The sequence below is a fragment of the Saccopteryx bilineata genome, chromosome 4 (genome assembly GCF_036850765.1).
Source record: "Saccopteryx bilineata isolate mSacBil1 chromosome 4, mSacBil1_pri_phased_curated, whole genome shotgun sequence".
Taxonomy (NCBI): domain Eukaryota; kingdom Metazoa; phylum Chordata; class Mammalia; order Chiroptera; family Emballonuridae; genus Saccopteryx; species Saccopteryx bilineata.
The window spans coordinates 278,333,282-279,486,714 of NC_089493.1; the positions used below are offsets into that span (position 1 = coordinate 278,333,282).

Here is a 1,153,433-nt window from a genome sequence, read left to right on the forward strand (position 1 = left end):
CCCCCCCACCCCGTAAGTCTAGTACCAGCCTGACACCACACGCAGTTATTACAGTATTACTGAATATGTGCCCTGTGCTGTGCTTTACATCCCTGTGACTATACTGGGAATTTGTGCTTCTTGTTTTTCTTTTTTTTTTAAGTTTATTCATTTTAGAGAGGAGAGAGAGAGAGAGAGGAGAGACAGAGAGAGAGATAAGGGGGAGAGGAGCTGGAAGCATCAACTCCCATATGTGCCTTGACCAGGCAAGCCCAGGGTTTCGAACTGGCAACCTCAGCATTTCCAGGTCGACGCTTTACCCACTGCGCCACCACAGGTCAGGCAAATTTGTGCTTCTTAATCCCTTCACCCTTTTCATCCACTCCCCCAGCCCCCCGGCCATCTGGCGGCCACCGGTTTATCCTCTGTATCTAGGAGTTGGTTTCTGTGTTGTTTATTTTCTTAGATTCCACATATAAATGAAATTGTATTGCACTTGTCTTTCTCTGTCTGACTTATTTCACTCAGCATGATACCCTCTCCCTCGTGGTCCCTCCATGTTGTCGCAGATTTCACTCTCTTTATGGCGTCATTCCATTGTCTGTATGCTCCCCTTCCTTATCCATTCATCTGCTGACTGACATTGTTTTCCTTGTGATTACCACGAGGGGGACACTTAGTATCCTAACGTTACATTGATTCAGACCAGCCTACCTTCAGTGACACACACAGCTCTGCTCTCACTCCTTTCAGCTGAAAATGTTACAAAATTACATCTTTAGGCATTGTGCCAAAACATAAACTAGTAATTCTTTTAACTGTATTTCTCTTAAATCTTGTAGCTGGGCTTGACAAGAGCTGGGTTTTTGCGAAGCAAGTATGACAGCAGGACAGGGGACTCGAGGGTCTGGGGGAGCAACGGTCGTCACGGCTCCGGGAGCCAGTGCTGGGGCGGAGGGGCTTGGTGAGAGCACGTGAGGACGATGGGGTTTTGTTTAAGTGACAGAGGGAGGTCTTGAAGTGACACACAGGGAGGACAGGAGTGGCTCAGAGTGGAAATCTGAAGTCAGGATCTGGAGGCGGCAGTTCTTGCTGCCCTGGGCTGCAGGGCGCACGGGGCACGAGGACGCCTCTGTGGAGGGGAGGCTCAGAGCGTGAGGCCAGAGGGAAGGGGCCTGTGAGCAGACGCTGTCCCCTAGTGAGCGGGCGCCGTCCCCCCGGTGAGCAGACGCTGTCCCCTAGTGAGCGGGCGCCGTCCCCTAGTGAGCGGGGCACTGTCCCCCGGTGAGCAGGGTGCCATAGCCCGGTGAGCGGGCGCCGTCCCCCGGTGAGCGGGTGATAACCGTCCACGCGTAAGGACGACAGCTCACAGGTCCGCGGGTGAGGCCAAGCATAGGTGTCGGCGGTGTTACAGGCAGATGAGATGAGCTTCAAAGGAATTGATGTTTTTAAGGAAGCAAGCTGGTCTGAAATAGGGAAACAGAGTTAGGAATATGGGTTCAGGGAGGGAAAAGAAGAAAAGACTGCCGTACTTGGGAGAGCTGCAGGGAACAGTCCCTGGAGAAGCCGGGCTGGGGTGCCGGGCAGCTGGGGGCTCTGTGGCAGAGGTGGGGACAGCAGGGAGTCTGGACAGACTGGAGGGTGGCCGCGGTCATCCCAGCTGTGAGCACAGGGCTGCAGTCCCGTGTCTCCTCGGAGCCAGGAGACCATGGGCAGCCCTGAGCGTTCTCCTCTGTTCAGATATGGAGAAGGCCCCCTTACTGGGGGGGGGGGTGAGGTCAGGTAAACTGAGGCTGCCACGCCCAGGCCCTCTGGCAGCAGCGTGCCTCCTCCTCCTCCACCTTCTCCTTCCCGTTTTAGCAGTCCATGGTGGCCTTCACAATGCACTGGGCTCGGGTCTGTGGTGATACCCTTCGTGGGGCCCTGGTCAGAACCTACCCAGGATTTGGTGACAGGAGTTATATATACTGACCTCATGCCTGAGCTCTTCTGTGCCTCTGTTTCTTCTCCGTCACCATAATTAGGTTAACGAGGTAAAAGTCCATTGCTATCTGGTACGGACTTTTAAGCCAAAGTCATTTTATTGGGGGCAGGGGAGGGGCAGTGTGGCATTTCTCTCTCATTCTGTAGGTCACAGCCTAAATGTCAGTCACTTCTGCCAAGAGAGCCCTTGGCCTAGCCCCACGGTTCTTAACTGGGGACCACCTCATTCAGGTAACATGTGGCCAGTTCTGGCTGCCACAACTGAAAGAATTCTGCTGGCACCTGGCAGGTGGAGGCCAGGGATGCTGTAAACACCTTTCAGTGCCCAGCCCCAGGTGTCTGCCGTGACCAGGCCTGGACTGTGTCAAGAAGTAGCCCCCCCCCCCATTCCCCAGGTCCTGTTGACTGGAGTTCTTTATCCCTGCAGCCTGTAATTATCTGGGTGGCTGACTTTTTGGGAAACAGTATTTTTATCATCCTGGGTGTAAGTCCAAGACAGCAAGGATCTTTCTGCCCTGTTCCCTGCAATATGCCCAGTGCCCGCACTAACTACCTGTTTCCCAGTGAATGAATAGGAACCTGCAGTGAGGGTTTTTCCTCCTCTCTGGAATTTTGATTCTCTACTATTTATACAGATCTAATAAACCAAAATGAAATTTTGTTCCACTTTAAATTAAACTGGTATCAGTTCAATCCAGTCCTGCTGTCCAGGATATCACGTTGTCACATGGCCTTCTTAGAAGTGTTTATAACACATACCCTGAGCACACGCCTTCTCTCCAACTGCTAAGAACGAAGGAAGACAGAGAAACAGAGACCATGGACTGTGAGCATTTAGTTTATAAAATGTCACCATTTTTATTTTGTCATTGTAAAGTGGTGTATCTCAACCAGATTGTAACAAAATTACCACAGCTTATTTCAAAAGAAAATTTTAATACAAGAGATTTTAGAAAATTAAACACATTTGTTTAAAAATTCTATCGTGTAAACCTTAACATAAGAGGGTAGTTAAGATAACACTCCTCATCTCAGAGCGAGTCCATACACGTCTGGGCCTCGTTTTAGACACACAGGGGACCAGACTCCAGATGTGTCGCCTGGTTATCCCACAGCTGATCACTGGGACCCAGGCGTGGGGACTCCGGCCGGGCTGAGGGCTTCCAACCTGGGGTGATCGTGGCTCCTGTGTTCCAAAGACCCCCTCTCCCCCAAAGAAGTCGGTATCTGAGGGGGTGAGCAGGGCTTCCTGAACGGCTATGCCAGGGATGGTGAAGCTAAGGCTGCAGAGGTAAAGACGTTCTTTCTAGGGCGAATCCTAGATAATAAAAATCTTCACTAGCGCCCCCACCCCCTCGCTCTGGGAAATGCAGGCTCATTTCCGGCATGGTGAGTGACTCTGGCTGCAAAGGTGCACGCCGCCCCGTCGCATCCTTCCGTGTCCCCAGTCTTAGTTTTCGCAAGGGCATCTCCCGAATGGCCTGTGGATGGGACCGGAATTGTCCAGTACGAGAGCAGCCCTCCCCGTGCAGTTTGTGATGTCCGGAGGCAGCCCTGAGCCGAAGCGAGGGGAAGGTGGTGGCCTGGACTGGACTGCCAGTGGTTTTCCAGTTGTGACAGGAAAATGTCCATGTGCCAGGGAGACCCAACCCCTGGACAGCAAAACACAAACGGACCCGGCATCTAGTGGGATGATCGTCCAGGCCCAACCTTCTTTTAGAGAAATCCTTTTTTTCCCCCTAAAGAAACTGACTGGGTTGGTGAGGACACCTGTTCTGTGGGTCATGAGGGTTTACAAACAAAAGGGCTGTGACAGAACTCGGAGCTACGGAAAGCAGGCCCACACGCTGGCGCGGACGCGGCAGGAGAGCGAGATGCCGGCGGCTGGGCCGACGAGGTGCGCACGTGACTGCGTGTGGAGCGGCTGCTCGCTCCGCGCAGGGCGCCTCCGGCCGCCCTCACTCCGCCTGCTCCAGGAGCTGAGGTTTTTTATTTTAGAAACATAATCAAGACCGCATGTTAACAGAAACATGAAAATGAACGTTTTGGCACGGAAATCTTAGATAAAATATACAGTGCTACAATTGTGCAAAATTAGCACAGAAGCCAATCTGAACAGCAAATATTTAATGTTAGGTTTAATGAAACAATGCACAATATTTGATAAATGATCGCTCCAAAAGCCCTTGCTCAGAAGCAGATGCCTGTCTGCCTGCCTGCCTGCCCGGGCACTGCCCACAGGCTGGGGGACTGTCCGGCGTGTGTGGCCTTGTCCCGTGTGGAACCTCGAGGAACGGCAGTTATTGCCTTTGTGGTTGACAATTGAGCATGAGGGGCGCCCCGTCCAGGACACCTCTCGGCCAGCCTGACGCTCTGGGCAGGCGGGGTCCGGGGCATGCCCATCCCCAGGAGAGATGAGAGGGTGCCTCCTGGTGGACGGATGCTGGGGCTTGTACAAAGGGGCCAGGACGAAGGAAGGACTCTGGAGGGACTGCTTAGAAGGGAGCTTGCTGTGACCCCAGGGAACAGGGTCTGGCCTCCCTGTGAGGGGCCAGCTGGCATCTCTGGGTGGCCACCATGTGAAGATGAGCAGGTGGGGGGGGGTCGAGGCCCAGAACCCTGTGGCCTGGTCCTCAGGTGGGCAAACTCCCATACGGTACCAAGAGGAAATGAGGCCAGTGGCCCGCCGGCCACAGCCCCGGGTCCTGGGAAACAGCGCTGCATCTGACCACCAGGCAGCAGGCGGTCTCCTATTTCCTGACTCAGTCCCAACCTGGGGAATAACGAGCTGGCCTCCAGGACCCATGCCTCTCTATTACTTATGGTGTCATCAGTCCTAGGGACGTAAACAGCTTTGCCTCTGTTCTGCTCCAGGCACAACACACAACCTGCCACTCTTGTACAATTTCCGTGGGTATCAAAGGACCCGTCTTACTAAGCTCCAGGCCGAACAGAGCTAGGTGCTGTAATGAGACCCTGTCCACAAACCCTCGTCCCCCTCCTCTGCTCTCTGCTCGCTGTTCCTGCCTCTCACCAGGTCTTACAAGATGGTATCTTGTATTTACACCTCAATCAGGTGAGCCCTTTTGTAACCGGGAAGCCTGTGGATGTGCCTGGCTATTTGGTACTAGAGGCGACCGTGGACTTGACAGCCACGTCCTCCCCCAGGGCCTGGCTAGACAAATGCTGGCCTGTTTGAACCGTGGCTCTGCCTCCCTGCAACTGCTGGCTCCCAGTAACCTGTGTGGTGAGAGCTGGGGAACGAGGCTCCAGGAGCCGGCGCCAGCTGGGCCAGCCTGACTGCGATGGGCTGCAGGAGCCGGCTAAAGAGGCGCGCTCCGAGTCGGGGCTGCTCTGGGCGAGGTCTGCACCAGCCTCGGACCCCTCCTGGGGGCCCTGGTGTTCTCTCTCAAGGAGAGACATCACTGTCCCGCCCTCTTCTTCCTCAGTTTCATTTCATCTGGGGGAATGGAGGGAGACCCCAAAGCACCCGTCTCGCCAGAGCACCACGGGAGCCGCCCGCCGGCCTCGGTGAGCGGACTGGAGTGGACTCCCGCCCAGCCCCAGCGTGGTCCTCAAGGGCCAAGGCCCTCCAGAGAGAGGCAGGCCCCTCCGGCTTCCCTCTGGATGGGAGAGCTTTGTCTCTTAGCTGCGGATTTTGGAGGCGGAGGCACCCAAGAATCTTCTAATTGTATCAGGGAGCCAGGCAACTTCAGCTGGTCCTTTCTGCAGGGCTGTCCTTTCCGCCGATGGGTCACGGGGGCTGAGTAGGTATCTGGAGGGATGACAACAGCTTGTCCTTGAACTGGAGCTGGGTGGAAGGGCAGATGAATGTCCTGGGGTGGGGGTGGGGCGGCATTGAATGCAGCAGCTCTCAGCCTGGCCCTTGCTGGACCTGGAGTGTCACTGTCTTCCTCCAGCTACTGGGGAGTCCGTCCCGCCACATGCAGAGCAGGGCCAGGGGGCCTCCGAGCAGCTGAGTGGATTAAATCATTGCAGAACAGTCTATGCGACTCCAAAGTTAACTCTGAGGAATTTCTGCAATGTGAGCTCAAATCAGAGGACGTGGTCTGCACATTAAAGTGATTTCAGAGTTTCTGCATGATCACAAATAAAGGGGTGCAAAGAACACGCAGCCCGGCAGTTGCTGCGTGGCCCCCAGGAATGTGCTTTCATAATCCATGCTTTGGGAGAGCGGACACGTTTCCATGAATAATTAAACTTTGAAAAATGGGGAGGCAGGGTTTCTCCTTTTGAAATACAGGCTGAGGGCGGGCGGACTTGTTTCCCCGGGCTTAGCACATGTCCCGTTGTAGCTGTCAAAGCCGTGGCTGGAGAAGGGGAGGCCACATTCACACTCAGATGTGTTTTGGGTCAGGTACCAGGAAAGGCTGGCTGACAGAGGCCTTGGCCCGGGGTCGGGGGGCGAGGACGCTGAAGGTGGGAGGTTCCATTCCATGTCTAATACACACAGAAAGGGGAGGAGTCTTGGGGCAGGTTCTGCCGCCCAGACAGGCAGTCCTGGGACAGTTATTCAGCTGGGCTTGAGGACCTTCTTCAAAATGACCGAGGTGGAGTAAATCCAGTGGGGGGGGGGGGGGAGAATGTGGGGCACACTGGACTTTGAGACAGTCCTGATGCCTTAGTCGAGGAGGGCTCTGTTCAAAGCAGCCAGCCAGTGACCCAACGGCTCTGTAGGACTCGGAAGTGAAACAAAGGAAGACAGAAACCCTGTTGCCTTTCCAGGACAGCCTGTCCTCTAACCCCCATGCGCGGACAGCAGGGTCCGCCTGCCACACCCCCCCTGCTCTCGCCCTGTGCACAGCAGGCCCTGCCCACCTGGCACCGCTCACCTGGCTGCGTGTTCCCTCAGAAGTTATTCTGGGCCCCTCCATTGCTCTGCAGGGAGGTGCGTGCATCACCTGAGCATCCCTAGACAGTCCTGAAGAGGGTTCCCTCTGGCAAGCCTTCCAGGTGATTCTTTCCAGGGTTTTCCGCTGCAGGACGAGCTCAGCGCTCACCCAGCTGTTCACTGAGCTCTCGGCTAACGAGCTGAGACTGCTCCCGGCCCAGCACCTCTCACACACATTCACTTATCGAACTCCCTGCATATCCGTTTACCTTCAGGTTTACCTTGTTCCCCGCAGTCTGTTTCCCCGCCTCACACCTAGTTTGATATTCCCCCAGAAAACGCGAACTCGCCCTAACTGTGCTCACCAGCTGAAGACGGCCCTGGCCCAGGGAGAGACAATTCCATGATTCTGCAGGTTAACACTGGCCGGACGGCCTGGTCTGGGAGGGGCCAGGCATGGCGTGTCGGAAGAAGAGCCTGGGTGACCACCACGCTCTCGTCTTTATCCTGTCCGTTTGTCAGCAGAGCCTGGTGGGATGGGAGGACAGAGGGCTCGATCCAGGGCACACAGGGTCCTGGTCCCGCTAACAGCATTCGGGGACAGGGCAGAGTACACTGTGCACCATGTCTTTAGGGGGATGATCACCGTCCTGCAAGGTGGATGCTGTGCCCACGTCCACGGCCCCACCAAGGTCCGCAGAGCCCACGTCCACGGCCCCGCCGAGGTCCGCGGGGCCCACGTTCACGGCCCCGCCGAGGTCCGCGGGGCCCACGTCCACGGCCCCGCTGAGGTCTGTGGAGCCCTGGAGCCGGGGATGAAGGCCCGAGGGACTACAGGACCTTCTGTGGAGCGGAGCCCCTCACAGCCTGAGGCCTCCTGGCTGCTGAGGCCATGGCCACTGACTTCTGGACAGCCAGGGCTCTCCGGGGGTCTCCAGGTGGCTGCTGACGGCTGGCCTGGATGGGGGAGCTCCCCCGAAACCTGGCAGAGCCGCACATGGACCCAGGGGCCCCTGCTTTCCGACAGAGCCAGTCCTTCCAGAGCCAGTGTGCTCTAAAAACCCCAGTCCAGCCTCACGTCACGGGTCCTTGGCAGGCAGGCCCTGGACTGTCTCCCTGGGGCGGTGGTGCCACAGAGCAGCTGCCGGCCACGGCGGCGGTAACCGGGGTGTCTAATCACTCCCAGTGGAAAGTAAAATGGAAAGAAATGATCTCCCCCCTCCCTCCCTCCCAGCTTGGCCATAGGTTGTAGCAGGCAATTACATTAAAAAAAAAAAAAGACTAACAGTCATTCTACTTCCCATGTGGGAGAGTCAAGAGGTTGTTTCTGAGTGAGCCTTCTGACCCAGTGAAACACGGAAGTTGTGCCTGTCAGCCAGCGGCTCCAGGCCCGACCTGGGCCCACCCTGCTGCTCAGGGCCCACGGGGCCGCGTCTGTCCAGCGAGGAGCCACCTTGCTCTCTGACCGACAGTTTAATCAGGATTTCATGTAACTGGTGGGAAGGTGTGCTCTCTGGGGTCCACTGAGTGGATGTGGCTGTCACTCCAAGGTGCAGGGGCCAGCTGCCATGGCCGGGTAGAGGCGGAGTGGCCTGGGTGGAGGCAGCTGGTGCAGCGCAGAGGGCCCGAGCCTGGGGTTCCACCGAGGTCAGAGGTCGCCGCTCTGGGGTTCCACGTTGCGCGTCTCCCTGGGGGGCCCGCGGGACAGCTTGGGGAAGCGGGAAGCCACCTTGGGCCGGCTGTTCTTGTTCAGGGGTTCTCCGGGAGGGGTGATGTCACTGTAAGACAAGAGCAGGGAGAGTCTGAGTGAGTCGAGGGTTCCCAAGTGGCTGGGAAACTGCAGGGGTCGGTGGCCAGGGACAGCTGCTGCCCGGCTCGGCTCGGACTGGCGAGTGCAACAAGGAGACACTGAAATCCAGTTATGCAAATGTTCTGTCTCTCAAAAGCACTCACGCATAGCTGTGGGTCCACCGCCTCGACCGCATTTTAAGGCTATGAAAGAAGGTACCAGCCATGGCTTTCTCCCCAGTTTCGCTGGTCTTCCTGCAAAGGCACATTTCAAAGTCAAAGAAAAGAGACCGCTTTGGAGAACACTGCATATCAAGTCGCAAAAGAGGTGCAGCACGAACCCAGGACCGGGACTTCCTGCAGAATGTACTCTAAGAGAGCAGTCAGGACAGTGCCAGTGTCTACCGAAAAGGGCACTCATCACAGCACGTGGGAGAGAGCCAAAAATAGGGCACAACCTACGAGTCCATCGCGGACTACTGATTCCAGTTATGAAACACTGACGCTACAGGACAGCAGAGCCATTAAAGACCGTGATGGGGGGGGGGGGCACGTACTGACTGATCCAGACGCACGGTTGGAACCCAGGTGCAGACAAAGCAGGGAGGGAAAAGGACCTCCTGGCTCGAGGCTGTCGGGCTGCAGCATCAGGAGGACTAAAGATTAGATTGTAGAAGAAAGAAAAGTAGAAGCCACGTTCAGAAGGCCTGTATCACAAGTGCTTCTCCGTTTGTGAGGCGTGAGTGGAGCAGCTAGCAGCTCGTTCTCGAGCGACCTCTGAGTCATGTGTAGTTACTGGGCGAGCAGTCAGGGCCTGGTCACGAGACGGGCGGAAGGGAAAACCCAGTCACAGCAGTTTCTCTAGCAACCGATGAGATGTGGAAGTCAGGAATGTGAAGCACACCCAGTGGGTGATACTGGTCCAAAGACCACACGGCACAGAATTTCAGTATTCCACTGGGCCGCAGAGGCGCTGCATGTCAGTATGTGAAAAGGGGGAGGGGGAGAAGTAGACAATGGTGAATACATGGGCAAAAATAACGTGAGGTGACAAGCACCACAATCAAAGCCAATAGCGACATATTTCTGGGTGACCAGACAGACAGAAGGGCTCAAGGGGCCCACTCTTCTTTAACCAGTTTGGAAGTCTCATTTCCAAATTGTACAGCCTTTATAGTCTCTAAGGACAAGAATTAAAATATTCTTTTATATATAAAAAAAACCAAAACAGGCAGGAGAGGATGGCCCTGCATGTAGAGAAAAACCCGGAGCCGTTCGTTCATTCCTTCACTCCGGGGTCTTGAGCCCAAAGAGCGCTGTCCTAGGCCCTGGGGGGCTCAGTCAGGGTGGGGAGGGGTGTCGAGAGGTCTTGTATGTTAAAAGTTTCGGTTACACATGAGCCCGAGCCTCCCTGAGGGGCAAGCGTGAGGCTGCTGCTTGAAGGACGGCAGGAACGCCCCAGGGAGGGGCACGTGTGGCTGAGGGGCCACCTGGGAAGGTCTGGCAGCACAGGGGACCAGGAGGCGGCCAGCGAGGCAGCACCCCGACAAGGGTGGGCATGGCGGGGGGCCTGCACAGGGGAGCCTACAGTCCGTGCCAGGCGGGGAGCAGCGTGGCGGGGCCCGCAGTCTGGGCCCAGGGAGCACGCCCAGGAGCCGGGTGGGGTTGTGAAGGCAGGCGTGGACTCCGTCTTATTCCTACGGCTGCGGTTACACACTGTCCCACAGTGAGTGGCTTGAGACAACGCAGATGTACCATCCTGCAGTTCTGCAGGTCACACACCCACGATGGGCCTCACAGGGCTACAGTCAAGGTCTGCCAGGGAGCTCCTCCTGGGGCTCAGGGGGCATCTCCCCTTCCTTTCCCAGCTCCAGGGGCCAAACCAGCAGTGTGGCATCCTCAGGCCTTTCTCACTCTTCCAAGGACCTTGGGAACACACTGGCCGGTGACTTCCCTTTCCCAAGACCGTTAATCACACCGCAGAGTCCCCTTTGCCATGTAAAGGGTCCCAGGGAACAGGACAGACATTTGTTGTTTTTTTTAACCAGCACTTACTATCCTTACTTCTTACTGTTGTATCACTGAACAGGCCACAGTCCAAGGAACCTCTGTGAACCTTTTGGTTTGAAAGGCTTTCAAGTACAGCTAAATATTCCACTGGTGGCTTAGATGCTAAGCTTTGCATTTCTTTTAACTGTTTTTTAAATTTATTTTTCAAGTACAGTTGGCATACAATATTAGTTTGAGGTATAACACATAGTAATGAGCCATCTATACACCTTATGAAGTCTAGTCCCACTCGACACCCTACATAGTTTTTATGACACTGACGATATTCCCTATGCTGGACGCTACCAATCTGTGCTACTTAATCCTTCACCTCTTTCACCCGATCCTTCAGGTCCCTTCCCGACCATCAGTCTGCTCTCTGCATCCACGAGTCTGTTTTGTCCACTTATTTTGTCATTAGATTCCACATATACGTGAACTCCTATGGCACTTGCTTTCTGTCTGCCTTATCTCACTCAGCACAGTACCCTCTAGGTCCATCCATGTTGTTGCAGATGGCAGGGTTTCATTTGTTTTTATGCTAACGTCTCATTGTATATATGCACTGCGTCTTCTTACGCAGCTGTCCCTCAGGGGACACCAGGCTGCCTCCCCACCTTGGCTGTTATGAACATAGGGGTGCAGATCTCTTTTCAAATTATGTTTTGGTTTTCTTTGGATAAATACCCAGAAGTGGGATTGAGGGGTCAAATGGTAGTTCTAATTTTCATGTTTTGAGGAACTTCCACAGTGGCTACACCAGTTGACCATCACCAGCAGTGCAGGAGGGTCCCCTTTCCTCCACACCCTTGCTAGCACCTGCGGTTTGTTGATTTGTTGATGAGCGCCATTCTGACAGGTGTGAGGTGGGAGCTCCTTGCGGTTTACTCTGCGTTTCTCTGAGGATCAGTGGTGCTGAGCATCTTTTCATGTCTGTGGGTCATCTGTATGTCATCTTTGGAAAAATGTCTGTTCAGGTCCTCTGCCCATTTTTAATCAGAGTATTTGTGTTTTTGGTTATTTTTGAGTTTCTTATGTATTTTGGGTATTGATCTCCACCAGATGTATCACTGGCAAATACGCTCTCCCATTCAGTGGCCGTCTTTTCACTTTGTTGATGGTTCCTGTGCGCACAGGCTGCGAGCTGAATAGGAAGTTGAGTGGTGAGATGGCAGCTGTTAGAAAGTATAAATGAGGAAAAGCTTATATAATAAACAGCTCATTGGTCCAAATGCTTCTAAAAAACAAACTTAACTAAGATTAAAGCTTCTTCTCGCGTCTCGTGGCTCCAGGCTCCATGCCAGGGGCTTCCTGCCGTGCGGCCTGAGCCCCACTGAACTCCACACGGGCAGGCACGGCCCTCGAAAGACGAGCGCCGAGGCTCGGAGGACCCAGGCCACCCAGGGAGTGAGCGGCAGACACGGGCTCATAGGAGCCCGGCCCAGATGAGTTAGGGAGTGAGTCACACTCATAAGAAATTACGAGCTGAGGGGTCCCAGTGGGGTCCCTGAGATAGCCCAATTCCTTTGCTCTCAGGAGTGGTGCTGTTTACTACGACCTGATTGTCACACATCCTCAGGGACACGGCCACTGTGTTCAGTGAGACTCCCCTCGTTTAGGAGTCGGGATGGTATCTCAGTGTGATGAAGAACGGACCTGTGAGTGCTACCATCCCCCTGGGGGGTCCGGGCATGCTCTGTTCCGGGTGTGGAAGGGAAGGAAACACCCTGAACAGAGTGGGAGCCACCTGTCCCTTCTGCAGCCGGGGCAGCGGCTGGGCCGCGCAGTCCTCCTTCTGAGTGGTGGCAGGCCGGTGACCAAAGCCAACACATCCCTTTCTTCTCTTGAGACACCGCTGTTACCAAAGCTTCTTTACCCCCAAACACCCCTTAATGAATTGGTAGAAGATGCTGGAAGGAATGTCTCTGCTCACACTGTGTAGGTGGGCTCACAGGTAAATGGCTTTTAAACCAACCCCCTCCCCTCGCACTGGGGGTCCAACCCTAAGTCTGTGGCTGCTGCCACCACTGGGCATGCCATGCAAGGCAGGATTGGCCCTGCTGGCAACGACCAGAGCCAAATGGCCCCAGAGAAAAGTGGCTTTTGGGAAGAGAGTCACAGGTCAATCAGCTGAGCTATCTGGACAGGTCACTGGTGCTCCACTGGACTCTACTTCCTATGTGTAAGATGAGATCACAGTGAGAGATAATGATTAAAAAAATGAACAAAGGATTTGAATAGCCATTTCTCCAAAGGAGACGTATAAATAACCACTAAAGACATGAAAAGATACTCAACCTCAGTAGTTATTAAGAAATGCATATCAAAACCACGATGAGATATCCTCACACCCACTTGGATGACTACTACTAAAAGGACAGATAATAAATAGCGAGTGCTGGTGAGGACGTGGAGAAATCAGCCCTCACACGCTGCTGGGGAAGTGCAAACGGGGTGGCCGCTTTGTTTTTGTTTAAACAAATCTTTATTTTTCAATTACAGTTGCCTTACAATATTATTAGTTCCAGGTGTACAGCCCAGTACTAGACGTTTATATAACCTGTGGAGTGATCACCCTGATAAATCTCATACCTACCTGACACCATACCGAGTTATTACAATATTATGGATTCTAAGCCCTGTGCCATACTTTAAATCCCCGTGACTATTCTGTAACTGCCAATTTGTACTTCTTAATTAACCCCTTCACCTTGTTCACCCGTCCCCCACACCCCTTCCCATCTGGGAACAGTCAAAATGTTCTCTGTATCTCTCAATCTGTTTCTGTTCTACATGCTCATTTACTTTTTTTTTTTTAAATCAATTCCACATATAAGTGAAACTATATGGTACTTGTCTTGTCTCTGTGTGACATATTTCACTCAGGTCCATCCATGTTGTTGCAGATGGCAAGATTTCATTGTTTTAATCGCTGAGTCATATCCCACTGTATATTTGCACCACTTCCTCCTTATGCCTTCATCGACTGATGGACACTTAGGTTGCTTCTATGTCTGGGTTACTGTAAATAATGCAGCAATAAGCACATGGATGTATATGTCTTTTTTAGTGTTTTCAGTTTTTTGAAAATAAATACCCAGAAGAGGACTTGCCGGGTCGTTATTTTTCTCTTGTTACAGACTTTGTCTAAAGTGTGTTTGCCTGGTTTAAGTATTGCTACCCAGCTTTTTCATTCATCGCCATGTTCCTAAAATATCTTTTTCCATCCCTTTACTTTCAGTCTTTGTGTATCTTTCGATATAAAGTGAGTCTCTTGCAGACAGCATATATATGTTAGATCTTGTTTCATTATCCATTCAACCACCCTTTGTCTTTTGATTGGAGGATTTAATCCATTGGCATTTAAAATAATTGTTGATAGATATGCATTTACTGCCATCTTATTAATTTTTTTTAAATCTTTTTCCTCTTCTTAAAGAAGACCTTTTAACATTTCATGTAATACTAGTTGGGTAGTGATAAACTCCTTTAACTTTTTCTCGACTCAGAAGCTTTTTATCTGACTTTTGATTCTCAATGATAGCTTTGTTGGGTAGAGCAGGGATCTCAAACTCGCGGCCCGCCCACCAATTTTGTGCGGCCCGCAGACTGGCCCACAGATTAATCCACGAAGTTTGATTAGTCTGCGGGCTGCACAAAATTGGTGGGCGGGCCACACAGCCGCGAGTTTGAGACCCCTGGGGTAGAGTGATCTTGGTTGTAGGTCCTTGCTTTTCATCACTTTGAATATTTCATGCCAATTCCTTCTGGCTGCAAAGTTTCTGTTGAGAAATCACCTGACAGTCTTATGGGAGCTCCTTTGTAAGTAACTGCTTTTCTCCTGTTGTTTTTAAAATTCTCTGTCTTTTACTGTAGGCATTTTAATTATGGGGTGTCTTGATTTGGGCCTCATTGGATTCATTTTGTTTGGGACTCTGTACTTCCTGGACTTGTATATCTTATTTTTTTCACTAGGTTAGGGAAGTTTTCTGTCATTATCTTTTCAAATAGGGTTTCAATTCCTTACTCTCTTCTCCCTCCATGAAATAAATGTTAGTATGCTTAAAGTTGTTCCAGAGAATCTTTAAACTATCCTTTTTTGGATTCTTTTTTCTTTTTGGTGTACTGATTGGGTGTTTTCTGTTCCCTTATCTTTCAAATTGCTGATCCCTCTGCTCCATCTATCACACTGTTGACTCCCTGTAATGTAGTCTTCGTTTCTAATTGGTTCTTTTTTGTTTTCTCTTTGTTCAAGTTCTGATAAGTTCATCTACTCTTCCCCTGACTTCCTTGAGCATCTTTATAACCAGTATTTTGACTCTGCATCTGGCAAATTGCTTGTCTCCATTTTGTTTAGTTCTTTATTTGGAGTTTTGTTCTGCTCTTTCATTTGGGACGTGTTTCTTTGTCTCCTCATTTTGGCTCATTCCCTACACTGGTTTCTGTGTACTAGGTACAGCTGCCACGTCTCCTGTCCTTGGTAGAGTGTCCTGGGGCACAGACTCCTTGGTTATTTAAGCCAGCACTCCAGGTGCACTTCCGGTGGGGGCCGCATGCACCCTCCTTTTGTAGTTGAGCCCTGATTGCTATTGGCGCATCCATGGGAGGGACTTACCCCAGGTCAATCAGCTGTGAGGACTGGCTGCAACTACAGCAGAGGATTTGCTATGCAGGGCCTGACCCAATGGGGCAGCAATACTTACACCATGGGCCTCTGGTGCCTGACGGGTCTGCCCCTTGCATGTGCCACTTGTGGAGGTGGTCAGGTGGTGCTTTGGCCAGGGTGAAGCTGGCCACCAGGAGCGCTGGCTCTGGAACCTTGAGGGAGGTGCAGGCCAAGGTCAGCCAACACCTGTGCCCTGCCCAGGGCCATGCAGCATGAGCTACAAAGTGATCTGCAGATGGCTGCTATGTGTGCTGGGTGTGAGGTGCCTGGGAGAGGCCAGGCTACGAACCAAAGCCAGATGCCACTAGTGCCAGGTCTGGGGCCACTTAGTGGGAGGTATGGGACACACTGAAGCCATTTCTTTGTGTCTCAGCCTTTTTATGAGGGCTGCAATGTCATGTAACACTCCCATAAATCTGTATGCTTTCCCCGTTGCTCTGTCTTATGTTAGCCTAATGCTCCGGGTGAAAAACCCTGAGGGATGAACCTTCAATATACTGTACTAAGTGAAAGGTGCCAGACTAAGGAGTCGCGTATTAAATGATTCCACTCATGTGCAAGTCTGCAGAGACAGGAGGCAAACTGGTGGTTGTTGGGGAGGAGGGGAAATGGGGCTTTTTTCTGAGTGATGAGGATGTACTACACTGGACTGTTGTGACGGCTGCATACATCTGTGAGTATACTAAAAACCGCTGATTGTATACTCTATCAGTAAGGGAGATATACGGTGTGTGAACTATAGCTCAATAAGGATGTGTTTTTAAAAAAGGCACAAGCTCCCCTCCCACAGCCGAGGCTCCACTGGAGCAAAGATGGCCCGGGCGCTGGGGATGGCTCCTTGGCCTCTGCCTCAGGCGCTAGAGTGGCTCTGGTCGCGGCAGAGCGTCGCCCCCTGGTGGGTATGCCAGGTGGATCCCAGTCGGGCGCATGCGGGAGTCTGTCTGTCTCTCCCCGTTTCCAGCTTCAGAAAAAATACAAAAAAAAAAAAAAAGGGCACAAGCAAATAAAGAAAGATATCACAGGATCTTCTCTGGCAGGTTGTGTGGCAAAGCTGAGGGATGACATTCAACGCTAGGGCAGAGCATAGCAGGTGCTTAGTCATGTCCCCTCCTTTCAGCTGCCTCTGAACTTGGCTTTGGCCACCTCCGGTATGGCTCAGAAAACTGCCCCATGTCCTGAGTCCCCCCCTTTGAATCTGGTGCTGTTGGGGCCATTTTGGGGTCCACAAGGGGATGGTCTTGGAGACCCCGTTCAAATCCAGCAGCAGGAACAAGGGAGAAAATGAGGCAGAGGTTCCTTCCCCACTTCATGAGATGCTTGCCACCCTGGGATATGGGGACTGTCACAAAGATGGGGACGTCTCTGAGGACAGCACTTCCCCACGGCTGGCACTTTGGACCTGGCGCTCAACTGGCCTTGGTCCTCAGCAGGAAAGCTGCAAGAGAGCCAGCCTCCTGAGAACTGATGGTCCCCAGGACGGCCCGTGTCCCCTCTGTGCCCTGCCCTCCCCTGCGGGAGGAGGCCGCGAGCCCCTTCCCCATCAGTTGTCCCAGTTCTACAACACTGGCTTGTTTTCATTTCGGAACGCTCCTGGTCGATCAATTGCTCCCTGCTGTTGGTTAGCAAGGGAGTCCGTGTCTGTGCAAGTGGCCCCTGCCAGGAGCTCCAGGTGTGGCTGCTCTTTTTAATAAGCCTCCTGGGCACACTGCCATGGTGTCCCCATCCCCAGCATGCTGGAAAAATTGATCTGATGGTCTCAGCCACTCACCAGTGAAAACGGCCACCGAGAGAGCTGTGCTCTTCATTTCGCTGATCAGGCTTTCAAAGGCTGGTCAATATTCCATTTGCTGGGAGCTGCCTTTGTGGTTCAGAGGGTGACTTTGCATGGGCCCTGCCTGCTGCTGGGCTGGGCTGTAGACACAGCTGGGACCGAGCCGTGTGTTGTGGAAGATGTGGCCATTGTCCTCCAAGACCTGGCTCCCTGATGAAGTCCGTGTCTGGGGAGTTGGGAGGACAGTTCTCCCTCCAGGATGCACCGGCCGTGGGGGAGAGCTGCCACCCTGTGTCTCATGCCCTCAGACTGGCATGGTGGGCGGGCAGCCTGCCCCCCCCCACAGTGGGTGGTTGTGAGGGCTGCAGGAGATGTGTCAGTCAAGGTAAGCCAGACTGCAGGGCTTCTGAACTTGCTCAGAGGCCTGACTTAGGGTTCAGGGCCACGTGGTGGGGCCCCAGGGGAATCTGAGTCTCCCCTGTTGCTCACTCACATGCGTCAGGCTTCTCTCTGGGGCCTGTACGGTGGATCCGTGGGAGGAGGCCTTGCAGCGTTTCCTGTGTTCCCTGCCCCTTGGCTTGACCCCAGGTCCCAAGAGCTTCACCACCCAGATGTAACCCAGAAATGGCTTTGGCAGGAACGAGGGTTCCCTGAAGGCAGGACTGTGTCTGGTTCCTTTCTGGATCCCAACAGTTCCCAACCCCAAAAGGCACCAGGTGATTTGATTATTTTTGGAATGGAGTAAAGAACATCACTATTTGTTAAGTTTTGGGCTAAAAAATTACAACAAATTCTCATACAATCTTTACACTAGCCTTATGAAGAGGTGCTGATTGTCACCTCCATTTTACAGATGTGGACATGAAACCAGAGAGGCTAAGTCACTTGCCCAAGACCCCACAGCAAGTAAGGAGCAGAGGCTGGTCTTGAGGGTGCCGTTGGACCCCGGAGCCCGAGAGACCTCACAGTTAGGCCAGGGCCACTAGTAGGCACGAGTCCAAGAGTCTAGTGACCACTTCTTTCTGAGGTACAGACAGTGGACAGACAGGCTGACTGACCTCTGGGAGTTATGGGGAGGTGTTCGGCATGAGACACTGAGCAAGGCTCTGTCACATAAATATAAATGTCCTGATCCAGGGAAGGCTGCAAGGGATGTGCCCAGAAAAGCCAGCGGTGAGCATGGCCACTGGGAGGACGTGGCGGGTGGGCGAGGGGACAGGAGTGCCGTGCTGATGTTCTGGCCTTTGGAAACCGAACAGTTCAAACTACAGAGGGCACGTGTGGGCCCAGATGGGTGCAGACAAACCCACAGTGAACCCAGCGCTGCTTTCTCACCCCTCAAGTGTGCTTGGCCGGTGCTCTCCTAGAACTGTCTGCTGACAGGGTTCCCGGTTTTCAGCTGTCGGCTCTTCTACTCCGAGCCACCCCGTAGCTAGTCCACAGGCAGGTGAAGGTAAAGGGGAGGCAGCAGGAAGGCGGAGAATCCGCTCTCACTAGAAAAGTCAGAGTGAGACAGGCTCACTGAAACTAGCAAGCAAGCAAACAAAAAGCAAACAAAAACATAAAGGCATGAAGAAGGGAACAGAAATAGCCGTGACCCTGCCCGGCACGGTCGGCTACCATCGGGGCAGTAATATATATTTCTTCCAGTCATATTCTGAGTGTGTTTCTTATGGTGAATCTTTCAAAATGAAAATGGTTATTTCCTACATAAAGGTGCTCTGAAATGTGATGTTCTTTTAAATCTAGGTATTGTGTTCACGGAATGCCACAGATATTGGTGATATGGCCAAGGAAATGGTAGTGACAGTGACAATCTAACTTGTAACAAGTAACATTTTTTGAGAGCTTGCTGTGTGGCAGGGGAGGGCTAAGCTCCGTTTTACCTGTTTCTCCCTCCCGTCAACCATGGAGGCAGGGCTGTTTTACAGGCAGAAATTCAAGACGTTGCTGTCAAGTGTGGCTTCCAGAGATGTAGGGATGGTGCAATGCCACACGCCTCCTATGTTACAGAACAGGATGCAAGCCTGGGCCCATGGGCCTGGAGCAAGGTCTTCTCACCCTCCGGGTTAAGTGGCAGGTGGCAGGGCAGCATTAGCAGGGCAGGGGGTGGGGAGGAGAGGCCTAACGGGTTCTGGGAAGAGACTGCAATTCTGACTCTGAATTCACTTGCCTTACATGAGCCGGTTCGGGCTTCCCCACCTCTTAGCTCCTGTACACTGATCTATTTAAGACATTTCTTTAGGGACCTTAATTATTAGATTAGATTTGTCCTAAGACAAGTCTCTTAATGTTACTATCAACATCTGGAAAGGGGGCTGTAGGATGCAACAGACAGTATGAGGGTGTTCTCTGTTGAGGCCCCTCCGACTAGCCAGAGCGTGGACTGCCGGCGGGCCCCTGCGGACCCTGAGTGCCCACGGGGGTGCAGCCTGCTTTGGATGTACAGGTTCTCAAGCTCAGCCAGCGGGGCCAGGAGTGAGAGGGACAGACCGGAGCCTGTCATGGGGCTGGTGCTGCTCAGGACACAGACCCTGAGGCCGGAGCTTTCTCAGGGTCCGAGAGGGGTGGGGGGAGTGGCTGAGCTGGAGGGGAGGGGCTGAAAGTAGCAGTGGACAGTGGTGCGGTGGTGAAGGTGTGGCACGTGTGCCTCAGGTGACTTATGCCATTATAGGTAAAGATGCATTTGGCCTAGTTTGCCAAGATGGACAGCGTGAGTGCATAAAACACTGTACTGCCCACCAGTGGTGCCAGCTTTATTTCGTGGCTGCAGACCATGCTGGACAAGGCCTCCGATTGTTCCGATGGCCTGATGCTGACAGGGCTACGCTGGGCCCTGGCTGGGCGCCTCCTTATGGCTCCTGTTAGCCCACGTGGGTGTCCCAGGGGTTCCTGAGCTAACGCACTGACATTTCAGTGGTCTGTACATACATCGTCTCCTGGGTCAGGACACTTCAGCTGAACAGGGGCTGGCGTTCCTCTGCTCACTCCCTCTAACCCCCTCTGCCAGTTCCTCACGGAGACCACCCGCTGGGCCCTGCCCCTGTCCTCAGTTCTCACTTTTCTCCTCACAGGCCAGCCCTCATCGCGTCTCCATGGTAATCACTGCCCAGGGCAAAGCCTGCCAAGCGCACCCCTGGTTACACTGAGCAGCAGACCCAGGAAGAGAATGCCCCGGCACCCAGCAGGCTGCGTTTTCTGTCCCTGGCTAACTCTACAGGCCCCAGAACCATGTCTGGTATACTGAGCCATTCGCATAAAGGCCAAGTGGCCTGCAATCGCCATCATCCACACTGGCATTGACTCTGGTCTGACAGTCCCTTGGACACGCCCAGCTTGGCAGGTGAGGTGGGGAGTGACGCTGGAATCAGAGCCCGGGCTGAATCCTGACACTGCAGTGGAACCGGCAGGGTCCCTGGGAGACAGCTGTTCAACACTGCAGAGGCTCAGTGTGAGAAAACAAGTGTAAGAAAAGTAACCCTCTCTAAAGCATCACCCAGCTTTGTCCCATCAGGAAAGAGCAGCAGTGGTTCTAACAGTGTGGGTGCAGTGACCAACAAAGCAATACGCCCACGGCAGGGGCGATACGAGCGGGTGTGACGTGAGCAGACCTAACGTCCAGGAGAAGACTGAGCGCTGTGGCTCCCAGACAGATTGGGAGGAGGCCGGGCCGCTGCCCAGTGTGTGTGCAGGGCATGCACACACACACACGCGCAGGGAAGAGACACAGTGCGCCCTCACAGAGCAACATGTTGGTCAGTAATTCTGCCGATGTTTGTTAAGGTCCTACCAGGTGCCACGTGGCCGAGTGCCTGCTCTAGGGGAGGTGACGCCGTGGCCCCAGGCACCAGCACCTCTCCCCGACCCCCACCTGCTCTCCCACACCCAGCCTGCTGCTTGTCCAGGCTCGGCACGATGCCCAGAGAGCCGGCTGGAAAAGCGGGCCAGACTGCGGCTCTTCTGCTCCACGCCCTCCCCTGCTCTGCCTTCTGCGACACATTCCTTACAGGACTGTCAGGGCATTGCCCTCCTCATTCTCCACACCAGACTCCGTTCTGCCTGGGGCCTCCTCAGTCATCGGGATCTTCACTGCCCAGGAAAGACAGGGCATCGGCTTGGCTCCCCCCTCACCTCCTGCAGGGCCTTGCTCTTCTCGGGTTCGCGGCGCAGCAGCCCCCCTCCCCTCTCCTCGCTCCCCTGCTCTGCACTGTCAATCACTTGGCATGGTGCAGTGATGTGGCCTGGTCAGCCCTGCACTGTCAATCACTCCCCTGCTCTGCACTGTCAATCACTTGGCCTGGTGCAGTGATGTGGCCCGGTCAGTCCTGCACTGTCAATCACTTGGCCTGGTGCAGTGATGTGGCCCGGTCAGCCCTGCACTGTCAATCACTTGGCCTGGTGCAGTGATGTGGCCCGGTCAGCCCTGCACTGTCAATCACTTGGCATGGTGCAGTGATGTGGCCTGGTCAGTCCTGCACTGTCAATCACTTGGCATGGTGCAATGATGTGGCCCGGTCAGCCCTGCACTGTCAATCACTTGGCCTGGTGCAGTGATGTGGCCTGGTCAGTCCTGCTCACAGCTGCAGCTGTGAAGGGCCATGTTCACGTCTGCTCTGCATAATCACTTTGTTTCACATTTTGTCGCCTGGAACTTATTCACACATGACTCAGCCAGTAGGAAACACAGTAGAGAAGAAAACATTGCATGAAAGAGTCTGTAGGCTGCTGCTGCTCAGCTCCACAAGGAGCAGTTTCCCGGGGCGGCCTTCCCGGGGCGAGCCACCCGCAGCGGGTCTGAGCTGGCCGGGCGCAGGCTCCGCGGGCCGGTGCGTGTCTGATCCGTGCCTCAGCGACCAGTCCAACAGACTGCTTTCTCCAGCGAGCTCCGAGGAGACTGCGCCGTCTCCTGTCTGGTCACGGTGCTGCCCAGTCTCAAGCCTGTGCCTCCCTCCACGGGCGTGGGTAGGTAGCTCCAGGCAGCAGTGGTCTTGAAGAGTCTCCCTCCCTGTCCCTGAGTCGGGCACTGCCCCTGGTAAGAGCCATGGTGGGACACTCAAAAACTCCCAGACTGCGCCAGAGGTCGGAGACCACCCCGGTCTGCAAACCAAAGGCCAAGCGGAACATTGCAGTGGTGCTGAGAGCTAAGGGCGTTAGTGATATCCTCTGAGGTTTACAAAGTTTCTTAAAACTGACCATGCCACACTCCCCCGATCACACCCACGGGGGCTGCCCGCTGCCCTCAGAATAAACCCAGGCCCCTCCCTCCAGCTACCAAGGCTGTGCTCCCCCCAGGAAGACTCTGTATGAAGCCAAATCCTTGCTCATCATGGATTCACACTAAAGTGTTGAAGTTACCTCATTGGAAAAAGCGTGCCCATTTTGACATGACCTTTCTCAGGCACTGTCCTTGCTGCTTTCCATGTGTTCACTAATTACACCCACACAAAGCCAGCAAGGGAGCTCCAGCTGTTACCACCCCTCAGGTGACAAAACCAAGGCGCAGAGGTTAACTGGCCCAAGGCTTAGAGCAGGGGTCCCCAAACTTTTTACATAGGGGGCCAGTTCACTGTCCCTCAGACCGTTGGAGGGCCGGATTATAAAAAAAACTATGAACAAATCCCTATGCACACTGCACATATCTTATTTTAAAGTAAAAAAACAAAACGGGAACAAATACAATATTTAAAATAAAAAACAAGTAAATTTAAATCAAGAAACTAATCAGTATTTCAATGGGAACCATGGGCCTGCTTTTGGCTAATGAGATGGTCAATGTGCTCCTTTCATTGACCACCAATGAAAGAGGTGCCCCTTCTGGAAGTGCAGCAGGGGCCAGATAAATGGCCTCAGGGGGCCGCATGTGGCCCACGGGCCGTAGTTTGGGGACCCCTGGCTTAGAGGGAGTTGGGGTGGGCAGTCCGCATCCCAGGCCTCCCTGTAAGCAGAGCACTATGTCCCTCGCCCTGGTGGTAGTCCCCTTTCTACAAAATTTGATAGTTACATGCCCACCTAGTTTACAATGCTGAAGCTAAAGAGAAAGGCAAAACCCACAGATTAACTGAGAGCAGGGGCTGACAAACCACAGGGTTTGCCTGCTTTTGTAAATAAAATTGTATTGGAGCACAGCCCCCCCATCCACTTCCAAACCTTTGCACTACGACAGCAGAGTTGAGTGGTTGCAGAGACTGGTTGGCTTGCAAAGCTGAAGCATTTACTGTGCAATCCCTGACACACAGCCTCCTCTAACAGACCTGGTCATGGTGTCGAGCAGACAGTAGGACCTGCTGTTCCTGAACACTTGCCCTGCCGTGGGGGCAGCCTGGGAGGCTCATCTGGTTGAATGCTCAGGACAACTCTATGTGGACGGGTATGATAGGCCCATCTTTCAGATGAGAAGACTGAGGCTCAGATATGTCAAAGAGCTTGTCCTACGCTGCCCAGCTATTAAGTGGCAGAACTGGGATCTGGAAATGTGACTCCAAAGTGCATGTGTTATCCTGGGTACACGAGAAAGTGGGGCCACTGGCCACCCAGAAGAGGTGGTGAGGGCACACTCATGTATCAATTCTGCTGCCTCTCACTTGGCCATTGTAAACCAGGTATGAGGCAGGTGGCAGCCTCCTATCACACAGATGTGGAAACCAAAGCTGAGCGAGAAAGCCCCCAGCCCAGGCACTGTGGGTGGCTGAGCTGATGTTCAGACCAAGGTCTGTTCTGGCATTTAAAGCAGAGGTAAACAACCCTGGCTTCCTTTACAATCACCTAAGGAACTTTAAACAGTGCTGATACTCAGGCCCTATGTGCAAAGATCAGGGCTGTGCTTATCCGGGCAGGGCGTGGCTGAAATATTCAGAAGCACGCCAGGTGACCCAACGTGCCAGCCAGGACTGAGAACCACAACTTTAAACTGGTAAGAACAGATACTACACTTGATCTTAGCCAAGAGGCCGAGAAGCAATGAGAACCACAACTTTAAAGCAATCATACTATTTGAGCATTCTGTAAATGTAAAGACCAGCTACTAAAAGAATAATGCCATCTATCTCTGAGGGCAAAGGTGGCTTTTCGGTGGGTTGGCTAATAGAACATTTGATAGTGTCTGAACTTTCTGGAAGAATCATTTTAACCATCGTTGGGGGAGGACAGTTCTGAGCACAGACTGTGGATGTGTGCTGCGCGGAAAGCCACATGGGTGATGTTGATCACTTCCCAGTGTTTTCCTGGCAGCTGTGTGCCCTGTGGCATCATTCCAGACACCCGCAGGCCTCAGAAAGGGACAGAAGACCACCAGGCAATGAAAAGCTGCTGCTCCCCCACCAGGCTGCACTCAGCTTATGAGGGTCACTCGGCCCCCCGTGAACTCTACTCAGACCATTCTTCACTGTACCCCAAGCCTTTCTACCCTTAGGGTTGAGCTGAAATCTTACTTCCATTTGTAACTGATGATTCAGAGCTTCCCTCACAGGTTTCCTCCCAGACAGAGTGTTATGAAAATACCACTCAAATAAAAAAAGGTCCCATGTTTTAAAAAAAAAAAAGGTAGCTCCTAGTTAAAACAAGGTAAAAGACATTCCTTCCTCCATCTTTCTCTCCATGCTCAGCCTCAATATACATTTTTGAACTAAATAATATATATTATTTTGAATAGGTGACACAAAGTGGTGCTGAATAAGAAAGGGTGCAGAGAGGTAAATGTATAAAAAGTAAAGGCAACCACTTTTCAATGCATCTTTTTACTGCTATCCATCATATATAGAGCATATAAATATATATGTTTGTGTGTATACTACATATACACGTATTTCTTGTTATTTCTAAAAATGAAAATTGATGCACTGAGCTACACCTTGTATCAGGGAGGTGTTTCCATGTCACTGTGTCTAGATCAGCCCCAGTTAGTCTCATCCAGGGCTCAGCAAACTTCACTGAAGGGTCGGGTAAACACTTTAGGCTTCCTGGGCAATTCGGTCTCCGTTGCAACTACTCAGTTCTGCCCTTGTAGCATGAAAGCATCATGAACAGTATATAAATAAGTGGGAGTGGCTATGCTCCAATAAATCTTTATTGACAAAAACAAGCAGTGGGTGGCATTTAGCCCATGGACCATAGTTTGCTGTCTAAATACTTGGCTGTCTAATCACAGCTACTGCCATCAATGGCTGCACAAAACCAAGGAGACACGGCCTACTGGGCTAAGCACAGGCACAGGAATGGGCCTGCTCCTTCATAAGCACTTGACTGCAAACAGAGATCACCCATCTGTTTATTACCCAACACACTTCAAACTAAATGATGGAACAGATTTTGCTTGGTGACTGCCTGGCCACCAAGCAGCATCCAGGACACCCGATGCCAGGCCTTGGGACCGCCTCCAGCTGGTTTAAGCAGCTTTGTTTTCTTTTCAGACGCACATGCAGAAGGGCTGGGGTCCCGGGGCAGTGGAGAACCTGCTCCAGCTCTTACCAGCTATGGGTGAGACTCCAGAAACACTAACCCAAGCATCTTGAGACGGCCTCAACAGATGGCAAAGAGGGTGATGAGGGAAACCGTTAAATAAAAGGTCAGAACTCTACCCCAGCATCTTCCATCTGCCGTGTCCTCAAGAACCTACGTCATTCAACAGAAAGCCAGATGCTCCGATGAAGGCCTAGCTGTGAGCGTGGCCATAAATTCCGAGATGTCCCAGATTTGTTTCCACTTGTTCCACCCTCCCTTGCCCCACGTTGGAGCGCCTGCCTACATGTGCGGAGGGGACCAACTCGCCCCTTCAGAGAGGCCTGCCCTGACCTCTGGCCTATAGCTAGAATTGCCTGTTCAATTTGCTGCTGCTTCAACAAATGCAAAACACCAGGAGAGCAGGACCTCACCTGCCCTATTTCCGGTGGCTCCCCAAGCACTGCCCCCCAGCAGGTGCTTCCAAAACACCAGCTGCCCGAGTAAATGTCGACATCTTCAGAATACACACCAGGCACCCTGACTGCAGAGTTGAGAAGCCGAGAAAGAGCTGGCCAGGACCTAGCATGACACAGGTCCATCGTCTGACCCAAAGCCCCCACAGGTGCAGCTGGAGAGGAAAGCGCATCAGAGACCACACAGTGAGTCCAGGACGAGAGACCCCAAGTCAGGCAACTTTTATTAAAAGCATGAGATGGCGCCAGACAGAGGTAACCCCCTGAGGGCCTGGCCCTCAAGGCACACAGGTCAGAGGAGACACAACTATAACCAACTAACTGAGCCCTACCCCTGCCTGAGCCAGAGGGTGACAGCACTGTCACAGAGAAGTGCCTCACATGACACAGAGATGCAGCGTGAAAGGGAGTCAGGCTGGTCATAAAGAAGGCGGCATCTGACCTGGCCATGGGAAGGTATGGGATTTCACACGGGGCTAGGAGAGGGCATTCAAGCAAGGAAAACAGCCTGACTGAGGGCAGAGGGGACACAGTGGTGTCCTCGTGTCCTTGGGTTACTGTAACAAGTTACCAAAACTTAGTGCCTTGAAACAGCACAGATATGTTATCTTAGTCCCAATGGGGCTGAAATCTTAGTGTCAGCAGGGCTGGTTCTTTCTGGAGGCTCTGGAGGAAAATACCTTTTCTTGCCATTTCCAGCTTCTGCGGGCTGCCTGTTTTCCTTGGCTCATGGCCCCTTCCAGTCTCAAAGCCAGCAGGGCCAGTCCTCACATCCCATCTCTGACACTGGCTGCTCTTCCTCCTCCCTCTTCCACTCTAATGACCTCTGTGATTACTCTGGGCCTACCTAGATAACCCAAGATCACCTATCTAACTTAACGTCACCTGATTAGCTACCTATATTCCTCTGCACCTTAATTCTCTTTGGCCATATAACATATTCACAAGCTCTGGGATTAAGACACAGACATCTTTAGAAGAACCTTATTCTGCATCCCAAAGGTCATTCAGTTCAACAGGTGGCGAAGGAAGTTATGAAAAGAAGGTTCTTCCAGGGAATGCAGGCCTGATGCACTGGCTGGTGGCTGCCCCCTGCCTGGCTTCCCCCTCACGGTGACACTTGTGGGCTTTCGGCCCAGCTGGCCTGGTTTGAGACCACAGAGGAAGTTCTGGATAAACTCAAAGGGACAGAAATTTCATGGGGACAAGATATCTCCTTGAGATAAATGTGGACAGGGGACTGGCCTCCCAGCCCTCCTGAGGTGGCCTTTAGAATAGTTTTCTCAGAAGCGCGTGTCGCTTCTTCCCTCTGTGCCTGGACACATGCCTGCTCTTAGTCAGTGCCTTCTGCTGGGAGGTGAGTGACTGCCCCAAAGCTGTGAGGCTCACCTTACACCTACATGTAAGGTGCTGAGGGACGGCTCTATAATAAGCATGTTTTATAGATGGGGACACTGAGGGTCAGGGAGGACCCACAGTGAGAAGTAATAGAACTGAGATTCACACTGAGGTCCACCTGAGTTCAGCACCCGCGTGCCCCACACTCCATGCTGCCACGTCCTTTGCATGCACCAGGGGCACGGAGCCAGCAGAATACAGCACAAGGGACAGCAGTCGCCACACTAGGTTTAAGTTCTGGCCCCGACACCTGCTGAGGGACCTTCGGGTAGTTACTCCAGCCACCTGAGGCTCAGGTTCCTCATTTCTTAAATGGCCATAAAAAATGGCAACCCCCTGGTGAGCACTTTGTAAGGATGTACTGAGCCGGGGTACAAAAGTGGCTGGCTCGGTGGCCGACCCACAGGAAGTGCGCGACAGCTGCTGTGGTCACCGCGCGTGCTGGGACCACATCAGATAGTACATCTGATGGGGCAGGCTGAGGTGTGGCTTCTGCTCTCTGCACTGCAGCCCTGATGCAGCGGACTTTCTAGGTCAGCAGTAAAAGGAGATTCCTGTCTGCCACCCATGTCCTAGAGAGAGAGAGAGCAGGCTAGCAGACTGCGGCCCCAATATGACGCGGCAGCCCCTGGGTACTTTGGGGGGCGCCCCTGTGAGAGAGGAGCTGCAGCAGCGGACGGGAAGGCCCAGGCTGTGCGGTCAGGACGCTCTGGTTGGAATTTCAGGAGCCTCAATGTGCTCACCATGAGACAGCAACCACTGCAGCTGCACTGCTGGTGAAGGAGGAGGGTCAGAATGGCACATAAGTATTTCCCACAGCCTCGGGGAGGGCGGGATCAATGATAGCTATGGTTACCACTGTTACCAAGAACTACAAGTCGGGCTCATCTTCAGCCCCAGCCCCATTCAGCTAGCTGCCCAGAGCCTGGTCTGGAAAAGCATGCTGACGTCCCTCCCTCCGCGCTCAACCAGAGCGAGGCTGGGGCTCCTCGGTAGTGCTGGCCATGAAGCGGGGGGAGGGGCGCCTGTGTGCCCCGGGCCAGCCAGGATGGTGCACCTGTGGGTGCTTGCAGCAGCGGTCCACAGACGCACACGGACGAGCATTCTGGGTGCTGACTCGGCACACCTAAGGTGGCCACTTTGGGACTGAGGCCACCTCCCCAGGGGACCTGCCAGTTTGGTACGTCAGCTGGAATGTGGCCAAGTTTCTTCTGACCCAAGGAAGAGATTTCACTTCCTTTTCATCCACTGCAAAACCGACACCTGCTCAGGCTAGAGGGAGAAAGAGGCTCAGAGAGGGGAGCCGAGTCGTCAGCTGGGTCGCTCTAGCTCCTTAAGGAAAGGTCCAGCTGTCCCTCGCCCAGGGGCCCTTCCTCCTGCTCCCGCCTGGGCTCCTTGCCCAACACCACACTGCCCTTGGTTCAGGAAAGGGGCCTTTAATATCTTGGAAGCTGAAAAGGTGGGATGTGGCCCCAGCAGAGCACAATCTTGCTGATACGGCGGCTGCTTTCATAGGTCAAGAGTGTCATTTGTCAAAGAATGAAGACGGGGCAGACCCCAGGCTGAGGCAGAGAAAGCCCCTTGCAGAGGTGACAGAGAACAAGGCCTGCACTCACATGGACACAGTCCTGTTTGGCCGCGACTAGGATTCTGCCAACCTCATGCTGCCGTCCCAGCTCCTGCCCCACATGCCACACTCTTGTCTCCAGAGCCCTTGTGCAGCCTCAGCTGGAGGCAGCTGGCACTCTGGAGGGTCAGAGATGGGGCACCTGGATGGTGTGAAGGGGAACACCAGCTGTGGGGCGTGGACAAAGGGGTTCAAGGGAATTAACACTGGCAGTCCCCCCTCGAGATGGACGCAGCATCATGTTACAGACCGAGTTCTCGGAGGCTGACTGCCGCCGGATCCTGCATGGCTACAAAGTGACCGCATCTAGGCTCTGGGCTGTCTGACTCCCAAGCGCACTCTCTCCGCCACATCGCAGCCTCGTGGACAAAGTTCAGAGGCTCTGCGGGCGTGGGGGGAGGAGCCTAGACCTCTTTCTGTCTGCCCTCCCGCCAGGGGTCCCTCTGCTCTGGCTCCCAGCTGGACTCTCCAGGAGCTCCCTGGCTGCTCTCCTCCATCTTCTCTGCCGGCCCCCTCAGGGATGCACAGCTACAAGGGGGGAAGGGGACTCCGTCCTCAGTGCTCCCTCTTCTCTGTCCTCATCCTTACCAAATTCACTCGGGCTCATGGCATCAAGTGCCACCCACATGTGATGATTCCTAAGACTATTCCCACCCCACATGTGCGTCTGACTGAGCTCCAGGCTCTTAGACTCAGCACCCGCTTGGATGTCTGACAAACACTGCAAATGTAACATGTCCAAGGCCACCTCTTTGTTCCCCCACCGCCCTTGGCTGTCCCCACTTTGTAATGGCAACTCTCTCAGTTCTGTACACCAACAGCCCTGGCACCATCCTGACTCCTGTCTCTCACACCCAACATCACCCCTCCGCAAATCCACAAATCCCGTCCTCTCTACTTTCAGATACATCAGAATCTGAGGCTGCTCACCACCACCCCTCCCACCACCTCCTCTCGCCTGGGTAACCACATCATCCTCTACAACAAAGCCCATCCCGCCTGATGGCTCCCATTTCACTCCAAGAGGCAGCCAGAGTCCTCCCTTCACTACAGGCCCTGTGTCATCCTGTGTCCCCATCGCCTCCCTGACCTCACCTCCACTGCTCGTCCTCCTCATTCACTCTGCTCCTGCTACACTGCCTTTCTTGCTGTTTCTTCAGCAGACTGAACATGCTCTACCTCAGGGCCTTTGCACTGGCTGTTTCCTCTGCCTGACTCTGTCCCTCAGGTCTCCACATGTGTCAAACTATCCTTGTGGCCTTCCTAAACCATATAGAACATATCCCCACAGGCTCCTCCCCCCCACACTCCCTAGGATGTCCTTTCTTGTTTTATTTTCCTTTAAGCACCACCTGACACATATACATTTATTTGTTTAATAACTGTCTCCCCTACTAGAATGTCTATTAGGGCAAGGACTTTGTTTTATTCACTGTTGAACTACCAGTATCTGAAATGGTACCTAGCACATAGTGGGTGCACAGGAAGTATTTGTTGGGGGTGGGGGGGTGGATGGACTGCTCAGATCCTATGATTTCATTCTGCTCGCCCAGCCCGGTTCAGCCTGGCCTGGCCCAGGTTGAAGCCACTGTGCCTGTCCCCGGAACTCTAACAGGTCCCACGGAGAACCAAGCCAGCCTGAGCTTACCTTTTAGTGTGTAGACTAATTTTCATCTCTTTATTTTTGTGTATTTTGAAAGCAGTCCTCATCGTTTATACTTTAAACGTCCTTTAGTAAAAATGCGTGCATAGGAGGCAGCTGCTAAGTGTCTCTAATTTTTTCATTACGTTTTCTTAGTGTTGCAGTCAAAACAGCCTTCACCCAGCAGTTCTCTATGTTAAGAAACAGACCCCCCCCCCTTGTTCTTTATACTTATTAGTCGGTCTAGTATTTATATTCTACTTACCCTCCTTGGGTTGAACGAAGAATGGAAAGGGAAAACTTTACTTTAAGGCTCTGAGCACCTACTACGTGCCTTGTTGCTTCACATTCGGTGTCACTGCCGGCACCATGCCGTGAAGTCTGGCTCACTAGCTCCATTATATGGATAAAGAAATACGAGGTGCAGAGAAGAGAATAAACAGTCCAGGTGACAGAGTGGGGACCTGCACCCAGACCGCCCCATTCTTCCCAGTCGTGTGTATTCTGACATTTAGATATACAAACTACTACCCCCCACACCGCCAGAGTGCAGAATAAATACATAACCTGAATACCTGGCCTGCTCAGGCTCCCCCGAGACTCTCGTCCCTTCCTAGGATTTATTTTCTCAGGAGGGACTCCTGCTTAGAGGTGGCCATGCCCACCCCCTGGGGATGCTTGAGAGCCAGACCCCCGAGGCCCTGCTGGCCCAGCAGCAGCAGCTGAAGGCAGGCAGTGGGCGCGCACCTGGGCTTGCTGCAGCTGGAGGGCGGCCTGGGACGCGGGTAGAGGCAGTGCGCAGGGGGAGGAGCCGGGCCTGGTGACCACACGACCTGGCTGGCCCGGTGGAGGACGGGCTCTCCCACCCACTGCCACCGCACAGGGCAGGCACGGACTGTCTGCTGGGGAGACCAACCCGAGCCCCGCACCCAGTGAAACAGAGAGAGCTGTTTATCAAAGGCTGTCCTGGGTCTCAGGCTGGAGTCTGAAGGCCTCATCGTGAACTGAGGACCCTGCCAGACTCTGACCTCAGCTTTCACACCACCTGCCCTGGCCCATGGCCGCCCCCTGACTTCACTCCTCATTGATTCCTGGTCACCCCCCTCCCCGTCAGTAGAGACCTCCCTGACCCCACACCAGACAAGGCTCCACGGCCACATCTCAGAGCAGCTTGTGGTACTTACAGGCATAACTGATACCCTTCCTGGGTAAGAGGTCATGGCTCATTCTCTCTAATGGTGGCAATGCCAGGGGGCCACCTCCATAACCCCCGCCCCGTGGTGTGAGGTGCTGCTGACAGACCGCTGCAATGACCATGCCTGCTGCCCCCATATCCAGCCTCCAGGCTGACCGGAGCTTCCTGAGTACAGAGACTGTTGGCTTTGTCTCCCTAAGGCCTAGCACAGTGGCTAGGAAGGAGCAGGAGAGGCTCAACAAGTGCTTTTGTTTTTAAATAAAGGCATGAGTCTCAAAGCAGGGGTGATGCTAAGTGTCCTTTCATTCTTGCACGCTTGACCTGGCTATCCTAATATCAGACAACATAGATTTTAAATGAAAGGTTATAAGAGAGGATACTATATATAAATGAAAGGCTCAATACAGCAAGAAGAAATAAGTTATACACATTTACCCACCTAATAACAGACCATCAAAATCTGTAAAGCAAAAACTGATAGCTGAAGGGAGAAATAGACAGCTCTACAGTAATAGCTGGAGACTTCAATACTCACTCAGTAATGGATAGAACTACCAGACAGAAGATGGAAACACCACAATAAATCCACTAAATCTAACAGATACCTACAGAACACTCTACCCCATAACAGCTGCTCAGGTGCTCATGGAACATTCTCCAGGATAGACCAGATGTTAGGCTACAAGTTATGTCTCAACAGATTTAAAAAGAGATACAAAGTACCTTCTCTGACTATAGTGGGATAAAATTAGAAATCAGTAACAAACTGTAAAATTCACAATTCGTTATGGACATTAAATAACACACTCTTAACCAATGGATCAAAGAAGGGATCACAGGGAAATTACAAAATACTTCGAGGCAAATGAAAACAAAAACCCAATGTACCTGAACTCACAGCATGCCGCAGCAGCGCGCTGGAAACTGCTGTCAGTGCTTATGTGAAAACGGGGAAGACTTACAATCAGCCGTCTAACTTTATAACCTCAGGGACTAGAAGGACAGCTGAACCTAAAGTTAGCAGAAGGAAGGAAACATTAAAGGAGATAAAATAGAGAGCAAAGTAGCAATAGACAAAATTAATGAAACCAAAAGTTGGTTCTCTGAAAATATCAACAAAATCGACAAACCTTTAGCTACATGGACTAAGAAAAAAAAAAAAGACTCAAATCACTAAAATCAGAAATGAAAATAGGGACACATTTAACTAATCCCACAGAAATAAGAAGGATTATAAGAGTACCAAGAGCAACTGTATGCCAACAAATAGTGTAAGTAGGTGAAATGGGCAAATTCTCAGAAACACAAAACCAAGCAAGACTAAAAGAAACAGAAATCTGAATAGACCTATATAACTAGTAAGGAGACTGAATCAGAAATCAAAACCTCCCGACCAAGGGAAGGCTGGGACCTGATGCTTCACAGGTGAATTCTGCCAAAACTTAAAGAATTAATGCCAACCTTTCTTAAAGTTTTCCAAAAAACTGAAGAAAAGGGAATAGTTCTTACACCATTCTATGAGGCCAGCATTGCTCTGACACAAGCCAGACAAAGACACCACAAGAAAAGGAAACTACAGACTCACATCCCTGATGAACCCTGGCAAAAAATTCTTGACACAATACTAGCAAACAGTTCAGCAGGACTTGAAGAGGATTCTATGCCACGACCAACTGGGACTTATTCCTGGAATGCACGGATGGTTTGACATGCAAAAAGGATCAATGTCATATGCCATATTTGCAGAATAAAGAAAACAAAACAAAACATGTCATCTTTTGCCGCCTTGCATCCAGGAGAGCAAGATGGGTCACCAGCCGCTCTACTGGAGCCATCTGAGAAAATGTGACCAGGGTTCTTGTTCTTGCCATGTCTGCTCAAACTGGCATGGTCTGATAGGAAATATCACTTCAATGTGCACCACAGTGTTTCCATCACATGCAAAGGACAGAGGCTCCATTAAGTTTGACTAAGTGAACTTCCTTGAATGGGCTGTTCAAGACATCCACCTCACCACAGAAATAGGTTAGCTCTTTGTACATATAATTAAAAAAAAAGTTCAATTATGAGCATTTTAATGTGAATGAAATAGTCACGGGATTACTACATCTCCTTTTTAAAATTACTATTATTTTCTCAGTGGATTTATCTTTAAAATTTGTGTTATTTCCCCCCTGTTATATAAAGGTATTCATGCTGAATTCTGGTAAATGCCAGTTTTGTTTTTATGCTTAAAATCACATTTTCTGCCCTGGCCGGTTGGCTCAGTGGTAGAGCGTCGGCCTGGCGTGCAGAAGACCCGGGTTCGATTCCTGGCCAGGGCACACAGGAGAAGCACCCATCTGTTTCTCCACCCCTCCCCCTCTCCTTCCTCTCTGTCTCTATCTTCCCCTCCCGCAGCCGAGGTTCCATTGGAGCAAAGATGGCCCAGGCGCTGGGGATGGCTCCTTGGCCTCTGCCCCAGGCGCTAGAGTGGCTCTGGTCACAACAGAGCGACGCCCCAGAGGGGCAGAGCATCGCCCCCTGGTGGGCAGAGCGTCGCCCCTGGTGGGCGTGCCGGGTGGATCCCGGTCGGGCGCATGCGGGAGTCTGTCTGACTGTCTCTCCCCGTTTCCAGCTTCAGAAAAATACAAAAAAAACCCCCCAAAAACCCACATTTTCTGCTTTGTAAAGTGCCTGCTATATACACAAGAACATCTAGCATATAACCTGAGACAAACCGTCTCATGGATTGAGGCAGTGACAATAAAACTTAAGAAATGGGGAGGAAAAACCACGATCATGTTAATTGATACAAAAAAGTATAAGACAAAATCTAATACTCGTCCATGATAAATACTCTTGTATCCTTAATGTCCAGGGCACAACCCTGTACCTGGCCATGTGGCAAGGACTTTAAATGTATTAGCCCCACTCAATCCTCTTAGCAATCCTGAGAGGAAGGAACTACAATTATGCCCAAATTAGAGAGAGGTAATAGGTTGAGTGAGGTTTAGTGACTCACCAGGTTCATATAGCTATTGGAGCAAGTGAACCAGGACTTGGGCCATGCTCTAACATCGAGTCCACGCTCCTTGTATTAATAATTGCAGCAGAGAGACAGCAAATGAGTACTCATTCCCCTTGCTATAGCTAACTACTCCTTGCTCTGAAATTCTTCAAAGCAAATACAAATAGATTTTCACCCCTCTTTGGAAGCCATGGCATCTCACCAAGGAGCTCTTGCTGAATTGCCTGGCACGAGGCCCTGGCGTGGCTGAGAGCCAGAGCTTTGGCATCTCGGCTCTGCCATTCACCAGCTCTGTGGCCCAGGGGGAGTCACTCAACCTCTCTGGGCTCAGTCGTCCTGCCCCTCTTGAGAGGATGGTAGGGGAAGGCAATTCCAGTAACGGTTCTTCCCAGGGCTCTGTGAGACATCAGTGGGGTTTCCGTGCCTACTGATCCAGGGTCTGGCAGACTCAGGACTAATAAATGCCCGCTGAGCAAACGCACCCCTCAACAGATGGCTGAGAGAGTACTCCCATGCCACACAACTTGCAAACCCCAGGAGGGCCCTAGTCAGAGGATTGGCCTCTTCAGAATACATCAAGATGAAGAAAGGAAGGTAGGCGTCTACACAAGTGACAGGGCCTTCAAATTCCACCAGCCCAGCCTAATGACCCTTTCCACTGTCCGGCACCAGCTCTCCTGTCCACCGGTCTTTTGAGGTTTGTGGCCTCGTGACTAGCAGGCCCACCTTCCTGAGTACTGGGGACACCATCTCAGAGTCTAAGGCTGTGCTGGGTGTGAGAGTGAGGGGCAGCCTGGGTGAGAACCCCGGGCATGTGGTTCCGGGCAGATGGGCATGCCTCCCCTTCCCTCATGCCTGGTTCTGATCGGCGACAAAGCCTTATTTTACAATCTAGGGCTGCGAACTTATTTTCCACGACAGCCTTCAGCAGCCAGGCTCGCTGAAGGCCCTCTGCCCTGGCGATGTGAGCAAGAGTATTTCTGTGGCTACGGAATGTGACCGTCAGGGTTGGGTCTAGAGTCCAGAGCCTCTGCCCTTCACTCATGTGACCTTGGCTATGTGCCCCTCACCACGACCAGGGGATTGGTTCCTCTGTTACAGGAGGGCACCTGCCTCCAGCGTCCACTCCAGGATGAAGAACACGAGCGCTCCTATAAGGTGGTAAGAGGACATCTCATCCTAAACTGTCCTCCTCCAAATACAGAGTCCCTCGAATGTCTACCCCACAGGCTGGGACAGACTCTCCAGCAGCAGAGACACCTGGGAAACTACTCCACAAGCCCAATCAAACCACGGCAACCCCCCAATACAGGAGTCCATCCTGGTTAACACTCTACAGTAAGACTGCCTTGCCACATGCAGCTGGAAGCACGTCTAAAGACAGGCGGTGCCCACCCCATTAGGAGTGACGAGCTGCGGACGTGCACAAGATGCCCGCATGGTGCCCGCACAGAAGCACGATCCCCTGGCTCGGGTGTGGAAGGCTGGGCCGGGGGCATCACAAGCTTCTCTCACAAGAATTGTCACAGTCATTGGCTGCTTTAATGACAGCTATACAACAGGCCCACAGACGGACATATTTGTTCACCCACCTTCTCCTCTTCCAGGGCCTGACCCCTCCTTCTGTGACAGTCACGTTCAGTCCATGAGTACAGGTGGCTGGATGCCCCTCCCCTTTTCCCCAGATCTGGTTCATCAAGGTACTGGTTCCCTGAGTCACGGTCATGGGCTCAGAGATGAGACCATCAGACTCTCGCCCAGAATTCCTGCTGGAGCTACTGGGACAGATGTGGCGGGGAGGACTCTGCCCTGGGACTGTGGCTGGAGCCAGTGATAGGGTGTTTATTCTTCAGGACCTGGGTCTGTAGGGTCCTGTAGCTTCCAGGGGCCGTCTTTCCACCAGACAGGGAGAACCTGCTTGGAAATGAAGCCAACACATGACCTAATAACTACTTCTTTTCAGCTAATTTGAAGTAGGTTTCTGAAATTTTGCAAACAAGAGTCACTTGTCACACATACCTCACTTCTGGGACCTTTTAGAGACTCAAACACCTGCTTTTGAGCACCTATCACGGGTCCAGATACTTCACTAGAAGCCTATACCTTCTCTTACCGTCTAGCTGAGCTTTTTAAAAAGGCAGTAATAGGCCCTGGCCGGTTGGCTCAGTGGTAGAGCGTCGGCCTGGCGTGCGGGGGACCCGGGTTCGATTCCCGGCCAGGGCACATAGGAGAGGCGCCCATTTGCTTATCCACCCCCCCCCTCCTTCCTCTCTGTCTCTCTCTTCCCCTCCCGCAGCAAAGGCTCCATTGGAGCAAAGATGGCCCGGGCGCTGGGGATGGCTCCTTGGCCTCTGCCCCAGGTGCTAGAGTGGCTCTGGTCGCGGCAGAGCGACGCCCCGGAGGGGCAGAGCATCGCCGCCTGGTGGGCAGAGCGTCGCTCCTGGTGGGCATGCCGGGTGGATCCCGGTCGGGCGCATGCGGGAGTCTGTCTGACTGTCTCTCCCCGTTTCCAGCTTCAGAAAAATGAAAAAAAAAAAATTAAAAAAAAATTAAGAAGGCAATAATAGTTTAGCACTCACACACCTGGGCTTCAGAATTAGAGAAACCTGGGGCCACGACCTGCCTGGGCCCGAAGTTCACGCTCCCAGCATTGTGCCTTCAAACAGTGAAGGGCAGGAGTTAGACCCCCGTTCAAATGCCAACCCTAAAACTCACCGGCTATGCCATATTGGTCACACAAGCACACTAGGCCCCAACTTCCTCATCTGTGAGTGAGAATGACAACAGGCCCCACCTCTCTCAGAACTGCAGGTTACAGAAGGTCCTGCATATCAAACGCTTAACTCAAGCCCTGACACAGCAGGAGTGCCAGGTGGCCCCCCTGAATCGCAAATGGTGGTTTAAATTCCGCTAGGTCTGGGAGGAGACATATTGTAGGATTTGAACTAACTGCTGATTAGGCCTATCTTTGCAATACTAATTTTAAAAAACAAAACAGAAGTCGTGTTGCAAACATGAGCTTTCCTGGATTTACCAGACAAGCCAAGTCTCCTTAAATGGACCAAACACACTGTCCGGGGAGCTCCCTATTGCAGGAAATCAATGGAAACAGCTTTGGGCTCGTTACAGTAACTGTTCACTGAGCCTCCACGGCTTCCCAGAGCTGCTCCATGGTGGCACAGAGTGGGCAGAGGCAGGGTCCCGCCCTCTGGGCATTTACCCTGGCGGGGCAAGCAGCACAGGTACACAGGCCCGGTCAGCATGAGGTGCTGGCCGCTGGGATGGAGGGACATAAGTATGTGAGGTGATGGGACTCAGGAGAGGCGCCCACAGCCTGCTTGATGGTAGTGGTAACAAGGTGTCGGATGGCTGAGGGAAGACTGATGAAGCCGGACAGAGACGTGGCCCAGGTCTGAACTCAGGAGAGAGCTCACGCTGTGGAGAATGGTGTGCCGACCGCTGGTGGTGGATCTGACAGGGGAGGAGGTTACAACCGCATGATGGAGAGGTTACACCGGGGGCCCTGCAGTCTCAACCGCTGGTGGTGGATCTGACAGGGGAGGAGGTTACAATCGCGGGACGGAGAGGTTACACCCGCGGGATGGAGAGGTTACACCCGCAGGACGGAGAGGTTACACCGGGGGCCCTGCAGTCTCAACCGCTGGTGGTGGATCTGACAGGGGAGGAGGTTACAACCGCGGGACGGAGAGGTTACACCCGCGGGACGGAGAGGTTACACCCGGGGCCCTGCAGTCTCAACCGCTGGTGGTGGATCTGACAGGGGAGGAGGTTACACCCGGGGCCCTGCAGTCTCACAGGTCTGGCTCCATCACTAAGTATGAGTCCCAGTTAATTAGTCTCTCTGAGTCTCAGTGTCTTCATCTGTAAAGTGGGCCATGTAATTACCCTCAGAGGGAGAATTATAAAAATCAAGTAAGATCATTCTGGCAGATGAAAAGTGCTAAATGCTGACCATCATAATTCCAAGGAATAATCCTGTTACTGAGCACACACTCCCGGACATAGCACATCTGTTCTTTGCCTGCACAACTATTCCCTAATCCTTTGATACAGAAAATGCTCAAGAAAGGATTCTAGACGTGGGTAAGATGGACTAAGCTCATTCCACCAGACGCAGCTATAAACCTGGAGAGAAAGCCCGAGGCAGCTACTCCAGGACTCTGGAAAGTGAAAAATGGCAGGCGGGTTGGGGCAGATGACAGAATTCGATGTACCATCAAACCTGCATTGAGTGCCTGGGCTCAAGGAAGCCTGACCCCTGAGAGTAGGCAGGGTATGAACAGAAAGGGCTCACGATGCGATCTACCACGCATCCGTCTCAACGACTAAGGTAAGAAACTGCCAGTGCCAAACGCTGACCACGTGCAGAGTACCTGCTCTCGTGCATCGATGGGGGCGTGTGTGGGGGGTACTACGGCGTACCCCCCACACACGCCCAGAACACAGTCTGGCAGCTTCTTACACTTACCACACCACTCTTAGTCTTTACCCCCGAGAAATAAGTATTTTAGTTCACAGAGAAAACTGCACATGATTGTTTGTATTAACTCTATTCAAGATTGTCTACGACTAGAAAAACACAAGTGTCTTTTGTGAATGGATAAACAAACTGGTATATCCATATGATGGAATACTTCTCAGCAATAAAATGGACAGGCTACTGATACACCCAATATGTGGATGAGTCTCAAAGGACGTGCTGAGAGACGCAAAGGTCACTCACTGCATGATCCCGTGTGGATGACTTTCTCAAAGACAAAACCATAGTGACGGAGAGCAGTTCAGCTCAGGGCTGGGGGAGTATGTGACCATAAGGGATAGAACAAGAGAGCTTTCTGGGATGCTGGAGGGTCCTACACCCTGATTGCGATGGTGGTAGTTACTCAAATCTATACATGTATTAAAATTTATAGAACTTAACATAAAAAAAAGTCAATTTTACTATCTGCTAAAAGTTTTGTTTTGTTTTGTTTTTTAAGTCAAGACAAGCACAACTCTGGTCAATATATTACAGGCCCTAATTTGGCCCTTTCCCAGAATGCAGTGAGTGGAACTACTCCTCTCCGAGCCCACTGTTGATTTACGGACTGTCTGGGCTCTGATCATTAGCCTTCCCTCCGTCTGCTGACTAGCTGAAATGCCATGTGCGGGACTTCACGGCTGCGCCCCACGCCACCCACCGCACCCTGGCACGCCCTGGCTGGGTGAGTTACTGATCTGTGGTAGCTGCAGAAACAGCCCCGGCCACCCACCCCTCTCTGGGTCTTGCCTTTGCCACGTGACTCTGCAGTGCCCTCCCACTCTGACGCTGGTTTCTGCCGTGGGACTGGCCTTGGCCAATGGGGCGCTAGCAAACAGGACCCAGTCAGAGCCAGGAAGTGTCACAGTGATTGGGCTTCCCCTGTTCTCACTCTCTGCCATACTCACCCAGGCGATCCCACCGGTCCTAGTAGTCCCATTATTCCCAGTCAAGGCCATGGTGGACCAGCAGAGAGCTAGCTGTTGCCCAGATATGGAAGCAAACACAGCCAGAACCTGAGGAGTATCCAGCCTATCACCCAGCGCATGGGCAACATGCTATTGTTATGTGTGCCAGCCAGCATACAACGGCTGCTTATTACACAGCGTCAACGTGGTAGCAGATAACTGGCACATAACCCACTAAAGGAACCGTGCTCAGTTATCACGCATGGACATCACTTAGGAACTTCAGGGGGAATGCAGAGTCCTATGAAACTGTCTGACCACTGAGAAGAGAGCTAACTATCACACAGACTGACCATACTGTGGTGGGACAAGATGACCTGGTCAGCAAAAGGTAGTCAGCTTCTTGTGTGGCAGAGCCTCTTCACCCTGACATCAGAGAATGCTTATTACTACGTCTTTTATTAACTCAAAATAGAATGGAGGTTATTGTGCCCCAAATATCCTAAATCTTCCTCTGCTCCAAACTGAATTTTCAGATGCTCTAATGTTTAAAAATGGAAGGCATGGCATAGCCAATTGGCTCAGGGGTAGAGCGTCTGCCCAGTGTGTGGAAGTCCCAGGTTTGATTCCTGGCCAGGGCACACAGGAGAAGCGCCCATCTGCTTCTCCACCCCTCCCCCTCTCCTTCCTCTCTGTCTCTCTCTTCCCCTCCCGCAGCCAAGGCTCTACTGGAGCAAAGTTGGCCCGGGCGCTGAGGATGGCTCCATGGCCTCTGCCTCAGGCACTAGAATGGCTCTGGTTGCAACAGAGCAATGCTCCAGATGGGCAGAGCATCGCCCCCTAGTGGGCATGCCGGGTGGATCCCGGTTGGATGCATGCAGGAGTCTGTCTCTCTGCCTCCCAGCTTCTCATTTCAGGAAAAAGTAAAATAAAAATAAAAATAAAAATAAATAAATATGTACATACACACACACACACACACACACACACACACACGAGACATGAAGCGGAGGGTGCAAGCAATTGTAATACTACCTAAGCTTTCACCTCACATCACTGGGAGACTGCACTGAGTCTGGACAAAGAGCTGTAGGGGTGCAGCTTCAGCTGAGGTAGCCCCCTGGAGGGGCTCCAATGAGGTGCCATCTCGTTTAACCCTCTCAGCAAGCCTGCAGGTCTGTGCTGCTGGCTCCACTTTATAGACAGGAAAACCGAGGCACAGAGAAATCAAAGTCACAAGTCCACAAGGCTGTAGAGCTGACACTTGAACCCAGGTCTGTCGGACTCAAAGCCTTGCTCTCAGGCACCAACACAGCTGTTTGAATCATGAAAGAAATTGACACCAGAGCTTTGGCTTACCTCATATAATGAGTCTGACTACGCATCACACCGAACAGCTTACTGAGTGAAAAGAAGGCCCATCATTTGGTGGAATCAGGTACTTTGCAGTCTGGTGTCTGGGCTCAGCAATTTTGGGCTTGGCCATGGGGATGCCATCTTGACACTAACAAGATCACAGAGCCTCAGTTTCCCAGATCAACTTGACTGATACTTGGGCAGAAAAGGAGTGACCATGGTGGGGAAACTCATGGAGAATGGTCTACTATCTCCCAGACAGCCTCAGTGAGTGTGCTTGCTGTGTCCCCCCTTGAAAATCCCATCGCTCCAAGGTCTGCCCCGTCCTGAGGAGCCCAGAGATGAGTGGTGTCGACTCCTGCGAATCACAGGGCGATTCCTGCTGTCAGTGCGGCCAGAGCTAAACTAGTAAGTGCTCACTGTGTGCCTGGTGTGCAGCGCCCTGGCACTGTTGTTAAATCTTTGGATCTGCCTCCTGAGGCAGGGCCTGTTATCTGTCCCATTTCACAGATTGGGAAATCGAGGCACAAAGTCCTTAGAGGGTGTAATCCAAGGTCACCAAGCTAATAAATGGCATGGCCTCAAGTGACACGCAGGCCCGCCTCACCACAGCCCTTCCTTCGACAATGCCATTCTGTGAGTACCTTTCACATGTAAGTCATAAAACAAGCCGCTCACAGATGCCAACAGAACGGCTTGTTTCCTGTTGCATTGCTAATTTCTCAACCTGCCTCCCAGAACAAGCAAGTGTGAAAAGCCTCCTTGACTCTGTCACAGCCAGTGCTCCTGCGTGAAGAAGGAAAACAAGGATCCTCGTCTCACCCAGCAGTCCACGGCCTGCTTTACCTGGCTCGGTGACGGGGCCAAGCCGGCAGCTGTGTGCTCACAGGGGAGTGTTCCCAAGGCCAAACCAGGGCGTGGCTCTCCTCTCTGCTGCGGTTAACACATCCTGGGCACATCCTGGGCGTAGTTGGTGAATGAGGATCACTAAGGGCCGTGGCTCATGAGCGAGGCAGTGAGGAAGGGGAGCGGAGGGTGTGTGTGCTGGGCAGCGGTCTCAGATCCCTTCTCTCAACTGGGTCAAAGCCCTCATTCCTTAAGCCAACTCAGCCCCATCTCCCAGGCCTCTCTGGACAAGATTTACTTCAGGAGTTAGTCCCAAAGAGGGAGAAATGGGTAGGAATTTGGACAGCACCAACCAGCAGTGGCATAACAGATACATGCAGTGAGAGGCCACAGCAGGGACGGATAAAACCAACGGCCAGTGGCCACATCAGAGACCCTGCAGAGGACAGGCGTGTGGCCTAGATGAAACAGCCCAACACGAAGACATGAGGACTGAAAACCAAAACGCCTCCCTCCATCCACTGCATTGTCCCTGGGGCCGGGGAGCGAGGCAACACAGCCTCCAGCTGAGAACCACGGGGCGGAAGCACAAGGAGCCCCAGTGGGGCTTTCAGGGCAGGGGCAGGGAGCGAGCGACAACACAGCCTCCAGCTGAGAACCACGGGGCGGAAGCACAAGGAGCCCCAGTGGGGCTCTCAGGGCAGGGGCAGGGAGCGAGCGGCAGCAGGAGCCCACCACCATCAGCCTCCAGCTGAGAACCACGGGGCAGAAGCACGAGGAGCCCCGGTGGGGCTCTCAGGGCAGGGGCGGGGAGTGAGCGGCAGCAGGAGCCCACCACCATCAGAACAACCAGTCCTGCAGCAGCGGCTCTGCACGCTGCCCTTTCAGGTACACTGTGCCCTTGAAGAGAATGTGCGTCCTGAACACAACAGGTGAGACGCCAGACTTCCTTTTCAACCCTGGAATAGACGCCATTGCCCTCCAAGAACCCCTGTCCTTGGTGAGCTGCTGAGAACTGCACAATACAGCTGTGACTTTTACAGGGACATAGCCCTGCCTACGGCCGTGCAAAGACCAGACACACAAAGAACCCGCGTAGGGAACATACTCATACAGCACTTTGCGCAGAGGAGCAAACACATGGCTGGTCGAGGGGCCCTTGGGGAACACAGTGGCCTCCACACAGGGAGAGGGCAGGGATGCACTTGGATTTGACGCAGAAATCTACCACTTAGGGATTGTTTTGATGGACACATCACCTGTCAGGCCCAATCGGTTAAAGGGACCTCAGCCAGAACTCAGTGGGTGCTCTGTATTGAGGGTGTGGTATCAGAGGTCTCCTTGTCATCGCTGTCCCCTGGGACTGAGTGGGTGGCTGCCTCCTTCCGCCCACAGTTCTTCACGGGTGAAACAGGCTAATGCAGTCCCTTTCACCCTAGAAGACTTTTAATATCCAGTAGGCCATCTGTGGCCCACAGATATTTTGTTTGGCTCACAGACTGGTTTCCTATGTAATTTTAAAATCAGATTTTATATCTAGTTTTGGGTTTCCGTCATTTCTTGGAAAACTCAAAGATCTGGTAACTTACTGTCAGCCCCACATAGCAACAACCACCCTGTGTGAGTAGAGGCTGACCCTCTTAGACAAGGCCTGTGAGCTCCACTCCCCACCCCTCCCTATTGTCGCCCTGTTAGGCTTTATTTACTTAAATGACCTGCCTCTTCCCTACAGGTGCGTGAGTCTGCCACAGTTCCTAGGCGATAGGGGTAAACTTGGGGTGTTTGCTCTGTTGATCCTAGATGCTGGGAAGGTGCCCAGCATCACTAAGCAAGAGGCTGAAAGATCACAGAAGCAAGTCAGGAGCGCCCTCCCACTGGGGCACGTCTATCCCAATCAGGGGTCAGTCCTGGTGCTGAGCTGCTTCCTCCCCCAAATAACAGACATGATTAATGGTGGAAATAAGAGGTGGCAGCTAAGAAACAGAGACAAAGGCTGCAATGGGAAAACACTTCTGCCCTCTAACTTCTATAAGTCTGCCCATGGCCCGCTCTGAGCTGGGGGAGGCACCAGTGCTCTGCCCTCTGTCGTGTCCAAATGAAGCGCCAGGACGTCAGAAAAGGGACAAAGATTCTACAAGCCCAAACGGCCTCTATCTGATCGAAGTTGTCCCAGGATCCCAAGGGGCTAGGGTTCCCTACACAGTCTCTGAAGGGGACTTCCAGGTGGCACAGCGCATAGTGCTACACATCAGAATAAACTGCCCTGCTGTGCAAAATGACGGCAACCAGTCCTACGCTGTCTCGGACAGCTGCCAGTTCCAGAGCCCGGTTCCTGCAGGGAGGTCTGCTGTCAGGCAAGCAGGGCGGGGGAGCTGAACTGGTTCCCGGGGGAATGTGACGGGCGGACTTGGACCTTGCGAAGGCGCTGCTTCCCCTCTGCAGCCCTGGATGACTGGTTCACAGTGCTCTCCCGCCACCAGGGTGACAGTTGTGCTGTGCCACCTGCTCCATGGTTCTCAGCCAACTTGGCAGCGAAGGAGGACAGCTTGCTATTCTTAATGCTCTGAGACGAGCTGCTAATTCTGCAGGAGGCTTCTCTGGGAACCTCGCCCTCGCAGCCCTGGCCCGGCTCCCTCCCCCTCTGCCGGAGGCTCCGCACTGCGGCCTACCCCAACCTCCAGCCCTGGTTCTCACCTCTCCCCATCCTCCCCCACTTCCCTGGGCACGCTTCCCCGCCTCTGTGACTTCCGTTCCCAAGTTTGCAGAATTTCCAAATTCCTGAAAAGAGATGACACTTTGGGATTTGAGAGTCAGAAGTCAGAATTCCCAGGTGTTCTTGAGAACTCCCCAAATTATAAGTCTTAACATATTCCCAACAGTCTTCATACTATTTATTCATCATTGTGGAAATCTAAAGTGATTTGCTTACTAAGTAAGAAATATTTGGTTTGGAAGTATTTACAAAGAATCGTAGCCTGGAGTGAATATTCAAACGCTGGAAAGCACCAGTGAACAGCAATGCCCCCTGTGTCCCACCGAGGCGACCAGGGCCGTGCAGAATCACCGTGCTAACTGCTCATATAAGGACTTGCTGTGCTTCCAAAGCTTATTTCTTGGACTACGTCTCACATCAAGTATATCATGCATATAAATGTATTAGTATTTAATTTGTAAGAATGACTCATTGTTTATAGAAGAGAGAAGCATGAACACGCACTTATAACACGGCATCAGCTAAAAAAGGCCTGATTGACTGGATCGTGACCGTCCTCTGCTACAAGCCCTTCCCTGGTCCTTGGAAACGACCGTGACCTTTAACTGTGTGGCTCTTCCTGCGCTTGTGTCTCTCCCCTCGGTGTGGGTTCGTTCAAACCACGAATGTTGACTGCTGAACTTCAGTTTTCACAGAAGAACTGTAATACTTTTTCCTAATTTCTTGACTGATGTTTCTAAGATTTGGAAACATAATGTTTCCTGACCTGATGCCCAGCTCTGAGTATGCAATCCTTACAGACTCTCTCTTGCCGGGCTCCCAACCAGCCTTCAGGCCCTCACAGAGGTCAGTTTCTAAACCCAACACCTCATTGTCACCTACCCTGCTCCCAAACCAGTGCCCCCTCACCCCCTTGACCATCATTCGCTGAGACATCCAGCCTCAAACACTCGGGAGTCGTCTGGCTCAGCCCCCTTTTCTCTGGGCTATTATGAAAGCACCCTACCCCAGCTCCCACCCTCCCTTCATTCTCCCCCCAGCTGCCAGTGTGACCCCCATAAAGCACAGGCCTGACCTCAAAGGCCTGCCCTCAGGCCCCAACCTTGCTTTCCAGAACATTCTAGAAATGTCCTGTTCCCTGGGCAGGGCAGATGACGACGTGGCCTCCCTGAACCTGGCAGGTGTTCTGCACATCTAGAAGGAACACCTCCCCCTTCTATGCCTATCAAATTTCTGTATATCAAATTGGTATAAAATAGTGGGGTTTGTGATCCCTGAAAAAGTTATCTGAGCTAGAACCACTCTGAAGAATCAATCCTACAGACCTACCTCCCAAAATGTGCAGCTACTGAAATGTTCCTGGCAACACTGTTTGAGGGGGAAAAATCTGGAAATGTCTTCAATGTTCAAATAGAGCAATGGTGAAATAAGTTACAAAACAGCCGTTGCAGTGGATACTATGTAGTTTTCAAAAAGAATGAGCCAGTTTTATTAAATTCAAAAGGCAAGCTACAGAACACCGTGCAGAGGGTGTCTCTGGCTTATGTAAGTATTGATGATTTCTGCAGTTACATAAGAAACCCGACAGTGATCTTGGGGTGGGGATGGGGGCACGATGCCCAGCGGAGGGGCGTGTGACGTTTATTTCGTCTTATGTCTTTCTGTAGTGCTTCAGTTTTTTAAAATACCATAAGTTTATCACTTCCTCCAAAACGTCTGCTCCCCAGACTCTCCTTCCCCCAGGCTCCGTTGCTGCTGGTAAAAATAGTTACACACATACGGAGCTTACTATGTGAAAGGCGCTGCTCTAAAAGCCTGAAACTCTGTGCTGTGTCACCCTCACGGTGACCCCATCAGGGGGGTGCAATTGCTCTCTCCATTGTGGAGATGAGGACACCGAGGCCCAGAGGAGCTTAAGTGATTTGCTCAGGGCCACCTGGCTGGTCAGTGGCAGAGCCAGAGTACAAACTGAACAGTCTGACCCAGGGCCAGGTGCTCTGCAAATCCCTAGAAACAAATGTTTGTTGATGTGGATACAGAGTTTGTCTACACTGAGCAGCTTGGGGCATCTGTACCTCTGCCTGGTCTGGCAGGAGGCTGGGCATGTCATAAAAGTTTTCTTCTCTCACACCTGACAGCCAGTCCTTGTCACAACTGCTTGTCACACTGGCCTTCCTGTTAACCTTGGCCAAGTCACCAACTCCTCCTGCCAGGACCCTAACAAGCCACCCAACCTGTCCGCTCCAGTTTCATTCTCTGTCCACATCCAGAGTGTGACTTTAAAAACATAGACCTGATTATGTCACACTGTTCTAAAACTTCTGGCGACTTCCCAACAGACCTGGAATAAACCTCAGTCATTGTTATGGTCTCTAAGGCCCTATGTGATCTGACCTCCTCCCCAGTCTCATTGTTCCACTCTCTCTCTGTTATAGACACACTGGCATCATTGGACACACTCAGCTTGTTCCTGCCTCAGGGCCTTTGCACTTACTATTCCCTCAGAGAGGCCTTTCCTGACCATTTCACGGGAAGCATCCTGTGTAATTCCTTAGTTTCTAATTCTACATTAATTTTCTTCACATTCATTTTCATTCAGCAGTATATTTTTTTTGTCAATTTTCTATCTCCCCCACTCTGAAAAGCAGAGGATTTTTACCTTTTTTCTGTCTTGCTCTCTGTCATTTTCCCAGTACTTGTTGGGTACTTAGTACATGCTCAATAAACAGCAGCTGATGAAAGCAATGTTTGCCCAATACAGACCCCTTCGAGGGGACTTTTCAGATAGCCACACAGCAGAATTTGTGTCCTGGAAATGTTCCAGATTTTTCTGGAAACGAAAAGCTGTGCCCATCACTCTCTTCCTCCCCCTTCTCCCTCCTCTCTGTGGAAGTGGCCTCTCTCCTGTCACCACCAAATGGGAGGAAATGGCAGCAATGGAACATAATCACTGTGATTGGTGGGCTGCCTAGGGGACAGGGAGGCTAGCTGAGAGGAAGAGCCGTCGCCCTCATCACTTCCGAAGAGGGGGATTCATCCTGATTTCTTTGAGCGGGAGCCCTGTGGACGAGCAGGGCCAGCACCCTGGGGACCAAGCTTTCCCTGCATGCCTTGAAAGCCCCTTTACATGTCATCTCTGCAGGCGACAGGTCCATGGGTCCCCAAGGGAGGGGTCTCAGATAGGGGCTTCCCAAGGAAGGAGGAACTGGTGTTGTCCTGCAGGAGAGAACTGGCCCCTGAAAGGGAGGCTGCCCCGGGCCCAGGCCAACCTCTCGGCCTCCAGAAAAGCCAGAGCTCCATTGTAGCACCCCGTGTCCCCAGGGCAGCCCAGGGGCATCATCCAGAGTTGGAGAAACCAGGGCGGGAAGGGGGCAGAAGGAGGTACTTCCAGAATAATTTGAGTTTCCCCAACAGATCAGCGATGGTGGCTCCGCATTTCCTGCAGGAGGAAATTCAGATGCAGAGGAGACCCCTTGCTCCAGAGCCATGCCTCCTTGGTGGCAGGGCCCAGGCTGTGCTGACTCCAACATCCCCTGCTTTCCCCTGGGCCACCAGGGGTCTCAAACCCACATGCTTCCAGGGCCAGGCAGTGACGTCAGTCAGCAAAGTGGGCCAAGAGGAAACGCAAGAGAGAGGACGGAAAGGGGCCAGACTGGGGGACACTTGTCCCCTCCTCACATTTTTTTTTTGTATTTTTCTGAAGTTGGAAATGGGGAGGCAGTCAGACAGACTCCCACATGCGCCCGACCGGGATCCACCCGGCATGCCCACCAGGGGGCAATGCTCCGCCCATCTGGGGCGTCGCTCTGTTGCAACCAGAGCCATTCTAGCACCTGAGGCAGAGGCCATGGAGCCATCCTCAGCACCTGGGCCAACTTTGCTCCAATGGAGCCTTGGCTGCAGGAAGGGAAGAGAGAGACAGAGAGGAAGGAGAGGGGGAGGGGTAGAGAAGCATCTGGGCACTTCTCCTGTGTGCCCTGGCCGGGAATCGAACCCAGGACTCCTGCACGCCAGGCCGACGCTCTACCCCTGAGCCAACGGCCAGGGCCCTCCTCATATATATATATATATATTCCATGCCTTTCAATTCAATATAATACCAGTTATTACCACTTCAAAATACACAAGATAGATGCTGTTTTCCCTTTTTGTTACAATAACTCTTAAAAAGCAATGCATAGTATGAGAACATTTTTTAAAATGAAAAGCAAGATAACCCATAATTTTACCTACCAGAGAAAAAACTTTTTTTTTTTCCCTAAATGAGGTATAATTGACATATAACATTATATTAGTTTCAGGTGTACTACATTATGATTCTATATTTGTGCATATTGCAAAATGATCACAATAAAGCTAGTTTTCGCCCATCACCACACTTAGTTATGAAATTATTTTATATTTAACTTTATTTGTATTTGTATAATCTTTATATTTCACTTTCGAACACCGTCTACACCTAGCCAGGCTGCTGGTCTAGCCATATGCTTTGAGACCTCACGTGTAATCTCTGCTCTCCCTTCTGGCGACTAGGTGGTGCTGGGGACGCTGGGGCCTGGGAGGTTCGGGCTGTTCCACCAAAGGCCCGGAGAGCAAGGTTCCTAGGAAGGGCCAGTGTCATTCCTGTTAACAGTGAGCAGGAGGTAGTAGGGCGAAGGTATCCACTTAGGTTCAGGTGACCTCTGGTGGTACACAGCTTGGAAAATTGCATCCCTGAGCTAAAACCCCTGCTCACTTGGGAGAGCATGGCAGTTCAGATTTCAGCAAAAAACATCTTTAACAATTTGAAGAGCGAGTGTGGCGGCAGGTGGGGGTGGGGATGGGGAAACCATCGCGTGCTCTCTGCCAGAAACCCAGCTGGAATTGGTGCTGTGACCTACATTACTCGAGCTTCCACCTCCGTAACTCTTCCTCTCCCCTCAAGGAACAGTGGAATGTGATACGTTTCCCAAGGATAAATTACTCTGCGGAGAAAGCCCGTTTTAATAACATGCTAAGTGACAGCACAGCAAATCATCTGAGCCGTCGCCGCCATGCGGTCCAGTTCCGCAGAATGACTTCTTGGAATCCGAGCCTCCCTTCATTAACGTGCTTCCAGAAGCACACCTGATATTTCCTCAGTATCTGCTAACGCCTGCCACATGACCCGTCCCCGTGTGCACCTTTCTCTGAAATGCTCGGGCCCACAAAGAGTATGGGGCTCCCAAAAGAAGAGGGTGTTGGGGGGCAGCCATTCATCTACTCACCATTTTGGTGGGCATGCTGTGGTCCCCACCAGGGCCACACTGACACACACAGCTTAGAATGAAAAAGAAATGGCCCGCTTCCTACTGCCCTACTTTCTAATGCAGACCGCTGTTGGCTTTAGCAAGGAAGGCAACGGGAGGCAGAGAGATTTGGAGGAAAAATGCAACCTGCTGATTCTTCAGCTCTCAGATCTGTAGAGAGGGCAGAGTACTTGGAAGTCACAGTGCCCCTTGCGGAACGCAGTGAAATACTGACATGGTAAACAGGAAAAATGAACCAGAAGACTGTGTACAAAAGCAGGTCCCATTTAACACTGGACTTCGGGCTGCACAAGCTTGAAAGCTTTAAGGAATATTTATTTTTAAAAAAACAACACCAGAAGAAAACCAGGAGCAAGGTCTACCCCAGGGTTTTGTTTCCCCATCCACGCACCCATCCTGCCGGAAACTGGAATGGGCCCACCGGTCCTGAAGTTCAGCAGTGCACTAGCTCACAGGACATACAGGGAGCACAAGGGCGAGCCAAATGCACCATGGGTAACGTGCAATGTCTGGTCCTCACATCCAAACCCTGTATGAAGAGGCCAACTGAGCAGTGGGACTGCAAACCCAGGTGTTTACAGGGGACAAGCAGGTAATATGAGTGAGTGATGGCACTTCAGTATATGAGAAAAATAGCAAGAAATAGCAAGGAAGGCTCCGCTCGGTGAGAACATGGTGGTCCTGTTGGGCTAGAGCTATAGCCCAGTGAGGCTGAGTGGGAATGGAAGCGGGTACTTGTCTGCTCTGGCTGCCATAACAAAATACTACATAGTATTTGTGGCTTAAGCAACAGATATTTATTTCTCACATTTCTGGAGGCTGAAAGTCCAAGATCAAGGCGCTAGCAGACTCCGCTCCAGGTAAAGGAAGGCAGCCTCTTTGGCTTCTAGACAGCGGCCTTCTCATTGCGCCCTCACATGGCAGAGAGAGGCACTCTGGTCTCTCTTCTTGTTGTAGGGGCACGAATGCCCCACCCTGGAACCTCACCCAAACCTAATCACTTCTAAAAGAGTCCAGATATCATCACCTTGGAGGGCTGAACTTCCACATATGAATGGGGGGGGGGGGGATACATTCCTTCCATAGAAGTTGTCACCAATTCTCATTTTCAGAAGTCTCAGAATAGATTTTTAAAAATCTGACACCGTCTCACCTTTTGACGTTGTCCATACTTTAATTAAAAAAAAAAACAAAAACAAAACCCCACTGGACTGGTCAAATAAAACAGGTCAGAGGGTCAGGCACTATCCACAGGTCATGGGTTTATCACCCATGCCCCAAAACAGGGGCTCTGGCCCCAAACAGCCCAGGCTCCCCATGTGCTGGCGGGTAACCCAGGGGTCAGCCACGTAACCCAGGAGTCTCACTTTCCTCATCAGTGTTAGCTGGAACCTTATAAAATGGCCCTTTTATTGACAACTTGGTAAGGTTCCACCTAATGAAATGGAGGTGTGGTGCCTACCAAATGGGCTCTCAGGGAGAGGAAGCAGGTCAGCCATGAGGGCAGCACCCTCCGGCAGGTGCTCACCCAGCGGAGCGGGGCAGGGAGCCGCACACCCGCCACCTAGCAAACAAGACCACTGGTGTTCAGTAGCTAAAGCTGATCTTTGGGATCCTGAATCAGCATTTAAAAGAGCCGAGGAAATCTCTCAAGATTTATTCATTTATTTTAAAAATGCTTTTCAGGGATTATTTCCTCAGCCAAGAGAGTTTTAAACTAGGAATACCAGTCTCGCTGTTTTCCGTGGAAGCACACAGACCAGAAATGATCACATGGAGGTTCACCTGCTCATCTTCCATTCCCCCAAATGAAACAACCTGCAAATTCCGACCCGTAACCCCACCTCGCTCAGAAAGACAAGGTGGAGAGGGCAGCTGAATTTGGAACCGCGAGGAAAGCCAACAGAGAAAAGCCGTTTAATTCATCTGGGGTCCAGACCAATGTTCAGCCAGAAATCTCATGTCAATATTGTGGCATTTGTCACAATCTCCTACTGAAGTTCTTTGTATGTTTTAAAGCCTATGAAATTGAACCTTATGTTCTCTGCTAATCAGGTGCAAAAGGTTGTTCTCCCAGCTCTGCTTAATGACAACCAGCGCGGCTGAGAGGTGCTCTCTCATTAACGCACAATCTCCACAACCCCACAGGCCAGTGTTTGCTAGACGCTGGACCAGAGATGCAAGGACGTGCCAGGCGGGAAGGCCACCAGCTTGCCTGCGTGGGTAGGTTTTCTCCTTCTCAGACTGGTGGCAGGCAGCCTTTCTTAGCATCAAAGCCTTAGGACCAACTCTCTTTAACTCAATTTTCATCAGGGAATTCAGCCAAACGCACAGGGCCCAGTGAGAGTTTAATTTCCAATACCAATCATGGGCTGGGGGAAGAACAGCCACTCCTCTCGTGAACTGGTGTGGCGCTCCGAAACAGCGAGATCAAGGTCCTGGTATCACAAACAACTGATAAAAATAAAAAGTGTTCCACACAGTGTATTCTATTAAGAAAAGGGTGTCTTTATCACAGGCAGCACAATACAATTATATCTTCTCACGAAAGCCGCAAAACAATTAGAAAAACCTGAGCAACCAGCTTGACTACGATTTCAAAGGCCCTGAGCAGGGAAGCGGGGCAGCGCGGCCCGTGTTTGACTGGGAAGTTCAGCTTGGAGATGTTGGGAAGCGTGACGCTGAAGGAGCACCCCCACATCAGAGCAGCCTGTGTTTAAGTTACAGTATCACTGTCAGAATCGCTCAGATACCCCCCACTCCCCCAGAACACCATTGAAAAGAAACTCTTATCCCAGCAAATCACACAGACTCAGACCACCGTTTCTCAGATAATGAGTCCCCGTCCCATTTTGGGGGCACCACAGGGTTACTGTGTGTTTCTATCCTGTGTTTTCGTGATGATGACAATATTTTAGAAATAATGAAGTTACATTTTATAACATCTAGACTCTGTAAGAACCAAGAACTGCTTCATCATTCCAGTTCTCTAAATTCCAGGGACGTACATGTCTCAGGCCAGTAAGAGACTTCTTAGGACAAAAATGGACTCACTGGTGAAAAGGTGGTGACACCACGTGACGGCCACCTGCTTCAAGGTGCCACACAAACAGATGTCTCCCGGCAGAGTGACCCGAGAAGCACGGGAGGCACAGTCAGCAGGCAGGCACCGGCGTGGCACACGACAGACCGAAGACCCCGCGCACCGCTGCGGGCGGAGACTCGGGCTCGGCAAACGCCGCAGCAGCTGCACTGACAACTTCGAATCGTAACGACTGTGCATGCTTAACGTGTAAACTTTACATTGTTTTACTTTATAAGGAGGTGTAAGAGCAAGGAATGTATATCTAGTTTTAAGTTTGTTCATACGTAAGTAATATTAATATGAAAATCATTTAAGTGGACGGAGTGGGAGTCTGGGACTTTTTTGACACTGCGAGAGCATTTTAGCTCGGGAATACCTGTGAGCTGCAGGGAACATGAGCCTTTCTGTGACCACAATGCATGCAAGTACCAAACCTCCCAGCCCTGCATTTCCTTGCAAACCTCAAACCAACAGCGTTCATTTGCAGACTCACTCTGTCATGACCTCCAAAGCACTGTGCCCAAGTCTGTCAGTGCTTCCCCGGGAGGCTGGGTCCCTGGGTGTCTCGGACACAGATGCGCATGGCTGTCCAGCATGGAAGAGAGACAGAAGGCGAGAAGGCGTGCGGGCAGAGCACGCCCGAGTGGTACTTACACAAAGAAGGGCATCAGCTGGATGAGGGTCTCCTTCTTGGGGCTGGTGGCAAACTCGGGGACCATCTGGATGACTTTGTTCATGACATGACGCAGGTAGGTCTGGAGCTGCTTCCTTCGTTCCTCTACGAACTTGGCATCCTGAAAGGACAGACAGCTGTGCTCAGAGAATGCTTCTCACCCATCGAAAAACTTCCCCACAGAACGCACATGACCCAGCATCACCACCCAGACAGCGCAGTTACTGAGTGACTGCCATGCAGAGGGTGTCTCAGCTCCACACGTGTGGTCACGTTTAATAACAGGGAAGATGCTCATGATATTAAGTGGGGGAGAGCAGGACCATCAAACTGCCCACAGTGTGTGCCCATAAATGAATGAAGGCTTGGCAATGGTGGCTGTTGTTTACTGAGTACCCGCCATGTGCCATTTGTGAGGCTCAGGACTAATAAACACAGTCATTGCTGTGGCCCTGGTGGGGGTCACAGGCCTCTGAGGAAGACACAGATAAATCAGTGACCACAAGGTCAGTGTATAATTCTTAATCACACTAAATGCCACCTTGTAGAGAGGGCGTTAATTTTGCCTCCACAGAATTCTCCGAAATAGAAATAAGTTGCCACTATTTAAGAAAGATCTTATTAGTAAACAAACAAATGCCACCTTCTCCTGAAACACTAGGAGACAGGCAGCACAGTCTGCCCACAGGTCCCACTGGGCAGGCACAGGTCCGGGGCAGTCCCCACCCCTCCAGCTCAGGGGCCCATGCTCCGGCCCCTCCTGCTCACACCCCCACCAGCCCTGCAGCTCCCTGGCCCTCGAGGCAGGGCCAGCTTCCCAGCTACGTGCCCTGTGTAGCCATGTAGGGTTGGAGCTTGGATCTGTGTGGCGATCTGCTGTCACTGTCTTGGAATTCTTAATAATTTTGGAACAAGCACCCCACACGTCATGCTGTCCTGGGCCCCCCAGATTCCACAGCCCGTCCTGTTCATTCCCATCTGCCACAGGGGCCCTGGTTTGTAAGGGAGGCCTTGGCCAGCAAGGGAGCAGGAGAGGCTTCTCCGAGGAGGTGATGCTCTCGCTGGGCCGACGGCCAGGAGGGCTGAGAGGAAACAGCAGAGAGGGCGGCAGGAGGGACAGGGTCCTTCATCCTCACAAGAACAGAAGATGCACAGGCTGGCTAATCTCACCGTACAGTGGCTAATCTCACGTGACAAAGAAGGAAACCATGGTCTAGAGAGGAGCTGGGAGCTCACCCCCGGGGTCCGACGGGTGGAGTGGGGCACTCCTCTCCCCTTACACCCCGGGGTCAGCACAGAGCCAGCCCGGGCGGGCCTCAGCCACAGTCCGCTGAATGAGGCCTCACACCTGCAGTCACTGAGAACCTGCCCACTGTGTACCCTGATCCCTGACTGAGTCCCCACAAGGCCCTGCCAAGGACCCAAGCGTGACAGGGAAAGTAAAGACAGCCGAATTTAGCAGATAAAAATACAGGATGCCCAGTGAAATTTGAATTTCAATAAGCAATGAGTCATTTTTCAGTTTTCATAACTCAATATTCAATAATTCATAATTCCATAATTTTCCAGCATTCAAGTGTGCACCACACAATAAAACCTTTCCGGGGGACAGTTGGGACATAGTGAAACTAAGAAATTATTCATTGTTTATCTGAAGTTAAAATCTCCATGGGTGGCCTGTGTGTCACCTGCAGCCCTCTGAGCACCAGGCAGGAGGGAGAAACACGGAGCAGGTGCCCGGGCACTAGGAGTCACAGCCGGTCCTCTAGCCCACAGCCACTCCCTGATGACTCAGCAGCGGGGACATCCCTCCAGGGGGGGTGGCAGCAGTGGAACACTGCTGGTGGCCACTGCACTCCATCACCAGCGCAGTCCTGGGCAGCTGAGCGGTGCGCTAGCGTCCCCGCAGCCTGGCGGGAGGCCCAGGCGTGCTGAGTGGGCAGAGTGGAGGCACCGGCCAGAGAGCCACCCGTGCTCTGCTCCTGGCCTGAATGCCAGGGTTCCATGGTCTCCACGTTTTAGACACTCCTCCTTGGGAAGGTGGTTAATATGCCCAGTTAGTGCCGACCCAAGCTGATTAAGCCTAGTTTTTCATCTGCACAAGCAGCCCTGAGGACGGCTCGCGAGGCCCTGCTGCAGGAAGATAGAACGGAGCTTAACAGCCCGGGAAGAACGCGCGGACGCTCCTCTGCTTGGAGGGGCTGCTCAGAGCACTCCAACGCGACAGGGAGAGACTGGTGATGGCTCCCCACGCGACCTGTGGGGCTGGATGACAGGGTCCTCGGAGGGTGAGGATGCCCAGATGGAAGGTCAGAGGACCCACCCAGAAGTTGAATCTGCCCATTTCCGCTTGGTCAGCGCCTCTTCTCCCCGAGGTCCCGGGGCAACAGGGCCTTGGCAGAAAGGTTACCACCTGGAAGAATCCCCAGTCCTTCCCCTGTACTGATTCCTTAGGCTGGCAGGCCCCTGGGAACCCCTGGGCGCCCCTGAGAAAATCCAGCACAGCAGCAACGTGAACTTGATATGCAGGCATTCTGGCCTGAGCCACGCAGAAGAACAGTGCTCCCCACGGCATCCTTCTTCTTGCTCTGCGCTCAGAGATCCCCCTGCCTCCCATTCTTACTGTACGTCTGAGGCTGGACACAGGCTTGGGCAGGGTCAGGAACCTGCCTGAGAGCTCAGAACCCAGGGTCCCAGGTCTTTAACCTTCAAGCAATGAGAGCCGCCTCAATCCAGAACATTCTTGAATTTACCAGAGAAAAATCTACAGATCTCCTAAATGGCAGGCTTATGGGTTGGCTTTAGCGGAAGACATTTACTACGTGACCAGAAGGCCCTGTCACTGCAGTGCTGACTGCGACCCCTGCCCGGGGATGCTGTGTCCGTGACCACGGAGGTGCCGGCACCTCGAGCACACCCGTGATGTGGCAGAGCGCTAAGGGGCAGAGACCATCTCGGAACCGCTCATGGACGCTTGTATTCTTTCCTGGGACTGTCATTTCACTTCTTACATTTTTTTTATTATAAAAATTTCAAAATATGGCAAAAAGTAGAGCAGCTAAATCCCCATAACCTTTTTATCTAATCTTATCTGAAAGTCTTCAGCCTTTTCCACGGGTATTTCACCATCTTTACCTTTCCGCCGAGGTGCTGCACCTTTCTGCTAAGGCGTTTTAAATTTGGTTCAGCGTGACAGTTCACACCTGCAGGCTGCGGTGCGTTTCTGCATTAAGAACATGTTCCTGTTTAACCATGATCACCTCTGACAAAAGAAATGGCGTTCTTTCGGTGTTAGTGCATACCTAATACGGATTCACACATTTGAGTGTTCAAATGTGCCTGCTGTTTCTGGAATTTTTTCAAAATTTATTTTTAATCTTTTGGTATGACGTGGCTGTACAGATTTCAAGTCTGCAATCCGATATAAAATCCCGAAAAGGAGCCGTGGTCCTCCCAGCACAGAGCTGACGGCTCTTCAGCAGAGTGACTGCAGCCCGCTCAGAACAGAGTCCCCTGTGGATCAGTCGGTGCTGACCTTTGGTGAAGGTGGTCCTCCTGCCTTTTCACCACAAGCTGCTGATGGCGTGTGCGGCCTAACAACGTGTTAACCTGGATATTTCTGCATAGATTCGGACTCCTGGCCTCTCTTGAAAAATGAGCAGACCCACGCTCCCGAGCTGGAAGCACAGGGCCACATTCACTCCCGCCTGCGCCCCCGTCCCATCCTCTGCCTGCCTCCCGTGGCTGGACTTTGAGACGCCTCATTTATACCAGTTGCACAGATAGCAGGATTGCCCGAAGTCCTGCAGAGCCACGGAAGAGACCACCCCCCTGTGCGATGATCACATCACAAGATGCGACGACAGTCTCTCAGGCAGCCAGAGCACGTGCACTGCCATTTATCAGCAGGTAGTACGTCAGGTAGTAAACCACTTGCGCCTCGGGCTTCTCATCTGTAAAACAGGGATTAGGATGGCGCCCCCCTCGTGCGTGATAAACCTAGACTGAGCACCTGGTAGCCTAAGCGTCGCCTGCCCAGTTCTGCAACAGGCGCTGATAGTGCAGGGATGCTCTAATTCAAGGAGGTGCTATGTGTGCAGGCTGCAGACAGGCAGGGAGGGGGCTGGTGCTCAGGCAGGGGGCACGCGCGGGCTGCTGTAATCTACAGGTGCTCAGGGAGGCTCACAGGAAGTTTACATGAGGAATGCAGAGAGGGTTCACTCAGAGGAAGTGAGTCCTTGAAGATGCTGCTTCAGCTTCTCTCAGAGGAAAGACATTGTCAGGTGGTCTAGGTGGTGCCCTCAGTGGGGGAAGGGCATGGCAGGTGGAGGGAACGGCAAATGCAAAAGCCACTGGCATCTGACCAGGTGGTGGCACAGTGGACAGAGGGTCAGACTTGGATGCAGAGGCCCTAGGTTTGAAGCCCTGAGGTCACTGGCTTGAGCACGGCCTCATCTGGCTTGAGCACGGGGTCGCTGGCTTGAGCCCAAGGTCGCTGGCTTGAGCAAGGGGTCACTCTCTCTGCTGGAGCCCCCCAGTCAAGGCACATATGAGAAAGCAATCAATGAACTAAGGTGCTGCAACGAAGAATTGATGCTTCTTATCTCTCTCCCTTCCTGTCTTTCTGTCCCTGTCTGTCACTCTCTCTGTCTCTGTCACAAAAAAATAATATTAATAAGTAAATAAAAAAATCACAAGCAGCGAAGGAGCTTGGCTTGCTGGAAGGACAGAAAGAAGGCCCCCGTGGCTGGGCTTAGTGGGTCCAGGGAGGTAAGACTATAGTGGCAAGTGTCCAATCGCACACAGCCTTGAGATGAGGAAAGAAGCCTTAGGGAGGTGGGATACAGGAGGCGCATGCCCTCATAAGCACTTAGGAATACTGCTGTTGGGGAAACAGGCAGTTGACGGCACTAAGCAGAGTGGCCTTTCCAAAATCTATCACAACACTCTCCTGTTTGGAATTCTTCCTTGGCTCCCCATGAACTCTGTCTACCTCCCAACACTTACATCTAAGCCACTTACATGGCTCACAGGAACCTTCACAGGGTGGCCCTAGCATGCCCACCAACCTCACTTCATGTCACCCGGTACCCAACATCAACACCCACCCAACACCATCAACACAACAGCCCTCGGACTTCCTTCCTGTGTCCTGCACTCTGTCTCCTCCTGCGTCCAGGTCTTTCGCAGGCTGTTCCCTCGGCCGGGAATGCCATGTTCTTCAGGCTTCTGCTCTTGGGCTCCCACCTCCTTGAGGCCTCCTGGATATGCCAGCTAAGGTTGGGGCTCCCCAGTCCCCCATCCTCATTCCTTCACAGCCCCTACAGCTCCCTAGAATGATCTCATTGGTTCATTGTGGGCCTCCTCTACTCAACTGTGAGTCCCAGGAAGGCCCGGACCTTACCTGTATTCTCATTGGTTCATTGTGGGCCTCCTCTACTCAACTGTGAGTCCCAGGAAGGCCCGGACCTTACCTGTATTCTCATTGGTTCATTGTGGGCCTCCTCTACTCAACTGTGAGTCCCAGGAAGGCCCAGACCTTACCTGTATTTTTCATCCCTATAGGACCAGAGCCTGACACAGTGTCCAGAGTTCACAAGAGGCTCCATAAATATTTGTTGCAAGGATGAATAAATGTGGGGGAAGCAAGGGAGACCACCAGTGAGAACAGTTAGGAGGCACTGCCGAGTCCAGACAAGAGATGGCAAAGTCCCCGACTATGGAGTGTGATGGAGAGAAGGAGGCTGGTCTATTAATTAGCTCCCTGGTCCCAAGTCGCTCTGGGCAGGAAGGGAGGAACAGAAGATCAGTAATAAGTGAATGAAGACAGGGAGCTGGTCCTTCAAACACCCCATCTGCCATGCGGGGCTCCTGGAGGAGACTTGCATCATGTAGGGGCCTGCCCCACTGAGTAGGGTCCAGGGCTTACAGAGCCTTGGGGTGCGTGAGATGTTTGGGCTCTGGGGGCTGCAGCCCAGACACGGCATTGGGTGTGACCGGAAGCCGGCGCTGGAATCTGCCAAGCCCTTCTGGTGGCCGCTTCATGAGCCCCCGCTGCCCATGGTCCTGTGTCACTATGGGCGGCATGCCAATCACAGTTGTCCCTTTGTCAATATGGTTCAGAACTAATAACAGAGAGCACTGGGAGCTAGTCCTCGCTTTACAGAAGAACATTCAGGACTCTTTTAATAGAAGTATTTTTTTCCTCCAAAAAAGGTTAATTTTATTTTGAGCTTCAAGAAGATAAAGACACCATCAAATTAAGAATAGCTATTTTTAAAATGATAGCTGACAAGCTATGGTTTCCAGAACAAATGCTCAGCCCCCCACCCTGCCTGCACCGTACAGCATTTTCTCCTTTGGGTCATTCCTGACAAGTGCATCTTCCCAACCGCGCCCACCTCTCCCAGGGGCTGTCCCCAGGAGCTACGACGCTCTGTGTGAGCTGTCGGGTGGTAGGGGTGACCGCGTTTCCAGAGCTCCTCTTGTTTTCATCTAAGGCCGTCAGTGGTGTTTCTACACTAGAGAGAAGGTCCACTCCATCAGGAGCAGCAAGCAGCCCGGGCCCTGTTGAGAGATGGCTGCTTCGGAGTCAGCTGACCTAAAAGCACACCACTGGATAGACAATTCTAGTTGGAATCGGAACACCAACTAGGACGCTCAAGGGGCCAGGCACTAAGGCCCCCTGGCAGGGAGAGTCCCTCCCCTGTCCGGTTCCGATGAGACCGGGCATAAAGGAAGACGGGTTTCCCAGCATGCCTGCAGTGAGATGGCAGCCAGCAGCCAGGGCTGGCCGCTGCGCAGTGAGCGGGAGGGAAGCAGCCACGTCCCAGGTCCGGCCATGACAAGGAAAGTGCTCTGAAGCTCCTCTTTCCCTCTCTCTCCCCCTCCTCCAGCCTTGTGTGGAGGCCAGGCATGGAGACGGCAGAACCACTGGAAAGAAGGGTCACCAGAGCCACCCAATCTGCATTGGGCTATGTAATGAATGAGGAAGGACCTCCAGTGCTAAAAGCCACAGGGTTTCAGATTTACGCCACATGCAATTAGAGATAGTTGCGTTCATGGCTCACTCGATGACTCTGCCACATGCCTGCCCTCATCAGAGACAGCGTGCCCTGGAAAAGCAACACTGGTAGAGAGGGGTGGCCAGCCCTGGAGGAGCTTAGAGGCTGGTAGGAAAAAGAGACAAAAGCAAGTACAGGAATCCACAGCGATCAGGGCTATGGCAGAGACAGGACGGACAGGAGGAAGGAGGACAGACTCGGCCCGGGAGGCGGTGCTTTCAAAGCTGAGACCTGCAGATGAGAGGAAGGCAGCACCGGGGACAGGAAATGCACAAGAATAAGTTCAAAATGGATAAAGGCTTAAGTGTAAGACTCAAACCATAAAAATCCTAGCAAAAAACATAGGCGGTAAAATCCCGGACATTTCTCATAGCAATTATCTTTTCTGATATATTTTCTTGGGCAGGGAAACAAAGAAAAAAAAAATGAACAAATGGGACTACATTGAACTAAAGTTTTTGCATAACAAAGTAGACCATCAACAAAATGAAAAGACAACTCTCTGCATGGGAGAACATTTGCCAGTGATACATCTGATAAGGGGTGAGTTAATATCCAAAGTTTATAAAGAATTTATAAAACTCACCACAAAAAAAATCAAACAATCTAATTAAAAATGGGCAAGGGACCTGAATAAACACTTCTCCAAAGAGGACATACAGATGGTCAACAGACATAAAACAAGATGCTCAGTGTCACTAATCATCAAATAAATACAAATTTAAACTACAGGGAGATACATCACCTCAGACCTGTCAGAATGGCCATCATCAATAAATCAACAAACAACAAGTCCTGGTGAGGGTGTGGAGAAAGGGGACACTTCTACACTGCTGGTGGGAGTGCAGATTGGCACAGCCACTGTGAAGAACAGTATGAAGTTAACTCAAAACATTAAAAATGGAACTGCTTTATGACCCACAGATTCCACTTCTGGAAATGTACCTGAAGAAACCCAAAACACTAATTGGAAAGAATATATACACTGCTATGTTCACTGCAGCTTTATTTACAACAGCCCAAGTGCCCAAGAGTAGATGAGTGGGTGGAAAAGTTGTGGTACATTTCCACACTGGAATACCATCGGCCATAAAAAAGAAGGAAATCTAACTTTTCTCCATGGTGTGGATGAACCTGGAGTACATTATGCTGAGTGAAATAAGCCAGAGAAAAACAGGTGCAATATGATTCCACTTATATGTGTAATCTAATGAACCAAATATGCAATAAAAACAGACTCAGATCAGACTGACAGCTGTCAGAAAGGAGGGGGCTTGGGAGATGGGTAAAAATATGTGAAGGGATTAAATAAACAAACAAAACCCCCTCACAGACACAGACAACAGTGTGGTGATCACCAGAGGAAAGGTGGGTGGGGTAGAAGAGGGTAAAGGGGGCAAACGGGGACAGAAGGAGACTGGACTTTGGGAGGCTAACACACAACAATACAATATACAGATGATATATTACAGAACAGCATAATGAATAGTGGGTCACGAGGGACCCTTCTAGCAGGTTCTAAAACATCACCCCTTTTATAAGCTTTCGATGAAGCGTTTTTACCAAAGGCGCACAAAGTATCTGTCCCTCCAGAGAGCTGTATGACACACAGCCATTCCCTTTCCCCACATCTCTGCTCAGAATGAAATGTAGAAAAGAAAGGCTCTAAGCATGAGTAACTTTTGGCAGAACTTACTTTCTCTAAAACAAAGAGACTTTTAGCAGAACTTACACTTTTTTCTAAGACTCCCTACTCCTGGCCTTGGGGCTGGTTTCCCAGGCTGTGGCCTTAGGATAGTTCTGCAAGGTTGCAGATGTTCCCAGAATGTTTCTCCCTGAGTTAATCTTTGAGCTAAGCATTGTAAGAGAGCTTGTTTCACTGCTTTGTTTTACTGCTGGGCTTTCCCTCCTCCCCATTCCCCAATCAGTGGGTAATACTGTCTTTAAAAACTAGCCCCATTAAAATGTCTATATTACCCAAAGCAATTTATAAATTCAATGCAATACCAATTAAAATACCAATGACATACTTTAAAGATATAGATCACATATTCCAAAAATTTATATGGAACCAAAAGAGAACACGAATAGCCTCAGCAATCTTAAAAAAGAAGAATAAAGGGGGAGGTATCACACTTCCTGATATCAAGCTATACTACAAAACCATTGTACTCAAAACAGCCTGGTACTGGCATAAGAACAGGCATATAGATCAATGGAACAGAACGGAGAACCCAGAAATAAACCCACAGCTCTATGGACAACTGATATTTGACAAAGGAGGTAAGGAAATACAATGGAGTAAAGACAGCCTCTACAACAAATGGTGTTGGGAAAATTGGACAGCTACCTGCAAAAAAATGAAACTAGATCACCAACTTACACCATTCACAAAAATAAACTCAAAATGGATAAAAGACTTAAATGTAAGGCTTGAAACCATAAGCATCTTAGAAGAAAACATAGGCAGTAAGCTCTCCGACATCTCTCGCAGTGATATATTTGCTGATTTATCTCCACGGGGAAGTGAAATAAAAGACAGGATAAACAAATGGGACTATATCAAACTAAAAAGCTTTTGCACATCCAAAGACAATAAGAACAGAATAAAAAGACAAACTACACAATGGGAGAACATATTTGACAGTACGTCTGATAAGGGGTTAATAACCAAAATTTATAAAGAACTTATAAATCTCAACACCAGAAAGAAAAACAATCCAATCAAAAAATGGGCAAAAGAAATGAATAGACACTTCTCTAAAGAGGACATACAGATGGCCAATAGGCATATGAAAAAATACTCAACATCACTAATCATTAGAGAAATGCAAATTAAAACCACAAGGAGATATCACCTCACACCAGTCAGAATGGCGCTCATCAACAAAACAACACAGAATAATGCTGGCGAGGATGTGGAGAAAAGGGAACCCTCCTGCACTGCTGGTGGGAATGCAGACTGGTGCAGCCACTGTGGAAAACAGTATGGAGATTCCTCAAAAAATTGAAAATCGAACTGCCTTTTGACCCATCCATCCCACTTTTAGGAATATACCCCAAGGACACCATAGAACGGTTCCAGAAGGAGAAATGCACCCCCATGTTTATAGCAGCTTGTTCACAATAGCGAAGATCTGGAAACAGCCCAAGTGTCCGTCAGAGGACCAGTGGATTAAAACGCTTTGGTACATATATACTATGGAATACTACTCAGCCATAAGAAATGATGACATCGGATCATTTACAATAACATGGATGGATCTTGATAACATTATACAGAGTGAAATAAGTAAATCGGAAAAAACTAAGAACTATATGAACCCATACATAGATGGGACATAAAAATGAGACTCAGAGACATGAACAAGAATGTGATGGTAACAGGAGGTGGGGTGGGGTGGTGGGGAGGGAGCGAGGAAGGAGAGAGAGGGGGTGGGGGGAGGGGCACAAAGAAAACCAGATAGAAGATGACAGAAGATAATTTGACTTTGGGTGAGGGGTATGCAGCAAAATCAAATGTCAAAATAATCTGGAGATGTTTTCTCGGAACATATGTACCCTGATTTATCAATGTCACTGCATTAAAATGAATAAAAATAAGATTAAAAAACCCCCACAAAAACTAGCCCCAAACTGAGTTCAGGGCCGCATGATTTGAATGACTTAGGTCTCCGTGTGGTCACCGGCTTTAAAATAAAGACTCCTTAATTTGGCTACTTAATTGTGTGGCAATATGTCTGTGTCTTGCTGTTCCGGTACAACATAATATCCCTTCTATTCAAATGAGAGACCTTCCTGTCGTGCTTACCCTCTATTTTTCTATACAGTGATGACGATGTATACCCCGGGTGCCTGGTGACAGTACCTGGCATCCAGTAGATGCTTGGTAAGTGTTCACTGACTAAACAACTCTCTGTTGAATACGCCCTCTGTGTATGTCATCCCCTCTAAGGTCCACACGCTGCTCTCCCACCTGACAGTTGGAGAGGAGGCACCGAGAAGCTAAGGAACTGGCCTCAGCTCACACAGCTAATGAGAAGAATGCAAGTCCAACCCCGGCTTATCTCACCTCTCTTTGCTGGGCTTTGAAATTCCTGCAATGAAGCCTGAAAGTCCCTGTTAAAATGAAACTATGTCCCCTGGAAAAGTAGCAGTTATCAAGCTCTCGGATAATGGCCATTAATTATAGCGCCACCTGGGTTACCTGAAGGACAGGTTCTTGTGGCCCTGACGGGGCAGTCTGGTGAGGGAGTGTTGCCAAATGCAAACATTACACTGGGGAACAATATTCTTTTTCATTTTCTGTTGCATGAGGTTTTAGAACATTTTCTATATATTTCTGCATCACTGATTCCCAATCTGAAATCCGTTTTGGGTGCATGCTCTAGTTTTTATGCAATTTTAATTTCTTTTTGTTACAGTTAATGGCATGCATTGGTTTTTAAATTGGAGTTAAAGGGCAATGACTCTTGGATTGAACATAACTACAAGACAATTAATGTTTTACAAACTTTACTTTTACATAATTGTAGTTGTTTTTAAATGTAAAAAATTATCTGATAAAAACACCCTCTTATTTTAAGATTGAATCATGGCTTCTTCAAGTAGGCGTAAATGTAAGAACAGTCCTGACACCTTCTGTTATATATGTGGCTGTTACACACTTCAACGTCAAAGGCGCAATATTTCATCATTTGTGACACGTGCATATATTGCCTATTTTCAAGTTCCCCTTGGCGATCAGGACAAGAATTGGACTCCTCATATTGTATGTCATGATTGTGAGGAAATGCTTTGTGACTGGACAAAAGGAAAACGCAAAGGAATGCCTTTTGGTATTCCCATGGTTTGGCGTGAACCTAAGGACCACAGCAGTGACTGTTATTTCTGTTTGATCCATACAAAGGGCACTGGCAAGAAAAAACGGCATATGATCGCATATCCTAATATTCCTTCAGCAATATGACCTATCCCACACTCTGAGACACTCCGGTTCCAGTTTTCAATGGTTTTATTTCTTCTAAGGATGAAGAAAGTGAACATAGTGATCAAGTGTATTTTGATAAGATGCATGAGGAAATGGTTGTAGAATCTGAAGGGTCTTCTGATGTCAAGCAGTCATTAACCCCTCAGCAGTTTAGACAACCCGAATTGAATGACTTAGTAAGAGATTTGGGCCTATCAAAGAAAGCAGCTGAGTTATTAGCCTCCAGGCTTCAAGAAAAGAACATACTTCACCAGTCAGCTAAAGTATCCCATTTCAGGAAGCGTGAACAAATTTTTGTGGACTTTTTTTCCGAAGACAAACACTTTGTTTACTGTCATGATATCAGTAGTCCTCTCAGCCAGCTCGGTGTTACCACTTACAGTCCAACAGAATGGCGGCTATTTCTTGACATCTCTAAACAGAGTCTGAAATGTGTTCTCCTACACAACGGTAATGTTTATGAAGTGGTTCCAATGGGTTATTCAACTCATCTGCAAGAAGATTATAATGATATAAAAATTGTCCTCGACTTACAGAAGTATGAGGAGCATAACTGGATCATTTGTGTGGATCTTAAAATGGCAAATTTCCTGCTAGGACAACAGAGATGTTTCACGAAGTATCCTTGCTTTCTGTGTTTGTGGGACAGCCAAGGTCGGGATAAACACTGAACACAGAAGGAGTGGCTGAAATGTGAAGCTCTGGAAGTAGGGATGCAAAATATTGTGAATGAACCTGGAGTTAATCGAGACAGGATCATTTTTCTCCCACTTCACATCAAACTTGGCTTAATGAAGCAGTTTTTTCAGGCTTTAAATAGAGAAAGTGAATGCTTTCAACATATTATTTCTGCTTTTCCTGTCTTGTCTTTCGAGAAGATAAAAAGCAGATGTAGTTGATGGACCTCAAATTCGAACCCTCATACGTGACGAAGAATTTGCCAGAAAGATAAATAAGGAGAAGAAAGCAGCATGGCAGTCTTTTGTGGCAGTTACAAAGAACTTCCTTGGCAACAAAAAAGCAGAAAACTATGAACTTCTGGTTCAAAGGATGCTGTTGGCTTTGCACGACATTGGATGTAACATGAGTGTTAAGATTCACTTCCTGAACAGTCACCTTGATAAGTTTCCCGAAAATCTTGGAGCTGTTAGTGATGAGCAGACTACTGCTGGAGCATCAAATGAGATTGTCCTCAACAAGTACACAAACACAAGAGCTACAAGAGCTACAGATGCAAAGTTTTGGCCTAAGTAGAATTTAAATAAGTTTTGCGCAAATTTCATGATTAAAATAAGTGTTTTAATATGTTCTATTTCGAAATTTGTAGACAAATTCTGATGCAATCATATCTTTTAGTGTATTAGTGTATTTACTGCATTATATAAATTATATAAATTTATTTTCACAAAGATGATGCCCCAAGAAGACATTCTACTTCATTGTTAAACTAAATGTTGAACATTTTAAAATAAGATGTAAACCTAAAATCTTAAATTGCAAAAAAACTTTAGCTTACAGAGAAAAACTAATGTCAGATTTGAGATCAGCACACTCGAATTAGGTAAGAACAAGTGTTTTTGTGGACGCAGCATAAATTTTGTTCCCCAGTGTTATCCATTCTCAGAGTCACTCCTGCTCTAATAGAATTGGTGTCTGGGTTTCCTTTTTATTAAGCTCTGGTCTATCTTTCCTCTAAACTTCTTTTTATGGGCTTGTTTCGTAGACCTGGTTGTTTCTTAGAGGAGGCTCCTCCCAACCACCCTGTTGCCCCCGCCCCGTGGCACGGAGCTGGCATGAGCACTATGGGGAGGTGTGGGGCAAAGCCTACCAGGTAATGGGCATGAAAAACTGGAGTGTAGGCATCTCCAGTCATGAGGTGAAGCCAGGGAGACCAACTCCTGCCCTTTATGCACAGGATAAAAACGAAGCTTGGCTCTTTCTTGTGCAGTACTCTACGGCCTGCCGGTTTGGTAAGGGGGAGGGGTTGCAAGTTGGGAAGTGGGGAACCTGGGTCCTGGTCTCACGCTGCCCCCACACTGCGCACGTTCTTGGGAACACCAGGTTCCCTCTGAGCTGCAGTTTCCTCACCTGTGAAGGGGGAGGGCAGGCCAGCTGCCTTCCTGTGGGGACACCTTAGGAGCTCTGATTTAGTGAAGCTGCTCTTTCTGCTCTCATCCACGTTTCATGAGACTTCCCAGAGGACTCACGTCACACTGCTGTCGCCAGTCATAGGGCTTCTCCACAGCACGACAATGTCAATCAAAAGAGATGCAACTTGGCTAGTTTGTTAGTGAGAAATGCATGATGGGCTGATAGCACCCAAAATCCATACGGCAAAGACCTAACGAATGCTGAGTCTCTGTAGGTCTTCCCCTAACCTGACCTCTGCAGGGGACCTCCCTTTGCCCTGAGAAAGCACAAGTTCATCAGCCTGTTTCCTCATTCAACCTTTGATCTGCTGGTGCTGCTTCACTAGTTGGGCCCAGGAGCCACCTCTCTCCTCCCAGGATTTCCTTCGAGAACATTCAGGTACTTGCTATTCTTCTCCCCTGTATTTTTGTCCCCATCCTTACCGCCTCTCCTATTTATTGTGAAGTCAAAAACTGCTGCTGTTGGCTTGTGAATGGGAAAAAAGTAGAAGGTGAAGGGGGAAGAATGAGGGAACGAATCATAGTCAAAATGGTGGGTAAAGCCGCGGAGCTTGCGGCGAAGTACCAGGCTCCTGCTCAGCCCTGTGGGCCCTGGCGATGAGGGTGTCATTGTCATCATCATTATTACCACTGTCATCATCGTCCCCCTTCACAGGTAAGGAAGCTGATGCTCAGAGACGATATTCACCATGCCCAAAGTCAACAAGTAGAAAGCAATGGTGCGTAACCCCAGGTTGTCTAACACCAGGGCCCTTGCTTCTAATCCCCTGGTATTCTCAATAATATTTACTTAAAGAAGAAAGAAGATGTATATTTCTCAAAGGCAATGGACTGGGCGCACATACAGTGAGTTGGGAGCTTACAGAGCCCACAAGCCACTGAGCACCCCGGGGCAATCTATCCCCGCTGCACGGAGGGCAGGGGGAGGTGCTGCCGAGATCTCAGAGGGACTCTACCTTCACTTTTCCAAGGCCACATAAAAGAAGAAGGGCTAGAATTCAAATTCTGAACTTTCTGACCCAAACCCCCTGCTGTCTTTGCACGAAATTGCTAAACGCTGCTCTATTCTGTGTAGAACAAATTATGTGCAGTGAAGGCAAAGAAACCATGCCCCCTGCCTATCTAATGGGAAACAGAAAGCACAAAGGAACTAAAATCATCCTCACGATGGAGGCATGAAGAACAACAGCAGGAACAATACTAAGAGCTGGCGCGTGTTTACTACAGGATACTCTGTTTTAAGTCCTTGATGCCCATTATTTGGTTTCATCCTCAAAAAGACATTCCTGAAGGTTCTACTATCATTCCCATCTTCCAGATGAGGAACTGGAGGTGTGGGCAGAAAAAAAAACTTGCCCTCTAGTTTTTTCCAGATCAAGCTCCTGGCTCTGATAAACTAGAGCACTGGCATATAACCCAGGTCCTCTACTCCATCAGTAGCACGTGCTAACGCCCCCATAGGGCGGGCAAGGGGCTCCTGAAGACCTACCGCCCTCATCGTATCTGAAATAGGACTTCCCATGTGAGACACAAGAAGATTTATGACCCAGCTAGATCTGATGGCCTCTGGATGAAGTGTTGCCTGTGACGGGGAGGTAAAGAGGCTGACCCGAGACGACATCACAGACCCAAAGTCCTCTCCATGTTTCCTGTATGAAAAAGTCCCCAAGACTTAGTGCCTGCACTAAATGTGAACTTGCTCCTTCTGTTGGTCCAATACATCCTCCCCTTCCTGCTCACACTGTCCCAAGTGATCCCCAATGCTTACAGGTCTTATTCTAAAATAGGGAGAGACAGATCAGACACCAGGGCTGAGAAGCTCAAGGGTGGAATATAACACATGACAGAGTGTGAAATGTACAGTAGCACTCAATGGTGTCAGTGAGCTGTGCCAAGGTCAGAACAGAAAACAAAGCCTGACCCCCACCTGCAATGACAGCCTCCCTCCCCAAATTTACATGCAAAGGCAGGAAAGAAAGCAGGTCTCTTGTTAAAGAATGAAGAGAGGATCCACAGGGGTTCAAGGTGCGTTGACATTCTCCTCCCACACTCTTCTCACAATGCTGACGGCAATGATAATAATAATAGCATCCTTTAGTTTGCACTTACTATGTGCCAAGCACTATGTGAAATGTTTGCCTGCATTACATTAACAGTCCCCTCCAATAGCTTTATGAAGTAATACTAATATCCCCATTTTGTAGGTGAAGAAACTGAGGCTCCAAGAGATTAAGTGTCTCCTTTAAGGCAACCCGCTGGTGAGGAACAGAGCCGGGATTCATAACCACGTCCATTGGAGTTCAGCTCATGATGTCCTGACTCTTAGGATCATCAAAGTTACAACCACAGCAGACCTACAGCTTTGCTAAAAATAGAAATAAAAACAAGCTCATCCTGCAGGTCATAGAGGGTGGACACAATACCGTAATTCTAAAAACCTCCTCTTGGCACAGCAATATGTATTTATGGCTGGGTGAATTCTTGTCTTTATGTCACCAGAAAGCCATCTGTGGGCGGGTGCATTTCGTACAGAGGCTCCTTGGCAGCCTCGGTTATTAAGTGGGTTGGATACAGTGGTCTGGCCCCCACGGGCGGGAGATGGTCTGCACCGTCTCGTCCACCCCCCAGGGGCCCGGCAGGGGCTGGGCTGATGGCAGGACACAGCAAATGATTTCATGGCACGGAAGCAGCAGGCTCGGTCGCAGCTAAAGCCTATTTTTCTGTTAGTGACTTTGTAGCCAAGGGAGACTGCAGGCTGGACCGCTGGGAGGAGGGGAAGGCTGGTTCATGCATTATGGGAAGAATTCAGGAGAAAAAGACATTGCTCATGTTCAAAATGTCTCTTCCAGGAACTGCAGACTCCAGGCTGGAAGGGGCCAGGGAGGCACGGGCAATGGAGGGGACAGTTTGGACAGGGCGGGCAGGGAAGGGGCAGCCACTGCTTCAATCCTGGAAATGTCACCTCATGGAAAAGTGGGCCCACTGTTGCCAGATCACCTAAATTATGTGAAATTCTGGATTTTAAAATATTGATAAATTGTGAAACATGTAAAGACCAGGTGGATCAAATAAAACACAGAGTGCAGGCCACATGGAGCCACAGATCTGAGACATCTTGTCCCAACCTCCTCGACTTAGGATGCTTTCTACAAGTTCACGGAGCCACAGGCTTGGAATTGGGATTCTTTAGGAAGGCAGTGTGGTGTGTCCCCAAGAGTCACTTAGAAGCCAGCTCAGCTCCAGCTGCAGCTTAGCTGAGCGATGCTGCCTTTCTGGCCTCCAGTTCTTTGTTTGGACAAAGCCGAGGTTAAGGATGCCCGTGGCAGAGGACTGTTGTGTGAGCAAGTGGGATAATGCTTGTAAAGCAAGAACAGGGGTTGTTCTCAGCACAGAGGAAACAATACAAACACACTACAAATCTCCTTTTTAGACAGAAGCATAATTCAGGTTCCTTCTGCCTTTAAAACTACCATATTTTTTAGCAATCGGCACTATTTGGTCAAAATAAACACAGTTGATTACATGGCCCAGCAATTCTATCCTGAGCATCCCAGAGAAGTTCTCAGACAGGACCAAGAGGGTCACACACAGGAGACTGACCGTGGCACTGTTTTGGAGTGGGAGCGGTCAGCAGCCACGTAGAAAAGGACAAGTGAAACGTGGTGGGCACACACCTGCAAATACAGCAAACAGTTACAGCAGCAAAGTACAGGCATACACAGCCACACAAATGGAGCTGAAATAGGAGGCTGAGAGAGACGATTAAAAGACCAACTATGATAGCAGCACAAGGCCAAACAGGTCAATTAAAAATATAACAGTGTTGCCCTGGCCGGTTGGCTCAGTGGTAGAGTGTCAGCCTGGCGTGCAGGAGTCCTGGGTTCGATTCCCGGCCAGGGCACACAGGAGAAGCACCCATCTGCTTCTCTACCCCTCCCCCCTTCTTCCTCTCTGTCTCTTTCTTCCCCTCTCGCAGCCAAGGCTCCATTGGAGCAAAGATGGCCCGGGCGCTGGGGATGGCTCTGTGGCCTCTGCCTCAGGCGCTAGAGTGGCTCTGAATGCAACAGAGCGACGCCCCAGATGGGCATGCCGGGTGGATCTCGGTCGGGCGCATGCGGGAGTTTGTCTGACTGCCTCCCCATTTCCAGCTTCGGAAAAATGCAAAAAAAAAAAAAACCACAACCAACAAAAAAAATAACAGTGTTATATATAAAAACACAACATGTTCTAGAAAGGAACACAAAGTGACAGCTACGAGCCCGAACGCTGGCCCAGCTGCTGCGGCAGGAGAACAGCAGATCCAGAGGAGGAGAAGAACACACAGGGCTCGAGGCTCAGCGTGCCCATGAGGACAGTGAGCTCAGTGTGCCAGGGGCCGGGGGATAAAGAGCAGACACTCGCTGTTCTGTACCTGAGGTCCAAAGAGGAAAAACAAAAGGGAGAGATGGGCTCCTTTCCTGTCGGTGCCTGTGCACTGCCCGACCTCCCTCCCTCAGACCCAAAGACCACGAGGGATCTGGGTTCAGACGCGTGCTGCCCTGGAAGGGCTCCAAGTCCGACTCCAGGGACTGAGGCGAGCCGTGACATTGCAGTTTTGGTGCCAGTCTTCCCGGGGGCGCCGTGGGCCCCACTCTGCTCCCCTCCTCCCACCTTCGCCGTGGTTTTGGCTGCGCTGCCCCTGGACCAGCACAGTGAGCACTGGGCTGACAGACGGCACGCACTGGCCATTCCCTCACTGCCCACCCGCAAGTCCCCTCCCAACGCCCTGATCATTTCACAGGGACTGGAAACGTGACGGCCATATGTGGTCTGGTTTACAGATTCTCAAAGGTTTTAACGGCAGTGGTGGCATTAGGTGGCCCATCTCTGTCTTAATTGTAGCCTCTGTGGTCAGTATAACTCCTGAACTACTGATGCCACAGGTTGAAATGGCTGGATAGGCAAAGGAAGGCAGAACAGGGTCAACATGTGAACACCAGCCAACGTGTGCCGAATGCCAGGAACGGAGTGGAGGCACTACGGGTACTAATTCTAGCCCTAGTACCAGGTCACAGGGGAAGCTCTGCCCCTCCTTGTACAGTGGAGCCCACCTTCCTCCCCCTCTGCCAGGCCAGCACGCCCCAGGGAGACCCTGTCCAGGTGGACTTGGGTGGGAGGAATGAGCAGGTTTCAAAGCTAATAAAGAGAAGGTGGCGAGGCATTTGCAGCACTCCCTGGGGCGGTGGCCAGAGGCACACACTGCAAAGCCCCTCCCGCCCGGCAACAGCAGGGCCAGGGTGAGGGAGTCCTAATGTACAGTCACAAGAACCGGCCAGCAGTGACAGCCCCTCCCACCTTTTAAGGGAACCTGAGAATCTGTTAGGTTAAATCTCTCAACTCTCAAATCAGCTGGCAGCTAATTTAAATGCTTAAATATCCTGGTGCAGACCAAAGAAAATATATCTACAGGGCACCTGGAAGCAACAGAAAACATGGAGAGGTCATCACAAAACCGATCTCTGCAGGATGGGTTCCTCCTCCCCATTACATCCATGAAGCCATGCTACTGAGAGGGTGTGGCGGTTCCGTGCTTCTGAGGGCAGGCACCTTCCACAGAAACAATCCAGGAACGCTGTGAAGGGGTGCAGCCCGCTCGTCCTCCAGAGCAGGGCTGGGGCGGTACCACTGTGCCATTTGCCTGGACTGCTGCCCTAGGTGCTGTTACAGACAGCACACCCCGCACACCCACCTGTGCCTGAACCTTCAAAACACATGCTTCCCAGGGAAGGGCTGTTATGTCCATGTTAAAGATAAGGACACTGAGACTCAGAGAGATGAGTCACCTCATCCATGGTCACACTAGAATGGTCAGAGCTAGAAGTTGAACTCAGGTCCATCCAACTTCCAGGCCCAGCTACTCTGTTATCCCACATTGTCCTGTATACAGGGGAAGTTTACAAAAATGTCACTCAATTAAAAAAACCTTAACGAGCCTCTTGGTAATGCTGGGGGCCGAGGGAATGGAGACGCAGAGGACAGGAGCCCCACCTTTGAGCCCATGGGAATGAATGTACAGGCGAACTTGACAACAAATGTGTGGGTTTCTTTCCACAACAACCAATTCTGCAACTTTCAGACACCAGCTTGTTTCTTCTGACCAAATGACTATAAGTCAGAGATTCCCATGACCCCCTCTTTGGGTTCAATAATTTGCTAGAATGGCTCACAGAACTCAGGAAAACAGCTACTTTGGAAAACAGTGCTTCAAAATGTCAAAGCTACCACATGACCCAGCAATTCCACTCCTACGGGGAGCTAAATGAAAGAAAAGAAAATGGATTGGGAGTGGGGGGTGGCTATCCATACAATGGAATAGTATTTGGCAATAAAACAATGAAGTGCTGAAATATGCTACAAAATAGCATGAAAACATTCTGATTTTGTGTAGTCACAAAAGACTGCATAGTATATGATCCCATTTATATGAAATTTCCATAATAGGCAAATCTGGATATAAAAAGTAAACCTGTTCAAACAAACAAAAACAGACGATAGGCACATAATCCAGGCAGACCAATGAGATCTTCTCCCAGGTACCAAACCCTGGGAAAAGGCGCTCTCTCTCTCCGGTTGCTTTCAGGAGGAACTGCCAGAGGCGCTGTCTTGGAGAAAGCCAGTCTGAGAATGAAGCCAGCACAGAGGAGGATGCAAAGGAGAGAGGGCAGGAGAGCAGAGGGAAGAAGAGGTCAAATTCTGAGCCCTGGGGCAGCTATGCCTGAAGCGGCATTCATCCCTGCTCTTTTCAACCTCACAAATAAAATTCCTTCCATGCCTTTGTCAGTATGGGGGGGGGGGGATTTTTCCCACGCTCCTCACTAAAATTTAGATTCTTCTTGGGTATCCTCCATTCGCTGTGACTGTGCAGGTCACAGACCCTTCCCTCACTGGGCTTCCCACCCGGGAGCCCCCCTCCGCCCTCAACGCCCCAACTCTCCCTGTGCACGGGCTCATCCAAAGAGAGCAGCCCCATCGGCCTCACCATGCCTCCTTTGAGCCAAGGACCCTTCCCCCACCTGGAGAGCACCTGGAGCAGGGCTCATCACTCAGCTGCTTAAAAATAAACAGGAGCTGCATTATTTCCAACAAACTTCCCCATTCATTATTTATCTACCACCTGCTTCACACACACAAAAAGGAACCCTGCAGGGAAGGGCTCGGGAGAAGAGTCTGGAAAGAGTAAGGCTGGTGCAGAGCATGGTGGTGGGCAGCGGCCGGCCAGGGCAGGGAGCCGCGGGCACGAGGGAGGTCCCTGGTCCAGCGCTCTCCGTAGTCCTGGGCAGCAGCTGGCCAGGGCAGGGAGCCGCGGGAAAGAGGGAGGTCCCTGGTCCAGCGCTCTCCGTGGCCCCGGGCAGCGGCCGGCCAGGGCAGGGAGCCGCGGGACACGCGGGAGTCCCTGGTCCAGCGCTCTCCGTGGCCCCGGGCAGCGGCCGGCCAGGGCAGGGAACCGCGGGCATGAGGAGTCCCTGGTCCAGCGCTGTCCGTGGCCCCGTCCCGGCGAAGCCTACCATCCACCCCCTTATCGTAACTGTGTTTGTAAGTTCATGAAACATAGGATTAGGAAGAAAAGCATTTATATTTAAGCACAGTTATCAAAACTGTGATAAAGCAACGCCAATGTTCCTTGGCTAAGGGATTCAATAGCAAGATCTAGTGTCATTTAAAAGTAGTGACGAGCTTTAAGGATATTTGGAGTCACCTGCAGCAACTGACATGTGAAATGAAAATACAAACAGTTGATTTCTACTGGGGGTGAAGTCACAGATACCATGATTACTGTTAGAATGTGCAGCCTACAATCATGTTTTAGCTAGATATTAGTGGAAATCAAGTATAATTCTTTTCATTTTGATCACCTGGATTTTATCCTCAGACGCTAGGATAAGAGTTCCTGGGCCAGATCAGGCCAACCCTGGAGTGGGCACTCTGAGCCAGCTTCCCTGCCCGTAAAATGGAGCTGGCAATGGTGCCTGCCCACCAGGAAAGGGGACGAGGGTGGGAGGGGAAGGGGATGGTGTAGCCACCACAAGCAGCTTGAGTGCTCACTGTGGGCCAGGCCGTGTTCTAAGCCTGGTCACTGCATTTCCTCATTTCATTCTGGCAGTGGCTCAAGAGGGAGATGCTAGAATCTCTGCAGTTGAAGACACCACGCCACAGAGAGGTGACATGCTAGCATGTCAGGACTGAAACACCAACGCCCTCCTCCTCTCACCACCCCCCCCCCCCAGAGTGCAAAGGGAGATGAATGCCCGGAGGAGGTGAGGAAGAGCTGAGTCAGACTGGCTCTGAACTGGCAGCCCTGGCTCCACACCTCGTGTGTCTGTATGAAACGTGTCTTCTCCCTGGGTCACAGGCAGTCCCAAGCCTGGAGCTAAAGCAGACCCTGTGTTTCCACCAGCCAGTTAGAAAGTGCTACGAGCCAGGAAGGGGGGCGTAGAGAGCACCTCTGAGCCCATGCCCAGTGGGGCACTCCGCAGGCCCGTGCCTGTCTCTCCTCGCCAGGGACATACTTTCCGAGGTGTTTCCTAGCTAACGACCACTCTGCCTCCATATTTCAGTGTACACGTCCCTGCCTGGACCCTTTAAATCAGGTCCTCTCCACGACAGCTCCCTGCACCACTCCTACATAAAAACCAGGCACCATTTGGAAATGTCTTTATTTAAGGGTCTTTTTTTTTTTTTCTGAAGCTGGAAACGGGGAGAGACAGTCAGACAGACTCCCGCATGCGCCCGACCGGGATCCACCCGGCACGGTGGATGCTCTACCCATCTGGGGTGTCACTCTGCCATAATCAGAGCCATTCTAGCGCCTGAGCCAGAGACCACAGAGCCATCCTCAGTGCCCGGGGGATCTTTGCTCCAATGGAGCCTTGGCTGTGGGAGGGGAAGAGAGAGACAGAGAGGAAGGAGAGGGGGAGGGGTGGAGAAGCAGATGGGCGCTTCTCCTGTGTGCCCTGGCCGGAAATCGAACCCAGGACTCCTGCACGCCAGGCCGATGCTCTACCGCTGACCCAACCGGCCAGGGCTTAAGGGTTTGTTTAATGTCTGTCCCTGCTAAACCGAAAGTTCCACAAGGGCAGGGACCACAGCTGTCTTTCTGCACCACCTCAAACACAAGTGTTGAATGACTACAAATAAATACCACAGAGGAAGAGAAAGCAGCAGAACTGAGCCAGTCTGCTGCCGCGGAGCTGCCTGGTCCAGGCTGGGCAGGGGAGACCAAACACGGGCACATCCTGACTTACCAACTGAACACACACGGCTCCGCCCACTGACAGGTATGGCTCAGAACCTGAGCAGCCATATTCTTCCTTAGGGGGGAACAGAGTGAGCAAGGAGATGGGGAAGAGCCCTGTTTCAACATAAGAATAACACAGAACATGCTTCTCAAACTTCCACATGTATGTACCTCACCTGGGAAACCTGTTAAACCTGCAAATTCTGATTTAGTAGGACTAGAGCAGGGACTGAGATTCAGCATTTCTACCAAGCTCTTAGGTAAGGCTGATGCCACTAGTCCACAGAGCACACTTTAAGTGGCAAGATCTTCAGAAAGGATAGACAGGAAATAGACGTTTAAAACCATTCTTTGAGCCCTGTCTGGATAGCTCAGTTGGTTAGAACTTTACCCCGAAGTGCAGAGGTTGCCAGTTCAATCCCTAGTCAAGACACATACAGGAGCAGATCAATGTTCCTGTCCTTTTCTCTCCCTCACTCTCTAAAATCAATACAGTAAACATTTTTTTAATTAAAAAAATAAAACCATTCTTTGAGATCCTATTTGATCTCATTAATGTCAATCAGATTTGGGCTGGAACCTGGTACCAACTCATGGAAACAGTTGCCTCTGTTCTTTGCTCCTCTGCATAACAGCAAAATGTTGTGAGAAGAAAAGCCCGCTGCGGTCATACAAGAGAAGTTCTGGTCCTGGCTCTCTGCTTACTCCACTATGTAATTTAGGCAAGTTATTTCCTCCTGGGTCTTGGGCAGTGGCTCCCAATCACTGGTCTGCAGACCAAATGCATAAGCATTACCCAAAAATGTTTCAAAAAGGTAGATTCTAGGGCTTTCACCTCTACAGATTCTAATTCATTAGGTCTGGGCTGTAGTCTGAGCAGCTGAATATGTTTAGACAGAATGAATCAGATATGCATTCAGAATTGAAGGTGGAACTGTCCGTGGTGCTGACCAGTGCTGTGCGAAGTGGCCTAAATACAGATTGAGGAGACGCCTGGGAGGCAGTAAATGACCACTTTGAGACTCTGGAAAAGGCACAGCCATCTTTGGCCCAGCGTGGGAACCAGCATTATTGGCAAACCTATCAATCACCTGTACAATGGCTAAAAAGCCTAACCCATTGGAAAGGGAAAAGTTATGTCCAATTATTTCCAAAATCAATGCATTTGAAACATCTTCAACTGTCTCCAAAGCAAGGGTGAGAGGCACGATTTACAGCTCCCCAGACCTGCCTAAACACTAATGGTGGTACTGATGAGAAGGCCCAGCTAGCAAAAACAGTTTCTTATTTATGGCTCTAGTGTGAAGAATGCCGATGTGAAGCTCCAGTTTGGGTTTTCTGTGGGAATTTCCCTCTGCAGAAGGGAAGACTGAACAGAGGGTGTGAGGAGAAGACAAAAGGTGGATAGAAATGAGGATTAAGCATTTAATCCAGATTGCCAGGTCTGCCAGACTGGCTCATTTTTCTAGTTTCCCCAAAAGATGTACGCACCTGTCCAAACTGAACTACAGATCTATTACCCCGCGCATAAGGTGCTTCGAACGCCAAGCAGCAGCAGGTCAAGTGCAAATGACAGTTCATTGCTAGATGAAAACCTACCACCTCTCTATTCTTACTCTCGTCTTTCAAAGGGAGATAAATAATTTTACTTTGTTTGGCAGCAGTGGGAGGAAAAACAAAAACAAACAAACAAAAAATATATATATACACACATACACATTTTTTTTTTAATTTGTAGGCTAAAGAAATTCCATACTATTCAATTCATAATTTAACACCTCCTATGACCTGGATAACCTTTCTAGGACAGTTCTAGAACTATATCTCCTTTACCTAATTTGTTATTCAGAGATTATGAGAAATTACCTGTATGTTTAAGTATACATCGTCTGCCCCTCTGCCCTCCCCAAATGTAAGCCCTATGTGAACAGGGCTCTTCCATTTAGCTCCCTGCTGTAGTGTCATGGTTGGCACACAGCAGGTACTCAAGAAAAATTCCCTGACTTATTGAGTGTGTGAGTAAATGATGCTTCTCTTGATACGTTTGTAGCTCTCTGGCCATTTCTCTGGGTCAATCTCTCCTGTTGTCATTCACCTTCCACACTAATTCCTGAGGGAACTTTTTTCTTTAAAATTCAAAACCATTTTTAAAAACCATGCCATTTTTAAGCTTTCAGAATAAAAGTTCATACTCCCCAGCTAAGTATGCAAGGTAACTGTCCCTACATGACTCCCCCGAGTCATCTCCTAACATGCCACGCACCCTGTCACATGCGCTCAGGGTGTGCAGTACATGTTAGATGCTCAGCAGGCATCACGGGCCCACGGGGGTCCTGCTGCTCATGAACTCTGCCTTCTGAAGTGCTGCTTCCTTTGCCTGGAATCCTCCCTCTCACTCAGCAGCTAGGCCCCTCATCCCTCAAGACTCCACGCCAGCCTCACTTCTCTTTTGAAGCATCTCTGATCTCTTTCTTTCTCTCCTTCCCCCAGGTGGGTTCCCTTTGCTGTTTCACCTACTCACTACCCACTCTCAGGCCATGAGGTTGGATAGGATCAATCCCACCCCTCGATCCACGCACATGACCCAGCCAATCACAGGACTCAAGCTGGGCCAATGAGTGTCTGCACTGAGACCAGAACTCCTGGAAAAGAGACTTGCTCTTTCTGCCTGAGGTATTAAGGTGCTATTAAAAAAGCCTAGGAGGGCCCTGGCCAGGTGGCTCAGTGAATAAAGCATTCACCTGTCATGCCAGAGGTTGCTGGTTCAACCCCTAGTCAGGGCATGTATGAGAAGCAATCAATGAGTACAAAACTAAGTGGAACAACAAAGTGAAACAACAAGTTGATGCCTGCCTCTCTCTCTCAAATCAATGGAAAAATTAAAATAAAAAAAATTGAAAACAGAGGTGTGTGACCATCTTTGTCATAAGATAGGGAACCTACCTAAAAATGCAGCAAATACAGGGGGAAAGAGCATGTGGCAAGAGAAACAGGCAGAAAGACAAGCAACAAAAGAATGAATGAGCAAAGGACAGAGACTGGCTAAGTAAGATACTGATTTCTGATGATGTCACTGAGCTCCTGGATCCAGCCATTCCTGAAGCTGACATCAGACCTAAACTTCTCAGTTACATAAGCCAGTAAAAATCCTTTTCTTAAATTAAAAAGTTTGATTTTGGTTTCTGTCACTTGCAGTAGAAAGCATCCTAAATGATACAGTCTCCTGTGCTCCTGCAGAACCCTGACTTAACCTCCCCCATTACCCCTATGGTGGGGAGAGCTCCTGAGTGCCTCACTAGACTGTGAACTCTCTGAGGGCAGGAAACACATCTCATCTGCCTCAGTAGCCACATGATCTGGTGTACCATAGATACCCAATTGAGACTTGTGAAAAAAATAAAGCAATGTTTATCTGGAAATTACTGAAACTTTCCATTTGCTTTGTTTTAATTCAAGGGCCTTTCTGACAAGAACTCTTAGACTCCTCGGGATCTTGTCTGCTCTGCTCCAGAATGCTCGTTTTTCAGTTCTTCAAAGTCAGAGGTCCTGGAAATAACAGAAAGGGCAGGTCCAAGGTCTTGAGAAGGCACCTGACCCAGGTCCTACGGCTGCTGTGCTTCTTGCTCACCTGGACTTCATGCAAGGCCAAAGCCATCGCTGGACCCCTATACTGCCCAGGTCGGGGAGCACTGGGACTAAAGAGCCTAACACACCGCTGAACCCACTACTTCTCCAAGCTCTGTTCCTCTGCTGATGCTTCCCCTCTGACTGAACACCCTTCCCTTCCTTCTCTACTCAATTCCTCAAAGCTCAGAGGAAAAATCATCCCCTCCAAGGAGTCTGTCCTGAACTCCTGGGGTGGCAAATCTGAAAGCCTCTAGGGACCAGGAAGTGAGAGAATCAGAGCAGGCAGGTGACCTGGGGGGCACATACCAGCTTCAATTCAGCTCTGCCAACTGTTGTCACAAGAAAATCTGAAATAAAGAGGAAGAAGACCTACCTCCCCTTGCTGAGGAGTCTGTGGACTTCAAGCTGCAGACATGGGTTTATTATTACTGTTGTCAGTGTGAACCTCATTACCACCATTATCACCATCAACACAAACCACGTCTCAGATAGAACGTGGCCTGTGAGTCACAGCTGACAGCCTCTGGGCTAGGGCTCTGCTGTGACGTGATTACAGAACATCACCCCATGGAGTACAGCCACCTGTGTGTGTGTCTTTCCTGTAAGACTCCGTCTCTGCAGGATGGACCCTGCAACCCTCCGGGCAAAACACACACACACACACACACACACCAGGTTTAAATAAATAACTATAGTTGCAAAATGTGATAATACTGAAAAGGAAAAGAAAACAAGCAGCCAAGAAAACTCCTAATGGAGGAAAATAATTTCTTCTGGGGAATAGGAAAGGGTTCTCTAAGGAGGAAGAATTTAAGCTGAGAACTGACAGATGAGAAAAATCCAGCCACAGGAAGGTTAGAGGATGAAGAGTTCTAGAAGGAACTGTACATGCAAAGGCCCCGAGCAAGAAAGAGCCTGAGGGGTCAAGATCCTTAAGTGGGCAATGACTCCTCGGACACCAGGCTGCTGGGAGGGTTACATGAGGGTGGGCAGGCACAGCCCTGGGTGGTGCCTGGTATGTAGTTAGTGCTCAGTGAATGGCTGCTCCCCTTAGTAAGATGGCACTGCTGATGTGAAGAAAGACTGGTTGATTTCCTGCTGCTGGAGTAGGCCGCCCAGGTCATGAGGACGGGCAGGGGGGGCGGGGCTAAAAACCAGTATCAAAGGCTCCTTCACGAGACAAAACAGTTCCATTTTCATGGGCTTATGAGGATCAGGCACTTAAGTCAATAAAGCTTCTAAACTCATTATAAAAAAGAACTTTGCTTTTCTTCAGAAGGCAGAAGAGCTGGGACATTAATGATGAGAAAGTTTCAAGAGGGCGGCTAAGCTTAACGCCGCTGGGAGCTGGTGGAGAAGACGGCTCCCAAAGCGGCAGAGGGACCGTGCCCGGCCCTTCTGGGGCCCTCCTGTCCTCCAGGCCTCCGGGAGAGAGCAGCTGTGCAGAGCGTTTGCTGTGAGTGCGTCTCAGAGGATGCAACCTGGGCCCAGTGTGTTCGGTACAAACAACCACGAACCCAGCCTCTGCTGATACAGGACGCCTTGTCAGTGAGAAACTTTTCGTGGATGCAGTCCTGTAAGAATTTTAAAAAGAGGAGTAAAGCCTGACCAGGTGGTGGCGCAGTGGACAGAGCCTTGGACTGGGATGCAGAGGACCCAGGTTCGAGACCCCGAGGTCGCCAGCTTGAGCGCGGGCTCGGAGCACAGCCTGATGAGAACACAGCACAGCAAGGAAAGCAGACCCTCAGAGCACGCACGGGGCCAGGATGGCGGCTGGGAGGGAACTGGGCGCCCGCCGTGCAGGAAGCTCAGGGAGGCAGCAGGGGTGGGGGGCTCTACTATGAGGGAAGAAAGAGAGTCTTCCTGGTGGAGGAGGCAAGAGTTACAGCTTCTTAAAGGTAGGCACAAACGTTGGCAATCCAGGAAACATAAAGAGATCCTAGACATCAGGAAGAAAAACACGAACTCCCCAGTGGAAAAATGACTCGAGGACACCAACAGGCAAGAAAGGGAAGAGGACATCTGAATGGCTAAATATCTTGAACAGATCCTCAACCTTGTCAGGTATCAGGCAAGCAGAAACGAAAACCACGATGAGTTAGCAAACTGTAACTAAATTTTAAGTCTAATGGTGCCGAGTGTTAGTGAGGTCATGAAACACAGGGATTCTCACCCACCTGACTGGGAGTGAACAACTGGTGCCACCCCCTGGGAGAGCAATTTGGAAATAGCTGGGGAAGCTGGGGGGGCAAGCATGCCCCATCAGCCACAAGCTCATTCATCAGGACATAAGCTGGAGAAACTGAGTATCAAACACATGTGCAGGACAGGATGCTTGCTGCGACACTGTTTGAATAGGGAAAATGGCAAACAACCTAACTGCCCCTCAAAGGGAGAATAAATAATATAATATTGACTATTCATACAATTGAATATCAGTAAGTATAACAGTTAAAGTTAATGAATTAGAATGCTATGAATCCAATGTACAAATATCAAAAAGGCAATACAGGTGTGGGCCCTGGCCAGTTGGTTCAGGGGTAGAGTGTCAGCCTGGCATGTGGATGTCCTCGGCTTGATTCCTGGTCAGGGCACACAGAAGTGACCATCTGCTTCTCCCCCTTACCCTCCCCCTTTCCTGTGCCACAGCCATAGCTCAATTGGTTCAAATGAGCTGGCCCCAGGCACTGAGGATGGCTCCAGTAGCTTCTGCCTCAGGGGCTAAAAGTGGCTTGGTTGCCAAGCAACGGAGTACTGCCCATATGGGCAGTATGGCCCAGTAGGGGGTTTCCCAGGTGGACCCCAGTCAGGGTGCATATGGGAGTCTGTCCCTCTGCCTCCCCTTCTCTCAAATTATAAAAAGAAAAAAAGAAAAATATAGGTGTGAAAAAATACCTGAAGACTGATTATCATTTAAGTAAACAAAAGAAAAAAACCTTCTTGTAATCGTATGTGATAAAAGTATAAAACCACAGACAGGAAGGACGCACAAGCAATCCACAAAACGGCTCCCTCTGGGAGCAAAAGTACAAAGAGGGTTCAGCTGTATCTGTAATGTTTAATTTCCAAACACTAACATTTACCAAATCAGGATGATGATACATGAGTATTCGTTATATTTTTCTGTGTATTCTGGGGCACATTTGAAACATCTTATAATAGAATTTAAAGAGCTCAGAAGCAAATATGACAAAGTGTGAAGAGCTGTTAATGCTAGGCAGTGCACTGGAACGCATGCTTATTATCCCGTTCTTTGTATCTTCCCTTCATTTATGAAAGCATCACTGTAAGCCCCACTTCACTGTATAGCCACCTGAGAAACTCCAGCAGTATCTACTAGAGTGAACACACACAGTATATGACACAGCAATACCATTCCTAAGTATAAACCCACACTAGTCAACGTTACAGCTGCCAGAAGACAGACAAGAATGTTAGTCATGGCCCTGGCCGGTTGGCTCAGAGGTAGAACATCGGCCTGGCATGTGGAAGTCCCAGGATCGATTCCAGGCCAAGGCACACAGGAGAAGCGCCCATCTGCTTCTCCACTCTTCCCCCTCTCCTTCCTCTCTATCTCTCTCTTCCCCTCCTGCAGCCCAGGTTCCACTGAAGCAAAAGTTGGCCCGGGCACTGAGGGTGGCTCTATGGCTCCAACTGCAGCAGAACAACGCCCCAGACGGGCACCAAGCATCCCCCTGGTGGGCATGCCAGGTGGATCCTGGTTAGGTGCACACAGGAGTCTGTCTGACTGTCTCCCTGCTTCTGGAGGCTTCTCTATTCCTTTGTATTCAGAAAAATACAAAAAGAATACAAAAAAATTTTTTAAAAAAGAATGTTAGTCACAGCACTACTGTAATTGATCCAAACCAGAAGCCACCCAAATTAGTATCAATAATACAGATAAACTGTGGTATAGTCATACAATGGAATACTACCCAGCAATAAAATCAATTGCTACTTGCAACAGTATCGATGAATCTCACAGATGTGACGGTGAGAGAAAGCCCAGACACAAAGGAATACATGCTATATGCTCCCATTTATGTAGGTCCTAAAACAGGCACAACTAATCTATAGATTAGATATCAGAATAGTGGACACCCTAGTGGGTAGAGAGTGACAAGAAGAGGCTTGGAGTTCTGCTAATAGTATATTTCTTGTTCCCCATGCTGTCTGCATTGCTGTGTTCATTTTGTAAAAATCCATCAAGTTGCACTCTTAAGACTGGAGATACATCATACCTTGATTTAAAAAAAATAACCAAGAAAAGGGGGAAGGAGATAAAACTCATCCCCCAAGAGAAATGAAGGGAAGAAAGAATCTAGCCTGCATATGTCAAAGTTATCACAAATGACAAAACAATGTAACCAAATTAGGGAGGCTTCTCTAGGGACCTATTATTTTAAGCTAGCATTTGAGGGTTCCGGATATGCCGGTGCCATGCTAAACAGCTAACTGATAGCATCTCCTCAGACTGCCACAAGGCCCTGTGATAAGCACCCTCACCCGTGTAGCAGCTGAGACAATGAGCATCACAGAGGCTGGTGACCTGTTGGAGGTCACACAGACAGTGCTGCCAGAGACAGGATCAGCACTGAGGTCAGTGAGATGCCACAGCCCAAACTCTTAAGCTCTTGGCCTCTGACAACACAGAAGCCAACTGCATGGCTTCTAAAAATGCATAGGAGCCACGACGCTGCAGAGAACGTCAGGGGGAGGGGACCACTGCCTCCATGAACGAGGGCATCTGAGCCCCAGAGGCCTGGGAACAGGAAAATAACTAAAATGGCGGCAACCTGAGAAAATAAAAAGGTTTTTATTTTTTTTCTAGCTTGCTTAGATAAACCAAGATCTCAATAGTAATGAGAGTACTAAAGGGGAAGGTAGCAATTATTCTCAATTACTCAAGAAGAGAGTAAGAGCTGAGGAGGACCCTTCTGGTTTGTGATTTTAATCAGCTGTCCAAAAATTAGAGGGAAAAACAGATGCAATGTGGGTTAAGTGTACTATTTAGAAGGCCTTCAGAGCCTTCTAGAAGGAGAGATTGAATAATGACACGCAAACAATATAATAGCCTCAGAAATATTCTGGACAGCACAATGCCCAGCAGACAGCCAAATGTCTTACGGTTCATGTCAATTTCCAAACCAATGGGTTGAGCGTGATTTCATCAGATACCCCTGCTCAGCCTGAGGTGAGTGAAACAAGGGGAGCTGGCCAACTCTGGTGGATGATTTGGAATGGCCTGATCTCAGATGGGTCAAATGACTTGTCTTTGTTACCAGGCATGGCTAGTGCAAAGTCTTTGTAGAACCTCCTGCAAATATTCAGTGCTGTGTCAGTATCCACTGGGCAGGTAAGGCCCGAGCATCTTTCTATGAACAATTATTGAAGACCTGCAAGTTACAGTAGTGAAGGGAACTGGGGAGAGAGGGAATTGGTAATGGTACTACACCAGTGTCACACACCAATTTCTATATGGCTTGAGTCCATTTGTTCATCAAACATGTTTTGCTAAGCACCTACTATATGCCAGGCACTGTGTGAGATACTGAAAACACACACACTTGTGACAAGTCTGGTTTTGCTCTCTGATAGGGAAACGGGGGAAAGAGAACTGTGTATCAAGCAGCCAAGAGAGTATGAGAAAGGAACCTGAGGAGGTAACACTCTGATTGAAGGAAGACTTCCTGGAGGAGGTGGGAACCACAAGGTCTGTGACCCAAGATCACTGCAATGACTCCCTGTGCTCCACGCAGGGACACATAGGATGGGAACACAGCAGCAGAGACACTTCCAGTTGCTGGCCCCGGGTTATTTGTCTATAAAATGACCTTTTTTTTTTATTGAATACTAACTTGATATCATAGGCAAGCCCTCCCAGGAAGCCCCACATAGTCAATCCACATACATACGGACACAGCGCACACGTTCCAAGCCTGAGGCGCATCGCTGTCTTTCTCCTGAGATGATTTTTCTGGCAAGATGACTTTAGCAACTGCTCTTCTGGAAAATATCTTAAGAGGCTTTTACCATATTAAAGAGAAACACAAATGTGTGATGTATAATGAGCCCAATTTCTCTCTTCTTCTTGTTTAATACATTAAGTACCACGACTATTTACACAACGTTGGCAGAGTGTCAAATGAGAAGCAAGCCTGAGTTTCTGGCCTCATTCAGCTGGAGCCTCTCTTCTCGCTGGAAAACCTTCCCTTTCGGGGGAGGGCGCCTCAGCTTCTCATGTCTCCGTTCCAAGCAGGTGGGGGTATTAGCACTGACTTCTGGGTCCCTTTCCCTATGAGGGTGGTTCTGGCCAAGTCCCCCACTTCGCTGCATCTCCACATGGAAACCTGTGGGCATGTGTGCCTTGCTGCATCATCAGCTCCCAGGTTTGGGCGTGGAGCTGCGGGCTTCTCAACCAAGGGGCCGACGGCATTGTTGGCATTAGCACCTGCCTGACTCAATTCCTGATACAAGCTACGGGACCTTGGGCGGGCTGCTTACAGCCTCCAAGCCTGGTTTCCTCATCATTAAGACATTTCCTATGGAGATTGACAAGAACTGCATGCTGAGAAAGTGAGTCTAGAGCCTCTGGAGTGTGTGACGAGCCTGGTACTTGCTGGCTGGTCCGACTGCACATGGAAACCAGGGTGTAAGGGCTCGGGATGGACCCCTGCAGGTCGTCCACTGGTACTTGCTGGCTGGTCTGACTGCACATGGAAACCAGGGTGTAAGGGCTCGGGATGGACCCCCTAAGTCAGGCCGTCCACTGGTACTTGCTGGCTGGTCCGACTGTACATGGAAACCAGGGTGTAAGGGCTCGGGATGGACCCCTGCAGGCCGTCCACTGGTACTTGCTGGTTGGTCTGACTGCACATGGAAACCAGGGTGTAAGGGCTCGGGATGGACCCCTGCAGGCCGTCCACTGCACGGGCTCCGAATCCCAGCTCCCCTCGTGGTGAGGACACGCTGCCTCTCCCTGCCAGCCCACCCCTGGTATACAGGAGGGGAAACAGAGACACAGAGAGGTCAAATAACTTGCCCAACACAGACAGTAAAGTAGTAGAAACCTTCCTTTCTTTTGTTTTCTGTTTTTCATTTTTTACGCTCAGTTGGCAAAGCCCTGCTAATGAATAAATGCATAAATGGATGAGTAAATGACTTAACGCTTAGGTTTACCAGGAAAGTTTATCAGCTTGCAGACTGACAAGGAGGGCAGCAGCTCCGAGCTCTAAACATGGCTCCCTGAGAGTGGGTGGTGGGTGAGGGGCAGATGGTTCAGCAGTAAGGAGAGGCACTCGGAGGTCTCAGCTTCGCCTGCTCCCCGACTTCTACACCACTGAGGTTGCAGAACTGATGACGGAGGCAATGGAAATGGCCACCAGCCGGGCACTGGCTACAGAACCTTTGTTTGTCCCTTCTCCGGGGTGCTCTGTGCAGGTCTCTGTGAGCGGGTGGGGGCTGGTGCTCTGCAGACCATCTGCCTAGGCCTGCATGTCAGCGTGACTCTGCCCAGTGAGACGGCATCACTTTACCAACTCGTGCCTCTGTTTGCCCATTTTTAAGTGAGATGATAGTAACAGTTCCGTGCCTCAGGCAAGGAAAGAGAGGTATGAGGCTGGCAGAATTTCTCCCCAAAAGATGTTCACACCCTGCTCTCCAGGACCTGTGCATATTATCTTATATGGCAAGGGGGTGATGCAGAGGCGATTAAGTTAAGGACCTTGAGATTGGGAGCCTATCCTGAGTTAGCATGGTAGGCCCAATCTAATCATTCTCCTTAAAAGTAGAGGACCTCTCCCTCTGTGGTCAGAGAAAACTATGACTACAGAATAATGGATGGAGAGATGCAATGTTGAAGACAGGGGGAGGGGCCACAAGCCAAGGAGTGTGGGCAGCCTTCAAAGCTGGAAGGCACAAGGAAGCAGACTCTCTCCCAGAGCCTCCAAGAGGAACAAGCCCTACTGGCACCTTGACTCTAGCCCCGTGAGACCCATGGTAGACTTCTGACCTACTGAACTATCAGGTGGTAAATACGTGTTGTTTTAGGCTCCTAGGTTTGTGGAAATTTGTTATGCAGCAATAGGACACCAATACAAGAAGCATGAGGAAACAGGGTGCACAGAAGGAAAGGCTGTCCCCTGAACGGACCGTGCTTCCTCACTTGTAAGATTAATTCAGGCTCCTGCTGGCCCTCTACGCATTTCAGCTCCTGCAGAAAGCACCCCTGCTTCCCCTCCTCCCTCTTCTCCAGAGCACACTGGGCCCCTCCTCCAGCTCTGAGGACTCTTCCAGGAGAACCGAGTTCCTTGTCTTCCTCCCGACACGATCATGAGCTTCGTGAAGGCAGAGACTGCACTTTAAGTGATCTCTGTAACCTCTACACCCAGCAGGACACCCTGCACTCTGGATGTGTTTTCCAAATGGAGAATTAACCAGCTTGAGCATTCTCTCTGACGCCCACCCCTGCCTGCTACTACCTCCCTCCACTGCTGGGTGCTGCCATCCCCGGGGCTGTGTGTAAATCTGGCATTCCCAGGGAGCTGCAAAGGCGCCCTGCACGGCTCAGTGAGCGCCAGTCGGTTCCTCGCCATACACTGGTGTATGTGTTTTTAATGAGGATTTTAATGCACAATTTCTCCAACAAGTTAAATTATCTGCGGCTCCAGGGGAAAGTGATTGCCTTGCCTAATGCCAAATGAACTTTCGGAGACCAATGCTATTATCCTAAGAAGGAATGACAGCCCCACAACCCTCATTTGCTCCCTGAGCAATAATGTGGACTTTTAGTAGCATCATCAAAAGTGAGTTTTTTACCTAAGCCTCCAAGCTGGCAAAGTCCATTTGCACAGGGATCTGGCCAAGCAACTCCCTCTGGTCGTTCGAAAGCCATTGCTCCTGTCCCCAAAGGCCGGTGGCTGCCTGCCCATTCTGCAGAACACATCCACTCACAAGCGGGGTGAGAACAACCACCCAGATCACCTGAAAGTTACTCTGCTCACTTCTGGAATTTAGATTTGTTTTGAATTTGTGCCAAGAACCCAGGGAAGGGAAGAAAGGAATAAAAGGGAAACTTCTGTCGGTTTGTTTATTCATTAATTCAGGCTATCCGTAAGTATCTCAGGTACTCTTCTAGGCGCGGGGGAGACAGCAGAGGGCGGAGACAGACCCGGGCCCTGTCCGTGCACTGCCATCCCAGCGTGGAGAGACAGATGGTACTCAAGTACACAGATAATCACTTCCATTCATGGTGCGTGCTCGAGAGTGAAAACAGTGCAGTGGGCTAGAGTGACCAGAGGGGTGGTGCTGGCAGGGGTGGCCAGGAAGGCCCCTTCCTGAGCAGGTGGGATTTGAGCTGAGAGACCCGAAGTGCTGGGGAGCTGTCCCTGAGAGGCTGGGGAAGGGCCACTCCTGGCCGAGGGGCAGCGGTGGAAGAGGCATGATGCGAGAACAGCGTGGAAGTGTCAGCGGTCAGCGTGGCTGGGTGTGGAGGGAAAGGAGAGGGGCACGAGGTAAGGCAGGCAGGGGAGGGTATGGGCACGATCAGGGCCCCCTCGCACGTCGCAGTAAACAGTCCTGAATTTAACCACCATGGGTGCCCTGGGGGATGTTCATCACAGCGACACCGTCTGATTTCCGTACACAGACCTCCCTGCGGCTGCCGTGTGGGAAACGGACTGTTAGGCAGGAGAAGGAAAGGGCAGCCACTGGAGCTGCTCGTGGCAGAGGCGACAGTGGCTGGGTTGGGATCGTCCAGGCAAGGAAGGAGGGAAGCAGCTAGCTGGGGCCACTTAGAAGTAGAGACCACAGGACCCGGTTAGTGGAGTTCTGCTCTTGTATTGCCTCAATGCTGCTTGATAATGCAGCTCGAGAGAAGTGCCACCCCACGGTGGTCCCGGGAGCCGGTTCTCCTCCACACATGGTAGCAGTGGACTCCCCCACCCCGCACCTGCCCCCCATCCCCCCTCCTCCCCGGCACTGGGCATGGCCCTGTAACTTGCTCTGGCCAATAAAATGTGAGTGAAATTGACATGATTTACTTCCAGACAGAAGACTGAAGGACCAGTGTCTCCCCTGCCTCTGTCCCTGGCTCCTGCTGGCTCCATGCGCAGACAGAGCCTCCAGCAGCCTGGCCCTGACCCTGCGATGAGCGGAGCTCCCAGCCAGCCAACCCACGGTGGATACGACATGTGAGCCAAAAACACGCCTTGCTTGGTCTGGTCTGCCAAGATCATGGAGTTGTTTGTTTACTCGGCCTAACCAAGCCTATCCTGACTGATATCAGCCCTGTGTCTGTGATATTTAAACATTAATGAGTAACTTTAATACACAACTATTATGTATACAACTCAGCTACAAAGGTATAAACTTTATCAAGAGGTGGACTGATATTCAGTAACTATTTTAACAAGATGTGGGCTTGATGTGAAGGCATGGCTATTTCTAGTGGGTACTCTGGGCATCAGTGCATTTACAAGTAAGCACAGGTCTGGTCTATCAAGGCAAACAAAATACTTTGGTAAAAACAAATCCTGTATCCACAAACTACACAATGTGTTAATTTTATCAATTAAAAAAGTTCAAATTGGGGTTAAAATTATATTTTACTTCTGTAATTGGCATCATTGGGGAAACAGCTAGAAATTCAGGCTAGAAAGATACTCAACAGATGAATTAAAAAGACTAACCTATGTTTTTTGTTTTGTTTTTAGGTGATAAGAGGGGAGATAGTGAGGCAGATTCCCACATGCACCCCAACCGGGATCCACCTGGAAACCCCATCTAGGACCAATGCTTGAGTACTGAGCTATTTTTAGTGCCTGAGGCTGATGCACTCCAACAACACTATCCTCAGGGCATGGGGCCATGGTCAAACCAATTGAGCCACTGGCTAAGGAGGGAAAGAGGGAGAGAAGGAGGGGAGATAGAGAAAGAGGGGAAAGAAAGAAGGAGGGGAGGGAGAGAAGGAGGGGAGAGAGAGAAGGAGAGGAGGGAGAGAGGGGGGAGGGAGAGAAGGGGGGAGGGAGAGAATGGAGAGAGGGTAGGGGGGAGAAGCAGATGGTTGCTTCTCCTGTGTGCCTTCACTGGGACTCAAACCTGGGATGTCCATATGCCAGGCCAATGCTCTATCCATTGAGCCACCAGCCAGGGCTGGTTAACCTATGTTTAGTATGCCCTTGAGTACTGTCCAGGCCTGTGGATTCTGGAGTGATTTATTTAATGAAAAGCCTAGCGTAGCAAAGTATATATAACTTAGTATTCCTAAAGATAGTGTATCTGCATGTCTTAATGGTCCAAGTGCCAAGAGCATCATTCTTGAAGGAAAGATTCTGACCTGGAAGATTTTTCTGGTCCAATTTAGATTCAAACCTCTCTAAAAAATTTGCCCTCAGAGGATCAAAGCAGGTATCCTGTGCTATTAGGCCAACGGGGTCAGCACATGCTTGGTCGCTTAGCAGAGCTCATTGGCAGTTCTCCTAAGCATTCTGACTCAGTCTGCACTTGAAAATCAGATGGACCTGCATTCTGACTCCATCTACACTTGAAAATCAGATGGGCCCTCAGCTCTGTGCTGGGTAGCAGCTAAAGTGTACTTAAGGGAAGCGGGTATGCCTGAGCCAAATGCTGGGGAGAGAATCAAAGTACCATCATGGCATGACCAGCCAATTAAAGGCTAAGGGTTGCATAGGCTGCTACAAGAGGCAGAGGCCCGTGACCGCTCACGAGCTGTCGGATTCCTGTGCAGCAGAGAACACTGTCAGATCCAGCCCGGACCTCAGGGAGCCAGACCAAAGATCTAGTTAAGAACCAGCTGGAGCATTTGGATGAGTCAGTCAGCACTGGGCCAGGCCCGCCAAGATGGTGCCCTGCATTCCCAAGCTCATTTATTTGCAAACGGAGTTGCACTGATGGAAAAGGACGGTGGGGGAAGCGCTGCCCCACTGGCACAGATTTCACAGGAAGAAACCCATAGCTGCTCAAAGTCATTCTCAAAATTGACAATGTTCATGCGAATCAGAAGCAGGGCTGAGGATGACCCTCCTCGGGGGGCAAGTCCTGGCAGGCCCTGGCCCTGGCTCTGCTTCAGGCTGGTTCTCAATTACCCAGTTCCAGACAGACCCTCGACTCCTCAGGCCCGAGCTTCAGCTCCCTACCCCCAAGCCTTGCCCCCAGGGTTCTTAGGACTGGTGGTGTCTTCAGTTTTGCTAACCTTAAGCTTGAGGAGGTGCAAGCTAGGGAGGGGCTTACTCAGACCACAGAGAAAGCATTCAGCAATGTATGCCCCCAAAGATGTCATTCTACCAACCCCAGAGCCTGTATTTTAACTTGCACAACAACGGGGACTTTGCAGGTGGGATTAAGTGAAGGCTCTTGAGGCAGAAGTTTACAAGGGTTATCTGGGTGGCCCACTGTGATCACAACGGTCCTTACAAGAGCAACATGGCCAGAGTCAAGGAAGGAGGTGTGGCGGTGCTCAAAAAAGCAGAGGTCAGAGCCATGTGACTGCAGTGCTGAAGACACAGGAGGGCCACGGCTAGGAACGTGGTGTCTTCTAGAAGCGGAAAGGGCCAAGAACAGCTCCTCCCCTGGAGCCTCCGGCTGGACTACGGTACAGCCCTGCCAACACCTTGATGTCAGCACAGGAGACCAGTTTTGGACTTATGACCCCCAGAGCTGTAAGATGATCAATGTGTGCTGCTTGGACCACTCAACGTGCGGTGATGGGTTACAGGGGCCACAGGAAGTGAACACATAACACTGGGCATATCGTCATGTGGATGACCCAGTTCAGCCTTACACAAATTTTCCTCAGCAAGATACAGACAGGCCGAGTTCCCTGAAGGAGAAGGTGTCTTGAAAGGGCGGCTTCAGCGTAATGCTTTCTGCAAGTGAGAATACCTTATACCGATAATAGGATGGTTAGGCAGAATTCTGCTTTATGATATTTTAAGACATTCTGGATGGGTCCCAAAATGTGTACAAGCCTACGAGTCATTAGATTAAATCAGTATATGATTTCACCCTCGTTTTCTATTGCACCCCTTGCTATGAACAACCGTAGAATTTCTAAGTCTTCCATTTTTATAGGCTTAGCTCCAATTTTCTTCAACAGAAGAAATGGAATGACAGATTAATTCTGGGCCTGAGATAAACTGCTTTGTAACTGTTTAAATTAAGATTTAACAAGCCGTGATGTGATCAGATTTCTAATCTGGTTTAAACACTGATATCTATGAATATGTAAACATTACAGTCAGTAACAGTTTTCCCTATGGGACTTACAAATGTTCAAAGTGGGTTATTGGAAACTCTTGCTCTGGTTTTCTAAGATAACGATGGAAGGAAATTCAGAGAAATGCAAATTAAAATCACAATGAGATACCACTTCACACCTGTCAGAATGGCTATCAGCAATAACTCAATGAACAAGTATTGGCAAGGATTTGGGGAAAGGGAAGCCTCCTGCACTGTTGATGGGAATGCAGATTGGAGCAGTCACTACAGAAAACAGTATGGAGGTTACTTAAAAAATTAAAAATGGCACTGACTTATGACTCAGAGATTCTACTTCTGGGTATTTATCTGAAGACATCTAAAACACTAATTCGAAAAGACATATGCACCACAATGTTCACTGTGGCATTATTTACAATAACTAAGTTGTGGAAGCAATCTAATTGTCCACTGATAAATGAATGGATAAAAAAATGTGGTACGTATATACAATGAAATATTACTCAGAAAAAAGAATGAAATCTTGCCATTTGCAACAAGATAAATGGGCCTACAGGGTATTATGCTAAGTGAAATAAGCCAGACCAAGACAAATGCCATGTGCTTTCATTTATATGTGAAATCTAAAAAAAATAAATAAAAAGTAAACACACAAAACAGAAACAAACTCATAGACACAGAGAACAGACTGATGGCTGCCATGAGAAGGGGTTGGGGGGCTGGATAAAAAAGGTGAAGAGATTAAGGAGTGTAAATTGCCAGTTACAAAACAGTCACAGGGATGCAAAGCACAGCGTGGGAAGTACAGTCAATAATACTGTAATAACTACTTCCAGTGTCAGACCGGTACCAGACTTGACTTATCAGGGTGATTGCTTCATAAGCTATAAGTGAAATATCTAACCATTTTGCTGTACACTTAAAAGTAATATAATACAAAAAAAAAAAAAGATGGAAGGGAATCCTGGCATGCCACCTCTTCAGGAGAGAAACTGGGAAGTGCGTCACACATGGAATCTGCCCCGGGGCTTGGTCAATACAAAATGGCACTGTGGTTCTTCACAGCCTCGTGCATCAGCACCACCCGGGGGCTTGTTCACCCCAAACTTCCGGGTCCCAGCCTCGGAGCCTGTATTCTGGCAGGCTTGGGGTGGGGCCTGGTCATCTGGTTTCCTATCAAGCCCCCAGGGGCCACACTCTGAGAACCAAGGTAGTAAAGGGGTCGCTCTCACCCAGGCCCAGTTTCTCACAGGTCCTGAGAAGGCGCACGGCCTGAGCTCATCTGACTGAGCTGTCCCTACCAGGCTGGTTAACACACTGCAATCGCAGGAGTGTCTCCACTGCCTCCTTGACTCCAACGCAGAGGGGATCACCAGTTCAGCTGCATACTGGAGTTACCGAGAGAGCTTTCAAACCTAGGGACCCAGGCCTCCCCTCCAGACAAACTAAATCAGAATGGGGCTGGGGGTGAGCAAGTCTCAGTAGCTTTTAAAACTCTCCAAATGATCCAAGTACAGCCAAGATGGAGAGCTGCGGCTCTAGCAAACACGAGGGATGGCAACAGGATGCCCACAGGCTGAAGCAGCCTTCAGCAGGGCCCTGTGCTGAGCCCAGGCTGCCTTCTAGGTGCTGGGCTCCTGCCGCCTGCACCGGGATGCACAATGGGTGCTCAGGAAGCACCTGCCGAATGAATGAAAACCAACCAACCAGTAAACCTGCGGAGGACTAGCGTCTCCCTTCTCCACGGAAACAAATTATGTCATTATAAATTATTAAGCCTCAGGAGCCCTATAACAAAAGAAGCTCTTTTGAGAAAGCTCTGCTTGGGAAATAACTCCACATCACAAGTCCAAACACATATCATAACAACTGTGGCTGAGAACTAGGAAACATATTTATGGTCGAAAATAGAGGTCGGCAAACTATGACCCGCAGCCAAACCCAGCTGCCATCTCGTCTCACAAATAAGGTTTTGTTGGCACACAGCTACGCCTATTTGTGCCCACGGTGTCTGTTGCTGCTTTCACAGCACAAGGGCAGAGCTGAGTATTTCCAGCTGAAATAATATGGTTCACACAGCCAGGAACATTTACTCTCTGGCCCTTTAAAGAACAAGTTTACCAACCCCTTCCCTAGAGATATAAGTGGATCTATACAAACAAAACATGATGTGATTTTCTTTAGGTGGTGGAATTATGGGTGACTACTTTTTTTTTTCTTGTATCAGCCAGTTTTTGAGTTATATGTTTAGAGGAGCATGTGAGATGCGAGATGTGGCTGTAACCTCTAAGGGCTACAGGGACTTGCAAGGAGACAGCAAGACCAACCCCGATGTACTTATAGCTTACAACCAGCTGGATCCAACACGGAGACCAATCAATCGCACCTATGGTGACCCCAGCCTCATTATATGCACATTGCGATACATTAGCACACTGAACAGCACACCTGGAGGGCCACAATTGGACATGGAAAAGCCCATACGAGGACACAAAATGGCCTTTCCAGACAAAGCCTGAATATGCCTGCCCTGGCTGAGTGCCCTGGCCCCGGTTAGGGGGGCCTCCGGAGAGGCAGGACTCCCGCTGGGGAGCTGCTGTGCCTGGGGAGCAGCCCGCTCTCTGCCTCACGGCTTCGCTGATGAACGCTCCTTCCCCTCACACTCTGCTGCCAGCCATTTGAGTGCTTGCTGCGCGAAGCCAAGAGCCCACAGTGGGCTGCGCACCTTCAGGTCCCCAGACCCCCAGGACGCCTGCATCGCACGTCTGTTCAAACTGTACCCGGGGAACGTGAAGAAACAGTCTCCCCAGGGCAGGCAGTGGTGCTGGCCGCCTGCCCCCCACGGGGACGCTACCTTGTTCCCAATGGCCTTCTTGGGAGGGAAGTTGTAGGCCCTCACTTGAGGGTACTTGTTCTGTAACTTGTGGTGCAAAGTCCTGAACTCAGTGTACCGCCGGTACACGTTCCACTCGTCATCTTTTATCCGGATGTAGACCTGTCGAGACAAGGAAAGAGAATGAAAATGGGAACTTCTCTTTAAACTTCATGACGAAGGGCTCCCCTTGTGACAACCAGTTCCTTGAGGGCGGAGGCCACATCCGCCTCCGGTGCCACTGGAGGCCCGTGCCCGGCGCAGAGGAGGCGCTCGGTAATGCTGAGCGAGCGAACGGGTATGAAAGAGGCACCGGGCCTGTTACAGGAACGTCACACCGCACATCTTTCCCCAGTTCATCTCAGCGGAGCACCGTTCATGTCTTTGTCACATGCGTTCTGCAGCAGTGACCGGTTGCTGGTGAGAGTCCATTTCTCCTCTCAGGCCGCGTGTTTCCCCACCTATACAACAAAGCTGACGACCAGCATCTCCTCCCAGGGCGGCATGGACAGCATTCGGGCACAGGAGCAATGCAGCTGCTGGCACCACGCAGACCACCATATGGAGGCAGGGAACTCAATCTGGGGAAGGTGGGAGGGACGAGAGACCAGCCCAACTGGGCGGACGGGCCTGCCCAGATGGGATAAGCACAACTGGGACATACATAAACCATCTTTTAATCAAGTTGTAACTCCCAAGAGCACAGTGTGAGGGTACAAAGTGTGGGGGCTGTTCCATCAGCATTTTACAGGCCTAGCACCTTCCAGGGACACATAGCAGCTACACTGCAAGGGAGGGCGGAGACGTGGGAGAGAGATCCATGCATTTTTAAAACTATACGAGTAAAGGACAGACCAGAGAATACAGTCCCGATGATGAATGGCTAGTGTAAACTGCAATTAGTAAATGTCAATACATATCTTAAAACCTATTTAACCATAAAAATAAGCATCTCAATGTGATGATAAATTCTGCTTCTACATGAAATCCATCCAACACCCCTGATGCGGACAGCATGTATTTGAACTTCGATTAGGTGACCATCAGGGTCTCTCACAATATTTGAACAAGGCAGAGAAAGGAGGACTGAACCCGAAGAACTACAACGAATGATTAGAAGTTTCCTGTGGAATTAGATGGAGAAAGAGGCCTATCGAGTTTATTAGATGCCTCCAAGCTAAGAGAGACAGTAAATAGACTGGATGACAAATCAAGTGACCTCAGCTGGCCTGAGGGATGAATCTAGTCCAACGTGATGAAATTCAAAAGTTCAATGTCAGGACCTGCCATAAAATCCAAAGAACACCATGTATAGATGGGCAGCCACGGCCCAGCAGCCGCCTGTGGGACACAGACGTCAAGGTCTTAGTAAGTTTGAGCGAAGTGAGTAATGTGGGAGAGCCATCAGAGAAGCCCGTGCAATCTTCAGGCCGCATCAGTGGGGAAACAGGAGGTTCTGGAATAAAGGAGTTGAAAGTCGTGCTCTATCCTAAATCAACTAGACCAACTTAGGTTTGGTGGCCGCCTGCTAAAAGAAGACCTGAAACATGTTCAGAAAGGTCCAGGGTCACTTCTTACTCAAGGGTGTGGTCTGTGGGCCAAAAGCGGCAGCAGTGCCACGTGGGAAGATGTTACAAATTCATTTATAGAAATTAGAGGAATGAAGGACAGCCCAGAGGGTAAACTCTCCAATGGTAAGTGGCTACCATTTACCCCCCAGGTCTCTAGCTGTGCTAGCCTGTAGTTTCCCCCATCGAGTCATGTTCACCTCCCTTGCTCAATTCCGTCACTCGTCACTGACTGCCCATGAAGGACGCCAGCTGGGTTCTGGAGCAGGTGCAGGCAGCCACCCTGGGTCGGGAAGGCTCCTGCGTTGTCACCCCATCCAACTCCAGGCTCCGCCCCTTGCTTTGGCAACCCAGGAGAGTGCTCGTTTTCCTAAAAATTCTTTAACTTCCTAAATTCTTAAACATTTCTTTACAACCAGGGTGGTGTCAATTTACCTGCCTTTCTTTAAAACATTCTATAAAATGCCCAGATCAGACCAAATATCCTGTCCTGGAAATAGCATCCCTTGCCCTTCCAACTTTCTCCCTGTCGTATCTCCTGCTGTGGGTGACGTGGGCATTCGAGAACTCAGAACTTAAGGAAAGTGGGTTAGGAAGGGGCTCCGAAACCATCAGTTCAAATCCTTCCTCTTATGAGCCAGGGGACTGGTGTGACAAATACCCCCCTGCCCCATCCCGGGTACCCACCGGACGGAGGATATGAGTAAACTGCCCGAGAAGAGGGAATGTCATGGGTGTGATGCCTAGGGCACGGAGTCGAGGAAGTCCCATTTGGCAGAACGGGGAAGATGTGATATAATCATTAGCCAGTAAGGAGACACAATGCATGGAGGTGGTCAAGGGCACCCACTCTGCATCCCAAGTCCCTGACTGAAATCCTGGCCCTGCTGCACACTAGCTGTGCGCCCTAGGAAAGTCACTTAACTTCTCTGTGCCTTCACTCCTCCTTTCTGGAATAAGGATGATCACATCATCTCCCTCACTGGGCCTGGGAGGATTAAATGAGTTCACACGTATAATGGGCTTACAAGGCCTGGTACACAGAAGGTGGGTGCCACATGAGTGTTCAATAAATAAATAGGTAATTTAAAATAATCTCATTAAGGATATTAGCTAGACATTGTGGGGTCATTTTGCAATACATGTTCATAAACATATACGTACATCAAGTCATTGTACCATATACTTGTAACTAATATAATGTTATGTGTCAATTGTACTTCATAAAAATAAATTTTAAAAATCACCTTATTGATTATGTTGTCACTGGAAAATGACAAAGATTTGGAACTTGGAAATCTCTGGTCTTGCTATTTGGCTTTATCATGGATTTCCTCCAGTGGTGTGACTGAGGTAGGGACACATCACGACATTCATGGCCGGTTCCCGAGCCGCAGCGGCCCCCCGAAGTCAGAGCCCCCACTTCCTACTAGCTATGCGGTGGTAGGCAAATGCGTCTTTTACTGGTCTGAGAAATGGGTGTAATACAAAAATGATACCTGAAAGCATTCATAAAAACACCTGGCCCTCCACAGGGTTCGGCTGCTGCGGTAATTATTGTGATTGTGCTGTTATCATCACAATCAAAAGCATGAAGTTCTGAAAATTTTATACGTCACACCTGTCTTAGCTTCATGATCTCTACTACAGAATTTCTGCTTAGTAAAGTACTAGTATACAGAATACCACTGAGGCATAGTTCTAGGGCCTGAGAGCAAATTTTGTTGTGGATCATTAAAATTACTTAAAAAAAATACAAAACCTAATGCCCCTCCCCATAATAGCTCCACAGTCTCTCTCAAGTGTGTTATCACCAGGCGTACGGGAAAGCAGCTCTGACGGGGCGATGGGGCCCCCCCCGCCACCTGGGTGCTGCTCGAAGCATCCCCGCCCACCTGCACTGTGCGGGGTTGAGCTGGGTGGTCTCTGGGTCCCTTTACAGCCCTCAAGTTCTGATCCTGAGTCCTCAGATGAAGCATAAACTCCCATACGTCACCGGGTCTCTTCCCATCTACCCTCCACTTCCATTGCATTGTCAAGACCAAAGTGCTCATGGAACAAGGCGGGAGGCATTATTTGGGAGGATTTAATACTCAAGGAGAAAGGCAACAGCAAAACCATCTTGGAGCCTCTTTGTTCAAAGCTCAGCTGTCTGAGTATGGCCCTGTCAAGCCAGGAGAGCAGCCACACACGGACACTGGCCAGTGATCACTCGAGCTTACCAGGGAACCAGGGGCAGACAGGGTCTGGGTGCCTCCGTCAAGATTAGTGACCGTCCTCACTCCTGCCAGCATCATTAGACCGAGGCCTTTCAAAGGGGCGAGGTAGCCAGTGGGCATTTCTGGCACCAGCTGCTGTTACGTCTGGAGGCCATCTGATAATGAGGGGAGGAGGGAGAGTCACAGGGCCCCTGGAGACCAAGCACAGATGTTCTCCTTTTCTGCTGTCGTGTGGATGCTAGTCAAATCTTTATATTTCTGGTTAACATTTAAAGTTATAGAGCTCTGAGAGAGATTCAGCAAGAGTGGAGTTGCACAGCCAGATCCAAAGGAATGAAATACAGATACCTTCAACACTAACACTTGCCACTTACACAGTACCCGTTGTGTGCGAGGTGCACCAGGCACCCACATACCTCGCCTTTCATCCTCAGTGAATCTGCAAGGCAGGTGCTGGGTACTTGCCCCTTCGACACAGGAAGACTTGGGCTCAGAGCGTGTCTCTTGCTTGGAGGAAGTGGGGAGATACAGGACTCGAACCCAGGTCTGCTGACACCTAAGGCCCAGCACTTTGCATTACAGCATGCTGCTGCAATAGCCAAGTCTCCCGAAGCCCTGGGAGCTCCAAGCCAGCCGTGCCAGCAGTTAGAGACAGTACCTGCCAAGGAAGAGCCCTGGATGATCCCTGTGAGGTCCAAGTGCCCCCTTCCTGAGCAGATCACGTATTCTCAGAGGGGTCTCCCATTCATTGCACCCTCTCATTTACGCCTCTCCCTTCTAATCTAATGCACTAAAATTGCCCAGAATTACCTCAAAGGGCCACCCTCAACAACGCTTTTAGCATCCAAAATTGTAAAACTTCCTCTGCAAATTGAGTAGTCCTTTTAAATTATACTAAACCAATTGTGCACTTATTTCACTAAAGAATGGAAAGAGCTTATACCCTAAAGTTATATTTATTTCTTTCTTCCTTTCTTCCCCTTCCTTCCTTCCTTCCTTCCTTCCTTCCTTCCTTCCTTCCTTCCTTCCTTCCTTCCTCCCTCCCTATTTTCTTTTTTCTTTTTCTTCTCTCTTTTTCTTTCTTTTTACTTTAAAGGGCTCTTCCATTCTCATTAAGTTTGATAGGCCCAATTCCTTCCGCTTAAGTCATAAAGATAATTCCTTATAGAAATAGAGAGTTGAGAGAGAGAGAGAGAGAGAGAGAGAGAGAGTGAAAGAGTCAATTCATAGTTGCTTTCACTTTAGTTGTACATTGATTGCTTCTCCTATGTGCAGTGACCAGGGCTGAGCCAGTGTCCCCTTACTCAAGCCAGTGATCTTGGGCTTTTAGTGCCAGCGACCTTTGGGCTTAAGCTGGCTACCGCTGGTATTGCGTGGATGATCCCCTGCTCAAGCCAGCGACCCCACACTGATGAACCAGTGCTCAGAGCCAGGGACCTCAGGGTTTTCAACTGGTGGCCTCAGCATTCTGGGTCGACACTTTATCCACTGTGCCACCACCAGAGAGGCAAAACCAATTTGTCTTTTTATTATTATTATTTTTTTATTTTTCTGAAGTTGGAAATGGGGAGGCAGTCAGACAGGCTCCCACACGCACCCGACCGGGATCCACCTGGCATGCCCACCAGGGGGCGATGCTCTGCCATCTGGGGCGTCGATCTGTTGCAACCAGAGCCACTCTAGTGCCTGGGGCAGAGGCCAAGGAGCCATCCCCAGCACCCGGGCCATCTTTGCTCCAATGGAGCCTCGGCTGCGGGAGGGGAAGAGAGAGACAGAGAAGAAGGAGAGGGGGAGGGGTGGAGAAGCAGATGGGTGCTTCTCCTGTGTGCCCTGGCCAGGAATCGAACCCGGGACTCCCGCACGCCAGGCCGATGCTCTACCACTGAGCCAACCGGGCCTGTCTTTTAAAATAAGCAATAAAAAGTCACTTCAAGTACAATCTTCTCCATTCAGCAAAAGAAAACTAAAACAGGAGGGTAATAACTCATCAGGAATTGGGCAAATCTTCCCTTTTCTGTTTTAAGAGGAAGTTTGAATTTTGAGGTTTCTTTCTAACTTGAACAATTACCTCAGGAATGCCTGTAATAATACTTGGGTAAAGAGAAGTCAGCAGGGAGAAATAGCAAAACCTTAGTCCATTAATAAAATGAATCCAGAACAAACTGCCTTCCCCTGCTCCACTTAGCGCTCTACCCCTGGTTCCTTTCATTTATTTTTGGACTAAACTAAATGGGCTCATACAGAGTGTGCCCCTTTGTGTGTGGTTTCTTATGCTCTGTACTCTTTGTGAGATGTCTTCATGTTGTTGTGCACAGTGCTCGTCTATCCTTGTTCATTGCTGCATAGTATTCCACTGCACAAACATACACTTACTTAGCCATCTGTTGGGATGGCAAGTATCTGGTTGGGACTTTTATGAGTAAGGCAGCTATGAGCATTCATGAGCATGGCTTTTTTACTCATTTCTTTTGGGATCACAGCTCTCAATGTGAAAAGTAAAATCATAAAGCTACAAGGAGAGAATATATCATAATGACTTGGGAGGTAGGCAAGGATCCTTACACAGAATACAAAAGGGTACAAAGAGCCTTCTGGGTAGTAGTCACACAGGTATATACAAAAGTAAAAATCCACTGAACCAAAAACGAGTTATATATCTGATATTTATATTAAACCTAGATTTAAAAGCAAAAGTGTGTGTGTGTGTGTGGGGGGGAGCTATGCCTTCACTATCCTCAGGAGAGTAGGCTTATATCCTAACTCATGACCCTGAGGCATCTAAGTGGACTATACGGGGTGAGCATCCACATGGACATGACACCTGGTCAGATGTCAGCATTCAGAGGGGTCCAGAGACCAGACTCTGGCCTCAGCAGACCTGCATTCAAATCCCAGTTCCACCTCTTGCTAGGCAAGGGATCGTGGGTAAGTTAATTCCCCTCTTTAAACCCCCATTTGGAAAATGGGGACCATGCTGGTAGCTACGCCGTAAGGGCAGGAGGAGAACTGAGTGATTACATGCAGGACAATATTCTTCACATCTTGTTAGCACATCTAACCATCAAACGTTGCATGTTCCAGGGTAAAATTGTATTTATGTGAAACACACACATAACTATGTAAATTTACACATCTATATAGTGTATCTACCTATCAATCCTTTAAGAGAGAGAGGGAGGGAGGGAAGAATGAAAACTTGGTTGCAGACCTGTTGAAAGGTCTGCCAGGCACGGGCGCAGGCTGACCGCCAGCAGCAAGCTGGGCCTCAGGCACGCCGGCGGCCTCACGCAAGGGCAGACTGGCTCAGTGCAAGAGCTGTGTGGGGAGAGAGGCCTGGGTCACCTTCCCATGCCAGCCATGACCCTGTGGATGATAGGCCACCTCAGGACTCAGCTTCTCAGTCTGTAAAATGGGGACACCACCAGTCTGGCTGGGTGGTTAGGAGATACCTTGCTTAGCAGGCGGTAAGCAGTGGCAGCTGTTAATATTGTAACCCTCTCACCTTCATCGTCATTTGCCTTCGTGTACAGGAACCTCCCTATTACAGAATTAGGGGTAATTATCGGATGTGCAATCACGAAATTAAAGCAGGTAATTACCATGCCTAATTAATTGTCAAATGCTAGGCAGGCGGGAAAACACAAACAGAACACATAGTCTGTGGGCTGGGCAGTGACACATCCCCTCTGCTTCCAAAAAACTGTCAACAGAAACAGCAGAGCTCAGTGAGTGACCTTCTCGGGTGGGTTTCCAAGTACTAAACGAAACCTGTGAAGCGTCACTCGGGCTTCTGACTCAGGACGAGCTCGGCACACCTCTGCCGGCCGCAGGCAGCCCTGGCATCTCCACTGCCCTGGCACACAGCACCGGGGCTCTCCCCCAGGAGGGCTATTTCAGGACGGGCCCTCACAGGCGACACTCGATGGACGCTGTCAAACTCTGCAGGGGTCGGGCCCCCGGGAGCCCCGCTACTGGAACGCCGCAGGAGCAGGGGACACGTGCTCCCTTACCCCGCTGCCGGTGTGCTGCTTCCTGCGGCGCAGAGCCAGGGGGACACGTGCTCCCTTACCCCGCTGCCGCTGCCGGTGCGCTGCTTCCTGCGGCGCTGAGCCAGGGGGACACGTGCTCCCTTACCCCGCTGCCGGTGCGCTGCTTCCTGCGGCGCTGAGCCAGGGGGACACGTGCTCCCTTACCCCGCTGCCGCTGCCGGTGCGCTGCTTCCTGCGGCGCAGAGCCAGGGGGACACGTGCTCCCTTACCCCGCTGCCGCTGCCGGTGTGCTGCTTCCTGCGGCGCTGAGCCAGGGGGACACGTGCTCACTTACCCCACTGCCGGTGCGCTGCTTCCTGCGGCGCTGAGCCAGGGGGACACGTGCTCCCTTACCCCGCTGCCGGTGCGCTGCTTCCTGCGGCGCTGAGCCAGGGGGACACGTGCTCCTTTACCCCGCGGCCGGTGTGCTGCTTCCTGCGGCGCTGAGCCAGGGGAACACGTGCTCCCTTACCCCGCGGCCGCTGCCGGTGCGCTGCTTCCTGCGGCGCTGAGCCAGGGGAACACGTGCTCCCTTACCCCGCTGCCGCTGCCGGTGCGCTGCTTCCTGCGGCGCTGAGCCAGGGGAACACGTGCTCCCTTACCCCGCTGCCGCTGCCAGTGCGCTACTTCCTGCGGCGCTGAGCCAGGGGGACACGTGCTCACTTACCCCCGCGGCTGGTGCGCTGCTTCCTGCGGCACAGAGCCAGTGCCACCTCCCCGCGTCAAAATTCAGGTGTCTTTCTAAACACCCAAAACCCTCCACCTTGGAAGCAAACACACTGCTATGCATGGTGTGACAGTCCAGAGTGACAGTGAGCATCAAGTACGACAATGCCCTTGGACTTACAGGGGATGACGTACCGTTTAGTGTCAGATGCTTCACCTACGATCTTGACAAAAGCCCTGCAGATTCATGTGCCCTAAAATAGAGACTCGAAACAACAAAGCTACGTGTCCAGTGGGACCCAGAGCACGAGGAGATCCAGAACCAGGCCTTACGTGATGTGACACAAGGCACACACGGTACTGTCTCCATCGCAGAGAAGTGCTAGAAACTCTAACCTCCAATGCCCTTTACACGGACTGTCAAATTTAAAGATAGTCAGATGACATTAGGATAACAAAGATTCTTTTAAAAATGGCTTTAGGTTCCTAATTCATTTTGCTTCCTTAATATCAAAGGAAATGAAATGATTTGTGTTTTGGTTGGCAGCCTGTGTTAATGCATCCTAACAAAACTTTCCTTTTAATGAAATGGCTTCATGTGTTATTAACTGTAAGTGTCCTTGCTGCTAGAACAAAACGCCCGGATTACTATGTGACCATGCTGAGGGAGAGATTATTGCAGCCAAACGCAGAGAATAAGATGAGTATCTTAGCCAGAGAAAAATGCCTTTTTGGTTCACTGGGTTATGACAATGAGGCAGACTAGTAAAAGCAGAAGTGCATTATTGACTGAGAATTACCAGCAACCCCCATACCTTTTAAAGGATACAGGCTGAGCGGTTTGGAAGTGACAGACCCAGCCCAGGCTCTGCTCTCCCTGGGTTGGGAACACTGTGATCTCAATGCAGACTCCTCGTCTCAGGGAGAAGATCACGGGGTACATGTTCACAGCAGCCCAGCCCAGGCCTGACTGTCTCAGACACTGACCCCAATCTCAACACCTCTGAACGCGGCATGGCCACGCTCCCCACCAGACTGCACCTCATTGGTTTCTGGAGGTGATGTGAGCTGAACATAGGATTCAGGGCATCTTCTCTTTCCCCCATCCCCGTGGACCCCAAGCAGAACTGGGCATTCCCTCCCTTGGGCACCCACCAGTGCCTCTCATGTGCAAAGGTCAGGGCTGGCCCCTGAGGACACAGTGGAGAACAAAGCCAGGCTTCAGTCCTGCCCCGCTGGAGCTCACAGTGACCAGCAGCCAACCAAACAGCTGGCCTGATGCAGATAACCACACACACAAACCCGTCATTTCCCGTGGAGGTAAGGCTGTAAGGACGGGGCACGGTTCTTGCAGCGGTGCTAGGCCTGGAGGTGGGGGTGGGTTAGTGCAGCAGGGGTGTTTGACTTGGGACAAAAACAATGAGTCAGAGGGGAGCAGTCCTGGAAGGGAAACAGCTCTGGGGCCCAGGGCAGGGCACCAGCCTGCGGCGGGAACAGGAGAGGACTGAGAGGAGACCAGGGCTGAGGTCCAGAACAAGAGGGACGTAAGAGGGTGCTAGAGCAGGTAGAGCCGAGTTTCAGATGCACCAGGATAATAAAGCAGAGGGCCTCAGGGCCTTTTATCTTCCCTCTCCCTGGAAAGCTTGCCCTCACTTCTTTCTGCTTCTGGCTCAACTATCACCCCTGCCACCAGCACCAACCACCATCTCGAATGCTAGGTATTCACTTCTCAACTGTTCTTCTCAGAGGACAAGGCAGGGATCTGGGTGACTCTGTCCACTGCTGTACCCTCTGCCCTGGTACTGACATGAACGTTTAAAAAGAATGGAATGATTGATCGATAGATGGACAGGCCAGGGTAGACACAGGCGCTGTGCTCAGACACTGGTTATAGCACCATCGGGCGGGTTCTTGTTGACAGGCCTTGCCCCTCTTGTCTCACAAAAGCAGGTGTCATCTTCCTCGTCTGCATGTGATCAATGGATGTGTGTGCAGCACGTGACCAGGGACGGCTCAGAGCATGGGATGACCATCGACAGCTCTTATGGATTTGGAAGAGGGGTAACGGGAGCACAAATGGCCACTTCAATGGATAGGACCATGTACACAGAAACAGCGGCTGCTGCACTCACTTGTAGTGACTGGAGGGAGAACGTGGGTGTGAGTGTCTAGGAGGAAAGCAAACTTTTTGTTTTGACCCTACATCCATAAACATGGTTGGCCCACTCACTTTCATTGTTTGGCATTCTGTCTTACTGAGGCTGAGCCACAGGTCCAACAGAGAGCTAGTTAGAAGGGAAGCAGAGAGGGAAGACCAGGTCTTTCCATTACTGTCCACCACCTCCTCCCCAAGACAAGGGAAGCTAGTGAGGAAGGCAGGAACTCTGCTGAATTCCTGACCCTGACTCCCACCCTGTCTCCAAGTCTATAACTCCGTAAGTCCCGGGCAGCACCACATCTGAGGAAGGCAGGAACTCTGCTGAATTCCTGACCCTGACTCCCCCCTTGTCTCCAAGTCTATAACTCAGTAAGTCCCGGGCAGCACCACGTCCGAGGAAGGCAGGAACTCTGCTGAATTCCTGACCCTGACTCCCCCCCTGTCTCCAAGTCTATAACTCCGTAGTCCCGGGCAGCACCACGTCCGAGGAGGGGCTGATGCAGATGGGCTCTCACAGAGGACTCATGGTGACCGGCTCCACTTCACCTCAGACCCACTGAGCATGCTCTGTTCCACCACACACGCCCTGCAGCCCCTCAGTCCCAACCACTGCTCACGCCAGCCCCTGCCAGAGAATTAGGAGACCAGTGTGACATTGCCAGTACTCTGGGGTTCATGGTTCCTGACTTTGGGCTCTGGTAGAACCCTCTCCTGGTGGGAAAGAAGTTGGCCCTTTCAAGGGATGGGAGCCCAGAAATGAGGCAGGGCAACCCCTTCAAACAGCCCAGTAGATAGGCCTGGACTTGAGGCAGCCGCATCCAGCCAGCAGTGCAATAGAAAGTCCTGCCCATGCTGTTTCTCCGTCAGGATCCGTACGTGGTTGGCCCAGTTTTAGTAACTGTTCAAACCTGGCCTCAACTATGCTGGGGGACCTAAGAAACAGGCCCAGCTGTCACACTTCGGTTTGAGAAACAAAGCAGAGAAAGCACTCTACCCCTGCCCCATCCCAAGCCAGAGTGACAATGACCACTGGTGGGCAGCTGTGTCCAGGAGCCTGGCTGCCTGAGAGTCGTCAGCATGGCCAGCAACAATAGGGGCCACGGCGAAAATCATGAGGGTCCCTGAGTGCACATCAGACAGTTCCTGGGGAACTCAGAAGTAGCTGGAGCCATTTTGATGGGAGTTAATTTCTGGCAATCAAGCCATTGAGGGGCTCCAATGATCATATTTGGGGATTTTTAAAAGGAATTATGACTTCATCCTGCAATCACATGTTGCAGTCTGGATATCTGAGTCATGCACATTATCCCCCTTAGCCATGTGCCCTGCAATAGACGTTCATTTGCTAAAAGCTGGTTATTCTGTTTGTAGCACTAAAATTACAAACAGGTTTTTGAACGAACTGGGAAAGCAGTCTTTTGGTTCTCTCTTCGCTGATGAAAATACGAGCCCAGTCTGGTATTCGGCAGGGGGGTGAGAGGAAGAAGCAGAAGCTGGGCATCTGGTTTTTTTTTTTTAATAATTTAATTCAGGGACTATTTATGACATATTGATAAGTATAATTCCAATCACATGTGAGTGTGCAATTAATTATTTCTCTAGAAATAAAAACAGAAGGATTCAAATTAAAAACACTAACAGTGGTTATTTCTAAATGCTGGTAGGTTTTTATTGCCTTTATGATCATCTAAGTTTCCCAAATTTCTTTCCTCTATTAAATAGTGACTTTGATAATAAAAAAACTAAATGGTATTTTTCAAGTAAGTCGGGCTTCTGGTGGGCACTGTGAAGACAATGCATACTCTATCCCCCTTCTCTTCAGATATAATTAGATAAATGTTAACATAGAGAAATATTTTTAAATACACAGCTACATCCAAGAATAAAAGAAATACCTATGTCATTTAAGAACAAAAAGGAACCCTCCCAGAGTGAAGGGAGGGGGAGCAGAGCTGACCGCAGAAGCAGGGTCCCCACCTGGGCTGCAGGGCCAGGCGCGAGCGCTCTCTGGGAATGGGGACCAGGCAGCGCGGCTCATGGCAGGAGACCAAGCTTGGTGACCAGTGTGAAGTCACTGCTGGGGTCCAAGATGTCTGTGCTGCTGATCATCAGACAGGCCTGGATTCTTTAACTATTTAGAACTGTCAAGAAACCCCCCCCCCTTTTTTTTTTTTGTATCTTTCTGAAGCTGGAAACGGGGAGGCAGTCAGACAGACTCCCGCATGCGCCCGACCGGGATCCACCCGGCACGCCCACCAGGGGGCGATGCTCTGCCCATCTGAGGCGTCGCTCCGTTGTGACCAGAGCCACTCTAGCGCCTGAGGCAAAGGCCATGGAGCCATCCCCAGCGGGAGGGGAAGAGAGAGAGAGAGAGAGAGGAAGGAGAGGGGGAGGGGTGGAGAAGCAGATGGGCGCTTCTCCTGTGTGCCCTGGCCAGGAATCGAACCCGGGACTTCCGCACGCCAGGCCGACGCTCCACTGAGCCAACCGGCCAGGGCCAAGGAAAACCCTTTTGAAGATCTGTTGTTCCAACTGTTTCCAAACCCCAGAAGCTGTGATGTTGCTAGACTAGATGGGAAGTTACTTTTCACCCTGTATCCTCAGAGCGAATGCCTTTGAGAAAGCGGCAGGTGTGGGAAATAAGGTTTAAGAACACAGTGAGTCTCTCTGCCTTGCAGAGAAGGGCTCTGGTAAGACCTTGTTCTCTTACCTGCAAAACTCTGCTTGAGGGGAAACCAAACCTGCCCCCAACTCCCATCACAGGAATGAAAGAAGCAAAACCAACTCCGACAACATCCTTCTAAGCTGGGCTGAGCTGCACGGACATTAATCCACTTCAGTTTATCTGGTGTTCACTGAGCACCTACTAAGTGCCAGGACCTATGCCAGCTGCAAGGAGACAGACAGCGGTGGACCAACAGTTCAAAGCAGAGGTTATGAGCACACTCTGGGGACCAGGCCTCCCTGGGTTCATGTCTTGATTTCACTTTCTTACAGGCGGTGCAACCTTGAGTAATGTACTAAACCTCTCCTTGTGCTTTAATTTCTTAATGTGAAATGAGGACCATCTTAGCATCTACCTTCTAGGGCTGTGTTTAAGATCAACCACTTTCCTTGCATGTAAATATTTAACTAAAGTTAGCTATCATTAGTAAAAGCTATGTGCCTGCTTCGAAGATAGTTCACATGTTAGTGAGGCAGGCAGGCAGGCAGACGAAAACCACTGTTCAGCAGAGTAAGTGTTAGCACAGGCCGGCAGATGAGGAGAAGCAGCATGGAGTGCAGTGTGGAAGCCATCAAGGAAGGCTTCCCGGAGAAGGTGATGTCTGAGCAAAGCCTTAAAGGATGAGGAGCAGCTGGCCCGGGAGAGGAGAAGGTGGGAAGAGGGTAGTTCAGGCCAAAGCTGCAGGAGGAGTCTTCTACTTTCCCTGATTACACCAACACCTTTCCAAACCAAACGTTTCTGAGACTAGGAAATTAGTAAGAATGAAATGGCTACAAAAGAATCTGGCATTTCAGCAAGCAGTGCACTAAATTTGGAAGATATCAAGCAAATGGCTGCCCCTGAAGCAGGCTTGGGGCGTCCCCTTCTGAATGAGGAGCTTCAGCTGCATGGTGGACCTCCAAGACGGGCTGAGTGATCAGGTACCTTCAGGCCAGCAGCCCTGTGTACACGAATGGGCTAGGGAGGCAGTAACTCAGCAAGGATGGCCATTAGAGTGTCACTTTTTAATGAGATTAGAATGACCCCCCTTCCTCTGGCCGCTGCTAATGGTCCATACGGAAACAGCAGCTTCTCTCACGTGCAGCGGTCGGTCCCGCCAGGCTCTGCTCTGCTTACCTTGCCTCCGCTGGGGGCAGGTCGATCCCCCACGGGGAGCCAGGCGCTTCTCCCCCGGAGGGAAACCTGTGAGCCAGTCTAACACTGCCCCTGGTCCCTCTCTTTGGAGTCACAGAGTCTTTGATTACCAGGAAGAAAAACCAGTTCACTCTGGCTTCAGGGAAATGGCAGCTTACTGGAAGAATATAATGGCATCTCAGAGGACTCAGGGCTGGCAGTGCTGCTGGGTCCCCGGAAGGGCTGGCCCAGGAGCCAGGAAGTCATCCGGAACCAGGGCAGCTGGCTGCGCACCTGCGCTCGGCTTCCCTTCCCGCTCCCACTCAGTCCTGCCCTCTCCGGAGGCCCGCTCGCTCTGTCCCGGAGCTCACGGTCCAAACACAGCACCCCTCAAGCACGGGCCATGACACCGAGTGTTACCCTCGGCCTGGCACCCAGGCCTCGTCTTCAGGCAGCAGCACCTCGAGTCTCCTCTAGGGACCCTCTTTCCACCCAACCTCAGTCTCTGTGCCCCTTGTGGATCCACTCCAGCGCTGACCCTAGCGGCGAGCTCGAGATCAAGGTCTGGCCAGTCAAAGCCCTGCGTGCCCCACAGTGGGGGCGTTTCACCCGAGTCAGGCCCTTCAGGGGCTTGTATGACTGGGAAGGAGAGGAGGGCTTCTTTTGGTATATCTGGCCTGTGAGGGTGTCAGCTCAGGGCTGCTGGTGTCACCACGGAGGGGAACCTACCAGGAAACAAAGGCTTTAGAGAGGGGAGCAGAACCGACAGAGGGAGGGGTGACTACGCCCCTGGATCAAGCCACAGCTGAACCCTTTTGTTACATAAGCCAATACATTGTTTTGTTTAAGATTTGTTTGTTTTTGCTACTGCAATCAAAAGAAGTCAGTCCAAAAGAGAATACAACAAGGCCCGTATCTGGACAGTTTTCCCCTGGGTGAGTGAGGCACGCATCTGCCCCTGGGGGTCTGTGCACGTGTAGGGGGACAGAGAGAGGCCACACAGTAGAACTGGTAAATAGCCCAAAGGATACCTCCTCCTTGGTACCCAAAGTATTCTCACTTCCGGGATTAATGGTCCTTTTAACTCATTCGCACAATAAAGAAAAGCTTCACCTGGTACCCTTGGCAGTGACTCTGGCAACTGTGGGCTGGGAAAACCTTGGAGCCAATGCCAGGACCACAAATACTTTCCTCCTCATTCTAGAAACAGGACAAATGGTGACTTTCTAACAACAACAACATGTGGATAATAAAATTCAACTCTCCAACTAGTACTAAAGAACTGATCCTTAATCCCGTCGCTGTGAATTCCCAGGCAGGCGCTGAAGCCAGACTGCCCCTGATTGGCTGGGATGTCAAGACCAGGTTTTTCTCCTTCCTGTGCAATCTTTCCAGGTCTCTGAGTTTCTTCAGAATGACTCCACATCCTAGTCTTGGCATTTTGGGGACCCACTCCCCATTGGTATGCATTTAGGAGGCCTTAGTCAAATAACTCCAAGACAACGGCACAGGCTCAGGCGGAAGGGCTACGAGGCGGCACTGCGGGACCATGGCAGACACACCCGCAACAGGCCGGGAAGCTTCTGCCCAGGCTCTGGGAGCCCAGGTGAAACCGCTGAAGCCCCACCCCGCGACCCAGCACCTCTTCCCTGCACAGGTGGTCTTTCTCCTCCTCTTTGAAAAGCATTCACTTTAGAAATATCTGCAGTAATCATTTCAGAGTAATTAAAAACAAACAGAATAGAGCATTTCAGAAGTGATATGAGAACTCTGCGCACCTCTCTCTAATATGCGTTTAGAGAGACATATCAGTCATCAGGAAGAACACTCTTTCATCTCCCCGCACAACCAGATTCTGCCTGCTGGTGGACCACAAACATCGAGGACAGCGAATGTGCTCCATGTAATCACTTTTCCCTCGTAATGATGCCCAGAAGACAGCAATAGAAAACACAGGTCCTGCCCTGGCGGAGTAGGTCAGTTGATTAGAGCATCGTCCCAATACACCAACGATGCAGGTTTGATTCCGGGTCAGAGCACATATCAATGAATGCATAAATAAGTGGAACAACTAATCAATGTTTCTCTCTCTCTCTCTCTAATCAATAAATGAATTTTAAAAAATGTTCTTGATGCCCAAGATGGGGCTGTGATGAGCATTTTTTCACCTCTCACACTTGCAAGGTACTAAGGTAGAGCCATGCGGTCTAGTCTGCATCTTTTTGTGGTGAGTTATGGTGAGTGACTGGGGTTTGCCCCAGAGCCCGGAGCCAGGAGTGGTGGAGAGATGACTTGCACTTCTGTCTTTCCCAGCCCCCAGTCTGTCCTTCTTTCCCCACCACACCCGAGCAGCAGAGGAGGAGCTTCAGCCTGAGGAAGCAGCCTGTGGGCACCCTCCAGACCCACTGCGTCTCTGCCACGCAGAGGAGGAGCTCCAGCCTGAGGAAGCAGCCTGTGGGCACCCTCCAGACCCACTGCGTCTCTGCCACGCAGAGGAGGAGCTCCAGCCTGAGGAAGCAGCCTGTGGGCACCCTCCAGACCCACTGCGTCTCTGCCACGCAGAGGAGGAGCTCCAGCCTAGCGGAAGCAGCCTGTGGGCACCCTCCAGACCCACTGCGTCTCTGCCACGCAGAGGAGGAGCTCCAGCCTGAGGAAGCAGCCTGTGGGCACCCTCCAGACCCACTGTGTCCATGTGGGCACCCTCCAGACCCACTGTGTCCATGTGGGCACCCTCCAGACCCACTGTGTCTCTGCCACGCAGAGGAGGAGCTCCAGCCTAGCGGAAGCAGCCTGTGGGCACCCTCCAGACCCACTGCGTCTCTGCAGCGCTCAGTAAACCGAGCGCGGGGAAGCCCGCTCCAGGGAACGAAGGTGAAAACGCCAGGCTGTGGGGTCTGCTGCCTCCTTTCAGCCTTGGCCCGTCCAGCTGGGACCTTGGCCAAGCTACTTAACTTTTCTGATTGAGCCTTGGTTTTTGCATCTGTACAATGAGAATACCATTAGCATCTGCCCCACAGGGTTGTCATGGCCCAATGACAATGCATGACACATGTCTACCACATTATTAACAGTTATTTATAAGGGGTTGAGTTCTTGATAAATGTTAGATGGACACAGTGTGCCCGACTAGCTTTGAGTATACTGCTAGTTGGTAAGGAGAAGAAAAGGACAAAGGCCTTCCCTGGTACCTCGGCTTCCTGCCCACTAAAGAGGGTGGCAAGAAGGCAAAAGAGTTGTCACAGTTAGCTCTGGCAACTCGGTGCAAACACTCCTTCAGCGCTGAGACACGCAATGCACTTTCCCTACGGGCCTTCGGCAAGTGAGACGATGAAGGTCCCCTGCCCTCCAGGAGACCACGTGCAGGGGAGCTCTGAGCAGCTCTGGCCCACCCTGACATATCTCCCTGGACATGGACTCTTTCCTGGGTTTCAGGCACCCTGAAAACATTCATAAGGCCCATGAATTCTCTCCTGGGAAAAGACAATCTCACACACACACACACCCTCAGGTGAACGCATACATGTGCAGCCCCCAGGCACACAAACTTTCACAGAGTATCTCAGCTCACCCGAGAAGGCCCGGGGCCCATCCAGCCCCCACAGAGAGGAGTGCGGCCGGGCCAGGTCTGAGCGCCCGAGTTCCTGAGTAACCCCCCCTGAAGCTCCCCCTGCAGCGCCCTGTGGGCCAGTGCTCAGTGGCGTTCACAGTCCACTCTCGCTCATTCTTTGCTACAACCCCAATGGCCGGTGTTCCCACTTCCACCTTAGAGAGGGAGACACACAACCTCTGAGAGCTGTGATGGCACTTCTGGCTCCAACAGGGTCTAAATAAGGCCCCGCACACTGAAGACACATACTGCCCGCTTCTCGGAAGCCCCTCCCTCCCAGACCCTGGCTGCCACCCAGGCCTCTCACGATGGTGGCAGACAGCTGCACAGAGGGTGTGGCAGAGGGAAAATCTGTGCTCTGAGCACTGGGGACTGCTCCTCACAGGTTCCTCTCGAGGCTCTGCCAAATCTGAGCCTGCAGTGCCCACAGCAGAGACCAGCTCTGTCCACAGGAAGGAGCTGTGCTGACCACAAACCTGGTACCTGCTCCCCAACGGGCATGGGTGAGAATATGGCCTTGGCTGGCCCTGGGGAGAGGCCGGCTCTTAGGGCCCAGGTCCAGCTGGCCTGTGTGTCCCTGGGCGGCAGTGCCAGCAGCAGCAGTGTTACCAGAGGCCAGTCCCTCACCCACACCCCCCACTAATATGATATCTCCTAAATCTAAAAAGTTTCAAAAATAAAATCTCTTAGTAAGTTTGTTGTCAGCTAATTTGTTGGTAAAACTTGACTGAACCGAAGTGAGGGTATTTACAAACTCAACTCCATCCCGCTTAGTGTGAGTGCTCCTGTTTCACTGCAGAGGTAGGAAGTGTGTGATTACCAGGCGCTGCCCAGACCTACTTCTTATAACCGTATTCCTCTCTAAAATCCAAAAAGGAAAGAAAACTCAGAACATTCATCTTCAATTTTGACCTCAAGAGTTTTGAATAAGGGGTTATGGGACCTTTAATAAAAGAGTCCACTTAAATGAAGTTGAATTTTATGTTTTAAAATTGCCCAAAAGCAAAAAAGTAGGTTTGGTCAAAATTATGACCTAGAAATCTCTTAAATTGCTCATAAAGTACAGTAAACTCGGTTTGGTATACAACCCCAAACAGTAACGTGGCTATATAAATGTACAATGAACATAGTATTATGTAATATATAAGGGCAATATACGAAATGTAATTTCATAAGGCTTTTAATTATATACATGAAGCAGATCTTTCACACTAGACTCTGGGGACAATTTTACATCTAAGACCGGGGAAAGGTCAGCAGACAGTCTCCTGTCTTCTGCTTCTCTGAGGGTACCCAGTGAGAGAAACGTAGGGTGGCTACGCTATTTAAGTTTTTCCTCTATTTCCTTTTGCCTCCTGTGGTACATTGAACTAGTGTGGCCCAGTTCTTCCCCTCTACGCACCCCACGGCACTTGCCATGGGACCCTGTGGTCCCACACACTGGAGTCAGGTTGTACTTTATTTGACTTTGGGCCTGGCCATCTTGCTCGCTTTGGCCAACAGAAAATGAGCACACGTAACTCAGGCAGAGGCTTGGGCTGTACTGAATGGCTGGGCGGATCCCTGCACCTCTGCCTTTAACGGGAGGGCACATCCCAGTTAGTCCTCTGGGCCAGGGAGGATGAGAGATGTGTGAAGTGCAGGCCAATTGCACCTGGAGCTATGCCCGGCCTAGGTCAGCCAGCCGTCAGACAATCACAACTACATGAGCAAGAGTAAATTGTTTTAAGCCTCTAAGTTTGGAAGTTGTTAGTTACACCAGATGACTGTGGCAATAGTTAACTGATACATTTGGCTAGACTAGGGAAAATGCGCTAAATTGAACACATATGAAGCCACACAACTGAGCACTTACAATGTGGCCAATGTTTTTCACTGAATTAACTGCTTTCTACACATTTTATTTAATCATCCAAAGTACTGGGAAACTAAGGCTCAGAGGGCTTACCTGACCAGCTAGAGAGCTGCTGAGCCGAGTCCACATCTCAGAGTGTCTGACCTCCAGAGCCTGAGGGTTTTAGCCTCTGCATTGTACTCTTTCGTCAAGCCTCCACTGAGTTGTTGTGAAACAGAAATGAGGTGATCTCTATTTACCACCATAGGGTCCTGGGCTAGAAGAACCCAGAACGTCAACGAATGTTACTTTATAAATTTGGAGAGGCTGCCTGTGTATCTGGAACTAAACACTGGAGGAGAAGTAGGAAAATAAAAGACATGTGAGAACGAATACTAACTCCGACAACAACCACCATTTACTGAGCACTGGCCGTGTGAGGCTCTGGTGCAGGGCACTTCGCTGTGCGCCAGTCGGTACTGGTAAAAACTCAGAGGCGGGTGCTATTATTCTCCTTATTTTACAGGCCGGTACACTGCGGCTCACAGAGCCGGACCTGATAGCAAAATCCCAGCTGGTGGATGCCCACACTTAACTTAGGAATCTCTCCCCACCCTTCCTACTATCAATCCCCCTTTTCAAACCAAATCCTACGTGTAGATCTGATGCACGTAAGAGGTGAAGGCTGGACAGCTCCAGGCAAAGCAAGCAGAGGGCTAGGGCCCCACCTGCCTCTCTGTACCCAGAATGGGTCTGAGGCACCTCAGGGGAGCGCGAGCCAAATCTGAAAGCACCCGGTCAGAAGGTCAAGTCCATAGTCCTTGACGAGGCACGTAGGTCCCTCGCCACCCCCTCCCTGCCTGTCTCGGCAGCTCATCTCCCCTCACAGCCCATCTTGCAGCCAGGCCACAGCCCCAGAGCCCCCTGGAATTCTCCCCCGTCCTGTCCCCACCTGAGTGCTCTATTTTGTGGGTCTTTTCTACTCCAGGCCTCTGCCTGCAATGCCTTTCCCTCATCAGTCTGCCTGGCAAAACCCACACATTTCCCAAGACAGTTCACTCACTTCCTGCTACCCTCCCCAAATGATTCCCTACTGGCTCTGTAGAAGCATTCACCATACCCTCACCCACAAATTGTCCTCTACCATATTACTCCATGTTTCTTCCGAGCATTTTGCATGATCAGAAGTTTTCTTACATACTTATTTAATGACTGCTGTCTCCTTTTAGCTAGAATGTAAACTCCACAATTTTTATTCACTATGGTCCAGTACCCAGACCAGTACCTGGAAAATAAAAGATGCCCAATAAACACTGTTCAATGAATGAATGAATAATGCCTGAACATTTATGTGCATTTGTGCCATAATTTTATCTTTCTATCATTACCAGGAGGTAAATTCTCTAAGGGCAAGAACCCATGGTGAGACACTCCTGGGAATCCTCAGTGCCTAGAGGTGCTCAATGGGTGTCGGATGGGTAAGGAGGTAGAGGGACAGATGACTGGATTTTGGGATAGATGGATCGATAAATGGAAGGCAGAGAAGGAAAGAAAGAAGGTACCCAGCAGGAAGGGGAAGCAGGAACATTGTGCATCCTATGCATACTGTCCCCTATAGACACATAAACACACCTATCCTTGTTGGTGACTGACAGCGAGCACTGGACTGATATCTTTGACAAGCAGGACCAAGGTCTACATTTGCAAACTTCTGTGTGTGAAAACCTACCCAGCCCCCTGTACAAATAAAGATTTTGTAAAGAAGATGCATGACAGTCACAGCAGTGACACTGGGAAGTCAAAAGGGTAGCGTGTAAGATAAGGGAGAGAAAGTGTAAGGACCTGGATCCGACATTCAGGGAGGGAAGAGATAGGAACAATGACTACTGTGGAGGAAGGAGGACTTCCGGTTGTCATGCACTTGATAAAGTGGTAGCACACAGCCACTGCCACCAAGAGGTCAGTTATAGAGACAGCGGGTATTGGCCAAACTCTTTCAATGTTTGCATGGCCTGTGGCTCACCAGGAATGGAAGACATTCTCAATTATAGGGTCTTTGACTGGGAGAGACCCATGGTTGATAAAGCTCAGCCCAAAATGTCAAGAGCTGTGGATGTTTTAGAAAACAACAGAAATATACCAAGGTCTGACAGTCGCCCAAGTGAGACTCAGGCCTCTGGTATGAAAAGGGGCCTTGCACCTGGCTGACAGGCTCAGGTCTTGCTGGAGAAAGAAGACAACTTCATCAGCATGGAAGAAGTCAGCTCTCTCCCTTCCTGCCCCCTTCTCTGCGCCACAGCCAGAGCGATGGTTCCAAAGCACAAAATGCGGTCCTCCACTGGCTTCCCACGACACTCAAGCTTAGGTCTAAATTCCTGGACACGGCTTGAAGGGCACAGCATGTTTTTGCCTTGCTTAGCTCTGTCCTCAAATTCCTCTCTGGCTACTCTTCCCCTCTTAAATCCAGTGATGAGCCAACTGCTCAGGACCACCAGTACCTGTTGACACTCAGAATAGCTGTTCAGTAAAGGAAATGAACTTCAAGGTCCCTAAATGCCACCTGTTATAATCACCTCTACGGCCTGGCCATGCAGTTCTCTCAGCCTCTTCCTAAGAACTGTTTGTAACAGTTAGGAATTACATTTGGCTCTAAAACACAGGGGCCTAACCACTTGGCGTTTATTTTCTCATGTATAGCAATTTGAAAGGAGGCAGTCCAGGATTGGCATGACTACCCCACAAAGTCATCAGGGACCAAATGCCTTCCATTTTTCTCCTCTACCATCCCTTCTGCACAGTTGTCATTCTCAAGGTCACCTCATGGGCCAAGATGGCTGCCAGAGCTCTAGCTATCATGTTTGAATTCTAGGCAACAGATTGAAGAAAGAGAAGAAGGGCAAAGTACACACCATTCAATTGAGGTATATTCCTTTAAGCGGCCCTCCTGAGAAGCCACGCCCGACGCATCTGCCTATACCTTTTAGACACATGGCCGCATGTAGCTGTAAGGGAAGCTGGAAGATTTAGTGTTTTTGACTCAGGCACATTATCCAGGGCTCTGTTACTGAGATATAAGTGAAAAATGAATACTCTGGGTAAACAACTAGCGGTCATTGCTACATTCCTATGTATCCAACAACCATATCTTGACAGAAGGCCCATGGACTAAAAGAATCCTAAAACACCATTCCTACTCTCTCAATGCCCACAATCCGATTGAGGATGAAGAAAAATGCAGCTGAAAAGATAAATGACATTATTAGGAGGATATAAAATGAACCACAAGTCCTACTGCAGTCTTTGAAGGATAAGTTGTATGCAAACAAGGAGGCAATTAATAATTATTGAGCGCTTACTATATACTTGGGACTATCCTAGGCACTTTATATATTTTTACCTCTCTAGTGTTCATAACATGCAAAGTAGGTATTGTTATCCCCGTTTTGCAGAAGACGAAACAAACTTGGAAGGGTCATAGCATGTGCCCAGGGCCACACAGCCACCAAGGATTTAAAACAAGGCTGGCAGATCTGCCATGTCTAGAGCTGCTTGCCTGCTCTAGTCTGTTATTGGTGGGTAAGGTAGTGGATGTGGGGGGGAGGTCACTGAGAATGGGTCTGGGCTCAGTGAGAACAGTTGTGATCGATTGGCTATGTCTGTCATGAACATGGTAATGAGGAGAGCCATGAATTTAACACTCCTGTGTGAGAGACTTCTGAGGGTCATTCTGACTGGAGGAATGCTGCATTTATACTCTGGTGTCCACATCTGCACAGAGGTGGGAGACGGAGGCTGGGAAGGGAGAAACATGCTCCCACCAGGTGAGATGGCCCCAGGTCTTGCCAAGAATCTTTTCTGTATCTAGAGCCCCTGTGCCTTAAGAAAGTACGGTGCTTAGCAACTTGCGAAACGAAAGCCACCTCTAAGCCCTAAATTATGCCTCTTACGAACAAACAACTGAAAAGTAACAGAATAAGTGACAGCTATAGTCAGAACAAGATGCAATTTTATTTTAAAACTCAGCTTTAAAAGGACAGAGCTGCAATCTCAGATTGGAGCAGAGGTGACAGTTCCTATCCTGGAGGCTCCATGTTTGCTGACAGCCTCCCACCCAGCTCCTCTCCTCATTCCCACAGGCTCATGTGAATGACATCAGAGGGGTCCAGGACGCACATGGGCAGGCCACCATGTCTCTACACCCCTGTCCCCAGGCCTGGTGCCCCAGCACTGATCAACCAGGCCAAAATGGAGAAGAGAAAAGGATTCCTGGGAAGTGCAGGACTCAGCCCCTCCAAACTGTGGTCCTTGACCCCTTTATCTTCTCCAACTGCCACCCAGGCTGTGACAGGTGACTCTCCTCTGAATTCTTGCACTTTTATCACCACCCCCCAGTAGATATGTGTCTTCGACTGCTGGCTCTCTAAATTTAGCACAGTCCCTGGCACCGAGCACCACCATTTGATAGCTAACCTCTACTGAAAACGTGCTCAGCCCCAAGCATTGTACTAAGTATTGTTGTACAGCCGAGCTCCTCAACCTCGGCCCGATTGACACTGGAGGCCAGATAACTCTGTGGTGGGGCTCTCCTGCACATGGCAGGATACACAGCAGCATCTCTGAGCTCCACCTACCAGACGCCAGTGGCAGCTCCCCAGCTGTGACAGACAAACATGCCTCCAGGTATTGTCCCATGTTCCTGCAGTAGCAAAATCACTCCTGGTGGAGAATCACTGAACGACATTATCTCAGACAAGTCCAGGGTGGGACCCACAACTAGAACTAGTGCTAAGCACCTTAGAGCTGTTCTTGTATCTCATTTAAGCCTCACAACACCCTGATGAAGTGGATACAAATCCACCTAACCTACCAGTGACAAAAGTGAGGCTCAGAGAGGCTTGATAACTTGCCCAAAGACAAAGAGCTGAGAGCTGGCCTTTCTAGAGCAGAATCCAAAGGACCTTATGGCTGACACTACTGGTGCATGGTCAGCTCCACTACCCTCTTGTCTCAGGACAGCAAGAGTGATCGGTACCAGCTTAGAAACCATTCGTTTCTTGAAGCAGTGCACTCACTGTGTGGTGATCTTCCATATTTATCATAGTGCCCAAAGGCTGCTGCACAGGACATGTCTTCTTGGTAAATAAAACAGAGGGCCACCACCAGATCATTAAATGATGGGTCCCAGAAGGTGGCTACCACACGTGTGTTTAGTTACTAACACTCCTACCCCGAGGCTCCTTTCCCCGCCACCAAGAACACTGCCGTCAAAGGAAATGAAACCTGGACCCAGCGGGGCTGGCGGGGAGCTAATTTTCTATCACAGTGCATCTCCATTGACTCAGAGCCCCGGAATGGCGTTTATGAACCTAACGTGCGCTTCAGAGGAATGTGGTGAAGAATAATGAGGACATAAACCTCAAGAGTTTGGGGGCCCCTGGGCAGTGGATTGTTGAATAAATAAAAATAGTAGAAAGTGCCCTGGGAAAGCTCCTATTCAAGGACAGAAGTGGCTACTGTCTGGCAGCGGCGAACTTTCTCCTTTGTTTGGGGAAGGTAAGCATTCAGTCTAAAATCATGGTGCAAAAAGCCTTGTCATTTCCCAGGACTAGGCCCCCAGTCTGACTGCTCTGTTTGGCTCCACTCGGCTTTCTCACCAGGCAAATGAGCATATCAAGTCCAACGCATCCTTCCTACCTCCTCATGTGCCCTGTGTCTGTTCCCTCTTCTTCACCACTCCTGAGCTCGGTCCTTCATCAAGTCTTTCCAGGACCCTCAAAGAGCCCCTAATCAACCCCACCCTCCCCACTGCCACAATGACTGGCCTAATTCACCAATCATACGTGTCGCTTCCCTGTCTGAAACACTTTGCATGCTCCTCATCGTATTCTGGTAATGCGCAAGCTCCCTTGCAAACAGACGACGCTTGCTTCACCAGCCTGTCCCGGGCCTGTCGCTTTGAGCCACCTGACACACGTGGTGCCCCTGGCTCCTGTGGCCTGACTGCTCTCTGAGAAGCCACCATCTCCCATCCTCGCACACTGCATGCTCTGACTGAAATCTGTAACCCAGGCCTACGCCAACCAGATCATCCCCTTGGCCACAGCAAGTGGTTCAATAATGGGTACATGACCTCCCATGATTTGGTGAGGCTTTTGCTGGGATTAATGGGAAAGGGATTCTTTTCTCATTGACTTAATGTCAAGCTGATCATATTTAGAACTGCCGCAGTTGACTCTTCCCGTGAGAAGGAAACCTCTCTATGAACATGCCCACGGGGAACATGGCAAAGAGATGCTGTGTCTCATAGGAGAGCAGCAGAGCCCCACGTGAGCCCCTGATCAACCGGTGCCTGAAGCCAGCTATCCCAAGACCGCTCACTTACAGGAAGCTGCATTCCCTTTCTATTTAAGTGAGTTCAGGTTGTTCTCTGCCACTCTGTGCTATATCACTTAACTAAACCAGCTAACTGTGCTCCCATTCACGCTATCTCCCTGTGCTTGCTCTGCCTTTCCTCAGTCTGGCGTCCCACCTGTCCCCACTCTGCCATCGTCACCTGACAGAGTCCTACTCGTCTCACTAGTCTCAAGCCTCTGCTTCTGGACACACCCTTCCCTGGTCCCACCCCTGTTCCCGACTTTCATATTTCCATGGGGCTCTAGGTCAGCCTCCTCAATGTCCTTCTCCACCTGCTGCTGTCCCTGTCTCCTCTGTCGCCGCCTCCCTCAACCAGCCTGAGCACCACCTGAGATTAAGGAACTGTATCTCCTCATCTCTCTACCCCCAGTTTTGGGCGCCACACCCAGGAGTAAGTTGCAGGTACCTTGGAAAATGTTTTTTTGAGATGGAACTGAGACTTACTCCATCGGCAACCTCCGGCAACCAGCAGTCATTCGAATACCTTGGCTAGCCGGTCGCTGGGATCCCACCTGGTCCCTCTGGGCAGAGTCTAGTGAGTATGAGAACCAAGCGAGTCACTACTGTCTGGAAGGAAAAGGGAGCTGTTTAATTGGAAGAAAACGGGCAGGGTTGCAGGCAAGGGGTTAATATTCAAAGCAGCTCATCAGAATGTGTGGTAGAAGGACAGACAGACATGATTGTGAACCACTTATGGAAAGTCTCACCTGTGCTTGTGGCATTGGGCAGCCACCACCACGAGCAGCACTGTGGACTGACATCTGAGTGAATGGGATGAGGTTCTATGATAGGCTCTGGCTTTTCTAGGCAACACCGAGGGCAAGAGGATTATCTGGAAAACATTACCTGCTCTCTTCCCAGCATCAGCTCAGGGCCTTGCGTATTCTGCCAGATTCTGGGCTACACACAATGGGAGATGTCACAGTGATAGATAATTACCAATCAAATGGGATCACTGACTGGTGTCTTAAAAAAAAGGTACCAACTACCTTGAACAACTTTAATAATCTATACTTTGATAAAAAGATGTTCAGCAACAAATGAAGGCATGTAGGTATAAATCATGAGACTTGTGGAGCACTTCCAAATGCTTAGCTGGGCTCTGCCATAGTCACCATCGCCTCCGACAGCAACAGGAATCGGAGCGGCTCGCCGAGGCTGGGGTGGGGGAGATGGTGAGCAGGGAAGGTACAGGCTTTGCAGTAAGAGCGACTAGAATTCAAGTCTTGGTTTGGTCACTCACAAGCCGTATGGCCTTGGTCAGCTGCTTCTCCTCCCTGAACTCAGCGCTCGCCTCTAACACAGGATAGTGATGTTATTACTGCCGTTGCCCTGCAGGGCTGCAGTGAGGCAACGGAATCATACCTTCACAACGACCAGCTGATGAGGATGGCCTCCGTTACTATCAGCTGATTTCGGGAGGTTTATGTCTCAGGTAATCTTCTGAAGCACATGTTCTAAAGGCCCTTCGCTAGTCCCTTCCTGGCCACTGCGCCACCAATGGCAATACTCCCTAAGTACGTCGAGAGGGGCAGGAAGCAGGTGAAGGTGGCGCTCCGTGAGCGGAGGGGCCGTTTGAGCTTTTGCTCAGTAAAAGGAAGTACTCTCATTAGTCACATCACAGAGACAATCTCAGGAGCCAGTTTTGAAAAATGCCTCACTAACTGACAGTCTTGTCTAATCCACATTTCAACCCAGGCTGAGCAATTTCCAGAATGCATACAACTGGGGCTGCTGGCCAACCGGTCTCCATGCTCCCTGCCAGAGTGAGAGCGGCTGCTGGTTCACACGGTCCCCTTCTTATCTGTGAAACCTCCGTCTTGTCCAAGCAGCTGCTCTGGCTTTTGTTTCCATAGGTAAAGAATGGGATTTGATAGGAGGTAAAAACTGATCCATAATATCAACTGAGAGTCTTCAGGGTATCCTGGACTAGCCCAGGCACCAGGAAAGTTTTTATTTCTGATTTTCAGAATTCTACTAATGGTAAATACCTACTAATGTGTACTTCTGCATGTTTACTTTAAACAAAGGGCAGTTAAAAGGTACCTGAAGTTCATGCTGACACCCCTGTAGGCCTTCCCCAACTACCCGAAGGCTTTAGGATCACAGTTTTAGTTTCAGGAATGGTGCTAGTCTGTAGCATTTAGAATATTTATATCCTGTCCTATTAAAATAAAGAATATAAGGTGGCTTGCTGGGATACATTTAATAAAGCAGGACATAGTAAATAATACCATTTCATTTGAGAGCTTAGTACAAACCAGGACCTATTCAGAGTCAGCTCATGTGACCCTCACACAGAGAGGTGAAGCCACTTGTCCAAGGTTGCACAGCTGGCAGCAGACAGCTGTGTGGAACCGGGCAGCCAGGCCCCAGGGCCTACACTCCTGCTTGGCACATGCCCAAATGAGTGCCACCAAAACTGACTGTGGATAATGCTATGAGGCAGGTCCACAGTGTCGTGGGGACAAGGAAGAGAGAGAGGTGACAATTAGCCAGGCAAGGAGATTTTAGTTAGATCTGGGAAGATAGGTGGGAAGGTGAGAGGGAGAGAGAATCTAAATTCTAAAGAGACCACAGAAGCATGAAGATAAAAGAATGGCATGTAAGTATGTGAGCTGTTTTTCTCAAGGCCTGGAAAAGTTGGGAAGTTCCCAACTTTCCAGAAGTTCACGGGTGCAAGCCACCATGACGGAGCTGAGCAGAGCTCAGCCTGCCTCCTGCAGAAGGAGGGCCGCTGCGAGAAGGACCAGCCGGGTGTCTAAGTGAAGGCGTGTGTCAGGTCGGCTCCCACTTAAAATGCCGCACTTGCTCCTCTTGACCTACAAAAATGAAACCTCCATGTGGTTCAACCTAACAGTTGTCTAAGAAAGAAGCTGACACTGGCATTGCCCATCCCAGCATGGTCCTGGGGAGGCAGAGTTTCTGCCAGCAGGTTTCGGGTTGTTCAGAGGGCACAGGCAAGCCCTTCCCTACTGCGGGATGGCACACCAGCCATCTCAGCCTGGCGCCATCGACAGGTCATTCGTCTAATGGTGCCTGTACCTCGGTGCGCAGCCTCCTTCTAACTAGGATCTGACTTCCGGATGCTCTAATGGTGCCTGGCACCTCGGTGCACAGCCTCCTTCTAACCGGGATCTGACTTCCGGATGCTCTAATGGTGCCTGGCACCTCGGTGCGCAGCCTCCTTCTAACCGGGATCTGACTTCCGGATGCTCTAATGGTGCCTGGCACCTCGGTGCGCAGCCTCCTTCTAACCGGGATCGGACTTCCGGATGCTCTAATGGTGCCAGGCACCTCGGTGCACAGCCTCCTTCTAACCGGGATCTGACTTCCGGATGCTCTAATGGTGCCTGGCACCTCGGTGCGCAGCCTCCTTCTAACCGGGATCTGACTTCCGGATACTCTAATGGTGCCTGGCACCTCGGTGCGCAGCCTCCTTCTAACCGGGATCTGACTTCCGGATGCTCTAATGGTGCCTGGCACCTCGGTGCGCAGCCTCCTTCTAACCGGGATCTGACTTCCGGATGCTCTAATGGTGCCTGGCACCTCGGTGCGCAGCCTCCTTCTAACCGGGATCTGACTTCCGGATGCTCTAATGGTGCCTGGCACCTCGGTGCGCAGCCTCCTTCTAACCGGGATCTGACTTCCGGATGCTCTAATGGTGCCTGGCACCTCGGTGCGCAGCCTCCTTCTAACCGGGATCTGACTTCCGGATGCTCTAATGGTGCCTGGCACCTCGGTGCGCAGCCTCCTTCTAACCGGGATCTGACTTCCGGATGCTCTAATGGTGCCTGGCACCTCGGTGCGCAGCATCCTGCTAACCGGGATCTGACTTCCGGATGCTCTGCCCGTGTTCCAGTGAAGGCAGAGGATGGGAGTCTTTCGCTCATTTGTGCATACTCAGAACCCAGCACAGCGACCAGCATATTTACTGAACAAAAGAATAAAAAAGAATGTTCTGACTGTACACACACATGCACGCACACACAACACAGTATTTCAGTCCCTGTGGCAATAATAGCAGGAGCCATTTTTCTTATCTATTTTGTTGTTTTATATTTCTTCTCAGTCTGTCCAGTCCGTGTTCCTATGGTTAGAGCATCCTGACTCTGCTTTAAGGGCCCTGTCCCTTAACCTCACTTTAATCCGACCTACCGCTAGACCCCCAGAAAGGGCAATGTGAGCTCTTTGACAAGTCACCTGGAGCACAGCCCCAGGAGACCTGTGAGGAGTCCCCTCCACAAGGCAGCTCTTTCAGACAGAACAGCCACTGCCAGCTCCCATTCTGAGAACATTCTTTTTTTTTTTTTTTAATTATTTTTATTTATTTATTTTTATTTTATTTTTTTACAGAGACAGAGAGAGAGTCAGAGTGAGGGATAGACAGGGACAGACAGACAGAAACGGAGCGACACCTTAGTTGTTCATTGATTGCTTTCTCATATGTGCCTTGACCACAGGCCTTCAGCAGACCGAGTAACCCCTTGCTTGAGCCAGCGACCTTGGGTCCAAGCTGGTGAATTTTTGCTCAAACCAGATGAGCCCACACTCAAGCTGGCGACCTCAGGGTCTCGAACCTCGGTTTTCTGCATCCCAGTCTGATGCTCTATCCACTGTGCCACCTCCTGGTCAGGCCTGAGAACATTCTTGACAAGCTCTTTCCGCTCTGCTCATGGAGCACACAATGGGTGTCTCCGGGAGTGCAGATCAATCCTGAATCACCCATTCAATTAAAGGAGGTTAACGCATTAACTATGCCACTGGATGATAAAGAACAATTACTGGCTGTGCTGTGCTTTTCAGATTTGAGTGGAGAAGCTGAGGGAAGCCTCCTGTCTTGAAACAAATGGAATGAGAAGCTCCTGTTTTGACAGCACCCCCAGGGTGGCAGCAGGCAGAGGTGTATTGTAAGCAGCACCGACTCTGGGTCAGAACCAATGGGTCAGAACACAGCCCCTTTCCTCACACATGGATCCACTGGCTGGGTATCCTGAGAAAGCCGCTGAGCCTCTCTGATGTCGCGTTTCCCCAGCTGCAGAATGGTGGGAATAGAAATAATACCTCGTTCCCTGGGCTGTCCTGAGGCTGGACTCGGTTAATATCCCTGAAGTACTTCGTGTAAGAGCCTGGCACACACTGGGCACATTGTTGAGTGTCCTCCACTTTTATCAGTGATACCTACTCATTGTGAGGACTGGGGAGGGACAGAGAGTTCCTGGACCGAATGTACACCGAGCTCTGTTTCTGCAGGTGAAAGAGCTGGGCGTAGGTCCACCCAGGAAGCACGCCACCTTAGTCCACTATTGCCTATGTTTGTTTCACTCATCCATCCAGCCAGCCATCTCTCTGTCTGCGAGTTCCTGAGCACGACCGGTGTGTCTGTGCTGCGAGAGGCGGACCTGGGACAAAAGAACCACTGCCCTCAAGGGCCTCCTACCTGATAGGCAGACACACAGGACACAGCATCGCAGCACAGCAGGGGCAGTGCAGACGTGGGCAGCCTTGGTCCTGAGAGCCCTGAGGAGAGACCGCCGGAGCAGGAGCAGCAAGCGTTTCCGGAAAGGGCCAGGTAGGAACTATTTCAGGCTCTGTGGACTACGTGGGCTTTGTTCAGACTCAACTCTGCCGCTGCAGCACAAAGGCAGCATAGACGTAAAGAAGTGGGTATGGCTGCAGTCTAATGAAACATTGTTCAGAAAAACTGTCAGGGGGCCAATGTGGTCACAGGCCAGAGTTCACCTCTCGGTCTAGAATGAGCTTCTGGGAAAACATCCGCGGGATAGATCCGGGGCTGCCAGGAAGAGACAGAGACAAGGGAAGGGCCTGTGGCCAGGGAGTCAGGCTCAGAGCCAAGGAGAAAAAATGCCTTCCCTCACTCAGAAGGCCTGGGAACACTGCACAGGTACAGGCAGAGGCGGCCTCAGAGAGTGACAATGGTATAGGGTAAGAACTCTGCAGCCTGCTGCCCACCCCCGGATCCAGCTCCAGCCAAAGAGGAGTGAGTACCTATTGCACCCCAGGGTCCATGGCCAGGGCTTGAATATGGGTGTCCATTCGTGTTATAGATGAGGATAGGGGTTCAGGGGACAGCCGCATGTTTGACACAGACACCTGAATGTCCTCACCACCCATCACAACGAGGGATGCAGTGGTGACGGCAGCAAAGAGCGACGAGCTCTTATTAAGAGCTGACTGTATACTAGGTGCTGTGTGAAGAGCTGAATGCTCACAACTACCCCTTTTTACAGGTGAGGAAATTGAGGCTCCAACAGGCTAGCTAACCTGACCAGCGTCACAGAAGCTGGCGTCTGGCAGAGCTTGTGGTGGCCCTGAAATCCCTTCTCTCCCGAGCAAGACTTAGAGGCGATCAGTAGGGATGCCCGGAGGACTGTGGTTCTCCAGGAGGAAAGGAAAGCCTGTGGCTGGCCCTCACTCCTTGGCGGTTAGTCGGAGTGTCTGTGTGGCGGCTCCTGCTTCCCTGGGCCGGTGACACGGTCAGGGAGGAATGGGCTGCCCTCGGCCTCCACACGGGTCCCAGGGCCCTGCCGGCTCGGTGCAGAGCTGCCGTGTCCCCAGCAGGCCCTTTCCAGCAGCTCTGGGGGGAAGAGCAGGTCCTGCGAGGAGGGTGCTAGCAGAGAACCCCCCCCCCCCGGGCCCGGGGCCACGCGTGATTAAGGGGGATGCTCTACCTTCCTCGGAAACATCCCCTTAAGATGCACTCCTCTCAAACAGGGACTGACATCCCTGCTGCCTGTTTTTGTGTGATCTACTGACTAAGAATGGTTTTACACTTTTAAATGGCTGAGAAGAAAAATGAAAAGAAGAATAAAATTTTCACATGTGAAAGGCATGTGCTATATAAATTTCAGTGTCAAAAATGTAAGTAAAGTTTCATTGGAACATAAGACATGGCCATTCACTGCGTATCGCCTAGAACTACATTGACTCTACAGTAGAGCTGAGATCTTGAGGTAAAGACTGCACGGCCTGCAAAGCTTAAAATGCTTTCTGCCTCCTCTGTATTGAAAACAGTTATGAGCCCCTGCTCCAGACTCTAAAGAGTGGGGGGAAAAATCAATGAAAAAAAGGAAGAACAAAGAAGAGTACAAGAAATGGGGGACGGTGGGAGAACAGAGACACACTTGTTGATTTCGAAACTTCCTAAAAGCCGCAGGAATCAGGACAACGCAGTGCTGTCGTAGGCACGGGCAATACACATCTACGGAACAGAACTGAGAGTCCATCCAGACACAGAGGGGACAGGTGTGGGGGCTGGCCGACACAGGTGGAGGGGTTAAGAACAAGGTCACAGTCACGGAATCATCACAGGGATGTAAAGGACAGCACAGGGAGCATACTCAATAATAATGTAATGACTCTGTATGGTGCCAGGAGGTTACTGGAAACATCACATGGACGCTTTGTTAAGTGTGTCTGTCTAACCACTGTGCTGTACACCTGAAACCAATACGAAATAATATTGAATGTCAACTGTAATTGAAAAATATTTTAAGTTAAAAAAAGAATAGAGTCCAGAAATATACCCATTCATCTATGCCAAATTGATGTTTGACAAGAATGTCAAGACCATTCAATGGAGGAAAGAATCGTTTTTTTAACAAATGGTGCTGAGAAGCCTGGATCCACCAACATGAGAATGAGGTTGGAGCCTTTCCTCATACAATATACAAAAATTAAGTCAAAAAGGAACAAAGACTTCAATGTAAGAGCTAAAACTAGAAAACTCTTAGGAAAAAGAAACAAAGGCCTAAATCTTTGTGTCCTTAGATTAGGCAAAGGGTTCTTAGTTATCATCTGAAAAGAAAGGGTAACCAAAGAAAAACACACACAGATATATTGGACCTCATCAAAATAAAACCTTTTATGCTCCAAAGGACACTATCAACAAAGTGAAAAGACAACCACAGAATAGAGAAAATATTTTCAAGTCGTGTATCTGATAAAGGCCTTATTTCCAGAAGGTATAGAGAATTTCTACAACTCAAAGAAAAATATTTAGACATGGACAAAGGATTTGAATAGACATTCCTCCAAAGAAGATATATAACTAGCCAACCAGCACATGTACTCAATACCATTAGCCATTAGGGAAATGAAAATCAAAACCACAACAAAATGCTACGGCTTTACCACCAGGATAGCCACCAGGATAATCAAACCGATGCAGGAACCAGCAATTCCATGCCGAGGTGCATTCCCAGGACACTTGAAAACAAGCGTCCACACAAAACTTGTACATGAACACCCACGGTAGCCGTATTCATAACAGCCAAAAAGCAGAAATAAACCAAATGTCCATCAGTGGCTGAGGGCATAAACAAAATGTGGTCTACCCACCTGGTGGAATACTGCTCAACCATAACGAGGAAGGACTGACACACGCCACAACATGGGCGGGCCTCGAGAGAACGTTAGATGAAAGAAGCCAGACACAAAAGGCACCTAGTGGATGATTAGATTATTCCCCTTACATGGAATGTCACAAAAACACAAGCCTACAGAGAAAGACAGCTGGTGGGGGGAGGTGAGGGGTGGGGGGAGGTGAGGGGGGGAGAGGCGGCATTGGGGGTGACTGCTCATAGGCACAGGGTGTCTTTTCAGGGTGATGAACACGTTCTGGAATTAGGCAGTGGTGATGGTTTTGCACAATCTTGTGAATCTACTAAAAAGTGACAACTGCACACTTGAAAAAGGTGTATTTTATTATATGTGAGAGAGAGACAGAGGCAAGAGGAGATAACAGTTGCTGACCCCCCTTGGTGACACTTTCTGACTTACGCTCTCAGAGCATCCGCTTATTTGGCCTCAAAACTATCCTGTGAGGTGGTAACATCACCGTTTTAGACGTGAGGCTCTGAGAGCAAGGCCATGCCAGGCGAGGAGACAGAGGGGACGCAAGCCCGTGCCCCCTGCACCCACACCAGCGGCTGTGTCCAGCCAGGGGCCTCCCCCAGTGCTCTCAGGGCCTGGTGGCCAGGCAGCGGGAGGGCAGGGCAACCAGGACCCGCGACCTGGGGAGCACCTGCCGTGTTTGGCCATTTCAGTGCTCCGCCCCCTCACAGTGGTGAAGCTGTATTACCACAGCTGTGTCAGCAGGGGAAACTGAGGCTCAGGGAGGCAAAGTAAAGACTCAGGTCACACTGCTAGTACCTAGCTAAATAAGAAGCCACACCTGCAAACCAGGTGCTGCGGCTCCCTGCTGGCGCTGCAGGTGTCTTCCCTGCCTTCAGGCTGAGGCTAGCTCCTCGCCAGGTCTGACACGCCTGGCCAAGGCGGCCCACTCACTGTCCCTCAGTCTCTTCCCTACACTCGGAAGTGCCTCCCACTGCGGGGCCTGCAAATGACAGACACTTTTCCAGGGGCTCTTGCAACTAGGGCAAGAGCAGGTGACCCCAAACCACCCGCTGGCACCTGGTGGGCAGACTACTGGTGGGCGTCGGTGACGAGAGAGAGGAAAGGAGAAGCTCACTCCTCTAGCTGACCACTCCCCCGGGAGCGGAGCCGCTCTCTTGCCACCACGAGGAACACAAGGGTCTACATGGCCCGGAGAGGACTCCGCTCACGCCTTCCCCTCTGTCCAGCCTCACAGCCTCCCGCTCCCTCACTGTGCCTCTGCCTCTCTCTCCAGCCCGGAGGCCTCCTTCCCGTCCCTCCAGCAGGCCCTGTTCCCACCCATTCCAGGACCTCAGTCCAGAGCCTTCCCTGAGTTGAACAGCCTCCCACCCCTGCACCCAGTTAACTGACAGCCTCAGATCTCCATCACTGCCTCTTCGGACTTGAATGTGCTCTGGTAGAACTGTGGCCCTTGTTGCTCAAATAGCCCCTTTGCTTTCCAACTGTACGTGCATCCTTGTGATCCCTTGTCCAGTGCCTAGTTCTGCCCTCTGCAGGAAAGTGCCATGAGAACAGCAACCGTGTGTGCTTGTCCTCTCCACAGTGTACCTGACTCCGAGCACAGCACGGCACACTCGGGAGGTCTGTGTTGGATGAGGGCCCAACCTATGCTGCAGTCCTTCCTGGGAGCTGCGGGCGTAATCACAGGGGCTTCTCAGGTGTAAGTTGAAATCAAATAATCGCTTAAAAGACAGGGTTGTCCCTGGCCAGTTGGTTCAGTAGATAGAGCATTGACATGGCGTATGGACCTCCTGGGTTCAATTCTCCATCAGGGTACACAAAAGAAGCGACCATCTGCTTCTCTCGCTCTCCCACATCCCCTTCTCTCTCTTCCCCTCTTGCAGCCAGTAGTTCGATTGGTTTGAGCATCGGCCCCAGGCACCGAGGATAGCTCCATTGGACCAAGTGCATCAGCCTTGGGTGCTAAAAATAGCTCAGTTGATTTAAGCATTGGCCCCTAAGGGGGATTGCCAGATGGATCCTGCTCAGGGCCCATGTGGGAGTCTGTTTCTCTATCTTTCCTCCTCTCACTTAAATAAAAAAGGCAGGGTCTGTCAAGAACAGTCTTAACAGAAGGGGAGAAGCAAACTGGGTGGTAAAGAGGGAAGGAGATGAACAACATGAGAAAGTAAAGAAAGAGAAGAAAGAGGAGAAGGGAGAGCATGGAATATCACTGAGCTTATTAGTGAGAGGGTCTCAAAGACCGACAGCGCCCAGGCAGAGGAAGGGCCAGCTGGGCCGAGTGAGTCTCCTGGAATATAATCTGGTCACAGCCTCTTCCCTTGGAAGGGACCCCCCCACACACACTTTTAATACCCAAAAGCAAAAGGCTGCCTGGGGTGATGACCACGTCACTGCAGACCAGGGGCCAGGGGCAGACCAGAGTCCTACCAGACACAACTGGAGCTCAGAGAGGCCCTTCCACCACCGAGTCCTGAGCCAGGCTGATGCCTGAGCAGTCGGGGATGCCAGCGCCTGTCTGAGCAACACAGGTGTCTTCCTGAAATGGCACCTGGCGGGAGAAAGGCAGCCAGGTGCTTGCTCCCCCTCCATCGGCAGCGCACACTTTCCACACAGGGATGGCACGCACCGCGCTTACGCCAAGCTGTCACATCGCCGTGTGCTGAAATGGTGCCGTGTTCCTGTCTTCGTTCCTTCCCTCTCTCCAAACAGAAACTTGTCTGTGAGCCCCTTAACCGGCTGCCTCCTTCCAGAGCCCGACACCTGGGCCCAAGCAGGGGATGGGATGTGGTTCCCGCCTGCGCCGGAGCCGCTCACGGAAGGGCTTGAGCAGGGCCTGGAAGCACTCAGCCTTTCCCAGACACAGCTGCCACCATCTGAAAAGCCAGCCCTGAGCGATGGCCGCAACTCAGCATAAAACTCCTGGGTCCTGCATGGCCCCGGGGCTGAGTGTCATGGACCCTTCTTGTCACGGGATCCTAGTGGCTGCTGAGTAACGGGCTCAGGGGCACTGAGCAGCAGTGTCCTCAACACGTGGTGGCCAGCTCCCACATGGAGCTCCAGGGTCAGACGACTCGGCCTCCACCATTCCAGCCAGGGCCTCCAAGGAACAAAAGGTAATAAGCTCCCAACCGAGGTCCCAGGCAGGGCTCCCGAATGAAGCCACCAGGAGGAAAGTATGTACTTAATTTGTGTCTTCTAAGCTGTGTCCTCAAACAGTTGTTTCACAGGAGATGTCTACAGGTATTCTTAAAAATGGAAGGCCCCAAAGCCACACTGGGTGTGCCCGCAGGTCCTCAGGACCCGTGCTATGCTCTTCTGCAGCACGGGTCGCCGAGGGTGAGCTACAAAGGGGCAGCTCCCTTGTTTACTTGACCGAGTAAACTACCTGACCACCTTGCTGGCCTCAGTTCAATACATGGAATCTTTCTCTGAGATAGAGAAACAGTTCAGAATTTGAAGAAACAGGTGTAAGGCAGACCCACCAGGCCAGGTGCTCTTTTTAACTATAAAACGCCCGCAGAGATCCAAGCGCAGGGTTGATTCCTGCCGCTGCCCGGGCCCGAGGAAGGGGCGGCTGGGCCGAGTGAGGCTCCTGGAATGTAACCTGGCCACAGCTCTTCCCCTGGAAGGGATCGCCCCACCACTTTCAATGCCCAATAGGACTGACAGCAAAGACACCCAGGGATGGTTTTCTTCTCTAGGGGACAAGGGGCTGACTCTACTTTCCAACAGTCGTGGCAGCATGGAGGGCTGCCCCCTGCCACAGTGGAAATGCCCAGCCCGGAGAGCACACTGTTCTAGCCCTTTCCCATGGGCAACACCAGTGTTCTCAGGGACCGGAGCAGACCGGCGGCCCTGCCCTCTGCTCTCCTGGGGTCAGGTCACCAGGTCCCATGGCGCCAGATGCAGGCAGTGCTGTCACAGGGTGAAAAGCCAGGAAAGCCCCCAGCACTCCAGAGGGCCATTTAAGGGTCCCCAGAACTCAGAGGGACAGGCTTTCGGGGGTGGGGAACACTGCTCACTGATTAGCCACTCTCTATCTGGGGGGACAGGGCTGTCCCCAGGGACCAGGGCCCTGATCCCACAGCTCACTGATTAGCCACTCTCTGTTCTGGGGGACAGGGCTGTCCCCAGGGCCCAGGGCCCTGATCCCGCAGCTCACTGATTAGCCACTCTCTATCTGGGGGGACAGGGCTGTCCCCAGGGACCAGGGCCCTGATCCCACAGCTCACTGATTAGCCATTCTCTGTTCTGGGGGACAGGGCTGTCCCCAGGACCCAGGGCCCTGATCCCACAGCTCACTGATTGGCCACTCTCTGTTCTGGGGGACAGGGCTGTCCCCAGGGACCAGGGCCCTGATCCCGCAGCTCACTGATTAGCCACTCTCTATCTGGGGGGGACAGGGCTGTCCCCAGGGACCAGGGCCCTGATCCCACAGCTCACTGATTAGCCACTCTCTGTTCTGGGGGACAGGGCTGTCCCCAGGGCCCAAGGCCCTGATCCCGCAGCTCACTGATTAGCCATTCTCTATTCTGGGGGGACAGGGCTGTCCCCAGGACCCAGGGCCCTGATCCCACAGCTCACTGATTAGCCATTCTCTGTTCTGGGGGACAGGGCTGTCCCCAGGACCCAGGGCCCTGATCCCACAGCTCACTGATTGGCCACTCTCTGTTCTGGGGGACAGGGCTGTCCCCAGGGCCCAGGGCCCTGATCCCGCAGCTCACTGATTAGCCACTCTCTATCTGGGGGGACAGGGCTGTCCCCAGGGACCAGGGCCCTGATCCCACAGCTCACTGATTAGCCATTCTCTATCTGGGGGGACAGGGCTGTCCCCAGGGCCCAGGGCCCTGATCCCGCAGCTCACTGATTAGCCACTCTCTATCTGGGGGGACAGGGCTGTCCCAGGGCCCAAGGCCCTGATCCCGCAGCTCACTGATTAGCCACTCTCTGTTCTGGGGGGACAGGGCTGTCCCCAGGACCCAAGGCCCTGATCCCACAGCTCACTGATTAGCCACTCTCTATCTGGGGGGACAGGGCTGTCCCCAGGGCCCAGGGCCCTGATCCCGCAGCTCACTGATTAGCCACTCTCTATCTGGGGCAAATAGGAACAGAAACAGTCGCTGAGAGCTGACCATGTTGCAGACACTCTGCTTTTAACACTTGACCTTACACTGCGAAGCTGTCCGTATCATCATCCCCATTTTACAGACAGGAAACTGAGGCCTGGAGAGGACAAATAAGCCACCCAAGGCCACACAGGAGAAGTTGGAGGGATGAGGCTTGAAACCAGGTGCCTGACACAGCGCCCACAGTCTTATGGCCCCACCATCTCAAGGACATGAAATAAATGGTGCCTTGTAAGCTCGCCCAACACTCTTAAATTAACTCAGGGAATGAATTTGGGGGGATATTTAAAAGGATGCCCAACATGAGGACCTCAAAATAGGGGGCAGGTGAGTTAAGCAAGAGACAAACATCAATCAATAAAGACAGCTGTGGCTGGAATCCAAGCGCCCAAAGAGCGTGGGGCGGGGTTGCTAAATCCCAGTTCTGCCACAGTTCTGGGATCCGAAAATGTTTCTACGCGGACACCGGCAAGCTGAGCGGGGCCTCTGATTTCTGCAATTCCATTATTCTCCTGTTAGAAGACTTACTAAAGGGCATATTCCAATTAGTGCACGTTAAAACGGCGAAGAGGGCTCATTCTGTAGATTGTTTCCTCTCCAGACATTTCTTCTCCCCCCTCCTTTTTCTAACTGGCCAAAGCCGCCCTGACTGTAGCGACCTGAGATATGACAACAGGAGGTGCCCACGGTGGGAGCGGACCTTGCGATGGCTGGAAAGGACTGGGGCCAACACTCTTTTCAGAGCATGGCTGGTTCTGCCTCCGCTGGGCCCCTTCCTCAGGCCCTGTTCCACGTCATCCTGAAGGCACTGCAGACCTGTCCCCACCCTCACCCTCGGCCCCATGACACGGCCCCGCAGCTGGCCAATCCTACTGCCCCAAGTCCCATGCCCATGGGCTGGCCATATCCGCCCTAAGAGTGATACACAATCACAACTGTGGAGACAGTTCTCTGCCCACTGGCCTTCCTAACCCAGGTAGAATGCCCATCAGGCAAGAAGCAGGAGAGACACAATGAGTTGAGGTGGTGAGTCCAGCTTCCAGGCTCAGGAACTGGACTACTGAGCTTCCATATTATTCTTCTCGCTGCATAAACGATGGGTAACAGCTCTCTTACCCATCGTTTATTTTTTTATATTTAACCTAGTTCCTATCATAGGCCAGCAAAGGATCCAGACCAAGACTGCCCTGTACTTGGACTGCACAGTTCATAGAGGGCTTGGCTCTGGGCCCAGAGTGTGAGAACTGAAGCCATAAGTACAGCAATGCTGCTTCTGACACGTGTTGTTTCATGGCTCCTGCTCTGGGCCAATCCCTCCACATGGGATGCCCTGTCCAGCCCTCTGGGCCTGATCACCCTTCCAGCAGCCCAGGCACCCCTCCTCCAAAGATGTGTCATGACTAAACACTCCCCCACCAGTGTGAGCTTAGTGCCCTAACCTTGGCCTTCTATAGTCCTGGTGTTCTCCCTTCACTTACCACAGGCACTACAGTGACGGCATTTACCCTAAACTGCATCTGTTTCCTCTCCCAGGTCACAAACTACCCTGAGGAAAAGGGCCAAGTCTTAGAAAACAAAGACATACAAAGAGCTGTAAGTAACAATAACCATCTGTTCAATTTATGAATGGGGAGTACCAATTTGCCAAAAGGTTTTATTTTTTCCTGAGCCTCTGCATAGAATATATGCTCCATGGAAACAGCGATCTTAATCCTTTTTGCTCATGAGTCTATTCTCAGGGCAAAGAAAAAATTCCAGCACAGAAGGTGCTGAATAAATATTTGTTGGTGGACTCCTTGGTTGGATGGTTGAAAAAATAACTGAATGAAAGAACAAATTTGAGAGAGGCGCATGTGAGCTACCCTTCCATGGTAAACACGACCCGATCTCATGGTACCAGCTGAGGATGTAGGTCATGGCTCAGAAGGCACCGGGCACAAGAGCAGCACCCCTGAATTCTCACCACTCCGAAGCGGAAAATGTTGACTTCATTATTTCTTGACTTTGTTCAACTTGGGGAGAAAACAAGGGGGGCACTTTACATCATACACATAGACCCGTATTCTAAAATCTTTTAAGTTCAGTTTTTTTTTTTTTGAGGGGGGACAGGTATTTGACTCTCCGACATACTCTGTCAAGGTTGAGTATTTTTCATTACGCCGCAGAGCTAGTAGAGAGCATCACTCACTCACTTGCTGCGGACCAGTCACGGCATTACGAGAAATAAAGGGAGGCTCCATGTCCTATGGATCGGACAGCAGGAATATAATGCTCTCCTGCTCTCCCCTCCCAAACCACCACGCTCAGTTAGCTGGGGTGATGCTCTCAGGGTCTATTGTGACTTGGCGCTGGCAGTGGGGTCCTGGCCGTTCCTCCAACCACCTTCTCCCAGCCATCCCCTAGTGTGTCCTCATCCCTGGGCCCGGGGGCACACAGGGCCCTGTGCCCCTCTCATCTACCAGGCTCATCCCAACTCAGCATTAAAGACTGGCTCAGGTACCGCTTCCTCCTGGGACCTCTATGACACGCTGCCAGCACTGCAATCCAGTGAGGTGCCTCCGTATGCTCCCACAGCAGCTTTGACACAGCTCACTGATGGCACCGACAAGAAAAAGGAGGATGGTGGAAGCAATTCATAATAATCATTCTCATGTACTGAGTATGACCTATAGTCCAGGTACTATAGGAGGGGCTGAACACATCATCTCATTTTATTAATTTCACTTCATCCTCAGAGCCCCTTTGTCAGCTTTGTCCAAATGAACACACCGAGCCTCAAGGGTGTGATATACCTAGCCCATGGTTACTGCTCTCTCAGGGCACAGCTGAGATGGGAGCCCAGGGAGGACCCCATTCCGAAGCCATGCATCGCATCTCAAGGTCACTGCAGATCAGGTCTGTTCTTGTAGACCCAGCTAACCAAGCGATCTGAGTGTTTCTTAGAGGCCAGGCACTTCACAGGCGTTATTTCAAATTTCCTAATACCCTTACAAGTTTGAACCCTGTGCCCATTCAGAAATCCATGCCCAATCCACTACATCACAGTGCCGCCCCCTCCTCCAGCCACAGACCTATTTATAAAATGAATAGAAAATACAGAACAGGCCTGAAGGATAATGTGGTTCTCTTTGTTTAGAATAATGAGAAAGAGGAAGAAAACCTGAATGTTGAACAATAAGAACTGTTAAATTAACAAGACATGGAGGCCATTAGACTGTGGTACTCTAATGCAGTGGTTTTCAATCTTCTACACTTGGGAAGCAGTGAAAACAGATCTATTTTGGGGACTGCTAAGGCAGAAATCACCCTGAGCATAAGCAAATGTGACTAAGATCACTGGGTCTATAATCTACATATGACATAGGAGTGGTTAACTCTTTCGCGGACCAGCATGAACCTTCTGGTGGACGGGTTCAGCTGAGGAACACTGCTCTAATGCCTTTGTTGGCTACATAAACAAATCAAAACCTAAGCCAGAGTGAGGTTGCAGAGTGAGGCCCTGTAAACACTTTGGGAAGAAAAACTTATACCTTTATAAGAAAGTATTTTGAAATTTTTCAAGTAGGTACCCAGAAGAGGGATTGCTGGGTCATATAGTAGCCCTATTCTTAATTTTTTGTGGCACCTGCACACTGTTTTCCATAGTGGCTGTACTAATTTACATGCCCACAAGCAGTGTACAAGGGTCCCCTTTCCTCCATATCCTCACCAACACTTATTTCTTGTCTTATTGGTAATAGCTCTATGTTCACTGCAGCATTATTCACAAGAGCCAAGACACAGAAACAACCTAAGTGTCCTTCGATGGTGACTGGATAAAGAAGATGTGGAACATGTATACAACGGAATACTACTCAGCAATAAAAAAGATGAGACACTGCCATTTGTGATAAGTAGATCTTGAGAGTATCATGCTAAGTGAAGCCAATCAGGCGGGAAGGACAAGAACCATGTGATTTCACTCACACGTGGGATATAAATAAAGCTCAAAGCAACAAATGAGCAAAGAAACAAAAAAGACTCACATACACATATACAAACAACAGAAAGGTGGTTATCAGAGGGGAGGAGGGTGGGGGAGGATGAAGAGGATGTAGGGATCTAATATATCATGAAAGAAGGAGACTACGCTTCTGGCAGTGAGCACACACTATAGTATATAGGTGTTATCTTATAAAGTTATATACCTGACATTTATATGATGTTGTTAACCAATGTTACCCCCAATAAATTTAATAAAAAAGAAGAACCAATCACAAACACCCATCTTGGTTTTCCTAGATAATACAATCACTTAAGCTGACTATAAACAATCAAATTTGCTTTGTTTCTGCATCTTCTCTATAAAGCCCCGTCCCTCACACCTGTCAGTGCGGGCGCCTTGACCACTTCTGGTTTGGTGCTGTCCAATTTGAATCAACGGTTACTCAAATAAAGTCTCACAAATTTTAATATGCCTTTGCTTATATTTTAACAGAATGATGTTAAGAAATTATATCGCTATGGTGGAATAGTATATAGAGGTGAAAGATGATTTTGACATAAAATATAGAGTAACATAGGAAAAATTATGTTAAATTAAAAAGGAAGACATGTAAGTTCATACATGAGATGATTCCATCTAGAGAAAAAACGTGGAGGGAAAAGATTAGAGAAAGATATTAATTGTGATTGTATGTATGTAATGGGATGATGAGTCCTTTGTTTTCCTTCTAACTTTCCTTTATTTTCCAAATTCTTCACAATCTGCATGTACTACTTTTGGCATTTTTTAAGTTTCTTTAAAAAAAAAAAAAAAGAACGAAACTGGCTATTATCAAGTAGGGCTGAGTCCTAGCTTATTTTAATCTTTGGAATGAACGCCATTCTGAGTTCTGATTAAGGGTAATTCAAGCCTTTCAAATGTCCAAATTGTCTCTGTTGATTTTTTGAGGCGAATAATTGCATTTTATACTAAACTTATTTGCAGCTCAAATACAGCTCAAAACCTTGTTTTGATTGCTTGTTTAGGGAAAGAGTCACATTAGAAAATGCATAAGAATCACATTTGCATGATGGGTGATGAAGCAGGGAATTATAGGAGGGGGGAAAAAAGAAATGAAATTAACAACAACCCTGAATATTCAACAGCGTGTACTGACTGAATCTAGAGCTTACTCCTACATTCACTTTCACATCCAACACATTTCTTCTCCGCTCCACACCATCTCCCGCATCCTGAAAGGCAGAGGGACGCATTCGTAAACAGAGCGACTGCATGCTGAGTGGCAGTCCAAGTGTTTCACTGGATGTTCTTTAGCAACTCTTCTGGGAACTTGCCCTCAGAGCCCGTCTCCTTTCTCCCACTGAAACAGCTGGCGTCTTTCTGCATTTCCCCAGCCTTGGTGTCTCTTTTAGTAAGTTGGGTCCTATGTCAACAGAAGCCAGTCCAATGATTCCTAAAGCTGGAAGTCAGCAAGCCACCTAGGAGGACCCCTGAGCTCTCTTCCCATTGACCCCCTGGGTTCATCCTTTGCTGATCACCTGATCACAGCCAACAGTCCTTGGCAGTTTTATGAACACTAAGCAGCTCCAGATACAGCTGATGCTTTAGACCACTATTTTTTGATTAACCACCCACTGAATAGCGAGTTACAAAGATGAGGAACTCCTGCAGCTAAAATATATTTTTCCTTTTATTAATGATTATCCTGTTTGTTTCTTCCATCATTATTTGTCACAAAGAAATACTCTTTTTTTGTGTGTGTGTGGTAAAGTTAGAAAACAGATCAGTAAGAAAGGAAAGAAAAATCAGACAAAATCCCAACACCCAGAGAAAATCACTGTGGGTTCATATTGGAAGCTGAGAAAATGGTAGTCCATGCAGGTTAAAACTTTTTAATCACCTGGCAACATTTTATTTTATTATTTATTTATTTATTTATTTATTTATTTATTTTGTATTTTTCTGAAGCTGGAAACGGGGAGAGACAGTCAGACTCCCACATGCGCCCGACCGGGATCCACCCAGCACGCTCACCAGGGGCGACGCTCTGCCCACCAGGGGGCGATGCTCTGCCCCTCCGGGGCATCGCTCTGCTGCCACCAGAGCCACTCTAGCACCTGGGGCAGAGGCCAAGGAGCCATCCCCAGCGCTCGGGACATTTTTACTCCAATGGAGCCTCGGGGAAGGGGAAGAGAGAGACAGAGAGGAAGGAGGGGGGATGGAGAAGCAAATGGGCGCTTCTCCTATGTGCCCTGGCCGGGAATCGAACCCGGGTCCCCCGCACGCCAGGCCGACGCTCTACCGCTGAGCCAACCGGCCAGGGCCCACCTGGCAACATTTTAAAATGAGGTTTTAACATTTAAATCGAGATTTCCATTTTTCAAAAGCCTGACACATCAGGGAAAACAGAGCCAAGTTCCTGCATGGTGACACTCAGCTGGTGCTGAGTAGTAGTTGACCTGATTCATTTCCTGCCCGGGATCTGCAGACATGAAGTTTGTGACATCTGGTTGGATGTTTCTACTTTATCTTCTCATACACAGTCTACATGTTGGGAATGGTTTTTTTTTGTGTGTGTGTTTTTTTAAATAAGACTAAACTACATGTTCTATTTAATTACTTGGTTTTCCTTATTTTATCATCTATAGAAATAACCTTCCACACTGCCATAAAAGCTCTACATCATCACTTTTAATGGTCCCGCAGTACCTCTCCCTCTTTCCTGGTTTTTCTGTAACGAGTACATATCAGCTTTGAGGCGGTGTGCTCCACCAGCTATCCCAGGCCCCTCTCCCAGGGCCCCTTCCTACGGGGACAGGCTCCTTGCAGAAGTGATGAATGTCAGTGCTGAGCAGAAGCCGTGAGAACCAGGCATGGTCTACACCAGGGGTCTCAAACTCAACTCAGCATGTGGGCCGCAGAGCAAGATCACAGCCATTCGGCGGGCCGCACTAGGTCTACAAAAGGCAACTGTTACGCAACACTTTTCTCACTGCAGTTGAAAACAAAAAAAAAAATCAGTACAACAAGCACAATCGTACATGCAGTTTACTCAGTGTCACAAAACGACCAGAAACTGTAGTTCGCATCACAACTGCTGTTAACTAAGCTAATATCTAGCTAGGATGCTAGAGAAATGAAAAATACAAGTAGGCCCCTAGGCTTACTTAATTTTATCCAAAATATTTTGAACTTCGTGGATTAGTCTGCGGGCCGCACAAAATTGTTCCGCGGGCCGCAAGTTTGAGACCCCTGGGATACACCCTCTCTTCTCCCTCCACTCTGAGAGCAGGGTGCCTGCACCTTGGATCCTGGCAGAGACACAACGTGGAGCATAACCAAAGCCAACCCTGGATGGAGGTGCAGCACCAGTGGGAAACACACACGTAATAAACAGTGTTGGAATGGCATAACTTAGCCTCAGCTGACTGATGTACTAAAGTATTAAAACACTTTTTAAAAAACTAAAAACCATTTAAAAAGGACTCAGGCCAGTGCCCAAGCCTGTCCCTGAAGGTCTGGCACGGTGTGGCTGGGGCAGTGGGGCCGGGTGCCTGCTGGCCCCAGCACCGGAGGGTCCAGCCTGGACTGCAGAAACTACAGCAAGCTTTGGCTATTTGTGTCAGCGGTGCCCACTGGTGGAAGAAAGCAGCACCCACACACACGTGGCTTCGGGCAGCCAGATGCTCACTGGACAAGGGAAACTCAGAAATGAAGTCTGCCCGAGGGAGGAGTGGGTCCCTGCCACTGTCGTTCACGTGTACCCCAGACCACACGCAGTGTGGAAAACTGGTCCCGGCCATCCCAGGATGTAAGTGGGCTAGGGGTGTCTGTCTGTCTGTCCCTCTTTGTCTCTCTTTGCCCTCGTCTCTGTCTGCCTCTCCCCCCACTGAGCACCCTCCTTCGGCTTCGGTCAATGAAGCAGAGTGGCCGCCGGCTAGCTGAAGTCGTGCAGCGGGGCCACCTGTGCGAGCAGGGCTCCTGGTCCTTCTCCTCTCCAAGGCTCTGCGACCTCAGAGCCCATGGTTGCTGCTCCCCACTAGATAACAGATACACAGGCTGTAATCCAGAGGGAGACTCCTCAAGGTGGCTGCCGTGACCGTGTGACATCTGTTGAGCTAATGACTAACGACAGTTTCCCTCAGCCTAACATCTTGGGAGTCTGCCTCTCTTGGGCCTGGAGCCTGGTTTCTCAACGTGTGCTGAGTGCTCCAGCTTCCTCCCCTCTCCTGGCCCGTCCACGTTTACTCGGGGTCCTGCTGACTGAGGCGACCCACAGCAGCCACTCTCATCACCAGGCTCCCAGAGGGCATGGTTTTGTGTTTTGTTTTGGATTTTTTTAATGGTGAAAATTTTATATTTAGAATTAACCATCTGGCCTCAGTTTAGATTATGCCGATTTTGTTGGCAACATTCAAAGCATCCTAGTCAGCAGCCAATCGAGCACATGCCTTCTTCTTCTCATGAGGCCTGTTTAGATGTGGACCTTGGCCATGTCAGTGCCATAGAACTTCTTCACAGCCTGTCTGAGCTGGTGCTTGTTGGCCTTGACATCCATAGAGAACAGAGCATGTTGCCTTCTATCTGCACAGCTGACTTGGTGGTCAGCAGACTTCATAATGGCCCAGTGGGCACGCCTGTTTCTCCTGTTAACTAGAATCAGATCCCCAATAGCATAGATCATTAGTCTTATCTACTTGTTGTGTAGGTTAATCACCTGATATGTATTTTCCTTTTGTACTAAGCCTCTTTCCTTCAACACTGGGCGAGTCATCCGTCGTAGCACGCATTTATAGCTCTTCCTTCTCTTTGCTGTCCAGTGTTCTACTGGGTGAACATACACACCACAGTTCATTTATCCACTCTGCTCTGATGGGCACGTTATGGTTATTTTGCATTTATTAATGTGGTTAATTAATACTTATTTTTCCCTTATGAGGCTGTAACTTTATAACGACAGGAACCTGATCTACACTTTCCCATGACTGCGATCCAATCTTGAAGACAGTGCCTGATCCATAATGGAGGATAGAAGGAGAGGGTTAGAAAGAAAGGGAGGGAGGGAAGGAAGGAATACAGGTTAAAAGTATATCCAAAGAGAGGACCCCACTCTAAAACAAGGTCTGTTTCAGTAATCAGGTTAAAGAATGTCCCAATCCTGCTTGCTATATGCTCCTCTCGTGAATATTTCACATTAAATTAAGCCCTTAGGTTCTTATATAATTCCTGCCTCTTATTACCAATAAAGATATTTAGATGTTATTAGTAATAATTTGCAGGTAACAGAAGTCTCTGGCTCTCAAAATAGGCTTCCTACCAAGATTCTAGTTGCCCTAGGAGGGGCATATTCAAGAGATAAAACCATTCACAACTAAATTATCTCTTCAATTTTCTTTGTAAAATATTCACTGGCAGGGGAAAAAAAACACATTGTGCACTCGCGTGTGTGCATACACACACACACACACACACTCCTACACAAGGCAGAGAACAGAAAGTGGTAACTGGGCCATCTGGCAGGGACTCAAGCCTTGGGCAGTGGCCCGAGCCTAGACAGACCCCACACTCCATTCCTCATGGAGGTAGACTGCCATCTAGAAACAGAAATTGACTTCTGAAATCTGAAAAACACCCGTCACCCTTCTCAAAGTGAATCCTTCCAATCATACCTAGGAGGCTTTACTTCAGACACACGCAAAGCCGAGGCTGCTTGTGGTCCTGCTTCCCTCTGACCAACCAGCAGAAGAGTATCTTATAGCTTCCCCTTGTGGGGCTTACGCTCTGTGGGGAAAATCCTGAACATGCCGGACACAAGGCCTCTGTCCACCTCACCAGCTTCATCTTTTGCCCACATGCATTGATTCTTGGTGCAAATACTTGTCTCCCTAATGCTTGTGTACACATCTGCCTGCTCTTTCATTTAGTAAGTCTTTATCGACAGGCACTGGTCTAGGTACCAGGACACTGCAGACAAGGAAGATGGTGCTCATGGAGAAGGAGACAGACACTACACAAGCAAGCACACAAATAAGTGCTGCCATCGAACAGCAAGATGGGAGCGCAGAGCAGATACGTGTGCATTAAGCGCCCACTCTGCGCCAGGTACTGTGCTTGGAGCTCTTCCTGCATATCAACCCCGGACACTGATGGTCAGTCGCTACATTTTACAGATGAGGAGAATAGGGCACAGAAAAGTTAAGTGCCTTGCCTAAGGTCACACAGCAGGTCACAGAGGTGAGCCCTGCATCATGATCCCTAAGGCTCCAAAGCCCAAGGTGTTTAAAAACCAGACTAACCAGGCCCTGGCCAGTTGGCTCAGTGGTAGAGCATCGGCCTGGCGTGCGGGGGGGCCCGGGTTCGATTCCCGGCCAGGGCACATAGGAGAAGCGCCCATTTGCTTCTCCACCCCCCCCTCCTTCCTCTCTGTCTCTCTCTTTCCCTCCCACAGCCAAGACTCCATTGGAGCAAGGATGGCCCAGGTGCTGGGGATGGCTCCTTGGCCTCTGCCCCAGGCGCCAGAGTGGCTCTGGTCGCGGCAGAGCAACACCCCGGAGGGGCAGAGCATCGCCCCCTGGTGGGCAGAGCGTCGCCCCTGGTGGGCGTGCCGGGTGGATCCCGGGCGGGCGCATGCGGGAGTCTGTCTGACTGTCTCTCCCCATTTCCAGCTTCAGAAAAATTAAAACAAACAAACAAACAACAACAACAAAAAAAAAACAGACTAACCAAAGCCAAGCCAGCCACATCTTCGTTTTTTACAGAAAGACCCAGCAGTCCAAACTGATGGGTGCTATTCCTAAAAGCCAAGGGGGCGGAAAGTCAAAGCAGCCCACTTTATGCTTTTTGCAAGTTCAAGCGAAGATCTAATCAGGGACAGAGTAGACGCTAAGGTCCCAAAGGAGGTCTGGGATCCAAACACAGCTTTCAGTTCCCATGGCTCCGCTGAGCCCTAACCCGTGAATACTTGAAAACCCACTGTAATGTGTAGAAAGTTTTCTCTCAATGATGAAAAGAATGCTGGATCTTTCTTGAGATGCTTTTCCTTAAAACACATGGGGTGGTCAAGGAAAACGTGAGCTTCCTCTTATTCCTACAACTGTAACTAGAACTTTCCATCAGAGCGATGTGAGAGTGTAAGGGGATAAAACATGCAGAGAACCTGGCACAATGTCTGGCATGTGGGGAACACTCAGAAAACACAGCTGCTGCCATCACCAACTGTCACGTCGTTATCCACCTCCTCCTCGCCAGTCACCATCATCCTCGTCATTAACTATCAGCATCAACCATCCTCCTCATCATATCAACCCTCCAACATCCTCATATTTATTTCACATTCTTCCTTTCTTCTAGGAAAACTCAGAGAAGAAAGAGGCACAGTTTTCTCTTAAAGAACAGAGAGCTAGAAGGTCACCTAGACCGAGGTTTGTAGCTCCGCCCTGCAATCACTAGCCGTGTTACACTGGTCAGGTGACTACACCTCTCTGATCTCAGTTTAGCCATCTGTAAACAGATGAAAATACTTCCCTTCATGGGGAGGTGGCAAGGAATCAAAATTATGTATATGAACCGTTCAGTAAGTATCAGTGCTTACTCTTCACAGTGGCTTTGCCTGTGTGTTCCCCTCGCCCTTTTTCCATGAACAGATTCACGTCAAGACGAGTGGGGGAGGGGCAGACGTGGTAACAGGACTCAGTTACCTCCGCAGTTCAGCCCGTACCTTCTTTTCCACCACACGCTGCGAAACACAACGTGTTTTCCTCTCCGCATCTCCTGGTAACTGAGTTGTTCGATCCTTGTTTCCCTCCAAGTCTTCCCCGGCTCTCTGCCTCCCACCTGCCTCCTGTTATCTGGGCCCCAGAGGACCAGCAGCATCACAGCCCCAGAGGTGAGCCCCCCACCCAGCTCCCCTGTCCCGTGTGACAGTCCGAATGCTGGCCTTCCAGACGTCCTGGACCCCAAACAGCACAGCACACACTTGCCACGTCCTGCTCTCCATGGTCCCGGCAAAGCAGCCTCCGCAGGCCACCAGCCCGGGCGGCTGCCTCCAGCTCCCAGCAGCTGAGCCGTCTGCCAGAACCCTGCGCTGCTGCGAAGTCTGGCACCGAGCTGGGACTCACAGTCTCCCGGGATGAGTCTGCTGGCAGAACGAGGAGATAACCTTTAAAGGTTGGACTCAAAATGCTTTCTGTATCTGGGAGGGGTGGGAAAATAGACCCAAAGCCTAAAGCAACAGCCCCGCCCTTCCTACCTTATTGTGAGACTGAGGCTTCTCAAAGCCCAGCATAGGGGACAAAAAAGCACAGGAGCCCTAATGGTGTACGCCCCCCCCCCCCCCCGTTCAGATGAGAGCCCCCTCCAGGCCAGCACGACCCAGGCCCTGCAGACGGCGACAGAGCCCACCTGCTGGGAGACGCATTTTCTCGCCAACGCACAGGATCGCTTTCTGTACACACAGAAATAGGATAATTACTATTCCCGTGCGGCAGGCCTTGGGAAAACATGCTTCACATAAACGTGACTCAGAATAGCTGACATCTGACCAGGTGCCTAATTGCTCGCAGACTGTTTCCATCTGCTGCGTCCCGCACCTGAGGGCGCAGGTCAGGGTGAGCGGGGACGCCATTCTCAGGTGAGGAAACCGTGGCGGGCCATCACCCACTTCAGAGGCCCAGGCCACAGTCAGGCCTGCTAGTCCCAATGAAACCCGACAGCAAACCAGACACTAATCAGCTGGGGAGGAGAGGTGGGGGGGGCATGGCCCCAGGCTCCCTGTCTTCTAAGGCTCTGGGCCACCGCGTGTCTACGAGTGCCCACGTGTGATGTAAAGAGTCACGCCACACACAGGTCTTTCATTCACGTGCATATGTGATCCCACAGGGGCGTGTGCTTGTTTGGTTGAGCAAATGGGAATACTGGCTGCACTTCCTGGGTCCCTTCCGTCCATCAAATGGGCCAGGCACCATGCTAAGTGCTTTAGCGACGTCCTTTCCTTCCATGCTCACAGCAACCCTATGAAGGGAGTAGTGTCCCTATTTTAAAGATGAAAAAACTGTGACTTCGACAATTAGATACTCCATCAGAAAAGGTCTTCCAACTCTCCCAAGTATGAGCTGAGTGGCCAATCTAGGTTTAATTTGGGTGTTTCTAGAGTCTACATCTCAGGTTCCCAGAAACCCTGATAAACCTGCCATCTCAGACAAATCATCCCACTCTCCCTCCATGGTCACTTTCTGTGTCGAAACCATCATTCTCTCTCACCTGGTCTCCTGCAGTAATGATTAGGTAGGCAGGTGGGTGGGCGGGCGGGTAAGTGGGTGGATGGATGGGTAGGCAGGCAGATAGGAAGACAGACTCCCCTACAAGGCCTTGACAGCCCCAGCCACCTGCAGTGGCCCAACCTGCCCCTCACTCTCTCCCACCCACTCACTCCACCCCAGGCACACAGCCCCTGGTGTCCTCTCAGGCGCCCTGTTGTTTCCTACCTCAGGGATTTGTACACCCCACTCACTCTGCCTGATATGTTCCTCCTCTGTACTTATTCAATGCTAAGTCATCTTTCAGGAATGAGCAGATGCCCTGAAAGATCCCCTTTTACCCTCGGTTTAACTGAGGCCCTTCTTGTAATCTCTGGAACCCTGTTTAGTACTCCTTCCGTCTCGCCATCTAGGCACTGGGAATACAGCAGGGAACAAAAGTGGCACCCAGCCATGGCTTCACGAAGCTGAGCTCTACTGGGGGAGCAGCACCTCTCGGAGCTGCAGGTCACAGCCTGCACATGGTGGCACGCCATGGGCCTGCGTCTAGAATTCAGGGGCTGGGGCCAGGTTAGGGGCATAAATGTGGTAGCTGTAGCTGTGCTGACTGCACGAGAACCTTGGCAAGAACCTACACCTCTGGCTTTTGCCAAAACCCTGCGTGTGCGCGCGGGCGCGCGCACACACACACACACACACACACTCTGGGACACGTTAGTTTAGAGGTACATCTTTGGTCGTATTTCTAACTCTGATGGCTGCGAAGAGCTCAGCTAGAGCTCCCCTCAAGAAGGGCAAGTCTGTGGGTAAGCACACCGGCTGCTTCTTGCAGTTGCGGCAGCCTCAAGATAATGGGCACCTGTGCACCCACTTTTCATGTTTTGACAGTAAAATCAACAATGACAGAGTGGCAAGAGATCCTTTTTGCCTATGTAGACCAGGAAGATCTAAGAGTCAGCAGAGTTTTTACAAACTTATAAGCTTGGAAAGGGGCTTCAGAGGTCATCTTGCTCTCCCCCTCCCCCGCATGGGCCATATGTGGCCAGGGCGTCAAGATCAGTACCTGGTAAGACCACCTGCCTTTGAACAGCTCTCCACGTTCAATTTTTCTTAAATCAAGTAGTTAATAACCAAGAGTGTGTCTTTATCCTTTGAAACTACAATACATCCTACCTAGCGCACTGTGGGACAAACGGATGGAGAGAGACAAAGGAATAGACAGTCGGGAGAGACACACAGATGAGCCCAAACCTGTTTCTCTCCAACTCCCACCCACTGGCCTCCGTCCTGTCTTCTGGAGCAGCTGGGAGTCCAGGTAAAAACCCGACCCTTGGGGAGGGAAGACCAGCAGTGACTCTGGTTCTGACACTTGTCAGCTGTGTGACCTTGGACAAGTTATTTACTAACCATCTAAACATCTCCTCCTCCACCTCTAAAATGGAAAGAACATCTACAAAAGCTCAGGGTTCTTGCAATAATGACATGAAATAAGGCAGAGTATTTTAGCAGGTCAGCCAAAAAACTCCTTGCTTCCCAAGACTTGGAGATTAGGCAAGAAAAGAACACTCAATAAATCTAATAAGTACAGCTAATGACAAACAAGAGACCGAATATAGTACAAGGGATTACTATAATAGTAATCGATAAGAAAACAATGACAGTACTGTAGAACAATGGAACAAGGTAAGGAGGAGGCAGTCTTCCAAATACAAATGCAAATGACAAATTAAAGCACAGGTGTCTGCTTAGCCTCACAAGTATACAGTAATAAGGAAAATGCAAATTCAAACTCCAATAAAATGTAATTTTTTTCCTCTATCAAATTGATAAAGTTTAAAAGACTGATAATACCCAATTTTGACAAGGACATGGGGACAAAGTATTCTTTTACCTTGTTGATAAATTGGTTCAGGATTTTGGGTAAACAATTTGAATGGGCCTATTAAAATAAAAAATGTAGATACTCTTCATATCAGCAAATCGATTTCTAGCTAGTTATCCTAGAAAAACACCTAAAACATGTATAAAGAGGTCTTTACAAGGACAATCCTGGCAGCTTTGTTTGCAATGGTCAGGAAATAAAACCCTAAGTGTCCAGCATCAGAACAGTTGCATAAATATAAGGAGGAGAAAAGTCTATGTACTGGGGAGGAGGACTTGTATTATATGATCTCATTAATATCCAACAAAACAAAACCATAACAGCATTCAACAGAAACGAGTAAAGCAGCAGTTCTCAACCTGGAGCAACTATGCCTAAGGGGACATTTTGCAACGTTTGGAGACACCCACGGTCGTCATAACCAAGGAGAGGATGTGAGAGCTACTGGGTAGAGACCCGGGATGCCCCTTGACATGCTACAATGAGCATGTGAGCCCTACAACACAGAATCACCCAGCCCCAATGTCAAGCGTGCTGCAGTTGAAAAGTCCTGGTGCAGAGATACATAAATGTCACCAAACTGGCTCCCAAGCCAAGCCTGGGCTGTAAGCAGCCTGAAGGCCTCATTGGGCATGTGTGTTCGGGCCAGTCTGACACCATTCCCCTTTGTGCTGGTACGAGCATCCTCAACTTCCCTTGGGAAAGCACCCCTCTCTCACTGACTTGCTACTGTAGGAGGAGGTATGTGACCTGCAGCACAGCTCTCAGCCGGACACAGTGACTGGTAGACAGGTTGTGGTCCACGTGAGCGCAAGTCAATGCGAATGAATTCCAGGGCTGCCGTGAGCATTGGGAGCAATGGAGGCCTCTTCCACTGGGGCAGCTGAGCAAAGCGGAGAACAGCCCAAAGTCGCCTACAAACGTCCTGCCACTGTCACCTGGCTGTGAACAGAGCCAACACAGAGAGCAAAGCCACTCTCTCCAAAGATGGGAGATAGTCCTCATGACACTGAGATTTTCCATTAGTCAACCAAGAAGTGTCCTTTTTTCTTAAGCCAGTTTGACATGGGTTTCTTTCCTCTTCAGTCAAGAAAGGACATATGTAGATCAGAATTAATATTTTGGTCAGAAGAATCGGTGGTCAGCTAGTCTCCCACATCGTTCCAATTTGAGGAGCCCTGGCCTGGGTGTGAACAGGAGTCACATCAGCGGAGCAGGCTGGCTCCTGCCATAGAGTCGGCTGCGTCCGGAGGGCCCTGTCCATCCCAGTACTCAGGACTGCTCAGCTCTGGGCCCGATACACAGGCCCCAAGGACACCTGCTCAGCTCTGGGCTCGAGACACAGGCCCCAAGGACACCTGCTCAGCTCTGGGCCCGAGACACAGTGCCCCAAGGACACCTGCTCAGCTCTGGGCCCGAGACACAGTGCCCCAAGGACACCTGCTCAGCTCTGGGCCCGAGACACAGTGCCCCAAGGACACCTGCTCAGCTCTGGGCCCGAGACACAGGCCCCAAGGACACCTGCTCAGCTCTGGGCTCGAGACACAGGCCCCAAGGACACCTGCTCAGCTCTGGGCCCGAGACACAGTGCCCCAAGGACACCTGCTCAGCTCTGGGCTCGAGACACAGGCCCCAAGGACACCTGCTCAGCTCTGGGCCCGAGACACAGTGCCCCAAGGACACCTGCTCAGCTCTGGGCCCGAGACACAGGCCCCAAGGACACCTGCTCAGCTCTGGGCCCGAGACACAGGCCCCAAGGATACCTGCTCAGCTCTGGGCCCGAGACACAGGCCCCAAGGATACCTGCTCAGCTCTGGGACCAAGACACACACCTGCCCAGCTCTGGGCCCGAGACACAGTGCCCCAAGGACACCTGCCCAGCTCTGGGCCCGAGACACAGTGCCCCAAGGACACCTGCTCAGCTCTGGGCTCGAGACACAGGCCCCAAGGACACCTGCTCAGCTCTGGGCCCGAGACACAGTGCCCCAAGGACACCTGCTCAGCTCTGGGCCCAAGACACAGTGCCCCAAGGACACCTGCTCAGCTCTGGGCCCGAGACACAGTGCCCCAAGGACACCTGCTCAGCTCTGGGCCCGAGATACAGTGCCCCAAGGACACCTGCCTAGCTCTGGGCCCGAGACACAGTGCCCCAAGGACACCTGCTCAGCTCTGGGCTCGAGACACAGGCCCCAAGGACACCTGCTCAGCTCTGGGCCCGAGACACAGTGCCCCAAGGACACCTGCTCAGCTCTGGGCCCGAGACACAGTGCCCCAAGGACACCTGCTCAGCTCTGGGCCCAGACACAGTGCCCCAAGGACACCTGCTCAGCTCTGGGCCCGAGACACAGTACCCCAAGGACACCTGCCCACAGGGAAAAGCACAAGGACCAGGGAATGGGAGCATCGGGACTAACGACACTTCTGCAGCTTACTACCAGCCCGGGTCCCTTCAGGACTGCTAATCTGCTGGGTCAGGCCATTGCCAGAGGATGTCAAGCAGCGTCCCTACCCCTCACCCATCCCACCCCTCCCCTTGGTCTTGTATGGGCCACTGGACAAGTTTAGGCAGGTTTACAGTAACTGCTCCTGGTGATGAAAAGGAAGTTTCTTAGAGAAGGGACATCTGAACTGACTTTGAATAGGAGACCCCAAAGTCTCAGGACCAAAATTGTTATCAGGTATACAGAGAAAACACCAAAAATACAAAGAAAAACCTAGAAACTGGTGTAGGTGGCCAAACTATGCCAGACACTCCAAGATCACAGCCAGATAAAACAGGTGTCCTTTCCCCTTCCTACCACTCCAATTGGAAAACAATTTTTTTTATGAAAAAAAGTTCTCGCAGTCAATAAAAATATCCTACGTCTGATCCATGTTACTGCTGGAGATCTGTTTGCTGATCAGGTTAATTTAGGGGCACTGGCATATGGTTTAACAGCTTGATGAAAAGCAGTCAAGTTCTTCCCATTTAAGAACAAAAACATCACCAACCAATTAACACTTAAAGTCTATATTAGAACATTAATTGGTCATAAAATAGTTGCAGGCAAATGTTATTAGGAGTGACCAGGTAATCATGCCAGGGGACATCTTCCCAGCAAGCTGGGATCTGATTTCAAACAGTCCTGTAGACAGGCACCCCGGGGCTGCCACATTTCAATGCTGATTCAGGCTTCCAGGAGAAAGCACTGTCCCCCACACTTTAATCCCTTCCCCTCCCACTTCCCAAAAGCTCAGAGAAGAAAGACTGCAGCCCAGCCTAGAGAACAATGGATCCAGGATGCCATCCAATGACAAAGGTAGAAAACACTCACGTGCCCAGGGCCTAAGAACTCCTCTCTCCAGGGCCCAGGAAAAACGGGCAGACACAGCGATGCGAGCTTCCCCTCTGACTTGAGGTTGAAGAATGGGCAAGGAGAGAGAAGGAGAGGGGAGGAAGGAGAAGGACGGGAGGGCAAGAAGTGGGGGGGGGGAGAAACAGACACAAAACAGAGAGAGAGGGGAAAGGGGGAGAGAAGAAGGGGCAGAGGAGGAGAGAGGGAGGTAAAGGGGGCAGAGGAAAAGGAAGAAGGAAGAGGGAAGCAGAATGAGAGAGGAAAAGACTAGAAAAGGAAGGAGGGAGAGAAGGAGGAAATGATGAGAAAAGGAGAAGAATCGTGGTGCAAAGAAGAAAGGAAGAAAATAAGAAGACCCTCAGGCTGACACCCCAGCCCATCTCCCTGCCCAGTGCCCTGGAGGGCGGTCGCCCCTGCCACCAGACAGAGCCAGACAGCGCAAAAGCAGCAAGTGGCCTGGGAAACAGGCAGCTTCCATCCGAGCTCATTCGGAACCAGGCCCTCTAGACTCTGGACAGACGAGGTGTGCAGCGGGGCAAAGTCTGGACTCAGCACATGAAACCCAGAGCATCTTCACGTAGACCAGCGAGGGAAGCGCAACAATTTCTATGCAAGAGATGGATGGATCATGGAGTAGAACGCAGAGTGCCCACGAGCGTCTCGTATGGGGCAGGAGGCTCCAGGGCTCTGGGCGGCCACTGGCTGGCAGCTCTGAAGGGAGCGCCCGTTCCACTGCAGATCTGAGCATGGGGCCAGGCACAGAGGAGAGGCTCAGGAAGGGTTTGATGACAGAAGAAATAACGGGGCTGTGACCCCAAACTCTGGGCTCTCCTTGCTCTGTGTTAGTGGACAGGAGGGGAAAAGTTTAGGAAAAGCAGAGAGACACCGAGGTTTAGGAAGGACCACCAATAAATAGCCTCTCTGACTCAGAATCCGTGAGCAGAGCACTGCCTGTCCTGGTGTTCTCGTCTTCCAACAAGCTGACAAGAGGGGCTGAGGATGAGACAGGGGCCCCAGGTGTGTCTCCGGGCCCAGCCGCCCAGGCAGGGGGACAGGCGCGAGGGAGGGAGGCCCAGGCCGCACGCTGCAAGCAGCCACTCCCTCCGTCACCATGGCTCCTCAGCCAAGCTTACCGGGCAGACTTCCCATCATGCACTCTGGCCAGAGCTCCTCCCAGGAGAGATATGAATTTAATGATCATCGTTTTTGCTACCCCATAAAAATAACTCAAACCTTCAGGAGGTATTCAAGGGAAGACTGGGCGTTTGCGGCCTGGGTTAGTCAGCATGAGGGCACACAGCGTGGCACTTTACAGAGTGTGCCATCTTTTCTCCAGGGAGTCTAGCTGAGGAGAAGACTCCATCTACCTGTCAGCCCTGACCAAGTCCCCTCTTCCAGCCTTATTTCATCCCCTGATGGAGCCAGATAATGTTCTGGGGGTGAGGCACCTCATTTTTCCTGCTGCAAAAGATGACAGGTGGGCCCCTGTCATCAGGCGGGAAGAAGGTTTAATGGATGCACACACTAGGCATTAGATACCAACCTTCCTGGGAGGAGACCTTGATGGCTGAATTACTTCCTCTAGGAATGTTTTTTTTTTTTGTTTTTTGTTTGTTTGTTTTTTTGTATTTTTTCTGAAGCTGGAAATGGGGAGAGACAGTCAGACAGACTCCCGCATGCGCCCGACCAGGATCCACCTGGCACGCCCACCAGGGGCGATGCTCTGCCCACCAGGGGGCGATGCTCTGCCCATCCGGGGCATCGCTCTGCCACGACCAGAGCCACTCTAGCGCCTGGGGCAGAGGCCAAGGAGCCATCCCCAGCGCCCGGGCCATCTCTGCTCCAATGGAGCTTTGGCTGCGGGAGAGGAAGAGAGAGACAGAGAGGAAGGAGGGGGTGGAGAAGCAAATGGGCGTTTCTCCTATGTGCCCTGGCTGGGAATCGAACCCGGGACTTCTGCACGCCAGGCCGATGCTCTACCACTGAGCCAACCAGCCAGGGCCTAGGAATGTTTTTTTTAATTTTTATTTTTTGTTCAGGCAAGAAAGTTAGGGAGAAGTGACAATCTGTCCTTCCTGTGTAATTACAAGACTTCATTCAAACATACCGTATGGTGCCTGAGGTGGCTATGAAAAATAAGGTTTCCAGAGACAGACTCCTGAACATGCCCCAACTGGGATCCACCCGGCAAGCCCTCTATAGGGGAATGCTCTGCCTATCTGGGGCAGCTGCTCCGTTGCTTGGCAACTGAGCTATTTCAGCACCTGAGGCGAGGCCATGGAGCCATTTTCAGAGCTCAGGGCCAACTTGCTCAAACCTTTGGAGCCATGGCTGCAGGAGGCAAAGACAAAGAGAGAAGGGGGGAAGGTGGAGAAGCAGATGGTCGCTTCTCCTGTGTGCCCTGACCGGGAATCAGACAGGACTCCACACTCAGGGCCAATGCTCTACCACGGAGCCTACTGGCCAGAGCCTGTTGAGTGCAGTTCAATCAAGACTTCGAGATGGCCCTGCCGAGCTGTTGGGGAAGACCATCTCAGCCATTATGAGGGTCCTGCCCCCTTCCTACAGGACAAGGTGGATGCCCACGGTGCCTGGGTCACCTAGAGGGGCGTCTGCCCTGCAGACACTGGGCGCTTGCGGCCAGCCTGTGGGGTCCTGCCCGGCTCCCTGCCCTCACAGCACACAGGCACGCTAGAGTTTGGCCCAGGCCGGGGCCCCAGACTCTCCCGGAGGTCTCGCCTGTCCTGGTGCCCTGCCACCTGGTGCTCCTGGGGACAACACAAATGCAGAGGTCTCTCTTTATAAAACAAAAACTTTAGGCTTCTGAATAACAACAGGCAGGCAGGAAAACATCTTTGTCTGGACTTCTACCTTCACCAGAAATGTCCCTTCCGAGGAACGGACAGGAAAGGGCCCGATGCGGAAACCTGGAACAGAGACTTCCTCAGGAAAGTACGGAGGACCGGCCACCCTAGCCAAGTTCTTCCTCGGGTTCCTCTCTCTGACGGTGGAGGTGAAGGAGGGATATGGCGGCCCCACTGAGGGCCCACTGAAGCCATGTTTAATGCCCTACAACAAAGAGAAGGACTTCCAAACACCCCCTCACTTATTAATGTCATTATCTACTTCCTGCCTCATTTGGGAAAAAAAATTAAGGTAAGCTCTGAAAAACTGACACCACCATCTAAAAACAGTCAGGGAAGTTGGTACTGCCAGCCAGGCGGCTCTGAAAGCCACAGGCTCAGGTGGGAAGGGCCAGGGCCGTGCGCCTGGGACAGGCCCGTCCAGCACGTGTGCCTGTGCACAGCGCCGCCCACCGTGACTCAGAGGGAAGGGGGGTACAGGGCAGTTTCGGCTGCACTGACCACCTCCTCCTGCCTCAGAGCGGCCGCTGTCCCTTCCCCTCCCAGCTTCTCCATCAGAGGAGGGGCTGAGACGACTGGGACAGCAGGCCTGGAGCAGGGGCTCTGGGCAGGCCTCCTCAGGGCCTGGGGGTCTGGGCTCCAACTGGGGCGAGGAAGTGAAGGCTTTGAGCTCAGGGGGCCTCAGAGACCATCTTACCAGACTGGAGGAGACAGAGGCCCACAGGGGGAGTGGTTTGGCCATGACACACAGAGCAGGGCAGGCCTGGACATGGCTCTAGACTCCCGTGCAGTGCACCTTCCTGAGACCAGGTGGTTCAACGTTCAAGGGACACCTGAAAACATCGGCTCTGCAGCCACCCCCCGACTGGACTCCCTCACCTCCTCTCTCCTCCCTCGCTTAGAGTGCCCCGCCTCCCCCCTTACCCCCCACCTTCTTCCAGAGCCTCTCTGCTGCATCCTTACAGCCTGGCTTCCCTCTCAGGCAACACGCTCCCCGCCGCCTGCCTTCCATGGCGCCTGGCTCACCCCTCCCCTCAGAGCCCCGTGGAGATCGCTGCACCCTGCTCCCCTGGCTCACCCCTCCCCTCAGAGCCCCGTGGAGATCACTGCACCCTGCTCCCCTGGCTCACCCCTCCCCTCAGAGCCCCGTGGAGATTGCTGCACCCTGCTCCCCTGGCTCACCCCTCCCCTCCGAGCCCCGTGGAGATCACTGCACCCTGCTCCCCTGGCTCACCCCTCCCCTCGGAGCCCCATGGAGATAGCTGCACCCTGCTCCCCTGGCTCACCCCTCCCCTCGGAGCCCCGTGGAGATCGCTGCACCCTGCTCCCCTGGCTCACCCCTCCCCTCGGAGCCCCATGGAGATAGCTGCACCCTGCTCCCCTGGCTCACCCCTCCCCTCGGAGCCCCATGGAGATAGCTGCACCCTGCTCCCCTGGCTCACCCCTCACCTCTGAGCCCCGTGGAGATCGCTGCACCCTGCTCCCCTGGCTCACCCCTCCCCTCGGAGCCCCATGGAGATAGCTGCACCCTGCTCCCCTGGCTCACCCCTCCCCTCGGAGCCCCATGGAGATCGCTGCACCCTGCTCCCCTGGCTCACCCCTCACCTCCGAGCCCCGTGGAGATCGCTGCACCCTGCTCCCCTGGCTCACCCCTCCCCTCAGAGCCCCGTGGAGATCGCTGCACCCTGCTCCCCTGGCTCACCCCTCCCCTCAGAGCCCCGTGGAGATCACTGCACCCTGCTCCCCTGGCTCACCCCTCCCCTCAGAGCCCCGTGGAGATCGCTGCACCCTGCTCCCCTGGCTCACCCCTCCCCTCAGAGCCCCGTGGAGATCGCTGCACCCTGCTCCCCTGGCTCACCCCTCCCCTCAGAGCCCCGTGGAGATCGCTGCACCCTGCTCCCCTGGCTCACCCCTCCCCTCCGAGCCCCGTGGAGATCGCTGCACCCTGCTCCCCTGGCTCACCCCTCCCCTCAGAGCCCCGTGGAGATCACTGCACCCTGCTCCCCTGGCTCACCCCTCCCCTCAGAGCCCCGTGGAGATCGCTGCACCCTGCTCCCCGCTCCCCGTCCTCCGGGGACACCACCCCTGCCCTGCGCCCTGCTGGAGCCGTTCCCAGGAATGACAGTTACTACGGCTAAGAGGGTCTGCCCGCAATGAGGGGCACCGCCACGTCAGCTAGGGTGGCTTAGCTACATCCTTTGTTGTTTTTGTGCATCCCTGTTTGAAACATTCAACACTTGTCATTATTAACACCCACCTTCTCCCTCAGAACCCAGATGTATGTCGCCAAGCCTGACCCCTCCCTTCCCAACTCAACCCAGACACTGAGTAAGTGACACCCGTGACCACAAAGCAAAACTAGTTTATTAACCACCCACCTAATAAGTGCCCTGAGCAGCTCTCTGGGTAAAACTTGGGTTATTTGGGGCCACAGTGAGTAAGGAGAGGGAGAGTAAGGTCACCCTAAGACACAGCAGAGAGACAAAGGGCTCAAAGGCAACGTGTCCACGTGCTACTCTGTGTGCCACCGGCAGGATGGTCTTTTACAAGTCACTTCTTTCCATGTCCTCAAATAAAAAACCAGTACAGAAAAGGAGTCAAACCTGGACCTCCCACCCACCAAAATGGCGCGTCCACCTCTACTGCAGACTACTTTACAAGGCACATGCCTGTCTTCCAGCTTTCCAAGTGTGAAGTAATAGGACTGAATAAGTCTTTCAAACACTCTCTCTCTCTCTCTCTCTCTCTCTCTCTCACACACACACACACACACACACACACAGGCCAGCTCTCCATTTTCTTTCAACTCCAGTACTCTATAACTTGATAAATTTAGGTGGAAAGTGTCTGCCTTAACGAAGTTCTCAAATTCCGAGGGACCCATTAATCCCACACTCTGATCTTCAAAGCTCTCTCTGCTTTATGAGACCATTACCTTGTCACCAATATCAACTGCTCATGGGAGTTCTGACAATGAGTGATGGGTCAATGAAATTGTGGGCAGAATTCCTTGGAGGAAATGAGTAATGAAAACAAGTTCATTTCCCTGAAACGCATGCTGGTGCGGACGCCCATGTGGTGGGCAGGGAGCTTCATGGAGGGGAGAGAAGGAGGGACAAGGCACATCCTATGTGTGGCCCATGGAGTCATGGCTTCCTCATCAATAAAACGGGGGTGATGACAATAGTGCCTTCCTCATAAGGTAGCTGAAAGGATTAAATGACAATGTACTGTACATTAAAATGCCTGTGCCGACCCAGTGGGAGCTCCCACCCGTCTCAGCTGCCAGGGGTGCCCACCACCCATTCAGAGGCTGAGCTGGGCAGATGCCCGTTCTCCCAACTGCCCTTCCAGCTACAGCAGGCCATGTGACCGCCCCTTGGGTCAACAGGATCTAATGGAAGGACGCAGGAGGGCTCCGGGCAGAGATTTCCCTTTTTGCTAAAAGAACATGTGTAAACACTTCTTTCAAACAAGAACACTGTCTTGTAACGAGAAAGTGCTCGGAGCACTGGAAGCCATTCCACAGGCCTGGAGGGGGAAACCAGGAGAATCTTAAGAGATGGGCTCGCTCAAGGCCAGAGGTGGATTTAACAGAGGGCGCAATGGGCGTGTGCCCTGGGCCCCGACTTCTGAAGGGCCCCGCAAAACCCCAACTTTACATTTTTTTCTAATGACACCAAGTTTGGTTTCATATGTGCAATTTTAACATTAATATTTTTTATTTCTTTAAAAACGTGGTTAACATGTATTTTTATTTTCCCTGTTTCTCTCTCTTTTTTTAAGGGGCCCAATATTTTCTTCTGCGCCCAGGGCCTCAACCGACCTTAATCCGCTTCTGTCCAAGGCACTGATACCACTGAGCTGTAGAACACTTCACTCCCCAACTTTCCATTATGTGGATTCACTCCTAACGCTAAGTCATGTTGAGGACGACAATCTGTTACTTGCAGCCAAGAGCATCCCTAACACAGTATAGGAAAAACTTACTTCAACGCACTTCACAGATGCTGGGTTTTTTTTGTTTTGTTTTGTTTTTTTAACAAATTGAAGGTAAGGCCCTCCAGCAGCAAAAAGATTATGACTCACTGAAGGCCCAGATTAGAATTAGCCTTTTTAAGAAAAAGTATTTTAAAATAAGGTATGTATATTTTTTAGATATAACGTTATCACACACTTACTAGACTACAGTCTTGTGTAAACATAACTTCTATATGTATTGGGAAATCCGAACCTTCATGTGACTCACTCTATTGCAGCAGTCTGGACCTGACCCTGTGGACCTCCAAGGTATGCCTGTACTTAATACTCCACGAATTCACCAGCGCTTGTTTCTATGCCAACTGGGAAATGGAGATGCCCCAAAGTCCAATATGGGAACTCTTGCCCATTTGCGGCAGAGAGAACCTTAGTGGAGACAAAGGTTTTACGGCAGATCCGGAAGCAAACGCCCTCCCTGACGGCCATCAGCAACGACCAACACAGCTGCAGTGCACTGTGGGAAAGGCGCCAGTGCAGCAGACCTGGGGTGAGACCCCCACCTGAGGCCGCCCCAGCTGTAAATCTGGCGACTGAAACCGAGGATATATACTGTATTCAGACCGGCACGCCCATGGGGCTCATGGCTCCAGATAAAAAGGCCACGTCAAATTGTGATGCTACCCTGGGAACCTCCCTGAGGGAGGAGGAAGAGGGTGACAATGCTGTGGCACCCTGGAGACACTGGGCAATCGTGCCAGTGGTCCAGTTCACTATTCAACAGGTAATGGCTATGCTTAAATTCAAAATGAGACCAAACTCAGCTGGCAAAACTATAACACACTGGGGCCTGGGTACCAATTCCTTCAGGCCTCTAGGGCAATGTTTCTCCATCGCTGGTCTGTGGACCAGTCCGCTAGAAACTTCATGCTGGTCCACGAAAGAGTGAGCCACCCTGATTTTATACGAAGATCACCGACCCAACGATCTTAGTTAAATTTACTTATGCTCAGAGTGATTTCTGCCTTAGCAGTTCCCCAAATAGTTCTCTTTTCACCGGTCCCCGAGTGTAAAAAGTTGGAAGACCATTGCTCTAAGGAATCCCATTTGGGAAGTGAATCATAAAACTAGGTTTCATTTTCTGAGCACAGGCTCCCCAGCAAGAAGAGCTCGCCCCTCCGCAACGCCTCCACGGAGCCTTGCACACTGCCCTTGAGGACAAAGGTCTCTCGCTCCTTCAGTCCGAGGCAGCTGATGAGCAGCCCTAGGTCCAGTGAATGCTGAAGAAAGGCTTGTTTGAACACATGAACCTGGCAGAGACATTCAGTTCAACAGTGGAACTCCTGACTGTGTTCACTTCAGGTTAGTAGGTCACTGAAAAGGGTGCTCACTCAGTTGCTGTGTGCCAGGCCCTGTGCCATACACTTCATCCATCACCATGCGTTGTCAATCTGCAAGATGAGTGGCAGTTCGTCCCTCCCACTGGCACCTCTCTCTCTCCTCTCTCCTGTCCTAGCCATGAGAGGATGTTATGTTAACTCCACAGCATCTGCCTCCCACCTGGACTGTAAGGTTGTGGGGGAGCTCAGTGTCTAGTCGCATTCACCACCGCTCTGCAGAGCCAGCACGTGCCTGGCATATAGAAGGCCCTCAATAAACAGCTCTAAGACAAATAAAAGAATTGTGCTGTGATAGAAAAAGAACAGTTCTCCTATTTGGGAAATCTGAACACAGTAACAGAAAATAACAGTGACACACATCCAAGGGGAGGCAAACAGTTTTGTTCGTTTTGGTTGTGTGCCTGTATCAGGCCCTCCTGGGAGCCGGGAGCGTTCCAAGAACAGCTGGGGGTTAATGGGGTCATCCTCAGAGGTGCTGAGGTCCTGGGCTCTGTGTGATGGAAAGTTCTGGGGGAAGGAGCAAAAAGAACAGACAAAGGCTCCCGTGGTTTTGCTTATCATGCAGCACATAAGCCAACCGGCTGGAGTGAAACTCAGAATTCAAATGACCCGCAGCTGCCCTTCCCGCCGGCCTTGCACACACAGGTATGGCCGGAAGGACCGAACGGGAATAAGATGGACTCTCCTCAGCTTCAGAAGTGGCCCCTGTTGCCCCCAAACCTGGCACAGCACCCTCCAGGGTGGAGGCCCTCACGGTGCATGTTTACTGCAGCAGTGGCCCCCACCTCTGCACTGGGCTCAACCATTTCATCCTTCTCTACTTAATGAATTCCTCCCTCTCTGCAAAGCTACACACTATGAAAGCAAAACGGCGAGCTATAAGTACAGGAAAACTTGGGGGCTCAAGGGGTAAGCCACCTTAGAAAAGAAAATGAAAAGGAAGAGCTGAGAAACCCGAAACTGCAAAGTGCAAAAACATCAGCACCGTCCTCGCTACCTGCAGCCCCCACGCAGCCTGCCCAGGCCCTGTGATCTATGATTAACAGGAAAAAGAAAGGCTCTCCCCTGCATCGCATATATAAATATCCTCCGCTAGAATGAACCTGGAAAAACACTGTCCGGGCTCCAGGATTTCCTGCTGCGGTGGAGGGAGCCCTCAGACACTCAGCGGGTCTTCCCGGGACAGCATCTCTCCTCTAAGCCAAGCCTGTGGTTTCTAGCAAAGGGCACTTATTCTAGAAGGAAAAGGCTTTGCTGAAACAAAGCAGCCTCTTTACAAAGGAGACCTAATTAGTTGTGCTGTGCAAATGGAATACTGTGCAGCAGCCAATATTTCTGGTGGCTAAATTCAAAGGCTGCATTACTCCCACACAGAGGTCTGAATCCAGCTGTACTCACAGCAAATGGTCCCCCTCAAAGGGGAAGACCTAAGGGCTCACACCAATTTAGTGGCTGTAATATTTGCTTAAGAAAAACCAAGCAGGTTGTTTTAAGGTCTAGCACGCCTTCATAAACACAACGGTAGGATGTTAAGACAGTGGACCTCAAACTTGTTTGGAAGTCAGGGCATTCAGGGAATAATGTCAAACATTTACAAAGGCAGGAACTAGGAACTAACTGATTAACAACAGATGTAACCATTTCAGATGGAAGTGATGGGAAATCAAACTCAGAAGCACAACTGTGTTAACACAGGGAGGAAGACAGAAAAAAACTAAGCAAGACCAGTTAGTAGACTGCGTTTTTGTTCCTTCCATTTTCTTTGTTGCTGCTTAACCATTTTATCTCTGGCTAGTGTCTGATGCAGCCAATTGTTAGCGGGGCCAGAAGTGTAAGAAATATTCATGGATGAGAAAGTTAAATGAAAAAGTTCTAGACATCAATTCTACTTGTTCTAAAAACTGGTTGAAGACTGCCATTTCTTGCTTTCAGTTCCAGAACACGCCTCAGCCTCCATCCTGGACCACAGGAAACCGCTGCACCCAGAGGTAGAAACCTTTGTTAATAACTGCGCTCGGGCCTCTGAAGGGACAGCACTTCTTGCCAGAGTCCTTTGTGCCAGATATGACTCCAGACCGCTTCCCAGGGCAAGAGCTCAGTTCCTTTGACACTTCAGGGTCCATTTTCCAAGCATCCAGGCAGATTCTCAGGCACTGTCTCCTGGCATTGCTCAAACGAGAGGTTCCAAGGGAGCACCTCTTCCACAGCCAGGGCAGCCCACTGTGAACCGGTACCCGCATTAACAATTTTCCAAAGCAAAACCACCCCCACCTGGCTCTGGCCTTGGCAGGCCTTTGACAGTAATGTATCCGCGGTGGACCCAGGCAGCCCCACAGACGGTGCCTGGCTGGGCGGCAGGGTGCCCTTGGCCCACCACTCAGAGGCAGAGGGCACCCACGCAGGCAGGACCTTGGTCAGGCCGGGCCTTCCCTTCCGAATAAAGCAACTACCCCAATTCTTTCAAGGACTTTTAAAGAGCTGGGCTCCACCCTTGTTCACGGGATCTGCAAACTGGTACCTTGTCAGAAAATGCTATTTGGACTGATAAGAACTGTCACAGAATGAGATGCTCCTCCGTGCTTGTGTTTTCTCACCCATTAAATGGAGATCATTAAGTGGAGATCATTAAATGGAGGGTCCTCACCTCACACCTGTCGCGAGGACTGAGGAGCTGTTTATGTAACACACACAGGGCAGTGCTTCTTAGTAGCACTACCGCTGTTACTGTTTTATCGCAATCTACCCATTCCTTCACATCCATGTTTCCCAAATATTATTCATTCACCCAGCTTGGGACTAAACTTCTTGCTGTTTTCACTATGTTTATTTAGTGTATTTCTTTAAGATGAATCACTTTCTACCTGTATTTATTTTATTTTGTTTTGTGGGAGTGACAGAGAGAGTCAGAGAGAGGGACAGATAAGGACAGACAGGAAGGGAGAGAGATGAGGAACATCAATTCTTAGTTGCGGCTCCTTAGTTGTTCATTGATTGCTTTCTCGTATGTGCCTTGACCGGGGGGCTACAGCAGACTGAGTGACTCCTTGCTCGAGCCAGAGATCTTGGGCTCAAGCTGGTGAGCCTTGCTCAAACAAGATGAGCCCGCGCTCATGCTGGCGACCTTGGGTTCTTGAACCTCGGTCCTCCACATCCCAGTCCGACACTCTATCCACTGTGCCACCGCCTGGTCAGGTTACTTGTATTTATTTTAAAAGGGAATTATACATCACCACAGTAAACGGAAAAATATAATTCTCCAATTCTATAACTAGAAAGCAATGTGCAAATAAACACAAGAAAAACCAAAACAAGGTAAATGAGTAAGCTCGAGTCTGCCGCCTGCCACAGGCGCTGATCCCAATGTCCTCTGTCTTTCTCTTAAGAACGATTAGATGGCGTTAAAGGCCCAGTGGCCATGCAGAGCCTCTTCCGCTGGGTGACCACAACCACCCCAGAGCTGAGGTGGTCATCTCCCTGCAGCATGTGCACCACTGTCCAGCCTCCGCTCTCCTGAGCCCGTACCAGCACAGAAAGTCATTCTGCTGTCCCCCACTCTGGGGAACACTAGCCAAAGCATGTGCTTGATATTTTAAACAAGTCACCTTCTATCCAATATCATTTATGATTTAAAAAAACAAACACTGTAACAAAGGTTTTCTAAAACGCTTTGGAACACATGCTCAGATTTTGCTCTGGAGGCCCCCAGCAGCAGCGTCATTAGCTAGAAGGAGAAAAACGATCACATTCAGAGGTGCCACTCCCCCAATTCCAACATCCAGGAAGGTTTCAGAGCCCAGGATGAGGGCTGAAACTTCCATGCGTGATGTGGGAGCTGCCAGGCCCGTGGCTGAGGAAATCTGGGCCACGTCCTCTGTGCACTGGTTGGACCACACCCGGGAAGGCTCTGAAACCCTGCATGGGGAGAGAGTAGCTTGAATGCCACTGTGACCACCGTGGAAACAATCTCCCAGGCAACAGCATATTTGCTGTGTCCATCTCATTTCATAACTGACTTTCAGAAGCTAAAACCTGCCAAGTTGCTTTCTGGGTGAGGAGGGGAAAGAGTCCTAAATGAAAGGTCAAGGAAACCTCTCAAGTGATACCAGCATTTTCATTTCGCTCTAAAAAAAAAAGGCTGTCTGCTTCACTTTTCATCCTCAAGACAATACCCCCGAGCTTTCCGATGACAAGACAGAACTCGAATGGCACTCAAACAAGGGGGAATATGTTTGTTTGGATTTGGGATAAAAAGAGGAAGAAAGAGAAGATATTCAGAAATCTGGGCCCTGGCTGGGTAACTCAGTTGGCTAGAGCCTGTCCTGACATGCTGAGGTTGTGGGTTCGATCCCTGGGCAGGACACATATAAGAATCAAGCAACAGCAGCATGAATAAGTGAAATAACAAACTGATGTCTCTCTCTCCCTTCCTCTCTCTCTCAAAATCAGTAAATATTTTAAAAAGAAATCCATCATACATAATTCTCTTTTTTAAGTCATAGCTGAGAGCAAGACAGACACTCAGCTTCTCTAACGCTTTATTTTAAAGCACTGGTGTTGCCCAGCTAAACAAGCTAGAAGGACGTTTTGGTGCAAGCTTCCTTGCCAAAGTCATCTGTCCGTAAGATTCTGCGTAAGATGTGTGCGTCCTGCTTGTGCTCGTTTCTCTAGAACACGTGTTCACCACCAGACCTGCCACCGGAGTCCAGACACGGAGATAGTTTTGGAAGACAAAAAATGAATAATTCTCATGCTAATAAGAGCTTTTCAAGGTAGGTATTATTATTATTTGCACTTTACAGATAAGAAAGCTAGGATTTACTTAAGGCCACAAAATTAAAACCAGGGCTTTTATTTTTAAATTCACTGGCATTTTTTTTTCATCATCCCAGTCTCTGGGGAAAATATCTTAAAAGAATTCTTCAGTGGGTCAATTCCCCACTAAGAAAAATGGCAACAAAACTCAAGGCTTTTCACAGAGCTTCTGGGGCATAAAACAAAATCTAACGAAAACCATTGTGGTACAAGAAGACAGCAGAGCCAGAAGCAGCTACGAGTCAGGGCTGGAAACAGAACACCAGTCCAAGGACAAGTGAAACCAGTGGCAGGAGGTCAGGACCCAAGGCCAGAAAGAAGAAAGACAAAAAGAGGATAAGCGGGCGGGGCCAGAAGAGGCATCAGAAAATCCGAGAAAAGATGGAAAACCAGGGTCGCAGTTACTTAGGCAGAGCAGCCGCCAGACAGAGGAAGGCCCACGTCCCAGACACTCGACCCCCATCCAGCAGGTGGCCGAAGGAGACTGAGGAGCCATCTGAAGTTTCTCCTGTCAATTACCTGCTGCCCTCTTCGGGAAGAGTGGCCTGGTCTACATCTGGGGAACCACATCTCCCCTCTCATACACACTTGGTCAGTAAGGTCTACTCCAACCCCAGTGGTAGCAGGGGTCACATGGTCCAAACCTGGCCAATCACAGAAGTCTATTACCCAACCCCAAGGTTTAGGAATGGACCTGAGATCCAACACAGAGCCATACGAAATGCTGGGGACGTGGCTGAAACCACCCGGACAGGCTCAGAGCCTGGTGCTGCTGGGAGCCATTTCACCCACCCACAGAGAGCCAGCCCGGACCGGACGCCTCGCCAGGGGAAAACAGGAGACAGCAGCAGATTCTGCAACACTGGACCAGTCATTCCCAAGGCCAGATCTATGCCTGGACTTCTTAGTTGCAACAGAAGCCAACAAAGCCCATTTCTAAACAAGCTGTCAGAGCTTAGGGGTCATGGCCACACCAAACAAGAGAACTAACTAGCATGAGAGGCTCTGCCCTGCTCCTGCTCTGAGGAGGGACCACTTCCTCAGGGAGGCTGGGCAGCTGCAACGCTCCTGTTTGCAGGCGGTGGCCTCCTAAGTACAGCACCAGCACTCCACTGCTCAGAGGCGAAAGCACCACGGCATGGCGAACGAACATCAGAGCTGCCCCAGCGGCGACGCCCAGCTGAACAGCAGGTGCTTACCTGATACACGTGGAAGGCATTGGTCGCCTTGCCCCGGAGGAACACTGACGGGATCCAGACGTTGATCAGCGCCCGGTTTGATCTGACCAAAGGGAAAATCAAAATTGGTCATGTCAATTTACCAAAAAGAGGGGAGGAGGGACTGTTTTTCCCTCTGAGAGGCATGGTGTGCAAACAATCTATGACAACATCTCTAACACTTCACAGTGAAGGACCAGTTTAAGTCTCATCACTTGGTCCCCCAAGATTATTTTTAAAGGACTTAGTTTAAAATATTTTTTAGGCCCTGGCTGGTTGGCTCAGCGGTAGAGCATCGGCCTGGCATGTGGGGGACCCGGGTTCGATTCTCAGCCAGGGCACATAGGAGAAGCGTCCATTTGCTTCTCCACCCCCATCCCCTCCTTCCTCTCTGTCTCTCTCTTCCCCTTCCGCAGCCAAGGCTCCATTGGAGCAAAGATGGCCTGGGCGCTGGGGATGGCTCCTTGGCCTCTGCCCCAGGTACTAGAGTGGCTCTGGTTGTGGCAGAGCGACGCCCCGGAGGGGCAGAGCATCACCTCCTGGTGGGCAGAGCGTCGCCCCTGGTGGGCGTGCTGGGTGGATCCCGGTCGGGCACATGTGGGAGTCTGTCTGACTGTCTCTCCCCATTTCCAGCTTCAGAAAAATAGAAAAAAAATATATATATATTTTTTAAATTTACATATGCAGTTTGTAGTCTGGAATGAGAAAAAGCTGCCCTTAAGTTCTGAGTGACTGTGGCTCAGAATTTATTTGAGCCTCAGTTTCCTCATCTGAAGAAGGGGTAGTAACCAGCAGACCCCACTGAGACTGTGGAGGGTGAGGTGCCATGATGCCCACGGAGTCTCCGGAGCACCCAGAGGAGCCACGCTACCTCCTCGCTGTGCTCACTTCAGACCTGGCCCCCATTTTAAGGTGAGGCTCCATGAGAGAGCTCAGGAGACGAACAGCCATGCTACAAGAGCAGCAGAGGTTAGAGTAGAGGAAGGGAAAGCAAGAAGTGACCGGGTAGGATACCAGCACTCCTCTCTCAACGTCTCCAGGAACAAAGAGTTTGTATAAGACTCAAATAAAACAAGGTTTAAATAAATGCAAATGCAAAATCATTTACCAAGTACCTAACAACTTATGGCTCCATATGCTTTTATTTACATATATATAATTATTATATATATTTAATCTCATTATATATATATATAATCTCAGTTAATCCTCATAGGCTATCTAAGGAATTTTCAAGGGTTATTTTGGTTATGTGACAGTTTTGCCTTCTGTGAAAACTTTCAATTCTACTTGTGAGTCACTGTGTATCTAGGCCCCTCCCACCACTGCCACCACACTTCCGCCAGGTGGATCCAGCTCATAGGAGCTGATAATTAACTGCTGCTGAGACATCAAGATCAATCGCAACAGCGAGCCTGACCTGTGGTGGCGCAGTGGATAGTGTCGACCTGGAAATGCTGAGGTCGCCAGTTCGAAACCCTGGGCTTGCCTGGTCAAGGCACATATGGGAGTTGATGCTTCCAGCTCCTCCCCCCCCTTCTCTCTCTGTATCTCTTCTCTCTCTCCCTCTGTCTTCCCCTCTCCTCTCCAAAAATGAATAAAAAAAAAAAAAAAAAAAAAAAAGACAGAGCTGTGCTGTTCTGGAAGGGCTGGGAAGCTCTGCACCTCGCCCCTACTCAGAGCTGTTTCGGGACTGAACGCTTTTCCCCACGCTCCCCTTTTCTCTAAAGACCAGCTCGTGAAAACGTGCCCACCTCCTGTGCTTGGAACTTGAGACGTTAATCATGGAAGGTTCCACGACTTAATGTCTCACAAGCTCTAGAGTAAAGAGCGTTTATTTTCCCAAAGAAATCGCCGTCTCCTCAAGCAGCATTTCTCCTGAGCATCGAGCTGAGGTGCTGACCCTCCTCCACTGTGGGTCACTTTCCTGGGGCTCCGGGTACAAATCGCCATTCCGAACCACAAAATTGGTTTGTGTGCCCAATAGTCACCCTGTAAAGGTCCCCAAAATTGTACTAGTGCCTAGAGTTACAAATCTCTGGGGAAGAGATGATGTGACCGGACCAGGCGGAGGTGGCTGGAGGGCAGGGACTGCGGCTTTTCCTCCCTCCATCCAGGACTTGACATGACATCCCCCTGCCATCGGCGCTGGGTAAGTTATTTTAATACCGAGTCCTTTCCGGTCACAACGGCCATGTTTCTGGGATTCTCCTGCATGGCGTTCACCTGCTCCCCAGCTTGTCCCCTCCTCGGCCCCCCACCAGGCTACACCTCATTGTCCTGTCTGTGCTGGACTCACCCACCCCTGGACCATGGGGGGCAAATTCACCTTTGATTTCCATCCTTTACCTCTTAACCACCTGCGCCTCCTCATCCCGCCAGTCTGACTGCCCGTCCACACCCACTGCAGCCACCTGAGCACTGAGGGGGCCTTGGCATGTGTTTCATGATCTTAGTCTAATTACTGCCATGACCCTGCAAGGCTGGTATCATGACCTTCATCTTATGAACGAGGAAACTCCGGCCCAGTGAGGTTTAGGGGCTTGCCCAAGGTCACACCAATGTGAGTCCTGTAGCTGAGATTTCAACACAGGCCAGCCTGGCTCTGACAGGACGCCCTCTCCCGTGTCCCGCCCTCTCTCTCCAGGCACAGGCTTTTCCCAGAGGACACCTCCCCTCGGGAGGCCGAGTCTTCTTCCACTCAGTGCAAGTGGAGGAGAGAGGGGAGGGGTTCCACCTAGCCTCGATCCAGAACCCACTACACTCTGTTTACCAGCACGACGGGATTATCCCTCTGAAAACCAAGGCAACCTGATCAGAAATATTCAATCTGAAGACCAACTAAATTCCTTAGGGGTTATCAGCAGAGGCACCACAGAAAATTAGATCCAATCAAAATTCAGACCAATGCATTGAACTACAGTCTCCGACAGCCCAGGGGTTGTAAACTCAGATTCCTACAGGAGACTCACAGTGAAATGAGTGGTGGGCACTAGCATCAGGCAATAGGGAGAAGTGGGACTGCGGTTCACTGATGAGCTCTGCCCTGTGGGAAGGAGGCAGCTGCTGCTCAGCGCTGCGGCCATGCAGGGATCTGAGGCTTCTTTTAAAGATGATAAAGAAATTTACATTTTTATGTGATATGATACCTTTCAGCTCTTAAATGGCAGCCAAAAATAATAATAGTTTTTCAATACAGAAAGGGAAACATTAAATACATATGAAGATCAGCCTCAAGCCACAGACGAACAACTCCCCACCTCTGCAGTCACCAAACCAGCCTGTGCGGACTTCGTCAGGGACTTCTGTTTCCCTGTGTGGTCCTTTTGGGACTCAAGCCAAACCACAGAGTCCTATTTCCAAAGGGCCCCTCATAACCAGACGCTGTGAACTTACATTTCAAAATCCGACAAACTCTGGTCTTCAGATGTTTGACTCAAATCTCCAGGCACCTGCCATCAGGAGAGGAAAAAGGGAGACAAAAAATACAACATGGTTACCATGGTTTGCATTATCTTAAAAGAATCCTGCCTCTCGATGATCCCTGAACATTTCCTGTTCAGACGGAGGTGAAGAAGCTGGTGCAGGAAAACAATGAGAGAGTGCGGGGAAGAATGGGCTGAGAGAGAGTGCGGGGAAGAACGGGCATAGAGAGAGTGTGGGGAAGAACGGGCAGAGAGAGAGTGCGGGGAAGGACGGGCAGAGAGACAGTGCGGGGAAGAAGGGGCAGAGAGAGAGTGCGGGGAAGAAGGGGCAGAGAGAGAGTGCGGGGAAGGACGGGCAGAGAGAGAGTGCGGGGAAGGACGGGCAGAGAGAGACAGTGCGGGGAAGAACGGGCAGAGAGACAGTGCAGGGAAGAACGGGCAGAGAGAGAGTGCGGGGAAGAACGGGCCGAGACGGTGCTGCAGGGATAAGAATACGCCAGCACGAGAGTTCTCAATTATCTTTACAGAAAAAGGGCTGTTAATCCTATCGAGATAATCATAGGCACATAAAAGCATGTAATTTTGTAGCTATAAAGGCTTAGTTAAAATCTGAGATGCAAGATATCAAATGTGCAATAGAAAAAAAATATCATTGTCACCAAGATGAACATCGTACACACGGACAAGCCCAATGCATAAACACCAACAGCCAACGCTACTGCAGATGGCTCCATCCTTTCCCCCAAAGAACACAGAAGCAATTTAAGGCAGCGCAACATGGTTCCTTCTTCTGACTTTGAAGGGCCCCGTGAGAACGTGTTGAATGAGGGAAACTGAACTGCCTAGCGCGACGGCAGTTATTATGTAAAGCAGACAGGGAAATGGCCAGCACCAGTTGATGCCCAATAAATGGTGGTGACATTATCACACCCAGGGAGCACATTTCCTTTTGTGAGCTCATCGAATCCGAATGGGTGAGAGCTTAAGAACATGGATCAAAACTAAGAGGAACCAAGTGAAACAGAGAAGGGTGCAGGGGAGTAAGGGGAAGAGAGCTTCTATTTCCCACTTCACACCTGTCAGAGATGTATTATCGCAATCTTCATCAGTCTGGGTAACAATCCCGGGTGGGTGGTACCCCCACCACCACTTTACAGATGAGACTGAGGCCTGGAGAGGCTGTCAAAGCTGCCCAGTCACACATGGAGGAAGCAGATATGAATCCATCTGCCCCACTTCAAGGGCTTTTCTCTACAGACCCTGCCAGAGAGAGGAAAAGCCAGCGCGAAGGTGGGACTTTTAGCCAGGAGCTCTGCTTGTAGAGTGGTTTGGAAGACACAAGAAGGTTCCCCGTGAAGAAACAGGGTGCCCTTTGGAGGCAGGAGAATCCAGGGACTATGGAGCCTGCGCTCTGGGGCCACGCGGCTCAGGATCAGCTCCGCTTCTTCCCAGCTGACGGTCAGGAACAAACCATTTGATTTCTCTGTGTCCCACTGATCTAATCTGTAAAATGGGTTTAACGGTAGTAATATCACAGGCTATTCTGAGCACAAAGTGAGTCAATAGCTACAGAGTATGCAGTGCAGTACCTGGCAGGTAGAAAGGCCTCAATAACTGACTTAACCATGATAATAACAACATGACAACTACCGAGAAGCAGGGCCAGTGTGTTCTGTTACCCTCGACACTCGACATGAACCTGTGCTGCCAACACAAGGGGTTTCTCTTTCTTACACATGGCAGTCCAGAGGACGACCCAGCCAGAGCCCCTTCCAGATGGGTGGAGCTCAGCAACTGAACTGGGATCCTGCTGCAGACTTTGCTAAGAAGCTGCTTTTGAGGGATTCCTTCAAACCCAACCAGGAGGAAACTGCCTAGCCACTTGGAAAAATTTCCTTTTCAAACGATCAGAACTTCTGGGCTGGGGGGTCGATGTGGCCTTCCCGTTAAGCCGACTGTCATTTTCATGAGGGTGGCTGGAAGGAGAGAAGCTATCATCTACTAGGAAAACCAAGATCCCCAAACAGCCACGTCCTGTGACTCAGAAATCTCGTTCCCAAGAATTTATCTAGGAGAAACAACCAAAGACATCAACACTTACATCAAAGAACATTCTCTTTCCATTGCTGAGACAAAAAAAAAAAAAAAAAAAAGCAAACAACCTAACAGCCCAATTACAGAGGACTGATTCAAGGAATGAATGAGATGGCAGGGTCAGAAATGGGGTACACACATGCACACTCACAAGGGTGCAAGCATAAAAGAAATTCTGGGAGAGTACATTAAAAAAAATAGTGCCGGGGGATATCACTGATAATAGATTGAGACTGGGGAGAAAAAAAAGCTTTTTTTTTTTAAATAAATGCTTATTTATCTTTTAAATAAACTGCTTTTAAAAAATGTAAATGTGCTTTTGAAGAATAAGGTAGCACTCCTGTGCTGCTGAGAAAGGAGCCCCAGACAGAGATCTAGTTAGAGCAAAGCGGGCTGTGCTGGGGGCCCAACAAGTGGCCTTGACTGCAGAAACGAAGGATTAAGAGTATCAACTTGCCTTTGTTTGGTTTTGCATCAAGAAACTATAGCAGAGAAATTCAGGACACCAACAGAGGGGCAGCCTGGGGCGCTGGGGTGGGGCACTGGGAGTGTGGCTCTATACTGAACACCCTTCTATAGCATCTCAGCTTTGAAATAATGCACTACCACCCCAAGTTTAAATAAAAATGCATAAGGCCACCAAAAGAGTGCTTTTGATCAATTTTTAAGGGCATAGAGAAAAGCTCCTGGTCTCTGTTTAATAAAAAAGCTGCTAGGGACTACAAATGCCTGGTGAGATTCCTAATATAACTTACAATGTATGCTCATCAGCAAAGTCAGAAGGAAGCAGATCCAAAAGGTGGCAGCAAGAGCTCTCCGAGAGAGCGCCCAGGCGGGTCTGGGTTCTATATCGGAACTTCTCTGTACTTTCTACAATGAGGATGCGTCCATCATGTGACCACAAACAGAGACACATTACATATTAAACCATGCATCGTATTACTATGTAGATAATATATTTCACAACTTCTTCCCCCCAATGCGTGTTGCTAGCATGCAGCCAGCCAGATGGGAGAGACTGCCTTCAAATGCTTGTATGCATCAGGGATGAAACAAGGCAGGGGAAGGCCCTAAGGCACAGCCTCTTCCAGGCACACTCTCCCCTGATGGAGTGGGCACCAGGGCGGGGGAAGGCCCTGAGACACAGCCCCTTCTAGGCACTCTCTCCCCTGATGGAGTGGGCACAGGGGTGGTGGTGGGGGGAGGCCAGGACTCTAGAGCCTTCTCTGGCGGGGCTTCAGCCCTCTGAGCCCCCCCCCCCCCCGCCCAGGCCCCTGAGTCTCCGCTGGCATGATGAGGGGATCAGATGGCATTAACAGATCAGAGAAGGGACCGTGGAGACACCAGCTGCACCATTATGCCCATCACGGCTTGGAAAAGCAGCCCCATCTCAGGCTGGAAGTGAGTAGAGCTCAGACCCAGGGAACCCCCTTGGCAAGAAGGAAGCTTCTGACTGTGCCTTCCCCACAAAGCAGAAGGGGCAGGTGACCAGCAGGACGGATGCAGAAGACAAGGCGGGATTTTAAGGACAGGTATCACTTTACAATCACAAGAACAAAGAGCCTCTTCAAAAACGATTGATTCTTAGAAGGCATTTTCTTGACAGATCAGTTTTTCCTCAAGATGCCGGGTTTTAGGAAACAGTGGGTGTAGGTATCTGGGAACTGTTAAATCCTTCTGATGCCGAAGCTTTTCTTCTAATTTCGTGGTATTACTGGGATCAGCAAGCCAGGAGACATTTATGTGTCAACTTGAGTTCTGAGGAGGCCGGCTGGAGAAAGAATCTGTGAACTTTCTGACCTTGTGGAAAGTTCTGTCTGGAAAATCAGGCCAGGCTCAAAATCAACCTGTTTGATGATAAGTGGTGGCCAAACTTATTAAACATCTGAAAATTTTGTCTTTTCCTGCTGTCTACATAATTGGTGCTAGACAGAGTCAGGGTTTATAGTAATCACCCGGGAAGTGGGCTGTACTTCCTGCTCTGGCCACAAGAAGTATGGAGAAGAGTGTATTTCATTAGAAAAACCAACTTTCTATTGATAATGGCCACAGACATCTCTCGTGACCTCCAGGGAATCAGGAGGACACAGCTCAGGGATTAGCCCCCTGTGATTCATCCTTAACAGGGGCATGAGGAAGTGATTGGCAGCATGGCTGTCTTCATTCACTTCTCCTCCACCCCACAGAAAGGGCCACTCGCCAGCTGGCCTGTCGCCTGGGAAGTCCCACAGCAAGACATGGGTGCAGGGAAGGAGAGCCCCTTGCTGGAGAAGTAGGGAAGCCAGAATCCTGGGTCCTCCCGGAGCAAACAGCTGGGCGCTGCACATACCGGAACTGAAGGGACAGACAAGACCCACGGAGAATCAACCTCCGGGCTGCATCAGCAAAGAAGCTTCCACACACTTTCTTCACTCAATGTCCTGGTGTGCTTTGGGGCTGGGGAACAGGGACAGGCCAGCCGACAGCAGCCACCTCATAACGCCCGTGTGGAACTTGGACACAGGGTCATCCTGACCTTCTGACTGGGAAGTCCTCAAACTTGGGCTGGGAAGAGGGGTCAAATGCTAGAGGTTCTGCCACAAACAATGACAAATACACTGAGTAAACGCTGATTTAAAGAGGGAGAGAATAAGGAAAGGATGAAAGGAAGAAGGGAGAAGTAGGGAGGGAGGGAAAGGAAAGAGGGAAGGAAAGAAGGAGGGGGGAGGGAGGGAGAGGAGGAAGGTGGGTGGGAGGGAGGGAGGGAGGAAAAAAGAAAAGGAGGAAAAAAGGAAGGAAGGAAAAAAAGAAGGAAGGATAAAAGGAAGGAAAGAGAGAATCAGTCAACTTGCCAAAATCACGGGGGAAACTCTATGTCCTCCCTCTGGCAGAATCTGGGCCCAGGCAGGTGGCAGAGGCACCCTGCTCTTCCTCGGAGCTGCCCTCACTTCCAGTCCTGAGAGGTATGCAAACACAGCAACACCACCATCACCAAAGACTTCCTGCTCTACACCGTGCCTTCATACGCCCCTTCCGCACAGCCCTGCAGGAAGAGGAGCCGCTGCCCTTTCACAGGTGAGGACGGCACAGATCAGCATGAATAAACAGGAAGGATGCCATGCGCCCAACCCAGATCTCCCAGCCCATGGCTCCTCAGCAGCCTCAGTCTGTGAACCCAGGAGGGGAAGCTCACCAATCCCACCTGAAATCCCAGAGGACAGCGGCACAACTGCCACATGAATAAGTCACCATCTTGGATGTCCAGCTCAGTTCAGCGCCAGGTGACGGTAGCCCCAGCCGACACCTTATGGTGTACCATAACCACCCAGCTGAGCCCAGTCAGCCCAAACAATTATAAGAGATAAGAAAACAAACGTGTTTTTTAAGTCGTTAAGTTTTGGGATGGTTTGACATATAGCAATTAGTCCAAAAAGTAATTTGTCCGAGGTCACTCAGCTAGTAAGTGACAGAGGTGAGATCCAAATGCAGGTGGCCTGGCTCCAGTGTCTGCACTTCTCACCACCATGCTCCCACTACGAAGCCCCCGGTCTTTGCATTTTGCAACTGCATATGAGGAAGCCCGGAAGATGAAGTCAGGCGGATTCACACCGAGCGCCTCAGCTGGTGCGAGAACTGAGCCCTCCGATGGGGTGAAGGAAGTCTGCAAGGGCTCGCTCAAGCGCAGACGTGCTCGGTGCGCGCCTGGGTCTACCCTAGGCCTTTCTCACAGCCTGTTTCCTCTGTCTCCACAGAGCGATTTAGGTAGGCACTGGCCTGGAGGCGAAGGCACAGACCTGGCCCAGTCCAAAGTGGCCGGTTTTCCCCCTCAGAAACCCAGCTCCTTTTCCATCTCTGGATACACAAGTCACTCTTCAGACTCTGAGCTGAATCCACAAGGTCTCAGGGACAGACGGAAAGGCAGACATTTTGAGTTCTAATCTCAGGCTCCCAATGATGGTGAGAGAAGTCACTTGGCTTCAGCAAACCTTGGTTTCCTCCTCGCCTACCGCATGAAAACCAGTCTCTGATCATTCTGCGAGAGAGGATCGGTAACACTGGTGGGAGTGAGGGACCAATAGGTGTTGAACACCTACAATGTTCCCATGTGTTCATGCATTCAGTCCTCAAATACTATGAAACACATAGTATCACTAGTTACAGTGCCTTCTCCTGTTACCTCAGCCTCTTTGTATAGCTGGCTCTTTTCTCATTCTCCACGTCCCAGCTAGAATATGAGTTCCCACAGCTGCCTTTCCTGACCGCCAAAACTAAACAGACACTCACTGCCGCCCTCTACCCTTCACGCTGGTCAGCAGGCAGCTACTCCACTCGGGTTTACCTGTGCATTGGTGCCCTCCCTGTGGGCTCCACATCTGCTCTCCCGTGACACAGTGCAGCCTTGCCTAGCTCCTGGCATACTGTGGGCACTGAATGAATATGTGTGGCTGATTGAATGAATGAATGATACAATATAAGCAGTATTTCCACACTGAAATGTCAATCCACGTTTAAACTGCTTTGTAGCAAATTCACAATCTTCACGCATGATAAGGATAAATTAGGTTGGAGACTAGAAGAACTGCAGAAAGTGAGTGGTATTCTCTCTCTTCTAATTACAGGTCTCCCAGATTCACTGCTCCAAAGGCAACAGGCAGACACTCCAGGGCAGCAAATCTTTGCCCAGCCATGAAATGACACCCACAATTTGTTTTCCAGAGTCCCTTTCTCACTCATCCTTCTTTTCAAATAGCTTTCCCTTAAACAATAAGCTCTCATTTTGCACTGCCAAAAACGATAACTATTTCCTATCCCACCAACACCCCTGCTTTCTCATCTCACTTTTCAATAAGGAACAAAACGTGAGATGGCAAGGCTCTGCCTTCCAGACTGACTGGCCAAGCCCGGGACACACACGCCCCGGCCGGCTGCTTCAAGCACAGAGGTGGCCTGGGCTCTCCTTGCCTCCTGGAGACAACTGTCCTGGGTCTGGGCCACTGCCAGGGTTCTGAGTAGATGTTTGTTAATTTGTTCTTTTGTTTTACAAACATACAATTAGAGATATCAGAGCCACATGTGGTTTAAAATCATCTGAGATCTAAGACTTACTCTTACCATGGGAAGTAAAAAACTGGTAAATAAGAGTTTTAAAGAGTTTTTTATACCATCCTCTGGCTAGTCCTGGAAGCTCGCACAAATGCAGACCATCACACTTCTGTGAATTAGTTTTTGAGGCGTCTGTTTTTCTCAGACTGAGAGTCTTGAGGACAATATTCTCAGAGCCCAAGACAGTATCAGGACATAGTGATTGCTCAAAAAAAATGTTCCCTTTGGATGCATAGATATAAAGATGTACAAATGAACAGATGGGTCAATGGATGGTTGGAAGAAAGACAGAGATGAGAGGGAAGAAGTGTGAGAAAATTATCTAATTTACTAAGACAGACATCTAATTTCTTTCCAAGTAATTAAGACACATAAACAACATATGTACAAAGACACCTATACAAGGACATTTATTGCAACATTATTTATGGCAATAATAGCCTGGAAACAAGTAAATGAAATGGTTATATAAAATACTGCTACAGTTAGAGCCAGCCTGCACAAGTACTAGAATAGCACAGATCCCTGCTCGCAGGGAAAGGATGATCTCTAGGACATAACGTCAAATGACAAAAGCAAGACACAAAATAGTATGTCAGATGAGCTACTACTCTCCTGAAGAAGCTGGAGACAGGCGTGCCTGTGCGCTTGGGTCTGCATTAATCATCCCCAGAGAGGCACGCGAGACTGCCAACAGCACGGGCCTCTGAGGGGCGGACAGTGAGGAGCACAGGGTCAGAGGCAAGAGGAAGAGTTTTTACTGTAAAACTTCAGACCTTATAAATTGTTACCATATACATGAGTGGTTACCCTTCTGAAAAATAAGTGTAACAACCTTGAAATTTTAAATTAAAAGAAAACAGTATGATGTCTGTGATGGGGGAAACAAGACAGCAAGGGCCTCGGAGAGTGGGTTGGGCCCGAGTGGGAAGGTACACAGGGGACATTCTGGAAGTGTGGGAATGTGGGCCACACACATTTATGCCCTTGTCAAAACTCAGCGAGCATGCAATGAACATGTGCTCTTTTAAAATGATTAAAAATAATGTGTTGTGATTTCTTTCCCCACTCTAAATAAATACTTTAACTTCTGTTTTTTCAAAGGACTGGATTGGGACTTAAGCTGGCTGGGACTGAGCTCTGACTCGGCTGTGTGACTAGAAGCAACCATCACACTCCTCTGGGACTCCTGTCTTCCTGTAAAGTGGGGCAACAGAAGCAGCCCTGTAGGGTTGTTGTGAGGCTTCAGCATGAGCCTGCAAGAACCATACCCTGCCCGCCTGACCAGGCAGTGGCACAGTGGATAGAACGTCAGACTGGGATGTGGAGGACCCAGGTTCGAGACCCCAAGGTCGCCAGCTTGAGTCCAAAGTTGCTGGCTCAAGCAAGGGGTCACTCGGTCTGCTGTAGCCCCCTGGTCAAGGCACATATGAGAAATCAATCAATGAACAACTACGGAACCGCAACGAAGAATGGATATTTCTCATGTTTCTCCCTTCCTGTCTATCTGTCCCTCTCTCTGACTCTCTCTGTCTCTGCCACACACACATACACAAAAAGAACCATACCCTGCCCAATGCCTGGCAAAAAACCAGCTGCTTGTAAGTGGCAGTTACTCTTTCATTATTCATGGACAGAGCTCAAAGGTGTTGGACAGAATAGACCGGTAGGCAGTTGGGGTCCCAGCAGCCCTCACCCATGAGTGAGGGCCAACTGCTCCATCCCCAAATGCACAGGCTCCCAGTTACTCAGGTGTCTACCCCACAAATTCGCACAAAGTTCCTCTCGTGGGCCAGACGCTCTGGGCAGCAGGGAGGCAGCCCAGGGAACAGGAGAGACAAAGCCCAGGACTCAGGAAGCACACACTCCATCAGGAGAGACATCACTAAACAACCCAGCAACACAATCAATTATACAATACAGTGTGAAGATTCTGTTATCCCAGCGAAGAAAAACTGGGGTAACAGAGGCATCTGGGAAGGGGCCGGGGACAGTGGCTGGAAGGAAAGGTGGCTGGAGCTGAGCTGAAGCATGAGGGGAAACAGCCTGTCTCCGGGCTCTGCTCAAATCGAGGGAAGTCACGGATAGGAACGGAGCCAGGGAGAGACTGGGCATGCTCACGTCTCAGTGAGTCACTCTGGTAGCGCAGAGACCGGAGTGAGCAGGAGGGAAACGCCAGAGGCTGCTGCCCACAGGCACACAGACACACACACGGACACACACACGACACACGGACACACACACGACACACGGACACACACACAACCATCTCGACTGTGCGCATGAGAGAATATGCCAACCTCTCTGTCCATCACCTTTCATCAACAGATATTTTTAAAGCTCACTTCTAAGAAAAATACTAATCAACGACTGTCTACAGTTTTGCTAGGCTGAAATTACTAATATAAGCTTATTCTTAAGCTATGAACTTTCCACTAGTGAAAGACTTAGGCCTGTAGTAACGAGATGACAGCATTCAACTGACCCAAGCCTTCTGACGAGGAAGCCAAGGCCCGAGGAGCCAAGTAAGCACCTCATGGTGGCTGGGTCTCCTGGCTGCCAACTTCTACTGCCCCTCGCCACACGCAGGGGAGGGGGTGTCTTACCTGCTCCCGACAGGTCCCAAGGGGTACTAGTACCTGCACCGTTGGCTTAGTGGCCAGCCCCTCTATCCCCCCCATCCCCTGCTTCAACGAATCTGGTTCTACTTTGATCCTTTACCCATAGTGAGTTTCCAAGGAAGAGCTCCTTCTAAAGAAATGGTTACACAAGCATGATTTATTTAAAAGGAAAAAAGTTCAAAAAACACTAAACTAACTGCCTCATTCATTCTCATTTCATCCCTAACTCCCATTGAACAACTAGAGAAACTGAGGAACCGAGCAACCAAAAGATGATAAAGAAAAGCAGAGTTGTGCAAATTCTAGAACCCCAATCTGCTCTCACTCGTATTGTGCTATAATTACAGAGTAAATGAGGATTTCCTTTAAAACACTGCAAACGCACCTGGAATGGTCACTTAGAAATCAGCCAGGGAGCAGCAGCTAGGCGCATTAAAGGTATCAGGATATCTGAGCAGCAGATCTGAGGAGCCTGTTGTCACAGACAGGAGTGGCTTTGGTTTACCTGGGTTGATCTATAGACGTCAGATTGTGAGGACCACAGAAAGCACCTGCCATGTCTGTCACCCCAAACGCTGTCTTCTTACAAACAGAACACCCCTCATGAGCTTGCAAGGGGAGGCGTGTCACTGGACAGAGACTGTGGCTCATTTAGTTTTGCACTTCCAGTCCCTAAACCCAGTCTATCTCCTCACACTTCCCTATCGGGCTCGGCAACTACGGCTGCAGTTCCCTGAGGATGACAACCTTCAGGAACAGCCTTCAGGAAACACCCATCAAGGTGCACTCCGGGTGGATGTCCACTCCAGGTTCATCCTGACACAATTCCCCACACATGCACCTTTCAAGGTTTACACTTTCACACCCCACGAGCCTCAGGTGTCCCCGCTCAGCAGAGCCTCTGAGCCTTAGGTCGCCTCTCACAGAGAGCTGAGCGCTGCATCAGCACTCTGTACGTGTGTCTATTACAGCACCCACGTGCACAGAGGGCGGCCGCTTCCTTCCTACTTCCCAGAAAGCTGCACACTAACGGGCACCAGGCTGCGCCGTAACTCACCTCAGAATGCTCGGGACCTAGCCTGGTGCCTGGCAACGGGGCAATAATCCATGACGACATGTATCTTCCTATCCGAACAGAAACGTCTGAAAGGATCAGCACCCAGCACATCAGGTCAGTTATCTCTGGGACGAGGAATGGAATCCAGTGTGACGGGGAAAGGGATTTTAACTTAGCATTTCAATGTCTGCATTGAGAATATATTCAAGTATTACTCGTGCCTTCCAAATATTATTTTCTGTGTTAGCAGCTATTGTGAATTAAACGTTGGCCCCCAAATGGTACGTCTACATCTTAAGCGCCAGAACCCGTAAATGTTACTTATTCGGAAAAGCAATCTTTGGAGCCTATAAATGTGAACTGCTCTGAGTAAACAATCTTTGCAGATATACTTAAGGATCTCAAGATGAGATCATCCTGAATAATTCAGGTGGGCCCTACACCCCAGTGAAGGTGTCCTTGTAAGAGACAAATAGAGGAGACGCATGTAGGGAGAAAAAGGCATGTGAAGACAGAGACCAAGATTGGAACGCTGTGGCCACAAACCAAGGAATGCCAGGAGCCAGCAGAAGCTAGAAGAGGTAAGGAAGAATCCTGCCCTAGAGCCTCCAGTGGAGTGTGGCCTCTGACCCCTTGATTGCGGAGTTCTGACCTCCAGAGTGTTCAAGAGTAAGTGTGTGCTGTTTTGGTACATTTCTTGGCCTCTTGCCTGGTGCCGGGTCATGTTACACATTTTAGATACATCCTCCTCCTTATGGGTCAATACTATGACCATCCTCATTTTACATATTGGGAAACTGAGATTCAGAAAGCTGAGTTAACTCACTCAAGGGCACAGGGTTGTCAGAGCCAGGAGTGGAACCAGGCAGTGTGGGGCCCAAAGTCCATACTGGACTATAGCGCCTTCTCCAAAGAGCACAGCTTTACAATTCCAGAGATCTAGGCTTGCACTCTGACTCTGCTATCCCACACAAGGCATCTGACTTCTCTGAGCCTCCCTTTTCTCAGTTACTAAGCAGGGAGACAACTACTTCCCTGGTAGACGGGCCATAGACTCGGTGGAAGAATAAAACCAGCATCTGGTGTACCCCAGTGACTGACACAGAGGAGGTCTCAGTATCTCCCCAAGGAAGGAGTAAGGTAGGCTCAGGGTGTTCTTCATTGGAAGGGTCGGTCATTTCAGAAGGCTGGGGCTTGAGGACGTGTTCTTCCAGGAGGAGCACAATGATTAGAGGCACAAACCATTTTCTATATTCACTCTCTCAACCTGATACACTATGCTGGCAGCTCTTGGGAATGCCAGGGGAATGGGTGAGTGAGTAAATAAATTTCACACAACAGTTCAGGCAGTTGATTACTCTTAGGAGTTCCACTGTGCAAGATTAAAAGATTAAAGCTCTGATACCAGAGACTGAGAAAGAATTCCTGGAGCTGAGCTCTCTGTCCTCAGACGCTAAAAAGGCATATTTCAGACCCTATCTCCTGGACAACTTGTTCTGTGATGTCCAACAGTGAAGACTAACAGTAACAGTACCTTCCAGAAATGCTCACTCATAGAAGTTAAGCGGCTCCCCCAACCAGCTAAACAATGGCCTCATCACAGCGGGACAGCCCCCATTCACTGGCATGGAAGACTCAGGATGGCCATCAGCAAACTCCTCAGTGAGAATGCCCACCTCATCCTCACAGAAAGTGCACATAAGAAGCTGCCCTGCCAGGTGAAATCGGCCTCATTTTCAATCTGTCACTTATCAGTAACCAATAAATGATGAAGTCTGATAATTAAAGATTAACATCCATTTTATAATCGCATCTCCCAAAGTGCAATGTTTCCCTAAGCCCCTTTGAAACTGATCAATTTTCAACGTTTTCTGGAACTGAGTCAAAGCAGCAAGAGGGCACAGTCCTAGACCCACAGCCTGCTCCCTGCTGTTTCTGAAATGCTGAGTGACATCGGGCAAATCATTTGTTTTCTGGTTCTGAGCTGCCGTTTTCCTACCCAAGGAAAGGGTGGGGCAGGAGAAAGGGGTGGACTATGGGTTTGCAGCCTGGCATCCATTCCCCTCCTGGGAAATCACCTTAATTAAAGGTTTGTGTGGAATGAGTGCTATGCCTGGATCCAAGGGCGAGCACAAGTAACTCAGGCCGATCAGCATAACCTGTCCTGGGGCCGCAGTGACTGGGTCCCGACTGGTCCACAAACTAAGCTGGTTCCATCAGAGTAAACGCTGGGGGTTTTCTGGCCATGTCGGACAGTCTCATTCTTTCCCGATGACTGGGCGGAGAAGCAGCCTAGCTCTCAGCTTCTCAGTTACCTGATGTGACCAATTCTTTGCTTTGCTAAAGCCAGGTTGGCTTGGGCTCTCTGTTTCTACCACTCTCTGTTTCCATCACAGCGGGACAGCCCCCATCCACTGGCATGGAAGACTCAGTCAGCATCCTAACTAACAGAAATGATGAGCCCTTCCAGCTCCGGCACTGATCTTACTGTATTCCGTAAGTTTTCCAGGAAGGCTGAGCCCTGAAAACAAACACCCGGAGGGAATACCTCAGTCCCTGCCGCCAAGGACACTGTGAGCTCTTGATGGACACAGACCACTTTGTTCGTGTCTTTGATCCCCAGGAAACTGATACAAGATACACGGGGACTGACTGAGCAGATCACTAAGACAAAGGTTTGTAAGCTGTGGGCCCCTCAGTGAGCTCAGTAAGTTTCTAATCATCACGATGACCACGGCCACCATAACCACCAGCAGCACCACTGTTCCGTGAGTTCTACCAGGTTCCAGGCACTAAGAGCTTTGCATGTATTATCTGATTGAATCCTCGTAACACCTGACAGGTGAGTAGGCTGTCACCTGCGGGAGTCATCAGGGTCCCTTCCCACCCACCCGCAGTGAGATTTGTTCATGGGGCTCATTTTGCCAATGAAGTAAGAAAGAAGTGATAGGTGGAAGCTCTAAGAGAGTGTGTGTGGGCCTTCGGCAGTTTGTTCAGTGGACAGAGCGTTGGCCCAGCATGCGGATGCCCAGGGTTCGATCCCCAGTCAGGGCACACATAAGAAGCGACCATCTCCTTCTCTTCCCCTCCCTCCCTTCTCCACCTTCTCTCTCTTTTCCCCTCCCACAGCCAGTGGCTGATTGGTCCAAGCATGGCCCTAGGCACTGAGGATAGCTCAGTTGATCTGAACATCAGCCCCAGACAGGGGTTGTTGGGTGGATCCCGGTTGGGGTGCACGTGGGTGTCTGTCTCTCTATCTCTCCTTCTCTCACTCTAAAGAGAGAGAGGGAGAGAGGGAGAGAGAGAGAGAGAGAGAGAGAGAGAGAGAGAGAGTGTGTGTGTGTGTGTGTGTGTGTGTGTGTGTGTGTGTGTGTGTGCTTGGCCAGGCTCTCCTATCCCTCTCTGTAGTGACATTTTGGAGTTGTCTGTTACTATAGCATAGCCCAATTTATCCCAATATATTATACCCATCTTCCAGATGGGAAGCTGGGGCTCAGAGAGGGAAGCACCTTGCCCCAAACCAAGCTGTTCCTGAGGCACAGAAGCCTGGAGAACAGGAAGCCTGGCCAAGCTGTCCTCAGGTTCTGAAGATGCAGGACTCCTCTGTATGCCAGGAAACCCCAGGCACCAGGAGAACAGAGGAGTCGGCCACCTCTGGGCCTCAGAAACCACCAGTCTACCCGGTGGCAGAGTAAAATTCACAGGTACTAAGTTCCCGAACCCTGTGGTATGCGAGAATATATACAATTCTGTGTAATAAAACAATGCCTAAAGCAAGGAGGAAAGAGATGAAAGGAATAAAATAGAAGTATTACTGAAGAGAGAGTGTCAGTATTCCTGCAATAGAATTCCATACCATAAATTTCCTTACTATCAGTAGCTTAGTTCTATACAATCAACTCAAGGAAGCAGTCATTTTGACTCAGATGTCTCATGACCAAAGAGTGAAACAAAACCACCTTCCAGAGTCCCTCTGTCTGCACAGTAACCGGCAATGCTTAGAAGCACACAGCTTCTCCTGCACGACCTCTCTCCCACGCTGCTCCCAAAGGCGACAGGGTGTGGACCAGTGGGTGTCTTCACCGATATTCCTGTGGTAAGCAGCCTTGCAAAATGGAGCCCACGGCCCCATCTCCTGGCATCCATGCCCCTTAGGTGATAATATAGAACAGCCCCCTCCCCCCACATGTGGGCTGGCCCTGGGGACTTGCTTCTGAGGCAGAGATCAAAGCAGAAGCGAGGAGATGCCACTGCCGAGGGTAGGCTCTAAAAGACCGTGACCTTGGTCCTGCTGGTCTTTCCCGCTCTGGCTTTCGGGGCTGCTCACTCTGATGAAGCACAAGGCTATGATGAGCCAGGGTGGCAGGAAACAGAGGGTGGCCTCCAGTCAACCGCCAAGGAGGAACCCAGGCCCTCAGTCTCAGCCTCCAAGAAAGTGCTACATACAGAAAGCAATCTGAACCCAATGAAAACACAAGCTGACTGAACTCTAAGTGTCAGCGGTTCTCAACCCTGGCTGTGTCAGATCACCTGGGGCAATGGGACATCTGGCCCCTCTTTAAAGCCTGTCCTCCAGCTGATCTGGGGCGAGCCCAGGCACCCAGGCCTCTGGATACCGTGGCTGCCCAGCACCCTGGCCTGAGCCCACTCTCGCTTCATCAGGGCCTCTAAGAAGCATTAGGATATGTTGGCAGAGTCCGTGTTATTTACACCTGATTCTTGAACCACCAAAATCACCCTGCCCCTCCAGGGCTACACGCCTCCTATCTCAGGAAACCCAGATACAGGGACCAGGCAGAACCATCCCCCTGGGGAAGCCTCCCTGGTGTGCTCTCTCCGAATGCAGTCTGAGTGACGGAAACTCATAGGCTAGGGGCTTTGGGCATAGGTGAGGCCCTGGGTTTCGTCATCACAGCTCTCCTCCGGGGGTCCACACTGTGTCTGTGAGGGGACAGTCCAAGGCCTGTTCTCTGACGGCCAAGTGCAGGTCACTACCTGACAACAGAGGGTGCTAATTTTGCACCCAATGAATAATCGAGATGTCATCCTTACCAAATCTTAGCAGATGGGCAATATTCAGACTACTGTCCAGGGGCAGAAGTAACATTCCAGAGGGGCCCGGGGCAGAGGGGACGAGTCCTCCCATGCCAGCCCTTGCTCTTCTGCCAACAGCTCCTCCAAAGGAGCTCTGGCTTGTTCTGACAGCCACAGTGTCTCTGTGACTGATGGATCATTTCATTCCCAAATTGGAAACCATTTAAATGGAGACATCAGGAAAATCAGAGTGGGAGACATATGATAGCTCCTTACACATGACAGCAAATAAAAAATGAAAACAGCAATGTTGATCATCTTGTGACAGATATATTCATGGCATGTGGAACTGACACAGAACGTTTTGTTTCAGTCAGAGTCACCAAGTATTTTCTGGGGGTCCACAGTCCGAATGCTCTGGTGAGAAGTGGGAACTAATATTCGTTCATCATTCATTTGACAAATATTTAATACTCTCTACTAGGTACTGAGGACACAGCCGAGTATAAAGAGGACAAAGATGGAGACAGCAAGTAAAAAATTCTCCTCCAAGTAGCAGTAAGCGCCATGAAGAAAAGTAAAGCAGGATGCTCTTTCATTCCGGGTATGACAAGGTGGTATTGGACCTCCTCTTTGGGAAGATTTAGAGGCATTTTCTTATTTAAGTCAAACCTCATACAACTCGCTCTGGTGAGCATCACCAGTTCTACTTAAAGATGAGGCATGAAGACTGTGAAGAGGTGAGACACTTACCAGCTCCACCACTTACCAGTCATGAGGACTTGGGGACGTCATCATACTGTGCCTTAATGTCCTCATCTCTAAAATAGAGACAGGAATACCTATACATCATGGGCTCGCCATCACAAGTAAAACCCTTGGGAAAGGGCTTGGTATGTAACGGGCATTCAATAAACGTTACCTATAGACACAGGCTGGGGTGTAAAGGCCACTCCCACTTTTAAGAACTTCACTATCTGATGGAGTAGCCAAAAGATACACCATGACACTAGTGGCTGATAATACCCATGAACAAACCATACTAATTTATAACACCTTTCCCCTGCCCAACAGGCCCATCTTCCTGGCCACCTCCTAGGCATCCTTGAAGATCCAAGTCAAATATATTTCCTTTGAGGCCTTCCATGACCAAGCCCAACAGTTAATTAAGCCACGAAAGTGTCACAATTATACCTGATAACTAACATAACTCTATTTCTTCTTTATTCGTTCATTCATTTAACATTTCAAAAGCCCACCTTCTGCCAGACCCTCATCACTCTATTGCAATTACATGTTGACACGTCTGTGTCCTCCTCCACTGGACAACCAGCTTCGTGGGCTGGAGAAAACAACTGGATATAGTTCAGCAGAACAAACTAGTAACTAAAGAACAACATTTACAAAGTAGATAAAAATAGGTAGTCCAGAAGAAAAAAGAGATTAGAGAAATTCAAAGGAAATTAAAAAAAACAAAACCCAGTATCGACAGGGCCCTCAGGGGGCTTCCTGAAAGCCGGACCTTGAAGGACAGGGGGGAGTAGGAAGGAGAGAGAAGCCAGCACATGGGGGAAGCCAAATCTCAACAATATGAATAGTATAAACGACCCCATATACACAGAGAAGACCTGCCTCTCTGTATGTAAATGCGTAAGTGTCTAGGAGGACACAGACCACTCTCCACCACAGGGCTCTCTGGGAGAGGGGTACGTATACGATATATGCCGTACTCTGGTTGCATCTTATTTCTTTCAAAATATATTCAATTATTTATGTAATTTAGAAAAAAAATGTAAAGCATGTCTCAGACAGACAAAAGGTAGAGAAACCTGACACTGCAAGTAGGAGGAGGAGCACAGGCAAAGGGGAAGGGGCAGGAGTCTGCGGCCAGAGGCCACCAGCGAGAGGCGGGGAAGAAGGTGAGAGCCAGGTCCTGCTCCCGTCTCTGCCAGACGATGCTGGAAACAAAGCTGAGGCACGTCGGCACTGGGGCGAGGCTCTGGGCGCGAGAGAGCTGGCTGTGAGTCCTGCAGTGATGGGGCGGAAGACCGTTCCCACAGGAGGCCCCCACACACTCGGGCTGGCAAAGGCAACGATACCCCTGGACAGCAAAACAAACAAATGAAAATACACACACACACAACTTTTCCAGAAAAGAAAGAAAAATCTGAGGGACCTGAGGTTCTTCTGACTTTCTCAAAAGCTCTGGCCAAGTCAATCTCTGATGCATGGCTGGACACATCAGTCACAAAGCAGATTACATCCTCCCACTTGGGTGTGGACAAGGCCTTTAGTTTTTTAGTGTCTGGGAGAACATCATTTGAACCCTGGTCAACATAATCATTACCCTCAAAACCAGAGCAGCAGCTTTGCAGAACCGGGGCAAGAAGGTGTAAGACCCACATGGGCAACTTCAAGATGGCGCCATCCCTTAAGAAGAAGTCATTTCTAAAAGAATAGAAATAGGGAGCCAAGGGTTTGGCCTTTTGTACCTTAATCAGGGATCTCTTTACCAAGATGCATCTGTTCCAAACCAATCATGCAACCGGTGGGTCTCCTGGAAGAGACAGCAACGTAATCTATACACAATGGGCTCTGGATTCCACACACCAACTGGCCAGGGACTCAACCTCCAGGAAACATACAGAAAAAAGGCATTTGTTTTTACTGGAAGATATATAAATTCACATCAAAGACATAGGGACAGCTTCCAGAAAAAAGTGTAAGATCTTGTTGATGTACAAATGTCATTCAACCACTCAACTAAAATTGCTCACTTCCCAACTCAGCCCTAATTAATGATGGGCCAGGAGAGAAGAAAGTAGAAATGGGATTTTTTCTTTTTTTCCCCTAAGATTATAAAAAATAGAAAATTTTAAAAAAGAATGTAGAAAGTCAAATGTAGCCCTGGCCAGCTGGCTCAGTGGATAGAACATTGGCCTGGTGTATGGATATCCCAAGTTTTATTCCTGGTCAGGGCACACAAGAGAAGTGACCATCTGCTTCTTTCCTCCTCCCTCGTTCCTTCTCCCCCTTTTCTCCCTCTTCCCCTCCTAAACCCAGTGGCTCTATTGGTTTGAGCATCAGTCTCAGGCACTAAGGATAGCTCAGTTGGTGCAAGTGGGTCAGCCTCAGGTGCTAAAAATAGCTCAGTTGATTCAAGCAGCAGCCCCAGCTAGCGGTTGCCAGGTGGATCCCAGTTGGGACATATGCAGGAATCTACCTCACTAATCTCCCCTCCTCTCACATTAAAAAAAAAAATCATATGCAATTGGTGGGGAAAGTAAGACTAATCAGAAGGGAACTTTATTATCATGGAGAAATAATTATTAATAATAAATATTGCCTGACCTGTGGTGGCCCAGTGGATAAAGCATCGACCTGGAAATGCTGAGGTCGCCGGTTCGAAACCCTGGGCTTGCCTGGTCAAGGCACATATGGGAGTTGATGCTTCCAGATCCTCCCCCTTCTCTCTGTCTCTCCTCTCTCTGTCTCTCCTCTCTCTCTCTCTCTCTCTCTCTCTCCCTCTCCTCTCTAAAAAACTGAATAAAAAATAAATAAAAATTAAAAAAATAATAAATATTAAGTAGTAAGTACATATATTTAGTTTGAGTTTTTATAAGTATAATCATGTGGTTCTTTTTTTTTTTTTTTTTTTTTGTATTTTTCTGAAGCTGGAAATGGGGAGAGACAGTCAGACAGACTCCCGCATGCGCCCGACCGGGATCCACCCGGCACGTCCACCAGGGGGCGACGCTCTGCCCACCAGGGGACGATGCTCTGCCCCTCCGGGGCATCACTCTGCCTTGACCAGAGCCACTCTAGCGCCTGGGGCCGAGGCCAAGGAGCCATCCCCAGCGCCCGGGCCATCTTTGCTCCAATGGAGCCTCGCTGTGGGAGGGGAAGAGAGAGACAGAGAGGAAGGAGAGGGGGAGGGGTGGAGAAGCAGATGGGTGCCTCTCCTGTGTGCCCTGGCCGGGAATCGAACCCGGGACTTCTGCACGCCAGGCCGACGCTCTACCACTGAGCCAACTGGCCGGGGCTCATGTGGTTCTTATATATCCTTAGAAATACTGTGTGCTAATTTAGCAGAAGTAGAATTAAATTGATTAGGATTTAGATGTCTAGTCTTGGTGAGTATGATTTACAAGGCAGGGTGGAGACAGAAGGAAGAGGCTGGGAGAGCCTACAATTGAGGATGACAAAAAGAAGACAAGTCTAGGGCAGTGCTGCCGTCTGACCACAGGGACGGACAGAGGTCCAATCCCAGACCAGTCTGTACAGGAGTCCCATGCGGTTGTCCCAGTCATGAGATCCACTTTTCCATGCTAATAACTTTCTCCTGAGAAACCTACATGCCAATAAAATATACAGGGCCAGGAGCCAAGCAATGCAGGGTCCTGAGGCCACTACCTGGGGGAGACAGGGTAGAGTCTGGGAGCATCTTTCACAGAAGGCAAAGGGAGAGATCAAAGCTGACTTATCAAATAAATAAGAGCAGGTCTTGCTTCCACCAATAATGAGCATGTGTCCTGTGGGTCAGATGAAAACGAGAAGAAGGAAGGGCAAGCTCACTGCAGGAAGGACTGGGTGGTGATCAGCAGGGGAGCACAGGGTGGCGAGCCCCAGAGTGTCTGGCCTGCCACGTCCCCCACCGGCGGGGCTGGAGCAGTAAACCCAAACCAAGGTCCCCAGAGCCGTGCTGGGGAAGAGGGAATCAGCAAAGGGGGCTCAGAGGTCGCTCATAACCCTGGCTTATCCTGCTTCAGAATCGGTGACAGGAAAGGTCTCAGGGTTATCTTTTCTGGACCTCAGTCTCCATGCTGAGTCACATGAAGTCAAACCAGAGAGACGCAAGTCACAGTAAACATATAATCCAGTCTTTGACCTCACCAAAGGCAGAGTCCATATTGCCCACGTCTGCCACACCCCACAGGGTGCCATACACATTGTATAAGACCTCACAGAAAATGCAAGTGACCGACAGGCAGACTAAGCACGTGCAGAAGTTCCTCCTTCAACGAAGGGCTGGCCTTCACTGAGCACAAAGTGTGTAAATCTTGATTCTGTACCTTGCCAGTGCTTCCTATTTGCAGCAATGTGCCAGCACAGGCTGCATTTGCCAACAGACGCTAAACTCTCATCTTAGTGGAAACGTATTTTCAAAGTTCTGCACCTGTAAGCCTTGGAAAGCCGGGCTCTGCCCACCAAAACCCTACACTGTAGCCGCCAGAGCTCCCTGGTGCAACTCAACTACCCATGGTGATAAGCAAACCAGGCGTAAACAAGGAGCGAGAGTTTAACATGAACGAGCACATGTGGGAAGAAAGACCTGTGACCTGGGGAGCCCCCTGAGGTATGGGAAGCATCTGCCTTGACAACAAGGAGCATGTGCTAGGTGGGGTATTTGCCCACGGGCAGAAAACCACAAGTGGGCCCAAAGTAAGGCTTTTATTCTACAGCACTAAGAAGTTTGAGGTGTGTTCTGCAAGCACCTTTCCAGATGACTTTGCGTCAAAAACTAATATATCTGAGCTAAGCCTCTCTGTGAAATGTATTTTTAGTACCCTCTCTTTAATGGCACTTTTAAAAATAATCTCCTTCAAGACAGGAGACGATTAAAATACAATGTCCAAGTGCCGAATCAGAAAGCCGCTTACAATCAAGAATGTGATGTTCAGAGCTGCTGTGGGACCGCAGGCAATTTGGTACTTGATCATTAGATATTCAGCAAGTGCCACCCAGCTGAAAAATATATTTCTTATTAAGCTTCCTTACTTAAATAGCATCAGCCCTCAGATGAAATCACTCCCTCTGAAGATCTTAAAGACACCAAAAAAGTCCCAGGAAGCATTTTATTTCAAAGTAAACCTTATTACAAAATTGGGATGAGTTTTTTCCACCTATCCCATGCCTGAATGTTAAATTACTTGTCTTTCTCTCCTCCCAGCTCAGCCATTTCAACAGTGGAGGGAAGGGGCCCCACAGACAGCAGGCAGCTTACAGCAAGACAGCTGTCCAGCAAAATCCAGGGAGACGCCTTTCTGGATAATGACATGTGTGGCTGACGGAGTGTCACCACCTCCCACAGGTGAGTGGTCAGATTTACACCTCATATGCCCATGAGTGACATGAGTGACTATGTGTGCCAGCCTCCGAGAAGAGGGAAATGAACACAGGCCCTGTCTCAGGGAAGCTAGCATCAGTCCACAGGTGAAAAAAAAATCAACACAACGGGTTTATGCAGAGTGACAGAGGCTGCAGCCCAAAGTGCCCAGGAGACACAGGGGAGGGGCCAGCCAAGCGCTGAGGAGGGGGCGTCTGCAAAGGCTTCCCTGGAAGTGGATTCACTGGAAGCTGCGTCACAGGGACCTTGTGCAAAACATGTAAGTCTTGGACAACGAAGGAGAAACGAAAAAAATCTGTGGCTTTTCTAAGACAACTGCAATGAACAGCAGTATTATCATGTCACAGAGTGATGTAAATGTTAACGGAACTAGACACAATGGGAAGGGGAGAGGCAGAGTGAGACACGTGCAGAGAAAGGGACTCAGCACGGGGCAGACACAGACAGAGGGAGGCTGCGATCCAGTCAGACAGAGGCAGAGCAAGAAAGACAAGACAGAAACGCAGGGGGAGAGAGACAGGACTAAAAAGAGAGAAGCGTTCAGAGACAAAAGAAACTAAGAGGCAGATATAAAGCAGAGAAACAGAGCGAGAGGGAGAACAGAGAACGCTGGAGAAGCCAGAACAAGCTGCTCTGTGAGGCAGTGTGAAAGAGCCCATAGACGCTGGACCCAGTGCTGAGAACACGACCGAGACCCGGGCCAGCTGGGGAGGGAGGAGCAGGCCAATTGAATCCAGGACTGAATGCTGACCTGTCACTCACCTCCCGTGTACCACAGGCAGGCTCACTGCAACCCACAGCCATGCAATGTCACCTCCTCTGCTCCAAGCCCTGCAGACCCCATACCCAGGCAAGCTCATGAGACAAACCACGCTTTCAGGACCCCCTTACCAGCCAGCCCCTGGGTAACTACCATGATATGCAACAGGGCCCTATATCTCCCAAACACATGCCTCGAAAAGCATCTTAGAAAAGATGCTCTTTGGGGAAATAATCGTGGGAAATAATGCATACAGCACAGGCTGTACCTGCCCCCTTCGGAGAGCTAGGCGGCACTCCGGAGGGAGATGCTATAGCAAAGAAACCTACTGAACACACTTAAATCGAACATTTTTCAATCTTATTCCATTAAACATCCGAATCTTTAAAACCACCAAGAGTGTTGTGCCTAGAGCAAAAGAGACACTAAATTTTCCCTGAAATTAAAGACAAGAAAAGAGAAAAAAACATAAGTGGCCCGGAGTTAAAGAAGGAGAGCCACGGGCCGGCACTCTGGCGCCCCCGGGAAGCCTCGAGCCAGGGGCCGGCACTCTGGTGCTGCGGGGAAGCCTCGAGCCAGGGGCCGGCACTCTGGTGCCGCCAGGAAGCCGCGAGCCATGGCCATCATGAAATCACTCTGCGGCTCAGTCTGCTCAGCTGAAAAATGGGTCTAATAAATAAACTACACAGGCTTGTCCTGCAAGTGAGAGGACAAAAATGCACACTCACACCAGGCGCTAACAAAGGGTGGTCCCTTTACCTGACAGGTTTGGGCGGGGACAGGTGGGAGCAGTGACAATAGGAACAAACCACAGGATGATGCTTTGAGGCAGGATAGTGATTATACAGACCTCAAACCAGACCACAGTGGACCAACTCTTCAGCTTAAGTGGAGGTGAGGCCGCTTCAATGGTGCCTGGGAACAGAGACTCACCAGGGAAACAGACAAGTCCAACTTCAATTACAGACAGAGACCAAGTTTGCTCCCCCCGGGGACACACCAGCATTGAATGAGCTACTGTCTCCCCATCCCTGCGCCGTGGCTTGAACTGACCTCTGCATCTCAGGTTCTATTTCTCCATTTATTATTCAAAACAGTAGTGGCCCTGGCCAGTTGGCTCAGTGGTAGAGCATCATCCTGGCATGTGAAAGTCCCGAGTTTGATGCCCAGTCAGGGCACACAGGAGAAGCGATGATCTATTTCTCCACCCCTCCCCCTCCCCCTCCTCTCTTTATCTCTCTCCCCCACTCCCGCAGCCATGGCTTGGCTGAAGCAAGTTGGCTCCACGGCTGAGGATGACTTAGAATGGTTCCATGGCCTTGCCTCAGGAGCTAAAATAGCTCAACTGCCAAGCACGGGTCAGCAGCCCCAGATGGGCAGAGCACCGCCCAGTAAGGAGCTTGCTGGGTGGATCCTGGTCAGGATGCATGCAGGAGTCGTTCCGCCTCTCACTTAGTAAAAAGAGACCCGAAAAACAAGAGTTCTTCTCCCAGAGAATTTTCAGGGCTATAATCAAATCTTGCTAAAAGGTTTTAGAAAAACAAAACAAAATCCTCCAGCATTCATTTACATCTTACACCAGAGGAGGGAAAATAATGAGGAGAGAGTCCTAAAAATACATTCAAAAATACAAAAGGGAAAATAACTCAACCCTTAATCCCAAACTCTTTCTTAAAATACGTGACTTAAGAGTTTATAATATAAAAAGAAACCACTGAGAAGAAACTGTGTCCCTAGCTTTTTAAAAAAATTATTTGGTCCATATAGTTATTTTCTGCTCTATGAAAATGAAGTTCTCACTTAGCAAGCACTTAGTGAGCACCTACTATGTGCAGGGCACAGTGTTAGGCTGGGGATTCAGAGATGGAAACAGGGTGAGGCTCTTCCCGCACACCCGCTGAGCTGTTTGACTGGTAGAGACTCCTCACTTGACAGAAGAGGAATGGGCTTTCCAAATAAAGCAGACACAGTTCTGCCCTTGAGGTGCTTGCTCAAACACTGTTGGCCTGAAAGGGAGGCTAAGCCAGGGTCTGCTGAGAGCCATGCCAAGTGGAAACGAAGGGGAAAGAGGCTGAGATTCCCAGGACAAATGCCTCTCACCATTAAAAAGGAGATAAGGCTCCAGATCTTTTGCCCCAGCTGTCTGACTCTGGGGAGATGAGAGGAGTGGGCCTAAGGCAATAATGACAAGGTCAAGGTGTCCCCTTGGGGCCACTGATCAAATGGCCAGCTTTTCCTGACAGCCTGTGGTCCTTAATGATGGCTTTACTCGCTCCTCCCTCTGGCCATCCCAGCCTGCCCCAGGAAAGGACCCCACAAAGGGAACCACCTCTGTGTGAATGATCTCACTGCCCTGAGGGGCATGCAGACTTAAGCAAAAGGGAGTGTGGCACGGGGGAAGAGAGGTGGACTTGCATGTCATAGGGGCCCAGGAAAAATTCCCTCACTCATTCACTCAATGAGCAACCCACCTTTACTGAGCACCTACCTTGTGAATCACTGGGACTCAAGGGAGAAGAGACAGTAAGTTGCCCCCATTGAGCAGGGGAGACAAATACTGATCGGTAAGAAATGGAAAATTACATCACGAGAAGGGGGAGAGATAAATATAAGCATGGTAGTCACCGTGGAAAATCTGACTTTGTCAGGGCATCAGGAAGGTTTCTGGGGAGGCCAGGAGCTGATCGTGAGGAGTGAGTTTCCTGGGCCCAGGGCTATATTCCAGGCAGAGGGAACAGCAGGAGCAAAGGCCCCTCAGAGGGAGGGGACAAAGGGCCTGGAGCAGAAGCAAGCTGATGGGGGCGGGGCCTATGCCCTTCCACATCCCAGCTGCCATATCTAGAAGAGAGGACAACCACCCCACCAATTCACAGGCTTGTCTTCAGAGTTCACTAAGAGAATGAAGGCAAAGACCCATTGTGTGCCTGGCACACTGCTGGAACTCAATAAATCACAAGCTGCTGGCAGATGCTGGCCCCCAGAAAGTTTCCCTGGTGAAGGAGGACAGAAGAGGGTGGTGGTCTTCCCCAATCCCTGGGGTCTCACAGGACAAAATCTCTGGGGTTTCACCCCGCCAAGCTGAGCCCCACAAGTTACCAGACAACCTTCTTGTCTAAATGTAGGATTTCACAAGATGGTTATGCCAACATTGCCATAAAAATAAAAACGGACAACTCAATATCTATACTGACCAGGGGATGGGAATGCAGCATAATCAAATGTCAAAATAACCTAGAGAGAGCCTGACCAGGAGGTGGCGCAGTGGATAGAGCGTCGGACTGGGATGTGGACCGAGACCCCGAGGTCGCCAGTTTGAGTGCAGGCTCATCTGGTTTGAGTAAAGCTCACCAGCTTGGACCCAAGGTCTCTGGCTAGAGCAAGGAGTTACTCAGTCTGTTGCAGCCCCACAGTCAAGGCACATAAGAGAAAGCAATCAATGAACAACTAAGGTGTCGCAACGAAAAACTAATGATTGATGCTTCTCATCTCTCTCTGTTCCTGTCTGTCCCTATCTATCCCTCTCTCTGACTTTCTGTCTCTGTAAAAAAAAACAACAACAACCAAAACTGAAAAAAAAATAACCTAGAGATGTTTTCTCTGAACATATGTACCCTGATTTATCACCCCATTAAAATTAATTTTAAAAAAAGATACAAAAGGAAAAAAAAAAGATTTAGTAAATTCGGCAGGTCCCGGTGGAGGCGAGGGGGAATACTGACCTGGTTATGAATCATGGTATTGCCAGTTCAAGGGAATGCCATACAGTTTAAAAGAATGATGCAGGTCTCTATGCCAAGTAAAAGAATAGGATCTCTAAAGTATTTAAGGGGGGGTGACATTCAGATCAATGAGGACAGCAGCAGGCTACTAGACAGCAAGACGTGCAGGCACTGGAAACACAAAGCATGTCGTGGGTACTGCCTCTGGGTAGGACAGCGGGGGACAGGGAGAGGAGGGAGGTTTCTTTTCCACTGAATATCCTTCTACACCACTTGACTGCAGCATGGGTACAACGAGTTTTGTCAAGAGTCCAAATTTCTCTTAGTTTCTACTGTTTAAAGAAAAATGCAGTCTTTCAAGGCCAACGGACCCAGACCTGCCACTTTCCATTGTGTGACATTGGCTCAGTGACTTCATTTCTGGGTTTCCCTTCTGCTAAATGGGATCATAATAGTAATTACTGCTGGGTGGGTGAGGAATAAACGAAAGACTGATACTTTGAAGGTCCTTATTTTTTGCATATATCAATTACTCAATAAAAGCTAGCTGTTAAATTGGAAGTATTGATTGGTACAAGTGGTGCATCGTTTTTATCGTTCACAAGTGGACGAGTGCACTGAAGCTGCTTTCTGGAAATGTGTGTGCAGAGACAGTAGTCTCCCACCTTTCTTTTAGCATAAAGGACCCCACAGGGTCCAAACTGGACCTACCCTAAGGATGGGACCATTCCTCAGTCCTTACCTGCCATCAGGCCCCTCTCTAGTAGGGTGGGCCTTGCAGTGTGTTGGGATCCCTGAAACTGGGCACGGAGGCAGGAGAGACTGGCCTAGCCCCCGAACAACCCACCCCCATGGGGCAGCAGGTCAGCACCGGGCCTGCTCCACTCCTGCAGCCTCTCGGGCCTTTCTCAGCTGCAGGGCTGTGGACACAGCAAACGGAGGAACCGCACCAGACAGGCCCTAAGTCTCTAGTGTGGAGCACGGCTGGGGGACACTGCAGAGGGACTCCTGGGACCTTGAAGGTCAACGGGTAACACAGGGGAGCCCCTCAGACCTGCTCCCCCCGACTCCCCAGGCTTGGTGGAACGTGGAGGAAGAAAACAGACTGTGATTAAACCTGAGTTTGAATCCAGCTCTTCCACATACTGTAAGGCGTGGGGCCTCTGTGAGCCTCAGCCAACCTGTAAAACAGCGACAGAACCACTTCCCACCAAGGGGTCACAGTGCTTATTCAATGTGTTTCCCCTAGGAAACCTGGATCTCCCTAGTTCAAGAAAGCCACAGAGCCTTGTACAAAGTCTAGGACCCGTGACGGTGGAGGACAAACTCAATCAGGGACTGCACTGTAGGGCTTTGAGCGTGGCGGCAGCATCCACACGCTGGCCCCACATACATAAACGGTCCCGTGGGAGCGGCATCTCCAGTGCTGTTCCTGAGACTGGTGTCCTGGCTCCTCCCGATGGAAGCACACACCACGCCTCCTGAGAAGCCACTGTGGCATCCGAAAGTCAAAGCTGAAACTCACCAAGCTTGGAGAGCTCGTGACCAATTCAAAGGCAGGCAAGGGGCAGAGAAATATGGGGAGCCTCGCCACAGGGCTGCAATCAACAAAATCCTAACTAGGAAAACCTACAGTTCGAAGGGCCAAGTTCCTTAGATGGGAACAGCAGGAAGGCAAGAGGCATAAGGCAGAACTACAGAGGGGGAATGTGCAGATTACAGCAGGTTTAAGAGATCTACCCCTCAAATGTAGTATGTGCACTTTAACAGGATTCTGATTAGAGCAACTAAATAAAAAAAAAACAACTTTGAGAGAACTGCAGAAAATTGAACACTGATTGGACACTTGATAATATTAAGGAATCCCCATTAATTCGTTAGGCATAATAATGGCACTGTAAGTATCTTTTAGTGATAAATATTAAAATATTTATGAATACAATAGCATGGCTTGGAAATAATTTGTACAGGGAAGTGACTGAGTTGAGTATGAATGAAGCAAAACTGAGTGTCAGCTGATTGTTGCTAAAGCTGAGAGATGGGTTTCATTAAACGATTCTATCTGCTTTTACATCTGTGTGAAATCTCCCACCTGTATTAAACACAGGAATCATTGAACCACAGGCTGGGAGGGAAAATTTACAATAAGTATAAGTGGAAAAGATACATAAAGAACTGCTACAAACCAGTAAGGAAAAAAATATCACGATCCAATAGAAAATGGGGAAAAAGACCGTGAGAAACAAGTCACGGAAGTGGAAACCCAATGGGCAACAAGCAAATGAAAAGATGGTCCGTCGCACGTGCGCAGAGAAATGCAAGTTAAAGCACCTCACACCTGAAAGTGTTAGCAGGGGTGTAGAAAGTGTGGGAAGGAACTCCTGCCCACTGACAGCGGAATCTCAAATAGGTGCTTTTACTTTACAATATGGCAAAACTCAGTAAAGCGTAAGCTACCACACCCTACAGCTCAGGAAGTTTCACGCTTAGACTCAGGCATTGACTTTAGGAAACATCTGTGTAATGGATGTAGGAAGTAATAAAAGATGGCTACTAAGATAAAAAAAGAAAAGAAAAAGAAAGTAGTCATTGTGCACTTCCCGACAGAAAATATCACCCCAGTAAGAATTACGCTTTCAGCAAAATGAAATCCGAATCCAAGTCCCTAGGTTCAAATGCCAATTTAAGGAAATACAGTTAATAGAGGAACCTGTCAAATAGCACTGATTAGAAATGCAATCAGCAAATTTCAGGTGGTGAAATGACCCAGGGTCTTTAATAAATTGTAAAAAAAGAGAAGGGGAGAGATGAAAGAAGCCTCAATGGAATGAAAAAAAATGTAAAAGAGCAGTTAAATTCATGGAGACAAGTAGAACGATGATTTCCAGGGCTGGGCGGGGAGAGAAGAATGGAGGGTTAATGTTTAATACGTAGAGCATTTCCATTGAGGCAGATGATAAAGTTCAGGAGACATGTCAGTATGGTCATTTACATAACATTGTAAATATACCTAAAGTCACATAACTGTACATATTAAAATGGCTAAAATGGTAAATTTTATGTTAAGTATATTTTACTATAAAACATTTTTAAATAAGAAACATAAGACACATGACTAATATAATAATTGGACTTCATGAGGATCTTGAGTCAAAAAACTAAAAAAATTATGAGACAATATAAGAAATCTGAACACTGATATCTGATGAAAAAGGAATTACTGGTGACTAAGGGATGACAATGATACCATCTTTACATTTTTCTTATTTTGATACACACACACATATCTACTATAATGTCTCTAGATGAAATAACACTCAGTATTTGATTCAGAATAATACAGAATGGGGAAGTGGATATGGGTAACTTCAAAGAGACTGAGCAGGATTAATCATAATTCAACTTGACAATGCATATCTAAGATGTATTTCACTAATCTGCCTACTCTGGGCATTTAACATTGAACATAACAAAAAAGTTTTTAAATAAAAAAGACACTATTACAAATGTGTTCAAAAGGACAAGATGCTCTCATCATCATGGTCTTTAACAGCAAAATACTGGCAACAATCTTAAAGTCTATGGACACGCAACTGGATCAAAAATATTGTGGTATTTCATTCAGCGAAGAACTGGAGTCGAGAAAGTGAATGAACCAGGTCATGAGTTCTCAACTGTGATGTTGCCCCCCAGGGGATGGGAGATCTGGCAATGTCTAGAGAGGCTTTAGTTGCCATTTTGGGGTAGGGTGCTACTGGTCTCCAGTGGGTAGAGACCAGAAATGATGCTGAACATCCCACAATGCATAGGACAGCCCCTCAACAAATAATTATACAGCCCAAACTGTAAAGAGTGCCGCAGTTTAAAATCTCTGTGTAGATCTCTACAGGACAGTCCTCAAACCACAGTACAGATCTATAAGCCACCTAACAAAAACAAGGGGCAAAGAGATGTATACAAGTCATACTGTGTAGGTAAAAGTTACACAAAACCAGGACTGTTTAGGGCTCATGGGAATTTATCTATGTAATAAAGTATAAAATAGAGGAAGGCTACATGCCAGTTTCAGAATAGTGATCATGAGGGGCTGGGGCATGAAATGTTACAAGGGGGCTTCAACAGAATTTGTAGCTTTTATTTATTCCATCCCCCACCTGGGAAAAAAAAAAGCCAATGTGGTTAAGGTTAATGTACACAAAATCTGGATGGTGGGTACATGAATGTTTGCTCTCTAGTCTGAACTTTTCCAAAGCCTTGACGTTGTTAAAAATGAACAAATGAAACAGTGGGATTGCAGACAGGAGGGCTGGGAGGACAGACAGAGACTGGGCAGAGGGGAAGGCTGAGATGTCCCTGAGTGGCAACACTCACCGGCCCCCGGAGGTCGATGAGCTCCTGCCTCATCTGGGACACAAGGGCTTCCTTGGCCACCAGGGCCCTGTGCAGGCGCTCGTTGAACTCAATCAGCTCACCGTGCATCTCCGCCACCTGGAACACACAAGACCGGACAGTGAGGCTCAGAGGGCAGACCCTCCCCAACGGCTTTCCCCACCTGGGCCCACCACCTGTCAGCAAGGCATCAGGAGGTTATTTGGGTCGGAGACAGTGGTGGGGTTCAAATAATTTAACAGCAGTTCTCTGCCCTAATACCTGTTTTAAGTATAAAAAAATAAGATATATTGAAAGGTAGTTTATCATTTCATGCCTTTAATACTTAAATAAGAACAATAAAAGAGGTACACAAAACTAGATTGTTATAAGAGTTTTAAAATATTAATGAAAAATATTAAATAATACCTGACAAAAACAATAAAACTGTTATTTAAGGTATCTCCAATGACAGTTTGTCATCCTCCAGTTGTTTGGCACTTTTTCTCTTTATATTATAGATTTGTTTACTAAAGTAACAAATGTGAGGAAATTAAAACGTAGTATTTCATCAAAAGTACAATGAGTTTCATGAAATGAGTAAGTACATATTACAAGCATAGTTCCATCAAATTTTTTTTCACCTATGGATGGACTGAACATTACTACAGGCACTTAGAATACATTGTTGCTCAGATGAACATTAAAAATAGAGTAAGGAATATAAATTTGTGATTTCCACATTGGGGGGCTGCCCAGGCACCCACCTTAGAGAGAATCCTGATTACAAGTGCCATTTTAACAACCAGTTCGCCAAACTCAACAAAAAATTAGGTATCAGTTCTGCTGAACCGGTGCGAACCAGCTGAATCCCAACACTGGCTGGAGACATAACACTGCTCACAGGCGAGCTACACAAATCCACCCGTAAATTTAATATTTTTTTTCACCTGGTTGATTTAACACTACAGAATTGATAGTTCCCAGTTTACGATTAGGACATGACTGTATCAGGTCATTTTGTACCTTTGGCTTTTATTCTTAATTCATGAACACTTTTCTAGCAAAGGTTTTCTTTCCAATCTGAGTTACGTCTGGCAAGAATTTCCCTGCTGGTGGCACAATTAGAATAACTGACCATTTCTGTTCATTGGGGCCTTGGTTCTGAAGACCAAGAATATAGAGCCAGAGCCTTGTTGAAACAGTGACAGACACAGCTGCAGCAGCACAACCACCCTACAGTCACTGCTTTCTCCGGGCCAGGAAAACACTCCTTGTGCACCCCGCGTCTTCCTTACACCAGCTCTAAGAGGCGGGTATCATTCCCACCTTACAGGAAGAGAAACATGTTGTAATTTAATGCACTGGGTCAAGGTCATATGATTAGTGAACCTGGCTCTTGATCATTGGGCACTTGCCACGATCCTACCACTGCACTGTGCCCACATGCAACCCAATCAGGCCTGCTGTTAGCCCTCAAATTTTTCCACATTCATGCAATACTCTTGGCTGATCCCAAATAAATAAAAATGGAGGGAACCATAAGGTAATCTATGATTGATGTACAGAATGAACAACAGATCTTTCCAGTTATAACTTACAAAAAACACAAAGAAGCCCTGGCTGGGTAGCTCAGCTGGTTGGAGCATCGTCCCGATACACCAAGGTTGCGGGTTTGATCCCCAGTCAGGGCACAAACAGGAAGCAACCAAGTAGTACATAAATGAGTGGAACAACAAATCAATGTTTCTCTGTCTCTTTCTCTCCCCCCCCCCCAATCAATCAATAAGAAAAAAAACACAAAGATACCCTATATGGTTAAGGCATTTATAAGGTACTCTATATAATGCATAAATATCAGACCATTTGCAATAAGTACTTTACATAACATATAAAATGTACTGTCAGAATTAAGAAGGAATATTGGGAGAGGCTTTTTTAAAAAATGGATCGCTGAGTCTTGATGCCTCCGGTAGGAATAATGGAGAGTGTTCCCTCTTTTTGATTATGTTGTTACATAAAGGGTAAAAGACAAAAAAGGAACTACACCAGAATATTAACATCCATCGAAGTCCATTCTTTCTACTGTTTCTTACTTTTTCCTTTCCCAATAAAGCAATCTCTCATTTATCAGCCAGAATAACCACCTAGGCACCTTAAAAGAATTAAAACTCTTGGCCCTGGCTGGTTGACTCAGCGGTAGAGCGTCGGCCTGGTATGTGGAAGTCCTGGGTTCAATTCCCAGTCAGGGCACATAGAAGAAGCACCCATCTGCTTCTCCACTCCTCCCCCTCTCCTTCCTCTCTGTCTCTCTTACCCTCCCACAGCCAAGGCTCCACTGGAGCAAAGATGGCTCTGGGCACTGAGGATGGCTCCATGGCCTCCGCCTCAGGCGCTAGAGTGGCTCTGGCCACAACAGAGCAACACCCCAGATGGGCAGAGCATCGCTCCCTGGTGGGCATGCCGGGTGGATCCAGTTGGGTGCATGGAGGAGTCTGTCTGCCTCCCCGCTTCTCACTTCAGAAAAATACAAAAAAAGAAAGAGAATTCAAACTCTTCACATGAACCTAAAGGGAACATGGTGCAACCAACGTGAAATCTACCAGGTTCTCAATTATAATCCTGAAGCTGCTATTAACTGGCTCAGTGAAGCCCCTCTCTGGGAATGGCACCTTCTGTTCCTCAGGTGCCTACCTCTCTCAGACGGGTGTGAAATGCAAAATGGAAGTGGCACAGAAGACACGGCATTAGTCATGCAATTAACAATGGGAGAAAAATCGCTGAGCCTTTACACTGCTTTTTCTATTGTACATACCCAAAATTAATATCCTCCAGTTGCCTTGTTCCTTTTGTATAAAAAAATGCTTGAGATGATCTTCTTTTGCCCTTTCACAAATAAATACACTATCGCTAACAACGCCTGTGTGGATTCTCTGCACGGTAAGCACATAAGCTCTCTGTGCGCTTCCCCGGGGCTGAGAACCCACTTACCCGCAGTTAGCAGGAAACACACTACTGGCGCTATTACTGCTGAATACCTGCTAACATGCCCCACAAAATTCAAGCTTTAAATAAACGCCAGTCTCATTTCTAAAGCAAAGCAGGCTTTTGCTTAGTTTTTGTTTTGCAGCGGGAGCCAGAGTGTTAAAACAATTTTCCATAAATGCATAAAACATCAAAACATCCCAGCTTCAAGTGGTGTTTATCGCAAGCTGTCAAAACCCTGGTTCTCTCTTGTAGCCAGAACAGTGACTTGACCATGTCGGTCAAAGCTTTCATTTCACTGGGGAATGGGGCGAGGGGATCTGATGGTACTGAGGGGGCAAAATTTGATAAAATAATTTCCAGCAACCATTAAAATCACAATGTTCATTGTTATTAAGCTCAGCGCTGAGAATTGTCATGTTATATCCCTACATACAGCCATTGGTTCAAACAGCTTTCATCTTACACAAACCACACCGCACTTAATGTTCCTCAAATAATTCTTTCCAAACTCTGGAATAACTAAAAATGAATTCAAAACTCAGAGTGAGCCTCAGAAGAAGAATCTGAGGTCACAAATAGTTCCCATTACCATAAAAATAAGGGCAGGCTACACAACCACTGCCGACGAGAATTTCTATTAGGTTCTGAGGGCACTTACAGGTCTCATCTGACCTTCATTCCTTATTTCCAATAGCCGCACAGAATCGCGGGGAATTGGACCGAGAGAAAATAGGTGCCCTCCAAACCATTCTCTGCCAAGAGGCACTGATCTTCCCAAAACAACATCCTGACATTGTCACCTGCTGTTTAAAACCTTCAATGCTTCCCGCTGTCCTAAGAATACGCCTTCAAGACCCGGCCCGGCCCCTCTAGCCCCTCTCCTGCCCCCTCCCTCAGTGCCTCACTGGCTTCACTCAGTCTTCCGTGCTCCCTAAACACGCTGAGCTGAGCGGTAGGGCACCAAGGAGACAGGGGAGAAAGGCACACCCCATGGAGGAAAGGTCAGGTACAATGGCTCTGAGGTCGACAGGAAGGCAGTTGAGAGAGGTAGTTAAGGGCTCAGATTCTGGTTCAAGACAAGCCTGTGCTTGATCACTTACGGACAATGTGCCCTGATAAAAGTCATTGGACCTCAAAGAGCCTGAGGTTATTCACCTACAGAATGGGAATTAGAAATTACCCACACCTCACGGGGCCACTGTGTGGGGGGAGTGAGCTACTGCTCTCGGCAGCCCAGCACCATGTCTGCGCTGGGAAGGAGAGCGGATTTCACCTGCTGGGCACAGAGAGGGAAATGGAGGAGGACGAGGACGGATGGGTCTCCAGAAGCCAGATGGCAGGGGCCCCGTGTGCGGTACCAAGGCGCGTGGACAGCTGTGGAGAAACCGCCTATCTCCCGAGAGGGAATGTCACCGACAGAATTGCTAGCCATCTGCCAGGCATTGTTCTTGGTGCTGGAGCAGGCAGAGAGTCACGGGATTCACGTCCCACAGGTCACGTCACTGAGCGCTCAGGGAGAGGACGACTTGGAAGACAGAGTCAGGGAAGGCCTTCCCCGGGGCAAACACTGAGGAGGCCCTTCTCCAACTGGTCCTGGCACATGCCAGGCAGCCTCCCTGGCTGATCTGTGCCCTAAATCACCGCGGGCACTCCCTGTGTTCCGGCCCTGTCAACGCTCTGGGCCGCTCTGAGAGTCAGCTGTATTTCTTTCTATTCTCAACACTTTTTATTTCCTTGAAAATTAATTTGAAGACAGTTAAGGAGGAAGTGACATTTGACACTAAAGAAAGTGACAAATCAAAAGCAAATTCCAAGTGGAGATACACTAATCACAGCTGATGCAGCTTCGACCACAGACCAACGTGGGCCAGAGGGGTGAGAACAGAGCCCTGATTCTCAGAATGGCCCAAGGGAGTCACCTGGCCAGAAGAGGACGGGGCTCCTCAGCTGTGCTCAAAAGTGCACGACGCGTAATGAATAAGGTGCGAATGCCTATCAGTCACCGCTTGGGTTTCATCCTTTGGGCTGGTGAGAAGATGGTACCATCAAGTCACAGGGATGTTTAGCAACAGCTATCAAACTTTTAAAATCCCTCTTCTGTGACTTGGCCAATCTCTGCTGGAGAGTTATCCGGCCCCTGTATTTATACGTGTGCTCAAAGCAGTTTAGTTCCAAATGGCTGGAATCTACCAAAACGCCTAACTGGGGACTGATGAAATATATCCTGTTCTGCCACTCTCTCCCAAGGCCCGCCCCTTGGCAGACATCACTAGTCAACAGCAGCACTCCTCCCTCAAGCAGCCATAGCCACTGATCAGTGTGTTGGCGTACAAGATGACACCTATTTGGTATCCCTGGCATAAAGGACAGAGGGAAGGAAGGTAACATTTGAGTTGTGCTTCAGGAGACTGAGCAATCCATTCCAGCTGGAGCATCAGGGAGGATGGTCTCCAAAAATAATGTGCCTGTGAGAAAGCTTTTAAGTCTGTGAAAATCCCAGAAATTATCATAATTACCTGCCAAATCATGACAGAATGATAAAATTTTAAAAAATGCCTCTGGCATTTCCTTTCATTTCAGAATGTTCTATCTAATCACATTGAAGTAAATCATGCTTTGCTCTCCTGCAGCTCCCTAACAGACCCCTCCAGAGTAACAGGACCAAGACACCCCGGCCCCAAACTCTGACGTGACCGCAGCCGAGGCTCTTCTGGTCATATACACACTCTCCACGAACGTGTACTCAGACGCCTCAGAACCTAGTGTTGATAAAAACGCACAAGCTGGTGTTGGTCCCATTCACACCGCCTGTGGGGAGGGATCTGGAGTCTTCTTTGGTCCTGAGGACATTGTACCTGCCTCTGTAAAGACCAAGACCTCACCGTTTGCCTTAACACACCCTGGAGCCCCAACTGCACACCAGGCCTTCCCCCAGTGTCACATCCATCAGCTCATGGGACCCCGCAACCCCCTGCAGTGTGGACCTGCTTTCCTAACGAGGCCTGGAGGCTCTGACAGTCCGAAGTAGCAGGGTGGGACAGCCACTCTGTGTTCTTTCAACTACATCTTCAGGAGCCGAGTGTGTCCCACAGAGGAGGAGAGTAGAGCAGGTGGCCCAATGGCACCCTAAGCAAGCTGAGCATCAGTCGCACGGAGGGCTTCTGAGAAATGCAGATTTCTGGGCCCCACTCCCAGAAATTCTGACTCCGTGAAGGGAGGCGTCTAGAGGTCTCGGTGCCCATGATGAGCTATCAGATTTGGGAGCCACAGCAAAGACAAGGGGAAGGGTCTCACACACTGGGGTCTACACAGCACTGGGCCCTCCCCTAGTTGTAGAAACCAGTTGTTCAGTTCATTTGTCCAATAGCGATGTCATCAAAGCTCTTCCACTTGTCAGATCGCAGCCACTGAATTCTCACTGAGGTGAACAAAGCCACAAGCCAGAGACACGCCGCCTCGAGCCTGCCGGCCAGCAGCGGACGGCAGCGGTGGCCACGTGCGGCACTGTTGCTCTGGGCAATGGCACAGATGTTGGTCTGCAACAGTGCTGCCCAAAGGGGGTCCGTGAACTGGGGCTGGGAGGCTAACTGCTCGCTACCTGCCTGAGATGAGCTCAGAAACTGAAATTAAGAATGCAGAAACATTTAAAGCAATTTCATGCTGCTGTGAAATCCAAGAATTCCATAATTTTTCTAGATTTTTTTAGTAGTTTACAAAAGTATCAGTCTGCAATGAATTGGAAATTTTTTAAGTTGGTTCTTCACCACAGATAGTTTGAGAAGCAACTATTGATATATACAACACATACGTTATATCTGAAATGTCTTGCATTAATTAGTAGATAGAATGATGAGTAATGATGCAAAAAGAAAGCCAAAATATGACCATTTTGGATAAAATTTAGGAGTGTTGAAAGATAAGACAGCTCCAATGGTATCAACATCTGTTGTTCTTTTAGATGCATATACATTGTTTTCTGGTAGTGTCAATTTAGGCTTGAAGACTAAGAAAATTAAAAATGGTAACTGAAATAGGGCAAGTCCAGACCTAGCCCAGGACACAGGTCACGGAAGTCCTCAAAAATCAGAGTGGCCCTCACTCTCTCTGACCCTGGCTTGTTGAGCCCTTTCAACAATTGTCTGTTTGTGCCCATTTCCCAGAGGAGAAAGGTGAGGCTTGGGGGCTAAAATTACAAAGCTCACAAGTGACAGTGGATATTTCAACTCTAGTTATAACGGCGCTAAAGCCCTTGTCTTTTATATCGTGTGACCCATCAGACAACAAATGAATAGCCCAGGAAGAGGATACTGTGCCCATTTGAGGGTGGAGGAAGCTGAGGCTCAGAGATGCGCAATGACCTGTACCTAAGGCCACGCAGCTTATTCCCTCGCAGAGCCAGAGCTGTAGACCAGGTTTCCTGCTTTCAAATCTAATCTGTTCCTCCATTGGGGGCCATGAGACTCCGAAAAGACAAGACATAGGGCAGTATCTGTACAGTGGTGGTGAGGAGGGGAAGTCGGCTCAGGGAGCACTCACTCCGCATCGGACTGCTTGACCTTGTCCCAGTGAGGTACCTCACTGGCATCCCATAGCTCCCTGGGGTACGTGTTATTTCTAATTTTATAGCTGAGGAAACTGAGGCACAGAAAGGATAAACATCTTGCCCTAGGCCACACGGAAAGCAAGCAGCAGAACTGGGATTCAAATTTCTGAGTCCATGTCTTGGACTCCCTACCCTGCCTCTCAGCATACACCATCACCAGCATGCTGCCCCGGCATCTCAAGACACCAGTGGACCAGCAGGGGACCCGAAGGAGACGACGAGCCTGGACCAAGGACTGAGAGCATCACTCATCACTCAAGGCGGAGGACACCATCTCTCTCTCTCTCTCTCTCTCTCACACACACACACACACACACACTCACACTCACACACTCACACACTCACAGAAAAGGCACCATCTCAGGTTGCTCCCACAGCCTTCTGCGACCCCAGAGGCCCAGCCTGGCTTGTTACAGGCCCCTCTGCAAACACACTCCTCGTGGGGGTGCGGCCAGTAAGGGCCTTCCTGCTGCAGTCGGGCCCTCCTGTGGGGTTCAGGGGCCAGAGGAGAAGCTAGAGAAGACTCTGGGAACTCCAGCAGCCAAAGACGAACCTTCTTTAAAATGGTTTTGCTTCATGTGAAGGCATTTTGGAAGCCAGTCTCTAAATGACAAAACCAGCATGAAGACATTCAGGGGGCTGGCAGGCATTACTGGGGGACGCTCAGGATCAGCAGCCATCTAAGTGGGGACACCTCAGGTGGGGCACAGAAAAAAGAGGGGCTTGAAGGTCCAACCTAGGTCCTGTCTGCTCACTGCTGTGTGACCTTCAGTAAATAATTTCAGTCTGTGATTCTGCTGTCTTCATTGTCAAATGAGGACACTGTCCTCTACTGCACAGATTTGTCATGCAGAACAAAAAATAATAGAGTGTGGGTAGCTATCCAGTGCCTGCCACAGACAATGATCCTTAAATACCTGTTAACAAGCACTCCTGGGGTCAGGCTGTGCAGCACACACAGCAACCTGGAGGTAGAGCCGTAGGTCCACTTTACAGATGAGCAAAGCGAGGCTCAGAAAGGTAAAGTGATTGTCCAAAGTCAGCAGTCTGCAATGGCGTCAGTCTGACTCAGGAGCTTGCAGCCCTGTATCTTGTATTGTCAGAGCCCCCTGCCTGTTGCTTTGATTAAACTGCATGTGGGGCTGACCCCAGGGCTTGCTCAGGCTTGTCCTGAAGAGGCAGAAGCCCTGGTATCTGAGCAGTGATCCTCCTCGACATCACGTGGTAGAGCCACCAAGCCACGCTCTCATCAGCAGCCCAAGGGGCGGATACATTCTGCAGAGCCGCCAAGCTAAGTATATAGATGCTTGTAAGGAAACCCCAGTGATGAGTTCACATTTAAAACAGACTCCCTTAATCTCCTCTGTAACAAGCCCCTCTGTGCTCAGAAGTCAGAGCTTGAGAGAAGAGCTACTTAAAAACATTTGGCTGGGATTACGCTTTAATGGGAAGAAAGAAACACCCAGAACTAACAGCAGCTCAATTAATAATGGGATGCCTCTGAGAAACAGATGTTTAGGTAACTGTTACAGCTCCGATGTGGGGCTGGTCTTCATTTCCCTGACAGGCGACCTTTCAGAGGATACACAAGGTAAGTGGGGCGAGAGGGCGCCCGGGGCAGCAGCAGCTAACAGCCCAGATAACACTTCTTTCCTGCCTTCCACTAATGACCCTTAAGGAGCAAAGGCAAAAAACACAGAAATGGCGATAATAAAATATTGGCCAACACCTTCCTGGAGGTAGTCTGAGACAAATGCGCAATGACAGGAGACAAAAGCAAAAACAGGCCGTGAGTTCTAGCCCGGCGCTGAGAGACGCACCCATATAAGCACGTGAGAGGCAGTGTGCAGCGTGGAGCTTTCCAAACAGCCTCCCTTCGCTGTCACCGTCCTGTTGGAGCATTCAGAGACTGCGCGGCACGGTGCTCAAGGTGCAAACCCCGGAGCCCGGGGACCTGAGATTCAGCCCCTATTCCAGCAGTGACTTCGGATCGTTGCTTTCACCTCTCTGGGCCTCAGTTTCTCATCCATAAAATGAGGGTTATAAGGGTGTAAATTTCAGGGTTTGTAAGCTTTAAATGAGTTACTATATAAGGAGTGCTTAGCTTAGAGTGTGGCATGTGTTCGTATTCCAGACTCTTAGCCATTATTATGCCATTAAAAGGGCACCGACAAAAACATCAAGTGCCACTGTTTCCTAAAATCCACAGCCTTACCCTCTCAGATCTGTCCCCTCTCCTCCATCCCTGTCACGCGGGCACCCCCATCTCCCACCCAGCAAACACGACAGCCTGCCCACGCCATCCTGTGGCCCTTCTTGTTCTCCATTCCCCCCCCCCAAGGCTGATGCTCAAACAGTCCCCCTAAAACTCAAACTGGATCATGTCTCTTCTCTGGATAAAGTCGCTATTTTGACAAATAAAAGGAGATGGTAACTGCAATTTGCTTTCACAATGGAGGCGGGGCCATAGAGAGTCAAGCACAAAGTAGGACTGGACCAGGGAGCTGGAGCTGGGTGGGGCTGTGTGATGGGTACGCTGAGGTACAGCAGACTTCCTTTGTAATCTAGAGCTGTAACTTCTCTTTCGATGGCTTCCCTCTAATCTCCTCGGCATGGTGTTCAAGCAATGGCAGGAGGGGCAAGATGGGAAGGGGAGGGGAGGATATATTGATATTTCAAGGGACTGACATTGATCAAATGAGATTCTGTCCTGAACCTCCACCTCCACCTCCCTCCCATTCACACATCTTAAAACCCTACCCACCCTTCAATGCTTACCTCAGATCTCAGATTATCTCACCCCAACCCCTCTGATCCACTCACCCATCTTCTCCATAAATGAATTCTCAATAGTAGTAACAGCACTTGCTATTTTCTGAGCACTTACTATATATGTCAAGTACTTTCAGGGCCACAGATAAAAGCTCTTCTGCACAAATAAGAAAAAGGCTCCCCCTCTGAGTTGTCACAAGCCTGTGAGGCCTAGTCTCAGTGAGAGGAACATGGGCTGGATAGAGCCCCACTGTCCCCGGGGCCACATGCCCTTATGCAGGGGACATTTACACAACCACACGCAGCAGCCTTAGACAATATGCTGGGTGCTAGTGTCGCTCCAAATTAAGGAGGCTTAGGTCCTCAGAAACTTGCCCATAGTCACACAGAGGTGATCACAACAGGTGACACCCAGATACCTACTATTCCTGTCACACAGAGCTCCCACAGGAGGGGGTGTGGCCCTGCCGTGCTGAGCCTACATGCACCCCCGTAGACAATGCTGTCCCTCAAGCCGGTCCCAGTCCTGGCACAGAGCACAGGATCAACTGCACTTATCTCACTTGGGGCTGCTGCCAAAGCCAGTGACAAAAACAGATACTTCCAGGGCTGATTATTTCGGCTGGACTTACGGGGGAGGGGGATGAGGATAAGAAGGCAAAGATTCTGTTCTGTTAACACAGCACATAATGTAGTTCACCTGGCATCACACAACGGTTGTGATTATAATCTATTGCAAGTACAGAACACTGCGCTCGGCTGGGCTTGTCAAAATGGGTCAAGAATTATTTTTAAAGGCTCTGCTGGCCTCTCCTTTCTAAAGCATTGCTGCTACAGGCTTGTTACAAAAGGGACTATCGATTTCCAAGGATCCAGGGTTGGAAGGCAGCTCAGCACTGGCCTCTTCTGCCTCCCAGCACAGAAAGCCTTTTCCAGCCTGCTTGGGGGAGGGGCGTGGGAGGGGCCACCATCATTCAGAACAAACGTGCACTGAGCACATACTCTGTGCTGGCTCCAGGACTAAGCGCTGCCCCTTCACTGGCTCATGCAAAGTCATCCTTATGAGGCTCGGCCATAGCATATTCCCTTCCTTAGAAATTCATGCCCTGGCCTGTTGGCTCAGTGGTAGTGCATTGGCCTGGCATGTGGATGTCCCGGGTTTGATTTCCAGTCAGGGCACACAGGAGAAGTGCCCATCTCTCGCTTCTCGCTTCTCTCTCTCTTTCTCTCTCTCTCTCCCCCTCCTGCAGCCAAGGCTTGACTGAAGCGAGTTGGCCCCCAGCACAGAGGCTGGCTCCATGGCCTCCACCTCAGGCGCTAAAAAATGGCTCTGGTTGCTGCAATGGAGCAAGGGCAGAGCATCACCCCCTAGTGGGCTTGCAGGGTGGATCCCGGTCAGGGTGCATGCGGGAATCTGTCTCTGCCTCCCCTCCTCTCACTGAATAAAAAAATAAAATATTTTTAAAAAGAAATTCATCTTTAATATCTAGACATTCTCAGATTCAACCATTCAACAAATTTCTATTGAGCATCTACTATCTCCCAAGGCCTGTTTTAAGCACTGAGGACATAGTGGCAAACTAAAGAGATTAAAAAATCCCTGCCCTGGTGGCTTCTATGGTCCGGTTATTGAGTCTATTAACAGAAGAGGGGCTGGGGCCTTACACAGGCTTAGTCCTGGTCCAGACTAATAAACAGAGGGCCTGAGATCTGAACCCAGAGCCCATGCTCACATCCATCACACGCTACACTCTCTCGGCTCTGGGGTCAGTATTTTATAAGGCTCCTTCTACCTGTGGCCGCGTGTGCCTCCTGCACGCTTCTGGGACTCCTTCATGAGGCCAGCGGCACAGCAGCAGCACACTGAGGTGCTGGGAGCATGGGCCGGGGTGGGGGTAGGGGGGTGTTCCAGAAGACACGACCGGAGGCTGAGGCCTGTGGGCAGGAGGAGTGAGCCAGCACGAGGCTGGAGAACAAGTTCACACCCAGGCGCACCCCTTCCAAAGCTCCGTGCTCATCTGTTCTGTCCTCTCTCTATGAAGGGGCACTCGGTCACAGTGAGGGGGTGGTGCTGGCCGGGGAATCCATGGCCCAGCCCTGATTCCGAGCGCCCCGGTGGGCACACACAGCAGGGGCTCACCATGGAACAACTTCCTGTAGTTCCTGAGAACTAGTTCCGGACCAAGGAAGGTGTTAGAACAGCACACTCACTCCCCAGCTCAGTTTTCTTCAGAAAATACTTCATCTTCAATGTTGCGTTTATATTTATTGTGTCATGTGCTGGAGAGCACAGAATTTCATACAAAGATGTAAATTCTGAAGTTATATGGCCCTTTGTCATATTCTAATGTCTCCCAGAAATCAGGGGAAACCAAGTATGCATTTTTAATAATACTCCCTCAGAAGGAATACATGGAGACCTCCTGAATATTTCAAACCCAGCTCAATAAATTATGCCCAAGTTTCAAAAGAAAGACAGCAAGTAAAAAACATTAAATTTTATGAGCATCAAAAAACGCTTTTCTCCCTGGAAAGTCCCTTTCCCATACCAAACGATACTTGCTTGAAGAACAGCCTTCGGTCAGGACCACCTAGCCTCCCCCAAAGTGAAGTACACAGTCTCTCCCTCAGGCCAAGTAGTAAACTGTGGCACAAACACCTGCACAGAAGGAAGGTCATGCTCAAGTGTAAGTGGGCAGTGTGGGTCCGTGGTCTGGAGGATGAACTTGCAGCTGGAAGGCCAGGATTGGGATCCTGATCAGCCATTAAGTTGCTGCATAACCTTGAGCAAGTCATTCAGTCTCTCTGGGGCTCAGCTTCTGCATCTAAATATGGTGGCCACAGAAACACGTCCATCACAGGGTTGCTCTGAGGATTAAATGAGTTGCTACATAACCAGGGCTCAGTAAACAATACTGCAATTTTAATTCAGATTTACAGCTTCTATTAACAAAAATAAACGTGTCCATCTTTAAAACTGCTTTAAGTCCCATGGCCTTCACAATGGAAAGACAAGATGGGAGGGTAATAAAAATAAAAACATGGAACTTAAAGGCAGATAGACTGGGTTTGAATCTGGGACCACCACTTGGCTGGTTGTGTCCATGAATAGGAGAAGCTATTATTTCTCTGCATTTCTGAACCTTTCAAAGCCTCACTGTTTCACCAGCAAAGTGGAGATCATAACCTCTTCTCTCAAAGGGGTTCTGTGGGAGGCAACTAAAATCATATATATTTAAGTAATGAGAGTACGACCTGGCCCTCCACAGGCATTCAGCAAACATCAATTACCTTTCTTCCTTCCACAGAGGACCCAAGGAAATGTAACCTTTCCTCTGAGTCATTCAAGCCCTCATAACATATTTAGTGAAGATAAATGCAACAATATCTATGTTCCACCCCCCTCTACTGACTGCAACAGAGTGGCTCGTCAAATGTGATTTTCCTCTGCTTTCTATTATTTGAGCAATCAGTTGCCCAGTAAGATCACGCTGCCTCCCAGAGTCCGGAGAGGTAGAAGGGAGTTCACATTTTCAGCAGCGTCTATCCAGCGAGGGGAGCAGGGGGCAGGCCTGCATTTCTTTCCCTGCTGGCAGAAAGCACTGGCCCGGAGGTGACCTGGCTGGCTGTGCCGTCAGGAGCCACAGTTGCTGTAGCCCTAAACTGGAAATTACACTGAGACAACCAATGGGGTCTCGCCACAGAGACACTGATGCGTGGCCCACATTCAATCTGCTCCCACATCTCCCAGCATCCCATGCAAGCTGGGCACAGGGTTTTGAATATTCTGGCCAGCAAGATCCAGGCAGAAGTTACAGCTGCTGTGTGACCCTGTACCTGTCTCCTCCTCCATCAAGTGAGAAAGCCATGTTCTCTAGGGGCTGCGACATGGGGGAGCTTCTGTCAGCCCGAAGTCCTGAGTGACCACATGGAGAAGAACTCTCCCACTGTGGCCCTGGACAGCCCACATTAGACACACAGTATGGGTGGGAAATGAACTGCTATTCTGCTAACCCGCTGAGATGAGTGAGGGGCTGTTTACTCCTATAGCAGAACCAAGCCTACCCTAACTAACGCCATCCTTCAGCTTGGCAACTTGATCTCCCTGACTCTCCAACGGTGGACATGAATGGATGCAAATGACACAGACGCCAAAGAAGTTTCTGTAAGGCTGCGTTACAACACCCATGGGAAGTAGGTATCTTGTTCCTTCCCTTTTGCTGAAAAGGAAACTAGACTCAGACAAATCATATTAAATCATTTGTTCAAGGTCATACAACAAATTGTGAAACCACAATCTGAATCCAGGTCTGCCCATCCCGAAGTTTGTGTTCTGTCTACCATGTGTGCCCAGAAAACACTTTCTAATGTATTTCACCTTCTGTGAGGGTCCCCAGTACAATACAGCTCTCTCATTGGCTCCAATGATAACAGTGACCATAAGTCAGGTGCGTTCTATGTGGCAGACACTGTTCTATCTAGGTCCTTCATCAACATTCCTGCTCTGTAATAGTCACATTTCCTATGGCATTATTCCCATTTTATTGGTAAAGAAATGCAGGTTTAAAGAGACTATGGGCACAGTTCTCAGAATGTGATGGGGATATAAACAAAGGAAAGATGCTGACAGAGGTGGGCAAAGGAGGTTAAGAAAATTTAATGGGCCCTGGCCGGTTGGCTCAGCGGTAGAGCGTCGGCCTAGCGTGCGGAGGACCCGGGTTCGATTCCCGGCCAGGGCACACAGGAGAAGCGCCCATTTGCTTCTCCACCCCTCCGCCACGCTTTCTTCTCTGTCTCTCTCTTCCCCTCCCGCAGCCAAGGCTCCATTGGAGCAAAGATGGCCCGGGCGCTGGGGATGGCTCTGTGGCCTCTGCCCCAGGCGCTAGAGTGGCTCTGGTCGCAACATGGCGACGCCCAGGATGGGCAGAGCATCGCCCCCTGGTGGGCAGAGCGTCGCCCCTGGTGGGCGTGCCGGGTGGATCCCGGTCGGGCGCATGCGGGAGTCTGTCTGACTGTCTCTCCCTGTTTCCAGCTTCAGAAAAATGAGAAAAAAAAAAAAAAAAAAAAAAAAAGAAAATTTAATGGAGGTAAAGAAAAATACCACGTGTAAATGGTTACAGAATTATAAACTCAGAGATAGTCCCTTTCAGAGGATCCCTGGCCTTCAGGAGCCCACAAAGATAGCTCTGTGCCCAGGACACTACATGGCTAGAGCGGCCTAGTCAGATGCTCCTTCTTGAGGTGGAAGGGGGAGGAGATAATGTCTTCAGGGTCCTCCCAACTGTTCTGGAGGGTCTAACCTTTTGTCTGCCTGGCAACCAAGAATGAGTAAATGATAATAACCACACAATGTCCCTGGGTAGTCACTCTGTACTAGGTGAACCAAAGATCAATTTCTCCATAACTTCAGTTTCAAACCAAGATCTGTCCAGCTCAAACTCATGCTCTTCCCACTCCACCTCCTCCATCCATCCATTCATCCATTCATCTATCCATCTACCCATCCATCCCCCATCCATCATCTATCTATTCACACAACAGGGAAATGTTTACTAAGCAACTACCGTGTGCTAAGCACTGTCTAGACACTGGGGATACAGTAGTGAACAAAAATTTCTTCCTCCCTTGAGTGTCATTCCAGTGGCCAGTTATAAATGCTAATTGATCAAAGGACAGGGTGTCTGTGCCCAGTCAGTGGGACTGGGGCTTCAAACTGAAGATCAGGCTTCCATGGACTCCCTGCTCCCTCTGCAGAGTCCCAGCTGTGCATCTGGAGGATCACCTACGTTTCCCGCAACCAGCTTCCACTCCAGCAGTTAGTATTCCAGGAGAGGTGGGGTACGAAGACCACGAAGGCGAAAACAGAGCAGAAAAAGCGGCAGCAGCAGAGGACACCTCTGGCTGAGAATTGGAGCTGTTCATTACATCTTAAGTCAGAACTTTAAGACCCTCACCAGCATCCCTCAGGTCGGACAGCTCTGGTTTCTCTGGCCTAGAATCAACTTCCCTCCTCTTTAGCTTATGGCACCCCATTTTCCCTGCAGAAACACCCATGCTCCACTCTTAGCACAAACCATCTGGGGGAGGGGGCTGGCGACACTCCCCCCAACGCTCAGTGGGTATATGCTCTGGCCCTACCAATCAGCATGACACCCCCCTGGCCACAGTGATTGGCTCCAGGGTGGCAGGAGACTCAAGCCAATGGAACTCGGTTCCAAGAACCTTGTTAGAGCTAATAGAGAAGAACCACCCTCTTATCACCAGAACGGCTAAGCTCGCAGGATGTCAGCCCGGAGCTGCCGGCAACCATCCTGAGGGAGCCCGCCTAAGAAAGGACACAAAGAAGAGAGGAGGGGCAGCAGCAGAGAAAGAGCACCCACTATGTCATTGATCCCTGGGTGCTGTGGCGCCGGAGGTTACACGAACCCTCGGGTGGACATCAAATGTTTATATGCACCACCACACTTCACTTTTTGTGCAAACCCAGTTTGAACGGGGTTCTCTGTCACTTGGCTTAAAGGATCCTGACTAACAGTGCCACCAAGTAACTATCTAGTCTCCACTTAAACACCTCCAATCACAAGAAACTCACTGCCATTCACCTTTACAAAGCAACGTTAGTATGCTCCTCCTTTCTCTGAGCTCAAAGGCATTTGTGCCGAGTCCTAGGACGGGCCCATGAGGACCAGAGTTGGAACAAGTTCAGTCCTTCCTTCTACATGTCATGCCTTCCTTTCAGGCATCTTGGATTATGCATTCTATTTCTTTCGAACTCTTTTACTGAGCAAATATTCCATGTGGTCCTCCCACATGTAGAAAGTAAGATGGAGTGGGCTGTAGAGAATTAGATACAGTCCATCTCCCAGGACCTGAGCCAGGGAATCAAAAGGTTTGGGATGATGTCTTTTATGAAGACAAATATCTGTGGCTGATTCCCCCGTGGTGGAATGGCGCAGAGGCTGTGGATTCAGGCAGGCCTTCTGTGAATGCTACTGTGTGACCTCACACAAATGACATCATCTCTCCGAGCCTCAGTTTTCTCATTTGTAAAATGAAATGTCAATGATACGGAATTTCCAGAGCTCTTAAGAGCCTGTGATATATCGCACAACCCCTGACAGGCAGCACCAGCACAGTAGGAGAAGACAAGTTTCACTGTGACAGGAAATGGATCGCCGCAGGGAGGCAGCTAAGGGCGGGCTGGGAGCCCTGCTGGCCCGCGCCCCAAGGAGCTTGGTCATTTACCAGCCAGGTTCTCACAGGCAGAGCTCCTTCTCCCTCCAGCCCTAGGCCTACCCAGTCACCCACTCACCCACGGACTCGTTAAAGACATGGACTGCATTTCCACACTCTCCTTTTCAAAGAAATTGGAAGGTTTGCCTCCAGCAAGTTAGAAAGGTGATGTCTGGCCTAAACAATTGATCAACCTCCCACCTTCATAATGACTCAACCCCTGAGAACACCAATGAGACACTTAGGTAGGAGTCAACTTATGCTGAAAAAAAAAATCATTGTGGCCTGACCTGTGGTGGCGCAGTGGATTAAGCGTCGACCTAGAAATGCTGAGGTCGCTGGTTCGAAACCCTGGGCTTGCCTGGTCAAGGCACATATGGGAGTTGATGCTTCCAGCTCCTCCCCCTTCTCTCTCTCTGTTTCTCTCTCTCCCTCTCTCTCTCCTCTCTAAAAATGAATAAATAAAATTTAAAAAAAATAAAAAAAAAATCATTGTGCATCCATTCCATGACGCACCGAATACTGTCCAGCTGCAGAGCCCACCTGGGCGGCCCAGGAAACCACTGCAGAGAGATCACGACGTTGGCCCAGGCCCGCAGCATGTTCAGGTTGAAGCAGCAGGGGAGGGCCTCGGGAGTGCTATTCAGCAGTTACTCAGCCCCAGGACCGTTCACTTGGCTCTAGTTTGGGGGCAAAATCTGTTTGTTTCCTATTCCTAGGACCCAGGACGCACTGCTACAGACCCAGATGCTGAGGGAGGACACTGAACACGGCAGCCAGCGGGCGAGGACAGCCAGCACCGGGGCTTCCCCCGCAGACAGTGGCTCTCGTGTTGCCGGGCAGACCGCCGCCTCCTGGCCACAGGCAGACAGTCCTCACGGCTCCGTTCAGCCTCGGGGCAGGTGGGGCAGGAGATGTCTGCAAGCCTTCTCCTTCACAGTGAGACTGTAGGAGTCTCATTAGGTGAACGCAGCCGGCACCACGGCTCTAAACGCCATCTGTACAGTGGTGACTGCTAAATCATCTCTCCTGCTGGGAGCCCCAGACTCATCGGTCTGCTTACTCAGCAGCTCCACTTAGACGCTAACAGGCACCCAAAACTTCCAAGTGAATGACCTGAAAACCAAACTCTTAAATTCTTCTCCCAAATCTGTGTCCCCTACAGCCTTCCCCATGGCATCAAATGACAGTTCACAGGCTCGAGCCAGTAACTTTGGGGTCACCTGGACTGTTTCTCTCAGAGCCACTCACACAAGCTGACAGCTTTCCTCTCGGAGTGACGGGGAACCCAGCCCTCTCCCCGCCGTCTCCCACTGGCACACTGGTCTCACCTGGGCTCCTCAAAGCCCCCAGGCTGTCTTGCTGGCCCAGCCCTGCCCGGCCCTGCCCTGCCCACAGAGTGGCTTTGCTCCAAACCTGCCGCCGCTCCCGGCAGCTCCGAGTACAAGCCAACCCCGCACCACCTGACCAGGCCCTTACCTCTCTGACCTCTTCTCATACCAGTGTCTTCCCCGCCATCTTCTCCAGCCACAGTGGCCCCATTCCTGTTCTTTAAACACAAAGGCCTTTGCACTCACTGTCCCCTTTGCACAGGACTCCTCGCCCAGGTAACTAGCCTGCTGACTCACTCCCGGCCCCCAGCCGGGGGTCTCTGTGGCCTTCCAGGTCCACCCAGACACACTGGTCCTCCCCACCGTCACTCCCTACCCTTGTTCCGGTTTTGCTGCGCCCTTACTGCCATCTGACGGCTGTTTCCTCACACCCCTGTATCCCCACAAGCGGAAAGCAGCAGGAGGGCCGCGGCCTTTGTCTCCTGTGTCCACTGCCATACCCTCAGTGCCAGAAACAGTGCCTGACACGTGGTCAACACTCAATAAATACGTGCAGCACGTGGGGAGAGAGGAATGGAAATTACTTATAAGCACTTGATAGATGTTAAAACCAAAACATCCAGGGCATTGGCGCTCCAGGACTTACTTCCACAGGAATGAATGGCCTTCATTCTCACTCCTCTCCCCGCACGTAAGTTAGTGCTAAGGAAGGAATGCTTGTGTTCCCCAACCAAAGCCATATGTTGAAATCGAATGAATCCCCAATGTGATGGAATTAGGAGGTGAGGCCTTACGGAAGTGATTTGGTCACGAGGATGGAGCCCTTGTGGATGGCTTAGCTCCCTTAGTCTGCTCCGGTTGCTATAGCAAAATACTGCAGACCGGGTGCTTATAAACCATGGAAGTTTATTTCTCACAGTCCTAGAAGCTGGAGGTCTGAGATCGGGTGCCAGTAAGATGGGGTTCTTCTTGGTTGCAGACAGCTGATTTCTCACCGTCTCCTTACATGGTGAGAGGGGCTAGGGAGCTCTCTTGAGCTTCTTTTATTGGGGCATTAATCTCACTTCTGAAGGCTCTGTCCCCATGCGCTAACCACCTCTCACATGCCCCACCTCCTGACACCATCAACGTGTGAACACAAAAGCAAAACCCCTCTCCACACCCGCTCTACAGGTTCTGGCAACTTCCAGCACTGTTAATGGGTACCAGTGATGCTTTCTGACCCAAGACTGTTGAAAAGAAAAATAAAAGATGCGTGGCCAGCAGAAAGGGGACAGGCTTGAAGGCAGGGAGCTTCAGGGGGCCCAACCTCCATTATTCCCTGCTGTGAAACAGGGCAGGCTGACTGAACGCCAGGGCTTGGGGTCCCGTACTGCCAAACCCGTCATGATGCCCCCCTCGTGGCGGGTCAGGAGCGTCACTTCAACAGGCTGTGTATGTGCAGTCCCATGGCCAGCGCCTGGAGGCAGCAGCGTGCAGCAGAGAGGACCGGGGAGGAGAGGGGGAGGGAAACCCAGGCACCCCGCTCCCGGGCGCTGGCTCCTGGCTCCCTGATACACTTCGAACCAGAAAGGTTCGTTCTGAAGCCGACAGAACACTCTAGGGGCTCTTCAACGAGAAAAACGGCAGTTTCCAAATGTGACATCCTCTCTGAGCCCTCACTGCCATCCTCCAGGTCGCCCGCCCGTGCACAGGGTGACTGCCTCCCAGCGCTCTCACCCGCTGTACCGACGGCCGATGCACTGCTGGTCTGAGACCGCACATTCTGTTCCTTCCACAAGGCAGGCGCAGGCTTTCTCCCGCATCCCCCGAACCAGACACCTTCGGGGCTCTCTCCTCCAGAAGCCCCACTCCCCAGCTCCACCTGCCCCAAAACTGGACGTGACTGGTTTGTCTTCAACCTCCAGTGGGGTGGGCCAAGTGTCTCTCCTACAGCACGGCCTCTGCCACCTGCCCTGTGCCTGGGCCCTTCTCCTCGGCCCCGCAAGTTCCCCAGGGTCAGGGATGTTCACCGCAGTATAAACCCATGCTGTCCAGATCATCCTATTGCACACAAGAAGCCTGCTGTGTTCAGTAAGTTTCATGACTCTGAGTACAGATAACAGGATGGGGCCTGCAGCCAGTGCAAGATGACCAGTTCCAGCTCAACACAAAGCCAAACTTCCGGCGGTGACACATCGCCCTCCAACAGGCTGCTGCACGGTGCTGAGTTCCCGCCACCACAGGTTTCTAAGCAGAGGCTGGGCTCTGCCAAACTTTTCAGCCTAATTCCACACTTTTTTTTACACTCACTTGCCCTGACACAGTGCCATCCTTCTAGCTTCTCCAATGAGCAGGTCCTGCCTCAGAATCCCAGTCTTCTGTTCCCTCGGCTGGGACTATCCTTCCTTGCTCTTCTTTGTCATCACTTGGGACTCAGCACAGTGCCACGTGCGCAGGGGCCATCCCCAGGCCGCCCTGTCTTCAGAGGCTCTTTCCAGCATTGGCTCTCATTCACGTCACACCTGCACGTAATCCCTTCCCCTGGAGAATGAGCCAGACCCAATGACTTAGTTCTGAGCAAATAGAAAACGGCAAAGCCTTGAGACACCACTGCTAAGATTAGGTTGTGAAAGACTGACTTCCCTCTTGCATTCACTCTCTGCTTCTTCCCCATGACCCCCTGATAAAGCCTGCTGCCATGTGCTACCTGAGAGGCCCATGTGGGAGGAGCTGAGGTCCGGCAGGGAACTGGCTTGTGATCGATCAGTAATGATGTACAAAAGTTGGATGGGAACTTAAGCCACAAATCAGTAGTAACAAATTAACAAACTGTAAACCTCTAAGTTTGAAGTAATTTGTTGCACAGAAATAGATTAACCAGTGCACCTAGACTAACTTGGTTGTTGACTTCCTTACAGTCTCTTTCCTTCGCTAGACAGAAGCTCCACAGAAGCAAGACCAAGTCTGTTCCACAGGCTCACCTGCATACACGTGTGCACGTACACACACACCCACACCAGTGTCTGGCTAAGGCACTCAATAAATATTTGTGAAAAGACAAAAAAAATCAGCAAAATTTCTACCAGTTAGCAGGTTACTAAGGTCTGTGGATCCCACCCCCTCCAGGGTTAGGGTTTCAAACATCGGCCATGCCTGTAAATTGTTTCCTGGGAGAGCTCCCCGGGAGCTTCTGCAGTGGGGCTCCACATCGGGGAGAACACGCAGAAGTTATGGGCTAGCAATGAATAGCTGACATTTGTGGACATGTGTCAAGCATGGCCTATGAGCTGTGTCATGAATCCTCTCACATTCAGCCGGGCATCATTCTCCCTCGCTTTACAGATGAGGGCAACCCCCTGAAGGGCCAGCCAAAGCCACCCTGCTAGTCAGCTTCAGAGCCAGGCCGGCCTACTTCCCAAAGTGGGAGCCGGGAGCCTGTCCCAAAGGGGACAGGGTCCCTCCACACCACCCTGAACTGCAAACTACTGCTGCGGCAAAATGGGTCTGGATGAGCTGGGGCAGCTTCGCAGAAGTCCCCTCTCTGAGCAGTTTATTCCGGGGAAGGAGCTGGCATGTGTCTTCAGTATTGACAGGCTAATATAGACACATGTGGCTTTGTAAATTTAGCCAGAAATCAACATAAAACAGGTCTTTAAAAACAACTTGTTGCTCAGCCAGGGCATTAACACACACAAGTCACTGGTTTCAGGAGGTTAAAAAAGAAATCACTGAAGAAGAGACTGAGGATGGGGCTGGAGAAGTGTGGAGCTCCCAACTCAACCCCACACTGGTGACCGGGACGGGCAGAGCCGGTGAGGGCGGGGCCTGGGACACACCGCCCACTCTCCATCAGGGCCTCTGCCTGGATGGAAGGCGTTGCGCCAGACAGGGACCCTGCGGAGCAGACTAGCCGCCCGTCTCCTCAGTTTCAAAGGGAGGCCTGAGCTTCTCTCAACTTTCAGGATGGAGGCCTGGAGAGAGCTGACTGTAGTCAAAGAAAATACTGCATGTGCCAAGGACTGTGCCCTTGGGGACACTGCTCAAATGGAACAGGCACTTCTGATCTAATATGGTAGCAACAGGTTACATCAAATACAACTTGAAGGTCACCTAATATCCCTACATCTCATCTACTCCTTGATTACATACACACACACACACACACACACACACACACCCCTCTAACCTGCCACAGGCATCTCCTTGTAAATGAGCATCTGTTTACTTCCTACTATAATAGTTATTCCTCCTTCTTGCAATAGAATCTGTCCTTGCTTTTATAAAACCTAAAAACCCAGAAACTAAAACAAATGAGGAGCAGGCTTAACTACATAAAAAGTCAAAACTGTAGTATGAACAATGACCTGAAGCAAAGTCAATGGCCTAGGTTCAGTTACATGGGTACTGACCCATGTTGTCACACAGGGCCCTGGGTCAGAAGGGGCTTAATTCTCCATGTTTGTGATCATGAAATTTCTTAGTAATTTTATTTCTGAACTGGTGCTTTGTAAATGAAGTCTGACGGGGCAGTGGGGCATATGTATAAGCAGAGGGCACACAGGTTCTTGGCTGTGGCTTCCGGTCCCCACCTAGCAAGAGCTGCCACGTTCCACCCTCGACAGGCCCTGTGTGTCAGATCACAGGGCAGGTTCCTGCGAGAGTGTGTACTTGCCCTTCAAAAATCCCCTGCCCAACGAAGCACAACTTTAAATAGCAAATAGACTTTGGAAAACACCCTGACTTACCCAAGAGAGACTGCAGAAGGAAGAAAGATGTTTTTAGGCTGACTTCTGAACAAAGACCAGCATTTTCATCTTGCACGGGGCCCTGCAAACTATGTAGCCAGCCCTGTGGCAGGAGAAAGACAATCTAAGGAAAATGATTCTATAATACAGAAGACAAAGAGCTCTTACATATTACTGAGTGCAAGGGTCCCTCCTCCATTCTTCGCCATAGGCATTTGGCAGGATTGATCCCAACTTCATTCTAAGTTAGTGGTTCAGACATGGTCACATCAGATGGAACCTCCATGGGTACTGAACATCTCCATCTACAGCTTTGAAGGTGGCACTGTGACACAAACAGGCTTTTGGAAGAAAAACAATCCTAGTTTTGCATCCTATCTACTAGCTGGATGACCTTGAACAAGTGACATAATTTATGCTCAGTGTCATAGACTCAGCGTTCTTGTCCATAAAAGCATCCACTGCTACCTGCTGCTTAGGATGGCTAAAAAGATAAAACCAAGAAAAAATTCTTAAGGGCCTAGCCAATGCTGGACCTAAAGTAAGGTTGAGCCCCTCGGCTGGTTGAGCCCCTCGGCTGATTGAGCTCTACGGCTTCCTGCAGTGCCCGCCTCGGAACGGCTACAGCAAAACACGGCTTCCCGGAACCTCGCCTTCTCGCTCTGACACGGGAGAACAGCTCACCTGTCACCTGCACCCCTTCAGAACACACAGAGAGCAAGTGTCTCCAGTTTAAATAAAAACCTCCTGGACGGAGAGAAAACACAGTGTCCCAATTACTTTCTGCTAAGAGGACAGAACTCGAAGGTATCAGAGTCGCCTCAACAAGAGGAGCCGCCCGCGAATCACACCAACCCGCTCAGGCCAATGTGAACAGCGCCGTGACAGGTACAGGGCAGTGCGAACAGAGCTTCATGTCACCTGCAAAAAGCTTGGTTTTTTTTTTAATTCCTGCCAAGAACTGCTCTGCAGTCAAAATTTATTTATGACTCTCATACCACTGCAGGATGCTGACAGTCTATTTTGAATACCTTGACTCTACCTGCATTACAGTGAGTTCCATACCAAAACTTTCTCCCTAAAAGCTGAAAAACCGCAACATTAAGTAATTTAAACCTTGTTAGCTACTCTGGGAACAGTTCATGCCTCTGGGCCTCTGCTTACGGTCTGATTTAATTTGATTTAAAATGGAAATATTATGGTTTTCTGCCTCCCTAAATACCAGCTGGTTCTTCTTTGAATATGCAAATGGTTTAACAAAGACATAAGGCGTCCTGGCCGCTGTTACCCACACAGACCAGGACAGACTGCTGTGGATGCACCTCGACCCGTGGGAGGCAGGAAGGCATGCAGCTGTCAGGTTACACTGCGGGTTCAAATCCTGATCTTGTCAGCTGCTGTGAGTTTGTCATTGCTGGGCCTTGACATCTTCATTAGTGAAACACGGGAAATCATGCTACCCATCTTATGGGGTTACTTCAAGAAATAACTGGAATAATCTGGGTCAGGCACTTAGCATGCTGTCTAGCACATAATAAGAGAGCAAATAGCATTAGCTGCTGCTACCCTTATTGCTACTAACCATTACTGCTTCGAGTTTTTCTTGATTGATGAGATGAATTCTTATACTTTATGTGGCAACAGCTGCAGGTAAAAGTAAAGGTGGTTTCCCACGTCCAGCAGAACCCACAGTGCCCAGAGATCCGTGCCCCAGGCATCTCAGACAACAGCAAACGTGGGTGACCACAGACATCTCCACAGAAACCACACTTTCATGGGACGCCACTGTGGGAAGTGTCGCTGAGGGTCCCATTCATTCCTCTGCTGTTCCAATGTAAGTCATTTCCCACAGAAAAAGTCGTGAAGCGACAGTCAACCACTCTCCTATGCATCTTGGCAGTTTTCATTTTCTGGCACATATTTGCTGAATGAATGTTATATAAATGACATGTCTGAAAGTTTATATATGAAATCAAATTTGAGAAACTGTACTCTAAAAAGATTTGGACGGCTGATAGTGCGAAGCAGAAGGGGCCAACGAAATGCAGCCAGGGGCTGGGCTGGTCAAGTCGGGGAGAGAGGCTGGGTGGGGTGCAGTGCGGTGGTCAGGGCCGGCTATCGAAAACGGGCCGCTGCTACTCAGCACCAAGCAAGCTCAGACCTGCTGCTGTTGAATCCTTCTATTTTTTCAAGAAAAATTAAAAATCAAAGATATCATGAAAAATGTCTTCGTTGCTCAACTCTGTTAATAAATTCAATTTGAAAAATTGCATTAGCCAATGAAACAGCTCCATGGGTTAGAGGTGGCCCAGTTTGTCAGATTCCAATCTCTGCTTTAAAGGCGTCCCGCAAATGAATTCATCTTTGAGGGGAAGAATCCTTCGTAATCAGAGTAATGGGCCCTTCAGCCCTCTGCCCCACAAACCAGGATTAAATGAGATAACCTATGCAAAGTGTTTACAAGGTAACCAGCACACAGTAATGTTCAAATGTAACTGAGTACTATTTTTCCCTGAAGTGGGACCACCTACAAAGGAAGATAGAACATCAGGAGGGCAGAGCCCTGGGCCTCAGGCTCCAATGTTTCTCCGTCAAAAGGCCCATCAACAAGCAGAGGCTGTGAGGTTGCCCGGAGCTCAGAGGTTCACCTCAGTTTGCCCTTCATTTTAAAACATCCCATCCAAATGATATCCGGGCTGTTGCTTTTATAAATCAACACATCATTCCATGGGAATGCTGGAGGGACTGGTTTCAGAGGGGACACTGCCTTTGAAGTATGATTTCCTAGTTGGTTCTTCTAAATGAAAGGGATGATCAATCTTGTTTCTTTCCTGGAAGGATGTCCAAAAATTAAAAACCACTCAGGTATTTCACTACTACACCCATCAGCTCCAATAAGCAGTCCAATGGGGTGGCATTCAGGGTCATAAAATGCCAGATAAACACGGGACACAGAAAGGCTGAACGCATCCAATTCACCAGCTGCTTCTGTCACTCTCAACTTGGTCTCTAGGACAACCAGAATTCACTGGGCTAAATATCCCTTTCCTAAGACAGCCACTCAACCTTGGGGAGCTCCTTCTCCCACACAGCACCCCCAAACCACTGCTCTGGTACCTTCTCTATGTGCTCCAGGTGGGTCCCCTAGGCCTCTACTCAAGTAGCCAGTACCACTCCCTCCCAGTTTTGACAACAATGTGTCCAGACATGGCCCAATGTCTCCTGGGGGTACAACTGCCCCCTCATGGAGAATCCCAGGCCAGCTTGCTGCAGGATGTGGGGGATGGAGTGTGTGATCATTAGCGGCAGTGGGTGACCCTAAAGCATGAGCAGGATGGCACAAGGACCCGTGCCACTGGAGGCACTCACCAGTGCAAGTTTTGACCCTTTCAATTTGGAGACAGAGAAGATGTATATTCTTACAGTTTTGTCAGTATACTCAGTGGCATCTACTTAGATCAAAAGGGCGAGGTGGGCCAGCCTGGGCACTGACCCGCTTCCATTTAGAACGCTTTCTGCGAGAAGAGGCCGGCCGGAAGCTGACCACACTCCCCACTCAGAATGGCACTGGCACAGAGTCCGTTCTGAAAACAGAGCCTGCTGTACACACAGGCACACACACTGCCAGTGGCTGAATCCCCTCGGGAAAAGAGCCCTGTGTCAGAGGAAGAAGGTTCGTGCTAGTCAAAAAGCAAGTCTGAAAAACACCAGTGGAGTCATTCAACATTGGCTGAACAGAGAAGAGTCACTTTACATGTGTACAAAAGTCTCTATCCCACTCTCTCGAGTGACAAAAAAAGCAGGACTAAGTGTCAGCGAACTGTGGACCCCAGAAGACCAACACCTTCCAGAGCAATATGCCCCACACTCCGCATGGTAGACACAAAGGGGCGCGAGCTCCTGTTCACTGCACAGGGTAAACTGTACAGGGTACTCATCTCTCTCCGAGTATTTATGCACTGAAAGAATCACAAAAGCCATTAGGAGGGCTAGGTTCAAGTGAGGACCCAAATTACCTTCACATGACAACTTTGTTCAGTGCCCAGGGCTCCTTAGCCAGGAACTACGCAGAGTATCCTGCCCTGGAGGGGGCTAAGAAGATGTCAGCTATTCATGGCAGCCCAGCATCTCCTCCCTCTACTGGTAACAGCACAGTTTTGTTTTAGGAAACCGTGACTGCCTATATCCAACAGGCATGGTCCAGGGGTGGGCTGGCCAATCTACTGAGTCTTCCCCCAAGAGGCCCCTGGGACTCAGGTCTTTAGCTGATAAGATGGAAGCCCGGATCTGGGGTGCTTATTCTGCCACTGCATGTGAAGAGCCCACTGAGATTAAACCCAAGATGGGAAAGCTGAGCTGAGAAAAGCAGAGAGACAGTGTCCTGATCATATCACATTAGCACCTGGATCCAACCATACCCGAAGCCACATTTCTTAGGACAGTCTGTTACATAAGCCAATAGCTTTGCTTAAATAATGCTTAAATCTTCTTAAGACAAGTTTCTGGTAATCAGAATGAAAAGACTCAGAAGTCATACACTCAAACAAAGTCAGCAGAGCTGTGACAGACATGTGTTCCAATTTAAGAATGCCCAAGGGAAGGGATCAACAATGCCTCTTCCAGAAAGGCTTGACTGTGGCGAGATAAAGGAGGGGGACTGACCTGTCCAATGGCTAGGTCCTCTGGGACAGAGTCCCCAAATCCCAGGCACCCAGGAACTGGTCACACTCCAGGAAGCCCTGCCATCTGCAACCTCATCCCAGCCGGCAATCAAGTACTTTGGAGGCAGGGCCACAGCCTATGCTTTTGTTTTCTAAGAGTTGCTGCCAGCACAAAATGTATTGTCACTGGGATATGAGACAGCCAGAGACTTGCTTTTAGCTTGTGGAGAAATTTTCTTTCATGTTTCGCTAAGGTACTTGAAACTGTCATTGAGTTTCCTTTAGAATTAGCTGCTTCAATAAACAATCTATATCTGAAAGACCAAGGGATACTAACAAGCTAAAAACATCTTTGGCTGAGGATAATAATAATAATAATAATAATAAAGCAATAGAAGCATTAGCTACAGAAAAAGAATAGCTAATGTTTACTGAGGTATACTCTGTGCAAGGCACTGAACACTTCATGTGTCAATTCTCACTAAATAGTATGTGTCTCCATTTCACAGGTGAGGAAACTGAGGCTCAGGAAAGTGTGACTTTCCCAAGGGCAAACACAGAAGCAGCTGGGTTTGGTCTGACTCCATGAGGCTGCTTGTGCCAGCAGGTGACTGTCTAAAGACAGTCCCCGAGCGGGGTTGAGCTCCGCAGCCAGGCCCTGCAGAAATCAAGGAGATGATGCCATAACCCAGGCTGGTGGCATATCCACCTGGTCTCAGTCCAGTGTTGCTCAGCCCCAGTCCAAAATGGTCTCCTCTCTGGAGAGAGCCCCGCAGGTGTCAATGACCCCAAATTTTCTGATTTCTGCAGACTCTCATTTACATGCTCGCTGCTGTTTCTAGGTGCCAAGAGATTCCATCTGTTAATGGTCTGAATTTAGTCCTCCCGTCCAAAATGCATGTCAAAATCCTAACCTCTGGTACTTCAGAATGTGACTGTGTTTGAAGACGGGATCTTTAAAGAGGTAAATTAAGGTTACTTGAGGTCACTACAGTGAGCCCTGCTCCAATGTGACTGGTGTCTGTACAAGAGGAGGAGATTAAGACAAAGACATACACAGAGGGAGGACAGGTAGAAGAGACAGCTGTCTAAAGCCACAAAGAGAGGCCTTGAGGGAAACCAACCCTGCTGACACCTTGACCTTGGACATTGCAGCCTCCAGAACTGATAGGAAGCACTTCCCCCAGTGTGGTGCTTTGTTACAGCAGCCCTAGTGAACCAACACACCGACCAATCTCCTCAAGTTAGACAAACTCCCAGCCAGCTGCAAAAGCCAAAAGCTCCTCAGGGCTTAAAAAGACTGAAACATCTGCAAAGAAAGCTGTCTGGGGTTATTTCATCAAGACTGACCAAGAAAGTAATGTGGCCAACATAGAAGTCTTGAGACCCTGAGAGACGGGAGCGGCTGGGCTCACCCACAGGGGAGAGGGAGAGGGTGTCCGGAGGGCTGGCTATAAAGTGAACTCAAGGAGCTGGGTCATGCGAGTCCATAAAGCTCACCTGTCTGGTTCTAGTGGAAGAGCCACAGTCCCACCAGCCCAACAGGAAGCCTCACGTATTTCTCTCCACCTGTAGCAGCTGCCCCACCCTGGTCCACTGTTTCCCAAATGTCTCTGACAATGTCCCACAGGAATAAAGGCACCATCCTCCAACCACGCAGGGCTGCCTCCCCTGGCCCGTCACCTGGACATACTCTCCACACTGCTCGGGGTCTCTGTGCCACCATCACTGACCCACCAGGAGGCCAGGTCCTATGATTAGCTCCATTTTACTCCACAAAACCTACAGAGACACTTGTCCAGGGTTGCACACTCGGGAGCGACCCAGAAACCCCGCCTACCAGACCCCAACTCTAGCTGGAGTTGGCAAGCTACTGCCTTCAGGCTAAATCCGACTCTGCAAGTCTGTTTTTATACACGTTTCATTGGCACGCAGCCCCGCCCACTCACGTCTGCTGTCTACAGCTGTGTCCACACAGCTAAGTAGGTGCAACAGAGACCACCTGTCCGTAAAGCTGAACTTATTATCTGGCCCTTTCAGAAAGGTTGCCGACCTTGCTCTAGACCAGCAATTTTCAACCTTTTTCATCTCGGGACACACAGAAACTAATCACTAAAATTCTGCAGCACACCAAAAAATACATTATACTTTTTGCCACTCTGTCAAAATAAATAGGTATAATTTTGATTCATTCACACCGGACTGCTATTATTGTGTTGGCTGTTGTCATTGTTTCATTTGACAACCTAAGAGAAAGTGCCCGTGACTAAACAGCATGTTTTAAAGGTCTTGCAGCACACCAGCTGGAAACCGCTGCTCTAGACTCCTGACCCCACACCATGCCCAGCAGTGCGGCCCTTCCAGGACCGTCCCCAACCCTGACTGCCCCTCATACACAGATAAAAGAAGAGGAAAAAAATACTTAAATAATCCTACCGATAAAATAAAGAACAAACCTAATTCTCTGCAGAACCTTTTGTTCTCCGAAATTGCCAAGATGTCAACCTCACCCAAGATAATAAATAAGAAGCAGCGACACAGTGCCTCCCAAATATTTAATTAACACATTTTATCTGCTCCGCCACCTGGGAACAATGGGCCACAGGTTGGAAGATCAACTCTAAGCCTTAATGTTGAATTCTTGGTTTTATCAAGTGCTTGTCACAACCTTAGTATTACTGAAATGTGGGTTTTTTCCTGTTATTATTAATTAGGTTTTCCCTAACAGTATCACAATTAACCTTCAGAGAGGAGCTGCCAGAATGCATTTAACTAATTTTTACAAAGGAAACCTTTTCCAAATCACCTCGCGTTGGCTTTCCAATCCTTCTTTCTGGGCACAGTTTCCTTGTCAAATTAAAATCTGCTACGATACCATGCAAATAAATGCCTTGTGACATTCTAGCAATGCGTTCTCATTCGTACAAATGCCTTTCAGAGGAGGCAGACTGGAATGACTACAGTCAAACTGTAGACACTTTAGAGTTTAATTCTCTCTTCCCATTAGGGAGGGACTGCGGAACAGCAGAAATGGGATAAATTGCTAGTGAAGGGCAAAATTTGGTCAAGGAGTGTCCGTGAAGCATTTGGAATAGTTACACGTTTTCTGTACCTTTCAGCAGGCAGTCATTTTGCAGTATTACTGTAATGTACCTACCATTATGGAGGATTTCATAAAAGGCCAGAGGGGGAGGAAAAAAACAAGCCTTCTGGGTGAAGTCACTCAGAGCTTGTATCCTGGTTCAAACTTTTCCGCCATTGTTTGTGCTGTTTTAATTTCCCTCAATAGCTTTCATGACCTGATGGGAGTTTTCAAGGTTTTAGAAATGGATGTCTAGATTTTCGGGAGGTTTCAGAAACGTCCCAAAGTTGGATTCCTGGGTCAGGACCGTTTGTCAGCTCTGCGCTGTGTTTGTGGCCTCTGGCTACCATCGAAGAGGATATGAGGTAAACAAAGGGCCAAGAATTGAGTTCTGAGGTCAACAACGTGGGGCAAAGGAGGGGACAGAATCAATTACCAAAGGGCTCAGGAGAGAGACTGCAAACAGCTTTTGCTCACCCAGTATAACTGCAAGGAAGACGACATTAGCCAGATGCCCCGATATAAAGGCACAGGAATCAGGCGGAGTCGAGTGAGGGTCCATACTCTGAGCACGCCTGCCTTCTTCCCACATGCTTAGAATTAGGTTTGTTCTTTATTTTATCGGTAGGATTATTTAAGTATTTTTTTCCTCACAGATGCCACCAGCCGGGGCCTTGCACCTGCACTGGGAGCCCTGCCTTCGCAGCATCCCGGGGCCAGCGGTGCCAGGCTGCTCTGTTTTCTGAGGCTCTGAGGATGTCGTCCTCAATGTAAACTAATGGGACCCCCAAGAGGCCGTGGAATGTTGGAAAAAGAGACCGGCTCATGAGAAAGTTACGCTCACACATAAGAGGAAAAATAAACTTGTGATGGCTCAGCTAAGGTCCCTGCAGACCAGGAAGTCTCAGGCCCCACAAAAAACCTAAGGAAGTGTCTTCCTAGATTCTTCTGTGGAGTCAGCTGGCTCCAAAAAAAAAACACTTAAAATCATTTTCTACTTTAATTTCTTGACACTAAAGGTAATATTTTAAAAGTACAGGACAGCCCAAGTAACAATTCAGGCCAATAATAATAAAAGCCTATTATCAGTGGCATATTTCACATGAAGAGATTTGAGGATACGATTCAGTTTAACCCCACAGCCCTATGAGGTAGGCCCATGTTACAGATGAAAATAACTGCACCTGAGCTCAGCCTAAAGGCTGAGAAGCAATGAAGAAGACACCAAGGCACAGGACGTGATCAAGACGGTACCTGGACTCACGCCTCATGCACTGGGGCCTGTATCCCGGAGGGGCTAGCAGCCCCAGCAGAGCCCCTGCCTGCAAACGGCCGGGCAGGGAGCCCTAGGAGCCGCGTCCATGCCGGGCAGACCAGACGACTTCCCCGGGGCAGCCCCTTGCCTGCAGAAAGCCAAGGTACCAAGAGAAACTTCTGGAGAAAGGGGGGAAATGGCTATGATTAGATTTTCTCCAAACAGAGCAAGCAGAGAGCAAGCTAGGCAAAAAGAGTATATATCAAATTTCATTTAATGAAATAATAACAAATAAAATGTAATGTGTCTAACCCCCAGAGAGATGGTGCTTCTGCCTGAGCCACCACTCCATGCTCTGTTTTTCAACCCAACAGCCAGAACGAGCCTTTTAAAACCTGCCTGCTCACAACCCTCTACGGACTTCCCACACGGCCTGAGAAGAGCTCGTTTCTGCCACCTCCCAAGGTCGCCATGTGCCAGCCCTGCCCTTATCGTCCTATCCATGGGAGAGCTGCAGGAAGTGCCAAGGGGGAAGAGCACGTAGAGAAACCAGGAGAAGGATGAGAGGAGGACACACCCACTCTCACTGAACCCCAAGGGGGCAGGACCGTGAGATGGGCAGGGGGGTGCGGCAGTGAGGAGCTGGAGGTGTGGAGAGAATGACACAGAGTGGGCAGAGGTGGTCCCTGAGGTGACAGAGAGAAAGACCCTGCCTCCAGTAAAAGGGGCCTTCGCATATAACACTAACCTAAAAACAAATCTGCCCCATCCCTAGAGAATCGACCCCAAATTCTTCTACCTTTGAGGTGAATACCAGTCCCTCCAACCTACTTCTGACATTTGACCTTTGCTGACTCTCTGCCTGGGACACTCAACTAGACCTTTGCATTTCAAGCATCACCTCCTCAGAGTACCCCCTAACCATTTCCCCACTCACCCCCACCCCCAACAGTCCTCTGATTGCATCCACTGCGTTTTCTTCAGAGCACTTGGCTCTCTATCCGGGATCGGGTGACTTGTGGACCATCTCCCCCGCTAGAATGTAACCTCCGTTCCAACAGAGAACTTGTGCCTAATTTATTTCCTTAGAATTCAGGGGTCCCCAAACTTTTTACACAGGGGGCCAGTTCACTGTCCCTCAGACCATTGGAGGGCCGCCACATACAGTGCTCCTCTCACTGACCACCAATGAAAGAGGTGCCCCTTCTGGAAGTGTGGCGGGGGGGGGGGGCGGATAAATGGCCTCAGGGGGCCGCATGCAGCCCGTGGGCCGTAGTTTGGGGACACCTGTTTAGATCTCTAGCGCCCAGCCCAGAATACCTGTGCTAAAAACTTCCTGTTGATTTCTTTAGTGTGGACAGTACAATAGGGTAGGGTCAATGAAATACAAGCCATGCTCCAAATAGGCAGACACCTGTTTTTTTTAAGTAAAGTTTTATTTAAACTGTAACAGTCTCCTATAACTGCCATAACAAAGTAGTACTACAGACTGGGAGTGCTTAAATAACAGAAGTTAATTGCTAACAGTTCTGGAGGCTGGAAGCCCAAGACTAAGGTACTGGCAGGGTAGGTTTCTCCTGAGGCCTCTCTTTGGCTTGCATCTTCTTCCTGTGTCCTCATGTGGCCTGTCCTCTATGAGCACACCACCCTGTCTCCTTGTGTATCCAAATTTCCTTTTATAAAGATACCAGCCCTGTCCAATTGGCTTAGGGCCCCACTCTTATGACCTCACTTAACCTTAATTACCTCCTTAAAGACCCTATTTCCACATACAGTCACATTGGGGGCTAGGGTTTCATCAACATCGGAACTTGGGGTGGGAACAGTTTGGTGTATTACAGAACACAGCCACACTTATTTGTTTACATATGGTCTCTGGTGGCTTTTGTGCTACAGTGGCAGAACAGACCACTTCCAACACAGACCATTAAATCAGCAAAGCATAAAAAAATTTACTATCTGGACCTTTGTGGAAGCTTGCTGACTGGTCTAGAGCAAGGCTCTGCTGTGGTTACGGTGTCACAATATCCTCGTTTTCCCATGACTCTGGATTAGAAGACCCCGCCGCAGTCCAACCCAGAGCACCTGAATTCTCTCATTTTGCTTCACAATCACCAGTGGTTCTGTCACTCCCCTGAGGCAGCAGATGGCCTCCCCTGATTCTGGAGTATGAAACCAGAGATTCAAAGTGCAAACCCGTGAGTCATGATGAAGACATGCCCAGGACATCAGGGAACAGAATCACCTGTCAAATGCCAGCCCCACGCCAATTTGGTAAAACACATGGTTTGTTGACAGCACTTCCATTATAATTCAGAAGCCGCTCAAAGGTTGCTCACAAGGCAGGGAAATCTGATGTTCCAGGCCTTCTGGTCTAAGACAAAGTGGCACCAGATATGACACTTTTATCCACCAAGGTCTGTTGAGAGCCAGAGATACCACTGGCTTCCATTCCTCTTATGGCTTTTTTCTTCTAAATCACAATTTCAAGTAGAATCAAAGAACCTCAACTTCAAAAGCTCTGAGAAGAAGATGCTAACACCCAATTTTAGTTTATAAACAAAGGCTTAAATGGTGCTTCCTGCATGCCAGGCACTGTTGTAACCTCTCCCTCTCCACTAACTCGGTTAATCAGCGTTCTCATTAAAACAACCTATGCCGCCCACCTGTTCTAGGTGCCAGGGACACAGCCAGGATCTGCTCCCCGGAGCTCACACTCTAACTAGAAACAGACAAGGAACAAGGAGACAGTCATTGAGACTGTGCTGTGCTGAAGGAGGGAAGATGGAGGGTCTGAGGTTATGCGCAGTGGGCATGGGTGGTCAGCAACACCCCCTCAAGGAAGTGAGAGCCCAGAGCTGAAGGCTGAAGAACTGTGGAGTGGGGGAAGAACACTCCGAGGCAAAGGGACCTGCAAGTACTACAGCCTGGAACAAGTCTTCTGAAAACAAAACAAAACAAAGGCCACTGCAGGGCAGTCCAGTGAGCAAAGAGGAGAATGAGACTGGAAATGAGGACCGAGGAAGCCTAAGTAGTCCCGGAGGGCCGCCTGGAGGAAACAATGCCTGGGCAAGGTCTCAAATGATGTCTAAGGGTGGAAGGGTGCGTTTCAAGTGGGGAATGACACAAGCAAAGGCAATCTGGAGACTTCCCCTTGAGCCTCCAATGCCTGTCCCCTCTGTAATGGACCCTGGTAGAGGACCCCCTGACACATGTCCAGCAACCTCTGGGCAGGGAAACATTGAAGAGCTGGGGGACAATACCCTTGCCCAGGGGGAGTTCAGAAAACCAGAGAGTGACTCCTTGAGTCCCTGACAGAATTTCAAATGAAGAGCTAGAGTTTTCAGCGATGCAGTGTTGCCCTGGAAAGTTGGTTACAAATGACCCGCTCTTGCTTACAACTTTCTTTTTAAAGGAAGCCATGTTTACTTACTTTTTTAATACAATTTGTAACTAGGTTATGGTCCTCCCAGGGAAGCCTCATCTCATTACACACTTTCTTCCCTCCTTCCACAGTGGTTATTATTTTTTTTCTTCTTCATTTTTCTGAAGCTAGAAACGGGGAGAGACAGTCAGACAGACTCCCGCATGCACCCGACCAGGATTCACCCGGCATGCCCACCAGGGGCGACGCTCTGCTCACCAGGGGGCGACGCTCTGCCCCTCCAGGGGGCGACGCTCTGCCCACCAGGGGGCGATGCTCTGCCCATCCTGGGCGTCGCCATATTGCGACCAGAGCCACTCTAGCGCCTGAGGCAGAGGCCACAGAGCCATCCCCAGCGCCCGGGCCATCTTTGCTCCAATGGAGCCTTGGCTGCGGGAGGGGAAGAGAGAGACAGAGAGGAAAGCGCGGCGGAGGGGTGGAGAAACAAATGGGCGCTTCTCCTGTGTGCCCTGGCCAGGAATCGAACCCGGGTCCTCCGCACGCTAGGCCAACGCTCTACCGATGAGCCAACCGGCCAGGGCCCCACAGTGGTTATTTAAGAAATAAGAAACTTCCCTATGGGGAACAGCTACTTACAATTATTTTTCCCTGACCGCGTGGATGGATTTCTAGTCTCTCCTGCAGTAGGGCACTGCTCCGGAGTGTGCCAGGCTGCTACTTACAATTATTTTTCCCTGACCGCGTGGATGGATTTCTAGTCTCTCCTACAGGAGGCACTGCTCCGGAGTGTGCCAGGCTGCTACTTACAATTGTTTTTCCCCGACCGCGTGGATGGATTTCTAGTCTCTCCTGCAGTAGGGCACTGCTCTGGAGTGTGCCAGGCTGCTACTTACAATTGTTTTTCCCTGACAGCATGGATGGATTTCTAGTCTCTCTTGCAGGAGGCACTGCTCCGGAGTGTGCCGGGCTGCTACTTACAATTGTTTTTCCCTGACTGCGGGGACGGATTTCTAGTCTCTCCTGCAGGAGGCACTGCTCCAGAGTGTGCTGGGCTGCCCTAAGCACTCTGGCCTCACCCTTTTTTTTTAAAGCAGTTTTATTGAGTTATAAATAACATACAATAAAACTGCACACATTTAAAGTGTTTATTTGATTAAGTTTTGGCATTTGTTTACATACAAAAAATTACCACCACCAAGCTAGTGAACGCATCCATCACCCCCAAATTCACTTGCCCTCCTGCCCCATTGTCAAGCAACAAGTGTCTATATGTCTGTAGAGGTTAGTTCACTCTTCCTAACATTTTCTATTAATAGAATTTACAGTACATACTCTTTTGGTCTGATTTTTTTCACTCAACATAATTACTTTGAGATTCTTCCATGCCAGGGGTAATCAACCTTTTTATACCTACCGCCCACTTTTGTATCTCTGTTAGGAATAAAATTTTCTAACCGCCCACCGGTTCCACAGTAATGGTGATTTCTAAAGTAGGGAAGTAAGTTTACTTTATAAAATTTATAAAGCAGAGTTACAGCAAGTTAAAGCATATAATAATAATTATTTACCAAGTACTTTATGTCAGATTTTTGCTAAGTTTGGCAGAATAAATCTTTATAAAACAACTTACTGTAGTTAAATCTATCTTTTTATTTTTACTTTGGTTGCTCCACTACCGCCCACCATGAAAGCTGGAGCGCCCACTAGTGGGCGGTAGGGACCAGGTTGACTACCACTGATCCATGCCATTGCCTGTACCAACGGCTCACTCCTCTTCGTTATATGGACAGACCATATTTCGTGTAGCACTACTTGGGCTTTTCCAGTTTGGGGCTATCACAAATTAAGTTGCTCTGAATGTGCGTACACGAGGCTTTGCAGGGACATTATTTCCTTTCCTCGTGGATAGAAACCTAGGAATGACAACCTTGTCTTTGAAGGTGAAGAGTCCACCCGTTGTGCATCTCTTTTTTCAGCTTCAAACACTGGGATTAGGGTTTAGATGAGTGTCTCCAAACGCAGTGCCAGTGTGACTTTCGCTCCAGGAGAGAACGTGAAGTGGAGCAGAAGCAGACATTGTTATCTTGTTATTACTCTCACCTTTGGAGCACTTAATGCATCTCACAGACCGTGATAAGCACTTCCCAGTTATTAACGCAATTAATCCTTCCAAAGCCCCCCCCAGGCAGGTATTATTTCCATCACCACTTTGCAGACAAGGAAACTAAGGGCCCGACTGCTGAAGGGACCTGTTCAGGTGACTGACAAAGCAAGTCTATGGGATGGCAGGATCTGCAACCAGGCCATCTGGCTCCTGAGTCCACATTCTTAACTGATTTGCTGCCTCTCAGTGTTTGGATATACTTTCACAGTAGGCATTTTGTGGTGGCTTTCCGATGTGTCCACTTGGCCAGCTGAGCTCCATTTCCCAGAGTTCCCTGTCCTGTGTGTTTCCAATGAGGCCAGTTCCTGGAATAGACGTGGTGGATGGAAGCGAAGCAGCACGTAGTCCTGTTGCTCACACGTCTCTTACTGATCTGCGGACTCACCTCTCTGGTGTGAAGCAACAGGTGGGTCTGCAAAAGCTGGGACCCTTCTGAGTCACCCTCTCTGAGCAGTGTGTGTGTGTGCACCTCTGTGATGAGGGGCCTGGGGTTTGAGGATGCCTCCACCGAGGGAAAGCAGCACTGGCATGGGCTGCCCCGGGGGTGTGGCCTCCAGTCTGCTCTTGGTTTCCCACCTGACCCTTGCTTCCCTTCCTGATTGCCTGCCCTGAGGGCCATGACCTCCAGCGCCAGCTGTGAGGACAGTGGCCCCACAGAGGCTGTGTAGCCTGCGCCTGCAAGTGTGGATGGCCAGTTTCTGAATCAAGTCCCTTAATACACACATGGGCACCTCTCCTGGTGGTTCCGCTTCTCTGAACCCTGACTGCTGCATATTTAGCTCAAGACGTATGAAGGTAAATACGGCCAGCACTGAGCTGGGACTCCAGCCACATCACTGAAGGGGGTGTGCATGGATTTCAGGCCGAGGACAGGATGATCAAAGGCACTGAGTGACACCTAAGCTGGCACCTTCAACTCCACTGCCCTTCCTAAAGGAAACTCATCCAAGTTCTCCAACCCACATATCTCCAGCCAGATAATAACTGGCAGGTGTGAATTAAAGCTGTGAGTCAGTCCCCACGCCTTACTGTCCCTGAGAACAAGGGAGCCCACCTCCGGGAGTCCTTGTGAGTGTCCACTCGTTCAGCACACGTCTGTGAAGAACCCACTGTGTGCCAGGAACTGTGGCAGGCTCGAGGACAGCACAGTGAGCCAAGAGGTCTCTGTTCTCAGGAGCAGGCGAGCAAGCTGATGAAGACAGACAGCAGGCAAATAAATGTATGCGCCAGGTGCCGTGAAGAAAAATAAGGTGGGGGGGGGGGAGCAAGAGCATGACAGGAGGTGGCAGGCTCTTTTGGTGACAAGGACCTGGGAAGAAAGCCTTCCTGAGAGGCAGACATCTGAGCAGAGACCATGCACTGCCTCTAGCACAAGAGCCCTCACCGGTTGTAGGCTATCGCCACATGTGATCAACGAGAAGCATGTGCAGGGGAGAGAAGGCTGGGGTAGTTAGGCTGGGTCTGCGGACCAGGGAAGAAAGCCTTCCTGAGAGGCAGACATCTGAGCAGAGACCATGCAGTGCCTCTAGCACAAGAGCCCTCACCGGTTATAGGCTATCGCTCCATGTGATCAACGAGAAGCGTGTGCAGAGGAGAGAAGGCTGGAGTAGTTAGGCTGGGTCTGCGCAGCTCTCCCATCCGAGCCCCCCGACGGCAGAAGGAGACCCTCTCTGCTCAGCAGCTAACACAGCGCTCTGTCCAAGCCCAAGGTCCTGTGAGCTGTGAGCCGCACACAACTCCAACAGACCCTGAACTCTCACAGGGAAGCCCGTCTCTTCGCCCGCCTCTCTGGGGGTCCACAGCCCTCACCACAGCGCCTCAGACATCACAACTGCTCCAAACAAACCGGGCAGATAATCTTATTTTAGAGCAGCTTCTGTCTGTGCTAATGCTCCAGAGAGAGACAACCTTCCGTCAGAGGACGGCTTCCTTCTAAATAGTCTCTGCTGTCACCATTCATCTTTGTCCCATTACCCCCAGCCAACATGACCTGCCATTTCCCTGATTCACTCACCTCCTCTCTACATGCAACAGGTTTAATGTCCTCTGTATCTGGACATAATCAACAGCTTACATAATCACACTCATCATCACCGTACCTTGTCACATTGCTATTGCCTTTGCTCGTTAGGTAAATAAATCCTCACGCTGTGTCGAGACTCCCCAGCTGAGAAACTGATGGAACAGTCTTTAATTTGTGCCCACCTAGAAACATCATTTCTGTGTAAAGAACGATAGTGAGTATTAGCCATGTGATGGAACCATCTGTCTTAGACCTACGAAGTCGAGGCTTTTCTTCTGTTTTATTCACTGTTGATCCCTGGCACCCAGACAGTAATTGGCACATAGTAGGTACTCAGTAAGCACTGTATTTTTAGACTAAGCCAACAAACAAAGCGGAGACGATGATGTTACGTACCTAGCAGCAGTATTTAAGGACTCCGAACAGTACCTGAACCCAGCGGAGCGCCCTAGAAATTGCCTAGTGTCTGGACAACACGCGACCTGAGCCTGAATCCAATCCAGGACTACCACAGACCCAGGGGGAATGCTCACACGCTGATCAGCATGGGAGGTCGTAGGTCTCATCAGCTGCCACCAACGGTGACTGGGTAGAATGCCAGCTGGCAGGGCCAGAGGAGCAGAGGCCTTTGCCTGCCAGGTACTAGCACAGCCAGTGAGGTACCACCCCTGCCGTTGGTTGTAAAACACAGTCAGAGCAGTGGTGGCTGGTGGGCCAGGAGTCAGAGAGTCCCAGTCAACTGGCGAAATGAAGGAAGGTGGTGACAGTCATTCACTGGCAGGTGGGGGCATATCTCACCTCTTTAAGGATGAGCACCGCCATGCCAGTGTTAAATCCATGCCCTGACAGAGGTAGCCAGGCAATGACCACAGTGCAGACAGGCCTCCAGGACTCCCAGAGCCGCTCTGAGCTCCAACACGTTTGGGATCATGCAGGAGCCCAAGCGGCCTCCGTAGATTCTAGCACTAGTGGCTTCTTGCCTCTTCTTGCTTAGATGTGCATCCAGCAAACACTTCTATCCACTGAGCGCTGACTGCCAGAGAACACAAGATAGATGGTGAGGGAAAAGGCCCCAGGGCAGCCCTCAAAGGCATCTGTCCCCCAGTCAGCATTCACGAAACATGCGTGCAGTGATAACTCCATGTGCCCGGCGCTGTTCCTCACGCCGTTATGACATCACCTCATTTAGTGACAGGAAATACATCCTTGCCACATATGTATACTAGAGCAAGCAAATCTCTCCATCTCCTTAACATATAACACTTCATTTATCCCATACCCTCTGCCAGGCAAACAATTTATAAATCATTCATCCTCATGACAGCACGCAGTTGGCATCATTACTCCATTTGATGGAGGAGAAAATGTAGACTCGGAGTAAGAGTTCCCAGAACTTGAACCCAAATTCTGTTATCAAAGCCTTTACAGTTTACAAAGCTCTCCTTTGAAACCCATCCTCAGATTAGCCCGTTCACCACCATCCAAGGGCAAGGCAGCTGAGGTGCAGAGAAGGGGAGGGGCCTGATCAGGTCACCCACCCACCACCAAGGGGCAGGGCTGAGTTCAGCCGGGCTCCTCCAGCCTGCACTCTCTCCACCACACCGTTCTGCCCCCCTCACGCCCCTCCCCTCACAAGCCACGTTCCCCATGCAGCCGTTTCTGGTACATGCATGTTCCTGCATGTGAAGGGGAATATAGTCAACAATACTGTGTAAGTTTACACAGTGACAGGTTGTGACCAGAATTAGTGGGGTGATCACATTGTAAGGTATAAAAATGTTGGATCACTGCATTGTACACCTGAAGCTAATATAACTAATATTATATACCAATTATACTTAAATAAAAAATATAAATGGCAAACACAAAAAAAATCTCCGGTCATTGGGCTGCTATGATTAAAAGAGACAGTATGAGTCAAGTGCCGAGCACAGTGCCTGGAAGAGAAATGCCCAGGAAATGCTGAAACCAGCATCACCCCTTCCACATCTCCATCAATAGCACCGCCTCCTCCACCATCACAGCCATATCCTCCGTCACCATGAGGGGAAGGAGGAGCGACGACATGAGCCCCTTGAACAACCCAGGCTGTTTCAGGCCTTCTTAGGTCTCCCCAACACCCAAGCCACCCACATCTGTCTGCCTCCCAGTGGACGTGCTCTGTCCTGGCATAGTGACTCCTTCACTATCCCTCCGTGCTGAAGTAAGAGACCAATCTGAGCTGCCAAGGTAGTCACCAGTTTAAAAATCTGTACCTCTTTACACCCCTGTATTTTGCATCGAACCAGAAGGCAGACTTTTCCAGCACTTAGCACACAGTGGCACTCCCTGGTGAATGTCTGGAGAACCGAGACCTTTCCACGATGACCCACCTGCCTGCCCTTTCCAGATACTCAGTAGCTATAAAATCATATATGAACTATTCATATGTCGGAGCTTGAAAGACCTATATATTCACTGCATGCATAACCTCTAAATTCTAGTTCCTACAGATTTCAAATAATCAGGAAGCTGAAATAACCAGCTTTTTTTATAGTGTCACACTATGATAACTGATGTTCGTAATTACAGCCATGAGAAACGGCAAGTTCCTTAACTGCTTTCTAAATTATCGAAGATCAAATTATGTTCAGTTGCATTTTAGCGTTAAGTGTATTTTAATTATATTCTCATTCTTGGAAAATTAGTAACACACATGGCTGAAATAGATGATCAAGGCAGCTTTGTGACTAAAACATTCCAGATAAAGCTCAGATTTCCAAAATGATCTCACAAACCCTAAAATGAGAGTTTTAATTTATATCCTCTCTTTTTCCAAAAAAGAAGATGGCCACTTATAATAAACAGTTGTATTATGGGATACTATTTTTAAATTACACAACAAAATTAAAAAGAAAAAAGCGAGGCAGGAGAACAGACGACCCCAATAGGAAGGTTAGAACTGAAAATACATGCTGCAGTATCTCCATGTTAGCTCAAGATGAGCCATTTGCCATTGAGCTTCCCAGCAGCCAAAGCAAAGAAGAAAACATGATCAGTGACAGCATCCACAGCATCCAAAAGACTTGACTACTGAGTCAAGAGAATCATTCCTGGTACTTACACCAGAGATTTCTCTCGCATAGAAATTACTCACATGACCCACAACATGAGTAATCAGCAAGCTTGCAGAAAACACAATGGTGACTTTTCAGCAGGCTGTATCACCTAACAACCCAGGGCCAGCGGTCAGCAGCTCAAATGCTACTGAAAATGAGTGAGAGAGGCTGGGCCAGGGGAGCAGAAGGCGACGGTCAGCAGTGAAGGACTAGAATATACTTTTCAGCTTATTATGGAGACCATCGGCTGCTGGTCAGCTCTCTTCAACACAGGCTGACAAGTTCATGGTGAACTGCAGAAAAACAGTTCGGGCCACATGGGTTCCTGCCCATGATCCATCTTAATTCAAGGATGGAGGGTTTTTCGTGGACAGACCATATGACCTTCAGGTAAGTGTTTATGAATATCATTTCTTAAAAATGAGTTTTTGAAGACTTTTGAATGGCACAGAGTTTGATGTCATACTCACACAAACCCACAGGGGAGAGATACATGCTACTGACCTGGGGCTGTTCTCCACCTTTCCAAGCTGCTGAGTTGGAGGGAACCCTGACATCCTGTTAGGGGTCACATTATGCCCTTGGAAATGGCGCTGACAAAACCAACTGCTGACAGCACTTCTGCGGGGAAACTTGATTTCAATGATAAAGTTATAAAGCTCTGCTGAGAGTATGATCCCAAGTTTGAAAAATTCATACGTTCCAGTCAAAATTAAGTATATTATATGAGAAAGAACAGCCATATTTATATGGTGATTACATGGAAACAAAATGTTGTCATAACAGACCCAGTGTCTGTAGTGATTACCTCTGGGGTGAACGGCAAGTGAATTTTCTTTTTTAAAGTTTTACTTATATGTATTTTTTCCCAAGAATCATGTTGCTTTTATCCCTAGTGACAAGAGGATGTGACTGATCCAATTTCCTTTGATTTTCAATGGCTGCTCTCCTTAAGAGCCCAGAGTGGATCCTCTTGAACTAGAGATGCTTTTAGAAAATGGTGAGATTTCTTTCAAAATGCATTCACCCTAACATGTGGCTCCATGACAGTCTACTACACTTTGTAAAGGGTATTTATGCCTAGCGTGCGGAGGACCCGGGTTCGATTCCTGGCCAGGGCACACAGGAGAAGCGCCCATTTGCTTCTCCACCCCTCCACCGCGCTTTCCTCTCTGTCTCTCTCTTCCCCTCCCGCAGCCAAGGCTCCATTGGAGCAAGGACGGCCCGGGCGCTGGGGATGGCTCTGTGGCCTCTGCCTCAGGCGCTAGAGTGGCTCTGGTCGCAACATGGCTACGCCCAGGATGGGCAGAGCATCGCCCCCTGGTGGACAGAGCGTCGCCCCTGGTGGGTGTGCCGGGTGGATCCCGGTCGGGCGCATGCGGGAGTCTGTCTGACTGTCTCTCCCTGTTTCCAGCTTCAGAAAAATGCAAAAAATAAAATAAAAAAAAAAAAATAAATAAAAGGTATTTATTATCTAACAGAAAGTTTCCAAAATGACAGAGAATATCATCTACAATAACAAACAGAAATGACAGTGTTAATATAATATAAGAAAGCATGAGTCCTTAACTGTGTAAAAGTTGATTTTTATTTTTAGAAAATGAGTTTTCATAAAGAACACAGCTGATTCTCACTTCATTACTCTATAAAGTGGCAATAATCACCCTTGCCCTTCATTTAAGTGTTTATAAGTATTAAATATGCACACTGCCTGGACCATGACAGGCACTCAAAACAGTGAGTCTGACAACATAATCCCCACCCACCCCCATCATCATCACGAAGGACAATTACGTACCTAGATCAGAGAATGGTCCGCTTCCACCTATAGGCCAAATACAGCCAGCTGCCTGATTTGCTAAGTAATATTTTATTAGAACACAGCCGTGCCCCTTCCGTACAAATTGCCCAGGGCTGCTTTAGTGCTACCCTAGCGGGGGAAGTAGCTATACTGTGTCCTGCAACACTTAAAACACTTACCATCTGGCTCTTTACAGAAAAAGTTTGTTGACCTATGATCTAGAAACTGTAAAGTGCTATACAGAAAAACTGTTATAATTGTGATGTGTCAAAAAAATTGTAGGAAATTTATATTTTACTCCCTGCATATATAAAGGCTGTGGGCACAAAGTTTCAGATGCAAACCAGCATTTCGACTGCTGCCAGCCAATTTAATTCACTCAGTTTTATCACTTTTCATCCAAATTGACCACCACTTCTGCTTGAAAATATACTGCATCAAAGCAGTTCAAATCTCAGACACCAGGAAAGCAGGTGTTATGCTATTTATGGAGAAACCGATATCTTGCTCTCCTCCTGAGCCGCAGCAAAGGGGATGGCGAAATTTTCCATTAATTTTAAAAGCTTTCATGACCAAAGGCAGAAAAGATTTTTCAAGAAGACAAAAAGGTAATACTTTAGCATTTAAACTCAGTTTTCCTCACAAAGGAAAAATAATTTCTACATATTACCTAGTTTGAATTGGGTTGTTAGCACAGAACACATTTCTTTTAGGGGAGAAGAACTGAATTTAAAAGACTCTTTTTTTTTAATTTATTTTTTATTCATTTTAAAGAGTGGGGAGAGAGAGAGAGAGAGAGAGAGAGAGAGAGAGAGAGAGAGAAGGGGGAGGAGCAGGAAGCATCAACTCCCATATGTGCCTTGACCAGGCAAGCCAGGGTTTTGAACCGGCAACCTCAGTATTTCCAGGTTGACGCTTTATCCACTGCGCCACCACAGGTCAGGCTAAAAGACTCATTTTCAAACGCATTAATCTCAGGCACCTGGAAATGAAAAGGGTGGCATCCAGAAGTTGGTCTTTGTGGGAAAAAGTTTTCAGGTTTTTGCAACACTGCTCTCCCTGCCCCATCGTTACATTGTTGAAGGTGGACTTTTCTTTTCAACCGGAGGGTGTTTAAAACAGAACCCAATTCCATCTCCTCCTCCTTTGCTAAAGAAATGCTTCTCTCTGCCCGGGCCGCAGAGCTGCCTGCATGGCCCAGCCAAGTGAGTGAATCTGGGCACTTTAAAGGTCCTGTGGAGCGGAAAAGAAACTTGTAAAGGTGCTTGTCAGTGTAAAGAGTGGCTGACGGTGTGCCCCGGCACGGCGGAGCTCTGCTGCTGAAAATGGAAGCGGGGAGTCACGCCAGCACCCTGGTCCCAAAGGTGAGCTCATCTTCTGAGCAGGAGCGGCGGGCACGCTGGCTGCGGAGGGGACTGAGCCACCAAGGGGCTCATGAGACAGTTCCTGAAAAACAAAACTAAGAACGCTGCGGGCAACTTGGCAAACAGAAGTTCCTGGGTTGGTAGGGACAGGAGGAAGGCTCGGGGACTCTGCGGCTGCTCCCAACCACCCCGGGGATGACTCTGACACACGCAGGCCCGTCGGCACCTGCCGCGGCCGGCTCCAGGTGAAGCAGGAGGCGGCCCTCACTGCCTGTGGGTGAGGGTTTCCCTAGGTAGGGCCAGTGACCCCGCTGTTGGTCATTCTGGTAGAATCAACCCCAGGACAGGCAGGCGTGAAGAACAGGAGGTGGGAATGGAGAGACGTGCTCCACGGGCTCGGACCACCGCGGGCCTGGGTTTGAGGATGCAGAGAGGCCCAGAGCAGTTTGGCAGGTGGAACTGCTGTCCTCAGCCGGCCCGGGGGGAGACAAAGAGAAAGGCTGGTCTGGCAGCGACAGAAAGGGCCTGACTCCACCCCAAGAGGAGACATGTCCTCATCCCTTAGATGAGGGTCAGGCAGGGAGCCGGGACTAATGGGGGGAAGGGGATGTGGAAGCGCAGAAAGCAGAGACGACAGGTTCTGCGGCAGTGGCGGCAGCCGCATAAACCCAAAGCTGTCCAGACTCCCGCACAGAGGGGTGAAGGTGTGGCCCCTGGTGGAAGAAGAGTCCTCAGAATCCAGGAGTGACTCAGTGTCCCTGGGTAAGCACAACAGGCCACTCTCAGCCCATCAGAGGACAAGCCCAAGAGGAGACCAGTCCTGTAGCTACCCCATGCCTGGTGAGGCTCAGGGCTGTTCAAGTCGGGAGGGACGCCATCAGTTCCCCAGCAGGTTAGTGGAACAGAGAGCCTTCCCCACACAGCAGGCACACCGCCCACAGAGAACAGGTAGTGGCAGGAAGCAATACACTCAGTGCATTCCTCCATATCCAATCTGTGACCACAACACATCGAAATGACTAGTCCCAGGCTATACATGAGGACAACTGAGGCTCACAGAGCCTAGGTAACAGGAGCAGGGCACACACCTAAGGCCTGATTGGAGCCCTCGTACTCTGGCCAGTGCAAGGACACCGCCATCTCCTGTAGTTTGAATCTAAGTTTCTTTTCTTTTTTTCTTTTTTTAAGTGGGAGGAGGGAAGACAGTGAGACAGACTCCCATATGCGCCCCACCAGGATCCATCAGGCAACCTCATTCTGGGGCCAATGCAATGTGGGCAGATGTTCAAATCAACCGAGCTATCCTCAGCACCTGAGGCTGATGCTCAGACCAACTGAGCTATCCTCAGTCCAGGGGGCCAACACTCAAACCAATCAAGCCACTGGCTGCTAGAGGGGAAGAGAGAGGGGAAGAGAAGCAGATAGTCACTTCTCCTGTGTGCCCTGACCAGAGATCAAACCCAGAATGTCTGCTCACAGGGCTGAAGCTCTATCTTCCGAGCCAGCTGGCCAGGGCCTTAAGGTTCTTGTCAACAGAGGGTGGTTATGAGCTTCAGGTCTGGAATGCGCCATCAAGCTCTGCCACCAATTACTCATGTGACCCTAAACACCAACAATCTCACCATGCCTCAGTCTTCTCCTCTATATAATAGAGGTAAGAGCAGTAGCACCACATTGAAATTTGTAAGGACCAAATGAGATCAATAAAGAGCTCAGAAGACTGCCTGGCACCGTGTATGCACTGAACACATGCAAGCTAGCCAGCCTGACTAGGAGCTCAACAATGACTAAGAACAATACCCACCCCGAAGAGCAGAATGGCTCCAAGTTAATTGTTTAAAAGGATTCCTTCTGCTTTTTATTTTTCTAACTCACTCAAACATGCCCCCAAAGTAGATTAATAAAAACGTTCCATTCCTTCCTACAGAGCTATTGGATCAAAGCAAGTTATTAACTGAGCCACATAACTCATTTGATTAATTTGCGCTGTGATGAGCCAGGAGAAGCAACAAACCTCGGTGTCACTCCAAGGCCTATTTTGAGTCTCTTTCAAGCATTAGGAAAGTATTCTGCTGCAAGACAGTCATAAAATGTGTCAGGAAATGGAAACAGTGAGCTTAACCTCCAACATGGGCCATCAAATCTGTGACACCTTTGTAAATGAAGGCACTGTCTGCATAGCAAGGTGGCAGGACCACAGCCACTGCTGGGACAGTCCACTCAGCCTCCCGAGCCTCGGGTTCCTGCCCACACTCAGTGCTTAAGATATGGTATCAGGTGTGTAATTTGTATTTCACAATTCATTCATTCACTTCCAGGTTAGTAGACACTTTGGGGGAAATTTCAACTTATTCCACTTAGGGAAGTTGCTCACACCTCTGGCTTTTGCAAACAGAGCCACTGTGCTTTGCGTCAGCCTCTCAGTGGAAGAGAACAGGCAGGTGATGAAGGTGTTAGCTCCTTTAAATAAAACAAACAAGAACATCAAGCTCTTAGAAGCAAAGTCTCAAGTCTGACTATCACAGGACAGGGTGCCTGCAGGCAACACTTCTCACAAGACGCTCTCCGATTATAGCCCGGTTGAACTGCTACAAACTGTTCCCACGGAAAGTCTTCAGGTGGCATCCCCCAAGACCAAGCTGCAGAGGCTTTGTAAGAAACAGAAGTCTTCCGGGCACCACTGACTTGACCCACAAAACAGCACCTTCCCGAACAGGCCAGAAGTGGCAGGCTGGACTCGAGAAGGAAATTTCTATAGATGGTGCCGAGCGGTGCGGATGTGGGAAGTGTGGCAGTCCACGTGTGCCTGTGTCACGGAGACTCAGACAGAGAGGAAAAGGCAAAGGAAAGAGAAAACTTTCCAACTGTACCACTTTCAGGAAAAGAAGCGTTAATCGCAGCACCTGAACTGCAGACTCTCTCTAACAGGAATGGCAAATGGAGAGCGCCTTTATCTCACTCTGTCATCTGTCAGGCCGCTGCCTCCTGACAACGTGGTCACATCTCTGCACGTGCTGTACCTGCAACCCTTCCCCACCCTGTCTCGCTGACAAATTCCTATTCTACCTTCAAAACTCCACCTAGAAATAACCAGTTCTGCACTGTCTTTCTGAGACACTGCAAACCAGCCCCTCGTCCAGTACCAGATCTCAGAGTTAGTCCCCCCAGCCCCGTATTACTTCTTTTCATTCACCCATTACTTGTTGCTACAAATTACTATTTTATGAAGCTAACTTGCCTAGTAAGCTGTGAGCCCCTTAATGCAAAAGAAAGAGTCAAATCATATATGGCACTTACTGATTGATTGATTCATTGATTGAGTCACACGTTCATTCAAACAGTCACTGAGCACTAAAGTGAACCTTCATTGTCTGCCTCTCGACATCCACTTCCTGTCTAACAAGAGCCTCGGTTTTCACTGGGGACCCAGCCCTCTCTCCAGTCTTCATGTTCCATTTCTGCACGGAGCCCTTCCCTCAGCCTCACACGAGAGCCTGCACTTGGTGGGACGGGGAGGGAAGATCCACGGAGCCTTCCCTCAGCCTCACACGAGAGCCTGCACTTGGTGGGACGGGGAGGGAAGATCCACGGAGCCTTCCCTCAGCCTCACACGAGAGCCTGCACTTGGTGGGACGGGGAGGGGAGATCCACGGAGCCCTTCCCCCAGCCTCACACGAGAGCCTGCACTTGGAGGGACGGGGAGGGAAGAGCCACGGAGCCTTCCCTCAGCCTCACACGAGAGCCTGCACTTGGTGGGACGGGGAGGGAAGAACCACGGAGCCTTCCCTCAGCCTCACACGAGAGCCTGCACTTGGTGGGACGGGGAGGGAAGAACCATGGAGCCTTCCCTCAGCCTCACACGAGAGCCTGCACTTGGTGGGACGGGGAGGGAAGAACCATGGAGCCCTTCCCTCAGCCTCACACGAGAGCCTGCACTTGGTGGGACGGGGAGGGAAGAACCACGGAGCCCTTCCCTCAGCCTCACACGAGAGCCTGCATTTGGTGGGACGGGGAGGGAAGAGCCACGGAGCCCTTCACTCAGCCTCACACGAGAGCCTGCACTTGGTGGGACGGGGAGGAAAGAGCCACGGAGCCTTCCCTCAGCCTCACACGAGAGCCTGCATTTGGTGGGACGGGGAGGGAAGAGCCACGGAGCCCTTCACTCAGCCTCACACGAGAGCCTGCACTTGGTGGGACGGGGAGGAAAGAGCCACGGAGCCTTCCCTCAGCCTCACACGAGAGCCTGCACTTGGTGGGACGGGGAGGGAAGAACCACGGAGCCTTCCCTCAGCCTCACACGAGAGCCTGCACTTGGTGGGACGGGGAGGGAAGAACCATGGAGCCTTCCCTCAGCCTCACACGAGAGCCTGCACTTGGTGGGACGGGGAGGGAAGAACCACGGAGCCCTTCCCTCAGCCTCACACGAGAGCCTGCACTTGGTGGGACGGGGAGGGAAGAACCACGGAGCCCTTCCCTCAGCCTCACACGAGAGCCTGCATTTGGTGGGACGGGGAGGGAAGAGCCACGGAGCCCTTCACTCAGCCTCACACGAGAGCCTGCACTTGGTGGGACGGGGAGGGAAGAGCCACGGAGCCCTTCCCTCAGCCTCACACGAGAGCCTGCACTTGGTGGGACGGGGAGGGAAGAACCACGGAGCCCTTCCCTCAGCCTCACACGAGAGCCTGCACTTGGTGGGACGGGGAGGGAAGAACCACGGAGCCCTTCCCTCAGCCTCACACGAGAGCCTGCACTTGGTGGGACGGGGAGGGAAGATCCACGGAGCCTTCCCTCAGCCTCACACGAGAGCCTGCACTTGGTGGGACGGGGAGGGAAGATCCACGGAGCCCTTCCCCCAGCCTCACACGAGAGCCTGCACTTGGTGGGACGGGGAGGGAAGAACCACGGAGTCCTTCCCTCAGCCTCACACAAGAGCCTGCACTTGGTGGGACGGGGAGGGAAGAACCACGGAGCCCTTCCCTCAGCCTCACACGAGAGCCTGCACTTGGTGGGACGGGGAGGGAAGAACCACGGAGCCCTTCCCTCAGCCTCACACGAGAGCCTGCACTTGGTGGGACGGGGAGGGAAGAGCCACGGAGCCCTTCACTCAGCCTCACACGAGAGCCTGCACTTGGTGGGACGGGGAGGGAAGAGCCACGGAGCCCTTCCCTCAGCCTCACACGAGAGCCTGCACTTGGTGGGACTGGGAGGGAAGAACCACGGAGCCTTCCCTCAGCCTCACACGAGAGCCTGCACTTGGTGGGACGGGGAGGGAAGATCCACGGAGCCTTCCCTCAGCCTCACACGAGAGCCTGCACTTGGTGGGACGGGGAGGAAAGAGCCACGGAGCCTTCCCTCAGCCTCACACGAGAGCCTGCACTTGGTGGGACGGGGAGGGAAGAGCCACGGAGTCCTTCCCTCAGCCTCACACGAGAGCCTGCACTTGGTGGGACGGGGAGGGAAGAACCACGGAGCCTTCCCTCAGCCTCACACGAGAGCCTGCACTTGGTGGGACGGGGAGGGAAGAACCAGGGCTGGCTCTGTGAGAGTGAACTTGGGGCTCCTGCCAGGGATGGAGGCAGATGCCTGCTTCCTCCTTTCAATGTGAACCTGGAAGAAAAATTATGTGTCCAGTGGTGATCACAGCCATCTGTGATCAGAAGGAGAAATTTCATCCCAAACTGTATCAAACCAGGAATGGTAGAAGCAAGGCAGACAGACAGGGACAGAGAAGGAGAGTTAGGGAGAGAGAAGCAGAGTGGGGGAGAGAGAAGGAAAGAGAAGGAGAGAGAAGGAGAAAGGGAGAAAGGGAGAGACGGAGAGAGAGAAAAAGAGAGAGAAGGAGAAAGAGGGAGGGGGGGGAGAGAGAGACACACCTGGTGGCATAGCTCACATCCCAAGACCAGCCCCACAGCTAAAGCCAGACTACCCCTTCCATCAAGAAAAAATATTTTTTTCCGGAGATAATCAGTATAAGCTACTCTCTGCTGTAATAAAAGGAAAAGCCTAATATCTCAGTGGCTGAACAGATAAGGTCTATTCCTGCTGCCACAGAGTCTACAGTGGGTCCAGCAGCATGACAGGCAGCTCCCTGCCCAGCAGTGACTTGGGGGCCCAGGCCAGGGTCATCTTTTAGCTATGCCACATGGAATCCCAGGGTCATCAGGGCAAGAGGAACGAGAACAAAGAAAATTCACACCATCTCTCCTCTGCTTCAGCCTTGGATGATGCTTATCACTTCTACTGAGAGCCCACTGTCCACAGCTAGACACATGGTCCCAACTTCACCATGAGGAAGCCTGGGAAATGCACCAGCCCTATCTGTCCAGGAAAGGAGACATGGCACAGGCTTGATAAACAAAGTCCACTCTCTACTGCAACCAGTTTAAACCAAGTCTTCTGTCACCTGCAACCAAAAGACTCCCAAATGATATACGCACCAGCAAGTGCCAGGACCATGACAGACGCTGGGACCACAGCAATGAACGAGACAACGCAACAGCTGCAGTCACCGAACTTACAGCCCAATTAGAGACAAGGGACAAGAATGGGGGAAACAAGAACACAAACAAGACAAGCACTGTCAGGACCAGGAGAGGTGACACACAGGACGCAATGAGACAGCAGCGGGGACGGAACCCAGCCTTCAGCAATGAGCCACTGGAGAGCTTTCAGCAAGAGAATGGCCCACGTTGACCGGGCCTAAAGTAGTTTTTCATTATTCCATCCATGTGCATTAAATCAACACCCCCCCACCCCACCCCCGTCTCTTCAGTCTGCCCCCAGACCTGCAGTTTTAAAGCTCCACATCTCTAGTAACAACTCCGAGATGGCACTGGTGGGGCAGGCTCACCCAGCACATGGGACAGCCTGTCCCTTCACCTTCTGTACTCTGAACCTGAGCCCAACCCCAACAGGACAGAGTCTCCTATACCCTTTCCATCAAGACCAGACAACTCCTCCTTTTGTGGGCCCAAAAGTAGCTTCAAGAAGCCACTTCCTGCCTTCAGGAGGAAAGTAAATATAAAACAAGCCCAAAATAGTGCGAGTGTGTGAAGCTGAACACCAGCCACCATAATTACAGCTATTTTTATCCCATCGCCCAGAAACGAGTGCCGGATCATTCTCCCAGCGTCTCTCCGAGGAAGTTCGTCTGCTCCCTCTCAACCACTCCAGACTCCCGGATCAGAGACAGCTAGAAAGGAGGCTTTAACAGAAATGGAAGCAGACAGAACACAAGGGCTGGTGACACTGAGCAAACAGCAGGCATGTGGCATCAGCACCAGTAGCGGTGGCAGCCCCACCGTGAAGTAGGAAAAAGGACGGCCAAAGGTTTACAAGAAGAGTCAGAAGATGGGCAGGGACAGACGCCAACGAGGCCGGGAGCGCGGGTGCCCGCCCAGGAGCAGACCTGCCTATGCAGTGGGCGGGGAGAGCAAGGGAGGCGGGGGAAAGAAGAGACCTGCCCAGTGACAAGGGGGCACTGCCAAAGGCAGGATCTTTTCCTTTTGTCACACTCAACGGGTCATCTAAGCACACAGGAAAAGGATGCGGACAGCCACTGGGCAAAGGGCCATCGTAACAGGCCTCCCATCTGAGCAAGCAGTCGGGTGTGTTTACATCATAAGGCTTACATCAAGCACTGTGCGTGCAGCTAGAATGCATTCATCTCTATTACCCCTCTTTATCCCTATGATAACTCCCTTGGGTTTGACATGCTTGTCACTTCTTTCACCATACTGGTTCCCCTTAGAGCTAAAAGTTAAAGGTCTGGCCCCTGTTGCTAGCCAGACATAAAGAAGCATAATGGAAAGATAGTGACCCCTGAGTCAGACCACCAGGGTCCCATCCTGGTTCGACACATGCAAGCCCTGTGACCTGGGGCAGGCGGCTTAGCATCTGCAAGCTGTAGCTTTCTCACCTTAGAGTACAGCCAACATTAAATTAGACAGTCCCATGTAAAATAGTTAGCACAGGACCTAGAAGCAGAATAAGCCCTCAGCTTATGCTAACTGCCATTGTCATCACCATCGTCAATGTGTGATGGTTGCTTTTCTTCAAGTAAACATCACCAAAGCCTCACAGGTCACAGAGTCCAAAGACGACAGACCCTCAAAAAACACTGGTGGGAAATTCTCCAGGATCAATAACCCAGCTTCCTCAACTAATAAACTACAGTAAAGAAGAAAGGGAGGGGAGGGAAGATACACAGGAGAACCTGCAGATTAAGAGATTTAAGAAGATGATCAACCAATCACAAAATGTGGATTGACCCCATTTAGAAATTTTTATTCAAACATTTGTTTGAAGTGGATATTTCAACACTTACCACATATTTGATATTAGAGAATTGTTGCTAATTTTTAGGTGTAACAATGATAGAAGGGCTATTTTGTTCTAGAAAAGAGGCCCTTTATACAGGGGTCCCCAAACTATGGCCTGCGGGCCGCATGCGGCCCCCTGAGGCCATTTATCCGGCCCCCGCCACACTTCCGAAAGGGGCACCTCTTTCATTGGTGGTCAGTGAGAGGAGCATAGTTCCCATTGAAATACTGGTCAGTTTGTTGATTTAAATTTACTTGTTCTTTATTTAAAATATTGTATTTGTTTTCGTTTTGTTTTTTACTTTAAAATAAGATATGTGCAGTGTGCATAGGGATTTGTTCATAGTTGTTTTTTTTTATAGTCCGGCCCCCCAACGGTCTGACGGACAGTGAACTGGCCCCCTGTGTAAAGAGTTTGGGGACCCCTGCCCTTATATGTTATTAGAGCTATATTCCAAACCGCTTCGGAATGACATCAATGTTGTACTCTGGATCTGCTTCAATACTGTAGAGCTGGGAAAGTAGGAGGATGTCTGGATGAAGCAGACCGGCCCGAGGTGACAGCTATTTGCAGCTGGGTGAGGGACCCACGAGCGCTCACGTTATATTTGCCTGTGGACACTGATGTGTATTTGAGGTGTGCATAATAGAAACATTATGTTGCCATGGGAGACAGCCTGCCCCCTTCTCCCTCACAGCCCCTCATCTGGGAACTAGTTCACTCATGAACAAGAGCACGCAGGAGGCCTGGAAACCCACAGCACTGGTGGTTACCTGCAAGTTGTGGTCACACCTGCTTTTACCCAAACTCCTAACTTCCCAAGTGCAGCTGTGCTGGTGACACACTGTGTTTGGCAGTAACTGGAACTGATGTCTAAAGCCCAGCAAAGAGCAGAATTGAGATGCAGAAAAGACCTGGGCTTGGGCATCTTGCACAAAACTAGGCAATAAGGCTCCTCCCTTGGCATCAAAGGGTTACGGGGCCCTCTGGAAGGTGCTGTTAAAAGATGCCCCTCTCTCTGAGATTCCTGTCTGAGGTTCACTGAGCCAGCACGGGCCTCCTGCAGAAGGCTTTTTAATGATATTGTGGGTTGGTTTGCTTGTTTTTTCCCCTAGTTCTTATCTTTTACAGATATATTCTGAAATATGTACATTTAGGAATAAAAGAACGTGAAATCTTGGATTTGCGTCAGCATACCAGAGAGACTGAGCAGCAGGCCGGACAGAGCGGAGGCAGACTGGCCGGAGCTCCCACCGCCGGACCCAGAGGACGGACGGGTAGGTGGAGGCTCCTGCGCTCTCCTATTTTTCTACATGGTTTGACTTTTCCATAGTAAAAAGATTTTAAGAATTTCTTGGAGGGTTAGCCTTATTAGTCATTCACGGTGTAGTGAGAATTACAGCTAGTCCTCCAGAAAAGAGAACTCCAGGCAGTTTTCACTCACACACAACAAGCACTCGCTCACCATTCTGCTGGTGAGAAAACTCTTCCCCTCACATGAGGTGAGAGCCTGGTTTTAATCACTCAGCTTCACGTGATTAAAAAATAAATGAAAACAAACTCACATCGTACTTTTTACGTTGAGTATCAGTTCAATCTGATCTCAGCTCAGAGGTCCTTGCCCCAAATCTGGCATTTTAGTTTAAAACCCATCCCCTCTTGTATAAAAATGACTCGCACAGCCCTGGCCAGATAGCTCAGTTGGTTCGAGTGTCATCCTGATGTGTAGGCTGCTGGTTCAATCCCGGGTCAGGGTACATACAGGCACAGATCTATGTTTCTATCTGTCTCTCTCTCCCTCGCCCCTCTCCCTCTAAAATCAGTTCATTAAAAAACCTCTCAGATACATCAAGAGTGTTGGAACCCATTGGTGCCGACTGTGAAGCAGTGCTGGGGGTGACGGCTCCCAAGGTCCCGGCTGCCTCAGGAACCTTTACAGTTCATTAAAATGACGGCCGCATTCAGTTACCTACAGTGTGTGATTATGAATGCGTTTTTTACCAGCTTGACTTACACTTCCTTTTGCATTAAGAGTAACTCTGCCATCATAATGAGAATCAATGTTGCTAATATACCATTTATGTCACACATGAGCAAAAATTCAGGGACTAAACAGTCTCACCGGGTAAATGATAATAATTCTACAATTTGAAGTCAGTCAACAGCTAGCTGAGCGCCGTCACCTAGGAGGATGGGAAGAAGGTTTACAGAGGGCAGAATGGCAGGATGACCGGCGGTGGGAGGTACAGGGCCCACAGGCGAGGAAACAGCAAGGTAAAGCAAGACGTGAGACTGAGACAGTACAGAAAGCCGAATAAAGGGGCCCTGGGAAGCAGAGAGTGGAGGGAAAATGAAGAAAAATGCCCTTTACCAATCATACACATAAACAAAGACATACGAGCTAGGGCCCTGGTCAGTGAGCCACATGCGGCTCTTTGGCCCCTGGAAGGTGGCTCTTCCACAAAAAAACCACGTGCGGGCGCTACCTCGATAAGGATGTGCCTACCGATATAGTTTACGTTTAAAAATTTGGCTCTCAAAAGAAATTTCAATCGTTGTCCTGTTGCTATTTGGCTCTGTTGACTAATGAGTTTGTTGACCACTGTGCTAGGGGACTTTGGAGGTAAGAAACAGAAACCGATCTAGCCTAAGCTAAAATGGAACTATTGTAACCAGTGGGAGAATCTGGCTCAGAGAAGGGACTGTAACCAGAACAGCTCTGACAAGTTCAACACAGGAACCCCAGCTGGGTACCAGGATCCCCCCAGAAATTTCTGCTATTCTTGTGTGTCGGCGTTGGAGCCCCCGTTGCCCTGGCTCAGGTCACACACTCACCCCTGGGCCATGGTTGGGCAGAGGACTTAGATTTACTCCACCCAGACAGCAAGCAATAGTGGGGAGCTCATCGCTCGGAAGGACATCAGAAGGGAGACGGGAGGCACAGAGGCAATTCCTGTCAATACAAGCCCGAGGCCAGTCTCTGTGTATAACTCTCAAAGCCGCCCCACTAGTTTGTACTATTGGTTACACTTGACTGATGGAAAACTGAGGCTTCAAGGGGCCACGTGGCCTATCCAGGAACACATGGCCGTAAGTGACAAACCTGAACTCAGCCTGTCTGACGTGGGGTATCGTATGCCCTCTAAGCCACCAGTCCGCAGAAGGCAGCAGAGATGCAGGACAGAAGTCCAAATGCCACCATTTTACATTTTTCTTGACTGCTACTGTAGGAAAAGAATACAAAAATCTCTGGAGGTAAATCTAAAGCAAAGGAATTGTACTTAAAAGAGGTAAAGAAAATCTTAGATCTAGGTTGGATGTGTCCAGTAACTTCTATCTTCAAAAGCCCTGGTCAAAATAAATCCATTTCCTCCGATGTCTAGAGTTTCAAGAGGGATGGGAAGTTTACAGAAGAAATCCCAGCTGTCATTACTAACAATGCCATAGAAAAAGAGAGGGACATTCTAGAAGCTCTAGTGAGGCGTACAAGCTCTGCAGAACTGCTGTTAAGGACATGGCTCTAGGAGCCCATGAAGCAGGCCTAACCGTGTCTGCACTTCTCCCCTGCTTCCTGATGATCACAACGGACATGCCTGCCTAACCCCTGACAGCCAGCATGGCATCCTGTTCGTCTTCACAACCTAGGACCCGCTTCAGGGAAGGAGGAGCCGAAGCTATACGCAGATGCAACACCAGTGACTGCAGTCAAAGGAAGGAGAACTCGATCGAGGGAAGCGGATGCCACCTGAGAACACGTCTGCTGCACCTTGCTCTTTTTGTGGCTCATCCTCCAGAGCCACCAACTCTCCTGCCAGGGTGGGGGAGCCACTGAAGGTGGGGAGAGGAAGCTAAAGGCTGGCACTTAGAAGGCACTCGACAAATACGTGCGAGGTGAGCTGGTAGCGTCCATCTGTCTGTTACTCAATGCCCTCTCCAGGCTCGCCAAACTAAACTTCCCCCTAAAGCTGAGCACCAGAAAACAGTCTGCCTCCTCTGAGGAACCCATGTTTCCTCTTACTAGAGATCCAATCCTTCCCACCAGGCTGCTCTCAGCTCTAGGGGGGCCTTGGTACAACTCACTTTCAATCCGGGGTCCCGTAAAGTCACATCTATCTTTAAACATCGCTCTGAACAGCTGAATCCATTCAACAGACTGCCGTTCCATTCAGTATTCATGGAGCTCCTACCATATGCCCGAGCTGTGTAAGGCGATGAACATACAATTTACAAGATAATGTTCCCAATCCCCTCAAGGAGCTCCCAACCTGGTGTTCTATTACAATTTGCTTCAGAAGCAGCTAATTCCAGCCACAGGAGACACATTCACTCCCTTCTCCTGCGGTAACTAAGGGTATGGGAAGGGCCCCTCCCAGCACAGTTTCAGGCTGAGACGGGGCATCTCCCTTATCTCCGTTATCTATCGCTGGCTTCCTCCTTGGCTCCTTTCATTCATTCTTTTGAAGGTGATTAGTCCTCTCTTCCACCAAGTTCACCTTATGTTTCTTCAATGAGCTCGCCCCTCCAGAGAGGAGCAGGATTACGAGTTCGGGCTCTGGAGCTAGATCGTTTTAATCCAGCTCTGCTTCCTACTAGCCGGAAAATCTTGGGCAAGTTACTTAACATCTCAAAACTCCACCTGTGAACAGTATCTGCCTCACAGGATGACGCTGAGGATTCCATGAGTCCATCTACATAAAAGCTTTAGTGCGGTGCCCAGAAATAAAAGCACGCACCCACCACTAACCGCTGGCACCACAGTGGGTGGCTGTTACATGATTAGTGTGTTTATAGGAATGTTTCTCCCCCATGAGATAAACCTCTACCTGCCAGCATTCTCACTCCCTTTGCGTTTTCAAAAACTAACCACCAGAGGGCATCGAGACGACCTCTCTACCTCCAGTCCTTGGCCCCTGCTGTTCCCCAGCTAATAAAAGATGGCGGGCTTAGTGTTGGTTTTGGATTCCGAGCTGTCAGGGTGCTGGATTCCAGATCACTGAGCATGACTGTAGGGATGCGGTGTCTGTGTGCAGACAGGTGAGGTGGGGAGTTTGGTTTGATTTTGTTTTTGGTGAGGTGGTTTTAATGCTTTTAGTGACATCCAGAATAAGGTTCTGGGACTTCCTTTTTATTGGGATGAATCACAAAAGAGTAACTCAACTGCCGGGGCACTTCACATAGTTATTTAAATTGAAATGTTTCTTCTTCCTTTGCCCTTCTAAAAAGGAAAGAGAAGTATATCAAACTCCCCAGCATTCTTTCATGACTCCACTCCAACATTTGTTTACAATTCTTTCCTGGTAAAAGCTAGCCCATTAATAAAATGATAAGACAAGCATCTCAAAAAAACACTGTAAAGAACTCGATTACTGTTAACATAGAGGGATCAGCAAAAGTCCCGTTGTAATGAAATGCTAATAATATTCACAGATGCAAGATCACTGACAGAACCTCACTTTGCAGCCAAAAGAAAGAAAGAAAAATCAATCTCAGGTAGAAAACGCCATTGTAGAAACACCTGGGCTTCCGCCTCACATCTCAGCCCGTTGACGACAGCTGTCGATGCCGCTGGTCCCGGGTTGGGGATGACAGCAGCACAGGAAGGAAATCAAGGCTGTCCAGAGAAACTGCCACACCCACCACTGCTCCTCCAACATGGCCGGTCAACACTGCCCTCTTGCGGCTAACGGCTAACCAGCAACAACGCAAGTGGATCCGACAAGAACCAAGTGGTATGACTGTCTACTTAGAAGTGTGTACGCATACAAACACTCGTGATGTGTAACAAACAACACCCCGTGACCACCACGGCACATACACACACTATCGATAGTTCACATACTACTTACCTCACAAAACTTGCCTCCCAGCTTTAATGTTGAATATGGTAGTAATTAATGGTTTCTGATTTTTTTTTAAAAAAAAACACCTTATCATATCAAAGAAGCACCTTTATTCTTCATTTATAAAGAATATTTTTATCAGATATCAGTGAGCAACATTATCAAATGACTTTTTGGTGCCTACCAAGGTCAGTATCTGGCTCTACTGCTTACATCTAGCGATGAGCTGACTTGATGAATTTCCTAACACTAAGCTATCTTTGAAAACCTAGATAAATCCTACATTTATGTGGCTTATTCCTTTAATATGCGACTGAATTCGATTGAAATCTGTATGCATCTATACACAAAGGAGACGAATCCACAGTATTGTTTCTTAGACTACCTTTGTCTGGCTTTTGCATATCAAAGTAAAGCGTGTCTGAACGACAGCACATAGCTACAGATGTATGTACAGACACAGCTCCATAAACACAGACACAGGAAAGGCTGTAAGGAAACACACACAGCAAGGGCCTCTGTGTACACTTGCAGGGTTTCCTAGAACCCACCATGGAACCATCCAGGCTTGCTACCCTCCAGGGACACAGTTCTTTTTTTTTTTTTTTCACTTTTTTTTTTTTTTTTCATTTTTCTGAAGCTGGAAACAGGGAGAGACAGTCAGACTCCTTCCTGCATGCGCCCAACCGGGATCCACCCGGCACGCCCACCATGGGGCGATGCTCTGCCCACCAGGGGGGGACGCTCTGCCCACCAGGGGGCAATGCTCTGCCCATCCTGGGCGTCGCCATGTTGCGACCAGAGCCACTCTAGCGCCTGAGGCAGAGGCCACAGAGCCATCCCCAGCGCCCGGTCCATCTTTGCTCCAATGGAGCCTTGGCTGCGGGAGGGGAAGAGAGAGACAGAGAGGAAAGCGCGGCGGAGGGGTGGAGAAGCAAATGGGCGCTTCTCCTGTGTGCCCTGGCCGGGAATCGAACCCGGGTCCTCTGCACGCTAGGCCGCAGGGACACAGTTCTTTAGTTTCCCTCACAACTTCCTTCCACAAGGGTGTTGGTACCCTTCAGGCAGTTTGCCTCATCTTCAATTAATCTGGCTAATAATGTCATGCCAGAAAATAGTCCACCTTATCCACATATTCACATTTATCAGCCCAAAGTTGTGTGGGATATTGTCTCCTGATTTTAATTTTCTCCAAATCCAAAGGTTCAATTGTTTGCTTCTTTTTAACACTTATGTTTTCTATTTCCTGGCCAAAAGTACCCAAAATTTCAATTAAATAATATGTTTCAAAGAACCGGCTCTTACGTTTCGTTGTCAAGTCCAGTGTTCGGGTTGTTTCGCTAACATCTGTTTAACAGGCAGGGCCTCTGTCCGGGAGGTCCCCGAAGCGCCCACGCCAGCAGGGGAGGCACAGTCCTCTCCAGCCTTACTCACCTCAATGAGCTTCCTTTCGTAGGAGCTTGCTAGTTCCTCAGCAACCTCTCCCGGCTTCTGCTCAGGGACAGTAACTTCTCCATCGGTGTGCCAAATGTTTGGTACAACTTTAGGAAAAGAAAGACATGCCATAAATATTTCAACAGTAACCAAGTATTATTCTCCCAGGGGGAAAAAAAAAAAAAAGAATTCTTTTCCAAATGGCTTCTCCAGAGAGAAAGCTCTTTTTAAGGGGAAAAAAGAATCACAGTTAACTAATTACTTCAACACTGCAACATATTCACGCACTGCATTAAAGTGAATGCTAACATGTAGTTAACAAATGGAAGAACCGGCATAGGGACAGATGCACAGGACTCTGGGGAATAATCTTGTCACCACTTCCCATTCCGGGGAGGGGGAAACAGACAATGCTCTGGCAAGACATAAGACCCTTTACTTGCATCTTTTACATTGGTCAAATTTCTTTTCCTGCAACAAAACGTTCCCCAGTGAGGCTGCGCCCAATGTCGTCAGAGAGCGTGTAGAGCCAGTAAGAGCTGACATTGATCAACTATGCTTAAAAGTGAAAGCGAGGCAGCTTCTGGGAAAACTCTCACACACACACACAATGGCAACACAAAGACATCCTAAAGAGACTGGCCTCCTGGCCTCCAGGTCAGTGCAAGGATCAGCAGGGTGTTGGGAGATGAAGTTAGAAGAGCGAGGGCATAGAGTTCAGGTTAAGAAGCTTTCATTTTAATGAAGAGACGTTAAAGGTTTTGCATGTTCAGTGACTTCTGTAAAACAACGTTTTAGGAAGATTCAATGAAAGGGAGGTGGGACTTGGGTCTGTCTTAAGATAAGGTAAGGCCTGGCATATAGTACGTTCTCAATTAACATTTGTTCTGTGAAACGAATATGCACAGGATAAATGCAGGGGGTGAATAAGAAAAATGCACATTGCATTAGTCCAACTGGCCTTCGGAGAGGTTTGACACCAAGTCGAATGGTTCAAGGGAGCCAGAGGGCTGAGGCATCGACTGAGTCAGCAAAAGTAGGATTTAATAAACGCTCAGGAACACAGTGTGCTATGTGTTCTCAAAAGCCAACTGAACGGGGCTGGGTCCCTCCCCGGGGGGCTTTACGATGTGAAATTTAAAAATTAAAAGAAAAACTTCCTTTAAAACAATTAGGACAGTAGACACCAATAGGTATTTCTATTTTTTAGGTATATATCCATATAGGCTTACTTTGTAGAGAAGAGTAAATAAATAAAAACCGGGAATGAGCCGGATGATTCCAACAAAAGCAGACTGAGAGCAGGGAAGAATCTGTGAGCCAGCAGTTAAGGAACAGGTCCAGCCCCATGTATTAAGAAAGGGACCTGCCTGACTGGGCGGTGGTGCAGTGGATAGAGAGTCGGACTGGGATTCGGAGGACCCAGGTTCGAGACCCTGAGGTCGCCAGCTTGAACTCGGGCTTGTCTGGTTTGAGCAAAGCTCACCAGCTTGGACCCACGGTTGCTGGCTCAAGCAAGAGGTTACTCGGTCTGCTGAAGGCCTGTGGTCAAGGCACATATGAGAAAGCAATCAATGAACAACTAAGGTGTCGCAACGAAAAACTAATGATTGATGCTTCTCATCTCTCTCCGTTCCTGTCTGTCTGTCCCTATCTATCCCTCTCTCTGACTCTCTCTCTCGCTCTCTGTCACGGTAAAAAAAAAAGAAAAGAAAAGAAAAGAAAAGAAAAGAAAAGAAAAGAAAAGAAAAGAAAAGAAAAGGACCAGCCCGAGTCTGGAGTCTGAAAACAAGCATCAGCTAGGCAGACCCCGTTTCCTACAGGGCCCGGGAGGGGAAAGCCCAGAAGCCCCGATCAAGGGGGTGAGAAGACAACGAGGCAAAGGAAGACTCTGAGGCTAGCCCTCCAGTGCCTGGGATTGAGGGACAAGGAGACGGGGTGAAAGGAAGTGGCAGGGAGGGAGAAAATAAAAGTGCGAGAAGGCTGAGCAAAAAAAGAGGGGGGTCCCTGAGCCCGCACTGACCTGGGGCTCTACCTCCAGCCCCTCCACGGCGGCGCCCTCAGACCAGCACTAGCTGGAGCCCGCAGAGGCAGCAAGGCCCTGAACGACAGTTAGAACACGCTGCGATGGAACCAGAGTTGTTTCCACCCCCGCAGTGACTACGGTTCCAGCCACGAATTTAGGGTGTGACCAGACAACAAGCTGAAACCTGAAAGCGGTAGTCAGGAAAAATGTAAAGGACCTCCAGTCAAAGCTGACAGGCTGAACACATTCACTTTTACTCACATCTTCTCAGATTTCTGTTAAAATACAGGTTTTAAAAATAATTTCTAAAGGCCGCACCCTTAGGGAGAAAGAGAATGAGAGAGGAAACAAGACAATGAACTTTTAGAAGCTAAGCAGCAAGTGGACAGCAGGTACGTAACTTAAAGACCTGAGGAAGCGTCCTCTCAGCTGCGAGCAGGCCACACTCCAACGCCGTCTCACTGACACGTGACCAGTCACTCACACAGGACACTTCCCAAAACGGGACTGAACAAAGCTGGGGGCTAAGAAGCAATTCAGCAGAAGAGACTAAGGGTTTATTCTCTGGAAAAGGTAAAACAGTAGGTATGCACTGAACTGAAGCAGGGGGATATTACTGAAAACAGAGATAAAAATGAAAACACACAGAAATCTTCAGGTTTGTCCATCTCCTTTCATCCCCCCACCCCCCTTTCTAGAACATCAGGCCAACAACCTGCACCTCTAAGCAAGGGGAGAGAAAGCATTATTCTGTAAATCTAACTGAAAAGACCCAAAGAGACCAATTTGGGGGTGGGGGGGGTGGGGGTCTCTCCAGTGAAACAGCAGAGCCAGATCAGCCCACCAAGAAATAAAGAGTTTTAAATCAGCTTTTCTTACGGCTGGGAGTAAACAGCTAGAAATCACCTTCCATTTGAGACAAGCACCTACGATGGCAAGGCAGGCGCCAGAACAGCCAGACAGAGAAAATACCTCGGAGGAAAGAGACCCAATTTAGGGAGAAGTACACTTCAAAGGCAAACTACGGGTACTATTCCCAGAGAGAGAGGAGAAGATGCTGTAGCTGAGAATTAAGAACCAGGAGTTGCTTAAAAAGGAGAAAAGAAAATAACACAGGGAGAACCAAAGAGCTCTTTTGGAAAGCAAAACTGTGATAGCCAAAATGGAGCACTAGACAAAAACCAGAGGCAAGAAAATGTCCAGAAAGTGGAGCCGAAGGGTACCACGGCGGAAAACAAGAACGAAACGAACAGTTAGCACATGAGAGAGTTCACAGGAAGGGGGGTGATAACACAGTCAGGACGAAAACAAAGCTATACATATTCCAGAAATGTCCTGGGACCAAGAGACACGAGCACTGAGACGGAAGCGTGGCCAGCAGCCAGCACGACCACACGCCACGCTCTCGCCCCTCTAGTGAGATCCCGGCACATGGGGACAGAGCAGAGGGCATGACGTCCGGGGTGGAAGCAGCATTTTACAGAGGAGGGAAAGCCAGAAATGACATAGGACTTCGAAACAGCGCTACTGTGGGCTAGAAGACAACGGGAGACCCCACCAACATCCTCCAGGGACTTTTTTCCAGGCTACAATGACTCCCCAGGCCAAACCATGTGAGAAGCAGGTAAAGACATTTGCAGACATGCAACCTCTCAAAACTGTGACCTCTCACCAAAGGAAAAAAGGGAGGAAAAAAAGAAAGAAATCTAGTTAGAGGAAAACAGAGATTTCAAGAAACAAGGGATCCAACACTAACATGAGTGAGAAAATAATTCACAACAACCACAAAGCGAAAACAACACACGGGGCCGTCACAGATGACTGAGGGACAAAGAGAGCAGGGTCCAGCCACACAGCGGAACAGTGTTCGGCCAGGAAAAGAACGGAGTGCTGACACACACTGCAACGCAGGAATGACCCTTGAAAGCACCGTGCACAGTGAAGGAAGCCAGGTGCAAAAGGCCTCATATTTCATGGTTCCATTTCTACGAAATATCCAGAACAAGCACTGGTCTCCGGGAGCTGGGAGGAAGAAGGGATGGGGAGTGACTGCTAATGAATATATAGGGTTTCTTTGGAGGGTGGCAGAAAGGTTTTGAAATTAGAGAGTGGTGATGATTGCACAACCTTGTGAATGAACCAAAAACCAGTGAATGGAGTGTTCGTAAGGCCTACAAATGACATCTCAGTAAGGGAGGAGCAGCAGCAGCCCCCATGACAAGAGCAGTGGTGAACTGCAGGGCCCAGGGCCGCAGAGCAGTCGGGCCTCCAGCCACAGGAGGGCAGACTGCAGGAGAGAAGGCCTCCGGATGACACCGACAGGCGCCTCCTCCCTCCTCCCTCCTCCCTCCTCCCCCTCCCTCCTTCCTCCTCCCTCTTCCCCCCATCCTCCCTCTTCCCCCCATCCTCCCACTCCCCCTCCCCCTCCCTCCTCCCCCTCCCTCCTTCCTCCTCCCTCTTCCCCCCATCCTCCCTCTTCCCCCCATCCTCCCACTCCCCCTCCCCCTCCCTCCTCCCCCCTCCCTCCTCCTCCCCCCCTCCCCCTCCCTCCTCCCCCCTCCCTCCTCCCTCCTCCCTCCTCCTCCCCCCTCCCTCCTCCCTCCTCCCTCCTCCCTCCTCCCCCCTCCCTCCTCCCCCTCCCTCCTCCCTCCTCCCTCCTCCCTCCTCCCTCCTCCCCAAACACGCTGAGGAAATGCACACAACCAAGAGCATCTGCAGTTGAGTGAGTATTAAGTACACAGAACACCAACCAAGTTGAAATATGTATAAAAAGATAAGGATGAACTCCAAAGAAATTTTAAAAGTTGTGCAAAAATAATGATTATGTACCTCATGGCTCAACTGGATACATTTTCAGAGCCATAATAATGTAATCGTGGGCCGGGAATGAACCGAAAAGATTATATTTCTGTGCTGGAGGCTGTATGTGTGTTTTGTGGGGGTGGAAGGATCAACGAATTGTCATCTTCCACAGTGAGAAATCGATAAATCACACCTATACGGGAGAAATCAACGGGCGGCAACAGACACACGTTATTCAGAAATATCAAGGCGACTACCGAAAGGCTCGGTTAGAAAGCTCAGAGCACTTGCTGTGGGAAGTGGGCAATACGGGACGGTGGTGCCAGAAGCCTCAGGTCTTTTATAATAAACTATGTACCAAAGTTTGATTTTTTAAAAAAATATTAACTATATTTGATTTTAAATTAAAAACAGAATTTGAGAGGAGGCTGCACTTAGAGATGAGGCTTAGATAAGTTAGATACCAGCAGTGCCCATCAGAACGGGGCAGGCGCCCCCATCAGGAAGCTGGATGTGGCCAGTCGGCAAGCCCTGGAGCAAATGTCCATGTGAGGTGTAACAGCACCGCCCGCGGGACCCCCTGATCCTTGCCTGACCTAGGTTTCGTTCCTCCGCAAGAGATCCTACTGATCAGAAAGAGACAACCATCCGACATGCTTGATGTCTGCACATCTCTTTAGAAACCACACCCCTGGCCTTCTATCCTCAGGCTCCAGGCCCTCTGTGGGCACATCTGAGAGAAACTGGCACTCTTCTGCACTGAAAGAGGCAGTGCATAAATCAGATTCTTAACCTCCGTGACTGGGGGACAGACCTTGGGCAGTCATGACTTTATAGAAGGTCTCTTAGAAACTGGTCAGGCAACCTTCCCCTGTGACTATCAGACCCCCTGCCACCTTGATGCAGCTCCTTCAGCCTTAACAAGCACATCAGAAACTGCTATTCCATATATGACATAATATAACAAAACACTAACCCCATTATAATCATACTTTTCTCGTCAGTAGGCAGCCTCTAAGATGGCTCCTGGTATTCTCATTTTTATATAATCTCCACCCCTTAAGAGTAGGCTGGACTTATTGACTCACCTCTAATGAACAGAATATGGCAGAAATAATGGCTGTCACTTATAATACTGGTACAAAAAGACTGGCTTCTATCTTGGGCGCCCTCACTCACTCACTCTGAGGAAAGCCAGCTGCCATCCTGCGAGCTGCCTGACGGAGAGATCCACGTGGCAGGGAAGTACCGTGACCAGCGAACAGTCAGCAAGAACCTGGGGTCTGCCCCCAGCCACGGGAGAGGAGATGAGGCCTCCCCGGTCAAGCCGGGAGCTTATAACTGAAGCCTCAGCTGACGTCCTGACTGCAGTCGTGAGACGCCATGAGCCAGAGCACATGGCTAAGCCGTGCCTGGGTTCCTTCCATACACAAACTGAAATAAGTAAATGCTTGTTGTTTTCAGATGCTAAGATTTGGGGTAATTTGTTACACAGCAATGCATAACTAAAACAGTACCTTCAATCATTCAACAGGGACTCTCTCAGCGACTAACTCTGAGTAAGACTGAGTTAGACCATGAAGTTAAAAAGAGGGACATGGCTCTGCATGGATGACTCATTAAAGGGAAAACCAGGAGGTGGGCTTGGCCAATACAGCTCAATAGCTTAAAGAGAGTGAAGGGAGCCACTGAACCAGCCAGACACTGTTGTCAAAGTCAGTGCCTAGCGAGACACAAGAAGTCAAGTTCATCCCTTTAGTTTGAGTACATACAAGCATCACATCAGATTTGTTAATTTTCAAGAAAAGATCTCATTGGCCTGGGAAGCAAGAGAACATCTGGCTGTTCAAGGAAGGCATCACAATAAAAAGGCCACGTGACATCTAGTCATGTGTGAACCCAAATGACAAGGTACACCCGCATTCCACACTGCACAGCCCCCCATCAGCCAGTCAACTTGGACAGGATCCTAAGGATTGAATTCTGAAAGTCAGACCTAAACAGTAAATACAGACATTTGCAACTGACCGAACTAAAAGTTTGAGAATTTTAAAGATGCATAGTTTCTGAGAGTAATCTATTAGTTTTAGGACATACAGAAAGACGGTCAAAGAGCCCAGGAGAAAAGCATACGTCTAACTACCCATGTCAATAATTGCTCATTCCAAATTCAACAACTCAGGCTTGAAACATTGCTTAGCAGTGCAGTCTTACCCTACAATGTAATCATTCAGTCCATATTTTGAGTGACTTTGACAGTGTTCAGAATTTGACCCTCTGCCCTGGGCAAGGACTGCAAGAGAAGCACAACCCCAGCACCCAGCAAGACAGAGTGTTTCATCCACATGGTTAGATACCTCCGTTTGCGATAAGAAACTTCAGCTGTACTGAAAAGGCTAAAACACAAAGATATGTCCAAAAGCAAAATGAAATTAGGGATGTGTTCAATGTGCTAACCAAAACTTGAAGGCTGCATCCATACACAGTGGTCCTCATAAAAATATTGCTTCATTTTATGTAACACTTTGGAGTTTACAAAGGATCTTCAAATGCATCACCTCACTCGACGCTACTGTTAAGAACACTCATTACTGTGCTGGAACAACTGTGGGTAACCGCTGTCTTGCAGGGATCACTGCCACCTGACCCAGGAGGAATCTTCTCCCCTGAAACCCTAAAGTACACCAAAGTTCCTATCACAATGCACTGCTACACTCGGTCTGGCCATTGTAAGCTTGTGCCGAAGGTGAAGATGTCCACATTAATTGTCTAGCACAGGATGTTCCACTAACCCCCGGTCAGCAAACCGCGGCTCGCGAGCCACATGCAGCTCTTTGGCCCCTTGAGTGTGGCTCTTCCACAAAATACCATGTGTGGGCACTACCTCGATAAGGAATGTACCTACTTATATAGTTTAAATTTAAAAAAAATGGCTCTCAAAAGAGATTTCAATCGTTGTACTGTTGATATTTGGTTCTGTTGACTAATGAGTTTGCCGACCACTGCTCTAACCCAAACAATACAGTTAACATCCACGTTACTGGCAGGACAATCTGCACTTGTTAATGCACAAACACTCTGAGTAGCCAGCTATCTTCTGTATTGCCGTGATGCCATCATCACAGACGCAAGACTCCAAATGGAAAAATTTGGCAAAAAAAATAAGCCTTCTCTTTTTAAATCCAACAAGTCAGACACTAAAACTGTATTTGGTAGAAGCACAAAGACAGTGACCTTAAATCTATTTTTCATGTTCCAGAAAAGCTGCGGGTTTGTTAGCACCATGAACAGGTCATTTAAACTTAGAGAACATGACACAGTTTTTCAGCTCCTTGCAGCCGGCCATCCCTGTTTGGAGGTGTCTGTGATAAGTCATCTGAAATAAGTAGACACTATGCTGGTCTCACTAGCAGGCACCAGAGAACACATGTGGTTTTGTGCCTAAATTATTTTAAGCAAAACTTCAAACACCATGGAGAGCAGCATGCGAACAGTATGATAAGGTTACTGTTTTGCCTTCAATTTGAACAAGCTTAGCAGGATCCCAGATGCAAACAGTGGGGGATGTTCACGGTGAAAGAGGATAAAGAACCATTTTTAATTCAGAGACGGTTCCCTTGAACATCCTAATGGACAAGAGGAGCAGTGCCAGGTCCTGTGACAGCAGACCAGGTTCTGTGTGACGGGAAATCTGGGACACTGTCAGGGTCCACAGGAGAAAGGTTCCCCGTGGGTGGGACGACCAGAATCCCTACACAACAGCAGGTATGCACCGTTGTTTCAGCCAGGGAAGCAGTCTTCATAATAATCGCCTTTCCCATTCGCAAGTGCTCACTGTGTCAAGGACGGAGCCTGGTGAACAAGACAGATACCGGGTGCAGAGTCTGACCCCAGCACACCAGCGAGTGGCCTTGGGAAAGCTCATATTTATTCCCTCAACAATTAGCTGCTGAGGGTTCCTTACACACCAGGCACTAGACACTAGAGATACAGGGATATATTGGGAGAGGGAGTGAATGCCAACATGAAGCTTATACTCAGGTCGGGGAGCTCAAAGAACTAACAATTTAACATGTCAGGTGGTGAGAGGTGCCACAGGGGAGTTAAAGCATGAGAAAAGGTGGAGGGATACTAACTAAATAAGGTGTAAGGAAAGGCCTCACTATGGAGAGACCATGAGCAGAGACCAGAATAAAGTGGGGAAGTGAGCCGTGCAAAGCTCTGGAGGACAGCATTCCTGGGAAATGTAAGTGCAAAGGCCCTGAGGTAGGCACAGGCCTAATGATTCCTGGAACAACAAGAAGGCCAGTGTGGATAAAGAATAATGGGTGAATAAGAGATGGAAAAGAAAGAGACCATAAAGAAAATGGCACGGGTTTTCAAACCATGGTATCTTATTCTGAGCAAAATGGAAATGCCCTGAAAGATTCTGGTCAGACTTAAAAAAAATTTTTTTTAAGATGTATAAAGGGGAAAGGGAGGAGGCCGGGAGAGGAGGAGAGTGGCCAGGAGACGTGCAGAGCTCAAGTCTCCCTTCAAGGAGGGAGCTGCCATTCTGTGACAAAACAGGCAGTTAGCTGACAGCCTCCAGCTCTCAGTGTGACCCCTTCTGGGCTGTCCCAGCCAATGGTTGAACACAAAAAGGTATTTCTCCCCAGTGTGGGACCCCTCTGACGGGCAAAGCTCCCTGCCGGGCTGGGTGATCTGCACTGAAGTGTGAGGCGTCCTGCCCAATGCCACTTGTCCCCTCCATCTCTCACAGCCACTGTCCCCCAGGGCTCCTCCTGCACTCGGAACTTTGTCTTGACATCTTCCTAGAGAACTCAACAGACACAGCTGGTCAGGACACCATCACAGGCCCAGGCAAGAGGTGATGGTGCTGGCTGGCCTGGCCCATGGTGACGGCAACAGGTGTGAGGAGCGAAAGGAGTAGGAAGGAGAGTCGGTAAGAACTGCTAATAGATGTAATGTGGGTCTGGGCGGGGACGGGTGTCCAGGTCACACCAAAACTTCCGGCCTCGGGAACCTGGAAGAATGAAGCTATCATTTTACTGGGCTGGGAAGACTGGGGGAGGAGCAGCTGTGGTGGGGTAGGGGCAGGTGGGGTGAGGGAAAAGCAGGCGGGGTGGGGGAGGAGCAGCTGTGGTGGGAGAGGAGCAGGCGGGGTAGGGTAGGGGCAGCACAGTGGGGGAGGGGCAGCACAGTGGGGGAGGGGCAGGTGTAGTGGGGAAGAGGTGAGTAACCACCAGGATTTGACATTTTAGACAAGTTAGGTTTGATAGGGCCATTAGCCATCAGAGGAAAAAACAGGACAAATGCAGTAGTCTGAGTCTGGAATTTAGAGGGGAGATTAGGGTTGGACATAAAAAAATCAGGAGTCAATAGCACACAATCAGAGAAATCACAGGACTAGGTGAGATCACCCATCTTTGAGAGCCGAGTTTCCTCCTATTACAAAATAATAATAGCCCCATCTCCAAAGAGTCACAGAATGAAACACCACTGCTCCTGCCCCAGCTCGGCTCTGGGCTCAAAACCCAGCTGTCAGCAGGGCGGCGGCCTCAGGTGTCTCAGGCGAGTTTCTGTGATTAACGTTGAACATGTGCAGCTTTGTAGGGCTGGGGCAACAGATGAATTACGGCTGCTACCCAGTAATTTTGACCTTGGGGAAGGGAGTCCCCCAAAACTAAAAAATCTTTATTCAACCTAGTGTTTCTCAGACCACAGTACTTGGAAGGTGGCATTGAACAGATAAGAGTTTGCAGCATTGAAAAGGAAGGGCGGCTCCCTGCCATGGTCTCAGGCTCCTGCATATAAAACACCCATGGGCAGCAATAAAGAGGCCAGAGCTACTGTTTACTGAGCCCTCTGAGCAGAGCACCACCCAGGTGATTGCTATCATCGTTTAAGGCTCGAAATACCGCTGCACAATATCTCCATTGCAGAGGGGAGAAAACAGAGGTTTGGGTTTTTTATAACATGTGAATTTTGGACCCAGTAATACTAAGCCTTGTCTGCCTGACCTCAAAACTCCACTCTCGCCCTGGCCGGCTGGCTCAGCGGTAGAGCGTCGGCCTGGCGTGCGGGGGACCCGGGTTCAATTCCTGGCCAGGGCACATAGGAGAAGCACCCATTTGCTCCTCCGCCCCCGCCCCTCTCCTTCCTCTCTGTCTCTCTCTTCCCCTCCCGCAGCCAAGGCTCCATTGGAGCAAAGATAGCCCGGGCGCTGGGGATGGCTTCTTGGCCTCTGCCCCAGGGGCTAGAGTGGCTCTGGTCGCAGCAGAGCGACTCCTCAGAGGGGCAGAGCATCGCCCCCTGGTGGGCAGAGCGTCGCCCCTGGTGGGCGTGCCGGGTGGATCCTGGTCGGGCGCATGTGGGAGTCTGTCTGACTGTCTCTCCCCGTTTCCAGCTTCAGAAAAATACAAAAAAAAAAAAAAAAAGAAAACTCCACTCTCCGCAACTCACCAGATGCCCTCCTGCTGTCCAAAGCCAAGCCCGCTTGTGACAGACTTCCAGGGCCATGCGCTAAAACTCTAAAGGAAACCCACTTACCTACATGCATCACACACACACACACACACACACACACACACACACACCTTACATCCTTACATTTTGGGTAGCCTACTCAAACTCTCCAGAAAGTTGAAACCAAATTCTTCAAAAACTTAATATAAGCCCACCCATCTTACAGACAGATGATTCTCTGACCAAAAAAAAAAAAAAAAAAAAAAAAAATCAGGGGGCTCATGTCACAGCCAAGCTAAGAAAAAGCTACCAGAAGAGCGTCCTAACAGGTGACATCCACAGCAACACAATCTATCCGGAGTGCAGGCTCATCCCCATCCCTCAGGAACAAGACCAGGAGCCAGGGGATCGAGAGGGACATTGTTTTCAATAACTGACGAGGACTTATAAATGAGACATGTGGGCAGACACAACGCATCCTTGGGCTCACATCCTGGCTCTGTCACTAACTAGATGAGATCTTAGCACATGACTTCATTTCTCAGACCCTCGGTCTCCTCGTCTATAAAATGGGGATCACGAGCCTTCTTGGGAAGAGAGACGAATATTAACTACCTTGTAGTCTCACCCCAAGCTTTAAAGATATAATTTTTAAAATGACAAATGCAAAGTGACAGCCTGCCTCCTCTTTCAAATCAGAAAGCCTCTTCATTAGGAGTTTCCATCTCCTACAAGTCTTTCCAGAGAAATCTGCTCACCTGCTTGGATGCCGCATCTCCCTTCCAAGAGATCATCTAAATATATACTGCACGCACAGGGACAGCTGGGGTGGCTGCGGCATGAAGCAGAGCTGTCATCACACCCTCCACCGAGCGCACTGCCACCTGCTCACGTGAGGTGCCTGGCAGAGGCTCTGCGAGGAACTGGAGTTGTGTTCTCCCCCTAAGTGAGAAGCACTGGGACAGTGAGAACTGCTTCTTTTGCTGAAATAAAACATGCAGCTGGGCGTGCCAGACAGAGCGGTTTCCTGCCCCGCTCTAAGTGGTACCGAGCGCTTCCTGAGCAGGCTCCGGGCCTCGCTGCACTCGGAAGCCCCAGGGAGGCTCGGCCTGCTGGCTGTGGGACAAGGTGACATGGGCTCCAAGTGTTGTTAAAACTGCTCGCTTCACACTGCAGGTGTGTTTAGGTTCAAGAACTAAACCAGTAACAGAAATGTGTGTGATGTGGTTCTATTTTGGTACAAGGGAGAGAGGAAGGGGAGAGGAGTGTCCCTGGTGATCTGAGCAGGGACAAAGGGCATACCTGAGCTGTAAACCTTGGCAACCCAGGGGTGAAGAGCAGACAACCACCAGTGTTTGCATTCTAAACCTCTGCATCCTTTTCTTTGAAACAAGCGTGTGCAACTTCCGCAATTCACTCTTAAGGCAGCTGAGCTACCCATATCAGAGGCTGAAATTGTTCATCTGTAATCCCTGCATTTATGGGAATAAAACTTTCCTTGGGAAATCACTGTATAACCTGATCTGTTAGCCAGCTTCTCCTGGAATTTCAAACACTTGTGGAAAGGATTTCTTTCAACTGCCTCCATCCTAGGACTCTGAGCCATACCACAGGCAGTTAGATGTGATGCAGTTCAAAAAGGAAATGCAACCCTGGCAGGTAGCTCAGCAGATAGAGTGTCGGCCAGCATAGGGATGTCCCAGGTTCAATTCCCGGTCAGGGCACACAGGAGAAGTGACTATCTTCTTCTTTCCCCTACCCTCTCCTCCTTCTCTCCCTCTTCTATCCTCACAGCCAGCTCAACTGATTCGAGTGTGGCCCTGGGCACTGAGGATAGCTCAGTTGGTCTGAGCACATCAGCCTCAGGTGCTAAAAAATAGCTCAATACTTGAGCATCGGCCCTACACAAGAGTTGCCGAGTTCACAGGTGAACCCCAGACAGGGAGCATGCTAGAGTCTGCCTCATTATCTCCCATCCTCTCACCTAAAAAATCAAACAAACAAAGGAAACACACCAATAGAATGAGAGGCACAGGAACTGGACTCATATGGACTTGGGTTCAAATTCCAGCTCAACCACTTTCTACAAGGCCATCTTCTCAATACAGAGGGAATAACTGCATCTACCTGGCAGGGTCCCGCTGGAGAATGCAACAACCAGCAGAGGCCTGCTGCAGAAAGTATGCTCAGTACATGGCGATGGTGTAGCAATTGGGGGAGTAACTAATAGAACATCAAATTGTGACCTTGTCTACCTAGACTAGAAGCTCCTTAAAGTCAAAGGCTCCGTCTTGTTTCTCTGAACCCACAAAATGTTCAGAATCAAATGGGGTACAAATTAGATTCTCAATACTTCCTGACTGACCCCTCTCTGAGTCTGAGTGTATCAACTTACGGAGAATACTGGTCAATAAAGATCTGCCACTCTTGGCCCTGGCTGGTTGGCTCAGTGGTAGAGCGTCGGCCTGGCGTGCAGGGGTCCCGGGTTCGATTCCTGGCCAGGGCACATAGGAGAAGCGCCCATCTGCTTCTCTACCCCTCCCCCTCTCCTTCCTCTCTGTCTCTCTCTTCCCCTCCCGCAGCTGAGGCTCCATTGGAGCAAAGATGGCCTGGGCGCTGGGGATGGCTCCTTGGCCTCTGCTCCAGGCGCTAGAGTGGCTCTGGTCGCGACAGAGCGACACCCCGGAGGGGCAGAGCGTCGCCCCCTGGTGGGCGTGCTGGGTGGATCCTGGTCAGGCGCATGCGGGAGTCTGACTGTCTCTCCCCGTTTCTAGCTTCAGAAAAATACAAAAAATACAAAAAAAAAAAAAAAAAGATCTGCCACTCTTACTGGAGACGCCACCTAACTGACAAAGCATAGCTAGCATGGCTCTCAAGCCTTCTTGTTAATGCTCTCCTTTATTTCTTGTCAAAGAAATAAACACATGCTCACTGCAGAAAAAAACAAATCCATTTTTATGCCACTGTTGTACATACAACAGCCCAGCAAATCAAAGAACAGGAAGAGGGTATAAATCCCAACCCAGCCAACAAGTCAAGAGAATCCATTATATTTCCAAACAGCTCATAGTCTCTCAAAGGTGGCTACACACCCACTCTCTCATACAACTGTTCGGGGATTGGCGACGGTCCAAGGAGAAAAGACACAATGATAAAGTAACAGCAGTTACGTTCACGGGAGGCTCACTGAGTGCCCGGCACTCTGGTAAGCACTGTGCACGCACTGATACAGTTCACCCTCCTTCCCACTCTGCAAGTGAGAGAACTGGGTCCACAATCTTAACCACCGTGCTACCCAACTCCACACGCACTCCACCCTCCCTTCGAGCAGGGGGGCGGGGCACGGGCAGACCGGAAGCTCCATTCCGGAAGGGAAGCCTGAGCAGGGCACTGAGACAATGTGCTGCTCCCCAGGGTGCTCGTTCTCCCAGGAAACCAACTCTGAGTCCAGAAAACCTGATAATCTAGATACAACCACTTATTTTGTATTTGCCATTTCATTGTAAATTCAAAAGTAATACATGAGCACAAGTTTGTTGATTAAAAATAATTCAGTGCAGGAGAGTTGAAAATATATATCCATATAAAAACTTGTACGTCAAATTTTCATAGCAGCATTATTTGCAACAGCCTAAAGGTGGAAGCAACCCAAGAGTCCATCAGTGGATGAGTGGATAAACAAATGTGGTACACACATACAGTGGAATATCATTTAGCCTTAAAAAGGAAGGAAATTGGAACATGTTCTATAATGGGAATGAACCTAGAGGATATTAGGCTAGGTGAAATAAGCCAGTCACAAAAAGAGAAATGCTGTGTGATTCCATTTATATGAGGCAGTTTTCAAGTGGCCAGATCCTAGAAACACACAGTAGAACGGTGGTTTCCAGGAGCTGCAAGGAAAGAGGACGGGGAGCTGTTGTTTCATGGGTACAGATTTCCAGGCCAGGATGATGACACTGTGCTAGAGATGGGTGGGGGCCATGGCTGCACAGCGAAGTGAATGTGCCTGATACCTCCGACTGTACCCTTCAAAAACGGGTAAGAAGCTGAACTGCATGCATGCTGTATCTTACCACAATTAAATATCAAAAATTTCTAAAGGAATGAAGCACTGATACATACTACAACATGGATGAACCTTGAAAACATTTTCCTCAGTGAAAGAACCAGACACAGAAGGTCACATATTGTATGATTCCAGGTATATGAAATGTCCAGAACAGGCAGATCCATAGAAACAAAAAGTAGTTTTACAGGGCTGAGGGGGAGAAGAAGGGGCAAATGGACCACTAAAGGTACAGGATTTCTTTTAGAGATAATAAAAATGTTCTAGAATAATACAGCGGTGATGGCTGCAGGACTTTGTAAATATACTTACAAAAACACTGAACTATACACTTAAAACAGGGAAATTGGGTGGTATATAAATTATTTCTCAATAAAATATTAAAATACATACACCTAAGTACAGAGCCTAGAAAGAGCTTCGTCCCTAACCACAGCCCCAGTTCCGTTCTCCTCACCACTACCACACATTGTTCTTTCAGACCACTTACTTTCTGTGTATTTATACGCATAGGTTCATATGTATGTATTTTTACAGGTTTTGTTTTTTATAAAACATAAATAATGCAGCCCCGGCTGGTTGGCTCAGTGGTAGAGCATTGGCCCAGCATGTGGAAGTCCCGGGTTCAATTCCTGGCCAGGGCACACAGGAGAAGCGCCCATCTGCTTCTCCACCCCTCCCCCTCTCCTTCCTCTCTGTCTCTCTCTTCCCCTCCCACAGCCAAGGCTCCATTGGAGCAAAGTTGGCCCTGGGCGCTGAGAATGGCTCCATGTCCTCTGCCTCAGGCACTGGAATGGCTCTGGTTGCAACAGAGCAAGCCCCAGATGGGCAGAGCATCTCCCCCTAGTGGGCTTGCTAGGTGGATCCCGGTCAGGCACATGTAGGAGTCTGTCTCTCTGCCTCCCTGCTTTCCACTTCAGAAAAATACAAAAAATAAAAATAAAAATAAATAAATGGTACATGTTGTATAGCCACATTTCACTCCACAACTGGCCTTGGCTACCACACCCACCAGCACAGACAAGCCGGCCTCATCCTTTACAACAGCTGCATTGGAGGATGGAACCACAGCCTAGTTCCCCAATTCTTTATTAAACCAATTCAAATAATGCCTCAAGTGTTGTGTCTGCCTCTTTGTGTAAATGTTTCTCTGTGATATTCTCCTAGAAATGGAACAGCTGGGTCAAAGGTTATGCACAGTTTAAATTTTGATAGCTAAGAAATGATCCTCAGTCCCAAATTCCCACAGAATGTTCTGTCACTCCAAAGAGCCACCTCCCTTCCATGGGCCTCAGCATCCTCATTGGTGAAACCAAGCAGAAGATCTTCCAAGCGGATTTCAGTTCTAGCATTCACATGTAAGCCACAAGCTCAGGAGGAAGCCTGGCAGAGTCGAGTTGGGCTGGAGTACATCCGCGAACTGCCCAGAACAGCCGCCACCCCAGGGCGGCCTGGGAGAAAGCTCAGAGAGCCAGCAGGAGAAAGACACCAGAGGCTGAGACTCACTCAACAAAGCAAGACCTCAGACCATGGGACCAGCAAGCCATAGGGCCTGGACCACACCCCCCCATGTGAGCGACACAGGCCTGGGCCCTGAGAACTGGTCTGTCCTGCAAGCACGTCGAGCATGGACACCCCCCCCCCCATGTGAGCGACACAGGCCTGGGCCCTGAGAACTGGTCTGTCCTGCAAGCACGTCGAGCATGGACACCCCCCCCCCATGTGAGCGACACAGGCCTGGGCCCTGAGAACTGGTCTGTCCTGCAAGCACGTCGAGCATGGACACCCCCCCCCATGTGAGCGACACAGGCCTGGGCCCTGAGAACTGGTCTGTCCTGCAAGCACGTCGAACATGGACACCCCCCCCCCATGTGAGCGACACAGGCCTGGGCCCTGAGAACTGGTCTGTCCTGCAAGCACGTCGAGCATGGACACCCCCCCCATGTGAGCGACACAGGCCTGGGCCCTGAGAACTGGTCTGTCCTGCAAGCATGTCGAACATGGACACACACACACACACACACACCCCGTGTGAGCGACACAGGCCTGGGCCCTGAGAACTGGTCTGTCCTGCAAGCACGTCGAACACGGACACACACACACACACACACACACACCCCGTGTGAGCGACACAGGCCTGGGCCCTGAGAACTGGTCTGTCCTGCAAGCACGTCGAGCATGGACACACACACACACACACACACCCCATGTGAGCGACACAGGCCTGGGCCCTGAGAATTGGTCTGTCCTGCAAGCAGGTCGAGCAGTGTGCAAGGACAGTCACCACCCCTGAGCCTGAAGCCAGTGCACAAAGGCAGTCAATGAAAGCCAAAGGATTAAGGATAAGGAAGATGATTTTGTCGAGAGGAAAGATTGAAAAAGAAAAAATCACACAATTAAAGTTGAAAACTGGAAATCTGTCCCTGCTGCTGGGACCGACAGGAAAGCAGTGTCAGCCTAAGACGGACATGCCCAGAACACAGACAGGGAAAGAAAACTCAGCGTCCCTGAAACTCAAGGTCACAGTGAAGTCAAGTCTAGTGTTTCAAGAGGTGAAAAGATTGGTTTAGAAAAGAAGTGTTGGAAGCTCATATCTCTTATGAATTCTAAAGAATGTCACAGGGTCAGGTCACAAAGGAAAGAAAATGGGGTCACAGAGAAGCACAGCAGACGTCTCGATTGGCAGCTGCCTCCTTGGGGGACAGCAGCAAGGAGTAAGGAGAGGGGATGCTTGTCGGGAGGAGCCGAGGTCAGAGCAGCTGCACTCAGCAGGGCAGAGGCGAATGCGGGAGGGGACAGGCTGCTGGCTGGGACTGAGGATAGGGGCTCCTGGGTGTGGTGATGGCCCCAGCAAGGAGCAAGGAGCAAGGAGAAGGGGATGCTTGTCGGGAGGAGCCAAGGTCCAAGCAGATGCACGCAGCAGGGCAGAGGCGAATGCGGGAGGGGACAGGCTGCTGGCTGGGACTGAGGATAGGGGCTCCTGGGTGTGGTGGTAGCCCCAGCAAGGAAGTCCAGTAGATCAGCATAGTTCTAAGAGTGAATGAACTGTAAGTCACCCTCATCAAAATCACTTGGAGAGGGAAGGGAAAGAAGTGGGAAGTATTAAAATGTAGGTTCCTGGGCCCCTTTTCCCAGAAATTACTTCAATGGGTCTGAGGGGGGACCAGGAATATGCATTATAATGAATATCTGGGGTGGTTTCAATGCACACATTAAGTTTGGGAGCCAATGCATTGGGCACTGAAAAAATGTCCTAAGACAAACTAGGAAATGAGAGAGAAGCCCCATCCAAGGACTCTCCTCTAGAACCCACATGTGACCCCAGAGCTGCCCCCATCCTGATCTCTGGCACTCCACAAGCCTCCCCCGGCGTGGCGCCCCATCACGGCTCCTACCAGGACTGCGGGCACACCCCCCACCAGCACCACTAGGAAATGAGAGAGAAGCCCCATCCAAGGACTCTCCTCTAGAACCCACATGTGACCCCAGAGCTGTCCCCATCCTGATCTCCGGCACTCCACAAGCCTCCCCCGGCATGGCGCCCCATCACGGCTCCTATCAGGGCTGGGGGCACGCCCCACACCAGCACCACTAGGGCTTGTGCAAGCTGCAGGAGGGCAGAAAGAGACCGCGTCAGCCTGAGACCCCACCAACCCAACCAAGCCCGCGCTGCCTCCTGTCAAAGAGGGGGCAGAAGGACCAGGCGGCCCAGCCACGACCACTCTGTCTTCTCACGGACTCCCTCGGACACCTGGAAGCTGAGTGTGTCTCTTTCCCACGTGAGAAAGAGACCTTGACATATTTGTAACAATATGCTAACAAATGACAAACCAGAGGCTATTTCAGACAGCCCAGAAATGTTCAGCAGCCCTGACAACTTCCCAGAAAAACCTAATTCTATCTAAGAAGCCAAAACAAGGGAGGACTGGAGGAAGCAGAGGACAGAAGAGAAAGCAGGAGGAGCCTGGGGAAGGAACTGGAGTGTTCCGAGCCGGAGGGCTCATCCACCTCTCCGTCTCTGTGCTGATGAGCTGTCTCTTGTCTGCTTACAGTAGTCTCTCTGTTCTTGACTAGGAGAGTCGGGTAGTGACACAGGACAGAAGTCCAACTCCTACTGAGATTCAAGAAAGTTTCCCAAGGGAGGCTGGAAGTCCTCTCCGATGTCTGGTTGTATATCAGATGAAAAAAAGAACCACTCTCTCCACACCTGGCACATCTAAGTCCCAAAACTTTACAAGTCCCATGAGACATGGGCAGGTGGAGAGCATTTCTTCCTTTTAGATACAACTGTGAAATAAGGAATATATGTATATATAGTAAATGTATATACGGGCCCTGGCCGGTTGGCTCAGTGGTAGAGCGTCGGCCTGGCGTGCAGAAGTCCCGGGTTTGATTCCCGGCCAGGGCACACAGGAGAAGCGCCCATCTGCTTCTCTACCCCTCCCCCTCTCCTTCCTCTCTGTCTCTCTCTTCCCCTCCTGCAGCAAGGCTCCATTGGAGCAAAGATGGCCCGGGTGCTGGGGATGGCTCCTTGGCCTCTGCCCCAGGCGCTAGAGTGGCTCTGGTCGTGACAGAGCGACGCCCTGGAGGGGCAGAGCATCGCCCCCTGGTGGGCAGAGCGTAGCCTCCTGGTGGGCGTGCCGGGTGGATCCCAGTCAGGCGCATGCGGGAGTCTGTCTGACTGTCTCTCCCCGTTTCCGGCTTCAGAAAAATACAAAAAATAAATAAATAAATAACAAAAGAAATAAAAAAAAATTTTTAAAAATGTATATACATATATGTGTATATATGTACGTATGTGTATGTGTATAGGTCTCTGACCCCCATCCCCGACCCAGAGCTCCTAAATCCCCTGGGATTACCTGGGTGGTAAGAGAGCCTTCGTTCTAATCAGGTGACCTGGGTGGGGCCCTGGGGGGGCTCCTGGGAGGGGGCTGGTCTCCAGAAAGACCTAGCCGTGATGAAACTTCCTGCCTATCCCCACACTAGAAGGGGGGAGGGGCTGGCAGTTGAGCTAATGACCCATTACGCCCATGTGAGGGAGCCTCCATGATAGCCCCTGGAGGAGGGGCTCAGAGAGCTCCCAGGCTGGCGAGCACAACCTCGCGCTGGGAGGGTGACGCACCCAACCCCACGGGAAAGACGCTCCTGTGCTCGGGACACTCTAGACCTCGCCCGACGGACCTCTTCACCTGGCTGTTCACCTGTGACCTTCTCTATGATACACGAGTAAATGGGAGTCACTGGGTCCCTGAGTTCTGCGATCCCTCCTGGCACATTGCTGAGCCTGAGGAAGAGCTTGTGGGAACCGACTTTCAGCGGGTTGGTCAGAAATGCAAGTCCTGTGCCCGAGGACTTGCGAGTGGTGTGGTGTCTCGGCCGTGGGGCTGTGCCCTACCCTGCGGGATCAGCACTCACTCCAGGCCGCATAGGAATGGAGCTGACTGCAGGACTCCCAGCTGGTGTCCAGAAAGCTGGACAATTAGTTGGTGTGGGAAACAATCCCCACACATTCAGTGTCAAAAGTGTTGTGAGTAAAGTAAAATAAAGGGTTTTTTATTTCAGAATTGGATCTCATTCTTTGAAAAGGCCCTAGGATTCTGATGCTACGATCATGCTTTTCACCCAGCGCACACCCGGGAAGTGGTTGCTGCGGGCCAGACGCTCTGGATCCCACGGGGAGCAGGACACACTAGGCTACTGCCTTCCGGCCCTTATATCTGGTTTGTGGCCACTGAGCGAATGAATCAAGAGGATAATTTCTGATGGAAACAACTGCTGTGCAAAGTGTAAACCGGGAACAAGTGCCTTGGGGGAGCTCCCTCAGACGCAAGGAGATTAGGCCTCCCTGGTGAGACAAGAGACCAGCCATGCAAATACCACAGCAGGGACTTTGGTGGCACAGGGACTGGAGAATATTATGACAGAGTTGAGGAGGGCTTCGTAAGGAACAGAAAGAAGATGGCGCAGGTGAAGCATGAGGAAGAGGGGCGGGTGAGATGAGCATGGTAAGGAGGGGACAGCAGATCGCTCAGGGCTGTTCAGGCTGTGGGAGAATTTTCCACCTTATTCTCATTAGCAGGCAAAGCCAATGGAGGGCTTTAAGTGGGAAGACGTGTGATATGATTTGCTTATTTTTAAACCACTCTGGTTGCTCTGTGACAAAAGGACTGCAAAGGAGGACACTGGACGAGAGGAGACCCATTCGGAGCTTCAACATTTGAGATAAAAATGGTGGTGGCCCGACCCAGGCTGGTAGCGGTGAGATGGGCAGAAAGAGCCGGTCGTCTGTGGGATGCGGTCTGGAGCTGCCGGGACTTCTGCTGGCTCGGGAACGGGAGGTGCGGTGTGCAAAGAACAGAGGAGGCCGAGGCTCAGGGGTGAGCGACCAGCGGGGGGCACCGACTGCAGTAGTGTGGAAGGAAGAATGGCTCCCCAAAATGGCTGCACAATGACCCCCCAAAAGCTGAGACTGTGCCCCTTGACACAGAAAAGGGACCCTGAAAATGAGATCAGGGCCTTGAGATGGGGAGATTACCTAGGATTACCTGAGTGGGTCCAATCTAACCACGTGAGCCTGTCAGAGAAGAGAACTTTCTCTGGCTGGAAGCAGAAGAGCGAGGTGACAGAGAAGGAAGACAGGTGAGACTCAGCAGAAGGGGAGGCAGATTCCGAGTGAGAAGGGGTGGCTGTGACCCTGAGGTGTAGGGGCCACGTGCAGGGACTGAAGAGGGGCCAGCAGGAGTGAAGAATGGCCCCTACAAAGAACCAGCAGAGAAGTGAGGAGCCTGGCTCTACAGCTACCGGGAACTGAGCCCCGCAGCACCCGGATGAGCAGGCGATGGGCTCTCCCCGAGCGCGTCTGGACAGGGACGCAATCTCACCAAACCTCATTTTCAGCCCAGAGAGAGACACTCCATTGGACTTCTGACCTCCAGAACTGCAAGATAATAAAGTTGGGTTGTTTTAAACCACTAAGGTTCTGACCCTGCGTTACTGCAGCAAAAGGAAACTAATACAATTGGGAAGAATGCAGAGCGATTGAAGGCCAAGGGGAAAGAACAGGTGTTCTGTCTCAGCTACCGTAAACCCAAGTGGAACCGGCGAGAAGGCACATGGTTATGCACATCTGGGACTAAGTGGAATGGTCAGTGGTCACACCTGCCTTTTCTCTCATGAACCTCGTAAATCTAAGTCCTATGTACTCAGGAACTATGCCGTGTTCCCCACTGTCAGGCAGGAGCACAGCACCTGGCCCATAGCAGGTGCTCCATAAACAACTGTTGAATGGATGCTGATTATCCTCTCTCAAAAAGCATTCTCACTCCACGTCCCTGCCATTCACTTCACTGCTACATTTCCTTGCTCATATTTGCAACCGACCTGCTCCAAAGAGCTGGCCACACTCAGTGCCCCTGATTGCTCTTCTCCTAGCCTCTCTTCAGTGCTCTCTGACCAGGCTGTCTCCCCACCTGTCTATTGACCTATCCTGGTCAGTGTCACCGAGCACTGCCATCTCATCTGACCCATCAGCAGCACTGAACACAGTTGCTCACTCTCTCCTCCCTTAAGCATGTTCTTCTCTTGGCTCCCAGGAGCCCACGCTCTGTTGGTTCCCTTCTCCTCCCCAGACACTCCTTCTCCACGTCCTCTGCTGGGGCCTCTCCCTGTTCCTATTCCTCTCAGTAATGGAGGCCCTGGGCTCAGCAGTAGTCCAACTACACTTGCTCACTTGGGGATCTCATCCAGTCTTGGGGGTTTAAACACCTTGACTTGTCCACACCTCCCAAATCTGTGTTTCCAGCCCAGGATTCACACTTCTTCCCATCTCCTCTTAGATATGCAGACGTCTCACACTCAACACATCTGTGCCAGAACTCCTGCTTGACCTCACAATGCATACTCTGCCCAAAGCAACCCCATCCTTGCTGATAGCAACCCAATCCTCCTAGCTGCTCAGGCCAAACACCTTGCAGTCCTCTGTCGCTGCTTCCAATCACACCTCACACCCATTCCCAGGAGGTCCTGTCAGCTCCAGCTTTCAAATAAAACTGGGTCTCGGCCCGCTCTCGCCACTCTCACTGCCCAACCCTGGCCTCAGTCATCATCTCTGGGCTGGGAAACCCCTTAACTCTCCTCCCTGTGTCCGGCCTGCCCCCACACCCTAGTCTCCAGAGTAGTCAAAGCCATCCTTGAAAACGTAAGTCAGATAATATCTCAAATTCTCTCTCAGAATCCTTCTGTGACCCTACTGGCCCCGGTGACAGAAAAAGTCCCCAACCAGCTCACAGCAGTCTGACCCACAGGAAGCTCCTGTGACTTCACCTCCTGCTCTCCCCCGCGTCTCCTGGCTATTCCTGGGACGTGCCAGGTACAACATTCCCATCCTAGTTCGTTAGGAGCTGCCCCCTCTGCCTGGAGCATTCTCCCACCTGACAGCCCTCCCTCCTTCCTTCAAGCCTGTGCTCAAACATCACCTTCTCGATGGAACACATGCTCACTGGTTCGAGTCATAACCTCCCAACATTCCTGACACTCCCCCACTGGCCTGCTCTGTTTGTATGATACTTTCATCCACTGCAACTATCACCCTAAAACATGCTATACCTCATCATGTTTGTTGTTGATTATGTGTCTTCCCCTAACTAGAGTGAAATTCCACAAGGGCAGGAATCTTTATCTGTTCTGTTCACTGTTAGCCCAAACACACAGAATACTGTCTGACCCATGATAGGCACTTAACAAATAGTTATTAAAATAAGAAATGAATGAACAAACATATGAGCAAATGGACAACTACTTCAAGGACAATGCCAGAATGGGTTATGGCCCAAATGATTGTGTCCCTTGTCTTTCTGTCTCTTATCTCAAGACCTTCCTGGTACATGGCAGGGATCAGAAGATGTCTGCTGCATAAACAAACAAGTGACCATTCCCCTGGGAGCACCAGGCCCACAAAGATGACCCAGAGACCCAAATAACTCCAGCTTCTCTTCTGGGTCTGAAAATTCCTCAAACCCAACACACAAACCCTTCCTCATCCTGGTCCCAAGGCTTGGGAGTCCAGATCATGAGAAAGATGGCTTGGGATGAAGGAACAAGTGTGTTAAGCTGGTGCTCAAGTGGTTCTGATGAGCAATTAGACAGCTGGAAGAGGCAGCTGCTCCCTCGCGTGGGCACTGCGCCACTTGGAGAGGCAGTTGGCGGCGCACTGAAGGTTCCACGTGGCTAAGTGCCCAGAGCCCCTCAGATGGCTGCTGCCTCTGAGGGGCGTGAGTCAGAGAAGCGAGCTTTCCCCGAGAGGACGCAGGACGGAGAACGGAGGCCAGGCTGCCATACCAGGAGGAGGCGGTTCTAGGGCAGGTTCGGGGGGCCGCTCTCAGGAGCAGGAGTGAGAACAAAGGACACTGGTGGTCCAGGAACTGAGCACACATTCACAAAGAGCGTTAATAATCATAAGGAATGATTACTATTATTGATTACTGGGTTATTAGATTATTTCAGTGAGCATTTTTTAAAATTAATTTGATAGAGCGACAGAAAGGGAGAGATAGAGGGAAGAGAGAGATGAAAAGCATCAACTCATAATTACTTCACTTTAGTTGTTCATTGACTGCTTCTTACACGTGCCTTGACCAGGGGGCTCAAGCCAAGCTAGTGACCCCTTGCTCAAGCCAACGACCTTGGGTTCAAGCCAGTGACCTTGGGATCATGTCTGTGATCCCGTGCTCAAGCTGGCAAGCCTGCACTCAGGCCAGCAAGCTGGGGGTTTCGAACCAGGGACCTCAGCATTCCAGGTCAACATTCATTCACTGTGCCTCCACTGGCCAGGCTCAGTGAGCAGGTACTGAGCACTTACTATGAACGAAGTAGCACACAATACCTCATTTAATTCTCTCATTGATCCCACTTAGTACATATACTCCCCCATTTTGGAGATAAGAAAACTAAATTCCCAGGAGGCCCAGAGCCAGTTGGTGAGGATGGGGCTATGGCCCAGAGTGCCAGGGGAGATCTGAGTAGGCTGGCAGGTAAGGGCCCAGACCAGACCCTTATGGCAGCTCCCAGTTTTCCAGCTGACACTTAGGGTTCAAATGCTTTTGGACCTGAGGCGGGGGATGTAAAAATTTCCCTTTAATCTAAATTTGTCACTTTGAGTTTTAAGGATGTGTCTTGTGGATTATTTCCTTTGACACTTATACCATTTCTGGAAATCCTATATGTTTGAAGAAAACCTGGTCAGAGGAGAAGAGAGGACTTACGGCAAATAAGCAGCCTTGGCAGAATGCTGCAACTTTCCTTCAAAGAAATGCATAAAGAGCTTCTTATCACCAAGTTTGTCCTTAACACCTAAGTAGCAGTCTACCAAGAGTCAGTAATATTAATGGTCATAACATCTATATCTCATATGAGTTCTTACTGCGTCCTAAGTCCTTTCTGCATATTAGCTTATCTAAGCCTGAGAAAAGCTCTGTGAGGTAGAAACTATTATTGCCTCCATTTTACCGATGAGCGAACCAAGGCTAATGTAGGTTAAGTATTTTCCTCCAGGCCAAAACGCCAGTAAAGACAGAGCCAAAATTCCAGACCCAACAGTCTGACTCCTGACCCTGCTCCTGTGCAGTCTGGAGGGTGTCCACGAGTAACTAGTGTCTCCCAGGACAGTACACCAGAGACCCTTTGGGAGACTCTGACTTCTCCTGGAAGAAAACCCACCACCAGCACTGTCTCTGGATGCAGAAAGGACACTTTCGGAAAACCCTGTTTGTCTTTCTGCACCAAACTCAGGTGTCACCTCCTCCAGGAAGCCTGCCCTGAACTACCCAAGAAAGCCCACCTCTGTGCCCTCTCCACTTCACACATGCTGCACCTGGAACAGTTATAATCCAATGCTTGAACCATCTGTGCACAGAGCCAGAACCGTGGGGGACTCTGAAGGCCACACTCAGGGCCTGCAGGGGCCTAAGTACTAAGGGAAGCCTGAGGGGCTAGAGGCCGGTGAGTAACACGACCTGACTTCTATTTTCAAAGGGTCACTCTGAGGGCAGTGAACACTCAACGCAGGGTGAGCACGGCCAGGTGGACACAGGGCCACCAGCAGGAGATTGCTGCACAAATCCCAGCATGGGATAAGGACGACTTGGGCTGGCAGGGTGGGGGTTGGTGGAGGGTGGGTGGAGGGTGGGTGGGGGCCCGGTAATCCCATGCTGGTAAACCACACAGGGGCTGTCTGTCCGGCTGGGGTAAAAATCAGCTTGGAAATGCTCTCGTACAACTGCAGGGCTGGCACTGGAACATATGGCTGCCTTCACAGCTGGCTATTCTCTTTTAAGACACACCGCACTAGCACCTCCTGAGCATACCGTGTAAGGAACCCGAGCTGAAGGAAAGCAAAACTAGTCTGGAAACGGCTTGGAAGAAGGACTTTCAAACTCAAGTGAAGCTGGAAATAAACTAAATATTGCGATGGTCCGTTGGGTAATGCACCACCAACGCGGGCCCTGCTGTGCGTCTTGGAAACGGGCATGAACCCACAGCTCTGCGGACAGATGCTGTGCCCATGTCGCTCACGGCCCACCCCAGTCTCTGCTCACGTCAGTCATCACTTATTTGCTTCATACAAAGAGAAGCTGCTCTAAGTTGGAAGATACTTATTTTTACCCATAGCATGATTTTCAGGAAAAAGCAGAGAGAAATAGATTGTGAAGGCCAAAGGAACATTAAGTAAAGGCAGAAAGACTGGAGAAAAAAATATAGTTTGAGGAAAAAAAGTTCTATCTCAAAATACCAGACATAGACTTCGGGTCCTATGTGTTTATCTTCCGCATTCCCGGGCACTTGCCCTCAAGTGCCAACCGCCAGCCTCCTCCCTGGCCTGGATGACTGGCCACCCCACACCACCTTTGTCTCTGTCAATTCTCTCTCCATAGTGCAGGGAAAGGTGATAAATTAAAAATGCAGATCTGATCCATCAGTCCTCTACCTCAGAATAAAGAGGAACCTGGAACCTACAAGGGCTTGCATGCTCTGGGCCCCCCGCCCCTCTCTCTGAGTTCCCGCACAAAGGGGCTCTTCCAGTTCATCCAGCACCCTGTTCCCCTCCTGCCTCGGCCTTCTCTTCCTACTAGGCACCTGGACAACCTGGTGAGGAAAAGACGGACCTTCCAGACCCTCCTTAGAGGCTGTCCCGGATCCACACCTCCAGTCCCCACACCGGAGCAGATCCCCTGAAGCTGTTGCTTTGACCAGACTGCTGTGCGCCTGGGGTCCTTTTACTCAGAATACCACAAACTGGCCTTTTATGCTGCTCATTCAAAAGGTTCCCCTTTGAATCCAGGACTCAATCATTAATGATCAAGCTTAGCACTGTTTTGATCCAAAGCTCATCCCAGCCCTGAGCCACCCAAAAAAAGGGGAACTATTAGATATAACTAATTATCATTAGTTCCGCCTCACACCAGTATCCTCTCCCTCAGACCATCCAAAGTCACATGTCAAAACTTCTGCGTGCTAGACGCTCTTGGAGACATCAAGACATATGCCCATACCTGGTCCTGGGTTGGTAGCTCAGTTGGTTAGAGCACTATTCCGATATACCAAGGTTGTATGAATAAGTAAAACAAATCAATGTATCCCTTTCTTTCCCTTCCTCTCTCTCTAAAATAAATAAATAAATTTTAAGAAGACATATGGCCAGTTCTGAAATAAGGACCACCTGATTTCACCATTGAATTTATTCCAGTATTAATATATATCAGCCTAAATCACAGACTCCAAGGAAAGGGATGACAAGCTCAACATATGTAGACACACTCCTGGTCATCATTAGCATTCTGCAAAGCGAGTAATAGCAGAAATAAAAATAAAACAGCTAACATTTATGGAGTGCTTACTACATGTCAGGCCCTAAGTTAATGACCTTTCGTGGACTCAATCTGTACAAAAACTCTACAGAGCAATAGCCCATCATTACTATCCCTACTTCACAGACAAGAAAAATGAGGCTAAGGAAATTTTGGGCTGAGAAATCCAAACACGTAGCCCTTGCGCCATCAAATGGCCAGTTCCTGCAGCGGAAACTCTGTGCGCCAGCCAACTCACCTCTCCACCACCCACCCGAGAACCCACCCCCAACCTGACTGAGAACCCACCCACCCGAGTAGCCCACTCACCTCTCCACCACCCGGGAACACACCCCCCACCTGAGAACCCACCCACCCGAGTAGCCCACTCACCTCTCCACCACCCGAGAACCCACCCACCCGAGTAGCCAACTCACCTCTCCACCACCCGAGAACACATCCCCAACCCAAGAACCCACCCACCCAAGTAGCCAACTCACCTCTCCGCCACCCGAGAACACACCCCCAACCCGAGAACCCACCCACCCGAGTAGCCAACTCACCTCTCCATCACCCGAGAACACACCCCCAACCCGAGAACCCACCCACCCGAGTAGCCAACTCACCTCTCCATCACCCGAGAACCCACCCACCCGAGTAGCCAACTCACCTCTCCATCACCCAAGAACCCACCCACCCGAGTAGCCAACTCATCTCTCCACCACCAGAGAACCCACCCACCCGAGTAGCCAACTCACCTCTCCATCACCCGAGAACCCACCCACCCGAGTAGCCAACTCATCTCTCCACCACCAGAGAACCCACCCACCCGAGTAGCCAACTCACCTCCCCACCACCCGAGAACACACCCCCAACCCGAGAACCCACCCACCCGAGTAGCCAACTCACCTCTCCGCCACCCGAGAACACACCCCCAACCCGAGAACACACCCACCCGAGTAGCCAACTCACCTCTCCGCCACCTGAGAACACACCCCCAACCCGAGAACCCACCCACCCGAGTAGCCAACTCACCTCTCCGCCACCCGAGAACACACCCCCAACCCGAGAACCCACCCACCCGAGTAGCCAACTCACCTCTCCGCCACCCGAGAACACACCCCCAACCCGAGAACACACCCACCCGAGTAGCCAACTCACCTCTCCGCCACCTGAGAACACACCCCCAACCCGAGAACACACCCACCCGAGTAGCCAACTCACCTCTCCGCCACCCGAGAACACACCCCCAACCCGAGAACACACCCACCCGAGTAGCCAACACACGTCTCCAGCCGGGAAACAGAGCTGCACCTGCAGGAGACAACTTTTGTTTCAGAATTCCCCAACCCGGGCCTGTGGATCCCGCCATACACAGGAGGGGGGATGGCAGTGACGTAAGCTAAATGCCAACCCTGGGTTTAGAGTTGACCAAAAAGAGAAAACAAACCAAAAAAAGGAGATAAAGTTAAATTTATTTAAGCACTATACATATAAACATGTTTAAGAGACATTTTCCCTTAAATATAACAAGGGAAGTCGGTATCTCTTATGTCAGAGGAAGCTTAAGAAATTGTCACTATAATTCCAAACCCAGCATATCGTCCTTGGCATGCCTGTGGAGGTGGCAGCCATCTCCTACTTGGCACATGTCTGCCCTCAGGCTCGCAGGAAACCAAGGCCATCAACAGGAGCACCGAGAGGTTAGTCCCGCACCCATCAGACTGAAAGGCCAAAAGTAAGTGTAACTGGCTTCTTCTTGGAAACCCAGAGGCACTGATAGAGGATGCACAGAAGACTCAGGGGCCAGGTCTTGATGCCCAACACTGGCCATGGGAACAATAAGAGAAAGCACATGCTGCCTGGTGGCTGCCAGCAGGCCCTGGTCCACCACGTCGAGGAGCCTGGCGTACTCTAATGTCCAGCCAGTCTCACTACTGACATGGATCACGCGTCTTCTCGAAGGACCGACCGCAAAGCCACCGGAAAGAGCGGCCCAGTTGGCCATCAGAGTCACCAATCCCAGTGCCGGGGAAGAAAATGAACAGACAGCTTGTGTGCACGTTGTATTTGTGTTAATAAAACAATAAAATCCTGCCCCCCAAAAACCCTAAGCGCAGGACAAAAATTTAAACGAAGTAATTATAATAGTAGTCACACATATTGAGCTATTCCCTGAAAGAGTGAGGGTCACTCTACAAAGCGCCTGACACACATTGTCACAGCACGTCACAGACCTGTAAGTGCCCAGCCAACACTGTGAGGAGCTCCACCCCTTAGACCACCTGGCGGCTGGTGGAACTGAGGCTGGCCACATCACACAACTCAGCCGAGGTCACACAGCTAGCACGAGCAATGCTAGGGTCCCGCCTTAAAACTGACCAGTTCCAGGGCCCAAGCCCTGGCCCCCCATTTAACTAATCTAACAAAAGAGGTGATATAATTTTTCACTTTACATTTAAGAGCAATTTTTGTAGGGGACAAAGAAATCAATGTTCTCCGCCGTTGTGAGAAAAACACGCCCTCCCAGACTTATTTTTAAAGCAGTGTTATTGCCATTCAGGTGAGTCCTACCTGAGGCCACAGAACGAGCATTATAATTAGATCCACTGAAAAGTTGCCACACAGTCTGGAAGGAGAAACGTGACTGCTCTTTTGAGAACACAAAACTGTCATTTCAAATTAAGTAACAGTAACAAATGGTGAGCAATGTGACCGGAAGCAGCACACAGCTGTGCCTGAGCGCAGCTAGCCGCCTCCTGCTCACCCGTCCGCCGCGGAGGACATCCTCATGGAGGTGGGATGGCCTCTCAGAGGTGGTGAGCACTGTGACTCCGGAGCAGCACACAGTCTGCCGGAGCAGCACACAGCTGTGCCTGAGCGCAGCTAGCCTCCTCCTGCTCACCCGTCCGCACCTCGGAGGACATCCTCATGGAGGTGGGACGGCCTCTCAGAGGTGGTAAGCAATGTGACTCCGGAGCAGCACACAGCTGTGCCTGAGCGCAGCTAGCCTCCTCCTGCTCACCCGTCCGCACCTCGGAGGACATCCGCATGGAGGTGGGACGGCCTCTCACAGGTGGTAAGCAATGTGACTCCGGAGCAGCACACAGCTGTGCCTGAGCGCAGCTAGCCTCCTCCTGCTCACCCGTCCGCACCTCAGAGGACATCCGCATGGAGGTGGGACGGCCTCTCAGAGGTGGTGAGCACTGTGACTCCGGAGCAGCACACAGTCTGCCTGAGCGCAGCTAGCCTCCTCCTGCTCACCTGCGCGCCGCGGAGGACATCCGCATGGAGGTGGGACGGCCTCTCAGAGGTGGTGAGCAATGGGAGCAGCACACAGTCTGCCTGGGCGCAGCTAGCCTCCGCCTGCTCACCCGTCCGTGCCGCGGAGGACATCCGCATGGAGGTGGGACGGCCTCTCAGAGGAGGTGAGCAATGCGACCGGGAGCAGCACACAGTCTGCCTGGGCGCAGCTAGCCTCCGCCTGCTCACCCGTCCGCCGCGGAGGACATCCTCATGGAGGTGGGACCGCCTCTCAGAGGTGGTGAGCCAGCTTCCTCACTGGGATACTGGGCCCGAATCAATATTGAAAAGATGATTTTGCTTCTAGGAGCACAAGAAAATAACAGCACCCCCCCCCTTTTTTTTTGTAATTATATGAAGAGAAAAACAGAATCATTTATTTGCTCCATTCTCAGAACTCTAGAACCTACTTTGTCACCCTGGGGGGGCCAAGAATAACCACCAGGCTCTAGTTAAAGAGACCCTGCACCCTCACATCCCAGGAGTCTCTCGGCCCAACGTGCTCTCACTTAACCATAAACTCATCACAAAGGCATGAGATGGCATTACCAAGGGCGAAAGGAGACAAGGAGACGCCAGGCAGGTAAGAGATGAATGGCCAGGTGGCAGATGGGAGAGGCCCAGGCTCAGAGGTCAGCAAGGGCTGGACAGGAAACCTGCCCAGCACTCACCCTACAAGCTGGGTGACACCCCAGGCTACGTCACAGGGCCTCCGTCACACGCAGTGCACAAAGCCTTCATCAAGCATGGTGCATGCAGCCTGGCCACGTCTGGCAGATGCCCCAGAGTGACACCAATGCACATCTAGTTCACTGGTGTCCCACTGGGTGCGTGAGAGAGATGCTAGACCTACACTAAGAGACACAGGAAGAGAGGGAAGGACAGTAAAAATGCCAATACTATGTGCCACCCACAGTGCTGTTCACAGAGCCTGTGTGTCAGGACAGGACAGGCTGATGTGTGAACTACTGCTTCTCCCCAGCACGAGACTCTGGCCAAACTGTGAGGCTGTAGAAGAGAAAGAGAGAGGGGGGAGAGGGGAGTAGGGGGAGAGGAATGGGAGAGGAAAAAAGAGAGGGAGAAAGAGGAGAGAGGGAGAAAGAGAAGGAAAAGAAATGAAAACGACCTTTTTAAATACCTGCCAGCCACTTCACCTGGTACTGGGCTTCAGAAACAACATTGCTGCAAGAAGGAGTCTCTACAGCAGGGGTCCTCAAACTTTTTACACAGGGGGCCAGTTCACTGTCCCTCAGGCCATTGGAGGGCAGCCACATACAGTGCTCCTCTCACTGACCACCAATGAAAGAGGTGCCCCTTCCGGAAGTGTGGTGGGGGCCGGATAAATGGCCTCAGGGGGCCGCATGCGGCCCACAGGCCGTAGTTTGGGGACGCCTGCTCTACAGTATTGTACCTTCCTAAGGGTTTTCCCAGAGTAGTTCTAACTAATGGTAATTCTCACCATCCATACTGGTGAGAACTGAACTTCTACAAAAGCTGCAAGGGACTCCAACAGTAAACAATGAACTCTGACTGGAGAGCCGAATGGACTTACAGAGCGATACAAAGTCTTAGCAGATATTATCCTAGTTAATCCACATGACACATTGACGTACGTCTGAGCAGCGCCTCTCTCCCTAAGCAAAGAACAGCCTGGCCCTCAGGGATGCCGAAGATTTCACCGAGCTCCCACGTGTGCAGAACCAGGCTCACAGTCAAAGACTCTGAAGTCTCTCTAAATGGATGGACCTGACACCCAACCAAACGATTCAGCCCAGTGAAATGCCCCACAGAAGCCTGGGCCAGGACAAAGGCCCAGGTGGGTTTTCAGGACGAAGGCCCAGGTGGGTTTTCTTTTTTTTTTCTTTTTTTTTTTTGGTACATTTTTCTGAAGCTGGAAACGGGGAGAGACAGTCAGACAGACTCCCACATGCGCCCGACCGGGATCCACCCGGCACGCCCACCAGGGGCGACGCTCTGCCCACCAGGGGGCGATGCTCTGCCCCTCCGGGGCGTCGCTCTGCTGCGACCAGAGCCACTCTAGTGCCTGGGGCAGAGGCCAAGGAGCCATCCCCAGCGCCCAGGCTATCTTTGCTCCAATGGAGCCTTGGCTGCGGGAGGGGAAGAGAGAGACAGAGAGGAAGGAGGGAGTGGAGGGTGGAGAAGCAAATGGGCGCTTCTCCTATGTGCCCTGGCCGGGAATCGAACCCAGGTCCCCCGCATGCCAGGCCGATGCTCTACCGCTGAGCCAACCGACCAGGGCCCCAGGTGGGTTTTCAGGACGAAGGCCCAGGTGGGTTTTCAGGATGAAGGCCCAGGTGGGTTTTCAGCACTCTTGTACAAACAAGGTTATTTCTTGAACCCACCAATGACTCAATCACAGAGCCACTTACTGCAAGCCAGCAAGACCTCCCACAGGAACACAAAATGCCACACAAGACACCAGGATGATATATTAAAGAAATAAAATACAAATGACAAGAAAAAAACATGAAGATTAACAGTGCTCTTTGATTACTGAATATATTCCTATTAAACTGGTTGATCTAACTTGCATTTACTGCCTTCTTCAAAGCACCTATTTTTCCTCCTCTTGCATATGTCCTTAACCAAAAAGGTCCCAGTGTAAGTTCTGGCTGACCAACCACCAACATCTGTTTTTGCAGCAACATTCACATGACTAATGTCTGCTCTGCTTCATGCCTATGTGAAATCAGCTGCTGAAGAGATAAAAAATTGGCAAGAGTATCTTCATTGTCTGATGGGTGGCGTGTGTTTCTGATTCTCTGGTAATAATGATAGCCAGCCACAGCACACATCACTGAACTCCTGGGATAGATGCTCCCCTAACCACAAAGAGAGAAGAGCTGGCCGCTTTCAACATAAAAGACAAGAGGGCTATAAAGAGCAGTACTCACAGGATTCCATCAGATATAATGTAACTCCTCTCGAAAAAGTCAAGGCACTGGCAACTTCTCCAGCAGCACCCCTCCACCCCCACTCTCCCATGGTGCATTTCTTCTAAGTGCTCCACCACTCATAAGAAATTATTATAGACATTTGCTATATATTTAAGCCTGAACTCCATTCCCCCAACTTCCATTAGGAAAATCAATTCTCCCCAATTTTCAATGCCACTGACCCTACCCTAGCACTGACACACCAGCCCAACTCTGAGGGTGATATGTGACCCAGGCCCAGCCAGCCAATCAGAGGCTTGCAATCTCCCTGGCCAGATACTGGTTCTGAGACAGACATGTTGGCAATGCAACTCCAGGAAACTTGTGCAGAGCTCCTCCCCCTCTTCAACAATGGACTTGAACCACAAAGAAGCCAAGTCCTGGCCCTGGCTGGTTGGCTCAGTGGTAGAGCACTGTAACAGCATGTGGATGCCCTGGGTTCAATTCCCGGTTAGGGCACACAGGAAAAGCAACCATCTGCTTCTCTACCCCTTACCTTCCCCCCTCCTTACTCTCTCTTCCCCTCCCACAACCATGGTTTGATTGGTTCGAGAGCACCGGCCCTGGGTGGTGAGGATGGCTCCATGGGGCCTCTGCCTCAGGTGCTAAAACAAAAACTAGCTTGGTTACAAGCATGGCCCCAGATGGACAGAGCATTGGCCCCAGATGGGGGCTACCGGGTGAATCCTGGCCGGGGCACAGGCAGGAGTCTATTTCCCTTCTCTCACTTGGGGAAAAAAAAGAAAAAGAAAAAAAGCGAAGCCAAGTCCTACAGCTGCTGCAATCATCTTACAGTCATGCAGGGAGACTGACCGGTCTGATGAAGGAGCCAATATGGAGGGCAGCAACACTGAGAGAGAGAGAGGTAGAGGCACAAAGACAGACAAGGAGAGAAACAGAGACGAAGAGATACTAACAGACATAAAAGCACACACAAGCAGGGACCGACAGGCGGACCTAGAGACAGAACAGGTCCTGGTGACACCAAGACGGGGATCAAGCATTGCCCGAAGCCAGGAAACTTTACATAAATCAATAAGCTCACTTTCAATGTAAAACACGATTACTAACTTTCAGGGTTCCCTGCCTCAATATTAACTCAATTGTCTTCCTTTGTTTACAACAATGATGTCAAAGGGACCACAAAGCCAAGCCAAAAAAGAATAATTTCACTCAATAATCATTAATCCTCTTAACAGCCACCTAGGCATTTTAAGAGATTATAATTAGAATCCTAGTCAATTATGTTTTTAATTTGATTCAATTATAAAGCTCATCCAGAAGGCAAGTGTAATGCCAGCGGCCAAGGCCAGGCAAGTCCACGCTGGACTTGGGCAGACGGTAGAGGAATTGCGGAGCCAGGAAGGGTTGGGTCATTCCCGTTTAATAGAGTCTCCCAAGGGCGGAGGAGCAAACAGGCAGGGGGACACTGCTTCTCACAGGCGAACAGACAGCAAAACCGGCTCCTCGCAGTGGGGCGGCCATCCCCAATCCACCCTGAGGGCAAGCACTCGTAGCCTTCCACAGACTGCACACACCTGGTGCTGCCCCGCGCTCAAGCACTAATCAGGCAAAGTACAAGCAAGCAAGCCTAACACGGCTATTTTCCCAACAGTAAGTAAATAAAATAATATTTTTACAAAAAAAGAAAAGTAAACTAAGACTTGTCCACACTTACACATACTACAAAGTTATAATTAACATATACAAGTGTCTACCCACAGCTTCACTGCCACAGAAAAGATAACCAGAAGAAGGCCCTAAATTCTGGGGGGTGGGGTATATCATGACAAAGATGAAAAAGCAGTATCGCAAATTACTGAGGGAGAAGAAGTGTCACTAAAGCATATAGAACAAAATAATTGGGTAATTAATGGTGGAGGGGAGAGCGGGGACAAACCAGACCCTCTTATGCTACAATAAACGCCAACTGTACTAACAAGAATTAAAAGTTTAAAATAAGTAAGAAAATTCTCAGGATCTATAAGAAGTTTCCAAATAAATGGAAGATATCACAAAGAGAAGTCAACAGATTTGATTTGATGAAAATTAAAAACTGTTATAGTTAAAGACCATTACACAGAAAAATAAAAGAAAAATATTTGCCGCAAAAATGGCCAAGTGTCGCTGTTCTTATAAATAAGCACAACCAAATCAAAAATAGAAAACTATAAAATTCTGAGAGGAAAAAAATAGGATTAACAACTATTTGACCCTTCATAGTAAAAAACAAACAAACAAAAGAACAGATGATCAATAGACTTGGAAAACTCCAACCACTATAGAAATATAAAACAAAACTTGCTCTCAAAACAGCAGAGTTAAAACCATGACCGCAACACTAGTGAGGGTGAAGACAAGCAGGCCTGTGTGCACGTGCGTGCAGCTGGAGCCAACAGGCTCTTTCTGGAAAGCACATTGACAGTCTTTGTTGAGAGCCTTCAATGGTCTAGGGCAGGGGTCCCCAAACTTTTTATACAGGGGGCCAGTTCACTGTCCCTCAGACTATTGGAGGGCCGGACTATAAAAAAAACTATGAACAAATCCCTATGCACACTGCACATATCTTATTTTAAAGTAAAAAGACAAAACGGGAACAAACACAATATTTAAAATAAAGAACAAGTAAATTTAAATCAACAAACTGACCAGTATTTCAATGGGAACTATGCTCCTCTCACTGACCACCAATGAAAGATGTGCCCCTTCTGGAAGTACGGTGGGGGCCGGATAAATGGCCTCAGGGGGCCGCATGCGGCCCGCGGGCCATAGTTTGGGGACCCCTGGTCTAGTGCTTCTCTCCAGAGGAACGGGCCCTAAAGAAGTCACAAGAATCACATACTAGAACGTCTGAATAGCATTGGTAACAATTAAACCAATGACAATGCCCAGCCATAGAAAGTAGGAAACATTATGAAGCCATTAATACTGTTGACAAATACTTAACCACATGCAAACCTGCACCTCACATAACGCCCAGCAGAATGAGAGAATACAAGATAAGAGTCACAGAATGACCCAAATTTGTTTTACACAGACATACACAAACACAATGGGAAAAGATCGAAAGTAGATCCTTCAAAACTCCTAACAATGGCTATTTCTGATTGCTGACATTATAAGTGATTTTTTTTCTTTCTTTATCCTAAGCTCTATTTTAAAAATTCTATATCCCTTTATAATCAGAAAATACATACATACTTTACAGTAGAAATAGCCTTGGTTTCGTAAGTCCACATTAAGTGGACATCTCCTAGGCACACAGCACTGAGCTAGGGACTTTGGGGGACAAAAGCAAGCACTTTCTGTCATCCAGAAGTTTTACAGGCCAGTGAGCTAGATACAACCCAGGAAATGGTGTTGAACGGTTTAAAAATCTACAGGCCAACCAAGTGCGAAGTGCTGAGGCAGATGTAAGTTCCACTGATGACCCACATGCCGTCTCAAATCCATGCAACGTGCTTAGTGTGCTCTTTTGCAGCACACTTACTGTGTCGTCATCACTTAACGAGCTTCCGCTGCTGCCGGCGCCATCGCGGGGAGCCTGCTGGCATCCACCCCGTCCCTCTCCCCCGTGGCAGAAGCCCAGTTTTTCTCAGGAAGGCCATGCACAAAGCCCACACCACCCTTACATCCCATAGTGCCACTAAATCCAGCCCGTATGATGTAAACTCAAGTTGTTAAATGGGACCTCCGAGAAAACTCCTTATCTGAAGGACAGACGGCAGGCATGAGCCCTTCTGGTCTCTTCTGCTTTCTCCCACAGAGATGCCTTCAAATGAAGACTTTTAAATAAATTCCTGAAGACTGAAATTGACTGCCTCCTTTCTCTAACCCGGTCTTTTGTTTCAACCAACAGGATTTATTAACTGTTGGAAGAATAGTGATGGAAATTTATTTAATGAGATTTGTGTCAAATTGATATGAAGAAACCATAGATATAAAATCAAAACACACAGTATTAGGAAATAAACATGTACAGCAGTTCGGGTTATCTATGCAACCAGACGAGCAGAGACTGAAAACAGATAGCCCAGGGTCTACATCACACATATCCCCTCTCCAGGCAGAAACAAGTCCTACAGGAGCAGAAAATTGTCCTTTTCCAATAACCCCTAAAGTGTTATTTATTTCTGAATTCTCACTTGTTACTATGCAGTTCCCTAAGGCTTCCATACACTGTCGAAAAGAACTGTGGTTATAAATCAGACTCTACACTGCAAACACACCCATACACACTCAGATCAAATTTATAACCTATGTTTTCATCCACCTTTTATTGTGTTTCAGTTTTCTATTCAAAACATTGATTAATTTTCCTTTCAATAAAAGACGTGTGGAGTGCAAATATTTTTTACCCTGAGGTTTTTCCGTTTCTTTGCTCTGTGCTCAGTCTTACTACTGAACCAGAAAGCAAGAATCCTGAAGAGTAGCCCAACGCTGGGCAGGGGAAAAGTGATCGATATTGGAGAGTGGTGGGAAAATGGAAAGGCAGAAACAGTGATTTCCATAATAAAACTCCTGACAAAGTCTGGCAGTGGTGCACAGGGAAAATTCTGCCAGCAAAGCTCCCAGCCGATATGCCAAAAATATGCCTCGGAATATGAAACTGTGCCATCGTGGTTTCCTAACCAGATTTCAAATGAAATCCTGCAGACTGGGGGCCAGACTCCTGCACAGAAAGGTGGAACCCTGAGGTAGCACACTTGGTGCCAGCCGACACCTGGGTGACTTCTGCCACCTCTGTGCCTATCCATGAAGAGGAATCCAATAGTTTGTTACTAACTTCCCGTATTAAACACCGAAGACAAAAAAAAGGAAGGAAAGAAACAGAGAGCAGGTCTGCTTCCGATCACCTGCAAAGTTCACGCACTGGGCTGTGAGGATCAAAACCAAACGGAGACCAACCTGGAAGACTCCTTGAGAGAGAACCAGTTTGGCCATACAAAGCTTAACTTAAATTTAAATTTCGCCTATGTTGCAAGACACTTTACCTTGGTCATGTCTTGCTCATGCCTCTGGAAATCATTGGCAGAACTTGAACTGTTTCCCAAGGTCCATATGAGGGAACCTCAGAAAATTCTAACATTGTAACTAATCGCTGTAAGAAATCAACAGCCACTGCTTTCTCACTATATGCTGCTTTGTAACAATATCCACCTCCGGGGGCTCAGTCCATGTTTTGGTTTGAGTGCTCCTGGTTAACAAACTTTTTGGTGTGTGCACAATAAACTTTTATTTATTACTACCTAAGTGATTCATTATTTTTACTTTGGCTATTTCTGAACATTTGACAGAATAAACTGCTTAGAAGAAAAAGTTAAAGGAAAATGAAGAAAGAGAACAGGAAAGAGAGAGATTCCTAGAGAGATAGAGAGACCAAGCCAGAAGTGCTAGAGAGACACAGACAATGAGAGACAGAAAGAAAGAGAGAACCCAAAAGGGGGTGAGGTGGTAATGAGGAGAGGGGAATAAGAGACATAGACAAACACACTCAGGGAGACAGAGAAGGAGGAGAAAAATAGCAACAAAGAAACAGCAAATAATCAGTGACACAAGTATGATGGGAAATCAAGAATCAGAACAAGTCAGTGAATTGAGTGTCAGCCTGGGACGCTGAGGTCCCAGGTTTGAAACTCCGAGATCACCAGCTTGAGCACGGGATCATCAAAATGATCCCATGGTTGCCGGCTTGAGCCCAAAGGTCGCTAGCTTAAGCTCAAAGTTGTTGGCTTGAACAATGGGTCACTGGCTCAGCTGGAGCCCCCTAGTCAAGACATGTATGAGAAGCAGTCAATGAACAACTAAAGTGATGCAACTATGTGTTGATGTGTCTCATCTCTCCCCTTTTCTTTCTCTCTCTCTCTCTCAAAAAAAAAAAAAAATCAGAATCAGAACAGAGAGTCTGCCACTCCATCATTCATTCAGTAGGTATTTCTGGGCACCTGCTATGATGCTCAGCGGGAGACAGCCATACCCTAAGTCATTTCAGTCTTCGGTGTCAGCAATGGAGGTGTGCCAACAGAGCCCAGTGCTGAGTCCACAGAAGGAATGAACAGCTCTCCATCCAAAAGACCCCCAAAATCACAGGGCCAGAGCAAAGGGTATTTAATCTCTAAATAGCAAATCATTTTAACAGATAAAACTAACAAAAACATTAATTTTAAAAACAAACTCAATTAGCTAAGACACCAAAAATACAAGTGACAAAAGAAAAATATAAATAAATTGAACTTCATCAAAATTAAAACCATGTGTGCTTCAAGGACACCATCAAAAAAGTAAAAAAAAGAACCGAGAAATGGGAGGAAATATTCACAGATCATATATCTGATAAGGGTCTCATGTCCAGAATATACAAATGACTCTCACAACTCAACAATAAAAAAAGACAATCAAATTAACAAAAGGCAAAGAATTTGAACAGACAGCTCTCTAAATATATACAAACGGCAAGTAAGCAGATGCTAAGATGATCAACAACATCATTAGTCATCAGGGAGATGCAAATCAAAGCTACCATGAGCTACCATTTCACACCCACTACAATGCCTATCACAAAGACAGCCAGAAGATAACAAATGTACACCAGGCTATGGGACACCTAGACCCTCCTTCACTGCTGCTGAGAGGTGCAGTCCTTTTGGAAAACAATGTAACAGATCCTCAAAATGTTAAACACAGTGTTACCATTTGATAAGCAATGCCACTGGTAAGTGTCCAGGAGAAATGAAAAACATGTTCACACACCTAACCTGACCTGTGGTGGCGCAGTGGATAAAGTGCCCACCTGGAATGGTGAGGTTGGTGGCTCAAAACTCAAGGCTTGCCCAGTCAAGGCACATATAAGAAGCAACTATTACCAGGTGATGCTACCTGATTCCCTCCCCCCTTTCTCACTCTCTCTCTCTCTCTCTCTCTCTCTCTCTCTTTATCTCTCTCTCTCTCCTCTCTCTAAAACCAATAAATAAAATATTTCTTAAAAAAGTTCACACAACCCATAGCAGTTATTCAGATAGCCAAAGCTGGAAAACAGTGGACCAGTGATTGAAAAACACTGGCATAAGTGATTCCATAACTGCAAGTGGGCTAAGAGCGACCCACAAGCAACCCAAGCGAAGGAGAAACAACCTGCCCTGCCTCCTCTGACGGCCCCTGCACCCCTTAGGCCTGCACCCCCGAGGGAGCCCAAAGTACAGGCACTAGCCAGTCAGAAAAGGTAAGGAGTTTGCTGTTTCTTTTCTTTCCTGGGGCAAAGGGAGGGAGATGGGGGCGGGTTTCAAGCAGAGAAATGTCAGTGCAAAGGCTCTAGGAGAAACCGGGCAAGGCTCCTGAAAACTGCAGGGAGACAGGCCCTGTGGCGAGGACAGACAGGAGAGGAAGTGGTGTGTGTATGGGGTAGGGGGACCAGGGGATGAGGCTGAGGGGACAGCAGGCTGGGCCCCGCAGACATTAAGAGCAATGAGGGGCCTGTGAAGGCTTTTTGAGCAGTGACACAATGGTGTAAATTGAACTGTAAGGGTTCTACAAACAAGACCAGAGCCCATACAGTTATTCATGGAGTAAAGTAGGCAGTAAACAGGAAAGCACTGTTTGCACCCTAGGCTCGTAAGTGTGAGATGGAGAAGAAGGAAAGGAAGGCTGTCTGAGTCCCTCCTGTGCCACAGGCCCAGCCAGGCCGGGACTTGCTCCTCTCGTGTGAGCTCTGTGCACACAGGTCGCAGGGAACTAGGACGCCACCCTCTTTGAAGACAAGGATCACAAAGGTCAAAGAAGTGGCTTGCCAAGGGACGCAACTCAACAAAGGCTATGGCCAGGGCCCAGCCGGCAGCCAGCTGATACCTGAACCTCTCTCTGCGCAACTCTCCAGGGCTCAGCACAGAGCAAGTGCTCATCAAACACTGCCAGCCACCAACGCCCTCTACAAGGCTGTCCCGAAACCCTTGCTGTCCTTATAGCAACGGGCTCTGGGCAGTAACTCAGTACCAGAGTCCTTGCAACTTTGGGAGAATTACATCATGCTAAGTAGCCAGATTTCCAGATATTTCAACTAGTGAAATATTTCCAGATATTTCACTGTGAAGCACATTGGGAGATCAAAAACCAGAGCTGCTCTTTTGTTTACTGAAGAAAAAGTAAGCCAAGGCTTCAGGCTTTTAAACCTCATCTACTACCAAAGTAATTACACCATTGGAAAGACAGCATGGAAGTTTCAACAAGGCTTACAGATGCTTCCCCCTAATGACCATGAACCTTACAAGTACCTTCAAACAAATGCTGGAAGGTTTCATCCTTGATAGATGGACTGTCAAAGTGCCTAATGAAAACCTAGACTGGGGGACACTCTAAAAGGGAAGGACACAATGAGACTATTCTTATATTCCTCCCCCCCCCCCGGAAAGTAGAAGCAGGGAGGCAGTCAGACAGAATCCTGCATGTGCCCTACCGGGATCCAACCGGCATGCCCACCAGGGGGCGATGCTTCTCTGCAACCGGAGCTATTCTAGCACCTGAGGAGGAGGCTCTAGAGCCATCCTCAGCACCCAGGCCAACTTTGCTCCAATGGAGCCTTGGCCGCGGGAGGGGAAGAGAGAGACAGAGAGAAAGGAGAAGGATAAGGATGGAGAAGCAGATGGGTGCTTCTCCTGTGTGCCCTGATCCAGAATCGAACCCAGGACTTCCACACGCTTGGGCCAACACTCTACCACTGAGCCAACCAGCCAGGGCTGAGACTATTCTTATATTCTAGAACTGTGAAACCACTAAGACAAAAGCCAGTTTCTGTGCTGTAAGATTAATTAATAAAAGAGGCACTGCTGGTTTAAAAAAAGAAAACAGAAAGCCGGCATCGTTTACTGACACCAAGCCCTCATAAAAGCCTCAGCAAAAATCCTCAAAACACACATGCCAAGGAAAAGAGTTGGTAATTCAGCAAAGGAAATGTGGTTCATACACAGAGAGAAGAAAGTATCCCGTCTCCGCAGCAATTCCGGGAAGACAATGTGACCAAGCTAGAGCTTTGCCTACTGATGTCTCAGAGGTAACCTTTCATTAATGCAGAGAGAGTGGCCAAGAGGCCCTGTTTGCTGGTGACATTTTCAAATGACACAATCCTTCTGGGAACAATATGAAAATCCACAACAAAAGTCAGGAGAAAAATAGTATTTTATCCAGAAATTCCTTTTTTTTTTTTTTAATATATCACCTCCCCCCAGATAACTGGAAACGCGGGAAAATTCTGTATAGAAGAGACATTCCTGCAGCACTTTTCAGTAAAAGAACAGTGAAGAAGAGTACAGTGATAGGAAGCTGACTGAACGGCGGTCTGCCCTCTGATGAAACACCACGTGGCGATGACAAAATGGAGTTCTACAGTCTGTGGGCCGACAGAAAAAGCCTTGTGAGGGACGATTCAGGGGAAGAAACAAGGTGCAAAACTCCGTGTACAGCACGAGTTCTACAATATTCTTTCCCTAACTTTTAAAATAAAATGAATATACAATATAGTATTTCTATTTATTAAAGTATGAGAAACACAAGTCATACTGACAATCTTCGGGAACATCTCTGAACAAAAATGTAATGTTACAAGAGAGGAACTATCTCCAAATGTGAGAGCCTTCTGTGTCACAACCGTATGAACAAGGTAACGGCATGCATGAAGAACCCCACGCAGACCGGTGGTCGCCAGAGGCGGGGCTGGGACTGGAAGAATGAGTGAAAAGGATCAAGAGGTTAAAAAAAAAAAAAAGATGGTACCAGACAGTCTCTCCCGCTACTGTTCAGAGAGGCAAGACGCAGCTTATACGCTTAACCTTATTATGTAGCACCTGCATCGTGCATAATGATTTTGTTTAAGTGTCTGAGAAGGGAACAATCTCTGAAAGGACGTCCTGTTTTCCTCATGTTCTCCAGTGAATTGGCACAGTGTGATGGAAGGGAACCAAGCTTTGGAGCCCTAATGAGTAAGTGAACTTCACTCCCTACTTAACCAATCTGGGCCTCAGTTTTCTCATCATCCAGTTTAACTTTAAGTAACTTGTTATGAGGGAAAATAAACCCTTATTCTAAAAAGCCATGACTGTTACTTGTAACCCAAATCATTTCTAGGTAACAGAGTAGTATTAATTCTCACTATGGATTTGGTTTTGTATGTTTTTTCCCCAACCTAGCTCAAAGATAAGTGTTTGGAGCATTCAAGGCCTATGAAAAAAGAAAGAAAAGAAAGAAAGAAAAAAGACGCACAAATGCTGAAATTTGCTCACATGTAGCTTTGCTTGATAGCTCTCTGTTAAAGGAAAAAACCACAGGCCCAATATGGCACTTGTGCTAAAAGCCCATGATACCAAACCTAGATTAAATACCTGAGCTAACTGAAGTTTCCACCTTTCACAGAAAAATGATCAACCAGTATGGAATTTTCTGGCTGGCCTTCTCCATCCCCCACAGAGAGAAGAAACAATCTACATAATAAAAACCTTCCCCATCTCCTTCCACAAAGAAAAGATGTCCAGGGTCCAGGCCCCAAAATAATCATTTCTTTTCTTTCACTAATAGCTCCCTTGCCCATACTTCTTTCTATAAAATCTTTTCACTTTGGACAAATACTAGGATTGCCCTTCTAGTTGCTAGATGGGACGCTGCCTGACTCATGAATCTTGTAATAAATTTATTCAGTTGAATTTTGTTTAACATCTTAAAGCATATTGGCATTTCCACTACAGCTGAATGGGCCCCTCTCAGCATTTGGGCAAGGATAATGGACCCACTGACAGAACAGTCCAGTGTCAAAAAAAAAGTGCTATATCGCTAAAGAAAGAGAGTTAGTTTGAATTATGCAATCTCGCTACTATATTGACAAAGAACTCTTTCTTTGGTACTACAGAGAAGTTTTTGATGACAAAAATGTGACTGTTTATTTGAAAAATAAAAACTGTATTTTGCACCTGACAAATCATTGCTTGACTTTTTATCCAAATAGGAAACCCAAAACAAAGTTTTTCAAGTTGAAGAACCATTCCTGACTCCAAAGAGCAGCTTCAAAGCCATCCTGCAAGGCTCTATGCAAGCAAGTACAGACAATAAATGGAAGCTATCTAGCATTTAAAGTGTTTGATTTTGGTTTTTAATTTAGACATCTTAAAACAAGGGCCTACAAACTGTCCTCCCAGTACATAATTCATTCGTACATATGTTCAAATTATATTTATTGAACATCTACTATGTGCCAGGCACAGTGCTGGTTCTTTGAGTGTGCGGCCAATCCTACAAATAGGATTCTTACCACCACGGAGCTTAGACCCTAGTAGAGAGACTGAAAACAAGGCAAACAACAAATAAATAAAACAACTCGCAAAGGACGACAAGCGCTCTGGAGAACACAGCGGAATGCCGAGACAGAGAAGGCTGGGGGCCGCTTGAGCAGAACAGCCAGAGAAGGCCTCTCTAAGGCGGTGATGGGCCCAAGGCCCGCCCGAAGAATTAGAAGCAGCATCTAGCCACGCAAGGCACTGGGAGTGGAGGGAGAGAGGAGCATCCTAGACACAGGAAGGACAGGACCACTCAGGACTCACTGGAGACTCCCTGGTACAGGCCACTGGAAGTCTAACTTACCTGAGCATGTCTTGGCTTTGAACTGCTCATTCTGGCTCTGACTGGCCATGTGGCCTCAGGCAGCTCAAACCTCTCTGCTCCTGAGCTTTCTCACACGGACAGTGGGGAGACAGTGACTTAGGCCTGTCCCAGCCCTGAGGTGGGAGGAGCTTGGCATGCTCCAGGAACTAGGATGAGGCCAGAGGGCGGAGAATAGCCGGCAAGGAGAAAAGAGAGGCACAAAACAGGGCCCAGCGGTGAGCAGGGGCCAAGTCAATCAGGGTCTCACAAGTCACGGTAAGGAATTCAGATTTTCCTTTAATTGCAATGGGAAACCACAAGGGATTGGTTCCAAGACCTTCTGATAATACCAAACTCCACGATGCTCAAGTCCCTCATATAAAATGGTATCGTATTTGCATATAACCTATGTAATCCTCCCCTACACGATAAGTCATTTCTAGATACTTATAATATCCAATACAATGTAAATGATATGTAAATTATGGTTATATTGTATTATTTAGGGAATAATGACAAGGAAAAAAAGTCTTCGTGTTCAGTACAGAGCAACCATGTAGGCCTAACGACAGTACACGGCAGCAGCAACATACCACTTTTTCCCCCAAAATATTCTCTGAGGTTGGTTAAGTCTGTTGGTGCCACAGAAACCCTGTTTACAGAAGGTCAACTGTACTTCTGCCAAGATGACTCTGTTGTGGAGAATGGGGACGAGCAGGGGCGAGAGTGGCAGCAGGGAGACCAGGACGTTGCCGCTGTGACAGGGAACAGTGGGCTGGGTGGAGGCGGGCTGAAGGGGCTGAACTGGGTCTCAAGCACCTGCTCTCCGCACCAGGACCCTGGGTTGAGACGTCTTACGAGGTTTAGATGGGCTCACTAGGGAAAAGTATCCAGCCTGATGAGTGATTCCTGCCACAGGAACAGGAGAGGAATAACAACAGCGTGGCCCGTCTCTGTCCCCCATGTGTCCACAGACACTCCGAGCAGTGCTTCTCACACTGTAATGTGTCTGCAACTCACCTGGGAATCTTTAGTTAGCGTGCAGATTCTGAAAGAGAAGGGCTAGGCCTGAGATTCGGCATTTCTAACACTTTCCCCGGTGGTGACGCCATCACTGCTGGTCCAGACCTTATTTTGAACAGCAAGGATCTGGACAACTTACTTCCTTTCCCCCACAGATTGGCACGGGATGAGCACCAGCTCCCATGGCTTGACACAGGACACTCCACAAACGTTCATGAATTGTGTTGGGGTTGGGGTTTGAGGATGGGGTTTTTGGGGGGGAGACTTTCGGGTGTCAACTACAATAAACAGAACTCCAATAAATTTCAGGGAGCTGACCATAAAAAAGCATTACCCTAGAATATGACCAACATCACACATATGTGTTGTACATCTTCTATGGAGTTGCGACCTCGTCCTAACTGAATTCAAGATCATTTGGGTGAAGGGAAGGGATTCAAAGAAAGAAGCGAGGAAAATGAAAAGGCTAGAAATCTGCTTGACAGAACTGATTCTAAGCACGGAGTAATTACTTGACCTCTAAGCTCTGTGGAATGACAAGGAAATACCTGCTGCAGCTAGGTTTTCAGAAGAATGGCACTGCGCCCCCTGCTGGGTCCCCAGATGTGCTGCCTTATGACAGCAACAACAGCTCTCTAAAAAACCCCAAAGGGGAGTTTGCACCCTGCGTCTGTCCTGGTCCATAATCCAAACTAATTATGAGCATGAGCCGAGTCTAAATCTCCCTCCCAAAGACAGATCCAAGACAGCTCAGAATCAAGGATCAGAGCCAGACCCAGTTGCCTACAGATGGAATCGGCTGGCCAGTGGACTCTGTGTTAAATAAATGTGCCCAAAACCTGAAGGCTCAGTCTATGCATTCAGTTCTCTGGGCCCCCCAACCCCCTTTCTAAAGTCAAGAGAGACCTGCGGCTCCATGCAGGCCTAGTCACCCCCAAAACTGCCTGCCTCCTATGAATCATACAATCTACAGATTTCTCTCTCTCTCTCTCTCTCTCTTTTAAACTCACAGAATTACAAAAGCCTGAATTTTTAAAGAGATTACCTTAATAGTGCACATTCATTTTCAGGGGGCCATTAAAAAATCATGAGAACATTCTCCTGTTGCAGAGAGGTGATTCATGCTCTCCATTACGACACACCTCACTTCTGGGCCTCTGCTGGTGAGAACATCCCAAACTCCCAGACAATATTAATTCAATTTATTCTGCACCTTTCCAGTGGCTGCCTATTAACATTAAACACATACAGCGCTTTTCAGGTTGCCAAAATGTTGAACAAGACTGTTCTTTAGATAACGTAAGAGCTAAAAGATTAATCATCACCAGGATTAATTGTTAGAATGAGTGGGACACCAAAGAAGTCATTTGTCTTGGAAGGATTTCAAACCTCAGATGCATTTGCCTCTTGCAAGAATGCCGGAGGATGAGGGCTGGATGCTAGCTAGTTTCCAAGTGTAAAACACAGACTCGATTGCATTGTCTGTCTAACTGGGTTTAGTTAAAAGGCAGGAGGACCTCTTCATTAACTCCAGTGTTTTATTATAGAGTTAACTACAATGAAGGTGGCAAAGTCCATGCATTTTTTAATAGGTCGAGGAAGGCTTGCTGAGTTCAGAACTAAGAAAAATATTTGTTTGGGTTTTGCTGAGATCTGGTCAGATCCCTCTGTCAGCCCCTCAGATGTTCAAGTAATTCAGAAAAGGACCTTCAACTTTCAGGCTCCCTCTACCTGCATCCTGGACCTGGGCAGGTCCTCTGTAAATGTGTCAGAGAAAAACGATGAAGGGGGGGGAGCAGTAGGGAGGGAAACATATTATTTGCCACATCTATTCCGTTCTCGAATTCCAATGCAAGTGCCCCAACAACCAACTATTCAAGTGGCTTAGTATTTCATGTGCTAGAAAAAGGTCTCACCACAGAACAAGCTGGCGAGGCGTGAAAGACGACCCAATGCAAAGCCACTCCGCTGGGTGAAGAGGGTTAAGAGCTATGATTCTGGAGTTAGTGCACCTGGGTTTCCAAGTGTAACCTCCATTAGCCACAAGGCCTTAAATATCTGCTTAGCCTGTCTTCTTATGTAAAACAGGGGAACTATCGGAACATGCCAGAAAGTCCTGTGCTGAGGATTCTGCACTGACATAAAGTGCTTAGCCAACAGCCTGGCAAAGTATAAGCACTCAATAAACAGGAGCCACCAGGATGGCCAGGGAGGGAGCAACCGCTCCGAGTCTAAATGCCTCCTCCCTGCTCAGGAGCGCTGGGCCATTCTCAGGGCAAAGCGGAAGACTACAGATTTCCGGTGCTATTTCCAAGTGCACACTGCTCCGCAAAGGGCGTGGGGACAGACTTTAGTGTTTGGTTGTTGTTGTTTTTGTTTTGTTTTTTTGTATTTTTGTATTTTTCTGAAGTTGGAAATGGGGATGCAGTCACACAGACTCCTGCATGCACCGGACCAGGATCCACCCGGCATGCCCACCAGGGGGCGATGCTCTGCCCATCTGGGGCCTCGCTCTGCCGCAATCAGAGCCATTCTAGCGCCTGAGGCAGAGGCCACAGAGCTATCCTCAGGGCCCGGGCAAACTTTGCTCCAATGGAGCCTTGGCTGCGGGAGAGTAAGACAGAGACAGAGAGGAAGAAATGGGGGAGGGGTGGAGAAGCAGATGGGCGCTTTTCCTGTGTGCCCTGGCCGGGAATCGAACACAGGACTCCTGCATGCCAGGCTGACGTTCTACCACTGAGCCAACCGGCCAGGGCCCAGACTTTAGTTTTGCAAGATGAAACGGGTTATGGAGATGGGTCGCACAACAATGTACTTAACACTACCCAGGTACAGCCTTAAAAATGGTTACAATAGTAAATTTTGTTATATGTATTGTACTAAAAATAAAACGTATAAAAAAACAGTAATGATAGTGAAGGCTTACTGAGTATTTTATCTCACTGATATCATTCCACAGTCCTAACAAGCCTACGATAGCAGCGCTATTATTACCTCAATTTTACACAGAAGAAAGCAGACATCCAGGAAGGGTAAGTAACTTACCCAATGTCACACAGCGTTGAGCAGCTCAGCTCAGCTCACTCTCCCACAGTCTGACTCCAGAAACCCTACTGTCAACCATGACCCACACTGACAAAAAGGATTCCAGAATTACTTGTGTCTAAAGGAGGCAACAGCCAGAGCCCCAAGCTTGAAATCCAAAGACCTAACCTCAGTTTCCAGCTCTGCCACTTGCTGGCTGTAGAAGCCTGTGTTAAGCCTCAGGTTTCTCAGCTAGAAAGTGAGAAGAACAATGCCTCCACTAGTGACCTCAAAAGGCTGGCAAAGGATCGATAAGAAGACAGCACTCTGCAAACCACAAAGCTTCCTTCCAAAATGAAGCAGCTGCCACCTCCTCTTCCTGCTTCACGGGAAGCTAAGGGACACGCTGTCCCAAATCCATGTCCCTTTGATGCCAAACACAGACGCTGTGTTACCTTTTATCAAATAGACTTTTTTCTTATAAAAAAGAAATGTATGTCCACCGTGGGAAGTATGAAAAATGGAAAGCAGCACATAAGCCTCAGCCTTCATTCCACTAGTTCTGAGAGAAACGTCCAGAGCAGCAGCGCGGCTGCCGCGACACGCGAGCAGCGTGCAAGAGGTCATCGGGGGGTGGAAGGAAAGGCAGAAGCGCGTCCACAGCGCCTCAGAAACAAGCAGACAGCCTGACTGCGGGGAGGACAACCAGAACCAAAAATCAAACCCACAAGAACAAGTGAGTTTTTTTTTTAAAGAAGAGGCAATTTAATGCCCACAAATATCTATAACAGGTTAGCAACTATACCCCATGTGTGTAATTTATTCTATTGTAATAACAGTACATTTTAGGAAGAAGGGGTGGAGGAGGAAGAGGAGAAGGAGGAGGAGGAAGGAGGAGGAGACAGAGACCGTCTACAAAGCCTAAAATACTCACTACCAGACTTCCACAGAAACATTTGGTCTCTAAGATACAACAGAACGTAAACATCTATTTCCTGTCACTGGAAGGTATCATGAGGTTTGTGCATGTTTTGGAAGAAAACCAAACACCAAGGAGGGCTGTCCAGACACACAGCAAGAAGGATGCCAAGGCGTCCCCATGCTACAGTGACACAGTCTACAGGGAGTGGCGGCCACACTAAATGTGGGCATAGCAGTAGGAGGCACAGCAGGTCCCCAGGAGAAACCCAGCTGGGAAAGAGCCTGAGTCAAAGAGGTAACAGACTATAGGAGAGACATCTATGTGGATAAGCTCAAGCTCGTCTGAGAGCCTTCGGGGTGGGCAGATCAGGGGATTCTCCCAGCACCACCGCCCCTGGTCAACGGAAATGTGCCAGCACTGTCTCACCTCCCTGATTTGCTGTGTGATCTTGGGCAAGCGACTTAAGCTCTCAGTTAATGTTTCCTCATTTGCAGATCATAGGAGCACCTACTCTATAAGACTGATATGAGGATTAAAGGAGAGTAAGTGGACAGAGCTTCAAATAGTGCCTGGCACAGTTAATGAGCACTACATAAACATTAGCCATTTTTGTTTTTTTATCGCCCTCTTTACCAAACAGATTGCCGCATAGTCCAGTTCAAAGAGAGATGGGAGAGGTCCCTCCACTGGCCTTGCCTGCAGGTTGCACTGACATTGTACAGTTCGTGGTGGTGCCCTGTTAACCAACCCCTCCCTCTCTCAGGGAGTTTCCCAGTCCCAAGAGAGGTTGGGACCACCAGAGTAAAGGCAGAAATGGTGCATTACTAACAGCGGCCATGCAGAGGCAGGCAGGGCTAGGCCATGTGGAACCCCCGGCACCTTGGTTTTAAAACAGGGTCTGGCCCCTATGAGCCATGGATATCCCACACGGCCAGCCTTCGGGTACGAACAGGATGAGGTCCTGATTTCCGAGGCTCCATTCCACAGACAGCAGCGCCTGGGGGACCGCCGCCCGCTGCCCTCGCCCTCCAATCGCTCCCCTCCCCACTCAGCTCTCTGTGTTCATGACGAGCTTGCCGCTTTCCAGAACTGTGAGAAATCACTACGGCGTGCCTTGCAGAAAATGCTGAGTGGAATAAAGGAGGAGAGGGGGGGAAACCCCTTCATGAGATTCATATATGGGCAGGAGCTACAAACAATTCAGGGCGCTAAAATTAATCCTCTGCCTTGCCAATGAGGAGAGGCTGAGCATCCAGGCAGACTGTAATAAAAACGTACTTAATGTATACAGCACATATTTATTCATTTTTGGAAAATTTTCAATGCCGCCCCACCTTCTTCTTCCGTAAGATCTGACCATCCTACTCAGCTTCTATTCTTACCCTCGCTCGTTTGCGTAATTTTAACACTGCAGAATATAGCTAGCCAAAGTTTTGTTTTTTATAATTACACCCATCACAGGAACTGTCAGTATCTAATGAAGGATAATTTCAGCTATTATAAGAAGCTTAAAAGATCATTTTCATGAATAATTCGTAATATGAATCATTAAATTCAAACAATGCCAGACATTTAAAAAAAAAAAGAAAGAAAAATATTTTAGGTATCAAAAAGTAACCATCCTGCTAAAGGCAGAATCAAGTTTCTGACACGCAGAGTAACAACACAACAGTGGAGAAGACCTTAGTGTGAGGGGGGGAACGTGCAAATTGGCTCAGGTCACTTCCCACTTCAAGTTTTCACCAGGTGCCCCCACGCCTGTGGCTAAACTCCAAGCCTCTCAGCAAGTCACATGGAGCGCTCCCTGATCTGACCCCTCCTGTGTCTCCAGCTCCCCTCTCACTAGCCCCTCCCTCTGGCAAAGAAGACCTGTCTGAAAAATAAAGCAAACCTACACTGGAAGCAGAACCAAGAGGGAGAGAGGTTAACTTCCTGGTAAACTGTTTACACACCTGGATCCAGCCATACCTGCACGCTATGCTTCTTAGTTCTGTGAGATAAACATACTTTTCGTTGGCCTCACTTGGTTTCTGTTGTTTTCCAAAGGGAAAAAGTTTCTAAAATAAGGCTGCAGGCTTCACCATCCTGAGGAAATAGTAGAATGACATTTCTCATGGCTGGTCCAAGCCAAAGCACACAGAGCACTTAGCAAGGGACACGGTGGGAGTTAAGGCCAGGCAGGGGATGAGGGAGATGAGGGTGGGTGGGTATGTGTGTCAATGCCGGGGTCAGGGGGTGGTCAGGATGGATGCACAAACAGTCAGGCTAGACTTGAGAGGACACACCTGTGAGAGGGCTTGGCTAACAGGTGTGTCTGTGGTGGCAAAACCCCCAAATGCACCCTCTCCAGGAAGACATGACGGTCAGAGGACAACTCCCAATGCCAAAAGAAACTGCCCCACCTTGCAACTATAAGACATTATTATTAAAATATGTATGGTTTTCCAATAAGAGAAATCGTGTTTAGACTTTAAATAAGGGAAGAAGGCCTTGACCAGCAGACATAATATCAAATTTCTTAACTAGAGTACAAAAGATTCCAGAAGAATACCCTTTGTATAACATGATGTTTTTTCACACTACAGGTTGTAGCCCTTTAATAAGGTGGCAAAAACACTTCAGCAAGTCACAAGTGATGTTGGTTAAAATGGAACAGGATATAACATGAGAATGTTTTACATGTAGTAAAAGTTAGATATTGTTCCAGGAAGACTCTGTCTCAATTACATATATACATGAATGTATGTGCTTAAAAGCATGTTTCCTATCGTGAGCCACAGTCAAAAAGGACTGAAAAACACTTTTATAAAGATGTCCATTGCATAAGAAAATATGTCACATCAGAGAGGACATTTGATGACATATTGGTTTGAAACCAAAAGACAATTAATGGGCACAGACCCATGCTTTCACTCAGCAACGATGCTTCTTTAAACTTTTCCCACCAAGATGAAGCTCCTAGGATACAAGGTCACATGTCCACGGGGCTGACTGCAATACCGTTTATATTGGCAAAAACCTAAAAACAACCTACATGCCATATACAGGAGAATGATTTTTAAAATTATAGCACAGCCACAAGGACTCTAATATGCTGATACTAAAATAAAGTATTTCAATCCATATGTGCTGATCTAGAGAAAGACTCATGACGCTAAGTGGTCATGAGAAAGGGAAAGTAGATCAGGGGTCAGCAGGTTTTCTTAAAAGGCCAGATGGTACATATTTTCAGTTTTTCAGGCTACATGCTCTCTGTTGAACTAGAACTCAACTCTTCCATTGTATCAAGAAAGCACATATAGACAAGACATAAATGGCTGCAGCTGTGTCCCAATAAAACTTTATTTGAAAACCAGATGGCATGCCCATGAGCCATTGTCTGCCAACCCAATAGAAACTGTAATCCCATTTGGGGCAGGGGCAGAAACAGGTAGAACAAGCAAGTAAACATATGTTTGTAGAGTACAGATTTGTATAAGTTTACATGCATCAATTAACTCTGGTTGTCTAAAGTGCGTAGTATTGTGGGCAGAGTATTAACTCCTTTGTATATCTCTGTATTGCTTGTCTTGTTATAAAGAGTATATATGACTACTTTTAAGTTCCAATAAAATATTCAATAACAGAAAATGTATAAAATATAAGCTATCTAGTGATTGCTTTCTCTAAAATCAATTCTCTCTAATATATTTAACCATTTTTTTACCATTGCAAATAATACAAGGAACCTTGTATAATTCATATTTAACTGTATGGATTCTAACTGTCATACAAAGATCTTTACAGTTAGAAATTATCCAAACATGATATAAAGAGTAATTCATGAGAAACTAGGAAAAACGTTATTCTTCTCTCCCAGTGGGAGACCAAATGACATGGAGAGAGTAGTTGAAAACTTAAGCCTAGAAACCTGAGATAGTCAGTAACTGTCCACATGTCACAGACCCAGTGGCTGAGTGTATATCATCCCAAAATGATGTGACTGTTGAGCACTAAGCCAAGATTTAGACTTAGGTCTGAATCCTAGTTTAATCAAATTCTCTCAGCCTGACCAGTAGCTGACCAAACAGGACATATGTCCACGGTCAAACCAATCACTCATGCCAGGAGGGCACCCTAGATTCACAGGGTAGATGAAGCATGAGATGCAAAGGAACTGTCTACCTTACTTCTTAAAAACTAAGAGAAGGACAACTGTTTTGCCCAAAAAGGGGAGAATTTCAAAGTGTTGGGCAGACACCGTCATTCACATTTTACTTCGCCCGTTTCTCCACTGAAGCTGATCCCATTACTGCCATCGCCGGCAAAGCCAGCACCCACTTGTTCGTCAAGAGCGGAGTAGCTGCTAATTCAGAAGTGTGGCAGAAACAGCTCGTGTCCCCCAGCAGCCATTTTTCTTCCTTAACAAGAAAAACACCAGGTTTGGGCTGAGCACTTAGATATCCAGCTGTATGCTTCCCAACATCCCCTGCAGCTCGATGCGGCTACATAAGAGGGGCACAGGCAGACTGCAGATTAGTGAACCTGAAGACTCAGCAACAGAAACTACCCAAAATGAAACATACGGGGGGGGGGGGGGGAGACCAGACAACCTGCCCAAGGTCACACTTAGGGCAAAAGGCAGAGCCAGGACTCTCTAGACCGAACCCACAGTCTACCTTCCTGCTCTAACATTCCCAGTGCGGGCCGCCCTCGTGAACGCTGCCCCGCGCTTCTCTGGAAGACAGGTCAGGAAGGAGGCAAGACAACATGGCCACTCGCACGCCCACTGAACCCCACCCCTCCTCCTGGCACACGTGTTGTGACAGGCATTTGACATAATTTACACTCATACGGTACTACTGCCTGGTTTTCTTACGAAAATCCTAACCAACATTTTGTTATTTTATCAGCTTTCTTCTTATCCCATGAAGTCCATGTGTCAAGTAAGGGAAAGAGGTCTCTCAGCCCTTGAGGCAGGCTGTTCTGTTCTCACGGAGCAAAGTGCTATACCGGCTGGGAGAATATATTGCTAAAGTTTAATAATGCTTGAGGGCGTGAAAGTGATTTTTATTTTCTCCTTTTCTGCTATCTTTTTTTAATTCTCTAGAATGAATGTGGTTTCATCTTTTAACAAGGAAAGTAAACAAACCGTAAGTTGCTGAAAAACCACTTGAAGGCAAGCTATGAGCTCAACAGACCGCTTTTGGCCGACAGGCGTATGTTTGTTACTGTCCATTTGGGACCCTCCCTTTTACTTAGAAGGAAGCCGAGACCACAGCGGCAAGACCCCAACGCCGCGCAGCGCCACTCCTGGCTGCCCAGCATGGGACCCCTGCCCTCCGCCAAAGGCACTCTCATGAGACAAACTAGATGCAAGCGAAGGCGAGAGTAATTAAAGGTAGAGCTGAGCTCAGCCTAACTGGCTCCACCTGGGGGAAGGAGACTGTGCTTTTGGCCAGACCGGGTCCCCACCTGAGACAATGAGGGAAGAGTCGGAGAGAAATGGAAAGGTATCGGGGAGCCTGACAAAGTGAGAAGTTTGAGGGATAGCTCGTACCTAGAATGCCGCCCAGTAGCTCAGGTCAGGTGCACAGTAGCAGATCACATGGCTCCAATCCACACCCTCACCTGTTCTGCTCACTGGCTTCCAGCAGCCCAGTCTACTGGCCCTGGCCTGCCACCCGGTCTGTGAGCTCCACGGGATAGGGACTGTATGTCATTCACTCCTATCTCAGGGCACCCAGGGTCCAGCGATCTGACACAGCGGATGGCAGGGACCTGCACCCAGATAGTTGGCCCCACTACATACTCTCGCTGACCTCTCTAAGCTTCAGTTTCTTCTCCACCTGCAAAGTGGGTTTGATAACCACACTGACCTCACAGGAAAGTCACCTATTAAAAGGAGTTAACACAAGGCCTAGGACGTGGTGCTTAATCCATATTATCAATTATTATTATGAAGTACTTCACAAATTCATTCATTCATTCACTCATTCATATATCAAACAGCTACTGATCACCTACCAGGTGTCAGGCATCCGGGTTAGAAGCTAGGTGCACAACAGCAAAACCAAGTCAGTCCCTACTCTCACGGAGCTTACATCGGGTAAATGTTTATCGAATATGTCCCTAAGGGAAGAAATAAACGTTTTATAGACACAACAGGCAGCAATACAATAGCTCTGGAAGTGACAACTAGGGGAAATGATGATGAGGACATCACAGAGAGCTTCCTAGGGCAGTGATGTCTGACTGAGATGGGGCGTAGAGCAGGCAAGAGACTGCAGACAGAGTGACAGAAGACAGGGGGGAGAAGCATTCTACAGGGAGGGTTGAGAAGGCAAAGAATGAAATTGAGGCCATAAACCAGGGAACTAACCCCAGGCCAAGAAATGGGTTTTATCTCTTCATAGGATGTCAATTTTTCTCTCTGGTCCAAGAAAAAAATTTAGATAAGTTGCTCTCAGTCGATACACAAGGCATCATTACCCACTCAAGCAAAGCACAATGACCCGTTGCTTTATGAAAGCTATAATTAGAAACTTAGAGAAGTTTTCAGAACCAAATGGCATTTAACAAAACAGGCCACCTGTCAGCTTCCAGGAAGGAGAGAAGCTGAACACCAAACGTGACGCTGATTGACAGACTGCAGAACCATCAGCACAATACCGAGACAGCTCTGAAAAGAAACGATGACAATGACAAATACATGTCTGGCCGAGGCCTCCATGGGGAGAGCGGAAGCCCCCCAAGTGCTCCTGTTCTTTCCTGGGCCTTTGTTTCCCACCAAACAATAAAAAGGAACTGAGCAGAACTCATGAATTGATACTTGGTGTTTCCAGACAACTGCCTGTGCAATGACTGAGGAGCAGAAAGCATCCCGCAGGGGATAAAATCAGTTTGTGCGAATAAACATTATGCCTCACGGAGGTCTCCAGGGAGAGATGGTCACTTCTAGATCCTCTCCGAACTAGGACCCAGGCCCTGGGATGAAGCTGTTCCCAGGGGTGATGGCACTAAGGGGTGGCTTGGTGGCACTTCAGCACCCACCTCATCCCTCCCACAAAATTTCCATCAGTCTCACCCTCCCCAAAGCCACCCGGGCAGTGACTGCTGCCCGCCTAGCCAACAGCCAATTCCTTATGCGCCCATTAAGCAACTGCATTTCCCAGCCTTCCTTGCAGTTAGAGAGGCCCAGGAGCTCTAAGTAGAAGTCATTTAGAGGAAAGGATGGGGAGAAGGGGCTGAAAAGCTCCTCAAAAGAAAGCTTATCCTTAAAGCTTTAAATCCTTATAGACTGTCAGTGAAATGCACTCTCTGCCCTCCCCCACTTCCCGCTCCCACCTCCCTGAAATACAGATGTGATGAATGGCACAGGGGCCACTCACTATCTGGGTACCAGGAGGAAATCATGAAGATGAAAAGCCATGTACTAAGGACAGTAGAGCAGGAAAGAAAAGGCAGCCTGAGTTCTCAACAATCATGAAACCATTACCCCAGCCCTGGACTAAACTACTTACTTCTGGGCTTGTGTTAGATGAGAGGAAAACCTTGTTTCTGTTGTTTGAGTTGTTTTTCTGTTTTGTTTTTTATGCAGCCAAGCTTAGTCCACCTGATACACTTGCCCAAATAAACATTCAAATTAAATAGAAACAAAGTTCATCTATGCAGAAACAGTCTCAACACAAGGCTTCCGAACCACTAACCAAACCACCAAACCTCTCCTGTAGAGAAATTCTGGAGCTACCGCTGTTTCCCATGTCACTCCATGTGAATCTAGTTGCATGGTCCCCTGTCTTTGCTACCAACATCCTCTCTTTTCATATCAGAACCCATCCCGTTTCTGAGAGCATGCCCCTCTCCCATTCTCGATCCAGTGTGTTTGGGTACGGCTGCCCGCACCCCCTTCCAGGAATAAGCCGTGTGAGCGTGACTGGGCCCGTCAGAGTTCTAACACCCCGTCCTCTTCCGTCCCAGGATTGGCTAACGTGAGTCATGCCACCCAAGCTGGGCCAATCAGGGTTAAGCTGAAAATGTCTGTGGGTGCAATCAGTAAGGACACCCTCAACTGCACTTAAACTTTTAATATTTTTCATTATTCTTAAATAAATAAGGAAACTTGTCTGTTAAATCTGGGTGATGAGCACATTGGGGTTATTGAGTACATGGAACCCTGGACTTTTCCCGTAAATTCTAATTTTAAAAAAAAAATCAGAGAATGGGCTATTGTCCCTGGAGTGTTTTCCTGGCGCTGCCAGTACTGAACAATTAGTAAGAGCCAGGTACAGAGGCTACCTGGTCAGATATTTATTTAAAGGTCAGGAAAGTAGCTAATCACATAAATACTGTTTTAGCAGGATAATGGACTGCAAAGCTTTCAGAGAGGTAGCCTCTATAATTATCACCATAATTATTCACCCACTTCCAGAAATTAATGTACAGGTGTTTTTGTTCATGTGCCTTGACCTTCCACAGCCTGGACACCCTTCAAAATGTATCTCTAATCCAAAGGAACATCAATAATTGCCTGGTATATTACACGTGTCATCCCATTGAAACTTCAAATAATTCTACAAAGTCAACATTATCATCTCTACTCCTCAAACGAAAATATTAAAGCTCTGAGATAAAAACTTATTCCAAGAATTTGGAGCTAAATGCAGAGCTGTGATTCAACCCAGCCCCCAATCCCCCCACCCCCACCCCCGTCCCCCCACTGGAAAGCCAGCGCCTGCCTCCTGCCTTCATGACCCTCCCCTCTTTTACTGGGGAACGAGAGGCCTTCATGGAGGAAGGAAAAACCCCAACTGCGGGCCTTGCCTACACTCACCACTCTCCCTGAGAGTGCTTCCCCAAGCCTGATGCCCGGGTCTGAGTCCCTCAAACTCTGGCCCAACCCCACTACCCACGGCGATGATACAGAATTAGATTTCAGTAACCCAGAGAGAAGAGGGGAACGGAGTGGATTTTCCTCAACATAGAGTGAAGGGGCAAATGCTAACCAGCCGAGCCGCCCACCCAGGCCGGCAATTCTTGGGAAGCTGTCACTCACCAGCTCTGAGGCCCTATGTAGACTGGGTGGTAATTTCGGTCTGACCTCTTTCTAGACAAATGACTGTATTATTTAATGTCATGTGTCAATATGGCTGGGCCATAGTGCCCTAATATTTGGTCAAGCAGTAGTCTAAATGTCACTAGGAAGGTATTTTTTAGATATGACTAGCATTTAAACCAATCGACTTGAAGTAAAGCAAATTACCCTCCATAATATAGGTGGGCCTCATTCAATCAGTTGAAGGCCTTAAGAGAAAAGCTGAGGTCCCCAGAAGGAATTCTGCCTCCACACTGCCTTCAGACCTGACCTGCAACATCAACTCTTCCCTGGGTCTCCAATCCGCAGCCTACTCTGCAGATTTCGGAGTTCCCAGCTTCCATAATAGCATGAGCCAAATCCTTAAAGTCAGTCAATCAAGATAGATAGATAGATAGATAATAGATATATGTGTATGTATACATATATACATTTACACATGTATGTAGGATGTAGATATGTGTGTATACATATATATCAATACATGTACGTATGTAGGTAGGTAAGTACTGTATATGTATATGTACTAGGGTATGTATCTGGTTTCACTGGAAACCAGAAACACCCTCCAAAAAAGGGAAAGTGCCATATGGTCTCTTCATCCCAATTAATTATTGACAAGAAAATCAGTTATTTTTGACAGACAGCTCTTTGCCCCATTCTTAGACACTCTTTCGAATGCAGACCCTTACAAGCTACTGGGCATTCATTGTGGGACTCTAAGAGCACAAGCCCAACAGTGAGCTTACTGGGTACGAGGTTCCTTTCTAGGGAGCCACACAAGTGGTTAGAAGATGGAACCACATGTGTCAGAGTGAGTGCCCAGCACAAGCCCAACAGTGAGCTTACTGGGTATGAGGTTCCTTTCTAGGGAGCCACACAAGTGGTTAGAAGACGGAACCACATGCGTCAGAGTGAGTGCCCAGTGCAAGCGCACGAACCCCTGCGCCCCTGCCATTCTGTTGCCATTCTTGCTGGCAGCAGCTGCCCAGCCAGAGACAACACTTCCCAGACCCCTTCGCATCTACGTGGAGCCGTGTGACTGGTCCTCACCAACGGGTCCTGAGCAGAGTGGTGTGGTCACTTCTGGAAGAAGGAAGAGTACCAATAATTATTATTCTCTTCCTCTTAAGCAGTATGAAACATCACTTCCCAAACTTTTTTCCTTCTTACAGAATGCTGTTCCCATCTAGTATCAACTAGTCCATTACTCTGAAACCACACCTAAGAGTACTTGGACAGAGTCTGGCAACAAGTTTTTGTTAAACATCTGCTGTGTACTTGGTTCACACACACGAAAACAAGTTTTAAGTCCCAGAGCCCCCTCCTTGTGTGGTCAGACTACAAAAACAAGACGGGACTGCAGATTCACTCGTGAGAGCGAGTGGTCAAACGCCAGCCCCTGGTCACTGCTCACAATAAGTGCAATAGGCGTTTGGGAAACTGAAAGGTCAGAGTGACCAGATCTCTTTAGGGGACAGGAGAAGAGCTGGCTCTCACAATAAATGCCATGCCTGGGCTGGCCCAGGATAAGGAGAACGCGTCTCCAGAAGAGGAAATCAGCTGAGCGGGGAGAGGATCAGGAGCTGGTCTGGGGGGTGGGGGGGAGGGAGGGAGGCACGGAGACAAGTGTGACTGCAGTGGGGCTCTGTGATGAGCATGCAGTGGGAGCCGGTGCCGGACAGGTGGAGAGGGCCGTGATTCTGGGGGAGGTGGAAGAGATAAGGTTAACACCCACACAGATGGGGGGGCAGTAAAAGCACCGCACTAGCCTATACAATAACAGTGAGCAACTTCCACTGCATGCCTCTCCCCCACCCCCCCGGTTTTCTTAATTTGCAGAGGCACGCTGAAGCCAAATCTGAATTTAAGGGGAAAAAATCAAAATAAAAAGTAACCTTGATTGACACGAGATGTCTAGCACTGGCCAAGAATCAGAGAATGCTGGCACATTGGTAACATCCTGGCTGATCTGAACTTCAGTTAATTCAAAGTGATAGCCTCCCAAGGCAGTGGTTCCAAGTGGCCAAGCACTGGAGCCAAGACCAAGAACCACAGCTCTAAGTGGGGAGAGATGGGAGAATGGGTCATAAGGAAACTAGTGGGGAAGAGACACTATCTCTTCTGCTGCGCTGCTGAGAAGCTTAAACCCAGAGCTGCTGGCAGCCTCTTGCCAGCATGAGAACACCTGCTGGAGAACGGAGAACGGAGGCGACACGCAGGGAGGTGCCGGAGTGGGGCCCATAGGCTCCCAGGAGCCCTGTGTGTGCATCTCTCCCCAGCTCTGCACTCAGTGACACAGTGATGGCAGCTTGAAATCAGCCACAGTGGGAGCATTTACACCATGGAAATCAGCAAGTGCTGCTTTCTGCCCAGAGGGCTGGGTGTTAAACATTTACTAGCACACATGGCCAATGCTGAGAGAGCGAGCTGAGAGACTGGGGGAGGGGGGATGTACTCCTGATATTGTCTGAGCTGCTGGATCAAGCCATCCCTGGAGATGGAAACCGCTAGACTTTTGTTTTGTTTTGTTTTGTTTTGTTTTAGTTAAGCCGGAGTAAATTAGATCTTTGACTCTTGTAATCAAAAGAGCTCTGAATGAAGAAACGATGAGGAATCGAAGTTAGGTGCTAACTAGAGTCACAACGAGCAGACACATGATGGAAGAGCCCTGCTGGGGGCACCGCAGCAGTTATGTGGGGTACAGCACGCCACAGGGCGGCACTGCTGGGCCCTCCAGAGCTGCCCTGGATCTTCCTTCACCCAATGCCATGAGGCCTGGATCTGCGACAGAGACTCTTATATTTCCATTCATCCATGTTATGAATACGTATAGAGTCCATACGATGGGGTCAGGGACTGCACGGGGCACTGTGAACACAGCAGGGGAAAAACTGGCATGGTCCCTGCTCTTGTAGACTGCAGAGTACAGGGTGGGACACAGACAGTAAAAGAGAAAGGGAGTAGACCACTGAGAGGCTGGAAGTGCTCTGATGATGACAGAGGGAGGAATGGAATTAAGAATGGAGAAGAGGGCACAGGGTGAGACAGGAGGGTCAGAGGAGGTGACATCTGAACAGAGTCCTGCCTGACAAGGCAGACTCAGCCACGTAGAGATTGAGAGAGGGGCAGTCCAGCAGAGGGACAGTACTTGCAAAGGCCCTGAGGTAGGGTTATGGCTGGGGTGGAGAGAGCAAGGTGGAGAATGGTAGGAGACAGGCTTAGAACATGGGGCAGGCGCAGACCACACCAAGCCCTGAGGCCATCTCCAAAGAGTCTGAACCAGTTTTTAAACAGCAGAGTGATGGGACCTGATTTATCTTTCTGTGAGGTTCTGTGTTCAGTCCACTAGAAGCAGACATCAAAACACACACACAGTCCTCAGCTAGCTTTCCTTAGGACTCCAGAAGCCTGCCTCACACAAAGATGTCTTTGCCTCTGTGCACACTGGGGGCAAGAACATGAGGCCGCCCAAGAGGAGAGAGCCCAGAGACTACACGATTGAGGCTGACACAATGAAGCCCAAGGAATCCTCTCACCCGTGACAACCATCTCCAGAGAATCAAGCTTCATAACCACCACGCCCTATTTTCGGGAGCCCAGGGAAACCGAGCCCCTCTGTGAGAGCAGGGAGTGCACACAGCGTGGAACAGGGGTCAGCACGCATGCGCAGGCAGGCAGAGACACAGCACCGGTGAGAGGTTTACGACTTCCTGGTTTTTACTTCTTTGTTTCTTAGAGTAAACTTTTTAAATTCTGTTCCCAAGCCTCGCTCATCTGCCAAGTTCCTCCCAGTAAATCTCCTGATTACTCTGATCACCACTAGCAACCGGCCATTTCTTCTTCTTCTGTCCCTGAGCCTACCACAGATTAATTATGGAGATGCCAACAAGAGCTTGCAGCCTTAAAATCCATCACCACGGACCAGGACTATGGTGGCCAGGACAGATGATGACAGGGGAGGGTACTTAATAGGAGGGAGGCTGAAAGGAAGAGCCTGTGACAGAGCAACAGACACTGCACATCTGGAAAGACAGACTCCTGAGAAATAACCCCTTCCGCAGGGACAAGATAGGCACCGTCTCCAGTAAAGAGTTAACAAGCTGGAAAATAGGAGAAGGGGTTGGTGCAGTTATTGCTCTCATTAACAAGAAGTTTGGAGTTGGCTATCACATCAGGCACAGCTGAATTCAAGGGCTCAAAGGACCTGATCCGAACTTGGTGCCTCTCTGCCTCTCTCAGCTGAGCTTCTCCGTGTGAGGGCCTCTGCCCCAGGCTCCATGTGGAGATAACTACAGTGGTCCCAGCCTTCGGGCCCAACAGAAAGAAGAACTCTTCTTAATGGCCTGCTAGAGCCCTGAGACCCAGAGAGAGCCAGCCAGCTAGGTTAAATGCAGAACAAAGGGTGCAGCTCCACCTTTGTCGTAGGACTGACACTGGGTGAGGACACTGGTCATATGAAAACTGGAGCCAGTGGGACCTGACAATACGGAGGACACAGATGTCCACTATACACAGGCAGCTGAAAGAGTCAACCCAAGTCATGTGACAAGGGCAAACCCATGTCCCTTGCCAAATTCAGCTGGCCCTGGAAGGAGAATTCTCCCTTAATACAGAAAGCAAACTCCAATTCCCAGGCAAATGCTCTTCCGGAGAGCTCAGGAGAAGCCCCCACTTAGCAAGACGCTGGTTAGCAGAAAAGACCTTCATAAAAATGTCCTCCCACAGGACACACAGAAAAAGCGGCCTCCCCAAACTGCATATGAAACCAATGACCACACCCAAAAAGTAATGTCAAGGGTCCACTGGACAATGGGGCCACAGTCATACAGCTCTGTAGGCTCTGACTCCAATGTCCAGAGAAGGCTGGCGACAGGAGTCACCCACCAGGACCAGCGCCAGCAAACCCAGGGTGAGAGCGGTGTGGCCTGGGGGAAGGACCTCCCTTGCCTGACCAGACGAGCATACTACGCAGGGGTGTGGGAGAAGGACAAGGGGCTTTACTGTCCCACATGTGGTTGCAAATCAAAGGCCATACTCTCTTCTGAGGTCCCACGTTTGTCCACCAGGGGACCTCTGACCAAAAAACCCAACCTTTTGGCCAACCACTCACCACAAGCTCCATAAGATGATTATGAAGATGATCCTCAAGTCCGTTAAATAGTCAAGTTAACATTTCAGTTTAATTCAATAGTAACTTCCTACTGCTGCTATAACAAACTGCCACAAATCTAGTGGCTTAAAACACCATAAATTTACTATCTTACAGTAGGGAAGTCAGCAGTCCTAGGGAGTCCCACTGGGTTGAAATTAAGTGGTCAGCAGGGCTGCACTCCTTCCAGAGGCCCCCCGGGAGGACCCGTATCCTCGTCCTTTCCATCTTTAGAGGATGCTCACATTCCCCGGTGTGGCCCCTCCTCCATCTTCAAACCTCATCACTCCAACTTCTGCTTTTGTTGTCGCATCTTCTCCCTCTCTGACCCCCATCTGACTCTTTTAAGGGCCTCTGTGATTACACTGGTGTCCCCTGGATAAACCAAGTTAACTCAATGACGTCTGAAAAGTCCCTTTTGCCATGTAAGGTGGTACGTTGACAGAGTCCAGGGGCCGTTCTTCTGTCTGCCACAGCCTTTTCTAGCTCCCCGGCTCTAAACCAAGCATGTCTGTTACCTAAATTACATCACTGGATATTTAATCCCAAAGACAACGACCCATGAAGTATGTGCTATTTTAATCATAATTTTATGATGATTTAACATTTTTTTTTTTATTCTGAAGCTGGAAACGGGGAGAGACAGTCAGACAGACTCCCGCATGCGCCCGACCGGGATCCACCCGGCACGCCCACCAGGGGGCGATGCTCTGCCCACCAGGGGGCAATGCTCTGCCCCTCCGGGGCGTCACTCTGCCGCGACCAGAGCCACTCTAGCGCCTGGGGCAGAGGCCAAGGAGCCACCCCAGCGCCCAGGCCATCTTTGCTCCAATGGAGCCTTGGCTGCGGGAGGGGAAGAGAGAGACAGAGAGGAAGGAGGGGGTGGGGGGTGGAGAAGCAAATGGGCGCTTCTCCTGTGTGCCCTGGCCGGGAATCGAACCCGGGTCCCCCGCACACCAGGCCGACGCTCTACCGCTGAGCCAACCGGCCAGGGCCAATTTTATGATGATTTAAAGGACTGTGAGAGATTAAAGTAAAATAGTAAAATAGCAGTAACAATAATTTCAGTAAGTGATTATTATGTACATTTTCTAAGTGCTTTCCATGCATTAATCTCTCATCTTCCCCAACCCTATGAGAAAGGTACTGTTACAATTCCCATTTCACAGAGGAAGAAACAGAGTCACAAAAAGGTCACATGAACTCTAAGTCGGTTGCCCAAGGCAGTCTTCAGTGTTTTTATCACGGAAGTCATCCATCCTTTAATGACCATCATGACTGGCAAGAAGAACGTGGGGATGCATGGTGTTTCCTAATGTTTTGGCCATGAGCACCGTTTTCACAGGAGCATGTGCAGGAACTAGGACGAAGCGACACTCTTGGAGACTGTCACGCAGCTGCAGGTGAGACAAGCCTTTTTTCTGTTGGCTTTCTCCAGAGGATCAGATGCAATGGAGGAAGTATCCTCTCACTAAATCACACTCCTGCCCCACCCTGCTGCCGTAGGGGAGGACACATATCCTTGCCCCCCCCCCCCCATGTATCTCATAGCTGCAGTCACCACAGCTCTTAGCAAAGGGCCTCCGTCCTGGGGCCATGTTTCTGCAAGGAGGCTTCCACCACAGTAACGCCTTCAGCCTCACTTTCCACCTCCTACCTGACTGGTGAGATTCTCAACTGGCTGGAGTTGTGTATTACAAAGTGAAACACCCCCATGGACTTGTTTCCTACTTGGTCCCCTCTGGGTGAGAATAAGTCTGCAGACCCAACAATCCCTCATAAGGGGGCCCCCTGGACCTACCTGGGTGGCAGTGTATTCTTAGGAAGTGTGACTCTGGCTACTGGTCAAGCTGAAGTTCCAATCAACTGTCAGTACTAAAAATGTTATTTTGCTCACTATGTATCTGATCCCTGAACCTATGTCTTATAGAGAACTTAGGGAAGAGGGGTAGGGAGAAGAGCCATAATTAACTACAATCTCTAATTTAGAACAAAGTTATTTGCTGACCACTTGTTTTGAGGTAAGCATAAAATATATGAGTCACATGTAAGAGCTGCACTCTCTCTCTCTCAACATCAGGCAACATCCAACAGAACCAGCACTCCTCAGAACTCGGGTGAACCACAAGCTAAAAAATAAAAAAAGGGCCATGTGAAGAGCCAGAAGGTGACAGTGGCCCTCCAAGTGAGGGCTTGTCCAGGCCTGGAGGCCGTTCCCTCTCCAAATAATGGACACTGAACATGTGAACTACCCAACTAGTTCCCCTTCTCTGACTCAATAAGCAGCCACCAGGCGAGTCTCCAGCCCCCAGGCTGCCAGCCGAGAGGGATGATGTGCTCGAACATCAGATGGGACCTTCTGGTCTACCCAGTGGCTTTGTTTCTCATTAACAAGAAATAAATTACTCTTCTGATTGTGCATCATTCTCTGTGTGCTTTGCTAACATGAGTCCATTCCTAAGAGAATGGGCCAGTCTTGTTAATACAGCCCGTCAGGTATCTCAGACTAGGGGGCTCGCCTACATGCCAGGCCTCTCACCGAGCTGTCAGAAGGCTTCTCCAAGCAAGAGACCAACTTACCACATATCTTGTTTCCAACTTTCGCAACAAGCCTGAGATGCTTGCCCCTTTAAGTGCACTGCCCTACACTGGCTCCCTTGGGGGGAGAAAGGATGTCCAAGTTCTTTAACAAAAGAATAGATCAGAGGTCCAGTAAGAGTTACAACAGAAGTGTAACTGCCAAGCCAGTTCCTCCTGGACACAATGGGCCTTCTGTCACAGCTCGGACTGGAGGGACAGCACAACATAGCTCCAGGACGAGAAAGATCCAAAATGCACATGGAAGCATAAGCTTTTGGGAAATCTCCTGGCATTAGAAGGAACAGGAGCGCTTGAGTGGTCAATAACCAAACCTCACTTCTGAACCACATCAGGGGCACAAACTCTTTCAATTACTGGACGAGGCCACCCACTCCACATAGAGCTGACTAGATCAGGGTTTTCTTAGAGGGACTATATCCCTCTTTTGAAAAAGGGAAAGGGTAGAAATTTGAACTTTGATATCTGTAAAATTAAAGGCTGTCAACAATCTACTCTAGATGTCCATTTTGTTTTCTTTTTTGTTTTGTTTTTATCCTGGACCATTTTTTCACAACAACAGTGCAGTAATGAAGGTGAGGACCTCAATAGAGCTCTCAGTGACCTATTCGACCCTAAAGGCTTGTGACTTAAATTTAAATGACTTTTTACTCTTCCCCCTACAGATGAGCTCATAGTTTCACAAATAATTTGTGGCTGAAAGAGAAAAACAATAAAGCTTTATATCCTCACACTACAAGGTTTATAGTAGGAAAAATGCATTCTGATTCCCACTAAAATTTTGGAAGCCAGCACCTATTTCTGTGTTCATCCCCTTACCATTAGGAGCCAAGGAAATTTCAGATCAGAAAAGGACTCCCTCCTTCTCCATCCCCTCCCTGCCCCTGCTCCTCCAACTCCCCAGACACCCACACCACCCCAGCCTGGCCGGGACACCCCAAGTCACTACCACCTGGTCAGGGCCCATACTCAATGGTTTTGAACAACCGGGGTCAGTGCAGATGGGGAGCAAAGTCTCAATCTCTGAGTGATATATGACCTCACTTGAAAACTAGGCCTGAGTACAATTTTTGAAAGAGTGCCTTTTAATGAGGCTGCATCATGGCGCCCAGGACGTAGCTGGCACTCACTATAGTTGTGAAATAAGAAGAGAATGAAGTGCAGGACTCCAATGGACACCAACAGGACATTGGTGCATCACCACAATCAGGGGCTTTTATAAAAACCTTCCACTGGCCTGACCAGGCGGAGGCGCAGTGGATAGAGCGTTGGACTGGGATGTGGAAGGACCCAGGTTCGAGACCCCGAGGTCGCCAGCTTGAGCACGGACTCATCTGGTTTGAGCAAAAGCTCACCGGCTTGAGCCCAAGGTCACTGGCTCGAGCAAGGGGTTACTCAGTCTGCTGAAGGCCCGTGGTCAAGGCACATATGAGAAGGCAATTAATGAACAACTAAGGTGTTGCAATGCACAATGAAAAACTAATGATTGATGCTTCTCATCTCTCCATTCCTTTCTGTCTGTCCCTGTCTATCCCTCTCTCTGACTCTCTCTCTGTCTCTGTAATAAATAAATAAATAAATAAATAAATAAATAGAATAAAAAAAAAACCTTCCACTGAAGGATGGCTCAGATAAGGCAGACGGTCTTAAACTACACAGTAAGAAACAGAGTAGTAAGGAACTACTGCTACACAAGGTAGCAGAATGTGCTTCCTCTTCTCTGCCCCAGTCCATTCAGGGCCGCCTCAACTTTGTCCTGAAAAGGCCCCTGCCCAGCTTTGGCACAGAGCATTCAGGCTCAGGCTCAGGAAAAGGAACTTCAGCTAACATGAGAAGCCATTCAGTATATTGTAGGTTCCATGTACCCATTTGGAGGGAGTCACTCAGAAATACTCCTGCTCAGAAATGCATTATTTTTCATTTTATTTACTCATTTCAGTGAAGAGAGAGAGAGAGGAAGCAGGAGGAGCAGGAAGCATCAACTCCCATAAGTGCCTGAGGTTTCGAACCAGCACTCTCAGCGTTCCCAATGCTTTATCCACTGCGCCACCACAGCCCAGAAATGTATTTTATAGGGTTGAAGTTTTTAACACAAATGCAAGCCTGGTAGTGTTCCTTTTTTTCCTAGGTTTAATATTTTTTAATTGAATTTATTAGGAGGTAGGTGAAGGGATAGAGCAAAAAAGAACAACAACAACAAACAAAAACAAAAACTCACGCCCACAGACAACAGTATGGTGGTTACTGGGGTGGGGGGGAGTGGAGGAGGGTATAAGGGTATAAATGGTGATGGATGAAAGACTTGACTCAGGGTGGGGGGGTAAGCACACAATACAGTGCACAGAGACGTGTATAATTATGCTAAGTAGTGTCACTAGGCTTAATTTTCTTAATGGACACAATCAAAGTTCTGTATAGGTAGAGTGCAGACTTCCCAAAAGGTTCTGGTGTTCCACAGGTCACGTGTATTAGGGGTCACATATCTAGATATGCTAATCTAGAGCCCCATCCTAGATCCGCTGCAGGAAGTCCTAGGAAAGGAATTTTCTTCTCCTCCCAGGGAGGCCTATTGAACAGGTTCCCCAGGTAACTCCTCTGCACACTAAGCTTAAGAAATTTATAATGCAAAGAACCAGGGATTTGGAGGAAAATGACCCGAGTTCACTTCCACCACAGGTACGAGTATGAGCCCCGTAAGCTCTCTTGAGCCTCCAATAACCAACTTTTTAAAATAGAGGGAAAAGACCTACTCATCACAGAGTTACTGAGTCAAATGAGAATAGACCTGAACTTGCTTGGAAAAGGTAAAGGGCCCTCTGCCCACTACAGTCCAGGTAAGGAATGGAGTGAATGACTAAAAAAGCCAGGAGCTGGGGGAACAAATATGAGGAGAGAAAAGTTAGAAGACCAACATATACATAATTCCACATAATGAAATGAATTTGGGGCCATAAACTGTAATATCTGTACAAAAAGAATGATGAGCCCAGAGAGGAAACCATGATTAATGATTAATTCTGCAATGACAACCCCCAGACTGGTAATGGATACAGATGAATCATGAATAAAGTGAGGAATGTTACTTTGTAAAAATCATCAATATCTTGAACCTGATAAAACTGAGACCATAAGAAATAGAAAAGCTGCAAAGAAAATTCAAGTCTTTGTGATAATACTGCTCAAGCCCTATCCAGATTTCACACACCAGAGGCCATACAGGAAACCCTGCGTTGTTTCGGTAAATCCTCACAATGACCTCATGCTACTGATGTGCTGTTTTCCCTCATGTATGGCAAGATAACCCCGAGAGGTCAAGTTACAGTGGGTGAGCCTGAATTCAAATCCAGGTCTGGCTGACTCTCAACACCTGTGAGCATGGAGCATCCGCCCCTTTGTTAAAATGCTCACTTGAGAGCTCACTTCTGAAACGGTCAGTTGGCTGCAGGACACTTCAGCCCAAGTTAAATATCCTTTCTTCAGGCTGACCTGAGAAACATTTCCGTCGATTCAGGACAGTTAAACTGTAGCCAAACTGCAGAGAAAGGAAGCATATAGCACCACCTCGTTTTCTGACGTCGTGTCAAGTGATCATTTTTCTATCTACTTGTATGTCTGATTAATAATATTAGTAAATAGCTCAAATTTACTCAGTACTGATTGTATAGTAGGCATTATGCTGTCTGTATGGATTGCCTCAGGACGCAGGAGCTGTCAATGAACCAACTTTACAGAGGAGAAACGCAGGTACAGAGAGATTAAAAAACTTCACCAGAGCTAGGGCTAGCACCTGGTCAGCCGGCATCTGGAGCTCGGGCTCTCCACCACTTTGGCATTCTGTCATTTTCACCTCTGGCCTAATGGGACTTAATCATGCTGCGAGGTTCACTACCTTGCAAGTGTTGTCTCAAGACTCTAGACATAAAATTCCCTAAGTATACAAATTGATATGACTATTGCTAATAACCCAGCAAGTAAGTCTTGCAATATTAACGTAGCAATACACAGCAGGGTTTTCCATCTAATGAATTTTCCAGAATCCTACTTTTCCAATTTATCTGCATATGCACTCGCCATATGGTGAGTATTCACTATGTGTCAGGCACAGGGGCTATAAGGATGCACAGGCTTGGTCCCCTCCCCACCCAAGCTTGGCCCCTACCCCTCACCTTCAGCTGTTTGACCTTCTCTTTTCAGCATCTGGACAGCTCCTACATATTTCTTCAGCTGGACTTTGAGCACCTCATTTTCCCTGCAGGTATAAGAATGTTAAAAAAATATATTTTTAATAATTGGTAATTTAGACCAAAGGCGGGGGGGTGGGTCTGAAAAATGAACAATATTCATCTTACAAATAATAATGCATTCTTTGTGTTTGAGGTCATCACTTGAAAAGACATTAGCAAAGGCACATTTGAAGAATGCCTTCAAGAACTATTCTTTCATGATAGAAATAAGCTAACTGGTTCCAGTACCCAAAACAACAGGATGCTGACATGTGCTCAGGTTATTTGCCTTTACCAGTCTGTAAGGTGCCTAGTCTGTGTCAGGCACTCTATGATATACTCTCCATTTACAGAAGTACTGTGTCTTCAACCTGGGGAATACTCAAAAATGTTATTAATCGCTAAATGTACTGGATATTCACTGCCTGCCAGGCATCATGTGAAGTCTTTAGTATCTAATTTAATCTTTGCAAGGCATTATCTCAACATCAATTTTAGAGATGAGGCAGAAAGAGGAGAAACAGCTGACTAAGGCCACATCCTCCTCCACATAAGACTGTCCAGTGACAGTCTTATCTAAACGGCTACAACAAGACCCCGTGCTACTGAATTCACGAAGATCAGGGGAAGAAAACTACCATTTGTTGATTATTTATGACATAGTTCAGACTTTACATATGTGACCTCAATGCATCAAGCATGCAGTCACTCATTTATTCATTCTTTATTCAGTGGAAAAATGTTCATTAAATGATTATGATGTAGCAGGCACAATAACATTATAATATTCTCCCCATTTTAGAGGAGAGGAATCAGGACATGGATTAGTTCTCCAACCATGATCACAAGTCACACTGCCAAAATCCAAACCCACATCTCTTGGCCCCTAAGGCCCAGAAGAGTTTTTCTCTGTCTCCTCTAATATTTTGATTTGGCCCTGGCCAGTTCGCTTAGTGGTAGAGCATTGGCCTGGAATGTGGATGTACCAAGTTTGATTCCCAGTCAGAGCATATAGGAGAAGTGAACATCTGCTTCTCTACCCCTCCTCCTCCCCCTTCTCTCTCTCTATCTCTTCTTCTCCCACAGCCATGGCTCGAATGGTTCAAGCAAGCTGGCCCTGGGTGCTGAAAATGTCTCCATGGCCTCGCCTCAAGCACCAAAACAGCTTGGTTGCCAAGCAATGAAGCAGCGGCCCCAAATGGGTAGAGCATTGCCAATTAGGGGGCTTTCCCAAGTGGATCCCAGTCAGACACATGAGAGTCTATCTCTCTGCCTCCTGCCTCTCGCTTAATTAATTAATTAATTAATTAAAATATTTGGACTTGTTTTCTTACCAGCTACCCCCCAGAGAAGTGCCTCTTCCACATTTCAGTTTCTGCTCCTTCCCCCAAAGCTCTTAAACCTGACTGTCTTTGAACATGCCAGAATATTTCCTCAAATGAAAAGAGCTATAGCCTGACCAGGTGGTGGTACAGTGGATAGAGCATCAGCCTGGGACATTGAGGACCCAGGTTCAAAACCCCAAGGTCACCAGCTTAAGTGCAGGCTCATCTGACTTGAACATGGGGTCACCAGCTTGAGTGTGGGATCATAGACATGACCCCATGATGGCTGGCTTGAAGCCCAAGGTCGCTGGCTTGAGTAAGGGGTCACTTGCTCTGCGGTAGCCCCATGGTCAAGGCACATATGAGAAAGCAATCAATGAACTACTAAGGTGCCTCAACTATGAGTTGATGCTTCTCTCTCTCTTCCTGTCTGTCTGTTTCTCTTTTTCTCATGTGCACTCTAAAAAAAACAACAGCTGAAAACCCAACACCTTGAAATAAATCCAACGTTTCTATAACTATTCTATCATACCTCTTACTAAGTGCTCGCATAAACACACACTGTCCTAAATATAATTCTCTGTTGATGAAAAAAACATCTGTCACACTTTTAATTTTTTTTGTTTTTTAAGTGTTTGTCCCTTGTTTATTGTTCCACTCACCCCTTCCCTGTGGTGATCAATGTTCAAAATCTGACCCACACATTTCATGCCTTCTTCCCTGCTCATATAGTCACTACAAACCCAATATACTCAAATAAAGTTTACTTTATAAAACCAAATCATATTATAAATTTTTCTACAACTGGGTTTGTCTCATTTAAGAACTCACCACCAGAAGCTTCTCCCGGTCTCTTTATGGATAGAAATGCCACCCCTTGACATGGAGACACCACAATTTACTCAGTGGAAAAACCTGAGACTGCCTGTCCCTGGCTCTATCGTGTTTCCAATGCCCTGACTACATCTCAGCCCACAGCGCTGTTTGTGTTTTGCTTTTTGCTCTGTATTTTGGCAGAAAGAATATCCGCATCACCTGCAGACACTACCATATACTTAGGTGTCGCCTGAGAACTCAACGTTCATCTCGGGAGCTTCAGAGAGAGTCAAGCACAGGGGACAGCCCCTTAATTACCTCCGGCATCCCAGACAGCCTGTCATGGATGTTTCTACAGGTATATGCACTTTCTCTGTCTGCGATTTGAATAGCAAACATCTAAAGCTAAACAACTAACAAGTTCCAAAAAGGCCTGTGGGAGAAAATATATTCCCTGACGTACATGGATTTACAGCTTGTTTTTCTGGGCTCCCTCTGCCAGAGTCTTGACCCTCATCCTAGCCTAGTCCTAATCTCCACATAGAAACTCAAATCACATATGATCTGAAAACTAGGGAAAGGAGAAAATTTATATGCATTTCTGTGTACCATACTTTAACAACGGTTGATGGCAGAACATCCCCCAAGAGGCAGACCAGACAAGTCATTCTGGCCGACTGACAGTGAGTGCCATCAGCGTCTGGCTGCTCGGTCTCATTGCTCACACGACGCAGGCCACGCGCGGTGTCCTTATTCATCTTCAGCTCTGCAGCCAGCACTGAAATGTTTCCAGTGGCTGCTTTTCTTCTGGTTGGGATCAATCTTTTAACTGCGTCCTCAGACTATCTAAATATCAGCCCTAACAGATAAAAGTCAAGATTTTTAATATTAAATCGGGTTTCCATCAAAATGATGAGAAACCACGAAGACTGCATCAAACCACTGGGTTGGACATCTTTGAGAGCCATAAGTTCATCCCCGCCAAGTCTGTATCAATGAACCTGTTTGCCTTTTGTGGGAAATGAACACTTTCAGGTCACTGGAACTGCTTCTGAGTAAAACTCAGATGTCTAGAGGGCACACACTAGCCACACCAAGGAGGCAACTGGCTCCTGATCCCCCAATAGGATGAGGCCCATTTTATTATTATTATTATTATTATTATTATTTTGAAGTAATTGTAGATTCAGATGAAGCTGCAAAAATAATACCAAGGGCCCTGGCTGGTTGGCTCAGTGGTAGAGCGTCGGCCTGGCGTGTGGAAGTCCCGGGTTCGATTCCCGGCCAGGGCACACAGGAGAAGCGCCCATCTGCTTCTCCACCCCACCCCTTCTCCTTCCTCTGTCTCTCTCTTCCCCTCCCTCAGCGAGGCTCCATTGGAGCATAAAGATGGCCCGGGCGCTGGGGATGGCTCCTTGGCCTCTACCCCAGGCGCTAGAGTGGTTCTGGTCACGACAGAGCGACGCCCCAGAGGGGCAGAGCATCGCCCCCTGGTGGGCAGAGCGTCGCCCCCCTGGTGAGTGTGCCAGGTGGATCCCGGTCAGGCGCATGCGGGAGTCTGTCTGACTGTCTCTCCCCGTTTCCAGCCTCAGAGAAATACAAAAAAATAATAATAATACCAAGGGGTTGGCCATGCATACCCTTGACCCAGTATCCTCAGTGTGACATCTTATGTAACTATGGTGCAACAGCAAAACTAGGACTGACAGGGTCACGAAGTAAGTGAGAGAGAGAAAAAGAATTTCTGTCAAGTCCATATATTAGCTGCTACTCTTAACAGTCCTCTGCCATAGCGTGTCTCTTCAAGACAGAACACAGACTTAAATGAGCATGGCAGGCCAGGCCAATGAGCAAAAGCAAACCAGAGATAAGTAACAAGAAGGAATAGAGGTGGGGGCTTTGCAAACTACAGAGTCCTTGCCCCATCAAAAGGTATTTTTAAAAACTTAACATGTTATCCATCTGCCCTGGCTGAATAGCTCAGTTGGTTAGAGCATTGTCCCGGAGCACAAAGGTTGCCTGTTTGATCCCCAGTCAGGGCACATACAGGAACAGATGTTCCTCTCTCTCTCCTGCTTTCTCCCTTCCTCTCTCTAAAAAAAATCAATAAAATGAAAAACATTTTAAAAAATTATTTTAAAAAAGATTTAAGAAAACCATTATTGACCGAAGAAAATAATTCCTAGGCTCTGGACAACTAATCAGCAACCAGCTAACAGACTTTAATTTATAAACAGAAGAACCACATAGTTATTAGTTGTTCTTATCATTACACAGGTCTCTTGTTATAATTATCCAATAAAAATGCCTTTTTATATGATACTTCATAAGACAATGGAATGGATCAATTAATTAAGCACATCCCACTATGAAAAGCCCCAGAACGGCAATAATGGCGTGGCTGCCCCGGCAGACACCTTCAGGCCAGCACAAGTCACAGGCCAGCAGCCTGTCAGCCTTAACAGGGGACAGGCGAGGGAGCACCTGTGTATCACCCCCATTATTCTTTCCTTAATACTTTTCTTCCAAGCTGTTCACTTTTAGCAATATCTAATTTTCTTTCAAAGTATTCTTTATATCATGGCAATAAATAGAAAAATGCCTAGGCTACTGTACGGCATGGGCACCTAGCCTCTTCACTATATACCATCCCACACGTCTGTGTGTGTGTGCGTGTGTGTATGTGTGTGTGTGTGTGCACATACTCGTGCACATGGATGAGACAGCGAGAGTGATACAGTCCAGAGGCCATACACACAGAGCTTTGCCTTTAACCTTGCTGGTGGGTGAAACTACTGTGCAGCATACGGGGTGAGGCACCTCCCCTCCTCCACCCGTCTCCACTGGTGGCAGGTAACTGAGTGGGCCTGTGCGGACGACACCTCTGAACGAGGGGGCACAGATGGCTGGCGCGCCGTCAGCCACATCCTCGCACAGCTTTCCTTCCCACTGCACGGACTCTCCTCCCCTTGGCTCTAGGGTTACCTGGCTCAGCGGAGGCCCCCCTATGACACCTGCTCCTTTTGCAATGAGTGATTTCCGTAAGACTGCGTCTGAAAACCACCCGGAAAAGTTGGGGGTAGGGTGCTGTTAGAGGAACGGTCAGTGCTCAGATCTCCACGAAACGGGCTGCTTGGGAGTCCTAAGGGTTCCACCAGTTTCTCCACCTCCATCCTGAGTGTCATCCTTGGTGCTCCAGGAGCAGCTGCTGTACTTGTCAACCTCTGTGACCCATCAGTGACCCATGGTCAATGGTTGGGCTCTCCCCAAGGATCTAGTCTTTCAGATGCAACTTACACATCTGCCTCAAACGAGGAGGTAGAGTGGGGGTGCCCCAAGCGATTGCTCTGTGACAATGACAGTGAGAGTCCACAGGTCAGGAGGAGCAGGGGTTGGGTTCCCTCAGGCACACTCTGTCTTTTTTTTTTTTTAATCTTTTTTTTAAAATTTTTTATTTATTCCTTTTTAGAGAGGACAGAGAGAGGGAGAGAGAGAGAGAGAGAGAGAGAGAGAAGGGGGGAGGAGCTGGAAGCATCAACGCCCATATGTGCCTTGACCAGGCAAGCCCAGGGTTTCGAACCGGCGACCTCAGCATTTCCAGGTCGACGCTTTATCCACTGCGCCACCACAGGTCAGGCAGTCTTTTGTAACCTGAGCAACCACAGTGGGAATCCAACCTCACGAAGATCAACTTGCAGAAATGCCCCCTCCCGCTGCCTCTCTACTTGTCCAATTCCTTCCACTCTGTGAAGAGAGGTGATCCAACCTCCTCCCAGTTCAGTGAACAGGGGAAAACCAGCCCAGGGGACGGCCTGAAATGACCTTCCCCACGGGCTACGTCCCCACGGGCTACGTCCCCACGGGCTACGTCCCCACACTCATCTGCGGGGTTCACTGAACTTCCTCATGTTAGCATTTCTGCTCGTATGCGTTCTTAAAAAGCTGATTTTTCCATTTATTGCAATGCTATAAAGAACCCTTTGGGGGGGAAAATTGAATGTTTTCCAAAGTGAATGGCTTGAAAGAATAATGTGGGTGATACACAAGCGTGGCAAAACCATGAAGGCAGTGAGAAGTGGCTGAAATTTTGAGAAAGAGAATCTTTGCTTTAGGTAAAATCGTGCAACGAGGAGGAGATATTTTTAAAGCACATTCCCACACTGGACTCCAGGAAATGACAAGGGCTCTGAGAGAGACCGCAGTTAAATACAGTTAGCAAAAGAGGCAGTAAATATTAGCCAAGTTCTCTCCCCCACCCCTCTCCAGAGCTTCTCAGTGCCTTCAAAATACTTATGCACCTTGACCACCTGTTAACCCCTCAAACCCTACAATTTGTAAAAGGCTGCTTTTTTAGATGAGACACAGCCCCTTAGGACTGGTAGAAAAAATTTAATAGAACAGAAACAAATCTCTGTTAAAAAAGTACTGCCCATGTGAACTGTGGCAAAGGGGGGCGTCTGAGATCTTTCCACCTTCCCTGAAATCCCTCCATGCTAGCCAAGAACTGAAAAACAGCTCAGTGCCCAGGCAGCCTACAGGTAAATACTCTACCTCAGTGGTCCCCAAACCCCGGGCTGTGGACCGGTACTGGTCCGTGGGCCATTTGGTACCGGTCCGCAGAGAAAGAATAAATAACTTACATTATTTCCGTTTTATTTATATTTAAGTCTGAACGATGTTTTATTTTTAAAAAATGACCAGATTCCCTCTGTTACATCCATCTAAGACTCACTCTTGACGCTTGTCTCGTAAGTTCGACAATTATATTTAAAAATACCAGTCTTTATGCCAGTCACATAATTTTATTTTGTGCATTTATCTGCCCCACCCTAAAGGCCGGTCCGTGAAAATATTTTCTGACAGTAAACTGGTCTGTGGCCCAAAAAAGGTTGGGGACCACTGCTCTACGTCATTCAGAAGATCCCCACAGAGTTAGTAGGAAATACATTTTTCTCTCTATAGCACATGAGGATTAGCCTCTGAATGGGACACTCAGTTCATCTGCAAGGCCGCCTGGCAAGAGCAATGGTGATTACCCCCACTTTTTATTGCCGTCACTTTGCAGATGAAGACCCTGAAGCTCACAGAGCTAAGTGCCCTATCGAAAACCTCCTGCAGCTGGTACAGGCAGGACTGCAACTCACACTGACGCAGCTCCAAGCCTGGGTCTTCCTCTGTCACACACTTGGTCTCACTGAATCAACACCTCCAAAGGTTGGTTTTTTACTATGCCCATGTTGCAGATTGGAAAACTGAGCCAGAAAGTCAAATGACACATACACTCAAACCTGAGATTCAAACAGATATCCTTTAACTCCAAAGTTTCACATTGCTTCATATAAGTTTAGGGAGTTAAGAGAAACGGACAAATTTGGAAATATCAAGCCTTGAAAGATTCCCGTGGGAAAAACAAGGGCTGGTCATCACAGGTCTGCAGAATCTCTTGGTTGGTTAGACTCTTGTGCTGATATAACAAGATTCTTCTGACTGCTCAGCTTTGTTCAGAGGTTAAGGAACTTTGCTAGGGTCACACTCAAGCTTCTGCTGGCAATCATCAGACATCTCAAATGCAAAGACTTCTTGGCTCTATGGCTTTTCCACACCAGCTCATTCTCCATCCCTCTACTCTCCGGGAAGACTCTGGGGGCAAAACCTGCTTGAAGGACAGGTTTCTGTTTAGAAGCTCCCAGCGGCAACCTGGGGGTTAGCTACCGAGCTGGATGAGGGTGGGGCATTGCACCTCAAAGGGTTAGAGGCAGAAGGTTCTCATTCATGACTGTGTCAGTGGAAGAATTCAGTCTAAGGTCACAGGTGAGCTTTAGGAAATATCAATAGCCTCCGGAATTATTCACCTTTTGACCAAACAACCCCACTTCTTGGAAACGATGCTCAGGAAATAAGGAGAAGTCTCAAACATATACATGAAGATGTGAATATAGCAGAAAGAAACTGGCTACAAAATAAATGACTGGTAGTGGAAGAGTTTATAGATGAATTATGGTGTATCCACCTATAAAAGAATACTACAGAGCTGATAAACATGTATGTTTATTAACATGGATGAACATTTACAATATAACATTACGTGATTGCAGCAGAGAATAAGGGAAGTATATTTACTACCACCCCTTACATATATTTATTGGTATATATTTGCATTGGAAATATATATATCATAATGTTAACAGTACTCATTACTGTTGACAGAATTAGGAGAAAATTCATTTCAACTTTCCATCAACACACTTTACTAGTACACTAGGGGGAAAACATATTTAAAGTAGATTAGAGCTACAAAAAACATGCACCTAGCACCATTCTTAGTGGTGAAAGACTGAACAGTCTCCCCGTAAGAGTGAGGAAAAGTCAGGAAGTCTTTTCTCGGTACTCCTATTCAGCACAGTACTAGATGCTCTAACCGGTGAAATAGGGCCAAAAAGATGCACACAGAGAGAAATGAAAACCGTCCTTACCGGCAGGTGACGTGATTTTCTACATAGAAAACTCCGAGACTCTACCAAAGCTCCTAAAACTAATAAGTGAGTTTTCAAGGTCAAATACAAAAACTAATTGTATAAACAGTTGGAAAACAAAATGATAAAAAGAATCTTTCATCTTTGCTTGAAAAAATAAATTACCTAGGTATAAACCTAACAAAACATGGGCAGGATTTATATGCTGAAAACCAAAAGACACTGATGAAAGAAACCAAAGCAGAACTAAATATATGAAAATAACAGGTTCATGGATTAAAAGACTCAAAGGAGTTAGGAAGTCAATTAACAAGCTGATCTATGGACTGAATGCAAGCCCAGCAGGATTTTTTTGTAGATACAGACGAGCTAATTCTAAAAGTCATGTGGAAAAGCAAAGAAACTATGGTAGCCTAAATCATGTTGAAAAATAGGCACAAATTTGGAGGACTTACACTACCCAATTTTTAGACTTACTGTAAAGCTACAGCAACCAAGGAATGCAATTTGGCAGAATGTTAAGACACAGACCAACAGACCAGAACAAAGAGCCCAAAAATAAAACTCACATGAATATGGCCACATACTTTCTAACCAAGGTATAAAAGAAATTCAGGAGAAAAGGTTTTCAACATATGGTTGTGGAGTAACTGCACACTACATGCAAAAAAAATAAAATTCAACTAATACCTCACACCTTACACAAATATTAATTCAAACTGGACCACAGATAAATATAAAACACAACATTGCAAGAGAATTTCAATCTGAAACAGGTTGGGAGGATAGAAAATGAAAAATCTCACACATGTGCCCTCAGGAAGACAAAACTTAAGGAATAAGAGACTGATTTCCCATAAAAGCCTGATACAGAAACCTGGTAGTATTGGAATTTTCATGGATAACGAGGGGTTACAGCCAGTGGTTGTCTCCTATCAGCCTCTGGAAGTTTTGCCAGAGGCATGAACGGTGGATGCCCAGGTTGGGCTGGTCTTGCCCGGGGATGAATTAAGCTTTCTTTGTACAACTAGACTGGTCTTGTCTGCTTGGGGACTTTGCAAGGCTAGTCTCCATCTGTTTTCATTTTAACCGAGTCTAACTGAACTCCCTCTCCCTTTACTCTCAATATGCTCCCAATTCTCAATATGCTTACCTGTAACTTGCCACAGTTCACATTTTACAAACTGCAATTCCTGTTTCCCAGATTCATATTCTTGAGCTTGCCTCAGTTTACCTCTCTGTTTAGGTCAACAAAACTATAAAGCTTTTGAGAAAATCTTCATGCCTAACCTGAGATTAGACAATGAGTCCCTAGATATTAAATCAAAAGCATGATTCATAACAGGAAAGAAAAAAAGGTAACCGGGATTTGCTATGTGGAAGATACAGTTAGGAGCATGAAAACACAGGTACTGCCTGGGAAAATATATTTACAAATCATACATACAGTAAAGGACCTGTATCCAAAATATATACATAAAGAACCTTCCAAAGTTAACCCCCCCAAAAAAATTTTTTTTTAAATTAAGGATGCCTGACCAGTGGTGGCACAATGGATAAAGAGCATTGACCTAGGGGTGCTGAAGTCCTAGGTTCAAAACCGCGAGGTTGCCGGCTTGAGCACAGGCTCACCAGCTGGAGCACGAGGTTGCGGGCTTGAGCCCAAAAGTCACTGGCTTGAGCAAGGGGTCACTGGCTCAGCTGGAGCCCCCAGTCAAGGCACATATGAGACACAATCAATGAATAACTAAAGTACCACAACTACAAGTTAATGCTTCTTATCTCTCTCTTCCTCTTCCTCTCTCTCTCTCTCTCTCTCTCACACACACACACACACACACACACACACACACACACACGAAAAAATGCTAAATATCATTAGTCATTAGGAAAACAAAAAAACACAGTGGGATACCACTACAAACATACTAACATGGCTTTAAAAGTTTTTAATGACAATATTGAGTGCTGGGGAGAATGAGATCTTATACAGCTGGTAGAATGCAAAACTATCCAGCCAGCCTGGAAAATAGTATGACAGCTTTCTATAAAGTCAAACAGACAGTTGTCATATGGCCCAGCAAGTTACTTCTGGGTATTTCCTGGAGAAGAGAAAATGTATTGTTCACACAAAAATCTATACATGTTTATAGCAGCATTATTCATAATCGCCAAAAACTGGAAACAACTCAAATGTCCTTTGGTGGGTAAATGGTTAAATAAACTGTAGGATAGCCATACAAAGGAATACTACTCATCCATAAAAAGGAATGCACTATGGATAAATGTAACATCTTGGATGAATCTCAAAAATGTTATACTAAAGAAACCAGTCTCAAAAAGCTTATCTACTACACGATTTAATGTATGTGGCTATCTGGAAAAGGCATTAAGTACAGCACATTGCTGTGCAACCATCACCACCATGCATCTCCAGGACTCCTTTCCTCTTACGAAACTGAAACTCCAGGTCCACTGAACAATTCCCCACTCCCTACCCCACCCCCAGCCCCTGGTAACCACCAGTCTATGTTTTGTCTCTAAGGTCAATGTCCCTGTACTTTTAAGGATGGTTAGGCAAAGGTTACTATGATCAGCCCTGGCAACCATAATGCAGAGCAAAAAGCCCAACTAGAGGAGGCAGCACAGGAAACCAGAAATAACCAGAACCAGACAAATCTGGGTTCACCTTGGCTCCAGTTCCGACCTGCTCTTCGACACCACGCCTGCAGTGACGGCAGCAGGAGCCACAGCAGCAACGGTGGCAGCAGTGGCAGTGGCACCAACTAAACTCATAGCGCTCACTGGGCACCAAGCACTATCCTGAATGCTTCTGTGGTGGGCAGTCTCTAAACTGCTCCCCAACCATCTTAGTACATATTAACAGCCATGTGTGAAAAGGAAAGAAAAAACCTGTGCAATGCCCACCCCTTCAGTAGGCAGCAGTCTTATATGTTTCTTCTAACAGCAGAAGTAATGGGCTGTCACTTGCAGATCTATTGTCATAAGACAATGACATCCACCTTGGCTGCTCTCTGGCTCATGCTCTCTCTCTCTCTCTCTCTCTCTCTCTCTCTCATTGTCACCAGCTCCCCTATCATGAGGACATCCAGGCAGCCTGTGGAGAGACCCACCTTGTGAGGACAAGTTCTGCCAGCAGCCATGTGTGTAAGCTTGGAAGCAGATCCTCCAGCCAAGTGGAGCTTTGAAAGGACCACAGCTCCACCCAACACCCTGACCACCAACCACTTCTTGAGACCATGATCCAGAGGCATCCAGCTAAGCCAGGTCTAGATTCTTAACCTACCGAAACTATGAGATGATTGTTTTGTTTTAATCTGCTACAATTTTGGAGGGGTAATTTGTTACACAGCTGATAACTACTACAGCTTTACATAAATTAATCCATCTAACCCTCGCTATTCTATGAGGTACTTTTGCCTTAATTTTGGGCTAAGGAACAGAGAACAAGAGAGAAGACAAATAATATGCCCAAGGCAACTAGTTTCTCTAACCCTCAATTCCCTCCTCTGTCAAAGTAAAAGTCCAGCGATCTGAGCAATTTCACACCTCGCCAAATGTGTGCAAGGTGGACGTTCCTCTCTGCACCTCAGTTTACTCACCTAAATAATAGGAGAGTACTGAGAACCTCACCATATTATTGCAGAAAGGACAGAACGTGTTCAGCAAATGCTTCCCTGAGACCGACTACGTATCAAGTATTTAGGCAGCAGACATGGAGGGGATAACAAGGCCTAGTTTTCTACCCTCATGGAAGTGGCACTCACAGAGGGGAAGCGCACAAACCAGTTAGCAAGTAGACCTCGGACAACCATGAGGACTGCAAAAGCTAACGCCGGCCACACCTGTTAGAACGGCTGAGGTCCAGAACTCTGACACCACCCGATGCTGACGAGGATGTGCAGCAGGAACTCTCACTTACTGCCCGCAGGAGGGCAACGCCATGCAGCCACTTTGGAAGACAGTTGGCGGTTTCTCAAAAAACTAAATATATCCTTACCAACAACCTCGCTCCTTGATCTTTACTCTTCAGAGTTAAAAACTTAAGTCCACATAAAACCTTGCACATATTTAGCAGTTTTATTTATAATTGTCAAAATTTGGGAACTACCAAGATGACCTTCAATAGGTGAATGAATAAAAATTAAAAAAAACTGATAACAAACTGTGGTGCATCCAGGCAATGGATATTATTCAGCAATGAAAAGAAACAAACTCCACAGCCATGAGAATCTTAGGTTTCGTCTCTTTAACCCTGACAGTAAGTCTCATTTTAGGGCTCGCGGCAGATGACCAACCACAAAGGAATGTCTGATGTCACAAGCCAAAAAGCCCTGGCAAACTTCCATAAAAGACTCTCCCTTGTTCAGCAGCCAATGGGCTACATGTCCCACGACCCTTCCTACTCCCCCTCCCCAAAACCCTTAAAAAGCACATCCTAGCCTGTACCTGGCACGACTCTCCCTGAGCCAGCCTGGCAGGGTTCCTTTCTTCCTTTCAATAAGCCTGGTACACTGATCTTTTCGGACTCCCATGGGTTCTAACATTTGGTGCTGAAACCTGGGACAGGGTACCGGATGCCTGGACAATCCCCTTCACCAGCCAAACTTACTACCAGGGAAGCAGTGGGCAGCGGCAGCTTATCCTGGGCTTACTCCCTGATTCTGTTTGGCTGTGTGAACATAGTTTGAGTGGCTGGCTACCTGACCCTGTCTCGAACCCCTCTGCCAGACCAGAAGTAAGGAATCTGTACTCTTTCCCAGTCTCCGTTAGGCTCCTCCCCTTCCCTCACCCCCACTCTATTCTCTGAGGCTCACAGTTTGGAAGGCTTCTACTCCAAGCAGACTGCTACTCCGACGGACTTCCTCGAAAGTCTGGGTGTCTAGCCAGGTTGCTTTCTGCTACTCTGGAACTGAGGTCTCCGGTGACGATTGGTTTCCTCACGTCCCACACACTCTACTCTATTCAGAATAGTTGAAAGAGTCAGAGGACGCTCTTCTCTTTCTCTACTCTTGCCCACATGGGCTCCTCCCAATCCCAGACCTCAGAGACTACTCCTTCGGGATACCTCTTAAAAAAATCTCGTCAAACTCGGCCTCGCGGATGGCGTGGCCTCAATATAAACACTACTTTCAATTACAGCACACTCAAAGATCTCAATAATTTCTGCCACCAGACTGGGAAAGCCTCAGAAGTTCCTTACATGCAGGCTTTCTTCTACCTTCGCTCCCGTCCTTAATCTCTGCGCCACCTGTTCTACACGCAGGCTGTTTTTGGCCAGAAAAACCTCACCTAAAACTTCCACTCCTAATCTTTTCTTCTCCGTGGACTCCCACCTCTCTCCCGCTCTTGCCTGACCCCTGGGCGTGCCCCTCTCTCGGGACCCCTCTCTGGTCCCTCTGCAGATCTCTTCCGCTCGAGTCTCTTCCCTCCAGAAAGCCCCCTCCCTTTGCGAATCTTGTTTCTCATTCACTTGCAAATGTCTTTCTCTTCTCCATCCACTCTCCCCTCCTTAGAGGCTGGGCAGCAGTGCCTGTCTCTCCTCACTCCACCCCCTCCTCACAGACTACAGCTGTGCCTTTCTCCCCCTCATCCCCACCCTTCTCCTTACAGGCTCTAATCTTTTAACTCCTCTGACCACGTGGTGCCACCACCAGCACTTCCATCTCCTCCTCCTGCAAATTCTGACCCTCTTTCTTTTCATCCAACTGTTCACACTGTCCATCCATCTGCTTCTCTCTTCCTCCCCTCTATGCTGACAACTCCCTACCATCTTGAAAAGTTTAAAAAGGCAGAGTTGTCTATTAAGCTGTGTGAGTAAGTAATCTGTTTTGTCTCTCTGTCTGTGTCTGTTTCTAAGACCTTAAACCAATAATTACCCACCTCTTAAATCAAGACTTACTCATCCTCATGGACTCTCCCTACAATACCCACATCCTTCCTATTCAAAAACCTTCAGGGGCTTATTGCCTCATATGATACAAGACTTACACCTAATCCATGAGGCGGTAATTCTCCTCTATCCAGTAGTCCCTAATCTCTACAAATTACTGTCACACATTCCCTCAAACACCACTCACTTCACAATCCTAGACCTCAAGAAAGCTTTCTTTACCATTCCTCTACACCCTGACTCTTACTTTCTGTTTGCCTTTACTGGGACTGACCCAGACACTAATGCACCCCAGCAACTTACGTGGACTGTCTTACCCCAGGTGTTCAAAAACAGCCCACACCTGTTTGGGCAAGCACTAGCGCAGGATTTAGCAGCATGCAATCTCAAAACTAGTCCCCTCTCCCTTCCTCACTGGCCGTGGAGGCAGTGCCTTTCTCTTCTCCTTCCAATGCCTCTCCCCACTGGCTTCAGCTGTACCTTTCTCTTGGACCCATCTTCCCACCCCACCAGCTTCAGCTGTATCTTTCTCAACCCATCCCCCCTCCCCACTGGCTTTGGCTGTCCCTCTCTCCTCTTTGACCCCCTTTCCCCTCCTCAGAGACTGCGACTGTGCCTTCCACTTCTCCTATTTCTCCTTCCCTCTCCCCATAGGCAACTGTGCCTTTCTCCCCCTCGTCCTCTCCCTTCTCCTCACAGGCTCTAATCTTTTTTTTTAATTTATTTTTTATAGAGACAGTGAGTCAGAGAGAGGGATAGACAGGGACAGACAGACAGGAACGGAGAAAGATGAGAAGCTTCAATCATCAGTTTTTCGTTGCGCATTGTAATGCCTTAGTTGTTCATTGATTGCTTCCTACATGTGCCTTGACCGCGGGTCTTCAGCAGACCGAGTAACCCCTTGCTGGAGCCAGTGACTTTGGGTTCAAGCTGGTGGGCTTTTGCTCAAACCAGATGAGCCTGCGCTCAAGTTGGCGACCTCGGGGTCTCGACCTGGGTCTTCCGCATCTCAGTCCCATGCTCTATCCACTGCGCCACCACCTGGTCAGGCACAGGCTTTAATCTTTTGACTCCTCTGACCATGTGGCACCACCACCAGCACTTCAACTCCCTCCTGCAGATTCTGACCCTCCTTCTTTCCATAAATCAAGGCTTACTCATCCCCACGGACTTTCCCTGCAATACCCCATCCTTCCTGTTCAAAAACTTTCAAGGGTTTATCACCTCATACAAGACTTACACCTAATCAATGAGGCGGTAATACTCCTCTATCCAGTAGTCCCTAATCTCTACAAATTACTGTCACACATTCCCTCAAACACCACTCACTTCACGGTCCTAGACCTCAAGAATGCTTTCTTTACCGTTCCTCTACACTCTGACTCTTACTTTCTGTTTGCCTTTACTGGGACTGACCCAGACACTAATGCAGCCCAGCAACTTACAAGGACTGTCTTACCCCAGGGGTTCAGAAACAGCCCACTCCTGTTTGAGCAGGCACTAGCTCAAAATTTAGCAGCATGCAATTTCAAAACTAGTACTCTCTTACAATATGTAAATAACCTACTCCTCTGCAGCCCCTCCCTGCCTGCCTCAAGGAGACACACTGCTACCCTTCTTAACTTCCTCGCCATGAAGGGTTAGCGTGTATTCTCTGCTAAAGCTCAACTTCATTCTTAGTTCGTAGCCTATCTGGGCATCACCTAAACCCCCATTACCTGAGGTCTCACCCTAGATCAAACTCAGACCCTCCACAGTCTCTAACCACCTACCACCACAAATCAAATCCTTTCTTTCCTCGGTCTAAGAGGCTTCTTTAGACACTGGATTCCCAATTTGGCTCTCTTAGTCAAGCCCCTCAGTGAGATCTTCTGAGCATGGCTTTTAAGGTCTATAATGGCCAAGGGAGTAACAGAAAAGGCAAGTAAGGCCCCAAAGAGGTCAGGGAATACCAGCTTTTGGCATACGCTCTTAAAGGCTCCAGCACCCTAAAGGGCTTCATAGGATTCCATCAGAGCCCTGCTCCAAAGTGGAAAGAAAGGTCATTGAACTGAAGCCTGCCAGGCTTCTCTGCCCCACCAAGGGACATGTCTTTACTGTGGAAAGAGGGATACGAGAAGGTAAGCTGCCCCCTTGCTCCATGGAGGGAGGGATCAGTCTCTTCTAGCCCTGCTCCAGCTACCTGTGACCTGACCTTGCCCAGCATGCTGGGAATTGCCACTGAAGGCCCAAGACATCATTCACAAGCCTAAGGTATTTCTTCCAAGTAGCAAATAAACTGATCTCATTTCTTGTGAACACAAGGGCCATCTACTATGCCTTGCCTGAATATTTGAGTTTTATTTATTCCTCGACGATCTCTACTGTGGGTATTGACAGTCTGATTTTGTTACTTTATTTAATGTATAGTATCTCCTTTATTCCTCTTGTCTCAATGCCCATGCCTATTGTAGGCTGGACCTGCTGCTAATTCCAGCTAGAAGCAGTGGTCACTGGGACTTAAAACTCTAGCTGCAAAGTGTAGAAATGTGACCACAACTCCAATACCTTGTGGACTTTCCTGAATATGTCTAACTCCTGTACTTTAGGACATTTCTCAAACTTAGTGAAATTACATTAACACGTTAAGAAATTGCTTGCCCATGCTAGTATCAATTAGAAACTAATTTAAAGTTATATTGTGCCCACAGGTATCAAAAAATCCAGGCAAATAAATTACATGAATCAAATAGTAAAGAAATGTAACCACCCTCTCCTTAAGTACTTGCAGGATTTACAGGTTACTCAGCAAACTGTTCAAAGACTGTTCAAAAGGCGCTTCCAGCAGTACATCACCCAAGGACTGACTTTCACCTGGACAGGTCCACATACCGTGATCCTGACAACTCCCACTGCTGCTAAAGTAGAAAAACGGTATGCCTTACTCCAACCACAAACCAGAAGCTGTTTGGTCTACGTATGGCAAATATATGAAGAAACTAAGGACTCTTTTCATCAGACTTTGGGAAAAGGGAAACTAGGGTAAAAAGAAAGTCAACTTAATTGTCACTAAAGGTTAAAGATTTTTAAATCAAGAGTCTGACTAGAAAGGAATTGTATAGGTTTTTTTTTTTTTTTTTTTTTTTCCTTTTTCATTTTTCTGAAGCTGGAAACAGGGAGAGACAGTCAGACAGACTCCCGCATGCGCCCGACCGGGATCCACCCGGCACGCCCACCAGGGCGACGCTCTGCCCACCAGGGGGCGATGCTCTGCCCATCCTGGGCGTCGCCATGTTGCGACCAGAGCCACTCTAGCACCTGAGGCAGAAGCCACAGAGCCATCCCCAGCGCCCGGGCCATCTTTGCTCCAATGGAGCCTTGGCTGCGGGAGGGGAAGAGAGAGACAGAGAGGAAGGCGCGGCGGAGGGGTGGAGAAGCTAATGGGCGCTTCTCCTGTGTGCCCTGGCCGGGAATCGAACCCGGGTCCTCCGCACGCTAGGTCGACGCTCTACCGCTGAGCCAACCGGCCAGGGCCGGAATTGTATAGTTTTGATAATAGAAGGTATAAGGTATGGAAATACTTTTGAAAGAAAAAGGAAAAAGCAAGTTGTTATGAAAGCCAGTTATTTCTGGATAAGAAAGTTCATGAAAGCTGAGGGTTTATATAAGTAGTAGAAGGTCTGTGCAGGTTGTAGGAGGTTTGTACATAGAAAAAAGAATTTGAACAGTCAGAAAACTGGTTTACGAAGAATGTTTAATTAGTCACCCTAGCTAACAATCCTCTACTCTCCCCACTTATTGGGACTGGACTTTCCTCCACCCTGACCGTCTGGAGTTCAGAGTCAGATGGATGAAACCAACCCCATGTCCATCAATTCTCTATCCACCTCTCATCCTGTATCACCCAATCAGGGGCTTTCTACTCGTATGGGACCAGCACCCATATGTGTCTCCCTACTTATTGGACAGAAACCTGTACCCTAATCTATCTAGTCCCAAATATCAACCTAATCCCACCCCATGAGCCTCTTCCAGTTCCTAGTACACTACCCGTCAATCTAAGGACCAAATGAGCTATACAGGTAATTCCTCTTCTTGTTGCTTTAAGAATTTCTATAAAAATAGGTCTAGGGGCAAGGGGACTGGCTACTGCCCTGTCTTATTCCCACTCTCTCTCTTTCTGAAGCCCAGCGAATTTGTAAAAAACAAGTCATGGAATCAGTGGTTTTGCACAAACTAGGTGTCTTGACTATTGCCTTTCATTGGTCCACTCACTCTTCTATTTATTTTTCTAAATTTTAGACCCTACCTCTTATGTTTGTTCACTAGTTTCTTACAGAACCACATGCAGACCTTCGCCAATCAGAAAATTGGAAAAATCTACCTAACCCTACACACCAACCCTGAAACTTGCCCTCGTGAAACAAAAAATCTGCAACTCTATAAATACACCCCTACCCAACAAGAAGCCATCACTGCATCTCTCTACCCCTTACTGCAAGTAATCCTTGGAGAGGCCATAACCCCTCAGTGCCCCTACTCAGCAAGAAGAAGTTACAGAAGATAATGACCTTTGTCCCCTTTCCTTTGAGGCCTCTCTAGGAACCACTCTCTTTCCTTTTTTTATATATCAAATAGTCGGGAACCTTAGGTTTCATCTCTTTAACCCTGCCAGTAAGTCTCGTTTCAGGGTTCGCAGCAGATGACCAACCACAAAGGAATGTCTGATGTCACAAGCCGAGAAGTCCTGGCAAACTTCCATAAAAGACCCTTCCTTGTTCAGCAGCCAATGGGCTACATGCCCCACGACCCTTCCTACTCCCCCTCCCCAAAACCCTTAAAAAGCATGTCCTAGCCTGTGCCTGGCGCGACCCTCCCTTACGAGTTCACCCAGCAGGGTTCCTTTCTTCCTTTCAATAAGCCTGGTACACTGGTCTTTTCGGACTCCCATGGATTCTAACAGAGAAGACAAAGAAAACGGAAATGCACGTTGCTAAGTGAGAGTAGTGAATTTCAAAAGGCTACAAACTTTAATCCCAACATCATGACATTCTGGAAAAGGAAAAACCATGGAAACAATAAAAAGATCAGTGGTTGTCAAAAGTCGGGGGGAGGGATGACCAGGTGGGACACGGGGGATTCTCAGGGCAGGGAAACTAGTCTATATGGTACTGGAATGGTGGGTGCATGCCCTTATACATTTGTCCAAACCCACAGAATGTACAACACCTAGACTGAACGCTAATGTAGACCATAGACTTATGTATCAATGTTAGTTCACCAAATGTAACAAATGTACCCTACAATGCAAGATGTTAATAATAAGGGAAATTGAGCAGGAAGACAAGGGGTATGTGAGAATTCTGTACTTTCTCTTCATGTTTCTATAAAACTAAAACCACTCCCCAAAAAAGCCTATTAATTTTAAAATAAATAAGTAAATCAAGTTAAAATAAATAAATAAATAAATCAAGGGGACAAGGACATCAAGTAAGGTGGTATGTTAGATGGGGCCGTTCTGAGAAGGCCTTTCTGAAAGGTGACCTAGGCGAGACCTGAGGGAAGCGACGTGCACCATGGGGGGGGGGCTCACCTGGAGGTGTTGCTAAAATGCAGTTTCTGATTCAAAGTGTCTGGAGTGTGGGGCCTGCGACAGCACTTCTCCCAAGCCCCTAAGGACTCCCACAGGGCCAGGCCCTGGACCACACTCTGAGAGCAGGGATCTGGGCAAAGGAATGAGCCACAGCGAAGCCCCAAGACCAGCCCGGCCTGGCCTGTTCCTGGAACCACGGTAAGTCAAGGGATGCCGGGGCAGGGCGGGATCCGAGGGACCAGGACGAGGCTTGGTGAGAAGTGTGATCTTTACTCTAGGCCTGGGGGGTTTGCAAGGGAATGACAGGGGAAGAACAAAGAGTGGGGGGTGGGGGATAGAAACAGACAAGCTGCAGACCAGAAGAAAGCTACTGTGAGGGATCAGACCTCCAGGCAAGAAACGATGATGGCCAGAAAGGAGAGGGCCGTGGCGGTCGCAGGGAGACAGAAAGCAGTGTTCGCACACGCCTCTGAAGGATTACAGAAAGCCTCACCAGCGCCCCCGCTGTGCCCCAAGGACACCTGCTGGCCACCCTGCCTTCTTCTCTAAAAGCATCAGGAAAGGAAGCAGATGATGGAGGAGGAGGCAAGTACCTCTCAAACAGCTTCCAATAACTGCAATAATTAATGTTTGTAAGTCAAGGCAATTATGCTTGCCCCAATGTCAGAACAAACCACCAGCAACCCCAGACAGCACCACTCAAAAGATAATGACTCAAAACCAACAATGCTGTGAAGTGCATTTGGTAATTCACAGGCATCAAAACATTACATAAGATGCACCTACAGGAATGTGCTCTCCCCAGCCAGACACCGGCAGGAGGGAGGGTACCTCAGGTCCACTGCCCAGCAGGTACTGAGCAGGCACTAACCGTAACCGCTTCTGACCGCTAGAAGAGCATGGCTCAGTGACCAGGCTATCTGGAAAAATGACTGTCCCTAGCAGCCACCAACAGAAGGCGGGAAGGGAAGCATAAATCTCCCAGCTTTATGGTATGTACAGCAACTCCTATGTATCAAGGTCATGATCGCAGCAAAATGAAACAGTCAAGCTGAAAAATCATTTTCCACAGAATGTGTTTGTGGGTCCCCTCTTACTCTCCTCAGACCCCCAGCTCCAGCCCACCCACTTCTGTGAGGCATTCTAACCTCTCGGCCCACGTAGGATGAACACTACTGCATTGCCTCTCACGGAACACGTCTGCCTGCACACCTTCTCCAATCTTCACCACGACATGACACTAGGAGCAGCTGACATGAACACTACATGCACTTCTGCATTGCCTCTCACGGAACATGTCTGTCTGCACACCTTCTCCAATCTTCACCACGATGTGACACTAGGAGCAGCTGACACAGTTCCGCTCCGGCTGGGAGGGAAGGACAGCAGGGTCAGCCAGGTGTTTAGATACCTACGGATACATATACCGACAGGGAGGCTCAGTAATTCTCCTGACAAATGACTAGTGACAAGTGGCAGAGCTCGGATCCAAAGCTGGGCACTGACGGTAGAGTCATTTGGCCCACTCCTCCACGCTGCCTTTGTAACACAATCCACCAGGGATTGGGATCTTCAACTGGAGTGCCGCAAGAAATTTCAAAATATGCAATACCTGACTATTTAATCAGGGGCATTAACCTCTTTTCCATTAGATTATCAAATCAAAAAAAAAATGACAACAGCCAACACAACAATAGCCGTTGATATGAATCAATGAAACTCATACCTATTTTTTTGTCAGATCAGCAAAAAATTAATTTTAGTAATTAGTTTATGTGTGCTGTGAGATGAAGAAGATTGAAAATCACTGCAATAAACAATCGAAAGAGGTTTGGGGAATAAAGCCCAGATGGCCAGCTGGCATCCAGGCTGTGAGGAGGTCAGGATGGGAGTCGAGAATAAGTATAGAGCAACCCCCTGGGCCACCCTGGGGAGCCCGCTCCAGGTGTGCACACAGGCTACCTGCCCTCACCCCCTCCCACAGCTGCCCGGGCCCCTGGAGCAGCTCATAGGACATGCTAACACAGAACCCACCTCCACCCCTCACTGCCACCCACTCCAGCCAGGCTCTCTCTGACTCCAGTGCCTCACGGAGGCTGATCCAATCCTCTTCTGCAAATCCACCTGCCCAGGTTGCCGGTGAGCACCAACAAATTTTGCAAGAGGGGTCCTCAAAAGCCCTTCCTGCTAACCCGCTTCCACCACCCAGGGTTTGTGACCACTCTCTCTTGCAACCCCCACCACATCCCAGACAAGCCTCCCTCTCCAAAAGACTAACACTTTCTCACTCCTGGCCCTGTGCTCATCTCCCCCCATCTTGACTGTGAGATCACGAGGAGAGTAGCCAGATCTTATTTATGTCATTTTAGCCTATAACCATAAAGTATTACCATTAGCCACACTTGACCAAATGAGGAAATGGAGGCTCAGCAGGGTTGGTTGACTGGCCAAAGTCAGTCACACAGCAGTGGAACTTGGATTGGTTTCTGGGTAACTCTGAGATCCGCACCCTCAAGACTAGGCCAGCGTTCCTCCACTGTGGTTAGAGGATGAGGATCTCCTATAAGGGAATCAGCAGGAGGGGCTCATTCAAAGAGCCAAGCTCCCCCCAGTCCTGTTGCTCCCCCATCCTGAATAGTTCAGTCCAAAGGCATAAGAGATCAGTATAGGTGGAGGGCGATCAAATAAAGTGAGAAAACCAGGAGTCGGCACTGCAGTATTAGACTGGAGTTCAAGGTGCCAGCGTAAACTCACGGGGCATTTCAAAGGACACAGATGCCAGCCAAAAGGTTTCCACTGGACAAATCTGGACAATCTGAACATCAAAATAATGGCAATGGATTACAAACTACTTAACAGAAATCCACAAATCCATAAATGAATAAGTGGAAAGTTTAATGCAGGGGTCCCCAAACTATGGCCCGCGGGCCACATGCGGCCCCCTGAGGCCATTTATCCGGCCCCCGCCACACTTCCGGAAGGGGCATCTCTTTAATTGGTGGTCAGTGAGAGGAGCATAGTTCCCATTGAAATACTGGTCAGTTTGTTGATTTAAATTTACTTGTTCTTTATTTTAAATATTGTATTTGTTCCCGTTTTGTTTTTTTACTTTAAAATAAGATATGTGCAGTGTGCATAGGGATTTGTTCATAGTTTTTTTTATAGTCCGGCCCTCCAACGGTCTGAGGGACAGTGAACTGGCCCCCTGTGTAAAAAGTTTGGGGACCCCTGGTTTAATGCATAATGAGATATTTACAAAGGCTCCAACTGCCTCCCCACAAAATACTTAATAATGTAAAAGGGAAAAGATTAAGTTCACAGGGGAGAAGAGCGGCAGACACCACCTTAATGAGGTTATCAACGTTAACATGATCGGTAATGAAACAAATTGAAGCCAGGCACCACCTGCCAGGACGCTCTAAGAAAAATATACACCATCGCTATTCCTACAAAAGATGCATAAACTGAATCAAAACATAAGGAAACAGTAAACCATCCTGCAAAATAAACTGTTCTATAATCTTCAAAAATGTCAAGGTCACAAAAGTCAAGAAAAACAAGAAACTGTTCCAGACTGAAGAAACATGACAATTAAATGCAACAAGTCATTTTGGACCAATCATTTTGCAAAAGAGAAAATCAGTGCAAATTGTGAGGCGAGAACTAGATAGTAGAAATGCATCGAAGTTAATTTCCTGGTTTTGATTATTGTGTGCAATTATGAAGGAGAATGTTTTGTTTGTAGAAAACCACACACTAATACAGGCCTTAAAAAAAAAGCAAAAAGCAAATTCTCAGGCCCTGCTGCAGAAGTTAGCAACATACACACCAGGGTGGGCCCAGGGGCTGCATTTTAACAAGCCTCCAGGACACTTCTGGGCCACATTAATCCAAAGGCACTCACTGCTCTGTGTTTTCCTGTGATATCCTGTCTTCTAACACTTTTCAGAAAACAGTCACCTCTTCCCTTAGCCAAGAAATCTGATTACTTCCCCCTTCTTTCCAGCCATTTTTTCTGATAAGACAGAACAAGGTTTGCCAGGGAACTCGAATTCCAGAAAGCCTGCATTTCTCCTTGACTGCTCTCTGACTTAAGCTGTGCGGTGTCTCATCCGCCAGCTGGAGACGGGAGGGGGGCTACAAAAAGCTTGTGTGCTTTTTAGTGCTCGCTCCCCCTCCCATCATTTCCCTACTTCTTTCATAAACCCAAGCTCATTAGCCACCTGGTAAATTCCACTCAGAATGGCACGCTGGCCCCCACAGTTCATACCCAGTGCCAAGGAAACAGCCCAGACAACTCCAGTAACTCATAAAGGTAATTAATTGCAGATGACACACACTCAAAATATCCCGAGCACAATGGGAAAATCACAGGGATCCAAACCTAATGGGTGGAATTTTACAGGACTGTCTTTCACTCATTCACAACTCTGTCAAGTTACTTCTTGGGCCATTTATATTACAAGAAGACAGCTCACTTCAGTCCTTTGTGCCGTTATAAGTGTTTGCTTTGAGGCTCTGCCTCTGTGTGACCTTGGATAAGTCACTTAACATGTCTGGGTCCTGGTTTTATCACCTGTAAAATGGGATGATAAAAGTACAATACTTCAGAAACTACAGGGAGAATTAAAATATGTCTGTGTTGGTGTGTGCACATAAATACAAATACATATAAAGTGTCTGGTATATCACAAGTACTAAATGTTAGTTCCTTTTATAATTACCATTATGTGAAGCCAGTATCCAAGGCCACAATCATAGCCGCCTGGCCTATGCAGGTTCGCATTGGATTCGGACAGTCGGTAAAGAAACAACAGAGCCAAAGGCTGATGGGCCATCATCTTTAATCCTAGCTTGCACCCAGTGGGCAAGTAAAAACACACACTGGGCTCCAAAATCCACTCATTCAGCGCTCACAAAGCTACTGACTTATCCGAGTTTCCTAGAATCAAAGTTTCTAGCTCATCAGCCTCATTCTCCTTTTTTCCCCATCTCCTTCCTTCTCTCTATACAAACTGCACAAACTGGCTTCTCCTTCAACACTTCACCATCTTGGCTGCTTCTCCTGGCCTCCATGTGACCTTTATCTGCTCCCCTCTCTGCTCTCTCCTCTAATGCTAATCTCAGGAACCGAGAGAGCAAGCTCCCGGTCTGCCCTACTTTATAGTGCAGAAATCAAAACCCCTTTAATCCAACATACAAAATAGAGAAGTCTCTGATACAAAGTCCACCCCACATCAAAAGGGGTGGGAAAGGCTTAGTCCTAAAACTAAGCCCCAGGCTACAAAGATCCTACCTGCCCACAGCCCGCCCCCAACACACATTAATATCACCTGGGCGATGGGCTTCTACGTGGGCAGTGCCATCTTTAACAAAGTGAGCATAATATATTTTATCTGCCCAACATATTACTATTATCATTATTCATAAAGTATTTATATAAACCAGGACTCCATTGCTGTTGTGTTCCTACCCAAAGAGGTCTGTTTCCTCCAGGGCAGAGAAGGGCTAAGAAGACCTAGAGTGATCGAGTTCTCTTCCTCCAGCTTGTCCCCTGCCCAACTTGACACATCCCCAGATTCAACTTCACCTCCTCAGAAAGCACTTGTCTGACTTCCTCCAGCGGGTTTAAGTCCCTCTAGGGATGTAGCATTTCACACATTAACTGGGAATTAAAGGAGCCTCCCACCAAACTGGGCTCCCATGAGCGGCAGTCTGGGGCACCCTAAGATCCTCCACATGACAATCTAACTTTAGGAAGAGCGAATGCAAATAGTATTGTTGTAAAGTGCCAAAAGCTACAGAATATTAATATTTTAGGAAATTTAAAGAACATTTTATTAATTTGAGCTAGGCATGCAGAAAATATATTGTAAGTGTGATTTCTATGCTTGTGTGACTAGCATAAGACCAAGATGGCACTGTGTTGTAAATGCAGAAAGAGGAAGGAGACTTAGATTCCCTGACCTTCCCCCATACCTATGGGGGAAGGGTCAATGGCTAGCCAGGTGTAGGGAGAAAAGAATTAAATCCTTTCTTGGGTTGAGGGATCATTTGCAGGCATTTGTTCCCATGGAAACCACCCCTCCCCTCCTGAAAGCATGTAGTTAATGTCTGTATCTCTAAACAAAAGCTATAAACTTATGCTGTGATGTCAGGTTTTCTCCCCTCCCATGTATAATTAGGAGTATATAAACAGCCCCTGAACTGTTTTGGGGGGCTGCACAATTTGGGTCTGTTGCCCTGTGTCAGCCATATGTGGCTAGCATATTTAATAAATTTCCTCCTTTAGATAAAACTTTTCAAAAACTTATTTGAACTACATGCCTCTAGGAATACCCGCGGATTCGTGGATTTAGTTCCTTTACAGCAGTACTACTGGGGGAGGCCAACCTCCCCAAAGAAGGGCAGGGTGGGCAGGAGGAGCAGACAGGATGGCAGATTGTTTCCCGACAGCCCAAGAAGAGCACGCTCTGTAAGGAGCAGGACGCAGAAGGCAGAACTGCAAGCCTCCCCTGGGAACAGTCATGGCCCACGGGAGCCAGGCCGGGAGCAGACGGGGGTGAAGCAGGCGGAGGGATCAAGGGCATCATGCGAGGGGCACAAGTCTTGGCGGAGTAGACAGTGCATGCCCGTCTGAAGGGGAGTGTGGCCCCGTGCTGCCAGATCTCCAGACTGTTCAAGACCAGCTAGACGTCTGCATTTCTCAGTGAGGTATCAAAGGTCTTAAAACACTGATTCACAATTTCTTCAGACACCTCATATGCCAAACAAAGCACACCTGTGAGACAAATTCTGCCTGGGGCCACCAAGTGCCAGCTCTGCTCGCAACCTTCGCCTCTTGGTACCAAGCTTTGTGATCTGTAAGACCAGAAGGCTACTTGCTAGTTAGTGTCCCTTTATTAGGCCAAGAGGAAATGAACTTAAAATCCTTGAGATCCTGTCAAACACACCTAGCCTGAATCTAATCATGAGGAAACAGCTGACAAACCCAAATGGAGGGCTGTTCTACAAAGCTACTAGCCAGAAGAGAAATGCAAAAAAGTCAAGGTCATGAAAATCAAAGCCGCTGTGGACGTGGTCCAGATTAAAGGAGATTAAAGAGCCCGGATGATTCAATGCAGTGCCTGATTCTGGCCCAGATCCTGGATCAAGCAAAGAAAATGTCCATAAAAGGCTTAATTGGCCCAACTGGTGAAAAATGAAAATGGGCTCTACTTTACATAATAATACTGCATCAATGTTAAATTTCCTAAAATTTATCATCACACTGGAGTTATGTAAGGAAGTGCCCTGGTTCTTAGGAAATAAAAGTCCTTAGGGGTAAAAAGTCATGATGTTTACAACTAACTCTTAGATGGACCAGGAGTAAGGTTTAGATGGGTAAGTATATAGATAGATAACTCCATCTCAAATCGGGCAAAATACTAACAAATCAGTGAATCTGACTGAAGCATACATGGGAGTTCTTTTACTATCATTACAATTCGTCAGCAAAGGGAAGATTATGTCAAAATAAAAAGTCTTTTTAAAAAAAGAAACCCTTTAGAAAGAAATGTTCCCAAACAACAAAAATCTGGGCTTATAGTAACAGCCCACACAGTAGGGTCGAAAGGGTTACTGAATAGCTTGTAACTGGTAGTGAAAAGCCAAGGAAATTAGCTTGGTAAATATAAACACAGCACATTAAATATTAAACAGTACCTAGGAATAACAAGGCCCAGCCACTACTATTACTCGGATTAATAGCATAATCAGAGGGATGTAGTTCAGGAAATCTGCCCACCGCCCTTGTGAGAACGCTGGCAGGACCACTGAGACAGAGCCTAGAAAACCCTTCAAGCATGGTATAGGAATGAGGGGGTGTAGTCACTATTATTACCTGCAATCTGCCTGTGAGAGATGGGGAAAAGGGCTGGAATGGTCCCTTTCTTTCAAAGAGGCAGTGTGGTACTTGGGCTCTGGCCTGCCTTGGAGGAGCTCCTGTTATTGACACAGCGTTCAGAGAGAGCCATCCCATATCTGAATACCAAGTCGAAAACTCAGTCTGGCTCTTGAACATGTCACAATAGTCTCATCAAATCCCAGCCTCTTGATACCCCAAGCAGAAAACATGAACTGTGAATGAAGCAAAAATAAAACAGTAACAACAAAATACAGCAATGAAGGCCAAAAAGCAGAGAGAGAAAAAGACAAAGGTTACTGAAGGAAGGGGGTACTAACACTCACCCAAGCGCCAAGGAGTGTCTGGCTTGTAGACAAGTGCCCAACCACACAGCCCACGTGCCCTTGAGGTAATACAAGGCTAGCATGAGTGGTTTTTGCTAAAGGACAAGTGTTTTCCAGGTCCCCAAAGACCCCCCACTCCCTTTTATCACATGTGGCCCCCTTTATTCAGGTTCGCTATCCTCCCGGCCCCTGCAGGAATTCCAGTATCGGACCTCTGACTGCCCATGAACGCTGGCACTCTGACAAACTCCAGACGGCTGTGAGATGGGAACTTCAGCGCCAAAGCAAGGGCATGACATGGAATTTAGGTGGCTTCTGGTTCAGCAACCATGGCAGAACTGCCACTGGCCTGCTCAAAAAAAAAATCACATTTGCCTTAATGCAAATCAGGTCAGGTGTACAAACAGGAATGGGCTCCTTGGATTCCAGGAAGCTGCCCAGGCATGGTGGGTGTGAAGACCAGGAGGGAGGGAGCTGGAGGCCAGCTGTTAGAAAGATGAATTGAAACTCCTACGAATAAAGCTACCAGCAAGAAAGAAGATCTTAGAGGTCCAGATCTGTATTGCTTTTATTTGTAACATGGCTACTTCTAGACCGTGAGTCCCTTAAAAGCAGCACCTGGCCCTGCCCAATCCGTGTTCCCCAAATCCAGCCGAGCGCCGGGCGCAGATTCCGTCTCTAGGACAGCCCAGTGCTGTAACAAAGGTAATTTCGTGAACCTTGCCTGGATCCTGAATCTAGTGGGGAATGGCTTGAAGAAACCCTTTAGGAACAATTAGGGAATCATGAAAATGGATTGTGTGCTAGATATTAGGAACTCATGGTCAGTTTTCTCGGACATAATACTAATAAGATAATAATTTACAAAACTGTCCTTATTCTTGCCTGACCTGTGGTGGCGCAGTGGATAAAGCATCGACCTGGAAAGCTGAGGTCGCCGGTTCAAAACCCTAGGCTTGCCTGGTCAAGGCACATATGGGAGTTGATGCTTCCTGCTCCCTCACTTTGTCTCTCCCTTCTCTCTCCCCCCCCCTCTCTTTCTCTGTCTCTTCTCTCAAATGAATAAATAAAATCTTTAAAAAAAAAAAAACAACTGTCCTTATTCTTGGGAAATAAATGTAAAGATTTAGGGGTAAAGAATCACAATGTCTGAAACAACTTTCAAATAGTACATAAAAAATACCTATGTATAAATACATATACACATGTGTGTTTATTCATCTATTAATAAGAGAGTAGAAATAAAGACAAATGTGGAAAATATGAACTAGTGACTTCGGTGAAGAATGTGTAGACCCACATTCATCGTACCAGTTTTGTACCTTTTCTGTACGTTTGAAATTTTTCAAGATAAAAAGTTAGGGCTGGTCCAAGTGCAGTGTGTCTACAATTAATTGATCATAGCCAGTTACAAAATAAAAAGTTAAAATATTTCTTTAAAAATAAAAAAATCTGCTGAATAGGCCTTGGCCAGTTGGCTCATTGGTAGAGCGTCCGCCTGGTGTGCAGAAGTCCCGGGTTCGATTCCCGGGCAGGGCACACAGGAGAAGCGCCCATCTGCTTCTCCACCCCTCCCCCTCTCCTTCCTCTCTGTCTCTCTCTTCCCCTCCCGCAGCCGAGGCCCCATTGGAGCAAAGATGGCCCGGGTGCTGGGGATGGCTCCTTGGCCTCTGCCCCAGGCGCTAGAGTGGCTCTGGTCGCAACACAGCGACGCCCCGGAGGGGCAGAGCATCGCCCCCTTGTGGGCAGAGCGTCGCCCCCTGGTGGGCATGCCGGGTGGATCCTGGTCAGGCACATGCAGGAGTCTGTTGACTATCTCTCCCCGTTTCTAGCTTCAGAAAAATACAAAAAATAAATAAATAAATCTGCTGAATAGATAAATCCATAGGCTCAAAATTATGTTTTTATGCCCCATTGAGGGTGAACAGATGAAGCCACTCAGATTGGAAGCACCTGGCTGGGGGCTCCTGCCACCTCGGGCCTTCTGGCCTCCCCAATGGCTGAAGCCATGGCTATCTCAGCCCCACGAGCCCTCAGCAGTGGCCAGACTGGGAAACTGTGCTCTGGATGAATGGAGGCTGTTAGGAGCCAGCAGAGTAATCAGTTTCATGAAACGAATGAGCTCTGATCCACAGTAATCAATCTGCCTATTACCAGCTGACTGTTCACCTTCAATTTCACCCGCGCTGGCAGCTCTCTTCTTTTGTGCTTTGTCTGATGGGATTCTTTATGAGGGACAGGGGTTATAAGTATTATTTTTTTTCTTTATTCATTTTTAGAGAGGAGAGAGAGGGAGAGAGAGAAGGGGGAGGAGCTTGAAGCATCAACTCCCATATGTGCCTTGACCAGGCAAGCCCAGGGTTTCGAACCGGCGACCTCAGCATTTCCAGGTCGACGCTTTATCCACTGCGTCACCACAGGTCAGGCCTATGAGTATTATTTTAAGTGACTATTTAACTGAAAGCCAATTGGTAATATAACATAGCTAGATAACAAGGTATTCCCACAAACCCCAAAATATGACCAGCAAGGACAAACCAATAGGAATAAGGTCCTTGTGGCATTAGCATCTGTGCAGGAGAATGCAGAGGAAGCCACAAGGCCTCTGATGAGATAACCTGAGGAGAGAACCCCAAATCACCAACAGATACTCCCTGGAAAGGAAAGCACGCTGGGCCATGTGAAGAACTACATACAATGAAACTACAGATAAGTGCAAGGGCCCTACAGTCAAGTTGAAGAAATTAATGCAGCTGGCCTCCATTTATCCCCAAACCTGGCCCATTAGCAGTCCCAGGACAGGGTTCCACAGTGAGAAAAAGCTACTGGAGTACAGTCATAATTAAGCAGTATAGAGACACTAGAGGCAAAGAAAAGAAAAGATTTTTTTGCTTCTTTTCCAAGTGAGAGAATAGATACAGAGACAGACTCTTGCATGTGCCCCAACCAGGATCCACCCAGCAACCTTCATCTGGGGCCAATGCTCTGCCGATTTAGGACCATGTTCACAACTGAGATATTTTTAGCACCTGAGGCAAAGGCTCCTTGGAGCCATCTTCAGTGCTCAGGGCCAATGTGCTTGTACCAATTGAGCCATGGCTGTGGGAGAGGAAGAGAGAGAGAGTGAGAAAGAAGTAAGAGGGGGAGGGGTGGAGAAGCAGATGGGCGCTTCTCCTGTGTGCCCGGACTGGGAATTGAACCTGGGACATCCACATGCCAGGTGGAAGCTCTACCACTGGGCCAACCGGCCAGGGTGGAAAGAAAATATTTAATAAGAGGAGGGGAGGAAAGGCCCTGGCTGGGTGGTCCCATGGATAAAGCGTCAATCCAGTGCACCAGAGGTTGCGGGTTTGACCCCTGGTCAGGCACATACAGGAAACAACCAATAAGTACACAACTAGATGGGACAACTAAATGAACAGCAAGTTGATGCTTCTCTCTTTCTCTCTCAAATCAGTGGGGAAAAATGTGTTTTTAAAGTAGGGAAGAAAAACAGAGGAAGGCAGTTTCAGCAAACGGGTTCCCATAAACATGATCACTGCTTGAAAACAACAGAAGAGAGGCTCTGTCAAATTAGAAAAAGCTGCCCCTACCTCACCTCCCTTTAAAAGTTAACTTTCCTCACTACAGTTAAACAAAAGCAGCAAGGAAGTATCTAGATAAAACCCCATATAAAGTTATAAGAAAAAAAGACATAAGTAAATTATATCTACAGATAATTAAGGCATGCCAGAAATACCCATGTAACTGTAACCTTCTATTTCAAACCAAGCTAAGACAATACAGAAATGATACAAAACATGAAACAACAGGAACCAGAATTAGAAAAACTAATAAAGAGGTGAGAAAACACTGGAAAGTTAAAGAAAAGAAATTCACAAATAAAGACTAACCTAGAATAAACACTTAGAAGGTAAAAAGAACAAGCTTCAAAAAAAAAACTAACAGGAAATGGGAAAAGGGATAAAAAAGACTTCAGAGAGAGTAGCTAATATTAAAAACAGGTAAATAAGATCCAATATACAGTCTGACTGGTGGTGGCGCAGTGGAGAGAGTGTCGATCCGGGACACTGAGGTCCTAGGTTCAAAACCCCAAGGTCATCAGCTTGAGCGCAGGGTCATTGGCTTGAGCATGTGATCAACATAATCCCATGGTCACTGGCTTGAAGCCCAAGGTCGCTGGCTTGAGCAAGGGGTCACTGGCCCAGCTGGAACATCCCAGTCAAGGCACAGATGAGAAAGCAATAAATGAACAACTAAAGTGACGGAACTACGAGTTGATGCTTCTCATCTCTCTCCCTTCCTGTCTGTTTTCTGTCTCTCAATCTCTCTCTTGCTCACTGAAAAAAAAGAAAAAAAAAAGATCCAACATACAGAAAACAGAAGCCCCTAGAGAGAAAAACCAGAGTAAAGGAAAAGATAATAACAATGATTCAAAGAAACTTTTTTGAAATAAATTTGAAATTACATATTGAAAGAGCACATCATGTCCCTGAGAATACTAACTCTTAATGACTAACCAAGATGCATTCTAGAATTCCTGAACTTCAGAAAAAGAGAACTCTTTTGGGCAAGTGAACCTCTAAGGGAAAGAAAATGAGGTTATCCTCCAACAGCAATGTAAAACAGCAATGCTTCCCCAAAATGCAGTAACATATTTAAAATACTCAAGAAAATGAGATCTAAGGAATTTAGATCCACCAAATTGATTTTCAAGTATAAAAAGCACAAACCAGTAACAACTCAGGAAATAAATTCCCATAAGCCCTCCCTGCAGAATCAGAGAATAAGCTTGAAATAGTCAAAATAACAAGCAAGACAGCAACAGAACAATTGGTAGAAAAACCTTTATAACTTACCCAAAATTTACAGAACTAAGAACAAACAAGGATTAAACTGAAAGAATAAAGTCTGTTTTGGCTATATCCTCAGGTCATAAAACAAGTATTTTTCAATAGAGGAGAATGGGAAAAGCACATGTGAAAACTTTTATCTTCTCAACAATTATACTGTGGCAGTAGTATTAGAGTTATCTGACACTTTACAATAATCTACACATAGGAGCACATATATACACACAAACATCTTTAAGATACAACACCTCTACTGATACTGCTATTGCCAATTCATCATTAGAGTTTTTTACTTAACCTCTTTTATATTACCTCTGTATGTGCTTTTCCCCTCATACAAAGTGCATCAAGGTTACACAGGATAGAATTAGCATACACCGTAACTCAGGTGCTCTATACCACAACGGAAACGATAGACTCAGAATAACAACACTGCTAGAGTAGGGACTCAAAAAGTCCATGCGTCCATTTAGCCAAATATACGCCATCTAAGTTACACATGTTTATATAATTATGCAATTTTACAAAGAAAGGACAAAAACATCATTCAAGTTAGTCTGAACTTGACGAACTCTCTCTGATGACTTGGATATTATTTCAGGGTCCACAAAGACAAGTAACCCCCATCTCAAAGTAAAGAAGGCGGTAAAAAGGAGCAGACCCCATGGTCTACAGGAGAGCCTTCAATAACATGGGTTTGAACTCTGCAGATGCACTTATAAGCGGATTTCAATCGACCCACGCAGTTCAAATACATATTGTTCAAGGGTCAAGTCCACCAACAGTAGTTAGTTATACATGGATTTGCAACTGTGTGGGAGCACCCCGAACCCCCATTTGTTCAAGAATCACCTGTACACTGGAAAGTCCTGTTTTGACACATCTCTGGTGAATCTGAGTACCTGCTGTTAGACTCTCCACAATAAAAAGACAAATGCCTTCAGGCTTCCATATTGTTTCCAGACCACAGGCCTTTTTCTCCAGGAGGTTCAGTCCTTTGTGGTCCCAGCTTGACTTAAAGGCTGATGAAAGCCCGGATGGTTTGTGGTGGATGTCCTGATTGAGGGCTGCCTTCCATGGGACCAAAGGCAATGACTGTCTCTGGCTTCACTCTCAGATGAGCATGGCTCCAGCCTCCCATCTTTTCCCATGGCAATTAACAGCTTACATCAGCCCTCTTTCAACACAATACCCACAGATCATGGTGGAGGGGATCATTATCGGAAGAGACTAGAGGAGTCACCCCATCATTGTGACCATGCTCTATAACCAAGACCTATTTAACAGCTAGAAAGAAGCTACTCTGGAGCAGGAAGGCCCAACACTAACAAACCTTGGCTCCCAGGGTTTTCCTGACAAGAATGTGAGCTCCACAAAGGCAGGGAATTCCATCTGACCGGGATACTCTGAATCCCCAGTGCTGAAACCAGCTCCTCACCTTGCACATAGCAGGCACTCAGCCAATACTGATACACTGGATGAATGATGCTACATCCGAAGCACCACATAAAAAATTCATTCATTTTGGGGCCCTGGCCAGTGACTCAGTGGATAGAGTGTGGAGCTGGTATGCAGATAGACATCCCAGATTCGTTCGATCCTTAGGGCATACTTGAGAAGCGACCTGTGCTTCTCTCCTCCCCTTCCCCTTCTCTCTTCCCCTCTCACAATCAGTGGCTCAATTGGTTTGAGCATCAGCATAGGTTACTGAAGATAGCTTGTGTAGTCTGAATGTCAGCCTTAGGTGCTGAGGATAGCTCCATTGATTCAAGCATCGGTCCCAGACGGGCATTGCCAGGTGGATCCTGGTAGAGAAGCATGTGGAAATCTGTCTATCGCCCCACTTCTTACTTTAAAAAAATCATTCATTTATTTTAAAAATGAGAAAAGAAAATAACTGAACACAGTAAATGTGCTAAAAATATTGTATCCTTTAGGTGAGTGCCATTATATGATATGGCAATCATATCTCCATTGAAAGTTGTTAAAAAAATAAAAATAACTGAGCATCTAATATACACCAGGCCCTGAGAAAAGCACTGGGGATATGAGAGAACATAACCAACAAGGTCTGCCTCTCAAGAAGATCAATATGGCTTTCATCAAGACCCTATGCAAACTAATGCCTCCACCAAGTTAGAACACCCACAGAGAGTCATGAGAGGTCCAGCCACATGTGGATTATTAAAACGAAGTTATAAGATCATGAGTTTGTATCATGGACAAGAAGATACAGCCCAACTCCACTCCTACTCCCATTTTAGAGCTGAGCAAACTGAGGCTGTACATAGGAAAGCAGCAAGCCAATGGCCACACCCAACAGAGAGGCAAGACTGCGATGAAATCCCATGTAGCCTGACCTCAGAACCAGCACACTTCTCCCAGGCCACACCACTTGGATCATAAATCCAATCCTAGTAAGCTGCCTGCCTTTAGCATGGACAGACGTGCGTCGCTGGAAACAAACTAGGACCCTGCAGGGACAGAGAACAGCAGTGTGCAGGTTAGCACCGGACAGCAGGGCTCCCCTGGAGTCAGCCCTTCCACAGCTCTCACCAAAGCATAACACATCATTTCTAGGCCACACACTAATCCATTTTACAGAAAAGGAAACTGAGGCATAAAAGGGTTCATCAGTTTGTCCCAAGTACTCGTAGCTGATGAGTGCTGGGCCCAGGATTTGAACTTGTACCTGTCAAAGCTGGGAGAATGGACATCAGTTAATACTGCCTTCATTTCCTAGGGCTACCATAACCAAATACCACAGACAGGCTTGAACGATAGAAGTTTATTTCTCACAGTCCTGGAGGCTGGAAACCCAAGACCACAGTGTGGGAGGTTTGAATTCTCCCAAGGCCTTTCTCATGGGCTTGTAGATCCCACCTTCTCCATGTGTCTTCAGAGGGTCTCTTTCTATTCTTATCAGAACATCCAGCATATTGGATTAAGATCTCATTTAACTTTAAATACTTCCTTAATAACACTATCTCCAAGTGCGGTCACATTGGGGGTTAGGGTTCAGCATGTGAATTTGGGAGGATGTAACTGAGTCCATCACCAACAGTGACCACTTCTGACAGGGGGCCAAGCCTGCTGCAAATATGTAACAGGGGCAATGAGTAAAATATAGCACAATAAGTGATTAGTAACAATTTAGATAATCCTTGAACAGCAACACTAAAAATAAAATAATCTCCAAATGTTTATTCCCAAAACAATCTCCTTTTAGAGTTACCTAAGCAGTAAAAGAAAGATGATTAATTTTTGTTGGGCCTCTCAGGAAGGGACACTAAGCTGTGTACTAACCCTCCTCCCTTAGCAACAAAAGAATCAAGATTTTAAAAGTATTAACAACACTTTCAATTCATAGAACCACTTCCTCCCCTAAAAATCCAAAGAGTAAAACCACCAAACACAAAATCTCCTTAAATATGCCATTTATTACTAAGAAGAGAATTTAGCAACATTCAAATAAGCCACCCAACGCAGATTCCATTTTCATATCATTCTGTAACCTCCTAATCTTTTTACTATTCATTATTTACAAAGCAACAGCAGCCTCAGTCTGTGGAAAATAAACCTATTCCTTCGGCTTTTAAGTGAGCATGGAGCGGCCTTTTGTGCAGCTTCGAACGCCACCCCAAAAGCTGGCAAATGCCACATGAGGTGGCTTGTCTGTCATCAGTAAGTCCTCTTCCGGCCCCACTCGGGTCAACATTGCCGCGGAGTTGGCTAAATCCCTGTCCCCACCCGCCTGCCCAGAGCTAATGCTGGCAGCAGTAACTGAATTCTCTCGCCCTTTCCTTTGAGCAGAAGTCAAGGCTGAAAGTCTCAAATGGCCTATCTCGCCAAGATGGCACTTCTTGCCCCACTTCCAGCAGTCCGAGCAGTCACAGGAGAACGGGCTACTTGCTCTCTTGATGGGTTCCTCCCGCAGCACAAAGCAGGGGCCCAGCTACCTCCCAGCAGATGCTATTGGTAGCTGCCGAGCAGGGGCAATGGGGTGCCGCTCTCTGTGGCCTGAGGTGGGGACTCTCAGGAGCCTCTCATTCCACACAGACTGTGAGCTGATCATTCATTTCTGCTGAACTGACAAAAAGCAGCAGAGAGGTGGCAACAAAAGTCACAAGTGAGGATCGTCTCTGCAGGCACCTCACGAGTTGGAAGAGGAGGCCTTCCCTTCTCTTATTGGCTCCAGAGCAGGTGTTCGGCTCCTGGTTGGCAGATAAGCATCGCCTGATATGCACGCAGAGGAAGCTGTGTGTCAGTGAGACAGAACTAGAATTTGAAGCCAGAAGGCCCAGATGCAAGACATAACTCAGCACCTGGCCACTAACCAGCTATGTCAAGGGTGGAGAACTGTGGCCCACAGGCCAAATTCAGCACCACCTGTTCTTATAAATAAAGTTTTATTGACACACTGCCACAGTCAGGAGTAGATGTGCCATCTGTGGCTGCTTTCACACCACAATGGCAGGGATGCATAGCTATAACACAGACCACACGGCCCACAGAGCCAAAAATATCTGCTATCTGGTCCTTTACAGAAGTTTCCTGACCCTTGTGCCCTGTGACACCTCACACAGTTACTTTGTATCTTTGTATTTCAGTGTCCCTTCTCCTTAAAGTAAGAATTACATGACCATCTGTCTTTTATATCTCAAAAGGTCACAAAAATCCAATTCATTTATTATAGCATCATACCAATGACGATGACAATTCTTTGAGCCTGGAATGTCTGCCAGACAGGGTTTTAAGCACTTTGCCTGGATTAGTTTATTTAATCCTCACAACAACCTTAAGAGGAAGCTAATGTTATGCATCCATTTTATGGATGAAAACACTGAGGCTCAAAAAAGTGGAAGATATTGACCAAGATGGGACCTTTAGTAAACAGCAGAGCTGGAGTTCAAGCCCAGCTCCTAACCCATCGCCACCCTCTCTCTTTCAGGCCCTGGGGACATAGGTGCTGGAGGCGTTGACCACCAAGAGGAGTAGTGAAATGAGAGATCTCAGCCCCACACCCATCTTGATACCCTCTGACCTGTCTCTACACCTTCCCTCCAGCCTTGCCCCACCCTTTCCTTCTACCCCTCCCCTCTTACATCGCCAAGAGGAGTCTGTCACCTCTGTGCCTGTTAGGAAACACACAGCCTGCCTCTCAGCTGGTGAGCAAAGCCAAACTAAGCGGGGCCGCCTCAGGTACTGGTTTGCGGATCATTCTTACTCAACACTTCACACTGTTTGTTTTGTTTTTCCTATATAACAAACAAAAGAAACCTCCAAATTAGAGTAACACCAAAAAAAGATTCAAAGTTTTTGGAGTGATTTGGAAAAACATGTGTGCCCCAGAATGACACCAATAATAAGAAGCAGCAAGAATGTCTGCTAGGAGCTTCACGGTTTACACCAAGTCAGGATTCTCGTGTGACCCGCACACAAAGAAACTATGAAGTAGGCAGGCTTGTTGCTCACTGGAAACTAAGGCCAGAGTGGCCTGAAAACACCCCGCCTATAAGGAACAGAGGTGAGAATGAAAACATGTCCTCCACCACACCATGAGTTAGGGACACAGAGACAACAGAGGCTGATACCAAGAGTACCTCTGACAATCTAGAGAAGAGAAACATGAGTTTGACTCTAGTGCTGCGTAATGCCTGCAAGTGAGACTCCCTTCCCTTTTGGCCAGAAGTTACTCTCTTCTTCACAGACCTGAAACCTGGAGTCCTGTGGCTGTAGGCACTTGTCAAGGTTTCCAGGGGGAGGGAACTCTTCTATGTTTGGTCATGCCACATGTCTTCCTTCCAGACACTGCCTTCATGAGATTCTGGTAGGCCTGTCAACCACCTGGCCCAGCTTCCCTACTAGGCGTGGCTGGCCCGTCCCTCTGGAGTTGATGCTGACCAGTGGAGGCCCTATGACCCACACAGGGCCCTTTTGGGGAGGAACAGCAGCGCTCATTTCGCCGAGACCCTGACCTGCAGAGAGAATGTACGCCTGGAGGTCTGAAGGCCGTGTTCACCACCTCTGCAGAAAGCCCCTGAGCATGATGTCAACCCAGGAAGAGAGTTCAGGGGAAGCTGAGAGGCCCGCAGCTTCCTGACTGTTCTGGATCCATACCAACGGGAGGTCTACATCATCCCTTTGAACATTAACCAATATGGTCCTTGCTTTTTGGTTTTGTCTGTTTTATATAAACTAATTTGAGTTGGGATTTTTTTTATTTACAATCCAAAGAATCCTCACACACACTGCTTCCCCTATAGTCACCATTGCTCGAGAGAAAACCCACAGACAACAGAGGCGGCTACAGCTCTGAGCTCCTCTCCCGTCACACTCTGGAACACAGCCACAGCCGGAGCTGGGGGTCCCTCCCTCCCTCCCTCGGGCATCTGTTTCTAAACAGCACAGGTTCAAGGTGAGAGAGTCCACCCACACCAGCTAAAGAAAACCCATGCTCTGGGAAAGACACATCAAACCCAGACCCTACAGCTCCCTGACACAGATGGGAAGGCTAGGAGTGCTTTCTACCTACCGTTTTATACATTTCAGCCTTCCGGACAAGCTTAGTACTGAGACAGCAGAGCCTAGAGCCAGGTTCAGTGTGGTGCTCTGAGCTATCACATGGAGGTGATATGGACGGCTTTTTGAAATCCCCAACGAACAGCAGGAATGATACAATTCTGTAGGAAACCCTCAGCTTGTCAAAGAGCCTCTGTCAAAACATGGAGGGGGGTCAGAACCCTCCTATGGGGTCCATCAGGAGCCAAAGAAGAAACTGCAGACCACCAACAGGGACCCTGGTCCTAGTGAAAGGTCTTCCCAGCTCTCCTCCACGCTGCCAGATAAGTTAAGATTAAAATCATGACACTTTCCCAAGACTCTAACAGTAGCACCAACTGTGCTTTTGGGCTCCAGGACCATAATAAATATATTCTACGATTGTCGACCCAGAGATCGATACCTGCTAGGTATCTCAGAGGCACTGCCAACAGTCAAGTCCCAGCTGGCATTCCATCAGCTCAGCCCCCACACGCATGCGCATCCACACCTTTCCCGGAACCCTGCGTCCTCCTCCACAGCTCCTCTCTGTACCCACTCCGCCTCCCGGAGCCCACCTCCCCACCTACTCTCCCAGAACCCTTCTCCACCCACCAGGCCGCTCAGGGACAGCACACCTGGCCTCCCGGGTCGCCTCCACCTCTCCTCACTGACCTCCCGGATCGCCTCCACCTCTCCTCACTGGCCTCCCGGATCGCCTCCACCTCTCCTCACTGGCCTCCTGGACCGCCTCCGCCTCTCCTCACTGGCCTCCCGGATCTCCTCCACCTCTCCTCACTGGCCTCCCGGATCGCCTCCACCTCTCCTCACTGGCCTCCCGGATCGCCTCCACCTCTCCTCACTGGCCTCCCGGATCGCCTCCGCCTCTCCTCACTGGCCTCCCGGATTGCCTCCGCTTCTCCTCACTGGCCTCCCGGATCTCCTCCACCTCTCCTCACTGGCCTCCTGGATCGCCTCCACCTCTCCTCACTGGCCTCCTGGACCACCTCCACCTCTCCTCACTGGCCTCCCGGACCACCTCCACCTCTCCTCACTGGCCTCCCGGATCACCTCCACCTCCCCTCACTGGCCTCCGGGATCTCCTCCACCTCTCCTCACTGGCCTCCTGGACTGCCTCCACCTCTCCTCACTGGCCTCCCGGATCGCCTCCACCTCCCCTCACTGGCCTCCCGGATCTCCTCCACCTCTCCTCACTGGCCTCCCGGATCTCCTCCACCTCTCCTCACTGGCCTCCCGGACTGCCTCCACCTCTCCTCACTGGCCTCCGGGATCGCCTCCACCTCTCCTCACTGGCCTCCCGGACTGCCTCCACCTCTCCTCACTGGCCTCCCGGACTGCCTCCACCTCTGCTCACTGGCCTCCCGGACTGCCTCCACCTCTCCTCACTGGCCTCCCGGATCACCTCCACCTCCCCTCACTGGCCTCCGGGATCGCCTCCACCTCCCCTCACTGGCCTCCCGGATCGCCTCCACCTCCCCTCACTGGCCTCCCGGATCACCTCCACCTCTCCTCACTAGCCTCCCGGATCACCTCCACCTCCCCTCACTGGCCTCCCGGATCGCCTCCACCTCCCCTCACTGGCCTCCCGGATCTCCTCCACCTCTCCTCACTGGCCTCCCGGACTGCCTCCACCTCTCCTCACTAGCCTCCCGGATCTCCTCCACCTCTCCTCACTGGCCTCCCGGACTGCCTCCACCTCTCCTCACTAGCCTCCCGGATCGCCTCCACCTCCCCTCACTGGCCTCCAGGATCTCCTCCACCTCTCCTCACTGGCCTCCCGGATCTCCTCCACCTCTCCTCACTGGCCTCCCGGATCTCCTCACTGGCCTCCCGGATCGCCTCCGCCTCTCCTCACTGGCCTCCCGGATTGCCTCCGCCTCTCCTCACTGGCCTCTGGGGTCTCCTCCACCTCTCCTCACTGGCGTCCTTGTCTCTGGTCTGGTGCTACTTCAGTCCTTCCGCCCACACCGTGGTGTCATCCCACCCAAGGACAAAGGCCTGCCCCACACAGACTCATAACAGACCCTAAGTAGTTGCTAGAACATGCCACCATCTCTGTGGCCTCCAGGACCTGTGTGCCCGAGAAGCCTTCCCGCTGCTCTACCAAGTGTGCAGATTTACGCACACACATACCCACATGCAAGCACACACACGGGCACACAGGCACACACCTGCACATGGGTGCACACCATGCCCTCCCATGCCCCACCTTCTACACATGACTCCTATCACCCCCTAAGGTTCCAACCAGTCAGCTGTCACACCCCTCAGGCCTTCCCAAGCCCTGGCCATATCATGAGTCCCCCACCACTGCATGCACATGCCCCATCACCCCACTGACGGTCATGATGCTGACGTGGAGGAAGAACCGTGTACTTGACAGTCACCTCTAAATGCCACACGGAGCCAGTCCTTTCATTCTCACCGCAGCGCAGTGAGGCACTTTCTCGTGTCCATTTCACAGCCGAGGAGACCGGTTCGCACAGAAGGAAGTGACCTCCAGAGTAAGGAGAGGACCCACGGAGCCCGCTCTGCCGGCCCTGCTCTGTCTCAGACACTAGGTGGCTACACTGCCTTCCGAGGGGCCATCGCACAGGCTCAAGTGTCAGGCAGCACCTGGTCCCCTTCGCCCATGTGCCATCACCCACGCTGGCCTTCTCTCAGCCCCACGTGCTCCCAGGGCTCCTCCACCACGGGGACGGCCCAGGCCGCTCCCACCACCTACAGCACCGGTGCTCAATCAGGGCCAAGTTCACCCCCAAGGACACTGACCGCAACTGAAGATGTTCTGGCTGTCATGACGGAGGGGAGGTGCTACTGGCACCTGGTAAGCAGAGGCCAGAGACGCTGCCGACCATCCTGCAGTGTGCAGGCCAGCCCCGCAGCAGACACTGCAGCCCGGAGTGTCCGCAGGGTCGAGGCTGAGGAGCCCGGCCTCGGCTGTAACCCCACAGGCAGAGAGCCCGTCTACCTCACCATTCCTCCCAGCGCCTCTGCACAGGGGCCCTCGCGTGTTGTTTTATATAAACCAGTTCCTCTTAATGCCCACTGTGCCCTCCTGCTCCCAAAGCAGGTCCACGTGTGCCCTGCCCCAAGGGGAAGCCACTTCACCCGGGCCCTCAGGCAGAGGCAGCGGAGGCCCGACCCCAGCCCAGGCCCCCAGCAGACCCCCAGCCTGTGCCAGAGGACAAGCTACATGGCCTGCTGGGACCCTTTCTAGGAAGAAAGCCCCCGAAGGGCTCCGCACGGAGTAGGTGCATTCTGGTGTGCCCGATGTCAGAGCTCGCCTCCCTGGGCCTGTGCACAGACCAGTCAGCACTGTGCTTCGGGCCTACAGGACCCTGCCTGGCACCAAGGGCTTCGGCATGGGGACCATGTTGAGGAGGATGGTGATGAGCCCAGCCTTGACCAGGAGAGAGGCGACCAGGTGAGCGCAGGGAGGGAATGTGAAATTGCAAGAACTCTGCGTGGGCACACAGAGAGGCTCCATAACATCTGACCCCTGGACAGTCTGGGTGACCAGCCAGGTGGCCCACCACAGTCACCTCCCAGCAGCTGACCCACCTGCTTCCATGGCAGAGCTCAGACAGGACCACTGGGTGAGTCCCGCTCCGGGCCAGCCAAACAGCTGCTGCAGTCACAAGCCGCTCGAACCCCACTTCTCAAGGGACAAGGAGACAGGGAAAAACAATAGGGCTTTTCCACTTCAAATGAGGACACTGACCTCACCAGCTGAGAGCTGGCCAGGATGGCAGTTTTTCTGGTTCAGCCAGCAAAGTAAAGTTTAGATTTCATTACAGGGTCCCACAAAGCCAAGCATTCCCTTGGAAGCAAAAGAGACAGGCATGGAGCTAATGAGCCATTGGAGAGTTACAACAGCATGTCCCTGGTTTACCACCATCACTGATCACCGGCCGACCCCACGAGAGAGGTCCACGCAGCAGCCCAAAGGTCAGGCGGAAGCATCGTCATTTTCAAAGTAGGGCTTGAATTTTGTTGTGGAAAACAAATAGGTCAATAAATAGCTGAAACAGGCCAATAATTAGGTATTTCTAAAATTTTTTAAGACTTTGTTCATTTTAGACAGAAGGGAGAGGGGGTGAGGGAGAAGGAGAAAGGGAGAGGAAGATGGGGAGATGGAGGGGGAGGGGGAGAGGGGGAGGGGGAGAGGGAGAGGGAGGGGGAGAGGGAGAGGGAGAGGGAGAGGGAGAGGGAGAGGGAGAGGGAGAGGGAGAGGGAGAGGGAGAGGGAGGGGAAGGGGGGAGGGGGAGAGGGAGAGGGAGGGGGAGGGGGAGAGGGAGAGGGAGGGGGAGAGGAAGAGGGGGAGATGGAGAGGGAAAGGAAGGGGGGAGAGGAAGAGGGAGGGGGAGATGGAGAGGGAGGGGGAGGGGTGAGGAAGAGGGGGAGATGGAGAGGGAGAGGGAGAGGGAGAGGGAGGGGAAGGGGGGAGGGGGAGAGGGAGAGGGAGGGGGAGGGGGAGAGGGAGAGGGAGGGGGAGGGGGAGAGGAAGAGGGGGAGATGGAGAGGGAGAGGGAGAGGGAGGGGAAGGGGGGAGGGGGAGAGGGAGAGGGAGAGGGAGGGGAGGGGGGAGGGGGAGAGGGAGAGGGAGGGGGGAGAAGGAGGGGGAGGGGGAGAGGAAAAGGGAGGGGGAGAGGGAGGGGGAGAGGGAGGGGGAGAGGGAAGGGGAGGGGAGGGGGAGAGGGAGGAGGAGAGGGAGAGGAAAAGGGAGGGGGAGAGGGAGAGGGAGGGGGGAGAGGGAGAGGGAGGGGGAGAGGGAGAGGGGAGAGGGAGGGAGAGAGGGAGAGGGGAGAGGGTGAGGGAGGGGGAGAGGAAGAGAGAGGGGGGAGAGGGAGAGGGGGAGAGGGGGAGATGGAGAAGGAGGGGGAGAGGGAGGGGGAGAGGGTGGGGGATAGGGGGAGAGGGAGGGGGAGAGGGAGAGGAAGGGGGAGAGGGAGAGGGAGGAGGAGAGGGAGAGGGAGGGGGAGAGGAAGAGGGAGGGGGAGAGGAAGAGGGAGGGGAGAGGAAGAGGGAGGGGAGAGGAAGAGGGAGAGGGGGAGAGGGAGGGGAAGAGGGAGAGGGAGGGGGGAGAGGGAGGGGAGAGGGAGAGGGAGAGGGAGGGAGAGGGGGAGAGGGAGAGGGGAAGATGGAGAGGGAGAGGAAGAGGGAGGAGAGAGAGGGAGCGGGAGGGGGGAAAGGGAGGGGGAGAGGGAGAGGAGGAGATGGAGAGGGAGAGGAAGAGGGAGGGGGAGAGGGAGGGCGGAGAGGAAGAGGGAGAGGAGTAAAGGGGAGAGAGAGAGAGAGAGAGAGAGAGTAGGAGGAAGGAGCAGGAAGAGTCAACTCCCGTATGTGCCTTGACCAGGCAAGCCGAGGGTTTTGAACCAGTGACCTCAGTGTTCCAGGTCAACGCTTTATCCACTGCACCACCACAGGTCAGGCCACCAATAATTAGTTATTAACTCAAAGGATTCAGTTGGACCATGGATTCTCTAAAATCATTTCATAAAAGTTAGTTTATATAAATAAAATAAAAAATAAGATGTTCACGTTTAAATACACACATATGCACAAAAGCAGACATACCGCACTCCAAAGTTTGAAGCTACTAGTGGAAGTTCTCAAATAAATAAAGGGCCTCTGATGGAGGAAGCGTACAAAGGATTCTCGAGTTTCCCTAAGCTGTAGCTATACAACCCTGTGCCCCTGTCCTGGTCCCCTAACAGAACGTGTACCCTGAGAAGTAGGTGGGGAAAAGATGTGACAATGAAATGACCCAGGTGACATAATCAGCCCTACCAAACTGAGAGCCACACTCCTCTGCCCCTGGCACTCGGTCTTGCCTGCTCAGGACGAGATGGAGCTGTGGGTGCCTTAGCCCACGCCAGCCTCTGGCGGAGGGGCCTTCCTCACCATCTGCACCCGGCTGGCCCTCCAGCTTCAGGGCCCAGCGCGGCCTCTCTCTGGCCGGCACCGGGGCAGTCTGGTGTCCTCCTCCATGCTCCCTCCTCACCATGCTCCCAGAACCCCCCGCCTCGCACCCCTTTCACGGCTCCCGTTTGTCTCTCCTGCTCGACGGGCTGCCCTTCGAGAACAAGAGCGCTGCCCACTTGCCGCTGCATCTCGAGTGTTTGGCTCGGTGCCTGGCACAGCACATGCTCAATAAGCATTTGTTTCATTAATGAGTCAGAGTGCCTGCTTCGTTGAACCTCCAAATCACATTTCTAACCATGAGCCATGTGTAGTACACTACCACTACCAATAATGACAGCTGATACTAACATGCACAATGGTAAGTGCTTTATACAATTCTGCAGCAATTCTCCCAACAACCCTCCAAGGTGGCCCTACTTCACAGGAAGGACAGGGGCCCAGAGAGGTGCGGTAAGAAGCCCCAGGTCACACAGCTAGCATACGGAAGAGTTGGCTTACTCTGAACGGTCTGCCTCAAGACCCAAACTCCAAACCATTTACTGTTTCAGGTCTGCGTGCACATCACACACCTGTGAGCCACTCCCAAGCTGTTTACTATATCCTACAGCACCTGTGCTAAGAGTTCCGTGATATTTTTCTTTAAATTAACCCACCGTTTACATCATCTCATCCCTAAGCAATAGAATCTGAGAAGTCACACGTTTAATGGTTATATTTTGTTTTCTAAACTCAAATTAAAAAGTCTTCATCTGAATAGCAAGGACAAGTGGACGTGTGCTGGGCAACGGGGGGGGGGGGGGGGGGGGCTGGGAAGCAGGGATACACTCAGGGACAGGACACACCTGAGGGGCAGCTCTAGTCTTTGCTCTCAGCAAGAACAGTTCTTCCCTGCTGTTTTCCCGCTGGGGGCTCACCTGGGAGCTACTCCCCACCCCCAGGGATGAGTGTGTAACTCGGAGTTGACTAATCAGACCATCCTGATTACTCTCCCTAGCAGTAGTAGAAACTAACTCAGGGCTGGGCACGCATTTGGCCCCAATATGAGACCATCAGAGTTGAGCCTGAGAGCCGACTACTGAGCACCCAGATGCTCTGTCTCCCTGTTGGACAGGAGCCTGAGAAGATGGGAGGCCTGGAGCTGCTGTGGCCACCTTGTGGCTGCCAGCGGAACTGTCGAGGAGCAAGGCCCACACAGAGCGGGGGACAGAGGTGGATCCTGGCCTACAGCCCAAATCTCCCCGGAATCAGGAATCCCTTTTCTGCTTCAGCCAATTTGCATTAAATGTCCTGAGCTTCCCATCTAGAGCCCTCCATGAAGAACAGCACCTCCAGAAGCGCTCGGGGAATCAAAGTTTATTTTTAATATTTGAATGATAAAAATAGGCCTAGAAAAGTAGGCTGATAAAAACTGTTTAGCTGAGTAAGCATTCGGAAACTAAAGGCTCGACAATTTTGACTCTTCCCTTTCCTTAGGCTTAAGTGAGTTGACCTGAAACAAAAAATGACAGGCAAGGTATCTTTTCATGCCACTAACTCGATGAGTGGCTTGACAAGCCATGCACACACCAGCAAATAACTAGAAAGCACAGTGTGACAAGGACAAAGGTGTTTGCAGACAGGGTATCACTCAAGCGACTCCACGCTGCAGGTCGATTACCTAGAAAAAGCGTGTTTGCCAGACTGGGTGATAATGACACCAAATCAAACACCCGAGCCCACTTTAGTCACACTCGCTTCTGTGTGACTCCATCCATTCCACCTAATAAGAAGTTAATGTCTCTCCCAAAGTCCCGATAAGTGTTCTTTACCTGCCCCTCAAAAGACTGAACACAAGAATTCTTGATTCACTCGCAGGGCAGCAACGCAAATCCAGGAACCACCGTGGGAGAAGTGAGTCAAGGAAGCAGGGATACACGCACTCCACATGTTCACTGCCCAAAATAAGACAAGCCCAGGACGAAAACCAGCCAAGCGCTCAGACTGCTCGCACCGCCTTCGAGTGCCAGCCCGTTTCGGAGTGAGAAGTTCAAAAAAAATATTATCGATCAAAAAGGAACACACTCATAAACAGTACTAAACCTTCTCAAAGTTGTAACGCTGGGCCGGAAGGGAAAATGTAGCAGCTACACCTCTAACAGCCTCAAACCTACCCAGTCAAGGACTCCCGAGTACGTCTTATAAATCCCCCTTACATACCAGTTCACTATTGCACGGGTTTTCTTCAGCAGGCATAACTAGCCTCCTATTAGGCAGAAAGCACCATGAACTGGACATCTGCTTTCCCAAACTCCTTATGGTGGAATTCAGGACGGGGCTCCAGCCAGAATTCACTCCCCTTCACACGTCCCCTTCTAGTCACACTAGCCTCCGTGACACTCTGACATGCCTCACGCTCACTCTCCCCTCAGGCCTTTGCGTATGCTCTTCCCTCCAGCTGGAACAGGTGCCCATCCTGCCTTCTCCTTCTCACCCTTCCAGTCTCTGCTCCGCTGTGCGCTGACCCCACCTACAGGCCTTCCCGACTAGGAAACCAGCTGCTCCTCCCCTCACGTCCCTACCAACCTTCATCTCAATCATCTTTTACTGTCTTCTGAAATCTGATTTTTCAATTCCTGTTGCCGGCCGTCTCTCCTCCCCCTCCCACCGAACGTTCACAATCTGAACACTTCTGCTCCCCACACACACCTGCTTACCCCCCTGCACCAGGGAACAGCACCATCATCCATTAAGCCAGAAATAGAGTCTGCATCAGCCGACATCCATTCTCTCCCACACCAAGTTCCGAGGCCCTGACTGGACATAAAATTCAGCTGTAACAAATATCCACCCCCCTGAGACCCTACTCCAGGCCAAAAGCCTTCTGAACAGTCTCCCTGTCTCCTGCCACTGCCGCCCCCCTCCTCCTCCATACTGCTCTGAATGATGCTTCTCTAACCATGCTCTCTTCAAGGGAGCCTCCTTCTGCGGCGCTGCAGTGCCGACAGAGCTGCGACCAAACCACAGGGCACACCCGGCCTCTCCACGGCCTCGTCTCCGTCCAGCCACGCTCCTCTCCTGGCTCTCACACCCTTCCAAAGGCCTCTCTCCTGCCACCTGTCAAATCCCTAACCATCCTCTGAGATGCGGCTCAAGGGTTCCTCCCTGGGGAGGCCAGGCCTCAACTTTCCCAGCGGAGTGAGCCAATTCGCCCGTGAGCACCCATGCGGCCATTCCATCCATCATCAGATTCAACAGACGTGCTGTGCATTAAACAGATGCCATTTGTCTTTCAGAGTCCCCAAGTTCAGGGGTTTGTCTTATTTTACCACCGTGGCCACTGTCCAGCACAATGACCTACATACACAGAGCAGGTATTCCATAAGTGTTTGTACTCAGGGAACACTGGCTGCCAACCTCAGACAAGGTGCCTAATGCTCAGGAGCTCCCAGTCTAGTTCAAGGTTCTCACACTATGGCCCACAGGTCAAATCCACCATACGGCCTTTTTTTTGGGGGGGGGGGGCATTCTTTAATAGTTTTATTGAGATATAATTTTCCTACCACAAATCCTGCTGTTTTTGTAAATCAAGTTTTATTAGAACACAGACATGCCTGTTCACTTATTTATTCTTTATAGCTATTTTCCTGCTATGATGGAGACTTAAGTGGTTGCAACAGAAATGCTACATAGCCTGCTAAGTTAAAAATACTTACTCTCAGGTCCTTTACAGAAAATGTCTGCTAACCCCTAGTCCACTTAGGAGGGTGGGGATACCCTGGACAAGGCCAGCAGGCAACCAAGGAAAGATGATTTCAGGAGTCAAAGTGTTGCTTAAAGAAAAAAAAAAAAAAAAGTTGGCCCTTGCCAGTTAGCTCAATTGGTTAGAGTGTCGTCCCAACAAGGTTGCGGGTTTGATCCACAATCAGGGCACATATAGGAAGCAATCAATAAATGCACAACTAAGTGAAACACCAACAGAATGCTTCTCTCTCCCCCCCCCCACCTCTCCTCCCCCCGCCCCATATCTCCTAGAGCAATCAATTAAAAAAAAAAAGTCATGGTCCTAGGCCTGACCTGTGGTGGTACAGTAGATAAAGTGTCAACCTGGGATGCTGAGGTCTGCAGTTTGAAACCCTGGGGTCACTGGCTTCAGTGTGGGATCATCGACAAAATCCCCTGGTCGCTAGCTTGAACCCAAAGGTCACTAGCTTGAAGCCCAAGGTTGCTGGCTTGAGCAAGGGGTCACTGGCTTGGCCTGAGTCCCCTGGTCAAGGCATGTATGAGAAGCTATCAATAAATAACTCAAGTGACTCAACTATGAGTTGATGCTTCTCAGCTTCTCATCTTACCCCCTTCCTATCTCTCTCTCCCAAACTTCTCAGAAACACACACACACACACACACACACACATACACACAAACAGGCTTGCCCAGTCAAGGCACTATAAAAAAGGCAACTACTACAAGTTGATGCTTCCTGCTTCTCCCACCCTCTCTCTCTCTCCTCTCTCTAAAATCAGTAAACAGAATCTCTTTAAAAGGGAATAGTCCTAGGACAGAAGGAGTGGGTGAGCAGGCAGACAAGACCCTGCTGAGGCAGCGACATCTGCACTGAGCCTCAGGATCCATGCCAAGATCTGGAGAAGGAACAGAAGGGGAACAATCAAGTGCAAAGCCATGAAGCTAGATCAAGCCTAGCATTTCAGTCCCCAGCCCAGCAGAAAACGATGGGTACAGAGGGGGAGACCATGGGGTTTCATGAAGGGACTCTTCACACAGCAGCAAGGTGAAGACTAACTGGGAAGGGCTGGGACGGACTCAGGGGCTGGCAGCGTGGAAAGCCACCACTCACACTCCTCCAGAAACAAAGAGGGGAGGGGGTCAGCAGTTACTGGAACGAGTGTGATATGGATGGACACTTGAGGATATGTGGCCTCCAAAACAGAAACACAGCCACTGCCCGCCAAGCCAAGGCCTGGCAGGGAGGGAGCCAGAGGAAGAAATGCCACAACCTTGCCTTCCCCTGCTGGTACCCCCCACTGACCAAAAAGGCCAAACCCCACCGAAGCGGAAGGCCAGGGAGACAGTGGCAGAGTCCATCGGGTGCATTTCCTGGGGTGCATTTCCTGGGGTGCACAAGGTTGAGGAGAGCTGACAGCAGACCCAGAAGGGAAATAGTCTACATGTCACCCTTTGTACATCTGAAGGTCAGAATAGCAGCTTCAAGGGCTGTCAGTGGGGTTAATCCCACCAACATCATAGAATGTCGTGTGGTACCGGATACACCTACTTTTGGGGAAAAGAGGTGTATGCAAATGAAGGATGAAATTATTATTACTGCCTCTCTGTCAAAAATGTAACCGGGTGTGTGCACTTTGATCAGCTGTAGCATGTCAGCAATCCTGAGAGGAATTAGGAAAGCAAGAAAAGAGTGATCTGCCTCTGTCAAAAATCACAAGTATGGTAACTGCTTCCTGCACAAGGTCAGAAAGGAAGGCAGTAAGTCTCTACTACTCAGGACCCAGGAGAGAAAGCCCACCATCTTCCCCACCATGATGTTCTAATGATGAACAAGGGACAGGGACCACGGGGCGACGGCATGGATCCCATGTTATTCTCTAAGTATTCAATAAGCGGTAGCTGCTATTAAAATTTGATTTTATTTTGTTTAAGATCTTTGAGTACCTTCCTCACCTTTTTTATTGAGATACAATTGACTCTTTAAATGTGTATAATTCAGCCGTTTTTAGTATGTTCCCAAGTGTGCAGAACCGCCATTACTAATTCCAGGACATTTTCTCGCCCCAGAAGAGAAACCCTGCATCCATTAGCAGTCATTCCCAACTGCCTCGACTGCAGCCCTGCCCCACACCAGCCATCTACTCTGTCCCTATAACCCTGCCAATTCTAGGCATTACCTACGCATGGAGTCATATAAGAGCAGCAAGCTACTTTATATGCTTTGTGTAAGACCATTCTGCTGGCTGTGACCTTTCAAAGTTGGTGGGCTGGTCAGCAGAGAGCATAAGCCCTACGCTACGTAACCCAGGAGGCAGACTCTGAGGCTAAAATGAAATAGATAATGACTCCAAACCAAATGAAGGTCAAGCGCTCTCCACCCAGGCAAGAGTTTCTTCATGCAAAAAATTGACATTTATTCCTACAATGACCACCTGCGGTACAAATTCAGTGAAGAAGTGAAGCAGTGACACGGAGGCAGTTCTTAAAGGGCCAGCAGAATTGGCAACTTGGCCCGTGTGGACATATCCAGCCTCACTGCCATTGTCCAGGGCTGCCCATCACGCCAGTCTCGGTGCTCTTCCTGGCCATGGCAAAGACTGTCATCCCTGTGTGGCCCAAGAACCATCTGTTTGAGAGGTTTGGCCCATCTACCCTTTCTGGAAAGGGTTTTCTTAGAGTTCACAGAGACAGGAAAGGTAAAGAACAGACTCCTGCTGAAAAACCAACTCTGATCACAAGTGGCTTCCTAGACAGGGAACTAAGAAGATTCTGGGGCTAATCCAAGACTGCAGGGCTTGATGAATAATGCCTGCCACGAGCCTGGGATGCAGGAGTAGCAGCCAAGGACCTTATATTATACTTTTAACCTCCCTCAAATATTCAGCACAGGCAATGAGTCCCGTCCCCCCAGGAAGGAGTTCTGCCAATCAACAGTGAATTTTATTCTCCTACTGCTGCGGTCAACTCCTCTAGTTACTACTCCACTGTGTCTCCAAGGAGATGCGGACCCAACACCTTTGGTGAAACTTCAGCATCATCTTTGAGGAGAGAAGTTTCATCCAAACCATCTGAAGCCAAAGCTCAGCAAAAGAAATGGCTGGAGTGCTCCAGTTCCTCTGTGTCTCTCAGTGCTGGGCTCTCTGACGAGGACTTAGCTCTCACCAGGGCTCAGAGGAGCAGCCAAGCCCACAGGGCACCGTACTGTGGTCCCCGAGAGAATGAACAGAGGGCGGGGAGTACAGCCACTCCCATCATGCTCTGTGGGCTATGCCTGGCACTGGGGATTAGGCAGAACCCAGGGCCGATCTGGCAGGGAATCGGCACACACTTGTAGAGATGCCAGCTGCTGCCAAGAGCCAAAGAAGCCCTTTGTTGGACTGGTGTCCTCACAGGGGTCAAGTAGAAGCTACATTTGGGCTAACTGCTAAGATAATGAACAAGATGTGCACCCACCAACACCACACCACAGCCTGTTAACTCCAGAGTTCTCCTGTCAGGAGAGCTGATCTGGAACCAGCAACAGGCCTGCTGCCAGCAGCATTCTTCGTCCGTTCCCCATGGCTAGAGAAAGAACCCACCTCCACAGGCAAAGGAGACTTGTGTTTTGAGTGGGGGTCACATCAACAACAATGACTGGGTACTAATTAGTGGCCCATACTTAGTGGTCACTATCTGTACACTGAGCACAAGGCTAAGGACTCTGTTTCATTTCATCCTCAGACCCAGACAAACGAAGGAACAGGTCAAAGGTGCCCAAGGTCACACAGCAGGAAGTGAAGGAACAGGACTCCACTCAGCCCAGTCTGACTCAAGTGCACACTGCATTGTGGTCACCGGGCTTGTGATCAGTCCAGTGTCTTCACGCTGGTGTGGCCACTGTGGCAGGAGAAGCTGGATCAAGCCCCAGGGCCAAGGCGCTCGCAGGCACCAAGCTCAGTCTACCCTTTTATTTTCCACCCACGCGTGGCACCGACCTCTACCCTAAGGCCAGTGGAGGGGTCTGGGCTCCTCCAACCCAAGCCAGGGCCCGCCTGCCACTTGTTAATGTCGCATCGCTGGCTCACGGCATCCTTGTGCTCCCTAAAAGATAAGTAATCGGTAGCTCTTATGTTAACTGTCCCTCCCAAAGGCTTGCTAAATCGTGAACATTCTTCTAAAGTCATTGACTTAGTGCAGTATTTTTCTAGCAACATAACACACAGAATATTTCCAAGCATTCATAGCCACATAATTACATTGTCACAAGCCTTCTAACCAGATCCATTTCCTCCTGGGATGGAACTTTCTCTCCTGATCTGTTGATCACATTGGCAACAAGGACCAGAGCGGCCTATGGTGGGGCAGGGGGGTCAGAGAGCACCAACAAGAGAGGGACATCCAGGATGGGGACATCCAGGACAGGGGCCCCCTCAGTGAGAATCAGCAGTGGAAGGGCACAGGGCTGGGTGGTGGGGAGCAAGAGGGCAAGTCTTGTTCAAGTTACAGTCACTCGTTTCTCAAATACTAAAGATGCCAGTCACCTGCCTTATGTTAGCCACGGGGCTCGGGCCTGAGGATGAAGAGCAGAGATAACAGAAAGGGCCAGGGTCCCCTCCCTCATGCAGAGGAGACAGACCCCGATCAGAGGCACGCTCAAGTGCCTACTTACAAGAGTCCTCACTTAACACTGTCAGTAGGTTCTACCACTTCAAGTGAAACAACTTAAAATGAAACTGATTTTATCATAGACTAGTTGATTTAAACAAAAGTTAAGTTTCTACAGCATCTCATCAACACTATAATGAGATTACATTGAACAAAGCAGCGCTATTCAAGGGCCTGCCCAGATTATAAACAGGAGGGAAGGCGATGAGGAAACGCCAGCTACAAAAGCACAGCCCGCTCCTTCCCCAGGGTCCAGAGAGGAGGGGAAGCCAGGTCCTGCCTCACCTCGGGGTCTCCGTGGGGAGGGGTCTCCGTGGGGAGGGGACCGCCTGCCCTGCCAACGCCACATAGACTGGAGGGTCAGCTTCCACCTCTAAAAGCAATGATGTGTTTTCTCCCTCTCTGGGCAATTCCTGTGAGCCTGCTACCAATTCCCCCCCTAGAATCCATTTGACTCCAGTACTTTAAGAATTCTTATAAGGAAGAGCAAAAGAGAGAGAATCAAGCTTCCAATTATTTATATGTCAAAGCCTATAAAAATAAAAAGGGACGTTACATCTAATTGTTCTTAATGCTTTAATATAACCGTTCCTAATAAAACACCTCCCAGCAGTTTCACCTTCAAAGCGAAAGGAAATCATCTCCATAACTCAAACCCGGAGAAGGCGAAGGAACAGACCGGAACACGTCAGACAAATTGCCTTCTGGTTCCCTTCAATTTAAAGCTCAACCATTTGTCTTCCTGTCACAGTGTCTTACTACATAAAACTTCCTGAAAAAGCCGCATTCGGAAGTTGCCCACAAAGATTCAGGGAGAGGCAAAGGCGGGGTCCTGAACAGAAGCTTCCGGCCTGCACGGGAGCAGGGGGAGACTGGCTGGGAGGTTGAGAGAGAGCAGGAGCGGAGGTCCAGGAGCCAGATGGTAGTTTGGAAGATGAGATGTCCCTCCCGGCAGGTGAAGATGAAGGAGGTGGCCCTTTTTAAACTACCATGATCAGCCAGGGCTGGGACAGACAGACAAACACACAAACGCACACTAGCGTCACAGACATACCAGAGACCACTGTGACAATCACACAGAACAAGCCATCCTGATGACCGGGAAGAGTGGACACATCAAGGGGAGTTGACGAGAGTCCGGACGCAGACAACGCTCAACCCCTGTGCGGGTAACCTTGGGCAGCTGCTTGTCCCCACCCTCCTGTAGGCTGAAAAAACCACAGAAGCCAGCTCACCAGCCGCAGGAGCGTCAACTGAGTCGGTGTACATGAGACAGCACAATTCCTGGTGCACAAAGACTTTTGAAAAGAAAAAAGAGAGCTATTAAGACACGTTTTGCCCATAATTAATGGGCAGCATCTGTTCCGGGGACCTGTGGGTGTGTGCTGTGTTTGTCTACCAGCCTGACACTGTCACCAATTATGTCGCTGGCAATACAAATTGGTCTCCCTGGGCAGGACGCACTGGAAGAGCTGGGAGAAGGCCTTGCAGGTTGGAGGTGTTGGCTTACCCCCTGTCATGAGCACCTGGAGGCTCAGAGAAGGTAAGAGATATACTCACTTAAAATGGTAGGGCTTCTGTGCCCACCTGTGGTGGCGCAGTGGATAAGGCATCAACCTGGAACACTGAGGCTGCCAGTTCGAAACCCTGGGCTTGCCTGGTCAAGCCACATATGGGAGTTGATGCTTCCCGCTCCTCCCCCTTATCTCATTCTATAAAAAATAAATAAATAAACAAACAAACAAATAAATAAAATAAAATGGTAGGGCTTCCAAACAGCTCCATGCTGAAGCCCAGGCACCATCCACCAGGCCACCCAGTCTCCTCTCCGGATGCCAGAGACAAAACCTTAAAATGACCACCTGGAAGTGTCCTAACTTCCCAATCAGTAAACCAGGCTCCTGGCCCAGACATGGAAGGTGATGGTTCAAATGCGGGTCCGGACATCCTCTTAGCAGGAGAGGATGGAGAATGATGTAAACTGAGGCTTCCACAATGCGGTGTCCACAGTGTATTAGTCATGGCAAGAGTAACGGCCACGGGCATGGTTCTGAGAGCATGCACTGCTGTGCCAACAATGCAATTACCAAGAAGAGAAAGGGACGAGAAGAAACACTCCTGTCGTTACTGCTTTCCCCGCAGAGGTGGGTGCTCCGGGCTGCCAGGCCACAGCCTGCAGAGGGGCTGCGCCGGCCAACTGCCCCTCACTCAACAAGCACTGGCTGAGCCGCAGCCGTGGGTCAGGCACCGGGGAAACAGCAGCGGCCCAGCAGGCCTGGCCCCGGCCCTCACTGAGCCCGTGTCCACGAGCGGAAGGACAGCTTCACCAAACAAAAACACAAAGACATGCACAAGAACAGGTAGAGCAAGGAAGTTTAAAACCAGATGGGGCAAAAACGATGACGGGGAGAAGGGGCAAAAGCAGCATCAGACAGTGCTGCCCTCCCTTCAGAAATCAGAAGGAGCCGCCTGACCTGTGGTGGCGCAGTGGATAAAGCGTCGACCTGGAAATGCTGAGGTCCCTGGTCTGAAACCCTGGGCTTGCCTGGTCAAAGCACATATGGGAGTTAATGCTTCCTGCTTTTCCCCCCTTCTCTCTCTCTCTCTCTCGCCCCCCCCCAAATGAATAAATAAAATCTTTTTTTAAAAAAAAGAAAGAAATTAGGCCCTGTTCGGTTGGCTCAGTGGTAGAGCGTTGGCCTGGCGTGCAGGAGTCCCGGGTTCGATTCCTGGCCAAGGCACACAGGAGAAGCACCCATCTGTTTCTCCACCCCTCCCCCTCTCCTTCCTTTCTCTTCCCCTCCCGTAGCCAATGCTCCACTGGAGCAAAGTTTGCCTGGGCGCTGAGGATGGCTCTGTGGCCTCTGCCTCAGGCACTAGAATGGCTCTGATTGCAACAGAGCAACGCCCCCTGGTGGGCATGTCGGGTGGATCCCGTTCGGACACATGCAGTCTGTTTGACTGCCTCCCCGTTTCCAGCTTCAGAAAAATAAAAAAAAAAAAAAAATGAGAAGGAGGTGGGGGGGAGCAGAGCCCCAGCGGGAAGCAGGCTGGCCCATGTCAGAGCCAGGCGTCCTCTCGGGCCACGGACAGGAGTGGAAATGGTTTTTCTCTGAGTGCAACAGAGGGTCATGAGCTGATTTTGACACTTTTAAGAAGTGAAATCAGAATTGATCCAGACAAAATCACTGTAAAAGTTAAAGACAACTGAGGATCTTTGAATTTAGGCAGTAGATGATACCAAGGGGTTATCGCTCATTTCATTAAATGTGAAAATGGTGTTGCACACTGTTATTTTTTAAGCCCTTACTTGTTAGAGCTTTAGATATAAACAGTATTTATAGGCAATATAGTATCTAGGATTTGCTTTGAAGTATCCCAGCAAAATAACCACAGCAGTGAGTGGTCAAGAATGGTGGAGTGATAAAATGCTAGTGACTGCTAAGGGTGGGTGATGGGTACATGGGGTTTGTTTCAGTATTTTGTCTACTTTTATATGTATTTGGAAAATGCCATAATAAATAAAAGTTAAATAAGAAATATAAGCAAACAGACATTAAAAGTGTCCATCTATAGCTATGTGTTGGGGTGGGGGGGAGCTATCTTATCTAGGAAAGGACCTCTCTGAAAGCCAAGGTCATATCCCTACTAGCAACGAACCCGGGAGGAAAACCCAGGTCAAAGCCCTCCTCACACCTGCCATGCCAGCGCATCGTAGGCCAAATGACCACATCTCTTGCCCAGGTGTACAATTTTCACTTTAGATAAAGGAGTCAAAACAAATTAGCCTCAATCTGCACAAACGAACCAATATCACAAGCTGTGACCCCTCTGGTGACCCACAGAAAACCTCCTCCTCGTGGGCCTGGGGCCTGCTGACCTGGTGCCCATGCTGATTACAAAGGCAAGCAGCTCACATACACCGTCTCAGGATGTGATCACTGGGCAACCATTAGCCCGTCAGCCGACAGTTCCTGGCGCTGATAATCTGCTACAGGACACGTGCTTCTAGAGTTGTGATGCTGCCTCACGCTGCAAAAGACCTGCCTCTTGACAGCTTGGGGTCAGCGGAGGATGCACAGGCCCAGGAGTGCGGCGAGGACCTGGGGTGGGTCTGGTCTTCCACTTGGAGGAGCTATGCAAATGCTTCGTTTACATCTTGTTTGTGCTCAAGAACAGAAGGACTCGCACCCTAACTGGTCAGTGTTGATTCTACCACTCTCTCACCTGCCACATCTTCTCTCTGGAGTCACTGGCCATGCTTAGCTGCGACCAGCACCATCTCTTGCCTGAATGACTCAAAGAACCTCCGAAACCAGACTCACCCCCTCCAAGACTTGCCTCCTTCCACCCAGTTCACCATAGGGCCCGGAAGAGGGAACTGTCTATAAAACGCCCTCCTCCTTAGAGGCCTTTGCAAGTTCCCCACTGTCCACAGATCAGAGCCAAACTCCTCACTGGGGCCTTTGCAATCTTCTCCAGGTCACCCTTCCAAACCTTCCTTAGTCATTCTCCAAACACACTGGACTCCAGGGCTCTGCACCGCAGCCGTCGTGAGCTACCTGCAGCTTCTTCAATGCAGCATGCTGGCGCAGGCCCTTCTCCCTCTGCACAAGCCCCTCTCTCTGCCTGGGGTGCCCTTCTGGGGGCTGCTGGAACACAGAGACCATGTCTGCGTCACCTCTGGATCCTCCGCATCTAGAAACCATACTTGACTACAATGGTGATAAAGATCATAGCACTGATATAGTAGACAGTAGGCAGTAGAGAGGAGCAGAGTAGGAATAATAGGCCAGGTACTGACCACCAGTTGGAAAGCCCAGGTGCCTAGCAACAGCAAAACTGGGAACACAAGTAATATAGGGTGGGACTTCTCGGCCAGGGTGACCTCTCCTCCCTAGCATGTCGCTGGTCATGCCGTTCAGACCCTCCCACCTCTCCCCACCCCACCCTCAGCACGCCGCTGGTCATGTGGTAGACTCCCTCACAGAGGAACAAGGGTGAGAAGTATAGCCTCCTAGGACTCCCATACAAGCCCTTGCACGACCACTCTCTTAAGCATTAAGCCTCAGGACAATGAGGTTCTTCTGACACACATCAAATAATCTTAGACAAACCCTCAGGTCTGTTGACCACAGAGACGGGGTTTTGGTCAAACTAGAGATGACATCTAGAGCTCCGTTGTGTTTCAGCTCCAGGCCCAGAAAAGCTGATGAAACAAAGACATAACCAACACCAGGACCAGCTGCAATGACTAATGACCCCACTTCCCTAGCACCAACCAATCAATAGAGACCATGACCCAGAAAGGGCTCACCCGGAAAAGCTGACTAACATGCTATTGAGAGCCTCCCCTGAGACTTCCTCTAAAGACCCCCATCCTGGAACAGATAAAACCCCTTAAGACGAAGGACCCAGAGTGTGCTTGCCCACTCACTCGAGCCTTTCCCTCCCTGCTTCTCCCCCCAGGTGCATTTCCTTTGCCATTCTCTCTCCTAAGCTCCAAGGCCCCTTCTTCTGTCTCTGTAACTTGTTTATTGAGCCCAGCTGGCTCACTTTTTCCACAGCTCACTTCTACCCCTGTGACTTTCTAAATAAACTTTTGCTTATACAGTGTGTCCGTAAAGTCATGGTGCACTTTTGACCGGTCACAGGAAAGCAACAAAAGACGATAGAAATGTGAAATCTGCACCAAATGAAAGGAAAACTCTCCCAGTTTCATAGCTAGTCAGTGCAGTTCGATGTGGGCTCACGCACAGATTTTTTAGGGCTCCTTAGGTAGCTATCCCATATAGCTTCTACAGACTCGTCACTGACTGATGGCCTACCAGAACGGGGTTTCTCCACCAAACTGCCAGTTTCCTTCAACTGCTTATCCCACCGAGTAATGTTATTCCTATGTGGTGGCACTTCATTATAAACGTGCCGATATTCACATTGCACTTTGATCACGGATTCAAATTTAGCGAGCCACAGAACACACTGAACTTTCCTCTGTACCGTCCACATCTCGACTGGCATGGCCATGGGCTGCTCCGCTGTATACACGATGTTATGTCGTCATCTGCGCATGCGCACATGCTGCCGCATCATCCTACAGAAACTGGGAGGGTTTTCCTTTTATTTGGTGCAGATTTCACATTTCTATTGTCTTTTGTTGCTTTCCTGTGACCCGTCAAAAGTGCACCGTGACTTTATGGACACACCGTATTTGAGTTCCTTGGCTCTGATTCTTTTCTTAGCTGAACTCAAGGACCCAGGGCTAACATCGGGTGCCGCTTCACCACTAACAGAACAAGAGAGAATGGCCCCACTTATTAACGTCCTATACCTAAGACACCATGCCATGTTTCTTCACCTGCATTATCTCATTTTATCCTCACCATCACCCAGAAGGATGTTCTATATTACCTCCATTTTAAAGGGTTTTTTTAATTGAGTTTCACAGAGATAAAGTAACTTGGCCAAAGTCACATAGATAGTAAGTAGTTAATATGCAGATTTGAGCCAAAGTCTTCCTGGCTCAAAGCCATTCTGTTAATCATCATGGGGACAAGCTGATACACTGATGACCACAGAACAGAACTCAAGCTACCCGATCATTCTATGTAACAAAAGAAGTAAATTTTTCTAGTAAGAGTTTACTATGTGCAAGACACTGCTCATAGACCAAACAATCTGTTCTTTCCAAAATACCCATTATCCCCTTCTTCTGTTTTATTTAGAGTGACAATGTGCTCTACTATAGAAATAAAGAAAAACAATAAACACATTACTCAGCATCTGCAGGAGAGTGAGTTCAGGCCACTAAAATGTAAGAGAAACTGTTTTGAGTGATTTGCAGGTAACCTCCTTAAAAGGAGTTAACACAGGCCCTGGCCAGGTGTTCAGTGGATAGAGCTTCATTCCGGTATGCTGTGGTCGCAGGTTCGATCCTCAGTTAGGACACATACAAGAGGTAGCCAATGAGTGCATAACTAAATAAAACAACTAAGTGGCACAAGTTGATGCTTCTCTCTCTCTCCCTTACTTTCTCTCCCCCCATTTCTCTCTCTTTCTCAAATCAATGGAAAAAATTTTTAAAAAGGAAGTTAGCACACATTGTTCTTTCACTTCCCCGATTCATCCTTCCTAAAATGCAGATGTAACAGCTGAAGCTCCTGCAGCCATCTTAGACCTTAGAAACATAAGTCAAACCCAGCAGAGCAACAACACAGAAGTAACATGACAAATACTCATTTCACGCAACTAATTTCTAAGCTCTGTTATGTACCAGGCATTGTGATAGATCTACAGCTGAACAAATGAGCAAAGGTCCTTGCCCTCAGGAGGCTTACAATAAGAGAAAAAGGCAGTAATGGTGAACGTAATAAGTAACATATTAGATGACAAATGCTATTTTTAAAAAGTAGAGGAAAATGGGGCGGGAGCGCTGAGAATTCAGGGAAGAAGAGAGATTGCATTATAAAATTTGACAAACAAATGGGTGAATGAGAAGAAACACAAGAAGATCTAGCCTGACCTGTGGTGGTGCAGTGCATAGAACATCAACCTGGGATGCTGAGGTTGCCGGCTCAAAACCCAGGGCCTGTGTGGTCAAGGCACATATGACAAGCAAGCAATGAACAACTAAAATGAGCAACTATGAGTCGATACTTTCGCTCCCCACCCTCTCGGTAAAAAACAATAAATAAAATCTAAAAAAAAGATCTAATAAGAGGCCGTTATCTTTGCTCCCAGTGAATCTACCTTGGGAAAATAAACAGCATCACAAGATAGAGAAGAGGTGGAGACCATCGGTGGACTGAGTTCAACCACAATAGCTCCTAATCCCAAAGGGAAACCTGTTCCACCCAACATGATTATTGGTGAACTGCCTTTCCCATATCGTTCACAGGGGAGGGGATGCAGCTTAGTCGGCAGTGTTCCAGGCCCCCGTTCTCCACTTCGACCAGCACATTTCAGCTAGGGTTACATTTGGAGCTCCCAATGAGACTGCGTTTGAAGAAACAGTTCTGCAACCCAAAATAAAATGTTTGTGTGATGGCTGTTTGGCAGCAGGAGCAGCGTGGCGGTAGGCTGAGCATCTCACGTGTCTGTGTGTTGTCTGTGTGTGGCACCCACTAGGAACTCAGTGAACTTCAGTCTGCACAGTGAACAAAACCTCTGCAAACTTCCAGATTCACTAGACTTGACAGTTGCCTCTCTTGAAGCTGCATCACTGCGGCTGCCAAGAATATCTCCCCTCCATCACGCTTCCTGTTGTTCCCTCCCCGGCTCCAAAATAACAAGAAGTTGCTTGGCAGTGATGTCATCGCCACTGTCACCGCCTGCAGGGCATTCACATGCTGGCTATATTTAAGAGCCAGGCTTCATGTGCAGTGACATAGAAATTGCCACCTTGTGAACTGTACCGGAAAGGCAAGGTTTAAAATTTTATTTTTTCTGAGTAACTAGGTTACAAATTCTACCACTCCCAAGGCAAAGAGGAAAAGCCAGGGCATTAAGCCAAGCAAAGGCTCTGGCCCGGGGATCAGCTAATACCTAAGCTGTTCATGTCGATGGTTTCTCGCAGGTAACACGAACACTGACGTGCATTTAGCAGCAACCCTCTTTCTTCCCATTGCCCTCCTTTCCTGGGCTCTTCTGTTATCCGTCAAAAACCATTCTGCTGTTTTTATTTACTCCTCTAGACTTCTCTACTGACTTCTCATTAGAAAAGACAGCAAATGGAGCATTAATGAATGGTAAACGCATTTCCCTCCCCCGTGAGTAATTATCATAACCTTTTAATAAGTGTTCTATCATATTTATTGGTTTTGATCATCTTTTATCTCCTCCTGCTTCCGTGCTTTGATGGGTAAAAGTGATGAGCTAAAGCAGCGTTTCAAACACAACCTTCTCTTTTCCCTTAGCAGCTGCATATTTTTTGCATCCTGATGAGCCATCCAAGTCCGTGTTTGGTGCACGTTTTTCAGGAAACATCTGGTACCAGCTACTAATGGCTCTGACGCTTAACCATTCAATGTGGGCACGTGCTTCAAACTGCAGATGTTCGTGCAAATATACCTTGCTTCTTACTCCCTAACAATTTTAGTTCATCAACAAAATCTGAGTCTTTGATTGGATCTGGAATCAGTGAAAATAAACAAGCACGTGGCTTTCTCCCTTGTACAAAACTGCTTTAAGAGATGCACTGTATCTGTTCCTGTCCATCATTTCTATGTGGGAAAATATCTAGGAAACTTACGCTGGTCACAAAATTCTGAAAGTCTTGGGAAGGAAGTGATATGGCTCCCCACTATTCATCGCTTTTGAGAAGGTGCTTCCAAAAATATAAGTTCAGACAGTTACACACTGGGCATTTCCACCTTCCTACCCTTAGGAGACTTCCATGTCTGTGTTCCCATAAGAAAAACCAGCTGGAAAATCATCCCTACCCAGGATTCCCTTCACCTTCCCCAGTAGCAAAAAGCAGAAGCTAAGAGATGATGAACGGTGATGGAACCAGCTCAAGCTCTGAACGGGCAGGTCCTCCAGCCTTACTCTGGGCCAGAACAACACGTAACTTGTGCCATTAAAACAGTCACATCCCCTGCCCCCTGATCCCACTGCTGGGAATACGTGCTGAGGAATAAAACTGGCAGCGGAAAAATGAGCTACCAAACACCAGGAGAGCATCTCAACCTTTGCTACAATCTTAAAAACCAGAAGCAACTGAAACAGTAAACTATGTGGAAAGCACTAAGTAAACTGTAGTGTGCTACACAGCCAATAAAAATGACTGCGAGGCAGGCCCTCCGCAGACTGCTGCAAGGACATCAAGTGAGAACTCTTTCTTAGAAAAGATATTGGCAATGTGCATCAAGAGCTTTTACAGACACTCATCCATTCTAACACAGGAGCTCTACTTCCAGGAATCTAGGTTAAAGAAAATTAAATGTGTGTGTGTGTGTGTGTGTGTGTGCGCGTGCGTGTGTGTGTGTGTGTGTGTGTGTGTGTGTGTGTGTGTGGTGATTCTATTCCTAAAAGGGGGAGAGGGGAGGAATAAAGAAATGGTGTGAGAAACAAGGACATATCCAAACAGATTCCACAACGGCCATCAAAAGTAATATCCATACAAGTGAATAACATGAGAAAATGTTTATGATATAACTGCTTTGCAAAGCAGGTCATCAATTTATAGATTCAGAATGATTTGAATTATATAATATGAATAAATTAATGTATACACAAAATAACCTGAATATAACACCTCATAATAAAACACATTAAAAATAATGTGTCCAAGTGATTTTCTTCTTTAAACTTTTCTTCCCATGGATTTATGGATTATAATTTGTGCATTATTCTGGGAAGAAAAAAAATCTCTTATAGACATAATTTGAAATCTACATAGAAATACAAGAAAACAAAATGACAATAAAAATTGAACATTCACACTCATGGTGGTATAACTGTAAAAATTATATTTAAATGGACTAAGAGTAGAAATAATTGCGTGCTAGGGTTGTAAGATTTGGGGCTCTTTTTCCCATTTCAGATTATTATGTAGTTTTTACAACTTAAAGGTAACTGTTTAAAACATAAAAACAAGAGCTTTCTCAAGAAATCGTAAGCTGACCAGCCAAGGCAGAGCCTGTCCTAGAACCCTGCTTAAGCGCTTCTTCACCTGAAAGCATTCAGCTCAATACTGGTTCAGCACAAATTCTAGGACAATGGGCTCATGTGAAAAGCTCACATGCAGTCTGACTGGTTGCACAGTGGATAGAGCGTCGACTGGGTCCCAGATTCCCAGGTTCAAACCCCGAGGTAACCGGCTTGAGCACAGGCTCACCAGCTTAAACACGGGGTCACCAGCTTGAGCATGAGATAATCGAGAGGATCCCATGGTCACTGGCTTGAGCCCAAGGTCGCTGGCTTGACTTGAGCACCCCCATCCCCTGCCCCGGCCAAGGCACGTATGAGAAGCAATCAATGAACAACTAAAGTGCCACAACTATGAGTTATGCCTCTCATTTCTCTCCTTTCCTGCCTCTCTCTCCCTCTCATTAAAAAAAGGAAGCTCACATGCAGATCCTTCAAAACCCACAACAAGCAAACCTTCGTGTTGGTTATAGTTCACATAAAAATAAAAGACAAAGCAGAAATGACAAATGTTAAATATGTAGTGCTAGTTCTTATAATGGGTCACATTATTTTTCGTATTTTTTTAATTGATTTCAGGGAGAGAGGAAGGGAGAGAATGAGACAGAATCATCACTCTGTTCCTGTACGTGCCCCAACTGGGGATCAAACCAGCAACCCCTGCATTTTGGGACAATGCTCCAACCAACCAAGTCATCTGGCCAGGGCTCACATTTTTCAAACAAACCAACCAACAAACAAACAAACAAACACTAACTCCCAAATCAGTTCTGAGATAAAAATCACAAGTGCTTTCACCTAAGGGCCCCAGTGATCTCAAATAATTGAACTTACCCTTTCACATCATCATTGGCATTCTGTCTGAGCCCTTGCTACTCCAAGCGTGGGTCAGGAACAAGCCACGTTGGCATCACCCAGAAGCTCATTAGAAACACCGGCCAGGCCCCTCCCGGACCTGCTGAGACAGTCTGAAGTCTACCAGAATCCCCAGGTGCGCCTGAGACACGCTGCTTTCAACCACCACTGTCAACCTTGGTGCACGCTGGTATTACCTGAGCAGTGTGGGTCTCCCCTTTACAGTTTCTGACTTAATTGGTCTGGAGGGTGGCCTGGACTTAGTTTTAAAAGCTCCCCTGGTGACTGTAAGGTATAGCAAAGTCTAAGCAAGGCGTTGAGCTCTTCAACCCAGAGAATTCTTTGTTAGAAAGTTAGTTACATCTGAGCAACAGCAGGTTAGACGAACTCCAGAAAATGACTCTTTATAGGGCTGAATAGAATAATTTACCTCCACAAAACCAATAATAATCATGGCTGCCTTTTACTAAGTGCTTCCTCGAGGCACTTGCTGTGCTTAGCACTTTCCATGCATCAGCTCTTGCATAATATCTATAAGGGAGAGACTATTATTATCCCGGTTTTCTAGGCAAGAAGCACTAGGGATAAAATGACCGTCTGAAATCACACGACCAGAAGTGGCAGCAGCATTTGCATGACCCTCCGAGCGAGTGTCTTCTTAAATCTTCTACCCTCACCCTTGAAAGGCAGGCTCAAGCCCCCGGCTTGCCCCATACCATTACACTATACTTCTTTCTAACAATGGCCAACTCAACTGGAGCATAAGGCACTGGCAGCCAAAAGGTTAAAGTCTTTGTTTATATATCCCTCCTTTGATTTTCAACAGCTAGGGGTCAGTCAGCTGCATCTTGTTTATCTCTGACTGACTAACACAGAATACATATTTGATGAGTGAGTCAACAAATGGACAAATGAATTTAACTAGCCATCCGTCTTTCACCGAGTTTCGGTGGCATTAGACTCCAGGAAACCTCCTACGCTGTCCGGTTTCCTGCCCTGACACGTGTCCTGCACTCATTCCAGTCCCACCCCAGGCACTCAGCTCTCCTTGGCTGCTCTGGTGTAAGTCATTAAAGACCTGTCAGCTGCTGACAAGGACACGCTGGAGAATGATGAAGAGCACTACTCACTCAGCTGATGAGACTCTGCCAAGTGAGAGAGCCAGCAACCTTGGGGAAGCAAGCTTCGTGCCCAAGGAGAAGTGAGGGGCAGGAGAGCCAGGCTGGGCTGGGATGCACAGTAGGAGCTCCGCAGACAATACAGTGTGGCCAGGGTTCATTCAGTCTCTAGCCAAAAACTTAAGAAGAGTGAGGCAACTGAAAATGGACCCAGAAGGCTCCCGAACACAAAATTCTGATGATACATTTACAAATGGTGTTGAAAATGAGAACACTGGGGAAAGAAGTAAGGCAATGATTCTCACTGGGGACCAGTATTGCCTTCCAGGGTATAGACACAGTTATTTGAAAAGGTCCCCAGTGAGTGTAATGTATAGCAAAGTCTAAGCAAGGCAAAAGCGTGCAGAAATTATTGCCCATCACAGTGATAAGGGGATGCTACCAGCATTCACAAAGTAGGGCCAGGGATACCAGTCGCCCTGAAAGGCCAAGGCAGTCCCACACCAAAAGCAACTACACCCTACCATATTTTCAGTTGTCCTGATGGCCCTCGGTGCAGGTGAAGAACTCACCACCTCAGCCTATGATCTAATTCACTTAATATATCATACACTGAATATGTTAGTTTATACCCTAGAGTCGACCCAACTCCACTCTTTCATTTTCTGCACTACTTAGAAAGAGTGACTTCTGATCTTACTGCCTCCAAGTCCAAACTTATGCATCGTACGGAGCCCAGCACCAACCACCTCACGTTTCCTAGCAAAGCCATGCCTGGCCAAATACGCTGTAATCGACTTCCTATTATCAAGTCCTCTCCTTTCCTTTCTCCTCATATTAGAGTTAGGGTGCTATACCAATATTTTTAAAGTTAGTTGTGTAAGTAGGTTATACTAGCTATGAATTTCATTTCAGGATAGTAAAGGGGGAGCTCATTACCAAATATTTTTATTAAAAAAAAAGAAAGAAACACTGGTTCCGCAGAGACTAAGAACTACACGTCTAAAGATGCCGAAGTACTAGTTGGATTCCGTGCCTGCTAATGAGGTCAAGTTACTAAAGAACTACTAAGATCCAACCAAAGAAAGGCATGAAAGAGAACACAGCGCAGGGACAGCGAATGACAGCTCAGAATGGCTAAAGTCAAGATTTCATTAATCACAGCTGGCTCAGGAGTGACCGCACAGGACCTTTACTTGGGAACTCTACAGAACCCAACATGACGAGGAGATGAGCCCACTGCAGGAACATCTGCTGCCTTACCCAGCATTCTCCGCCCACCCCCACCCCCACCTGACGGCAGGAGCTCCCTGATTTCTGTCTTCAGGAAAGGCGCCTGTCCCCTGTAGTCCGTGAGGAAAAGCCACCTCCTGTCTCCAGGGAGGGGAGTGGTAGGGTTCATGTGAGACTCTGGCCTGTGCAGCAAGAACAACACAGCCCACTGGGGAAGTGAGAGTGAATCCCAACTCTTTCTCTGGAGCATTTGGGAAGAAGCACTGTCTTTCCACAGGGCTGGCAAGCTGGCGGGACTTACGCCTGGAGCTGCTGGGGGCTCTCTGGTCATCACAAGAGAAAAGCAGGTTGAAAACGAAGCCGCCACCAAGCGACAGAGAGGGGGATGTGAACAACACGGGTCCTGCCCGACCCCGAGCCCCTGGATCCAGCAGGACAGACAGCTAGCTTTTCTAAACTTTTTTTTTTTTTTTTTTTTTTCATTTTTCTGAAGCTGGAAACAGGGAGAGACAGTCAGACAGACTCCCGCATGCGCCCGACCGGGATCCACCCGGCACGCCCACCAGGGGCGACGCTCCGCCCACCAGGGGGCGATGCTCTGCCCATCCTGGGCGTCGCCATGTTGCGACCAGAGCCACTCCAGCACCTGAGGCAGAGGCCACAGAGCCATCCCCAGCACCCGGGCCATCTTTGCTTGAATGGAGCCTTGGCTGCGGGAGGGGAAGAGAGAGACAGAGAGGAAAGCGCGGCAGAGGGGTGGAGAAGCAAATGGGCGCTTCTCCTGTGTGCCCTGGCCGGGAATCGAACCCGGGTCCTCCGCACGCTAGGCCGACGCTCTACCGCTGAGCCAACCGGCCAGGGCTAAACTTTTAAGTTACATGAGCCAAGCCACTGCACTCTTCCATGAGCCAGTTTCTGGGGCTCTCTGTCACTTGCTACTAATAGTTCTCTGTCTACCTGCACTAAGTGGGAAGAACTAAATGGGTGGCTGAGCAATTTCCAGAAGCCCCAATCCCCACAAGTGACCACCACAAAGTCTTAGGGCAGGTGCTGACCAATAGAGGGGCTGACACTAAGCTCAGTGTGACTACTGTGCTAACAGAACCATTGAAATGCTGAAAGAGCTAGCATGTCACAATGAGATCCAGACCAAGTGACAATGTCATTGGTCTAACAGTGCCTTTGCTCCCTCATCTAACCAATATTAGAGCACCTGCCTTGTGCCAGGCATTCGGTTAAGCTACAAGGGAAACAAGGTAAGCACGAAACCATGGTCACTGCCCTTGTGCAGTTTAGTGTGAAAGAAAATACAGAGATACAACTACCAGCAGGGATCCTGCTTCTGTATCAGTGAGTGCCCTTGACACACACACACAAAAAAACCCCCAGAGAACTCCAACTCAAACTGGCATAAACAGCAAAGAGGCTTCACTGGTCCACGTAAGTGGAAAATCTGGCTTTAAGGGGAGGTTGATTCAGCAGCCCTCTGATGTCATGAGACTCGATTCTCTCGTCCCTCCATTTCAAGTTGTAGCACAAGTTTACCTTAAGGCCGTCTCCCTCGTGGTGGCAAAAGGAATAAGGCGGTTCCGGTTCCAGCCTTCGCACCCCACAGCACATAGTCCAGAACAAGGGCACCACCCCAGACACCCAGGATGTCTCCCTCGTGGTGGTAAAAGGAATAAGGCGGTTCCGGTTCCAGCCTTCGCACCCCACAGCACGCGGTCCAGCCTTCGCACCCCACAGCACGCGGTCCAGCCTTCGCACCCCACAGCACGCGGTCCAGCCTTCTCACCCCACAGCACGCGGTCCAGCCTTCGCACCCCACAGCACGCGGTCCAGCCTTCGCACCCCATAGCACGCGGTCCAGCCTTCGCACCCCACAGCACGCGGTCCAGCCTTCGCACCCCACAGCACGCGGTCCAGCCTTCGCACCCCACAGCACGCGGTCCAGCCTTCGCACCCCACAGCACGCGGTCCAGCCTTCGCACCCCACAGCACGCGGTCCAGCCTTCTCACCCCACAGCACGCGGTCCAGCCTTCGCACCCCACAGCACGCGGTCCAGCCTTCGCACCCCACAGCACGCGGTCCAGCCTTCGCACCCCACAGCACGCGGTCCAGCCTTCGCACCCCATAGCATGCGGTCCAGCCTTCGCACCCCACAGCACGCGGTCTAGCCTTCTCACCCCACAGCACATAGTCCAGAACAAGGGCGCCACCCCAGACACCCAGGATGTCTCCCTCGTGGTGGTAAAAGGAATAAGGCGGTTCCGGTTCCAGCCTTCGCACCCCACAGCACGCGGTCCAGCCTTCGCACCCCACAGCACGCGGTCCAGCCTTCGCACCCCACAGCACGGGGTCCAGCCTTTGCACCCCACAGCACGCGGTCCAGAACAAGGGCGCCACCCCAGACACCCAGGACCAAGGGGCCCTCTTCCTCTGAAGTCCCAGCAGACCTCCAACCAGGGCTCCTGGCCACAATTAGATCACGTGCCCATTTTCAGAATCAAGTTTAATTACCACATCTAGTAGAGTCAAGCCTATGCCAATCACTGTGGAAAGGAGATGGAATTATTAGACAAGTCAGGGCTGAACCTTGACACTGGGGAGAGTTCAACCTCCACCACCAATCAAAGAAAAAAAAGAACAAGTCATTATTGTTCCTCCAGTGTGAGAGAAATGTAGAGGAAGGCTTCTAGTAAAAGAACCCATAAACTGGGCTTTTTGACTCAGATAATAAAGCAAATGTTAATTTTTTGAAATATGTACAGAAAAATCCTGGGCCTTATTTCTGGTCTCGACTCAACCTGAGAGCAAAGTTCCATTTTGTTTTTATAGAACAGGTTTGAGACTTTCCTCCAGAGCACATTTCTTTTACCAGACACAACGGAACAATGGGGATTTCCTGAAAGAACGACAAATTCTCCCTTTTCCAGTCCTTGGGCAACACTGCCATCTGGGCTTTGGGACTTTGTCGGGCAGCCTCCCCTGCTCCAGCAGCCCTGGCCAGGGACAGCACATGCTCGGCAGGCTGGCCCCGCTCCCTGTCCCCGCGTCCACGGCAGACATGAGCACTTCTTCTTGCTGAGCTCGGATGGGAGCCCAGAGCCCTTCACAGCCCAGAGCCCCAAGTAGCCCCTCTCAGAGTTGGCAGGATGAAACCGACTGACCGTCCCTGACAGAGCACGCAGCATGGCAGGGGAGCCGGCCGTGCGAAGGCCCAGACTCTCGGGTCCAGAGGCCATCCCTAACCCAGGACAGGCTCGATTTCAAGCCAGGATCCCCTATGTTTAACTTCCTCAACTCTGACCATTTGCTTTTTCTGAAAAAAACAAACAAACAAAAAAAAACAATCAATGTCACTAGTAGACACTGGAGAAATTTACTGTCCTTTTCCACAAAAGGCCTAGTCTTTGTATTTCTCCAATAATTATTTTAAAGGTTAAAAAAAGCAGAGATTGAGCTTCAGGGCAGAAACTGAGATTTAAAGCCTTCATAGAAAGCCAATAAAGGTCTCCCAGAAGGCTGGACGGAGTGATATGAGCAGGGCTCCTGGGGCCCTGCCTTGCCCCAGCCTCCCTTACACTGTGCGGGCTGGTTCGGTCTCCCACGCAGGACACTATCACAGCAGACCACTGCCCAGCAGCCCAACAGGGAAATATAACCAAAGGGACACACGCTGGGCAGGCAGGGCTGAGAAAATAACGCCGGAGGAGCTGGAGGTCAGATGAAGACCTGTGCTCCTTCCAGAGGGAAGCTGGGGCAGGAGAGACCCACAGATCGGCCTAGCCTCGGGGTCCCTGGGCCCCCATGGGTGAGGCATCAGCTAAGATGAAAGCAGGGGTCACCCACTGGGCTTTTATGAGGGACTCGAGCTGCACTGACTGCTTCAGGAGCTCGTGTAATTTTCCACACCGTCCTGGAGGTGCATAAGCGACAGGATTTACCAGCCTTGGAGACCTGGTGAGGCTGTTGATCACGGCCTTCTGCTCACTCCTGGCCACAACATGCCCCAAGAAAAGTCTTCCTAAAATGTTATATATAAACATCGGGAGAAAGGGCGTCTCTTCTCTTTGGACCCTACACGAGGCCTGGCGCTACCAGAGGCCACTGTGCAGCTGCATGCAGACGCCCTCCCTAAGGAGGACGCTAACACAGCGAGGGCCCGGAGCCAGAAGCAGGGGCTCTTGAGTGTGCTGACCTCGCCAGGTCCAGTGACCAGGTAGATACAGCAACACAAAATCCCCTGGGGACGCAAGCCAATATGGTTTGGGTTTCTATTGCCAAAAACACAGGAATATTTGTTAGGACTGTTAGGCCAGGACACAGTCGCACAGCGTCCTTCCATGAAGTGTGGAGGGCTTTTAAACAGACGATGACCCAGAGGCACAGAGGGTAAAGGCGGTGGCTCTGGCCACACAAAGGACAACAGGTTCTTGTTAGTGCACCAGAGTACTCAACAGGAGAGAAAAGCTGTAGGCAAGAGGAACAGTACAGCTGGTCCCAGCGCGAGAAAGGGAGAGAAGGCCTCGAGCAGTGTTCTGTCGTGCAATCCAGCCGGCTGTTCTCACGTCCTTGGGGCACTACAACAAACCAGAAGTCTCCCCAGAGCCCTGGCCGGTGGGCTGCTGAGGGGGCACACACAACGTACAACTTACTCCAATTCCCTAATATCCAAACTAAGAAGCCTTGTTAGTTGAGACTCCGGATCACAAATGAGAAAGAACAACTTCAGGAAAGACTGACCCAGGAGTTCAAATGGCATCACCGGGCCCTGTGGGTTTCTCTCCGCCTCTGTTTCCCACTGTGCTGGCACCATGTGCGGGTCAGGGTCTTCTCCCAGAGTGGCAAGGACAGCTGCCAACAACTCCTGACTTACCTCCTCGCCTCTCAAGAATGCTGTACTTGGCTCTTATCTTAAGCCTGGTCACATGCCCTTCTTTGACCCCATCATGACGGCCAAGGGACGGAACAAGCTGACTGCAGACCTGGATCACTGTCCTGCTCTGGGACCCAGGGCAGACAGTGGTAGGGTCTGTCACACCAAACTCAGGGACAGAACAGGAAGGAGGAAAAACCCACCAAGGCAAAACAAGCCTGGTGAGCATGGGAGGCAACTTCCAAGATGGCTCCCAATGACCCCACCTCTTTGCATGAACATCCACGTATGTACCCCTCCCACGAACCAGGGCTGATCTGTGTGACAACAGAACATAGCAGAAGAAATTGTGTCTCATTTCCAAGACTAGGTTATAAAAGACACAGTGGCATCCGTGCTGGGTTTATTCTCTTACTCTTGAGTTACTCTGGGAAGCAGGCTGCTGTGCTATAAGCAGCCCTCTGGAGAGGCTCACATGGCAAGGAACTAAAGCCTCCCACTAAAAGCCACGTGAATGAGCATAAGCTTTCGGAGGACTGTAGCTCTGGCCGACAGCTTGCCGGCACCCTCTGACCCAGAGCCACCTCGTTGAGCCACTCCCAGGCTCCTACCTCACAGAAACTGTGGAGGATCATAAATGGTCGTGTTTTAAGCTGCCAAGTTTGGAGATCATTTGTTACACTATAAGAGATTAATACAATAAACGAAAAACATCCCCCCAATAATCCAACAACCCCATTCACTTCCTTCTCTCAAAGGGACTTTTCACGTCAATGTGCGTCTTCTTTCTGTGAACACCTGTCTCATAGCTTGAGTTTTCTTCATCCAATGGGAAAAAAGGCAATCAATGATTTAGGGAACAAGACAGCCCTTGAGCTGCCACTGATTCTAATGCCCCCGCCTCGGAAACAAGCAGCTGTGCGGGCCATGGCACCAGCTGCTGCCCGACCCTGCTCTGGGTTGAGCCATGATAACCCAAAGGAAAGCCATTAACTTTAAGCAAAAAGAAACGTGTGATAAAATGCTGCATTTGCTCAGGGAAGTTTCGGTTTTACAACTAGCATCTACTCAGAACCAGTAAAACATGCATTCCCACAAACACACTCTTAGAATAATTTATAGCAAAAATAACCTCACTTTTTTGAGTCTGAAATAGCCTAGTACTTAATTCTTTCTGCACTGCTGCTGTTAAAAATATATAACTTGTGGCTAGGCAAGGTTTCTTAGTAATATAATTATTATACTAAAGAAAAATGATAATGATAGTTAACATTTATTGAGCATTTATGAAGCACATTTATTGAGCCGACATAGGGCCTCTCATTTTATTGTGCAACAACCCTGTGAAGTAGAGAGCTTTCTTATCCTCAATTTATAACTAAAGAAATAGAGACAGAAATTAAGTAACCAGCTCGAGGTCACACAATTAATCAGCAGCAGTGCCACAGTCAGACCCCTGCAGGCCAACGCCAGAATCCTTGCCACCAGCATTATGATATCTGCCACCTGCACAGACGCGGACCTGAGAACAGGGTGGCCTCCAGCCCCGCCTGTGCCCCACAGCTCCCGAGCCACAACTGGCTGTGTAGGACCACCAGTGACAACACTGGCAGATGCTCCCACAAAGCAAGGAGAACGTTCTGCCAGTTGGCAGACTAGCGCTGCCTGGAACCTGTCAGCAGCTGAATTTTTTAGAACGTACAACACACATCCAGCCCCTCCGTTTGCTTCCTTATTATTTTTTCCTGAAGTATTTGCTTATTTTACAGGTGTTCCTTCTACCTGCAAACTGCAAACTTTTGGGCACCTTAAATCCTTAGCTACTCATTGTTTAAATGAGGAGAACTCAGATTATAAAACCGCTTGGTTAAGAAAATTTTCTCTATTCCATTCATGGGCTACCATCAACTACACTTCCTGCATAGAGTACTTGCAATAGCTGGCTCGTGTCCAGAGCCCTACGTACCCCCACATACCCATCCTCAGCGGGTGCCCTCGGGCGTAAGATTAGCCTCTCCATGCTAGAAATGAGGAAATGCACACATGCGAAAGTTAAGCAATTCGCCCAGAAACACACAGGCAACGGAGCAGGGTCTCAAGGCTGAGCTAGCTCCTAACACAATCCGAAAATGACAGGGCATACACATCTGTCTTTCTCTGACGATCCAGAACCGGAGTCTCTACGGACTTCCGCCTTTACCGTGAACACAGACCGTCCTCGGCACCCCAGCATGGCCCGGTGAAAGGGAGTCCAGCTGACAGAATGCCAAACTGGGCACCAATAACTCCATTTGTCATAGTCAGTTAACTGCCTCTGATGATCCGGAGATTTGAAAATGTACAGAAAGGAGAGAAGTTCAAATTACAGTTAAATATGGGCTCACGGCGCCAGCTCCCGATTACACATACATAACAATGCCCAGGCCACCCGCACTGACCGCACAGGGTGACAAGCATGGCCACTGTGCACTGACTCCACTCCAGGACGCACAGCCACAGGACGTATTTATTGCCTGGTATTACTGTAAAGTAGTTCTAAATCACAGCCAATAAACTGTTCGTCTTACCTAAAATGGGGGGAAACTGCAACAATTCAAATGTCTGGCAAATGATTATTTTAATATGTTACATATATTCAACGAAAAGCTACATCCAGGCAGACAGAAACGGTTAGCATGGATGCGGACTAAGAAATGGCGGGCTATAGACTTTAAGCAGAGTACATAAAAAGTACTTTTCCGTGGGAATAAATTTCATAAAGATGTGTGTTTTTATAGGAGCTGGGATTTTGGGGGGTTAGCCTTATAGTTTTCTTTAATAAGATATAAATAAATCCACAGAAAAATAAAATAGCTTTTAAATAAAAATAGTGTCAACCATACTCTTAATTAGGAAAGTGCAAATGAAAATTATTCTTCCAGTGCCATTTTTCACCTGCAATATTATCGCAGGCCCAGAGCTGGAGCCGCCCACTGTGGGCAGGGCCGTGCAGCCACGCCCTCTCCCCTACGGCTGCGGAGCCTCCGTGGAGGGCAAGCTGATCTCCACCCAGCTGAGAAAAGCAACAGAACTCCAACCCCACAATTCTACTTCCAGGAATTTTTCCAACACATCTAGTCACATAGGAGCAAAATAACAAACGCAAGGTTATTCGCAGAGGCATTATTAGAAGTAGCAAATGACTAGAAACCACCTCAATGCCCGGCTGTTGGCGCACTGGTCATATGAATTCTGGTGCAGTCAGACAATGAGATATGAGCTATTAAAGGTGGCAGCCCTGTGTACACCACCACAGAGCAATCTCTACGACCTAAAGTGAGTGGTGTGGAAGAAAAGGAGAAAGGGAGGCAGGGAGGTAAATCAAAAGAAAGTATCTTACACTTATCAGCTTGTGTATGCACAGAGCATCTCTGGAATCAGAAATACTGCCTGTTGGCCCTGGCTGGTTGGCTTAGCGGTAGAGCGACGGCCTGGCGTGCGGGGGACCCGGGTTCGATTCCCGGCCAGGGCACATAGGAGAAGCGCCCATTTGCTTCTCCACCCCCACCCCCTCCTTCCTCTCTGTCTCTCTCTTCCTCTCCCGCAGCCAAGGCTCCATTGGAGCAGAAATGGCCTGGGCGCTGGGGATGGCTCCTTGGCCTCTGCCCCAGGCGCTAGAGTAGCTCTGGTCGCAGCAGAGCCACGGCCCAGAGGGGCAGAGCATCGCCCCCTGGTGGGCAGAGCGTCGCCCCTGGTGGGCGTGCCGGGTGGATCCCGGTCGGGCGCATGCGGGAGTCTGTCTGACTGTCTCTCCCCGTTTCCAGCTTCAGAAAAATACAAAAAAAAAAAAAAAAAAAAGAAATACTGCCTGCCTGGGCAGGCGGTGGTGCAGTGGATAGAGTGTCGCCCCAGGACACTGAGGACCCAGGTTCGAAACCCCAACGTCACCTGCTTGAGCGCAAGTTCATCTGGCTTGACTGTGGGATCACAGACATAACCCTATGGTTGCTGGCTTGAGCCAAAAGGTCGCTGGCTTAAAGCCCATGTCACTGACTTGAGCTCAAGGTCGCTAGCTTGAGCAAGGGGTCACTGGCACAGCTGGAGCCCCTGGTCAAGGCACATATGAGAAAGCAATCAGTGAACAACTAAGGTGCCACAACTATAAATCGATGCTTCTCATCTCTCTCCCTTCCTGTCTGTCTGTTCCTATCTCTCTGTCTGTCTCTCTCCTCTCTTGCAAAAGAAATACTGCTCACCTCCAGGGGCAAACTGGCTCACTGGAGCTTGCACACTTGAACCATTTATACCTTTTGTATTCTGAACCATGTGCATACACAGTATTCAATATGTATTCAATAAAATAAAAATTAAAATTTCAAATGCATCAATTTTATTTCTATTGGTCACTGTCTTTTTTAATTAAAAAACGTTGGTCACAGTGTGCTTGGGCTTTAGCAAGCCCCCGTGCCCACCCCAGTCCCTCTGCCCTCCTACCGTGCCAGCGCCTGGACCTTCATGACGTGCCGCTCCTCCTGCTCAGCCACCTTCCTCTTCAAGGTGTCGACCTCTTGCCGGAGGGCAGCCGAGTGCTCCATCTCACCGTCCAGCAGGTTCCGCAGCGACCTGGGAAGAGAAGGGTCCATTTGTTCAGGCGCTGTTAACCCAGAGTCCATTGAGCCCAGAACACAGGTATTTACCTAAGTTCAGTACCAAGTCATTCGTTTTCTCTGAATAAAGCATAATTCAAGTCTATCTCATTTAATTCATTTCGAGAAATACCAAACTGTGCTCACAGCCTCAGTAATAATTAGGATGAGTCCCGGGGGAGCCACCGCGGCCCTGGCTCTGGGTCTCCAACAGCCTGTGGGCAGTTTAAATCAAGAGAAACGGTGAGCTGAGCAAATCCCAGGCAAGTCCCTGTACAGACATCCCACTCAAAGATACAGCCCATTAAACTGAGGCCATTTTGTCATAGCCACACTGAAGAAGAGATTGAACAAAGGAAAGGGTGTCAGTTCAGACCAAAAGAATAATATGAGTCATAAAAATAGACTATGGGCTCAGATTATCTGACAGATGTCTACGTTCATTTCCACTTCTTCCCACAAAACACACTTTAACCCCGTCCTCTGCCACCTCCAGGTTAAACAAGCGTATACAGAGCTTAGAGCTGTAGAGCTGTACAGTTTGACATTGCATATATCATATTTTATATTATATTTGGAGTTTGTTAACCCCCAAAACACTTTCACTTGTGAATCTGTCATCCTTGGTCTTAAGCAGCAGGGGAGACAGCAGCTCATCCAGAAATAACCATAAGTTAGCACCTAGAAGTGAGTCAAACACGGTTCTGCTGACCATTTACTTCAGTGGACCTCAAACAGCTATTTCTAGAAAGCATCTACTGTTGTTAGTGCATCTACCTCCCAAATCTAGAGGATACTTGCCATGGGACATCAGAATACAAGCAAAAGTGTCTGCCCTCCCCACCACCACTGTTCACTGAACTCTCCAAGACCTGTGTTCCTTGGGAGTTGTAAGAAAATTCCCCTCTTGGGGCCTGGGACCCCCTGACACCAATCACAGTATGATGTTTTTCTTTCTTTAGGAAGGAGAAGAAACTGACAGACAGTGACGACTGTTTCTCACAGGTAAGACAAAACCAATAGATTCTTCCAAGATATAAGCTCCAGCTGGAGCAAGGGAAAAAAACCCTGCAATGTCTACAAGTACTCTGTTGAAAGTTTTAGTTGGAAAATTGTGCTGTCTAAAGATTGTTTTAAAAAATTCTCTTGGCCCCAGCCAGTTGACTCAGTGGACAGAGCATCAGCCTGGCGTGCGGACATCCCAGGTTTGATCCCCGGTTAGCACACATGAGAAGCAACCATCTGCTTCTCTTCCTCTCCCTCTCCCCCTTCTCTCTCTCCCCCCTCCCACAGCCAATGGCTCGATTGGTTCAAGCATTGGCCTAGGCACTAAGGATAGCTCGGATGATTTGAGTATCAGCTCCAGATGGGGGTTGCAAGGTGTGTATTCCAGTCAGGGGTGCATGCAGGAGTCTAACTGTCTCCCCTCCTCTCACTTAAAAAATATTTCTCTTTTGTTTTAGAACTCATGCTTGTTTGCTTTTATATATTTCCATAAAGGATGGGGGAGAAGCTTGTTAATCAGGGCACAAAATCAGGTTTAAAAAGGAGAATGATGATTACATGTCACCGTGGGTGCTTAATTCCCACTCTGAGTTAAAGAATGAGGTGACATAAACACACACACACATGTACACACGTGTGTGCACATACAGGTGCACATGAACGCCCCTAACCCCCAGGGAGGCAGCCAAATAACTGCAGGCAGCTCCCTCTACTGACCACCTTGTAGACAAGACAGGGCGCTGGCCACTCCGAAGCACCCGTGCAGGCAGCCAGACGGCAGCGACTCGGATGGCACTCACGTAGGATCCAGCCCTGGTTTCAACAAGGAATAAAAGACAAAATACCCTTTGCCCACTCGGTGGCTGCAACTGAGCTTTTGGGGAAGTCTGAAGAATTCAAATACCATCTTGCCCTTATTTGAGAAAACCTGAACACACGTATTCCAAGTGCCTGGAACATGGTAGAGAGGCCCCCAATTAGTGGTTACTCAGAGACTGCTTTCCCGGCCGGGTCAGAGCTAAAGGGCCTGGGGGTTCTTTTCATGTGATGGAAACGTTCTAAAATTGTGGTGATGACCACACACAGCTGTGGATATAGTAAAAACCATTCAACTGTACACTTTAAATAGGTGAACTATATCTCAATGAAGCTGTGGGATTTTTTAAAGTTTTTAAAAGACTGCTTTACCAAACTTTTAGTTTGTGCTAAGGTAGTGCCGTGACTATTAGGTTCCATCCCTTGCTAATACTCAGGTTACTATATATACTAATATATTTTGCAGACTAAAAAATAAGAAATCTGGTCACAATTTTCCCAACAAAGCAAACTTTTCTTCATGTGATATCCTCTCTGTCCCAGAGGCAGGCTGTCAAAGGAAGAGACCGGGGCTCGAGCCGGAAGGTCACGGTACCTGTTCTCCTCCTCCAGCTCGTCCTTCCTGTTCATCATGGCCACGATGGCCTGCCGCAGCTCGCCTGGGGGGAGAGAGCAGAGTCAGCATTGAGCAGCACATCTCACCTGTTACTCGGTCCGCTCACCAACCGGGATTAGGTGCTATTTAGAGCAACCTGTCTAGACAAGTTCCCTTTCCCTTTCAAAAATAATTTCTATACTGTCGAAGTTTCCCAGTGGGCTCCGCTGATCATTCCTAGCAGCCACACAAAACAGAAGGGCAGGGCAGGATGAGAACAAGTGCGGAGGTGTTTCCTTGGTGAATACGCTCGGCAGCACTGGGAACAAGCAGGCTCGCCAATTTCTAGGTGCTTTCTCAAGTCCCTGCTACCGGACAACATCTGTTTTGAACAATGATACACTCCCAGTTAAAGATGTCTGTCAACAGCAGATTAAACAGAAGATCAAGTGACATTTGGGCCCATACTGACATAGAAATATTCAAGTTTACTAAGATATCTGGTTTCCCTACACCAACCTCTACAGCTAGTACACAGGAGACACGAGGGGTGGGGCAGCTTTCTAATACACAGTCCATGATCACTCATAGCAGCCAGTCTGCGGTACATCTTCTACACAGGCACACAGTCACTGAGAGGAAACCATGCCTTTCTATTAAACAACCACCCAGGTTTCCTTTCTACATGGAACAACTGTTGTCACTATCCATCCATATGTTAAAGGCATTGTTTACCATATCACCCAGATCTCAAGACCAGCAACTTCTGAATTCCTCCTGGAGAGCCAGTTTTATTTGTTCTCCTCATCCTTAACAAATCCTATAAACTCTATTTCCCTCTTGGGATTGGCTACTAGGAAGCTCACAGCCAAAATCACACAGCTGGTGAGTGCCCACGGCCACATGCCAACCAGGATGTGCCCTAACCCTCCCTCTGACCTTCTTCTCCAACCTCTATTTCTACCTGTGCCAATTTACCTATCACTGGCCTCACTTTACTTTTTGTCTATTTCAAAACGCTGCTTTGGATCCTCTTCTGTGAAAGATATAGTTTGTGGGTTTCTTCCTTTTAGCCAAAATTTGAACCCTTATATTTGTCAAGCTCTGTTCAAAGCCCTTACCGGCACTCTCCTTCATTACACCTGAGACATGCATGTCACTGTCCCCTTCTGTTGGGGTGTAAATAAAATACAGAGGAAAGGAGGAGCAAATGGGAGAGGAAGAGCACATAGATAAGTAGTGGGTCTCTGTCCCCTTATACTTGGATGTCCAGGGAGAAAGAAGCCCACCGAAGATCCTGAGAGAGAAATGAGGTCATGTGACCAACGCTGTCCTCAGACGGCAAAGAAGGAGATAAAGCCCAGGGTTCACATGGCATGGTGAAGAGTCGCAGCATGTGGCCCTGCCCTCAGGAAGCTTCAACTCTTGAGGATGTGATGACAGCTCTAGCACCCACCAGCTAAGTGTCACATATATTGTGTCACTGGGGCCTCACATCAGCACTGTGAAAGCCTATCTTTGAGTCCATTTCACAGGCATACTAACAGGCTCAAAGGAGATGGAATTTGAATCCAAATCTGTCTACTCCAAACTTGGAATTCAGCCCCAGGAAACAATGACAACCACTACCTCTTATATGCAGAGATGTAAGAACCAGCGACGCCTCACAGCAACATTAACCCATTTTACAGATGAGAACAAACCTGCAGAGGTTATTAAGTCATACACCACACAACTTTAAATGTCAGAGGCAGGGGCAAACCAAGGCCTCTGGCTCCGAGTGGACGATGCTATGAAGACACACAGCACTGGCAGGAGGGTCAGGAGAATACCGATGTACCATGTATGTGCTGTGTCCAGAACCAAAGCTCCTGAACAGCACGGGCCCAAGCAATGAGGCCACCGGGAAGAGCTCTGATCCTGGTCCATGGTGTAAGGATAGAGCCATACCCAATCCTTTCAACTTTTCTCACTGTTTCATAATTTTCTTAACAGAAAAAGCCTTTCCAGAGAAAATACTAAGAAAGACTAGAAAAATCGAGGAGATATCAGGACTGAGAAGGAAGGTTAGGCCCACAGCAGATTTACTGAGCCTAGAGAGACAGAAAGAGGCCCAGCTTCCCCCTCCCCTACCCTAAAGCCCCTCAGAGAGGGAGCTGGCACATGACATGGACAAAGCCACAACAGAGCAGGCCATGCTCTGCCTGGAGTACGACGGCTCGGAGCACATGCATTTGTTCACTCGTCAGAAAGCATCTATCGAGCACCTACTGACTGATCTACACGGAACCTTCCCAGAGCCAGGCTCCCAACTCACCTGAGGAAGGCATGTGCCTGAAGGAGGGTTTCTTCATGGAGATCAATCAATAACACACACCCACACGCGCCTACGATGAGATGGGCTGTATGACCACATTCTGAACGTCACCAGATAACGAAGGTTCTGGCTCAAGACCTCAGACCAGTGTCTCAGTCACTCTGAGCCTTTCTTTCCAGCACACGGGAACAGCACCCACTTTCCCAGGCTCCCCGGGTGCTGCAAGGTCAGAGGGGACATGGGGTAGGACAGTGCTATGTCTAGCCACTGCCTCCTAGGGACTGCAGCAGGGAGTGGAACAATTTAGAACGCATCCTAATGTTACAGTTTTAAAAAGTTTAACTGAAAACACTGACTAATCTATAAAAAACAAAAGATAGCCATTTATTCTCATGACACCACACCTTAAAAAAACTCAGGCTTACTATATCACTGAACACAGGCAGGACATGATCTCGCTGGCTTTTCTCCTCCAGAAACCCAGAGTGCTGGCGAGACTGCAGCTCGCCCCGCAGACACACACTCAGGAGACCGCTCCTGCACTCCACGGCCCGTTTGAAGTCTGAACTTTCTGACACGGCCTTCCTCCCCACTGGGGTTCTCAACTGGCCTGAACTTCACATGGGAGCAAAGAAACAGGCTATTCATAATGCAAGATGAGACTGGAAGAGGTGAGATCTCTTCCTTCTTTTTAGGATATGTATTTTTGGAGCAGTTTTAGCAAAATCGGGAGGACAGCACAGAGATTTCTCATATCCCCCGCACACGCACAGCCTCCCCATTATCAACGTCCCCTTCCAGAGTGGCGCATGTGTGACAGTGACGCATCCACACTGGCGCAGCAGCACCAAAGTCAACATCAAGGTTCTCTCCTGGGCTCACAGTCCGTGAGTCTGGACAAATGTTATGACATCTAACCACCATTACAGTACCTCACAGAATAGTTTCGCTGCCACAGAAACTCTGTGCTCTGCCTACTCATCCCTCTCTCCCTCCAACCCCTGGTAAAAATCTCCTCCTAATTAAAAAAGCTCCATCTACTCGCCCGGCTTCTGCTCAGTGGCAGCACATCACGCCCACATCTGACTTACACTAATGAACCACTCGCACTGGATCTCAGCAGAATGAGAGCTCAGCGGGGCACATGGCTCAGGCCCCCCACCCCGCCATGGCGCCAGCACGGGCGCCCTGGACGGCACAGGACAGGAGCCTCATGCTTGACAGGTCCTTCGTCCCTCCACTCCACCGCACCTTTCCTGGAGGGAAGAGCTTGCCACACCAAATGTGATCCTTACGCTAAGGTGTCTGTGTGATGCCCTCTCCCGCTGTCACCAAAGTGTCACCAACCCCTTTACCTGGCCTCCAATGCAGAGACATCGATCTGTCTAGGCCAGCAGACCCCAGGCCTTCCTGAGGGACTCTAATGAGTGATTTTGTCCGCACCCACAAATGTGACTGCCTCTCCCTGAGTAAGACGCAAACCCGAGTTTTGTACTGCGGTAAGGACAGTTAGCACTGAGAGCTACCCTTGTCGTGGAGTTTTTCATCGCTGCCTGTACACACAGTGGCGTCCAGCAGACCTCCAGAGCTCGCTCATCTTACTTCCCTGAGACTCGACGCCCACTGAGCAGCACCTGCCTCTTCCCTTCAACCCAGCCCCTGGCAGCCACCGTTCCACCCTCTGCCTCTCTGAGTTTGACTGCAGATTCCTCAGGTAAGTGAAATCACGCAGTGTCTGTCCTTCTGTGTCTGGCTCATTTCACTCGGCATCATGTCCTCCGTGTTCATCCACGTGCCCACAGAAGGCAAAATTCAGATTGCCTTCTTTGCAAATGCTGAATACTATTCCAACAGATTATTATTACATGGATTTGTTGGCCAGAACTGTCTTTCCTTGCTTTCACACCCCTCCACTCACAGTCTGATGAAACTGATTGGGAAGTCCTCCCTGATTCTCCTACCCCTGAAGTGAACTGCAGATTGTGCATTAATTAACCAGCTCCGCATTCTGCAATTAACACACAGCTCCTTACAGGTACGTAGCATGGCAGGCATCTTGGGTCCCCAGAACTCCCGCACGAGGGGCGCTTGGTCAGGGTTTATGGGAAATTAGTGACCATGTGAGACTATTCCCACCTAGCGACAGTACCACTAACACAGCAAGAGTAACAGCTGCCCTGCGGCAACCACTTTCTAGGTACATGTCAGCACCTGACAAGCCTTGTTTCAATTCTCACAACCACCCGTGGAGGGCGCTCAATACTACAGAGCAGGAAAGTACGCCAGGACAAGTGGCCTATGGAGTCCCAAGTGGCCTTCCAAACTCTAAGACTGAAAATTGTGGAAACTGTCCTGGGCAGGACTAAGAGCTGCAGAGAAATAAACCTTCGTGAAGGGCTGCAAGGGGTAAGAAGGTGGTCAGGTGAGGGGTCCTGTAGCTTCCATGGCAATGGCAGAGCAGGACCCATGAAGAGCTGCTATCAACGGGCTCCTGGGCTGGACAGATCCAAGTTCCAACCTAGCTCAGCTACTTACTGCCTGGTTACCTCCAGCAGGCTTCCACCTTTGCAAAACACAAAACGGAGATACTGCCACATTCCCTGCAAGATGCTTAGATGAGTGTGTTCAAGTCTCCAGCGGGTGTATGAACTGCACTGAATGCAGGGCAGTGGTTCGGGGTCCTGGATTACAGAGCACAACCTCTAGGGTCAGGACCCACCTTCAAATCCTGACTTTTCAGCTGGATGACCTGGGCAAGTTACCTCAGCACCAAGTCCCATCTCTATAAAATGGGGTTTTAACAAGTCACTCTCTCATACAACTGTTGTAAGGACTCAATAAAAGTAATATGTAAATGAGGTGCTTAAACAATGCTCAGCACACAAAAAGCATCTGGCAAATGTTACTGATCACTGTAATCAGTACTTCTCCCTGGAATGATGGGAGCGATGGAGAGACAGGGATAAGGTAGCAATGACCTCCAAGGGTGCACTGGTCCAGCTGAACCATCTCCAGGAGTCAGGAGATGTACAGCATGGTGCACCTCTGTACCTCGATCTTGAGAAATGACAGGGAATTTTTTAAATTGGTCTATCCTTAGATCAGCAGACAAGACTACAGGATTTTCTGAAGATTTAAACAAGATCACCCTGGCCAATGTGGGAAGTTAGACCCAGAGAGTGAGGTGTCACCTGAGGAGACTGAGCAAGTGTCTGGGTCCTGGGCTTGTAGGCACAACATGAGGGCTCCCAAATGCTGCCGCTCAGACCCTGCAGCTGAGAAGTGTCTATTCCACGGGGAAAAGAAAACCCGGAGGAAGAACTGTGGCCCAGGAAGTCCCAGGGAACATAAGGATGCTTCTGGCGAAGAACAGCCGTCGCCCTAACGAGAGGTCTCGGCCACAGCTCGCCTTGAAGGGGCACGTGTCACACTGCACAGAAGCCACAGGAGTGGATGACCAGCGCGGACCCAGGCCACCCAGCCTGCTGGTAGAACCCCTCCCCCCTTCCACGTGCCTTTCCAGCCTCGTGGACCACACCCTTGCATGTGCATGAGAATGAGGACACAAAGCAGTATTCCTTTTCTGGCCCTGGTAATCTTAGGGGGGAATCCATCACAAAACTAGGGCTGTCAGCTGTCCCTTCTGCCCTCCCCACACTGCCAATGCAGAACATCTGTGGTAATGGTGGAAAAGGTAATGGGCCAAGAGGTGGTGCCCCCAACCCGCCACAAACACCACCACTGTTTAGACAGGTTTTAACTTTACACACATTCGTTCTGCTGGCTCTTCTTGAGCAGTAAAGCCAGTAGGTAAAGTTTGGGTTGATCTCCATATATCACACAAATATCTTTCTCCATGTCAGTTACACTCACTGACAGAGGCACTGCCTAACTTGTAATTTTCTCTCGGCTCCCCAGCACCGCCCCTCCCATTATCTGTTTAGTCTATCACTGTGATTTCCTCCTCTTTATTACCTGCCACAGCACATGCTGCAAGGGACTACAGAGCAGGTCTCCGCACTGCAGCCTCTGCAGAGCCTGGCTGAGCCGGTCGCCCTCTCCCCGCACTGAGAGTCAAAGCACCCTCCATCTCAAACCCGCTTCCTGGCGTGGCTTCAGAGAACCCGCCAGCCAATCCCATCCAGTCCTCAGGAAAACGTTAACTTGAACCGTAAGCAGCTGATATGGGATAAAGAACAGCACTTCGAATCACTGTGGAAAAGATGGATTTGCCTGTAAATGTTGCCAAGAGGAGAAACCATTTGGGGAGCAAGAAACAAGACTTAAATCTCTGCTTCTGCGATGTAGCGTAATAAATTCCAGACAGGATAATTTAAATATGTGGAATGGAGAAATTAAAGCCCTGCACATATATGAACACACTTATGCCATCTTGGGGCAGCAGAGGCCTTTCTTAACATGAAACAAAGAACAAGTCCATTTAGGAAATAATTTTGATTTTTTTTTTAACTTTTGCACATTGAGGGCCAATCTAACAACTCTAACATCAGGGCAGCAAACAGGCAGCGTAGAAAGAACACAGGTTTTCCAACTAAATCCCAGACTCCCCACGTCTCACCCCTACAACCCCGAGCAAATGACCATCTCTGCTTCTCAGTCCCTCTGCTGAAAAAAATGGTGCCAACGCTGACGACCTCACAGGCAGGGCAGGGTCGGCAACAATGTTGCTGGCACACGGCCACATTCATTTTCATACTGTCTGTGGCTGTTTTCATGCTACAATGGCAGAGCTGAGCTGTGACAGAGACCAAGGGGCCTGCATGGCCTAAAATATTTACCATCTGGCCCGTAAGAGAACAGGTTTACCAACCCCCGTCTTAGAAGAACATCCTGAAACGCTCCCCATCTCCCACGCCAGCCCTCTCCAGTGCAGGACGACAGGTGGCTCTCCGTGGTGAGGCATGTGGCCTGCCAGACATGCGTGCAAATCGGCAGGGCCACTGGCCAGACGCCAGCAAGACTCTAGGCCGAACTTTGACAGATGCAAAATGGCAGTCGAGCGGCTACTGCCCAGACACTGTGGCTCCCTCCCCACCTCTTCAGAGACCCCTGTCAGCCTTGCGTCTGGCCCCTCTGGCTGTCCCTGCCCAGCCTTCTGTCCTGGACCATCTTCCTTCAGAGGCGGCTGCATCTGTACCCCGGGCTCTGCCCCCGCTTCCACCTACGGACGCCCGAAGCCCCAGCCCACGTGCCCCACGGGGCCTCCACTGTGCAGGCCTCAGCCTGTCTCCTCCGCCTCGTCTCCCAGCCCACGTGCCCCACGGGGCCTCCACTGTGCAGGCCTCAGCCTGTCTCCTCCGCCTCATCTCCCAGCCCACCAACCCCCCCACCGTCCTCTGTGTCTCTGTGCCTCTGCACAGGCTGTCCCAGCACCGGGAGGGCCCGGCTGCCTCCTTCAGTTTCAGCTCGGGATCACCTCTTCTGTGGGTGACACCTTCACCCACCAGCTGTGGCGGATGTGCAAGGCAGCAGCCTGTCTAGATTTATTCATGCCCCTCCTCTGTCCCCAGAGGCCTCCAATTCCCACCCCACCCCACTCCCAGCTGTACTGGGTGGGACCTAGAGGGGCTGCCTGAATCAAACGAAGCCAATCATAGTCTTCCAGAAGTTCAGGCTGGACCACATCTGTGCTTAGAGATGGGGGGAGGGGGCAGATGCATCCACTCAGGAGCAGTTTTGCATCGCTCCACCAAATCCACCTGCTGAAGGGCAAGCCGAGGACAGTTTGCCGGGGCTGTCTGCCACCAGATGCAGAGGCCTGGCCCGTGACAGCTGGGCTTCAGGCCCAGGGTTGAAGCCCACCGAAGAGGAGTCAGTAGAGCCTCTTGGAGCAAGCCCACCCGCCCAGAGAAAACGCCGAGTTCAGCAGAGTGGCTGGCGTCTTAAATGTCAAACGTGTTCCACAGAGCCCTGAAGCCTGCCACTGGGTCACTGCCACAGAAGAACCCAAACTCTGAAAGACCCCTACCAATTCAGTAAACTCGCCTTTGTCTGGCTTGGTTTCTTGCTGTATAAATGTAGCTAAAGCAGCTCTCTGAGGGCCACTTGCAAAGACCCTGTGGCCACAGGCATAAGCAAACACAAAGTGGAACAGCCATCCTGGCTCCCGCCAGACTCCCACCCACGGCCCTGGGCACCTCCGATACCCTCTGTCCCTGTGATCTAAGCCTGAGCGGGTACCGTGTCCTCACCGCCAAACAAGCCACGGAGAACTCAGTAGACACTCCTTCCCCAGGCTCCCACCCACCATGTGCAGACTTCCAAGAGAGCGCTCGGTTGTCTGCAGGCCTGCACCGAAGCCCCCCCTTCCCCACCAGCCTGTGAGTCCCCTGAGGAGAGGGGCCCCAGGGCCCAGCACAGCATCTGGCCATTGTGCACAGGAGAGCCTGGGAAATGAATCAAGGGCTGGATGAACAAGTAATGAATCAGCGAGTGACTGGCTGGCACCCACTGGGAAATGTGCGCCTCGTCACCAGGAACTGAGCATGGGGGCGCTGGGCGGAAATGTCAACTGTGTTTAATGGTGAGTTCACAGGCACGCCAGAGAAGGCGAACCATCGGGTTCAAAGCTGTAATTTCCTGTCCCAGTGACAGGGATTCAGACTCAAATTGAGCTCTTTCCAATATGTGTCTTGGGAATAGATGCACACGGAAGGTAGGGGGGAAATTCTCATATATCATTACCATAACCTAAAACTGGACAAGCCGTCAAAACCACTCCCCTCCTCCTTGGCTCCTACCCACAAACCTCAATTTCAAACAAATCAGCAGAGCAGGGACCAACCTCCAGCCCCCAGGGACACACACAAACACAGGCACGTGCTGTAGATAAACTCTGCCCATTCACACAGTGCCTGTGGCTTCCGAGGTTGCTATATGAAATACTGAAACGGTGACGTTGGGGAAGGGGGGGTTATTAGAGCTTCCGACCTTCAGCCATTAAAGGCCCTCCAGGGAGCAAATGATATTGAGATAAATTGATCTTCAACTCCCTTTTCCAAATTAAATAGGAAGGAGGCCCGATGAGTATGATGGTTAAATGTGTACATCTGGATGTATGCACGTACACACATGCATGTGCTACTCTATCTCTCTGTCATATACATAGATCTGTGTAATAATTATTTGGCTGCATACAGCATCTTCTTTCAAAGACTTCAAAAAAGTCTTTACAAACACTCCCCTGGGGCCCATACTCAGTTATATTTAAAGAGAGGGCTCACGAGGACCCATTCAAAGAAATAAAAATATTTTTCTGTGGATATATGCTTAACCTAGACCGTCATTTTTCAAACTTTACATATTTTTCTTTTTCTCTTTTTGCCTACCCACTCCCCTTCCTTTAATCTCCAAAAGAAAGGAAAATCTATACTGAGCTCCAAGCATAACTTGTAAAACCAATCTTGGGCATTCTAGCTTTTTGTTCTGTTCTCTCCTGCCTCCCCCACCCTCAACCCCTTGCCCACCCAGGTTTTCAACTCTGCAGTTTGTCAGGATGGAAAAAGCTGCCCCAGACATGTTCCCAGAGCTCAGGGGGCCAGTGGCTCCCGTGCAGTGTTTTCTGTGCGCCCAACAAGGCAGAAGGCACTTGGAAAACAGAATCTCATTTAATTCTCACATCCCTGAGAAGGATTACTACACCTATTATATGAATGAGGAAACAGAGGCCAGGGAAGGGAGGTGACTGTCCCACCCCACACAGCAGGAGGCGGCCGGGCAAGGACCCACACTGGGCAGGCTCCCTTGAAAGCCTGTCCCAGCCTGTGCAGCACCAGGCCTAGCTGTCCCTCCAATGGAGCTCACGCCTTAAGATGCTCACAGCTCCCAGTTCGGCCTCCAGCACCTCTCCCAGCCTTTCCCTACCCTCTTAAAAGATCAGCACCCGATTCAATCTGCCCCCCACCCCCTCCCCTCAGCTTTAAAACTGCTGTCCCTACTTGATCTGGAGAGGAGAAGCCATGGGAACCGACTGAGAATACAAGAAAATCACAAGGGACAGGAGAAAACCACCTTGTAATATCTTGATGAAGATCTAAATCTTTAGCCACTTTTCCTTATGTGCAACTTGGGGTTCTCTTGCTTATTCACATGTATGTACTCGCTGACACATGCGTGCGCGCACGCTCTCTCTCTCTCTCTCTCTCTCTCACACACACACACACACACACACACACACACACACAGTGTGTTTATAGTGACTTGCAGTACAAATAAATCTAAGGCCTGACCAGGCGGTGGCTCAGTGGATAGAGCGTCAGACTGGGATGTGGAAGACCCAGGTTCGAGACCTCGAGGTTGCCAGTTTGAGCGCAGGCTCATCTGGCTTGAGCAAAATGCTCGCCAGCTTGGACCCAAGGCCACTGGCTCGAGCAAGGGGTTACTCGGTCTGCTGAAGGCCCGCGGTCAAGGCACATATGATAAAGCAATCAATGAACAACTAAGGTGTCGCAATGCGCAACGAAAAACTAATGATTGGTGCTTCTCATCTCTTCGTTCCTGTCTGTCTGTCCCTGTCTATCACTCACTCTGACTCTCTCTCTGTCTCTGTAAAAAATAAATAAATAAATAAATAAATAAATAAATAAATAAATAAATAAATCTAAGGCAGGTGTTTCAAAAGCAAACTCAAACAGAGCCGCACAAGTACTGACAGAGAGCCCAGAGGTGGTCAGAGGGGGCAGGAGGGTGGGGAGAGGGGAGGACGTGACCAGAGGTGGTCAGAGGGGGGTGGGAGGGTGGGGAGAGGGGAGGATGTGACCAGAGGTGGTCAGAGGGGGTGGGAGGGTGGGGAGAGGGGAGAACGTGACCAGAGGTGGTCAGAGGGGGTGGGAGGGTGGGGAGAGGGGAGAATGTGACCAGAGGTGGTCAGAGGGGGGCGGGAGGGTGGGGAGAGGGCGGGACGTGACCAGAGGTGGTCAGAGGGGGGTGGGAGGGTGGTCAGAGGGGAGGACGTGACCTGCGAGGGTGGCAGCCCCTGCTTCTGTCCGCTGCCCCACACAGGAGTACAGCCCAGGATGTCCCACCTCTCACTTGTCAAGAGAAGCCAGAATCTGTGTTTTTATACAAACCGATCTTAAAAGCTATTAACTAAAGTTCTTACCAGGCAGGCCCAGCAGATCATGGCTATGGGCCACCATTTTGAGATACCCCGCCCCCTACGGCCCTAAAGTTTGACTTGCTGTCTACCAGTCAGCTTGAAAATGTCAAGATAAGCAGCACATGCACAAAGTTGTTCTTTATACATCAGCTTTCTGTCCCACAGCAGAGAATATCAAACGTATGGAGCTGGAAGGGGCCCAAAGGGGCTCTAACGGACACAGAGACCTGCCGGACATGGAGAGAGTAGGTAGTGACTAGACACCCCAGGGCAGTTCCCCAGGGACCTCCAAGTGAATAACTCAGGGACCAGAAGGGTCCAATCACCCTGCCCTGTCCCACTCAGAAAGGCCTCGAAAAGACCTGGGCGCACAGAAAACCGTCAGAAGGTTCCTGGAGTAAGTGACGTGGGTGAGGAAAATGTCTTCGTTTCAGACAGTCCCGCTTATTTTACATCCAGGAGTCAAGCAGTAGTCTCTGCATTTACTCTCCAAAGTTTAAAAAGGAAGGCTTCCACACATCCCTTCGCTCTAAAGAGGAACCTGCCAGAAGACCTAACGACAGGCCCCGTCTCAAAGGTGACCGACTGCATGGGGAGGAAACGGGACCGGGTCCCTTCTCCGGCCGGTAAGAGGAGGGAATGGGTAGGCAGAGGTCTCGCTGTGGCGTTTTAAAATAAGGCATTGAGGTGAAATTCGCATAACATACATTTTAACGTGAACAATTCGGTGCCATTTGGTACATTCACAATGTTGTACCACTGCCACCTCCATCTAGTTCCAAACAGTTCCACCGAGCCGCAGTAAACCCTCTCACCCGGGAGCGACCCCTCCCACACTGCCCCCTGCCCTGGCGGCCACCGGGAAACTTCCTATTCCAGTAATCTCACGCTCATGGAGTCACAGTCCTTGCTGTCTGGCTTCTTTTGCTAAGCTGCGCAGTTTCCGGTGGCACCTACGTTGCAGCATGTATCAGCACCCTGCTCCTTGTTACAGCTGACTGTTCCACTGTGGACAGACCACGCTTGGTCCACCCACTCATCTACTGATGGACATGCACGCTGTCTTGACCTTGTGGCAATTGTGAACAGTGCTGCCATGAACATGTGTGTGCACTTACTTCTTTGAGTTCCTATTTTTTTTTTTTTTGCATTTTTTTTTTCTGAAGCTGGAAACAGGGAGAGACAGTCAGACAGACTCCCGCATGCGCCCGACCGGGATCCACCCGGCACGCCCACCATGGGGCGACGCTCTGCCCACCAGGGGGCGATGCTCTGCCCATCCTGGGCGTCGCCATGTTGCGACCAGAGCCACTCTAGCGCCTGGGGCAGAGGCCACAGAGCCATCCCCAGCGCCTGGGCCATCTTTGCTCCAATGGAGCCTTGGCTGCGGGAGGGGAAGAGAGAGACAGAGAGGAAGGCGCGGCAGAGGGGTGGAGAAGCAAATGGACGCTTCTCCTATGTGCCCTGGCCGGGAATCGAACCCGGGTCCTCCGCACGCTAGGCCGTGAGTCCCTATTTTTAATTTTTGGAGTACATACCTAGGAATATGTAAGGCCATGCAGATGCAGGTTTGCGTTGGACTCAGGTAGATGGTAAAGGAACTGTGGAGCCAGAAAATGGTGGGCCATTCTGTTTATTGAAGTCTTGTAACAGCGGACAAGCAAGCAGGCAGGGAAGACAGCCTCCCTCTCACTCAGGGCTCCCAAGCCCCACCCCCCTCCGGACTCAACGGACTCACAGGCCCCCACTAGCAAAACAGGCCAGGTGGAAATACTCTCCAGCAAACGATAGCAAATAATCGCCTCGCCCCATGGAGGCAGGCAATCCACACACACACACACACACACACACACACACACACAAGGTGCTGCCCCGTGCCAATGCAAAATACCAGCGAGCCAACCTAAACACACATGTTTGCCCTACAGAGTGGAATTGTGAGCTCATGCCGTAACTCAATTTCATTTTTCAAAGCACTGCCGAACTGTTTCCCACAGCGAGGAGGCATAGCTGTTTAAAATCACTACCACTCACAGAAATCTGTATGGGAGATATGTATGTCCTCACCACTCAGCTTATTATTTCAATGCTTATTATGTCACCATCTCAAACACACTTGAACAAATCATTATACAATAGATACAGGTGAGAATAAATTATGGAGAATGAGACAGAGAGCTGAGAGGAAAGGGTGGAGGCAGCAGTGTTTGTGTCCCTCTTAGGGACACCAACCCTAAGAGGGACACCAACACAGGGTGCACAGGTGGTCAGCGTCACACACTACGCTGCTGGCCTCTCCTCCGTGTGCAGGAAAGTGCAAGTTACATGCAAACGCACCTTATAAAGCCGCAGTGAGAAACAGGGAGCCAAAACCAGTGACGAGTCGGGATTCAGGTGACAAGTGGGACACAGGTGTTAATTAGAGTGCTGGATAACGGTGAACCCATGGAGAGCAGGGCCTACCTAAATCAGTGGGCGCCCACGGAGATGGTACAGCCTACACAGGTGTCCACTGGGCAGTACTGGATGACTCGGGCCATCCTCCTGCTGCCGCAGAGTGATTCCCTTAGTAGCCGCCACCCACCCCACCCACCCTGACCCACAGGGCGTGCTGTGCAGTGGGGGCCAGCAAAAAGAGAAAAAAAAATAGTGTGTCCTATCCCACTGGGCCCCACCCCTGCCTAGGATTTGAATGGCCTGGCTCCTAAAGTCAGGCCGGTCAATCTATACCCCTGGGTAAATTGAGGATCCACTCTCTTTCGCTGCGGTTGTGGCCCAGAATGCAATCCCTACCGCAGGATAGCAGGCCCGGCTGAGAAGGGAACAACACAGGAAGCACCCTCCTGCCCCTCTCATTCCAAGACTCTGGGGCCAGAATTCTCTGGCCCCGTAACTTCAGATTTGTAGAAATAAATCAAAAGTAGACCCTTCATAGAAAATGACCTGTTGGGGCTAAGCAGACCCTGCCAGCATCCCGGGCGTCCATACACCACCTTAATGAGGGGATAAGGGACAGGTCTGCCCGGCGCTCTCTCATGGGTGCAGGACCTTCGCCCACAGTACTCGACTAGAGAGAGTGAAGGAGGCAACTTTGCTGGCTTTTCCCCAGGGAAAAAGGAGAGCCTCTCTCCCAGACCTCTCTCTCCAGGGTCTGGACCTGGCACGGCCCAGACGGGGTAAGGAGCACCCAGGAGGCAGGGAAAGGTGGCCTTGCCACACGGGGACAGAGAGATGACGGCAGACTCCCGTAGGGCAGTGGTTCTCCAGCCAGGCTGGCTGCACATTAAAACCACCTAGGAAGCTTTTTATTTGAAATGCTCAGACTACATCACAGACAAGGAATTACGTCCGGGGTACAGGGTGCCGGCTTCTGCGTAAAGCTCCTCACTTGACCAGACATGCAGCCCAGGTGGGAGGCCCACAGTCGCAGACCCCGAGCTGGAGGGGCCTCAGCACAGCGGCAGTGGCCGCAGCTAACAGTCAAAAACCTCCGTGGGCCAGGGCTGTCTAGAGAACTTTACAGACGTTAACCCAACCGATCCTCCCGAAAACGCCAGGGCACATGTTCCCTGTTCCTGTTTTACAGATAAGCAAACTAAGGCTCCGAGACGTTAAATAATCTGCTCTGAGTCACACAGCCAGGAAGCAAGGGTGCTGTGTTCTTCACCACGAGATGGTACAAGCAGAGGGGGGCAGCCTCTCCTGGCCCTGATGGATCACAGTGGTTTCCCTGGGGAAGTTTGCAAGTGTTTTCCCCTTGAGGAGGAGGGTAACTGACCCATGTACCCAACACGCAGACAAGCCTCATTACCTGTTCCAACCTGGTCACAGAGGTGTTCATGAGGAGCGGAGAATCCACATCGAGGGAGAGCATTAATGGGGACACAGCGCCCCCCAGAGGAGACAGGGGGCTTCAGAAAGGGAAAAGCAGGTAGAGAGAGAAGACAGCGCCTGGGGGTCTACCTGCCCTTCTACACGTGACAATTCCTCATCCTCTGCCAACCTTGAAGGATAGGTCTGGGCTTGGCTGTATTAAAGAAACCAATGACTTCCTTATTTCATGGAACTGGTGGTATCACCCTGCCCCCATTTTACAGGTGAAAAAACTGAGAAGTTATATTTTCCTAATAATAGTTGTTTGCAGGGCATATGCCATGCCCAAACACTGGGTGAAACTGCATAAATTATCTCATCAAGCCCTCCAAACAACTCCACGAAAGAGGTACTAGAATCAAACCCATTTTATAGATTTAAAAAAACAGACACAGGCCTGACCAGGCAGTGGCGCAGTGGATAGAGCGTCGGACTGGGATGCAGAAGGACCCAGGTTTGAGACCCTGAGGTCGCCAGCTTGAGCACGGGCTCACCTGGTTTGAGCAAAAGCTCACCAGCTTGGACCCAAGGTCGCTGGCTCGAGCAAGGGGTTACTCGGTCTGCTGAAGGCCCACGGTCAAGGCACATATGAGAAAGCAATCAATGAACAACTAAGGTGTCGCAATGCACAACGAATGATTGATGCTTCTCATCTCTCTCCGTTCCTATCTGTCCCTATCTATCCCTCTCTCTGACTCTCTGTCTCTGTGTAAAAATAAAAAAAAATTTAAAAAAAACAGACACAGAGATCAGAACAAGGGCCATTTGACACTAGGACCCATAACCAGTTACCACGTGATACTGTCTCCCCACTCGCATGGCAGAATCTCAGAAAGAGGCAGCCAGGGTTCCACATTGACTCTGCATTTTACCCCCAAAATCACCATTGCTCGAGATTCTCATCAGAGACAAAGCCTAAGCAGGTCCGGGCAGAGTCAGCCTGGCCGCAGGTCAGGGACCTGCCTTCACCCAGCTTCTCTTCACACCCCTGCTACCAGAGCACCGACCCTGGGGGTCAGTGCTGCCTAAATGCAGCGGTGCCCCAGACGCTGGAGGTAGGAGAGCGCTAACACTCCCCTATTTCACTGAGGCAGGTTCCTGTCACCTGCAACCCAATGAGTCACATCTCACATGCTGCACCTTGGAACCGACATGGAGTCGGCACTGGAGTCAATGAGACCAGTGAGCAGGATATACACAGGAGAAGCTATTAGAAACAAAGATGTGCGATGTGAGGACAAGTAACAAGTAAGGACTCCAGGCCTGTGGTTGGCTCAGCTGCTAACTGGCAAGGTGCTTTACGTTTCACACCCACTTTGGATCTTGTTCAGTCTATAAAACAGAAGGTTAGACAAGCTGATCCTCTAGGACGCTTCTAGCTCTGAGATGCTGTGATTCACCAGGCACAGCAGATGAGCCTTTCCAGTTTCTGGCTCCTGTAAGCAAATGTGGCATATCAGGCACGCCCATCATCTGCTCCCATCCACTGCTGGTCAACCGACAGAAATCGGACCCTGGCCTGTCTAAAGCCCTGGGTCTGCCAGGGGCCTGAGGGCTGCGGCATCAACATCTGCTGTGATTGGCTTCACACACAGCAGGGTAGTGAGGTTAACTGATGGCAAGGAAGATTAATTGCATGTGAAACACCCATAAATAATGAGGACATCAGCTGCACAGTTTCCTTCCACCCTCAGGCTGCAGTATCATATGTACGGGCAATTCTCAAACAGACCCACACACATTATCTGCAATTAATTAGAAGCACAAAGCCACTGAGAACACAGGCAGATCTCACACCAGACTGAGTGGCACCAACTCTATACCTCGACACTTGGATGTCTGCTACATGGAACACGAGCTCCGTGTCGCCAAGATGGACTGGGTTTCGGTCCCAGCTCTGCTCCTTACCTCCTGTGCAGCCATGTGTGTGCTGCTTGCCTTCTCTGATTCTCAGATTCCCACCTCTACGGCGGGCATGATGACACCTATCATCTACCTCCAAAGTCATGGAGGCGACTCAAGGGAGAGAGGGCAGTGGCGCTGTGCAAATGAAGGATGCCATGCCGATGCGTGCTGAGCAGCCACGGCTCCCGTCACCCCCTCAGTCAGGAGCATCGGGGAAGGGGAGCAGGATGATGCTCTCGGGTCTGTAGTCAAGGCAAGTGAGGCCCAGAGAGGTGGGCAATCAAGAGAGATCAGAACACAAGTGGCCGATGGAACATAAGAGACAATGAAAATCACTCGGCTCTCCTGACACCCACCACGCTGGTCTTGAACATCGGTTTTTCCATCACAGCTGCTGAGTGTCACAAGGGCTCCCTCCCAGTGCCTGACTGTGGAGAGCAAAGGCCATCTCTAACCTTAGAGAGAAGACAGGAGGGGTCCCTTCATCCGTCAGGAAGGAGAAGAGCCATCAGACTGCACAATGAACAGCCTGCCACGCCAGGCCTTCCGGATGCCCCATCACACCTCTCCAGAGGAGCTGAAGCAGGCAGGGTGGGGCTCAGGGGAGCAAGCGACCCCACAATGTCACACCTGGAAACCCTCTCTCTCCAGTAGATTCACCAAGACCTGTCACTTGGGCTTTCCGAAATAGTCTAGAGCAGGGGTCTCAAACTCAACTCAGCATGTGGGCCGCAGAGCAAGATCACAGCCGTTCGGCGGGCCGCACTAAGTCTACAAAAGGCAACTGTTACGCAACACTTTTCTTGAACTTTGTGGATTAGTCTGCGGGCCGCACAAAATTGTTTGGCGGGCCGCGAGTTTGAGACCCCTGGTCTAGAGCTACTCTCTAAGGCAGTCTCACACTGTGGTCCTGCCAGCTGCCACCTTCATTCTGAGCAACCTCTCTGTCACCCTAAACTGACCATGGGGTGGCTATGTCAAAAGCTACTGTCAACCATTCTCCTTTGCTGCCGTCCATCTTACAGGCTGGAAAGCCCGAACTGGACTTTCCCAGTTTTCCTTGCAGCTAGTGACTTGGTTCTGGTCACTGGGATGTAAAAAGAAGTCTGCTGGGTGGTCTTTGGGGAAGGCTTTTATTTCCCTGATCAAGAGAAGAGAAAGCAGGTGCTACCCCGTTTCTCTTGCTTCCTGCTTGAAAATGGATATACTGTAGTATTCAGAACAGCAGCAACCATCCTGCAGATATGAGGCAGCAAACATGAGGGTAAACGCTGACAACTACAGAAGGTGGGTCATATAGAGCCTGAATCCTTCGCAGCACTGAGCTGCTAAGCCCTGCCAGCGATACCTACCTCCAGCCTTCCAGTTATAGGGGAAATACAGGCATACCTCAGAGACACTGCAGGTCAGTTCCAGACCACCTCAATAAACTCACAGAGCAAGTACTGCAATATAGTAAGTCGTAATCTTTTTGCTGGTAGAGGGTCTAGCCTTTAACTTATTTTAAAAATCTGTGAAGAGCAATTAAGCAAAGCATAATAAAATAAGGTATGCCTGTATAAACACCTCTTTAAGTAACTGTTAATTGGGTTTCTGATTACTTGCAGCTGAAAGCATTCCTCACTGACTGACCACCCCCCACCCCCATGCCCACCTGTAAGTGAACGATGCACTGACCCCCTTTGCCTCCGAAGCCCTCTCTGGGATCACCCCTGCAATGAGCCCAAATCTCACTGAGACCCGAGTTACCTGTCCTCTCCAAGCCTCGGAGTCCCCACCTGTAACAGTGGCGATCAAACTACCTATGCCACCCATGGCCCTAGAGACCAGATGAGACGAAGCCCTTGAAAAGGTGGGACAGTCTCTCACACCTGGTAGGTCCCTGAGAGTCACCCATTTGTCTGGGAGGCAGCACAGCACAGTCAAAAAAACCTCCAGCTTGGTGGTCAGATGGGTTTAGGTTTCATATATCTGGCTCTGTCAATTACCAGCTGGTCACTTCAGGCAAATGATTTAACCCATCTGTTTCCTCACCTATAAGACGGGGAGGTTGCTATTTTCCTCCTTTGGCTGTCGTGGGGGTTAAATAAGAATGAATGGCTAGCACCAGGCACCAGCAGCGACTGGAAAATCAATACCTCCCTCCCTCCTCCCCCCACCCCCGAGAGAATCACCGCACACCCATCCTCCAAGGGAAGCATAGACACAGCCACTCCCCTGCACCCAGGCTGGTCTGTGCCCCCAAGTCCCCTGCAGCCCCTATTCCTGACAGGAGCCGACGGGAGGATGGGCAAGCACGACGCGGAGTGAACAGGCTGAAAACCTGTTTCTGGCACAAATGGTAACCCCTGACTCAGCTGTGGGGTTTGCAGCTAAGACAGTGCCGCCCAGAAGGACAATCTCCCTCTTTCAAGCGGAATCCCCACTCCCAAGACTTTAAAAGCCCTGGAGGTGAGCTGTCTTGCTTTTACATGGTGCGGCCAAGCCTAGGACCTCGTCTCCGGAGGCCAGCAGGGCGGGAGCGTGGGGACCGGCCACCTCCACCACCCGTGTCCTCCTGCTTGAGAAAGCGCAGCCAGGGGCTGAGCGACAGCCCCAGCCAGGCAGCAGGCCTCCCTTTCTCACAAGGACCGACAGTCTGGGGTTCCCTGTGCTAAGAGTCGCAAATCCTGGGCCGAATGAAATACAGTGATTCCTCACAGAGACAGAACTGCCGTGACACCCGCAGGATCAGTGTGCGAGAGAGGCCAGCTGAGCACTTAGGCCACTGACCTGGAACCTGTGGGCCTCCCCGCAGAAGAACTCATGAGACAGGAACCAGGTGCTGCGAATGCCTGACAGGAACGGGGCAGGGTGCCCACTGAGCACAGCAGCCCTCAAAGAGGAAGGGGTGCCGCCCCAAGACACATACCCTGGGGCTCGCCCAGCCAGGGCCACCCAGAGACCTGAGCTCTGGCCAGCGCCCAACCCAGGCTCCTTCCTCACACCCAGCCGCAGTCCATCCTGCCCTGGCTGGCCCTAACACCAAGGGGCAGGGAGAAGAAACCCTTTGCTCCTGGCCCAACCTGCACGTTGGTCTCCCCCTCCCAGCCCTGCCCCTCTCTCACTAGCACACTCACAACCCCCTGCTCCAAGAAGGGCTGCTCCTCAGGGACCTGAGAGCTCCAAGTTCTCACCACTTCCTGCCCTGGGCAGTTCCCACTGCCACACGCCTGACCCACTGCTGTCCCCTCCCAGGAACATGCATTCATTCATTCATTCATTCACCAACTATTCCCAGGCACGTGCTGGGTGCCACGAATGGTACTAACCCGTGGGGATTCAGGGTTCCTCTCAGAGGCTTCAGACCAGCAGGGGAGATAGATACCAAACACACACACAAAGAAATCGTCACAAAACAGACCCTGGGAAGAGAAACGAGAAGGACCAAATTCTGTGCGGAAGGCGTGGTCAGACAGGGCAGAGGAAACAAAAGTGAAAGTTGTAGGACAACTGAGCATCCCTCAGGTAGGCAGAGGGGCGGGAGAGGGAGAACATACAGGGAGAAGGAAGGAGAGGGGAGAACTTGGGAAGTCTAGAGACGTGCCCGGAAGCTGGTGGACTGGAGAGTGACCGGCACAGGAAAGGAGAAGGGCAGGCAGGGGCCACGGCAGGAATGTGAATTCTGCCCCACGTACAGGAAAAGGCCGTTGCAGGGTTCTGAGGGGGAAAGCGAGCCAGGGAGAGGGGTACAGACGTGCACCTGTCTCCCCAGCTAGACCGACGTCTCAGGAGAAATGAGTGCATTGCATCTCTTCACTGTATTTCTGGGAATCCTTGTGCACATCCCATTTTATTAACACCGTGAGCCCCCAAGGAAAAATACCATTTTCTATTAATAACCAGGTTTGCCTTCTTAGCCAGCAGTCTGTCTTAAAGGGACCTGAGCCTGCAGACCTGAGACATGAAGTCACCACGTAACCGAGTCATGGCATAGAGATGGGCCTTAGACACCAGCGCCTGGTGTGAAATGATCAACATGAGGCCGTGTTTTGTTTTGTTTGAGCCTGGGCCTTAGTCTTGCCGGGAGCCCAGAAATCCAGGGGTGAAGCAGCCCAGTGCCCCCAGCGAGAGGCCCGTCCGGTCCTGACTGCTGGGCTCGGCAGCCGGGGAGGCAGCCCAGAAAGCTCGCGGCTGCGTTTCTCATACTCTGTAGTCAGAGGCATCTGTGTGAAACCCACTCATCTGGAAGAAGAAGAAAATCTACGCCAAGTTCCTCCTAAAAAACTAGAGAATGAGGCTCTGGTCAGACTAATGCGTGGTCACCACGGTGGACTGCAGACTGCAAGAGTATTAACGGAGAAGGACTGACCACTGAAGCCCGGGAGGACAGAGTGGGCTGAGCAGAAGGAAACGTGTATTTCCACCTCCAGCCTGTCTCAGGGACCTGTGGGGATAAAAGTGTCCCCGAGCAGGGACACGGGAAGAGCCATTTGAAACCTGCCGCTGCGGTGCCCACTCAGCTTCTGGGGGGCAGCTCAGTGCTCTCCAAGGACCTGCCACCCCGCATTCAGTCCCCCCGCGAGAAAGCAGGCAAGTGAGATCCTTCCCATCTAGAGATGAGGAAGCTGGGAGCTAACTGGGCCTGTCAGAAGGTCCATGCCCTTCTCACAGGAACCTTCTAGAGTCTGGGGCTGGGCCTCCAGCCGGAGAACCAGACAGCTTCTCACCCTCTGTGTCCTCTCTGGCTCCAGCTGGGAGCAGCTCTGTGGCACGTGCACAGGACCAGCGTATAGACAATTAGCACCAACATGGAGGCAGCCGGGCATGGTGGCCCAGGCAGAGGCTTGGAATTGAGCCTGGGTTCAAATCCTCACTCCAGTGACCACCAGCTGTGTAACTCTGGGTAACAAACTGAACCTCCCTGGTCCCGAGACACTGCGCTCAGGATATGATCACCCAACTCGCAGGGTTGCCAGGGGAATAAAGTGAGTTATAGGCTATGAACTCATGCGTCCTTGCCAGCACAGTGACACAGTGTGCACAGTAGGTCCCCAGCAAGCCTGGAGGCCTCTTACTCTGCTCCTAAAAGAAGAGAGAGCTCAATACTCACAAGACCCAAAGGGTTAAAGGTGGAAGTAGACCCACGTCCAGGTGCTCCCAGCGCAGCAGCTGCCCTGGTTTCCCATGGTCACGTGCAGCCCGTGCGTCCTGTCCTACAGAAATCACTTTCCAAGTCTCCCTATGGCCTGGCATGGCACTGCCCTTAAATATGGGCATCAAGACTGCCAGCCCCAGCAGTAAGGTGGCAGTTACTCCAGACTCACAAGAACCCCTTCCACATTTCCATCGGTGCTTCTCAAAGTGCCAGGCAAGGTTAGTAAAAGTCAGCTTCCTCTGCCACCGAGAGGGCTCCTCGTGCCCAAGGATTGCACAGGAAGATCCCGGCCCTCCAATGCCAAGCCCATCTGCCCTCTCAGCTGGAGTAGCGTAATTATCCTCTTTGGAACAGCAACCAGCAATTGATTTATCAACAGGAAAATCTCTACGGTTCAACACTGACCTTTCCCTTGTTCCTATATTTTTCTAGCAATTCCTAATACATTTCTAATTCCCATTTGGGGGCTGTCAATCAATCCTTGACCTTAAAAATAGTGCTCATGGCTGAAGTCATTTCATAGCTTCCTCAGCACCGACTTCTGTAACTGAAAGCACGCTCTTTCATGTTTCTGGGACGCGGTTTCTTCACTTGTAAGATGGACAAAAGAGCGCCTTCCTGCAGAGTCACGGGGAAGATGAGTGGGGACAGAGATCAAGGCCAAGAAGAGGCTTGGCGTACAGTGGGCGGCCAGCACACCGCCACCTACTGATTGCCCTGATGCTGTTCTGTTCCCTCGACCACCACTGCTGATCGCTCACAGGGGCCAGGCACCGAGCAAGATGTTAACAACCCAGGTGGGTGAGAGAAAGACACAATCCATGATCCCACTCTGCTCTCAGAGAGCCCGCCGATCTGGCAGGGAGGCCGGCAGGCCAACAGTGGGCGTCTGGGGCGCCCTAACAGAGATAAGTAAAGAGAGCAATGTCACCAAATGTCTGTGGCTGGGAGGGTCAAGAAATGCTTCCTTAGAGGAAAATGCTGATGAAAACGTTTGAATTGTGGGTAGCTGCCCACTCCAAATTGGGAAGACCCCCTCATAACAGAGAAAACTGCTTGCATTAGAAACTGCACACACACTGCCTAGGGGGCACAGGCAGGAAGCAGGCCCGTGGGGCGAGGGGCAACTGGTAATGGCCTTCAAAGTGGGCAGCCGCTACCTGGCTACCGCTGAGTGCTGTACAAGGAAGGCTCCTGCTCACCAGATGCTCGGACTTTTCCACTGAGGCCAAATGGTTTGGTTTGCTGTTGGGTTTTTCCTTTTTAACATAAAAATCTCCTGATGGTTAATGTTTGCAACTAATTCAAAACGTGTTTTCAACACTGCGCAGCCCAAATGAAGCCCTCTGTGGCCCGCCAGGTTGCGACCAGGAGCAGGAGCAGGAAGTGCAGGGACACGCAGGGAACACGAGGAGCCTCCAGCTGTTCGCACTGTTTGAAGATCAAGGCGCGGCAGCCTCACCATGTGCAGGTGAGGCTGCACGTGGACGGGGGCTGTTCTCAGAATGCCCTGGACTCGATCCCACAGGGAAGGGTGTCACCTACGCTGGTAGCTACATGAATCTGTGTGTGTGATTAAATGTGTGACTACAGACACACGCTAGTTTGTGTAGACGCTGGTGAAACCCAGATAAGGTGTACAGCAGGGTCACTTCCTGGTTTTGCCCATGGACTCTGGTTCTGTAAGACGTTATCACTGGGGGAACTGAAGTTGTACATGGAAATTCTCTACTATTTTTTCCTTCTTGAGAGGCTTAAGTTCTTTCAAAACAAAAAAGTTTAAAAATAGGCCCCCAGAAAAGGCGGCATGGTGAGACCGACAGCGCCATCTTCCACCAGAGCCGGCACCAGCCCTCCCACGGACCCATTTCCCTCTCCTGCCATAGCTGGCCACGTGGCCACTCAGAATAAGCACACTCCCCACCCTCTCTTGCAGCTAGACATGGCCACATGATTATATGCAGTGGCAGCGCAGTGAGTGGGAAGCGACGTGGCAGTTGGGGCTGAGCCTTCAAAAGAAAGGCCCATGCCTCTTCTCTGGCAGGACCATGAGTGTGATGGCCGCACGGACAAGGGCGACATCTGAGAAGTGACAGAGTAGCCAGATAAAAAGGGACGGAGTCCCAGCCTGTCATGTGGGAAGAAATCAAACTCTATCTCACTTAAACCAGTGTCACTCCAGGTCGTGTTACAATAGCCGGAGCAAACTCCTGCCTGGTATGCTACCATATGCATTTCTTAACAACACAACCAATGCATGTGCAAGGGGACTTCTCAGGCCCACGCCTCAGCCCTCACAAGCCAGGGGTGAGCAAATGCAATGTACAGAGACAGACCTCGCCGGCCCTGGTGACAGCATCGACATGAGGCTGTGACCATCGGGCTGCCCAGTGTCCCCCCTCCTGGACGAGGTACACAGGGAGCCGTGCTGTCCCTCTCGGGAGCAGTCTCAGTGAGCACGGACGAGGGGCTCCCCGGGAGAGCAGTCACTCTGTATCTCCTGCCGTGCTGGACCAACCAGCACACCTACCGCTGAGCTCTCCGGAAATGTGGTCGGGGTCCCTCGGTCCCCACTTCTCAGCTAAATTGCTGGAGCTGAGTATCTACACAAAGATGACTCTGAAAAACTCTCCACTCCGGAGTGATCTTCCCACTTCAGGGAATGTGGCACAGCCAGATGGCAGGATCACTGGTCGCTAAAGGCTTCCGGAAGGAGAGGGGAGAAGGAACAGGGCTCCCCAAAACAGGGACAGCACTTTCCACCATTTTTTGAGTTTTCTATTGCCGATATATTACCTGAAAAAAGACATCTGCTTCCCTCAGTCATCAGTGCTGCCAGAAGAGAACTCATTTAGACTGAAAGTCAAACTTCATTAAAGATATGTTGGTAGATTTTCTTTTCCAAATGCTCCTTTCAAATCAGCTTAGTATGGCCCGGCTTCCTGTTGGAGTTAACTTGGCTCTAGCTGGGGAGAAAACTGCTCACTGCGTTGTCTCCCGCGCTGAGGATTGAGGCTGATACCTGAAAACTCCCCAAGGAAGCCTCAGTCTCCCAAGTCCTGCATTGATTAGCCAGGGAACTGGCGAAAAGCAGCATGCTAAAACGCAAGGCGGTCCAAGTTCAGGGCCGAGTGAACACACCTGCGAGGCGTCGGCCCACGCTGGCGTTCCCCGCAGACGTAAGGATGCCACACAGGGCGAGTCTGTGGCACCCTTCCCTGTTCATTTCCCTCTTGTAGTTTGTTTTCTGGACCAGTCCCAGGAATGCAGAGAATGCTCTGAGTACAATACACAGCAATAAAAGCAAGGGTCACCCACTATTTTTAACAAAGATTTACATAGAAAGATGTAGCAGATTTCCAGTATTCACAGTGATAAGTGCATCAACTACTTCGTGTGTTGTAAAGAACACTTTGACTAAAGTGCATGAAAATGACGGCCCCAGCCCAGAGCTACTCCGGAGCGATTCTGGATGAAGCCACGCCACCAGGCAACGTGGGTGGCAAGAGCTTTTTTAAACACATCGGCCTCAGAGCACCCTAACTAGGCTGATCTTTGTGTCTGGCTTCCCTTGGGAGTTTCTCCTGGCATCTCAGTGCCCACAAGCACCAAACTGCACCCTGACTCTCAAACAAGACACATGCTGTGTGGCGGTCTGTGACCAAGTAGCAGCCACAGTTTCAAGGAAACGCATTCCGAATTTTTTGCCGCCTCATCTGAAAGCAGTGAGGTGTTTCCAATTCCAGGAAACTGCAGTGGGTAGAGGTCTTTTTACCGACTGTAGTTCATCGTTCTTTCAGCGAGTTTTAGTAGGACGCTAATCACACAGGTCTCTAGGAATGAATGGATAAAGTAATGATTTATTCATTAATGGTGATCCACGGACACCATGGAGAGATGATAAATGGAAACAAGCACACATTAAGAAGACACTGTCCTTTTTCATGCTTCCCAAGGGACAGCGGTGGCTGAAGTTGCCAATATAAAATGATTAAAATTAATTCGGGGTCAATAAATTGTGATTACTCAAGAAAGGATCACAATGAGAGGGAAATAAAGGTTTTGAAAGACAGAGTGGGGCATAAAACCCCCTTGGGATGGCCGGGTTTAAATGAGGGGGAAAGACAGTCTTGAGAAAGGAGAACAAAATAGGTTGCTTCCTTCAGCCCAGTGGGGTGTCCACAGTCCCTCCCATTCTAGCAAGAAGCTAGTAGATCATTTCTAAAGAGTGCTGTTTCAAGGAGTGGTGGTTAAAGACAAGTGTTCTGAGCTGCAGAAGTAACAGCTCCAAGATTCAGAGGCACACTTAGTCCCAGGAGGAGCAGGGCTAAATGAGAGAGGCGGGCCAGGGCCAGGTCTTCCAATCATGGGTGTGAACGGCATTGATCATTTAAATTAAAAATAAATAAATAAATAAATAAAAAGCCCTACAGGTTCTTCTCTTAAATAGAGAGTCCCAGACAGACCTCCTCCAAGTGGTTGGCATCTGTTGCCTGGACTGGGATAGTCATCTACCAGCTGCCCTCCTTTGCTCCCCAGTCCACCCACTCTGTACCCAGTGGTAGAAGTGGCCTTTTTAAGATATAGGTCAGACTGTCACTCTTCTGCTCAAAAGTCCCCAATGGTTTCCCATTTCACTCAGAGTAAAAGCTAAAGCAACCCCCACCGTGACCTCTCTGCCTTCATCTCCATTCCCCCTGGCTCATTCTGCTTAAGCCAAACCAAAGCACCCTCCCACCCCAGGCCATTTGCACTAGCTATACCCTCTGCTGGAAACACTCTTCCTCCCATATCCCAATGGCTCCCTTCCCCATGCCACACAGGCCTCCTCTCCAAAGTTCTCTTATCAGATGGGGCTTTTCAGGCAACAGGACACATTAGCCTCTCTGGCCTCTCTCCATCTATGCTCTTGTTCCACTTCATTTCACTCCAGAGGACAGAACATCACCTGAATTATTTATGTTTGTGGTCTCTGTGCTCCCCTTCCCTCTCTAGAATGTAAGCCCCATGTTTTCTGCTCTATCCCTACAACAGTGGTTCTCACCTGAGAGGGGTTCTACACCTCACGGAGCATTTGGCATAGAGTAGGGAGAGGGCAGAGATGCTGGTAAACACCCCACAGTGCACAGAACAGCCCCCCAACACGGAATGATCCAGCACAAGGTCCACCATGCCAAGACTGAGACCCCCACCCAAGAGCCCATCACAGTGCCTGGTACATAGTAGGGTCTCAGAAATTGTTGAATGAATGGCTGTATAAATCACGAACAGCCAGAAACAGGAGGGCACAGGCTTAGAAACCTGGGACATGAGGCCCCACACGCTCCCGTCAAGCGTGACCTGTGTGACATGGGGCAAGCCCCTTAATCGCCATCAGTTAGAGCTAATGACAGACCTGCCGCATGGAGCTGATGTGAGACTAGACCGGGGAGCTAATATCACGTGCTACAACAGTGCCTGGCACACAAAGTACCTCGAGTCCTGATGTCCGCTGACCCCTGTTCAGAATGCACTCCAGACAGAGGAACAGACCATGACTAGGGTCCTCAAATCAAAGTCCGTCTCAGAATCAGCCAGTGTGAGGGTATTAAAACACAGGTAGAGGCCCTGGCCAGGTAGTTCCGTTGGTTAGATTGTCATCCCCACACACCAAGATTGAGGGTTCGATCTCCAGTCAGGACACATACAAGAGTCAAGCAATGAGTGCATAGATGGGTGGAACAACAAATCTCTCTCTCTCTCTTTCTCTCTCTAAAATCAATAAAATAAAATAAAAATTTAAAAGACAGAGAGGGTGGACTGCAGGGGACGGACGGCCCAGCATCCTGGAGGCGCCGGCACCCCTGGGCACTCTGCTCTCCCCTAGAACAGCGCGGCTGACAAGCCCTCCCTGAAGCAGAGGTGCACAGAAGGCTGGCGGCTCCTCCTGAGCACAGAGCCTGAGAACCAGAGGGCGGGGTGCCGTCAGGACCCGCTGCCTCTCATGGCTGGCAGGACTCCGCTGTGCTGGGAGCCGGCCACCTAAGATGGACTGCTCTGCTCCTGCTCCCTGGGACCTCATTGTTTCCACTAGTTCAGAATTCTTGGCTAAATGAGCCAGAAAACTCGGCTGGAGAGTTGTGTATATGTGGGGAGGGGATGCCACCAGGCCATGGCATTCTCTCCTCTACCCAGCAAATGCCTCCCACAAACACCCAGCACGCGTGCACCTGCACACAGGAGGTGCTGACTCAAGGGTCACTAAACACCAGGCTGCAGGCTGTCACCTAATGCCACAGGACCATGCAGCACCAACGCGCTGGCCCTTCCTTAACCAAACCCAAGTTCACTACTAGATATGCACCCCCACTCAACAGCTAGGAAGAGGAGACGTGGGTTTCGAGAAAGATCAGGGAGAAGGGGGCATGCTAAAATAAAACCCCGCTACCAGCAAGAGGGTCATGGATTTAACGCGTGGCAGGTCACCTAGCAGGCTCAGGAACTATTCTTTTTTTTTTTTTCTTTTTCATTTTTCTGAAGCTGGAAACAGGGAGAGACAGTCAGACAGACTCCCGCATGCGCCCGACCGGGATCCACCCGGCACGCCCACCATGGGGCGACTCTCTGCCCACCAGGGGGCGATGCTCTGCCCATCCTGGGCTTCACCATGTTGCGACCAGAGCCACTCTAGCGCCTGAGGCAGAGGCCACAGAGCCATCCCCAGTGCCCGGGCCATCTTTGCTCCAATGGAGCCTTGGCTGCGGGAGGGGAAGAGAGAGACAGAGAGGAAGGAGAGGGGTGGAGAAGCAAATGGGCACTTCTCCTGTATGCCCTGGCCGGGAATCGAACCCCGGTCCTCCGTATGCTAGGCCGACGCTCTACCACTGAGCCAACCGGCCAGGGCCTCAGGAACTATTCTTTACATGCTTTATATTCTGTCAAATGCTCCCAGCAAGTCTGTGAGGGAGAAGTTATTGACCCCACTTTGCAGAAGAGAAAAAAGTCACCCACCTGTGATCAGTATCTAAATCAGCCTGAAACCTAATGTTTCTTCCCAAGTGAGGTGCTCGGGGTTAGAGGGGAGCGGCCAAGGCTCTGTCTTTCCATTTCCAGATGGAACAGTACCCTGCAGCTCGCCACCCTGGTCTTTTTGCCCCTCCCTCCCTGCTCTCAGGAGAAAGGGGGTAGAAGCCTGGGAACAGGAACAGGGCATGCTCAGCTCAGCCCCGTGGTCTCTCTCCAGGCCTACCCACTACTCACCGACCCCGACCTCAGTGGAAGGCTCAGCAGCTGCCCTGTGGGGGTCTCCACTTGACTAGTGAACTCAGGGATGATGGATTTGCAAGCCCACCTGTTCACAGGTTTAAACCTCTCTTTTCCAGTTAGCTTTACTGATAACAAAGCTACCATTTTGCTCTGTATCTCTCAGTCTGGAAGAGGTAACAGCTACAGATGAATAAGCCCTACCCAGGCCAGAGAGGCGGAGCAGGAAGGATAGTCCAGGCAGAAGGACTAGCACAGCGAGCACCATGAGCACGTGAAGGCTGGAAGGTGTGTGCAGAGGCCCAGAGAGCTCAGTGCTACCACAGCGCAGTGTGACAGCCGATCAAAGGGCGTGGGGCGGTCAGTGCAAATCACACTGCTGTTTGTCCGACCCCTACTCAGTCTGGCAGTCTGGAAGTTGAAGTCCAAAGGTTGGAGTCCTGGGGGGAGGGGGAGGAGCTAGGTGGTTGAAATGAGAGTAGAAGAGAAACTTTTTACTGTGTCCCATTAGTATCCATGTAAATGTATTAATATACAAAACAAAAATTTTACAGTAAATTTTAAAGTTAATATTTAAGGAGAAAGAGGAGCTGAAGGCAGGAAGGAGGACCGGAAGTCCAAGGAAGAAGATGAAGAGAAAGAGGAAGACGAACTGACAGAGGCAGCCCCTCTAACTTTCTCTGCACCAAGTGTGTACAGTACTTCCCAGGAGGGTGTTAGTCACCTCCTTTCAGAAGTAAGGGAGTGGGGGTGTCCAGACAGGGGAATCAGCCAGCAAAGCAGAAAGCAGGGCATGACGGGAGCCCACGTGTCAGGCTGCAGGAACAGGGGTGTGCCCCAGCCTCACTGCTCCCTCCACTCTGATAACACAGCACAGGGTGACCAACCCCCAGGCCATCAGGGCTCCGCCCAACCAGGCTACCGACCCCAGAGCCAAAACTAGTAACTTCCCCCACGCAGCTCTACAAACAGGGCTGTCCCAGCTCCTCCGCTGGGACATTTCAAACAAGGCTGATATTTCAAACAAGTCTGAGTGCTGTCTCATCCCCTGAGCAAGACACCTGTGTTTGGATCAGCTCGGAATTGCATGACACTGTTACATAAACTATGCCGAGCTCTTCCACCCCTGGAGAGACCAAAACTCAATCCTAGCTTAGGGTTAACAGGCGTTAATAAGCAGCCTCACCTGAGCCTCTGTAAGCAAATTAGGAGTCTGAGTTGCTGGGGGGGAGGGGGGAAAGGGAGTCAGAAATGTAACAGGTCTCAAGTGGAAAGATGAAATTCCAAAGAGAAAAAAAAAATCATGTTTGGTTTAAAAATAAAAAGGCACAGCTCTGATGCTGAGACCTCCCTGGGGAGCTCTGCAGCGCATCCACGGACCACCAGTCAAGGGAAAGCGTTGGGAAGTAACCCAGAAAGAACTACTCAGGGACATGCCAGGGAGCAGGCTGGGCCAGGGGTTCTGGGGCCACAGGGTCCCAGCTCTGCCTGCCGCCGCCAGCTGCCCGTCACCCCCCCAGTGTGGAGCCCACTCTGCCCCCAGGTGACAGCAGCCCTCCCTATGGGGTTTATACACGGAGCAAGGGGGCTGGAGAGAGGACACAGCACTCAGCAGCAGCAGCACCAGCACCTCCCCGAAGCTTCTTGATGGTGAGAAGAGCCCCCCCGCAACCAGCTGGGTGTCTCGAGGTGGGGCTCCCGGTATTACTCTATCATGGGGCTGCCCCTCCCGGGAATGTCCTCCCCTCCTTGTGAAACAGCCCCTCTCAGTGAAGGCTTCCTTAAACTCACTACACCTGCCCCTTGGCCCGCCCTCCTCCCACACCCTCTCTGCACAGCCCCCTCCTATTACATTCACTCCTAGACTCTCACCCAGGGGTCCCCAAACTACGGCCCTGCGGGCCACATGCAGCCCCCTGAGGCCATTTATCTGGCCCTCGCAGCACTTCCGGAAGGGGCACCTCTTTCATTGGTGGTTGCTGGCTCTTATAATGGCATTTTAATGATGAGGAAACTGAGGCACAGAGTTCTGAGTTGCAGAGCTGTATCTCCTTCACCTTTGACTCCACAGCACCTAAAATAATACCATGCGTGTGTCAGACCCTCAGTAAACATTTCGGGACTAGCAAAGCAATAAACAAGCGAGACATTTCGCCTGACTGGTGGTGCCGCAGCAGACAGAGCCTCAACCTGGGATGCTGAGGACCCAGGTTCAAAACCCCAAGGTTGCCAGCTTCAGCCCAAAGGCCATTGGCTTGAAGCCCAAGGTCGCTGGCTTGAGCAAGGGATCACTGGCTTGGCTAGAGCCCACTGTTTAAGGCACATAGGGGAAGCAATCAATGAACAACTAAAGTGATGCAATCACAAGTTGATGCTTTTCATCTCTCTCCCTTTCTCTCTCTCTCTCTCTCTTTCTCTCTCTCTCTCTCTCTCTTTCTCTCTCTCTCTCTCTTTCTCTCTCTCTCTTGTGCACACACACTCTCGCTCTCTTGCAAAAAAAAAAAAAAAGTGAGACATCTAAATTCCATCTGGAACATTCCAATTACGAAGTCAGTCACTGAAGGTGGAAAGCTTCCCTGTAAAAAAGTTGCCCAACTTAAGGATTTGCACTGCCTGTATCAATTCGATTTACTCCTTTCTGTTAAGGGGCAGGGCTCAGGGCTAAGGGCTCAGGGCTACCATTGTAATGGCTGCTGCCCCACCAACTTTTCCGGAAACTGTATCATCAGACCCTCAGCCAGGCAACCAGCCAGCCACTCGGCTGTGCCATCTCTCCCCGCCTCCTGCTCTGTCATTACTACAGCACGCTTCAAGCTGCCCAATGTTTGGGACTGTGTTGCCAAGCAACGAGCCAGACTTCCTCACTAGTACTGAGATTCCCTTCCAATAACAGCCGGAAATAAAAGGGACCTGCTCACCAAGACCTATTGACAACTGGGGGTGTTTTTTCTGGCCCTCTCTGCCCTGGCTCAAGATCAAAAGCGAGGCAAAATCAAAAGAAACAATTGGGTTGATTATCTGGGCTTACCTGTCACTCTCTACTCTCCCCACCCCAACCCCCAAAAAAGAGAAAGGAAGGCAATGATTTCAAATGCTGAATAAATATCCATGGACAATCAATTATAGTTCATGAAAAGCAATGACAAAGGAGAAATATCTTCTAATTAGCTGTACATTCCTTTCAAGAAAGGACCAGACACCTGTACCTCCCCTTCAAAGCCTTTGGAAATGTACAACTACAGTCATGCTAATGGAAAATGGAATGTACAGGATGGATGTTTTTCACCTGGAAAAGAGCATTGCTCCTGCCACCCTACCCCACCCCCAACTCACTGTTAAAATAGGGCAGCAGCGCTGGACATCAGAAATTGAGAGAGCAAACCCCATGGCTGCAGCCGCAAACCCAGACAGGGCCAGGGCGCCCCCTGGTGGGCCCAGCGCAGCTCTTCCTGCCATCCGCAGAGACGCAGGCTCAGCCACTGCATGCAACTTCCAGCTCCCAAATACTCGGTCAAAGAAAATTTTGATGGATTGATTGATTTGTTTTAGAGAGAAGGGAAGGGGAAGAGGGAGAGAGGAGGAGAGAGCAGGGACAGAGGGAGAAAGAGTTAGAAACATCAACCTGTTGTTCCACTTATTTACGTATTCACTGGTTGATTCTTGTATGTGTCCTGAGCAGGGATCAAACCCACAACCTTGCCATATTGGGACAACACTCTAACCAACTGAGCTACCCGGCCAGGGCAGACAAAAAAATTAATTCAAGAGTAGAGACTCATTTTTTAGAGAAAAGTGAAGGAATGTGAGGCTTACATGAATACCAATACATAACAACCAAAGGAATTTTCAATAGGTTCCAGAAAAACAGCACCAACGAACTCACATGCTGATTGTGTTTCGGCAGCGACCCAGTGGAGCTCGCTTGTTCCTTTACATTCCACACATTTATCCTCTGTACTTACAGCCCCCTAAACGAGCTTCGTCGCAGGAGTGATGGAACCAAACAGCTCCCAATACACACATAGGACAAATGCTTGCTGGGGTCTGTCCCTTCACTTAGATTTGTTTTTCATTAAGTTTCATTCCATGCCGTGTAGGAGGTAGGTGGTTTCAAAAAAAAGTCTAAAAAAAATGGTTCCTAAAAAAATAGCTCCACTGCCTCCTTCTAGTCAGTTTCTCATCCTCAGACCAACTGACATTTGGGACGGGCTCTCCACTATGGGGCCACCCTGTGCACCGCAGGAAGTTTAGCAACGGCCCTGGGATCAGCCACTTGGGGCCAGTAGCACCCCCACCTCAGAGGTGACAACAAAAAATGTCTCCAGACCAGGCCAAATGTCCCGTGGGGTTGGACTCACCCCCAGTGAGAAGCACTGTCCTCTCCCATCACACTTCCATTCCTGAGGCCACCAGGATGAGACTACTCTCACCAGGGCAGAGATTACTCTCCTCTTAACTGGAGGGGAAATGACGCAGTAACTGCCACATAAGGGAACTGCAGGGGCCTCTGCAGCAGGATGGTGTCTGGAAAGCCGAAATTGGGTCTGTCCATGTGCAGTTCCATAGGAAGGCCCCGATACTGTCTTCAGCAATGTCTCCTTTGAGTATGTTAACAATAATAACCTACTGTTACTGAGCACTTAACATACTAGGCATGCTGCTGAGTACAGTTTCTCCATTTTTCTTACCAATATATAATTTACATGAAGTATCGAGTATTGTTCACCACACTAATTTGCTCACTCCTCACAACCCTATCAAACAGGTACTATTAACTAGCCCCATTTTACAGATGAGAACACTGAAGCACACAGCTAAGTTAAATAAGTAGCCTGAGTTCCCACTGATCACCTGTGGAGGGATGTGGATAAGGGACACAGCCAGACTTGCTTAAGGGTTTCTTGGCTTCTTCTAAGGCTTGTAATCCTTTGAAGGAGTGAAGAAAGCAAAGGGCCTTCTCCCCAGGAAAATCCAATTATGAGCACAAATACACAAGCATAATTTCCACATACCTGAGAGAGGCTTCTGAAGTCTCTGGGTTTATAGCCTCCAATGAAGCACCCAGACAATGTATTCTAGGCTCTGTGCTAGACACTTACATACCTCGTAAGACTCCTGCAAGCAGGTAATCCTACCTCCATTTCATGGATGGGGAAACTGAGTTCAGAGAAGTAAAGGCATTTGCCCAAGGTGACACAGCTCTTGAGTGGTCTGCCTAACCCCAGTGTCCTTGCCCCATAAAAGGTTCCTTCTGCACCAGATCCATCCATGACCACCTACACCAGGGCACTATGAAAATAAACAATGCCTAAAGTACAAAAATGATTGACATGTCGGTCTTCTAGCAGCGCTGAGGATAGAAACTTGGTGATGACAATGCAAGGGCTGTTTGGCACTGAAAATTAAAACCTGGAGGTGACATCTGCTTTTCACAAAGAAAGCCAATTCGCCTTTGCAAACTCCAGCAGGACAGTGCCTTTTCAGAGCAGGCCACAGGAGTCGGGACACGCACACAAATACCACCCCAGTCCTTCCGACCAGTCGCGCTTCCTACACTGGCCAACACCTGGCCCAGAGTAGAAGTTGTGGGCCAAATGTCAGAGCCAGTGTGTTTACGGATACTAGGTCACCTAGCTAAAGGTCATTCAAAGTCAACTCCACAGTCAACACATTTGCAAAGGAGAGAGTCAGCAAGAGGAAAACAGAGAGGCCTGCCTTTGACATCAGAGCAACCATCAAGACCAGGGAAACACTAGACAATCAGACTTTGACAACTTGGCTCTGTGGTTTCTTACAAAGGAGAATGTGGGCATCATGGCTCCTTTCCCAGCACAGATGGTCAGAAGCACAAGAAATCCTGCGGACAATCTCCTCCACTTTAAAGCTGAGCAAACAGGCACCAAGAGGTCAAGAACCCACTACCACCAAAGCCAGAATCAGAAACAAGTTTTCCTGATCTCCCAAACTAATGCTCCCTCTACTACTTGGGAGCAAAGAAGTGATGGTGACGAAGCCATCTCAACCTTACATGCCACCAGACTCTCCAGGACGACGAGAAGACAGCTGGACAAGATCAAACTCGCAGCTCAGCATCCAGCCGTCTGAAGTGCGTCGAACTAGTATCTGCTATCAAACAACCTATATGGTATATATACAATAGTATTCCTGAGCAAAACATGGCTTTCATCTTTTTAAACCAGATGTTCTTCATTGTGCTTCATCATGACAATAAATAAAAATTTGTATTATACCTTCAACATTAGGGCTGACTTGCATTTGCAATAAACTGAAAGACTATAATGGCCTTTTGTGGAAGGGTTTAGAAACAGTAGAATTACTAAAGATATTACACAGACAATACCGATTTTTCGGCTGTTATCTCCTCCACCCTTACTTTGCTTATCTAATCACTGTAGTAACAGATTCAGGGAGGGCCCCTCTAAGAAAATATTGCATGTTTAAAGCTTTTTCTTTTTCTTTTTGATGTCTGTAGTTATAAGAACATATCTTTTTGTAAATAAGCTTCTAAGTGTTTTACTAATTTATTTATCCTGGCAGCCTGAGCAGAACTAATTATTTGAGGATACATATAGTTTCTTTACTGATTTATTTTATTAACTTTGAGTGAACCTCCTTTCTTGGTTCTAAAAGTCCTAATTATGATTTTGGCCTCTTCACAGAATGGTAAAATTTACCATAAAATACTTAGTAATACAGTATGCATTTACTGTCTGAACAACTGTGATTTTCTATATAACTATGAAACTGGAGCTTAAGGACAACAGTCCCGTGACCTGGTCTGAGGTATTAGTGCTGAGGTATCAGGCCATTGGTAGCATTATATTGGTTGAACACAAGACCATTTATTTGACTTGATTCTCAGGGATGACATCACACTCCCTCCAAGGCCCCTTTGCCCAGAAAAGCTTTCTGTACTGTTTGTTTTGTCCATAGAGCTCTAGGCTGGAATTGGGGAAAACATCAGCACACGTGTGTTGGAGTCCTCAGATTGGAAAGACTGCAGATATTTAGACTCCCTCCTTTTGAAAGCAAGTCCCATAGTATAGTTTGTGTACTGCAAACATTAGGCATTTGATACTTTCAAGTTGGAAACAATCTATGTGGTTGCATTATCACAAGGCTCCTTAAAATTGAATGTGAGACTGATCTTCACGTTCTTTCCTTACTCTCATTAGCGCCTCAGATACAATGCTAAATAAAACTCAGATTTTCATAATTTAAAAATAGAAAGAGACTCAGTCCAGATCTAAAGACACACAGAGAATGAAATTAAGGGGATCAAAAAATATATTTCATGATAAAAACAGAAATGAAGACAAGGTTGTGGTAGTACTATCTATACAACAAAATAGGAGTTAAAAGGTTATAACAAAAGACAAAGAAGGACCCAGCAATTACACTTCTGGGTATTTACTTGAAGAAGAAACCTCAAAACACTAAATAGAAAACACACATATCCATATGTTCATTGCAGCATTATTTACAGTCACCCAGATAAGGAAGCAACCTAAGCGTCCATCAGTAGATGAGTGGATAGGGAAGACACGGCGCATGTACACAGTGGGGTGGGGAAGTCGCGGCGCATGTACACAGTGGGGTGGGGAAGACGCGGCTCATGTACACAGTGGGGTGGGGAAGACGCAGCGCATGTACACAGTGGGGTGGGGAAGTCGCGGCGCATGTACACAGTGGGGTGGGGAAGTCGCGGCTCATGTACACAGTGGGGTGGGGAAGTCGCGGCTCATGTACACAGTGGGGTGGGGAAGACGCGGCGCATGTACACAGTGGGGTGGGGAAGACGCGGCGCATGTACACAGTGGGGTGGGGAAGACGCGGCGCATGTACACAGTGGGGTGGGGAAGACGAGGCTCATGTACACAGTGGGGTGGGGAAGTCGCGGCGCATGTACACAGTGGGGTGGGGAAGTCGCGGCGCATGTACACAGTGGGATTGGGAAGACGCGGCGCATGTACACAGTGGGGTGGGGAAGACGCGGCGCATGTACACAGTGGGGTGGGGAAGACGCGGCTCATGTACACAGTGGGGTGGGGAAGACGGCGCATGTACACAGTGGGGTGGGGAAGACGCGGCGCATGTACACAGTGGGGTGGGGAAGACGAGGCTCATGTACACAGTGGGGTGGGGAAGACGCGGCGCATGTACACAGTGGGGTGGGGAAGTCGCGGCGCATGTACACAGTGGGGTGGGGAAGACGCGGCGCATGTACACAGTGGGGTGGGGAAGACGCGGCGCATGTACACAGTGGGGTGGGGAAGACGCGGCGCATGTACACAGTGGGGTGGGGAAGTCGCGGCGCATGTACACAGTGGGATTGGGAAGACGCGGCGCATGTACACAGTGGGGTGGGGAAGACGCGGCGCATGTACACAGTGGGGTGGGGAAGACGCGGCGCATGTACACAGTGGGGTGGGGAAGACGAGGCTCATGTACACAGTGGGGTGGGGAAGACGCGGCGCATGTACACAGTGGGGTGGGGAAGACGCGGCGCATGTACACAGTGGGGTGGGGAAGTCGCGGCGCATGTACACAGTGGGGTGGGGAAGTCGCGGCGCATGTACACAGTGGGGTGGGGAAGATGCGGCGCATGTACACAGTGGGGTGGGGAAGACGCCGCGCATATATACAGTGGGATGGGGAAGACGTGGCGCATATACACAGTGGGATAGGGCACAGCCATGAAACGAACACAACCTCCCCATCTGCAACAACATGGGTGGAACGAGAGGGCAGTCAGAGAAAGACAAATGCTGTACGATTTCCCTTATATGCGGTATTTTAAAAATAAAATAAAATAAATAAATGATCAAGCTGAACAGAAACAGACTCAGATACAGAGAACATTTTGACGACTGTCAGATGGAGGTGGTTTGGAGAAACGGGAGAAAAGAGGAAGGGAGTAAGAAGTACAAATGGTAGTTACAGAACAGTAATGGGGGTGTAAAATACAGCATAGGAAGTACAGTCGGTAATACTGTAATGACTATGTGTGGTGTTAGACGGGTTAGATTTATTGGGGTGCTCACTTAGTAAGTTATACAAATGTCTAATTACCACACTGAACACCTAATACTATAATATTTTAACATAATGTTATATTACAAAATTAATACAACATTGTACACCAACTATAATTGAAAAATAAAAAGCATTTTTAAAACAACAACAAAAGATGTGAGGCCCCCCTAAGGGAACTCACTTTCAATTCATTCCCACAGAACACTGTTTAAATTCTTTGTGCTTGCTGGAACTAAAAAAAAACCTTTAGTTCATTCATACATTTCTTCAATTAATGTTTCTGAAGAAACAACCCATGTGAGGGAGGGTTTTAGGTACCAGGGACACAGCAGTGACAGCAGGCAAAGTGCCTGTCCTCAAGCGCACTCCAGCGGGAGACAGAAATAAATACGTAGTCTACTCAGTCACAAGGGATTCAGACGCCGAGGCCAGCAGATGTGGGGAATTACGTGGGCAATTCGACGAGGGTGTGGGAGACCAGCCCTTTCAGGCCGGTACTCAGAGGAGGAAAACCTCTTGGAAGAGGGGCAATGTACTGACGAGAATGCTTTCCACTGAGGGCCGAGCATTCCAGGAAATGTGGGTTTCCAGGAACGGCAAGGACAGACGGAGGGAGGCGGCGCCAGCCCCCCACACCCCAGCAGTGGGGCCTCCACACAGCCTCTCTCTGCCTCCGTGTCTCCAACTATAAAACAAGGCCAACACTCCCCCCCTGCAGAGATGCTGTGAAAATTAAATGGTGATATAGATGAAGTCTGGTTTGCGTCGGCAAAATAAATGAGATGTCCACGTGATGCATCTTTTCCAGGCACCCTTGGGGAGAAGCTGGAATTGGCCCAGGAACAGGTACAAACTTGGGGGTGGGTCTGCCACCCGAAGACGGGCAGAGGCCACCTGACAAGAGCCAGGGTGGAAGTGGAGAGACCGGGCTCCAGAACTCCAGGATCTGGGCTCTGACAGGGTTAGAGCTTGAACCCTCGGGGCTGGTGAATGGGCTCAAAACTTGATCTCCAAAGAGGCTCTCCAGAAATGACTTCAGGAAAACTGGCCTCCCTAGAGCGACGCTGCCTCCCGACACCTGAGGATCGTGAATGACACTAGACATTCACACTGACTCTCTCACTGTCCTAGGTTCTTGGCCTGGTCCCCAGTCTCCCTGGGCAACAACCTAACTCTGAAGAACTAAAAACAGTGATGCTCACACCACCTATGGGAGCTTCTAAATACCTGATACGGCTCCAATCCCTATAATGCCTGGTTCGGCACTCAAGTCTCCTGCCTTCCCTGAGATGCCAACGTACGTGTCTTCATCTTACAAATAAAGAAATAGGGCCCAGAGTCTGAAAAGAAAAAAAGAAAGGAGGGAAGGAGGGAGGAGTGGGGGAGGGAGGGAGCCCTAGCTAGGAAGTACAATACTAGAGTCGAGGCTGACCCTAGGACGGTGGCTCCAGGCTCCAGATTCCCCGCCCCGCCCGGATAACCTCCCTTCCTCCGCTCTCTTGTAGCACGTAGCATATCTCTTTAAATTATGGGTATCAGCACATGGTACTCAGGGTACCAGCTGGGGAATGTCAGGCATCCCCATCCTGCGAGTCACAGGGAGGCCTTCAAGAACCATTCATTCAAGGTAGGGCCAGCAGAAAGGGAGAACTGGAGAGAGCACGCTATTAAACAGCCTGCCCCTGCAAGAGGAAATGGGGAAAATCACATCAGTCCTGCTTACGACCCTCTTCCTGCTTCCCACTGCACCTGGGATTATGTCCGAACTCACCACCCTCTACGGCACCCTCCCAGCCAGCTCCCCCCTCACCTCTGCCCAGCCACACTTCCACCAAAACTGGCCCAGTCCCCTCATTCCACAGGCCCCAACTCCACTGTCACCCAAAAGAAACCCTTCCCGGTAACCCTCCTTAATGCCGCAACACCCCCACCCCACCCACACTTTGCCCTTCTGGTGACGGTATAGATTTTCAAAGACAAGTTCATGTGACTGTTAGCATCACCGCTGCCTTCCCACCAGCCTGGCCACTCCTCGGGGCAGCACTCTGACTACTGTTCACCAATATACAGGCCAACATTAGCACAGTGTCTGTCACCAGCATTAAGCAACAGGCATAACGTTTTTGAATGGAAGAAAGAATCTAGCCAATCGAGAAAGAAGGAGAGAAAAGGAAATAAAAAAAAAAGAAAATGTCCTCTTTTTCTTTGTCAAGAAAAGCACTCACCAAAATTCACTAAGAGGGTAGATAGTATGTTAGATGTTCTCATTAGTCAATCAATCAATCAGTTGATCAATAGGGTGGGAGGAAACTTTTGGAGGTGACTGGATGTGTTTATGGCATCAATTGTGGCAATAATTTCACAGGTGTATGCTTATCTCCAAACTCAACAAATTTTATACATTAAATACACACAGCTTTTTATATGTCAATCATACCTCAATCGAGTGTTTTTAAAAAGAACAGAAAAGCACTCCCCTGAGAATTCGAAATGCTGTTTTTCTCTCTCTACCGCTCACACCATGTGACCATGGACAATTCCCTAGAGCCTTGGTCAACAAACTGCAGCTCGCGAGCCACATGCAGCTCTTTGGCCCCTTGAGTGTGGCTCTTCCACAAAGGGTACTCCACCCTAATTAAGTTAATAACAATGTACCTACCTATATAGTTGAAGTTTAAAAAATTTGGCTCTCAAAAGAAATTTCAATCGTTGTACTGTTGATATTTGGCTCTGTTGACTAATGAGTTTGCCGACCACTACACTAGAGCTCTGAGACAAGCCTCTCCTTAACAAATCAGGGCTGCAGAGCAGGAAGACTCCTGACAGGTGAGAGCGTGTGTGTGACCATGTGTGTGACCGTGTGTGTGTCTGCCAAAGAGCACAAAGTAGCTCCCAGGCCCTGGAAGCACCCTTCGGACCTCAGAGGGGACACGCCACAACGTGGCAGCTCCCTCTGGAGATGCGTAAACATCAAAAGCCTGCCCTGCCTGGACCCCACCGCGCCCCTTGCTGCAGCCCTCCTGCAGGTGCTTTCTCGGTCACCAGACTTTCGGGCTGGACCGAACTGTGACGGCGTTAGCTGAGGCCCTGCGGCCAAGGACGTCCACATCACAGCCAGAGGGACGGCGCCAGGCTTCCCAGGCACGAGCAGAGTCGGAACAGGATGGGGCAGTGTTCACCCAAAGGGACCGCGGCCCGTGGCACTGGTCCTGGACAGTAGAGCCCCATGCCTACCGGCTCCTCCTTCACCAGGACACATCAAGCGCAGGGGCGGAGCTACTACCAGGTTAGCCCCCAGAAGGCCAAAGCCGCTGCTTCCCAACCACATCGACACCAGGAAAAAGAGGGAGAGGACAGAGCTGGCGGTGGGGAGCACAGCAGCAGAAGCTTGGCTGTGTGACCTCAAGCACTGCATCCAGCCTCTGTCTCAGGGACTTTCCACCTGTACAAGAGGCCAGCGATGTCTGTGCCTTGTGGGTCGGAGTAAAGCCAGGATGACTTCAGAGAAGCATCCAGCAAGCGCCCGCTGCCTTACCAGTTAATGAGTACCAACCATTAGCATAATTACTACTGGCCACCAAGAGCCCATCTTAAGCCACCCTCATGAACCACGATTGTCTGTCAGTCTTCAGTATTACTCACCCTGAGTGTTATCCCAGCCTGCTTATCACAGACGAATGTACTCCTGACCACAGTGCAGACATCGGCTGTTGCGAAGACTCCTGCTTGGAGCCAGGACCAGCCTCCGTCACAACTTGTCACATCCTTTCTCTCTTGTCCCCAACCCCATCCACACCCTTCTGGGCCCCAGATGGGGACCCATAGGACTATTTAATCTAAAGCTTTGTTAAAACACTGTTGCCATAAATTAAGTTTAAAAGAATGCCAATAGTTAAACAGAACTAGAAAATAGAAAATGAAACTTTATTCATTATAAAATTTGGTGTTTGGAGTAAGACAGCCTAACCAGCGAACGATGACGAGCTACTCTGTGCCAGTCCCAGGATGGCGTGAGAAGGATACACGGTACTGTTAAAGCCCTTAGGGCAGAGGTCTCAAACTCGCGGCCCGCGGGCGGCATGCAGCCCGCCCACCAATTTTGTGCGGCCCGCAGACTGGCCCGCAGATTAATCCACGAAGTTTGATTAGTCTGCGGGCCGCACAAAATTGGTGGGCGGGCCGCATGGCAACGAGTTTGAGATCCCTGCCTTAGGGGTTAACAGCATGGATTTCTTATGTCTAACTTCACTTCAAAAGTATACCACTTCCTTTGGCTTCTATTTGCCCATTAATATTAAGTTATATTTTAGTCTCATAAAGGATAAAGACTTTTGAGATAAAACAGATAAAAAGGCAAACAAGGTTAAAAGGATTTGAAGAATTATAATCACTACTTACTAGTTTATACAGATATGAAATGATAACCTAAGGTAAAATTCCTTAAAATATCTATAATAAAAAAAAACACACCAAGAGTTGCAAATATTTTGTGTTCTAAGGGCGGAAAGGAGGGAAAGGAGAAAATACTAGGGCCAGTTCCTGGGCCATCTACCAGGTGGCACGGTAAGCGGGGACAGCTTGGTTGTCACCTGAGGCAGCTCTGGGTTATGGAAGGGTGAACTGGGAGGTGGAGATGTGGCAGTGTGCAAAGAGTGGTTGGTATGGGTAAGAAGTCCTGGTGCAGTGTTCGGACTCTCTCATCCTCAGTGTCCTGGGCCATGCAAGTGCTGTAACAAAACACCACAGACTGGGGGGCTCATCAACGATAGAAATTTACTGCTCACAGTTTGGAGACTGGAAGTCCAAGATCAGGATGCTAGCATGGGCAGATGAGAACTTTCTTCCAGGTCACAGACTTCTCATTGTGTCCTCACAGGGTGGAAAAGGCAAGGGAGTTCTCTGGGACCACTATTATAAGGGCGCTAATCACATTCAGAAGTTCCCCACCCTCATGACCTAATCACAATTCAAAGGTCCCATCTCCTAATTCCATCACATTGGGTATTAGAATTTCAAAATATGAATTTTGGACAGGGACACAAACATTTACACTATAGTACTCATAGCAAAAGTACCCATGACAACAAACAAGTTTGGTATGCTCATCCTGAAAGCCTAGCATCCTCACTCAGGAGAATTCCTTCCTTCATTTAAAAAAATAGAATAAAGTAATAACAAGTATAAGGTTTCCAGACCTGGCTGCCCACCCACTGTCAGCACAAGGCTGCATGTCCTGGCTGCATGATGGAGGAGGATGTCCCCTTAGGTAACCTACAAGTAGGAAGAACTGTGAAGGCTCTGGAGTAAAAAAAAAACCTGGGTTCCTCACACACCTCACCACTTAATCTACCTAGGAACCATGCCTGGCACACAGTAGGTGCTCAATAAATATTTGCTGAGTAACATACGGGCTGTGAGGTCTTGGATAAGTTACTTAACCTCACTAAGCCTGTTTCCTTATACAAAAAGAATAGTATTACCAGCACCTCCAAGGTTGCTGGGGATGGTCAATGAGAAAATGTAAACCCTTAGGCACAACTGGTGGCACATAAACTCTGCAGAGTATATTATTCCTTGCTAGAGTATGTTTTCATCCAATGTTATTATATTAGCCTCCTTTCGGCCTCCTCCCCAAAGAGCACCTGGTTCAGCCCCACCCCTCCGATAGGTCGGTCAATTAGCACACTCCTCTCCAAATCCCGCAGAACACCCCGTAGGAGAACAAAGGCCCCGACACTGGAATAAGCCAACAATTAACACCAGGGAAACACACACTCAACAGAAGCTCAGAGAGAAGCGGCCCTGGGAGGAACGCAGTCACACAGCCACCAAGTGCCATTCTCCAGTTTTTAAAGTAGCAAAAGCACGTTAAAATGTTAGCACCTGACACTGGTGACACATAAAGAAACTGGCAGCTGTCGCACTGCTGACAACACACTAACTCAAACACAAACTCTGGTCCACTGTCGCCACAACCACGAATGTACCCCAAAGGAACAGGTAAGCAGAAAAAAGTAATAATGGGAATAATATTCTGCGAATGCGCTTACTACAAACCTAGAGCTTCTCACTTTTTCTTTACAGTGAGTAAAGAAACTCATTGTAAGACTTAAAAATAAAAACTCTGGCACCCCCCCAATACTCTAGTAAATAGTAATAAACTAACTGATAGGCTATTAGTCATTCAACAGGATGACCAGGAGATGAAGAAGAACAGGGTGACTATGAATTAATGTTGAGAGCAGAACACAAAATAAGCACACTGATAATAGTGAATAGTTACTGGCTCTTGGCTCTGACCCAAATGCTCTCCTGAGAACATCATGGTGCGTCTTCACAATGACCACCCCAGCCAGGCATCCACCCCATGTTATGTTTGACAAGGAACTGGGCACTGGAAGGGTTATGGCCACCCAGCTGGAAGCCCCGGGCAGCCTGGCCGCAGAGCAGCCTCTGGACCAGGAGGACAGACGGCCCCAGCACCAGGCACGCTGAGTCTCAGCCAGGGACCACTCTACACACCCAGAAACCAGAACTGCAGAAATGGGACATGGAAAGTCTCTATGAGGCAGAAGTACAGGCATTTGTTTTTGCTCAAAACCGTCTTTACTACTTTACTAAATAATCACATTTTCCTAATGGGCTTTCATGTTTTCTTAAGTACCAAAGGGCCTTGTAGAAAGAGACAGCAGTGGCCCTGGCTGGTTGGCTCAGCGGTAGAGCGTCGGCCTGGCATGTGGGGGACCCGGGTTCAATCCCAGCCAGGGCACATAGGAGAAGCGCCCATTTGATTCTCCACCCCCCCCTTCCTCTCTGTCTCTCTCTTCCCCTCCCGCAGCCGAGGCTCCATTGGAGCAAAGATGGCCCGGGCGCTGGGGATGGCTCCTTGGCCTCTGCCCCAGGCGCTAGAGTGGCTCTGGTCGCGGCAGAGCGACGCCCCGGAGGGGCAGAGCGTCGCCCCTGGTGGGCGTGCCGGGTGGATCCCGGTCGGGCGCATGCGGGAGTCTGTCTGACTGTCTCTCCCCCTTTCCAGCTTCTATAAAAAAAAAAAAAAAAGAAAGAAAGAGACAGCAGTCACGTGGGTCTGGTCACACCATCCTCTCTTAAGTGCTAGATCACGATAAGAATACATGCCCCCAAGCCCGGGATTAACCACACCAGCTCTGGCTGAAGGACAGTGCCTGGGCAGCCACCTGCAGAAATTACTAAATGAAGTAAAGAAGCCACCTGGCGGGGTGTGAGGGAAACACTGCTTCGGGGAGCACAGACTTGGGGTTCCCTTGCCAGGCTCTTCTGGAATCTGCGAGAGTTGAGCATCTCTGGGGTGGAATCTTGTGTGTCATATGCTGGGATGCAATTCTTCATCTGAATCTGGTCACTCTGGGACAGAGATCCCGGGACCCCTGTGTTATGGACTGAATCGTATCCCTCGAATATTCACACGTTGAGGCCCTAACCCCACAATGTGACTGAATTTGGAGGTAGGGCTTTAGAGGTCATTGAGGTTAAATGAAGTCACACAGGGGGGCCCAGATCCCCGGGACTTGTAAGAAGAGGAAGGATACCAAGGATGTGTGTGCACAGAGAAAAGGCCAAGGTGGGAGCTCCCGCCAGATCCACCTTGATCTTGGACTCCAGCCCCCAGAACTGTGAGAAACGGGTTTCTGTTGGGGAAGCCGCCCAGGCTGAGGGACTTCATCACGCAGCCCGAGCGAACTCGTGCACTCTGCTTACACACACAGGCAGCTCTGACTGGCCTGTGACACCGCAGATGAGGCAGAAAATGGGTACCCAGGTCAAAGTTCCTAAGAATCCTGACTTCTCATCCAGAACACACACTGGATGGACAACAGTGCTGTCCCTTTAGACTCCCTGAAATTTACAGCCACCTCAGAAAAACAGAACCCCCCATGTACACAGTCATCCCCCACAAACCACATTACTGAGGACATATTTCCTCAGAGATTTAATTATAAACTCTGATATGTCTCTACTTGCCAAAAATAAGAAATAATAAAACTGGGAATTACAGTTGTAGAAAACTGTATGAGTAAAAACAAGAAAAAGAGTTTACACCCCTGCTATCAGCGTAACTCTAGTGTGTTCAGAGGAACCTCCTTACCAGGAGGGCCAGTGACTTCCTCCAAAACAGACGACGGCTGAGGAGGACCCCCAGACGTGGTCTCCGTAGCCCGCAGAGCAGCTGACAAAGCTCACCGTTTGCCTGAGAGGGCAGGACCTCGGCTACTCGGCAGCAAAGGCTGGGTACCCACTGGGGTGCGTGGAGATGCGGGGACCCCTACAAACGTGCCTAGAACAAGGTGCCTGCAAAGCATGGTATTCGTGTCCCCAATCTCAGGGTCACTATCCTTTTCAAAACTCATGGAAATAAGGTAAAAACCGGTGTTCTTTAGAGTAGAGGTACTGAGAACCGGAGCCAGGTCTCATCCCTCTGCACCCCGTCGTCGTAGCCCACAGAAGGGCGGGGCGTCCTGCTGCTATTAATAGAAAGACAGGCATCCAATGACAGTGATCCAGGAACACAGCTTCTTTTCCTTCTCCGATCCTTCCGGTTACTTCCAGGGAAAGGATCTGCAGTTAGCACAAGGCCACTGTCTACATTTTCTAATGCTTCTCACTTACATTTTTAACAGTGGCTTCAGTCACAACCAGGGACAGGCAACAACACTGAGGTCGACTTCATGCACTGTTTCTTTTTCGTTCTTTATTTTTACAGTTATCTATTTAAGTCAACTCACTGTGGCTCTCCAGTCACAGTAATCATATAAACCTTCCTTTTTAAATGAAGACTTTCAAGTTCTGTAAGTATACACTCAAAAAACAACAACAAACAAACAAACCAGAGAGAAATTATGGGTAAGTAATAGTACCACGGCAAAAAAACTAAATGTGAAAACCAGCACCCTGAGTGTTCTCCTGGCCTGTGCGTCCCACATCCTGGGCGACCTATAAATACCTGCTCGCTGGGTCCGGGCCGAGGGGCACCCTGAAACAGCAGCTTCCACTGCGCACAGCGAGGCAGGCCGCTCCCAGCACACCGGCCTTGCCGTGCCACTCACTTCCCCCTTCACCCGGACTCAGAGAAGCCGGCTGTCCCCCAGATGCCACTCTTCCTTCCTCAGCAAGGAAAACCTCCTTCGGAGGGGAGGGGCACATCACCTCCCAGGCCACAGGAGGCCACCCACGTGGGATATGGTGTGAACCTTCTAGGAAGGGTTCTGACAGCTGGGGAGGGAAGGTGTCACCGTTTTTGTCCCATGGACCCTTCTGCAGTCTGGTGAAGCACATGGGTCTTTTGTCAGCAACATGTTTTTTTTTTTGTTTTGGTTTTCTTTTTTTGTATTTTTTTTTTCTGAAGCTGGAAACGGGGAGAGACAGTCAGACAAACTCCCACATGCGCCCGACTGGGATCCACCCGGCACGCCCACCAGGGGCAACGCTCTGCCCACCAGGGGGCGATGCTCTGCCCCTCCGGGGCGTCGCTCTGCCGCGACCAGAGCCACTCTAGCGCCTGGGGCAGAGGCCAAGGAGCCATCCCCAGCGCCCGGGCCATCTTTGCTCCAATGGAGCCTTGGCTGCGGGAGGGGAAGAGAGAGACAGAGAGGAAGGAGGGAGGGGTGGAGAAGCAAATGGGCACTTCTCCTATGTGCCCTGGCTGGGAATCGAACCCGGGTCCCCCGCACGCCAGGCCGACGCTCTACCGCTAAGCCAACCGGCCAGGGCCAGCAACATGTTTTTGTTGTTGTTGTTTTTAAAATTTATTTAGAAAATTAAATTTAACGGGGTTACACTGATCAATAAGAGTACTATACATAGGTTTCAGGTAAACATTTCTATAGCATTTGAACTGTTGATTATGTTGTGTACCCATCACCCAAAGTCAAATTATTTTCTGTCATCATATATTTGTCCCTCTTTGGAACAATATTTTAAATTACACAAGATAAGACACACAAGGTTAAAAAGAAAACTGATTACATTCAAATAGGATTATCAAAATGTAAAAAAACTGGCATAACAACATATAGTATTCTTTATTTTCACATTAAAAACTACCATATTTTCAAGCAGAAATGACATTCTGAGATGTTTTCATGTCACAGTGTGGCTGGTGCCTGTGACTTCTTTCGGTGACAGTCACCCATTTTCTGACCATTTTCTCTGGTTTACTGCTGCTTTCACTATTAAGAAAATGCTGGTCAGAGTAATGGCGGAGTAGGAAGCGATACCGATAAATCTCCCCCAAAACTCAACAAGATCTTCAACCAGAAACAGAAAAACCTATACTTGGAGCTTCCAGATTCTTCGCAATACACCCAAAGGTATGATTGAGTGAAAAATTGGCTAAATATATAACCAAACCCCGAAGGAAATAGGGAGTAAGAAATGCTCCGCCTTCCTCACTAACCTAAACAGGGCGGCTTTCTCTGGTAACTGTGAATATAGAAACTGAGGCGGGCAAAGGGGGTGAATAGATCCAGGCCCCCGCAGCAAAAACGGCCGAACCAGGCTGTGGCTCAGAGATCCAAGCCGAGGAAAATCTGATCCTGTGGCAACCCGGGCAATACAAGCTAACACTCGCGCCAAACCCAAACAAAGAAAGACAAGCGGAGCGGCCATTTTACCCGGTCTCCTGGTGCGCAGTTAGTGGAAGAGAGATTTCTTCCTAAGTCACGGAAGTGGGTGCCCGTGTTGCCCCACGGAGAGGCAGGGTCAGAGGCCTTTCTGTGGGCTGAGGGCAGAGTCTCTGGGCAGCCCCAGCGCCCTGGGAAAGCCACGCACGGGAGGGAGTGAGAACTAATCCCAACGGTGGAGATTTTCCGTGCTGGAGGCTGTTTCACTCAGAGGGAACCACGGCCGGCCTCATATCCTGGTTTGCGCGCGCAGATAAGGAGTGAGCGATTGCTCCGAGTGCCTCGGCAGTGCGTGCCCGTGTTATCGCAGAGAGGGGCAGAGTCAGGGGCCTTTGTGTGGGCCAAAGCGGAATCTCGGGCCGCCCCAGCGCCTTGCAAAAGCCGCACACGGGGACAGAGCGAGACTCAATTCCAACGCTGCAACTTTTCCCTGCGGTTGGGGGTTTCACTCAGAGCGTGAGACTGCTGGCCAGATATCCTGGTTGCAGACAGTGAGTGAGAGTTTCCTCCAAGCGCCCCGGAAGTGGGCGCCCGCTTGTGTTACCGGATAGAGTGGCAGAGCCAGAGGTCTTCGAGTGGGCGGAAAGCCCGCCTGATTATGCTAGCAGCTCTGACTGACTGAGCCTTACCCAGAGCCCTGTGCTGAGTGGAAATAGAGTGGGGAGTTGCCAGCAATTTGAGCCTCTTACTATCCAGGCAGAGGCAGCAGCAACCCCATACCTGGACTATCAGGCTACTAATTGAGGAAGGAAAGACTAGGAGAAAGGCTCCAGGAACACGGACTCTCTCACTGTCGGAGCCTATAAATGCTAATGAGCCTCGACTCCCAACGAGAATAAAGCACAATATATGACATTGCCATAGAGACTTATCAACTGCAAACCTCTACCTGAGCGTGCCAAAGGGGCAGAACCCGGGGTACAGAGTCACCGACCAGGAAGAGGGAGAGAAAAGAAAAAGCAAGAAGATAACCTCTCAAAATCAAGAATAATCTGCAGACTTTATAACCTATCCCATTTTATTATATTTGTTCGTTTGTTTCTCTTATCTTCATTCTTGAGACTTTTTTTTCCTCCTCCAATTTGGCCAATTAACTCTCTACCGGTCTTACTCTCTCCTCTCCTTGAACTACACTACCCATAAGTGTTACATCTCCCATTATCATTTCTCTTCTCTTCCTTTCTCTCTATGAGGGTTGCACTCCAAAACCCTTAACTCTCTCTCTCTCTCTCCTTTCTTTTTTCTTCTTTTAGTGGTTCCCTCTTTTTTTCTCTCTCTCTCTTTCTTTTCTCCCTCTATATTAGTTTCTTCCTTTCTCCTTTACATCTCCTCTCATTCAAACCTCAATAACAAACAAATTATCTTATCTGGGACTCAAACCTATGTTTGTGGCATTTTGGGGGGTTTTTACTTCACCTTTTTAACTCACTAGCAGTGCTCCCATCCCTGGCTCTCCATATTATCTAGTTCTTGTTCCACTAAATACAATAGTAAGTTTTTAATTTGTCCCCCCATTTTTCCATTTTCCTCTTATTCCTCTCATCATAACTCTTAGAAAACCAACACCTAAAAGCAAATCATTTTATTCTTGACCCAAATTTTTTCCTTATTTGCTTTTTGTGGGTCCATACGCTCTTTTTTTTTTCTTTTTTCTTTTATTTTTTTTCCTTTTTTTTTTTTTTTTCTCTTTCTCTCTTTTTTGCCCCTTTATTACTTTTCCCCAATTCAGGCCCTCCATCACAGGCATTGTTTGTTATAACTCACAGTCCACCACAAGATTTTCTCAAGAAAGAGGGGAGAGGAGAGGAAAGGAAAAAAAGAGAGGGGGAATAATTTCCTTTTTTAAAAATTTTTATTTTATTTTATTTTTCTTTATTTCATTATTAATTTTTTTAAAAAAAAAAACAACAACTCTTTTCGATTTGTTATTTTTTTATTTTTTTTAACTTTTTATTCTTTATTAAATCTCATTAATACTATCAACAAAACCACCCTCAGATGCCATTAAGGAAGAGAAAATCGAATATCATGGATACAAAAGAAAGAGAGGTAACACAGCTAGATGAGGAAAAATCTATGGAGAAAAAATTTAATATATTGGAAACCTTGGAGCTAAATGACAGAGAATTCAAGATAGAAATCCTAAAAATCCTCCGAGATATACAAGAAAACACAGAAAGGCAATATAGGGAAATCAGAAAACAACTCCATGAACACAAAGAATATATGTCCAAGGAAATTGAAACTATAAAAACAAATCAAACAGAGATGAAAAACTCAATTCACGAGCTGAAAAACGAAGTAACAAGCTTAGCTAATAGAACAGGTCAGATAGAAGAGAGGATTAGTGAAATAGAAGACAAGCAACTTGAGGCACAACAGAGAGAAGAAGAAAGAGACTCAAAAATTTAAAAAAATGAGATAGCCCTACAAGAATTATCTGACTCCATCAAAAAGAATAACATAAGAATAATAGGTATATCAGAGGGAGAAGAGAGAGAAAATGGAATGGAGAACATACTTAAACAAATAATTGATGAGAACTTCCCAAGCCTGTGGAAAGAACTAAAGCCTCAAGTTCAAGAAGCAAACAGAACTCCAAGTTTTCTTAACCCCAACAAACCTACTCCAAGGCATATCATAATGAAATTGACACAAACCAACAGCAAAGAAAAAATTCTCAAGGCAGCCAGGGAAAAGAAGAATACAACATATAAAGGAAGGCCCATTAGATTATCATCAGATTTCTCAGCAGAAACTCTACAAGCTAGAAGAGAGTGGACCCCAATATTTAAAGTCCTGAAAGAGAGGAACTTTCAGCCACGAATACTATACCCATCAAAGCTATCCTTCAAATACGAAGGAGAAATAAAAACATTCACAGATACAGAAAAGATGAGGGAATTTATCATCAGAAAACCCCCACTCCAGGAATTACTAAAGGGGGTTCTCCAATCAGATACAAAGAACAAAAAAAAACAGAGCCACAAGTAAAAGCTCCAAGAAGAACACAATAAAACCAAATTTAAACTGTGACAACAACAAAAAGAAAGAGGGGGAGAAGACGGAGATTAACAGTAGCAAAGGACGATGGAGTGCAAAAGTACTCACAAAATAGTTCGCTACAATGAACAGGGTAGGGACCCTTTTCATTACTCAAAGGTAACCACCATTGAAAAAGCCACCACAGAAGCACATGAGATAAAAAAGATAGCAACAGAGGAAAGATGTATGGAATACAACCAAATAAAAACAAAAGATAGAAAAACGAAAGAGAAGGATCAAACAAGACACAAAACTAACAGAAAGCAAGATATAAAATGGCAATAGGGAACTCACAAGTATCAATAATTACACTAAATGTAAATGGATTAAACTCACCAATAAAAAGGCACAGAGTAGCAGAATGGATTAAAAAAGAAAATCCAACTGTATGCTGCCTACAGGAAACTCATCTAAGTAACAAGGATAAAAACAAATTCAAAGTGAAAGGATGGAAAACAATACTCCAAGCAAATAACATCCAAAAAAAAGCAGGTGTAGCAATACTCATATCGGATAATGCTGACTACAAGACAGGAAAAGTACTTAGAGACAAAAATGGCCATTTCATAATGGCTAAGGGGACACTGAATCAAGAAGACATAACAATTCTTAATATATATGCACCAAACCAAGGAGCACCAAAATATATAAGACAGCTACTTATTGATCTTAAAACAAAAACTGACAAAAATACAATCATACTTGGAGACCTCAATACACCGCTGACGGCTCTAGATCGGTCATCCAAACAGAGAATCAACAAAGACATAGTGGCCTTAAACAAAACACTAGAGCACCTGGATATGATAGACATCTACAGGACATTTCATCCCAAAGTGACTGAGTATACATTTTTCTCCAGTGTACATGGATCATTCTCAAGAATTGACCATATGTTGGGCCACAAAAACAATATCAGCAAATTCAGAAAAATTGAAGTTGTACCAAGCATATTTTCTGATCATAAAGCCTTGAAACTAGAATTCAACTGCAAAAAAGAGGAAAAAAATCCCACAAAAATGTGGAAACTAAACAACATACTTTTAAAAAATGAATGGGTCAAAGAAGAAATAAGTGCAGAGATCAAAAGATATATACAGACTAATGAAAATGACAATACGACATATCAGAATCTATGGGATGCAGCAAAAGCAGTGATAAGAGGGAAGTTCATATCGCTTCAGGCATATATGAACAAACAAGAGAGAGCCCAAGTGAACCACTTAACTTCCCACCTTAAGGAACTAGAAAAAGAAGAACAAAGACAACCCAAAACCAGCCGAAGAAAGGAGATAATAAAAATCAGAGCAGAAATAAATGAATTAGAGAACAGAAAAACTATAGAAAAAATTAATAGAACAAGGAGCTGGTTCTTTGAAAAGATCAACAAAATTGACAAACCCTTGGCAAGACTTACCAAGGAAAAAAGAGAAAGAACTCATATAAACAAAATACAAAATGAAAGAGGAGAAATCACCACGGACACCGTAGAGATACAAAGAATTATTGTAGAATACTATGAAAAACTTTATGCCACTAAATTCAACAACCTAGAAGAAATGGATAAATTCCTAGAACAATACAACCTTCCTAGACTGAGTCAAGAAGAAGCAGAAAGCCTAAACAGACCTATCAGTAGAGAAGAAATAGAAAAAACCATTAAAAACCTCCCCAAAAATAAAAGTCCAGGCCCTGACGGCTATACCAGCGAATTTTATCAAACATTCAAAGAAGACTTGGTTCCTATTCTACTCAAAGTCTTCCAAAAAATTGAAGAAGAAGCAATACTTCCAAACACATTTTATGAGGCCAACATAACCCTCATACCAAAACCAGGCAAGGATGGCACAAAAAAAGAAAACTACAGACCAATATCTCTAATGAATACGGATGCTAAAATACTAAACAAAATACTAGCAAATCGAATACAACAACATATTAAAAAAATAATACATCATGATCAAGTGGGATTCATCCCAGAATCTCAAGGATGGTTCAACATACGTAAAACGGTTAATGTAATACACCATATCAACAAAACAAAGAACAAAAACCACATGATCTTATCAATAGACGCAGAAAAGGCTTTCGATAAAATACAACACAATTTTATGTTTAAGACTCTCAACAAAATGGGTATAGAAGGAAAATATCTCAACATGATAAAGGCCATATATGATAAACCATCAGCTAACATCATATTAAATGGCACTAAACTGAAGGCTTTCCCCCTTAAATCAGGAACAAGACAGGGTTGTCCACTCTCTCCACTCTTATTTAATGTGGTACTAGAGGTTCTAGCCAGAGCAATCAGACAAGACAAAGAAATAAAAGGCATCCATATCGGAAAAGAAGAAGTAAAGGTATCACTTTTTGCAGATGATATGATCCTATACATCGAAAACCCCAAAGAATCCACAAAAAGACTACTAGAAACAATAAGCCAATACAGTAAGGTCGCAGGATACAAAATTAACATACAGAAGTCAATAGCCTTTCTATATGCCAACAATGAAACAACTGAGAAGGAACTCAAAAGAATAATCCCCTTCACGATTGCAACAAAAAAAATAAAATACTTAGGAATAAACATAACAAAGAATGTAAAGGACTTATATAATGAAAACTATAAACCATTGTTAAGGGAAATCGAAAAAGATATAATGAGATGGAAGAATATACCTTGTTCTTGGCTAGGAAGAATAAATATAATCAAGATGGCTATATTACCCAAAGCAATATACAAATTTAATGCAATTCCCATCAAAATTCCAATGACATTTTTTAAAGAAATAGAGCAAAAAATCATCAGATTTATATGGAACTATAAAAAACCCCGAATAGCCAAAGCAATCCTAAAGAAAAAGAATGAAGCTGGGGGCATAACAATACCTGACTTCAAACTCTATTATAGGGCCACGACAATCAAAACAGCATGGTATTGGCAGAAAAATAGACACTCAGACCAATGGAACAGAATAGAAAGTCCAGAAATAAAACCACATATATATAGTCAAATAATTTTTGATAAAGGGGCCAACAACACACAATGGAGAAAAGAAAGCCTCTTCAATAAATGGTGCTGGGAAAACTGGAAAGCCACATGCAAAAGAATGAAACTGGACTACAGTCTCTCCCCCTGTACAAAAATTAACTCAAAATGGATCAAAGATCTAAACATAAGACCTGAAACAATTAAGTACATAGAAGAAGACATAGGTACTCAACTCATGGACCTGGGTTTTAAAGAGCATTTTATGAATTTGACTCCAATGGCAAGAGAAGTGAAGGCAAAAATTAATGAATGGGACTACATCAGACTAAGAAGTTTTTGCTCAGCAAGGGAAACTGATAACAAAATAAACAGAAAGCCAACTAAATGGGAAATGATATTTTCAAACAACAGCTCAGATAAGGGCCTAATATCCAAAATATACAAAGAACTCATAAAACTCAACAACAAACAAACAAACAATCCAATAAAAAAATGGGAAGAGGATATGAATAGACACTTCTCCCAGGAAGAAATACAAATGGCCAACAGATATATGAAAAGATGCTCATCTTCTTTAGCTATTAGAGAAATGCAAATCAAAACGGCAATGAGATACCACCTCACACCTGTTCGATTAGCTGTTATTAGCAAGTCAGGTAATAGCAAATGTTGGAGAGGCTGTGGAGAAAAAGGAACCCTCATACACTGTTGGTGGGAATGTAAAGTAGTACAACCATTATGGAAGAAAGTATGGTGGTTCCTCAAAAAACTGAAAATAGAACTACCTTATGACCCAGCAATCCCTCTACTGGGTATATATCCCCAAAACTCAGAAACATTGATACGTAAAGACACATGCAGCCCCATGTTTATTGCAGCATTGTTCACAGTGGCCAGGACATGGAAACAACCAAAAAGCCCATCAATAGATGACTGGATAAAGAAGATGTGGCACATATACACTATGGAATACTACTCAGCCATAAGAAATGATGACATCGGAACATTTACAGCAAAATGGTGGGATCTTGATAACATGATACGAAGCGAAATAAGTAAATCAGAAAAAAACAGGAACTGTATTATTCCATACGTAGGTGGGACATAATAGTGAAACTAAGAGACATTGATAAGAGTGTGGTGGTTACGGGGGGGAGGGGGGAATGGGAGAGGGATAGGGGGTGGGAGGGGCACAAAGAAAACAAGATAGAAGGTGACAGAGGACAATCTGACTTTGGGTGGTGGGTATGCAACATAATTGAACGACAAGATAACCTGGACTTGTTATCTTTGAATATATGTATCCTGATTTATTGATGTCACCCCATTAAAAAAATAAAATTATAAAAAAAAAAAAAAAAAAAAAGAAAATGCTAAATTTCAATCAGAGGCTAAGCTAAAAATTAAAACTTTTTTCCTATGTAAGTTCAGACCCTTGAATCCTATCTGCGCAAACAGAGGAAGTTTCTCCTTTGCCCCCACTTCCTCCCTGCTGCCTGCGAAGAGAACAAGATGCTGGGGCTAATCCAGCCATACTGGGTTCTAAAGCAGGACAGGAGTCCTGGGCTCTGAGGGCCACCAGCCACCCAAAGCCCCAGCCCGCCTACCTCAGCACAGATATTTCTATCTCATTAAGACACAGTTGGCTCACAGTGGTGGCGCAATGGATGAAGCATCAACCTGGGATGCTGAGGTCCCAGGTTCAAGGCCCCAAGGTCACCAGCTTGAGCATGGGCTTATCCAGATCTGGCCCAGGCTCACCAGTTTGAGCGCTGAAATGATCCCAGCATCATTGGCTTGAGCAAGGAGTTACTGGCTCAGCTTGAGCTCAGACCCTCCCCCTCCTCACCCCCGCCCCGTCAAGGCACGTATAAGAAGCAATCAGTGAACAACTGAAGTGCCACAACTATGAGTTAATGCTTCTCATCTCTCTCTCTGCCTGTCTCCCTCTCCCTCTCTCTCACACACACACACACTCACGTGCTCACATGCACTAAAAAATAAATACATACAGCCCTGGCCGGTTGGAGCGGTAGAGCATCGGCCTGGTGTGCGGGGGACCCAGGTTCATTTCCCGGCCAGGGCACATAGGAGAGGCGTCCATTTGCTTCTCCACCCCCTCCCCCTCCCTCCTCTCTGTCTCTCTCTTCCCCTCCCGCAGCCGAGGCTCCGTTGGAGCAAAGATGGCCCGGGCGCTGGGGATGGCTCCTTGGTCTCTGCCCCAGGCGCTGGAGTGGCTCTGGTCGCAGCAGAGCGACGCCCCGGAGGGGCAGAGCATCGCCCCCTGGTGGGCAGAGCGTCGCCCCTGGTGGGCGTGCCAGGTGGATCCCAGTCGGGCGCATGCGGGAGTCTGTCTGTCTCTCCCCGTTTCCAGCTTCAGAAAAGTACCAAAAAAAAGAAAATAAATAAAAAAATACATACATACATACATACATACATACATACATACATAAAGACACAATTGGTTCATTCTTTACTATATAAAGCTACTCAAACCTAATCTTAATTATTGTATCTCTAATACTTTTTCTGGGTAGTGAGGTTGCAGTCTGAACCTGACCACTAGCAACTTTCATTCCTCTTTAAGAACACACTCTCCCCTACAGAACTGACTCCTGCAGAGCTACACAGGAAACCCAACGGGAGCAGTTCCTCTGCAGCTGACAGCCCTCCAGCAGGCGAACCCAAACCTGAATGAGAGACAGTTCCCCTCTAACTGAGTGCCGCTCCGTCCTGCAGCGCGTCCCCGACAGCATGCACGAGCCCAGGCATTGCATGCAAACCGCAGCTCAGCAAGCCTACACCACGCACCACACACCACACACCACGCCTCCAGTCCATGGCCAGGGTCCACATGCCTGACTTTTACCCCACATTCCACAGAGTCCGTAGCCATGGAGGAGCGAGCACACCAGCCGCGACAGACAGGCCCCTGTCACCCGTGTTGGTGGGGGCAACGCAGGAAGTACTTACTCATTGTCATCGACTCTGGCACCGAGGCCGAAGGTAACAGGCTGCTCAGAGGACTTCCCTGGCCTGGAGAGCTGGCTTCCACGCTGGGGAAAGGCAGGCAGAAGGAAGTTACACTTGGCCACGTAAAGGGCACAGCCTCACCATTCAAAAAACTAACTGGTGCTAAGGCTACTCAGGTACACCTACTAGGAGGAACAGAGGCGGCCCTTGGAAATGACAGTCAATCCTCATTATTTGCAATCCCTCACTTACAAATTCACCCGCTCACTAAAACGTATTTGTAAGCCCAAAACCGGTATTGGCGGCGCTTCCACGCCCACTGCTGCCCACGTGCAGTCACCACTGCATGTTCCCAGCTGACACCAGCGAGGTGAGCTCTGCCTGCTTACAACTGTCACACTGGCAGTGTGTCCTTGGGTGGGTTAGTATTAGTGCCACATCTTTCACACTTCTTGGTGATTTTGCTGTTTAAAATAGCCCCCAAGCGTGGTCCTAAAGTGCTGTCCGGTGATCCCAAGCACGAGAAAGCCATGATTCACATTGTGGAGGAAATCGTGTTAGGTAACCTTTCGTTCAAGCATGAGTTACAATGCCACTGGCCGTGAGTTCACTGTCAATGAATCAACAATATATGTTAAATAAGGTGTCTTACAACAGGAACAGACAGAAAACAAAGTCACAACCAAAGGCTCATAGGAACCTAACCCTGCATTTCCCACAGGAGCAGTGGTTCAGTCTCCACAGCCACTTTACAGAACGTAACGACCACAGATAATGAGAGGTGACTATAAATTTACAGAGACTTGGCAACATGGAAAAAACCAGGGTCATAACATGGTTAACACACATGCACATACACACACAAACAGCACAGGGGAAAAGAAACAAAAATAGCAACAATAAAATAGAGATGGGAGTTACAGTGATTTTTTTCCATCTAATGCTTCAATTTCCAATTTTTCTAAGCTAAACAGCATAAGGACTCAGAGACCTAGATGGGTCCAGGGGCCCCAATCCTTCCTGACATTGTACTAACTGGTACAAGCCTCCTACAGCTAGTGTCCTGTTCAGAGAGCAAAGCCCTGCCTACTCAGGCTGAGGCCACACCATCAAGCACAGTGTGGGGCAATGGTGGCTCCCAGCCTGGAGCTAAGTTTGCGAAGGCAGACATGCTATCTCCCTGGAACATCAGATTAACACCATGAAGAGAAAGAAGGAAAACCCGGTACCAGCAACAAGAATCATACACAAGAGAGACTTCATTCTGCCACCAAACAGCCGAGGACTTGGGCAACTCGAAGTCTTTGAGATGTATTAATTGAAAAACAAAAACAAACAAACATAAAAACATGGCACTTACTACTATATGCCAGACTAAGCACTTCACTTCACAGATATATAATAATATCTAAGTGGCTTAAATATTATATAATATGAATTATTCAATATTATCATCGAATACTAAGATTAGCGAACAGTGATAGAGGAGGGACGCAGGTATGGCCCGACAGGTGTGCACTGGGAAGGTGGCATGCAAATGCAGTTTGACAGACCTGCTTCTTACAGAGTCTCACGCTCCTCGATCCTCGAGAGCTCCCGTGCTGCGGTGTTAGGACTAAACCTGACACAGATAAGGCCTTGCCCTAGAAACCCAGAGGGGCCCTCCTAGCTTCAGAAAAGAAGAAAATGCTGAATAAGACTGAGTCCCACAGCCCACCCGGGCTGTGAACACCAACCTGTACCGAGGTCCGGGCTCCGGGAGAACGTGGTGTTCAGGTCCCGTCCCGTTCTCCAGGCTGCCCAGGGCCGCGTCTGCAAGCAAAGAGCAATCACAGGCACAAAGTTAGGCTTCTGTTCTCACTTCATTTTCTTCATGAAACAAGGACACAGTGCAGACACTGGCTCATCTGCTAAACCAGCTAACTTAGACAGGTTTTCATCGGTACCCTGGATTTTTATCATTAACCGGTTTCATTCTTTTCAGACATAATCTCAGATTTTGCATCCGTCACTGAAGGAAGGCCCTGGCCTCTTTGACTTTGGCCAGCTAGAATTACCCATGTAGTCCATATTCACAGCCAACCTGAGAATCCAGGAGTAACAAAATCAGCTCAGACAAAACAGCTCAAAATGGACACGAGAGGGCAGCACAGCCTAACTGCTGACAGTGTCTGCTCAAGGCAAAACACTGGAGTGACCAGATTTCTAAAAGGCCACTTGCCCTGCATTCAGTGGTATGTGGGAAAGGCATATGGAAGAAGTGAGGCCGCAAATAATCTCTAGAAATAACAGGCAAGAGTCACTAAAGTTTATCATAAATGTATTAGCTGCTGTTCAAGTCTATTTCCAGGAAAAGGGACAGATCTTATGCCCATTGGGCTAAATAGTGACATGGAAGCCCGTTTCACCCCGAACATTTGCTCCCTGGAGAAACTTCTGGCTTCTCAGTGCCGCCACAGAGCCAGGCCTGGATAGGAGCAGGGGACACAGAGCTGGAGGGAACACATCTGGTTTCCCCAAGCCATCCCTCACTGCCTACTCCGTGTCCTTCCTTCTGTTTCTGCTAGTTTCATCCTGCTCAAGGCTCCCAGCTCTAAAGGGGGTGAACTAAGGGAACTCTAAGGAAAAATGTTTTTTCATTTTTTTTTTCACCCTGCTGTCACCATCAAGCTATTCCACTTAATCCGAGCTCTCTCAAGAAGTTTGAGCAGGGAAGAGACGGTGTCTGCTCGGCTGCTTTGAGCAGGGAAAGACGGTGTCTGCTCGGCCGCCTTCCCTTTCCCACTCCCTGGCGTTGTGGTGAGTTTAAGAATGACAGCCCTGCCTGGGTTCCAGCCCTGCTCCCAACTCCGATCAGCAAGTTCCCTAAACTCTTGTGTCTCAGTTTCCTCATCTAAGAAATGGGATGACACTACTGCCTACCATACAACATTTTAACAAACCTACCACACAATGATATTGTAATACGTGTGAAACTCGGTGAGACACTCAGAGCGAGGGCTAGCATCCACACACTCTAGAGCCGAGCCTGCCTACCACAGGCCCTCACCTTCCCAGTCAACTGGAATTGCTCTCACAGGACCCCAGGGAGCCCTCAGTCCCCCTCCCACAGCTGATGACAAGGTTGAGCGAGCACTCCTTGGAGTGCTCCTTTCTCTGCTTTCATAACAATGATCTTCCTCTCCCCACCATCTTTTTCTCTGACTTCTTAGCAAAGGTGTCCCTGAATCACAGCTCTGTGGCCTCTGTTCCCTTGTGAACCCAGCAAGGTCTTAGCTGTAGACTTCACCTCTGTGAACATGACAACCCTCAAGCCCTCACCTCTGGCTAGGACTCAAACCTTGAATCCTAGTCCCACATTTCTAACTGCCAACCAGAAATCTTTACTGGGGTGTCCTACAGGGCTACCAACTGATCATGACCTTCAAAACCACTCCTCTTCTGTCACCACTTCCCACGGGCTGTAACCTCAGAAGAGCATGCCACTCACCCTTCCTCCCATCACAGGGCTCCGCAGTGGCAAGACCTGCCGGTTCCACCTAGTTCCCTCCCACTCCTTGTGGGGGTTCCAGGGGTCTCACCCTCTCTAATCTGTCTCAGCCTCTCTAATCTGACTCACACAGCACTCTCCGATTCTGCTCCCGAAGCAAAGACGGATGGCTCCAACAAACACATGGAAACCCGCAGTAGGGGTAAAGGTCAACAGCACCCAGCAGCATTCCAGACAGAGCGTGGCCCACATGATTCCCCTTTGTAATGCACGACCACCATCAGCAGACAGCTGCAGTGGGCCGCGGCAGCGGAGCCAGAGTGGTCAGAGACGCAGACCACCTTGCTCATCCTCAAAGCCCCTTCTGAGGAAGGTACTACCTTTATAGAACTACTAGTTTTATCAGTGAAGAAACTGACCTCATGGATTAAGTTCCTTGTCCAAGACACACAGCTAAAGTGTGAGGAACGGACCCCAGGTCTGCCCAGTAACAGAGCTGAGCCCTTGTCCCCTTCAGCCTCTCACTCAGCTGATCTGAAACACCTGCTTTCCTTCCACACACCCTGGTGTTCCTGCCACTACTGCTTCGTCCATACTGTGTCCTCCACCAGATATCAGATGTCCACTCTCAACAGCACGCCCACCTCCCTACCCACGCATCCATCCACCCTCTGCTCAGTACTATAAAGGATTCCGCATCCATCCACCCACCGCTCAGTACTGTAAAGGATTCCGCATCCATCCACCCACCGCTCAGTACTGTAAAGGATTCCGCATCCATCCACCCACCGCTCAGTACTGTAAAGGATTCCGCATCCGTCCACTCACCGCTCAGTACTGTAAAGGATTCCGCATCCATCCACTCACCGCTCAGTACTGTAAAGGATTCCGCATCCGTCCACTCACCGCTCAGTACTGTAAAGGATTCCGCATCCATCCACTCACCGCTCAGTACTGTAAAGGATTCCGCATCCGTCCACTCACCGCTCAGAACTGTAAAGGATTCCGCATCCATCCACTCACCGCTCAGTACTGTAAAGGATTCCGCATCCGTCCACCCACTGCTCAGAACTGTAAAGGCTTCCTGAACCCGTGGGCAGCCGTCAGGGTCACACTTGAATCAAGACAGACACAGTCCCTGTGCTCATGTGCTAGTGGGGGGACGGGCATTACCAAGTAACTGCACAAACACACGATCACAAGCCAAACCGCAAACATACAGAGCGACGTAGACAGGCCAGATTTACAGCGGCATCAACGTGAGGCCTGGCCCGCTGTGGAGGGGCAGAGGGGCCTTTCATAACAGTGCTTTTCAACTGCCAGTCCACGAAAGAGTTAACCACCCTGCTGCTGTATGAAGATTAACACACATACATATGGACCAGCGGCTGCAAAACACTGTTCTGTAAGACAGTGACACTGGGGCTGTCACCTGAAGGACACGCTTAGGTAGGGTAAACAAGGCAGGAGGAGCAGGAGGAGCAGGAGGAGAGAAGTGACGGCAGGCTCAGGGCAAGGCAGCAGCAGCAGGGCAGTGTGGCCGGGGACACTGAGCAAAGGGGAAATGGGAGGGTACAGGCTGTGGGGTGACCTGGGCCTCGGTGGCCACAGTGAGGACCCGGGGCTTCTCCTGCGTGTGGTCGAAGGGTTTGGAGCAGGGAAATAAGGCAATCTGATTTAGGTTCTAAAAAAATCCCTCTGGCTGCTAAGAAAAGCATGGATGGGGCCAAGGGCAGGAACAAAGCAGAGAGCGCTCCTGGGAGGCTGCTCTGCAGTAGCCCAGGCAAGAGGTACAGCCGTAGAACAGGGCGGTGAACACATTCCGGGAATGCACTCTGGCCATTCACTCCTTTCTCCTTTACATCAGGTGATTTAAATGATATTCCCTGCCCCCTCTTTGCATGAATAACTCCAGGAGAGACTCATCTTTGGATCCCCAGAGCCTAGAACAGTGCTGATGCTGAGCAGGACCGCCCACCGAGTGAACAAAGCAAACCAGGAGCCCTAAGTAGCACATGATCTGTGTGCGTGGGTAAAACCACACGGTGCAGACTCTGCGGCCACTAGTTTCCTGACACTCCAAACCAGGCGTCCCCAAACTACAGCCCGCGGGCCTCATGCGGCCCCCTGCTTCCAGAAAGGGCACCTCTTTCACTGGTGGTCAGTGAGAGGAGCACTGTATGTGGCAGCCCTCCAACAGTCTGAGGGACAGTGAACTGGCCCCCTGTGCAAAATGTTTGGGGACCCCTGCTCCAAACAGTAAAATTAGTGCCTGGGAGCCACACTCTGAAATCAACCATCTTAGATCAGAGCAATGCTACCATGGACCCTCCTCACCCTCAACAACCAACTCCGGAGACCCAACAACAGAGCAAAAAGCTGAAGAACAGAGAGCCTGATGGGAGATGAGGGGGTGAGGGCGTGAGGTTTCAGATGAACTGCATCCATCGGAAACTGCCTCTGCATTTGCCAAACCCTACACTAAAAGCAGGCCCTGCAGTGAGGGCAGGAGCAGTACAGAGAGTAGACACAGGTGCTTTGCTCACCTCCATCTGTCATTCTCTTTCCCTTCCAGCCTCAGAGATGTTGGCAAAGGTGCTTTGCTCTGTTGTAGCTGGTACGCATGCCCTAGGAATGACTATCCAATCCTTCACCCACTCTCGATATCGCGTGTGACCCTGACCCGGCATCTCCCTGAGCTGAGCCCCTCTCTAACCCCAGAAATGCAGCCCTAAAGCAGGGCCCCTGACCCACAGAGCTGCCTCTTCCAAGACAAAAGAACAATAATTCTCTGTTCAGGGACCCCTTCTCTGCCACTTTCTCCCTCCCAAGACTTGGCTACCAAAACATCCATCCCTCCCTACCACTTCCCTCTCTCCCTTTTTTATCCTCCTCCCTCCCTCCCTCTTTCTTTAAATACAATGGTACCTTGACACACAAGTTTAATTCGTTTCATGGCCAAGCTCGTGACTCAATTTGCTTGTGTGTCAAATCGAATTTCCCCATTTTAATTAACAGGAATGCAATTAATCTGTTACAGCCCCTAAAAACTACATGAATTTTGTTTTATATGCTTTTAAATAAGAAAATGTACTCTATAAATAACAAATACATATATATACATAACAAGAGAGAATGAAAGAAATAAACTGGTTTATGAAGTGTATTTACCTTCAAGGCCACGTGAAGATGCTGGTGGAAGGGGAGGGGACTGACGGAGGAGGTTTTCATTTCGTGTGCTATCGCTTAACATAACTTGCTCTCTATGCACTTAATGCTACATTTAATTGCAAAATTTAACTTATACACTACATATGATATGTAACTTCATCACTAAACTTAATTGCTATTTTTTTTACTTTGCTTAATCATCATTTTCTTCACTGACTTTTGGCTTTGTCACCACACTTTCCTCGCTTTCACTTAGAAGACATTTCAACAAAAACCTTTCCAAGGAAGTTTGTTTCTTCCTCCCTTTCAGAACGTTCGGCAGGCCGTTTAGTGGAGGGTGGCAGAAGCTCATGATTCAAATATCAGCTCATGACTTAAAGCAAAAAATCCCGCGAGTGACTGCTCGTCTCTCAAACTGCTCGTGATCTAAAGAGCTTGTGTGTCAAGGTACCACTGTAACTCAAAGGCAGTAAAATCGAGGCACAAAGGTGATGGGAAAGTCTCCTAAGGGAGGAAGCCTCTGTGTGCAAGGTCACCACTGAAGACACAGAATGGCTCCCAGACCAGACTGAGAGAATATGTTAACATCACTCAATTAGGGGTGTCAATCAGAGGAGACACTCATCAGAAACGGAGTGAAAGAAAAGGAGTCTGGGAAAGGAATCTGGGCCATGCCCAGTGCTGCCCAGGGAAGGGCCCCTGCAGGGAGGCCAGTCCCAGCACCACCCAATGCCATGGAAATGGGTCATCAGGACAGGAGGGACTTGGTGCACGTTGGCCATGAATCGGGTAACGGACTCCCCCAGCTCTGAGTCCAGCATCTTCACGCAGCCCAGAACAGTCTGTCTCCCCACGCAATGTTCTACTGACATTTGCCCCTCACGCTGTCACAAGCTCCCAAGGCTCCTGACAGCTTAGTCCCTGTAGTAAATAAAAACATTGGCAGACTGCTCCTACCCGGATCTCTGGTCAGGGTAATCAGATAAGCTGGAGTTCAGTCCCCTCACTAGTGACAAGATTGAGCCTCTGGGTCCGCAAGGCTGACAGCCAGAGGAGGACTGCGGGGAATCGGCCAGGGGAATGTCTTCTCTCGAGGTCCCTCAAGCATCCTGGAAGCTGACTTTGCCTAGAGACACTGGTCTGCAGAGAGCCCAGAGGGGAGAAGAACACTGGGTTCTATAAGGCTGAACCCAAATTTGAACAGCCAACAGCATTTTGGAGCAGCCAGCCACCGCCCTGAGCATCTGATGGTTAGAGGGGCCCAGTGAGGAAATGAAGAAGCCACTGGAAACAAAACAGGCTGCCTAGTGCGTGCTGGACACCTGACATGCCAGCAACACTTCCCCTCCAGGGGGAGCAGGGCCAGCTGATTGGGGGCTGAGTCATGACTAGGAAGCCATGAACAAACCCTAGAAACTCTCCAGTGGTCCTAGATACGCCTTCGAGCCACCTGCTCTCTGCAAACCCCAGTTCCCTTCTCAGACATTCCGCTCGCGTGGGCACTGCCATGGATGGGCGGCAGCAAGGTAACCACCCTCAAGCCCTGGACCGCGGACAGTCACCTGAGTGAAAGGAGGGAGCAAGGCCTCCCCCCTTGGAGATTCAACTAAACGCAGAGAGAAGTGCACAGGGCTGAGGTCACGGTGTTGGCGCCTCAGCCAAGGACAGCCAAGAGGGGACAGGTGAAAATGACAAGGGAGCAAAGATGGACTCGGAGACAGGAGATGGACAGACCCCCACACAGAAGTGGGGACACCCCGCGAGGAAGACAGCAGACCCTTCGGCTGCTCACAGATGCCCCGTGGCATCACTGCTGCCATGTGGCAGTGAGCTTCCACGGGGCCCTCGCGTGTACCTGGCACCCATCCCCATATCAACTCAGGGAATCCCACCAGCCTGAGAGGAAAGTGCTAGAAGAATGGCGACCCCATCCTCGCAGCTGGTCAGGAGTGAGTGAATGAGTTATCCAGTCAGCACTTCCAGTCCAGGCTCACTTGACATCATCGCCATCGTCCACTTTCTAGAAGAAACTAGCCTGGCGGACTGAGCCATTCAGCCACGCATGCTCACTGACCTCCACGTACACCAGGAATAGGCTGCTCCAGCTCCCCGCAACTTCCCACCACAGCAGGAAGCACCTGACCCCACTCTACACTGCCGCCAGCCGCTGGCCCCGCCCACCTCTGCACAGGAGCTAGTCTGAGTGGGGCTGCTCCCCGCACAGGGAGAAGCACAACAGTCTCTCATCTGGTTCAGACCGTCGGCAGCTTCCAGAGCAGCTGGCGGGCCCCCGTCAGTTTCTCAAACCGGGCCTGGGAAGATGCGAAGGGTACTTATTGTCGGGGGTAGGGCTTGGGGGACCGAGGCCTCGCTGCCCTGGGGTGCCGTGGGGAGTACCAACACTGAGTCAGCTGCACCGCACACCCACCCTTCTGGGTGAGCTGGGCTCAGGCACGGCCCCGCTGCCGCCACTCCCTGTGGCCTGCCCAGCGAAGAAAGACAGTAACAAACCACACACAGGCGTTCTCGGCAGCACCGACCGGGTCAGAACCGCAAATCCACTCCATAGGCGGGTTCTAAGCAAGCTACTCTCTGACCCCAAGCACTTTGCTACAAAGGGTGCCAGGGTCTTTAGAACTATGGATTCTGGGATTTCCCTTCTCCTAAGAGACAAAAATAATGGTCATCATTTGTGGTTGGCTTGCACATGAGTAAGGGCAACAAATCTCAGACAAGAAAGAAAACCAGACCTGAGGTCTCCCTGGTGACTTGCCTGCATTCTGCCCAACACTCACTCGGTCAAAGGAACCTCAAAATACCCAGGTTCAGCCAGAAGTGAAGCCAAACCCTCCGCCACCCCCAATAGCAACAGGCTGTCCTGCTCCCACTCCTGCCGGCAGGGGTGACCCGGACACCCCTGCAGTTCTCGGAGCCAAGCTCGTACCGGAGGAAAAGAGTAGTGAGGACACACCCACCTGCAGGGCTGTAGGAGCCCACTCCGCTGACCGGAAAGAGGACATCGGCGTCGCCGTGTAGCACCTGCAGTGGAGCCCAGCTGTGCATCTGGGAGAGGCAGGCACTCCCGTCCAGTGGCCTACAGTGGAAGAACACAGCTGTGTGAAAGGATGAAGGGCCCCTGAGGGATCAGATCACCACAAGCATCTGCCGGGCCTCCTGCAAGTTCCTTCTAGAAATGAGCCAGGTCACGAGGGTGCGGGGCATAGCAGAAGATGCAGGCTGGGAGCCAGGAGCATGGAGTCTGGACCCAGACCCCTGCATTTGTCCTTTTGACCCGTTTACTGAGCACCTACTATATGCCAGACAGTGTGCAGCACACATGTTTTGTACTGGCAAAGGAGCCAGCACATGGTATTTATCCTGCCCTCACTGGGGGACACAGACGTGAATCAAATAATCCCCCTACAAGGTGAAAAACGGCAGCTTAGTTTCATGGAGCTGGTCAAGGTCATGGAAGGCTTCCTGGAAGAAGGGAGGTTTGAGGTGAGAGCTGAAGGAAGCACAAGAGTCACTTGAGAAAAGAGGAAGGACAACGGGGCGGGGGGGGGGGGGGGACAGCACGTGCAAAGTGCTGAAGGAGGAAGCAAGGTTCGTTCCAGGCTCTGAGATGACGGCAGTCACCCTGGGCTGGCGTCACTTCACCTCACTGGTTCTCAAACCCTCTCCAGAAAAAGAGCAGAATCAGACCAGTCATGCCTGGGTCCCTTCCAAGAAAGGGGGCCAGCTCAAATATTAACCAGGCTCATAAGATCTGTTATATTGTCACCATGTCTACCACGTGCAAAACCCACCTGTGCTATCTTTGTAATGCCAGGCTGGTTCAACTAAATTTGTTTGAGAAAGTATTTGCCCACAGCAGCATCTGCCTCTGGGCAGTTAGGGAAACACTAATAACTACTAGGCTGTATTTGTGCAGTGCTTTAAAGACTATAAAGTCACTTTGTCACTCAGGTGTAAAGAAGACCAAAGCAGATCATAATCATACCTACTTAACAGGAAGGGAGGAGAGGGAGGAGGAGGGCAAAGGCAGAGGGAAGGACAAAAAAAAAGGGAGGGAATGGGGAGGATGAATAGGAAGGAAGAAGGGAGAGAGGGAAAAAAGAGATTGTGTGACTTGTCCAAAGCCATCAGCCTCACGGGCAGAGCCAAGGCTGGTGGGATTCGAGTACCGGCCTTCCGAATCTAGTGACATGGGTCTGCTGCTACAGCCTACCATGATACAGAGTTTTTCTTTCTTTCTTCAGAGCAGGGATCAACAAAATCTTACTGTGAAGAACCAGATAGCAAATATTTTAGGCTTTGTGGCCATACTTATTCTTCTTTTGGTCTTTGTTTGTTTGTTTGTTTGACGAGTCTTTACAAATGTAACCATCAGCCATTCTCAGCTTGTGGGGGGGTCTGGCTGGCAGCTAGCTGGTCACCTCCCCTTTCAAGACCCCCATGTTGGCATTCTGCTTTCAGCCCTCTCTAGCTTCTGCTCACACCTTTGGCACTAAACAAAAGCCTACAGAATTTTGCAAAATGTACCACTTAATCCTGCAGATAACACACACAATGAGACTCTCAAATGGCATTCAAGGGCACAAGAGGAAGCCCCTTCTTAGATGAACCTGGCCGTGCCCCTTGAATCTGTACAGAACCGCCTTCCTAGGGCTCCAGTCCAGCAGCTGGTGACTCAGGGGACTCCCGGCCACCCAGAGGCGATCAGAGCACCACTCCGGAGAAGGCAGCAAAGCCACCAAAGCCACCAGTCCTTTCCCTGCACCTGCTCTGGCTCCAGGACGGTGGGATTTTCCACTGTTTCTGAGGGGAAATCTTGCCACTTCCCAGCACATATGCTGGGGAAGCCAGGCCCCCAGCAGCTGAAGTTTGGAGCCCAAGTAAAAGTGGCCAAGGGCCATCACCTCAAAAATAAGTTATACTGAAGTGATTCCTGAGGCAGAGACCAGTTCAGAATATTATGCCAACATTGGCTTAAAAACATAATCGCAGGTGTTGGTTCTCATTAGAAAAGTAAAACATTATAAAATCAAAAAAATGTTATAAAGAGGAGAAAGAAAATCTACACCCAAAGCCATTACTCAAAACACAACTGATTTAGTATTTCCTTAGTGTCTTTTGTCTTTCTTTCTTATACATATTTTTCTTTACAAGGTCATGAAACTAAATGCAGGATTTTATATTTGGCTTTTTTCATTCAACATCAATTCACAAGTTCATCTTCATACTATTTGGATACTCTTAAACTTCATTTAAGAGGTTTAAGATCCCACACATGCCCTGGCCTGAGCAGTGGATAGAGCATTGGCCATATGGATGCCCCAGGTTCGATTCCAAGTCAAGATACACAGGAGAAGCCCTGGACGGTTGGCTCAGTGGTAGAGCGTTGGCCTGGCGTGCAGGAGTCCCGGGTTCGATTCCCGGCCAGGGCACACGGGAGAAGCGCCCATCTGCTTCTCCACCCCTCCCCCTCTCCTTCCTCTCTGTCTCTCTCTTCCCCTCCCACAGCCGAGGCTCCATTGGAGCAAAGTTGGCCCGGGCGCTGAGGATGGCTCTGTGGCCTCTGCCTCAGGGGTTAGAATGGCTCTGATTGCGGCAGAGCAACGGCCCAGATGGGCAGAGCACCACCCCCTGGTGGGCATGCCGAGTGGATCCTGGTTGGGCGCATGCGGGAGTCTGTCTGACTGCCTCCCTGTTTCCAACTTCAGAAAAATAAAAAATTTTTTTTAAAAAAGATACACAGGAGAAGCGACCATCTGCTTCTTTCCCCCTCCCACTCCCTTTTCTCTCTCTCTTCCCCTCCTGCAGCCAGTGGCGTGACTGGTTCAAGTGTTGGCCTGGGTGCTGAAGATAGCTCAGTTGGTCCAAGCACGTCAGCCTCGGGCACTAAAAATAGCTTGGTTGATTCGAGCACCCGACTCAATTGGGTTGCCAGGTGGATCTTGGTCAGGGCACATGCGGGAGTCTGTCTCACTATCTCCCCTCTTCTCACTTTAAAAAAAAAGATCCTACACATTAAGAAGTTAAGGTTTAGCCTGTCCAATGAGGGCACAGTAGATAACGCACTAGGACACTGAGCACTGAGGTCCCAGGTTCAAAACCCCAAGGTGGTTGGCTTGAGCATGAGCTCATCAGCTTTAGTGCAAGATCACCAGCTTGAGTGCAGGATCGCCAGCTTGAGCATGGGATCATCAACACAACCCGATGGTCACTGGCTTGAGTATACAGTCACTGGCTTGAGCAAGGGGTCACTGGCTCAGCTGGAGCCCCCCGGTCAAGGCACATGAGAAGCAATCAATGAACAACTAAAGTGCTGCAACTATGAGTCGGTGCTTCTCATCTCTCTCCATTCATGTTTGTCTCTATCTCAGGAGAAAAAAAAAAGAAGTTAAGGTTTAAATGATGGAATGTGCTGCTCACTGTGCCTCTGGTTGCACATTTAGGTCAGCTCCAATGTTTTGCTTCTCTAAACAAGGACTTTGGTATCCAGATGCAGCAGCCTTTTTCCTGAGACTGTCCTCAGGGTAGATTCCTGACAGTAGAATTGCTAAATCAGTGAAATAAACATTTTTAAGGCTTCTGACATTGTGTCAAACTCTTTTCCCAGAGGGCTGTCAACACTACCAGCTGTCTCTGCCCGTGCCCAGCCTTGCCACATTGCTCATTCCACAGCCAATGCCTATGCGTGCCTCGAAGATACCAAGCCTGAGGACAGACACCCTGAGCACCAGCCACTCCTGGGGCGCTAACCCAGGCCTCCCTTGTCGCCAGTTCTCACTGAAACCTTGGCAAAAATGACAGGCAGAGTATGGCGTCTGGTTTCACTTTGCATTTGCTTAATTGCTAGTGAGGTGCAACATTTTTCCATATGTTTGTAATTCTTCGGAATTATGTTCTCACCCACTTCCCTGCTGGCATCACAGGACACACATGAAGTAACAGAAAAAATCCTTTCTCTAAGAAAGGTATTATCCTCTTCAAAAAAAAAAAAATAGACAAAAAGCAAAGCCAACACTTTTGACTACAGAGGGAGTAGGGAAAAGATTACCCTCAGTCATTAAAGAAGTTGTTTAATTGCTAACAAACAGAGGCATAAAACCCAACTTTTGGCCAACAGAGCATCTTAAGGACAATCAGAGCCCTGACTTGGGCAGAGACTGGGGCCATCCACCACGTGCTCCTCCGGGCCTGGCCTGGCCCCTCCCCCTCAGACCTAGCTGTGCTGTTAAACTGCTACAGCTGTGGCCCCTTCCGGCTCCTAGACCTTTCACGCCAACATTAGCTTAGAATCAAAATGGAAGGCTTACTCAGTAGGCCGCCTCATCATTCCTCTGTCCTCTCCCCACCATGCTCTGTGGAAGGTGCACTCCAGACCCCCCTCCACGCCAGGAGAGGCTGTTCATCACCTGCGGGAGGCTCGACAGCCCCGAAGGCCCAGGCTCTGGGAAAGTCACCTGCTCTGTTTTGTGTTTTACACATCACAATGCTGGCAGCTGCCTTAGCTTGCAGGATGACCTCCCCCCACACACACCCAGCAATGGCACCAGTCTATTAGGACAAGAAATAACTGTGTTTGAGACCAATAAAACCCATGAAGTGAATCAACTCAGATATGCACTCACCTAGAAACAAAGAATGCAAGTGGCATTTCCTAAAAGCCCAGATAAAGACTAAAGGCAAGTCTGGTGGTTAACTTTAAGTGTCAACTTAGCTATGCCATGGTACCAGATATATGATCATATATTATTCTAGATATTTGTGGGAAGGAATTTTTCCGATGAGATGAATGTTTAAATCAGTAGACTCTGAGTAAAACAGACTAGACTCCATGATTTTGGTGAGCCTCACCCAATCAGTTAAAAGCCTCAACAGAAAGACTAAGGTTCCCCTAAGAAGAAATTCTGCCTGCAGACCACCTGAGGACTCCAATACAGTTCCTCCTTGGGCTCTGGCTGGCCGGCCTCCCCTGCAGATTTCAGACTTGCCAAACTTCCACAGTCACATGAGCCAATTCTTTAAAGTAAATCTCACCGGACAGAGAGGTACACCCAGAGAAATATGTAGACACACAGCCCACTGGTTCTGTTTCCCTGAGGAACCCTGACTACTACAGCTCATCACAAGATGGGGATCCCAGGAACAAAAACACGCGTAGCCTGTCAATAAAACACACGCTGCAGGGAAGCTACACCAACCAGTACCTGAGGAGAAGAAAAAAGCCTTCGTGCGTGAAAACTTTTATTTCAGAATGAGAACAAAAAGCAAAAACAGACCAAGCTGTCAACAACCTAAATACTCAGCAATGGGGGAGTCTTTAGCAAATTATGAATATTGATCTGACTGAAAATTAACCAATCAATATTCAGAATTATGTAGAAACATGGGAAGTATTCAACAGTAGTGGGGTGGGCAAAAGTAGGTTTACAGTTGTTCGTATGGAAATAATACAATAAATACTAATACAAGAATCAACTGTGTTTCGCATACTCCCCATGGGGAACCCACCTCTGCCCACTCTGGATAAGTTCTGGGCACAGCATGCTCTCACCTTACCCCAGCTTCACCCATTGCTCTAAGAATCCCATTCTTTCTTCCCTCAAGTTGGGGTGAAATCCACTAACCTAGGATTAGGATAAGGTATACACATAGCCCGTAGCATCTGGCATACCACAGATACTCAATAAGGTAATACTACTAACACGGGCGTCCATGTGAATTGAGGACCAGGGTAACAACTGGCAACAAAAACGGGCCTAGTCTTATGAGAAAGAAATAAAAACACCTCTCCTTAAAACAATATTAAAATGAAAAGCTTTGGGCTAAGACATACTATGCCCCTTAATTATACCATGGGATCGCAACACCCTTGTTTGGGCTGGGCCTGAAGACAGCCATGCCTAGATGGCACTGTGCGCTGCAATGCCCAGGTGAAGACGGAGCTTCATCCGGCTCGAAGAGTCAGGCCACGCCCAGGAACGAGGACAGTGGTGGGACAGCTCCCTGTGCCAGCCGTGCAGACAGGCCCTCTCATAGTACCCCATCGCTTCAACCACAGCCCTGCTGAGGAGCTGCTGTTTTCTTCCCAGGTCTCCAGCGAGGCCTGAGACTCGGGAAGTGAAGTGACTCGTCCAACCTCATCCAAGCCACAGAGCTAGTAAATGAGGACCAGGTTACCTTCACTCCAAAATCCAAGCTCTTAACTATACTTTTTTGCTTTATGTCTTCACGTGCATCAAGCCCCTTCCACAGGCATAAATCTACAGCAACTCCAGGGTTAGAGCAGCAGTGCAGGCAAATGACTGCGGTTCACACCCCTACAGGTAAACACACAAGTCACCAGCCCACACCTATTTTCTGGAATAACCCCGCCTTTCTCCTGAGCCTCCTATGCTAGGGGCAAATCAAAGACGGGAGGGAAGTCTAGAAAACAAAATGAAAGATGCATATATAAAGCAAAAATTTCAAGGTACACATCTTGACACCAATTTTGTAAGGAGTACCTTCAAATACACTCCCGTCCCCTCTCTTAGTTCTCCACAAGCTAACAAAGCCCCTTCCTCTTAAATCAAGATCTGAACAATGAATGATGTCCTAAACCAGGGGTTCTCAACCTGTGGGTCGCGACCCTGTGTTTTGGTCATTCAACCCCCACCGGGGCCGCGACCCACAGGTTGAGAACCGCTGCCCTAAACAATTACAAACCTTGCACCCTTACGTCACCACTACTGCAGAGAGAGAATGCAGCTATGTGCCACCCCTCGTTAAAATCTCAAGCGGAACTTACTTCTCAGGCAACTCTGAGTGGCCCACACACTTCCTCCCCGACATGTACACGTCCTCCTCATTTTCATCCACATCTTCATCATCAATGCTCTTCACATCGAGCTTCTGGTACCCAAACTCCCCATTCAAAGACAGAGAATCAATTTTCCATGAGTTGCTGCTCTGACTTCCATTGGAATTAGGGCCGAAGGGGCTTTCAAAGGTCGACATGATGTTAAGCGAGGAGCGGTCAGAGTTCTCCTCCGAGCTCTCCCCAGCCCCAGGTATCTTTTTAAAAACATCACCAGAGTTCTGCTCATCTTCCTCGTCATCAAATGAGATAATGTTGGTCACCTTCTTTTTCTTCTTTCGTTCCTTTTTACATTTGGCATCTGGCAAAAGACAAGATATGGTATAAGAAAAAACAGGCAAGATAAAGGGATGATGAAGCCAGCTTGACTCTAGATGTATAAAACTCTCTACTATTCTACTGACAAATAAATGGTAAGCTAAATTCAGATAGTTTTTTAAATCCTTGGGAAAACATCTGTTTACAGGAAACTGAGCAAAATGGATGTGGACCTCTACTTCTTTTTTTTTAATAAAATTTATTGGGGTGACACTGGTTAACATAATTATATGTCTCGGGTACCCAATTCTACAACACATCTCTGTATCTGTATTCCTCTTTCCTGACTTAAACAATTTTTTGATATGTCTGCTCAGGCAAATGACACAAAAGAAAATAGAAACAAACGAGACTATATTAAAACCAAAAAGTGTTTTGCACAGTGAGGAAAACCAACAACGAAATGAAAAGACAACCTACTAAATGGGAGAACATAGTCACCAATGATATATCTGAAAAGGAGTTACTTTCCCAAATAAAAAAGGTACTCATGCAATTTAACACCAAAATCCAAATAATCAAACTTAAAATGGACAGGTGACCTGAATAGACATTAAGAGGACATACATATAGCCACAGACACATGAAAAGATGCTCAGCATCACTAATCCTCAGGGAAATGCAAATTAAAACCACAAGGACATACCAACTCACACCTGTCAGAATGGCCATCATGAATAAAACAACAAACAACTGTTGGTGTGGATGTGAAAAAAAGGGAATCCTCTTACACTGTTGGTGGGATTGGTGCCACCACTACAGAAAATCATATGGAAGAGTTCCTCAAAACTTTAAAAATATAACTTCCATTTAACCCGGCCAGTCCACTTCTGGGTATTTATCTGAAGAATCCAAAATAAATTTGAAAAGATATATGCACCCCCATGTTCACTGCAGCATTATTTTTCAATAGCCAAGATATGGAAGCAACTTAAGCGTCCAAGGATAGATGAATGAATAAAGATGATATGGTACATAGATATGCTGAAATATGAGCCATAAAAAGAATGAAATCTGACCACTGGCGACAACATGGATGGACCTAGAGTGTATTATGCTAAGTGAAATAAATTAGAGAAACACAAAAACCATAAAATTTCACTTATATGTAGAGTCTAAAAATCAAAGTAAGCAAACAAAACAGAAACAGAGTCACAGATACATAGAACAGACTGATAGTTGCCAGATGGGAGGAAGGTGACAGTTGCCAGATGGGAGAAAATGGTGAAAGGGATTAAGTACAAATTGCCAGTTACAAAAAATAGTCATGGAGATACAAAGATCAACATAGGGAATATATTCAATAACATTGTAATAACTATGTATGGTGTCAGATAGGCACTAGACTCTCCATGGATAATCTCTTAATAAAGTATAGAAATGTCTAATCACTATGTGTACACCTAAAACTAATATAATATTGTATGTCGACTATAATTGAAAAATATATTTTTTTAAATATGCCACAGAGCATACATTAAAATTGCTCCAAGCAGTCCTTCTAATAAGCACTTGATTCAAAGGATGTTATCATTGAAATGATTTTCATTGTTTCACTTTAGAAAATACTCCAACGGCTAGCTGGTAGATAAAGCCAAGAAAACCAGTTTGGGGTTGTAGTCAATTGTTTGATGATCATAGAATTCCTCCCATCCCTACATAATGCCCCTTCACAATGGAACTTTGCCACTTTCCATTGAGGGTAGTGTCTATTTCTCCAACTTCTTTAATCTGGACCTTTACCAATAGAATGTGGCAGAAATAACAATGTATGAGTTCTCAAGCCTAGGTATGAAGAGGTCTTACATCCTGTTGAAATCCTGCCCCAAAACTACCATGGAAGAACACTGATTTAGCTAACTGGACGATGAAAAGCCATGTGTAGAACAATGAGATGCCCCAGCCAACAGTCAGCATCAATTCCAGACACGAGTGGAGCCATCTTGGATCATCCAGCTCAGCCACGAGCTGAATGCAGCCCTATGAGTAAGCCCAGGTGACACCAACAGAAGAACCATCCTGTCAAGCCACAGAATCATAAAAAAATATAAATGGTTGTTTTGAGCCACTACATTTTTGGAACTATTTGTTACACACCAAAGGCTAACGGAAACAGAAACCAAGATTTCCTTGGTGACCACTACTTAGATGAGCCAGTTTGTTCATCCATCTTAATCATCACACTTGAGTGTGAGACACTTAACCAATTCCCAAAACTCCACTCCATCTAAAACAAGGTGTGACATGCTTCAACAGTATATTACAACCCTGAGACAATATCAAAAGCAGGGTCCACAAAATGAATGGAAGGGATACTGCTTTGGGTATACAAATTCCACTGTTTCCGTTACACAAAGCCCTCAACAGTCCTGTCCTATGTCACTTACATGGGGTCTCTGCTTGAGAAGGAAAGAGCAAACAGATAAAGCTAGTGTGTACCAAAGACGCCATAAAACTCTTGAGTTTGTTTCTACGATCATTAATAATCCCAAAGGGATGACCATTACTACCTTGTTTACAGGTTTGACAATACTAGGACTAAGTATGAAAGCCAAAATTTCCAATTTTGCTGTAGCAACATTCTGCATGTCCCAGAAGGCTCAAGGAGTATTGTAATTGTGTCAAAATTAACCTGAATTAATTACTTAACGAATCCCTTTCCCTGGCCCCCACTTAAATGTCTTACTCCCCAAAAGAAGGCAAGCCCAATAATATACACTCTCCACAGCACCCAATGCTTGGCTTCCATCCCATTTATTAGAAGGATAATTAATTATTTGTGTAATTTGTCATTAAATGTCTACCCCCACCCATCTCAAAAAAGACTGAAAGCTAAATGCTGGTAATCTGTCTTCCTTGGCTCACTGCCTTGCACACGGAATATTTTAAGTGAACAAATGAATGAAGATCACCTCGTCTGGTTTCACGTGGCCATCGCAGACTTCCCTTCAGCTTGTTCTGACTGAGCCCTTTGCTCTTTTACCTTATCATCTTCCCATCTAGGTAAGGCTCTCAGATCCCTTTCAGAGCAAGGGTAAAGAAACAAACAAAACCCAAATGGGAACTGAAAGTGCAAGTGCATCAGATTTGATTCCCTGATTGCAGGTGACAAGGCGGGTCCACCTCAGCCACAGTGGATGGTCCTTTACCCGACCACTCTGTTCTACCTCTAATGCTCGCCGTGGCTCACCTGCACTGACGTGCTTGGACATGACGGGCAGGGGGTCGGTCTCCTGCTCAGGTTTGATGAGGATGGAGACAGCAGAGGACGCCGTGATCTCCCTGAAAAGGCTGCTCACTCCTTGCGTGGACTCCTTCAGCAAGGAAGTCACATTCTGCGTTGACTCCTTTAAGAGGTCCGAGACGGTAGGAACAAACTTACTCTGCCCATTTAAATCCTTGTTGTCAATGTTGATCGCGAAGAGTATGGAGTTCAGACCTTCCGCAAAAAGGGAAAAGTCTGGAGTGTGTGCTGTTGAACAGAGTCACACCTCCAACATGATAAAGAAGTTACAGACATGGCAGTACACAGGAGGAGACACACTGATCTTAAATGCTAGTTAAAACTTGCCACAACTGGGTTCAGTAGACACCAGCGATCGCAAGAACTGAATCATTCCAAATTCCCACCCTACCTGTCAAGAGGGAGGCGAAGCCTTTAAGTTCTGAGGTCAGACTGCCTGGGTTGAATCCCAGCAATGCCACTTACAAGCTATGAGCCCTTCCTTGGCCAAGCCACTTATAACCTCCCTGAGCTTTAGTTTCCTTATCTGCAAAATGGGAACACAGTATCTCTTTCACAGGGTAAGTATTAAAGACCATCACCCACCAAAAACACTCAGCTCAGTAAGCAATCCCGAAAGGTGTGCAAATGTCATTGTTATGAAAAAACTTGCACTGGTATCCTACAGCCCACAGAGGAAATCAGGCTCCAGCCCCGACTCTTCCTCAGCAAGGAACTAGACTGACATTACTCTCAATATGTAGGACTTGGTGCAAACTTTCAGGAAAGAAAAAAAAAAAGAAGCAACAAAGGAGTTAAAGAAAAAAGCAAGTTGCCTACTTCCCTGGGGCTATTTCACTCTTTGAGTGAGAGTCAAATAATACAATTTAACAATTCACCACTGACAGCATTCCAGGGCTTCCATGCTGACAGATTGTGGACATGATGATCACATTTGATTCTCACAGCCCTACAAAGGTGGCTGCCATGCCATCAGGATTCCCACCTCCAAGAGGAGGGAAGTAAAGGTAACAAAGCTCACAGGATCCCCTCAGGTCACCAGCCTGTAAGGGTCAGGTCAGGCCTCCCGGCAGGTCTCCTGTCTCCAAGTCCCCAGGTCTTTATATCACACTTGCAAAGCCACAGTCTGAAAGCCTCCGCCCCATGCCTTCCCTGCCAGGGTATCAAATTTTAGATAAACATTCTCAATCCTCAATGCCATTTAAGGAAGGGCAGTGGCAAGTGACTCATTAAGTCGCTGAGGGACAGGAAATACCATAGCATCCCTTCGAGGTATGAACTCACTGCCACGCAGTCTCCTCTGCTCACCAAGCTGCCCAGGACCCATTGCCCCATGGCCTTGCCCAGGCTTACCAGCTGCCATGGTAGGAAGCATGCTAGACCTTTCTTCGTCCATCACAAAAGACCAGTCTTCATAAAAAGTGCTGCAAGTTAGAAGAGCAAAGGAAAAGTTTCTGAACAGTGGTTCTCTGCATCCATTAGCCAGACAATTCCGTTACATGGCTTCCTGGAAAATCCATGCCTGGTCATCGCAAAGTGAATCCAGGAAGGCTCTGCTGGGCTGAAACTTCTGGTTATAAACTAAGGATTGGATGCATATATCCTATGACTTCCTCATTGGTCCCCTAAGATCTTTAGAGTCCCCTGAGCTTGACAGTACTAAAATAGCCATGAGCTGCAAGTGTGGTATTTATGAAGCAGCAAAGCAGAAGAGGACAGAGGGGTGGCTTCCACTCAAGTAAGGTCTGCAAAATACAGACAGGGAGTCCAGGCTGGCCCACAGGCCCCCTGATCGGGCTAACACATTCCAGAAAGAAATGAGAGAGCTCCATGGCTCCCTCAGCCAGGACATTTGTATGCACTGCCCGCCTGGACTATAGACCCGAAAGCACAAGTTATCCTGGAAAGGGCTGGGAAGCTAAAATGGCTCCACAAACCTAAGTGGGGGCTGTGGGGCCAGAGAGGCCTGCAGGGTCTGTCCAAGGTCATCCAGCAATAAACGGAGCTCAAACACAGGTTCCCAGCCCAATCCCCCAGCCTTTATCCAGCCCACTGCTAAGCTGTAACAAGCAAATATCCTCGACCCCCTGACTTGCCTGTCAGGTCGGAGAACTCTAAATTAGAGAAATCAAAGTCAAACTTCGCTATAGCACAGTCCAGGAGACTAGACAGAGCTGCCAAAGTGACTGAATACAACTAACAGAGAGAGAGGAAATGCCTCATCATCAATATGCCTGCCCAGCAGAGTGTCAGGGAGCCACAAACCACAGGTCCAAGCTGGCGTGGCAGCAGTACCTCTGAGTCCCAGGATTGTGATTCTTTAAAAACCTGAGTCAGTTTTCACGCACGTAAATGAATTTGGTTTTCCCATATCAAGGTAGGTAAGTGACTAGTAGTTTAGGTAAACTCAACTGTGATTCTTTTCTTTTTCTTTTTTTTTTTTTTCTCTTTTTTTTTAGAGAGAGAGGGAGAGGAAGGGAGAAAGGAAAATGAATTTATTATTCTACTTATTTAGCATTCATTGGTTGATTCTTGCATGTGCCCTGACTCAAACCCCACAACCTTGGCGTATTGGGATGATGCTCTAACCAACTGGGCTACCCAGCCAAGTCAACTTTGAGCTTTAACAGCTGGATTTACTTCAGCTGCTCATTGTTAAATTCATTCAACTCTGATACTGAGTGTAAAACCCTGAGCTATCCGCAGATGATGTGGTGGGAAGAGCTTGACAACAATTCATTTTTAGGAACATGAGTATGTTCTCCTTAACGAAAGCTGGTTAATGCTCGGGAGGTGCGCACTGACAGTGCGCAGACCCTTACACGCAGGTGCGGGCAGCACCACTGTCCGGGCCCCACCCTCCCGTTGGACCCAGAGTCTGAGCGTACAGCTGGACTGAGCACCACGGGTAACATCAGCAACAGCAGCACTTCCTGCGCGCTTGCTCTCTGCAGGCGCCATGCTGAGCCCTTTCCAGGCCTTCTCTCATCTAACAAACTGGGGTCGGGGCAAGGAAACCCAGTTGCCCCGGATGAGGGGCTGGGATGCAAATGCCAGCACCTGACCCGGATTCTGTGATTTTAACCACTGGCCCACACGCCGCCCCGGAGCCCACCGGCCATACCTGAGCCGGCCGCGGTCGGCCAGCAGCATGTGCAGGTAGCGCTCCAGAGAGTGTTCGTTGAGGGCGCAGCGCAGCCAGGCCCGGCCGCGGCCCACGTCCGAGGCGATGTGGCGCAGGGAGTAGAAGCGCTGCAGCTCGTGCTTGTTGAGGACCTCTTTCACGTAGAACCAGAACACCGGCTCTGCAGAGACAGCGGGACGGGCGCTGTGGCACGTGCCTGGGACGTGCATCACGTTTACAGTGAGGTTCCCTGGGCATCTTGGAGGGTTGTAAAAGAGTTGCTTCCATAGCCCAGAGAAGGAAGATACCAAAGAGTACACCAAAAATAAAAATGACCCCCAAGTCCACCACCCAGCTATGGCCGTTGTTAACATTTCAAGTGTTTCCTTTCAGCCTTTTTTCCCGCACTTTTTTTTATACAAAATGAACATCTGTGATAGACTGGATCGTAACCCCAAAGACAGTCATGTTTAGTCCCTGGAACCTGTGAATGTTAGTTCGTATGGCAAAAGGGACTCTGCAGATGGAATTCAATTAAGGATTTTGAGGAGAGAGTACTGATTATTCTGGGTAGTCTCTATGGGCCAGGACCATCACAAGTGTCTTTTTTTTTTTACAGAGACAAAGACAGAGTCAGAGAGAGGGATAGATAGGGACAGATAGATAGGAACAAAGAGAGATGAGAAGCATCAATTATCAGTTTTTTGTTGTGGCACTTTAGTTGTTCATTGATTCCTTTTCATATGTGCCTTGACCGCGGGCCTTCAGCAGACCAAGTAACCCCTTGCTCGAGCCAGCGACCTTGAGCCCAAGCTGGTGAGCTTTGCTCAAACCAGATGAGCCCGCACTCAAGCTGGTGACCTCAGGGTCTCGAACCTGGGTCCTCCGCATCCCAGTCCAACGCTCTATCCACCGTGCCACCGCCTGGTCAGGCCACAAGTGTCTTTGTAAGAGGAAGGCAGAGGGAGAGAAGATATGGAAGAGGAGAAGGTGACGAGGCCAGGCAGGCAGAGATTGGAATGATGCAGCCAGCCATCGCCAAGGAATGCCAGAAGCCGGAAAAGGCAAGAAACAGTCTACCTGGGAGCCCCCAGGAGGAACCAGCCCCGCTGTCACCTTGACTTTAGCCTAGTGAAGCCAACTGTGAAGTCAGCCCTCCGTAAGTGTAAGAAGAGTAATTGGTGTTTTTGGCCATCAAGTATGTGGTAATGTGTTATAGCAAGTAATTTGTTATAAAAAAAAGTAATGTACCACATATTGTGTGTGTTATATATATGTCTACACACACATACATACAAATACACACACACATTTTGTACCCTGGTTTGTTTCTTCTCTTCTACATCATGAATATATTCTATAACATTTAAGGGTCTTCAGAAACGTGACTCTTGATGGCTTCCCTATTAACTCTTTCTCTACAGCTGAGAACATGATTTAGTGCCAACTTTCCCTATATACTGCTCTGAACGTTTTCGTACATAACTAACTATCCTCACTTCTAGTTCCTTAGGAGAGATTTCCACAGGTCTGAGAATAGAAACATATTTAAGGCTTTAAGGGAAAGCTAAGAATTTTTTTTTTTTACCCATGAAATAGTTGATGTATCTTCACACACACACCCCTTTTTCTGAGAGAGAGAGGGAGAGACAGGAACAGCTCGATGTTCCTGTATGTTCCCCGACGAGGGAATCCACCGGCAACCTCAGCACTCCAGAACAACACTCCAACCACCCAAGTTCATCTAGCCAGGGCTTAATTTTTATTGATTTTTAGAGAAACAGAAAGAGGAAGGGAAACAAAGGGGAGGGGGAGGGGAAGCACTCGTTCCCCTCAGTCATGCATTTTTTGGTTGCTTCCCGTGTGTGCCCTGACTCGGGATCAGACCTGCAGCCTTGCTTCGGGACAACCCTCTTCACTGACTAAGCCAACTGGTCAGGGCCACCCCGTGTGTGCCCTGCCTCGGGGTCAGACCTGCAGCCTTGCTTCGGGACAACCCTCTTCACTGACTAAGCCAACTGGTCAGGGCCACATCCCCCTTTTTTATCCACACACACACAGATTTTTTTCTAGTTGTAATTCTAGTGTATACCTAATTTTCTTAACATCAACACTTTTTCTTGCTGCCAATAATAGTAAAAACAGCAACAGCCGATACCATTTACTGGGCATTAACTACATACCAGCCATTGTACTAAACACTTTACATCTGACCTCAGTCCTCATAACCACCAGGGTCATCTCCATGTCAAAGACAAGGTCCACAGTGAAGTAACCATGGAGCAATACATAGTTAGAAAGCAACACGGTCATCTCAGAGCTGTCAAACTGCAGACCACAAAATCACACTGCCTCACGAAGTACAGAAGGCATCTGCATTCCTTAAAATGATCACATTCACAAATCTTAATATCCTAATGGAGAAAATGCTGAGTCCGCTGCCAGATAGAGATTCTAATAATCTAGGAGCTAAAAAGGCACACAGACCCTCTAGAATGTGACCAGATCTTTGACCCTTCCCTCCAGAAGGATGCACACAGAAACTGGACTCCAGGTTAATAAACTCACTCTAAACCTTCAGCTCAGTTAGCATCGACTGCCTTCTAACTGGGAGCCATGAACTAACTGGGCGAGGCTTTGGGCTGCCAGGCAGAGACTAGAAGGACTCGCCCCTAACAAGCTTACAGACTCCTGGGCAGGACAACAGGTGAAGAGATTGTTCAGTGGAATGACCCTGGCAGGTCACTCAACCATGCTAAGCGTTGGATTCCTCTCCCTTAACAAAAGCCCCAAAGTACAGAATCACCTGAGTTCCCGGGGTAACTGGGGGAAAAGGAGGTAAAGCACTAAGCATGGTGCCCAGTCCATGAGGACTAACCATCATCTACTTAAAAACCTCTTCATACAACAGCACTCGTGTTGTTTCCTCTTTCCCTTCTCTGTTAACAGCATCTAAATGTCTATGTACGTATGAGTGTGCACACTCGTCTGTGGATCATGCCAATCTCTGGACCGTTTACAATAAACATCCCACGAATGACTGGAGAAACCACCAGCACAGCAGTGCACTCAGGACAACCTTCTGTCTCGGTGCCTGAATGCCGAACGAATCCTCTTCCCAAACACAAACTGCACAAGTACGTTAACAGCCTTCTTTCCACTGGAAGCCTCTCTCAGAAACCAGAATGGGGAGGGTATGCGGGATTTGGTGAGAGCAATGCTCTGAGCGGGCTGGCCAACAAACCTGTTTTGAAACACACCAGACAACCATCTGGATAGCCAGCACGATTCAAATCACCAGCAATCTCTTTGTTGAAAACTGCAGTAGCCTCCCTCTGACCTTGAATGCACAGAAGACACTTCAAGGTGTGTTTTCACCTTTCAATTTCGCAAATTGCTTACCGCTACAGAATCCTTCTAAAGCTTGCCAGAGCAATGCTGATGATGATAAGAATTATCCCAGCAGGGCTCCGCTTCCACTGCCAGAATTAATGTGATCTGTTTAAAGTGCAGCTCACCCGCCACTTAACGTCTGCAGTGTCCATAATTTAATTTGGAAATATACACCGATCCCCCACTGCTTTGAAACAAGGGGCTATTTCCAAAAAGTGGGTGAGGGTTTCCGGCTCTCCCAACTTCTGAAAGTCATCTGCCAACCAGAACAAGAGCGAGGAAGGGGTTACTGATGCAATCAACCTGAGGGCCACTCGTTAATAGAAAACTAATAGCACAGGGCCTCTGGAAGTTTCTAACAGGCCTCAACTTTAATTTATGCCAAGAATTCAAGAATTCATGCTTTGGAAACCAAAGAAAACCAAAACCTTGACTCAGATTCTAGTTCAAATTGTGTGACCATGTGCTACTTATTTTGTTCTTCATCTTCCTCGTCTATAAAATGGGTTTTGCTGTGAGGGGATAAAGAGAGAAAGTAAAGCATACCTGTGAAGTGCTTACTTAGTACTGAGGCAGGCAAACGACATCCCAGGGGAAAATCCTTCCTTCTGAAAGCGGTACTCCTCTTTCCGAGCGGAACCATATTCTGGGTGAGGTTGCCTCCAGCTCTACCAACCTTCCCTTCCTTACCTGGGTGGGCAGGTAACCCAGGCTGGATCATCCCCTGGCCACAGCAGGGTGTATGCCTTGACACGCCTCACTCGCCGCACCTTCATCCCGGCCCTGTTTTATATTTTGTGCATTTGAATGTTTACTGTATTACTCTTGATTTTTTAAATATTGCATAAAAATATTATTTATCGTAATTGCTGAGTTTTTTGGTACTCCCATAAATTTTGTGGCTCACTGGCCTTATCCCAGTCCCAGCCCCAGATCACCGGACCCTCCCTCACAACGTCTATCTGAACCAGTAGAAAGAGGCCTGTCTCCTTCTAGAACCAAGTTAGCAAACAATGGCCCAAAGGTCAAATTCAACCCACCACCTGTTTTTCTAAGTAAAGTTTTATTGGAACAAGGCCCTCGCATTTGTTTACATAACATCTGTGGCTGCTTTCCGGCTACAACAGCAGAGCTAAGGAGTTGTGACTGAGACCTCCGGCCTAAAATACTTACTGTCTCATCCCTGAAGGAAGAAGCTTGCCAACCACTATTCTAGAGGTAGAAGCTCTAACAATCCTGTAAACCTGGAGCTACCTGGGGCCATTCCCCCCTAGCGTGTAGAGCAAGCCCAACCAGGAAAGGTGACAACCCAGAGAGAAGAGGGCTGAAAGAGACAGAGAGGATGTGGGTGCTGGGCCCCTAGCCAGCTCAACCTCTACATTTCTTAGTTACTTGAGTCAGTAAGTGCCCTTTTTTAATTAAGTCTATGTGACTTGCTGCCACTTAAAACCAGAAGTGTTTTAAGTGCCTAATGCAGTGAGAGAAGGTATGTCCTTCCATCATCTGACAATCATTGATGGGAACTGAGAACAGGCCAGGCACGGAGCAATGCCTGTGTGCACTGAAGGGGCAAATGCATCGCTCAAAAATAAACAACAGCAGCAGAGAGAATTGCTTAACAAGAAAATAAAAGCCAGCTACAAGGAGCCAGGCTCTCATAAACAAAGAAAGACTTGTTTTCCTCACATTCTTAGTCTGGAAGTAGAGAGCTGGTTCAAAGACTCCGTCACAGGCAGAATCTCCAATCTCCTGACCTTCACCTCACCGTCAGAGGACTGTTGCCACTCTGGGAATCACATCACAATCGGAGCAGGAAAAAAGAGGACAAGATAAAGCCAGCTCTATCACCCTGGGACAAGTAATCCCAGAAAACCACAGGGAATGGAGAGAAGAATGTCAAGACTCACTCCATCACTCACGATCCATTACTTAGAGAAGGATATCCCACAGCCCCATCAAAACCGGGTTCGATTAAGCCAAAGAAGAAAGGGGAAGTGGATTTTAGGTAGAAAACTAACAGAATCAACGTTTCCAGGAACACAAAGCAAACCACATGCTCCAGTATGGCCGCCTGAGGCCTGGGTGAGCACAGTCACATCCCCAAGTGCGTGAGCCTGACCACACAGGTACAAACAGGTCGGCAAAGCCCAGTTTCGAGTTTCCGGTAAGAGCTACAGCTCTGTCACTTGCCCATCGCCCAATCAGCCACACTGCCTCTGGAACTAGAACACAGGGAATGAATGCGGTTTAAACCTGAACCGTACATAATAAAGACTGGCACAAAATATGTAAACTTGGTGGGGTTTTTTTTTGTTTGTTTGTTTTTTTGCTTTTTTGAAATTGTAAAATATACATAATAAAATTTATCACTTTAACCATTTTAAGTATATAATTCAGTGACATCAAATATTTTCACAATGTTGTGCAACCACTATTCATTCCCAGAACTTTCTTGTTTTGTTTTGTTTTGTTTTCCTAAGGAGCTTGTTTGGGCAGACCAGGGGAGAGGGAGGCCCTGCATCTAAAAGAAGGTGCTGGGCCTCTAGGTGGTGAAGCATGGCTTGCGCTGGCGATGAAGGACCCGGTGGGGCAGGGGGACTTGATCTGGGAGTCATGGAACTGCTTGACTGCTGGCTGGGGCACTTGCTGGCTGCAAGCTCTTCCACCTCCATGATCTGGAGTGAGTGGGCACAGGCACAGTGCCAGGCCCCCGTCTCAGCAGCACCGGTGACAGTGCCCACAGTAGTCAGGTCCCGGTACTCCAAGTACATGTTGTGGGTGCCACTGCGGGAGCCAAAGTTCTTTGCCCAAAGGGGAGGGTTTCTGAACACCTGCCCGCAGTAGATAATTTCCCCCAAGATTTCTTCATCTTCTTCGGTTGAGACACAAAGTACCAGAAGCAGGACTTGGCAACGACATGGTTCAGTACAAAGATGTGCACGCAGTAGAGGGGTGGGTGTGTGGCCCCTGGGAGTGGGCAGGCAGCGCCCCGCCACCCTGTGCCCTCAGCGTGCCCAAGGCCTCTACGGCATTCTCTCCGTGTTTGCCACCACCCACAGAAGCCAGAGCGTTTTCATCATCCCAAACAGAAACTCCCGAGCCATTACACAGCAGCTCCGTTTTTCCCTTTCTAGCCCGTGGGAGCCCCTATTCTACTTTCTGTCTCTAGGAATTGGGCTATTCTAGATACTTCGGGTAAGTGGAAGAATGCAATATTCCTTCTTTTGTGTCTGGCTACTGTCACTTAGCATGTCTTGAGGTTCATCCATGTTATATGTAGTATGTATCAGTACTTTGTGTTCTTTTTTTAATATGGAACGCTTCACGAATTTGCGTGTCATCCTTGCGCAGGGGCCATGCTAATCTTCTCTGTATCGTTCCAATTTTAGTATATGTGCTGCCGAAGTGAGCACTGTGTTCTTTTATGACTGAATAATATTCCATTATATGTATATACCATATTTTGTTTATCCATTCATCTGCTGATGGCCAGTTGTTTCCCCCTTCTGGCAACTGTGGATGCGCTTCGGATGAACCTAGATATACAAGCATCTGTTTGAGTCCCGCTTTCAACTCTCTCAGGTCTACATCCTGAAGGAGAATTGCTGTATTACACAGTTAGTTCTATTTAACTTTTTGAGGAAACATCGAACTATTTTCCACAGCAGCTGCACCATTTTACACTGGTACTTTCAGTGTGTTGTGTGGAGATGGAAACGCCTTTTCATTTCTCTGCAACTGAAATGAACGGTTTTTAGAGTCCTTGTCAGTTAGTTCTCAAACTCCTTTTCAGTTAGAGAAAACTTAAACTTGCCAATTATAGGTCACTTAGCCACTTCTGTCTTTTTAAATTATGATAAAATTCACCATCTTAACCATTTTAAAGTGTATAATTCAAAACTTGATACACTTATTTTTCAATAATGTTTTTATTTTGAAATGTAATGGGATGACACTGATCAACAAGAGTACATAGGGTTTCAGTGAACAGCTCTATAGCATTTAAGCTGCTAATTGCGTTGTGTGCCCACCACCCAAAGTCAAATCATTTTCCACCCCTCTTTTCTCCCCTCCCCCTATCCTCTCCCCCCATAACCACTTCACTTTTATCTATGTCCAAGAGTCTCAGGTTTATATCTCAACTATGTGTGAAATCATACAGTTCTTAGCTTTTTCTGATTAACTTATTTCACTTGGCTTAATGTTCTCAAGGTCCACCCATGTTGTCATAAATGCCAATATGTCATCATTTCTCATGGCTGAGTAATATTCCATTGTATACATGTACCACACCTTCTTTATCCAATCCTCTATAAAGGAACACTTTGGTTGTTTCCATGTCTTGGACATCGTGAATAATGCCGCGATGAACATGAGGGTACATGTGTCTTTGTGTACCAATGTTTTCAAGATTTTGGGGTAGATACCCAGTAGAGGGATTGCTGGGTCATATGGTAGGTCTGTTCTTAATTTTTTGAGATACCACCATATTGTCTTCCATAATGGCTATACCAGCTTACATTCCCACCAGCAGTGAATGAAGGTTCCTTTTTGTCCACAGCCTCTCCAGCACTTATTACCTGTCTTATTGATAACAGCCATTGATACACTTTTAAAGAATGAATAAAAGCACAATAATCTGAGATACTGGATTACTTTAGGAGACTTGAGAAAATTTAAATTTTAAACTTAAACATCCCTACTGACTCTAGAGAACAAATGTCGAGGTAGATGGAGATCACAAAAACAGAGCGAGATAGAAGGGTAAGTTGCCACTGACTGCCCGTATGTGACCTGGCTCCTGCACTGCCAACCTCTCTCCCCCCTTGTTCCCTTCTCCCTGTCGCTCACCCTGCTGCAGCCTCACCGGTCTCCTGGGTGTTCCTCAACATGCCAAGCCTGTCCACCTCAGGGCCTACCCAGCCACGAAAACAGAATAAACCAGGCAATTTACTGAAGAAATACAGGGCATCTGCTGCAAAGATTCTGAAAGAGCTAAAAAAGCCAAATGTAGGCCTCCTAGAGATCACCAACATCAGAAAGCAACCTGTCCCTAGAATCAGAGGAACAGAAGAAAGAGGTGATGTTACCAAGGCTGGCAGGCAACAGCTGGGCTATGGCAGAGACACCGGGGACGAGGGGAATCTGAACGGCAGGCCATGTACGACCTCCACAGACCATGGAGGAAGCAGACACTGCTAGAGATGCCATCTGAACTCATTATCGCCTCCCACTGGCCAAAGAAAAATGGAAGACAATGGGCAAGAGAACCTGGGAAATAGAGTCTACCGGGGAAGGACCAAGAGTAAGTTTGAGACCAATAGGCAACTGACTAGTACACGCTTTTGAACTTGAACCACCTGAAATTCCTTCCCCCAATAACAATATGGCTAATTCCGTCATTTCCTTAAGTCTCTATTCAGATGTCCCCAGAAACAGGCTGTCTGGCCACTCTACACAGAAGAGTAAAACTTCCACCCATGGCAGACTACTAGCTGGTCTTCAAAGTCTATTCTCTCTTCTTCCTGAACCACCAGACAGACTACATTCCCAGCCTGCTCTACAGTGGCCAAGTGCCTCACAGTTTCCATTATTTCCAGGTGCCTGTCACTGGACTGATTCATTCATTTCTGCCATATGCCTGGCCCCTGTGAACATCTGAGGTCTGACTCCAAAGCTCTTTTACCTCAGTACAGCACACTTGGCATTCACCAAATTATACAAGAATCTTCAGCACCTCTATTAAAATGTGGGGACTTGGCCCTGGCCGGTTGGCTCAGCGGTAGAGCGTCAGCCTGGTGAGCGAGGGACCCGGGTTCGATTCCCGGCCAGGGCACATAGGAAAAGCGCCCATTTCACTTCTCCACCCCCCTCCTCCTTCCTCTCTGTCTCTCTCTTCCCCTCCCGCAGCGAGGCTCCATTGGAGCAAAGATGGCCTGGGCGCTGGGGATGGCTCCTTGGCCTCTGCCCCAGGCGCTAAAGTGGCTCTGGTCGCGGCAGAGCGACGCCCCGAAGGGGCAGAGCATCGCCCCCTGGTGGGCAGAGCATCGCCCCTGGTGGGCGTGCCGGGTGGATCCTGGTCAAGCACATGCGGGAGTCTGTCTGACTGTCTCTCCCCGTTTCCAGCTTCAGAAAAATACAAAAAAAAAAAAATGTGGGGACTTGCCTGACCTGTGGTGGCACAGTGGATAAAGCATCGACCTGGAAATCTGAGGTCACTGGTTCAAATCCCTGGGATCTGGTCAAGGCACATATGGGAGTTGATGCTTCCTGCCCCCCTCCTTGTGTCTCCCTTCTCTCTCACCCTCTTCTCTCTCAAATGAATAAGTAAAATTTCTTTTTTAAAAAAATGTGGGGACTTTATCTAGCACCAAAGAAAAATGACTTTTAAAGTAAGTGTCTTGTTTCCATCTAGGGGCATACCCCAACCTCTGCTGCAAAGCAAGTTTCATGCTGTTAGAATCAAAGAAAAAGACCCAGGGAATCAACAAGCTGGATAAATATAGACTAAAAACTGACAACTATGAAGCCAAATGTGGGTCTCAATATACAACACTCCAGGATCAAACACTTCTGAAATAGCCAACGTCACCTTCAGCCAACAGAGATCAATCCAGCAGTACTAGACCTTGATATGCTGGAACAGTTTCGTGCCCCTTAGTAAATAACCACTGGCCCAAGCCCTCACTCACCCCAGCCATCAAGGACCCTATGGACATCCCCATAATCTACTTTTGTCTTTTAAGTAAGAGGAGCAGAGATAGTGAGACAGACTCCCCCGCATGTACCCTGACAGTGATCCACCCAGCAACCCTCATCTGGGGCCAATATTCAAATCAATCAAGCTATTTTTAGCACCTAAGACTGATGCACTTGGACTAACCAAGCTATCCACAGTGCCCAGGGTCAATACTCAAACCAAACTGAGCCACTGGCTGCAGGAGGAGAAGACTGGGGAGAAGAAGGGGAAGAGAGAGATAAGGGGGAGAGGGAAAGAAGGGGGAGAGAAGCAGATGGTTGCTTCTCCTGTGAGCCCTGACTGGGAATCAAACCTGAGACATTCATATGCAAGGCTGATGCTCTATCCACTGAGCCAGCCAACCAGGGCTCATCCTCATGATCTAGCAACTTACAGGTTCACACAGAAGCCTGTGGGGAAGCACGCTCCGGCTTCTGCTCCCTCCCTAAGGCCAACAGTTCCTTACCAGCTATTACACATTTTTATCACCACCCCTGGACAGAGTTCAGTATTTTCTTAGCACCTTCCACAGATATTCTTCTAAAGTCTCTTTCACCAGAAGTAGCTGCTTCGCAAGTTCATGAATACAACAAAGAAATACAAAGAGGGAACTGAAAACATTATAGGAATGGGCGGGTGGGGGTGGTGACTTCCCCTTCATCAAAAGGATGCGATCAGGGTTTTCCTGGCACATGCAGCTTCCTCCAAAATTAATTTTCTACAGAAATGAAATCGTTGCCCACAGTGAACCAATGAAGCAAAATACAAACTCTGCTTTGAGTTACATGCAATCAACCGTTTTCAAAAATCCCCACTGACGATCAAGGAAGTTGGTTTCTCTAATTTTATAGCTGTGGGTATATTAATATCACCTGCTTTTCAATGGACTGTGAAGATATACAGACAGCAGATGGTGGGGTTCAGCGGCCCAAGAGAATGAGCAGTATGGCCTGAATCTCAGTCCTTGGGTCATTTTGAACATTGTTTTTTGATTAACAGTAACCTTCCAATACACTGTTGAGCGAGGATGGTCCCAGACCTTAACCATCAAGAGAGATAGTCAAATAAACAAGTAGTGCCACACATAGGTTTGCTGAGGGAAGGACTAAGGATTATAGGAGGGGCACCAACAGGAGGGCCCAGCCCTGCTGACCTGGGTAGGGAGTTCATAAACAACTTTTTGAGAGAAGCCTGAGACTTCAAGAGAGAATAGATCAAAACCACAATGATATTCCACTTTCACATCCATTTGAATGGCTATTATCAAAACCACACAAAAATAGCAAATGTTGGTGAGGAGGATGTGGACAAATTGGAACTCTTGTGCATAGCGGATGGGGATGTAAAATGGAGCAAACAGTAAGGAAAACAGTATGGCAGTTCTTTAAAAAATTAAACATAGAATTACCATATGACTCAGCAATTTCAGTTCTGGGCCTACACACCCAAAAGAATTGCAAGCAGGGACTTGGACAGTTATTTGTACACCCATGTTTGTGGCAGCATTATCCACAAAAGTCAAGAGTGGAAGCAGTCCTGGTGTTCACTGAGGGATAAGTGGATAAACTACTGTGGGTAAGCAAACGTGTGGTCTATACATAAAGTGGAATACTATGCAGCCTTAAAAAGGAAATGCTGACATATCCACAGATGCATGAACCTGGAGGACATTATGCTAGTTGAAATAAGCCAGACACAAAAGGACACATATTGTATGATTCTATATATAAAGTACCTAAAATAGTCAAAGTCATGGGGACAGCGAGTAGAATGGTGGCTGCCAAGTGCTGGAGGGAGAAGGAGATGGGGAGTTGTTTAATGGGAACAGAGTTTCAATATGGGGAGAAGAAAAGGTTCTAGAGATGGATGGTGGCAATGGTTGTACAATGTGAATTCAGTTAACACCTCTGAACTATACACTTACCATCATTAAGATAATCATTGTTGTGTTATGTGTATTTTATCACAATTTTTAAGAGAGAATAAAAATAGATGTAGAGTAGCTGTCACTTCAGAGAGGTTTGAGAGGAAGGAAGAAGGGCAGTGGAAGGGAAAGAACAAGGATTCTTCCAGACGTGAAGAGCTTCAGGGCTGCAAAAACCAGGAGTGCAGTTCTAAAGGGGGGGGTCTAACCATCTACCTTCCCCAGGTGTCCAGCATGAACGCTACGGTCGCTGAATCGTGGGGAGGTCCTTAGGGTCTCCAGGCAGGGCCCGTGACAGAAGGAGAACTTGTGAGGCTCAGGTCATCATTTCTTTATCAAATGGATAGAAGTGTTGTGGAGTCTTACCTGTCAGCTGCATGGGAGACCTGGGTGTGTGGTAGGGTTTAGAGGAAAAGCAGGGATAGACGAAGCTGGTTGGGGACACACCTTGGAAGCCATGTCAAGGACTGTGTACTCTCCCAGCTCTCACAAAGGACCAGGAGGAAGCGTAAGCAGGGAGTGGGGTGGGAGAGCAAGTGGTCATTTAAGGCCCCTCTGGCTATAATGCAGAGTGGAGTAGCGCTGATCGAGACTGAAGGCAGAAAGACATAACTAAGGGAGAGAGGAGAGAAATTAAAGCTGGAGAACATGTGAGTGAATTAGGAGACCATCTGAGAGACAAAACACAGTGCTTTGTGAAGAACTGGTTTGAGGGCAGAGAGGATGGAAGAGGAAGAAGCTGGGTGGAAGGGCAAGGGGCCTGGGTGAAGGGCAGAGCCATTCACTGAGCAAGGAACAAGGAGCGGACATGGGGACACAGTAAGATTCAGTCTTAGAGACTCTGATGAGCTTGTGGCCCATCAAAACAGAGACACTCAAGAGAAAGAGCTCAAGGGAGTGATCTGCTGGAGGTATAATGGAGTAATAATAGAGACAGCAATTTTCACCAAAGAATTCAGCAGGTGTAGAAACAAGACAGGCACAGAATCTGGGGATAAATAATATTATTTGAGTATATAGAAACAGTATGCCAAAGGGATCAACAAAGAAGTAGAAAGTATGCCAAGAGGTTGTGGCATTGCTGAAGAGGGGAAGACAGTCTTGCAAAGTCAGAGGTCACTGGTGCCACAGGCTGCTGAACAGAGAAGAGTAAACTAAAATGCTACAGCAAGTGTGTCTCTGGTATATTCATAATCATGCCTGTCCCCTTGTAACAGACTGCCAACACACAACCTGATGATAATATATTACTGACTAACAAGAACATCAAATCCCAAGATTATGCCAAGGCTATAATCTGAACATGTACCCCCAAATGCAAATGTTGAAATCCTAACCCCCAAAGATGATCATATTAGAAGATGGGGCCTCTGGGAGGACTCTTACATTATGAGGCTGGAGCCCTCACAAATTGGATTAGTGCCCTTATAAGTGAGGTTCCAGAGAGATCCCTGCGTCTTCCACCAAGTGAGGATACAGCACGAAGGCACCAGCTATGGCCCAGGCAAAGGGCCCTCTGCCAATCCTGCTGGCATCTTGATCTTGAACTTCCCAGCCTCAAAACTGGGAGAAATAAACTGCTGTTATTTATAAGCTCCTCGGCGTGTGGCGTTTTGTTACAGCAGCCAGATGAACTAGGAAAGCCACTCACTGCACTGCTTCTTTCTTCTGTCTCAGGAGAAGGGAAAATAATCCATTTTTCCATGTTGCATTCTCTACTAACTATTTGGGCTTTCGATGGCTGCAAGCCAAGACTATGCAGACCTCTTGGTCACTTAATTAATTTAAAATTTAACTTTTGGTCTTCTCCTCAAAAATTAATCAGTTCTGCCTGACGTGTGGTGGTGCAGTGGATCAAGTGTCAACCTGAAATGCTGAGGTTGCCAGTTTGAAGCCCCAGGTTTGCCTGGTCAAAGCACATATGGGAGTTGATGCTTCCTGCTCCTCTCCCCTTCTCTCTCTTTTTCTCTCTCTCTCTCTCTCTCTCACTCACACTCTCTCTCCCCCCTCTCTAAAAATGAATAAAAATTTTTAAAAAACTAATCAGCTCCTTTGAGCACTCTAGAGTGATCCTGGTATAATGTACCTCAGGAATTGTGAACTGTAGTACTGCGCACATTAATGAATGCCTTTCTTTCCAACCAAAATGTATTCATGGAACATATTCTTGTTGAAGAACTTATATATATATTTCAAGACATTATGATAGCAGCTGGAAAGTCAAGAGGAAGTAAAACAGACATGGTGCCCAAAGCTTACCACCTAGTAGAGATATGGACAGCAGACAACTAGACGTGGTGTGATGGTGACACAAGGTGGAATCCCCTGTCCTTTGTTCTCTAAGGCAGGGGTTGGCAAACCCTTTTCCTATAAAGGGCCAAATAGTCACTGCATGAGACTTTACAGCCAGAAGGCCCGACACAGCTCTGCCTAATTACAGCCATACACAGTAAGTACATGAATGTGCGTGGCTGTGCTCCAATAAAACCTTCCTTACGAAACTCAGTGGGGGACAGAGTTTGCTGACCTCTGCTCTGAGTGACCATAACTTGCTCAAAACTTGATGTTTAATTTACTCATGTATTCAAATTAGGGGGATCGTGATCTTTCAGAGAGCCCTCTTTCTGAAAACAACGTGCTGTCATTGATAAACATAGGAGCTTCAGGATCACAATCATGTAGACCTGAGTCGAAATCCCAGCTCTGCCACTTGTTATCTCTACAACTTTAAGGAATTATTTCACTTCTTTGAGCCACAATTTCTTCGTCTATAAAATGGGGACACTATCATTCACTACGCTGAGTCACTTCAGGGATAAAACGGCATGATGAATAGGAAAAGTCTAACAATCCCCTGGGTCACAGGAGCTGCTTCCTGGCAAACACTAAGAAAACCAGTCTGTGTGCAGCCATTAATCAGAAAGAGGAGGAAACAAACAAACAAAAACAGAAAAAGAAGAAAAAGAAAGAGCAGAAAACATTCAGGTGTCAAGACTAACAACGTGCTGATCACATCTCTCCTTCCATTTGTGGAGCATGGGCATTTGACTATATATTTTAAGTTGTCTTTTCTCTATTGTTTAAGTTAAGATGTTTTGGGATGCAAGACCTCAAAATCACTTAAAACATTAGGGAATTTATTCTTTTGCATAACAGTAAGCCCAGAAGTACGGCAGTTGCAGAAGTGGTTGACTCAGAAGCTCGGGGACATTATCAAGGATCCAGATACTTCCCGCCTTTCTAAGCTGCCATCCTTGGCGCACTGGCTTCGGTCCTCAGACCTGTTCCCTTCATGGTCATAAGATGGTTGCCACAACTCCAAACATCACAGTCTCAAGTGAAAACCAAGGCCATGTAGAAACCCTTCGCGAGAAACTGCCTCAGAAGCCCTTCAGCAGACTGCTTCCTTCTCTTGTCAGAATTGCATCTCCAGGCTTTTCCTAAACCAACCAGGCAGGATAATTATGATGACTGGCCTGATCTGACCCAGATTCACTCCCCCGGGGGATAGCTTCAGGCTCAAAGCTCTTGGCCACCCAACATCTGAAAAAAAATCAGAGTTCTATGAGCAAGGAAGAAGAGACAGACTGCTAGATGGGGAATAACCAATGTCTGCTGTAATCATTCATGCTAACTGGAAGGGAGAGTTTAAACAAACTGCAGGACCAGACCCTGAAAATGCAGCCTCCCAGCTCACCATCACCAAATCACCCATTTCTGTAGACAAATCCAGTCACTTGTCAAGAAGTAAGAAGAAACAGATCTTACATTGAAAAAGCAGACTCTCGCTTCAGGGATTTGAATCCTAAAGGTGGCCTCACCCCAAGCCTGTGGGGGTCCTTCGCAACCCTAGTATCTGGACAATCAATTCAAGGGGTCTCTGTTTAGGATGGACACCGCTTCCTGGCCTACCAACAAACCTCGCCAAGACAAAGCTGAGTTGATGGCATATCTGCCTATATCATGGCTGCCTTGCCAACATTTTGTGAGTCAGGGATGTTTAGGGCAAAACTCCTTAAGTCGGAAACAAAAAAAAATCTGAATGCTAAGCCAAAAGCAAAAACCAATACAACAAAACACCCAGCAAACAGCAAACTAGGAAATTGGAGATGCCTGCGGCACTGATGGAAATCATGACAAACTCCCTTCCCAATCTACAGCTTGTCTCCGAAGGAAAACTCAGACCTGATTACTAGAGCAGGAACTGAAATGGTCACACACAAAGGTGGTATATCTGGCAACAGGAAAAGGCATGTAATGAGTTGCTTCAAGGGTCTACTTTCAGCTACAGGAATATTAGCCTGGAACAGACCAACTCTCCCACAAAAACAACAGCAGTTTAAAAGCGAGACAACTTTTTTGTATTATTAAAACAGAAGTGAAGGACTGGGAGAGAAGGGAAGTCCATACACAGCAGTCTGACAGGTAGAGCCTTATTTTGCCCTTGAGGCTTTTTCCAACCCTACAGCTTCTCTGGTGAAAAGGGAAGCTGAGCTCCCAGCATTCCCACAGGGTCTACCCAAAACAATTAGAGCTCAGGGCACCCTGAGGAGAAAGAGCCCCGGTAACCACCTCCAGAATGCATCTGCGTACTGGATCAAAGAGTGTCCCCCAAATTCATGTCCCCCGGGAGCCCCAGAATGTGCTTTATTTTAAAAAAGCCTCTTCAGGCCCTGGCCGGTTGGCTCAGTGGTAGAGTGTTGGCCTGGCGTGCGGGAGTCCCAGGTTCAATTCCTAGCCAGGGCACACAGGAGAAGCGCCCATCTGCTTCTCCACCCCTCCTCCTCTCCTTCCTCTCTGTCTCTCTCTTCCCCTCCTGCAGCCAAGGCTCCATTGGAGCAAAGTTGGCCCGGGCACTGAGGATGGCTCTGTGGTCTCTGCCTCAGGCGCTAGAATGGCTCTGATTGTGGCGGAGCATCGCCCCCTGGTGGGTATGCCGGGTGGATCCCGGTCGGGCGCATGCAGGAGTCTGTCTGGCTGCCTCCCCGTTTCCAACTTCGGGGAAAAAAAATAAATTAAAAAAAATAAAAAATAAAAAAGCCTCTTCACAGACATACATAATTAGTTTAAATGACATCCTACTAGAGTGGGGTGGAAACTAAATCCAGTATGACTGATGTTCTTCTAAGGAGAGGACAGGACACAGAAAGACAGACACAGGAAAGAAGGCCGTGTGAAGACAGGCAGACACTGGAGAGCGGCAGCCACAGGGATGGACGCCAAGGACTGCTGACGCCGGGACTGCTGACAACACCGGAAGCGGGAATTCCGTGTTGCGCAGCCGGGAGGAACCAGCCCCGCTGACACCTACATTTTGGACACCTGGCCTCCAGAACTGGGAGAGAGGCCATTTCTCTGTTGTTTTAAGCCACTCGGGGTGTGAAAAAATTTTTGTGGCAGCTCAAGGAAACTGAGATAAGCTGAAAACCCCAAAGAACTAATCCTAGAAATAAGGCAGAAGCGGAAATATTATAGACATCAGCCCTCACAAAGGTGGGAGCCCAGGTGTGACCTGGCTCAATCCTTGACTGGATTAAATCGATCTTCCTCCACTCTGTCTGAGGAGGAACAGCACATCCTCTCTGAAGAAAGATCACATCGTCCCAAGCTCCCAATTATCCCTATAATTCTTCATACCCAACATGTGGCATTCAGTTGAAAACACCAGGCATCTACAAAGACAAGAATGTATATTTAAAGTCCAGACAAAAACAAAAACTAAGGGACTTTTGGCTCTAGCCAAGTGAGAAGGTTAGCAACTCCCCTCCCAAAAGGCAACTCTAAAACTGGACAAATGGACAGAACGACCGTTCTGCACTCTAGAAGCTGACTTCAAAGGCTTCTAATCTGAGAGGTGTTTACGCCTGAACCCCACTGAATTTTAGATGAGAATAAAAGTGCAACCATAAATGGCAACCAATACTCTTATCTCAAGTGTCGGGGCATCATGCTGAACGAGAGCACCCCACCCAGTCCACAGAGGGCAGGAGGATGGCGCTCCAGAGCCCACAGGAAATGTGCTCACAGCCCCAGAGTCGCAGATCTTCAAGCTTAAGACAAGTTAGAAATCGTATTTCAACATAAAATCTCACAAGTTTTCAATGTTAACAACTTTGAACAAATTTTTTTATGTATACTGTACAGGTACCAGTTTCCACACCCAGTCCCCCGTGCACCGTGACCTCAGAGGACCAAACGCAGCCACACCTCTGGCACACTCAGTAGTACCCACAGTACTGTGGTTTTCAATGACATCATTCTGGTCAGTCATTACTTTTTCAGCTTTTCTCTCTTCAAAAGGTAATGTTCCTCATTGGTAAACAGAGCTCATGCAACAAACAGCCTTCCAGATTAATTCACCGTTACTTATCCCCTCCTGTCACTTTCAATTCTGATAAATGAGCTGCAGTGGTCCACAGAGGCGCATACGGGCCTCAGGCCCAATGCCAGAGGAGGAGGGAGTCGGGGAGAGCCAGGAATTTGACATCAACCTGACCTGGGCTGGAATCCTCCGCTGTGCCATTTACCAGCTGTGGAAACTTATGCAATTTATTGATTTACTTGAGCCTCACTGTCATCATCTGAAAACTAAGGACATCGTCATCAACGCTGGCAAGTTACTACCACGTTTTCATCAAGCGCCAGCTCTATACCAAGGCCTGAGCTTTGTGGGCGCTTTCTCGTGGAGTCCCTACCACAACCCTGGAAGGCAGGGCCTGTTATTAACCTATTTTGCACATGAGGAAACAGAAGCTCAGAGAGCAGGTGTCCCAGCGACCTCATGTGTGACAAGTCACCACTGAGCAGGGATTTCAACCCCGCCGCCTCACGCTCGAGTCTGATATAAACTGCTAAATTACATAAAGGGCCTGGCCCAGCAGCCAACAGGGACGGAGGAACGGAACAGAACGATGCTCATTTCCACCAGATTTCATTTTCCTCGTTCTGCCTGAGAGGGTCATTCGAAGATCAGCCTCAAGAAGCCATTGATCTGATCTTTTCAGCACTTAGCAGTTGAAAGCCCACAGCTCCCCTCTCTTGTGAGGCTTTTAATCACACGTTCAACAGCAGGAAAGAGGTTTTAATCAGCCAAGGACTGTCCTGCACCAGTGAATGGTTAATGAAGGCTGCTGACAGTGATGGCAAAGCCCTTGGCAGCCGCTCCAGGACTAACCCAGTTTGTCTTTCCCCGGCCTCGAACTGTCTAGGAGGCAGCCCAGCACAGCCTCCTCAGCAGAACACAGTGCCAGAGGGCCGTTCATCAGCCTCTTTGGGATGCAGGTACAGAAATCAGGCTACGGTACAGGGAAGTAGCAAGAACGTGAATGCTGGAGATGCCTTATAAAGGTAGTGGTACTTCTCTGATTATCAGGGCCAAGTAAAAGACAAGAATTCTAGTCTGGGTGGGAACAGAAAGAGCCATTGTTCAAGGCTAAAAGGTCAGAGCCCTAAGAGGGATGAGATGGAGGAAGAGGTTGAAAGGTAAAAGGGTGCTGAGGAGAGAGGGCAACTGGTTAATCATTTATAGTAGTAGGTGCTATGAACTGAAGCAGGTCTTTACGGGAGGTTCTCACTGAATCCCCCGACAAGCCTCCAGGCAGACGAGACTGCCCACCTTTACAAGTGAAAACTCCGATGTTCCCAGGGTCATACCAGACTTGCCCTCACGGTCTGACTCCAAAGCCCAGCTGCCCCTGCCATGCCCGCAGCTGCCCTCGTCTAGAGAGAAGCAGAGCCAGGCCTCACCAGTTCACTAAGATAGCAACCCGCCCCCCAGACAGGTAAGACGGAAATACGAGAGCCAAGCTAGCCAAGGGAGGCTGTGGGAAAAGCTATGTCCTTGAACAGCCCGGACGGGAGACAACAGAGATTGACAGGGGAGGGGCCACACAGGTAGCAGTGGTTTCTATGACATCTGAGGCCATTCATGCTGGCTCTTCTCTGAACCAGCCTCCTACATCCATGACTTTTAAAGAAGGGGCCCAGAAGCACAAGAGAAAACCTGCAGGGACAGGAACCCCCTGGCAGCTTTCCCCTGACCCCAACAGGAGCCACATTCACGTCTGAAAGTGAGCAGCTGGGAGGGGAACAGGAGTCGGGGCTGGCTGAAGGGCGGAGGACACGAAGGGCCCACACCAGCGCAGTGAGAGGAGGGGCAAAGGCTTTAGTCAGCAGGGAATGTCCGCAGCCACTGCCACCAAACATGGCGAGGGGTGGTTTTTAGCTGTGAAAAGAGAAGAACTAGCTAAAAACAACACGTTTTTCTCAGCAGTCACACTAACATCATCACAGTAACAAGGAAGATTTTGGAATTCAGGGTGACAACCACAAGCAGCATCTGAAAGAGCGTGCCTTTAAAATGTGGCGGGAGGGGAACACAGGACGAGATTTTGTTTTCTTCTGCTTTGTTTGTTATGTATACCCGTTTTACTCATAAGTTGTCACGTTTCAGGGTGCCCCAAGTGATTCTAATGGTTGAATTTAACAACAACAAAAATTTAACCTTATCTTAAATCCACTGATCCATTTCATTCAGTGGCAATATTCAACATTAAAAGGAACCTAAAAACAAACATACACAAATCGCACGGCTTTCATGAAGGTCTATTTCTTTACTGGTGGGCAGCGCATTTAACAGTCAAATACATTTAAATAAAGTACAGATGACTGCACATCTGCAGCATGTTAACTGGACAGACCAGAAACCAGCTAACAAACAACTGTCTAAATATTTAAAATCCAGCTCTTGTTTAGCTCATCACATAGGACGGTTGTTATCTGATGGGATACATACTAAGATGCGAGTCCAAAGCGAATACCCTCAGCAGTGTCCTCATCTGTATAGTGGAGAAAATAAAGGCCCCTCATCCTCACAGGCCTGTCGCGAGAACTGAACAAGTTAATTTATACAGAGACGAACAAAGTGCCAGGGTTGCACTGAACACTTATAAGTGTTAACAGTTATTATTAGTAGCTCTATCTCTGTCGTTCAGAGACGCAGGAGCACGGCACATGGGAAGTGCTTTGACAACTTTAAAATGGATGGTAGCAGAACTTACAAGCTCAGAGACCCCTGCGGTTTCTGTTGCTATAATTGAAGACAGATTTAATTATGAAATATCATACTATCCCCATGCATAATATTAAAACAGATTATTAATTTCCCAGCAACTGCCACACCACGTTGGTGAAGTAAGTACCTCGGCTGCAGGCCCCCGAGCCCCTCAAAGACTGCCACGTGCAGCTCTGAGGATTCTGCACAAAGGATGACTTCATTTAAATTAAGATGCCAGACAACACCAGGCTGACAAGTCAGACGTCCTTGCATGTGATTTCTGTACCACCCCGCCTCGCCCCGCCCTATCCCCCACCAGCCCCACATGATGACTGCCTTGCTCCCTATTAAAATAAATAAATAGAAAGAGCAAGAGAAAAGACAGCATCCTCTGGGCCTCCTCATAAGGCCGAGCAGTACCTGTTTCAGTCTTGCTGGAGAAGCCCGCTGCCTGTTTGATCGCAGCTGCTGTTAATGCTAATCCACGACTCCTCTTCAAGCCATGCTGTAGGACGGCCTCAAACTGGGCACACAGACAGGTCACCCTGTGAGAGAAGCAATGATTCATCAGTCCAGCCTGTGAAGGGAGAGAAACAACTACAGAGGCCACAGCATCTCCAGGGAGCAAGTAAGTCACCAGGTACGAAAGAACACACTAGACACCTAGATTTACAGGCAAGCAACTGCCCTGGGCCTCTCCCCACGCCTGTGCTTTTCACATAACACAGGGAAGCCCCATGCAACCTGACTATAATCATTATACTGGTGAAAGTATAATAACAATTCACAAGAAACATGGGGAAATGGAATCGGTGCCAGGCAGCAGGAGAGGAAAAAAAAGCCAATTTAAAAGCAAATCAGTTTGGTGTGGGGACGGGTTGGGTATTAATTGTATACGATTCACACATTTCAACTCAAATTCATACCACATGTAGTTTAAGGAACAAGATTATCTTTTAAGAGATTGAATTCACCAGTCTGACAAATTGGAAACATTGTACAATTTCATGGCCTGTTACATATGCTAAGGAAATTATATGAATTCTGATTCTTGTTCTTTATTTTGTTGTAAGAGATTACATTTGAAGTCAGATCCAGAGTTGATGGAATTTTCAATTAAGTTACAGTTACTATGCACTTAATTGAATTAGTTTCTCAATAACCAAAGAAATGGGAGATTCAGGAACATGTCTGCAAAGAGATGAGGTCACAGCCCCCACACTCCTTTCTTAACAGTCCTCCCAGCACTCCTGGGCCCCCAGCCCAATGGGTCTGTGGACTTCAAGAGCCCTTCCATTCACTTGTGTAACAAATGTTCAGAAATCCTGACCTATGTGTCAGGCACTATTCTGGGTTCTGATGATATAAAAGTAGGAGTGAGATACGCAATGTTTGCACAGTTCTAATAGAGAAGATAAACAAATAAGCTAAGGAGACCATTTTAGTTAATGAAAACTTTGAAAAAATAAAACGGGATGAGGTGATAAGTGGAGACAGTGCAGGAATCGGCTTAAATTATGTGGCCTTAATAATGCTGGTAACCTTGGAGTTAAAACTTGGATATGACAAGAGGCAGCATGCTGGGCAGAGGAGCCCAGTGCAAAGGCCCTGAGGCCACTACCATCCATTTCAACCTTGCCTAACTGCAGGCATGTCCTGCTCCACTTATCCTCACACCTGTAATAATAACATTCCAAGGGTTAATGTTCTGTGGGTGGTAAAGTATTTTCATACCCATGATTCATTAGCTCCTCTCATCAACATTATGATATAGATAAGGCAGGTATTATTATCTCCACTTTACACTTAAAGAAACTGAGGCTTGGCTCTGGCCAGTTGGCTCAGTGGTAAAGCATCAGCCCAGCATATGGATGTCCTGGGTTTGATTCCCAGTCAGGGCACACGAGAGAAGCGCCCATCTGCTTCTCTACCCCTCCCTCTCTCGCTTCTCTCTCTCGCTCTTTTCCCCTCCCCTCCTGAAGCCATAGCTGGATTGGAGCAAGTTGGCCACAGGCGCCAAGGATGGCTCCATGGCCTCTGCCTCGAGCACTAAAAACTGGCTCTAGTTGCAATAAAGCAAGGGCTCCAGATGGGCAAAGCATCGCCCCCTAGTGGACTTGCCAGGTGGATTCCAGTCAGGGCGCATGCGGGAGTCTGTCTCTGCTTCCCCTCCTCTCACTAAAATAAAAAGAAAGAAAGAAAGAAAAAACAGGCTTAAAGACACTTAAGAGACAGCACACAATAAGCACATGATTAGGAGCAACCTCTGTACTCCAGCCTTACCCATCCCCATGCTGAAACAAGATAGTTTCTCTACCCTCCATACCACTTGCTTTATTCTAACACAAACGTCCTCTCCCTCCCAAACCCAACCTTTACAGAAGTCATCTGTCTACACAGCACAAAACCTTAATGTAGCATCATTAAATACCAGCATTTGTACATTTACTCTCAACTCTGTGCCCATGACAAATACCACTATCCATCCCAGCATTCTAGGCTAGCACTGCCAATGATCAAAGCTGGCCCTCTGGCCCTGGCCGGTTTGCTCAGTGGTAGAGTGTCGGCCTGGCGTGCAGGAGTCCCGGGTTCGATTCCCGGCCAGGGCACACAGGAGAGGCGCCCATCTGCTTCTCCACCCCTCCCCCTCTCCTTCCTCTCTGTCTCTCTCTTCCCCTCCCGCAGCCAAGGCTCCATTGGAGCAAAGATGGCCCGGGCGCTGGGGATGGCTCTGTGGCCTCTGCCTCAGGCACTAGAATGGCTCTGGTTGCAGCAGAGCAACCCCCCAAGATGGGCAGAGCATCACCCCCCTGGTGGGTGTGCCGGGTGGATCCACATCGGGTGCATGCAGGAGTCTGTCTGACTGCCTCCCCATTTCCAACTTCAGAAAAATACCAAAAAAAAAAAAAAAAAAAAAAAAAAGCTGGCCCTCCACAGGAAGGAAGCCTCTTTGGCATCCCAAACCTAACAACTGTTCTCAACTACACTATTGGGTCTCCAACTCCTACCCTGTCTTCCTGGTACATAGCATGTGCTTTTTCAGTGGGTAGGTGAGTGATTAACCTTGAATCATGGGTCCCAGAATACTCCCTGACATTGAAACAACCCTTTATGCTCGACAGATGTCATTCTTAGATGTGTTTATGCTAGTATCTCTACATATCCACACAGGCACATATTTGAGGGCTTCTTAAAAGTTGGGACTTCAAAACTATCTAAATTCCACAGGAACCAAAACAGAAGCATACCAAACTGCAGCCGGACCGGGGCCCTGTCTCAGGTGGGGAAACAAAACCAAGCCCTGGGCTGTGTTTACGGTTCTCCATAATAAACCTTAGCCTGTACCTTTAAACCAGGGGTCGGGAACCTATGGCTCGCGAGCCAGATGTGGCTCTTTTGATGGCTGCATCTGACTCGCAGATAAATTTTTAATAAAAAAAATAATAACGTTCGATTCCTGGCCAGGGCACACAGGAGAAGCACCCATCTGCTTCTCCACCCCTCCCCCTCTCCTTCCTCTCTGTCTCTCTCTTACCCTCCCACAGCCAAGGCTCCATTGGAGCAAAGTTGGCCTGGGCGCTGAGGATGGCTCTGTGGCCTCTGCCTCAGGCACTAGAATGGCTCTGGTTGCAAGAGAGTGACGCCCCAGATGGGCAGAGCATCACCCCCTGGTGGGCGTGCCAGGTGGATCCCAGTTGGGCGCATGCGGGAGTCTGTCTGACTGCCTCCCATTTCCAACTTCAGAAAAATATTTTAAAAATAATAATAATAATAACGTTAAAAATATAAAACATTCTCATGTATCACAATCCATTCATTTCCTACCGCTCATGTTCATGGTTGCGGTTGGCTAGAGCTAATCACAGCTGTCCTCCGGGGCAACACCAAATTTGTATTGGATAATGCATAACGTACACGGGTCGTTGTATGGCTCTCACAAAACTACATTTTAAAATATGTGGCGTTCATGGCTCTCTCAGCCAAAAAGCTTCCCGACCCCTGCTTTAAAAGAATCATCCAGCCTGACCAGGCGGTGGCGCAGTGGCTAGAGTGTTGGACTGGGATGCAAAGGACCCAGGTTCGAGACTCCGAGGTCGCCAGCTTGAGCACGGGCTCATCTGGTTAGAGCAAAAGCCCACCAGCTTGAACCCAAGGTCGCTGGCTCCAGCAAGGGGTTACTCGGTCTGCTGAAGGCCCGCGGTCAAGGCACATATGAGAAAGCAATCAATGAACAACTAAGATGTCACAATGTGCAACGAAAAACTAATGATTGATGCTTCTCATCTCTCTCCATTCCTGCCTGTCTGTCCCTGTCTATCCCTCTCTCTGACTCAATCTCTGTCACTGTAAAAAAATAAACAAATAAATAAAATTAAAAAAAAAAAAAAAAAAAAGAATCATCCACAAATACAATGATTAACTCAGCAATCCCTGTCAGTTTGCTTGACTTCAGTGCAGAAGTCAGTAACTTCTCTGACAACTCTGGCCCCAAAGGGGAATGGAATGCAGGTGAACAGCACAAACCCAGCCCCTAAGGTCTGGGTGACATCAGCAGTATTCCCTTCCATATACACACCAGTCACAATCAAACTAACACAGCAGAAAACCCAAGTAGGCACTAGTCCTATAATTAGTTCATTATGATGCCTGCCTTGCCGAAGGCCATTCTACTTAACACCCACCCTGTGTCACTTTTTCACCTCCCCATTTGACCTGAGTCACTGTTCACTCAAGACTAAGCTAAAAGGCCTGACCAGGCGGTGGCACAATGGATAGAGCGTTGGACTGAGATGCGGAGGACCCAGGTTCAAGACCCCGAGGTCGCCAGCTTGAGTGCAGGTTCATCTGGTTTGAGCAAAGCTCACCAGCTTGGAACCAAGGTCGCTGGCTCGAGCAAGGAGTTACTCGGTCTGCTGAAGGCCCGCGGTGAAGGCATATGTGAGAAAGCAATCAATGAACTGAAGTGCCACAACGAAAAACTGATAATTGATGCTTCTCATCTCTCTCCGTTCCTGTCTGTCTGTCCCTATCTATCCTTCTCTCTGTCTCTGTAAAAAAAAAAACACAAAAAAACTAAAGGGTCTCCTCCTCCAGGAAGCCCTCCTGAGTGCTTCCTTATTCTGCGCTACTTTCTACTCCAGCTCTTGGCCAATTTCTCTGTTAATGATCTTCTTTCCATGGCTGCCTTCTCTTGTTAACTTGAGCCCCCTGACAGCAACAATCATGCCGCATTCATTTAGTTGCCCCAGCACGAGGCCTGGCTACTGTGGTGAACGTGACCTGACTGAGTCCTCTCCTTGGGGAACTCTGAATATGGTCTTGATGATATATTTAGGTGAGAGAGGCGTCTCAGGAGATCCTGTATAATTTGTAATCCAGATCCAGGTCAATCAAGACTAGTGAATCAAGGAGACACACATGTCCAACCTCATGAATCTACAGCCCTTTAGCCTGTGGCGAGCAGACTATAGACACTGCTTTCTAACCATGTCACCTGCAGGGTTTTCATTTCTTCTCATCCATACTCAGCTACGCGACAATTTCTACAAAACGAAAGGGGCACCTGCTTCAGCGGAGCTATTTCTCACCCAGGCTCCCCTGCTTCCCAGAATGCTCTCTGCCAAATGCTCTCTGGCATTACTGGTGGGTTGGCTGCCTCCACGGCATTTATCACATCTGACTTTTATTACACATTAATGAATTGGGGCATGATTTTTAATTAAGTGGGGCACTTAACAGTGAATGTTTTAATGTTTCCAAAAAGCACCAATCAAAAAAAATCATTTCAAGTCTTTAGGCATACAGCTGTTTACCGGAAAAATGGATAAATAAAATGTGGTGTATCAATGCAACGGAATTCTATCGTTAAACAGAAGGAATCCAGAACTGGCACATGCTGCAACATAGATGAACCTTGAAAATATTAAGCTGTCTGACCAGTAGCGACACAGTGGATAGAGTGTCAGCCTGGGGTGCTGTGGTCCCAAGTTCAAAACCCCGAGTATCCAGCTTGAGTATGGGCTCACCAGTTTGAGCACCGGGTCACAAGCTTAAGTGTGAAATCATCAACATGACCCCATGGTCTCTAGCTTGAGCCCAAAGGTCACTGGCCTGGGCAAGGGGTCACTGGTTCAGCTGGAGCTCCCTGGTCAAGGCACATATGAGAAAGCAGTCAATGAACAACTAAGGTGCCACACCTATGGGTTGATGCTTCTCCTCTCTCTCCCTTCCTGTCTCTCTCTTGCTCACTAAAGAAAAAGAGAAAGAAAAAAGAAAATATTAAGCTAAGGGAAAGAAGTCAGACTGAAAAGCCTCACATGTATGATTCCACGAAATGTTAAGAAAAGGTAAGTATATAGACAACGAAGTTGATTAGTAGTTATCTAGAGCTAGAAGTAAAATCAGGGATAAACTGTAAACTGGAACAAGGGGACTTTTGGGGATATAAAAACGTTCTAAAACTGGATTGTGCCTGACCAGGCAGTGGCGCAGTGGATAGAGTGTCGGACTGGGATGCAGAGGACCCGGGTTCAAGACCCTGAGATCGCCAGCTTGAGTGAGGGCTCATCTGGTTTGAGGAAAAGCCCACCAGCTTGAACCCAGGGTCGCTGGCTCCAGCGAGGGGTTACTCGGTCTGCTGAAAACCCGCGGTCAGGGCACATATGAGAGAGCGATCAATGAACAACTAAGGTGTTGCAACGCGCAATGAAAAACTGATGATTGATGCTTCTCATCTCTCTCCGTTCCTGTCTGTCTGTCCCTGTCTATCCCTCTCTCTGACTCACTCTCTGTCTCTGTAAAATAAATAAATAAAAATTAAAACTGGATTGTGGTGCTGGTTACACAATTCTAAAAATTTACAATTAAAAAATCACTACATTGTACACTTACAAGGTGTAGATGTTTATAGTAAGCAAATTAAGACGTCAATAAAGCTATTTTTTAAAAAAACTAAAAACTTCCCTCCGGGTCTCAGTAAATTTGATGAAGGAGTGAAGGAGTTAATGAATGAAAAATGAAATAACTTCCTCCTGCTGAATTTAAAGGCACGCACCAGCATAGCCCAGCACAGCACAGCCCAGCTGGACACTGCAGGAGCTTAACTCGTTCACTGTGAATTCTGCACACAGTGCTTTCCTGAGCTTCGTCCTGTATTTCAGGACTGCCTCGCTCGCCACGTCAGTCTGTAATGAGATTCCTAAGAATCCTGTGCTTTCTTTTTATGGCAGCTGTTAGATCAATCGACAAGCTCAGTAATAAACACTGCATTTTTACAAACTGTATCAAATTAACCTTGTGACAGAAGAGTATACTTCAAATTAATCCTTTTGCTACGTTACAGCTTTACTGGAACCTTTTGAGAAAAACCAAGTACACGCATGAAAACAGACGAAATTATCCACATGTGAAAAGCTCCAATGTCACCTGGAATGAAGTCAATTGTACCCATGAAAATCAGTCAATTAATAGCATTAGACATATCTCAGATTACATGACAATCATTTGAAATGAGCCATGCCCTATATTTTATAAATTAAGTTTTCAGAAAGGTTCACACCCTTTAAGCCAGTGGTCCCCAACCTTTTTTGGGCCACGGACTGGTTTAATGTCAGAAAATATTTTCACAGACCGGCCTTTAGGGTGGGACGGATAAATGTATCACGTGACCGAGACAAGTGTCAAGAGTGAGTCTTAGATGGATGTAACAGAGGGAATCTGGTCATTTTTTAAAAATAAAACATCGTTCAGACTTAAATATAAATAAAACAGAAATAATGTAAGTTATTTATCCTTTCTCTGGCCCGGGGGTTGGGGACCACTACTTTAAGCAATGATTTTTCCTGGCAGAAATCAATCCTCAGCTGTAGTCCACAAAGCAGATAAATATTTAAGATAAAAAATGGAACAAAATAGAAAGCCCAGAAATAAATCCACACCTATATGGTCGATTAATATATGACAAACCAGAGGGGAGGGGTGGGAGTGAGATGAAAAAGGTGAATAAATTAAGCAAAAAAAAGGGGGGGAAGGGAAAGGAAGGGAAGGGAAAGAAGAAAGGAAAAGAGAGGAAAGGAAAGGACAAGAAAGGAAAAAAATAGAAAAACCTCGCAGACAGACAACAGTAGGGTGATTAGCAGAGGAAAGGGGGTGGGGGAGGTGAGACAGGGGAAAGGGGAGAGATAAATGGCGATGGAAGGAGACATAACTGGGGGTGGTGAACACACAATGCAATATACAGACGATGTGTTACCAAATTGTTGTACCACTAAGACCTATATAATTTTATTAACCAATGTCACCCCCAATAAGTTCAATTTTAAAAGTATATAAATAATAATAATGATAAATATATATATATGACAAAGGAAGCAGAAATATACAATGAGGTCAAGACAGTCTATTCAATAAATGGTGTTAGAAAATCCAGACAAACATATGCAAAAAAAATAAAACTAGACCACCTTCTTACACCATACATAAGAATAAACTCAAAACAGATTAAAGATTTAAATGTAAGGCCCAACCATAAGACTACTATAATAAAACATAGACAGTAAACTCTATGACACTGGCCTTAGTAATATTTTTCTGATATATCTCCTCAGGCCAAGAAAACAAAAGAAAAAATAAACAACTAAAACTATGTACATTAAAACTAAAAAGTTGCCTGACCAGGCGGTGGCACAGTGGATAGAGCGTCGGACTGGGATGCAGAGGACCCAGGTTTGAGACCCCTAGGTCTCCAGATTGAGCACAGGCTCATCTGGTTTGAGCAAAAGCTCACCAGCTTGGCCCCAAGGTCTCTAGCTAGAGCAAGGGGTTACTCGGTCTGCTGAAGGCCCATGGTCGTGGTCAAGGCACATATGAGAAAGCAATCAATGAACAACTAAGGTCTCGCAATGAAAACTGATGATTCATGCTTCTCATCCCTCTCCCTTCCTGTCTGTCTGTCTCTGACTCTCTCTCTCTCTGTCCCTGTAAAAAAAAAAAAAAAACTAAAAAGTTTTTGTACAGTGAAGAAAACTATCAACAAAATGAAGACAATCAACTTTAGGGGAGAAGACATTCATCAATGATACATCCAATAAAGAGTTAGTATCCAAACTCTACATATAACGAACTCATACAACTGAACACCAAAAAACAAAAAATGCAATTAAAAGATGAACAGATGACCTGAATAGATGTTTCTCCAAAGAGGATATACAGATGGCCAAGAGATACACAAAAAGATGCTCAGCATCACTAATCAGAAAATTCAAATTAAAACCACAATGAGGTATCACCTCCCACCTGTCAGAATGGTTATCAGTAAATCAACAATAAGTGTTGGAGAGACTGTGGAGAAAAGAGAACTTCACGCACTCTTGGTGGGGATGCAAATTGGTACTGTGGAAAACTAAAAATAGAATTACCATATGACCTAGCAATTATATTTCTGGGCACTAATTCGAAAAGACATATGCACCCCTATGTTCATTGCAGCATTATTACAATAGCCAAGATATGGAAGCAACCTAAATGCCCATCAATAGACAACTAGATAAAAAAGATATGGTATATATATACCATGGAATGTTACTCAGCCATAAAAAAGAGACGACTGGATTAAACAGATATGGTATATATATACCATGGAATATTACTCAGCCATAAAAAAGAATGAAGTCTGACCACTTGCAAAAATATGGGTGAACCTAGAAGGTATTATTCTAAGTGAAATAAGTCAGAGAGAGAAAGACAAATACTATGTTATTGTACTTATATCTGTAATCTGAAGAACAAAATAAATGAACAAACAAAACAAAAACTGACTCATAGACACAGAGAACAAACTGAGGGTTGCCAGATGGGCGTTGTTGGGAGGGCTAGGTGAAAAGGTGAGGGAACGAAGAAGTACAAATTGGCAGTTACAAAATAGTCATGGGAATGTAAAGTACAATAGGGAATATAGTAAAAAATATACTGTATGGTACCAGGTAGGTTCTAGACTTATTGGGGTCAATCACTTTTTCATAAATTATATAAATGTCTAATAAACTATGCTATATACCTGAAACTAATGTAAAATAAAACTGAATGCAAGTGTAATTGAAAAATAAAAAATACATTTAAAATAAAAGTATTTTTTAACTTATTGATTTTAGAGAGAGAGGAAAGGAGAGAGAGAGAAACATCAATTTGTTGTTTCATTTATTTATGCATTCATTGGTTGATTCTTACATGTGTCCTGACCGGGGATTGAACCTGAAACCTTAATGTATAACTGTATAGGGACAATGCTCCAACCAACGGAGATACCCAGCCAGAGACTAAACTAAAAATATTTAAAGCAAGCCCTGGCCGGTTGGCTCAGTGGTAGAGTGTCGGCCTGGCGTGCGGAAGTCCCGGGTTCGATTCCTGGCCAGGGCACACAGGAGAGGCGCCCATCTGTTTCTCCACCCCTCCCCCTCTCCTTCCTCTCTGTCTCTCTCTTCCCCTCCCGCAGCCAAGGCTCCATTGGAGCAAAAGATGGCCCGGGCGCTGGGGCTGGCTCCTTGGCCTCTGCCCTAGGCGCTAGAGTGGCTCTGGTCGCGACAGAGCGACGCCCCAGATGGGCAGAGCATCGCCCCCTGGTGGGTGTGCCGGGTGGATCCCGGTCGGGCGCATGCGGGAGTCTGTTTGCCTACCCGTTTCCAGCTTCAGAAAAATACAAAAAAAAAAAAAAAAAAAAAAAAAAAAAAAAAAAAATATATATATATATATATATATATATATATATTTAAAGCAACATTATTTATATTAGTAGAAAGTTTAAAAACACCTAGATATTTAACATTTGGGGAACTAGTTAAACAAATGATAGCACAGCATATAATTTAATACTATTTAACCTTTAAAGATATTTACCAAAAGCTTATAATAAGCCAACATGTTTAGAATATAATAAAAATAAGCATAATATGAAACTGTATTTAAATTCTAAACTATGCTAAAAAAATTTTCTGAAGAGAATTATGTGAAAAAATTAAGAGCCACTCAGTAAAAGAATTACTGGTGATGTCTTTCTTACCTCTATGCCTTTCGGAAATTAGCTTTTTTTCTAAAACAAATATTTAAAAATAATTCGTGTCTCAAGAACCAGAAACACAGCTAGCTACCTTGTGCTATAAAGAATGAAGAAATATGTTTTACAAGTTATGGTGAGGAAAAATCATGCAACTATTTTCAAAGTTTATAGAGAACTTGAAATAGCATTTTTTAAAAGCTTATATTATAATGGCAAATGGGAATAAAAGCAGATCTACAAAAAAATTAATAAATGTTTCTAACTTGCCTGACCAGGTGGTGTCACAATGGATAGAGCATTGGACTGGGATGCGGAGGACCCAGGTTCGAGACCCCAAGGTTTCCAGCTTGAGGGCGGGCTCATCTGGTTTGAGCAAAAGCTCACCAACTTGGACCCAAGGTCGCTGGCTCAAGCAAGGGGTTACTTGGTCTGCTGAAGGCCCACAGTCAAGTCACATATGAGAAAGCAATCAATGAACAACTAAGGTCTCACAACGAAAAACTGATGATTGATGCTTCTCATCTCTCTCTGTTCCTGTCTGTCTGTCCCTATCTATCCCTCTCTCTGACTCTCTCTCTGTCTCTGTAAATAAATAAATAAATGTTTCTAACTCATAAATAAAAAATATTGCAATAAAAGAAACTATAAAATTAGCCTGACTATGTGGTGGTGCAGTAGATAGAGCGTTGACCTGGATGCTGAGGACCCAGGTTTGAAAACACAAGGTTGCTGGCTCGAGCACAGGCTCATCTGGCTTGAGCATAGGCTCATCAGCTTGAGTGTGGGATCACAGACATAACCCTATGGTCAGTGGCTTGAGCCAAAAGGTCACTGGCTTGAAGCCCAAGATTGCTGGCTTGAGCCCAAGGTCGCTGACTGGTCACTAGATTGGCTGAAGCCTCCCCCGCATCAAGGCACATATGAGAAGCAATCAATGAACAACTAAGGAGCCTCAATTATGAATTGATGCTTCTCCTATTTATCTCTTTGTCTCTGTTTCTCAATCTCTCTCTCATTAAAAAAAAAAAGAGAAAAAAAGAAACTATAACATTAAAAGTTGATTTTTTTTTAGTAGACAAAATGGGAGAGGGGAATTCCATCTATAATAGTTAAAAAAATAAAGAGGTATAATAAATCATTTTTTAACAAGAAAGATACCAATCCTATATAAAGAAAATCATAATATGTTCTTAAAAAAGTATAAAGATCAAGGCCCTGGCCGGTTGGCTCAGTGGTAGAGCGTCGGCCTGGCGTGCAGAAGTCCCGGGTTTGATTCCTGGCCAGGGCACACAGGAGAGGCGCCCATCTGCTTCTCCACCCCCTCTCCTTCCTCTGTCTCTCTCTTCACCTCCCGCAGCTGAGGCTCCATTGGAGCAAAGATGGCCCGGGCACTGGGGATGGCTCCTTGGCCTTTGCCCCAGGCGCTAGAGTGGCTCTGGTCGCAACAGAGCGACGCCCCGGAGGGGCAGAGCATCGCCCCCTGGTGGGCAGAGCGTCACACCCTGGTGGGCAGAGCCTAGCCCCCTGGTGGGTGTGCTGAGTGGATCCCGGTTGGGCGCATGCGGGAGTCTGTCTGACTGTCTCTTCCTGTTTCCAGCTTCAGAAAAATACAAAAAAAAAAAAAAAAAAAGTATAAAGATCAAAATACTATTTTCCTGAATGAAAAATTAAAATAAAAATGTCAATTATTCCCACATTAATGTATAAACTTAATAAAATTCCAATAATAATCACAAGAAGGACCTGACAGTGTGGCTTGGGTACAGGGATAAACTAACTGATGGAGCAATACAGAGACCTCCAAAAATCCAAATAAATATGAATACATATATTTTATCTATAATAATGGTAGCAGCTCAAATGAGATGGGCAAGAGCAGGCTATTTAACCAGTGGCACAGACACAAATAGCTACAGAGCCAAAAGAAAACAGAGTGAACTTCTACCTGAAAGCACAGACAAAACTAATGCAGGTGGGTCTGCATCAAAGAAAAACAGAAGTGCAAAATAATAAACTAAAAGTAATAGATAAAAATACAGAAGAATCTCAGGACAGGATATTCTAAAACCAAAATTTTAAAGGTTTACAGACTTAACGGCATAAGAATTTTAAATTTCTACATGGTAAAAGATGTCATGAATATGGTAAAACAGCAAACGACAGACTGGAGAAAATACTTACAGCACATATAACTGAAAAGAGATGAATACAGTACATGAAGGGCTTTCTACAAATGGATAAAAAAAAAGACAACTCAAAATTTTTTTTTTAATTTTAAAAGATGAACCGCCCTGGCCGGTTGGCTCAGCGGTAGAGCGTCGGCCAGGGCACACAGGAGAAGCGCCCATTTGCTTCTCCAGCCCTCCACCGCGTTTTCCCTCTCTGTGTCTCTCTTCCCCTCCCGCAGCCAAGGCTCCATTGGAGCAAAGATGGCCCGGGCGCTGGGGATGGCTCTGTGGCCTCTGCCCCAGGCGCTAGAGTTTCCAGCTTGCTCCCTGTTTCCAGCTTCAGAAAAATGAAAAAAAAAAAAAAAAAGATGAACCAACAAACCACAAAAGAAGGAACTATAGTTGGCCAATAAACGTATGAAAAGATAGTCAATCTCACTAATGGCCAAGAAAGTATCACAATACTAAGATGCCAATTTAGGACAATGATTTTTAAAACCACATATCTAGCAACAATATGTGTAAATGGGTACTGTTGATAGAAACACAAACATGAATTGTCATATCTGACTGCAAAGAGATCAGATAATACATTTTTTTTTCCATTCATTTAAGAGAGAGAGGAAAGGAAAGAGGAAGGAAGAAAGAGAGAGAAACAGAGACAGAAGCATCAACTCATTGTTTCACTTAGTTGTTCCATTTAGTTGTGTACTCATTGATTGTTTCCTGTACATACCCTGACCAGGGGTCAAACCTGTGACCTCTGTGCACTGGATCAACACTCTATCCACTGAGCCATCTGGCCAGGGCCTAGGGCAAACAATTTTCTAAATACTGATACTCTTTGACCCAGCATTCCTATTTCTAGGAATTTATCCTATAAAAATAAAAGTACTACTAATTAGAAAATGAGCAAAAACCATGAACAGACATTTCACCAAAGGGGATACATATATAAACACCTGAAAATATGTTCAACATCTTTGTCCATTAGGAAAATGCAACTTAAAACTACAGTGAGAGCCTGGCCTGTGGGGGTACAGTGGATAGAACATCAACCTGGGACACTGAGGTCAGCAGTTCAAAACCCTGGGCTTGCCTGGTCAAGGCACGTACAACAATCAACCAGCAAGCAATGAAAAACCAAAGTGAAGCAACTATGAGTTGATACTTCCCACTTGCCCCGGCCATAAAAATCAATAAACAAAATCTTTTAAAAGAAACTACAATGAAATATGCCCAGGAACCTATAGAAATGGCTCAAATAGAGAATCATGACAATGTCAAATGCTGACAAAAATGCGGAGAAACTGGATCACTCACAAATTGCTGATTGGTATGACAATGGTATAGCCAGTCTAGAAAACAGTTTCTTGCAAAGCTAAATATTCAAATATCATTCAACCCAGCAATTGCACTCTTGGATACTTATCTTAGAAAAATGAAAACTTATGTTCACAATTTAAAAAAAAACTGTATGTGAATGTTTATAGCAGCATTATTTACAATAGTCAGAAACTGAAAACAAGCCAGATAGCCTTCAATGACTTAATGAACAGACTGTGGTATTTCCATTCCATGGAATAGTACTCAACAATAAAAAAGGAACACATGCTATTGATACATGCAACAACCTGTTTGAATCTCATGGGAATTATGCTGAGTGTGGGGAGGAGGCCAATTACAAAAGGTTTATACACTGCATGATTCCATTTATACAACAGTCTTGAAACGATAAAATTATAGAAATGGAGAACAGACTGGCGATTCCCATGAATTAGGGTTAGGGAGGGAGGGAACACAGGTGTGGTAAGCATGGTTACAAAAGAGCAGCAGGACGCACGCTGTGGTGATGAAACAATTCCTCTTGACTGTGCTGGTGGACACATGAATGTATACAGTGATAAAACTGCACAGAGTTAAATACGCACACACACTGAGTATAAGTAAAGCTAGGGAAATTTGCTGTGCTAGAGTTTAAGAAGATACTACATTTGGAGGAACATTTGGGTATAGAGTAAATGGCCCTAGCTGGGCAGTTCAGTTGGTTGGAGCATCATCCCAATATATCAAAGTTGTGAGTTCAAGCTCTAGTCAGGGCACATACAAGAATCAGCCAATAGCCTGACTGGTGGTAGTGGATAGAGCCTTGACCCGAAACACTGAGGTCCTCTGTTCAAAACCCCAAGGGCTCCAGCTTGAGCACAGGCTCATGGGCTTGAGACTGGGGTCACTGGCTACAGTGTGAGATCATCAACAGGATCCGAAAGTCATTGGCTTGAGCCCAAGGTCACTGGCTTGGCTTGAGCACCTCCTCAAGTCATATATGAGAAGTAATCAATGAACAACTAAAGTGAGGTCAAGTCATATATGAGAAGTAATCAATGAAGAACTAAAGTGAGGCAACTGTGAGTTAATGCTTCTCACTCTCTCTCTGTCCTCCCTCTCTCTCCTTTTCTCTGTCTCTAAAATCAATAAATTTTAAAAAAGAGTAATGCTATCTTTCTATATTACCTCTTATAACTGCATGTGAATCTACAATTATCTCAAAATTAAAAGTTTAAATAAACAAATACAAAAGCACCAGCAGGCAAGGATATATATGCATACATAAGTATTTTTACTGCAGCATTGTTTACAACAGCAAAACCAAAAACAAAACTGGAAACAACCAGAGCACTCATTACCAGAACAGCAAATAAGTTATAACACCTCCACACAGCAACATATTATGTGGAAAATTGAAAGAATGAGAGTCCATATTTAACCCTAAGAAGCATCTTCCCCCGCCCCCTCATTTTTTAACATCTCTGAAATATCAGGTGCGTCTCATGATTGGTTTTTCTTTCTTAATTACATATAAAGATGCCATTGCTGCTAACTGCGGCACCAGACCCGGAACAATGTCCATAATATATGGCCAGATTTCTTAAAAGCAAGTTATACAGGAATACAAATGGTATGACTCCGATTTGAAGGAGGGAGAGAGAGAAGAGAGGGCTTTGATGAGAGTGTCCTCTCAAACACTTGCACATCTGCTCTCAGGCGGGTGGACTTAAGCATCCTTGAAAATTCAGGGAAACTAGTCTAGAGGCAGGGCAATGAGGGCTGAGGCTGAGGCTGAGGCTGAGGCTGGGCACCTCATCCTCAGTATGACAGCACCAGCGTGCAGGGCCTCTCACACTCCTTGCTCAGCCAGGGGTCCCGGGACAAAGAGCCAAGAGAATCCAATCAACACAGTGCTCTCAATTAGTACTATATGCTTTGGCATCCTCTCTGTGCTAAGGAAGTGGAATTAAAGTAAATCACATCCCAGCCCTGGCCGGTTGGCTCAGCGGTAGAGCGTCGGCCTAGCGTGCGGAGGACCTGGGTTCGATTTCCGGCCAGGGCACACAGGAGAGGCGCCCATTTGCTTCTCCACCCCTCCGCCACGCTTTCCTCTCTGTCTCTCTCTTCCCCTCCTGCAGCCAGGGCTCCACTGGAGCAAAGATGGCCCGGGCGCTGGGGATGGCTCTGTGGCCTCTGCCCCAGGCGCTAGAGTGGCTCTGGTCGCAACATGGCGACGCCCAGGATGGGCAGAGCATCGCCCCCTGGTGGGCAGAGCGTTGCCCCTTGGTGGGTGTGCCAGGTGGATCCCAGTCGGGCGCATACGGGAGTCTGTCTGACTGTCTTTCCCTGTTTCCAGCTTCGGAAAAATGAAAAAAAAAAAAATTAAAAAAAAATTTTTAAGTAAATCACATCCCAGAGATAACGGGCCAAAAAGATATGTATGAAAAATGGCAACTATCTAGAAGACACTAAAAGTGAATCCATGACTTATCTCATACACTACACAAAAATAAATTCCAGATGGATTTAAAGGATTAACCGTAAACAATAAAAATCTTAAAAGAAAATTTAAAAGACCATATGCACACCCTAATGTTGGGAAAGGTCTTTTTTTTTTTTTTTTTGTGACAGACAGAGAGAGGGACAGATAGGGACAGACAGACAGGAGGGGAGAGGGATGAGAAGTTTCAATTCTTTTTTTTTATTTATTTTTTTACAGAGTCAGAGTCAGAGAGAGGGATAGACAGACAGGAACGGAGAGAGATGAGAAGCATCAATCATTAGTTTTTCGTTGCGACACCTTAGTTGTTCATTGATTGCTTTCTCATATGTGCCTTGACCATGGGCCTTCAGCAGACTGAGCAACCCCTCGCTCTAGCAAGAGACCTTGAGTCCAAGCTGGTGAGCTTTTTGCTCAAGCCAGATGAACCCACACTCAAGCTGGCAACCTCGGGGTCTCAAACCTGGGTCCTTCTGCATCCCAGTACGATGCTCTATCCACTGCGCCACCGCCTGGTCAGGCAAGCTGGTAAGCTTTTGCTCAAACCAGATGAGCCCTCACCCAAGCTAGCGACCTTGGGGTCTTGAACCTGGGTCCTCCGCATCTCAGTCCGATGCTCCATCCACTGCGCCACCACCCAGTCAGGCGAGAGAAGTTTCAATTCTTCATTGCAGCTCTTTAGCCTCCTTAGTCTCCTTAGTTTTTCACTGACTGCTTTCTCATATGTGCCTTTACCAGTGGGATACAGCAGAGCAAGTGACCCCTTGCTCAAGCCAGAGACGTTAGGCTTCAAGCCAGCCAGCTTTGGACTCAAGCCAGTGACTATGGGGTCATGTCCATGATCCCACGCACAAGCCAGCGACCCCGCGCTCAAGCTGGATGAGCCCATGCTCAAGCTGGATGAGCCCGTGCTCAAGCTGGATGAGCCCGTGCTCAAGCAGGTGACCTTAGGGTTTCAAACCTGGGTCCTCCACATCCCAGTCCAACACTCTATCCACTGTGCCACTGCCTGGTCAGGCAGGGGAAGATCTTAAATACTAAAAACCAACCCAGAAACTGGAAGGTAGGTATCATCAGTTAAAAGACATTTAACCGGCCTGTAGTGGCACAGTGGGTAAAAGCATTGACCTGGAACGCTGAGGTTGCTGGTTCAAAATCCCGGGCCTGCCTGGTCAAGGCACAAATGGGAGTTGATGCTTCCTGCTCCTCCCTCTGTTCTATCTCTTTCCTCTCTCTGTCTGTCTCTTTCTCTTTCTGTGTCTCCTCTCTCTAAAAAAAGTTAGTAAAAAAAAATAACAAAATAAAAAAAAAGACATTTAACCATGTGGCATTATAATAGATAATATTATCTGTGCTTACAAAGATAATGAACAAACTAATTTTTTATTTTGACAGAGAGAGAGTCAGAGAGAGGGACAGATAGGGACAAACAGACAGAAAGGGAGAGAGATGAGAAGCATCAATTCTTCATGTGGCACCTTAGGTGTTCATTGATTGCTTTATCATATGTGCCTTGACTGGGGGGCTACAGCAGACCAAGTGACCCCTTGCTCAAGCCAGATGAGCTCGCACTCAAGCCAGCGACCTTGGGGTTTTGAACATCGGTCTTCTGCATCCCAGTCCAATGCTCTATCTACTGCACCACTGTCTGGTCTGGACAAACCAATTTTTTTTGTAAGAGAAAGCACATTTAGAAAGTCACAGAGGTAGAAGAAATGGGCCAGAAAACAAGTTACAGAGGCAGAAGAAGGGGAGCTTAGGAGAAAGAAGAAACATAACAGGGGGAGGGGGCAAGGCAAAGGCACAAGCAGTACTCCCGGGAGGGACAGAGTGTTGGGTTCTCTGTCCTAAAGGATGCACAAACCAATTTGAAAAAAAAATTGTTTTACAATGCAGAAAGCAAACAAAAGGTTAATTACTTACTATGATATACAAAGAGCTCTCACAAATTGACAAGTAGACAAATAATCGAATAAGAAAATGGGCAAATAATATGAAAAAGCTTTGCACAAAGAATAAAGCCAGATCTTGGCTGGTTATCTCAGTGGATACACCATTGGCCCAGCATATGGACGTCCCAGGTCTGATCCCTGGTTAGGGCAGGCATGAGAAGTGACCATCTGCTTCTCTCACCTTCCTCTCCCTCTTCTCTCCCTCTTCCCCTCTGCAGCCAGTGGCTTGATGTTTCAAGCATGGGCCCTGGGCTCTGAGGATAGCTTGGCTGGTCCGAACACATCAGCCTCAGGCACTAAAAATAGCTCAGTTGATTCACGCATCGGCCATAGATGGTTGCCAGGTGGATCCTGGTCAGAGTGCAGGCAGGAGTCGTCTCACTATCTCCCCTCATCTCACTTAAAAAAAAAAAAAAAAAGAATAAAGCCAAATCGTCAACAACATTTTAAAAAACACTGAAATTCATTAGCAATCAAGGAAATGCAAATTAAAGTGACTGTGAGCCATCACTTTTCACTCATCAAACTGACAAAACTTCAGAAAAACACTCAAAACTATTTTTAGCAAGAAAGAAAAAGGTAGTCTCCTGCACTGCTAGCAGAAATGTTTAGAAAAATATCTGACCACACTATTAAATATAAACACTTCTCTTTGATGAAGCAACCCAACATCCTGGAAAGCCAAGCTAAAGAAATAAAATCCTCAGTATATAAAAAGAGATGCTTAAGGATGTTTAATCTTTCATTGTCCATAGTAGTAAAAATTGGACACAAAGGCAGTATTACTTCATATGCAATTGTTTGCACATCTGCATTGTGCTATGTAATGTAGCTTTTTAAAAAGAATTATTAGAACTTGGAAAGGTTTTGACAGGATAGTGTTGAGAGAGAGAATACAGATGCAGAACATTTATATACATAACTCAATTTTTATAAAACAATGGCAATAAAACCTGTGCATGTATATACAAATATATTTTATTTATAAAAGATTGTATGAATGTGGGGGGAAATACAGTATATAAAACAGATAATCCTCCATCATTAACTTAAGTTACTCAAGGGGAAAAACATATGGTAGAGAATTTAAAAAGTAAAATAAAAAGTAGACAAAGAAATGCAAAATTGGTAATAGCGAAAACTCACAAGGCAGTAGTTTTCATATTGTACGTGTGAAGGTTTGAGGATGGCCGACCGACATGTAAAAAGAAATGAGTATTGGCCCTGGCTGGTTGGCTCAGCAGTACAGCTGTGGCCCGGCGTGCGGAAGTCCCAGGTTCAATTCCTGGCCAGGGCACACAGGAGAAGCGCCCATGTGCTTCTCCACCCCTCCCCCTATCCTTCCTCTCATTCTCTCTCTTCCCCTCCCACAGCCAAGGCTTCGTTGGAGCAAAGTTGACCTGGGCGCTGAGGATGGCTCTATGACCTCTGCCTCAGGCGCTAGAATGACTCTGGTCGCAACAGAGCAACGCCCCAAGATGGGCAGAGCATCGCCCCCTGGTGGGCATGCCAGGTGGATCTCGGTCAGGCACATGCGGGAGTCTGTCTGCCTCCCCGTTTCCAAGTTCAGAAAAATACAAAACAAAAAACAAAAACAAAAAATAAATAAATATAAAAACAACAGAGTTTGTTCTGATTCCTGGCCACACCTAGAGCCAGAGCATCTTCCACCTCCATTCAGTCACTCAATCTCATCAAGACTCAGTCTCAAGTCTTCTCAATCTTTCTGTCCCTTCCATCAACACAGCCACTACCACTCAGCCGTCCAGCGCAGAGAGCCGCCTCCCATTGCTCTCCCAGACCCCACCTTGCCCCACCCAAGCCCCTGGCATCCTGAAAATGAACAGCAGCTAGCCTTCTGCAATGTAAAGTTATGTCCTTATCTTTGTTTCTCACTTACCCATACCACACTTTGCTGTATGTATATAGTACATGACTTGATTTTAGGGGATACAGAGATGAACAGTTTTTATGTTAATCATTTTAAAATGTAAAGAAAATAAATGTAAACAGCCATCAAGCTTTGATTTCACTGTATTAACTGTGACAAGACCAGAGTAGAAGGATCTTGAAATTCTACCTCAAGCCAATGTCTGGCTCAGATAGTAAACAGAAATGGCTAAAATTGTGTAAATGGCCTGACCAGGCAGTGGCGCAGTGAATAGAACATCAAACTGGGATGCACAGGACCCAGGTTCAAAACCCCAAGGTCACCAGCTTGAGCGCAGGGTCGCTGGCTTGAGCAAGGGGTCACTCACTCTGATGGAGCCCCCCAGTCAAGGCACATATGAGAGCAATCAGTGAACAACTAAGGTGCCGCAACAAAGAATTGATGCTTCTCGTCTCTCTCCCTTCCTGTCTGTCTGTCCCTCTCTGTGTGTGTCTCTCTCTCCCTGTCACACACACAGACAAAAAATTTTGTAAATGTTATCCAAATAGCCATAGATGAAGAAATAATACCCTAATGCAGCGGTTCTCAACCTGTGGGTCGCGACCCCGGTGGGGGTCGAACAACCAAAACACAGGGGTCACCGAAAGCCATCGGAAAATACATATTTATTATAAAAATTTCCAATGGCTTTAGGTGACCCCTGTGTTTTGGTCGTTCCACCCCCGCCGGGGTTGCAACCCACAGGTTGAGAACTGCTGCCCTAATGAATGAAGTTCAAACACTTCCCCACAACAGCAAGAGAAGAATCTGGTAATGACTTTTCAGCCCATCCCCCAACAAATTCAGCACATCATCTATGATCTCATTTTCTTACACATCACTGCACCTTTGCATTTATTATTCCTACTGCCTGGAACTCCCACCCTGCCCATCTGACCACTAAAGGCCCTGTACTATGTAATTATTACTACAGGCTGCCATGACTGTCCACAATTAACATGTCTATCTCCCTGACTCAATTTCTGAGTTCTTTGAAGATAGCAACCATCTCATCAAATTTGCATCCTCAATGCCAACATAGTGATCCATATATATATATATATATATATATATATATATATCTGTTGAATGGAGGAATTAATGAGCAATCATTCTAGCTTTTAATTTCCAAATTAGCCAAAATACTGGTATGTCTAGACATAGAAAGGAAACATGCTGAGTTTATTAAAGTTTTCACTGGGTATGCCAAGCAAACATCATTATATCTAATCCTCCCCACAACCCTAGGAAGTGGGCAACATGATCAACACCTGGTTTTCCAGAGGCTGCAGCAAAGGCCTGGAGAAGCTAAGGAAGTCCAAAATCACACAGCTGGCAACTGGTGATTTGGGGCCATGTGGGTGATAGATGGGTATGTCTGACACCAAAGCTCCTACTTTGTGCTCACAGCCTCTCCACTTTCAGGATGATGATGATGATGATGACAGTGCTTACAACTTGTGTCCTACAGGCAAGCACTGCTCTCAACCACTATCAATATAAACAATATCAATATTTATTAAAATTCCGACATGGAAATGTGCTCAGACTTGCTAAACGACCTACAGCTCCCTAAATGCTAAACATACTCTTTTTCCAAAAAGAAATCAATTCACCTGATGAACAGAGTAAAATAAAAGAAGATGCAATGTGGAAGTACCCACTATAGAGCCTCAGTGTAGAAACAGAGTACTCAGGGTGGGGGATAAAGAATCTAATTAATAAGCCTCAGAATTTTTTGCCAGGCTGAGAAGAATTAGAACATCTAGTCAACACCTCAAACTAATAAGAGGTGGGCAAGAAACTTGTGACACACTGAAGATAAAAAGATCACATGATAAAGATCCAGAGAAGTTTAGAAGAGCAAAAGGAAGGCCTGAAAAAGTCATTTGCTTTCCTAAGTGTGCAGAGGAATACATACAACAGTTTTTCCCCACGCCAAGAATAACATCAGGGAACAGTGAAGGACACCTGATTTTGTTAGCTTCCTAAAAAGTTCAAAAATGTTTCTAATTGCTCAGGTACAGAAAAATCACTGAAACAAATCACTCATCCCTGGTAGGCTTATAAAGGAGAAAAAATGCTCTTCCCTAATTGCTTCTGACATAGTCAAATGGAAATGTCACAAAAATTTACAATTTCTGAGACGAATCCCCAAGCCAACTCATTGTCAACCACAATGGCAAAGAGACGCAGTGTGCAAAGAATACCTAACAAGTATAAACACACTTGACATCAAATTATAATGGCAATAACAATAGCTAACATCTGGAAACTTATTCAATACTAGCGCCCAGGCACTGTTCTAAGAGCTGCACATGAACTCACAACTCCATGAAGGGAATGTCATATCTACTATCCCTGGTTACAGATGAGGACATTGAGGCACACGAAGGTCGGAAACTTGCTCACAGTCCAACACGACTCAGAACCGACAACACCAGGATTCAAAGTCTGAATTCCAAATTCCTCGCTCATTCTGCTGCCCTGCAGTCTGGGTTGCTGTTTGTAATTCCAAAGGCAAACCTCCAGACTGTGTTCTGTGATTCCACATGGGAAGATTTTTCCGTGGAACAATAACGTGTCTAGTCTTCAGGGTGACTTCCAGAGCCTGCTGAGTTCTCGGGTTATTATATCAAAAGATATGGCCCAGCCTCTCCACAGGCCAGGCTGATGGACAGAATGTAGAATAGTTTTAATGAAGCACAAGAACGGGTCTTTGTTCTTAGAGAAAAACAACGCCAACAGAAAAGGATGAGGAAAAACACGCACTGTGGAGCCCCGTGACTGCCACCACTTCCTTCTGAGGGGGTTTCTAAGGACAAAATCTGATAGGAAAAAACAAGCCCTGCCTATCATTTCCTGTCATGTAAATGTTGTCTTACACTTCGTGTGAGGGCGGTTGCATCTGTGTAATCTCGCAAGATCAAACAAATCTTCCTCCCACGTGCGCACGTGCACTCACATTCACTCACACCTTCTGTTCTGGGTTTAGCAGAAAAACACCGCGCATCATGTCGGCCCAGACCCAAACAGCTCCCATCCTGCCAGCACTCTTTCCCAAACTTCAGTCACACACACACCTCGGCCACTTCTGTCACGTCTGAGGATAGGTACTATGTGTTAGCCACCTGTCTTGAATTTGACTCACTTTTTCACTTCAGCCTGTTTTAAAGGGAAAACGCTACAGCTATTACAAATGGAAAGGAGCATGATGGGCTCTACACAGAGTGGCTGAAAAGGAAGACTGAGCCTGAAACCTGCACACTCTGTTGAAAGAGGACAGGGGGCTGTCAGAGGTTACTATTTTGTATCATACTGTTATTTTTTTTTTTTTTGGATTTTTCTGAAGTTGGAAATGGGGAGGCAGTCAGACAGACTCCCGCATGCACCTGACCAGGACCTACCTGGCATGCCCACCAGGGGGCGATGCTCTGCCCATCTGGGGCGTTGCTCTGTTGCGACCAGAGCCATTCTAGCCCCTGAGGCAGAGGCTATGGAGCCATCCTCAGCGCCCAGGCCATCTTTGCTCCAATGGAACCTTGGCTGCGGAAGGGGAAGAGAGAGACAGAGAGGAAGGAGAGGGGGAGGGGTGGAGAAGCAGATGGGCGCTTCTCCTATGTGCCCTGGCCGGGAATCGAACCTGGGACTCCTGCACGCCAGGCCAATGCTCTACCACTGAGCCAACCGGCCAGGGCCTCATACTGTTATTTTTATAGGCCAAAAAACAATCAAATTTTGGCAACTTCATTTAATTCAACTTAAAATTATAACACCAAACCAAGTCTTTTCCACAATATCAGTAAGACATAAAAGAAATCTAATGGAAAATAACTGAGCTACTAGGCCACTGAAAGAAATTTAATGCCATGACTTTTAACCCTTAAATAATGTTAAGTTCCTGTAGTGATACAAATCCTTCCATTTGGGAAACTGTGCTAGAAAAACGAAAGGGAATGTAGAGTTAGTAAGTGAGGACCACACTGGGAATAGGAAGTCTGTACACCAGCCCTGTTGCGCTGCCTACCAAACATGCGACCCTCCTAACCAAAGCCTGTGCCCCCGGCACCAACACTCAGGAGCAGGTAAACACATGCTGCACTAGTGACCAGCTTCCAAGCTTTCATGCCTGTGAACATAGAAAACGTATCCCCTTCTTGTTCTCCTGAGGTCCTTCTGAGGATCAAATGAGACTGATGATGTAGACATCAGCATTTCAGACCAGACAGTGCTTTCACAAGAAAGAATAACATTGCCCTGGCCAGGCAGCTCAGCTGGTTAGAGCAAGGTCACGGGTTTGATCCCCCCCCAGTCAGGACACAAACAGGAGTCAACCCATGAGTGCATAAATAAGTGGAACAATAATAAAGTGATGTTTCTCTCTCTCTAAAATGAATTTTAAAAATTTTTTAAAGAAAGATTATTATTACAATACAGCACCAATAGGGGACAACTGTTGGGCATTTTGGCCACCCTGTACTTATTCCACCTTTGTAACAGCACCCAGATGTCAGTTTGAAGGTTTATTTCTTCCTCCCTGGACACTATCTTTTTTCTTTTTTTTTTCTTTTTTTTTTTTTGCAGAGACAGAGAGAGAGAAAGAGATAGACAGGAAGGGAGAGAGATGAGAAACATCAATTCTTTGTTGCGGCTCCTTAGTTGTTTGTTGATTGCTTTCTCATATGTGCCTTGACCAGCAGACCGAGTGACCCCTTGCTTGAGCCAGGAACCTTGGGTCCAAGCTGGTGAGCTTTTTGCTCAAACCAGATGAGCCCGCGCTCAAGCTGGCAACCTCGGGATCTCGAACCTGCGTTCTCCGTGTCCCAATCCGACGCTCTATCCACTGCGCCACCGCCTGGTCAGGCCCTGGACACTATCTTGATGGAATGGTGAACCCAAGTAGTTACCTTTGCAGTACACAAGCCATCGGGGTCCCAAGAAACTCCTTCAGCCAAATCCTTCTGCTGGTGACCAGGAGGTGGCCAAGTGACCTGACACTGAGCAGCCAAGTGCTTCCTCCCTGAAATGTCCGACTTGAGCAGAATGAGTCAGAAAACAGCTGTTCACCCCAGCAGTGGGGGCCTTAACTGGATCACCATTCCTTCTAGGAGACCATTTCTGTGCTCTATTTCCAGCTGTGAGCCTTCCAAAGCTGCTTTGACGCCTTCCTGTTTCCAAACCGGCCTGCCATCAGTTCCAAAAACCACAATATCCTGAACTGGAAAACAGAGTTCTGTTGCTTTTTACCAAGGAGCGCTGGCAGGTACACCATCGTACATCCTTTCAAAGGTTCCTACAGACGCTCATCTGACCAGCTGAACTCTCTAGCTGCAATCACAGCCAGCACCTCACAACCCTCCCTAAAACTTCTACTGAGACAGTAAAAGTAAAATGCATTCAAAGATATCACTTGACCTTTTAAGAAAAATCTCTTCCAGTTATCCATTACTTCTCAGTGGACACAAGGGCTTGGACTCCCGGAGGAGAAGGATGTGGGAAGAGACACATACAAGAAGTTTCATTTTCCCAAAAGGACTGAAAACTATGCCCAGAGTTACATGGAAAGAAATCCTCCATCCTCAGTTGTTCCTTTAAGGGCCTGACCTGTGGTGGTGCAGTAGATAAAGCGTCGACCTGGAACGCTAAGGTCACCAGTTCAAAACCCTGGGCTTGCCTGGTCAAGGCACATATGGGAGTTGATGCTTCCTGCTCCTCCCCCTTCTCTCTCTCTCTCTCTCTCTCTCTCTCTTTCTCTCTTTCTCTTTCTCTCTCCCCTCTAAAAAATGAATAAATAAAAATTTTTTAAAAAGAGGCCCTGGCCGGTTGGCTCAGTGGTAGAGCGTCGGCCTGGCGTGCGGGAGTCCCGGGTTCAATTCCCGGCCAGGGCACACAGGAGAAGCGCTCATCTGCTTCTCCACCCCTCCCCCTCTTCTTCCTCTCTGTCTCTCTCTTCCCCTCCCGCAGCCAAGGCTCCATTGGAGTAAAGTTGACCCGGGCGCTGGGGATGGCTCCATGGCCTCTGCCCCAGGCGCTAGAGTGGCTCTGGTCGCGACAGAGCGACGCCCCAGATGGGCGGAGCATCGCCCCCTGGTGGGCGTGCCGGGTGAATCCCGGTTGGGCGCATGCGGGAGTCTGTCTGACTGCCTCCCGGTTTCCAACTTCAGAAAAATACAAAAAATAATAATAATAAAAAAAAGAACAATAACAAGGCTCATTGATTCTTTTGCCCCTCCATTCTATCTGTAGTCTACTACTTGCATGGTTAAGTGTCTCAAGCTGAGAAACAAGTGTCTCCCGGCCAGACTTCACTCCCTGAGGGGCAAGGCAGTGTTGGGATTCAGCCGGTTCACACTGGTTCGGCAGAACTGATATCTAATTTTTTGTTGAGTTCGGCAAACCAGTTGTTAAAATGGCACCTGTAATCAGGATTCTCTCTAAGGTGGGAGCCTGGAAAGCCGCCCAATGTGGAAATCAGAAATTTACATTCCTTACTCATTTTTAACATTCATCTGCGCAACAGCGTATTCTAAGCACCCGTAGTGGTGTTCATTTCTTCCATACGTAAAAAAAGAATTGACGGAACTATGCTTGTAATATTTTATTTATTCATTTCATAAAACTCATTATACCTTTGATTGAAATACTACATTTTAATTCCCTCACATTTGTTACTTCAGTAGGAAGTGAGGACGCCAATCAAGAAGCAATATGGACGTGTCTTAAATAAAGTTGTATTGTTTTTTGTCAGATATTATTTAATATTTCTTCATTAATACTTTAAAACTCTTTCTTATAACATAATCTAGTTTTATGTGTACCTCTTTTATTGCTATTATTTATTAAATGCATGAAATAATAAACTACCTTTCAGTATATCTTTTTTTATACTTAAAACAGTCATTAGGGCAGAGAAACGGTTGTTATATTATCCCAGCACTGGGCAAGGACTTCCTTCTAGGGAATGAAACTAATACTCCTACATGCCTGGCATTTTTACACACTGTAGGTGACTTCATCCTCACAGCTGGCTAGGTGGATACCAATGTTTGGTTTTCCCCATACCACCAAGCAATTCTCCAACACCAGCAGGGTGTCCTACAATTCAACTCAACCCTGACACTACCTGGAGAGAGCATCAGCTCCTCCAGGTTAAGGGCTCAGTCCCACAAGACTGCACCAGCCCGACTTCAGCAACAGTCGCAAGTCCAGGTTGTCACCTGTGCTGCTGACTAACCAGCTATGTATCTCAGAGCTTCCCATGAGCCAGCCCCTCTTTGGGTTTGATTAATTTGCTAAAGTGGCTCAAAGAACTCAGAGAAAGATTTTACTTACTAAATTACCGATTTATTAAAAAGAGTAACTCAGGACCAGCTTGGAAGAAATACAGAGGGTGAAATATGTGGGGGAGGGGGTGGAGCCATCATTCCCTCTCCGCCAGGGCCACTCTCCCAGCACCCCCACGTGTCCACCCCCTAGAAGCTCTCCACATCCCATCCTTTTGAGTTCCTATGTAGGCTTCATTATATAGGCATCATTGACTGAAGCATCAGCTATTGACACCTGAACTCAATCTGCAGTCCCTCTCCCCTCCCCAGAGGTGATGTTCCAAACCTCTAATCACATAGTTGGTTTTCCTGGCAATGAGCCCCTCATCTTTCCTGATTTCCAAAAGTCAGTGTGTGACATAACAAAAGACACCTTTATGGAGATCATCACTTCGAAAACTCCAGGGATTTGGTGAGCTCAGTGCCAGAAATGAGGACAAAGAACAAATGTATATCTTTCTTGCCCTGGCCAGATAGCTCAGTTGGATAGAGCATCAGCCACATGTGCAAAGGTTGCCAGTTTGATCCGCAGTCAGGGCACATATAGAAACAGAGGGATGTATGTCTCTCTCTCTCTCTCTCCCCTTTCCTCTCTCTCTAAAATCAATAAATAAAAATTTTTTAAATGTATATCTTTCTTATAAATCACAGTATCACAATAGACCTACTTCTTGAGCTCAGAAAAGTAAGGCAAGTAACAGCTGAAAAGAGGAAGAGCCTGAGGCCCATGCCCTCTCATGCCAGCCTGCCCAGGGCATACTGACAGCCCCCTGGAAGAAACGAAGCAATAAATCGGTCTAATGATCTAATGCCACAAACTTATACTGAGAACCTAATGTGTGACAGGCACAAAATGTTTGTACAAAACACTGAGAAGTAAAAAAAAAAATGGAGAAGCTGCCCTCTGCTCTCACAGTTTACAAGCCTCGTGGTGGCACAGTTAAACACCTGACCAGGCTATGATGCAATGTACACACTCAACCAGACCATGAATTACTGAACACCTTCTAGATGCTTCTAGGGACTGGGAATATATCAGTGTACAAGACAGCCTAATATCACCGCCCTCACAGAGCTGACATGGTCTGGGAGACAGAAATAAAACAGAAAAGCACAATGCACATTCTGTTAGTTGGTGACAAGTGTTATGGAGAAAAAGCAAAGAGGGACAGAGCGTAAGGGAGGAGGTACCACTTTAAATCTGCACCAGCTTCAAATAGTCCCCACAGCTCTATTAGAACGTAGCACTACACGGTCTGTCCATGGCTGGCAAAGTGTCCCAGAAGAACAAGGGTGTGGCGGACAGAGAAGGGAACGGCTCTGCTGGGTGGGGAAGGGTAAGAGGGTGCGGGGTGCGGGAAGTCTCCAGGACGAGATGAGTGCTGAGCACGTGGGTTCCCTCCCGTCCCTTCCTCTGCAGGACAGGCTCCCAGCTCTCCCCCGTGCAGGGCATGAGTCAGCCGGAGTGACTTCACAAAGCCTTTCTAGCAAATGCTTATGTGTCTCTCTTTGCCAAAACCTTTGTGTGGCCTCCCCATCAATGTTATAAGCTTACACAATCATGTCAGTCTTTCCTGGGTCATGAAGGTCAATGGCAATTTTTAGGATTTTTATTAAATAATAAAAGCAACACACAACCCCAGTATAAAATATGAAAAATATCGGGAAATGTAAAGATTTCCAATAGTCTTAACTTCTTACCTCTGTTCACATTTTGGTACATTTTTTGCCAGAGTTAACATAACTAGCGTTCCTCTGTATCCATATAATTTTGTATTTTGCTCTTGTTAATTTTACTAAATATATAATTTTTAACTCTCCATATGCTTTCTTTTTTTTTTTCTGTATTTTTCTGAAGCCGGAAACGGGAAGAGACAGTCAGACAGACTCCCGCATGCGCCCAACCGGGATCCACCTAGCATGCCCACCAGGGGGCGACGCTCTGCCCACCAGGGGGCGATGCTCTGCCCCTCCGGGGCGTTGTTCTGTTGCGACCAGAGCCACTCTAGCACCTGGGGCAGAGGCCAAGAAGACATCCCCAGCACCCGGGCCATCTCTGCTCCAGTGGAGCCTCGGCTGCGGGAGAGGAAGAGAGAGCCAGAGAGGAAGGAGAGGGGGAGGGGTGGAGAAGCAGATGGGCACTTCTCCTGTGTGCCCTGGCCGGGAATCGAACCTGGGACTTCTGCACGCCAGGCCGACGCTCTACCACTGAGCCAACCGGCCAGGGCCTCCATATGCTTTCATTGCTTAAAAAAATTCTGCACAGCCTGACCAGGCAGTGGAGCAGTAGACAGACTATCGGCCTGGGACACTGAGGATCCAGGTTCAAAACACTGAGGTCACCAGCTTGAGTGTGGGCTCATCCAGCTTGAGCACAGGCTCACCAGCTTGAGGGTGGGGTTACTGGCTTGAGCATGAGATCACAGACATGATCCTCTGGTCGCTGGCTTGAAGCCCAACATCACGGGCTTGAGCTCAAGGTCACTGGCTTGAGCAAGGGGTCACTGGTTGGCTGCAGCCCTCTGGTCAAGGCACATATGAGAAAGCAATCAATAAACAAGTAAGGTGCCACAACTACAAGTTAATGCTTCTCACCTCTCTCCTTTCTTGTGTGTCTGTCCTTGTCTGTCCCTCCATATCTCTCTCTCTCTCTAAAAAAAAAAAAAAAGAAATTCTGCACAGACATCAGTTTAATGGCTATATAACATTCCACTCTACTGAGGCACTATAATTCTTTAATCATTTCACAATTGTCAAGCATTTAGGTTTCTGAGTTTCCATCATTATAAATTTCCCTGAAAATAACTTTACGCAGAAGGTATTTCAAGTAATTCCATTATAACAGATTCCAAGAAAGAATTATGGGAAGCTGGAAATACTTTAGTGTAGCCACTGCATGGCTGGTCTACAGAGCACCCAAATTGAATCGCCACACCACCTGGCTACGCAGGCAGGCTCCGAGGCTGGGCTTCTCCGGCCACCTTTCTGCTCTTGACGGCAAATGGTTTTAGAAGCGACATATTTACCTGCTGTCAGAATCCGAGGCGATTTCCTTTCTCCCTCCAAAGCGGATCTGGCACTGCACGGAAAAAGAAGCCACTGAGATCAGCTCTTGGGATGGGACAGTCAAATGTCGCAAAACAGCCCACACAAGCCTCAGGGTCAGTAGGAACACAGGGCCACACACTCTGAGTTCAGAGTCAGGGCATCCTCCTGCCCTGGTATCAGCCCGAGATGTGAGACAGTAGCCACCAAGCCTTCCAGCTGCCACTTGAAGGAAGTCCTTATCTCCCACGTGTACAGAAGGGAGCCCAAGGGAAAACAATGCTAGAAGGAACACGGAAGCACACGCCTCTGCACATCATCTGGGCAACTTCTGTGTCAGCAGCTGGCTGTCTACAACCCAGGGCTCTTACCCGGCAATAATTAAAACTTCCCCAGGTCCACAGTGATGGGCCCCTTCTGACAGGGACTAACGTTGTTATGACTGGCTAGAAAACTATAACAGTAAAAATCACACTTCAATCAAGTCATCTACTTATGCTGAGTGACAATTTAGGCAGGATGGGTACAAACAAAAGCAAACTATTCCTTTCTTAAAAATTGTAGTAAAACATAAAATTATCTGTTTAACCATTTCTAGTTATACAATTCAATTCACAATATTATGCAACCATCACCACTATCCACTATTTTCTTTTAAAGGTGTAGCATCTCCACCGTGGGTAGCAGGCTTACAGGATTCCTAAATTTATCAAGAAAAAAAATTATATCTATATCTATATATATATGTAAAATTTTAAATGATACATTTGTCAAAACTTATAAAACTGTACACTAAAAATTAGTGTATTTTGTTGTATGCAAATTATACCTAAACAAAGTTGATTTGTAAAAGGTATACATGTACAACACTCTCATCCCTCTAAAATAATAGTAACAATAGTGGCAGATTGGCATAAGCTCCAATTTATTTTTATTTAACTGCTACACTTAAAGAGATTCCACTTGTCTCCTTATCTTCTTGTCAATATTTTCCATTTCTGGAGCGAAGAAAGAAGAAACGAATAAATGGGAGCTCCGAATTTACAGTGGACCAGGAGCCGGCCGGGCCTTAACCTACTTTAACAAACACAATTTCCTCAACAGCCCTGTGGAGATCTGTGGCCAGACTACAGAGAAGAAGGATGCCCAGAGAGGCTGGATGAGTTGCCCGAGCACACTGAGCTGGGAAGAAAGGAAGTTAGCCTTTGACCCTCGCTACACCTGAGCCTGTGCTGTTTCCACAGTATCAGGATACCTCGAGGCGTGGGTGCATGCTCAAGTCTCTGAGTTCACCTACCACCCAACACAGTCACCACCTACCACACATCTTTATTGAAGTATGTATCTCCTAGCTCCCTGTCTTATGAGTACATGCATATAATTGTCAGTCACCCCTATAAAAATCTGAGCTCCCTAGAATTCCCAGCACTGGATCCTAGTTCTGCTATTTGTGAACTGACACCTGAGGGAAGTTATTGGACCTTTCCAAGCTTCAGTTTCTTTAGCTGTAAAATGGAAATAATTATGGAACTATCTCACAGGTTGGTTGGATTAAGTATAAAGCACCCAGCAGAGGTGAATGTGCAATAAATGATGCATGTCCGCTACATGCAGGCGAACAACCTTATGCCAGCTCATGTCAAAGCTCACTTCCCATCCAGCCACTAGCCAGGCATCAAAATACTGTAGCATCAACCAATCAGAGCAGAGCCCACCTGGAGGATCCATCCATCATTCCGAGCATGGTTGATTCCTCCTCATCTCGTTCCTAACCACAACCACCACCTTAGCACCCATAAGCGTTGCCCTAAAACATAACTGCCTGGAAATGAGACTGAAACCCATACAATACCCTTCTCAAGGAGACATCACTGAAGGATGCTGTCCTCCAGAGGGGTTTAGAAAGTCGGAACACAGAAACGCCTCTGTCCCACCTCTGAATGTCTTCCCTGCTTTATTGTTTTCTGGGGGAAACAGCTTAACTGTTACCAGATACAACGTGGGAGTAAGTCTGTCTATATACAAGGGCAGACATGACTTCTATATTACCATAATTATCTGACACTATTACTTATCTCAAACACAAGCTTTCCTCTTACCTGTTTCACTGCATCCAACAGTCGCTCCAGCAAAAATTGTCTTTTCATGTCATTGTTCTGTGATCCTAAAATGCAATAAGGCTTAATTAGTTCTATTTGACATTAGTCTTCTATTAAGTCTTTTTGACATATAGTATATGGCTGTTCCCAATGAGTATCAGCATTCTGTTTAATAAAATCAACAAAAAAACCAATAAGCTACATTATTACACTGAAGTTTGACCATTTCCCTATTACTGCAACACAGGAAAATAGCTAAACTATAGTCCCCAAATTTGAAGAGTGTGTCTGAAACAGTCTATCAGGGTTTCTCAACCTTGGCGCTACTGACATTTGGGCCAGATAGTAGGGGTTCCCTATGAATTGTAGGGTGGCTAGGAGCATTCCTGGCCTCTACCCACTGGATCCCATTAGCACACATGTGCGCACGCACACCCGCACACACACTCTAGTTGTGGCAACATGAATATCTCTAGATGTCCCACGGGGAACAAAATCGCCCCGACTGGAGAACCAATAGTCTAACTTAAAATAAAGGTTTCCTAGAACGCAGGCACTCTGGTTGGCTGACTGCATCATCCTCCCTATATCCTTTTCCCATGCCACTGCAATACAAGCTGAAAACCTCATTACTCCTTCTCTAAGTCTGTTTTATGAGGCTGACTGTAAGGAGCTCTAGCTAATGAGATGCAAGCAGAAGTGCACTGGGAGGGTTCTGGGAAAATTATGCCGTCCTAATAAAAGACCAGATGTTAATGGCTTCTTTCCTTCTTCCATCCTTCATGCCTTAATCATGAACTCACCGCCATGCAGCAACAAGCCTGAAGGGAAGGCCAAGAGAATCACAAACACACCAGCCCTGATGTCAATTTGCTGCTAAACCAATACCAGAAATCTACTGCCTCTGTCACAACAAATAACTCCACTTGTTCAAAGCACTGTACATTGAGCTGTTACTTGCAGCCAAAAGCTTTTCCAACCAATACACGTGGCATACACTGAACTTCCTCTTAAAGAGGGTCTGGGCAAGGACACTTCAGAGTAGCAGGCAGAGCACTGCCAGAGCTACATCTGACGCTCCACAAGAGGTCCAGTGACTCCAAACAAAAGAGACATGGCTACAGGTTGTGATGTACCTCATGGTCACAGAACACAGTTGTCACCAGAGCAGATGTTCCACACCACAGGTCTTGAACTGCCACTAAGCTGCCTCTCTCCTGGCCAGCTCCACATGGGCTTCACCAGAAAGTACCAGCAGGGCATCGCCCCAGAGATGGACAGCAGTTCATCCAAGTCATGCCAAGGCTACACAATTGATAACAACTGTGACCTTCTGTTGAGCACTTCCTGAATACCAGGCACTCATCCAAGTACTCGCATGCATTGTGTCTTATAATTTTCACAACCACCCTGCAAGCCAGCTATTAGGAACCCCATACCACAGATGGGGAAATTGAGGCTCAGAGAGGATGTCCAACTATGTGCATTGATTCAGTCACTATTTATTTAACTTCCACTGTGTCCCAGTAGATATTCTAAGGGCTGGAGACATAGGAGTTAAATGGTGTGTAAGAGCCATCTTCTCATGAAGCAGAAGTTCTATTAGGAAGAAACAAATAAAACCAAAGTAAACAAATAAATAAGATGATGTTAGAGAGTCATATGGGGGGGGGGAATGGGCTGATGAGACAGGGAGGAAGCAAGGGGGCCACGTTAGCCAGGGTAGTCACAGAAGGTTTCTCTGCACAGGGGACATTGAGCTGAGCCCTTTATAAAGAGAAGCAGCAGCCATGGAAAGATATGGGAGACCAGGCTTTCACACAGGGCAACAGCCAGGGTGGAGCCCAGGAGGCAGGAACACACTTGGCTTCTGGTCTTCCAGCTCCAGAAGGAAGTCTGCAGCGCTTGAACAAAAAGGGGAAATACGATCAGACAGGCAGGCAGGGGCCAGTCCACAAGGGGTCTCAGGGGCCATGATAATGGGCTGTTGTATTCTAATTTGAATAATAACTGGTAGACCTGTGACCCGGACTCAAGACTGTGCCCCTCAAATTCCTGTGTTAGAACTACCAAGGCTCTTCCTTCACTCCAGGCCTGGAGAGAAAAGCAGTAGTTAGACATCCCATGGACACACAGTCACGCAGCTGACTTCCCCAATGTTGCCACCGTTATTTTACTGGAAGGGGTTTTGAGAAAGGACAGCATACACATCATTCCCACCAGATAAGAGCCATCTTGAAGCGTCACTTATGATGGAGACCTCCCACCTGCCCAAGGCCCTCAAACATCTCTTGACACCTGTGTCTGTCAGTAAATCCTGCTCTTTGTGTAGCAGGTTTTGTTTCTGTTCTTCTGTAACACCAGAATAGAGAAGACAGTCTCCCCTTCTTCCTTTTCCCAAGTACGGCACCCAACAACTCTACTTGCCCTTGGGCAATGCCAGCTGGAAACCTGAGAAGGTTTCCCCCTCCAGAAATGCCTTTGTTGCTTTTTCTGATCACAAGTGCAACTCATGTAATAAAACGGCCATGTGACCCAGCAATTCCACTTCTGGGTACAGACCCCAAAGAATTGAAAGCAGGGTCTCGCAGAGAAACTTCACACCCATGTTCACAGCAGCTGAAACATGAGAGCAATGCAAGTGTCCATCAACGAGTGAACGGATCACCGAAGTCTGGTCTGCCATACAATGGAATACTCTCCAGCCTCAGAAAGGAAGGGAGCTGCAACTCGCTATAACATGGATGATGCCGAGGACATTATGCTAAGTGAGACAGGCCAGTGACAAAAAGAGAGTGTATTATTCCACTTCTATAAAGTACTTAGAGTAACTAAATTCATGAGGAACGTATAATAGTGGTTGCTGAGGGCTGAGGGGAAGGAGGAATGGGGAGTTACTGTTTAATAGGTACACAGTTTCAGCTTTGCAACAAAGAGTTACCGGAATGGATGTTAGTGGTAGTTGTACAATAATGTTAATATATTTAATACCACTGAACTATACACATAAAAATGATTAAGATGATAAATATTATAGTATGCGTATTTACCACAGTAAAAAAAATATATCATGCAAAAAAATACAATAAAAACAAATCAGGAAAAAAATGTATGAAGAAAATTAAAATCTCATGACTGACCATTTTTAGTGCAGTAAATCTCAGCTTTCACGTGCACACGGATCCCCTGGGTATTGTTAAAAAGCAGGTTCTGATTCAGCAGGTCTGGGCGGGGCCTGGGATTCTGCATCTCTCTCAAACTCCCAGGTGAGGCCGATGCTGCTGGTCCCTAGCTCACACATGATCAGCACAAATTAGTGTCTACCCTAATGACACGCACAGTGATCCTAGATCTTTTCTATGGTATCTTGCCACCACTGCTTTTTCTAGATGAGTTGTCAACAGCCTCCTCTGCCTCACCTTGCAATGCCTCTCCTGAGAGGAAGAAAAACCTGTTCTCTACAGAGAACAACCTCAGCCCACCACTCCCCTCCCTGGCTGCCATCTCTCTACAAGAGGACAGTTCACTTGAGTGATACAACCCTGACCTCGGAATGGGCATCTGTGGCCAGCCTAGCCCTGAGTGAGGATTAAGAGAAGGGGTCTCCTGTGGAGGGAGCACAGGTGGCCTCAGGAGCACTCATCAACGGCAGGAAGTATCCAATAGGCCCATGGCCGTGAGTAGTAGAAGGAGCACTAGTGGGAAGTCACAGGGCATCATGAGTCCTCACCCCAGCCAGGCTGCTTGCTGGCCATGTGACAGGGACAGTCACTTCCCTTCCCTGGGCCCTGGTTTCCACACGAGCTCATGCCATCTCAGCTCTGCCAACATGGGGCCCAGGTGGAGACTCGCAGGCAGAGCAATCAAGGCCCCCCTCTCTCTCACCTCCTCCCAGTGAGAGAAAGAACACATCAGCCCTGCCAGGGCCAAGAAGACTCCTCCAATCCCACATTGATGCCCACCTGCTGAGCCTCAAGTGTGGGCGAAGCCATTAAGTGATTGGCTTTTTGTCCTTTTGTCATTGACAAAGAAGGAAAGGCGGCTCCAGTCACCAGAGCACTGAGGCTCAGAGAGAAAAAGAGCTTCCCCCAAGCCAGTCCCAGCGGAAGTGCTCCAGGAGGCATTCAATGTCCAGTGCACTGGCTCCAGCTCTACATCTTGCTCACTCTGAACCCCTGTAACAAACCTGCAGCTACAGCCCCACTGCGGGTTCAGGGCTGAGTCCCCCGTGAAACCCCAGCTCTCCCTTCCTTCCTTCTCCAAGGGCAGCCTTCAGCGACGCTATCAACCAGATAAGCCAGAACAGGCTTCTGTTTAACTTCTTCTGAGGTCGCCATCAAAATGAAAATAAAATGCGTAGAGTCACTCCAGGAAATACAGTCAGGTGTCCACAAACCTGTCGGAGAAATGCAGTGACCCCCTAGGGCTGTAAGTCAGAAATCACAAGTGTGTGTGAAAATCCCTCACCTAGTCCCTGTTGTCTTGACTGTTTAGACTCCATAGGACTCTACTTTAATCTTTACCACAAACCGCCAGAGATTAAGAATGGGATAGAGCAGGTTCAAATCCTACACCACCAGCTATGTGACCATGGGCAAGAGAGCTAAACCCTTTGCCCCTCCTCGGTCTGTTAAATGAGTGGATGTTACTGTGCCCAGTATATACCAAGCACTTTGTACATATTAGCTATGGTTATTGTTGTTGTTGGCATAAGACCTCTGGCTCTAACAATTATTTTCAACTGGCTACCTTCTCTTTAAAACACAGGCAAAGCAATGAAATCTAGGCCTCTGTGTTTGCTGCCCTGAGGGATAAAAAAGTAAAAAGGGTCCCTGGCATCTGGGGAGGAGAAAACGGGCAAGATGCACCAGGCACTGTATGTACAGTCCTCCTCTAATCCTTGCAACAATCCTGGAAGCCAAGGTAAACATGTCCCATCCACAGAGGAGTTGGGTCACTTGATCAAGGCCATACACACTTAAATAGTGGGATTTCCCTGCCTCCCCATGCAAGGGCAGAGGTAAAGTCATGCCAGGCATTCCTGTGGTGTAAGGCTAATAATCCACGCAATGCACTAAGCACAAGGAAGAAAAGAGAAAGAAGACAGCGTTCTCTGGGTGCCCACCGCATGCCAGTGCTCCGTCGGGGCTGAGACCCTGGTCTGCCTGGCTCTTAGGCCAGTGCTCCTTCCACACGCCACCCGGCCAGGGGAAGCTTACTGAAAAGGGGGAACTTGCGCTGTGCTTTCAAGTCTGGGGAGAACCAAAATAAGGAAACCCATTCGGACCGAGCACAACTGCTTAATGGGTGCAGGGTTCCCTTTTGGGGTGATGACAATGTTTTGGAACTAGATGGAGGTGGTGCTTGTATGACATTGTGAATGTACTAAACTCCACTGAATTGTTCACTTTTAAATGGTTATTTTATAATTGTTAAATATATAGTTTAACAATTGTTAACTGTTTCAATTGTATTAAAGCCATAATTACTTTTATTATGCTATGTGAATTTGACCCCAATAAAATTTCACCTCAGTAAAAAATATATTTTTATGGGAAGGGATGCAACAGGTAAATATTGGCCCAGAGCACCTCCCAAGCCAAAGGAACAACTACAGTAGGACGCTCCAAAGGGTGGGTGGGGCGGATGACCCCAGATAGTACCCAGCCCCCACACTGAACAACAGAGTGGAAAAGCCACCCACACTCACTTCTCTTTCATATTTCTGATGACACTGACAGGGACAGTCTGTTTGATGCGTGGAGGTCCTTAACTTCTACATCAGTCAGGCTCTGAACAGGAAACAACCAGCAAACTCCAACACGGATAGTTCAAGGAGGTTTACTTATAAGGGGCTCTACTGAAGAACGGCTCTAGATAAGCAATTCTCATTGAGGGTGATTTCACCCCCACCCCCAAGGGACAGTTGGTGATATCTGGAGACCTTTTTTGGCACAACTGGAGGATGCTCCTGACATCGGGTGGGTAGAGGCCAATATGCTGCTAAACATCCTACATCACAAAGAGAATTATCTAGCCTAAAATGTCAAGAATTAGACATTAGAAAATTCTGGTCTAAAGTAGGTTCGATTATCCCATTTCGCAGATGATGAGATGAGGCTCAGAGAGGCTAAATAACGTAAGCCTCCACCGTGCTCTGATTCCCATCTCCTCTCACCCGCTCAAGGACATACTCCAGCAACTGTCCCTCTCTTTCCCACACTTTTTTGCTCATCTATGAAATTCCTACAGCATGCAGGGATATTGTAATATCTCCTCCAAATTTAATATCAGCCACGGCTCGTTCCCCCATGCCCCTCCAGCTGCAACCCCATTTCTCTGCTGCCCTGTCCAACACAGCTCTTCTCTTTGAGAGTCACGCCTGCCGCCATTACTGTTCCCAGCTCTGGCCCCATGCCCTTGTGCTCCCATCGCCTTCACCCTGCACGGAATTATCTACACAGTGGCCATAACATCTGGAAGCACAGGTGGACACTCAATAGAGACTCACTGATATTACAGAACAAACACGATACACCCAATGACAGATACTATGTGGCCTTTTCTTTTTTTTTTTTTTAGGGAAAGAGACAGAGAGAGAAAGAAAGTGAGAGAGATGAGAAGCATCAACTTGTTGCAGTACTTTAGTTGTTCATTGACTGCTTCTCATATGTGCCTTGACCAGGGGGCTCAAGCCAAGCCAGTGATCCCTTGCTCAAGCCACCGACTTTGGGCTTCAAGCCAGCGATGTTTGGACTCAAGCTAGCGACCTTTGGACTCAAACCAGCAACCATGGGACCATTACTATGATCCCACACTCAAGCCAGAGACCCCATGTTTAAGCTGGTGAGCCTGCATTCAACCTGGCGACCTCAAGGTTTTAAACCTAGGTCCTCAGTGCTCCAGATTGACGTTCTATCCACCATAGTCAGACAATACTATGTGATTCTTTCAATGCACCCTGCAAAGCTTCAATTAACAAGGCATTTCTATCAAGCCCTGCCATAAGCTTGTGGTACACTATCTCAGAGATTTGTTTCTGGTTTTCACTGAATAAACCAGAACCTTTAATGTACCACAGAATAGTAGATGGCAAACTTCTGTAAAGAGCCAGATAGTAAATATTGTTAGCCTTTGCAGTCCATACAGTCACTGTCACAACTACTCAGGTCTGCTCTTGGATCTCCAAAGTAGACAACGGACAATACGTGAATGAATCAGCTCGGCTGTTTACAAAAACAGGCCTTGGCTGGATTTACCCCACAGGCCAGCTTGCAGACCACTGCCCTCACAGAATGAATGGGGGGTGAGGGGGTTAAAACAGTAGTGTCTACCTTTCCACACTTAACAGCCATGCTGTAGTTAAGACATTTACGTATTAGGTGTCCCCAGCAGTAGCAGCCTGGGCCACACCTTAATCACGTTCCCATCTTCCTCACCCTATAACCAACACCCCACATGAGAGCTTTGTAGGGGACAGGTACGTCATCACCTTTTGCCACTGGTACAATTTATACTGGGGCACATTTGCAAGCATCTAGGATGCATGACTCTCAACCCAATGAGTTCAGTGCTGTTGCTTTAGCTGTTTAATTTCGACCACTGTTCCAAATAAAGAGATGGAAAGAAAGCAGAAGTGAAGGAGGAGGGGAGCGGAGAGAGCTGCCCAATCCAGGCCAGCGGCATGCACGTGCAAGACGAAGACCAAACCCCTGCAGGCCCACAGGGCCAGGTGGAAAGTGCAAACGAGCGATGTGGCAGGGAAGGCAGAGAGGAGGGTGAGGTGGAGACTGCGGGGACCAAGACAGATGCCCCTTTAGAGCTGGCAGCTGCTCCTCAGCCCCAGCTGACAGCACCGCACAGCGACCCTGGTACAGCAATGCTCCATCTCTTCCAGAAACTCAGATGCTCACTTCAACTAGTTGGCACCTAGTTATAGTCTTTTTAAAGAAGTATTTCAGCCAACTCTATATGAACCAAACATAACACACCTAAACGCCAGATCTACTACCACTTCTCCATTCTGAGATGCTCATGAACCCTTTACATTCACCTGTAAGCTGGATGCTGGCAGCCCCATCCTACCGGATAAAGGAACTGAGGCTTGGAGATATTGATCACTTGCCCAAAGAACAGCTCAGAGGCGACAGACTCAACATCTACCCCAAAGCCCATGCCCTCCCACCTCCACAAGACAGGTAACCTTGGGCAGCTCAAGTTCAGACATAAAAAGGGGTCCCTCTGCAAAGGGCCACCAAAAACAAACCAACCTCCCAAAGGGTGGCTCAAATGTCACCCTCTCTGAGAAACCTTCCCGCCGAGAACCCTCCATGGGCACAACGGGCTGACCGCTCTCTGAGCTGTGCTTCAGCGGCCCTCCCTCCGGCCACGCACATCCCTGCTCTAATCCCTGCAGCAATGGGCTGACTGCTCTCTGAGCTGTGCTTCAGCGGCCCCCCACTCTGGCCACACACACCCCTGCTCTAATCCCTGCAGCAACGGGCTGACCGCTCTCTGAGCTGTGCTTCAGCGGCCTCCCACTCTGGCCACACACACCCCTGCTCTAATCCCTGAAGCAATGGGCTGACTGCTCTCTGAGCTGTGCTTCAGCGGCCCTCCCTCCGGCCACGCACACCCCTGCTCTAATCCCTGCAGCAATGGGCTGACTGCTCTCTGAGCTGTGCTTCAGTGGCCCCCCCTCCGGCCACACACACCCCTGCTCTAATCCCTGCAGCAACGGGCTGACCGCTCTCTGAGCTGTGCTTCAGCGGCCCTCCCTCCGGCCACACACACCCCTGCTCTAATCCCTGCAGCAACGGGCTGACCGCTCTCTGAGCTGTGCTTCAGCGGCCCTCCCTCCGGCCACGCACACCCCTGCTCTAATCCCTGCAGCAACGGGCTGACCGCTCTCTGAGCTGTGCTTCAGCAGCCCTCCCTCCGGCCACACACACCCCTGCTCTAATCCCTGCAGCAATGGGCTGACCGCTCTCTGAGCTGTGCTTCAGCAGCCCCTCCTCCGGCCACACACACCCCTGCTCTAATCCCTGCAGCACAAAGGGTTAGGGAGACTCTTAAACCCGCTCCTGTGCCAACCCTGGGTGGGGAGCCTTTTCGGGATGGAAACAAGCCTTAATGCATCACTGCTCACCAAGTAAACCAAGAACTGTTGAATCAAGACTCTTAAAGGGATCCATGGTCCCCCAAGTAGCTGCTTCCAACAAGACCAGCGTGAGCCAGGCCACCGTAGCAGATGTGTGCGTGTAACGCGGAGTGAAGCAGTTTTGTCTGCTCAAGCACTAATATGTGCACAGAGAAAGTGAACAACCATTCATTCCCAAAGTCGCGGCACTGGTTCCCAGCTCTGTGGAGTACAATGGCACAGCGGGGCCAGGAAAAAAGAGCAGACTGTCTGTCACCACACAATAAAGAGAAGCAGGTTCCACTTGGAGATAGATGGGCTCAGGCCATCCAAGCGGGAGTGGGATGTCAAGACCGAGTCAACAGCAAATTTATAAACGGGCAAAGAATTTACTCCAAAGCAGGGATCAACAAACGTTTTCTGTAAAGAGCAGATAATAAATATTTTAGGCTTTCCGGGCCATGAGATCTCCACCATAATGATTCCATTCCACCATCATAGTGTGAGAGCAGCCACAGACAATAGTAAAAGAAGGGCGGCTGGGTTCCAACAAAGCTCTATTCACAAACCGGGTGGTCGGCAGAGTTTGCTGTCTCTGTCGTAGAAAAAACGCTGACATGGCAGAGTGCAAGCACTTAGAAGAGAATGTGTACCTTCCCCCAGGGCTGGAGAAATACAAGTTACATTCTTACTAAATTAAGCACCATATATTACCATTACCTAACTACTAACTTGACCAAGAAACATTTAAAATGAAATTCTCCCGTGCTGGTAAAAGCCATGGGGAAAAAGGCACAAACCACCAGTAACAACATACTGGTGCAGTAAGTTCTTAAAAAGCAAATCCAGGCCCTGGCCCGTTGGCTCACTGGTAGAGCGTCAGCCTGGCGTGCTGGAGTCCTGGGTTCGATTCCTGGCCAGGGCATACAGGAGAGGCGCCCATCTGCTTCTCCACCCCTTCCCCTCTCCTTCCTCTCTGTCTCTCTCTTCCTCTCCTGCAGCCAAGGCTCCATTGGAGCAAGGTTGGCCCGGGCGCTGAGGATGGCTCCATGGCTTCTGCCTCAAGCACTAGAATGGCCCTGGTTGCAACAGAGCAATGCCCCAGATGGGCAGTGCATCGCCCCCTGGTGGCAGGAGTCTGTCTGACTGCCTCCCCGTTTCCGGCTTCGGAAAAATACAAAAAAAAAAAAAGCACCCTGGCCAGTTGGCTCAGCGGTAGAGCGTCGGCCTAGCGTGCGGAGGACCCAGGTTCAATTCCCGGCCAGGGCACACAGGAGAAGCACCCATTTGCCTCTCCACCCCTCCGCCGCGCTTTCCTCTCTGTCTCTCTCTTCCCTTCCCGCAGCCAAGGCTCCATTGGAGCAAAGATGGCCCGGGCGCTGGGGATGGCTCTGTGGCCTCTGCCTCAGGCGCTAGAATGGCTTTGGTCACAACATGGCGACGCCCAGGATGGGCAGAGCATCGCCCCCTGGTGGGCAGAGCATCGCCCCACGGTGGACGTGCCGGGTGGATCCCGGTCGGGCGCATGCGGGAGTCTGTCTGACTGTCTCTCCCTGTTTCCAGCTTCAGAAAAATGGAAAAAAAAAAAAAAAAGGCAAATCCAAAAACTGGGGGAATTGAGGAAGGGTACCGTCCCTCTGTCCTCCAGGTACTGAGTAAGGTGCTATATGTTCATCACTCACTCTCACTTCCCTTTTCTGATCAGCAAGATAAGGGCTAGAAAAGTGCTCAGGTGTACCACCGGGAGGAAATCTAGGATTGCCGGAGTCCAGATTCTCTCCTCCACGGCGCGATGGCAGCCTAAACACAGACTCATGGAGCACAGAGGTTTCCTGCAGTGTTCTAGAACAGGGGTCAGCAAACTAGAACCCCGACACAAATCCAGCTGCTGCCTGTTGCTCTAAATAAAATTTTACTGGAACACAGCCATGTCCTTCCATTTACTCATTGCCTGTGCTGCTTTTATCCTACAACAGGGATGAGTAGCTGGGACACAGAGCAGATGGCCTGCGAAGCACAAAATATTTACTATCTGGCCCTTTGCAGAAAATGCTTGCCAAATCCATCCTAGAACATCATAAATGAAATTTGCTTTCTTTTCCTACAGTGGGAGAAAGGTTAAATAACTGGGGTACATCAATTTTATGGAACATTATCAGCCATTTCTAATCATCGTGAAAAGAAGAACCATGGATAAATTCTATAATACAGGGATGGGCAAAAGTAGGTTTACAGTTGTGAGTACACCAGTTTTTATTTTTGTGTGATTATTTATTCTTCTGTTATATATTTTCCCATATGAACAACTGTAAACCTACTTTGCCCACCTGTGTAAGTGGAAGCACTAATTCAAATGCAGGCTCAATGCAATTACGTAAAATGCATATGCTCTGAACAAAGACAGAAGTGAAGTACCTAAAAATCTAAATATTTAGTGTACAAGGGAGGTATGTTTATACATATATTCTATTTTTTTACAATAGTCTTTAATGTCATTGGAGTTTTTGCCTTTTTTTTAAGATGGGGGGAAGAGCAGATTCTGAAATATGGCGCCACGGGGAAGGAAAGTGAGATGGCCTGGGGAACGCTGGCCAGCAGGGTGCTGCTGAATGGACCAGGAAGTGCTAAGCCAGGCCCCCGGAGGGCTCCTGGGCAGACAAGCAGGAATCGGGCAGGGAATGGGTCCTCACTCCAAGAGAGGCTTCAAGCTGCTGCACCCCACACCCAGACCTGCTCAGCTCACAGCCTTTCCTACCTCAGTAAAAGGCAGTTCTTACGTCTGACCTGTGGTGGCACAGTGGGCAGAGCCTAGACCTGGAATGCTAAGGTCACTGGTTCTAAACCCTGGGTTTGCCTGGTCAAGGTACATATGAGATGCAACTACTTTGAGTTGATGCTTTTTGCTCCTTCCACCCTTTCTCTTTCTCTCTCCACTCTAAAAAGCAATAAATGAAATCTTAAAATAGATGGATGGATGGATGGATGGGAGGGAGGGAGGGAGGGAGGGAGGGAGGGAGAGAGGGAGGGAGGGAGAAAGGAAGGAAGGAAGGAAAGAAGGAAGGAAGGAAGGGAGGGAGGGAGGGAGGAAGGGAGGAAGGAAGGAAGGAAGGAAGGAAGGAAGGAAGGAAGGAAGGAAGGAAGGAAGGAAGGAAGGAAGGAAGGAAGGAAATTCTTACCCTTCCAGCTGTGCTCAGGAACGAAAAAGAAAAACAGGAATCCCTCACACCTCCCCCATATATGCTCAGGTATACCCTCCCTGTGAGGCCTACTCTCATTATCCTGTTCAAATTAATACAGTCCTACCCCTTCAATTCATCCTCTATCCAGACAATAAGTCAGATGCCACCCTTGGGCCTGGACTGGGCGTAAGATCCAGACCTAGCCAACCAGGGCCACAGTGATAGGTTTCAGGATGACCACCTGGCCATCGAGACTGCTAAGAATCAGCCCCAGGACTTCTGTGTAGCAACTGGGAAAAGGGTCCACTCTGCCTGGGTGATGATACATTGTGGGATGTGACCCAAGAGCTGCTGGTAGCCATCTTGCCTCCAGGGAGGAGAGGCTGCCTGAGGAGGAAGCCAACAGAGAAGAGCTGTGACCTGCACAGAAAGGCTGTCCCACTGATTCTCTGAGTGCCTGATCCAGCTGAGCCTGAAGCCAGCCCTATCCCTACACTTCTCCATTACAAGATGCTTTAAATTCCCATTGTGCTGAAATAAGTTCTGCCACTGAAGAGTCCTGGCTAACACATCCCTTATTCCAATTAAACATTTTCAGTAGCTCATTCAATTCACTCCAACACACACCAAGAGTACAACCCTTTGCTAAGTGACAGAAGATACACCAAAATGTTATCCAATAAATGTCTGTAGAATGATGAGCCCTAAATTTCTAAACTTCTGGCCTGGCTCTGCTAACCTCTCGACTAGAGCAGCATTTTAAACTAGTACAACCACTTTGAAAAAAACAGCAATCAAGAATGATCGCCTGACCTGTGGTGGCACAGTGGATAAGGCAACGACATGGAATGCTGAGGTCGCCAGTTCGAAGCCCCAGGCTTGCCCAGTCAAGGCACATACAAGAAGCAACTACACGTTGATGCTTTCTACTTCCCACCCCCACCTTTCTCCCTCTCTCTCTAAAAAAATCAATTTAAAAATCTTTAAAAAAAAAAAAAAAAAAGAATGATCAACAGTTTTATGTTAATGCTGCTTCAGGAACATCATCCCAAAGACAAAATCTAAGGCAGGCAAACGACCTTAAAAATTTCACCACTTCCTCACTTAGCACAGGAACAAAAACAGGTGGAGGGAATCGTCTAAGTCTCCACGAGCAGAGTCAAGAAGAAGTATGCTACATGCAAGATGATGGGTTAATGATGGACTATGAAGTCTGTAACAGTGAGCAATATGAAGACCACACATCAGTGTGTTGAAGTTTATGCAGAAATGTCGAGGGTAAAAGCAAAATGCAAATTTATATTATAATAGTAAAATAACTGTAGCCTACATAGGTGTTTTGCAACCTTTTTATTATTACTTTCCCCCTTAAGAGCCTTTTCAGACCTTTTTTAACTGTCCCCTCCATGAAATTTTAATACCACAGATATATTTTACATCAGTTTATGTACTGCTTGCATATCTGTGGTCTATATATAACAGTAACATTTTCACGCCCCCCCCCGGGGTGATATCATTCCATGGAGAATGCATAGCATGTGCATAGACAAGATGGTGGCAGGCAGAATGGCAGGTGCTTTATCTGGAATTATGTTCCCACTGCCAGAATTGACTAAAGGCCATAAAATCATATTTAAGAACTCCAAGAACCTGACTTTCTATTGGTTACCCAGGCACAGTCATGCAACAAGGAGGAGGAGTGTCAGTGTCAATGGAACTGAGTCTATTGCCCCTTGCTCATGTGGCATATGGGCAACTATGTGCTGATGGTGGAACACTCACTTCTTACAATCTGCCATAACAGAGCAACCCAGTGCCTTCATGAGGGACTATATATATATATATATATATATTCAATATATATATATTCAATATATATATATATATACACACACACAGATAGATATAGATATCATCACTTTGCCTGCCTTCAATGAAAACCACAAATACTCCTTTTTCCATTCACTCATTTCGGCTTATTCTTTATTCCAAATATAAGCCACTGCTGGAGATGATCCAGTCAATGCCAGAGAGAAAACCATGACCTTCAACATTCCAGAAAATAAGAAAAAGCTGCCAAAATGTACATACACATCAGACCAAATCAGTAATAAATGACCTACTAAGGCCCAACGTCCCAACGTTGGCCTATCAAGCCCTTAGAGCAGGGGTCAGGAACTGTTTTGACTGAGAGCCATGAACGCCACATATTTTAAAGTGTAATTTTGTGAGAGCCATACAACGACCCAGTGTATGTTACGCATTATTCAATAAAAATTTGGTGTTGTCCCGGAGGACAGCTGTGATTGGCCCCAGCCACCCGCAACCATGAACATGAGCAGTAGGAAATGAATGGATTGTAATACATGAGAATGTTTTATATTTTTAACGTTATTATTATTTTTATTAAAGATTTGTCTGTGAGCCAGATGCATCAAAAGAGCCACATCTGGCTGGTGAGCCATAGGTTCCTGACCCCTGCCTTAGAGCTTGTCTGCTCCACTAATTATCTGACTTCTCTGGATCTGGCTTTCCCCACCCTTGAAATGGGGTTTTCAGTGCCTTTTTTTTTCTTCTTTCTTTTTTTGTACTTTTCCAAAATTAGATGTGGGGAGGCAGTCAGACAGACTCCCGCATGCGCCCGACTGGGATCCACCCTGCATGCCCACCAGGGGGTAATGCTCTGCCCATCTGGGGCATTGCTCCATTGCGGCCGGAGCCATTCTAGCACCCGAGGCTAAGGCCATGGAGCTGTCCTCAGCGCCCAGGGCCAACCTTTCTCTAATGGAGCCTTGGCTGCAGGAGGGAAAGAAAGAGATACAGAGGAAGAAGAGGGGAGGGGTGGAGAAGCAGACAGGTGCTTCTCCTGTATGCCCTGACAGGGAATCAAATCCAGGACTTCTACACACCTGGTTGATGCTCTACTGCTGAGCCAATTAGCCAGGGCTAAGTGTCTTTCTAACTTAAGAATTCTCTACAGAATAATTACTGAATAAAAAGAGCATCAGGGGCTTCAAAGATAAAGTCTTACATAAGACAATGCTTGAGAATCATGACTTTCTGGCCCTACAAGTTTACTTTCCCAATAACAGCAAAAGTATTATCTGAAAATCAGAATTCCTTAGCTTGCAGAGGCTGCTAATCAAGTATTCTTAACTACTATTCTTTACAGAAAAACAAATAATGACCACTATCACCTTGACCATTTGCTTATGTATATGTGTATATATATATAAATATACATATATATAATTTATATATAAGTCCAAAAACACAGTTTTATGCACATGCATTAATGTCCACAGAGGTATATATTTAAGGTATAATCACGCAATCTACTTTTTTTTTTAGAAAATGTTAATGTTAAGATATAGCCATGGTGATGTATATAAATCCATTTTATTCTTTTTAACATCTTTGAGGTTTTCCTTCATGTGACCTTATTAATGGTCATCTTACTTGTTTCTGGCCTCATGATACCCATTTATCTTGTGTATGCACTTCCTAGAGCCATCCCACTTCCTGGTTATTTGCACTTAGCATATTTGGCCTTGAACCCATCTGACCTCTGAGTCCACCCAGGCATTTTAACTCAAAATACAGCAGACTCTAATTGCCAACTTATAGGATATACAAGAGACCTAGAAACACATCAAACCACACCAAAAGGATGCCATCAGCAAAATCCTACAAAGAAACCTTACAGGATAAAATGTCTCCAACAAAAATTGCAAGGGAGGAAAAAAGAGAGATAAAAAAGGAATCCATAGTTAAAAAAAAAAAAAAAAAGACTGTGCTTGGGATACCATCAGGAAAGGGAAAAGACAGCCACAAAAGGGGAGAAGATATTTATTTATAAACATGTCTGATAAGGGACATGTATCCAGATTATATAGACTTCTTACAGCTCAACAGAAAGAAAAACAACCTATTAAAAAATGGACAAAGAATCTGAACAGACATTTCTCCAAAAAAGATATACAAGTGGCCAATAAGCACATGAAAAGATGCTCAATATCATCAGTCATTAGGGAAATGCAAATCAAAACCACAAAAAACACCACTTCACAGTCACTTGAATGGCTATTATCAAAAACCCTGGGCAGCCTGACCTGTGATGCTGTGGTGGATAGAGCATCAAACTGGAACGCTGAGGTCGCCAGTTCAAAACCTAGGCTTTGCCCTATAAAGGCCCATACTAGAAACAGCAAGTTGATGCTTCCCACTCCTCCCCCACCTCCTTTCCCTCTCTCTCTTCTCTCTAAAATCAATAAATAGCCCTGGCTGGTTGGCTCAGTGGTAGAGTGTCAGTTCGGTGTGAGGATGTCCCGGGTATGATTCCCAGTCAGGGCACAAAAGAGACGCGTCCATCTGCTTCTTCACCTCTCCCCATCTCGCTTTTCTCGCTTTTCTCGCTTTTCTCTCTCTCTCTCTCTCTCTCTCTCTCTCTCTCTCTCTCTCTTCTCCTCCTCCTCCTCCTCCTCTCCTCCTGCAGCCATGGCCGGACTAGAGCAAGTTGGCCCCAGGCACTGAGTGAGGATGGTTCCATGGCCTCCACCTTAGGCGCTAAAATATGGCTCTAGCTGCGATGGAGTAGAGCCCCAGATGGGCAGAGCATCGCCCCCAATGGGCTTTCCAGGTAGATCCCAGTCAGGGCGCACGCAAGAGTCTGTCTCTGCTTCCCCTCCTCTCACTAAATAAAAAATTTTAAAAATAAAAATAAAATCTTTAATACAAAATAAAAAGAAATAAAGACCGTGCAGAAACCAGAACCTTCAAACAGTGCTAGTGGGAAAGGAAAATGGTGCAGCCACATTGGAAAACACAAAGTTCCTCAAATGGGCCCAGTAGTTCTACTCTTAGATGTATACCCAAGAGAAATGAAAACATATACCCACACAAAAACTTTATGCGAATGTTCACCACAGTATTCGGAATAGCCAAAAAGTGGAAACAAGTCAAACGTCCATCAACTGATAAAGGGATGAACAAAATGAGGCATATCCAAGGCACGGGTGTGGGAGCAGCACTGATGGGGAGGGCAGGGGAGGGGAATGCACACTGCATTTCAGGGAAAAGCCACAGATTGAGCTGCCAGCCTCCTGCACTGTGTTCCTGCCAGCTGAGCTGAACCTTATAAAGGTGTTCCTGGAATAGTACTTTGACCAATGGGCCAAGACCTGTCCCCTCCAATAAGAGCTGCACAGCTTTATCCTCATTTGCATCTTTATTGACCAATCAGTGGCTCCATATAACCAATCAGGATATGTAATTCTGACCTATCAGAACAAAGCTATTTGGAACCAATTAATACGCAAATTTAAAATCCTAGTTTGCATAAAAATGGACCAATCAGTGACCAATTTGGGCACTTAATCTCTAAGTGGGCCTCCCCTTTGTCTTAATGAAATGCACTCTCAATTTCTGCTGGTGGCTGCACTTCTCTGGTTTGCAAATTGTTCACCTGAATAAAGTCTCTCCTTTTTTCTGCACACACACACACATACCCAAAAAAAAGTTGTAGCATATCCATAAAATGTAATATTATTCAGCCACAAAAAGAAATTAAGTACAGATATACACTACAATATGAACCTTGGAAACATACCTAGTAAAAAACAGCCAGATACAAAAAGCCATGTGTTGTATGATTAATTTATATGAAATATCCAGCATAAGAAATTCAGAGAGAGAAGAGATTAGTGATTGCCTGGGGGTGAAGGAAGGGAGAATGCGGAATGACTGCTGATGGGGTACAGGGCTTCGTTTGGAATAATGAAAATGTTCTAAAATTGATTATGGTGATGTTTGCAGAACTCTGAATATATTCAATAGTAAACACTAAAATATAACAATTAAACATCTAAACCTTATTTAGATCTTGAGTTTTAAAAAGTACACTATAGAATAAAATGATAAAGCAGTCATGAAAATCTGAACACTGAATATCTACTATTAATGCATTATTGCTAATTTCCTATGGACACGGAAATGGAGTGGTGGTTTTAAAAAGGAGTACCTGTGTTTTACAGCCCTGTCCAATTGGCTCAGTGGTAGAGTGTTGGCCCAGCATGTGGAAGTCCCAGGTTTGATTCCCAGTCAGGGCACACAGGAGAAGCACCCACCTGCTTCTCCACCCTTCCCCACTCCTGCTTTTCTCTCTCTCTCTCTCTTCCCCTTCCACAGCGCAGCCAAGGCTCCAATGGTTCCAGCATGTAGGCTCTGGGCGCTGAGGATGGCTCCATGGCCTTGCCTCAGACGCTGAGATGGCTTGGTTGCCAAGCAATGGAGCAGCTGAGTCAGATGGGTAGAACACCCCCCCTATAGAGACTTGCCCTGTGGATCCCGGTTGGGGTGCATGTGGGAGTTGGTCTTTCTGCCTCCCTGCCTTTCACTTCACTTCAAAATTTAAAAAAAGAAAATTTTAAAAAAATACCTGTATTTTAAAGATACATATTAAAATATTTACTGATGAAATGATACAGTGTCTGGGATTTGCTTCAAAATAACCTGAGGCACTAGACAGAAAGTAAATAGGTATGTAGGTGAAGTGGCTATGAGTTGATAATTGTTCAAAAGACTATTTGCGCCGGGCCCTGGCCGGTTGGCTCAGCGGTAGAGCGTCGGCCTAGCGTGCGGAGGACCCGGGTTCGATTCCCGGCCAGGGCACACAGGAGAAGCGCACATTTGCTTCTCCACCCCTCCGCCGCGCTTTCCTCTCTGTCTCTCTCTTCCCCTCCCAAGCAGCCAAGGCTCCATTGGAACAAAGATGGCCCGGGCGCTGGGGATGGCTCTGTGGCCTCTGCCTCAGGCGCTAGAGTGGCTCTGGTCGCAACATGGCGACGCCCAGGATGGGCAGAGCATCGCCCCTGGTGGGCAGAGCGTCGCCCCATGGTGGGCGTGCCGGGTGGATCCTGGTCGGGCGCATGCGGGAGTCTGTCTGAGTCTCTCCCTGTTTCCAGCTTCAGAAAAATGAAGAAAAAAAAAAAAAAAAAAAAAGACTATTTGCGCCTGACCAGGTGGTGCTGCAGTGGATAGAGCGTCGGACTGGGATGCGGAAGGACCCAGGTTCGAGACCCCGAGGTCGCCAGCTTGAGTGCGGGCTCATCTGGCTTGAGCAAAGAGCTCACCAGCTTAGCCCCAAGGCCCCTGGCTCCAGCAAGGGGTTACTCCGTGTGCTGAAGGCCCGCGGTCAAGTTACATGTGAGAAAGCAATCAATGAACAACTAAGAAGTCGCAAGGCGCAACGAGAAACTGATTGATGCTTCTCATCTCTCTCCGTTCTTGTCTGTCTGTCCCTGTCTATCTCTGCCTCTGTAAAAAAAAAAAAAAAAAAAAAGACTATTTGCTACACTTCTCTGATGTTTGCAACTTTCTACTAATGAAAAAAAGAGGAAAATATTCTCATGCCATGTTATTTTATTGTGTGCCCATTATCAATTCAGCAGGTGGGAAAAACCATTTCAACTGTATTCTCAAGAAATGAAAACTTGTACGTGTATTGTTTATAATTTGAAGAAATAGTTTTACTTTTTAAAAAAATTATTTAAAATACCTTAGATGGCCCTGGCTGGTTGGCTCAGTGGTAGAGCGTCGGCCTGGCATGCGGAAGTCCCGGGTTTGATTTCCGGCCAGGGCACACAGGAGAGGCGCCCATCTGCTTCTCCACCCTTCCCCTTCTTCTTCCTCTCTGTCTCTCTCTTCCCCTCCCGCAGCCAAGGAAGGCCCCATTGGAGCAAAAGATGGCCCGGGCACTGGGGATGGCTCTTTGGCCTCTTCCCCAGGCGACAGAGCGAAGCCCCAGATGGGCAGAGCATCGCCCTCTGGTGGGCGTGCAGGGTGGATCCCAGTCAGGCGCATGCAGGAGTCTGTCTGACTGCCTTCCCGTTTCCAGCTTCAGGAAAATACAAAAAAAAGAAAAGAAAAAAGAAAATACCTTAGATTTCCCCTTCCATCCTAAGCAACCACTTTTTCTGCCTCAATTACAATCTTTCCAAAAGAAGGCTTTCATTCTTAATGCTTTTTCCTTTAAAAAAAAAAAAAAAAAAAAGCCACCTGCTGGTTTCCTTTTGTAATGTGTTTGGCCTTAGACTTTATTTTTTTAATTAAAATTTAAAACTCTTATATTTGATATTAAGTTGTTCCTTGAAAGATACACTAATCAAGTTCTCCCTGGTGTGTCAATTTCACTTAACCCTATGATGAAAGCAGTGTGAGCCTGAAGCAGAACCTCCTTGGTCACACTAAAAGGAAAAGACTTTCAGGGAGTACCTAACCCAGCCCTTGTCCCAGAACTGGGCCACAAAACAACCCCACCTAAACCCCATGTCCTTATGGAAACAATAACAGCTCTAAGTTCCTGACCACGTGAGAGGCACAGTACCAATCATTTCACCTGCATAATGTTATTTGATCATTGCAACAGCAGAAGTCAAGTACTATTACTTATCCCCGTTTTCCTAGGACTTCCGGAATGATCAAGTAAAGTTTACTCTAACTCACACAACTTTAAGTGGCAGGGCCAGGATTTGAACCTAGGGCCTGAACTTATACAAGACTATATTACCTCCTGGATAGAAACGAGTTCATCACATCTTTGTTGTGGTATCACTAATGTTCAAGGACCATAAACTTCCATTAGGACAAAAATTATTCCCTCTGGACACAGAAGATGGACTATCTCCCAGGAGAGGCCCCCATCCCCAGCTCCCTCCTTAGGACCATCAATTTCACAAATTTTGCTCTTGCATAGCAAGAACAAAAGCACATAACTTGGAAAAAAAACAACCCCACAAGATCATTTAAAAGTTAAAAATGAAGAGAAATGTATTGCCTTCGCCTTGCCCCCTCTCGACCTCCAGAAATGCTTGGGTGAAAAAGGCTATGGCCAAGGGGCTGGACATTTCAGTGAAGAGAAAACGTCAGTATGAGGGTAGGCGGGTCCTCCTAAGCGAATCCAGATCCCGGTCAGGGTGAGCTGAGAGGCTTCCCTGAGTCACTCCCATCTATCACTCCACATGCAACACCCAGGAATGACTTAGCACCAGAACACCAACACGGGCAAAGACTGAGAACGCCCCTCCAGGTCTAGGGACTAAACTTCAGAAACACTGAGGATGGCTGCCCACACCTCCCTCCTTCCCTCCCCGCTGCCCACCAGAACCAGTCCCCTCCCCTCGTGGGAGGGAGAAGGGTGGACTGTGCAGGGCAAGCGATGGTCCCCAGGTGGGCTCAACACTGCACAAGAGAAGGCTTGCAGGGCAAGTCAAGGGAGATCCCAAATGCTATAAAAATAAAACAATGAAGGGGCTTGAATATGGAAAAGAAATAATCAAAATATTAAGAACCAAGGACCAAAGTGGGGAGCAAAGTAAGTGGGAAACAACTGGTGACTGGAACAGCGAACCACTGGGGACGGGAAAACAAAGACGCCGGAGAATTCCTAGTTCCCTGGGGACCGGGAGCTACGGGGACACTGGGCTCAGGGCTCAGCAAACTAAGAATGTCTGCAGAAGACACTCGAGTCACTGGAGACAAGGGGCCTGAGTGCTGGGGATGACCGGGGAGCAAGGGGACCCTGTATTGGAACTGGGGCTCGGGGGGTCGAAGAGTTCGTTGGAACTGAGACACGACAGGTCTGAGAACTGGGGGGTCTGTGACCTGGGCAGGGGGCTCGGAGAGCTGGGAGGGGCTGGCGGGCTGGAGTACCGATGTCAGAGAGCTGGTTTTAAGTGATGGACAGGAGCCAAGGGGCTGGGAGTGCCTGGACTCGGGACGCCAGAGAACTGCAGGCGACCAGGGACCTGGAACGAGGGTGCACGGGCTTAGGAAACAGGGAGCGATGGGACGGGGGTCTGGGAGCCGGACCAGGGGACTCGGGGGCCAGAGTGTGCAGCTGGAGCGGCGGGAGCCGGGGCGGCCGGGGCAGCCGGGGCGGGTGACAGCGGCAACGCCGCCACTCACCGCTCATGGTGCCGCTCTCCGGGCCGGTGCCTGCGCCGTGCAGCCGCCACTGCCGCCTCTGCCGCCACAGCCGCCGCTGAGCTCCGAGACAGGCCGGGCGACAGCGCGCCCCGCCCCGCCGGCCGCCCCGCCCCGGAAGTGGAGCGCCACCGCCCTACGGCCCCGCCCCCCGACCCGGAAAGTAAACAGGCGCGCGGGGTGCGGGAGTCTGAACTCCACTGGGCGTTGGCGGCGTGGGGGGCTGTCGCGTGCTGACCAGAGCCCTAATGGGAACACACAGCGGTCAGCGAGTCCTGGGGTGCCCCGGGGTTGGTCAGGACCCTTCCCCGCACACCTGGCCTCACCCCTTCACCGAAAAGCCAGACAACGTACCAGGGATGACACGGTCCAGACAGCGCTAGGAGCTAAGAAAGGAAACTTAAAAATAGTAATGGGCCAAAGCGTGGAGATGGGAGATGAGCAGTCCCAGAAGGCCTCTTTGAGGAAACAACTTTAGAGCTGAGATTTGGATGATAGGGAGACAGCTGGGAAAGATCCACAGGAAAAGTATTCCAAAAGGAACAAGTGCAAAGGTCTTGCCTGGAGGTGTTGACTAAAGAGAGAGGGTGAGTGAGAAAAGGGTAGTGTGAGAGAGAGAGAGATGATTGAAAAGGTAGGTGGCAGGTCTTGCAAGCCATGGTAAGAGGTTTGGACTTTTCTATGTAACTCTTAAGTAGATAAGGGAATAGAAAGCCATTGCAAGAATTTAAGCAGGGGAGTGTGACAGGTGGTGGCACAGTGGATAAAGCCTCGACCTAGGACGCTGAGGTCCCAGATTGGAAACCTCGAGGTCACCACGGTGAGCATGGGCTCATCCAGCTTGAGCCAGGCTCCGCACCTTGAGCCCAAAGGTCGCTAGCTTGAAACCCAAGGTAGCTGGCTTGAGCAAAGGGTCACTGGCTCCACTGGAGCCCCCCAGTAAAGGCTCATATGAGAAGCAGTCAATGAGCAACTAAAATGAAACAGCTATGAGTTGATGTTTCTTCCTTTCTGTTTGTCTCTCTAAGCAGAGAGGTGACACGGTCTGCATTAGGATATTTTTCTTTTAAGTTTTAATTTTTTTCCATTGAGTTGAGAGAAAGAGAGAGAAAGAGAAGTATCACACTCATTGTTTTCTCATATGTGCCCTGACCAGGGATAAAACCGTGACCTCAGCCTGCACGGACAGTGCTCTGTCCACTGAGCCAGCAGGGTGGGCCTGAATTAGGTTTTTAAATGATTATTTACTCTTAGGAGTTGAGAGTGAATTATAGCCGGATAGGGTGAACAAAGGACAGCTAGTCAAGAGGCCATTGCAATTGTTCAGCAAGAGATAATAGTGCTGGGGCTAGGACTTAACAGCAAAGATGAAGGTGGATGGATAGTGTGCGAACATGTATTCACAAGAATCTTATGACTCCAATTTACTGCCTCATTTTACAGATGGGGGTTTGGGGACCCTGAAAAATTACAGATTTGCCCGATGTATTTGCCTGCAGCCCAGAGTGAAAAAGTATATTTTATGTCACAACCCAATACACACAGGCATACATTTAAGTATTTGTGTAACACAACAATTGTGTACATAGTGTATTCTTTTCTACTTTACTTATATTTTTTAATGCTGACAAAAACAGTTAATCCACAAATATGCCTTGAGACACAGCTGAAAACGCTGAGTTGCAGACCAAGCTCCACTGGGTAAGGGAGCCAGAATTCCAGCTCCGTTCTGTCGAGTTCTGTTGTGACCCACAGCCGCATGGTCTTTCTACTACATTGCTTCTCAATATGTCATCTCTGGCCCCTAGGAATTTATCTTTTGGACTCAGCAGAGCTCAAGAGTTCTTTGGCGAATGATGCTCTGCTTCATTGTTCATAGTAGTGGGGAGCACCAAAGCCCAACTACAACAATAGCTAAGCAAATCATGGCCCACCTCACAAAGAGTCTCTGCAGTAGTTGAAAATGCTAATTGTAAAGATTATGGGAAAGTGGGAAAGGCCACTGATAAAACATTAAGTTTAAAAAGCCCATGGCAAAATGCCTGTACACCATAATTAAAATTGTGTCAAAATACAACATGTGTAGGGAGAATGTAAAAATGAAAATACTTCTCAGATGGGTACTAGACTTCCAGGGTAATCACTTCATCAGCTGTCTGAATGTCTAATCACTGTGTTGTACATCTGAAACTAATATGATATGTCAACTGTAATTGAATTTTTTTTTTAATTTTTAATGAAAATACTTGTATGTTTGGTTAGTAGAGTGGTTTTTCCCATTTTTAAACTTATACTTGACAGTCATTCATTTGTTATTCTAGTTAAGGAGTGGGTGTGTCTGAATCCTCCCCTAGAAAGCCTAGTTTAGGTCAGCCTGCCCTTGTAACCTGTGGTAAGGTATCATATACCTGCTTCATGGAGCTGTCATGAGGATGCTGTGTTATAATTTCTCATAGCACCCTGTACCTTCATACCACTAGATGCAGGTTAAGTTACTGAAATTATAGTTTGTGCTTTATGCTTTATAATAGCAACCATCCCCTTTAAATGTTATAATTCCTTTTTCCCGAGATTTTAGCCTGGTCCTGGAAAACCAAGAATCAAAAGCCTAGCATCAACTTTTGAAAAACTTAATTTATTGAGGTTGTACTGGTCATGAGGGGATAAGAAGCACCTTATCCTCAGAGAGACTGGACCTCAAAGGAACTAATAAAAATCATAGCAATATAACTAACCAAGTTACTTATTATGAACCACACTTTAAAAAGAGTGTGTGTGTGTGTGTGTGTGTGTGTGACAGAGTGGTTAAGTAACTTTCTTATAGTCACTCAAGGTCTATAACTTTGTAGTAACAGAGTCAGGATTCAAACTCAGGCAGTCTGGTCCCAAGAGCCAGTGCTTTACCCACTATACTGTTTTGTCTCCTGTGGCCCTTAATGGCCTGGAATGGAGCCATGATGAGCCCCAAATGGGTAAAAATAGATCCCACCAAGGTTTCCCATACCCCAAACCTGACACAAAAGCCACAAAGCCCCAAGCCCTTGAGGATCTCTGCTGCGGTGCCAGTAGGCATCTTAACGATGATGAAAGGCAAAGATTATCACAGGGCATCCCCTGTTGCATCGCCTTTCCATAGGAAGATTTGCACAACCCCAGGACCTTTTCTCAACCCCAGAAAGGGAACCCTCCCCCTATAATGACTTATACTTGTAGCCCAAAGATATTGGGAACTCATAAATGGAACTAAGTTGATGTGAAAAGAAAAAATAAGTAGCTCAAGATGTCTGAGTTTAAAACATGGCTTAGCCATTTACTGACTAGGTTTGTTATCTTGCTCTAGTTTCTGACATAATGTAACAAACGGAAATGATAATGGCCCACCTACCTTGCAGTTTGTTGTATGCATTAAATGAGTTAGTACAGGTAAAGCACTTAGAACAACGCCTGCACATTAGTAACTATATATTAGCTATCATTATTACCTGCATTTGGATCTGAAAATGATACCTAGTAAACTTTTTATAAGTTTTTAATTCTACATATATTTATATTATTATAATAAATCCTGGGGCCTCCATTAAGCTGGAAACTCACAAGGTCAGGAACTACCTATACCCCTGCATTGCACACTAAATTAGCATGGCTGGCTCTAGGCTTCTTCTATCTACAGAAGTACATAAAATAACCTTGCTTGCCTTTAACATTAAAGAGAAGAATTCAATTTGTTCTGAAGTGCATATGTGCTGTGTAGGAGGGAGAAATGTATGACAATGAGATCTACACATTGCAGTAGTTTTTCTCAGTGGTTTTATCACTGAAATTCAGTTAATTTAATCACGGAAATCAATGAAGTTTCCACAGTTAAGCTCCCAACAGTAAGACAGAGAAATATATCTAACATAAAGATTTTCTAGAATTAGAGGACAAAAAGCTAATCAACAACTGATAACAATCATCATAAAGAAATCTGATGCATAATCCTTTCCTTCTGACAAAAGATTTTGTTTTTAATTATCTACTGATTTTAGAGAGAAAGAGAAAGGAAGAGAGAGAAACATCAATTTGTTGTTCAGCCTATTCATGCATTCATTGATTGATTCTTGTATATGCCCTGACCAGGGATCAACCCTTCAACCTTGGATATGGGGACAATGCTCTAACCAGTTGAGCCACTGGCCAGGACCCTGAAAAAAAGATTTTCAGAGTAGCTTAACACCACTCAAAATGGTTAATTATCTGGTAGAAATCGATTTCTCCACCCTTGTGATACTGCCAGCAGCAAGCAGGTCATTGCAGTAGTCATTTGTTTTTGTGGTGACAAGGATGGTTGCACCTTCCTCCATAGCAGGGAGTGGAAAGAAATGGTCAGAATCGACCTCCGATTGGCTCTTGGCACAGTCTTCACAGGTACATTCTTCTACTGTGTACTCCAGGTTTCTTGAAAGAATTTCCTCACCAATCTTGCTATCTTCTCTATCATCCAGGTCAGCATTAACCTCGTTCTGGAGAGCTGTTCCTGATTATGCAGAAACAGAAAAGTTAACCTAAACTTCCCAGAGTGTGCTCATAACAGTCTTAGTATATCTCAGGCTTAAAGCAGTACGAGACAGATTTTTACAAAACAAATGAGTATGTCCTACACTAGAAGCCACGGCCACAAGATACAAAAGGCTCAAGGACGTGCTTTAGCACAGAGCGTTTTTAAGTGTTTGCTTAAGTTGGCCCACGTTTAAAAATCAAGTGATTTGACATACAAATCTAGATGACTGATCTCAGCCTTATTTTATACACATGAAATGACAAGTTACCGTGTTGCAGCACACCAACACCAATCTATGGGGGACACTTTAGCTTCTCTTTTCACTTTTGTGTCAGATTAACATTTTTAATGAATTGCTGTGATCACCGAAGGAAGGATTATGCCCCCATTATCTGCCTGTGAAAATAAGTTTTAATACTTCTCCCAACCTTCAGTATAACTCTGTCTTCCAAAACATCACACTCAAAGTTATTCTCCACCTATTTCTCAGATCCCAGGAGAAACAAAAATAAAAATGAATAAATGATATAGAACAACCACTTACCTCTTCTTACTGCACAAGAAAGCAAACAAGGTGGATGGTGTACAGATTATGCACCCAAAAATGCATGAAAGAGATAGGTCAGTGTCTGCAGAGTGTTTGAGGATCAGATCATGGGCAAAGATGCTGCAGAAACAGTTTTATTTAAGAAGCCCTTAAGACCTTGAGGGCGTTAGGGAACAATCACTTCGCTAGGAATAGTCAGTCCTCTGGGACTGGTTCTCTGCTCCTTGTAAAAATAATAATCTTTAAGATGATTGCTCAAATAATCCAGGAGCAACTGGCTATTCATTTCTAATATTTTTCAACAGTAAAATCTTCACCCAAGCAAATAACACATATGAATATTAAAAATAGGGCCACAGATCTTTACAAATATACTTTTCCTCATAATAGCAGACCTGGCTAGCAGTTTCTGATAGCATGTCATTTAATCAGCATGCAAACTTTGGCCAAAGAGATAGATGTTTACCAAGGAAGCCTCAGGAATTCTAAACAGTGATTATCAAGGGGAGAATGTGGGAGAAGACTGATATTGTAGGATACCTGCAGAAACGGTGTAAACACCAGAGAGAAGATGGCTGTCTGCTACCAAGGAGTTAATTGAGCATGCTGTCTGTCCTCTGTCACTCAAAGGGGCTCTAATGAAATGAAGTACATATTCAAGGTAAAAAAGGAAAAGGAACTGAAACTCAAAATAGCCACCTCTTGGAAATTGATTTCAAAGATTGACCACGAAACCAACCTGTGCTTTTAAGCTCGTCCTTTAATGGTTCAGAGCTCATCCTCCTTAGCAAGAACGTCAGCGCGAAAACTGTCAGAGACACTAGCAAGCTCAGGCCCAGACAGGTCCAAAGAATGGCATTTGTTCTTTTCACTGCATTAAAAGAAATGTCAGAGAGATCATGAACTGATAACATCTACATCAAGTAAAGATTATTTGTTATCCAATTCCCCTAATTCATGAGCATTGACTTTCAAATTCTAAATAGCACTTAATTAGAAGAGTTGATAAAATACTGGGTTGCTAACAGTGCCGAATAAAATTGAGTTCAGCTCTGAATAATTGCTCCTGTTGGCATTTAAATAATTGCCCTGCTCCCTTTTCTCTTTTGAGTCAGAAAATCTCACCATCTTCCCTGTAACGTCTATTCTTTGAATAATTAGTCAGTATAGAAAGAAGACTTCACACCAATGAATAATTGCTGAAGCAGTAGTACTTACTTGCATTACAATAACGCTGACATATTAGAGGAGGGGTATTGGAACATCGAAGGTGACATGGTTTGCAAGCATTCAGCAATCTGTCAAAATATTCATTTTGGATGCACTGCTGAGCCATCTGGAACTCTATCGCAGAAGGAAACAAGGAGACCACAGAAAGAACAGCATGGAAAAACAAGTCAAATCTCGTCCAGAATTCCCCAGCAAGTGGAGTGACAGCAGCTACAACATCGAGGGGGAAAAGGAAGCTCACGTCGATGACTTGATTCTTTTGAGGGCCCCCTTCTAGTACTGTGGCTAAGGATTTGAATACCAACTCTAATTCCTGTTTCATAGTTTGAGGCTTGGGTGGAGTAAGAGATAGAGTGTAAATACCCAGGACAAAACATAGCTGAAACAGAAACTGCTTATTTATAGCGACAATTTCTTAGCCAGGTGACAGTTGCAAGATGTAGATAAGCCTTAAGCACCAAGCAGAAGGTTTGGCGTGTCTGTTTATGAACTCTGTTGTATGACAGGCCCCAAGGAACTAGATAAGAAAAAAAGGTCTGTGCCTCTTAAGAACTTGCAGTCTAAGCCCTGGCTGGATAGCTTGGTTGGTTAGCTGGGTTGCTAACAGTGCTGAATAAAATTGAGCACTATTTGCAATAGTCGTTCCTATATGCAAAAGGTTGTGGGTTCGATCCCGGTCAGGGCACATACAGAAACAGATTGATGTTTCTGTATCTCTCTCTCTCAAATTAAAAAAAAAAGAGAGAGCCTGACCTGTGGTGGCGCGGTAGATAAAGCGTCGACCTGGAAATGCTGAGGTCGCCGGTTCGAAACCCTGGGCTTGCTTGGTCAAGGCACATATGGGAGTTGATGCTTCCAGCTCCTCCCCCCTTCTCTCTCTCTTTGTCTCTCTCTTCTCTCTATCCCTCTCTGTCTCTCTCTCTCCTCTCTAAAAATGAATAAATAAAATAAAAAAATTAAAAAAAAAAAGAGCACAAGCTCTTGTAAAAAAAAAAAAAAAAAAAAAGAGAGAGAAAGAAGGAGAACTTACAGTCTAACAGAAGAGATAGAAATTCACTCCAGTAACCTCAAAGTATAGTTGAAATTGAGGGAATGTGAAAGAGGAAAAGAGATAGCAAGCACACCTACCAGGTTTTGAACTAAGAACTACAGAATTCTTACAGAAATAGGGGAGTCTGGGGTCAAAGCTAAATTGGCTAAAGAGAAAGAAGTTTGGGGTATTATTAAATTATTATCATTTAAAGTAAGTCATGTTCCTTTATTGAAAATTTAGAAAATGCAAATGAGCAGAAAATAACTCTCCATAGTCCGAGCATCCAGAAATAATCACTGTCAACATTTTGGTGTACCACAGAGGTGACAAACAGGCCTGCACGTGTGTTCTGTCTGGCCCATCCCTGATAGAGACCTCTCTGGAAGGATTTCTGTGGATGGATGTGTGGATGGATGGACAGATTTATACAGGTATATGTATTTTTCTTTTACATAAATGAAATCACTTGTGTTTGCTTTTAGCCATACTGAGTGAGATACCATATAGAGATATCCAGAGAGGTCAGTCCAAAATGCAGGATTCAGTTAAAATGCAAGGAACTGACAGACTCCAAATTCAGTACAATGATTATCTCTCAGTGGCAGGGTGGCTGTAAAAGAGGCTTCACCTATACTGGTCAGATGCTATTAAGCTGAATGGTAGATACATTGGTACTTACTGTGTCATTTGTTGTATTTTTTGTTATTCTTTACAAATTTTCATATTTTTAAAATAAGACATAATAACTATTAAAAGTAAATAATAAAAATTGCCCTGGCCAGGTAGCTCGGTTGGCATCGTCCCGAAGTACAGAGGTTGCTGGTTCAATCCCCAGTCATGGTACATACAAGAACAGATTGATGTTCTTCTCTCTCTCTCTCTCTCTCTCTCTCTCTCTCTCTCCCCCTTCCTCTCTCGCTAAAATTAATAAATAAAAATTTTAAAACAATGCAAGAATTAAAAACAGCACATTTTTCAATGAAGGACTTAAGCCTAGAAGAGAGTTCAAACTTGGATATTGATTAAAACCTTCATAAGCCAAGTGGTGTGACTGCCGGTGAGGGATAACCAGGAGCTAAAAGGGCTGGCCCAGCAGGTCCCACTCCCTCCAGCTCCTGCCAAATGGTGACTTTTGGAAGACAGGCAAAGGACACGGAAAAGCATGACCAGAGAAGGAACAGAACAAAGGTTATCTCCCATAACAGCCAAGCAGGGAGAGTTTCAGGAGGAGCCGTGAGATCAAGTTCTATAGAAAAGTCAGAGATGATACACTCAGGTCATGGGTAGTCTTTGAGTGTGTCAGTGGGTGAAAGCCATATTGTAGGTATTCGGGGAGTGGGAGGAAAGAGGAGGCAGCCAGTGTGGGCCGTGCCTGAGAATTCTGGTGGAAACTGGAAGCACAAAGCTTTGATAAGTCTTAGAAAAGAAAACACTGTTGTTTTTGACAGATGTGCTTATTTGGGTGCCTAAAGTCACATGTACATATGTTTTCAAAAGCTGTCTATCACTGGGAGGCCTCACAGTAAAATACTGCACAGCCATCAAAAAGAATGAGACAGATGTGTTCTGATATGAGCGATACGTTGCTGCTCAGAAAATAAAAGGTACTAAACAGTGTGTATAATCTGCTTTTCTGTGTTTACAAATAAAATAGGTAGGGCTTGTATATAGAGACATAAACATAGGCTACATCTGGGAAGATACACCAGAGACTGATAGTAATTACTGCCTCTGGCAAGAGAGAGAAGTGTAGTGTGGGGAAAATATTTTTTTCATTGAAAAATCTTTGATACTGCCTGACTGGTTGTGGTGCAGTGGGGAGAGCATCAATCTGGGATGCTGAGGTCCCAGGTTTGAAACCCCAAGGTCACTGGCCTGAGTGTGGGCTCATCTAACTTGAGCTTGAGCTCAGCTTTGCCAACTTGAGTGTGGGGTCTCCAACTTGAGCATGGGATCATTGACGTGATCTTATGGTCATTGCCTTGAGCCCAAAGTTTGCTGGCTTGAGTTCAAATATTGCTGGCTGGAAGCCCAAGGTCGCTGGTTTGAGTCCAAGGCTGATGGCTTGAACAAGGGGTCACTGGTTCAGCTGGAGCCCTCCAGTCAAAGCCCATATGAGAAGCAATCAATAAACAGCTAAAGTGACGCAACTACGAGTTGATGCTTCTGATATCTCTCCCTTCCTGTTTCTCTCTCTCTTTCTTCTATCTCTCTCTCTCAAAAAAAAAAAAATCTTTGGCGCTGTTTGAATTATTTTTTTTTTTCTGTATTTTTCTGAAGCTGGAAACGGGGAGAGACAGTCAGACTCCCGCATGCACCCAACCAGGATCCACCCAGCATGCCCACCAGGGGGCGATGCTCTGCCCCTCCGGGGCGTCACTCTGCTGTGACCAGAGCCACTCCAGCGCCTGGGGCAGAGGCCGAGGAGCCATCCCCAGCGCCCGGGCCATCTTTGCTCCAGTGGAGCCTTGGCTGCGGGAGGGGAAGAGAGAGACAGAGAGGAAGGAGAGGGGGAGGGGTGGAGAAGCAGATGGGCGCTTCTCCTGTGTGCCCTGGCCGGGAATTGAACCCGGGACCTCTGCACGCCAGGCTGACGCTCTCCTACTGAATAATTATTTTTTAATAGTAAAGATTATTTTTAAAATGAGGAAGGGAGAGAGAAGCATCAATTCATTGCTTCACTTAGTTGTGTATTCATTGCTTCTCATATGTGCCTTGACCAGGAATCAAACTAGTGACCCCCAGGTTCATGTCTGCAATCCCAGGGTCCAGACAGCAACCTTGGGGTTTTTTTTGTTGTTTTTTTGTTTTGTTTTGTTTTAAAGGTTTTTTGTTTGTTTGTTTGTTTGTTTTATTACAGAGACAGAGAGAGAGTCAGAGAGAGGGATAGACAGGGACAGACAGATGGGAACAGAGAGATGAGAAGCATCAATTATCAGTTTTTCGTTGTGACACCTTAGTTGTTCATTGATTGCTTTCTCATATGTGCTTTGACCGCTGGCCTTCAGAAGACCGAGTAACCCCTTGCTGGAGCCAGTGACCTTGGGTCCAAGCTGGTGAGCTTTTGCTCAAAACAGATGAGCCCGTGCTCAAGCTGGCGACCTTGGGGTCTCGAACCTGGGTCCTCAGCATCCCAGTCCAACGCTCTATCCACTGCGCCACCGCCTGGTCAGGCAACCTTGGGTTTTAAGCTGGCAACCTCAGCGTTCCAGGTCAGTGCTATACCCACTGCACCACCACCAGTCAGACTAAGAGTCTTTTTTGTGTGTATTTTTCTGAAGTTGGAAACAGGGAGGCAGTCAGACAGACTCCCGCGTGCGCCTGACCAGGATCCACCTGGCATGCCCACCAGGGGGTGATGCTCTGCCCATCTGGGGTGTCGCTCTGTTGCAACCAGAGCCATTTTAGCACCTGAGGCAGAGGCCACAGAGCCATTCTCAGCGCCCGGGCCAACTTTACTCCAATGGAGCCTTGGCTGCGGGAGGGGAAGAGAGAGACAGGGAGGAAGGAGGGGGGGAGGGGTGGAGAAGCAGATGGGGGCTTCTCCTGTGTGCCCTGGCCGGGAATTGAACCCGGGACTCCTGCACGCCAGGCCGATGCTCTACCACTGAGCCAACCGGCCAGGGCTCTAAGAGTCCTTTCTTTAAAGGGTGGTATCTTAGTCTATTCTGACTGCTATAACCAAATACCATAGACTGTGTGGCTTATAAGTAACAAATTTATTTCTCACAGTCCTTGAGGCTGGAAGTCCAAGGTTAGGTTACTGGCAGATTTGGTGTCTGGTGAGGGTCCACTTTCTGACTTTCTGGTTCATATAAAACCATCTTTTCACTATAACATCACATAACAGAAGGGGTGAGAGAGCTCTCTGGAGTCTCTTTTATAAGGGCATAATCCCATTCATAAGGGCTCCACCCTCACGACCTAAACATCTCCCAAAGACTCCCACCTCCTATTACCATCACACTGGGGATTGGATTTCAACATTTCAACACAATTTCTTCCAAGAACTTCTAAGTCATCTTTTTTTTTTTTTTACTCAGAAGGGAACACTTGGCCTGAATTAAGGTTCTCCAGAGAAACAGAACCAACCGAATGTATATACAGAAAGAATGAGATTTATTATTTAAAAAATGGGTTCACACAGTTATGGAGCCTGAGAAGTCCTCAGATTTAAAGTTGGCAAGCTGGAGACCCAGGAGAGTCAGTGGTGATGGTGTAGTTTCAGTCTGAGTGGGAAGGCCTGAGAACCAGAATAGCCAATGATGTAAGCTCTAGTCCAAGAGCCAGCAGGCTTGAGACCCAAGAAGAGCCAGTGTTTCAGTTTGAGTCCAAAGGCAGAAAAAGACCAATGTCTTGACTCAATAGTCCTGTCAGAGGAGTTTCTTCTTACCAGAAGGAGGGTTAACCTTTTTATTCTATTCAGGTCCTCAACTTGATATTCAATGAGGCCCACTCACATTGGGGAGGACAGGCTGCTTCATTCAGTCTAGTCAGTCAAATATTAACCTTATCCAAAGACACTTTCACAGACACTCAGAAAAATGTTTGGCCAAATATCTGTACAGCCTGTGGCCCAGCCATGTGGACATATAAAATTAACCATCACAAGGCCATCACTACACATCCAAGCCTTGCCTTCTCTCAGCTTTCTTGAATAGCCTCTGTGCTATATTGTGTTGTGTCTGCTTGGTTACTCTGGGAACTATGTCTCCCAGAATCTCCATTCTTGTATGGTTCCAAGAGGGAATTGGCCAATAGAGAAACATGCATGACACTTAGAAAAGAGGTGGGAAACAGTAGCCACTATCCTCTGAAGGACGGTATCCCTGCATGCAGTGATGCATGGTCACAAAGATGTCTAATGGGTTGAAGTATATCTCCAACCTCCTTAGCTCCATTTTTAGTTCTTCTTCCCAACTGCTGGTCCAGCAGTGGCCCCAGCCCTACCACCAAATGATTGGCTCCTGATTCACAGAGCTAGGGGCTACATCTACACATCCCCGCCCCCTACAATCCCATGTTAGCAGCTAGATATTCCTGACCTTTCAGATCACCTGGTAGGTGACTCCTCTGGTCCTTACCTCCCCAGCTCGTCCAATAATTGTTGAAGGTCTGATTCCTCTAATGTGTCCCTTATGCAAAATACATCTTTAAATGTTGTCATTTTGAACATACAGCTTACATATTCACACAGAACCATTAAGATCCTGCCCGCAGAGTGACAGCATTATGATTAAGGCACACGTTTTAGATCCAGAAAAATCTGAAACTCAGATTCACCACAATGGATCCTGTGTGGCCTTGGGCATGTGGCTTAACCTTCTGGAGCCTCTCTCCTTATCTATAACAATGTCCTTGATAACAATAGCACCAACTTCCCTGAATTCCTGCAAGGATTAATTTAAAGAGCACATAAATTTATGGGCATATAATTTATGAGCATAGTTCCTGGCTCAGAGTAAGTACTCACAAACTTTAGTGATTTTATTAACAAGAAGTTCAGAGTTTCTAGGTGAGCGAAGCAGAACACTTTCACGTGCCACAGGGAGAGGCCCCGAACTCCATGAAGACAGACGCTCCTTAGTTCACGACCGATGTTGCCGTATGTCTCTTCAGCTGGCTGTTGAGAAGAGGGAGAGAGGGACTGAAAAGATGGCAGCGGAGTAGGCAGACGCACAGACACCCAGCTCTCACCACCAAACTGGAATACAAATCAATTTAGGAAAAATCAGCATGAAAAACCAACTCTGAACTAAAAGAACAGCTCTCAAAAACCAAGGAGCAAAGAAGAAGCCACAACAAACCTGGTAGGGAGTGCCTGAATCTCCCCTGCTTACAGGTATGGACGGGGGGGTGAGGCTGAGAGCCCAGAGGGGATCTCACACAAGGGAAAAGGGCAGAAACTACTGCTCACAGCCACTTGCCTGGCGACCAGAGAGCGAGGTGTGTTGAAAAGACCAGCTTATCTCCCAAGCAGAAAGGAAAGAGAGAGAGAGACAGACTGTGAGGGGCAAAGGAATGAAGGAGACGACCTAAAAAAGCTGACTCATCCATGCTGGAGGTGGCCATAGCTGGGGGAGGGACTGAACCTTTCACAAAACAGAGCTGAATTGCTTCTGGATCAGAGATCTCCGGACATCTATCCAGCTCCAATCAGTGCAACAAGACACAGCTGAAAACAAGAAGTGGGAAGGAGGGGCAGTAACTCAGGTCTCCATGGAGATCTGAGATACACCTCCCCCTACTGAAGCTGAGAAAACGCCCTGCCCCCAGAGATTAATTGGCTAAAGAGGCCTTCAGAGTCTCAGGTTACACCCACCGCATTCCTGGATACAGTTTCAAGGAAGCCCCCTGCTGAGATCAGTAAAAAGACTATCACCTGTTAAGAAAACAAACAAATCAAGACTTCAAAGCTGCCCAAATCCAAAAGTGGATTACAGATAATAGCTGATACCAACCCAAGAAGACCTAGAAATAACTGAAAACTGGAGGCAGACAACACCAAGCCTAGACTCAACCAACTCTAAAAATAAAAAACCCAAAAACAGACAATGAGAAGACAAAGAAGTGCAATCCAAATGAAACCACAAGAGACACCTTCAGGAGATGAACTGAGTGATATGAAAATAATCAAACTTCCTGATGTGGAGTTCAAAATAATGATTGTAAGGATGCTTAGGGATCTTAGAACAACAATGAATGGTCATTATGAAAACCTAAATAAAGAAATAGCAAGTATAAAAAAGAATCAGTCGGAGATGACAAATACAATATCAGAAATAAAGACCACAATGGAAGGAATTAAAAACAGGATAGATAGAGCTGAGAATCGAATCAGTGAGTTGGAGGACAACTGGAATGAAGTAATGAAAGCAGAGAAGAAAAGAGAAAAGAGACTCAAAAAGTCAGAGGAAATCCTTAGAGAGCTCTGTGACAACATGAAGAGAAATAACATCTGCATCATAGGGGTTCCTGAAGAGGAAAAAAAAGAACAAGGGATAGAGACTTTGTTCAATCATATCATAGCTGAAAACTTCCCTAAATTAATGCAAGAGAAACTCTCACAAGTCCAAGAAGCACAGAGGACTCTATTAAAGAGAAACCCAAAGAAACCTACACCAAGACACATCATAATTAAAATACCAAAGCTAAGCGATAAAGAGAAAATATTAAAAACTGCAAGAGAAAAAAAGTTATCACCTACAAAGTGTTGCACTCACCGGGTAAAACAAACACTGGAGACGTTTGGAGAGTTTTAGACAAAGTTTTATGGCCAAGAGAAAAAGAAAAAAAAAGAAAAAACCTGCGCAGGGGTGAGCTCAGGTGGCAGTCACCAGAGTCACACCGAGCGCCTACAGTCTAGGGGTTTTTATAGCGTAGCAAGCAAGCGGTTCATACAGAAGCAAATTTTGCATTTAGCAATTGGCTAGGGAGGTCGTGCGCAGTTACAGTGGGGGTATTACTCAGTGGAGAATTTCAAACATAAACTTCTGATAAGGGTCTCTGACTCAATGCAGGATGTTGCTGAACTCTTTGTTCTCAGTGTCACAGGGACCTTGTACACTCTTGGCAGCCCCAGTATGTCAGTACTCCTTGAATCTAACATTCCCCCATCTCTTTTGGGCATAAATCAAATCCTTGATTCTTCATCAGTGGGGAGAATGGTATAAGGCTGGGGCTCATGAGAATTTTCTACTTTAGCTGTAACTATAAGCTAATTAGGTCAGGGGTCCTCCCTAGTATGTGCTGGCACGCTGATAGTGTGCCCTTAGTACTACAAGCTTTACGGACGAATTTCTTTCTGCCTTGCATTTTTCTTCTCTGTACTAACTTCTTACAACTTGCACAAACCTTCTGCAACTTACACAAACCTTCAACTTTTATGCACTTTCTTATCCAGAAATAACTAGCCTTCATAACAACTTGGTTTTTCCTTTTCTTTTCAAAAGTACCTCTACACCTTATACCTTCTATTATCAAAACCATACAATTCCTTTCTAATTTAACAGAATTCTTAATTCCTAAAAACCTTAACCTTCAGCAAAGACTAAGTTAGTACTAAGTAATCCTCTTTTAAAGATTGCTTTTGGAGGTGTCCTTTTCATAAGCAGCCTATTGGACCCATGACCAATATTCACAGATTATTCTATAGTGGTAGCTATGAGCACATACATAACTTTCATTTACCTTGTAGCTTCTCTCTCAGCCAAGGGACTTACACTCCCTTTCTGTATGACTCATAGCAGTACATGCATCAAACCTTAAGATGACTTACTTGGCTTTCCTTTACCTTAGTTTCCCTCCCTCCCCAAAGTCTCCCTGCATGGACCAGTTAACTTCTGGTTTGTGGCTGAAGCAGGGCATGCTGTCCTTCTCAGGGTCAGCTTACAAGGGTTGGTGAGGTCAGTCTTCGCTGTCCACAAAGGTGTCTCTGCTGGGACTGCAAGCTTCAGCTGGCTGCGGTGGACCCAGGCGGGTATGCCTTCTACCTTGGCAGTAGTGGGAGTAGTCAGGATCATGGTGTCTGGACCCGTCTTCGTGGGAGTCAGTCCTTGGGTGGTGTACTGCTAGAAGTGCCTCTTGGACAGTCTTTGAACAGTTTGCTGAGTAACCTATAAAACCTGTAAGTACTTAGGGAAAGGGTGTTACATTTCTACACTTTGCAGTTAGAGTTTAAGTCCTAGTGACTACTGCTTCTAGCTGGAATTAGCAACAGGTCCCAGCCTATAATAGGCATGGGGCATTGAGATAAGAGAAATAAAGGATACACTAAACATAAAGCAATAAAACCAGACTGTCAATACCCACAGTAGAGATCTTTGAGGGATAAATAAAACTTAAATATTCAAGCAAGGCATAGTAGATGGCCCTTGTGTTTACAAGAAATGAGATGAGCTTATCTGCTACTTGGAAGAAATACCTTAGGCTCCTGAATGATGTCCTTAGGCCTTCAGTGGCAATTCCCAGCACGCTGGGCAAGGTCAGGTCACAGGTAGCTGGAGCAGGGCTAGAAGAGACTGAACCCTTCCTCCATGGAGCAAGGGGGCAGCTTACCTTCTCATGTCCCTCTTTCCACAGCACAGACATGTCCCTTGATGGGGCCGGGAAGCCTGGCAGGCTTCAGTTCAATGACCTTTCTTTCCACTCTGGAGCAGGGCCTTGATGAAAGCTATGAAGCCCCTTAGGGCGCTGGAGCCAAAAGTTGGTATTTCCTGACTTCTTTTGGGCCTTATTTGCCTTTTCTATTACTTTCTTGGTTATTATAGACCTTAAAAGCCATGCTCAGAAGATCTCACTGAGGGGCTTGACTAAGAGAGCAAAACTGGGTATCCTGTATTTAAAGAAGCCTAAAGCAGTGGATTTAGAAGGGGCCGTAATTCCCTAAATCTTCTCCTCGGGTCTGGCTCCAGATAGGAGGTGGGGATTCCCCGGAGCCAAAGCAGAGGAGGGCAGAGGGCTGTAGAAAGATGATGATAGCCTCTAGCTTACTGCGCTGTTATCTTTTGCCTGACTAAGCAGTGGCTCAGCCCTTGAGCCGGTGCCCAAGGGGGAAGGGCAAGTGCCTGAAACTGTGAGGGGAGCCTGCCACTTCTTCTGCAGCCAGCTGCAGCCTGGCTGCCTTTTCTTTCTCTACCTCTGCTACTATGCTGGCTGCATACTGACTGTGCCACCTGCCTGCAGGTGGGTGCTGGTGATAGTACACTAAACTCTCTATGTTTTCTATAGGTCTAGCAATCCTTGGTTTGGCCAGTCTGCTCTTAACTTGGCCATTCTAGTAGCAGACAAACAAACCAAATATGCACACAAAACAAACAAAACTTCTAAACCAAAACCGAAGGGAGAAGGCAGCGTCCTGTGTTCCCTGACCAACCGGGTGGGGAGAAATCAGGTGGCATCCCACCTGCTCTACTACACCCTTTTCTAACTAGAGCTCTGTTTCCAAATATTCAAAGAGGAAGCTTCCTTAATCAAGAGGAAATTTAAGTGTAGATTCTTGCTGTCCCATCTCGCAGTACTTGTTCTTCTTAGCCAGGTATGCTTCTAGTCCTACAAAGACAACACACAGGATTCCCCACCCTATAAGCAGGGTGATCCAGATAGATGAACGTTGATCACACTGTACTGGCAAACAAATTAACACCAAACACAACAGTGCAGCAAATCCCAGGAGGGCAATACACAAAATTTCCCACACAGTCATTCAGGCTAAACAAACAACCAGACAGCAGTGCGGCGCGAGTGAGCTCACTACTTTAAAATGATCGATCGATTTCAAACAGAAACAGAAACCTCGGCCGGCAGCGTCCTGCCCTTGGCCCAAGTGTCTGGGCGGGTCACTGACAGCGTCCTGCCACCACAGGCTGCAAATGCTCCAGAGCCAGATTACAGAAACAAGGAATTCCACAACAAAATACTCACCAGCTCGAACTGTTCCGCCTGTCCCCAGCCAAAATTCCCGGAATGGGAATCCCAGACGAGCCCCCATAAATGTTGCACTCGCCGGGTAAAACAAACACTGGAGACGTTTGGAGAGTTTTAGACAAAGTTTTATGGCCAAGAGAAAAAGAAAAAAAAAAAAACCTGTGCAGGGGTGAGCTCAGGTGGCAGTTACCAGAGTCACACCGAGCGCCTACAGTCTAGGGGTTTTTATAGCGTAGCAAGCAAGCGGTTCATACAGAAGCGAATTTTGCATTTAGCAATTGGCTAGGGAGGTCGTGCGCAGTTACAGGGGGGGTATTACTCAGTGGAGAATTTCAAACATAAACTTCTGATAAGGGTCTCTGACTCAATGCAGGATGTTGCTGAACTCTTTGTTCTCAGTGTCACAGGGACCTTGTACACTCTTGGCAGCCCCAGCATGTCAGTACTCCTTGAATCTAACACAAAGGAGCCCCCATAAGGATGACATCTGACTTCTCAACAGAAACACTTGAGGCCAGAAGGGAATGGCAAGAAATATTCAAAGTAATGCAGAACAAGAACCTACAACCAAGACTACTTTATCCAGCAAGGCTATCGTTTAAAATCAAAGGAGAATTAAAAAGCTTCCCAGACAAAAAACAACTCAAGGAATTTATTACAACCAAACCAATGCTGCAGGAAATGTTAAGGGGCCTGTTGTAAACAGATCAAAGTGGGAAAAGAATATAGCAAAAAAGGAATACACCTTTAAAAAAGAAAATGGCAATAAACAACTACATATCAATAATAACCTTAAACGTAAATGGATTAAATAATCCAATCAAAAGACATAGGGTAGCTGCATGGAGAAGAAAACAGGACCCATACATATGCTGTCTACAAGAGACACACCTTAGAAGAAAAGATACACATAGATTGAAGGTAAAAGGATGGAAAAAAACATTTCATGCAAATGGAAATGAAAAAAAAGCTGGGGTAGCAATACTTATATCAGACAAATTGGACTTTAAAACAAAGGATATAGTAAGAGATAAAGAAGGCCACTACATAATGATAAAGGGAGTAATCCAACAGGAAGATATAACTATTATAAATATCTATGCACCTAATATAGGAGCACCCAAATATATAAAGCAGACTTTGATGAATTTAAAGGGCGAGATCAACAGCAATACTATAATAGTAGGGGATTTCAATACTCCACTAACATCACTAGATAGATCCTCAAGAAATAAAATTAACAAAGAAACAGCAGACTTATTGGAAACACTAGATCAACTCAATTTAATAGATATCTTCAGAACCTTTCACCCTAAAGCAGCAGAATATATATTCTTTTCAAGTGCTCATGGTACATTCTCTAGGATAGACCACATGTTAGGGCACAAAAGTGCTCTCAACAAATTTAAGAAGACTGAAATCATATCAAGCACATTCTCTGATCACAATGGCATGAAACTAGAAATGAACCACAACAGAAAAGCTCAAAAATTCTCAAACATATGAAAACTAAATAGCAGGTTGTTAAATAATGAATGGATTAAGAATGAGATCAAAGAAGAAATAAAAAAATTCCTAGAAACAAATGACAATGAGCATACAACAGCTCAAAATTTATGAAACACAGCAAAAGCAGTACGAAGAGGGAAGTTCATAGCACTACAGGCACACTTTCAGAAGCTAGAAAAAGCTCAAATAAACAACTTAACCCTGCATCTAAAAGAATTAGAAAAAGAACAGCAAGTAAAGCCCAAATGTAGTAGAAGGAAGGAAATAATAAAGGTCAGAGCAGAAATAAATGACATAGAGGCTAAAGAAACAATACAGAGGATCAATGAAACTAGGAGCTGGTTCTTTGAAAAGGTAAACAAGATTGGTGAACCTTTAACTAGACTCACCAAGAAAAAGAGAGAGAGGACTCAAATAAATAAAATTAGAAATGAGAGAGGAGAAATAACAACTGACACAACAGAAATACAAAATATTGTAAAAAAAAAATACTATGAAGAACTGTATGCCAAAAAACTAGACAACCTAGATGAAATGGACAAATTCCTTGAAACATACAATCTTCCAAAAATCAATCTGGAAGAATCAGAAAACCTAAACAGACCGATTACACCAAATGAGATTGAAACAGTTATCAAAAAACTCCCAACAAAGAAAAGTCCGGGGCCCGATGGCTTCACAACAGAATTCTACCAAATATTCAAAGAAGAACTAACTCCTATCCTTCTCAAACTATTTCAAAAAATTCAAGAGGGAGGAAGACTTCCAAGCTCCTTTTATGAGGCGAGCATAATTCTGATTCCAAAACCATGCAAAGACAACACAAAGAAAGAAAATTATCAGCCAATATCTCTGATGAATATAGATGCTAAAATCCTCAACAAAATATTAGCAAACCGGAACCAACAATATATGGAAAAAATCATACACCATGATCAAGTGGGATTTATTCTGGGGAGGCAAGGATGGTACAATATTCGTAAATCAATCAATGTGATTCATCACATAAACAAAAAGAAGGAGAAAAACCATATGATAATTTCAATAGATGCAGAAAAAGCATTTGATAAAATCCAGCACTCATTCATGATCAAAACTCTCAGCAAAGTGGGAATACAGGAACATACCTCAACATGATAAAAAGCCATCTATGAGAAACTCACAGCCAACATCATACTCAATGGGCAAAAATTAAAAGCAATACCCTTAAGATCAGGAAAAAGACAGGGGTGCCCCCTTTCACCACTCTTATTTGACATAGTCCTGGAAGTCCTAGCCACAGCAATCAGACAGGAAGAAATAAAAGGCATTCAAGTTGGAAAAGAAGAAGTAAAACTATCATTATTTGCAGATGATATGATATTGTATATAGAAAACCCTAAAGTCTCAGTCAAAAAGCTACTGGACCTGATAAATGAATTCAGCAAAGTGGCAGGATATAAAATCAATACTCAGAAATCAGAGGCATTTTTATACACCAACAATGAACAGTCAGAAAGAGAAATTAAGGAAACAATCCCCTTCACAATTACAACCAAAAAAAATAAAGTACCTAGGAGTAAACGTAACCAAGGAGACTAAAGACTTGTACTTGGAAAATTACAAAGCATTGATAAAAAAAATCAAGGAAGATACAAACAAGTGGAAGCATATACCATGCTCATGGTTAGGAAGAATAAACATCATTAAAATGTCTATTTTACCCAAAGCAATTTATAAATTCAATGCAATACCAATTAAAATACCAATGACATACTTCAAAGATATAGACCACATATTCCAAAAATTTATATGGAACCAAAAGAGAACACGAATAGCCTCAGCAATCTTAAAAAAGAAGAATAAAGTGGGAGGTATCACACTTCCTGATATCAAGTTATACTACAAGGCCATTGTACTCAAAACAGCCTGGTACTGGCATAAGAACAGGCATATAGATCAATGGAACAGAACAGAGAACCCAGAAATAAACCCACAGTTCTATGGACAACTGATATTTGACAAAGGAGGTAAGGAAATACAATGGAGTAAAGACAGCCTCTTTAACAAATGGTGTTGGGAAAATTGGACAGCTACCTGCAAAAAAATGAAACTAGATCACCAGCTTACACCACTCACAAAAATAAACTCAAAATGGATAAAAGACTTAAATGTAGGCCGTGAAACCATAAGCATCTTAGAAGAAAACATAGGCAGTAAGCTCTCCGACATCTCTCGGAGCTGATTTATCTCCACAGGGAAGTGAAATAAAAGACAGGATAAACAAATGGGACTATATCAAACTAAAAAGCTTTTGCACAGCTAAAGACAACAAGAACAGAATAAAAAGACAAACTACACAATGGGAGAACATATTTGACAATACGTCTGATAAGGGGTTAATAACCAAAATTTATAAAGAACTTGTAAATCTCAACACCAGGAAGACAAACAATCCAATCCAAAAATGGGCAAAAGAGATGAATAGACACTTCTCCAAAGAGGACATACAGATGGCCAATAGGCATATGAAAAAATGCTCAACATCACTAATCATTAAAGAAATGCAAATTAAAACCACAATGAGATATCACCTCACACCAGCCAGAATGGCGCTCATCGACAAAACAACACAGAATAAGTGCTGGCGAGGATGTGGAGAAAAGGGAACCCTCCTGCACTGCTGGTGGGAATGCAGACTGGTGTAGCCACTGTGGAAAACAGTATGGAGATTCCTCAAAAAACTGAAAATCGAACTGCCTTTTGACCCAGCTATCCCACTTTTAGGAATATACCCCAAGGACACCATAGAACGGCTCTAAAAGGAGAAATGCACCCCCATGTTTGTGGCAGCATTGTTCACAATAGCAAAGATCTGGAAACAGCCCAAGTGTTCGTCAGAGGACGAGTGGATTAAAAAGCTTTGGTACATATATACTATGGAATACTACTCAGCCACAAGAAATGATGACATCGGATCATTTACAATAACATGGATGGACCTTGATAACAGTATATGGAGTAAAATAAATAAATCAGAAAAAAACTAAGAACTATATGAATCCATACATAGAAGGGACATAAAAATGAGACTCATAGACATGAACAAGAATGTGATGGCAACAGGGGTGGGGGTGGGGGAGGGGGGAGGGGGCGAAGAAGGAGAGAGGGGTTGGGGGAGGGGAGAGGCACAAGAAAACCAGATAGAAGGTGACAGAAGACAATTTAACTTTGGGGGAGGGGTACACAGAACAATCAAATGTCAAAATAATCTAGAGATGTTTTCTTTCAACATATGTACCCTGATTTATCAATGTGACTGCATTAAATTTAATAAATTTAAAAAAAGAGAGAAGAGGGAGAGAGAGGAAGAAAAAAACAAAACAAAACAAAACAAAAAAGAAGTTCAGAGCCAATCAATTTCTGGCAAGGCCATTTGTCCTTGGCTGGCTCAGGCAGTATAACCAGAGGGAGACCCCACATAAATAGGGTCACCCCAAAACCAAAGCCAGGAGAACAGCACTGTGCATGGAATGTTCGAACTGTAAGAGAAGAGGAGGAAAAGAGGCAGTGCGAGGCTGCAGGGAAGGATTCATCTGAGTTTGAGAAATGCATTAGGGCAAGGGGTTAGTACTAAGGTAAGGGGTAGCAGGCAAATGCCAGGATTCCCTTTTTGGAGGGTGACACGGAGCAGGCACAGTGACCTATAGAAAACCTGCAAGTTCAGACCACCCTTATTTTCTCAAAGTCGAGAAATATCATCCAGAAATTAAAATATCATTGCAGCACTGCATCTATAGCTAGATGCTTTTGACATCATTTCCTTTGGTGTTTATAGATGATATTTATTATGACACGTTATTCTGGTAATTATTATTTAGTGCTTCCTTTAATAGTCCAATTTATTAATGTCATAAGCATGCTTTTTCTCTCTACATGTTCTCATAGGTGCTATATAAAAGCTCATTGCTCACATATTTTGGGGTAATTTCTTTTTAAATACTTCAGATAGTTCAAAAACAATCAGGTATATGTAGGAAATTTTAATAAGGAACCTGGTCTATTCGTATATAGAGATAGATCCATATAATATTAGATATTATGCAGCTGACTAATGTTGCTTCTGAATAATTTTTAATATAAGACAAGCACAGAATAGAAAAATGTATATATGCCTACATATAAATATAGACATAGGTATGTTACTATAGATAGAGAATGTGTTTTCTCTCTCTCTTAAGTAAAAGATATGTATATATAAAATATTGGAAGGAAATTCTCATAAACACCCTCCAGGCAAAGACCACCAGGAACACACCTGTACTTGAACACTGCCCTGTGTACACCCATGGGGAACCGTGAGGTACTCCAGGGCTGACCATGTGGGCATGTGACCTGTAAGCACAGGTCGTATGTCTTGTGCTTGGTTGAGTTCTCTACTGTTGACATCTTGAAACTCTTAAAAAATTTTTAACAAAGGCCCTTCATGTTCACTTTGCCTGGGCCCCACAAATTATGTAACCAGTCCTAGGTGACTCAATTAGAGGTTAGAAAGTTCTTCTTAAGGGATTTGGACTTGTGTTAGGTGATTTGAGAGAAGTTTCCAGGAAACAAGGCTTAGCTATGAACTGGCTGTTGGCATGGTATGGGGGTAATTCTATAATTGGGGTGTAACTGTGTTTGTTACTCAAGGTTCTCCAAAGAAACTGAGCAATAGGAGATTAGATGATAGATGATAGATAGATAGATAGATAGATAGATAGATAGATAGATAGATAGATAATTTTAAGGAATTGGCTCATGCAGTTGTGGCAAGTCTGAAATCATAGGGCAAGCTAGAAGACTGAAAATTCAGGAAAGAATTGATATTGCAGTCTTGAGTTCAAAACCCACAGGGCAACTCAGGCAGTCTGGAAACTCAAGTAGGGTTTCTATGTTACAGTCTTGAGGCCAAATTCCTTCTTCTTTAGGAAGCTTCAGTCTTTGCTCTTAAGGCCTTCAAAACATTAGATAAGACCCACCCACAATATGGAGGGTAATCAGCTTTATTCAGAGCCTGCTGATTTACATATTTGTTACATCTAGAAAATACCTTCACAGCAATATCTAGACTGTGACTCTGGTGATCACTGGAGTTGTTCCCAATAATACTGTTCTCTCCTGAGCTCAAAGTAGGATTGCACTTTCCATGACCCTCTTTGAAGTTACATGTGGATGTGTAACTTTCTTCTTTAAAAAAAATTTTTTATTGATCTTTAGAGAGAGAGAGAGAGAGGAATGAGGAGAGACAGAAAGAGAGGAAAACATTGATTTGTTTTTCCTCTTATTTATGCATTCATTGGTTGATTTTTTTATGTGCCCTGATCAGGGCTCAAACCTTCAAACTTGATGCATCAGGACGACACTGTAAACCAACTGAGCTACGTGGCCAGGGCCTGTGACTTGCTCTTGATCAAAGAAATGTGAGCCGAAGGCAGAAGCTTTCAGAACCAGTGACTAATTCATCACATTCTCTTTCTTTCTGCCATGGTGAATAGCTGTACCCCAGATGGTGACAGCTCTGTGGGCCTGAGTTTCAATGGGAGGGTGACAAGGTATAGAACTGGCTGACCCAGGAAGGATACCATTATAGGCTTACCATTTGTTTTCCTCAAATTTATCTGTTGAAGCCCCAGCCCCCAATGTGATAGTATTTGGAGATGGGTCCGTTGGGAGGTGATTGGATTTAGATGAGGTCAGGAGGGTGGGGGTCCCACGATGAGATCAGTGCCCGTATAGGAGGAGATATCAGAGAGCTTGGGAGGACATGGTGAAGAAGGCATTGGCTGCAAGCCAGGAATTACCTGGCTTCATTACCTTCACCAGATACCAAATCTGCTGGCACCTTGATCTTGGACTTCCAGCCTCCAGAATTGTGAGAAATAAATTTCTGTTGTGTAAGCCACCAGTCTCCGGTGTTTTGTTATAGCAGCCCAAGTTAAAACAGACACATTGCGTGAATGAGAGTAGTTTGTTGTTTGTTACCGCAACATGACCTGGTCTGTCTTGACTGATACAGAGTCCAACGCCATTTTATTAACCACTGAGCAATACCGCCTCTTCACTGCCACTAAAAACTTCTTTATGTGAACTAAATATTCCCAAACAACTCCTTTCTAGTGTACTGCAGTTCAAAATGAAAGAAACCTCAAAAGAACACAAAACTAACAAGAGCACAAAGGAACAGCAAACACTATGCCAGGGACATTGGCCCTCTATCTAGCATACCCATACTTCATCCAGTTTAGTTCCTCCTTCAACTTGAAATGGAGCCAGGGTGGGGTGGGGAGTTGGCCTTGTGCTAAGAGGAGTTAGAGGGCATGAGACAGCACAGGGCCAGAACTAATGAGGCATAGAGCGCAGGAGCCCCACTGAGCGAGCCCTGCACAGGCAGATTCCAATGTGAAGATGTCAGCCTCCCTTTGCTCCTTCTCACTCAGATCTCTGCGCATCACTCAGAAGCCTTGCTTGCTTGTGGACATGAGAAGGCTAATTTGATTTGGCACCAAGACTCAGGTCCTCTGCTCATTTTCCTTGAAGATTGTCTTTGAAGATCAGCGCCTCTGAACTCCTGCTTCCTCCCAGCTCTCTCAGAAATGCCACATTCTGTCAGCTCTTTCGGCTTTCTCAAGGTGGCATCACTGATTTTCAGGGGGTTTGCTCACTGTTCCAAGGAAGTGTGCTATCTTGTTTTTCAGTTCACTGACTCCTCCCTGTGGCACTTTTTGTCTCCACTCCAAACTCCAGCAATCACAAGACGAAGAACAGGCTGAGGGTAGTGTCTGCCGCACAGGTGACCAACACTCCCGTTGCCTCAGTGTTGATCACATGCTCCCTGCCTAGTAGGCACCATGCTGGGCACCGAGGCACAGCAGGGAGTCAGTTTTAGATATGGATCCTGCCCTAATGGCGCTTACAGTCTGGTGGCAGAAACAGAAAGAATAATTAAAGTAATACATGAATAAGGTGACCAATTGTCCCCCTTTAGGGAGGACAGTCCTTCTTTTGTAAGTTCTATCCTCCCTTGATAAGTGTCCTCCTACATGTCCTCCTTTTTGACATTGGGAGACTAATCTGTAAATGTCCATATTCAATCAATGCAGAGTCGATCCATTGCATGTGATCGATGTATTTGTATTCAACATGACGATTCGTCAAGGATCAGTACAGAGCAGTGAGACGTGATTATGAGATGCATGCGCTCCACACGGGAGACCTTGAGACAGCATGCAATATACCGAGCGTGCAAATAGCTTTGTGTACTTCTTACTGAAACATGACACGGCACATACGACATTGTAGACTCATGAGTATTTCTCAATGAATGTTCAATCATAGACAGGTAAGCACAATTCACGTAAAATTCAATATGAAGGATATTTCTTGTTCAGATATTTCCAATATATTGTTACAAGATGTTACATTGACAAAAAATATTCATTCAATTACAATTATTATTAAAAATTAATAGGCATGAAAGCATAATTACAATATAAATATTATAAATGTTTTTATGCATTTATCATATTATAGTGTATTATTGTTGCAATGAATAAAATGTATCTTTTATTTACAATATTGTTTTCTTCAATTTATTTTTGTCCTCCTTTTCATTGTAAAAAATTTGGTCACCTTAACATAAAGCACAGGCAATTGTGAAGGTACTGTTATGGGAAAAACATGGAGCTAGGATACAGACTGGACAAAGGTGAGTGAGGGGGGAGGGAAGAGAAATCCACTGTTAGCTGGGGGTCCTCCAAGCAGCAGTCACTGAGATGGAATTAGACTGCAATAGGTTGGGGTGGGGGAGGCGAGGAAACACTTGTGAAAAATAAAGGGAGGAAGTCTAAGAAGGAGAAGGATCTTCAGACCATAATGCGGGTGCAACACCACTGAAGGAGAGGGGGGAGGAAGGGAATTTGGGTAGCAAGAGTCTCAGGCTGTACTTCAAGTCCAAGAGAGGTTTGATCAGCCTGATGGGGAGTTCATGAGCCAAAGTTGTCCGTCAGAGCACCCTGTATCTTGTACCTTTGCCATGCTCAGGCCTGGCCTGGAGTAGCTCAGGAAGCTTAGTCTCAGTGTGAGAACAGTGGTGAGTGGCAGCGGCTGGTGGCCAGTCAAGTACACTCCCTGCCCAGGTCAGAGGTCACTGTCATGGCTGCCATAGTCTCCGTGCATGTTTGGGGAGCAAACCTCTATGACTTCCACGGGCCCTACTTCCTGAGAAGGAAATTTAAAGAGGGAGGTTAGCGGTTCACTAAGGTCTTTGTCACTGCAGTTGGTCTTGAGGTTGTAACTGGTATTCCCCCTTTCCTCCTCCACTACTCATTCTACATCTCTGTGTGCTTGGCTCTCACCTTAGCTGGCCTCGATGGCCCACTCAAAGGTGTGGCCCAAACCTTCATTCCTGAGAGGTCTCAACTCAGGCCAAGATTACTGCACAGCTCATTCACAATTTCAGTGGGACAAGAGAGTGCCAGGAGGCCTCCAAGTGAATCACCTGGCTACACACCTATTCCTCCCTGCCCCCACCCTGTAAAAGCAGCCCCGCCTCTTCCTGTTGATCAACACCAACTGCCCCTTACTAGTATGGTGATGTCCCTTCTCTCCTGCTTGTCTGGGCACAGGTGTCCCAAGTGTCCTGGTACAGCTGGTACTTCAACAGGACCCTTGCTGTGTCTCCCAGTGGATCATTGCAAGCACTGCTAAGGGGGTGCACTCCGACTTCTTTCCCTTGGTTCCTGGACCTGTGTGCTGCTCCTGCTGAGGACCCAGTATCACAGAGTGGCCTCTGATCCAATGCATGTGCGGAGCATAGCATGCAAGCTGGCATTGCAGCAATGTGACGCTCTATATGGCCAGCTTGTTCTGGATGGTGTAGTGGTCCTGGGCCCACTCCTGTGCCTCCCTCAGGGTGAAGCAGGACCCCTGTCAAATGCCATGTCATGTGGGATTCTGCACCCACAGATTGGGCATTCCATACGCCTCCAGGCAGTGGTGCTGACTGAGAATCTGCCAGTAGGAAAGGCCACGTCATATCCAGGCTAACTCAGGATAGACATGGAGCCCTCTGAGGACCCACTGGCAGCAGCTACCTGTCACCACAGGAGATCTAAGAAGCACATTTTCATGGCTGTGCAACACCTTTTTTTTTTTTTTTTTTTTGTATTTTTCTGAAGCTGGAAATGGGGAGAGATAGTCAGACAGACTCCCGCATGCACCCGACCAGGATCCACCCGGCACGCCCACCAGGGGCGACGCTCTGCCCACCAGGGGGCGATGCTCTGCCCCTCCGGGGCATCGCTCTGCCACGACCAGAGCCACTCTAGCGCCTGGGGCAGAGGCCAAGGAGCCATCCCCAGCGCCCGGGCCATCTTTGCTCCAATGGAGCCTTGGCTGCGGGAGGGGAAGAGAGAGACAAAGAGGAAGGGGGGGGTGGAGAAGCAAATGGGCGCTTCTCCTATGTGCCCTGGCCGGGAATCGAACCCGGGTTCCCCCCACGCCAGGCCAACGCTCTACCGCTGAGCCAACCGGCCAGGGCCTATGTGCAACACCTTTAAATAGGGCTGAAGGAGCTAGGTGCTTCAGGACTTCTGTTAAAAGGAATTGTGTTAAGGAAGCGTTGCAGGTTGAACTGCATCCACCAAAAAGATACGTGGAACTCCTAATCTCTCGTACCTGTGAATGCAGCCTATTTGGCAATAGGCTCTTTGCAGATGTAGTCAAGATAAGATAAGGTCATACTGCTCTAGAATGAGCACTATCAGTTGGCTGGTGTCCTTATAAGGAGAGGGAAGTTTGTACATACACAGACACAAAGGAGAATGCCATGTGAAGACACAGGCAGAAATTGGAGTGATGTGTCTACAAACCAAGAAAGCCAAGGACTGCTGGCAGCTTCCATAAACTAGAGGAGGCAGGAAAAACTCCTCCCGTAGAACCTTCAGAAGAAGCAGGCCTTGCCAATATCCTGATTTCAGACTTGGGCCTCCAGAACTAGAAGAGAAATAATTTCTCTTATTTTAAGCCACCAAGTTTGAGGCCATTTGTTATGGTAGCCCTAGGCAATAAATACAAAAGGTAGTATTTAGTCTGAGACCCACTAGATCCACAGAAGGTATCAGTGTAAGCCACTTGGCAAAGGATGGAGTAGGGTCACACTCGTTAAGCCATGAAGGGAGCAAGTAGCCTTGAGGACCTGAGAGAGAACCTGTGTAACTGGAGCATGCTGGAGTTGAGAAGGGAAAGGTGAGCAGCACACAGATCAAGTGCATTGGGAAGTCATAGGTGCATTTTATATATAGTTTTAATTATTATCATTTTTTTTAATAAGAAAAGGTTTATTTAGAAATTCACAGAGGTAAAAGAAGTGAGCCATAGAAGAAATGGGTTCAGGAAACAAGTCATAGAGGCAAAGAAGGACCCTTGGAGCTTAGGAGAGAGAGACAAAGAAAATGAACCTGGGGGAGGGTGTTGGGGAAAGTCTCTATAGAAGAGCCGCCCATTGGTGCATTTTACACAAGGAAGTGTTATGACCCAATTCAGGATAGAAACTATATCATTTAACTCCATTGGGACATGGAAAATAAATTTGGGGCTAAACAGTAGAATTTTGGGGTGTTTTTTTCCTTACACTGCATCAGCCTACATTCCCTGAAAAACAGAACCTGAGGCAAGGATGAATGTGTTCATGCTTTATTTGGATCATGCAAACAAGGCAGCAGGGGTGAGGAAAGAGGGGAGGAGAATGTTAGATGATGTAAAGAATGAGTGTTAGAGGCTGAACTGTGTCCCCCAAATTCATATGTTCATGTGTAACACTCCGCTGCCCCACTACTACCTCAGAATGTGACTAAAGGGGGTCCTCAGGTTACAACAGCCTTGACATACAATGTTTTGAGTTTACGATGCTCACTCCTATAAAAACTTTTAAAAATTGAGATGTGAGAGTTTCAGCTTATACCATTAGTGTCGTACTTACAGACTACATGGGCGAACTATATAGTTCGGTTGTGCGCAGCAGGAGAATACGCAGTACAGTGTACAGTACATTTATGTCCTTTTCCTTTTTCTGTGGCTTAGTTGTGTTTTTATGTTCCAGATTATGATTTTACAACTGTGTCAGGATAGGTAAGTGACTTAAGGAAGAGTATGTTTCAACTTACACCAAAATTCGGATTACATCACTATCATAGGAACGGAACTGTGTTGTAACCCAAGATTCTTGTATTTGTAGATAGGTCTTTAAAGAAGTGATTAAAGTAAAATGAAATTAGTAGGGTGGGGCCCTAATCCAATTTGAATGATGCTATATAGGCAGTCCCTGTCTTACAAAACGAGATAAATTCTGTAGGTTTGGTCTTAAGTTGAATTTGTATGTAAGTTGGAACAGGTACATTTACCGATTAAATGCAATTTAGATGTTTGTCTTAACATAGTATTTATTTTTACCTTTCTGTGCATATAAGCACTTAAACATTTTCCAATACAACCTTTACCAATCTTGGATGATGCAGAAGATGATGGAGTTGTTGGAGAGGGTGCGAGCAGTGTTAGAGAGTCAGGGTCTGGTTCTGCTGCTGGAGTCAGTTTCCTGAAGTAGGTATCAGGGAAGGTTTGTAGAGAGCTTTTCTTTTTCTCATCATAAACGTCCCTGAAGCATCTCAGTCCTTTATTGGTTAGCTCTTTATTGTTAGTACTCAAGGGAGTTTAGTATCTATGATATCATTATCACTGATGTCCAACTGCAGTTAATTACCAATAGCCTGTATGGCACTCTGCACATAAAGACAAGTTGTATGTAAGTCAGATGTTTATAACTTGGGTACCTACTGTATAAATAAAAGAGATTCCAGGAATACACAAGCACAAAGGAAATGCCCCCTGAGGAAGATACAGTGGGAAGGCGGCCACCTGTAAGCCAAGGAGGCTCAGGAGAAACCAAACCTGTGATGCCTTGGTCTTGGGCTTCCAGCCTCTGGAACTGTGAGAAAATGAATTTCTGTTGTTTAGGCCCAATCGTAGTATTTTATCATAGCAGCCCTAAGCAGACTCAATGTCTTTTGTGAAGTCATTCAAACGTTTAGGCCTGACCAGGCAGTGGCGCAGTGGATAGAGCGTTGGACTGGGATGTGAAAGACCCAGGTTCGAGACCCCGAGGTCTCCAGCTTGAGCACGGGCTCATCTGGTTTGAGCAAAAGCTCACCAGCTTGGACCCAAGGTCACTGGCTCGAGCAAGGGGTTACTCGGTCTGTTGAAGGCCCACGGTCAAGGTACATATGAGAAAGCAATCAATGAACAACTAAAATATCACAACGAAAAACTAATGATTGATGCTTCTCATCTCTCTCCATTTCTGTCTGTCCCTATCTATCCCTCTCTCTGACTCTCTGTCTCTGTAAAAAAAAAAAAAAAAAAAAAAAAAAAAAAAAAAAAACCAAAAAAACAAACATTTAGCAGCTTCACTTTGCCTTCTTTGTGATGGAGGTTCAAGTACTAAACGCAGCAAGGAAATTGACCTTGAGAAGGAATTCTCAAGCAGTTGTGTTTGTGTCTGTAATACGTGTATTATGATTTTTTCACAGCCGTCTCCCATGAAGTTTCCTCTCTGGAACACGAAATGCCCCAGAACTGAGGCCTCTGACTAAATGGGAAGCGTGAATTCCTGCCCAGATGCAAGGTAACTGTGTCTCTCTCTGGGACACAGAAGGCAAAGTCGCCTGTCATGTTACTTCTTTTCTTGCACCTCCTAATACATTGCCTTCCCTAACTTTTGCTCTCATTTCGATGCAAGAGCAACTTCAAATCAAAGGGACTGTTCCTGCACGAAGTCATCACATCAAGGGGTCAGACTGCCTGACCTAGGATCATAGCAAAGTATCTGTTACTCATCACACGGCTGTGTCAAACACTTGTTGGCACTTTGGCTACTTACTCTGTAAAAGAGAAATGATACTGATATCACCCATCCCGTGAGGTGTTGTGAAGATTAAATGAGATGATACTTAGGACATCAGCAATGGGGGTTATGAGGTGACAGTGAGCCACTCAAAGGGAAAGCTATGTAATCAGTGATATTTTGACAGTTGCCTTGGCCATTCTTGCAGCTCAGTACCTAGCACTCAGGACTCAACAGATGGTATTGTTCATAAAAGTATTGTATAATAATTTGATCCTTAAACTGAGAGCATGTCTAACTTAAAATTTTCAAAGATATACATTGAAAGTCACATACTAACCCTATACATTTCTATTTGTACATGTGTGATGATACGGAGGGCTTCTGGTCAAGATGGTAAACATGGTACTTTTTTTTTACTTTATTTTTTATGTTTCAGTAACAGATGACATATAAAGTGATATTAGTTTCAGGTGTTACAACCCAGTTATGAGATATTCTATAACTTACTAAGTGATTATCTGCACAAATCTTGTATCCATCTGACATCATACAAAGCTATTGCAATTTTATTGACTCAACCACAAGAGGGGGGTGTACAGAGCCCACAAAAGGGGTCTGCAACCGGAGTGCCTGCTCATGTGAATGGGGAGGCTATGTTACTGGATCCCCTAGGACAACTACTATATAAGGCCACTAGACCTAGCACAGGAGATGTAGCAGCTCTACTTAATACATAGAGACAAACACAGGGATGCTGCCAAAATCAGGAGACAAAGAAACATGTCTCAAATAAAAGAACAGAACAAAACTCCAGTCAGGCTCATGGGTGAGTCAGTCTATCTCCCCTTTTCTCACTTAAAAAAAAAAACAAAACACTTTAGAAGATTTTATTTTATCACAGAATAAAACAGACAGAGTTCCCCTTTCCTACTAGGCATGGCCAAGTCATTGGATTATCATGGCTTGGAATGTTCCCCAGAGTCAGTAAACTCTTCCCAGAGTCTTGCTGTCAAGACGCTGAGGGACTCTAAGAACTCAAGGACTCGTAGCTACTGCTGGTTTGGATCCAGAAATAGGTATATCAGAGGGTGCTGCTTGGGCAGGTGGCTGCCGGAATCATCCATTTTACTTTCCAGACTAGAGCATTTTGACCAAAAGCCTCTCTGTTTCTCATACTAACTTTTACAAGAATTTCTAATTTTAGGAAATAATAAATAACAGCAAGCTCATTTTGTTGGGAGCTCCCTGGGGCTAGCTATCCTATCAAGGCAAGTTCGTATTTCTGTTTTCAATCCATTTAATCCCTTGCTGGCACTGTTTTTAAAACTTTCCAAATCAAGCCAAAGCAGCTTCCCACATCACAGTTTGGTTCAACTCTACAGAAAGCCTGACTTTGGGAAGAAAGTTTTTTTTTTTGTTTTTTTTTTAGTGAGAGAGAGATAAGAAACATCAACTCATAACTGAGTCACTTTAGTTGTTCATTGATTGCTTCTCATACATGCCTTGACCAGGGGGCTCAAACTTAGCCAGTGACCCCTTGCTCAAGCCAGCAACTTTGGGCTTCAAGCCAGCAACCATGGGATCATGTTGCTAATCCCATGCTCAGGCTGGCAACCCCACACTCAAGCTGGTGACCTCAGGGTTTGAACCTGGAACCTCAGAATCCCAGATTGACACTCTATTCACTACACCACCACCAGTCAAGCTGGAAAGAAAGCTTTTTTATTTTTATCTTTTTTAATTTTACTTAGATAATTAAATTTAACAAGGTGATATTGATCAATGTGAGTACATAGGTTTCAGGAAACATTTCTACAGCACTTGAACTGTTTATTATGTTGTATGCCCATCACCCAAAGTCAAATCATTTTCCATCACCATGTCTTTGTCTCTCTTTACTCCCTTCCCCCCACCCTGTCCCCCACATCCCCCTTCCCTTGGTCACCACTTCACTGTTATCTATGCCTATGAGTCTCAGTTTTATATTCCACCTATGTGTGAAATCATATAGTTCTTAGCTTTTTCTGATTTACTTATTTCACTCAGGATAATGTTCTCAAGGTCCACCCCTGTTGTCATAAATGGCAATCTCATCATTTCTTATGGCTGAGTAGTATTCCATTGTATATATGTACCACATCTTCTTTATCCAATCCTCTATCGAAGGACACTTGGGTTGTCTCCATGTCTTGGCCATTGTGAATAGTGCTGCACTGACCATGGGGCTGCATGTGTGAAAGAAAGCTTTTTTAAAAAGAAAGGTTCTCACCAATTTAGCCTTTCAAATCAATGAGAACTTCCAATCTTATTAAATAGCTAGTGTTTTGGTGAAAACTCTGAGTCACTAGAAAAGTAGTTACAATATTTGAATTCATTTGACTTATGGGCTTTTAAAGCAGCTAATGGATATTCCCTTTGCCCTGCTCTTCATTCCCCAAGTCCCATGTACTACAATAAAATTATGGGCATATGAATGGTTTGCACACAATGCATCGCTCTGGAATGTGTTACCCGGCATTCTAAACATGGTGGGCTTTTTTGGTTTTGTCTTTTTAATTTTATGATCAAGAGGCTTTCAGAAAAGGAGACTATCAAGTCTGAGCCACGATTTAAATAAATTCCTTGCCTGATCAGGCGGTGGCGCAGTGGATAGAGCATCGGATTGGGATGTGGAGGACCCAGGTTCGAGACTCTGAGGTTGCCAACTTGAGCACGGGCTCATCTGGATTGAGCAAAAGCTCACCAGCTTGGACACAAGGTCACTGGCTTGAGCAAGGGGTTACTTGGTCTGCTGAAGGCCCGCGGTCAAGGCATATATGAGAAAGCAATCAATGAACAACTAAGGTGTTGCAACAAAAAACTGATGATTGATGTTTCTCATCTCTCTCACCATTCCTGTCTGTCTTTCCTTATCTATCCCTCTCTCTGACTCTCTTTCTGTCTCTGTAAAAAATAAATAAATAAATAAATAAATAAATTCCTTTATGTCTATATTTAAGGTTATTTTTGTGGTACAAATGATATGATTTTTCAAAGAATATGGAACGCTTCACAAATTTGCATGTCATTCTTGCGCAGGCGCCCTGCTAATCTTCTCCATGTCATTCCAGTTTTAGTATCTGTGCTGCCAAAGTGAGCACCAAATAAAACGATTTTAATATAAATGTGAGCCCACATTATGTTTTTCACTTAATGTATTTTATCATGTGCATAATGATACACAAAACTCATGCTTTCCAAATAACTGTCTTTTCTTATTTTTTTTTTTTTTGTGTGTATTTTTCTGAAGCTGGAAACGGGGAGGCAGTCAGCAGACTCCCGCATGCGCCCGACCCGGATCCACACAGCACGCCCACCAGGGAGCAATGCTATGCCCATCCGGGGCATCGCTCTGTCGTGACCAGAGCCACTCTAGCACCTGGGGCAGAGGCCAAGGAGCCATCCTCAGCGCTTGGACCATCTTTTGCTCCAATGGAGCCTCGGCTGCAGGAGGGGAAGAGAGAGACAGAGAGGAAGGAGAGGGGGAAGGGTGGAGAAGCAGATGGGCACTTCTCCTATGTGCCCTGGCCGGGAATCAAACCTGGGACTCCTGAACGCCAGGCCGACGCTCTACCACTAAGCCAACCGGCCAGGGCCATAACTGTCTTTTCAACAGGCCAAATTTATCCAACTTCAACCGACCAAAATGCTAGGCCAACTCTGCTTTTCCATCATTTTAACAGCTGCTGGGTGAGCCGGCTTTGAGCATGTGATCTCTCAAACACTTTGCCCAATCTTAACCAAGGGTTCACTTTGTATAGCCTCAGGTTTCTAGCCTCAATCCAAAACAGATGCTGACCCTAATAGTGAATACTGCATTCTCGGGACTCCTCTGATATGCTTTGCTACGTGCCTTGCATTGATTTTTTTAGTTAATCTCCATGTCAGCTCGGTGAAGTGGGTGCAATTATTACTCCCATTCCACAGATACCAAGACTGAGGCTGAGAGTTTATCAAGTATGCCCAAGGTCCAACAACTAGTACAGTATAGGGCAATGGGAAAATAATAAAGAGTTTAGAGTAAAAAAGTGAGAAGATCGGATTTATGTTAAAAAGAGAAAAAGTTAAGCAGCAAGAAGACCAGATGGAAGAGGATGAACAACAGCAGAAGCGACGGACGAGATGTAGGCGATGAACACAGGACGAGCTAAAACTGATAAGATGTTATGGCTGACGGGGCGGGGGGAGGGGGAGTCAGTGCATCCCAAAAATATTCGGTGCATGCATACTATGTTAGGCACACAGCTCAGCACTAAGGATACAAAAGAGAATAAAGAAATAAGTCTGATCAAGTAGAAGAAATATCATAAACAAATAAGCAAATAAAATAATTGCCAATTGTACTGGTTTCCTAGGAAACAAATCACCACGACTTAGTGTCTTAAACCATCAGAAGAGTATTTTCTCCCAGTTCTGGAGGCCAGAAGTCTCAAATCAAGGTGTTGACAGGTTTGATTCTGCCTAGAGGCTCAAGGGCAGAATCCTTTCTTCTGTCTCCCAACGTCTGGGGGCTGCCAGCAAGGCTCGACAATTCTTGGCTTAATCTCTGCCTCCGTCTTCATATGGTGCTGTCCCTCGTGTCTGTGTATGTGCAAATTTCTCTCTTCTCGTAAGAACACCAGCCAATGGATTGGTGCTTGCTCTGATACAGTGTAGGGCTTCAGAACAAGTCAGCACAGGACGTGCCCCTGTGGTATGCAGATTATTTTGAGCTCAAGGCAACCGAGAATTTATGGGCTCGAGAGCAATTTCTGTCCCCCTTTCCTGAAGAATTTGAATTAAGGACTTTGCCCATAATAAGAGATTGTCAGAGACAACCTCTTTGACCTATCTGTATGACTGGGCAAAATACTAATTACTGAACATCTGCTCTTATCATCTTACAATGACCTTCTTTGCCTCTGAAGCCCTAAGGCACCTTACCTCATCTTTAGCTCAGAATGCCATACAGTCTTCATTTTAACTTTCTGTCCCAGAGCCCCGCATGTATATGGGATCTCTGACTATCTCATGAATGTGAGATTCCCACATTACATATGTATGTAATTAACTTTGGTTATTTTCTCTTGCTAATCTGCCTCAGGAAGATTTAATTATTAGACCAGCCTAAAGAACCTTGAGGGTAGAGGAAAGTTTCTTCCTCCCCCACACTAGTATTTTAACTTGATATATATATATATATATATATATATATATATATATATATACACCCTATTTTCAAATAAGCCTGCATTCACAGGTATCGGTGGTTATGACTTGGACATATCTTTTTAGAGGACATAATTCAATCTAGTAATAAAATCTAAAACAGAGTCAAAGGAATGCTGTCACTTAATAGCAGGAGAGACCTGCTCAGATGACCTGTGAGGGACTAATATTTCAGCAGAGTCCTGAAAGATGAGGACCAGCTCACAGTAGGCCAGGCAGAGGAAGCTGCAAGTGCAAATGCCCTGGGGCTGCATAGAGCTCACTAACAGGCGAGAACTGAAAGAAAGCCAGTGTGGCTGCAACAAAGGCCAGCCAAGAGAGATGGACAGGCAGGGACCAGTTCACAGGTGTCCTGGAGGCCAATGGAAGGACTTTGGACTTTCCCTACATGCAATGGGAGGACAACCATGGAAGGATTTTAAGAGGCATAGTGATGAGATCTGATTTGTGTTTGGAAAAACTCATTCTGCCTGTGTTGTGAGAATGGAAGGCAGTGGGGAAAGAGGGGAGGCTGCAGGCAGTTCAGAGGGGATTACTGACTCCCCCCACACCTAGTAAAAGAAATCAGGGTTTTGTGTAATAGACGTGCAGGAGAAGCAACAGAATGTAAGATGTGTTGGAAGGATTTAGTGAAAGTGTGAAATGGTGTAGAGGAAGACTAAATTAGAGCTGTCAGTGGCGATTCCTTGGCTATGGGTGGTGTAAGCGAGTGAAGGTGAGCCTGGGATTTTATTTAAGAGCTGCAGATGGAGGGGAGTGTCACAAACTCGCTGAAGGGACTGGTGCTGGTGGGTGAGGAGCATCTTGGCGCAAAATGCTGCCTGAGCACTGGCGCATGTCAAAGCTTGCATCTGGAAATTTCCCCATCGTGCACCTCTTTTCAATGGGGCTAAGCATTGTAGGACAGGAAAAATAATTTTTCTAAGTTTTTGGCTGAGCTATCCCTGTACTAAAGTACAGATTAACAGGAGAAAAGCAAATTTAATCATGTATGTATTATGGGGTTCCCACAAAGATATGTGACCCTAAGTTGTGACTGAGCAGGAAGCTTTTACACCTTTTAGACAAAGAAACAATGAATTTGTGAAGTCTTGACAAGGCAGGGGGATTAGGGATAGTACACAGTGAAGATTTTACAAGGTTTGTTTATATAGCCTTCTGGGCTCTAAATTCCCTCTGTGGTGGTGAGATGCCTTCTACCTTCTTGGCACAGGAAGGCACCTTTCACCTGGGTGATTTATCTCCTGGTTTCAGGGGGACAAAGGATGGGCACAGTGTCCTTCTTGCACCGGCTCTATCCCAAGAATCTTTAATTCAAAATAATCAATATGCCAAAGTGGCATGTGTGGGGGTGACATATTCTGAATCCCTACAATGGGAACAATGAAATCCTGTCTCAGTTATCAAACACTTAACACTTAGGAGGACAAATTCTTTCCTACAGTGTTGGCATTCTGTAGCCCTTGGTGGCTGAGTCCTGAGGATGCAGATCGAGGTGCCCCAGCCCCAGCATCCCTGCGTGGGCAATGTGCTTGGCTTTGCATGAATGCACAGGCTGTGGTGTGAGAAATCCCACAGGCCCCAGTGCTGCCCATCTCTGAGCTGGAAAGCCTCTTCTGCATTGCTCACAGACTTCCCCACTAGAAGGCTCCATCACCTGGACCTATACCTGGGAAAGTGTCATTGGCTAATATTCATGCCACCTCCTACCTGATCTTACTTCTCCTGGATACCCCAGGTTGTGCCTCAGAGAAGAGTTTTATTGGGCATCCTTCGCTATGACCTCTGTCTGATTTACTGGGTCTTAAAAAAAACACATCAGGCCCTGGCCGGTTGGCTCAGTGGTAGAGCATCGGCCTGGCGTGCAGGAGTCCGGGTTCGATTCCCGGCCAGGGCACACAGGAGAAGCGCCCATCTGCTTCTCCACCCCTCCCCCTCTTCTTCCTCTCTGTCTCTCTCTTCCCCTCCCGCAGCCAAGGCTCCATTGGAGCAAAGATGGCCCTGGCGCTGGGGATGGCTCCATGGCCTCTGCCTCAGGCGCTAGAGTGGCAACAGAGCCACGCCCTGGATGGGCAGAGCATCGCCCCCTGGTGGCCGTGCCGGGTGGATCCCGGTCGAGCGCATGCGGGAGTCTGTCTGACTGCCTCCCCGTTTCCAGCTTCAGAAAAATACAAAACAAAACAAAACAACAACAACAACAAAAACATCAAGCACCTGGCCAGGGGCACAACTGATAAGAAATCGTCCTAGAACACTGAGGTCACCAGTTCCATCCTGGGATCACAAATTCGGTCCCGAGGGCACCAGCTCGACTCCGAGGTTGCCAGTATGAGCCCCAGTCAGAGCAAGTATGAGAAGCAATCAATGGGTGCACCATTAAGTGTGGAACAACAAGTTGATACTTCTCTGTCTCTCTCCCCCCTCTTCTTGTCTTTAAAAAAAAAAAAATCAAAACATCAGAACAAGAACCTTGGGATCAAAATTCCAGCTTGAAGGCCTGGATTCAAAAGCCTGGTTTCATGATTTGCTCAATATTTAACTTTCAGTGAGTTCTTTAATCTCTCTGAGAGCCTCCTATTCCTCTTGGGTAAAATAGAAATGATGAAATGCCCATCTGTAGCTGGTGTGGGGAAGGCGCCGCGGTGGCCGGCGCAGGGTCAGCTCACATCACTCCCGCACGGAGAGCCAGGCTCACGTTTCCGGGCAGACAGCTGCGGCAGTCTCTAGGCTGAGGAGCAGCTGCCCCGGATTCTGCTGCACCCCTGTGGGTTCTCTGCTTCCCAAAGTCTGAGGGTAGCACCCACTTGGCAGTAACTGATGCTCTGTAAATGAGAAGGCAGGGCTGTCCGTGAAGCCATCCTGGGGGTCTGGCCAGCAGGACCCCTTCAGTGCCCCGTACTCCTGGGGCAAAGCCAAGTAAGGATAGAGCCTGCCTGGAGCAAGAGGAATTTTCAGAAAATGGTTTGGAGAGCCCTGGGAAGAGGTTCCTGTGCCGGCTGTTGGCAGCACCAACAGAGAAGGTGCTGTCACCCTCATTCATTACCCCCCTCGGGACTGTGCTTGATGTCATTCTCCATCCAGATGGCTGCTGAGAGCGGTTCCCCCGGAAGTGGCTATTTTTGAGACAATAATTTGGGTTAGTGGAAAGAATCCACAAAGTCAGGTTCAACCCTGGTTCTCAGTGACTCAGCAGTGAAACAGACACAGCCCCCACCAGCCAGATCTGTGTCCGTCAAAATAAGATCACGAAGGAGACGTGCCCATCAACGTGGATACTGTTCGAGGAGCAGCATCCCAATGGGAAAGGGCAGAGGAAAGATTCCCACGTGATTCATGCACTGAACGCAATTTCCTGCCCGCCTTTGGTATGAATAAAACATAAGTGAAAACTGATGGTCAAAGCAAAGCTTTAGGGTCTGTGGGGATTCTGCAGTGGACCAAAGAGGTCTGTGGCTGGCTGAGTCATCCATGTGGGGAACTGGGTTTTTTTCTATCTACAAAACAATAGCAGTGCTCCAGCAAAGGAACACAAGGACTGTGCTTCATGTTTGCCCCACTCATCAGCTTCTTGGGAAACTTTCCCTTGGAGAAACTGGAAAGAACGGGGAAGCAAAATGGTGAATTTCTCATCCAAAGAGAGCATTGCTCTAAACCAGGGGTAGTCAACCTTTTTATACCTACCGCCCACTTCTGTATCTCTGTTAGTAGTAACATTTTCTAACCGCCCACCGGTTCCACAGTAATGGTGATTTATAAAGTAGGGAAGTAACTTTACTTTATAAAATTTATAAAGCAGAGTTACAGCAAGTTAAAGCATATAATAATAATTACTTACCAAGTACTTTATGTCAGATTTTCGCTAAGTTTGGCAGAATAAATCTTTATAAAACAACTTACTATAGTTAAATCTATTTTTTTATTTATACTTTGGTTGCTCCGCTACCGCCCACCATGAAAGCTGGAATGCCCCATAGTGGGCGGTAGGGGCCAGGTTGACTACCACTGCTAAACCCTTAAATTTTTAGGCCTGAAATGATTTGCTTCAAAATAATAGGGAAGAGGTGAAAGTAGGTAACTAACTGGTCTGAGTGGATAGGCGAGTGATTGTTATGTAGGGGATTTTTTTTAACCAATAAATGTTTGTTGTTTTAAAATAATAAAAGTTTTTTTAAAATAAAAGTTTTTAAACTGTAATGTTCAATACTCAATATGTATCAAAAGATTTTTTAAAGTTAATATTCTTTAACCAAGCAATTCCACTTTTAGGAATTTAGCATAAAGAGAAGCAAAGCAAATTAGTGGGAAGAGCTGTGTAGTTTATAATAGAAAAAAAAAATGGAAACAACCAAAACATCTAGCAGTAAGAGAGTGCTTAAAAATTATGGTAGGCCCACTGAATAGAATAATAGGCAGATATTTTTTTTAAAAAAGGATCATGTGGCCCTGGCTGGTTGGCTCAGCGGTAGAACGTCGGCCTGGCGTGCAGGAGTCCCGGGTTCGATTCCCGGCCAGGGCACACAGGAGAAGCGCCCATCTGCTTCTCCACCCCTCCCCCTCTCCTTCCTCTCTGTCTCTCTCTTCCCCTCCCGCAGCCGAGGCTCCATTGGAGCAAAGATGGCCCGGGCGCTGGGGATGGCTCTGTGGCCTCTGCCTCAGGCGCTAGAGTGGCTCTGGTCTCAACAGAGAGACGCCCCGGAGGGGCAGAGCATCGCCCCCTGGTGGGCAGAGCGTCGCCAGGTGGATCCCGGTCGGGCGCATGCGGGAGTCTGTCTGACTGTCTCTCCCCGTTTCCAGCTTCAGAAAAATACAAAAAAAAAAAAAAAATTAGTACAACTAATGCAAAGAGAATTCAGCAACATTGATAAATATTGCTGTATCTGTATCTACAGGAATATCTACTGCTAAATGGAGCCAGCAGTGCCAACTCTAGCAAGTTATTCAATATGCATAAAACAAAGGATGGACAAAATTAGTCACTGCAGCATTATTTGTGTTAGCAAAAAGCTATCCTAAATGTCCATAAATAAGAGACTGTTTAAATACATTAGAATGGGATAAATTCAGCAGAAGCATGAACAGGGACGAGAAGTGACCATGAGAACATGAGCATCTTAGCCCATTCCTGATCCTAACTGGACCCTGAGAATACACAAGGATGGACTTGGGGTTTAAGCCAATCTTTTCTAGATTCCAAGGGACAGAGACTTCAATGAACATTTGGGTACATGGAAAATTTTTATGATACAACATGGAAAATAGCCATATTACACTATTAAGTTTGAGGGGAATGTCACAGAATAGTATTAAGGAGTGATCTGATTTCCATATTAAATTTAAATATCATCTACATATGTTAATATATCATAGAAGAAGAAAAAAACTAAGGACAAAGAGAATAGATCAAGCCGTTAAAGCAGTTATTAAATGTCTACTATGAGCTACGTGCTGAGAGCATACAGATAAATAAGAAATTAGGGCCTTGGCTCGGTGGCTCAGTGGATAAAGCATCAACCCGACAAGAGAGGTCACAGGTTCCCAGTCAGGACATATACTAGAAGTAATCAATGAGTGCACAACTAAATGGAACAACTAAGTGAAACGAGTTAATGCTTCTCTACCTCTCTCTCTACCCACCCTGATCCCCCCCCCTCAATCAATCAATGGAAATAAAAGAAGAGAAATTTGTTTTGTTCTCTGTTATTGCTCCAGTGTCTTCCACATAATATGTACTCAATAAATACATAAGGAAAAGGAAGGAGAGGCAGGGAGGGAGGGAGAGGGGATAGATGAGAGGGAGGTGGAAAGAAGGGAGACAGGGAGTGAGGGAGTCCCTGTCCCCAAATTCCTCACAACTGCTCACAGCCTAGTGTGGACACAGATGTGTGAGCAGATGACTTTTCTGAAAAGGGCCACTGCGGAGAACTCCGGGTAACAGGTGCTCCTAGTTGGTAGGGGTTCTGCGTAAACTATCTCTCATCCTTACAGCGTCATCTCCCCCACACACACCCACACACCCACACACAGAAGTCGGTTGCAAAGACATGGCCGTGGAGTTCATTTGCATACTCAAAGCTTATTGAACTACAAGAATCCCTCTTCTTTCAGGTCAACATTAGACCTATAAAAAAAGAACCAGATTATCCAGGCTGAGCTAGGGGCAGAAGTGCTAGTAATGAAAACTGATCTTAGAAAGCCAGAAATTCTTGGGAAACAATGCATTTGGTCAGTAACTGGAGGAGATTATCTTCAGACAACTCAAAGGTGACACCCAATGTCGCTGTGGGGAACTACACAGAAACCCTAAACAGTGGTTCTGGAGGTAGGAGCATGCGAGACCCTTGCCCTTTCGCGGTTTCCAGGGAGCTCCTGAGGTTCTCAGGCCGTGCGAACCGGTGAGAGCACGCCAGGACCTTGTGAAAAACCCTCCAACCCAAAAGCCAGCCCAAAGCAAGATGAGTGCCTTCTCCTGGGGGATGCTATTGCTTCTCTTGGCCTGAATAAGCTGTTAACGATCTCATTACTGGGTTCCTCCCTGCTTCATGACACTAGCATTACAATACAATAGCAGAAGCCTCAAGAGAAGACACTGATAAAGGCTAAAAACTTTCCAGAGACTAAGGTTGGCTGATAGGCCTGGAATCGCCCAGATCTGGGTGGGAATCTTGGCGCTGCCTCTCACCAGCTATGTAACCTGGGACACATTCCTTTGTTTTCTCACTTGTAAAATGGAGATAATGATATATATTTTGCAAGGTTGCCAGGTAGATCAAATGTGATCAGCTATATGCACATAATAAAATAGAAAAAGCTTAGCAAGTATTGATGTCGTTACTTAGCCTTTATTAAGTCTGCTAAGCCTTTGATATACAGTCTCTTTTTGTATTTTTCTGAAGTTGGAAATGGGGAGGCAGTCAGACAGACTCCTGCATGCGCCCGACTGGGATCCACCCGGCACGCCCACCAGGGGGCGATGCTCTGCTCATCCCGGGGGTCACTCTGTTGCGACCAGAGCTACTCTAGCGCCTGAGGCAGAGGCCACGGAGCCATCCCCAGTGCCCGGGCCATCTTTGCTCCAATGGAGCCTCGGCTGCGGGAGGGGAAGAGAGAGACAGAGAGGAAGGAGAGGGGGAGGGGTGGAGAAGCAGATGGGCGCTTCTCCTGTGTGCCCTGGCCGGGAATCGAACCCAGGACTTCCGCACGCCAGGCTGACGCTCTACCACTGAGCCATCCGGCCAGGGCCATACAGTCTCTTTTTAAGTCCTCCCAACAATCCTATGAAGTAGCTAATATTTCCATCCACATTGTGCAAATGGGAAAAACTGAGGTCCAGAGAGAATGTGCTAATAAGGGGCCAAGCTGGGACTCAAATCCAGGCCATGGACCTCATGAAGAGCACCCACTGTGAGTCAGGATACTACAGGGGTTCGAATGTGTAACTGTTAAGGCAACTATTCAAGATGGAATGTACCCAATTATAAAATGGGTTAAAGGATCTGAATAGACACTTCTTCAAGAAAGATATACAGGGAGGGGGAGGGGAAGGGGCACAAAGAAAACTAGATAGAAGGTGATGGAGGACAATCTGACTTTGGGTGATGGGTATGAAACAAAATTGAATGGCAAGATAACCTGGACATGTTTTCTTTGAATATACGTACCCTGATTTATTGATGTCACCCCATTAAAATTAATAAAAATTTATTTATATATAAAAAAAAGATGAAGCCAATATAGAGACAAACAGTGCAGAAAAGTAGAATGTCTGAAACTTATCTCTGGATTTCTAAGCTATGTAAAAAGTAAAATCCTTATTTGGCTTTAAAAAAAAAAGAAAGATATACAAATGACCAATAAATACATGAAAAGATGCTCAACATCATTAGCTATCAGGGAAATGAAAATCAAAACCACAATGAGATACCACTTCAGATCCACTAGGCTAGCCATAAAAACAAATAACAACAACAGCAAAAAATCAGTATTGGAAGGATGTGGGGAGTTGGAACCCTCATACAACAGATCCTTTTACTCAAAAATCAGCCCAAAGCAAGATGAGCATACTCTTCTCAAGGATGTTATAGCTTTTCTCTGCCTGAAGAAGCTGTTGACGATTTCATTACCGGGTTCCTCTCTGATTCCTTTCTGATGGCTTTTGCTTAATTACAGTTGCATTTAAATAGCAGAAGCCTATTGCTGGTGGGAACATTAAACAGTAAGGCTGCTTTGGAAGACAAACTGGCAGTTCCTCAGAAGGTTACACATAGAGTTACTATATGACCCAGCACTTCCACTCCTTGGTGTATATCCAAGAGAATGAAACTATATGTCCACATAAAAACTTGTACAGGATGTTCATAGTAGTGCTACTCTTTATGCTCCCATTACTTCCTGTCCATAGCCAAAAAGTGAAAATAACCCAAATATCCATCAATGGATAAATAAAATGTGGCGTATCCATACAATGAAACGCTGCTCAGCCATAAAGAGGAATGAAGCACTGATACCTGCCACAACCTAGGTGGGCCATGAAACATCATGCTCAGTGAAAGAAGCCAATGAAAGAAGACCACATATTTCATGATTACATTTATAAGAAATGTTCAGAACAGACAAATCCATAAAGGCAGAATGTAGATTAGTGGTTGGTGGGAGCTGGGAGTAGGTGTTGGAAGGAAATGGGGAGTGACTGCTAATGAGAGTACAGGTTTCTTTTAAAGATGAGGAAAATGTTCTCAAATTGATTGTGGTGATGGTCAGCTGATTCTGAATATAGATATTAAATTGTTCACTTTAAATGGGTGTATAGTATGGTATATGATTATACCTCAATAAACCTACTTTTAAGGAAAGAGTTGCCCTAGCCAGTTGGCTCAGTGGCAGAGCATTGGCCCAGCATGTAGATGTCCCTGGTTCAATTCCCAGCTAGGGCACACAGAAGAAGCGCCCATTTGCTTCTCCACCTTTCCCCTTCCTCCTTCTCTTTATCTCTCTCTTCCCCTCCCACAGCCAAGGCTCTATTGGAGCAAAGTTGGCCCGGGTGCTGAGGATGGCTCCATGGCCTTCACCTCAGGCACTAAGAAGAGCTCGGTTGCCAAGCAATGGAGCAACGCCCCAGATGGGCAGAACATCGCCGCCTATTGGCTTGCCTGGTCGGGGTGCATGCAGGACTCTGTCTCCCTGCCTCCTTTCCTCTCACTGAATAAAAAAAAAGAAAGAAAGAAAAGAGTCAATGTGTAAGTAAAATTTAGGAGCACTGATTTGCCACATAGCTTACACATATCAAGTAATCTTTACTGAAACAAACATCACAGTTTTTAGTTTGCAAAAGCAGAGTTGAAGGACAGCAGTTGAAAAGCTAAGGAATCACCAATGAATGACAACTCATTCCAGCCACGTGCCAGCCTGAGTCAGTTACCAGAAGGCTGGAGGCCTAGGTAAAGCCTATTTGGACACATAGTGGTAGGTCTCCATTCTAGATATTTCAGTTAAGCTACTCCCAGCCTGCCTTTATTACAGCTGGCAGTGATGTTTTACTATCTTAATGAGAGAGCTGCAAAGTTTATGGAACCACTCAGATAGAGTGTGATGTAGTAGCTGATTTCTTGTTCTATGGACCATCCTGTCCTGTTTCTGATACAATATCTCCAGGGCTCTGGGAAGGTGGAGGAGGGGGACATGCCCTCACCCTCATCCTTCACCCTTCTTCACTATCAATTTACCTGCCAGACCCTAAGCCAAGCTAAACACTAAGAATCTTCTCCCCAGAATCCAAGTAAAAATAACCAAAGCATCAGTGTCTCAGTATATTTGTGCTATTGTCACAAAATATAACAAATTGGGTGGCTAAAAAAACCCAGAAATTTATTGCTCACAGTTCTGGGGGCTAGAAGCCAGAGATTAGGATGCCAGCAAGGACAGGTGAGGACCTTCTTCCGGGTCATGGACTTCTCGAATCCTCAGCTGGGGGAAGGAGAAGAGATCTCTGTGGAAGATTTCTCTTTTATGAGGCACTAATCCCATTCATGAGAGTTTCAACCTCATGACTTGAGGTCCTCCCAAAGTCCCATTGCCTAAAACCACCACCTTTGCTGTTTAGGATTTCAACAGATGAATTGGGGATAGTGAGGGATGCAAACATTAGACCATGACAATCAATAAAGGTAGAAAGCAAAGCCTCTGCTGATCTGGTGAAGAGACTGTTCCTTGCCTTTCCCAGAGCCTTCCACACTCTATGAGGATAAGTCGGAATACTATGTCACACATCTCTGAGGGACAACATTCATAGTTCCTGGGAAGGGGGCCCCCAGATTTGGGTGAGCACAGCCTACAAGACTGTAAGTTGCAGCTCTGAGAAGAGACACCAGGGGAAAGATCATCTCCGCCCTCATTTACATCTCAGTACAGCCATTCGCGGCACAATGATATTGCAGACAGACTACATATGACAGTGGTCCCTTAAGGCAACAATGGAGCCTAAAAATTCTTATCACCTGGTGATGTCATAGTCATGATAACAGCATCGTCGTCCCAGCACTGTAGCTCAAAGGTTGCAAAAATCGATAAGGCTGTGGTTGAGATGGCACACAACCTGAACCTGGCTGCAGATGAGGATGACATTGAAGGGCTCCTAGAGATGGCTCCTAAGAGACTGACCAGTGAGGAGTTGCTGCTGGAACTGGAGCAGAAATGCAGAGCTGAAGAAGAGAAAAGGAAACTGCAGGAGAAAAATGAAAAGAACCCCCAAGAAAGTGGCTAATGGAAGTTTTTTGCAGACCTCAACAAACTCCTTAGAAAGTTTGAAAACATGGATCCCAACAACGAAAGGTTTTCATTAATAGAAATGCTCATGGTGCATTATCTGCTCACAGAAAATCTATGATGAAAAAAGAAACAACCCAAGCAAACCACCACGGACATATTTCTGAAGAGTCACACCTCCTCAAGCAGAGCCTCAGGCAGGTCCCGCAGGAGGTGGAGGTGTTCTGGAAGAAGGCGTTGTTATCATAGGAGATGACAGCTCCATGCATGTGACTGCCCCTGAAGACCACCCATGGGGACAAGACATGGAGGCAGGAGACCGTGACATTGGTGATTCTGACCTTGTGTAAGTCTAGGCGTTTCAGTCTGGTTTGGGGTTGTTGGTTTTTTTAAGATTTTATTTATTGATTTTACAGAGCAGGGGAGCAAGAACTATCAACTCACAGTTGCTTTACCTTAGTTGTTCATTGATTGCTGCTGTATGTGCCTTGACCGGGCAAGCCCAGGGTTTCGAACCAGTGACCTCAGCATTCCAGGTTAATGCCTTATACTGCACCACCACAGGCCAGGCTTGTCTTATTTTTCAACAAAAAAGTTTAAAAAGTAAAACAAAAAATTTTAAATTATAATAGAAAAGGCTAATAGATCAGGCCATAGAAAGAAAATATTTTCATGCAGCTATATTGTGTGTTTGTGTTTTAAGCTAAGTATTACTTAGCTTAAAAGTCAAAATTTTCTTAAAAACTTAAAATTTATAAAGTAAAAAAATTACAATAAACTAAGGTTAATTTATTACTGAAGAAACAAACATACGTTTTTATAAATTTAGCATAGCCTAAGTGTACAGAATTTATAAAGTCTGTAGTAGCCTTCACAGTCACTCACCACTCACTCACTGACTCACCCGGGGCACCTTCCAGACTTATGAGTGCTATGCGTGGTAGTGACCTATACAGGTGTACGATTTTTTATCTTTTATAACATATCATATTTTTACTGTATCTTTTGCATGTTTAGATATGTCTAGATACACAAATACTTGCCATTGTGTTACAACTGCTACAGTACCCAGTAGAGTAACATGCTGTACAGCCTTGTAGCCTAGGAGCAACAGTCTACCATGTAGCATAATAGTGTTACAGTAGTCTATACCTTCCAGGTGAACTAAAATTTAAAAAAAAAAAGCATGATGCTGTGATGCTTACAACCAAGCGAGAAAGTACCTTAATGAGATCATCACTCTGAAAGATGATACATTATAACTGTGCTAAGTAGGAGTTACTACATATTGAGAAATTATTGGTATAATGTCATATTATGGTTATGTGTACTCAAAGAGTTCTTGCCTTTGAGAGATACATACTGAAATATTTAGAGTCAGAATATGATGTCTAGGTTTGGCTTGAAAATAATACCAGGGGGAGGAGGTAGAGTAAAGATAAAACAAGCTTGGCTTTTAGTAGATAATTTTGAAGCTAAGTAGTACAAAGAAGGGAATGAGCTAAAAATGGAAAATTCAAGAAGACTACACTAAACTGAACCCCAACACAAGACTATTTTAGCCCAAACTAAGAAATTTATGATAGTTCTTATGTGAGAAACAGTAAGAAATTAATATCAGCCTGACCAGGCAGTGGTGCAGTAGATAGAACGTTGGACTGGGATGTGGAGGACCCAGGTTCGAGACCCCGAGGTCACCAGCTTGAGCGCGAGCTTATCTGGTTTGAGCAAGGCTCACCAGCTTGAGCCCAAGGTCGCTGGCTCAAGCAAGGGGTCACTTGGTCTGCTGTAGCCCCCGGGTCAAAGCACATATGAGAAATCAATCAATGAACAACTAAGGAGCCGCAATGAAGAATTTGGATATGTTTCTCATCTCTCTCCCTTCCTGTCTGTCTGTCTCTATCTGTTCCTCTCTCTGACTCTCTCTGTCTCTGTCTCACACACACACACACACACACACACACACACACACACACAAAGAAATTAATATCAGAATAAATCCAAGTGTGTAGAATACAAAGTTCACTGTGTACCTTCCTGTCCTAAAGTTACAGGGTTTTCATTCCAGAGTATGGATTCAGCCATTCTCCACTTATCCTTTTCTCATCTTAACCTAGTCCCAATAGCCCACATGTTGAGTTGATATTGGATAGACAATACCCAGAAGTTGGACAGATAAAGTAAGATGGGTAAAATTATATACCTTAACCAACAGAATAAGAATTCCTGCCCTGGCCGGTTGGCTCAGTGGTAGAGTGTCGGCCTGGCGTGCATAAGTCCTGGGTTCGATTCCCAGCCAGGGCACACAGGAGAAGCGTCCATCTGCTTCTCCACCCCTCCCCCTCTCCTTCCTCTCTGCCCCTCTCTTCCCCTCCCGCAGCTGAGGCTCCATTGGAGCAAAGATGGCCCGGGCGCTGGGGATGGCTCCTTGGCCTCTGCCCCAGGCGCTGGAGTGGCTCTGGTTGTGGCAGAGCGATGCCCCGGAGGGGCAGAGCATCGCCCCCTGGTGGGCAGAGCGTCGCCCCTGGTGGGCGTGCCGGGTGGATCCCGGTCAGGCGCATGTGGGAGTCTGTCTGACTGTCTCTCCCCATTTCTAGCTTCAGAAAAATATTTAAAAAAAAGAAAGAAAAAAAAAGAAGAATTCCTTCTAAGGTGAGAATTGCCTTTGCAGCAGAGGTAACTAGATACGTGCTTGGATTAGAAAGCGAGGCTCCTCTTCCTCCTCAGGCCTTAGAGCAATGGTTCTCAAAGTGTGCGTCAAGGCACCCTGGTGTGCCCTAGAAGATTTCCAGGTATGGTATTCCAAAGAAATATGTGCCTGTTGAGGACCAAATAACCAACAGGGTTTTTGGAGTTTAGATTTTTGGGGACAGAAGAGTGGGGAATTGACTGTAAGCTGACAGTCTGCCTAACCCGCCACCCACTTGCCTGATTAGGTTGCAAAAGGCTGTTAAGCTGTGATGCTGGATTGTTTACACTACTCCCCATGTTCCCTGGAAAGACTGGAGGCAAGTTTCTTCTATCCTTTGTTTGGTGTAAAGTTAAGATGATATGTATGGTGGGGGTTTTCTGCAGTCAACACAATTAAGAGTAAAAAGAGAGGAATTCTTCAATGTGTTGATGAGGAAATGAGAGTTTGCCTTTCAAATATATGCTTAAACATTGAAGAAATCGCTAGGACACATCAGGCTCATGTTTCTCATAAACACAAGAATGAAAAGACTTAACACATTCGCACCAGGACCTGCCAAATTTAATAAATCTTACTAAGAATGTATCTACATATATAAAAAGATAACTTTTTGGTCGTTTTTTTTATTTCTTAACCCCTCTTTTTTTATGAATTCTGAAAAGTATAACTCAAAAAATGTAACATAAAAATGTTTTTTAATGTCAAAATAAATTTAATTTTGTCGGCCTAACCTGTGGTGGCGCAGTGGATAAAGCGTCAACCTGGAACACTGAGGTCGCCGGTTCAAAACCCTGTGCTTGCCTGGTCAAGGCACATATGAGAGTTGATGCTTCATGCTCCTCCCCCCCCCATCTCTCTCTCTCTCTCTCTCTCTGTCTTCTCTGTCTCTGAACAAAAAACCCTTCTAAAAATGAGGCTTAAAATTGTATATCTTTCTCTTTAAAAAAAAAAGAAAAAAATTAATTTTGTCGTGTTTATTTTGTTTAATTATGATAAAAGCATGCTTGGACTTTATATTTTTTCTTTAATATTTGATTTAATTATTATAACATATTTCTCATGAATTTGTATATAGTGCGCCTACAATTATCTGTAGGATTTTAAATGCGCCCGGACTTCAAGAAGTTTGAGAATCACTGCATTAGAGTCATATGGCACCAGGGCTTCACAGGAAGGGAAGCTGCCCAGAACAGAAAGGAGAAGAAGCTGGGTTCCCCTGGGCATCCTAGAGGGAGAGGTGACAGGGCAGAGATAGGAGGTGGGGGGGAGATGAGAAGCCAGCAAAATGGTAGAAAGCCACGCACTGTGTGAGGCTGCCGCTCTCTGTGATTTCCCCTAAGATCTCCACTTGATTGGCTGTAGTGGGAACCGAAGAAGCTGAATTCACGTCGGGTTTGAAATGGTGTAGGAAAAAGGCGCAACAGAGGCAAACCAGAAACCAAAGGCATGAGACATCAGAAACGTGTAAACTTCCTGGGAAGAAGCAGAAACCAAGGAGAGGGCTTTGGATTCCCACGGCCCTGGGGAGTGTAGGATGGAAGGTATTTCAGAGAATGGTTTCATATCTCACCTACATCTATTATGGCAGGAAGGTCCTCAGCTGACCTCTGGCTTACACACACATATCTGGACCAGAGAAATTTTTTTTTTTTTTTTACCAGAGAAACTTTTATTCAGTCATTACAACCAACAGCTTGGGGAGTATATGAATTCTTAGGACTAGGCATTAAAAAGTACATAAATAGAGTGCTAAAATAAACTGATGAGTATTGCAGAAACTGAAGAGGCACCAAGACTTCTATCCCCTCTTCTCCTGCAATTTCCAAATTCCGTGTTAAGATGGTTTTGAAAGTGGATTCTACAGGAGAAACAATTTAAGACAGGCAGAGAGAGAAAGCTGCCAAGACAACATAAGACTGGTATAATCTTGATTCCAAAACCAGAGAAAATCAACACCAGAAAAGAATGGTGGATGTCAAGGGCTAGTCAGAGGCAGAAATAGGGAGATGTTGGTCAAGGAATACAAAGTTTCAGTTTTGTAAGATGAATAAGTTCTGGAGATCGACTATACAATACTGTGACCATCATGAACCATACTGTATTGTACACTTGAAATATGATGATTATTTTGTAATGTATATGTATATCAAATCATCAAGTTGTACACCTTAGGTATATATAATTTTTAATTATCAATTATACCTCAACAAAGATGGAGAGCAGAAAAAATTTTACATAGAAAATTAGCCAACCAAACCCAACATCATATTAAGAAAATAGTTCACCACAATCAAGTAGGGCTTCACTCAAGAATGCAAGGATGGCCCAAAGTTAGAAAAGCTATCACTGTGATTTATCACACTGGTAGGCTAAAAGAGGTAATTCATATGATTATCATAATTCATGTAGAGAAAGCATTTAATATCATCAATCAAGAATGTTATACAGAGTGGGGAAAAATAACAAAGTAGGTGCCCCATCTAGAATTATATCATGAGGCATTTTCACTCAACAAAAAATGATTGAATGACTACCATGTACCAAGCTGAGTTCTATTGATACATGTACTTCTTACATGGTGCCCTTTGGCTGCTATTACAGCCTTATCTAGTAGGTTCTATTAGGATCCTCATTTTACAGATGCATACTTTCTAGTATGCTTCCCCACTGTGAGCCGTGTGGCCCTAAATAGTTTTCTGAAAAAACAAGAGCTGCAGTTCTGCCATGGGCTACAGGCACAATGGGTTTGCTGATCTGTTATAGGTCCCTGGCGGGCATCATTCACATTCAGTGTGCCAGGATACATGGGTCAGCAGAAACCAGGCCTGGAAATCAGCAAAGAGGAAGATTGACAGATCTTGGCTGTCACCAGTGTCCTCTCTCCCATGAGAATCTGGTTCCAGGCGGAACCCCAACTTTGTTATTTATAGCTCTCCTGTACCCAGCTGGAGGGGGAGCTCTGCCTGTGTATCTCCTGACAGATGACTCAGCCAGAGACTGAAAAACAGATTAAGCCCTTGTGAACTGGCAGGAAGAACTAAAACTGGTGACCTCAACTACTCTAGAAGCTAGGGAAGCCCATGTAGCCATCCTGGAGAGAGAGCTCAGCAAATTAGGGGTCCCCCTCTTGGAACTGCCTATCCCTAGGGGTTCGTGTCCTCTCAGAGAAACTCTATACATTTTCTTCACTCTCACTGCAAGACCCCTACTGCGTCCTGGCTTTCAGGCTATTCCTATCCATCACAGAGACCTGGCAGTTGTGTGGCCTCCAGCAAGTTACTGAATCTCTTTCAAAGCTTCCGTTTATTAATCTATAAAATTGAATCAGAATGCTTCCACTCAAGATGGCGGCATAGATAAATGTGGGTACTCACATCTCCCCACAACTACATCAAAATTAAAACTAAACTGCAGAACGACCATCATTCAGAATCATTTGAAATCTAGATAAACAGAAGTCCTACAATTAGAGTTATAAGGAAGAAGCCACACTGAGACAGGTAGGAGGGGCTGAGACTCAGGGCAGGCTGGTCCCATATCCATGTGTGGTGGTTAAAAACCAGGAGGGATATCTTGGCTGCAGAGGTCTCCCATGAGGAGCGAGGAGTCCCAGCTCCTTACCAGGACGCCTGCTCAGGGTTCCAATGCTGGGAAGAAAAGTACCTGTAACTCCTGGTTGTGAAAACCAGGGGAATTGTGGCTGAGTGAAACAGAGGACTGCTGGAGTCCCAGGCATTCTTCTTATAGGGCCCACACATGGACTCACTTGCTCTGAGCTCCAGGTTGGACAGTAGCTTAAAAGGCACCAGGGGCCCTGGCCAGTTGGCTCAGCAGTAGAACATCGACCCAGCCAGGTGTGTGGAAATCCTGGGTTCGATTCCCAGCCAGGGCACACAGTAGAAGCGCCCATCTGCTTCTTCCCTCTTCCCCCTCTCCTTTTCTGTCTCTCTCTTCTCCTCCCACAACCAAGGCTCCATTGGAGCAAAGTTGGCACAGGTGCTGAGGATGACTCCGTGGCCTCCACCTCAGGCACTAGAATGGCTCTAATTGCAGCGAAGCAACGCCCTAGAGGGGCCGAGCATCACCCCCTGGTGGGCATGCCAGGTGGATCCCGGTTGGGCGCATGCCGGAGTCTGTCTATCTGCTTCCCCACTCTACCCCCTACCCCGCTTCTCACTTCAGAAAAATACAAAAAAAAAAAAAAAAAAGGCACCAGGGACCTACAGGGAGGAACTGATTCAACTCGTTTTCAGGTGAGCGTTGGAGGGGCAGCTTTCTCCTAGACAGAAGTGCTGGCAGAGGCCATTGTTCCTTTGCTGAGCCTTCCCCTCAGAGCTGGCAGGCAAGCGCCATATCTGAGTCTCCATCAACCTGGCTAATACTGTTCTTCCACCCTACCCAACTTGAGGGCCAACCTAAGCTTCTTCTGGTGGCGTTTCCATACAAACAACCTGTCTTGGCTCATGCTGAAAACTTCCCCAAAATTTCTCAAAGAGTCACAAACTCCAAACATGCAGCCTCTGGCCTCAGCATGTCCCATACTTCTTGCTAAGTGACCCCAGGTCCAGCACTAGTGGCAGCTGGTCTTAGCTTGCAGCCTGGCCTCTCCCAGGCATCTCCAAGCCTAGCACAAATAGCAGCCATGTGCAGATTGCTCTGTAGCTCATGACAGGTGGCCCTGGGAAGAACACAGGTGACAGCCAATCTTGTCCTGCAACTCCAGGGAGGCCCCAGAGCCAGGACACCCAGTGGATAGTTTCAACTACACCAAAGCACCATTCAACCACCTTCATGAGTAACTCACTCAAGCGGTAAACTCATTGGGTACTAGAGCCCCACTGAAGCAAGTCCCGCCCGGTGGGGTCAGCCCCACAGCAGCTTTGCTGTAGTTGCTATACCCTCAGCCAGTCCTCACAGCCCATCAACCTTGGGGGTAAATCTTTCCCATTGACATACCAACAGCAATTAAGGCTCAACCACAACAGAAGAGTGCACACAGTCCGAGTGACAGGGAGAGGGACATGCCTGAAGCAGCCAGCTCATGTGACCAGAAAGGCTATGCCACATGGCCCTACAGCACAGCTACTACATAAGGCCACTCTACCAAGCCCAGGAGATGTAGCAGCTCTGTCTCATACATAGAAATAAACACCAGGAGTCAGCCAAAATGAGAAGACAAAGAAACATGTCCCGAATGAAAGAACAGAACAAAACTCCAGAAAAAAGAACTAAATAAAATGGAGACAAGCAATCTACCAGGTGCAGAATTCAAAACATTGGTTATTATTAGGATGCTCAAGTAACTTAAGGAAGAGTAGATGAACTTAGTGAAAACTTCAACAAAGAGATAGGAAACATTAAAGTGGACATAGAAAACAGACATAAAGAATACATTAATTGAAATGAAGAGGATATTACAGGGGATTAACAGTGGAGTAGAGGAAGCAGAGTATCAAATCAGAGATTTGGAAGATAAGGAAGCAGGAAATACTCAATCAGAAAGGCAAAAAGTAAGAAGAATCCAAGAAGGAAGATAGTGTAAGGAGCCTCTAGGACAGTGGCTCTCAACCTTTCTAATGCTGTGACCCCGCAATACAGCTCCTCAGGTTGCGGTGACCCCAAACCAAAAAATAATTTTGGTGGCTATTTCATAACTGTAATTTTGCTGCAGTTATGATTCGGAATGTAAATACCTGATATGCATTATGTATTTTCCGATGGCTTTAGGCAACCCCGCCGGGGTCACGACCCACAGGTTGAGAACCGCTGCTCTAGGATGACTTAAGGGATACCAACATTTTCATCATGGAGGTTCCAGAAGGATAAGAGAGACAGAGTAAAGAATTAAAAATCTGTTTGAAAAAGTAATGACAGAAAACTTCCCTAATCTGGTGAAGGAAACAGACAGACAAGTCCAAGAAGCACAGAGTCCTAAACAAGATGAACTCAAAGAGACCCACACCAAGACACATCATAATTAAAATGCCAAAGATTAAAAGCAACAAGAGAAAAGTAGTTAATTAACTTACAAGGGAGTTCCCATAAGACTGTCAGCTGATTTCTCAACAGAAACTTGGCAGGCCAGAGGGACTGGCACAAAATATTCAGTGATGAAAAGCAAGGACCTACAATCAAGCTTACTCTACCCAGTAAATTTGTCATTTAGAATCAAAGGACGGATAAAGAGCTTCCCAAACAAAAAAAATAGCTAAAGGAGTTCATCACCACCAAACCAATATTACATGGAATGTTAACGGGTCATCTTTAAAACAAGACCCTTTAATATGGTGTCTATAGGAGACTCACTCCAGATATGAGAATGCAAACATGCAAAACGTAAAGGGATGCCCTGGCCAGATGGCTCAGTTGGTTCGTCCCAAAGTACAGAGGTGGCTGGTTCAATCCCCAATCAGAGCACATACAAGAACAAATCAAAGCCGTCTGACTGGTGGTGGAGCAGTGGATAGAGCAGTGACCTGGGATGGTGAGGTCCCAGGTTCCAAACCCCAAAGTCGCCAGCTTGAACACAAGCTCACCGCTTAAGCATGGGATCATCGACATGATCCCATGGTTGCTAGCTTGAGCCCAGGGTTGATGGCTTGAGCAAAGGGTCACTGGCTTAGCTGAAGCCCCCTGGTCAAGGCATGTATTAGAAGCAATCAATGAACAGCTAAAGTGCTACAACTACAAGTTGATACCTCTCATCTCTCTCCCTCGCTCTCTTGCTCTCTCTCCCCACCTCTCTCTCTAAAATCAATAAAATAAACATTTAAAAGTAAATGGATGGTAAAGGCTATTTCATGAAAATGAAAATATAAAAAAGCTGGGATAGCAATACTTATAGCAGAAAAAATAGACTTTAAATAAGGCTATAACAAGAGACAATAAAGGACCCAGCAATTCCACTTTGGGGTAGTTATCCAAAGAAACCTAATATACTGACTCAAAAAGACATGTGCAACCATATTTCATTGCACCATTATTTACAATAGCCAAGATATAGAAGCAACCTAAGTGTCCATTAATAGATGAATTGGTGCCCTGGCCGGTTGGCTCAGCGGTAGAGCATTGGCCTGGCATGCGGGGGACCCAGGTTCGATTCCCAGCCAGGGCACATAGGAGAAGCGCCCATTTGCTTCTCCACCCCCGCCCTCCTTCCTCTCTGTCTCTCTCTTTCCCTCCCGCAGCCAAGGCTCCATTGGAGCAAAGATGGCCCAGGCGCTGGGGATGGCTCCTTGGCCTCTGCCCCAGGCGCTAGAGTGGCTCTGGTCGCGGCAGAGCAATGCCCCGGAGGGGCAGAATCGCCCCCTGGTGGGCAGAGCGTCGCCCCTGGTGGGCGTGCCGGGTGGATCCCGGTCGGGCGCATGCGGGAGTCTGTCTGACTGTCTCTCCCCGTTTCCAGCTTCAGAAAAATACAAAAAATATATATATATATAGATGAATTGGTAAAGTAAAAGTGGTTGGTATAACGTAATGAAATATGACTCAGCCATAAAAGAGAATGAAATCTTGCCATCTGCAACAACATGGATGGACCTAGAAGGTACTGTGCTGAGTGAAATAAGTCGTACAGAGAAAGTACCTTATGACTTCATTTGTATGTGGATTCTAAAAAATAAAATAAGAAACAAGCAGACCAGAAACAGATTCACAGATACAGAAAATATTTTTTTTTATACTTTTCTGAAGCTATAAACCGGGAGACAGACAGACACCCGCACGTGCCCGACCGGGAACCACCCGGCATGCCCACCAGGGGACGATGCTCTGCCCACCAGGGGACGATGCTCTGCCCATCCAGGGCGTTGCTCTGTCGTGACCAGAGCCACTCTAGCGCCTGGGGCAGAGGCCAAGGAGCCATCCCCAGCACCCGGGCCATCTTTGCTCCAATGGAGCCTTGGCTGTGGGAGGGGAAGAGAGAGACAGAGAGGAAGGAGAGGGGGAGGGGTGGAGAAGCAGATGGGCGCCTCTCCTGTGTGCCCTGGCCAGGAATTGAACCCGGGACTTCTGCACGCCAGGCCGACGCTCTACCACTGAGCCATCCGGCCAGGGCCAGAAAACATTTTGATGGTTGCCAGATGGGAGGGGGAGTTGGGGAGATGAGTGGAAAAGGTGAAGGGATTAGGAAGTACAAATCGGTAGTTATAAAATAGTCATGGAGATAATCAAGTACACCATAGGGAATATAGTCCATGACATTATAATAACTATGTATGGTGTCAGGTGGGTACTAGATTTACTGGGGTGACCACTTAGTAAGTTATGTAATGTATCTAATCACCGGTTGTAACCTGAAACTAATATAATATTGTATGTCAACTGTAATTGAAAAGTAAAAATTATTAAAATATAGAATCAGTAAAAGTAGCTATCTCATAGGGTTGTTAAGAGAAATAAATAAGGTGATACATGCAAATGGCTTAACGCAGCGCCTCACATAATATACACCTATTATGGGTTAATTATACATTGGCAGTTATGGTTATTATTATTACTATTACTGTTGTCCCATTTAAAAATAAAGAGGAATGGCACCTGTTGGCGATGACTTTCACAGAATCATTTAATGTCTTAAAGTTCTTGACTTTAATGGCCATATAGTCCGGTCTCCCAGCTGACGTCTGACGTCCCAGGTTATCAAGAAACGCCATTTTCTTCTATCAGATGGAATGTTCCATCTTTTGGACTGTTGCAAAGTTCTACTTATTGCTGCCAAGGACATTTAGAGCTGCTTCCTGTGCTGAATGTTCTCCATTTACCCACCTGTGTCTCCCTTCTCCCCCCTCCAGCCTCCTTTCTGCCCCTGGAAGCAGGCAGGATGGACTGCACAACAGTAGCTGGTCCTTGCCCTCCTGCTTACAGCTGGGTTCAGCCAATGAGAGACACCGGCAGGAGAGGAGTGCACAGGAGGAAACAGGCTGGCGCATTAATATCCTCAGCTCCCTTTACTTCTCCTTTAGTTCTACTCATTTCTCCAATGGATTGGGTGAGGGCCACCCACATTGGGGAGGCAATCCTGTTTGCTTAGTCTACCCATTCAAATGTTATTCTCATCCAGAAACACTCCCACAGACCCTCAGAATAGGTCTAACCACATATCTGGTCTTCTCAGTTGACATGGAAAATTAACCTTCACAGTGATAAAGTTTTCAAAGGCCTCAAGGGCACCTGATGACCGAAAACTATTTAGCCCGGCTTCCTTTCCTTCCTGTGGCTGGGCCTCTGTGCTCCTCCTCCCACACCTGGGAGCCCCACTCCGTGACAGAACACACACACACACACACACACACACACACACACACACACACACGAGTCATGCAAGCAGAACAACAGGAGTAACTGAGTGTCCGTTCTTCAATCCCACCCTCTTTCTCACCCCAGAATGGCTTCATTCTTCAGCCCACTAGGCAGAGCTGCTGGGACCAGTGCCAGATCTCTAGGAAAACAAGACAAGTGTCTGGGAAATTCCTCCGCCAGTTTCTGCCCAAGGATGCCAAATCGCAGTGGTTGAACCTAAGTGCTTCCCAGGGGAGCGGAGCTGGGAGATCCGTTCAGGGGCTGATTCAGGGATGCTGATGAATCCTTCTCAGCTGGGCTGAAGGTGGGGGAGTGGGGGTGTGAAGCGGAGGAGTATTTTAAGCACTGGCTTTTATTAACCACCTATTATGAATCAGACACTGAATATTCCTTAATCCTCACAACTGCCACCCGACCCCACCCCCATGGCAGTTCATTTTTCAGATCAGAAACAGGCCTAGAGAAGAGACTTGAGCCATTTCACAGATAAGGAAACTGGGGTACAGAGAGGCTGGATGTCTTAACCACGATCACAGAGCTGGCAAGTGGGGATACTTGAATAGATGATGCCAGTCTTCCAAAGGAGAAAGGAAAAGAGAAAAGGCCACTGGCAGGGGAGGATGGAGGAGGGTAACCACCTCATTCCACGTTTTGATTAGTCCTTTATTTTTAATCGTCATCTGCAACCTTCTCTGAGACCCCTTCCCCGACCCCTTCTCCTCTTCCAACTCCATCCTTGCAAACTGACAACCTCAAATACATTTTGTTTTCATGTGAATTTATTATTAACATGTAAAAATTGGGAGAGTGAACATTTCTAAAATCTGGATTTCTATCCTCTCCAAAAAGCTGTGTGTGGTAGTCCTGAGGAGGCAGTGCCCCAAGGCTGGAAGGGGTGGAGGGGGAAGGGCCGGCCCCATTAGAGGAGGCCTGAGCCCCATGGTCTGGGTCCCTTGCCCCACAACTTACTGAAACTCAGCTCCCTCTTAAACCTGCTCCAGCCACACTGTCCCCTTGGCTCTCCCCCAGATACACCCAGCTCCTTCCCATCAAAGGACAGCAGCCTTGTCCTGTACTCAAAACTGCTCTTCCACAGGGTCAGCTCCGGCCTGGGGACCTCAATCCCTCGCCTCTGTCAGCTGTCCCCCACAGAGCACCTGACCCGAAAGAGCAGCATGTACCTTCTCATTATGGGTTGCATTATGTCCCCTTAGAATGTGATATGTTGAAGCCCTAACCCCCAGTACCGGTGATGTGACCTTATTTGGAAATAGGGTCTTTGCAGATGTAATTGAATTAAGATGAGGTCATAGGATGTGTCCTGATAAGAAGAGGGAACTCTGAACACAGTCACAGAGAGGAGGCCATGTGAAGACAGGCAGAGATGGAGTGCTGCTTCTATAAGCCAAGGAAGGCCAAGGGCCAAGATTGCTGGCTATAACCACAAGCTGGCAGTGGCAAGGAAGGATTCTTCCCTTGAAGAATGGTAGTTTCGACAAATCAGGCAGTGGCGCAGTGGATAGAGCATTGGACTGGGATGCAAAGGACCCAGGTTCGAGACCCTGAGGTCACCAGCTTGAGTGCGGGTACATCTGGTTTGAGCAAAAGCTCACCAGCCTGACCAGGTGGTGGCGCAGTGGATAGAGCATCTGACTGGGATGCAGAGGACCCAGGTTCGAGACCCCGAGGTCGCCAGCTTGAGTGCGGGCTCATCTGGTTTGAGCAAAAGCCCACCAGCTTGAGCCCAAGGTCGCTGGCTCCAGCAAGGGGTTACTCGGTCTGCTGAAGGCCCGCGGTCAAGGCACATATGAGAAAGCAATCAATGAACAACTAAGGTGTTGCAACGCACAATGAAAAACTAGTGATTGATGCTTCTCATCTCTCTCTATTCCTGTCTGTCTGGCCCTGTCTATCCCTCTCTCTGACTTACTTTCTGTATCTGTAAAAAATAAATAAATTAATAAATAAAAAAAAATTTTAAAAAAAAGCTCACCAGCTTGAACCCAAGGTCACTGGCTCGAGCAAGGGGTTACTCAGTTTGCTATAGCCCCACAGTTATGGCACATATGAGAAAACAATCAATGAACAACTAAGGTGTCACAATGTGCAACAAAAAACTAATGGATTGATGCTTCTCATCTCTCCATTCCTGTCTGTCTGTCCCTGTCTATCCCTCTCTCTCTGTCTCTGTAAAAAAAAAAAAAAAAAAAGAATGGTAGTTTCTGAGCCAGGTGACCACCTTGGTCCAATCATCCTAAGCAGGTAGAATAAAATAGTACAAACATGGTCATCTAGGGCCACTGCTCCAGAAAGCAGAGTAGGGGAACTTCCAAAGAACAAAGAGGAAGAAAGAGGAACCTATGGAATGATGATGGTGTGCACCAAACCACCAATGGCTAAAGCCCTGGACAATATGCAACCAATATTTATTGAGCATCTACTCTATGAATGCACCCGAGTGTAGGTTCCGTCCCAGCTGTGCAGCTATTCTTCTACTTAACCTATATAAAGACTATGAGTTGATAAGGTACATCCCTTACAGGAATCGAGAGCCCTGATTAGGTTCAAAACAAGTTCAATTGCCACTGCTCTAGAGAAGCTAGAACCCAAAACAGCATTAACAGACCTGAAACAAATTTTATCACCGCAATATAGTTCTTTTTTTAATTTTTTAAATTAATTTTAATGGGGTGACATTGATAAATCAGGGTACATATATTCAGAGAAAACATCTCTAGGTTATTTTGACATTTGATTATGCTGCATTCCCATTACCCAAAGTCCAATTGTCTTCCATCACCTTCTAACTGGTTTTCTTTGTGCCCCTCCCCTCCTCCAACACGCTCCCTCTCCTCACCCCCACCTTGTAACCCCCACACTCTTGTCCATGTCTCTGAGTCTCATTTTTATGTCCCACCTATGTATGGAATCATATAGTTCTTAGTTTTTTCTGATTTGCTTATTTCGCTCAGTATAATGTTGTCAAGTTCCATCCATGTTGTTGTAAATGATCCGATGTCATCATTTCTTATGGCTGAGTAGTATTCCATAGTATATATGTACCAAAGCTTTTTAATCCACTCATTCACTGATGGACACTTGAGCTGTATCCAGATCTTCGCTATTGTGAACAATGCTGTCATAAACATGGGGGTGCATTTCTTCTTTTCAAACAGTGCTATGGTGTTCTTGGGATATATTCTTTTTTTTTTTTTTTTTCATTTTTCTGAAGCTGGAAACAGGGAGGGACAGTCAGACAGACTCCCGCATGCGCCCGACCGGGATCCACCCGGCACGCCCACCACGGGCGACGCTCTGCCCATCCTGGGTGTCACCATGTTGCGACCAGAGCCACTCTAGCGCCTGAGGCAGAGGCCACAGAGCCATCCCCAGCGCCCGGGCCATCTTTGCTCCAATGGAGCCTTGGCTGCGGGAGGGGAAGGGAGAGACAGAGAGGAAAGCGCGGCGGAGGGGTGGAGAAGCAAATGAGCGCTTCTCCTGTGTGCCCTGGCCGGGAATCGAACCCGGGTCCTCCGCACGCTAGGCCGACGCTCTACTGCTGAGCCAACCGGCCAGGGCGGGATATATTCTTAAAAGTGGTATAGCTGGGTCAAAAGGAAGTCCGATTTTTAATTTTTTGATGAATCTCCATACTGTTTTCCACAGAGGCTGCACCAGTCTGCATTCCCACCAGCAGTGCAGGAGGGTACCCTTTTCTCCACATCCTCACCAGCACTTATTCTGTGTTGTTTTGTTGATGAGCGCCATTCTGACTGGTGTGAGGTGATATCTCATTGTGGTTTTAATTTGCATTTCTCTAATGATTAGTGATGTTGAGCATTTTTTCATATGCCTATTGGCCATCTGTATGTCCTCTTTAGAGAAGTGTCTATTCATTTCTTTCGCCCATTTTTGGATTGGATTGTTTGTCTTCCTGGTATTGAGATTTACAAGTTCTTTATAAATTTTGGTTATTAACCCCTTATCAGATGTATTGTCAAATATGTTCTCCCATTGTGTAGTTTGTCTTTTTATTCTGTTCTTATTGTCTTTAGCTGTGCAGAAGATTTTTAGTTTGATATAGTCCTGTTTATTTATCCTGTCTTTTATTTCACTTGCCCGTGGAGATAAATCAGCAAATATATTGCTGCGAGAGATGTCAGAGAGCTTACTGCCTATGTTTTCTTCTAAGATGCTTATGGTTTCACGGCTTACATTTAAGTCTTTTATCTATTTTGAGTTTATTTTTGTGAATGGTGTAAGTTGGTGGTCTAGTTTCATTTTTTTGCAGGTAGCTGTCCAATTTTCCCAACACCATTTGTTAAAGAGGCTGTCTTTATTCCAATGTATGCTCTTGCCTCCTTTGTCAAATATCAGTTGTCCATAAAAGTGTGGGTTTATTTCTGGGTTCTCAGTTCTGTTCCATTGATCTATATACCTGTTCTTATGCCAGTACCAGGCTGTTTTGAGTACAATAGCCTTGTAGTATAACTTGATATCAGGAAGTGTGATACCTCCCACTTTATTCTTCTTTTTTAAGATTGCTGAGGCTATTCGTGTTCTCTTTTGGTTCCTTATAAATTTTTGAAATATGTGTTCTATATCTTTGAAGTCATTGGTATTTTAATCGGTATTGCATTGAATTGGGTAATATAGACATTTTAATGATGTTTCTTCTTCCTAACCATGAGCACAGTATATGCTTCCACTTGTTTGTATTTTCCCTGATTTCTTTTATCAATGTTTTATAATTTTCCGAGTACAAGTCTTTAATCCCCCTGGTTAAATTTATTCCTAGGCACTTTATTTTTTTGGTTGCAATGGTGAAGGGGATTGCTTCCTTAATTTCTCTTTCTGACAGTTCATTGTTAGTGTATAAAAATGCCTCTGATTTCTGAGTATTAATTTTATATCCTGCCACCTTGCTGAATTCATTTATCAGGTCCAGTAGTTTTTTGACTGAGATGTTAGGGTTTTCTATATACGATATCATATCATCTGCAAATAATGATAGTTTTACTTCTTCTTTTCCAATTTGGATGCCTTTTATTTCTTTTTCTTATCTGATTGCTGTGGCTAGGACTTCCAGAACTATGTTGAATAAGAGTGGTGAAAGGGGGCACCCCTGCCTTGTTCCTGATCTTTAGGAGATTGCTTTTAATTTTTGCCCATTGAGTATGATGTTAGCTGTGGGTTTGTCATAGATGGCCTTTATCATGTTGAGGTATATTCCCTTTATTCCCACTTTGTTGAGAGTTTTGATCATGAATGAGTGCTGGATTTTATCAAATGCTTTTTCTGCATCCATTGAAATTATCATGTAGTTTTTCTCCTTCCTTTTGTTTATGTGATAAATCACATTGATTGATTTGCGAATATTGTACCAGCCTTGCCTCCCAAGAATAAATCCCACTTGATCATGGTGTATGATTTTTTTCATATATTGTTGAATCCGGTTTGCTAATATTTTGTTGAGAATTTTAGCATATAAATTAATCAGGGATATTGGCCTATAATTTTCTTTTTTTGTGTTGTCTTTGCATGGTTTTGGAATCAGAATTATACTCACCTCATAAGAGGAGCGTGGAAGTCTTCCTTCCTCTTGAATTTTTTGAAATAGCTTCAGAAAAATAGGAGTTAGTTCTTCTTTGAATATTTGGTAGAATTCACTTATGAAGCCATCAGGCCCAGGACTTTTCTTTTTTGGGAGTTTGTTTTTTTTTTAATTAAAAATTTTTTTTTGTATTTTTCTGAAGTTGGAAACAGGGAAGCAGTCAGACAGACTCCCACATGTGCCCGACCGGGATCCACCTGGCATGCCCACCAGGTGGCAATGCTCTGCCCATTTGGGGCGTTGCTCTGTTGCGATCAGAACCATTCTAGTGCCTGAGGCAGAGGCCATGGAGCCATCCTCAGAACTTGGGCCAACCCTGCTCCAATGGAGCCTCAGCTGCAGGAAGGGAAGAGAGAGACAGAGAGGAAGGAGAGGGGGAGGGGTGGAGAAGCAGATGGGCGCTTCTCCTGTGTGCACTGGCCGGGAATCAAACCCAGGACTCCTGCATGCCAGGCCGACACTCTACCACTGAGCCAACCAGCCAGGACCGGGAGTTTTTTGATAACTGTTTCAATTTCATTTGTTGTAATTGGTCTGTTTAGGTTTTCTGATTCTTCCAGATTAATTTTTGGAAGATTATATGTTTCAAGGACTTTGTCCATTTCACCTAGGTTGTCTAGTTTTTTGGCGTACAGTTCTTCATAGTACTTTCTTACAGTACTTTGTATTTCTGTTGTGTCAGTTGTTATTTCGCCATTTTCATTTCTAATTTTATTTATTTGAGTCCTCTCTCTTTTTTTCTTGGTGAGTCTGGTTAAAGGTTCATCGATCTTGTTTACCTTTTCAAAGAACCAGCTTCTGGTGTCATTGATCCTCTGTATTGTTTCTTTAGCCTCTATGTCATTTATTTCTGCTCTGATCTTTATTATTTCCTTCCTTCTACTAGCTCTGGGCTTTACTTGCTGTTCTTTTTCTAGTTCTTTTAGATGCAGGGTCAAGTTGTTTATTTGAGCTTTTTCTAGCTTCTTAAGGTATGCTTGTAATGCTATGAACTTCCCTCTCAGGAATGCTTTTGCTGTGTCCCATAAATTTTGAGTTCATGTATGCTTGTTATTGTTTGTTTCTAGGAATTTTTTTATTTCTTCTTTGACCTCATTGTTAACCCATTCATTATTTAATAACATGCTATTTAGTTTCCAAGTGTTTGAGTATTTTTCAGTTTTTCTGTTGTGGTTGATTTCTAGTTTCATGCCATTGTGATCAGAGAAAGTGCTTGATATGATTTCAATCTTCTTAAATTTGTTGAGACCGCTTTTGTGTTCTAACATGTGGTCTATCCTAGAGAATGTACCATGAGCACTTGAAAAGAATGTATATTCTGCTGCTTTAGGGTGAAAGGTTCTGAAGATATCTATTAAATCGAGTTGATCTAGTATGTCTTTTAAGTCTGCTGTTTCTTTGTTAATTTTCTTTCTTGAGGATCTATCTAATGATGTTAATGTGGTATTGAAATCCCCTACTATTATAGTATTGCTGTTGATCTCGCCCTTTAAATCTATCAAAGTCTTACATATTTAGGTGCTCCTATAGTAGGTGCATAGATATTTATAACAGTTATATCTTCCTGTTGGATTGCTCCCTTTATCATTATGTAGTGACCTTCTTTATCTCTAACTATGGTCTTTGTTTTAAAGTCCATTTTGTCTGATATAAGTATTGCTACCCCAGCTTTTTTTTCATTTCCATTTGTGTGAAATATTTTTTTCCATCTTTTTATCTTCAGTCTATGTGCATCTTTTGTTTTAAGGTGTGTCTCTTGTAGACAGCATATGTATGGGTCCTGTTTTCTTATCCACGCAGCTACCCTATGTCTTTTGATCGATATTTAATCCATTTACATTTAAGGTTATTATTGATATGTAGTTGTTTATTGCCATTTTATTCTTTAAAACTGTATTCCTCTTTTGCTATATTCTTTTTCTCCTTTGATCTGTTTACAACAGGCCCCTTAGCATTTCTTTCAGCCTTGGTTTGGTTGTAGTGAATTTCTTGAGTTTTTTTTGTCTGCAAAGCTTTTTATTTCTCCTTCAATTTTAAATGATAGCCTTGCTGGATAAAGTAGTCTTGGTTGTAGGTTCTTGGTTGTAGTAATGCAGAATGTTGTTCTGCATTACTTTGAATATTTCTTGCCATTCCCATCTGGCCTCAAGTGTTTCTGTTAAGAAGTCGGAAGTCATCCTTATAGGGGCTCCTTTGTAGGTGATATAGCCTTTTTTTCTCTAGCAGCTTTTAATATTTTCTCTTTTTCACTTAGCTTTGGTATTTTAATTATGTGTCTTGGTGTAGATTTCTTTGGGTTTCTCTTTAATGGAGTTCTCTGTGCTTCTTGAACTTGTGAGATGTTTTCCTGCCTTAGTTGAGGGAAGTTTTCAGCTATGATATGTTTGAACAAAGTCTCTATCACTTGTTCTTTCTCTTCTTCTTCAGGAACCCCTATTATGCGGATGTTATTTCTCTTCATGCTGTCACAGAGCTCTCTTAGAATTTCCTCAGACTTTTTAAGTCTCTTTTCTTTTTTCTGTTCTGCTTCATGCCTTTATTTATCTTGTCCTCTAACTCACTGATTCAATTCTCAGCTTCATCTATCCTGCTTTTAATTCCTTCCATTGTGAGCCCTGGCTGGTTGGCTCAGTGGTAGAACGTCGGCCTGGCGTGCAGAAGTCCCGGGTTCGATTCCCAGCCAGGGCACACAGGAGAAGCACCCATCTGCTTCTCCACCCCTCCCCCTCTCCTTCCTCTCTGTCTCTCTCTTCACCTCCCAGAGCCAAGGCTCCATTGGAGCAAAGTTTGCCCGGGCGCTGAGGATGGCTCTGTGGCCTCTGCCTCAGGCACTAGAGTGGCTCTGGTCACAACAGAACAATGCCCCAGATGGGTAGAGCATTGTCCCCTGGTGGGCGTGCCAGGTGGATCCCAGTCGGGCACATGTGGGAGTTTGTCTGACTGACTCCCCGTTTCTGGCTTCAGAAAAATATATAAAAAAAAATTTTTTTTTAATTCCTTCCATTGTGTTATTTCTGATATTGTATTTGTTATTTCTGACTGATTCTTTTTTATTATTTCAATGTCCTTTTTTACATTTGCTATCTGTTTATTTAGGTGTTCGTAATGACCATCTATTGTTGTTCTAATAATTTTGAGCATACTAACAATCATTATTTTAAACTCTGCATCTGGTAATTTGGTTATATCTGACTCATTCAGGTCCTTTTCTGGGAATTTCTCTTGATTCATTTGTGTTGCATTTCTCTGGCTTCTCATTTTGTCTGTGTAAAAGAAGATTTTGGCCACTGGAGTCCACTGGGTGTGGCCTCTGTGTTCCCTAGGTGTGGTCTGTTTGCAGGCCTACCACCCCCTCTGCTGTGCTACCTAGAGTGTTCCAGTATGGGTATTGCCGGTGCCTACCCACTGGGGCTGTTGCTGTGGTTTCTGCCTCTCCTTCAGGGGAGTGGCTGTGATCATGTGCTTGGGTGTACAAGCCTCGGTCGCCTTGGCCTTTGCCTGCTCCTGCAGGTGGTGTTATGCTTGGCCCTAAGGGCAGGGGTGAGCACCTTTGCTCAGTTGTGGGTCTCTGCCTGATTCCGGGCTTTCGCCTTGCCCTTGCAGGAGGAGCCCACTGGTGGGATGGTTGTAAGCCTTGGCTCCACAGGCCGGGCTGGACTGCGTGCCCATGCTCAGTAGCGGGATTCCACCTGTTCTGGGCTTTTGGTTCCACCCCCGCGGGAGGAGCCGGCTCCCAAATCAGGCCACAAGCCTGGGTTCCGGGGGCGGGGCAAGGCTGCACTCCTGCACCCTTGCTCAAGGGCAGGTCTCCACCCCTTCTGGGGCTCCTGCCCTTCCTCTCCATGCTGGATTGCAGGCGGCCCACAGCTGTGCTTGACTGCTTTTGCACACCTACGCCTCCCCAGCCGGGCAAGACTGAGCTCACACCTGAGCCCAGTGGTGGCCAGCTGGCTTCCGCCCTTGCCGACAGAACCGTGCTTCCATGTCCCGCCACTACCTGCACTCCGGCGAGCCCTCAGCCGTGTGGGTGGGGGCGCTGCAGCTCAGACCCTAAGGCTCACTACTGTAGCCCCAAAAGCTCCCTCCTTCTAAGCAACTCTGCTCTGAGTGCTGAGGGAGAGCTTGTTTGGCTGGTGTCCTGCTTCCCTTTGCTGGTACTGCTGTTTCCAGGGGAAATATTCACTTCAGATTTGGGGAGTAACTCGTCCCAGGGGTTAGGGTGGCTGTCTCTCAAAATGTTTCTCCATGTGCCTCCTAGATTACACTCTCTTCCTGCTACTCCGGTCCTTTCCTCTTTCCTTGTCCCCTGGAGCCCCAGGTGAGTGGTTGTGAGAGAGGTTTTCTGCGTGGTCCCTTTAAGAAGAATCCTGGGTCTGAGAAATCAGTCTCTTTCTCACAAACAGTATCCTGTCTTGTTTCCAGCTAAATACTGTCCATATGCCTCTTCTAGGCTCTGGGGCTACAGGTTGGGGCTTTGTTCCTGGGACTCAGGACCCTACCCTCTCTACTAAACTCACTTCCCGCCACGCGAGCCTCTCCCGGCTGCCATTTGTTCCGGGGAGCTGGGCAGCCCTCTCCGCAATTCCGTTTTTCCTACCAGTCTCGGTGTGGCTTCTTCAGTGTTCCTTGGTTGAAGAGTCCTTTTAGTTTAGTCCGAAGTTGTTTTTTCCAGATGATGGTTCTTAAAATTAGTTTGTAATCCACTTTGGTTCTGGGAGGTGGAAGTTAGTACATCCGCCTACTCCATCGCCATCTTGTCTTCCTCATATAGTTCTTTTTATACAGCTTTGTTCTCAAGTGTTCTATTGAAAATTTCTACAGGAAGATCCCAAAGGCAATGACAACAATGATGTAATAATGACAACAATAATAATTACTAATATTTACTGAGGGACTAGTCATATTCCCAGCACATGCTAAGCATTTTTGCATTCATTTTCTCATGTAAAAGGAAGCAATTCGCCTGATGCACAGGAGAAATTCAATTACTTGCCCAAGTCATGCGAACTGGACCAACCATTCATAGCAAGTGACGTAATGGAATAATATAAATATCATGTAGGCATAAGAAAAATGAGAGCTGGTGCACTGTGACAAAGCCATCATCATTTGAATATCATTGCCCAGATCTAGCTAAGTCTTTTGTGTCACTGCTATAACGCTTCAAGGCTGAAAGGCCGTGAACAAGTGGAGACAGAAACCAAGTGCATCTGCAAAAACAATCAGTAAGTAACCAGAGTGCAAATATTTGTCCAGGAAGTATCAGAAAGTATCAGGAAAATTATCATTCTCTGATTTTATACTTAATGAGAAACTGAATTATGGACACACAAAGTTTACTGCATACGAACAAAAAAAAAATGCAAAGGAATGCTATTTGTCTGGTTTACTCATTGGAAATCAGCCAGTCTTTGCACCAAGCAATTATAAACAGACATTAATTGCCTAGTTGGAAATTAAAGGCGAACCACCCCGAGTCTAACGCTGCTGCTGCTGCTAACTTTGTAATATTAGCAGTAATATCAGTAGTGTTTAGTAACAGGTGTGAGAATTAGCACCCACCTGGAGAACTAATCTGGCAGAGGCGATTTAAACCCCAAAGAAACAGGACATAATTATAATTTATAAGGGATAAAAGCTTAAAATGTGTTTCTCGACACTGAATGAATGCAATATAGCTCTCTCTTACAATGTGCGCATCCATCTATGCAGTATTCCTGCCCCTGAGGCAGTGTAAATTGAAAGGATCTGAAAAATATATATTCTTTAACCCAAAAGGTCACATCCAGGAAATTATTTTACAGAATTTAGGAAGACTTTGAAGATTTGGTTATAAAAATGTTCATCATTATGATGTTTAAAATAGTGAAGACCACCCTACCACGAGAAATTGGTTTCATCAAATGTAGAACATCTCTACAACAGAGTACTGTGTAGCTATGAAAAAAAAGATGCTACAGACCAAGAGACCCTAACAAATAAAGAATTGATGTGACTTAAAGAAACATTGTTCCAAAGAAGATATGCAAATGGCCAACAATCACTTGAAAAAAGGCTTAACATTACTCATCGTTAAAAATGCACATCAACAGTAGAGCATCATCAGCACAGCTGTGGATGTCTGGAGTTTCATTCCCAGTCAGGGCACACAGAAGAAGCAACCATCTGCTTTTCCACCCCTCCCTCTCCCCCTTCTCTATCTCTTTCTCCCCCTTCTGCAGCCATGGCTCATTTGAGCAAGTTGGCCTTGGGCACTGAAGATGGCACCATGGCCTCGCCTCAGGTACTAAAATATTTCTGTTGCCAAGCAACAGAGCAGTGGCCCCAGACAGGCAAAGCATCACCTCATAGGAGGCTTGCCAAGGATGGATCCCAGTTGGGGCACACACAGGTGTTTGTCTCTCTACCTCCCTGCCTCTCACTTACTAAAAAAAATGCACATCAAAACTGCAAAGAGAGCCTGACCTGTGGTGGCGCAGTGGGATAAAGCGTCGACCTGGAACACTGAGGTCGCCGGTTCAAAACCTTGGGCTTGCCTGGTCAAGGCACATATGGGAGTTGATGCTTCCTGCTCCTCTCCCTTCTCTCTCTCTCTCTTCCTCTCTCTCTCACTCCTCTCTCTCTAAAAATCAATAAAAAAAATATTTAAAAAAAACTGCAAAGAGATACCACTTCATACCCATTAAGGTGATTATTATTTAAAAACTAAAACAAAAACCCAGAAAAAACAAGTGTTGATGAGGATTTGAAATTGGAGCCTTCATGTACTATTGGTGGGAATGTAAAATGGTGCAACCACTATGAAACAGTATGATGACTCCTCAAAAAATTAAACTATATGAATTACTATATGATTCAGCAATTCCACTTCTAGGTATATACACAAAAGAATTGAAAGCAGGGACTCAAACAGTTATTTGTACAACCATGTTCATAAGAATAACCAAATGTTCATTTAAAATAGACAAAAGTTAGAAACAACCCAAATATCCATTGATGATAAATGGATAACCAAATGGTAAAGCCATATAATGGAATGATATTTAGCCTGAAAAAGGAAGGGCATTCTGACATATGTTACAACATGATGAACTTTGAGAACACTATGCTTAGTGAAATAAGCCAGAAAAAAAAGACAAGTGCTGTATTCCACTTATGTGAGGTACCTAGATTAGCCTAATTCATAGAGGCAGAAAATAAAATGGTAATTGCCAGAGCTAGAGAGTTATTGTTCAAAGGGTACAAAGTTGGGGGGTTTTTTTGGAAAATGAAAAGGAATTCTAGTTGGGGGTTTTTTGGAAAATGAAAAGGAATTCTAGAGACTGGTTGCACAACAATGTGAATGTACTTAACAGAACTGTGCACCTATCTTTAAATGGTTAAGATGGTAAGTTCTGTTATGTACATTTCACGACAATTTTTGAAATTGTGAGACTTTTGTTTTCTAGTTTTTCTATAGTGAACACATATTTGTACAAATTTTAACATTTATAATAATATAGATATAGTATATAAAATTAGCTAGATTAAGACCTCTCAAAATGTAGTTTGTAAATGTACTACAAATAAAGACTTGAGAAATACCAGGTTCAGTTAAGTGAGTAATAAATATCATCCAACTGAGACTAAAGAAACCAAATTATTTAATCACCCAATGTTTATTAGGGTCCACTGGGTGCTAGGCACAATTCAAGCCCTGAAGACACAGTGTGAAAATGACAGAAACCATGCCTGCTCTCAGGGATTAGTGCAGAGAGCTATCCCAGGAAATAGAACAGTGGTTATTTCAGATGAGAAAGTGCCATTAAAAATAAAAGAGAGTAATTAGGTAGAGAGACAAGGAGAGAGACAAGACCTCTTAAGATAGTGTGTACAGGGAAGGCCTCTCTGAGGAGGTGATATTTGAGCCCGAGCTCAAATGATAAGAAGCAGACAAGGCCAAGCGGGTTCTGGACATTGAGAAGAGCAGATGGAAAAGCAAGCCTGTTCAGACAGTGCTTCCCAACCCTGGCTTTACTTCAGAATCACCTGCTCTAAAAGCATATCACAGAGAACAGAACAATCAGAACCTCTTGGGGTAGACCTAGACATTTAGGTATTTGTATTTTTCTCAAAAGCCTTTTTTAATATACTAGCAATAAATTTGTAAACACCAAAGTGAAAAATACAATACCATACTGGGCATGCTCTTTCTCTCTCCCTTAAGCCTCAAGGGCCCTTCTTCTTCCTCTGGAACTCACTTCTTGAGCCTACACAGCCCAGCTGGCACCATTTTTTATCCCTGTGACTTTCTGTGTGTGTGTGTGTGTGTGTGTGTGTGTGTGTGTGTGTGTGTTTGTGACAGAGAAAGGGATAGATAGGGACAGACAGAGAGGAAGGGAGAAAGATAAGAAGCATCAATTCTTCGTTGCAGCACCATAGTTGTTCATTGATTGCTTTCTAATATGTGCCTTGACCGGGGGGCTACAGAAGACCAAATGACCCCTTGCTCAAGCCAGTGACTTTGGGTTAAAGCTGATGAGCTGTGCTTAAACCAGATGAGCCCGCGCTCAAGCCAGCAACCTCTGGGTTTCAAACCTGGGTCCTCTTTGTCTCAGTCCAATGCTCTATCCACTGTGCCACCACCTAGTCAGGCCCTGTGACTTTCTCCCATCCAAGTACTAACCAGGCCCGACCCTGCTTAGCTTCCGAGATCAGACGAGATCGGGCGCGTTCAGGGTGGTATGGCCGTAGACTACCCTGTGACTTTCTAAATAAACTTTCACTTGTATTTGGGAAAAAAACAAAACAGTGTCATTTACAATAGTTAAAAAATGAAATACTGGCCCTGGCCGGTTGGCTCAGCAGTAGAGCGTCGGCCTGGCGTGTGGGGGACACGAGTTCGATTCCCGGCCAGGGCACATAGGAGAAGCGCCCATTTGCTTCTCCACCCCCCCCTCCTTCCTCTCTGTCTCTCTCTTCCCCTCCCGCAGCCAAGGCTCCATTGGAGCAAAGATGGCCCGGGCGCTGGGGATGGCTCCTTGGCCTCTGCCCCAGGCGCTGGAGTGGCTCTGGTCATGGCAGAGCGACGCCCCAGAGGGGCAGAGCATCGCCCCCTGGTGGGCAGAGCGTCGCCCCTGGTGGGCGTGGTGGGTGGATCCCGGTCGGGCGCATGCGGGAGTCTGTCTGACTGTCTCTCCCCGTTTCCAGCTTCAGAAAAATACAAAAAAAAAAAAAAAGAAATACTTAGATTCCACTCTAACAAAACATGTGCAGGACTTACATACCGAAAACTAAAAAACGCTAATAAGAGAAATCAAATAAAATCTAAATAAATGGTGAGACATACCATGTTCAGGGATGGGAAGGCTCAACATAATATCTATGTCAGCTCTTTCAAACTGACAAATAAACAAGGCAATTCTTATCAAAATCCAAATAAGATTTTTTATGACATAGACAAAGTTATTCTAAGCTCTAAATGAAACTGAAATAGGTAAAACAATGTTTTTAAATGAGAATAAAAAAGGAGGACTCAGTCTACCCAATATCAAGACTTATTATATAGCTACAGTAATTGAGACTGTGTGGTATTGGTGAAGGGAGAAAAACATAAATTGATGGAACAGAATAGAGGACCCAGAAATAGATCCACACAAATATGTTCAACTGAATTTTGGTAAAGCTGTAGAAGCAATGGAAGAAGCATTGGTGCTGGAGCAATTGGATGTACAAAGGCAACAACAAAAAAAAACTCTGCTATATAGCAGAGAATTGTTGATCAAGCCAACACAGCCTGTTTGGCCAGGACATTTCTGTAGGTACATGAATGAACTGACATTTTTCTTTATATATCAGAGTCTAAAATTTTCATAAGTATGAACCCTGACCAGTTAGCTCGGACGGTTAGAGTGTGGTCTCAAAATGACAAGGTTAGGGGTTCGATCCCCAGTTGGACCACATATAGGAAGCAGTCAGTGAACACACGACTATATACGTGGAACAACAAACGAATGCTTTCTTCTCTTTCTCTCCTTCCCTCTTCCTCTCTCTGTCTCTCTAAAAATCAAACAATGAAAAAAGAAAAAAATTTAATAAAAGATTTTCATAATTATAAATTTTAATAAAAGATGTTCATAATTATGAAAAAAATTAATAAAAGATTTTCATAATTATGAAAATCCTTGAATCTGATACTCTTCAAATGACTTAACAAAAATACACAAAACAAACACAGCCCCTGAACCACTAGGACCATGTGAAGGCATAGGCACCCTGTGAGGCTCAGTCTCAGCTGGTAGCCCCCTGGAGTTCAATGCAGGTAACCAAAGGCATGTTAAGAAAAAGGCAACAGGCTCTGCAGCACTAGTGCTACTGTGTCTCGCTTATCTACAAATACTATTGAAATGAAATGTAGCAAGTAAATCTAAATGAGTAATGTTAAATGTATGAAGAGTAGGAAGAATTCCACAATTTTTTTTTTTTTTTTTTTTTTTACAGAGACAGAGAGTGAGTCAGAGAGAGGGATAGACAGGGACAGACAGACAGGAATGGAGAGAGATGAGAAGCATCAATCATTAGTTTTTCATTATGCATTGCAACACCTTAGTTGTTCATTGATTGCTTTCTCATATGCACCTTGACCGTGGGCCTTCAGCAGACCAAGTGACCCCTTCCTGGAGCCAGCGACCTTGGGTTCAAGCCGGCAGGCTTTTTTGCTCAAACCAGATGAGCCCGCTCTCAAGCCAGCGAGCTCGGGGTCTCGAACCGGGTCCTCTGCATCCCAGTCCGACACTCTAATCCACTGCACCACCGCCTGGTCAGGCAAGAATTCCACAATTTAAAGAGACCCTACAGTGACTACTTTTCTTGTGGTCACACACACACACACACACACACAAATTAAACCCTGATTGACTAGTTTTTGTTTTTTTCAATTGAGGTGTGTATTGTCTTAGCTCAATCGGCTCAGGATCACATGAGACAAATCTGTAGACAAAGGCAAAAATAGCATTCTTACAGAATTTAGGGAAAGAGCAGAATTTGGGTGAAATTTAAATGAAGCAGGGTTTTGATAGGCTCAGAGCAAAGTAGAGCTATGAGTAAAGGGGTCAAGATCAGGTCTGGACTGCAAAATACACCCAGCATTCTGTTGCCTTGGAAACTATAGTTATGCTTGATATAGACTGTTGTGTTTAGAAATCTCTTATCTGATGCACTGCCCTGGGTTGGAATTCCAGGCAGCTTCTCTGCATTAAAGTGACTTAGATCTCCCAAATAAGAGTGGGAAGTTCTTACTGTATGCTCTCCAACAACAAACTTTCTGGTTATTGATGATTTTATAGAACAAATTTTCTTGATAAGTAAAAAAATGGTGCTTTCTCAAAGAAAAGGGTTGTCATAACACTGCAATGGTTTTATCTGCCTCTGTTAGTCCAGCCTGCTTCCTCAGTCCAAGCTAATTTTTTTTCTTACTATATGTCAATATACTTTTTGCAAAAAGTAGGATATTTTATTACACTCTACAGTTACTATAAGCACTATGAAACTGACAGGCTCAAAAAATTTTCAGCAAAACCAGAGTATGGCACAGGACTGATGAAGGTGGTTGAAATCATCAAATAGATCAATTTTTCAGCCTAACTATAGAGCTGAATAATAGTGTCAACTGAAGTTGTTGCAAGAAGGATTTGATTCAGCAAAGTGTTGATAAGACGATTACACTGCAATTGTGAGCTACACTTCAAGATTCACATATATTATTCATGTCGGGAGCAGTTTATCTACAGTGTCAACAATAACCACTCTAAGCAATGTTATTTCCAAGGATTTTCACCTTTAGCGATGTACTCTGTCTGCTAAAGAAGTTAGTCAATAATATCCACTCTGGACAGAGACTAAGAGAGGCTGAGTGTGTGGACAGCAAGTTGGTGGAATTTTTAGACTAGGGTTCCTCCACCCCTCCTACTGGCTTCCCTTCCCCACCTCGGAGAAACTGTGTACAGAGATATTTTCCACTAGGATTCATTCCCAGGAATTTTCCTTTTGAAGTAGTGACTAAAAAAGGTGGGGAGGCCAAGACACTACTATATTTTATTTCTCTCATTTATTGTGCACATCTCCTAATTAGAATATATCCTCCAGGAAGGCAAGAGATGTTTGTCTATTTTATATTTCAAGTGCCCAGAAAACACCAAGATGTGTACAAAGAATGAGTGAATTATAATAATATATATTAACAATTAACAATAAGTATATTACAATAAATAATTGTTACATAAATATGTTTGATTAGCAAATTTCTACAATCCAAATACCATCAGTGTCATAAAATTGTCTCTAAAATAACCTTTAAGAATTTTCCAGCCTGCCCTGGCCAGTTGGCTCAGCGGTAGAGCGTCGGACTGGCGTGCGGGGGACCCGGGTTTGATTTCCGGCCAGGGCACATAGGAGAAGCGCCCATTTGCTTCTCCACCACCCCCCCCTCCTTCCTCTCTGTCTCTCTCTTCCCCTCCCGCAGCCAAGGCTCCATTGGAGCAAAGATGGCCCAGGCGCTAGGGATGGCTCCTTGGCCTCTGCCCCAGGCGCTAGAGTGGCTCTGGTTGCGGCAGAGCTACGCCCCAGAGGGGCAGAGCATCGCCCCCTGGTGGGCGTGCCGGGTGGATCCCGGTCGGGTGCATGAGGGAGTCTGTCTGACTGTCTCTCCCCATTTCCAGCTTCTGAAAAATACAAAAAAAAAAAAAAAAAAAAGAATTTTCCAGCCTGATGGGTGGTGGCACATTGGTAGAGCGTTGACCTGGGACACTAGGGCCCAAGTTCAAAACTCCGAGGTCACCGCGGGCTCAGCCGGCTTGAGCACAGTCTCGCCAGCTTGAGAATGGAGTTTCTGGCTTGAGCCCAAGGTTGTTGGCTTGAGTAGAGGGGTCACTGGCCCCCACCCCTACCAAAGCGCATATGTGAAACAATCAATGAACAACTAAAGTTCTACAACTACAAGGTGATGCTTTTCATGTCTCTCCCCTCCTGTCTCTCTCTCTCAAAAAAAAACTTTCCAAATTCAAGTATTATCATAAAATATATATTTCTGATAAGAGCATTTGCTTAACAAAATTCAAAATGCAGAGGCCCTGGCAGGTTGGCTCAGCGGTAGAGCGTCGGCCTAGGAGGACCCGGGTTCGATTCCTGGCCAGGGCACACAGGAGAAGCGCCCATTTGCTTCTCCACCCTTCCGCCGCACCTTCCTCTCTGTCTCTCTCTTCCCCTCCCGCAGCCAAGGCTCCATTGGAGCAAAGATGGCCCGGGCGCTGGGGATGGCTCTGTGGCCTCTGCCTCAGGCGCTAGAGTGGCTCTGGTCGCAATATGGCGACACCCAGGACGGGCAGAGCATCGCCCCCTGGTGGGCAGAGCGTCGCCCCCTGGTGGGAGTGCCGGGTGGATCCCGGTCGGGCGCATGCGGGAGTCTGTCTGACTGTCTCTCCCTGTTTCCGGCTTCAGAAAAATGCAAAAAAAAAAAAAAAATTCAAAATGCAGAAATAAAGTATTTTAAGATTATTTTTATGTACACAAAAATTGCTTAAATATTTAAATGAAAATAAAATATGTAGTTTATTTCAAAGGTTTCCAAACTTGTTCAATAACGGTCCTACCATTTTTTAAATTTGTATTGATTGATTGGATTAAGAGAGAAGTAGGGAGACAGAGAGACAGAGAGAGAGAGAGATTCACTGCTCCATTCACTCATGCCAACATTGGTTGATTCTTGTATGTGCCTTGACCACAGATCAAACTCACAACCTTGGCGTGTCAGGACAATGCTCCAACCAACTTAGCTACCCAGCCAGGGCCATAAAGGTTGTACTTTTGATGTATCCTAATTAATTTTAGAATATTACTAGGTCTTTTATAGGTGAGAGGGTTGAGAAACCATATTTATTTATTTGTTTGTCTGTTTTGAAGGTGATAAATATGTTTATCCCCTTGATTGTGGTGATATTGTTTTCATGGGAATATGCATATGTTCAAACCCATCAAACTGTATAAATTAAATGTGCAGTGTTTTTGTTTAACAATTACCCCTCAATAAAACTTTTTATAAATAAATATTAAAAAGATGAGGAGGCAATGCTAAAATCTTATGCCTTATTTTTTTTTATAGTTCTTATTGTGGTAAAAAATACATAACCAAAATGTGTCACCTCTGAGCATACAGTTCAGTAGTATTAAGTTCATTCATATCATTCCACAATCATCCCCACCATCCATCTTCTCAAACTGAAACTCTGTGCCCATTAAACAGTAACTCCCCATCCCTTTCCTCACCCAGTCCCTGGTAATTATCATTCTATGTTCTGTCTCTGTGGAATTTGACTATCCAAAGTATCTCCTCAAAGTGGCATCATATGGTATCTGTCCTGTTGTTACCGGCTTATTTCTTTGAGCATGTCTTCCAGGTTCATCCATGTTGCAGTGTGTTTCAGAATTTCCTTCTTTTTTAAGGCTGAAAAATATTCCACATTTTGTTTATCCATTTAGCCATCAATAAACTTTTGAGTTGCTTCTACTACTATGTTATTGTGAACCTGAGTTGCAAGTATCTGTTTAAGTCCCTGATTTATTTTTGTTTTCGGTACAAAATCAAAAGCCAAATTGCTGAAACATATGGATTTTATGTTTAATTTTTGAAGAATCATCCCATTTTCCACAGCAACTACACTATTTTATATTCCCACCAGCAAGGCACAAGAGTTTAAATTTTTCCACATGCTTGTCAACACTTGTTTTCTGCTTGGTTTTTTTTCCTATTTGATAGTAACCTATCTGATAGTGTGAGATAGTCTCTTATTGTAGCTCTGATTTGCATTTCCCTAATGATTAAAGATACTGAGCATCTTTTCATGTCTTTATTGTCCATTTGTATATCTTCTTGAGAGAAAAAGTTATTCAAGTCCTTTGCCGTTTTTTTTTAATTTTTTTAATTAATTAATTTATTTATTCAGTTTAGAGAAGAGAGACAGAGAGAGAGAGAAGAGGGGTGAGAAGCAGGAAGCATCAACTCCCACATATGCCTTGACCAGGCAAGCCCAGGTTTTTGAACCAGCGACCTCAGCATTCCAGTGACGCTTGATCCACTGTGCCACCACAGGTCAGGCTTCTTTTTTAATTTTTTATAGACACAGAGAGAGAGTCAGAGAGAGGGACAGCAAGGGACAGAAGAGAGGAAGGGAGAGAGATTAGAAGCATTAATTCTTCATTGTGGCACCTTAGCTGTTCACCAATTGCTTTCTCATATGTGCCTTGCGGGGGGCTACAGCAGAGCAAGTGACCCCTTGCACAAGCCAGTGACCTTGGGCTTTAGGCCAGCAACTTTTGGGCTCAAGCAAGTGACCATCGGGTGACATCTATGATCCCATGCTCAAGCCGTTGAACTCGGGGCCTCAAACCTGAGTCTTCCACATCCCAGTCTGACACTCCATTCACTGTGCTACCACCTGACCAGGCAGCTCATTTTTTAAAAAAATTATTTATTGGTTTTAGAGAGAGAGGAAGAAAGAGAGAGAGAGACAGAAACATTGATCTGTTCCTGTATGTGCCCTGACTGGGGATTGAAGCCACAACCTTTGCATTACGGTACAATACTTTATGGAGCTATCCGTCCAGGGAATGTCCTTTGCCCATTTGTAAACTGGGTGTGTTCGTTGTCATTGTTGAGTTCTAGGGGCTCTCTCCATATTCTGAATATAATTCCTTATTATATATATGATTTTCTAGTATGTCTTTCTCATTCTGTGGGGTTTCTTTAATTTTTTATAAGTCACAGAAAGAAACAGATCACGGTGGGGGAGGGACTGCTTTAAAAACCTACAGTGGACCCACATTATACATGTTTGTAACTCAGTAAACCCAATTATACATACTAAAGAGATAGAGAGATTCACCATTTAAATAATGGAGGAATTTCTGCCCTCCATTCTCTTTAAAAAGCACAGGTCTCAGGCCCTGGCCGGTTGGCTCAGTGGTAGAGCATCGGCCTGGTGTGCAGAAGTCCCGGGTTCGATTCCCGGCCAGGGCACACAGGAGAAGCACCCATTTGCTTCTCCACCCCTCCCCCTCTCCTTCCTCTCTGTCTCTCTCTTCCCCTCCCGCAGCCAAGGCTCCATTGGAGCAAAGATGGCTCGAGTGCTGGGGATGGCTCCTTGGCCTCTGCCCCAGGAGCTAGAGTGGCTCTGGTCGCAACAGAGCGACGCCCCGGAGGGGCAGAGCATCGCCCCCTGGTGGGCAGAGCGTCGCCCCCTGGTGGGCGTGCCGGGTGGATCCCGGTCGGGCGCATGCGGGAGTCTGTCTGACTGTCTCTCCCCGTTTCCAGCTTCAGAAAAATACAAAAAAAAAAAAAAAAGCACAGGTCTCAGAAGGTGAGCCCAGGGGAAGACACCCCTGCTGGCCCGTGAGGCGGCCTCAGTCCCCGGGGCCTTTCCAGCTCTCCGGGCCTAGCTTGTTTGCAGCATTTAGAACCCAGCTGTCCAATGTGATAAGCCCCATGTAGCCATTTAAATTAATTAAAATAAAATTATCAGTCCTTCAGTCTCTGTAGCCACATTTCAAACACTCAGTAGCCACAGTATAGAAACAGAACATTTCCATCATCACAGAAAATTCTAATGAACATCACTGGTTTAGAAATATGCAGTTTTGGGGTACCTCATGAGCCCCTAACATAAGCCAAGTACAGAACTAAAAAAAAACAACAAGCACTTCCAATGCTGAACGTAAGGGTGACACCTGGTATGTAGATCCTCAAAGGAGTGGTTCTCAACAGAGAATCAAAGCCAATTTTGATTATACTCACTCACAGACTTGGCTGTAATCTACATTATAGATCTGGATGCGTTTATTTCAAATGGAGAGGTGGAACCCCAGAATAGAGGTTTTCCAAGTGTGACAGTCGGACTGTTGGCAACCAAGTACTTAAGATGCTTATTTAAAAAGCAGAATTCTGGGCCTCACACCATTCTGCTGGGCCAGAACCTCCGGGATGGGTGCCCAGGCAGCTGCATTATTTATTAATTCCTCGAGGCATTTTCTTGACTGACATTAAAGAACACCATTAAGAAACTGGGATCTAGGCTCTGGCCGGTTGGCTCAGTGGTAGAGCGTCAGCCTGGCATGCAGGAGTCCTGGGTTCGATTCCTGGCCAGGGCACACAGGAGAAGCACCCATCTGCTTCTCCACCCCTCCCCCTCTCCTTCCTCTCTGTCTCTCTCTTCCCCTCCTGCAGCCAGGGCTCCATTGGAGCAAAGTTGGCCCAGGCGCTGAGGAAGGCTCTATGGCCTCTGCCTCAGGCACTAGAATGGCTCTGGTTGTGACAGAGCAACGCCCCAGATGGGCAGAGCATCACCCCCTAGTGGGCATACTGGGTGGATCCCGGTCAGGCGCATGCGGGGAGTCTGTCTGACTGCCTCCCCGTTTCCGGCTTCAGAAAAATCCAAAAAAAAAAAAAAAAAAGAAAGAAACTGGGATCTGAGAAGTTGAAGAAATTATATGCCGTAATTATGAAAAACAGCAGTTATATAAACCAACTTAGACAACCCTTTTCATGTCCTCAGCTCACTGCTACCTGTGCTCTCACAGGCTTCTCATAAGAGAGTGTGCACTTGCATGCATGCCGCACCATCTGCCTAGAGTACCCTGCACTCCTTGTAGGCCTTGCAGTATTTCTAGTCATTCTTTAAGGCTTAAACTAGAAACCAACATCTCTTCCAGGAAGCCTCCCCAGCTGCCCATAGAGTTATTCCCTTCTCTATGCTACTTCACCTTCTACTTTGATAATTAAAATATTAGTATAAATATATTAATTATTAAACTATGAATAATAAGGCCTGGCCGGTTTGCTCAGTGGTAGAGCATCAGCCCGGCTTGTGGATGTCCCAGGTTTGATTCCCAGTCAAAGCACAAAGGAGAAGCAACCACCTAATTCTCTACCCCTACCCCTTCCCCTTCTCTCTCTCTCTCTCTTCCCTTCCCGCAGCCATGGTTCGACTGGTTCGAGTGCATTAGCCCAGACGCTGAGGATGGTTCCATGGAGCCTCTGCCTCAGGAGCTCTGGTTGTGAGTAGGTTGGTTGTGAGTATGGTCCCAGCTGGGTAGAGCATCAGCCCTAGACAGGGGTGCTGGGTGGATCCTGGCCAGGGCACATGCAGAAGTCTGTCTATCTCCCCTCCTCTCACTTGGAAAAAAAGAATATGTATATATATATGTAATAGCCTGGCCTGTGGTGGTGCTGTGGATAGAACATCGACCTGGAACACTGAGGTCGCCAGTTCAAAACCCTGGGCTTGCCTGGTCAAGGCACGTACAACAAGCAATCAATAAACAATTAAAGCGACACAACTATGAATTGACACTTCTCATTCCGCCCCCCCCCTCCTCTCTCTCTGTAAAATCAATAAATAAAATCTTTAAAAATATATTAGTAATAGTAATAATTAGTTGGGAAGCTCACCTTATGGAATTCCCGGCTTTGTGTCAAGTGCTCTACCTGGATTAATCCATTTAACCCTTGCAAATAACCTTGTGAAACAGGAACTATTGATTTCCTCACTTTACAAAGGGAGAAATGGAGACACAGAAGCAAAGTCACTTGCACAATCAGAAGAACAAGAACAGGAACCAAACTCAGACAGGTCTGTTTAATCCAAAACTCATTGATCTGAACTATTCCATGAAGGCCTTGAGAGCATGAACGGTCTCATTCACCTGTGGCTGCCCGGTACCTAACACAGTGATCAGCATATGCTAAGTAACAGGTATTGTTTGTTGAATAATTGAATTATCATGGAACACATATAGACTCCTTTATCATCTTATCCCACCTTCTAACTGAACATATATTCATTCCAGAATAATTGATGGTGGCCCTGGCCAGGCAGCTCAGTTGGTTCGAGTGTTCTACTGAGACACCAAGGTTGTGGTTTGATGCCTGAGCAAGACGCATACAAGAATCAACCAACGAATGCATAAATAAGTAGAACAACAAGTCGAGGTTTCTGTCTGTCTCTATCTCTCTCCCCACCCCTTCCTCTCTCTCTCTCTCTAAAAATCAATTAATAAAGTAAATCAATCAATAAGATGACTGATGGTGAAGAGTACAGGAGAGAGAGAAAGAAGCAGGAAGACAGACCGTGTACGTGCCCTCACAACTCACCCCCCTGATTCTCTCCCAAAGCTGCTCTCGCAACCTCTTTCCTTGTTCATCGAAGCTACCTGCCAGGACTGAGATGCCATGCGATCTCCTTTCATTTAAACTCCATGCTGTCTCGTGTATATTACAGCAATGCATCTTACCCTCTGATATCATCTCTTACAATCAGGCTGTGTAACTTAAGGCTCTGAGAGGAGTCCTATAGCTTTTCCAGCTTGACACTGCTTCCTCTCTGCTTTGTTGTTTGGTTATGTCTTCACTTCCTCTTTGCACATCAAATAAGTGACTTGTTTTCCAGAAGGCCTGCAGAGGAAAACTGAGACTGGGAGACAGTGATATCATTTTCATCTTCTAAATTCGCTTTCTACCTATTATGGGCTATGTACCACTCTGCAATTATTAGTGTCCCTACTGTGGCCCTAGTCTGAATTTTTATTTCCTCCAATGACCTTCATCACCATTTTCAAAGCCAGATATCATGACCTTGATGCATCCCTAGAAAGCAAACACAGCACAGTTCTCATCGTCTGGGGCTGCAGTTCCCTCCTCCTGCTCTCTGGAACTGGATCAAATATCAGCTTAAGGAGTTACATTTCTAGCTCCTTAAATTCCCTCTACATTAACTTTCCACAACGTAAGCTTTGCCTTCTCACGCTGTTCAGAAGGGAAGCTCATCAGGGCATAAGGCCACAAAGGTCTGCTGCTGTTCCCTGAAGCCAAGAGTGGTACACGAACTGGTTTTAGGAGGAATATGAGAAGATTGTGTGTGGTAAGGAGACATGCTACTAAATAACATCGAGTCACATAGTGAGACAATTATTCTCTGTTCAATCACCCTTTTATTCATTCTAGGAGATAGTCTCAGATGAATTCTACTCTGTCTTTAGTATGTATATCTGCAATGCTTGCTAATCTCCATTTTGCACAAGGAGAGAATGGGCCTCCAGGCGGCCACAAAATCTGGCCGAAATGTAGTGTTATTTTGTTTTTTTCATATATAGTTTCAAAATTATCTTCTTTTCATGGTAAGAAATTCCATGTTTTACAATTACTACAGTAATAAAGTCTCATTAGAAAATAAATTTGGTGCCTGACCAGGTGGTGGCGCAGTGGATAGAGCATTGGACTGGGATGTGGAAGGACCCAGGTTCGAGACCCCGAGGTCGCCAGCTCAGCTTGAGCGTGGGCTCATCTGGCTTCAGCAAAAGCTCACCAGCTTGGACCCCAGGGTTGCTGGCTCCAGCAAGGGGTTACTCAGTCTGCTGAAAGCCCATGGTCAAGGCAAATATGAGAAAGCAATCAATGAACAACTAAGAAGTCACAACACGCAATGAAAAACTAATGATTGATGCTTCTCATCTCTCCGTTCCTGTCTGTCTGTCCCTATCTATCCCTCTCTCTGACTCTCTCTCTGTCTCTGTAAAAAAAAAAAAAAAAAAAAAAAGGCCCTGGCCGGTTGGCTCAGTGGTAGAGGCCTGGCGTGTGGAAGTCCTGGGATCGATTCCCAGCCAGGGCACACAGGAGAGGCGCCCATCTGCTTCTCCACCCCTCCCCCTCTCCTTCCTCTCTGTCTCTCTCTTCCCCTCCCGCAGCCAGGGCTCCATTGGAGCAAAGATGGCCTGGGCACTGGGGATGGCTTCATGGCCTCTGCCTCAGGCGCTAGAGTGGCTCTGGTTGCAACAGAGCGATGCCCCGATGGGCCGAGCATCGCCCCCTGGTGGGCGTGCCGGGTGGATCCCGGTCGGGCGCATGCAGGAATCTGTCTGCCTCCCCGTTTCCAGCTTCAGAAATATACAAAAAAAAAAAAAAAAGAACAACAACAGAAAATAAATTTGGTGAAGAAAGGGTGTGAGTTTAAAGAAAGAGTGTGCTAAATAATAGTACAGGTGATAAGTTCAAATGACAAAAATGTGAAGCCTGAAGCTTGAGCCACACAGTTGTGGTAGTTAGGGAGTCCTGGTTGGGGATCAGACTGGCCTCGGTTTGAATTTTGGTTCTGCCCTTTGGTAGCTCCGTGATCAAGTTACTCCACGTGTTTAAGGGAATAATCCTAACCACGGAGTAGTTGTGTGGATTACAAGGGATATGTAGGTGAAACATCAAGCTCAGCATCTGCCTGGTAAAAGCAGCCCACTCAATGGATGCTACTGATGGGACTGTTGCCCCGCCTACCTCCAGACTACATCCTGGATGTCTTGGTAAATACTCAGAGGTCCACCCAGGTAAGGATCCATCCCAGTCATATCAGCAACAAGGGCGAGGATATTTCCAGATTAGTCCCACCCTGTGTGGGCCTGATTCTCTGTGCCTGCGCCTTCCCATCCTCACTTTTATCTCATCCAGCCCCATCTATACAAACTTCCCAGTGTGGTCATCCAGTCAGCAGGCTCGCTCAGCTCATTTTTTTTTTTTAAGAATTATAGTTGACATACAACATTATATTAGTTTCAAGTGTACAACCTAGTGATTCTACATTTATATACCTTATAATGTGATCACCACAAAAAGTCTAGCATTCACCTGTCACAGTACAAAGATATTTTGACATTATTGACTATATTCCCTATACATACATTATATCCCCAGGACTTACCTATTTTTAACTGGAAGTTTGTACCTCTTATTCCTCGTCAGCTTTTCACCCATTCCCTTACTCCTCCTCTCCTCTGGCAACCATCAGTTTATTCTCTGTATCTATAAGTCTGTTTCTGTTTTGTTTATTTAAGTTGGGGTCTCCCAGCTCTTGACCATTCCTTCTGAATGCTGACAATCCAATCTTTTCTTTTTTCTTTTTCTTTATTTTTAAGTGAGAGGAGGGGAGATAGTGACACAGTCTCCTGCATGTATCCCAACCGGGATCCACCCAGCAACCCCTTTCTGGGACCAATGCTTGAATCAACCAAGCTATTTTTAGTGCCTGAGGCTAATGTGCTTGAACCAACTGAGCCATCCTCAGCACCCAGGCTTATGCCTGAACCAATTGAGCCACTGGCTGCAAGAGGGAAAGAGAGAGAGAAGGGGGAGAGGGAGGGGGAATGAAACAGATGGTTGCTTCTCCTGTGTGCCCTGACTGGAAATTGAACGTTCAAATGTCAGGCCAATGCTCTAACCCATGAGCAAACCAACCAGGACCTGATCTTTTCATTCATTGTGTTCATTTTTTTAGAAACTGAGCTTCTGTTTCTTAAATTTTAAAAAATGTATTAATTGATTTTAGAAAGAGAAGAAGGGAAAGAGAGAGAGAAACATTAATTTGTTGTTTCTTATTTATGTATTCATTAGTTGATTTTTGTATGTACACTGACCAGGGAACAAACCCACAACCTTGGCATATCAAGAGAATGATCTAGGCCCTGGCCAGTTGGCTCAGTGGTAGAGCGTCGGCCTGGCATGCAGGAGTCCCGGGTTCGATTCCCGGCCAGGGCACACAGGAGAAGCACCCATCTGCTTCTCCACCCCTCCCCCTCTCCTTCTTCTCTGTCTCTCTCTTCCCCTCCCGCAGCCAAGGCTCCATTGGAGCAAAGATGGCCCAGGCGCTGAGGATGGCTCTGTGGCCTCTGCCTCAGGCGCTAGAATGGCTCTGGATGCAACAGAACGACACCCCAGATGGGCAGAGCATCGCCCCCTGGTGGGCATGCCCGGTGGATCCCGGTCAGGCGCATGCAGGAGTCTGTCTGACTGCCTCCCGTTTCCAACTTCAGGAAAAAAAAAGTCACACAGCTAGATAATACCGAGGGATTCAAGACACAGGTCTATCTAACTCCAAGTTGGACTCTTTCTATTGTGTTCTGCTTTCTTCCCCTGACCCATCTCAAACTTATAGACACTCAACAGTTCTCTTTATGGATGGTCACAATAACCTCATTCACCTATATAAAAAAACAACTGGCCTGACCTGTGGTGGTGCGCAGTGGATAAAGCGTGGACCTGGAAAGCTGAGGTCACCAGTTCAAAACCCTGGGCTTGCCTACTCAAGGCACATATGGGAGTTGATGCTTCCTGCTCCCCCCCCCCTTTTCTCTCTCAGTCTCTTCTCTCTAAAATGAATAAATAAAATATAAAAAAAAAAAACCAAAACTGGGTAATTTACCTACCTATTCTGCTCACAAAAATTAGGGGATATTTGATAGCTTCATATTCATTTTGAAATATCCCCTAATTTCTGCGAGCAGTATAGTTAAGTTCTACATACCACGCCTGTACAAGGTGAATCAATAGTCAGTTTCTACAGTTTATAATCAGCAAGGGTGAATTCATTGTACAACCAAAAGCATTTAATACTATTTAAATCTTGAATAAGTTAGATGTGAAATAACATTTAAGTGAATGACTAAGCAAGAACGATGACATGCTGTTAGTTTGCCCGAGTAGGCAGACGTCCTGGCATTTGTCAAGTGATATCCATGCCCTGGTGTTTGTCATGCTGTGTCCTTGTCGTGAGTGTCCATCATACAGTGTCCATGTCCTGGCACTTGTTACTTTTGGCTATCCCACATCTATTCCTTCTTTCTAATAACACACTGGTTTCTGGTTGGGGAAATACCTTTGTGGGTAATCTTTCTCTTGCTGGGAAGTGGACCCACAGGAGTACCTTCCACAGTCCCCTTCAGCTGGGAAGAAGAATGTGACAAGAGTTTAGCCTATGGGCAACTCTCCCTGGATTCTGAGTCTTGAGAAATGATGAGAAGGACATTAGTATGCTGACCAGACTGTGTGTGATATTGTGATTTATAATAAATATAATCATTCAGATGATCAAATATATTTCTCACAAGTATCTGGTCTTGATCCACGATTCCTAGCTCACAGCTCAGAAAACCTTGGAATTTCCTAAGAACTAAAAGGAATCATAGTGTCTTTTGTTATGCAAATGAGGTGACTTTTGGAAGCACTTATAGATGGAGCTGGTTGCCAGGAGAACCAACCCTATAATCAAAGGTTGGAACTTTCACTCCTGTTCCCCAACCTCTGGGCAGATGAGCATGGTTGGGGACGGAATCAACTGCCAATGGCCAGTGATTTAATAAGTCATGATTCTGTAATGAAGTCTCCATAAAAACCCAAGAGGCACGAGGAGGAGTTGCAGTGTTCTCTCCTGAGCGTGAAGCCGGCTCTTGGTGTTGCTTGTGCAACTGCCTTTTGCCATTGATGATCGTTCTTCTCTTCCTTTGGGAGAGTAAAAGGGAGAGAACGCAGTCTGAGTGGAAATTAAAAAAAAAAAAAAAAATTTTTTTTAAAGTAAATTAAAAAAAAAACAATAAGACGGGGTTCAGAGAACTTTCAGATTGATGAACATGTGGAGATTTAGGGAGAGTGGAGCACCTGGAGAAAGCTTGGAAGCTCCATACCCTATACCACATACTTTGATCTATGCATCTCTTCTATCTGGCTGTCCTTGTTAGTGTAGGCAGCAGTTAGTATTAATAAAGGAAGGGAGCAGCCTGAGCAGGCGGTGGCGCAGTGGACAGAGCATTGGCCTGGAATGCTGAGGACTCAGGTTTGAAACTCTGAGGTCTCCAGCTTGAGCGTGGGATCATAGACATGACCCAAGGTCTCTGACTTGAGCTTAAGATCACTGGCTTGAGCAAGGGGTTACTGGCTTTGCTGGAGCCCCTGTCAAGGCACATATGAGAAGCAATCAATGAACAATTAAGTTGCCACAACTATGAGTTGATGTTTCCCATCTCTCTCCCTTCCTGTCTGTCTGCCTGTCTGTCTATCTCTCACTAAAAAAACACACAAATAAATGCAAACTAAAGGAAGGGAGCAGACATTCAGCTTCATTCACTAGGAAGTGACAGTATTCATAGTCTGCCACATCCTTGGCCCTCAGAACTTAATCCCTCAAAGCAGTACCAGGATTATGGGGAGGGAATAGGAGGATTTCTCCACCAGGTGCATGGGCATTAAAGACCAAGATGGCACAGGAGGAGGTCCTTCTACTTTGAGGAATGTGCAGTAGGAGCCAAGATGGTGATCACAATGGAGAGGAATCAATCTAGCCTGGGAAGAGAATGGGATTGGCTAGGGGGAGGATCTAGCACAAGTTCTTGAATGATTTGGAAAGAGATTGGTTAGTTTGAAAGCCAGCCTGCTTTTTCCCAAGCCAGAGGTAATACAATCAAAGTTTAACAAAGGCCTTTCTTGGTAGCACATACTCGCCCTGTTGGTTTTTGATTTTTTTTTAGAGAGAGAAAGAGAAAGGGAGAAGGTGAGAAGCATCCACTCATAGTTGCATCACGTTAGTTGTTCATTGATTGCTTGTTATATATACCTTGACTGGGAAAAGGCTCAGGCCACGTCAGTGACCCCTTGCTCAAGTCAGCAACCTTTGGGCTCAAGCCAGTGACCAAGGGATCATGTCAATGATACCATGCTCAAGTCAAATAAGCCCACACTCAAGCTGGCCACCTCAGAGTTTCAAACCTGGGACCTCGGCGTCCTAGGCTGGTGCTCTATCAACTAGGCCACCACCAGTCAGGCATGCTTGCCTTATTTGTTTGCATATTCTCTCTTTAGAGCAGCCTCACAGGCCAACAACTACATGAGCCCAAGCTCCCAAGTGTGGGCTTTAAGCATGGCCCCAAGCACATGACTTGGATATGACACTGCACTGCGGGAACAGAGCACAGCCAGAAGCACAGACTAAGCTAGCCGAATGGAGACAGACTGATCTGCACTAAGCTTTGGCACGGACTGAACCAGTGGAACGGAATTTCTGGATCCTGACCCTACTGGGAACCTGGAGGCAATCTTGTTTCTATTTCAATAAATCTTAACCACTACACCTCATCTTCTTATGCACGGGTAATCAAAATGCATTTCTTGTGACTACATGGAAGAACCCCTTTTCCACCAGCATTATTCTGAGTTATATAATTTCATTTCTTTTCTTTTTTTAAAACTTGACTTTGGCCCCAGTCAATGGCTCAGTGACTAGAGTGTTGGCTTGTGTATGGACATCCCAGGTTCGATTCCTGGTCAGGGCACACAAGAGAAGTGACCATCTATTTCTCCATTCTCCCTTTCTCCCTTCTCTCTCTGTTCCCTTCCCGCTGCCAGTGGCTCAATTTGTTAAACCACTGGTCAGCAAACTGTGGCTTGTGAGCCACATGCAGCTCTTTGACCCCTTGAGTTTTAGCAAATGCCAGCTTAGGAGTACCCTAATAAAGTTAATAACAATGTACCTACCTATATAGTTTAAGTTTAAAAAGTTTGGCTCTCGCCCTGGCTGGTTGGCTCGGTGGTAGAGCGTCGGCCTGGCGTGCGGGAGTCCCGGGTTCGATTCCCGGCCAGGGTACACAGGAGAAGCGCCCATCTCCTTCTCCACCCCTCCCCCTCTCCTTCCTCTCTGTCTCTCTCTTCCACTCCCGCAGCCAAGGCTCCATTGGAGCAAGGTTGGCCTAGGCGCTGAGGATGGCTCTGTGGCCTCTGCCTCAGGCGCTAGAATGGCTCTGATTGCAGCAGAGCAACGCCCTGGATGGGCAGAGCATCGCCCCCTGGTGGGATTGCCGGGTGGATCCCGGTCAGGCGCATGCGGGAGTCTGTCTGACTGCCTCCTCGTTTCTAGCTTCAGAAAAGCACAAAAAGGAAAAAAAAAATGGCTTTCAAAAGAAATTTCAATGGTTGTACTGTTGATATTTGGCTCTGTTGACTAATGAGTTTGCCAACCACTGGTTAAACCATAGTCCTAGGTGCTGAGGATAAGCTAAGTTAGAGCACATCAGCCTCAGCTACTAAAAATAGCTCGGTACTCCAGCATTGGCTCCAGATGGGGTTGCCAGGTAGATGCAGTCAGGGCACATGCAGGAGTGTGCCTCATTATCTCCCCTCCTCTCACCTAAAAAATAAAATAAAATAAAAAGTAGATTTTAGAGAGAGATGATACTCTAATCCAGTGGTCCCCAACCCCCAGGCTATGGACCAGTACCAGTCCATGGGCCATTTAGTACTGGTCCACAGAGAAAGAATAAATAACTTACATTATTTCCATTTTATTTAAATTTAAGTCTGAATGACGTTTTATTTTTAAAAAATGACCAGATTCCCTCTGTTACATCTGTCTAAGACTCACTCTTGACACTTGTCTTGGTCATGTGATACAGTTATCCGTCCCACCCTAAAGGCTGGTCCGTGAAAATATTTTCTGACATTAAACCAGTCCGTGGCTCAAAAAAGGTTGGGGACCACTGCTCTAATCAACTGAGTTACCCAGTCAGAGCCTTGAGTTTTCTTCTTTTATAATAAGCTAATAATCTAGTAAGTAAAATGTTTTTTTCCTATGGTCTCTGAGCTGTTCTAGCAATTAAACCCAAGGAGGGGATTGTGGGAACCTCTGATTTAGAGTCAGTTGGTCAGAAGTACAGATGACTTTCAATTGGCATTCTGAGTTGGAGGGGATTATTGGTACCTCCAATCTGTGGCCAGTTGGTCAGAAACACAGGAACGTAGGCTTGTGTCTGATATCTGAAGTGCGGGGTGGGTGGGGAAGCAGTCTTGAGGGACTGAACCCTTACCCTGTGAATCCGGTCCTATCTGCAGGTAGATAGTGTCCGAATTGAGTTGGTTGGTGTGGGTTCCCCAGCCCCCATGGTGCAGTTGAGTCCAGTGACCAGTGGCCGTACTTTGCATTTTCCAGGTCCTGGCCCTTCGGCACTCCCATTCTCAGATTGGGGGTCAACTCCGTGAGCACCACAGTCTTCTAATAAATGCCTCTGCAGAAGTCAGGCCGAGGTGGTTAGTGCAGCTCCCAGACTAGATCAAGAACCCCACCCTCTGGAACTGCCCTCGGCAAATGTACCTACGTTGACAGATTTTGAGCGTTGCGGGTGTCATTTTTAAAAATTCCTAGTTTTTACCCGCTCTTTCAAGGAAGGGCTCAACTATATCATGCAACTGGGACACAATGCAAAGTCCCTGCCTTCACAGAGTAGATGATGAACAAATAAACCTGCAAACTAGGTCATATTCATGCTGGGCTTCACCTCGGGAGGCCTAGGAAAGCCTCAGCTGGATACCAGGTTTCAGGTTCTTGTCACGGAAAAAGAAAGAACGTGAGATTCTGACAGAAAGATTTAGCAAAGCGCAGTGAATCTATGAAAGAAATAGTGTGCACTTGAGAAATGAGAGCAGGTGACCTCAGAGAACAAGAGGCCCCAGAGGGGTCTGTCTGTGTGGGCGGTTTTATTGAACGTGGGCGAGCGGTGGGGAGGAGTAGGGGTGCCCCTGGCTTCTGACACTCAGAAATAACTGCCACGAGGCCCATCCTGATCCCTCTTCTCCAGATAGTGATTTCTTTTATGATCCTCCTGGAACGGTCCTGGCGTTTGGGAGGGTGGAGAGGGTCCCCAAACTTTAATACAAATTTATTATAAAGATCTTATAATGGCTCTGTTGGTCACTTTTAGGTCAGTATGCCTGCCAAAGTTGGTTGAGATGGGTTTTGTTTACCTCAATTACAGGAAATGGGGGAGGGAGGAGCGGGGGCACAGGTGGTCAGTGAAGGTCACCTCTGTGATGTTCCAGCCAAGACAGAAAAGGGGAGGAGTCGAGCTTGAGGCCTTTGTTCCCTATGTTTTGTTGTTGTTGTCCCCTATTCTAATTTTCCTACCTCATACTATAGGCTCTAATAAATGCAACAGAGAAGGCCTTCTAGTGATGTCACCATTTAGGTTGAGATCTGTATTTCCACACAGAGGAAATAGTAAGTGCAGAGGTCCTGAGGTAGGTGTAGGCTTGGAATGTTTAAGAACAAGCAAGGTCAGTGATGCAGGAAGCCAGGTGATGCAGGGCCTTACAGACCAAGATGAAGACACTGTCTTTCATCTCTGTGACACAGGAAATCATCTCACAGAGCATACTGAGCAGAAGAGTGACCGAGGCTGACAAGAGCTTTGGTGCAGAGCAGATGCTGGGAACAGGCGGAAGTGGGAGCTCTGCTAGACGGCGCTGCTCCCATTAAGCCTCTGCAGGATTTGCCTCTGCCTTTTCCTCTCATTTTGTTTCATGTCCCATCCTTCTTTGCCCCACTCCCTTCCTGACATTCTTTCTGTTCTTTATACCAGTATCTTCGGGATACTGCATATCTTCCGGTACACAGGTCTGCATACCTAGCAAGCCTGCAGACAAACCTGAAAGTATTAAAATCTGAGAACCATTGCCCTGAGGTATGTTAAGAACAGAATCCCTGAGAACCAGAAAGGGAAACCCTGTTTCACGAGTGAGGAATTATATATCTAAAGGGATTAAACTGGTGAGTGAGTGAGTAAATGAATAAATGAATTGGTGTGTACTCTAGTACCAAAGAAAGGTACATAATCTCTCTTTTCCCTACTTGAGGGATCAGTCTCTGTAGCCTTCTTCACCTAAAAATATTGTGATCAGTCTCTGTAGCCTTCTTCACCTAAAAAATCTTGTATCCTTTCTCTCCTTTCCTTCTCTTTTTTTAATCTTGGTTTCTGACTTTCCTCATGTTTTATGTTTTTTGGCATTATTGTATCTACAGTTCTATTATAAAATGCTTAAGATCCTGTTTGGAAATTGATAGGAGTTAGAATCAGTGCCATTTTTAGAACACTCAGCCAACCTGATGGAATCGGTGATGTTTTTAAACCAGAGATTTGTTTTTAATCCAACTGATGAGAAAACAGCTTATTTGTTAAAGTAAAGCTTTGGAAGATATCCTTCATGAACGCTGGCTTGTGCAGTTTCTGAATGTGTTTCTATGCAAGACATACCAGTGATGTGAAGATTCTATACGTGAAGATGTGGAGAATGAACTAGTGTTGTAGCCTGACAGTTCAAGTCATTCATTCTCACTGAACTTTCGATTTCTCCCCTTGCCAATGGAGATAATACACACAGGCTTCCAAAAACTGTTGTGACATTAAAGACAGATAAATTTTGAATTACAGGCCCTGGCCGGCTGGCTCAGTAGTAGAGTGTCGGCCTGGCGTGCAGGAGCCCCGGGTTTGATTCCCGGCCAGGGCACACAGGAGAAGCGCCCATCTCCTTCTCCACCCCTCCCCCTCTCCTTCCTCCCTGTCTCTCTCTTCCCCTTCCGCAGCCAAGGCTTCATTGAAGCAAAGTTTGCCCCGGCGCTGAGGATGGCTCTGTGGCCTCTGCCTCAGGCGCTAGAATGGCTCTGGTTGCAACAGAGCGTCGCCCCAGATGGGCAGAGCATCGCCCCCTGGTGGGCATGCTGGGTGGATCCCGGTCAGGCGTATGAGGGAGTCTGTCTGACTGCCTCCCCGTTTCCAGCTTCAGAAAAATACAAAAATAAAAATTAAAAAAAAAAATTAAAAAAAATTTGAATTACATTAAAGGTAATAACCAAATAATCCAGCAATACCAAAGGAACTGAAAGCAAGACTCTAGGTCCCGGCATACCAGCATTCACAGCAGCATTGTTTACAGTAGCCAAAGGTGGAAACCACCAAGTGTCTACCAATGGATGAACGAATAAACAAAATGAGATAAACACCTACAGTGAAATATTATTTGACTATAAAAAGGAGTGAAGTTCAGCCTGACCTGAGGGGGCTATAAAGCCAGTAGGCATGGCCACTATCACAGCCGCCTGGCCCGTGCAGGTTTGCATTTGATTCGGACAGACAGTAATGAAACAATGGAGCCAAGAACTGGTGGGCCATTACCTTTTAATCCTAGCTTGCACCCAGCAGGCAAGAAATACACACAGTGGGAAAACACTTCCCTTTCCATTCAGGGCTCCCAAAGCCACTAACTTCTCCGAGTTTCCTAGAATCAAAGGTTCTTACCTCACCAGCCTTATTCACCTCTGTTCCACATCTCCTTCTCTCCGTACAAACTCTGCACAAACTGGCTTCTCCTTCAGTACCCCGCCATCTTGGCTGCTTCTCCTCTCCTCCATGTGGTCTTTCTCTGCTCTCCTCTCTAATGCTAAACTCAGGAACCAAGAGATAGCAGGCTCCCGGTCTGCCCCACTTTATAGTATAGAAATCAAAACCTTTAATCTAATATACAAACAAGGAAGTCTCTGATACAAAGTCACTTATCTGAGGCATAAATGGGATTCCTCATAAGAGTGCACCATCCTTTTCCTGCAACAGTCAAGGGTGTGGGGAAAAGCTTAGTCTTATAACTGAGCCTTAGGCTATAATGACTTTGCTGGCTTATAATGATAGCCTGTGTCCCACACCCAATGCAAACTATAAGTGAGCAAACATATATATTATATTTACAAACTTATTTGACCAACATGGCGCAGTGGATAAAGTGTCAACCTGGAACACTGAGGTTGCTGGTTACAAACCCTGGGCTTGGCTGTTCATGGCACATACATACGAGAAGCAACTGCTAGAAATTGACGCTTCCTACTCCTCCCACCCTTTCTCTCCTTCTCTCTCTTTTCTGTAAATAAATAAATAACATCTTAAAAATAAAAAAAAAGGAATGAAGTTCAGATACATGCTACCATACCGATGAAGCTTAAAAACATGTTAAGTGAAATTAGCCAGACACGAAAGAACACACACTGTATGATTCATTTATATGAGGTACCTAGAATAGGCAAATTAATAGAGACAGTAAATAAAATAGAGGTTATGAGGTTACTAAGGAGCCTGAGGGAGGGAGAATGGGAGGAACTATTTATAAAGTTTCAGTTTGGAAAGATGAAGAAGCTCTGGAGATGGGTGGTGGCGATGATCGTGAAACAATGTGGACGCATGTTGGTGTTGGGCAGATAAAATATATTATGCTCACTTTGTTAAAGATGGCGCTGCCCACATGGAAGCCCATTGCCCAGGTAATAATATTAGTTGCCCTTCTTGCTTGGGATGGGCATGATTATATTAATGTGTGTTGGGGGACAGGCTGTAAGCAGGCAGGATCCTTATAGCCTAAACCAGTGGTAGTCAACCTGGTCCCTACCGCCCCCTAGTGGGCGTTCCAGCTTTCATGGTGAGTGGTAGAGGAGCAACCAAAGTATAAATAAAAAGATAGATTTAACTATAATAAGTTGTTTTATAAAGATTTATTCTGCCAAACTTAGCAAAAACCCGACATAAAGTACTTGGTAAGTAATTACTATTATATGCTTTAACTTGCTGTAACTCTGCTTTATAAATTCTTTTTAATTCATTTTAGAGAGGAGAGAGAAAGGAAGAGAGACAGAGAGGGAGAGAGAGAAGAGAGAGAGAGAGAGAGAGAGAAGGAGAGAAGGTGGGGAGGAGCTGGAAGCATCAACTCCCATATGTGCCTTGACCAGGCAAGCCCAGGGTTTCGAACTGGCAACCTCAGCATTTTCAGGTTGATGCTTTATCCACTGTGCCACCACAGGTCAGGCTGCTTTATAAATTTTATAAAGTAAAGTTACTTCCCTACTTTATAAATCACCATTACTGTGGAACTGGTGGGCGGTTAGGAAATTTTACTACTAACAGAGATACAAAAGTGGGCGGTAGGTATAAAAAGGTTGACTACCCTTGGCCTAAGGCTTAGTTTTATTTATTTATTTATTTATTTATTTATTTATTTATTTATTTTTACAAAGAGAGAGTCAGAGAGAGGGATAGACAGGGACAGACAGACAGGAACAGAGAGAGATGAGAAGTATCAATCATTAGTTTTTCGTTGCACGTTGCAACACCTTAATTGTTCATTGATTGCTGCGGGCCTTCAACAGACTGTTAACCTCTTGCTTGAGCCAGCGAGTTTTTGTTCAAGCTGGTGAGCTTTTTGCTCAAACCAGATGAGCCCTCGCTCAAGCTGGCGACCTCGGGGTCTCGAACCTGGGTCCTCCGTATCCCAGTCTGATGCTCTATCCACTGCACCACCACCCGGTCAGGCCCTAAGGCCTAGTTTTAAGACTAAGCCTTTCCCATCCTTTTTGATGTAGGGTGGTGTACTCTCATGAGGAATCCCATCATGCCTCAGATAAGTGACTTTGTATCAGAGACTTTCTTGTTTGTATATTGGATTAAAGATTTTGAATCTACACTATAAAGTGAGGCAGACTGGGAGCTTGCTCTCTCTTGGTTCCTGAGATTAGCATTAGAGGAGAGAGCAGAGAAAGGCCACATGGAGGAGGCCAGGAGAAGCAGCCAAGATGGCGGAGTGCTGAAGGAGAAGCCAGTTTGTGCAGAGTTTGTACAGAGAGAAGGAGATGTGGAACAGAGGTGAATAAGGCTGGTGAGGTAGAAACTTTGATTCTAGGAAACTCGGAGAAGTCAGTGGCTTTGGGAGCCCTGAATGGAAAGGGAAGTGTTTTCCCACTGTGTGTATTTCTTGGCCCACCAGTTCTTGGCTTCGTTGTTTCATTACCGTCTATCCAAATCAAATGCGAACCTGCAATGGTGGTTGTGATGGTGGCAGTGGCTACTGGCTTTACAACGTACTAATGCCACTGAATTGTACACTTAAAAAGGGTCAAAATGGGCCTGACCTGTGGTGGCGCAGTGGATAAAGCATTGACCTGGAACACTGAGGTTGCCAGTTTGAAACCCTGGGCTTACCTGGTCAAGACACATATGGGAGTTGATGCTTCCTGCTCTTTCCTCCTTCTCTCTCTCTCTCTCTCTCTCCTCTCTGAAAATTGAATAAAATCTTTAAAAAAAACAACAATATACCAAAGGGTAGTTTTAAAGAAATGGTTAAAATGGTAACTTCTGTTAGGTATATTTTACCATAATTTTTACTTACTTTTTTTTTTTACAGAGACAGAGAGTCAGAGAGAGGGATAGACAGGGACAGACACAGGAACGGAGAGATTAGAAGCATCATTAGTTTTTTGTTGCGCATTGCAACACCTTAATTGTTCATTGATTGCTTTCTCATACGTGCCTTGACTGCGGGCCTTCAGCAGACTGAGTAACCCCTTGCTTGAGCCAGCGACCTTGGGCTCAAGCTGGTGAGCTTTTGCTCAAACCAGATGAGCCCTCGCTCAAGCTGGCGACCTCGGGGTCTCGAACCTGGATTCCGCATCCTAGTTTGACGCTCTATCCACTGTGCCACTGCCCGGTCAGGCTACCATAATTTTTAAAGAAAAAAATAGAGATAAGAAGGTAGTACTTATAAATACATTTAAATTGTTATTATTATATACTTGTACAAAGACACGTTAATAGGTGGGCTGCGCAGCTTAACCCTACAGTACCGAGTGGGAGCGTTCTTTTCTCACCTTCCTCAACAAGTTGTCTGTACAAATGTGCTGGACCCTGGAGGGAACGGTGCCAGGTTCTTAGGTGAAAGACTTGATAGGCATTAAGGCAATGTGTTAATACCTCAGGAATAATAAACCCTGATTTCTGCAGAATGAATCAACTTTTCACTGAGTTAGCTGATTATTATCAGATTTTTCTCTGTGCTCTCTATTATGGGTCTTTTACATTCACAAAGGGAACATAATGAGATAATCATTGCAATGAGACAGCTAATTCAAATGTAAATCAATAAGCGAATAGAACCTGGGGGCTGCTGCTGTTTACACAGCGTTTAAGGCCAAGCAGTGCTAACAGAGGGAGCTGGCTGAGGAAAGAGGCAGTTCTTAGGGTGGTCCGGGTACTATCTTTCTACTTCAGGGGGACTAACCCATTTACAGGAAAACCCAGCAGCGTCAGCGATCAATAAACCTGAATTTTCGTCACAGAGGACACCCAGGAACACATTGGCTAAGCATTTCCTGCAGATGAGTGGGCTTGGAAAATGAGGCCTGCCCAATGAAAAGGAGATTTATTCATGGAAACATCTCTCATTCCTGAGGAAAGGAAACCAGAACAACTGGATTCAGTAGCAATTCAGTAAAAAGGTGGTTAACCCACAGGAGCTGCTGAGGAAGCCAATTTTGGACTCTTTAAATATTTATTTATTTTAATTTTTTTTTTTTTTTTTTTACAGAGACAGATTAAGAGAGAGTCAGAGAGAGGGACAGTTAGGGACAGACAGAAACTGAGAGAGATGAGAAGCATCAATCATCAGTTTTTCGTTGCAACACCCTAGTTGTTCATTGATTGCTTTCTCATATGTGCCTTGACCGTGGGCCTTCAGCAGACTGAGTAACTCCTTGCTGGAGCCAAGCTGGTGAGCTTTGCTCAAACCAGATAAGCCCACGCTCATGCTGGTGACCTCAGGGTCTTGAACCTGGGTCCTTCTGCATCCTAGTCCAATGCTCTATCCACTGTACCACCGCCTGGTCAGGTCCATTGACTCCTTAAGAAAGAGCTCTCAGGCTCAATGTCATTGTGCTCACATTGGCATTACCATGTTTTAACATGAGCAGCATCTTCTTTTAGCAATTTAGTCTTTCATTACCCCTTTTTTTAATGCTTATTGTATTGATTTGAGAGAGAGAGAAGAAAGGATAGATGGAGAGAGATACAGGAACATTGATCTACTCCCATATGTGCCCTGACCAGGAGTAGAACTGGCAACCTCTGCACATAGGAATAATGCTCTAAGTAACTGAGCTGTCTGGCCAGGGCTCATTACCCTTTTTATCTTGCCCAGTACAGTCTTTTTGGGGAGAATTGTTTATGTATTTCATGATTCATCAAGACCTTCTTTTTCTACTTCTTTTATCTTTTTAAATTTTATTTATTTATTTATTTATTTTTACAGAGACAGAGAGTGAGTCAGAGAGAGGGATAGACAGGGACAGACAGACAGGAATGGAGAGAGATGAGAAGCATCAATCATTAGTTTTTCATTGCACATTGCAACACCTTAGTTGTTCATTGATTGCTTTCTCACATGTGCCTTGACCATGGGCCTTCAGCAGACTGAGTAACCCTTTGTTGGAACCAGCGACTTTGGGTTCAAGCTGGTAGGCTTTTGCTCAAACCAGATGAGCCTGCGCTCAAACTGGTGACCTCAGGGTCTTGAACCTGGGTCTTCTGCATCCCAGTCCAACGCTCTATCCACTGCGCCACGGCCTGGTCAGGCTACTTCTTTTATCTTTAATGTCTTTAAGTTACAAAACCAATTTGCTCATCTATGGATGAATAACAAGAATTGGTAGCTCAGTTGGTTAGAGCATTGTTCTGTCATGCCAATAGTAGGGGTTTGATCCCAGGTCAGGGCACATATAAGAATCAACCATGAATGCATAACTGGAACAGCAAATTGATCTCTTTCTCTCTCTCTAAAATACATACATACATACATACATACATACATGGAATTAGGACATCCACATAGTAGAATATTAATTATTTGGCCATAAAAAGGAATGAAGTACTGATATACCTGCTACAACAGGGATGAAGCTTGAAAAAGTGATGCTAGGTGGAAAAAAAAAAGCCAGATACAAAAGGTGATGTATTTTAAAATTCTATTTATATAAGATAACCAGAATAGGTAAATGCTAGAGATAGAAAAGTAGTTACCAAAGGCCGGGAGAAGAGAATGGGGAGCATGTTCCCATGGGAATGAGAGCCATTCCTGTAAGGGTTATCGGTTCCCTTTTATGCCATGATGAAAACGTCTTGGATCTAAACACAGGTGATTATACAATATTGTGAATGCACTAAATCCCTCTGAATTGTCCACTTTAAAATGGTTAATTTTATGTTATGTAAATTTCACCTCAATAAAAACATTTTTTAAACACTTTGCTTGTTGAAGAAAAATCCAACCATAAAAGTATAAATAAGCCCTGGCTAGTGGCTCAGTGAATAAGGCATCAGCCCGGCATATGAATGTCCAGGTTCGAGTCCCAGTCAGGCACACTGGAGAAGAGATCATCTGCTTCTCTCCCCCTCCCTCTTACCCTTCTCTCCTTCTTGTCCTCCTATAGCCAATGGCTTGATTGGTTTGAGCGTGGCCCCAGGCACTGAGGATAGCATGGCTGGTCCCAGTGCATCAGCCTCAGGTGCTAAAAATAGCTCAGTACTCCAGCATTGGCCTCAGACAGGGCTACCGGTAGATTCTGGTTGGGGTGCATGCAGGAATCTATCTCACTATCTCCCCTTCTCTCACCTAAAAAAAAAAAAAAGTGTAAGTAAAATATTTCACCGCCCTTGCCGGTTAACTCTGTGAAGAGTGTCGGACGTGCATCACAGTTGCCGTTCCGATCACCGGTCAGGGCACACACACTCTCTCTCTCTCTCTCTCTCTCTCTCCCCCTCTCCCCCCCATTCCCCTTCCTCCTCTCTCTCACTAAAATCAATAAACCTGGTGTGAATGAGTTAACATTAGACATAATTGTTGTCAGATCTTCAAGAAACAGTGTTCTTTTGGTGTGCTGCAGGATTTTAGTCACTCGTTTACATGTGCCGTGGGATGAAAAGGTTTGAATGTCACTAAATTAAAAAAAAAAAAGAAAAGAAAAATATTTCAATTTCTACTCCCAATTGCTCTCCTCTCCATATGCCATCGTCCCACCCTACATATATACTTCCCATTAACTGTTTAATATGTAACTGTTCATTCACACTTTTTAAAGTTTTAGAACATACAAAGAGATATATGTGTTTCTATGTCTCCCAAATGTTTACTAAACACTTCATCTGCCCAGGCAACCTTAGGGTGATGGGAACACAGTAGCAAATGAGACAGACTAAGGGAATTAATTTCCTAGTAGGAGGAGGTTGTTAGTAAACCTAGGAATGAATAAGAACTTCAGATCATGACAAATGCTGTGGAGAATCAAACTGAGGGTAAGAGGGCAGAGGGTGATGAGGGTTGGTGGAGGGCCAGAGTGCCTAGGAGAGGCCTCTGAGCTGAGGACACAGCACCTGAACTGAATGATATAGCAAGGAGCTAGAGAGGGGAAGTTTCAGGAAAAGAACATACAGGGAGAAGAAAAAGCTAGATGCTTTTATTTATTTTATTTTGTTTTATTATTTTAAAAGAACATTCTTTTAGTTGATTGACTTTAGAGAGACAGAGAGAAGAGAGAGAGAGAGAGAGAGAGAGGGAAACGTCAATTTGTTGTCCCACTTACTTATGCGTGCATCGGTTGATTCTTGTATGTGTCCTGACTGGGGAGGAAACCAGCAACCTTGGCATTTGGGGAGGACACTAACCAACTGTGGCCTTTATTTATTTTATTTTAATCTTTTTGTAAGGAATGGCGTCCCAGCCCGCCGCTGCTGCGGCCATAGTCATAGTCTGTCATCCCCACCAGCTGGCCTACCTGGGCCCTCGCCATGTTCCCCGTTTGCACCAGCACATGCAGCTGCCACCACCCCTGATACTTTTTTTTTTCTGAAGTTGGAAACGGGGAGGCAGTCAGACAGACTCCCGCATGCACTCGACCGGGATCCCCCCAGGCTGCCCACCTAAGGGCGATGCTCTGCCCATCTGGGGTGTTGCTCTGTTGCAACCAGAGCCATTCTAGCGCCTGAGGCAGAGGCCACAGAGCCATCCTCAGCGCCCGGTCAGCGCCTGGGCTAACTTTGCTCCAATGGAGCCTTGGCTGCAGGAGGGGAAGAGAGAGACAGAGAGGAAGGAGAGGGGGAGGGGTGGAGAAGCAGATGGGCCCTTCTCCTTGTGTGCCCTGGCCGGGAATCAAACCCAGGACTCCTGCACGCCAGGCCAACGCTCTACCACTGAGCCAACCGGCCAAGGCTACCCCTGATACTTTTAAAGAAACAGAATTGTATTAGATACACTGATCCACTATAGAGTCTACACATATTAGACATCTTGCTTTTCTCCTACTTTACCATATACTAAAAATGTATTTCTATGTTGGCAACTAATCTGTTTTACTTTTTTTTTTAATTTTTAATTTAATTTTATTTATTCATTTTTAGAGAGGAGAGAGAGAGAGAGAGAGAGAGGAGAGAGAGAGGGGAGAGAGAGACAGAGAGAGAGAAGGGGGGAGGAGCTGGAAGCATCAACTCCCATATGTGCCTTGACCAGGGAAGCCCAGGGTTTAGAATGGGCGACCTCAGCATTTCCAGGTCAATGCTTTATCCACTGCGCCACCACAGGTCAGGCTAATCTGTTTTACTTTTTGATAGCTGCATATTATTCCATAATATTGACATACTATCACTTATTTAACCATCTCTCATGTTGATGAACATTTAGGTTGTTTCCAGTTTGGATCTATTGCAAAAACGCTATAAAGAACAGCTTTTCACATGGGCTCATATTTCTGTAGAAAACATTTCCAAGAATGGGAGGGCTACCTCAGCGTGTATTTACATTTTCACCCAATAAAACCCCAGGACAGTCATGAGTTTTCCTATCAGCCTCATGGTCAGAAGCATAAAGAATAAACTCTTAGATTGAAAAAACAAAACACAGTACTGTGTAGTTAACAAAAAGCGGCAGACACTAAGACCCTGATTCAGTGTAAAGGCAGAATTACTAAGTGAGGATAAGAAGATAGCAGAGAAAAGCCAGCTAGTGGAAGATGGGAATTACCTGTTGTGAAATAGCTCAGACCTTGAACTGAGCATAGCTTTGTGAAGTACAGCGGTTGTTAAGCTCACCCTGTGTGTGCATCACAAAGTATACTGTTATATCTTTCGAAAAACTCTCTCAAAGTTGATAGCCTTGTGTCTCAACAGCCCTAAAGGGTGGGAGGCGGGGGGGGGGGGGGCAGTATCATCCCAAACTTCCTATTGATTCATGCGTTTGATTCATTAAACATTTCTTAAACGTGCTTTCAATGCCAGACATTCTAATGGGCATTGGGAATATAAAGAAGATGAAGAAAAGACCCTGACCTCAAGTTGCTCAGTTTTAGCTCAACAGTAATTATCAAGAGCTTCTCATTCTCCAGTTGGAGCAGTGCCTTAACTCTGGCTGGTCAAGGCTTTTGAAAACCAATGGAGTGGATTCTTCCGTGAATATACATAATTATCCTATTCAGGAATATGGAAGTTAATGACATCAACTGCTTTTCTACACTGCAGTCTTAGCACTTTGTGTCTTTGTCCCTAGGAAAAGCACCAAGCACAAAGAAACTCTAATTTAATTAGATGTGAAGAATTGACCCATCAGTGCACTCATCCAGTGCCCTATGGGTGACACACATCTTAAAGTATGGCATCCAATGACAAAGTGGTAGGAAAACAGTGTGGTTTTCTATTTGAGTCAGTTGATTATGTTGATGATTTCTGAGAAATAGGTTGATTGGGGAGTGCAAATCTTGAGTGAGAAGGCATTTTATTTCACACACATTGTATTTTCTTCTTGTGAATATAAGATGAAAATATTTATCTCATTCAACAGCAATGTAGGTCTCCTAAGTAAGTTTTCTATGATTCTGAGGTCAATCACTTAATACCAACTTTAAAGTGGGACACTCTTAAGAAAGGTTCAATTGGGTTTTCAGAGAACTATAACAGGCTGTAACCAGAACTTTGTATAAATCAGAGGAATACATAATTTTGAGGGAAAATGTCCAAAAAATTTCAGGGAGCAAAGATTACAGACCTGTCAAGAAACTTAAAGTCTTGTTATAATGGAGGTCTTCACATTCTATACCTAGAATTTCTATAATTTCCCAAATATTATGTGTCAAAAAAAAAAGCATACATAAAATTTGCTAGTTTAGTATTAAACACCATTTTAAATAAATTTATTTTTATTTATTTATTTTACAGAGACAGAGAGAGTCAGAAAGAGAGATAGATAGGGCCAGAGACAGGAATGGAGAGAGATGAGAAGCATCAATCATCAGTTCTTTGTTGCGACGCCTTAGTTAATTGATTGCTTTCTCATATGTGCCTTGACCGTGGGCCTCCAGCAGACCAAGTAACTCCTTGCTCAAGCCAGCAACCTTGGGTCTAAGCTGGTGAGCTTTGCTTAAACCAGATGAACCCGTGCTCAAGCTGGTGACCTCGGGGTCTTGAACCTGAGTCCTCTGCATCCCAGTCAGATGCTCTATCCACTGCGCCACCGTCTGGTCAGGCTGTAGGACTTATTTTATTTTATTTTATTATTTATTTATTTATTTATTTTAATTTATTCATTTTTAGAGAGGAGAGAGAAAGGAGAGAGAGAGGGAGAGAGAGGAGAGAGAGACAGAGAGAGAGAAGGGGGAGGAGCTGGAAGCATCAACTCCCATATGTACCTTGACCAGGCAAGCCCAGGGTTTTGAACTGGCAACCTCAGCATTTCCAGGTCGATGCTTTATCCACTGCGCCACCACAGGTCAGGCTGTAGGACTTCTTTTAAAAGGTAACTGACAGTTCATTTTTGACCTGTCTCATTAGGTTAAATTCTCTTTATTATTATTATTTTATTTTTTTTGAGAGAGAGGGAGGGAGAGAGACAGACAGGAAAGGAGAGAAATGAGAAGCATCAACTTGTAGTTGCAGCACTTTAGTTGTTCATTGATTGCTTTCTCATATGTGCCTTTACCAGGGGGCTCCAGCTGAGCCAGTGACCCCTTGCTCAAGCCAGCAACCTTGGGCTTCAAACCAGTGACCATGGGGTTATGTCTATGACCCCACACTCAAGCTGGCGACCTTGGGGTTGCCAATTTTGGTCCTCAGCGTCCCAGATCCATGCACCACTGCCTGATCAAGTGAGTTCTCTTTTATTTATTTTTTATTTTTTAATTTTTCTTAAGTGAGAAGCAGGTGGGCAGAGAGACAGACTTCTACATGCGCCCTGACCGGAATCCACCTGGCAAGCCCCCTGTGGGGCGATGCTCTGCCCATCTGGAGCAATTGCTCCATTGCTCAGCAACCGAGCTATTTTACCACCTTAGGTGAGCCCATGGAGCCATCCTCAGCACCGGGGCCAACTTGCTCAGACAGAACCATCGCTATGGGAGGAGAGAGAGAGAGAGAGAGAGAGAGAGAGAGAGAGAGAGAGAGAGAGAAAGGGAAGGGAGAGGAGCAGGGGTGGAGAAGCAAATGGTCACTTCTCTTGTGTGCCCTGACCAGGAATCAAACCTGGGACTTCCACACACCAGGCCTATGCTCTACCACTGAGCGGTACCTGCCAGGATCCTCTTTTATTTTTAAACTATATGTTTAAAATTTAAATTCTTATCTAGATCTAGATTTTGGAACTTAACATAAGGTTGTTAAGAAATACCTAGTCTCAAGTCCTGGCGGGATAGCTTATTTGGTTAGAGCCTCATCCCCAGCCTCAATCCCTTGTCAAGGCACATTCAAGAATTAACCAATGACAGCATCACGAAGGAGTGCAACAACAAATAATGTTTCTTTCTCTCTCTCTCTCTCTCTCAAACAAAACAAAACAAAAAATAGTCTCTGTGTGTCCATACCTTTATTCTTCTTTTTTTTTTTTTTCCAGAGACAGAGAGAGAGTCAGAGAGAGGGATAGACAGGGACAGACAGACAGGAAAGGAAAGATGAAAAGCATCAATCATTAGTTTTTCGTTGCGCATTGCAACACCCCAGTTGTTCACTGATTGCTTTCCCACATGTGCCCTGACCTCGGGCCTTCAGCAGACTGAGTAACCCCTTGCTCCAGCCAGCGACCTTGGGTCCAAGCTGGTGAGCTTTGCTCAAACCAGATGAGCCCGCGCTCAAGGTGGCGACCTCGGGGTCTCGAACCTGCGTCCTCCACATGGCAGTCTGATGCTCTATCCACTGCGCCACCGCCTGGTCAGGCCATACCTTTCTTCTTCTTTTTTTTTAATTATTTTTATTTTTATTTTTTTATTTTTTATTTTTTATATATTTTTTTCTTTTCATTTTTCTGAAGCTGGAAACAGGGAGGGACAGTCAGACAGACTCCCGCATGCGCCCGACCGGGATCCACCCGGCACGCCCACCATGGGGCGAAGCTCTGCCCACCAGGGGGCGATGCTCTGCCCATCCTGGGCGTCGCCATGTTGCGACCAGAGCCACTCTAGCGCCTGAGGCAGAGGCCACAGAGCCATCCCCAGCGCCCGGGCCATCTTTGCTCCAATGGAGCCTTGGCTGCGGGAGGGGAAGAGAGAGACAGAGAGGAAAGCGCGGCGGAGGGGTGGAGAAGCAAATGTGCGCCTCTCCCGTGTGCCCTGGCCGGGAATCGAACCCGGGTCCTCCGCACGCTAGGCCAATGCTCTACCGCTGAGCCAACCGGCCAGGGCCTAATTATTTTTATTTATTTATTCATTTTAGAGGAGAGAGAGAGAGATTGAGAGATTGAGAGAGAGAGAGAGAGAGAGAGAGAGAGAAGGGGGGAGGAGCAGGAAGCTTCAACTCCCATATGTGCCTTGACCGGGCAAGCCCAGGGTCTTGAACTGGCTACCTCAGCATTCTAGGTCAATGCTTTATCCACTGCGCCACCACAGGTCAGGCCCATACCTTTATTCTTTAAGTAAGTACGTTCTGTCTAGACTCCTTGCATAAAAATATAAACAATATGTTTTTCTCCGCTTGTACCCCACATGGGTGAACTACAGAAAAACTTACCGAGTCCTCCTATATTTCACTTCATACAATTGGGTTGAAATATTTCTCTTTTGCTTTTTTTCTTTTCACGTTTGCCTAAATGTTACCTGTCAGTGGGAAACGCAGTCAGTAAAGTAGTAAGGAAATAAATTTGAGCGAATCAGGCCATTCAGAAGAAAACCACATCACCTACTGGTACATAAGAAGCTGGACTCATCAAAATAACCCTATTAGTTGCGTACAGCTGGATACAGCACGGATATGGCAATCCCATGTTCCCATGTTTAATTTGCAAAGCCCTTGCTGGGAAGGAGGAGGGGATGGAAAAGTTTGGGTGAGGATTGAAATGACTAGTCAAACAGTGAGTCATTGAAAGTTTCCAGTTAATAATACCCTCTGCCAGGGCAGAGCCTGGGCCCGAGTGCTTTATGAGCCACATCGCAGTTTAAATTGTAATGTCTCACGGTTTTACTGCCTTTTCCACCAAATGAATACTGTACATAAAACGAAAGACACTCGGCGTCGGCTTTGAAATGTAGGACAAAACCTGGCGGGGGATGGGGAAAAGGAACGTGGAAAGAGAACAAGTAGGGAGACATTGAGGAAGAGAACGCTGTGAAAGGAGAAAAAAACATTTTCAGGAGCTGAGAACTTTTCCTATGTTAGAACTGCTGTCCGTTTTCCCGCATCCGGTGCCTAACAGAACGCGTGGACCACCCTCGCGGGCTGAAGGACTCAAAGTCCACGACCCGAGCCCAGTTGCCCCAGGGCTTGCCCCTGTACCACCCTGCCCCCACTCCGTGACAGGTGGGGCCGCCAAGCGGCCACCAGGTCACCGCCTCCTCGCGCTGCCTGCCGGGAGCCCGAACCGCTTCCGGTTGCTCCGGGCTCCGGAACTTCGACTCCCGTCGGCCCCCGGGAAAACCGCAGCGGGTCGCGCGGACGCTGCCGGAACTCGTAGTTCCGTCTTCTGCCGCGCTTCATAGCCGGATACGGGGACGCACAGGACCGAGAACTACCAAGGTGAAGGTACGGGTGGCGGCCAGGGGTCAACCCGCGCCAGGCGTGGGGTTGGCTCTGAGGCGGTCGGAGGTGATTGGGGTTGGGTGGGAGGAGATCTGCTCGCACACACGAGGAGGGTTGAGCCGCCGGTGCCGCCGCCGCCTTCGTCGCGAGTGCAGAGTCTGGACTGGAGCTGAGCTGCTGCCGCGACGACGCCGGGGACTGTGTCGTTAGCCTCGGCCCTCTGCCTCGCCGCTTCCTGGGGTCAGCGCGGCCTGCTCCTTCTCGGCCGGTCGCCCCCCGCCTCCATTTCCCGCCCTCTCTTCACCACACACACGGCCCCCCCGATCATGGATCCGGGCAGTGGCGGCGGCGGAGGCGGAGGCGGCGGCGGCGGCGGGAGTAGCAGCGGCAGCAGCAGCAGCGATTCGGCTCCCGACTGCTGGGACCAGGCGGACATGGAAGCCCCCGGGCCGGGCCCTTTGGCGGCGTCGGCGGAGGCCCAGCGTGAACATCTCAGTGCGGCCTTTAGCAGACAACTCAACGTCAACGCCAAACCCTTCGTGCCCAACGTCCACGCCGCCGAGTTCGTGCCGTCCTTCCTGCGGGGCTCGGCCCAGCCGCCGCCACCCCCAGCTGGCGCCTCCGCCAACAACCACGCAGCCGGCAGCGGCGCGGGAGGCCCCTCGGGTAAAGGGTCGGGACTCCGGGGAGCTCCTAGGCACGGGGGGAAGCCGGGCTGCGAGGGCGGGAGCAGCGGCCTGGGCCCACCTGGGGTGGGGTCGGAGGTGACACGCGTCTCGCAGTGCTGGGGACCCTGGGGCCCGGCGGCACGTGGGGCGCTGACAGCGGCGTCGGGCGCCGGCAGTCCTGGGTGGGGCGGCCCCGGGCCGGGGAGTCGGCCTGCGCCGGGTGGCCGCGGCGGAGGGCCAGGCGGGGCCCGCCCCTCCCCGGGCTCCGCAGTTACCCACTTGAGGTGGGGACCGTATGGGACGGAGAGGGTGCGGTGGTGGGTCAGCAGCACCGGGCCTCGAAGTGAGGACAGATGGAGTCAGGGGGTCTGTTGAGTGGGCGTTGAGAGGTCCAAGGAGTTGGGGAGGACGAGTGCTCGCGTTTTCCTTTTTCCTGAGGCCTAGGAGAGAGACCGTCTTTTGCTGTAATTTCTATTACTGAAACTGTAATTACGTGTTAAATATCTATGGCCCGGAACCGGCCTGAAGAAATCCCAAGATGCATTGCAATCTTGTGATCCGGCAGAAACTGTTGGCTGTTAATACGAAGATCTTTTTCACCAATAGCCTTTGTACGCTTGTAAAGTTCACAAAATGTCAGAAAGTTGAGTATCTCACTTCCTATGGGTAGGAAACTACATTAACTGTGTGGCCTTTTTCTTACGTGAGACTTGGACTTGGCCTCCGTCAGTGACAGGTTTAGAATTTTCAGTGCGTCAAAATCGTTTACCTTATTCAGGTTGTTTGGTGTAACTCACTTTCTCTATGTTGATGTGTCAGTAATTAGTCTGTTCAGACACTTGAGCGTTTATTATAACTTAGTAGTCATGTGCCGTTCTGATCATAGGTAGTAGACAAACTTTCAGTGGTTTCAAGTTCAGTTGGGTCTTTAAAGATCTTCCTATGTTTAGGGACTGCTTCAGTGATAACATGCTTTCAGCGATGATTTTGTAGGACTATCAAAGGCATGAACTTACATATTATGCCTGTATAAAAGGTGCTTCTTTTAGGAACTGTCGGTAAGGGCTGAATGTCCTTGCGTTTGAGCCAGGGTATGGAATTGGATCATAGCCGATCCAAGCAATATGTGAGAGCAGATTGTTGATTTCTCTTTAAAGTTCTATATTGTAGCATAGAATTATAATAGATAAGTAGACACCATGAAAGTGCTCTAGGAGTTTCATTTCTTCAGAAACTTTTGTTACGGTTTTCTATCTAGAGGCAAAGAGGTACTTGGGAGAAATACTTTTGTGAGTGTGTTCACATGTGAGCACACAGTTTGGGTTTGGTTGTTTTACTGACTTTTACTGGTGTGGGTGGTTGATGTTTTCCCTTTTGAACAAGGAGCTTAGTAGTTTCTTTCCCCATTGATTTGAGAGAGGGGAAGATGAAGGGAGAAAGGGGGTAAGGTATATAGAGAGAAGTATCAACTCATCTCTTAGCTGTTCTGTTTAGGTGTGTATGTATTAACTGCTTCTCCAAAGGTCCCCTGGCTAGGGGTTAAACCCATGACCTCTGGAGCACCAGGTCGATGCTTTATTCACTGAGCCACAAGGCTAGGGCCAAGAAGCTTAGCTTTTATTTCTTTGCTTAGATCAAGCCAATTTGGCTACCTAAACTAGTTCACTTACCAGCTTCTAAAAGTGCCTGTTTCCAACACCTTATCATTCAGATCCCTTTTCTTCAAACTTTTTTTTTTTTTTTTTTTTTGGTCCTCCCTCCTTTGGAGCCACCAGCACCACTCTAGCTAGACCTTTTCTGGCCTATTTCTACCCATCAGCCATCAAGGGGTAGCCCTCAGTCATCGAGGGACAGCCATCCTTAGAACAGTGGTCTGGAATAGTGGTCATTGTTGAGTGATTAGCATTACCTCTTACCCAGGAGAATTTTTTCTCTTCCTGATATTTGCTAATTTGCAGTTTTAATCCTTTTCTCCGTGACCTGCTGGAAGTTAGAGACGTAAAAGTGTATAGGGAAGTAGTTGTAAGAAAAGTCCCTATATATGGTCAGCTTTTTTTTTATATACTAGACCTGTTTTAGTGTTACAGACTTTACCATATGCTTCTACAAAACGTCAGTCAATGTTAAAAACAACTGTCCTTTGTAGGGATATCTATTTGAAAAGAATGGATTTTCTAAATGGAGGTCCTGAGTTATGTGTAACTGTTGGATTGCATATTCCAGGCCATTCAGGTCCATAAAATACCAAGATCAGAAAACTATACTTGGAAGTCTGGGGAGGGGGGGATAGAAATAGCACTTAGATTTAAAATTTTAAGGGAGGAACCATGAAGTCTTCAATTTTTCTTTTAAAGAGAGGCAGACAGACACAGGAAGGGAGGGGTGATGAAAAGCATCACTCCTAGGTGCAGCACTGAAGTTGTTCATTGGTTGCTTTCTCATAAGCATAAGTGGCTTGATTGGGGGAGCACTCTAGCTGAGCCAGTGACCCTTGCTCAAGCCAGCAACCTTTGAGCTCAAGCCAGTGACCTTGGGGTCATGTCTATGATCCCATGCTCAAGCCAATGACCCCATGTTCAAGCTGGTGAGCCTGTGCTCTAGCCAGCATCCTTGGGGTTTTGAACCTGGGTTCTGAGTGTCCCAGGTTGACGCTCTATCCACTACACTACCACCTGGTCAGGGTGCAGTTTTTTAAAAATAAAAGTATGGCATATATATTTAGTTAGGAAATAGGCAGTAGGGCTAACATGTTTCTTGTTGTTAAGCCATAGCTGAATTTTTCTTTTCTTTTTTAAGTGAGAGGTGAGGAGGTAGAGACAGACATCTGCATGCACCCCAACCAGGATTTGCCCAGCAGGTCCCTACCAGCTGATGTTCTGCCTGGCTCGCTGTGGCTCCATTGCTCAGTGTGGGACCTATTTTAGTGCCGGAGGCCCAGGCTATGGAGCCATCCTCAGTGCCCAGGGCCAACTGTGCTCAAATGAACCATTCAGAGCCTTTCAAGCCATGGCTGTGGGAGGGGAAGAGGGGAGAGAGAGGATGGGGGATATGAAGAAGCAGATGGTTGCTTCTCATGTGTGCCCTGACCAGGAATCAACCCGGGACGTCCACACGCTGGCGCCGACACTCTATCGCTGAGCCAACTTGCCAGGGCCAGCCATAGCTGAATTTTGTATTGTGTATGTTTCTAAACTAGATACCAGGAGAGCTCTTGAAGAAATCTAGAGATAGAGCACTATAATGAGCGATTTTTAAAATATGTCTGTCTAGGATGAATATGTCATTTTTCCTGAAAACAGGCTAGTTTTCTTTTCTCTTTTTGAAAATCTTACAGGGGTGCCTCAAGCAGTCAATAGAGGAAGATGCTTTTCTACGAAGTGTCACTCACCTTCACTGGAAGGTTGCTGAGTGTGGCTGTTTCCAGCTATCCCAATTTGAGATTCAGTGTTGACCTAGGATCTCATTGAAAATTTAGTGTAGGGTTCCAAAGACATGATTAAGTAGAGCCCATTTAGGTGTAATTCATTTTAGTTCAGTTCTCTACAGATCCAAGTAAATTGGCTTAGTGATGCTCTTTAGAGATTCTAAAATGAGGGAAAATAGAGAATGCAATGGTTATATGTACTACAGCAAACATTTTCTCTGGTAGAATGTACTTTTTTTAAAAAACTTATTTTATTACAGTAGAAGAACTAATTCTTTTTTTTTTTTAAAGATTTTATTTATTCATTATAGAGAGGGAAGAGAGAGAGAGAGAGAGAAGGGGGGAGGAGCTGGAAGCATCAACTCCCATATGTGCCTTGACCAGGCAAGCCCAGAGTTTTAAACCAGCGACCTCAGCATTTCCAGGTTGACACTTTACTGCGCCACCGCAGATCAGGCTAGAATGTCCTTATTTTAAGTTAAAGTTTGTACCTAGTTCAGTCTCTTTAGTAAATGAGAAACAAGTTTAGCAATGTTATTCAGGGTTACTTGATGTCTTAGTCCATTTGGACTGCCATAACAAAACATTACAGCTGATAAATAGAAATTTATTGCTTACAGTTCTGGAGTCTGGAAGTTCAAGATCAGGATGCCAACTTTGTTGGGCGAGGGCCGTCTTCTAAATATTAGACTGTTGACTTTTTGTGTCCTCATATGGCAGAAGGGGCAAGGGAGCTCTCTGCTGTTTTTTTTTTTGTTTTTTTTTTTTTGTTTTTGCATTTTTCTGAAGCTGGAAACAGGGAGAGACAGTCAGGCAGACTCCCGCATGTGCCCGACCGGGATCCACCCGGCACGCCCACCAGGGGGCGATGCTCTGCCCATCCTGGGCATCGCCATGTTGCGACCAGAGCCACTCTAGCGCCTGAGGCAGAGGCCACAGAGCCATCCCCAGCGCCCGGGCCATCTTTGCTCCAGTGGAGCCTCGGCTGCGGGAGGGGAAGAGAGAGACAGAGAGGAAGGCGCAGCGGAGGGGTGGAGAAGCAAATGGGCGCTTCTCCTGTGTGCCCTGGTCGGGAATCGAACCCGGGTCCTCCGCACGTCTGCTGCTCTTTTTGTAAAGACACTGATCCCATTCATAAGGGCTCTACTCTCATGATCTGGGGCCCTCCAAAGGCCCAACCTAATACCATTACTTCAGGCTTCAGGATTTTAAACTTAAAAATTTAAGGGGTGGTGCATAAATATTCAAACCCTAACATTTGGAATTTAGAGCAGTTCGCGCTTCTAAAGTACTGCTGTAGTTCTCCTTCCACCTTCAACACCTCTCAACACTTTGCCATTAAAAATAAATACAGAAGCCTTGACCAGCTGGCTCACTGGTATGACCCCTGCAGGCATCACTTGCCCTCCATTGTCCGGGCTCCATCTTCAGTAAGCGCACATTGGAGAAGCAACCAGTTGAGTGCACAACTAAGTGGAACAACTTCTTTCCCTCTCTCTTCCCCTCTCTCCCTCACTCCTCTCTCCCCCCTCCTCCTCTCCCCCCTCCTTCTCCCCCTCCCTCCCTCACTCTCAACAAATAAATAAAAATTTAGAATTCTTTTTTTTTTTTTTTTTTTTTTTGTATTTTTCTGAAGCTGGAAACAGGGAGAGACAGTCAGACAGACTCCCGCATGTGCCCGACCGGGATCCACCCGGCACGCCCACCATGGGGCGACGCTCTGCCCACGGGGGGGGGGGGGTGCTCTGCCCCTCCGGGGCGTCGCTCTGCCGCGACCAGAGCCACTCTAGACCAGAGCCACTCTAGCGCCTGGGGTAGAGGCCAAGGAGCCATCCCCAGCGCCCGGGCCATCTTTGCTCCAATGGAGCCTTGGCTGCGGGAGGGGAAGAGAGAGACAGAGAGGAAGGAGGGGGTGGGGGTGGTGAAGCAAATGGGCGCTTCTCCTATGTGCCCTGGCCGGGAATCGAACCCGGGTCCCCCGCACGCCAGGCCAACGCTCTACCGCTGAGCCAACTGGCCAGGGTCTAGAATTCTTTAAAAAATAGTAAAACCAGTTTTCAGAGGAGGATTTGTCTTCAAAATGTAGCACATTGCCTGACCTGTGGTGGCGCAGTGGATAAAGCGTCGACTTGGAAATGCTGAGATCGCCGGTTCGAAACCCTGGGCTTGCCTGGTCAAGGCACATATGGGAGTTGATGCTTCCAGCTCCTCCCTTCTCTCTCTCTGTCTCTCCCTCTCCTCTCTAAAATGAATAAAAAAAAAAAAATTAAAAAAAATGTAGCACATTGTATTGTGGAATTTGAATTTTAAAGAGAAATGTTTGTTTTATAGTGTTTGGTTTTTACTGAATGTGGGAGGGATTTTTTTTTTTAATGGGGAGCGAGGGAAGCATCAGCTTATTCCACTTAGTTGTTCCATTTAGTTTTGTGCTCACTAATTACTTCTTGTTCGTGCGCTGACTGGGGACCAAACCCATGACCTGAGTGCACCAGGGATGGCGCTTTACTCACTGAGACTCCTGGCCAAGGCCTCTTTTCCTTTTATTTTTTAATGATTGAGATATGTAGCATGAAATTCACCTTTTTATTTATTTTTTTTTTATTTTTTTTTACAGGGACAGAGAGAGAGAGGGATATACAGGGACAGACAGACAGGAACAGAGAGAGATGAGAAGCAACAATTATCAGTTTTTCGTTGCGAGACCTTAGTTGTTCATTGATTGCTTTCTCATATGTGCCTTGACCGTGGGCCTTCAGCAGACTGAGTGACCCCTTGCTTGAGCCAGTGACCTTGGGTCCAAGCTGGTGAGCTTTTGCTCAAACCAGGTGAACCCGTGCTCAAGCTGGCGACCTCAGGGTCTCGAACCTGGGTCCTCTGCATCCCAGTCCAACACTCTATCCACTGCGCCACCGCCTGGTCAGGCGAAATTCGCCTTTTTAAAATGTGTTGTTCAACCTGACCTGTGGTGGCGCAGTAGATCAAGCGTCAACGTGGAATGCTGAGGTCACGGGTTCAAAACCCTAGGCTTGCCCAGTCAAGGCACATATGGAAGTTAATTGCTTCCTGTTCCTCCCCCTTCTCTCTCTCTCTCTCTCTCTCTCTCCTCTAAAATGAATGAATAATTAAAATATAAAATAAAATATATTGTTCAGTGATTTTTCAATTCTTTAAAGACTTTATTTATTTTTAGAAAGGAGAGAGCTTGACCAGGTGGTGGCGCAGTGGATAAAGAGTCGGACTGGGACGCGGAGGACCCAGGTTCAAGACCCCGAGGTCACCAGCTTGAGCGCAGGCTCATCTGGTTTGTGTAAAGCTCACCAGCTTGGACCCAAGGTCACTGGCTTGAGCAAGGGGTCACTTGGTCTGCTGTAGCCCCCCTGGTCTAGGCATATGTGAGAAAGCAATCAATGAACTACTAAGGTGCCACAATGAAGAATTGTTGCTTTTCATCTCTCTCCCTTCCTGTCTCTCTGTCTTTCCCTATCTGTCCCTCTCTCTGAGTCTGTCTCTGTCACCAAAAAGAAAAGAAGAGAGAGAGAGGGGAGGGGGAGCAGGAATCATCAGCTGCCATTTGTGCTTTGACCCAGGGTTTCAAACCAGCGTTCCAGGTTGATGCTTTATCCACTGCGCCACCACATAGGCATTAGTGGGTTTTACAAAGTTATGCAAAAATCATTACTTAGTATCTTTTAATCACTGAATAGTCTCAAAGGTGACATTTTTGGGGCCCCAGAGTAGAGTCAAAGTGGTAATGCTTGTTTCCTCCATAGCACTCTTTCTTTTGAGAGAGGCAGGGAGAGAGGACAGGAACAGCAAGCTGCTCCTGTATGTGCCCTGCCGGGATCGAACCCGCAATCTTGTCATTTCAGACAACGCTCTTCACAGTTTATTACTACATATTACACATTACCTGTTGACTGATTGGTAAGTTTAGATAAAGTTCTTGGCTTTAATTTTGTTTCCTTTTTCCTCCAAGAGTGAAATGCTTGCAATAATTCTAACATAAAAGATTTTTCAGGCTTTTGTGGGGCAGAAAATGGAATGGAGCGCTCACAGGAGATTAAGGAAAAGTATTGTTCCTGGAGTGTTATGTTTTTTTCGTTTTGTCTTTTGGTCCTATCTTGACTTACTGATTATTAGATTATTGGATTTGGCTCTTGTTTCATGATTTGACATGCTTTTATGACTTGAGCCGGAGGATTTAGGGAACTAGTGCTTTGCTGTGTTGAGCAATTTAAACTTAGAAATTTTGATTGGGAATAAAATGTTTTGGAGCAGGTTTTGTTTGCTGCAGTGGGTACATGGCTTTTTGTGTTCCTTTGTCCTTTATTTTTCACCTTTTGTGGAATCATACTGCATGAAAAAGCTGCAATTAAAATTTATCAGGGCAAGTTAGGGAAATATTGTAGAGGACAGATTTTAAGCCTTGTTTTGCTTGCTTTTGTTTACTGGGGAGGAAATTTTTTATTGTTAAATAGTATTGTCTTTCTGGTTGAAAAGAAAGGAAAAAAGATTTGATAATCTTTGGGGCTGAGTTAGCAGTATTAGAATGGAAATTTTTCAGATGTGAATTTCTGGTTTTGCTCAGATATATGTATAGCAATTAACTGCCTACAGAATGCAGGATGCTGTTCTAGGCACTTGAAATGATACCACCAAGATGAATAAAAAGAGATCAGATATACTGTACTGTAATGGAAGACACAGCATGGTAAGAGGACCACACAAAGGGTGTAGAGGGCTGTCAAAGCTGAGAAGAGGAATTGTTCACAGGTTCCCTAATGTAAATAATTTCAGTCTTGTCACCCTAATCAGAAAGCTAAAGATCTATTTTCTAAATGTCTGAATACCTTAAGTTTTTTAAGTTTGCTAGGAATTTGCTGAAGTTGAGTATCAGATATCTTTTTACACTGCTTGTCTCTTTCAGTTGAACAGCAGTGCATTTAGTTACTGTGATTCTGACTAGTATTAACTGTGGGGCATGTTTATTTGTCTCAGAAATTTGGGAAGCAAAAATTTGTTCACTAGTTGAAGGGTTTTTTTTGTTTGTTTGTTTTTAGAGAGAGAGAGAGTCAGAGAGAGGGATAGATAGGGACAGACAGACAGGAACGGTTTGTTGCGACACCTTAGTTCAAACGTCCCCAAACTGCGCCCCGCAGGCTGCATGCGGCCCCCTGAGGCCGTTTATTTGCCCCCCCCCCACTGCACTTCCGGAAGGGGCACCTCTTTTATTGATGGTCAGTGAGAGGAGCACTGTATGTGGCAGCCCTCCAACGGTCTGAGGGACAGTGAACTGGCCCCCTGTGTAAAAAGTTTGGGGACCCCAGCCTTAGTTGTTCATTGATTGCTTTCTCATATGTGCCTTTGACTGGGGGCCTTCAGCAGACCGAGTAACCCCTTGCTCAAGCCAGCGACCTTGGGTTCAAGCTGGTGAGCTTTTGCTCAAACCAGATGAGCCCGCGCTCAAGCTGGCGACCTCGGGGTCTCTAACCTGGGTCCTCTACATCCCAGTCTGACGCTCTATTCACTGCGCCACCTTCTGGTCAGGCTGTCCTTGTTTTCAATAGATGTTAAACAAAGCGTGTTGGGCTATAAATGGGTTTTTGGTTGTTGTTATATATGTCTTTGTTCTAAGAAAATTTAGTTTATTTTAATACTCCAAGCTGAATAAGTTTCCCATCTTAATTCTACTTTTTAGATGAGAAAAACACTTTGTAAGGATTTTTTGAGCATCTTTCACTAACCTAGCCTGAAAGTAGTAACACCAAATTCCTAACCAGCTTATTTTATGTCACCTCACTTGGAACAAACAGAAAGTGTATACCTTAGAATATCACTGGGGCAATTTTTTGGTTGACACTTTCTGTAGAGTTTGAGTAGGTTACCAGACTATTAAGACGTCTTTGTTTCTCTCCTTTGGGTAGTTGATTTTGGTTGCAAATGAGTGTTTTTCTGTTACCTTTGTACCTTATTGGGGTTCTCTGAAATGGTTTTGGTTTATGTATTTTAAATATACTTCAAATTGTTTTTAAAGTATATCGAATAAAAAATCATAAATAAGACTCATTTTATTGTTATTGATTTTAGTGAGAGAGGAAGGGAGAGAATGAGAGACAGGAACATCGAACTACTCCTGTATGTGCTCTGACTGGGAATCGAACCAGCAACCTCTGTGCTTCAGGGTGATGCTAACCAACCGAGCTATGCACCAGGACAAATAAGACTATCTTTGAAGGTTGTATAAAAAATACATGGCCCTTGCCAGTTGAGCATCAGCTGGGCATATGGATGTTCGGGGTTTGATTCCAGGTCAGGGCACAAAGAAGAAGCGACCCTCTGCTGCTTCTTCCTCCCCTTCCTTTCCCATATCTCTCCCTCTTCCCCTCCTGCAGCCAGTGGCTCCATTAGTTCGAGCATCAGCCTGGGTGCTGAGGATGTCTCGGTTGGTCCAGTATCAGCCCAAAATAGGGGTTATTGGGTGAATCCTGGTCAGGATGCATGTGGGAATCTGTCTCAGTATCTTCTCTCCTCTCACTTAATAAAAGAAAGGAGGGAGGGAGGGAGAGAGTGAGTGTGAGAAAGAAAGAAAAGGAAGGAAAAGATAACAGTGGAATTTTACTTTACAGAAAGTCTGATCAGGTTGATATGTGGCATTGCTTTAGTGACTGAATAAATAGGTTCTTAGGATGTTAGGGATAGAAATAACCTTAGTAGTAATACACTCTTCTCATTTTTGGATAAAGAAACTGAAGCCTGGAAATGCTAAGTGAATCTCTAAGGTCGCTCACAAGAGTTAATAATGACAGTTGTCTCTACAGTCCAAATTTGCCAACTGATGGTTTAACGCCCTCTCCACCCCACCATGCTGTGTTATAAAGGAAAATAGGGCATGCCAAAAACTAATTAGTACAACTAGTATGGATTTTCTGAGAAAGCCCTTGGACTTTGCCTTTCTTATATTTCATTGTTTGTTTTTTTTCTTTCTGATGTACTTCTTTTTTTCCTCCACTTACTGACTTTATTGGGGGTGACATTAATAAAATTACATAGGTTTCAGGTGTAAAATTCTATAATACATAATCTGTATATTGGACTGTGTGTTCACCACCATAAGTCTTATATTTCATTCTTAAAATGTCAAGATCAAGAATTAAGATATGGCCTGACCATGGTGGACTGTTAGTTGATAGAGCATCGACCTGGGATGCTGAGAACCCAGGTTCAAAACCCTGAGGTCCCTGTTTGAGTGCAGGCTCACCAGCTTGAGTGTGGATTCATTGAAATGATCCCATGGTCCCTCGCTTGAGTAAGGGAACATTGGCTTGACTACCCCTGTTCCCCCCCCAGTCAAGGCATGTGTGAGAAGCAATCAGTGAACAACTAAAGCAGCGGTTCTCAACCTGTGGGTGCGACCCACAGGTTGAGAACTGCTGAACTGAAGTGACGCAACTATGAGTTAAATGCTTCTCATCTCTCTCCCTCTCTCACTAAAAAGAAAATAACTAAAATATGTATGTGAGTTCCTATAATTGAAGGGTCAAATCTTAGAGGAGTTCAGAAGAAAGATCATTAGTCCTTCAGAGTGATGGGGTGGGTGGGGAGAAGGGTAGAAGTGGAAAATCAGGTAAGACAAGTTTGTACTATAATTGAGAACCACATGGCTATTTAATTAAAATTAAAATTTAGTTCCTCCACCATAGCCATCTTTCAAGTGCTTAGTAGCCACATGTGGCTAGTGACTGTCTATTACAGCATAGATGTAGAATATTTCCATCATTGCAGAAACTTGTATTGAACAGAGTTGTCACAGTTTCTTCAGTTTATTTCCATGTAATGTAAGAGACTTTTGACTTCTGTGACAGCACTGAAGTTTGTTGTTTTTTCTTTAATGAACACACCATTTAGCTAACAGGACTAAGAAATTTTAGTTAGAATGACTGTTTAAAATAGCACTGTTTGATGTGTAAGGAAGATTAAAGATTAGTTTTATGGCCCTGGCTGGTTGGCTCAGTGGTAGAGCATTGGCCAGGCATGTGGATGTCCTGGGTTCGATTCCCAGTTAGGGCACACAGGAGAAGCAACCATCCTCTTCTCCACCCCTCCACTCCTCTCTCTCTCTCTCTCTCTCTCTCTCTCTCTCTCTCTCGCCCTCTCCTGCAGCCATGGCTTGATTGTTTTGGGTGGTGAGCATCAGCTTGGGCACTGAGGATAGCTTCGGGTAGCCTCTGCCTCGGGTGCTAAAAATAGCTCAGTTGCAAGCATGGCCCCCAGATGGGCAGGCAGAGCATCAGCCCCAGATTGGGGTTGCTGGGTGGATCCTGGTTGGGGTGCATGCAGGAGTCTGTCTCTTTATTTCTTCTCCTTTCACTTGAAAAAGAAGAAAAAAAAAAGAGTTTTATATCGAAAGCAGTACAAATTTAAATTGCTGATTTATGAAATGTATGGATTAAGTACTTGTTAAGGATTGGCCAAACATTTATGTTTAAAACATACCTTGAGCCCTGATGGGATAGCTCGGTTGGTTAGAACATCCTCCCGAAGCACAGAGGTTGCTGGTTCAATCCCTGGTCAGGGCATATATAGGACCAGATTGATGTTTCTGTCTCTCTCTCTACTACTTCCTCTCTCTCTAAAATCAATAAAAATAAACATTAAAAAAAAGGTACCTTAAATCAAATCATAGCTTTCGTTACCTACCACGTGTGCGATGAAGTTCCTTTGATCCATGATCAAATCTTTTAAGATATTTTTATATTCTTTCCCAAAATTGAGGTGATATCTACATGCTATATTAATCATTTTAAAGCGAACAGTTCAGTGACATGGAGTACATTCACAGTGTTTTACAATTACCACCTCTATCTAGCTCCAAACTATTTCTGTCATGCCAAACAGAAACCACTGCCCAGTGAGCAGTTACTCCCCATTGCCCTTGGTTCCCAGCCCCTGCAGCCCCCAGTCTGCTTTCTCTATGGATTGCCCTGTTCTGAATGCTTCATATAAATGCATTCATACAACGTGTGACCTTTTGTGTCTGTCTGACTTATTTCACTATAATCAAAATTTAACAGTTTAGAAATTCTGATTATTTATGATAAACTATTGTCTTACTGTCTTCTATTAAAATCTCTCCTTTTGTTTTAAAATTTGTGTAATATACCTAGTATCACAACCAGTTCATTAGTCTTCTTTTATCATAAACAATATAGTTTCTCTTTTTAATTTGGGGTATGAAAGTTTTATTCAAAATTGGTACACTCAGATAACTTTTCCACTTAATTAGGATTTTTGTTTTTTTAATACTTGATAAGGGTGTGTTTCTGAACATGGAGATAGCACTAGAAGATATGAAACCATAATTTCATTCCTCAGGAGGTTTACTGGCTTCTCTTTCACCAGCAGATATGAACCATGCAGGGTCTGAGAAGTCAAGCTCTGTTAGTGGTCATCTCTTTGCTAACCATGAACAAATGGCTTTTGGCCTAGTAGAATTCTAAGTCCTTGCTCAATAGTAGTAAAACCTGGGTGTGGTATGTATTATGAATAAAATTAGAGTAGAATGACCAAGAGAAGGTTTCTTGTGCATGTTTGAAGACTGGGTACAATTATATTGAGAAATTTATATTTAAAGAACATTTTACTGTATCTTGATTTTCTGGCTCATTATTCCGAAAACATCAGTTGGCAAATGTTGCTAGCATTGCCATTAAGCTTATAATGTGATCCATCATCATCTGAATACATGGAAGCTTTTTTTCCAATGTAATGAAACTGGTTATCTTTTTACTTTTGAGTCCTTTAATGTTTTCATTACCTGTATATTAAGCTTCTATTTTTAAATTTTTTCCATTTTAATTTACAGTAGTATCTAGCATTTCATTGCTTGTGGTACTAGAGTCTTGACCTCTGTGAGCTTTACAAACTTAAGACAAACATAAATATAGGATGTTTTGGAAAATAAAACTGAACATATTTTATTATGCTGCATTATGCAGCCATGTGGAGGTGGCTTCATGACTGATACCACTGTCCTAAGAAATACCTTGTAGCCTTATGCATGTACAGACAGTGATGTATATTTGTAAATCTAAGAGTTGGCTCTAGAATAGCGGTTCTCAACCTGTGGGTTGCGACCCCGGCGGGGGTCGAACAACCAAAACACAGGGGTCGCCTAAAGCCATTGTTGCTGCTCTAGAACTAGGTGGTCAGTTGTATGTATTGTTTGGTTTTGAAAAGCTCTGTTACAATTTGGGGGCTATCTTATTAGGTGGTGGAGAGGGAGCCCACCATACCAGTTGTTTCCGTCTTTTTCCTGCTTTAAAATACTTGTACATCATAACTTATTCATTTTACTTGTACAGTATTGACTGATTTGCAGCAGAGGCTGTTTGAGGGAAAAGATGGCTCCTGTATAACTTGGGGAAAAGCCCAGTTGAGTTTGATATGTCTGTATGTTAGATGGTAGTGATTACAGTATTTCATAGGGTTTTGATGAGATTTAAGTGAGATAGCAATCAGCACATAAAAATTAGTTGGAGTTAGGGTAATTTGCCACCACCTCCATCCCCCCTTCCAGCACTGTATTGGCTTATGAGTGCTTGACATACCTGTCTGGGCCATGAGAGATAGTATGTTAGTTGATGAAGATGATACCCAGTATATGTTAGAGGTGATCTGTTGAATATTTCCTAGGTGCCAGGAATTATTTGATACTAAACAATTATTTTAATTTAATCCTCTCAACAATCCTGTCAGGTGGATGACCTGTTATTTCCATAATTCCAATGACATGATTCTCACAACTTGTGAGAAGCCGTGATTTAAAGTCAGGAGTCAGCTCTGTTCTAGCCTCTTCACTACTACTCCATGCTGCCTTTTCCATCTCTTCGGTGGCATATGAACTTCATTTAGTTAGCATTGCCTGGCTTCCTTTCAGAATTGGGTATTTTTTCTTACATTACCTGTAGACTTTGCTTTGAAATAGGAAAATTAAAAAGTTGACGTATACTAAATTATGTCTAAAGCACAATTCCTGTTCCCTTCTACACCTAGTTCAAATGACCCCAGTACCCCCAGTTTCTGTTAATATCCTGCTAATCAGTTACATAAGTAGGTATCATCTTAAACCTTTCACTTTTTCTTCATCAAATGTCGTGTCCATTATTTTTCACTTAACCCCACCTCTACTTTTACTGCTCAGCTGTCATCATGGCATGCTTCCTTGTAGTAGTGATACTGGTCTTCCTGTAGTGTTTTCCCTCTCTGGTTCATCTGTATACGACCAGAGAAGGATCTTCCTAAGTGCTACTCAGCATACGGCTTCTGTCAGAAAACCTTGATTGCCCTTGACCTTTCAGGGAGAGGAAATGACTTTCTTCACCATTGGTGTTATTGAAGATTGGGCCAAAACTTTTTCTTGACTCTTACAAGGTGTTAATACTTTCTGGGCAGTGATTTTATATTATTTTTTTCATTGAATTTATGGGGGTAATATTGGTTAATAAATTATATAGATTTCAGGTGTATAATTCTATAACAAATCATCTGTACATTGTATTGTGTGTTCACCTCCCCAGGTCAAGTTTCCTTGCGTCACCATATATCTCTTCTGCATGCCCCTACCCCCTAGGCAGTGATTTTAAATATGAGTTTTCTAGTTATGAATTAATTGTTCTTTTATTACTTGGTGTATAGGATTCATGTGACTTAATTCTTTGATGTCTTTTTGTAGTTTGCAGATTCTTTAAAGCAAGGGCATATTGGAGTATCATTTAGGTTTATCAGATATAAAAAATAAATTTAAACCTACGTATTAGTATATATCTCTTACAGTGATGTCATAAGTAGATTTGCAGTGTAGAAACTGATTGTTGCTTGATCTTAGAATTCTAACAGGACAAAACTGGCACCATTATAATCACCTTTCTGAGATGTAAGGGCCTTAGATATATTTTGGGAGTCTTATGAAGTCCTTTATTTTATTGGAATCAAATATAATTTATTTGTGTATCTTGATAACACATAATTATAGAATCTTGAAAAAAGCTAATAATATAGCCATCTTGGACTAGAGCTACCAAGAGGGAGTTCAGAGAAGTAATAAGTATGTGTTGAGCAAAATCTTACTATTCTGCGCTAGGCAACAGATTACTTTTATAATATCTGTGAAGGAAAGGTTTCTGAAGCAAATTAAGAGAATAAGCATGTTTTTATGAGTACATTTCAGTTACTTATTTTTCAGTAGGTTTTAGCAGATATTTCTAGTTTAAAACGTGAATTAGTTGTCGTTGGTCCAAATTGAGGTTTTTGTTGTTTTGAATTTCTGTTTTTAAAAGTGTAAGTAAAATGGATATATAGGTCTTAATTTTTAATAGGACTTATTTCTATTAAACAGTACCTGTGGAACCTTCTCAAGAGGAACAGTCGTGTGAAGGTAATTTTCTATGAAATAACTCACTCATTTGATAAACAATGGTGTGTAAAGCTAGATATTATTTTATAAATACATATATCTCAATTTCTTGTCTAGGTTCAAATTCAGCTGTTAGCATGGAACTTTCAGAACCTGTTGGTAAGAAAATTTCTGACCATATTAATACAGTAAGAAACTCTTTCACTCAAGATTTAAGGTACAAGTGTAAATATTATTATTACAGTGTTTACATGTAAAACTGACATTGAGTCATTGCTATGAAGATTTAGAAAACTAATTGGGCATTAACACGGCTGTGATAAATTTAGTGATTGCAAATATAAAAGAATTGAGTGGAGGAATGTTTTAGTCAGTTTAAATAGTTGTATCTGTTTCATTTACTTTGTGAAAATTTTTTTTCCCTTTGTAACTTTATTAGTCTTAAGGGTTTCATATTCCAAAGGTGATTAATAAAGTTGATGCCAAAGTTATTACTTACAGAGAAAAGGAAAAGATCTAAATTCCTTTACACTTTTCCTGTGTTCTGATTTTAATTTCTCCTTTTCCCACTGTCAGCGCACCTTGATACTGGAATAACAGGACTATTTGGAATGTTGGATCTCCTGCTTACACGTTGTTTGTCCTTCTGAAAACGAGGCTTTGTTAAAACAGCAGTCTCTCATAGTCTCTGAGTCAGAGCTCTGATGTCAGCATGAGACCAGCTTGAAAGCTATTATCTGTTTCTGTTGTTGAAAGAGTTTTTCTTGCTTATCTGTCACTAGGCATTAGGAAATGGAACTAAATATGCAAAATTCCATTTATTGTTTGAAAGCATCTATGTTTTAAAGTATATGTTTAAATATTTTTTAGAATACTAAGTTAAAATGCCTATTTCAGTAGAAAATGGAGAGACAGAAATGTCCCCAGAAGAATCATGGGAACACAAAGAAGAAATAAGTGAAGCAGAGCCAGGGGGTGGTTCCTTAGGGGATGGAAGGCCCCCAGAAGAAAGTGCCCAAGAAATGATGGAGGAAGAAGAGGAAATACCAAAACCTAAGTCTGTCGTTGCACCACCAGGTGCTCCTAAAAAGGAACATGTAAATGTAGTATTTATTGGGCATGTAGGTAAGTTACACTCATTACTATGATAAATGATCAAAGTTATTAGGTACATAAAGCATAGAACATCTTTTTTCTATAGAGTTGATTGATTGATTGGTTGATTGATTGACTGACTGATGTGTTTGAGGGGGATGAGTAGTTGCTTCACTCTAGCTGTTCATTGGTTGCTTATTGTACATGCCTTGGCCAGGCAAGCCCAGGGTTTGGAACCAGCAACCTCAGTGTTCCAAGTCAGTGCTCTAACCACTGTGCAACCACAGACCAGGCTAGAATATCCTCTTTAGTGACTTGGAGATGTTTAATGAAACTGAACTGTAACTAGCTAGATTATTTATCTGGCAGAAAATTGCCAACACTTTGTTCTTAAAGATTGGGCAAATGAACAATTTCGTGATGGCACAGAGGCTGAAAGAAAATAAGCTTCACTGTATTTGTGTGTAATGGGTACTTAGTCTGTAGTCCACTGATGGTGGCTGAGCACATTATGACATCTGGTAACATCCTAGGGAAGAGTCTTTTTTGTGTGTGAGCTTAATTTATTAATTTTATAGTATTAACCTTACCTAGGTAGTTTAATTTTGTGGGATGTGAGAGTAATTTGGAGTCAGGTTGCTGATTAGGTAAGAAAAAAACCCCAAAACAAAACACCCATTTCATTTACTTAGATATTTAATTAATCATCTAAGCTGTCCCCAAAATTGTGAGAACAAGAAAATTATGTACCCTTTTTTTTCTTCCCTTTATCTCTGTCATCCTCTGAATATGACGATATACCATTCTATTTTTTTTAGTAGTAAGAACTCCTTTGAAATTTGTATAGGTACAACATAATCAATAGTTCGAATGTGATAGATAGGTTTACCTGAAATCTATGTACTCTTATTGATCAGTGTCACCCTGTTAAATTTAATTTTTTAAATAAAGTTAAAAAAAATGAGTATAGGAACGCATTTCTTTGCTAAAAGTGAAAGGAAAGGAATGCTACCTAAAGGCTCTTGGCTTCCTTTGCTGTCCTCTGAGGCTCCCCTTGGGTAATTTATATTCTTTTGCTGCTGGCTCTTAGCTAAAGGTCAGGGAGCAATCTGTTCAAACATTCTTTCTTTTGTTCTTTATCAGTAAAGTAGTTCTGAATCATTACTGAGTGGTAGGGGGATTTAGCTTCCTTTTCCAGGGGAGACTAGCCAGGGTCTATACCAGGGGTTGGGAACCTATGGCTCGTGAGCCAGATGTGGCTCTTTGGATGGCTGCATCTGGCTTGCAGACAAATCTTTAATAAAAAAATATAATAATGTTAAAAATATAAAACACTCTCATGTATTACAATCCATTCATTTCCTACCGCTCATGTTCATGGTTGCAGGTGGCTGGAGCCAATCACAGCTGTCCTCCGGGACGCCAAATTTTTATTGGATAATGCATAAGGTACACGGGTCGTTATATGGCTCTCATGGAATTACATTTTAAAATATGTGGCATTCATGGCTCTCTCAGCCAAAAAGGTTCCCGACCCCTGGTCTATGCCCTGGATTCCTAGTTTCTATTACTTTTCCAAGATTTAATTATATAGGGTGGGGCAAAACTAGGTTTACAGTTGTGAGCATGAAACAGTTTTTCTTATATTATTATTTATTATTGTATTATTTTCTATACAAACAACTGTAAACCTATTTTTGTCCCACTCTATATATGTTAAACCATATTTTTAGTTTTGTTAAGTGTATATACTGGTTGGCTTTTTTTTTTTATACCGGTTGGCTTTTAAAAATATTTTTTGCACCTATGCTTTGCATGTTGTTGACAGTGTTGTTACTTTTAGATGCTGGCAAGTCAACCATTGGGGGACAAATAATGTAAGTATATTTTTTCTTAAATAATAGAGTTAATTGAATTTGGGGAATTGTAAACATTCTTAAAATTATACAAAAGAGATAATAAAAGGTTACCTCGTTAAGAAAAATTAATAATAAAATGACATTATTGGTAGAAAAGGCTGACATTAAGGAGTAATTTTTTGCAATGTGATCTTTGTATTTTCTGATGGGTTATAGGTGGTCACTAAAATTTGTTAATTATCACTGTCAGACTCTTATGTAACATGAATTAAATATATATTTCTGAAAGCTGTCTTTCATATTTTTAAAAAAGTTGTATATTGATTTGAGAGAAAGAAACATTGATTTGTTGGTCTGCTTATTCATGCACTTCTGGTTGCTCCTTGTATGTGCCCTGACTGGGGATCACACCTACAACCTTGGCATGTCAGGGTGATGCTTCAGTCAACGCTGCCAGGGCGTGGCTTTTACATTTTTAATAATTAAAATAGAACCAACCCTAGCTTATAGGAAATTTTAGTCTTCGAATATAATTTTCTTGGAAAGAATGAAAATCAGCTTTTGAATTTGGTGCATGGAGGGAACTGGTTTTTCCTCATCATCAACTTTTTAAATTTATGTGGATTTAATTAAAGATAACTAGTCTGGCTAACATGCTAAGATAATTTTTTATCCTAGAAGTTATCAAGGTATGAGGGCACCATGACTGGCCATCAGTAATATATTCAAAAGGTCCTAAATATTCAATCTCTCTTAGATGAGGCTCATTTTTTTAAACTCATCAGAGGATCTGGAGGATATATCATCATCTTACCTAGTTAAGTATAATCTTGCCAGTTCTCACTTCGGAAGATTTCCCTAACATACCCTAAACAAGGATCCTCACCTAAGTCTCTATACAGAAGTGTTGGGCCCAAATGATGTGCTTTAGGAGAATGTATATTTTTTCCTTATGGACTATGATTTTATTTGGTATTTCACTGGGATTCTATACCCAAAGGGTTAGAAATGTGTAATATAGATGACTGCACAAAGAACCCATAAAGATATCTTTTTTTTTTTCTTTTTTTTTTTTTTGACAGAGTCAGAGAGAGGGATAGATAGGGACAGACAGACAGGAATGGAGAGAGATGAGAAGCATCAATCATCAGTTTTTTGTTGCGACACCTTAGTTGTTCATTGATTGCTTTCTCATATGTGCCTTGACCGTGGGGCCACAGCAGACCGAGTAACCCCTTGCTCAAACCAGCGACCTTGGGTCCAAGCTGGTGAGCTTTTGCTCAAACCAGATGAGCCCACGCTTAAGCTGGCGACATCGGGGTCTCAAACCTGGGTCTTCGGCATCCCAGTCCGACACTCTATCCACTGCACCACTGCCTGGTCAGGTTGCACTACTGTTTTTCTGTTCTAGAATTCCATATTGTCTTTAGTTGTTTTGTCTCCTTAGTCATCTTTAACTTGTGACATTTCCTTAGTCTTTTCATAACCTTCATAATCTGAAGAATGCTATTCAGTTACTTCATAGGATATGTTTCAATTTGAGTTGACTGGTCTTTTTTACATTCAGATTGAGAGGTTTTGCATTTTGGGCAAGAATATTACAAAAGATTTGTGCTTTTCTTAGGGCATCCAGTCAGGGTGAAAATGTCAGTATTCAATATGTTTTATTTATTACTGATGATATTAGCCAAAATTACTTGGTTAAGGTGCTATCTACCAGTATTCTCCACTGTAAAGTTATTTTTTCCCTTTACTTTGTGGGAGATGATTTGAGACTAAGACCGTCTTTCCCACTGAAACAGTCCTGATTTAAGCATCCACCAGAGGCACTGTTAAATCCGTGTGTGGTTTGTTTGTTTTTTTTGCTTTGTGTTTTTTGAGTGTGCATGAAAAACAGGAAGGTAAAGAGACTAGAAGAATCAACTTGTAGTTGCAGCACTTTGGTGTTTTTTGATTGCTTCTTATACACGCCTTGACGAAGGGGCTCCAGCTGAGCCAGTGACACCTTGCTCAAGCCAGTGACCATGGGATCATGTTGATAATCCTGTGCTCAAGCCAGTGACCTCAGGGTTTTGCATCTGGGACCTCAGTGTCCCAGGGCAATGCACTATCCACTGTACCACCACTGGTCAGGCTAGAGTTAAATCCTTTTTAATTGCTTTAAAGTTTTCCTAATTTCATTGAATAATTTGTGTTTACTTTTTCTTGAAATATTTTCAGGTATTTGACTGGAATGGTTGACAAAAGGACACTTGAGAAATATGAACGAGAAGCTAAAGAAAAAAACAGAGAAACTTGGTATACTAAACTTTTATGACACTATAAATTACATTTAAGGACATGCTGCCCACTTAATGCTTTTGCACACTCTACTGAAATGGTGTCATAACTAAGGAAGTTTTTTTCCTCTCATACCATGCAGTAGTAAATCATTTCCTGATGACTTCAGAACTTACAGAGAAAATGGGGCAACATCCAAACATCCAATAATGAGAAACTTGCTGAATAAATTATAAACCATTCATTTAATTAGACCATTACCTAATCATTAAAAAATTTTATTTAAAGAATTTATAGTAACCAAGACTAGAACTTATGTAATGGTGGAATTTGGAGTGAAAGCAGAAAACGTAATAAACATGGAAAGAAAAAGAATAGAAGGAATTACTGGCAGTGGTTTCCTTGAGTGGTGAGAGGAAAGGTCAACTTTTTAAAAAGTTAACAAGCTTTGCCCTGGCCGGTTAGCTCAGTGGTAGAGCGTCGGCCTGGCGTGCAGAAGTCCCGGGTTCGATTCCCGGCCAGGGCACACAGGAGAAGCACCCATCTGCTTCCCCCTCTCCTTCCTCTCTGTCTCTCTCTTCCCATCCCACAGCGAGGCTCCATTGGAGCAAAGATGGCCCGGGTGCTGGGGATGGCTCCTTGGCCTCTGCCCCAGATGCTAGAGTGGCTCTGGTCGCAACAGAGCAACGCCCCGGAGGGGCAGAGCATCACCCCCTGGTGGGCGTGCTGGGTGGATCCCGGTCGGGCGCATGCGGGAGTTTGTCTGACTGTCTCTCCCCGTTTCCAGCTTCAGAAAAATACAAAAAAAAAAAAGTTAACAAGCTTTATCAGAATAAGACATTGATGATGGTTTTTAAAGGGAAAATTCTAATAATGCATACATACTATATCAAATACAGATGATAAGCTAATCTAAATTAATGCCTACTAATGCAGATGATTTGAACCTAAATAATTTTTTGCATTTTTCTGAAGCTGGAAACAGGGAGAGACAGTCAGACAGACTCCCGCATGCGCCCGACCGGGATCCACCCGGCACGCCCACCAGGGGTGATGCTCTGCCCACCAGGGGGCGATGCTCTGCCCATCCTGGGCGTCGCCATGCTGCGACCAGAGCCACTCTAGCGCCTGAGGCAGAGGCCACAGAGCCATCCCCAGCGCCCGGGCCATCTTTGCTCCAATGGAGCCTTGGCTGGGGGAGGGGAAGAGAGAGACAGAGAGGAAAGCGCGGCGGAGGGGTGGAGAAGCAAATGGGCGCTTCTCCTGTGTGCCCTGGCCGGGAATCGAACCCGGGTACTCCGCACGCTAGGCCGACGCTCTACCGCTGAGCCAACCAGCCAGGGCCAAACCTAAATAATTTTTACATGGCAAAGTAATATTGAAATACTTTTTAGCAAGTAACTATTGTTCCCAAGTGGCAGGTAGGTGATCTTCACTTAAAAAAAAAATACCCTTAGCCATTATTTATATTTTGTCATAGATGATTATAAAAATGAAATATAGAAGAACTTATTATGTAACTGATACTGGCATTGGTAAAGTAGTTTTCCTATATATGTATGCTGTCAGCTATTTTATAAATAATGTTTGCTTCTAGAATATATAGTTGACTGAATATATTTAAAAGCTCCAAGTGTTTGAATCATAATCATAGGTTTTACTCTTTTTTTTTTTTTTTTTGTATTTTTCTGAAGTTGGAAACGGAGAGGCAGTCAGACAGACTCCCGCATGCGCCCTACCGGGATCTACCCAGCATGCCTACCAGGGGGCAATGCTCTGTTGCAACCAGAGCCATTCTAGCGCCTGAGGCAGAGGCCATAGAGCAGTGGTTCTCAACCTGTGGGTCATGACCCTGGTGGGGGTCACGACCCACAGGTTGAGAACCGCTGCCATAGAGCCACCCCCAGCGCCTGGGCCAACTTTGCTCCAATGGAGCCCTGGCTGTGGGAGGGGAAGAGAGAGACAGAGAGGAAGGAGAGGGGGAGGGTGGAGAAGCAGATAGGCGCTTCTCCTGTGTGCCCTGGCCAGGAATCGAACCCGGGACTCCTGCATGCCAGGCCGACACTCTACCACTGAGCCAACCGGCCAGGGCCAGGTTTTACTCTCTTAATTTTCATTTCTTCCTAGTTATGTTCCTGGTCTAAATGTTATATGGTGAACATAAAGCTAGATGTCATAAATTATACATTTAATGGTAGAAGAGTATCTTTAAGAATTTTATGTTCTTATATTCATATTTTTAAATTATCTCAGGTACTTGTCGTGGGCCTTAGACACAAATCAGGAAGAACGAGACAAAGGTAAAACAGTAGAAGTGGGTCGTGCCTATTTTGAAACAGAAAAGAAGCATTTCACTATTCTGGATGCCCCTGGCCACAAGAGTTTTGTTCCAAATATGATTGGTGGTGCTTCTCAAGCTGATTTGGCTGTACTGGTAAGAAAGACATTTCCAATTCGCCTTCATACTCGTTAGTAGCCCCATCTGAATTTTAAATATTTGAATTTACCTTCTAAAAACTAGAATTCAGGTTGTGGTGAACTCTAATAAACATGTTCACAATTTTAAATTTTGTCTCATTGATCTGCTCAAGAAATCTTTATTATTTTGTTTACTCATGAAAATATATTTCAGCTTTCCTCTGCTATTGCTTTTATCTATTACTGTGTCAGAACTTAGTGTCCACTAAATGCTAAGGCCACCATTTGGTACTGGCTATGAAAATGAATCAAAGATACTTTTTTGTGTTTGTGGTTTTTTTAAAGGGCTTCTGTCATTTTGAAATTTTTTTGAGAGGTGTCAATGACTAGCCCTAAATCATATCCAAGTTTGAACTGTAAAATATACAAGCATACTAAATTTTCAAAAATTGGGGGATTGGAAGTAGCATTTACTTAAATCTTAAACCACTTAGACATTGTGATATTCAAAAATATATTATGACTCATTTTCTTCTGTATTCTTTTAGAAAGCTTATGCTAAAACCAAAGGGGAAGGTGTTTTACTGCTAGAAGGTTATACCTAAATGTGTAAGAACAAACTATGATTTATTGGCATAGGTAATCTCTGCCAGGAAAGGAGAGTTTGAAACTGGATTTGAAAAAGGAGGACAGACAAGAGAACATGCAATGTTGGCAAAGACAGCAGGTGTAAAACACTTAATTGTGCTTATTAATAAGATGGATGATCCAACAGTGAATTGGAGCAATGAGAGGTAAGTTTAGATATCTTACTGGTTTTTATATAGATATGTTAGTGAAATAAAGGATAGTTTTGTTAATTGTGTGGTTTTTTCCCCTTCTGGTTTTTCTAAACCTCATTAAAGATTAAATAAATAAAACTAGAGTTCAATTACTTTATATTATAATTAAATTATTTATAAATATTATAGATATGAAGAATGTAAAGAGAAACTAGTGCCATTTTTGAAAAAAGTTGGCTTCAATCCCAAAAAGGACATTCATTTTATGCCCTGCTCAGGACTGACTGGAGCAAATCTAAAAGAGCAATCAGAATTCTGTCCTTGGTATATGTAAGTAACCTTTTTTTCCTTTAAAAAAACAGTTTATGTCTTTATAAGTAATATAAGAACATATCAGCTATAACTTTGGCTTTAAAAATACCAGGACTTTTGGCCATTTTTAATTGGGTTGTCTTTTTGTTATTGAGTTGTAAGAGTTCTTTGTACATTGGATACAAGTCCCTTATCAAATACATGATGTGTAAATATTTTCTCCCATTCTCTGGCTGTCTTTTCACTTTCTTGATGATGTCCTTTGAAGTATAAAAGGTTTAAAATTTGATGAAATTGATTTTATTTTTTCTTTTGTTGCTTGTGTGTTTGGTATCATATGTAGGAAAACTAATCCCAGTTAGGAAGAGTTAGCCCTATTACTTTCTTCTAAGCCTGTTATTGACAGTTATATATTTCACTTCAGTTTACCTTTTTTGTAAGGGGAATTCTTGATTATTATATAGCTTTGTAAGTTTTCAAATTGGGAAAAGTTAATCTTTGAATTTGGTTATCCCTCCTCCCCCCAAGATTGGTTATTCTGGCTTCCTTGAATTTACACACAAAAATTAGTATCAGCTTGACAATTTCTGCAAAACAGGCAGCTGGGGTTTCAGTAGGGATTGCATTGAATCCATAGATCATTTTGGGGAGCATTGCCATCTTGACAAGATTTTACATCTCTTAGTTTTAAAGGGAAAATTATTTTATAGTATCCTGATTCCAGAGCTGGAAAAGTCCATAAAAATTAAGTAAAAAGTGTAATCATTTTATTGCAACATGTGGGCTATTCACTATAAAATCTTTTTCTAAATCTTAAATGTTAATGGGGAAGGTTTTTCATATTATATTGAGCTATTTTACATTTTTAATTTTCTGAGAAGTGAGATATACTGAGTAATTGGTTGATTGAGATGAGTCTAGGGGTAGAATGAAACATTGTTATAACCATGATTTTTGTATAAAATTATAGTCATGTAACTTAAAATTATGATATTTGTGTTGACCCTCTTAATGGATATTGTTATATTCTCAGTGGATTACCATTTATTCCATATCTGGATAATTTGCCAAACTTCAATAGATCAGTTGATGGACCAATCAGGCTGCCAATTGTGGATAAATACAAGGTACCCAAAATGTTGAAGAAATTGGGTTTTATGGGAGGTGAAATAATGGTTTTAAATTATGAAACTTTAATAACATAACGTAGATGTTTCTTTTTTAATGGCTGCGTATTTCCTGTGATAGACTATAATTCAACCAGCTTAAATTATTTCAGCTGTTTTCCAGTGAGCCAATGATATATATTTTTTTATTTTATTATTATTTTTTTATTCAGTGAGAGGAGGAGAGGCAGAAAGACAGACTCCCTCATGCACCCTGACTAGGATCCACCCAGCAAGCCCACTAGAGGGCGATGCTCTGCCCATCTGGGGCGTTGCTCCATTGCTCAGCAACTGAGCTCTTAGCATCTGAGGCAGAAGCCATGGAGCCATTCTCAGCACCCAGTGACAACTTGGGTCAGTTGAGCCATAGCTGTAGGAGGGAGAGGGGGAAGGGAGAAGCAGATGGGTGCTTCTCCTGTGTGCCCTGACCAGGAATCAAACCCAGGACGTCCACACTTCAGGCTGACACTCTACCACTGAACTAATCAACCAGGGCCGTATTATTTTTCTTGCAAGAAACAGACAGGAAGGGAGAGAGAGATAAGAAGCATCAACTCATCGTTGTGGCACTTTAGTTGTTTATTGCTTGCTTCTCATATGTGCCTTGACTGAGGGGCTCCAGCCAAGCCCAGTGACTCCTTGCTCAATCCAGCAACCTTTGGGCTCAAGCCAGCAAGCCCACACTGAAGCTGGTGAGCCTGCACCCAAGCCAATGACCTTGGGGTTTTGAACCTGAGTCCTCAGCATCCTAGGTCGATGCTCTATCCATTGTGCCATCACCTGGTCAGGCAATGATAATTCTATATTATTTATTTGTTGTTTGTTTATTTTTATTCAGTGAGAGGAGGGGAGGCAGAGAAACAGACTCCCACATGTGCCCCAACCGCGGTCCACCTGTCAAGCCCACAAGGGGGCAATGTTCTGCCCTTCTAGGGCACTGCTCTTTTGCTCAGCAACCGAGCTGTTCTTAGTGCCTGAGGTGGAGGTCGTGGAGCCATCCACAGTGCCCAGGGCCAACTCGCTCCAGTCGAACCATGGCTGCTGGAGAAGAAAGAGAGAGGCGAGAGGGAGAGGTGTGGAGAAGCAGATGGGCACTTCTCCTGTGTGCCCTGACCAGGAATTGAACTTGGGACATCAAGATGCCAGGCCAATGATAATTTTTGAGAGAGAACTCATGCAAGTTAAACTGCTTGACTCTGTACATCAGCCCTGACCAGGATAGCTCAGTTGATTAGAGTATCATCCCAATACACCAAGGTTGTGGCTTGATCCCTGGTCAGAGCACATACAAGAGTAGGCACCCAATGATTGCATAAACCAGTTAAACAAATCACTGTTTTTCTCTCCCTCCCTCTGTCTAAAATCAGGGTTTTGTTTGTTTGTTTGCGACAAAGAGAGGGACAGATATGGACAGACAGGAAGGGAAAGAGATGAGAAGCATCAATTCTTCATTGTGGCACCTTCGTTGTTCACTGATTGCTTTGTCTTATGTGCCTTGACAGGGTGGGTGGAGGGCTACAGTAGAGCAAGTGACCCCTTGCTCAAGCCAGTGACCTTGGGCTCCAGCTGGTGAGCCCATACTCAGGTATACTCAGGTCAGCAACCTCGGGGTTTTGAACCTGGATCCTCTGCACCCCGGTCCAACTCTCTATCCACTGTGCCACCACCTGGTCAGGCTAAAATCAGGGTTTTTTTGTTTTGTTTTTGTTGTATTTTTCTGAAGCCAGAAACAGGGAGGCAGTCAGACAGACAGACTCCCACATGCACCTGCCCGGGATCCACGCAGCACGCCCACCAGGGGGCGATGCTCTGCCCGTCTGGGGCGTTGTTCTGTCTCAACCAGAGCCATTCTAGCGCCTGAGGCAGAGGCCACAGAGCCATCCTCAGCGCCTGGGGGAACTTTGCTCCAATGGAGCCTCAGCTGCGGGAGAAGAGAGAGAGAGATAGAGAGGAAGGAGAGGGGGAGGGGTGGAGAAGCAGATGGGCGCTTCTCCTGTGTGCCCTGGCCGGGAATTGAACCCAGGACTCCTGCACGCCAGGCCGATGCTCTACCACTGAGCCAACCGGCCAGGGCTTAGAGTGAGTGTTAATGCATTCTATTACTTGATCTAATGATTTTCTTTTATGAGTAAGCCCTACAAGATTTCACTTTGGGCTGTTGAACTGTTGTAGAGTGGTAATAAAAATCTGAAACTTGACTTTTTAATTTTAAATTTCAACAGGATATGGGCACTGTGGTCCTGGGAAAGCTGGAATCAGGATCTATTTGTAAAGGCCAGCAGCTTGTGATGATGCCAAACAAGGTAAGAATTAGTGATGCTCTTTCCCATTTAGCTTTCCTCTTGAAAATATTAGCATGGAGAGAGAACATTTCAAAAGCTTAAGGATTTGCATGAAAAGAAACTCAACTTTTAAAATCCAGGATTGCATTTTATTAATGTCAGGTATAAAATTGACAGATAGGAAAGGTCAGTTTCAGCACAGTGGTAGAGCTAAAAGATGCACCAAGAGCTTCAGCTCCGTTATTTGACAAGGTGTAGAGATCTGGATTGGTTGAGGGAGTTGCTTCTGTTAACACACTTGATTAGTAAGTGAGCCAGGCATGAAAACTTGGGATTAACCATGGTATAACTCACTTTTTCTCTTTTTGTATGTGGTTACATTGGGTACTATAAAATAATGTCTAAGCTATGTTCTTAATTTGTTTTAAGAGTAAAGTTGAGATATATCTTCTTAACTCTTTTCTACTTATTATGATGTCTTCATCATTGGAGAGAGTTTTACTAAAACATGCGAAGTCTCCATGCTTTATTCCTTTGTGTTATTTCTGACTGATCACTTGGTGATATTTGCAGATGACATGTTACTAAGAAACTTACCTCTTTTCCAGAGAGGGCTTCTCTAACAACTCCAAAGATGTTACTTAATGGGGGAAAATAGACCTTGAATCATCAGAACCACCAAATAGAGATTTTATTAAATTTAAATGAGAATTTCTTTAGTATGTGTGCTCAATTCCAGGCACAGTGAATTAGAAAATATATCTATTGTCAATATAGTGTTTAGGTATAATTGGTACTGTACAAATTATACTGTGGGGCTTCTTGTTTTATGCATTGGAGATTAGACTATTCTACCATAGTATTTTTGTTCTAAAGTGTTTCTCCTTTAAAACCTACTTTTTGTAAGGTAATTATCTGCAACTTAAAGGTCTTGAATGTCAGTGACGAATGAAAATAATGGTTGGTTTGAATTCTTGCTCAGTGTTGTCCATAGAGCAGTCATTAGAAGTATAGTTTTGTCATGGGATATGGAAGGTGGGGATTGGTGGTTGCAAAGGGTTGGTGGAGGGAGAATGGGGATTGACTCTGTATTGGGTACAGGGTTTCCTTTTGGGGTGATGAAAATGTTTTGGAACTAGATAATAGTGATGGTTGTATAACATTGTAAATGTACTAGATGGCACCAAATTGTATAATGTAAAATGATTTCAAAAGACAAATTTTATGTGGTGAGTATGGGCAAGGGCCTTACTATACTAGCTACAGATGAAGTGGCTGCTCTCTGTGGAAGCTGTCACTTGATACTGTTTACTTACTGGGCAGGTATAGCATATCCTATGGTTGGTAAGTGAGCCTTAAAAACTCAGTTCACTTTAGTCCTCCTTAATCTCTGTGGAACAGAGTTAAATATTTTAAAAGATTCAGATGCCATACTGCTTTACATTTAAAAATTAATGGGTAGGCAATCTATGGAATGGGGAAAGTAATTGCATATCATAAATCTGGTAAGCGGTTAACATCCAGAATATATAAAGAACCACAATTCAACAACAAAAAACCTGACTAAAAACATGAGCAAAGGGCTTAAATAGATCTTTCTCCAAAAATGTACAGATAGCCAACAAGTACATGAAAAATGATTGGCTACATGTTGGATCTCTAGAGAAGATGGCAAAGTCTTGAATACCTTTCATAAATTAAGAGGATTTGCTGGTTTCAACCTTAATTTTCTTTCTTTTTTTTTTTTTAATTAAGTGAGAGGCAGGGAGGCAGATACAGACTCCCACATGCACCCCGACCAGGATCCACCTGGCAAGCTCTCTACCAGGCGATGCTCTGCCTGTCTGGGCCACTGCTTTGTTGCTCAGCAACCGAGCTATTTTAGCACCTGAGATGAGGCCATGGAGCCATCCTCAGTGTCCTGGGCCAACTTTTTCTCAACCCATTCTTGCCATGGCTGTAGGAGAGGAAGAGAGAGAGAGAAATGGGGTGAGATGGAGCAGCAGATGGTCGCTTCTCCTCTGTGCCCTAACTGGGAATTGAACCCAGGACTTCCACATGCCAGGTTGATGCTCTCCTGCTGAGCTAATTGGCCAGGGCCTCAACCTTAATTTTTGAGTAATAGCAGTGAGCAGTAATGATTCCTTGGGGGAAGTATAAAAAACAGGCTTCTCAGAGGGGAAAGTGTGCCTGCTCAGGTCTGTTGTTTGTTGTTTGTTGTTGTTACTGTTTTTAGGTGAGAGGAGGGGAGATAAAGACTCCTACATGCTATCTGACTGGGACCTGGCAACCCGTCTGGGGCTAAAGCTAGTACTGAGCTATTTTTAGTGCCTGAGGCTGATGCATTTGGACCAACCAAGTTATCCTCAGCACTTAGGGCCAGGCTTGAACCAGTTGGGCCACTGGCTGTGGTTGGGGAGGAGGGAGAGAGGGTAAGAGGGAGGGGGAAATAAGCAGGTGGTCGCTTCTCCTGTGTGCCCTGACTGGGAATCAACCACGGGACTTGCATACTCCAGCTGATGCTCTATCCACTGAGTCAACAACCAGGGCCAGCCCGCTCACTTTTAAAGTTTGACTAGGATTACCAAATGGATTAACCTAATTTTATACTAGCTCTATTGTGTTTAGCCATAAAAAGACATATCTGGGGAGAAGGGATTGTTATGTTGTATTTGGGCAAAAAACAAACAAACAAAAAAAAACAACAATATAGTTTGTATATGTTGGAACTGCTGCTAAGTTCCACCACTTTATCCTGTTGTTACTGTAAAGAACAACACTTCTTGGGATGAGTTTCAATAGACCATTATCTTTGAGATACAAGCTATCTTTTGGGAAAGAAAACCATTATGGGGAAGAGGGCTAAAGCTACTAGAGCATTCATAGCAAGTGGCAGTTTGTAGATTTCTGGTATGGAATATATTGATTCTGCATTTTCCACTGTTCGTCTGCTATCATGAGATAGTTCATTTTGTCTTGAAGGCTATTTTGTTTGATTTTCTGGTGTATTTTAAAATCTGAGTTATCGCCAAGGGCAGAAATGGGAATACGTATGGGTATTGCTTTTAATATTTTCCCATCTACATATATATATTTTTAAAACGTTGTGTAGCTATCACCATTAATTCCAGAATACTTCATCACCCCAAAGGAAACCTTGTAACCATTAAATAGTACGCTTACATCTTCCCCTTTCTCACTCCCAATCCCCTTCCCATCTGGCAACCATCAAAATGTCCTCTATGAAATAGTCAGTACACTTTCTTTTTTTTTTTTTTCTTTCTGAAGCTGGAAACAGGGAGAGACAGACTCCCGCATGTGCCCGACCGGGATCCACCCGGTACGCCCACCAGGGGCGACGCTCTGCCCACCAGGGGGCGATGCTCTGCCCATCCTGGGCTTCGCCATGTTGCGACCAGAGCCACTCTAGCGCCTGAGGCAGAGGCCACAGAGCCATCCCCAGCGCCAGGGCCATCTTTGCTCCAATGGAGCCTTGGCTGCAGGAGGGGAAGAGAGAGACAGAGAGGAAAGCGCGGCGGAGGGGTGGAGAAGCAAATGGGCGCTTCTCCTGTGTGCCCTGGCCGGGAATCGAACCCGGGTCCTCCGCACGCTAGGCCAACGCTCTACCGCTGAGCCAACCGGCCAGGGCTCAGTACACTTTCTAAGCTTAATTGTTCAAACAACTTATAAGTAGTACATTCTTCAGGTATTTGGGGATTGATAGGTAATGGAAGCTGTTTATTAAATCCTTGAATTCCATGATAAAAATTATATTCATAAAATTAAAATCCATGTTAAATTTAATGTTTTAATTTTTTTTAAAAGTTAAATGCTAGATTATACTGTGTTCTCTTTGGAAATTATTAGGGTATGCTATTAAAAATATAACATTTTAATGGGCAGTTGTGCCTCAGATGACTTTCTTTAAGTTCATGTCATACAAATATAGTAAGTAGTTTTGATAATCAACAATGACAGAAAAATGTGACTTGGCAACTACTTACCAAACAGATTATTTTATGATCTGTAATGCAGTGAGTGAATGTGTCAGAAAACCTCCAACCTTGGTTTCTTTTTAAGCACAATGTGGAAGTTCTTGGAATCCTTTCTGATGATGTAGAAACTGATTCTGTAGCCCCAGGAGAAAACCTCAAAATCAGACTGAAAGGAATTGAAGAGGAGGAGATTCTTCCAGGATTTATACTTTGTGATCCTAATAATCTTTGTCATTCTGGACGCACATTTGATGCCCAGGTAAACCATTTATTATAGTTGTCTTAGTGATCTTTTCTATTTAAATGGATTTAGAATTTAAATGTCCTTTGTACTGATTATTGATGACATGCCACTGTGTATAGAAGGGGAATTAAAGTAAAATAAACCGTGTGTGTGCATATCAGCAGCCAAAATGTATCTCAGAACAGTCTTCAAAATGATACAGGTTTTTACTGGGTAGGAAGTATTCTTTGTAAGTCCCCCCCCCTTTTTTTAATTTCCTGTTTATATGTATCATTACTCAGTGTTTTTAAGTAGAGCAAGTTGTCTTGGAAGTCATGGTTTGCCTCCGTACCTCAGGGAAAATAACTTTCCAGACAGGAAAGAAAGCATGTACAATTTCCCCATGTTATTAACAGCCTTGACCTCCCCAGGAGAGTGACACAGTAAATGACTGGTGTAGCTCACAGAATTTCTCAGTTCTAAGGTATGACACTAATCAAGCTAAATTTTGATGTCAGATACCAGGTTTATTTTTACTGGATCGTGGATATTGAGAAATGGATAAAACTTAAGTTCATATCTAGGTGGGGGAAACTCAATAGCGTGTGAGCAGTAATGATGCCTTGGGGAAACTATAAAGGAAAGGCTTCCCAGAGGGCAAGGAGTCCGCCTGCTGTTTTTAAAGTCTGGGCACTTGCCAAGAAGATCAGTAGGGTAAGGATATCAGAGTTCATTCTGAGGTCAAGTGACCTGACCTATCACTTCTAACAAAAAATAAGATGGTGAGTTACACATTTTTGTGATTCTGTATGGCACTTAACACATTCAATTCTTTTTTGCCCTAGGGATAAAAATGTGACTTTTCTTTTTGTTTGACAGATAGTGATTATAGAGCACAAATCCATCATCTGCCCAGGTTATAATGCGGTGCTGCATATTCATACCTGTATTGAGGAAGTTGAAATAACAGTGAGTTTTAAGATACTTGCAGTTTTTGTGTGTTTTAACACCATTTCATCCTAATTTCTGACCAGTAACAGTGATGTACTCTTATTCTTAATTTAAAGGTTCTTTTATTTGGCATTGTTCTAATGTCTTCTTATCCTTTTATCTTGGATAGGCCTTAATTTGCTTGGTAGACAAAAAATCAGGAGAAAAAAGTAAGACTCGACCCCGTTTTGTCAAGCAAGATCAAGTATGCATTGCTCGCTTAAGGACAGCAGGAACCATCTGCCTTGAGACCTTTAAAGACTTCCCTCAGATGGGTCGATTTACCTTGAGAGATGAGGGTAAGCTTTTAAGCTGATGTCTAGTAGTATACCTGAGATGCTTAGCTTTAGTAATCTTCATCCGAATACAGTGCACATTACAACTAGTTCACAGAGAACTTGGATGCATGTTCTATAATATATATATTCATATAATAAATATTTTATGAGAAATGATTTGAACAGCAGGTAATATTAACCATGCATTTTGGCAGTAATGATCTAAAGGAAGAATTTTTATATTTTGTTAGTGAGGTTTTTTCTTTTTAATTTTCTCATTGATTTTGAGAGAAGATGCATCAACTCGTTAGTTGTTCACTCACTGATTGCCTCTCATACATGCCCTGACTGGGGATAGAATTCCTGACCTTGGTGCACTGGGATGATACTTTATCCAGTGAGCCACCTGGCCACAGCACAAATAGTGAGTTTGAGTCATTTATTTACTAAACAAAACATTTCTGTGATGAAGTACTTTGGTTTTTGGGGGTTTTTTTTGTGTGTTTTTTGTTTTTTTTGTATTTTTCTGAGGCTAGAAACGGGGAGAGACAGTCAGACAGACTCCCGCATGCGCCCGACCGGGATCCACCCGGCACGCCCACCAGGGGCGATGCTCTGCCCACCAGGGGGCGATGCTCTGCCCCTCCAGGGCATCGCTCTGCCGCGACCAGAGCCACTCTAGCGCCTGGGGCAGAGGCCAAGGAGCCATCCCCAGCGCCCGGGCCATCTTTGCTCCAATGGAGCCTTGGCTGCAGGAGGGGAAGAGAGAGACAGAGAGGAAGGAGGGGGTGGGGTGGAGAAGCAAATGGGCACTTCTCCTATGTGCCCTGGCCGGGAATCGAACCCGGGACTTCTGCACACCAGGCCGACGCTCTACCGCTGAGCCAACCGGCCAGGGCCTGTGATGAAGTACTTTGTAATGTGTGATTAAAGCCCATCTTGCACTTTCAAGGCTCTGTCTGCCATATGAGCTTGAGGTACATATTTTGTCATTTTTGTGGTCAGAAAAAACTATTTTAAAGTCAAACATGATAAATTCACTACACTGATATGGGAGTGGGAATACAAGTGATATACAGATTGATAGTCTTTTAATACCTACTTACTAGATTTAATATATGGATTCTTTTGTGCATATGTTCATTTTTGCCTACCTCTGAGTGAATCTGAACAGCTATAACTTTCCTATCTTGTAAGCCATGAAATTATTTGGTATCATAAAACATAATGATTTTTACTTATTTCTTTCCTAAGATTGAAAATTTTACGTAACACTGGTTCAATGGGGCCCTGGCTGGCTGGCTAAGTGGTAGAGTGTCAGCCTGGCGTGCAGAAGTCCCGGGTTTGATTCCCAGCCAGGGCACACAGGAGAAGTGCCCATCTGCTTCTCCACCCTTCCCCCTCTCCTATCTATCTCTCTCTTCCCTTCCCTCAGCCGAGGCTCCATGGAGCAAAGTTGGCCCGGGCGCTGAGGATGGCTCTGGTTGCAATGGAGCAACAACCCATACGGGCAGAGCATCGCCCCCTAGTGGTCATGCCAGTAGTCTGTCTCTCTGCCTCCCTGCTTCTCACTTCAGAAAAATACAAAAAAAAAGAAAAACTGAATAGATGTAACTTTCCTATCTTGTAGCCATGAAATTATATATTTGGTATCATGAAAACAAAACGGCTTTTATTAAACATTTCTTTATGGGTTAACTTAAGATAACTATTTTAAGAATTGGGGAATTTACACAAAACTTTGGTTCAACTGAAATTCAGAATAGTCAATTCACATGTTCTAATTCCTCAACAAAATATTGACTGTGCATCTATTGCATGTCAAGAATTGTGCTGAATGAGAATATACTGATGAATATGGTCCTGCACTGTAGTTGAGAGAAATCTCTATAAAAATAGTATTTGTTTAAAGTCCTTAACATTTTTTATTTCAAAAATTTCCTTGGTAATAGCAAAACTGGTTATTAGGTTTGTCCTTATTAACATAACAAAATGAGAATTTTACTTACCAATTATAACTTGATAAAATCAGGATGAAATTAGTGTAACATGAATTTTTAACCCCAGGAATTATTTTTTCCTAAATAAGTAACTTGGTTTTTAGTTTTTTTCCAAAACACGAAGAACCCTTTTTAACATTTTATTGATATTCACATACTATGAAATGGACCAGTTATAATAGTGCAATTCAATGCATATTAGTATGTTTACAGATTTAGAAAGTCATCACATTCTAATTTTAAAATGTTTAGAATATCTAAAAAGAAGCCCTTATACCTATTTACAGTCACCTACTCCTACCCCCAGACCTAGGTAATCACATCATTTTTTTCTATTTGCCATTTTGGACAAGCTATATAAGTAGAATCATAAAAGTTGTAGTCTTTAATGTATAGTTTATTTCTTTCGTTATGTTTTTGAGATTCAGTCATGGTTTTTGATACAGGAAATCATCTTCTTTTCAGTTACCCCAAAAAGACCCACTTACTGAGACTAGTAAAAAATCATGCTTTTAGTAGTAAAGCCAATTATTTACAATATAAAAATTATTATGATTTAAAATAATAAGCTTTAGCCTGACCAGGCGGTGGCGCAGTGGATAGAGCGTCGGACTGAGATGCAGAGGACCTGGGTTCAAGACCCCGAGGTCGCCAGCTTGAGCTCATCTGGTTTGAGCAAAAGCCCACCAGCTTGAACCCAAGGTCGCTAGCTCCAGCAAGGGGTTACTCGGTCTGCTGAAGGCCCGCGGTCAAGGCACATATGAGAAAGCAATCAATGAACAACTAAGGTGTTGCAACGTGCAATGAAAAACTAATGATTGATGTTTCTCATCTCTCTCCGTTCCTGTCTGTCTGTCCCTGTCTATCCCTGTCTCTGACTCACTCTATGTCTCTGTAAAAATAAATAAATAAATAAAAATTAAAAAATTAAAATAATAAGCTTTAATACATTATATGGACTTGCTGTTAACTACTGAAAGGTTTTTTGTTTTTGTTTTTCATATTTTATTTTTAGGTAAGACCATTGCAATTGGAAAAGTTCTGAAACTGGTTCCAGAGAAAGACTAAGCATTTTCTTGATGACCCTGCACAATACTGTGAGGAAAATTGACTGCAAAGCCTACTTCACACCGCCTTCTTATTTTCTGCCCATTGACAAACCTTTCCCATATTTTGCAAAGACAGAATTCACAGCAAAAGTCCACATTATGTCAGCTTTCTCATATTGAGAGCTCTGCTATGCCACTGTTGAATTTTTCCCACGATTTTTTTCTTCCCCTCTCAAACTGCTTCCTTGGACAGATTTGGCAATAGCTTTGTAAGTGATGTGGACATAATTGCCTACAATAATGAAAACCTACAGAAATTTTTTAATTTTTCATTTTCCCCTTAGGTATACAGTCTTTTCCCCCCAGGCAGATCATTCTCAGTGTGCGAGTGTGTGTGCACATGTTACAAAGACAACTACCATGTTAATAAAACATTCAATTTGAAACCCTTTTCGGTATTTGAATTGCTTTTGAATAATGTTTTTTATCTGGATATAACATTGTTGCATTAGCTTTTTAACTTTTCCAAGTAATTGAATACATTTTATTACTTGGACTTTTCTAAACTCTTTCCCTATCCACTACTTTAAATGAGGCATTTACAAACTGTAATCAAGTTTGTATTAAAGGAAAGAATCAGTCAGACCCCTTCTTTTTGGTGGTAATGCATACATACAATTAAATACCTTTATGCAACTGTGACACTGCTTTATTAGGTCTATCCGTTATTTTCTGCCAATTTATAAGTAAATTATAATTGTACCCCTACAGAAAATTCCATTAACGTGTTAAATTAATGGAGTTACAATAAAGAAAGCATGTTGAGACCTGGCAAAATGCCTCCTTTAGAATTTACAAGAGCTGCATGCATCTAGTATGAAAACTATCAATTGCAAGTGCCAGTTCTACAAATTAATCAGTTTATTATTTGCATCGCTAATTTTAAAGGTTGGGTATTCCTTGCTGGTTAAAGCTAAATCTCATTCAGCAACTAAATGAACACACACTTCAGAACCATCAGAATCTGCACAGATTAAGCTAACAGTGATCGATAGAAATCAAGCACAGTATAACTTTTTCTCAAATATTTGAAGTTGACTCTTTTCTTAAATGTAAAGCTGAAATTTGTTAAACTATGATTTGGATGAACCACAATGCAGTATTGTGGTGGTGTTTAAATTGAAAGATGACTTTCTGCTATAACTGTCCTGACTTTGAAATTTTTCATGAGAATAAATGGAAAACGGAAGAGATAATTTCTAGGTTTGCTGTAAGCCCTCTTTGAGTGTTGCCATTTATCGAAGACCTGGCCTCTTTTAGATTGTGATTTTTCTCTAAATAAGATACTTTATAGTCATTTATTTAATGATATGTCCCTTTCTTGTAGTCTTCCTCAGAATAGAAAAAGCCTAGTCAGTCTATTTCCAGTCAGAAAACCTGAAACTTAATTGAACCATTTTCTTAACTATAAAAATCCCATTCATTTCATGAATGGGCTATTTATGGACAGAGCACAGTTATTGTCCTCCAGCTTCCTATAACTATACTTATGGCTATTAAATTGCATGTATTTTAATTTTATTATGTGTGCAAATCTCTGGGATTTTATTTTTCTGGGAAATACGGGAGCTTTAATCAGTATGTAACTTTTTGTACTTCAAAGTTAATAACAAAATACTAGCAATTGCTTGGATTTTAATCAATTTTTAAAAGCTCAAGAGTCGTTAAAATTACTTCCAAAGATAGATTTCCACTTTTAAATTGAACACATTTTAAAAACCAGTTATGCTTGATGTTAAGACATTTATCCTTTTAGAATATTATGTGCATGTTGCCAATACTCTTAAATAAAACATGGCTATCAATTGTGAATGGCCTACCTCTAAAAAGTAAACGATAAATATAGATGTAATTATGAAAGAAAAATTTCATGGATTCTTGCACATTTGTGCAAAAAATTATTTAAAATAAACCTCATTGTCAAATTAACCAACACCATATGCATTCTGGGCTTTGAAGTTTTTTGGAGAAGTACTCTCACTTAAAGTTGCTGCATTTTAAACTGCTAATTACAATGTATAGTTATTTGGATGAGGAAATAAATCTGAAGTGAACTGGCAGTATGTGGAGATGTTGGACCTTTAAAAAGCAATATGGATTCCTATGTTGTCATTTTTCTTCTGCAAGTGCAAGTGTGTTTATATGGTTGACAAAGCAAAAATCGGGTGATTGGCAGTGGATTTAGAATATTACAGACCTAAACATTTATCTTTAGCATAGAAGTGTTAGAGTAGCAATTCTCTTTGCATCTTTTTACATTAATATTCTTTAAACAACTTTAATGCTAGATTATTTATATAGTTTTTTTTAAAATTAAAGAAAATGTAAGAGAAGATACCATGAAATAAAAGTCTAAGTAATTGCCATTCTAAACCCTATTTCTTACTGTGGGAAGGGGGATATGTAGTATCTATTTCTTGTTTAATTTGCAGAAAGGACTTAGTGAAAATCTATGTAAAATCAAGAGTTGAACTGAAGTTCATGTATATTTCTTTGTTTGAATTGAAAGTCTTGATATATGTGGTAACTGAATGTAAAAACTTTGTAAATTATAAGTACAGGTTGTTCACTGTAATGAGGTAATTCACACTAGTTACATAAACTACAAGAACTGCTTTTACAATATGGGATGAACTTTGATCGTGATGCCATTGAACCGTTACCAGCATCCTCTCAGCTGAAGCACTGCAGATACTTTCATGCTTTCGACCAGATGCAGTTTTGCAACCCAAGGAAAAGGTGAACCTATGGGTCCAAAACTGCTTCCATGATGAACTTTTGAAAAAATCAGCTAAACTCCCAGGCAATCTTCAGGAACACTAGTTATGACTAATTACTCCGTGATTTTTAACGACAATTCCACATGACAGCACTAGTACCTTTTCTCATTGGCATGGACTTCCTCACGGACTGCGGCTTCATGGACAGCCTCATTGCTTTGGGTTGGGATTTAAGGTGGTCAAGGGACAAATAAACAGTTTTTATTACAGCTCTTAACAGCAGGCAACTTTCAGTGTTTAAACCCCTTGTGAAAATTATGGTTCTGGCACTACCGATTGTAGGTTGATTTAGTGTTATATTCGATGTTGGCCTACCTTATCAGAATAAACTGTGCCATTAATCCTCTCACAGACATGGAAAGTAGAGAGCAATCAATAGGATTTAGGGGATGATTTTCTGCCTCCAAATAATACAGCTTTTATTTCCTCCAGCAAATTTCTCAGTGATTCTAGCATATGCCATCCAATACATTCATGATCTTGTTTCTTTAGAGATCTTGCCATGGCAGCAAATTGTTAAATAAATATAATTACATAGCACAACTCAAAAGACTAGATTTAAATTAAGCTGTCGGTTGGTTATATTAGATTTCATAGTAAATGAAATAGGAAGTGTTTTTACTTTCCTGTAGTTCATTGGATCCCATCTGAATCAATTTACTGCCAGAATTCAGACAGGGTAGATTTGGTTCAACTTGTAATGGTTTTGGCTCTTAAATAGTAGTCTTGATTTTCAATATCCTAGAACATACTAAGTCTTCCCTTCAATAAATACACCTTTACATACCTCTAATCTTATGCTTCCTTGAAACAGTAATATGCTAGCCAAGTTGTTTACTAAGGAATGTTGTAAGGGGCATGGAGGTGTGGAAATGGGAGATTTAACCTTTACGTTCTCTAATATAAGGGAAAATCAGATAGGCACCGTGTCTGATTAGGCAGAAAATTACACAGATTTCTTAAGCAACACTTAGAATAGCAATTGTCTCTTCTGCCTTGTCACACATGCCACTGTGCCAGTTAAAATTTAACGTGGAAACCTCAGGTTTGTGGGCAGCAAAGGTGAAATAACATTTTGTGCTTCCTGAGGCTCCTCTCTGCCAGGCACATTAGCTTAGTGCTTCTGATGTCAGCGCAAGTCCCTGCTACCTCCTTTCCTGCTGCTGGGGAGAGTATGTGCTGGAGCTAGGGCTCCTGCATTCCTCAGGTGATCATCCACATGAATTAGGTGAAGCAGGTCTGAGCTTGGAAGGTCTGCATTTTAAGGACTCACATTGGGCTCTCAGAAATTGACACACCTTAGCTAGTTTCTTCTGTTCTAAAGAAAATGTGGATCTCTCTCAGGCCAGGATTTAGTGATTAGTTTTCACTAGACAGCAGGTTAATACCTAGCTCTCATTCAAAAGGGGGGGGAGTACTGATTAGGTCCTGGGGGTTTTTTAATTCCAAAGCATGGCAGAATGCCCTAGGTAGGAATTACGGGAATCTAAGGAAACCTTTTTCTTATGATGTGTAGCTACCTACTGTGCCTGACTTGGTGCCTGTGTGAGGATTAAGCCCTTAGTCTGCTCTTGCAATTACTCAAATGACAAATTTAAAAATACTGCTTTTGTAATAACAATAAAAATTGTCATCTACCCTTTTGAAGGATTTGTCTATTTGTTTATAATTACTTGTATCATACCAGGAGTATTTCTGTTCATTTTATGTACAGTCCTTTATTTTTGTGTTTAAGTACTGGAATCATCTACCAGCAGACTTGTTGGATGTAACTAATAAGCTCTGTCGCATAAGGAATTTAGTCTTCTTGCATATAGTATGCAAGACTTTTGTACAGTGCGTATTAGTGAATCAACAAAATAGCAAACTGATAGGAAGTTAGAGATGGTTAATAAGTCAAATGTAGCTTTATATGAACAGAGTTGGGGGAACATCAATGATACTGTCAGAACTACAAACTTATTGTCCCGATTTTAAATAACGATCAAGAGACGACAAAGTATTTGCCGTTTATAAGGGCAAAGGGAATGATAACAGGTATTGTGCACAGTGGTTAATGGAATGGCAGCAAAACATTTCTATATATACTCATCTTTTATTATGGAGTTGGGATAAGTTCTTTAGGTGAATCACTTCAAGATTTTGTTACTCTGTAGTATAAGTGGTTGGCATTAAATGAATCTTACCTTAAGCAAAACTTATATGAGTAAGCTTGCTATCAAAGCAGAAGTTAATATAAAAGTTCTAAATGGCTTGACATTTCCTATGCTTTTCTATTAAATAACCAGGTCACTAACCCTGTCCATCAAACGCTGTTCGTTGTTGAAAGAAAAATTTTCTTAAAAGTTCGTTTTTGCCCTGGCCGGTTGGCTCAGCGGTAGAGCGTCGGCCTAGCGTGCGGAGGACCCGGGTTCGATTCCCGGCCAGGGCACACAGGAGAAGCGTCCATTTGCTTCTCCACCCCTCCGCCGCGCTTTCCTCTCTGTCTCTCTCTTCCCCTCCCGCAGCCAAGGCTCCATTGGAGCAAAGATGGCTCGGGCGCTGGGGATGGCTCTGTGGCCTCTGCCTCAGGCGCTAGAGTGGCTCTAGTCGCAAGATGGCGACGCCCAGGATGGGCAGAGCAACGCCCCCCTGGTGGGCAGAGCATCGCCCCTAGTGGGCGTGCCGGGTGGATCCCGGTCGGGCGCATGCGGGAGTCTGTCTGACTGTCTCTCCCTGTTTCCAGCTTCAGAAAAATGGAAAAGAAAAAAAAAAAAAAAAAAAAGTTCGTTTTGGGTATCAAATCATACATAGATACTACGTCAGTGGGCAGAAAACTGGAAGAAATTCTCTGAAAAATAGCATCAATGCCTTGGATGCTATAGGTCTGCAGTGAACTGTACACCTCACAATCTCAAGTAAATGATGGCCATTAGAAGTATACACTCTAGCCTGACCAGGCGGTGGCGCAGTGGATAGAGCGTTGAACTGGGATGCGGAGGACCCAGGTTCGAGACCCAGTGGTCACCAGCTTGAGCGTGTGCTCATCTGGTTTGAGCAAAAGCTCACCAGCTTGGACCCAAGGTCGCTGGCTTGAGCAAGGGGTTACTTGGTCTGCTGTAGCCCCACGGTCAAGGCACATATGAGAAAGCAATCAATGAACAACTAAGGTGTCGCAACAAAAAACTGATGATTGATGCTTCTCATCTCTCCGTTCCTGTCTGTCTGTCCCTATCTACCCCTCTCTGACTCTCTGTCTCTGTAAAAAAAAAAAAAAAAGTATACACTCTTAAGTACCTTGATTTCTTCCTAAGATGTCATAGTACATACTAAATTTTAAAAAGTAATTCACGGCCCTGACCGGTGGCTCAGTGGATAGAACGTGAGCCTAGCATATGGACATCTCGAGTTCAATTCCCAGTCAGGACACATGGAAGAAGCGACAATATGCTTCTACCCCCTTACTCTTCCTCTTCTCTCCTTCTTCCCCTCCCATAGCCGGTCGCTCGATTGGTTCAAGGGTGACCAGATAGCTCAGCTGGAGCACATCAGCCTCAGGCATGAACATCAGAGTTGCCCAGTGGATCCTGGTCTGGGTGCATGCAGGAGTCTGCCTCACTACCTTCCTTCCCCTCACCTAAAAATAAATACATACATACATAAAGTAATTCACATAATTGGTTGAAGATACAATATTTAGCAACTGGCTTTATTATAATTGTAGGATTCCTTTAAAAGCACTTTGAAAAATCAACCAATGAATGCATAAATCACCCTTCCTCTCTCTAAAATTAATTTAAGAAAACCACCACAATACCACACCCAGATTAACTTTCTTAAAGCATAATTCATCACTACCTCTCCCCTAGTTCCAGTTCAAAAACCTTGTATTTGGCCCTGGCCGGTTGGCTCAGCGGTAGAGCGTTGGCCTAGCGTGCGGAGGACCCGGGTTCGATTCCGGCCAGGGCACACAGGAGAAGTGCCCATTTGCTTCTCCACCCCTCCGCCGCGCCTTCCTCTCTGTCTCTCTCTTCCCCTCCCGCAGCCAAGGCTCCATTGGAGCAAAGATGGCCCGGGCGCTGGGGATGGCTCTGTGGCCTCTGCCTCAGGCGCTAGAGTGGCTCTGGTCGCAACATGGCAACACCCAGGATGGGCAGACCATCGCCTGGTGGGCGTGCCAGGTGGATCCCGGTCGGGCGCATGCAGGAGTCTGTCTGACTGTCTCTCCCTGTTTCCAGCTTCAGAAAAATGCAAAAAAAAAAAAACCTTGTATTTATTATTTCTCCAAAATATAAACCCTCAGCTTGGTAATGAATTCCTTAACCTACCATTCTAGCCTCATCTCCCATCCCTCCCTCCGCCCATTCCTGATCCAGCCACTTACTACTTCCAAACACCACCCTGCTCTCTCACCTGAATTCATTCATACCATGGCCCTGGCCTTAGAAGTCTGGTTCTCAAACCTAAATGCAGGTGACGCAACACCTGACAGCCCCAATGTCTTTTTATATACTAAAAAACACTGATAAATGAAGCCTAAGGTAATAACTCATAAACCTGTGATAAAACCAATTCCATCTTATTCTAGATTCTAGAATAGACAAATGAAAGTAGGTACCAAAGTTTGAAGAATATTCCTTCTGCGAGTTGATCATAGACAAAGTCGTTCTTTGTGACTCCAGCTTTGGCAATATGGAAGGAGCATTATTTATTTATTTATTTATTTATCTTTTTCTTTTGTACAGCTGATATAGAAATTCTCCTCTCATTGTTTAGTTCTCAAAAATTTCCATAGCTAGTTCCAAAAAGACTAGAACCTTCGTGAAGGTCCATCAAAAGGCTCCTAAATAAACTAATGTTTAGCTACATGCTGGAGGGTCGTTCGGAGTTAAAAACGAGGCACAGCATTATGTACTGACTTGCAAGATACATTAAGAGGAAAAGTCAACGCAGAGAATGGGTACATTAGGCTACTATTCGTGTTTTAAAAAAATTAAATGTAAACCCAGCCATAAGAATAAAAAAAATTATAACTATCCTGGAAAGCTCCAGGAGACAGAGTTAACAGCAGTCCCTTCTGGGGATACAGGGCGGGAGGGGACCTTCCCCCGTCCTCCAGCTGCACGCTTATGTTCGTGCGCTCTTACCTCCCACTCGGTGGGACCCGAAGCTCATTCTGGTTCTGGCTCTGGCTCCTCATTCGGGGCCCCACTCCCGTTTCCCGACGTGTCTGGTGCTACCCGTGCCACATTCCACGGAATTCACCACCTTCGCGTTCAAGGAGATTGGCTGGGCGGCGTAAGTGATTCGCTCCAAGCCACCCGGCAGGTGGGTGGAGGGGCCAGAACTCCCTACACTCCCCAAAAGCGGGGTCCACGGAGAGCGGGTGACCCCACTGGGTGAGTAGACAGGGCTCCTCTTTGACCTCCGCGCGGTTGCCTGATGTCTTTCGTGAAAATGAGAGATCAAAACGTCACCGGGCTTCTCCCCGAACCTCACGGAAACACGGCGCAAAAGGGACGGAAAAATGTTAACCCAGAGAAGACACCAACTACGCGCAGAGTGGCAATTTCCTCGCTCCCGCCAAACCTCTACGGCGCGACGCACGGAAGTGACGCAAGAATGTGCACTACGCTCCCTAGTTTCCGGCTATAGCCCGGGTCGCGCGTGCGCACGGGGAACCAACGGTGGCGTTCTGCATGCGAGTCCGCACGAGGCGAGAGAGAAATGGAGGACTCGGCTTCAACCCTACCCACAGCCTCGACCTCAGCGACCCCGACATCACTGGAACAGCTGGATAAAGGGCAGGTGAGAGGCCTCTGGGGAGTAGGGGATCGGAAGCCAGGAGGCCGTGGCCGAGGCCTCGCGATGCGCAGGGTGCTGGAAGCGGGCTACGCGCCTTCTTGGATGCCTCCGGAGCTTTGTTAGGGTCACTGGCTTGCGGTGCTCTCAGCCTGCAAGTTCTTTTATTCGCACAGGTAGGTGCCCCTCTACCCCACCCCCGCGTCTGACTCTCTTGAATTGAATTGCAAGTATTGCTTGGGATTCTGGGGTGAGATGTGTCTGGGTCTGCTTCCCTACCGTTTGACTATGGCCAGGTCGCTTAATTTTGCAAGTCTCAGTTACCTCTTATTTTAAATGGGCTCTATTGCTCTGCTCTCTCCAAGATCAGAGGAGATAATGTATGTGAAGTGCTGCAGCCAAGGGCCTGGCACATGGTAAGCGCTCAATAAATGCTACTTGCAAGTGTGTTGCGCATTTACGGGATTACTGCCTTCATCATCATGGACAGGGAAAGCATGTTCCATCTGGCACTTTTTTTCAGACAGGTGCTAGAAACGGATGTTTAGGTGGTTTCTGATGTATTCTTACATTCCTGTGATTACAAATTGCAGGATTCCAATATCTACGATTGTGGAGATTTCTTATTAGGATTCGAGCAGAAAAAAAGGGGAAAGGTATGGGGAGAGAGCAAATGCTAAATCAGATTGAGATTTAATTATTGTGTATCTCCACTTTGCAGATCAGAAAGGCAGTGGAAGCCTTGTTGACACATTCCAGGTCCAGGAAAAGCGCGAAAGGAGTGCTTCTGAATGAGAATGAAAATTTCTTTTTAATGGTGGTATTATGGAAAATTCCAAGTAAAGAACTGAGGGTCAGATTGTAAGTTCTGGTTTTTCTGCCTTTGCTGTTTTGATCTGCTTTGTCAATTCTCTGTAACTTGAATAGTCACAACTTAGTTCCTAATGGAAAGTTTGCAAACTTAAAACTGAGTTGGCCCTGGCGGGTTGGCTCAGCGGTAGAGCGTCGGCCTGGCGTGAGGGGGACCCGGGTTCGATTCCCGGCCAGGGCGCATAGGAGAAGCGCCCATTTGCTTCTCCACCCCCACCCCCTCCTTCCTCTCTGTCTCTCTCTTCCCCTCCCGCAGCCAGGGCTCCATTGGAGCGAAGATGGCCCGGGCGCTGGGGATGGCTCCTTGGCCTCTGCCCCAGGCGTTGGAGTGGCTCTGGTCGCAGCTGAGCGATGCCCCGGAGGGGCAGAGCATCGCCCCCCTGGTGGGCGTGCCGGGTGGATCCCGGTCGGGTGCATGTGGGAGTCTGTCTGACTGTCTCTCCCCGTTTCCAGCTTCAGAAAAATACAAACAAACTGAGTTATCTGAATAATTATGCCTATAAAAAAAGAAAAAGAAGAAATTCGGATGGGCTTACATTTTCTAGAAATTTCGACAGTGTTCTTGGGACTTAGTGGGACTTGGTTGAATCTGAAACCTGGTTTTGAGAAAACAAAGGCTAGGATAAATTAAACAGTTTCTGTACTTTCATAGAATTTGTTATCTTTTCATGTCAACCGAGTTCCACGCTAAAACCTCTTAAGGTCCCAGACTCACTTCTTTATGAAGAGACTGTTAAAAACCTGGGCAGTGAACCTATGGAAAAGAAACCAATGGCAATTACACATTTTTATTGCTAAGACTAGTAATTTAGAGCAGGGATAGTCAACCTTTTTATACCTACCACCCACTTTGGTATCTCTGTTAGTAGTAAAATTTTCTAACTGCCCACCAGTTCCACAGTAATGGTGATTTATAAAGTAGGGAAGTAACTTTACTTTATAAAATTTATAAAGCAGAGTTATAGCAAGTTAAAGCATATAATAATTATTATTTACCAAATACTTTATGTCAGATTTTCGCTCGGTCTGGCAGAATAAATATAAAACAACTTACTATAGTTAAGTCTATCTTTTTATTTATACTTTGGTTGCTCCGCTACCGCCCACCATGAAAGTTGGAACGCCCACTAGTGGGCAATAGGGACCAGGTTGACTACCATTGGTAGAGGTTCCCCTCTGCATTTGCCAGACTTAAAAAAAAAACACAAGTAATTTTTAAAATATAAGTAAATCCCATGTAATATTTGGGACCTGCTTTTACATAAAAAAGTAAATATATTTTTATATATATATTTTTTAATTGAGTGAGATTCAGGGAGGCAGAGAGACAGACTCCCGCATGCGCCCTGACCGGAATCCACCCAGGAAGCCCCTTACACAGCGGTGCTCTGCCCATCTGGTGCTAATGCTCTACCACTGAGCCAACCAGCCAGGACCAATAATTAAAATTTAACATGTTGTCCTGTTTTCTATCTGGCACCACTGCCCCTCTCTAGAGTTCCTTATTTTTTGAGTATCAAAAAGCCAGCTCTGCTGAAGAAAGCAGTGAGTAGTTGATTTCTTCTCTTTTGGGGAAGTGGAGGGCAAGAATGATTACAAATCGGAAGGACTTTTTTGACCCTCAGCCTCTCCACTAAGTAGTGTTCACAAACCTGCCTCAGCCAGATCGCCTTAGTTACTGCTTTATGTATCCCTCCTGCGTTCTTGTGTGTGTGTGTGTCCCCAAGACAGAGACAGAAAGACAAGGACAGACAGACAGGAAGGGAAAGAGATGAGAAGCATCAATTCTTCATTGTGGCTCCTAAGGAGTTAGTTGTTCATTGATTGCTTTCTTATATGTTCCTTGATGGGGGGGGGGCGCTACAAAGGGCGAGTGACCCCTAGCTCAAGCCAGCAACCATGGGTTCACATCTATGATCCCATGCTCAAGCTGGTGAGCCCACGCTCAAGCCAGTGACCTCGGGGTTTTGAACCTGAGTCCTTTGAGTCCCTATCCACTGCACCACCACCTCGTCATGCCATTCTGCATTCTTCTGAAGCTGGAAATGGGGAGGCAGTCAGACAGAATTCCGCATGCGCCCGACCGGGATCCACCCGGCACGCCCACCAGGGGGCCATGCTCTGCCCATCCGGGGCGTGGCTCTGTTGCAACCAGAGCCACTCTAGTGCCTGGGGCAGAGGCCAAGGAGCCATCCCCAGCGCCCGGGCCATCCTTTGCTCCAATGGAGCCTCGGCTACGGGAGGGGAAGAGAGAGTCAGAGAAGAAGGAGAGGAGGAGGGGTGGAGAAGCAGATGGGCACCTCTCCTGTGTGCCCTGGCCGGGAATTGAACCTGGGACTTCCGCACGCCAGGCCGACGCTCTACCACTGAGCCAACCGGCCAGGGCCCCATTCTGCATTCTTTATTCCACACCTTTGCTCATGCAGTTTTCTCTTCTGGAAAGCCTTCTTACCTCCTCTAGAATATTGTCCCAACTGCTCACCTCTTAGTGATTTTTGCCACCTAAAAGCTTCACAGCACTTGCTATCTTGTTTTTGCAAGTCATTTTATTGTGTATTGCTATCTTTTCTTAAATTAAAGAAATGTGCCCTGGCCGGTTGGCTCAGCGGTAGAGCGTCGGCCTAGCGTGCGGAGGACCCGGGTTCGATTCCCGGCCAGGGCACACAGGAGGAGCGCCCATTTGCTTCTCCACCCCTCCGCCGCGCTTTCCTCTCTGTCTCTCTCTTCCCCTCCCGCAGCCAAGGCTCCATTGGAGCAAAGATGGTCCGGGCTCTGGGGATGGCTCTGTGGCCTCTGCCTCAGGCACTAGAGTGGCTCTGGTCGCAACATGGCGACACCCAGGATGGGCAGAGCATCGCCCCCTGGTGGGCAGAGCGTCGCCCCTGGTGGGCGTGCCAGGTGGATCCCGGTCGGGCGCATGCGGGAGTCTGTCTGACTGTCTCTCCCTGTTTCCAGCTTCAGAAAAATGAAAAAAAAAAAAAAATTAAAGAAATGTTTCATTAGAACATGTAGGCCTAGGAAGTGCATTAAACCTTTTTTCTTTTTAAGACTCAGCAGAATAATCACGGTATGTTTGCTGGTCTCTCTTGGTTTCCTCCATGTTTTCTATTTCAGCTCTTAAGAACTATGTTCATGGAGCCCAGAGTTTTCTGAGAAGTTATCTGAACCAGAAGTTTTCCGATGAAAGTGAATTCCAGCACATTATAGGACATGTACTTATATAATGACATGTAAAATAATAGTTATATATGCACTATTTGGGGTGTTACTATGAACTCTTACTACACCCCAAATACTAATTGATATTTTTGGCCTATGGGTGTTGGTGGTGACTTACTTCCATCTCAAATCTCTCTTCTGCACCATCAAAAACCAGACATATATTTTAATCTCAGTATATTGAAATGACAGTAAATGGCCCTAGCTAGTTGGTAGAGCACCAGCCTGGCGTGTGGATGTCCTAGGTTCAATTCCCAGTCAGGGCACACAGGAGAGGCACCCATCTGCTTCTCTGCCCCTACCCCTCTTGCTTCTCTTTCTCTCTCTCTCTCTCTCTCTCTCTCTCTTTCTTCCCCTCCCTCAGCAATGGCTCAATTGGAGCGAGCTGGCCCTGGGCGCTGAGGTTGGTTCCATGGCCTCTGCTTCAGGCACTAAGAGCTTGGTTGCTGAGCAATGGAGTAATGCCCCAGATGGGCAGAGCATCGCCCCCTAGTGGGCTTGCTGAGTGGATCCCAGTCGGAGCACATGCAGAAGTCTATCTCTCTGCCTCCCCTCCCTCTCACTGAATAGAAAAGAAATGACAGTAAATTTATTGTGTTTCTGTGGAGTATAAACAGTCTGTGTAGAATAATGCTCTGTTCCTTAGTTTCTTCTCTTGTGTGTTACAGGTCCTTGCCTCACAGCATTCGGTCAGATTTAGCAGACGTCTGTTTATTTACTAAGGATGAACCCAATTTAACTCCTGAAAAGACGGAACGTTTTTATAAGAAGCTTTTGAACAAGAATGGAATTAAAACCATTTCTCGGGTAGGGAGCAGGTTAATATTTTCAAGACAATTAAAAGATTGGCTTCAGTTGAAGTGATAACACATTGCTTTATTACCTAGTATTTCTCTCCTGGGGATTTCATTTTTTAATTTTAATTTTTTCTTTTTAATTCTCCTTGGCTTTAGGTAGAATAAGGAAATATTCCATCTTTCCTGTCTGAGCTGTAGAGGTTTGTTGACCCAGAAGCTCACTGTGCACATGAGTAACCTTAAAGATTTCCAGTTGCTCGATTAGGGCATCTGTTCTTCTGGAGCAGCCTGTGTTTGCCTCCGACTTGACATTTCTCCCCGTTCTGTAGGAGTTGGTGTCGTTTCTTTAGCTGAGGTTCATGTTCTGTGAGGGCCATCTCATCTGTCCCCATGTTGCCAGCATTCAGCACAGTGCCCGGCACAGTTTAGACAGGCACATGTACTGTGAGATCCATCTCATTGTCCCCATACTGCCAGCATTCAGCACAGTGCCCAGCACACTTTAGACAGGCACGTGTTCTGTGAGGGCCATCTCATCTGTCCCCATGTTGCCAGCATTCAGCACAGTGCCTGGCACACTTTACTTTAGACAGGCACGTGTTTTGTGAGGTCCGTCTCATTGTCCCCATACTGCCAGCATTCAGCACAGTGCCCGGCACAGTTTAGACAGGCACATGTTCACTGGATATTTTAAAATCTGGATACAAATGGTTGGCCAGGTATTTCTTCTTATTGTTCATGTTCTTAACTTTTTATGTTCTGTGTTTTCTAGATTATCCCCTTCCAAACTTTGAAAAAGGAGTATAAAGCTTATGAGGCCAAGCTCCGCCTCCTGAGTAGTTTCGACTTCTTTCTTACTGATGAAAGAATCAGGCGGCTTTTACCCTCACACCTCGGGAGACATTTCTACAAGAGAAAGAAGTGAGTTTCTGAGCAGTGGCTGGACTGGATCAGCACAGAATTCACAGCTGTGTGTGCACTGTGCCCTAAATGTCTGTGTGCCGTTACAGAGTTCCGGTACCCGTAAACCTCAAAGCCAGGAACCTTACCAAAGAGATCAGTGCATCCATCGGTGGAACCGTCCTAAACATCTCTAAAAGTGGTTCTTGCAGGTATGTAAAAGGCATTCGTATGTACCTGTGTTTGATCTTATATTTAATAATGATTTTATAAATACTTTTTACAAGCCCTGGCCAGATGGCTCAGTTGGTTGGAGCATCACCCCAAAGCACAGAGGTTGCTGGTTCTATCCTGGGTCAGGGCATATACAGGAACAGATAAATGTTTCTTCCTTTCTCTCTAAAATCAAGTTAAGAAAAAAAACGAACACATTTTTTAACACGATGTTGCTAATGAAACCAGGTCCTCCTGTTAAAACTAAATCTAGGACAGTGCTAAGAACTTTCTACAGAGGTGGAATGGTCTTTGTCCCTGCTGGCTCCCACAGGAGTCATTAGCCCTTTGTGATTGTTGAGCATTTCAAATGTGGCTGCTGTGGCAGGAACCAAATTCCTAATTTTACGTGATTCTAATTAATTTAAATGTAAATAGGCAGGTATGGCTAGCGGCTAATGCTTACCATTGGATAGAGTACCTCTCGACTGAGGAGAGCAGGGAGAATGAAATTAATGCTCAGTGAACACCAGTAATTCTGGGCTTTCATGCTGACCGGCATCATATTATCCTTTCATGTGAAGATCCACCTCAGTCTTGGTTTTTCTGGGGATTTTGGGGGGTGGGGTTTACAAGAGAGAGACACACAAGGGAAGGGAGAGAGATGAGAAGCAGCAACTCGTAGTTGCAGCACTTTAGTTGTTCATTGATTGCTTCTTGACCAGGGGGCTCCAGCTGAGCCAGTGACCATGGGGTCATGTGAATAATCTCACTCTCAAGCTGGCAACCTTGGGGTTTCAAACTTGGGACCTTAGCGTCCCAGGTCAGTGCTCTGTCCACTGCACCACTGGTTAGGCCACCATAGTCATGGTTTTATTAAATACTTAGCTTATTTGGGTAGCTGTGGTGTGGGGAGCTGCCACTAGGGCAGAGCTGTAGGATGTGGCCCTTCCTCCCAGAGATACCCAGGGGGCTATGTGTACCCAGTGGTCGTACACACCACGCAGTAGGGCCATCAAGGTTGCGTGACTCTGCACAGCAGGGAGGCCAGCCCTAGGCAGAGTGTTTCCAGGTGGGGCAGAACAGCATTTGACCGGGCAAGACAGGTGGGCTCTGATGTTGCCTTCTGCCTTCAGGTGGGAAGTCCCTTACTTGGGTGTCATTAGGTAGCTGAGAAGAGTTGTTCATCAGGCCAGGACTCCTACTCTGGTTATAGGCTGACATCAAGTAGTGGCTCATGGGAAGCTGTTAGCTAGAAGGTCAGAGGCTTGGTTCCTGGGACCAGCAAGTAGCCTGGAGGAAGGGATGTCACCATGCAGCCAGATCAAGAAGTAGCAGTCTCCTGCCTCAGACTTTCCAAGGCAAACCCACAGCTTAAGAAACATTGTGGATAACTAATAAGCCATTCTTTTATCTCCTTTTCCACCTTTCCCTAATACTGTAGTTTTCTGTCTTTCTCCCCTCCCCCCTTCCCCTTCTCACCTTCCCACCTTTCCACCTTCCCCCCTTCACACCTTTCCCCCTTCTCTTTCCTCCCTTCCACCTTCCCTTTCCCTCCTTCCCACCTTCCCCTTCCCCTTCTCACCTGCCCACCTTCCTCTTTCTTATGCTCCCCCCCTTTCCTCCTTCGCTCTTCCCTCCTCCCTTGCTTTTTTCATCTGCAAAGCCAAGGCTGTGCTTTCAGGTAGGTGGCCGCAGGCACACAGGATGGTCAGAGCCCCTCCTTTGGCCAGAAGGACAGGGAGCACCAGCCCCCGTCTCACCCAGATTCTGAGACACCTGCCTTTTGGCGCCGGGGTGGGGAGGCTGAGGACTAACAGGGAAAGGCGGACCCAGTGGCTGAGGCCCTGGCACTTCTAGGCCTCCTGCTTGGCTTCTGTCTGCTCTGTGCTTCAACTGAAAGGATGGTCTAGCTCAGGGGTTCCCAAACTGTGGCCCGCAGGCCACATGCGGCCCCCTGAGGCCATTTATCCGGCCCCCGCCGCACTTCCGGAAGGGGCACCTCTTTCATTGGTGGTCAGTGAGAGGAGCACATTGACCATCTCATTAGCCAAAAGCAGGTCCATTGTTCCCATTGAAATACTGGTCAGTTTGTTGATTTAAATTTTCTTGTTCTTTATTTTAAATATTGTATTTGTTCCTGTTTTTTTTGTTTGTTTGTTTTTACTTTAAAATAAGATATGTGCAGTATGCATAGGGATTTGTTCATAGTTTTTTTTTATAGTCCGGCCCTCCAATGGTCTGAGGGACAGTGAACCGGCCCCCTGTGTAAAAAGTTTGGGGACCCCTGGTCTAGCTCTTGGGCAGACGACCGATACTGCAAGAAGGAGGTGAACTCTGCTTTAGAGACATCTGGGTCAGGGAGGTGGAACTCTTAAAGGCAGCAAAGCAGCAACCCTGGGAGCCTTTCCTTTCAGACAGTTGCTGCTGGAGTAGCTGTCCTCAGAAAAGCCGTGGGCCTGGGCTGTTTTTCTATACGTATTTCTATTTCTCACCTATCTGCCTGTGCCTTATTTGGAAGAGTTACATATAAAAATCTTTTTGTCTGAAACGGTATTAAATTTCAGCACTATACGCATTGGTCACACTGGAATGCCGGTTCAGCACGTCACTGAAAACATTGTTACTGTCGCGGAAGGGCTGTCACAGAAATTGCCAGAGGTACAGTCTTGCAAATACATCAATTGATCTTTTGTTTAAAAGAAACAAAGCATGTGTAGATTATATTATTTTTGTTTGTTTGTTTCAGAAGTGGGAGAGTGTGAAACTCTTGTATGTAAAAACTGAGAGATCGGTCGCCCTTCCGGTCTTCTCTTCATTCATCAGCAGTCAGGGGGAGGCCAAAGGACTGCGCACTCCTAGTAAGAAGAAAAAAGTGAGTAGTCTTTTCCGCACGGGCCGACTTAGAAGGACACTCATGCTGCCCGGAAGAGAACTAGGTTGCCATTCCTCCTGCCCTCTGTCTTTCGGTTCTCCAGGGGCCGTGCTTTTGTGTTCATCTTTCCCTCCTACTGTGACATTAGTTCATACTGGTCTTAATACAGTGAGATATAAATATATTAATGATCAGTTAGGTGTTTTAATTTGTCTTAAAAGGTCTAATTAGGCTTAGAAAGGGCCTATTCATTGGCAAGAGGAGCTAAGAGAAAGAAAAAAACCAAAATCTAAGTTTAAGTTCTTTGTTATTTATGGGAAAATTTAAGACACTATTATGGGAACAGATACCTCCTGTTCTTGGTTTGTAGGTTTTCCGTGCTAACAAGTGCTATTGCAAGAAGCCAGAGTGAGGAAATTGAATTATTTTTATCTTCATTGGACCAGTCTTTTGGTTTATTTACTTCTGCTGTGTTAATTGTGCCTAATGAGTTCTTAATTTTGGTCTTTTCATTTTTTTACTTCTAGAAGTTCCATGTTTTATTCTTTTTCAAGTTGGCTTTACCTTTTGTTTTGTTTTGTTTTGTTTTCTTCATTTCCTGTTAGCTATACTCTTCCAGTTTGTCTTAGTTCTTGGAACCTGTTAAGCGTAATGATTTGACAGTTGCCTGCTGATTCAAATGGAAGTCTCCCTGTTGCAGGCCATCTTCGCTCCCTGCTGGCTCCTCGGGTATTTGGTTACTTCTGACTGTGTCACAATTGTGGTGATTGGGAAACTATTGGTAGAAATAATATGAGAGGTGGGATGAAAATCCTTTCTCTGGAGAATTGATGTCTGCCAGGCCCCTTGGGCACTCTCAGTTTGACCACTGAAGGCACATTCAAGTTTTGACGGTCCCTGAGTGACAAAACAGAGCGCAGTGCTCAAGTGGCAGGACTCTGTTTCTTGTTCATCTTTGCCCCGAGAAGGGAACGGGGCTTTGTGCTTATTGTGAGAGGGGCTTCCTCTTAGAATCCCTGCCCAGAGGGAAGGCTGGGATTTGATTTTCCTTTGCACACACACCATGCCCCTCGTTCTGCATGGCAGTTAAAACAAGTCAGTGATTGGGAAATACTCTTTGGGCAAAAATGGGTTCTAGGCTCACTCACTCTGTTGGGTCCTCATTTCTGACTCCTCACAGTATATAGTCAGATAATTGGTGCCTTTATGACAAAAAGGGAAACATTTTAAAAATATTTTACCTTGTTGCCCTGGCCGGTGGCTCAGTGGTAGAGCGTTGGCCTGGCGTGCGGAAGTCCCGGGTTCGATTCCCGGCTAGGGCACACAGGAGAGGCGCCCATCTGCTTCTCCACCCCTCCCCCTCTCCTTCCTGTCTGTCTCTCTCTTCCCCTCCCGCAGCCAAGGCTCCATTGGAGCAAAGGATGGCCCGGGCGCTGGGGATGGCTCCTTGGCCTCTGCCCCAGGCGCTAGAGTGGCTCTGGTCACGACAGCGATGCCCCGGAGGGGCAGAGCATTGCCCCCTGGTGGGCAGAGCTCACGACAGCGACGCCCCGGAGGGGCAGAGCATTGCCCCCTGGTGGGCAGAGCTTCGCCCCTTGGTGGGCGTGCCAGGTGGATCCCGGCCAGGCGCATGCGGGAGTCTGTCTGATTGCCTCCCCGTTTCCAGCTTCAAGGGAAAAAAAAAAAAGAAAAAATATTTTACCTTGTTCTTTTACTAGTTTTTGTTGGGAAGCAGGCAGTCTGGGTTTTTTGCCGTTTGTCAGCAGGTCCAGTTGAGAGCTTTTTGAAGATGTTGGACTTGCTGGTTAAAGCGGAATCAGGATGCTATTATAGATGCTATTTAATAGTACTTTATGGTATAGATTATGGACCTCTCGCTTTGTGAATTTTTTACTGTTGTAACTTTCAGCCACAACTTGAAGTAGGAACAAAATGGTGAGGGATTTTTGTTGGTTTTTTGGTAACAGCTTTATTGAAATGTAATTCACATCACATACTGTGCAATCTAGGATAATTCTTAACTCACCTATAAATGAGATAGACTTTCACCAAACCTCTGGCTGCATACCTCAACCTGATCTCAAGGATCGTTATGTAATTTACCACATAAAATACATCCGTGGCCGTGACTCAAAAGCAATGTGGAGGTGGGGTTCAAATGCTGGTAATGGGTTTGTTTGCTCAGAGCTTGTATAGGTCAGGTCCTTTCAGGGGGGTTATGAATAATCACAGCTGTATATGTTGGTTTTTGCCACTTTATTTTTTTCAACTAAAGTATCCCCTACTAAAATTACATTTGGTTTCTTTGGTAGGAAGCAAATAAAATGCAGAAACAAAAAAAGCGTAATAAAAAGCAAAAGGAGAAGAAAAGAAACAAAAAGCCTATGGAAAAGGCTAAAAAGGCTACATTAGCTCTAACTACAGAGGAGTCGGCGTCTAAAACTAATGGCCCTCCAGTGAAGGACCCTGAACCACAGAAGAAAGGGACCCCCAAGCCTGAGAAGAAAGAGACCCGCAAAGTAAAAGCCCAAAATAAAGTGCAAAACGAATCCGAAGAAGAAATTCCATTACTGGTCCCAATAGGAAAAACTCCTGCCAAAGAAAATGTAGAGGTATGTTGACTGACTTTAATGTTCACAGTGCATTGCTTCAGTGGCCACTGGATCAGGCAGCGCTGAGTGGTGAATGGAAGAAGTGTAACGGGGATGGGAGGTGCTGGTTGGAGAATTCCATTTGAAGGGAACCCTGTTCTACCAAAGATTTTGAAGTAATAGAGAAAAATTCTAGGGTAAACTCTAAGACCTCAGGAGATAGTTACTGTGAATTACTTGGCCTTTTATGGAAATATTGGAACCATGTATAGTAAGCACAACCTTTTGTATACCTTGGAATTAAGAGAAGTTTGGCTATATTAATAATTCTAAGTATTTGCCTGTGGTTTTAAAAAGTAGGCCAAGGTAGGCATATGGGCCGTGGTTCAGTTTCTGAAGGCGAGTCCTGGATCACCACATAATTTAGTCTTAACAAAACTTACCAGGAGAAACATGAGTCCTAGATTCTGCCTCTAAAATCTTCCAAACAACCCACCCACAAGGATTTTTTTTTTAACTTATTGATTTAAGAGAGGAAAGGAAAAAATAAATGTTGATTTGTTGTTATACTTATTTATGCACTCATTGGTTGATTCATGTATGTGCCATGACTGGGGATTGAACTGGCAACCTTGGCATGTTGGGACAATGCTCTAACCAACTCAGCTACCCAGTCAGGGCACTAGTGGTTCTTAACAGAAATCTGAATGAGTTTCCGAGGAGGTGATTTAAAGGAACTGAGTTTTTTATTTGGTCCTTTTATAGTGCTTTCACTCATATTGATAGTATCCATCCAACTACTGGAGAAAAACCTTGAAAACGGGAGAAACGGGTCCCTAAGAGTCTAGAAGGCTTCCACACTCCATGTGTGTAGACAGAACTTGTGGCCCTTCTGCACTGGGTATCCTGGGCCTATTACATCACATTACCTACTTTGTATTTTATCCTAACAGTGAACCTTGAACTCTTCGGTGGCATTATAATTTACACTTCTCAGTAAAAATATTTCTTTTAAAGTGCCATGAAAGCACTACTGAATTTTTAAAATATCCTTGAAGTTTTATTTTCTTCTTTTTATGACAGAGACAGAGAGGGGGACAGCTAGAGACAGACAGACAGGAAGGGAGAGCGATGAGAAGCATCAATTCTTCATTGCGGCACCTTATTTGTTCATTGATTGCTTTCTTATATGTGCCTTGACCAGGCGCTACAGCAGAGCAAGTGACCCCTTGCTCAAGCCTAAAGGCTTGATTGTGATATTAACTATATGCACTACAGTTGTTTTTAGAAAAAGTAAGTTGGGTCCTGGCCGGTTGGATCAGTAGTAGAGCATTGGCCCAGCCAGGCGCGTGGAAGTCCTAGGTTCAATTCCTAGCCAGGGTACACAGGAGAAGCGCCCATCTGCTTCTCCACCCTTCCCCCTTTCCTTCCTCTCTGTCTCTCTCTCCCCTCCCGCAGCCAAGGCTCCATTGGAGCAAAGTTGGCCCAGATGCTAAGGATGGCTCCATGGCCTCCTCCTCAGGCACTAGAATGGCTCCAATTGCAGTGGAGCAATGCCCCAGATGGGCAGAGCATCGCCCCCTAGTGGACTTGCAGGGTGGATCCCAGTCGGGCTCATGCGAGAGTCTGTCTGACTGCCTCCCCATTTCCAACTTCAGAAAAATACAAAAAAAAAAAAAAAAGTAAGCTGTTTGCTTATAATTGGGTTGGCAGGTAATGTACTAGAAATTAAAGAGTGGAAAACATAGCTGACGGGGTGTTGTCTGTCAAGAGTTGTAGAAGTGATTATGCCCCTTGAATGAATTAGGAAATATGATCAAGGTAATAAAGTATGGAAGTTTCATCATTGCTCACTGTAGAAGCAAAAAATGAAGAAATACTATGTTCTCTTACAGTAGTTTCTGTAAAGTTAATTGAAATAATGTTTAATAAGAGTTTATAGCCTGACCTGGTGGTAGCACAGTGGATAGAGCATCAGACTGGGATGCAGAGGACCCAGGTTCAGAAACTCGAGGTTGCCCATTCAAGCACAGGTTCATCCAGCTTGAGCACAGGCTCGCCGGCTTTAGTGCATGGTTGCCAGTTTGAGCCCAAAGGTCACTGGTTTGAAGCCCAAGATTGCTGGCTTGAGCAAGGGGTCACTCGCTCTGCTGTAGCCCCTGGTCAAGGCACATATGAGAAAGCAATCAATGAGCAACTAAGGTGCCACAATGAAGAATTGATGCTTCTCATCTCTCTCCCTTCCTGTCTTTCTGCCTCTATCTGTCCCCCTCTCTGTCTCTCTCTGTCTCTGTCATGAAAAGAAAAAAATAAAAAGTTTATAGTGCTTAGGAAGTACTAGTGAAATTCTTGGGAAAAGGGCATAACACTTGGCTTTTAAATACATAACTACTCAAGGGGGAAAGGTAGGAATAGTTAATAATGTGTAGTAGAGTTATTAGTGCATTTAATTTTTTGTGTTTTTTAAGTTTTTCAGATTGTCTATAGTCTGTCGGAAACAAAGTTATGTTTTATCAGTGGATGGGTTTTTTGGTTGGTATAATCTACTTCTATATTTGAGTCTATTGCTAGAATGTTGTCCTTGAATTATCAGCAATAGTCATCTGGGGTGCTTGGAAAACTCAGGATTCCTGGCCTATAACATACTCCCATCAGAGAGCCTTGGATCAAACTCTGAGAAATGGGTTTTTCTAACAGGCTCCCCAGCTGATTTTTACACACAAGTTTGAGAACTCCATGCCCTAACCCATATGCAAAGACTTTACAGCTGAAAGTGAGTGAGAGTCAGGGTCAGGTCCCAGGTCTCTCTACTGTGCTCCCAGTGGGTGCTTGCTTCTAGGAGGCCCTCCACTCAGCCATTGGGAAGGATGGCTTTCCTTTGGTTGGACTAGGAAGACTGCCAGGGTCCCCTTTATATTGTGAATAATAGAATACAGCTAGCTGCCTTTCAGAATGTGTGCAAGACAAAAGGAAAAGCCACTCCTCATTTCCTCACACCAGAGTGCACATTCGGGGGTTACCTACACAGTCAAACAGTAACTCCTGGAGTTACATGTCAGTTGGTCTTCTTTCTTCACCAGCCCTCACTCTCTTCTTTTACATAGATACAGAAGCGTGCCACAGGGAAAAAGTCTCCAAAGAAGAGTTCTGGTCTCAGCGCACCTCGTGGGAAGAAGAGAAAAGCCCTTCCAGCTTCGGAGCCCCCAAAAGCGGCAGAGCCGAAGACCCCAGGTAAAGGCCCAGGAAAGAAGCCAAGATTCCAAGAAGCGGCAGAGAAGGAAAGAAACTCTCCCTTGGGGAAGAAAGATCCAAGACAGACACCCAAAAAGCCAGAGGCCAAGTTCTTCACTACAGCTAATAAGTCTGCAAGAAAAGCTCCTCACTCCCCCAAAATATTGCCCAAAAAACCCAGAGTGCTCCGCTCGACTAAAACTCAGTGACTCAACCGGGAGGAAACGTCCGAGCTGCCTGGAAAGCCTCTGACCAACACCTGGTGCTGACCTCTGTCGCACCGTTCTCCTAGAATGAGGCCGAGACTGAACTGTGCTTAAAACCTCCACAAGAGATTCCGATACGTGTTCGTGGGTGTCAGAACCAGTAGTTTGAATCTATTTTTTAAATTGCTGCTCTGTGTAATTTGCTAATATCATAGAAAATACAGTGCTTTTATTAAAGTGTAGCATTTGCTTGTGAGTAACCTATTTTACATCTTGTTAGTTTTACTTGAATGCCTGTGATGTGACCTTTATTCTTGTCTAGCTTCAGAACAGCTGTCGAAACATTTCCAAAGCTTGTCTTCAAAACAGCAGCAGGTCCACTGCATGCAGATCAGCTGTGGAGTTAGGAGAATCTTTGCTTTCTTGGCCCAGCGGGCTGAGCTGTTATATCTTGATGGGTCTTAGAAAGATGGTCGGCCAAGGTTGTAAACCAGAGTTAGCATATGTGTGGTGAAGAAATGAACATGGTATCAAATTATAGAGGCACTGAATTGAATTCTGCTTGTTAAGGCAAGAAAATACTCAACTTCCTAAAACATTTCCTATCTTCCCCAGATGACTCCTCACCCTGGATTTACTTTGACTCAGCACCTCTGATAAGCCTGGAAGCGTAGGCGGTTACATCTGAGTGGGTTAAATACACATAGGCCGAGGCAGTAAGTGACTTCTCGGGCACCGGCCTTTCAGTGGGTTTGTGTTGGGTGCACATCTCTAGTCAGAAGTGATCAGTTCTCTGTAGTACAGGAAGGACAGCGTGCAACATGCTGCCAAAGATCCCGCGGTTCAAAACCAGTGACAAATGATGCAGCTTTCCATGGTTCTTGGCAAGTCGAGCCCAGACGGCTGTTGCTTTTTAGCATACAACCTTAACTGTCATGTTAACATTTTAAATCATGAAAGCCTCTGAACTACAAAATAATTTGTAATTCTGCTGTTCCTCAGTCCAGGCTTTTAAAAGTGAATATATTGATACATGTAACGTGTTGTAGGGGGTGAGCTTAATTGGTACGTTCTCCTTGGAAACTAGGTTCTGTGGGAAGGGGGACTTGTTTCACTTACTCGAAGGGAAAGATTTAGGTGCTGTTTTGCACAGGACGAACAAACAATCAGATCATCTATTCTCTACATGATAATTGTCTGGGATTTTATGATTTTCTAATTCCATCTCTAGCCAGATAAAAGATTTTGCAACACCAAGTGATTCTTTAGTTTGTAGCTTAGTCCCATCCCTCCACACATGCACAGCTTCCCTTTGTCAAAATCCCCCATCAGAGGGGTACATTTTTTAAAATTGATGAGCCAGTCTTGATACATCACTATTGTCCGAAGTCCATAGTTGACATTAGGGTTCACGCATAGTGCCATACATTCTATGGGCATGGGCAAATACATAGCAACGTATCCACCATTATAGTGTATATAGTATTCTCACTGCCCTAAAAGTTCCCTGTGCTATACCTATTCATCTCCGGAGCCCCTGGCAACCACTGATCTTTATATTGTCTCCATAGTTGAGTCTTTTCCAGAATGTCATAGTTGGAATCGTACAGTATGTAGCCTATTTGGATTGCGTTCTTTACTTAGTCATATGCGTTGATTCCTCCATGTCTTCTCGTGGCTTGACAGTACATACATTTCTTTTTGTGCTGAGGAATATTTCATTGTCTGGAATATTGTCTGTTGTTTTGGGTAATTATTAATAAAGCTGCTATAAATGTCTGTGTACAGATTTGTGTATGGACACAAATTTTCAACTGCTTTGGATAAACAAGGAGTATGACTATTAGATCATTTAAGAGTACAGTATAGTTTTGTAAGAAACTGTCAAAATGTCTTCCCAAGGGGCCTTTCCATGTTGCACTCCCACCAGCAGTGCATGAGAACTGTTGCTCCACCACCTCGTCAGCATTTAGTATCGGCCGTTCTAACAGGTGTGCGCTGTAGTGGACCTCATTTTAGTTTGCATTTCCCTGATGCTCTTGATATGGAATATGCCTATTTGCCATCTATGTGTGTATATATATATATTTTTTTTTTTTTTTTAATAAGATTTTATCTATTGGGTTTTTATTTTTTAGAGGATGGAGAGAAAGAAAGCCGGGGGGAGGAGTGAGAAGCATCGACTTGTAGTAGTTGCTTCTCCTATGTGCCTTGACCTGGCAAACGTAGGGTTCTGAACCGGCGACCTCAGCGTTCCAAGGTCAATACTTTATCCACAGCGCCACCACAGGTCAGGTCAGGCTGTATGTCTTATATGTATAACTTTTTTTTTCCTTCTAGTCTCTATTTTTCAAGGTTTCTTTAATGAAATTATTTTGTAATAGACAAACACCAGCCCTCCTTCACTTTAGTCCTTTAAATATCTTTCATTAAGAACACAGAAAGGGCCCTGGCCAGTTGGTTCAGCAGTAGAGTGTCAACCTGGCATGTGGAAGTCCCGGGTTCAATTCCCAGTTTGGGCACACAGGAAAAACAACCATCCGCTTCTCCATCCCTCCCCCTTTTCTCTCTCTCTTCCTCTCCTACAGCCATGGCTCAAATGGTCAAGCAAGTTGGCCCCAGGTTCTGAGGATGGTTTCATGGCCTTGCCTAAGGTGCTAATATAGCTCGGTGGCTGAGCAACAGCCTGGGATGGGCAAAGCATTGCCCAGTAGGGGGCTTGCCAGATGGATCCCAGGTTGGGGTGCATGTGGGACTCTATCTCTCTGCCATGCCGCCTCTCAATCAAACAAAAAACCCAGAAAGCCTTCTCCCCCCTGGGAGCATGCCCATGCTTTTCTTCCCTCTCAGGCATGCATCTCCTGAACTCTAAGGGTCCCCACAAGACTTGCAACCAGGGAGCAATAGGCCTTGGCAGCTCGCCCTGGGCTCACCCCCTGAACCTGTCTCCAAGGCCCCCTTTTCTCTGACTGCCAGCGAGAAGCCGCGCCTTGGCTCACTCCTGTCGCTGATTTTTATTTCAGTGAGTTTCTCCTCCCCCTCAGACTCTCTTCCTGGCTCCCTCTTTCTTTCTCTCAAAATCAATAAAAAAGAATATACATTATTTCAATCATTCAATCTAGATCCTATCTAAAAGACAAGCAAAGAGGTAGCTATTTGACATTTCATCTTGAAGCCTATTTGGCTGTTTTTAAGAAGATTCATTTAATCAGGTAAAAAAAAACCAACCCTACATTTTTATAAATATAAGTTGTGGTATGTTTGGAAGTTGTTAACGTTTTCTGTGTTTTTACTGATGAAGTCATATACATATATCTAAAAAGATTCACTGGACGTTGAGATTCTTTGGCAGGCCTGGCAGCAGCCGCTGGGCATCCTCAGTGGGCAGGACCTGTTAGAGTGGCGAGCGGCACAGGCACCAAGACACCCAACCAATTAGTCTGCCAGGAGGCCAGTCATGCCGGGAGCTGGTACACAGCCTCCGGATTGCAGCTGAATGCACAGCTAGAAGATTGGCCTTCACAAGTACAGGTGGCAGCTAGATCTGCTCGAGCCATTACTGCACTCATGCAGGATATACATACTATGGGTCTCGTGCCGCTTATGCTTAAAACGAGTGGATCCATCTATTATCTGGGGAATTTTCCATCTTGGGCCTTCATTTCATGTGCCCCTCTCTCAGTGTGCACTTTCCAGTGTGGATATTTATAGGACACCTCTAGATGACCTTCGGATAGACCAAAAGATTCACAGAGAGAACTATGGAAGACGAGAATGTTTGAATGCATGTGTCTGCAGACAGTCGAAGTGTTGAACTGCATTTGCCTTAGACAGCTAAAGCCATGGAAAGCCAGAAGGATGAGTTTACTGGCTGGGATCAAAAGAACAGGAATTTGGGAAACTCCTCGGTAAATTACTAGCAGAGCCCAATTATCTCTTTGTGGTTTCTTCTGATTTCTTCCATTGAGGTCAAAGGTTCCATTACAGTTACTATGATGAGTCCCGGGGGGAGACTTATAGATCCATTGAACATTTAGATAAAATGGGTATGAGTATTCTAGAACAATTGGACTCTTTATTTTTTTTAACAATTACTTGAAGAAATACTGTAATACTCTAGGGCAATGGTCGGCAAACTCAGTCAAAAGAGCAAATATCAACAGTACAACGATTGAAATTTCTTTTGAGAGCCAAATTTTTAAAACTTAAACTATAGGCCTGACCTGTGGTGGTGCAGTGGATAAAGCGTCAACCTGGAAACGCTGAGGTTGCCGGTTCGAAACCCTGGGCTTGCCTGGTCAAGGCACATATGGGAGTTGATGCTTCCTGCTCCTTCCCCCTTCTCTCTCTCTCTCTCTCCTCTTTATAATGAATAAATAAAAATCTTAAAAAAAAAAACCTCATAACCCAGAAAAGCAAATTTCTCTTTATTCTCCAAAACTAATTTCAGACTTAGAGCATAGAAAACTCTGTGATCTGCATAACTTCTCTTAAAAAAAAAAATACTTAAACTATATAGGTAGGTACACTCCTTATCAAGGTAGGAATGGTATTTTGTGGAAGATCCACACTCAAGGGGCCAACAAGCCACATGTGGAAGACATCCCATCAGAGTGTTACTAAATGCTACCACAGAGCTCCAGAAGGATGAAATGAATACGAGCTTTTCCTTTTTGAATGATGCCCAGTGTAGAAACTGGCAAGACAGTTCAGTGAGTTATGCAGCTGGAGCACTCGGGGTCCGCTGAAGGTCAGAATCCTCAGGGATGCCACCTGCACATCCTCACACTCTGTGTGGGGCCCCAGCCTAGCCCTTGCGGAGATACTGGTCCTGGTGTGGGGGGATTCTGAAACCTCAACTAATAGGACTTTCTTCTGGTAGGTGTAGTCCTTCCTAATTTCATTAAGGAAAGTTTTATAGTTTAGAGCAGTGGCTGAAAGGCTGGCATCAAACATTTTGATCGAAAGGATGGCAATGTAATGGCCCAGTTGTGGCAGTTTTTTTAAAAGTAATTTGCAAAGCATTTACCATATCTTAAATTTGCACTTTGCAGACTTGTGCATATATATTCCACTTTCAGAACAGTTCTGCAAATAGCAAACAAGGTGGAAGCTTTTTAATACAGAAATTGCATTTTCAAATCACCTACATTAGAATATAATAATTCTCCAGCTATAGCCTGACCTGTGGTGGCGCAGTGGGTAAAGCGTCGACCTGGAAATGCTGAGGTTGCCGGTTCGAAACCCTGGGCTTGCCTGGTCAAGGCACATATGGGAGTTGATGCTTCCAGCTCCTCCCCCCTTCTCTCTGTCTCTCCTCTCTCTCTGTCTCTCCCTCTCCTGTCTAAAATGAATAAATAAAAAAATAATAATAATAAATAAAAAATAAATAAATAAATAAATAAATTTAAAAAAATAAATAAATAATTCTCCAGCTATAGTCAATTACTACACACGTTGTACAACAAATACCTGCTATTTTAGGTGCTAATAAAGGGCTGCATGGCTCAAAAAAATATTCACTGACTATAACTTATTTTTTATAGATAGAAAAAGTCTTGTTTGCATACATTAGAAATATGGGATTAGAAAAGGTCTGATTAGATCTGTGTCACCAAGTTTTTTTTGTTTGTTTGTTTTGTTTTTAATTTTTATTTATTTTTTACAGAGACAGAGAGTGAGTCAGAGAGAGGGATAGACAGGGACAGATGGACAGGAACAGAGAGAGATGAGAAGCATCAATCATTAGTTTTTCATTGCGTGTTGCAACACCTTAGTTGTTCATTGATTGCTTTCTCATATGTGCCTTGACCACGGGCCTTCAGCAGACCGAGTAACCCCTTGCTGGAGCCAGCGACCTTGGGTTCAAGCTGGTGGGCTTTTGCTCAAACCAGATGAGCCCATGCTCAAGCTGGTGACCTCAGGGTCTCGAACCTGGGTCCTCTGCATCCCAGTCTGACGCTCTATCCACTGCGCTACCGTTTGGTCAGGCACCAATTTTTTTTGAACTTCAAGGTTACATGTAAAAATTACATAATGACCTTTTACTGAGTTATTCTTACTGAGCTAGCAACTCTATTACCGTATTTCCCCATGTATAAGACGACCTTTTTCGAAAAATTGGGGGTCTAAAAACTGGGTGCGTTTTACACAAGTGGTTGTAGGTTTTTTTACTTGCATTTCCCGTTTTTTTGTGCTTATTTGCGCTCACTGTTTAAGACAATGATTCGTCATCAGACACATGAGGAAAAAGCTAAGGGATGGGAGTTTTGACAGAAATGAGGAGTTGTATGAATTTTATGATGAATAAAGCTTGAGTTCAATAACTTTATGTAATACTTTTTTTTTCAAAATTCAGGCCCCCAAATTAAGGTGCGTCTTATCCATGGAGCATCTTATACATGAGGAAATACGGTAATTCCCCATATTTTTTTTGGTTAACAGTAAAGAATCAGAATTCTACTTGTAAAAGCATTTGTTACTCAGTCATTAGTCATTCACTTTTTTTTTCTTCTGATAGAGACAGAGATTCAGAGAGAGGGACAGATAGGGACAGACATAAGAAAGGACAAGAGAGAGATGAGAAGCATCAATTCTTTGGTATGGCTGCTTAGTTGTTCATTGATTACTTTCTCCTATGTGCCTTGACTGGGGGGCTCCAGCACAGTGAGTGACCCCTTACTCAAGCCAGTGACGTTTGGCTTCAAGCCAGCGCTCAAGCTGGTAAGCCCCCACTCAAGCTGGTGACCTTGGGGTTTCGAACCTGAGTCCTCCATGTCCCAGCCCGACACTCTATCCACTGCGCCACCGCCTGGTCAGGCTCATTCACTTTCTTAATATAAACATCTATTAATTTGAGGGAAAATATGGATTCTCATTTGAGCAATGTTCAAAAATTCCAATTGATTAAAATTAATGGAGTAGAGGCCCTGGCCAGTTGGCTCAGTGGTGGAGCGTCGGCCTGGCGTGCAGGAGTCCCGGGTTCAATTCCCGGCCAGGGCACACAGGAGAAGCGCCCATCTGCTTCTCCACTCCTCCCCTCTCTTTCCTCTCTGTCTCTCTCTTCCCCTCCTGCAGCTGAGGCTCCACTGGAGCAAAGATGGCCTGGGCGCTGAGGATGGCTCTGTGGCCTCTGCCTCAGGTGCTAGGATGGCTCTGGATGCAACAGAACCATGCTCCAGATGGGCAGAGCATCGCCCCCTGGTGGGCATGCCAGGTGGATCTCGGTCGGGCGCATGCGGGAGTCAGTCTGACTGCCTGCCCGTTTCCAGCTTCGGAAAAATGCAAAAAAAAAAAAAATTAATAGAGTAGATATGAAACCATAAGACTTCATAATCCCAAGGTAGAACATTGCCTCTTAAATATTTCTTGAAATGTAACAAAACATGCCAGCACCAAGATTTGCTGGTCAATGGGTTATATGCCTGAAAAATAAGATAATAATGAAAGGGAGAGGTGATGTCCTTGATTCAGCTGAGATTGCGGCTCTTAACTACTTTAAATAGAAACCACGTCCATCTGCAGACAGGTCCTGCATGGTCCTAAGACAGCCAGGCAGCTCATCTGTCTGTTAAGATGCCAATCAAGCCTGACCAGGCGGTGGCGCAGTGGATGGAGCGTTGGGTTGGGGTGCAGAGGACCCAGGTTCGAAGCCCAAGGTTGCCAGCTTGAGCGTGGGCTCATCTGGTTTTAGCACGGCTTGCTGGCTTGGGCCCAGGGTCACTGGCTTGAGTGGGGGATCACTCCGTCTGCTGTGGCTCCCAGTAGGGGCACATATGAGAAAGCACTCAATGAACAACTAAAGTACCACAATGAAGAATTGATGCTTCTCATCTCTCTCCCTTCCTATCTGTCTGTCCCTGTCTATCTCTCTCTCTGTCTCTGTCACACACACACACACACACACACACACACGTACAAAAAAAAAACCTAGAGAAAAAGTTAATTTATAATTTAATACCAATATAATGTAATAAAATTGAAGAATAAAATGATATGACTATTGGAAAATGATTTGTGTGTGTGTGCGTGTGTGGAAATGACTGCATAAGTGGAAAATCTAGGATTCAACTATAGAGTTTTAGAGTTATTGTAATAAATTAAAATGACAAATTCAGTAATTTTCCTGCGTGAGTGTTAAGTTAGAAACAGACCTGAGCCTGACCAGTGGTTGCTCAATGGATAGAGGCCTGACCTAGGACACTGAGGTCCCAGGTTCAAAACCTCAAGGTTGCTGGCTTGAATGTGGGCTTATCCAGCTTGAGTGCAGGGTCGCTGGCTTGAGGGTGGGATACCGAAATGATTCTACTGTGGCCGGCTTGAAGCCCAAAGTCACTGGCTTGAGCCCAAGGTCACTGGCTTGAGCCCAAAGTCACTGGCTTGAGCCCAAGGTCACTGGCTTGAGCAAGGAGTCACTGGCTCAGCTGAGCCCCTCCCCCATCAGGGCACATATGAGAAGCAATTAATGAACAACTAAAGTGCTGCAACCACAAGTTGATACTTCTCATCTCTTTCTCTTCCTGTCTCCCTCCCCCCCTTTCTATCTCTCTCTCCAAAAAAAAAGAGAAATAGACCTGATAAAATTTCTAATTATATAATATATTATATACAATATTAATTACACAAAATTACTTGATATAATCATAATTATATAAATGTATACTGCTCACAAAAATTAGGGGATATTTCAAAATGATTATGAAGCTATAAAATATCTCCTAATTTTTGTGAGCAGTATATATATATTATACATGATGTAGAAACAGAATTGTAAATAGTAAATGGACAGTAAATATGTATAAAACTGTAATAAAGAATACAAAGATGGCCTGACCAGGTGGTGGCGCAGTGGATAGAGCGTCGGACTGGGATGCAGAAGGACCCAGGTTCGAGACCCCGAGGTCGCCAGCTTGAGCACGGGCTCATCTGGCTTGAGCAAAGAGCTCACCAGCTTGGACCCAAGGTCGCTGGCTCCAGTAGGGGGTTACTCCGTCTGCTGAAGGCCCGCGGTCAAGGCACATATGAGAAAGCAATCAATGAACAACTAAGAAGTCGCAATGCGCAACGAGAAACTGATGATTGATGCTTCTCATCTCTGTCTGTCCCTGTCTATCTCTGCCTCTGTAAAAAAAAAAAGAATACAAAGATGAACTCAATTATGAGAGAATATTTTCTGAAAAGGAAAATTTAGCATTATGAAAATATAATGTCTTGCCTGACCTGTGGTGGCGCAGTGGGTAAAGCATCGACCTGGAATGCTGAGGTCGCTGGTTCGAAACCCCTGGCTTGCCTGGTCAAGGTACATGTGGGAGTTGATGCTTCCAGCTCCTCCCCCCTTCTCTCTCTCTGCCTCTCTCTCTCTCTGCCTCTCTCTCTCTCTCTCCCTGTGTACCTTCTCTCTAAAATGAATAAATAAAAAATTTTTAAAAAGTTAAAAAAAAAAAAAGAAAAGAAAATATAATGTCTTCCAACTAAATTATTTTCCCATATTTCAAAAAAAAAAAGAAACTATATCTGTGTGTTGAAGGTAATGCCAGGAGAAGTCTGAAAGAGAAGTTGAAGGGGAACACCTGTAACCAGAAAATAAAAAAGGTTCTAAATCAGAACAATTCGGAATTGGAAAACAATTGATAAATGGAAAATAGTGTCCCAGGCCATATATAATCTATTTATTTATTTATTATTTATTTTTAGAGATACAGAAAGAGTCAGATAGATAGGGACAGACAGACAGGAATGGAGAGAGATGAGAAGCATCAATCATCAGTTTTTCATTGTGACACCTTAGTTGTTCACTGATTGCTTTCTCATATGTGCCTTGACCATGGGCCTTCAGCAGACTGAGTTTAATTACTATGTTGTACACCAAAACTAATAATAATTAAAATATAAAATTAACTAATTAAAATAAAAAATTTTTATTAAGTGAGAGGCAGGGAGGCAGACAGACAGACTCCCAGAAGCGCCCCACCCAACAAGACCCCTACTGGGCGATGCTCTGCCCATCTGGGGCCACTGCTCCTTTGCTCGGCAACTGAGCTATTTCAGCGCCTGAGGCGAGGCCATGAAGCCATCCTCAGCACCCAGGGCCAACCCACTAGAACCAATTGAGACATGGTAAGAGAGGATAAGAGAGAGAGAGCGAGAGAAGGGTTGAGGGGAAGGGTGGAGAAGCAGATGGTCGCTTTTCCTGTGAGCCTTGACTGGGAATCGAACCCGGGAATTCCACACGCTAGGCCAACACTCTACCACTGATGCTTTACCACCAAGCCAACCGGCCAGAACCTAAAATAAAACTTTAAAATACTATGGTCATAAATAAGTCTGTATATAACTTGTGAAATCTGAATAATATCAGTTTCTTGGTTTTGATAGTATAATATGTTAACATTCGTAAAGGCTGAGGGAAGGACACATGGGACCTTCCCATAAATTTGTGAGGAATGTCCTGTGAATCTGTAATTATTTCAAAATAAAAAGTTTTAAACAATTTTTTTTTAATTTTATTTATTTATTTTTATTTATTCATTTTAGAGAGGAGAGGGAGAGACAGAGAGAGAGAGAGGAGAGACAGAGAGAGAAGGGGGAGGAGCTGGAAGCATCAACTCCCATATGTGCCTTGACCAGGCAAGCCCAGGGTTTCGAACCGGCGACCTCAGCATTTCCAGGTCGACGCTTTATCCACTGCGCCACCACAGGTCAGGCTCAAAATAAAAAGTTTTAAAACTTTAATTAAAATTTAAGCATTCTTGGCTGGATAGCTCAGGTGGTTAGAGCATCATCATGATAACACCGAGGTTGCAGGTCTGACCCCTGGTCAGGACACGGACAGGAACCAACCAGTGACGGCATAAATAAGTGAAACGATGTTTCTCTCTCTGTCTCTCTCCCTCTCCCTTCCTTTCTCTCTCTAAAGTCAATCAATCAATAAACATTTTTAAAAATAATATTTAAAAATAGTATGAAAAAACCTTGACCGGGCGGTGGCGCAGTGAATAGAGCTTCGGACTGGGATGCCGAGGACCCAGGTTCGAGACCCCGCGGTTGCCAGCTTGAGCGCGGGCTCATCTGGTTTGAGCAAAGAGCTCACCAGCTTGGACCCAAGGTCGCTGGCTCGAGCAAGGGGTTACTCGGTCTGCTATAGCCCCACGGTCAAGGCACATATGAGAAAGCAATCAATAAACAACTAAGGTGTCGCAACGAAAAACTAATGATTGATGCTTCTCATCTCTCTCTGTTCCTGTCTGTCTGTCCCTATCTATCCCTCTCTCTGACTCTCTCTCTGTCACTGTAAAAAAAAAAAAAGTATGAAAAAAAGATCAATTTTGTATTTGAAATTCGGGACCCAAAAATACTATTGTAATTATAAAAACTGGCCACAGAGTGTCACTAGTGGCCTATCATAACCCTCTTAAAAACTTTATTTTCCTAAGCAAGTCCTGTCATTCATGAAGAAAGGACTTGTTCACGTTAAAAAATAATTATACGTCTCACAAAAATTAGGGAATATTTTGTTTAATATTCATTTTGAAATATCCCCTAAGTTTTGTGAGCAGTATATAAACTGCCAAATTTAAGCACAGTTTTTATTCTGATTGAGACCTTTTTTTTTTTTTCTTTTTCTTTTTCTTTTTTGTGTGAGAGAGAGACAGACAAGAAGGGAGAGAGGCCCTGGCCGGTTGGCTCAGTGGTAGAGCGTCGGCCTGGCGTGCAGGAGTCCCGGGTTTGATTCCCAGCCAGGGCACACAGGAGAAGCGCCCATCTGCTTCTCCACCCCTTCCCCTCTCCTTCCTCTCTGTCTCTCTCTTCCCCTCTGGCAGCCAAGGCTCCACTGGAGCAAAGTTTGCCTGGGCACTGAGGATGGCTCTGTGGCCTCTGCCTCAGGCGATAGAATGGCTCTGATTGCGGTAGAGCTATCCCCCAAGATGGGCATAGCATCGCCCCCTGGTGGGCATGCCGGGTGGATCCCGGTCGGGCACATGCAGTAGTCTGTCTGACTGCCTTCCTGTTTCCAACTACGGAAAAATACAAAAAAAAAAAGAAGGGAGAGAGATGAGAAACATTAGTTCTTTGTTGCAGCACTTTAGTTGTTCATTGATTGCTTTTTCATATGTGCCTTGACTTGGGAATTTAAGCAGTTTTTATTCTGATTGAGACCTTTTTTTTTCTCTCTCTCTTTTTTTTTTTTTTTTTGTGAGAGAGAGAGAGAGACAGACAGGAAGGGAGAGAGATGAAAAACATGAGTTCTTTGTTGAAGCACCTTAGTTGTTCATTGATTGCTTTCTCAAATGTGCCTTGACTTGGGGGTTACAGCAGAGCAAGTGACCCCTTGCTCAAGCCAGCGACCTTGGGCTCAAGCCAGCAACCTTTGAGCTCAAGCCAGCAACCATGGCATCATGTCTATGATCCCACACTCAAGCCACAGAGCCCACGCTCAAGCTGGCAACCTCGGGTTTTGAACCTGGGTCCTCTGCATCCCAGGCTGACACTCTATCCATTGCGCCAATGCCTGGTCAGGCTGATTGAAAGCATTTTGAAATCCCAATACTGTATCTGTGTTTTTTAGGTGAAAACACAGAAAAATACTAAGAAAATAAATAGAATCTAAGGAAGGCAAATAGGACATTCTCTAGACTCTAGAGGAGCCTTGCTTCTCAAAGTGTAGTTCATGAACCGGTAGTGCTGGCATGGCTTAAGAATTTGTAAGAAGTGCAAAACCCTAGCCCTGGCCGGTTGGCTCAGCGGTAGAGCGTCGGCCTGGCGTGCAGAAGTCCCGGGTTCGATTCCCGGCCAGGGCACACAGGAGAAGTGCCCATCTACTTCTCCACCCCTCCCCCTCTCCTTCCTCTCTGTCTCTCTCTTCCCCTCCCGAAGCCGAGGCTCCATTGGAGCAAAGATGGCCCAGGCGCTGGGGATGGCTCCTTGGCCTCTGCCCCAGGCGCTAGAGTGGCTCTGGTCGCAACAGAGCGACGCCCTGGAGGGGCAGAGCATCGCCCCCTGGTGGGCAGAGCGTCGCCCCTGGTGGGCATGCCGGGTGGATCCCAGTTGGGCGCATGCGGGAGTCTGTCTGACTGTCTCTCCCCGTTTCCAGCTTCAGAAAAATACAAAACAAAACAAAACAAAAAAAAACAAAAAAAAAACCCTAGGCCCCACCCCAGACCTGAGTTAGGTTCGTAGCAAGTTCAAAGTGCCAATGCTGCTGGTCCACAGACAACACACTTTAACTAATAATCCAGAAAAGACACAAGAATGTGGATAGAGGCCTGGAAAATATCAGCTGCTGCCGATAGAATAAAATCTTTCTGTAATAATTTGAAGCTCACTAAATCAGAATTTTCATTTTAACCTGGATTGGATTAAATTTTACAACTGGATAGTTTATCATTATAACATGCATAATTATATCCACAAAAGAATAATGTTTGAATTATAGTGTATGTGTACACACATAAAATATATAAATCGAATTAAGTGTTTATTATATATATATCAAACTTTGGTTCTAATTTTGCAGAACAGTTTAGTAATAACTCATTATAGAAACTTAGACCAAGCCTGACCTATGGTGGCGCAGTGGAGAAAGTGTCGACCTGGAATGCTGACGTAGCCAGTTCAAAACCCTGGACTAGCCCGGTCAAGGAGCATTAAGAGAAGCAACTACTACGAGTTGATGCTTCTTACTTCTCCCCCTTCACTTTGTCTCTCTCCCTCTCCTCTCTCTAAAATCAATAAATAAAATCATTAAAAAAGAAAACTTGGACCAAAACATTAATAACAATTTACACTGACCTATTGATTTTTCAAAAATTTTTATTGATGGATTTTAGAGAGAGAGGAAGGGAGAGAGAGAGAGAGAGAGAGAGAGAGAGGAAGGGAGAGAGAGAGAGAGGAACATTGATCTGCTTCTGTATGTGCCCTGACTGGAGATTGAACAGGCAACCTCTGTTCTCAGGTGAACCCTCTATGAATAGAGCTATCTGGCTAGGGATGGCCTATTGATTTTTTGATGAACTAATATATTTTATTATTATTTAAAAATTACTGGAATATGTCTGACGTCAGCTCCTTTCTTTAGAGTGGGGTTGTTTTTTTTTTTGTTTTTTTGTTTTTTTTAATTTTTATTTTTTGTACTTTTCTGAAGTTGGAAACAGGGAGGCAGTCAGACAGACTCCCGCATGCGCCCGACCGGGATCCACCCAGCATGCCCACCAGAGGGCAATGCTCTGCCCACCTGGGGCTTTGCTCTGCTGCAACCAGAGCCATTCCAGTGCCTGAGGCAGAGGCCACAGAGGCATCCTCAGCGCCCGGGCCAACTCTGCTCCAATAGAGCCCTGGCTGCAGGAAGGGAAGCAAGAAACAGAGAGGAAGGAGAGGGGGAGGGGTGGAGAAGCAGATGGGCACTTCTCCTGTGTGCCCTGGCCGGGAATCAAACCTGGGACTCCTGCACGCCAGGCCGACACTCTACCACTGAGCCAACCGGCCAGGGCTAATAGAGTGGGGTTGTTAAGATGTGTAAAAGCAGATAGTTTCAAATGTTACCACGGTGCTCTCAGAATATTCTGCAGCAAATCTTTCCAGGTTTAATGGGAAAACATTTATTTATTTATTTGTTTGTTTGTTTTACTTTATTATTTTTTTCCGAAGCTGGAAACAGGGAGGCAGTCAGACAAACTCCCGCATGTGCCTGACTGGGATCCACCCAGCATGCCCACCAGGGGGCGATGCTCTGCCCCTCTGGGGCGTCGCTCTGTTGCATCCAGAGCCATTCTAGCGCCTGAGGCAAAGGCCATAGAGCCAACCTTAGCGCCCGGGCCATAGAGCCAACCTCAGCGCCTGGGCCAACTTTGCTCCAGTGGAGCTTTGGCTGCGGGAGGGGAAGAGAGAGACAGAGAGGAAGGAGAAGGGGAGGGGTGGAGAAGCAGATGGGCGCTTCTCCTGTGTGCCCTGGCCAGGAATCAAACCTGGGACTCCTGCACGCCAGGCCAATGCTCTACCACTGAGCCAACTGGCCAGGGCTAATGGGAAAACATTTGATTTTTTTTTTCCTCTAGCACTTTTTTTTTTTTTCTGAAGTGAGAAGCGGGGAGGCAGAGAGACAGACTCCCATATGTGCCCAACTGGGATCCACCCAGCATGCCCACCTAGGAGGCGATGCTGTGCCCATCTGGGCCATTGCTCCGTTGCAGCTGGAGCCATTCTAGCACCTGAGGCAGAGGCCATGGAGCCATCCTCAGCGCCTGGGCCAACCTTGCTCCAGTGGAGCCTTGGCTGCGGGAGGGAAAGAGAAAGAGAGAAAGGAGAGGGGAAAGGGTAGAGAAGCAGATGGGCACCTCTCCTGTATGCCCTGGCCAGGAATCAAACCCAGAACTTCCACACACTGGGTTGATGCTCTACCACTGAGCCAGCTAGCCAGGGCCTCCCCTAGCACTTTTTAAAAAATCTTTTCATATTGAGGTTGTTTAGATCCACTTCATTCTTTTCTTGCAGTTCACCTTTCATATATCCTTCCTCTTGACTTTGTTTTCGATCTATAATATTTTTCTGAGGTCCAAAATGAATTGTTCATATGAATGGCTTTTGTCTATAAAAATGAACAATTCCTCACTATTTTAAAGCTATTTTACTTCACAACCTTTTTTTTTTTTTTTTTTTTCATTTTTCTGAAGCTGGAAACAGGGAGAGACAGTCAGACAGACTCCCGCATGCGCCCGACCGGGATCCACCCGGCACGCCCACCAGGGGCGACGCTCTGCCCACCAGGAGGCGATGCTCTGCCCATCCTGGGCGTCGCCATGTCGCGACCAGAGCCATTCTAGCGCCTGAGGCAGAGGCCACAGAGCCATCCCCAGCGCCCGGGCCATCTTTGCTCCAATGGAGCCTTGGCTGCGGGAGGGGAAGAGAGAGACAGAGAGGAAAGCGCGGCGGAGGGGTGGAGAAGCAAATGGGCGCTTCTCCTGTGTGCCCTGGCCGGGAATCGAACCCGGGTCCTCTGCACGCTAGGCCGACGCTCTACCGCTGAGCCAACCGGCCAGGGCTTCACAGCCTTTTAAGAATTTATTTAATTGCCTCATGAGGCAAATAATTCTAGGAGCTTCTACTTTTATTTTTTGATTGTTGTAAAAAGCATATATACACAAATTTTACCACCAGAAGTGCTCCTTTTGTTTGTAAACATTGAACTTGATTTAGCCTTCACTTCCTTGAAGGACAGTTTGCTCCCTGGCTGCTCCCATTTTATTGTTTACTCTTCCTTCCTTGTCTTTGGGTTTTGTTCCCTGGCCTTTTCTCTGATCTTATCAGTCTCTGCTTTGTTTCCTCTGGGCTAATTACTTCTTTCCCACTGACATTTCAATCACCGCAGATATACTGATATTTAATATTTGCTTCCTTTTGCCCTGGTCAGGTAGGTCAGTTGGTTAGAGCATACACCTGATACACCAAGGTTGCAGGTTCAATCCCTGGTCAGGGCACATACAAAAAACAACTAATGAATGCATAAATAAGTGGAACAACAAATAGATGTTTTTCTCTCACTCTCCCTTCCTGCCTCTCTCCCTATAAACAAACAAATAAATAAATATTTTAAAAGTGAAATTAGCAGCCCTGGCCAGTTGGCTCAGTGGTAGGGCACCAGCCCAGCGTGTGGAAGTTCTGGGTTCAATTCCTGGTCAGGGCACATAGGAGAAGTGCCCATCTGCTTCTCCACCTTTCCCCTCTCCTTCCTTTCTATCTCTCTCTTCGCCTCCTGCAGCCAAGGCTCCATTGGAGCAAAGTTGAACCAGGCGCTGAGGATGGCTTCATGGACTCCGCTTCAAGCTCTAGAATGGCTCTGGCCACAACGGAGCAATGACCCAGATGGGCAGAGCATCGACCCCTGGTGGGCATGCCGGGTGGATCCCGGTTGGGCGCATGTGGGAGTCTGTCTGACTGCCTCCCCGCTTCTAACTTTTGAAAAATCCAAAAAAAGAAAAAAAAGTGAAATTAGCAATTTAAAAAAAGGGATTTGGCTGGATAGCTCAGTTGATTGGAGCATTGTTCAGATATGCCAAGGTTGTAGGGTTTTTTTGTTTGTTTGTTTGTTTGTTTGTATTTTTCTGAAGTTGGAAACGGGGAGAGACAGTCAGACAGACTTCCGCATGCGCCCGACCGGGATCCACCCAGCACGCCCACCAGGGGCGACGCTCTGCCCACCAGGGGGCGATGCTCTGCCCCTCCAGGGCGTCGCTCTGCTGCGACCAGAGCCATTCTAGCGCCTGGGGCAGAGGCCAAGGAGCCATGCCCAGCACCTGGGCCATCTTTGCTCCAATGGAGCCTTGGCTGCGGGAGGGGAAGAGAGAGACAGAGAGGAAGGAGGGGGGGTGGAGAAGCAAATGGGCGCTTCTCCTATGTGCCCTGGCTGGGAATTGAACCCGGCTTCCCCGCACGCCAGGCCGACGTTCCACCGCTGAGCCAACCGGCCAGGGCCAAGGTCGTAGGTTTGATCCTAGTCAGGACACATACAAGAAACAACTGACAGCACGAATGGGTGGAATAGCAGATCAATGTTTCTCTCTATCTTCTCCCTTCCTCTCTCTATAAATCAGTAAAAATAAATTTAAAAATTTATTTATTAAAAATATGGGCCCTGCCTGACCAGGTGGTGGCGTTGGACTGGGATGCAGAGGACCCAGGTTCGAGACCCCGAGGTTGCCAGCTTGAGTGTGGGCTCATCTGGTTTGAGCAAAGCTCACCAGCTTGGACCCAAGATCGCTGGCTCGAGCAAGGGGTTACTCGGTCTGCTGAAGGCCTGCAGTCAAGGCACATATGAGAGAGCAATCAATGAACAACTAAGGTGTCGCAAGGAAAAACTGGTGATTGATGCTTCTCATCTCTCTCTGTTCCTGTCTGTCTGTCCCTATCTGTCCCTCTCTCTGACTCTCTCTCACTGTCTCTGTAAAAAAAATATATATATATATATATATTCCGGATTCAATTCCTAGTAGGGCACACAGGAGAAGCGACCACCTACTTCTCTGCCCCTCCCCTTTCTCTCACTTTCTCTCTCTCTTCCACTCCCTCAGCCATGGCTGGATTGATTCAAGTGCATTGACTCTGGGCACTGAGGATGGCTCCCTGGAGCCTCTGCTTCAGCTACTAAAAATACCTCAGTTAGAGCATGGCCCAAGATGGGCAAAGCATTGGCCCCAGCCAGGGGTTGCTGGGTGGATCCTGGTCAGGGCACATGTGGGAATCTCTCTCTATCTCCCCTCCTCTCACTTGGAAAAGAAGAAAAAAAATATGATTGCTTTTCATAAGTAAATATAAAATGTTGTATGCATTCTTTTTGACTTCCATATATTCTAAGAGCCTTCTACATAGAAATCTTTCAGAATGGCCTTTTATTTTATTTTAAGATTTTATTTATTGATTTTACAGATAGAGGAGAGTGGGGGGGGGAACTATCAACTCATGGTTGCTTCACTTTAGTTGTTCATTGATTGTTTGTCATATGTGCCTTGACTGGGCAAGCCCAGGGTTTCCAACTGGCGACCTCAGCATTCCAGGTTGACAATTTTCCACTGTGCCACCACAGGTCAGGCATGAGGGCCTGATGGCCTTTTTTTGTGACGGAGATGAGGGACAGATAAACAAGAAGGGAGAGAGATGATAAGCATCAATTCTTTTTTTTTTAATTTATTTTATTTTTATTCATTTTTTAGAGGAGAGGGAGAGAGAGAGAGAAAGAGAGAGAGAGAGAGAGGAGAGACAGAGAGAGAGAAGTGGGGGAGGAGCTGGAAGCATCAACTCCCATATGTGCCTTGATCAGGAAAGCCCAGGGTTTTGAACCAGCGACCTCAGCATTTCCAGGTCGACGCTTTTATCCACTGCGCCACCACAGGTCAGGCCAGCATCAATTCTTCATTGCAGCACCTTAGTTGTTCATTGAGTGCTTTCTCATATGTGCCTTGACTGGGGTGGGGGACTACAGCAGATTGAGTGACCCCTTGCTCAAGCCAGAGACCTTGGGCTCAAGCCAGAGACCTTGGGCTCAAGCTGGTCCAGATGAGCCTGTGCTCAAGCTGGCGACCTCGGGGTCTCGAAGCTGGCTTTTCCGCGTCCCAGTCCGACGCGCTATTCACCGCACCACCGCCTAGTCAGGCCATGATGGCCTTTTAAATTCCCATTACAATCTTTGTGCTGCAGACCAGTGGTCATAAAGAAGCACATATTCATAAACAACTTTTTCCATCCACCACCAACCACCTAGTCTGAGAAACTTTGTAAACTCCCTTTTTTAGAGAGTATTTATAGTAGTAAAAATCTTTTCTCAATAAATAACTATACATCAGTAAATACTAATGTAGTCAACAAAATGTTAGTGAATAACTGTGTTCTAGTCATTCTGTAATACAGTGTTGAGAAAAAGAGACATAGGCTCTGTTTTCATGGAGCATACAGTCTGGTGAGAGAAATAAACATGAATAAAATAATATACAAACAAATATAACCATACGCTTGCATCCAGTTCTTAGTGGGAGGTACACTGTTCACTGAATGTCTCTAGTGGGCAGACTTCATCTCCTCAGGAGAGTGAGAAAAGGCTTCCCTGACAAAGTATCACATGGGGAGAGGGGAAGCCTTGAATTCAATTTTTGACATATTGTGATGGAAATGCTTCTGAGATATCCAAAAAGAGATGCTAAGTAGGCAGTTGAACATATAGGATTGGGACTCAGATCATTGATCTGGGCTAGAGATACACATGTAAGAGCCATCGGTGGATAAATGACAGTGGAAGCCAGAAGTGTTAATGTGATTGAGCAGGAGAAGGCCTATAATGCTTCATTATTTTCTTTTACGAGAAACAGAGTCACTGTGTTGGACATATGTGTCATTCACTTATAACCTTTTTCATGTACCAGCACTTTTCCTTGGAAGAAACACCCTTCCCTATCGGTGGGGTTGACAACATTCCCAGATTTAAGCTTGAGCACATGCTCTAAGCCCAAGTCATTGTTGCCTATCATGATCATATGCAGCGTAATTGTATAACCACACGCCTGACCAGGCGGTGGCGCAGTGGATAGAGCGTCGGACTGGGATGCAGAGGACCCAGGTTTGAGACCCCGAGGTCTCCAGCTTGAGCGCGGGCTCATTTGGTTTGAGCAAGAAAACTCACCAGCTTGGACCCAAGGTCGCTGGCTCGAGCAAGGGGTTACTTGGTCTGCTGAAGGCCCACGGTCAAGGCACATATGAGAAAGCAATCAATGAACAACTAAGGTATTGCAACGAAAAACTAATGATTGATGCTTCTCATCTCTCTCCGTTCCTGTCTGTCTGTCCCTATCTATCCCTCTCTCTGACTCTCACTCTGTCTCTGTAAAAAATAAAAAAAATAAAAAATTTGTATAATCACACAAATATATAACAAGTATATGGCATCAGTGATTGATTTGGGACAGTCATATGACCCAATTCTGGCCAATGAGAGTCAAGCTCAGGGTTATTTGTGGGAATTTTTATAAGAGCAGATCTTTGTGGGGGCTGCTGAGAAGATGTCACATGGGCCTGGAACTGCTGACAGCTGTCTTGTCCCCATGAATGAAGGACCTGCCTGGGAATGGAAAGCAGAGTTGACAGATGGAGACTGACTGAGTTGGAATGACATTGAGGCCAGCTTTACCTGGACAATTACCGCATTTCCCCATGTATAAGACCCACCTTAATTTTAGGGCCCAAAATTTGAAAAAATTTGTATTACATAAAGTTATTGAACTCAAGTTTTATTCATCATAAAATTCATACAACTCCTCATCACTGTCAAAACTCCCATCCATTAGCTTGTCCTCATCTGTGTCTGATGACGAATCACACTGTCTTCAACAATGAGCGCAAAAACAAGCACAAAAAAGTGGGAAACGCAAGTAAAAAAAGTCTGCAACCACTGTATAAGATGCACCCAGGTTTTAGACCCCAAATTTGTCGAAAAAAGGTGTGTCTTATACATGGGGAAATACGGGTAAGTTACATGAGCTCATAAATTTGCTTTCTGCCTTAACCTAGTTTAAGTAGGGTTCATTACTTAACGATTCTTATAACTAAAAAATTCTTGACATACCTATTTGTAAACTCCTTTAAAATAATACCAGTAAAGTGCTGGAGAAGGCACTGGGCCTCCAAAGTTTAGGTGAATCACTAAGTACAGATACCCTGGTTGGAGGGACTTCATTGCTGGATTTTGATGTTCTCCTATAATAAAAGGTGCTAAACCACTGTAGTCTGTACTATGGATAAAATTCTCTGATCAAAGCTGAAGAAAAGCAATGTCGATTTCATGATAGTATAGATAAGATGGAGAAAATGAACATTTACATTAAGAAGCATAGAAAGCTCTTACAAAGCCAGAATGTCTAAAACCTAGTTAGATATGTTTATTCTAGAAAACAAACCCCAGGAGATTTAAGTCTATCCTATAATAAACTTACGTGAAATATACTTATATGAAAATTTTGGTTGATCTATTTGCCCCCAAAGGACCACACACACACACACACACACACACACACACACACACATGGATATTTGGTTCTCTGCACATATGCACCTGTAGCAGTGCATGCTTCCAGAAATACCTGTTCTAATGAAGGCACATGCCTTAAATGTCATGCTTGAAGGATGGAATGCTGAAAGTTAGGGAGCAAAGCTAGCTCAGGTTTAAACATTTTTTTTTTTACATTCATATTTAAAATTTATAGTACAAGCACATTACCATGATTTTGACTTATTATTTATTCCTTTTTGCAAATGTCTTTAAAATATGTTGATTTAAAATTTTGCTATAAATAAGTCTAGAAGAGCAGACATAGAGTTGTGCTAATTCCATTTCAGAATATTTTGTTTTTGTATTTTTTTTCTGAAGTAAGAAGCGGTGGGGTAGTGGGGGGCAGGGGAGACAGAGAGACAGACTTCCCCATGCACCTGACCGGGGATCCACCTGGCATGCCCACTAGGGGGCGATGCTCTGTCCATCTGGGGCGTCGCTCTGTTGCCGCAGGAGCCATTCCAGTGCCTGAGGCAGAGGCCACAGAGCCATCCTGAGTGCCGGGGCCAACCTTGCTCTAATGGAGCCTTGGCTGCAGGAGGGGAAGAGAGAGATAGAAAGGAGAGGGGGAAGGGTGCAGAAGCAGATGGGCACTTCTCCTGTGTGTCCTGGCCAGGAATCAAACCCGGGACTTCCACACACTGGGCAGATGCTCTAACCACTGAGGAATCCAGCCAGGGCCTTGTGCCAATTCCATTTTGTTACAAGTTCTCAGAAGGGAAAATGGGTTTGGATACATTTTTGGAAACATACATGTGCTTACTCAGGGGAGGACATGAGCATGTTTTATATTTACGGTTTTGGTTTCAGCACATTTCCTAATAAGCCTTGGCACCTTGACAAAGGATATAAAAGATTTTGTAAAATGTATGATCCTTGACTATGTTGTGTGTGTGTATTTTAAAGTTAGCACTCTATTGTTGATTTGTTGAATTAAAGAAAGTCTGACAGCAGTTTTCTTTAACTGAGGCAATAAGCATTTTTTAAACCGCAGTGTCAGAGACAAGTTTCATTCTGATTTCAAGTTAATTTTCATTTACACATGTCTCAACAACCTCACATGTTAAAAAGAAAGATCTTGGACCTTACATCACAACAGATTAAGCTCCCTTAATCTGTGTTTTTGCTTAGTCATGGGGGTCTTTGTGCTCCTTTCGGTTCTATAGTCCATTTCCCAAACCCCATCTTGGGGGATCTTAAAACAGCATGTTTAATTTTGAGTATCTTGAATGTAGGAACAATGTTTGGGATCCTGCAAATTGTCCTGAATATAACTGGCACTTTTTATATCTGTTGAATAGATGAATGGAGCTCCTGGACTTCCATCCACGATTCCAGAAAGATCAATTTGAGGTGGCTTAAATTTCACAGGCTGGAGGCAGGAGCAATTAGGTTCAGGATTAACTCCATAATCAGAGGGTGATGGGGAGGAGGAATCGGTTGGAAATAGGAATGAAATGGAAGACAGAACACATTCCCAACTTTAGGGTGGGAAGACGTAGGTGAAAGAATTGGACCTGTGTCTGGGAAGGAAGTACTCCTGATTTCTCACGCTCCTTCATTTCCAGAAGCTACTAGGATGTGGATTAATTCTTTTTCTGAATGTTTACAGTATCTCCCCAAATACAAGCAGAAATCTGTGGGGCACATTGTGGCATTAAACTTTGTATCAAATCAAGGCTGAGAACCAGAGGAACTCACTTTAGAAGAAATCTGCTTTCCTATCAAAGTGCAGAGCTCCCAAGAATTACTGCCAAAAAAAAAAAAAAAAAAATGCAGACAAGTAAAATACAAATTCTGTTTTATAATTACCCAAATTATTGATGTAGCTGCTTTCTTTTTTCTTGGATAAGTAGGGCTCTCTAGCCTTAAACAATGTTTAGGACTTAGCTTGTATGTAGCTACACATTTAAATTGATGTCCAGGCAACCAGCCCACAGGCTAAATTTTTAGCAAGCCATTTTTCAAAGCTAAAAAGAATACGATAAATACCAAGAGAAAGCAGAGAGAAACCTACAAAGCCAAATAAAGGAATTCAGTCAATCTTTTGTATCTGTTTTATACTTCAGCATTTCATCAAAGCATAATTTGGAATAAGTATAGTCCAGGCAACTGGCAGTGATTGTGCATCTCACTTGACTATTCAAGAAAGAAAGTACTAGTATTAAACTTTTTAATGCTGTATGTTTAGGTTCCAGCACAGGTTCCTTTTTTTTTTTTTTTTTTTTTTCTGAAGCTGGAAATGGGGAGAGACAGTCAGACAGACTCCCGCATGCGCCCGACCGGGATCCACCTGGCACGCCCACCAGGGGCGACGCTCTGCCCACCAGGGGGCGATGCTCTGCCCCTCCGGGGCGTCGCTCTGCCGAGACCAGAGCCACTCCAGCGCCTGGGGCAGAGGCCAAGGAGCCATCCCCAGCGCCTGGGCCATCTTTGCTCCAATGGAGTCTTGGCTGTGGGAGGGGAAGAGAGAGACAGAGAGGAAGGAGGGGGTGTGGAGAAGCAAATGGGCGCTTCTCCTCTGTGCCCTGGCCGGGAATCGAACCCAGGTCCCCCGGACGCCAGGCCGACGCTCTACCGCTGAGCCAACCGGCCAGGACCTCCAGCACAGGTTCTTGTATGAATATTGACAAAATTCAATGTATGTGGTTGTCAAAGTATCATGTGTCATTTGGCAAACAGCTTATATCTTTCATGTTGTCAGTTCTATAAAATTAAAAGTCTTCCTTTTCTTGTACAGGTATGTCATATTTGCAAACAGATCTCTTTTATTATTCTTTCTTATTTGAATGTGTCCCTGTAGTCAATCCATTTTTGTGTGCGATACTGTGGTAATGGCCCCTAGACTGAGGGTTTTTCTCTTAGCCTCCATTTTTAAGCCAGTGACTCGCAAGCATTTTCTACCTCAGTGCACCTGTCACTTGTTCATCACACCCCTCAAGAACACTTTCTCCAAAGGCAGTAATTCCCTGAGAGACTGGAGGCATCCCTCAAAATCTCTGGGGGTACAAGTGTCCCCTCCACCATAAAGATTATGCTGGAAAGCTTAATCATTCATTAGTCAAAACCTGTGGGGAAAGGTAACGGCTAGTTATTGAACGCTCTCTCTGCCAGGTGTCTTATATGCATGTTATTTACTCCTCACCATGCCAGAGGAATCATTATTCACATTCAGGGATGATGAATTCAAGATTCTGAGATATAAGAAATTGGCCCAGGGCCGTCCAGACGGATAAGGAGCGAGTTGGGACTTGACTTGGATTCCCCAGATTCCGAAGACCCTCTCTTCCACCATCGTGCCTTCTGTCCTATCAGCTCCTTATATCTTCAGTATTTATTGTCTTAGTTCATTCGAGCTGCCCTAACAAAATACCACAGACTTGGTAGTTTAAACAATGAATATTTATTTCTCACTGTTCTGGAGGCTGGGGAAGTCCAAGGTCAGGATCTCATTGTCTTGGGTGGCCCTCCTCCTAGCTTGCAAATGACCATTGTCTTGCTTTGTCCTCCCACGAGAAGTCATCTCTCTAGTGTCCCTTTTACAAGGGCACTAATTCCATTCAATAGGGGTTGCATCCCTATCACCTAATTACCAACCAAAGTCCCACCTCCTAATATCATTACCTTGAGGGTTACAGTTTCAACATATAAATTTGGGGGGGGATGCAAATATTCATCCCACAAACATAACATTTATATTTATTTGGAGGAGCTTGAGAGAGTGTGGTATTTATAACAATAAGGAACACCTTTTTCCTTTGGAAGAAACTTAGAATGTGAATATATATAAAAAATACACTTTTGTCATGTTCACGTCAGTTTCAACTGAGAATCTTGGAGAACTTTCTACATAAAATAGAACTATCACTGCTATTACTGCCTAGGTGTAGAAGCTGCTGTCCATAGACTGACCCCATGGCCTGAGGAGAAATTATCCCCAATGTTCCAGATGAGTGCTAGTAAATGGGGTTCATTCACTACATACAATACCTAATTTGGCACCCAGCTGAAAGGAAAACCAAGGCAATGAGAAGTCGTTTTAAATACTTACCCAAAAGACTAACACCACAAACTAATATAACATGCCTTAGGGAAAACAAAGCCAACATGAAAAAGAACAGCCCTAGTTTGCCTTCTTTTCTGTAGACTATGAATGTCCTGGTCCTACAAGCCATTCATATGTATGATCTGATCTGGATGGGATCAATGGAATCCCAAGGATACTAATAAGGGAAAGAAGAAAGCAGGAGAGTCAGAGAAGACATGACAATGGAAATAGAGTCAATGAAAAAGGCTTGACTGACCATTGCTGGCTTTGAAGATGAAGGAAGAGACCACAAGCCAAGGAATGTGACCAGCCTCTAGAAGCTGGCACAGGTTAGAGAACACCTCCAAAAGGCAATAGCCTAACAACGTCTTGACTTTAGCCCCGTGAAACCTATTTCTGACAGCAGACCTCCAGAACTTTGAGTTAAACATGTTGTTTCAAGCCACAAAGTTTAGGTGATTTGTTACAGCAGGTATAAGTAACTATTACAATCCCATTGAGTTTTTTCTTAAATTCTTTTAATTTATTGATTTTATAGATAGGAGGAGGGGTAGACATTGCTTTGTTGTTCCACTTATTTATGCGTTCATTGGTTGGTTCTTGTATGTGCCCCGACTGGGGGTCAAACCTGCAACCTTGATGTATTGGGGACCATGCTATAATGAACTGAGCTACCTGGCCAGGGCCTGTTGATTTTTTTCTTGTACTGGCAGGAAAATGTCCAACTTTACGTGGCTTTTTATGCTCTACAGGGCCAGGCCCTTGCTCATCTGGTCTCATCTCCTGATATCCCACCCAGCTCTCTGTGGCCTAGCCATTCTTGCCTTTCAGAATGTCTTGACTTAAATTTTTTCCACTCTCTCCATTACCCCTGTAGCTAGTTACCTCTTGTTCATTCTATGGATCTCAGCTCCAGGGTTCTTGGGGACACCCATTCAAAAAATGTTTATAGAGCACTAGGCACTATTCTAGGGGTGGGATACAGAACAAAACAAGAAGGGTGTTTGCTCTCCTATGGGGGTGGAGGCAGACTGTCAGTAAGTACCCAAATGAATAAACATGGTCATTCCAGACAGTGATGACTGCTTAAGAGAAGGCTGAACTGGGTACTGGGTTAATGAGCAATTTTAGATGGGCTGTCAGAGAAGGTCTCTCCAAAAGAAGCCATTTGAACCCGACGCAGTGTATAGATCATTGGACTGGGATGCGGAGGACCCAGGTTCGAGACCCTGAGGTCGCGGGCTCATCTGGTTTGAACAAAGCTCACCAGCTTGGACCCAAGGTTGCTGGCTCGAGTAAGGGGTTACTTGGTCTGCTGAAGGCCCGCGGTCAAGGCACATACGAGAAAGCAATCAATGAACAACTAAGGTGTCGCAACGAAAAACTAATGATTGATGTTTCTCATCTCTCTTCGTTCCTGTTTGTCTGTCCCTGTCTATCCCTCTCTCTGACTCTCTCTGTCTCTGTAAAGAAAAAAAAAAAAAAAAAAAAAAAGAAGCCATTTGAGTTGCGGCATGAGCGATGACCAGCCTTTGGTCACAAGAAGAACCTCTCCCCCAGAGGGGCCTCCCCTAAAGTCACAGCCCTATCAACTCTCCTTAAAAATTTGTCACAGCACTTCCCTGTTATTGTGGACTGAGTTGTGTCCCCTTCAAATTTTTATGTTGAAGACCTAACCCCTGATGAGACCGTATCTGGAGATCCAGGCCTTTACAGAAGTCATTAAGGTCAAATGAGGTCATAGTAGGGCCCTAATCCAATATGACAGTTGTCTTTATAAGAAGCAAGACACCAGGAATGCCTGCCTTCAGTGGAAAGACTGTGTGAGGACACAATGAGAAGGAGGCCATCTGTAAGCCAAAGAGAGAGATCTCACCAGAAACCAACCCTGCTGACACATTGATTTTGGACTTTCAGCCTCCCGAACTGTGAGGAAATAAATTATTGTTTAAGTCGACAGATCTATGGTATTGTCATGACAGCCTGAACATACTGATACATCTGGTTTGTAAACCTTCATCACCTGGACCACTGCAAGAGCCACCTAGCTAAGTTTCCTTGCTCTACTTCTTGTCTCCCCACAGCCCAGTCTCTGCATAGTAGCCCGAGAGAACTTTCTAGAATGTAAACCAGATCAAGGCATTCCCAGTTCAGACTGGTAACTCTCATGCCACAGATTGGTTGGAGCAGTCACCTTGATGTGCAGGGCAAATACAGGAACAGATGGATGTTTCTGTTTTGTTTTATTTTTTTCCTCTCTTCTTTTCCCTCTCTCTAAAATCAATAAATTGGAAAAAAAAACCCACTTTACAAATTCCAAATTGTGGCCCTCTCTGTCTTTCAAACTTTTCTCTCCTTGCAGGCACCAGCCATATGGGTCTTTCCTGTTCCCCAGACAACAAGCTCCAACCCCAGGGCCTTTGCACTTGCTCTTCCCTCTGTTGGGGTACTTTTTTCATTTCAGCTGTGCTGTCAAGTTCTCAGAGGCCTTCCTCGACTCATCTCCTCCTGGCTTTGGCCCTCCCATCACTGTCACATCACCTGGCTTTCGTTGCTTTGGTTTTCACTGGCCCAAATGGTCTTCTTGGTGTCTTTTAAGTCCATGCCCCCATTCCCCATCCAGTCATGGGGCAGGAATTCTGCCTTGCCCACTGCTGAGTCCCAGAGCGCAGTGAGGACCTTGCCCACGGGGGCACCTGACTATTGAAAATACAGGTGGAAGAGGTGGCAATTTGGGCTGGGACCTGAGAGACAGGGAGACAGGGAGCCAGGCCTTCCAAGGGTCGGAGGCTGTCTCTTCATCCCAGAGCTGCCACTAAACTCTGTGTTCCCTCTCATCTGTAAGAATAAAGACAAAAAATGGCTGTTTTGAAGCTCCAAAGAGTTACTAATCACATAGTAGTAAGCGCTAGATTGCACTTGCTAAATAGTCTCTGCGGGAAGGCTTCCCGATACCCGATACCCGAAACTAGGTCAGTTCCCTGCTAGACGCGGTTCTAACCCCTGGGCCGCTGACTAGAAAAAAAAAAAAAAAGCACATGTCGCATATGAGTTTGAATTATACGTCCACCGTCCAGTAGTTAGCAGTACTTGGGTATCCTGGGCACGACCTGGCCCCTTTATTGGCTCAATCCGGTGGCCCCGCCCGGGGCTGACAGCGCGATCGATTCCAAGAAACGCCCGCCGTCGGTAGGGCCGAGGGTCGCTATCGCCGGTGCCAGTCCTGGGTGCCCGGTCCCCGCCCGACCCGACGTGGCGCCGCGGCCACCCCCGGCACCGACGCTCGCGGGCGCAGCCAATGGCGGCGTCTCCCGGGCGGCCCGCGCGGCCTCCCGCCGCCAGAGGGCGCTGCACCGAGGCAGGGGAGCCGCCGCCGCCGCCGCCGGTCGCGGAGGGAAGCTGCGAGTGAGCGCCGGGGCCGCCACCGCCACCGCTACCGCTGTCGTCCGTTCCTCTGCGCGCCTCTGCCCTCTCGCCCGCCCGCTGGCTGGCGTGGCCATCCCCACAGGTAGCTGGGCACCGCTGGGGCCCCGCGCCGCCGCCGCCTGCCCGGCCCGCGCACCGCCCTTCCCCCGCGCGGCGCCCCCACTCGGCGCGCGCCCGCCGCCGCCTCGTGCTCGCGCGCGGCCGGTAACGGACCCCGGACGGGGGGAGGGGCGGCGCGCACGGTCCCCGGAGGCGGCACGGAGGGGCCCAGAAGCGGGGGGCTCCGCCACAAAGGGCCCGCGGGGCCGGGGGAGGTCCGGGGCGCGCCCCCGCTCGGGCCACGGATTGTCGGGCGGACGTGGGCGCGCGCGCGGGGTCACCAGGGTCCCCTCCTCTTCCCATCCGCTCCTCGCAGCGGTGGGGGAATCAGCCGGGGTGGGGGGGCGCGGCTCGGGAAGTGGGGCGTCAAGGGCTGCTTCTCCCTTCCATCCCATGCCTGGATGCATTGCTGTTGGCCAGATACCTCCTTTCTGGTTATTTAATTCAAAATATATATATTTTTTCGTTATTTGTGTCTGTTCTGGTGATCGCGGTTTCCCTAATTCAGTATCTTGGGCTTGGGGGCGGGAAGGATGCACGCGGAGTGCGTGGCTCATTTATTTCGGGTTAACACCCCCCCTTCTTTTTTTTTTTTGCGCGGGACACACATCGAGGACGCGCGGCGAATGGTTTCTTTATTGTGGAAGCGGAGACTGTCAGGTTTTAGGTGTCTTTAACCTGCCGGTAAAGAATGAGGAGCTGTCACTTGCTATTAGCATGAATTTCCTGTTGGGGATGGTCATCGCAGGGGTGTGGTCAAACTGGAAAGCGCTGGCTAGGTTCGAGAGGTTGCGCCTGCGCCCTAATTGGGTGAATTTATTTGTAGTTGGGTATTTTCCCCGTCCCTCCGTGATTAGGGATGAAAGAAGAAGGTACCCGCCTTAGGTATTTAAAGAGCAAGGATCAGCTCCTACTAGACCTTTGCCACCCAGGAAGATGGCCAGTGGCCCCAGAGGACTTTTAAGCACTTGGAATGTGGCTAGCCCGAATTCTGGTGAAAAAGACAGACCTGATTTTAAACACTATGAAAAAAAAAAAGAAAGAAAGAAAATACCTCATAATATTTTATGCTTAATGCATGTTGAGATGATATTTTGAATGTATTGGGTTAGCTCAAGTATGTTAATAAAACTAATATCACCGGTTTCCTTTTACTTTTGTTAATGTGGCTACTTGAAAATTTAAAATCATGTATGTGGTTTGCATTATATTTCTGCTGGAGCCTGTGAATGGGGTGGCTGGGAGCTTACGCCCTTTGCTTATCTTTCCTTGCCTCTCTGATGGTATGTGGCCTCCTGTTCAGTCCGCTGTCTAGGACCCCTGCCTCTTTCTTCTCACCCTCAACTGAACTAAACTGTTGAGCTGATTGCATAATGAGGATCTTGTCCTAATATACAGAGTAACACTCAAGTTAATGGATAGAATGTTCTTGAAAAATGTTCTCATTGTATCTGCTGTGTTTTGGAGTCTGGAAATAGTCATACAATGTTCAATTCAGAATTGTATTATGAGTTATTGAGTCTGAATATTTTCAGTATTTTCATGTGTGTGTGTGCTGCAGAGAGCACGTTAATTTGTATGGCCTCTGCTATGTAAACAAACTGGAGAGCTCATGCCTTCCTCCAAGTTACTTACTGTGACTTTTGCTTATCTTGCCCTGACCTTCCTGTTCCCCAGATAGTCAGTTTTTGCCCATAAAAATGGTGATTGTTGGCTATATTCTCCCACAATTCTTAATTTTTGATTGTTTTAAAAACCTGCCATTTGGGGTGGGCTAAATTGATGCTGTACACTAGAGAGAATTAGGATAGACTCTCGACTCCAGGAATGGTGGCAGTGACTGTTGGAAAGTTTTGAGCTTTCCAATAAAGGCCTAGGTAGAAACAAAAGACGTCTGTATCCTATTACCTCACTCTAGAATGGGCTTTCTAGAGTAAGTGTGATGTGTGGAAACTTGTTTTCTAGAATATATCTTGAAGTGTTTTGTTTTTATGAAAATACTTTTTATCCAAAATCTTAGGATTTAGTAAAATTTGTTTTCTCTTTAGTATGAGGTGTTTCTTTACTTTTCTTTCTTTTTTTTTGAGACAGAGATGGACAGAGAGAGGGGACAGATAGGTACAGACAGACAGGAAGAGCAAGAGATGAGAAGTGTCAATTCTTTGGTGTGGCCCCTTAGTTGTTCATTGATTGCTTTCTCCTATGTGCCTTGACTGGGGGGCTCCAGCAGAGCAAGTGACCCCTTGTTCAAGCCAGCAACCTTGGGCTTCAAGCCATTGACCCCGAGCTCAAGCCAGGAACCTCCGAACCTGAGTCCCTTGTGTCCCAGTTCGGTGCTATATCCACTGCGCCACCGCCTGGACAGGCTAGGTGTTTCTAAATCAAGAAAAAAACCCACCTTTGCCTGGTTGTGGTTGCTCAGTGGACAGAGCATCCATCCGCCTGGAACACTGAAGTCACTGGTTTGAAACCCTGGGCTTTGCCTGGTTAAGGCACATACAGCAAGCAAGCAATGAACAACTAAAGTGAAGCAACTAAGTTGATACTTACTGCTGTCCCACTCCTCTCTTCTCTATAAAATCAATAAATTAAAAAAAAATAGATAATATTTTTAAAGGGGAGAAATATTAAAGTATTAATCCAGAAGTTTAAAAATTAATGCTTGTGATAATACATGTTTTAACTCATGGTGGGTGAGAGGGAGGCTTTTTAAGTGAGGTAAATTTGTCACCTCACTAGTAAAGAAGCGTACTTATCCTGACTAGGTTTCATCTCAACAAGACATTTACTTTTTTATTTTGTTATGAGTTTAGCAGTGTGTTTTTTGGTTAATTAATAATCATTAATTTCACATACCTTGTGAAGCCTCAGGAACTATAAACTGGAGCCAGTAAGAGAAAAGCAGCAATTTTTCTATTTCACAAGCTATAATAGTAATAATAATAATAAATAAAATAGAGTCTGTGAGAATACCTGAATTTGGAGCAGCATATTAATGTGGCCCCTGAGAAGACCGCTTCTGCAGTCCTGGGCATGTCACTGACAGTATGTGTGACTCTGGGCAGACCCTGTCTTGAAGACTTCACATCTTTTTTATTGATTCCTCCCATACAGAGTTGGTGTTTGAGGTGAGATGTGCCCTTAGCCTTTGCAGGGCTTGGCACTGAAGGAGGCAGCTGACACATGTATCTGACAGTGATTTGAAAGTGAAAACATGGTGAAGGGAGCCAGAAGTAGCAAATTACCTTTCTGATGTTTCATTTTCAGTAAAAGGAAAAATAACCTTCTCAAAGTGTCCAGTAGGAGAGATATTGTTTCAAGAAGGTGGTAGAACATCTGTAATAATGTTTTACTGCCTGGGTTTGTAGTCATGAGGGTTGTTTTGTATCACATCTTTTGAAAGTGTTTCAGGGTAGGGGGTTTGCACTAATACATTGTTGTGAGATGGGATTGACAGTAATGCTACTTTTAACTACTTTTTGTTTGCTTGTTTGCTTGCTTGTTGATGCCATTACACAGAGGCTAGCTGGTGCAAACTGGTAATTACAGTTTTTCATTAGAAATTTAGGAATACCTTTTAAGGCAAAACTAGAAGCCTGGTGCGGCATTCCCTGGGGCACTTTCTCTGGTCCTACGTTAGAACATTGTAAATAAAGCCCTTTAATATTTCTTCCTTGTAAAGATTTTCCCTGGAGTGGTGTCCTGACTGCTGTGTCCTTTGTATTCCTGTGCAAACCCTCTGCTTTGTCTAAATCGCTTTAAATTAGGTTCCTTGAATGCGTACATCGCTGTGTGTGTGGGCATGTGTTTATTTCGTCCTTCCGAGTGGCTTTCAAGTCACCTGTCTGTCAGAGCTATGTTTGTCTTTGGGAGCCCAACCCAGGGCCACCGTAGATGTATTTCCCCTCCTCTAGGCGTCAGTGGCTCTTACAGTGCAAAAGAGTGTAGTCGGATGAGTTCAGGCTTGGAGTCAACCTGTCCTGGCTTTGAAATCTTGGCTTTGTCACTTGGTAGCTGTGTGATCCTGGACTGTGTGTCATTTCTCTGTGCTTCAGTTTCCTTATAGCACCTATGATGTCTTAAGGTTATTATGAGGATTAAATGATTTAATACATGTAAATCACTTAGAACAGTGCCAGGCGTGCAGTAAGTGTTCTATGTGCTAGCTATTACTGTATTTCTGTCTGTGCCCTTTGTTGCAGTCACATTTCATTTACCTTGGTAGTTTCTCTTAGGGGTGGCTAGCTAGCTTCTAAAGTTACTGTGAAAGGCCAAAATTTCAAAGGGTACGAATACATTGTCCAGTTACTAGCCTTGTACATTGAACTAGACCAGGGGTCCCCAAACTTTTTACACAGGGGGCCAGTTCACTGTCCCTCAGACCGTTGGAGGGCCGGACTATAAAAAAAACTATGAACAAATCCCTAAGCACACTGCACATATCTTATTTTAAAGTAAAAAAACAAAACGGGAACAAATACAATATTTAAAATAAATAACAAGTAAATTTAAATCAACAAACTGACCAGTATTTCAATGGGAACTATGGGCCTGCTTTTGGCTAATGAGATGGTCAATGTCCGGTTCCATATTTGTCACTGCTAGCTGTAACAAGTGATATGACACGCTTCCGGAGCCGTGCCGCGTGCGTCCCGCGTCATCGGAAGTAGTACTGTACGTGAGCCATGCTGCGCTTTTCACTGACCACCAATGAAAGAGGTGCCCCTTCCGGAAGTGCAGCGGGGGCCGGATAAGTGGCCTCAGGGGGCCGCATGCGTAGTTTGGGGACCCCTGAACTAGACTTTAGTATAAAGAGTTTCACCTAATGGGCCCTGAGTAAATACTTAAAGGAATTTTAATGAAGATCAACGGTACTTTTTCTTCCTACATAAAACTTTAAAATCATCTGGTTCCAGAAAAATGGTATTCTAGCTTACAGAAGTTTAGTTAATTTAATGAAATCCACATCTGATTGAATTTCTTGCTTTAAATTGTGCTGTTGAAAGTTTCCCCAGCCCCTTTTCCTTTTCATCTAAAGCAGCAGTTCTCAACCTGTGGGTCGCGACCCCAGTGGGGTCGCCTAAAGCCATCGGAAAATACATAATGCATATCAGGTATTTGCATTCCGAATCATAACTGTAGCAAAATTACAGTTATGAAATAGCCACCAAAATTATTTTTTGGTTTGGGGTCACCACAACATGAGGAACTTGTATTGCGGGGTCACGGCATTAGAAAGGTTGAGAACCACTGATCTAAAGAGAAGGGGCTGGGTCTGGCTTGCTTTCCCCCTGTTATCACTGCACTGCTTCAGGAGTCTTAAGGTTTCAAGATTTTTCTGTCTCTGTGTCTAGTGGGTTTACTCAACTTGTTCCCGGAACATTTGGGGGCGGAGTCCCCTGCAGCCAGCTCGGCTTATGTCATTTCCTCTGGGTCACCCTCTTTTGTGGTGCTTGCCTTTTTGTGAATGGTTTTTACTAGGTTTTAATTCTGAGGCTTCTCAACTTTGCATTCATTCATTCATTCTTTCATTGAAGTATTTATTAACCCAGTCCCAGCTACTGGGATACAATCAGTAAGTACTAAGAAGAATAAGGTACCTCTTGAAGTGAATAATGGGGTGAGAGTGGGATGTGGTGACAATTTAGGGTGGTAAGGGAAGGCCTCTAGAGGTGACAGGATGAAAAGGAGCTGGCTCTGCAGTCCTGGGAAGGTGTGTTAATAGGCAGAGGGAACAGTAAGCACAATGGCCCGGAAGTATAGAGCCCTTGGCTCATTTTAGCAACACCTGGAAGGCCAGTCTGACAGGAGATGAGTAAGTCAGTCTGGGTGAGCATTTGAACAGAGACTAACAGAGTTAGTCCTCCCAGATCTGATAGGACAAGGTAAGAAATCTAGGTTTTCTTTCAAATGCTTACGGAAGTAATTGAAGAATTTTAGGCAGGGCTGTAATAACCAACTTCTTGTTTTTAAAAGAGCATTTCTTTTAGTTTAGTGTAGGAAATGAATGGGGGAGAGGCGCAGGAGAGGCCTGGGATGGGCGTATAGGCTGAGAAAGGAGGAATTGGCGACATTCACCTGCGATGGTGGGACTCGGGTCAGGAGGGTTGTGAGAGGTCAGGTTTGGGATACTGTACATCTGTTGTGATGGTAACCCTGACAGGCTTTGTCAGAGGATTGATTGGATGTGGAATGTGGGAGAAAGAAAAGTATTATACTGGGTTTCTGGTTTGAGCCAGAAGGTGGTTTCGTTACAGAAAAGGTAAGATTGGGCAAAGGGTTAGAACTGGGAGAAGGGCAGAGGGTTAGGACTGTTCAGGTTGGAGATGCTGAATAACAGCCACAGACAGGCCCAGAGTTTCCTGTATGATAAAGGTGGCCTTGCACATGTCTGTGTAGAATAGAGGACCTTTTGGTGGATGAAGTTTGGGCAATTGGGTAGCTATTTGGGAGGGAAACATGTATGTATATGTACAACACACACATCTTACAGTAAACTGGTGTATCTGATTTAAATATATATATATATATTTAATGAGAGAGACAGGAGGGGAGAGAGATGAGAAGCATCAACTTGTAGATGTGGCACTTGAGTTTTTCATTGATTGCTTCTCATGTGCCTTGACTGAGGGGGCTCCAGCTGAACCAGTGACCCCTTTCTCAAGCCAGTGACCTTGGACTCAAGCCAGCCACCTTTGGGCTCAAGCCAGTGACCATGGGGTTTTGAACCTGGGTCCTCAACATCCCAGGTTGGCGCTCTATCCACTGTGCCACCACTGGTCAGGCTAAAAAATGTTTTTAATAAAAGAATATGAATATTAAGAGAAAACATGGATAATTATTTTATAATCTCAGAGTGGTGAATATATTTCTAAGCATGTCAAAATCTGGAAGCCATACAAAAAAATATTGATAGACTCAGCTGCTTAAAAATATAACTTCAGGCCATGGTGGGTTTGCTCAGTGGGTGGAGCATCAGCCAGTGTATGGACTTGTGGGTTCCATTCCTGGTTAGGGCACACAGGAGAGGCGACTATCTGCTTCCCTCCCTCTCTTTTCTTCTTCTCCCGCAGCCAGAGGCTCAATTGGTAGAGTGTTGGCCCTGGGCACTTAGGATAGCTCAGTTGGTTGTCAGCCTCAGGTGCTAAAAACTTCTAGTTGATTTGAGCAGCTTGTCAGCCTCAGGTGCTAAAAACAGCTTGTTCATTTGAGGGGCCTCAGACAGCGGTTGCCGGATAAATCCCAGTGTGGGCCCATGCGGGAGTCTCACTGTCTCCCCTCCTCTCACTTAAAAAAAAATGCGTGTGTGTGTATGTATATGTATATCTTATATATATATACACACACATATACACAGCTTCAAAAATTACCATAATCAAAGCCAAAAGATTGGTATCAAATTGGGGAAAGTAATAGCAACATCACCCAGGAGTGCTTGCCTCAGCGTGTAAAGAGCTTCTATAAATAAGAAAAGCTCAGTCTGAGGGAAAGATGGGCAAAGGATTTGATTAACCCTTTGAGTCGTATGAACGTTCATGTAGGTCCTCGTGCCTCCTGACCATCCAGAGTATGATCAATTTATTTTAAAAATGTGTAAGGCAACATTAAAAAAAGCCAAATGTATATTCTTCTTGTTTTCATAAATTGGTTATCAAACAAACATGATTTTAAGTTAATAAAACTGTAACTGGAATTAATTTCATTTTTTTTTTGAGAAAAAAACAACAACAACAAACCACTCACTTTCCGGGGGTCAGCGAGTATGAAAAACTCACTACTCAAAGGGTTAAACAAAATTCACAAAAAGGAAGTGCAGATGGCTCTTAAATATAGTATGAAGAGATGTTCAGCTTTACTAATGATAAAAAAGACATTGTCCTACTATCTGTCACCTCCTGGTTGACAAAAATGAAATCATTGGATAGTTTCTGGTGAAGCTGTGAGCAGGCATCCGCCAGCACTGTTTCTGGGTGGGGTCGTTTGGTGCAACTTGGCAATAGCTGGCAAAGTAAAGACATGTGTATATCCTTTATTCTATAGGAATTATGTAAATATACACATATGTGAAATAGCCTGTGTGTCTGGTGAATTTTAAAGACTGGAAACACCCAAAATGTCCATCACTAGGGGCTTGGTGAAGTTATGGTCCAGTCCCATCCTGTTTAAGATAAAGGGTACTCTATCTTTGTAGGGACTGATGTGGAGTGACCCTCTAGATTAGGTACTCCATGAAAAAATTCAAGGTGCAGAAAATATTAGTATAAAAAATAACATGCATAGGCTGTTTTTAACTTTGTGTTTTGAAATAACTGTGGACTCCCAGGAAATTGCACAAGTATATAGGGTTCCATGAACTCTTCATCCACTTCCCTCAGTGGTGCCATCTGATACAACTAGTGCAGTATCAAAGCCAGGAAACTGACATTGGTAAAATACTGTCAGCTAGGTACAGACCTCCCTCAGTTTTACAAATACGTGTGTGTTTGTGTGTGTGTGTGTGGTCTGTGTCTGTGCATACCACACGATAGAGTCATGTAACCACCACCACAATCAAGATTCAGTATTGTTCCACAGAAGATCTTTGTCAGGACACAGAAGAGACTGGTAACAGTGGTCGATTGCCCTCAGGAAGGGCAAATGGGTAGTTGAGTTCTAGGGTTTGGAGGAGACATTTCATTGTTACAGTTTGTGGTGTCTGTGAGACATCCCCGTAGAACTGTCACATCAGTGGAGGGACCCAGCTGAGCCTGGGGATGGACTGGGGAGGCTCGTGGGCCTTAGATGAGGGCTTTTTTCTTCTGGGCAGTGTGGCTGGGGGAGGGGAGAAGTCTGAGGAAGCCCCAGGCTCTCACATTCAGAGGTCAGCTGGAGGTGGAATCCCAGTTTCAAGGAGGAAGTGGACACCTGTCATGTCCTGCTGAGTTTGAGTAAGAACAGTGGCTCTTAGATTAACTTTATCAATTTTTTCTCACTTTAAAATTGAGGCCAGATTTTAACTGGATCCCCAAAATAAGGTGGTGTATAAAGCATAGATCTTTCTTTTTCTTTAAAAATGGGAGGTGGGGAAGGCTTATTTTATAGGTAAAACTAATCTATGGTGAAAAAAATCAAACGATGGTTGCCTGGCGCTGTGGGTGGGGCAGGGATTGGCTGGGAAAGGGGCTGGAGGCTCCAGGGTGGTGACATAATTGTCTATATCATGATTGGGGTCTGGGCTACTGGAATTTCTTTTGTCAAAACTTGCCTTAAAATGTGTGCATTTTACATTAAGAAACCTAAACAAATGTTGAATGCAGGTAATGATATGTATCTGGAATGTTTAGTGGTAATTATAATTGATGAATTAAATATAACTTACTGTGCTATTTACCAAAATAATGTGGGTTGATGGAAGAACAGAAGGATTGGCAGATGAATAACGATGGACAGATGTGATCAATATTGCAAAACATTTTTTAACTTTTATTTTTTTAGATTTTACTTAATGATTTTAGAGAGAGGAGAGAGAGAAAGGTGGGGGGAGCAGGAAGCATCAACTCAAAGTAGTTGCTTCTCATATGTGCCTTGACTGGGCAAGAACAGGGTTTTGAGCTGGTGACCTCAGTGTTTCCAGGTCGACGCTTTATCTACTGCGCCACCACAGGTCAGGCTATATTTTTTCATTAAAAAAATTTTTTTTCCATTGATTTGAGAGAGAGACAGACAGGAAGGGAGAGCGAGCTGAGAAGCACTAACTCGTTTCACTTAGTTGTGAACTCATTGATTGCTTCTAGTATGTCCCTGACCAGACATTGAACCCGTGACCTCTGGCCTGCTGGCTTGATACTTTAAGTACTGAGCTACCCGGCCAGGGCACAAAATATTAGTTGTAGAAGATAGGTATTATGTATGGCATGCATTGTGAAAAAAACCTGAGTGTGTGTAAAAATTTTCATAATAAAATTTTGGGGAAAAATTACAGAACATGAGATATTCTGTCATATGTTTAAATATGACCTGATATTATGCTCGCAACTCTTTAAACATGTAAAGGAGGTATGTATTTCATTCTATTAAGAGTCTGCCTCGGCCCTGGCCGGTTGGCTCAGTAGTCAAGCGTCAGCCCGGCGTGTGGAAATCCTGGGTTCGATTCCTGGTTAGGGCACACAGAAATGACCATCTGCTTCTCCACCTGTCCCACTTCTCTCTCTCTCCCCTCCCTTCCCTCAGCCATGGCTCATTCGAGCAAGTTGGCCCCTGGCACTGAGGATGGATGGCACCAAGGCTCACCTCAGATGCTAAAATAGCTCGGTTGCTGAGTGTAAGGCCGGTGGCAGAGGCCATCGTCGTTGTGCAGGTTCTCATTGGATTCAGGCAGACGGTAAAGGAACCATGGAGCCAGAATATGGTGGGCCATTCCATTTATTAGAGTCTCTTAATGGTGGACGAGCAAACAGGCAGGGAAGACCGCTTCCCTCTCACTCAGGGCTCCCAAGCTCCGACTCATTCTCCAGACGCTCCCAGTATTACAAGCCCCCACCAGCCTCAGCAGGGCTCCTAAACCCTCATCTCTCATTCTCTCTCTCTCTCCTCTCTCCCTCTCTCTCTCTCTCTCTTTCTCTCTCTTTCTCTGTCTCTCTCCCTCTCTCTCTCTCTCTCCACTCTCTAGCAAAACAGGCTGGAGGAAAAACCCCTTCTCCAGCAAACAGTGGCCCCTCCTAAGCAGGAAGGCAGTCTGCAATTTGCAGTCTGCCGCCCTGAGGGCAAGCACTAGCAGCCTTCCACAGAACACACACACACACACACACACACACACACACACACACACACACACACGGGGTGCTGCCCAGCGCCAATGCAAAATACAAGCGAGAAGCGAGCAAACCTAAAAACATGCTGAGGTCGCTGGTTCAAAACCCTGGGCTTGCCCGGTCAAGGCACATGTGGGAGTTGATGCTTCCTGCTCCTTCCCCTCTTCTCTCTCTTTCTCCTCTTTCTCTAAAAATGAATAAATGAAATAAAAAAAGTCTGCCTCTTACTTCCTCTTAATCACTTACCTGAGTTGTCAGCTCTTTGGTACCTGCCCTTTGTCCTTAAGAGGTCCAGGTTCAAGGTTTTCCAGCACTTCTGGGGAAATAGCTCTAAGGCTATTAACTTAGTGGATTATCATTATCCAGGAGTCCTTTCTTAGCCAACAGATTTACTCTTTGAGTGAATCACAAACTAATTTCTCACCCTGGCTGGACAGAGAGGTGGGGAGAAGAGGATGCCATTCACTGAAGAGAGGGAACAACACTGACATTTGGTGTCTGCTTTAGTCCCAGTCCTTCAGGCCCGACTGCCATGGACCCTTAGAGCTCTAAAGCTCTGACTCTAAGTTGGTCCTGCTTTAAATAAAATAGGGAAAAAACAAGCCTTGCTGACCTGTGAGGTCATCTTTCCAAGGAAAGGCTCAGAAGCTACATACTTTTTTTTAATACTTTAATTTTTTTTCCAGACAATTGATTTACAGGGTTCAAAAAAAGTTTTAAAGGTAGTCAGTGAAAAGACACTGTCCCACATATTCTGCTGTTGCTATAGTTTTCTGTGATTCCATGTGGAGTTTTTTTTCTCTCTTAAAACACACATACACACACCCCAAACCAGGTCACGTTGTGGACAGTTGTTCCTTGCCTCTTTTTGTCCCCTGCACTACTTATGTAGCCATTTTTGATAGACATTGAGTTAATTAATTATATTAAGGGAAAGGCAGGGAAGCAGAGAGACAGATTCCTGCGTGTACCCCGACTAGGATCTACCTAGCATGCCCCCTAATAGGCAATGCTCTGCCCATCGGGGCCACTGCTCCTTTGCTAGACAACCAAGCTATTTTTAGCACCTGAGGCGAGACCATGGAGCCATCCTCAGTGCCTGGGGCCACCTTGTTCGAACCAGTTGAGCCATGGCTGCAGAAGGAGAAGAGAGAGAGGGTGAGAGAAGGAAGAGGGGGAGGGGTGGAGAAGCAGATGGTTGCCTCTACTGTGTGCCCTGACTGGGAATTGAACCGGGATTTCCACACGCCCGGCTGATCCTCTACCACTGAGCCAGCCAACCAAGGCCAACATTGACTTAATTTGTGATCTTACTCTTACCAATAGTGCCTCCTTAACTAACTTTGTACATACAAGTATGAATCGCAAATTTGTTTTATCATGGAATTGGTCAGACCTATAATAGTAGATGGGCAGAGGGCACCACATTTTCTCTGCATCATCCAGCAGAGAGAGTTATCCATATTTTTGGCACTCTTATTTCATTTCTACCCATTCATTCCCCTTTTGGCTAGACTATCTTATAAACAAATTCCAGAAACAATGCCATTTTACTTCAGTGTAATGGGCTTTTTAAACATTTTATTTTGGGGCCTAACCTGTGGTGGCGCAGTGAATAAAGCATTGACCTGGAACACTGAGGTTGTCGGTTCAAAACCCTGGGCTTGTCTGGTCAAGGCACAGATGGAAGTTGATGATTCCTGCTCCTCCTCCATTCTCTTTCTCTTTCTCTCTCTTTCCCCTTTCTCTCTAAAAATGAATAAATAAATTAAAAATCTAACGTTTTATTTTGGAAAAGTTTAAACTTACAGGGCAGAGAGAGTGTTAGAAAAAAGGCTTGTTCTTATCACTGGTTCACAGCATTTTGCTGTTTCAGCCCCACCCCCAACCCTCTTTTTAATTTGCTGGAGTATTTTTTATTTTTTATTTATTGCGTTTACATGGTTTTCAGTGTCCCATTCACTATAACACCCTCTACCCACCACACGTGCCCCTCCCTGCCCCATGCGAAGTCTCTTTCCACCCTCCGCCTACCTCTACTTCCCCTTTTGCTGGAGTATTTTTTATTTAAATTTTTTATTTAATGATTTTAGCTAGAGAGGAGGGGGAGAAAGAGAGAGAGAGAGAGAGAGAGAGAGAGAGAGAGAGAGAAAGAGAGAGAGACAGGAACATCAATCTGTTCCTGTCTGTGCCCTGACCAGGAATCAAACTGGCAACCTTTGCACTTTGGGCCGATGCTTTAACCCAGTGGTCCCCAACTCCTGGGCCGCAGACCAGTACTGGTCCATGGGCCATTTGGTACCGGTCTGCAGAGAAAGAATAAATAACTTACATTATTTCTGTTTTATTTGTATTTAAGTCTGAACGATGTTTTATTTTTAAAAAATGACCCGATTCCCTCTGTTACATCGGTCTAAGACTCACTCTTGACGTTTGTCTCGGTCATGTGATACATTTATCTGTCCCACCCTAAAGGCTGTTCCATGAAAATATTTTCTGACATTAAACCAGTCCGTGGCCCAAAAAAGGTTGAGGACCACTGCCTTAACCAACGGAGCTATCCGGCCAGGGCTGCTGGAGTATTTTAAAGCAAATTCTAGATGATATATCTGTAAACATTTCAGAAAATGACCATTTCAGTAAAGTTATGAGATTGAAATATTTAGAACTGATAATATTTAAAAGATGAAAAGAGTTAATACCAGTTATCAAGCTTTGGGGCATTCCAACCTTCATCCTTGCCTCTACATTTTGAAAAAGGTAGCTTTCAAGATAAAACAACAGCGGTAAGCAATAATGAAACTAAAACATTTCAGCTATGTATTTGAAACGGGTGCAGTTTCTCCATGTGTCATGTGGGTCCAGATACATGGCTTATGTGATGTCTTCTTAGGCTTAGATCTCCATAGTTTTTTTTTTTTTGTTTTTTTTTCATTTTTCTGAAGCTGGAAACAGGGAGAGACAGTCAGACAGACTCCCGCATGCGCCCGACCGGGATCCACCCGGCTCGCCCACCAGGGGCGACGCTCTGCCCACCAGGGGGCGATGCTCTGCCCATCCTGGGCGTCGCCATGTTGCGATCAGAGCCACTCTAGCACCTGAGGTAGAGGCCACAGAGCCATCCCCAGCGCCCGGGCCATCTTTGCTCCAATGGAGCCTTGGCTGCGGGAGGGGAAGAGAGAGACAGAGAGGAAGGCGCGGCGGAGGGGTGGAGAAGCAAATGGGCGCTTCTCCTGTGTGCCCTGGCCGGGAATCGAACCCGGGTCCTCCGCACGCTAGGCCGACGCTCTACCGCTGAGCCAACCGGCCAGGGCTGATCTCCATAGTTTTTATCCTGGGGTCATGTGCCTCACCTTTATTCCCTCCAGGGGACCTTTAATGATATCTGGAGACATTTTTGGTTGTCACATGGGGTAGTGGAGGGAGTGCTACTGGCATCTCGTGGGTGGAGACTGAGGATGCTGATAACATCCTTCAGTGCACTACACAGCCCCCATCCCGCCCCAGCTGCTGAGGCTGAGAAACCTAGTTTAGATCCATCATTGGGAGATGCTGTTTGATAACAGGTCTCTTCCCTGTGGTCCTCCTTAATGAACATTGATTAGTGGGTTAGATACTAACAGCAGTGACACATGTTGACATTTGCCAGTGTTCCATAGAAGGTAAGCCCCTTAACCTTCCAGAAAATCCCAATTGAAGTAAGTTCATTTAGATAATTTATTTCATCAGTTGTATCAACGTGGGTTATTTTAAGAAGTTTGTATAACAAACTAAGTGTTAAGGTTTAGAGTCTGCACACAAGGAAGTCATACTCCCTCCGAGGTAAGCGGATGTGGAAATCTTTTTACTTCTGGAGAGCTTCCGGAAGCACAGCAAGGCTGGACTGTCCCGGGGCAGCGGACGGGCGCAGTGACACGTTGGGCGGGAAGGAACACCTGTAGCTGGAGGAGAGAAGAGAAGGGGGGGAGAGAAATAACTTTTTCATGGAGATTATTTTGGAGGAGACTTCAAAATCTGCGTGTCTGTTGAGCTAAAGTAATGTGAAAACCTTATGCTGTGTGAGCTAGACAGCGGGGACCACACAGAGAACTCAGATAGGGTTCTTGGCTTCGAGGACCCTAGAGTCAAGTCAGCAGAGATAGACATGTCTGCAACGAATTGTGACAAGACCTTCAGTGATGGGTGTTTCATGGTCCAGGAGCCCCATGTTATTTTGTGTTGTCTGATGTTATTTTGTGTCTTTCTTTCCAGATCGCTCACTTAGAAAGTGAATGTGTGGGATAACATGTCCAGTGTGTCCGAGGAGAGAAGGAAAAGGCAGCAGAACATTAAGGAAGGACTACAGTTTATACAGTAAGAGCTCAATTCACCCGTATTCTTGTCCCCTACTAACTTTTTTATATGGTTATACATTCCACAGAGATTAAGAAATCTTTAGTCATGTGGCGTAAGTCCCATTATTTTGGATTAGAAATTAGGTATTGTGTTCCAGCAATAATTTTTGCTCTTGTAGATTTGATCTCTTTGTGTTCTGAAGTCGCTCTTACTGTCACTGATTTTTAGGGCCAAAATCCTTTAGTATCCCTGAGAATATTAGACTGAGGAATCTGAACCTAATCTTATGAGAACAGTCCTGATGAATGAAAATGAACATCTGTCAACAAATGGGGCTTTTGTGATGAAACATTTCTGTTGAGGTCAGTCTCTGACTGACCTTTGTAAGGCATGTCAGTGATGAGACAGTTGTGGCTTGGGTGGATGTGTCCAGGAAGAAGTCCCTCTGTTTTTCCCAGGAAGGAGACAGTCCTCTTACACAACAGTAAATTGGATCAAATAGTATTAGAGGGTTCTATTTTAAAACTTTCTTGGCATGTGAAGAATTAGGCCTTCTTTCCGTAGTGGTAGATTTGAGAAGAAAATGTACTTAGTTAAGAAAAGACAAAGGAATAATTTTAGATATTTTTTTCATGACTACAGTTATATGTGAATAATGGTAGTAAAAGAGAAGTAGGTCTTTAAAATATGCTTTGAACCAGTGGCAAGATAATAGACCCTCACGTTTAAGATGCCTTCTAGATAAAGAAATCCTGATAAAAGCCTGATAATTAAAAATCATTTATTTCTTCTTCTTAGGTCACCGCTGTCATATCCAGGAACACAGGAACAATATGCGGTAATGAGTCGGGGAAGGTCGGCTTGAAAGCTCTTCTCTAGCTTGTGAACTATGAAGATATAGCAAGGGTTGACGAACTATGGCCTTGTCAGCCAGATCTGCCCGGTTATTTATTTTTTTAAATAAAGTTTTATTGGAACACAGCCACACTCACTTATTCATGTATCATCTGTGGTTGCTTTCGCAAGATACAGTAATTGGGACAGAGATCATATGTCCCATAAAGCCTAAAATATTTAGAGTCTGGGCATTTACAGACAAGGTATGCTGACCCTCATTTAAATATATAGGTCAACATTGGGTTTTTTGACATACTTAGACAATTGTCCTGTATATTCTTTCTCTATTGGTATATAGTTTTCAATTAATATATCTTTTGAGCCCCTTGAAAATTAGTTCTAGCCTACCTCTCATTTCATTGAAAATAAGTGGGACAGACTATGTTGAGATGGAGAGTGCAGAAAATCAGCTTTTATTTAGGAGAAGTTCTAACAGTAAAGGGTGACCAAATAACAAGAGCCAGTGATGGGTCTACTAGTTAGAGAACAAGGCCAGGTCACTGGGTCTTGGACACAGGTCCTTTGTATCTACAGGCTGTTAGTTCACCTTTAATTTTGTGTCTCTAAGGGTTTTGATGCTTCTGATTGTCACTTCTTTGACTTTCTCTTCCTCCCTCCTATATTTCAGTCTCTTTTTCCCTCTTTCTCTCCTCCCTTTCTCCAAACAGATCTAGAATCATAAAGTATTTTCGCTATAAATCACCTGGAATAATCCAGTTATTTCATAATTTATTATATAATGCTTACATTTAAATTAGACCTGGGGTCCAAAGAGATTAAATGGCATGTCACAAGTCACTTAAATAGTTAAAGGTTGACCTGTCTGGTTTTCTTTACTTTTTTTCTTAATTAAAAATTTTTTTAAATTTATTTTTTATTTTATTTTTTATTTTTAGTGAGAGGAGGGGAGGCAGAGAGACAGACTCCTGCATGCGCCCGGACTAGGATCCACCCAGCATGCCCACTAGGGGGCAATGCTCTGCCCATCTGGGGCCCATGTGCTGTTGCAACCAGAGCCATTTTTTAGCACCAGAAGCAGAGGCCATAGAGCCATCCTCAGCACCCAGGTCCAACTCTCTCTAATTGAGCCATCACTGCAGGAAGGGAGGAGGCGAAAGGGGGGGAGAAAAACAAGAGGGGGAGGGATAGAGAAGCAAATGGGTGCTTCTGTGTGCCCTGACCGGGAATCGAACCTGGGACTTCCACACGCTGGGCCAACACTCTACCACTGAGCCAACAGGCCAGAGCAAAAGAAAAAAAATTTTTAAAGATTTTATTTATTCATTTTAGAGAGGGGAAAAGAGAGAGAGAAAGAAAAAGAGAGAGCGAGAGAGAGAGAGAAGTGGGAAGGAGCAGGAAGCATCAACTCCCATATGTGCCTTGACCAGGCAAGTCCAGGATTTCAAACCCTGAACCTCAGCGTTCCAGGTCAACGCTTTATCTACTGTACCACCACAGGTCAGGCCTCTTTACAACTTTTCTTAGCTTAGACCTGAATTCATAAAATGAGACAGAAGACTTGAATATTTATTTGATCCTGTGATAAGAAAGGACTCCTGAAATACTAAAGCAATGATAGAAATCATGAAGGAAACTTAAACACTTTTTTACATATCAAAAGAATATGCATACTTACACAATAAGAAAAAGGTTTAACATCCCTCTCCTTCTAAATCTGTAAATGACCTGAACAAATAGTTTATAAAAGAAAAATACAAATAACGAAGGGACCACTTCTCACCGAGAAATTGGTAGAGACTTCAGGTGTGGGCACACAGGCATACACATGCTGCTTGGTGTTGGCGGGGTGCTATGAAGGAAAACATTAGAAATACTCATTGATATTGCCTGTTTGGAAGGCAATTTAGAAATACTAGTCAGAGCCTTGCCATTCTCATTCTCTTTGACCTAGAGTGTCTGCTTGTAGGAATTTATCCCAGGCACGGAGTTGGAGGCATGTACAAATATTTACAGTATTTTTGCCATACTTTTCTTAATTAAAAATTGCATTTTCTCTTGAAAAAGCAAACAAGGTGAGCCCTGCACTGAAATAGCAGTGACTTGGCCTGGATTTCACAATTTCTTACAACAGTGCTTGTTGCTCTGTCAGATTATTTCCTCTGAAGTTTTAGGTACAAAAATTAAAATTTACTTATACCCAGACTTGTTCCTTAGTTTCAAGTGTAACTTACCTTCTTTTTTTTTTTTAGGTATATTTACGTGCTCTTGTGAGAAATCTTTTTAATGAAGGAAATGATGTTTACCGGGAACGTGATTGGAACAGCTCAATAAGCCAGTACACGGAAGCTTTGAATATAGCTGATTATGCAAAATCTGAAGAAATTTTAATCCCTAAAGAAATCATTGAAAAACTACATATAAATCGTATTGCTTGCTATTCTAATATGGTGAGTTGTAGTTTTTAATGTTTTAAATTTTTATTATTTTTTTTTTACAGAGACAGAGCGAGAGTCAGAGAGAGGGATAGATAGGGACAGACAGACAGGAACGCAGAGAGATGAGAAGCATCAATTATCAGTTTTTTGTTGTGGCACTTTAGTTGTTCATTGATTGCTTTCTCATATGTGCCTTGTCCTTGAGGCTACAGCAGACTGAGTAACCCCTTGCTCAAGCCAGTGACCTTGGGTCCAAGCTGGTGAGCTTTGTTCAAACCAGATGAACCCGCACTCAAGCTGGTGACCTCAGGGTCTTGAACCTGGGTCCTCCGCATCCCAGTCTGACGTTCTATTCACTGCGCCACCGCCTGGTCAGGCGAGTTGTGGTTTTTAAAACAATGTTTCGCCCTGGCCGGTTTCTTCAGTGGGTAGAGCATCAGCCCAATATGCAGACGTCCCAGGTTTGACCCTGGTCAGGGCACACATGAGAAGTGACCATCTGCTTTTCTTCCCTCCCTCTCCGCCTTCTCTCTCTCTTCGCCTCTCGCACCCAGTGGCTCAATTGATTTGAGCATCAGCAGCAGACCGGGGTTCTGGTTGGATCCCCATCAGGGCTTATGCAGCAGTCTGTCTCACTATCTCCTCTCCTCTCAAAAACAAAAAAACCAACACAAAACAAAAACAGTGTTTCAACATAGTACATTAATAAGTCAATTTTCAAATTTCAGTTTTAAATAAAGAAGGTATTAACTGCTTTTAGTGTTACCTGAAACTTTCAAAAATCAGCTTTGGACAGATATTTTGGAAGTTTTAAAAAATTTACTTATTGATTCTTAGGGGTGGAAGAGAGAGAGAAAGGTAAGGAGGAGGGGAGAAGTAGCAGGAAGCATAATTGCTCCTCGTGCGTTCCTGACTGGGCAAGCTGGGCGTCTCGAACCAGCAACCTCAGCTTTCCAGGTCGATGCTTTATCCTCTGGGCCACCACAGGCTATTTTGGGATTTTAAAAGTAGTTTGTTTCTTGGTTACTGATCCTTGGAGATTCCCATCTGAGTATAGCTTTGGGTGGGATGTTGCTTATTAAAAAACAAAACAAAATCAGCCTAGGGAGGTGAGTGTTGGAGGTGAGTGTGTCTGTCAGGTACTTGTGTGGACAAGTCACTTCTTAGTCAAGAGTCAGTACACTTAGGAGATTTTTTAGCACAAGAAGTAGGTAGCCTTCAAAAGAGTTAACAGCTTTCACATCTCTACACTTAAAAAGCAGTATTTTGATGTACCTATAATTTTCACTATGGGCATTCAACAAAACTTAGCAGTAAGAATAAGAAAGGTTCCCATGTTGTCACCTCGTTCCTTGTTAATGAGCCTTCATTGCTGATTTATTTTGTTTTCCTTTCTCATCATCTCTCTGTTTGGGAGTTCCGTTTCCATTTGACATTTTAATGAGATCCAGCAAAGGGACCTACACATGGGAGAGACTAGGACAGAGAGGGATACCTGCAGGCATCAGTCATGACTAGAAAGTTTTATCTGTCGAAGATCTCAGGCCTTTATGGTCAAGTGTTAACATTTGTCTGATCTGGGTGGTGGGTACATGGGTATTCATGATACTCTTTTTCCTTTTGTGTATTTGAAATTTTATAATGAAAATAAATTTATTTTTATTTTTTTGTATTTTTCCGAAGCTGGAAACGGGGAGGCAGTCAGATAGACTCCCGCATGCGCCCAACCGGGATCCATCTGGCACGCCCACCAGGGGGTGATGTTCCATCCATCTGGGGCGCTGCTCTGTTGCAAGCAGAGCCATTTTAGTGCCTGAGGCAGAGGCCACAGAGCCATCCTCAGCGCCCGGGCTAACTTTGCTCCAATGGAGCCTTGGCTGCGGGAGGGGAAGAGAGAGACAGAGAGGAAGGAGAGGGGAAGGGGTGGAGAAGCAGATGGGCACTTCTCCTGTGTGCCCTGGCCGGGAATCGAACCTGGGACTCCTGCATGCCAGGCCGACACTCTACCACTGAGCCAACCAGTCAGGGCCCCTATAATGAAAATAATTTTAAGAAGAAAAATAATGCTGCTAACTTGGAGTTTAAAAGTAGGGTAGTAGCCTGGGGTCTTAAGGTGCTTGCATTCATAGGAAGACATCAGTGCAAGGATGAATTGTGTGATTGCTAACTTTATTTGGTCTTACACACTAGGGTTTCCTTGATAAAATCGTAGAAGACTGTGATAAAGTCCTCAGTTTAAATGCCAGCAACTGCAAAGCTCTGTATCGGAAAGCTAAGGCTCTAAGCGACTTGCGAAGATACAGAGAGGCTTATGATGCGGTAGCCAAGTGCTCCTTAGCGGTGCCTCAGGTACGGGGTTTGTGTTTCCCTTCACTTGTTTATTCATGACCGTTTTATTCCTTGTGGATATATAGCATTGAAAGAGTTTTGCTTTCCAGCCAGGCATCAGCCTGCTTCAGTTGGGACTAATTGCTAAGAAAGCAAGTGTCTTAACAGAATAGAAATCATAACTTAATTATATAAATGATGTAAATTTTAAGGTATAGAGACAAAAATTTTGCCTGTTTGTCAGAGTTAGTCTACTATAACTCTCCACCAATTATATATTCTCACTTGTTTCAGGATGAATATGTAATAAAACTAACTCAAGAATTAGCTCAGAAATTGGGATTTAAAATAAGAAAAGCGTATGTTAGAGCCGAGGTAAGCTGGAGTTCTCTCCGTCCGGTGTTTTCATTTCGTCGTGTAACTTGGAGCCAGTTCTGTGTTGAAGTTCGTATCTTTGCTTTCTTTCAGCTGTCGGTAAAATCAGTTCCTGGGGATGGGGCTACCAAGGTAAAGTTATTACTACTGTGAGAATCATAATTTAAAAAAGAAGAAGAAAGGTAGATATGTTAGCAGTTTTACTTTTAATATTTTTAGTTTGTGTCTATTTTCGAGACCTATTTTAGATTGTATCGTTTTATTTCTCAAACACCTAATTGGCCAGAGCCTCCTGTCCTGTAAAAAGAAAACAGACAACTTGAATAATGTTTTTTACTCTTAACCAGCATTTCCTGAAATCTGATGGAGCATTTTACAGGCTATTCAGAGATGTTAGGTTTTATTAGAAAAAATGATTTAGTGGGGAGAAAGGTGGGAGGAGGTAGAAGAGGGGAGAGGGGGATAAATGGTGATGGGCAGAGGCCTGACTTGGGCTGGTGAACACACAGGACTGTACAGATGATACAGAATTGTGCACCCGAAACTTGTATAATTTTGTTAATCAGTGGCACCCCAATGAGTTCAAGAAAAAGGAAAATAAATAAATAAAAAGAAAAAGTGGTTTAGGGTCAAATACTAAGTTTTGGAGTCACTGAGATAAACACAGTGAACAAATTGTTTTTGCAAAGGTAAGTCTTGGAGCTGTTAAGGTGTTAGTGGCCACTGTGATTTCGGGAGTGAGCAGTGGTCAGACTGGTACCTCTGGAACTGGTATGCTCCTGATCTTTTGAGAAATACTGGTCCACAGAAACAAGTGTTACTGACAGACTAGCACTGTTTAACACCACGTATTACAAAGATTTACCTATTCCATTTATTTCTTGGATCTTAATTGGAAGGGAGTCAGATGTTTGTGAAAACCTGCATTGGTCTCTTACAGTGAGTTTTACAGATTGCTGTATAGTTTAGAATCCTGAAAATACTGTGACTCATTATTTGGTTTAATTTCTAGGCTTTGAACTGTTCTGTGGAAGATATTGAGCCAGGTATGTTTTTCCATGTCATCTTAACTGAGGAGTGCCAGTTTTAGACATTATATAAATATATATTATAGTTGTCAAATAAAATTACTATGTGGTTGTTAGTGTGAAAGCAAGAATAATTTTGAAAACCACCTTTGCACTTCTGGATGTGCCAGCACGATTGATAGAAAATACTGATATCAGTAAGCAATCATTGAATGCCCACCATGGCCTTACCCCCATCTAATAGCTCTGCCCAGAAGGGACCCAGGCATTTGAGAAAGAAGGAAATGTTTTCTCAAATTAATGTAACTATTCCTGGGTAAAACTTTTTCAGAATTACTGTTGCTCTTTTATTTGAATTGCTTTTACTATTGTATGTATCTATTTATTTGTTTTTATAATTGCTCTTTATTTTCTCTATTATTGTTTAACACTAGCATTATATACATACACTGAAAATGATTGAGTGCAATTCTTCTATCCATGTTACAGATTTATTAACTCCAAGGCAAGAAGCAGTTCCTATTGTTTCTGTACCTGCATCCAGTTTTTCTCACCAAGTTGGAAATGAGCTGGCCTCAGTTCCAATTATGCCCTTAACTTCTATATTGCCACTGCAAGTGGAAGACAGCTCTCTGCCTTCGACAGTGTTGGCTAATGGAGGAAAGATGCCCTTCACTATGCCGGAAGCTTTTTTAGATGATGGTGATATGGTCCTTGGGGATGAAATAGACGACCTCCTTGATTCTGCACCTGAAACTAATGAAACTGTTATGGTAAAATTCAGTGTTACTTCTTTCACCTGAAGGCAGGCTTAATTTTTTAAAAATAGCAATATAACCTGTTAGATATTTTCAGTATTGCCTATAGGCTGAACTTTGAGTTTCTTATTTTTTTAGTGAGAGGCAGAAACAGAGAAAGAGACAAATAGGGACAGACAGGAAGGGAAAGAGATGAGAAGCATCAGTTCTTTGTTGTGGCACCTTAGTTGTTCATTGATTGCTCTCTCATGTGTACCTTGACTGAGAGGCTATAGCTGAGCCAGTGACACCTTGCTCAAGCCAGCGACCTTGGGTTTCAAGCCAGTGACCATGGGTTATCATGTCTGTGATCCCACGCTCAAGCTGGCGACCTTGCGCTCAAGCTGGTGAGCCTGTGCTCAAGCTGGCAACCTTGGGGTTTCGAACCTGGGTCCTCTGCATCCCAGGCTGATGCTCTATCCACTGTGCCACTGCCTGGTCAGGCTGAGTTTCTTATTTTATTATTATTTTTTTTCATTTTTTCATTTTTCTGAAGCTGGAAACGGGGAGAGACAGTCAGACAGACTCCCGCATGCGCCCGACCGGATCCACCCGGCACGCCCACCAGGGGCGACGCTCTGCCCAGCAGGGGGCGATGCTCTGCCCATCCTGGGCGTCGCCATATTGCGACCAGAGCCACTCTAGCGCCTGAGGCAGAGGCCACAGAGCCATCTCCAACACCCGGGCCATCTCTGCTCCAATGGAGCCTTGGCTGCGGGAGGGGAAGAGAGAGACAGAGAGGAAAGTGCGGCGGAGGGGTGGAGAAGCAAATGGGCGCTTCTCCTGTGTGCCCTGGCCGGGAATCGAACCTGGGTCCTCCTCACGCTAGGCCGACGCTCTACCGCTGAGCCAACCGGCCAGGGCCCCTGAGTTTCTTATTTTAAAAATTATTTTTCTCTTTCTTTGGTGGTAACAGGCTAATTTGGTCCTTTTTTTTTTATTAAGATGAGAGGAGGGGAGATAGTGAGACAGACTCCTGATGTGCCCTGACTGGGTTCCACCTGGCAACCCTGTCTTGGGCTGATGCTTGAATCAGCCAAGCTATTTTTAGTGACTGAGGCTGATGCGGTTGGACCAACTGTGCTATCCACAGTGCCAGGGGCCATGCTCGAACCAATTTGGTCTTTTTTTTTTTTTTTTTGGTTGCAGAGATAGAGTCAGAGAGAGGGACAGACAGACAGGAAGGGAGAGAGATGAGAAACATCAATTCTTTGTTGCGGCTCCTTAGTTGTTCATTAATTGCTTTCTCATATGTTCCTTGACCGTGGGGCTACAGCAGACCGAGTGACCCCTTGCTCAAGCCAGCGACCTTGGGTTCAAGCTGGTGAGCCTTGCTCAAACCAGATGAGCCCGTGTTCAAGCTGGCGACCTCAGGGTCTCGAACCTGGGTCCTCTGCATCCCAGTCCAATGCTCTATCCACTGCACCACTGCCTGGTCAGGCAATTTGGTCATTTTTGAAGTAGAAAAAAATCTAGTAATTAGCCAATTTTTCTTCAACTGTTGGAATCACATGTGGATAAATTTAACATCTGACAAAGAATAGGCATTTGATATTTAAAGAAAAATAAGGTTTATGAATGAAGGACTATTGTTTCTCAGTCCACTTTATTTTTTTTTCTTTTTCTTTTTTTTTTAATTTATTTTTTTCTGAAGCTGGAAACGGGGAGAGACAGTCAGACAGACTCCCGCATGCGCCCGACCGGGATCCACCCGGCACGCCCACCAGGGGCGACGCTCTACCCACCAGGGGGCGATGCTCTGCCCCTCTGGGGCGTCGCTCCGCCGTGACCAGAGCCACTCTAGCACCTGGGGCAGAGGCCAAGGAGCCATCCCCAGCGCCCGGGCCATCTCTGCTCCAATGGAGTCTTGGCTGCGGGAGGGGAAGAGAGAGACAGAGAGGAAGGAGGGGCGGGTGGAGAAGCAAATGGGCGCTTCTCCTATGTGCCCTGGCCGGGAATCGAACCCGGGTCCCCCGCACGCCAGGCCGCTGCTCTCACGCTGAGCCAACCGGCCAGGGCCTCAGTCCACTTTAAAATATGGGCTGAGGCCCTGGCTGGTTGGCTCAGTGGTAGAGCGTCAGCCCTGTATATGGAAGTCCTGGGTTCAATTCCCAGCCAGGGCACACAGGAGAAATGCCATCTGCTTCGCCACCCTCACCCTCTCCTTCCTCTCTCTCTCTTCCCCTCCTGCAGCCAAGGCTCCATTGGAGCAGAGTTGGCCCAGGGCATTGAGGACGGCTCCATGGCCTCCGCCTCAGGTGCTAGAATGGCTCTAGTTGCAATGGAGCAATGCCCTAAATGGGCAGAGCATCGCCCCCTAGTGGGCATGCCGGGTGGATCCTGATCGGGCACATGTGGGAGTCTTCCTCTCTGCCTCTCTGCTTCTCACTTCAGAAAAATACAAAGAAAAATAAATAAAAAAGAAAATATGGGCTGAAAAGAAATAAACTCTATATCTTAGGTTCCTCTACTGAGTCTTGATTTTTATTTCAACTTTGTTATGTAACATTAATTACCCAGTATAATGATTTGTTTTTATGTGTTGATGTTAAAAGCAGCTTAGTCAACTTGGAAGTTAGTTTCATGGATTGTCATCAATTTTTTTTTTTTTCTAGCCATCAGCTATAGTCAGAGGACCCCTGCCAACAGCCAGTGTCACCCCTAGCATACCCTTTTCGGCATCTCTGTTGGGCACATTGCCCATTGGTGCGAGGTATGCCCCTCCACCCTCCTTCTCAGAGTTGTATCCACCTCTGACCTCATCCTTAGAAGATTTCTGTTCTTCTTTAAATTCATTTTCAATGAATGAATCAAAACGAGGTAAGAATCAAGCCATTTGTGTAAACAATTACAGTTTATTTTCTAAAAATGACAATTTATGCTTGGTAATTATTTAACCCCAGGTAGTTGGTACATGAATTATCTTCATTATAGTTGAAAATATAAAACCCTTTAATTTTAAATTCACCTTGACTTAAATGTGCCATTCTGGAGACATTATGGAGAGTAAGAATAAGAAGCAAAGAAGAATAGTAATGTATGTGGGGTTTTTTATAGAATAGTTCAGTTGGGAGTCTGCTATTCAGGGGGTGAAATGACTTTTAACATTTTCTGCCAGAAAGGTATACCCCACCCGGAAGCGTCTTCAAAGACAGGTTATCCTTTAAATTCTGAACTGGGCCAGTACTTATTTCAAACTAACGTAAGATTAGTGTTCAGAATGATAACAATTTGATCTGTTTCAGGCTGCAGTCACTGAGTTCAGTGAGCTATGCCTTAGTTTTGCAGGGATTACCGAGTTTTAGGTCTGACTCTTGTTTCTGTAATCCCAGGGTTAATATGCACCTTGAATACTAATAATAAAACTTTTCATACTGTTGTATTGTTAAAGGTACAAACATAAAAGTAATTGATGTTAAAGACTGACAATGGCAGAAACTAAAATTTGTGGGAGACAGAATGGCAGATAGAAAATACTTGAGTAGTAGCGTAAGAAAGAGAAAGTAATTGAACCTTACTGATTTTATTAATGTCTGACAGGTGAGTTCTTGTTTCATATTTTCAAAAGGCGAGGTTCTTTTCCCATTGCATATGACTTATTTTTCTTAGTTTTTTTATTTTTTATTTTTAATTTTTTCAATGATCTCACTTGGTAGGCCCTGCCTTAGCTTCTATCTCTGAAAATAGCTTTTTATTTAAACTTTTTTTTTCTAAGGGTTTTTTAATGTCTTTGGTTTCTAGAGTAAAGGAAAAACTTCCTAACCCTGTTTGAGTGTCAGTCATGCGCAAGCAGCCGCTAGGAACTGGGATGGAAAATAACGTGGGAAGCTAGAGTCAGCTGCTAAGCCCTGATGTTCTTATTATATGATTAGAATGAAAAGGTCTGTTGAAGTTTTTTTATTATTTTAGATCTGTCCACCTCAACTTCTAGAGAGGGAACATCGCTTAACAACAGTAATTCCTCCCTTTTACTTGTAAGTGCCGCTTCCTCTTTTGTAAATGCATCGGTTAAATTGAAAATAGGTCTTTTACTTAAGTAACTGAGTTATTGGAGTGAACATGACCATCTCCCAGAAATTTTGTGTGTGCTGCGGGAAATAGTGTTAGAATTAGACTCTTACGGAACATCCAATAATAAATGCTCTGTGTTTAAGACTGTATCTGTCATAGCAAATTAATCACTATCCTAGACAGTGTAAGAGGCTTTTTAGCACTGAGTAAACTAAACAAGGAAATACAGTTGACCCTTGAACCACATGAGTTTGAACTGTGAGGGGCCACTTACATGCCTTTTTGTTTTCAATAAATCCCTGTATTGTTTCTAAACTGAGTTTGGAAGTCCATGGGTGTGGAGGGCTGACTGTATGCATTGATCTGCGCCATTTTATGTAAGGACTGAATACCCTCAGATTTTGGTATTCACAGGAGTCCTCGGACCAATCCCCTCAGGATACTGCTGGAAATTGAAGTCTTCGGGGATTCAAAATTACGTGGGGATCTTTGCACGGGGGTCACCTACCCAGTCCCCATGTTTTTCAAGGGCCAAATATGTAATAAGGTCAGGGCATGTAGAATGTGTTTGCTCTGAAACAGAACAATTACCTATTACCTTTAACAACTCATGGAGAGTCAGAAAAGTGGGGGAGGGGAGGAGAAACCCAAAGAAAGGAAAATGTACAATGAAACAGTTTTTAAATAAAAGCCCATTAGGGACAGAATAGTAGCAACTTCAGTCTGTGAAGGATGTCTTATTTTTCCGAAGAATTTGTTTCCTGCTTTAGTGATAGTGAAATCAATATTTGTTGGCTGTTTTTTTGTTTGTTTGTTTTTTAATTCTTCTTTCAGATGAATGGACCAGGAAGTTTGTTTGCTTCTGAGAGTTTCTTGGGAATTTCAAGTCACCCTAGAAATGACTTTGGAAACTTTTTTGGAAGTGCAGTTACAAAACCACCTCCATCAGTGACCCCAAGACATCCCCTTGAAGGAACCCATGAACTGAGACAAGCTTGCCAGATCTGTTTTGTAAAATCAGGTCAGGACCAAACAAAGCAGCGGACAGAGTTGAACGAGTAACCTGAGAGATCTTAGGAATCTGTGGCAAACACTATCGTGATTTTTCAGTCCCTGTTTGAATTCTTTTGAAAGAAGCCACAGTTATTGATTGGGGGGGGGGGGGGGGTCTTTGGAGTCTGACAAATCTCTTCTCTTACTTGATATAATTTTATTTAAAGAATCATATGGAATAGAATATTTACCTGATTTTGAAAGCTTAATTGAGATTTTTATGAAATTGTGTCTTAAGTATATGTTTAAGAACTTGGTCCTTTTCAAATAGAGCAAGAACTAGAAAAATATGTAAGACCAGTATATGATATAATGTTTATGGAAATTAAAGTACTTTCCATTGGTATGTTTCTTATCTTTACCCTTAAATTGATTTAAATACAGTGTATTCTGAACTTACTCTCAGCTGAAACTCAGTTTATTTCCCAATTCATTTTCTTTCTTAGTTGTATATTTAAGTGTTCTTTATCAGAATTCCTATCTTTAATAGTTAAGGGTGTATGTTGGGAGGACTGGTGTTGAGTAGAACTTTGTGTTGTCTAACAAACAGCATAAAAGACAAAAATTACTAAAGTAGCTTGTTTACATTTTGGGGTTATGGAAATGGGATTTTTGTGGGAATCTAGTAATAATTGTGCTTAACGTCTGCTGGTAAATATGCCTATAAAATGAAATTACACTTTTCGTGCACATGAGCAATCCTTTGTACATCTTTTTCAGGCCCTAAGTTAATGGATTTCATTTACCATGCTAATATGGATCATAAATGTAAGAAAGATATTTTAATTGGTAGGATAAAGAATGTTGAAGATAAATCATGGAAAAAAATACGCCCAAGACCAACAAAAACAAATTATGAAGGACCTTATTATATATGTAAAGGTATGTAGTATTGATTACTTAATCAGTTTTCATTGCAGAAGTGATAAACGATATGCTGCATTTATTACAATTGTTCCAGGATTTCTGTTACTACAAAAATGTTCAGATAGAGTTAATGGCAAGTTCTTTGGATAGAGACATTAGAGTTTTTTATGTTATGTTTACCTTGGTTTTAGACATTTTGTGTGGTGTATGTTTTATGAAAACAGGACTTTGAACAGGTTTTACTTTTTTATTTATTTTAAGTGAGAGGAGGGGAGGTAGTGAGACAGACCTCCGCATGCACCCTGACCGGGATCTACCTGGCCGCCCCGTCTGGGGTCTACCCTCAAACCAGTCAAGCCATGGCAGTGAGGGGGGGAGAGGGAGAGAAGGGAGAGATGGAGGGGACAAAGCAGACGGTCTCTTCTCCTGTGTGCTCTGGCCGGGAATCAAACCGGTACGTCACACGCCAGGCCAACGCTCTATCCACTGAGCAAACCAGCCAGGACCTTGAACAGGCTTTAAACAGAAATTGTCTCAAACTTTAAGTTCTATAACTTGATCTAAACAGAATTAGAACACTGAACTAAGGTTTTGAAAATACTGTTCTTTAAGCTGCTTTGGAGGGAGCTTTTGTTAAGCCACTTCATCTGGACAAACTTTGAATGTTTCTAAATGATTTTTTAAACTTAGGTAGAGTACACGAGCAAATCAAGGTTTTTTCCCTGTTTGGGAATATACATTATACTTGTGGTGCTGGGGTTTTTGCTTTTGTTTTTTTAATACCACCCTGGCCGGATAGCTCGGTTGGTTAGAACATCATCCCAATACACAAAGGTTGCTGGTTCGATCCCCAGTCAGGGCACATACAGAAACAGATTGATGTTACTGTCTCTCTCTCCTTCCTCTCTCTCTGAAATAAAAAAATATATATATATATATATATATATATATATATATATATATATATATATATATATATAAAAGGAGTTAATACCATCTCTGGACAGTAACATGGGTATCGTTGTTTGAAGCTCTCCGTGAATTGTTATAAAAATTCAGATGATGCCCCAAATGTGTTTAATGTTCATTGGCTTTGACAAACCAATGGTCCACATTATAAATGTCTTTTAATGCTGTCTTTCTAGATGTTGCTGCTGAGGAGGAATGTAGGTATTCAGGCCATTGCACGTTTGCTTATTGCCAAGAGGAGATAGACATCTGGACGCTGGAGCGGAAAGGGGCATTTAGTAGAGAGGCTTTCTTCGGTGGCAATGGCAAGGTCAACCTCACCGTCTTCAAACTTCTGCAAGAGCATCTTGGAGAATTTATATTCCTTTGTGAGGTGCTCTCTCCAAACCTTATTTTCTGTTGAAAAATTGGTGATAGTTTCTGACTTGCAAACCCAGAAATATTAAAGTACTTAGCACAGGTCCTGCCACGCGATAAAGCATTCACTTGGCAAAGGGAGCTCCTAGTATTATCCAGAAGATGATGAATATTAGTTGGCATAAGTATATAATGTATAAGTATGTAATGATATTGAAACAAAGAAATATTTAGGGCTTTATTGTGTTTTATGTTTTTGTGATCATTTTTCTTTTCTCTCTGTTCCAGAAATGTTTTGATCATAAGCCTAGAATGATCAGTAAAAGAAATAAAGATAATTCTACTTCTTGTTCTCACCCGGTTACAAAGCATGAGTTTCAAGACAATAAGTATGTTGGTAGTTTCTAATTCTTATAGTGACAAAATAGATCGTTTTTTAGCTCCAAGTAAAACCAGACTAGTATCCACCCAGGCATCCCCCTGTCCTTTTGTTGTTTTAAAAGTCAATGACTGTTTTAAAATGTCTGTTAGATTTTTCTGGGGATTTAAAAATTATTATTTAATATAGAAAAGCATTGATTTTTAGGCTGCTCATGACATGGATTTAGGTGTATTATGACTTAACGTAAAATTATCTCTTACCCTCAATTAATCCAACAATTGTATACAGTGATTTATTTTTTATGATAAAGATTTAAAATATTTTTAGTTTAAACTTGACATTTTATATATATATATATATTTTAACATTTACGTCAGAACAATATTAAAACGTCACTCCATTTTCATCTTAGGTGCCTTGTCCACATTTTGCGAGAGACAACAGTAAAATACTCCAAAATACGTTCTTTTCATGGTCAATGTCAGCTTGATTTATGTCGACATGAGGTTCGATACGGCTGTATAAGGGAAGATGAGTGCTTTTATGCTCACAGTCTCGTAGAACTGAAAGTCTGGATACTGCAGAATGAAACAGGTAGGTTTGCGTGTGGCTGAGTCCTGTCTTGAGAGCAGTCTGGGTTTGAGGAAGCAGTCGCGGAGCCCTTCTCCGTCACCCCGAGGTGGCAGCCCTGTTGCTTTTGTCCTGAGCTTTAACCTGTGCAATTACTTTTCATTTTTAGAGTGGCCTATTTTTAGTATGGTCTCGTGTAATTAATTGCTAGTACAAGCTCATGCATGTAATACGGTTTTCTGAGGAAGATTCCTCAGAAAGCACCAAGGGCTCGCTATACGTGAATATTCCATTTTGGAAAGAGTCACGTGATGTTCACTCCTCCCTGGTGGTAGATTACGCCGCCTGGGTATAAGTAGAGAATTGAGTCTGGCTGTGACCTGACTGGTGGTCAGTTATTGCACAGAGAACCTAAAGGAAGGCTTGTACATTTCTCAGGTATCTCACATGATGCTATTGCTCAAGAATCTAAACGCTATTGGCAAAATCTGGAAGCAAACGCACCCGGAGCGCAGGTATTTTCTCTTGCATCTGGGATCTTTCCGGAGTGGCCTACCGGGTGTCAGCTGTTGGCAGAGGCAGTTCATACTTGCAGTCCGTTACTTTCTTAATGTCTGTTGAGTTGAGGAATTCTTAATGTGAAAAAAAAAAACCCCAACAACTCTGAATTTTAGTTGATCATCGTAAAAAATTAGGCATCCCATAATACCTGCCAGGGGTATAGGACAAATTTTCTTATGCAGCCTAATTGACCTAACAGTTGAGATCTTGGGCTTTGGGGAATTCTGTTATCCAAAGAATAATTTTAGTATTAAAGTGGTATAAGTATATAACACATAGGTATGTAGTCATACTAAGAAAAATTAGAAATACAAAGTTATATTTTGCAGTATGTAAGGGAGGTGGCTTGGTGTCTTAGTTTTGCTTCCTATCTGGCAAAACTGCTTTATCCACTATTCTCCCTGCCCCTCCAAAAAACTTCTAGTGAATTCTAAAGCTGACTTATATATAAAAGCTGATTTTTATAAATTGAGTTTTGGCATCTCTAATCTGCTTTTTTTTATCATACTCTGCATTTGGGTGGAGAATTGGAGATTTAGTTATCAGATCATATGTATAAGGGTCAGATCATCAAACCAGACAAAAAGAGAGATTGTATGTGTTATGAAAAATAAATATATGGTGAGTCAGTACTTTGTTCTTAGAAAACTGATTTTCTGTTAAAATTAAAACTGATCTTTTTTTAATTGTTTAAGGTACCTGGCAATCAAATAATGCCTGGACTTCTTAATATGAAGATAAAATTTGTGTGTGCTCAGTGTTTGAGAAATGGTCAAGTCATTGAACCAGACAAAAACAGAAAATATTGTAGTGCAAAAGCAATGCATTCGTAAGTAGCGGGTGTGTGGAAACAATACCTAGTTCATAATGATCTGTTTTATAAGTGTAAAACCATACATGTGAGAAAAGATTAAGACTTTGAAGAGAGGAGAGGAAAGTAGATAATTTAAAAGTAATTGCAAAGCACAAGGAAAGAGATTCTTAGGCTTCAGTAGCTAAGAATTCAACAACATTTGATAGAAAACTTGTACTTCCTCAGTTCTTGCTTTAGGATTCGTAGAGAATGTTTGATTACAAATATCAACAGGAAATAAAGTGACAGCATCATAAGGCATTTCTTTTAGAAGAGTTGAAAGAAAAAAATCGCTGGTCCTTTAGGTACAACCTTCGTACCTGTCCTTTTTATATTATGCCTTTTGCCAGTGTATCTTTGTTTTTTCTGAACTCCATTTTTCTTAGGTGGACCAAAGATCGTCGTGCGATGAGAGTGATGTCTGTTGAACGTAAGAAGTGGATGAACATCCGTCCTCTCCCCACAAAGAAACAAATGCCTTTACAGTTTGATGTACATACGTAATTTTTAAGCTGCTTTTTTTTATTAGGCATTTCAAATTATTAGACAGTAGTAGTAATTCAGATTGAAACTGGTGCCCTTTAAATAATGCTCATTGTAATAATGAAATTTAAATGGTCCTCTCTTTTTTTCCTTCCCTTGAGTGTGTGTATGATTCTGGGACAGTGTTCAGATGATTTGGAATTTTAGGAGTTACTTGGAAAAAGTAAATACAGAATCAGGAATGAAAGACTTGAGAAACCTTTATGAGCATGATATAACTTCTTTTTCAGATGAATTACTTTTGGGAGGGAATGGAAGAGAATTTCATTTAAATTTGATTCTTCAGCTTTGCTATCGAATCCAAGGCCTCTATATTATTATAAACGCTGTGGATGAGTTTTTGTTTTTATTTTATCACGCCTGTTTTCTTTTACTGAAGCAGTGGGTACTAACTAAAAGATACCCCACTTGATAACACCTCTGAAAATAACCCAAAGGAAAAATGTTCAGTGTTAGAGGGACATGTCCCTCAGAGACCCTTAGAATGAAAATGCCAGACCAGCTTAAATGTAGGACAGCACCTCATTCACAAGGTGGCGTGTTTCACCTCAGTGTCCTCTGGTGCTTTACGTGGCCTTGAAGGTGATTGTCCAAGCACACCTCGTGAGCTGGCTCTGGACTGCCCTCTTCACAAGAGAGTGGGTCTGGAGAGAGTCGGGAGGGATTGTACCGCCTGAGTTCAGGGGACAGGTACTCTGGAACATTATTGATAGTTTGTAAACTTTCTTCCCCTTCTGCCCAGGGAAGCAGGTCAGATGGATTGCAGAGTCCCCCGGATAAAGAAAGTTTTCCTCTCTGACTTGTCAGAAAGAGTTGAGGAAGAGACAGATGAATTCTCCCTCACCCATAGTACCTTGCATTTTGTAAGATTTGTACAGGTTACAAGATCAGTCTTGGAAGGAGGTAGTGTGTGTTTGTATTTCATCCACAGTGGTTTCAGACTCATAGCTGCGGGTGATTTAATCAGTGGGGTATGGAGAGGGGAAGAAGGCTAATTGGAAGCATTGATACCTTGGGCATGAAAAGACGGTGGAGATTATGGGTCTATTGCGTACTAATTTGTTAAAGCAAAGGTGACTGAGAACAAGTCTAGTTCAGGAGGCAGCTACCCAGCACTGCTGGTTATTCTGAGATCTTGGACATGACATACTGCTGTACAATGTTACAGTAGCTGTTTCCTTCTCTTTTTCTGCCATACTGGGTATTGCTCAGGATCCCTTTTTGTAAAAGAAGAAATACTACTCTGTGTTTGTGTGTGTGTAGACCAGCGGTTCTCAACCTGTGGGTCGCGAAATCCGATGGCTTTAGGCGACCCCTGTGTTTTGGTCGTTCGACCCCCGCCGGGGTCGCGACCCACAGGTTGAGAACCGCTGGTGTAGACAGTGTGGTAAGATGGAAAGAGTATGGGGTTCGGAGTCTATCAAAAGAGCCCCGTGGTTAAGTTACTTGGCCTCAGTTTACTCATCTGTAAATGGGAATAATGACATTATAGGGAAGATGACACAAGATGATGTTATGTAAAAACCCAGCACAGTGGCTGGCCTTCTTTGTCTTCTCTTTTCTCTGCTCATCATTGAGCTTTAAATACTGTGGTAAATGTTTCCCTAGTAATGCCTGACTGGGTACTTACTGAGGTTTGATTGGGAAAAGAATAAAGTCAGTCACGGGATGTTTTATTAACTACTGACTTAATTCAGAGGATTCTAAGGGGAGGGGTCACTGACGCTGGTCCAAGGGAGAAAACATATAATGTTCAGGGCACTGCTTTAGATTTTTAGCAAAACCAAGGCTAAGCATTTAATATTATGTAAGCTAATATATAAGGCAGCGCCTGTTGAAATACAAATAAACTAAGATAAGCTAACAATGCTAGGATTTCTGCTCTATAAAGACAAGACAAGTGGATTAAAGATATTTAAGAATGAGCTCTCGTCCTGGCCGGCAAGCTCAGCGGTAGAGCATTGGCTCGGTGTGTGGAAGTCCCGGGTTTGATTCCCAGCTAGGGCACACAGGAGAAACACTCATCTGTTTCTCCACCCTTCCCCTTTTACTTTCTCTCTGTCTCTTTCTTCCCCTCCCACAGCCAGGGCTCCATTGGAGCAGAGTTGTCCTGGGCACTGAGGATGGCTCCATAGCCTCTGCCTCAGGTGCTAGAAAGGCTCTGGTTGCAATGGAGCAACAGCCCCAGATGGCAGAGCATCGTCCCCTGGTGGGCATGCCAGGTGGATCCCTGTAGGGCACATGTGGAGTCTGTCTCTCTGCCTCCCTGATTCTCACTTCAGAAAAATACAAGAAAAAAAAAAAAAAGGAATGAACTCTCAGTGATTAAAGTGTTTTTAGTTCTTCAGAGTCAAGGTTCCTAGGGAAGTCTGCGATCTGCTGATTGCTACCACTCTCTTTTCCTGCCAGCATTATTGTATTTACTTTATAAAGTAAAAATGCAAATGAACCAGAAGAGGTTTTATTGAATGCTATGCAACTGGGTGGCCTGGTTAGCATAATAATCGTCCAGAAAATGAGTATCTAGTGAAGGATGGCTAGGGCTCACTCCCCGTGCTGGTTATTAGGAAGCTAAATGTCCAAGATTTATTTTGTCCAAGATTTAGTTTGACTTTGTTTAGTACCGTTGGAGTAGTCTGCAGTTTCTTGACTGCTTCCCAAATGCTGAAAAGGAGGCATCCTGGGTGGTAGGTAGGGGAGAGTAGGAGCTGTCAGACTAATGAGTCAGAGATCTGCATTTGGAGATAAAAATGTTCTATCATGTAAAAAGCAGATACTCTGAGTAAGTGAGTTTGTAGACATTTTGTTGTAAGGAAATGTTCTATATTCTAGTTCTGTATTTTCTCCTGACAATTTTTGATGAAATAGAAAGCTTAAAAACATTTCATGTATTTTGGGCTTATAGTCAGTTTGAATAGAATCTAATCAATTTTATTTTAAAAATACATTACTCAGCATTAGCATGGATAATGCTTATTTTGCTTAAGTGTAAAAATTAGGCAGTTTTACTAAGTGTAGTATGTCTTATATTCCTTTTTTTTTTTTAATACAGCTGTGCAATCACATTGCTTCTGGGAAAAAATGTCAATATGTTGGAAACTGTTCTTTTGCTCATAGTCCTGAGGAGCGAGAAGTGTGGACTTACATGAAGGAGAATGGGAGTAAGTTGAAGTTTTAACTGTGGCCTTGACATCCAGGAAATCTAGCTCACCTGAAAGTTTCTTTCCTCTCTGAAAATGTCACATTGCCATGAACACAGAAAGCAGTCTGCATCTGAAACAGTTGTACCGTTTTATCAGTGGAGCAGAATCTGACATCTGATCTGGGCATAGGTCAGATTTGGATACAGATATATATGTTTGCATGTTTTGATGTCGTAGATGTGTTCCTGAATGATGGTCTGGGGAAGTTCAGTCCTTCCGTGACTACTTAAATCAGATCATCTCCCTTTACTGTGACTACTCACACCCTGAATTGATCAGATTAGAATCGTAGGTTTCTTCAGGAGGCCTTGCTGGTAGAACAGGCTCAGATTCAAAGGCCCAAGGAAAGAAAGTTTATCTTGGTCAGACTTGTAGTTTACTGTGGGAATCTTTGAAAGGAGCCTCAGACAACTTTGCACTTTTGATCAAAAAAAGTTTTATTATAAGGATCATTGTTGTTTTAATCAGAATTTTTAAAAAATATATATATTAATTTTACAGAGACAGGAGAGAAATGGGAGCATGGAATGGGAAGTAACGACTCCTAGTTGCTTCATGTTAGTTGTTCATTGCTTGCTTGCTGTATGAGCCTTGACCAGGGAAGCCCAGGGTTTCAAACTGGCAACCTTGGCATTCCAGGCCAAAGGTTTATCCACTGCGCCACCACAGGCCAGGCACGATCATTGTTCTTTAATCTTAACTGATGGAAATTTATGGGCTGCTTAAAATCTGCTCTCTCTGGATTACAAGAACCGATCAGATTTAAAGCAGGTCACCCGCCGTGTTTCAACCATGTCAGAACTCAGTGAGTTGTGTGAATGAGACTCCTCCTTGCTGTCTTGCCTGGAGTAGGGACATACGGGCAACTTTGGATAATTTGGCCACACTCCCCTCTTCCTAGGTACATCAGCAATATCTGGAGGCATTTTTACTGTCATTTTCACTTTTGAGAATGTGCTACTGGTATCTAGTGGGTAGAGTTCAGGGCTGTTGTTAACCCTCCTACACTGCACACAGGGCAGCCCCCAAGAGCCAAGAGTTATCCGGCCCAGAATGCCACCAGTGCTGAGGTTGAGAAACCTGGTCTTAGCACTTCGCAGTAATGCGGACTGTACCTGTTGTTACATAGCAGGCAGCTTGCAGCTGCTGCCCAGACCTGTCATGGTTGTGTTGTTGTAAATTGCACCACATCATGTCCCAAAGGATTGTGTCTTGACTGATGGACCCCCATCAGGGTCAGACTCTCGGTCCCAATAGTAGTATGTTCTCTTTCTCAGTAAGCAGGCTCCACCCAGCTGTGTAAGTAGCTTGTATGATTAGGGCAGTGATAACAAGTGTTTAACATGGGCATCATGAAATTGCATGCACCTTTTTAAAAAAAATCAGTACCCTTATAATGGTTTCTGAATTTTAAACACTTTCCCCCTTAAAGTGTCTTGCAAATGCAGGGAGGAGTTAATCTTGAAAAGTACTGTTTGTGGTCTGACAGTCCTGAATTGGATTCTTGTGCATGATAATTCACCTGCTGCTTGGATGTAGACCGTCTCTCTGTCTAATACAATCAGTCTCCATTTAGCCTCTCACTTTTCTTTTGAAAATGTATGCTGATTGATATAAAAAGTATGTATGATCTTGCATTTATTTAATTGATGCATTTAAATCTCTGCTGCTGAAAGTGATTCATTTTTCTTTAGTACAAGATATGGAGCAGTTTTATGAACTCTGGCTAAAGAGTCAAAAAAATGAAAAAAGTGAGGATGTAGCCAGTCAGTCCAACAAGGAAAATGGAAAACAAATTCATATGCCGACAGATTATGCTGAAGTTACTGTAAGTACCTGTGGTCATTTTGCCCGTCCTTTGCCACCGAGCCCTCGAAGGAACGTTTCTTCTTCCCACCTTCTCCATAACCTGGCTCCGTCACTCACTCCTTGCCCTCTTCTGGTATCTTCACCTCCTCTCCCTCCAGGAGCCTGCTGCTGTCTAGCTTAATTCTCTTCATTCGAAAATCCTTCTCTCGATCCTTTTTCTGACTTTGGAGCCAGAGAATTTCAAATCGAAGTCCTGGTTCCTTCTTTACTAGCCTGGGCAGATTATTAACCAGCTACGAGCGGGGTGGTTATGATGGAGAAGTGAAGTTCAGCGAGTCTGTACCCTCATCCCAATGCTAAGCCACAGAAGGTGCTCAGGAAAGGTGCCCCCCTTCCACCTGGTCCTCTCAGTCCCTCCTTACCCACCTGCATGCAGTCTGGCCTCTGCCTCCAGGGTTTGACACAGACATGAAGTCGCCTGTGATCTTTTACTGCCATAGTTTTCTTTTAAAATTTTCAGAAAACTAAGGAGGATACTATAATGAATATTTTGAGCCCACCATCCCAACTGAAGTGATGGTAACAGATTATTGTATTTGTTTCTATAAAATAAACCAAATGTTACAGATAAAGTTGGAGCCCCAGTTGTCCCCCTTCCCAGACCTGGTGTGTATTTTTCCAGGCCACGTGTACATATCTTTGACATATCTATTCCTAATCTGTAGTTCTGCCTGGCACGTTTTTATATTGACGTAGGCGTATTTGTTATTCTGCTACTTGTTTCTTGTTTTGATTTTTGGCCCCTCTCCATATTGATTCGGTCTGATTCAGGTCATGTCCACAGCCTCTGCCTCTGCTTGTGTTACACCCTGTGATTGTCCTCTCTGCCACCTTTTCTTAAGTTTTCCTTGGGTTCCCAGAGCAGGGCCACCCATACTTGCTGGGTCATGAACGCTATCTGGGGTGTTTAATAAGATAGATTCTCATCCGTGTCTCCGACGTATTAGGTCAGAATCTCATGGAAGTCTCCCGGGTCTATCCTTATTCAGTGTTGCAGTGATCTTTACACAGGGCATTTGGGAAATACTACTCAGACACTTAAAGTTGCATCTGTGGTAGCACTTACTCCCCACCCCCCATATCAGAGTGCCACCTTTGTTAGGTCTGTGCCCCACAGGCAGTGTCTTCCCATCATGGCACAGATCCTGGCCCATAGTAGAGCTCTGTTCGTGTGCATTGAGCAGAGTGGCAGCTTGTCCCTCTGCAGCTGGCGAGCCCTGGGCTTTCATTCTTTCTGAATATCCATGTGGTGTTACTCTGTTTTGGAATCCCTGTTTGAACTTGGCCCCTTGTTCTCACCACAGACAGCCTTGTTTGCACACGCACTCTATGGCCTCCTCACTGGAGGCTTCCTGGACACCTGGCTGCATCCCCCGCCTTGCACAGTGCTTCTGGCGTTACAGCATGCTTCCCAGTATCGGCATCCTTTCCTTGGTCCTGTTTCTAACTTTGAGTTTTATGTTCTTGCCTGGCTTTCCCACTTAGGTGGGTGCCCCAAGAATAGAGTCTGGGTCTCATATTGGGTGGGTTCTAGTCCTGGTGCCCTGACTGTGTTTGAGGGACACGCGGACAGCACCCGCTGATGGATGTGTGTCTTCTGTGCTCCTTAGGTGGACTTTCACTGCTGGATGTGTGGGAAGAACTGTAACAGTGAGAAGCAGTGGCAAGGCCACATCTCCTCGGAGAAGCACAAAGAGAAGGTTTTCCACACCGAGGACGACCAGTACTGCTGGCAGCACCGCTTCCCAACAGGATATTTTAGTATTTGTGATAGGTACGTAGGTTTCCCGCTTCCCACGTGAAAACTGCTGACCTCATGTGACTTTGACAGTCATCATGTTAGTAGAGAATTTCCGGGTGATTAGTCTTCTAATAGTGGAGGCTAAGAGTTGGGCTCAACACTTTAGTTATTCTTTGAACATTTCTTCACTCTTTTGTGGTTGCATGAGAAGATTTACTAGTCTACCAATACCAGTTTGAAGCATGTTAAGATAACCGAATAGAGAGGTATGTTCATTTGAGTTTGCCCAGTTTTTGAGTTCCCAGCTATGATTGTCTAACCCTTCATCGCAACTTTTCTTGTCCTAGGTGTTCATCAGTTTGAAACTGCCTTGGAATATTTCAAGTGTAAATCTGAAACTCAGGTCAAAGGAGAATGTATCACTTGTCTTTATTTAGAAAATTCTTCAGTGGCAAACGAGATAATTTTGAGTTGCTCCTCATTTTGTTAAAACGCTGTCGATGTTAAATTTCCAAATTTATATCCATCTGACCCTAAAAACTACCAAAGGCAGCTTTGACTTAATGTCACTTTTGATTTCTCTACATTGCATCAGGAAGGATTGTAGTCCCCCGCCCCACCCCCCACCCCAATTAAACTGTATTTATCCTTTTTTTTCTTTTTACCATCTTACAAAATCAGGAAAAGGTCATTTAAATCAATTTATCTAAAGATACAGTTGTTTAAGAAAATGTTTGAATTCTAGCATTAAATACATTTATAGCTGAAAGTACTAATTTCTCTATTATGGATATCAGGGCTGTAAAATATCCATTTTTCTAGGCCTAAGATTTTAAACTAAAAGTTTTATGCAAATCATACAGCTAGTGAAGTGTACATTTTAAGATTTTCATAAACAGCCTGACCAGGCAGTGGCGCAGTGGATAGAGCATCAGACTGGGATGCGGAAGGACCCAGGTTCAAGACCCCAAGGTCACCAGCTTGAACGCGGGCTCATCTGGTTTGAGCAAAGCTCACCAGCTTGGACCCAAGGTCGCTGGCTTGAGCAAGGGGTTATATAGCCCCACGGTCAAGGCACATATGAGAAAGCAATCAATGAACAACTAAGGTGCCGCAACAAAAAACTGATGATTGATGCTTCTCATCTCTCTCTGACTCTCTCTTTTAAAAAAAAATAAGATTTTCATAAACAACTTGTAGACGCTTCTAAAGCTGACTTGTCCTGACAGGTATATGAACGGTACCTGCGCGGAAGGGAGCAGCTGTAAATTTGCACATGGAAATGCTGAACTTCATGAATGGGAAGAAAGAAGAGACGCCCTAAAGATGAAGCTCAACAAAGCAAGAAAAGATCACTTAATTGCCCCAAATGATAATGACTTTGGAAAATATAGTTTTTTGTTTAAAGATTTAAACTAATATGCTGGCTTTTATGTATGTTATTTAATCAAAGCATTGACCAGAAAAATTGCAAGTGTTCTAAGGAACGTAGCAGAGGAGCTGCAGATTTTCTGCTTGTATTGGCGTCTATCCTCCCTCCTGAGCAGCAACCCACAGTAGGTAGGAAAACGGGCTGTTTAACAGGTATGGCCATGCTCTCACGGCACCATTGGCACCGAATGGCGAAGTGACTGCTACCCGGTCGCCATCTGTTGAACAGACTTTTGGATGAAGTGTGTTGGGGAAGAGGATAAGGCTGTGTCTAGGACAACTCCTTGAGATGGTCCTTCCGATAAGAACCATGATGCTGAGAGATTAAATATTTGTACTAGGATCAGGACACATGATGGATAAAATTCTTTACACATTTTAAGCAGAATGAACTTGTTTAATATAATAAAGTTTGCTACTTATCTGTATGTAGGTTGCTAAAAAAGGATTTTCTTAACTCAGACTTTAAGCCAAATACCCATTTAACACTAGTATACGTTAAATGGGGTTATTTTTCTGTATTTGAATGTTTCACTCTAATAAGGGAACTGAGGATAATGTGCATTGAGAATATTTTGAAAAATAATCAGCTGACTCAAATTTTATTTCTTGGTCTTTTGCTGTTTAAATGATTTTGAAAGATTAAACTTGTACTGTTGGTATTGTGTAGTGTACGGACCAATATTGCCTGTAATAAAAATTTTATATGTAGATGTCTTTCATTTTTTTGGTGTGATCCTTTCTCCACAAAGAATTGTTGAGACTGGGTACTAAAATCACAGGTTATAATTTTTTTTTTACACTTTTATTTAAGCAGTTAGTAACAATGCAAAGTAAAGGTACATGGAAGCAACCTCCACTCTGTCCGACCCTAGATTTCGGTGCATAGGGTCTTGTTTGGTTGGCTGGCGTAACTCTTCTAGGCGCTCTTCTGTCTTTTGTTCAGATGAATGATCAGCAGGGAGTCATGCCAGCTCAGGTGCGGGCTGTGGGATCCCACAGACAAGCATCTACAATACCCTTGGATCTTTTGGTCTTAAAACACATGGGCTGACAGACAAAAAAAGGGCTAAGCTGTCCTCTCCGACAGCCTGCTCCAGAGGCTGGAACCAGTGAGCTGTGGAGCAGTCATTGCTGGGGTGTGGGGAGCAGCTCCTCATGAGGACATTGACAGTGCAGAGTCCTTGTCGGGGGTCGGGGTTCAGGGGACTTTGATGTACCAAGGTTTCAAGCCCTCAGGCAAAGTCACTTCATGATGACCTTGAATGAGGGAGGTTTGGGGAAAACAAAAGGGGCTTTGTTCTGCTTGAGTCCAGCCAGGATGGAGAGCAGGGCAGGGCTGCAAGTTGTGAGACAGACAAGTAGAGCAATGAGCAGAATGGGGCTGCAGTGTGATGCGCAAGCTCCCGTGACTCCTCGAAGACCAGGAAAGAGTCTGGTTTCCCCTCGTGTGGGGAGGCAGTGGGACCAGTTTTATAATGTTAGGAGTGACATTTTTTGTGTAGAAAAGGCTGGCCATGTTACTGTTCTGCTAGATCAGGGGGAGTCAACCTTATACCTACCGCTCACTTCTGTATCTCTGTTAGTAGTAACATTTTCTAACTGCCCACCAGTTCCACTGTAATGGTGATTTATAAAGTAGGAAAGTCACTTTACTTTATACATTTTTTTTTTTTGTATTTTTCCAAAGTTGGAAACGGGGAGGCAGACAGACTCCTGCATGCGCCTGACCGGGATCCACCCGGCACGCCCACCAGGGGGCGATGCTCTGCCCATCTTGGGGCGTCACTCTGCTGCAATCAGAGCCATTCTAGCGCCTGAGGCACAGGCCACAGAGCCATCCTCAGTGCCCAGGCCAACTCTGCTCCAATGGAGCCTTGACTGAGGGAGGGGAAGAGAGAGACAGAGAGGAAGGAGAGGGGGAGGGGTGGAGAAGCAGATGGGCGCTTCTCCTATGTGCCCTGGCTGGGAATTGAACTCGGGACTCCTGCACGCCAGGCCGATGCTCTACCACTGAGCCAACCGGCCAAGGCCACTTTATAAAATTTATAAAGCAGAGTTAAAGCAAGTTAAAGCATATAATAATTACTTACCAAGTACTTTATGTCGGATTTTCGCTAAGTTTGGCAGAATAAATCTTTTTATTAAATTTTTTCATTTTTGGGGGGCCTTCCGGCAAACACCAGAAGACCTACTAGACAAATTCAAAAAGAGCTGTAAGCACTCAGAATAAATCTTTATAAAGCAACGTACTATAGTTAAATCTATCTTTTTATTTATACTTTGCTCCACTACCACCCACCATGAAAGCTGGAACGCCCACAAGTGGGCGGTAGGTACCAGGTTGACCACCACTGTGCTATATCTTCCTAGTCGGATGGCCTTTGTTACATTTTTTTCCTTATCCATAGTTTTTCCCAATCTACTTTTTACCCTTTTTGCAGGGAGAATACTAAATGCTAAAAAGATGTTCCTGGTGCTTTGTTTCAGCTTACCAATTAAAATGTTGGTTGTCTTAACCTTGGGAGTCTAGGCTCAAAATTTATAGTTGGAGATTCTGTGAGTGGTCCAGATGAGAATTCTGTTTTTCACACTCCCCTGCATTTTCTGTGCTGTGGCTTTCCACCTTCTTGCAATTGATTCTGCTGTCAACCAACCTTTCAGCAAATTCCATTTCCACCTAAATGAGCCAGTGTCTTGCTCTGCTTTGCAGCTAGCCTGCCACAGCCTTGGTCTCAGCATTAGGAAGTCAATGTTAATTATTCCATGTGAAGTCACACCCATCCTAGAAGTGAATGGGTAACTGCAGGAGGAGAAAGGGTGTGCTGGGGGAAGGGTAGAATGAAAGAGTGAAAGTTCAATAGTAATAGCTGAGAAAACAGTAATCATTAGCCTGTCTACTTGGACATGTTTATCACCACAGGATGGATTTTTTTCTCCAACATTTAAGAAAGTGAGATACAATTCACATAAAAACTACCATTTTTAAAGTACAATCTGGTGGTTTTTAGTATATTTCAAAGGGCTACAGTTACCACAATGAGCTTCAGAATATTTCATTTCTTAAAAAAAAAGCCCCCACAAGCCTGACCTGTGGTGGCGCAGTGGATAAAGCGTCGACCTGGAAATGCTGAGGTTGCCGGTTTGAAACCCTGGGCTTGCCTGGTCAAGGCACATATGGGAGTTGATGCTTCCAGCTCCTCCCCCATCTCTCTCTCTCTCTCTCTCTCTCTCTCTCTCTCTCCTCTCTAAAAATGAATAAATAAATAAAAAATTATAAAAAAAATAAAGTCTATTTAAAAAAAAATTAAAAAAAAAAAAAAAAAAAAAAAAAGCCCACACCCAATCTACCCACTGGCCCTGCTTCTCAAGCCCTAGGCAACCACTGATCTGTTTCTGTCTGCATGGATCTGCCTGTTCTGGACATTTCATATAAGTGACACCACACACTACGTGGCCCTTTGTGACTGGCTTTCCCTAAGAATGTTATGTTTTCAAGATTCATCCATGTTATAGCAGGTGTGAGTACTTAATTCCTTTTAATTGCCAGATACTCCATTTTACTGATATACCGTATTTTGTTTATCCATTCCTCTGTTGACAGACATTTGGGTTGTTTCGCTGTTTTTGGCTCTTGTGACTATGAATGGTCCTGTGTAGGTTTTGTTGGCTGCACTAAGCTGCCCTGGAGAGGCACATGGGAGGCTCTAAGTGGGGTCCTGCTCAGGAACTCTCTCCTCTGCCCAGTCCTCCCAATAGACGATGGAGGCACCCTAAGTGGGCAGGCTGGTGCTGGAGGTGCTTACCTGTCGCTGCCACCTTCAGCCTTCCCTGGGCTGTCTGCTCTTTGACAGCTGCTTGCAATGGAGTCCCCTTTGTGTTGCGTTCGATGCTGGCTTCCACTTAGTTCCAGGGACCCGCATCAATTGGGAAACTGAAGGAGAACATATTGCCCTGGCAGTGCAGGTTTCAAACACCCTTTACTTGGCCTCTTGTAATTGTTGCAAGAGATAAATGCCAATTTTTGGAAAGCTGATTCTGGGATCTTGGTACAAAGTCTCCAAGAAACAATGGAGAAGATTCTTGTCCAGAATACCCAGGCTTAGGGAGTCAGCTTCCCTCTGCATTACCTGCCAACCTATACCTTATTGGACACATCCATTTGTTAAGTAAATGCTTGTAAACTTTAAAAAAATAATGAGCACTATTTCTCTCTGGTTTTAAGGAAGGATTAATATATGGGATATATACAAAGAGTGTCTGAAACCTGTTCTGACTGCCAGGGGAATGTGGTGTTCTTCAGTTTCCCAGTTGATGAACATCACTGAACTCGGGAACTAAGTGGAAATCAAGGTTGAATGTCCAGGACTCTCTGCTAACAGTCGTACAAGTTTTTTGGTGTGTAAACAATTCAAATCTTGCCCCCCTACTGTAACTCCACCAACTTGATCCGGGTTATAAAAAGTGGCCACAGCCCTGGCCGGTTGGCTCAGCGGTAGAGCGTTGGCCTGGCGTGCGGGGGACCCAGGTTCCATTCCCGGCCAGGGCACACAGGAGAAGCGCCCATTTGCTTCTCCACCCCCCCCCTTCCTCTCTGTCTCTCTCTTCCCCTCCCGCAGCCAAGGCTCCATTGGAGCAAAGATGGCCCGGGCGCTGGGGATGGCTCCTTGGCCTCTGCCCCAGGCGCTAGAGTGGCTCTGGTTGCGGCAGAGCAACACCCCGGAGGGGCAGAGCATCGCCCCCTGGTGGGCAGAGCGTCGCCCCTGGTGGGCGTGCTGGGTGGTTCCCCGTCGGGCGCATGCGGGAGTCTGACTGTCTCTCCCCGTTTCCAGCTTCAGAAAAATACAAAAAAAAAAAAAAAAAAGTGGCCACAAATGCTCATATTCTGGTTGACATGGACAAGTTAGGGCTGACCTAGTCTGACCTTGACAGCCTGCTGTATTCTGAAATGAATTTATCATTGTTTAGAACATTCTGGTGCCAGAGCAGCAGCTAGATGTCCAAAAAAAGAGAACCATTTCTTTTATTTATGCGGGTGGTTTCCTGGCTTGTAAGAGACAACCCTACATTGCCATAAGGTATTGTGGCTCTCATGAGATAACCCACAGGCAGCAAAAGTACTTTGAATTTTATAAAGACCTGTGCAAAAAACGTGTCTGATGGAAGTGTAGGGCAGATTGTAAGAGTAACCTACTCTGGATGGTGTCTTTTGACCGTATTTGTTTTTATTAGTAATGCAGATCAACAAAAATGGTAAATAAGGTTAATATAAAAAAACTACAAATATACATTTTTCTCTTAGCTTCTTTAAAGAAGATTAAATAAAACAATATAACACTATTATTGGGTTTGTAATATAACCGATTTAAAAAGTAACAGCACAAAAAAGAGGGAATGGAGCTATAGTGGAGCAGTTTCTACAATATATCTTTTTTATTTATTTATTCCCCCCCCCCCCCCCTGCATTTCTCTGAAGCTGGAAACGGGGAGAGACAGCCAGACAGACTCTCGCATGCGCCCGACCGGGATCCACCCGGCACGCCCACCAGGTGGCGACGCTCTGTCCACCAGGGGCGACGCTCTGCCCCTCCGGGGCTTCGCTCTGTCTCGACCAGAGCCACTCCAGCGCCCGGGGCAGAAGCCAAGGAGCCATCCCCAGCGCCCGGGCTATCCTCGCTCCAATGGAGCCTCGGCTGCGGGAGGGGAAGAGAGAGACAGAGAGGAAGGAGAGGGGGAGGAGTGGAGAAGCAGATGAGCGTCTCTCCTGTGTGCCCTGGCCCGGAATCGAACCCGGGACTTCTGCACGCCAGGCTGACGCTCTACCACTGAGCCAAACGGCCAGGGCCTCTACAATATATCTTACTGAAATTTAGTATAAATCTAAAGTAGAAATTATGAAAAAATGTGTATTGTAATCCCTAGAGCAATCTTTCCTTATAACAGAAAAGTTTAAAACCTTTAAAGGGCCTGACCAGGCGGTGGTGCAGTGGATAGAGTGTTGGACTGGGATGCCTAGGACCAAGGTTCGAGACCCCGAGGTCGCCAGCTTGAGCAAGGGGTTACACGGTTTGTTGTGGCCTCACGGTCAAGGTACTATGAGAAAACAATCAATAAACAACTAAGGTGTCCCAACGAAAAACTGAAGATTGATACTTCTCATCTCTCCTCTCCTGTCTGTCTATCCCTCTGACTCTCTGTCTCTGTAAAAAAACAACCCAGGCCCTGGCCGGTTGGCTCAGCAGTAGAGCGTCGGCCTAGCGTGCGGAGGACCCGGGTTCGATTCCAGCCAGGGCACATAGGAGAAGCGCCCATTTGCTTCTCCACCCCTCCGCCGCGCTTTCCTCTCTGTCTCTCTCTTCCCCTCCCGCAGCCAAGGCTCCATTGGAGCAAAGATGGCCCGGGCGCTGGGGATGGCTCTGTGGCCTCTGCCTCAGGCGCTAGAGTGGCTCTGGTCGCAACATGGCGACGCCCAGGATGGGCAGAGCATCGCCCCCTGGTGGGCAGAGCGTTGCCCCATGGTGGGCGTGCCGGGTGGATCCCGGTCCGGCGCATGCGGGAGTCTGTCTGACTGTCTCTCCCTGTTTCCAGCTTCAGAAAAATGAAAAAAAAAATAAAATAAAAATAAAATCGTTTAAAAAAAAAAAAACAACAACCCAAAAACCTTTAAAGGAATTAATGGTATACCAGAAAATATCCACTTAATACAAAAGAAAAAAGAAGGAACAAAAAAGATGTGAGATAGAGCAAGCATAGAATGAGGGATAGGTTCACAGGCACTTTTCATGAGTTACCTCATTTAATCCTCAAAACAACCCAAAGAGTTACTGCTATTACCCGATTTTATTGGTGTGCAAACCGAGCCGGCGTGACGGATCCTTCCCAACTCATTCCTGAGTTCTTGGACACTTCTCGCCTCTGCACGTGTTTTCCTACCGTCAAGCAGGAATCATAAACGGCACCTGCGTCCTTCCGGGCCTGTAGTGAGACGATTGGGCACGTGTTCTGTCATCATAACGGCTCTTAAAACACGGTAGGCCACGTGGGGGTACCGAGTCTCGGCCTATCGGCGTTGGGCGGATTTCAGAGTAGGCATGTCCAGACGCTCGCGGCAGCGTCTGTGTAGGTTCCGTAGACGGAGAGCGGGGCGGGTGAAACAGGTGAGCTGCAGAGGGTGCGGGCCGGGAGCGGAATCCCGGCGGCTCCGAGGCCGAGGGGGCGTGCTTTCCGGGGGCGGGGCTTTGGGGAGGAGTCAGCGTCCGCGCAGACTCCGTGGGCGGAGGGCGGAGCCGCCCGCGCGGGGGCGGAAGCCGCGGCGGCTGTAGGGCTGACGTGGAGGGTCACGGTTAGCGGGCGCTACGAGTTGCGGGATTGGGGAGCGACAGTCCGGGCCCGGCCTTCGGGCCCTGGGCGGCGGCGGCGGCGGTATAAAGCTGGTGACGGGGAGCATGTAATGTCGGAATGCGGAGGCCGCGGTGGCGGCGGCAGCGGCAGCAGCAGCAGCAGCAGCGACGACGCCGAGGAGGAGGGTGGCGGCGGCAGCAGCCCCGCGGGCTCCGGCTCTCCCAGCCCGGCCCCGGCTGGAGCGTCCTCGGCGGACCGGCTCCTTCGCGGACTGCGCGGCGCCACCCTCATGGCACGCCGGCGACCCGAGCTGCTCTGCGGGGCCGTGGCGCTCGGCTGCGCGCTGCTCCTCGCCTTCAAGTTTACCTGCAGGTGAGGCGGCCCGCACTCGGGCGCGTGGCCGGGGCGGGGGCGTGAGCGGCCTCCGCGGGGTGAAGTCGCACCTGACTCGGCCGAGAGCAAGGGACTTTACCCTTCCCCAGCCTGCGCCTTTGCCGACTCCTTTCCCCCTCCCTGGCCGGCCAGCCCCCCATACGGCGAGGTTCTCGGGTGCTGCCTCGCACGCACCCACTTAGAACTGACGGAGGTGGGCCGGGTTCTGAGCTGCTCAGGTGGGGTTTCTTGGGAGTGCACCTGTCACTTCTGCCCAAGCTTAGGACTCTCCTTGACCACTCATTTGGTTTCCCGTATGCTTCGAATGTAGTAACTCACAACCCATTTGAGCCCCAGACTCCTCTGAGAACCCATGCAGGCATTGATCTAAAGATTGTGCGTCCGCACCTACTATGGGGAGCACTCGTCCAGGTGAGCGACGAGGATGAAAGTTTCTATCGGCATTTCAGGGGGTGGGACAGGCAGTGAACAAGTCAACTTAGATTTAAAGGACTTCTGCAAGTGCTGTAGGGAATATGGAAGCGGGGCGGGTGCGGCAGAAAGGCTGTCCCTAAGGAAGCCACAGAGGAAGCTTACGCGGGAAGGGGAAGGGGCCCGCGTTGGGAAGATCTGGGGGAAGAGTGTCCAAGGTGGACGGAGCGGGAAGCGCAGAGGTCCTGAAGATGGACAAGCCTGGTGTTTTCCTGGAACTAGGAAAGGCCTGAGCAGGCTGATGCATAATGAGCAGGAAAAATGAAAGTTAATGAGCCTCTTTTTGAGAAAGTACACAAATACAAAGTTTACTTTAAACTTCAGGAATATTTTTGGCTTCCCAAATCCAGTGTATTTCCTGGGACTCCAGTTTATGTCAGTGTTGGTGTATTGACCCCGGAGAGGAGGATTTTAACTTGTAACATTGTTACTGAACATGTTAAGTGCAGTAGTGGACCTTATTGGCCAAGAGGCCAAAGGATTGGGGATTGTAGTGGAAAGAAAACAAAATGATAATAACTACCATTGAGCACTGCCATGTGCCAGATGCTCTTCTACCAGGAGGAGTTCTCATCCTTGGCATTGCCAGTATTTTGGGTCAGATAATTCTTTGTTGTGGGGGGGCTGTTCATTGTAGAATGTTTAGCATCCCTGGTCTGTACAAATGTGACAACCAAAAATGTCTCCAGACATTGTCAAATGTCCCCTGAGGACCAAAATTGCCTGCTTGAGAACTACAGCTTCTAAGAATGTATTTCTTAACGCAGAATCTGAGAGCCTAGAGTGGATCATTTAAATTTCAGTCCCTAGTAAAGCCTGGACATGGTCGTGTCCTTCCAATTTACAGATAATGGACTTGAGCTTTGGTCATGTTACAAAACTTGCCCCAAATCATACCCACCCTATTAAATGGCTGAGCTAGAATTTGAATCCTTTATTGTCAAGTACTAGGCTTTTGACCTTGCTCTTTATCGTGTTCCTTCATCAAGTAAAATATGCAAAATATTTTACAAGATAAAATAATTGCAATGTGGCATTTGGGTTCAAATAAGAGGTATCCTCCCCACCCTTCTTATTGACATTAGCTTGTCTGTCTATAGAAATAATGACTTACTAGATATGAAAGTCCTTTCAGATTTCAGGAAGAAGGAAGAGTGTAATCCAGTTACTGCTGCTTCAGCTGGGAGAGAGAAACCCAGCTTGCCTGTCCAGGTCCTTTCTGTGCCACTGGCAAAATTGACAGTCTTCTAATAGACTCAGATTGACTTTTTTAGAGTTCTATTTGATTGAGTGGTGTTATAATACTCTTTTATTACTGTACAGCTTGAACATTCCTGACCCCCTTTCCTATTTTACTTGTAAGATTTTTGTGTTAATGAGAACAACCTTAATGAAGAGTAACAATTTTTAAAATTTAGTTTTTGTTAATAGCTCCAGACTCAAAATAAAGGAGACCCCTCTTCAGTGTCTGCTGTTGAGTTGAGTTCAAAGCAGATACCATATGAAAGGTTGATTTGGCTTTGAAACACAGCTAATGATTGTATATTTCTGAGCATTTAATCTCTCTCCTTGCCTTTCTCTGCCTTGAATCTCCATGACTTCATCCTGTTCACTTTCCTTTTATCCTGATTTGGAAGAAAAAAAAATGTGTATGTGTATCATGCACACACACACACACGCACTCACTCACACATGTATATAATTGGGAGTTGCAACAAGCCTTTCTTATTTACAACTAGCTTTTGAGATTTTTGTACCTGAGACTTACTTAGACTTGAAAGCTGTAAGTATAGTTTCTCAAAAATGTTTAGCAAATTTAAGAGTTCAGTGGCAGAGGGATGTCACTCTTTCCTAGTTAATGTCTGTTTTTTGATGGGCCACGTATTTTACCTGGTGTGTTTACTTTACGGACTGTTCTGAACATGCAAAGCAGCAATACTAAGTTGATAATTATCCTTTGACTGTCGCAGACCTGCATTTTTCCTCAGATTATATTATTTAACACGTAACATGCAGTTGAATTAGTAGAAAAATAATACCTCCAAAAAGCAGAATTTTGGAGTTCTTGCGCCACAGGGCCTTCCTCTCCTCTTTACATGAGTATCTTCCTGTCATTCAGGTTTCAGCTTAAAAGATAGCCACCCACTCTGACCAGTACCCCATTAGAGGAGCTTTAGGATTTAGTGTCACATCCATTACCTTGTTAAATGTCCCAGATGGCAGTGATCATTTTGAGTTTTTATTGTTTGTTGTTTACATGTTTGGTTGTTTGCCAAACATGCTCACTACTATCACCTTTGGTACATAGTACAGTGCCTATAGCCCAATAAGGTTTACTCAGTAAACATTTTTATTTTATTTTATTATTTTACAGTGACAGAGTCAGAGAGAGGTAGAGACAGGGACAGACAGACAGGAACGGAGAGAGATGAGAACCGTGGGGCTGCAGCAGACCAAGTAACCCTTTCCTCAAACCAGCAACCTTGGGTCCAAGCTGGTGAGCTTTGCTCAAACAGGATGAGCCCGTGCTCAAGCTGGTGACCTCAGGGTCTCGAACCTGGGTCCTCCGCATCCAAGTCCGATGCTCTATCCACTGTGCCACAGCCCGATCAGGCTCAATAAACAGTTTTAAAAAAAATTATAATTTTTAATTTTATCTCTGGGGTCAAAAGTCAAAGGGGTCTCTGGCTTGAGCATGGGATCATAGACATGACCCCATGGTCGCTGACTTGAGCCTAAGGTCACTGCCTTGAGTAAGGGGTCACTCGCTCTGTTGGAGTTCCCCCCAATCAAGGCACATATGAGAAAGCAATTAGTGAACAACTAAGGTGCTGCATTGAAGAAATTGATGCCTCTCATCTCTCTCCCTTACTGTCTGTCCCCCTCTCTGTCTCTATCACAAAAAAATAAAAAATAATTTTCTAAGTGATTGAGTTTTTTGAGTTGTGAAGATATTTTACATAGACAAAGCTCCCTTATTGCAGAGTTAAAGTGTTAGTTTGAGTGTACAGAAAGATTTGCTTCAACTTTTAACAACTTTGTGATGTTAATAATTTTTGGTTAAAATAGTTAAGTGATATATATATATATATTTTTTCTTTCTTTCTTTTATCTTCTCTTTTTTTTGAAGTGAGAGGACAGGTGATAGTGAGATTACTGCATGTGCCCAACAGGAATCCACCTAGCGACCCTGTCTGGGGCCAATGCTCTAATCAAGCAAGCTATTTTTAACACCTTAGGCTGACGTGGTTGGATCAACTGAGCTATCCTCAGCACTTGGGGTGGAAGCTCGAACCAATTGAGCCACTGGCTATGGGGGGGGGGGAAGATGGAGAGAGGAGGAAAGGGAGGAGGAGAGAAGCAGATGGTCACCTCTCCTGTGTGTCCTGACCAGGAATTGAACCTGGGACATCCATACAATGGACCCATGCTCTATCCACTGAGCCACTGACCAGGTCAAGTGATATATTTAAAACTGTCTTCAATTCAGCAAGCTAGCACCTTCTAGATGCAGGGGAGGATGTGGGACTCTTTCCCTCGTACTAAATGACCCAAGGTTCTTAGAGTAGCTTAGCTCTAGGTCTCAGGTGTTTATGTTTTCTTTTTTGGTTCTAGATATTTGGCTCTCTGCTTCATATCTCAGAGTTGTCAGTACCTTCAAGTTCCTCCTTCCTACTACAGCCTTTTGGTATCGGCAAGGAATTGGTTCCAGGACTCCCCTTGAAAACCAAAATCCTTGGATGCTCAAGTCCCTTATATAAATAGTGTGGTGTTGCCTGAGCAGGTGGAGGCGCAGTGAGTAGGGTATTGACCTGGGACGCTGAGGACCCAAATCTAAAACCCCGAGGTTGCCAGCTTGAGCTCCTTCTCACCAGCTTAGTGCAGGGTCACTGGCTTGAATGTTAGATCGTAGATATGATCCTATGGTCCCTGGCTTGAGCCTAAAGGTCACTGGTTTGAAGCCCAAGGTCACTAGATTGAGCAAAGGGTCACTGGTTCGGCTAGAGCCCCTTCCCCCCATCAAGGCACACACGAGAACAATCAGTGAACAACTCAAGTGCCACAACTACGAGTTGATGCTTATTTTTTTTTAAAAATTTATTTATTTATTTTTAGAGAGGATAGAGGGGGAGAGAGAGAGACAGAGAGAGAGAGGAGAGAGAGACAGAGAGAGAGAAGAGGAGAGGAGCTGGAAGCATCAACTCCCATATGTGTCTTAGACCAGGCAAGCCCAGGGTTTCGAACCGGCGACTTCAGCATTTCCAGGTCAACGCTTTATCCACTGCGCCACCACCGGTCAGGCGAGTTGATGCTTTTTATCTCTCCCCCTTCCTTTGTCTGTCTCTCTCTCTCTAAACAGAAATAAGAAAAAAAAATGGTGTAGTTAGTATTGCATATAACCTACCTACATCCTTTCATATATATTTACTTATATCTAATGCGATATAAGTGCTATGTGAAATAATGTATTGTTTAGGGAATAAAGACAAGAAAAAATCTACATGTCCAGTACAGATGCAGCCATGGTTGGCCTAATTAGGTAGTACATATCAGCAGCAGTGTAATGTTTTTAAAGAAAATTTTCAGTTCAAGGTTGGTTGAATGCATAGGATGTGGAACCCAGGGATACAGAGGACTGCCTGTACTTGGCTGTTTTCTGAGAAACCAGATTATCAAGTTTATTTGAACATGTGTGAAGTTAGAACGCAATTAAGTGCCTCTTAGAATCATCTTTATGAGCCATCTGATACTTTGATTCTTCCAGATTGTTCTTAATAATATATGTCTGTATGGATTTATATATAATTTTCTTTTACATATGTTTGGGTGAAGTAAGTAGGGTAGGCTGGTTCATCTCACAAGTTATTGAACTTCAGAATAACCTGAGCTTCAATAACCAGGGACTTGAACCTGGGACATCCATATGCAGGGCTGATGCTTTATCCACTGAGCCAGCCGGCCAAATCCAAGATATATATTTTTTTTTTTAATTTTTTTTTTTTTTTTTTACAGAGACAGAGAGTGAGTCAGAGAAAGGGATAGACAGGGACAGACAGGAACGGAGAGAGATGAGAAGCATCAATCATTAGTTTTTCATTGCACGTTGCAACACCTTAGTTGTTCATTGATTGCTTTCTCATATGTGCCTTGACCGCGGGCCTTCAGCAGACCGAGTAACCCCTTGCTGGAGCCAGCGACCCTGGGTTCAAGCTGGTGGGCTTTTCCTCAAACCAGATGAGCCCGCACTCAAGCTGGCGACCTCGGGGTCTCGAACCCGGGTCCTCTGCATCGCAGTCCGACGCTCTATCCACTGCGCCACCGCCTGGTCAGGCCCAAGATATATATTTTTAAAGATTTTATTTATTGTTTCTTAGAGAGAGAGAAGCATCAACTCATAATTACCTTAGTTGCTCATTGAGTATTTCTCATATGTGCCCTGACTGGGCAAGCCCAGGGCTTCAAACTGGTTACCTCAGCATTCCAGGTTGATGCTGTATCCACTGCACCACCACAGGTCAAGAAAATTTAAAAAAAAATTAAAATATGTCTCTTTTAGATAGCATTGATTGGGTCTTGCTTCATTATCCAGTCTGGAAATCTTCCTCCTAATTGGATGGTTTGGTACTTTGATACTTAATGTAATTATTGATATGGTTGGGTTTAAATCTACCTTATGCTAGTTGTTTTCTATGTGCCTTCTGGTTTATTTTACCTTTCTTGGTCCTTTTCTGCTTTCTTTTGGGTTAATTATATATTTTTTTTCAGAGACAGAGAGAGAGAGTCAGAGAGGGATAGACAGGACAGACAGACAGGAATGGAGGGATGAGAAGCATCAATCATTAGTTTTTCGTTGCGTGTTGCAACACTGTAGTTGTTCGTTGATTGCTTTCTCATATGTGCCTTGACCGCGGGCCTTCAGCAGACTGAATAACCCCTTGCTCCAGCCAGCGACCTTGGGTCCAAGCTGGTGAGCTTTGCTCAAACCAGATGAGCCTGTGCTCAAGCTGGTGACCTCAGGGTCTCGAACCTGGGTCCTCCACGTCCCAGTCTGACACTGTCCACTGCGCCACTGCCTGGTCAGGATAATTGAATATTTTTTAGGGTTCTATTTTTATTTCCTCTACTGATTTCTTAGCTAAACTGCTATAATGGTTTTATGCCTTTTCAGTCAGTTTTGTGGACAACTCAAGGTGGTTTTTAGGCCCCCTGAACTTGATAGGTGCCACCTCAGCATAGACCTTTTTGTCTTAATGGGGAAAGTTGTGATATCTCTTTGACTTTTGACTACTTGTTTATTCTTCTTTTCTTTTCCTCCTGACCACTCCCTTCTGAGAACCTTAAGTACACAGAAAGTTTGTTTTCTGGTTAAATGGGCTGTTGCTTTGTTACTCATCTTTATTAGCCTTTAGATTATGATATGTATCTGGAGAAATCTGTATTATTACTTATTATTTTTCCTGAATGCCCTGGGTAAGTACAAGCCAACTCCAGCTAATATGCTTTGCTTCTCAAAGTTGAATTGATTATAAGCATTTCCTAGAGAAATTTTGTCAGCAGTAGCCACATATGCTTCCTCCCCTTAATTCTGAGCAAGCTTAATTCTGAAGCTCTGGAGATCTCTGGATCCTGTGGGAAACAAGACTGCCGAGGGATGAGGGTCAATCTTAAATTTGGAGGCAAGAATATGGATTATTCAAAGACATTCTTCTACTCTGTTCCCTACTGTTTTCCCACTCCACACCCGGAGAGACAGTATTTATTTATTTATTTATTACTGTTTTTTTTGTGTGTGTGTGGCAGAGACAGAGTCATAGAGAGAAAGACAGGAAGGAAGAGAGATGAGAAACATCAGTTCTTTATTGCAGCTCCTTAGTTGTTCATTGATTGATTTCTCATATGTGCCTTGACGGGGGTTGGGGGGAGGTATAGCAGACCAAGTGACCCTTTGCTTGAGCCAGCGACTTTGGGCTCAAGCTGATGAGCCCTCGCTCAAGCTGGTGACCTCGGGGTCTTGAACCTGGGTCCTCCACATCCCAGTCCGATGCTCTGTCCACTGCACCACTGCCTGGTCAGGCTGGAGAGACAGTATTATAGAATAATTTCCAGCATATTTTTCATATCTCTCATTCTTTCAGCAACATATTGCCTTAGCACAGAATATTACTTTCTTACTCCAGGACTCCAGTGTTTGGGGGACTCCATTTTTTTATTCAAAACAAGACTTAAGCTTCATTCCCCTTCCATAGGAAGCTGTTGTTAGAATAAACTCAATTATCTTGTTTGTGTTTACTCTTTTTTAGTCGAGCAAAAGATGTGATAATACCAGCAAAGCCACCTGTCAGCTTTTTCTCCTCGAGGTCTCCAGTTCTTGACCTCTTCCAGGGTCAGCTGGACTACGCCGAGCATGTTCGTCGGGATTCAGAGGTGGTGCTGATGTTCTTCTACGCCCCGTGGTGTGGACAGTCCATCACTGCCAGGGCAGAAGTTGAGCAAGCAGCAAGTCAGCTTTCAGACCAGGTAATGCTGACATTTGCACTTAGAGTCAAGTAACTGTCAGTTCTGTTGCAGAGTAGGTTGTTCCCATAGAGAGACATCTTACCCAGCTGGCTGATTTTGCCAAGATGAAGGCTAGGAGCACTTTGTAAATTCTAAAGTCTTCTATAAAGAAACAAAGGATTTCTGATTGTGATGATCCTGTGTGGTTAGCGAGGGGAGCGGGAGCAGATTCTGCATCTCGTGACATAGTCTCGTGCTCATTCCAGGGTACCATGCGGTTTGGTTTTTGTGCTGGTGTAAGTAGAGAGCTGAAAGTCCTAGTTGAATCTGTTTGATACTTGCTAGTTAGGTGTTTTATTTAGGAGAAATTTATACAATATGACTGCAGTGTAGTTAGCTGACCTTTTAAATACCCACACTTGGACCTGAACTATATATAACAAATAATGAATGAATGCAACCTTTGTGCTGCATAAGAGGGATTTATATTTGTATAGCAGTGGTTTTCAATCCAGTGGATCCCAATTGCTTTTTATAAAACAATTGTTTTATATTTATTACTTTTTACTCCTTGAAAAGGAATTCATAGATGAGAAAACCTCCCTACACATATAATTTCAAAGTTGTTAATCTAATGCACTAATTATAACAAAGGTGGGGGGCATAGTAATATATAATTAATTCATGTATGTTTCAGTTTGTAAATGCTTGGGCAGAATAGGTCCTTTTATGTATAGCTAATGTGATAGGATAGTCACAAATGTAGATTGATAAAAGTATAATGTGTTGGACTCAGATACCACAGGGGCATCGCTGTTGGTCATTTGATTTTTCTAACGACAAACAGCTAACTAACTGTTGGTAAAGTTCTAAACTATACAAAGTTGTTTTTTTTTTTTGTTTTTTGTTTTTTTTTCATTTTTCTGAAGCTGGAAACAGGGAGAGACAGTCAGACAGACTCCCGCATACGCCCGACCGGGATCCACCCGGCACGCCCACCAGGGGCTACGCTCTGCCCACCAGGGGGCGATGCTCTGCCCATCCTGGGCGTCGCCATATTGCGACCAGAGCCACTCTAGCGCCTGAGGCAGAGGCCACAGAGCCATCCCCAGCGCCCGGGCCATCTTTGCTCCAATGGAGCCTTGGCTGCGGGAGGGGAAGAGAGAGACAGAGAGGAAAGCGCGGCGGAGGGGTGGAGAAGCAAATGGACGCTTCTCCTGTGTGCCCTGGCCGGAAATCGAACCCGAGTCCTCCGCACGCTAGGCCGACACTCTACCGCTGAGCCAACCGGCCAGGGCCTACAAAGTATTTTTTGCTCTCAATTGACACCGAAGTTGTCTTCCTGAGAAATTCAGTGAACACAAAAACGGTACTTTGGTTTCACATCTAAAATGGAGTTAGGAGCCCTGGCCGGTTGGCTCAGTGGTAGAGCGTCGGCCTAGCGTGTGGAGGACCCGGGTTCGATTCCTGGCCAGGGCACATAGGAGAAGTGCCCATTTGCTTCTCCACCCCTCCGCCGCGCTTTCCTCTCTGTCTCTCTCTTCCCCTCCCGCAGCCAAGGCTCCATTGGAGCCAAGATGGCCCGGGCGCTGGGGATGGCTCTGTGGCCTCTGCCTCAGGCGCTAGAGTGGCTCTGGTCGCAATATGGCGACGCCCAGGATGGGCAGAGCATCGCCCCCTGGGGGGCAGAGCACCGCCCCTGGTGGGCGTGCCGGGTGGATCCCGGTCGGGCGCATGCGGGAGTCTGTCTGACTGTCTCTCCCTGTTTCCAGCTTCAGAAAAATGAAAAAAAAAAAAAAAAAAAAAAAAAAAAAAAAAAAAATGGAGTTAGGTTCTAGGTTTGAATAATAACAAACAGATTTTCCCCAACATCAGTGTTGTGCAGGGCATTTAAAACTGCTCTGGGATGACTCTTCCCATTGTAGAGCCGTTTTGAACATTGGGAGGTATCTACACAGCCCCAGATCACCACTACCAAATGCCCTGTAGCTCCCTGCACCCCCCTTTCCCCAGTCATTGCAAGTAGCAAAAAAAGTATCCACAGACTTCTAAGAGGCTGCTGCTGGGACCCACTGATCTGAGGTTACTTAAGCAGGCTGGAACTTTCAGTTTGTTTTTCTTAGGAACAATGTTATAAATGGTGGCTAGGCTTCCTACTCAGCCTAGTAAAACATTTTTAACCATTATAGATCACTGAATGTGGTACCAGGTACCTTTTAAACATAGCTATCCATTCCCTGTAACACTGTTTCTTGGGGAGAGAGGTGTGTGATTTGTGTTCCCACTTGTGGGCCCCTGCATTTGATCTAGTCTCCTGTCTTTCCTTTAACCCATCCCTCTCCCACTTTTAAATGGCAAATGAAAAACAAACTGACAGATACTTCCAGGGAAGAAATAGGAACTCTAATGCAGCACTAGGAGGTGAGCTGTATGTTAGCACAAAGCAAATCACCACTTTGCTTGTCATTCCCCAAGTTTTCTGAGTTGAGAGAACATGTAGAGAACAAGTGGAGAATCTATTACATAGTATATTAGGATGTCAGTTACTATCTTTTTGTCAACTTAAGCAGTATGCCCTTCAGTATGGTTACATAGGAATATTTGAGAGTGCCTGGTCCTGTGCTGTTCCTCATAGCAGCTCTGCACACTGATGCTGGTGCTCTTCTTCTGAGCAGGACCTCAGGCTTAGAGGGCACAACAGTTTGTTAAAGATTACACAACAAGTGGCTGAGATTATAGTGCCATAGACAACTGACCTGCTCTGCATTTTTTCAAAAAAAATTTTCAGCTCCTAAATCGACAACTTATTAAGTATCCCTCAGTAGGGAAAAGGAACAGGTTTATTTTTAGAAATCATCAAAAATATTTTGAGTCACATTGCTTGGTAAAATGAGGAAGTGTGATAGATTGTGCCCTATTTTTGAGTAAAAAAAAAAAAAATGAAATACAAACCTCAAAGATATTTTGGTTTTCTTTCTCATAAATAGATTCTAAATGGAACTTTAAAGAATTTTCACTAAGTTTGAGCAATATTGCTATCTAGTATGTATAAGGCATCTAAAAGTGACTTTTTGTAGTCTTCATATATTTTTAATATTAATTATAAAAAAATTTAAACATATAGCAAAGGTGAAGGAATTTTCCATATACCCACCACTTAAATTGTACTGTTAATATTTTATTATGTATTTATTCATCTTACTATTCCTCTAATCTGTGGTTCTCAACTAATGGCAGTTTTGCCCTCCCCAGGGGACCTTTGGCAATATGTGCAGAGGTTTGGGAACTTGAGAGGGAAATGCTAGCAGCGTCTAGTGGGTAACGACCAGGAATACTGCCAAACACCCTACAGCAGGGGTCCCCAGACTTTTTACACAGGGGGCCAGTTCACTGTCCCTCAGACCATTGGAGGGCCGGACTAAAAAATAAACTATGAACAAATCCCTATGCACACTGCACATATCTTATTTTAAAGTAAAAAAACAAAATGGGAACAAATATACAATATTTAAAATAAAGAACAAGTAAATTTAAATCAACAAACTGACCAGTATTTCAATGGGAACTATGCTCCTCTCACTGACCACCAATGAAAGAGATGCATCTTCCGGAAGTGCGGAAGTGCGGCAGGGGCCGGATAAATGGCCTCAGGGCTGTAGTTTGGGGACCCCTGCCCTACAGTGTCTTACTTACATCCAGTGTGTAGGACAGCCTTCCGCAACAAAACAACAGCAAGAAACCTCAACAGTTCAAGCCGAAAATTTCAATACTGCCAAACTTGAGAGACTTTACTGTAATCGAACTGTTAATCTTATTTTTGGTACATTTCAAAGTAAACTGCAGATATAGGGACACTTAAATACTTTGGGATCTACCTGTAAATATATATATGTACTCTACTTAATTCATATTTTCAGCTATTCAGTACTACTACATTTTAGAATATATTCTGTTCACAATAATTAGGGGATATTTTATAGCTTCATATTAATTTTGCAATATCCCTAATTTTTGTAAGCAGTATAGCTTTAATCTGCTAACCTTTATTAGTTTTAATATAATGATTAAAAGTGGTCCTTTGAAATTTGTAATGTTTTATTTGTAGGTAACATTTCTCCATTTGAAGATGCTCTGACAATCAAAAGACATAGCCTTCTATTAAGTTTTAGTGTTAATTATGCTTATAAAAAGCTCCTTATTGCTCATTCACTTTAGAATTCAAAAGAAATCATTTTCCTCTTTAGCCAGACTTCAGAACATTCAGTCCTTGCTAGACACTGTACAGGGTGGAGCAAACATAGGTTTACTGTTGTTTATATGAAAAATAACATGGTTAATAAATATTGATAATAATACAAGAATAAACTGTTTCACATGTACACTTACATTTGCCTCGCCCGGTAGATGAGTTTTTCTTTTATACTGTAACTCAATGATGACCTTCTTTGAACTCTTGAAACAATTTTTTTTACACTTTCTGTTTCAGAGAGGTATAGTTCCATATCTATAATTTTATCTTTTAAGACTTTGTAGTTTTTCTGTTGTTATTCGTAGTCACATTTGAAACCTTTTTTGGCTTTGCAGGTGTTGTTTGTGGCGATTAACTGTTGGTGGAACCAGGGTAAATGCAGAAAACAGAAGCATTTCTTTTATTTTCCTGTAATATATCTGTATCATCGGAGGTAAGAAATTTTAAGTAGTGTTTTTAATTATAACTAAGTTTATCAATTTTGAAGTGATTTTGTTGGTTTTTTTTTCTATTTAAAAGTATTGAGGAAATACATGTAAGGAAAAATAAATCAATAAAAAGATCTGGATGATTTTTATCAGCCATACGTAATCACTGTGTTTTCATTTGTATTCTCCTGTTAGTATATATATTCACCCTCCCCCCCTTTTAAAAATAAAACCATGGTATCATGTAGTAATACTCTTTCCTAAACTGCTTTTTCTTTCTTATGTGAACATCTTTTCATGTCATTATGTATTTTATAACCTTGTTTTTTTTTTTTAATTTTTATTTATTTATTTTTTACAGAGACAGAGAGTGAGTCAGAGAGAGGGATAGACAGGGACAATCAGGAACGGAGAGAGATGAGAAGCATCAATTAGTTTTTCATTGCGCGTTGCAACACCTTAGTTGTTCATTGATTGCTTTCTCATATGTGCCTTGACTGCAGGCCTTCAGCAGACTGAGTAACCCCTTGCTGGAGCCAGCGACCTTGGGTTCAAGCTGGTGGGCTTTTCCTCAAACCAGATGAGCCCGCACTCAAGCTGGTGACCTCGGGGTCTTGAACCCGGGTCCTCTGCATCGCAGTCCGACGCTCTATCCACTGCGCCACCGCCTGGTCAGGCATTATAACCTTGTTTTTAATACTACCAGTAGTCCATTGTGTGGCTGTACATTTCAGATATTATAAATGTCTTTTATGGCATAAAAATATACAAAAGTCCTTATCCTGTTACCTGGCAGGATAGCATAATCAAGAGGGTATCTTCTTGTCTTTTCAGTTGGGAAGAAAATGACTATAAATCTATAATCCTGTATCCATAATTCTGAAATCCACAGAGCTCTAAAAATCTGAAAGACTTTTTATAAATATTGTCCCCAAATGCATTCATCTGGCCTAGAGAACAAGAGGCTGCCTTTAGTCTTTATCCTACTTAACATGACAGCTTATTCATCTTGCTGCAGAAATATTGGTGTTTGATTTTGAAGTACTGCCCAGACCTTGCTATGGGTGTTAAAATAATGGCCAAAATCTGACTTGAAGGATTTTGGAGACATGAGATGGGATTCTGGACTTTGTTCAATGTAGTTGGCTTGAAGTTTGTTAATGAAGGTAGAATGGGTGAGGAAGATGTAATTAGTAAGAGCTTTACTTTTTAGATTGTATTTTTTCCCCTCTAAACTTCTTGGGCCTTAATCAATGAGAATTTATAGTAAACATCAGCAGATTATCATTTGCCAATTATCTGTCACATTCTATCACACATTGATGTTTTTTAACAAAAAATGTATGGACATAGTTTTATTTCTTTGGGCAAGAATATACTTTCCTACCCTGTCTCCACCCTCAAATTTTCCTCTAGATATATAAATACTTTTCTCAGAGTAACTTCTCATGGTTACTTTTTTTTTAAAGGTAAGTGTAAAGTACCATACTTGAAGGTTCTAGAATTCTGTGCTCTGTTAACAGGATGATGAGCATTCCTTATGAAGGACCCTGCAGTTCTTTTCTTGGAAATGGGAAATATTTGGAAATAGGAAACAGGACACAGATATCTAGTAGGCAGTATAGGATTTGCAAGTGTATATAACTAAGCCAGTTGCCCAGAGGTGGACTTAACTTGATGTGATATTAAAATCAGAAGAGTTCCCTTGAAACAAGTACAAACTATCATTTTGGGATATGTGGGTGTACAATATTGTCTTACACTGTTTTCTTAGTTTTATAGAAAGATTGAAAAAACGTGAAAGGAACTTTAGAGATCTAGTCTACCCCTCTCATTTTACAGATGAGGAAGTTGAGGTTGGTACTCACTTTGAAGTGCTTGCCCTCCTCTTTACCTGTTGAAATTTTACTTAAGTCAGTTCAGGCTTATTAATAGTCATTTCAACATGTGCCATTCCCAGTGTTTCAAAAATAGAAGGAGGCGCTAAAGCACAGAATTATCCAAAAGGAAGTCTTTTCATATTCTATTTAAGTGTCTTCAAGCCCTCTTGTTTTACACATACACATGTGAATGAATTTGTTTCTTCAACTAAACTTTCTTGTGAATATTTGGTAGTCTTGAGATTGTTTTGGTTAATGTGCTTGCAGATGTGACCCTTGAGTCTCATCACTGGGCATAGCGCTATACTGTTGTGTGTGTCGTTCCTTTTGGTTGTGTAATGACTTACCTAAGTGTAGCTGCATAAAGAAATTAATGAGCTTTTTTGTGTGAAAGTAGATTCCACTCTTTTGGCTTATATTAATACCAGTTACAAAGTAAAGCTTTGTTGTAATAAAGCTTTAAGTAGATTTAAGGTTCATTTAGTGATCTTTTGTGTTTATAAAAGGCTATGAAGCGGGGAGTAGTTCTCAAAACAGCATGTATAAAGTTCACTAGTCCTAGGTCAGCTTGTCCTACAGTGATAGCTGTAGTGTGTTGCTAAAAGATGTTTCCCATTCTGTATTCTGGGATCTTCTCATTACAAGTCACTGGAACCCTTGTAACATCATAAAAAAAACTCAGCAGAGCCTATTTGCTTGAGTAAATGAGGTTTCCAAATTGGTTGGTTCCTTTTTTGCTGTCTAAAAGGAATTATCAAATGATTTTTAATATTTCTTCCTTTAAAAATTGTTGGTGGTGAATGGGGTTCATTTTTAAACCAGTTAAAATTAGTTAACAAATTTGTTGTTGTAAGTTTTTTTTGTTTTGTTTTGTTTTTACAAGGACAGAGAGAGAGTCAGAGAGAGGGATAGACAGGGACAGACAGACAGGAACGGAGAGAGATGAGAAGCATCTATCATTAGTTTTTCATTGCAAGACCTTAGTTGTTCATTGATTGCTTTCTCATATGTGGCTTGACCGCGGGCCTTCAGCAGACCGAGTAACCCCTTGCTCCAGCCAGCGACCTTGGGTCCAAGCTGGTGAGCTTTTGCTCAAACTAGATGAGCCCGCGCTCAAGCTGGTGACCTTGGGGTCTCAAACCTGGGTCCTCTGCATCCCAGTCCAACGCTCTATCCACTGCGCTACCGCCTGGTCAGGCTGTTGTAGTAAGTCTTGAATTACAGAATTGTTAACTGTCTCCCAATTGTGCATGTAGAATGCTGTTTTTACTTTTTTGTGCTAATATTCCTTTGCATCATATTTTGTAGTGCACACCAAAGAATTTTGTTTATATTATCACATTATATGTGTGTGTTAATTTCTGTAACTGGCCTGATCAGGGGGTAGTGCAGTGGATAAAGCATCAGCCTGCAATGTTGAGGACCCAGGTTCAAAAGCCTGAGGTCTGACTTGAGCAAGGGCTCCACTGGCTTGAGCACGGGCTCATCAGCTTGAGCACGAGCACAGGGTCGCTGGCTTGAGCGTGGGATCATAGACATGACACCTTGGGGCAGCTTGAAGCCCAGGGTCACTGGCTTAAGCAAGGGGTCATTCTGGCCAGCTGGACTCCCCCCCACCCCCATCAAGGCACATATAAGAAAGCAATCAATAAACAACTAAAGTACTGCAACTACGAGTTGATGCTTCTCATCTCTGTCTCTTCCTGTCTGTCTGTCCCTGTTTATCTTTTTCTCAGTAAAAAAAAAAAAAAAATCTGTAACTGTATATTATAGTATTATGACCACAGCATTTATATAATTCTTTATTGTGCTCTGTCTATTCTTACTATTAACAGTGTAGCTTAATGTCAATTTCAGTTTAGTGAGAAGAAAGGTTATGGAGTTGCTGAATTTTGCCATATTCCCTGTCCTGTCCAAATTATATTTGAGTAATGCCTGTCAGTATTGTACAAGATCAAAGAAAGCCATGTGAGGATTCTGATTAGCTTACTTAGAAGATAACTAAATGTAATAATACAATTTCTGTGCATCCCTTAGTACACCTGGTATGGAAAATAAGAAAAATCATTTATACAAATTGTTGACTTGTACCTTCATATAATTTTCTGTTGTTACAGTAAAGCATTAAGTAGGTTTAAGGTTCATTTAGTGATCTTTTGTGTAAGTGGCTATAAGAGTATTTGGTAACTACTTTTTAGTAGGTCTAGGGCCAACTGCTCAAAGGAAAGTCTGCTTCTCAACACTGAATTGTGTCAGATCTTAGAATTCTTTAGCATATGGTTGGTTTCCAAGGTTGCCTTTCTGTTTTGTTTTTTAAGGGAAACTTTTTTAAGAAAAAAAAATCATTTTTCAGGCCCTGGCCGGTTGGCTCAGTGGTAGAGCATCGGCCTGGCGTGCAGAAGTCCCGGGTTCGATTCCCGGCCAGGGCACACAGGAGAAGCGCCCATCTACTTCTCCACCCCTACCCCCTCCTTCCTCTCTGTCTCTCTCTTCCCCTCCCGCAGCCGAGGCTCCATTGGAGCAAAGATGGCCCGGGCGCTGGGGATGGCTCCTTGGCCTCTGCCTCAGGCGCTAGAGTGGCTCTGGTTGCAACAGAGCAACGCCCCGGAGAGGCAGAGCATCGCCCCCTGGTGGGCAGAGCGTCGCCCCCTGGTGGGCGTGCCGGGTGGATCCCGGTCAGGTGCATGCGGGAGTCTGTCTGTCTCTCCCTGTTTCTAGCTTCAGAAAAATACAAAAAAAAAATAAAAAAATAATTTTTCAGAGATTGCGTATAACCGCTGTTTGCACCTTTCTTCACATAAACTTGCTTCTTAATTGGCCCTCTGGTCACCGCCGGAGACAAATAAGACATCCTAAAGCAGGACATTTTCATTTTGTGTTGTTGATTATTTCAGTTATACATTACAGGTTTAATGCATGGTGTGTTATTTTTTATATTTTTATTTTTTTGGTACTAGTTTTGGACCAATCGAATACAAAGGCCCCATGAGTGCTGTTTACATTGAGAAGTTTGTACGCCGGGTGATGAAACCACTTCTGTACATCCCATCTCAATCAGAATTGCTAGATTTTCTCTCAAACTACGAGGTACCTGTCTTTCATATCTCCTTCCATTCCCAAGGCTTCACCGGGTTGTATTGGAATGTTTGTATTAGAAAAGTTGTGTATACCTCCTTATAGCAGCAATTAAATCACATTATAGATAAGCCCCAATTATATGCTTTTTGAAATACTTGATTATAGGAATGGTTTGATTAAATGAATTTTAAGAAAATAGAATGCTTGCAGAACCTTGTTTACTTTTTATTTGGGAATTCTTAGCAGACTTTGTTTGTTTCACAATTAACTTAGAGTATGTAGGAATTAACTTACAATTTATATGCAGCTGCAAATTTCACTTGATCTCAGCCAAAAGGCTGAGAAGTGATGCAACGGCAAATTTTTAAAAATTTTATTAAATGCTTTATGGAATCTTACTGATGAGCTATCTGATTTTCTTGTAAGTTATAGTTTAGCCTTTAAAAACAAAACAAAACTGGAAATATTTATATTACTTTATGTTTTTTTAAGTGCATCACTATTTTATGGTCTTAACAGTACGTTTCCTAATATGGCTTCTCTACTGCTTTCCCATTGCCAGCTTCAACCCCTGATAAATTATTTTTATAGGGTGTTCAATGTGTGTGCAGTACAGCTTATAATTGAGAGGCCAATGTAAAGGTTAAAATAATCTCAATAAAATATAAAAATTTATTGGAGAAACTAAAATCATACTTGGATACAGCAAGTGAAGGTGCTGAATCCACTAGACCAGTGGTCGGCAAACTCATTAGTCAACAGGGCCAAATATCAACAGTACAATGATTGAAATTTCTTTTGAGAGCCAGATTTTTTAAACTTAAACTATATAGGTACATTCCTTATCGAGGTAGCTCCCGCACGTGGTATTTTGTGGAAGAGCCACACTCAAGGGGCCAAAGAGCCGCGTGCGGCTTGTGAGCTGCAGTTTGCTGACCAGGGCCCTAGACCATCAAGGAACTAGCAACAAGCAAAATGATACTTAGGTACAACAAAATCAAGACCACAAGTACCAGATAGAGATATTAACCATATGCATCCAGACCTTACTAATTTAGAATTTAGTAATAGTGATGGGTTAAATTTTTATACTGTGTAGACTTTATATAGATTGCCTATGAATTTCTTTTACTACTAGAACATCCTTTACAGCTTTTTCATTCATGTTAGACATACTATGTATGTGTTAACTATGAGCAGATTTCCCAAGCAGCAGTATTGCTCTCTAGTTCTTCTGCTTGTAATTCTTAGATGTGCATTAGAGTGAATGCTTCTTTACTCTTAATGTGGATAAAGGCTGGATTTCTGTGCCCCTTGTGGGCTTATCTCTGGTTTTGCCTGAGCATGCTGGTGGACAGGATCTACACTGGGAAGCGGGGCACTTGAGCCTAGTCTCTTTGGCAGCACTAACTAGGTCTTTGATTTGGGACAGGTCACAGGGTATCTTGGGATTCTTGTAAGTCTTAGTTGCAGGAATTGTGTGGTAAGCGGGTTTTCATGTAGGTTTGCAGGCAGAGGCGCTGGAGGTAGTTATAGCCAAAAGGTGAAGAATCAGGTTTGGACAGGCCTGAGTCCAAACTCGACTCTATTACTTATTAGCTGTGTGTCCTTGGACCAGTTACTTAACCTCTTCAAGCCTCCATTCCCTCATCTGTAATAGAGGGATTAAATGAGACAAGACGTGAAAATGCCTAGCATGTAGTCCCAATAAGTGAAAAATAGTGGAAAAAAATCTTGAATATTTATCACTATTGAGACAACTTAAAATGTGCATAATGCCTGCTGGAATTGCCTACTTACATTTTCAAAACCTTTTATTTGTTTTATAGTTAAAGAGGATAAAAAGTGACCTGGAAGGGCCAAGCGGTCTTTCTTCAATTGTACTCTGCTGAGACTTTTGTAAAATACTGCACCCAGTTTTGATTGTTACCCTCTGTAGTTATTTTTTTTTTAAGTTTTAAATTTCTTCTAAAAAGTAAAAGAAATCGGGAGAAGCTGTGGTTATCAACAGGTATCGTACAACATGTATTTACCCTCCCACTAAAAAGTGTGGAAGAAATTGAGATCACTGACCCTGGTAAGAGCACTGAGAGGTGTCTTTATTATCATTTCCAGCTCCATCAGAAATTGTGTCCAGAGAGTTCTGAGCTAGTTCCTAGCAGAGGTCACATGATACGGAAAAGGATTCAGTTAGGATTTTAGAAGCCTGGGTTTTAGTCCTGACATTAGCAAGTCTCTGCTTTTGAGTTTAACACAGATTTTTCATCTCTAAATAAGGGTGTTGGCTCAGATAATCCCTCCTGTTTCGTCCTTGGGTTAGAGAGGTCAGAAAGAGGCAGACAGAGGAGGGTTCATCAGTTTTTTGTTGTGAAAGTATTTTTTGTGATAATGCCTTTGAATATCTATCTATATTGGAGATCTTTCTGATCTTTTTTTTATTATTATTATTTCTTGCTGCCAAGATATTTGAAGTGTTACCTCTAGTTGTATCTGCAGGAGAGAGACAAATGCATGTCTTTGAGCAGCAAGGATGAGATGAGTTCTTACCTTTATTTAGCGTCTGCATTCTTTGGACCTTTTCAGCAGTGCTTTTAGAGATGTGCTCCCCATTTAACAGTGAGTTCACATCAGACTCACTGATACGCCAGTGACATTACTCAAGGTTGTTCTGACAGTCCAACCCACTAATTAGAATGACGTGCAGCAGTGATTAGCAGTGTTCTGCCTTTGAACAGAACCAAAGGAGTGCTGCCAAGGTTGGACCCCAGGATAGCTTCTGTTGGCCTTTAAATAAGGAGCTTTCTCCCAAAATTATGGATGACTCATATCAGGAGTTTCATCTTTTCTGGGCTTCTTCGCACTGAGATGAAATAATCTGATTGATGAGACAATATTTGATTAATTGTGACAGAACTCGAGAGTCAAACCTAGGATGACACTTGTGAAACCATTTATCTCATGAAATATACCCAATATGGCCTTGAAAGAAGTGATAGCAAATGCATACATACACTGTATAAGACAACTAAAAGACAGCATTCCAGATCTAGAAATGAAACCACTGTCATGGTTTGACAGTTGGATAAATAGGAAGGTTAAAGAAAGTCCCCTTTAGGGCACATTATACTTCTGGGAATTCCTCTGAATTACGATTTCTCAACTTCAGCATTATTAACATTTGGAGTCAGATAATTTCTTTCAGGCAGAGGGCTGTCCTGTGCTTTGCAGGATGTTTAGCAGCATCCTTCACCTTCACCTACTAGATAGCAGTAGCACTGCCCCCCCCCCCCTTAATTATGACAACCGAAAATATTCAGGCATTACCAAATGTCCCTTGAGGGGGCAAAATCGCTTAAGTTGAGAACCACTGCTGTAAATTATTGTTTCCCCAAATAAGGTCTTAAAATGAAGTCTCATGTGTGTTAATTAGCACAAGCACATCTTTTTCTTTTTTTTTAATGTAGTGTACAATACCACAATCTAATTGTTACAACTTTAATTGCTTTTAACAGTGGCAGTAGAGAGAAGATGAAAATTAAACAGTGCTTTCACTAGAAAATTCTGGAGTGGTAGCTGTGGTGGACTAGTGAGTTATATTGTCATCAATAGAGCTGTCCCTAGTATTCAGCTTTTTTTTCAAATCGTTCATCCACAATGTCCCCTAAAAAAGCATGCATCCTAAGAATGTTTAGGACATTGTAGATTTAAAGAAATCTTACTGAGAAAAGATACTTGTTTTGATCAAGAATCTTTTCTAATTTATGTTCTTTATAAATATGAATTTCATTATCAAGTTATTAAATTTAGGTATATCAAAATTAGGTCAAAATAGTTATTTAACATTTTTGTGGCACTTCTGAGGTTTGTTAGAATGGCATTGTTATTTCCTGATGTCTCTAGATGTGTTTGTGATATCTTGATTTCCCCTCATTAAAATAAACCATGTCGATTAATTATAAGTTGATTTGTCTCTAATACAGATATTTGTGAACAGTTTAGACCATCAGAAATTGTAGTTTTTGTTTATTACTTGGGAAGTGTTGCTCTCCTAAAATTAACAACCTTCTGTATTGATAAAAACTTTTGTTATCTGTATACTGAACTCTTCATATATGCTTATGATAAGAATTGTGTTTTGGTTTGAATTTATGTAAGTCTCACAGATGAATCCTTTCAAAAGTCTATTCAAATGATTTGATATTGAATTACCTAGAAGAGTATAAGCTTATAAGCAATGGAAAATATTTTATTTGATTTAGATATCTCAGATTGGCCTAGATCAGTTTGTTCATTAATCAGAGTTTTATGTTTATAAAATATGACTCTAGGCCAGGGGTCTCAAACTCAACTCAGCATGTGGACCGCAGAGCAAGATCACAGCCATTTGGCGGGCCGCACTAGGTCTACAAAAGGCAACTGTTACGCAACACTTTTCTCACTGCAGTTGAAAACAGTCTGCGGGCCGCACAAAAGGGCCGTGAGTTTGAGACCCCTGCTCTAGGCTCAGATATAATTTTTAGGAAAACAGTTTGTCTTTAATTTACAGAACGTTGCTAAAAGACATTAAAGGGTGAATATTATAAATACTTGACTCTATAAATTCCAAACTACTTAAGCCCTTTGAGTAGTGAGTTTTTTCATGTTCGCTGACTCTTGGGATTTTTTTTCAAAAAATGAAATTAGTTCCAGTTCCAGTTTTATTAACTTAAAATCATGTTTGCTTGATTACCAATTTATAGAAATAAGAACATACATTTGCCTTTTTTTTTTTTTTTTTTTTTCCTGTATTTTTCTGAAGCCGGAAACGGGGAGGCAGTCAGACTCCCGCATGCGCCCGACCAGGATCCACCCAGCACGCCCACCAGGGAGCGACGCTCTGCCCACCAGGGGGCGATGCTCTGCCCCTCTGGGGCGTCGCTCTGTTGCCACCAGAGCCATTCTAGTGCCTGGGACAGAGGCCGAGGAGCCATCCCCAGCGCCCGGACCATCTTTGCTCCAGTGGAGCCTCGGCTGCAGGAGGGGGAGAGACAGAGAGGAAGGAGAGGAGGAGGGGTGGAGAAGCAGATGGGCGCTTCTCCTGTGTACCCTGGCCGGGAATTGAACCCGGGACTTCTGCACGCCAGGCCGACGCTCTACCACTGAGCCAACCGGCCAGGGCTTACATTTGCCTTTTTTTAATGTTGCCTTACACATTTTTAAAATAAATTTTTTTTACTCTGGATGGTCAGGAGGCACGAGGACGTACATGAATGTTCGTACAACTCAAAAGGTTAGTCTTTATAAGCAAACAGATAATGAGTAAACAATGCATTGGTAAATGCCATCCAGTTTTAAAGTGTGTTTATTTCTGAGCTCCCAGTAATGGTGTGAGATAAATGGCAATTGTAGATCCTTTGAACAGATTAAGAAAATAAGGTACAGAGAGGGTATGGTTTACCCTAAGTGGATACTGGACTGTAGCTCAAGTCTGGCTCTCCAAGTTTTTCCTTTAATACGAAGAAATGCTTACGTAAGGTCTCTGAGTTGAAACTTCACTATGTAACTAGAGGGTAAAACTGAATATTTTATGTCACTTTTTACTCTTCAATGATAGAAAAATTTTGAAGGTGTTGGCTTCTTAATTTGACTCAACCCCTTTTTTTTTTCATTTTTAGCAATGGTCCTACAAATAAATAGTGATAAAGGATGAGGCAGTGGCTTTTTTTTTTTTTTTTTTTTTTTTTGTATTTTTCCGAAGCTGGAAACGGGGAGAGACAGTCAGACAGACTCCTGCATGCGCCCGACCGGGATCCACCCGGCATGCCCACCAGGGGCGATGCTCTGCCCCTCTGGGGCATCGCTTTGCTGCTCTAGCGCCTGGGGCAGAGGCCAAGGAGCCATCCCCAGCGCCTGGGCCATCTTTGCTCCAATGGAGCCTTGGCTGCGGGAGGGGAAGAGAGAGACAGAGAGGAAGGGGGGGGGTGTGGAGAAGCAAATGGGCGCTTCTCCTATGTGCCCTGGCTGGGAATCGAACCTGGGTCCCCCGCGCACCAGGCCGACGCTCTACCGCTGAGCCAACCGGCCAGGGCCGAGGCAGTGGCTTTTGATTCAACTAAAGCAGCAGAGTTTTTACCATTTGCTGTTATTAATTGGGTCATTAGTATTTATTCTGTGAACTGGGAGTGTTCTTAAGTATGATAATCACAATATTGAGGCAGGGTAAGGTCTACAATTCTCTCCCTAAATATGCACTGAAATCATAGCTACCATATAAATAATGAATATAGCTAAAAACCGAAGTGAATTTGCCATTGCGTACTACAGAGGGAGATCGAGAGCTGTAAGTCATCTTGTTGTAAACCATGTTAAGAAATTTTACTTTCTTCATTTGCCCCAATTATGGAATCCCTTCTTCAAGGTTTGTCCTGCCTGTTTAAGATACAGACAGGAAAATATCGTTTATTGCTTGTGGACAACATAGGCAGATATATCCCAGTGTCATTTTTATTTTGGTGTACATTAAGTTGATTGGAAACGAAATAGAGTGAGAAATGGAAATGGCACTTTCAAAGTCACTAGTTTATGTCTCTTCTAATTTTGGTGTTTTTTTAGTCATCATTTGACTTAGGTATCAGTAGCTTCTCCATCAGTAATTCTTTTTTTTTTAATTGGAATCATCTGATTTGTACCCAGTACAATACCAACAGTATTATTGGTATTATAATAATACCAATAATCTACCCAGTAAATACCAACAGTATTATTTAGAACTCTTATCTTACATATGCAGCCAAAATATTTTCTTCTTAAAAAAAAATTGTATTGGCCCTGGCCGGTTGGCTCAGCGGTAGGGCATTGGCCTGGCGTGTGGAGGTCCCGGATTTGATTCCCAGTCAGGGCACACAGGAGAAGTGCCCATCTGCTTCTCCACCCTTCCCCCTCTCCTTTCTCTCTATCTCTCTCTTCCTCTCTTTCAGCCAAGGCTCCATTGGCGCAAAGTTGACCCGGGTGCTGAGCTTAGCTTCGTGGCTTCCACCTCAAGCACTAGAATGGCTCTGGCAGCAGAGGAGCAACGCCCTAGATGGGCAGAGCATCGCCCCCTGGTGGACATGCCCGGTGGATCCTGGTCAGATGCATGCAAGAGTCTGTCTTGACTGCTTCCCTGCTTCTAACTTCGGAAAAATACAAAAAATACAAAAAAAAAATTGTATTGATTGATCTTCAGAGGGAGGGAGGGAGAGAGCAGGGGACAGGGAAGGGGAGGGATAAAGAGACATTGATTTGTTCCACTTATTCATGCTGCTGTTGGTTGATTCTTGTATGTGCCCTGACCAAGGATTGAACCTGCAACCTCAGCATGTTGGGATGATACTCTAACCAACTGAGTTACCTGGCCAGGGTGCAGCCAAAATATTTTCGAAATCTTTTCATGAATTTCTACAATTTATCTATTTAAGAGAAGTGATTTAGCATAAATCCATTCATTTATTGTTACCAGTTATGGTAAACCAAATTGTGTTACATTTAAGTGGGATGGGAAAAGGCTTGGGAATCTTTTGGAGGGAGATGCATGGTGTTGGATAAACTGCCAGGTTACATAAAACCTGAGCATTTTGGAGAAAAACCTAGTAGAATGTCTGGCATTTGCTGTTATACTCTTGTTTGTTAGTAAAAGACTACTCAATGCTGAGAAAATAAATAGATAACTATTTCTGTCAATTTATAATTTTATAGCATTGTGAACTAAATAGTTTTAAGGTTTCTAAGTATGAGTTGACATTAGTGCAGAAATATTTCAGTTGCCATTGAGAGAAAACACAGTGTGGTAACTAATCTCACTACCACTAGAGGGTGTGTGTATCATCTGCTGAAATTTATGCCACACTGCAAATAGCATTCACTTTGAAAATAAATATTCAATGCCAATAAGGATTTGCTGGACTCCTCTAAATAGCCTATTTTTAACCTCATTATAGCAGGTACTGAATATACTGTAGTATATCATGGAATATAATTAAAAACACAAAGTGGGTCAAATTAAAATCTGGCATTCATTATTTTCTTTGCTAAATTGTAAACTTGATAAAGGAGTATTGTTTTATATTTTTATCTCCATTCATTAATTTACAGATTTTTTTTAAACAAAGACAGAGAGAGAGAGAGGGATAGATAGGGACAGACAGACAGAAACAGAGAGAGAGATGAGAAGCATCAATCATTAGTTTTTTGTTGCGACACCTTAGTTGTTCATTGATTGCTTTCTCTATGTGCCTTGACCGTGGGGCTGCAGCAGACCAAGTAACCCCTTCCTCGAGCCAGCAACTTTGGGTCCAAGCTGGTGAGCTTTGCTCAAACCAGATGAGCCTGTGCTCAAGCTGGGATCTCGGGGTCCTGAACCTGGGCCCTCCTCATCCCAGTCCGATGCTCTATCCACTGCACCACCACGTGGTCAGGCTCGAAATACAAATTCTAAGTTACATTTCAAACAGGTCAGGTTTTAAAATTTAATAGATTGTCATAGTATTGTGAATATTTGAAAAATAACACTTAGCCTGACCACTGGATAGAGTGTTGACCTAGGATGCTGAGGACCCATGTTTAAAACCCTGAGGTTGCTGGTTTGAGTGCAGGCTCACCAGCTTGAGCAAAGGGTTGCCCCCTTGAGCATGGGGTCATAAACATGACCCTGTGGTCACTGGCTTGGGCCCAAAGGTCACTGGCTTGAAGCCCAAGGTCACTGGCTTGTAGCCCAAGGTCACTGGCTTGAGCAAGGAGTCACAGGTTTGGCTGAACCCCCTCTCCCCCCAGTAAAGGCACATATGAAAAAGCAATCAGTGAACAGTTAAGGTGCCACAACAACGAGTTGCTGCTTCCTCATCTCTCTCCCTTCCTATCTGTCCCTGCCTCTCTTTCTCTCTCTCTCCAAAAAAAACCCACAAAAAACAACTTAAAATATATTTTGCCTGTTTTTGTTGTTTTAAAATAGCTGGTATAAAGTGTTAAATTGTTTCATGTAGTTGTTAAAAAGTGAAAATAATTTTGTTTATGAATATTTGAGCCTGACCAGGTGGTGGCTCAGGATAGAGCATTGGCCACGGACCCTGATGATCCAGGTTCAAAACCCCAAGGTCGCCACTTGAGCGCGGGCTCATCTGGCTTGAGTGTGGGCTCACCAGCTTGAGCATGGGGTTACCTGCTTGAGCGTGGGATCATAGACATGACCTCATGGTCGTTGGCTTGAGCTCAAAGGTCACTGGCTTGAGCAAGGGGTCACTGGCTCAGCTGGCGCCCCTCCCCACCCCTCATCAAGGCATATATGAGAAAGCAATCAATAAACAACGAAGGTGCCGCAACTATGAATTGATGCTTCTCATCTCTGTTTCTTCCAGTCTGTCCCCCCTTCTTAAAAAATGAGAGAGAGCCCTGGCTGGTTGGCTCAGCGGTAGAGCGTCGGCCTAGCGTGCGGAGGACCCGGGTTCGATTCCCGGCCAGGGCACATAGGAGAAGCGCCCATTTGCTTCTCCACCCCTCCGCCGCGCCTTCCTCTCTGTCTCTCTCTTCCCCTCCCGCAGCCAAGGCTCCATTGGAGCAGAGATGGCCCGGGCGCTGGGGATGGCTCTGTGGCCTCTGCCCCAGGCGCTAGAGTGGCTCTGGTCGCAACATGGTGACACCCAGGAGGGTCGCAATATGGCGACGCCCAGGATGGGCAGAGCATCGCCCCCTGGTGGGCAGAGCGTCGCCCCCTGGTGGGCGTGCCGGGTGGATCCCGGTCGGGCGCATGCGGGAGTCTGTCTGACTGTCTCTCCCTGTTTCCAGCTTCAGAAAAAAAAAAAAAAAAAAAAATGAGAGGGAGATTATTTGCTTTGTATTATTTATAGAATTTCTTTGGTCACACTACCTGAAAAGATCAGTGCCAGTTCTGAAGATAGGTGCTCCTTCGTCCAAGCTGTGTCACCCCTTGGAAAATTGTAGCAGTGATGCCATCCACAAGAATACACCCTACACTGCAGAAATGTCCACAAAGGACCCCTACAAACCGTCCAGCCAGCCTTTGTTCATTTTTAAAGGTTTAACTTGGGGTTTCCCTTGAAGACTCAGGATTCAAATTTTTTTTACTTCCATGTCTATGTGTGTGTGCATGTGTATACATAAACATATTTATAGTTGCATATATCCATTTAGATATAAATGTGTTTAGGGCCATATATCTAGTTCTTTGAAGCCACCAGAGATGATATGATGTGAGAAGAGAGCTGAAATTTATCTCATTTAGTTTTTAGCAATGAAACAGTTATTAATATTTAGTTGAATTTATGTCATTTGGTTTTGGTTTAGGAGATTGATCAGAATATTAAGAAACTTTAAGTCTCTTTTCTTGTCAGTAGTTTCTGGTTTTGTAATCTTACATTCAGCATTAATTAAGGGACTAAGAATATCTGAAGATTTTTCCTTTGTTCTTGGTAGTAAATCTTTTTACATCATTGTAGCATGGTTTGAAACGTCAACAGTCCAAACACTATGCAATTCTATTTTAAGTTAATTCTGAATTGGCTTGTTAAGAAGATTTTGAAGGAATTTAGTAAAATAAAATCCTATTTTTAATACTTTGCTTTTTGATGTTTTAGTTGTTTGAGAAATTGGTTATTTGCTGAATTTTTGTAGATACTAGCATTCAACATTCTTAGTTTCTACCAGAATAAAAACCAAGTGATTTATTTAAACTTGAATCTTATGAAAACAAGCAAGTAATCTGGATTTGAAAGATGGTATGTTTCATTACAGATCATAAATTTCCTGTTTTATACAACTTATTGATTTTTAAACTTTACCAACAGATTAAATTTCTACTTTACCTTTAGGGTCTAATTTTGCCCCATTGATCAAATCAGCTCCACATTATTTATTAAGAGCATGATATTACATGCTTTAGGACTAAAGGGGATTCTTTACATTTGCCTAGTGCTTTATAGTTAGTTCATCAAGCTCATTCTTAGTAACCCCATGATGAATTGTCCCATTTGCCGGATAAGGAAACTGAGGCTTCTCTTTGAAGAATTCACCCAAGACCATTCAGCTATTGGACTTGAGCTTACCTCTTCTAACTCCAAGCCTAGCACTCTTTCCTCAGGGATCTGTTTGGCTTTTAAGACAGATGCAGTCATTACAGAACAAAACTGGACTAAATGAGTGCCACAGGGTCCTCAAAGATGGAAAAAATTACCCTGAACAGGAAGGCAGAATGTATCTGGAAGGGGATACTTTATTGGTTTGGTAGAATAGAGGGCCATTATGTCCTAAGCTTTAGAGAAATGGAATGAACAGGTGGAAATAAGTTTGAGTGGGTACAGGAGCAAGAAGATATGGGGAGGGCTCTTTGCAGCCTAATTGATAAGAGGAAGGTTGCCATTGTGGCATGCTGTGTTCTAGTTGTGGGAGACAGAGCCCCTTGGAGAATGACCTGGAATAGAAGTGGAGGCAATCAGATAGAACCTGATTTCCAGTGCATGTGAAGGTGTGTTTGGAGTGAGAGGAAGCAACAGAGGGAGAAATCTAAGAAAGATTACAGGGAAATTGACAGCTTGCTTAGAGTTGCTAAACAGAAGCCAGTGACTTGACGGTGAGGTTTCAAACCAGAGACTTAAGGAGAACTGTCAACAGAGAATGGAAAGACCTACTTAAGGAAAGGGAAGGGAAGGAGGTTTCAGCTTTGAATTACTTTCCCCTGTGAAAGTTGTTGTCTAAATGGAGGGAAAGGTCAATGTTAAACCCCAACATTTTTCATGTGGTCAGGCTTTTTTAAAAAATGAAATGCAGCAAATTGCAATTGTCAGCCTATAATGGCATGTCTTTTAAAATATCCACGTTACACAGTGATTAGTGATACCTCAGTCACCTAATTCTGCTCTTGTTCCCACAGCCTGGAGTACTTGGGTACTTTGAGTTCAGTGGCTCGCCCCAGCCTCCGGGTTATTTGACCTTCTTCACCTCAGCTTTACATTCATTGAAGAAAGGTAAAAATCATTCATATTAAGAAATTAGAACTTTAACAGAAATGTATGTATATTGATATCTTCTTTTGCATGTTATCTTTATTTTCATTTTCTTGATTCCTTTTCTCTGTATTTGTATTAAATAATTATTGTTTTATGTTCTATTTTCTATTGCAAACAAAAGATTGTGCTCTTTAATATTTAGTCTCAAATATTTAGGTTTTTTATTTTTATTTTTTGTGAGAAAGGGATGGACAGACAGACAGGAAGGGAGAGAGATGAGAAGCATCAACTCATAGTTGTAGCACCTTAATTATTCATTGATTGCTTTCTTATATGTGCCTTGACTGGTGGCTCCAGCCAAGCCAGTGACCCCTTGCTCAAGCCAGTGACCTTGGGCTCAGGCCAGCAACCTTAGGCTTCAAGCCAGTGACCATGGCGTGATGTCTATGATCCCATGCTCAATTTGATGACTCCACACACAAGCTGATGAGCCTGTACTCAAGCTGGCGACCTTAGGGTTTCAAACCTGAGTCCTCAGCATCCCAGGCCGATGCTCTATCCACTGTGCCACCGCCTGGTCAGGCAGATGTTTAGCTTTTTAAAATGTAGCTTAATCATATTGTCTGCAGTTACATATTTTGTACTTTAAATTTTATTATATCTTACTCTCTTATTTGTGTTTGTAGTTACACATTTTACTCAAAATTTTTAATGGCCATATTGTCAGTTGTATGTACCATAATTTAGAAATAATTTCCTTAGAGAAGTATTTTTGTAAGTTTAAAAGTTATGTATGTTACATTACACTATAAGCCTAATGCCAGTTTCACTATCCTCAAATCTGTGTTTATTTTTTTATTTTAGCTAAATTATATATTTAGGCCCTACTTTTTAAATTAAATATTGTATCCTGCCCATTTTTTCATGTTGTTCCACATTCTTTTTTATATCACTTATAACATCCTGTCCATTCTCTGTGAGATACACTTTCTTCTGCTCTCTTGTCTCTGTCTCCTTTGTTAGCACTCTGGTCCAAGCCTCTTCCGCTGCCCTGGACTAGACTAGTGAATCTACTCTTGCCCCTTTTTCCTCACAGTCGGGCCTTTGCACATGGTAGTCCTTCTGTCTGTTATGTGCCCTCTGCCTCCCCAACCCCTAGGGCCCAGCTCCTCACCTGTCAAACCCGTATTCATCTCCCAGGGTCACCTCACATATCACTTCCACAGTCTCCAATCCCAGTTGGGTACCCTGGTTTTTTATTTCATACCACTTAACATAGTTTGTTTATGTAGTTATGAGATTATTTGTTTAATGTCTGTCGTCTTTCCCAGACTGTGAGATTTTGAGGATAGGACCATGTGTCTTCAGTTTAGCATTCTTTCTCCACTGTTTGGTTCAGAGCAGGGCCTCAATCACTATTTGTCAAGTGAGTGATCAGATTGATGGCCATATCATCTTCCCCCCAGTAGAGCAACCAAAAATATGTAACCATCCTTCTATTACTGGGTATTAGATTGCTTTATTATTATTTTTTGGTGTTAGTATAGAATACTGTTAATACATGAAACAATTATATTAACTGGCCATTTTAATATATACATTGTCTTAAGGTTTTATGAAAAGAGAACCTACTGTATTCATGTTTTTGATCAGGGGACATTGGGAGAGGAAATCAAGCTGTCACAATACATCTTATGTCCACTTGAAAGACTTTGAGCAGCACAGCTTCAGATGACTAAGAAGACTTAGTTTGAATTGTGGAAATAAAATACCAATTTAAATAAACTTAAGAAACAGATTTTAAAAAATCTTAGAAAACTAAAGCCCTTTGAGAAGATCTCAACCGAAGATTACATTTAAAAGGGAATCCTCGGATCATTCACTAAAGTTGTGGTAGCATCCAAGTTCTTAGTTGGAGAGGGTATTTCAAGATTGTGGAAAGATATTTTGTAATCTGTTTAGCTTATGTTATGTGCTGATAATTCATCTTAAGTAATTTAATTAATCTTAAATTACTTTTTCCCTCAGAAGTTTCCAAGATACTGCTTCTTTTTGGAAAAACCTTTCCAAGTACAAGATAGTAGCCCCCGCCGCCCCCCCCCGCCGCCCCCCCCCCCCCCCCCCCCCCCGCGGCCTTGTCTGTTCTGTATGAACCTCTTTGGTCAAGTCACTAATTTTTGACAAATGATGACTTGAAATTTCTTCTCAGAATAAATCTAGTCTGGTTTAACTTGACTTTTTTCCTTATCTTGTGATTCTAGTAGGGTCTTATAAAATCCTGTTGCATATGAACTTTGCAAGAACTGAGATTCATTCTGATTTATCATTTTTTATCCCATTTTTGTGGCTAAGCTCTCACTTAAGCTTAATGAACCACTTTTAGAAGAAAAAGACAAATTTGGAATGATTTTTCCCTAATATGTGTACTATGAAGGACTACCTAAAATAAATCATGCCTTGAGCACCTGGGGTTTTCTTTTCCCCCTTTGTCCTACCCTGAAGTCAAATGGTATTTTACTTATTATTAATAGAGATGTTCGGTAAGAGAAACAGATACACACTTCTTTTTTAATGGTGTAGTTTGAAGTGTAAAATCTGGGTCAGTGTTGTGTTTAGATTGGGTACACAAATTAGGGCTGGAGAAACATTTGACACCCTTAACATTTGGTTGTAGATAACTTAACTGAAGAAGTGTTTAGACTATTGTGCTAGAAAGCAGATGTTCTGGTTCAGCAAGCCACAGCGTTTACAAAATGCACGTCTTTCCACTGCCTCATTGATTTTTTTAAAATTGTCATAAAAATAGCCAGGACACTGTGTGGTATTTGTTTCTTGGTGCTAGCTGGCCATCAGTCTACAAATATCATATTTTACTATAGGAATCATTATGCCTAGGCGCTGGGGGTCTGCTACAGGGGAGCACTGCTCATTCCTGCCCCCAACAATGCGACAGTTTAGTTGTAAAACCTGGTGCCACAGTACTTTGCCATTGCCATTCCTTTAAGACTACTTAGCTAATATATGATGTTTTTGCACATTATAATAAAGAAAATTAGGGAAATTTCATTAACTGCTTTCTCTTTTTGTTGTTTTTAACTATTTCCTTTCATCTCAGTTGTCCATGTCCTTGACCCGTTGATCTCAGTCTTGGTGTTGATTTGTCAGTTTGTATAGGCCCTGTTAGGTGCGGTGGGCATAACCCTTAGTTATATTTCTCTGTACTATTTTCCTAGCTGGTTTACTTTTATCATTGTTTAATATAGCAGTTCTATGTTTTCATGTAGTTAAATCTGTGTTTCCTTTTCATGATTAAAATTTATTTTCCTAAAAATACGATCACTAATTTGTTCACTTCTTTTAAAATTTAAAAATTATTTAGCACTTTATGCAACTTGGATTTACTTTGGCTTAAAACATAGAGTACAGTTGAATTTTTCTCCCTTTCTTATTGGCTAATCAGTTAACACAACATACAAAATTATGCTTCCTTGGCCTTGGCTGGTTGGCTCAGTGGTAGGGCGTCGGCCTGGCATGCAGAAGTCCTGGGTTCGATTCCAGCCAGAGCACACAGGAGAAGCGCCCATTTGCTCCTCCCCCCTCCCCCCTCTCCTTCCTCTCTGTCTCTCTCTTCCCCTCCTGCAGCCAAGGCTCCATTGGAGCAAAGATGGCCCGGGCGCTGGGGATGGCTCTGTGGCCTCTGCCTCAGGCGCTAGAGTGGCTCTGGTCACAACAGAGTGATGCCCCGGAGGGGCAGAGCATCACCCCCTGGTGGGCAGAGCGTGGCCGCTGGTGGGCGTGCTGGGTGGATCCCAGGCAGGCGCATGCGGAAGTCTGTCTGACTGTCTCTCCCCGTTTCCAGCTTCAGAAAAATACAAAAAAAAAAAATTATGCTTCCTTTTTTCCTCATCCTGATGATGCCTGCTTTATTGTGAAATATATTTTCTTACATGTAATTGGGCCTCTTTCTGTGTCTAGATACTTCTTTATGTATGAGTAAATACAGTATCCTTTCTTGATTTTAAGTGAAGTTTGAATAGATACTTCTTTATGTATGAGTAAATACAGTATCCTTTCTTGATTTTAAGTGAAGTTTGAACTCTGCTTCCTCTAGTTCTTGTGTTTTATGGAATATTTTCTTATACCTGTCCATGCATTTGGTTGGATTTTGGTTGTACTTGTATTAAATGTATAAAGTGACTTAGAGGTAATTGACATGTTCATAACATTCAGCTTCCTTTTTTAGGATCACTGCATGACTATCCATTTATTCAACCCTTTCTTTTTATTTTTTATAATAGGCCTTGCACATCCCTCACTAATGTTTAAGCATTTCAAAGTGTTGAATGATGAACTGTGGGCTGACAGTCTGTGTTTGTTTCAAGATCCTGAGGGAAACCAGTCTTTGGACTTCACTCTTCCAAGACCACAAAGCCTATGCCTCTCTTAACCCTTTCACATTTGATCTTGGCAGACAGACTTCTTTTGCCTAAAGAAAATTTGGTAGAAGAGTCAATATTTTAGATTGCTTACTTGTACCCTACTCCCCCTTTCATTTGCTGTAAAAATGTTTTCTGGTAAAATGTTATATTCTGCTTGATTCAGTGACTTTTTTTTAAGGTTTTATTTATTGATTTTATAGTGGGGTGGAGCGAATGAGAAGTATCAACCCATGGTTGCTTCATTTAGTTGTTCATTGCTTGTTTGTCATACGCACCTTGACCAGACAAGCCCAGGGTTTCGAACTGGCAACCTCAGCATTCCAGGTGGATGCTCTGTCAGCTGAGCCACCACAGGCCAGGCTCAGTGACCTTTTTAAAAGAAAAATTGCAATAAATTTTGGTACTCTTTATTCATTCATCCTACGAAAGCAGTGGCAGAACTGGCAGTGTCTGGTCCTCACCCTTTGTCTGCCCTTGATGGGACCTGTAGACTTGAACAAAATATTTTATTTTCTGTGTTTGAGATTGACTATTTGTAAAATTAGGGAGTGGAGATAGGGTAAATGCTTTTACCAGGTCATATCTTGTGTGAAATATATCGGGTATGAATACAATAATAGTCTTCTTTTTAAAAATTTTTTAAAAAATTGATATTTAGAGAGAGGAGATAAAGATAGGCAGGATGTTGGGGGAGCAGGAAGCATCAACTCATAGTTGCTTCTTTTATGTGCCTTGACCAAGCAAGCTCAAGGTTTCAAACTGGCAACCTCAGTGCTCCAGGTTGAGGCTTTACCCACTGTGTCACCACAGGTCAGGCAATACAGTAATAGTCTTAAAGTCTCAAGTAGCTTAATTAGAAAGCTACCTGGCTGAAAGTACTTAAAGTAAGTGCTATGCCTGTTTTCTTAAAAGCATCTATGCCAGATATTATGTAACGTGACTAACCAGTGGACACAGGTGTTTCTCCTTCCTTTTCCTGTAGCGCTCCATATCTACTTCTCTGTACTTTGTGGTGTGCTCACTGTAGAACTGACTGCATCCTCTCCCACCAGAATAGGAATTGGCTTGTTCTGATAGTATTTATTGAGTGCCTTGAGGCCAAGGCTTTGCCTTCTTACTCCTACAGCTCTAACACTCTGCTTGATCAATGCTGAAGGTAAACGGTTGAATGAATGACTAATAAAGGGCACTTCACCTTGGAATTGCTTAGATGAAAACGGTTTTAGCAGTGGGATGTTAAGTCCTTTTGGATCTCCTTCCCCCAGCACCACTCTCCTCAGTGCTAGGCCTTTCAGGTTCCGTGGACCAGTGTGTAGGAATCACAGCTGGACTAGATAGAGCCCTAGCTTGGTCCATTCTTCTTCTTTCTTTCCACTGGCTTCTCACTGTTTCCTGACACTAAGATCCTAATTAATTGAATTGAAACTCACATGATACTTAAGTGTCATCTTGAAAATACACTAAACTATTAACTAAAGATACCATTTTCACTCCCTTCTACCACCTTTAGGAATTCCAAAACTTAATTGCCAAGGGGACCTTGTGACCTGAGTTTTCTAAGGAGCACCCTTTAGGAAATACTGTTGTAATGAAATTTTTCAAGAGAAATTTTATTAGAAGGACAAAACTTGAAATTCCAGTGTAGGGTCCCTCTGCTCCACCAGGTGGCATCTGACAGTGCTGTGTTTCACTGGTAGAATTGAGTCAGTACATATAAAAGTGCCCTCCTCCATATCCTTATTCGTAAGTAAGCTTTTTTGGAATACTTTTCTGTTAGATGGGAAATGTTATACAACAATATCAAGAGGTCTGAAGGGTAGGATTTTCTACCCTGTAGGTGACGTTCGTAAAGGTGTTGAAAAAACAGGACTGGCATCTTAGGCAAGGTTGATGCTGAGATTGCTTTTATTTTCTTGGGTTCCTGGGTCTAACTCTTGGAAATTTGGACCAGGCATTGGGTTTAACAGTTTGCACGAATGAAGCAGGTTCTAGGACCATGTGGTTTTCTCAGGTAGTCTCATTCATTGTTTCTGTACCCACTCATAGAGGGAAATCTTTATCTGCCTGTGTTCTGATGCTCTCTAGGGACAGATTAATACACATTGGAATAAACGATTGAGAATTTTATACTTTTTATTCCCATACCTAAAACTGACTTTTTAATATGTTGCTATTTTTAACAAGGATGTTATCATATTTCATAGGAGATGTTTTTATTACCATTATGACTTATCTCTTAAGCCTTGCAAATGCTGCTAGATAAGATGAAGGCCAGAAATGGACTGCTTCACACTTTAAGTTAGATTCAGAAGCATGACTTATTAATTCAACAAACATTTGAGGATTCACTATTTTCTACAACCAAAAAAATGAATAAAACTTGTTTCCCAACATTAGTATTGTCACTAGCTAGTGTGGCAACAGGTAGGCTTGCCTGCAGTGTGAGTGAAGTGACAGGTCTGTGACAGTCTTTGTTGGATCATGGAGGCTAGGTGCTCAGATCAGATCAAGGAGATGGTACTAGGGGTGTAGAGGCTTTCCCTGGAGAAGGAAGGGTCAGTCTTCAGATAAGTGTGTAAGGAACTAGAGAGTGGGAGACAGAAGGAGTTGGGGAAAGCAGAAGTTGTGCAGGAAGCTCAGATCCAAACTTAGTGGTCTTTGTAGATATTTTGATTCCTTGAATTCATGTGTCTAAAAAATTGTACCATCTTTTTTTTTTTTTTTTTTTTTTTTTTTTTTTTTTTTTTTTTTTTTTTTTTTCCATTTTTCTGAAGCTGGAAACAGGGAGAGACAGTCAGACAGACTCCCGCATGCGCCCGACCGGGATCCACCCGGCACGCCCACCAGGGGCGGTGCTCTGCCTCCCAGGGGGGGAAGCTCTGCCCATCCTGGGCGTCGCCATATTGCGACCAGAGCCACTCCAGCGCCTGAGGCAGAGGCCACAGAGCCATGCCCAGCGCCCGGGCCATCCTTGCTCCAATGGAGCCCTGGCTGCGGGAGGGGAAGAGAGAGACAGAGAGGAAAGCGCGGCGGAGGGGTGGAGAAGCAAATGGGCGCTTCTCCTATGTGCCCTGGCCGGGAATCGAACCCGGGTCCTCCGCACGCTAGGCCGACGCTCTAACGCTGAGCCAACCGGCCAGGGCCCCCATCTTTGTAATTGTTTTGTGATAGTTTCTACCTTTTTAAAGTCCTGTTTTAGGGTTTGATACTATTTATTCTCAGTTTTCTGTTTGTATTTATTTTGAAGCTGCAATAAGACTCATAGATGAAGAACCAAAAAACAAACATTGAAAAATTCTGAGGGATCATCTTCTATAATAGAGTCACAAGCTTATAGTGAAACAAACCCAGTTCTAATCTCTATGACCACTTTTTATGTAAAGTTGAACATAATAAGCTCATACTGGACTGGACCCTTTTATGAGTCAAGCACTCTACCTGGATGATTCAGTCTTCATTGCCACTCTTTGCAGTAGGAACCGTTATCTCACTGTTATTATCTCAGGTGAGGAAACGGGGGCTCTGAGGAGGTTGCTTATTGACTCAAGGTGACTGTGGTAGGCAGAATAATAGCTCCCCAAAGATACCTACATTCTAATCATCAGAACCTGTAAATATGTTATGTTACATGGCAAGAAGGAACTGAGGTTGCAAATGGAATTGTGTTGCTATTCAGCTGATCTTGAGAAAGGGAGCTTATCCTGGATTATCTGAGGGGACCTAGTAAAATCAGAAGGATGCTGAAAAGTGGAATCAAGAAGCAAAGCATAGTGTCAGAGTGATGCAGTGTGAGAAGGACCTGTCTGGCCATTACTGGTTTTAAAGATAGGTGGGAGGCACAAGCCAAGAAATGCAGGTAGACTCTAGAAGCTGGAAAAGGCAAGGAGATGGAGTTTTCCTTGGAGCCCCCCGAACATGCCCAGCTGACTTCTTGATTTTATTTCAGTGAGGCCCATTTTGGACTTTTGACCTCCAGCACTATAAGATAAACCTGTGTTATTCTAAGCTACTAAATTTGGTAATTTGTGGTAGCAGAAATAGTGAACTAATATCATCAGGTACCATAAGTGAGGAACTTAGACAGGAACCCAGGACCAAGTTACTCCATTTACCATTGTACTTTCCTTGGATGAGGCAGGTGGCACAGTGTACTGATTTCTATCTCCTGGCCTTTGCCCATGATGTTGCTTTAAATATAGTGCCTTTCTCTAATATCTGCATTTCTAATCTGCAAGGAAGTCCTGTGGGATTGATAAATATTGCCTGGCTAGGATGATGTCTGGCACATTGTGGTCACCAGATGGAGATTTCCATACTATTGATTTCCTTCTTGGAACTTCTACTGTACTAGTTGACTGTGCCTCCCAGCTAGCAGTTAACGTTGTTTTTAAATTTTCCCTTGGACTTCAGTGGTATCTTCCTAACAAGAAATTCCCATAGGCAAGGGCTGACTCTCCTGACAAGTCATTTTAGTGGCAGATGACCTGTGTGACCAGGGCCCACTCATTCACCCTTCTCACTGGTCTTGATGTTCCCATTGGTAAGATAAGGCAGCCTAGCCTGATTTGCCTCTAAGGACACTTCAGCTTGAAAAATGCATTGGCCTTTGGCTTATTTTGTAGGCCTGGGAGCTAAGAATTGTTTTTATATTTGTAAAGGATTGTTTGGGGTCACAAACATTGTGACCTCATGCTGGACACAAAAGAATAGCCTAAAAGGGGGTATGGGAGGGATTTTTAAGCTGCTATGTTTCTTTTATGAAGTCCTTCCTTCCCTGAAGGTGTTAAAGAAAGGAATTTAATTGAAAAATACATGCAAAGTGTTTGAATTGATCATTTTAATATTGTGCTTTGGTTAAATAGGAAAGGCTGGTGTGAGGGTGTTTGGTTTACTGTCATGTTAGTATATGTGGCAGTGCATATTTAGCTCTCTAGTTTATGTTTCCCTAAGATAATGTGTTTGGAACTGGGTTTCTCTTTCCCTCCTTCCAAACTCACAAGGAAAAAAAAATCACAGCTAAGGAGTTACATGTTTACTTAGGATTTAGCAGTATGTTGGCAAGCACCAGAATGGGCATATTGTATCTATGGTGCTCAAATGCCAGACTTTTTCTAGGTAATTGCTTCGTGCTTTATATTAAGAATTTTGAAAATATACACATCTCAAAGTCACATTCCTAGGGGAAAATGCAAGTAATAGCTGTAGTTTGTACATGAAAAACAAATATTCCTGTAATCTGTTATATTTCTTTCAAGACTTTTTTATTTTGGCGAATGTATTTATCACTGGAGATGTGTGAGTCATTGTCCAATGAATGATTGAATTCACTATGTGAGTAGTAAGTATCATTGTAGAAGTTGTTGTTACCTGTTTATATAATGCTGTCATTTTCTTTTTTCTTCTTTGTCCAAAACCTTGGAAAGAAGAGTGGGAAGCAGAAGTTAATAAAATGGCAGAATGTAGAGTAAAATGAGGACTCTTTGCGGTTTGCCTTTTGGAATGTTACTATTTCCCAGAATAAAGAAGTGAGAGAAATTCTCCCAGAGTATGTGGGTTCCTAGCCATGCTGATGAAAAGCTGTGTGATGTAATCCAGTGATATTTAACTTTGAAGTACATCATGATTTATTTGTTAGCACTTATCTTTTTTTTTTTAAGTGAGAGGAGGGGAGATAGAGAGACAGGCTCCCTCATTCTCCCTGACTGGCATCTACATAACAAGGGGCTGATTCTCAAATTAACCAAGCTATCCTCAGTGTCCAAGGCTGGCACTGGGACCAACCAAGCTATCCTCAGTGCCCTGGGCCAATGCTTGAACCAGTCGAGCCACAGGCTGCAGGAGGGGAAGAGAGAGAAAAGGGGGGGGGGAGGCATGGAGAGAAGCAGATGGTTGCTTCTCCTGTGTGCCCTGACTGGGGATTGAACCTGAATGTCCGCATGCCAGCGACCTTATACCCACTCAGCCAACCAGCCAGGGCCTGTTAGCACTTACCTTTATGAGGGTGTTGCTTGACCTGATATTCCATTTTGTTCCAATGATCCTAGAGAGATTGGCTCACACAGAAGTCTTTTGGGAGCAGATGGCCAGTCCCGATGTAAAATTTCCACATTGTTCTCTTGGGCATTCTGTTCATTCTTTCAGTGTCCTTAGGCACCGTACATTGTGGTATGTCAAATGCTCCTCACTCTAGGCCTCTGAGGGAAAACTTTACAAGCTCAGCACTTTACACCTAGAACTACCAGGTCTGGAGTCCTACCTTTTTCTTTCTGAAGGAGAGAAATTATTATTATTATTATTATTATTATTATTATTTTCTGAAGCTGGAAACGGGGAGAGACAGTCAGACAGACTCCCGCATGCGCCCGACCGGGATCCACCCGGCACGCCCAACAGGGGCAATGCTCTGCCCCTCCGGGGCGTCGCTCTGCCACTACCAGAGCCACTCTAGCGCCTGGGGCAGAGGCCAAGGAGCCATCCCCAGTGCCCGGGCCATCTTTGCTCCAATGGAGCCTTGGCTGTGGGAGGGGAAGAGAGAGACAGAGAGGAAGGAGGGGGGGGTGGAGAGGCAAATGGGCGCTTCTCCTATGTGCCCTGGCCGGGAATCGAACCCGGGTCCCCCCGCACGCCAGGCCGACGCTCTACCGCTGAGCCAACCGGCCAGGGCCGAGAGAAATTATTTTATTCATAAAATAATTATTCTTTGCTGTTGGAGGGGTTATCACTTTCAGAATTTGAGAAATATTGTCTTATGTAGTCTTCTCAGATAATTAACTGTTATTCAGACTTACTGTTGGATTTATTATCTCAGCCTAATTTCCTTCTTGAGTTAAATGAATCTTGCTTTTATATCATTGCCACCCTGGCACAGTCCAGGAAAAATATAGCATGAACCAGGTAGGTATTTTAAAATTTTCTGGTAGCTGCATTAAAATTTAAGAAGAAATAGGTGAAGCTAATTTATTGATAATAATATATTTTATTTAACCCGATGTGTCAAAATTATCATTTCAACATATACCAGTATGAAAACTATTTTATATACTTTTTGAGATTTTTATTATTTTTGATTACTTGAATAGGTCATGATTTGCCTGACCTTTTTGTGGGGGAGGGGAGAGCATTATTCTGAATTTATTTTTAATCAACAAATTCAGAGTCCTTAATTAAAATATTAAAGCTTCATTTTTAGGACAAAATTATGTAATTCTATAAATGACAGAGACCCCCTATTGTAGAAAGCCATGGAGCCCTGTTTGACAGAGAATGTTTTGGATATAAAGACGAGAAATGTTATTTTCTTGCATCATTCTTAAACTATAAACTTCCTCTGCTAATTCAGTTTTTCCTTGTACACATAAAATGGCAATTTTTAAAAAAAACTTTTATTTATTTATTCATTTTAGAGAGGAGAGAGAGAGAGAGAAAAGGGGGGAGGAGCAGGAAGCATCAACTCCCATATGTGCCTTGACTGGGCAAGCCCAGGGTTTCGAACCGGCCACCTCAGCGTTCCAGGTCGACGCTTTATCTACTGCACCACCACAGGTCAGGCACTGAAATAGCAAATTTAAGCTGCTTTTCCAGCAAGATTTTCACTATATGTAGGGTCTTAAATAGATGTGTGATTTTCATAAATTTTCCTGTGTGTAAAAAGTTTTGAGATTGTAATGTGTTGGGCATGATAAAATCTGTTCTGTGTAGGCAGGCTCTCCATTCTTATTAATGAAGCAGGTTTTTGAATGGCCCCTTTCATCTTTTGGGTCAAGTGTCACTTCTTATTCCTCTGATCTAGTAAATCATGTTGGTGACTATGGCACACTCTCAAATAAATGTCCTCACTGGCCGCTTTTCCTTCTTCTCTCTTTTGCTGGGGCTGGCTGTCCACCAAGGTTCAGTCCCCTCCTGGAGAGCGCTGTCTATTGGTTTTACCAGTTCATATCCTTCCCAAGTCCTGCTTTTCCTGACAGCTTTGGGGTCTGAACTTTTATGTTATGCCATTTTTTAAACTTAAATTTTGAACTAACTTTTATACTTGCAGAAAAGTTGCCTAAATAGAACAGAGAGTTCCCTAATTTTCTACCTTCCCCTAGCTTCCCCAATGCTAACATGTTATATAACCATTTTACTAACTAAACTGCAGACCGTATTTGGATTTTGCCAGTGTTTTTTCACTAATGTCTGTTTTCTGTTCCGGGACCCAATCTGGGATCTCGTATCACATTTAATCATTTTTTCCTCCCTAGTCTCCTCCAACCTGTGATAATTCCTATAAACTTTCTATCTTTCATGACCTTGATACTTTTGAAGAAGAGTGGTCATTATTTATTTTATTGTTCAAGTTGTTTCAGCTTTGGCCTTTAGGAGCATCCTGGGTTGGTTTTAGAACAAGTCTCCATCCCTTTATGAGCACTTTACTTCTGACACCACAAGATGGTTTAGGCTCATCTTGTACTTTCTCTACACCAGCTCTGGAATCAGCCTCCTTTTCTTTTTCTTTTCTTTCTTTCTTTCTTTCTTTTTTTTTTTTTTTTTTTGACAGAGACAGAAACAATCAGAGAGAAGGACAGACAGGGACAGACAGATAGGAAGGGAGAGAGATGAGAAGCATCAATTCTTTGTTGTGGTATCTTAGTTGTTCATTGAAACAGTGACCTTTGGGCTCAAGCCAGCAACCATGGGGTCATTTCTATATATAATCCCACACTCAAGCTGGTGAGCCCACATTCAAGCCAGATGAGCCCACACTCAATCCAACAACCTTGGGATTTTGAACCTGGGTCCTCTGCGTCCCAGTTCGATGCTCTATTCACTGTGCCACTGCCTGGTCAGATAGGAGTCTGCTTCCTTTTCAAGGAGCCATTCAGAAACCAACATTAGGTATCTTTATTTCTAGACCCTTTAAGAAGGTCGAGCTAGAACATGCATGTATTTATACCTATGCATTTAACTATAGTTCTAGTGTGTTTGTGTGTGTCTTTGTGTTAGTTAAAAGCCATAAGTTTATACTGGTTCCAGGCTGACACTACAGTGTTCATTTTAGGGGTCCTCTCTTTTTTTTTTTTTTTAATAACTTACATTATTTCCGTTTTATTTATATTTAAGTCTGAACGATGTTTTTGTGGGGTTTTTTGTTTGTTTTTTTGTATTTTTCTGAAGTTGGAAACGGGGAGGCAGTCAGACTCCTGCATGCGCCCAACCAGGATCCACCTGGCACTCCCACCAGGGGGCGATGCTTCACATCCGGGGCGTTGCTCTGTTGCAGCCAGAGCCATTCCAGCGCCTGAGGCAGAGGCCATAGAGCCATCATCCTTATCGCCCAGGGCCAACTTGCTCCAATCGAGCCATGGCTGCAGGAGAGGAAGAGAGAGAGAGAGAGAGAGAGAGAGAGAAGTGAGAGGAGGAGGGGTAGAGAAGCAGATGGGCGCTTCTCCTGTGTGCCCTGACGTGGAATCAAACTCAGGACATCAACATGCTGGGCCGACGCTCTACCGCTGAGCTAACCAGCCAGGGCCAGTTAATATAATTTCTAGTGTTTGTATTCCACATTACATTCCCCTACATGTGGGTTGGTTTGATGATTTGTTCAGTTTTTGAGCATGTGAAGGATGTGAAACAGAGTCTGATACAAAAAGGAGGAGGGTCAGGCCACCTCATCCATGTTCTCCAGTTTCCATTCTTCTTTGTTCCCTTTTGCCACCCATCCTATAAGCAACCAATTTCTGTAGTCTCTGGCTTATTCTTCCTGCATTTCTTTGGGTTTGTGCCATTTTAAACTCATCAGGTTTGTATAAAGGGGCATTAGGGACATAGTCACTTCTACTTCATCCTCAACAACCACTCCTTTGAGAGGAAGAGGATGCCTCTACTGGAAGGTGGAGCTCTTATGGCTAAGCTAGGGACTTCATGTGTTTAGTACCTTAATATTTTTATATTTTAGCTATTTGGGTATAACTTGGTAACATTTAAAGTTTAATTAACATTTTATTTCATGTCCGCTAATAAGGCAGAAAGTGGGTAGGAAAAGAATGTACCTTTTCCTACACCATTTTCTCCACCCTCCTTTACCACTAAATACTAAAGTCCATTTCTAATCACACAAGTATCACATTACATATAGTCCTTGAGGAAAGAAAGAAAGCTTTATATATAAGGATAAAGTCCCTTTTGATCTCCATCCCCCAACAAAAAACTATTTTTTATTATTCTTTGAGATAGTTTATACATTTCTAAACATATGTCAGTAGGAAAAAAAATTGTTTTATAGGTGTGAGGCGTTTTTTGTTTTGGGTGTTTTTTTTTCTTTTTACATAAAAGGTATACAGTATTTTATCTTTCCTCAGCTTACTTTTTCATTCACATATGTCTTTAAAATCTATTCATGTTTTATAGATAGCCCTGCCCCGTTGTTTTTAACCTCTGCAGTGTTATTGATGACTTTCTTCACCTTAGTGCAAATATGTGAATACTAAGCGGAATTGTGGGGCTACAGGCTAAGTCCATGTGTCACTGTGATCAGTCCAGCATGTGTCATTGCTTTCCCCAGTGGCTGCCATTTTACCTTTTCCACCAGTGCTCTATCAGAGTGCTCATTTCTCTGTTCATTATCAATACTTTATATTTCCCATCTCAAATTTTGGGCAATGTGAGGATAAAAAGTGGTATTATTTTGTTTTAATTTTCTTTCCTTTGAACTAGTGAAGTTGAATATATTTTCATGTAATTATTAGCCATTAACATTTTCTTTTCTGTGATTTGCCCATTTTTAACTGCTTTCTTTTTCTTACTAATTTGTATGAGTTCTTGGATGTACTAGATTTATTCATTAATTGGTCTCTTATCATATGCCCAAGCACCGCTGTAGGTGCTGGTTAACAGCAATAAACCAGGTTTCTAATTTCACAGAACTTAAGAGGAAGTTAGACCAAAGAAAATCTAAATAAATCAGTAAGAGTATGTAGATGTTAGTAGGTGCTATTAAAAAATAAAGTAATGGTAGAGAGAGTACATGACTGGGAAAGGAAGCCTCAGTTTTCCCTTACAGACTCTGTCCTCTGAGTGTTTGCCTTGAGGTGGGGTGGTCAGGGAAGGCTTCTCAGAGAAGGTGGGGTCGGAACAAATCTGAATGGTGAGAAAGAGATGGCCATGGAAGCGTCCAGACAGAAAGCAGCTATGCCTCGGCTCCGAGGTGGAGCTGGCCAGTAAGGACAAGGGGCAGCAGGAAATGAGGTCAGATCAGCACAGATGGGCAGGAACAGTGCAGGTCATTATCAGAGATGGTACTCGGGAGTAGGCACGAGGTTTGTGTTAGGACGAAGCTTCTTCAGTTCCTCTTCCTTTTTTGTCTAAGCTAGGCAGCCAAATAGAGCTTTGTTCTGGGGACTTTGTGGATCAAGACTTGGTCACTGGGTTTTATGGTTGTTTTAAGGCATAGGCCTTTTCTTTAATAAAGGAAAATTTTCTGTTTCAGATTACCTAGGAACAGTACGATTTGGGGTTATCACAAATAAACATCTTGCGAAACTGGTATCCTTAGTACACTCTGGAAGTGTGTATTTACATAGACATTTCAACACATCACTTGTAAGTATTTTGAAATCACGTTTATATTAGTGCAGTGGTCCTTAACCTTAGGTTACAGACCTCTTTGAGAATTGGATAAAAATCTATGGATGCTCTCCCTAGGAAAGGTCACATGATTAATATGCAAATTGAGAGTTCTTACAATCTCACTTTACAGCCCATGGCCCTTGTTAAGAACCCACTCATTAAAGGGTTCTTGAATTTAACATTTAGAAATTCTTTGTTTATATTCTTAGGTTTTGGGACAGCCTTGTTAGTTTCCCTGCTTGGATAAAATTGCAGAATTATTCTGTTGGAGAGTTGTTACTTTTGGACCCTTGTTCTCAGAGGTTAAGCTTCCACTGGGCAATGTTTTTTCTTCATTGGTTCCATTTATCAAGAATAGCAATATACATGCTTTTATCCTTAGCTGATAAATGGATTTTGAAGTTCTTGTCAAGTCAGCGGTAAGAAGTTGATGGCCTCTCACCCTAGAGAGCCTTGGTTGTTCATTGTCATCTTTGTTTCCTGGTTTCATTTGCTTTTGGTGGACCAACCTCAACTCAGCCATTACTGAGCTTTTGACCTGTGTCCTGCTGGTCCTGTGCTTCTGCTGTGTTTATTGCTACTTCCTTGGTCTCGTCACTAAGAGTTTATTGCTCTTAAGTATTTTCTGTTTCTAGCTTTATTGACAGTGTAAGTGACTGAAAGGTCAAGTGAAGACCAGTATCCCCGTACTCAGGGACTCCAGCCCTTTAAGCCTTATGCTGCCCTTGCCTCAGCTTACAAGTCTTGTGCCTGTAGGGTACACTTAGTCATTCTCCACGGGATACCTCCTTGGTTGCCAGTCACCCTGGCTTCTGCATATTTCTAGTAGCCCAGATGTTGTGCTTTACTTCTTGCAGTTTATATTCCAAAAATCAAATTACTTGTATTATCCAAGTAGAAATGTTTATTACTATATTTGAGGATGTCGTTTCAGCTCCTGTCATTTCACTTTGAGAATCGCTGTTGTGATTGTCTCTCCGTTGCCCACCCATTCTCCTTGTGCCCCTGTCTGAGCTTCTTTGAACTTCATCTGCTTTTGCTGTCTGCTGTCTGTCATTTTTCTTCATCCTTCTTTCATAACATGCTATATAACCGACATATATCATAGTTACAGTAAAGAGTACTGAGGAAGAAATTAAAACAGATGGAGAAAAGAAGGTAGGACTCTGAGAATGACACTGAGAAATATATTGGGTTTACTGCACCAATTCCATAGTTTTTAAGGTTGGTTGGCTGATTTAGCAGCTGAATTCCTTTTATCGAATGAAATATTGGGATACTAGTATTCAAAAAAAATAAAAGCAGTGAACATCTTTGTTATGAGGTAGTTTAACTTTTTGTTTTGAGAGGGGCAGGGTATAACATATTTCATTTTGTAGAACCCTCCAAAGCACTTGTGTGGGAGTTTTGTTTCAACCCTAGTGATTTATATCATTGAAATTTCAAAAATTCCAATGTAGCTTTGTAAAAGTTCAATATTTGTTGAGTTTCAGCTCTGTGTCATGTGTTCTAGTCACTTGGGCTATATAGGTGAGCAAAACAGATACAGAAAAACAACAACAACAACAACAAAAAACAGATACAGATTTTGCCCTAATGGAAGGTACATTCCCGCCCTTATGGGCCAACTTTTGAGGGGCCCGGTTAAAATCTAAATGATTCTTGACTCTATAATTTTTGTTTCCTTAGCTATTCATTGATCTTTTTATAAAATAACCCAGCAACATCCAATAGCTCCCCTTGGATAGGGTGATAGAGGTAGGTCCCTGTTGCCGGCAGCAGGCAAAGACAATGATTGTTGATCAATGAATCTGTCTATAGGGAAAAAGATCTATCACATGATAATGAATTGAAAGTCACTTGCCCCAGCTGCTTTGGCTTTATCCAGCCACTCGTGAGGACATGCTCTGTCTGGGGAAGTGGAGCCAGGTCTGAGCTGCACAAGCAGGGCAGGTAGTGTTGCAGCTCTCAGCTTCATTCTCCTCACCTGCGTGCGGAGTGGTGGGGTTGGTCGGGCCTCTGAGGACAGTGTGGCTGTGTTTTGATACTCTCTTGCCTTTTATCCTCTGTGTGTTTGTCCTTTACAGGTATTTCCCAGGGAAGTCATCAACTACACAGCTGAGAACATCTGTAAGTGGGCCTTAGAAAACCGAGAGATTCTCCTTCGATGGCTGCGGCCCCACGGCGGAAAGAGTCTCCTGCTGAATAATGAACTGAAGAAAGGACCAGCCCTTTTTTTATTTATACCTTTTAATCCGTTAGCTGAAAATCATCCCTTAATAGATGAGGTAAGAGTCCTAATGATAAGAAATATCTCATAAGAAATAGGAAAACCTCATTTACTTGGACTTCTCTCATTCTATGTTCAGAATAATTTCCATGAGGAGCTGAGTGGTTTCCAGGAGTGGCAGCTGTGTTCCTATGGCACTACTGCTGTCTCCTATAAAGGGACAGGAGAGACCATGCCTAGGATAGGATCCACCAGAGCCTCTCTGGCCACATTTACTGACAGCTGCTTAGGTCTGGGTGAGTCAGAGGGGATGGAAACCAAACCATACCTTTCTAGAGAGACCATATGTCCTTCTTTTTATGATTAATGTCAGGGAGTAGGACAGGGAATAGACCGCAGCACAGACAGAGTTTAGTGCGGCCTAGGAGTTGTTATTGTCCTGGGGGTTTGCCCGGACTGCTGGCCATGGCCGTCCTCAGCCCGATACCCAGGAGCAGCAGTGCAGACATTGGAACCCCTTATCTTTCTAACCCTTTCTTGTCACAGATAGCCAGAGGCTGCTCCTCCCTCCTGCCTTTTCTGCTTCATCTGGTATACTCACTCTATCTGGATGTGAGTTTATTTTATACACGGTTCATTTGGAGCCACTTAGAGAGAGCAATAACAATCAGCAGAGAGCGCTTGGGATTGCTAAATTGTATTTACTGGGTTGTTGTTTTTTTCTTCCCTCAAGGATCCCTTAATTTGGCCAAAACCAATTTTAGACAGCCAGTGTACCTGACCAGCCAGATTAACCAGACTCTGTCTCTCCCAAGCCTCTCTGTGTGAGCCTAATGGTCTGCCTAGAGGGGATGCGGGGGCAGGGTTCTTGTCCAACCAGACCTCTCACTTCCTTCAAGTTATTATCCCTGCTGGGGGCAGCAAACTGAATGTTTGCTGCTTTCCTGGCTTAAGGGGAGAAGAGAGAAATGATGTAGCTTTGTTTCTTCTTTGATTAGCGAGTATTTGAAGTAATAAGATTTGATTTCTTTAGGATTTTTTTTTTTTTTTTTTTTGCAGAGACAGCAAGAGTCAGAGGGATAGATAGGGACAGACAGACAGGAACGGAGAGAGATGAGAATCATCAATAATCAGTTTTTCATTGCGACACCTTAGTTATTCATTGATTGCTTTCTCATATGTGCCTTGACTGTGGGCCTACAGCAAACCAAGTAACCCCTTGCTCGAGCCAGCAACCTTGGGTCCAAGCTGGTGACCTTGGGTCCAAGCTTTGCTCAAACCAGATGAGCCCATGCTCAAGCTCGGTCTCGAACCTGTGTCCTCCACATCTCAGTCCCATGCTCTATTCACTGTGCCACCACCTGGTCAGGCTAGAAACTCTTCACTACACATTTTAGGAACTGAGACACTCTTCCAATTACTAGGCCTTGATTGCATCTAATAATGAGAGCTCTAAAGCTCTTTATAAGAAAGATGGGTTTTCAAGCAAGGTGTGGGGTTTTTACTTTAACATTTACAGTTTCCTTCTAGAGAACTGTGTCTGGTTTGGGCATGTTGGGGTCCTGGGTGGGGTGATATTTTGTGCACAAAGCCCGGGTCCTCTTTCAGGTGGTCGTGGTTGGATTTAGGCACCTAGTGCAAGGACACTTGCTTTCCAGCCCTTTGCTTCTAGCTGAGAATCCTTCCCCATTGTCCCTAACTCCTCTGTCTAGAGCCAGGTCTTCTTTTTTTTTTTTTTTTTGGTACTTTTCCGAAGCTGGAAACAGGGAGGCAGTCAGACAGACTCCCGCATGCGCCCGACCAGGATCTACCTGGCATGCCCACCAGGGGGCGATGTTCTGCCCATCTTGGGGCATCGCTCTGCCACAATCAGAGCCATTCTAGCACCTCAGGCAGAGGCCACAGAGCCATCCTCAGTGCCCGGGCAAACTTTGCTCCAGTGGAGCCTTGGCTGCGGGAGGGGAAGAGAGAGAGAGAGAGGAAGGAGAGAGGGAGGGGTGGAGAAGCAGATGGGCGCTTCTCCTGTGTGCCCTGGCCAGGAATCGAACCTGGGACTCCTGCACGCCAGGCCGACGCTCTACCACTGAGCCAACTGGCCAGGGCCAGGTCTTCTTTTTATTATGGTTTTCTGGTGACTCCTTTCCTCAGGGCTCATGGGGTCGGGTCCCTGCACAGTGAATGGATTCCCTTAACTGTGTGTTTCAGGTTGCTGAAAACCAGGTGGCATCTTAGCAGTGCTGGGCAATACTTGGCAAGCAAATTGTTCTGTGCAGTACAATTATGTCTGTTTCAGATCAGTTTAGCAAATGTCTACTATGCACCATGTCAGGGAGCCATGGAGGAGAAAGGGAGAGAAGACACAGTCTTGCTCTCATAGCCTCAGAGGTTTGTCTAGTAGGGGAGCAAGAGCCTGTTTATAATTCAAGGCAGAGGAAGGTGTGTCCCAGGAAGCTGGGGGCTGGGCAGGGAGAGGTTGGGAGAGTTTGTGGGAGGGGCAGGGTGGCTAGGATTTTGAAGCGTTGATCTTGATGGGTTGAGAGAAACTTATGGGAAGGAACAGCTTGAGCAAAGGCACAGGATTGGGAAATTGCAGCAAGTTTAGGTTTTAGGAAATGGTGCAGGTTGTATAGCCCCTATAAATGGCTGATTGGAGAAAACTCAGGAAAAAAATGTTAGAAGAGAGGCCCCTGGGTGCTTCTTAGAGGACTTGAGCATTCATCTCAGCTGTCAAGGTCTCACTGACAGCGCAGGGATGTCAGCACTATGTGTTACTATTATTAAAGTTTTCCTGGCAACAGTGTTCCATGAAAGTGAGAAGTACTAAAATTCTGAACTTGGATGGTGGCAACAGGGATGGGAAGGGGGGGGAGTGTGACCAGTGAAATAGTGACACATGACCACAAGTTACTAGTGGAAGGGGGGAGTAGTGAACACCACATTTTACAGGGTGAGTTCTAAACTCATCAGCTCCCTGAACACAAAGTAATTTAAGCCTTAATCCTTATTTTTCCATTACCGCCTTTAGGCCTAACTTTGGGCCGACAGCTGAGGAAGCTTACATTGTGAGAAGAGTGAGGTCATCGTGGAGTGAGGGTAGTAGAGTTGGGGGCTTGCCAAGCAAGGCAGTTTGAAGCAGCTGTAGTGGGGAATGTGGTAGTGGTAAGATCCAGCCATGTGGTGGCCACACTGGGAGGCCCAGTCCAGCACCAGGCACTGCTCCTAGACACGTGCCCACTCCTCCCACAGGAGATCACAGCCTGCATCAGCTGTGACCCTGGTGTCTCTGGAGTTCTCGAGAGGTTGGAATACATCTCAGTTGCTTATCAAAAGAAATCCTTCCTGTGCCTGCAGTCTGCGTGACGTGGTTTAACTTGTACAGCGCTGCTTTGAGGCATTTGCAGTGAGTCTCCTGAGCTAAGGTGTGGTTATCTTGTTCAGACTTACAGATTCTCTGTTTAAAGAAATGGAATGGAGCAGTTACAGTTTAAACATTTAAAATTATTTGCCAAATTTTTCTTATTAGCTCAACATGAAATTAAATATGACATCAAGTGATTTACATATTTTATGTAACTGCCTATTGTGGAAAAGGAATGTGAAATTAAAAAGCATTCACTTTATTAAGAATTCCTCATTCTTCAAGAGCATTACTCTATACAAAATATTTCCTTCAATTAAAAATATCCAGCCTTGGCAAATTAGTTTAGTCAGTTAAGAGCGTCGTCCCAAAACCACAAGGTTGAGGGTTTCCATTTTTCTGAAGCTGGAAACAGGGAGAGACAGCCAGACAGACTCCCGCATGCGCCCGACCGGGATCCACCCCGCACGCCCACCAGGGGCGACGCTCTGCCCACCAGGGGGCGATGCTCTGCCCATCCTGGGCGTCGCCATGTTGCGACCAGAGCCACTCTAGCGCCTGGGGCAGAGGCCACAGAGCCATCCCCAGTGCCCGGGCCATCTTTGCTCCAATGGAGCCTTGGCTGCGGGAGGGGAAGAGAGAGACAGAGAGGGAAAGCGCGGCGGAGGGGTGGAGAAGCAAATGGGCGCTTCTCCTGTGTGCCCTGGCCGGAATCGAACCCGGGTCCTCCGCACGCTAGGCTGATGCTCTACCGCTGAGCCAACCGGCCAGGGCCAAGGTTGAGGGTTTGATCCCTGGTCAGTGCACATGTGGGAAGCAACCAGTGAGTGCACAACTGAGTGGAACAACAAATGAATGCTTCCCTTCCCCTCCCCTCTCTCTTTCTTCCCCTCTCTCTCTAAAAAAAAAAAAAAAAAAAAAAAAAATTAAGCCCTGGCTGGATAGCTTGGTTGGTTGGAGCGTCATCCCAAGGTTGCTAGTTCGATTCCCCAGTCAGAGCACATACAGGAGCAACTTGACGTTCCTGTCTTTCTCTCCCTGCCTCTCAAAAAAGAAAAAAGAAAAATAAAGAAAAAATCCTTGACCCTGTCCGGGTTTCTCAGTGGATAGAGCATTGTCCCAGTGCACCAAGTTTGCAGGTTTGATGCCCAGTCAGGACATGTATGAGAAGCAAAGTAAGTGCACAACTAAATGGAATGAGTTGATGTTTCTCCTCTCTCTCTCTCCCTTCCCTCCCTCCCTCTCTTTCTCTCCTCTGCCCCCCTTCTCTCTTCATGCCCCTTGAGCATTCATCTCAGCTGTCAAGGTCTCACTGACAGCGCAGGGATGTCAGCACTATGAGTTACTATTATTAAAGTTTTCCTGGCAACAGTGTTCCATGAAAGCGAGAAGGAGAATTTAAGAATATATATCCTTTTTGTGTGTGTGTGTGTGTTTTTCTGAAGTTGGAAACGGGAGAGACAGTCAGACAGACTCCCGCATGCGCCCGACCGGGAACCACCCAGCACGACGCTCTGCCCACCAGGGGGCGATGCTCTGCCCCTCCGGGGTGTCGCTGTGCGGAGACCAGAGCCACTCTAGCGCCTGGGGCAGAGGCCAAGGAGCCATCCCCAGTGCCCGGGCCATCCTTGCTCCAATGGAGCCTTGGCTGCGGGAGGAGAAGAGAGAGACAGAGAGGAAGGAGGGGGGGTGTGTGTGGAGAAGCAAATGGGCGCTTCTCCTATGTGCCCTGGCCGGGAATCGAACCCGGGTCCCCCGCACGCCAGGCCGACGCTCTACCGCTGAGCCAACCGGCCAGGGCCAAGAATATATATCCTTGATATGGCTGCTTTGTTTGTGAGAGATAAGACTGAAAAAGATGAGGGAGGGAGAGTTTTTAGGGAATTTTGCTGCCCTTAATATACTCCTACTTGGACTTTTTGTAAAGAATTCCAGTAAGTACTTGAATTTGGGGGTGACTAGAGGACATGGGTGGGAGTAGTATTGTATTGTTGTCTTTGACTGTAAAGCAATACCAAGATGGGGCCAGAGGGCAGCTGGGCTCTTTTTGGATTGTATAGGCCTGACTTTGTTAGTATAATGTGCTGTCAGAGCCTTATCTAAAAAGGGCTGAGAGGTTTATGTGGGGTGAAGAAATAAAACACAGGTTTACCATCTGAAGTGACCCTTTATCCCCCCAAGATCTATGCAAGCTATTTTCCTGTACAAATGTCTTGAATTAACTTTCTCTATAAATATCATGTTATAAAACATGGGTTTTTTTGAAATTGGAAAAGCACTCATTAAGTGGATTTTGCACACGCACAAACACACCACATACATTTAATGAAAGAAAATCCTGAATGGCTTAACTTTTTAACTCCCTGTGGCAAGATCTGATCCAAGTCAGCATATGAATCCACTTTAGAGAATAAATACATATTAGATTATAAGACTTGCTCGTCTTTCCCATGAAACTGGGTGAGTGGTGGGTGGGGGAAGATAGTTTGGAAATGAAAGAATCTTGGAATGAAATGTAAATCTAAATGACTAATACTGGTCTGAGGGTAAGCGGTTAATCTTACCAGGAAACAGGAACATGGACATTACCCTGAGATGCCACTTGTTCACTTGTTCATTGAGTATTTGTTTTGTGCCTGGCTTTGTATTAGGCTCCTCAGATAGGATAAATCCAACATGGTCCCTGCCCATGAGGATCGATAGCTTGTGGGGAGCAAGGGTGTCTCAGCAGGCACTCAGGGGATACTCAGGGAAGGGCTTTTGGGACCCTGACGATGCAGAATCCAGCTCTTCCAGGGTGAGTGTAGGGGAAACTTTACTGAAGCAGCCACCCTGGTGCTGGGTCTTGGCGACAGTTTTGAGGTTTGTTAGATGGAGGAGGTCCCAACTAGGCCTCTAAAGGCATCGCATTTTGAGAGGGCCTGTTGTGGTCTAAAGAGCGTGAGGTCATCCTGGAAAGGCACACACAGGCCAGGCTGGGTTAGATTTTCTGCTACAGATATTCAGGAGCTGTCGAATGCCACTTGCCAGAGGAGTCTCATGCTTAGGGTTGTATTTTTAAAAATATATGGCCACAGTGTGCAGGTTCATTGACAGCAGGGGCAAGAAAAGAGTGACAGTTGAGAGCCTGAATTAAGCCAGTGGGCATAGGGATGCAAACGATGGTTCTGCTTTACTAGGCTGATGTCAGAGTTGGCTGGATTTGAGGCCTGCAGTGACACAGGAGAATTTGAAGATCAACTGATTTTCCCGGTTTGATGATGCTCTTTTCCCGAAGAGGTTGGGCACAGGAGGACAAAGAGGTTATAGGGGAAGGCAAGATGGATGGATGTGGTTGGAACAGGGTGAATTCACAGCCTGTGAGGCATGCATTTATTTGGAAACCTCTGGTATGAGATACTTTGATCCATTCATTAGGTATTTGGCAAGTTTTTAGATTATTAGTTTAGATCGGGGTAGTCAACCTTTTTATACCTACTGCCCACTTTTGTATCTCTGTTAGTAGTAACATTTTCTAACCGCCCACCGGTTCCACTGTAATGGTGATTTATGAAGTAGGGAAGTAACTTTACTTTATAAAATTTATAAAGCAGAGTTACAGCAAGTTAAAGCATATAACAATAATTACTTACCAAGTACTTTATGTTGGATTTTCGCTGTTTGGCAGAATAAATCTTTATAAAACAACTTACTATAGTTAAATGTATCTTTTTATTTATATAAATACTTTGGTTGCTCCACTACCGCCCATCATGAAAGCTGGAACGCCCACTAGTGGACAGTAGGGACTAGGTTGACCACCACTGGTTTAGATGAAGAAAGGCATCCTTTGGAGGAGTGTTACAGATATAAAGGAAAATGCATTCAACTGGGAGTTGAGATATAAATTCCGTTCCCATGCTTGACCAGGTGGTGGTGCAGTGGATAGAGCACCAGCTTGGGATGCTGAGGACCCAGGTTTGGAACCCTAAGGTTGCCGGCTTGAATGCGGTCTCATTTGGCTTGAATGCAGGCTTATCCGGCTTGAGTGTGGGATAGTAGACATCACCCTGTGGTCACTGGCTCAGCTGGAGCCCCCCCCCCCCCCCGTCAAGGCACATATGAGAAAGCAATAAATAAACAACTAAAGTGCCACAACTACAAGTTAATGCTTCTCATCTTTCTCCCTTCCTGTCTGTCTGTCCCTGTCTGCCCCCTTCCCCAAGTAAATAAATTCTGTTCCCAGATTTTTAACAACCTGGTTATATATTATGGGGTGAGCCACTTCATCCCTCCAGGCTTCATCTTGTCATATGGTAGGTAGGCTAAGACAATGACCCTAAGACCCCTTTTATATCTAAACAGTTCACTATTAATAGAATGACATGTTCTGAAAATAATATTCTTTATCAATAGATTTTGGTGTGACTGCTTCCTATTTGACACCTGCTTCTGGCCAGGATTTTAACTTGTGAAAGATTAGGATGCTTTCCAGGCCTAACAGCTACAGGGTCTGTCTCTTTTGGTCATCTCCATGACTCTCACACACTATACCCTATGTTTCAGATCACCGAAGTGGCCTTGGAGTACAACAACTGTCATGGGGACCAGGTGGTGGAGCGGCTCCTTCAGCACCTGCGGCGAGTGGATGCCCCAGTGTTCAAATCTCTGGCATCTGAGCTCCCAGCCCAGTTGCTAGACCCGCCACTGATAACTGCGTCTCCCTGCTGCAATACTGTGGTACTGCCCCAATGGCACTCCATCTCCAGGACCCACAATGTCTGTGAACTGTGTGTCAACCAGACGGCCGTGGGCATTAGGCCGACCTCAGTCAGTGTGCCACAGTGCAGCTTTCTCGAGATGGCAGCAGCTCTGGATTCTTTCTACCTCAAGGAGCAGGCCTTTTATCATGTGGTGTCAGACAGCATGGAGTGTAGCAATTTTCTGAGTTCCTACAGCCCTTTCAGCTACTACACTGCATGTTGCAGGACCATGAACAGAGGTGTGATGGGCTTCATTAATTCTGAACCAGATGTCTTCAAATCCCCGAACATTGCATTTTCTTCCCTTGAGAAGGAATGTGAGATTGCTCCCCCAGGTGCCATTCCTCACATTGAGGAGAACAGGCATGTCTTTCCTGAAGCGGACGTGAACAGCACAAACTTCACAGGCCTGAGCTGCAGAACCAATAAGACCCTGAACCTCTACCTGCTGGATTCAAACTTGTTTTGGTTGTATGCAGAACGGCTGGGTGCTCCTAGCACCACCAGGGTGAAAGAATTCGCTGCCATTGTTGATGTGAAAGAAGAGTCTCACTATATCTTGGATCCAAAACAAGTTCTTATGAAGTTCACCCTAGGTACTATAAAGCACTTTACTGCCCCAAACAATACGTTTGTGTAACTTCATATTGGTAACTTTTATAGGGATCTCATTACATATAGTCATGGGGGTGATGTTAGCTCTTTAGCTCATTTGAAATAGGTTGTAATTGGTCATAATTTACAGGAAGCTGATTTTGTCTGTTGAATGGAACAGAAACTTTTTAACTTCAGATTTTGGGTAAGTTTGCTATTTAGCATTTGGGGATTAAGAGTCCAGTGTTCCAGATGGGCAGTGCCTGTCACATTTCTAAGGTAGGAGGAGCTGCATTTGTTTGGAACCTTGCCACTGTGACAGCCCTTCTGGTGCAAATGTCCAAAGGGGCTGATGAGCATGAGTCCCAATAGCAGCTCCGTTCTCAACTTACACAGAAAGCAGTGGTACAATAAAACCACCAGTCCTTTTTGTCTCAAAGATTTAAATGTGTAAATGTCCAGGCCTAATTTGTTCTGCTTCTAAGGGTTGGGAAATGATGGTATGACCTGAGTGCCTAGATTACTAAAACAAATGACAAGTGCAGTAAACAGTATCAGATTACAAACCAGCAAAACCCACTTTTTTGGGGTGTAAGACCCAAGTACAAGGAAGAGCTTGCCCTTGGGGAAGGTTGGGGCTTGGCAGCTGCAGTATCTAACTCACACTGCCCTGTTCCCAGGACTTTTCTGAGTTCCTACACACAAGGAAGTGAGAATTCAAAAGCCGTATTAGTTCAGCCTTGTTGGAAACATGGGGGGAAATCAGTGTTTGCCAAATGGAGACAGGAGGAATTTGGTAGGGAAGGAAACCTTTTGTTTTCAAATTCTAGAAACTATGACAAGAGTAAACTTGGGGCCCCTAAATAACAGTCCTTTTAGCTGTCTTTTTAAAGTCCAGGTGAAGCGTGTTTCTTAGACACATTTGAAAAGGCTTCTGTATATACTGATTTTTATTTATAACAATGTATCATAAGCATGAAGGCTCTTGAGTGTTTAAAGGACCCTGTGTGACCAGTCACTTTATTAAATGCGTACTCTATTACTTTTACAAATTGTTCCTAATTCATGTTTTCTAAAGTTACATTTTGGTGTACGGAGTTTACTTTTTTTTTTTTTTATCACTACAGTGGGGTCTTTTATTTATTTTTATACTTATCATGCCATGAATTCATAGGGAATGGGTTCCAGCAACTCAGGCTCCTTTCCACTGGTTCTCACAAAGTGTGCTTCTCTGGGTGGAGCAGGCTGTCGCTTCAGCTGAACCCAGGTACCTTTCTCTTTGGCTTCCTTCTTTTTCTGGTCATTTTCCTTCACACGTTTCAGGAAGCTATCTTGGCTCTTAGAGTGCTTAATATGCTCAATACGTACATTCATTCTCTTGGCAAGAATCTTGCCCTTAACTTGTTTGTTCACAACAATGCCCATGCATGCTGGGTGACATTGTAGACTCTTCCAGTTTTGCCATGGTAACATTTGTGGGGCATTCCTTTTTGAGCAGTGCCCATTCCCTTAAAGTCTACAATATCACCTTTCTTGTAGATTCGCATGTATGTGGCCAGAGGACAACTCCATGTTTTCTGAAAGGCCTGGAGAACACGTGCCGGGCGCCTCTCCTCTTTCCTTTTGTGTTAGTCATTTTGGCGAATTACTGGAAGATGGCGGATCCCTGGAGTTTTCTTAAAATGAAACAAGCCTGTATTGTTTAAGTGTTTTTTGGATTTTCTGAATTCTGTTCAGTTATACCCAAGCACTCAATGAGCTCATAATGTGTTCACTTTGAATTTAAGGGTAATCTGAAATAAGGCTTCTTAAGATTTCTTTTCATCTTCTGTACCTATTCTGAAACATTGAGCTCAGTTGCTCTTTGTCCTGTAGTTGGTGACAAAATGTATGAGTCCTTATAAAAAAAACACCTACTGAGTGTCATTGTCAATTTGGAGAGTTGACTCATAAATCAGTTGTCTCTGCAGCAGCCTCAGAATTTAGGCTTCATTCAGATTAGGAAATAATTTTTGGTTTTGTTTCAGAAACATAGCCAATTAAGTGTTATTCAGTGCCAGTGATGAATTCTCTTTAGCATTCTCATGACAGTCTTCACTTCCTCTCCCTCTGCAGAACATTGCATTGTGCACTAGGACCTCAACATGGAGAGAGTTAGACAAGAGAAAAATAAAACTCACATTAGTGCTGCTGCAGATATACAGTGCTGCTGTTTACAGAGAGGGTAAAACTGAGTATTAAACACCGAATACAATACAGTAGACTGGTGCAGTTATTGAATTTATAGTAATACTTAAATGTCTTAGTATTGTAGGTTGAATTCTCTTAAAAAATTGTGCTGTGTTGATGATTTATGCAATCTCAGGTGTCTATTTTTGGACCAGTCTTGTTAAGAAAAAACAGAATAACATTCCTAGTCTGAATATTAGAGCATCTAACAATGCGCATGGCATTTTGTTTTCTGAATTACTTTGTGCTGAGTTAATAGCACCAAAGCTAACCCTGATCCACCCTGGGCAGCTGTGTTCGGGGTTTTGCGTGTAGGTGAATTGTTAAAACTGTGAGCCTGTGAAGTCATCCCAGTTTTTAAAATGTAGAATGTAAAGTAGGCCAGCTACTCTCCTTGTACTTAGAAAAGAGTTGATCTCATTTTCTCTTTATTTTTAGAGTCTTTTATTCAAAACTTCAGCGTTCTCTACAGTCCCTTGAAAAGGCATCTTATTGGAAGTGACTCTGCTCAGTTCTCTTCTCAGCATTTAATCACTGAAGTAACAACTGATACTTTTTGGGAAGTAGTCCTTCAAAAGCAGGTACAGAATCACAAAAGAGGCAAAAGTCAAGCCATCTGTCCCTATTAAAATTATTTCTGAAGCTATAATTATTGGGGTGAGCAACTGGTTTTGATGTACAGATTAACCATGTGACAGTCTAACTACAGAACATGTGTGAATTACATGTGATTTTCGAATTGAAAGAAGTCCTTAAAAAGCACATCATTGGAAAAATCTGAAGTTTAATTTTTTTCACGATAATGTATACATAAGCTGCATTTATTGAATGCCTACTGGGTTTTAAGGTGAGGCCTGAGAAGCCCATTTCCCAGACACCAGTCACAGCCATCTCCCCCTTCTTACAGGACGTTTTGCTGCTTTACTATGCACAGTGGTGTGGCTTCTGTCCATCTCTCAATCATGTCTTCATCCAGCTAGCTCGCCTCCTGCCAGTGGATACATTCACTGTGGCAAGGTAAGGAAGCCTGTTGTACAGCACCCTGGGCTGTGTTTCCGTCTTCACTCTTCCTTACAGCTTAGCCATATGGTTTGCAAGGATCTGCCTATTTTTTATTAACCTTGGGGAAAGCTTGGTTGAATTTGTCAGCTTAAAGTCATGAGCAAAACCTTATTTTAACCAAAGATTTCCAGATGAATTCTGATTGTTTTTCCATGATGTTGAATGTGTTTAACCCTGACTGAATTCATGGGGCGGGGGAGGGGGGTGAGTGTAGTTCTGTGAGAGCAGTGCTGACTGGGGCGCTAGGACAGCCCCCTCGAGTGGCCAGCTTCCTGCAATGCCCCAGGAAGGTGCCCTGGAGCTGCACAGCGCTGTGGCCTTGGCCGGTGGAAGGGTCAGTCCCTGATGTTCTGCCAGCCGGCCTTGGGACCTAGAGCCGTCTCTCCACTGGGCCTTGTTTCCTTCATTGGTAAATGAAAAGGAAGGATAGGTTGATATCCACATGTTCTAGTTTTGTGATCCTGTGGATACTATATGTGGACTCTTTAGTAAATCATTGTTTTGTAAAACAAGGCTTACGTAAAGAGCTTTTTAATAAAGTAATAAGCAGTTTTTTGGGGAAATTTATTTAGATATAAGGTTAATCCTCTCTCTCCCTCCAAAAAACACTCCAAATAGATTAGAATTAAATATAAAAGGTCAAATCATAAAAAAAAGAAAGAAAATGGACTGTTGGATTTGCTAGTTCCTTTGAGAGATGGAAACTTTCCAAAGTGAAGTAGTTAAAAAAAATAATGAAAGAAAAATGAACAAATTCCACTAGAAAAATGTGCACTGTGCCTGACCTGTGGTGGCGCAGTGGATAAAGTGTCGACCTGGAAATGCTGAGGTCGCCGGTTCGAAACCCTGGGCTTGCCTGGTCAAGGCACATATGGGAGTTGATGCTTCCAGCTCCTCCCCCCCTTCTCTCTCTGTATCTCTTCTCTCTCTCCCTCTGTCTCCCCCTCTCCTCTCCAAAAATGAATAAAAAAAAATTAAAAAAAAGAAAAATGTGCACTGAAAATAAATAAGGAAAACACTAAAAAAGGATAATAGCTGTATTTTATGGCATATACATTTCGCCTATTCTATATGCTACAACTGATCATTAGAGCCAAATTTGAGGAGTTACAGTGCTGAGAGATTTTTGTATATACATATTATGACCTCATCCCCTAACATTCGCAAAGCAGGCATGAGTATCACTCCCTTTTTATTGAGGAAAAGGCTGAAGCATAGGAAGATTAGGAACTTGCCCAGAGTCCTTCCAACCTGTAAGTGAGAGACCAGGATTCAGAATCAGGTGTTCATACTCCAGACACTAAAAATTTTAAATAGTTTTAGAAACTGTGGAGAAGAAACTGGTTCATACAATGGAGTATTATTCAGCCTTAAAAAGGAAGGGAATTCTGCCTGGCCTGTGGTAGCACAGTGGACAGAGCGTCGACCTGGAATGTTGAGGTCGTGATTCAAAACCCTAGGCTTGCCCAGCTAAGGCACATACGACAAGCAGCAAGCATGCAGTGAACACCTAAAGTGAAGCTACTATGAGTCGATATTTCTTGCTCCCCACCCCCTCTGTAAATTCAATAAATAATATCTTTTTTTTAAAAGGAAGGGATGCTGACACACTACCGCATGAGTGAACCTTGAGAACATTAATGCTAGGCAAAATAAAGACATAAAATGACAAGTACCGTATGGTTCTTGAAGCGCCTAGAGTAGTCTGATTCATAGAGACAGAAATGGTAATTGTCAGGAGTTGCAGGGAGGGAGGAATGGGGAGTTGTTTAATGGGTATGGAGTTGTTGGGTTTTTTTGTGTTTTTTTTGTATTTTTCTGAAGCTGGAAATGGGGAGAGACAGTCAGACAGACTCCCGCATGCGCCAGACCGGGATCCACCCGGCACGTGGCACGCCCACCAGGGGGCGACGCTCTGCCCACCAGGGGGCAATGTTCTGCCCCTCCGGGGCGTTGCTCAGTTGCGACCAGAGCCATTCTAGCGCCTGGGGCAGAGGCCAAGGAGCCATCCCCTGCGCCCGGGCCATCTTTGCTCCAATGGAGCCTCGCTGCGGGAGGGGAAGAGAGAGACAGAGAGGAAGGAGGGGGGTGGGGTGGAGAAGCAAATGGGCGCTTCTCCTATGTGCCCTGGCCGGGAATCAAACCCAGGACTTCTGCACGCCAGGCTGACGCTCTACCACTGAGCCAACCGGCCAGGGCCTATGGAATTGTCTTAGTGGGTTTGTTTTGCAAGCACAGCAATATGAATTAATAACACTGAACCATACTCTTAGAAATAATTAAGATCTTAAGTTTTGTGTTGCATATATTTTACCACAATAAAAAAAGTGGGGTAGAAGGGCTGTGGAGAAACAGCAGAGAGGGATTCCAGTGTGAACAAGGGACATGAACAGATTTCTCATGTAAGTGAGGAATCTGTAATCTAATAAATGTAAATTAAAACAATAACAAAGTGTAGTTGATACTTATTAACAAATGCTTCTAAGGTACAAACTTTTTTTGATAAAAGTGAAATTAGCATAGTCAGATGTAGCTACTAGAATAAGTAAATTGGCGTAACCCTTTTGGAAAGCATTTTAGCAGCACTGTAAGAAATAACAAAAATGATTATACATTTTTGACCCAGTTCATTTCACTTTGGGGAATTAAGAGGACTTCATTTGTAGCATGAGCTCGTCGTATTAACCTTATTTATATACAACAGTAAAGGAATGGTTAAATAAAGTATGAGCATTTGATGGGATTTTTACCCATTCATTAAAACAATGTTTTGCATATAATTAATTCAAAAGTATAGAGCATGAAATATGACTATTGCTCATAAGTGTGTAGTCATCTATACCAAGCCTGAATGAGAGTCCCAGAAAGAAAGTCCTGATTAGCCCAACAGAATTCTGAGTAGATGTTTACAGATGATTTTCTTTTAACTTTATAGTTTGGTATTTCTTTGAAGTAAAAATTAGGAGGAAAAAAGCATTTGATTATAGAATCAAGTGTTCAACACTTGCTTAAAAAATGGAACTCTAATGTTTTAAGGAGGCAGGAGTGTCATTTTATTAGTAAAGCTGTTTAAAACCATTATAATTTGGTTATGTCTTTTTTTTTCTTTTTCTTTTTACGGAGACAGAGAGAGAGTCAGAGAGAGGGATAGATAGGGACAGACAGACAGGAACGGAGAGAGATGAGAAGCATCAATTATCAGTTTTTTGTTGCAACACCTTAGTTGTTCATTGATTGCTTTCTCATATGTGCCTTGACCGCGGGCCTTCAGCAGACCGAGTACACAAACACCTTGCTGGAGCCAGCGACCTTGGGTCCAAGCTGGTAAGCTTTTTGCTCAAGCCTGATGAGCCCGTGCTCAAGCTGGCGAGCTCGGGGTCTCGAACCTGGGTCTTCTGCATCCCAGTCCGATGCTCTATCCACTGCGCCACCGCCTGGTCAGGTTGTTATGTCATTTTTTAAAAGTCCAACTTCATCCTTTTGGACAAATGCATGGCACTAATTCTGCCCCTCCAGTACTTTCTGAAAACTTCCATCAAGTTAATGAGTCAAAACATTTCCATCTTTTGTGTGCACTATTTGTGGGAATAGGGCTGAGGGGCCCTCTACCAGTGCCCTCCGGCCAGGCATCCCCAAACTATGGCCCACGGGCCACAATGTGGCCCCCTGAGGCCATTTATCCGGCCCCCGCCGCACTGCTGGAAGGGGCACCTCTTTCATTGGTGGTCAGTGAGAGGAGCACTGTATGTGGCGGCCCTCCAACGGTCTGAGGGACAGAGAACTGGCCCCCTGTGTAAAAAGTTTGGGGACCCCTGTTAGACTGTCCTTATTTGCTCATCTGAGCAGCCCCCTCCCCGGAGGGGGGGTTGCTGCATGCCCCACTCATAGCTATAGCTGCAGTAGAGGCTGCCACCTAGTTCAACAGTAATTAACACAGATAAATTGCATAATTTAGCACAGATGTCATTTTCTATATTAGTAAATTAATTTTAAGTCTGCTAAAAAAATACACATTTTGGGTCTCCATCTAGATTTACAAAATATAAAATACAGTATTTCTTTTCCAGTGTTTTCATCTTCAGAGAGACTTGATATATTTTGCACAGTGATTTCCTTTGTTTTTCCAGAGCTAATTCAGGGATTAAGAACTTGGCCAGATCTTGTCAGGTGGGTGAAGTACTCCTGAGGTGTCAGTGAGGCACATTTGGGGAAGTGCATTTATCCACTCAGTAAGTGAGGTGGAAAGATTCATGTCCTAGAAGGATCAGTGCTGTCTGCATGAGCTGTGCCCAGCTCAAACCTGATGGTGCCCCTCTGAGAAGGGGCTGGCTGCAGATGGTGTAGGTTTCACAGGTATTTGAGAAGGTTCTTTCAGGGAAGACTTTCTTGGCAGGTCTTTTACTTTTTGTTTTTTTCCTTTTCTAGGATTGATGTATCTCAGAATGATCTTCCTTGGGAATTTATGGTTGACCGTCTTCCTACTGTCTTATTTTTTCCCTGTAACAGGTAATACAGAAGTGTTTCAGTATCTGGGCAGATGGGATTCTTTTGCTGAAAATGAAGTGGCATTAAGATACTTTTATAGAAGTGAAATGTAAATCATTAGTTATTACTAAACTATTTTGAATAAAACGTATTCATAAAAAGATGTTATTAGGGACAAAAGAGGAAAGGGCTTTGATGTCATGGTATCAGCTATGGTGTATTTTGGGAAGAAGTTTGCCCCTCCTAGAGGGTGTGTTTTACAACATCAGAGCTCAATCACTTTCTTGGCCTTAGGCACATCCAGGGTGCCAGGATGGACAGCAGAGAACCCCACATTCCTGTGGACAAACCAACAGGCGGCTATTGAGCCTTACGGGATGGATGTCTCTGCCCTGCCTGCCCAAATTTGTGAATGTCATTTCTCATTGAGCTCTGACCATGAGTTCCTTGTCCCTTTTTTGTAAGGAGGAAGTAGGGGTCAAGGAGCCTTCTCCGCAAGTGTGCAGACCTCTGTGAACATCTGCCATGGGGCTGTCACCCAGATCCCTCACATTTGTCTGAGTGGTACTTCCAAGTTCTGTGATTACTGCAGCTGCCCTCAAAGCCCAGCAGTCAGGGTTGGGACATTAGCAAAGCAGATGCAATTTGGCAGTTAGCAAATGTGGATATGGATGTTTTGGTAGAAAGGGAAATTAACCCTTGGCCTTTCAAAGCTGATACACCAGATGTTCTCTCTCTTTTTACAGATTCCTCTTTGTTTTTAAAAGAATGGATCCTCTAGGACCCAGTCACATGGCTTTGACAGTATCTTTACTGGGGAAAAGCATTTGCTATATTATTCCAGCGAGGTCCCTAACTCACATGTGACATTTACCGTGTTAATTTCCTGTGTTCACTTTGCCATTTATTGCAGCCACTGCTGTGCTTTTTGTGTTTCACCCAGCAAGTGCTTCCTTCATATGTATTGAATCATTTCCTTGTTTTTTCCTCTTTATCTCAAAGAATTTTTTCTGGAATACTTCCTGTGCTAATAGAGTCTTGTCAGATCACACACTAAAAACAGAGCGTGACTCACCCTGTTCTGCTGATTGTGTCGTGATGAGCCTTTTTCTTTCTAAGAAGCTTTAGAGAGCCATACAGTCATGGAACCATGGACCATAACACGAGCAGTTCCATCTGTGTGGGACAGAGGTTGGGCATAAAGTTTAATGGAACATAATTTTGGAATTCCAAACAAGTTTAGAAAAGTATTAAAGTCATAACATCCAGCACTGGCCCTTGCATAAAGAAGTTCTCAGCAACTAGAATCCATGAATATGTATTAAGAGAGAGACCAGGAAACACACACAGAGACTTGGTGGCAGGGGGTTCTGTGTTTGGTGGCCTAAGTGGCTTACGTGCCTTTTATTCTAAAGGTGCCTGATGTAGTCAGCACGAAGGTGAGATTGTTATCTGAACCCACGTTGGGGTCACCGCAGCTCCTTACTATTTTACTTGAATTGAAAAGTGAAGAAGATAAATATTGAACATGAAAAAACTAGTTCTATTTTAATGGAAAGAGCTCGCTTAGCAAATCAGAGCCTTACTGCTTTGGAGTGGAATATTCTTATTTCTTCAAAGTAAATGATAGAAGTGAAGAGAGCTCCTCATTATCTGGACCAAAGTGAATGTTCAGTTTACCCTGAAGGTAAATGGGCAGAGGATAAGCTGGCAGCTTGTAAAAGGGGAAAAGGAAAAGACCAATTGATAACATATAATAAGACCTTTTTCATGGTACACAAGCTTATGCTATTTTTTATTATTATTTTTAATAAATAAATTTTTATTAATTTTAATGGGGTGACATCAATAAATCAGGGTACATATATTCAAAGAAAACATATCCAGGTTATCTTGTCATTCAATTATGTTGCATACCCATCACCCAAAGTCAGATTGTCCTCTGTCACCTTCTATCTAGTTTTCTTTGTGCCCCTCCCCCTCCCCTTCTCCCTCTTTCCCTCCTCCCCCTCAACCACCACACTCTTGTCCATGTCTCTTAGTCTTGTTTTTATGTCCCACCCATGTGTGAAATCCTGCAGTTCTTGTTTTTTTCTGATTTACTTAGTTCACTCCGTATAATGTTATCAAGATCCCACCATTTTGTTGTAAGTGATCCGATGTCATCATTTCTTATGGCTGAATAGTATACCATGGTGTATATGTGCCATATCTTCTTTATCCAGTCTTCTATTTTTTTTTTTTTACAGTGATTAAAGCCTTTAAGCAAACTCTTGGCCAATACAGCAAGAATCCATAAAAGAGTAGTGTCCTTAACATGTTCACCAAGTCCAAGTTGGCCCCAACACCATGCCAAGTTCCTGAAAAATGCAACCCAACCACAGTTCAGTTTGTTAGGAGCTGTCACAGGGAGCAGGAGTCCAGGAAAAGTCCACATCCAGGAAAAGTCCGCATGGCACTGGAATTGTTGTCACAATTCTTTTTTTTTTTTTTTTTTAATTTATTTATTTATGTATTTATTTTTTACAGAGACAGTGAGTCAGAGAGAGGGATAGACAGGGACAGACAGACAGGAATGGAGAGAGATGAGAAGCATCAATCATTAGTCTTTCATTGTGCGCTGCAACACCTTAGTTGTTCATCGATCGCTCTCCCATATGTGCCCTGACCGCGGGCCCTCAGCAGACCAAGCAACCCCTTGCTGGGGCCAGCGACCCTGGGCTCAAGCTGGCGGGCTTTTTGCTCAAACCAGATGAGCCCGCGCCCAAGCTGGGGACCTCAGGGTCTCGAACCTGGGTCCTCTGCATCCCAGCCCGACGCTCCATCCACTGCGCCACCACCTGGTCAGGCTGTTGTCACAATTCTATACTTTGCAGCTCACGTCCAAGTCCCAATGACCGCTGCTTCTAGCTGGTAATGATTCAGGTAGACTGGAAAAGCCATCTGCAGCATGTGTGGAGATGGAGCTTCTGTTCTCCTCTGCCTGGAGAGATGAGACCAGGTTGCTTTTCCCTGGAGCTCTGCGGCTGTGGCTTGGTAAAGAGAACCTTGGGATACACTAAGCTGGGTGGCAAAGGTAGATTCATAATAGAAGTTGGCAAAAGAGGGAAAGAGAGCTCTAAATTAGGAGTAGGTCCCAGCCTGAAATATGAGTGGGGCATTGAGGTAGGAGGAATAAAGGAAACACTATATATTAAACAAAGCAGCAGAAAATAGGACTATCAACACCCACAACAGAGATCTTCGAGGGAAGAATAAAAAACCTGACTATTCAGGCAAGACATAGTTAAGTGGCCCTTGTGCAAATGAGATCAGTTTACCTGCTTCTTGGAAGAAATACCCTAGGCTCATCCACAGTGTCGTAGATGGGGCCGACGGCCCAAGCTTATGCTATTTTTAGTGAGAAGAATATAAAAGTGTGTGTGTGTTTTGATAAAATATACATTTACACTGGTTAAAATGAGTGCATATGCTAAGAAAAGATATCAAGATATTGACAATGATTATTTTGGAGCAGTGAGGATTACAAGTGATCTGGGGGTGCCTCTTGTATGCTTTTTATATCTATTGCAAATTGTCTTCAGTGAGCACATATTCTTTTATCATCATGTAAGGCAGGGGTCCCCAAACTTTTTACACAGGGGGCCAGTTCACCATCCCTCAGACCGTTGGAGGGCCAGACTATAAAAATAACTATGAACAAATCCCTATGCACACTGCACATATCTTATTTTAAAGTAAAAAAACAAAACGGGAAGAAATACAATATTTAAAATAACAAGTAAATTTAAATCAACAAACTGACCAGTATTTCAATGGGAACTATGCTCCTCTACTGACCACCTATGAAAGAGGTGCCCCTTCCAGAAGTGCGGCAGGGCCAGATAAATGGCCTCAGGGGGCCGCATGTGGCCCGCGGGCCGTAGTTTGGGGACCCCTGATGTAAGGGAAACCATGTGAAAGAGCTTGTTCTCTGCCACAGTGTGCAACCCGGGCCACCCCTGCTCCTGCTGGGCCAGCCTTCCTCAGTATGATAGCCCCTTCTCTGGAGTAGATACCTCACACCCTCAGTATGATAGCCCCTTCTCTGGAGTAGATACCTCACACCCTCAGTATGATAGCCCCTTCTCTGGAGTAGATAACCTCACACCCTCAGTATGATAGCCCCTTCTCTGGAGTAGATACCTCACACCCTCAGTACGATAGCCCCTTCTCTGGAGTAGACGCCTCACACCCTCGTTCTCATTTTTATATTTGGCCTTTTACGTGCCAGAGGTGCATAAACATGCTCCTAGTGAATTTAGAGGAGAGTCAGATCAACAGTGGGACCTTTACTGCCACATTTTCAAAGCGATTACTCTTCTGGAAGCAGTTTGTTGACACTGTGTGCTTGCTACTTGTAAAAAGTTGGGAAGCATTTTAGCACTCCCTTTAGGGAGATTCATGAAGATTGTTCCAGGAACTCTAAAATGACATGCTTAAAAATGTTGTTTTCTCTCCGGTAACTGTCTCCGGACAAACGCACAAGTCTCTTAGCCGCTCTTTCCCCGGGGGACAATTCACTTTTACTGTCTGCCCAGCCCAGGTGTGTGCTGCACAACTTAGCCCCAGATCGGCCACTGCTGGTCGTTCCTCGCCCGCGTTCCGCAGGGGTCAGGGTGGTCTCAGTTGTCTATGCCATAGACTCCATGGGACGGCTGACTGGAAGGCCTCACTCCGAGAAAGCTTACATGTTAAGGAAACTGCTTTAAAAGAGGGAGTGGTTATATGCTTACTCACAAAATGTTTGAAATTATTCCACTTACCTGAAAGTTTCCATAAACACTGTATAAAATGGGGCGTATCTGATATTAATTTCCCAGGAAAGTACTACCCATTACTAGAACACCTTTTGTCTTTTCTTAAGTATTTGGCCACTGGCTTTGTGTATAGTGAGGGTATGCAAGCTTTAATGAGTGGTTTCTGGGTTTTATTTTGTTTTTTTAAAGAAACAATGTTGATTTTTTAAAGCTAACATTCACCGAGCATTGAGATAACTCGTGTAATCCTTACAGCAGTCCTGTGAGGGAGAGGGTAGTCTTGCTACCCGTTTACAGATGAGGCAGTGCAGGAGCAGGGCAGCCACCTGTCTGGGAAGTCCTGACAGTGAGCAGTAGCCCTGGGAGTCAGCCCCGGGCGGGCGGCCCCCGGAGACCCTGCTCTTAACCTCCATTCCTTTAATTCTCGAAGGCAACCATAACTGTTGTTTGTCTGCCTCCTGCGTAGAGCCGGTGGTTTTGATGTATTGTGGCCAGGTTGTGTATACACAGCAAAACATGTCTGTGGTAGAAATTTTGCTCATCAGATAATTAAATAACAAGTTCTAAAAAGAATTTTTCTACAGACTTGCAGTGAAGCTTTGAGGAAAACCCACTTCACATGTCACCCTCCCTCCTGTGTTCTCAGGGCCAAGTAGCTTTAATTCCTTAAGAGTCCCTGGGTTGGTCTTTTTGTTGAGTCAGGGCTCTAGTAACACCTCTCGCATCATGGCAATCAAAATGTCTCCAGTTGTTGCCAGATGTCCTTTGTGGGGTACAGTTACCCCCAGTTAAGAATCTTACCTTGGATAATATGGAATAAATACTTACTGAAGAAACTGGGCTGAGTGTTTCAGCTTTTTTCTTTTTTACCAAGCTCTTTTGATGGGCACAAATGACGTGGTGACAGCCCTGTCCCAGGACGCCCTTCCTGACGTGGCCCTGGGCCTCTCAGAGCATCAGAGGCTTCTCTGCCCGTAAGTTCCCAGTCCCCTGCTCCACCAGCTTGGCTTGGGCCTGGGAGCTCTCGTCTTTCCTAAAAGGTTGTGAATAGAAACTGAGCTCTTTGTCTTCAGGAGCAGACACATGTTCGAGATAAGCCACCTTAATTACAGAGTGGGAATGTGGCACATCCTCAGCTTTGTACAAAATTTTTTGCCCGGGCAACATTTTCCTTGCTGACTTCAGTAAGTCCTGTCCTCGGATGTCTTTTGTAGGAAATGAAGGACCTGACCTTCAGTAGCAGTCTGGTTTTGGACTAAACATGTTAGTGACTCTCATCTTTGACTCCTTTTTCCTTTCTCTTCAGAAAGGACCTAAGTGTGAAATACCCTGAAGACCTTCCCATCACCGTTCCAAATCTGTTGAGGTTCATTTTGCATCATTCAGACCCTGCTTCTGTCCCCCAGAACTTGGCTAACTCCCCTACCAAAGAGTGTCTTCAGAGCGAGGCAGTCTTACAGCAGGGGCACATCTCCCACTTGGAGAGAGAGATCCAGAAGCTAAGAGCCGAAATCAGCACCCTGCAGCGCGCGCAGATGCAGGTGGAGGCCCAGCTTTCCAGCGCGCGCAGGGATGAGCACCGGCTGCTGTGGCAGCAGCACACCCTGGCGGAGCAGCACCGCCTGCTCCAGCTGCACAGCGAGCAGCTGCAGGCCCTGTACGAGCAGAAGACCCGGGAGCTCGAGGAGGTGGCCCGCAAGCTCCAGGAGCTGGCCGATGCCTCGGAAGACCTGCTCACCGAGAACACGTGGCTCAAGATCCTAGTGGCGACCATGGAGCAGAAACTGGAGGGCAAAGACGGAGCTGGAAGTCTCCCTCCCCAGGAGGAGGCGCCCTCGGACTACCCTGAGCCCTCAGGGGCCCCCCAGTTACCTGGCAGCAGCCCTGCGCCTGCCAATGGCAGCTCCCCGCTGGCGGATGAAAGGAGCAGTGAGAACAGGACAGACTAACTTTTTAAATGATATGAAGAAATCAGAGGTGAAAAATGTACATTGGGAATATATTTATGCAAATTTTATTGAAATTTATTGTAAATAAAGATTTTCTCAATGGTCTAGAAAATCAGCATGAATGTCATTCAGCTTTTCTTGAACAGGGATGACATCCCTTCCACTTATTGCACAAACTTGGTAACTTTGAGACAAAAACAGTAGCACAGTCCATTTGAAGATTTGTCTGAAAAATTAGTCCATATTTAGTGGCTCAGTGTCAGAGTTCCCTCCCCATTTTCCGACTGTTGCTTCTGCGATGACATACAGGATGAAAGGTTAATTTTTTGACTGACCAGTCAGAAAACCTGAACACAACAGTGGGCTATTCAGAAAGAATTCAATGAGAGGTCATAACTTACTAAGCCAGTTGCGTGTGTGGCTCTGGTGTCTACACTAGAAAAAGTAGCTATTGATAAATAAGAACAGTGAGAGCTATTATGTGGTCATTCACCAGTTCTACAGGCACTTTCCCTTTGCTCCCAGAGACCCGCACGAGTGCCTCACCGTGCCTGTGACCCTGGCACTGCCACCATGCTGATGGGCTGGATTCAAGCTGCAAAGATGTCATCCCTGGCAAATGGGGAGTGGGATAAAGAACTTCCAGACGTGATACAGGAGAAAGCAACATTTCAGCATTTCAAAACTGAAACTTCACTGGCACAGGAAAAACCTCAGGGCAAGTCTGACAGTCAAGTGATGGTCATTTTCAGGGTCAGGCTCAGAAACTACAAATGCAAAGCCCAGGTGCTCCTGGGTTCTGAGGGAGAAAGCCTCAATAGATGCTGCTGGCTGCAGAAGGTAGAGGTAGAAAGCTTGGAAGTTCTGGAATGCGAGGGGAACGGATCAGACAGCCCCCTGGAAAATTGGAAGGGTCCAATTTTTCTTGAGTATCCTTCATTAGAAAGCAAACCTTCCCCCTGATTTTCAAGTCGGCACCTTTGGAACTCGCCCCCTTTCCCAGCCTGCAGGCCTCTAGCCTGACTCATGCTTGGCTATCCCCAGTTAGGGGTCACAGACTTTTCTTCTTGACTTCAGCTCAAATTGTCTACCTACCTACCCTGCTCCCTCCCCCTAAGCTATTAATGTTTGATCCCCAACTTAGGTATATGCTGCTAAAATAAATGTTCCCTAAGCTCCCTTCTTGGGGTTCTAGAAAGTAAATTAGTTCAACATGCTTTTTTTTTTTAGAGACTTGAGTGAGGACATAGGTAAGTAAGCCACCGTCAGCCTGACCAGGAGGCCAGGGCTCTGACTGATGGGGGCTGGTGGCGAGGCTGAGGGCTCCCTGGAGCTCCCCGCCCATGCTGCTGGCAGGCAGGGCATTCAAGTGCTAAGGGCCAGTGCACTAAGGTTAAGCCAGGCTGGCCCCCAGTTTATTACTGAGGATGCCAGTACAAGTCCTATTTAATCACGATAGTTAGAATGTGCTTACAGTGGTGGGATTAAAAGCTAAGTGAGTTCACTGACACGCAAGGGACACAGATGCAGGCTGTGGAGGTGCTGGCCCAATCCAAGAGCCACTAACTCTTCATCTTTCTGAAAATTTAAGTCCTGAACCTGAAACACACTTTCCTCACCCAGCTCCCCCCCACACCCCAGGTGCCCACGAAGCACAGGTGGTCTGGGCACTTCTGGGGGCTCCTGTGTACACATGCACACAAGAAATGACCTTTCACCACACTTGGCGCTCTCACAGTGGGGTCAGAGGACTCTTTTTAGGTGATCCGCTGAGGAAAGTAAAATCCAGTACCCAGCAGGTGGGTGGTAATTTAAGAAAGGAAGCTAATTTGTGAAAAGGGAAGGAGTAGAGGAAACCTCAAAATCCCCTACCCCTCCCTTCCAGTGCAGAAAATATTAAACACAACAACAAAACCACAATTGTTTTTCCTGGGTTAGTTGGGTTTCAGATAAAAGTAGCCACTGCCTGCTCTGCAAAGCCCATGCTAAGTAATGCCTGGAGGGGGTGGGGACAGGGACCGGGAGTGCTCTGCATGCCCAAGACTAAAGGGACAAGAAACTGCTCTGCCACTAGGATGCCTGGTAGCCCTCGGGACGTGTGCCCAGACTCGTCCTTCACCGGCTTCCACGCAGTCGCAGTAGCTTCCTTGCAATAACTCCACTAATTGACAAGAGCTGGTATTGAACGACTGAACCTACCTAGAGAAAGGGATGGTGGTGTGGTTCTTCCAACCATTGTCAACCAAGCAGAAATCACCACAGCACCCCAACTGGTCAGCCCCAAAACTTAAAACTGACATGTCACATCCTCTATGTACACACATACATAATAGAGGACCCTGCCAAGTGCACCTTGGGCCTTGTGTGTCTAAGACCCTCCCCACAGCCTTGACTCAGCTCTTAGTATGGTCCACCCCGTGTACACTATCTGAATATTTTTAAAAATCAGCAAAAAAGGTTTAAGCACGTGCTTCTGGGGCCTATTTACAGTTCACAGGTTTGTGAGTTCACGCATTACAGTAGTAGCTCCATCAAAAACAGGCTCAGCTAAACATTCAAGTAACAAAAGCGCTATGGGGCCTTGAACCCCAGCAAGGTCAGGTCTGCCCACTGCCTGCAATGGGCAGCCCCACCAGGAGGTGGAGGGGATGCCCAGGGCCACCTAGTCCTGGCTTCGGACTGCTGGGACCCCAGGAGTCAGTGCATGCGATGATGAAGCTCAGCGAGGCCATGCCAGCAAGTGTCAACCCCTCCTCTCAAACGGTAGCATGTGTGGTTTCCTCCTCCCGTGCCTCTCGGCTGGCCGCACACAGGCCCAGGAGCCTCCGCATCCCAGCTCAGCCGTGCACTTCCGGGCCATTGGGGGTCAGCTTGGCCTTCCTCTCCACACACGGTCCCTTGGCTGAGTACTGCACCAGCAGGAAGGGCTCCTTGGTCTCGCCATCCCCCACAATGCTCTCCTCGTCCTCGGACTGGCTGATGCGCTGCAGCCGCAGGTAACACCAGCAGCCCAGGATCAAGGCCCCCAGGGCAGCGATGGCGATGAGGATGACGATGACTGTGACCACACCTGTGGTGGGGCTGTGGTCCATAATAGACATGGTCGGTGCTGGGGGAGGCTTCCTCGGCAGGAAGGTCTTAGTGAGGCTGGAAGTCAGGCTGGACACGAGAGCCCTGAAAGACAAAGCGACATGAGGCTACACTGGGGACTCGGCGCAGCGCCCAGACAGCTCACGAGCTCGCTGGCTCTTTCATAGGGTCTATTCTCAATCAGTTCTGAAGCCTGACCACACCCCCCATCTAGTGAAAAGCACGCTGGTTGGCCTTTGCTGTGGCTCTGCCTGTGGTGGTACCTTCTCATGCACCTGGGCCACTTCCATTCACTACTTCCAGTGTTCCTGCTACCAGACAGACAGCCACCCTGGCCCGGGCACAGAGCGTGAGATGTGGGGTGGGGGGCATCCACAACGTGCAACCCGCTGCAGCAGAGGCTGAGAAGAGGGTCTGTTTAAAGTGAATGTTCTAGAAGCCCAGCACCACCAAGTACTGAAAGCCAGTGCTTCATGATGGCCAGAGATGGGGGATTTGACAGCAGGAAAGTGGTATTAGTCCCTCTGCGAACAGGTGACATGTAGCTCAACCAAGTCTTCGGGACACCCGGGAGAGGGTGCCGGAGACGACAGCCTTTGTGCGCAGGGGATCAGCAGCCGCCTGGGAAGAGCCCTGGTCCACACCACGTGAGAGGGAAGCGGGGCAGCAGTCCAGGAAGATGGAGGCACTGGAGACAGACCGCCCTGCCCTCGCCTCGCTCAGCGTTTGGTGCAGGAGCCAGACTGCAAACAGGTCAATACATCAAAGACCTGTCACTACAAATGCGGGAATGCCATGCCAGGACAACAGGGGACCAGGTCCCATGATGCTAAACTGAGTGGGGCAGGAAATACTGAAGGAGACAATGCTGATGCTAAGATGTGCAGGAAAAGCCAGCCCCTGGGGAACAGCCTCTGCTCTGAAGGCAGGAGAGGGCCTGCAGGCAAGTGCGAGGAGCTAAGGGCGCCGGCGGCTGACGCGGGAGCATCAGCTGGTCTGGGTGAAGGTGTGGGGGGTAAGTGCTAGACCACCATCACCTGGCCTCCTAACCTCAGACAACCCCCTCCACCTCACTGAGCCCCCGGGTAATGGGGGTGGTGAGATGCAGCTCAAGAAGTACACAAAATACAAAAGACCCAGCAACAGCCCACCAAGACTGGAAATGCTGAAGCTAGCAGGCTTGGGTCCCAAGACCTTGCAAAGCAAGTAACAGCAACTAACATCGAGCTGGTTATGAGGATGTGGACAAGTACCAAGTTGATGCTCGGTAAACGCGTGCTGTTTGAATTTGGTTTTTTGAGAAGACAACAGTGGGACAGAACCTGCCATCCTTGAGCAATAACAGTCATAATTAGGAATGATTTTTATTCATACTAAGAAGTCTCCCCCTCACCCAAGACCAGTATGCCTGAAGGTCAACACTCCGGAGTCTGTCTGGAAACCAGGCCCTGGGAAGACTCTGTAGACCCGAGTTCCACCTGCCACCTCGCCCATGTTTGTGGAGGGATCCTGGGCAGGAGGGGGGCGATACCCCTGGAGGCTGCCCCCTTCTTACTACCTCCATGATTAGGCTGCTGCCGTCACACTCAATGTGCTTTCTGGTCCACCATGCGGCCCACTGCAGCCAGAGGAAAAACCTCCAAGTCCTTACAGTGACCTACAGAACCTGGCATGATACATGTCCATGCCTTGCTGCCCAGGCCAGTCCCTGTGCCCAAATGCTCTGCTCCCCTTAGCCTTGTTCAGTGGTTGTCAATGGGGCAGCTGTGTACCCCCCGCCCCAAGGGGACATGTGGCAATGTCGAGACATTTTTGGTTATCACAACTGGTGTGTGGGATGTGCTACTGGTACTGAGTGGATAGATAGCGGGGATGCTGCTCAAAGTCCCACAGAGCGTGGGAGAGCCCCCCCCCCTTAGCAGAGATCAACAGTGTGGAGGTTGAGAGCCCCTGACCTAGTTAACTCCAGCTCAGGCAGGGAAGCCTCCTGACCCCACAAATCCAGGAGGGTGTCTTGGTTGTGTGACTATACTCGATTCCTCCCTCTGGGGCGCTAGCCTCCACTTACAACCCTGCTTTTATAGCACTGCCATCTGGTTAGCACCCACCTCCCCCATCAGACTGTGTGCCTGCACACCTCTGTGCCCCAAGAGGACAGCTCGTTCTGGCCTCTCTCCTGCCACCATCAGGGCTGCAGTATTCTCCCACAACTCTGCTCAGCCTGTCCTCAAGTCCTCCAGATGGGACAGGTGACTCCCTCCGCCCCACGCCAGAGCCTGCCAGCTGCAGCTGGGTAAACTGGTCCCAACTCCATTTTCTCTTCCCGCAGGGAAACCACCTACCTGCCTTGTCCTTCCCCACATCCCTCACCTACTGGACCTCTCGTGCCCAGCACTTGCTGGGGTGCCTGCCCTCCTTCTATGCTCTCAGACAGGAAAGGAAGTCAGTATCAATTCAGAAGGGGAAGTGTATGTGTGTATGTTTGGGGAGTGGGGGTGGTTCTGGGGCAGGAAGTGGGAAATCAAACAATAGCAGCAAGACCTGGGGCGGCAGGCACCCCAGGGGCCAAACCTACTGAAGCCCGTGGTTCCCAAACTAATGAGAAAACTGAGGCAGAGGCAGCTCCCTCCCAACACCCCCCCCCCTCCAGCAGCAAGGGTCTAAGAGGTGTGGTAACCTCAAAAGATACTACCATGTGTCTGGTGCCCCTGACCAGGCCAGGACTGGGCACAGCCAGGTCTGGGCCCCTCACCCTCGTGAGCACAAAGCCAGGTGACCAGGCCCTAGTCACGCCTGGCCTGTGGTTCCTGGCCCTCACCTGAGTGCATTTGTTTGTTCCTTCATTCACTTGGCAAGTATTTCCTGAGAACTCATTTGTAAAAAGTCTGATCACGTCATCCCCTGCTCAGAACCCTCCCCAGTATCAGCGGAGACTCTAAGCTCCTTGCCTTCTCAAGCTTCTGCACACTCTCCACCCTCGCATCTCAAGGCCTCTGCACTTTCTGTTCCTTCTGCCTTGAATGTTCTTCCCTGACTGTCCCATGTCTGGCTCCTTCCTATTGTTTGGGACTTTCTTAGAAGGCACCTCTTGGGGATGCCTTCCCAGACCACCCTTGTTCCCGATGCCCCTCCACCCCACACTCGCCACCGCCTTGCAGCGCTTCATTTCCTAGCGCTCTCTGCTACGTGAAATCCTCTTGGGTCAGGGAACGTGTTTCCCTGGCTGCTGTCTCTTTCCTGCAGTGGACTCTGAGCCGGAAAGAGGAGGGCACTGACCATCTTGCCCACTGCAGGATCCCAAGCCCCATTAATAAACACCTGCTGAGTGTTCCAACCCAGTGACAGAGTAATAAGTCAGAGGAGACCCTGTTCTCACAGGTATCACAGTTAGTGGTCCCCATTCCTAAACTACCTCCCTCAATCCAAAGATATTCCCAGGACCCTGGACATGGGTCCTGTGCCTCTCCCAATGGACTCAAGGAAGCCAGCAGCCTGCAAAGGAAGGCCAGACTGCAGCGTAAGAAAGCCGCAGACTGCAGGGGCGGGAGCAAAGTGTTCAGGTGGATCCCAGGCAGGCCTGAGCCCATGGAGGGCAGCTGTCATTGTGAGTGCTGAGTGACAGAGAGGGGGAGAGGCCTCTAAGAAGCAGAGCCCAGAGGAAACCTGAAGCATGAGGGATGCTGGCTGGCCTGGGCTGGACCCCACTCTACTTGCTTTGCCTCTCCTGGGGTGTCCCCTATCCCCCACCAGAGATGGCTTCGGAAAGTTAGCCACCCCTTCACCCTAAATCAGGAAAGCCCCCAAGTGGGATAGAGAGGGTCACAGCTTGGGCTGAGCAGACACCCAGGATGGTGCCTGGGTAACCTGACCCCCCAGAACAATCACCAGAGTAGTTAACATTTATTCCATACAATCATTTAATCTTCCCAACACGCCTGCGGCTAACACTGCTCATGGTTATTGTCCCATTTTATAGATGAGGAAACTGAGGCAGAGAGCATTTGTGTGCATTGGCCAAGAGAACAGAGTTAGAAAGCAGCATGCGATCCCAGAAGAGGGACCCAGCAAAGCAAAGGGAAGAGTCTTCCAAGTGCAGAGGGCCAGGCCAGGCTGGGGACCTGAGCACAGCTAGAGGCCTGCAGTCTCTGGGCACTCTGGGGGGGTAGGTGATGGACCAGATTCTCCCACTCCAATCTATGTAGCATCCCCTTGCCAGCCCCCTCAGTAAGGACAAAGGTGAGCACTGGAAGCCCAAGGCCATTTGGATCCCCACAAACATACAGGGCCAATCTCTCCTCTCCCTCCACCTTCCTGCTCTGTGAGCCCTTGGTCCTGCCTCTCTCAGCCAAAGGTTGTCCAAACCTCACCTCAGATCTAAACCGCTGCTCCTGGAAAAGCAAGCCCTAAAGCGCAGCCTCTCCAGGCTGCAGAGGCCACTCCTCTGAGCTCCCTACCTCCTGCCCCGCCTGCCCATCAGTGGGTTCAGGAGGATAGTCCTCCCCATAGCCAATACCTCCCACTGTCCTTCTGTCCCTAAGATGCCCACAGCTTAGGTCTTCCCCAATATAAGGTGGCATTCCAGTCCTCCCTGCCTTAACTAAGCCTTAACCCCAGTCCATAGGTCATTACATACATTCAAGGCCCAGAAGGCCACAGCCAGCAAAAAGCGGATTTGAGACCACTCCTTCACCCCACCCCACCTCACCTCTTTACTTGCTATTGTAACTGTGTTGACCCAACCAAATAAGTGCTCCTAATGGCCTGTTCCTCAGTGAACAAAATGGGAATGAGACCCTGATCTCACCCACCAAGTTGTGAAGAGGATAAGAAGTGATCTAAAAAGAAAATGTGAAAACGGAAAGGCCATGTAACTACCGGGTTTGCATATCACCGTATCACCAGGTACCACGCCTTCCTAGGTGCCAGAGAGAGAACCACGAACCCTTAGGATCCCCTGTCCACAAGGACGTGTCTGCCAGAAGGGTACAGACCCTGGTCCAGGCCCAATGCCACAAATAGTCCCTTCCTCAGGGACATTCTGCAGCCGCCTTCTAACTTAATTGGGCATATCTTGAATGTCGCCAGCCCAGCTGGACATTAGCTCACCACCCCAGCCTTCAGTTGCTGCCCTGGTTAGAGGGGGCCAACCACCCCCCACCCCAGGAGCTTCTAGCACTGCTTCTAGGGGTTAAACCATGCCTCCTCCCCCAAGAAAGCCATCTGTTAGGTATGCCAACAAACCCAGCTCTGCCTCTTCATGGGACCCCAGTTCACAAATCAGAAACATTCCTGCCCAGTTTCTGATTAAGAACATATGATGGCAGAGAGAACGGGGCACTGCTGGGCACAGTCAGGGTGCAGATAGAATGTCTGCTCTGGGTCAGGCCCCAGCTGGCCCTGGGGCCCAAGGATGCATCACACAAGGCTTCTGCCTTCTAAATGCCAGAACCAAGAACAGTGGGGATGCTCGTGGGAAACTAACAATTACAGGGCTGTGCCTGGCTCTGTGGTCGGTGTCATCTCATCCTCCACCTCCACCCTCCTGAAGAGGAAACTTCTCGCACCAGAACCCCCTAGGTTCCCCTGTGCAGAAGAGGAAGCTGGCTAGAGCAGAGCCTGGGGACTGCCCCAAGGTCAGACTGGGTCTCCAGCAGCCCAAGGCCTGAGGCTCATGCCCCACCCCTTGAATGAGCCACCGGTCATTCTCACAGGCTGCCCCAGGGACAGCCCACTTGGCTAAACAAGTTTGGTAATAACAGATGCCTGTCAAAAGTCGGTGATGGTTACTATGTGCCAGACACTGAGCTAAACACTTCACAGAATCATCTCCTTTCAGCCTCAAAACAACCTTAGAATAATTACTGTGCCCACTTCGCAGATAAAGAATCTGTCCCTCAGAGAAGTTAAATCAACTGCCCAAGGTCACACAGCTCAAAATTAGCTGCGCAGGGAATCAAATATAGCCAGCCTGAATCCAGAATCCTGGATTTCAACCTTGACTCTAAAGTGTGATATTCTTGACCCACACTTCCCACTCCCGTGCTTTAACGGCCAAGGGACTGGTGAACCCCAGACAGTCCCCTTACCCCGCACCCAGCAGGGGCAGGCTGGGTGACCCGGTCGATGCGGGGCCCACAAGGATGACAAACGCCCCAGCAGCTCCTGCATACTGAGCGCGGGCGGCGTGCAGGCGCGATGCCAGCCGCGCTCCGCGCATCCTCTCTTATTTAACCCTCCCAGCCGACGCGTGGTCTCCCTCATTCTACCAAAGAGCTGTGCGAGGCTGAAGGAAGGGGCTTGGCACAAGGGACGACAGCTGGAGGGGATAGGACAGCTGGAGAGGCGACTCCAGTCATCCGGATTGGGTGGGGGGACCGGGGAACACGAGACCCCGTCGTGCCAACGCATGGCGGTCACTGCCGACGGAACCGGGCACCAAACGCTGCGGCCTGTCCTCAGTTTCTTCACCTGTCAAATGGGCGCCAGACCTCCCCAGGACTCCACCGCTACCCTCCAAAGCCCTCCTGACCACCCCAGGGGCTGCCAGGACCACCACATCCTCAGTTACTTAAAGAAAAACCAACGAAGTGTCGGGAGAAGCCCGGCAGCCAGCTTGGGGCGCAAAGCTGCGGGCCGCGGTTAGGGTGCATGCACCGGATAGGGGGAGCACCCGCTCCCCGCAAAGCAGCTGCCGCCGCCGCCGCCGCCTCCTTTGTCCCAATCTCGCCGCAGCGCAGCGGACAAAGAAGCCCCGCTCGCGGGCGCGGCCCCTCGGAACAGACACTCCCCCCGAAGCTGCGTCCCCGCTCGGGCTGCCCCTCCCCCGCCGCAGGGACGCCCCCTCAGCCCCGGGCAGCTCAGCACGCGCCCCCACCCCATCCCATGTCTCCCCTTCCCCTCCTGCAAGCCCCCGCCCGGCCCTATCACCCAGCCCGTGCGGCTCCGCTCACCATGGCGCCGCCCGCAGCCCAGCCCGATCACCCAGCAACAGCCCTGCGGGCCCGGCTCCGTCCGCCCGCCAGCCCGGTCCGGCCGCGGCGTACGGTCGGGACGCAAGAGCCCCAGCTCTGCGGCGGGCGGAGCAGCATAGGCCCCACCCCGTAAAGAAGCCTATCGAGTAGCCAATGGGAACCCGCGCTGGGACGGCGGGGCGGGGCGGGGTCACGTGCGCGCGGGGCCGGAGCGGTTAAGGCAGGGCGGGGACTACGTGCAGCTGGCTGGAAGGGGGTGTGGGCGCGTTTGGCCTGGGCGCTTGGGGACTGCCGTACCGGGGCAGAGAAACTTCCCTTCAACCTGGAGGTTACCTTTAGTCACCCTTGGCTTACAGAGGGGGAAACTGAGGCACACAGAAGAAAAGAGTGTTGCCCGGAAGCAGGAGCGGCGGAATCCCGAGCCGGGACAGGAAAGAAGCAGGACCCTTGAGCTGAATTTCCTTGCTTTGGGCGGGGAGCTGGTCATTCATTTGTGCGTTATTTTCATTCATTCATTCTTTCAACATTTGTGGAATATTGACCAAGTGCCTGATACGCCGGTCGCCTCGGGAACCGCCAGCAAAGAGACAATGTCACCGCCGCCCCTCAAGGAGCTCTCCTGCTGAGGGCCGAGGCTGCCAGGAATTTGCAGCCCATTGGCTGCTTATAACCATGTTTTTTTAACGTAACAACCCTGATGAGCCCCCACCAAGAGTCATGCCCTGTACTAACCACTCAACACGTTTTTTCAAGACGACTCGGAAAGGAAGAACTATCCCATAGCTGAGGAACGCGGGGCTCCGCAGGGCAGAAATACCACACCACAGCTCTCTTGTGATGGAGGCAGGATTTGAGGCCAGGCCTGGGAGCACTGAGGATCCAGTTAATGCGGTGATTTCCACTTGCCCACCCAAGAAGAGAGCCCAGTGAGAGGACACCCCCTTTGTAACCAGTTAAGGCCCCCAAAAAGGGTGAGAGTGGGTCCTTCAAGACTTTGGTGGCCCAAGTCCCCTGGGCTACGGCTTCTGGCTTGGAAGACAGGAGGGAGCAAGTGAAGCCCCTCATTCTGGGAGCTGGGGGTTTGTCAGCTGGAAACGTCTCTCCTAGCCTCAAGCAGACCCTCTGGGAGAAGATGAAGGACCCAGCTCACAAGGCCAAGGTGGCCCTGCTCTCCTTACACCCTCCGCTGCAGTCTGGCTTGGTTGATCTCTCTTGCTTCAGATGCACCAAGCTGCTTCCCTTTTCTGGACCTTTGCCCATGCTGTATCCTCCAGCTGAAATATTCTTCCACTTCATCTTTCAGACTTTGGCTTAAATGTCCTTCCTGAAGAGGACCCTCCCTGATCTTTACCCAAGAGTGGTTCCCTTTCTTCCTGTCCCCCACTGTGCATTATGAAATTGCACATTTTTGAGGGTATGTGATTAACACTTGGCCTGTCTCTTCCCCAGGAGTAGGTCGGTTTCATTCACTGCCATGTCTGAAGAACAGTACCTCCTGGCACATAGTAGGTGCTGATTACATGTATGTTGAAAGAATGAATAAATGAATGATTAGACTGCAGAGCTCCAGGCCTGGCCCGGCTGCATCCTCGCTAAGAGCCCAGGCTCAGATGGCGAACCGGCGGTGAGCAGGAATGGAGGACAGAGAGGCAGAGGGAGCTTGGCTCCAGGCCAGCTCCCCGGAGGCCTCAGATAGCTCCCGCTCCCCAGTCTTTCCAGCGTTGCCCTCAAGGGCTCCTGCCCTGTCAGCCACTCCTGGGAGCCCAGAGCAGAAAGAAGCAGGTTCTTAAAGACCCAGTTCCAGTGGCCTTTGTGGTCCCAACAGTAAGTTGGCAAAGACCTCATCAGTGGTGAGGATGTGAGCAGGGCAGGCTCAAAGCCCTAGAGCAGGGGTCCCCAAACTTTTTACACAGGGGTCCAGTTCACTGTCCCTCAGACCATTGGAGGGCCGGACTATAAAAAAAACTATGAACAAATCCCTATGCACACTGCACATATCTTATTTTAAAGTAAAAAAACAAAACGGGAACAAATATAACATTTAAAATAAAGAACAAGTAAATTTCAATCAACAAACTGACCAGTATTTCAATGGGAACTATGCTCCTCTCACTGACCACCAATGAAAGAGGTGCCCCTTCCGGAAGTGCTTCAGGGGGCCACATGTGGCCCGCGGGCCGTAGTTTGGGGACCCTTGCTCTAGAGCTAGCCCTGGCACAGTGATGACAGAGGAGGCAAGGACACTTCTGGAGAAAAGATTCTGAGAGAGAAAAACGGTGAGGTGGAATGTAGCATGGCACAGAAGTTGAGAGTCAGACTGCCCAGGTCCAGATCCAGCCTTTCTTGCTGGGTAGTTTTGGAAAAGCAGCCTAACCTCTGTGCTACAGTTTCCTCATCTGCAAACTGGGGGTGACAGTAAGGCTGGCCTCACAGGGTGGTATGAGCGCCTCAGGTTCTAGGTGCAGAGGTAGCAGTCCCACCCGTTCACTGTTAACATTAGTAAGGGGGTCGGATAGCTGTGGAGGTGAACTTGGGCTTCCCCATTTGGAACTTGGGCAAGTTACTGCATCTCTCTGAGCCTCAGTCTCCTCATTTTCATGTGGGTCTCTGGGGTGCTGAAAGGTGAGGGCCCAGGAGTAGCCTACCGGGGCCCAGCTGTTATCTTGCCCAGACAGAATTACTTCAATAATAAAAAATAACAATAAATAATAATAGCAAACACTGTCCAAAGCCCTACATGTGCATAAATTCAATCCTCATTTTATAGATGGGGAAACTGAGGCACAAAGCAGCACATGTGCATAGGAATTACCTGGAGATCTTGTTAAAATTTAAGTCCTGGGCCCTGGCCGGTTGGCTCAGTGGTAGAGCGTCAGCCTAGCGTGCGGAGGACCCAGGTTCAATTCCCGGCCAGGGCACACAGGAGAAGCGCCCATTTGCTTCTCCACCCCTCCTCCGCGCTTTCCTCTCTGTCTCTCTCTTCCCCTCCCGCAGCCAAGGCTCCATTGGAGCAAAGATGGCCCGGGCGCTGGGGATGGCTCTGTGGCCTCTGCCTCAGGCGCTAGAGTGGCTCTGGTCGCAACATGGCGACGCCCAGGATGGGCAGAGCATCGCCCCCTGGTGGGCAGAGCGTGGCCGCTGGTGGGCGTGCCGGGTGGATCCTGGTCGGGCGTATGCGGGAGTCTGTCTGACTGTCTCTCCCTGTTTCCAGCTTCAGAAAAATGAAAAAAAAAAAAAAATTAAGTCCTGGCTCTGTGGGTTTAGGTGTCAGATTCTGTATTTCTCACAAGCTCCCAGGGGCTGCTGATGATTGGGGAACCACACTTTGAGCAGTGAGAGGCTGAGGCCCTTGCTTAAGACCACATAGGTGGTACCTGGACTCGAACTCACATGGTAGGCCTCAGAGTCCTGCGCCTAACTGCTACCCTGACTGGCTGCCCCAGCCCCAGCTTTCTCCCCCACAGAGAAGAGGCAAGAAGTAGAGCTCCCCTCCCCAAGCTCGTTTCCTCTCCTGGAGCCTCTACTATCTCCCTCCATGATGACAACTGGCCCATAGCACCTCCCTGCCCCCAGTGTCCCCCAGTGTCCTCCCTCCAGCTTGCAGGGAAGTTCTCAGATGCACATTAGCCAAAAAGATAACTAAGGGCAAGGAATGAGCTCACCCTCGCTCCCCGGGGCTTGCCATGGCCTAGCGATCTGCACTGTGCCAGCCTGGCCCTGTGACTGCTTCACTTTGAGGAGAGGCTGGGACAAGGGAGGGACTTAACAGGGAGTAGGGAGGCCTCAGCTAGCCTCCCTGCCTGGCCCACAGCCGCCAGGCTGTGCAGGCGTCTGTTCCCAGGGCATCCTCGTAAGGGCCCCAGGCCTAAAGATGAAATGAAAACTGCTCAGCCAGAGGGGAGTTCCCCAAAGGGCGAGAGGTGACCCACTGGTGAGTTCTGTAGGGTTAGGTTTGGTGGGGCACAGAGGGGGAGTCGCTTAGCAGTGAAGCACACAATCCTGGTTCAAGGGGAGAAAGAAGCACCTACTGTTGTTGTTGGCTTTAACATCTCCACACTGGCTTCCCTTAGGTTGCGCACCTCGGGCTCAGAGTTTGAGCAATCCATACTCTGGAGCTAGACTTTAACAATGTGTCATGTTCTGAGTATGTATGTTTGCAGTTACTTTCTATTTTGGGCACAGGTGTTACTTTTCCATTTGTGATGTGACATACCTGTTCCTTTTTAAATCCATCCAATTAGGGGGAAAAAAGTGAATCAATTGAAAGTGTTAATGAAAGTAACTAGCGGTGGTACAGGGTGATGGAAGCAGTGGGGACCGTGGCAGATGGACAGCTGAAGCTGCTGGAGGTGAACCAGAGGGCTGCTCACAGCTCAGGCACCTTGCAGTCTTACTGCGAGGCTCAGCAGACCACCCAGCCCGGAGGCAGAGACATCCCACAGGCTCTGTGTCGGCCAGGGAAGTCCATGTGGGTTATCCTGGGTTGAGTGGAGTCTGGGTTGGCTCTGGTATCTATTTCTGACGTCTGTAGTCAGTGTCAGTGTGATAAGGAGCAGACCAAGGGGGGTGGTTGGCATGCCCAGCCTGAGATGCTCCCCACCCCCGGCCTACCCTGCTTTTCCACCTGTAGCACCAAGCCCCCCAAACCCTCCCCCCACCACACACCTGAGTACTGGAGCCTGCTAACCATCCATTCATTCCGTTATTTATCTAGCACTGTGCTAGATGCTGAGGAGACAGCCGTGAGCCAGATAGGCAAATCTTAGCCCTCACGAGGTTTACATTCTCCTGGGGGAAGACAGACAGTAAACACAGAAACAAGTACACTATATGGCATGTCAGACAGCGGGCATGCTATGGAAAAAGAGAAAGAGTGAGATACGAGGTGTGAGAGCATGGAGGGTAGAGGTGTGGAGGTGTGGAGGGCCTCTGGGGAGGTGTGCCAGGCACTGGGTACAGCCTTGTCCTGGCAGCAGAGAAACTCGCAGATGTGGAAGCAGGCAGATAATGAGCCAGCACTGGGCAAGGATCTCTCATTTTTATTTTTTAAGTAATGTTCAGTCAACTTCAGGTACACAGAATGATGGATAGATTATAATCCAGATCATGGCGTACTCTCTTCTTTGCTCTTTATATGAACTGCTTTGATTTAAAACTTCATAGCCTGACCAGGTGGTGGTGCAGTGGATGGAGCGTCGGTCTGGGATGTGGAGGACCCAGGTTCGAGACCCCGAGGTCGCCAGCTTGAGCGCAGACTCATCTGGCTTGAGCAAAAAGCTCACCAACTTGGACCCAAGGTCGCTGGCTCAAGCAAGGGGTTACTCGGTCTGCTGAAGGCCCACAGTCAAAGGCACATATGAGAAATCAGTCAATGAACAACTAAAGTGTCTCAACAAGAAACTGATGATTGATGCTTCTCATCTCTCTACGTTCCTGTCTGTCTGTCTGTCCCTATCTATCCCTCTCTCTCTGTCCCTGTAAAAAACAAAACAACAAACAAAAAAACACTTCATATTATTTTAGTCATGTGACACCTATCAGGTAGCTAGCTCCTCAATCCAAACAAAAGCTAGAATCCTAACAATGGCCAACATTCAGTTCTGAGATCCTCCCCCATCCTATCTCCTGCTTGGGGTCCCCATCACATTGAATCCCCTCTTCATCGTCTCTAATTTCCTTGTACAGTTTTATTGTACCTCTATCTTAACTTACTTTATTAAAAATGTTTCAGGCCTGACCTGTGGTGGCGCAGTGGATAAAGCGTCGACCTGGAATACTGAGGTCGCCGGTTCAAAACCCTGGGCTTGCCTGGTCAAGGCACATATGGGAGTTGATGCTTCCTGATCCTCCCCCTGTTCTCTCTCTATCTCTCCCTCTCTCTCTCTCTCCCCTCTCTCTCTAATAAAAATGAATAAATAAAATCTAAAAAAGTAAATAAATAAAAAAATTTGTTTCAAATGTTTCATAGGGCTGCTGGGACAGATTACCATAAACTAGATGGCTTAAAACAAGAGAAACTTATTCTCTCACAGTTCTGGAGGCCGGAAGTCCAAAATCAAGGTGTGGGCAGGACTATGCTCCCTCTGAGGGCTCTCAGTCTAGAGAAAGATCTATTCTCTGCCTCTCTCCTGGTTTCTGGTGGTTGCTAACAATCATTGGAAATCCTTGGCTTTTAGATACATCACTCTAGTCTCTGCCTCTGTCTTCACATACATTCTTCTCTGTATATCATTGCCTCTTCTTCCCCCTCCCAACATTATTGAGGAATAATTGACATGTAATTGTACACATTTATAAACTGCACAGCGTTATGCTTTGATATACATACACATTATGGGATGATTACTCAGATCAAGATAACCCATCTGTCATTCCACATAGTTACCACTTTTGTGTGAGTGGTGAGAATGCTTAAGATCTACTCTCAACAACTTTCCCATATACAATGCCAAATTACTAACTATAGTCAATATGCTGTACATCAGATCCTCAGAAGGTCTCATAACTGAAAGTTTGTACCCTTTGACCTACCTCCTCATTTCCCTCTCCACCCAGCCCCTTGGCAAGCACTGTTTTATTTTCTCTTTCTATGAAATCAGCTTTCTCTTCTTTTCTTTCTTATTCTATCTACATCAGGGGTTGGGAACCTTTTTGGCTGAGAGAGCCACATATTTTAAAATGTAATTCCATGAGAGCCATACAACGATCCGTGTATGTTATGCATTATCTAATAAAAATTTGGTGTTGTCCCGGAGGACAGCTGTGATTGGCTCTAGCCACCTGCAACCAGGAACATGAACGGTAGGAAATGAATGGATTGTAATACATGAGAATGTTTTATATTTTTAACATTATTTTTTTTTATTAAAGATTTGTCTGTGAGCCAGATGCAGCCATCAAAAGAACCACATCTGGCTTGCAAGCCATAGGTTCCCGACCCCTGTTCTACATATAAGTGACAACCATACAAATGTTTGTCTTTCTCTGGCCTATTTTGTTTATCCATGTCATTGCAAGTGGCAGGATTTTCTTTTTTTATGGCTGAATAATATTAGATAGATAAATATAGATGTATTTATATATTAATATTTATTCATATATATATGTCTTTATCCATTCAGGTTCAGGAACATTTAGATTGTTTCCATATCTTGGTTATTGTGAATAATACTGCAATGAATATTCAAGATAGTGATTTCATTTCTTTCACATATATATTCAGGAGTGAGATTGGTAGTTCTATTTTTTTTTTTTTTTGTATTTTTCTGAAGTTGGAAACGGGGAGGCAGTCAGACAGACTCCCGCATGCACCCGACCAGGATCCACCTGGCATGCCCACCAGGGGGTAATGTTCTGCCCATCTGGGGCATTGCTCTGTTGCAACTAGGGCTATTCTAGCGCCTAAGGCAGAGGCCATGGAGCCATCCTCAGCGCCCGGGCCAACTTTGCTCCAATGGAGCCTTGGCTGCAGGAAGGGAAGAGAGAGACAGAGAGGAAGGAGAGGGGGAGGCATGGAGAAGCAGATGGGCGCTTCTCCTGTGTGCCCTGGCAGGGAATTGAACCCGGGACTCCTGCATCCAGGCTGATGCTCTACCACTGAGCCAACTGGCCAGGGCGGTAGTTCTATTTTTAATTCTGTGAGGAGCTTCCATACTGTTTTTCATAGTGACTATACTAATTTACATTCACACCAGTACTGCACAAGGGTTTCCTTTTCTTCACAATCTCACCAACACTTGCTATCTCTTGTCTTTTTAATAATAGCCATCCTAACAAATGTGAAGTGATGTTTCATTGTGGTTTTGATTTGCATTTCCCTGATGATTAGTGATGTTGAGTACCTTTCCGTGTGCCTATTGGACATTTGAATGTTTTCTTTGGGAAAATATCTTTTAAGATCCTTTGTCCATTTTTAAATTGGGTTGTTTGCATTGACTGCTATTGAGTTTTGTGAATTCTTTATATTTTTGGATATTAACACCGTATCAGATACAGATACATGGTTTGCAAATTTTTCTCACATTCTGTAGGTGGCCTTGTCAATTTATTGTTTCCTTTGCTGTGCAGAAGCTCTTTAGTTTGACATAGTCCTACTTGTTTATTTTAGCTTTCGTGGCCTGAGCTTTTGGTGTCTTATCTAAGAAATCATTGCCAAGACCAGAGTCAAGGATCTTATTCCACATATTTTCTTCCAGTAATTTTATGGTTTCAGGTCTTACATTTAAGTATTTGATCCATTTTGAGTTAATTTTTGTGAGTGGTCTAAGACAGGTGTCTAGTTTTATTTTTTGCATATGGCTATCCAGTTTTCCCAGCATCATTTATTGAAGAGACTATTCTTTTGCCATTGTCAAAAATTAGTTAATCACATATGCATGGGTTTATGTGGGGGCTCTTTATCCAGTTCTATTGGTCTATGCATCTGTTTATTTGTTTGTGTTATTTTTGTTTTTGAGAGAGAGAGAGAGAAAAGTATCAACCCATTCCACTTTAGTTGTGCATTGATTGCTTCTCATATGTGCCCTGACCAGGCTCAAACCAGTGACTTCGGGGTCAAACTGGCACCTTTTAGGTTTAGCTGGCAAACTTGGGATTGGCAGCCCTGTGATCAAGCTAGTGACCCTGAGTCAGACCAGCAACCTCAGGACTCTGGAGCAGTGCTTTATCCACTGCACCACTGGCCAGGGCTTTGTGTCTGTTTTTATGCCAGTACCATACTATTTTAATTACTATTGCTTTGTAATATAGCTTGAAATCAAGAAGTATGATACCTCCAGTTTTATTCTTCTTTCTCAAGATTGCCTTGGCTATTTGGAGTCTTTTGTGGCACCATACATATTTTAGGATAGTTTTTATTTTTGTGAAAAATGCATTGAATCTGTACATCACTTTGGGTAGTATGGACATTTTCATAGTATCAATACTTCCAACCCAAGAACACAGTATAGCTTTCCATTTATTTGTGTCTTCTTCAATTTCTTTCATCATTGTCTTTTAGTTTTTAGTGTATAGGTCTTTCACTTCCTTGGTTAAATTTATTCCTGAGCATTTTATTGTTTTTGACGCTATTATAAATGGCATTAATTTTTTTTAATTAATTTATTTATTCATTATTAGAGAGGAGAAACAGAGGGAGAGAGAGGAGAGAGAGACAGAGAGAGAGAAGGGGGGAGGAGCTGGAAGCATCAACTCCCATATGTGCCTTGACCAGGCAAGCCCAGGGTTTTGAACTGGCGATCTCAGCATTTCCAGGTAGATGCTTTATCCACTGCGCCACCACAGGTCAGGCTGGCATTAATTTATTAATTTCTCTTTCAGATAGTTTGTATATAGAAATACAAATGATTTTGTATGTTTACATGAAACTTTACTGCAACTTTACTGAATTAATTTATTAGTTCTAACATATTTTGGGTGGAGTTGGGTTTTCTATATATAAGATCATGTCATCTGCAAACAGAAAATTTTACTTCTTCCTTTTTAAATTTGGATGCCTCTTATTTCTTTTTCTTGCTTAATTGCTATGGTTAAGACTTCTTCCTTTTCTTACAAGGATATCAGTCATTGGATTTAGGATGCACCCTAATCTAGTATGAACTTATTTAAACTTAACTGATCACATCTGCAAAGGACCCTATTTTCAAACATGATCATATTTACAGTTACTGGGGATTAGGACCTCAGTATATTTCTTTGGGGACACAATTCAACTCACAACAAAGAGAATCCAGACAACAAAAAAAGTATAAGCTGTATGAATCTTCTGGGGCTTAATTTCTTTATGTAACAGTATAAAGTTAAGATTGACCCACTTTGTACTTCACTGGTTTTAACTGTTGTGTTATATTTCACCAGGTCAGTGTACCACAGTTGATCTATCTATTCTCCTATAAATGGCCTGTTGCGTGGTGTCCAGGTGTCTGCTAATTTGAACATTTCTGGTAAGTAGCTCTTGCTGCCTGCATGCAAGAGCTTTTCTAGAGTGTTTACCTAGATGTGGAATCACTGGGACTCAGAGTATCTGAATGTTCATCTTTAGGAGACAATAGCAAATTGCTTTCCAAAGTGATTTACTAAATACACTCCCACCAGCAACGTGTATGGTCTGTGTCCTCTCCTTCACTTGATATGATTAGATTTTAAAATATTTGGCAGTTGAATATAAAATTATTGCCGGTAGAGATCTTTATTTTCGTTTGCTTGATTACTAATGATGCTGAACAACTTTTTCAACCCTAAGGCCTAAAATATATTCACGTATAATTTTTGAAGCTTTTTGTTTGTTTTCATTTTTGTTTTGTTTTTAGTGAAAGAGAGAGAGGGAGTTAGGAAGGGAGAGAGATGAGAAGCATCTATTCATAGTTGCAGCACTTTTGTTGTTCATTGATTGCTTCTCATATGTGCCTTGACTGGAGGGGTGGCTCAAGCTGAGCCAGTGACCCCTTGCTCAAGCCAGTGACCTTGGGCTTTAAGCCAGCAGCCTTTAGGCTCAAGCCAGTGACCATGGGATCATTTTGATGATCCTATACTCAAGCCAGCAACCCTCACTCAAGCTAGTGAGCCCATGCTCAAGCCAGTGACCTCAGGGTTTCAAACCTGGAACCTCAGTGGCCCAGGTCAACAGTTTATCACTGTGTCACCAGTGGTCAGCCTGAAGCTGTTTTTAACATTTAAGTTCATAATCTGTTATCTTTCCCAACATTAAGTTCTAAAAGGTATTTACCTATAAATCAGGGGTCCCCAAACTTTTTACACAGGGGGCCAGTTCACTGTCCCTCAGACCGTTGGAGGGCTGGACTATAAAAAAAAACTATGAACAAATTCCTATGCACACTGCACATATCTTATTTTAAAGTAAAAAAACAAAACGGGAACAAATACAATATTTAAAATAAAGAACAAGTAAATTTAAATCAACAAACTGACCAATATTTCAATGGGAACTATGCTCCTCTCACTGACCACCAATGAAAGAGGTGCCCCTTCCAGAAGTGCGGCGGGGGCCAGATAAATGGCCTCAGGGGGCCGCATGTGGCCCGCGGGCCGTAGTTTGGGGACCCCTGCTATAAATTCTACTAAAGATTTTAAAGTATTTCTTTGGGTTTTTTTTTTTATCATTTAACTGCTTAATCTGGAGTTGATTTTTACGTGAGGAAGGATTGGTTGTATAATCTTAGGAGTGACAATGTATTTTGGGAATGATGGGACAAGATATTCAACTAGGACTCTTGAGTGTACTAGAAATTGCTCACTGGGGTTAAGTTCAAATTCTCCTCAATGGACTATCTGAGATCTTATACTTCATTTCTGAGAGCCTCAGTTTTCTCATCTGTAAAATGGGAATTATTCTAGATAATGCCCTGGGTTGGCATGAGGATGACATGAAATAAGTTATGCAGAATGCTTCCTGCATCGTCAGGCACAGAGCATAAGAACACCAACTGGCATTTATTGAGCACTCACTATGTGCCGGGTGATAGGCTGAGTACTTTACATGTGTTATTAACTCACCTAACCCCGATAACTGCGTGAAGTAAACGGCATTTTCCACACTTGACAGATGCATCTCAACAGGATGAATAAGTCCCCCAGGACACCTAGCACGAGTTCAGAGGACTGGAACCGGGCAGTCTGGCTGCAGAGCCCTTCACGTCAGAGCCGCTTCCCTCTCCTTCCTCCGTCCTCCAGAATCCCGTGTCTGAGCCGGAGAGAGAGACGGCTGCCTCTCGGAGAGAGGGATTAGAGGTTGCACTGGGGCAGTGGCAGGTAGGCTGTGGGGTTGACCCCAGTTCTTTTGTGACCCCTGCCTTTGACTCTGAGGCTGGGGTGAGTCTGGGAAGGGAGGGGAGGTTGGGTCTCCTGGTGGGGAAGTCTGTTCTGTCCACCCTCTCCCTCCCCAGGCAGTGGACCAGGCACTGTGGAGATGAATCAGCGGCTACAGTGGCTCCCTCCTCCACTCCCTGGTGTCACACATTATTCATAGCTGCCACCCTGGGCCTGAGGGGGCTTTGGGGTCAGGCAGGAATGACTCCTTCGGCTCAGTCCCAGGCACCAGAGACATTTATCCACAGCTGAGCCTGAACACAAACAACCCTCTCCTTTAGATTTGAGAGTTGGGAACTTCCCACTGAGGGGAACTTAGACAAAGAGCTTTGAGCTATGTTTGAGCCCAGGCCTGCCACTTCCCAGTTACCTTCTCTGAGCCTCAATGTTCTTATCTATAAAATGGGAACAACTGGTCTTACCTTGCTAAAAGATTCAGAAATAACCTACAGAAGAGGCATGAGTAGCCCCTGGCTGCCGTTGGTCTTGGAGTCACTGTTATTACATTCTCTCTTGCAGTGACGATCTCTCAGACCCTGCTGGTGATATGGAGGTCGTGTGACCCCTCAGTGAGTTTGCAGCCTCCTGAGAGAGATGAACCCCATTGTACTACCTGCAAAAAGGGCTTTTAATAAGCTAACATGGCCCCCCCAGAAAAGCTGGTTTAAGGTGATTATTCATGAAACAGCTATTTATCAAACATCTGCTATATGCCCAGCAACCTGCAGGGGTGATCAAGTCAGTGCAGCATTCATAACATCTGTAGTCTCAGGTCCCTGGAGAAGCAGAGACCTCCCAGGATTCGGCTGGGGCACAAGTAGGGGGTGGGGGCAGAAGACTCCCCAGGTCTGCCCATGGGCGGGGCAGGGGCTCAGGCATGCCCATTTCTGACACTGAACAAAGCTCACTTCTCTTCTCTGCCTGTTAGAAGGCCCTGGGTGAGGGGCAGGGGTAAGAGTGAAGCCCCTGGAACCACAGGTCTGGGTTCGACTTACGGGCTGTATTAGTTACCTATTGCTGTGTAACAAATTACTCCAACATGTAGCAAACACATGTTTTTTTTATTTTTTGTAGATTCTGTGGGTCAGGCATTTAGAAGCAGCTCAGCTGGGCGCTTCTGGCTCAGGGCCTCTCATGGGGCTGCATTCAAGGTGCCAGCCAGAGCTGCAGTTGCATGAAGCCCTGATGGGCTGGAAGACCCGCCTCCATGTGGCTCACTCACACGGCTATAGGCAGGCGGCCTATGAGGGCCTCTCCAGCAAGTGTCACAACTTGTGGCTTGGCTTCCCCTACCCCCAGTGATTCTAGATAGAGAGCAAGAAGAATGCCTTTTATAACCTCGTCACATACATTACCTTCTATCACTCATTCCATATTCTGTTCATTAGAAGTGGGTCACTGAGTCTAGTCCACATTCAAGGTGAGGTTCCACTTTTTGAAGGGAGGAGTGTCAAAGAATATTTGAATCCATTTGAAAATCACCACACTGGGTGACCTTGGGCAAGTTCCTCTGTCCAAGCCTCAGTTTTCTCACCTGAGAGATGGGAGTAATGAGTCATGGCACCATTAGGAAGATGAGACAAGAAGATACAAGTGGAGTGTTTAGTGCAGGGCCTGTTAATCACATGCCTAGTAAACATCAGTTATTATCACTGTGGTTATTTATATGGGACTTTTCCGGGATGAAGCCCCGATTCCTCCAGACCAGTGGTTCTCAACCCTGACTGTACATGAGAATCACATGAAGTACTTTAAAAAGTACCTCTAGAGGCCCTGGGCGGTTGGCTCAGCAGTAGAGCGTCGGTCTGGCGTGCGGGGGACCCGGGTTCGATTCCCGGCCAGGGCACATAGGAGAAGCGCCCATTTGCTTCTCCACCCCCTCCCCCTCCTTCCTCTCTGTCTCTCTCTTCCCCTCCCGCAGCCGAGGCTCCATTGGAGCAAAGATGGCCCGGGCGCTGGGGATGGCTCCTTGGCCTCTGCCCCAGGCGCTAGAGTGGCTCTGGTCTCGGCAGAGTGACCCCCCCCCGAGGGGCAGAGCATCGCCCCCTGGTGGGCAGAGCGTCGCCCCTGGTGGGCATGCCGGGTGGATCCTGGTCGGGCACATGCGGGAGTCTGTCTGACTGTCTCTCCTCGTTTCCAGCTTCAGAAAAATACAAAAAAAAAAAAAAAAAAGTACCTCTAGAAACCCCACCGCATGTTCTGATTCAGTGGGTCTTGAATGGGACCTTTAGGCATATTGCTTTTTAAAGCTTGCCAAGTAATTCTTATCTGCAGCCAGTGTTGAAATCATTGTCCTCATCAGGGAATTCTTAAGAGTGACCATCAACAGATGAAATGCAATGGAGAAATAAAAAATGAGGAGGGGGTCCCTATAATTCAGTAGTTCTTCAACTGTGAACCCCAGCATCACTAGGGAACTCGTTAGACATGCCCTCTCCTGGGCCCCACCCGAACCTACTGAACCAGGAGCCCTGGGTGGAGCCCGCGGAGTTTCCGCAGCTCTCTCTCTTTGACCCAACAAGTTGCCATGATAGGGGGACCCACTTGGCAAGGAACTTAACGCTGCCAAACAGCTGCTGAATGAACGTGGAGGCAGATCCTTCCCCAGTGAGCCTGCAGGTGAGACACAGGTCTGCCAACACCCACATTTCAGCTGGGGAGGGACCCTGAGCCGGGAAAGTCGTGCCCAGACTCCTGCCTCACAAAAACTGTGAGGTAATAAGTATCTGTTGTTTTATTTTTTAAACTTTATTTTTTTAATTTTATTTATTCATTTTTTTAGGAAGAGAGAGAGGGAGAGAGAGAGAGACAGAGAGAAGAGGGGGAGGAGCAGGAAGCATCAACTTCCATACGTGCCTTGACCAGGCAAGCCCAGGGTTTCGAACTGGCGACCTCAGCATTTCCAGGTCGACGCTTTATCCACTGCGCCACCACAGGTCAGGCAAGTATCTGTTGTTTTAAATCATGAAGTTTCGTGGATATTGGCAGGAGGGGGAGAGAAAGGCTAGGGGGATGGAGGGACCTATTAAGAGTAACCTAGGGTTTATGTTAAAAGAGGTTTAAGGAACATATAAACCGATTTCAATGAGTAAACCTTGTTTGGATCCTGATTTGAAAATATTAACTGTTTGTTATTTTTAAGTTGATATTTGGGAAATGTAAAGCCCAAAGGGATCCTGGCTGATATTAAGCTGTTATTGTTCACTTTTATTTAGTATGAAAATGCTATAGTGGCTAGGTTTTTTGGTTTTTTTTTTTTTTTTTTTCTCAAACCAGATGAGCCCGCGCTCAAGCTGGTGACATCGGGGTCTTGAACCTGGGTCCTTCCGCACCCCAGTTCAACGCTCCAACCATTGCGCCACTGTCTGGTCAGGTTATACTGGCTAGGTTTTAATAGAGAAGATTCATCGTTTAGAGAAGCGTACTGAACTATGTAGACGTAGAGAGGCAGTGATGTGCTTGCTGTTGAGGATTTGCTTTTAAATCATCAGGGTGGGGAGGGTACATGTGGACCCGAGTGCTTGGCCATGAGCTGGTGGTTGTTGAGGGGAGGAAGACTCCCTTTACTATTCTTTGTGCTTTTGTATAAATTTGAAAGTTTCCATAGTAGGATGTTTTTTTTTAAAAAGGAGTGAGTGCAATGTGCCCCTATTTTACAGAGAGACGAGTAAACCCAGCAGAGGCAGGGAGATTGGAGGGCGCAGCAGCCTTAGCTCATTGACACCAATGGCTATTCCCTGTTGTGTCCATCCTGGGAAAGGGGCTCGTGCAGGGGACTCTGGGCCTGCTTCCCTGCCGGGGCCTGGGGTGTGGACAGGAATCTCTCCTGTCATCCGAGATTCACAGCTGTGACTGGTGGACACCGTCATCCATCTGAAGGCACCTGGTGGCTATTACGTCCACATATGAGAAGCATCTTTCAAGCATATAAGTGCGACTGTCTTTCTGTCTTAATATATCATCACAATAGGGTTTGTTTTATTGTATTTTATTTTAGATCCCTTATTTCTAAAGAAGATACTCACTCGTTCATGGGAAAGCAAAGGGAATACAGTGAAAAGCCAGTTTCCCCCCTTCCTGTTCTCCAGTCACTTACCAGAGGCAACTATTTAATTTATTTATTCAATAGATATTTGTTGAGCCCCTACCGTGCGCCAGGCACTGTGCTAGGCTATGATGTCCAATAGAAGTATGGCACATATGGCACATATGGCAAATGAGAACCACACATGAAATTTAAAATTTTCCAGGAGCCACATCAGAAAAATAGAAACAGGTGAAATTAATTTTAATAATATATTTCCAAACCCAGTATATGCAATCAATATAAAAATTATTAATAAGATACTAATGATTTTTTTAGAGTGTATTAGTTTGCTAGAGCTTCCATAACAGAACACCACACACTAGTTTGCTTAAACAAGAAATTACTTTTCTCACAGATCTGGAGGCCACAAGTCCAAGATCAAGGTGCTGGCAGGGTTATTTTCTCCTGAGACCTCTCTTCTCGGCTTACAGACGCTGCCTTCTCGCTCTGTGCTCACACAGTCTTTACTCTGTGTGTATGCCCCTGCTTTCACTCCCTGTGTCCTAATTTTCTAAGGAACACTAGTCAGGTTGAATTAGAGCCCACACTGATGGCCTCATTTTACCTTAAACACCTCTTTAAGGACCCTGTCTCCAAATATAGTGAACTAGGAACTAGGGCTTCAGCATATGAATTTTGAAAGGAGTACAATCCAGTCTAGAGCACACATTAGGTCTTCAAAAGCCAATGTGTGTGTGATTCTCATGCCACATGGCTGGTGGTCCCAGCACAGGACAGCACAGTGCTGGATGTGGGGGTCAGAGGAATATATGCCATATATGTCCTGGGAGTAGAACAGTGGAGAGGGAAATGTGAGGGGGTAGGGTGCAGGGGGGCATTGTGTGTTCTGTGTGTCCTTCCAGAGATGTCCAGTATACACACAGAAGATGGAAGGATAAATGGATATAAATATATCCCTATTTCTCAGCCGTTTTAAAAGATATAATTGACATATAACTATATTAGTTTCAGATGTACAACATCATGATTTGATATTTGTATATATTGTGAAATGATCACCACAGTAAGTCTAATTAACATATATCACCACAAATAGTTACAAAATGTTTTCTTGTGATGAGAACTTTTAGGGTCTACTTTTTTTAGCAACTTTCAAATCTACAACAAAGTATTATTAACTTTAGTCATCATACTGTACACTACATTCCCATGACTTTTTTTTTAAAGATTTTATTTATTGCCTGACCAGTGGTGGCCCAGTGGATAGAGGTCAACCTGGGACGTTGAGGTCCCAGATTCAAAGCCCTGAGGTTGCCAGCTTGAGTGCTGGCTCCAGCATGGGCTCATCTGGTTTAAACACAGGGTCACTAGCTTGAGTGTGGGATCATCAAAATGATTTCATGGTCACTGGCTTGAGCCCAAAATCACTGGCTTGAGCCCAAGGTCACTGATTTGAAGTCCAAGGTTGCTGCCTTGATCCCAAGGTCACTGGCTCGGCTTGAGCCCCCTGGTTAAGGCACATATGAGAAGCTATCAATAAAAAACTAAAATGATACAACTATAAGTTGAAGCTTCGCCTCTCTCTCCCTCTCTTGCTCTCTTTCGTTAAAAAAAAAATTCATTTATTGGCTTTAGAGAAAGGAGAGGGTTGGGGGAACAGAAAGCATCAACTCACAGTAGTTGCTTAATAGCGTGTACTTTGAGTGGGCAAGACCTGAGTTTCGAACCAGCGAAACTTAGCATTCCAGGTCAATGCTTTATCTACTGCGCCACCACAGGTCAGGCCCTGTAACTTGTTTATTTTATAACTGGAAGTTTATACTTTTTGATCACCTTCACCCATCTCAACCACCACCCGCCTTCGCCTCTGGCAACCTCCAATTTGTTCTTTGTATCTATGAGCTCAGTGTATTTTGTTTTTTTATGGCAGAGACAGAGAGAGTCAGGGAGAGGGGCAGATAGGGACAGACAGGAAGGGAGAGAGATGAGAAGCATCAATCATTAGTTTTTCGTTGCAACACCTTAGTTGTTCATTGATTGCTTTCTCATATGTGCCTTGACCGGGGGGCTATAGCAGACCGAGTGACCCCTTGCTCAAGCCTTGGGTCCAAGCTGGTGAGCTTTGCTCAAACCACATGAGCCCGCGCTCAAGCTGGCGACCTTGGGATCTCGAACCTGGGTCCTCCACATCCCAGTCTGACTCTCTATCCACTGTGCCACCACCTGGTCAGCTGGTTTTTTAATATTCTACATATAAATGAGATCACATGGTATTTGTCTTCTCTCTCTGGCTTATTTCACTCAGCATAATGCCCTCCATGCTTATCCACTTTGTGCAAATGGCAAGATTTCCTTCATTTTATGGCTGAATAATACTCCATTGTGTGTACACACACACGCACACACACACACACACACCATATTTTCTTTATCCATTCATCCATCAGTGGGCACTTGGCTTGCTTTCATGTCTTGACTATTGTAAATACTGCTGCAGTGAGCATGGGGGGGGGCGTACAGACATCATTTCAAATTGGTGTTTTCATTTCCTTCAGATAAATACCCAGAAGTGGGATTGTTGGATCATACGGTAATTCCATCCTTAATTTTTTGAGGAACTTTCATACTGTTTCCCATAATGGCTATACCAATTTACATTCACACCAACATTGTACAAGGATTCCCTTTTCTCCATATCTTCAACAACATATACTTCTTGTCTTTTTCATAATAGCCATTATACAAGTGTAAGGCGACATCTCATTATGGTTTTGATTTGGATTTCTCTGATGATTACTGATGTTGAGCGTCTTTTCATGTGCTTACGGGCAGTTTGTGTGTACCTATCGGCCACAGTCTATTCAGATCCGCTGCCTAGTTTTAAATCAGAGTGTTTTGTTTTTTGCTATTGAGTTGTATACATGCTATACCCCCATTAAAAATCCCACAGATGGTAATATTCCATACATCCCTTTCTCTTCTTTGCTTTTTTTGCTTGAAAATATATCTTGAAGCTGACCCCTGCCATCACACATAGATATGCTTTATTCTTTTTGATTTCTTGGTTTTAGATAATAATTTGAAGCATATAAAGACACGGTGCCACTGAGTTAGAATGATAGAACCTGGCGCTTGTTGAGAGCTGGCCGTCCTGAGCACCATCACCTCATCCAACCCTCCCCACTTCCCATTAGGTGGGTGCTGTTCCCCCAAACAATTCAAGTTCATGGTCAGCTCTCATAAACAGGTGGAAAGTAGAAGCTGCTGACTTCAGAGAGATGTCAAGTCCTGCATTGCCATGTTGAAGATCCTGGGGTCCAGCGTCTGTGTGGGACTGCCCCCTCCAGTCTCACTCCAGGCAGGGGAAAGCCTGTGGAAGGGGTAGCATTGCTAGGAATCAGGACAGAGCCCGTTGGCTAGCACGTTCCTGTGTGAGAGGAGAGGTGGGGAGAGGGCACGCTCTGCACCGCAGCCCACCCCCCGAGCCCCAGAACTCTGTGCCCCAGCCAGCTTGTGCTCCTGTTCGTGGGGATCCTGAGCCGATGAGCTGTCAGGGCATCCTCGGAGCCCCTGTAAACAATGTGGCACCAGGTGGTGTGCCTGCACTGTCCACTGTCAAGAACCCTCATGACCCGGAAAGGCTGACGGGGAGGCGTGGTGCCCGTCTCTGAGGCTGTGGTGAGAGGTGCGATTGTATGTGCGGAGGGCTCAGCAGGGCCCAGAAGCACCGAAGCACGTTGCATGGGTAGCTGGTGCTGTTGAGATGTCCTGAGCCCTGACAGGCCCTGTGCAGCTAGGGAGGGACCTTTGTCCTACCTGGAACAGGCTCTGCGAGAATTGAGACAGGGACCGTGGCTCTGGGCTCTGAGCCATACAAGCCATGGGTCAGGCCTGGCTCTGGCCCAGAGACCCCATTTCTGCGAGCCTCAGTTTCTCCATCTGTGGCAAGGGCTTGGTACAGGGGCAGTCAGAGCACTAGTGAGAACTCCGGCTGAGAGGGGTGTGCAAGAAAACGAGACTTGTTTCTTAGCAGGGCTGGGGCAGCCAGAGCACTAATGAGAACTGGCTGAGAGGGTGTGCAAGAAAACGAGACTTGTTTCTTAGCAGGGCTGGGCTCTCCCTGGGCTCCCTGACTTCTAAGGCACCGGGGAAAGCCACCCACACTGCCCTGGGCCCCTGCCAAGTCCTGTCCCTGCTGCTCTGGCCCCACGGGGAAGGGTAGGAGCTGGTGAGTTGTCTCCAGCAGGTTCTGACCTGTCCTGGCTGGGAGACCGGGGTGGGGGTGGGAGTGAGGCTGAGGCAGGAAGGCAGCTCAGGAAAAGCTAAGAAAGAACAAACTGGGCAGAGAGGCAGCACACACAAAGGTCCCGGGGTCAGCGAGCACACAGAGCAGAGTCTGGGAGAAACCCCACAGACCACGGAGGTCAGGGTGGGAGGGTTCGGGAAGGGGGCTCGCTGAGCTTTATTCTCAGAGCAATTCGAGGACATTGAAGGCTTCTGGAATCTCTGGGAAGACAGGACCCAAATTAAATTTTAAAGAGCTGGCTGTGTGTGCCTTGTGGGAAAGAAATCAGAGGGGCCAGAAGAGCAGGGAGGAGGCTCCTGCAGTCCCTGAGTGATGTGGACTGAGAGAGGAGACAGGTTCAGGGAACTTTTAGCAAAGATCCGGTGACAGACCCAGCCACGCCCTGGGTCTGCGGACAGAGGAAAGGAAGGAGCCAGAGTGGGCCTGGTATCCCGCCTGAGCTGGGCTAGGCCAGGGGGAGCAGCTGTTCTCAGGAGCAAGGTCAGACAAGCCTCCGAAGTCGCTGGCCACCAGCCAGCCAAGAGTGCTCTGGCCAGAGCCATGGGCCTGGGGATACAAAGTGTGCTGACCCTGCCCCCACAAAAAACACAGGAGCCACGACCTTTCTCCCTCTGGACACAGGAGTCATTGGAAGGAGTCTGAGAGCTGCCCTCCCTAGAGCTTCTGGGTGACAATCTCTGGGGGCCTACCCTGCCTTCCAGGCTGACAGCCCAAAGGCTGTTCCAGGCTTTACTGGGGACCCTGGGCTCCTGGAGGCCTCCTCCCAGGAAGCCTGTGCCCACCTGGGAATGTCCCTTCAGCCACTCAATGTGCATGGTGTGTCCCGGGGATGGAATGTGAACAAGAAGACGAGATCCCTGCCCTCATGGGGCTGACTTTCTAGAGGGGAGGCGGGAACACAGAAATTTATTCATGAACAAATAGTGTAATGTGAGTTCAGAGACGGACAAACGCTCTCACAGTTAAGTGATGGAGACTGAGAGGGAAGGTGGGCTGGGGGCTGCATCCTGGAGGAGGTCAGGGTGGGACTCAGAATGCAAAGAAACCAGTCTTAAAGAACACTGATAGCCTGACCAGGCGGTGGCGTAGTGGATAGAGCGTCGGACTGGGATGCAGAGGACTCAGGTTCAAGACCCCAAGGTCGCCAGCTTGAGCACGGGCTCATTTGGTTTGAGCAAAGCTCACCAGCTTGGACCCAAGGTCGCTGGTTTGAGCAAGGGGTTACTCGGTCTGCTGAAGGCCCACGGTCAAGGCACATATGAGAAAGCAATCAATGAACAACTAAGGTGTCGCAACTAAAAACTGATGATTGGCCCTGGCCGGTTGGCTCAGCGGTAGAGCGTCGGCCCTGGCGGGGGACCCGGGTTCGATTCCCTGCCAGGGCACATAGGAGAAGCGCCCATTTGCTTCTCCACCCCCCTCCCCTCCTTCCTCTCTGTCTCTCTCTTCCCCTCCCGCAGCCAAGGCTCCATTGGATCAAAGATGGCCCGGGCACTGGGGATGGCTCCTTGGCCTCTGCCCCAGGTGCTAGAGTGGCTCTGGTCGTGGCAGAGCGACGCCCCGGAGGGGCAGAGCATCGCCCCCTGGTGGGCAGAGCGTCACCCCGGTGGGTGTGCCGGGTGGATCCCGGTCGGGCGCATGCGGGAGTCTGTCTGACTGTCTCTCCCCGTTTCCAGCTTCAGAAAGAAAACAAACAAACAAAAAAAAAACAACAACAAAAAAAACTGATGATTGATGCTTCTCATCTCTCTCCGTTCCTGTCTGTCTGTCCCTATCTGTCCCTCTCTCTGACTCTCTCTCTGTCTCTGTAAAAAAAAAAAAAAAAAAAGAACACTGATAATGGGGCAGCCAGGGCAAAGGCTTGAGTAGGACCAAAGAAGACAGGGGCCTGGGAGGGGAGGAAGCGGGGGGGAAGGGGCAGAGAGGGGGTAGGCCTGGCCTGGGGATGGGGCGAGCATGACATCGTGGGGACATGGCGATTTTCAGACAAGGGCTGATGTGTTCCGTTCCTTCACCCTCTGGAACTCCCTTCTCCGTCAGCCTAGAAACCCCCTCACTGTAGTTCCCTGTTTCAGGCCTTTTCCCAGGGTCTTTCCAGGGTCTCTGCCTCCCCACCCCCGTGACAGGTACTCCCTGGCTGGAACTCCCCCAGGACCCATAGGCAGAAAGGGGAACTAACAGTTAGCATTGTAAAGGGCACTGCACGGACCTCCTGCTGTGTGCCCTGCCTCAGGACCTGGGATCCCACTACAGACCTTCGGGTTGTATGGACACCGGTCTACAGACCAGGGGACCCAGACACGGTATGACTCACTCAAGGCCTTGGGGCTCTCAGAGCAGGGGCCAAAATTTGAACCCAGCTCAGTTTCATCCCACAGTTTTGTCAAATCTCATTTGAACCTCATGACAGTTTTGTGAAAGTGGGAGCTACAGATTCTCTGCCCCTTTCCAACCTGCCTCTCTTCACTTTCCTCATTTTGGAAAATGTCGCCATGAGCTCCCCAGCTACTGAGCTGCACACCCCAGACCCATTCCGGATCCTTCTTCACTGCCCCGTCTTCCAGGGGCTGGTCATTAAATGCCCCTTGATGGGCCTTGTAGCTACTTGGATACCCTCCATAGCAGCAGTGGTGATCTCCCTCCCTCTTGAGAAGGAAGGAGGAAACTAAATTGTGGCAGGTTATCATGGATCTGGAGGAAGCCGCGCTGAGGTCTGCTGGCACCCTCCTCTGAAGACACACTTCCCATGACTGCAGGGAGTGCACTGTGTCTGGAGCCCCACCACGGGCACTTGCCTGCTGTCCCTAAAGAATCCCAGGACTGGCCACAGGGAGGGAGGTGGCGGCCCCCACGGCCCACCCCTCTGTCATAAGAGAAGTCATAAGAGGGCTCGCAGTCACAACCCCACCTCCCTTGAAGCAGTGCCCTGTTTTGGGGTAATGTTCTAAAACTAATTGGGGTGCCTTGATCGAGTAGCTCAGATAGAGCATCATCCCAATGTGCCGTGGTTGCAGGTTCAATCCCCGGTCAGGGCACACACAAGAGTCAACCAATGAATGCATAATTAAGTGGAACAACAAACTGATGTTTGTCTCTTTCTTTCTCTCCCTTCCTCTCTCTCTAAAATCAATAAAAATAAAACATTATAAAAAATAAAACTGGGCCCTGGCAGGTGGCTCAGTGGATAGAGCGTCAGCCTGGCATATGGACATCCCAGATTCAATCCCCAGTCAGGGCACACAAGAGAAGTGACCATCTGCTTATGTCCCCCGCCCTCTTCCCCTTCTCTCCCTCTTCTCCCACAGCCACTGGCTCGATTGGTTCATTGGCCCCAGTCGCTGAGGATAGCTCGGTTGGTCTGCGCTTCAGCCTCAGGTGCTAAAAATAGCTTGGTTGATTCAACCCCAGATGGGGGTTGCCAGGTGGATCTGGTTGGGGCACATACAGGCAGTCTGTCTCACTTGAAAAAAAAACTGATTGGGGTGATAGATGCATACTTCCATGAAGCCAATAAAAACCACAGAATTGTACATTTTAAATGGGTGAATTCTGTGGTATGTGAATTATATATCAATAAATATGTTTAAAAAAAAATAAAAGCCAGCTGTTCTGTGGCCTCCTCCAAGGAGGGGTTGGGAGAGTGTGATGGTCCAGACATGCTCAAATGAAAAGTAAAAGAAAAAAAAAGTCATGAAAAGTCGCAAATATTGCCTAATAGCAATAATCAGAACTAACTTTCCTTAGTGCTGGTGACATGCTGAACCATGTTCTAAGTGTTAACTCCTGTGACTCACAACAGCCCCAACAGGCAGACATTATCATTCCCTTGTTTGGCAGATGTGAAAACTGAGGCACACAGCTGGAGTGTAACTTGCCAAGGTCACAAGCAAAGACGTGTCAGAGGCAGGATTTGAATCATGCAGCCTAGGCCAAAACCCTCACTGCCCTCACCCCAAACTACACAAAAATAAAGAGGATGACTGCGTAATAACCAATGTGTCACCACCCCACAGTGGACCAACGGGCACGTCCCCTCATGTTCTTGTCAGTGCCAGTAAACTGCAGGCTGGCCCAGTTTGCAGACACACTGCTTTTCCTGCAGTCATGTGAAGTGTATCTTTACAGAAGAAGGCTGCAGCCTCCTCTTGACGAGCTTGTTTTAGCTCTTCCCACCTCCCCCCACCCCCTGCTGGATTAGTCTATTGCAAACCCTGTCATATTACTTCATTCACAAATTCTTCAGACCGTATCTCTAAGTGATAAGAGCTTTTTAAAATAACTACATTTTTATTTCGTTACCATTTTCACACCTACAAGAATGAAAGATTCTGTAATATCCCCTAAAATTCCATTGCCCCATTGTTTCCTAAATGTATTTTTATGGGTAGTGATTTAAATCAAGCAACCAAGTTTATGCATTAGATCTGGCTCATATATTTCTTAAATTACTTTTAAACTATAATGAACCTCTCTTTTTAATTTACTTGTTTTTCAGTCATTGCTGAAAGTGTGAAATCCTTGCTTGTAATAATTGATTTGCTGTCTCTAAGCAGCCTCCAGCAGAAACTGCAGTGCTGGTGGGGGGTGGAGGGGTGGGGGGCCCTGGCCCGGCCTCCAGGCCTTGTGGAGAGCCTGGTATTACCACCTTCCTGGTTATCTGAAAAGAAAAAGAAAATTAGGCCTAGGGAGGCACATTGATGTCGGCAGCAGCTAAATAGATTCATTTGTCCATTTTGTCACGAGTGTAATATTCCCACCTTCAAAGCATAGGTGAAGTCTACCTGCTTCTCTTCTGTAGAAAGTGAATTCAGGGAGGTGAGAAGGAAGCAGAGAGACTGGTGGGGCTCCCACAGTACAGGCGAGAGCCGATGGTGGCCTGGGCCAGGGTGCTGGCTCTGAGGAAGAGAGAACAGGTTCCAGAATTCCTGGAGGTGGAACTGGTCAGGCACACTGGCTGTGTGGACATGGAGGGCAAGAGGTGTCCAGGGTGCTTTAGGTAGGAGGCTTCTTTCTGGCTGAGAAAGCAGTGTTCTTGCCTCAAGTTTATATCTGCAGGCCCCTCCTCCCAGCTCCCAGCGGCTGCTGGGAAGATGACACACACACAAAATGAGGGTGACTCACTCCTCAGCATGGGCCACCAGCACCCCATCCCAGCCTTCCAAGAGGAAAGAGAGAGGGCGGGGCAGGCACGGATGCCAGAATCAGCCACTTCCCAGCAGCGTCAGCTCAGACAGTTCAATACCTCTCTGAGCCTCAGTTTTCCCATCTGGACAGTGGGAACGCCCATTCCCACCTACTTGGGCACTGTGAAGAGTTAAATTAAATGGTGATTCTTACTTTTTGTTGTTGTTGTTTTGTTTTTTACAGAGATAGAGAGAGTCAGAAAGAGAAATAGGGTCAGACAGAAACGGAGAGAGATGAGAAGCATCAATCATCAGTTTTTCGTTGCGACACCTTAGTTGTTCATTGATTGCTTTCTCATATGTGCCTTGACTGTGGGCCTTCAGCAGACTGAGTCACCCCCTTGCTCAAGCTAGTGACCTTGGGTCCAAGCTGGTGAGCTTTTTGCTCAAGCCAGATGAGCCCACGCTCAAGCTGGCGACTTCGGGGTCCTTCGCATCCCAGTCCAACGCTCTATCCACTGCCCCACCGCCTGGTCAGGTGGTGATCCCTACTCTTAAGTTATGGTCTTGAGGAAGAGAGCATAGGTGTCCTCAAGTGGGTCAGGAGAATGTGAGGAGTGTCTAGTTGGGAGGCTGGGCATAATACGAGCTTAGTCTATAGCTGACCAAGATATGGGGCCAAGTGCATCCTAACTGGTCCTTAATCCCACCTGAAGTCAGCCTCTGAACACCCTTGTCATAGGCACAACTGATCTGAAAGATGGCAGAAGACTCAGTGGTAGTCAACCTGGTCCCTACCGCCCACTAGTGGGCGTTCCAGCTTTCATGGTGGGTGGTAGTGGAGCAACCAAAGTATAAATAAAAAGAGAGATTTAACTATAGTAAGTTGTTTTATAAAGATTTATTCTGCCAAACAGCGAAAATCCGACATAAAGTACTTGGTAAGTAATTATTATTATATGCTTTAACTTGCTGTAACTCTGCTTTATAAATTTTATAAAGTAAAGTTACTTCCCTGCTTTATAAATCACCATTACTGTGGAACCGGTGGGTGGTTAGAAAATTTTACTACTAACAGAGATACAGAAGTGGGCGGTAGGTATAAAAAGATTGACTCCCCCTGGCAGAAGTGATTGGGGTGCTGTCCATGGTTCTAATCATGCCCACACTGGCCTCTGTGGAGCTCGGGCTGATTCATTTCTTTTTCTTCTTTGATGTTGAACATTGTGCATCAAGGAAGAGGCAGTTTGGAAGATGGCTAAGGGCATGGGTTTAAATGCTCACGCAGCCACCTACCCACTACATGATCTTGGGTAATTCACTTAATCTCCTCTGGACTCAGTTTCCTCACCTATAAAATAAGCACAATCATTTGTAGAACCTTCCTAATAGGCTTGAGGGTTAACTGGAGTTAAGTAATTTTCCTAAGGATGAGTTACTGCTTGTAAAATGCTTGAAACCTTGCTCAGCACAAGTATATAGTGAGCCCCTTCATGCTGCATCCTGCGTCCTTTCTGACATGACCTCAGCAGTCATTGACAGTTTCCTTAATTTCTGGATGACATGTCCCAGGTTCACCTTGTACATTTTCTACCTGGAACCAGCCAGTTCTCATAGGAACCCTGTTCCTTTTAGTGATAAATGGGAGTTAGGGATCACAATCAAGATATGAAGGATACTTACTACTACAGGGTTATCATTGCATCTACACTTAAAACTGGAAAAACTGATCATTCCTATTTACATTTAAGATAAATTTTGGCTTGACCTGTGGTGGTGCAGTGGATAAAGCATCAACCTGGAATGCTGAGGTCGCCGGTTTGAAACCCTGGGCTTGCCTGGTCAAGGCACATATGGGAGTTGATGCTTCCTGCTCCTCCCCCCTTCTCTTTCTCTTCCTCTCCTCTCTAAAATAGCCTGACCAGGCAGTGACGCAGTGGATGGAGTGTCGGACTGGGATGCGGAGGACCCAAGTTCGAGACCCTGAGGTCACCAGCTTGAGCGCGGGCTCACCTGGTTTGAGCAAAAGCTCACCAGCTTGGACCCAAGGTAACAGGCTCGAGCAAGGGGTTACTTGGTCTGCTGAAGGCCCACGGTCAAGGCACATATGAGAAAGCAATAAATGAACAACTAAGGTGTCGCAATGAAAAACTGATGATTGATGCTTCTCATCTCTCTCCATTCCTGTCTGTCTGTCCCTCTCTCTGACTCTCTCTCTCTGTCCCTATAGAAAAAGAAAATTTTAAAAAGAAAATGAATAAAGTCTCTTGAAAAAAATTTTTTTAAATAAGGTTTTTCCCTGGCCAGATAGCTTAGTTGGTTAGCACATCATCCCGAAGTGAGGAGGTTGCCAGTCAGACCCCCGTCAGGGCACACACAGGAGCAGTATGATGTTCCGGTCTCCCTCTCCCTTCCTCTCTCTAAAATCAATTTTTAAAAAAAGATGACAAGGTTTTCATTTAATTTCTTTGATTTGTTTTGATCTCTTTTTTCTTACACACAGAATCTTGGTTCCTAACCACAGTAACACAGTTTATGTTCTTTATCCTATATTACAAAGCTAATGGCTTCAATATAACAGTGTCAGTATAATTACTTCCTATAAGATAACCGAGTACAGTTGAAGATGCCATTATGATTCTATTTTATTTTTTTTTTGTATTTTTCTGAAGCCGGAAACGGGGAGAGACAGTCAGACAGACTCCCGCATGCGCCCGACCGGGATCCACCCGGCACGCCCACCAGGGGCTACGCTCTGCCCACCAGGGGGCGATGCTCTGCCCCTCCGGGGTGTCGCTCTGCTGCAACTAGAGCCACTCTAGCGCCTGGGGCAGAGGCCAAGGAGCCATCCCCAGCGCCCGGGCCATCTTTGCTCCAATGGAGCCTCAGCTGCGGGAGGGAAGAGAGAGACAGAGAGGAAGGGGGGGGGTGGAGAAGCAAATGGGCGCTTCTCCTATGTGCCCTGGCAGGAAATCGAACCCGGGTTCCCCGCACGCCAGGCCAACGCTCTACCACTGAGCCAACCGGCCAGGGCCATGATTCTATTTCTTTAAGGCTCTGTGGTCTTTGGATAAAGCCCATTAGGGATGTGTAATCAAAATGCTATTTCAAAGTCACTTCCAATCATCTTTTTTAGTGTGATTGTCAACTTGGCAATCAGGTTTATTAATTCTTTACCCAATTTTATTTTTACGGGATTGCCTTTTTTTGTCTTTGCATTATAACTAACCAATTTGCATTTACAAAATAAAAACAAGAGACACACAGAAAAGTCTAGCATCCATTCCTGTCGCTCTCACCCATTGCCTCTGTCCCCCATAGGTAACCATTTTTATTAGTTTGTGCTTTACCCTTCCATTGTTTCTTTTTGAAAATATAAGCAAATGTGTACACACCCCACACATATGCAGAAGATAGCATGTTTTGTATACACAATTCTCCTTGGGTTGTTAAATCGTACTTCCTGGAGTTCACTCCGGTGCAGCATTGGGAGAGCTTCCTCATTCCTTTTTCCAGCTACATAGCATTTCCCTCCGTGGTCCTCCACAGTTTACTGAACCAGCTCCCCCTGGTGAGTGTCAGGATTGCTTTCAATCTTAGCTAATGCTAGGAACAACAACATTGCATTTTGGGCAGTATATTTTAGGGGTAGATTCCAAGATGCTCTAATGGGATTTTTTAAAAAAAAACTTCTGTTATGACTTTATTAAGTTTCACAAAAATTGAAAGGACCTTATGGTATTTAAAATTGTAACTGTGGCCTGACCAGGCGGTGGCGCAGTGGATAGAGCGTCGGACTGGGATGCCGAGGACTCAGGTTCGAGACCCTGAGGTCGCCAGCTTGAGCGCAGGCTCATCTGGTTTGAGCAAAAGTTCACCAGCTTGGACCCAAGGTCGCTGGCTCCAGCAAGGAGTTACTCGGTCTTCTGAAGGCCCACGGTCAAGGCACATATGAGAAAGCAATCAATGAACAACTAAGGTGTCGCAATGTGCAATGAAAAACTAATGATTGATGCTTCTCATCTCTCTCTGTTCCTGTCTGTCTGTCCCTGTCTATCCCTCTCTCTAACTCCTTCTGTTTCTGTAATAAATAAATAAAAATAAAAAAAATAAAAAATAAAAAAATTGTAACTGTGATACCTATTACACAGGAGTTCATGGTGCATAGCAAGGGGGTCTGCCCTAGTCAGAGCAGTCCTAGAGGGCTTTTTGGACGAGCTGGTGGTCCTGCTGAGATCTGAAGAGAAAAAAATGTTTCAGGCATGTATAAAGGCCCTGGGGCAGGTGTGAGCCGAAACATTCAAGTAACTGACAGAAAGTGAGGGGCAGGGTGGGGGACCATGCTTGCATCTGAGGTGAGACCGGTGGAGAGTGAAAGAAGTAAATGAATTTGGGTGATAATTAGGAGGTAAAATGCACAGAACTTGGTGACTGTTAGTTGGGCTATAGATGCAGAGGCCCAAAGTACTATATTTCCCCATGTATAAGACGCACCTTAATTTTGGGTCTGAAATTTAAAAAACAAATGTATTACATAAAGTTATTGAACTCACGTTTTATTTATCATAAAATTCATACAACTCCTCATCACTGTCAAAACTCCCGATTAGCTTGTCCTCATCTGTGTCTGATGACGAATCACTGTCTTCATATATTGCCTCGTCCTCAGTTCCATCTAAGGCATTTGAAATGTCACAACCACTGTATAACACGCACCCGGTTTTTAGACCCCAAAGTTTTCGAAAAAGGGTGCGTTTTATACGTGGGGAAGTAGGGTAACTGGTTTAAGCCACAAAGAACTGTTATTTTTGCTTTTACATACAATTCTGTCTTTGAGTAAGTGTTCTGGTTCTGGTTTGGCTCCTCCCAGGCGGTTAGGGACCCAAGCATCTACTACCTCCTCCCTCTGCCATTCCTATTACCTTTGTTTACGGTCTGAAGACAGTATCACCAGGTCCGGCACTCTGACTAGGAGGAAGGGGAAAGGGAAGGGAAAGGAGAGAGACCCACCCTTTCCCTTCAGGGCACAACCGGGAAGTTGCGCACATCACTTCTGATCGCCTCCGATTAATCACCTGGCCACACCTGGCTACAAGGGAGGGCTGGGAAATGCCTGCAAAGAGGCCCCGTCTGCAAGGTCAGTGGGGGGAGGGGCGGCCTACTAAGAGCTGGGGTCTTCTTGGTGACCTGCCCGGCTGCTGTCGGGAGGGGCTGGGCTCCGAGCTGGAATTAAGTGGAGAGGCTTCCAGGAACCCCAGCCCCAGGAGGGCATGCTGGAGCAGAATGGTTGCAGCTGGGCTGAAGCCCGGGGGGTGGGGGTGGGGGCGCTGTGGTGGTGGACGGAGGGTACCAGTCAGTGGAAGAAGTAGCTACTCTGGACAACAGCTGGCCAGACCCTGATGGATGGCACAGGGAAGCGGGGAGCAGGGAGAAGCAGAGGAAGCCTAGATCCTGGGCAAAGCTGCCTAAAGCACAGCTAGAGAAACAGCCTGGTAGCCTGTGCTAAGCACAGAGGGCACTGAGATGGGCGGGGGCATCAGAACCTTGGGACTCCTTCCATAGCCCATTGGGAAAGCAGCCCTTCAATGCCTGTGAGCTTTGACCATGCATTCAAGATCCAGGCTGTGTGTCCTTGGGCTAGTCATACCCAAGGATTGTTTCCAATTAATTTTTAGGAATGTAATTTATAAGATTAGGGTAAATAAATATATTTCTCTCATCATTCCCACCCAGCATTCATGTTTTCAATTAATTTTTAGGAATATAATTTCTAAGATTAGGGTAAATAAATATATTTCTCTCATCATTCCCACCCAGCATTCGTGTTTTCAATTAATTTTTAGGAATATAATTTCTAAAGTCCTACCCAAGGATTGATCTCATTCAGTCTTTACAACCACCTGGGAATGTGTTACTATTTTCCCAAGTTTGCATGTGGAGAAACTGAGGCTTCGGTGGAGGGAAAGGAGCCAAGATCTGTCTCAGAGCAAAGCCTTTCCTGCTTCCCATGAAGCCCAGAGGCCCTAAGTAGCATTCCTAAGTAGCATTCAGGAATATTTATTGATCTTAAGGAAAGGATAGAGAGAGCTAGGTGTGGGGTGGGGACCGGGAGGGGGAGAAGTGGGAAGCAACTTGTAGTCATTGCTTCTTACATGTGCCTTGACTGGGGCAAGCCTGGGGATTCAAACCAGTGACCCCAGCGTTCCTTGTCAACACTTTATCCACTGCACCATCACAGGTCAGGCTTGAGACCTATTTTTTAAATATAATAGCTTGTAAAGCCAGTATCTAAGACCAGGGCCACCATCAGAGCAGCCCAGCCCATGCAGGTTCGCATTGGATTCGGACAGTCGGTAAAGAAACCATGGAGCCAAAAACTGGTGGGCCATAGCCTTTAATCCTACCTTGCACCCGGCGGGCAAGTAAAAATACACACTGGGCTCCAAAACCCAGTCACACTCAGTGCTCACAAAGCCACTGACTTATCCGAGTTTCCTAGAATCAAAGGTTTCTAGCTCACCAGACTTATTCACCTCTGTTCCCCATCTCCTTCCTTATCCCAGATACAAACTCTACACAAACTGGCATCTCACTCAGCACTCCGCCATCTTGGCTGCTTCTCCTGGCCTCCTCCACGTGGCCTTTCTCTGCTCTCCTCTGCTCTCTCTTCTAATGATAATCTCAGGAACCAAGAGGCCAAACTCTCATTCCGTCCCCATTTTATAGTGTAGAAATCCAAACCCTTAATCCAATATACAAAACAGAGAAGTCTCTAATACAAAGTCACCCTCTGAGGCATGATAGGATTGTACCACCCTACATCAAAAAGGGTAGGAAAGGCTTAATCCCAAAACCAAGCCTCAGGTTAAAGGATTCTGCCTGCCTTTAGCCCACCCCAACACACATTGATATCATCTGGGCGAGGGCCTCCTCCTGTTATCTTTAACAAAGTGAGCATAATACATTTTATCTGCCCAACAATCCACCCCTATGCTCACTTTACTACCCACAATCTGTACCACCGGTATCCCTGTGCAAGGAAATTAGAACATTACACAAATTACAACAGCAAAAATCATACAGTTTCCACAATTACAAAGGTACACTTCATCAGTCTCTGAGCACTTAGCCCAAAGCGCAAAATGTCCTCGGCCTATGGGAAGTTTCCCGGGGCAGGGGAGTGCTTCCAGAAAAGCCACTCTCTACCCCCATCAGGGTATTTCACATTGTCCAAAATCCATAATCCGTAAGCCCATCCAACAAAGGAGCCAATGCCCACTCTGGTCATAGTCCAGGAAATCAGTCCACGCACATGGGGCGTCAGCCACCCCCCTCATCCCTGCCATCCTTGCAGGTCTTACATTGTCCCAAAGAGGGGCACGTGGCAATGGCAGTCAGCATTTCCATCTCTGCTCCGGAAAGCATGTCCAGCCCTATGTCCCCAAATTGCAAACCTACCGGGGCCATAGTAGGTGCTCCTTCCAGCTGGGCTTCCATCTTCTGGGGACTGCAGATCACAACTCCAGCCCAATTCTCCTCATCCTCCAAAGAGGAACTGAAAACACCAACTCCTGCTGCCAGGCTCAAACCCCGGGCTGCCGCCTTCTGCTCCGCAGACCTTGCAGCTCCGGACCCAGCCTCAGCTTCAGCCTCAGCCTCAGCCCCGGCCTCCTGCCGCTGCTGGCTCTCCACAACATCCAGGGCAAGCTGCAACTCACGAACCTCTGAATCCTCCTCCAGCGTTTGCTCCATTTCCAGGTGAATCTCGAACACCTGGTTGGCCTCCTCCAGCATTTCCTCCAGCTCCAGGGTCAGCATCGGTTTCTCCTGCGTTTCCTCCATCTCCTTCTGCTGCTCGGTTTGCAGGTCCCGGGCAGCTTCTTCCACAGAGCTCTCAGTTTCCTCACGCATGGCTGTAAAAGTCAGCCAGCCTACGATCCCCAAAAGGACAGCCATGGGGAACCCTAACACTAGCCAGTCCTCTACTCCACCTCTCAAAGGCTCCTTGCCGATCTGTATCGAATCCTGCCGACTACGCCAAATGTAAAGCCAGAAGCCAGGGCCAGGGCCACCATCAGAGCAGCCTGGCCCATGCAGGTTCACATTGGATTCGGACAGTCAGTAAAGAAACAGCGGAGCCAAAAACTGATGGGCCATAGTCTTTAATCCTACCTTGCACCCGGCGGGCAAGTAAAAATACACACTGGGCTCCAAAACCCAGTCACACTCAGTGCTCACAAAGCCACTGACTTATCCGAGTTTCCTAGAATCAAAGGTTTCTAGCTCACCAGACTTATTCACCTCTGTTCCCCATCTCCTTCCTTATCCCAGATACAAACTCTACACAAACTGGCATCTCACTCAGCACTCCGCCATCTTGGCTGCTTCTCCTGGCCTCCTCCACGTGGCCTTTCTCTGCTCTCCTCTGCTCTCTCTTCTAATGATAATCTCAGGAACCAAGAGGCCAAACTCTCATTCCGTCCCCATTTTATAGTGTAGAAATCCAAACCCTTAATCCAATATACAAAACAGAGAAGTCTCTAATACAAAGTCACCCTCTGAGGCATGATAGGATTGTACCACCCTACATCAAAAAGGGTAGGAAAGGCTTAATCCCAAAACCAAGCCCCAGGCTAAAGGATTCTGCCTGCCTTTAGCCCACCCCAACACACATTAATATCATCTGGGCGAGGGCCTCCTCCTGTTATCTTTAACAAAGTGAGCATAATACATTTTATCTGCCCAACATAGCTATTGTAACAGGTGTGAAGTAAAAGGTTGTAAATGCTGTGAAGGGTGTGACTTTATCCTTCAAGCCACTGAGTGTTGGAAGCAGAAGAGTGTCTCCTGAGATCTGTGGGGAAAAAAGAAAAGAAAGAGAACCCTGGCTGCCATTTGGAGGGTGGAACGGGACTGGACCCTGGGGGCCGTTTGGAGGGTGGACTGGGACTGGGCCCTGGGGGCCGTTTGGAGGGTGGACTGGGACTGGGCCCTGGGGGCCGTTTGGAGGGTGGAACGGGACTGGGCCCTGGGGGCCATTTGGAGGGTTAGACAGTGATTTGAGAGAGGTCTAGGGCTCACCCGGCAGGGAAGGTGGGGATGACAGCACTGAGGTTGCGGAATGGACAGGCTGGAGAGCCATAAGATCTGGGGCAAGTGTTGCCCAGAGGGGCATAGCTGTGTTGGTCACATGTGCATCTAGCCAGTCATTCTGCATCACTCAGCTTGAGTTGCAAATACAGTTCTGAGGAAAGGACACTGCCCCTGTTGACCCGAGTGGGAGAGGGGAAGAGAGAAGGATACCAGAGCCCACGCATTGAGCACTTTCCTACACATGACCCCCCTCTCATCCTTATCGCAGTCCTATGAGGAGGCATTAAGGTCATACCCATGGCATGCAGTCTTAGAATTTAGGCTAGTGACCACAATTGGGGAAGAAGGAGGGATCAGGGACTAGGGGGTAAGCAGTTGGAGGTTTTCAGGGATGCTGATAAAGATTTAGTTCTTGCCTCACTTAGTTGACGTAGTTCTCGTGTTTGTTTGTTTTTTGTGAGGGTTCTTTGAGCTGTGCACCTAAGATGTATACCTCTATTTTTTTATATAAAGGTTTTATGCCTCAACCAAAAATATATTCTTTGGATTTTAGAAATGACAAAGAATTGGGTTAAGTTTTGAGGGGTTCAGAGGCACACGAAGGTTTCATTAAAGGTGGTGGAGCTGAGATCGGAACCCAGGAATGGCCAAGTCCAGAAACTCAGTTCAGATGTCCCTCTTGGAGGCTTTCAACCAAACTGCCCTTCCCAGAATGACCTACAGGGGGAGTCAGAGAGCAGGGGACACACTACAGAGGCCAAGAGGCACCCAACCAGAAGGGGGCGCTGCTGTCACAGGCAGCGGGCAGAAGGAAGCTGGGTGTGAGTCAGGACTGGGCAGCCCCCAGGGAGTCAGCTCTTAATTCTCAATTACCGAGGAGGACCCTGAGGACCAGGGAGTAGAAAGGGCTCTCCCAAGGGGGTGAGTTGTGTATATCAAGACTGCCACCCCCCAGTCCAGGGCTCCTGTCCAGGAACCTGAGCTGCATTTCCTACATGTGAGGACCCTACAGACACCTTAGAGATCAAGAGTGGGGTCTAGGACCCCCAAACCTCCCCTGGGAGTAGGCCCCCTACTGGTTTTACCAATGCCCAGCTCGGGCCAGTCCTGCTGGTAGCCAGAGGGACTGATGGAGTTGAACTTCAGTGCCGTGGTCCAGGATGAGCCAAGACTCCTGAATGCAATGTCCAGGCTTCTCCCTGTGGGTGGGTACCCACCACACCCTGTATAAATGGTGGTGAGGGAGGGCTGAAGCCAGGTGGCACCCTTAAGGCCAGGGCATTGGGCAGCCCATCTCCTTCCTTGTTAATTTTCCAACTGGAGGTTTCCAGAGCAAGAGTGGGAGCCCTCTGAAGTTCTACCCTGGGGGATTTCTCCCCGAGAGTTGGTCGAATCCCCTGGGTAGAGGATGGAGGATCCAAGCTGGTATAATTACCCAGCTTCCTGCCAGCTTTAGCAAGTACAGCTTAGAAGGGGTGTGGGGAGGTAGGTGGGAAGCCAGTGGGTTCAAATCGTACAGCTGCCACTCACACAGTGTGACCTGGGGCTCATCACTCTGTCTCTCTGAGCCTCCTCTCTAAATTGTGAAGGCCGAGACCCATTTTTTTGTGACAGAGACAGAGAGAGAGACAGAGAGAGGGACAGATAGGGACAGATGGGAAGGGAGAGAGATGAGAAGCATCAATTCTTCATTGTGGCACCTTAGTTGTTCATTGACTGCTTTCTCATATGTGCCATGACCAGGGGACTACAGCAGAGTGAGTGACCCCTTGCTTAATCTAGCAACCTTGGGCTTCAAATCAGTGACCTTTAGGCTCAAGCCAGCGACCATGGGGTCATGTCTATGATCCCATACTTAAGCCAGCAACCCCATGCTCAAGCTGGTGAGCCTGTGCTCAAGCCGGATGAGTCCCCGCTCAAGCTGGCGACCACAAGGTTTCTAACCTGGGTCCTCTGTGTTCCAATCCAATGCTCTGTCCACTGCGCCACTGCCTGATCAGGTTGGCTGAGACCCATTTTGTCAGAAAGGGGCCTCATGTGTGAAATGAAAGTGTGCCCTGAGGCCTGGCACACAGAGGGGGTGCTGTCTCCTCTAGCAGACCCCATTCAACTACCTGTAGTTTGCACTGATGACAGCCAGAATTTAGGGTTTTGCTGATAATACATTTTTAATTGGGGGAGGGGTAAATCTCCCATGCAGAAGGATTCCAAATAATCCTGATCAGCGGAGTGATCAAGGTCAACACCCACAGTGATAGGGCATCTTCAGAGCATACACCCTTGCTGTGATTGTGGTGAAAATGGCCCTTCACCTCTGTGGTCTTTCTCCTAAAACACAGCAGCCCAGTCTAATCATGAGAAAGACATCAGACGGATCTCACTTGAGGGACCTTCTACAAAATATATGACAAATACATCTAAAAACTGTCAAGGTCATCAAAGACAAGGTCATCATATGACAAGTCTGAGAAACTGTCATAGCCCAGAGGAGCCTAAGGAGACATGACAACTAAATGTCATGTGGTTTCCTGGATGGGATCCTGGAACAAAGAGGACACTAGGAAAAAATTAAGGAAACGTGAGTAAAGCACAGACTTTACGTTAATAATAATGTGTCAGCGTTTGTTCATGAACTGTGACAAACGCATTCATCATATATGAAGTTAGTAACAGGGGAAGCTGGGTGTGATACGGTGTATGGAGCTCTGTACTACTGTCACCGTGTCCCCCTAAATCTAAAACGATTTTAAATTATTTAAAACTTTTTGAGGGAAGGCATAAGATTGATAGCTATTTTAACAAATAAAGATATTACAAACCTCACCAAACCACTTTCCCTCCCCATTATTTGATAAAACGAAGGCTGTAACAACAGGAAGGTCTTCATCTCAGAATAAAGATGAAGAATGAGAATTGAAATGGAGTAAGTCTAAGTTAATGAAAAATTCACACTCTTCATTCTTCTCATCTTGCCAAGAACCCGTGAGAAGTTTGGGGCTGGCATTAGCCCTGGAGAATGTGGACAGGGCAAGAAATGGTTAAAGAAGATTGTGACCAAGGACACCAGACACTTGTCAAAAAGCTGGGGTGTGACTGTAGTGAAAGGTGCTAGGGGACAGTGATGGGTGGTGGCAAGGGTGGCAGATGAGGAGGCTTCAGGGCCAGCAGAGTGACCAACCATCCTGGTCTGCCTGAGACAAAGGATTTCCTGGGCGCTGGGCCTTCAGTGTGTGTTTTTGTTTTTTGGGGTTTTTTTTCTTTTTTAGCAAGAGAGAGAAAAACAGGAAGGGAGAGAGATGAGAAGCATCAACTGGTAGTTGCAGCACTTTAGTTGTTCACTGATTGCTTCTCATATGTGCCTTGACATATGGGAGGAAGGGCTCAAGCCAAGCCAGTGACCGCAGCGACCTTGCGCTTCAAGCCAGTGACTTTTGGGCTCAAGCCAGCGACCATGGGATCCTACGCTCAAGCTGGTGAGCCATTGCTTAAGCCAGATGAGCCTGTGTTCAGGCCCGTGATCTCTGGGTTTCGAACCTGGGTCCTCAGTGTCCCAGGTCGATGCTTTATCAACTGCACCACTATTGGTCAGGCTGGGCATTCATTCAAGTTTTTTTTTTTACTAAGTTTATTCTATTGATTTTAGAGAGGGGGGTAGGAGAGGGAGAGAGAGAAGAACAGCCATCTGTTCCTGTATGTGCCCTGACCTGGGATCAAACTGGCAAGCTCAGTGCTATGGGATGATGCTGTAACCAACTGAGCTATCTGGGCAGGGCATGGACCTTCAGTTTTTTTTGTTTTGTTTTGTTTTTGTTTTTGTTTACAGAGACAGAGAGTCAGAGAGAAGGATAGATAGGGACAGACAAACAGGAACGGAGAGAGATGAGAAGCATCAATTATTAGTTTTTCATTGCGACACCTTAGTTGTTCACTGTTTGCCTTCTCATATGTGCCTTGACCGTGGGCCTTCAGCAGACCGAGTGACCCCTTGCTCGAGCCAGCGACCTTGGGTCCAAGCTGGTGAGCTTGCCTCAAACCAGATGAGCCCGCACTCAAGCTGGCGACTTTGGGGTCTCGAACCTGGGTCCTCCGCATCCCAGTCTGACACTCTATCTACTGTGCCACCGCCTGGTCAGGCTGGACCTTCAGTTTTAAAACTCACACAGACCTGGGCAAGCTGGGATGTCCATCCTAACAAAGTGGGGGGACTGGGAATAGGAGAGAATGCAGGCCTGTCCTAAGGGGATGACACCAGCCCTCAGGAGCTGTCTCTAACCTCCCAGAAAGGAAAAGGCAGGCCCTGTGTGACCAGATCTTGTGGTTTTAAATGTGTTTGTTTTTTTTCCAAGAGAAGCTTGTTTGTTTGTTTGTTTGTTAGTTTTAATACAACAACTCCCAAGTTTCAGATGTGGGCAGCTAATTCAAGCATCTGTGAAATGCCCTTCAGTCTAAACCAAGCATGGTGTGCTCCACGTGGCCCCAGGTTGCCAGGTTGAGATCTCTGGGAGTAGCTCTGAACTGGATCTTGGAGCTGGCCCCTTAGCTCCTCTAAGCCTCAGTTTCCCTGACTGTAAAGTTCGCCTTCTGCAGGGCCGTGCCATCTGTCTGCAAGTCAAGTGTGCAGACTGGCACACAAGGAGTTCTCAGTCAACAGGGGATAAGAAAACGCACATGTGGTAACAACAGAAATAGCCACCTGCAAATTAATGGACAAACAGAATGTAGATGAAATACTGATAACATGTTACAATGCTGGATGAATTTTGAAATCATTATGCTAAGTGAAAGGAGCTAGTCACTAATGACCTCATGTTATATGCGTTCATTTATATGAAACATTCAGAATAGGCAAAGCCATAAAGACAGAAATTGGTGGTTGCCAGGGGCTGGAGGAATGGGAGGAAGTGGGGTTATGGGGCAATTGCTGATGGCTTTGGGTTTTGGGAAGAGCAATGAAAAATTTCTAAAACTGATGATGGGGATGGTTGCACAACTCTGAGTAGACGAAAGCCATTGAATTTGGCTCTGTAAGTGGGTGAATTGTATGGTATGTGAATTATATTTCAGTAAAGTTGTTAAAAGAAAAGCAGACATGCCCTGGCCAGTTAGCTCAGTCGGTTGGATAGAACTTCATCCCAAAAAGACAAGGGTGCAGGTTCGATCCCCAGTCAGGGCACGTATGGGAAGCAACCACTGAATACACAACCAAGTGGAACAACAAATGAATGCCTCTTGCTCTCTCTCTGTCTCTCTCTCTCCCCCTTCCTCTTGCTGTCTTTCTAAAATCAATCAATAAAAGGAAAAAAACAAGCAACAAGCACAGCCAGCTCTCCATGCAGCTGAGCCCCGCTCCCTGCACAACCCTAAACAGGGTGCTCCCTCTCTCTGGGCCTCTGTTCCCACTTGGAGAACACAGGTGTTGGATCAGGTACATTCTGAGGGTGCATCCAGCTCCGACAGCTCATGATTTTATTATGACAGATGGTCACGTATCTACCAGGGCCACCTGCTTGCTCACTAAGACCCAGGATAATATGGGCCAAAGGGGGCCCATCAGTTTGGAGCCTGTAATTCTGCCCGCAGCTAACGGATTACAGGAACTGGAAGGGGCAAGTGGACTTCAGGGGAAACATACAGATGTTTACAATTGACAATACACATGGCAACAGATGTAAGGAAAGAACTTGCCAGCATTTGTTGTCTGTTTACCAAAACTCCCTCAGTGAAGTTCACTTTCAGCTCACAGAGGAGGCTGCTTGGGCCCAGAGTCAGGATGTCTGGCTCTGATGTCCACTTACTTGCTCTGTGGCTTGGGGCAAGTCACTTGACCTCTCTGAGCTTCAGCTTCGGAGTTCTTATAAGGGAGGTGATAACAGTCCTGACGCGGATTCAAGCTGTATCTGAATCCTTAACCTCTGTTAGGCCTTCATGTCCTCATCTGTAATTTTACAGGGTTTATGTAGATCAGGGGTTCTCAGCCATTTCACCAGCCCCCCCCCCCCCCAGAAGACATTTTTGATTGTCACAAGTGAGGCGGGAGGGAGTGCTACTGGCACCTGGGGCAGGGGCCGGAGCTGCTGCTAAGTGTCCCACAGGGAGCAAGAATCATCTAACCCAAACGTCAGTACGGCTAAGGCTGAGAAACCCTGGACTAAGCTAACCTCCAAATTTCCCTCCAGCTGTAGATCTTTGAGTTTGATCAGCCTGCCTCGTGCTGGGAAAGGCAGCCTGGAGCATGCAGTCTTTCCACCCCACTTGGCTGCCCAGGCTTGGGCCCGGGGCCTGGAGCACTTCCTTTCCGGGAGATGACAAGCGTTCAATTGGCTGGGCTTATCGCCTTCTGTGACAGCTTTCCCCATTTCAGATGCAATGTGTGCTTCTTTGTTCTGCTTGAGCTTGTATGTGCGTCATATGGCACCTGGCCCACTCCACTGATATATCTGTCCCCTGAGGGAAGGGGGCCAGGTCCTTTCTCTGACACAAAAGTTGTGTGTACATGCAGGTTGGCTGCCAGGAAGGGCCTTCAGGCCCTAGGGGACTGATGCTCATGGCTGGAACTGACTTGTCCTTTCTCTTCTCTATGTGAGTGGAGCTTTGTTCCATTCAGCACTTAACCAAGTTGTATTTTGCTTGGCCACTGAGACCAAGAAGCAGTGGGCATAAGTGTTCAGACTCCTATTCTGGTGATAGGTAGATCTGACTTGTGTGCCACCACGGTTTCCTCAGCCCCCCTGAGGCAAGTTCCCACAAAGTTATTGTCTGATGATTCTTCAGTTCCTCAGAGTGTGCAGCTCTGCAGAAGCTCTGTGTGGCTTCTTCTCCCTCGCTTTCCTCCCCTGAAGAATGGGGATAATACGTGCCTCCCAGCACTGCTCTGCTGGCTATGGAAGTTGTAGTAATAATAGTGATATTCAACAATAAGTAATGCTTGGTATAACTTACCATGGGCCAGGCATTGTGCTAAGTGTTTTGTACATATTAACTCATCGAGTCTTTACAAGCACACCTGAGGCAGGTTTGATTATTTCTCCTACTTCATAGATAAAAAATGCTGAGAGGCTAAGTTAGTCATATAGATCATACCCCCTGCCCCAAATTGGGTTGTCTTTTCAGCTCATAGATATTTTCCATGTGACAGTCCCCTCCCTTGGGCACTAATCCTGGCTACTCTGCTTCTTTGGAATATAGTAATTGGTCCAGGAATGCACACATGTTACCCAAGATGGACCAATCAGAAGCCTTCCCTGGGATTTTTGCCAGTTGAGCTGGCATAGGGGTGGGAAGACACGAGCCCAGGTGGGGCTGCCAATGGGGCAAGATGATTAGGCTGTGTGGAGCCAATACACAAAGAGAAACACGTGAGACCCGAGAGAGAACCCTGGTGGCTCGGGTGCCTGGTTCTGGACCCTACCATCCATCTCCAGACAAGAGGCAGCAGGTTCCCTTTTATGCTTGTACTGGTTCAGGTTGCATTTTTGTCTCCTGCAGCTCAGAGGCCTGACTGATCACTTTCCTCCCTGCCTGCACAATACTGTGCATGTGCACCTGTGTGTTCCCTGTGCACACAGTAAATATACTCAGCTCGTATGGCTATGTGTGTCTACGTGAGCTTGTGTGTACGGGCCAATGACCCTGGTGGTTCATTCTTGCTCCCATATTCTGCCCTGGTCTTGAAATTGACCTTCCCCATCAAGACTGATGATCTTAGATGATTAGACCCTAGTATTCTAGACTGATTGCCCTCTGGGCCCAGGAAAACCCCTTCCCTGGAGACCTGGGCAGCATCTTGAAGGTATGAAGAGGACAGTCGTAGAGACCCAGTACTCCTGAGATGGCAGGCAGGGCTCCACAGTGGGCATGACATTGCTTTGCTGTCCAGTGTCATCTCCCAACCCCTTCTGGGACCAGCACCCAAATTACACTATTCCATTTGTATGAAATGTTCAGAGTAGGTAAATGCATAGAGACAGAATTAGTGGCTGCTTAAGGCTCAGGGGAGTAGGGAGGAGGGCTAGGGACATGATAGCTAAAGTGTTTCTTCTTGAGATGAAGAAAATGTTCCAAAGTTGACTGTGGTGACATATATCTGTGACTTTACTTGAAACGATTGAAATAATACACTTTAAGGCCCTGGCTGGGTGGCTCAGTGGTAACGCAATGGCCCGGCATGTGGATGTCTCAGGTTTGATTCCCAGTCAGGGAACACAGGAGAAGCAACCACCAGCTTCTCCAATTCCCTTCTCTTTCTCTCTCTTTCCGCCTCCCACAGCCATGGCTCAATTGATTCGAGTGCATCAGCCCTGGGTGCTAAGGATGGCTCCATGGAGCCTCCACCTCAGGTGCTAAAAATAGCTCAGTTGCAAGCATGGCCTCAGATAGGCAGAGCATTGGGTTGCCAGGTGGATCCCAGTCAGGGCACATGCAGGAGTCTGTCTCTCTATATCCCCTCCTCTCACTTGGAAAAGAAGAATAAAGAAAAAAATTTTTTTTAAAGAAACAAGACATAAATATACACGTTAAGTGGATGAATTGGATGGTATTGGAATTATATCTTAATAAAACTGTTTAAAAAAAACAAAATTATAAGGCTATTTTCTGAGTCAGGCCCTTTTCAGGCTATTTCTTTAAAAGTCACACATTTGGCCTCCAGGGGGCCATGTTTGGCTGATGAGAAATCAGGACATTTTTATTTCTGCCCTGTGCTCGGCAGGCACACAAATTCCATGTCTGCCTTGCTCACATCTGGTGCCAACATTTCGCGTGTACATAGCCTGCTTCCTTTTGCTAAGCATAGTTGTCTCGGTCCCCCGGCTGTGTCCCCGTCCACCTCCAGGCTGCGGGTTCATCTGTCCAATCCTCCTTCCAGCCTGGGTCCCTCTTTCCAGCTCCGTTCACTTTCTGAAAGGGGCTCCTGCGGCTAGCCAGTCAGCTTGGCCAAGGCAGGAGACTGTACATGTAGAAAGAGGGACTTAAGATTAGGTACCAGTACACTGATGCTGGGAGAGGCAGAGGCCTGCGCTAGAATCATTGAGGGGACACGGAGACAACAGGCAGGTGGGAGAGATACCTGTCTTCTTCCTTCCTCCACGGGGTCTGAGAAAGGGCTCAATTGATGAAGAGCAGAGCCCAGAAGGTGGGGAATGGCCTGAGGGCTCAGGTGACTAGATGGCCTTTCAGGGTCAGTGAGAGGTGCACTTGACTGGAAGCTTTCCTTCCCACCAGCATGTGACAGTTGGGACTTTTCTGTCCCAACTCCTGAATGGGGAGTGCAGCCAACCCTTAGCCCCTCCCCAGTGAAAACTTCCCTGGGGTGTCAATAGCAGATGCTCCTTGTTCCTGTCCCTGCTCTTGGGCATACAGACACAGGTCAGTCTTGTTGGGGCTTGTCTGACACAGGGGCCCCAGGCGTAGGGGGGAGGTGGGGTATATGGTGAGAGGCGGAGACTGTGGCTGGGGACAGGGTGGCTGCAGCCCTGTGTTCTTGGCCTGGAGGTCACTTTACCTGCCTCCTGTCCAACTGTACAGAGGGCAAGAATCTGGCCACCAATCTGAGATGACAAAGGAGACGCTGGGTGCAGAGGGAAGCATATGTGCACTGGTGATGTACTGGGTTCTAATCCCACCTCTGCCAGCCCCTGACTATAGATTCTGGGCAAGTGTTTTTCTTTATCAAAGCCTCAATTTCCTCATCTGTAAAATGGGGTTAAATACAGCATGTCGCTTCCTAAGTTTGTTGTAAAAAATCATTCTAAGCACTTGACAGGTGGTCAAAGGTTTTACAGTCAGCTGTGGGAAGGGGTTGGGAGTGCCAGCTCTGAGGTAATTCTGGCCATCTGTGTGACCCTGGGCAAACCCCTCAACCTCTCTGAGCCATTTCCTCATCTGTGAAATGGAGATCACAGTTCCGCCCACTTCACGGGTGTGTGGGTGAGGACTAACTGGACCCAGCACAACGTAGACACCTTGTGGGCCTAGCTATTCTCGGAATCGCGATGCGGTTCTCTCCCCACACGGGACAGCGGTCCAGGCCGCCCACCACAAACCAGCTCCTTCCTCTCCCTGGGCTTGCCCGCCTCCTTCCTCCTTGGCAGGGTCTTGCCAGGAAGCGGACTCGAATACAGCTGAGCTGTAAGTAGGGAGGGGAAAACCGCTGGGGCTGAGTTTGGAATGGACATTATGGTGTCACGCATATGAATGGGTCATTCAGACCCATTCTACCCCCTTGGCTGTGACTCAGCAGTTAGGATGTTTCCTGCCAGAGAGGTCATCATGACCCCCCCTCCCAGCACTGAGGGAAAGGACCCTGAAGCCAGTTCCTCCTCTTGGTGCTGTGTGCAAGAGTGACCATGGCTGTGAGGAAGGGCTGCCATGCAGGCGCCTTCAGCTGCCTGCGCCGCCCGGGCCGGTGGCAAATCAAAGAGGAAGGCTTCTCGAGCTCTGTCTGCGTTGCGTGTGTCCCTCCGTACTTATACAATGTTGCAGAATAATAGCGCAATCGCGTGGGTGGCTCTACTCACATGATGTATGTGACTTGTGAAGTCACCTCATTTCAGCTGCAGTTTCCCGGGCAAAAACGAGCACTGGGATGAGACCCCGTTTGCGCATTTGTTCATACACTGATTTATGCATTTGGTCACTCCACAAACATTGGCGGAGCACCTACCTACCAGGTACCGGGTGTTGTGCTCAGTCCTGGGGGATCCGGCCAGGAGCACCTGATGAGGTCCCGGCCCTCACAGAACAGACATTCTAGCGAGGGGACTGTCAAAATAGAAGCAAATCTAGCCTGGCTGTGGTGGCACAGTGGATAAAGCTTTGATCTGGAATGCTGAGGCCACCAGTTTGAAACCCCAGGCTTGTGTGGTCAAGGCACATACGGGAAGCAAGTATTATGAGTTGATGCTTCCCGCTTCTCCTCCCACCCCTTTCTCATTTTCTCTTCTCTCTCTAAAATGAGTAAATAAAATCTTAAAAGAAAACCAAGCAAATCTAAATTGACAAAATGTGGTCAGTGCCAAAAGAGCCACATGCTGGGACCTGGGGCGGGGAGGCAGGGACCCCTGAGTGAGGAGCTGCATGTGCGTGGTGGCCCGAAGCACGAGGAGGAGCAGCTGTGCGGGGTGTTGGAGGAAGAACATTCTGGGCAGGGAAGCAGCTGATGCAAAGGGCCGGGGCAGGACAGGGTTGTGGTGTTGGAGTTCACTAGAGGGTAAGGGAGCACAGTGGACAGGAGGAGGGGGTAAGGTGCATGAGCAGGGGCTCCAAAGACAGCCTGAGGGGTCTGTGCCTCATTCTTGGCTCATCCAGAAGCCATCACAGGACCTTTGGCCAGGAGGGACACAATTGGATTGGCCCATGAAACAGTCTCAGGCTTGCCATACATTCGCTGTGGAGCTTCCAGTGTCCCGGCCACTGTGCAGGCTCTGAAAGCAGATGATAATTATGATCATGAAATAACATGGAACACTTACTCTGTTACTCTGTACCGGAACCACGGTAGGCCCTGATCTATAAATGTGTGTGCGTGCGTGCCTTTTAATAAGAAACTCGCTTTGATCTATGATGAAATTGGCCTATCATTACCCCCATTTTACAGGTGGGGAAACTGAGGCACAGAGAAGTCAGGTTACTTGCCCCAGGTCACTCAATTGGTAGTGAGAGGAGGAGCTGGAGAGAAAGGGACTGAGGCTGGAGACATTTATGACTGTGGAGGAAGCATGGGCAAGCTTGTGTGGCTGAGGGAGACCCGGGTGTCTGGTCGGGGACTTGTAGGTAGTGATGGCCTCAGGCTGTGGAATACGTGGGGGAGGAGCAGCTCTCCCTGGCGAGAGGTCTGGCTCCTGGCAAGCGCCCTCCCTGGCAGGAGTTTGTTCTGGGGATGTGGCAGGGTTCGTGTGGGTTCCTGGCCCTTCTCAAGGAGGCAGGAGGAGTGGTTGTCAAGACCATGAGCCCGTGCTGTGCGACTGTGGGCCAATCACATACGTAACCTGTCTGCTTCAGTTCCTTCCTGGTGAAACAGGGGATGTCACAATAGCTCTTCTTTCAGGGCTGTGCAGGTATGAAATGAGATCATGTTTGTCTGGTGTCAGCACTTGGAACAGGTTCGAAATACGTTAATAAGGCAGGAAAATGCTCAGGCCTGGAGAGGTGGGCAGCAAAAAGGTTGTGATCTAGGAAATGCCTCCCAAAAAGTTGCTGACAACAGTGACAACTGGCTCAGCCTGGCCCCGTCTCCAGGAGCTCCGGTACCCCTGCCCTTGGCGGTAAATACCCGGGCTCAGGGCTGTGACTTAGTTCCATGCCAGACTCAGGTAGGAGGGAGGGCTGCCACTTTGGCCAAATTCCCCCAAGTGGTCCCCTTGCTCTGAAGCAAGGACCAGTGGAACCAGAGCTCGTGCCTGCTTGGTCAGGGCCAGGGCCACTGCCCACACAGAAGGGTCAGGCGACTGTCACATGGTGCCTCGTGTTTTCATGATAACCATATTTCAAGGCAAGTCTTCTAAAAACAGGAAAGGAAACCCCAATCAGAAACCACATGACCTCAAAGGGCAAGTGGGCCGGGAACCAGCGGGATGCCTCTCTCGCTGGGGACCTCTGCTAAGCTCAAGGGCCCCTTCCAAACAATGTTTTGTCTTTAAAGATGTACTAGGATTTTATTTCTGTTAATTCAGCACTGTATATATATATTTTTTTATTTATTCATTTTAGAGAGGAGACAGAGAGGGACAGAGAGAGACAGAGAGAGAGGAGCTGGAAGCATCAACTCCCATATGTGCCTTGACCAGGTAAGCCCAGGGTTTCAAACTAGCGACCTCAGCATTTCCAGGTCGATGCTTTATCCACTGTGCTACCACAGGTCAGGCATGTATATTTTTTAATCTATTTATCATATAAAGATCTTATTTCCCAAGTGTCTTAATCACGAGTTGGACAGTGTTATGTCCCAGATGGACTGACCACAGGCAGAGTGAAAAAAGCATGTGCCCCAAAGACAGGCCAAGGCAGCAGTCCTGCCTTCCCTGGAACACCACATCTGGGCCGTCCTGAAAGAGCAAGGGTAATGCCAGAAGCATGAGAAATGCCTGCATTTTGGTAAACTTCTCAGAATTGTTAACACTTCACAAATCTTCTCTCTTTGTCCGTTCTTTGAATGTCCCTTTTCTTCTGTTTTATTCTTTTCTCTTTTTTAGAAATCTTTCCCCTCAACATTTTATTGTGAAAATGTTCAAACCTACAGAAAAGTTGAAAGAATTGTACAGTATGCATCCAGGTTCCCATTGCTGAGATAACGTTTTATTGTATTTGTTAAGGCTTACCCTTTCATCATCCATTCATCCCTCCATCCTTCTCTTCATCCATCCATTCGTCCATTCGTCCGTCCATCCATCCACCCATAACTCTATCTAGCTATCTTATTTTTAAAAATGTATTTCAGGCCCTGGCTGGTTGGCTCAGCGGTAGAGCGTCGGCCTGGCATGCGGGGGACCCGGGTTCGATTCCCGGCCAGGGCACACAGAAGAAGCGCCCATTTGCTTCTTCACCCCCCCCCCTCCTTCCTCTCTGTCTCTCTCTTCCCCTCCCGCAGCCAAGGCTCCATTAGAGCAAAGATGGCCCGGGCGCTGGGGATGGCTCCTTGGCCTCTGCCCCAGGCGCTAGAGTGGCTCTGGTCGCGGCAGAGCGACCCCCCCCCCCGAGGGGCAGAGCATCGCCCCCTGGTGGGCAGAGCGTCGCCCCTGGTGGGCGTGCCGGGTGGATCCCGGTCGGGCGCATGCGGGAGTCTGTCTGACTGTCTCTCCCCGTTTCCAGCTTCAGAAAAATACAAAAAAAAATGTATTTCAAAGTAAATTGCTAACATCAGTACCCACCCCTTTAAACACTTTGGCATGCATTGTAATAACCAATTGAATTGAGTATTTAGAATTATCTTTTTCGATGCACAAAATTAAATACACAGGTTACAAAGAAAACCAGCCATGACAGTCATAGAATATAAAAATACCTGTGATTCCTGATGGTGATAAAGTCACAAGTCCTGCTAACACTGCTGTGGGTGTGCTGCCACATTAGGAACTGAGGTTATATACTTAATGTCAGTTACAGGCTGGTAACAATAAAGAGGTGATTTGTTCTGAGGACCCCTACTCTGTTCTTATTTGATAAAATCCATGTAAATCCTGCTGTTACAAGCTAAGGCAGATGGCACCAACGGGAAACACCCCCTGGCCATTTGTTACTGCGTGATCCCATTTGATCCTCACAACCACCCGACTCAGTGGTGGGATTCAAATAATTTAACAACCGGTTCTCTGCCCTAATAACCGTTTTCAGTATAAAAAAACCAATATACTGAAAGGTAGTTTATTATTTCATGCATTTAGTAGTTAAATAAGAACAATAAAAGAGGTATACAGCCTGACCAGGCGGTGGCACAATGGACAGCATAAGACTGGGATGCGGAGGACCCAGGTTCGAGACCCTGAGGTCACCAGCTGAAGCACGGGCTCATCTGGTTTGAGCAAGGCTCACCAGCTTGAGCCCAAGGTCGCTGGCTTGAGCAAGGGGTCACTTGGTCTGCTGTGCCCCCACCCCCCGCCATCAAGGCTCGTAAGTAATCAATGGACAATTAAGGATCTGCAACAAAGAATTGATGTTTCTCATCTCTCCCTTCCTGTCTGTCTGTCCCTATCTGTCCCTCTCTCTGACTCTGTCACACACACACACACACAAAAATAAATATTAAAAAAAGAGGTATACAAAACTAGATTATGTTATAAGAAAGAGTTTTAAAATATTAATGAAAAAAATATTAAATAATACCTGACAAAAAACAATGAAACTGTTCTTTAATTTCCGTATTGCTTCATGGTTGGCGTCCTCACCTGCAATTTTTTTCACCCATGGACAGAATGAACGTTACTCCGGGCGCTTAGACTACGCTGTTGTGCAGATGAACGTTAAAAAAGAGTAAGGAAGCCCTGGCCGGTTGGCTCAGCGGTAGAGCGTCGGCCTAGCGTGCGGAGGACCCGGGTTCGATTCCCGGCCAGGGCACACAGGAGAAGCGCCCATTTGCTTCTCCACCCCTCCGCCGCACTTTCCTCTCTGTCTCTCTCTTCCCCTCCTGCAGCCAAGGCTCCATTGGAGCAAAGATGGCCCGGGCGCTGGGGATGGCTCTGTGGCCTCTGCCTCAGGCGCTAGAGTGGCTCTGGTCGCAACATGGCGACGCCCAGGATGGGCAGAGCATCGCCCCCTGGTGGGCAGAGCCTCGCCCCTGGTGGGCGTGCCGGGTGGATCCTGGTCGGGCGTATGCGGGAGTCTGTCTGACTGTCTCTCCCTGTTTCCAGCTTCAGAAAAATGAAAAAAAAAAAAAAAAAAAGAGTAAGGAATGTAAATTTGTGATTTCCACATTGGGCAGCTGCCCAGATGCCCACCTTAGAGAGAACCCTGATTACAAGTGCCATTTTAACAACCGGTTCACTGAAAACAAAAAATTAAGTATCGGTTATGCCGAATCAGTGCAAACCGGCTAAATCCCACCACTGACCCTCCTGGATAAGAGGAAACTGTTTCTCTACTCACACCACTTCTGACCCTGTATGTGTGGGAGTTTTCCCTCAGACCAACCAATTCTCTAACTCTCTGAATACCAGCTGGCTGTCCTATAAATTAATTCAGGCAGTTAGTGTCAGACCCCACAGGTTAAGGGCCCAGTCCTACAAGACTGACCTCATTTCAGACACCAGTCATGAGGATGGGGTCCCCGTGGTACCCCCATTTGTGTCTGACTTGCCTACAATATCAAAAGTTCTCACAGTCCCTACCCCACATTCAATAAAGTGCTGGAATGGCTCACAAAACTCAGAAACACGTGCTTATGTTTGCCAGTTTGTTGTCAAGGAGATGGTAAAGCATCCAGGTGCGCAGACAGACGGAGAGACACGCAGCGTGAGGGGTCTGGACGGGTCCCACGTGCAGGGGATTTTCCCACGGAGTCGGGCTGTACCACCCGGCACATGGAGGTGATCAACCCAAAAGCTCTCTGAATCCCATAGTTTAGGTACTTTAATGTAGGCATGATTGGTTTTTCTTCTGTGTGCTTTTTTTTTGTATTTTTCCGAAGCTGGAAACGGGTAGGCAGTCAGACAGACTCCCACATGCGCCCAACTGGGATCCACCCGGCATGCCCACCAGGGGGCGATGCTCTGCCCATCTTGGGGCATCGCTCTGCCTCAATCAGAGCCATTCTAGCACCTGAGGCAGAGGCCACAGAGCCATCCTCAGCGCCCGGGCAAACTTTGCTCCAATGGAGCCTTGGCTGCGGGAGGGGAAGAGAGAGACAGAGAGGAAGGAGAGGGGGAGGGGTGGAGAAGCAGATGGGTGCTTCTCCTGTGTGCCCTGGCCAGGAATCGAACCCGGGACTCCTGCACACCAAGCCGACACTCTACCACTAAGCCAACCAGCCAGGGCGTGATTGGTTTTTTAAAAAAGATTTTATTGATTGATTTTACAGAAGAGAGGGTGGAGTGAGAAGTTATCAACTCATAGTTGCTTCACTTCAGCTGCTCATTGCTTATTTGCTGTATGTGCCTTGACCAGGCAAGCCCTGGGTTTCAAACCAGAGACCTTGGCGTTGCAGGTCAATGTTCTATCCACTGTACCACCACAGGCTGGGTGGCATGATTGATAATTAACTCAATTTCCAGCCCCTGTACCTCCCTGAGGATGGGAGTGAACTGAAAGTTTCAAGCTTCTAATCACAGATTGGCCTTTCTGGTGGCCAGCCCCACCCAGGAGCCCACCAGAGTCATCTCATTAGAACAAAAGACACTCCTATCATCCAGGAAATCCCACGGGGCTTAGGAGCTCTGGGGACTGGGGTCAGAGCCCAAACATTGAGTTCTTATTACGTCACAAGGGTTGAACTATTATAAGCCTATCTTACAGCTGAGAAGACTGAGACCCAGAGGGTGGCATGATGTGCCCAGGTTCCTGGCTAGCTGATCCCGCAGACGGGCTGATAACGTATTGATTGCAGGCTTGCCAACAGGGTTTGAGCCCTTCGGTGGGTGATTTCAGTCACTCCTCACAGCAGACTTACAGTGTGGATGAGCGTGGTCTCAGCTGCCAATAACAGAAACACACTCAGCTGTTGTCAGCAGAAAAGAAATTTACAGGAAAATACTGGAGAACTGAGCCCCGGCACTGATTGTGGTCTAGAAAGTGGACAAAGCCCTGGCCAGTGGCTCAGTGGCCAGAGCATTGGCCTGGCATATGGACATCTCAGTTCTATTTCTGGTCAAGGCATACAAGAGAAGTGACCATCTGCTTCTCTCTCCTTCCCTCTCCCCCTTCTCTCCCTCTTCACTTCCCTGAGCCAATGGCTTGATTGGTTCTAGCATTGGACATAGCTTGGTTGGTCAGAGCATGTCAACCTCAGGCACTAAAAATAGCTCAGTATTCAAGCATCGGCTTTAGATGGTGTTGCCAGGTGGATCGTGGTTGGGGCGCATGTGGGAGTCTGCCTCACTGTCCACCCCTCTCACCTAAAATATAGATAGATAGATAGATAGATAGATAGATAGATAGATAAAAAAGTGGGCAGCAAACTCATGTCTGGAAACTTTCAGGTGGGGTTCTGTCTGTCCCCAGGACTGCAGGCTCAGCCCCAGAAGGTGGGTGTGCGGGCCACCTGCAGTGGAGTACCCCCAATCCCTGCTTCTTTGTGGCACTAGAGCCCACTCTGGGGCCTGCAAACCTGATTCCTTAGCTGGGGGCACATGCCCACATCCTAGCTGCCAGGAGGCTGGTGGAATGCAAGGCTGCCTTCTTCAGTTTTCCCCATGAAGAGTCGGGTTTTTTCTCCCACTGAGACTCATAAGGATGGAAATTTCTCCAAGCATGGGAAGGGGCACAGCTTGGGCAACCCCAAACAATGCCCAGTGCCCAAACCGATGCTGCTTCTCTTACCCACTTTATAGAAGAGCAGACTGAGGTTCAGAAAGGGACAGTCAGCCATCCCGCCACCACCCAGCTGTTTGCTCTTCCCCACGCTCCTGCCTTGCCCACAAACCCCCAGGGTCTTGCGATGCCCAGATCCAGGTCTTACCCTGGTGGGGCAATGGCAGGGAGGCCCACAGGCAGGCCTCGGAGGACCTAAAAGGTTGGGGTCCTGGATCAGAAATGCCTTTTGTTGTCTGACAGACAAAAAGTTCCAATCCAGAGGGTCAGGGGTGGGGCGCCAGTGATAACAGGGGTCTTGCTGGGAGGGCTGATGCCAAGACCTGTTGGGTTTTTGTTCTGTTTTCACTGGTGAGAGAGAGAAGGTGTCCAGGCTGCTAGGGCCCGGCTCCATTTCCCCCATGGGGTCCCAGCCTGGGGGAGAGAGGCCCCAAGCAGTGCCCGCTGAGATCCCAGCTCCTGATGCCAGACCCCAGGCGGAGCAGGGAGCAGGGGGTGCTTTGAGTTTTCCGTGCTCAGACAGACAGAAGCCAGCCTATGTGTGATGGTGTGTTGTAACCAGAGAGATGACACAGGTCCCTCCTGAGGGACAGGGAAGGCTTCTGGTGCCCATGACTACTCCCAGATGTGTCCTGTGCATAGCTGGGCACTAGGGTGGTATGGGAGGGGGAGAGAAAGCACTGAAAAGGGAGTGAGCCAGCGCAGGGGCTGGCTGGAGGTTCCCTGTGCTGCTGGTATCCACACGCATACGTGTGGTGTGTGTGTGAGCACCACTGTGTATACGTGCCTGCATGCGACATGGCTGCGCCCAGTGTTATGTTCCAGATGTATCTGTGTATATCCATCTGTAAGAGTGCATATATGAATGCATATATGAATCCGTGTGCATCTGCATGTGAGTGCTCATTCAGGGTTACTTACGTCCTTCTACACGCGTCTCTGTGTGGAGGCAGGTGGTCTCACACGTACCTGGGTGCTTGGGCTGATAGTTGTAGCAAACACTCACGCTGCGCTTTCCGTGCATCAGGCTTCCAAGTGCTTGTATGTGCTAGCTCAGTTCACCCTCTCAACAACACTTTGTAGTGGGTACTGTTGTATCTGATTTTCAGACAAGGAAGCCGAGGCACAGAGAGGTCGAGTGGCTTGCCCGAGGTGGCAGAGGTGGAACTGAACCCGGCTGGCTTGCTCCCCTCAGCCCTCAGGCTACACGGCTCCTGCTCAGACGGTCCTGCGTTACCCATGTCCACATGGATGGGTGTGCCCATGGAAGGTGTCTACCTGTGTTCCTTCTGGGGAAGGGGCATTGCACACCTGCGTGTGTGGTCAGGCTGTATGAGGGTGTGTCTGTGGTCCCCGTGCGCACAGTGTGGAAGGAAATACACATACGTGTATGCAGGTGCGATGGCGGCAAGATTACTTCCTCACCAGGCCCTGCGCTGGGGGCTCCAGAGCCAGGCACCCTTCCTGTCTCGGGAATGGCAGCCCTAGCTGCCCACCCCCGGGCCCTCCCTGCCCCTCCCAGCCCCAGAGCCAGGCACCCTTCCTGTCTCGGGAATGGCAGCCCTAGCTGCCCACCCCTGGGCCCTCCCTGCCCCTCCCAGCCCCAGAGCCAGCCTTGCCTCCTTCACTGGGCGCAGAGAGGAGGGGGCAGGCACTGTGGGAATTCAGATGGAATTCTAGGCATTCGGCCTTTCAGGGATCCTGGGAGGCACCTGGAAAACTCCAGCCAGAGGGTAGTGGGGTGGGGGCGCGGTGACTGAGGGCACAGCGTGGCCGTGTGCGAGCGGGCTGGACTCTCAGTCCTCGGAGGGATCAGGGCAAGTGGCGTTTGCAGAACCTAAAGTAGAGCCTAGGTGGCACCTCCCTTGGGCCTGGCGTCTGTCCAGCAGCCTGGTCTGGCCCCACAGTGGGCCTGGCCAAGGGACTCCAGCACGAGGATGCAGGACCAGAGGGCCAGAGGTGTGGGTGGGGCAGCAAGGGGCTCTGGGGACCCCGGAGTCAGTCACAGCCGTCATTCCTGACATGAGACCGGCGGGAGCCTCGCAGCCTCCCGGGGCTGCTCGCTCTGCAAATGGGGTTTGGAACAGGGAGTGAAGCCTGGTGGCTCTCTCTGTCCCTGCTCATCACTGTGCCCTCCCCCATCTTCTCCTCTTCCTGTTCAAGCCACCCTTCCCCTCCTCCCGGCCTCTGTGGAGGGGCCGCTGATTGCTTAGTCCTGCTCTCTCACTGCCCTTGTAGTGGCTTGAATAGTAACCCCCCAAAAGATATGTCCACACCCTGCCCCCCAGTACCGTGTACGTGACCTTACCTGGAAATAAGGTCTCTGCAGAGGTCTTCAAGTTAACGATCTAGAGATGAGAGACGCCTGGATTTAGGGAGGGCCCTAAACTCAATGACTGGTTTTGATAAGGATATGAGTTTCCTGATAAGAGAAAGGACGGGAGATTTGAGACAGGAGCTGCAAAGAGAAAGGCTGGAGGCAGGGATTGGGGTCAGGAAGCAAGGGGCCCCTGGAAGCTGGAAGAGGCCAGAAGAACCCAGCCCCATGGACTCCGGAGGGAGCTGGCCCGGCTGACACATTGATTGCAGACTCCGAGCCTCCAGAACTGTGAGAGGTTGCATTGCTGTTGTCTGAAGCAACCCAGTGTGGGATTTGTCACAGCCGCCCTGGGAACTGACACAGAGCCGACAGCCACCTCTCCTGCAGTGCCCGTTGCAGCCTGGTCATTCATTCTCTGTGCTCCAGTGTTCAATCGCTATTCCACCACCTGCTCTGGGCAGGGGCTTTCACCCTGTGAAGTCTCAGCTCCCACACATGTAAAGCAGGGACAGTAATTTCAAAAATAGTTGGAGAGCGCTTAGCTGAGCCAGACACATTGAAAGTAGCAACAATTACTAACCTATTTCCCCGAAAATAAGACCTAGTGAAATTTTTTTCAAGCTTAGAAATATAAAGCCTTCCCTGAAAATAAGACCTAGTGCATCTTTAGGAGCAAAAATTAATATTAGACACTGTCTTATTTTCGGGGAAACAGGGTAGATTGTTGTACATGGAAATACAGTCACAAGAAATTCTTGATGGAATTCAGAGCTTGGCTGGTTATGCTGATGTTTGTGATGACATGACTATAATATATTAATAAATGTTGATTTTTTTCAACAATAAATGTAAATTCTTTTTCATAGAAAAATAAGACATCCCCTGAAAATAAGATCTAGCGCATCTTTAGGAGCAAAAATTAATATAAGACACTGTCTTATTTTCGGAGAAACACGGTATTATCATGGCTATTGCTACTCATGGGACGGTACCTGTATTCCATGTATTAAAGGCAAACGGTGAATTTTAATATGATGAGGAAGGTGTACATTATAAATAAATATATTCTGGAATGTTTGGCCCTCCAAAACCATGGTCAAAATCAGCTTGGAGGCCCTGGCCGGTTGGCTCAGCGGTAGAGCGTCGGCCTGGCGTGCGGGGGACCCGGGTTCGATTCCCGGCCAGGGCACATAGGAGAAGCGCCCATTTGCTTCTCCACCCCCGCCCCCCTTCCTCTCTGCCTCTCTCTTCCCCTCCCGCAGCCAAGGCTCCATTGGAGCAAAGATGGCCCAGGCGCTGGGGATGGCTCCTTGGCCTCTGCCCCAGGCGCTAGAGTGGCTCTGGTCACGGCAGAGCGATGCCCCGGAGGGGCAGAGCATCGCCCCTGGTGGGCAGAATGTCACCCCTGGTGGGTGTGCCGGGTGGATCCCAGTCGGGTGCATGCGGAAGTCTGTCTGACTGTCTCTCCCCATTTCCAGCTTCAGAAAAATACAAAAAAAAAAAAAAAAAATCAGCTTGGAGGACAGGCTTAGCATGTTGTTTGGTGCAGTATTACGGCAAGTGGATATAATCAGTGGTAGTATCTGATTAGCCACTGGCAAAAGGGGCCACCCACCCACTCACCAGCTTTCATTCAGTCATTCGTGGACACCACATCAGTCAAACCCAAGGGCTGCCCTCAGGGGCACTCAGTCTTGTTGGGGAGGGAAGCAAGGAAGGAGAGTGATGGTACAGGGGGAGGAGGTGGGAAGGGAATGGGAGGAGGACCCCATCCAAAGGGGCCAGGGTCGGAGAAGGCTTCCTAGAGTCAGAGAAGGCTTGAAGTCAGAGCAGAAGAACAAGTATAGGCGCCAAGGAGGTAAAGGAAGGCATTCTGGAAAGAGAGAACAACACATGCAAAGGCCCGGGGGCAGGAACATATGGGACTCACACATATTTTGAGCAGTCAGGACACAGGAGGTGGGTCATGGTGAGCAATGAGGCCCAAGAGGTCGCCCCCAACATCATTTGTATGACGCTGAGACTTATCCTCAGGGCCTTAGGGATTATTGGAACATTTGAAGTAATTCAGTTCAAGGCCAAGGCCAAACTTCCTGTATTTCTTACTGAGTCATTCCTCTGTTAGGACTCCCACTTTATGCTCCCGACTTGATTCTCCATCAGTAGAGGTAGTTTTCCATCCAGATGGAAGGAAGTGGAAGCCAGGACTTCCCAACACAGAGAGGTTTGCATACCCCAAAGACCAGAGGTCTGCTAACACCTGGCACACGTGGAAGGTAAGTCTGTCTTTTGGTGCTGGCAAGGGTCCAGGAAGGCCCCCAGTCAGATATAAACCTGGTGACTGATACCAGAGCTTCCACCATGGCCCTCCAGGCCTGGGATACTTGGAGATGTGTGTAAAACTGAGACTTTGGGGGTACCCCCACATACACATTGGACTATGGATGGAGGAGCATCTGCCCCTGGTCATGTTTCGTTGGCACCATGCCCTGTGAGCTGTGTGCCACTGCAGCCCCAGGTGAGAGCCTGAGCATCCCAGAGTCAGGATTCGAGCCCAGCTCTGTCTGCCCCCAAAGCCCTGGGTGCTCAACCACCAAGCTACGCCATCACTCCTGCCTCCCTCCAGTCCCACCTGCCACCAGCCGCCGAGTCCCCTCCCTGGGAGCAGGTCTGTGGTCCCAAGGAGGGAGGACGGGCTACCAGGTCCTCTTTAGGAGGCTGCTGTGTGCCAGCTGCCATGAGTGTTGGCCGCTAGCAGCTCACAGCTGTCTCGCCCACCGCCTTACCCACCCCTCCCCTGGAGAAGACCCCCCTCAACAAGCCACGTGCACTCACATCCATCTCAGGTTCTGTTTGTCGGGGGCTGACCTAAGATGAGGTCATGTCTGATTTCCCCAGCTGAAAACTTCCCACATGTCCTCAGTCCTTCCAGAAAGTCTCACTTCCTTGGCTCAGCCTTCTAAGCCATTCCTCATCTGGCCGCTGTAGACCGCCACCCCTCTGGCTTCTGAGGACCTGTGCTAGCCTCCCGCTCAGTGAGAAGGAGCCAGACCAACTGCTCTGAACATGCCCTGTGGAGACGAGATTTCCAGAGGCCTCCTTGTGCATTGCAGCTTGTGCCGGGTATCGATCTGACTGGACATGCTCTTAGGTATTTTCCTGGAGCGCTAGAAAACCCAACTACTAGGACTCTGAGCTGAAAGAGAAAGGAGGAATGACACAGATATTCTTCTCACACGACCTTGGCAACCTGGGGAGGCTCCGAGTGTAGCAGGTTCTCTGGGGCCACACCAACGTCAGGGCTGGTTGGCGCTGGGATGAGTAATGTTGTTAGGCAGAATGACCTGCTTGACAAATGAGCTAGGTCTTATTTTGGCTATTGATTCATCACAAAAGAATGAGGAATATTTTCCCTCCCTCCATCTCTTTCAAAAAGCAACTGTGACTCTGTATTCTGAAGGGGTGTTTTTGCCGTGGGCCAGTTAAAACCTAGTTAGCATGTTATTCAGGACTCATCCAGCTGCAAAGAACAGAATTCTACTGGAATTGGCTTCTGCCAAAGCAGAACATATTGTTTCACATCACTGGAAAGACAGGAGTGGAACGGTTTCAGGCACAGCTGGACCCAGGGGCTGAGGCAGTGTTGTGGGGAATCCATCTCCCTCTCTTTACCCTGCTTTCCTCTGCGTTGGTTTCATTCTGGGGCAATCTCTCTCCATCTGCTGGCAAAGATGGTCCCTGGCAGCTCCAGCCTTCCACCTCACTGGGCTAGTAGAGATTTCCTCTTGTTCAGTAACTCCAGCAAGAGTCTTGGAGTTGAGTCTCAGGGGGATCGGCTTGGGTAACGTGACCATTACTGCAGCAATAGCTATGATCAGCCTTGGTCATGTGCATGACTCAGCCTGAGAGCGTGGGGCAGGGCCAGGAAGAAGGAAAGCTTTGGCAGCAAAGGTAAGAGATGCTTTCTATACCCAAGGTCCTTGGGGAGTGGAGCCAGGCTACCTAAGAAAGGCTTACTGAGGGTCTCTGGGGGGCTTCTGAGTCGCAATGTCCTGCCCTCCTGTCAAGGGACATCAGATCCCAATTTCATCACTTAGAATAAGAAAGTATCAAGATTTTTCTCACAAGTACTATGGAATTAATTATATCATTTATGGGAACAAGTTCTAAATTCTGGGACTTTCCTCTCTATCAGCCCAGAATTCCTGAGTAAGTGGCTAAGAATGTGGGATCTGGAGTCAACTCCTGGGTTCAAATCCTGGCTCTGGCATGCCACCGATTATTTGCGTGACATTGGGCAAGTCACTCGACCTCTCTGTGCCTCTGTTTCATCATCTGGAAAATGTGGACCATGACATTTGCTGCCTCAGGGGTCCTCTCCGGGAGGGTTAAATGAAGCTCAGAGAGGGTAGGTGACTTGCCCCTGGTGGGCGGGGCTAGCACCAGCTGGCTCACTCTGAGCTCTGGGCTTTTTATTCCCCAGTGCTGGCACATAGCAGGAGCCTGTAGACTGTTGAATGAATGAACGGACGAATGATTAAAAGGAAAGGTTTATCTCTTTCTGCTCTGAGCGGTCACTGGGCTCCTTCAGCATAGTACACAGGGGTACTCGAGTGCCCCTGAAAAGCCTGTTTTAGACTCCATTCCCACAGAAGCTGATTCTAAGATAAAGATTTAGGTACAAGCAGTTCATGTAGGTGGTCATCCCAGGAAACCCTGTCATTGCATTGACGTTGTTGACCTTCACATCGTTTCATCCATTATAGCTTCCTGACCTCGTATAGTCACTGCTTCACTTTCAGCCTCCGAGTCTTGTGCTCGCTCCTCTTCTGGCTAACTCTAACCTGGACCCACATGGGTAGGGGGCCCTGGGAAATGACTTCCTAGCTTACGTGAGTTCAACCCAGCCTTAATAGTTCACTCCGGAAGTTTGTGCCACCTCCTGAGGTCCTTCAGTCCAGAGCGAGGCAGCTGGGGCACCCTCGGGTGACTCCTCATCCTCCCACAGGCCGTTCCTTTCCTTACACGCTGGTCTCAGGTAGCGTCCCCAGAGGAACGTGGAAGCCTGGCCTCCTGAGGCCCAGCCTTACAATTTGCAATGCCTCTTCCACTGCCTTCTATTGGTCAAAGCAGTCACAAGGTCAGCCCAGATTTGCAGGGTGAGGACATGAATTTTTTTTTTTTTTTTTTGTATTTTTCTGAAGCTGGAAATGGGGAGAGACAGTCAGACAGACTCCCGCATGCGCCCGACCGGGATCCACCCGGCACGCCCACCAGGGGCGATGCTCTGCCCACCAGGGGGTGATGCTCTGCCCCACCGGGGCATCGCTCTGCTGCGACCAGAGCCACTCTAGCGCCTGGGGCAGAGGCCAAGGAGCCATCCCCAGCACCCGGGCCATCTTTGCTCCAATGGAGCCTTGGCTGCGGGAGGGGAAGAGAGAGACAGAGAGGAAGGAGGGGGTGGGGGTGGAGAAGCAAATGGGCGCTTCTCCTATGTGCCCTGGCCGGGAATCGAACCCGGGTCCCCCGCACGCCAGGTCGATGCTCTACCGCTGAGCCAACCGGCCAGGGCTGAATTTTTTTTTTAAAATTATTTATTTATTGACCTTTAGAGAGAGAAAAACAATTGATTTGTTGTTCCACTTATTCACTCATTCATTGGTCGATTTATTTATTTGTTTGTTTGTTTGTTTGTTTTTTACAGAGACAGAGAGAGAGTCAGAGAGAGGGATAGACAGGGACAGACAGGAACAGAGAGAGATGAGAAGCATCAATCATCAGTTTTTCGTTGCGACACCTTAGTTGTTCATTGATTGCTTTCTCATATGTGTCTTGATCGCGAGCCTTCAGCAGACTGAGTAACTCCTTGCTGGAGCCAGCAACCTTGGGTCCAAGCTGGTGAGCTTTGCTCAAAGCAGATGAGCCCGCGCTCAAGCTGGCGACCTCGGGGTCTCGACCCTGGGTCCTCCGCATCCCAGTCCGATGCTCTATCCACTGTACCACTGCCTGGTCAGGCCATTGCTTGATTTTTTTTTATGTTCCCTGACTGTGGGATCAAACCGGCAAGCTTGGCATACTGAGATGACGCTCTAACAAACTGAGCTGAGCTGCCTGGCCGGGCATCGATTCTTTTTTTTTTCTTTTTTTCTTTTTTTCTTTTCTGAAGCTGGAAACGGGGAGAGACAGTCAGACAGACTCCCGCATGCGCCTGACCGGGATCCACCCGGCACGCCCACCAGGGGCGACGCTCTGCCCACCAGGGGGCGATGCTCTGCCCCTCCGGGGCGTCGCTCTGCCGAGACCAGAGCCACTCCAGTGCCTGGGGCAGAGGCCAAGGAGCCATCCCCAGCGCCCGGGCCATCTTTGCTCCAATGGAGCCTTGGCTGCGGGAGGGGAAGAGAGAGACAGAGAGGAAGGAGGGGGTGGGGGTGGAGAAGCAAATGGGCGCTTCTCCTATGTGCCCTGGCCAGCAATCGAACCCGGGTCCCCCGCACGCCAGGCTGACGCTCTACCTCTGAGCCAACCGGTCAGGGCCCGGGCATCGATTCTTGATGGTAAGAACTACAAAATACTGTGGGCAAGAAGTTTGTTTTCAGCCATAAGACGCTGAACCGACAGTAGTGGTGAATGTAAGTGGAGTCCCTGCAGCACAGTCACGGCAGCCCGCGGAGGCCATGGGCCTCCTCTGCTCTTTCTATGTGCCTCACCGTGGTAGGCATCTGCTATCTGTGAGTGCCTCGTGCCCAGCACAAATCCTGGGTACTCTAACTCTCCACACCCCCCTGAATGTCAGCAGGGCTGGCCCCCTCAGACTCCAGGGCTGAACATAGGATAGGCACATAACCCACGCTGGACCGAAGAGATTCAGTCATGAGACTTCAGCCAAAACTTTTAGGAAAAAGGTGTTCTTTTTCTGCTGGGGTTGCCAGGCTGATTAAAAGCCTGAACAGTTGAGGACCATCTTTACAACCAAAAAAAAAAAAAAAAGGGCCTGCCTGAGAATAACACAGTGAAGAGGAGAGCCAAGAGATGAAGAGAGAGATTCCTGATGATAGCAGTTGAGATCCTGGATCCATCCATGCCTGAAGTCCTTACCGTGGACTTTCCACTCATGTAAGCCAATAAATTCCCTTTGATTTCAGTTTCAGCCCCTTGCAACCAAAAGATATCTTGATAACACAGTCCAATGCAGCTATTTGGATCATGAGGAGAATTAAATGAGCTAAGTATATGAAACATGTAGCTCACAGGTGGCCCGCTAAAGGTCATCTCTCAGGAATTTCTCTACCCCCCCCCCCCCCGCCTCCTCCAGTGAATACAGTTCCAACTTAAAATCTACTAAATGCATCGAACAATGCAGAACAGGCATGGGTGGGTTTGGCTGCTTGTAGGACACACAAAACCAAAATTCTACATCACCCGCTTATACTCTCGCCACCCCATATTCTTGGTTTAGATTCTGAAAAGGCAGCAGAAAAGGGCTGGCTTTAAATAGCCATGTGAAATGGTGCAAAAGGAATCTCAAGAGACACCCTTTGTGTTTTCTCTGCCAGGGGAGAGAAGGGGGGCAGTGTCGGGAGATGGAAATCTGTAAAGACAGCCTCCTCCATCTGCACAGAATTAAAAAGAAGTTCACAAGTGTGGGGTCTGGAAGTGGCTCTCTCACAAGACGGCCTCCTCCTCAGGAACTCTGGCCACCAACCCCCCCTACCCCCCACCCCGGTCCTCGAGTTTGTTTTTCCTGGGCCTGAGTTTGGATGTCAGATGGGTGGGTGGAGAGGCCCTGGGATTTCTCCCCGCCCAGCGTGCCAGGGAGGCTGCAGGCGGCTCAGGGTCTGCATGTTTGAGAACGCATTCAAGCTGATTGTTTACTCTGGGACTGTAGCGGCCCGCCCGCGGGTGGCCACGCCAGGCCCTCCAGATGCTTCCAGCTGCGGTCCCGTGAACAGTCCATGCTGCCTGGCCTGCCACAGGGCCTCCGCCGCCTGTCCCCACCCAGGTCACCGGGCTGGGTTGCCAAAGCGCCCCTCTGACCAAGCCTCCACTGCTTACAGCTTCCTGTGCCCCGCCCCCTGCCGCCAACGCTCTGAACTGGCCAGTCTGTCGGGGACCAGAGCTGGTCCACAGACACGTTCTGGGTTTTCTGTCTTATTTTATTTTTTTTATCGTTACATGTGAGCTGGCAATGACATCTCAGAAGGTTTTATCGAGAACGCTGGATTCTGGTTTTCTTGAAGAAATTGGAATACTCGTTCTTTCAATACTAGACCTGCATTCCCACCCAGCGAAAATTGGTTGCAGCTAAGGAACAGCTGGTCCCTGATCTTTGTTTCAGTCGCCCCCGAAGCAGGTTCTGAGACCAGGAGCTGAGTGCAAGCAGCTTATTAGGGAGGGGACCCCAGGAGGCACGGACGGGAGGCTGAGAAGAGGGGCAGGGAAAGGAAGGGGCTGACACACGATGCTGAGTGTCAGCCAGCAGTCACGGCTGTGGGCAGCTGGGGCTCAGTGCCGCTGGGGCCCTGAGGGAGACTGCAATGAATATGCCTGGGATCCTGCTGCCTGCGGGGCGAGAGAACTAGTGTACTTCCCTTCAACTCCTCCTGTCTGTCTTTGGTGGAGGGTCACATCTGGGGTTTTAATTCCCTTGCACTATCTGTTGGCCCAGGAGAAAAACCTCAGGCAGAAAGTCACAGATGGGGTGTGAGCATTCACACTGTTGAAATGCACTAGAGTGGCAGCTGCCGAAGGCATGTGGGCAGGACCATGACAGTGCCTCTGGGGTCTTGCTTTCTATTGATAGCTTGCCACAGTCCCCACCACTCCCTATTATTGTCTCCCTGATAGGAGGCTGAGAATTAGTTCCTCACATCATCATTCTTGTGCTCCTGATTTTTTTATAGAATAGAACCATCCTTTACCCACTTAACCTTCAAAACTAGGAAACTGCGCCCTGGCTGGGTAGCTCAGTTGGGTGGAGCATTGTCCAAATACATTAAGGCTATGGATTCAATACTCTGTCAGGGCACATACAAGAATCAACCAATGATGCATAAATAAGTGGAACAACAAATCAGTGTCTCTCTCTCTCTCTTTCAATAAACAACAATAACAACACCAAAAAATTAGGAAAGTGAAGTATTAGCTTAGCTAAGAATGTCCTGCAGTTATAATTATACTCTGCTCACTTCTGCTATTCTGTTGCTGGCCAGGCCCCTGAAGCAGACTGAGTAGGCAGCCCCTCACCCACGGAGTGAAGGGCCCTGTTGTTCACATGACATTTAGGGCCCTTGCGACACCAGCTTTCAGCTGATAATACCACGTGGAGTGTCTTCCTCTGAGCCCACTGTGGTTCCTGGCTCTCAGCCCACATCTTCCCATAGGCCCGTGTGCCCCCTCCCCCCCGAAATACTTCACCCAGTGGGAAGCAAGGGCACCACCCGAGTCCATTACCAGGAAGGAAACCATCTTGCTGCTACCCCCTCCCACACAATAGAAGCCCAGAGAAACTTGTCAAACACACTCTCTGATTTTCTGACCCCGGCTGGGTGTCCTGCAATTCAATTCTTACGCTCACTGGAGTTAGCACAGACCGCAGAGGTTAGGGGCGCATCCCACAAGACTGCCCCACTTCAGACGCCAGCCATGCGGTGACCTCAGGCTACCTGCCCTGCTGCCCTGCCAAGTACAGGCTCAAAGATTTGCTAGAAGGGCTTCCAGAACTCGGGAAAGTGCCACCCTTACTATTATAGTTTATAATAAAAGGTGATAATAGGTGAAGAGTAACATAGGGTGAGGTCTGGAAGGGTCCCGAACACAGGGGTCTCTGTCCCCGTAGAGTTGGAGTGTGTCGCCCTCCCGGCACGTGGACGTGTTCACCAATCTGGAAGCCCCCAAACTCCATCATTTAGGGGTTTTTACTGAAGTTTCATTACAGGGGCACATTTGATTAAATCATCAGCCATCAATCAGTTGATTACATCATTGGTTATTCATGACTGAACTCTGACCCCTCTCCCTTCCCCGGAGGTCAGAGTGGGGCTGAAAGTTCCCACCCTAATCACTTGGTTTTGGGGTGAGCAGCCCTCACCCTGTGCCCCCTTGAGTCATCTCAGCGTACAAAAGACATCACTCAGGGAATTCTAAAGGTTTTAAGAGCTCTGTGCCAGGCACCTGGGACAAAGATCAAATATATATATATGTTTTTTTTTGTTTGTTTTTTTGTATTTTTCTGAAGCTGGAAACGGGGAGAGACAGTCAGACAGACTCCCACATGCGCCCGACCAGGATCCACCCGGCATGCCCACCAGGGGGCGACACTCTGCCCACCAGGGAGCGATGCTCTGCCCCTCCGGGGCGTCGCTCTGTTGCGACCAGAGCCACTCTAGCACCTGGGGCAGAGGGCAAGGAGCCATCCCCAGCGCCCAGGCCATCTTTGCTCCAATGGAGCCTCGGCTGCGGGAGGGGAAGAGAGAGACAGAGAGGCAGAGAGGAAGGAGAGGGGTAGGGGTGGAGAAGCAGATGGGCGCCTCTCCTGTGTGCCCTGGCCGGGAATCAAACCCGGGACCCCCGCACGCCAGGCCGACGCTCTACCACTGAACCAACTGGCCAGGGCCATATACATAGTTTTTTAAAAAGATTTTATTTATTGATTTTTGGAGAAAGAAGAGAGAGAGAGAAAGTCAGGGTGGGCGCTGAGGAGCAGAAAGCATCAACTTATTGTTACTTTTTACATGTGCCTTGACTGGGCAAGCCCAGGGCCTCAAACCTGAGACCTCAGCATTCTAGGTCAGCATGTTATCCACTGCGCTATCACAGGTCAAGGCAAGACCAGATCTATATTTGTATTCACCCACACCTTTACTCTTCCACAGAGTTGCCACCCAGGCTATTCGGACCAAAGGGCAGATGGGCTCACTTCTCCTAGAAACCTTCTCTCCTTCCCCACCATCCCCATGGACTTTCCCCCCTCAATTTCCAGCGGAGTCCCAGTGTAAGCCTTCCTTCTTTTCTCCTTTTCTCCTTAACTCCCTCCCTCCCTTTGTACATGTTTACTGAGCATTCTCTCTGCCGGGGGCGGAGCTGGGTGTTGGAGAGCAGCTATGCGTGGGCACGCAGGCACGCAGACCTGGCTCGGCCTCATCTAGCAGCACTGCTTGAGGGCCTGGAAGCCAGGGCTTCCCTCGCACCGGGTGGCCACTGAACTCCTTGCTAAGATAGAGCTGACCCAACTGAAATGTAGTGCGTGCCTCGTGGGCAACTTAAAAGTTCCTAGTAGGCACATTTTTGAAAGTAAGAAAATATATTAACCAAAAGGTAGAAACAACCCAAGTGTCCATCAGTGTATATGAATGGATAAACAAAACGTGCTCTATTCATATAGTGGACTGTTATTGAGCCTCAACAAGGAATGAATTTCTAATACATGCTACAGCATAGATGAGTCTTATGCTAAGTAAAACGAGCCAGACACAAAAGGACAGATATTGTGTGATTCTACTTATATGAAATGTCCAGAAGACATAAACCCATAGAGCAGCGGTTCTCAACCTGTGGGTCGCGACCCTGGTGGGGGTCGAACGACCAAAACACAGGGGTCGCCTAAAGCCATCGTGTGTTTCGGTCATTCGACCCCCGCCGGGGTCGCGACCCACAGGTTGAGAACCGCTGCCATATAGACTGAAGGCAGCTTAGCGGTGCCTGGGGCTAGGGGGAGAGGGGGGACGCTAATGGGTACGGGTTTCCATCTGGGGTGACAGAAATGTCTTGAAACTAGATCAAGGTGGTGGTGGCACAATCTTGTGAACATCCTAGATGCCATCAAATTGTTCACTTTAATATGGTTCATTTTATGTTAGGTGAATTTTACTACAATTAAAAACATAAAAATAAATGAGTCACTTTGAGTGATTTTTTTTTTTAATTTTATTTATTCATTTTAGAGAGAAGAGAGAGGAGAGAGAGAGAGAGAGGGGAGGAGCTGGAGGCATCAACTCCCCTATGTGCCTTGACCAGGCAAGCCCAGGGTTTCGAACCGGCGACCTCAGCATTTCCAGGTCGACGCTTTATCCACTGCGCCACCACAGGTCAGGCTTGAGTGATTTTTTTTAACCCAATCTATCCAAAATGTCATTATTTCAGCATGTCGTCAATGTGAGAAGTTATGAATGCGGCGTTTTACCTCCTTTTTTCGGGGCTGTCTTTTGAAATCGGTGTGTGCCAGACGCGGGCACGATGGTCGCATTCGGCCAGCCACAGCTCGGCAGCTCACGCACACGGGCGGCGCATGCGCACGGGTGGCGAGGCCCTAGAACGAGGCGAGGCGTTTTGGCTTCTCCAGAGCCACCAGGAAGTAAACCTCATTCTGAGAAGCCCCTCCCTTAGCATAATTCCTGCCGTTTATTTGTTCTTAGTGTCTCTGGGGTCTTGACCCCTCTGACCAGCCCTCCTTCCCAGAGATCAATGCAATGGGTTGAATGGAGCAATCCCCCCCAAAAGATGTGTCTACCCAGAACCTGCCAATGTGACCCTATTTGGAAAAAGGGTTGTTGCAAACGTAATTAAGTTAAGAATCTCAACAGGAGATCATCTTGGATTATGTAGATGGGCCCAGAACCCAACGACAAGTGCCCTTATAGGACAAAGAGAGGACACAGACTCAGAGAAGGCCACGTGTTGATGGAGGCAGAGATTAGGGGGATTAGCTACAAGCCAGGGAACTCCCAGGATTGGCCTGGAGCGGAGGAAAGGTTTCCCTTGACTTTCTCTGAAAATTGAACTTTCAAAAAACAGGTTAACTGGAGAAAAGGACACTCACTGGATTGAATTCTGACCTATTTACGGGAGCCTTCACACGACAGTGAAGACCGGGAGAGTGAGGAGCACAAGAAGCTTCTATTACCTCTGAGACGAAGAAGCAATAAATTCGTGAAGAATGACAGGACAAGCAGGTGTGGGGCAGGAGGTGATGGAGAAGTAACTAGGACGTGCACGGTGAGTTGAGCAAGGCTGTTGTTCAGGTTTCTCGGCCCTCAATCCCCCATCCCTGGTGATGAGAATGTCTCATTTCCTCCTGGTGCAGGGAAAATACTGTCACATGGGCTTTTATCTGCCTGTTTCAGGGAAAATGGGCAAGTCGCCAAGGTCAGAGTGACCTTCCCGCTTCGGCTGTTTTCTCGAATCCTTCAGCTGGAGGTATGCAGTGAGTCCAGGTGCCACATTTTGGGTACCATGTTCTGAACCCCAGAAGCTGGAAGAAGCTGGGAGAAAGGCCTGGGCCAGAGCCCCCCTCAGAGCCTCCAGAAGGTGCCAGCCCTGCTGAAAGCTCGATTTCGGACTTTTGGTTCTCCAGAACTGAGAGAAAATGCCTTTCATTTGTTTCAAGACATTTAAGCCACCCAATATGTGGCCATTTGCTATGGCCGCCCCAGGAAGGGGAAAGGAGAATGGAAGATAACTGCCCCATGTGGCAAAGGGTACTACCCCCCACGCCACCCCTCTGCGGGGCAGTTAGAACCTGGGCCTTGCATTGCTGGACCTGGGCTCAAAGCTTGCTCACCTTGGGACCTGGGCTGTCTTTCTGAATCTGTGTGGGCCTGTACTGCCCGTCTGTGCGGTGGGATAACAGTGCCCAGCTGACCAGTGGTGCTGTGGGGGTGAAGGGGTAAATGTGCTGTAGCAGGAAAGCAACCCAATGGAGGACTGACACTCAGATAACCATAAGAGGAAAAGAGAATTTATTTATTTATTTATTTTTATTTATTTTTTTTTTTGTATTTTTCTGAAGCTGGAAACAGGGAGAGACAGTCAGACAGACTCCCGCATGCGCCCGACCAGGATCCACCTGGCACGCCCACCAGGGGCGATGCTCTGCCCACCAGGGGGCGATGCTCTGCCCCTCCAGGGCGTCGCTCTGCCGTGACCAGAGCCACTCTAGCGCCTGGGGCAGAGGCCAAGGAGCCATCCCCAGCGCCCGGGCCATCTCTGCTCCAATGGAGCCTTGGCTGCAGGAGGGGAAGAGAGAGACAGAGAGGAAGGAGGGGGGGGGTGGAGAAGCAAATGGGCGCTTCTCCTATGTGCCCTGGCCGGGAATCGAACCTGGGTCCCCCGCATGCCAGGCCGACGCTCTACCGCTGAGCCAACCGGCCAGGGCCAAGAGAATTTATTAATAAAAGCCAGCGGAACACGTGGGGCCAGTAGCTCCAAAGACACGCGCTCCCCAAAATTCGATTTCTTACATCTTATATACCCTTTACAGAACACAGGTTCACATACATGGGTCTTCATGATTCCTTTGTCTAGAGCAGTGGTAGTCAACCTGGTCCCTACCGCCCACGAGTGGGCGTTCCAGCTTTCATGGTGGGCGGTAGCGGAGCAACCAAAGTATAAATAAAAAAGATAGATTTAACTATAGTAAGTTGTTTTATAAAGATTTTTTTTCTGCCAAACTTAGAGAAAATCTGACATAAAGTACTTGGTAAGTAATTATTATTATATGCTTTAACTTGCTGTAACTCTGCTTTATAAATTTTATAAAGTAAAGTTACTTCCCTACTTTATAAATCACCATTACTGTGGAACCAGTGGGCGGTCAGAAAATTTTACTACTAACAGAGATACAGAAGTGGGCGGTATGTATATATAAAAAGGTTGACTACCCCTGGTCTAGAGGTACATACATCAATCACACAATTTCAGGATGGGAGGGGGTTAGATGATGTCAGAGGATAAGCCTTTGTAAATCGCCCATTAAGGAGAAAGAAAGGGGAGAGGAAAAGGCTGCTCAAATCTCCCTTACTCCTTCCTCATTCCTGGCTGTTTACCTTCTTCCTCACAGGTGTGGGGAAGGCAATGGGTCCCAGTCTCCTTCCTCCTTCCATTCAAAACCTTCTAAGTACAAAAACCTCTCCATTTGCTCTAATATAGTAGCCCTTTCTAAGCAGGAATGCGATCAGCCATCTTGAGCTGGTGTAAATCACACACAAGTATAAAAATCTTATTTACAAAATCCTCTGAATGCTTGGCCTAAATCATAAAATGCCTTTTAAGCCTCTTAGTACAGGGGTCGAGAACCTATGGCTTGCGAGCCAGATGTGGCTCTGTTGATGGTTGCATCTGGCTTGCAGACAAATCTTTAATAAAAATAATAACATTAAAAATATAAAACATTCTCATGTATTACAATCCATTCATTTTCTACCGCTCATGTTCATGGTTGTGGATGGCTGGAGCCAATCACAGCTGTCCTCCAGGACCACACCAATTTTTTATTGGATAATGTGTAACGTACACGGGTCGTTGTATGGCTCTCACGGAATTACATTTTAAAATATGTGGCGTTCACGGCTCTCTCAGCCAAAAAGCTTCCCGACCCCTGTCTTAGTAAAAGGAGAGTTTCCTATCTCAGTGCAAATCCCAGCACCCGGCAAGGACCCCACAGAGTGCGATGTTCGTCTTTATCATTGTTCCCATCTTAGGGATGCGGAAACTGAGGTTCAGTGAGTGCAGTGGCTTTGCTGGAGTCACCCGGCATCAGGCAGCATGTGGCAGGGCGAGGCCTGCTCTCTGAAAGTCCAGATCTGGTTTCCAGGGTGCTCTTTCTGTTCAGCCTTTTCTCTGTGCCTCACCCCCCTGCTGTGTTCTCAATTCCTGCCTGCTGAGTCTGCATATGCGCCCCACTTTCAATCTTATTGTACCCCTGTAACAATGCCCTTCCCCGTCCTTCCCCAACAAACCCTGGCTTCCTCCTGGAAGCCTTCCCTGACTGCCCCCTGTCTCTGGGGGCTCTCCCAGGAGCCCAGCCTAACTCAGCAAGGCTGCTGCCTTCTTGGAGTTAGCAGTCAGAGGGAAGACATGTGAATCGCTTAAGCTCATGGTGGGACAGGTCTGTCCGAAGAGGCAGAACCGCAGGGTCTGACAGCTGAAACCCAGTTCTGACCAAATTAGCCAGATAATTAGGAGAAAGCAGACCAAGGACCTGACATCTGGCCAGGTTGCATGTTTCCCCATAGGATGCAGCATTTCTGGTCTCTTTGTCCATGGGGGTGTCCTTACCTCTCTCTATACTACAGAGGCAAGAAGTGGAAACGAAGAACTAGAGTCGTTAACTCGGCTGGCCCTCTGGTGAGAAGAGGGCATCTCAGGCCTCCGATTATGTCCCTCATGGTCCCTTTTGCAGGGACCACGAGCTCTGTGCCCCTCCAGGAACAAGAATCTGTTCCTATAATGGGGAGGGGACCCACAAGTTTTCAGCTGCCCAGTGGCCTGTGGGCTAGCAGAGTGGCACTGTGCCTAAAGGGCTGACTCATTCCTTAAGTATGTCATTGCAGTCCCTTCCCAGGGGCACGGACAAACAGAAGAGGGGAGCAAGACTGGGGGAGTAGGTGGCCAGTTCTGAACTGGGATGTGGACACAGGGCGCAGGCCTCCTCTGGGGGCTCAGATTCTAGGCCTGGCCTGCCTGGGCCTGGAGCTACTTTCTGTCCAGGTTCCCTGTGCATGTGGGTGTCCCGCCAGCTGGGTTGGCTACAAGCCCACTGGCCACATGCAGTTTGCTCTGCCTGCAGGTGGCCCCACAAAAGGTCAGCCGGCTGTTCCCATGGAAACCACCTGGGAGTTGCCTGAGGCCCTTCCTTCCTCATTCTCACCTGCCTCCCAGAAAGCCCAGGACAGCCTGGGAGGGGCCAGAGCGCCACCATTTCAGGCTAACCCCCCATCTTGGATGAATGAGTGGAGACTGGAGCCTGATGCCAACAAGGCTCCCAGAAGTCACAGTGTCACTGGCTCAGGAAACCGCTGGGTCTAACTTGCTGGAGAGGCCTGATCATAAATCTGGGCCAGGAGCAGGCCTTGCACAAGATTCTCCAGTTTCGGGGGCGTGGGCAGCGCTGAGATCCTGAGGCTCAATGGCTGTGCTTCCATCCTTCCCCGGGGACACGTGGCCCTGAGGGACTCCCACACTCAGATATCAGCCAAGCCAGGTGATGGTTTCAGAGCCCCAGGGGAGGAAGGAGGCCATCGTGATGACTGTGTGTGTGTGTGTGTGTGTGTGTGTGTGTGTGTGTGTGAGGGGGAGTGTTCTCACACCTCCTATCCTGCCTACTGTGCACAGCCAAGAGACTTGGGGGACACGCTCCCAATTTGCTGCTGGCTTAATAGCTATTTCCAGGCAATGGTGGGCGGGAGAGTTTTTATAGGCATGTCCTCTGGGGGTAGGGTGGATAGATTTAGCAAATAAAAATAGAAAATGCCTAGTTAAATGGGAATGTTAGATAAACAAGAGATAATTTTTTGGTTTAAGTATACCGCATGCAGTATTTGGGACATACTTAAGCTAAAGAAGGTGTTCATTGCTTATCTGATATTCATATTTAATGGGGCATCCTCTATTTTTTCTGGCAACCAAATCTGTATGGTAGGACAGCCCACTGATTTTGAGGCTCCTGTGCTCTTAACTTTTTCTTTTCCCCCTCTGTCTTAGATATACTTCTTCATGGGGGGGTGTGTATAAATATCTCAATCAGGATTGACATTTGTAATGAGGTCATGCTATCTCTCACATACAAACTGGCTACTCATTCACATCCCCCCAGTCCACCCAAGAGTGGGGCCCTGGCCGTGTGAGCCAGCGGGGCCTCCTCCTCCAGGCCACCTTGACTGGCTGTACAGGTTGTACACGGCGTGACCCAGGATCGGAGAAGAGCGCCCTCTGCCGTTGTGCAGTGCACACCTGCACAGCCCTCCACGGCAGCCCTCTTCCGACACCTACATTTTCACCACCAGGACTTATCATTCTCTTACTTACTCCTCAAAGTGGGCTGCCCGCGGGCACTGTCCCATTCCACCCAACTCCCTGGATCCAAGGAAATTTCGAGCCATTCAGAAGGCACCACAGCACCGCTTAAAAACAGCTGAGTGCCCAGGCTGCGCACAAAAGGGCTTTTGATTCTTGGGCCCGACCTGACATCTGCTGGAGGGGCACTCCCTTCCCACTGGCTGGCGGGCAGGCGGGCGCAAGGAGCGGATGGGAGATTTCCTGCCCGCCTGCCCTCTACCTCCTTCCCGGCTCCTAGCCTGGCCGAGCCCCCCACCCCCCACCCCACCTAGGCATAATTTTAGAAACGTAATAGTTGCCACACTGCACATTCTTGGCCTGGAGCCTGGGGGGGCAGGTCCTAGCAGAATACAGACACTTCTTTCTTAGGCCGTGTCAATAGAGATCCTCTGTTCTCCCCAGGGACAGGGTTCTGAGGGGCCATTGTGCGCCAACAGACTCCTCGCACACTCGCCCCTTTGTGGGGTCCCCCTCCAGCCCACCCCACCCCACCTGGACTGTGTGATTTTGCAGCAGGGGCAGTGCCCACTTTTCTTTGCCTTCTTGAGGTCCCCAAAGCCACCAGGAGCAGTAGCGGTGGCCGCAAGGACGCCCTTTGCAGGTCACCGGGGTCATTCGGTGTCTTACACTGTAAAAGATGGGCTGGGCCCGTGGGAAAGAAGGCCAGCAGGACTTTCGGATCTGGAACTCGGACAACAGTCGAGGCTTTTGCTTCCTTCCCAGATCAGGAAAGCCTGTGTAGTCCTTTCAGATTTCAAGGAATGGCCCCACTCCTGGAACGGGCATGCTCAAGGCTCCTGGAGTCTGCGGGAGAAGCGGGTAGGAAGGAGACACATCGGAGTCTCAGGTCCAGTGACTGGCAGGCTCCAGGCTGTGTGTGTCTCCACCGCATCTGCTCTGCAGTCCGTGGAACGGGGATGTCCCCATTTACAGATAGGAAACCGAAGCTTTGGGAGGTGACTTGCCCATGGCCACGCAGCCAGCACAGAAGCTTGAATCCTCTACTTGGGAATATCCCTCCGTCTTCTTTCTTTTTAAATAGCTTTATTGAGCACCATTCGCAAACCATACACTTGGCCCATTTAAAGTGTACAGTTCAGTCAGTGAATTTTAGTACTGTATAGGGAAAGTAGTGCAAACGTCACAGGCAGTTTTCGGACATTGTCATCATCTTGAAAGGAACCCCCTGTACTTTAGCTAGCACTCCCCAGCCCCCCTGTTTCCCGCTGCCTCCCCCCCCCCCCCGCCCCAGCAGCCACTGGTCTACTTTCTGTCTCTGTGGATTTGTCTCTTCAGAGTATTTCACATAAATGGAACCCTGCACGACGTGACCTTTTGAGTCCGACTCCTTCCCCTTAGCATCATGTCTTCAAGCCTCTTCCATGTCGTCGTAGCAGCGTGTGTCCTGTATCAAACTTCATTTCTCTCTGGCTGAATACTATTTCATTGTATAAACAGACCACATTTTGTTTATCCATTCATCATTAGTTCATGGACATCTGAGCAGTTCCCACCTTCTGATTATTGTGACTAATACTATTATGAACATTCATGTACACGTTTGTACTTCTCTCAGGAGTCCCCGTCTTAAGCAAGCCATTCAAATGCCTACGTCTAGGCCCTTCCATTCTGGGACTTCCCTGCCTGCGACCCCCTGCCCAGTCAAATCCCACTCGTTCCTCAGGCTCCAGCTTACATCCTTTACTTACAGGGACGGCTCCCCGACCTCTCAGCCACCGCCGGAGAGAGAGCTCACTCGGCACTTGCATCCTTTGCCTCGTCGCCTTCGCTGTGTGATCTTGGGTCACATGGTTAGCCTCTCTGGTCCCCAGTGCCTTCATCTGTGAAGTGAGGACCTGATTCTAACCCCATGGGGCTACTGTGAGGATTGAGATGGCGAGAGCTCTGCAGGCTGGGAGTCTAGGGAGGGGCGGCCTGGTCTCCCATCAGCGAGCCGTTCTTGCCTTGCCTGTCCTGCCTGACGGAGCTCAGGCTAGATGAGCAAAACGAACTAATTGGGCACAACAGAGAGCGTCTCATACACAGAGAGTAAGCTGACAGCTGTTGGGGGTGGGGCTGGTGAGGATGGTAGAGGGATTGAGCGAAAAAGGACAAAAAGAAAAAAACTCGTGGACATCGATAATAGTGTGGTGATAGTTGGGACGGGGTGTGGGAGGTAGAGGAGGGTTTGGAGGGTAAATGGTGATAGATGAAGACTTGATTTGAGGGGATGACCATACAATATGGTGTACAGAGATGTGTTGTGGAATTCGGCACCTGCAACTCGTATAATTATGTTAACTAATGTCACCCTAATTAAAAAAAAAAAAAGAGGAGCTCAGGCTAGAGCAGAGGTTCTTAACCAGGGGCAAGTTTGCCCCTCTGGGGACATTTGGCAACAGACATCTTTGGTTATCACAATGGAAGGCAGGTATTATGGTATCTGGTGGGTAGAGGCCAGAGATGCTGCTAAACATCTTACAATGCACAGGACAGCCCACAGCAAGGAATGAGCCACCTCCAAATATCAACAGTGCCAAGGTTGAGAAGCTCTGATCTAATGATATTATCATTGCTCATTCATTTTTCACGTGCGTATATATTTATTATATTTATTTGTAACCTTGCTTGCCTCTTGCCAAAATGGATCTGCAGGAACTAACAAAGATATCAACAAAACAATGGGATTTTTTTAAAATGAGGGAACTGTGATAAAAAAAAATTAATAAGAAGGAAGGAAAATAAAACAACAGCCACTTTAAAGCTCAGTTCTCCTTTCAGAACTGGGCTGTACAGTTGATCTGAGCTTCCTAGTGGCTAGAGCAAAAAGGGAAACAATCAATTTCAAGATTCCCACAGTTCTAAAGCTGAAAACAGATTAAGAGCTCCAGGGAGGTCTGGCTTTCCTGGACCTGATGAATTCAAGGCTTTCCCTCTTGCAGGCCCTTATACAGGGACCACAGGGAAGTGCCGGAGATGATGGTACTGTCCTCAACAATAACCCTACAGGGAACACAATAGCGAGTGTCCTGTTCTCCAAAGCAGGCCTGCGATGTTAAGGTTGAGAACAGCTTGACAAAGGCAGTCTTTCTTTCGCCTTCTGCCCTGAGAGTGGTGGTTTACTCTCTCAACTTGATGGTAGAAAACAGGGCCCATGTAGTTGAGAACAGTGACGGAATCAGGGCTCTGGAGCTAGCCAACCTGGGTTCAAGTCCTGGATTTACTGTCAAGTAGCTGTGTAACCTTGGGCGTTCTCTAAACCTCCCTGAGTTCACTTTCCTCATCCATCCATAAAATAGGGCAGAAATTGTACTTACCTCACAGAGCTGTTGTGGGAACTAAATGAGATAATATGTACCCAAGGCTGACCCCAGGGCTAGCAGTAGTAAATGCTTAATCAATATCAGCTATTATTTCTGTGCAATGAAAGGTGCTGAGTGAATCCTTTTGGAAACGCCTGCATTTTGGATTCAGCCTTTGGGGTAGGGGATGTGTCTTTGGGATCCAGGACTGTTCTGGAAGGCAGTGAAAGGGTGAAGATTTTTGGCTGGGGGACATCCTGCAACCAGAAGTGGTTGGATTTGACACTGCTATGTTCCTGCTCAAAATTGTTCTCTCTTTATTATATAAAGGCAGCATTCTAATGCTTTATCCTAGACCCTTTGGGCCTGTCCCTGACTTACCATAAACCTTTCTTCTCTGCATCCACCTCCATTCTATGCCCCTGTAATTCCAAACTCCAGAAAATTATCAACCTGCCAGGCCTTGGGACGCTCTCCCTCCCTATCTGCTTTGCTCATATATTAAGGCTTAACTTGAGCATCAGTTCCTTTAAAAAGCCTTATTGGGTTTCCTAGCCCCTAGAAAATGATAGTTTCTTTGTATCCAGCTCCCTTCCTCCCTTTTCCATTAAGAATGCTGTTAGAATGCAGATTCACCACTCACTCATTGATCCATACACCCACTCATTCATTAATTCACTTAGTCATTCATTCACTTATTGATTGACTCATTCATTCATTCATATATTAATCAATGGAGGCTTATTGTTTGCCAGCTGATGTTTTGAACACTGCGGGGATATAGCAATGAACAAAATGGACAAAAATCCCCAACCTTGGGCCTCTCTGTCTTTAGGCATTATACCTAGTAAGTGCTCAATAAACCACTTGACATAGACTTCTCTGACTTCATCTTCAGCTTCCCCAGCCCCATGCTGTATGTTCTAGGGGTGCTGCTATTTGGTCCCCCAAATATGTACTGTGGGCTCCCAAATCCTTGACCTTGCTGTTCCTTCTGCCTAGAACGCCTCATAACGTCGGCCCCATTGTCATCCCCACTTTTCAGGGATCGAGGCAGCAGCTCAGAGAGGTTGCAGAGCTTGCCGCTAGTCACACAGCCTCAGAGCCATTGTCGAACTCAGGTCCTTCCAACTGCAGAGCCCATGCAGGCCAGCAGCTGGGCTCTGAGTGCTGTGTGTGCAGGGTGTGTAGCTCTGAAGGCCAGTCACACCCCGGCCCCTTGTGTTGGACCTATGCTCCAAGGGTGGAGAAAGTAGATGACCTCGAATGATGCCGTGAAGCCCAGATGGCAGGCCTTCTTAACAGAGAGGAAAGGCCATGGTCAGACTGCATCCTGCTCTTTGGCTGGCCTGGGTTCAAATCCCAGCTTCACTACCTACCGAATTCTGTAACTGCTAAAGTATTTCACCTTTCTGAGTCTCGGTTCCCTCATCTATAAAGTGGGCTTTATAACAGCCTCTTTGGATAATTGTAAAGATGAAAGGATATGCCGTAGCTGAAGAAGCAAAACAAAATAACAGAATACAATAATTGTTAGCCATTGTGATTATTGCTTGTATTACTATTTTTTTTTAATTTATGTATTGATTTTAGAGAGAGAGGAAAAGAGGGGAAGGGAGGAACATTGATTTCTTGTCCACTTATTCATACATTCATTTGTTGATACTTATATGTGCCCTGACCAAGGATCGAACCTGCAACCATGGAGTACTGGGATGACGCTCTAACCAACTGAGCTACCCTGCCAAGGCCGTAATTATTGTTTTAACAGTATTTTAATTAGAATAGTTCAAAATAAGTAAGAGGACTCAGCCATTAGCTTCAGGAGTTTATATTCCTCAACCTTGCTCTCACCCCCTCCAGGAAGCCCTTCCTGACCACCCCACCCAGATGCACCTTTATATCTTAGGCCTGTATCTCCACTGGACTCAACCTTGGTCTTGGCTATTATTTGTTCTCCATGGCCTGCCCCAGCGGCTAGCATCTAATAATAGTTAATAACTATTTATTGTATGGCTTAACGAGGACAGGGAGGCCTGAGCTGCCTTGGCTCTTCCCTCTGGCGCCGAGAGGAAGAAGTCTTCTGGGCGGAGGGAAAGGAGGTCAGGAATTCCTCTATCTGGAGGCCGCGGATGCTCATGTGGGTGTTGGTAGGGAGGGGAGTGACCCCCAGCCCGGGAAACTGTGCCACATGCCTGTCCGTCTCACACTGCTAGGGCACGGGTGGAAGTGGGTGAGCCTGGCCCGGCACAGCCTGGCGGTGTGTGTGTCTGTTTCTCCACCTGCAGATAGATCGTGGGCCACTGAGAAGTGGAGTGTAGCACCTGGCACAGTGAGCTAGTTTCCACAGGAGTCACTTCCTCGCTGAGTGGACTTGGGCAAGTCGCTTCACCTCTCTGTACCTCAGTTGCATCCTCCTCAAGAAGGGACAATAAAAGGTGTTATCTCTTGGCATGGCCATTAAGATGAAATGAGAATACCCAGGACATCATCCTGCTTGAGAAGTACTCTGAAAATGGGAACTGTTTTGTTTTGAGAGAGAGAGAGAGAGAGAAGCATCAACTCATTGTTCCACTTAGTTGTGCCATTGATTTCTTCTCATATGTTCCCTGACCAGGACTTGAACCAGTGACCTTGGGGTTGAGCTGGCAACCTGGGGATCAGCAACCCAACAATTGAGTCAGAGACCCCAGGTTCAAACTGACAACCCTGTGATTGAGCTGGTGATTCTGGGCTTGAACCAGAGACTTTGACACTTCCGGGAAGCACTCTATCCACTGCGCCACCAGCCAGGGCAGCTTGGTTTTTTGAAAAAAATCATTCTTTATCCTTATCTCTTCAGCAAGCATGTATTTATGGAGTACCTACTGTTAGCACAGGTTTGGCTGCCCGCCGCAACCAAAGCCAACATTCATACGAGGCAAGTGCTGGTGCAAAGAAAAGAAGTTTATTCGAGCACAGGCAGCCTGAGAAGACAGGGGGGACTCCTGGCCTCAAAACCCCTTCTTAGAGCCCTGGCCAGTTGGCTCAGTGGTAGAGCATCAGCCTGGCGTGCGGAAGTCTCGGGTTCGATTCCCGGCCAGAGCACACAGGAGAAGTGCCCATCTGCTTCTCTACCCCTCCCCCTCTCCTTCCTCTCTGTCTCTCTCTTACCCTCCTGCAGCCAAGGCTCCATTGGAGCAAAGTTGGCTCAGGCGCTGAGGATGGCTCCATGGCCTCTGCCTCAGGTTCTAGAATGGCTCTGGTTGCAGCAGAGCGAAGCCCCAGATGGGCAGAGCATCGCCCCCTGGTGGGCATGTCGGGTGGATCCCGGTCTGACTGCCTCCCCATTTCCAGCTTCGGGAAAATACAAAAAACAACAACAACAACAACAAAAAAACCCTTCTTAGCAGTTCAGAAATGTTGGCTAGATTATATTGCAGATTAGGGGGATTTGAGAGGGGCAGAACTTCTACAGGGAGGGTAGACACGCAATTTCATTTGAGGAAGGGAGGTTCTTATCTTTATGGCTGGCTGGACTTCTGTGATCCTCTTGGCCTTGAAACTGTAACTGAAGTTAGCAAGTAACTCATAGACTAGAGTCACAGTTTCTCTGAAACTGGTGTCTCCACACCCTTGTGGTCAGCTTGTCCTCTTGACCTTGTCAGAGATTGGACACTGTAAGCCTCAGTGTGGTAGGAGGGAAGGTAGGGGTCTGAAGTTTCATTCTTCTCACTCTGGTGTTAACTCTTGATGTGCGTCAGCGGATGTCTGTGATTCGTCACCATTGTTAAGGTTTCTTACTCCAGAAGGGAAACATGACATTGAACTGTAATGAGAACTCAGCCTAAGTAAAAGCATAGGATTGGTTATAGAATTTTGATTTGTTACAGAATACGTAAATTTGATTACTAGATTAATAATGTTATATCTTAGTTACAGTTAGAGAAACAAGCAGGATTTAATATTTACGAAGACTAACATGGGTGGCTTTATAGAAATTCTTTTATAAGCTTATTTTATTTGTATATTCTTATTTTAATTCTGTTCTATGGCTAGTCAGACTAATATAAGAAGTATAGTATATTTATTCTCTGCTACCCTACTATTTGCCAAACGAGCTGATTGCCAGGTGCTGGACACACAGTGAACAGGGTCCTGGATTCTTTTAAAAATGTTTGTGAGACCGTCAGGGAAATATAAACCCAGGCAGGATGACATGGATGAAATTCAGCAGTTGTTCATTTTTATTTTGAGGATGTCATAGCTTTTATATATATAAAATTTTTGTTTATTGATTTTAGAGAGAGAAAGGCGAGGGCAGGGGAGGAGCAGGAAGCATCAACTCATAGTTGCTTCCCATATGTGCCTTGACTGGGCAAGCCCAAGGCTTTGAACTGGCGACCTCAGCATTGCAAGTCAATGCCTTATCCAGTGCGCCCCCGCAGATCAGCTATATTTTTTTATTGATTGGTTTTAGAGAGACAGAGAGAAAAAGAAGAAGAGAAAGAGGAAGGAGAAGAAGAGAGAGTGAGAGAGAGAAGCATTCATTTGTTGTTTCACTCAGTTGTGCATTCACTGGTTGCTTCCCACGTGTGCCCTGACCGGGGACCGAGTCCACAACATTAGTGTTTCAGGATGATGCTCGAGCCAACTGAGCTAACTGGCCAGAGCTTGTGGTTACATTTTTAAGAGTTCTCGCCCTGGCCGGTTGGCTTGGCGGTAGAGCGTTGGCCTGGCGTGCGGGGGACCTGGGTTCGATTCCTGGCCAGAGCACATAGGAGAAGCTCCCATTTGCTTCTCCACCCCCCCCCCTTCTTCTCTGTCTCTCTCTTCCCCTCCCGCAGCCAAGGCTCCATTGGAGCAAAGATGGCCCGGGCGCTGGGGATGGCTCCTTGGCCTCTGCCCCAGGGCTAGAGTGGCTCTGGTCACAGCAGAGCGATGCCCCAGAGGGGCAGAGCATCGCCCCCTGGTGGGCAGAGCGTCGCCCCTGTGGGCGTGCCGGGTGGATCCCGGTCGGGCGCATGCGGGAGTTTGTCTGACTGTCTCTCCCCGTTTCCAGCTTCAGAAAAATACAAAAAAAAAAAAAAAGAAAAAAAAAGAAAAATACAAAAAAAAACCCAAACAAACAAAAAACAAACAAACAAACAAAAAAAAAGAGTTCTCATCTTAGAGACTCAAACTGAAGTGTTTATAGACAAAACTATGTGACGACAGGGATTTCTTCATAATGCAGTCCCCAAAAAGAGTTTATTAAAAAAATCCAGTGGTGGAAGGGGGCTGGGGGCCATAGGTGATATTAGATGGACTACATGTAGATGGTGTTCAAGATGTTTGTAATAGTCCATGTTGAGTTTAACAAAAAAGCGATCCCTTGACTAAATGGATGATTATACACTCTGCATGAGTGATGCTCTAAGGAAAAAATGGGGACCCAAAGGTGGAAGAGGAAGGCTGTGGCATTCTGTGTCTGAATGCTAAGTGGATGGTCACTGACAGATTTTCAGCGGGAGTGGTGGCACCGGTCTTGGTTGTGGCTGTGAGAATACAAGAGTAATGTGTGTGAATTGCTCAGAACATGTGGATTAGGGGCCCTTTCTTCTTTTTTTCTCTCAATTCCTCCCTTCTCAATCCACTCCTGCTTCATTGCAATTCCTTTTCTTTCCTTCCTCTCTCCCTTTCTTCCTTCTTTATTTGTCACCCATACTCTTGCTCTCTCCTTCCGGTCTCCTCCTGCCCTGGTCTGGATTGTAGAGGTACATCTGGAAAGAGGGCCACACGCTGTTGAGGGACCCAGGGAAAGCGCGTGCCAAACCTCAAAGAAATGGGAGTCTTGCCTGACCAATGGTGGCACAGTGGCTAGAGCATTGACCTGGGACGCTCAGGTGCCAGGTTCAAAACCCCGAGGTCACTGGCTTGAGTGAGGGCTTATCCAGTTTGAGTGCAGCGTCACTGGCTTGAGTGAGGGCTCATCTAGCTTAAGCACAGGCTCACAAGCTTGAGTGTCAGTTTGCTGGCTTGACCGCGGGGCCATAAACATGGTCCTGTGTTCACTGGCTTGAGCCCAAAGGTCACTGACTTGAAGCCCAGGGTTGCTGGCTTGAGCCCAAAGGTTGCTGACTTGAAGCCCAAAGTTGCTGGCTTGAGCCCAAAAGTTGCTGACTTGAAATCCAAGGTTGCTGGCTTGAGCCCAAGGTCACTGGCTTGAGCAAGGTGTCACTGGTTCAGCTGAAGTCCCTCAGTCAAGGCACATATGAGAAGCAATCGATGAACAACTGAAGTTCTGCCACTATGGGTTGATGCTTCTCATCTCTCTCCCTTCCTGTCTCTCTCTCTCTCTCTCTCTCTGAGTTGTTGTTTCACTCAGTTGTGCATTCACTGGTTGCTTCCCACGTGTGCCCTGACCGGGGACCGAGTCCACAACATTAGTGTTTCAGGATGATGCTCGAGCCAACTGAGCTAACTGGCCAGAGCTTGTGGTTACATTTTTAAGAGTTCTCGCCCTGGCCGGTTGGCTTGGCGGTAGAGCGTTGGCCTGGCGTGAGAGAGAGAGAAGAAAGAAAGAGAGAGAGAGAGAGAAACAGGAGTGTTGTCTGGAAGCAGGAAACAGCAGCTTTTCAGATCAGATATGAGGAACCATAGGTCTCGTGGAAGTCCTTGGGGGCCCCCGAAGGTAGAGTCAACACTGAGCTGTGTCCCCAAGGTCCATCATCTCCTCTGTACGAACAGTGGCCCTGTCCTTTCTGCTCAACATATGCCCAGTGCTGTGTTTGCATCCTCCCACCACAAATTCATTTGTTGAAACCTAGTCCCCAATATGATGGCGTTAAAAGGGGGGACCTTTGGGAGGTGATTAGGCCATGTAAATGGTGCCTTCATGAATGGGATCAGTGCCCTTATAAAAGAGACCTCACAGAGCTCCCTCACCCCTTCTACCCCGTGAGAACACAGCGAGAAAACGTCCATCTATGAACCAGAACGTGGCTCCTCACCAGATACCCAACCTGCCAGTGCCTTGATCTTGGACTTCTCAGCCTCCGGAACTTTGAGACTTGAATGTCACTTGGTTATGAGCCCCCCGTTCGGTCATGTTCTGTTAGAGCAGCGGGAGTGGACTTAGGCACCCAGCTCTGGACCACGTCCTTCATGGTCACAGTCCGCTGTTGAAGTCTATGGTGCATACTTCAGAAAAAATGCCGCCCTCCCCGCCCAGCTTCGAGGTGCCGCGGGCCTGGCTTCCAGCTCTCCGGGTGGCAGCAGAGGAAGAGTGTCCTCGCTGCCCTGCGGGGCCCTCGGGTGTGAGTCTCTGGGTCCCCGGCCCTAGGTGGCTGCAGCAGACACGGTCTCTTTCCTGTATCGCTCCTGCTTCCTGACACGGGCGGGGCACCCAGGTCGTGGAGTTCACGCTCAGTCCCTTGACGGAGGTAGTGTTGACTTCATCACCCCAGCTGGCAGTTCCTTAAAAAGACGTGGGTCCCTGCCCTTTCCAAAAGCAGCTTTGGCAGAGCTTCCCAGGGCCAGAGGTCGACACTTTCCTTTCCAGCAATCACACTTCTGGGAATTTGCCTGAAGGAACTATTCGTAAAAAAAAAAAAAAAAAAAAGAAAGAAAGAAAGAAGAATTTTATCTACTGCAGCTGACATTTGTAGCAGATCACGGAGAGCGACAGGTATGCTGTAACCGCCTGGTGGGGTCTTAAGTAAGTTTTTATGAAAAGGAGTTAGGAGAATTCTTTATCAACATGGAAAGCAGGACAGAATGCTAAGCTGGAAACACAATACCCATTGACTTTCCTAAGGGTCTACGATCCTGTCACGTGTCACATGGCTCTAAGTGGCAGGAAACCCGGCCTCCGTGTGGTGAGGGGGGTCCTAGTCCCGCTTCCCAGTGGGCAGCCGCATCCCCAGGGCCCCGCCCACCAACCCAGCGCTGAAACCCAGGGCATGTGTTCCATTTTCCAAAACGAAGACTGACATCATAAGGCGTATTTCCTTTCTGGGTGACCCTGTGGCTTTCTGGAGGGGAAGGGAAGGAGGCGCAGAAAGAAACCAGGGAGGCCCTGGACGCCCCCTGGGAAGCAGAGCCCCTCAGGGCAAGGATTTGGTCTTTTTCACATCAAAAACTTGTTGACAGCTCATGCAGCACAGCCCCTCTGCTGGAGACTGAGGCAGGGGTGTTTATTTTTTCTAAAGGGTTTAAAAAGGTCTTTATTTTATGGCAAACGCAATACATGCTCATTGTTTAAAAGAAAACCCCAAATAGTAAAATAAAGCTCCAGCTCCCTCTACTTCAGAGAGAGCCTCCCTGGTCTGTTTGGGTCCTTTCTTCCTTTTAGATATTTTCCATATTGAGCCTTTCACTCCTTTTTCTTTCTTTTTCTTTTTTCTTTCTTTTTTTTTTTTTTTTAGCTCCAAGCCACCATGAAAAAATAGCTTTTGCATTGTAACCCAGTACGCAGTAACTGAAGTTTTATGTAATGATACTTATTATAAGGAACGCCCCAATGGGGTCGTCTAGTCTGTGGTGTTGTGTTTTCTGTTCCGTTCTATCCTGTTCTATTCTGCTCCATTCCATTCCAGTAAAAAAAAAAAAAAAAAAAGGTGGCTGGTCATAACCCAGTCAGATGGTTTCCTGTCCCACTGCTTGGTGTGATCATTGTGAAAACGGCTGCTATAGGTGTGAACACACGACGTCGATTGCTCGCTATTACTTTTTTAAAAAAAATTATTTTTCAATTACTGTTGACATATAATATTCTATTAGTTTCAGGTATACAACATAGCGATTACACATTTATATAACTTAACAAAGTGATCAGCCCAATAAGGCTAGTACCCACCTAACCACCATGCGTAGTTATTACAGCGTTGTTGACTGTATTCTCTATGCTGTGTTTACAGCTCTGTGACTGTTTTTATAAGTGGCAATTTGTACTTCTCAATCTTTTTGCCCTTGAGGATTTCAGAGCCTGCTTTCCGTAAGTGTGTACGCAGAGCTATTTCTTTCTCCTTGAGCAACAGAGGAACTTACTGAGTGGTTTTTCGTGATCTATTAGTCAGCTTCTCAATAGCTATTTGTATTGAACCCACTTTGGGCTGTCACCATTAAGGTTCTGGGGGATCTTCCATTTGTGCACAGGGAGATGGGCAGCCAATCAGTGAAGGAAGCACCTCTCAAACATCTTGATTGCTGCTGGGAATGAATGGCCTGGGGAAGGGGTCATCAAGGTTAGCTTCTGGGGGTGTAGGAGGACTCTTTGCCCCTGCAGGGCACCCTACAGCTGATGACTGCACAGGACTTCATTTCTGTTTGGTTTTGCAACCTGCTGAGAACGCTGGGAAATAACCATGTGTGTTTTAGAAATGAGTCAGTCCACAGTTCACTTCTCCTTTCTCCTCCTCAGCTTCCTCTTTCATCACTAGAGGGCATTGGAGGAGGGGACCCTCCTCAACGCTGATTCCAAAGCTTTCCCGCACCGCTGGCCTTTCCGTTCAGAGGCCTCAGGCCTTTTGTACTGCCCAGCATGGCCAGGAAGTTCCCAGGGAGTAAGAACTGCTGCCATGTGCACCCACACACACAAGTTCGAATGGGACCCACAGCTGCAGCGAATGAGAATGGGCCCTTCAGCTGCAGACCTGTCTTAGGCTCAAATCTTACTGCTGACTTAGCGGCCAAAACTTTGGTCTCAGTCTCTTCATCATTTATAAAATGAGAATTACAATTCCTAGGCAAAAATGATAGAATGACGGGTAAGCATACAAACTTTAGAAAGAGCCTGTTTGGATTCTGATCCTGGCTTAACACTAACTAGCTATGTGACCTTGGGCAAGATACTTCTCTGTGTCTCAGTTTCCTCATTTGTAAAACGGGGAGAAAAGCCGCGTCTACCTCATAGGGTTCTTGTGAGGATTAAATGTCTTAATGAACACACTAGATCGATGCCTGGCTAGGCATTTATTATTACTATTGTCATTATTAAGAATGATACTACTGCCCTGTCCGGATAGCTTCTTGATTAGAGCACTGTCCCAAAGCACAGAAGTTGCTGGTTCCATTCCTGGTCAGGGCACATACAATAACAAATCGATGTTCCTGTATCTGTATCTGTATATGTCTGTCTGTCTCTCTCTCTCTCCCCTTCCTTTCTCTCTAAAATCAATAAAAACAAACATTTAAGAAAAAAAAATGATACTACTACATTTGGCATGTAGCAAACAATTACAATTTGGCCCTGGCCGATGGCTCAGTGGATAGAGCATTGGCTCAGCATAGAGACTTTCTGGGTTCAATTCCTGGTCAGGGTACACAGGAGAAGCGACCACCTGCTTTTCCTACTCCCTCCCTCTCTCCCTTCTTTCACTATTCCCCTCTAGCAGCCAGTGGCTCCATTGGTTCCACTGTGGCCCCAGGTGCTGGAGATAGTTCTGTTGGAGCACATCAGCCTCAGGTGCTAAAAATAGCCCAGTACTCGAGCACTGGCCCAAGATAAGGTTGCTGGTGAATCCCAGTTGGGGCGCACATGGGAGTCTGCCTCACTATCTCCCTTCCTCTCACCTAAAGAAAAATTACAATTTTAAAAAAAATTATGGTTTTAGAAAGAGCATACTCTTGGTTCAGAAGGTGGAGGTCTAGTAATGAGCATTTAGTTCTAACTCTGTCTAGCCAAGGAGAGAGAACCAATCTTAGAGGCCCTTTCCTGGCAGTTTCCCATGTGTTTCTTCCACATTTCATGTCCCATTTCAGTGGCCCCAAGAAAGTGTGTGTGTGTGTGTGTGTGTGTGTGTGTGTATGTGTGTGTGTGTGTGTGTGTGTAGGTGTGGTGTCTGGGGGGTGGTTAGGGGGAGATAACCTCATCTCAGAAAGGTAGGTAGATGGAAGGGGAAGCAGTCTAATTTACCTTTCTGTGGAAACTGTCAGGATAACAAGTTTCCACAAAACTCGGTGATGCTCCCAGGTTGGGGCCTCAGGGCTTCCTGTGCTGGGAGCAGGATGCGGAAAGGGGGTGAAGTGTGAGGGGGTGTCAGCATTCTTCCCGTTCCCTGCACATGACCTTCTCTTTCTTCATTCGCCAGGCCTGTGCTGGGCATCTGGAACCCATCCGAGAGCAGCACGCAACGATCCCTGTCCTCCCAGAGCGGACAGTCTAGCTGGGAGACAGACATGGAGTAATAAACATAATGTGCTCGTTAGAAGGTGGAAGGGGTGCAGAAGGGTGGGGGAGGTGACAAGAGGGTGAGGGAAGAGCTGTAATTTCCGGTAGGGTGGTCAGTGTGGGCCTGGTTGAGAAGGCCACATGTAAGTAGTTTTTTCTTTTCTTTTCCAAGTGAGAGTAGGGGAGATAGAGAGACAGACTCCCACATGCGCCCTGACTGGGATCCCCCTGGCAAGCCCATCTGAGGCTGTGCGCACAACTGAGCTACTTTTAGCGCCTGAGAAGGAGGCTTCACAAAGCCATCCTCAGCGCCTGGGCCAATGTACTTGAACAGATTGAGCAATGGCTGTGGGACAGGAAGGGGAAGAGGGGGAAGGAGGAGAAGCAGATAGGCCCCTCTCCTGTGTGCCTTGACCAGGAATTGAACCCAGGGCAGCCACAGCTGGGCCAACGCTCTTCCACTGAGCGAACCAGCCAAGGCCAAGCAAAGTCTTAAAGAAAGAGCAAGCCATTTAGATACCTGGGCTGTCAGCGGTCCAGGCGGGAGGAGTAGCCAGTGCAAAGGCTCTGAGGCAGGACTGTGCCGAAACAGCAGGGAGGCCTGCATAGCTGAAGCAGAGTGAGCAAGGTCAAGGGTGTTTGGAGATAAAGGCAGAGAAGAAATGGGGCTTAGGTCATATATGGCTCTGGAGGTCTTAGGGAGGGTCCTGATGCCTCTCTAGATGGTGAGAAAACTGAGTCCGGATCTCAGGTTGGGGTGGTTGGGGGTTTGCATCTCGAGTACATTTGTTTGGGTGGGACCATTTTCTTATCAGGGGGCTGTGGCTGCTGCTAGCAGATCAAAACTGATTCCAGAAACACATGGGGCACGTTCATAGACCTTGCAGGTTTTTTATTTTTGGTGGAAGGGGGACTTAAAAGCAACAGCAATACAGCAGTAATAATAACTACGAATGACTGAAGTCTTACTCTGTGCCAGGTTTGGTGCCATGCTGTGTCCTTTCAGGAGCTCATCTCACCCTCGTGGCTCCACGGGGCGATGGCAGCACAGCTGAGAGAACGGGGGAGCCTGGCAGGAGGGCTTGGCCACGTTCCTGCCACCAGGAAGGAGCCAAGAAGGTGACTATGGTTTAGGCTTCGTGCCAAACTCAAAGTCATTACCACTGCTCTGACCATTTTCCTCAAACTGAAGGGGCCTGACTGTCCCCGCCAAGCCCCAAGTCCTGGTCAGATCCTCTGGATGTTGGGCAATTCCCGGCTTTCTAGACCCATCTGAACAGCCCCTGGCCAGCATTCCTCTTTCTGGCTGGAAGAGAAACTGACCCTGAACCAAGTCCATTCAGCAGCTGGTGCCAAGCAACCTGGGGCTGACGGACAAACACTGGTGTTCACGTTCAAATTCCAGGAAACACAGAAGCAGCCCAGCAGTGGCGCGTCTGGGAGAAAACCCCAAATGAGGAAGTCCCTTTAAAAGCCTGATAGGGAGGAGGCACCTGTGTCTGGGGCACCTGGAGACACAATGGTGCAAGGGCCAGAGGGCCTCTGCGGTGCCCTGAACGAGGGGAGGAATCTGCACGGAGACCTGGGCTGGGCTGGAAGAGGTCAGCAGACTGTTTCCTTTCAGACTGGGGCTTGCTTCAGCTCACACAGAACTGCTTACTTCTGTTTTGTGGGCTGGGGCTCTGTAGAGACTTCATAGAAGGGAGAGGCTCTGAGGTTCAGCAGCCTGATTGACATGGGTCCCGGTGATCCAGAAGGCTATAAGCTCTACGGCATGGTGACTAAGCATAGACTTGGAGCCAGGAAGCCTAGGTTCAAATGCCACTGCTACCATGGCTAGCTGTGTAAACTTTGGCAGCTTGCTTAACCTCTCTGGGCCTCCATAGCTGCATCTGTAAACAAGACCGGTGCCTATTGCACCATGGGACTGCTTGTAAAGTAAAAATGATTCTGAGCTGTGTGCTCCACTCACACCGCCTCCCCTCCCCGCGCAGGGCTGTGGCACGGATCTCAGAGAATGAAACTCTTCTGTGCCACGAAGGCACATGCTTCCCGGCGGCTACAGGCCAGCGGCGGTCGCAATCGCAGCGTACTCACTTATTGTGGATTTATGATCTATCTCCCCTGCCCCCAATCATAACACAAACTCCAGGGGAGTCAGGGCCTTGCCCTTTACTTTATTACCCTGGTCCTTGCCCCTGGAACAGTCCTTGGCACCCAGGATATATCAGCTGAAGCAACGAAGGGGCTGAATGACAGCCTCAGGAGTCAGCCGGACCAGGTTCAAATTCCATCTTCAGTCACCTTCTTGCTGTGTGACTTGGGGCTTGTTACTTAACCTCTCCGGGCCTCAGTCTCCTCATGTGTAAAACAGGGGGGTTTTTGGAAGGATAAAAATGAGGTAATGAATGTAACAGTGCTTTGTTCAGGGTCAGACATCCAGCTAGTGTCTCCCATCACTATCATCGTTATCATCGTCATCGTCAGTCCGTACTGGGCGTTCATTCTGTGTCCCTTGCTGATTGCTGTGGCTGGTGTGTCAGGTTAAGTAGAAACTGAGGCACGCAGCATGACATCTCGGTGTTGTTATTAAGGAGGTCAGGCCTCTTAACCTGAGGTCACATTTTCCCCTGTTGTTTATGGTGTGCCCAAAGCAGGTGACCAGGTCCTCACTCTGGGCGGGCCAGAAGAGGCCCCACCTGCTGCTCAGTGGGCCTGGTGACGACACAGGTGTAGCCAGTTCCAGGACAGTCTCCCTCCCTCCAGGGTAAAGGCTGACCAGGTAATTAATTATGGGCTGCAGAAATCTCACCTGGCTCTCCACCTGGGCACTGGCTGCAAGTGCCATCGCCCACAGGGTCTGATTTGGGACTCCTGCCCTGGCCGGAAGCATACCAGGCAGGTTACATTGCCAGATAGAATAGAGAACACCCATATAAACATAAGGTTTAGACAAACAATGAGTGATTTTTTTTTTAGTTTCAGATGTCCTGTGCGCTATCGGGTCTGCAATATTTGGGACATACTGATGCTAAACAATCACTTGCTATTTATCTGAAACTCAAAGGTAACTGGGCATTTTGTGTTTTTATTTGCTACCTCTGGCAACTCCACCAAGGCCTCTCTCTGCCCCTGAGCATCCAGGGCCATGGCCCCAGCCAGGACAGTGAGCGGGGCCCAGGGCACAGGGTAGGGGTGCGACCCTGGGTAAGCCTCTCATCCCCCTGGCCTGTGTCCACTTCTGCACTCAGAATCTCTGCTGCCCATGGCTTTGGCGAGAATGGTGGGTGTGACGTGGGTGGGAAATGTGTTTTGGAAATGGAAAGGTGTTATGGAAACATTAGTTACCAGAATTTGTTGTTGTGAATAACACAGCTTAGTCAGTGGAGGCTGGTTATGGTGACTGAGTTCCTTTTTTGAAAATTAGGGATTTTTGTTGTTGTTTTAAAGCAACTTGTGTTTGTTCTTGAAATGTTAGAATATGGAGAGTAGCAAAAGTAGAAAAAAAATTCCTACTTTCACCACTTAGCGACAAACTTTTTTTAGTGTTCTTTATCCTTGAAAAAGGACGAAGACTTTTTTCCAGATGTGTTTGTGTGTGTGTGTGTGTGTTTTTCTTTTAAACAAAAATGTATCATATTCTGTATTTTTTTTAGGCAAACCCGTTTTTCTCCTCTGGCTGCTGTCATGTTTTTAAAACAGAATGAGGAAGACTCACCCAGGGGACATCTCTCCCTTTCTGTCTGTCCCGTGTGGTTCCAGGGATATTGGCGTATGTGTGTCTACTTCCCAGATCTTGTTCTGGGCCCTTTTGGGTTAGAACACAGCTGCCAAGTCTACAGTGGGAATAGGAAACAGATACCACGTAAAACAGTGTGTGCCCCTCCTTCTGTGTCCTAACAGGGCATGCACGAGATGCTCAGTTTTTAAAAAAATTGAGATAAAATTCACATAATATACAATTTAGAATTTTAACCATTTTAAATTCTACAGCTCAGTGGCATTTAGTACATTCAAAATAGTATGCAAACACCAGCGCTATCAACTTCCAGAACATTTTCAGCATCCTCAAAAAGCTACCCCATACCCATAACAATCACTCCCCAGTCACTCCAGCCCCTGGCAACCACTGGTCAGTCTCTATGGAGTTGCTTATTCTGAAAATTTCATGTCGATGGAATCATAGACTATGTGACCTTTTGTGTGCCTGGCTTCTTTCACTCAGCATAATGTTTTCAAGCTTATCCACACTGTAACATACATCAGTACTTCCTTCCTTTTTATGACCAAATAATGTTCCATCAGATGGATAGACCGCATTTTGTTTATCCATTAATAGTTGATGGACATTTGGGTTATTTCCACCTTTGGACTATTGTGAATAATGCTGCTGTGTATATTCCTGTACAAAATTAAATTTTTAGAAAATATTTATTAATTTTAGTGAGAGAGGAAGGGAGAAGGAGAGAGAGAGACACGGAGAAAGAAGGAGACAGAGATAAAGAGGAACGTCTATCTGTTCTGGTATGTGCCCTGACCAGGGATCGAACTGGCAACCTCTGTGCTTCAGGACTGCACTCTAACCAGCCAAGCTATCCAGCCAGGGCTCCTGTACAGATTTTTGTTTGAATACCTAAGAGTGAAACAGTAACTGCGCCATTTTATATTCCCATCAGCAACGTATGAGGGTTTCAATTTTTTCACATCCTTTTCAATACTTGTTATTTCCATTAAAACATTTTTTTATGACTACCCATAGTAGGGATAAGGTGATATCTCATTGTGGTTTTCATTTGCAGTTCCCTGATGACTAATGAGGTTGAGCATTTTTTCATGTGCTTTTTGGCCATTTGTATATCTTCTTTGTAGAAATGTCTATTCAAGTCCTTTGTCCATTTTTAATTTAACATAATTTATTGCTTTGGGCTATAATGTACATAATACAAAATTTAGTATTTTAACCATTTTTAAGTGTACGGTTCAGTGGCATAAGTGCATTCATAATGTTGTGCAATCCTCACCACCATCTATCTCCAGAATTATTTTTTTAAAAAGATAATTTTTAAAAAACAGTTTTAGGTTCAACATCCCCAGCAGAGTGGTACATTTGTCATCATTGATAAACCTAAATTGACATTGACACATCACTCTCACCCAAAGTCTATAGTTTTCATTAGGGTTCATTGTTAGTATCGTATATTCTATGGGTTTGGGCAAATACCATCAGAATTTTCACTGCCCTAAAATTCCTCTTGCTCTGTCTATTCCTCTGTCTCTGATCGCCCCAATCACTGGTAACCACTGATCTTTTTACTGTCTCCATAGTTTTGCCCTTCTCCAAAATATTTTCGTTATCCCAATGTCCATTTTTTAAAAATTAGGTTGCTTGTATTTTTGTTGTTGAGTTGTAAGAATTCTTTATAAAATCTGGATACATTGGCCCTGGCTGGTTGGCTCAGTGGTAGAGCGTTGGCCAGGCGTGCAGGAGTCCTGGGTTCAATTCCCGGCCAGGGCACACAGAAGAAGTGCCCATCTGCTTCTCCACCCCTCCCCCTCTCCTTCCTCTCTGTCTCTCTCTTCCCCTCCCGCAGCCAAGGCTCTATTGGAGTAAAGTTGGCCCGGGCGCTGAGGATGGCTCTGTGGCCTCTGCCTCAGGCGCTAGAATGGCTCTGCTTGCAACAGAGCGATGCCCAGGATGGGCAGAGCATCGCCCCTGGTGGATGTGCCAGGTGGATCCCAGTCGGGCGCATGCGGGAGTCTGTCTGACTGCCTCCCCATTTCTGGCTTCGGAAAAATACAAAAAAAAAAAAAAAATCTGGATACATTGATCAAGCTATATTATTGCAATGAAATATATTATCAAATAATATAATTTTCAAATATTTTCTTTCATTCTTTGGGTTGTCTTTTCACACTCTTGATAGTGTCTTTAGATACACGACGGTTTTTAATTTTGATGAAGTTCAATTTATCTATTTTTTTCTTTTGTTGATTGTGCTTTTGGTATTATATTTTTTTCTTGATTGATATTTTTATTACATCAGAAGCCTAAGACATAGGGAGCAATAGCAGATGCTTAATCTTACAAATATTGGGAAGGCTGCTGGAACCCAAGACAGAAAATAGCAAAACTGAACAACTTCAGGGCCAGTTGTCATTTTAAGGAAGTTCTAAGTTCAGAGACCAGATGGTGTTCTTTAAAGGATGAATCCAGAGATGTTTCCGAAAAGACACTGGAGCAGGTGATTGTTTGAACACCAGCCCTCAGAGGACTCACAACTTTTAAAGGGCTCTTACAGTCTTTGGCTTTGTCCATGGGGCTATCTGGTACCTGGAGTCAAAGCAATCCTGATGGACCAAAGCCCCACTTTGTGTAGCTTCCAGCTTCAGTAAACCTCCCTTGCTGTTCAGATTTTCCCTGGCCACCGGAAAAAACTCAGCAGGCCCAAGTCTTTCTGGCTCTTTTTGTAGTAGTCAAGTCTTAAGCACCTTACTTTTGGTGTCATATTTAAGAAACCATTACCTAATCAAAGGTTATAAAGATTTACACTTTTGTTTCCTCCTAAGAGTTTTATGGGTTTTCCCTTTTGGGTTAAGTTTTGTATACATATATGGTGTGAGGTAGGGCTCCAATTTCACTCTTGTGCTTGTGGACATCCAGTTCTTCTAGCACCACTTTTTGAAAAGACTCTTTCCCCATGGAATGATCTTGACACCCTTGTCAAAAGGGTATGTGGGTTTATATCTGGACTCTTAATTTTATTTTATTGATTTATCTGTTTATTCTTATGTTACTATCATATGATTTGATTACTGTAGCTTTGTAGTAACTTTTTAAATTGAGACATGTAAAAAACTGTTGAAGGCAACTTTGTTTTTTTTAAGATTGTTTTGGTTATTCAGGGTCAGTCTCTTGTGATCTCTCTGAATTTTAGCATCAGTTTGTCTAATTCTGTTAGAAAGGCAGTTGGGATTTTTATAGAAATTACATTAAATTTGTACATTGGCACCCTGGCTGGTTAGCTCAGCCAGTTAAGAGCATTGTCCTGAGGCCTGACCTGTGGTGGCGCAGTGGATCAAGCATCGACCTGGAATGCTGAGGTTGCCATTTCTAAACCCTGGGCTTGCCCAGTCAAGGCACATATGGGAGTTGATGCTTCCTGCTTCTCCCCCCTTCTCTTTCTCTCTGTCTCTATTCACTAAAATGAATAAATAAATAAAAATAATTTTAAAAAATAATAAAAGCACATGAAATGTTTTTTAAAAAAAGAGCATTGTCCTGAAATGACAAAGTTGTGGGTTTGATCCCAGTCAGGAGACACACGAGTAGAACAACAGATAAATGCTTCCTTTCCCCCTCCCCTCTCTCGCCCTTTCTTTCTCTGTCTCTAAAAAAGAAAAAAATAATAATAATTAAACCCTGGCCAGATAGCTTGTTTGGTTGGAGTGTTGTCCCAGAGCATAGAGGTGTAGCAGGAATTAGCCGCAAGTGGAGGATAAGACACCCAGACAAGGAGAAAGAAAGATTTATTTGTAGCCGGCGGAGCCCTTGGGGATAGTAGTACCAAAGATACGAGCTCCCTGAAGTTAGATTTCTTACATCTTATACACCTTTACAGCTTTAGCTTTCATGTGACAAATGCCTGATTTCTATGACTTCCTTGTTTGCAGATCTACGTGATTTGTGTGTATGAGGGGAGGGGAGGAGAGGAGGCCAGAGGGTCTGTCCTTGATAATCACATTACTCTTACTCATTCTTATTGCTGGTACTGCAAGTTTATTCCAAGGAACTGATAACAAGCAAGGACCACAGGTGTGGTTTGTTATTTTTCTGTCTGCCCTTGCTCCCTCAGTCTTGAACAGTGAGGTCACTAGCTTGAGCATAAGATCCCAGACATTGCAGGCCCCCCTTTTCTGCATTTTTCTGGTTTCTCCTCTCTCATTCCCCACTTTGAGACTCCAGAAATTCTAATTGTACTGGAGTCTCACTCTTCTTTTTTTTTTGAACAAACCTTCTATAACCTGCACAAACTTTCTGCAACTTACACAAACCTTCTTTACTATTCAGAAATAACCAGTTTTCAGAACAACTTACTTTTTCCTTCTCCTTTTGAAAGTACCTCTAGGTTGGCTCAGCAGTAGAAGGTCGGCTTGGTGTGTGGAAGTCCTGGGTTCGAGTCCTGGTCAGGGCACACACAGCAGAAGTGCCTATCTGCTTCTCCACCCCTCCCCCTCTCCTTCCTCTTTGTCTCTCTCTTCCCCTCCCGCAGCCAAGGCTCCATTGGAGCAGGGATGGCCCAGGCGCTGAGGTTGGCTCTATGGCCTCTGCCTCAGGTGCCAGAATGGCTCTGGTTGCAGCGGAGCAGTGGCCCAGATGGGCCGAGCATCGCCCCCTGGTGGGCATGCTGGGTGGATCCCAGTCAGGCGCATGTAGGAGTCTCTCCGTCTGCCCCCCCCCCCCTTCTCACTCGGGGGAAAAAAAAAAAAAGGTATCTCTAAAGCCTATATCATTCTTCTGGTTTCTTCTCTCAGAGGTTGCTGGTTCGATTTCCCAGTCAGGACACATAAGGAGCAGCTCAGTGTTCCTCTCTCTCTCTCTCTCTCTCTCTCTCTGCCTCTCTCTCAAAAATAATTTTTGTACACTGGTTTGGGGGAGTAGTGCACCATCTATGATGGTTAGTTTTTTATTTTTCTTTTTTTAAGATTTTATTTCTTGATTTTAGAGAGGGGGGCAGGGAGCAGGAATCATCAACTCATAGTTGCTTTTTGTATGTGCCTTGACCAAGCAAGCTTGGGATTTTGAACTGGCAACCTCAGCATTTCAGGTCAATGCTTTATCTCGTGTGCCAGCGCAGGTCAGGTTATGAAGGTTAGTTTTATGTGCCAACTTGGCTAGGCTATCGTACTCAATAATTAAAGTAAACACTAATCTAGGTGTTTCTGTGAAGGTGCACTGTAGATGTGGTTAACTTCTACAACAAGTTGGTTTTAAGTAAAGGAGATTATTTTGGTAACTTGGGCCTCATTCAATCAATTGAAAGTTTTTTGTTTTGTTTTTTTACAGAGACAGAGAGAGACTCAGAGAGAGGGGTAGACAGGGACAGACAGAAAGGAATGGAGAGAGATGAGAAGCATCAATCATCAGTTTTTCGTTGTGACCCCTTAGTTGTTCATTGATTGCTTTCTCATATGTGCCTTGACTGTGGGCGTACAACAGACTGAGTAACCCCTTGCTCAAACCAGCGACCTTGGCTCCAAGCTGGTGAGGTTTTGCTCAAACCAGATGAACTCATGCTCAAGCTGGCGAGCTCAGGGTCTCAAACCTGGGTTCTCTGCATCTCAGTCCAACATTCTATCCATTGCGCCACCACTTGGTCAGCACCAATCAATTGAAAATCTTTAAGAACAAAACTGAAGTTTCCCAAAGGAAGAATTCCACCTAATGAACTAGAATTTTGGGTCCTGCCCAAGAGTTTCATATATATTTATATCTGACTGTTTATCTATCTATCATCTTCTGGTTCCATTTCCCTGATAGAACTCTCAGTGACATAGCACATAGATATCTTTTATTTATTAAGGTCTCTTTAATTTCAGCAATGTTTTATAGTTTTTAGTGTACAAGTCTTAAACATTTTAAAATTATTTTCTTAATTTCATTTTTTATAGTTTCTTACTAGTGTATGGAAATGCAACTGACTTTTGTATGTTGATTTAGTATTCTGCCATCTTGCTTAACTTGTTTATTAACACTAATTGTGTGTGTATGTGTGTGTGAATTCATTAGGATTTTCTATATAGAAGATCATGGTGTCTGTGAATGGAGATAGTTTTTCTTCTTCCTTTCCAATCTGGATGCTTTCTATTTCTTTTTCTTGCCTAATTGCTATGGCTAGAACTTCTAGTACAATAGTGAGAAGAAGTGATGATAGCTGACATCCTTGTTTGTTCCTTATCTCAGTAAGGATGATGTTAACTATGGGCTTTGCATAGGTGCTCTTTATCAGATTAAGGAAGTTTCCTTCAGTTCTTAGTTTGTTGAGTGTTTTCATCTTGAAAAATTGTTGGATTTTGTCAGATGAGTTTTCTGCATCTATTGAGATAATCCTGTGGTCAGTTTATTTTTCTTCCCTTCTTGGAAGCATTGGGTTGGAAATTCAACCTCTCTAGTTTTTCAAGGATTAAAAAAAAGTGTTACAGTTTCACAGCTCTCCCTGTAAATAATTGCATGTTTGCAGCCATGGTAAGTATTTAGGGCAGATGAAAAAACAAAGCCAGCTCCCTAGAGTTGGGGGGAGAAAACTGAATGAATTTGTGGTAGCACCAAAAGACAGAAGGAATTATAGCTGTGTGATTGCTTTTCACTCTGTAGAAAGGAAGAAGGAAAGAATGGGAGGGAGTAATGGAGAGCACCCACACAGGACTGTTTCTTGAACATTTTGCTCTGACAGTTTTTCTGTAGGGCTTGTGTCTTGCTAACGATGGTTTAGGATACTCTGGTTTAATGTAAAGACAACAGGTCTTTTTTGCTCACCTTGAGAATGGAGAATGGTCGAGGCTGGGCACAAGCCAGCTTTCTCTGTAGTTTTAAAACATTAAAAGGTTGACCTTACTGATAAGTTCTACCTGGCAACTCCCCATATTTGGGAGGACTTTGAAATCTCCTCCCCTGATTGAGTAATAGATCCATGACTGACAGTAGCCCGTGGACACAGTGAAAGGTAGTGAGTGCTTTGGACAGGGATGGAGAGGACTATTGCTGTGGAACCTAAGACAAGTCACTTTCTCTGTCAAGGTCTCAGTGTCTTTGGGTCTCAGTGTTTTTAGGTCTACGTGTAAAGGCAGGGGGTTCCACCACCAAGGAATTTTAGGATGGAGGTCTATGAATCCACCCATGACAGAGCTCATAAGCTGTTTGCCCAAGTGACATTTCTCTGGACAGCCACATTAGGGCTCAGCCCATCTCCAGGACTCTATACTCTTAAAGCTGAGCACAGCTCATTAATGCCCTATAACTTAACAGGGGTCCCTGCTGGCTCAGGGCTGCTGATGTCACTGTAGCAGGTGGATGGGGCTCTTATCAGATAGGCAGGCAGCACCCATTTAGGGACAGAGGGAGTGGATGTTGAAACAGGAGTTACTGATTTCTAGAGCTTTCAGCTACTAAGTGAGACAATGCCTAGAGACCACAGGCCACCTGGAACATACAAAGTAGTAAAATAGCAGATAGGTTTTATTTAACACAATCAGTGCTAAAACCTTTGCCTGCCTTATCTCAGTTAATTCTCAGTAGATTTTATTTAATTTATTATTATTATTTTTTACAGAGACAGAGAGTCAGGGAGAGGGATAGACAGGGACAGACAGGAACGGAGAAATGAGAAGCATCAATCATTAGTTTTTTTGTTGTATGTTCCAACACCTTAGCTATTCATTGATTGCTTTCTCATATATGCCTCGACCGCGGGCCATCAGCAGATGGAGTAACCCCTTGCTCAAGCCAGCGACCTTGGGCTCAAGCCAGTTAGCTTTTGCTCCAACCAGATGAGCCTGCGCTCACGTTGGAGACCTCCGGGTCTCCAACCTGGGTCTTCCACATCCCAGTCCGACGCTCTATCCACTGCGCCACCGCCTGGTCAGGCTCAGTAGATTTTATTTTATTTTAGATTTTATCTATTGACTTTTATTTAGAGGGGTGGAGGGAGAGATAGAGAAGAAACAGTAAGTATCAGTTGCTTCCCGTATGTGCCTTGACCAGGCAAGCCCAAAGTTTGAACCAGTAACATCAGCCTTCCAGATTGACACGTTATCCACTGCCCCACCACAGGCCACACCTCTCAGTAGATTTTATGAGATAGGTACTGTATACTGTATGCCCATTTTACAGACAAGAAACTGAGGCCCAGAGAAACTGACTTGCCCAAAGGCACACAGAGTATCTTGGACTGCCTGCACCTGAATGTACAGAATTGAGTTACAGGAAGATAAGAGTCATCCTTCGAAGGGCAGAGAGCAGGGATCCCTCAGCGCGGGATTTTGGACTCGAGGTTCATGGTCTGGGGGTCTGAGGGTGAGGAAGGGGAAGGAATGCCAGAGATGGGGGATCTAAGGGAGTGGTGGAGAGTATAGGGTCTGAAATCAAGAGGAACAGGGGTGTCCAAGGCATGAGGCGGGGATGGAGGTGCAGGGGCGGAATCAGAAAGGGGAGACACCAGGATGGAGCAAGTGCGGGGCTCTAAGGTCAGCACGAGGGGCGTAGGCTGAAACTTGGGGTTCCAGGGAGTGACTAGGTCCGGGGTGTAATCTGGGCGGTGGGGAGCCGGAGAGGTGGAGCAGAAGGGCAGAGTCTGGAGGGCAGGTGGTCTCCCGCGGGGTCTTGGGCCAGGCCGGGCGTGTGGGCCTGGGTGGTGGCCCGGTGGATGCCCAGGCACAGGTCCCGGCAGCACGCGGAGGCGGGGAGAAGCCGGAAGCCCGGGCCGCACGCTCCGCCCTGGCGGGTCCAGCCCCCGCCCCTGCCTGGGTCCCGCCCGCCCGCCCGCCTGTGCTGCCGGCTCAGACCTCCCGGCTCGACTGGCGGCGCGGGCGGCGGTGAGTGCTGCGCGGCGGCAGCAGGGGCTCTAAATGGGGTGGGGGATGAGGGGCGGGCGGGAGCCGAGATGCGCCCGGGCCGGGAGCTGGGTCCCAGCAGCGAGAGCACCTGCCCCGGGCTCGGGAGCAGCCGAGGCTGGGAGACCTGTGACATCGCGCTGGTCTTGGCGACCGATGACCCCAGCCAGCAGTTCCCTGGGTTCGAGACGCAGTGGAGGGCGCAGGGGTCCGGCCGAGAACTTTCTCGCGGGGCCGGCATGGATCGGTTTACAGCCTCCCAGCACTTGTGTCGGCCGTGGGACAGGTTGGGTTCCGTTCCTGCGTCCCTAAGTGGACCGATCGTCCGCGGATCGCGCGCTGTGGGCTCGCCTGTCCCCGACCAGAAAGTGCGCCCTCCGGGGCCGCGGGGCCCCTTCCCGGGAAAGGACGTCCTTAGGCTTTTAAGTCGCGACTCGCTCTGGGGGCTGCGATCTTGAAGTTGAGATTTCCAGAATCATCACCCGGAAATACAGAACCAAAACCAAAACAAACAAACAACAAAATCCAACGAATTTCCGAACGCAGGTCCCAGAAATTCGGTTTCTAGGGGCCATGGCATCTGCGTTTTTGCCCCTGTCTCGGGGGATCCTCGCGGGATCCAGTACAGCCCTCAGTGGGTTCCTATGTGGACACCCGAGGGCCTGGGTGCACCAGGAGGTGAAGATCCGGGACACAGCGAGAAGAGAGTCTTGGCCAGGCCTCTGGGATAAGATTGGCGTCCTGTAGGCGCAGGTCTCAACCCAGATCCAGTCCACCACCGGTGCGCGATGGATGAACTGGTCATTATGCATCTGGGCAGTGGGTTGGGTGTTATGCCAGGAGCTCCTGATCAATGTCAGGAAGGAGAAGTGTTGGGGAAATGGTGAATCCTGGAAGGGCCATCATTCCAGTGATCAGACCAGCCGGACCTTCACTGGTTTTCTGGTCGCTTTTGTGCTTTGGGATAGTGGGGCTGTTGTCATTCACTGTTTGTTGGACTGTACTTTGTTGGTTGGGAAATCCAGTTCCTGGAAGCCGCAGGACCTTCCCGTCTAACCCATCAGGCTAGACTCTCCCACCAGTCTGGTGCTGGTTCAGGGGCTGCGTGGAAGGAAGGTTAGCCCTGCAGTCAGTCCTGCAGTTCTCCTGGGGCCCTTTTAAGGAAAACCATGGCTTGCATTGTGGCTCACTTAATTTCCTACCCCACCCCCAACCTTCTCAGGGTGGCTCTTTTAAGATAGGACTAACTTGGATGCCTGTAAAGAGAGCTTGTATCTGGGATTCTGCCACAGTGTTTTTTTTATCATAGTTGGATCAGAATCCAGAGAGCAGGTGATTTGCTCTGCTTGGCGTACAATAACACCCATGCCGCACTTGGCGTTCCTCTCAGCCAGCCCTTGCTTTGGGATCTAATGTGCACCAGACTCTCTAAGAAACACTTATTGTAGATCTGCTATGGGAGAGGCCCATCTTCCCTCTTTCCTATTACGTTAAGGCATTAATAATAGATGCTATTATTCACATTTGAAAAAGTATCCTTGTTGTAATGTTTCTGTGGATTAAATGACCTGGTGATTGATCTGAGACAGAGGATCAATTTGTTAATTCCCTAAAATACTAGACTGAAGTAATTTTCTCTCTGTGGTGAGTAAATTCCCCTTTGTTCCTTCAGTCCCTTTTATGCATTGGCTGTGGGGAAATCAGGTGCTACCCTTGCCCTGGAAAGGACACCAAAGAAATGGCTCCTGGTCCTGAGGGGTTTATGCTATGGGTGGAGAGTGGAAACACACAGAGGTGAAAGAGCCAGTGCTCACTAATGCCTGGAAGGGGGTTGCTATGAGCTTGGTGCTAGGGCAACCAAGGGAAGTTTAGTAGCAAAGCTGAAGTCTGAGTACTTTTGGCAGAGGGGGCATGTGAACATGGTGGGCAGCATTACTCCATTTGCAGAAGGGTCTCAGCAAAACTTCAGGGGCGGCACAGACAAGCCCAGGGTTGAGGACAGTAATAAAAGGAACCATTGAGAGGGAAGAAGCCAGAAGGCATTTCCAGACTAAGTTAATTTGCAAGGACATAAACAGTGTATGCATTGCGGCCATTGACCGTCCCCGCTGACCAACAGTGTGTATAGTGCTGTTCTGAGAATAGGTAGGTGCCTATCAGGGACTTAAAATTCCCCCACCCAAGATGAATCTCCCCAAAGTTACAGTGATGGTGGAAAAAAGAAGATCGACATGAGGAAGTCCTAGAGTCTTGGTACTGTGACTTGTCTTCTGTTTTTGCTTTTGCTGCAGTGAAAATAGCCCTGTGAGTGTGGGCAAGGTGATCCAGCTCATCAGACAGTTAGACCTCCTTAACTCTTTTTTTTTTTTCTCGTGACAGAGACAGAGAGGGAAAGATAGGGACAGACAGGAAGGGAGAGAGACGAGAAGCATCAATTCTTCGTTGAAGCACCTTAGTTGCTCATTGATTGCTTTCTCAAATGTGCCTTGAAGTGAGGGGGGAGGGGCGACAGCAGACCGAGTGACCCCTTGCTCAGGCCAGTGACCTTGGGCTCAAGCTGGTGAGCCCTGCTCAAACCAGATGAGCTCGTGCTCAAGCTGGCGACCTCGGGGTTTCGAAGCTGGATCCTCCGCGTCCCAGTCTGATGATCTATCCACTGCACCACCACCTGGTCAGGCTAATTCTTTCTTTTTTTAAAAGATTTTATTTCTTGTTTTGGAGAGAGGAGAGAGACAGAAAGGGGAGAAAAGCAGGAAGCATCAACTCATAGTAGTTGCTTGTCATATGTGCCTTGACCAGGCAAGCCCAGGGTTTTGAACCTGCAACCTCAGCATTCCAGGGCGATGCTTTATCCACTGCGCCACCACAGGTCAGGCTAACTCTGTCTTTCTTTAGGGCAGACATATACCAGTATGTGCTGTCTTTGGTGCTCATTGGGCCACTCATGACCTTTTCTGCACTTGATTGGTGTTTACTTAATGTAGAATAGTTATTTGAATTTAAAGTGGCACTTTTCCGAGTCCTCAAAATTTCATCTTATTTTTGAATCTGCCTTGGCACTTGTGGACAGCTGTGGTAACACTTGCGTAGCTAATGAAGTTGCCCCTTCAACTTCTTTATTTCACTAGAAGAAGAGTGTAATTTCCTAGGGAATGAGGCGTGGACAGGATCGAGGTCGTCATTTCCTGTTCATCTCCTGGTAGGTAGGAAGTTGATTCACCAGGATCCGGAAAGCCTGAGGCACTCTTTTCTTTATCACTTTTTTCTTTCTTGGTGTTAACTTAGAGAATATAGTGATGGAGAATTTAAGCTACTTCGCCCAAATTAGAATTGACAGTATTGACCCTGGCTGGTTGGCTCAGCAGTAGAGTGTCAGCCCAGAGTATGGATGTCCTGGGTTTGATTCCTGGTCAGGGTACACAGGAAAGGCGACCATCTGCTTCTCTATCCCTCTCCCTTCTCTCTCTCTCCCCCACTCCTTTCTTCTCCTCCTGCAACCATGGCTCTAATGGTTGAGTAATTTAATTTGGCCCTAGGGGCTGAGGATGGCTCCATGGCCTATAGCTCAGTTGCCTAGCAATGGAGCAGCGAATACAGACAGGTAGAGCATCACCCACTAGTGGGCTGGGCTGGTGGATCTGGGTCCCAGCCCATACAGGAGTCTGTCTCTGCCTCCCTGCCTCCTACCTTTCATTTAATTAAAAGAAGAAAGAAAAAAGAAGGATTGACAGTATTTCTGGGGTAAATTTAAGAAGTTAGCAATGACTTGCCTGAACCTTGAGTCCAGGGAGGGTATTCATAGATAATGGATTGATTTTTTTTTTTTTTTTTTTTTTCTTTTCATTTTTCTGAAGCTGGAAACAGGGAGAGACAGTCAGACAGACTCCCGCATGCGCCCGACCGGGATCCACCCGGCACGCCCACCAGGGGGCGACGCTCTGCCCACCAGGGGGCGATGCTCTGCCCATCCTGGGTGTCGCCATGTTGCGACCCTCCTGGGTGTCGCCATATTGCGACCAGAGCCACTCTAGCGCCTGGGGCAGAGGCCACAGAGCCATCCCCAGCGCCCGGGCCATCTTTTTGCTCCAATGGAGCCTCGGCTGCGGGAGGGGAAGAGAGAGAGAGGAAAGCGCGGCGGAGGGGTGGAGAAGCAAATGGGCGCTTCTCCTGTGTGCCCTGGCCGGGAATCGAACCCGGGTCCTCCGCACGCTAGGCCGACGCTCTACCGCTGAGCCAACCGGCCAGGGCCTGGATTGATATTTTTAAAAGTTATATTAAAAAATAACAATATGAAAAGTGCAAAAGATGAAGAAAATGAGGCATAATCTCACTATGTGAATGATACAGCTAGCATGTTTCTTTTTGTGTTTGTTTGTTGTTTTTTTAATTCAGCAGCTTGCTCTTTTGTCATGGTGCCTGTCTTTTCATGAAGTTGCAATCAGGGTACGTACACAGCTTAGTCTGTTGGTGCCGTCCTGTTAGTGTTCTTCATGACACCATTTCACCGAAACCCATCATTCCTGTGGAAACTGAGGATGTGGTTTCACCAGGAACCCAGAGAGAACGGCCCTCTCTGATTCCGGGGAGCAGCAGCCCCGCTGCCCAGTGGAAGCATTTTCTACTCCACAGTTCCCTGTAATTTGTAGTTTGTACACCATGTTTGAATCTGGCATTCAGATTGTGGTAACTTTAACTTTGACTGGTGGACTATATCACCCTGCAAAAACAGACCGAATTCAGAAGATGGAATTTGAAAGCATTTCTCTGAAATATTTCACTATGAACTTCTGTGTTTTTATGGAAATATACTGAATTTGAATTTGTTTGGGGGGGGGGGTGTCAAATAGCCTAACCATCGCGGTACAATTTCTCACTTCCTTTCCTGAACGTGGCTGGCGATCCCAATTTCCTCTTTTGTCTCAATTCTTCCTCCTTATTAATTTAAGAGTTTAAGAAGTGCCTTTTATGTTGGACGTTTTCTGGAGCCCTGTGCAGGTTAAATTCCATGACAACAAAAGCTGCATTACAGAGTCTCTGTATGTTACCGATGGCTAGCCACTGGCCGCTATTTAAGACTTTTGATCAATATTCAATTTAATAAACATATCAGTCAAAGAGTTCCTTAGGGCAGTGTTTTTCAACCTTTTTATACTTGGGGACCAGTGAAAATAAGAGAATTATTTCGGGACCGCTAAGGCAGAAATCGCCCTGAGTATAAATGATTCAACTAAGATGATTGGGTCTGTAAACTTCCTACAACCTCGGGGTGGTTAACTCTTTCCCGGACCAGCAGGAACTTTCTGGCAGAGCAGTAGTTGAAAAACACTGCTGGTCTTTTGTAATCAGGTTTCACTTACGCTGAAATTGTTGTAAAGAACATTTTTCTCCAGAGACTATAAAAGGCCTGATATTTCGGGCCTTTCCCAGCTAGTCCTCCACCTTGTGTACAAACCAGGCTATTTTCTCCGGAGACTTGACAATTTGCATGTGTGTCCTTCTTTTGCTGAAGAAATCCCTTTTTTCCTGGGGTCTCCTGGGGTCATTTCTGTTATGCAGATATTCTTTTCTGGGGCAGGAGAGGGGAGGCAGTTAGTGGAATCGAAGAATCTTCCGTTTTTCCATCTAAAAGAACTGGTCCTAGAGGATTAAGTTGATGATGAAAACACTGATTTATCTTTTACCTGAAGGCCTTGCTCTTGTGTGTGTCTGTCTATACCTCAATCTAGAAAACAGTTCTATACACAGGATGAAGATGTATTTTTAGAAGAGATTGTTACCTACATGTGGTGAGACCACTTGTGAGAGTTTTGAAGTCTACATCTTAAGGGTGGGGGTTCAGATTTGTGGAGTTTCGATGTGTGTTCAGCTCGGAGGAGATTTGGAGAGTCCTTAAATCTTAAGGCTTGATCATTTGCTTAAATTTGGGGATATCAGATATCTTTTTGTCCCAGTAGAGCCCAGGCTCGATGTCGATCAGGCGTCCCTGATTCGACTTCCCCGTGCAGTGGGACACTCCTGCATATCAGCGGGGCTGGCAGCCTCTTCGAGACCACTCTTGAGGCAGTTAAGCGGATGCTACTGATCAGTGCCGACACCAACTGCCACCGGAGGAAATACACGACCACACACAAGTTAGTTGCAAGAATCACACAGGCGGTTTATTACTCACACACAAATCTTGGCGTACCTGGGTGCAGCTTAAGGGGGCCCGTCAGCGTGCTCCTCTCAGCTGTCTTTGGTCAGAGCGGCGTGGAGACAGTCCACATCAACGCTGGAGTCTGGGCAACTCCCGCAGCAGGGGGCCCCTCAGCTTTAGTACCTTTTCTGGCCTATGCCTTCTAACAGGTGTCAATCTACAAGATTATCATCTCAACCAGGTGTCAATTTACAGGATTATCACCTCAAACCACCTTTTTGGGAGTTCCTGGCAGGGAGCCCTGTTCATGTTAATTTACTGAAACGTTACATCAAGCCACTTTTAAGGTGTTCCTAGGGAAGCTTCTTGTTTATGTTAATTTATAGAGTTATGACATTAAGCCACCTCTTATCTATGTATAACTTCACACACACACTAACTGGGCCCTGCTCAAAAGTCAGAGTCTGTTTATCATGTTAATACACACTATAGTAATTCCTATCCAGGAGGCATAAGTTTATTTAATTTCCTTAATTGATTTTAATATTATATTTTAATTACTTTTATATATTTTCCATGTTTTTCTATATTTCTACATATTTAATTACTATAACATGGTAATACTACAACACTTTTTGTTTTATAAACCTCCCCAATTAGAAATATTAGAAACCCCACCTCCACTTACTCTTTTGCATTTAACCAAAATGCGCTTAAAAAATACTTAAAAAAAATTTTTTTTATTTATTTATATTTTTTAAAACTGAACTTGAGTTTGACCTGTGGTGGCGCAGTGGGATAAAGCATCGACCTGGAACGCTGAGGTTACCGGTTCGAAACCTTGGGCTTGCCCTTCTCTCTCTGTCTCTCTCTTTCTCTCTCACTCCTCTCTCTCTAAAAATCAATAAATAAAACTGAACTTGAATGTCTTCGGGTGAGGCCTGCCTGCCTCGGTTCACGTTACAGTTGAAATTTAGATTTGCAGGAAAGTTGCAGTTAATACAGGGGTTCCCATATCCCCTCACCCAGTGCCCCTGGTGTCAACATCTTACACAATAGTGCATTTGTCAAACTAAGAAGTGGACATGGGTGGCTCACTGTTAACCAAACTCCAGACCTTATTTGGAGTTCACCAGTTTTTCCACCGAGGTCCAGTTTTCTGTTCCAAGATCCTATCTGGGGTACCACACTGCACTGACTCCCCGGTCTCCCAGTGTCCTCTGGTCTGTCACAGTTTCCCGTCTGGCTGTGGTTGTTTGTTTGTTTGTTTGTTTTGTGACTGTTCGTCAGGAATAACAGGAAAGGATTTTGTGGGACAAATTGGGTTTGTCTGATGTTTTTCTCATGATGACACAGGGGTTATGAAAGAATGCCACACTCTGGTCGCAATATGGCGACACCCAGGAGGGTCGCAACATGGCGACGCCCAGGATGGGCAGAGCATCGCCCCCTGGTGGGCAGAGCGTCGCCCCCTGGTGGGCGTGCCGGGTGGATCCCGGTCGGGCGCATGCGGGAGTCTGTCTGACTGTCTTTCCCTGTTTCCAGCTTCAGAAAAGATGAAAAAAAAAAAAAAAAAAAAAAAAAAAGAAAGAATGCCACAGAGGTGAATGCCCTGCCTGTCAGGTCACAGCACGTCAGGGGATACAAGATAGCCGCAGGACATCGCTAATAACATTAACCTTCGTCTCTAGATGAAGGTAGGGTCTGTTAGCTTTCTCCACTGTAGACTTATTATTTTTCTCTTTTCATGTATTATCCTTTAAAAACAAGATCCTAAATCCGGCTCATACCCAGGAACTGGAGAGAAGAGATTAAGCTCCACCTTCTAGAGGGGAGAGTATCTGCCCATGTCATTTGGAATTCTGTAAGGAAGATTTACCTCTTCTTCATTGAAGAAATACACTCTTCCAAAGAGCGGGCGCTATAAATATGCCCATCGTCTGTGGGGTATGTAGGTCGTACATGTGCACGAAATCGCAGCTGTCCAAGGAGATAGGCTGTGTATGGCTTTCCCAAAGCCCTGTGGGGAATCCAGAGAAACATGGCAGGAGCCCTCGCTTGCCCTGGAAGGGCATAACGTGGTCCCATTTGGACAATACAATCTGACTTGCAGACAGGAAGTAATTAGGACGCATGAGGAAGGCATATGTCATCAACGGCTGGATCATGTGGGCTGGGTCAGGGGAAGTGGGACAGTCTTGAAAAGAGCGCAAAGGTTAACGTTGACCGCCCCGCCTCCCTTATTCACAAGTCTTGCTGTTTTCCATAGTTTTCAAAGACATGACAGTTATTGTACAATACCTGCAGTCATCTGGAATAGAGCCAAAATTGAGGAAATAAGCAAGTATAAGACTCCCAAGTAATGCGGATGTTATTATAAAATCAGATGTCCACGATTGTTTACCTTACTCACAGGAGGCACCCATGGAAACGAGTAATTCTTACTGAAGCTAGAGCCCCTACCCCCAGGGCTGCGGTTTCCCAGGCTTCTGAAGCTTTGTGTTGGTGGATGGACGAGTGAGGTCGGGGCAGGCATCGGCCCAGGTGGAACTAGGGGCAGCCTGGGACACCAGCATTTTCTTATTTATTTATTCATTTATTTTTGCACATTTTAAGAAGGCAGAGACAAATATGGGATTGATTTTAGAACATGGCTAAGATACTTTCTGGGGAGGGATGTTGAAAGAGGCTGTCAGTCAGAATGAAGCAACACCAGAAGTTACGAGACTGGCATTTTTGTTGTGTTTAGACATAGTGTGGTGGGGGAGGACCCCCTTGGCTGTGGGCTGTGGGGCCTTTGATGTGTGTTTACACTGATGGGAGAGTTGTTGGGTGGCTTCTTCTGGGGTTGGTTTCTCCCAGTATTCTAGGTTTTGAGGCTTATTTTTAGAATCTGAACTCCCCTTGGCAGGAGTTGAGTGGGGGGGCGTTTGAAGTTGCTCTTGGGCTCTTGGTTAATGAATCAGAATCCTGTGTGAGATTCCTCCCCAGAAGGTCCAGCCTGGTACCCACTTCGTCCAGGCCAGGCTCTTGGTGGTGTGTATGTTCCCATAACCTGGCCCTCCTGGCTTCCCCACAGGACTCAGGTGTGCCTGCTTCTGCATGCTCTGGCACACTGTCCCCCAGACCCTCTGCTGGCCTTTGAACCTCCACTCGGCTTCTCTTTTGCGTCTCCCTGTATCTGTCCGTGTTGGTTAACTGGACCTTTCCAGATGGGTTCCTTAGGGCCGTCGAGGGAGCGGCCACATCTCCCCACTCCCTTGTCTGCCGTCAGCCTTCCAAACCTCCCACAAGAAAAAATGGATAATAGCACAAAATGCAAAGAGAACTTTATTTTGGCAAATAGGATGTGGTTAATACAAACTTGAGAATTATATAACAGGAATGGTAGAGTGTACATCTTCTACCAAATAGAAGTGATCAGAACTTTTAATAACTCTGCAAACACTCAGGGAGGGGCCAAGGGCCAGGTGCTGGGCAGGGACATGAGACAGTTCATGGTACAAAGGGCTGTGATGATGTCGTTCCACCCAGAGGTGGGAGGACATGGGAAGCCAGCCTGGCAGGTAAGGGTTTGCAAAGGAGGCTTTTCCTTCTCATTTAAAAAAGATTGTATATATTTTATTTATTGTTCTATTTTTAAACTATAGGTATTTTTTTTTAATTGACTTAAAGAGAGAGGAAAAGAGAGACAGAAAGAGAGGAACATCGACTTGTTGTTTCACTTATTTATACATTCATCGGTTGATTCTTGTAAGTGCCCTGACCCGGGATCGAGCCTGCAACCTTGATGTGTCAGGATGACACTAATCAACTGAGCTATCCAGCCAGAGCTTTAATTTAATTTTTACTGTTTAATAATGTTCTGGTTCAATATTCAAAAGATCAATAAAGGATAAATATGAAAAGTGTTCTTCCCACTGCATACCCAGTCCACCCCCCCTTTACAGCGCTTACAGGCAGCCGCTATCATCAGTTTCCTTTTTCTTCTCTTTTTATTCTTCTGGAGGAGCCAGGAGGCAGAGAGACAGACTCCCGCATGCTCCCAACCAGGATCCACCCAGCATGTCCACCAGGGGGCAATGCTCTGCCCATCTGGGGCATTGCTTCGTTGCAACCAGAGCCATTCTAGCACCTGAGGCAGAGGCCATGGAGCCATCTTCAGCGCCCGGGCCAACTTTTGCTCAGATGGAGCCTTGGCTGCAGGAAGGGAAGAGAGAGATAGAGAGAAAGGAGAGGGGAAGGGTGGAGAAGCAGATGGGCGCTTCTCCTGTGTGCACTAGCCAGGAATCAAACCCGGGACTTCTGCACGCCAAGCCAACGCTCTACCACTGAGCCAACTGGCTAGGGCCTGTCATCAGTTTCTTGTGTATCCTTTTGGAGACATTGCAAGCATATTATAAAAGGAAATACATGCATCCTTCTTATACACAAATTGTGGCTTGCTACACATGCTGTTCAGGCTTTTTTTGTGCAATGCTGTATCTTGGTGATTACTGCACATCTGCACATAAAACTTCCTCATTCTGTTTTGATGGTTGCATACCATTACCTTGGGTGGATGGACCACCACTGAGCTACCTGGCTCCTTGCTGATGGACAGTTAGGTGGTTTCTAGCAACAGCGCCGTGGCTACCCCTGCGTGCTCCTTGTTTTGTCGCTTTGCCCACGCAGGCGTTATCTCTAATACAGATTCCTAGACGGGGGATTGCTGGGTCACAGGACTCATGCAAGTTAAATTTTGGTAGATGCTTCCATTGCATGAGCCTCAGTTTACCTTTCCACAGTCCTGTGTGACATTCACAACCAGGCCAGCTCCACATGCAACCAAACATTTGTTCTTTGCCGGGGTAAAAATGGCAGATCTAATGATGGGTGAAAAGTATCCTGGTATCTGTTATGAGTTTTTTAAAAAAAACAAACCTTTTATTTTAGAATAATTTTAGACTTACAGAAAAGTTGCAAAGTTATGCAGAAGTCCCATATTCTCCATCTAGCATCCCACATTGTTAACATCTTATATCACTAGGTACGTTAGTCACAACTAAGAAACTGATATTGGTACCTTCCCATTAACCAAACTTCAGACTTTATTTGAAGGTCGCCCCTTTTTTCTCCTGGATTCTGTTCCCAGATCCTATGTAGTTGTCACGTCTCCTCCTCCTCTGGTCTGTGACAGTTTCTTGGACTTCCCTTGTTTTTCTTGACCGTGGCAGTTTTGAGGAGGCCTGGCCTGGCCTGGTCCCTTGTAAAAAGTTGTCCAGGCTGAGGTTTGTCTGATGTTTCCTCATGATGAGCCTGGGGTCAGAGGTTTGGGGGAGGAAGACCACAGAGCTGAAGTGCCCCCTTCATCCCATCCCGTCCGCAGATACGTGATGGCCACATGACTTCTCACTGACAACGTTAGGCCTGACCATCCGTCTCTGCATTGTTTTAACTGTACCCCTGTCCTTTGGAGAGAGATGAGCATCTTCATATGTGACGATGAAGTTGTCCAGGGATGAGTCATGGTCAGCTTGATGCGTGGGGGGTTGAGGAGTGAGGGGCACACAGGAACTGTGTGCAGACCCTCAAGTCCCAGTCCTGGGGGACCTGCTGTAGAAGGGCTGATGGGGAAAGAACAGCCCCGGGAGAGCCAGAGGTTCAGGGCCAGGCCGGGTGAGAGAGGCCTTCCCGAGGAGGTGCCTGGCAGCGTGGGGAGGGAGAACTACAGGAGACCGAGTGGGCTGGGGGCGGTTGAGGCTGAGGGAGGAAGGAGGCTGGTGGTGGGGGGTGAATCTGGATGTGGGAGAGAGACAGGGAGCCCCAGGAGCTGAGACCCAGGCTGAGGAAAGGGGGGCATTTTGCTTTTCCATTTTAACAAGATTTGAACCAATGTAGAGAATAGGATGCATGTGGTGTGATGGGGTCTGTGCCTCTCCCTGGGCTTAACTCCGCTTCCCTGCAAGTCACTAGAACTAATGTGGTTTTAGCAACCCGTGTGCCTAGTGTTCTAAGTACATCCACTAGCTTCATTAGTGCAGCAGCTCTCTGAGGTATAGATACGTTCCTCAGCCCGCTTTTCAGATAGGGAAACCGAGGCACATAGCAATGAAGCAACTCATACAAGGTCAGCCAGCCTAGTAGTGGCAGAGTTGGAATTTGAACCGAGGAAGGTTGGTGCCAGAGTTTCTGCTGTTAAGCATTCGACCTGCCTTAAAATCCCATTGTCGTAGTATTGTTTTCCTTCAGCATTTTTCATGCACCTTTCCGTGGCTGCCTGCTCACAGCCTTCTATGTCCTGTGCTTTCTTGGAGTGACTGTTGGATATTCAGCAGGCCAGGCCAAGGCCCAAGCATTCCTACTGTCCCTTGAGTGATGCGTGGTACCTGGCCACTCTTGTGAATGACAAGGGAACACATGCAGGTGCTTCTGAAAATGCCACATCCCTCCTGTGACATCTCTGAGCTCAGCGGCTGTGGCTGCACTTTCCCCAGCAGTTCACTGCCTGTTTGGCTCTTGCTGTGAAGCCCTCTGAATCTCGTACCGTTGTCCCAGGAGAATTCTTGGTGTTAGGCTTTGTCTTCCTGGCCTCTCCCTCCTTTGCTTTTGGTCCCTGTCGGCCTGTTGGTCATTTTCACCAGAAAGGGATGGAGTGGGAAGGGAAAATGACCTGAGATTCCATAAGTGTCTCACCTGATACTAAAATGCCCTCAGTCCTGAGCAGCGCCAAGCACTGAGGATGAAGGTATCTGCAAAGGTGTGAACTCGGCTACACCTTCCTGTCCACACAAGTCAGCAGGAGTTGCTGATGTCATGGCATCTCAGGGTACAAGTGACTCAGAGCTTCCAAATTTCTTTGGCACTCATGGGAAAAAGACAAAGATAGTCATTTCTGGAGAATGGATGACATATCATCCATGTTGAACAAGTGGCTTTTGAGCCACGCCCAGGACCAGGTAATGAACAGAGAGTGACAGGTATTGCTGAGTTTGGGGTGGCGGCAGTGATCACGAGTCCAGATCTTGAATGGATGATTTAGTTGCAGGAAGGGCCACTTTCGTAACTCCAGCCAGAATCAGGAGTGGGCGTCGTTAAACACCAGGCGCCTGTGCAGATTGGGGCACTGCAGTGTCACACACTTGCATCAGGAGTAAAAATGGGCCAGTGCTGAGGTTCGGAGATTGGCTTTTATTCTTTCTGATTTTATCGTGTTGGTGTTTACACGCCTCCACACTTCTCCTGGCAAGTTCTTTCCACCCACCTCTTGACTCGATCCTCTGTTGCACACCCCAGGGTGCCCTGATGAGAAACATGGCTCCCTCCAGGAATCCTGGAGGAAATGAAAGATTCCAGACCCAATGAAGTGAATCCCGTTCTGGAGCCTGTTTGGCAATGCTTTGTCCAAATCCTCACGTTTGCTCCAGCTGAGTTGTGAGACCATCCATGATTGAGGCTGTTGTCTCGTGAACACCTTCCTTTTAAAACTTTTTTTTGCAGATTCTAAGTTGGGGCTATTAGAGTAAGAGCCTCTTCATTTCTGTCAGCTTCCAGAACTTGATGCCATCCAAGATGGGTCTTAGTTTCCTTTTTTTTTTTTTTTTTTATACCCAGGCGTTTTCTGCAAACATTTGTTGAAGCATCAGGGTGACCGACTTGTCCTGGTGTCCCTGGGACAGTCCCAGCTCTAGCACCCAAAGTCCCATACCCAGGGAAACCCCGGGAAAACTGGGATGGTAGGTCCCCCTGTGAAGCACCCATCTTTGGAGCCTAGTTCCACGTGCTGGAGATGCAGATTTTAATAAATGTCAGTCCTGGCCCTACCTGTGGTGGCACAGTGGATAAAGCATGACCTGGAACGCTGAGGTCACCGGTTTGAAACCCTGGGCTTGCCTGGTCAAGGCACATATGGGAGCTGATGCGTCCTGCTCCTCCCCCTTCTCTCTCTCTCTCTCTCTCTGAAAATGAATAAATAAACCTTAAAAACATTTTTAAAAAATAATAATAAATTTCAGTCTTTGCTCAGAGGGCTCATACACTGGTCTGGAACATGGACAAATAAAAAAAAAACAGCTTTGTTATAAGTCCAGCAGGGACACTTATAATAACAGCCAGCACATACTGGTGCTTAATGTGTCCCTTGTTCTGGGCACTTTTCACAAAGATTCATTTTATCCTCCAAAGAACCTTAAGAAACTGCCGTTGTGCCTGTTGTACAGATGGGGAAACGGGAGCCCCAGTGTCCAGCTGTGGGGCCTGGCGGAGCTTGGAGGCGGCCATAAGCGGTCTGGCCCCAGAACCACACTCTCGATCTCTGTGCTGTAAAGAGAGGTTTGGGGAGGAATCCCACCTGGGAAGACCCCAGATCGTTTCTTGGAGGGAGTGGCGTGCATGCTGGGATTTGACAGGGGAGAGGAATTTGTAGACACATTGGGAAGAAAGGGAGGGAGGCAGAGAGGGAAGGAAGGAAGGAGGGAAGGAAAGAGGGAAGGAAGAAAGGCAGGAAGGAAAGAAAAGACGAGAGGAAAGAGCGCCCCTGGCAAGTTGGAGACCTGTAAGTAAGGCTGCAGATGGATCAAGAGTTGCCTCTGCAGTGGCGAAGGAGGCGGAAGGAGACGAGTGAGAAGCAGGGGTCAGTGTGTCCTGGGAATCCCCTTGCCCTGGGCAGCCCAGGGCCTTTGGGCACCCTCGTGGGGCACGCTGGGGGGTGTCAGACCTTGATGGTCTTGATTTTAGGTAAACGGGAGTCACTGGGTGGGCAGCCAGACTAGTGGTGAATTCGGAGGCTCAGTTGGAGGCCTTGGCTCGTGACGCGGAGACCAGAGGTCTCCAGCAATGGCTTTTCTTTTTTTCCTTCTTATTGAGGTAAAGATCACATAACAGGAAATACACCGTTTCAAAGTGTACAATTCAGTGGCATTTAGGGCATTTAGTACATTCACAGTGTTGTGCAGTTGTCCCCTCTGTCTAGTTCCACAACATTTTCACCCCCCCCCAAAACGCACTCATGAACAGCTGCTCCCCATTTCCTCCCCGCACCCTCCCTCCAGCCCCTGGATGCCACTCATTTGCTTTCTGTCACGTCACCGTGGGTTTACCCAGTCTGGACGTTTCCTGTAAGTGGAACCCTACGAGATGCGGCCTTTTGTGTCTGGCTTCTCTCAATTAGCATCATGTTCTCGAGGCTGATGCTGGTGACGTCTTGGAGCCGAATTATCAGCAGCTATAAAGCTGCTCAGCCTGCGATCTCTGGATTTCCCCAAAGTCAGTCTTCCCTTAGAACAGTGGTTCTCAACCTGTAGGTCGCGACCCCGGCGGGGGTCGAACGACCAAAACTTAGGGGTCGCCTAAAGCCATAGGAAAATACATATTTATTATACAATACATTTTTAAATAAAATATGTATTTCCGATGGCTTTGGCGACCCCTGTGTTTTGGTCGTTCAACCCCCGCTGGGGTCGCGACCCACAGGTTGAGAACCGCTGCCTTAGAATTTAGGGTTCCAGCCAGGGTGCTGCCAGTCTTGGCCCTCAGGACAGCGAATGCATGCGGATGCGGGTGCAGGTGCAGGACGATGAGACGACTCCCAAGCTATTGCTGAGCGCCTGGAACAGCAGCTCTCCCTGCTCCGTTTCGGGGAATACTGAGGCTGTTTAGGCTAAATTTTTTAGGGGCAGACCTGTTGCTGAAAGTGAGTTCCCTTGTGGAGTTTATTCCCACGTCCCGGGTTTCTGGATGAGTTCATCACTATCAGCTCGGACATGAAGATGACTGGGCCAGAAGGTGTGGCTTCTCTCTAGGATTTCCAGGGTTTTTTTCTTCTCTTTCAACAGAGTGATGTTAGGAAGCTGGGATCGGGCTGCTCTGAGACTCAGCTGGCGAGATGCCTTTGCCTTCTCTTCCCCTGGTGTTGCAGCGTGTGACTAAGATATCCCACCCACACCATCACCTTAAATATGCAGCTTTGGACAATTTTGCACCAGAAATTCTGAGATTCCTCCCTTCATTGTGTGTCTGCCCAAAATGGGAAGGAAGAGCTTTGTGGGACATCCATCCACCTTTGGTTGATCATTAAGGCCCTGACCCCCATTCTTATTAAAGACAGTTTGAATTGCTGAGTACCCAGTGACAAAAGTACTTAGAATCCATTATAGGCAGGTCTTTTTTCTTTTGTCTTGGTTGTGTCGGTGTGAAAGTCTGCAGGAAGTGCATCTTTTTACCCATGTTAGGGAGGCACAGAGAGAGATGACACTTCGAGGGGTGTTCAAATGTGTTTCTTCCATTAAGAATTTATTTTCTACTCATTTTGTTTGGGGACGAAGTGTGCAAAACAAGGCTGCTGATTGTGTCTAGGTCCCCGAGCCTGGAGGCATTTTGATGAGGTCTAACGAGCTCTGGAGTCTGGTGGGTGTGGGTTCAAACCCCAGCCCTGCCACTCTCGCTGCGTGACTTTGGACAAGTAGCTTAACCTCTCTGGGTTCCATTTTTCCATTTTTAAGTTGGGGTGGTGATAATTCCTGACTCAGTGGTGTGAGGACTACATGGGATGGCACATGTAAGGCATGGATTAAAGGGCCCACTACAATAAAGAAAGAGCCCAATGTGGTTCATACTGATACAGTTGTGAGCCTGGGTTGGGGTAGAGAGTAGTAAATTTTTATTTTTATTTTTATTTCTTGGCATAAGGAGACTTTACTAAAAATAAAAAACCAGTGGAACCAAGTTATTACAAACAGGAATGTAGACACATAGTAAAATTAAACAGGAAAACAACAACAACAAAAAGGGTGGGAGGAAGGGTGTCCAAATGACCGGTAGGCGGGGTTGGGAAGGGGTGGTGAGAGCAAAGAAAGGGGAGAGGGAGCATTCTTCTTCTTTTTTTTTTCTGAAGTGAGAAGCAGGGGGCAGCAGACAGACTCCCGCATGCGCCCAACCGGGATCCACCCAGCATGCCCACCAGGGGGCGATGCTCTGCCCATCTGGGGTGTTGCTCTGCTGCAACCAGGGCCATTCTAGCGCCTGAGGCAGAGGCCACAGAGCCATCCTCAGCGCCCTAGCCAACTTTGCTCCCATGGAGCCTTGGCTGCAGGAGGGGAAGAGAGAGATAGAGAGAAAGGAGAGGGGTAAGGGTGGAGAAGCAGATGGGCGTTTCTCTTGTGTGCCCTGGCCGGCAATTGAACCCGGGACTTCCACATGCCAGGCCGACGTTCTACCGCTGAGCCAACCGGCCAGGGCCTGAGAGTAGTAAATTTTGCTCAGGCCAGAACCTCTGGACTCAAAGATGCCAAAGTAAAGTTTTAACAGCCTCCTTATCTGGTACCCCTTAGCATTCCTCAGTTTCTTTCTGGAGCGAGGACCTAGCAGGTTCAAGACTCAGACGAGTAACTGGTGACAGGAGGAACTGGCCAGCCCGGCCGGCCCTGCCCTGCCCGGCCCAGTGCAGCAGAGCGGATTGTCCCCGGCCTGATCCCTCCATTCTGCCCACCGCCCTCAGATGCAGCTCATGAGATGAAGGTGTGAGGGCTGGGCATGCCTGTTAAAGACCGTATTGATGTAGGGACATTAGGTCTTGGTCTTTCAAAGGTTAAAACGTATTTGGATGATTGCATTGATGCCCACATGAAAAGAGAAGACACATTTTAGAAATACTAGGTGGATAAATGTTGGTGATTTGGGAAACTCATTGGACCCACACCGTTGATTCTCTCTAGGGACCCGAGGGAGTGAAAATCAGTTCCTGGGTGGGAGAGGAAGGTGGGAAGATGTCCCAGATATTGCAGTGCTGTGTGGCCCTCAAAACAACCCTAACCCAACCAAATCGTATTTCTTAGTATTTTGTTTCTCTTGTTAGGCAAAAATTGAATTATATTTAAATTTAATTAATTATTTAAATATAATTTAATTTCTCTCCTCGGGGCGGGGGTGGGAGGGGAGTGGGGGCGGCAGCTGTAATGAAAACAATACCGGAAATCTTGTTCCCTGCCTGGGTTTCGTGAATGAGCTCCCAGACTCGGTCCTCCGGGCCCAGGAATTCCTATCTCCACACCCCCTCACTGCCCATTTAAGAGAATGCCTTTCACTAAGCAAACACTTGAGACTTGGAACAAGGGACATTTTTAGCAAGGGATCCCAAAATTCCAAGTGGCCTATTTACAGACGAGAACAGTACGTGGGGGCCGGGATTATGGCGGCTGGTTCTGGGCCGGTTTCCTAGGCCGAGCCCAGTGCATCATGAACGCAGCTCTGCGGATCAGAAACGCCTCCTTTTCCCTGTCTGTAACCAGTGTTCACATTCGGAGACGGAGCGCCCGACCCCGCGTGGCGTGGGGATGCAGGGCCCTGCCTTCAGAAAATACCCAGAATTTCAAGATGGCAGCAGCAGAGTGTCCACTGAGGGGCCTTCTGAGTGGAGGGCCCTGTGGGCCTGCACGGGTCACCTGCCCAGCGGGCCAGCCCGGTCACATTTTCCATATTTAAAATACAGATTTGGAATGCCTCCCTGGATTTGGAAGTAGCTAATAAAACAGTCATTCTGAGATGGCGAAAACAGAAATCTCCAACCCTTAGCGTTTTCTTGATCTCCTTGGGGGTGGGTGGAAAGTGAATGGAGACTGGCCTTCAACGCGTTCTGTTAAATGGGCAATGTTCTGTTAAATGGACAATCGAGAGAAGCCCCTCTCAGGGGCTTAATAACAAAGTTAAACAATGGGTGGCGGGGGGGGGGGAGGAAGGAGCCCCCTTGTTTGTTCTTTTATTTCCCCCTACAAAGCTCTCTGTAACCATGGCAACCAGGGCTCTGCCCAGGATTCTCAAGGCTGTGCTTTTATGTGCAAAACTGTGGCTTTGCGGTTTTTCTTTAACTCAGAGATGTTTTCCTAGGGTTTCCAGTCAGTCCCAGAAAAAGAGATGCAAGTATTAGATGTAATTGTGCTAGTCCCTCAGCACACAGGAGGCCAGATCTGAGTGACAGGCTTCTCTGGTGACAGAGAAGAGAGAGGGGGAGAGAGAGAGAGAGAGAGAGAGAGAGTGTGTGTGTGTGTGTGTGTTGGGGTGGGTGAGAGACCACACTGCTCTTAGCGCGTCATGTTTTGGGGGTTAGGAGGAGGGAGTGGAGGCAGGTGGAACAACCTTTCTGGAAGGGTGAGTAGGTGGGTGGCTGGATGGGCCTCCTGCCCCTGGGGGAAACCAAGTAACAAGTACAAGAAATGGGGGGGGGGGGGGCTGAGTGCAGCAGCGTTTCCTGGCCTGGCCTGGGGCAGGAATGCTGTGGAGCTTATTTAGAAAGCTTCCAGACCAGCTGGTTATGAGTTGTTGCTTTGTTCTTTTTTTTTTTCTTAATTGTTTTTTTTTTATATTCTTATTCTAGTTTGTTGCTTGTTCTTTTCAAAATTATAAACTTGTTTATGTGGCTACTTAATCAAAAGCAATGTTCCCAAAAGACAGTGTCCTGAAATTCCAGGAAGTCGGATGTGACTGCAGGAAAGATAATGCCTGGTCGGTAAATGGGGACCCTGGGCCCTCATTTCCAGAACAAGGAGTTCTTTACGGTTCGTGGACAGAAGCCGCCTGACACTTGTATGTTCTCTCTGTACATTTTCTGGCCTCATTTCTCTGCTTTTGGAGGAGCAAAGCAGTAGTTTGGAAGTAAAAGTCCACTTCTGGCTTGAGTCCCTGACTGACTTCCAGAGGTCTGACCCAAAACTCTTTACACAGTTTAGGGTACCCCAGACCTAATTTTCCCCTCCCAAAGCCCTTCCACGGCAACCGCCGCAAACAGGGCTATTTTAGGCTTGCTGGATGCATCACGTTTTCTGCTCTTGTGGGTTTTTTTTTTTTAAATGACTCCGTTTTCATAATAAATCATGTAGGGTCTGCCTTTCCTGAGACAGAAAGGGACAGCATGTCCTTGACGTTGAGCGTGGATATAAATTCTTGCGCGGCACCCTGGCCTGCTCCCCCCAGCTGAGGACTCCTGGAGCCCTGTCCCTGCCAGAAGCAGATGGGGGAGGTGGCTGGGGCCAGGCTGGGGGGACAGCAGCAGACTTAAGGGGTGAGCCTGACAGAGGAGCGTCCGGGGGCCGATCTTTGTGCTCTTTCTTTGTTCTTCTGCATTTTTGTAAGTGTATGTCAGAGGAACCTGGCAACCTTCCTTAATCATTTTTCACTGTGTTCTCATTGTTAACCCGTGAGCCTGCTTTCACAGAGATGTTCTGTGATCTTCCCTCCTGCTTACCCTTCCCTGTAGACCGGGGTGTCTGCCCTCCTGTCCTCTCCACCCACACATAGGGGCCTCCGGCGGTGTCCTTCTTGCGTCTCTTACAGCCCGTCTGTGTCATCCACCCTTTCTAGGGGTGGACCTTCCTCTTCTCTGTAAGCCTCCACGGCCCCCATTGCTCCACAGCGTTGCCGTCCAGTAGAACCAGGAAATGAGCCACACAGGTCATTTAAAATTGTTCAGTAGCCACATTTTAAAAAGTTTAAGAGAAACAGGTGAAATGAATTTTAACAACATATTTTACTTAGCTCCATCTAGGCTGAAATAGTATCATTCCCACGGACAATCGCTATTAAAAATTTAGGAACGAGATATTTATTTACCACTCACGTTTTTAAAAGTGTTTGAAATCCAGGGTGTATTTTACACGGACATATCCCAAGCTGGAATCTAAAATTTTATCAAAAACATTTTATCTCAATTCAGAGTTTATTACATTCGCTGTTGCAAAAGTAGATTCACATACCCAAGGTGTCCTAGACTTAACAGAAAAGTTTTTCGGTAATTGAATTCCATATTTGATTTTAAATTTAAATTTCTTGAACTTAAATACAGTTTGAAAGTTGAGTCCCTCAGTCACACTAGCCACATTTCACGTGTTCGGCAGCCTTGTGTGGCTGGTGGTGACCCTATTGGACAGCCCAAATAGAGAACATTTCCATCCTTCTAGAAAGTTCCACTGGACAGCACAAAGTCTAAACACCTCAAAAGGACTTTCAGAATTTTCTAGAACCTCATCCCAACCGATCGCACTTATTTATTGACAGTGTTTTGCACACGTTCGCTTTCCCGTGCCTCTCGCACCACTTTGAAAAACATGCCCTTTCTTGCCTTCTTCCCCCAGAGAAGTCTCTTGTCTCACACGCGGCATCACGGCCGAGCTTCCTCGAAGGATTCTCCCCTTCTCCTTGCAGCAGAATTAACTGCCACCTCCGCTTCCCTTGATGGAGCAGAACACCAGGGAAGGGGCTGCAGGCCCGTCCAGCCCTGGCGTGGCTCACTGCCCTGGGAGCTCATATCCCCATTTCTCCTGGGGCAGATGTGAATGGATCCTCTAACGCTGCAGCCCTGCCCCGCCCCGCTGGAAAACAGCCACACAAAGGACGGCACTGTGTCCTGCTCGGCTGGCTGCCCCCAGGCTGTGAGCGCGGGCCTTCCAACAGGAACACGGCCTGGGTACAGGCCATGTAATTCTAGGCGGGCATCGGGCTCCTCGAGGAGAAAATGCTTTCTTTTCCCTCACAAAGGGAAATACGTGCCTGGCGGCTCTGACACTCATTTTTCAAAATGGGGACTGGTATGTGTGTGCGTGCATGTGAGCGTGTGTTTACCTTTTTAAAAACTGTATCACACATCCAGGAAAGTGCACATAATTGTACAACTCGAATTTTCACAAAGGTACTATACCCTCATAACCAGCCCCCCGATGCAGAAAGAGAACATGACCAGCCCCCCAAAAGGGCCTTCCTCCCACGCCTTCTAGACTCTTCTCCGCCTCCCCAGTCACCACTTCCCTAACTTCTAGCCTCATGATTCACTTTGCCCAGTTCTGAACTTTACGCACAAGGTGTGTCACACACTGTGTGCGTTTTTGGCGTCTGGCTTCTTTTGCTCAGCACTGTATCTGCCGTAGCTTGTGGTTAGCTTTGGAATGCTTTTGCCATTTCTGGCTCCTGCAACTTTATTTGTAAGAAACCACAACAGTTAAAAAAGGAAGAAAACACTAGATCTGAAAGACAGGTGGTGGTTGGGTGGTTTGAAGTGCGAAGAAACTTGTGCTCAAGTTCGAGCGGTGTTCGCCCTGGGATTTTCTAGGTTGGGGAGATTGTCGGTTTTCATTATCTACCTTTTATCTTTATTTAGGGAAGCCTTGTTGAGGGGGTAATTCTTGGGTCTTGAAGGGACCTGAACTCCCTTTCTGGCTTTTGGACAAGGCTGCACACATCCTTTCCTCAGATCTTCTTTCCATCCTGTAGAAAATGAAAGCTGAGGGTGGAGGAGAGAGACGAGGGTCGATTGAATTTCTGATCTGGTTTCTTCTGGTTTTGCTTTAGGTGAAATGTCTGCTCCAGGATTGTACCAGGTGGCCGCTGGGCCTTCATCGGTGCCCACGGCACCCCCATCCTATGAAGAGACGGTGGCCATTAACAGTTACTTCCCCACGCCTCCTGCACCGGTGCCTGGGCCAGCCACAGGGCTCGTGACTGGCCCCGATGGGAAGGGCGTGAGCCCTCCTGCCTACTACACCCAGCCAGGGCCCGTCCCCAACGCCAACGCAAGTACGTGCAGCCTCCCGGGTCCCCCTTGCTGCCCTGGACTCGGAGCCCCCGTGAGATTCAGGGGAGCCACCCAAGTGACTCTGAGTCTAAGCGAAACGCCAGTCAGTTCAGTTTTCGTTATTTGTATGAAATGTTACATACAGTCTTTAGGTTCCGCATCAGTGAGGCTCATGGCTTTTCTGCAATAAAGTCCAGTTTATGAGCTTTCCCGAGTCCGCCATAAATCGATCCTTTGGCACTTATACAGAGGCACAGCCAACTGTGCCAGAGAAATTTGGCAGTGGCAGTTTGCTTTTAAGGGTCCCCACCCTTCCTGCTGAGGTTTGATAGAAGCGCTGGGCCCCAAGTTCAGGGCTGGAGTCGGAGAGGGGAAGAAATAGCCATGAGTGAGGTTGGGTGAGCTGAACCCGCCCCGGCCACCAGCACTCCGTTTGCACTCCGTTTGCAAAGGTTAAGGTTGTCCTCTGCCTTCCAGCAGCTTCTTCCTGGCCTCGCCCTTGGGTACTTCCTGCTGCCCAGGGAGGAGCCGCTTCAGTGTCACAGTCAGCGCAGGAGGAAATCTCCGGGTCAGAGAGCGGTCCTGTGAGTCTCCCTGGCTCACCTAACCCCCTTGAGCCTCAGTTTTTCCATCTGTAAGTTGGGGTTCATCAAGTACCTACATCAGTGAGTTCTTAAAAATGAAAGTGTAATAAGTCATCATTTGATTAAAGTGCTCAAGTAACTTTGACTCCTTGAGAAGGGAGAGGACAAAATAACTTTTGATGATTTTAAATCCCTTTCTGTTCAGTAAATTACTCATTCTTGCACCAAAATAAATAAATAAATAAATAAATAAATAAATAAATAAATAAATAAATTATTAACACAATTTACACAGAAGCCCTAAGTGTGCTTCATCCTGCTTTTCCGGGAGGGGCACCATTCTAGGTCTCTGCAGGAGGACTGGGCTCAGTTAGCTCCAGCCATTGTTCATTTCCTCTAATACATAGATTATAACAAGGGCATTCCAACAACCTAAAAAGGAACAGAAGGAGGTCACTTTGACAGAAATACGAGCTTAAACAACTTTGCCAAATACCAAACAGAACATGTGAAACTCTTAAGTGCCTCGGAATTAACACGACTCTGGACTCTCTTCCAATGATTGTGAATGTCTGTACATGTTTGCCATGTAGGTGGCTCTTTTTAGCATGATTTCATATGCTTTCATGTGTCCACACGGTTCCCTGACTTGTCGTGAAGAACAGCATCGGAGTTCTCCGGCCCTGTGAGCTCTAGCCTCTGCACTGGGCTCTGGAGTCGATAATGGAGCCTCCTTTTGTGAAAAGAGGGAGTTGTTTCATTGAGAGGCTGGTCTGTGCCAGGCTCGGTGTGAGGCTCTTTCTTTACCAGCATTATTTTATTTAATCCTAACAACAACTTCGTTATATCCATTTAAAAAACAACAGCTTCATTGAAATATAATTCCCAGGCCATAAAGTTCAGTCTTTTCAAGTGTACAGTTCAGTGGTTTTAGTCTGTTCGCAGAGTTGCGCAACCATCAGCACGCATTCCAGAGCATTTCCGTCACCCCGGAGAAAAATCCTGTACCCGTTACAGTCATTCACCACTCCCCCTCCCCCAGCCTCTGACAGCCACTAACCTAGGGGTGAAGAAAACGGGAGGCAGAACCCCGCATCATGGTCTCTGAAATGACCATCTGCAGACCACCTTTGTAGAGCCACCCAGGGCACTTAGAACACAGTTTGGGGACCCTGCCCTGTATCCGCTGAATCAAACTGTGCCTGGGAATCTGCGTTCTTAGGAAGCTTCCCCGCACGGGTCCATGGACCGTTGGGTGTGAAAGCTGGCTGAGCGGAGCCACACCCCTCCTCCAGGAGTGCAGTCCTTTTCCGCATCTTGCATTGGACTTTCAGAGAGCCCCTCAAATGGTAATTTTGGAAATCTGCTACTGTTTCCTGTTTTTCCCCTTTTGATCAGCCCCCCCCTTTTTTAATATTAGCTTTGGTTTTTAGTATAGAGCATATATATCAGGGCAAAGTGCCACACACACGGCTACAAATCATTTTGGGGAGAAGAAGCTGTAAAAAAAAAACCAAATAAAACTGCAACTGCTTCAGTTATGTGCTCCCAACTTGAGAAATCCATGCTGGCAAAGGAGCCGTGGCCCCTGGAAGGGGCTTCTTGCTGGTGGCTGCCCCAGCTCTCCCTCCTCCAGGAGCACAGTCCTTTCCCCCAGCTCACACGTGCCAGTTCGGGAGCCCCTCAAACGACAATTTTGGAAATCTACAATTTCCTCTTTCTCCCTTTTGGTCAGCCTCAGCCCTACCTCCCCCATTTTTATATTGTGGTAGAATATGCAACATAAAATACATCGTCTTCAGCATTTCTAAGTTCAGTGGCATTAATTATATTCACATTTTTGTGCAACCACGACCACCACCCATTTCCAGAACCGTTTCATTTTGTGACACTAAAACTCTGTCTCCATGAAAACAACTCCCCGTTGGCCCTCCCTGCAAGCCCTGACAACCACCATCTACTCTCTGCCTCTCTGTATCTGACTGGTGCCTCCGAGACGAGGAGTCCTGCAGGGTTTGTCCTTTTGTGAATGGCTTGTTTCCTTAGCAATGTCCTCAAGGTCCGTCCATATTGTAGCTATGTCAGAACCACTTTTCTTTCTTTTCTTTTCTTTTCTTTTTTTTTTTTTTACAGGGACACAGAGTCAGAGAGAAGGATAGATAGGGACAGACAGACAGGAACGGAGAGAGATGAGAAGCATTAATCATCAGTTTTTCGTTGCGACACCTTAGTTGTTCATTGATTGCTTTCTCATATGTGCCTTGACCGTGGGCCTTCAGCAGACTGAGTGACCCCTTGCTTGAGCCAGCGACCTTGGGTCCAAGCTGGTGAGCTTTGCTCAAACCAGATGAGCCTGCGCTCAAGCTGGTGACCTCAGGGTCTCGAACCTGGGTCCTCCGCATCCCAGTCCAACGCTCTATCCACTGCACCACCGCCTGGTCAGGCCACATTTCTTTTTAAGGCTGAACATTTTGTCGTGTGGATGGACCACATTTTGCTTATCCATTCCCCCATCGAAGGACATTTGGCTCCTGAGTGTGCATATAACTGTCAAGACCCTGTCTGGACCTTCTGTCACCTGACAAGTGTTTTCCTTGTCCACTAATCAGGCTCTGTCCTTCCCCCTCCGTCAGTTGCCGTGCAGACGGTCTACGTGCAGCAGCCGGTCTCCTTTTTCGACCGCCCCGTCCAGATGGGTTGCCCATCCTGCAACAAGATGATTGTGACTCAGCTGTCCTATAATGCCGGTGCCCTCACCTGGCTCTCCTGTGGGAGCCTGTGCCTGCTCGGGTAAGTCTGGGGTTCACTTGGACCCCCAAGCTCTCCCACATGCTTCTCTTGCCAGATTTCTCCACTGTAGCACATACTTCTATTGTAGGGGAGTCGTCCTGTACAGGTAGACGTTGAGCAGCGTCCCCGGCTTCTCCCTGCTGTGCGCCTGTAGCACCTCCCCACATCCTGATAACTGGAAATCGTCTCCTGCTGAGAACCACGGCTCTTGAGCATATCAGTGCCTGGAAGCTGCTGTCCCACCATTTCCCCTTACTCCTCTGCTCAGACCGTTGCCTGCATGCAGGGACAGTCATGGCTGACACTAGCATCTGTGTAGGGTGATGTCCGAGGGATTTCTTTTTTTTCCTAGAATTTCATGACCTAAATAATAATGTTTGCCTGACTCTGAAAGAAGCTTTAAACAATCTGTGCATTAAAATACGTGATCGTCATCTCTTCAGAATTTCTTACCCTTTTACGAGCCCAAGTATTTTTCCCATTGCCTCCATAAGGGGATTGTGTAAATATTTATGTCTGCACCAAGGGTATTATATTAAAAGAAATAATAGTTTCTGTTCTGGGAGAAATTTGAAGAAACACAATTTAATTTTTCCCCCCAAAGAGATAAAGGCAGTCACCCTATTCCTGGTCCGGGGACTTGCTCAGAAAACCCTGGGGCTCTGTTTTCTTCCACAAAGGAAATGGTGTTTGTATATCTCTGTTCAGGAGCCCTTGCCTCTTGTATAACTGGCCATTTCTTACTATGTCACAGGCCTCGTGAAGGTCCGGCCTGTGTTTGCTGATTACATAGGTTTTGGGGGACTTTGGTTGTTGCTATAAGAAGCAGCCACTCCATATGGAAAAGTAATCAGCCTGAGACTGAGGTCAGCAAACTATAGCCCAGGGGCCAAATCCAGCCCATTATAGGTTTTATTGGAACACTTACGTTTCATTTGTATGTAGATTATCTGTGACAATTTTCACACTCCGCTGGCATATAAAATATATACTGTCTGGCCCTTTATAAAAGAAGTTCACCAGCCTCAATCTAAGACTTTGAAAGGTGCCCAGATAACACAGGACTGAAAACATGCTCGGTACAGTCTGTGGCAGCAGCCTGGGCGGTAGTTGGTGTATTAGTTGCCTAGAGCTGCCGTAACAAATGAACACAAATCTCTTGGTTAAAAGTAATAAATATTTGCCCTGGCTCAGTGGTCGGCAAACTAATTAGTCAACAGAGCCATATATCAACAGTACAATGATTGTAATTTCTTTTGAGAGCCAAATTTTTAAAACTTAAACTATATAGGTAGGTACATTGTTACTAACTTAATTAGAGTACTCCTAAGCTGGCCTTTGCGCCCGCATGTGGTATTTTGTGGATGAGCCACACTCAAGGGACCAAAGAGCCGCATGTGGCTTGCGAGCCGCGGTTTGCCGACCACTGCCCTGGCTGACTAGCTCAGTCTGTTAGAGCATCGTCATGATGCTCCACGGTTGCAGGTTCGATCCCTGGTTGCAGCACATGCAGGAACCAATCAGTGAATGCGTGAGAATAAGTGGAACAACAAATTGATGTTTTCCTCTCTTCCAAATCAATACAATAAATAAATAAATTTATTCTCAACATTCTGGAGGCTAGAAGTCTAAAATCAAGGCACCATGTTCTCTCTGAAGGCTCTAAAGAGAGAACCTTCCAACCTATTCCAGTTTCTGGTAGTCCAGGTGTTCCTTAGCTTGTGGCTGCATCACTGCCTCTGTCTTCACATGACCTCTGTCCCCCTGCATTTCTGTCTGTCCTCTCCTCTTCCTATAAGGACACCGGTCATTGGGTTTAGGGAGCCCATCTGGTTTATCCAGCATGACCCCATTTTGAGATCCTTAATTATATCTGCAAAGAACCGTTCACCAAAGAAGGTCCCATTCATAGGTTCCGGGGGATGAGGAAGCCTGATGGATCTTTTTGACAGCCACCATCCATGCTATTCCTGTCGCTAACATGGTCTGTGTGTGTCTGTTCTTATTCTTCCAGGTGCATCGCGGGCTGCTGCTTCATCCCTTTCTGTGTGGACGCCCTGCAGGACGTGGACCATTACTGTCCCAACTGCAAAGCTCTCCTGGGCACCTACAAGCGTTTGTAGGACTCGACCAGACCTGGAGGGAGCCGTGTGCGGCATTTCAGGAAGCCCTTTCCGACTCTCCCCAGCTTCACCCCTGGCGGAGGTCCCACCTTGCTGGTCTCACCTCTCCAGGGGCTCCACCTTCGTGTCTTCTTTTGGGGGGAAAATATCGCAAAAGTAACACACGTCCAAACCCCAGAACTTGCTGCTTGGAGTCGTGCACAGGAATTGCAAGGACATTCACCTTGAGCGCGGGGTCCGGGGCTTCCCGCCTGTCTGCCACCCAAGTCCGTCGTTGACTTGTCTGAGTCTCTTCTGGTGATTGCCTTCCCAGCTTCCTTCCCTGCCTCAGTGGGCCTTCTGGTGGGGGGCTCAAACTGAGGAGCCTTACAGTTTGCCGTATTTTTGAGACTTTTCTGGCCTGACTACGGCTAAGCCAGCCTTCAGTGCCTACCATCATGTCCATCTGTTCTCGTGTCTGGTGACCTTGCCTTAAGGCCTTGGCTCTCAGATTCTATAACCGCAGGCTTTTCACTAGCACAAAAATTCACTTTAATTTCTTAATTTGTCTTTAAGTCCGTGGAGGGACTCTGCCCACCCCCAGGCACACATCTGTGCGGTGGTGAACTCGTGCTAGCTAGTGACACAGAGCCAGAGCCCACCATTGGTCCGTCCGCCCTCCGTCCTCTGTGCCGGATCCTCAGCTGCTTTTCATGAAGGGCTTTTTTCTTATGGAGAAATTATTTGCATTAACAGTTTTTATGACCTTTTGGTCTTAAACACCTTTGAACATAGTTTCGAAAGGGGGTTTATAGAACCATTTTCCATAACCATGTAATTGGTATCATTTTCCCGTTTGCTGGGTCACTCTCGTATATACATATATATATATTTTTCCCTTAATAGAAAGTGTAATGGATAATTGCATCCACTGCCCTTACTCGAGTTTAGTGTGGTTCTTAAAATCCTCTATAACGGGACTCTGAAAGTGGGGCCCCTTCTGTGTCCTGGTGGAAAGCCTGTGTGAGCACGTCTGGGTACCATGGTGCTGAAAAGCTTGGGGACCTCAGTGAGCTCAAAGGAATCTAAAGTCTGATTTTATTTTTCAGAAATGTAATTTGTTGTATAACATCGGAAGACAGGATTTCTAGAACCCCAGCAGCAAGCCAGAGTTCTGGGGTTGCTGCTGTCACCTCTGAAATCAAGACAAAGCCGGACTCGACTTCCAAGAGTCCCCATTTTGATAATAAATAGGCAGAGGGAATGCATGTGAATAATATCACGTAGAAATCAAGCCCTAGACCATGAATGAAAATCTGTATATTGGCTGAAAATTAAGAGTCGTAACCATTGATTCAGCTTCTTCATTTGATGTGTTGAAAGTTTCAGTAATTATTTTTGCAACGAATATGGATACTACACCATACTTTGGTGTTCATCTGCTTTTAAAAAAAAATAAAGTCTTTGGTTCATTTGGTGAACTATTTATCAGTTCTTACAGTGTGAAGAACGGTCTCATGCTTTTAGCCGTCAGTTACAAAGAACTTTTATTTGCTCCGTAACAGCAGAAAATCCGTCCTGATAAACACTTCAGACTTGCTGAGCGAACATCCTGCGATGTCAAGATGACCGATGTGGAATTGGGTGGATTGCTAGGGAGTCAGATTAGGACATCGGGCTATTGGAACCCAATAGGCGTCATCGGTGGCAGCCAGCCATAGCTTTCAAGTTTTAATAAAACGCACAGAAGAAGGCCGTCTCCATTCATTCTCTGAACAAAAACATGCTTTGTTAATTGATCAGGGTGGCGGTGAGATGCTAGAAGGAGAGCGTTGTAACTCACCAGGAGTATGAAGGGCATCTTCCCCTTTCCTACCTGGTAATAAAGTTTCATTTTGGAAGGTGCAGAAAAACAATGTCATCTTGGTGTGGCTTACGTTGTCATAAAAACCCTATCTTTTAGGGTCTTGGAAAATTGCTCCTCACTCAGTTTTGATCCTTTGTTTTCTTTCATTTGACAAAATGCAAGGCCATGCATATTTAGCAGCTTTGCTCACGTGGCGGTATATGTGTTCTCAAGCTGTTATTAATTACATATCCAAAGTCTTCAAAACAAGAGTCCAGTTTCAAGGGCCGTAAAATATACTGTGGAACTTTTAAACTTATGTCAGATGCCTGGAGACCGTCTCTGGAACTTAGGGTCACCTGAGCACTTATTGGACATTCCATTTTATTGTTCCAAGTACAGGCTAACTCACATTCTTGTACGAATTAAAGGCCCCTTTGTTCTGCCACTGTTTGTTGGGGATTTGGGAGTTGGTTTGTTGCAAACACTGAATCACAGTCAATTGATTGAAGTACATTATATCTACTTGGACCTCAAAGAAGAATTTTACCAGTTTCAAACCCCAGATGGCTATATTTCTTATATATTATTAGTCCATCTAGGTGAGGTAACCTTATACATAAGTGTTGGTTTGTGTCTTGTAAACAAAAACTCAGTTTTTGCATCTAGTTAAAGCCTGCTTTAAGCACATGGCTGATTTCTGACTGATCTCAGTACTACCCGTGAAAATGTTTTTTCTAGGACAACTGGCTTCCCCATCACTATTAAGAGCACTTCTAGTAGGCACTACACTATTTATAAATGTGGCTTCGTACACGCATATACAATTCTGCCTTAGTTTTCTCCTCAGTGACAGCTTCTTGTGTTTGGGATGTTAAAATCCTTCTCTGACTTTCTGGGTTCAAAGATCTCCATTGGGAGTAAGTGTAGACGTTGGGATTTTACTTACAAAATTCTGATTTGCATTTGGGAGCCTATTAAAGTTATCTCCTGCACTTATGACTCAAATGTTTACAATGAGTCGTCTGTTTTTCATAGACGCATGACTGAATTGAAAGTAGATCCAGTAAGGGTGATGAAAGGGAAAGGAGATTTTTAGTCTGAGGATTTTAAAGAAACAAGATTCTAAGGCTCAGAAAGATTAAAAAAACAAAAACACTTCATGGCCAAGTATACAGTCTGGTGCATTTAACTGTTTTGTGACTGTTCTCTGTAGTATTAGAAAAATGTTCACATATATAAACACCCTCTTCCCCCCCCCTAAAAATAAACATTTTTAGAGCAGTTTTAGGTTTACAACAAAATTGAGAACAGAGTTCCCATATACTCCACACATGCCAGACTCCCCCATTATCAACATCCCGGCCAGAGTGGCACATTTGGTATAATTGATGAACATACATTGATACTTTAGCATCACCCAAAGTCCATAGTCTGCATTACGGCTATGACTCTTGAATCTCATGATGGTGTATATTCGGTGGGTTAGGACAAATGTATAATGACATGTGCCCATCATTATAGTACACAGAGAGTAATGTCACTGCCTTAAACGCCCTCAGTGCTCCACCTATTACCCTCCCTCCAAACCCCTGGCAACCACTGACCTTTTTACTGTCTTCACAGTTATGCCTTTTCCAGAATGTCACAGTTGATGTCATGGTATTTCAACCTTTTCAAACTGGCTTCTTTCACTTAGTCATATACGTTTAAGTCTTCTCATGCCTTGATACCTCATTCCTTTTTAGTGCTGAATAACATTTCATTGCCTGGATAAATCACTCATTTAAGTACCTTTATTTTATTTTTAAGTTAGAGGAGGGTGAGATGGTGAGACAGATTCCTGCATATGCCCAGACAAGGATCCACCTGGCAACCCCTGTCTGGGGCCAATGCTTGAATCAACCCAGCTATTTTTAGCACCTGAGGCTGACTCTTGAGCCAATCGAGCCACTGGCTGTGGGAGAGTAAGAGGGGGAGAAGAGGGAAAGGGAGGTGAAGAGAAACAGATGGTCACTTCTCTTGTATGCCCTTAACCAGGAACTGAACTCTGGACATCCATATGCTGGGCCAATGCTCTGTCCACTGAGCCAACCCGCCAGGGCCTCATTTAAGTACCATTAAAGCTCTTTACACTGCACTGTCTTAAGTGGTCTGTACCTGGTTTCCAAAATGGGCAAAGTCAGTTTAGCGAGTGGGTCCAACACCACAGTGTCACCACGAAGCATAGTGGTTATATAGTTGTGCATATGCAGGAGTCACAGAGCAATAGGAGTGCCAAGGGCAACATCTGGTAGCCTCTGGTCTGGCACATCATACAGCTGTGGTTTTCATATTGTTTCGCATTGATTGACTCCGGCTGTATTCAAGGTGTCATACAACCTGGGTACCAAACCCAGCTCTGCCAAGGAAGAGTGAGCAGCGGGCTCAGCACTGCCCTGCCAACATTTCTGGTGGCTTTTTTTTTCTTTTTAAGCTAAAATTTGCCTAACATTGAAGTGTATATAATTCAACAACATTTAATACATTGTGTGTTGTGCAATCATCACCTATATCAAGTTCCAAAGCATTTTCATCGTCCACCTAAAACTATATACCCACGAAAGAGTCACATCCCACGCCTCCTCCTAGCACCTGGCAGCCACCAATCTGCCTGTTTCTTTGGATTTGCTTATTCTGGGTACTTCATATAAACAGATAACACGTGATCTGTTATGTCTGGCTTCCTTCACTTAACATCATGTTTTTGAGGTTCATCCATATAGAAGGTGTCTGTGCTCCATTCCTTTTAGAGGAATAATAATAGTCCCTTGTATGTTTATACCACGTTTTGTTTATGCCCTCATCCATTGATGGCTTTTTGGGTCACTTCCACATTTAGGCTACTGCAAACACTGCTGCTGTGACCATTGGTTTACAGGTTTTAGTGTGGGCATATGTTTCATTCTCTTGGGTGTGGAATTGCTGAGTCATACAGTAATTTAGTCTAACTTTTTGAGGAACTGCCTGGTGGCTTCTTAAATGTTTCCTGTGGCAAAGCCACAGCCAGCAAGGGTTACCCGTTGTGGAGGTGCCCTGGTACAGTGAACTTCGTCATCTACCGCGAGAGCCATCCAGAGCAGCCTGGTGGCTGCAGAGCTGGATTCAGAGCAACACCTGGGCCTCGGGTGGCTTGCCTTGACCCCTCAACTCAGTTGAACCCCGTTCAGTCCTTCTGGGGCTCCCGCGGAGCCTGGAAAATGAGGAGGGCAGTTGCCACATCTCAGTACCTCTGCATGGACCCTCTTTTGAGAAGGTACCGTGTGCTCAAAACTAGAGACCTCTGGTGTCTGACTGTCAGTCCTGTTTTCTTGTACACCCAGCTCGGGATATAGCAGCAAAGAGGGGACGCTGCCCCTCCCCGTGGAATTGTTGGCAGCAGGAAGAAACATTAATAAGAACACCTAACACTACAAGAGTGGTGCAAACCAGGGAGGAGGAGTATAGGAAACGGCCTATTGCAGGGATTGCGTGGGGGCGAGCACCTCATCCTGGAAAATTACCGCGTCATCCTGCCGACTCGCCCTGGTGAGGAGGCAGCACAAGATGTGATGCCCGGAGAGCCTGACCGCTGTCTGATGAAGGTTTGTTTCTGTTCTGTGTGTCACGTGATTTAATTTGCAGTTTCTCCCGGTTTAGCTGGAATCACCAGAGTCCTTCCATTTTCTTTGGAGGAGTGGCAGCCCTTGAAATGTAACCTTTCTCTTTAGCTTGACGTCTCCTGATTTCCCGTTCATGAGCAGACGGGCCAGGCTGGCTTCCAGTAGTGGGTGGATTCCTACTTGACACATCTGCCCAGAGGGCCACCGGCTCTCCCAGGTGTCCGCCCCCAAGGGTGAGACCTACTCAGTGGTGGGGTTCAAATAATGTAACAACAGGTTCTTTGCCCTAATGATCGTTTTAAGTATAAAAAAAAGGTATACCAAAAGGTAGTTTATTATTTCATGCATTTAATACTTAAATAAGAACAATAAAAGAGGTACACAAAACTAGATTGTTATAAGAGTTTTAAAATATTAATGAAAAAATATTAAATAATACCTGACAAAAACAATAAAACTGTTATTTAAGATATTTCTATATTGCTGCTTCTTTTGTGTGTGTGTGTGTGTGTGTGTGTGTGTATTTTTCTGAAATGAGAAGAGGGAGGCAGAGAGACAGACTCCCACATGCGCCCGACTGGGATCCACCTGGCATGCCCACTAGGGGCGATGCTCTGCCCATTTGGGGCGTCGCTTCCTCACAACCAGAGTCGTTCAAGGGCGTGAAGTGGAGGCCATAGAGCCATCCTCAGTGCTGGGGCCAACTTTGCTCCAATGGAGCCTTGGCTGCGGGAGGGGAAGAGAGAGACAGAGAGGAAGGAGAGGGGGAGGGGTGGAGAAGCAGATGGGCGCTTCTCCTGTGTGCCCTGACCAGGAATAGAACCCGGGACTTCCACACACTAGGCCAATGCTTTACCACTAAACCAACCAGCCAGGGCCTTTGTATTGCTTCTTCTTTTTAAAAAAATTATTATTATTAATTTTAATGGGGTGACACTGATAAATCAGGGTACATATATTCAGAGATATATTGCTTCTTGATTGGCATCCTCACATGCAATTTTTTTCACCTATGGACCAAATGAACATTACTTCAGGCATTTAGAATACGCTGTTGTACAGATGAACGTTAAAAAAGAGTAAGGAATGTAAATTTGTAATTTCCACATTGGGCAGCTGCCCAGGCACTCACTTTAGAGAGAACTCTGATTACAAGTGCCATTTTAACAACCAGTTCACCAAACTCAACAAGAAATTAACTATCGGGTTCTGCCAAACCGGAGTAAACTGGCTAAATCCCGCCACTGCTGGGCTCACCTGACCAGATCTGGCCATGCCCAGGAAAGGACACTATGGGAAAAGGGAAAGTAGGAAGCATTTGACAATCACTTCCAACTCCTAGTGAGGTAGCTTCTGCCGCTTTGTTCTCCAGAACAAAGTGTTCTCCAGGGTCCCGGGCTGAGAGAGCGGACAGGGAGCATAGGCAGGAACACCAACAGCCCTTGACAGACTTTTCTAAACCCTAATTTGCCTTTCTTGTTCTGGTCTGAAATTAAAGTGGTAGGAAAAAAATGCTTATTGTAAGGCTCATGGGGAGGTTGTGGGTTGAGGTCTCGTCCTTCTGCACATGCTCAAACCTGAAACAGCACAACAGTGAGCTCCCAGCAGCTGAGGTGGGGGTGCTGGTCACGGGTTCTCGGTGAGTGATCCCCAGTGCCATCGTCACGGAGAGCTTTTCTGCATGTTGTATGGTTACCTTGCCCTGCTTTGTTGTCTCTCTAACTTCCGCCTTGTGTTACCTTTACCCGCCCTTGGTCTTGCAGTCTTAAATCAGCTCAGGCTTTTATCACGGCCTGTGTGTGTGTGTGCACCTCTGTGAAGGTGAGTGGGGGTTTGGGGGGGTGTGCACGCATCTGTGCGTGTGTGCGTGTGTCTGGGTGTTTGAGAAGGTCCTGGGTGTATGTGGTATGTGTTAGGCTCCAGGTGTCTTGGCTGCCACAAACATATGGCTGCGTGTGTGTGTGTGTGTGTGTGTGTGTGTGTGTGTGTGTGTGTTTGTCTGGTGTTTGCAGGGAACAGGAAGTGACAGCTGCTTGGAGCTGCATCCTGGACACCTTCCCTGTGCATTCCCCCACAGCTTCCCAAAGGTGCCTTCAGTCCCCCAGCTTGGGAGCCCTCCAAGGACTCTGAGGCCAACCAGCCCAGCGAGGGAATGACTGTCACCTGACTGATGAGGGGATGGAAGGGCACAAATGATTGCTCCTCCCAACCCCTACAGTTAAGCTGCTTGGAATAAATACCACTTGGGCATTTGGGCTTGGGCACACCTGGCTTCACCACCTTGTCAATCACTACCGAGGTTAGGCTTCAGGCCGGTGATTTCCGCTGGGAAATTCCAGTTCTAGCTGAACTCCCCACAGTAGGACTGGGCCTGGCCATTGCTCTCAGCCTGGGCTGCAAGGCAGGGTCCCCTGAGGGAGCAATTAGAAACCTCCATGCTAAGCCACACCCTGCACCGGTTGCATCAGAATCACTCAGGGTGCAATCTGGCTTTGGGCCAACCTCTCCACTGGGCGCAGCTGGCACAGTGCCTAGTGCCCATGATACTTTTAGGGGCCCAGGGAAATGCTTATTTTATTTAATTTATTAACCAGAAGGGAAAAAGCCTGAGAAAAATATTAGTGAATATATAATAAATAATTCAACTCGGAATATACTCCCCTTACTGCCAATGCAGTCTTAAAATACACTTTGGAAATATTTTTATGGAGGGCGGGGTCCAGGGGCATCAGCGCGTGGCTCCAGCTTGTCCCCAGTTTGCAGACACTGGGGTTTGGTTCTCGTTGCAAAGCTCTGTCAATGTGATAGACTCAGGCGTGCCTCTGGCCACTCAATAAATGCTTTGGGCCTGTGACATGTTCCGGGGACAGAGCAGCAGATGGAGATAGGCCCCTGGCTCTTGGGGAATTTCAACAAGAACTTCTTCATTTTAAGATTGCTTTGCATGTTATGATAAGGTTATCTTGCAGACAAACGCTCCCTCGCTTCCTTGAATACTGTCTTCACTGATCCTGCCAAGAACTTCTCCAGACGGAAAAGAAAAACATCGTTTTACAGATGAAGCGACAGAGACTCAGAATAAGCGTGATTTACACGGGCCCGCCAAGCAGTCCACAGCAGAGTAGTCCTCCTGGTCCTAAGACACACTTTGGGCTTGTTAAAATAGGGACTGGGACACATCCACATTCACAAGGCCTGGGTGGGGGCTGAGAAATACGCTTTTGTTTGTTTGTTTTCAAAACACCCAGGTAGTTCCTAAGGAAAGGCAAGTTTAAGAAATGCTGCCCCATGTGGTCTGGGACCAGCTCAGCCAGAGAGCAGGAACTGAGGGCCTGGCCCCTCTGCTGGCCCCTGGGGCCAGGCCATTCTGGGGCGGGCTGTCCTGGGCCATTCCGGGCGGGCTGTCCTGGGCCATTCTGGGGCGGGCCGTCCTGGGCCATTCTGGGGCGGGCTGTCCTGGGCCATTCTGGGCGGGCTGTCCTGGGCCATTCTGGGCGGGCTGTCCTGGGCCATTCCGGGCGGGCTGTCCTGGGCATTGCTGGGCAGCTTCCTTGGCCTCTAGTCACCAGATGCCAGAAACACACGCCTCTGCTGTGACAACCAAAAATGACTTCGGACCCTGCTAAACATTCTCAGGGGGGACAAGGTCACCTCGTTGGAGGATCCCTGGACTATTACATGGTTTGAAGCAAACATTTCTCATGTGGTTAAAATGTATATACATGATGCTGATTTCCTATATAAAGGAATGGAGCGCTGATACTTACCACAGCACGGACGAACCTGAAATTGTGATGCTCAGTGAAAAAAGCCAGACACCAAAGGCCAATGCGTCGTAAGATTCCGTTTATAGGAAATGCCCAGAACAGAGAAATCCATAGGGACAGAAAGCAGATTGGCGCTTGCCAGGGGCTGGGGCTGGGCGGGGGGCGGGGGTGGGGTGGGGTGGAATGACTGCTTACTGAGCACGGGTCTCTTTTGGGGAGATGAAAATGTTTTGGGTCTAGTAGACAAAGGAGTTTATACAACATTGTGAGTGTACTAAATGCTACTGAAGTGCTTACTTTCAATGGTTAATTTTACGTTAGGCATGCTCCACCGCAATAAAAACCTGTGCCAGTTTGTATGATTCGCTGTGACAGTGGATTGTGAATGCAGTGCAAATTTGAGTGGATAGTTAAACGAGGCTGTAACCATTAACAAGTGTAATAAGAACGTAACATATAATCAGGTAATACTTTAAAAGCAGGGTAGAGTCTGTGGGCAGGACTCAGTGCTTCTCCATTCGGGAACTAGCACAGGGCTGGGTTCAAGTGTGCAGTCCCACCTGTTGAATTTGAGAAGAAAAAAGGCCTGAGAGCTGTCCCACAGGGAAGGGGGCGGAGCCACCCACGACCCAGGGTACGGCTGAGGCGACGACGTTTAAGCCTCCTGGATGGAGTTAGTTCCTCTCCTCCAATTCTCCCAACTCTGAAAGTCTGTGTTGGGAAATAGGCAGATGCAGGGGAAGGCTCTGAAACATGCTAGCACATGCTGGAACATTCAGGGGCTGGCTCTCTCGGACTTTCAGAGCCTCTGGGTGAGCTAGCAAACTTCTCAAGAGACAGACTTGGCACTTAAGAGCGAGTCTCTCTCTGCAGGCCTTCTGAAAGCCCCCACATTCGTTTCACTAGGTGGGCCTGGGAATGCCACTACCGGAGTGCTTCCTGCAGTCACCGGCCTTGGCAGAGGTCATGATTAATGCTCCATTCCCTGAAAGTAGGGGGACAGCCCTCAGGGGAGCAAGCACATTCCTCATTGCTCACGGTGGGGGCTGCCTGTGCGCTGTTCGGAGGCTTCTTCCGTGGCCTGTGCTCAGGGCTGCTGGGAATGGAGCATCAGACAGGTGTATTTCTGTTCGGAGGAGGCGGGGTGGAAGCAGGTGTTGGTTATAGAGCTGAGGGCAGGTGAGGTGGCTGCTGGGTCTCTGAGTAGCTAAGAAATGGGGCAGAAGATGCTGGGAGAGGCAGGCCTCAGGTTGGGAAACAGACTCCCCTGCAGAATCCCCTTTCTAAACAGCTACCGACAAAAGGCTTTTAGGTAAGAACTGGACTTTTGTTTTGGTTTTGGTTTGTGTCTGTGTGTGTATTTAGATATAACCCACATGCCAGATAATCCACTTGTTTAAAGTGTATAACTCAGTGTTTTCTTAGTATATTCACAGAATCTTGCAACTGTCATCACAATTAATTTTACAACAGTTTCAACACCCGAGTCTTCCCCCACAGCCCTCCCCTGGCCCAGGTGGCCACTAATCTACCTTCTGTCTCTCTGGATTTGCCTGTCTGGACCTTTCCTGTAAATGGAATCCTATTGGTTGTCGTTTTTTGTGTCTGGCTTTTTTCACTTAGCCTAATGTTGTTGGTTTTTAATATTTCAGTTATTGGTTTTAGAGAGAGGAAAGAGAGAGAAAGGGGGCGGGGGAGATGTGGGAAGCATCAACTCATAAAGCTGCTTCTTGTGCCCAGGGTTTTGAACCGGCGACCTCAGCATTCCAGGTCGGCGCTTTGTCCACTGCGCCACCGCAGGTTAGGCCCTAAGCGTAATGTTTTCAAGGTTCATCCTTGTTGTAGGGTGTACTTCCGTTTGTTTCTTATGGTCAGGTAGTCCGTCCATTGTATGTAGGGATAGACTACGGTTTGTTTATGCATTCATCTGTTGATGGTGACCCTCTTCTAAGAAATTTATGGTCCTAAAACAGCAACTCATCGTATTGGCTGTTCAAAATGAATGAACTGTGATTTGTCGGTAAAAATTTTGTTAGTTTTCTTTAGTATTCTTTATTTCCTTCTGTATTCACTTAAAAATCTTTTTATTATTGTGGCAAATCAAGGAAGGAACTGTAGAGAATGAAAGGGCCGCTGCTTAGGGTTATACCAGGCAACAGACATGAACTGTGGCTGTCCGAGTCAGACCCGAGGTACAGACATCCCCACCACGGGGCAGGTGAGAGCAATGAGGTCTGGTCCCAGCAGGCCCTGGGTACGAGTGCTGAGGAGTCCAGCTTCTAGTGCAAACCTAGGTGTGATTTTTTTAGGCCTGAGCCATAGGGCTACAAAGCGAAGCATTACTTAGCGCCCCCCCCCCCCGGAAAGCTGCCCTCCCCACAGCCTGCTGGGTGACAGCCAGTGCATTGCAGCCTCTGTGGGGACTTTCAGTCAAGGGCTCAGGACCCCCTGGCCGGCCAGGCGCTCCCGATCTGCATCCCTAGGTCTCTTTTATCTGAGGCCTCGGGCAGCGGTCTCCTTACAGTGGGTGGGGAGAAGGGGAAACCTTGAAGACGCCACTTCCTACTCAGGAGTCGGTGCTTTTCCCACCCTCAGCCCCCATCCAGCTCAGAATCCACACACTTGCCAGAGCCTTTGTTTCGGGGCTGCCTCAGCAGTGAGAAGACCCCCCCACGCCCAGGCCGAGCCACCTGGCCCTCAATGGCTGTGGCTTTTCCCAGCGCCTCTGACCCCTGGCAGCTCAGCTGTGCTCTCCCAGCTGAAGCTGCGCCCCTGACCATGGCTTTGTCTGTGAATCGGCCTCTGTACTGGGAGGCATGGGGCCGGTGTGTTCAATTAAGAATATGCTCTGCGTGATGTCAGGTGGGTACTAGACGTATTGGGTAATCGCTTTGTGAGTTACATGATGTCTGATGATTGTGTTATACACCTGAAACTGATATAATGTATGTCAACTGTTAAGTCAAAAGTTAAAATATTTTATAAAGATTTAAAAAGAGAATCTGCAGATTATGACCTGCTGAATGAGGAGGCACAGGCCACCCACACAGCGTCTGCAGGTGGCCCTCAGCCTCTGAGCTCCCGCTTTGGGGCAGTAAAAACCCCAGGTCACTTTTTTTTTTTAAAGAAATTATAGTGGGAATACAATATTATATTCGTTTTGTTGTTTTGATTGAAAGCGCAGTTTCAGTATACTGACAAAGAGGAAGTCACAAAAAATATTACTTAAAGAAATGGGGGCAGAGTGGGGGTGCAGTGAGTTGGGGGAGGGGCAGCCATCGTCCCAGGCCACCGTGAGCAGGTGACAGCGGGGTAGCCGTTATATTACGTACAAGGTGACTGGGGTGGAGGTCACTACCTTTCTGCAGGTTCAGCTGTAAGCGGTTATTGTAAAAGGTGCTTCGAGAAGAGCAAGGCGGGAATTGTAAGCTCAGGTCCTTATCTAACGGTGCAGTCTGGGGTGTGAGCCGGGTTGTCATACTGTAAGATGCCTGGGCGGCAACTCAAAATAGCTGTTTTGTCATCACAGCTGACCCCACAGGGAGGGGTCCAAGAGGGAAGATGGTCTTAGCCCTCAATAATATGACACTGCCTGTTTTTAAGAGTTTCACACCCACGGCCTTTATCTGCCTTCCACCCGGCACCTGGAGAACGTCCAAGCACCATTTCGCGTTTCTTTTCCCCGGTAGCAGTGCGTCCTCACCCTTCAGGGGCTGCCGCTATTACATCCAGACTTCTTGGTCCTTTCCCTTATAAACACTTTCTTTATGCATAAGCATTACATGCTCCAAGTGCTGCAGTGAAAATGGACTCTCCCTCACACCTCTACTTCCTCCGCCCCAGACAAAACCACGTGACCAGTTCCTGGTAGATGTTTACACAGGGCTCTATATTAACAAGCAAGTGATGTATTTTCTCTCTTGCTTCCACATTTTAACACAAAATGGTGGCGTAAAACACTGCATCTTCCTTTTTTTTTTTTTTTTCATTTAACAAAACATCACAGGTCTGTCTGATTTGAGTTTTCTACAGCTAGGTACGACTTCCCCTGTGGATCTGTGTGTCACCGATGGAACCCTCCAGCCCTGTACTGAAGGACATGGCCGTGGTCTGCAGGCTTGGCTGTTACAGGCAATGACGTGAATAATCTTGTGGGTTCAGCACTTTGCACACAAGCTAGTGTAATTGTAGGATGACGTGGTGGGCAGAACGGCCCCTGGAAAGTGTCTACACACTAGTTCCTGGAACCTGTGACTATATGACACAAGGACAGAGGAACTTTGCAGATGTGACTAAATTTATGCACTTGAAAAATATGGAGATTATCCTGGATTATCTGGGTGGTAAACTTAGTAGGGTACAATGAATAAGCTACCCCTCAGCACCCCCCCCCAAAAAAAACTTGCCCTCTCATCTCCAGAACCTGAGTGTTTCTTTTCTTTTCTTTTTTTTTTTTTTTTTTTTTTTTTGTGGCAGAGACAGAGAGAGGGACAGATAGGGACAGACAGACAGGAAGGGAGAGAGATGAGAAACATCAATTCTTTGTTGTGGCTCCTTAGTTGTTCATTGATTGATTTCTCATATGTGTCTTGATGGGGGGGGGGGGGCTACAGCAGACTGAGCGATTCTTCGGCTCAAGTCAGCGACCTTGGGCTGAAGCTGGTGAGCCTTGCTCAAACCCGATGAGCTGCGCTCAAGCTGGAGACCTCAGGGTCTCAAACCTGGGTCCTCCACATCCCAGTCCGACGCTCTATCCACTGAGCCACTGCCTGATCAGGCTGAGTGTTTCTTTACTTGGTGAAAGGGTCTTTGCAGATGTGACTAAGGACCTTGAGATGGAGAGATGATTTTGGATTATCGAGGTAGGGCCATTGTCATCCAGTGGTCCTTAAAAGAGGGAGGCAGAAGAAGTCAGAATCGGAAGAGAAGGTGATATGACAGAAGCAGAGGTCAGAACGACATTTTATTTTTAATTTTTTTTTAATTTTTAATTTATGGTGTTTACATGGATTCAATGTCCGACTGAATATAACTCCCTCACCCCCCACCCCTGTGTCCCTTTTTATACCCCCTTGTCCCCCTCCTCCTAACCCCCTCCTCCTAACTCCCTCCCCCCTTCCCTCTAGGATTTGCTGTCCTGTTATCTATATCTCGGTGTTATGTATATATAGTTTCACTAATCCCTTTACCTTCTCTGATCCCATCCCCTCATCTCCCTTTCCTCTGACCACTGTCCCTCTGATCTCTGTGACCCTGTCTCTGCCTCTATTCTGTTCCTCAGTTCACTTTGTTTTTTAGATTCCACACATATGTGAGATCATATGATATTTGTCTTTTCTCTGCCTGGCTTATTTCACTTAGCAGAATCATCTCCAGGTCCATCCATGCTGTCACAAAAGGTAAGATCTCCTTTTTCATGGCCGCGTAGTATTCCATTGTGTATATGTACCACCGCTTTTTAATCCCAGAGTGACACATTTTAAAGTGGAGGAAGGGCCCACAAGCCAAAGAGTGCAGGAAGCTGCTGGGAACTGCAAAGGCAAGGAAAGAGGGTTGCTCCATCGAAAGCCCCCAGAAGGAATCAGCCCCACCAACCTCTTGATTTTTAGCTCTGTAAGGTTTGTGTCAGAATTCTGATTCCAGAACTGTAAGAGAACAAATATGTGTCATTTAAGGCACAAAGTTTACAGAAATGTATTACAGCATCAATAGGAAACAAATTCTCCCAACTTATTGTGTGAGCCCTTTAAGCAGAGAACTCTTGCTGGCTAGAGGCAGAGAGATGAGACAGGAGGAAATAGTTGAAGCATAAGAGGGGCCACAGGGAAAGTCCGAGGGGGAATGTGGCCAAAGCCAGGTTCCCAGCTGGAAGCAGGGACCTCATTTCTACACCCACAAGGAACTGAGTTCAGCCAACAACCTGGATGAGCTTGGAAACAGATTCATTCCCAGAGCTGCCAGCCAGGGAGGCAGCCCGTGGAGGGTACACGGGCTACACATATGTCTACACCAGGGGTCCCCAAACTTTTTACACAGGGGGCCAGTTCACTGTCCCTCAGACTGTTGGAGGGCCGGACTATAAAAAAAACTATGAACAAATCCCTATGCACACTGCACATATCTTATTTTAAAGTAAAAAAACAAAACAGGAACAAATACAATATTTAAAATAAAGAACAAGTAAATTTATTTATTATTTTTTTTTTTTTTATAATTTTTTTAATGGGGTGACATCAATAAATCAGGATACATATATTCAAAGATGACAAGTCCAGGTTATCTTGTCATTCAATTATGTTGCATACCCACCACCCAAAGTCAGATTGTCCTCTGTCACCCTCTATCTTGTTTTCTTTGTGCCCCTCCCACCCCCTATCCCTCTCCCATTCCCCCCTCCCCCCCCGTAACCACCACACTCTTATCAATGTCTCTTAGCTTCACTATTATGTCCCACCTACGTATGGAATAATACAGTTCCTGTTTTTTTCTGATTTACTTATTTCGCTTTGTATCATGTTATCAAGATCCCACCATTTTGCTGTAAATGTTCCGATGTCATCATTTCTTATGGCTGAGTAGTATTCCATAGTGTATATGTGCCACATCTTCTTTATCCAGTCATCTATTGATGGGCTTTTTGGTTGTTTCCATGTCCTGGCCACTGTGAACAATGCTGCAATAAACATGGGGCTGCATGTGTCTTTACGTATCAATGTTTCTGAGTTTTGGGGATATATACCCAGTAGAGGGATTGCTGGGTCATAAGGTAGTTCTATTTTCAGTTTTTTGAGGAACCACCATACTTTCTTCCATAATGGTTGTACTACTTTACATTCCCACCAACAGTGTATGAGGGTTCCTTTTTCTCCACAGCCTCTCCAACATTTGCTATTACTTGTCTTGCTAATAACAGAACAAGTAAATTTAAATCAACAAACTGACCAGTATTTCAATGGAAACTATGGGCCTGCTTTTGGCTAATGAGATGGTCAATGTGCTCCTCTCACTGACCACCAATGAAAGAGGTGCCCCCTCCGGAGGTGTGGCGGGGGCCGGATAAATGGCCTCAGGGGGCTGCATGCGGCCCGCGGGCCGTAGTTTGGGGACCCCTGGTCTACACGGTGGAGCAGTATGCAGCTGTAGAAAAGAACAATTCATGTTCGTGATATGTTATTAAGCGAAAAAAGCAAGATGTGGAATGTTGTGGTTTATGTTAAAAGAAAGACAAGGGGCCCTGGCTAGTTGGTTCAGTGGTAGAGCATCAGCCTGGTGTGCAGGAGTCCCGGGTTCAATTCCCGACCAGGGCACACAGGAGAGGCACCCATCTGCTTCTCCACCCCTCCCCCTCTCCTTCCTCTCTGTCTCTCTCTTCCCTTCCCGCAGCCAAGGCTCCATTGGAGCAAAGTTGGCCCGGGTGCTGAGGATGGCTCTGTGGCCTCTGCCTCAGGCGCTAGAATGGCTCTGGTTGTGACAGAGCAACACCCCAGATGGGCAGAGCATCGCCCCCTGGTGGGCATGCCGGGTGGATCTTGGTAGGGCGCATGCGGGAGTCAGTCTGACTGCCTCCCCGTTTCCAACTTCAGGAAAAAAATACACACACACAATAAAAGAAAAGACAAAGGAGGTGCTGGGTGGTTGGCTCAGTGGTAGAGCGTTGGTCTGACATGTGGATATCTTGGGTTCGATTCTGGTCAGGGTGCACAGAAGCATCTCTCTCTCTCTCTCTCTCTCCCCCCCCCCCCTCTCTCTCTTTCTCTTCCCCTTCCACTCCTCCACCTGCAGCCATGGCTCAATTGGTTTGAGTACATTGGCCCGGGCACTGAGGGGGGCTTCATGGTCTCTGCCTCAGGAGCTAAAAAATAGCTCAGTTATGAGCAAGGCCCCAGATGAGCAGAGCATCAGCCCCCGACAGGAGTTTCCAGGTGGATCCCGGTCCGGGCGCATGCGGGAGTCTATCTTTCCTCCTCTCACTTGGAAAAGAAAAAAAAATAGACAAAGGGAAAAGAGAAAAATACATGTATTTTCTTATTATTGTATAGAAGTCTCTGGAAGGATCTACCAGGAACTAGTACCAGCCTGATCTCAGCCTGTGAGGCGCCAAGCAGAGGACTGAGCTACACCTGGACTCCGCCCTCAGAACTGAGATAATAAATGGCTGTTGTAAGCCACTTAATTCGTGGTCATCGGTATGACAGCAGTAGAAAACCAATGTCGGCAAATTCCTAAAAGTAGTGTGTCTTTGAGAAATGGGCCAAAAGGTTAAGTGCACATTAAATTTCCTCCTCGAAGGTGGTGTTCATGTCTGCCTCACCGTAGTGTACGTAGAGCCAGGACACTATTTTCACACAAGGTTTTATCTATGTCAATCTGGTGGAGGAACAGGATATCACATGCTATGTTTAAACAAGTTTTATTGAGGATAATTGACATACAGCAAACGGCACATATTTAAAGAATACAGTGCGATCCATTTGACACGTTTATACCTGTGAAATGTCACCACAGTCAAGACACTGAACATACTTATTACCCACAAAAGTTTCCTTATTCCCCTTTGTGATGTAAATTACCCATTTCATACCTCCCCAAGCAGCCCCTGAGCTGCTTTCTAGAATTTTCAGTTCGTAGAATTTCACAGAAACGGAGACCTCTACAGAATGGACTTTTCCCACCCTGGCTTCTGTCAGAACAGTCGTTTTGAGGTCTGCCCACGTCACTGTGGGCAGCAGCAGATTGTTTCTGTTTGTGGCTGATGAGTCTTCTGTTGAGTGGATGTACTACAATGTTTATCCATTCACCTATTGATGGGTATGTGTCCGCCCACCCAGTTTTGAGCTTTACAAACAAAGCTGCCATGAATATTCACGTTCAAGTCTCTACCTGGATATATGCTCTTTTCCTTTGGGTAAACATCTTGGAGTAGAGTGGCCGGGTCAGGTGGCAGGTGCATGTGTGACTTTTGAAGAAACACAGTTGGTAGCTTTATTTTGTGTTCCTTTATGTCTGAGGTTGAACTTCTCTTAGTTCGATGAAAACCTATTTATATGCTGTTTTCCATAAACAGGGTGCTCATATGTTTCATCCATTTATTGAATAATCTATCTTTCTCTAACTATATATGATGCTATTTTTATCATGTGGTAATTCCCATGTATACTTGGTTATTTTCTGGTTCCTCTGTTTTAAACTTGAATATAATAGAGCCAGAAAACTTGACCAGTAATTCCCAACCCCTTTATTTTGCCAATGAGTTCAGAGATATCAAATGACTTTCCCAAGATCACACAGCTGTTGAACAAATAAAGGAACTAACACTTTCCCAAGTTGGCTTTTCCAACTTCACTAATAATCAACAGGGAACAAGTTTTATTTCAAAGATAAAAGATATGGCAAAAATAGAAATCATAGAGATTACAAATCTTTGAGATTACAAATGAATTACACTGGAAACCAATAATAGAAAGATTGCAGAAAAGTTCAAAAATACTTAAAGATTAAACAATACACTTCTAAATAACACATGGATCAAAGAAGAAATTTTAGAGAAGTTAAATATTTTGAACTAAATGAAAATTGAGATACAACTTATCAAAATTTTGGGGATTCATCAAAAGCTGTTCTTTCAGGGAAACTTGTAGCATTGCATGCATGTATTAGAAAAGAAGAAAGATCTAAAATCAATAATCTAAGCTACCACCTTAGGAAACTAGGAAAAGAAAGCAAATCAAAGAAAGCAGAAGAAAAGAAATAATAAAAATTAGAGCAGAAACCAATGAGACTGAAAACAGGGAATCAGAATCAATAAAACCCAAAGCTGGTTTTTGAAATGATAAATAAAATTGGTAAGTCCCTAACCATGCTAAGAAAAAAAGAAAGGACACAAATTACTACTGATATCAGAAATTAGAGTGAAGATATCAGTACCCTGGACGTTGAAGGGACAGTAAGTAACAACTCTATGGCTACAAATTTGATAACCTAGATGAAGTGGACCAATTCCTTGAAGGATACCATCTGTTAAAACTCACAATAGAAGGAATAGAAAAATCTAAAGAGGCCTGTAGCTGTTAAAGAAATTGAATCAATTAATAACCTTCCAAAACAGAAAGCACCAGGCCCAGATGGGTTCACTAGTGAGTTCTACCAAACATTTAAGAAAGAAATTATACCAAATTCTCTTCCATCTCTTTCAGAAGATAGAAGCAGAGAGAAAGCATCCTAACTCCCTCTCTGAGACGAGCATCATCCTACTCCAAAAATGGATATATTACAAGAAAACTACAGACTAAGATCTTTCATGAACGTAGATGCAAAGATCCTCAACAAAATATTAGCACATGAAATCCAACAATGTATAAAAGGAATTTTATACCACAGCCCATTGGGATTTATCCCCGGTATGCATGATTCGTTCAACATTTGAAAATCAATTCATGTAATCCATCAGATTAAGAGACTATAGAGGAAAGGCCACATGATCATATCCGTAGGTGCAAGAAAACCATTTGACGAAATTTAACACTTTTGTGTGACAAAGACTCAATAACCTTCCTAAACTTGATAAAGTACATCTACAAAAACCCCTTCAGCTAACGTCACACTTGGCGGTGAGAAACTGGGCGCTTTCCCACCAAGATAATGAATTAGGCAAGGGTGTCCCTGTCGCTCTTCTTTTCAACATTGCACTGGTAGTCCCCGCTGATGGCACAGGACAAGGGAAGGGAAGACGGGGCTGCTCAGACTGGGAAGGAAGACATGGAACTGTCTTTCTTCCCAGATGACATGATCATCTCTGTGTAAAATATAAAAGAATTGACAAACTCCTAAAACTACTAAGCTATTAAATGATTCACTATTAAATATAAACAAAATATATATATGGTCTACCGGAAAGTTCTGTTCGTTTTTGGAATAAAAAACAAAATACAAATTTTTCTTACCGTCAATAAACTTTATTAAATAATATAATTGCCATTATTATTAATGTTTTTTTGCCAGCATGAGGGCAATTTGTATATCCCATTTTTGAAAAATGTTTTATCTTTTGATGCGAAAAATTGAACCAATGCTTGTTTGATATCTTCTTCATTTTTGAATTTTTTGCCCTTCAAAAAATTTTGTAAGGACAAAAACAAGTGATAATCAGAGGGTGCTAAATCCGGGGAATATGGTGGATGTGACAGACATGCTTCTGTAGCATTTCTTCCTTGTTGAAATTCATAAAAATTACAGTGGCGTAAATGAACTTTATCAGTAGTCATGGGTACACTATCGCTTCACACATAAGACTAACGTGAATCAACTTTGTTTTAGTTAATTTGTTATGTCAGTATGTATACATTACGTCATAAAAATAGAGACGCACACATGCGCCAAATAAACGTGCTTACGTGTTGAAACGTTGTGATAGAAACGGACAGAACTTTCCGGTAGGCCTTATATAAATGATTAAACTATTAAGTAAGGTTATAGGATAGGAGGTTAATATACAAAAGTCAACCGCTTTCCTATCAACTAGCAATGAACAAGTGGGATCTGAAAAGAAACACAATGACCTTTTATAGGATTAGCCCCAAAGTGAAATACCTAGGTACAAATCTCATAAACGATGTACAGGATCTATTGTACATGAAGAAAACGATAACACTCTGATGAAAGCACTCAAAGAAGGACAAATACAGTGTGTCCACAAAGTCATGGTTCACTTTTGACCAGTCACAGGAAAGTAACAAAAGACGATAGAAATGTGAAATCTGCACCAAATAAAAGGAAAACTCTCCCAGTTTCATACCTATTCGGTGCAGTTCGATGTGGGCTCACGCACAGATTTTTTTAGGGCTCCTTAGCTAGCTATCCCGTATAGCCTCTACAGACTCGTCACTGACTGATGGCCTACCAGAACGGGGTTTCTCCACCAATCTGCCAGTTTCCTTCAACAGCTCATCCCACCGAGTAATGTTATTCCTACGTGGTGGCGCTTCGTTAAAACACGCCGATATTCACGTTGCACTTTGGTCACGGATTTGAATTTAGTGAGCCACAGAACACACTGAACTTTCCTCTGTACCATCCACATCTTGACTGGCATGGCTGTGGGCTGCTCTGCGGTATACACGGTGTTACGTCATCATCTGCGCATGCTCACATGCTGCCACATCATCCTACAGAAACTGGAAGGGTTTTCCTTTTATTTGGTGCAGATTTCACATTCCTATCATCTTTTGTTGCTTTCCTGTGACCCGTCAAAAGTGCACCATGACTTTACCGACACACTGTAGATGGAGAGAGATTCCATGTTGTCAAGATCCCAATTGGATTTATGGATTCAATGCAATCCCAATATCACTATTGTGGATTTTAACACACTAATTCTAAAGGGTACAGAGAGAGGCAAAAGACCCAGAACAGCCAATATACTGTATCTTTCGCTCCATAAGATGCACCTGACCATAAGACACACCTAGGGTTTCAAGGAGGAAAATAAGAAAAAAAACTATTCTGAACCAAATGGTGTTTTAAACTATTGAAAAAAATATCGTATTTTTTGCTCCATAGGACACACGGGCATTTTTCCCTCTACTTTGGGGGGGGGGGGGAAGAATGCGTCTTATGGAGTGAAAAATACGGTAATATTGAAGGAGGAGAACAAAGTTGGAGGACTAACACTACCTGACTTCAAGATAATATAACGCTACAGTCTTCAAGAGTGTGACATTGTTGACAGACAGACAAATAGATCAGTGAAACATAGTAGAGAGTCCAGAAAGAGACCCACATAAATACAGTCAACCAGTCTTTGCTAGAGGAGCACAGGCAACAAAACAGAGCAAAGAGAGTCTTTTCAACAGGTGATGCGAGAACACAGGCTCTGGGAAATAAGGTGCTGTCAGTGCGGTTCATTAGTTGTAACAAAGGTACTGTTCTGGTGAGGGAAGTTGGTCATGGGGAGGCTGTGCCTGTGCGTAGTGGGGGGCATGTGAGAGAGCCCTGTGCCTTCCTCTCAGTTTTGCCTTGAACCTAACTGCTCTAAAAAATAATCTTAAAAAATAAGGTGGCAGTGGTTTATAAAGGGCAAAATCTTACGAGGACTCCTTAAGCAGGTGAGAAGTGCTCACTGCGGCCTCTGACAGTTACTTCTCTACCTTGGTTTATCTCTTGCCCTAGCCCTGCAGATTAATACCCGATTATGATGGTTTAAAAAGACTTCTTACCGTATTTCCCCATGTGTATGACGCTCCCATGTATAAGACGCTCCCATGTATAAAATGCACCTTAATTTTGGGGCCCGAAATTTGAAAAAAAGACAAGCGCAGGAAAGCGAGAAATGCAAGTAAAAAACCTATGACCACTGTTTAAGACACACCCAATTTTTAGACCCCAAATTTTTCCAAAAAGTGTGTATCTTATACATGGGGAAATATGATAATTGTGGTAACTCTGACTTGGGTGTGATGGGCCTTAATTTATCCTCCGCATTAATTCAGAAGGGGAAGCTTGATCCCTAGTGTTGGGAAACCCACCCCTGCCGATTCTTTCAAGGAGAACGCAGGACTTAGTTTTGGTGGAAGAGGAAGCAGGAGGGGTTGTGTCAGAGGGTCCGATTATGAATCAAATCCTTTGAGTGCTGGTGCTCCATCCAACCAGTTCTGTCCAGTGATGATACGGACATGGGGAAGGGAAGCCAGAGAGGCGGGAAGCCCTACCCCCTCCAGTAGACTGGGGGCCTGGCCAACCCCACTCGTCACCAGAATGGCCTGGAGGGATGGCCCCGCCCTGGTGATGCTGATTTTCCAGCCCTAGAATATGATGCCACTGTGTTGACTGGAAACCACCACCTAAAACACTGCAAGGTTTTCTCTCAGAATCCTGACGATGAACGGGGGAGAATCCGGAACTGTACGCAGAGACTGGGGCCTCCCGGGGGAGAAGATGGAGGCAGTGATAATCACTAAGAAACACTGCCACCGTTAGAATTGAGGAGGCTCTGGAGCCAGATGGGGTTGAAATCCTAATGAACTGTGAGACTTTGGGTAAAAGATCTAACCTCTCCAGGATTCTACTTCCTGTCTGTACAATGAGACCTATGCTAATTCCTCCTTGCAGGTTGTGATTGGTGGGGGCAGGGTGGGAGGAGGTTTAATTAAATCAGTTAATATCAATTTGTGTTTTTCTCAGTGCCTGATACAGTCCTTATCTATCTATCTATCTATCTATCTATCTATCTATCTATCTATCTAGAGAGAGAGAGTCAAGGAGAGGAACAGATAGAGACAGACAGGAAGAGAGAGAGATGAGAAGCATCAATTCTTCATTGTGTCTCCTTAGTTGTTCATTGATTGCTTTCTCATATGTGCCTTGACTGGAGGGCTACAGCAGAGCGAATGACCCCTTGCTCAAGGGACAGCGACCTTGTGGTTTCAAGTCAGCGACCTTTGGGCTCAAGCCAGCATGTCTATGATCCCATGCTCAAGCTGAAGGAGCCCGCGCTCAAGCTGGCAACCTTGGGGTTTTGAACCTGGGTCCTCTGCATCCCAGTCCAATGCTCTATCCACTGTGCCACTGCCTGGTCAGGCACAGTCTTGTCTTTTTTTTTTTTCTTTTCCTATTGATGAAAGAGAAAGGGAGGGGAAGAGAGAGGGAGAAAGAGGAAGTGGGGAGGAGGGAGGGAAAGGGAGGAAGAAGGAAGCATCTGGCGTGTTGGATAGTCACTTGATCTACTGAACCATTTTGCCAGGGCCTGGTACAGTTGTTTGTTTGTTTTTTAATTGAGATATATTTGGCATACAACTTGCTATGTGAGTTTAAGGTGTAATCACATAATGACTCTGTCTTCTAGGGAACAATTAAGACCTAATTTCTCAGCAGGTTTAATGTTTGTAATCTAGGCGTGTTGTCTGTAATAACTGTACTGTGTGTTAGGTCTCCGGGACTTATTTACCTACTGTTTACAAGTACATGGTTTCCTAATAATATTTTTATCTATTCTTTCAAGTCCTTGGGAAATCTCTCCTCATTAACTGCTCCCAACACTCCCCCAGCACAGGAACTGTTCCTTTCTTGGCAGCAGAGCTCCCTGGTGCAGTTCGTGCCTGTCCACGAGTGGAGCCCCTCCAGGCCGGCCCTGTCGGACGTAGTTTTCTTCTGTCCCTCTCAGCCCTCAGCACCAGCCCCAACTCGTGGGCCCCCCGGCAGCTGTAGGCCGAGGGGACCTTCCCTCCTGCGGGCTGGGGGCTTCTGAGCTCTGCCAGTGGAAATGTTTGAGCTGGAAAAGGGGAAGGCAGAATTACTGGTTTCAAAATATGAAAAAAAAAGAAAAAAAAAGGAAATGGCCCAAGTCTAAAGACATAATTGATTGTTTCATAAAACATGATTTGTCAACCGGTCAACTGGGTTTTAACTCTTAAGAAAGTTATATTTAAAGTACACTTCACTGTCCGTCAAGGGACGAATGAGTAAACGAACTGTGGCTTGCCCATTCAACAGAGGAGCATTCAGCTATGAAAAGGAATGAATCACTGACAGCTGCTGCAGCGTCCAGGAACCTTGAAAACGTGACGCTCAATGAAAGGAACCAGTCACTAGAGGCCACACAGTGAGTGACTCATAAGATGTCCAAAATAGGCAAATCCTTAAAGACAGAAAGCAGGTCAGTGGTGACCAGGGACTGGGGTGATGGGAATGAGGATTGACTGCTTAATGAATGGGGTTGTGGTTTTCTTTTGTGGCGATGAAAATGTTCTAAAATCGGTTGTGGTGGCCCTGGCTGGGTAGCTCCGTTGGTTAGAACATTGTCCCAATAACCAAGGTTGTAGGTTTGATCCCCGGTCAGGGCACATTACAAGAAATCAACCAATGAATGCATAAATAAGTGGAACAACAAATTGATGTTTCCGTCTCTCCCTTCCTTTCCCCACTTTTTTCTTCTCTCTAAAAATAATAATTTTAATAGTAATAATAATAATAAAAAATGGTTGTGGTGTTGGTTGTACAACTATAAAAATGCTAAAGGAAACAATAACAGAAACATTGCATTGTGTACTTTAAATGGGAGGGTTGTATGATATAATTATCTCAATAAAGCAGTTGGTGAGAAGCACGTTTGTTGAAGGGAAGTAGGTGCATGTGAGAGGGGCTAGTCACTGAGGCACCGGAGGCCGAGAGGTGGTGGTCCTGGAGCCTGCGGGGGGCCTGAAAACCAAAGGTGCGGGCGGAGGCGCGTTTGAGGTGAGGAAGCGGAGGAGGGGCTGAGGGAGGGCACTGAGCGTGAGACGATGGCCTCCTGCCGTCTTCTCAGCTGGTCCTAACATGCCAAGGAAGGTGGCCTTGGGCCTGAGAGTTGAAAAATCCTGCAGCCATCCACTTTTAGTGAGAGCCGGTACCCAGGCCTGGCTGGCTTAGACCTCAGAACTAGACAGTGGTGATGGTTGCCAAGGTTGTGTCCAATGCCACAAAATTGCCACTTTAAGATGGTTAAATTTGTACATTTTGTTATATTTCTGTATTAGACCACAGTTAAAAAAAAATCAAAGTATGGTTGTTTTGTATCACCTTCTGCCCTGAGCTCCCCATTTACAAGTCTTAAGAGGCAAACCTTCCCCCGTTCAATAGTTTTTGAAATGTTCTTGCCAAAAATTATTTTTTTTAAAAAACTTGATTTGAGAGAGAAGCATCAACTCATAGTTGCTTCACTTTAGTTGTTCATTGATTGCTTCTCATACGTGCCTTGACCAGAGGGCTCAAGCCCAGCCTGTAACCCCTTGCTTATACCAGTAACCTTGGGCTTTTGTGACCTTTGGGCTCAAGCCAGCAACCTTGGGATCATATCGATGACCCAGTGACCCCTCGCTCAAGCTGAGGAGCCCACATTCAAGCCTGCGACTTCAGCATTTCACTCTCTCCACCGTATCACCACAGGTCAGGCAGCACCCTGAGATTGAGAAGGGATTTTCCTTCTCTTTCTCTCTCCTGGTTGAGGTGCTAATGTCTTTATTGGAGGCTTCTGATTGGCTGGGTCTTTGACCTGAAGCCCCCTCCTCCGCTTCTACCTTCTACACCCCCTGAGCTGGGAGAGTGGACTGAGGCTGAGCTCACCCCTTTAGGAAAGCAGGTTCTCCTCAGGGCTGCTCTGAGCTGCTCTGGGGAGAGAGGCTGGTGGTGTGGGGCTCCCTCGGGGTAGGGGTGATGCTGGCACCCACGGATCCTGGGTCTGGTCCATATCCTGGGCGCTGGGACCATGACTTCAAGGAGCAAGTAAAGCATCTGCAGTCCTGGTTCTGTCTGGGGGAAGGGAGGCAGCCCAGATCCACCTGGAACAGTGTTTTTATAGCCAGGTGACTGTTTACCAGCCCTGCCTCCTTTGGGGGTGAAGGGAGAGTACAGGTGGACCCCTCATCTCTCACTTCCGTCTCCCACCACATCCCCCAACACTGAGACAAGATCTGGAGTCCTGAGTGATGAAATGGACTTCTGGGCTCCCTGAACACCGAGTGCAGGGGTGTTAGCTGTCTGCAGGGCTGTGAGGGGCTGTAAGGCCGGTGGCTATGACCGTGGCCATGGGCGTGGCCACACAGGCTCACGTTGGATTCAGACAGATGGTAAAGGAACCGTGGAGCCGGAAAATGGTGGGCCATTCCGTTTATTAGTCTTGCAACAGCAGAAGAGCAAGCAGGCATGGAAAACCACTTTTCTTTCTCCCAGGGCTGACTAGTGAAACAGGCCGGGCTGGGGACCCCTTCTCTGGCAAACAATAGCAAGAAATGACCCCTCCCAATGGCAGCAGGCAATCCACAATCTGCAATCTGCTGCCCTGAGGGCAAGCACCCGCAGCCTTATATAGACTGTACACACATTGTGCTGCCCCATGCTCATGCACCAATCAGGCAAGGTACAAGCAAGCAAGCCTAACACACTTGTTTGCCCCACAGGGTCCGTGCTTAACCCTCTGAGTAGTATGGAACGTTTATGTCCATCCTTGTGCCTCCTGACCATCCAGAGAACGATCATACAAAAATTTTTATTTTAAAAATTTGTAAGGCGCCTGACTGGGCAGTGGCACAGTAGCTAGAGCGTCGGACTGGGATGCGGAGGACCCAGGTTCAAGACCCTGAGGTCACCAGCTTGAGCGTGGGCTCGTCTAGTTTGAGCAAAAGCTCACCAGCTTGGACCCAAGGTCGCTGGCTCAAGCAAGGGGTCACTTGGTCTGCTGTACCCCAACAGTCAAGGCACATATAAGAAAGCAACCAATGAACAACTAAGGTGTTGCAACAAAAACTAATGATTGATGCTTCTCATCTCTCTCTGTTCCTGTCTGTCTGTCCCTATCTATCCCTCTCTCTGACTCTCTCTCTGTCACTGTAAAAAAAAAATGTGTAAGGCAATTTATAAAAAGGCAAATGTATGTTGTTCTTGTTTCCATAAATTGGTTATCAAACAAACATGATTTTAAGTTAATAAAACTGTAACTGGAACTAATTTTTTTTTTTTTTTTTTGTATTTTTCTGAAGCTGGAAATGGGGAGAAACAGTCAGACAGACTCCCGCATGCGCCCGACCGGGATCCACCCGGCATGCCCACCAGGGGGCGACGCTCTGCCCACCAGGGGGCGATGCTCTGCCCCTCCGGGGCGTCGCTCTGCTGTGACCAGAGCCACTCTAGCACCTGGGGCAGAGGCCAAGGAGCCATCCCCAGCGCCCGGGTCATCTTTGCTCCAATGGAGCCTCACTGTGGGAGGGGAAGAGAGAGACAGAGAGGAAGGAGAGGGGGAGGGGTGGAGAAGCAGATTGGTGCCTCTCCTGTATGCCCTGGTCAGGAATCGAACCCGGGACTTCTGCACGCCAGGCCGACGCTCTACCACTGAGTCAACTGGCCAGGGCCTAATTTTATTTTTTGAAGAAAAACTACTCCCAGGGTTCAGCGAGCATGAAAAAAACTCACTACTCAAAGGGTTAAAGATACTGAACAACCCTCTGACACAGGGTAACACTGTGAAATGAACTTTTATTTGTTGTGGGGGTGGTCTGGGGCAACACTATCTAGGAAAGATCTACTGCAAGCCAATATATAATTTAAAATTTCCTAGTAGACACATTTAAAAAGTCTAAAAAAACCCAGAAACAACAAAAGAACCCAAGGCCAGGTAGTCCAATGGTTAGAGTGTTGTCCTGATATGCCAAGGTTGTGGGTTTGATCCCCGGTGAGACACATTCAAGAATCAACCAATAAATGCATAAATAAGTGGAACAACATATTGATGTTTCTCTCTCTCAGATCAGGAAATAAATTTTAAAAAACATTTAATTATAAAAAGTGTAGGCCCCAGCCGGTTGGCTCAGAGGTAGAGCATTGGCCCAGTGTATGGAAGTCCCAGGTTTGATTTCTGGTCAGGGCACATAGGAGAAATGACTATCTGCTTCTCCACCCCTCCTCTTCTCGCCAGTCTCTCTCTCTTCTTCTCTCACAGCCATTGAGCAATTGAACAATTAGAGCAAGTTGGTCCTGGGGCACTGAGGATGGCTTAGTGACCTCACCTTAGACTCTAAAATAGCTTGGTTGCCAAGCAGCAGAGCAGCGGCCTCAGATGGGCAGAATATTGCTCAGTAGAGGGCTTGCTGGGTGCATCCCAGTCAGGATGCATGTGGGAGTCCGTCTCTGCCTCCCCACCTCTCACTTAATTTTTAAAAAAGTATAAAAAAAAAAAGAAGCAGGTGAAATTAATTTTAATGTACTTAACCCAAGATACCTAAAATATAATTAGAAAATGTAATCAATATAAATGAGATTGGTGAGACATATTTTGTGTCTTTGAAATCTAGTATTTGCCTTATACTTTGAGCCTATTTCAATTTGGATGCTAAGTCTTCACTGCAAATATTTGATCTAGATTTGGATTTTCTAAAATGTAGAGTAGAAAAAGTAGCGTCATATACTAAGTTGTTTCAAACATACTGAGAAGTTTTCCAGTAATTCACTTGAGTATCAGTTTTTAATTTAAATTTAAATTAAGACGATACAAAATGAAAAGTTGCAGGTCAGATCACGGCTGTTTTATTCACTGTATTTTCAGCACCTATTTGCCTGGCACAGTGCAGACTCTCAGTCAATCTGTGTCATCTGGATAAATGAATGAGCAGGGATCAGAATTAACATCTGAGAAGGCTGAAATGAGACCACTCCATTTGCAGCCTGTAGAAATGATGTCGATTTCAGTCCATTTCCGATCTATTTCTGGAAGTGAGTAGGCTCTGATAGATTTATTACCTCCCAACACAATGTTTTCCCTTCCTTGCTTTATCTACACATACTTAGTGGCATCCTTGAATGATTTTTGCTTTTCTAAAACTTTAAGAGACATTTACATGTGCGTGTGCGTGTGTGTGTGTGTGTGTGTGTAAGTGCTTGAGTAGTGGAGGGGAGACAGACTTATTTCAAGTACAATGCTCTCAGAACACACCTTGCTTCTGCTGCATGGCGGTGGTGGTGGTGGTGGGGTAAACAGATCTGGAGACTGTTGGTCTTTGCCCGTGGAGCAAACAGTTCGAATGCTAGGTCTGTGGTCAACTGGGAGCTGAATGATTATGCACAGACATGTTCAATTTGGTGCCCAGAGTCCACGTTGTTAAAGAGTTGAAGGAAGATTGGAAGTGAAATGGATTGGACTAAAAGTCTTTGAAATGGGATTTTACCCATTGATCTTCTACTTTAATGCCAAGAGCATTTTGGTTAGATGAGCCAAAAATCTTCAGGGGAAAAATGCCTGCCAAATATCCTGCCTTGTTTTATTGTTTCAAAGGATCTAAACCAAACGATATGAAATGTACTTCCTCCCATTTGGGGGGAGCATTGTGTTTTTCAAGGGATTAAACAGGCTGGCGTGTGTGATGATGACCAGTTGAGGCACAGTGGGGTGGTTTTGAGGGTAGAAATGGTATTATTGAAAAGGCATTGTGTGTTGTACGAACGGCCTCCAGCTGAGGCCGTTCTTGGAGGGTCCAGATGGTACCCAGGAAATATCCAGGCAAGTGGCTGGAAAGGAGGAAGTGAAAATTGACAATAGGTGGGGATGGAGAGGCTTCACATTGGGATGGGTGGAGGAAGGTCTGGGGGCCTCTGCAGAGGGTCCTCGGGAGCCTGAGGCAGGGACTGAGGAGGTCACTGGCCCATTCTGTTCATACTCGTGTTGTCCTCTGCAGCTTAGATGGGGGGGTTAGGTGTCACAAGACACCCCCCCCCCCAGGAAATAGCAATTTACTGCTGTAGCCTCTCAGTCTTGTGTTTGTTGGTTCATCCATTCATTCAGTCACTTATTCATTCATGATGATATAGTGGTTAAGGCTGTGGACTTTGAGGCCAGGCACCTGGGTTTAAACCTAGGCTTCACCACTAAGTAGCTGTGTGCCCTTAGGCAAGTTACTTAAGGTCTCTGTGCCTCAGTGTCTTTATCAGTAAGATGGGAGTAATAATAGCACTTAAGAGATTGTCAAAAGATTGAAGGAGTGGAATATATAAATTGCTTGGAACAGTGTATGATACATAGTAAGTGCCGTATAACTGTTAGTTATGCCCCTGGCCAGTTGGCTCAGTGGTAGAGCATCGGCTTGGCACATGGATGTTCCAGTTTTGATTCCCAGTCAGGGCACACAAGAGAGGTGACCATCTGCTTCTCCACCCTTCTCTCCCTTCTCTCTATCTCTCTCTTTCTCTTCTTCTCCCGCAGCCATAGCTCTATTGGTTTGAGTGCATCAGCTCCAGGTGCTGAGGATAGCTCTGTGGAGTTTGTCTGGTGCTAAAAATAGCTCCATTTGAGCATTGGCCCCAAACAGGGGTTGCTAAGTGGATCCCAGTTGGGGCGCATGAGGGAGTCTTTCTTTCTACCTCCCCTCCTCTCAACTGGAAAAGAAGAAGGAAAAAAAAAGGTGTTAGTTGTGTTAGGTCGCCAAAGGAGGGATGCACAAGACCTCAGGAGTTTTATAATAAATTTATCTATGTATCCACAACTAGATGGGCTGAGACCCCAGTGGCATCAGTGGAGAGCTGCAGGAAGGGGGTATGTGATATAGGGACCACTGCAGCCATCTGCTGATGTGGAGGTTGGTGCAGCTGCACATGCTCAGATGAGCATATCCGGGTTGGTGGCCTTGGTCACAGGCTGTCTCCCTTTTCCCAATCCTCAAGCCCCTCCTGAAGGCCTTGTATCAGGGACACTTCCCAGATCCTTTGGGGCAAGAGGAGTTGTTTAAGGGCAGGGTGAGGTTGGATGAGGGAGATGCTTAATGAGGAATTTGCAGTGGGAGGTTGGGTGAAGGGAATTTGAGTTTAAAGGGGCCCGGGACCCAAACCTAACAAGTTATATCATACTTGTTTGTTTTCTCATTCCAGTTTCAGCTGGGGACCAGGTACTTTTCCAGGAGACAGGAAACACAATGTTAAGTAAGACAAAATAATTAAATCCTATAAAATTATATAGGCAAAATGAAGTGAATAAAGTACTAAGAGACTGAGAGGTGGGGACCTACTCTGGACAAGGTGGTCAGGTAGAGACTCGCTGGGAAGAGACCTTTGTTCTGAGGCCTGAAGGAGCCTAGGCTGGGAGAGCAGGAGGAAGAGTGTTCAGGCAGAAAGGAACAGCATGTGCAAAGGCCTTGAGCTGGAGAAGAGAGACCAGTGTGGCTGGAAAGCGAGAATGGGATGCAGTGTGGCCAGAGGGGCAAGTGGAGCTCGGCTCTCCCAGGAAGGCTTCAATTATGAGTGCAGGTCCTGGTGGGGGGAACTTGGGAGCTGTTAAGCAGGGAGCGATGTCGATCAGATTTAGGTTTTTAAAATTCATCCTCTAGCCCTGGCCGGTTGGCTCAGCGGTAGAGCGTCGGCCTGGCGTGCGGGGGACCCGGGTTCGATTCCCGGCCAGGGCACATAGGAGAAGCGCCCATTTGCTTCTCCACCCCCCACCCCCTCCTTCCTCTCTGTCTCTCTCTCTTCCCCTCCCGCAGCCAAGGCTCCATTGGAGCAAAGATGGCCTGGGCGCTGGGGATGGCTCCTTGGCCTCTGCCCCAGGTGTTAGAGTGACTCTGGTCGCGGCAAAGCGACGCCCCGGAGGGGCAGAGCATCGCCCCCTAGTGGGCAGAGCATCGCCCCTGGTGGGCGTGCCGGGTGGATCCCGGTCGGGTGCATGCGGGAGTCTGTCTGACTGTCTCTCCCCGGTTTCCAGCTTCAGAAAAATACAAAAAAAAAAAAAAAAAAAATTCATCCTCTAGATGTGGAGGATGAATTGTGGGCACAGGGACTAGTTAGGAGGCTACTGCACTTGTCTGGGCAAGAGAGGGTGTGGCTTTGTCTACTGTGATGGCCATAGAATTGCAGACAAGTGGATGGAGAGAGAAAGGTGGATGGAGAGAGAAAGATGGATGGAGAGAGAGAGGGATGGGTAAATGGACAGAGAGAGAGGAAGGAAGGGATGGATAGAGGTGTGAATCCTGAGAGAGAGAAAAAGACAACTACTAAGATGGGCTCCTGGTAGCTAACTGGGCTCAGATTTTAAAAAATCAGAACCTAGCAGCCATTTCTGCACAGAGACCTCTTGTGCAAACTGCCCTTTACAGAGAAGCTGGTGCTGGACTGTCTGCCTGTACTGTTTCTGCCATCTGAGCCTCACTTTATAAAGGAGTTCCTGGAATCCTATTTCAACCAATAGGACTGAGGCTTTCCCCATCCAATCGGGCTCTGCAACTTTGACAAACCAGCAGCTCTATTCTGACCAGTCAGGACAGTGCCTTTTGGACCAATCAGTGCAGAGCTGTCTAGCTAGAGAGGCACTTGGCCTTAGGGCCACCTGACTCTAGACCTGTTCTACAGCCATGCTGTTTCCATAGACATGCTGCATCATAGTTGAGCTGTTTTGCACAGAATAAAGTTTCCTTCTTCACCGCATCCCAAATTAGAGATTTCAGTTGGCATTGAATTGGCACCACAGTTTGGTTGACAGAGGGAAAAACGTATAGATGATGAAGAGAGGAAGGGATGAACAGAAGGAAGGCTAGATAGATGGAGAGAGGGATGGCGTCCTGCATTTGTTGATAGAATTAGCAGAACTTGCTAACATTGAACTTGGAGTTGACAAGGAATAGTGGAAGCACAAATGGCTGCCAGGTAACTGGCTTGAGCAATGGGGCGGAGGGGGAGGGCGGGTAGTGTTGCCTGTACCCAAGATAGGGAAGAGAGATTGGGTGGCAGGTGATGAGGTCACTACTGGCTCCACAAGAGAGGAGAGCTGGCATTGTCTCTTCTTTTTTTTTTTTTTTTGTATTTTTCTGAAGTTGGAAACGGGGAGGCAGTCAGACAGATTCCTGCATGCGCCCAACCGGGATCCACCCGGCATGCCCACCAGGGGGCGATGCTCTGCCCATCTAGGGCGTTGCTCTGTTGTGACCAGAGCTATTCTAGCGCCTGAGGCAGAGGCCATGGAGCCATCCTCAGCGCCTGGGCCAACTTTGCTCCAATGTAGCCTCAACTGCAGGAGGGGAAGAGAGAGACAGAAAGGAAGAAGAGGGGGAGGGGTGGAGAAGCAGATGGGCCCCTCTCCTGTGTGCCCTGGCCGGGAATCGAACCCGGGACTCCTGCATGCCAGGCCGACGCTCTACCACTGAGCCAACCAGCCAGGGCCGGCATTGTCTCTTCTTATACCCCCGGACCCTTCATGTCTTCTTTCACAAGCAGGTCAGCAGCCCATGGGTTTGGCTGTCCCATGCCTTCTGGTGTTGCCTTGGTTCCATCTGATTTGTGATTTCCTAAGTTCCAGATTCACTGGAGGGATATATAAGTGAGCAAGTCTCTCAGGGCACCTATTGTTATTGAACTCAAGGGGTTTGCCAAATAAGATGTGGTTGTAGCAAGATAGTTGATTTACTTGCAGCAAGTAAATAAGACACAGAACTCACATCCAAAGCTCTGTCTCCCTGATGGGAGGCTTAGCCTTTGCTTATATACACTATTTGGTTAATTATGTGTTGATTTCTTCTTTGCACTTGGCTACATTTATGGGTTGAGTTCCTGTCAAGCTTATCCTGTTTATAGCTGCATCTGCAAAATACTGGGTTCCATTTTAACATTTAGCAAGAATAGCATTTAGTGAGAATGGCCCAGACCTTGAGGTTGTCCTAACACTATCTCTTCTTCTGACCAGACAGTGTGGGGGTGGTGGGGTGGGGTGGGGGATGATGCTGACCAGCTGCAAGCTGTGATTAGGGACAGGCCCAGAAGGCCTTGTCTACATTTCCAGAGGGGCCAGTAAGGAGGCTTAAGGCCAGTCCAGCAAGGCCACCCAGTGTCATCAGCATTTGGAGAAAGAAACAGCACACCGGGGTCAGATGCCTTAAGCCTCCCCCCCCCCCAGCCCCCAGGCCCTGGGGCGTTTCCTCATTCCTCTTGGTCCTCAAATAGATTAAGTCTTTAGCCAAGTGATTCCATTCTTGTTGGGGTGGAGTACACGAGAGAACCTTGGGGCAAATCCTTTGCAAGGAGAGAAGCACTCTGGGAAATGTGAGGTGTAATTACATTTGAGCTTAATGAAATCAATATGAAAATGTTAATTCAGTTGAAAGGAGAAGGGTGTGTGTGGGGGGAGGGGGGTCATAATACTTTTGTTTCACAATTAGGTCCCTCAGTCTAAGGAGGATAGAGATCACAGACCTCTATGCTTGCTACATCAGCTCTTCCCCAGAGCAACTACCCCCCTCCCCTCTCAGTACTCCAAGGCTGGCCAGCTCTGCAGCTCTGTCTCTGTAAAGATCAGGATAACCTCCCCCCCACCCCACCCCCTGATCCCCTACTTGCTGTCCACCAAGGCAGCAGGTGAGGAGTCAGACTGCCAAGGTTTGGATCCCAGCTGTGTAACCTTGAGTAAGTTATTTAACCTCTCTGAGCCTCAGTTCCAACTCTGTTGAGAAAGGAGAAACTAGAAGAATGCAGGAGAAGGGGGCCTGCAATGTCTGTGATCTTAAGCTCAAGCCAGTGACCTCAGTGTTTCGGACTGAGGGAGGAAGGGCTGACTGAGAAAGTTTGAAAAGTAAGAAACCCCAGCTGTGAAGCCCTTTATCAGCTCCCTGAAATAAACTTGCAGCACCAGCAAGAAGAACAGGATATGTGAATAGTCAAGGACAGATAGTCCAAACCTCCTTTCTTACCTCCTCCCCTTTCGGAGACACAAAAGTCATGTAGGTCTGTAGACAAAGAAGTCAAAGAAATCAGGCACTTGTCACATGAAAACTAAAGCTATAAAGGTATATTAGACTCAGAAAAACTAACTTTGGGGAGCCCATGCTTTGGTGCTACTAGTCTCACGTGCTGCGCTGGCTACTAATAAATCCTTCTTCTTCTATCAAGTTGTCTGGGCGTCTATTATCCTCCATTTGTGGCTAATTCTTGCTACACGTAAAATGGAGAAAATAAGAGTACCCGCCTCTGAGTTGGTTAGGAGGCTTAAATGAGTTCATGTAAAAATGTAGGTCAGTGGTCTTGGTCAGGACGATTGACCCCTCTCCCAAGGGGCAGGCGGCAGTGTCTGAAAACAGTTCTGCCTGTCACAACTGGAGTGTGCTAGCAGGTAGGGGCCAGAGATGCTGGCCAACATCGTACAATACACAAGGTGCCCCCACAGCAGAACTATACACTCCGAAATATTAATAGTGCTGAGGCTGCCACACTCTGCTATGTACAAAGCTCTTGGGAGAGGACACGATAACACTGGCTGACATTTAGGAAGCACCCACTGTGATCGTTATTTTCTTCTATACCCTCGTAGGGATATGCTGCCACCCAGCCTTTCCCCAGGCTGGGAGCAGGCGGCTCATGGCCCAGATGGAGAGAGGGAGGTAGAAGCTAGGATGTCTAAAAAGCCCAGGTGGAGTTGGGCCTCAGAAAGTGATGGATTGTCAAAGTGAAACAGCCTTCTGTTTGCCCTCCAGGGTCAGCTGATCCCCACCTTCCCGTGGACACCAGAGGCACCTATCACGTTTCTACCAAACCAGCACTGGTGCAGCAGGTCTTGGTGGAGGGGAGAGGCCTCGGCCTCCAAGGCATGGTCCCCGCCCAGGTTCTTGGCCCATGCCAGATGGCCTTACAGGTATATGTCTTTGGGCAACCAGAAGGTCACGGGAGAGAGCCGAGGGGAGGCCACTGCCCCTTGCATTTCCCATTTGTCTAATAGATGATGAACTTTCTGAGGAATCTCAAATGCAAGTGAGGGCTCCGAGGGTAACAGGGGAACCTGGCACCATTTTCACCTTCGGAGGTGCCACATTGGGCCCGGTGGGGGGAGTAGCAAGGAGTGAGGGTATTCCTGGGAGCAGGAATGGGGACAAGCTGTGTCCTTGAGAGGACAGAGGGTCACAACTGGGGAAACTGCTGGTCCTGGGGTGAGCAAAGTCAAGCCAAGTCAGGGTCTTGAAGGCAAAGGAAAAGGCTGGGTTGAAAGCTGATGCCGGGTGGGGGCCTCCAGGCCTGCCCCGGGCTCCTGTGTGTTGGACAGTGGCTGTGAAGTACGTGGGTCCACAGGCCCTGGTTAACTGTGAAAGGTAAGGTGGAGGGTGGTGGTCGTCCTGGCTTCAGTCAAGGAAGAATTGTGAGCTAGACTCATTTGGTGGTTGTAGGTTCCTTTTGCCAAGGATTTTTTGAATCTCCTCTGTGTTCTTGCAAGAGGAAGTGCCTGCCTATTCTTCTCCGCCCCGTTCTGATGACTCTCATGTGTTTCCTGGATAAACCCTCCCACCCTGCATAAATAGCCTCTTAGTTTCCAGAAAGGTCTTATGTCATACTTGGGAAGCGTTTTTGAACTGGCTGAGCACTTGCTGACAGGAGTTTCTCAAACTGTTTTGTTATGTTGGCACGTAGAGCACAGGGTGGGGTCTTTCATGGGGTGGCTCTGAGCTGCCTCTGAATTCTTACACTATCCAAAATGTCTGTTCGTGTCAGAGCTCTTGTATTAGAGTCTCTGCTGTCCTTCCATGTCCACCAAAACGCTGGGGTTGGCCCTGGCTGGTTGGCTCAGTGGGGGCCCATTGCCCAGCATGTGGAAGTCCTAGGTTTGATTTCTGGTCAGGGCACAGAGGAGAAGTGATAATCTGCTTCTCTAACCTTCCCTCTTCTTTCTCTTTCTCTCTATTCCTCTCCTGTAGTGATGGATCAATTGGCTGGAGCGAGTTGGCCCTGGGTGCTGAGGATGGCTCCATGGCCTCATGTCAGGCACTAAAACAATGGCTCCGGTTGCAATGGAGCAATGGCCCCAGATGGGCAGAGCAGTGCCCCCTAGTGGACTTGTTGGTGGATCCTGATTGGGGTGCATGCGGGAGTCTCTGCCTCCTCCCCTCTTCTCACTAAAATAAAAAAAATAAATAAGAAAAACACTGGGAGTTTTTCTGCAGGGCCAGTTTTCACAAAGCAAATTGTGTACTGCAGTTCTGTTTGCTTTGTTTTTAGTATGAAAAAAATTGATAATGTTGAATGTTGCCAAGGACTAGAAAGAACTGGCTTGTTTTGGATATTTTCAGTGTAAATGGAAATTTTATAGCTACACAGGAGGCAATCAATTAAATAATTTTTGTGTGAAAATAAGTATTCAGAACAATGACTTTTCATATACTGAATGTGCCTGTATAGTCACCACTAGATCAAGAAATCAGACATAATCCCCATAATTTCTTTCCTTTTCCCTTCTGGTCACTCCTCTCAAAGGCCCTCCTGATTTCTAGCACTTGACAACCAGTGCTTCTTGGCACCATTTCAACACCAACAGGACTCCCCAATTTGGGGTGCCATGAAGAAGGAAACTTGGTTCAGTGAAAAACATCGCAATCGTGATGGTGGCCCTGGGGCTAGGCTGCTCTCAGCTAGACAGCTCGGCTCGTCTATGGTCTGTTTTGCATTGCACTAGTTGGCTTCACTGTGCTTTGGTCTGCTCTGTCCTGTGCTGCTCTGCTCTGGTGAGACATCTTTGGTGTAACACTTCAGCCAGGGAAACAGTCTTCAGTCTCTAACAGAAAGGGAAGGAAAATATGCTTGCAGAGCTAGAAGGGAGCTGGCTTATATAGACAGAAGTCCCTGCCCATGGTCCCTGATTAGTCTGTCCTGAGGACTGAAAATCCTCACAATTTGATTGGTCCAAAGGACCTGTCCTGATTGGTCAGAATAGAGCCACTCTGGTTGATTGGAGTTGAGCAGCTCCAATTGGATGAGGAAAGCCTCAGTCCTATTGGTGGAAATAGGTTCCAGAAACTCCTTTATAAGGGCTGGCAGACAGTTCAGTGTCAGCTTCTCTGTCAAGTGCAGAAGTTTGCATGGTGTGTGACAGGCCCCTGTGTAGAAATGGCTGCTAAGCCGTGTGTGTGTGTGTGTGTGTGTGTGTGTGTGTGTGTGTGTGTGTGTGTGTTTTAATTTTAAATTTGAGCCTAGCCACCAGGAGCCCTTCTTAGTAGATGTCTTCTTTCTCAGTATTCATACACCATAAATTGTGCTTATCTTTGAACTTCTCTTTGATGGAATTACATAGGATATTCTCTTTTGCATCTGGCTTCTTTTTATTTTCTTTCTTTTAAAAAAAATTTTGTGTGTGTGTGTATGTGTGTGACAGAGACAGAGACACAGAGAGAGAGAGACAGAGAGCAGGACAGATAGGGACAGACAAGAAGAGAGAGGGATGAGAAGCATCAATTCCTTGTTGTGTCACCTTAGTCGTTCATTGAGTGCTTTCTCATATGTGCCTTGACTGGGGGGGCTAAAGCAGACCAAGTGACCCCATGCTCAAGCCAACGACCTTGGGTCCAAGCTGGTGAGCTTTGCTCAAACCAGATAAGCCTGCACTCAAGCTGGCAACCTCGGGGTTTTGAACCTGGGTCCTCCGCATCCCAGTCTGACACTCTTAACCACTGTGCCACTGCCTGGTCAAGCTCTCTTTCTCTCTCTCTCTTTTTTTTTTTAAATTGTGGTAAAATATACCTAGTGTAGAAGTTACATTTTAAGTATCCAGTTCAGTGGCATTGAGTAGGTTCGAATATTGTATAACCATCACCACTATCTATTTCCAGAATTTTTCATCATCCTAAACAGAAGCACTATACCCCTTAAAAAACAGCTCTCCACTCTACCTTCCCCCAGTCCCTAGTACCTACTGTTCCATTTTTTGCCTCTGTGAAATTGCCTGTTTTAGGTACCTTATATAAGTGTAATCACTTATCATTATCATGTAACTCTTTGTGTCTGGCTCCTTTCACTTAGTAAGATATCTTCAAGCTTCGTCCTCATTGTAACGTATCAGAATGTCATTCCTTTTTCTATAAACGTCTCTTTAAATTGTGGTATAAAGGATATAATATAAAATTTATCTTTAAAACATTTTTAAGTATATAGTTTGGTAAGCTTTTAAAAAGATAGTTTCCATGTCTTTAACTTTTTGAACGTATGGAATACAGTTATAATGGATAGTTTTCAAGCATGTGGTCTGACAATAGTATCAGTAACGTGGCTGAGACATTCATTGGTCAGGACAACATCTCGCTGTCAAGTGGAACTGCATTGCACCCCATGATGACTGGGGAGATGACAGGCCCTCGGATAGGGTGTGCATGCTGGTTTTGAAAAGACAGAGAAATTGGGTTTTAGACAAGATGAATGAGGATTAGTGACTTTGAAAAGTTGAAATCACAGAGCAGTAAAAGTAGTCTGTGTGATGCTGTAAAGGTAGATACATGTCATATATTTGTCCAAACCCACAGAATGTACAGCAGCAACAGTGAACCCTAATGTAAACTTTAGACTTTGGGTGATAGTGATGTGTCAGTGTGGGTTCATCACTTGTAATAGATGTCTCACTCTGGTGGGGAAGTTAACGGGAGAGGCTGTGCATGTGTGGGGGCAGGAGGAATACGCTATGAACCTAAGACTACTCTAAAAACAATCTTTTTTTTTTTCAAGTGAGAGGAGGAGAGATAGTGAGACAGACTCCCACATGCACCCTGACTGGGATCCACTCAACAATCCACATCTGAGGCTGATGCTCAAATCAACCGAGCTATTTTCAGTGCCTGAGGCCAACCCTCAGATGAATCAAGCCACCCTCAGTGGCCCAGGTCGATGCTCGAACCAGTTGAGTCACTGGATGCAGGAGGTGATGAGAGAGAGAAGCAGGTGAGGAAGGGGGAGAGAACCAGATATCGCTTCTCCTATGTGCCCTGACCAGTGATGGAACCTGAGATGTCTACAAGCTGGGCTGATGCTCTATCCACTGAGAAAACCCACCAGGGCTCAAACAATCTACTTTTAAAAAATGAAATCAGTCGTGTTAGGATGATTTTATTTTTCACCTTTAGAAGGTCTGTCTTCCTTTGCAATAAGTGTTACACATACTCACACATACTCCATGTATATATTTGGTGTCTATTTGCTATTTGTGACATTCTGTTACATTACAATGTGGATGAAGCTTTGAAGGTATTATTTCTAGTGAGAGAAGACAGACACAAAAGGTTAACCATGATATTGGGTCATTTGAGTCTATTATTAATGATAGCAACCCTAACCAATTTTTGTTTACACTATCTAGCTATGTGACTCTCTCTCACAAACTTCCAGGGCCTTTCTGGTCAAAATGAGAAGCTAATGAGAAGTTTCTGAACATTGAGCCTGGCTCAGTGTTTCTGAACAGTAGATGCCTGGCTGTTTAATTACCCCCAAATATCTGCAGCCTAGATGCTAGAACCTTCTGCTCAAGGGGGTGACTCTCTGCCTAGTTCCCAGCGTGTGTCAAGCTGGGTCCCAGAAACTACTTTGCAGGTGGGGGTGCTGGTTTGGTCCCGGAATATCCCAGGAGAGGACACCAACTCTCAGTGCTTTCTGCTTCAACTCCAAGCTGCCGGGTGACATTGATCTGGGGGCTAAAGTGGCAATTCTGAAGGAGTCAAGAGAGTTTGAGGTATGATGCTGGGTCTTTTCCTGATGAGGCTGGAGATAGGAGCCCTGTACCCTCTTCCAGCGGCTACTGGGTGTCCAGTTAGAGTGACCCACCCCTTGCAGCAGAAAGATGCCATCTTGGACTGAAGTTCAAAGAGAATTGCATCTTTGTTTTGACTGTGTTAAGTACCCAGACCAGACCACTAATGAAGACAGTTGGGAGTTGTCATGATGTAGGAGCCCAGGTGGCCTTCCCCTTACCAGATGGAAGGAACTTGCTGGATAGTCCCCTGCCTCTCACCCTCAGTGTGTCCAAATTTCATGCTGCCAAGCACCCTCTGGGCATTGGCATTGAAAACATTTTGGACACTGGGCACCACCGAGCCTGCCCCTCTTCCCTCTCGCTCTCTGCTGAGATGGGGGTTTTTCCTGGAGACCCACAGCTTCTCCCTTTCCAAGCGAAGCCCCGCCTTGTGACCCAGCCAGGCCTGGAATTCGACCTCCGGCGTGTTTCCCAGGACTCCCTGACAGCGGCCCCCGCGGCCCCAGAGCTCAGTCCAGCTGCCAGGGGCCTGCAGACCAGCCCGTCGCCGCAGATTCCTCTTCCTTTTTTATTGCAAATTCACTTGTTAAAAAATGAAGCCTTTGTGCGGGCTGCAGGGCTGGCGGGTGCACCGGGCAGATGGATCCCCATTCAGAGACTTCAAGGGGGACCAGGGGCAGCGAGGGCTATTGTCCCTGGGCTCCTGGTCAGAGATGCTAAGTCGTGGGCGGGGTGGGCAGCTCCTTCAGGCCCGACTGACATTCGCTGTTCTGGAAGGGGAAGTGCCCTGAGTATTTCTCCAGCACCGGGTCCGAGGCCCAGGGAGGGGGCTGCCTCCGGAAGGCCCCAGACTCCAGCTGCAGCTGGAGGGAGCAGGGAGGAACACTTGTGTCCCCCGGGGTTCTGCCCTGCTGGTTGGCTGGTAGCATTTGGGGCCTTGGCAGTTTCCCTTCATCATGGGACCCCTTTCTCTTCTATCCCATGTGGGGACTTCACCATCCCTTACCACCCACCCTCCCCACCCTCCCCTCCCTCTTCCCCTCCCCTCCTACTCCCTCTTCTCCCCTCCCCTTCCCTCCCCCTCCCCTCCCCTCCTACTCCCTCTTCTTCCCTAGTCCCCCCTCTCCTCCCCGCCCTCCCCTCCCTCTTCCCCTCCCCTCCTACTCCCTCTTCTTCCCTAGTCCCCCCTCTCCTCCCCGCCCTCCCCTCCCTACTCCCTCTTCTTCCCTAGTCCCCCCTCCCCTCCCCGCCCTCCCCTCCCTCTTCCCCTCCCCTCCTACTCTCTCTTCTCCCCTCCCCACCCTCCCCTCCCTCTTCCCCTCAACTCCTACTCCCTCTTCTCCCCTCCCCTCCCCACCCTCCCCTCCCTCTCCCCCTCCCCTCCTACTCCCTCTTCTCCCCTCCCCACCCTCCCCTCCCTCTTCCCCTCCCCTCTTACTCCCTCTTCTCCCCTCCCCTCCCCTCCCTCCTCCCCTCCCTCTCCCCCTTTCCTCCTACTCCCTCCCCTCCCCTCCCCACCCTCCCCTCCCTCTTCCCCTCCCCTCTTACTCCCTCTTCTCCCCTCCCCTCCCTCCTCCCCCCTCCCCTCCCTCTCCCCCTCCCTTCCTACTCCCTCCCCTCCCCTCCCCCTCCTCCCCTCCCTCTTCCCCTCCCCTCCTACTCCCTCTTCTCCCCTCCCCTCCCCTCCCCACTCTCCCCTCCCTCTCCCCCTCCCCTCCTACTCCCTCTTCTCCCCTAGTCCCTCCTCCCCTTCCCTCTGTCCCCCCCCTGCTGCGCCAGCTCCTCCCAATGGAAGTGCATCGTCCATAGTACGTGTGTACATAAGAATAAGAGACGACCCTGTTTACAGTAACCACTGTTATACAGAGTCCTAGCATCTGCGGGCTCACGCAGGACTGTGCTGACCAGTGTTTTCGTTTTCTAACTGAGGTTGTATTGTTATCCCCCTTGGGGTGCTGTTTGCTGGGCGGCCTTGCTTCCCTTGTCCTTCCAGCTCCCTCGGCCTTTGCTTGGGCTGCTGTTGCTTCAGTCCAGGTGGGGAGCATCTGAAGCTCCGCTGGAGTCCCCAGGGGGGCCCTGACCCCCAGCCAGGCCTGGCTCTCGCTGGGTTCAGGGGCGCCAGCTGGGCTCCCTCACAGCCAGGACCTGGCCTGTGCCCAGGCCCCTCCCCCCCTGGTCCCGCAGCCGGGCCTGGCCTCCCCCTGACCTGCCTCCAGAGTTTCCAGGCCCGGGTCTGGGGGAGGCCTCCCCGCAGAGCTGGACGCGGGGCCCCTCCTGAGGGGCGAGTGCTGTGCAGATGCAGACTGTCCCTCACCCTGCTGCCCTCGGTGCCCTCGGTCCGGCTGTCACAGGTGACCAAGGACGGGTGAGGCGGCCCTCTGAGGGGCCTCACAGCCTCCTCTGGCCGGAAAAGCTCACGCAGGCCTAGGCTCCATCTCTCTCTTTCTGTTTGGACGCTCTTGAACCACTTCTGAAAATGGTCGTTGTTAGGAGAGTCAGCCTCTTTTTCTAGGGAGTTTCTCTGGAAGATTCTGCCGGTTCAGATGACGCAGACTGGGTCTGGTGCTTCTCCCTGGATGGTCCTCAGTGGAGATGGAGCGTTTTGGATCCCAGTTTTTGTGGGGGGATTTACCTTACATCTGATGACCCCTCAGCCTGATCATTTGGGGACTGAGCTGACTCAGGCTTCATGATGTTCTGGAAAGTTCCTGCCAACATAGCATTCCTTAGAGCTTGGCTCCCTCCCACAGTTTTGCACGGAAAGAAACAAGCAAGGCATGTGTCTGAGAGAGCTTTGTTTAAGATTAGAAACCAGTTATCTTACTGAATAATGAACTAAGAATGGTTCGTTCTTGTTGCTGACATTTTGGGAGGACTTACTGTGGGCCAGGAAGGAGCTGGGCTAGGTGCTTTATCTGAATTATTTATTTCTCATCATAATTCCATTTGGAAAGTACTGTTTGTTACTAGCTACATTTTAAAAATAAGGACTCTGGCCCTATGAGGTAGAATGACTTGTCTCAGGTCACACAGCTAGCGCAAGGCAGGGCTGGGACTCGAACCCGGGTCTGTTCTGCAGCCCTGGCTAGTGGTCACGTTTGCCTCAGAGCACAGGCTCACTTTCCACCCTCCCGGGGGAGAGCCCAGCAGACGGCACTCAAGCCCAGGGGCATCCCTGTGTCCCTTCTGGCTCCTCAGGCCCAGACACCAGCTGTGACGGAAGCATCTAGTCGCATCAGGATCCAGTGGTTCCCCCTTAGGTTAAATTAACTTTTTATCTTTTTAAAACTAGCTTCAGCCCTGGCTGGGTGGCTCAGGTAGTGGGGTAGATGGGTAGAGCAATGGATTGATGTTTCTCTCTCTCTCTCTGTGTCAAAAATCAACAAATTAAAAAAATAAAGAAAAATTAAACCCAGCCTCTTTGAGATATTATTCACACGCTGTACTCTCCCTCCATTTAAAGTGGACGATTCAGTGGCTTCTAGTCTGTCCACAGCATTCTGTATCTAGTATCGCAGTCGGCTTGACAACATTTTTGTTGCCCCGAAAGGAAACCCCCGCACCCGTGAGTCACTACCCCCACCCACCACCCCAGCCCCAGGCAGTCTTCCGATTGGCCCATTCCAAACCTTTCCTTTAGAGAGACTCACACAGCAGGTGGCCTTTTGGGTCTGGCTTCTTTCATTTGTTTCATATCAAGTTTTCAAGGTTTACTCACGTTGTATGTAACACGTGTCAGAACTTCATTTTTTTTATTGCTGAACAATCTCCCATCATATGGATGAGCTTTTCATGTTTTCTCTGTTGATCCTCAGGGCTTCGGAGTCAGCTTAGTTGACTGTCCCCCATTGAGGGGTACGTAGGCTTAGTCCCATTTTTTTTTTTAAACAATTTTTTTTTTTTGAAGCTGGAAACAGGGAGGCAGTCAGACAGACTCCCACATGCGCCTGACAGGGATCCACCTGGCATGTCCACCAGGGGACGATGCTCTGCCCATCCTGGGGTTGCTCTGTTGCAACTAGAGCCACTCTAGCGCCTGAGGCAGAGGCCATGGAGCCATCCCCAGTGCCCGGGGCCAACTTTGCTTCAATGGAGCCTTGGCTGCAGGAGGGGAAGAGAGAGACAGAGAGGAAGGAGAGGGGGAGGGGTGGAGAAGCAGATGGGCGCTTCTCCTGTGTGCCCTGGCCAGGAATTGAACCCGGGACTTCCGCACGCCAGGCCGATGCTCTACCACTGAGCCAACTGGCCAGGGCCGGCTTGGTCCCATTTTTGTTGTCTGTGGCAACACTGCCAGGGTGTTCCTCACACATGCTCCCCTCGCCTGGGTCCGGAAACATGTGACAGGAAGGTTTGGCCGGGTGTGGGGACACTGCTAGAGGTGCCTTTGTCATCTCCAGTGTTCCCCCAGGTGGTTATGGCCCCCCAGCACTTCCCGTGTCTCAGATCAGATGATGGAGACTTAGCCCCAAGCAGCCTGATAGGGAATAGGAGGAGAGGCTGTCCCGATATGGTGGCCACAGTAGCCAGTCAGTGAGGAGGCTGGGTGTCCTGGGTACGGTGGCCTCAGTAGCCAGTCAGTGAGGAGGCTGGGTGTCCCGGGTACGGTGGCCACAGTAGCCAGTCAGTGAGGAGGCTGGGTGTCCCGGGTACGGTGGCCACAGTAGCCAGTCAGTGAGGAGGCTGGGTGTCCCGGGTACGGTGGCCACAGTAGCCAGTCAGTGAGGAGGCTGGGTGTCCCGGGTACGGTGGCCACAGTAGCCAGTCAGTGAGGAGGCTGGGTGTCCCGGGTACAGTGGCCACAGTAGCCAGTCAGTGAGGAGGCTGGGTGTCCCGGGTACGGTGGCCACAGTAGCCAGTCAGTGAGGAGGCTGGGCCTGGCTCAGACCATGAGCTTTGAGGTAATGGCTTCTCCGGCCCCAGGCCAGAGTCTCCCCCAGACCTGGGTCCCTGGACACCTTCCTCTTCCTGCCAGATCCCATGGGCTACCCTCCTGATGTTCAGGGTAAGGGTTGCTGTGTCCAGTTGGGCAGCTTTGGGCCCTATGTGCCTGGTTGCAAAAGCGAAGAAGGGGAAGAAATCTAGCTGGTAGGTGCTAAGTGTCGTGCCCCAGAGCAGGCTGGATATGAGCCTTTTTGTCAGCTGTTTGTCTATGGACACACAGTCCTGGTGGGCCCCCCAATCTGACCTTCTGAACCCGGCCTGTCCTGGAGACCTCGGGAGATCTCCAGCCAAAGCCTGGCCTCAGCCTGGAGGACTTCCCATCAACTCCCAAACACGTCGGAGGCACAGGGCCCAGCCCTCCCCTGGAGCTTCTAGTTGTTTACAGTCAGGGGGTGGACGTGATATGGAGGTCTCAGAGCGCAGGGAGGGTCAGCAGGCTCGGAGGCTACGGAGGCCGAGCTCTGATGAGGTTTAGCACCGTCCCGGGAAGGAGAGTGCTGAGTCCGGGCCTGCGTCAGGTCTGCCGGCCGGCCCACGCTGCCCTCCTGCTGGAGCCTTCCCCGTTCCCAGGAATGATGCTCCCCACCCCCCAGCAGGGCCCGGGATGGCAGCATCACCCAGCCTCTCTGGTCTGTTCAGCAAGACGAGGGGCTTACCGTGGCCCTTCTGATGGATGAGACGTCCAGTCCCTGGTTTCGCGCGGCATGAAATGCAGCGTGGGGCAGACAAATGGTGCCTGTGGCCCATGAATGAGGATTTGTCACTGATGGGCCCTGGGAGGAGAACGGAGCGGGGATGTGTGTGGCCGAGCGACAACGTTAGACCAGGGGCCGGAAGTGGAGGGCGCTGGAATAGAGACCTGGGGCAGTCCCCTGTAAATACCTGGGGGGAGCGCTCCAGAAGGAGGTTTTGACCAGAGCCAGAGCCCTGAGCCTGAACACCGTGGGCGTGCTTGGGAGCAGGCGGGCCAGCCTCGTGGGAGCTGGGTACCACCGACCGGCGCGGCCAGCTCCCGCGGGACCTCGTGGTCAGGATGACTTCCAGAACATTCTAGGCACGTGGAGAACTCTGTTGTACCATCACTGCCTTTCGCAGCTCAAGGATGGATGTTGCAAGTGACTTTGGGGGGACTTCCACAGTGTCCGCTCTTTCTGCCAGTCTCAGCATTGGACTGATTTTAGTGGGACAACCATGGCCCTTCCTGGAAGGCATGAGAGATGCCGGGATTTTTCTGATTCAAGTCCCAGGGAGCTGTGCGCTGGGAAGAGAAGAAAGAGGTGTTTTCTCTTTAACCATACCAGCCTATAGGTGTTCAAAGTCTACATCTGTTTATTTGAGATGCTGTAAAGCGAATACCACTTCACTGTCTGCTTCCAGGGACCAGGAGCCGGGGACTGCTAGGTGTCCAGCACGAACAGAACTACACCGTTCAGGGTGTGGACAGAGCTGGGCCCCTGCTGGAGGCGCCAGTTCTAGGCATGATGCCAGGTTGCCAAGAGTACCCTCTGCCCTCCACAAGCTTGGCTTTCTGGGCAGCACCTGGGCACGGGGGCTTCTCAGATATGCCCAGTCCCTGAGCCTTGATGTTCAGACTTGGCAGGCCTGGGTCAGGAGCAGGCATCTGGGGGCACAGCTCTGCTTCTTGGCATTTTCCATGTAGAGTCGCGGTGGAGAAGGACACGGTGAGGCCAGTGCCCGTCGAGGAGTGCCTTCAGGGCTGGAAATGCCTCTGTCTGGGTTTCTCAGCCCAGAGGCTCTCGTGGGTGCCACTCCCATGTCAGGCGAAGCGTTTGTTCCCAAGCGAGGATAGGCCAGAGGCATCCAGGCTGGGGCTAGTGGGCCTCGCTCTCCGGGGGACTTGGCTGAGATGGCGCAGAGCCCCGTGTACTTACTGCTCAGCTGCAGGAGCAGAGCTGGGTACCGGAGAACCCGGGGGACTTAAGCTGGGAGGCCTACAAATGTGTGAACTGAGCGTCCTGTTCATAGACACGTCTGGGGCTGGGGAGACAAGTAGAACAGGGGAGAGGAGGAGGGGGACAAGGGAAGGTGGCATGGGCTGCACTTTTAAACGATGGGGCTCGTGGCAAGTGCTTCTTGGGGAGACGGCGTTGAGTAAGGACCTGAGGGAAGGGGCAGAGAGGTCTGTGGGCACTGGGGGCCAGAGAGGGGCCACAGCAGAGGTCCAGGCAGGAGCTGCACCGTGAGCTCAAGTCTGAGTGACAAGAAGGCCTGTGTGGCCGGAGAGGAGTGAGGAAGGTGAGAGGGGACCAGGGCCACCCCCTTTAGTAGAGCACACAGACACTTTTTCTCAGAGTAAATAGGGAGCCTTGGAGGGTGTGATGCAGAGGAGGAAGGTAAGGCTTCCGGTCAGAGGAGGCTATTTGTAGTTAAGTTTTGGGGGAGTCAAAAGTTATGCTCAGCTTTTCAGCTGCCTGGGGCATCATTGCCCCTAACCCTTGCATTGTTCAAAGGTCAACTGTCTGTATAGACTGTATGTTATGTATGTATATACTGAATGCATATTGAACACACCCACTATATGTTTTGTGTGTATATGGACATATATAGACATAGAGCAGACACCTGCAGCTGGTTCTTCACTGGTTTAGGGTCTGGGAGCCAGGCCCTCGGCTTGTTACTGTATTGAATCCTTGGTCTAGGGTCTCACCCTGGAGGGCTCATGGGAGTCAAGAGCAGCCCAAAGGCAAGGGCGTTGGCCTCGCCAGGTGGAGCCTCAGGCCCCAGCCAGTCAGTGACAGTGGCTCTTGACCAGGCAAACGTGGGGTTTTGAACCTATGACCTCAGCATTCCATGTTAACACTTTATCTAATGCGCCACCACAGGTCAGGCAGATGTGTGTGTGTGTGTCTGTGTGTGTGTGTCTGTGACAGGGACAGAGAGAGACATAGTGTGTATGTTCAATATGCATTCAGGGAACAGACAGACCGAAAGGGAGAGAGATGAGAAGCATCAGTTCTTCATTGCGGCACCTTGGTTGTTCGTTGATTGGTTTCTCATACGTGCCTTGAGTGGGGGCTACAGCAGAGTAAGTGACCCTTGCTCAAGTCAGTGACCTTTGGGCTCAAGCCAGAGACCATGGAGTCATGTCTATGATCCCATGCTCAAGCCAGCAACCCTCCACTCAAGCTGATGAGCCCACGCTCAAGCCGGGGACCTCGGGGTTTTGAACCTGGGTCCTCTGTGTTCCAGTCTAACCTTCTACCCACTGCACCACCTCCTAGTCAGGTTGGGCAGATCATTTTTTAAAATTGACTTTAGGGTGAAAGAAAAGGGAAGAGAGAGAAAGAGAAACATTGATTGTTCCACTTATTTATATATTCACTGGTTGATTCTTGTATGTGCCCTGGCCAGGGATCGAACCTGCATTCTTGACATAGTGGGATAACGCTCTAACCAGCTGAGCTACATGGCCAGGGCCTGGGCCAGAATTTTGTTGTGGGGACTGTCCTCTGCTCTATAGGGTGTTCAGCAGCATCCCCGATCTCTCTCCACCGGATGCCAGCATCACCCCTGCCCCAGTTGTGACAACCTAGTGTTTCCAGATGTAGCCAGATGTCCCCTGGGAGCACAGTTGCCCCACTGAGAAGCGTTGCTCTACAGCCTGTGTTCTAACCATTGTGTGCTGAACCTCATGCAATGCTGGGAGGGACGGGCCTCCTTCCTCTCGTCTGGCCCCCAGCACACCCTCCGACCCTCCGACCCTCTGACCGGGCATTTCCCAGCAGCAGCAGCTCCAGACAAAGCACCCTGTGGGCCAGCGCCCCTCTCCTGGAGACGGGCAGTGCGGGCCCCAGAGGGCGCAGGGCAGCTGTACTGTATTTACAGTGCAAGAAAGGAAGTAAATTTTCCTCATCCGGGGGTCCCGTGAGCTGGGGGGTGAGGCTGAGAACCTTGTTCCTGACACGGCTTTTCAGGGAAGCCTCAGTGTACACAAGCAGCTCCATGCCCCCCCCCCCCCCGGGGTGGGCTGAGGGCCGCCTTGTTGCCAGGGGACCGACCTCCCAGGCTTCAGCTGGGAATGCCTTGGCCCCTCCCATTGTTGGTGAGTAGCAGGCAAAATTCGTTTTCCAACCTGGAAACAAAACCGTAACTCAGTGCTCAGTAGAATGCAAATTACCCAGCCTGACCCTCCACAGAGAGGCCTGGAAATTTTGACATGGGGCGTGGCAGGCGGGAAGGCCAAGAAGAGCATCAGGAGTAACAGCTGGGGAGAACAACGCTTATGAACACCGCAGGGTCTTCTAGAATAGAGTCCAAGTTACAGGCATTTATTAAATGCCAACTGTGTACAGCTAAGCGCTCTAGATATAATGTGTTCCAGAGCCAGCTTGTAGGAGCTGAGGTTTAGAGTTCAGGGAGTCCTGCAGGCACACAGCCATTACTAGAGATGAAGTTATCCCATGTTACAGTTAAAGTGACTCAGAAACAAAGGTAGCGAGCAGTCAAAGTCATCAACACCTAGTTATTTTATTTGTATTTTTAATTTTTTTTTTTTTTGTATTTTTCTGAAGTGAGAAGCGGGGAGGCAGAGACAGATTCCTGCATGTACCCAACCAGGATCCACCCTGCATGCCCACCAGGGGGTGATACTCTGCCCATCTGGGGTGTTGCTCCGTTGCAACCGGAGCCATTTTAGTGCCTGAGGCAGAGGCCATGGAGCCATCCTCAGTGCTGGGGTCATCTTTGCTCCAATGGAGCCTTGGCTGCGGGAGGGGAAGAGAGAGACAGAGAGAAAGAAGAGGGGGAGGAGTGGAGAAGTAGATGGGCATTTCTCCTGTGTGCCCTGCCTAGGAATCAGACTCAGGATACGCTGGGCCAATGGCTCTACCACACTGAGCCAACCAGCCAGGGCTAACACCTAGTTATCTTACTGTTATCTTTGCATGTGAGGTTATTTGCATTGATTGTAGCTATGTTCAGCAATAGCACACAGATGGCTTGAAATGGGCCATGGTGGGAGTATTTACACCGTGGAAATTGGCAAACACTACAAATCAAGGCTTTCTTCCTTTTTTCTTCCTTTCTTCCTTCCTTCCTCCCTTCCTTCCTCTTTCTCTCTTTCTCCCTTTCCTTTCCCTTTCTCCTTCCTTCCTTCCTTCCTTCCTTCCTTCCTTCCTTCCTTCCTTTCTCTCTCTCTCCCTTTCCCTCCTTCCTTCCTTCCTTCCTTCCTTCCTTCCTTCCTTCCTTCCTTTCTTCCTTCCTTCCTCTTACTCTCTCTCTCCCTTTCCCTTCTTCCTTCCTTCCTTCCTTCCTCTTTCTTTCTCTCTCCCTTTCCCTTCTTCCTTCCTTCCTTCCTCTTTCTCTCTCTCTCCCTTTTCCTCCCTCCCTCCCTCCCTCCCTCCCTCCCTCCCTCCCTCCCTCCTGAAGTAGATGATACTGGTTAAGAGTATGGATCTAGGAGCTAGATGGCCTGGGTTCAGGTCTCAGCTCTGACACTTAGTAACTGTGAGGTTACTGGCACCTGACTTAAATGCTCTAAATGTAACTTTCCTTCTCTGTTAAGTGACTGTAACGACCACTGCTTCTCACAGGGCTTTGTGAAGGTCAAATGAGATGGTGTGGGTAGAGTGCTGAAAACAGTGTGTGGCATACCTAAGAGCCCCCCCCCCCAAAACGGGAAAGTAACGGGTGGGGTTATTATTGTTACTGTGGGTTCTTGTTATTTGTAGCAATGGGTTTCTCTCCGGAAGTCAGGAACCTCACACTTCTCCCTCCAACCCAAAGCCTTCCTCCTCCTGCCCCCTTTTGTACTTTTGAATTCCCCCCTCTGTGCTGGACGGTAATCAGGGTGAGCCACTGTGATCCCCCCTGCTGTGCCTGGCTCTGGAAAGCTAGTCCTGAAGCCAACATTCGGGACCTGATGCCTCCCCGGAGCAGGCAGACATCCTGCCCTCCCCAAGCGGGAAGACGTCCAGCCAGGCACAGCAGTGTGCGCGCTTGCTGGAGCACGTGTGTCTGAGCCCAGAGTGCCTCCAGTGATGCTGGGGACAGGCAGCTAACGGCCAGAGAGACAGAGATCTGACTCCATTTGGAAGACAGGCAGCCAGCCTGGAACTGAGAGTCGCTGAGGCAGCTGTCCCAAAAGAGGTTGACAGTCTTTGAGGTTGACAGTGGGCAGGGCCAGTCATGACAGTGGCACTCGGCCTGCACAGAGGCTGGCGTGTGTGTCCTGCTCGAGGAAGGGAGGACAGAGCTCACAGTCACCGGCAGCTCCACCAACAGAAGGCACATTATGAGAATGCTGCCTGAACCCTGGGGGACAGATGGGCTGGCAGGAGGGGCGTTGGCCGAGCTGGCCAGTGAGGAGCATATTTCACAGGTTCTATCTGCCAAGCCAAGCTGTGTGTGCATGGGGGCTCCGAAGCTGGGCGGGTGGGGGCGGGGCCTCAATCCTGGCCTCAGCCAAGCCTGGGGGAAGCATGGGAGCTGCCAACAGGAAGCAGGACCAGACCCAAGACCTGCTGAAACCTGAGGGGTGTGAGTTCTGAATAGAATTCTTTATTTCCTTGCGAGTTTTTGGACACTCATAGACCATGCTGGTCAGGCCTTGATGGGGGACAAAACCCACAAACCACTCTTTATTAGCTGTCACTGTTCATAATTCTGCAAAACGTTTATGAATTCTTTTCATTAAAAATATTGAAAAAGGCCCTGGCCGGTTGGTTCAGTGGTAGAGCGTCGGCCTGGCGTGCGGAGGTCTCGGGTTCGATTCCCGGCCAGGGCACACAGGAGAAGTGCCCATCTGCTTCTCCACCCCTCCCCCTCTCCTTCCTCTCTGTCTCTCTCTTCCCCTCCCGCAGCGAGGCTCCATTGGAGCAAAGATGGCCTGGGCACTGGGGATGGCTCCTTGGCCTCTGCCCCAGGCGCTAGAATGGCTCTGGTCGCAACAGAGCGACCCCCCGGAGGGGCAGAGCATCGCCCCCTGGTGGGCATGCTGGGTGGATCCCGGTCGGGCGCATGCGGGAGTCTGTCTGTCTCTCCCCGTTTCCAGTTTCAGAAAAGTACAAAAAAAAAATATTGAAAAAGATGGCCACCTCTCTCACGATGTGAAATATGCTAAGACTCATTATAATAACTAGATTATAATCACGGTGAGTATTTGCATTGAGCTTTTATCCGTGCAAATGCAGCTACCATGACTATTTTTTTACCAGCATATCCCTAGCCCCTCAGTGCAGTGCCTGGCACGTAGTAGGTGCCCAATAAATACTTGTTCAATTAAAGAATGATAACATGACCGGGGCAGGGATTCAGTGGAGAGAAGCCCAGATGTGTGACCTCATCTCACTGGGTCTGGGACACCTCAGGCGGAAGGCACTCACATTGTGCCTACTGTCTCTGGAGGCAGGGAGATGGCTGAGATGACACTCGGGGTCCCCCCATGCTGCCGGGCCTCTCCTGCTGCCCTCTCTGATTCCCACGCTGCAGAGATGTCCCTGACACTAGTGTCCAAGCTCCAGGGCCTCTGTGAGGGTAAGCCAAAGGGACTCTGATGACAGTCTTTCTTTAACTGTGGAGACAACTGGTGATGGCCTCCCCCCACATTGGGGGCTGGGCCAGGAGCTGGCTGGGGATGCGGGGGCTGGGTGGTATTGACACTGACCTAGGTCCCATTTAGGGATGGATGGTGATGATGCCGCATCTCATCTTTGGGGTACGGACTTGTCCTTCGCCTGCAGATGTCTGCCGAGAAGGCGGTTCAGCGGGGAGCGTGGAGGTTCCCACGGGGCCCAGGCCCTCTAGAAGCGGAAGGGCCTGGCAGTATAAAGACAGGCATTGTTCCCTCCCTGGCCTGGGACCCCCGTGCTGACAGCTGAAATTAGCATTCCAATGGGCCTCGGGGACCCTTCTGCTGGGCAGGGCTGCAGTCCTACCACCAGACCCTGCTGCTGTGGGGCCGGCGAGGGGTGTAGAGAGGCCCCCCAGTGTGGAAAGGGCTCTCTGGGGAGCAGACTCTGGGCTCAGGGCTGTGCAGGGGGAGGCTCGGGGCCCCTTCCCGGAGCCCAGTTGCTCACCAGGCCCCTCAGATCCAGAGGGCAGGCCTGGAAGATTTTCAAAAGCTCTCAAAGAGATTTTGAGACCTGAAAAAATTTTTACCAACTCCAAAATAGGAAAGGAAAAAAAACCCCTGCAAAATAAATTGCCAAACGACGACCTGAACAATTATAGAACCTGATAGCTAAGGTGTGATGACCTTTTCAAACCCTTTACCTGTGTTTGCTCCTTTACTCCTCACGACGACCCAGTCCTGTGGGCGGGTGGTTTTATTATTCCTAAAGTACATCTGCCGAAGGAAACCAAGGCCCAGAGCAGTTAGAAAACTTGCCCAAAGTCACACAGCAGAGTTGGGATTTGACCCCAGGAGGTCTGTGCTTCTCCATCCTATTCTTATGGACTTAAATACAAGCAGCATTTGACTTAGCCACTGTTGTCCCTGTTGTCCCTAAGAGCACAGGCACCAGGCCAGGCTACCTAGGTCCCAGGCCCGGTGGGGCCCCTTCCAAGGTGTGTGAATGTGGACATGACCCTGCTGTACCTCTCTGAGCCTTAGATAGCTTCTGCGATGACCTGCAACTGCTGCTGCAAGCTGTCACCTATGTGACATTCCCTGGGCCTCTCACCATCTCAGGCAACTGTGGATCATTTCCCTGGCCTCTCGTGCTCTGTGCCCTGTGTAGGCCTCATGCTGGGCTCACCGAGTCGGGGGAGGAGAGGGGGGAGGGGAGGAGGTTGAGATGGAGGTGTGGCTCTGGATGCCATGGCCTGCAAGCTGCCAGTTATCCCCTGCACCCAGCCCCCCCACCCCGTGTTGTTTCTCCCCAATGTGGCTGCTAATTAGACACTTCATGGCGCACCTGCTCTCCTCCGGGCTTTGTGCCAGAGCCTCACGAGAGCCAGTGGAGGCAGATCAGAGAGGTCTGGGTTTGAGTCTCAAAAATGTGCCTCCCTGCTATGTGATCCCAGGCAAGTGACTCAGCCCCTGTGTCTGTGTACTGATCTGTAAGATGGGGACAGGACAGTACCTCCCTCACAGGCTCAAGGTGAGGAGCAAGGCCCTGCGAGTAGAGCACTTCTGCTGGTGTCTGGCACGGGGTCCGAGCATGGAGCGTGAGAGCTGCTCTCACTATTTTGTTTGTTTGTTTGTTTGTTTGTTTGTTTTAGAGAGGAGAGAGAGAAAGAAGAGGGGAAGAGCAGGAAGCATCAACTCCCATATGTGCCTTGACCTGGCAGGCCCTAGGTTTCGAACTGGTGACCTCAGTGTTTCCAGGTCGACGCTTTATCCACTGCGCTACCACAGGTCACTGCTCTCACTATTTGGAACAAACATGTTTCTCGAATCTGGGGATTAGGAAAGCATGTGAAACTAGGCCAACCAGCTCTATTCTCCTGTATTGCAGATGAGGAAACTGAGGCCTGAGGGGCGGGGTGGCTTCCCAGTGTGATACTGTTGCTCCCCCCTTCCTGGCTGGGGATGTTCTCGCTTGGGGGCATTGTCACTTGTTGCTCTTCACCCTGCTGTCCCAGACTGTTAGTGTACCAAGACTCAGAGGTCACTCTAGATATGACAATGGGCCAGCCAGTGTCCCCAGGAGCGTGAGAGACACCCGTGCTGGCCCAGGGGTCCCCAGCAGGACCTCTCAGTCCCTCGTGCTGGTTGGGTTATGGCTAGCTCCCTAGATGGACTGTAGGGAGCACTCAGCCCCGGCCTGACCTCTGGCCCCTGGCCCCTGACCCCTGACCTCTGGCCCCTGGCCCCTGACCTCTGGCCCTTGGCCCCTGGCCCCAGGCTTTGCAGTGGGGGTATTCTAGGCACGCCATGTGGTTGGTTCCACTCAGTAGATGGGAAACAGATACTGAGTCAGAGCCAGGCCCTAGGCTAGGACTCAAGAGGCATTGTCCACAGCTCACTGCCTAGCAGGTGACACTCTGGCCACCAGGGCTGCCAGCACCATCCAGGACTTGCTGGGGCTCAGCCAGTGCTGGGCAGGGCCAGTCCCTGAAAACACCTGCTCTTCCTTCTTTCCTTTCAGCCGTCCCTGTGTTGGGCAGGACGTGGTGGCTGCAGCACAGATGCTGGCTCTAGACTTCCCAGGTTCAGAGCCCTGTTCTGTCCCTACTGCACCACCTGGGGCAAGGCTCTGAGCCTTTCTGTGCCTCAGGCTACACATCCGTGCAGTGGGAGCCACTCGTCGTGATTGTGTGAACTAATAGGTGGTTGTGGTCTGGCCAAGTGTGTGTACGTGGCTGGTGTCACTGCTGTGACCACTTGTTGCGTTCTTGTCCTTCTAAACCAGAGCTTTCACTGCTGCAGACTGGATTTGCTCATTCTCTCTTCCAGTCCACACACAGTGCTGGGCATGCAGGCCTGTTTTGCGCAGATGAAGGTAGGGGGAGCAAAAGGGGAGGGAGTAAGAGAAGGATGGCAGGGGGCCCTGGCTGGTTGGCTCAGTGGTAGAGTGTCGGCCAGGCATTTGGGTGTTCCAGGTTCGATTCCTGGTCAGGGCACACAGGAGAAGCACCCGTCTGCTTCTCTACCTCTCCCCCTCTCATTTCTCTCTCTCTCTCTGTCTCTCTCTTCTCCTCTTATAGCCATGGTTCAATTGGAGTGAGCTGGCCCAGGCACTGAGGATGGCTCCATGGCTCCCGCCTCAGGCGCTAGAATGGCTCTGATTGCAACAAAGCAACGCCCCCTAGTGGGCATTGCTGGGTGGATCCTGGTCAGGCACATGCAGGAATCTGTCTCTCTGCCTCCCTTCCTCTCACTGAAAAAAAAAAAAAAAAAGAAGAAGGATGGGCGGTAGAAGACAAGAGTATCTTAATACATTTTTATTTTGGAACAAGTTTGGGTTTATAGAAAAGCTGCAAAGATAATATATGGAGTCCCATAGACCCCGTGCCCAGCTTCCCCATCGACATCTTACATCACCAGGTGTATTTGTCACAGCTAGAGACTGGCACTGGAATCTTCCTCTTTAAATTTATTTTATTTATTTTATTTTATTTTTTACAGGGACAGAGAGAGAGAGTCAGAGAGAGGGATAGACAGGGACAGACAGACAGGAACGGAGAGAGATGAGAAACATCAATTCTTCCTTGTGACACCTTAGTTGTTCATTGATTGCTTTCTCATATGTGCCTTGACCATGGGCCTTCAGCAGACCAAGTAACCCATTGTTCGAGCCAGCAACCTTGAGTCCAAGCTGGTGAGCTTTTTGCTCAAACCAGATGAGCCGGCGCTCAAGCTGGCGACTTCGGGGTCTCGAACCTGGGTCCTCTGCATCCCAGTCCGATGCTCTATCCACTGCGCCACCACCTGGTCAGGCTGGAATCTTCCTCTTAACTGAACTCCAGCTGTTCAGCTCTCCCTACTTTCCCACTAATGTCCCTTGTTCCAGGGTTCCACCAGGCCGCCACAGGTGGGGGTGGTGTTTTCAATTACGTTTAAAACTAGTCATTCAGGAGACGGCACTGCTCTTCAGTGTGCAACTGGACGTTTTTATACCTGTGCTGATCTGTGTAAGCACTCCCAGGATAAGACAGAGGACATTTCTGGCTCCCAGAAGGCTCTTTCCCAGTTGGTGACCTCGAAAGTCACGGCTAGTCTGACCTTTCCAGCCATCACATGGTTTTGCCTGCCCTTGACATTCACACTCAGGCGCACCTGGCGTCTGGCTCCTTTCTCCCTCGTTCTCCGTGGGACTTGTCCATGCCGCACGTGCGCCTGTGTCAGGACTTTGTTCTGTCCCGTTGCTGGGCTGTATTCCATTGGCTTTCCGGTGGTGTCTTTTAAAGAACAGAAGTTCTTAGTTTTGGTGGATTCCAGCTGTCAGTCTTTTGTAGCAAGTGCTTCTTTCCTCCTGGGTCATGATGCGTCCAATCTTTTCTTCTACCAGCTTTATTATCGGCCTCTTGGGAGGACTGGTTTGGAGATGGGGAAGGAACTGAGTTTGGGTCAAGATGAACATCCAAGGCCCATCAGAAAAGTGAAATCAGTTGTATGAGGGTCACAGGCTTGGGAATAATTTTATCTTTCCATCTTTAAAAAGTGAAAGGGGAAAAGAGAACATTTTAGACAGACTTCTAATTGAAGCATAGCCAAACCTTTTCAAGTTAGAGGTTTTTGCATGAAGATCTGGCGTTCCAAGCCTTGTGAAACTGAGGAAGGCGGCAGTTCTGGGCAGACCCGCAGGGCAGCTGTTCACCCTCGGGAGGCCCAGGCCCGATGTGGGCCCTGTGGGCCCCGCCCTGTGGCTCCCGGAGAGCCAAGTGTGTCCAGCCCGCCCTTTGGGTGGTGGCCTCCTAGGCGGGAGCTCTCCTGCATGTCTGAGTGGCTTCTCTCCATCTTTTCATAACCCCTTCCCTCCCGGCTGAGCCCTGCTTTCCCTCTGTATTAAGAAAACAGGGAGCATTTGTTTTCATTTGCCAAATCTAGAATAACACTGAACGTGCTTTTCCAAGCCACACGTCTCCCCTCCGTTCAAAAGAAAACATACATGGAGATACAGACACCAGGATCACATACATACACCCCGAGAAGTCACATGGGATCGGGCTGGGACAACCCCCCACACTGAGGCATACACACCAAGATACACACACATATACCTGGACATGTAGATGTACACACACAGACATGCCACATGTGTACACCAGGACACACACATGCAGGGACATGTGAGGACATGCACCCACACCTGGACACTTGCATACATACCAGGATACAGCAGGACATGTGCACATACGCACATTGGGACATGCATGTGCAGAGACAGGGACATAGACCCATGTTAGTTCACATGCACACACAGACCCTGGTACCTACTCAGCCATATATGCACACATGCATGGGACATATATACCAGTATGTGCACATATACCTGGATACGCTTGTACTGAGAGATGCGCACGCCCACACAAGAAGGCACACATTCACAAACACTGGGACCCTCACACACACACTGAGACACGCGCGCAGACACCCATGTAGACACCCTCGAGAGGGTGCACAGACCTGGTTAAGAACCACGAGTCCGAGGGAAGAGCGGCTGGTGCAGGGGATGTCCCCAGGCTGCCAGGTGGCCCCTGCTCTGGAGCAGTGTGGCAGAGGGAGCACAGAGGTGCCTAACACTCAGTACCCAGGGCCTGGTTGTCATCCAGTGAGCCCAGAATTTGCATTTTGTGAAACTGAATGTGGAGGTAGCTCCTGACCTGGGAGCCAGAATCTCCAGAGTTAACGTCTGGCCCCATCACCTCCTGGCTGGGTGACCGTGGGCAAGTTACTTAACCTCTCTGTGTCTCAGAATAAAGCAAGTGAAACGTGGGGTACATTAAGAGCAGAGCCTGGCACATAGGGAGCTCGTCTGAGTGTTTATTAACTAAAATACACTTTCTCTCTCTTCCTCTGAGAGCTCTGGAGCCAGCGCTCTCCTGCCTGAGTCCCCCACCCCTTGCCACCCTTGCCTTCCTCTTAGTTGAGGGCTTCAGTGTCCCAGGCTAAGTCAGGGTTGCTGAGCATCTGGGGTGGCTCTGCCCAGCAGCTGGAGCGCCCCCAGTCCGAATCAGTCTGGGTCCAGTCGCTGTCCCTGCAAGACCTCCAGAAGAGACAGACCTGGTTGAGCTGGGGGGGGGGTCTGGTCCAGAAGGAGGGCTGTGGTCTCTTCCTGCCCCTTAGAAAGCCAGACCCTAAGGCCCCCTGGTCAGGGCAGGAGGAGGGACAGTCTTGATTTCTAGACAGCTTGCGGGTGGTTGATAAACACAGCCACTATTAAAATTAAATGATCTAAGTTTGCACTTAGAAAAATTATATATATTATTATTAAATATGTGTTTAATATAATAAAAAATTACATTGAAAACAAAGGTAATAGATGCTTAATTCCTAATTCTCTTACTACACAGCGCTGCATCTGTGCCCTTGGGTCTGCTGATGTTGGCTGTGTGTGTGTGTGGGCCTGCCTCGGGACTATGTGCCCTCGCCTGCGGCCAGCTCTTCTCCGCCCAGTTCCCAAGCCTGCTGCGCTCTGAGTCAGGCACGGTGGGAACATTTACCGGAGTTCCCCATGGATAAGACACACCTTACTTTTGGGGCCTGAAATTTGGAAGAAAATATGTTACATAAAGTTATCGAACTCACGTTTTATTCATCATAAAATTCATACAATTCCTCATCATGGTCAAAACTCCCATGCATTATTAGCTTGTCCTCATCTGTGTCTGACGACGCATCCCTGTCTTCATATATTGCCTCGTCCTCAGTTCCATCTAAGGCATTTGAAATGCTACAACCACTGTATAAGATGCACCCACTTTTTAGACCCCAAATTTTTCGAAAAAGAGTGCGTCTTATACATGGGGAAATATGGTACACCATGGAAATTTGCAAACGCATCAGGGCCCAGCAGTTACTAGCCGTTTACACTAATGTCACTGGCCATGCACTTCCACTTTGGTTCTTTCAGATTGGACCCAGGGCTGCCTCAGTTAAGGACAGAATCTCTAACCACTCAGAGTACATCCTTTTCCTCTCTCCACCCAACTTCCCGTCAAGTCCCCGGGAAGAGCCAAGCCAGTGCTAGCAGGAGTGTTGCCCTTCTGCCCCCGCCATGCCCAGGACAGCGTGGCCCCAGTGGCCCCAGCAAATCACCCCAAACCACAAGCTGGGGACTCCTGTGGCCTGGAAGCCCTCTTTAGCTCCCATGGGTGTATCCTTCTCACTCCCAGAATGAAAGGTAGGTGATGACTCTGGGGGACAGCTGGTTTGTTTGGGTGGCAGGGCTCCACTCGCCTGGTTTTCATCTCCCCTGCTATACGCAGAGGGACTGGGACCTCTCTTTGCGGATCACACGGTCCCAAGAGAGCTGGCTTGTCTCTGTGTAGCTTTGCAGATTACTGCTTCATTTCTGTTAGTAGATAACAGTCTGTGCCTATTTTCTGTTTCTTCCTGATTCAGTCTTGGAAGATTGTCTGTTCCTAGGAATTTATCCATTTCTTCCAGGTTTTCCAATTTGTCGGCATATAATTGTTTGTAGCATTTCCTTACAACCTTTTATATTTCTGTGGTGTCAGTTGTCACTTCGCCTCTTTCCTCCCTGAGAAAAAGGAGTCACCTCTCTTTTTTTCTTGTCGAGTCTGGTTATCAATTTTATCTTTTCAAAAGAACCAGCTCTTGGTTTCATCGATATTTTTTATCTTTTTTTTTTCAAATTTTATTTCACTCTGATCTTTATTGTTGCCTTTCTTCTATTCACTTTGGTTTTTGTAAGGCTAGATTCTTTGAGATTTTTCTTGTTTCTTGAGGTAGGCCTATGATACTCTGAATTTCCCTCTTTGAACTGTGTCTCAGAGATTTGAGGTGGTTGTGTTGTCATTTTCATTTGTCTCAAGTTTCTGTTTGATCTCTTCCTTGACCTCACTGTTAACCCGTTAATTGTTTAGTGCCCTGTTATTTAGCCTCTATGTGTTTGTGCGTTTTCAGTTCTCTTGCCGTTGATTTCTAGTTTTATACCATTATGATTGGAGAAGATGCTTGCTATAATTTCAGTTTTCAATTTGTTGAGAGTTGTTTTGTGGCCTAATTAATATGTGGTCTACCCTGGAAAATGTTCCAAGTGCACTTGAGAAAAATATATATTCTGCTGTTTTGGGGTGAAATGTTCTAAAAATATATCAGTTAAGTCCATCTGGTCTATGGGACACTTAAGGCCACTGTTTCCTTGATGATTTTCAGTCTGGGAGATTGTAGGGCCAGTATCTGCGGCCACCATCACAGCCAACTGGCCAGTGCAGGTTCAGGTTTGATTCAGATCGATCGTAAAGAAACAATTGAGCCAAAAACTGGTGGTCTATTTTCCTTTATTCTAGACTCGCACTCGGCAAGCGAGTAAAAGCAAACACACTGGGCTCCCAAACTCACTCATTCAGTGCTCACAAAGCCACTGACTCATCCGAGTTTTCCTAGAATCAAAGGCTTTCACCCCACCAGTCTTATTCACCTCTGCTCCCCATCTCCTCCTCCACGCTTCTCCTTCTCCCATTCTGTCATTTTGGCTGCCTCCTCCACGTGGCTTCCCTGCCCTGCTGCACCATGGACTCTTCCTCTCTACAAGAACGTTGGCCACTCTCTCAAAATGGCCTCCTAGCTCCTCCTTTTAAAACCTTTTGGTGCAAAAGCCCTCCCCCAACATACATTAGCATAACCATGTCCCTGCCAAGCAAGAAGGGCAACTAGCTATATCAGGTGAGGGCAGTGGCCATCTTTAACAATAAGGGTGAGAAAAAGTAACTTTATCTGCCCAACAGAGATCTATCCACTAATGTCGATGGGGTGGTAAAGCCCCCTATTATGACTGTATTGCTATTGATCTCTCCCTTTACGCCCATTAAGATTTACGTGACATTTTTAGGTGCTCCTCCATCGGATGTGTAGCTGTTTACAAGGGTTATATCCTCTTATGGGATGGACCTCTTTATCATTATGAAATGCCCTTCTTTGTCTCTTATTATAACCTTTGTTCTAGTGTATTTTGTCCCAGATAAATATTGCTACCCCAGCTTTTTTTTTTCATTTCTATTTATATGAAATATCTTTCTTTTTTTTTAATTTATTCATTTTAGAGAGGAGAGGGAGAGACAGAGAGAGAGAAAGAGAGAGAGAAAGAGAGAGAGAAAGGGGGAGGAGCTGGAAGCATCAACTCCCATATGTGCCTTGACCAGGCAAGCCCAGGGTTTCGAACCGGCAACCTCAGCATTTCCAGGTTGACACTTTATCCACTGCGCCACCACAGGTCAGGCTGAAATATCTTTTTCTATCCCTTCAGTCTGAAGTGGTCTCATGTAAGCAGCATATGTTCAGATCTTGTTTTTTTTGTGTTTGTGTTTGTTTTTTAAGTGAGAGGAGGGGAGATGCAGAGACAGACTTCTACATGCGCCCCAACCTGGATCCACCCGGTGACCCCCATCTGGGGCCAGATTTTGTTTTTTATCCATTCAGCCACCTTATGATTGGAGCATTTAGTCTATATACATTTAATGTAATTATTGATGGATATGTAGTTATTGCCATTTTGTTTATTGTTTTCTGATTGTTTTTGTTGTTCTCTCTTTTTATTCTTTTGCTCTCTTCTCTTATATGTTGATGACTTTCTATAGTGTTGTGTTCAGATTACTTTCTCCTTATTTCTTTTATATCTGTATAGATTTTTGATTTGTGGTTACCATGTGCTCTGTGTATACCAAGCTATGTTTACAGCAGTCTTTTAAGTTGATGGTGGCTTAAATTTGAACACATTCTAAAATCACTATAATTTTTACTTAAACCCTCCATGTTTATATTTTTGCCGTTATTTTTACTTCTTTTGTATGAGTATGTGTATTCCTTAGTTTTGTTGTAATTTACTTTTACTAAGTGTTTGCCTTTGTCAATGAGAATTCGTTCTCTATGTTATTCACATTTTGATCCTTTCCATTTAAAGAAGACCCTTTAATATTTCTTATAATCCTGATTTGGTAGTAATAAATTCCTTTGGCTTTTTCTCGTCTGGGGAGCTCTTTATCTATCTTTCCATTCTAAATGATAGACTTTCTGGGTAGAAAAATCTTAGTTCTTGGTCATTACCTTTCATCACTTTGAAAAAATATATATATAGGCCCTGGCCGGTTGGCTCAGTGGTAGAGCATCGGCCTGGCATGCGGGGGACCCGGGTTTGATTCCCGGCCAGGGCACATAGGAGAAGCGCCCATTTGCTTCTCCACCCCCCCCTCCTTGCTCTCTGTCTCTCTCTTCCCCTCCTGCAGCCAAGGCTCCATTGGAGCAAAGATGGCCCGGGCGCTGGGGATGGCTCCTTGGCCTCTGCCCCAGGCGCTAGAGTGGCTCTGGTCGCGGCAGAGTGACGCCAGAGGGGCAGAGCATCGCCCCCTGGTGGGCAGAGCATCGCCCCTAGTGGGCGTGCCAAGTGGATCCCGGTCGGGCACATGTGGGAGTCTGTCTGACTGTCTTTCCCCGTTTCCAGCTTCAGAAAGAAAAATATCTATATATCTATATATCTATATATCTATATATCTATATATCTATATATCTATATCTAATATATATATATATATATATAGATATATATATATAGATATATATATATTTAGTGAGAGACAAGGAGAAAATGAGGCAGGAAGACAGATTCCCACGTGTGCCCTGACTGGGATCCACCTGGCAAGCCTCCCACAGGGTGATGTTCTGCCCATCTGGGGCTGCTGCTCCTTTGCTTGGCAACCGAGCTATTTTAGTGCACAAGGTGAAGCCATGGAGGCATCCTCCTTGCCCAGGGCCAACTTGCTCAAACCATTGGAGCTATGGCTGCAGGAAGGGAATAAAGAGAGAAAGAAGGTGGGGAGGGGTAGAGAAGCAGCTGGTTGCTTCTCTTGTGTGACTTGATGGGAATCGAACCTGGGATTTCCACCTGCCAGGTCTACACTCCACCACTGAGCCAACCGGCCAGGGCCCATTATGAATATTTATACCAATCCCTTTTGGCCTGTAAAGTTTCTATTAAGGAATCAGCTGATGGCATGTAGCTGAGGCGTTTGTTTTTCTGTTCACATGTTTACTAATCACCAAATGTGAACCAAGGGCCCAAGAACATAAAGATGGTCAGGACATGGTCTCGCCCTTAAAAATATCTTGGACTAGATCTGGGGCCAGCAGGTAACTTGACTGAGTGTGGTGGGACTGGGTATAAACATTTTTTCTTAAAATCCACAACTCCTTTGGTCTATTATTTTCTCACATCTCAAGATCTATTTTGTGCAAGCACAGTGATGAATGGCAAAATTACTTGGCCTCAGTGCTGAAGAGACAATAGGGTGTGGTGGGGACTATGGCAGAGGTGGGAGATATGCACAGTAGCAGCCACTGCTCAGCTTTGGTCACTTACTGCCCCTCGTTGTTGGGAGAGGGGCAGGCCAATATTTTTCTTGTTTGAGAAGCTGGAGATTTTGATTTTCTATAAAATATCTTCCAGTTTTTAAGTGTTGGAACAAATTCAATTTTTGAAGAATGCACACTGATGAAATACAAAGAAAGACTGAGAAACTGTCACGGACCAGAGAAGTCTGAAGAGACATAGCAACTAAATACAGGGGGTTCCTGGCTTGGGTCCTGGAATAGAATGAGGACTGGAATGGGAAAACCAGTGAATCTGAATGAAGCCTGGTGTTTATTTCATAGTAATGTGCCCGTATTGTTTCTTCATTTCCTCCCTGCACCCAGGCGATGTAAGATGTTAACAGCAGGGGAAACAGGGAAAGGGTATATGGCAACTCTCTGTACTAACTTTGCAACCTTTCTGTAAATCTAAAGTTATTCCCAAATAGAAAGACCGTTAAAACACTTGTACACGCATGCGCGCGCACGCTCATTGAATTGGGCATTGGGCAGTACTGTGCAGGTCAAAGAGAACATGTCCTTGGAATTTGCCTGAGCCTCTTGACCTTGACCATTCTCTCCAGTTACCTCTGCTCCCTCCCAAAGTCCAGGCACCTTGCCCAGCTAACCCGGACCCTATTCCTGATCACCAGTCCGGGTACTCCAACAGAGGCAAGGGGAGCGGCGGGCACTGCAGTGTGAGCTGAGCTTTGTCAGCTGGGGGGCTATGGAGAGTCCCTGAACCTACTCGAGCTTGTACTCAAACTCCTGAAGGCACCTCAGGCTGGGCTCGGCCCCTTCTTGCCAACCCCCTGGCATTTCCTTTGATGTTCTGAGGGAGAAGTACTAAGGAGCATAGAATTTGGGGCCAGACCCCCCAAGTTCAAATCCCAGCTTTACTACCTACCTCCTTGGGCATATTTAACTTATTGTGGCCTCAGTTTCTGCATCTTTGAAATGGGGATGATATCATAGTAATAATAATAATAATAATCTCTATTTCATAGAGCTGTTGAATCAAATGACTTGACACAGTAAAAATGCAACAAAGTGTTTAGAACAGTGTTGTTCAACCCCTGGTTCACAGACTGTGCCGGCCCACCAGAAATTTCATGCTGGTCTATGAAAGCGTTAACCACCCTGATGTTGTATGAAGATTACTGACCCAGTGATCTTAGTTGAATTTACTTATGCTCAGTGTGATTTCTGCCTTAGCGGTCCCTGAAATAATTCTATTTCCACTGGTCCCCAAGTGTGAAGAGATTAAAAACCACTGATTTAGAATATAGCTGGTGCATATTAAGTGCTCCATACCACTTAATATGGGCAGGACACACACTCTTCCCCACCTGACTGACCCTGGATTCTTGACTTCTGGCCTCTTGCCATAGAAGACTATCTGGGTTCAAACCCCAGCTGTGCCTGTTTTTAGCCATGTGGGCGTGGCCACGGTAATTTTTCTGTTCATGGGCTTAGTTTTCTCCTCTGGAAACTGGGAATAGTGACATTTCCCATCTGAGGGGTGTGTGAGGGTTGAGTGAGGTCAGATGTACTCAGTGCTCAGTGCACACCTGGCCCCACGCGGAGGCTGTCACCTGCACTGTTATTGGTGACAGGGGCAGGAGGTACGGGTGGATCGGAAACTGAACTTGGCCATGGAAGAGCTCACCTTTCCCACCATGTCTGGTCTTCTGGCCTGGCTGATCCTGAACACCTTGGCCAAAATCAGCATGCTGGTCTGTGGGGCGGCTGACTTCCAGTAGTGCTAGGATTTCTCTGTGAATGGTTATGTCAAACCCAGGTAGCTGGCTTCGTGGAGCTGGGGGAGGTGAGTAGATGGGGACCTCCCCATAGAGAGGTTGCAGAGAGCTGGGGCACCACATAAGCTGGTGGGGATCCCTGTTTTTCAGACCTCACATCATACCAGCCACTGATAATTGAGTGAGGAGATGCTGGGCATTTATGCCCACCTTGCAGATGGGAAGACTGAGGCTCAGCGAGATGCGTCATGTGCCCACGGTTGCACAGCAGTGTGAGGCGGCTAGGATTCCAGTCTCATGTTTCAGCCCACACCCTTCTCTCTGCCTTGTTCTGCCTTGCTCACAATGTGAGTAGGATTTGTATAATGCTCAGTCCGATTCCAGAGCCTGTCCCAGGCCTGCTGGGCAACTGTCCCCCATCACTCAGCTGACCTGTCCTGGTTTCTGAATCTGACGCGGGGAACGTGGGCATCCTGATCTGCCTGCTCTTTGGCATGGAGACCCTGGGCCTGGGTTCAGAAAGCCGGGGTTCCAGTCCTGGCTGCCCTGCATCCCAGCCGTGAGACCCAAACCGGTGGTTTCACCTCTCCAAGCCTCAGTTTCCCCATCTGTAAAATGAGGCCAGTGATGGCGAGGAGCAGATGGCTGTTGTATGTGGAGTGCTTGGCACACAAGCAGGGCATGGTCAGCAGTGGACCTGGTGGAGGGACCGCTCTGACTTGGGTCTGTGGAGGACAGCCAGGGGCGGCGGGCAGGTTGGCGCTGGGTCTGCAGCCACCCAGCCTGCAGGGTGCAGCCGGGGGCGGCGGGCAGGTTGGCGCTGGGTCTGCAGCCACCCAGCCTGCAGGGTGCAGCCGGGGGCGGCGGGCAGGTTGGCACTGGGTCTGCATCTGCAGCCACCCAGCCTGCAGGGTGCAGCCAGGGGTGGCGGGCAGGTTGGCGCTGGGTCTGCAGCCACCCAGCCTGCAGGGTGCAGCCGGGGGCGGCGGGCAGGTTGGCGCTGGGTCTGCAGCCACCCAGCCTGCAGGGTGCAGCCGGGGGCGGCGGGCAGGTTGGTGCTGGGTCTGCATCTGCAGCCACCCAGCCTGCAGGGTGCAGCCAGCGCGTGCCTTGCCCCCAGCGCCCTGCTCCAGGTCTCAGTGCAGGTGGGCACGGCGAGTGACTTGGAGCAGGCTGTCCTAAGGTGGGCGATATCCAGGTGAGGAAGGGCCAGGGCCTCACGGGGCATCTGGACACAACGCCAGAGGAGGCTGTGAAGCTGTTGAGTTTTGTGGTGGGAGCTGCGAGTGTGTATGTGTGCAAGCTAGGCTGGGCGTGGTATGGGTGCAGCCTAAGGGCTCCTGTGTGTCTGTGAATGAGTGTGAGTGCATGTGCACGGCCATCGGTGTGTCTGTATGTGAGCCTGTCTGTGCGTGTGAGCGTGTATCTGAGAGTGTGTGTGTTGACATGTATGTGTAAGAGTACTTATACCCCTTAATTTAGTGATTCTGCTTCTAGAACTCTGCCCTGTGAAAGCAAACCACAATCACTCTTATATGTCCTGTGCACAAAGATGTTTGTTGCATTATTACTTACAAGAGAGAAAAATAGGAAGTAACTCAAAAATTCAATGAGCCAATGGCTTACATTATGAGGGGCTGTAAGAATGGGGTGGGGTTTTTTTCGTTGTTGTTGTTGTTTTTTTAATTGAGAGGAGGGGGAGATAGAAACCCAGACTTCTGCATGTGCCCCAACTGGGATCTACCCAGCAACCTCACCTGGGACCGATGCTTGAATCAACCAAGCTATTCTTAGTGCCTGAGGCTGATGCTCCGACCAGCTGAGCTATCCTCAGCGCCCAGGACGGAGGCTTGAACCAATCAAGCCACTGGCAGCAAGTGGGAAGAGGGAGAGAAAGAGTGGGGAGAAGCAGATGGTTTCTTCTCCTGTGTGCCCGGACCAGGGATCAGACCCGGGATGTTGGCATACTGGGCCGATGCTCTATCCACTGAGTAAATTGGCCAGGACCAAGGGTAGGTTTTTACATTTTCAAATGGTTGAGAAGTCATCAAAAGAAGAATATTTCACAATGTGAAAAAATTTTGAAATTCATATTTCAGTGTCCATAAGTCAAGTTTTTTTTTTGGTACACAGCCACACATATTTGTTTATCTATAGTCTGTGGCTGCTTTTGTCATTCAAGGGCAAAGTTTAGTTGTGACGGAGACCGTGTCCAGCAAAGCTTTGAATATTTACTGTCCGCCATTTATAGAAAGTTTGTCAGTTCCTGCTTCCATAAACTGTTGAGGTATCCTGTAACTTTTAAACCCTAGAATGAATAAGGTTGTTTTTTTTTATTATTATTTGTGGCAGAGACAGAGAGAGAGGGACAGACAGACAGGAAGAGAGAGAGAGATGAGAAGCATCAATTCTTCGTTACGGCTCCTTAGTTGTTCATTGATTGATTTCTCACATAAACCTTGACTAGGGGGCTACAGCAGACTGAATGACCCCTTGCTCGAGCCAGAGACCTTGGGCTCAAGCTGGTGAGCCTTGCTCAAACCAGATCAGATGAGACTGCACTCAAGCTGGCGACCTCAGGGTCTCAAACCTGGGTCTTCAGCATCCCAGTCTGACGCTCCAACCACTGTGCCACCGCCTGGTCGGCGAAGAAGGTATTTTAATAACATGAGAAAATTCTTTGATGATAACATGAAGTGAAAGACAACACAATTGGGAAAAGGTGGAAAGGAAATACACCCCTCAAGAGCAGATCTTGCAATCATTTTTTGAGTGAGGCGTGGCAGGGGGGGCTTATCTAACTGCGGTTATTACTTTAGAATAGGCACTGTCCTAAACACTTACTGACCTGTTAATCCTCACAGCTGCACCACGAGGCAGGTACTATTATCAATCCGAGTTCAGAGATGAGGAGCACCAAGGCACAGAGATGTCAAGTGATTTGCCCAAGGTTACACAGCTTACAAGTGGCAGAGATGGAATCTGAACCCGGGCGGTCTTGCTCCAGAGCCTATGTCCCATATAGTACTGCCCCACCCTCTAACAGTCTCCACCAGGATCTCCATCTGAGGGTGATTCTGCTTCGCTGAGGACATTTGGCAATGTCTAGAGATATTTCTGGTTGTCATGCTGGTATGTGTGAGGGTGCTACTGGTATTTAGTGGGTTGCAGCCAGGGGCCCAACATCCTACAGTGCACAGAACAGACATCCTCCCGACCACCAAACATAACACAGAGTTGTCCAACCCATATGTCAATAGTGCCAAGGTCGAGAAGCCCTGGTCAACATAGTGCTGCCTCCTCTGATTAATGTCTACACAACACTTTCTCTAAAGAAAATAGACACTCTTTCTTTGCTGGCACGAGCAGCCGTGGGCCTGCCTGAAACTGTCTGACCCTCTACTGACCGGTGCCGCCCGCTCACATTTACCTGCAGTGTCCCACCCCTAGGGCTGGCGGTCGTGTGCCTGAGTGCCCTTGCCAGCAGCTAGTCAGCCCGACCTGCTCTCAGGGCCTGTGTTCGCGGGTGGGATGCTGAAGGAGCAGAACTGGGGCTACAGTAGTGTCTGCTGGAAGCTGCCTGTATCCTCCACCCCCGGGTAAACCCCTTCTTTCCCAGTCAGGCAGACATAGGGCCCTTCTTTATAGCTGTTAGGCTGGGCTGGTCCCGCTGTAGGCTCCCTCCTGCCCCAGGACCTTTATACATGCTGACCCTCTGTCTGGGGCTCCATGATTCGTTAACTCTGACTCCACCTCTTAGTTCAAGGGTCACTGACTCTTGTGTCAGCCCCAGCCTATTGTGAGTGATGCTATGGCCTAGGAAGGCCTGAGGCACTCGCTGGGCCTGTATTACTCACAGCCGGCACTCAGCCGTTTTCCCAGTTGTGGCGGGACTGGCCCTTGTGGTTCTTATTAGGAGTGCAGGATGCACTTCAGCAAAAACCACTAGGGAACTTTGAAGAGGAGACTTATTTCTTGCAGGTCCTAGAGGTCACTGGTACTCCTGAGGGCCACACAGTAAGGTTGCGGTGTGGGGAGGGGGAGATGGGTCTGGCCCTGCTTTTATTAGGGCCTAAGAGTAGAGTGCCTAGGGTTTCATGGCTTCACTCTTTTTATTTTTTATTTTTTTACAGAGACAGAGAGAGAGTCAGAGAGAGGGATAGGTAGGGACAGACAGATAGGAACGGAGAGAGATGAGAAGCATCAATCGTCAGTTTTTCATTGCGACACCTTAGTTCATTGATTGCTTTCTCATATGTGCCTTGACCGTGGGCCTTCAGCAGAACAAGTGACCCCTTGCTCAAGCCAGGGGCCTTGGGTCCAAGCTGGTGAGCTTTGCTCAAACCAGATGAGCCCGCGCTCAAGCTGGCGACCTTGGGGTCTCGAGCCTGGGTCCTCCGCATCCCAGTCCGATGCTCAATCCACTGCGTCACCGCCTGGTCGGCTCATAGCTTCACTCTTTATTGGCAAATTTAAGGCATAAAAACAGGAACTAGAGTGTGGGGAGGGTGAAGCAGGGTCACTGCAGTGGGTACTTATCTAGGTCACCCAGGGCTTTCCGGGACCTTCAGGATGGCAGCAGCCCAATTTTTTAATCTTGTTCCTTTGCTAGTTAGTAGCTGTGTCACATGGCTGGCAATGTTTATTCAAGATGGGTGTCTTTTGAAATGGATGCTCAGCAGTGGAGAGCTTAATGCCAGGCACTTCCACTACACCTCCTCAGTGAAGCCTACCCTGATTGCCCCAAAGTAGCTGTGTTGCTTTGTTATTTGCTCTAACAGGACCACATTCCTTCCCTTTAGATCACTGTGTTTGTTACTAGAACTAGTTGGTCTGTCTTCCCAATTGGTCACGCAGTTCCTGGGAACAGGTCCAGTGCCTGTTTTCTTTTCATCCACGTCCCGTGTTCCGAGCACCTGGCACCGAGTGGACAATGCAGTCCCTGGTCTGATCTCGCAGCTCCCACGCTTGTGTCCATACCATCTGTTCTCCATCATAGCTAGGTGAACCTTACACATTCCAAAGAGATCGTTTTTCTGCTCTGTTCAGAACTTTCCAAAGGCTCCCATCACTCTCTGAGTAGGAGCCAAACGCCTGGGCCGATGGGGCACCCAGTGAGCAGCCCTGCCAGCTCTCCTCCCCAGCTCCCCAGCTCTTTACCAGGCTCTTCGCTCCCCAGACACACTGAGCTCTGTTTTTTCTTTTTTTTTTTTTTTTATTCAGTGAAAGGAGCAGAGGCACAGACAGACTCCTGCATGCACCCTGACTGGGATCCAACCAGCAAGCCCACTAGGGGGCGATGCTCTCTGCCCATCTGGGGTTGCTCCGTTGCTCAGCAACTGAGCTTTTAGTTCCCTGGGGCGGAGGCCATGGAGCTGTCCTCAGCACCCAGGGCCAACTCGCTCCAATCGAGCCATGGCTGCAGGAGGGAAAGAGAGAGAGAGAGAAAGAGAGAGAGAGAGAGAGAGAGAGAGAGAAGTAAGAGGAAGAATGGTGGAGAAATGGAAGGGCACTTCTTCTGTGTGTCCTAACTGGGAATCGAACCCAGGACATCCACATGCCAGGCCGACACTCTATCACTGAGCCCACCAGCCAGAGCCAAACTCTGTTTTTTTCAATGCCAAGCACATTGCTGCCCCAGGGCCTTTTCACTGGCCATTTCCTCTGCCTGGAACACTTTCCCAGACATCTACTTGACTCCCTCCCTTCTTTCAAGTCTCCTCAGATGCCCCCTGCTCAGAGGCGGCCTTCTCTGACCACCCTGTCTGGAACAGTGACCCTGACGGGGCCTCTCACCCACTGAGTTTGTCAGCAGAGCACTTACCACTTACTTTCGTCTCTGGTCATCGCTGCCTCCCCACCTGGAACACAAGGACGTTGTGTGTCTAGTGCTCAGCTGTACTTCCTGTGCCTGTTTATGGTGGTGAACGAATGTATATTGATGCAGGCTCTTACAGGGGGCTACGACTTGGGCTGCGTTTTTTCCAGAAGCAGACCTGAGCCAAGGACTCAGGGAACAGTGATTGATTAAGAAAAGCCTCCAAGAGGACTCAGTGAGGGGTGGAGAAATTCGGACAGAGAAGGGGAAAAGGCTGAGCTGGGGGCGACATCGAGTGAAGTGGCAGCCTCAGCCTGACCTCCGGGAGGTCCTCTCGAGGCTGAGCAGCTGGGATATATTTGTTTAAACTTCTGTACTACAAACACTGGAGGGGAACAATGGTCTGAAGGTCCCAGGTGCCGGGCATTAAGAGCGCAGTGTGCCAGCGCTGGGGGGCGAACACGCAGAGCTGGCCCCGGGCTCCGAGGGGTCTGGGAGGGTGCCAGTGGAGGGTGCCATGCCTTTCCCTGGCTATTTGCTGAGCAAGTTGAGACTTCCTCTGGGGCCGTCCTGGGCATAGATAGCTCTTTCCCGAGGTTCTATTTTAGATCTCCAGATTCCTGCTGTGCTTCTTGTCTGGCGAGGTCCAGTATGAGCATAAGAACTCATTTGGGATCAGTTGGGTTGAGGACTTCTCTCAGGAAGAAGGGGAGCCTCAGAACCTGGATGGGGTTCTGGATTTTGGGGACTCTACTTCTGTTGTCAGGACAGATGACTTTCTGTAGAAGCTTCAGCCTACCTTTTCCGGGGACCCCACCCACCCAAGTCGGAAGTGCCCAGGGATGTCAGGATGGACATTAGCTTGCCCTGGGGAAGGTTCTGACCCAGTCTTCTCCATCCCAAAAAGAAAATCGAGCTGGACAGTAATGACAGCGCCCCTCCCTGTGTGCCGTGCCCCTCGCCACGTGCCAGACCCAGGGCTGAGCACCTGCAGCGGGCTCACTCTGGTCCCCCCAGCGACCCTCTGGGGCCAGCAGGAAGTCCATCCTGTTTTACGGGTGAGGAGCCACAGGCTCCGAGATGAGGAAACGGGCAGACGGGGTTTTGAACCCCAGTCTCTAAACTCTTGTTTCGCGTTCCCCAGAAAGGATCGAGATTCTCCGGACTGTGTGGGTCACCTGGAACTGGTACTGGATGACAGAGACATCTACTGCATCAAGATTTGGTTCCTATCCGCCCTGGGCATTTCTGGCCACATTCCAGAATCCCTGCTTAATAATAGCCACTTCCTTTCGTTGTTGTTGTTGTTTTTTTTTTATCAGTTTTTTCTCTTTCACTTACCAATGACATTATGACTTCCTGATATGAAAAAAAGTCTTTATACTTATTTTTTTTTATTTTTATTATTTTTATTTATTTTTGTATTTTTCTGAAGCTGGAAACGGGGAGAGACAGTCAGACAGACTCCCGCATGCGCCCGACCGGGATCCACCCGGCACGCCCACCAGGGGCAACTCTCCGCCCACCAGGGGGCGATGCTCTGCCCCTCTGGGGCGTCACTCTGCTGCGACCAGAGCCACTCTAGCGCCTGGGGCAGAGGCCAAGGAGCCATCCCCAGCGCCCGGGCCATCTTTGCTCCAATGGAGCCTTGGCTGCGGGAGGGGAAGAGAGAGACAGAGAGGAAGGAGGGGTTGGGGGTGGAGAAGCAAATGGGCGCTTCTCCTATGTGCCCTGGCCGGGAATCGAACCCGGGTCCCCCACACGCCAGGCCGACGCTCTACCGCTGAGCCAACCAGCCAGGGCCAAAAAGTCTTTATACTTTTTACCAGACATCCACCTAACTCCCTCCCTTCTTTTAAAAGTTTCCTCAAATGCCCCCTCCTCAGATCTCACTACCATGGATGTTTTAAAAAGTTGCTAATATTACTAATATAGGAATGTGCTTAAAAACAAAACAAAACTGGCAAGTTAAAGCATGCCAGTCCCCAGATTTCCAGAAGTGTTCATGCACACACCAAGAAGTCTGCGAGTTTTCTACAGTTGCTGTAACTAAGTATTCCAAACTGGGGGACTCACACCGCGGAAATTTCTCTCTCACAGTTCTGGGGGTCGGAATTCCAAAATTGAGGCGTGGGCTGGGTTGGTTCTGCCCGAGGATGATGAGGGAGAAGCTGCTCTCTGCTTCTTTCTAGTTTCCAGCCGCCTCGGGCACCCGCTGGCCTGTAGAGAGACCTCTTCTCCCTGTGTCTTCACTCTGTGGCTGTCTGGGTCCTAACTTCCACCTTTTATAAGGACACTGGTCATGCTTGATTAGGGCCCATTCTTATGACTTGAAGTTAACTTGTTGATCTATAAAAGGCCTTTTTTTCCGAATAAGGTCACATTCACAGGTACTGGCAGTTAGGGTGCCAACAGATTTGCGAAACCCTTTGATTTTGAGTTGAGGGTTTTGTTTTGTTTTAACATGGAATAATCACACCCTAGTCTTTGTTTGCACCTTGTTTTTTTTTTTTTTTTTTTTAATCAAAAGTTTATCTTGGCAAAGTTCTGGTACCAGCTTGTATTGGTACAGTTTGACTTGTATTTAGTTAAGGAAATAGCTAATGCATTTAAATGAATCCAAGTTCCAAAGGTATGGAAGGATTCAGAACCGAGTGACCCGTGCAGTGGCCCCTACACGTGGCTACTTAGTAAGAGCCATGGAAAGCTAGAGTTGCCGTTCTTCAGTCGCACTAACCAGTTTCAAGAACTTTTCCGTCATTGCAGAAAGCTCTGTTGGTCAGCACAGGTACTGAATTAAAAGGAAAACTCTTCCTTTCTCCCCTCTCCAAAGCCAGCCACGATTTGGTGGGGTTTTTTTTGTGTGTGTGTGATTCCTCTCAGAGATAGTCTATGCCCACAATTAGCAAATAGGTATCAGTATATTCCCCCCAACCTTTCTAAAAGTAAAAATGTCAACTGTGCACTTTGAATGGATGTGCAGTGGTCGATGGAATGAAACTTACCCTATTTCCCATGTATAAGATGCACTCTTTTCCGAAAATTTTGGGGTCTAAAGACTGGGTGCGTCTTATACAGTGGTTGTAGATTTTTTTTTACTTGCATTTCTTACTTTTTTGCACAGATGAGGAATTGTATGAATTTTATGATGAATGAAACTTGAGTTCAATAACTTTATGTAATATAGGTTTTTTTCTCTAAGTTTGGGCCCCAAAATTAAGGTACGTCGTATACACAGGAGTGTTTTATACGTGGGGAAACACGGTGTTTGTCTACTTCCGCAGTGAGGGGGTTTGAGCTTTTCCCAGGCGTTTGGTCTCATGTGTCTACTTTATTTATTTATTTATTTATTAAATTTATTCATTTTAGAGAGGGGAGAGAGAGACAGAGAGAGAGAGAGAGAGAGAGAGAGGACAGAGAGAGAGATGGGGGGAGGAGCTGGAAGCATCAACTCCCATATGTGTCTTGACCAGGCAAGCCCAGGGTTTTGAACCGGCGACCTCAGCATTTCCAGGTCGACGCTTTCATGCGTCTACTTTTGTGAACACCTACCCTTCTCTGCAGGGTGACAGCTTAGCAGTGAAATTCCCTGGCCAAGGGGTGTGTGCATTTTTCTCTCGGTAGGTACTTTTCAAGGTTCTTAACCAGGGTACCTGCATAGGACCCGGGGTCCGCTGGAGCCCCTGCAGCTGCGTGGAGGTTTTGTGTTTGCCCACCCTGCCGAGGAGACGGTTCAGACTTCCCTTGTGATGACCCGGCAGGTCTGTGACTCCGGCAAGGACAAGGGCAGCAGGCACCCCGGGCGCCCTCGGCAGTGAGGCCGGTGACTCCGCCTCGGGCTCCGGGTCTTCTCAGAGAGAATCTGTCCCCCGGGAGAATCTGGAGCCGGGGCTGGAACTGTTGCTTGTGTAAAGAGTCTCCACTCCCAGATCTGCCTCCTGCCCGGGCAGGGAAAAGCCGGGGGGAGGGGGGGCGTCAGGAGAGCCTCTTCCTCCGAAAGCCCAGCTGCCTGACTACTGAGACGACAAATCATTTCCAGAATTCCCTGGGAGCCCTTGAACCCCACGTTGTTCGCTAAATGCACAAGTGCTAATTGCCTGGAGCTCCCTGCAGACTTTCTGCTGCTCCCCCGAGGGCTGTCTGCAGCCCAGAAACATTTGTCTTGAGAAAGATGCTAGTTCTAGCTGCCTCCAACCCACCACAATAACAGTAACAGCCGGAGTTCTGCTCTGCAACTTTCCGGGAGCCTGGCCTGGTGGGCACACAGGTGGCCTTGGGTCCAGGGTTTCTCTTTAATTCTCTCGGTAAGTCTGTATCAGATGAGGAAACTGAGGCAGGTGAGCTCATGAATTTGAAGCAGAAGAGTATGATTCAACTGAGCTCAGTTGATGGGATGGTAGAATGGCGTAGAGGGGGGCGTGCAGCCCCCGCCTCCCCGGGTGTGTCGTGATGGGGCACCCCGATGTTTCTGGTTGCCTAGAGAGCCACAGTTTACTGTTGACCCAGCTCAATTATAACCGGTGTTCTCTTGAACTGGTTTGGATGAGAAAGTTCACCAGCATTCTACTCACTGGCTGCACTTTGAGAAAGCTACAGCCACTGCTGAGCGGCTTCTGATCTAGACCAGATAAAACCATCGCTAAGACACACCAGTAAGCCAGAGAAGCAGCGCAGAGAGCCTGCATCTGTTTTTGTGCAAGGGGGAGCGTGCATGTATACGCTCGTGTGCACGTACATGCGTGCGCAGACCCATACAAACAGGCTCATCCAGGCCCATGCTGTCTCTTGGAGAGGCAAGATAATGTAGTCAGTGGTTGTTGCTGAAAGGCATTAGGAGGAGAGTGTAGCCCCTGCCTCCCCAGGTGTGTAGTGATGGGGCGGAGAACAAGACCTGTATCTGGATTAATTGACCCAACAACTATCTATCAAATACACTATGCCAGATTCTGGGAAGACAGCTCATTGAAAGAGACACATAAAATTCTCTGCTCTCGGAGCTTACATTCTCCTGGGAGAGATGATAAAACCCACCACTCCTAGGTGGGCACGTCAGTGCTATAGAAAAGGGAATCATTGCGCAGGGTACGACGTGCAGTTCTGGGACAGGAAAGGCTAGGTGTTGGCTACCATTTCAGATGGGCTGACAGGGTAAGCCGGATGGAGAAAATAACTTAGCAGAGACATGAAGAATGTGGAAGAGAACCTCTTGGTTTTCTGGGGGAGGGTATTCCAAGTAAAGGGCACGGTATGTGCAAAGGTCCTGAGATGGGTGTGTGCCTGGAGTGTTAGCAGCACAGCATAAAGGCCCATGTGGCTGAGCAGAGTAAGGGAGAGGTGACGTTGCCATAGGGTAATCAGAAGACAGAGATTTATGGCTGCTGGCAAGGAACAAAGGCAAAAGGAGGATTTATGAGAGCTCATTAACTAGCAGACAGGCTGAGAACAGTGAGGTTGTTTTGATATCTTTTGGGTAAATGGATTTGCTGGCGGCCAGCAGAAAGGTCTGTGGATGGTCTGCAGTTGGTGGGGCCATCCAGGACAACAGTTGCAATTGCTTACAGGCTTTCCAGAAAATCTCTAGGATGGAACTGAGAGCACTTTGGGTCATATCTGTGTCCCCTTGCCAGTGTCCTCCCATGGGCAGCTCTGCCTCGGTCTGGCCAGGTCTGCACCACAGGCCTCAGGAGAAAGTCTGGGCATTGTCGGCCTTTGCAAGGACTTTGGCTTTTACCAAGAAGGACGAGGGTGCCATGATCCTGCATGTCTTGAAGGGGTTGCTCTGGGCACCCCCTTGACACCCGGTGGAGAACAGGTGTCAAGAGCCAGGGCTGGAGCCAGCAAAGCCAGGAGGAGGATGTCACAGTGACACAGGCTGATGACCAGGGCTGGAGCCAGGACAGTGGTGAGGTGGCAGAAGTGGTCAGGTCCCCTGTCCCATGGGGAGAGCTGGCCAGAGTCCCTGGCGGATTGGATGAGGGGGAGGAACAGTCCTTCATATTTATGTCTGAGTTTATAACATGGGTTACTGATTTTTTTAAATAACGAGTTTAAGAAATTAGAGAAGGATCAGCTTAGAAGGGCGTCCCCTGCCTCTGTCTGTTCCCAGTTCTCGTGGTCAGGGCTGGACCTGCTGCGCCCAGGTGATGCTGGCACCTTTCCAGGACTGCGGCGACCTGTGGCCGGCAGCGGGAGGTGAGGCCCCGTGGTCTGAGACCCAGCTGGAGCTGAAGCTGGTGATGGCGGGAGGCCCTGTGGTCCTCGCTGGGAACCTCACCCAGCGGGCAGGCGGCAAGATGGCCTTCTCCACGATGCAGAGCCACCCACGACCAGCTCAGGTAGCAGGAGGGACCTCTTCCTGCCACACCCTCTCCTCAGTGGCCGGCTATGGGAGGGGGAAGGCCGAGTACCCCACCTGTAGTCCCCATGACCCCAACCCCCACAGTATCACCCCATCTCAGGAAAAGTCCAGGCTCCATGGCTGCTCCCAGCTTCTGTTTGATGCCCACCATGCCCCCCAACCCACTGATGCCCCCATGAACCTGAAAACAGTAGCTTTTCAACTGTTTTGATTCTGGCTCACGTTACACAATGTGTTAAACACATTAGCATTTTCACTCAATTGCACATCTTGACCGCACAGCCTGGCCCGGGCACCGACCAGTCTGCGCAGAGGCCTGCCCTGGTGAGTGCCTGGCCTGGAGCCCCTGGGGCTGTGCCCCTCGCGGCGTCTTCTGGGAAATGGTGAGAGCATGAGGTCAGAGGCTGGGGCTGGTGACTGGGACAGGGGCATTTGGGGTCCTTGAACCGGCGTGGCCACGCCATGCGAGCTGGCTGAGTGTCACTGTTGTAGAAACAAGCTTCAGAAAGTGGAAGTCACCAGATGGCAAGTGATGTGGTCATTTCTGTTCTGTTTTATTTTGTTGTTGTTGTTCCACTTTATTTAAAACAAGGTCTTAGCCCTAGCCGGTTGGCTCAGTGGTAGAGCGTCGGCCTGGCGTGTAGAAGTCCCGGGTTCGATTCCCGGCCAGGGCACACAGGAGAAGCACCCATCTGCTTCTCCACCCCCTCCCCCTCTCCTTCCTCTCTGTCTCTCTCTTCCCCTCCCGCAGCGAGGCTCCATTGGAGCAAAGATGGCCCAGGCGCTGGGGATGGCTCCTTAGCCTCTGCCCCAGGCGCTAGAGTGGCTCTGGTGATGACATAGCGATGCCCCGGAGCAGAGCATCGCCCCCTGGTGGGCAGAGCATCGGCCCTGGTGGGCGTGCCGGGTGGATCCCGGTCCGGTGCATGCGGGAGTCTGTCTGACTGTCTATCCCCGTTTCCAGCTTCAGAAAAATACAAAAAAAACAACAACAAGGTCTGGACTGATAAAAGTGACTTTTGGGGTTGCCGCCACCAGAGCAAATAACACAATCAGTGGCGCTGATGTCTGCGTTCTTGTCTGACTCAGGTCTTGGTTCTTCTAGGGGGCCCCTAGTCCCCAGACCTCCTGGGTGGTTCCCACTTCCTCTCCTTGCCTGGTGCTGGGGTGAGGTGACAGTCCCTGGGAAGTGGGCCATGGCCACACCGTGCTGGCCCCTCTCATCACCAGAGCTACTGGAGAAGAAGGTGGAAGCCAAGCAGGTGGTAGCCTGGGCGGTGAGCTCGCCCTGCCCTGGCTGCACACCCTGGGCCTGCAGCAGCTGGGCTGCCCCTGGACTAGCTCTCTGAGGATCCGGTACAGCCCCTGGGTACAGCTGCATGCTGGGCGGGGGCGAGGGAGGAGGTGGCAGAGCTACATCGTGTCCTGGGGCTGTGGCTCCGAGGGATAAGGTGCCACTGTCACCTTGGATGTTTTGGCCTCACCATACTGCTCCTTAGCCTGTTTAAAAACAACAAAAGGGTAGTAAACAGGGCAGAGGCTGAGAGAGCCTAATAGTGGGGAGGCTAGTTTGGATGAGGAATGGGGAAGGTTTCTTTGGAAGAAATAAATTTTAAGATGAAAATTAAAATATGAAACAATTCTGTTCCCATAGAAGTGTGCTGCTGGAAGGGGGGACAGCAAGTGCAAAAGTCCTGGGGCAGGAGGAAGAATTGATTGGTTAAGGAACTGGTCATTTACCAGAGTGGCTGGAAGGGTGAGCAAAAGGAAGACTTAGCTATTCCTTCATTAATTTACTTGTTTTAAATTTGCTTCTCTCACTGGGGGAAAGAGGACTCTGCTCCTTTATTCCTGTGTATCTGGTGCCCAGTACTGTTCCTGTTACCTACTTGGTACTCATGAAAAATATGTTGAGTGAATGAATAAAGAATGAGCTTGTGTTACAATGATCTGTGGTTCAGAGGTGGAAGGCAGCAGGAGGAACCCACAGGTGTGAAACCCTGATCCACTTAGGTCCCTTCCAGGGAGCCAGAGGCTGCTGTGGAAAGTGGAGGACAGGGAGTCTGGGGTTTATATGAAGCAGAACAGGAGTCACTTTTCCATGGATTTCTCAGCTTCTTATCAGGGTGTGATCCAGGGTGAGACATGTGAGGCACTCACCTTGGGCTCAGAATTTAAGGGGATGTCAGAAACGCAGACATGGAGGTGAATCTATTCTAGCACAAAGGTTTATGAAATCAAAATCAATGTGTGAGCACGCGTGCGTGTGCGTGCGCGCACGCGCGCACACACACACACAGAGAAAGAAAAGAAAATTAAAAGAAACCATCCATTCCTCCTGTAGATCTATCTTCCCAGAGAAGCAAGCCTGGATCCCAGGGAGGGTGGCAGTGCGGAGGCTCGGGGCTGGTAGATAGGCTTCCTTGGTGGTCTCCCTGGTGGGTTGTGTCCCCAGGTCCAGCTCCAGCAGGAGGAGGGCTCTGGCCATCTGCACTCGCAGCTGGAAGTGAGCTATGGGCAGCACTGGGGCCAGAACAGCAGAAGAGGTCTCTGCATCAGCTAGCCCTTCCAGAACGGCTGGGTCCAGCCTGAGCAATTATGTCATGGGGTGAGCCTGGCCCCGCAAAGGCCCAGAGTTCAGCTTGCAAGGTGGTTGCAAGAACACAGGGAGCGAAAACTCAGGCTTAGTGCTCTTGCGTTTTGCATCTTCGGTTCCCATACTCCTGGGGAGTGAAATGTCTGCAGGAGTGTCAAGGACTGCCAGAGGGCAATTTGCAAGGGGGCTCATCTTCAAGGACGTTGGCTCTTTTATCTGCATGGGGGCTTGGGAAGTGCTGGGCTGGAGGGTTCGCTCTTTTTGGTAAGTCAGGAGTGACTGCGTGCTCAGCCCCTGAACAGGGGATGTGCTTTTTAAATTGTTTAAATTTTTTAAAATTGTGGTAAAATATATATATACCATTTCCGCCATTTTTACATGTACACTCCAGTGGCGTTGAATGCATTCGCATTCTTGTACAGCCATCACCACCATCCATCTCCAAAACATTTTCCCCTGGTAACACTGAAACTCTTCCTCATTAGACAGAAACTCTGCATTTCCCTTCCCCTGAACGAGAGCCTGGAAACCACCCTTCCACTTTCTGTCGCTATGAAGTGACTCCTCCAGGTGCCTCCTACAAGTTGAGACCTATAGTGACAAAGGCTGTATTTTACTTAGCAAATTGTCCTCAAGGTTCATCCATGTCATAGCGCATGTCAGAATCTCCTTCCTTTTTAAAGCTGGATAGGATTCCATTGTATGAGTAGACCATGTTTTGTTTATTCTTTCATTCGAGTTCATGTTTGCCCATGGATAGACAGTTGTCCTATCGCTATTTGTTAAAAAGACGGCCTTCGCCCGTTGGAAAGGCTTGGCATCCTTGCTGCAAATCATTTGACCATAAACGCGAGAGTTTGTTTCTGGACGCCCTATTCTATTCCACTGGTTTATTTGTCTGTCTTTATGCCATTACCATGCCATTTCGTTCACTGCAGATTTGGGAGGCTTCCAGCTTCGTTGTTTTTCAAGATTGTTTTGGCTATTTAGGGTCCCTTAAGATTCCGTGTGAATTTTAGGATGGATTTTTCTATTTCTGCAGAAGAAGCGGGATTTGATAGGGGTTGCATTACACCTGTGGCTTGCCTTTGGTGGTACTGACATCTTAGCAGTATTACATCTCCTAACCCATCCGCGCAGGATGTCTCTCCACTTACCTGTGTCTTCTCTAACTTCTTTCAGCAACACTTTGTACTCGTCAGGATACAAGTCTCTTGCCTCCTTGGTTAACTTCATTCCTAAGTATTGACTACATTGATCTAAAATGATACCAATTCTAAGGGAATGAATTCTCCTTGTGAAAAAAAGATATATAATATTTAAGATAAGGCTAAAATTCCCTTAAGGTGTTATCATCCCAGATCCTGGTCCCCAGATCCTGTGACTGCCTAGAGGGAACCCCAGTCAGAGTTTGGGACACTGGAGAAGAAGTCCTTTTCTATGCATTTGCTCTGTGGGACCATCACAGGCGCTTGGCTTTGTTGGGCAAGTCTTACTGTGCACCCTTCAACCATGGATCTTGCAGAACTTCTCTTGTTTTATAAAGATCTACTCATTCTACTGTCTTCTTTTGAATGCTTGTGCTATGTTTCATATGTGGCTATTCTGCATTTTATTTGGCCATTTCACTCTTGGTTGGTTTTCGTAGTGTGTGTCTGAACGTCCTTGAGCAGGTCTTCTCGGGCACATGTGTAACAGGGTCTCCAGGGCAGGTGGCTCATGAACAAGTTCTGGATTATGGAATCAGTGCATTGTAACTTGCGGCATTTTGCCAATGTGCCCTCCAAACTGTCTGCACCAATGCTATAACCCCCAGCTATGTCCAAGAGGAGCAGTTTCCATGCTCTTAGCAAACCTTGAGTTTTATCATTTGAAAACTCTTGCTGATAGAGGTGGAAGTGGAACCTCATTGTTTGAATTTGCATTTCTCCAATTACTTCATTATGTGAAGCAACATCGTTTCTGTGTATTTATTCCACCACTGCATTACCCTCTCTGTGAACTGCTTTTTCTTATTTTTTTTAAATAGACTCCCCCCCCCCCACCACAGAGATAAAAAGAGTCAGTGAGAGGGATAGATAGTGATAGACAGACAGGAACGGAGAAAGATGAGAAGCATCAATCATCAGTTTTTCATTGCAACACCTTAGTTGTTCATTGATTGCTTTCTCATATGTGCCTTGACTATGGGCCTTCAGCAGACCGAGTGATCCCTTGCTCGACCAGTGACCTTTGGTCCAAGCTGGTGAGCTCAGCTCAAACCAGATGAGCCCGCGCTCAAGCCAGCGACCTCAGGGTCTCAAACCTGGGTCCTCCATATTCCAGTCTGATGCTCTATCCACTGTGCCAACCGCCTGGTCAGGCATCTTATTTTTTGACATAAAAAAAAATTTAGAATACTCTTTTATTGATTCGTAGGAGTTCTTTATATAATTGCAGTATATGCATCATATTGCTAGTCTACATTGTGAAAGTTCCTTGTTTCTGGCCCCAAGGGTTTTCATGAAGAGATTAGAGGCTGTGGCAGCGCTTCGACAAGGCTTCTGAAGTGTGGCGGACACTGTGCTGGTTGGTTGTAAGGCGAGGAGAATGAATGGGATCATCTTTATCTGCAAGGAGTTGGCAGTGAGTCGAAGTGGGAAGGGCAGAGTGAGCAAGGATGAGCCATTGCTTATCGCCAGACCATGTGTCAGATGCTTTTTTTGAATTATCTCACTTAATCCCTGGGAGGGAAGCATCATCTGTCCTCACTTGACAGAAGATAAATTGTGTAAATGGACTTGTCCAGGTCTCACAGCTACTGTGTGGCAACATTGGGATTGACACTCCAGTCCTGCCTCATTGCGGACCTCAGGCTCTTAACCTTCTGGCTGGACTGGATTGTGCCAGAATTAATTTACTGTAGAATAATTTACTAAAAGATCATTCAAAAGGGACAAATGCTTGTGCATTCTATGATGTCAGTATTATCGTGATGCCCAAATGAGACAGACATCATGAGAAAAGAAAACCAAAGGCCATTATCTCTTAAGAATATAGAGGCAGAATCCCCAGGAAAATACTGCTACACTGAATTCAGCAATAGAAAAAAGGATTGGCCTGACTGGGCAGTGGCGCAGTGGATAGAGCGTCGGACTGGGATGCAGAAGACCCAGGTTCGAGACCCCGAGGTCGCCAGCTTGAGTGCGGGCTCATCTGGTTTGAGCAAAAGCCCACCAGCTTGAGCCCAAGGTCACTGGCTCGAGCAAGGGGTTACTCGGTCTGCTGAAGGCCCGCGGTCAAGGCACATATGAGAAAGCAATCAATGAACAGCTAAGGTGTTGCAATGTGCAACGAAAAACTAATGATTGATGCTTCTCATCTCTCCGTTCCTGTCTGTCTGTCCCTGTCTATCCCTCTCTCTGACTCTCTCTTTGTCTCTGCAAAAAAAAAAAAAAAAAAAAAAAGGATTGCACCACATGACCAGAGGAGGTTTATCTCAGGAATGCAAGGCTGATTTAACATTTGAAAATAAACCAAGGTAATATATTAATAGAATTCAAGACAAAATCCACATGATCATCTCAATAAAAGCAGAAAAAATATTTGGCAAAACCCCATACCCTTCTGTGATAAAAAATAATACGCAACAAACTAGCAACCTGATAAAGGCCGTCTATGAATATCCCACAACTAACATCACACTTATTGGGGAAAGGCTGAATGCATTTCCCTTAAGGTTAGAAGCCAGATTGGATATCTGCTCTCAGCACTTCTATTCAACACTGTACTGGAGGTCTAGCTAAGCAATTAGACAAGAAAAAGAAATAAGAGGCATCCAGACTGAAGAGGAAGAAATAAAACTATCTCTATTTGCAGATGACGTGATCTTGTATATGGAAGACCCTAATGAGTCTACCAAAAAAAAATCTATTAGAGCTCATAAACGACTTCTTCAAAGTTGCAGGATACAAGATTAGTAGCCAAAAAAATCAGTTGTATTTCTCTGCACTAGCAATAAAAAACTTGGAAATGGAATTAAGAAAATAATTCCATGTACAATAGCATCAAAAAGAATAAATACTTAGGAATAAATTTAACAAAAGAATGTAAAACGAATATTCTAAAAACTAACATTATATTGCCTGACCAGGCAGTGGTGCAGTGGATAGAGCGTCGGACTGGGATGCCGAGGACCCAGGTTCGAGACCCCAAGGTCGCCAGCTTGAGCGCAGGCTCATCTGGTTTGAGCAAAGCTCACCAGCTTGGACCCAAGGTCACGGACTTGAGCAAGGAGTTACTTGGTCTGCTGGAGGCCCGTGGTCAAGGCACATATGAGAAAGCAATCAATGAACAACTAAGGTGTCGCACGAAAAACTGATGATTGATGCTTTTCATCTCTCTCTGTTCCAGTCTGTCCCTATCTATCCCTCTCTCTGACTCTCTCTCTGTCTCTGTTAAAATAAAATAAAATAATAAAAATAAAAAAATAAAAACTAACATTATTGAAAGAAATGAAAGAAACCCTAAATGAATAGGAAGACAGCCCATGTTCTTAGATTGGAAAAGGTCCCTATCAAAACCTGAGCTGTCTTTTTTCTTTTTCTTTTTTTTTTTTTAATTTAATTTAATTTTTTTAAAATTTTTTTATTTATTCATTTTTAGAGAGGAGAGAGAGAGACCGAGAGGAGAGAAAGACAGAGAGAGAGAAGGGGGGGAGGAGCCGGAAGCATCAACTCCCATATGTGCCTTGACCAGGCAAGCCCAGGGTTTCGAACCAGCGACCTCAGCATTTCCAGGTAGATGCTTTATCCACTGCGCCACCACAGGTCAGGCTGAGCTGTCTTTTTTCATGAAATTGACACACTACTCCTAAAATGTGGATTTGTAAGGGACCCAGGATAGACAAAAGAGTCTTAAAAAAGAATAAAATTGGAGGATGCACTTTTCCCAATTTCAGAACTTACTACAAAGCTGCAGTATTTAAGATAGTATGGCAGCGTAGTGGCCTAGGGTAGACACAGAGACCAATGGAGTAGACTTAGGGGTCCATCAACAGGGTGCCAGTAGCACTTGGAGAGGGGAAAGAGTAGTCTTTTCAACAAATGGTGCTGGGACAACTGGACGTCCATGCACAAAAGGGTGCATTCTTCATACCAGTTATAAAACTTACTCAAAGTGGACCTACATTTCAGAACTATAAAACGCTCAAGAAAAGATCAGAATAAATCACAATGAACATGGGTTCGGCAAGGGTTTCAGAGATAAGACACTGAAAGTATAAGTAATAACAACAATAAAATAGACATTTCATCAAAAAAAAAAAAAAAAAAAAGTTCTTTAAAGGCCACCATCAAGAAAGTGATAAAGCCACCCACAGAATGGAAGAAAACATCTTCATGCATCTGATATGAAGGTATTTGTATGTGGAATATATCAAGAACTCTTACAGTTCAATAAGAAAAAGACAAAGGGTTTAAACAGACATTTGTCCAAAAAAGTTGTACAAGTGGCCAATAAGCACATGAAAAGATGCTCAATATAGTTGTTAGGGAAATTCAAGTTCAAAACCACAGTGACTCCTTCAAACCCACTAGCATGGCTAAAATTCAAAAATACGTAAGAAGTGTTGGTGAAGATGGGAGAAATTAGGACTCTCGCACATTGGTAGGATCATGAAATGGTGTGACTCTGGAAAACCGGTTTGGTGTCTCCTTAAAATGTTAAACACAGGCTTACCATGTGACCCAACAATTCCAGGGATACAGGAGATTTGAAAACACGTCCACACAGAACTTGTGCATGAACATGTACGCAGCATCGTTCATAACAGCCAAAAAGTAAAAACAACCCAACTGTTCATCAACAGATGAGCGGATAAGAAAGATCTAATTTATTCGAACAACAGAATATTATTCAGCCAATTAAAAGGAATGAAGTTCTGATACCTGCTACAACATGAATGAACCTTGAAGACACGATGCTCTATGAAAGAAGCCAGCCAGAAAAGGCCACATGTCGCATGATTCCATTTATATGAAATGTCCGGACTGGGCAAAGCCATGGAGATGGCAAGAGGTGTAGTTTCCAGGGGCTGTGGAAAGAAGGCAACGGGAAGTGACAGCTGATGGGGACAAGGTTTCTTTCGGAGGGGGGCTGGGGCAGGTCCTGAGAGGCGGGAGCTCAGGCTGGCCTTTGGCTGTTGTGGAGAGCCAGTGGACTGTTCTGGGTTGGGCGTGGGACGATCTGATCAGCACCTGGAGCGTGGGTCTCCTCCAGGTTGCTCAGGCGCCTGAGAGGCAGTGGGTCACCGTACACAGTGCTCTAGCCTGGGCCAGCCCACGTGGGGAGGGGGAGCCGCACAAACCTGAAGGGGCAGAGTGGCAGTGGAGGACACGTCCCAGGCCGTCCTGTGGGAGTGGGAAGGTGAGTGTCATCTCGGGAGCCTCCCAGGCTAGTGGTTAAGATTGCTGGCCTCCGGACCTTTGCTCTAGCTGCGCCCACAGCCGGGCTGACTCAAGACTCATACCTCTGATGGGTCCCGTGACACTGAGAATTACATCCTGACTCCCTACTCTCACCAGAAGAGCTCCACAGGGCCTGGCGCACAGTCAGTGCTTAATGAATAGTTGTCACCTCAGTGCTTTCGAAAATCTGTTGAATTCCTGACTCAGCCGGGGGGGGGGGTGCCACTATTTTCTGCAAAGACCCAGATATGAACTATTTAGCCTTCGCAGGTCCTACAGTCTCAGTTACAACTACTCATCTCTGCCCTTGCAGCATAAACACATCACAGAAACTCATAACTGAATAGGTGTGGTTGTGTTCCCATAAAACTTTTGCTCTGGACTGAATGTGTCCCTCCCAGATTCACAGGCTGAAGCTGCAGTGTGATGGTAATAGGAGGTGGGCTCTTTGGGAGGGGATTAGGCCATGAGGGTGGAGCCCCCATGATGGGATTAGTGCCCTTATAAGAAGAAGAGACCTAGCTCCTTCTCTCTCCGCCGTGGGAGGACAAGTGAGAAGACAGCCGTGTGCAAACCAGGAAGAGTCCTCCCCGGACCCAACCATGCCGGCACCCTGAGCTCCAACTTCCAGCCCCCAGGACCGTGAGAGATCGGTTTCGGTTGTTAAGTCACCCAGTCTGTGGTATTTTTGTTACAGCAGCCAGAATGGACTAAGACAAGTTTACAAAAACAGGCTGGGTTTGGCCCAGGGACCATGGTGTCCCGACCCCTGACTTAGCGTGTCTTGGCATCAGTCTTCCTAGGAGTAACACTTCATTTTTGTCTATGTGTTCTTAGCAAATTATTCTGTGTCTCTGGGCCTCAATTGCCTCATCTGTAGACAACAGTACTTGTGTCTTACACAGCGGTCGTGAGAATCAAAATGTAACATAATACTGTACTTCCCCCCTCCCCCAAGTACTTAAGACAGGCCGACTAGGGCCCTCATCCAAGTCTCCTTCTGGGAGTAGAAGCTCTGAGAGGTATCCACATTGTCCAGCAGGCATTTACTGGGCACCCACTGCGGGCCAGGCCCCGGACAGGGGAGGCTATGGTGGCTCTCCCCTGTAGGGTACACAGAGGTCTGTTGGAAGGAGGGTGACGCCAGGCCAGCTGTTGAGCTCCGGGACCTGTTCTTCCGGGCCGGTACTGCCCCACCTCCCAGCGGGTCAGCCGCCGAAGTGCTCGGAGCTCCTGAGGGGACGCGCAGGGCAGGGCCGCCACCGGAACACCTGCAGAAGTGTCCCCCAGTGGGGCTGGCCGTTTTCAACCGGAGATTGCGAGACGGCGCTGCGGGCCGAAGCCACGTGCAGGTGCGTTTCGTTTGGCCTGCTTAGCATTTCAGTTTATTTAGAAAATTGTCAACATGTAAAATCGAAAGATTTGGGATAAAACCCAGGTTTCAGCTTCTAACTTTTAAAAAAAAAATCAGAGCATTGGACACACTGGGTCTAAAAAAAAGCCACCTGCCGACCGCAGGCTAGAATCCAGGGGACAGCGTCCTCTCGCTGAGCTTCAGCCGGCTGTCCATTTACAAACAACAGCAACAGTCTTTGTTTAGTGACACACATTTTCCCCTGCTCTTGGACGTTCACTACTTCCTCCTCCATCTTGATGCTAAAGTAAAGCCACGTGTCTACTTGGAGGTGTATACACTCACGGTAAATTTCTGTGACAAGATATTTTTAACTTCTCAGTCAACACAGGTGGGAAAATCGCAACCGGCCGCTCTTTCCTGGGCACGTGGCAGAAGCTAGACTAGAGAGTAGTTGAGTCAATGAGTCACTGCATGTTATTTCTTTCCCATTGCTGCTATAACAAATCACCACAAACTTCAGAGCTGAGAAAATGCAAAGTTATCTTCTATAGAATTCTGGTGGTCAGAAGTCCAAAATGGGTTTTGCTTGACTAACGTCCTAGGTGTTGCCAGAGTCCTGTTCCTTCCAGAGGTTCGGGGGGGGGGGGGGTCCATTTCCTTGCCTTTTCTAGCTTCCGAAAGATGTCCACATTTCTTGGCTCATGGTCCCTTTCTCCATCCTCAGAGCTAGCAGAGTGGTATCTTCCACTCTCACTCTGACTCTGTCTAATAAGAACCCTTGTGATTAACTTGGGTCCACCGGCGAATCCCGAATAATCTCCCTGTCCCAAAACCCTTTATGGTGACATTCCCTTTGTCCTGTAAGGTAACATATTTGCTGATCCCAGGAATTAGGACATGGACATCTTTGGGGGGGTGGGCGTTATTCTACTTGCCACACTGTGAATTAAACATTATTCCTCCCAGCATGGGCTTTGGCTTGGGGTTTCAGCTACAACTAATGGTTCTTCAGTTGTCCAAGTATTTATTAAACACCTAGTATGTGCCAGGACTTGTGCTGCGTGTTACCAATCAGCTGTGAGCAAGAGACCAATGCCAGGGCATTCTCTTTGACTGAGACGCAGGCACTCAAGTTTCCCCCGTAAGCCTACCCCACTCACCTTCCCTGAGGGTACTCAAATTTGCCATCTTTGTTCGAAACACCCCACGTGTGCCTGTCCCCACTCTCTGCCCTGTGCATGGAACAGTATAGACTGTGCTTTAACCCTTTAGTCTCGAAACCACTTTCTTCTGACTGCTGGCTTCCAGTGGTGGCTTCTGCTGCCACGTGAGGTGGCAGGTAACCTCTCTCAGTGCCTCTGGTTCTTGCACACCCAGGCTAAGAACGGGGACATCAGGCTACTTGAAAGTCAACCAGAAGGTCATTCTGTATGTTAAACAGTCTGCGCCATGACAGATCTCGGCACTGGGAAAGCCAACACAGCACAGCCTGGATGCGGCTCACTTATCCCGTGTCCCCATCCCCAGGCTGGGCAAGCCCTGGTGTGCGACCTCTAAGCAGAGCTCAGCTACTCGCGGAAGTTCCTTCCCAGCTGAGGTTTCCGCAGGCCTGAGTTTGGACGGGATGCTGTGTTCAGAGGGAGTCCCCAGGGAGCATGTGACGGCAATGTGCACGCAAGAGCTGCCATCAACCACAATGTCATGGCCCGGATTGGGAGGCTCGGTTCTGCCCCATTGCTGAGGGAGGAGGGGTTTTACCTTGAGAGTGCAGTTATCCTTTATGGGTTGGCTGAGGAGGTGGCAGGGTGGCCCTGGAAAGTCAACGGCACAGCCCTGACTCTGGCAGTGTGTGCGCGATTAATCAGGATGTGCTGCTGTAATAGAAGTTTGCTTTACCGTGATAGTTTACTCCCCAGTCACATCACAGTTCAGTGTGGCTCTGCTCCATGCAGTCACTCAGGGTGCCAGGTCCCCCCCACCTGGTGGTTCTGCCTTGCTGGCTGGCTGGCAGACGCGGGGGTGGGGGTGGGGGGATTCTGCAGGAGGTGCTCGTGGGCCAAGCCCATGAGTAGTCCATGTCATTCCTGCCCACACTCCATTGGCCAGAACTTGTCACACGAGCCCGTGTGATGTAGTGTTAGCTGTGTGTCCAGAAGGAAAATGAAGTGAAGTGCAGTTTGGTGAACACATAGCAGCCACTGTAAGTATATTTGTTCGTTTGTCACCATATACCAATTGTGTCTATGCTACGTGCCAGGTTCTTGGCTAGGCACTGGGGATCAACAAGTGACTGTGATTCTGTCCCCATCTCCAAGGTGCTTTCAGGCTCAAATCCTACCTCCCCTGCTCACTCGCTGTGTAACGTGGGGTAAAGTACTCGACCCCTTTCAGCCTGTTTTTCTGGCTATGAAGTGCGGATAGTAATACCAGTGGTAAGGATCAAATGAGGTGATAATTGTAAAGCCAGAAACCCAATGCCTGGTTCACGGTCAGGGTCAAACAGAGGGCAGCCGTGGACATGGGAGGCATGAGCAGGCACCCAGGCAGGGGAAGCAGGGGCCTGGCGTCCCCGAGCGGTCCTCCCAGCCCCATGTCGGGGACCTCGCTTCTCAAGCTTCTGAGTAAGGCAGCCTGAGGAAGAGTCAGGGCTGAGGAATATCAAGGCAGGACAGAGATTTCTGGCATCTGCTGTTGGACCTGGGCTTTGGGCAAAATCTGCAGTGACCTGTCCCTTCTTAGGTGCCTAGCCAGGCCCCTCCTGGGCTCCTACACCTCACTCCTCCGCTCCCTCCGACCTCCTTCTCCAACCCCCAGCCCCCCCCCTCCTGCCCCCCCAGCAGGTCTCAATCCGGCTGAACGGATCTGGCTCCCACTGGGTGGTGTTCTTCCAGCTCAGACATCCCCACGGATGCACGTTTTCTCCACACTTACAGGGACGGACGATGGTCCCTTTGGGGCGACCTTGAACTGCCTGCCAAGCGTTGTCTCTGAGCAGCCAGCTTGCCGGGAGATGGGGAGGAAGGGAGGGAGGCTGGAGGCCCGGGGAGGGAGGAGGGGGAGGCCACACCACACTGTTAAGCTTAGCCAGACAGCCCCTCCAGAATGGAGAACAGATGGCAGGGAGGTTTCCAAATCCATCATTTGGAAGTGATTGTCCAGGCGAGAAGGGGTCTGAGCTCCCTGGGGGGTGTGAGGATCACATTTCGCCCTTGAAAATGGAAACAGAATTGTCCTTAAATCCTATCCTGTGTTTGGGTATGAGAGATGCCTGCGTGATTATTTTTTGGCCCCGGGGTATTTTGCCCAGTGTGGGACAGAAACCCCGAAGGAAGCATTTCCACTCAGTGAGGAAATGAAGGGCGGAGCGAGGGCAGGTGGGAAGGCTGAGTCGGCGCCCTGGGACCTGGTCCTTAGAAAGCGCCCGTGTGCTCACTGCTTCCCTGGGCCAGCGACGTGTGCTGTGTACACAGGAATTAGGCCGTGGGCGGGCTGGAGTGTGTGGGTGTAGACAGCTAATCCAACAAAGACGAGGCCCGGAATTTGATAGCAATTTCAGTGCCTGCCTGTGCTCAACCCCGTGCTGGTGGGTTTCCGACTGGAGCCTGAGAAGAGTCCTGAATTACTGAAACCGATCCTTCTCCCATGCAGGCTTTTTTTTTCACACATCATCGACATCTCTGTAATCAGGTGTCTTCACCTCCACGCAGGTTCATTGTTTCATTAGCAGCCTTTCGCTTTCAGGGCGGTCAGTGCAATTGTGGCGCGTGTGAGGGCGGCTGGCCAGGCCCGGCCTCTGCTGTCCCTCCACGCAGTTCTAACGGGAGCTGGTGTCTGCTGAGTGTTGGTCCTGTGCTGGGCTCTGCCCTACACCCTTGACGTGGGTCATCTCGTGGACGCCTGGTGATGCCACTGGCGTGACATTTTGCAGATGAGAATCTGAGACATACAGAGGTGACGTGGCTTGCCCAAGGTCACTGAGCACATAAGTGGAGGACCGTGGTTGGGAGTTCCTGGGCAGTCTGGCTGCAGATCCCATGTTCCCCCTGGACCACCGTGAGAGTGGGGGATCCCACAGGGAGCTCAGCTGCTGGGTCATCGAATGCGTTCAAACTTTATTAGTGTTTTTGAAAGCTGCAGAACCCTTTGTTCACAGTCTCTGGAGCTGAATGGGGGTTGAGGGAAGGGCAGGAGCTTGGCCTTCTCAACTTCTGGCCCCCGTCCGGAAACTAACTCCTCCAAGGTGTTTCTGTGCCTGTGTATCTCAACCTGAGGAGCCCTTTGGGCATTGCTTTCCTAATCGCCCCTCTAGGAAACTTTAACCCTGCAGGTATATACTGCTCACAAACATTAGGGGATATTGCAAAATGAATATGCAGCGATAAAAGAAAGAAGCATTTGATTTTTTGTAATTAAACAAGAACATCAGAAAAGCAAACAAGTCAAAGAAAGTTGTTCAATTATGCAAATGAGATGCAAAACCAACTTCTATTTCCTTGGTGAAAATGCACTGTACAAAAGGCTGAAAGTCCTGGAGTCTCTGCACGTTCCCTGATCCCTGATTTTTGTGAGCAGGGCTATTTATGTGTTGTATGCATATCTGGGCTTCATACATAAAAAGAGTTAAATTTTTTTTATCTCCCCCTAACCAATCTTTGCAATAGGGGGCGCTATTGTGCCCACTCGGAATGCATGCTCTGCAGGACCCTTTGGGACCACAGAAGCCATTTGGGGAAAACAGGGATATTGGCCTAGTTCTCAGATCATCACACGTCGGAATCCCTGGGGAGGATTTAGATCGTACCTGGACCCCAGCCCAGAGCTGCTGAGTGAATTGGTCAGGGGTCCCAGGCATACTTTAAAAACAAATAATACACTTTATTTTTTTGGAGCAGTTTTAGGTTTATAGAAAGACCGGACAGAAAGTGCCAGAGTTCCTGTCGCTCCTCTGCACAATTTCCCCCATTATTAACATCTTGCATTGGTGTCACACATTTGTCACCATTGATGAACCAATATTAATACATTATTATTAACTAAAGTCCCTAGTTTACATTAGGATTTGCTCTATGTCGTACAGTTCTACGGGCTTCGCCAAATGCGTGTTATATGCCCACCTTTATTGTAGCATACAGAACAGTTCCACCACCCTGAAAGTCCCCCATGCTCTACCTGTTCATCCCTCCCTTTCCCTTAACCCCCCGGCCACCCCTGAGCTTTTTACTGTCTTTGGTTTTGCATTTTTCCAGAGTGGCACATAGTTGGAATTATTCAGTATGTAGCCTCAGGACCTTTGCACAGGCTGTTTCCTCTGCCCGAAATGCTCTTCTCCCGCATATCTGCTTGGCTCACTCCCTCACTTACTTTGGGTATTTTTCAAAGGTCATCTCCTCAGTGAGTCCTTTTCCACCCATCCTATGTATTTGCACCCCCAGCTCCCTATAGCTCCTCCCCATCTCTCTACCTGGCTTTGTCATTCTAACGTCATATATAACTTATTAAATATCTTTGTTTCCCATTGCCTGTATTCTACCCTTCCAACACTAGAATGTACACTCCACAAGAACAGGGATGATTTTTGTCTATTTTGCGGAGTGGCATGTAGTAGGTGTTCAACTAAACATCTGTTGAAGGAATGCAGAAGGTATGAGGTAGGAGTTAGTAACTCCATCCCCATTCTGCAGGAGAGGAACGGAAACTCAAAGAGGTTGCCACCTGTCCCATGCTACACAGCTAGTTAATGAAGAAGTCAGGTCTCGAACCCAGGCACTGTGACTGCAGAGCTGCTGCCTGGCCCCATGTAGATTGTGGAGATAAGGTCATCTTCCTCTGGCCCCCAGACTCCTGCAGCGTGAAGGGAGACTCGGATCAGACGGGTTCTGTCTTACTGTGAGCTGACCCCATGGATTGCTCTGGGGACCTGGTGGGTAAGTGATGGGATGATCATCTTAGGGATGACCTTGTCCACACCTCCCCAGTTTCCAGCCCCCAGGAGGCCTGATGTGGTCACCTCCAGCCGGGGTGACCTCTGATGTTCCCCATTGCTGTCCACATTTGGTGGTTCCAACCCTTCAGGGCGGTGTTTTCTGCCCCTCGTTAACATTTTGGTGTCCCTGGCAGTCAAGAGGAGAGGGTGTGTCCCCCCTCTCCTGGTGCTCCTCACATAGTAGGTGCACATGGTAGAATATTGCATAATATTCAGGGAAAGAAATGAACGTTCCCCGAGACCTACTGTGTGCCCTACAGGAAGTTTTCTGAGGTGTGTTATTCTAGTTAATCTTGGTGACGTCCCCCAAGGTAGGCGGGCTGTTTCCACTTTCTGGATGAGGAAATTAAGGCTCAGAGTTTCCAGGCTTGTCCGAGGCTGCCTGGGAGTGTTATGTGCCCAGAAGGACCCAGATGGCAGGTGATGGGGCTGGGCCAGGTGGCTCTCAGGCTGCAGCTGTGAGCTACCCCCTGGGAACTTGGCCTCTGACATAGGCTGGGCTCCATCTGTTTACTCTGGGAAACCATTTCTAACCATGGAAGGAGAAGTTAGAAAAAAATAAGCCCTGGCCAAGTAGTTCAGTTGGTTGAAGCGTCATCCCGAAGTGCCAAGGTTGCAGGTTCGATCCCCAGTTGGGGCACGTGTAAGAGCCAACCAGTGAGTGCATGGATGAGTGGAATGGCAAGTCGATGCTTCTATCTCTCCCTTTCTCTCTCTCTAAAAATCATAAATTTAAAAAAAAAGAATAAAAATAAACTCCTGACTGCATTTTCAGATCCTGGAATCTCCTTTTTGGGAGGGTTTCCACCTGCAGGCTGCGATGAGGTGTGGTCCAGCTCAGAGGGAGGGGAGGAAGATATCTGTGAGGGGTGAGAGGGGGTGAGGACCTTCCAGCCTGGGCAGGTTGAGCAGCAGGTTGACATTGACTTGATATTTGGACAGCCCTGGAGAGAAGCATTCACTCATTGTTCATTCCTTTAATCAGTACTGGGCACTTGCTTGTGTCAGGAGCTGTGCTAAGCGGTGGGGACATAGCAGGGAACAACACAGACTCAAGGGCCTGCCCCCATGGGGCTGATTTTCCGGCTGGGGAGGGAGCAACGAGGGTCAGGCAGCACTTTAGATGGGCAATCAGGAGAGGCTACTTGGAGAAGGTGTCTTTTTAGCAGCAACCCCAATGAGGAAAGGAGATGGTCAGGCCAAGATTGGGAGACACCTTATGACAGGTGATGTCACAAGGACTCAGGTGTGTGATAGGCCTGCCCAGGGTCGATCCCACTGGCACCTTCAGGATGTAGCCCGTCGGCAATCTCTGCTGTGCCCGTGCGCTGGGGAGGGAGGTAGGCCAGACTCTCCAGCAGCCTGTGCCATTTTCTGCCTCTAGAGACCCTGACCCAGGACAGTATGGCCCTCCGTGGCGGGGACGGTGGGGTTGGTGTGGACCTGGCAGCCCTGGTGGCCCGGCCGCTGAATGGCAGTCTAGAACTGGTGGTGATCACCAGCCACACGCCGCCAGCTCTCCTGAGTCTGGGCCTGCCCTTCGCTCGCCAGGTGAGGAGCAGGTGGGCCGGCGGGCAGCGCAGGGCTCCCTCCTAATTCAGTCAGCTCCCATCTGGTTCCCGGGGTGCTGAGGCCCCACTGTGTGCACGACTGAAGGGGATGCTCTTGTCTTGTGACTCTCCAGCACTTTACAGTTTGTAAAGGCCTCGTTAATAATAATAATAATAATAATAATAATAATAATAATAATAGTGCCTTGGACGGGTAGCTCAGTTGGTTGGGTGTTGTCCCAACCAACTGAGGTTGTGGGTTCAATCCCTAGTTAGAGCACACATAGGAAACAACCAGTGATGGCGTGCGTAAGTGGAACAACAAGGCTGTATTACTCGCTCTGTCTCTATCTCTCTTTACTACTCACTCTCAACATAAATAAACAACAAAAATAACAATATTAATAGTTGTAACCAGAGTCTGCTGTGCAAGCGCTGTGTCCCAGCCTTGCGGCTGGTGCGGACTAGCTTTGGGCGCCCCGTGTTCTGGCTCCCGGTCCCCTGTCCTCTCTGCTCTCCCACTCCGTCAGACTCCTGGTCCCCTGTCCTCTCTGCTCTCCCCCTCCGTCAGACTCCTGGTCCCCTGTCCTCTCTGCTCTCCCCCTCCGTCAGACTCCCGGTCCCCTGTCCTCTCTGCCCTCTCACTCTGTCAGACTCCTGGTCCCCTGTCCTCTCTGCTCTCTCACTCTGTCAGACCCCTGGTCCCCTGTCCCCTCTGCTCTCCCACTCCGTCAGACTCCTGGTCCCCTGTCCTCTCTGCTCTCCCACTCTGTCAGACCCCTGGTCCCCTGTCCCCTCTGCTCTCCCACTCCGTCAGACTCCTGGTCCCCTGTCCCCTCTGCTCTCCCCCTCCGTCAGACTCCTGGTCCCCTGTCCTCTCTGCTCTCCCCCTCCGTCAGACTCCCGGTCCCCTGTCCTCTCTGCTCTCCCACTCCGTCAGACTCCTGGTCCCCTGTCCTCTCTGCTCTCCCCCTCCGTCAGACTCCTGGTCCCCTGTCCTCTCTGCTCTCCCCCTCCGTCAGACTCCCGGTCCCCTGTCCTCTCTGCCCTCTCACTCTGTCAGACTCCTGGTCCCCTGTCCTCTCTGCTCTCTCACTCTGTCAGACCCCTGGTCCCCTGTCCCCTCTGCTCTCCCACTCCGTCAGACTCCTGGTCCCCTGTCCTCTCTGCTCTCCCACTCTGTCAGACCCCTGGTCCCCTGTCCCCTCTGCTCTCCCACTCCGTCAGACTCCTGGTCCCCTGTCCCCTCTGCTCTCCCCCTCCGTCAGACTCCTGGTCCCCTGTCCTCTCTGCTCTCCCATTCCGTCAGACTCCTGGTCCCCTGTCCCCTCTGCTCTCCCCCTCCGTCAGACTCCTGGTCCCCTGTCCTCTCTGCTCTCCCATTCCGTCAGACTCCTGGTCCCCTGTCCTCTCTGCTCTCCCACTCCGTCAGACTCCTGGTCCCCTGTCCCCTCTGCTCTCCCCCTCCGTCAGACTCCTGGTCCCCTGTCCTCTCTGCTCTCCCACTCCGTCAGACTCCTGGTCCCCTGTCCCCTCTGCTCTCCCACTCCGTCAGACTCCTGGTCCCCTGTCCTCTCTGCTCTCCCACTCCGTCAGACTCCCGGTCCCCTGTCCTCTCTGCTCTCCCACTCCGTCAGACTCCCGGTCCCCTGTCCCCTCTGCTCTCCCCCTCCGTCAGACTCCCGGTCCCCTGTCCTCTCTGCTCTCCCACTCCGTCAGACTCCCGGTCCCCTGTCCTCTCTGCTCTCCCCCTCCGTCAGACTCCTGGTCCCCTGTCCCCTCTGCTCTCCCACTCTGTCAGACTCCTGGTCCCCTGTCCCCTCTGCTCTCCCCCTCCGTCAGACTCCTGGTCCCCTGTCCCCTCTGCTCTCCCACTCCGTCAGACTCCTGGTCCCCTGTCCTCTCTGCCTCCCACTCCGTCAGACTCCTGGTCCCCTGTCCCTTCTGCTCTCCCACTCCGTCAGACTCCTGGTCCCCTGTCCTCTCTGCCTCCCACTCCGTCAGATTCCTGGTCCCCTGTCCTCTCTGCTCTTCCACTCTGTCAGAATCAAAGCCCAGCTTGCATTTGCAGAGTGCCTACTGTGTGCTCAGCACTGTTCTAAGGCTTGTCTTTGTGTTGATTCGTTTATTCTTCCTGACACCCCCGTGAGAGAGACAGGACGGCACAGTTTGTATTAATTCCATCTCTGGAGGTCAGATCCCAGCTCTGCCACTGGCTAGCTGTGTGGCTTTAGATAAATCCCTTACCTTCTCTGTGCCCTCAGTCTCCTCATCTATGAAATGGAGACCATTGCACCCGTGACATGGGGTGTGTGAGGACTGAATGAATTAACATCAGGAGTGTACCTAGGATGGCTCATGGATAGAGGCGACGCTTTAGAGGCGTTCGCTGCTGTGGTGACGCTGATGATCAGGGCCGTGGGCAGCACCTTCATTGTCCTTGTTCTGGATCCCACATGAGAACGTATGTGGTCTGACCAAGGTCCCATAGCAAGTAAAATAGACTCAGGCTGGGTCCCCGGGCCCTTCCCTGTGGTGTCCTTCCCTCTCTGAGAAGGGGACTCTGCTGTGGCCCCCACTGCGTGTGGCTGTGCACTGACCACTGTCACGACGGGCGCTTGTGCTGACCACTGTCACGACGGGCGCTGGCACTGCCTGGCTCAGCCCTCCCGCCCCTTCAGGACAGAGCACGCAGAGCCGGGCAGTGCAGCCTCTTCCACAGGTCACCTCTGCTTTCGGATTACCCAGTGGTTTCTCCCCACTCCCTCCCCACTTGTCCGTGGGAGGAGGGACAGTACTCAGAGACCCGAGGGCCATGATGTCAACCCTCATGCAGAGGGTCCGTGTCACTGTACCCCACAGCTAAACAGGCCCGGTTCCCCTTCCCCCTGACTTCATCTGCACCCCTTCCCGGGAGCCAGGTGTGCAGAGAGCTGCCTGGAGCTCATTCTCTGCTGATGTCTGGGGCGCGGGTCTGCATGGGGGCAGCACAGAGGGCACTGCCAACACGGGCTGCAGTGTGGGAGCAAAGCTGGGCCCTGCCCATGGGTCCTCACTGTCCAACGGGTGTCGGGAGAGTCTGCGCCTGTTGGGCAGCTGCCAGCCTGGACTAGGGAACAGGGCCGTGCTGGGACTGCAGCGCGTGGCCTGGCCCCCGAGGTCCCCAGCCCCCTAGGTCCCCGGCCCCCGCCAGTCCCCGTGCCTCGCAGCCTGCTCCTCTTCCTGCCCCCTCCGCAGCTCCTGTTTCCAGGGTTCTGGGCAGAGGAAGAAGTGTGCGCCTCCCTGCAGCTGACCTATGGTTCTCAAGCTAGCCTGGTCCTCGACGTCCATGGCACTCAGGTGGGGGGCTCTTTGCAGCTCTTGGGCCCCCACGAGGCAAGGACTGGGGAAAGGAGCCATCAGTTGTGTACCTATGTGCTGACCTCTGACCCTTGCCCCCAAGCACTCCCTTGAATCCTCCCCACAGCTGCACTGCATACATGTGGAAAGAGGCTCAGAGAGGCGAAGAGACTCCTTCAAGATCACACAGCTAATAAAATAACCTTAATCTTTGGAATCAAGATGTAAATGAGGAGTTCTTACTCCCCCAAACCAAAGGCATCTCAAGTGTCAAATACATATTATTAACTACTATAGCTCCTTAGTCTGCAGACCTACTATGTGCCTGGCACAGTGCCCAGTTGTCTTATACATAAACAAAGCCAAATGGGCCACCAGCTAGGCTCTGGCACTTGTATGAGGTCATTGAGGGAAAGGAGCGAGCCATCTGTTAACAGGGTAGGCCAGTGGTCCTCACCTGGGGGCAAGCTTACATTTGGCAATGGTTGGGGGACTTCTGGTTGTTATAGCTGGGGAGGGGGTACTGCTGGCTTCTAGTGGACAGGGGCCGGAGATGCTGCTAAACTGCCCACAGTGCACAGATCAGCTCACAACAATAAATTATACGGCCCAGGCGTCAGTCGCACTGAGGGTGGTACACGCTGGTGTAGAGGAGTTACCAGGTGGGGCAGCTCCTGGAGCTAGAAACGGGGGGCAGCCGTCTGCACTCGGGCCTGAAGGCGCTGTGTGGACAGGGCTGCAGGGAGGGGCCCACAGGAGACACGCCGCCCAGGACCCCAGGGCCCTGAAACTGCAGGGGAGACTGAGGGACTTGTCCAGTCTGCAGAACCAGGTAGAGGCTGAGCTGGGATTCAGACGCAGGTCGCCTGATGCCAGGCTCCAGCCCTCACCGCTACACTGCATGGGTGTGTGGATGGCCCTTCGCTGGGTGCTGATGTGTTCCTGGCTCTCTGTTCTCTGTGGGGGAGGTTTGCTCGATCCTACCCAGCCCTGGGGCCCTGGACACAGTGTCCTGTTCCCAGACCTTTCCTTTCCTCCAGCAAAGAGCTGGCATAGCCTCTCTGCCCGCCTCGGCGCTGCCCAGCGGAGCCCCAGCCTCAGCCGAGGTAACCATGCCCCCGCCGCCCTGAGCTCCTAACTGCTTCCAGATGCCCTGCCCGAGGTGGGAGGGGGCCGTGCAGGCTGGCCGCTGGGGAGTGTTAACACATCCACATCTGTCTGGGGGCCTCCAGCAAGCCCCCCTGGGCCGCCCTCAGAAACCCCGGCTCCAGCTTTCCCAAACATGCCCAGGTTTACATTCCGGGGCCAGCCCTGCGGCCCCCCGCCAGGCCCGCCAGGCCCCCGGGAGCCAGGGGGCCGGCCTGCCCAGGGCCTGGCGCCTGGTGCTGCCTCGCTCGGCCTGGCAGGCTCCCGGCGCTGGATCGAATGACAGGCTCTCGAGCTAAGGCAGCACCACCTCCCAGGTGTCCCGAGCCCAGGGTCTCTGCGTGTCATCCTGCCCTTGTCCATGAATCCCGTGCCCACCTGGCCTCTGCAACCCCCAGGACATCCCTCAGTCAAGCACCTCCCCTGCGTGTGGCATCTGGGGGTCCTGGGGATAGGTGGAGGGCCCCAGGGTCCCAGGCCAGGTTTCCCCCGCTCTGTATTGCCATTGTCTCTTTCCCTGTCTGCCCCTCGTCCCCAGAGCGGGAGCCGCTGGAGGACGTGCCCAGCACCCGGCCCAGGTCCCAGCACATCATAGATGCTCAGTGAAACACCGAGTGAGTGAATGAATGACTGTGTGAGTGAGTGGTTACACTTGCTGAGTGGCCACCTCATTACCCTGCCGGCCCCCGGTCTTGTCGAATGCCCTCCCTGGCCCAGGCTACCTCTGTTTACAGAGTGCCTACTGTGCGCCGGCCCTGCACCAGCATGTTAACACATGACTTCACGGCTCCCCAAACCTCCCTGCACCTGCACACTCATTCAGGGAACCTCTTAGTTTCCCCCATCTTTATTTTGATTCGTTTCCAAGCTGTATGTAGAGAAGTTATTGTAAGACAGTGAGCATTCACCAGCTGTTGCTATCTTGATGTCTATTAAACTGATGTGCTATGTACATTTGTATATTCACACACACACACATTTTTTTTCTGTATCACTGAGCATTGATAGAGATGTTTCTGAAGACCTCTTCCTTATCCTTCAGAAAACGTTTCCTGTAACACGGAGACTTTCTTATATAACACAATATGAGTAGAAAATTCAAGAAATGTAACGTGATATAACACTGTTATAGTCCATGATAATGTCACACACTTGTCCCAATAACGTTCTTTCAAGCCATTTAGTTTGCCTTAAATCCAGGGTGCAGTCCGGGATCGCCAGGGTGCCGGTGGCCACGTCGCTTTAGTTTCTGCATCCGGAACAGAGGTCGGCACACTTACTGCAAAGGGCCAGCTAGTAAATGTTGCAGCCTTTTCACTTGATACGGTCTGTTGCAGCTACTCAACTCCGCCATGATGCAAAAAAAGCAGCCACGGACCATATGTAAATAAATGGGCATGGCTGTGTTCCAGTAAAAGGTTTTAAATTTTATTTATTGATTTTAGAGAGGAAGGGAGAGAGAGGCAGGAACATCTGTTTCTGTATGTGCCCTGAGTGGGGATCAAACCCACAACCTTTGTGTTTCAGGACGATGCTCTAACCAACTGAGCTATCTGGCCAGAGCCCAATAAAACTTTATGAAAACAATTTTCTCATGAACACCCACATCCCCACCACCTAGATTTTCTCACACTTGCCTCCACTTGCTTTATCACATAGATCTCCATCCATTTTAATTTTTGATGCATTTTGAAGCAGCAAAATATTTTGTACTTACAAATATGGATATAACCCCCCAAAAAAACATTTTATTGTCATTAACCACATTAAAGAAACATCTTGGGCCTTACCAGGAGGTGGTACAGTTGATAGAGTGTCAAACTGGGATGCAGAGGACCCACATTCGGGGCCCCAAGGTCACCGGCTTGAGTGCAGGGTTGCTGCCTTGAGCATGGAATCACAGACATGACCCTATGGTCACTGGCTTGAAGCCCAAGGTCGCTGGCTTGAGCAAGGGGTCACTCACTCTGCTGTAGTCCCCCGGTCAAGGCACATATGAGAGAGCAATCAATGAACAACTAAGGTGACACAACGAAGAATTGATGCTTCTCATTTCTCTCCCTTCCTGTCTATCTGTCCCTCTCTCTGTCTCTGTCACAAAAGAAAGAAAGAAAGAAAAGAAAGGAAGAAAGAAAGAAAGAAAAGAGAAAGAAAAATAAAGGAAAGAAAAAGAAAGAAAGAAAAGAAAAAAAGAAAAGAAAGAGAGAAAGGGAGAGAGAGAGGGAGGGAAGGAGGGAGGAAGGGAGGGAGGGAAGAAAGAAAGAAAGAAAGAAAGAAAGAAAGAAAGAAAGAAAGAAAGAAAGAAAGAAAGAAAAAGAAAGATAGATCTTGGTACTGACAGCTTTGAAGTGTCTAGGCAGTTGTTTTGCAAAGCAGCCTCGGATTGGATTTGTTGGATTGTTTGCCAGAGACGAGATTTGGTCTGAACGTTTCTGTCAGGAGTAACACGAAGTTAACGAGCCTTCTGGAGCTCTTCCAAATGCCAGTTCTCCTCCTTGTTCCCCAAGGTTCTGTTTTCACAGTTCTAGAGGGGGCCCAGGGCCTATGCTTTTAGCAAGTGCCCTGATTCTGCTCTTCAGCCATCCTGGAACATTATTAGCACATTAGTTTATATAGTTTTCACATCAACACATTAATAAAGGAGGTATTACTCTCCCAATTTATCAGGTGAGAGAGCAGAGGCTGGGGTGGTTAAGGAACTAGCCTAGGTCATTAACCCCATGGGTGGTAGAGCCAGAATTGGATGGAGCCCTGGTCTGTTTGGTGCTCTGCCTGTGCGTTGTCCTCTGTGCTAGGCTGCCCCCTGCTGTCTACATGGTAGAATTCCTGCCTGCTGGCCCCAAGCCAGCAGCTATTTTCAAGTCGATGTTACAGCATGAAGGGCATGGGAGATTATTGTCATGGGCACACCTGGTGGCCTAAACTCATGCTGGGGCTTCGGGAGACAGAGCCTCCAGCAGAGAGCAGCATCTCCCAGACTGACCTCAGAGCCTGGATGAGGTCTCGCTTGCTTTCCTTCTGGCCCAGCTGCTGTGCTCCGAGGGTGAGGCTGAGAGCACATTCGTATTGGCTGGAGGGCCGTCTTTCTACATCAGCACCAGGCTGGTGGCCGCTAAGGCCAGGCTCACGAGCATCATCAACCTGGAGGAGACCTTCCCCCAGGTGTGTCGGGATTGGCCAGGGCAGGCCAGGAGGCTCTTGGGAGCCCTCTGAGAAATGATGAGTTGTCCTGGTTCCCCGGGAAACCCAGTGCAGGCCGGGCTGTGAAACTGGCAAAGGACCTGGGGCAGGAATGAGTCTGGCACATCTGAGGAGTGGCCACTGGCCTGGAGCAGTTTGAATGAGGAGGGAAATGGCAGGTGAGAGTGGAGGAGCGATGGTACAGGCCATGTCGAGCCACAGGGAGGAGTTTGGATTTTATTGTCTGAATTTGGAAGCTTTTGAAGACGTGAGCCAAATGATGATTTCAGATCCCTCCAGCTGCTGTGTGGAGAGGGGCCAACAGGGGGCAGCAGAGACACCAGTGAAAAAGCCACCATAGTGAGCAGGTTGAGAGTTATCCGTGTCTTGGCGCAGGGTGGGGGCAGTCAGAGGCGGATTAGGGTCAGTTGAAGCCCAGGGCACAAAAGAAAATATTGAGCCCCTTATATTAGAAAAAAGTGTCAAGTTGGAATTTTGCTGAGCCCTTCAGAAGTCAGGGCCCAGGGCGCACGCCCGGTGCCCTCACCGTTAAATCCACCTCTGGGGGCAGTAGCCACATTTAAGAGGAAACTCCGCTCCTGCCCTCAGCAGCCCCACTGCCGTGCCCTCAGCCACCCTCCAAATGCAGCAACCACCAGCAGGGAAAGTGTCTCCTCCTGAGCTCTTGGGCAGGCTGTTCCTTCTGCCTAGAATACCCTTCCCTGCTTTGTTCACCAACTTGAGTATCTTTTGTGGCCACCCTTGTCCTCTGTCCCACCGTTTTCCATCTCTCTGACTGTCTCCCCACAAGCCCTGGAACCCCTGAAAGACCAGGACCAGCCCTGGTTATCTTTGTACCCCACCACTCGGCGCTGGGTCAGAAACATAGTACCTGCTCGCTGAACGTTTGAGAAGTCCCACAGCCAACGGCAGCAGCTCCCACGTGGTCCGGCCTTGGGCTGAGCACACCACTCCCAGTATTCTCACACCATTTGATATATTAAAAACAAAACAAACAAAAAAAAATCCTAAGACTCAGAGAGGTTCGGAAACTGCCCAGGGCCACACAGCTTGGAAGTAGAGCAGAAGTGGCTGCCCCCTTTACAGGAGCATGTAGTCTCCCATTTGTCATGCCCGCTCCATCCCTGTGTTCTCCTCCTTTACGGTATCTGCCCATCCCTAAGAACATCTGGCTTTTTGACCTGTGTTTATAAAAGCTCAGTGAACTGTTAGTGTTTCACAAATGCCCCTTGTGTTTCCTCTTCTGGAAGCTTCTCTCCTTTCCTAAGCCCAGCAGGAGCATGCCAGCGCCCCCAGTTACCCAGCTCTGCCTTTGTCTTCCTGCTCAGCACCCTCCCCGGGGAGCTGGCCACGCGTCTGAGGCACCCGCGTCCCGCAGCAGACAGTGAACTGGTTCCAGGCACGGGTCCAGGCCCTTCCCCGAGCCTGCCGACCCTCAGCCTGCAGCGCGGCCGTCCCTCCGAGAGGCTGCTGGCAGGCGGCTCTCTCACTCACTGGTGCAGCGGAGCAGCCTGGAGCAGCTGCTTGTCCCGGGTGCTGTTCAGGCACTCAGGAGCCATCTGGAAACAGATGGCCCAGGTACCGCCCTCAGGGAGACAGGCATGAGCAGTGACATGCACGTGAACAGGATAGTGACAGAGTGCAGCAGTTTCCAAGAGGGAAAAGGGCTGTAAAAACAAAAGGGCATAATTTGGGGGTGCAGGGCTCCTTTAGGAGGGGTGGTCTGGAGAGGCCTTTCTGAGAAGGTGACATTGAAACTGAGTCCTGGATAACAAGAAGGAGCTGGCTGGGGTGAAGATTTGAGGAAAGGCATTGCAGAGAGAAGGAACAGCAGGTACAAAGGCCCTGAGGTGGGATGAACTTGGTGGGCTTGAACAACAGTGGCAAGGCCAGTGTGGCTGGAGGGGACTAAAGGGAGGAATACGGAGGAGATGGAGAGGTTGGGGGATCTGGGTCACACGGGGTCACCCCCAATGAGGCATTGGGTTTACCACCCCCTGCGTATGATAAAACAGGAAGAAGGGTCCAGGGTGTGGAAGGTATGGAAATCTGAGCATCCCCAGGAGGTTTGGAAGCTGAGGCTGACCGACTGCAGGTAGGCAGGGAGGTGAGTGCCATCCCACGGGGCTTCCCGCAGCGGCCCCACCATGGCACCCGTGCCCCCAGGAAACAAGCCCCTTGGAAGGACTGTCGGTGTCTGTGTGAGGAGCCCCCTTGCACAGAGCAGAGCTCACCCGGTTGGTCTGCCAAGCAGAAGACACAGTGCAGAACCCAGCTCCGGGTCACAGCTTGCTGGGGGGCCTGGTGGAAATCCCCCAAGGTCATGGTTGCCACACATGTGCCCTGCGAGGCGGAGAAAACGAGTAGACCTTCAGCACGCCAAGGCAGTGTGCACACGCAGGGGACCCCGCGGACCCCACTGTGCGGTTACAGAGCATGGAGTTGACAGGTCAGAGGGCGGAGGGGGGAGGGGCATGGCTCTGCACAGGGGGTGCGCAGGTATGGTCCGTGTTCCTGGACTGATGACCAGCTGATGCCCCGAGCAGCCGCCAGTGATGAGGTGAAATGAGGGGCAGACATGCAGGGCCCCCGTCGTCATCAGCCCAGGCGGCCATAACAACAGTACCACAGCTGGGCGGCTTAAACAACAGGCACTTGTTTCTCACAGTTCGGGGGCTGGAGTCCGAGAGCAGCGTGCCGTCACGGTCGGGTTCTGGTGTGGGCTCTCTTCCTGGCCATCTTGCTGTGTCCTCACATGTCGGCAACAAGGAGAGCTCTCTGGGGTCTCTTCTTATAAGAGCCCAAATCCCATCATGAGGGTCTCCTTCATGACCTCTAACCCTAATCACCTCTCAGTGCCCCCCCCCCAATACTGCGGACTAGGGCTTTGGCATATGAGTTCGGAGGGCTGAAATTCAGTCCGTAGCAGCCCCGGAGGCCCCATTGAGGGGCTCAGATTTCATCTGTCTTTGGAAATGACCAGTCTGGATGTTGAGCATGAGGCGTTTCCCATCTACACACTAAAGCCTCCTAGTCTGGACATGGCTCTGAGCTCCAGCGGACATGGCTCTGAGCTCCAGCAGACATGGGCGGGAAGGGAGGGCAGTCTCTGCAGTCCCCCACTTTATCCCCTACAGGGTGTCAGGGTCCCCAGCTTCCCCGCCCTCCCTGCCTCTCACGTGGGGACTGATGCCAGCTGGCAGAGCCTGCCACGTGAGCTGGGGCCTAGGGAGCCAGGTCCCAGACAGGTGACCCACAGAGCGGTCCTACCCACTGCAGAAATCACCCTGCTCTGGGGCCTAGGGAGCCGGGTCCCAGACAGGTGACCCACAGGGTGCCCCCCCCCACTGCAGAAATCACCCTGCTCTGGGGCCTAGGGAGCCAGGTCCCAGACAGGTGACCCACAGGGCGGCCCCCCCACTACAGAAATCACCCTGCTCTGGGGCCTAGGGAGCCGGGTCCCAGACAGGTGACCCACAGAGCGGCCCCCCCACTGCAGAAATCACCCTGCTCTGGGGCCATGTGGTCCTGTGTGCTAGCTGTGCTGTGGGACCCCAGGCAACTCATTTCTTTGCTGTGAGCCTCGGTTTTCTCGTCTGAAAATGGGTACACTGATCCTTCCCTGGGTGGAGTGGGATGAGATCTCAGGGACATAAGGAACGCAGGGTGCCCAGCTCGAGGTAGGCCCTCAGGGAGCAGATGGGCAAGGAGCTAGTGCCACCAGTGGGCTTCTGGGGGGGGGGGGGTTGGGAGCTCAGGCTCCCAGAAGGGTCAGTGTCGGGGTGCCCCCAGCATCACTGCATCACAGGGCTGAGTGCTGATCTGCAGAGCCCGGGGCAGGGACGGGACAAGCAGAAATGGGGACGGCCAGCCCTGAAGGCCCCTTGCTCCTTTGGGACTTCCCGCCCTGAGTTCCTGTGACCCTTACCCAGCCCCTCAGTACCCCCAGTAAAAACCCTGCTGCTAGAATCAATGGCTGCTCTGCTGCCCAGGCTCTGCTCGTGAGCTTCCTGGCACCTGCTCTTCTCTCTGGGGCCTCCGCACAGAGCTGGCTGTGGGCGTTCTCTCCTCTTACGGGAGGAGCCCCTGCCCCACAGTGCTCTCTGGTTCCAGAGGCAGTGACTGTCCCAGCCAGACAGGATCCACGCCAAGGCCGTGCTGGAGCACACCTGCATGGCCCGCACCGCACGGAGCTCCCTGGGGAAAGTGGAGACCCACGAGGCACACCGGCTGGCCACTCCCAGCACCTGAGGCTCTGCGGCCTGTCCAGGGTGAGTCTGTCCTGGGAAAGGGACCGACTGGGGGAGGGGCGAGGGGAGAGGAGGCCACCGCAGAGGGCAGGGGTGTGAGCGAGAGCTGGATGCCAACATCGGGGTTCTGCACTTGCCAGCTGGGCGGCTGGGGGCAGGCACGCCTCCTCTCTGTCCGTCCAGCGTTCCACCCAAGAAATGGCTTCCTCCATGGCAGCATGCCGGGTGGCGCTGAGAGTTACCGGTGCGACACAGGAAGAGCAAGCGCTTCACGCATACATGACAGCTGCTGTCATCACAGTTCGAGGTGAGGGGTTGGGACTCCTTTCCCTGCCACTCCTGCTGGGTTTGCTAGCCCGTGGGTGGCCCCCTTTCCTTCCACCCATCCCTGGGCTCGCAAACTTTCTGTAAAGGGCCTGATAGTCAACGTTTCAGGCTTTGCAGATCATCGTGTCGTGAAAGCCACCACAGGTGATGTATAAATGAATGGGTGTGGCCACTGTCCAATAAAAATGTATTTATAACAAGCAGTGAGCCAGATGTGGCCCATGAACCATGGTTTGCTGAGCTGCGATCTGTTCGTCCACTCGTTCAGAAAACATTGTCGGGTGTTGCTTATGCCAGCCGTGTTCTAGGTGCAGGGACAAAGATGGTTAAAGGGACAGACCGGAACCTGCTCGCCGGAGCTCACATTCCAGGGGCTGGAGGAAGATAAACAAGACGCACATATATGATACGCAGCCAGGCACAGTCGGGCGAGGTGAGTGCTGTGGAGAACAGAGCGGGGAGGGGCCAGCACTCAGGGGCCTCTGTGGAGAACAGAGCAGGGAGAGGACAGCGCTCAGGGGCCTCTGTGGAGAACAGAGCAGGGAGGGGACAGCGCTCAGGGGCCTCTTACCGTGGGTCCCCAAATTATGCCAAGACCAGTTTCTCTTCTAAGCGCGATGGGAAAGCAGAAGCTTTGAACAGGGGAGTATCTTTTTTGTTGTTCCACCTATTTATGCATTCATTTATGATTCTTTTCTGTGCCCTGACTGGGGATTGAACCCACAAGCTTGGAATGATGCTCTAAGCCAGTGGTCCCCAACCTTTTTTGGGCCACAGACCGGTTTAATGTCAGAAAATATTTTCACAGACAGGCCTTTAGGGTGGGACGGATAAATGTATCATGTGACTGAGACAAGCGTCAAGAGTGAGTCTTAGATGGATGTAACAGAGGGAATCTGGTCATTAAAAAAAAAAAGAAAACGTTGTTCAGACTTAAATATAAATAAAACGGAAATATGTAAGTTAGTTATTCTTTCTCTGCGGACTGGTACCGGTCCGGTCCGCGGCCCGGGGTTTGGGGACCACTGCTCTAACCGACTGAACTATCCGGCCAGGGTAGGGCATATCTGATTTGCATTTTTACAAGGTCACTCTGGCTGCCAGATGGAGGAGGGGCTATAGGCTGGGGCAGGAGCAGAGGATGGGAGACCCAGTAGGCTGTTGCATCAGTCCTGGTGGCCTGGACCAGGACATGGTGGGGACAGGAGGCTGTGCATCTGCACCTCCCTGACCGCTGACAGGCCACTGTCTCGTCCCAGGCCCTCTCAGTCTCTGGGGAGCACGTTGTGGGTCTAGGCGGGCTCCCGTTGCATTCCCAGTGCTGGCTGGACCTTGCTTTGGACCACAGCCTGACCCTCCACAACCACAGCAGGCCCTGGACACTGGGCTGCTCCAGGGAGCTGGAGGTGGGTGGCTGGGTTGGGGCCGCTTGCCCTTGGGAAGATTTCCTGACCTCCCTCGGTTTCCTTCTGGCCACTGTGCCATCTAGTGGCCATTACTGGAACTGTAGGCTGGTAGCCTGGTAAGGACCAGAGCTTAACTGTGGGTGGGACCCCCTGGACCTGGTTGACCAGAAATCTAATGGTCGGATTTCTGGCACCTGCTCTCCTCTTGTGGGTGTCTCCTGACTGCAGCCCTGAAGCCAAGCAGCTCCTCCTCTGCCCCAACATCCAGCCCCTCCTATAACTGAGAGGCAGCAGCTAGACTGCCAGGGTTTGAATCCAGCCTGGCTTCTTCCCAGCTGACAACTTGCTTAACCTCTGTGCCTCAGTTTCCTCACCTGTAAAGCGAGTAATAATGATTGTACCTACCCTACTTCCCATGGAATTAATATTGCAAGGATTATATATATAGACTGCTTAGAAGAGTGCCTGATACAAAGCAGCCACTAATAATAGCTATTATATTACCTGTATTAACTATTGTTATTAGCTATAATTAGCCCAGCCTTCTCATCCCCCACCACCACCTCCCAGCAGCCCATGGAGGTAGAAAGGGGCAGAGGTGGGTTTGATGCCTTCTCTGCCCCCACCTGGACAAGTGATCTTGGGAAGGGACCTCCCTGAGCCCTGTTTCCTCATCAGTAAGTAGGGAGCAGATATATTTCATAGGATGCTTGGTGGGGTCTGGGCCCCCTTCCCTTAGCCTGCACAGCACAGGCACGCAGTAGGCCCCATCAGTGTTGCCGGCTGTCTGCCCACCTCTTATCTTCCTGGCTGAGTGACCTTGACCTTGTGACTTCCTTTCTCCAAGCCTCAGTCTTTGCCTCTGTCAAATGGGAGCAAATCCCACCTCCTTCGCCGAGCTGTTGGGAGAGAAAGAGACATCTGCACAGTGTACACAGTAGGTGCTCATGAGACGGGTGTCTCCTCCCAGCATCCAGAGCTCTCTCAGCCCCTTCCTAAGCCCAGGAGCTGTGGCCAGTCCAAAAGAGCTTTTCTTTCTGAGGTTCTCCAGGGCTGGCCCTCACTTTTTTATCTGCCAACCAGGCCCGCAGCTGCTCCTGCATCTGTAATCCTGGTGCCCCATGAGCCACCTGCCTGGCATCGGAGGCCTGGGAGCGAGCCCTTCTCTCTCCCGCCCCCTCTCCACGTGCCCTACTTGGAGGGGTGTGGAGTGGACAGAGGCCTTTTCTCACCTTGTTTGGTCCTCACGCCAACCCTGTGGCCCCTGTGCAAAGAAAGGGCAGGTTCTGGGGTCAGGAACTCACCAGGCTGCATGGCAGCCAGCCCGCAGGGCTCTCGCCACTGGTGACAGCAGCTAGGGCACAGCTGGGACACGGGGCCATCAGGACGAGATCGCAGTGTGATCTGTAGGTTCGCCTAAGGATTCCTGGGCTCCGCCCTCTCCACTCACTTGGAACTTTCAGGGGAAGGGGACTCGGGGAGCTGCATGTTTAGTAAGCTCCCTGAGTTAGATTCTGAGGGCTACTGTAACTCATCACCCCAGCTCCACAGCTGCACACACGGACTTCCTTCTCTCCCAGCTTTGGAGGCCAGAGGCCTAAAATCAAGGTGCCAGCAGGGCCTTGTTCCAGCTGAGGCTCTAGGGGACAGTCCTTCTGTGCCCGCCTTTTCCAGCTTTCCAGGGCTGCTGGCAGAGTTGGTATCCCTTAACTGGTGGCACAGTGAGAAAGGGGGACCCTACTGTGCCTCATGGAAGTGACGGAGCCAGGGTGGGAGGAGCGTGGCTGTTCCCCCTGGGGCAGAAGTTACAGCATGAAGAACCCTGAACACTTTGGATCCAGCAGTGCCAAAACCAGAGGCCACCAACCTATGGCATGGCAAGATGTCCTTGGTCACTGCTGCTGGCACCGAGAGCCTTCCAGCCATCTTACTCCCGCGAGGCTCCTTGGAGCCCCAGCCTGTCCCTCTGTCTGTCTGCAGTGCAGGGCTGTGGGCCCGGGTGCAAGCCCGGCTGCAGGGGCGGGTCTGAGGCTTGGATGCCTATGAGCAGGTTCCAGTGCCTGGGGGTAGATTGTGTTGGGGGTCAGGGGTGCACTTGGAGAATGGGAAGGAGAGCAGGGGCTCAGTGTGGGGATGCCCCTCTGGCCTGTCCTGTGCCCCCTGCTCACAGGCATGAGGGTCCTTTGTGCCCCAAACCTTACATTGATCCTGCTTTAATTTCCCCACCCAGGTGTAGCCAGCAGGCACCCTCCGAAGCTGTCTCAGATGAGGCCGGGGGCTGTACAGGCGAGTGGTCCAGGAGTGACAGATGTGGGGCCTTAGGCCAGGCCAGACAGACACGGACCCACATCCAGATCCACACCCAACCCCAGGGCCACACCCGGCCCTCACACTTGGCCTGGGGCACTGTTTCAATAGAAAAAGCCCCCCCTGATTTCTGGGGGCCCCGCAGCCTAACTTCTGTTAGACCCGCCTGCCTTATTTCTCATGGACCTATAGCCGTCGTATCCTTTTGGTTGGCTGTCTCTGTTCTTCGTTCTTGTAGCTAATATCCCTTATTCCTGCTGCCTTATTTCTTTTGGGACTGCTGACCACATTTCTTCAGTCCCCACCTGATTTCTGTTGGGTACACAGCTTTATCCTTCTTTTTAGAGAGAGAGAGAGAGGCAGGGAGAGAGCCACAGAGAGGCAGGGACATGGACCTGTTCCTGTATGTGCGCTGACCAGAGGATTGAACCTCTACCGGATGATGCTCCAACCAACTAAGCTCTCCGACCAGGGCTTAATTTTATATTGATTGATTTTTAGAGAGACAGAGAGAGGAAGGAAGAGAGAGGGGAGGGAGACAGCTTTATTTCTATTAGGCCCACTGCCGCAGGCTGGCAGGGCCTAGTTCTGGTGTGATAAGCACCAGGGTGGCTGTGCTGGTCGGTGAGGCTTGTGTCCCCTTTACTAGAAACCACTGCCCAAGCCCCCTCCTGCTGCTGGGGCCTCAGGCCTCTGCACAGTCCCAGAGAGCCAGAGCTGACAGCGGCCCCGCGGAGAGCTCCTGGGAACCCGCCAGGCCCCAAGGCCGGCGTCCCTCAGACCGGCTGTTAAATGTTCTCACCCCTGCTCATGTCTCTGTGCCGGAGTTCCCAGGGCCACCCCCAGCGTCACTGATTCGCTAGGTGCTCACAGCTGTGACTGGTCACATGGAAGGGACATGAAACAAGATCAACAAAGTGGAAAATGGAAGAGACCAGGCCCAATATTCCAGAGACCTCTCCCAGGGAGGGTGCGGAGGACACCCTCAGTTCCCTTGGCTCTGAGTTGTGACAGCACATGTGACGTGTCTACCAGGAAGCTCACCAGAGACCCCGTCCTCAGGCTCTGTGCTGGGGGCTGGTCATGAAGGCGGACTCCACCTGGCACGTGCCACTCCAGACCCACAGAAGGAAAGAGCGTGTTCTGCATAAACCACTTGTGTGTATAACTGAGGCACAGCAAGCCCTCCACCGGTGCTGGGAATGGGGGGAAACCTCCCGAAGCCCAGGATCCTGGGTGCCAGACAAGGGCTGACATCGTGAACGGGCCTCTCAGAGGGGAGCCTCAGGCCCGCCATGCTGACCCTCTTCTGCAAAATCTCTAGTGTCCCTACCTGATTCCAGATAACAGGTCCTATTTCCTGGAGGCCTGGGTCCTCAGGGGGCTGGTTTTCCTGCCCGGGCGTGGGCAGTGGCATCCTGCCTGCCGCCAGGACCTCAGAGGCCTCGTGGTGGGCGGTGGCTGCCTATTGCCGGGCCCTGGCCACACTGGAGGGTGTCTATTGGAGGTGACACTGCGGCCCCCGGATGAGGTGTGGCAGGACTGAGCCAAGGCGGCCATGCGGCGGCTGCAAGCCTGGGTGTCGGGGACACTGGGGCCCGAGGGTCCAGGCCTGTCGAGGCCGTGCTGGAGGCCATGGGGGCGCCCTGTATTTGGAGAGGTGGGGAGAAGGTGGGACAAGGCTCTGCGTGGTGGGGTGGCCCTGACGGTTCCTGCTGCTGCCTCCCTCTCCGGGCCGCCCACCGACGCTGTCTCGGGCTGCAGCCACCTCGTCATGGGCACTGACACTCAGCAAACGCTCTGGACCTGCACAGCTTCTCACCCAGGTAACGGGGTTTGTCCCTCCCTGTGTCGCTGCCCCCCGTGGGCACTGCGCTCACATGCCCTCAACCCCACTTCTCCAAGGACAGCCCTGCCATGGAGGTGTTTTCAGTCCCCACTTTACAGATGAGGGAACTGAGGTCGCCGCTTCATTCCATAGATATTTACGAGCACTTTCTCTGCGTAGGCGCTGTTTTGGGTGCTGTGGCTAAAGCGGTGGGAGACAGACCCTTGCCCGCCTGAAGGCCACGGCGCGCTGGAGCGGGGCTCACTCGGCACAGTGAGTAGGCACCTGCACCGGCAGCTGGCCAGCCTTTCCTCTACAGGGCCCGAGAGGCGGGTTTGCAGGCTTCCTGGGCCAGAAGGTCTCTCCTGTGTAGTCTTTGATTTTTGTTTTTGAATAACCCTTTAAACATATAAAAGCCATTCGTAGCTTGCAAGCTGTCCAAAAAGCAGGGTCCAGGCTGGATGTGGCCTGCAGACCACAGTTTACCAACCTCTGATCTAGTATGTTAGATGGCAAATCTACAGAAAATAAGGCAGAACAACTGGGTTGAGGAGGGCACTTAAAATGTTCATTAATTCATTTTAGAGAAAGAGGGAGAGAGAGAGAACCACTGATTTGCTGTCCACTTATTTATGCATTCATTGGTTAATTCTTGTATCTGCCCTGACCAGGGATCAAACCCACAACCTCGGTGTATCAGGACGATGCTCTAACCAACTCAGCTACTCAGCAAGAGTGAGGGGACATTTCAAAGGGCGTGGCCATGGTGGGCTTCAGTGAGAGGGCAGCACTTGAACAAGGCCTTGAAGGGGGTGTGGCAGCAAGCCACGTGGACAAGGTGGGAGGCGAGTCCCAGGCGGAGGGCACAGCCAGGGCCAAGTCCTGGGGCGGAGACGCCTCTGCCTGCCTGAGGGAGGTCAGGGCAGCCGGTGGGGCCGCCGTGGAGGGAGCAAGGAGGAGGGAGGAGGAGTTGGGGAGGCCTGTGGCCTTTGTGAGGATTTGGGCTTCTACTCGTGGGAATGAAGCATGCGTTTTCAGCTGAGGGAGGACGTGATCTGCCTTTCATTTTAAAACGCCCCTCTGGCCCTGGTGTTGAGGTGGAAGGCAGGGCAGAGGGGTGGTGTGGAGAGAAGCAGGGAACCCGTATCGCATTGTCCCCGGTTGTGGTTCTGAGGAGCAAAGGCAGCCATGGAGGGCTGTGAGTTGGCCCAATTCCAGATGTGTTCTAAGCCCAAGCCTGTAGGACCTGCTGACAGACTGGACGTGGGTGGTGAAAGAGAGGAGCCCGGGGCAATGCCATGGCTTTGGGTCTTGACAGCTGGAAGGGTGGAGGGTCCCCTTACGGAATAGGAGGAAGGATGTGGGGGATGGGGCTCTGTTCGTTTCCTATTACAGCTATCGCGGATCACCACAAACTCAGTGGCTTCAAACAGCAGATTTATTCTCCAGTAGTTCTGGAGGTCAGAAGTCTGGAGGAGTTTCCGTAGGCTAAAGTCGAGGTGTGGGCAGCGCTCCTTCCTCCGGCAGGCTCGAGGGGAGACCCCATTCCCTTTCCTTCTCTGGCTTCTAGAGCCCGCCTGCATTCCTCAGAGCGTGGCTTTGCCCTCCACCTGCAGAGCCAGCAGCTGGCATCTTCTCTGCAACTCCCGTCCCTATATCTTCTCTCCTGGACTCTGACCCTCATGCCTCCTTCTTAGAAGGTCCCTTGTCATCACATTGGCCACCTGGATAATCCATCTCAAAATCCTTAACTCCGTCACATCTGCAAAGTCCCAGGTAATGCAGTCATGGCTTCCCAGGATGTAGATGTCTCTGGGAGCTGCTGTCAGCCTACCATGGCAGAGCGGGGCGGTCATGAGGTCCTTTCTGGCAGGCTGAGCGTGAGAAAACCTAATTGGAGATGCCCAGTAAGCAGCTGCCATGCTGAGGCCTGGGCCATAGGGCCGTTTGCACATTGACAGAGAAGTTACTGGCCTGGAGGAGCAGCAGAGCCAACTGCGGCACCAGGCCTGGGGCCGGGGGCGCCCACATCCCTTCCTTCACGGCAGGGATGCAAAGGACCCAGGTTTGAAACCCTGAGGTTGCCGGCTTGAACGCGGGTTCACCAGCCTGAGCCCGAGATCACTTGCGTGAGCAAGGGGATCACTCACTCTGTTGTAACTGCACCCCCGCCCTGGTCAAGGCACATATGAGAAAGCAATCATTGAACAACTAAGGAGCCACAACAAAGAATGGATGCTTCTCATCTCTCTCCCTTCCTGTCTGTCTGTCTCTATTTGCCCCTCTCTGTCTGTCATACACACACAATATATATATACACACAGTATATTGTATATTTTGTATATTGTATATTATGTATATGTATATTTTGTGTGTGTGTGTATACACACACACACACACACACACACACAAAGTGAAATGGCCATTACAACCCACTTTTACCAAAATAAAAGGGATTATGAGAGAGTACTCCAAATAATCATATGACAACAAATTGGACATCATAGATGAAAATAAATTTCCAGAAACCTATAACCTGCAAAACTGACTCATGAAGAAATAGAAATATGAATACACCTATAACTAGCAAGAAGACTGCCTCAATAATCAAAAACCTCCCAACAGAGAAAGCCCAGGACCAGCCGGCTTCCCTTGTGAATTCTACAAAGTATTTAATGAACTGAATCCAATCCTCCTCAAACTTTTATAAAAAATTCAAGAGGAAACATTTCCAAATCCATGTTATAAGGCCAGCATTACCCTAATACCAAAGCCAGGAAAATAACAGATGACACTCCACCCCACAACAACAGGATACACATCAGACAAAAATACTTCAGCCATAGCCAGGAAGCTCAGTTGGTAGAGCACTGTCACAATACACCAAGGTTGTGAGTTCGATCCCCAGTCAGGCTGCATACAGGAATCAACCAATGAATGCATAAATACCTGGAACAACAAATTGTTCCACTCTCTCTCTTTTTCCCTCTTTCCCCCCTCCTCAAATCAATAAAAATATTTTTAAAAGATCATTTAAAAAATATTTCCAGAAAACTACAGATTATTCCTGATGAAAACATTAAAAAAAATCCTCAACAGAATACTAGCAAACAGAATTCAAGAGCACATTGAAAGGGTTATTAGTACCACAATCAAATGGGATTTATTCCTGAAATGCAAGGATGATTCATCACAGGAAAATCAATGAACATAATATAGCCCATTAACAGAATGAAGGACAAAAACCACACGATCACCTCAATTGATGCAAAGAGAGCATTTAACAAAATTCATACTCTAATGATAAAAACACTCAACAAACTAAGAATAGAAACTTCCTCAACATAATAAAGGCCATATATAACAACATCATATTTAATTGAAAAATACTAAAGCTTTTCCTGTGAAATCGGGATAAAGACACAGAAGCCTGGTTTTGCCACTTCTGTTTACTAGAGTACTGGAAGTCCTAGCCAGGGCACATGGGCAAGATGAGGAAATAAAAGGCATTCACATCAGAAAGGAAAAGATAGACTTATCTCTGCTTTCAGACAATTCGGTCCTATATGTAGAAAGCCCTAAAGATCTCACACACACACACACACACACACACACACACACACACACACACACACACACACCCCTGTAACTGTTAGAACTAATAGCAAATTTGGCAATGCTGCAGGATACAACACAAAAATCAGTTCTATTTCTACACACTAACAACAAATAATTCAAAAATAAATGACAATTCCATTTACAATAGCATTAAAAAGAATAAAATATTTAGCGGTTGGCTCACTGGTAGAGTGTCGGCCTGGCGTGCAGGAGTCCCAGGTTCAATTCTCGGCCAGGGCACACAGGAGAAGCGCCCATCTG

General features: G+C 47.4%; 8 protein-coding genes, 2 long non-coding RNA genes, 3 other non-coding genes and 5 pseudogenes across 18 annotated transcripts; 8 read left to right on the forward strand and 10 right to left on the reverse strand.

Annotated features, from left to right (window-relative positions):
- Window positions 1-8,050: 8,050 nt before the first annotated feature.
- Window positions 8,051-576,737, reverse strand: SNX29 (sorting nexin 29). The gene is made up of 21 exons (XM_066274829.1): window positions 576,658-576,737; window positions 554,377-554,441; window positions 552,259-552,311; window positions 521,399-521,523; window positions 499,868-500,048; window positions 498,097-498,167; window positions 496,690-496,938; window positions 493,113-493,482; window positions 486,286-486,404; window positions 478,386-478,461; window positions 476,650-476,732; window positions 418,333-418,396; window positions 415,765-415,893; window positions 338,467-338,549; window positions 266,429-266,535; window positions 204,349-204,465; window positions 173,455-173,510; window positions 170,041-170,122; window positions 97,474-97,614; window positions 54,260-54,399; window positions 8,051-8,592 (listed from the first exon to the last, which is right to left on the reverse strand). Exons 1-21 carry the CDS (start codon window positions 576,662-576,664, stop codon window positions 8,463-8,465), a joined length of 2,448 nt encoding a protein of 815 aa, XP_066130926.1. The 5' UTR covers window positions 576,665-576,737; the 3' UTR covers window positions 8,051-8,462.
- Window positions 23,920-24,047, reverse strand: LOC136336794 (U2 spliceosomal RNA; annotated as a pseudogene).
- LOC136334068 (large ribosomal subunit protein eL20 pseudogene) lies at window positions 505,782-508,152 on the reverse strand (annotated as a pseudogene).
- LOC136336912 (U6 spliceosomal RNA) lies at window positions 506,567-506,673 on the reverse strand. The gene has a single exon (XR_010731646.1). It is a non-coding gene; the product is annotated as a U6 spliceosomal RNA (small nuclear RNA).
- Window positions 576,738-579,501: 2,764 nt separating the features above from the next.
- Window positions 579,502-583,242, reverse strand: TNFRSF17 (TNF receptor superfamily member 17). Its single transcript, XM_066278230.1, has 3 exons — window positions 582,981-583,242; window positions 582,502-582,633; window positions 579,502-581,191 (listed from the first exon to the last, which is right to left on the reverse strand). The coding sequence occupies exons 1-3, from the start codon at window positions 583,096-583,098 to the stop codon at window positions 580,908-580,910; spliced, it is 534 nt and encodes a 177-aa protein (XP_066134327.1). The 5' UTR covers window positions 583,099-583,242; the 3' UTR covers window positions 579,502-580,907.
- Window positions 583,243-611,911: 28,669 nt separating this feature from the next.
- On the reverse strand, window positions 611,912-612,018 carry LOC136336976 (U6 spliceosomal RNA). The gene has a single exon (XR_010731708.1). It is a non-coding gene; the product is annotated as a U6 spliceosomal RNA (small nuclear RNA).
- A 54,710-nt stretch (window positions 612,019-666,728) lies between these two features.
- LOC136336836 (small nucleolar RNA U3) lies at window positions 666,729-666,864 on the forward strand (annotated as a pseudogene).
- Window positions 666,865-686,966: 20,102 nt separating this feature from the next.
- On the forward strand, window positions 686,967-724,661 carry GSPT1 (G1 to S phase transition 1). Of its 3 annotated transcripts, none has more exons than XM_066274833.1 (15): window positions 686,967-686,985; window positions 703,469-703,507; window positions 703,604-703,645; window positions 704,384-704,611; window positions 706,425-706,458; window positions 708,661-708,738; window positions 710,974-711,154; window positions 711,778-711,932; window positions 712,110-712,250; window positions 713,266-713,359; window positions 715,621-715,701; window positions 719,761-719,934; window positions 720,778-720,867; window positions 721,019-721,187; window positions 724,182-724,661. In XM_066274833.1, the coding sequence occupies exons 3-15, from the start codon at window positions 703,624-703,626 to the stop codon at window positions 724,232-724,234; spliced, it is 1,500 nt and encodes a 499-aa protein (XP_066130930.1). In that variant the 5' UTR covers window positions 686,967-686,985; window positions 703,469-703,507; window positions 703,604-703,623; the 3' UTR covers window positions 724,235-724,661. The 3 variants fall into 3 exon arrangements, with proteins under 3 accessions (XP_066130930.1, XP_066130927.1, XP_066130929.1); XM_066274830.1 differs by lacking the exon at window positions 686,967-686,985 and adding an exon at window positions 687,015-687,648; XM_066274832.1 differs by lacking the exon at window positions 686,967-686,985 and adding an exon at window positions 687,015-687,648 and having other exon boundaries at window positions 704,387-704,611.
- LOC136334530 (uncharacterized) lies at window positions 698,777-732,609 on the reverse strand. The gene is made up of 3 exons (XR_010731173.1): window positions 732,182-732,609; window positions 699,568-699,703; window positions 698,777-699,441 (listed from the first exon to the last, which is right to left on the reverse strand). It is a non-coding gene; the product is annotated as an uncharacterized lncRNA (long non-coding RNA).
- Window positions 732,610-732,702: 93 nt separating this feature from the next.
- On the forward strand, window positions 732,703-749,517 carry RSL1D1 (ribosomal L1 domain containing 1). The gene is made up of 9 exons (XM_066274834.1): window positions 732,703-732,842; window positions 733,558-733,697; window positions 737,594-737,732; window positions 738,495-738,643; window positions 738,733-738,834; window positions 741,403-741,496; window positions 741,585-741,710; window positions 744,023-744,322; window positions 747,406-749,517. Exons 1-9 carry the CDS (start codon window positions 732,762-732,764, stop codon window positions 747,739-747,741), a joined length of 1,467 nt encoding a protein of 488 aa, XP_066130931.1. The 5' UTR covers window positions 732,703-732,761; the 3' UTR covers window positions 747,742-749,517.
- Window positions 749,518-749,650: 133 nt separating this feature from the next.
- On the forward strand, window positions 749,651-752,486 carry LOC136335715 (protein MEMO1-like; annotated as a pseudogene).
- A 24,229-nt stretch (window positions 752,487-776,715) lies between these two features.
- Window positions 776,716-818,964, forward strand: ZC3H7A (zinc finger CCCH-type containing 7A). Its single transcript, XM_066274837.1, has 23 exons — window positions 776,716-776,874; window positions 791,933-792,034; window positions 792,815-792,854; window positions 795,124-795,321; window positions 797,500-797,658; window positions 797,932-798,012; window positions 798,106-798,144; window positions 799,025-799,058; window positions 799,530-799,813; window positions 802,453-802,657; window positions 803,747-803,811; window positions 804,683-804,869; window positions 805,622-805,783; window positions 806,914-807,110; window positions 807,383-807,483; window positions 807,889-808,070; window positions 808,485-808,561; window positions 809,303-809,436; window positions 809,847-809,952; window positions 813,056-813,164; window positions 814,901-815,034; window positions 816,686-816,849; window positions 818,046-818,964. The coding sequence occupies exons 2-23, from the start codon at window positions 791,967-791,969 to the stop codon at window positions 818,233-818,235; spliced, it is 2,916 nt and encodes a 971-aa protein (XP_066130934.1). The 5' UTR covers window positions 776,716-776,874; window positions 791,933-791,966; the 3' UTR covers window positions 818,236-818,964.
- A 1,446-nt stretch (window positions 818,965-820,410) lies between these two features.
- Window positions 820,411-820,473, reverse strand: LOC136337045 (U7 small nuclear RNA). Its single transcript, XR_010731761.1, has one exon. It is a non-coding gene; the product is annotated as a U7 small nuclear RNA (small nuclear RNA).
- Window positions 820,474-825,538: 5,065 nt separating this feature from the next.
- Window positions 825,539-897,743, forward strand: TXNDC11 (thioredoxin domain containing 11). Of its 3 annotated transcripts, XM_066274841.1 has the most exons (12): window positions 825,539-825,960; window positions 833,754-833,970; window positions 838,534-838,631; window positions 843,464-843,593; window positions 855,481-855,574; window positions 871,460-871,572; window positions 873,687-873,887; window positions 881,733-882,525; window positions 885,191-885,333; window positions 885,660-885,769; window positions 890,240-890,320; window positions 896,405-897,743. In XM_066274841.1, exons 1-12 carry the CDS (start codon window positions 825,698-825,700, stop codon window positions 897,045-897,047), a joined length of 2,886 nt encoding a protein of 961 aa, XP_066130938.1. In that variant the 5' UTR covers window positions 825,539-825,697; the 3' UTR covers window positions 897,048-897,743. The 3 variants fall into 3 exon arrangements, with proteins under 3 accessions (XP_066130938.1, XP_066130940.1, XP_066130941.1); XM_066274843.1 differs by lacking the exons at window positions 825,539-825,960; window positions 843,464-843,593 and having other exon boundaries at window positions 833,833-833,970; XM_066274844.1 differs by lacking the exons at window positions 825,539-825,960; window positions 833,754-833,970; window positions 838,534-838,631; window positions 843,464-843,593 and adding an exon at window positions 867,399-867,537 and having other exon boundaries at window positions 855,484-855,574.
- LOC136334537 (large ribosomal subunit protein eL21-like) lies at window positions 883,679-884,183 on the reverse strand (annotated as a pseudogene).
- SNN (stannin) lies at window positions 897,097-907,202 on the reverse strand. Its single transcript, XM_066274845.1, has 2 exons — window positions 907,088-907,202; window positions 897,097-900,221 (listed from the first exon to the last, which is right to left on the reverse strand). The coding sequence occupies exon 2, from the start codon at window positions 900,146-900,148 to the stop codon at window positions 899,885-899,887; it is 264 nt and encodes an 87-aa protein (XP_066130942.1). The 5' UTR covers window positions 900,149-900,221; window positions 907,088-907,202; the 3' UTR covers window positions 897,097-899,884.
- Window positions 907,203-973,731: 66,529 nt separating this feature from the next.
- Window positions 973,732-975,306, forward strand: LOC136334540 (uncharacterized). Its single transcript, XR_010731175.1, has 3 exons — window positions 973,732-973,856; window positions 974,563-974,763; window positions 974,892-975,306. It is a non-coding gene; the product is annotated as an uncharacterized lncRNA (long non-coding RNA).
- A 53,779-nt stretch (window positions 975,307-1,029,085) lies between these two features.
- Window positions 1,029,086-1,034,993, forward strand: LITAF (lipopolysaccharide induced TNF factor). 2 transcript variants are annotated; one of them, XM_066274846.1, is made up of 3 exons: window positions 1,029,086-1,029,310; window positions 1,032,502-1,032,682; window positions 1,034,697-1,034,993. In XM_066274846.1, exons 1-3 carry the CDS (start codon window positions 1,029,091-1,029,093, stop codon window positions 1,034,803-1,034,805), a joined length of 510 nt encoding a protein of 169 aa, XP_066130943.1. In that variant the 5' UTR covers window positions 1,029,086-1,029,090; the 3' UTR covers window positions 1,034,806-1,034,993. The 2 variants fall into 2 exon arrangements, with proteins under 2 accessions (XP_066130943.1, XP_066130944.1); XM_066274847.1 differs by having other exon boundaries at window positions 1,032,526-1,032,682.
- Window positions 1,034,994-1,153,433: the final 118,440 nt, after the last annotated feature.

Bases quoted from the DNA above. Each gene is read 5' to 3' on its own strand.
- RSL1D1 (XM_066274834.1), top strand. From the start codon at position 732,762: ATGGAGGACTCGGCTTCAACCCTACCCACAGCCTCGACCTCAGCGACC. The intron at 741,711-744,022 runs GTGAGTAGTCTT...TTTCTTTGGTAG, and splicing joins CTCCTAGTAAGAAGAAAAAA to GAAGCAAATAAAATGCAGAA. The intron at 744,323-747,405 runs GTATGTTGACTG...TCTTTTACATAG, and splicing joins CTGCCAAAGAAAATGTAGAG to ATACAGAAGCGTGCCACAGG.
- ZC3H7A (XM_066274837.1), top strand. From the start codon at position 791,967: ATGTCCAGTGTGTCCGAGGAGAGAAGGAAAAGGCAGCAGAACATTAAG. The intron at 799,059-799,529 runs GTATGTTTTTCC...TCCATGTTACAG, and splicing joins TGTGGAAGATATTGAGCCAG to ATTTATTAACTCCAAGGCAA. The intron at 807,111-807,382 runs GTGCTCTCTCCA...TCTCTGTTCCAG, and splicing joins AATTTATATTCCTTTGTGAG to AAATGTTTTGATCATAAGCC.
- SNN (XM_066274845.1), bottom strand. From the start codon at position 900,148: ATGTCTATTATGGACCACAGCCCCACCACAGGTGTGGTCACAGTCATC.
- TNFRSF17 (XM_066278230.1), bottom strand. From the start codon at position 583,098: ATGGCTCAGCAGTGCATCCAAAATGAATATTTTGACAGATTGCTGAAT. The intron at 582,634-582,980 runs GTAAGTACTACT...CTTTTAATGCAG, and splicing joins TCAGCGTTATTGTAATGCAA to TGAAAAGAACAAATGCCATT. The intron at 581,192-582,501 runs GTTGGTTTCGTG...CTGCATAATCAG, and splicing joins GGACGAGCTTAAAAGCACAG to GAACAGCTCTCCAGAACGAG.
- GSPT1 (XM_066274830.1), top strand. From the start codon at position 687,309: ATGGATCCGGGCAGTGGCGGCGGCGGAGGCGGAGGCGGCGGCGGCGGC. The intron at 706,459-708,660 runs GTAAGTATATTT...AAATATTTTCAG, and splicing joins ACCATTGGGGGACAAATAAT to GTATTTGACTGGAATGGTTG. The intron at 713,360-715,620 runs GTACCCAAAATG...AAATTTCAACAG, and splicing joins CAATTGTGGATAAATACAAG to GATATGGGCACTGTGGTCCT.
- LITAF (XM_066274846.1), top strand. From the start codon at position 1,029,091: ATGTCTGCTCCAGGATTGTACCAGGTGGCCGCTGGGCCTTCATCGGTG. The intron at 1,029,311-1,032,501 runs GTACGTGCAGCC...TCCACTAATCAG, and splicing joins CGTCCCCAACGCCAACGCAA to GCTCTGTCCTTCCCCCTCCG. The intron at 1,032,683-1,034,696 runs GTAAGTCTGGGG...TTATTCTTCCAG, and splicing joins GGGAGCCTGTGCCTGCTCGG to GTGCATCGCGGGCTGCTGCT.
- SNX29 (XM_066274829.1), bottom strand. The intron at 338,550-415,764 runs GTAGGAGGGCAG...TTATACCTGCAG, and splicing joins AAGGTCCAGGCGCTGGCACG to GGAAAATGAGGTGCTCAAAG. The intron at 54,400-97,473 runs GTAGCGTCCCCG...CTGTCCTTTCAG, and splicing joins AGAAGGCCATTGGGAACAAG to GATGCCAAGTTCGTAGAGGA.
- TXNDC11 (XM_066274841.1), top strand. From the start codon at position 825,698: ATGTCGGAATGCGGAGGCCGCGGTGGCGGCGGCAGCGGCAGCAGCAGC. The intron at 825,961-833,753 runs GTGAGGCGGCCC...ACTCTTTTTTAG, and splicing joins GCCTTCAAGTTTACCTGCAG to TCGAGCAAAAGATGTGATAA. The intron at 890,321-896,404 runs GTAATACAGAAG...CTTTCTCTTCAG, and splicing joins TTATTTTTTCCCTGTAACAG to AAAGGACCTAAGTGTGAAAT.